General features: G+C 39.2%; 6 protein-coding genes, 1 long non-coding RNA gene, 1 other non-coding gene and 1 pseudogene across 14 annotated transcripts; 6 read left to right on the top strand and 3 right to left on the bottom strand.

Moving 5' to 3' along the window:
- Positions 1-22,558: 22,558 nt before the first annotated feature.
- LOC135702563 (pancreatic lipase-related protein 2-like) lies at positions 22,559-32,696 on the top strand (annotated as a pseudogene).
- A 24,173-nt stretch (positions 32,697-56,869) lies between these two features.
- Positions 56,870-95,115, top strand: dsh (Segment polarity protein dishevelled). 4 transcript variants are annotated; one of them, XM_065223604.1, is made up of 4 exons: positions 56,870-57,219; positions 78,471-79,523; positions 93,314-94,148; positions 94,812-95,115. In XM_065223604.1, the coding sequence occupies exons 2-4, from the start codon at positions 78,699-78,701 to the stop codon at positions 95,063-95,065; spliced, it is 1,914 nt and encodes a 637-aa protein (XP_065079676.1). In that variant the 5' UTR covers positions 56,870-57,219; positions 78,471-78,698; the 3' UTR covers positions 95,066-95,115. The 4 variants fall into 4 exon arrangements, with proteins under 4 accessions (XP_065079676.1, XP_065079675.1, XP_065079678.1 ...); XM_065223603.1 differs by having other exon boundaries at positions 93,314-94,169; XM_065223606.1 differs by having other exon boundaries at positions 94,507-94,885.
- Positions 95,116-121,708: 26,593 nt separating this feature from the next.
- LOC135702518 (uncharacterized) lies at positions 121,709-697,689 on the top strand. Its single transcript, XM_065223589.1, has 12 exons — positions 121,709-122,731; positions 189,720-192,994; positions 196,551-196,665; positions 196,727-197,425; positions 197,501-197,729; positions 201,461-201,616; positions 686,607-686,804; positions 686,865-687,332; positions 687,573-690,172; positions 691,041-691,203; positions 691,264-691,432; positions 695,482-697,689. Exons 2-12 carry the CDS (start codon positions 189,729-189,731, stop codon positions 695,657-695,659), a joined length of 8,241 nt encoding a protein of 2,746 aa, XP_065079661.1. The 5' UTR covers positions 121,709-122,731; positions 189,720-189,728; the 3' UTR covers positions 695,660-697,689.
- Positions 137,194-137,275, top strand: TRNAS-GCU (transfer RNA serine (anticodon GCU)). The gene has a single exon. It is a non-coding gene; the product is annotated as a tRNA-Ser (tRNA).
- LOC135702562 (uncharacterized) lies at positions 516,660-524,845 on the bottom strand. Its single transcript, XM_065223625.1, has 3 exons — positions 524,792-524,845; positions 523,766-524,750; positions 516,660-516,781 (listed from the first exon to the last, which is right to left on the bottom strand). The coding sequence occupies exons 2-3, from the start codon at positions 524,727-524,729 to the stop codon at positions 516,660-516,662; spliced, it is 1,086 nt and encodes a 361-aa protein (XP_065079697.1). The 5' UTR covers positions 524,730-524,750; positions 524,792-524,845.
- A 153,622-nt stretch (positions 697,690-851,311) lies between the features above and the next one.
- sgg (shaggy) lies at positions 851,312-989,657 on the top strand. 3 transcript variants are annotated; one of them, XM_065223597.1, is made up of 10 exons: positions 851,312-852,285; positions 875,349-876,284; positions 894,741-894,931; positions 916,698-916,781; positions 938,586-938,639; positions 939,305-939,415; positions 939,496-939,733; positions 952,266-952,459; positions 968,271-968,457; positions 987,043-989,657. In XM_065223597.1, the coding sequence occupies exons 2-10, from the start codon at positions 875,384-875,386 to the stop codon at positions 987,426-987,428; spliced, it is 2,346 nt and encodes a 781-aa protein (XP_065079669.1). In that variant the 5' UTR covers positions 851,312-852,285; positions 875,349-875,383; the 3' UTR covers positions 987,429-989,657. The 3 variants fall into 3 exon arrangements, with proteins under 3 accessions (XP_065079669.1, XP_065079671.1, XP_065079670.1); XM_065223599.1 differs by lacking the exon at positions 938,586-938,639 and having other exon boundaries at positions 851,318-852,285; XM_065223598.1 differs by lacking the exon at positions 851,312-852,285 and having other exon boundaries at positions 875,162-876,284.
- LOC135702458 (uncharacterized) lies at positions 900,295-903,874 on the bottom strand. 2 transcript variants are annotated; one of them, XM_065223490.1, is made up of 2 exons: positions 902,225-903,874; positions 900,295-902,158 (listed from the first exon to the last, which is right to left on the bottom strand). In XM_065223490.1, exons 1-2 carry the CDS (start codon positions 903,863-903,865, stop codon positions 900,509-900,511), a joined length of 3,291 nt encoding a protein of 1,096 aa, XP_065079562.1. In that variant the 5' UTR covers positions 903,866-903,874; the 3' UTR covers positions 900,295-900,508. The 2 variants fall into 2 exon arrangements, with proteins under 2 accessions (XP_065079562.1, XP_065079563.1); XM_065223491.1 differs by having other exon boundaries at positions 900,295-900,757.
- A 28,430-nt stretch (positions 989,658-1,018,087) lies between the features above and the next one.
- On the top strand, positions 1,018,088-1,020,239 carry LOC135702457 (uncharacterized). Its single transcript, XR_010517702.1, has 2 exons — positions 1,018,088-1,018,464; positions 1,018,718-1,020,239. It is a non-coding gene; the product is annotated as an uncharacterized LOC135702457 (long non-coding RNA).
- Positions 1,020,240-1,020,367: 128 nt separating this feature from the next.
- On the bottom strand, positions 1,020,368-1,056,359 carry LOC135702530 (leucine-rich repeat-containing protein 58). The gene is made up of 5 exons (XM_065223609.1): positions 1,055,531-1,056,359; positions 1,055,240-1,055,456; positions 1,021,314-1,021,503; positions 1,021,047-1,021,140; positions 1,020,368-1,020,958 (listed from the first exon to the last, which is right to left on the bottom strand). Exons 1-5 carry the CDS (start codon positions 1,056,022-1,056,024, stop codon positions 1,020,880-1,020,882), a joined length of 1,074 nt encoding a protein of 357 aa, XP_065079681.1. The 5' UTR covers positions 1,056,025-1,056,359; the 3' UTR covers positions 1,020,368-1,020,879.
- Positions 1,056,360-1,056,844: the final 485 nt, after the last annotated feature.

Below are 1,056,844 nucleotides of genomic sequence, written 5' to 3'. Positions count from 1 at the left end.
AAATTTGCGCTATAAGATAATCCATTGAAAATGATATGATTGAAAATGTGTCAGGTAAATTCTATATGAATATCTGATACATTTTCAATGCTGATAATTTGGTAAGTTTTATATGATCGTCATATGATAAATGAAAATCGGTCAAATTATAATAATGAACTGAAATGGATTTGAAACCCATAAGCATAAGCTTTACTTTTTACCACAATATAATAAATGTGTAACAAATCAATCTAAGTAAAGTTTATGTGATAATCACATGAAATTTACTTCTTTTTTTGACACATATATTTAATCGATTTCTAAAAATAAATCGAAAAATAAACATCAGGCAATGGGAGCTTTCACAGTTGTCTTTTTTTTATTGTAGCTGATTTGGGATTCGATCCAGAACTGTTGAGGTGTGAATGCATTCGGTGTCTGCGCTCGATTCCACTAGGCCACGGCTGATTTCAATATTGAGCTCGTTCAATTAGCACGAAGTAAGAACAGCTCTCCCGACATGGAATGTAGTGCAACATTATGCTCGTTTTGCTAGAGTGAAGAAAAATAACAAATTTATGCTCCGTTTCGGTGGTTTCGTATATTCAAATCTTTCTTAATGCTCCTGTGTGCAATAAAACAACGACTACATTATATGAGTTCATGGAACTGGTTCATGAAGTTTGGGTACTAGTGCTGGAATCTGAATTAGCCGTGTAGAAGGCTTACAATTAGAATCTTAGCAAAGTAAATATTGCAGTAGAATCATTTTTTTTTTGATCTCAATACATTCTTTTCCGCAACCCCTTATCTAATGGAACAATAACAAACAAAGATTATTCTATACAGTATCATTGTCGTTAGCAATATTTAGTTCGACTAATCATTTTAATGAGTGTACGATAACATCGTTGAAAATTGTTTCAATAATTTATGAAGAACAATTATGTAAGATGTATTTAATTGGGAGCGATATTCATCCCAGAAAACCATGACAAAACAAATGTTTGCTGTTGGATTTCTTAAAAGGCAAATCAATGTGACTATACAATGATTGGGATAGATCTGTTTACAATCATTAAACCTCAAAAAATCAAAGGAAGCTATTCCAATGAGATATACATGTTTTACTATACTGCAAACTTAAATGACTGTCCAATAGTTTCTACATGGATGTTAACACGCGACATATCAAAAAACGTCAAAAGTCGTTAAAAGCAATTCCAATAAAATATACATGATTATCTTATAAGATATATCTTTTAGTGAGCAATATTAATCATGAAGACAGGTATATGTTACTGAATTTTCTCATAGTGCAAACTTATATGATTTTCCATTAGTTTCTAGATTTCTGTTCTCTCCCATGACATATCAACAGTTTTTCACCATAAAATATATCAGACAATATTCAAATACATCTTACCTATCGCTAACCACATTCGAAGCAAAGTTTTATCAAGTACTAAGTATGTGAAATTACGATAGAAATCATTCCATATCGCAGTCATAGTTTATAAGTGATAATCCAATGGAATCTATCAATCATCACATAGAATGAATAAATCTGCTGACATTGCTATGTTATAAGATGTATCCAATAAACGGTACATGTCGATTTGTTTCAGTGCAGGAGCCATGGGCAAACAAAAGTAGGATTCTAAGAATTCCTACAAAATCATGTAAGTTAATTTATGATGAAGGGCAGCTATCTCCAAGAGGTGCCATTATGGTAAATGAAAAAGTTAAAAATTTCCCGATTACAGAATTTATTAAAAGAGACATCGTAGCAATCATGATGCAGGTGCCAACAACCCACGGCAAAACGGAAATTTACGTTGCTTCAGCATACTTTCCTGGAGACGTGGGAGATGTACCGCCACCAGAGGTTGCACATTTTGTGTCTTACTGCAAGAAACAAAATAAAGCATTCATAGTTGGATGTGACGCAAATGCCCATCATACAGTGTGGTCCAGTTCAGACATCAACAGCAGAGGTGAGTGCCTTTTAGACTTTATCTCAAAACATGAAATAGATATATGTAATAAGGGGGATGATCCAACTTTTATAAACACAATTAGGCAAGAAGTTCTTGACTTAACACTATGTAGTCCAACGTTTTCTGACAAAATCAAGAATTGGCACGTATCGGATGAAGTATCTTTGTCCGATCATAAGCAAATTATATTTGATTATGAAGTTAATCAACAAATCATTGAAACTATAAGAGATCCCAGGAAAACTAACTGGGAGCAATACAACTCAAAGCTTATAGTTGGAGTTAATAACTTGAGAGGATGTTCAAAAACATGCAATGAACTTGAGAAAAATTCTCATGAGCTTTCAAGCTTAATCCAACAAGTTTATTACGACAGCTGTTCTGCAAAGGAACGCTCTACGAATAGGGATGTACCTTGGTGGAATAAAACCTTAGAGAAACTTCGGAAGAAAACCCGGAAGCTATTTAACCGGGCGAAAATAACAAGACAATGGGATCAATACAGGGAAGCCCTCACATGTTATAATAAGAAAATCCGAAGATCTAAAAGGAAGGACTGGAGGCATACATGTGAAAACATTGAAAATACTCCAGTTGCTGCCAGATTGCAAAAAGTCCTTTCAAAGGATCATTCAAATGGCTTAGGAACTCTTAAAAATGAAGACGGCACTTTTACTAAGTCTGTGGAAGAAACATTAGAAACAATGATGATAACACACTTTCCATGTTCAATTACCAACATAAATGAAGACCAAAATACACGTGCAGCGCAAACTGGCTCTGGAAAAATCAGGACGGAAGTTCAGACACCAATGAATGAATCGACTGGGTTAGAGATTGCCAGGAAAGACGCTCGTAATCTGGCCAATAGAATTTTTACAGAAAACGAGTCGAATGGGCGATTGATTCTTTTGCTCCTTTCAAATCACCAGGTAGGGACGGATTTTTTCCAGTACTACTTCAGAAAGGAAAAGAAACTTTGACACCCATTCTAACAGGCTTGATAAGAGCAAGCTTAAGATTAAGTTATATTCCGATAACTTGGCGTCAAGTAAAGGTTATATTTATTCCGAAGGCTAATAAAAAGGATAAAACTTCTTCTTAATCCTTCAGGCCGATCAGTTTATCATCCATTATGCTAAAAATAATGGAGAAAATAATAGATCAGCATATAACATCAACGTACTTGATTACAATTCCTTTGAGTAAATATCAGTTTGCATATCAAGCTGGTAAATCAACAGTAACAGCTCTTCACACGCTTGTTACAAAACTAGAAAAATCTTTTGAATCAAAAGAAATGTCACTAGCAGCATTCATTGATATTGAAGGAGCATTTGATAATGCATCTTATAACTCCCTGAAACATAATATGTTGAAGCGTGGATTCGACAAAAGCATCGTTAAGTGGATTAATGAGATGCTTTCTAAAAGAGAAATCTTGGAAGCTCATCCATAACAGTTAGAGCTGTAAAAGGGTGTCCTCAAGGAGGTGTGCTTTCACCTCTTTTATGGTCTTTAATTGTTGACGAACTTCTCAAAAACTTAGAAGCAAAGGGCTTCGAGATAATTGGCTTTGCTGATGACATAGTCATAATAGTACGAGGAAAATTTGATAATATCATTTCAAATAGAATGCAAACTGCTTTAAATTATGTTTCGTCGTGGTGCGCTAAAGAAGGGTTGAATATAAACCCTTCTAAGACCACTATTGTACCGTTCACACGTAAAAGGAAATTTTCTATAAATAACTTAAAATTGAAAGAAACCTCTTTAGAACTTTCACGAACAGTCAAGTATCTGGGAGTCATTCTTGACAGTAAACTTAACTGGAATTCACATATAGAGCAGGTTGTTAATAAGGCAATAAATGCTCTTTGGATAAGTAAAAAAACATTTGGTAGGGAATGGGGCCTAAAACCGAAAATGATCCACTGGATTTATTTGACGATTGTAAGACCCAGAATATCCTACGCATCATTAGTTTGGTGGCCGAAAACTAATGAAAAATCGGCTCAGAAGAAGCTGGGGAGACTGCAAAGACTAGCTACTCTCTCAATAACTGGTGCAATTAACAGCACACCGAGTATTTCACTAGATGCTCTACTTTATCTGATTCCGTTGAATCAATTTATCCAATTAGAAGCTGAAAGGAGCGCTTTAAGGATTCAACGAAGGTGATCTTACAGGACACCTTAGCATTTTAAAAATGTTTGATATTGATTCTCTTGTATTAAAAAATGAAGACTGGATGGAGAAAAAATATAATTTCGATCGTTTATACAATGCAGCAGAATTTGATCGTAATGTTTGGGGAAGTGGGGGACCAAACACCCGTCCAGGTTCAACTGTTTTTTATACAGACGGTTCAAGATTGAACAACTGTGTGGGAGCAGGGGTAACTGGTCCAGGGATTGATATCTCAATATCCATGGGTTACTGGCCAACCGTGTTCCAAGCAGAAATTCAAGCAATTCTTGAATGCTCTGTAATATGCTTGCGCAGGAATGATAAACATTCGAATATCTGCATTATGTCTGATAGTCAAGCAGCATTAAATGCTTTAAAATCAGCAACATGCCTGTCAAAACCAGGTAAACTTATTTTGGGTTCCTGGCCACTGTGGAATTGAAGGGAATGAAAAAGCCGATACGTTAGCCAGGCTAGGATCATCTCAGCAATTCATAGGACCAGAACCATTCTGTGGAGTTTCTACTTGTTCTCTTAAAATGGAGATCAAGAAATGGAAAAAAAATGAAAGTGGAGGCCAATTGGAACAACACTTCCATTGCTAGGCAGTCGAAACGGTTCATAATTCTGAACATTTCAATGACTAGCAAAATTCTTGAATTATCAAAGAAAGATCTCAGTGTCTATACTGGTTTGATAACAGGACATTGTCCATGTAAATATCATTTGAAGCTAATAGGAAAACTTCAAGAGGATATGTGTCGATTCTGTGGTATAGAAAAGGAAGACTCTGAACACCTGCTATGCTCTTGTGCAGCAATCTTCAATAAAAGGCGTATTTTTCTGGATAAGGGGCTGGCAGAACCCTTTGATATTTGTAATGCAGGTCCCAGTAAAGTAGTACATTTCATTCGAAATGTAATACCTGGCTGGGAAAATGCTTTTGGTCAGTCTTTGTCGGTCGCTTCACAAAATAGTGATACGACATAACTGATAAAGCAATATAAAAACGGGGAATATCACAATAGATCAAAGTAATGGTCGCAGTGATGAATACACCCAAAACGGAAAAAAAACACACTTTAGCTTGAAAACGTCAAAATGGATATCGAACACAAACATTGTGTATGGCGGTGGCCGGTACTTGTTTTTTAGTGTTTGGGAAATGTATCTGTTTACATAGAGCTATTATAGTAACCAGTAAGCATTCATAGGTTGCACTTCTTCAGCATTTCAAATTCATATCTCAAGCAGCCATTCAGCATTGATAATAAACTGTTTATCAGCTGTTACCCAGCATTGATCATTCCCGGTAATTGCAAATCAGCAATTTTCTGGTTTACAGGTCATTCGGCAGCATGACAAATTCCTCCATTCTAGTGCTATCAAGCACTTTTCACTCCTTATAATAGCACATAACGCCAGTATTGAGGCTTAGAAGCCAGATAACTGTTATTATTTGATAGCTTTTAAAAATGCCAATTTGATGCCGTGATCTGTCAAATCGAGCCAAATGTTTTTTTTGTTTGTGTGTGTTTGATATGAAATAAAAACATAGGAAATCATCATCTATTGGTTGCTAAAAATCGTCGGATAGCACTAAAAAGGCGAACAGCATGAATAGAATAGACTGCTATTCGTAGAAGGGCCATCACCGGAGCAAAAATAACCGTGGTGACAGGAAGGTCTTCAGAATGGGCGGATGAAAGTAATTGTAACAGATTTTAACTAATCAGGTTTCAGCGGCGCCGGTGGTGTAGTGGTAATTGTGATTACCTCTCACCCCAGCAGGCCTGAGTTCAATCGCAGTCGGCGCCGCCGGGATGTTCTGAGGCATAACATCTCTAATCACGCCTTCCTTCGCCATGGTCCCCGGTTCATGAGCTGATGGGTCGATAGATAGGTAGGGTCCAGGTGTGGGAGCTGCTTCCCTGGCGTCGGTAGCATTGGTGCTCAGCACGGAAAACAAGATCAACGAAAAACAAATCAAAGAAAAAAAAACTAATCAGGTTAGTATTATTTCATGCGTGAAGTTAACGATTTGCATAGTTGGAGATGCTTAACGTCAAATATCAGACTTAAAGTGGTCATTTTATACGATAGATGAGGAGATAAAAGTACAGAGTTGATAGTTCCGTTAGAGCAGTGGTTCCCAACCTTTTTAGCTCCACGACCCCCTTTGTGAGCAATTGGGTGTTGCGTGGCCGTCTGAAAAGTACCTTGTATAAATTACGCTGAGATGAATAAAAACCATTCATTTGATCTGTTAGTTATTCGTTTTATTTCAAAATACTATGTTAACAACAGCCAAAAACTCGTTCAGTCCGATTGCTGTAGATCTCAAGTCTAGCTACGATGCTGCTTTTGTGATCATGCCAATCTCATATCTTCGTCAACGTTCAATCTGTTTCTTGTCGTGGCTTTAATGTGGAGAAGAGTTGAAAATCCGCTCTCGTACGTACGTACGAATATGCAAATGGGACAAGGATCTTCAATGCCTGCTAGGAGACCTTGGGATACGACATGGCACGCCAGAACCACTGGTTCAAATCTTTTTCACGGAACAAATCACGAGATGAGGAATCATTTCTCAGGTCCGAATATTCATCGTGTGTTTCATCAATACTTCCACATCCATTGAGGACGAAAACGGATTGTGGACTACATCAGTATCTTTTTGTATCAGCTCAGGGAAACACAGCTCACATTGATAATCCAGTGAGTGAAAATGAGCAATAATTTCTGATTAAAGATCCGAATTTAGCTCGTTCATTCTTTTGTCAGTCATACTTCAGAGTCTATGGAACATGGCAACATTTCCAATACTAACCTTTCGAGGCCACTTTTGGCATATTTTTTTAGACCAAACAAACCAAGACCCTCGCGGCCCCCCTGTCGGCCACGGAGCACCGGTTGGGAAACCCTGTATTGGAGTACGGCAGTGTGAAAATTGTATATAGAGAGTAGAAAGCGAGCAAAGGTCGATTTTGAGGAAGGTACGAGTCGAATTGATCATCCCCTTTACCAAACTTCCCCGTTGGGGAGAGATAGTGAGGGGTATAACCATAGAGGTAACTCTAAGACCAGAAGGTCCCGAAGAAACGTGCTCAACTTTTTGACTCAGCTCTTGTACTTTCTTCGATCCCAACCTAATCGATGCACCCCTCGAAACATAGGAAAATCCAAGAACCCCTCATTTTATCTGTCAAACTTTCATTGCGAATCAAAACAAACATAGTGTATTACTAGAATTTCTACTAGAATGGGGTACGTTCATCGCTGTACTTGGGACCGGTAGGCTAGTCCAGTGTGAGCCAATTTGAAATCGTTAGTTGCCACCGGTTGGTATAGCCTAGTAGCTTCTGTAGCCTGTTAACGATTGTCGTGGTAATTATTCGGAAAAATGTATAACTACAAAAAAAAAATCAAAATTGGTTCTTATAAAAACAATACACAACAAAACACAACAAAACAATAAAAATATTTCCAATTTAAATTAAAAGTTTCCCGAATTTCGTAGTTTTGACTACGAACACATTCTTAATAAAAGATATTTACTTTCTTAAAAGTGTTTCTTTCACTTTCGACTTGTAATTAAAAGCGCATATGTTTTAAACAAAAGTTATTTAACTTTCAAAATTATAAATTCATAACAATGTTTTTGGCAGCACTGTGCTTTCTTTTCCCGTTTAATTTGAGTTGACATCACTCAGACTCAGACAAAGAGGCAGAAAAGGCCTGAATCACAAGATCTCCCCAGGAAAGACATTGACGAGCTGTTCCGATCGATGTGAGTTTTTTAAAGCACTATTTTAAGAATATCATTCATCGATTTCCTCAACGAAAAGCAATGCCCAAAAACAATTCAGAGTCACAAATAAGCATATATATTGAATAAATGCTGTATTGCAGTGCTGCATAAAAAGGGTTGTCGAACTATGTGCTGAAAAATGCTCATTGAGATCCGAGGGGGACGAAAGTCCCAGATTTATTCAAATGTTGCCAAAACTAACTCTTAAGTTCGATGAATCGATTCATAGTCGGACAAACCCATTTTATCGATTATATCCGAATCTCTAAAAAAGCGGATAGTATCTGTTTTTATTGTTAACATCTCTGTTATCGGATCACATCTCTATCATTATCATGACAAGTAACGGTGACACCCGTTTGTTTGTAAGAAAGGAACATAGCGAAATCTCGACCAACAATACAAAAAGGCGAAGCTTTTGTAATCAAACTTTTAATGCTCTTTCCTCGTGAACCGGAGCTTGCCTTGTCAAACCAACAACACCAGGTAGGGGACATTCTCTGCTATTCGATAGTAGTGTTCGATTGGATAGGAGAGCTTCGGTATGCGAGATAAGGTTATTACAATTTGTTTGATCCGCCCTTCTGTATTGTTGGTTGAGCTTGATAATCTTTGTTCTAAAACAAATCTATAGATAGAGCTGGAAGTAGTGCGTCACAGCTTTTGTAAACAATTACTTCTCTCGATGATTACTAGGAATTCAAGGCACGCCCACAAAAACCAGCATAAACATCATATAAAGGAAGTCTTCTAGAAATATTATAAAAAGAGGAACTGCATTTGCCTTGTTTATTAGAATGATGCAAAATTTGAAATTTTCGCTCCACACTGCTCAAACGGTTTCAAATCAGGTCCTGATTGCCTCCCAAAATTTAAACTCATTTGGTAAGAAACTGACGTGCCAAAAACTATTCGATGTTTATATGGAAATGACTATTAAAAAACCAAACTTTTTGTTCATTGTCTTCTACCCATTTTCCATATTACTTTTTCGAAAAATTTTATAACCAAATTGGACCAAATTTAAGGACGCTCCAGCTTAATGTTATTTCTCAAAACAGTCAGAGTTGGAGTTGGCAGTTTTCTTTGACTCCTACTCCGACTCCGACTTCACAGCCTTGGGTTTCCGTGTACAGTGTGATTCAGAATAACTGTCACCGATTTCACAAATATGCAATTCTCAATAGGTAAAATTGATACATGTTCAAGTATTTTTGTTTTAAAGTCTGTACAAATATCAGCTTGTATTGATAGTACGATTTGAAATGTCATTCATTTGAGATTTTAAGCAGCCATGGACGTGAAAATGGAGCATGTCATAAATCTGTATAAATTCGAAACTGAAATCTCTTTGAAAGAATGAAACATTTATTTTTCGCATATTTATAGAGGTAAAAAGGGACTTACGAGGGGCTCGGTGGCCTTAGAGCGACCGGTTTTTCCTACTGAGCAGAACATCATGAGTTTAATATCAGGCCCATCCACATTCAAGATTCGTGAATCGTTTTATTTGATAATATGACTACATTGTAATAACAGCAACTCGATGATTGAAAAGGAGCTCGTTTGCCTAGTGGCAAACGTATTTGCTTACTGAGCAGAAGACCATGGGTTCAATCCCAAGCTCGTTCACGTTATATGATCGATCAGACATCAATTCAGCTTATCGTTTACCAAAACGAACCCTTGCAAGTTGCAGCAAGCCAACCTTCTTTAGTTTGTTTATTTTGTTCTACATCAACAGACTGGGTTTAATCCTAATGATGGATTAAGCAATACTAGGAAATACAATATAGTCAAGAAGTAACAAGCTGCAAAGGCCGTGAAGTCCAACGAAGGGCAAACCAGATGAATCGTCGTTGAATAGACTCTACTCTTTGTACACTGTTTTGGTAATTGGGATTCCATACAGGGCAGCAGTATTCTAACACCAACCGGACGAGGGAGTAGTAAAGCGACTTCAAACAGTAGATGTCCGTGAATCTTTTAGCTATCCTGAAAATGAAGCCGAGCGTTCTGGATGCCTTGTCGATCACGTACGAGATATGCTGGCTGTATGTGAGTTGACAATCTAAAATGACTCCCAGATCCTTAATGTGATTCACACGATGTACGTCAACGCCTTCTAGGATATAACTGAATGTAGTTGGATGTTTCTTCCGTGAGAACGTGATTACTGAATATTTGGTTGGATTTACAACCATGCGGTTTAGTTGGCACCAATTAGCAAAAGCGTTGAGTTGGAGTTGGAGAAGGTGGCAGTCAGCAATGGCTCGGATTCGGAGATAGATTTTCATGTCGTCTGCGAACGACAGCCGTGGATGAAATTGACGTCGTTGAAATGCACAAAAAATATCAACGGGCCGAGGTGGTTACCTTGCGGAATACCTGAAGTGGCAGGGAACGAAGGAGATCGGCAGTCGTCGATTGCAACTTCCAACTGACGATCAGATAGATAGGATGCGAACCATCGTAGGAGACTGCCGTTTATACCGAGCCTATTCAGTTTGGCGCGCCTTCGACAAGTTGAACCATCATGATAGGTCAGTGTAGAGGATATCTGTTTGCATATGATCTGTCATACTTTCCGTAATGTACGAGGTGAGCCAAGGAAAGTTGGAAGTAGTCGACCGCCCTGCCATGAAACCATGCTGGTCTTCGCTCAAGTGCTGCTTGAAGTGAGAGACTAATGGTTCCATAACGACCTACTCGGACTGTTTAGATATGGCACACAACAATGTGATGCCGCGATAGTTGGAGATGTTTCTTTTGCATCCCTTCTTATGAACTGGGAACATCTCAGATGATTTTCAGCAGCAAGGAAACACCCCATTGGCGAGGGACATTTCGAACAGAAGGTAGAGATAACTATTCTTACGGGAAATTTTCTAAGCTTCAACTTTGTGGAATATTGTTTTCCAGCCAAATGTCAAATTGAATTATTATTAATTATTTAAGAGATTGATAATCTTATGGCATTCTGTGTGCAACACTGTATTCTGCAGTGTGACATCTTCTTTACTTTATTTAACGTCGGTCTCTGTTCCGCAATCTAGTGCCAATCACCGACGGACATCGATTGCCATCCATTGACGGCAATCGAATGTGCAGGAAGGCAGCTTCCACACCTGCGTAGGATATCGCACCCATTCACAACACACATGGGCCGGGACCAACGGCTTTACTTCCCTTCCGAAGGAAGACGTGACCAGAGATTTTTATGCCTCAGAAAAATCCCACCGACCTCGGCTGGGATTGAACCCAGACCCATCGGGGTGTTAGAAAGCAGTCACGCTTACCACTACACCACCGGCGCCGGCTGCAGTGTGACATAGTAGCCATGATAATTGTGCTATATTCTTCGCACCAGAAACACCAATGTTGCCTGCTGAACATTTGAATGAGCATAAGACATCAGTGACTTGAATCATTATTACCTTTTTTTTTCCTTACATTTCATTGAAAAGTGGTTTTCAGCTAAGTTGTAGCTGAGGAAATTTGCTACAATCACTACTATCATTTCTAATAGATCGATAAATATGAACAAAAACATAAGTTTTCCCATAGCAATTATCATATAAACATGAAATGGTTTGTGCCAAGTCAGTTTCTTACTGCATCACTGCATTGAACAGTTATTCAGTGATTTTTTATGCATTATGTATTGAAGAAGTTATCTCTAACGGATTATTTTGTGGTGACAGCTGTCATAACGATTTTTAATAATTATTGTAGCACAGCAAAACTATTTTTTAAATTACATAATGGCCTACTTTTCTTAAACAAAATAACAGTGTCGAAGAGTGCTACTTTTCAGCACCCAGTGCCGAAAAGTTCTAGTTTGAGTGCAAGAAATGTAGTATGGAACTCATTCGATTTTTTCAGCACTCGTCGTAATTAACCAACTCGACAAGTCTCGATGGATAAACTACGACTCGTGCAGAAAAAAGCTTCTTATTGTTGCATAAATAGCTATTGTTCGCCACAATGGTTATGATCGATTTTTGGTATAAAAAAAATTTGAATAGTCTACAAAAGTATGAGCAACGCGTGCGTATTGCGGATAAAGAGGACTGAATTTAACCTTTTGATTAAAAATGGAACTTTTAAGCTTTTATGGAAGTTGCTTTGAATTAGTAGTAAGTTTTCTGGCTGAATGTCGGGGGTACGTGAGCATTCCTGACATTGCTGAAAATTATGATAGCATCGGATAGCAGGCTTGTTAATGTAATAGGATGCTTTGTAGATTATTCATGAACTCTTGATCGTTGGAAACACTTGTGAATATTTGAGGTGGATATAAAGTTGAACAAAAAGGTGAACGCCTAAGCTTCTACACACTTATGTCACAGTGAAGCAACTGAACATTGTTGAGGGAATTTATATCTGTAACTGTAACCAGTTCGTTTTATTTGCTAATCTGGTTAAGATTGCAGACTTAATTATCTTAAATATAAATCATCCAGTTTAAACCTTTGTAGGGGTAAGAGGTAGGGCCATCATCATCATCATCATCATCATCATCATCATCATCATCATCATCATCATCATCATCATCATCATCATCATCATCATCATCATCATCATCATCATCATCATCATCATCATCATCATCATCATCATCATCATCATCATCATCATCATCATCATCATCATCATCATCATCATCATCATCATCATCATCATCATCATCATCATCATCATCATCATCATCATCATCATCATCATCATCATCATCATCATCATCATCATCATCATCATCATCATCATCATCATCATCATCATCATCATCATCATCATCATCATCATCATCATCATCATCATCATCATCATCATCATCATCATCATCATCATCATCATCATCATCATCATCATCATCATCATCATCATCATCATCATCATCATCATCATCATCATCATCATCATCATCATCATCATCATCATCATCATCATCATCATCATCATCATCATCATCATCATCATCATCATCATCATCATCATCATCATCATCATCATCATCATCATCATCATCATCATCATCATCATCATCATCATCATCATCATCATCATCATCATCATCATCATCATCATCATCATCATCATCATCATCATCATCATCATCATCATCATCATCATCATCATCATCATCATCATCATCATCATCATCATCATCATCATCATCATCATCATCATCATCATCATCATCATCATCATCATCATCATCATCATCATCATCATCATCATCATCATCATCATCATCATCATCATCATCATCATCATCATCATCATCATCATCATCATCATCATCATCATCATCATCATCATCATCATCATCATCATCATCATCATCATCATCATCATCATCATCATCATCATCATCATCATCATCATCATCATCATCATCATCATCATAAATTTTAACAAAATTTTCACTTGTTACTCGGCTTCGTAAAATAAACAAAATGCTGTCAAAAGTCATTCTACCTCAAAGGGCTCATTAAAGCATTCAAATCTGCGTCCAGGTCAACTTTTAACCAGGATTCATACGATTTAAATAAGATTTATTTCAGATCACGAATCTAGTTTTTTTTCTGAACCTCGGGTTAGGAAAAAATATGAAAATTGAGCTTGGTACAACGTTTAAGATCCCCGAATTAATGATGATCCTACCTAAGCCTTACCTTACAACTGGATCTCGGAAGCTGAGCTCCAGCGTCGATGGCGTCAGAAGTTGATATGCGCAAAAATTCGAGAACTTAAGTGAGGGTGGATCGGTCACACACTTCGAAAAGGCGCAAACCAAATCTGCAACTAATAGTTGGATTGGAATGCAGCAGGAAGGACAGTGATGGTGCTACAATGGACAAATGAAAACAGTCAGCTAAAATCTTAGGGGTACCTGGGGTAACATGCACCATTGGGGCAAGATGCACTTTCTTCGTTTTAAGTCTAAAATACATGTTTACAAGTTACTTTATAGTTACCCTACAATTTAAATCTATGTTTGTTTAGGAGACCTTGGCAGTTCTATGTTATCAGATAATGTAAATAAAAACAAAAATCAGTTTGCATTGGATATAGTGTGATTTTGTCCTCCGCATTGTTAATAGCGATTCAAACAATATTAAAGGGTGATACGGTCAAAATTTGGTCAAGGGAAAACGCGTGTAAATCGGTGAAATCGTTTATTTAAAAAATCAAATTAAATTTCTTTTTCAAGTTTAATTAGTATAAAATTCAGGAAAAATATTCAGTTAGGCTTCCGCTTTTCCAAATCTGAATTGCCGGGCCTTACGCTTGACCCCTGCCATCAGATTTTGTACAGCCACCTTGTCCACCTTCTTCGCCGCAGAAAGCCAGTTTGCCTTGAACTGCTGCTCGCCCTTAGCAGTTTTTTTGGTCTTCTTTAGGTTCCGCTTGACAATAGCCCAGTATTTCTCAATTGGGCGGAGCTCTGGCGTGTTGGGAGGGTTCTTGTCCTTGGGAACCACCTGCACGTTGTTGGCGGCGTACCACTCCATGGCCTTTTTACCGTAATGGCAAGATGCCAAATCCGGCCAAAACAGTACGGAACAACCGTGTTTCTTCAGGAAAGGCAGCAGACGTTTATTCAAACACTCTTTCACGTAAATTTCTTGGTTGACAGTCCCGGAAGCTATGAAAATGCTGCTTTTCAAGCCACAGGTACAGATGGCTTGCCAAACCAGATATTTCTTTGCGAACTTTGACAGTTTCATGTGCTTGAAAACATCTGCTACCTTTCCCCTTCCTTTTGCCGTATAAAACTCCTGTCCCGGAAGCTGCTTGTAGTCGGCTTTGACGTAGGTTTCGTCGTCCATTACCACGCAGTCAAACTTCGTCAGCATCGTCGTGTACAGCCTCCGGGATCGCGCTTTTGCCGTCGTATTTTGTTTATCATCGCGATTTGGAGTCACTACCTTCTTGTAAGTCGATAGTCCGGCTCGTTTTTTGGCTCGATGCACGGTTGTAGACGATACACCCAGCTTATTTGCGGCATCTCGGAGAGAGAGGTTAGGGTTTCGCTTGAAACTACCGGCAACTCTCTTTGTCGTCTCAGCGGCTTCCGGTTTTCGATTTCCCCCCGATCCAGACTTCCTGGCTGTCGACAAACGTTCCCCAAACACTTTAATTACATTTGTAACGGTTGATTTGGCAACTTTTAGCGATTTTGCCAACTTTGCGTGCGAGTAGCTCGGATTTTCGCGATGCGCGAGCAAAATTTTGATACGCTGCTCTTCTTGTTTGGACGGCATTTTGACAACTGAAGAGTGAATTCCAAAATCAAAATAGGAGCAACATTCTACACACACACACCTTCAAAATGAGGGGTGTTCAGGTTTTTTAAATGCAAAATTGAAAGAAATACGTCAAGTTGATATTGACCAAATTTTGACCGTATCACCCTTTAAGCATCGGGGAAAGATTTTATATTTGATTCAGGTTAGAGCTACATCTTCCTGATAAAATACCGGTAAGTTTTCATATGTTTTTCTATTTTATTATCAAAAACATTTTCTTTATACATTCGGGGCACATTGATCCTTTAGTAAACATGCTTTGTTTACATACTATTCTTTCTTCAGGAATGGTTCGCAATGTTCCGAAGTATATTAAGCGGTCATATACTTAAGCGGACCTTTGAACAACTACGATCGGAACTGGAGGCAGTCAAAAACGAAGGCGTTCTTCTGCCTCAACTGGTCATGATCATTTATAGGGCGACCGGGAGAGTCATATTGCCCCATTATTGTAGTGCATTTTGCCCCGTTGTTGTCTCGGTGCATTTTGCCTTATCATTATGTTGCGTCTTGCCTCTTTGTTGTAGTCCATTTTACCAGCATGGGTGCATTTTGCCTCGAGCATTTCCAGATTATTTTATCGATTTCTAAAATCAATTTTCAAGGTATTTGTTTTTTAAGTTTTCATGTAGGGGCAATGGCTCTAATGTTGGCCTATGGATCTAACATTGGGCTCATCACTACAAATCTGCTATTTATCAATTTTATCAAGATGAACGCGTAATTTTTAGTCGATTGCTGAATTTATGTATGGGCCCAAATTAAGGGCATTTAGGCTAACATTACATCCATTTCCCCTAGGCTACGAATACTAACACCTAAATAATTCTTAAGAGACACACCAAAAAAAATCTGAATTTTACTGGCGATGTAAACATCCATGCATTCACGTAAATTAGCAACTTGCAAGAAATGTTGCAAACAAAAGTGGACAGTTGCATACAATATATGGGATATTGCATGACATGTCTCATAAATTTACACGATCTATAATCTAAATTTGTATGATATATGACGCTCCATTTATGTGCATCATAGTAACGGAAATTTACACTACTTTTTTTTAGCTGTGGAATTTAGGCAATACATGATATTCACTGCTGCTTTTAATTTTAACGAGAAAATAGCTTAAAATCAACTAGTGCATTTTACCACAGGAACCTACTTGGTCCTCAGACCAAAGCTGCACGCAGTGGAAATAATGCACAACAACCCCAGCAGCATTTGCACACCTCCGAGATATCACCAATCCATGCTTTATTCCGTAGGCGTGAGGTAATTGCGTATCAAACGTCCGACAAAGTCCACGAACCGACACAAGACCGAGCCAAGCATAGTCGATCGTCTGCATTTAGCATATCACCAGTGATGCCACATAGGTGTAACGATTTTTCTTGAACTGTAAGGATTTTTCTGCAAATTTCGGTTCAGAAATTTGTATTACAGATTATGGATTTTTGTAAAAATAAATCTACAGATTTATACAGATTTTGGGAGAAATTCTTCACGTAACGAAAATTAATTCTGAATTGGTTGGAAATGCTATCTAACATGAAGCTTTAGTGTGATAATTTATTAGCTAGAGAATGAGGGTAGGTAGATTCTAAGACCATTCTCTAGCTAAAAAATTGTCACACTAAAGTTTCATGTTAGATGTGTGTTTCACTAATACATTTTTGCCAAAACATCTTCCTTATACATTACATAAGACAAACCACATAGGTTCTACAAGAATGCATAAACGGTATGTGTGACCAGTTATAAATTTCATTTGATACATGATCTACATGAACTTTTTTCAGGGCGTCTGCTTACACTAGTTTACAAAACAACATAAAAAGTGTGAACTTTAGTGGTTGACCAACGTTTCTAATGCAAAATCCTACGCTGAATTCAATGCCGTGGTCAGAAAAAATTAAAGTAGAGCCATTTTTGAGATACACAAAAATTTTGATTTTTTGAATTTTGGACAAAAGTACGATTACTAAATGTCAATATCTTTGGAACTAGTGCACCAATTTTAATTTTTTTTTTATGAAAATGAAGCTAAATAAATTTTTCTATCGTTTACTAGAATATTATGTCTTAATTAAAAATTTAATTTTGAAGTCATTTAAAAATTTACAGCATTTTTTTTAATTTTTCCTGCGAATTTTCAATAAAAATCTTGTTTTAATCAACATTTTTAATGGGATAAAAAGATTCAAAAAAAAATTCCATAATTTATTCTTAAAATCCATTAAAAACTGGAGAAAATGAGCCTTTAATTGATGAAATCGGTTAGAAATTGTCGAAGTTATGAGCATTTTTGTAAAATCATGGAAATTGAATGTTCCAAGATTGGCCGTTGTTCCGCTCCTAGGTTCATGCACCACTTCCAGTAAGCCTTTCTGCGGACGTGTACGCATACGGTGCATTTCACTAACACTACCAGCTGTCACGCAAAATTAAATGGGATATTTTCAACAATATAATTTACGCTAGTGTTTGTGAGACCGCTCGGCGAGAACCTAACGCAACCAACTCAATTTGACAGCTTTCTTTCTTTAACATTGCTTAACGATGTATACGACAAAACGTGAATTCAAGTGTAAAAATGATCCTCAAAAGTTTTGTTACGCGTGTGGCAACTATATATTTACAAAATCGGTCAATTTCATTGCTTTGTTGCAAACTGCATACAGGCTTTATTTTAAAATTAATCCTGGAGACTTTGACGAACCGTGGATTCCAAAAGTATTATGTAGTTCGTGCAAAACGTGCTTGGCTAGGTGGATGTCAGGCGCAAGGTAAATTGATTTTTTGAATAACTTTCATATAAACAATTTATGTACAGCATGGTAGTGCTTTGTTCTTTCCTGATCGACATTATCTTACTTCATCTATTTTTGATAAGTGTTAATGTCTTACTTACTAACTCACTTATTTGTTATCTGTCAGTCGCTATTTGTCCTTTGACATGCCCACCATATGGCGTCGACCGTTTTGCCATGCAACGGATTGTTATTTCTGCTTGACAAAAGTTAAGCAACAAGGACGTCACAAAACAGTTGAGTATCCACAAGTGGCTTCTATGACAAAACCTGTTCCACATTCAAGTTCGGACCCGTATCCTGTTTATCCAAAGCGGAAACGAGCGCCCTCTGTTGAATCGACCGTTACAAAAAGTGAGGAGGAATTCAAGGAGGAATGCGAGGAAGACTTCGAGGTGGAATTGGAAAGAAAGCCAAAACTGTTTACACAATCCGAATTTAATGATTTGGTGCGAGATCTCGACTTATCGAAGGAGAAATCCGAATTGCTGGCATCACGCTTGAAAGAACACAACATGCTGAGCAAGGAGGTCAAAATTTCTTGTCACAGGAATCGTCACAAGAAATTTGACAAATATTATTCTACAAAGGACAAGGCATGTTTTTGCCATGACGTAAACGGCTTGTTTGAAGAGTTTAGTGAGCCATATGATCCAGCTGAATGGCGTTTATTCATCGATAGCAGCAAGTTGAGCTTGAAAGCCGTTTTACTGCATCAAGGGAATGAGAAACCTTCTATTCCATTAGCTCATGCCGTTAATATGAAGGAAACGTATGAATCAATGGCTCTATTGCTCAATTTGATAAATTACAATCAACACAATTGGAAAATTTGTTCCGATCTTAAGGTGGTTGCCATGTTGACTGGATTGCAACAGGGATACACAAAATATATGTGTTTTTTGTGTAAATGGGACAGTCGAGCTCGTAAGGAGCACTACGTCCGAAAAGATTGGCCAAAACGGGATAATTTCAGAATTGGTAAAGACAACGTTAAAAATGATCCTCTTGTGGTAAAAGAACGCATAATACTTCCACCACTACATATAAAACTTGGGCTATTCAAAAATTTCGTCAAAGCGTTGCAAAAAGAAGGGCCGGCATTCCAGTACTTGAAATCAGTATTTCCAAATTTATCTGACGCAAAGATAAAGGAAGGTGTATTTGTTGGCCCACAGATCAAAAACTGCTCAATGATTCCGCATTCAATACAGTTTTGACACCAGATGAGGAAGAAGCGTGGAAATCGTTCCAGCGTGTTGTCACAACCTTTTTAGAAAATTTCAGAAGCCCAGATTATGAGGAAGCCGTCGATGAATTGCTCAAAAATTATGAGAAAATAGGTATAAATCAAAAATATTGTGTTTGTTACATATAGTTAATTTCAAATCCTTTTATTTCACTGAACACAGGTGTGAATATGTCTTTGAAGATACATTTCCTACATTCTCACATGGATTTTTTCCCGGAAAATCTTGGTGACGAGAGTGATGAGCACGGCGAACGTTTTCACCAACAAATGAAGATGATGGAACGTCGTTACCAAGGGTTTTGGGATGAAGCAATGATGGGTGACTATTGTTGGTTTCTGATTCGAGAAACAAGTTCAAAACATCGAAGACAAAGTCATTCGATTCTCAATCATTTTTAATAAAACCTAAATAAATTTCTTTTGTATCAACTCGGTTTTAAATCCTGATATGCCTTAATCAAATTGATATATAAAGAAAAGAATCTCCCATGAAAACTTTACATGCGATTTGGATGCTTACAACGACACCTAGAAAAGGAACTCTAAAGCTGTTGTATTTCAGCAACATTTTTAAGTGTTTTACAAAAATGCTCATAACTTCGACAATTTCCAACCGATTTCATCCATTAAAGGCTCATTTTCTCCGGTTTTGAATGGACTTTAAGAATAAGTTATGGAATGATTTTTTGAATCTTTTTATCCCATTAAAAGTGTTGATTAAAACAAGATTTTTATGGAAAATTCGCAGGAATATTAAAAAAAATGCTGTAAATTTTTAAATGACTTCAAAATTAAAATTTAAAATTGGTGCACTAGTTTCAAAGATATTGACATTTTAGTAATCGTACTTTTGTCCAAAATTCAAAAAATCAAAATTTTTGTGTATCTCAAAAATGGCTCTATTTTAATTTTTTCTGACCACGGCATTGAATTCAGCGTAGGATTTTGCATTGGAAATGACCATCACCTTACTGAGTTCAAAAATGCTGTAAACTAGTGTTATTAGTTGACTTATACATTTTATGAATAATCACTGGCATCACTGAGTAACCTCCTCAGCCGGTCCACTTCGGCTTTGGTTCACTTCGGTTCGATATGGTAATAACGACGGAACCAGCTTCGGCATTTGTGTTTATGTCCGCTTATTCGATTTAATGCATCACTTCTCTCTCGCTTCATTTTGTTATGCTTCGACTGGAGAGCTTTCGTTCGGCTAGCATATCTTGCGGATGCGATTCTGAAAACAGCGACTTTCCGGGTGGTCCCGTGGAACTAGCTTGACCAATAAAAGGTCCGCTATGCCAGGCCTATTCAAATTTACTCTGAAAATAAAGCCAACCACGGATCCATACAAAACTAGACCGGCTAACTGTTTGCGTTTTATGGAGAATAGGTGGATAATGCAACATTGAAAAAGAAAAAAAAAATAGAACCATACCGCAAATTGGTCCCTCCATCGCGTTTGTGCTTGAATGATTAATTGTGATCTGTGGCGTTAATTGAAGTCCAATGACCAGCCCAAGAACCGACTATTAGGAATTAACATCACGGGGAAGCGAAAGTGACTGGATTATAGTTCAATCACCTACATATCAAGAGCCACATGTGAAAAGGGCATACAAGCTTTTTGTAAACAAACTTTTGTAGGCCCTCTTCTTGCCAACCGAGGGTCGCCCACGCAAACTAATAACATCATCGGGAAGGGAAAAGCTTCTCCTATCCGATGATGTTGATGGTTTGCGTTGGTGTCATATGCATGGTGAGAAAAGAGTATAAGAAGGTTTGTTTACAAAAAGCTTGTATGCCCTTTTCACATGTTGTTCTTGATATCTGAATTCTAGATAGAGCTGAAATTAGGGCGTAACAGCCTTTGTAAACAATGACTTCTCTCGAGGATTTCTTGAAAGTCATGGCTCTCCCTGGCAAATCAACATCACCATCGAGTAAGGGAAGACTTCTCCTACTCGATGGATATGTTGGTTTGTGCAGGCATGCCTTGAATTCCTAGAAATCAACGAGAGAAGTCATTGTTTACAAAGGCTGTTACGCCCTAATTCCAGCTATTTCTAGAATTAATGAATGACAATTCAAGAACAACATTTGAAAAGGGCATACAAGCTTTTTGTAAACAAACCTTCTTATGCCCTTTTCTCGCCACCCATATGACACCAACGCAAACCAGTAACATTAGCGGGTAGGGAAACCTGTCCCCTTCCCAATGATGTTGTTGGTTTGCGTGGGCAACCCTCGGTTGGCGAGAAAAGGGCCTACAAAGGTTTGTTTACAAAAAGCTTGTATGCCCTTTTCACATGTGGCTCTTGAATTGTAATGATCCATGCAACCACTTCCAGTTCGATATGGGCAAAGTTTACTACGATTGAAAGCAGAACAACCGCACCATGCCAAGTCGACACATACCGGTCTGTCTCAATTAGGAATGGAATGACAACAAATTGTGCGCCAATCCAAAGGTGTGGGACGATGCCAGCGCAGTGTTGTGCGATGCCCACCACTGTCGGTTGGCGACTGGTTTCTCGGTAGGATGTAAGTGAACTAAGAAAATGGGTCAACGCACGCCGACAGATCGGAAGGTAGGTCACAGAACTTGAAAGTAACGAACTGGGATGTGACTGGTTTGGTAGAATATGGACTTTCCATTATTTGTTTTACTGATTTATTGATGATGAAAGTGAGATCGGTGATATTATTGGCTGGTTAATTGGATTTAATTTGTAGTCTAGATAAGACCAGTTTGGAGTTTGTGAGTTTGATAATGTAACTTTAATTGTGTTTGCCAATTCTCTTCGCTAGAGTTCAATGAAGTTTTTCAAGGGGGGTTGCTTAATTTAGGTAACAATTTTAAATAGAGTATGGACAATTACTACCACATAATTGTCGGCAGTAAATTTCAATTTCAAATGTTCAAATTACTAATCACACCGAAACTTTGTGCAAGCATAATTCTCCAGCTGCGCAGCATTGAGAACCTCACGCAATTCCATCGTGAGTTTGCACATATGCTCGGGCACTCACTATCGTCATTCAATTTCCTCAACGGGGACTCCCCTAAAGCTTGTTCTTCTTTTCGCGATGCTGCTCGCCTGAGCGAAAGAGTTACGATATTCGCAACTTGTGCAAGATCCCTTTGATTCGCCCCGGTCACAAGTCGCAGCTCAGTCATTGGGAGCAGATCGAATATTTCTGGTCTCGATGTGGTCCTCTGTATGTGGTTTTGTGGTTTTCCTAGCTTGGATGGTGTTGGTTTCCTGTGAAGGTAATGCTTCTTTTCTGTGTGTTCGAATTCATCTGATTGAAGCCCATTGCAGCCGACAGTGATCTGGAAAATGAGGTAGATGGTAATATCATCGGTTGTGATCATCAGTACTATCGACTCATGGAGGATCATATTCGGCAGGGGACCAAATCGAAGTCTCTTCCAGAGGACCAACTATCAACCACAAACGTAACATTTCACTTACGCACCAGCTCGAGCCAGAATAGTAGTGATGTGCTGACCCCCGGAGATATTCGATCGCTCCAACAATCCCAGTTCAACAGTTCATACCCAACTCGAATCATAGTTCATGGGTTCTGCAACTGTCACCTTTCTCAATTCTGCACAAAGACTCGAACTAAGCTTCTCGTTCATCGCCAGTGTAACGTGATAACCGTCAACTGGCCAAGTGGGAAATGGCTTACCGATTACTTGGCTGCTCGACGTAGAATAGTTCCAGTTTCGCAGATTTCATTCGCACCGAAGGTGGAATGAAGTTGCAAGATCTGTATCTGATTGGTCACAGTTTGGGCGCTCACCTGGCGGGATTGGCTGGTAAGCAGATAACCACCGGGAAAGTGAACACCATCATTGGGTTAGATCCTGCAAAACCGGGCTTCGACATAGCTAACGAACACGAAAGACTAGCGATCAGTCCGCATCGTGCTCTCTTGCCGTGCGGATCTATTTGCTTTTTGCTTAAGGAAGTGTTACTACTACCTAAAGCTACAACAAATTTAAACAGCACTTTTTAGTGCTCAACCTGTAAAATTTTTCTACCTTGTTCAACTCTTATTCCTCTTCGATCCTTGTTTGGACCCTACCCGAGGTAATCCTTCTTGGATATCGATTTGGAAAATTCCTCTTCGATCCTTCAGATTCTTATAGTAATCTGCTTGGAAGTCGATTTGGATAAAAATTTACTGCCGCCATGGCGCCTAAACGCAAAAGAAAGGGGCAAACTCTTGACCCCCCTTCTGATGAAATTAATTTGAGTAATCAATTTGATTTGCTCACGGATGATGAGAATGATCCATTATCCAAGAAAAATTCTAGTAAACTTTCCCGGCTTAATGCCAAGAAGGAAAAGATTCCCCCTATTGTGATAACCACTACCGATTTCCATGCTCTTCGCATGGAACTTTTGAATTTCGTGAAAGTTAAGTTTTCACTACAAATTGGACGTCGGGGTGAATGCCGTGTATTGGCTGAAACCTTGGACGGATTTAAATGTCTTCTCAAGTATCTTACTGAGAAGAAGCACAAATTTTTTACTTACGACACCAAAAGTGAACGTGTGTTCAAGGTTGTCATGAAAGGACTGCCCAGTGGTGAATCCCTGGATCAGATCAAAGATGAACTGGCAAAATTACTTGGAGTTGTGCCACTCCAAGTAATCAAAATGAAAATGAAATCCCGTCCTGGCGATTCGCGCAACGGGATTTCTAATGATTTTTATTTAGTTCACTTCAAGTCTAGTGAACTAAACAACCTTAAGGCCTTAGAAAAAGCTAGCCTTATGCTCCATGTCCTAGTGAAGTGGGAACACTTCAGGAAGACTGGAGGAAATTTCCAAAACCTCACCCAGTGCCGTAAGTGCCAGGGATGGGGTCACGGAACTAAAAATTGCTACATGCCAGCTAAATGCATGAATTGTGGTGATTCCTCTCACGCAAAGGACGACTGTCCTGTGAAAGAAGATCCTAAGAAATTTAAATGTTCAAATTGTGGTGAAAACCACAAATCCAATTTTTGGGAATGTAAGACTCGCAAAGCGATCCTACAATCTCGTTCTAACCGTCAGGTAGGAAACGCTCCACGTTTCCGACCAGGTACAAATTCCTCTGCTGTTAACAACGGTCAGCGAGGAACAAATTCTACATTCGTACCCGTAGGTACAAATATCTTCCCTGCTTCAAATGTTTCATCTGTACCTACTCCCCTCGCTGCTAACAATGTTCAGCGAGTTAATGGAGCTACCTATGCTGCTATTGCAGCGGGTAGAAATCAAAATACTAACCAACGTTCTAACGGAAATTTTGACAATTTTGACTTAGGAAGCATTACTGCCCCCAAAATGGAATTTTTACAGAATTCATTAATTGACATGATTTCTGATATGCTTAAATCTAACTCCATGTTTGATGCTATTCAAACTGGAGTAAAATTTGCAAATAATATTGTCATGACTTTAAAATTCAGTAATGGATTTTAAAGCATTAAATATTGTAAATTGGAATGCTCGATCTCTTAAAGATAATGAAGACGAGCTATTTAACTTTTTAAGAGTTCATAACGTGCATATTGCCGTTATAACTGAAACGTTCCTTAAACCTGACCATAAGGTTAAGAAGGACGCAAATTACTTGATTTATAGAAATGATCGTCTTGATGGACCCTGTGGTGGCGTTGCCATCATTATTCATAGACGAATCAAACATAAAATTCTTTCTTCATTTGAAACCAAAGTTTTTGAAACTTTGGGAGTTTCTGTTGAAACAAAATTTGGACAACTTACGTTTATAGCTGCCTATTTGCCATTCCAATGCGTAGGCCAGAAAAAGAATTTTCTCAAGGGTGACCTCCAGAAACTTACCCGTCATAGGTCTAAATTCTTCATTATTGGTGATTTTAATTCAAAACACCGCTCATGGAATAATGCTCAAAGCAATTCCAATGGTAATATTCTGTTTGATGATTGTTCTGCAGGTTATTACACTATTCAATATCCAAACAGCCCAACATGCTTTTCTTCTGCAAGAAATCCCTCCACTATTGATTTGGTCTTAACTGATTCATGTCAACTTTGTAGCCAATTGGTTACCCATGCTGACTTCGGTTCTGATCACCTTCCAGTAACTTTTGAAATATCCCAAGAAATAATTTGTAATCCCAACAGCTCTACTTTCAATTACCATAGAGCTGATTGGGAGCAGTATCGAACATTTATGGAATATAACTTCGATCCAAACATTCCTTTGCAAACCAAAGATGAAATTAATTATGCTCTTGAATCTCTGACTACTTCTATAGTTGAAGCAAGAGCTGTCTCAGTACCAAAATGCGAGGTTAAATTCGATTCAATTATAATAGACGATGATCTTCAGCTCTTGATCCGTCTTAAAAATGTCCGTAGGAGACAATATCAAAGAACACGCGATCCTGCCATGAAAGTTATCTGGCGGGATATGCAAAAACAAATTAAAAAGCGATTCTCTGTCCTGAGGAACAAAACTTTTGAAAATAATATTTCTAAATTAGACCCGAGTTCCAAACCCTTTTGGAAACTCACAAAAATTTTGAAAAAACCTCAAAAGCCTATTCCAGCGCTTAAAGAAGGTGGTAAAATTTTGATCACAAATTTGGAAAAAGCTCAGAAACTTGCTAAGCAATTCGAGAGTTCCCATAATTTCAGTTTGGGTCTTACTAGTCCTATTGAGAATCAGGTTGCTCGGGATTTTCTGAATATTTTCTCTCGGGAAAATATTTTTGATGATTCCTGGGGGACTTTTTTTTTTTTTTTTTTTTTTTTTTTTTTTAACTCTTTATTTGTTCCAAATTCAAAATAAATTACATTTCATTTTAACCTAGGTGCTCCAGTTACTGCAGTAACGTACCAGCCTTAATTGTTATGATATATATCTAAGTGTTTTTACATTGTTCATGTCTTGGCAATTCAGTATTTTAAACAGGTTTTTTAACCTGCATGTCAGTATAACAATTGATATCTTAAAACTAAAAACTAAAACTAAATCTTATCTAAGTATAAAGGGAATTAATCGTTGCAATTGAGGATTGCAACGATTTTTGCCTGAAATTATTAATTATTTTGTTGGACATTTGTGCTAAAGTCTCAACATTCGAAATTCTATGTACTTCGGTTGTACTGTACCAGGGAGGCAACTTCAAAATCATTTTCAGAATTTTGTTCTGAATCCTTTGAAGTGCTTTTTTCCTGGTAGTGCAGCAACTAGACCATATTGGCACAGCGTAAAGCATGGCCGGTCTAAAAACTTGTTTAAATATTAGAAGTTTATTCGTCAGGCAAAGTTTGGATTTCCTGTTTATAAGAGGATACAAACATTTTATATATTTGTTACATTTGGCTTGAATGCCCTCAATGTGATCTTTAAAAGTTAATTTTTGGTCAAGTATTAATCCAAGATATTTCACTTGGTTTGACCAGGAAATTGGAACTCCGTTCATAGTGACTATGTGACTACTACTAGGTTTCAAAAACGAAGCTCTAGGCTTATGTGGAAATATTATAAGTTGAGTTTTGGAAGCGTTGGGAGAAATCTTCCATTTTTGTAAATAAGAAGAGAAAATATCTAAACTTTTCTGCAGTCTGCTGCAAATAACACGAAGACTTCTTCCTTTAGCGGAAATGCCTGTGTCATCAGCGAACAAAGATTTGTGGCAACCCTGAGGCAAATCAGGGAGGTCCGAAGTGAAAATGTTATACAATATAGGCCCAAGAATGCTACCCTGAGGAACTCCTGCCCTAACAGGTAGTCGATTAGATTTGGAATTTTGATAATTTACTTGAAGAGTTCTGTCAGTTAAATAATTTTGAACTAATTTCATAATATAAAGTGGAAAATTAAAGTTTTTCAATTTAGCAATCAAACCTTCATGCCAAACACTGTCGAATGCTTTTTCTATGTCTAGAAGAGCAACTCCAGTTGAGTGGCCTTCAGATTTGTTTGAACGAATTAAATTGGTAACTCTCAAGAGTTGATGAGTAGTTGAATGCCCATGGCGAAATCCAAACTGCTCATCTGCAAAAATTGAGTTCGTATTGATGTGAAGCATCATTCTATTCAAAATTATTTTTTCAAAAAGTTTACTTATTGAAGAAAGCAAACTTATTGGACGGTAGCTAGAAGCTTCAGCTGGATTTTTATCCGGCTTCAAAATTGGAACAACTTTTGCATTTTTCCATTTATCAGGAAAGTATGCCAAATGGAAACATCTGTTAAATAATTTTACCAAGAAAGACAAGGTACTCTCTGGGAGTTTTTTGATGAGGATATAGAAAATTCCATCATCACCTGGAGCTTTCATATTTTGAAAATGTTTAGTTATAGACCTTACTTCGTCCAAATCAGTCCCCCAGGAATCATCAAAAATATTTTCCCGAGAGAAAATATTCAGAAAATCCCGAGCAACCTGATTCTCAATAGGACTAGTAAGACCCAAACTGAAATTATGGGAACTCTCGAATTGCTTAGCAAGTTTCTGAGCTTTTTCCAAATTTGTGATCAAAATTTTACCACCTTCTTTAAGCGCTGGAATAGGCTTTTGAGGTTTTTTCAAAATTTTTGTGAGTTTCCAAAAGGGTTTGGAACTCGGGTCTAATTTAGAAATATTATTTTGAAAAGTTTTGTTCCTCAGGGCAGAGAATCGCTTTTTAATTTGTTTTTGCAAATCCCGCCAGATAACTTTCATGGCAGGATCGCGTGTTCTTTGATATTGTCTTCTACGGACATTTTTAAGACGGATCAAGAGCTGAAGATCATCGTCTATTATAATTGAATCGAATTTAACCTCGCATTTTGGTACTGAGGCAGCTCTTGCTTCAACTATAGAAGTAGTCAGAGATTCAAGAGCATAATTAATTTCATCTTTGGTTTGCAAAGGAATGTTTGGATCGAAGTTATATTCCATAAATGTTCGATACTGCTCCCAATCAGCTCTATGGTAATTGAAAGTAGAGCTGTTGGGATTACAAATTATTTCTTGGGATATTTCAAAAGTTACTGGAAGGTGATCAGAACCGAAGTCAGCATGGGTAACCAATTGGCTACAAAGTTGACATGAATCAGTTAAGACCAAATCAATAGTGGAGGGATTTCTTGCAGAAGAAAAGCATGTTGGGCTGTTTGGATATTGAATAGTGTAATAACCTGCAGAACAATCATCAAACAGAATATTACCATTGGAATTGCTTTGAGCATTATTCCATGAGCGGTGTTTTGCATTAAAATCACCAATAATGAAGAATTTAGACCTATGACGGGTAAGTTTCTGGAGGTCACCCTTGAGAAAATTCTTTTGCTGGCCTACGCATTGGAATGGCAAATAGGCAGCTATAAACGTAAGTTGTCCAAATTTTGTTTCAACAGAAACCCCCAAAGTTTCAAAAACTTTGGTTTCAAATGAAGAAAGAATTTTATGTTTGATTCGTCTATGAATAATGATGGCAACGCCACCACAGGGTCCATCAAGACGATCATTTCTATAAATCAAGTAGTTTGCGTCCTTCTTAACCTTATGGGCAGGTTTAAGGAACGTTTCAGTTATAACGGCAATATGCACGTTATGAACTCTTAAAAAGTTAAATAGCTCGTCTTCATTATCTTTAAGAGATCGAGCATTCCAATTTACAATATTTAATGCTTTAAAATCCATTACTGAATTTTAAAGTCATGACAATATTATTTGCAAATTTTACTCCAGTTTGAATAGCATCAAACATGGAGTTAGATTTAAGCATATCAGAAATCATGTCAATTAATGAATTCTGTAAAAATTCCATTTTGGGGGCAGTAATGCTTCCTAAGTCAAAATTGTCAAAATTTCCATTAGAACGTTGGTTAGTATTTTGATTTCTACCCGCTGCAATAGCAGCATAGGTAGCTCCATTAACTCGCTGAACATTGTTAGCAGCGAGGGGAGTAGGTACAGATGAAACATTTGAAGCAGGGGAGATATTTGTACCTACGGGTACGAATGTAGAATTTGTTCCTCGCTGACCGTTGTTAACAGCAGAGGAATTTGTACCTGGTCGGAAACGTGGAGCGTTTCCTACCTGACGGTTAGAACGAGATTGTAGGATCGCTTTGCGAGTCTTACATTCCCAAAAATTGGATTTGTGGTTTTCACCACAATTTGAACATTTAAATTTCTTAGGATCTTCCTTCACAGGACAGTCGTCCTTTGCGTGAGAGGAATCACCACAATTCATGCATTTAGCTGGCATGTAGCAATTTTTAGTTCCGTGACCCCATCCCTGGCACTTACGGCACTGGGTGAGGTTTTGGAAATTTCCTCCAGTCTTCCTGAAGTGTTCCCACTTCACTCGGACATGGAGCATAAGGCTAGCTTTTTCTAAGGCCTTAAGGTTGTTTAGTTCGCTAGACTTGAAGTGAACTAAATAAAAATCATTAGAAATCCCGTTGCGCGAATCGCCAGGACGGGATTTCATTTTCATTTTGATTACTTGGAGTGGCACAACTCCAAGTAATTTTGCCAGTTCATCTTTGATCTGATCCAGGGATTCACCACTGGGCAGTCCTTTCATGACAACCTTGAACACACGTTCAGTTTTGGTGTCGTAAGTAAAAAATTTGTGCTTCTTCTCAGTAAGATACTTGAGAAGACATTTAAATCCGTCCAAGGTTTCAGCCAATACACGGCATTCACCCCGACGTCCAATTTGTAGTGAAAACTTAACTTTCACGAAATTCAAAAGTTCCATGCGAAGAGCATGGAAATCGGTAGTGGTTATCACAATAGGGGGAATCTTTTCCTTCTTGGCATTAAGCCGGGAAAGTTTACTAGAATTTTTCTTGGATGATGGATCATTCTCATCATCCGTGAGCAAATCAAATTGATTACTCAAATTAATTTCATCAGAAGGGGGGTCAAGAGTTTGCCCCTTTCTTTTGCGTTTAGGCGCCATGGCGGCAGTAAATTTTTATCCAAATCGACTTCCAAGCAGATTACTATAAGAATCTGAAGGATCGAAGAGGAATTTTCCAAATCGATATCCAAGAAGGATTACCTCGGGTAGGGTCCAAACAAGGATCGAAGAGGAATAAGAGTTGAACAAGGTAGAAATTTTTTTTACAGGTTGAGCACTGAAAAGTGCTGTTAAAATTTGTTGTAGCTTTAGGTAGTAGTAACACTTCCTTCAGCAAAAAGCAAATAGATCCGCACGGCAAGAGAGCACGATGCGGACTGATTCCTGGGGGACTGATTTGGACGAAGTAAGGTCTATAACTAAAAATTTTCAAAATATGAAAGCTCCAGGTGATGATGGAATTTTCTATATCCTCATCAAAAAACTCCCAGAGAGTACCTTGTCTTTCTTGGTAAAATTATTTAACAGATGTTTCCATTTGGCATACTTTCCTGATAAATGGAAAAATGCAAAAGTTGTTCCAATTTTGAAGCCGGATAAAAATCCAGCTGAAGCTTCTAGCTACCGTCCAATAAGTTTGCTTTCTTCAATAAGTAAACTTTTTGAAAAGATAATTTTGAATAGAATGATGCTTCACATCAATACAAACTCAATTTTTGCAAATGAGCAGTTTGGATTTCGCCATGGGCATTCAACTACTCATCAACTCTTGAGAGTTACCAATTTAATTCGTTCAAACAAATCTGAAGGCCACTCAACTGGAGTTGCTCTTCTAGACATAGAAAAAGCATTCGACAGTGTTTGGCATGAAGGTTTGATTGCTAAATTGAAAAAGTTTAATTTTCCACTTTATATTATGAAATTAGTTCAAAATTATTTAACTGACAGAACTCTTCAAGTAAATTATCAAAATTCCAAATCTAATCGACTACCTGTTAGGGCAGGAGTTCCTCAGGGTAGCATTCTTGGGCCTATATTGTATAACATTTTCACTTCGGACCTCCCTGATTTGCCTCAGGGTTGCCACAAATCTTTGTTCGCTGATGACACAGGCATTTCCGCTAAAGGAAGAAGTCTTCGTGTTATTTGCAGCAGACTGCAGAAAAGTTTAGATATTTTCTCTTCTTATTTACAAAAATGGAAGATTTCTCCCAACGCTTCCAAAACTCAACTTATAATATTTCCACATAAGCCTAGAGCTTCGTTTTTGAAACCTAGTAGTAGTCACATAGTCATTATGAACGGAGTTCCAATTTCCTGGTCAAACCAAGTGAAATATCTTGGATTAATACTTGACCAAAAATTAACTTTTAAAGATCACATTGAGGGCATTCAAGCCAAATGTAACAAATATATTAAATGTTTGTATCCTCTTATAAACAGGAAATCCAAACTTTGCCTGACGAATAAACTTCTAATATTTAAACAAGTTTTTAGACCGGCCATGCTTTACGCTGTGCCAATATGGTCTAGTTGCTGCACTACCAGGAAAAAAGCACTTCAAAGGATTCAGAACAAAATTCTGAAAATGATTTTGAAGTTGCCTCCCTGGTACAGTACAACCGAAGTACATAGAATTTCGAATGTTGAGACTTTAGCACAAATGTCCAACAAAATAATTAATAATTTCAGGCAAAAATCGTTGCAATCCTCAATTGCAACGATTAATTCCCTTTATACTTAGATAAGATTTAGTTTTAGTTTTTAGTTTAAAGATATCAATTGTTATACTGACATGCAGGTTAAAAAACCTGTTTAAAATACTGAATTGCCAAGACATGAACAATGTAAAAACACTTAGATATATATCATAACAATTAAGGCTGGTACGTTACTGCAGTAACTGGAGCACCTAGGTTAAAATGAAATGTAATTTATTTTGAATTTGGAACAAATAAAGAGTTAAAAAAAAAAAAAAAGACTAGCGATTACGGATGCCACCTACGTGGAAGTCATCCACACAAACGGTAAAAGATTGGGTATCTATGAACCTATTGGACATACGGATTTCTATCCAAATGGTGGAATTCACCAACCAGGATGCTGGTGGTTGCTTGGAGGTAAGTGATTCAATCAATCCTCAAATGCTTCTCAATTACCGCATCAAAACTTTACACCGATAGCATCATGTGCCCACGGCCGAGCATGGGAGCTGTACGCCGAGTCAATCGTGACAGAGTTGGGTTTCTGGTCCTCGCTATGCTCGAGTTTGGACAAGGTTAGCGAAGCTGGCTGCCGCAGTCCTAAAGCGAAACTCAAAATGGGAGGAGATCCCATCATCCAATCGAACCGAGGCATTCTGACGGTGCAAACGAAAGGCAAGACTCCCTACGCTGAAGGAAAGCTGGAGAGACATGATGTTAGAACAAGTTTGGGATCATCTATAACCGTCATCCTGCAATTATGATCTCGAATAATTATGAACGTCCCAAAATACAGTCAGGAATCTTACTTCGAGGGTTGTTTTGTTTAACTGGTTCGAATAAAACATATTATCAATATAGGGGTTTTGATCTAATTTCCATCCTACTAAGCACAACCCGCGCTTTACCTCACTTTTTTTCGAGTTTAAACAAAAAATGGAATATTTTTATCAAAGATGACTCGTTAATTTATTCACCTTTCCATACGTACCGTTGGATTTGATAAAGAGTCACAAATTGTTGAGATATTGCTTAAAATCTACTACTGCTTCTTGATACAAAATTCGTTCTACGAGTTTCAATTCCATCCTAACGCATTGAAACGCCATTAGATTTTCTTCGTCCTACGGATAAACGTAGAAAAAGGGGATTCGCTAGGAGCGCTTTTTTTGTTTTGATAATAATGAGCGTAAATATTCATACAATGCGCTCTAATAGGATTTATGTATGTTGTAGCTAATGAACTAACGCATCGGAACAAACCTATTATTGATTTCTGCACGGTGAAATAATCGGATAATTGAAATTATTGGTTCACAAAAATTGATCTTTTCTGATTGATAGAACGGAAATGGGCAATTACGACGAAGTAGCGCTCCCTACCCAACCATAAAACTTACCGTTACAATCAAACGGGAAACAATTGAATGTTCATAAAATTTTAGTGTTTAATTATGCAATACAAATCCAAGTTATAGATCATAAAATTTATGGTTGAATTGATTTTTACAATGAATTCACTAAGTTGTTTAGTATCTCCATTATAAAAAAAAAAAAATCCTCGAACAAATCCTAGGCTTTTACCAAATATATAATATTAACAATTGGCAAATCAAAGTTGGCACTCGTGCAGAATAGAAAAACTATGAGATGGATGATAATTTCAAAATTTTTCACGGTGAGGTAGGGGAATTTACGTATTCTCGTCAATCTAAGCAGCGTCCGAACTTCTATTAGCGATTTCTCAGCGTCACACACATACATGACAGGTTTGTTTGTTGACATTTATCTGCTGCTTGCTGTTCTATTAATTCCAATCGACAGAATTGATCAAAACGGGTTGAACATGTTTTTACAACGCTCCAAACTTCTCAGGTGAGAGTGACTATTGTCGGCAGTCTCTTTTTCTTCGGCACCCTTTCCATTTGAACTGCGTGTTAACCAGCTGTTCTATTATCGGCAACTCGAAATCAGCCGTATTTTGTAGTATGTATATTTCATTTAAAGAAAAATATGGTATAACAGGAATTCACAGTCGTAAAAATGTAATCAGATTTAAGCTGAAAAGGTAAGGAATCGGCTTAATACATTCAGCGAAGAGTTTTGATGGGAAAATACAGTGAAATAAACGTTTCAATTTCGGTTGCCGAAAACAGTCAATGGGTGCCGAAGCCATAATTTACCCTATACGAGTGCAATCTCAAAATGATTTTATTTTGCAAATGGAGCATTTTATTTCATAGTTCTTCTGATCGAAGTAGGCCGCGCGATTGAAATGACGTGTTTTGATTTTGCTAAACAAAAAGTCTCTGTGTTTTTATGGTTTTTATCAATTTGAACGATTAAAAAAAACTCTAAAATTGATTGTGTAAAAAAAAAAAAGATCTTATTCCGGATTTGTATCTGAAGGACGAAAAGTGGAAGAGGCTGATAGGCAAACAGAAGGTCATCAAGATGGAGTGAATCAAGCGCCATCCGGGAAGTTGAAGCATTTGAGTAAGGGTTGGTCGCCGGTAAGGGCCAGTAAGTGCTGCCAGCAAATGAATCAAGAGGTATTCGAAACCAAATTGGTAAGAAATGTCCATTCAAATCGATTTAATACATTTGAATAAATTTCAAAACTATATACGAAATAATATAATATTAAATAATATTTTTGAATCTGGAAGTGTGTTTATGATACCATTATCCATTTGATAAAGGTAGAGTGAACATTAGGGTGTTTCATTTTGAAAAAAGTGATGAATTTTTGATAGGCCACCCTCCAGTTCGATTCATAGCCCCAAAATATGAACCTGTGCAAAAAATGGTAAAGATTGATGAAGGTTTAGAGGTCGCGCCAATGATTTGGATTTTGTATGGAGATTTTGGTGAATTAGTATGGGAAATTATTGATTTTCGTTTACATTGCTCTAACTTTGGTTGTAGTTGTCCAAACGTTGAAAAAAAAAAATATGTGGTTGTCATGACAATGATCAACAAGCCTGTTGTTGTTGCGATGAAATTGGCGTTGTTGCCTTGTACATATTCATCTGTCAATTTACCCTATTTTGCCATTTTTTCACATTTTTATAATTCTTGATACGCTGCAAAACTGAGCTTAGCAACTGTAGGCTTTTTGTTTATTGCCATAGCAATAACATACTAAATTTTTTCGACATTTGGACAAGTAGAAGCAAAGTTATAGCGATATAAGCGATTTTTTAAATTCTTCCATAGTAATTCCCATACAAATTTCAAATCATTGGCGCGACCTCTAAACCTTCATCAATCTTTACCAATTTTTGCACAGGTTCATATTTTGGGGCTATGAATCGAACTGGAGGGTGGCCCATCAGAAATTCATCACTTTTTTCAGAATGAAGCACCCTAGTGAACATGCGGGGCTTATTGTTAGTAAAAGTGACCTCGGAGTGGTCGTGAATTACCAGGCATTCTGAAATGGGTCACTGGAGCTGCAATAGAGCTAACACCTTCTAACTCCCGGACTAAACCTGCTTTAATTTAAGGGTAATAAAAAGCAGTTTTCTTCCATAATAACACTGCCGGACAGTGGGGGTTAGATTGTACACACACACACACACACACACACACACACACACACACACACACACACACACACACACACACACACACACACACACACACACACACACACACACACACACACACACACACACACACACACACACACACACACACACACACACACACACACACACACACACACACACACACACACACACACACACACACACACACACACACACACACACACACACACACACACACACACACATCATCACTTTCATAGTTCTTCTATTCTCCACGAGTGCCAACTTTGATTTGCCAATATGATCCACTCTTTCGCTCAGCTGGCGAACCAAATTTTTAGCGATGAAAGCGCCTCTGTGGGCAAAAAGGCTACCAACCCTGGCTAGATAACCTAACCTGACCATGGAATGGAGTAAAGCGAAATGGAACGATGAAAAATGGAACGCAGACAGCAAATTAGGCTCGCAGAAATACGCTTTTCTGATGCTTATAGGATTACTAGAAGTTCAAATCAAAAATGAACCCTGTTGCTGGGTTTAACCCTAATTCGAATAAACATTGTTGAGCATATATATCGTTCCCCCAAACGTCATTACCTCCCTTTCAACTCGGGGCAACATGACAGCTTCAGTATATTGCCAGTGTACCCCGACAATTTGGTGCTCGTGGTTCTGTCAAACTCACAAATTCCAGAAGTTTCATCTGAATAGGGCGAATTTGGAAATGATGTACAGTAAATAAAATTAATGTTTAAAATCCATCTTATTGTCGCGTGCCAACCAAAACGGACACGCGACGTCCAACGTAAAAATTAACATTAACGCCATAGGAACTCCAGTGATGCCAGCAAGAAATGTCGTTTTGATTCTCAGTAGTATGCGTATTTGAGCAGTACAGAACCAAAAGCTGAAACATATGATTTGTAAAACAAAATTATATGATTGTCATCGAATTTATTGGAACAAATGAGTATTGATCAAGGCTATTGTTATTATAGTCGATGATGACCAAAGATGATTGGTTTTGCAACGAGTAAGAGCGTACTAATTATACTCAGCTAGTAATGCAAAATGTATAATTTGATGGGTCGATAGGTAGGGTCCAGGTGTGGGAGCTGCCTTCCTGGCACGTCGGTAGCATTGGTGCTCAGCACGGAAAACAAGATCGACGGAAAAAACAAACCAAAGGAAAAAAAAAGAAAAAATTTGAGGTACACGCTTAAATTAGTACAACGTCGTACTTTGTACATCTGTCGAAGGCCTTAATATATTTAAGCTAAATATGTGATATATTGTCCAATTTGACTAAATTTTCATTTTTTTGCGACAACGGATCTACGACCATTCTTCAAAACTCAATTTTAGCTGATATTTTAGAAAATTCTGATTAACAACCACTTCACTTATATGATTACTAAATTTTCCAGAGTTCAGTTCTTCATGGTATTTGAGTTGTCATAGTGACTATTTCCATAACTGTGTAACTAAATAATAGAACATACAAACTTATGACCCATCTGTTTTTTGAAGCTTTAACGTGTGTAACAAAAGACAAGCACTTAATTTTTATTAAGGGGAACCTTTATTTAGATTTAGATAATATAATTTTATTTATTTTGTCAATTTTATATGGATTTACAAAATGTTCGTCTTCACCCAGCTACTCACCGCAAAATATTTTTTTTTGCGGAAGGAATTCTTAATGCCTCCTATGTTTTCGACATATTCCTCAAGGCGAAGTTTGAAATAAAAATCGATACACAATTTTATCAATATATTGCGATGATTTTTTACTGCATCCTGCTCCAAAATATGTCCTGTTACAAAAAAACATGTTGATGAAAGCTGCAGATGCTTATAGGATGCTATTTTCAAGCCGTTCAAAAAATTTCCCAACGTTGGAATTTTTGTGGTGATTAATTAGTATTTTCAGTTTAGTTCCGGAAATCTTGCTTGATATGCATATATAAGAACACACAAGAACATAGAAACACGGGAAAGTAAACTCTTTTTATTCATACGGCTCATGGCAAGCCTTCATCGCAAAACTATGGTCAAAACAAATTATCTGAAGCCTGATTAAATTCAAGAGCAAAATAAAATAGAAGACAGCAAAGTTTTTCTAAATTGTCATTTGATTATATAAGAAAATGAACCTTCTTCAATCGGTTTCAATTCGTTTAGATTTATTTCATTTCACCACGAAAATCATAAATTCGCACTATTCATATAGCATGCTTGCCTGTTGTTTGTCATCCACACATGGAGAAACAAAAAGGTGGATTCCCATAGAGAAATGCCATTACAGTGGTGAAGGACAATCCCTTTGTTTACGTTGTGTGGCGACATCTACTATTTGCAAGTGGGTTCGTGAAACTAAGATTATCTGTCATCTTGCCGGGGACTTGCTTATGTTCTACTCATTGAACGAGATACACGCGTTTCTATTCGTCTTCACAAACAATCCGGAAGTTTTGCAATTACGCTGTGGATACAGCAGTTTTGGCGACGAGAACGGAGAGAATCCTGCCCAAATTGAGAAGAATTATCATCACGGAAAGGAAGACCGCATCGAAAAGGCGGATTTCGGAGAAGCTTCCAGCGTCGGACGAGCGGATACCAGATTGAAGGAACGTGTGGTAAGCGGCCATCTAACCTCACTAGCGTTACAAAACGGGGCCCTTCCGAACTGCACTAGTGGTGTATTTTATGTCGAAGTGTGCGTGAAACTACGAAACTGCTGCTGATGTTGTTGTGTTGGTGCACAAAAGACTGCTGTCAGGATGAGTGTTCCCGCGAGTGTTGCTGTTACAGTTGCACCCAACTTTGTCATGGAACCTTTCGAAAAAGACAAATGCAAATGGGCGAGATGGGTGAAGCGACTCGAAGGAGGATTTCGTATGTTCAATGTTGCGGATGACCGGAAGAAGGACTACTTGCTGCATTACATGGGAGCAACAACGTACGAACTGCTTTGTGATCATATTACACCTGTAGAACCGGAAACGAAAACATATCAAGAATTGGTGACGATTTTGGAAGCATTTTTCAACCCCGAACCCCTCGAGATGGTCGAAGTATGGAAGTTTCGCACACGGACGCAGAAGGAGGGAGAAAGCGTGATGGAGTTCGTTACGGAGTTGCAACGTAACGCAAAATCTTGCAAGTTTGGTGAATATCTACAAAATGAGTTGCGGAACCAACTGGTGTTCGGGCTGCGGTCGAAACGGATTCGTTCACGGTTGATCGAGGAGAAGAAATTGACGTTTAATAAAGCGAAAGAACTTGCTGTATCCATGGAGGCATCGGGAGAAGGAGCGGAAGTTTTCGAAAGAAAAGTACACGATGTCAACTACACCGAGAAGCGGGCGGCTCCCCCAGGATTGTCTAAGGTAACTAACAATACTAAAGCTAAATGTTTTCGATGTGGTAATGAAAATCATCTTGCAAGTGCCTGTCGTCATAAAGAAACTGTCTGTAATTATTGCAAAAAGACAGGGCACCTACAGCGGGTTTGTCTGAAGTTACAGTCCGTGTCTCATACGAAGGGACAAATGTTTTCGAAGAAGAAAATGCAGACAAATTTGATTAATGAGGGTAGCGATAAGGAAGAAGTTGAAAATGAGTCCGAAGTAGAAGAAGTTCTTACCCTTGAAATTTGTAAAGTCGATAATTCTAAATCTCTGTCAAAAGTACTTCTACCATTGCTTATTAATGAAAAAGCCATTCAGTTTGAAGTTGATTGTGGATCACCTGTTTCACTGATGAGTCTGGTCGATAAGAAGGCTTACTTGAGTGATGTGCGTTTGTTGAAAACCGATGTGGAGCTGATGAGCTATTGCGGAAGCAAAATCAAAGTTTGTGGATATGTGATTGTTACAGTGCAATACAGAAACAGTTCAAATACCTTACGCCTATTTATCGTCGACAGTAATCGTCATCCATTGCTTGGCCGCGAGTAGATGCGCGTGTTGGATGTTGATTGGAACATTGTAATTCGAAATTCGGAGTCTGTGGTAAACACCATTACAGTTCGTAATTCCGTACCGAAAGCTGTAGGACAAATAATTGAGAAGTTTCCAAAAGTGTTTGATTCATCTGTGGGTACGATCCGTAATGTTCAAGCTTCATTGCATTTGAAACCGAACAGCAATCCGGTTTTTATTAAAGTGCGTACGATTCCGTTTTCAATTCGCGATACGGTGGAGAGTGAAATAAAGAATATGGTAGACAGTGGAATCCTGAAGAAGGTTACTCATAGTGCTTGGGCAACACCGGTAGTTCCGGTTATGAAATCTATGAACCGTGTACGTTTGTGTGGAGACTACAAGGTGACAGTGAACAAGTGCCTTTGTGTTGATGAACATCCACTACCGACTATCGACGAGTTGTTTGCGAACATGGCGGGAGGACAAAAGTTTACGAAGCTGGACTTGGCTCAGGCGTATTTGCAGATGGAAGTGCGCGAGGAAGACCGTGAGATTTTAACCTTGAACACTCATCTAGGTCTGTTTCAACCGCCGCGACTAATGTATGGTGTTTCGTCGGCTCCCGCAATTTTCCAACGTGAAATTTCGCAAATATTGAGCAACATTCCAGGAGTATCAGTCTTTCTGGATGACATCAAGATTACCGGTCCTGACGATGAGACACACCTGCGACGACTGGAGATGGTCTTGGAGCGATTGAGTAAATACGATTTACGTTTTAATGTGTCCAAGTGTGAATTCTTTTCTGATTGTATTGAATATTGTGGTTTTGTAATCAACCGGGACGGAATCCATAAGATGAAAGCGAAGATGGACGCTATTGAAGAAATGCCACGGCCTTGTAATCGTGAACAAGTGAGAGCTTTTGTTGGTTTTATCAACTATTACGGACGCTTTATGAAGAATCTGAGTACGCGGATTTATCCTATCAATAACCTGCTCAAGGAAAGTGTTCCGTTCAAGTGGAATGAAGAATGTGAGAAGGCGTTTTTATGGATCAAGAAAGAGATGCAGTCAGATCGGGTATTGGTACATTACGCCCCTAAGTTACCGCTAGTACTAGCGACGGATGCCTCGCCATACGGAGTCGGTGCGGTGCTTAGCCATCTTTATCCGGATGGGACTGAAAAACCAATCCAGTATGCATCTCAGACCCTCAACAAGTCACAACAAAATTATATAATGGTGGACAAAGAAGCTTATGCTATTGTTTTTGGGGTAAAGAAGTTTTACCAATATCTATACGGTCGTAAGTTTATCCTGGTCACGGACAATAAAGCAGTTGCTCAGATCCTGGCACCCCACAAAGGACTATGCAGTGTTTCTCGAATCTTTTATCTATGATATTCGATATCGCCCGTCGAAGGAGAACGCAAATGCTGACCGAATGTCAAGATTGCCTATCAAGGATGCTGGGAACCGAGACAGATTCGAAGAAGTGAATCTAGTGGAGATAAACCAAATCGAAACACTACCAGTCACCGCTAGTGAATTAGCTGAGTTTACCAAGGACGATCAAAATGTGAGGAATCTGCTGCAAGGCCTTAAGGTTGGACGGAAAGTAGATGGAAGTGATAGATTTGGGGTGGATCAAAGTGAGTTCTCCATACAGAGTGGATGCTTACTGAAAGGAATACGGGTCTACATTCCTTCAAAGCTCCGTAAACGAGTTCTGAACGAGCTTCATACGGGACATTTCGGTGTAACAAGGATGAAATCTTTGGCGCGTTCGTATTGCTGGTGGGAGTCTATCGATAGAGATATCGAGGATCTGTCGAGGAACTGTAGTGAATGTGCAGGAGTTCGCAAGAATCCATCCAAGGTGGCTTTACATTGCTGGGAGAGACCATCTGAGCCTTTTCAGCGCATCCATGTCGATTTTGCCGGACCGTTTCTAGGGCTCATCTTTATCGTTATAGTGGACGCATTCACAAAATGGCCAGAAGTCAAAATCCTTTAAGACATGACTACAGATACAACTATTGATCGGCTGCGTGAGTACTTCGTGACGTATGGAATTCCATCGATCATCGTCACTGATCGTGGAGTCCAATTTACTTCGGAACAGTTTCAAGCGTTCATGAAACGAAACGGTATCGCGCATAAAATGGGAGCACCATACCATCCAGCTACAAATGGATTGGCTGAACGTTTTGTTCAGACTTTCAAAGACAAGTTGAAGGCTTTGAAATGCGACAGGAAGGATGTACAGTTTGAACTTCACAAAATCCTAATGGCATATCGGCGTACCGTTCACCCGGTGACTGGGAAATCACCTTCAATGCTTGTGTTTGGCAGGCAAATTAAATCGAGAATTGACCTTATCATTCCTGCAGGCGAAACTGAAAATTTTTTTCGATGAGAGGAAAAAGCCGTCCGAAGCTTTGCGATTGGTGAAAGGATTTCAGCACGAGACTTTCTTGGATCGTCAAAATGGCAATTCGGAATAGTAAGTGAACGATTGGGAAAGCTACATTACAAGATCGAGCTGGATGATGGCCGTCTATGGAAGCGCATGTGGACCAACTTCGGGCAGGCCCTGCCAAGCGTAGCGATGATCAGGATTCGTGTTCAGATAATGAACAGCTGGATCAAAACCGAAGCCGGTTGGAAGCGATGGCTCGTTTTTCAAAACCGTTAGATCCAGAGTCGCAAGAAGAACCCCTTGTTGAAACGGAAACCCTATCGTCATCCAACGCAAACTCACCAGGTCCAAGTCGTTTTATCGAGACACCTCTCAGTGAAACAAATGTTAGTGCCAACTCAGAAGTTGTTACTAAGCCAAATCTAAACAGAACCGTAACTCCTCGTCGATCCACAAGAGTTAGAAGAGCCCCTGTTAGACTAGACCTCTGAACGGCCAGTGTAACTAACATTACTAACCTCTGTTTATATGTTGAAGGACAGTAAGCTAGGCAACAAGTCTATTAAGGGAGGGAGAGTTGCTGGGTTTAACCCTAATTCGAATAAACATTGTTGAGCATATATATCGTTCCCCCAAACGTCATTACCTGTCACGATACAAAACGATCAAATAATAAACCTTCACTTATGTTATACTCATTGAACGAGATACACGCGTTTCTATTCGTCTTCACAAACAATCCGGAAGTTTTGCAATTACGCTGTGGATACAGCACCTGTTAATATGCACAAAGTGGTATAAATATTGCTAAATATCACGTTTTCAAAGTTGGTATACAGGTAAAAAGTGAGGTTTCGTGACGCCACTGATCAGCAAATGTAAAGAACTATCAATAAATTAGAAGAAATATCCAGTGTAAACTGATATGAACTTCCGCAGAAGTCAGAAAAAATTTCCGGATAAAATCCGAAGAAACTTTCAGAATAAGCTAAACAACTCTGTTGGGAGATAAACATCCGGAGATGGAAGAAATTTCCGGGGCAAATCGGAAGAAATTGTCATGGCGGTAGGCTCCTACTCGTATTCAATGACGTTTATATAAGGTCTGGGCCAACAGGCAGCTTGCAGGTGTTAGAAGCAAAAATATTGTAAACATTGCTGAACATACTGCGAACAGATAGCCATACGTCACTGCCAACCAGCGTTGCCAGATTGTTTTAAAGCTTATCGGTATCAAAGGTATTCACAATAGGTATTTACCGGTATTTACTATTTAATTAATTTTATATTTTTCGCCGTTTTTGAAAGCGAAATTTTTTACCATGGTGGCGACTGGGACTTGAGGGGAATTTCTTTGTTTAACGGCTTTCTCAGTCTTAAAACAGTCTTTAATATTTTTTTTCAATTTAATGTTTAAAATTATCATTGTCCTCAAGTGGTGATCAAATCAATTAAATATCATTAAATGCAACCAAAATATGGAAAATCAGCCACAACAACGACTAAACTATTGATAATAACGACAAACAATATTTTAACTTGAAAAACGTCACAACCCATGGCCGAAATGTCGAGCAGATTGCATCGTACACACTTAAACAAAAATCATGTAAATTTAGGTGCTCTGAGACTGACATATACGAGCGTCAATTTTGACTGTTTTATGGTTCAATCAAACGTTCTTTTCGTCGAGCAACGAACTTTTCAGTCTCGGAGCACTTAATATTACATGACCTGTTTGTTTACGTCTCGAACTTTTCCATCACTGATGCCAAAGATGGATTCCGTCACGTGTAAGATTAGGTATTTCTAAGCGTGTAGTCGTTGCAGTGTTTTAATACTGAGAAAGCCGTTAATCAAAGCAAAATTTTAGCTTTCGTACAATGATCGGAAAATTCCGGAAGAAAACTCCGGGGAATGTTTGAATAAGCTTCTGAACGAAGCCGAAAAAACATCCAGAGAAAGGCGGAAGAAACTTCCAAGACACGAATTGAGAACCTTGTGGTGAAAATTTAAATACACTATCGGAAAAAAATCGGATGTCACATCTAAAGGAAGCCAGAAAAGTTTCGGAAACCAGAAGTAAATTTTCAGAAGTAGCCATTTCCAGGGAAAGCTAGAAGAAGCTCGGAAACACCTTCCAATAGAATTCGAACAAAAAACCTTTGGCTTATGGTCAAACTTCCAGAAGAAGACAAAAGAAATTTCTGGGAGAATTAATTGGACTTCCTAGGGAAGACGAAAGAATCTTCCTGGAGACGCTGACAGAAACTTCCTAAGGTAGATTGGAAGAAACATCTGAAGAAAGTCGGAAGCCAGAGCGCTTACGGAACAGTCGAAAGAAACAACTACATAATTCCGGAAGAAAGAGATTCCTAGGGGATGTTCTAATGATCCAGAAAAATTTTCCTGATCTTCATAAAACATTACAAACTCCGATATTACCCTGAAGTTTTCGGAACATTCCTGAAATGCACTTAGGAATATTCCATAATTCCTCGAAATTCCTTGAAAATTCTTGTAATTTTCCTGAAATTAGGGGCTGTTTAGGAGTTCTTTGGTCATCCTCGAAGTGCTCGAAACTTCCCTGATTATAATAAGACTATCGGAATATCTCTTATCATCTTTGAAGGTTTCTGGACAAAATTTCTAAAGTGCTCTCACAATTTTTTTGAATTTTTGTAACATCAGCATTGAAGTTCTCTGATCTTCCCGATTTTTTTTTAAGTTATCGACACTGCCATTAAAAAGCATAGAACTTCCCATAATATTTTCTCACAATGTTCTAATGTTCATGTAACTTCCCTTACGGTTCCTAAATTTGCATGAGCCCCTCAGGACATTGTTGAAGTTTTCGGATATTGCCTGAGTTTTTCGGAACTCCTTTAGAATTTCAGCAATTTCATTAATTAATTGATCTGTCCTGATGTTCTCTGAGCTTCAGTAAAGTTCCTGAAAGCCATTAAATTTCCCTGAAGTTCTTTGGACGTGTGAAGTTTCCAAAATATTTATGATGTTTCCTTAAGTCCACTGGAGTTCGCTGGACTTTTCTGAAATTCCAGGGTTTTCGAATTTAACCAGAAGTTAATGAAACTGTCTTTAATTAATTGAAACTTTTACAAAAGTCTGGACTATTCAGAAGTTTCAGAACTTCTTAAATGTGCCTGCAGCTAGTCCGCAATACAAATCTGATAGCATCCTTGAAGTTCCGGGAAATTTGAAAAAAAAAACTGGCGGGAGAAGATGAAAGAATCATTCGAGCGAAGGCTGAAGAAGCTTCCAAGGTAAGGTGGAAGAAAATTCCAGGAAAAGTTGGATGAAACTTCAGGAAGTTAAAAAATTAATAAAAACTTTCGGAAGTTAAATAAAGTTTAAAACATATTTCTCGATTCCCTAGGAATTACCCTCGGAATTACTAGAATTACGACTATTTCTCGATTGATGGGTATCCAAAAACGGTGAGGAAATGCAAACATGAGTCGAAAGAGGAACAAGCATAAGGAATCTTTAGAGATGATTGTTTAGATTTTTGAAAGCTCAAAAATATGAGGTATTCAAAAAGATACAAGTCTCTCACAAAAAAATTCTCCGAAATTCGAGCGCGGGCAGGCAATAATAATTTTGATTATTTAAAAAAAAAACGGTATAAATCGGTATAAAATCTTAAAAAACGGTATTCTGAGGAACCTTATCTGTATATCGGTATCTAGTTCGGAAATCGGTATAAATACCGATAAATGGGTATATCTGACAACGCTGCTGCCAACAGCTATTTCGTGTAAAAAGATAAACATTGCAATGAAATACGAACACCACTAAACATTTGCTCATTTCCAGCCTCGTTTCCAGCTGGGTGGCATCCCTATCTTGTTTGCCTTGCCTTGAAAAGAGCTAACATCGCTGCGGGCCCGCGAATTGTGGGCCCCACTGACAGCTCATAATTTGTAAACAAATAGAAGATTCAAGCCAGAATTTCAAAAAAGGCGTGACTGATATTATGGATATTCTTAATATTTTTGCTTACATTTTGTGAAAAATAAACTTAGGACTCATAAAATATTATTTTCTGATTTTCTACCACGAAGTCAACCATTTATATGGCATAAAAGGGAAAATAATTTCATTTGATAAAAATAAGACAATTCAATCACGCCATTTTTGCAGTTCACACTGGAATTGTGACGTTTCAGATGTTGGTTTCAATAACATGGCGGCATGTCACAAAGCTGCCTTTACCACAATCAATCCTCTGCCGAGAAGGAGGGTTGCTGAAGCTACCACCATTGTAGGGTTACCATATGGTATCCTAAAGGAGGACATGTCCTCCTTTTTCAAAATTTTTTTCTACATCCTCCTTTTGCCCGAAAATGTCCTCCTTTTTAATAATTGCATTTTTTCCAGTAACATATTTATAAATTGTTTTCAAAGAGCGTTGTTTGCAGAGCATATTTGTTTAATTAAATCAAAACCTCATCTTTTATTGCCAATGCCATTCGATACTGGGATCAGGAATATACTACAGCTGTCAACCTAGACTACATTTAAGCCGGGGGGGTGACACATCTAAATCTCACTTCTAGATACTCGAAAAATCTCGTTCTAGCGAATGAATCTTCGAACAATCTTCTATCATTTTTCGCATCTACTTGCATCGCGCATCAATTTTTTGCAGGAAATCTTCAGAATCGTCATCAATCTGCTTTCTATCTACTCAGCGTGCGCGCAGCTAACGCCAGCAAAACAAAATTTTCCTACATCGTAGGTAGAGTCGCCCCCCTCGATTTAAGCTGTGGTTCATTTGGTGAATTTTCACTTAAAATTGACAGGTAAAATAAACCTGCAGACTTATTTCTGACCGACCAAGAATTAATTTTGACAAAAATTCCTCGAAATTCGGATGATCAACAACATAGAGATTTTCTAACAATACAATATATTTTCGAAGTGTCAAATTTAGGTGAAAATTCACCGAATCTCGATTACGTTTTCGAAGGGACGTATCAGCTGCATTTGATCGTCGATTTGGCGGTATTGGTAGCTCGCCCACACATCGGTAATCAACTTAGCACTACCATTAAATAGGGGAAAATTTCCTCTACCTGATAGTGGTGTTAAAGCCTTAGGGAACATGCATAAATGACGTAGCATTTGAGGGGGGAGGTGGGGGTTTCAGAATTTGTGACCGGCCATGTATTGGATATAGCCAAATACGCTACGAGGGGGGGAGGAGGGGTCTACAATTGATCAAAAATATGCTACGTCATTTATGGATGCTCCCTTAGGGTACGGCAAGGGTAGACGGGATTCGCGACGCGACGCGACCAATTCAAAAGAATCTTATTATTTATTATTATTCCTTGCGTTAGTCGCATCGCGTCGCGTCGCGTGTCGCGTCTACCCTGGCCGCGGCCTTAGACTGTGTTCCAATGTTATAATGTTTGAAAATCCCTCTCGTGTTGATTGGCCGATTTTCGAGAAGGTTGTTGTCAAAATGGATTGTTTGTCGGTCAAAAATATGTCCTATGAAATACTAGGGCTATTTGAAAATTTCCCATCTTTAAAATGTAAGTGAAAATTTACCAAATGGAACACAGCAATCCAACGTGTGTTCGATTTTGACGATCCGGTTCTATGGGATTTTAGGTATTGCTTTAAAGTCCTATGCTGAATCAATGGTAAAATTAACAGATTGCTTAGATGTTCCTTTTCATGTTGGCTTCAATCACCGATGGTATGTATCCTGATTTTTGTACATGATAAAAGAAGGGGTGGTTTCAAGGCTGTAAAGCTGTAGTTTTCATGCAAAACCACTAGACTAGATCATTTTCTAGTATTAAAAATTTGGAGGCGAACCAGCCCAAGGCTGAAAGCCTCCCTACACACTTAGATTTTTTTGCCGAGATGGGCACCACCGAGCAGCTCGGCATTTTATTTTGCTGGAAATTCAGCAAAAAATATGTTTGTTAGCTGAGATCTCGGCAAAATTCCCGTTTGTTAGCTGAATCTCGGCAAGTTTTTCACTGAGAACCAGCAAAATAAAATACTGAGCTGCTCGGTGGTGCCCATCTCGGCGAAAAAATCTAAGTGTGTAATAAAGATAAATAATAAAAATAATAGTATTAAAAATAAATTATTATCTGATGCATTTTTCAGATGAATAACGAGAAGATGAATTGAATTGATAACGACTACAAGTTATGAACAATCTTAATTGATAAAAACTCATTGTCTTCCTATAATGTTAAGAAAAGGAAACCTTGTCCTCCTTTATCTCCAAACCTAAAACGAAATGTCCTCCTTTTCAAGTTTTTGATATGGTAACCCTACCATTGGTGGTGTCAGCACTGTAGCCTACAGTTTTTATGCTATGTTTATAAGTGCTTTGACGACACGTATGCGTTAAAAAATCTTATGTGAATACCCTAATAAAAATAGCCATAAAAGAGAGCTTAACGACGTGTTCGGGGTATCATCCAAACCATTTGTGGGATAGTTTACCTATCCGGGATACAGTTTATTTATGGTGTTTGTTTATTAGGGTAATCATTAATGAAACATCAATTTTTCATGATGTGCTTGCCTAAATTAAAAATTAAAAAAAAAGAAATGTTCAATTCCTGCATTTACGCGCGTTTTGACCATTTATCACGATTACTTTGCCGCGCAACAAATCAAACTTCTATGTGGACGGAGCATAATTTCTTAATGTTTGCATCAGCTGTTTGAGTTTGGCAGATAATCGAGCCAAAGAAGTTGTTGGTTGGCTTCAAGCAGACCCCCTTCACTCTTTGGATTTTTTAGAGACAGATAACAGCGCCAAACGGTTTGTGACGAGACAACGTTGAACCAACAATCAATACGAAACTAACGATTTTAAATTGGCTCACCACTTTAGTAGCCTATTGGTCCCAAGCAAACGATTAACGTACCCTATTCTAGTTGAAATTCTATTACTACACTATGTTTGTTTTGATTCGCTATGAAAGTTTGACAGATAACATCAGGGGTGTGTGGATTCATGCAGAACATGCAGGGGTGAGTGAAATAGCTTGGGACTGCTTGGGACCGTTGTTCTGGTACTGAGTGAGCCAAAAATAATAATGATTTTCTTCGGGACCCAGTGGTCTTAGAGTTACCTCTATGGTTGAACTGCAGCGTTGGAAGAAAACACGCACACCAACATCTATACATGTACGAACCAGCTAGGTGGCATCCCTATCTTGTTTGCCTTGCCTTGAAAAGAGCTAACATCGCTGCGGACCCGCGAATTGCGGGCCCCACTGACAGCTCATAATTTATAAACAAATAGAAGATTCAAGCCAGAATTTCAAAAAAGGCGTGACTGATATTATGGATATTCTTAATATTTTTGCTTACATTTTGTGAAAAATAAACTTATAGCGAATTCGTTTATTATTCAGTTCCAACCTGGATCGGGTATCAAGATTGGGTCTGCTTGTTTTCTGACAAACGTCAGTTTGCTCGTTTGTTTTTAAAACCTAGCTCAGGTTGAGGTTCGCACTGACAAAAAGTTCGGTTTCGCACTGGGTTGGAACTGGTTCCAACCCCGATAATAAACGAATTCGCTATTAGGACTCATAAAATATTATTTTCTGGTTTTCTACCACGAAGTCAACCATTTATATGGCATAAAAGGGAAAATAATTTCATTTGATAAAAATAAGACAATTCAGTCACGCCATTTTTGCAGTTCACACTGGAATTGTGACGTTTCAGATGTTGGTTTCAATAACATGGCGGCATGCCACCCAGCTGGTACGAACCCACACAACCGAGCACACTACTGAGCGGACGGTAAGCGCAAATCAAAACACGAAGCGGTGTCTTCATTCAGCTTCGGCTACTTCCGTTTGCGTTTGCTTTTAAAGCGTTGACAAATACTTCCTACGTTATAAAATAGGAAAGTAATGATTATTCCAATGTAATTTTTGAATATAATGCGTGCTGCGTTGGCCAAAGAAGACGGCATATTTTATTACGTTTAGCAATGATTTCGATACGTTGCATTTCCAGTGACTGGGGTGTTGGAATAATTGTTTAGAGAGAGTGAATGCTTTTCCCTTGTTTACTTCTATCCCGCATAAACAATAACCATCAGAAGTGCTTAGCCACCAACACGCAGAAAAAACTATCGTAGAAACAAAAATATTTGAGGTAAATTTAAACGTAAACTCAGTTTGTTCTGGCCACAAAAATAAATTAGGTTGATTTCAAACGTGTTCCATGTTTGAAGTCATGTGAAATCAATGTTTAAAATAAAAATAATGTTATGTTTATTTTAAAAATATTCGTGTTGAAAACAAATGTTTTTGTTTTTGTTTGGTTTGACAGCTATGCGAACAAAAATAAATATTTTTATTTTAAACATGCTTCTTATGTTTAAAATAAACATACATATTTTGAAATTATTTTAATTGTTGAGTGCAGGGTAAAGCAAGATAAAACGGATTGCAAAGAGAAAAAAACAAGATCTTCGGGCAGGGCATCTAAATTCCTGCTCTTTCACCCTTCGATTAAGGGTGACCTGTGGGTATTGGGTTCCTGGGCCGGGATGCGGGGTGTGGGTATCCGGGGGTTTCCAGATCAGTGGAACCGGTGAAAATTTGTTATATTAGCGTCGTTTTGTTGTTCTGCCACTAGTCCTAATATCGGTTTCTTTATACATTCGGTGTCGGAGGAGGATCCGGGTTTTCGTTGTCCTTTCGAAGTCACGTGTGGAGGATTCTGTGGGGTTTCGCCGGTTTTGTCGAGCTGGTTTCCGGATCCATCTTCGGTTTTGCTACTTTCGGGCCGTTTTTTGTTGTGTTGAGCATAGGTGGGGCAACTTTTTCCGAATGTTACAAGAAGTAAATAAAACTGCATGACACGCTAAAAACCGTTTACCCAAATCCTATATTGTTGAAATAAACATGCTTTTAAATTTAATTCAAACATAAATATTTTAGTTTTAAACATGCTTTCAATTTACTTTGAATAATTCATATGTTTAGAGTATAAACATTTATATTTTTGTTTTAAATGAACAAAATTTGTATCCGTGAAATATCACAATATCAGTGCCAACATTTCAAAGGGGCGTAATTGCTTTTGTAAACAATGACTTTAGCCGTCGATTTCTCGCGAATGAAATCATATCTCTCCAAAATTACAATGCTAGCTGGTAGAGGAAACATTCATCTACCTGCTGGTGTCATTATTTTTCATGAGTGAGCTTTTATTCGCAAGAAATCGGCGGCTAAAGCCATTGTTTACAAATGCAATTACGCCCCTTTGAAATGTTGGCACTGATATAATGATGATGACTTCGAGGATGATATCGTCCTCTTTCCTCGGTTGATCATCAACGTCCGCATTGACATCTATCATGCTGACACCTGTCAGTTATTGAGCCCAGGTGGTGAAGTTGGCGGGGAACTCCCAACAGTTTCAATGTGCACTCAACAGATGGCACTGCGATCACATGCGGGTGGTAATTATATGCCTTGTATGAGGAATTGATTAGTGGGATATCTTGTTAATTAGATATCTTTGGTAAAGCCCTACAGTAAAAGTATGGACGACTGTCACCACAAAACTGAACAAAGCTGTTCCAATCGAGCAAAGCGGTGCATTTTGACGGTTCGATTGGAACAACTTTTGACAGACGTCCATACTTTTACTGTAGGGCTTTAACGTAGAGGAGACCACGTGGAAACGTCAACCAAACCGTTTATTTACACTAGAAGAAGGATTTTTCACAACGCAAATTAAAGCATTTTTTCACTGATCATCTAGCCAGTTTCCATCGGTAATCAACTTATTTTACGATTGTCCACACATCTGAACTGATTTGCACCTAAACTATTCACACACAAGAAATCCGGCAGATCATAACCGCTAAGGCACTATTGGAATTTTCCATTTTTCTCGCCAAAAATATTCTTGAACACTAGCAGAATCCTCGCAAAAATAATACAGAAATAAATTTTTCAACTATAGATCAAGTTTTCGGGCATCTCAGATGAATCAATTTATCAGGAAAAGTGAAAAAGTGTTCCGCTTCCAATGGGTCGTATGAATAAAAGCGTTTACTTTACTTTCCCCGTAAGAAAAGCATGGGAAAGTAAAGTAAACTCTTTTTATTCATACGGCCTAATGTCTCACGGCAAACAATTCAAGCTGAACATTGCATTAGGTCCTAAGTACCATTGACAGATTCTCTTCGTCGACTTTCTCTTTGCAGCCGGCGCCGGTGGTGTAGTGGTAAGCGTAACTGCTTTCTAATACCCCGATGGGTCTGGGTCAAGGGCGTAGCCAGGTTTCGAGCTAGGGAGGGGCGAAAAAAAAATTACCATGGAAAATTTGGCCGAATGCCATTTCACCGAACGCCATTTCCTCGAAAGCCTGTGTTGCCGAGTTTAGGGGGGGCAGTCGACCCCCCCTGCCCCTATCTGGCTACGCCTATGGTCTGGGTTCAATCCCAGCCGAGGTCGGTGGGATTTTTCTGAGGCATAAAAATCTCTGGTCACGTCTTCCTTCGGAAGGGAAGTAAAGCCGTTGGTCCCGGCCCATGTCCATGTGTGTTGTGAATGGGTGCGATATCCTGTGCAGGTGTGGAAGCTGCCTTTCTGCACATTTGATTGCCGTCAATGGATGGCAATCGATGTCCGTCGGTGATTGGCACTAGATTGCGGAATAGAGACCGACGTTAAATAAAGGAAAGAAAACAAAGACTTTCTCTTTGCATCCCCACGGCCATGTAAAGACATTCCGAGGTATTTTCAGCACACAGCTCGATAAAAGAAGCTTTTATCTAGCATCTAATACGACAAACATAGCAAGAAACAGTTCTGGGATCAAGTTATTAACGAAAGAGAAAGTCGACGAAGAGAATCGATCAATGTTACTTAGAACCTAATGCAATGTTCAGCATGAATTCTGCTCACAACACTATTTTTGACGTTCTCATATTCACCACCAGAGGTTGAATCGATCGATTAGTTTCTATTAAAAAGGCGTATTGTGGTCAGAAACGTAATCCACGAACATTTTGCTTGAAGCAAAGATATCTAATTAACAAGATATCCCTCTAATCAATTCCTTTTACAAGGCATATAATTACCACCCGTATGTGATCGCAGTGCCATCTGTTGAGTGCACATTGAAACTGTTGGGAGTTCCCCGCCAACGTCACCACCTGGGCTCAATAACTGACAGGTGTCAGCATGATAGATGTCAATGCGGACGTTGATGATCAGCCGAGGAAAGAGGACGATATCATCCTCGAAGTCATCATCATTATATTGCGATATTTGGTGGGTAAGCGCTTCTTATGGTTATTGTTTATGCGGGATAGAAGTAAACAAGGGAAAAGCATTCACTCTCTCTAAAGAATTATTCCAACACCCAAGTCACTGGAAATGCAACGTATCGAAATCATTGCTAAACGTAATAAAATATGCCGTCTTCTTTGGCCAACGCAGCACGCATTCTATTCAAAAATTACATTGGAATAATCATTACTTTCCTATTTTATAACGTAGGAAGTATTTGTCAACGCTTTAAAAGCAAACGCAAACGGAAGTAGCCGAAGCTGAATGAAGACACCGCTTCGTGTTTTGATTTGCGCTTACCGTCCGCTCAGTTGTGTGGGTTCGTACATGTATAGATGTTGGTGTGCGTGTTTTCTTCCAACGCTGCAGTTCAACGTTGTCTCGTCACAAACCGTTTGGCGCTGTTATCTGTCTCTAAAAAAATCCAAAGAGTGAAGGGGGTCTGGTTGAACCAAAGATATCTAATTAACAAGATATCCCACTAATCAATTCCTCATACAAGGCATATAATTACCACCCGTATGTGATCGCAGTGCCATCTGTTGAGTGCACATTGAAACTGTTGGGAGTTCCCCGCCAACTTCACCACCTGGGCTCAATAACAGACAGGTGTCAGCATGATAGATGTCAATGCGGACGTTGATGATCAGCCGAGGAAAGAGGACGATATCATCCTCGAAGTCAACATCATTATATTGCGATATTTCACGGATACAAATTTTGTTCATTTAAAACAAAAATATAAATGTTTATACTCTAAACATATGAATTATTCAAAGTTAATTGAAAGCATGTTTAAAACTAAAATATTTATGTTTGAATTAAATTTAAAAGCATGTTTATTTCAACAATATAGGATTTGGGTAAACGTTTTTTAGCGTGTCATGCACTTTTATTTACTTCTTGTAACATTCGGAAAAAGTTGCCCCACCTTTGCTCAACACAACAAAAAACGGCCCGAAAGTAGCAAAACCGAAGATGGATCCGGATACCAGCTCGACAAAACCGGCGAAACCCCACAGAATCCTCCACACGTGACTTCGAAAGGACAACGAAAATCCGGATCCTCCTCCGACACCGAATGTATAAAGAAACCGATATTAGGACTAGTGGCAGAACAACAAAACGACGCTAATATAACAAATTTTCACCGGTTCCACTGAACTGGAAACCCCCGGATACCCACACCCCGCATCCCGGCCCAGGACCCCAATACCCACAGGTCACCCTTAATCGAAGGGTGAAAGAGCAGGAATTTAGATGCCCTGCCCGAAGATCTTGTTTTTTTCTCTTTGCAATCCGTTTTATCTTGCTTTACCCTGCACTCAACTATTAAAATAATTTCAAAATATGTATGTTTATTTTAAACATAAGAAGCATGTTTAAAATAAAAATATTTATTTTTGTTCGCATAGCTGTCAAACCAAACAAAAACAAAAACATTTGTTTTCAACACGAATATTTTTAAAATAAACATAACATTATTTTTATTTTAAACATTGATTTCACATGACTTCAAACATGGAACACGTTTGAAATCAACCTAATTTATTTTTGTGGCCAGAACAAACTGAGTTTCCGTTTAAATTTAACTCAAATATTTTTGTTTCTACGATAGTTTTTTCTGCGTGTTGGTGGCTAAGCACTTCTGATGGTTATTGTTTATGCGGGATAGAAGTAAACAAGGGAAAAGCATTCACTCTCTCTAAAGAATTATTCCAACACCCCAGTCACTGGAAATGAAACGTATCGAAATCATTGCTAAACGTAATAAAATATGCCGTCTTCTTTGGCCAACGCAGCACGCATTATATTCAAAAATTACATTGGAATAATCATTACTTTCCTATTTTATAACGTAGGAAGTATTTGTCAACGCTTTAAAAGCAAACGCAAACGGAAGTAGCCGAAGCTGAATGAAGACGATAAGTGATGACACCGCTTCGTGTTTTGATTTGCGCTTACCGTCCGCTCAGTTGTGTGGGTTCGTACATGTATCCAGCTTTCCAAGCTCGGTAATGGCGACCTGTTTGTATGAATAAATGTATCCTTCACTGTGCTTTTTGACACTAACTGGAGGGCGTATGTTGTTTCATTTTCTTCTGTTCCTGGGAGAGAGAAAAAGAGGGGTCAAAATGCGATCCTCCAGATAGCACAGGGAAGGATACATTTATTCATACAAACAGGCCACCATTACTGAGAATGGAAAGCTGGATAGATGTTGGTGTGCGTGTTTTCTTCTAACGCTGCAGTTCAACGTTGTCTCGTCACAAACCGTTTGGCGCTGCTATCTGTCTCTAAAAAAAATCCAAAGAGTGAAGGGGGTCTGGTTCAACCAAATAATTTGACAGATGAAAGCAGAAGTATCATCACAAGGACGAAAGCGCCACCTACATGTCGGTGCCAGCTTTTGAACGCGAATACGGGAAGGACTAGCGGTTTTAGAGACCCAGCATATTGTTTGCCTGGGCTACACCAGTAGAATGGGTTTGTGCTGCAAAGTTCCCATCCCGGGGAGCTGCCACATGAAATTATTCTCAAATTACCCCACGATAACAAACTTTGGAACTTATATTCAACATACACAGCAAAAAAAATGTAATATCGATCAATGTAATTCAAGCTGATGTATGAAATAATGATGTAATAGCAAAAAGCAGATACAATATGACATCAATGGATGTAATTTTGTTCGCAAAATCGATGTACATCGTACAACGTTATATTACACAATCGATGGATTGACCTGGTTGCAGCAGTTTGGATGTAATATTCAACAATTTTTTTTCTGTGTAGTCTGATTCAATACAATGATCATATCCGCTTTGTTTCTGTTCCGCAAACAAATGGCAACCTTTCTCCACTGCGCGAATTTGTTGCTTCCCGAGTTCGGAACCCGAAAAAGTTGAAATTTGTTCTCGTTGCATCCCGGGGTAATGCAACGATCCTGCAACAACAATGAAAATGTTAAGTGATGGAGCTTGTGTTTACGTATAAAAAAAATCAATTTTCCTGAAAAAATCCAAAATCCTGATTGCAAGCAGCGATATCATTGAAGAGATTTGTCATTTTGAAGAAGACCACTTTTCCTACAATTTTACAAGCTTTATGATCACCAAAAACGCTCGCAAAAACGTACACTAATAAAATTTAATTATTTTTTTTATGTGTCCCACACATGAATTTTTGGAATGTGATAAACAAATGATATCTATGTGGCGGACACATAGTTCTCATGTGTACACATACTATTCATTTGACTCATAAATTTCATGTGTACTTCTGAGTGGATTCTGTTTATGTTATGGACACATGAAAATCATGTGGTATTTTACATGAAAATTCGCCAGTAAAAATGTGTCGAATTTTCAATTTTAAAAGTGAAAATTCTGATGTGAGTCACGTTTGACAGATGTGTATATTTTTATCACAACAACGACAACAGTGGTTAGTTGGAATAACACCTCGAACACGGTTACCCTCTGGTGGTGAGTGCTTTCAAAACCCAATCGATCTACTTTACTAACGCCATCGAGCGGTCAGGTCACGCACATTCTCCACACCCCTGCAGCGGGTGCCAAAATTTCGATTCCACTCAAACGTCATGCCGGCAGCCCTGCCAACCAGGCGAAAGCAGTAAATAAAACGTCAAAAAGCAACCAAAAAAAAAACTCCAGTGTTCAGAGTCGCCCGAACCCGACCCGAACGAGTGAGCGAGCAGCAGTAAACCCGTGAAGAAGCTAAAGTGAAAATCGGTCTCCACTTTTCGTTGAAAAACCAACAAATTAATCAGTGAATTTTGTCCGGAAACTAGTTCTAAACGGTGCGCCAACCCTTTGTGGAACGGATGCGATAGTTTTCCACCCGCCATGGATGGGTCCCGGCGTCGGGAAAAGTATTTTCCTGCCAGCAGTGCCTGGGCAGCAGTAGATGCAGCCAAAGTGCGAGAAAAGTGAAGAAGCAGTGTTGTACAGTGAGAAAAATGTTCCAGCCTGACGTCACGCAGCAGCAGCAGCACCAGTCCTCGTCTTCGTTGTTCTCGAAAGGTGTGTATACATGGCCGACTGGCTGTGACTGGAGTTGTTGTTGTTGGAGTTGCTGCTGCTTATTTTCTGGCCACACAGAGATTTACGAGTGAACTCTGTGTTGCTGCGGGAAGTGAGTTTGTGTGCGTGTTTGATTGTACAAAGTGTATTATTCCGGAGGAGGCTTGAACTCCACTTAGTCTCCGTGATGGAAAAACGGGAAGGAGATTGAAGGTGTTTTCTCGATCGGATTTCGGACTATTTACGGCAATATGGAGAGAGGTAACATTTGTGCTGATTGTTGGCGATGAGCTGCTAATGATCCGGTGATGGATTCATAATTATCATCCCACGACAATTTTGATGGATGTGCTGCCATCGATGGAGCTGACGGTGTTGGTTACAAGTGTACCTATGATATGCATCCACAGCACAGTGCTGTTTACGTGTGTTTGGATCGCACTGGTTTCGTGTCGACGCAGTGAGAAACGAGAAAACTGACTGAATTAGAGAGGTCAAAGTGTTTGGTGACCGAGGTTCGTGACATATTTGGCAACGAGGATATTTCAAGCCACTTCAAGATGTCCCAGTTCAAGTCAAATTGGTGACTGGAATCCATCATGTACCTGAATTAGCTAGCAGAACATATAAGCTAAATGGAGTAAAAATATTTGTATTCGTTTTAATCGATAACTGGAGGAAGGTTCACACAAAAAAACAAATCATGATCAACATGTGAAAAGGGAGTATGTAAATTGTAAACAAAACACAGCTCGAATGGACCGTGGTATCAAAAAACAACAACAAATTGAAGCCTTAGAAAACGATAATATTAGATTCTGCTCGGACGGAATCTTCTCACCCAATAATAGGAATGTGCCATAAAGCTAACACGACACTTAGTAAACTATAGAATAAAATAGAGTATTCATAACTTAAATGGCACTTACGCTTGCATATTCCACACTGAACTACAAAAGCAGCAAACAAAGAAAAAAACGATCTCACACAAACGTAAACCTCGAGATCAAAGCTCTATTAGCACACAGCAAACACAATATCTTCTAACACACCAAATTACGAAGTAAATATCCGTTTGTTGTGGTCCATATGCAAAAATGAAGAGTAAAATATTATCGATATAATCGATCCCATCTTATTTCATTATAACATTATTGCATTCACTGCCCCAATGTAACGTTTTTCCTTTAGTGGCAATTAAAATTAAACCACGAATTATATAATATAGTACTTTCCCGATTTTGTCAGCCTCTTCTCAAATTTTAGGCAGGCAAAATAGGGCAATAAAATACTCCCTTATTTTTTCGATCAAAATTATAACAGAATAATGAAATTGTTGGTATCTACCAACATTGATTACCGGTTGGTGCCTATGAAATTACCAAGAATTACTGCGATTGTTTTACAATTTTTACATACTTCGTGCTGCATCGAGTAAGAACTGTTTGCGCAGCAAAAGATTCAAATACGTTTCGACACGTGCACATTAGCATCTTGAAGATGGTTTGTTGCTTTGGTTCCTTTTTAAATGATGCCGTCAGAATCGCTTGTTGGTTCGATCGATAAACATGCTCCAGGGCGTAAAATGATCAAGCAAAGGATCACATTCATGCCGTGTTCTAATGTCATGGCAAACAACAAACTGCGATTGGCGGTTATTGGAAAATCACGTAACGCCAGAGCATTCAAACATTGTTTATGTCTGGATGACGTGAGCAGGGCTGGCAAATGTCATTGTCAATGGAAGATCTAACGCGATATTTACAGAGATACTTTTGTCACTATCATCGGATGAGAAAACGATGATAGGATTTTTTGTGAAAATCTCATCGAATTTTTTGTCAGAATGTGACAGTGTTGTGATCATCGTAGTTATCTATTGCAATTAAAGTTACTTGTACCGAGGAAATATCAATACGGTTGGTTGCTTAAATTCATCTGAATCAGATAGAAATGTTGACGTCAAAACCGCATAAAAATTATTCTCATGAGTGCTTGATCATTGGAAAATGACAAGAAAGTAAATGATTGGTAGTTTCGTCTCGTGATAGTGAGGGGACCTGTTTTCTCATTGTCAAATGACGACCATGATATTTACCAGCTCTGGACGTGAGTTGCCCCAATCCTGGTTTCATTTTGACTTTGTTGCAGGAGTTCGACGATTTCCTGCTGAACAACTGATACCACCGAAGCCCATTTTGCTTTCTTAGATAACTGTTCAGTCCATCATCTGAACGATGAACTCAAAAGTGATGATGAGTTGATCACAGTGCCCCTAATAAAAAAAAATACCATACCCGAACGATAATTCAAATGATGGAACTATTCCACAAATGGGTTAAGCAAATTAATCACACCAATTTTATTAGGGGCACTTTCTGTCTGCCAACGTAACCGCTGGATCAAATTGTGATTATTAAACATCGGTACCGAGAAAAGCTATTGCTTCGTGTGATGGCCCGCGACAAGGATAACAACACCGATGAATGCTTGAAGCAGATCTGATTAGAAGAAGTCTGTTTTTGGGTACAAGAAGCCTGGGCCAAGGGGTGGTCACTCTACACACTTATTTTGCACCAACATTTTTCTCAATGTGCCGCGCTGTGCCGAGAGTGCCATGACATCGGTCTGATTTTTTGTGTGAATAATTGTATGTTTTGCAACCCGGTATTTTGAAAATTCAAATGTTTTTTTTTTGTATATGAACCGTACGAGCTGTCGAAGACAATGGTCATGTAACGCTAGCACTCAGATCGGCTAAGTTCCGTCTCCCGTATGTCGCAGTGTGATGAAGATTTGGTCCACGGAGAGTACATCAAACATTACACGCTGGTGAGGATCATTGGGAATGCACTCATTGAACATTTTGCACCGGGACATCAAAGATGGAACGTTATCAGCGATCACCATTTCTATATCAAGCAGATTGACTTCAGATCGGCGACGTTCGTACAGGAAGGGCAACTTTTTTCTACCTTCTACGTCACGACCGAGTTCTTCCGTCCGTAAGTGTTGGTAGGCAACCGCTACTCCTGCCCTGAACTGGAAAGGTGGGAGCAAAATAAAAAAAACTCTACTTCGTTTGATGTTTCAGACTGGAATGATCTTCCTCTTTATTTTTCATACGATCAGACCTTGTCGACCTGACCCAACTGTCATACGTAACATCGTATGGTGTTTTCGTTTAACGACATTTATCGTTTGCACTCTAAATTAGAACACATCAGCTCTTCCCTCTTCAGAAAGCATTTACAATTCAATTCACTACTACAACAATTTCTTATAATCTTCTTTTTCAAAGCTTCATACAATGCAAATCAGAACGTAAAAAATTATTACAAATTAATATACAAATTCTTCATCAATGTTAGCTTTTCTTATTCTTTTAGAACGCCTAGGGGCGAAATCTGCTGACTTTTCAACCTCACTTTCCAAATTCTCGAACACGTATTTACGTTTCCTGCCTCTTCTAACTTCTTCTTCAGTAAAACCATGGAATGCCTCGTTGCTGTCACTTGACTCGGGCTGCAATTGTCGTCGACTTAACAAAACATTTGGCTTCCCAGAGAAGTCCCGATCCTTACATATGCGAAGCTGTCCTCGATGCGCCATTGTTGGCACGTTTCCAATTCGAATCCTCAACATCATTATCACTTTCCGAGTCCGCTCGCATTCTGTTAACCAAATCGCTCAAATATTCATCTGGATTTGTTGCCGAAGCATTTGGATTTACCATATTTACGGCATCCCTGTGCATATTTTTCAATTTAAAACATTTTTTTTTAATATGACCCTTTACACCACAAAAATCACAGACCATCTGCGAATAATCAGGGCGTTGCTCTCTATTATTATTTCTTTTAGTCTGCCATTGTCCACTCCATCTTGGCCTGTCCTGCGATTGTTCGTTCCGCCATTGCCTGTCCTGCGATTCTCCATTCCGCCATTGTCTGTCCCGCCATGTATTTTTCTGATACGGTGTATAACCTAGTCTGTTCTTCACTGATCCCTTATTACGACTAACGCCACCATTATTCATCCTTTGCGCCAAATCCATGGTAGCAGCTAACTTGTCCAATCTAGACCCAGTACTACCTGACGCTTTCAATGCAGCCACCAGATCCATGCCGCTGCTGCAATCCATATTTCTGGCATTATTTCTGGCAATTTCCCAGGTCGCAATAAGTTTCTCCGCAATTTCCAACGTAAGCTTCTCCTCATTTAGCAACCTTTGCTGAAGAGCTTTATCCCGAACCCCAGCAACAATGCGATCTCTAATTGCCGAAGATTTAAAATTGTCAAAATTACAGAATTCAGCTTGCAATTTCACAGACAACACGAAATCCTCCAACGATTCATCCGGTTGCTGCACTCTTACATTAAATTTGAGCCTTTGAACCAAATCTGATTCTATTTTATCAAGTCGGGCCTTTAGCTTAGAAACCATATCGGCATAGGCAATTTCAGCTAAATCACTGTTAGGGTATAGTAGCTTGAGTTCCCTGAAAATTACAGGCCCACTAAGCGTGATGAAATGATCACGCTTGTCCTCTTCAGGAATTTTATTCATATTGAAAAAAAATCCTAGCCTTTCCACCCAATCACTAAAGCAATTACCCTTCCGGTAAGGCTCTAACGTAGTTGTTATATTGGCTTGAGCCATGGTAGCTTTTACTCGCCGAAATTAATACCAGTAATCAATTGAATTAGCACTTTTTCCAAAAAAATTAACTTCCCCAAAAATAAAATGCAGACTCACCAGTGAAGATTGTTCAGCCTTTGCCGTCTAAGTTGAGGTATTTCAACTCGTTGTTCACAGCCCTTCGGCAGCCACACGAGCCGTCAGTTGACGTTGCTTGTTTTTTTTTTTTTTTTACTTAGCTCCTATCTGTATCAATCTGGATCCAACGTCGAAAGGATGAACCCAATCAATTAATCTTCGCAATCACCAACTGAACCACCGAAAAATCCTTTCACCTTGATGGCAACCTTCCACAAAATGGCCAAATGTCCTTGTAAAGGACAAACACTTTTGTAACAGCGAGATTTACGGCAAAACTGAGCCGGCAAGGAAACAACTGCAGCGAGCAGTAAATTGGTTGCGAACTTCCCGTCGGCTTTGTATCAGGCGTCCTTTGATGCCACCGCTATATGCTACGGGTAGCTTTATCACCGACGAAGCTTTATCCCATCCTCGTCGCCAACTTTAGTATCTTATACTTATATTGGAGAAAACCGGGACTTTGCGGAGCAAAATAAAAAAAACTCTACTTCGTTTGATGTTTCAGACTGGAATGATCTTCCTCTTTATTTTTCATACGATCAGACCTTGTCGACCTGACCCAACTGTCATACGTAACATCGTATGGTGTTTTCGTTTAACGACATTTATCGTTTGCACTCTAAATTAGAACACATCATCTATGTGACACTGTACGTGTTGTTGTTCTTCGAGAACCCATGCTTGGACGTTGAGAAAATCTGTTGACAAGAATCCCAAAACTCGGATCACCATCTAGGAGCTACTTACGCAGGAAATCAATTCGGCACAGTTCAATTTTCCCAAAATCGTCCCCTGCTAACCGTACGAAATCAATCCGTAGAAGTGCTACGAAGATGCAAATATCTGCTCCAGCCATACGGGACTGTCCACGTCGTTGCACAGCCTTTCGATATTGGATGATGTCGATGGTTGAGGATGAGTATGCCCAATGTCGAATAAGTCAGTAAATCTATATATATACACACTTAGAAATACCTAATTTTACACGTGACGGAATCCATCTTTGACATAAAGGAAGAGACGTAAACAAACATGTCATGTAAAATTAAGTGCTCCGAGACTCAAAAGTTCGTTACTCGACGAAAAGTACGTTTGATTGAGCTGAATTTCGCGTCTATTATGACACAATTTTATGTCAAATTTGACGCTCGAATATGTCAGTCTCAGAGCACCTAAATTTACATGAATTTTTCTAAGTGTGTATAAATGAATTTCTGTCTGTCTGTCTGTCTGTCTGACCCTTATAAACTCGGAAACTACTGAACCGATTGGCGTGAAAATTTGTATACAGGGGTTTTTGGGGCCGTGGAAGGTTCTTATGATGGTTCGAGACCCCTCCTCCTTCTGTAACCCCCATACAAATGAAACAGAAATTTCTGCATAACTCGAGAACTAATCAAGCAAATGGAACCAAATCAGGCATGTGGGGGCGAGTGTGGGGGTATAAGGAGATAATCGTAGGGGGTAGCCCCTTAGATAATAGGGGGGGGGGGGGGCTACGTACAATATAGCATGCTTTTTTTTTAAATCGGCGCATAATCTCAAGCTAATATTGAATCCCGAGCAAGACCGGGCACACTCAGCTAGTTTATAATAAAAAATAAATTTACAGCTATTTAATTAATATATTTTTGGATTCATTTTGAATGATTTTTATTCGGGGATTGAGTTTAAAATGTCTAGTGGTGGAGTAGCAGTGATTCTATTTTAATCAATCCTGAACTAGTCCAGGTTGAGCGTTAAATCGAAGACTACAAATCAAGAAAACTGGCAACTCTGCCAAAAATCAGGAGACAGTAACGGCAACGCCTCTTCTGAGCAAAAGTGGAACCTGTGTTTGATGGTGTGTGTTAATTCACGAGTGCATTTACACACATAGGTAGAAATAAATAGCTGTCCATTATTGGTTTTGTTATGATGTCGTAAAAAGTGAAAAGTTTCTTTCTATGCTTTATGCTGACAAAAAGTAAAATTCCAGCTGAAATTGAACAGATGCGTAAGTAAATTTGTGTTGAAAATTAAAACTATGGCAATGATGCCATTCACAATAATGGTGGGACCTTCCTTGATCATTCATTTGCTATCTCAGAATTATTTTCCACTTTACCTAAGTCATTTAGTGATGCATTTATGGACTTTCGTATGGTGCATTAGTAAATTGCATGCTCGTTCCGCACGGCTTTGGCACCTGGCCACAGCGGGGGGAGTTAAGTTGTGACGTTCGGCAACTTGGCACAGTATTCGCTGACCATTTGAATGTCACTGGAAAATCCGACACTGTTGTTATCATTCTCTGGAAGGAGTCTGTCGATTACAAGAACTTTTAAATCCTATAGATGATCACTATCCGGTGGTTTCATGTTCTGTAAACATCTAAAATGGAAATATATTTTTAATCAATACGTACCGTTTGAGATTGTAGTCCTTCGACCTTTCATTTTCATTTTCTCCAACATTATATCCTGCTACGCCTTCCGTTGGATCGTTTTGTAGGTACCGGATCTTTCTTCTTTTTGAATCCTTGAATTTTCAGCAGCTTCCGAATGACGGTAGTTCACTCAATGGTGGTGGAAGCTGCCTATTCCTTATAATTGATTGCTTCCTACAGGTAAAATAAAGAATATTTCGGTTCCTCGTTCACAAGTAAAAGCTACTTTCACTAGATATCGATCCGAGTTTCAATCCTCTACTTGATCCACCATGACAAGTTTTTCCGTTTGGAGTTGGAAAACCACCGGCTTGCTGGGATTAGGATTCAAATTGCCGTGAAATTTTGTAGAGCAAAACGAAACAACAACGAGTACCGATTTATGATTATTCGTTTCGGTGACATTAGGTCACACACACAGTCGCTGTTTATGAACAGTCTCACTAACACTTGTGCTTTAAAGTTCCACCTTTGATTGACAGAGGCGCTGTTGTCAGTGACGTTTGACATTTTTATGGGAGAAGGGAACAGTTGCCAGTCTTCTTGATTTGTAGTCTTCGGTTAAATGCTTCCTGGTGATTCGGCCGGTTGGTGGTTCTGTTGGTGTGCCGGATAGCGTATCTCTACAACAGGCAATGTTAGTGAATGGTTTTGTTTCAAAATCCGTGAAACATCTGGAAGTCAATACAGAAGTGCATAAACTTCCCAATTCTGTGGTAGTTTCTGCACTCCTGCGTTGGCTTTCAAAGATTCATATTAAAATTACCCGGTCGTCATCGTGATGTCGACATCTTCCGTTGCTCCGGTTGCGGATCATAGCAGTAAGGGTGAGTTGGAGGCTCCGACGAAATTAATTGTTGCGGATACCGAAAATTGTTTGTGCCAACAATCAAATGTTGATATATCCAGTTATTTTAGAGATCTCAAAAAATATGTACCATGGGTGCCAAACGGTGCCAATGAATGATCCATGGTGTGCCCTACTGTGTTTTTGGCACACTGAGCTGGGTGTCCTACCTCATGGCTTTGGCAGAATTATACGACGATGTAATTCAGGAATATTGGTTGGAGGAAAATTTTAAGGAAGTATCTAATGGGCTGGACCATTAGTCATGACGAAATCGTGATCGCCCACAATGTGCAAGAACGATATGCTATCAAGATAAACCAGAAAATCCGGAGCAAAACGAATCTCATCTTTCCGAATTCAACGAACCAGCAAATCCAGAATTAATAAGAATGTTCGATAAAATAATTGAATGAGCTGAAGCATCGTGTCTTATCCATTGACGATGTTATTTATCACCGTCGAATTCGACAATACATTTTTAATACAATACAGGGTGACCGAACCAGGAAAACCGGGAATATGAAAAGACGCCGGGAATTTGACGGGAGATCCGGGAAAAATCAATAAACCTTAACATATTCCAACAAAAATTAAAAGCTGAATAACAGCTCGAGCTTAATCAAGCAAACGTATGTTTCTTCAGCTCAAATTATTTTTCGCAAAACTTTCCTTTAGAGATCCTTTTGCAATTCTACTCAGAATACCTTGGAATTCTGTGCTGAATTTTCATGAAACTTTCGTAAGAATTTAAGTTAAATTCTTCAGCATTTGTCTTAATTTACCTCAGAACACGATTCCTTCGGCATTTTTCTCGGATCTTGCTTAAAGTTCTCTTGTGAATCTTGCTAAGTATTTCTTTGAAATTATTATCAAAAAACTCTTAAATTCACCTAATATTCTCCTCACAAAACGCATAACATTTTATTCCAAATCACCTAGAAATTCTCCTTGAAGTTCTCCACACAACTCCCTTGCAATTCTTCTAAAAGTTCGTCAGGACCTAATCCTAGAATTGATTTAGTATTCTTCTGAATTTTGAATTTTCTAAAATCTATACAAAAACATTTTTACTAGAACCCTGAAATTTTTTCGAAGATCACATAATTTTCCAGGACTATATTTTTCCAAATCTGGAATCTTGAAAAATTTTCTGAATGAAAGATCTAGAAAAATTGTCAAAACCCCACGTTTTGACTAATTTTCTCAGTTTCATATTGTTGGGAAAAAATCCAATACTGTTTTTTTCTTCTAAATCTAGGATAAATTTTCATAAGTAACAAATCTCTAAAAAAAAATGCATATTCTAAGAATCTTAACACATGTTAAAGGCTCAGAATCATAGAAAATAAAATTGTTGTTAAGATTTAATTTGTTTATCCATACGAAGTTCAAGATTTTTACAACAATTTCTTAGTATAATCTCTCCCTCTAAAATTCGGTATAATGACCCATTCAGCCTTGAAAACCTTAAAAAAATCTATGACTCTGGTACTTTGTAAATTCTCTTTTTTAAACGGATATGATATAAAAAAATTAAAGATTCTGCTACATATGATATCCAAATTTAATTAACTTTCCATACGTCGGATTTGATAAAGAGTCGCAAGTAGTCGAGATATTGTTAAAAATCTTAAATCTTATTATAACAGTAGTACCACCTAGCGAAAAGTTTTCCGAACTAAACTGTACAAAATTCTTGGTCTTGGCCTCCTTAACAACTTTGCAGAAAACAGCATCTTTGTATCCAACAAAAATTCAAAAGCTCTTGGCCTCCTTAACAACTTTGCAGAAAACAGCATCATTGTATCTAACAAAGATCTCAAGATATCGACCCAGCATTTACACGGAAATTATTAGAACACAGGGGTCACGTAGCGAGAGAATTCTGAATTAAATTGTTCTCAATTCAATAAGCCTTAGTCTCCTGAACAACATCGCAGAAAACAGCAACTTTGTATCTAGCAAAGATCTTGAATTCTCGACACAGCATTTATACGAAAATTATAAGAACCCTAGTGCCATCTAGCGAAATGATTCCGAACTAAACCCTCAACGAGTGAAAAGGCCTTTACCTCCTGAACAATGTTTCAGAAAACAGCAACTTTGTATCTAGCAGGGATCTCGAGATTCCAACCCTGCGTTTACACGAAATTCATAACAAAATACACTAGTGCCGCCTAGTGAGAGGATTCCGAATTAAACTTTCCTCAATTCAAAAGGTCTTAGTCTCATTAACAGCATTGCAGAAAACAGCAGCTTTACAATGTAATGTAACGTAATGTGTAAAATTGATGCAATCGAAATCGAAGCTACCGAAGACTGTATTAGTTGCTAGCAAGTCTTCAGAAACGCTATTGATTTCAAGTAACAAGTCGTTAAAAAAAAATCATTCCAATTGCAACATTCCACAAGATCAGTCCAATATAACAATTGTTCCCGTTTCCAAACCTCTGCTGTTTTTATTTACTCTTAAGAGCTAATGGGCAACTCACGGAAGGAAACTATCCACGGATTAATTCCGTTTTCCGGGATTGGATTTGAAAATTGGATGTTCTGCGTGGAGAAGTACTTGCAGTCTGTCGGAGCTATTGGATGCGATGACCAAGAACGCTGCAGCTGAACTGCAAAAGTTCCAGAAAATAGACAGCAAGGCATCGAATGTAATAATTTCGTTCATTCACGATGACCTTTTGGACCTGATCCGTGACAAGATTTCTGCCAAGGAAATCTGGACCGTTTTGGAGAACGTCTACGCGAAGGAGTCAGCACAGACAAACAGACGTAACTCTTTGAAAAAGTTTTTCTTGAAAACGTAGTATCTCAAAACATATGACCTCAGTAACGACATCTCTCGGGCTTCTCGCGGAAAACAAGCTTGCACGCTAACTCGCAAACAATATTGCATACAAGTTCTACGTCTGTTTGTCTGTGGAGTCAGTATCCTCGCAAACTCTTATTCGGAAGTAGCTGGCAAGACTCAAGATGATGGAAGGATTGTCGACCAAGTAACTCAAAGAAACTCAAATCTGCTGGTGCGAAGCTTTTTGAGGGATGAGACATGGTTTTAACCCGAGGGGGGCGACACATCTAAATCTCAATTCTAGATTCTCAACAAATCTCACACTAGCGAATCTATTTACGAAAAATCTTCTTTCATTTCTCGCATCTACTTGCATCGCGCATCATCTTTTTGCAGGAAATCTTCAGAATCGCCATCAATCTTCTTTCTATCTACTCAGCATGCGTGTAGCTAACCACAGCAAAACACAATTTTTCCTGCATTGTAGATAGAGTCGCCCCCCTCGGTTTCACCGACAAACCGACATGTATGACCATAGCAAAAACAATAATATTTCTGAAGAAAGCACACTACTGACATCTGACTCCGTGTTTGCGGGAAATATTTAGCTAAGCCATGAACCAGCATGCAAAAGTTATGAATTGGTTCGTGTCTGATCTATTCTGGACAAATTATTTTTATCTAAATCAAAAAATCCTATGGTTTTGGCAGTTCGGATCACTGCACATTTAAATCGGCCGTTTACGATTTTCGGGCATAAGTCAGAATTAAGTGTCATGTCGGTTTGTCGGTAATGGTCTCGCAGCTTTTTGTGACCCTGTCTGAATCCTATGATCACCTGTTAACTGCGTTGGAGAATCTGAGTGAAGATCAGCTGACTCTAGATGTGGTTTGTGAACATTTGATGGCCGAAAAATTAAAGACAATCAACCGGATGGTGAATACTGGTAAAGAGAAACCTGCTGCCTTCGCTGTATTCAAGCAGAAGTCTAAGAAATTCATAGTGTCATAAATGCCACAAGAAGGGCCATATGGCCAAGGATTGTCGGGTCACGCTGTAAGCAGAAGCCAACGTCGTAGCTGAGAACAAAGCTGTTTCATTCATGTATCGATGCCTGCCACAGCAAAGTAACGTTCCAGCTAGATTCACTTGGTGAATGACAAGAGAGATTTCGACTCACTGGATAAGCTCACACAAACTGTGGTGATCGGTGTTGCCAAGGACGACCAATCAATGACTGCTCAGCATTAAATAACGATTTGTGGAGTCAATGTTCAAGGCGTGAGGATGACCAAAAAAATTTGTTATCGGTCAAAAGGATGGCCAAAGCTGGACTACCGAAATGAAGCATTGAAAGGTGACTTCTACGAGCTGGACGTTTTAGATTTCAATGATCAGCAAGTAATAACTGAGGAGCCAGAAGATTCGGATCAAAATGAGTCTCATCTCTCCGAATTCATCAAACCAGCATATCCAGGAGCAATAAGAAACATAGGATCAATAATAATGTTCGATAGAATAATTTATTGAGCTGAATCATCGTCCCCTTTCAATGGACGATGTTATTTAACTCCGTCGAATTCGAGAAATTGCGTTGACGAAATCTCTTTCAAATTGAAATTCGTAGTGGTATCGTCGGCTGCACCAGTTTGGTAAGAGCAATCTGGACGTATTATTGAAGCAAAACATGATTACAGGTATTTCAAATATAAATGGTGAACTGAAGCAGTGCCGTGAACCATTCACCGGAATCCGACCACGTGCTAGCCGTCCATCGGAAAGGATCCATTCTGACGTTTGCGGTCCAACCACGCCTGTTGCCTGGGATGGATCACGGTATATCCACAGAGAACAGACATCGAAGTCAAATTCCGAAAGTGTGTAAGAAATTTAACTTCTATTTTGAATAGACATTTGAAACTAGCAATATCGTGGTGGCGCTAGTGCTGCTGCCCATCGACGTCGATGACCGGCAGATGTCACCTTAACATAAATGTCAACATTGTTGTGAGCAAAAGATTGTTTGTTTAAAACCGATCAAAACATGGGCCGCAAGCGCGAGTTTTATTGGTACGCAATTAAACAAAGTGTTACCAAACGAAAATCTTTTCACAATTTTCCTAAGGATGCTGAATTGCCTGAACTGCAGGAGATTTTATTCTCACGTAGAGTCCAAGCGCTTGCAACGACAAATTTATGTTCCGACCACTTCCCCCCGGAGGATTTTCGAATTCCTGGAAAAACGGATGCAAAGTTCAAATCTTATTTTTCTGAATTTAAATTACTAATAGGAGTTCACACTGAGTAGATAGAAAGAAGATTGATGACGATTCTGAAGATTTCCTGCAAAAAGATGATGTGCGATGCAAGTAGATGGGAGAAATGATTGAAGATTTTTCGAAGATTGATTCGCTAGTGTGAGATTTCTTGAGCATCTAGAATTGAGATTTAGATGTGTCGCCCCCCTCATTTTTTTGTCATGTTTGTTTTGAACAGATTTGACAGTTCATTTGGATACACGGTCAATAAGATCAACCCAAATTTTAGTTAAGTTTACTCATTAATCCCTGATAACTCGTGTCGCAACATTCCGTATGGCGGCACTAGTGTTTCTAACATATTTTAATTTGAATTCTTACACATAATTTTTCGAAAAATTTGTTTAAGCTTGGATGTCTGTTCTCTGTGGTATATCGTCTCGTTTGTAGATGATTTCACACACTTTGCAGTCGTTTACCAAATGAAGAAGAAGTCCGAAGTCTTCGAGAAGTTCCGCTGTAACGAGGCGATGGCTGTGTGAATATTGTTCCAACAAACAGAATCGATTGTTGATACTACGACGAAAAAGGTATCCCAATTGAGCCGACGGCAGTATATAAAACTCAGCAAAATGGAGTAGCAGAAAGGTTTAACCGGACGTTAATAGAGAAGGTTCGTACGATGCTGGTGGAGTCAGAGGGCCCCAAAATTAATTGGGATGAAGCGGTGTTTGCAGTAGTTTACTTAGTCAATAGGAGTCCAACCCTCGCAACCGCTGATAAGAAGACTCCTGCGGAGCTTTGGCTGAAGGACAGACCCGATTAGGCAAAACAGAGTTTTCGGATGCGAGGCGAGAACTGTTTTGCCAGATCGGATGCGAGAGAAAGAAACAGTGATGGTAGGGTATGATCTTAACGGCTACCGCTTATGGGATGCGGAAACTAGGTACCTATTTATTTCAAGAGACGTAAATGCAACGAACTTTCCTTTCCGTTTGCTAAGAAGAAGCAACCGGCAGTGCCGCTGACAGTTATACCAACCGGTGGAAACTAACGATTTTAAATTGGCTAGCCTTTTGGTCCCAAGTACATCTATAAGCGTACCCTATTCTAGTCGAAATTCTAGTACTACACTATGTTTGTTTTGATTCGCTATGAAAGTTTGACAGATAAAATGAGGGGTTCGTGGATTTTCCTATGTTGAGCTCGTTTCTTCGGGACCTTCTAATCTACACGGTAACCGCAAAATACCCAATAATGACTATAAAGTAAGCATTTTCGAGGGAGACTGGGACTACCCATTAAATGAGTAAACATATTACCCATTTATAAGTATTTGTTACTCAAAAATGAATACTTACTACTTATTTTTGTAGTTGTGATTACTCATAAATGGGTAAAATTTTACTCATATAATGGGTAGTCCCAGTTTCCCTCGAAAATGCTTACTTTGTAGTCTTATTGGGTATTTTGTGGTTACCGTGTAAAGGCACAAACGCAATGTGGGCGGAAGCGGAACGGAAACGGAAAGTTTGACAGTTGTCACTAATGACATCAAGATGCCTAACCGAAGCCGATTTGGATCTAACTAGTTTTCAATCCGACAAGTAGGCTTCCTCAGATCGGGCTTTTCGCCGCTGTGAAAGGCGAGCTGAACTCCATGAACGAAAACGACCCCCCTAATTCTGCGAGTCACGTGACTCTCTGTCACCGGTGAGGTGACAATTGTCACCTCGTGTGAGGTGACTCTTCATGTAAATCAAATGGAGACTCACCTCACACGAGGTGACTATTGTCACCTCACCGGTGAGAGAGAGTCATGTGACTCGCAGAATAGGGGGGGACGTCTGGTGTCTGGTGGAACGCCCAAGCAATGCTGTTCTTATCAAGACAAAGTGGGTGCTTCGCATCACGGAGGATGAAGATGGTAAACCTGCCCGTTATAAAGCGCATCTAGTAGCCAAGGGCTTTCAACAGAGGCATGGATTGAATTACACTGAAACTAAGGCGGCAGCCATAGTGAGAGCGAAGAGGCGCGCTAAGCGTGAAATCGAATGAAAGGAATAATATCAATAATAGGAATTCTTTTGTATAGAACGCTAAGCGCGCCTCTTTGCTCTCACTGTGGCAGCGGCCCAACGCTCCAGTGGCTACGATTCGGACTGTCCTGGCTGTGGCGGCTCAAAATAAAATGTCAACTTGACGTGAAGATCGCTTTTCTCATTGGGGATCTTCAAAAGAACGTGTACCTGGCTGATAAAACCTGGGATTAATGCGCCGCAAATGCAAATTAAAGAAATCTATAAATGGATTGAAGCAAAGCCCACGCTGTTGGAACAACAAGTTGAACAAAGTACTCTTGAAGGATGAATTTTCACGTTCCAAACACGATTACTGCTTAAAGGGTGATACGGTCAAAATTTGATCAATATCAACTTGACGTATTTCTTTCAATTTTGCATTTAAAAAACCTGAACACCCCTCATTTTGAAGGTGTGTGTGTGTAGAATGTTGCTCCTATTTTGATTTTGGAATTCACTCTTCAGTTGTCAAAATGCCGTCCAAGCAAGAAGAGCAGCGTATCAAAATTTTGCTCGCGCATCGCGAAAATCCGAGCTACTCGCACGCAAAGTTGGCAAAATCGCTAAAAGTTGCCAAATCAACCGTTACAAATGTAATTAAAGTGTTTGGGGAACGTTTGTCGACAGCCAGGAAGTCTGGATCGGGGGGAAATCGAAAACCGGAAGCCGCTGAGACGACAAAGAGAGTTGCCGGTAGTTTCAAGCGAAACCCTAACCTCTCTCTCCGAGATGCCGCAAATAAGCTGGGTGTATCGTCTACAACCGTGCATCGAGCCAAAAAACGAGCCGGACTATCGACTTACAAGAAGGTAGTGACTCCAAATCGCGATGATAAACAAAATACGACGGCCAAAGCGCGATCCCGGAGGCTGTACACGACGATGCTGACGAAGTTTGACTGCGTGGTAATGGACGACGAAACCTACGTCAAAGCCGACTACAAGCAGCTTCCGGGACAGGAGTTTTATACGGCAAAAGGAAGGGGAAAGGTAGCAGATGTTTTCAAGCACATGAAACTGTCAAAGTTCGCAAAGAAATATCTGGTTTGGCAAGCCATCTGTACCTGTGGCTTGAAAAGCAGCATTTTCATAGCTTCCGGGACTGTCAACCAAGAAATTTACGTGAAAGAGTGTTTGAATAAACGTCTGCTGCCTTTCCTGAAGAAAAACGGTTGTTCCGTACTGTTTTGGCCGGATTTGGCATCTTGCCATTACGGTAAAAAGGCCATGGAGTGGTACGCCGCCAACAACGTGCAGGTGGTTCCCAAGGACAAGAACCCTCCCAACACGCCAGAGCTCCGCCCAATTGAGAAATACTGGGCTATTGTCAAGCGGAACCTAAAGAAGACCAAAAAAAACTGCTAAGGGCGAGCAGCAGTTCAAGGCAAACTGGCTTTCTGCGGCGAAGAAGGTGGACAAGGTGGCTGTACAAAATCTGATGGCAGGGGTCAAGCGTAAGGCCCGGCAATTCGGATTTGGAAAAGCGGAAGCCTAACTGAATATTTTTCCTGAATTTTATACTAATTGAACTTGAAAAAGAAATTTAATTTGATTTTTTAAATAAACGATTTCACCGATTTACACGCGTTTTCCCTTGACCAAATTTTGACCGTATCACCCTTTATGTGTCAAGACCACTAGAAAAGGTAATGTGTACGTTATTATATATGTTGATGATCTCCTAGTTGCGGCGACCATTTGGACAGCAAGAAGACACTTTCCGAGATGTTCCAAATATCAAATTGAGTGAAATTGACTACTTCCTGGGAATCAACATTCGATACGACACGATGACAGGAGCTCTATCATTGTCCCATGATACTGGAATCAATCCAGGAGATTCCGATTGGCAAAATTTGAAGAGAATCGCACAAAGGACATGAAGCTCTTTCACACCAAGAAGGATAATTCAACTGCTCTTGTGGGATTTGCCGTCGTGGATTGGCCTTCAGATACTGTATACAGGAAATCTGTGTCCAGATTCGTATTTCAAGTTTTTGGCAGTACAGTTTCGTGGGACAGCATACATACAACAGACGGTGGCCTTATCAACTAGTGAAGCTGAATACGGTGCGCTAAGCATGGCTGTGTCTGAAGGTATATGGCTGAAAGGAATTGGCATCGGATCAGTCCTTCACGATCTTCGAGAACAACCACGGGTGTATTTTTATCGCGAAGAACGCAGAATGTAGAAGAGCGATGTCAAGCATCACGTCAACGAGGGAACACTGAAGATTGAGTCAATCCCAAGCAACAAGTAATTAGCGGATATAGTCACCAAAGCGCTGAGTACTACAAGATTTCAAGAACTTCGGAATGTCCTAGGATTAGCCGATTAAAAAGGTGTATTGATGTAATCGAAATCGGAGCTACCGAGCTACTTTATTAGCTGTTAGCAAATCCTTAGCAACGCTATTGATTTTAAGTAACAAGTAAATAAACATTTTCATTCGAATTGTAACACTCAACAAAATCAGTCCTATATAACAATTGTTCCCGTTTCCAAACCACTGCTGTTTATTTACTCTCAAGAGTATCCAGCAAGGATGTACAATAGATCCACCAAGCGAGAGGATTCTAAACAACACTGCAGAAAACAGCAACTTTATTTATTGCCTGGATCATGAGATATTGCATGTACACGAAATTCACCTGAACACTGGAGCCACCTAGTGAGAAAATTTTAAACTAAAAAATACACTGTAGTGTTAGCTTTTGTCATCTAAATCACATTGCAGAAGACCGCGTCCTCCTGTCTAACACATATCATGAGTAATTTTTTTCTATAGAGTTGATGAAAAGACACTAACACCACCTAGTGAGTCAATTGTGCACCATTTTAAAGAGATTGGTCCATAGAAAATTTAGCTTCTCGACAGTAATCAAAAATGTAACTGATCTATGAGTAGATCACTGGGCGTTAATCGCTTATTTCTAGATAGAGCTGGAATTAGGCCGTAACAGCTTTTGTAAACAATGACTTCTCTCGTTGATTTCTAGATACTCCAGGCACGCCTACACAAACCAACATATCCATCGGGTAGGGGAGGTCTTCCCCCACTCGATGGTTATGTCGATTTACCAGAGAGAATCATGACTTTCGAGAAATCATCGACAGAAGTCAATGTTTACAAAAGCTGTTGAGCCCTAATTCCAGCTCTATGTTGAATTGGTCACCATATACCAATCCTTCCAGCATAGTCACTTGATAATTTTCAATAACCAACCCTGATCATTGCAATCCTATGGGAATTTTTAAAAAAAGTTTCCGCCCCTTCTTTTTCTTATTATTTGGCTTTATTACGTCCATACTGGGACTTTACGCCAGCCCTCAACTTAGGCTGTGAACCATTTGCTGAGTTAAATTTAACTCGTGGTTAAAAGTGACATTTCAAAAGTTATTTTCTATGTTCGAAAATCCCCGTGCTGTCGATCGACCGGTTTTCGAGCCACGGTTGTCAAAATTTAACTTCTTGTCTGTCAGAAATAACCATACTCGGATAGCAGGGTTAATCGATAACTTTCCATCTGTCAAATTTTTACCAAAAGTTGAAAAATCCACCAAATGGTTCAGAGCCTTAGTGTTCTTCGAGCACTTCTACCGTTGTTAATTAAGAGCTTTCTAAGCCTATACCATTTTTGCATAAATATGATTGTGTGGTAAGGCAAGTACAATCATAGTCTTATGCCCAGGGAAGTCGACCGAACCGGGAATCGAACCCAACCACCTCTCCAGCATGGTCTTGCTTTGTAGTTACGCCTTTACCGAGGGGCATTAAAAAATTTAAAACCCACTGACATAGCGAATGATAACGATGTTATACATAGCGATGCACCAGTAAAACAACACACTAAGATTATTAAGTTCGGTGATTTTTCACAGATTTCCTGTAATTTTTCACCGAATATCTGTGAAAAGTTACAGGAAATCTGTGAAAAATCACCGAACTGTTTACCGAACGTTCAGCTGTTGAGATTTCGGTAAAACTTCACAGATTTCCGTAAAATAATCTAAGTGTGTAACATAATAATATGTTGTGAATAAATCGACTAGCTCATACCTTTTTTGGGATTACTAGCGGGACCATTAGGGTTGATGCATATATTATGTCACGCTCTAAGGGGGAGGGAGGGTCTAAGATTTTGTGACAAGCAATGCATTTGCTCGATTTAGCGTGACATAATTAATGCATGGGCCCTTATCATCTACAAAAAAATAACCTGTAATCATCCCAACGCTCGTGAAACTCGAGGGGCCTTATTACGGGTGTCACTACACGGTGGTAAGGAAGTGATACTCATAATAAGAGCCGTGATTGCCGTACAAATCAAATGGGAATCACTTCACCGTGACGACAAGTGACAAGTTTTCACCGTGAAGTGACATCCGTAATAAGCCCCCTCGAGCCCCCCTTCATCACATAAATCAACGTTCTTACTCCCAACTTATCATCATGCATTAGTTATCATCATGAGCATCATTGATGCGTAAAATTTAATATTCTTCATTCACAGCGGAACTCCTCAACAGGAAATCATCTCAAATATTCCAACCGGCACTGCCAGCAGCCATGTGTTGGTACCATCCACACTCTATACTCGTTTCCCATATTTGCTTGCTATTGTGTTCACCTCACACAATGTGCATGTCATAAATTCGTGGGTTAATTTGCAAAACCATCAGCCAGCAGCACCACAGAAAGGCACATGCCCTGCCTACCTCACGCACTGAAGGGAGATTCGCTGCATTGCCATCCCAGCTCTACTTTCTTTACTCTGACTCTCATGGCACTATTATAGTACAAACCACATGCAAGCAAGCGAGAAGACGATCTATGCTGCCTATCGACAGGCAATCGAACTTTACAACTTCTCGGAAAGTTCCTCTCAATAAAACGAGACACGATCGTCAGGGCCCAGGTCACTTACACAACGAAACGCGAGAAGACAGCACGAGGGGAAAAGTTATGTACATACAAAGTAGTTTGCTGTCGAGCTGTAGGTAGTAATAATAACAATGATGAATGCAACAACACCAACAAACAACAGCGAACAGAATACGTTCAAGATGCAGAAAAATTGTATCAAACAGAGGCTATGAACACTCCGGGCAAGCATCCATGATGGGAGCCAGTGCGACCGACAACGGCGACGACCGTGCGAAGCTGGTGTGTGAGGAGATGATAATTGATCTTTTCGAAGTCAACACACACGGGAGGTGACGCGCTGATAGCGAGAGCGAGGCCCGGGCCGTGGCCAGATGAAGTCTATCGAAACCGTTTGCCTGAACCAGTTTCGACGATCTGGTCTGGATTTGATTTGAGGGGTCCAGTAGGTAGTAGCATGAAGATGTTCCAATAACTGACCTTTCTGCTCCTGAGCGACACCTCCTTGATGTCGATTTCCGAATATTGCCGTATCAGGTATCACTCCCCACTTCGAAAATGGGTGGCTCAAATTTCAATTAGGTCTCATTTAGGTTCGCATTTTGTCTGTATGGTGGTAAAATTTTCAAACCCAACTTAGACCCCATGTAGTGTGGTACGTCCTGTTTTCGCCGTATCCCATTCAGAGCTCTCTCTATCTCTCTCTCTCTCTGAGGGGTTGGCGAGATGTAACTCTGCAACAGCAAGGTGCACCTTTCCTTATCACGCACCGCTTTTTGATTACGAACTAGTATGACTTGGTTGCTGGTTCACTAGCTCGTATGCAAAGTATGCTTCGTGCCATTATGCTAGCCGAAGGCATTAAGGTCGTCGCCTGGGGATGGCGAGTTTCAAGCGACCGAGATCCGCCGTAGCTCGCAAAACATGTTGTTGATTATGGTTGAAGAGAGTAGTTGGCTGGCTGGGAGGAGCCTCCACCATCCCGCTATTATCTGTGTCACGCAAAATCCAACCACAAACAACCAAGCAAGTGAGTGCGCGAGTTAGTGAGCGAACGTGTGCGTGTCCGTTAGGTGAAGGCCGAATCGCGATGTAAACATAACACAAAATGTATATTTTGCCTAAGCCTGGTACTAACATCATGTTTTTCTCTGTCTCGTTTTAGGTTCTTCCACATCACCGACCCGTCTAGAGGCGGACGCAGAAACAGGAAGAAATTAGTGTGGCAGCTTTTATGAAGAAAAGTGTGTTGGTAGCTTATCGAGCGTAAGCGAAAATTTGAAAAAAAACTGTGACCCAGTGACTGTGTGTTTTTTGGTGTGAGAAGCAAAGTAAGATACGTAAGCTAAAGTTGGTTCAAGCATAGTTTGGATCCCACCGCGGCGCCGTCACGATGTATGCAATGGATGATAAGAACTCCTCCGGCAGTGGTGGCGGGGGTAGTGGCACCGGAAGCCTCGGCGAAACCAAAGTCATCTACCACATAGACGACGAAACGACACCCTATCTGGTCAAGATCCCACTTCCCTCCAGTCAGGTTACCCTGAAGGATTTCAAACTGGTCCTCAACAAGCAGAACATCAACTACAAATACTTCTTCAAATCCATGGACGCTGACTTTGGCGTGGTGAAAGAGGAAATAGCCGACGATTCCACAATATTGCCATGTTTCAACGGGAAGGTCGTATCCTGGCTGGTGACGGCCGACGGGTCCAATCAGTCCGAGTGTTCCGAACTGCAGCCGTCGGAAATGATCGACGGACGGCCCACCCTAGCACAGCTGCGAACCATGAACAAACCAATGAACAACATGATGAGTATCCCGATGAACCCACTGACGTACCAATCGGCCTCAGTCGTGTCCAGCGATCTGGACTCGACCTCGCTCTTCGAAACGGAGAGCGAAATTACGCTAGATAGAGATATGACTGAATGCAGCAGCGTGCAGCGGTTGCAGGTGCGGAAAAAGCCACAGCGGCGCAAAAAACGGGCCCCGTCGATGTCCCGAACCTCCTCCTACAGTTCCATCACCGATTCGACCATGTCGCTGAACATCATCACGGTGCAGATCAACATGGACACGGTGAACTTCCTCGGAATATCGATCGTCGGGCAGTCGAACCGGGGTGGCGACGGCGGCATCTACGTCGGCAGTATAATGAAGGGAGGAGCGGTGGCACTGGACGGTCGGATCGAACCCGGTGATATGATATTACAGGTAAGTAGAGGATGCACAGTTATCGATAGAAAGTGAAGTGACACATCCGTGCTGCATGGTGTGGTTACGATTTGAAGGAGATTCTGGAGCATTTTCTAGTGTTTCAGAAAAACAATTACCTTGTCAGTGCAAATTTCTTAAGGACACCACATTTCCCAATTCTTAGAGACTTGGAATCAATTTGTAACAAACCATACAGTGTGTCAAGAAATTTACCGTACAGCTGTCCTTATATTTTAGAAAAACATATGAGCAAGTACGAGTCAAAAAGAGATTGGTCTGAATTCTTGGTTGCTTAGGTACTCATCAAATATTTTTCGTTTATCGGTATTTGGTTGAGTGCTCAAGAAATTCAAGCTATTTTGGGAAAACGCCTTTTCTAAAAAAAAATAATTTTCTAGAAATTTTATCGAGCCAAGATTTATGAAATTTGGCTTAAGGACCATGCACTTAGTACGTAAGATTTTTCTTTGGGATTTTCATATCCCAGCTCACCCTTGGTAAGATCTTACGTTGAACATTAACATTTTCTGTATTCTTCATGCAGGGTGTCGACTACCTGGAAAATCAGGGAATGTCTTTAAAATCAGGGAATCATTTCTTAATTCTCTCTGAAAAGTATAACTGACCTCGCTAGTCTCATACAATTAAATTACGCGGTGTAGTTTTAGGATGTTTATTAATTATTAAAATCTTCAATAGAATTGTGAAATTGTGAGTTCTCTGCTTAAACAAAGAACATAGTCTTCTTCAGCTGCATAAGTATTGTATAAAACGACAAGGTACAGCCCCATAGGGTTGTGCGCATTGGTGACGTAGGACTACGTGGGTTTATATAATAAATCTTATTTGTTAACTGCAGCAGGAGCTTGTGTTTTGTGTAGGAATAGGAATTTGAGCGGGGTTCTCTCTGCTTATACTCTTTAGTATGACGCGTTTGACATAGATGGCCCCCAGCGACTCACGAAGAGCTACTGATTCCGATCAATAGCGGTGAGGCTTCTTCCTCCTTCTATGGATGCTCATGTGGGCTGCAGCTCGCTGCTTGCACGCAGCCTTTCGTTGTGTACTGGAGAACATCACCACTCACCACGCGGAGATTGAATAAACACCGTATGGTGAGACCGGATGGAATACAACTTTGAAATCCGTGTTAGGGAAATCGTTTTTCGCAGGCAATCGGTGATAATTTTAACTATCATTGCAACAGTTGCACATTCGTGCAATTTTCAATAGTGACAGTTTTAAATATAATAAAGTCTTAACTTCAACAGATTCGTAGAAAAAATTCCTATCGATTGGCGTGTTAAGAATTAAAATCCATCATCTCTGATTCAAAATCAGACCACTTTCATGCCGCGACCGACTTTGGCATTTGAAATTGCACCCCCAATGTTGCCTTCAAGAACATGGTATGTTTGATTTATACATATCTAGATAGAGCTGGAATTAGGCGTAACAGCTTTTGTAAACAATGACTTCTCTCGATGATTTTTAGGAATTCAAGGCACGCCCACGCAAACCAACATTACCGTCGGGTAGGGGAAGTCTTACCCTACCTGATGGTGATGTTGATTTGCGTGGACGAGCCTTGAATTCCTAAAAATCATCGAAAGAAGTCATTGTTTACAAAAGCTGTAACGCCCTAATTCCAGCCCTATCTTGAAATGGGAACTGACATCCGATTGATAACCTTGACAGATGTCCAGAAAATACTCTTTATTTATGGTGGACCGTTTTTTCGTGATGGTTGAGTAATGCTGAGCTATTAGGGTGTTAAACACAGATTAGGCTGGTGAGTTGTATGTTGTTTGGAATGAGGGTGACGCGCTTGACATAGATGGCCCACAGCGACTCACGAAGAGCTACTGATTCCGATCAATAGCGGTGCGGTTTCTTCCTCCTTCTATGGATGCTAATGTGGGCTGTAGCTCGCTGCTTGCAGGCAGCCTTTCGTTGTGCACTGGAGAACAATGTTCAACACCACGCGCCAAAAGCACTGCTGCTGCTGGAGCTGATGCTGACGACCGGACACCACCACACACAATGATTGGAACTGAATCCGATCAGCGGTTGAGGCCAGCCTTGATAGCTAGCTGCTTACGGGGAGCTTTTCGTTGTGTACTGGTGAACACAACCACTCACCACGCGGAGATTAAATAAACACCGTTTGGTGAAACCGGATGGAATGCAACTTTGAAATCTGTGTTAGGGAAATCGCTTTTCGCAGGCAATCGGAGATAATTTTAATTATCATAGCAACAGTTTGAATAATTTTAATTACTGACATTTTGAAAAAGGATAAAGTCTTAAATTTAGCAGATGCGTCAAAATATTTCTGATCGATTGGTAACAAAACTATTGAAATTGATCCAGGGGCACCTGAGTTATTAACGATCAAAATCTTTCATAATTTTGTTAAACGTTCCATTTTCGGTTTTCACAAAGTGTACCCCCATATATAAATCACAGACGTAGTCCTAGGTCAAAAAATTACAGATGCATCACTATAATAACTGTCAAAATCCTATGAATTTACACGTTATTGTTGGTGAATTCTGCTTGGCGAACTGAAATTTGATAATTTTGGGCCGTCTCCGAGTTGAAGTAGAGCTATACATTGTTGGTTGTGACAATATTCATGCTTCAAATGGATTAGCGCGTTTATGGGTGGCGCTGTGCTTAGTTCGGTCCAACAGCAATTGAACCTCTGAAATTGGATTGGAGCGTCTTTGTGTAAATGCAAGAATGGCAAAAAGTTAAGAGAAATATTTCTGAATACTTGTTGTTCTAGTTCCTCAGGAGCGGATAAATTCAGAGATTAAACTATCCAATGAAAATTTAGAATTATGATCCTGCATGGATCGACAAATTTTTGATTGCTTGAAGTAGCAAATTATGATTAAATATTGAACTCAGGGTCACATGGACCAACATTTCTAATTATGTGAGTATGAGCATGAGCATTATTGACCGCTCACGCTTGTGTAGTAGATAGAGTTAGTGTTGAATAGAAATGAGTAGAATCAAGTGAACGTGAAGCGTGATAGACCGTATGTAAACGGAATCTGATTGGTTCGGGAATTTTTATGCAGCTAAAGGTACAAATATAAGGTACCTAAGCTCGTTGATGGCATTCTTATGACGGACTGTGGAGAGAGCGGACGATAGCGGCACTAGCGGACCAACAGAGGTAGCAGCAGATTCGTGGAACCGTGACTGAAGCTGGAAACCTCGGTCCGGTTACTACATCGGACCACCAGCTGAGCGGTAGATTCGTGGAACCGTGACCGAGGCTGGAAACCTCGGTCCAGTCATCGTAATGGCGCAACTCGGTAAGTGAGAACCATCCTCTTTCTTGCGAGGATGCTACTGGCGCTCTCTGAGAGGGCAGTTGAAATTATCGTGAAAGGGTAGATGAAATTTCCCCGAGAGGGTAGAAGAAATTCCCCCGAGAGGATCGAAGAAATAGCAGACATTCCTCCGAGAAGGTAGAAAAAATTCCTCCGATAAGGCAGAAGAAATTCCTCCGAGAAGGTAGAAGAAATTCCTCCGAGAAGGTAGATGACATTCCTCCGAAAGGGTTGAAGAAATTCCCTCGAGACGGTTAATAAAATGCCGCGAGAGTTATTGCCAGACCAGCTGTAATTACACAGAGAACCAATAGACGATGCTTGGGACTAGCAATCATCCTCAATGTGTAAAAACTGGTGATCTCAAACTAGGCAATACCAGCGCCGGCCGCGCCCGAACACAGGTCAAGAAAGGAATGGGTAGGAATATGGTGACATGACACTCGCTTTGATGGAAGCCAAGAACACCTCTGCACTTCCACGAGGAATCACTGGGATGTTGGAGAATCGCTCTCACTGAGACTTGGCTCGATACTCGCACATTGCAAATCAAGTGTTTGGTTCCGAATACGAGGTTTTTCGATACGATCGGAATCCGCACAACAGCCGCAAATCTACTGGTGGAAGCGTTCTCATACAGGTCGGCTCTGGATTGAAGGCAAAAGTTATCGAAAACGATTCATGGAATTGGGTGGAGCAAGTTTGGATTGCCATTAAGCTCGCTGACCGCACTTTGTTTTTGTGTGTAGTTTACTTTCCTCCGGATCGAACTTGCGACTCTACGCTAATTGAATCCCACAGTCAGTCTATTCGAGCTATAATGGAGATCGCTACAGCTGCTGACGAGATGATAATCATTCGCGACTTCAATCTACCGGCAATTTCTAGGCGACCATCTTACGATGGATTCCTGTATCCGGACCACGACCGTTCTACATTTCACTCTGGAGCTGTAAGCCTTTTGGATCATTACAGTATCGCCACTCTGAAGCAATCAAACCACGTGGTTAATGAGAACAATCGTAGCCTAGACCTTTGCTTCGTCACCGCTCAGGATACTGCTCCGCATTTGTCTATGGCTGTTTCTCCGTTGATAAAGGCTGTTCCACACCATCCTCGTTTAGTTATTGCACTTGAAGGCAACCAAATTCCTGAGGTCATTCCCCCCCTAGAGGTCTCCTATGATTTCCGAAATTCTGACCACGACAGTATCGGGGAACTTCTTTCGAATTTGGACTGGCACAGGATACTCGTCCCTGCCGATGTCAATGCAGCTGCCCAAACGCTCTCACATATTTTGGCTTACGTCATTGAGCGACACGTTCCGAAAAAAGTTCCTAAACCAGGTAATCATCATCCTTGGCAAGCAAGTGAACTCCGTATGTTAAAGTCTTCCAAAAGAGCCGCGCTAAGAAAATACACAAAGTACCAGGCATGGAAAATCATTTGCATTCATTTCGTGCATTCATTTTACATTCATTTGTCCCTAACTTTTTTCATCAACAGAATTCCACTAAGTGATGTATGGAGTTTTTGTAGTTATTAGCTACAACTTTTGTTAACAACTCAAATCCGTATCTCTTATGCATGACGAACCATAGCGAACAGAAGCCACTACTGTTTTTCAGTGAATGTATTTTACATTCACTGAAAAACAGTAACAAGTTCTGCCCGCTCTAGTCCGTGATGCATAATAGATACAGATTTGAGTGATGGGCAAAAGTTGTAGTTAATAATAAAACCTACAAAAGCTTTTTGCATCATTTCGCGGAATGCTGTTGATGAAAAAAGTTAGAGGCAAATGAATGTAAATGATGTTCCATGCCTGAGTACCACACCCTACAACTCAAGGACCGTTACGCGAGGATCAATAATGCGTATCAACGAACCAGTCACCAATGTTATCGGCGTTATCAACGAGATGTTCAACGGAAGCTTCGATCTCACCCGAAAACTTTTTGGAATTATGTGAATGAGCAAAGAAAGGAGTCTGGCCTTCCTTCGACTATGGTACTGAACGGCGAAGAAGCTTCATCCCCTCAGGACATTTGCCGTCTGTTCTCAACCAAGTTTGCGAGGGTATTCTCGGATGAGAACCTACCTGACGAGCACGTTTCTCTAGCAGCCAGTAATGTTCCAATGTCTGGTCAATCTTTGGCAGCTATCAACATCGACCTCGCTATGATAACTAGGGCGGCTTCGCAACTGAAGTCTTCATTTAAGCCTGGACCTGACGGAGTTCCTTCCGTCTTTCTCAAGCAACACGTCGATAGCCTGGTGGCTTCTCTCTACCTTCTGTTCGAAAGGTCCCTCGTCAATGGGGTGTTTCCTTGCTGCTGGAAATCATCTGAAATGTTCCCAGTACATAAGAAGGGATGCAAAAGAAACATCTCCAACTATCGCGGCATCACATCGTTGTGTGCCGTATTCAAACTGTCCGAGTAGGTCGTTATGGAACCATTAGTCTCTCACTTCAAGCAGCACTTGAGCGAAGACCAGCATGGTTTCATGGCAGGGCGGTCGACTACTTCCAACTTTCCTTGTCTCACCTCGTATATTACGGAAAGTATGACAGACCATATGCAAACAGATGTCATCTACACTGACCTATCATGATGGTTCAACTTGCCGAAGGCGCACCAAACTGAATAGGCTCGGTATAAACGGCAGTCTCCTACGATGGTTCGCATCCTATCTATCTGATCGTCAGTTGGAAGTTGCAATCGACGATTGCCGATCTCCTTCATTTCCTGCCACTTCGGGTATTCCGCAAGGTAGCCACCTCGGCCCGTTGATATTTCTTGTGTATTTCAACGACGTCAATTTCGTCCTCGACGGTCCACGACTGTCGTTCGCAGACGACATGAAAATCTATCTCCGAATCCGAGCCATTGCTGACTGCCACCTTGTCCAACTCCAACTCAACGCTTTTTTGCTTATTGGTGCCAACTGAACCGCATGGTTGTAAATCCAACAAAATATTCAGTAATCACGTTCTCACGGAAGAAACATCCAATTACATTCAGTTATATCCTAGAAGGCGTTGACGTACATCGTGTGAATCACATTAAGGATCTGGGAGTCATTTTAGATTGTCAACTCATATACAGCCAGCATATCTCGTACGTGATCGACAAGGCATCCAGAACGCTCGGCTTCATTTTCAGGATAGCTAAAAGATTCACGGACATCTACTGTTTGAAGTCGCTTTACTACTCCCTCGTCCGGTCGGTGTTAGAATACTGCTGCCCTGTATGGAATCCAAATTACCAAAACAGTATACAAAGAGTAAAGTCTATTCAACGGCGATTCATTTTGTTTGCCCTTCGTTGGACTTCACGGCCTTTGCAACTTGTTACTTCTTGACTATCATTAGGATTAAACCCAGTCTGTTGATGTAGAACCAAATAAACAAACTAAAGAAGGTTGGCTTGCTGCAACTTGCAAGGGTTCGTTTTGGTAAACGATAAGCTGAATTGATGTCTGATCGATCATATAACGTGAACGAGCTTGGGATTGAACCCATGGTCTTCTGCTCAGTAAGCAAAAACGTTTGCCACTAGGCAAACGAGCTCCTTTTTAATCATCGAGTTGCTGTTATTACAATGTAGTCATATTATCAAATAAAACGATTCACGAATCTTAGATGTGGATGGGCCTGAGAATAGACTCATGATGTTCTGCTCTGTAGGAAAAACCGGTCGCTCTAAGGCCACCGAGCCCCTCGTAAGTCCCTTTTTACCTCTATATTGATGCGAAAAATAAATGTTTCATTCTTTCGAAGAGATTTCAGTTTCGAATTTATACAGATTTATGACCTGTTCCATTTTCACGTCCATGGCTGCTTAAAATCTAAAATGTTTTTCAGAATTATAAAATCATTTGATGTTATTATGATGATTTGTGCTTGTAAATTAAAAGACGAGATTGTAAAATATGTGTTTGACACATGAAACCTGTCAATTTCGTCAGTGTCACAATCAGCGATTTTATGATTCGTGAGCGTTCACTCAGACCTTTTGCCCATTTCGAACACTCAAAAAATTTGTCACATACATTTCACTGGAAAAAACACGTAACCTTCAACCTGATGCCCCGTAACGTGGGTAGATCACCTTTTCGTGGTACGTTACGGGATGTAAGATCTACCACCGATTCCTAGACCTAGCTACTTCAAACTAGGGGAACAGGATTTTTTCAGTAATCCAAGGAACACATCTTAGTCCTTGTTACTTTGTATGCCTTGTTGATAGTGACAAGACTCGCCTTTGTCCAACGAGGATGATCTTGAAACAAGGAAAAAAAATGAGTTAGTTAGTCTTCATCTATGTGATTCCTAATCTTCTATTCGTTGTTCTCTAGTTTGAAGTGGTCAAGACTAGGGTTCTGATGCATGGTCATTATCGGTGTAATTTCTTAATTTTGTTGCTAAGGAATCCAATTTTGACTGACAAAGGGGTGCGCCTTTGGAGGGTGTTTCAACACTCCGAAGGGTATAAATAGCGGAACCTTTCAATTAGAGTCGGATCCTTGCGATAAATGCAAGAGTGACAACTGTAAACAAAATCGAATACTTCATCATTTCTCAATAGTGATGGAGTAATACGACATGCACTAAACTAAGGACACGGGATATACTACAATAGATCAAATTACTGGTCGCAATGGTGTTATATCCCGAACAGAGAAAAAAAAACCTTCTGATATTAAGAATTGTCTGTACAGTACATGACGTTAATAAAATTTATTACAAATCGTATTACAAGGAATGGAATACGCTTTGAAACTTAGATGAATATATATAAGTTTCAAATGAATTTCATGTAAGATAATTTCACTTAGATTCTACATGAAAAGTGTAAAAATTTCTGAGTGGTGATGGTACAAACAAAACCTAACATGGCGTCAAAACGGTGCAATACTGACGAGTTGTTGCTGCATTCACAAATACCATTGGATTTGTTAAATTTTCTGATAAGTATGATGTTTAATTTTTGTCATGATACACCATTTATTTATGGTATGTTTTTAGGACGAGGAATGATCTCACCCGAAAGATTGGCAGAGGATGTGCAACTAGCCGGAAGATGCTGGAACGCATAAGACATCCCAAATAAAATTGTTATGGTTATTTTGCTTAACGACGTGTTTGGGTATCATCCAAACCATTTGTGGAATAGTTATATTATTTGGGTTATCGTTCGTTTATGCTATTTTTTTATTAGGAATATATTATCAGCTTTCTAAATTTAAATTTACTAAAATTTAAGTGAAAACATAATAAAATTTACTTAGAAAGTACAATAAAATTTATGTTGTTTTATAGTGGATTGGGCAAAGATCTTTTCACTTTGAGTAATTTTCACTTAGATGCTACATGAAAATATAGTGAAATTTACTTCCAACGCGTATACTACCTATAAGAGTAGTATGTGGATTGAAATTAGAACTTTCAAACTAATCCACATATGAAAACCGTAAAATTTACGTGAAAAACTAGATGGAAAAAATCTATGTATGTTTTCATGTAACACTAAGTGAAAAAATTTCTGAGTGATCTTTTGCCCATTCGTCCTTATGGACATTAGACCTTTTTTTTTCATTCCACCTTTAAATTTAATTCGAACTGTTGTCTATTTCGACTACTTGTCCCTACAAATTGTATACGGTCATTTGACCATTCGACCTTTTATTCATTTCGACATTATGCCCATTTCAACTTGTTGTAATTTTATCTTTTGTCCCTATACATTTCATTCGTCCTTGTGTTACTTCGAACTTTTGTCCATTCGACCATTTGTCATAGGTTCGCTTTGCTCAATACAAAAATTACTCAGCGTATTTTTTCAAATGATTTTCTGGAGGTGACATAAAACATAATTAAAATTTGCATCAGCCTAACGACGCTAATTAAAAGTTGTACCAGGCCTGGAGGTATAAGAACTAACGTCATTAAGCCGAAAGCTATTAGGCCGAACGATACTAGGCTAATATTTAAAAGTCGAAGATTGATCGTGTTTCATTCTTCGTAACAAGTACCAAACACTGGCACTTTGATTTATGTTTTCAAGATCGTTGTCCAGGAAGTGGCATTGAAGATAATAGCACATTTTTATTTAAGTGATAATATCTAGATTGTCAATGTTTGAAAACATAACGAAAACACACATTTATGAAAAAAAAATTATAATAGGGTCCTACTTGTCACCACCAAATCCCATAGTTGTCGCCCCACACAGAAAAAAGATCTGAGTTTTAACTATCGCGTAAAATCTCCCTTTGTTTAATTTTGAGCTATACTTGGCATAAACAGTGAAATCGTTTACAAGCTTGTATACAATATTGCTAATTTATGCGATACTGCGCTTAAATTTACCCGAAATATCGCGTAAATTTATGCCAAATCAAGCGTTTATTTTATGTGCGCTATATCTCGCAGAAATTTACATGAATTTTTCAAACGGTGCAACGGTGGATAAACCAGTTTTACAGTATGGTGATTTTCGGAAAATTCGGTGACTTTTCTTCAAATATGGCTTCTATCTATGAACAAATTTCTACATTTTGTTCTTAGTATTTAGTAATAACGATATTATTTGGAAAAATATTGCGTAAAAAGTGCATAATTATTGATAGTTTTAATTAAAACTGAATTTCGCCATACATTCTTAGGTTGGTTTTCCACCAGCCCATACGAATCAAGGCTGCTTGCCATCTGGTGGTTAGTGCTATCAGAAGTAGTACGAACACGTCAAATGGATATGAATCATATTTGAGGACCGTTCTCTGAAATTCGCAAAAACGTAGGAAACTAATACCATAGAGGTAACTCTTAGACCAGAAGGTCCCGAAGAAACGAGCTCAACTTTTTGGCTCACCTCTGATCAGCGTTGCCAGTATTCCAGATTTATCTGGATTTTCCAGATTTTCAGTCGTCTTGCCAGATACACAGACAGATCACGTTTATTTCTAGATTTTTTAAATATGTTCCAGATTATCCCAGATTTTTAAAATGTGTTGCTTTATAAATATAACTGCAATTAATGGACCCTCTAATCAAAAAACAAAAAGCCAAACTTACTACTTTAGATACTAAAGGCCATCAACGCTGGATATTATTGCAACATCATACATATAATTTTTACAGTATGTTTGCAATGAGTTGCCGAATCATGAAAATTGAGACATTTTCTAAACATTATTGGCTGTAAAAATCTTCCAATTTTTAAAATAGCGAGCAGGGATTTTTTTATTTGGAGTTTTTGTTTAGATGTTGGTATATCTTTTTTAATCTTGGAGGAATTTTCCTGATTTTTGAATTTAGAGAAATCGAAAACTGTTCAGGATTGAAAACAATAAATTGAACTTTTGAAAATTAGAAAGGCTTTTGAATCTAGACAACCACCAGGACTTTGAAGTATGTTCGTGATATTTTTGAGGATAATTAATAAGATTTAAAAAAAGAGTTTTAAAGAACCTGTGAATCTTGAGTTACCTTAGCAGTCTGCAATTCTTTATAATTCTGAATTGCCCTAGATTTCAGAATTTTAAGGTAATCCTGAAAATAGTTTACAGTGAAGTGTAAGTATGCAGTATGTGCAACCTTTGATTGAAGTGAAGATGGTATAAATTGTCTTTTGCATACTCTGACGACAATTGCATGGAGATTTTGTGAAGAAAAAAAATTGTTAGATTTCGGAAGAGAAATCATAGAAAATTCTTAAGATGAAACTTAAGCAGAATGCTTATATGAATCGTGCGAATAATTTCTTTGGAATTATGCCCAATGTTTCTATGGAAATTAGGTTTTATCAAGTTTTAAGAAATCTGGCAATTTCTGAGAGACTTTCAAGGCTATTTTGGCAAAGTACTTGAGTACTTAGAGTATACTGAAGAGGATTAGGCTGAGAAGAATGTGGTGGTCATTCTGAAGAGCGTACCAAGGAAATTATTTATAATATCCTAAGGGAATTTTATTAAGAAAAAATGAGGCAAAATTATGCCAATTCTTGGAAATTATTACCACTTTGAGAGAATTGTGGAATCAGAGAGCGATTTATAAGAGATTATAAGAGATAATGCTAATCACTCCTAAAATGTTACTGAAAAAGTTCGGATATTATCAAGATTAGTTTAGAACAGAAGTATGATGAAATTCAAGGATGATTACAATTGAATTCTGTAAATGAAGTAAATTCAGATTAACAAATTATGATCTGGGACCCAGAAAAAACATAAATTCCAGAATTTAGAACCATTTCAAGATCCTGAGACTTCAAAAATAACGCATTCAGACTTTCATTTTAGTTATATAATAATATTATTCTTTGGCATAAAATTATTTGTAATAGTCATGTGGAGTAACCCTTAATTTAGGTAAACTGTGTGTGAGTACCACGATGTTAGGCTTTGATTCTCACTTCTGTCAGGAGAATTTAAGTTTAAAATAAAATTGCCTACTGGTCAACCGAGTGTTGTAAATTGTATGATGTCAAGAATGAAATTGGAATTCTGATCAATTGCAGAGTAATATTACAAATTATTTAAAACTAATAAAACATTTAAGTTATATTCTGGTACTGCATCAAATATTAAGGACTAAATCGACTATTAGTTTTTTTTTAAATCGTCCCATCAAAGTAGCTTGACTCTTTACAGCTTCTGAATCCTAAAAATATTTTCTGCAGTATTTTACCAACAATTTGAATCAATTTTGAAATGCTGCATAATGAATATTTAAACTTTTTGGGAACACTGTGTCAATACTTTTCTTAACTATTGGATGATTTTAGCAATGCTAACAAGTTAGCTTTATATATTTTTTTAAACATGGATTTCAGAAACATTCTGGTAGACTTTGAATAAATTCCAGATGATCATCCTGACCGATTTTACGGGAGATTGGCACATCACTTTGATTTCAGTAGCATTATGTTAACAACAGGATTTTTTGGAGCGTTCCAGGATTTATCCAGATTTTATAATTAGACTGGTCCAGATTTTTCAGAAAATGACCTGGCAACGCTGGCTCTGGTACTCTCTTCGGTCCCAAGCTAATCGATGCACATAGGATCATAGGAAAATCCAGGAACCCATCATTTTATCTGTCAAGCTTTCATAGCGAATCAAAACAAACATAGTGTGGTACTAGAGTTTTGACTAGAATGAGATACGTTAATCGATTTGCTTGAGACCAATAGGCTAGTGAAGTAGTGAGCGTAGGCATTGTTTTCATTTTCTTCTGTCGTTTCGCTTTTTCTCATGATCGTACTGCAGAAGTCTTGACTGTTTTCGTTGTGCTTTTCATCATCAGCAGCGAGTGTAACGTTTCGCTTGTGAGCGGCAACCATTACTGGTGATTGTTGTTTGCCATGGCTCTACCTCTCACTGCGTGACAAAACGTTCTGTCAGCGATAGTTGGTTGATGCGTAGACGAGTGTCACGTGTGAGTTATGATATTTTGCATCACTTTTAGTTTCCACCGGTTGCTAATACGCCTTTTTAATAGAAACTATGTGATCGATTCAACCTCTGGTGGTGAATAAGAGAACTTAAAAAAGAGTGTTGTGAGCAGAAATTTTGCCGTAAGACATAGGAAGCGGAACACTTTTTCACTATTCCTGATAAATTGATTCATCTGAGATGCTCCAAAACTTGATTGCCAGTTGAAAAATTTAATACTGTATCGTTTTTGCAAGGAATAAGTACTGATGGAAATTGGCAAGAAGTTTAAAGAAAAATGCTTTAATTTGCGTTGTGAAAAATCCTTATTTTGATGTAAACAAACGGTTTGGTTGACATTTTCTCTCGAACTCACGTGGTGCACTCTATGTTGGTGGTGCATCAAAAAGGCCTATAGAATGAGTAATTTTTTACTCAAATATGGGTAAATGTCGCTCATATTTGATTAAACATTTGCTCATTCTTAAGAGACGAACCAGCTAAGGGCTGAAATTCTCTATAATAAAGAAATAGAAGAAGAAGAAGAAGAAGCATATTTGAGTGAACGGTACTCAAATATGCATCAGATTAATTTGCCGTGAAGCACCCCATTATGAGACTTGGAATTATTTTCATCATTCTGTGTCCTTAAAAAAAATTGCGATCTTACGTGCAAAGACATTTTCAGCTGAGAAATGTTTAGCCTATAATATCTTATAGCAGATTTCTCCTTCATTAACGTGAGCAATTCTTACGAGTTTCAAAATTTTAACCTGTGGACATTCCAATGTTGTAGTTTGATTTTTCTTTTGACATCCTGGAGGAACTATTCAACAACATGATTTCGCCTTGCTGTTTTTTGAAACCGGAACAATACGGCTTCCGTATGACTCTATTAAAACTATTAAAATGTCGTCCTAATGACCCATCGCCCATTCATAATATGGATCTTGTCAATAATTCTGATACCGTTGGTTGTTCCCTCTCTTTCCGTAGGTAAACGATGTAAACTTCGAAAACATGACCAACGACGAGGCGGTCCGTGTTCTCCGGGAGGTCGTCCAGAAGCCCGGTCCAATCAAACTAGTTGTTGCCAAATGTTGGGATCCGAACCCGAAGGGGTACTTTACGATCCCCCGCACCGAACCGGTACGGCCGATCGATCCGGGAGCGTGGGTAGCCCATACGGCCGCCCTTCGCTCCCAGGACACCATCAACACCGAACTGCCCGAGTCCGTACTGGAGCGGCTCCACGTGGACATGGACATGAAGGAAATCGTACGTGCAATGACCAAACCCGACAGCGGACTGGAAATCCGCGATCGGATGTGGCTGAAAATCACCATCCCCAATGCGTTCATCGGTGCCGATGTGGTCAATTGGATTCTGGAGAACGTGGACGGTATCGGCGATCGGCGGGACGCCCGCAAGTACGTATCGCTCATGCTGAGGCGAGGCTACATCAAACACACCGTCAACAAGCTAACCTTCTCCGAGCAATGCTACTACGTCGTTGGTAATGGCATACGGCAGGACATCTCCCACATGTCGCTGGACGATACGGAGAGTATGCTCAGCGATATTGCCCCGCTACCGAATCCACCGATCTACATGACCTACTCGGGCAACTACAACCCGTCGCATGGCTACCAACCGATCCAGTATGGATGCACCGGCGAACGGCATCCGTCGTCCGGGTCGAGCAGTTCCGACATCCTGACGAGTAAGGACACGTCCGCGTCGCAGAGCGACATAGCAGCCGTTATCCAGCAGACGAATCAGATGACGATCGCCAACGCGTCCAACAAGTCATCGGGATCATCGAACCGCGGTAATGAGCAAGATATGTCAGGTACATTGTTTTGAATTCATTCGCTTCCTTCCTTCCTTCCGGGGGCTGGTGGTGGAGATTTTTAGTTTTGGTAGCAGACCCTACCAGACAGGTGAGTCGGTCGCGGTCCTCGACCACCACTACCGATCTTACCGTGTTGCCTACCTTCTTTCCTGCAATCATTATTCATTCACCTTAGATTTCTAAGCTCTAGCTTTTAAGTTGAACGAACACTCGAACGCTGACCTTTCTCAGCACAGTGATGATTATGAACTTCTGTTTCCTAACTCTACTCACTGACCACACTCACATCCCTCACATTTACACGGAATTTTTATATTTCTTTGTTTACTTTCAGTTTTGAGCTATTTATGAGTTGCTTTAATTTTAATTCTCTTTTAATTAATTCTAAAACACACAAAAACAAAATCAAACGAAACTACATACTTACTACCTATCGTCACCATCACCATCTTCATCATCACCATTACCAACAACAACAACAACAACTATCGATCATCACCACCAACCACGCATGGTCACCAACCCAACCTGTGGAACCACCTACTAAACCCGAAACGCAAAAAAATACAATCAATGAATCAATCAACACCATTCCCCCTAATATACTCTGGTTATTGCTGGCGGTTCCCACCAAGGCAGAGTTTAAAACCGGCAGTGGTGGCAGCGGCTGCGGCGGCATTGGCATCGTCGGCATCAGCGTCGGTGGTGTTGGTGGTGGTGGCATCCGATGTGGCAGTAGCGGCGGCGGTGGCATTAAGCTTCCCCATCAGCTGACCAGTGGCAACAGTGCCAACGACGACGAAGGCTACGAGGAGAGTCTGTACTTTCAACCGACGAGGACCCTCCGGAAGGATCAGCAACAGGCGATCTACCACAACAGTGGCAGTAAGTAGACGAGATTGGGGTTTTGTTGTAGGATGTTGTAACCGGGAAGGGGGGGGGGGATCTCATCGCTAGGAATTTGTGTAGGTTTAGATTTGTTTGTGACGTGGTTGGAGTTTGATCGGCGGGATAGTTGAAGAGCAAGGAACAAGTAGGGTTTGGCGTTCGGTTAGTGTGGAGGGAGAGCAAGGGCTTCGGAGGTTGGCTGATGGCAGTTGTTAAACTCGGGCAAAGCAAGCCGTACAATGGATTAGATCCTAAGTCACCAGTCATCATCATTGGTCGACTTTCTCTTTGGTTATTAACTTGGCTGCAAAACCGTTTCTGGACGTGATTATATGATAACTAATATTATCGGTACAGTTGAAAGCCTTAATTGGCAAATGTCAGAGAAGTCTATCAGAAGTCTATTTGAAAGGTGACGCGAGATATGTTCCCTACCAGAAACTCAGCCAGATTGTGGCGGCCATAAGCGCTCGTAAAATGCCAGGGGACTGACTGGCGGCCATGTTTTTGGTGCTATCATCTGCCCCAGAGACGATGTTTTATAAGAGACGCACGGAGAGTAAACTAAAAGTAAATATTATTACACGACTCACTAAGTTATTTTGTCGGCAAGGTTCGACAACCCGCAATTCTGTGTTTACTTCGAGTGAGTTTTAGTTTAAGCGACTGTCGTCTGCTTCAGCGTCACGGCAAAACGAATACGGTAAATCTTTTAATTTTGTCGACCTCTTAACGGAATCTTTTTATGGAGTCTCCAACAGGTAGAGGCACGCTACGATATGTGGTTTTAGGTAGCATGCTAAAGAGTCTCGAGTACCCGTTTCCTTGATCCTGTGCTCGGGATTAGGATTGGAGTTGCTTTAACTGATAATATTAGTTTTAAGCACTCACTGGCAATTCAAATTCCGGTAGTCTACGAAATTGTTCTTCACTGATGTCGGCTACTGAAGACCCAGGAAGTGATGATTATAATGGTTCCAAAGAATCCGGTTCGAAGAATTTTCTCTAATTTTTCATTTACTTCTTCCCTCGAGCAGTTCCACGCCAAATGACGTATCGAAAAAAAAACTCGACCCTCTCCGAATTGCATAAAACTTTGCATAATTATGTGTTCTGAGAAATAATTCATCGGCTATTTTGGACACGGTAATTTTTTTTTTTTTTTCAAAATGGCGCCTTAGTCATTTTTTCAATAAATTGTAGCAAGAAAACGTCACTTCTGATCGAAATGAAGTATGAAAAATAAAGCCTTTCTGAGAAAAATATTTACAGTAATTTTTTGAGGTATTTTGAGTAAAATTAATAGAATAGAAAAATTAAACAAACTTTTGAAATATTTCAAACTAGAGACCCTTGAAAATTTACAAAAACTGTTGGTCAAATTTTTGAAACCACAACAAGCAACTATCAATTAAACAAAGTTTCATGCAAATCGGAGACGGTCGAGTCAAATATTATTTATTTTTTGCTATTTGGCTTGGAACTGTCCTTAAGTCCTTAAATTTAATCCATCCATAGGTGATTTTACGGCTAGTTCGATTCACGGTTCGGTATCTAAGGAACGACTTGATGAGCGCTGATCCTTGAGAAAGCAGATCAACAATAATGAAGCAAAAGTTATTTCTAGATTGAATAGGACAGGGAGACTGCAAATGCCAACTCCTTGCCGTAAATATTTCGCGGATGAAAGGTTGTTCTTTTCATTTTGCATTATAGGGTTTTCCAGAAAGTATAGGCACGCTTTGAAACACGCTTCGCGACCAAGGAACGTTATTCTTTTCATTTGCATGTTGTCTTTAGTATCCTCTGGCAATTTAGGCGCCAGACCAAAGTTATGATCTCGGAGGCGAAGCAGCCCCAGGCTGAAAGCCTCCCTAATAAAGAAAACTTAACTTAACTTATGATCAGAATCTGCCTTAAAACCTTCAATTTCCTTTTCGATTGTTACCATCCAGGACTAAACAATGTTTCGGTTGTGCAAGTTTTCGGGCAGAAACCTGCAAATACGTGGAAAACCGGGTTTTTGAAAATCTCGTATCATGCATCAATTAAATAAGGGCCTTGCAAAAGTTTCTCAACTGATGATCTTTAATGAATGAAGTTGACGATAATTTCCTATGAACTCTGTCAAGGAAATTCAGAGGAGAATCCCAAGAGAAGAATTGTTAGGAAAACATGAAGTGAAATCTGAGGATTCCTTTCAAGTAAGTTCTGTTGAATTCCAGATGAAACGTGAGGAAGATTTCAAGGTAGGTCTGACTATAATCGTAAGGGAATCCTGAGTAAGATTCAAAGAAAATTTCCAACAGAATTTTGAGGAGAAGTCCAAGAGAGTTCCAAAATAGTTCTGACTAAGGGATATGTACGGAGATGTCCAAGGTACTTGTGAATAGAATTCCAAGAAAAGAAGGCGAATCCAATGAGAATTCTGAATAGGATGATTCCAATGAAATTCTTTAAGGTATTCCAAAGGGATTCTAACGAAAGTTTCATGGAATTTTCCAACAAAGTTTTAGTGTAAATTTCAAAGGAATGCTTAGGACAGTTTCAAGGCGATTTCTGTAATCATTTTAAGAGAAATCAAAGAATAGTTCCTAGGTAATTCGGGGGGGCATTTCATAGAATTTACAGGACTGCTCTTAGAGAATTCTGAGTGGAATTTAAAGGGAATTCCAAAGATAATTCCATGGGAATTTTAGGAGATACTTATGGTGGCAAGCTCCAACCAGTATTATCCTCGGATTAAATCCCGATCAAGAATGTTTGGCTACTTTGATGTCGAAATCAGAAGTTATCAACACGACTCCAAGCAAAGCTTTTTCAGATCATTCAAATAGGGTCGGTATTAAAAGTTTATCCGAGTTGGAGCTTACCGCCATTAGTGAATACCGAGGTTAGTTCTTTGGGAATCCCTAGCTCATAAGTTTTGAGATGATTCTAAGGAAATTCCTAAAACCTAAAGATATCCTGTGAGGAGCTCCGAGAGTATCAAGATGATTCAAACATGGAAGTTTTATCGAGATCACAGAAGAAAAATCAAGATAAAACAAATTCAATATTCTGAGACTTCGAATCTCATGCTTAGAAAGGTTCTCTTGATTCTGGATTAAGAAAAATCAAATCTTCAAGATTAGGCGAGTAATTTTTTGACATTCAGAGCTAATGGAATGTAATTCCTCAGACCAATATTCAGGTCTAGGAAAAGTTTCTAAGATTCTGGACCTGGAGAAGATTTCAAGATTCAAAACTAACAGAAATATTCGAATAGCATATATTTAAACATATTTTCAATAATGGTTTCAATTTTAACCTGAAAATTTTCCGTTGAAGTCCTGGAGAAACCTGGAAAACTCAGGGAATTTTATTTACCATATTGAGTATACATCCTGCCTTGGCATGCTCTCAAATTTTTAGCAAAATCTCGAACAAAGGCACTCTTCTTATTGGCGAAAGCTGGGATGATCTTCCGGACTAGCTTTTAGTACACAGATCCTCCTCACCAGACTTTAACAAACGTGGATGGTGGTTCGTGATGCTCCAATTCTTACATCCTGATCTAACCGGTTAGACATAAAACACCATTTGTGCCCGATCTGTTGGTGTCTTTCTGGGAAAATGCCTGACCTGAATTAAGTAGAAAAAAATGAACTTTGAACGGAACGCAAATGACACGTGAAAACCATTGGTTTTTATATAAAATTGCGCTATTGTAAAACCCTATAAAACGTATGTTCGCCGAAATATGTCTCTTAAATTATGGTCATATGAAAATCAATGACACATAACTTTGCAAGTGATTATTTCATTGGACTTTCATTGAAATTTAAAGGATTTCATCAATGGCGATTACGTGAAGTTTTGGTTCAGGTTGATTGTTCAGTAAAACGTAAACAACGACACACATCGATCGGGATACAAATGGCGACGTGGTTAAAGTTTTCTTATACTATCTGGAACACCCTATGGACGAGTGCACCGATGGATTTGAGTTCACTCACTCGATAAAAGTAGATCCCACACGATTGCTTTTACTGACAATAATCGTATATTCAATATTCTATATTGACGTCAACACATCGATCTTGACAATATTTCTATACTCAGATCATCAATATTATTGTCAATACTTCCCCTTCGCGTCAATATAATTGATACGTGGCTAAAAGTGACACAAGCTGCGGGAAATGTTTACTAATCATGAACACAAAATGTTCATGAATAATGAATAATGAACATTTAGTGTCCATGGTTGGTAAACATTGCCCAGCCCTAATAAACGAATACCATAAACGAACTGTATCCCGGATGGGTAAACTATCCCACAAATGGTTTGGATGATACCCCGAACACGTCGTTAAGCTCGCTTTTATGGTTATTTTTATTAGGGACAGCTTGTGTTACTTTTTATCAACTGCGTTAACTCAAATTCATCAATGCACTCGTCTATAGGATGCTGCACGCTGACGTCACGAATGAACCCGATGAACCCGCATTCATCAGTTTGACATCCAGTGGTGGTTTGTTTACCTTTGCTTGTTAGTCGCTTCAAGTGGAATTGAGGTTTTAAATAAAAATAATTAAAATATATTATATCCGACTATGTTCGTTTGAAAAATATACGTCTCCACAAAACATTCACTAAATTTTTTAATTTTTTTTTTCTTAGTTCATGTAAACAAACCACTGCCAGATGTCCAAAAAGTGAGGTTCCTATTAGGTTCTACAGCATGACGTCACGAATGAACTCAGTGTTCGTCGGATGAACTTTTTGACAGTTCAATGGAGGTACTGTTTACAAGATCTTTGAATTTGGTGCCGAAAAAAATAATCAAAAAACACTGCCGTACTCTATTTAACGGAACTATCAACTCTATGCTTTCATCTACTCCATCTATCGTATAAAAATTACCACTACAGTCTGTTATTTGAAATTAGCATCTTCAACTATGTAAATCGTTGACTTCACGTAGAAGTAATACTAAAAACATATAGTCAAAGTATCCTAATTTTAATTTGCAAAATGCCGAGGAAATGCGCCGTGAAACAATGTTGCTCGCGGACATTTCAGAACTGTGGTTCACGTCTTACTGCAGTCTGAAAAATTATCAAGAAAATCTACCCATGAAAAATTCGACTAAGCCCACATAAGCAGAACCACTGAACCACCGACAAACCGACATGACTGACCATAGCCAAAACAATAAAATTCCTTACCAAAGCACACTACTGGCATCTGGCTCCGTGTTCGCGGGAAATATTTAGCTAAGCCATGAACCCGCATGCAAAAGTTATGAATTGGTTCGTGTCTGATCCATTCTGGACAATTTTTTTTATTATCTAGATCAAAAAATCCTCTGGTTTTGACAGTTCGGATCACTACACATTTTAATCGGCTATTTAGGATTTTCGGACATAAGTCAGAATTAAGTGTCATGTCAGTTTGTCGGTGAATGAACTGTCATTTCATAGGCGCACACTATAGTCGCTATATTCATAGTCTGGCGAAAAGAATTTCGATCTATCAAAATGCGGAACCAATTCAATATATTTTAGACCAACAATTGAAAATGTCCTATCAACTTTCACAAACAAAACGTTGATTATTCTTTCCTCGACAATCGAAGCTAATTACCGGCACCATCGGATAAGGGAATCTTTCCCCATCCCAAAGATAGTGTTAGTTTGCGTAAGCAAGCCTTGAATCACGAGAAAACGGTTTCCGAGGTTTTGTTCGCAATAGCTGATGTGCTCTTTTCTGTTGTTGGTCGTGATTTGCTGGATTGGTTCCGCTATTTGACAGCTCAATTGGTTCCCGAGATTCTATCCGCCAGACTATGAATATAGCGACTATAGCGCACACTAATGCATCGTCGAAATCAAAGAAGTGCGAGCAAGATGAGTGAGAATACAATTCGACAGTGAGCATGCATAAGGGCCTATACGCGATGATCGATTCTCTTCATGGATTTTCTCTTTGCATTGCTACAGCTAAGCGAAAAAATTTTGTAGAATTTATTCAATGTAGAGTTGTAACAGGTTGCATTGGCTATCAAAAGCAACAGCAAACGCACCGACAAACGTTAAATCTAGCGAGTTATTAACAAAAGAGAAAATCGATTAAGAGAATCGATCATCGCGTATACGCCCTTATGAATGCTCACTGTCGAATTAATCCATTCATCCCCGTGTGCCATTTGGCCACAGACAAACAGACGTAACTCTTCATTCTGGATCATCGTTCACGCATCTAACGATTGATTTGAATATTATCATTTTCGCGAACTACTCACTGCAGCGCTGGCATCGGATCACTTTGACGTTTCTATATATTCTGTTTACCTTGCATGCAACATTGTTAGAGACTTAGCGAGCAAGCTTGTTTACCGCGAGAAGCTCGAAGGATGTCGTTACTAAGGTCCTATTTTTTAGGCAATATCGTTGACCAGATTTATTTTCTACCAAGTCATTCATAAGAATAGGCACTTCGTCCGACTTTGCACGAAAGTTTCTTCCAACATCTGCTGAAAGTTTCATCCAACTTGCCCTGCAAGTTTCTTGCATCTTTCGCCAGAAGCATCTTCCAATTTCGCCTAGAAGTCCTACTGGCTTCCACTGGAAGTGAAAATTGTATCCTTTTTGACACGGAAGTTCTTAATGAACAGGGTTGCTTCCACTCACTTGCTATAAAAAAATAATTTTCTGAATTTTGAAGTCATTACATGTTATAATCATATTTTGTCCTCGTTAGATACAGGAAGATGTTGAAAGGCAAGTGTTTGACACATACTACCTGTCAATTTCGATTCCAGAGTGATACAATCGGCGATTTTATGATTCGTGAGCGTTCACTCAGAGTGAGCGCTCGCGAGTCGTAAAATCGCTGATTGTGACTATCTGAAAGCGAATTTGACAGGTTTTATGTGATAAATACTTGCCTCTTCTTGTGTCTGACAATGACAAAATATCATTATAACATCTAATGATTTCGAAATTCAGAAAATATTTTTTTTATAGCAAGTGAGTGGAAGCAAGCCTGCTAATGAATACCCCGGAAGAATCTTCAGCCCTCTGCTGGAACTTTTTTCAAACTTACCAGAAGTCTTTGTGACTTTCTTTGGAAGTAACTTCCGACTTCCACGGGAAGTTTTTCCAGAGTTCTCTCGTAAATTCCTTCCGACTTTTCCTGGAAGTCTGTTCCAATTGCTTCTGGAAATTTCTGTCGCCTTGCCCCAAAAGTTTCCATTGGCTTCCCCTGAAAGTTTCTTCCTGCTTCTCTGGGGAGGTTAATTTGATTTCCCCGGAAGTTTCTTCTGACTTTGCCCGAAAATTTCTTCCAACGTTCCCATAGAAGAAACTTCCGACTGCTGGAAATGTTTTTTTTTTCACTTCTCCGGATCCTCAGAAGTTTCATCTGACTTCCACCGAAAAACTCAACCGACTTCGAAGCATCTTCCGACATCCTCAAATGCCCATCAAAAATGTAAACATGTTTAGAGTTCCCCCGGAAATTACTTTCGACTTTTCCCGGAAGATTCTGCTAATTTCCCCAAGTAAATAAAAGAATTCGACAGTGAGCATGCATAAGGGGGTATACGCGATGATCGATTCTCTTCATCGTTTTTCTCTTTGCATTGCTCCAGCTAAGCGAAACAATTTTTTAGAATTTGTTCAATGCAGAGTTTTAACAGGTTGTACTGGCTATCAAAAGCAACAGCAAACGTACCGATAAACGTTAAATCTAGCGAGTTAATAACAAAAGAGAAAATCGATGAAGAGAATCGATCATCGCGTATACGCCCTTATGAATGCTCACTGTCGAATTAAATTTCCCGGATGCTATGCACACTATTTCAAAACTACCCAAATTTACAAGTTTACTAATGAACAACATCGACATGAATCCGATCAACGTTGTTCATTTGTCAACTTTTCACTCCCAACACAGTTTACCCATTTTTGGGTAGGCTCAGTTTTGACCGATCTGGATGGAATCTACCCAAATTTGGGTTGTTTTTAAATAGCGTGTTGTCTGTTTTTAGCAATTTTTTTTAGTATAAATAAAACATTTTTCCCGACAAGTCGAACCGGGAAATGTAAATTTTAATAAATTTCCCGGGATGTCCCGGGTAGGAAACACTTATCACAATCACCATAAATGAACAATTCACTTAGCCTCTTCTAATTTACCTTGGATCAAATTCGAATCTGAATATCTTTATTGGCAATAATTTACATCAAAATCAAACCCAGAAAAGTTATTTCCAGACAGCTTCCCCGAGCCATCAGCTGACAGAAGAATGCAACAAATTTTCAAAGCCTCCATCAAACTGGAACGCCAAACAAGACCGAACAACAATGCTCACTAAATTAAAAGAAGAAACTTTATTCCCAAAAAAAAACAAAAAAAAACATTAAGTGCAACACGCGAAACAAAACTGGCACTCGTCACACTCGGAAAGGAAAACAGTTTGCCGAGAAGAAGAATGAGTTTCAAAAATAGAGCAAAAAGTCTTCTCAAATTCAGAACAAAGGATCCTGTTCTAGCACGGAACCATCTCATCTCTGCCAAGGTAAAAGTTTTCATCACTTGAAAATCATTTCCTTTTGTGTCGATTGTCATTAACATTTATTGAGTAAATCTGCCAGGAGTAGTAGCCTACTTTGCCGAAACTGCGAGTGCCATCACTCTGTCAACACACACAACACACACACACACTCAATCATAGTAGCCCTGATAAAAAGTCGCGCCACCTGGTAAAATTTGGGGGCAACTAAACTAAACTAATCAAACGAAAGCAGAACCAATCGGGTTCGACCAACTACATAGAAAGAGATAGAGAGATTTTTTAATGGAAAGAGTATTTTAGTTGTCCGGAAATATTTTTATGTTAAACGCAAGCATATTTTATTTTATGTTTTTTTTATGTTTTCTCCACCTACTTTGCTAAGAAAAAAAAAACTAAAAGAAACATATGTTTAGTCGAGAAAAAAAAATCTTCGGAGAAACCTATACGAGAATTCTATAATCTGTTTTAACGGAACCATTGTAAATGTGTTTTTAACTACCTATTTATGCAGGCAATCCAATCTGGACTGAACACGTCAACGGGACGTGTGGAAAAGAAGTAAACAAACAAATGGCAAGCAAATGCTTCCCTTCGTAAAACAATAATGAAAAGTATTAGAAATTCTGGCGGCTGAACGATTTTGTCCCAGCTTTGTTTTGGAATCTTTTTTATTCCAAGCGCTTGAAGGCAGCTACCGGCACTGCAAGCTTAAATAATAATACGGAATAACGTAATCAAAATACAGGAAAAAACTTACATTTTTATTCGTTTTCAATTCGTTTCGTTGATGTTTCGTTTTTATCGCGTAGCTTTAGAATGAAATACGAAAAACTCAAAAAAAAAAAGAAGAAACATAACAAAACTACAAGTAAAAGGACAAGCTAGAGACGGACCTAGCTACTAAACGAATTTATACGAAATGTGGACAGGAAGTACCGGCAGAAGATGGGAACGAATCAAGCATACAACTGAACGACGACAAGTGAAAAAGTGGAAATGGAACAAACGAAAATTGGAAACTAAATAATGTGTATTTGCTATACAAAGAAACAAACAAAAAAAAGGGATTATTAGTAGATGATGTGGAATCAGAAGCTGGAGGTAATTTAAATAAAGAGAATCGTGAAAAGAACTGACCGCGTGGGGTGTCTCACTTTATCCGAAATGGGTCCCTTTGATCTTAGTGGGTTGCCTTACTCTCTATAAAATGTGCTGGAAAATCTTATGAGAACTCATCATGCTCCTAATCATTTCATAAAATGGACCAATGTACCATATCCACCATATTGAGAAAAAATTAGTGGAAGTTCAAGAGATTTGTTTTAAAATGTTTTGAAACAATGCGTTTAACAAAACTATGTTTGCCGTAGACAGTGAATAATAGCGGTAAACATTCAGTAGGAACGGTAAAATCCAACGGGTATTCAACTCTGCACACCTTAATCCGTGCCGAGTGATTGAGCAGTGCCGAAAGCTGTGCCAAGCGCTATGCCGAACGTGGTTTCAATCAAAGTGTGTCTATCAATGTGTCAATATTCCATCAGTTTGACTTTTTTATTCTGTTTACATTCTCAATTTATCAGATGGATCAAGGCAAGCATTCAGCTTCCCTTCATTCTCATTAGTGCGTTTGCGGATCGGAAGGTGGAAGAGGAAGTGGAAGCCATCAAACCTGTACGGTGTTCAACCCGTCCACCAGATTCCGGCTAGATGTCCCTGCTGCTGATTCCTTGCAGATGTACACACTAAGATTTTGTTTCCGTATTCGGTAAATTTTACCGAAATCAGAACAGCTGAACGTTCGGTAAAACTTTGACCTTCATTTTAAAAGCTATTGAATTTGAAAATAATATCAAAACATGTTCAACCTTGTTTAAATGATCAAATCTTGTCATTTTAGTGGAGATTTAGTTTCAAAGTAGCTGAAAAGCAATTGAATTGAATTGCATAAATTTTACCGAAAAGTTCAGCTGTTCAGGTTTCGGTAAAAATTACCGAAGTCGGCGATAATTTCTAAGTGTGTACATAAACGAAGGCGTAACCCGATCGATGATGAATGAAGTTGCCACATGCTCCCTGTCAAATTATTCCCGACTAAAGCAACTCAGAATTTGAACGGGTGAGAATTCATTCCCACCCTAGAAGCAACATCCTCGTTCTGGGGTCCATTGATACGAGCTAGTTCAACAGCAAGATGATGACAGAGATGCATAGCAAAATTACCGCATCTGGTGAAGGAAATATGCTTGCTGTCTGACTCGTGGAATAGAATGTAATTGCATTTTTAACTGCAATGATCTGTACTCCGATATAAACTGACGTTCATTATCTCCAGGTTTGGTTTTGATTTTCATGATCACGGGATCCAACTAGTTTGCACCATAGGTAGCTTTTGACCAACCGTCGGTCGCTGGAGGTAACCAGTTTCAGACGACTACACGAAACGAAAATCAATTATTTTATTCATGTGTTTCACTTATACATATTTGCCAAAACATCAGCATTTCATAAGACAAACCGCATAGGTCCTATAAGAATGCATAAAAGGTATGTGTGACCGCTTATACATTTCATTTGACACATGATCTTCACTTTCTCACCCCAATGGGTCTGGGTTCAATCCCAGCCGAGGTCGGTGGGATTTTTCTGAGGTATAAAAATCTCTGGTCACGTCTTCCTTCGGAAGGGAAGTAAAGCCGTTGGTCCCGGCCCATGTGTGTGTTGAATGGGTGCGATATTCTACGCAGGAGTGGAAGCTGCCTTCCTGCACATTCGATTCCCGTCAATGGATGGCAATCGATGTCCGTCGGTGATTACGGAACAGAGACCGACGTCAAATAAAGGGAAGAAAACATGATCTTCATAAACTTTTTGCAAGGCGTCTGCTTATTAGTTGACTTCTACGTTTTATGAATAATCAGCAATTTAAATTTGCCAAAAGATATAAGGAGATTTCTATCCGTCTGCCGTATCGACAAGACCCTCTCGACCGGCCGTGGTGTGGATGAACTAGATTGAAGTCAATCCCGAATAGAAGCTGTTCTGGATGAAATCACGAGCCGCTGGGATTATTGCTGTGACTCGGATGAGACGGACTGAGTTTTGCTTGATTTAAAGAGATTCACGGTTCAGAGAATACTTACAGATTTTTTCGGAGCGATCCTCGAAACCAGTTTGTCGTTCTTAAATTCTTGATTGAATCGTTGTTTTACCAGTTTTATATATTAAATAACTATTCAACCGAGTAGTCAACCTTAGCAACTATTGGCAATTGGTCGTCAACACTCAACAGTGATGCCATTTTATATTATATCGTGTGTGTCCTACTAGTCAAAGTGTGCCCTATCGTGCCGAACTGTGTGCCGTGCTGTGTTTTGGCACAGTGTGCAGAGTTGATTACCCCTTAGCTAGTACTGCAAATGAAAACAATGCTGTAATTCATAGTAAATAAACATGGTTGCTATGACCACAGACAAACAGACATAACACATTGAATATGTCTGACTGTAAAACATCGTCGCTAAAAAACTGTGATAGGTAGTACGCTGAACAGATGGTGGTAGCCTCTAAATGTCAAATGCAAGGGAAATGACTATACGCGCCACAGGTGGTGGTACTACCAACTGCGATATTTTTAAATTGACCGTTAAATGCTTGTGCGGCTAACAACTTGCCAGAGTTATGTCTGTTTGTCTGTGCTATGACTCTAAACTAGCTCGGCCTTTCTCATAAAATGGGAAAGGCCGCGTGGAATTTTAGGCTAATGCGACAGTATATCACATTTAAGGTCTAGTAATTCAATTAACTAAAACCGCAAACAGACATTCAAGCTTGAATCTTAGTATGTGTTAAATTCCATAACCGTAATTTTGAACGAGATATTGAAGTAGCTATCAGCAAGCAGATTGCACTACGGGCGCTACTCTCCTTCACCTGTCCTTGTTGTCGTTTCGATGCTGAGATTGCCTGTACGGGTCGGAAGCTATATGCGATTATTAAGAATTAAAGAGTTTATGGATTAACATCGTTCAAAGTAATTAACAAATTTTAATTAAATTTAACTTAGCACTCACTCACTTTCGACGAATGGTAGTATCGAGTGGTACATCATCTTACAGCTCTGCACATGTTGAGAAAACGTTTACCGTTTTGATTTTAGTCGTATGAAAATTACTATGGTATTCTCTATAGTCAATCCTTATGGGCTGTTTACACTTATGCTAGTTCACTAGCTCAAGCAGCTCAACCAAATAGTACGAATCTCAGTTGTTCCTGAAATCTCATGCTGGTAGATGCCGACGCCCCATTTACATTATGCTGGCTACCTTTTAGTACAGTTCTAGTACACTTGCACAATCACGCTAACTTAACGTTGTCAAAAATTGAGTAAACGAGAAATGTCAAACTGAGTAAAAGCCACTCAGTCAGCAAAATCTTGGACTTGGAAAAAATGCCAGTCATGTCGGAGGAAACCTCATAGAAAATGTTACTAAAAACCGGCTGAAATTTTTTTTTTTATTAATATATTTCAATAGATTGAGTACTTTACAGTCGAAATTATTTAACAAATCTTGTCCGTCTTGTTCCGAAAATTCCTTAACCTAACCTAGTACTAACGTTAACTTGGGAAGCCCATTGCCCGCGGCGGACTCGGTGTTAGGAACACATTCATCTGCACTCATTCCTCATTATTCATTCTGATCCATTACACTCATACCAAAGCATACTTTTATACAGGGAAAAGGGAACTTAACCTATCTTAGCCTAACTTAACCTAAGATTAGTGAACTGATTATCAATTGAAGCCATTCATAAAACTTTAACACACATTCAAAAAACCCTTGAAGTTTTTAGCGAAACTTTCTTTGTTGTTCCACCGTGCTTCCCGTATTCCTTCCTTGAACGCTGCCAAACAGTCAGATTTAGCTTTAGAAAAGTGATTCAAATTAAATTTTATTGCTTCCAGAGTTATCCATAGCGCTGCTTTGAGTCCACAGCATTTCTCGCCCATTTGCCAGGTTAGCAGCTCGTCAGGATCATCAATTTGTATTTTCATCCGTGATCGGATCACAGATTTTGTCCAAGACCATATTATTGAGGCAAAATTACATGTTTTAATTCGATGCTTAAGTGTATCTAACCTACCACAAATGCTACATAGCGGTGAATTTATCCCAGAAATTCGATGGTTGAACATTTTGCTTCGTGTGGGGATCAGGTCATTTAACATTATGTAAAAGGTTGCTTTATGCTCAGACGAGAGAAAACTTTTACTGTAATTTTCATAAAGAATTTCCCAACAGACGTTAGGTAATTCCATTTGCATTCGTGGTGTGACATTTGTTTCAGATAGTAAATAGTTATATATTAACTTACTTGTTTCTAACTCCGGGCGTGTTTCTATATTTCTTGAAATTTCCAGCCATCTACGGGCGTTTCTTGTTTAATTTCTATTACTAGCTAAATTCATCATAGATCCATCGATTTGCGATCAGAATCGTTTTGCGCATAAAGTATGTTTTTTATAAAAAGACTTTTGGCTTTGATCTCTACATCTTCGAGTGCCAAACCACCTTTGAATGTAGGAAGAACAGTTTCATTTTTTGCTGAAGAATAGAAGCAGTGATGCAAAATATCATGACACTCACGTGACACTCGTCTTCGCATCAACCGACTATCGCTGGCAGATCGTTTTGTCACGCAGTGAGAGTTAGAGCCATGGCAAACAACAATCACCAGTAATGGTCGCTGCTCACAAGCAAAACGTTACACTCGCTGCTGATGATGAAAAGCACAACGAAAACAGTGAAGACTTCTGCAGTACGATCATGAGAAAAAGCGAAACGACAGAAGAAAATATAAGCAATAATAAGCAACCAAAGCAGCAACTGCTTTAAAACGAGCACAGATGAGTGTCGTGATTGTCGGGAATGACCAGATCGGTGATAAATCACAACCGAAGACGACATTCGCCAGTTGCTTTTTACTACTTTCGTGAACTTGATGAATGGTCATGGAGAGAGCTTCGAAGAGCATATGGATAGGAATGTACAAAGCGTTACTACCATCAGCTGTTTGGCGATCGTGATTGTGATAGGTCGCAACTCTAAATAGAAGTAACCTTTCCACAGAAATCTGTTGCTTAATTGTTTTATTTCCGCGATATGTTTATTTGCTGGTGGAAAAATTTGTACAACGTACCACAGCTTTGAAAAAATGTAAACGTTCAGAATAAACACTTTTTGTAGGAGATTGAGTCTTCTACGCGAGTGAAGAGATATCGTATACTTTAACTTACTGATCAATTGCTTGTAGTTCTGTTCTACAGTTTGATCGAAATTCTTAAATAAATCGACTCCCAAAATTGTCAGATAATTGACTTCTTGGATCAGATGAGCTCCAGAATGACAGTTGTTAAGCCGCAAAAATTGAGATTTAATGAAATTCCTTCTAATCTTAGCATAAATGCTAAAATAGTTGACTAGTTCCAGCACTCTATCAAACTCGTGATTGTTACGGATGAGAATGTTGATATCATCTGCATAGGCAATTATCCTTACGAAATAATTACCAATCAAACAACCATCGACATTCGAGTAAATCATTCGAATGAACGGTTCAATATATAAACAAAATAATGCCATACTCAGAGGACAACCTTGACGAACTGAATTATTGATCGCAAACCCGTTCGTGAGAAATCCGTTAAACAGAACCTTTGAAGTTGCATTTTTATATAATCTTTTCAAGCAGTCAATAAATACTGGTGGAAATCGGAATTTTTCCAACGTTGCCCATAAAAAACCGTGATCGACGCGATCGAAAGCTTTCTCAAGATCTATGATTAAAAGAATTCCTTTGAAATTACGCGATTGTTTTGATTTCAACAAAGGTGTTACGGAGAATTCTAAGATTGTTGATACAGGATTGATTTTCAAGGCAGGCAGACTGACCCGGACCGATAAGCCCTTTCAACAAAGTCTGCAATCTCACCCACAAAATCTTTGTGAACAGTTTGGAGTCCGTGTTGAGCATGCTGATTGGACGCCGGTTATTCAAGTCATGCTTGTCACTTTTCTTAGGTAACAAAGTTATAATTCCAGATGAAAACAAACCAGGAGGATATTCACCTTCGCACAGGTATGCATTGAATACTGCTAACATATCATTTTTGATAGTATCGAGATAGGTCTCATAGAACTCATATCCTAATCCATCCGGTCCTGGTGAGGACTTCTTGGAAACATTTCTTAAGACGTATTCTAATTCAGAAGAATCAATCGGCCTAATAAGTCTTTCTCTTTCTTCATCTGTGAGCGTTTTGGTTATAAACCTTAGTACATTGTGGTAGTTAGTATCGGTGTTAGGTTGTTTACAGAAGATCTGCGAGAAATGATCGAAGATAGTTTTCTTTAGTGTAGGTGCATGAGAAGTTACCCTACCATAAACTCGAAGACTTAATATTTTTCATGGAGTTGACTTTAAAAGACTAGATGTTGTTCGGTATAAGCCCATTTTTTTCATTTTCAAGAATGTTACACTCTTTGATCGTATGAGAATAAAAAGATAATTTATTTTTTTTCTATCGTCATCAGTTTAGACTTAACGATATTCATTTCATCGAAAACGGTTTCTCCTTCTTTTTGCTTTTGAAACAACTCATTCATACATTGATAGTTGAAACTTTTTTGTCTACAAATTTGCTGGTTGATAGTGAAACCGTTTGGTGCTCGATTTGAAATCATTATTCCACCAAAAACTCAAGTTCAGAAAAGAATTCCTTCTTTTGAGAGAATCGTACATTGATGTAAAACGAGTTTTCATGTCGTCATTTTTTAAATAGTAAGAGTTCAATTTCCAGTATCCTCTGCCAATATAACTGACATGGCTCACATCTGGGACATTCAGCTTAATCATCACTCCATGATGGTCCGAGAAGGACAATTGTAGTGTTCTGATATTTTTAACTAGTTTTATAAAGTTTTCGGAACCATAAAACCGATCTAAACGTGATTTCGAAGAGCCTCTATAAAAAGTGAAATTAATTCGATTGTTTAAAAGACATATTTCAACATCTTTTATATCAAGACTACTTGTGAGTTGTCTAAGACCATGACAAATGTTGCTTGAACCTTTCGTATCAGATGTTTCGAGCACACTGTTGAAGTCACCAACTAGAACATTTTCTTTCCCATGAGCCAAATGAACCAAAATTTCTTGCTTGAACAGCTTATCCCTCTCTTTTCTGAAATTGCTCCCTGAGTGTGCGTAGATGTTGATGTAGTTAATTGAATCAATACATATTGACGACAAACGACCATTACAATTAAGTATGATATCCGAGTATTCGACGATTTTCTCACTAGAATTCCCGTACCCTTACCATCTTCGCTGATATTGACGATAGCCATATGGCTTTTCAAAAAAACAAAAGTTCTCAAAAGATAGCTCCTGAACAAAAACAATGTCTAAATCATTATTCCATATGAAATCCCTTAACAATGCTTTTTTAACGTCTGAGTTAATAGCGTTCAAATTAACCGTGGCAATGTTTCGAATAAATGACATCGATGACTAGTCGTTTAAGGAGGGAGCGAATAGGAAAATCTCATCCGAACTCTCAAGCACACTAACAAATCATCGCTCAAACTATTCTCATCCAGTCACCAGACTACTTCCGTTCTCCACCTTTCTTACCTCCGCCCTTCATTTCACTTCGTGATCTCGATCGAGTATCCAATGCGTCAAGCACCGGCAATTGCTTCTCCTCCACGCTCCACCCGTCCCTTCTTGGTTCTCGATCGGCCTCTCTTCCCTGTTTCATCACATCCCGAGCTCTCGTTGTCTGTGGATATCTACGTTGACCGTTTCGGCGAGCTTTGGATACCATCCATCTTACTCGCACCCGCTTCACCGTGTTGTTGGTTTGCATCGATTGGCTCATTCGGTCGTGCTACGAATCGTACCTCTTTCCCATCCGGTTTCGAAGAAATTTCCTTGGTTTTCAAGGGCAACGAGGTCATTTTTAGTGTTGTAGTTAGCTCGGCATCCGTTCGAGCATTGTTCGCTTTTGCACCGGACACAATCCCGCTGTACGATCCATTGTTATCCGCTGGTTTCATGTCCGCCAGCTTGGGGCAGTCAGCCTTGATATGTCCTTCCGCTTTGCAGAAAAAACACTTATTTTTCAGGCCATCGAAATAGATCCGACTCTTGAAATGCGCAATGTACAGGTTGGCTGGTATATCCTTCGCTATCTCCATATGGACACCACGAATACCACTGTAAACGTTATATCCATAGTCAGCAGGGTAACGCTCGCGAACATGTTGTGGGATTGTGCCGAACTGTCCCAGTACTGCAGCTATGTCCTTGTCCTCTGTTTCCGGTGGCAGATTAAAGATTCTCGCGTACCTGAATAGTCTGCTTGCCACTTCCAGCTTGACGTAGATGCATTGTCCATCGCTATATTCGAACCGGTGCTGCTCCTCCATATTGCGCACAAATTGGCTAAATCCCTCGTCGTCCAGAAACTTGATGTAGTAGCAACGATCATTTTCATCTTTGTAAATGGAGTGTACATTTGCCGCTGGTATCTTCAAAATTCTTGCTGTGAACCGTAGTACATCCAAATGAACTGGTGTTTTGGCCGCATTTCCCTTTTCCATTTTTAAACTATTCAGTGAATAGATTCCGATTGAAGGTTATGATCACACGAAGTGTGAAGAATAACCCAGACGTTCAGTTTGAAGAGCACTGATCACAACGCGTGTAGTCTCAACAAAGTCCGAGTGCTAACTGACCTTCAGGTAAGTACGAATTGCTTAGGGAAACGGTGTTGAACCATTTTCTGCTCCGGTAGAATGAATCCGGAGCAGGCAATTTCCATTTCCTTGAATAAAAATCAAAAACCCTGCCCGCAGCTGAAAATACCGGCGAGTGGTTTTGACTCAGTCTACGTGAGAACGTCGTTTACTCAAAAGTGAGTCAACATAAGGCTACTCAATTTTGAGTAGCCCTACTTGCCGCTGAGATGAGTACATTCGACTCAATTTTGAGTTGACCAAAATAAGCGTCTAGCAAATCAGCACAGGTGTAAACACAACATTAGCAACTCAGGGGAAACATGTCAGAAGGGTCTAACTCGAAACGTAAACAATTGGGCTTATTACGGATGTCACTTCACGGTGAAACCTTGTCACTTGTCGTCACGGTGAAGTGATTCCCATTTGATTTGTACGGTAATCACGGCTCTTATTCTGAGTATCACTTGCTTATCACCGTGTAGTGACACCCGTAATAAGGCCCAATGACTTGGATCGTCGGTTTCTTACGAATGACAGCACACCCACTCAAACTAACTAAATCATCTGAAAGAATAATGTTTGTTCTATGAACTGGTGTAGTCCGTGGGTGTGTGGTCATTCAAGAGAAGTCGACTTTTAAAGTCATTGTTTACGTTTCGAGTTATACCCTTCTGACATGTTTCCCCTGAACTGAACTTTTTAAGGTGTCCGACAGCATTATAGTTTGTATTCTGGTCACTAAGTAGTATTCCATAAGAATTACAGTATTCCAATTATCAAAGAAGCAACTAGCTCGGAACAGCAGCAACAATATTCCGGGCTGACTCTCAATGACTGAGCCATGGTTCTGATACGATCCTGACGAAGGGTAATCACGGATGAATCAGATTGCAATCATCGAAATCGAATCCGAAAGCTCCGTTATGTGCTGACTGGAAGAAACAGCGGTAGAAAGTTTGGCCACGATTCAAATTGCCATTTTTTTTATTATTCTGACAGTTCAGTGAGAGCGAGAGCGGTAGTCATGTCACCAATTTAGTGTAGAACAAGGAACTTGGGTAGTGAGCAAGTGATTTCTAAAGTATTCTGGTTTGAAAATTTACTCAAAATTTTGATGAAATTTCTTCTGGATTGAACGTTTGTCCACTGACAAACCGACATGACACTTAATTCTGACTTATGTCCGAAAATCGTAAACGGCCGATTTAAATGTGCAGTGATCCGAACTGTCAAAACCATAGGATTTATTTATCTAAATAAAAAAAAAATTCCAGAATGGATCAGCCACGAACCAATTCATAACTTTTGCATGCGGGTTCATGGCTTAGCTAAATATTTCCCGCGAACATGGAGCCAGATGTCAGTAGTGTGCTTTGGTCAGGAATTTTATTGTTTTGGCTATGGTCAGTCATGTCGGTTTGTCGGTGGTTTGTCTGCACACTTAGAAAAAAATCATGTAAATTTAAGTGCTCTGAGAGTGACATATACGAGCGTTAATTTTGACTTAAATTTGAGTCATAACTGACGCGAAATATAGCTTAATCAAACGTACTATTCGTCGAGCAACGAACATGACCTGTTTGTTTTCGTCTAATTTTTTATGTCAAAGATGGATTCCGTCACGTTATGTATTTCAAAGTGTGTGTGCTAAAATTGAAATTTACACCTTCATGTAAATTTGTATCGTTATTCGTTGAAATTTCAATTTATTCCAATTGAGCTTTTGACTATGATGTAAAATCTCAAATGCTTGTTAAATTCAATGCAAATGGATCATTGAATACTTTTAAGTAAAATTAAAGTTATATTGCTGTATGTTTCAACTAACGTTAGAAATTGCCAAATGTGGATTGCACATTTTTTTTTGCATGTGCTACGCTCTCGGTTGTGTTATAATTAAAACAATTATGATTTGGGCCGTCCTGCCATGGCGGAGGAAGATAAATCTCTAACTTTATTCATATTACAGGGACAGTACATGGCAGAGAAACAATAACAAATAGTTACTTAGTGGTGACATCTATCGGTAAATGCTATGCTAAGAGGAGAGGTAGTAGTTATCGCCTGATCGTACAGGATATATAAGATATTTACATTATAAAATATATCACGTTTGTTTATTTAGATTCTTCACTCCGTTTTACAACCATTGTTTATAGGTTTTATTGAAGGAAGTGTTACTGCTACCTAAAGCTACAACAGACTTAAATAGCGCATCTCAGTGCTAATTATAACCTACAAATGTTCTACCTTTTTTTTTTACTCTTATTCCTCTTCGCTCCTTGTTTGGACGCTTCCCGACGCAATCCTGCTTGGACATTAACTTGGAAAATTTCTCTTCGATCCTTTGGAGTTTTATTGCAATCTGGTTGGAAATCGATTTGGAGAAACTTTGTTCCTACACGCAAAAGAAAAGAACAATACTTTGATCCCTCCCAACAAACAATTGCCCATTGAAGAAATGACTTCTTGACGATTTTATTCAACTGCATGCTTAATAATACTTGCACAATTTTTAATAATAACTTCTGTTCAGGCTTTGTTCACATAAATCTGGAGAATTTATTCAACCACAATATGTGTTGGTTAAGGTATGTAAAGAAGCTTTTATTCGACTTCCATGAGTTGTAACAGAGCTTTAATCGATCTTTTTTTTATTATTATTCAGCGTTTATTGGACATTTTTTGCTTCCCTAAACAGCGATTATGTATACGCTCGATTATCGCTATATGTGAAGTAACGTTTAAATTAGATACTTATACATTTATCAAACGGTTATTCAACTGCAAGAATATTAATCCGAAAATAAAGAACGGTAGAGACAGACAGAGATGTCTTTTTCTTCAGAGATTGTTTTCTTTATTTCAGACGAAGCATGGCACCACACACAACAACAGATATTAAATAATTTATTACATTCATATACATATGTCCGATTGCATTGGTTTCGAACCAAGTACCTACCTTCCGATCACCAGCCGCTTGCCTTCACAGATAAAAATTCTGAATTTTAATTGTGATGTAAACATTCATTCACGTAAACTTGTATTTCATCTCACGCAACCGAGCAACTTGTAATGTTTACAAAAATGGGATTTTGCATACAATATTTGCTACATTGCATGAAATGTGTCAGAACTTTACATGATATATAATGTAAACGTATATGATATGTGACGCTCCATTTATGTGCATCATATTGAATAGAAATTTACACTACTTTTTCGAACTGTGTTGCCATGTGAGCTATTCTAGAATACATCATATGGGCTGCTCAAAGTTCAATAAAAGCTTGTTTGAAACTGAATACATATCAGCACTCCCGATCGCCTCAAGGTCCAGTGGGAATCATTAATTCATTCATCTCTCCCATTTCCAAGGAAAGGATGCGTGGTTATTTTTAAACAAGATCAATCCATTCGTGAGTAATGTGATTGATGATTACTATTTAGAACACAAATAAAAAGGGTTAAGCTTGGGATTGAACTCACGACCAGGCAAGGAAAATCATTTGCATTCATTTCATACATTCATTTACATTCATTTACCTCTAACTTTTTTCATCAACAGCATTCCGCAAAATAATGCATAGAGCTTTTGTAGGTTTTGTTATTAGCTACAATTTTTGCTCATAACTAAAATCTGTATCTCTTATGCATCACGAACTAGAGCGGGCAGAACTTGTAAAATACATTCACTGAAAAACAGTAACAAGTTCTGCCCGCTCTAGTTCGTGATGCATAAGAGAAACGGATTTGACTAGTTTGCAAAAGTTGTAGCTAATAACAAAACCTACAAAAGCTCTACACATCATTTTGCGGAATACTGTTGAAGAAAAAAGATAGAAGCAAATGAATGTAAATGAATGCAAATGATTTTCCATGTATGCTCACGACCTTCTACTTGGAAAGCGGAAACGGTAACCACTACTCTACTGATTTCGTCTTTTTGCTAGACTGAACCAGTGTTGTCGAATAAAAAATCTAATACGTCGTTAATAAACCATTTACAAAGCATGCAATTAAAACATGGACGTATAGTGGTATAAGAGCTATTTTGCTGACCTTATTCACCTTTATACATCAATATTGTAAAGCAATGCACTAAAATCTAATAATGGAGCTAGAAAACATTTCTAAGACGTATAATGAAGCATTTTATTAAATTAATTGAAGACAGTCGAATTAAAGCGTCAGTGTATGTGCAAATTACACTTATTCAGTTTGTTATTAGATCCAATTTCTGGGTTTGAATCAGGAAAACAGTCAACGTTTATAAACCTTTTAATAAGTAAATTATTCATATCAGAGCAAACCTCGGAGCAAACAGCGGAATAAAGGCGCATCTATCGATCTCAATGAGCTTTTTTCAGCACCTAATTCGACATCCTGTTTTATTCAGCATTGTACACTGTTAAACAGCATTTATTCAATATGTATGCTTATTTGTGACTTTGAATTGTTTGTTGGGCTCTTCTGATGAAATTAATTTGGGCAATCACTGGGAATGATCCATCATCAGGGCAAAAATCTAATAATTTTTCCCATCTTAATTCCAAGAAGGAAAAAGTCCCCCTTATTGTGGTAACTACTTCCGATTTCCACGCTCTTCGTACGGAACTTTTAAACTTTGCTAAATTCAAGTTTTCACTTCAAATTGGCCGTCGGGTGAATGCCGTGTATTGGCTGAAACATTGGACGGATTCAAACGTCTTCCTAAATATCTTACTGAGAAGCAACACACAATTTTCACTTACGCCACTAATACTGAACATCTGTTCAAGGTTGTCTTAAACGGTCTGCCCAGTGGTGAATCTCTAGATCAGATCAAAGATGAATTGACAAAATTACTTGGAGTTGAGCCAGCCCAAGTAATCAAAATGAAAATTAAATCCCGTCCGAGCGATTCGTACAACGGGATTGCAAATGATATTTATTTAGTTTTACTTCAAGTCTAGTGAAATAAGCAAACCTTAAAGCCTTAGAGAAGGCTAGCCTTATGTTCCATGACCGATTGAAGTGGGAACACTTCAGGAAGACTGGAATAAATTTCTAAAACCTCACCCAGTGAGGAAAGTGCCAGGGATGGAACGGAACAAAAATTTGCTACATGCCAGCTTAATACATAAATTGTGGTGATTTCTCTCCTATCCTGTTGCTGTGGCCAGTGCAGTAGAACCCGAAAACTTTATTCGAAACATTGTTACAACAAGGCAATCAGTGAAAATCCTGGTGAAAATGATGTGCGATATGATAAATATCAAGATCAACTCTAAATCAACCGGGGGATCCAAAATTCCCTACTTAATCTATCTACTTAACCACCAGCTCCATAACGAAAACTACCGAGCTAACGGACAGCCCCACAGCCAACGCAATCCACGTCGAAGTGAGATCCTCAAATGCGAGCATCCCCAAGTCTTCAATATCGTTCTTTCTGAATTCATCCCGGTCCTCCATGGAGTACACATTGAAAATCTCCTCCTTCCATACACCAAATAAACCGCTTTCGGAAAATGACAACAGCTCGGCCAGTGGGGTCTTCATCAATCCAATTCAGTGCATACCGATGGTAGTTTTTCGCTTTTGATCGATCAGGACGTACTTGGGTCTTCTTCTTCTTCTTCTTTTCCTTTATTTAACGTCGGTCTCTGTTCCGCAATCTAGTGGCCAATCACCGACGGACATCGATAGCCATCCATTGACGGCAACAGAATGTGCAGCAGGAAGGCAGCTTTTCCACACCTGCCATCGCACCCATTCACAACACACATGGGCCGAGACCAACGGCTTTACTTCCCTTCCGAAGGAAGACGTGACCAGAGATTTTTAAGCCTCAGAAAAATCCCACCGACCTCGGCTGGGATTGAACCCAGACCCATTGGGGTGTTAGAAAGCAGTCACGCTTACCACTACACCACCGGCGCCGGCCGTACTTAGGTCGATGCAGCTTAAAGTCATAGTTGGACAGCAGAGAAATTATGTGCGATGCAACAAAGCTCAGACTGATGTAACCATTGACTCCATCCATTCGAATCTTTGGGAAATACAAGTGGTCCCAGGATACTGTCGTTCAGAATTTCCAGATCGAGGCTCAAATGAGTTTTGAACTTCAGCCCGGAATGTTGCAGCTCCCGAAGCGTTCCAGTTTTTCCAACCGATGGCTTGTTGGTCATAAATGAAATCAGTGCCAACATTTCAAAGGGGCGTAATTGCATTTGTAAACAATGACTTTCGTCTTCGATTTCTTGCGAATGAAAGCTCACTCATGAAAATGAATGACACCAGCAGGTAGAAGAATGTTTCCTGTCCCAGCTAGCATTGGTAATTTGGAGGGGTGGGCTTTTATTTGCGAGAAATCGACGGCAAAAGCCATTGTTTATAAAAGCAATTACGCCCCTTTGAAATGTTGGCACTGAAATGATCTTTGTTTCGTAAGCGTTCACTCAAAAAATTTGTCACATAAATTTCACTGGGAAAAACACGTAACCTTCAGATATTATAAATTATCTGAAAAGTACATGACGTTTTTAAAATTCATTACAAATCATATTAAAAGCAATGTGATAAGTTTTTAAACTTAGATGAAATTTATATAAATTTCAAGTGAATTTCATATAAGATTATTTCACTTAGATTCTACATGAATTTATAGTGTGAAAATTTCTGAGTAGCGATGGCATAAACAAAACCTAATATGGCGTCCAAACGGTGCATTCCTGACGACCGGTTGATAGATTTGCAAATTCCATTGGATTTGTTGAATTTTCTGAAAAGTAAGTTGTTTTATTTTCGTCATCATACACCATTTACTAATCATATATTTTTTGTAAAAAGAGGAATCGACGAGTTTGATTTCCTTACCATCTCACCCGAAAGATTGGCAGAGGAAGTGCAGCTGGCCGGGGTGGCTGTCAGTTGCATTGCATTGGATTGACAATAAGTTTTTGTGTGTAAAAATAGCTTAAACGTGTAAGTAGATATAAGAAACCATCTGCATTAAGCTGAGCAATAAAATAAATCAACAAATATCTATCCAGTTATTTTTATTATTTCGAAAAATCATTTTAGAACGCCTAACAACAGTTTGGATGCTACGAAGCAATTTACGAAAATTTAAGTGAAAGTGTAATAAAATTCATATAGAAAGTACTATAAAATTTATGTTGCTTTCTAGTGGATTGGGGTAAGATCTTTTCACTCTGAGTAATTTTCATTTAGATGTTACATGAAAATATAGTGAAATTTATTTCAAAAGCCTATACTACCTATTACAGTTTTATGTGGATTGAAATTAAAACTTTAGAACCGATCTACATATGAAAAACGTTTACGTGAAAAACTAGATGGAAAATATCTATACATGTTTTCATGTAATATCGAAGTGAAAAATTTTCTGAGTGTTTACATCAGGAGAAATCAGTGCCAACATTTCAAAGGGGCGTAATTGCATTTGTAAACAATGGCTTTAGCCGTCGATTTCTCGCGAATAAAAGCTCAGTCATGAAAAATAATGATACCAGTAGGTAGAGGAATGTTTCCTCTAGCAGCTAGCATTGTTAATTTGGAGGGGTAAGCTTCTATTTGCGGGAAATCGACGACTAAAGCCATTGTTTACAAAAGCAATTACGCCCCTTTGAAATGTTGGCACTGAGCTAAGCACATGCAAAATTCCGTTATGTCTGGTTGGCGTTTTTCCTGATACTTGCAAGCTTGTATTTGTGTCACACCAAATTGGACTAATAAGCGCGTTTTCACTTATTAAAAAGTGTGATAAAACTGCAAGTTTACGTCTAATCGTCTTGGTTTCTTGGGTGCACTTATTCCTTATGATGCAAGCAATAAGTGCTCCGAAGACATCAAAACGATTTGACGGAAACGTGCACTTTTATCACACTTTTTGCATTTTTGGGACAGTCCAGTTTCAGATGCAATCAGCAATAATATGATTGGCTATAACTGTAAAGACATATTCAAGCTTCCGGCATGAACATGCCATTCCCACATCGCTCAAAGTTTACGGAATAAAGCTAAAAAAGCATCAGCATAGTCCAGAGATCGGCCCGCATCGCACACCTTTCAAACTCATTCCCCGGACGCAAACCCACAACTGAAACCCCGGTTGCAAAAATCCACCCTCTTCACTGACGCTGTCTAACCAAACTCGCCTAAATCTCGCAGTGCATCAGTCAGTTTTAGACGAATCCGACGTTGTCACAAACACCACCGTCTCGTCCGAACGGCCCTTCGGTGGCTCAGATTGAAGTGTATTGTTCTTGCGAAGGCAAGTCCATCGAATTTTTCTCCGCGATTTTTCGGCAATAGTGCAATTTTGAGCCCCTAGGCACCCTCGTGAGTGGGTTCAACCGGCTCCGTAAGTGATCCGTGATCGGTACGCGTTCGAGTGCTATGTCAGTGATCGGTTCGGGGGTAAATTTCTGTGAAAAACAGTGAAAAGTTTACCCATCGAGGGGTTTTCCACCTCTTTTTTTCTCGCTTCAAGAAAGGCATCTGAGTGTGCGTGTGACGTTGGACGCCCATATCCCACGGTACGGTGTGTGCGTGATTGGCGTCAAACTCGTCTAATAGTGAAATTTGTTTACAATCCGTGCGGGTGTGTTGGTGACGGTGCGGTGTTTGTGGCTTGACAGCCGATCGTGGGTTTGCTGACGAACGGCTTACCCGAACCCGAAGCAGCTGAAAACAACCGCCCGAAGAGGGCTTCGTTTGCCGTTCGGGTCGAGCTTCGTGCGAGTTCGTGCCCTCGTGTGCCGTTCGGTTGGAGTTCGTGTGGGTTTATCGTCGTGTGAGAATCAAATCGTCCGTGCAAAAGTCTATAAACAGAAGACTAGTGATTTAAACCATTTTGTGTTTACGCGTGTGTGTTTACGTCGCGTCTTTCGCGTGATTGTATTGTTGTGTTTTTTTTCCCCGTCGGTGGTGACGGTTCTGCTGTGGTTGATTTTTTTTTGCTTTCTCTTGTGTACGATATTTTCATCACGCGCGCGTTCCTCTGTCGGAGGAAAGAAGTTAGGGAAAAAAGTGCTCACAGAAGCTGAAAATACATCTCAATTCTCCGTCAAGAAGTGCGAAAGCCACCGAAGTGTGAGCGCGGGCAGCAATAAATAAAAACTAGCTCGGAAAAACGACGTTTTTCCGATCAGTGGCTGCAGTTTCCTTCGATTGTATCTATCGCAGCTGGAAACAACAAGTCAAGGACGGTCAAAGCATCGCTGATCCAGTTGATTTCTCGCTGGCTGGAATTATGGATTACGACAAGTCAGCACTCTTAGCCTAGGTACGACCACACAATCAACAGCATTGTCAACTACTACTTGCATGTCCGCTCTTAGCACTTTATCTCATTGTTAAAGAAAAGAAGAAAAAGAAACTCAATCTCGCCCTGCTGCATGAGAAGTAAGGTGCGAGAGGAAAACTGAAAATCAATAAAACTCGAGGGCATTCCACCGGAATCACACTACAACAGAGTCCAGATATGCGCCCCAGCGATGTCACGTAGTTCGGAACTGGTGGTGCTCCCTGCTGGGACGCGCGGAGTGATTAAGAGCGAACATTCCTTTCATTACATATAGGTATATCTGCTTCGCACAGGTCTGCCGGATGAAAATGCTGTTCGTCTTTTAGAGGTCTATGGGTCTGGGCTGCCCTGTCAGTACATATTCGATAGAGCAGAAAGAAACATCATTGAACGAACCGAATGAGTCAGCAGTAACTTTATGGGATCTCGTTGGAAGCTGTGGCTTTTGTTGTTGTCCTCCTCCGTTAGTTGGTTTGAAGAATCATCAGATTAAGCGACCAGCCGGGAGCCAGAAGGCAACTGATTAACGATAAGGTCACCCGGTGATGGATTCAATGGAGGGGAAGGGTGTTTCTTCAATGTTGCGATGTGGAGATAATCAAATTAAAAGCCTTCGGATATGCTGGAGCTCTGCGCAGCTGATTTATGCGAGGAATGTGATTCAATGAGAATACAATGTTGCAGTTGCCCGATTATAGGGGTTGCTTTGTTGAATTTGATTATTTTGTATTCGTGCGTTTGACAGTAATGTTGAATTGAGCTCCTGCACTGAAACAAAGATAATAGTTATACCCCGTTCACATCACAGCGTATATCACGTGATATACGCTGTCTTGCAATGAGCACTCATACATCTAGTTTTCATTGGAAATCCTATGTATGAGTGCTCATTGCAAGACAGCCTATATTACGTGATATAGGCTGTAATGTGAACGGGGTATTAGGAATACTATTTTGCAGAAAACACTTATTTTCAGTATAACTACGCTTAATACCGTTAAATCTACCATGATTTCAGTATAGTTGACTATAAATATAATGTTATTTACTACCATTCTGTCAAAACTACTATGCTTACTCAATCGGCATAGTAGTTTTGATAGAAAGAATAGTAAAATTAAATGAATTTCGTTTCTGCAAAAATCTATTGGTGGGAGTATTTAATTTAAACCATCAATATAGTATTTTTGCCAACGGATTTTGTTTATGTGTGTGTAAGAAAGAAATTGATTTTCTACACTGAATAACTTTATAACTTAACACTGAGTAAGTTTCGTACCGTTGGTACTATAATTTCTTAATGGCAACTAATGAGCAACGGACGTACCGTAGACCCCCGCTAATCTGAACGACGCTTCATGCATATGAACGGGGTTCATTTTTAATTTGCACTTCTAGTAGCCCTATCAGCATCAGAAATCCATGTTTCTGTTAGCCTTATTTGCGGTTTTGTTTTGATTCTGCGTTCTGTTTTGCAAATGTTCCATATGCTGAATGACGTTTGAGTAATTTTTAGTTTACACGGCGCACAGAAGAGTACCTAGAACAAAAAGCTGTCCAAAATAAAACACATTTTTTAAGGTTTCAATTTTGTTTTATTTTTTTGTATAAAGTATAAGTTGGTCGCTTCTTTTTAATTACTGTAGCATCTCTCTTTGTCGTAGGAAGAAACTGTTGACAGCGTTTTGATCTGGAAGGATTGTTTATTCAGTGGTGAACATTCAATCAGGATTGATAGACACGTTTAAAAGTTATCTAAGAACGTTGAAAACTCAACGTGGTCGGAAGGAATGATTGCAAAGGTTCCAAAATCGACTGTAAATACCGTGCTTATACGTTACCGGAATGCACTAACGTTGGATCGTACAAAACAAAACAAACGTAGAAGTGGAACATATGACCGAAAATTACGAGCGTAGATCATTAGGGCAGTCCAAAGGAATCCTGGGATCTCCGGACGCGAAAAGGTTCAGTTCGGCGAATCTGTATGCGAGAAGGTTTTCGGTCGTACCATGGTAGCAAACATCCCAACAGGACGCTGAAACAAAATCTGGTTGCCAAAAACCGTGCAAGGAAGCTGTACGAGCAAGATCTGACCAACTATAACGGATGTATTTTGATGGACGATGACACTTACGTAAAAATGAACTTTGGACAAACTCCGGATCAAGAAGGCATCGAAGATTTGACAAGGCATCTGCAGTTGTGGAAAGAAATCGAAGGTTCTCATCACTGGATCAGCTATAAATGGACAATTTTACAAGGAGGAATGTCTCCAGAAGAGAATTTTGCCATTTATTCAGTCACAAGAAGGTCCCGTAAAGTGTTGGCCCAACTTAGATAGCTGCCATTACAGCAGGGATGTCATTGAATGGCATAAGCAGAATAATGTCGATTCTATTGAAAAACGTATCAATATCAATCCACTAAATTGTCCAGATTTTCGTCCCATCGAAAATGTTTGGGCAATTATCAAGTGTAAATCGAAGAAATGTGGCAAAACAATCAAAACACTATCTGATTTGGAGAAGGGGTGGGAAAATATGGCAGTTAAGGTTGACAGTACTACCAACAATCAATACGAAACTAACGATTTTAAATTGGCTCGAGCAAACGATTAACGTACCCCATTCTAGTCATAATTCTAGTACTACACAATGTTTATTTTGATTCGCTATGAAAGTTTGACAGATAAAATGAGGGGTTAGAGGATTTTCCTATGTTTCGAGGAGTGAATCGATTAGCTTGGGACCGAAGATAGTACCAGAGCTGAGCCAAAAAGTTGAGCACGTTTCTTCGGGACCTACTAGTCTTAGAGTTACCTCTATGGTACTACTGTGGAGGTATTAAGCGAAAATTCATGCAAACAGGTTTACAGGGTTCCGATTTACATAAGGATCTAGGTTCAAGGTTCAAGGTCGGTCGATTACTGATTTAAAATAAGCTCAATCTTTTAACATTATGTTGAGCATCAATCGGAAACACAATAAACGCCAACGACAGCTATCGATCTTGCAGTTCAAATGAATATTGTGAGTTATACAATCGAAAGTTACGTTTCCAATGTTCTTCCCAACAGTGGGTGACTGCTGAGCTGCAACGATTCAACAAAATCCGGACGTTGGATTCCTTTTTAAGGAATAGACACGAAACGATTGATTCGACGACGAGTGTCAGACGGTTTTGGATGAGCAGAATGCAGCGAGGGCGATTATGAAGCGATAGAAACAGAAGTCTCGGCTCATCTTTTCTCTTTGGATCGCCATGGTCATGTAAAGGCATTTGCGGATGTTTTCGACACAAACTTCGATGAAAGAAGTTACGATTCAGCATCCAATACGAAAAATATTATTAACGATTGAGAAAGTCAATTAGAAGTGAAGACAGCCAACTAATTTTTTCCGGGATAAGAAATGGAGCAGCTGTATTCTGCTCTAGAAACACAGCAATTCAAGAATCTCAACGCATCCTGTTAAGGCATTGTGTCTTGAGCAGAATTGTTTCGGGTTAAGGAGGGAGGTATTTTGACGGACAAACGTGAGGTTATCGAAAGGTGCAGCAGCACTACGATGAACACCTGGTTGGCGCAAAGCAGATAACCAAATAAGCAGAAGGACTTGACTTCATCATTGTCATTTCCCTGATGAAGACTGCACATTGTAGTCGAAATATGTATCTGTCATTGATGCACAAAACTGAGTGGAATTAAACGGAAAATAATTACCTTTTCTTGCTCTTGTGAGTATTCCACTTACAACCCAATTGATAACTTTCATGATTTCCAAGTTAGCTTTAAAAAAACATTTAAAGAAATTGGGATTGAATCTTAAAACGAATTCTAATGAACCTTGGATGGTTCTAATTGAAACCTAAGAATATTCTAAGGATATTTCATAGAATGTTTTGCCATCACTTATCTCGATATGCTCCTCTTCATTTTGTACCGACGGAATTTGAGGTGAACGCGCGTTTGGCGGGTTTGTTATCCGGCATTCTCACAACATGTCCCACCCACTACGCTTTTGCAGCCTTGGTGACTTTAGAAATACAGAGGAATGTCAAGGCAACGCTGGGAGCATTCCTACTGAATTTTGAGGAGAAATTCAACGAGAGTTTGAAGCATGCCCCAAGCAACCAAAAGTTCCGCATTCCACGATAAAATCCACTTTCAAGTTCCATAAAGTTCTTTTAAAGTTCTAACAGAACTTTCTGGCTGCTTTAAAGTCTGGTCCACTTAGAATCCGGACACTATATTTATTCTATAGTTGCAAATAAGAAGAGAAAATATCTCAACTTTTCTGCAGTCTGCTGCAAACAATACGAAGACTTCTTCCTTTAGCGGAAATGACTGTGTCATCAGCGAACAAAGATTTTTGGCAACCCTGAAGCAAATCAGGGAGGTTCGAAGTGAAAATGTTTTACAATATAGGCCCAATAATGCTACCCGGAGGAATTCCAGCTCCAACAGGTAGTCGTTCAGATTTGGAATTTTGATAATTTACCTGTGGAGTTCTGTCAGTTAAATAGTTTTGAACAAATTTTACAGTTTGTCTTATAACGCATTCAGCCATATAGCGTTTGAGTTAGTGATATCTGCAATTAGCAATGCCCTTGCTGTATCTCTTCGGACCGACAGGTGATCCAGATGGATCAGTAGCAAACGACTTTCTTTGCTAGGCAATCAGAAGGGATCCGTCCACGGCAGTTTATCATAACATATCTCAGGAACCGTCGCTGAACAGACTCAACTCTTTCGACAGCGTTGTTGTAGTTAGGAGTCCAGACTACCGAGCAGTATTCTTATATGGAGCGAGACAAGGAGCAGTACAACGATTTAAGGCAGTAGACATCTGTGAAGTCTTTCGCAATCCATCCTGAAGATAAACCTTAGAATTCTGGAAGATTTGTCGACGGCATACGAGATGTGCTGCTTGAAAGAGAGTTGTGTATTCAAAATCACACCTAGGTTCTTAATTTGGCTGACGCGTTCAATTTCAGTGCATAAATACTTGAACATAATAGCCTCTTTATTGCGCGAAAAAGAGATAACCAAGCATTTGAACGGGTTAACCTCAATATGATTCAGAATACACCAATCACAAAAAGCATTCAACTGACGTTGAAGGAAGCAACAGTCTTCAATTGAGTGAATTCGAAGGAAGAGATTAAGGTCATCTACGTAAGTAAATCGTGATCCCTCAATTACTAGATTCACGTCATTGAAGTAAATAAGGAAAATCAGCGGTCCTTGGTGACTACCCTGGGGTATGCCGGACGTGGCAGCAAACATACGGGACTGGTGATCACCAATGACAACAGTAAGATAGCGATCGGTAAGGTACGACTGAAACCATAGCAAAAGGCAGCTGTGGATACCGAGCCTGTCCAGATTTGCGATTGATATGCGGTGATTCAATTTATCGAAGGCAGCAGATAAGTCAGCATAAATGACATCCGTCTGACCACGATCCGACATACTGTTAGAGATGTAGGAAGTGAGACACAGCAAGTTAGTGGCAGTGGAGCGACCAGCCATGAAACCATGCTGGTCGATACTAATATACGGCTTACAGTGAGCGAGTAACGAGTGATGCCACAGTAGTTGCCGACGTCCTGTTTGTTGCCCTTCTTGTGTACTGGAAACATGTGCGCTTGCTTCCAACAGGATGGTAAAACGCCGACGTCCACGGACCGTTGAAAAACGTGCATCAGTGGAGACAATAACACCGATGAAATTCCGTCAGGACTCGGATTGTACGACGATTATCCCTTTGACTTACAGTATGTCTTCAGAACCGTAGGTGAACCAGCCCCAGGCTGAAAACCTTCCTAATCAAGAAAACCTAACCTAACCTATGTCTGCAGAATGTGAGTTGATGTGATTGCAGCTCATAAATATCATTCATATGTTTGAAAAATATGTTTATTATCAACCATAACTGTGGGAACAGAAAATAAGGTCAGATTAATTATCAATGATTTTAAAACAAACTTATTGAGAAATATTGGTAAAACAAACTTATTTTCAGCATTTTCACCCCAGTGATCAATTTACCCCGGTTTACGGTAACATCTTAACTGGTTCTTAGTCAGAATGTCTACTCATTTTGCTAAATAAAATTTCCAGTTTTTCTCTGATTTTTCCAGAACTTCTCGGATAATTTCCATGTTTAATTTCAAAGTTCAGCATTTCAAATATTTTTGCTAGTTTTGGAACTTGTAAACTTTGCACTGATCACTCTCTCTAATTTTCTCCCTTAGATTAAATATCCATGTCCGGAATATTTAATTTTTAATAAAGCACCCTTAACCTTGAAGATTTTTCTATATACAGGATCATATAATTTTCAATGCATGGATCTTTAAAACAATCATTTTTCCCAAACCATGAATCTTGATCCTCTTTCTGTGTACAGGATCTCTAAATTTTCATAGAAAAATTTTATAGACTTATAATTTGCTCCTTGCTCAATCTGTTGGCTTAAGTTGAAAGTTAATGCTTTTCCGTTGATACTGAATCCACACCCGTTCAAACCACACCCAAATTCGAAATGCACAAGTACCAACAAGCATTTCAAATTAGAAAAATGGGAAGTATTGAAATTTTGAACATATTCGTAAACACAATATTATTGTATAATTATAATTATTCTACTACTGAAATGACAACTTCAATTCCAAGATTCCAAGTTCAGGGTAGTCCTACTAATGCTCAGGGAAGTCTTGCTGTAGTTTAGGGAAAGCCTGCCGAACTTAAGGGAACTCCTGCTGAAGTTCAGCGAAGTTATGCCGAAGTTCAGGATTATCTAATTATTTTTAAAAATACCAAGATATATTAGAATACCTTCATCAAAAAGGCGGAATTTTTTACAAAACTTACTCAAATACTTGTGATAGAACTTGATAACTGCCTGGTTCAACTTTTTTCAATTCAAGTGAGTTGATCAAGTCAGTTGAATGGCATGGTTTACACGTTCAATTCGCGTTCAAGTCAGTTGAATTCAACTGACTTGCTCAATTGACTTGCCCTGTCTAAACCCAGCTTAATGCTTGGAATTGCGTTACAAAAAAATGGTTTGCATTGAAATAATGCATTTTACATGTATGTTGTCTTCATAGGAAATGTTCCTAACAATATTTTGAAACGATCTACGGGAATGAAATATGACCTTTCATACGAAATAATTGTGTAATTGATGAGCAACGTTAGCGACCACTATGATTGTGGTCCTTTTAGAAAATGGTTTACAGAAAATTTAAACACTGAATCCATCTTGTAAAATTGCTAGAGATAGCAATTTTAGGTCTTTAATATTGCACGGAAGAGCTTTTTTTTTCGATTGAGCGCTGCGTTATTTTGTAAAAAATCGATGAAGTGAGTCATTCTAAACCGATCCACTTTCACATTAAGAAGTATCAGATCTTCGGGCCCAAGCTAATTGAAGTACCCCTCGAAACATAAGAAAATCCATGAATGCCTCATTAAACTCTGTCAAATATATAAGGCGAAACAAAACAATTAAAACATTGACAGATTCTAGTCAAGTAATGAGCTAATTTAAAATCGTTAGTTTCGTCTTGATTGTTGAGAATACTCTTGAAAATCTTCTGCAGAACAGTCTCTGAATTCACTTTGCAATGCCCCGACAATCACCATTGAAAAAAATAAATTGGAGTTCTCCTCAGCATGCACTTAGTATTCACCTGAAATTCCCATGAAATTACCATAGGAATTCCTTTTTAATTCTGCTCAGCATTCGCATTAATTCTTTGAAATGCTGCTCATAATTTCCTAGGAACTCCCTCCCTCCCTCCCCTTGGCTAGTTTTTAAACCCTGGACGTTGGTGGGCGGGCCTAATCTTATGCTTCATAGTGGAGCGTTGGAGACGGTTGGTTTAGATCCGGCATCGTTGGCTCATGCCGTGACAGAATAGCGTCATGAGCATGCGATGAGGACTACTGAGCTTCCCCTTTCTGATGTACCATTGCATAAGAGAACCAAAGTTCTAGTCTGAAGTGATAGTATCACACTTGTTACTCCTTTATTTGAAAGCCGCGTTGTAGAACGCTTACGTATAGGCACTGACGTTGGGTGCAGTACTGGCGGGTTTTGCCGCAAATCACTCTTATTTTATTTATTTTTACGCAGATTTATTTGGGTTTGCAAGGGAATTATACTATTGAAATGTTTCAGAAAGTGCCCAACGGTGCTCCTTCTACCTGCGTGACAAGCTTTCGTTGTTGTTTTCATTGAGGTATTACTCAGGGAACAATGTTAAACACCATTTTTGTACATGGTATTGCAACTAATCTTGTATGTGCTTCATTTTGATTTGGGATAAGTGTTTGAGCTGTGGTCCGGGTTTTTCACTGTGGCGTGCTTCTATTGTGACATAACCATACGTATTTTTGTTGTGCGACATAGTGGAAACGCGTGAGCGTAGTTGGGGCATATATCCTATGTAATTTAAAAATCAGCTAGGAAACTAACTTCAAAGTGAAGCATTTTAGTCACTTGAGGGTGTCACCTGGGACGGGCTAATATATATTAAGGATAGGTCAAAGTCAAAAACAACTTGAAACACGTTGGATTTTGGATTACATTCACAAGTGCAGGTACTTAATAAAGCATGGTAGGTAGATTAGAGATTTCAATTATTTATTGAATTGGACTGGAGATATCATAATCATCAAACGAACTTAAATAGGGAAATTTAGACAGCCTAGTAGCATTGGGTGGATTAACAGAAGAGTTAGGATGCGGAGGGTCCGCTTAGGGAGGCAACTAGCCTTTAAAGCAACTGCCAACTAGCCTTTTCATGTATTGTCTGTTTATTTTGATTCTTGCTTTAAAATATCAATTTGGTATATATGTGAAAGGATGAATCAGTGGGAGATGGATTTTCGGTTTCTTTACATTTAGCATCACTATGTGTCATTTCCTCAAAACCCCCCAATAATCGGCCTCTTCAATCCCTTCCTTTTCCCATGGCGTTCAAGTGGTCCGCATAGACTATTCAGCCAACACCCGTCCTTTATCCTCGGCTTTGGATTGACTTGCGCTCCCATTGCCCCACCAAACGCTGCAAAATGAAAATGAAAATGAAATTTTTTTTTTTTTCTTTTGATTTGTTTTTTCCGTCGATCTTGTTTTCCGTGCTGAGCACCAATGCTACCGACGTGCCAGGAAGGCAGCTCCCACACCTGGACCCTACCTATCGACCCATCAACTCATGAACCGGGGACCAACGGCTTTACTTCCCATCCGAAGGAAGGCGTGATCAGAGATGTTATGCCTCAGAACATCCCGGCGGCGCCGACTGGTATTGAACCCAGGCCTGCTGGGGTGAGAGGTAATCACGCTTACCACTACACCACCGGCGCCGTTAATGAAAAATTCTGCTCAGCATTCGCATTAATTCTTTGAAATGCTGCTCATAATTTCCTAGGAACTCTCTTTTGAATTTTCTTAAAATTATCACCGGAATATCCTTGGAATACTCATCAGATTTCCTAAGAAATTTTCCCCTAAATTTTGTTGGAACTATCCTCGGAAGTCAGAATTTAATTCTCCTGTAATTTTACTTATAATATATTATATTTTACTTTAGTATTATTGTTCTTAAAAATGAAGACCTCAAATTAAATTTATTGTATGGTAATTCGTTGGCATGCACCCTATTTTTATTGGGCTTTGGGTGTTAGTCATTTTCAAGGTAATTTGCATTCTATTGAAAATGCAAACATGTTTTTAAATAATGTTTCAGAAAAGCTAGGTCGTTTTTATTTAATAGAATCTCATATTGTAAATTTATTCACTTTCAATTTATACTACCAAGAATTTAAATAACTGAAAATGATACATTGTTCAGTCGTTAAACGTGCAGCAACGAAGCAAGTCCATGCTGGAGGCCCTCTATAAAAATGTGGATGTGCTTTAAAGAACACTAAGTTAAGAACATGCAACAAGCTAATAAGCTATAACCTCACCGTAACCTCACTTTTTACCTGTGCATCAACTTTCGAAACCAGATTTAATGCCATATTCATACTCGAATCGGTTGAAAAATACACTTAATCTTCTAGTTTACTCAATATCTATCCATTGCCAGCAATATTTTGATAATTGTTTATGTTTTGAGAGTCGGTGCATAGGTAGATTGAGGTTAAAGAAACGCCACTAGCAATATACTTGAAATGCCATGTAGTAGTGATACAAATCGTATTTGTAAGCAATAAAAATATTTTTTTTATTTGTCGTGGATTAGTATTTGAAGTCGCGGATTTCTTTTGATAAATCGCGGATTTCGCGGATCAAATTTTGAAAATCTTGTAAGGGCCCATGCATTAATTATGTCACGCTAAATCGAGCAAAAATTTACCCCCTCCCCCCTATCGTGACGTGTTTCCTATACCTAATGCATTGCTTGTCACAAAATCTTAGACCTCCCCTCCCTCCTCCCTTAGAGCGTGACATAATATATGCATCAACCCTAACAGCCTTGCAGTAGAAGCCAGTCAAACTGTGAAGTTTTGTACAGAGAAAATGTCTAGTTTTATCGAATATTAAGCATAACTTTAGAATACCACTTCGGAGTTGTCCAAGGTCAGCTCAAGGCAAGTTTGGAGAACTTCTGAAGTACTTCAGAAAAGTTGAGAGAAATGCGCAAAAGATACCTTTTGGAGAAATTCTGTGAAATTCAGAAAACCACAAGAAGCTTCATTGTAGTCTAGGGATCCTGAGTAAGACTCTGGAAGACTTAGAAGAACTACAGAAATAAAATAAATCTTTGATGACATTCAATCTAACCTCATGCAAGTGCAGGGGAGCTTTAGAGATGTTTTTTGTTTATCTAGTTCTTTTATTTTTAAGGCTCAATCGCGTTAGCTTTACGGAGCCGATAAATCATTGTTCTTTGTTTGTAACAAAATTCACTTAATTCTATGTCTAGTAGGAGTTGGGCCGAAAACTCGCGGCTTACTCGAGGTTAGAGAGGTACATTGTCGAAGGATAGGAAAAGGGGAGGAGCTTGGGGGTAGGGTTTCGTTGTCTCATCAGAGTGATGTCGCCAGTATGAACGGTAGTGTGGTTCTAGATTCGTCTGGAGTTCGACCGGCTATGGTGACCAGTGGTCGACGATGAGACTCATCGAGACGGGGGACAAGACAAACAAAAACTAATAAAGAGATACAAAAGACAAACGAATTAAATTCTTATACTAGAAATTTGCAGAACCACATAAATCGACTGCATATAGCAGAGATCGCGGGTACCCAACACGTCTCTGATAGGGATATAGGGTTGTCTTCCTTGGGCCTCGAGGGTATTCAAAAGTCGCTCTCTGGCGGCGTCATTATCCGTACATTGCCAAAATGCGTGATCGATGTCATCGTAACCGTTTCCACACCAACAGATGTTGCTGTCCACGAGGTTTATTCTATTGAGATGAGCATCTAGCGAGTAGTGGTTGGACATAAGTCTACTCATCACGCGAATGAAGTCACGACTTAAGCTAAAGCCTTTAAACCACGCTCTCAAAAAAACATTAGGAATAATTGAATGTAACCACCGTCCAAGATTTCCAGTGTCCCAATCGGTTTTCCTACTCGAAAGGGTACTCTGACGCACTAAATGGTAAAATTCATCGTGTGAAATTTGCCTGTCATAAAATTCGCCTTCCTGCAAGCCCACCTTTGCGAGAGAGTCCGCCTTCTCATTGCCTGGGATTGAGCAATGTGAGGGGACCTATAGAAAGGTAATCATATATGATCTTTCGACCAGTACACTCATCTGCTCCCTTACCTTTGAAAGGAAATAAGATGAGTGCCTACTTGGTTTCATCGACCGAATAGCCTCAATCGAACTGAGACTATCCGAGAAGATGAAGTAATGGTCTGCGGGCTTGTTGAAAAGCATCCCCGAATTGATTGCTGCCAGCTCAGCAACATAAACTGAACAAGGTTCCTGAAGTTTGCGGAAGGCGCTAGAGTTTTCATTGAAGACACCGAAGCCAGTGGATCCATTGAGACGTGACCCGTCTGTAAAATATCTTTTCACGCAATTGACGTGTTGGTACTTTTCAGTAAAAATACGCGGGATAATAGTAGTTCGAAGTTGATCTGGAATCCCATGAATCACTTGTTTCATGTACAGATCATATTCATATTCATATTGAGGAACTGCGATTGGTGAAGTGAGCACGGTCTGGAGTATAACAAGGAAGACACATATCCGACGATATGTAGTGGTGGTAGATTCTCATAAATCGAGATTGTGTGTTCAGCCCAAGAATTTCTTCAAAATTTTCAATTATAAGTGTGTTCGTCACTCCGCATTTGATTAGTATTCTCAGAGAGAGAGCTCCCAGAAACGGTTCTGGAGGGGTTTTACTCCTGTCAGAACCTCGAGACTCATGTTATGCGTTGAGTGCATACAGCCAAGAGCAATACGCAGACAACGATATTGAATTCGTTCCAATTTTATTAGGTGACATTTTCTTGACAAAAGAAGCAGAAAGAGTCGTACTCTAGAACAGAGAGGATAGTTGTTTTATAAAGCGTTATGAGGTCTCCCGGATGAGCACCCCACCATGTGCCACAAATTGAACGGAGATAGTTGATCCTCTGTTGACATTTTTGCTTCAAATACGTAACATGGGTATTCCAATTGCACTTTGAATCAAACCAGACCCCAAGGTACTTAAAAGACAAGGATTGAGCAATGTTTCTGGTCAAAAGATTAAGCTGCATTTGGGCTGGGTACCGCTTTCGAGTAAACACTACCAGTTCAGTTTTCTGCGGCGAGAATTCGATCCCTAGATTCCTAGCCCAGGAAGACAAGCTATCTAAGGAACTTTGCAATGGTTCTTGCAAGTCCACGGCATGTGGGCCTCTTACGGAAACCACACCGTCATCTGCAAGTTGTCTTAGCGTGCATTGTTCTGCCAAACAGTTGTCGATATCTTTGACATAAAAGTTATAAAGAAGAGGGCTGAGATATGAACCTTGGGGCAGGCCCATGTAGCTAATTCTGGAAGTTGTCAGTTGTCCAAGGGAAAAGTTCATTTGCTTTTCTGACAACAAATTGTACAAGAAATTATTTAAAATTCCAGAAAATTTACATCTGTGCAGATTGTCTGACAGAATTTCAATGGAAACTGAATCAAAAGCCTCCTTAATGTCCAAGAATACTGAAGCCAATTGCTCCTTGTACGCAAAGGCCAGTTGAATATCAGGGGAAAGCAGCGCTAGACAATCGTTTGTTCCTTTGCTCTTGCGGAACCCAAACTGTGTATTTGATAGCAAGTTATTTATTTCGACCCACTGATCGAGTCTCGGAAGGATCATTTTCTCCAACAATTTCCTAATGCACGAAAGCTACGCAATCGGACGGTATGAGTTATGGTCAGACGCTGGTTTGCCAGGTTTTCGAATGGCTATTACTTTGACCTGTCTCCATTCAGGCGGTATAATGTTGTTTTCTAGTAAGGAATTGAATAAGTCTAGCAAGCGTCTTTTAGCGATATCTGGGAGATTTTTCAGAAGATTGAATTTAATCATATCGCTTCCCGGTGAGGAGTTGTTCGATGAAAGAAGAGCCATAGAGAATTCCAGCATTGTGAATGGTCTATCCAGAGAGCTGCCGCCCGGGAACGCTTCTCGAAGAATGTGTTGTGCTGGAACTGAGTCCGGACAGACCCTTTAGAGATGTTCAGAATAACTTAAATGCATCTTAGAAAACTTACAGAAGTCCCAAGTTTAGAAAATGCTTAGAAAGATCAACAAGAACTCTGGTAGGCTTCATATTCGTCAAACAATGAAAAAAATCTCGAAGGGACTTGCAAGTCGACTCACACTCAATCTAGCTCAGTAAAATCGCCAACAGCCGATTAGGTCGGCAAGCCGACTCTCGGCAATATAATTTGCAGAACTGGTCGGCTGTTGAAATCTTGGCAGTAAAAATGTGTAAGCCTCACTGAGATAATATTTTTCGTTTATAATCACTTCAATACTTCTTGGGTTCTTCGTAACATGAGAAACTTCTTCGTGAAGTATCTAAACTTACCTAGCAAGCATTCACATACAACCAAGAAACGGCTCCCATTTTCCTTCTTTTCCCGAAAGTAAAACTTCTACTTGTACAAAACTAACTACAGCAACCGTGTTAACCATTTGTCTGATTAAAGACTCAACAAAGCCTTCCGCGACTAGCTGGCAATAAATTATTCATTGATTACACGCAGACACACCCGGTAGATTACAATCGCTCTCGATTCATCGCGTCCAAATGTCTACCTACTTAATAACAGCGCCTATACATCAACTCGATTAATATTCCCATTTTTCCACTATCCCACCTACCGCCGACTGGCGACTGCAAACGAAAACGGAAGCACACCACAGCAAAAGCACTTATCATCGATCCTCCTTTCACCACCGCGACGAGGTGGCCGAGTGGTTAAGGCGTTGGACTGCTAATCCAATGTGCTCTGCACGCGTGGGTTCGAATCCCATCCTCGTCGGCCTTGATTTTTTAGCCGAATTTCATTCCTCACCTCCTAAATGCATCCTTATTTTGGTGGTGGTTGGTGGAAGTCACGAAAGTGTCGTGTTACACTGCGTTGTTAAGCATCAAAGTAAGCAGGCAGTTTTGTTGGTCTTCTATCGAAGGGGGGGAAATGCTACATGCTATTATCGGCAATGATGAGGGTGCTGTGCTGATGGTGGCGGTTCCGGGATGTGTCCTTTTATTATATCGCATTATTATTGGCATCTTCTCGTTCTTGTGGTATGAATATGGTGGTGGCAGATAGTCAACAGCGTCATAGCCGTCTAGATCTCTCCGGTCCGTATAATAATGGAAAAGAGTGTATGGTGTACATTTATGATCGGCATGTCCACGCAGCTAGCGCAGTTGCGTTTTTTTTATATAGAGTTCGGGGTGGACGTGTTAGAAGCAGGAATTTAGGTTTTCAATAAAATTGGTGCGCGTACGCGCGTATGTGTGTTTATGTGTGTTACTTGCTTATTTTATCCACACATTATGTAACGCAAAAATTTCAGTTTAATACTCGTGCCTCCATGCCTTCCCTATAACCAAACATATCACATTTACCAACACCCCCTCCCCCTGGTGTTACACAATGATTTGTTTTAGGATAGAGACGGCATAAATCGCATTGCTAACATAAAATGTATGTCTTTTATTTAAGATACAATTAGTAAAATAGGGTTATGGAACACCGTATTTACTTACACTAACAGTCAGTAATTTGCAGTGCTGTTACAACAGGCCTGAATTTCGCGATTTTCGCGGATTTGAACTTTCAGTCGCGAAAACCGTGGAAACATTAAATGATGTCGCGAAAATCGCGAAGGGACTGATGTGCTGTCACAAAAAATTTAAAATTCATTGTAACCTTTCCGTCCCGGATTATTTTGCTGTCATCAATTTTGTTGTTCATGTGGCTCTCGATTTTTTACCGGCTCAAACCAAACACCCTGTAAATAATCGAAAAATGATATCAATTCCATAAGTCACACCGGATTTACACGAAAATTCCCTGAGGTCTGTCCAATGTGAGACATATTCCTTTTTTTTTTCAATATGAACATAGCATTTTTCGTTGTCAAATCATAAACGAATCGTATATAAGCGAGTAATTGCCATATTTACCTGATATTCTAGGTTCTCCAAATCGTCCTGGAGTTCAGTTGATTTGTTCTACTATATCAACCAAGACTGCAATAAGGTCTGTAGTATCGAAATATGTCCAAACAGATTCAAAGTGTCTATGTGGATTGCACCCGACCTTTTGCTACGTATACAAGATATTATACACAGTTCGAAAAAGCAAATTTCTGTTCAATATGATGCACATAAATGGAGCGTCACATATCATATAAGTTTACATTATATATCATGTAAAGTTCTGAGACACTTCATGCAATGTAGCAAATATTGTATACAAAAGCCCATCTTTGTAAACAACATTGTTTACAAGTTGCTTGGTTGCATAAAATGAAATACAAGTGTACGTGAATGAACGTTTACTTCACAATTAAAATTCAGAATTTCTATCTGTGTTGGTTCTTGTGGAATCTCCAAATTGCCGCCGGAAGAAATCGCCCAGCCCAGGAGACAGACTGACGCACGACTTACTCTCACGGTGGTTTGGGGAACAAAGAGGAAGAGACACGATGCTACAGTCTCTTGTGCCGTTGGCTCGGTGGAGGGTATGTGGTTGTGTGAGTGTGTTTCCTCAACTATTCGTTAAGCAAGGGGTAGAATCTAGGGGGAACAATGTAGTACACATCAAGGTGTATCCCACAGTTCTGAAATCATTCTGGAGATCAGATTATTTTTCTATTAGACCACCCAAGACTAATTACATATCTGTAGTATCGAAATATGCCCAAACAAATTTGCAGTGTCTATGTGGATCATGCCAAATGTTTTAGGATTTCAAAATCGATATTCGATACTACAGATATTATCCTAGTCTTTGTTGATCTAGTAAAACTAATCATCTGAACTACAGGACGATTTGGAGAACCTAGATCATCTGGTATACGTGGAAATAATTAAACATTATCCATATATACACTATGAATCTGTTTGGACATATTTTGATACTACAGACTTCATCCCAGTCATGGTTGATATAGTTGAATAAATCATCTGAACTCCAGAACGATTTCTTCTTCTTTTTATTCGCATTTCAAGCTTATTGATTAGTGCATTTTAGCTTATTGCATGCTCTCAACTTAGTTTTCTAAATGCACTCTCAAAGTTATTAATTGAGAACTTTCGATGCCAATACCAATGCATGAATTTGTATATTGTGTGGCAAAAACACAATTATACTCTATTCCCAGGGAAGTCGAGAAAATTTCCAGCCCGAAAGATTCCCTCGACCGGACCGGGAATTGAACCCGCCGCCTCCGGCTTGGTAATACCGTGCCTTTACTGACTAGGCTATGAGGTCCAGAACGATTTGGAGTACTTAAAACATCTGGTATACATGACAATAGTTCATGCATGATCCACATAGACACTGTGCATCTGTCTGGAAATATTTCGACACTAAAGACATTTTACCTATCTCGGTTGATCTAGTAGATCAAATTATCTGAACTCCAGGACGATTTGAAGAACCTTGAACATCTGGTTTACTCGGAAATAGATCATGCATGATCCACATAGACACTTTGAATCTGATTGGACATATTTCGATACTACAGACATTATTGCAGTCTTGGTTGATCTAGTACAACAAATCAACTGATGTCCTGGACGATTTGGAAAACCTATAATTGCCGGTATACACAGTAATGAGTCGTGCATGATCCACAAAGTCACATATATACGATTAGGTTATGATTTGATAACGAAAAGTGCTAGGTTCATATTAGAAATAAAAAAAAATATCATGAAAATGTCTCACCATTGGGCAAAACCCAAGGAATATCCGTGTAAATACACAACCGCGATGTGACCAACAAGCGTGACTTATGAAACTTTGGTAATTTCTCGATTATGTGCAGGGTGTTTGGTTTGAATCGGTAAAAAAATGAGAAAACATTTAGGACAGCAAAATTCGTCTCTGGTTAATTTTCAAGAAAATTTGCATTTCAAATGAAAATGCATTAATTTTTTTAATAATGTTTCATCAAATCTAGGCCAGTATTATTCAATAGAATCTCATAATGTAAGGGTGTTTTATTATGTTTACTATTAGGGTTTTTGATCTAATTTCCGTCGTACTAAGCACAACCCGCGCTTTACCTCTCTTTTCTGAACGAGTTTAAACATAAAATGGAATATTTATGTCAAAGATGGCTTCTAAATTTATTCACCTTTTCATACGTACCGTTAGATTTGAGTCACAAATTGTTGAGATATTATTTAAAATCTAATACCGCTTCTTGATTCTAAATTCGTTCTACGAGTTTCAATTCCGTCCTAACGCATTGAAACGCCATTAGATTTTCTTCGTCCTACGGATAAATGTAGAAAAAGGGGATTCGCTAGGAGTGCTTCTTTTGTTTTGAGAACAATGAGCGTCAGCGTTGCCAGTATTCCTGATTTATCTGGATTTTACAGATTTTCAGTCGTCTTGCCAGATACACAGATAGATCACGTTTATTTCCAGATTGTTTAAATATGTTCCAGATTTTCCCAGATGTTTTAAATGTGTTGCTTAAATATCACTGCAAATAATGGACCCTCTAATCAAAAATTAAAAAGCCAAACTTAATACCTTACTAAAGGCCATCAACGTTGGACATTATTGCAACATCATACATGGAATTGTTACAGCATGTTTGCTATGGGTTGCAGAATCATAAAAATTGAGACATTTTCTAAACATTATCGGCTGTAAAAAATCTTCAATTTTTTTTTTAATATCGAGCCAGGATTTTTTTATTTGGTGGTTTTGTTTAGATTTCGGCTATAACCAATTTTTTTTTGAATATTGGATTTATAAAAATCAATATTTTTATATGGAGGAATTTTCCTAATTTTGAATGTTAAAGAAATCGAAAACTGTTCAGGATTTAAAACAATACATTGAGCTTTGTAAAATTAGCAAGGCTATTGAATCTAGACAACCACCAGGACTTTGAAGTATGTTCGTGATATTTTTTAAGGATAATTGATTTGATTTTTAAATAGTGTTTTAAAGAACCTGTGAATATTGAGTTACCTTACCTTAGCAGTCTGCAATACTTTAGAATTCTGAGTTGCCCTAGATTTCAGAATTTTAAGGCAATTTTGAAAATAGTTTACAGTGAAGTGTAAGTATGCAGTCTGTGCAACCTTTGATTGAAGTGAAGACGGTATAAATTGTCTTTTGCAAACTCTGATGACAATTGCATGAAGATTTTGTCAAGAAAGGAAATAGTTAGAATTCGGAAGAGAAATCATAGAAAATTCTTAAGATGAAACTTAAGGAGAATGCTGATACGAATCGTGAGAATAATTGCAATACATTTTCTATGGAGATAAGGTTTTATGAAGTTTTAAGAAATCTGGAAATTTCTGGGAGACTTTCAAGGCTTTTTTGGCAAAGTACTTGAGTACTTAGGAAATGCTGAAGAGGATTAGTCCGAGAAGAATGTGACGGTCATTCTGAAGAGAGTACCAAGGAAATAGAAATAGAAGAATATTCTAAGAGAATTTCATAGAGAAAATTGAGACAAATTATGCCAATTCTTGGAAATTATTACCAGTTTGAGCGAATTGTGAAATCTAAGAGCGATTTATAAGAGATTAAAAGAGATAATGCTAAGCACTCTTAGAATGTTTTAAGTTTGGATATTATCAAGGTTAGTTTAGGGGAATCCGGAATAGAAGTATGATGAAATTCTAGGATGATTCAATTTGAAGTGTAAATGAAGTAATTTCAGACTAACAAAAAATTTCAGGATCTGGGAACCAGGAAAAATATAAATTCCAGAATTCAGAATCATTTCATGATCCTGAGCAAGGAATCAAAAATATCTCCAAATGACAAAATGACAAGCGATCAACGAACCGAATAATAACGCTATGTCAGAAGTGCAAAGCAATAATGATATAATCTTCTTCGTTCTTTTTCATGACAAGCAGCCCGTGCGACACAACTCACTCGGGGCGTTAGAAGGAAACGAACTAATTGTTGGCAAACTGCTTCACGAAGTAGAGCCGAAGATGATACACGTGTGTTAATGGGAATTTTTTTGTTATGTCTTTTCTCGATTCATATCAAGCTATGTCCTCATCCGTGTATATTGCAACAAAGCAGGCAAGCAATATATCATTATCCTTTTACCACTCGGATCGAGCTATGTTATAGAGCGAGTTTGTCATGGTAGTCGTAGCAACCGTTTTGTCTGTATCGTTGGTTGCTTTATGTGTTTGGATTCGCTGATCTTGAGACTTAAATAATCACAGACTAATAATATTTTTAAAACATATTCTGGTACTGCATCAAATATTAAGGACTAAATTGACTATTAGTTTAAAAAAAATCATCATTTTTACCAAAAATTTAAATCAATTGATTTAAATCAATCAATTTAAATGCTGCGAAATGGATATTTAAACTTTTTGGGAACACTGTGTCAATACTTTTCTAAACTTTTGGATGATTTTAGCAATGCTAACAAGTTTGCTTTATATATATTTTTTAAATATGGATTTCATAAACATTCTGGTAGACTTTGAATAAATTCCAGATGATCATACTGACCGATTTTTATGGTACAGGCATAGAAAGCGCTCAATAAAAATGTGAAAGTACTTCAAAGAACACTAAGGCAAAAATCTAATATGCTATATGCAATTAGCTTGAAATGCCATGTAGTAGTATACAAATGCTATTTTTAGGCAATGAAAACAGTTTGTTTTTTTTTGTCGCGGATCAAATTTAGAAAATCTTGTAACAGCCCTGAATTTGAAATAATTACAATTTATTAACTATATAGTAGCGTAGAAGGGTTTTGAAATTGATAAAAGCAAGTCTCGAAACATTTCAGTCTCTCTTGAAACAAAAATCAAATCCTTTTTCTTGGATTTCAGAGCTGGTCGCTGGTCACTTTTTAGTGGCTAGGTAAATATTTTCAAGTCAGTCACTAAAAAGTCACTGTTTTCATCAAAAAGTCACTCACACTTAATCACGGCTTCCCTGTTCGGTAATTTTTTTTACAGAACTGTAAATCACAAAAATTACCGAACATACAGCTATTCTCAATAAAACAACTGACGATCAGTAGCTCTTGCGACAAACTACTGAATTCGGTAAGAGTAAGTACTGAACTTGTCGTAAAATAACAGTTTTGCGGATAATGACTAAAACTCAGTAAAGTAGAGCACCGAGTTTTTTGTATTCGTTATGTTTTACTGGAGCAGTCATCAAACGAAATTCCAACATCCAACATTGCATAAACTACCCCGAAATTTATCAGTTTCTGCACTCCTACATTGACTTTCAGATGTTCAAGTTAGTTTGAAGCAGTGTTGAAAAAGTTCGTTATGTTTCACGAAGTTCACCAAGGGAAAAGTTCGCGAGTCATAGTGAATTTTCACGAACTTTTCCATCACTGGTTTGAAGAAAGAAATTTCACTAAAAATTTCTGTTATAGAGCTTCAGACTTAGGCACCCAAAACAGCATTACTGCTAATCCGCCACTAAACTCCGTCCCCAAATACAAATCGCTATAAATTCGAAATGTTTTAATCGAATGAACCCAAACAAATAATGAAATAAAAACATTGTTGATGAATTAACTGACTTATTAATTAAAAAAATAAAATAAAAATACTGAAAAACTCAGCAAAAAACTATGTAAAGAAATAAATTACTGAATAAGACAGCAATACTAGTACTGACGGTAATTTTTGACAGTTCAGAGATTCTGCGATTTACGGACTGGGTTGATTACTGAAAATTCAGCTGTTTAGAAACCCAGTAAAATTTTACCGACTTCGGTTATCTAAACTCTGTGTGTAGTTATTAAAAAGTCACTAACCAATGCTGCGAGTAAAGAATTTGCCTTTAAGGACATCAAATTACAGCTTGATTAGGTAACAAATTGCTGTTATAAAGATTAATTAAAAATAAGCGTGTAACGAAAGAAGAGTGGTGACGGTAACGTTTATAACTAATTATAGCGGTAACAGGGTGGCCAGTAGACTGATGCAAAATTTGACTTTTTCGCTCCACAGTGCTTAAATGGTTTCAAATTGGGTCCTGATTAGCCTCCCAAATTTACAACTCATTTGGTTAGAAACAGACTTCGCACAAGCCATTTGAAGTTTGCATGTAAATTACTATGGGAAATCTCAACTTTTTGTTCATTGCCTTCTAGTCTTTTTCCATATTGAGCTGCGAAACAGTTCGATAGCCATCATTATAGAAAATTTTCTCAGCTACAATTTTGCTGAAGATCATTTCTATGTAAAACGAGACAGGAAATAGTTATTAATTTTCCAAGAGATTGGTAAACTTATGACATGATCAAGCAGCTGCTATGTAGGCAACACTGTATTTTGCAGTGTGACATAGTAGCCATGATTTTTGTGTCCTATTCAACGCCCCAGAAACACCAATGTTGCCTGCTGAGCAGTTGATTGAGCATGATCATAAGACATCAGCGCATTGAACCATTGATAACTTTCGATCCTTGCATTTAATCAAAAAGTTGTAGCTGGGAAAATTTCCTACAAGTACAGTTGAAAGTTTTGGAAGCAGACCGATATGGTGAATTATTAGATAGACATGAACAAAAATCTTGGTTTTACCATAGCAATTCCCATACAAACTTCAAATGGTTTGTGCGATCTCAGTTTCTCACCAAATGGGTTCAAATTTTGAGAGGTTAGTCAGGATCTGATTTGGAATCGTTTAAGTATTGTGGAGCGAAAATTTCAAATTTTGCATCACTCTAGTGGCCAGCGAACCGGGAAATATCCGGGAATTTGAAAAGTAACCGGGAAAAACCCGGGAATTCGATGAGAGAACCAGGAAAAATACACACCATAGGAATATGTTTTCACACCAGAGTGATTTTTTACCAAATAAATGTCTTTCTCTATTTGCTGCATTTTTTTCAGATTCCCGCCTTATTGTTTTTAGAATTTAATCACTCAGCAATATTTCAAATTGATTTCTGCGATTCAATTTCAGATGTAAAGTGCATGAGCCTTAAAACAAAATATTGAAGATGCTGGACTTAAGAAACCAATATTTGTAAAAACTGAAACTGAACTATTATTTCCCCGGGTTTTAATTTTACTATGAATTCTCATGATATGAATTTCAGAATGAGCTTGGAATTCTGCTCTGAATTATTATAGAATTCTTTTAAAATTAACCAGAAAACACTCTGCGTAATTACCATTGAATTCTTTTTGGAATTTCCTTGAAACCCCTTCTAAGAAATTATTTGGAATCCGTCTTAGAATTCACTTAAACCTATTCGGAGACTTTGATTCCATTGAAATCCTTTTCAAAATTTTCTTTTAAGTCTAGCATAAATCTTTCGAAATTTGAAATTATTTAGAAACCTCTTGGAGTATTTTAAAGAATTTCTTTCTAGTTATTAGCAATTTTTGTGCAATAAATTTTGTTGGAGCTCTTTGATGAAGCTGAAATTATCGCCAGAACACTCTTAGAACTCTGTTTCTTGTTGAATTCTCATCTTAATTCTCTTGGGATTCTTCAAATGTTACCTAATTTTTTAGGTTCTAAATTTAATTTAGAACTTGCAATCTTCTCCTCAGAAATCCCTCCAAATTCTTCTAACAATTTCTAAGGACTTGATGTCAGAATAATTCTGAACTTCTCCTTCGAACACTTTGTGGGATCCTCCTCAATAGTTTTTTGAAATTAACACTTTGAATACTTTTTAATTTTACTGAAAATTCCAGGGTTTGTCCGCAAGATTCTATCGATTGTTCTGTAATTTGTTTTAACTCTTAAAATACTTCCATGTCTCAGAACCTTGACAATTATGACTGCACGACTATTTAATTTTTTTTTTCCTTTGGTTTGTTTTTTCCGTCGATCTTGTTTTCCGTGCTGAGCACCAATGCTACCGACGTGCCAGGAAGGCAGCTCCCACACCTGGACCCTACCTATCGACCCATCAACTCATGAACCGGGGACCAACGGCTTTACTTCCCATCCGAAGGAAGGCGTGATCAGAGATGTTATGCCTCAGAACATCCCGGCGGCGCCGACTGGGATTGAACCCAGGCCTGCTGGGGTGAGAGGTAATCACGCTTACCACTACACCACCGGCGCCGTTCGACTATTTAATGAATATGATATTTTTTTTTTCAAATTTTTACCAAAATGCCAAGGCTAATAGGATCATTAAAAGGGTTTAAAAAATATGTAACGATTGGAACAAAAGCGCAAAAAACTATTTTGACAAGCGAGTACAGGATTGTTAACGGAATTACGACTTGTGTGAGGGATTGAGCATGTCAACCCTGTCCCAAAGTACCGCCAGTCGGGGTGACAGGAAATGATGCCGAACATTGGACATGTTTTAAAGATGATATAAAGAACAATCCCGAATTTATTGCAACGCACATAAACAGCTGTAACTTTTTATCCACGGTAACAAATGACTTGAAATTTTCAGAGAAGATTCTTAGACGAATTCTTAGTAAGACAACAATCCCACTTTGCAATTAGGGAATCCAAAAGCTGTCTTTAAATTTTATACATTTGCAAAAAAGTTCATCCTCAGAATTCCTTGAGGGTCTTTTTGAAATTTTCAGAACTCTATGAGCTCTATTGAAATTCTTCTCAGAAGTCCTCTGGTATTATTTTTAAAACTCTTCTTGACTTTTACACAGAACTCCTTGGAACTGAAATTCCCTTAGAGTTTCAGAAGAAATTCCTCAGTATTATCCAGAATTTTTTCCCGGAATGAGCTGGGAATTATCGGTACTCCCTAGAAATTTTCCTCAAAATCCCTTTGGAATTTCATTCAAAATTTAATTTTCTCGGTATTCTTTTTGGAATTATTTTAATTAGAAATTATTCGCGAAATTTTCTTTCAATACTCCCCCACAAATCCTTTGGAACTGTCCTCAGAATTCAATATCCTTGAGGTTCTTCTCGGATTTTTTTAGAACTTTCCTAAGAGCTCTTTTGAAATTCATTTCAGAAGTCCACTGGAATTATACTTAGAACTGTTCATGATTTTTTTCTCAGAACACCTTGGAACTGAAATTCCTTTAGAGTTTCAGAAATTTTTCCCGGAATGAGCCAGAAATTATCCTCGGAATTCGCTTGAAATTTTGCTTAAAATCCATTTGGAATTTCACTCAAAATTTAATTTCATCGAAATTCTGTTCGAAATTATCTTGAAACTATCTGCAGGATGCAATATAAATTATACGCAAAATTTTTCTTTTTTGAATACTCCCCAGAAATATTTTGAAACTGTTCTAAGAATTCAATATCCTTGAGGTTCTTCTCGGAATATTTTTAATTTTTTTTTTCACATTGGAACTTAAATTTCCCTAAAATTTCAGAAAAATTTCCTCTGTATTCTCCAGAAATTCTTCCCAGAATGAGCATGAAATTTTTCTCAACATCCCTTTGGAATTTCATTCAAAATTTGATTCTCCGGTATTCTTTTCGAAATTATCTTGGAACTATCTGCAGGATTCACTAAAAACTATTCCCAGAATAATCATGGAATCATGCCCAGGATTTTTTTCTTTTGGAACAGTCCTCAGAATTCAATACCCTTGAGGTTCTTCTCGGAAGTAAAGTTTAAGTTGTCCGTCCATTCACCAAAACGTTGTTTTTTTTTTTAACCCGAAATGTTCAATAAAACTTGCCCCTACATTCACCAGAACTGTGCAATTTTTCAATTCAGTTTGCCCCTCCATGCAGCAGATTGTTGCAAATCTTACACCAGTAATTTTCAATACAAACTTGCCCCCAGATAGTTTTAGACCAGAAAATTTCAATTGACCAGAGAGCACATTGCGCCTCTCGAAACGAAAGGCATTTTGTACGAACGCTTGTATAAAAAAAGTTTTTCGTTTCGAGATACGCAATGCGGCCACAGAAGGGTGTAAAATTTCCACCTTTAATGTTTAATAAAAATTGCTTCCCCAATATTCTGATTCGTGCAGGTTTCCTCTTTCCATTTTCTACCAAACATTTTCGATATAGCTGACTTCTCCTATCATCAGAATGTTGCAGGTTTTCCACCAAATTAAGTTTGCCCCTATTTTCGGATTTTTCATCATACATTTTCAGTAAAACAGCTTCCCTCCAATCATCAGAATGGTGCAAATTTTACAACAGAAATTATTATTAAAATTTGTTTCTGTATTCAGCAGAAGGATGCAAATTTAAGACCAACATTTTTCCGAAAAACTTGCCCATTCGTTCACCAGAACGGTGCAGATTTTCCACCATAAATTTTAAATGAAGCTTGCATTCATCAGAATGATGCAAATTATGCACCAGAAAAATGAATAAACCTTCTACTTGCTTGCTTCTACATTCACCACAGTGTTGCGAACTTTCCACCAGAAAATTTCAGTTAAATGTGCACCTTCAAATTTTTAGCGTGATTCAATTTTTCCACCAGAGTTATTCATTTTGATTAGTCCTTCCATGCACCACCTTGATGATATTTTTACACCAGAAATATTCAATAAAAAAGCTTTATCTTCGATTTACCACCATGAAGGTGATTTTTTTCAATCTTAAATTTACCCTCCATGAACCACCTTGAAAAAAAAAATTACACAGTGGTGCAATTTTTGACCAACAAATTTCATTGAAGTTTGTCCCTTCATGCACCTTTGTGGTGCAATTTTCAGGCACCATCTCAAAGGAATTGACGCAATAAAAGGTGTTCAGTGGCCCTTATAATATGAAATGAAGTTATTTAACCTTCAAATCAAGTTATCAAGAAATCAACTTATTTTATATTCTAATTTTGTAAATAGGAAAATAAAAATCTTATTTATAAAAGGGTGCACGCCAGTAACAAAATCAGTGCCAACATTTCAGAAAGGCGAAATTGCTATTCAGAATTTCAAAGGTCTTGATATGGATCCGAGACTTCCGGATGATCAGGCATTATTCTATAGATCTAGTACTGTTCAACAATTCAAATCACGTCTCTTAAATATTATTTCGTGATACCAAGTTGTATGTATGTATGTATGTATATACAATCCAACTTCCACTGTCCGGCAGTGTTTTTATGGAAGAAAAATGTTTGCAATATAATCTATTATTATCTTATACTGATCCCATTGCAAACAATTTTAGCCCGGAAGTTGAAAGGTGATAGCTCTGTTGAGATTCAGTAACCCATTTCAGAATGCCTGGTCACTCACGTCCATTCCGAGGTTACTTTCACTTACAACAAGCCCCGCATACACGTAGTACCGATATAAAATGTATATTGGTACTGTGTGTACACTTCCATCATCAAAGCAATTCCTGCTTTGAAGATGGCACGTATTTAGTAGGATGTATTTCATATTTTTATATCTAGCTGTAATCAGTTAGATCTCACCGCTTATGTATTGTGTCCTTGCTGCTGAACCGTTGTCATCTCGATTCTCGTAGAGTCCTGTTGAATAATAGGCATCTGTAGTGGAATAGTCTTCTCTCGCTTTCTCTATCACTTTTCGATGTTTTTCGTATCTCTTCTAAGGGAACATGCATAAATGACGTAGCATTTGAGGGGGGAGGTGGGGGTTTCAGAATTTGTGACCGGCCATGTATTGAATATAGCCAAATACGCTACGAGGGGGGGAGGAGGGGTCTAAAATTGATCAAAAATATGCTACGTCATTTATGGATGCTCCCTAACCGAAGATAGTACCAGAGCCGAGCCAAAAAGTTGAGCATGTTTCTTCGGGACCTTCTGGTCTTAGAGTTACCTCTATGGCTCTACTGCAGATCCAGCAGCCCATTTCAGAATGCCTGGTTATTCACGTCTACTCTGAGGTCGCTTTCACATGCAATAATACCGTTACAATTACCATTATCAATTGAATAATGGTAATGCCAGCACACTTCCAGATTCAAAAACATGATGTTTTCCAATCCAGTGCGTATTTAGTAATAGTGGAACAGCGTTTTTGATTAACTTATAATAAGATTTATCGCACCAAACATTCCGCCTCCTGTAAATCAGGCAATTTCACAAGCACACTAACACAATACTACACAACCCGCCAAACTTTCTTTCGAACCGTTCACTAAAGTCAGTTTTAAAATATCTTTGTATCCTTACTTTTTTGAAAAGGCACAAAACTAAAATTAAAATAACACCAAGTTTTATCACCGAGAGAGAAAAGCTACTGGAAACACAACATATCGACCCGCAAGCAAAGCATATTTGGAAGTTTTTTTTCTGGCTCTAGTTTAACCTTCAAAACTATCTTTCCCGTGATCGGGGGCAGAACGCCAACACCAAAAACGTAAACGAAAACTTTTCTTTCGGAAGCGGCGGCGTAGCACCGAACACGCGAAAAGAAAAATCCACCGAAGCACAAACCAGCTAGCATGACGCTACAGCAACAATTCTATTTATACCAAGTTCTTGTTCGGGAGTTTTCACAATAATGTTCAGAATTATTCACATTAATGAAAACGAATTTCTTTTTGCATTGGTATCAGATAAAAAGCACGAGGAAAACACAAAATTTGTGACAGCGAATTTCTATTATTTCGTGATACCAAGTTGCTCAGAAATTATTCCAAAGATCTTAAGAAAGTCCTCTGAATATTTTTCTAAGACCTCTAACTGATCAGGTATTATTCTATTGATTTCAAAAATCACGTCTTTTAGATATTCTTTCATGATAGCAGGTTGCTCACCCAAGTAACAATCCAGTAACCATTTAGCATCCACTCTGATTTATGATGGTTTTATAACGGCAATGAACAATCCAATTAGTTTAAATATAGCATTTCAAAGTGTAAAACATTCCTGCTTAGTAATTCAGCTTTTTGCTGTTTTAAAAACCTTTTATAGTCTGGCAAGAAAGTCAAAAACTGTCTTGTTTTAAAAATAAATTTAAAACAGTTATCAATCCCTCAATAAAACTGTTTTGTAATTCAAGCATAAATGTCATTAGCAATTGTTTATTAATGTCTTAATAAAATACTTTATAAACGTGTCCTATCATTATAAAAGCAACCATAAAACCATTAGGTTTTGCATTAGAGCAAAAAACATTTATTGTTGCTTTTTAGGCTTTTTAAAGTGTATCTTTAACTCCTCAATTACTCTGTTTACAAATTGAGCTTTAAAGATGGTTCCTCATAGTTAATAAATGCCAAATTTATGACAAGGAAATCTCAAAGGATAGACACACCATCAACGACTGACCATCTGGCGGAGAAGAGTAAAGTGAGCGTGGCCGTCGAATTCATAAAACATTGTCGAAAGTTTTAAAACATACAAGCCTTCTCCAGATCTTGCGAATAGATGACAATCGAAATAACAACTGACAGCAAACCACTGAACTGTTAATTAGCGGAGATTAGCTGGTTTCCGATCCATAGCAGCGATTTTATTCGGCGAAAGAATCAACTCTTAGAAAATTTCATTCAAGCGTTCATTCCTGCATCGTTGGATGGTGCACTTCGGTAACCATCCGGAAGAAGAGGATCTTTTTCGGGAACGATTGCGCTTCCAGCGGTTCGAAATGCGAAATGTTGTAAAACAGTATCGCAAACTAGTAACTGCTCCCAATCCATCGGGAGAAAACCGCCTGGAAGAATCCTGGATCTCACAGTGCAACTATCGAAAGATAAACAAACTTTGACGTTTAACTTTTTGCAGGCAACTTTGCCTCCATAAATGCTTCCATAAATCTGAACGGGTTTGGATCAAGCAGAATGGCTTTAGATAAATACAATTCAGTTCATAAAAGCCATTTTAAACCCTTATTAATTTGTCAAGGAATTCTTGAAAGCAAAACAACTTTATCACAAATGACCCATGAAAATCAAATTTTATGCCACCACCATGTTACAATTAGTTTGCTTGTTTTTTACAATCCTCGATTTTCAATCAATATACCTCACTTTTTACCTGTGCACCAACTTTCAAAACCAGATTTAATGCCATATTCATACTCGAATCGGTTGAAAAATACGCTTAATATTCTAGTTTACTCGATATCTATCCATTGCAAGTAATATTTTGATAGTTGTTTTGATGTTTTGAGAGTTGGTGCACAGGTAGATTGAGGTTAAGGAAACGCCACTGCCTTAGATATAACTATATTTTGGGTAAATTTAGCAATGAGCAAACATTTAAATGCGAAAATAATAAAAAAAAAGTCTCGGCCAAGCTCGATCTGGAGAATATATTTTTTTTTTCAATTTTTAAAAAATTAGTCAAATCGACGTTTTACGAGGGTGGAATTAATTTTTTCGATGTTTTCACGTACATTTAACATAAAATTTAATATGGCACTTAAAACTAGGCCACTTAATGTGAACTATTGTAATAAATTTGGATATTCAACAAGATTTTTATACCATATTTTAATTATTTTTATAAGATCGGATTCATAAATCCTTTTCTATCTTGATTGATGCTTCAGTATGCGGCTAGAGGAAATGGCTCGGAAAAGGTTTTATTGTTGCCAAATAGCTTTTATTGTAGCTTTCAAATGGTTCTCAATGCGTTCGTCATACAACCTTTTGCAGTAAATCAATCTTGAAGAGCTTCGAGAATGCACCCTTCAGAACCTTCTCCAGGGTGGGCCAACTAGTCATATTCTAGTCTTAATGAGGTTTTGGTGGATGCATTAATGACAAAATAGCCTTGACCAGGGGTTTATGAATGTTGTTTTATAGTTGCTCTGTAGTATTTCATAAAACTTAAAATGTTACTTGGGCAGAAATTAATCAAAAGACCTTCAGGATCCCAAAGATCTTAAGAAAGCTCTCTGAATATTTTTCTAAGACTTCAAACTGACCAGGCATTATTCTACAGATTTAGTACCGTTCAACAATTCAAATCACGTATCTTAAATATTATTTCATGATACCAAGTTGCTCAGAAATTATTTCAAAGATCTTAAGAAAGTCCTCTGAAATTTTTTCTAAGACCTCAAACTGATCAGGTATTATTCTATTGATTTCAAAAATCACGTCTCTTAGATATTGTTTCATGATAGCAGGTTGCTCAGAAATTATACCAAAGACCTCCAGGATCCCAAAGATCTTAAGAAAGCCCTCTGAACCCCTCAGAAATTAATCCAAAGACCTTCAGGATCCCAAAGATCTTAAGAAAACCCTCTGAATATTTGTCAAAGACTTCAAACTGATCAGGCATTATTCTATAGATCTAGAACTGTTCAACAATTCAAATCACGTACCTTTAATATTATTTCATGATACCAAGTTTCTCAGAAATTTTTCCAAAGGTCTTAAGAAAGTCCTCTGAAATGTTTTCTAAGACCTCAATCAAACTAATCAGGTATTATTCTATTGATTTAAATTGTTCAACAATTCTAATCACGTCTCTCAGATATTCTTTCACGATAGCAGGTTGCTCAGAAATTAATCCAAAGACCTACAGGATCCCAAAGATCTTAAGAAAACCCTCTGAATATTTGTCCAAGATTTCAAACTGATCTGGCATTATTCTATAGATCTAGAACTGTTCAACAATTCAAATCACGTCTCTCAGATATTCTTTCATGATAGCAGGTTGCTCAGGAATTAATCCCAATACCTTCAGGATCCCAAAGATCTTAAGAAAACCCTCTGAATATTTGTCCAAGACTTCAAACTGACCAGGCATTATTCTATAGATCTAGTACTATTCAACAATTCAAATGACGTATCTTAAATATTATTTCATGATACCAAGTTGCTCAGAAATTATTCCAAAGATCTTAAGAAAGTCCTCTGAAATTTTTTCTAAGACCACAACCTCAAACTAATCAGGTATTATTCTATTGATTTAAATTGTTCAACAATTCAAATCACGTCTCTCAGATATTCTTTCACGATAGCAGGTTGCTCAGAAATTATTCCAAAGATCTTAAGAAAGGCCTCTGAATATTTTTAAGACTTCAAACTGACCAGGCATTATTCTATAGATCTAGTACTGTTCAACAATTCAAATCACGTATCTTAAATATTATTTCATGATACCAAGTTGCTCAGAAATTATTCCAAAGATCTTAAAAAAGTGCTCTGAAATTTTTCTAAGACCACAACCTCAAATTAATGAGGTATTATTCTATTGATTTAAATTGTTCAACAATTCAAATCACGTCTCTCAGATATTCTTTCATGATAGCAGGTTGCTCTGGAATTAATCCCAATACCTTCAGGATCCCAAAGATCTTAAGAAAACCCTCTGAATATTTGTCCAAGACTTCAAACTAATCAGGCATTATTCTATAGATCTAGAACTGTTCAACAATTCTAATCACGTCTCTTAAATATTCTTTCACGATAGCAGGTTGCTCAGAAATTATTCCAAAGATCTTAAGAAAGCCCTCTGAATATTTTTAAGACTTCAAACTGACCAGGCATTATTCTATAGATCTAGTACTGATCAACATTTCAAATCACGTATCTTAAATATTATTTCATGATACCAAGTTCTCAGAAATTATTCCAAAGATCTTAAGAAAGTCCTATGAAATTTTTTCTAAGACCACAACCTCAAACTAATCAGGTATTATTCTATTGATTTAAATTGTTCAACAATTCAAATCACGTCTCTCAGATATTCTTTCATGATAGCAGGTTGCTCTGGAATTAATCCCAATACCTTCAGGATCCCAAAGATCTTAAGAAAACCCTCTGAATATTTGTCCAAGACTTCAAACTGATCAGGCATTATTCTATAGATCTAGAGCTGTTCAACAATTCTAATCACGTCTCTTAGGTATTCTTTAGCAGGTTGCTCAGAAATTATCCCCAAGACCTCCAGGATCTTAAGAATGCCCTCCGAATATTTTTCTAAGGTCTTAACAAGGTCCTCTGAATATTTTTTCATGACTTCATGATGATCGGGCATAATTCTGAAGATCTTTTAAAATGTATAAGAAGCTGTATTTGATCATCATCTACTGGTACTGAGAAGCAAGAGCGGTACAGGCACACATGATCAAAAAGATACAATAGAATGTTTGCCAATAAATTGCGGTAAAGGGCAACGGATTTGATGCTACGTGACATGCACTGCACTCGTATACTTTAATGGGATTTGTGGGTTCAAATCCCACCGCTTACTCTAAATGTCCTTCCGGTCATGCGAGCTTTGCTTTTCAGTATCGAAACCATCAGAAAAATTCAAATCAAGTATCTCTTATAAAGGGTGTCCACGATGAAATTGCCACACTATGAAATTGCTCTAACTTTTTAACCGTTGGGTAGAATTTAATGAAAATTTGGGTGGATTTAGTTCATAGTGCATTATTTACATCCTGCAAGTTTTAAAGTCCTGTGATCAAAACTCGCGGAAATGGAGTCGAAAGAACAGCTCGTGCGTGATAAAATCTTGCGCATTCATCACGAGAACAAGGATCTCTCGCATCGTTCCATCGCTAAAACGTTGGGAATCGCGAATTCCACGGTGTCGCGAGTGATTAAGCGGTTCGAGGAACGGTTGACCACCGATCGAAAGCCCAGAAGTGAAGGAAAAAGTATTCCGTACAACACCAAAAATCACAACCGCGTAGTTGGGGCCTTCAACCGAAATCCGAACGCCTCCGTTAGGGATGTGGCTAAGAAGCTGCACCTAAGCCGAAGTTTTGTCCAGAAGACCAAAACTAAGGCTGGGCTTCGAACGTTCAAGGTACAAAAGGCCCCTAATCGCGACGAGAAGCAGAACAAGTCCGCCAAAACCCGTGCCAGGAAGTTGTACCTCAACATGCTGACGAAAGTTGAATGCTGCATCATGGACGACGAAACATATGTGAAGGCCGACTTCAAACAGATCCCCGGCAACCTGTTTTTCACGGCCAAGGATAAGTTCAGCGTTCCGGAGCATGTCCGCACTCAGAAGATGTCCAAATTTGCGAAGAAATTCCTGGTTTGGCAAGCCATCTGCACGTGCGGGAAGCGGAGTGCACCTTTCGTGACCCAGGACACGATGAACGGACAGGTGTACATAAAAGAGTGCCTCCAGAAGCGGCTGCTTCCTCTCCTGAAGGCCCACAACGTCCCAACAATCTTCTGGCCGGATTTGGCCTCATGCCACTACTCCAAGGACGTGCTGAAGTGGTATGCGGACAATAAGGTCAATTTCGTGCCGAAAATGTTCAACCCTCCCAACACTCCGGAGCTCCGCCCCATCGAGAAGTACTGGGCGATTATGAAGCAGCACCTTCTTAAACGACCTAAGGTAGTGAAGACAGTCGAGGAACTGAAGAAAGTATGGGTTTACATGCAAAAAAACGGTTGATTCACAGGTTGTGCAGAATCTTATGGCCGGGGTTAAGGCCAAGGTGCGGGCATTTGCGTATGGACTGTAAATAAAATACGAGTAAAATGGTAAAATGAAGTTTAATAGTTATTTCTCAATCCCTGAAAATTTGATGGCAATCGGATGAAAACTCGAATTTTGCGAATCAATTTTGTGTGTGGCAATTTCATCGTGGACACCCTTTATCCATTCATGATACCAGGTTGCTCAGAAATTATTCTAAAAACCTTCAGGATTCCAAAGATCTTAATAAGGACTTCTGGATATTTTCACAAGATATCAGTATAATGAGGCACTTAACTTCTCGGAAGTTCTGTTCTATTCAGATAAGTTCAGGGAACATTCGAGAAGTTCAAGGAAAAAAAAAACTCACAGAATTTCAGAGAAGTTTCTGAAAGTTCAAAGATGATCGTTTCAAATTTGACAGATCTTCATCAAATTCTAGACTATAAGGCTAACTATGCTTCAACAGAATAGAATTTCTTGGTGCTCCGAAGACACTCCCGAAACTTCTATAAAGTTTTCAAATGTACACAGATTTCTAGGAAAACTTATTAAATTTTTGCCAAATTTTTAGAAGTTACCGGAGCTTTATAGAAGTTCACTGCACTTCCGAAAAGCTTAGAGAATTTCAAAGAAGTTCGTGGTTTTTTCAGTGATGCATGGGACATCAGTGAAGCGCCAAAATGTACTTCCAAGAAGTGCACGGAACACGGAATTTCACGATTCTTCATAGAAATCTAGACAACCTTATAGAATCCGTGCTCTATTAATTTCCAAAAATTCTTCACAGAAGATCACAGGATCTCCACAAAAAAGATTTGAGGATAATCCGCAGTACCAATTCGTACCACAAGACATTTAATTGACCCCTCAAGGTGGTGCCGTTATCCGAGAAAGATGAAGTGCACACAAGCGAAAAGCTGCAAACAGCATGTTTATACTTTGGGTGGATCGGAAAACCCGGTCTGCACGGAACATCCGAAAAGTCACGGATCTTTATGAATTCAGAGAGAACCGTCTGGAATTTTTAGAACTTCCGAGAGGTTAACCGCTGCGAATAACCTGCTAATACATGATATCGGCGTTAAAAAATCAATTATGCGTTTGGTACGATCCTTTAGTTCAAAAACTACAGAACGAAGTCAATAAGAACGAGTGATATGCATGTTTGTACCCATTATTCTCAAAAACAAAAGAAGCGCTCCGACTGAATTCAATAGCGTTTCAATGCGTTAGGCCGAGCTTAGAATCCGTAGGCCCAAACTCGGTCAAGAAGCAGTGTTAGATTTTTACAATATCTCAACAATGTGTTACTGATTATCAAATCTTACGGTACGTACGGAAAGGTAATCAAATCTAAAAAGCATCTGCAGTGAAAAAATCCATTTGGTGAAAACATCCGCTCGGAAAATAGAGGAAAAGGGCGGGGTGTGCGTAGTATTAATGATTTATGTGCTTGATAGGCCGAAGTGACGGGCTAGGCTGACATTATATACATCCCGTAACTCTATCATTCTTCCTTAAATGCAGACTCGAGTAATGTCGTTAATGTTTTGTTTTTTTTTTATATGTTCAACAAAGTTATTAGTTGTCCATGAAAACTCAAAATTTATATGAAAATTTAAAAAAAAATTATCCATCTGCTTCAGAAATAATAAGCGGAATCGTATTGGAACATCTCAATACACAATGCCCACTTCAAGGCCATATTGTGTGGGGTCCTCTGTTCAGCAAAACGAAGCAACCCTTAGCACGACCCCGCCTTTGACTCGTGCGTGATCTCTCTTCTGCCTTTTCTTTTGACCGCACAGCTCTAAATACCTGTTGCTTGTTGCTGCCGCCGGTCGGCCGTCCCTTCAAAGACGATCAATTTGCCTTTGTTCATCGTTTATTCCTTCGTTCCTTCGGATCACAAAAGAGATCTTTTCTCAATATTTTGAGCCAACCTTCCTCGTTCCCGAAAGCCACTCGGAGCATATGGTGTTCGGCGGCATACCTGATGTAATTATATGTAAATTGATAGCCATATTTTTGAAAATATTTCTCTTTCATTTCCACTTAATAACAGCATGCCACGATGAAAACATAAACTCAATGTATGATTTACGATAGCAAAACAGACATTCATCATCATCATCATCATCATCATCGAATAAAAAGAAGGAACTCCACGCTGCTTCGCTGCTTCTTATTCTACGAAATGACGGTTGTCGATGTTCATATCACTTTAAAAAAAAGTTCTCACTTGACAAACCACGGTGGCAATTTACGCTGCATTGCAACGCCGGAGACGGAATGTTTTCCAACGTTCAGAACACTCTTAACAGTTGCAGAAAAAAGCCAACTTCACACCTGGATATCATTGTTTCACGCTGCTCGAGTGCATCAACTCGAGTTGGCCGAGTAGCGGAAAAAATGAATTTCATTTGTAATATACCTAGACTAGGGTGAGTCAACTTTACAACCCCCTGTTCACTTTTGACCAAGTGTAGGTATGCGCGGAGCATTAGGTATATATAAATATAATAATAACTTTTTTTCTCAGAATTATAAACGATTTGCAGTCCTCGACAAAGTTGTTCTGAATAGTGTTCCCAATCGACAAGAATTTTTGACAAGAAAATGAGGCAGGTTTGTTTCGTTTCCCATACAAAATTTAAAATTCTCCCGCAAATCGAGATCATATCCAAATTTGTCCAAATTTGACACCGTTGTTGGGGACCTAAATTCACAACGGAAGAGCAGTGGGGAACGGGTGGGTTGTGATCCACCATACAAACTTGACCCACTCTAACCTACACGTTACACGCTTGGCGGTATATTCGGTTAAAATGGGCTGCTACCCGTCGGACTTCATATACGACAGAGCATCCAGAAGTACCATTCCGAATAGCTACATAGGTTAGTGCGGTGGAAAAGTTGTGGAAATGAGATTTTCTACAAGTTTCCAGTAGATAGAGAGACGCACACACACACACACACACATACTCTCGGGGAGTCCATTCACGTGCTCGCATAGAAGGATTATTGCGTTCCGGAGAGCGAGAGACAGCCGTTGTTGTCGGTGTGAATCAGGACCACTTCCGCTTAACTAGAGGTAAGACTCACATACCAACACACACACACACACACAAACACATTCGGAATGCCGCAGCAGCTTGATAGGGCTAAGGTAAAGAAGCTTGACAAAACCGCAAAACTGCTTGCTCCAGGTTTACCCTAGAATTTACACTGGTACGAACAGGTGCCTTTCGGTGTTGTTTGGGTATTAGGCTAGGCAAATTTTGCTCCGGTGGGCTTGTTTTATTTGACTGCAAGCAAGCTATTGTTGATGCAAATTAAAATTAGTTAAACGAAAAAAAAATGAAATGGATTTTGAAGTACAGGGAACCCATCGCTGTTTATCAGCTGTCCTTCAATCAATTGCGCTGATTTTTTTTGTATGTCATTTGTGTTAACCATAAACTAATTATCTACAGAAAATCAGCTCAATTGGTTGAAGGACAGTCGAGAAATAGCGCTGGGTGGACGGTACCCTTATTTTTCCCTAAAAGTTGCCGTTTTGAAACAACTTAACTATGACCCTGGCACCGCTTAATGTCTGAAGGGTACTAGGCTAAGCCCCGAGCTGCTGATCTTAAGCCAACAGCAGCTTCCGGGGTGGGCACTTAAGGCCTCTTTTGGTTCCGGGTTCCAGGGCGTTTTTGCGTGGGGAAGCTTACAGATTGCGGGGAATTCCTAACCAAGTAGAATAGTAGAATTTACCTAAATTTATTTATTATGCGAACCAATCTGATGGTCTTGGCAATGTCTTGATAGCGACCGGATGGCAATGGTCAGTTAGTTACGGCCGGATAGCGTAGGCCTGATAGTGGTGGCCTGATGTCGTCGTTCCGTCGTGGTACGAATGATGGTCTTCTTAGTGCACCTTGTTCTTCGCATACCACTACCTCTTCATATACTGCCCACTTCTCCACCGAAGATCTTCCCACAGGCACTACTACGCACCGAACTGTCTTGATCTATCGATTCTCTTCACCATCCACCCATAGTTACACTCACACCATTCAGCTCTCTCGTTCGCTATCACATTTCCGTCCCAATTATTGCAGCCGACTTCACTCGCCACCCACAATTGTTGGAATTTAAATTGGAAATTTATCCTTCGAATATTGCTAAGAATTTCCTTGGATTTGTTGCTGTCGAGTTCATCTCCAATCTTGACAATCTAAACATGAATATCTAGGATTTCCCAGGATTCTCAAACCATCCTCCTGGAACACACTTTAAATCCCATAAAGATTCTTTTAAGAATGTGTCTCATTGGAATTATAATATAATTAGATAATTCTGGAGGGGGCCTGGCCCCCCTGGCACTCCCATTAGCTACGCCAATGAGAATAACGTATTTTAACACCTTACTGCTTCATACTGCATTCTTTATGGTGAGTTAAGCGAAATAATAATCGATGCTTCAAGTATGATTTTTGTTTTAATAATGCCATAAAAATTGTGATGTTACTTGGGGTATCTTACCAAATTTAGCTGTTTCAATTAAACCGCGAAAACTAGGTATTTAAATTCTTAAATAGAGTGCCAAGAGTGCATTCGTTTCAAGTCCGTTATCTTAAAAAATAAGGTAATACTATTTAAATGTTTTACCATTACTCATAATCTCGATATATCACACATTTTCTGAAACTGGTTCCAACAATCTGACTTTCTTACTTCATCATCTTGAAAGTTTTCCAAGCCTAAGATGTTGCAAAACGGTCAATTTTTTTTTCAAAGATCTCAATTTTGAAAAGTCCGATAGCTTTAGTATTTGTCCACACAATGAAAACCCATGTAGCAGAATCTTGTGTTCTTCACTAAGTCCAATAAATTGTATTGTTTACAAGTCCGGAATCATTATGATTTCCGACATGCCCATAGACCATTACTTCATCTTCTCGGATAGTCTCAGTTCGATCGAGGCTATTCGGTCGATGAAACAAGGTAGGCACTCATCTTATTTCCTTTCAAAGGTAAGGGAGCAGATGAGTTTGCTGGTCGAAAGATCATAAATGATTACCTTTGTATGAGTCCCCTCACATTGCTCAATCGCAGGCAATGAGAAGGCAGACTCTCGCAAAGGTGGGCGCACAACAAGGCGAGATTTATGGTAGAAGAATTTCACATGATGAATTTTTCCCATTAGTGCGTCAGAGTTCTCTTTTAAGTTGGCAACACCATTGGACAAGTAACTCTCTAGGGCGGTGGTTACATTCCATTATTCCTAATGTTTCTTCGAGAGCGTGGTTCAAAGGTTTGGATGTAAGTCGGGACTTCATTCGCGTGATGTCAAGACTTATATCCAACCACTACTCGCTACCCGAGCAAAGCTGAAGATCAAATTGAAATCAAAATTTGCTGTTATGATGTAACTTATTTTGAATACTCCAGTTGATCTCATTTTGGTTGACTTAACGGTTAACACAGCAAAAATAAGAGCAACATTTTACACTGTTGAAGCAAACGGAAAACTAATCCTGCTTTCAATGAAATCAATTTGATTACTGATTTTGCATTCATAATGTTTAACTGAATACGGGCCTAGAGTAAATGGTTACCATTCATGTTTCTCAAGCTGAAAGACTTAGGCTCCAATCTCACCGCGGGCAAGTCACGAATGACCTAAAATGTGTTAAACAAATCAGATAAACGATAATCATTAGTTCAACGACAGATGAATTTCAATTAAATTTTAAACAAGACGTAAACAGCAGAACTTCAAGTTAAGTTGCTTTCATTTAAAACGTCTTGACTGCATAATGAAAGCACAATATGATATCAGACTTATGTCGCAACATTTGAAATCAAAATGAGTTTTCATTATGATAGGAACTGCACACTTTAATATCGATTTGCTTTCATTTTGTTAACCGACTTTGCTCGGGTAGACGCACATCTCTACAGAATAAACCTCGTTGACAGCTAAATATGTAGGTGCAGAACCGGTTATGATGACATCGATCACGCAGTTTGGTATTGCCCGGGTAACGACGCCTCCAGAGCACGACTGTTGGATACCCTAGTGGCCCGAAGTAGACAACCCTTCCGTGAAGTAAGAGATATATTGGGAACCCGTGATCTTCCCTACATGCAGGCGATCTACGAATTCCTTTGTTTGTCTGATGTTAGAGTTTGATGTGACTATCCCCTCCCTTCCAAACAATTTCCAGCCATTGTGTCCCAGTTCTATTTTCCTCCTGTTTCTGTGCTACTTGCCCCGTCCGAGAGTAGTATCTGAAGGAGGCTTCAGAAACCAGTTAGCTACCTAGCTCATTCCAGTCGAAATTGCTACCCATTAACCTCGAGCCCGCCACGAGTAATTGGTACCCAATACTAACCTAGAACTACTGTTGTAATGTAAATTCAAACATTACTGATTTTTGGCTCCGCAAAGTGCCACACACGATTGAGCCTAGTAAATAAACAAACTAGTTAAAAAAATAAGTCCGGAATCAAATTTTCGTGCCCATATTCTTGAAAATTGCTATATCCAAGATCATTCAAATCTTTGTTTCAGAAGCATGTACTTTATTTCTAGGACTGTGAACATTCTTACATGTCGAAAATTCCAGGCTTTTTTAATTTGTTTGCATTGGAGATCGTGAATTGCTAATTCCCAGCATTTAAAAAAATGCCCAATATCTCTAAAATGTATCCCAGAATCTTACAACTTTTTCAAAGATCGACATTTTTCCAAGTGGGAAAATTTTCGTCGCTCCCTTCCTTAGAGAAATTTATTAAGACTACGAGCTAGCACACTTGTATAGGTTCAAGAGTTATGAAATAATTTCTACGTTTGAGGTGTAACAGAAGTTGCTATATTCTAGATCTTTAAAAGTTCCTATCTTAAAATTGTGTTAAAATATGTCTCTCTGCGCCTCAATTTTTGTCAAGAGTATAGTTCAAGATTTCCCAATAAATGCCAAAATGAAAACTTTATCAAATTTCCAAATGTTGCAATGGTGATCAAAATTATCACCGATTGCCTGCGAAAAACGCTTTCCCTAACACAGGTTTCAAAATCGAATTCCATCTGGTCTCGCCGAATGGTATTTATTCAATCACCGTGTGTGGTGGTGTCCGGTGGGTTGTTATCAGCAGCAGCAGTGCTTTCGGTGCGTGACGTTGAACATTGTTCTCCAGTACGCAACGAAAGGATGCCCGCCAGCAGCGAGCTGCAGTCCACATGAGCATCCATTCACCAAAGATGGAGGAATAAGCCGCACCGCTACTGATCGGATTCAGCAGCTCGTCGTGAGTCGCTGTGGGCCATCTATGTCTAGCGCGTCACCCTCGTTCCAAAAAACATACAACTCGCCAGCCTCATCTGTGTTGAACACCCTCAGCATTACTCAACCATCACGACAAAACGGGTCTTTTCAGGTCCACCCTATTTTTTTTTAAATAGTATTTTCTAGACATTTGTCAAGGTCAGCAATCGGATATCAGTTCCCATAAGTTTAGATGTAACATTCCATGTATTTTTTAAGGAACATTGAGGGTGCATTTTCAAAAACCAAAGTCGGTCGCGGCATGAAAGTGGTCTGAGTTTGATCGCCAATCGTAGGACTTTTTTCTACGAATCTGTTAAAATGAACACTATCAACTTTCATAGTGTGTTGAGTGGTGGTGTCCGGTCGACATCAGCAGGAGCAGCAATAGTACTTTTTGGTGCGTGGCGTTGTACATTTTTCTCCAGTACACAACCAAAGGCTCCCCGCAAGCAGCTAGCTATCAAGGCTGCCCTGAAGAGCCCTCGATTCACCGAAGATGGAGGAAGAAGCCGCACCGCTACTGATCGGATTCAGTAGCTCTTCGTGAGTCGCTGTGGGCCATCTATGCCAAGCGCGTCACCCTCGTTCCAAACAACATACAGCTCGCCAGCCTCATCTGTGCTGAACACCCTAATATCTCAGCATTATTCAGCATCACGACAAAACGATTCGTTTCAGGACCACCTTAAATTATTGTTGTTTAAGAGTTAATTTTCATTGAACGTTCGCTCGCCTTGCTGCCAGCCACTTTTAAAGCTCTTTGATAATGTACCCAGCAAACAAACGTTTGTGGTCAAATGCGTGAAGTGGAACATAATTCTCGCAATGACCGAATACCACACGACCTTGTCAATTGACCAAAAACACTTCGAATTAAGGCAAAGTTTTCTCCAGGACGCTAGAAAAAAGCAAAAAATCTCAAATTTATATGACTGACCGCGAATGTCTCGTGAATGGAACACTTTAGCAAGAAATTCCTGCAATCAATTTTCGCAATTGTATTATCTAACCAAAAATTCCGTGCGTTTTGTGCACGAAAATGTGTAATTTTGTCATCAGAAAACGAGACGTTAACGTGATGGGAAAAAAAAAAGTGGTTTCCTTAACACATTCGCCGAATATTGATACCGAACACGTAATCCTACGTCTCACGGGCGCAATTTCTCAACATAAAGGGTGATACGGTCAAAATTTGGTCAAGGGAAAACGCGTGTAAATCGGTGACATCGTTTATTTAAAAAATCAAATTAAATTTCTTTTTCAAGTTCAATTAGTATAAAATTCAGGAAAAATATTCAGCTAGGCTTCCGCTTTTCCAAATCCGAATTGCCGGGCCTTACGCTTGACCCCTGCCATCAGATTTTGTACAGCCACCTTGTCCACCTTCTTCGCCGCAGAAAGCCAGTTTGCCTTGAACTGCTGCTCGCCCTTAGCAGTTTTTTTGGTCTTCTTTAGGTTCCGCTTGACAATAGCCCAGTATTTCTCAATTGGGCGGAGCTCTGGCGTGTTGGGAGGGTTCTTGTCCTTGGGAACCACCTGCACGTTGTTGGCGGCGTACCACTCCATGGCCTTTTTACCGTAATGGCAAGATGCCAAATCCGGCTAAAACAGTACGGAACAACCGTGTTTCTTCAGGAAAGGCAGCAGACGTTTATTCAAACACTCTTTCACGTAAATTTCTTGGTTGACAGTCCCGGAAGCTATGAAAATGCTGCTTTTCAAGCCACAGGTACAGATGGCTTGCCAAACCAGATATTTCTTTGCGAACTTTGACAGTTTCATGTGCTTGAAAACATCTGCTACCTTTCCCCTTCCTTTTGCCGTATAAAACTCCTGTCCCGGAAGCTGCTTGTAGTCGGATTTGACGTAGGTTTCGTCGTCCATTACCACGCAGTCAAACTTCGTCAGCATCGTCGTGTACAGCCTCCGGGATCGCGCTTTGGCCGTCGTATTTTGTTTATCATCGCGATTTGGAGTCACTACCTTCTTGTAAGTCGATAGTCCGGCTCGTTTTTTGGCTCGATGCACGGTTGTAGACGATACACCCAGCTTATTTGCGGCATCTCGGAGAGAGAGGTTAGGGTTTCGCTTGAAACTACCGGCAACTCTCTTTGTCGTCTCAGCGGCTTCCGGTTTTCGATTTCCCCCCGATCCAGACTTCCTGGCTGTCGACAAACGTTCCCCAAACACTTTAATTACATTTGTAACGGTTGATTTGGCAACTTTTAGCGATTTTGCCAACTTTGCGTGCGAGTAGCTCGGATTTTCGCGATGCGCGAGCAAAATTTTGATACGCTGCTCTTCTTGCTTGGACGGCATTTTGACAACTGAAGAGTGAATTCCAAAATCAAAATAGGAGCAACATTCTACACACACACACCTTTAAAATGAGGGGTGTTCAGGTTTTTTAAATGCAAAATTGAAAGAAATACGTCAAGTTGATATTGACCAAATTTTGACCGTATCACCCTTTACTATGTATATTGATGCCACACGACATGTGATTTTCCATTCACAGACTGCAAAATATAGTACCTAGGTCGGAATAAATGTTGGAACCCTTACTTATGCAATTAGATTTCCCATCCACGGGGTGGAACTTGGCAAGTATTTTTGTCGTCGAATATATACGATACCATTACATGTTATGACCGCGTAAATTCCGATAGATCCGGAGAACTTCAAGTTTAGGGCGTAAGTGGTTTTGTAAACAAACACGTCATTTGACGATTTCTCGCGAATTAAAGCTCAATCTCAAAAACTAATAACACAAAGAGGTAGAGGATTGGTTCCTCTATCATTTGGTATAATTTGTTCGGGAGATTGTTCTTTTATTCGCGCGAAATCGGTGATAGCCGTGTTCGTTTACAAATGCGATTACGCCCAAATCTCAAAGTTTTCCGCAGATGTCACCATTAAGAACAGATGTGACATCTGAAGAAAAATTAACGTAGAAGCATGGTAACATGATTAATTCTTTGGAAACTCTCCTTACAATACCTTGCATCGCTTCTCGAAATTCGCTTGGAATTTTCTTCTGGACCTACCTGGAATTTAACTCTGAATTCTTTAGAAATGTGATCTTAATTCCATTTGAATGCTGCTCTTTGGGTTTCTCCTGATTTTTTTTGAAGTTCCCACAAAATTCTTAAGAAGTTTACTAAGAATTTCATTGAAACTATCTTAAAAGTTATATCTTCTTCTTCTTCTTCTTCTTCTTCTTCTTCTTCTTCTTCGCATTTCAAGCTTATTGCTTATCGCATATTAGATTATTGCGTGCTCCCAACTTAGTGTTCTAGATGCACTTCCACAGTTATTAATTGAGAGCTTTCGATGCCTGTACCATTTTTGCATTGGTATAATTGTGTAGCAAGTCCAATCATACTTCTATGCCCAGGGAAGTCGAGAAATTTTCCAACCCGAAAAATTCCTAGACCGGACCGGGAATTGAACCCAGCCACCTCCAGCATGATCTTGCTCTGTAGCTGCGCCTTTACCGACTGAGCTAAGGGAGGAGTGCTTTTAACTGAATTTCATGCTAGTTTGAAATTCAAACAAAGTTTCCTCAAAATCCTTTTAATGTTCTTTTCAGAACTATCACCTTAAGTTCTTCTTGCATTTTCTATTAAATAAGTACTTCTCAAAGTTATCTGAAAAATCTAGACGAACACCTTTGGAATTCACCTCAGAATTCCTTCAATTATTATACCTTGAATTCTTCTCAAAGCTCAGTTTGCATTATTTTAAAAATTCCGTAGAGCGGTTCCATACTAATTCGCTATGTATGTATGTAGGGGAAATGTTGGCTTCGGCAATAACTTAACCAATTATCGTCATAGGGTAAACAAAGTCCTAGAGTACTCAGATTAAGCCAATAGTTGCTCTGAAATACAATGTATCCACATGCCAAAATTTAGCTCTAAAGGACGTTGTTTACCCCCCCTGGTAAAGGAAACCACTCATTGTACACACCTCGTACAACGTGACAAGTACAACACCTTATTGTATTAAATTTACCATTGTACCATCAAAGAGAATCTCCTTGCAACAAAAAAAATCCTACAACCCGGTAATGCCCAAACCATCGCACGAGGGGATGTCCCAATGAGTGGGGAAGAAGAGCCCGCCTTCAATTTACGGCCTGTTAACGACAGGAAGTTGGCAAATCCACTCTCCCCATCCAAATCGCTTCAATCGGGTGCCCTGGTTGGACCGTCCCATACCCAGTATATAATATGTCATATAATAATGGAATTAATGTTAAGAGAACAATACCAGAACAACATGTGAAAAGGACATACAAGCTTTTTGTAAACAAACTTTCTTATGCCCTTTTCTCGCCACCCATATGACACCAACGCAAACCTTTAACATCACCGGGTAGGGGACACTTTCCCCTTCCCGATGATATTGCTGGTTTGCGTGGGTGACCCTCGGTTGGTGAGAAAAGGGCCTACAAAGGTTTGTTTATAAAAAGCTTGTATGCCCTTTCACATGTTGTTCTGGAATAAAGGAAAGATCTCACCCGATATGTTGCAAAGGAATCCATGACTTCATGGCGATTTCGAAGAGCTCCCATGGATTAGAGCGGTTCCATACTAATTCGCTAATCCATTAATTTTTGGTTTTTTCTTATCTGGATGAAATTTTGCAGAAACGTCCCTTTTGTCCAAAAGTGACATTTTCCATCTTCAAATAGCAATTTTGAATCAGGCTTTATTTTTGAAAGGGCTATAGAAAATATTAAGCTCATTTTCAGAAAATTGTTACTCGAAAATGGTTTGTCCGATCGGTTTGGTTCTTTCGACAACGTTGTAGGTAATGGCTGGGATTGCTTAAAAAAATATGTAAACTCTAAAAAAAAATTGCACAAAAGCTTAAAAATAATTTTCCTCAGAAACGGATTTTTTGTAATTTTTTTTTTTTTTTAATGTTAAAGGGTTAAACTATGCCTTGTATTGCACAACAAGTCATGATGGAAGAATGATGGACCAAAAAGTTCAGTTTTTCTTTCAACTTAATATACTGAAAGAACATCAAATTTACAATAAAAAAGCAATGGCATACAATATTTCTAAGTGGCACCGTTTTCGAGATGTACAGTTTTGAATGTTGACTTTTTGAAAATATTGGTCAATGAGTCGACGATCTTTAGGAAAAAATATTCTTGGAACTGGAGAATTGCGAAATAGATTCAAAAAGTGCCAAATATTATCAAAATTAAAACAAAATAACATTCGAACCTATCTCGAAAACGGTGCTATTTAAAAATATTGTATGCAAGTACTTTTTGTTGTTAATTTGATTTTATCAAGTCGAAAGAAAAATTGGAACATGTTTTGGATATTTTTCCAAAAACTTTGGTTTTTTTTTGTTTTAATTATAACTTTTCTGTCCATTATTTTTGCCATTATGACCTGTAGTGCCATAGATGGCATTTTTCCCCTAATACATATAAAAACTAATAATACACAAATCCGGTGGTGTGATTTTTTTTAGAGTGTGCATTTTTTGTTTTCAAATAGTCCCAGCCATTACCTACACTCATAAAATAAATCACCTAACCAGTGGAAAATATCCATGTGAATTTCACATAACTTTCATGTGATGCTAAATTGGAAATTGCACCACTAATACACTTGAATCTTATGTGTCCAATGAAATATATATGATTTTTTTATATAGAATGTCATATGCTTTGTGATATTCAGATAACAATCATTATTTTTGTTATTGGAAAAATATTATGTGCATTCCTAATAGAAACTAAGTGAAAACTTTTTTCAGTGTACAACCTTGCTAGAGGCATCAAACCAACAGCTGTGTTTGACAGTAGGCAGCATGTCTCGGGCTCAAATCGTTTATTTTGCTGTGCTGAGCCCGCTGTCACCGTATAACATGTTGCCTACGCGCCTGCCACTGGGCTACATCAAACCGATCGGATAAATCATTTTCAAGTAAAAGTTTTCTGAAGATGAACTTAATGTTTTCTATCGGCCCTTTTCAAAAATAAGCTTGATTCACAATTGCGATTTGTAGGTGGAAACAGGGTTGCTCGAGATGGGAAATGACAGGAACTCACGATCTCCCAGTGTTGGTGAGTTCTTTGCCGTTAATGTTCACGAAAAGTTCACTATTTTGCCATACAGAAATTCAAAACAAAAATTTTTATCTGTGGATTTGGACAGTTTTTGACCTGTTTCATACGACCGGAAGATGTATGCTGGTCACAAATGCCGTGTCAAACTGATTTCCTACGCAATTAATCAATCTTTGATGTGAATTTTGCTAATAAACACGAGGAGCATTTCTTATAGCAAAACTTGCCATAACAAAATGAGCGGTTCATTTTAGTTAACAAACTAACACTTCTTCCGACTGTGTTACCTCTCTTACTCGCCTAGAGAGTTGCTGATCTTCGCAACGAATCGTGTTTCGCCTTTTCTACTGCTCACCAACGGTATTATTCTGCTGCAGTAAAAGCTTTTCTCTTCGTGCACTAATCCTTGTGAGCAACGAATGGCCCGTTTCTTTTCTGTTTTCCGCTTCTTCTACTGTTACCTGTCATTCGGTGAGTTACCACCTTTTGCGATCAAGCAAGTGTCACTCACCAACTGTTCATTACTGCACGAAAATTGATTCGGCGAAATTGACAGCAACTTGATTCACAGCCGAATAATATTCGCAGCGAATGCTTCTGCACCCGTTAAGGAACTCAAGGTGTTTTCACATTAAAATTAAAAGCAACAGTGAATATCATGCATTGCATAAATTCTATTAAGCATTAGTTAGTTGTTTATTTTCGCGAAATACATAAAAACTTTGAAAAAATACCTTTAAAAGTGATTTTAGGAAATGATAAAATAATCTGAAAGTACCACTAATCGGGGAAAAATGCACCCATGCTGGGGTAAAAGCACTACAACAAAGAGGCAAGACGCACCACAATAATGAGGCAAAATGCACCTCAACAATGGGGCAAAATGCACTAAAATAATGGGGCATTATGACTCTCCTTGTCATGACCAACCAATTGATGCAGAAGAACGTCTTCGTTTTTGACTGCCTCCAGTTCCGATCGTAGTTGTTCTAAGGTCCATGACCGCTTAGTATACTTCAGAACGTTGCGCACAATTTCTGAAGAAAGAATTGAATGTAAACAAGCTTGTTTACTAAAGGATCATTTTCTCCGAACTTAAGAGTGCATTTTGTCCCGAATGTATAAAGAAAATGTTTTTTGATCTTTAAATAGAAATACATATTAAAATTTATCGGTATTTCATCTAAAAGATGTAGCTCTAACCTCAGTCAAATGGGTAATATCTTTCACCGACGCTTAATAATGTTTGAAACGCTCAAAAATCTTAACAATGCGAAGTACACAATTACACTATATGGAGGCGAACCAGCCTAAGGCTGAAAGCCTCCTAAATAAAGCTAAATAATAATAATAATAATTACACTATATCCAATGCAAACTGGTGTTTTGTTTTTATTCACATTATCTGATAACATAGAGCTGCCAAATTGATACGGTGTCCAAAGCAAACATACCGTGTTCCAAGGAGCACATTTTGTCTGGTCGTTTCCACAAGCACTTTTGACCCAGATCTTGGTCGCCTTGCGGTGGTTTCTTCCCGGCTACTGTTCTCAATCACAAGCTCCATCCGGTGGGCCACATCCAGGTGGCAGCCGATGAAATGTCGCTTGAAGTTAGTGGCATTGAATTTCGTTTGCTCGTAGCAACACCTTCCTGCATCGATGTTCGCCAAACACCGATATTTGGTGCCAGACGAATCGCGAATCACTTCCACCGCGTCAGATTTTTTTCTTTTCAAAGTTCCAGGCCGACGCTTAATACTTTCACTCATGGCTTACACTATTCAATAATATTCACGGCGAATATTAAAACTATTCACGGTGAAGAATATTCACTGTCGTAAATTATCGCGTCCGAATACAACGGATTGAAGAAAGGCAATAATAGAACAAGACGGAATGAAAGACAGTACGAACAGCACGAAAAGTCATCACTCACCGGTCACTCACAGAGGCTCGCATCACTGACAGTATTCGGTTCGTTCGTGAACGCATGCCTTAAGCCCGTTACATTGGAAGCGTTCGGAGATGACAAACGCCTTCGAATAGTACGAGGCGAATATCAGTAACCTTGGATGGAAATGGTATTTTTCGGCAAAAGGAACGTGCATGCAAATTTTAATCCAAATTAAAAATTCAAGAATAAATGGATAGCGAATTAGTATGCAACCACTCCAATACACAATTGTTCAAAGTGTCAGAATGCATTGATTAAATCGGAGATCTTGAGATTTTTCCGGATAATGTGTCTTATAAATAAATTTCCAAGTTCAATATATCACTATTATATTCGGTCGAAAAACCTACTCGGCCCAGTAGCTTTGGGCCTAGTGCCCTTTGAATAGGTAATTTACATGTAACTAAAAGAAATGTCTAAACTCCAAGACTCTTAAAAACATTCAAATAATCTGAATTTAATATGAACACTTTTTATTTTGAACCCCGCTAATCTGCACGCCGTGCAATCTAAAAATTTCTCAAACGCCATTTACCGCATGGAATGGAGAAAAGCGATAGAGATCAGTGACGTTTAACGCACGCACACTAGAGGGAGAAACGCCGTGTAAAGTTGTTTATTATTTTCCTCTGGCTATCCTATAAAATGTATCAAAGTAGATCTGTCAAAATGAGTTTGACATCGATTTGTTATGTATTTTCCTCGGATATTCACTAACACGCTCTCACATATCGCACCAATACATCCGGACGTGAAAATCTCTATGGAACGATGCGAAAATAAATGCAAAATCAAAATAAAACAGCACATAAGGCTACCAGAAACTCGCTTTTCTGATGGTCGTAGGGTTGCTAGAAGTTCAAATTAAAAATGAACCCTGTAAATATGCACGAAGTATGGTTTGATGACATTTCAAGTGACATTTTGAAGCGATCCTAATAATGAAATCTGGAAATCCTGGAGTATCCAGGAAAAACCTGGAAAAAACGAGAATTTAATTTAACGAAAACATGAAAATAGAATCACTTAGCGAACGGTATTCACTAATTGAATTGCATTTCATGTGTCATCCCAGCTGTCAAATGCATTGAAAATGCATCAATGTTCATCCTCGTGTTCATCTGTTTCATCTTGACAGTTTAAAATGCACAAATTTAACAGGTAAATGTCCGTTAAACTAAAACTTCTTCCAGTTAGCTAAAACTCCGAAAGTCTTTAGCGAACGTATACTGCATATAATCGTATATCAGTCTCATATGGAAAAAGTAGGCATTGAGAAAATGGCCGTCAAAGTTGCGAAGTGCAATTCCCATGTAAATGTTTGTAAATGTAAATTCAAAAATCAGAACTTTAACTTGAACTATGGACGATTGAATTTCCGGATGGGGCTGATATGCGATTACTTTCCTTGATGGGACAAACTGACTTGATGTTGATTTCACATTTTTCATGATCCAAGTTTGTAGTTTTTTCACATAATATGAAAATAGAAGCCAATTGATAGTGGATAGCATTGATATCATGTTAAATTGACGAGAATCCATATGGGACTGATATGGAATTATAGACAGTAAAGTGAATACACAAAAATATAAAGGCAGAGCATACTTTTGCTAAGTTTATAGAGCTTTATACCCTTTAAGACACATGAAATGAGAATTTTCATGCCTGAAACATCAACTGTTTTCATGGAAAAACCTCAATAGCACGAGTAGTTACTTTTGACACATTTTCATATGCAATTAAAGTCGGTAATGGAGTGGCACTCAACAGTTAATTAAAAACAAAATACCGCGAATGATTTTAAATATTGGCATGAGAAAAAAATAGCAAGAGTCCACATAACCACTTAACACAGATTTCTGATTTTCGTTTTGTTTTTATTTACCCCGGATCCGACCGAAAAACTGTCCCTGCAGATTACCCGCAAACAAACCATCGTCATCATCATCATCATCATCACCATCATCATCATCGTTCAGGAAAAGCCACTCGACTTGGACCGTGTTTGCCGCGTGCATGCATTTCTGACTCGTGTGATGTTATCGATAATAATCACACTCAAACCGTTTGTGATGAGTCCCCGGAAAAAAATGAAATTGCAATAATCCTCCTACTGTATGCGGATAATGGGGCTGGCTAAAGGGGGAACTGTGCCGGAGGCTGTTGTTGATGATGGAGGAAAATTGAACCAAAACGTACGGTATTAAATTCGCTTGCAGCATTTCTACACTGAGGACATTTGTGCGAGAGTTTGGTTTAATTCGTGAAAAATTTAGCTGCATCCTTGGGGAATCATTTTTGATTTAAAGAAATCGCATTTGCAGTTTTGAAAAAACCAGGAATTTCATAAGTCCACCAGGAAAATAATCTTGTTTGTATAATTTGGTTTGGTTTGTATAGGTTTTAAATTTTATGTATGTCAAAGTTTCTTTTTATAATCAGGTCAAAACTAATCATTTTGTTCAAGCTAAATCTTTCGCAGTCCTACGGTAGTCCTACGAAATTCATGGGACCTCTCCAAACTTCAGGGAATTTCCAAGAAATTAAGGAAAGACCCACAAACTTTTGGAAAACCCTTCGATATTTAAAGCCTTATGAACTTCAGGGAAGCTCTTCTAAATTTAGGGTCCTCATATATTCAGTTAAGTCCTTCAAACTTCAGGGAAGTCCTCAGACCTTCGAGAAAGTTCTTCGAACTTGAAGGAAGTCTTACGATCTTCTGAGAATTTCTACGACAGATACGCGTATTTCGTCTACTACTTGCAGAACAAGTGGTGTTGAGTACTTGGCACTGATGAAGTCTGCAAGTAATAGACTAAATACGCGTATCTGTCGAAAGATAAGCAATTATAACGCAATTTGAAGGAAATAAACCAACCCACTCAAAGCTCTTCATAAAGGGATTCCGTTAAGAGGTTCGACAAATTTAAAGGATTGGTTTGTTCATTTGTTATCAAAATCTCGTCCTGTACAGACTCCAAATATAGTTCTTCCTTAATTCAAACCAATGTTATAAATTCAAGAATTTTAGAAACCACCTGACTTTGCAATTTCAGATTGAAATATACATAAGTCACAATCCTCCAGCTGCCTGCTAAATGTTCCGTAACAAAATCAAATCCAGAACACGAACGGGCGAAAGACCCTAGAAACAACATCCTCGAACCAGTTCATCTGATCGATTCAGAAGTACGTGACCTCGAAGACATCACCCAAGCCTATCGTGTCGCTGATAATGGTATCTCTTTCCCAATTACACACGTTCAAGCTTACCAAGTTCACGATCTTATGTAGTTTTGCTACCTTATGCAATGTACTACCAATGAAAATTAGCGTCAACATTTCAAAGGGGCCTAATTGCTGTTATAAACAATGTCTTTAACCGTCGATTTCTCGCGAATAAAAGCTTACACATAAAAATTAATGGCTCCAACAGATAGAGGAATGTTTCCTCTATCTGTTATCATTGTTAATTTGGAGGGGTGAACTTATTAACGAGATATCAACGGCTAATGCCACTTTTCACACAAAAAATACTCCAATTTAAAATGTTAGCCCTGATATATCCTCCCACTCCAGATCAATCATACTTTGGAAATGGTTTGTGATCCAGATAAGCTTCCCATCTCCAGTTCTACTACTGGCAGGGCCCTGTGGTCGTTGTTGCTCATCTGTACGCCCATGCGCTCCTGGTAAACAGCAAGTTGTTTAGTGTCGTAATGTAGGAACCGTTTACCCCCCCCCCCCCTCCCCATCGCATTGGGGCCTCTTGATACAAACTAGTTCAACAGAAGGATGATGACAGAGATACATCTGCAAAACGGCCGGATCGGTTATGATGGGTATGTGCTTGATGTCGGACTCACGGAATGGAATGTTATTGCACTGATCTGTTCCTACTAATCCTATACTATTGCGTTAAGGCAACCGTACATAGGCCCAGATCTGATGGAGTATTTGAGATTAATACGTAGCAGTACAGGCACTTTTATGGACTTCCCTATAAAGTCCCGTGGATGTCCCATCGATCTCCATACCCAATTAACACCAATGACCGGCAAGAATATCTGAGGAAAAACGCAGGGGAAAACGAGAAAAATTTCATCACGGAAGACCCTTGACAATACCGGGATTTAAACCTGCAATCGGATGAGATTTGTTGGTTTTGGCGAGATTCATGATGCAGAAAATACTTTCAGATCTTTCCTTGGAATTTTTCGAGCCAATTGTGAAGCCTAGTGGAGCCTCTACAGTGATGCCATTTTATATTATATTGTTTGTGTCCTGCTTGTCAGCGTGTACCCTAGTGTGTCGAACAGTGTGCCATGCTGTGTTTCTGCACAGTGTGCAGAGCTGATTACCCCTTGGAAGCTTCACTAAGTGTCATCTTCTTGTGGTCTACAGGGGATGTATACTAACTTACTTAAGGGTCCTGTAAACCACCGGAGGTGCAAAGGGCCAACGTGAAAGACTTCCATCCTGGGCGGCTGCTCGCTTTTGCCTTGACCTGGGCCCAGGTCAGATTCCTATCGACTTGCTTTATTTTCTTGTTGAGGCTCTGCTGCCATGAGCCGTTGGGTCTGCCTCTGCTGCGATGTCCTACCGGATTCCAATCCAGCGCTTGCTAGCAGATTTCGTTTCCGCCCCGTAGAAGTGTGTGGCCGACCCACCTCCACTTTCGCTCTCGAATTTCTGTTGCAATCGGCTGCTGATGACATCGATGAAGACCTGCAGCTTCTGAGTGTTCTCCGCTGATACACACCACGTCTCGCTGGCGTATAACAACACAGATTTCACGTTCGAGTTGAAAATTCGGATTTTGTTGCGTTGACTTACCTGGTTTGGTTTGATCTCCATACGTTTCGTAAACTCGCAAAGGCAGCCCTAGCCTTCTTGATTCGTGCACCTATGTTGCTCTTGGATATACTACTGTAGAGTTGGAAGGGTTGCCCGTGTTGACATCCAACGATTTGGTCTTGTTGACGTTGATTGTGAAACCCGCCGCAGAGGAGCGTTCGGCTGGATCATTGAGCTTACTCTGCATATCAGAGCGCCGTTGTGCCAAAGCAGTCCACCTTTCGGTACACGGTCAACCATGATCTCATCGATTACGATGAGGAACAGTAGCGGTGATCAGTGATGGCATAATCATTAGCTAATTTATATTGTTCCGCGTTCATACGTTCTCAATATCACGCGTTATATTGAAGCAAAATATCATGCTTGATATTGATTTTAAAAGCTCCTTTGATATTGCGAGACTATTCACAACGTGTAAAGTTGAAACTGAGAGTTGAATCGACGCTAAAATGAATCCGTTGCTCCTCGTTTTCTTAGAAAAGGAAGGTATAATAATGCTATCACATTTCGGCTCCTCACCGATGGCAGGCCGAAGCGACTGCTGCCAGCCGTTATGAATGTTTCGATTGCGTTCGGGTGTACAGCAAAAATCACGAAACTCAATCTCACAACAGTTTGGTGAGATTTGCAGCTGGTGAGTTTGCTTGTTGATTTTTGTCTACGAAAATCAAGCGTGATCTTGGGCATTAATGAGATTTGATTTTTTGATATTTTCCCAACACTGGCGGTGATAGTATACATCCTTGTCTCACACCAGCTAATACCCGGATAGGGTTTGACAAGGCTCCGTTAAGCAGAACTCTGCACGTGAAAGCCTGATACTGCGCTTCGATGAGGTTTTCGATTTTATCCGAGACTCCCTTACGTCTCAGGGCGCCCTACAGATTCTCGTGATTGAGTCGGTCGAAAACTTTTTCGTAGTAAATGAATACCAAATAAAGGGACTCTTGGAATGCATTGACCTCTGCTCCAGGATGATGCGGAGCGTGACAATATGGTCCACACAAGATCTGCCGGCACTGCATCCTGCCTGCTGCCGCCGGAGAGTCGCGTCGATCTTCTTCTGTATCCGATTCAGGATAACTTTGCACAGAACTTTGAAAACAATACACAGTAGCATAATGCCTCGCCAATTGTCGCACACAGTCAGATCCCCCTTCTTTGCGATCTTCGCTACGGGGATTTATACGCAGAAAAAAAAAATCCTCCAACTAAAAAAATCTCGTAAGATACCGGGGAGCTCGTGCTCGCGTTCGCCGTGTCTCGTGTTCGCCGTGCCAAGGTTATGACCATGATCTAGATGCGAATGGAGCACGGCCGGTGTGTTGGAAGCTGTATCTGGTTCGACATCCTTTTGGTCACCTGATTCGACATCTTCATTTGATTCTTTTCTTGAATCTTCTAGGGTCTGGTATGTTTGCTGCAACTCCAGCTTCGCTTCTTCTGCGAAATCGTAAGGAGCCACAAACAAGGTGGGCTCGGGCTCTGAGTTCATCTTGGACATAAACGGAAAATTGTCTTCGTCAAATTTTACGTCTCGTGCTACAAACAAGCTCTGGGTCTTCATATTCTACAGCCTGTACCCATTAGGTGCGTAGCCGACCGCTACTGATAACTGATTCTTCGAATCTAGCTTTTTCCGCTGCTAAGTGGGAACCTATGCGTATGCCTTGCAGCCAAACACTCTGAGCTTCGCCATATCAGGCTTCTGATTCGTCCACATCTCGATAGGAGTTTTGCTTTCTGAAACAGCATTGGTCGGACTTCGGTTTATGAGATAGACACCAGCTAGTGCAGCTTCATTCCACATACGTTTCGGTGCCTTGGACTCTATCAGCATCATACGAACTTTCTCGATTAACGTCCGATTGAATCTCTCGGAGACTTCATTCTGCTGTGAAGTAACAGTGGGTTCTATCTAGGTAACCTTTTCGGAATAGAATCGTGCCTGGTCCTTTGAGCAGTATTCTCCTTCATCCACGAGAATTTACTGGATTTTATTCGTGAAAAAGAAACGGTCAAGGAAGTTTGGAGCACTCTGGAAGGAATCTAGTAATTGAGGATCAATTGGATTATAAATATTTATAATTTTTACAGTAGACTAATTATTTTTAGAAATAATCCGATACATGCTTTAATGATGCTAAATTAGTATAATTATTTTCAAAAATACCCCGGTACATACAAGTACGGCGCCGGTAAAACTTCACAATCAAAAATTTCAGGTTCCAAAAATCATACAACAATAAAATTGCTACTCTGTTTGATGTAGCGCAGCAAGCAAGGAGTAGCAATTTCATATTTTAATTTTTTTTTGTGTGAGCTGACATTTGTGCTCTAGAAGCTTCATGCTAAGGCTTTCTTAGAGCATCACTTTTAAAACAAAAAAATCTAGATTAAACTAAACCCTTAATTACGGGACTATTTACGGATGCTTTGGTATTCCGAAGAAGCTTTCACGCTCATGAAACTATCTTTACTTGGTTGGCACCTCCAAAAGACCACCAGCTCACGAGCCCTAACCAATGTGAAAACCAGGTACAGAGGACTCATCGCAGCCAAACTTGCTTCCCGTACGCCATATGAACCAAATTCAGCCATTTATCATCGTACTCGCCGTTGATGACCGTCCATTTCCTCATCGAAGCCGCCAGCAGCAGCCAGCGAGGTTCGTGCCTATGATAGCAAAAGCGGACCGCACCGAGCTTATGTTTGTTTCGGGTGTACTACTTTTACTCATTCATCCCTGACCAACCACGCCCCCTCTACACCGCACATGGTGCATGGCACGAAAAATAACTGCCGAAATCGAAACAAATTGAATACAAAATTGAATAATTATCGAGTATAATGATCTCTTGCTTTTAATTGCCGATATCTGGCTGCTGCTGGTGCCGCTAGGCCAAACAAGATGATGATGGTGTGATGGCGATGATGATGATGATGATGATGATGATGCGGTGGAATACTTTATTGAGTGGTTATTTATCGGATTGAAAGCAAACCGGCAGAGGTGATTATGTGCTTGGTGGTTAATCGAATTATGGCAAACGAGGTTTGACGGGATAAGCTTCATGAAAATCAAAGGATAGAACACTGCTGCGAAAACTTCAATGCACTGCGCTCACAAACCGTAACAGGAAACAAACGTTACAGAAATTGTTTCCACAAATGCAAATGCAATACCAACACCCACACTTCCGCAAATATATTTCATCTGGAGTTGTCACTTGCGCAACAACAATAATCATTTCATAAATTTGGCGTCACCCTATCCGTCCTGGTATGACGGCACGATGCCGTTGCAATGATGATGGCCCCCACTCGCAGCCATCGTCGGTCTTATTTATTTGTAATTCAAATGCATATCATATTTCAGAGCTTCCTCCTTTTTATGCTCCCCGAACCGAGCAGCAGGAAGCAGGAGCACACACCAGGGCGGGAATTTCAAATATGCACTCCCTCACTTACTGGTGCCGTTTGAGGGTTTGGATCGGGATCGGAGTTGTATCTACCTACCTACAAGGATGAAAAGAGATGGATGAACGTAAACGGCTACCTATCGGAGGTAGAGGTAGGGCGAGTGCGAATGGTGTGTATGTTTGCATAGCAGAAATAAATGTTTTAGGTTCGCAAATCCCAACGCATTTGCATAGATGGTTTTCATAAGTAAGGGTTCCCTTTATGGTTTGGAAAGGGAAGGGATGGGATGGATTGGTTTTACCGAATAGAATTTAGATAATTGGTTCGTTTTGCGGTGAGGCGTGATTTTTTGGCAATGTGTGAAAATGCCACTTCCATCGGTTGTTCATAATAGAGGCATTAGCCTAGCCAGTGACGGAGCAGTACATCATGCCGGAAGCTTCGGGATCCAGTCCAGTCATGCATGGAATGAAATATACAGGGCAGTAACCACACACTTAGAAATTATCGCCGACTTCGGTAATTTTTACCGAAATCTGAACAGCTGAACTGTTCGGTAAAATTTATGCAATTCAATTCAATTGCTTTTCAGCTACTTTGAAACTACATATCCACTAAAATGACAATATTTGATCCTTTAAACAAGGTTGACCATGTTTTGAAAGTATTTTCAAGTTCAATAGCCTTTAAAATGAAGGTCAAAGTTTTACCGAACGTTCAGCTGTTCTGATTTCGGTAAAATTTACCGAACACGAAAACAAAATCTTAGTGTGCATAGTAAATAAGACAGGCAAAATGTTTTCCAAATTCAAAGTGCCAGAAGTCCGTGAATAATTAACTGATTTTGATGTACTTGGAAGCATCCAAAGAGAAGCATATTTGTCCGACTATACCGACAATTGGCAATGGTTGAAGGTGATCGATTTTCGGTGGCAGAAGTTGCATCACCGAAATCACGTATATGGACGATATGATCACGGATTGTGATTCTCTGGAGAAGACTAAGGAACGGCAGATTCAGCAGGATAAGATGATAATTAGCGGTGGTGCCCTGTTCAGAGACCTTGTACGGAACACCCAAAAATAATTTTCCAATCCGTACATCCGAAGGGGGATCAATCTTGACCCTGATCCTTCAGTTGGCGTTTGGTTGTCTTGGCTTTGTAAGTCCAACGAAGTGCTCGTAGGGCTGGTAGCAAGTCACTTTTTAGTGACATGGTCACTTTTTTCAAGCCAGTCACTAAAAAATCACCTTTTCAAGGTCAAGTCACTAAAGTCACTTTTTCTCGTAATAAGTCACTATTTCAAAAAAAAAATTAAACGTGAATTTATTTCAAGGTTGATCATTCTTCTGGATAGCCCTGCATTTTATTCTATTTTTGAACAATTCGAAGTTCACGACCTGGTATAGAGTTTTTTTTTTTACGTTTAATCGTTCTTCTCTATCTACGGTGTCCACTCATTTCGCTCAGTGGCGTCGCGTAACCTCACTTTTTATCTGTGCACCAACTTTCAAAAACTGATTTAATGCCATATTCATACTCGAATCGGTTGAAAAATACGCTTAATCTTCTAGTTTACTCGATATCTATCCATTGCAAGTAATATTTTGATAATTGTTTATGTTTTGAGAGTTGGTGCACAGGTAGATTGAGGTTAAGGTGACACCACTGATTTGGCTTAGTAAAGTTCCGGCTTAATAAATTCCTTGGGTTTTCCAGGTTTTTCCATAACTTTGGTGGATAATTTCCAGGTTTATAATGCTATTTATGAAATCGTTAAAAATATCAAACGTTTTTAAGACACGACAATCAGTTTTAAAGAAACAGCTTTACAATCAAATCCATTAAATGTTGAAGTTGAACACTTACTATGTTTTAGTAAGTCTAAGATCACAACATGTTTAATGTCTTGATGGGGGCAACCCCGGCGTAGTGGTTAGCATCCATACCACTCACGCCAAAGTCACGAGTTCAAATCTCAACCCCGGACAAGTCACGAATGACCCAAGAGCGTTTAAGTGACTATAATTTAAAAAAATGTCTTGACGTTTCATACTAACAAAAATGTGGAAACTTTAGTGAAGTTCTATTGATCTCAGAAAGCTAGATCTAGAGATCTTTGGGGAATTCCAGCGATCTTAAGGGGAAGTCCCCGAAACTTTATCCCAGACTATTGAATTGGTTTAAAAACCTATAAGCGTGAGCTTAGACAAATTCAGGATAGTTCCATGAGGTGCTGAAATAATATCGAGAACCCATAAGATGTTCCGAAAGATTCAGTACAGAGACCTTCAGAAAATTTATGAAAACTTCAGAAATATTTCAGGAACTTCATGGAAATCCAGGGAAGTTTAAAGGGGTTTACGAAAATTCCATTTATTTTAAAGCAGAACCGAGATCTTCATTAGGGTTGAGAGTTTTAGGGAAGCTCCGTAAACATCAAGACAGATCAGAGAATTAAAGGGCAGTTCAAAAAAATTTCTAGGAAATTGTAGAAACTCAGAGTAAATTTCTGGAACGCAATAAAAATTATATTTATAACATCCGGAAAATGTGAGAGTATTTCAAGGGTGTTATATCATGGAAATTTCAAGATCTATAGAAAATTTGAAAATTTAGCTAAGTTGGTATGAGAACATCAAGTTGCGATATTTTCAAGAAATTCCAGAGAACTTCTAAGAAATTTAGAATTTTTAGATTGTTTCACTATATTCAGTGAAGTTCCGCATACCTCGAGGACGATCAGATAACATCAGAAAACTCACATTAACTTAAGAAAATTTGCAGCGACTTACAAGGAGTTCCTTAGAATTATGGGATATTCCGAGAATTCTATGATTGATCCGAAAACTTTAGGAGCTTCAGGAAATTATAAATATATATATATATCAGAAAATTTCCCGGAACATTTGATCAATTTAAAGAAATTAAGCAAGCATAGAAAACTTCTATTAGGGAAAATTAGTGAGTTGAGGCAAAGCTCCGTGAGCGTTTTAAACTTTATTAAACTTAAGGAAAATTGTAGAACTTAAAGACAATTAAGTCAATTCCAGTGAAATGGTGGGTTCTTTTAAAAAAAATACTGAGGCAGGGTAGTCTAGAGAATTTTAAGGAAATTTAGAAATATTCTGGGCAGTTCTAAAAACATCAAGAAACTCTAGACTATTGAATTAGTTTCGATAATTTGAACTTCAGACAAATCATGAGAACTTCAGTGAAAATCATAGAACTATATTAATTATTTCACTGCAGAAGCCTAAACAGGTTCCTGAAATTTCGAAATAACTTCGAAAACTTCACAAAAGTACAGAGATCTCCAGAAACATTTCGAGAACTTCATAAAAGTCTATGGTAAGATCCGAGAATTTTAGGAAATGTTATAGTCATTTCGGGAGCATCTCAAATTGGTTTAGTAAAGCTCCAAAAGCAAAGGGAATTTCAGAGGGGGGTTCAGTTCCATTAGCTTCTCTAAATTAGCGGGAAATTTCAAGCAGCTCCCAGATTTTCAGAGAACTTCAGAGATGTTAAGAAAATTATTGAGGTTTTCACATAGATCCAGAAGTTCACGCAAGCATAAACATTTTTAAAACTGTTCAATTATATTCATGGTAGTACAACAAGCTTCATGAGAATTGCAGTTCCTAAAATTCTCGGATCTTACCATAGACTTTTATGTTTCTGGAGATTTCTGTACTTCTGTGAAGTTTTCGAAGTTATTCTAAAATTTCAGGAACCTGTTTATGCTTCTACAGCGAAATAATTAATATAGTTCTATGATTTTCACTGAAGTTCTCATGATTTGTCTGAAGTTCAAATTATCGAAACTAATTCATAACATCTTCAATAGTCTAGAGTTTCCTGGTGTTTTTAGAACTGCCCAGAATATTTCTACACTATAGAGAACTTTCGAGAACTTCGAGAAAGATATTGATCTCGCTAATAATGCTCTAAAGGGTGATACGGTCAAAATTTGGTCAATATCAACTTGACGTATTTCTTTCAATTTTGCATTTAAAAAACCTGAACACCCCTCATTTTGAAGGTGTGTGTGTGTAGAATGTTGCTCCTATTTTGATTTTGGAATTCACTCTTCAGTTGTCAAAATGCCGTCCAAGCAAGAAGAGCAGCGTATCAAAATTTTGTTCGCGCATCGCGAAAATCCGAGCTACTCGCACGCAAAGTTGGCAAAATCGCTAAAAGTTGCCAAATCAACCGTTACAAATGTAATTAAAGTGTTTGGGGAACGTTTGTCGACAGCCAGGAAGTCTGGATCGGGGGGAAATCGAAAACCGGAAGCCGCTGAGACGACAAAGAGAGTTGCCGGTAGTTTCAAGCGAAACCCTAACCTCTCTCTCCGAGATGCCGCAAATAAGCTGGGTGTATCGTCTACAACCGTGCATCGAGCCAAAAAACAAGCCGGACTATCGACTTACAAGAAGGTAGTGACTCCAAATCGCGATGATAAACAAAATACGACGGCCAAAGCGCGATCCCGGAGGCTGTACACGACGATGCTGACAAAGTTTGACTGCGTGGTAATGGACGACGAAACCTACGTCAAAGCCGACTACAAGCAGCTTCCGGGACAGGAGTTTTATACGGCAAAAGGAAGGGGAAAGGTAGCAGATGTTTTCAAGCACATGAAACTGTCAAAGTTCGCAAAGAAATATCTGGTTTGGCAAGCCATCTGTACCTGTGGCTTGAAAAGCAGCATTTTCATAGCTTCCGGGACTGTCAACCAAGAAATTTACGTGAAAGAGTGTTTGAATAAACGTCTGCTGCCTTTCCTGAAGAAACACGGTTGTTCCGTACTGTTTTGGCCGGATTTGGCATCTTGCCATTACGGTAAAAAGGCCATGGAGTGGTACGCCGCCAACAACGTGCAGGTGGTTCCCAAGGACAAGAACCCTCCCAACACGCCAGAGCTCCGCCCAATTGAGAAATACTGGGCTATTGTCAAGCGGAACCTAAAGAAGACCAAAAAAACTGCTAAGGGCGAGCAGCAGTTCAAGGCAAACTGGCTTTCTGCGGAGAAGAAGGTGGACAAGGTGGCTGTACAAAATCTGATGGCAGGGGTCAAGCGTTAGGCCCGGCAATTCGGATTTGGAAAAGCGGAAGCCTAACTGAATATTTTTCCTGAATTTTATACTAATTGAACTTGAAAAAGAAATTTAATATGATTTTTTAAATAAACGATTTCACCGATTTACACGCGTTTTCCCTTGACCAAATTTTGACCATATCACCCTTTAAACATACAAAAAAAAACTTCAAGAAAGAAAAGACATCCTCAGAGCAGAGATGTTCCAGAGCAGGAAAATTACATAAATTAAAAAAAAATCAAGAAATTCAGTGAATTGTTAACACTTTAGAGAAAATTCATGATCCTTAAGAAAATTGTGGAAACTTTAGGAAGTCCGTAAAAGTTTAGAGAAGTTAAAAAAAATGATGAGAAGTATTGCGAGCATCAGGTTAGTTTCTCCAACTACAAAAGAACTTCAAGGCAGTTTAGTTAAATTCAGGAATATTTTGGGAACATTCCAGAAGTTATGAAGGCCTCAGAATCAGAGATGCCAGATTCTGTTTTCAGAAGTCTGCGAAAAATGTCTGTAATTGGGCTGCATAAAATAAGTAGAAGTTTTGCGTGTGAGGGGGGGGGGGGGGGGTGGTCATGAAATAGATGCGAAATTTGAAGTGTCAGTAAAAGTCATGTTCTAGCAAAAAATACCTGCATTTAACCTGCACCTTATTGGAGTTGGGAATGCATCCATTTACGCCGTATACGTTAAAAGCAATTAATAAAAAGATAAGTTTCGATTACACGGCAAATGAGGTCGACCCAAAGTTGATGAGATTAGTTCACTCATATTCTTGAAAACGTATTTAACTCATAGACTGAGTAAAACTTTCCGAATTTTAACAAGAATTTGTTTTCTAATATGAGCACACGGTAAGCAAGCATTGCAATTCGATGTGCAAATGCCTTGCAAGAGATCATATCGAAGCACGATGAAATCAACAGCAAATCACTTCATTTTAGATTGTATTGCACATCGTTGTTGACGTGCTGTGCTTTGCACTCGAAATGTCAACCATACTTATATTAACAATCTATCAATTTAATTTTGTTTTTTTTTGTTCATTGATTAATTTGATAAGGCTCAACTGAATTAACTTTTCAGAGCCGAGGATTCTTATTTACTATACAAAACATCTTAAAGCTATAGTCAAAAGGTACAACTCAAGAAACACTTTATCTTCCGCTATCCAGTAAGCCTCCTCCTACAGAACGGGAGCCGCTTCCAGTGGTTTCATTGTATGGCAGATTCGCCAACGGGGGGCAGAGCGCTTCCATTGCAGCAATGAACGCAAAACGTGGTCAGCACTCACACATTCATCACGAAACGGTTGCTTTCCAAAGTCGACGACGCATCGACCGAAAGAACTGCTGATGAATAACAATGAGGAGGACTACACAATAGTTGCTGCCGAGTAAGCAGACGATCGCGTGATCGAGTGAACACTGAATCTATCCCTTTAAGTTTAACTAATGTATCCTTGGATTTCATGTTTGCTGAAAATGAGTTCAAATTAATATATTGCCTTGTTCATACTGCAACCTTGTTATATGTTATTCAGAATATAACCATAGAACATGTATCATATTACTTACTACCCAGATCACATGTTTCCAAGTGATATTGAACAACATTGCAAGGCTTGTAGTAGAAGCAAGACAAGACATTCAGCAATAAATTTGATAAGTTTGACAATGTTTTGTAAGAGAACTTAGTTGAATAATACACTATTATTGAATACAGCAAGAATTTCGTAATACTCACGCTCTAGAATTTATATTATCTCGGGTTGAAAATGGAGAAATATCGCTTTCTTGCTCTGACTTCATTTGTTGTTGACTTGCCATCTTCGCGAGTAATGTTTGGCATGTGCGTTTTTGACATTTGCTTCCAACAGCAAAACTAATTAAATTCAATGGATGAAAACAGTAGTGCCAATTCAAATTATAATTATTTCGATTTACAGGTGTTTCAGTGATAAATCACTTTGTTTCAAAACGCTAATCACTTGAAAATCAATGATTAATCCCTTCGATTCGTAGTGACGCATGACAGACTGAGTCAAGTGCAAGAGCATTTGAATTGGATGTGCCAACTTTTTACCGTGTATTCGTCGTAAACACAGTGGCGAAAGTCCAGGTGACTGTGAAAGGTTGCGAATCAAGGCACATTGTTGACTTCGAAAGACTTGGTTTCGAGGGGAATCGGGCCCAAGAAGCCCGATTGTGCTGGCATAGGCTCAGAATCTGATCACTCGGCCAATCTCAGCGGATCCTCTGTGTGGAAGAAGAAAGAAGGCCATACGCCTCGGCTCAACTTGACGAATGGTTCATTTACAAGTTAGGTTTCTACCCAGTGCACTATGGGCGTAAATTGGTCCATAAATACCCTAAATTCAATATCTCAAAAGGTTGCTGAAATCCTGAATTCCGCGAGGAAAAGGTCTGAGTAATCGATTGCACGTAGTTTCATACGTCTCAGAGCCTTAGAAACATCCTATTTTCCCATGTATTATATTTTTTCACACCTTTATTTTTCGTAAAATATTAGTGTTTTCTATATATTTTTTGAATAATTTGCCTTTATACAACAGTTATAACAGTTAAAGGATATCGAATTGCAGATCACAACAAATAAGGAGTTATTGGGTACAGTGGATCCAAAGATCTATTTTTTAAAATTACGGTGAGAATTTTTTGGTGAACTAATACATAGTTCACTGAAAAGACAAAAGAACTGTACGAACTCTAAGGTATTTTGGGGAGAAAGTCAGCTACAATTTGAGTTTTATCTTACTGACACATATATTATGAATATTTTGTCTATATTTATATTAAATGACCTTCAGCACACAATACGATTTTAGGTAGCACTGCTCATTGTGCCTATTAATTTATATATTGAGGAATTTGTAGGGCATAGGGCTACTCACATTTTACGAAACATAAAGCTGAAATGTTCCTTCCAAAAATTGATGAACATTGTGGGAAATGACCCACAACACATATTTCTAAAGCTCTGTGGTGTTTGAAAACGTGCTCAATTTTTTCCCTTTGAAGAAGTCAATATTCATGACCGGAATTACTTATTGAAATATATAATTTTGGTTAATTTTGGGCCCTATTTTGCCCAGTGCTTGGTGTAAATAAAGACGTGTTGTATGGTTAAAGGTAAGACGTTATTCCTGGATCAAGGAAACACCAGCCAGTCAACAAACATTGAAAAGTTCTAGCGCATGCTCGCCATAGTAAATTGATTGGAAGACCCTTTTCCACATCCAACCACAGGCCTGTTATAACTATGGTAAAGACAGCTAACAGCATTAGATTTATTAGATCTTTAAAGTTAACTGTTCTAAAATTGTCTAAATCCGGAAATGATCATGTTTCTCTATGCATTAGTTTTGCTATCAAATCATCTATTCGCGATCTGCTGCTAATATAAAAAAATTAAAAAAATCGAGGTTGACAAAAGAGTGCAGAATGAGGAAATTGAGGTTAGAATTGGACCGTTTCTCTTGTTTATTCAGTTCATGATTATTTTTCAAGATCAAATTTATGAGATCCTAAAACCATTTGTATTACATGTTTTCCCTAGTGGCCCGAGGTAGACAACCCTTCCGTGAAGTAAGAGATGTATTGGGAACCCGTGATCTTCCCTACATGCAGGCGATCTACGAATTCCTTTGTTTGTCTGATGTTAGAGTTTGATGTGATCATCCCCTCCTTTCCAAACAATTTCCAGCCATTGTGTCCCAGTCTTATTATCCTCCTGTTTCTGTGCTGCTTGCCCCTGCCCAGCCAGGATTTGGTCAATCGTCCGAGAGTAGTATCTGAAGGAGGCTTCAGAAACCAGTTTCCAACCTAGCTCCTTCCAATCGAAATTGTTACCTATTAACCTTGAGCCCGCCACGAGTAATTGAACCCAATACTAACCTAGAAATACTGCTGTTTAAAATGTAAATTCAAACATTTTTTTGGCTCCTCAAACTATCACACACGACTGAGCCTAGTAAATAAACGAACGAATTAAATACATAAAAAGTTTTTCCAGAATGCATATTTTTGTATAACCCTTCACGATACTTATTTATAAAACCTTCCGACAACCACATTACAGAATCGCTTCATGTGGTAAAATATTACAACGCCTGCATGCTTTTTATGAAAATCTGTAATAGAATCTATCATTTCCCGGATGGGTGTCGTAAAACTATCTTCTAACATTCTGCCTTTCCCTTCTTCTACTTTCAGAACCAGCGCATGAAGACGAAGAAACAGTTAGCAGCGGCCGCTGCAGCGGCAGCAGCAGCCGCTGATAAAATAGCCGCCCCTTCCGGAAGTTTACCCACTGCAACGAGTCCCATCGCCATCAAGAAACCGGTGAAACGTCTCCAATGGAAAGCCAAAGAAAGTCCTCCTAAATCGATTGAACCGGAGCAACCTGCAGCCCTCACTTCCACAAGTGAAGCGCTTCAAGCCACTAGCCCCAAACCGAAACCGGTAGTAAATCCCAAATCTCCCATTCCCTCGAAGCAAGAGTCGGCGCCTTCGCCAGTCGGTAAGCATGTCAAAACAGTTCCGAGCAATTCTGCTGCTGGTCCCTCGGGGACTGGCGGCGCCAAAAAGTCGGATACCGCCAAATTGAAGAAATCTGCGCCGGCTGCAGGTGGAAAGAAATCCGGTGGAGGTGGATCGGCAGGGGATAAAAAGAAGATTCAAAAAGAGTTGAAAAATTTGGGTATTACCGATAAGGCCATCAATCAAATCGACACGGCCACCGTCGAGTGCAATCCTTCGATCAGCGAGATGGTGAAAACCAAGTCGCGTGCCACCGTCAGTCAGCAGAAATGTACCGACTTTGGTGCCCTGGGTGGTCCCTCGGTTGTACAGAAAACGGTAGCCTTTGCGATTCATTCTTCGAAACAAGAAGGACCAGCAGAGAATCCCAAGCCATTGGAATCACTGGTGACCACTCCTACCAAGAAGAAACCGGTCCCAAAGACAAAGGATACCAAACAAGATCCGGCGACGGCGCGTGAGGAAGGCGCTAAAAACAAAACCCCAGTCACAGCTCAGCTGCCAACGCCTAGCGCGCCACCACCGACATCATCCCAATCTAGTGCCGCTGCTAAAGAAGATGTCAAAGCGCCGGCCGGAGCTAAAAATACGGATAGCAAAACTAAAGCGAAAAAACCCGAAAGCAAAGATGATAATGATGCCGCCGCCGTCGTCGGCGCTGGTGAACAACAACAACAACAACTACAGCAACATCAACAACAAAAGGCTGGTAAGAAGAGTTCCACAACCGTTCCCAAGCCGAAGCCCAGATCCAAAAAAGCGATCCTGGAGGAGAAGAGGGCAGCGGAGGTGAAGGCCGCTGCGGAGGCTGCTGTTGCGGCTGCGGCTGCCGCTATTGCCAAACAAGAAGCCGAAGATAAACAAAGAATGGAAGAGGAACGAACATGTTCCCTTGAGCTCGTCGAGTCGGACGATAAGAACGACGAAGAAGAGGTACAAAGTCGCATTGAAGATATCGTCAAGTCGCTGGAAGACGATGATGATGATGAAGAGATAGGAATGGGGCTCAAGTTGGAGAAGTTCAAGATTGAGCCCAAAGTGGATAAAGAAGAATCCGATGCCAAGAAGAAACAACTACCGAAGGTGGTCAAAGGTAAACATGAAACCGAGAAAAAGACAAAAAAGTCTCCAGTGCAGAAGTTGGATGAAATTGATAATAAAAATCAATCTGCTAGTACAAGCGTTTCTCAACAAGACTCAACTAATAACTCAACTAATCAAGACAATTCGAAAGCTTCGGCGAAGCGAAAATACACTAAACCCAAGAATCCAACCGATAAACCGAGAAAGTCTCCAGCGAAGAAGAAGAAACCCGAGCACAAACGTGGGACTGAATCACCCAAATCCAATCAAGAATCTCCTAGTGTAATCTTAGAACCATTCACACCAGCCTCAAACCCCGTGGCTCCTACTGACAAACCAATCGACACGGCAACAGGCGAAGCAACTCAGCGCGCAAGTGATCAGAAATCCTCGGAACCCACTGAATCTCCTGAACCCCCCAAGTCCATACGTTCTTCCACGGAAAACGATGACGATCTTCCCTTGAACCGCCTCAAGGATCAATCTAAATCTCAAACCGAAAAACCTGAAGCTTTTATTGAACCTCAGATGCCCCCAGCGTCGGTCAAACCGGGTCCCAACGCACCTGCAGCAACTCCTGTCTTGATTAAACCTCCTTCCAAAACCAAACGGAAATACGTCCGGAAAACTCCAACCTCTTCAGGATCGAAAAAGAAACCTTCAAAAGCGGCTGCCATCACGACGCTGGCAAAAGACCCGAAAGAGAAGAAACCGACGGAGAAGAAGGACGTATACGATTTCGACGAATCGGAAAGCGAAACCGACTCACCGGTCAAGCCACCAGGAAAGCCAATCTTCAAGCGGAAGCAACTGGAAGCGAGTGCCACCAAAGAGGAAGAGGAGCTGGAGGATGAACCATTGAAAGTTCAGGAAGTACTGCCAGAACAAGCGGAAAGTATACAAGCAGAAGTTGAAAACATGAGGCAGAGCGAAAGCGAATCGGACAAAGATGAAAAAGAGATGAAGAAAGTTGTGAAGAAGCCCGCAGTGAAGTCAGTGGCGCATAAGAAGGAAAGTGACAGTGAGTCGGATGAGGCTGACGAGGAAGAAGTGAAGATTTCTGCGAAGAAACCGACAAAGTCAGTGTCGAGAGCTAAAGTTGTCAAGGAAGCTAGTACCGATTCGGATGCGGAAGAATCAGAAGAAGATAAGGAACGGGATCCGGACGAACGACCGGCAACGCCGGTCAACAAGAGGATCAAACAGGAAGTTCAGGAGTCGTCCGATGAAGAATCGGATGGGTACACGTCTGAGGAATCGGTTCGAACTCGGATCGTCAAGAAGCAGCTGACAGCAAAAACAAGACATTTGAAGCTGTACGGGTTCTGGTCCGGTCCGAAACGCCATCGGGTGGCATCGCTGAATGCGATCGCAAAAGTGCACTGTTTGTACGAGAACGAAACTCGCGCCGCTTTGGAGGCGAGCTTGATGAAGCAAGCGTCATCAAGGGCACCGAGAGCCAAGGAAGTGAAGAAGGAGAAGGCCGAGGAAGAGGCGAAAAAGGGCGAGTTGGCGAAGGAAGAGGAAAAGAAAAAGGGAGATGAAGAATTTAAAAAAGTGGAAGAAGAGAAGATAAGAGAACAGGAAGAGAAGAAGTTGAAGGAGGAAGAGAAGAAACAGAAAGATGAGGAGAAGAAAATTAAGGAGGAAGAGAAGAAGAAGGCCCAGAAAACAGCGTCTGTCAAGGAAGAGAAGAAGAAGGTCGGTAAGAAGGCGGAACCGAAGGAAGATAAGAAGAAGGAGAGTAAGAAAATGGAAGTGAAAGAAGAGAAGAAGGATGATAAGAAGAAGGAGAAAGAGAAGAAAAAGGAAGAAACGGAAAGTGACACCGAAAGTGACGGGTCCGAGGAGGAAGTAGTGACAAGGTGAGTTGAAGAGTACAAAAGAGTATTTCCACTGCATACTGCATATTTTTGATTTAAATTTGTGCTGACATTTGGCTATTTTAATTTCCACCACATGTTACGGAACGACGTTCAAGAAATTTTTCAATTAATCATAGGAAAAAAGGCTCTTCTAATCAAAATGACGTCTGGGATGAAGTTGTAGGAAAATAATGTCATTCCAGAAAATAAATCATTTTATGAAAAGCTCAAATTATGGCGATAAAATAAAAATGTTATTACAAGATTAACTAAATAAGCACCTACGATGTCATTTGACCGTTCTTGCTCGTCTTTCAGCCTCAAATTTAGGAACCGGTACCTCTTTATTCATTGAACAGCCCTGAAAATCCCGGATTTTTCCTGATGATCTTGTAACTACTCTGTTCACGTAACTTCCCAAAGCATCTTTAAACTTTCGTGAATATGTCTGGACTTCCTCGAAGTAACCTGGACTTTTCTAAAATTATCTGGACTTCACTGAAGTTTTTTGTACTTTTCTGAAGTCTACCCACAATTATTCTTAAGTTAATGGAACCAAGGCAGTTATTTCGAAGTTTTCGAAGTATTTAATAATTCCAATTTTTTTCCTGTGATACTAGGAAGTTCCTGTAGTTATAAAAAATTTCTCAGAAGTTCTCTAAACATCTTTAAAATTTCTACAAATTCAATGTAACGGCAATGATCTTCCCTGAAGCTACGTTTTCTGTACTTCTATGATGCTCCCGAAGTTTTCCTGAAATTCTCTGGACTCCTGTGAAATTCTCGAAGGTTTCCTGGAATTTCTTAACTTCCTTGGAGGTCTTTGGACTTCGCTGTAATTTCCGGAACTTTTTTTAGATCCCCGCAATTTGCCTGGCAAAACAATTAATGTAGTAAATCTTTGCCAAAAGTATTCATAAGCAGTTCAGCTTCGAACCTGTTCGGATACGGTTGTGTATAAGTTTAGTTCTGTTTTGTGCGTGCGTTCGCTGATTTTGCCAGATTAGCGCTGGCACTCTGCCTCCCGGACGGTTATACGTGTGTGATTGGTGGTTTTCTCGCTCTGAGAAGTTTTGGAATCGAAAAAGAAAACGTGATGCATCATGTTTGCAGGCATCAGAAGAAATGTCGCTATCTACGTTGTTTGTTTTTTTCTTCGCTTGTGCTCCCGGTACAGAAATTTGTGGCGTCGCGTGTGATAGTTTTTGATTTCAGTTTGTTTACGCGTTGTATGATTTTGTGAGCGGTCGCTTCGTGTTCGCGTCATGGAGCAATCGACTACATTCGACCAGAGGATTGATCCCCGTAGGGCGGGTCTATGATCGGAGCTACTACACCAAGCGTGACATAGCTGCTTGCAAGGGATTCAGTTGGACTGATTTGGTGAGATTGTTCAATTTTTCTACTTTTGTCTATTTAAACTTAATTTCTATGAATGCGTATCGTTTGGAATCATTTGATTCGGATGAGACTCTTAACTTTTATTTGTTTACATTGTGTTTCAATTGGTATTCTTAAGAACTTCACAAAATAAGGTTTCAATATTTAAATTGAGCAGCTCGACTAGCCTGGTGGCTGCCACTTTTGCTTACTGAGTAGAAGACCGTCGGGGATCCACATTGTAAAGATTCCCTATTTTCAGCTTTTTTACAGGCTGGAGTTGTTGTTTGAACCATTTAGTTTATCAATTTAATTTATCTGTATAACAATTATTCACAAGCATCTTCCAGGTCAATTCAAGAATAGTTTGATGATGATAAATCTTCCTAATATTCACATTACAGTTATGACCCGATCCTGTCAATCTCTCCGCGCATCAGACTGTTATTTTTCAATAATTCCACATAATTGTAATTTCATACCTTCCTCCTTCAAGATGAATGTTACACATACTTTGCTAGCTGACAAAATGGGGTCATTGCTGTATAATTATTCTCTTTTTGCAGCCTTCATTCAGACTGGATCTATTGATTTAAATTATTTGAGTTTTCTTCCAGCTCTTTGATGACGGAACATCATTAGATTTATACTGTAATGATTCACTCTTACAGCTTTCACCCTGGTTTTGTCTGTTGATTTGATTTGTTTGAATTGGTTTTCAGCTAGCTTTGGTGTTGGCAGTCGCGGGCGATCAATTTTGCTCATGCTCATGCTCTAAGTTCATTTTCAGCATTTCGATGATGGAACATCTTCAGATTTATATTATAATGGGGCTTATTACGGATGTCACATCACGGTGAAAAGTTGTCACTTGTCGTCACGGTGAAGTGATTCCCATTTGATTTGTAAGGTAATCACGGCTCTTATTCTGAGTATCACTTTCTTATCACCGTGTAGTGACACCCGTAATAAGGACCAATGATACACCATTTGGTTTTGGCTTCGGGCAAATCCAAGTATAATGCATGATAACACTGATTCATTTAAAACCATGGTCGCATCACTTATCAAGGTGAATCCTGATCCAACGAACCCAACTTACTAACAAAATCTCCTTTTCTGTGTCTTTTGTTGGAAATTTCAGGGTTACATGTTCCTTATTGGGAGCTGAGGAGACATAGAGCTGCATCATATTGTATGTAAAATAATTATTATTTTCATTGCGGAATAACAGTTTTTTTTATCCATATAAATGTATTTTCATTATTACGTATTTTAATGTTCTAATATATTTCATTTCTCCATTACATATGTTTACTATATATATAAATAAATACTGGGTTGGGAGGGAGCATCAGGGTATCATTTGACCTGAAACTGGACGATTGGAGTGGTATGACAACCGGAGTCTAGGAGGGAATAAACACTATCATTTTCTTTATCCTACCGATTCGATTGTGATGGTGTGAATTCTACTCCAACAGTTTCAGTGAGATTGACGCGCCCTTCTTAACAAACCATCCTGTAGGAAGCTTAATAAGTATTGCGAATTGCGTTATTCGATTTGTTGGATCGTATCGTTGGAAGGAGATTCTTAAATTCCCGTGGATTTCGCGTAAGTGTCTCTGCTTACGGGTCCACCCCACCGTTTTTGGCCCTTCATACAGCGATATTGTGAATTCAGATCGGTAGCTCAAATTGATCTTGCTATTAAGTGGAGCTGCATACAAGACAAGATCTTCGAAGGGATGGTGGCTACCTTACATACATACATACATACATACAAATCTTTGCCAAAAGTATAGTATAGTAAATCTTTGCCAAAAGTAAAATCTAGTTGCCGTTTACACTGACAAAAAATAAATCACAAGCAGCTTGTTCGCAACATTTTCTCTTGGCGGGATTCTTAAGGTGTATTCAGATATAAGCGTACATTAGCGGAGCGGAGCAAAATTTGCGTTGGAATGAGAGAGACAACTAGTACTTTTCTCCCTCTCGTACCTTCGCAAAATCTCTCTCCGCGCGTGAAATATCGCTCAGATCTGAATACACCTTTATTATAACATCGACTCTGTTTAAACCTATTAGAGATCAAACCTAATCAGAGCAGATCACTGTAGAAAAGCCATTTTCGTATTAAGCTAAACGATTTTCTTCCCTGGATATCTTCCCACAGGACGCTCCGATGTGTTCCCGGTCTCCGGGGAATGGGCAAACACTGGGACCCGGATGCTTCCAGCATGGAATCTGGAGGAGATGACCTTGCCGATTCGGATGAAACGTACACACAGGTAACCTACTTCCTTTTACAACAAAAAAAAATACAATCATAACCCAATTCCACCCATGCAGGGCAAAGACACCGATCCGGTCAAGAAGCGCAAAGTCAAACGCAAGGTGATCAAGAAAGCGAAACCCAAACCGAAGGCTGATAAATCCGACAAACCGAAACCGGCTGCCAAGAAGATCAAGAAAGAGGTCAAAGCTCTGCTCTCTGATGCGGAAAAACTGCAGCTTCAGCAGCAGGATGATGAGTCCAGTTCCTCGTCCGCGGGCTCGGAAAAGGCACCAGCCAAGTCGAAGTACGAAGAACCCAAGAAGCGAAAACGTGAACCCAAGAAAGAGGTGGTGGAAGTTCTGGGCAAGAAACGTATGGCAAGCCTGAATGCCACGGCCATGTTGGCTGCCACCTACGAGGTTCAGAGGATTCTCTATCGCAACACAGACTCCGATTCGGACAGTCCCGCTGAGAAGCCCAAGTCGAAGAAGGCTAAGGAACAGAAGGAAGCGAAAGAGAAAGCGGAAGCGGCGAAAGCAGAAGAGAAGAAGGCCTTAGCAAAGGCGGCAGCGAAAGATGCAAAGAACGAGGAAGAAGCGGGAAGTTCGGCAAAGTCAGCAGACAAAGACAAACCGAAGGAAAAGGAAAAAGACAAGGATAAAGGTAAAAACAAAGAAAAGGAGAAAGAAGTGGAACAGCTCGTAACGGTTAAAACCGAACCGATGCGTGACAGGACAGGCGAAACCACCGAGGTTAAGCGCGAGCTTGAAGAGGTAAGTGTCAAAATGCTTTGTAAGCAGGTCAAATATCCAATTATGTTATTTCGTTTCCCCTTTTTCGCACAAAAGCCCCGACCGGTTTCGAACAACGTTGTCATCGCCCAAGACACCGAGGTAACAATTACCGGTGTGTACGTAAACTCCGGCCTGGGGGCGAGCCAGGAAGCGTACTGCAAAATGCAGTACCGAGTGCAGCAGAGCGTCACCGAGGAACGGTTGGTGCGTCCCGGGGAGGCACCACCCAAGTCCTACACGCCGCTGACGGCCCTCTCCAGCATGCGGCCACCCAACGATCAAGGTGAGTTTTCTGCTTTCGAGAGCAAACGTACCCACTTACGATGATGTATCGTCATCGGTTGTTGTCAATCTGTCCTTCTCAACCGCTTCAATTTTAATTGATGACACAGCCTGGCTTAGATAGGGTGGCGCATATCTAATCTAGAAACAGACGACGATGACGCGTTGAAATCGAAACAAAGTCAGTTTTGTTGACGAGAGCTGATGCTATCCGGTTGCATCACTGCTAGATGGCATCTGTGGCCATGGAACAATCGAGTTCGATTTTATTGCTATTGTTCGGAATGTGAAGTTCACTTTTATTCCTAACTGGTTAATTAATCGTGTGGATTTTTAGGGAAATTTACATTGGCAATTTAAATGACGGCGTAAATAGAAGATAGTTCGTTCGTCTCGAAATTTATTGCATGGACATATGCAAACATCCGTTTTTCATTCCTGGCACGTTCCCGAAAATTTAAATTTTCATTCTATATAACAAGAAACGAGATCTGTCGCTCTGTCACATAGAACCATTCCGATACAGCTGCACATAGAACGACCCAATTCGGTTTTGCATTTCTCTTGTGTACCTACACTCCCGGTCATAAGTTTGAGGTCAACCTTTAAAAAATCTTTAAATGTAAATGTTTTTTGCTCATACCTATCTCTCTGTCATTTTACGACCGAATTTCGATCTTTATAGGTCGTTGGATACTGGTTTTATATATTTTACAATTGTTGTATGCTACAGAATTAGATCGGCCAAATTTGGAAATGAAAGTGGAACCCTTACAACCATCGAGATACGTTTGTGAAAGTTTTGTTTGCAATTTTTTTATATTTAAATTCATTTTATTTGTCAAGGCTTGATTGCGTTAGCTTTGCGAAGCCGTAATTCAATATATATTAATTATATTTCTTATGACTAAAGTTAGTAGAACGGGTCCGATTATTAGCGACTTACTCTAGGTTAAGGTGAATTGCTGTGACACCCTTATTCTCGGAATCACTTCGAAATTTTAAGTGCACAACTATCAGCTTCTACGACACGTGCAACATTCAAATAGCTACTCCACGTTTGCTGCACTGCTGAAATGGGGCACCGATTTCCGAGATTTGTGTAATTGAATATTAGAAGTGGAAAGGCATATATAGCCTATGTGGTGGCCATTTATGGTATCTATAAAGAATCACCTTAAGGACTTCACTTTTTAAACATGTTGGAGTTGAGGGAATTTGTTAGCAATTTTAAAATATGCTTTAAATCAATAAAATAATCTCGATCAAAATGTTGGGGTCACCTGTGTGGTTTTTCGCTGTTGTAAGTTTACTTGGAATTTAAGTTTAAATTAACGCAAAAACATTTTGAGCCACATAACAATGAACTAAAGGGTGATACGGTCAAAATTTGGTCAAGGGAAAACGCGTGTAAATCGGTGAAATCGTTTATTTAAAAAATCAAATTAAATTTCTTTTTCAAGTTCAATTAGTATAAAATTCAGAAAAAATATTCAGTTAGGCTTCCGCTTTTCCAAATCCGAATTGCCGGGCCTTACGCTTGACCCCTGCCATCAGATTTTGTACAGCCACCTTGTCCACCTTCTTCGCCGCAGAAAGCCAGTTTGCCTTGAACTGCTGCTCGCCCTTAGCAGTTTTTTTGGTCTTCTTTAGGTTCCGCTTGACAATAGCCCAGTATTTCTCAATTGGGCGGAGCTCTGGCGTGTTGGGAGGGTTCTTGTTCTTGGGAACCACCTGCACGTTGTTGGCGGCGTACCACTCCATGGCCTTTTTACCGTAATGGCAAGATGCCAAATCCGGCCAAAACAGTACGGAACAACCGTGTTTCTTCAGGAAAGGCAGCAGACGTTTATTCAAACACTCTTTCACGTAAATTTCTTGGTTGACAGTCCCGGAAGCTATGAAAATGCTGCTTTTCAAGCCACAGGTACAGATGGCTTGCCAAACCAGATATTTCTTTGCGAACTTTGACAGTTTCATGTGCTTGAAAACATCTGCTACCTTTCCCCTTCCTTTTGCCGTATAAAACTCCTGTCCCGGAAGCTGCTTGTAGTCGGCTTTGACGTAGGTTTCGTCGTCCATTACCACGCAGTCAAACTTCGTCAGCATCGTCGTGTACAGCCTCCGGGATCGCGCTTTGGCCGTCGTATTTTGTTTATCATCATTATCATCAGTTTTTCATATCTCTGCCATTTTTGTTTTTGTGTTAAGGGGGTAGTACACTTTGAACGTCCAAAAAGTAAGGCATTTTTGTTAATTTTTTTAAGCAATAAAACACTCAGGGAGGGCAAATATGTTATAACCCATTTATTAGTCATCCTTCGAACTACAATTTGTATTTTTTTTTAACTCTATTGGCGGCTCCCCGTGGCCGATGCACCAGGTCGCGCGGGCGTCCTCGCGCGGAAGTAGGAAAACGGCGTGGGAAAATACTTCTTTCCATGTGATCCTGGAACATAAATCGAACAGAAATCCTGATTAGTAATGAAATTTGGGTTAGAAATACGTATTCCGATTTTTTTTAATTAATTTTTTCAAAAGGCCTTAGGAAAAAAAAGTCAATTTTTTCACCCTAAAAATGCTTACAAAATCGTGGATTAAAAATCCATTTTTGACAAAATCGAAAATGTGGATACGTATTTCTAAGCAGAAATTAATTCTGAACAAGAAAACCTAGGCGATATCCAAATTTGATGATAACTGGTTACAGTTATTTCCCACGCCAGTTTGAAAAACCACGTTTCGAGATAAACGCGTTTAAAGATAAAATTGCTCTCTCAGCGCGCCGGTACATGTTTTAGGAAATCGCTTCGTAAAGCTGTTAGGAATTTTCTAAATTAAAGCATACATCCAAAGAAACATTTTAAGCCAAAAAAAAATGTATTTTTTCGAAAAATCAAAGTGTACTCCCCCCTTAAGTTCTCTTTGCAGTATTTGAAAGGCCATGAATGGACGACTTACTTACTAAACATATTTTTCAAAATATTTATACTAAAATTCTAAGTAAACTTACAACTGTGGGGTGAGCCCAAACTTGTGATCGAACACTTGAATAACTATTTAATTGATTTAAAGCATATTCGAAAATTGCCAATCAAACTTTCACAAACGTATCTCGATGGAAAATCAGTCATGAATATGCAGTGTGAATTTAAAAAAAAAATTGTAACTTTAAGAGAAGTTTTATGATGCAAAAAATTGTAAAATATAGTAAATCAGTTATTAACGAACTAAATTTAAGTCAAACTCTTTCCAATGACCTATAAAGATCGAAAATCGGTCGTAAAATGACAGAGCTAAAGAGCAAAAAAAAACTTTTACATTTTTTTAAAAGGGTGACCGCAAACTCATGATCGGTAGTGTACCTATCGCTTTATGAAATTAATTAAAGCAAAACAATGTACACACGCTCGTTCGGATGAAAATTTCATTAAACTTTTGCTGCATACATGGGGCAACCATTTCTGTGTCGCGGCAATGTAGTTAACATCAATTATTGATTTGCTCCTGACACAGCAATCACGCTACCCCCGCACACGATGACGTGTCAGCGCGACCGCAGGGAATGTGACCTCAACAAGCAGAACATTCTTTTCATTTTCGGCTTTTAATCACCTCGAATGACATCATCAGACCATCGCATTATGAGAAGAAAAAAAAAGTTGAAGCGGTTGTTGAAATTGATACGATTTTGGTTTTTCATCATTCCCCTACTTCGGTTTTTGATTACAGCTGCCCAACTATCGACGCCGCCTCTGTTCGGCCAACCGGCCCAGTGCGATTCCCCGCTGGGACTGGTGGGACCGCCCAGGGGCTTCTACCCACCGCCCACTTCGTCGTCGGGCAGTTCCAGCGCATTCTGTGCACCGATTCCGCACGACAGTCCAGGTAAGTGGCCACTAAATCGCTCTACTAACTAGATTCCGCGTCCCGTGGGTGGATGGGTCGTTCCGGACTATTGGATTCCGAGATTGGAACGCATGTTTTCATCACGTTTTAATAGAGCATGCTGCACAAATAAACGGAAATAGCTGTCGCCTGTTGGTTTGCTTGCTTTCCAGCATGGAAAAGCGGCAAATTTCCGCGTGATTCATATACAAAGCGTAGTGGTACGAGGAAAATGTTGCACCCAAATGTTTCGCACGGGATCGAAACATGAATTGAATTCAGACGAGTTTCGGCAAAAATAAATTATGGCAATCGTGGATACATTGACATAAAAGATATTGAAACCAGTGTTGGGAAAATATAAAAAAAGAAGAAGGGTCTGTGCCTTGGGGCACGAACGAAAGCTTGACGTAGGACCGCTAGTGGACGGAATAAATGTGAAGCGCATTTAGTTCTTTTAATTGATCAATTATCTATTATCTCAACTCTTTCCGTTTTTGAATTGTAGGCGTACCAAATTTGTAGTAATCTTTTTCAAAGAGAAAGTTGATTAAGAGAATCAATCAAAATCACTTGCACCCCTGCTTCCAAGTTTGGTTACAAGATTACAACTCTGGAGAGCATTTTGTGTGGTCGTTGGGGGCTTGTGGTTCTGAATATGGACAAACAAGCACAGATAAATTCTATTCCAACTCTTTACTGATGTAAACTTGATGGCCCTGAAAAGGGCTGTTTTATTGAAGAGGACATACATGGCCAGCACATCACGCATCACAGCATCATGGACCTCATTTTCGAGGAACACCTTCAGCACACCTCGTAGATCAGACCGGAGATACGTTTGACACCACCACGGCGAGCCAGACGATCGATGGCGGTTATCTCGAAGAACTTTGCGATGACGCTTGGCACCTCCTTTACCAGACCTTTTCCTCCTTTGCCACGACCAGTCAATTGTTGCTTGTTGGTTGTGAAGGAGTGGACTAGCCACCACCTTCCTACTCCGTCTCGAATGAACTAAATTCTCCTCGGTAAAAAGGTAAATGAATCATTAAACAATGACGATGTTCCTTAATAAGTAAAAAAAATCTCCTTAAAATAGATCGGGTTGCTCCTTAAATGATTGATCAAAATGCGTTAAAAATCTTAAAATGTTCAGTAAATATTTAAAGTACGCTCTCTAAAATAGAGAAAACTGTACATTAAGCATTTGAAAATGCTCCTTAGTATGCACCGCTTTGCACCATTTTGAAGTGTAATTGTACCATATATCATCGGAAAAGCTGCTGTAGAAAGGTTAATAAGTACCATGAAATCAGCTGAAATGTTCAGTAAATCATTGTGTGCATTTGTGCATTTTTACTGAACATTTCAGCTGACTTCATGGTACTTATTAACCTTTCTACAGCAGCTTTTCCGATGATATATGGTACAATTACACTTCAAAATGGTGCAAAGCGGTGCATACTAAGGAGCATTTTCAAATGCTTATTGTACAGTTTTCTCTATTTTAGGGAGCGTACTTTAAATATTTACTGAGCATTTTAAGATTTTTAACGTATTTTGATCAATCATTTAAGGAGCAACACGATCTATTTTAAGGAGATTTTTTTTATTTATTAAGGATAATTTCATCTGTTTTATTGAGCAAAAGTAGGGCTGCCATTCTCCTCTTGTAGGGGAACAGTTTAAAGAGACGTCAATAGACGTATCCACCTTCCTACTGCTGCTATTGCTGCTCACCACGCTGTCCGAAGCGAAAATGAGCTAATGCCATTTTTTTTTTTTGCCATTTAAATGATCTTTATTTCTTGTGATTGTGTGGTTTACATGTATGAATTTTTTAAGTGACACAGATGCGTCTTTTCAACTTTAGTACATTTGAGATTTTAATTATTATTTACAGTTCCTAGTCCTATCAGGCCTATTTTAAAGTATGACCACCTTGGTGGGATTGGTTTGATTTGAATTGGAAAAAGGAGACTACTTATAACTACTATTTACAACTACAACTAACCTACAACTACTATGTACACCTAACCTACTATATACAAATTGCTTATCAAATCATGTTCTGATAAATTACATTTTTGTGCAAATTTAGTCTTAATTTCGTTAATTTTGGAATCTATTTTGGCAATGCCTGCCTCTTCATGTAAATTTGTTATTCTAGTGTCGAAAGGACGATCAAGAACCATCCTCAGCACTCTATTCTGAGCTACCTGAATTTTGTTCCTGTGAGTCTGTGCACATGATTCCCACACCGGAGCTGCGTAGAGGATCGCAGGTGCTATGATTTGTTTGTAGACGGCCAGTTTGTTCACCCTTGAGAGGCGGGATCTGCGGCAAATCAGCGGATACAGACACCTAACCAAGGCGGAACACTTGACTACGGTTTTCTCCACATGCGAGCGGAATAGAAGCTTTTCGTCAAACAACATCCCGAGATAGGTTACTTCGGCGGACCACTCAACCCTTGTGCCATCCATGATTACAGTACAAGAGGGAGCCGGTTTTAGTTTGGGTGATTGCCGATGGAGGAACATGATTGTTTGTGTTTTGGAAGCATTGATTTTGATTTTCCACGTGGTGGCATAATCAGCAAAGGCGTTAAGGCATCGTTGAAGTTTGTTCGTTATTTCGCGAGGCATCCTTCCTTTGACGGCTATTGCGGTATCATCTGCGAACAGGAAAAACACGCAACCGTCTCCAAGGGGAGGAATGTCGGAAGTGTAAATTCTGTAAAGCAAGGGGCCCAGCAGACTGCCTTGCGGGACTCCTGCAGGGATGGAAAACGTGTCTGAAAGACAACCATTCAACGATACCTTAAACGACCTTTGCTGGAGGTAGCTACGGGTGATTTTAACCAGATGTAATGGAAAGTTGAAGTTACAGAGCTTGTATACAAGCCCATTGTGCCAGACATTATCAAACGCTTTCTCAACGTCTAACAATGCCATGGCTGTGGACTTGGATACAGCTTTGTTACTTCGGATGTTATTCATCACCCGCACTAGCTGGTGATTGGTGGAGTGCCCCTTTCTGAACCCAAACTGTTCCGGAAGGAGAATGTTATTTTCCTCGACAAACTTGAGCAAACGATTGAGAATGAGTTTCTCGAACAATTTGCTCAGCGCTGAAAGGAGGCTGATTGGTCTGTAGCTTGAAGCTAGCGTTGGGTCCTTCCCGGGTTTGCGGATAGGTATGATTTTCGCTGTCTTCCAGATGCTTGGAAAGTAGTGCAGTTCCAAGCATCTGTTGAAGACAGCAGCCAGCAGAGAGTGAACCTTCATGCTGAGATTTTTCAACACTAGGTTGAATATTCCGTCAAACCCGGGGGCCTTCATGTTTTTGGTGCATTTCAGCGCTGAGCAAATCTGTTCAACTGTGATTCTATCCTCCGGAGGGATGGCACAAGGGGAGGAATCAAAGTTGAGTACGCATTGCTCAACCTGAACTTCGAGCGGACTTTGGATGTTGGAGCCAAGCAAGTGCGATTTGGCAATATGCTCACCAATCGCATTTGCTTTCTCCTGAGGGGTGATTATGAGCCGATCGTCATCATTTTCATCTTTTAGTGGCGGAATGGGTTTAGGGTGCGTCTTTAAGACCTTGGCAACTTTCCAGAATGGTCTGGAGCGGTCGTCCAGATTCTGGACAAGCCGCCCGAAACTTTCGTTCCGGAGTGAGACCATTCTGGAAGCAATCTCCTTGTTCAGATCGGCCATTTCACGTTTCATCGCTTGATCTCCAGTCCTCTGAAACTGGCGTCTACGAACATTTCTCAGGCGAATTAAGAGTTGGGTGTGGGAATCAATAGCAATAAACTTACCCCTCACAGGAACTCGTCGGATGCACGCCTCGTCAGCCACGGTTATGGCTTGGTGGAGTCCCTCCAACGCTCGGTCGATGTCCTCCACGGTGTCAAGCGGCGGGTTGTCGATGATGTGCCTGTCTACCACGCGTCCAAACTGGGCCCAGTTTACGCGATGATAGTCCTTGCGCAGGCTTGAAGCAGGAGCCACGTTGCAGCCCAGCTCAGACACCACCGGTTGGTGGTCGGAACTGAGTTCGTTCAAGGCTACCGGCTTGGACAAGCCGATATTTGTCAGGAACAGGTCTAGCGTCGATGGGTTGCCCGCCGGTGAGATAAATGTTGGCTCATCCGAAAACCAAACGGAGTACAGCCCATGCTGTGAGTGGTCGAACAGGAGACGACCGTTCTGGTTCTGCTGGTAGTTCCGCCAGGCCTCATGGCGAGCATTCAGATCTCCTCCAACTACGAAGCGGGAACCGGTACGGGTGATGGTGGACAGGTCCTTCTTGAATTTAGCCGCTAGTCCACTGCTGGCGGCACACTGTCGAGGGCAGTAGACGGCGATGAACTGGACGTATCCAGTCGACAACTCCACCTCCACACCAAGGGCCTCGATGATAGTGGTGCGGATATGGGACAGAGTGTGGTATTTTATTCCTTTTTTGACGACGACCGCAACACCACCCCCCCTGGAGCTGGTGCGATCAAGCCGGATAATGTTGTGGTCAGGCAACCAGAAGCTGTCACCGGACTTTAGATGGGTCTCGGTTAGAAGGCCCACGTCGATGCTGTGCTTGCGGAGGAAGTCGACAAGCTCAATCTCTTTTGCTCTTACAGAGCAAGCATTCCAGGTGACGATACTTAGCGGTTTAGACGCCATACTGGATGATGAACTTACCGAGCACTTGGATCTGTTCGGGCTTATTGCGGCACTTACGAAGAGCACCGGACATGTTGACGAAGATTTCCATCAGTTCATCCGCTGAGAACAGATCGGGGTTGTTGTTTTGCGCTGTTGGTTGTCTCCAGAATCCAGGGGGGGATGGAGAGCTTTGGCCAGCAGAATCACCGGAAGTTGCTTGAGCGGAATGCACCCGCGAATTCACTTGCCTTTGCTGAGGAGCACGAAGGGGCGGGAAATCCTCCGTCCGAAATGCCGGGACTTTGTCCTTCTTGCGTCCTGGTTGGTTGTTAGTTGCCGCCTGTTTTCGGATGCGTTTGAAGTCCTCGCGTTTGGAGCACTGTCTGTCGGAACCTTGATGAGCACCACCACAGTTGGCGCATTTTAACGCCACGGCTCCATCCGCAAGGCAGTTGGAAGTGGCGTGTTCTTGAGCGCAGTTGCTACAACGTGGCTTGATGTTGCAGTTGCGAGTGCCGTGTCCAAAGTTCAGACATCGTTGGCACTGGGTCACATCGCGATGGCCTCCACGGTATGGCTCCCATCGTACGATTATGGAGTAGATTGAGCGGATAGCCTGCAGCGCATTCAGCGTCACCGTTCCCTTCTGGAAGTGCACCAGGAAAAGACAATCCGGGTACGTCTTCACGTTTTCGTCTCGCCTCGTCATCCGAAAGACAGCGATTGGGGCCAGCTTGTACCGGTCCTTGAGTTCTTCTTCGATCGCCTTGGGATCAACATCCGGTAGACCCCTGATGACTACCTTGAAGGGCTTTTCACCGGGGATGTCGTGCGTGAAGTATTCCGCATTGGAATCCTTCAGGAATTTGACTGCGATTTCGTATTCCGCTTTCGTCCGGAGCATCACCTTAGTGCCGATCCTGCTGATCTTGTACTCAGCTGCGATGCCCAGCGATGCGAAATCGCCAATGAGCGTCTTGAGTGGCACTACCTTCACCACCAGTGGAGGAAGCTTGATTTTCGCCGCACTCGGGCCGGCAGAATTCTCGGTTTCGACGGCGTCGCCGAAATCACCGATGTCGCTGGCGTTCGTCGCGGTAACATCGTCGCGTCCGCTCGTACCATCGGACTGACCTTGGTTCTTCTTCCTCTTTTTCGTCCGCTTCACCGGGACTGGGTTGGTATTTCCAACATCGGTGGGCAGAGTAGCGTACCTATTTGAGGTAGGTACCGAGCTACCCTCACCACTGTTCTTCTTCTCCGCTTGTTCACGAAGTCGGCTCCGAGAGCGCTGTCTTCCCATCACGCGATGCGACCGACACTACTGACGACGCGACGTGCAGTATATCTGCAAACGTTTGTAACAAACTATAGATTAATCGAACAACTCGACAAAGCGAGCAAAGACCGAACTCAACTGCTTGACGAACTCAAATTTGGGTCGTTCTCATTCGCCGTGATATCACCTTGAAAGATATCGGCGCCGGTGGTTAGCGTGATTACCTCTCACCCCAGCAGCCTGGGTCCAATCTCAGTCGGTGCCACCGGCATGTTCTAAGGCATAACATCTCTGATCACGCCTTCCTTCGGGAAGTAAAGCCGTTGGTCCCCGGTTGAGTTGATGGGTCGATTGGTAGGGTCCAAGTGTGGGAGCTGCCTCCCATTTGGTAGCATTCGGTAGCATTGGAGCTCAGTACGGAAAACAAATCTCACGTCACTTTTCAATAGGTCCTATCTACATTGATCGATTCTCTTCATCGATACTCTCTTTCGTAAATAACTCGGCTTCACAAATGTTTCCTGCTGTCTTCGTCGAATTAGATGATAGATTGTTGCTTCTTCCATTGAAAATATCCGGCCGTGGCGATTCAAAGATGATGAAGGTTGATCAAAATAATTTGTACCCCTGCTTCCAGTTTGATTACATGAGCATTTTGTGTGGTCGTTGGTTCTGAATATGGACAAACAGGCAGATGAATTTTATTCCTACTCTTTACTGTAATAAGCTTGGTGGCCCTGAAAAGAGCAGTTTTGTTACCAAAGTTGGTGATGATTTAACATCCGAAACCAAACAGAGTGCGTCTCTGTCACTTCAAAACGTAGATGACATCCATGGCCGCTTACGCTTGGCGTGTTTAGTGTAGGTGACAGCATCACGGATCTAATTTTTCAGGAACACCTTCAGCATACCTCGTAAATCAGACCGGAGATACGTCAGACACCGCCACGGCGAGCCAGACGACGGATGGTGGTTATCTCGAAGAATTTGCGTTTGGTTCTGTATATGGCGATGAGTGTGCAAAATATTACGCAATTCCATCCTCCCTATTCGGATCGGAGGCGAATGCCACTTTGACTTGTTTCGTCTACTTACTACTCTCTGACGACTGTGCTGGGGAAGCAGTATATGCATGTAGGTAATTGGTGGATTTTTTAGTTAATTCGACGCTTTTGGACAATGATGGACATTTACCAGGTTTTCAAAAGTTTCTTGTGGAAATACAACATTCCAAAGCATTGTTATCGATGCGTAGCCATATTTCTGATCGATTGGTGATAAAATTATCGAAATTGGACCAGGGGCAACTGAGTTATTAACGTTCAAAATCTTTTTCAATTTGTTACATGTTTCATTTTCGGTTTTCACAAAGTGTACCCCCATATAGAAATCAAAGACGTAGTCCTACGTCAAAAAATCAACTCTCACCAATGCCCAAGATCACCCTTGATTTTCGTAGACAAAAATCAACAAGCAACTGTGGTGAGTTGAGCTTCATGATTTTTGCTATACATCCACAAGCGGCCCGATAGTCATTGGTGAGCTAATGGGGGTGCCAAGTGGGCCAGGGTCCCTTCAGAACTACGTAGCTTTTTTTTTGACGCACCTGTATTTTATCATCATTCAGCTTGTCAAGTTCGATGTTACTAAAGTCTGGAACGCACAAAAATTGGTCAACGTATTTCTGTTAAAAATGCATAAAAAAAACCTGAAATGCTGCATACAATGGTTGCTATGATGAGTTTTCACCGTTTGCTCTCCAGTTTTCAAAATGACGTCCAAGCAAGAGGAGCAGCGTGTCAAAATTTTGCTCGCGCAGCAAGAGAATCCGACGTTCTCACACGCCAAGTTGGAAAAATAGCTGGATGTGGCCAAATCGACCGTGACAAACGTTTCAAAAGTGTTCGGGGAGCGTCTGTCGACCGCCAGGAAGCCTGGAAGCGGCGGCAATCGTAATCCGGACGTGGCAGCGACAACGAAGAAGATGCCGATGAAATACATATAAGCGTAATCCTAACCTCTCCATCTGGGACGTCGCCTTCAAGCTCAATGTCTCCCATACTACTGTGCAGCGGGCCAAGAAACGAACCGGGTTGTCGACGTTGAAGAAGGTGAAGGTGGCGAACCGAGATTACAAACAAAACACGTAGGCAAAGCAGCGGTCCCGAAAGCTATATACGAATATGCTCACAAAGTTCGACTGTGTCGTCATGGTTCCCGAAAAAATATCTCATCTGGCCATATGCACGTGTGGTCTAAAAAGCGGCATTTTCATTACTACGGGAACCATCAATCAAGAGATCTACGTCCAGGAGTGCCTGGAAAAGCGGCTGCTACCATTCCTAAAGCAACATAATAGACCTGTGCTGTTCTGGCCGTTTTTTTCCTTTAAATATATATTTATATATTTAAATATAAATACGAAAAGAAAAATAAGAAGATTTTTGTGATATGAATTTTGCCTGAAAGAAACAATTTTTTTTGTCGATAATTTTTTGCGCGTTCAAGTCTTTTTTTAACAGCGATTTTGAGAAATCATAGTTTATCGATATTTAATCGACGTCTTCAGGATCTACAAATTGGCCATGAGCCCAGGGATTTTTCTTCAACTTCTGAGAACTTCGTCAAACTTGAAGGACTTTTAAGAAGTTGAGGGAATATCGTAGAAATTTAAGAAACTTAGTAGAAATTCTGGGAACTTCATAGATCATCAGAAAAAAAAACGTAGAAACAATGAACTTGGAAAAATTTATTTTAGGAGCTTCGTAGAAGTTAACGGAGCATTATTTTATTTCAGGAAAGCTCAAAAATTATCGGGAACCTCTATATAATATAAGGGCACTTTTTTGAAGCATCATGGACTTGGGAAAGTTGTGGAAATTACGTACAAATTCAAGAAATTCCGTTCGTGGAACTTCGTGGAAAATCTACGAGAAACGTAGAAGTGCAGCAAACTTTGTAGATGTTTTGCGAATTTCGTAGAGTTTTGAGGAGCTGAGTAAAACTTCATATAATAAGTGTAAGGCATTTTGAATGAATTCAGGGAATTTCGTAGAAGATCTAGTTCAATAAACTTCTAAGATCTTCAGGGATCCTCGCTTCAGTTTAAGAAACTTCGTTGCAGTTTGTGACAGATCTTACTTTAAAAAAGCTTTGAAGGTAAGCGTGATTACCTCTCACCTCAGCAGGCCTGGGTTCAATCCCAGTCGGCACCGCCGGGATTTTCTGAGGCATAACATCTCTGATCACGCCTTCCTTAGGGAAGTAAAGCCGTTGGTCCCCGGTTTATGAGTTCGCTAAAACTATTCCACAGCCGCAGGCAGTATATGAGCAAAGGCGGGAGCACACTATTTTGCCAGTATATTTGAAGACATACTTCAAATCTCCGCGTACATCGTACGGGTTAGGCAGAAGGTGTGCGTTTGACTGTTTGTACTGTCGCATTAATGGCCCTCCGCTCATTTTCAACTTCTATTCAATTTTCATACTGCCGTACTCTAACGGAACTATCTACCTACCCTCTTCTAAGACCATTCTCTAGCTAATAAATTGTCACACTAAAGCTTCATGTTAGATAGAATTTCCAACAATTTTTTAAGACTGCATTTTTTTTTTCAAATAGGTCCAGTTTTCTGAAGATAAGCTTAACATCTATAGGCCCTTCTCAAAATAAAGGCTCCATTTAAAATGGTGACCTGAAGATGCAAAATGGCATTTTTGGTCATAAGGAACGTTTCGGAAAACTTTCAGCCAAATCAAAAGTACGAAAATTAATGGATTTGTGAATTTGTCTGGAATTGCTCATAAATAGAACGTACAATTGTTAAAGTGGCACTTTTGCCCCACCAGACCCTGTTTATAATAGTCTAGAAATTCTCTGCTGACCAATTAAAAAAAATGAAATTCATCCTCAGATTTTCTTTGAAGCTTCATTCCATAATTCTATTTAAAATTCGCTTGAATTCTCTTTAGAATTTCCAAGCTACTCACCTCATTATCCTTGGTATTCCCTTAAAATTATTCTTAGAATTCCTTTGGAATTGATCACTCAAAATTCGATTGCTTTTGTATTGTTCACGGATCCAGGGATCAGTGGTGGACAATAAAACCAACCGGTACACACATGTACTGGTACGGTCCTCAAAATCGCAACACGTGTGAACGAATGGTGCACACCGTGTAAATTTTCCATTTCGTTTACACGGTAAACGAAACTGAAACCAAAACCGAACTTCGGTTTCGAAAACACAAACGAATCCAACAGCACCGTTTACACGTGTAAACGAGTTTGGGGTCGGCTGTATGGAATATCTACCACGGATTCGGTTCAGTTTTTGCAAACCGAACCTGGTTTTTGCTGAACATGGTTAAACGGTTGAGCGAAGAAGCTGTAAATGGAGGTACAGTGATGCCGAATGTGCAAGTGAATTAAAGCTTAGATGATCAAAATTCAAAGTGCCAAACTGTCAAATACCCCACAATATGGGTATTTTTGGAATCGTGGTGACATGTAGAAACCGGAAATAGATGTCTGACGCCATTTTGAAATCCAATATGATTAGAGAAAATCTGGGAAATACTGTCAAATACCTCACAATATGGGTATTTTTGGAATCGTGGTGACATGTAGGAACCGGAAATCGATGTCTGACGCCATTTAGAAATTCAAGATGGTGCCGACACGTCATGCCGATTCCAAAAATATCCATATTGTGGGGTATTTATAGTATTTCTCAGTTTTTCTCTAACCGGAAGTCACCTTCATGGATTTTAAAATGACTTCAGACTTCTATTTCCGGTCTCTGCACGTCATTGCGATTCAAAAAATACCCATATTGTTGGGTATTTACAGTATTTCCCTGTTTTTCTCTAACCTTAAGTCGCCATCTTTGATTTCTAAATGGTGTCAGACATTGATTTCACGTCATCTCAATTCTAAAAAATACCCATATTATTGGGTATTTACAGAATTTCCTGTTTTTCTCTAACCGGAAGTTGCCATCTTGGTTTTCAAAATGGTGTCAAACTTCTATTTCCGGTCCGTACATGTCCGGATGACGATTCTTAAAATACCCATATTGTGGGGGTATTTACAGTATTTCCCTGTTTTTCTCTAACCGGAAGTCGCCATCTTGGATTTCTAAACGGCGTCATACATTGATTTCCGGTTTCTACACATCATCCCGACTCTAAAAATACACATATTGTGGAGTATTGACAGTTTTTCCCTGTTTTTCAACAACCGGAAGTCGCCATCTTGGATTTTAAAATGGCGTCAGACATTGATTTCCGGTCCCAACACGTTATCCCGACTCTACAAATACCCATATTGTGGTGCATTTTACAGTATTTTCCAGTTTTTCTCTAATCGAAAATCGCCATCTTGGATTTTGAAATGGCAAAAAATCTGGCATCACTTGCACGTCCAAAAAATATCAACCCGAAAACACAACCGCTACACAACCTTGGTTCGGTTTTGTGTTTTTTATTTTTTACATACCAAACTCGTTTAACGGTAAACGAAAACCAAACATAAACCGGGGTGTCGTGTAAACGAAACACGCGTTGGTTTACAAGCTTCGATGGTAACACAACCAGCATCTAAACCAAACACGGTGTGTAGCAGTCGAGAACACGTGTTGTGCTACGCAACCGGTTTTTCCCAATTTTGCCAGAGATCCTCTTCACAATCGAAATTTCTTTTGAAAAAAAATCTTGGACCTTAAAAAATGTTAATGGTCCAAAACCTTATTATTTTTTCAAGAAAATGATTGAACTATTTTTTTTACGATTTTTCATCAAAATTTAGGGTATTTTTCTGGGTTTTCTTCCCGGTGACTTAGAATTCTCGACTTTTTCCCGTTTTTCCAGATTTTCTGGTTCACTGGTCACCTTGAGTAATGCTGCCCAAGCCATCAAAGACCAATGATTTACAAAAAGCAGGCCTACATATATAAAAAAATACCGCAAGAAAAATACCTCCGGATAAATGTGTAACGGCACATTGGCAATGTTTGAAAAATCATTTCTCAGCAATTTATCGATAGATTTTGAATCTATTGATACCGAATACATTGTTAACGTATGTAGTTTCAAATGGCGCCTATCCGTTTATAAATGTCTGAGATATGATTATTCAAACATTGAAAGTTTGCTGTTACACATTTTACCGGAGGCATCGTGTTCGGAGTGGAACGAAAATAGGTGAAATGGAGCAACTAGGTGGAAGGAAACCTACAAATATATTGGTAATCCGTTTCTTGCAGCTCTTGAATCACGAACCACCCACGCTGGTGATGATTGTGATCTTCATTGAACTATTTTCTGTAATGTTTACGTTCGGTGAATTTTCGAACTAAGTGTGTGTGCGTGTGTTTTTCCAATGCACTATGACTAGAAAATCTAGACTAACATTTCAAATGGGCGGAATTCCAAAATCACCATATCAAGAGCCACATGTGAAAAGGGCATACAAGCTTTTTGTAAACAAACCTTTGTGGGCCCTTTTCTCGCCAACCGAGGGTTGCCCACGCAAACCAGCAATATCATCGGGAAGGGGAAAGTTTCCCTTACCCGGTGATGTTAAAGGTTTGCGTTGGTGTCATATGGGTGGCGAGAAAAAGGCATAAGAAGGTTTGTTTACAAAAAGCTTGTATGCCCTTTTCACATGTTGTTCTTGATATCGAGAAATTCGCTTCCTAATTTTGATGACCTAAAAATTAATCCCATTTCACGACTTTCCATTTTATGGATGATTTTATAAGCTTGACATATAATTTAATTTATCTTTATTAGGGAGGCTTTCAGCCTGGGGCTGGTTCGCCTCCAATGCTTGGCATATAGTAAATAGTGTAATCTACCATCATGCATCACTAAAAACTCAAAAAAAAGTAGAAGGGTCTGTGTCTAGGGGCACGAACGGGAGCTTGACGTAGGACCGCTAGGGCACGGAACAAATGTGAAGAAAATGTAGTTCTTTTAATTGATCGATCATCTATTATCCTAACTCTTTCCGTTTTTGATTTGTAGGCGTACCAAATTTATAGTATTTTTTTTTTCTTCAAAGAGAAAGTTGATGAAGAGAATCGATCAAAATCCCTTGCACCCGTGCTTCCAAGTTTGGTTACAAGATTACAACTCTGGAGAGCATTTTGTGTGGTCGTAGTTCTGAATATGGACCAACAGGCAGATACATTCTATTCTAACCTTTTACTGTAATAAGCATGTTGGCCCAGAAAAGGACCGTTTTGTTGCCAAAGTTGGTGATGATTTAATCTCCAAAACTGTACAGAGTTCGTCTGTCGCTTCAAAGCTTAGATGACATCGATGGCCGCTTACGCTTGGCGTGTTCAGTATAGGTGACAGCATCACGGATCACATTTTCCAAGAACACTTTCAGCACACCTCGTGTTTTCTCGTAGATCAGACCGGAGACACGTTTGACACCGCCACGGCGAGCCAGACGACTGCTTTTGCTGCTTCTGCTGCCTGCTCACCACGGCGTCCGAAGCGAAAATGAATTGAGGTTTTTTGCCATTTAAATGATATTTATTTCTTGTGATTGTGTGGTTTACATGTATGAATTTGTTAAGTGACACAGATGCGTCTTTTCAACTTTAGTACATTTGAGATTTTAAGTATTATTTACAGTTCCTAGTCCTATCAGGCCTATTTTAAAGTATGACCACCTTGGTGGGATTGGTTTGATTTGAATTGGAAAAAGGAGACTACTTATAACTACTATTTACAACTACAACTAACCTACAACTACTATGTACACCTAACCTACTATATACAAATTGCTTATCAAAGCATGTTCTGATAAATTACATTTTTGTGCAAATTTAGTCTTAATTTCGTTAATTTTGGAATCTATTTTGGCAATGCCTGCCTCTTCATGTAAATTTGTTATTCTAGTGTCGAAAGGACGATCAAGAACCATCCTCAGCACTCTATTCTGAGCGACTTGAATTTTGTTCCTGTGAGTCTGTGCACATGATTCCCACACCGGAGCTGCGTAGAGGATCGCAGGTGCTACGATTTGTTTGTAGACGGCCAGTTTGTTCACCCTTGAGAGGCGGGATCTGCGGCAAATCAGCGGATATAGACACCTAACCAAGGCGGAACACTTGACTACGGTTTTCTCCACATGCGAGCGGAATAGGAGCTTTTCGTCAAACAACATCCCGAGATAGGTTACTTCGGCGGACCACTCAACCCTTGTGCCATCCATGATTACAGTACAAGATGGAGCCGGTTTCAGTTTGGGCGATTGCCGATGGAGGAACATGATCCCTTGTGTTTTGGAGGCATTGATTTTGATTTTCCACGTGGTGGCATAATCAGCAAAGGCGTTAAGGCATCGTTGAAGTTTGTTCGTTATTTCGCGAGGCATCCTTCCTTTGACGGCTATTGCGGTATCATCTGCGAACAGGAAAAACACGCAACCGTCTCCGAGGGGAGGAATGTCGGAAGTGTAAATGCTCTAAAGCAAGGGGCCCAGCAGACTGCCTTGCGGGACTCCTGCTGGGATGGAAAACGTGTCTGAAAGACAACCATTCAACGATACCTTAAACGACCTTTGCTGGAGGTAGTTACGGGTGATTTTAACCAGATGTAATGGGAAGTTGAAGTTACAAAGCTTGTACACAAGTCCGTCATGCCAAACTTTGTCAAACGCCTTTTCAACGTCTAACAAGGCCATGGCTGTGGACTTGGATACAGCTTTGTTACTTCGGATGTTATTCATCACCCGTACTAGCTGGTGATTGGTGGAGTGCCCCTTTCTGAATCCAAACTGTTCCGGAAGGAGAATGTTATTTTCCTCGACAAACTTGAGCAAACGATTGAGAATGAGTTTCTCGAACAATTTGCTCAGCGCTGAAAGGAGGCTGATTGGTCTGTAGCTTGAAGACAATGTTGGATCCTTACCGGGTTTGCGGATTGGTATGGTTTTTGCTACTTTCCAGATGCTTGGAAAGTAGTGCAGTTCCAAACATCTGTTGAAGATAGCGGTTAGAAGAGACTGCACTTTCATGCTGAGTCTCTTCAAGATCAAGATGAATATACCGTCAAACCCGAGAGCCTTCATGTTCTTGGTGCATTTCAGCGCTGTGCAAATCTGTTGTACTGTAATCATATCCGCCGGAGGCACGACACAAGGGGAGGCATCTAGGTTTTGAACGCATTGCGCAAACTGATCTTCGAGCAGACTTTGGATATTCGAGCCAAGCAAATGCGATGAAGCGACATGCTCGCCGATCGCATTAGCTTTCTCCTGTGGGGTGATTAAAAGCCGATCGTCATCATTCTGAGAGGTGGAATGGGTTTGGGATGAGTTTTCAGGACCTTGGCTACCTTCCAGAATGGTCTGGAGCGGTCGTCCAGATTCTGGACAACACGCCCGAAACTTTCTTTTCGGAGTGAGTCCATTCTGGAAGCAATCTGTCTGTTCAGATCGACCATTTCACGTTTTTTGCCCAGATCTCTAGTCCTCTGAAACTGGCGTCTACGAACATTTCTCAGGCGAATCAAAAGTTGGTTGTGGGAATCAATGGCTATAAACTTACCCCTCACAGGAACTCGTCGGACGCACGCCTCGTCAGCCACGGTTATGGCTTGGTGGAGTCCCTCCAACGCTCGGTCGATGTCCTCCACGGTGTCAAGCGGCGGGTTGTCGATGATGTGCCTGTCTACCACGCGTCCAAACTGGGCCCAGTTTACGCGATGGTAGTCCTTGCGCAGGCTTGAAGCAGGAGCCACGTTAGGATAGAGGTGCGGATATGGGACAGAGTGTGGTATTTTATTCCTTTCTTGACGACGACCGCAACACCACCCCCCCTGGAGCTGGTGCGATCAAGCCGGATAATGTTGTGGTCAGGCAACCAGAAGCTGTCGCCGGACTTTAGATGGGTCTCGGTTAGAAGGCCCACGTCGATGCTGTGCTTGCGGAGGAAGTCGGCAAGCTCAATCTCAGCATTACAGGTGACGATAGTTAGCGGTTTAGACACCATACTGGATGATGAACTTACCGAGCACTTGGATCTGTTCGGGCTTATTGCGGCACTTACGAAGAGCACCGGACATGTTGACGAAAATTTCCATCAGTTCATCCGCTGAGAACAGATCGGGGTTGTTGTTTTGCGCTGTTGGTTGTCTCCAGAATCCAGGGGGGGATGGAGAGCAGCAGAATCACCGGAAGTTGCTTGAGCGGGATGCACCCGCGAATTCGCTTGCCTTTGCTGAGGAGCACGAAAAAGCGGGAAATCCTCCGTCCGAAATGCCGGACTTTGTCCTTCTTGCGTCCTGGTTGGTTGTTAGTTGCCACCTGTTTTCGGATGCGTTTGAAGTCCTCGCGTTTGGAGCACTGTCTGTCGGAACCTTGATGTGCACAACCACAGTTGGCGCATTTTAACGCCACGGCTCCATCCGCAGGGCAGTTGGAAGTGGCGTGTTCTTGAGCGCAGTTGCTGCAGCGTGGCTTGATGTTGCAGTTGCGGGTACCGTGTCCAAAATTGAGGCACCGCTGGCACTGCGTTACGTCACGATGGCCGCCACGGTATGGCTCCCATCGTACGATGATGGAGTAGATCGATCGGATGGCTTGCAGCGCATTGAGAGTCACCGTCCCTTTCTGGAAGTGCACCAGGAAGAGGCAATCCGGGTGCGTCTTCACGTTTTCGTCTCTCCTTGTCATTTGGAATACAGCGATTGGGGCTAGCTTGTACCGGTTGATTTCAGCTTCGACCATCTTGGAGTCAAAGTTTGGTAGACCCCTGATGACTACCTTGAAGGGCTTCTCACCGGGGATGTCGTGCGTGAAGAATTCCGCCTTGGAATCCTTCAGATATTTCACGGCCACTTCGTACTCCGCTTTTGTTCGCAGCATCACCTTGGTGCCGATCCTGCCGAGCTTAAACTCAGCTGCAATGCCCAGCGATGAGAGATCGCCAATCAGCGTGTTGAGTGGGACTTGCTTCACCACCAGTGGAGGAAGATTCATTTTTGCTGCACTCGGGCTGGCAGCAGTTTCGTTATCGACGGCGTCGCCGAAATCACCAATGACGCTGACGTTCGTCGCGGTGGCATCGTCCCGTCCACTCGCACCATCGGATTAGCCTTGATTTTTCTTCCTCTTCTTTGACCGCTTCACCGTGGCTGAGGCGGTATTCCCTACATCGGTGGGAAGAGTAGCGTACCTATTCGAAATAGGTACACTCAAGCTACCCTCACTGCTGTTCTTCTTCTCCGTTTTCTCTCGGAGCCTGCTCCCACGCCCTGATAATTTCTTACATCTTCCACCCTTTGAACTGCCAACACTGGTGATACGCCGTGGAAATACACCCTCGGGAGTTTGTTTGTTTGTTGTTCCGCCTTGGTTCTTCGTTCGCATATTTTGTGAGAGTGGAATTTCGCCCGGAGATTTTTTATGGTCTTCTTTTTGTTCGTTGTTTACACGTGAAATATCAATCGGATGCATTTCAAATGAATCGGGCGTGACTAGATACTACATAATCAGTACGTTTGCCATATTAAAACAATATAATTCGTAGTTCTGGTGCACGGCGTAGCAACCAGATGCATCATAGAGTTGAAAGTTGGAAATACGCCATGTAAGAAGAAAACGTTTTTGATGATTTGAAGTGATATTTTCTTCTACTTTTTCGTGTTTATCGAGTAGTTTGTGTCCCTGTCTGGTTGTCTCTATTTGTGGCAAAATATGGTTTGTTTACATTTTGGCTCTTCCACCCCTTTCGAATGTTAGTCTAGAAATCATCTCGTTTGTTTCTAGTAAGCCAGAACTAGAAAGCAGAAGAAGATGAGTTGTACAACATAACTATTGACATGTGGCCTGAATCCAAGTAGTATTGCAAGTTTATCAAGGTTTTAAAGCATTATGTAAGTTCAAATCATGGACAACAAGGCTGACAACACTAAAAAAGCAAGAGGTTGTATCCAAGGCACGACCGTAGATTTAACGTAGGATTACGAAAGGTAGCTTTGATGTCACAGCAAAAGCATAGTGAATTCGGAAGCAATTTTAGAGTTCTGTTTTTGAGGTGGTCTGTCGATGTCCATGTAGTACAAGCCAATCCTGGACCGATTGGTTGGATACTTAGAACAATGCTGTGGAAATTTTTCCTCGATGTTCTTGGAGATGAGCGGTGTGGAAATGAAATATGTATTAGGGAAAACGCATTAATCACAGAATCTGAGCCTACCGGACGGTACCTACGTTTATGCTTTTTTATGCAAATTTTAAGCCCCTTCTGTTAAGAGAATTGGGCAAGATTTTTGTTTGGCATAATTCTATTAATAGGAGGGGCTTACAATTTCCATCTAAAGGCATACAGATAGGTACCATCTGGCATGCTCAGTGCTTAGTATCAATATTCGTCGACTGTGTTAGGGAAACCACTTTTTCCATCACGGAAACGCCTTGTTTTCTGATGACAAAATTACGCATTTTCGTGCACAAACGCACGGAATTTTTGGTTTATTCTGTAGATAAAAAATCGAATATTGATTGAAGGAATTTCTAAAAAATTTCCAATCGCGATCAATCATAAAAATTTCCAATTGCGGTATATGTGGTATTCGGTCATTGCGAGATTTTGTATGTACCTCTTCAATACTTGACGCATTTGGCCACAAACGTTCTATTGCTGGGTACATTATCAAACAGCTTTGGGCGTGATTTGGCTGGCAGCAATTCTTAAACAACAATAATTTACAATTATAAAACAATAAGGACCGTTTTGTCGTAATGGTTGAGTAATGCTGAGCTATTATCAACAATCAATACGAAACTAACGATTTCAAATTGGCTCACTACTTGACTAGCCTATTGGTCCCAAGCAAACGATTAACGTATCCCATTCTAGTCGAAATTCTAGTACTACACAATGTTTGTTTTGATTCGCTTTGAAAGTTTGACAGATAAAATGAGGGGTTATTGGATTTTCCTATGTTTCGAGGCGTGAATCGATTAGCTTGGGACCGAAGAGGGTACCAGAGCTGAGCCAAACAGTTGAGCACGTTTCTTCGGGACCTTCTAGTCTTAGAGTTACCTCTATGCTATTATGGTGTTGAACACGGATGAGGCTGGCGAGCTATTTGTTGTTTGGAACGAGAGTGACGCGCTTGGCATAGATGGCCCACAGCGATTCACGAAGATGGATTTCGATAAGTAGTGGTGAGGCTTCTTCCTCCTCCTTCGGTGAATGGCGCTCATGTGGGCTGCAGATCGCTACTTGCGGGCAGCCTTTCGTTGTGTACTATGTTCAACGCCATCCGCCGAAAGCACTGCTGCTGCTGATGTTGCTACTGCTGACGTTGACGACCGGACACTACCACACACGGTGATTGAATGGGCACCGTTCAGTGAGACCGGATGGAATTCGATTTTGAAATCTGTGTTAGGGAAAGCGCTGTTTGAAGGCAATTGGTGTTAATTTTGGACATTTGTGGTATTTTCAGTAGTGGCCTATTGAAAATTAATAAAGTGTTCAATTAAGCAGATTCGTAGCAAAATTTCTAATTTATTTGGCTTCTTTAGAATTAAAATCCATCCACTATTGACAGAGTTATATGTGGTCAAAACCTGACCACTTTTCGTAATGCGATCAATTTTGGTCTTATGAAATTGCACCTCCAATATGTTGACGAAAGACGTAATCTTACGTCAAAATAGACCAAAGGCTGTCCACATGGGACTAAATTGTCCCAGAAGAGGGGGTTTGGGTTCCCTTAGCTCAGTCAGTAAAGGCGCAGCTATAAAGCAAGACCATGCTCAAGGTGGCTGGGTTCGATTCCCTGTCCAGTCTAGGAAGTGTTAGTGTTAAACAGTTTTCTAAAATAATTCTTATGCTCAAGCTTTCAATTCGGCCTACTGCCCTTAGAAAAATTTACATTTAACTTATATAAGTTTCAAAAAGGTGAAACATTTAAGTACATTTCACTGCACAAATTGGATTATGGATAGAATCCGTTGGATTAAATGCAATAATATCAGATTACTTGCGTTTGACAAAATTGCTGATCTATCTTGTAAACACAAGTCTATGAATGATTCAGATAAATTCATTTTGAAAGATTCTGATGTTAAGATAAAACTCAGATTTTTTTTCCAATCCAATCAGAATCCGGTGCACATTTTGGGTGTACTCGATTCCTTGTGGGCGGCAAAATAAAAATAGAGCAAGAAAAAAAAAATAGAAAACACACCAACTCGGTAAACTTTATGACGCAAGTCCCGTCGCCCTTTTGTGAGGCGGTTGAATTATTTTCTGTTCTGGTGTACCATTTTCCCTTGTTTGGAGGGCTGGGATTCCTCTTGAATATAACGATGACGATGACGACAGCAACGGACGGGCGAACATTCTGCCGGAGTGGGGGCGAACCCAGCATTGAAATTGAAAGCGAAGGATAAGGAAAGTAAAATTTTCTGAGCTGTCAAGGATTTCCAGCGCCCCCCACAGCAGCTAGCAGCGTCCGGACTGACGAAAGTACCTAGTCACAGGGTAACGATGATGGGGTATTGAATTTATGGAGCGTACGCTTTCTACACCAACATTGGAACACATGTTCATTTTATGGTAGTGGAGATGTCTGTACATTTCGGTAGTGTGACAACAGAGAATCATGGGGATGAAACTTGCTTGCCAGAGGCGGGATTTCTGCGAAAGATAGTTTTCAAATTACATGAGAAAGTTTGTGCGAGAAAATGCATAGTCAAGAGGATCAAAGTGTGACACGGAAATTGACATCAATTATTCAATTGGCACCTTTCAGATAGGGACATTGTTTTGAAAGTATATATTGTGCTTCCGACTGAAAATCAGAGCTACATTTCTCGCTGGCATCACTGGTCTTCCTATATCGCCAATGTCGCTAATGACGTCAAAAGTCGCTGGCGCGCTTCGGGTGCACAAAAAGCGTTGATTTTCAAACTCCACTTTGAATAATTTTAAGAAAATTTATTAAATTAACATACTATGGACCAACTAAGATCTTCCAGTCCCTATCATCGCACCCACTTATCGCTCCAAATTGCACAATTCGAAACCCATTCCTAAGTGACAACTTCAAACTGCCTTTGACGTGATCTGGGTTCTCACCACCTAATTCTAATTTAACGACATTTGACTCAGCCGCCGATTCCGACAAACCCAAACCCAACCGCAAACCCCTCAGAAAAGCTGCTAATCAACTTGGACCGCACGATCTGTGCAGGACCGTTGAATCGCTTCCATTTCACTCCTATCGCATTTCATCGCCGAAGTCCGAAAACCCGAAAGCGATTCTTAGGATCAGTGGAATTTTCCTTTCATCCAATTCTCCTGCCCGGATTCAACTTGGGAAAATCGAATTTCCACCGGAGGCGAACCTTTCGTTTTTCGTATTGTTGAACTAGAAAAAGGCGGACAAACAGAAGCGACCGGAGGATGCCAACCTCCCTCGAATTCGACTATTTCCTTTCCCTCTGACATTCGAAAACAAAACCAAGGCAAAGTTGAAAAAATCCTATACCTCAATACCAGTAGGTATTGAACGTCCACCAAATTTTTTGCACGTCTTGTTCCTTTTGGTGACAGTGACAGGCCTGTCACCACAACGTTCCGCACATTCATAGCCGCGGCGACCCGTTTGAAGCTGTGTTGTACAAGGGACGTTTATCTATTTTCCCTCAGCTATCCATTTATCGTTTGACCAACGCGACGTGACACGATGGATTCGTGTGGTCAACGGGACTCGGGGAGGTGGCGGAGGATCTCACCGGAAGTTTGTGTCTGTTTCAAGGAACGCTAACATTTCACATTTCCAACTGGGAGTTGGGCGGGATCGGCGTCTTTAAAGCAGCTTGGATGTTATGAGTATGTCAAATGATTGCTTCCGCTGGAAATGGACATTACTAGCTCACTCACTCACTCACTAATCCTAGTCAAATGGTGCACCGATGGTTTCGAAAAATTGACGTTTGGAAAAGATATCGCTCCAGCACTGAATTTCATAGAGAGAGAGAGAGAGCAGGATTAGTCATTTCCACTTAAGATTCCACTACCTAATTTGCTTATCCTTGACAGATACGCGTATTTCGTCTACAATGTGCAGACTTCTTCAGTTTCTTGTACAAATATTCGACTATTAGTACAAGACACTGAAGAAGTGTGCCATTGTAGGCGATATCTCTTTTTACACGGGTATTCAGCTGAGCCGCCCACATTCATCAGAATTCACTAAATTTCATTTCCGACACTGATAATGGGCGGTAAGATTTTGACAAAGAAATCATTATAACAATCAATAGGGGAAAATCTTACTCAAATATCAGTAAATGAACGAATTTGTATAAGCATTGCATTGCACTTGCTGAAAAGTGTCCTAAACCAGATTATCAAAACATCTCGACACCACAGCAGCTGCCACTAATGACAAAGCTTGTTGCATAACTGCCAATATAATCACACATATAACTACGCGTTCTTGCGGGAAGGACACTGTCATTTGATGCAAAAGATATGGGTACAATTCCATTTGATCTCCAACTTTCTCTCAACCAGCAACAAACACATCCTTGCATCATGAAAGGACACACCATGGCGTCAAAGCAACAGATCCCTGCCGGGTGGAAAAGCAGCAGAAATGAAAATCCTTCCTAATATAACCTAATCATTACGTAATACCCCAACTCAACTGCCATCGCCATTCGCCATTCGCCATTCGCCATTCGCCGTTTGTATCGTGGAGCAGAGCTCCTTTTCACGACATGGCAATACTTGGCCTTTGGTACCCAAGGCAAACCGACAGTCATCACACAAAAGTTTATCCTCGTCCTATTTGCCCACATTTCCGTTTGCTCGCGTTGATGACAAAGAGCAACTGATGAACGACGACATCCTGCTGCTGCTGCTGAAGCAGCTCGTGTCAGAAGGACACCACCGATAGATTAGCATCATAAGTACAACACTACACTCTCGCAGTGGTGGTGCTGTTGGGATCAAATCCATCTCTGACATGGCAGCAACAGACGGGTCACCATGGTCAATGGGAATACCGATGACGGACGATGCGATGGGCAACGTTCGGTCGTGAATGTCGTGATATTGAGAATAACGATGAATTTGGGGCTCATTTCTGGTCACTAGAGGAATTTGGAAATTCACAAGACAGCCGATATTCAAATCTGAAGGTTTCACCGCAACAGCTCATTTTGCACGTAGTAAACTCACATGCTGTCGATGCCACTCAACGTGGGGTCATCCCACCGACCGTGGCCAGATCGGTGACACATTTTTTTTTGTTCCGCTGCCCATATCCTATGACCATTTGGCTGCCTCTCTGCTTCGCACGGACGTAACTTTTTCGTCGTTGTTGATGACGTGCTGCTACCTTAAAACGGTCATAAATTGCGCCACACTCAACTTCCAGACCGACGCCGCGCCGCCTCAAGCACTTGCGAAGCTGTTTTCCCATTCATTCGTTTTCTGTTTGTCACACTTTTTTTTATTTTTCATCCAGGCTGTGTTATTCCGCGAATTGTGATAGGTTTAACTTTTGTGGAGATTGAGTTACGAGCGCAGAAAAACACAAACATGACCTGCCATCACCGCCAGCATTTAAGAGGATTTATTCTGCGTTGGCAGTTTTTGTTTTTTTTGTTTGGGCAACTGCGCTAGGCAATTGACAAAAAACAAGCATTTGATCAAATTGAATCGACACAACTGTTGGGTAAATCATCATATAGCTACCCATTCACGGCTAGTGACAATCGCGTGACGGAATAAAGCGCTTTCGAATGACATAATCGACATGTCCGTCGTTCCAGCACTAGGGTAAGATGGTATAAAATAGCTTTCCGACAACATTGCTATAGTTCAGTACTTCAACTAGCAGGAGGGGGGGGGGGTGTATTTTACCGCATGGGTGCATGGTGGCCTGTTCTCACCTATGTCTATTATGCATCAGAAATTCCTTGGCACAAATGAAAAGGAAATTTTCCCTTTTCCGTTGTGGCATTTATGAGCGGACGTCCGTCTTGAACGCCCACAGACACTCACACAAACACACACACAAACACACACACAAACACACGCACACACTCACTTCAGCAGTTCTTATTGTGATGACTGGTCAATGGCGATTGTGGATTATCTTGTCAATCGGTACCTATAATTTTTTTTCCTGTATGCGGTATAAAAAAGTGATTGCAAGTTGCAATCAAGGTTGCTTTCACTCACTTCGCTATAAAACATGTTTACTGGAATTATGAATTCATTAGATATTTTGAAGATAAATGATGATGATATTTTTTAGTTATGATTAAAACCTGTCAATTTCGCTTACAGAAAGTTACAAAAAGCGATTTTATGATTCGAGATATCAGCCCACACGAATTATATTGTATTTTTATATTTGAAACTAGACTCCTCAAAAGTGCGTAATCGCCAATAAAAGTGCACTTTTACGTTGTATTAGGAATATGCGATATGAATACCCCTGCAACAGCGAAACAAAATGAAATTTTGGGCAAAATTCTATAGAAACATTCATAATTTGGATTTTTTATCACAATATTGTAAACGTGTGATTGTATAAGACCGCATGAATTAAAAACTTTGCATAATTTACTTAAATATTTTCCCTAATTAAAAATTTGGTACTGACCAACTTTTGTCTAAACGATACGAAACGAAGCAAAACTAAACGAAATTTTTGCAATTTCCGGCAATAACAATCAGAATTAGCAAATATTGTACCCCACTGGGAGATCTGGCCCGCAAAACCATTTTCCACATGTTAAACTTCCATAATTCTGCCAAAACCTAAAAGTTTCGTGAAAATCCGTGCAAAGCCGTCTTATATCGCATACCCTTACTTCGTATGAACAAATGAGTAAGCACGCCGGAGACACCGAAATGTTGTTAATTACAGTTATTAATTGAGATGGCTTTTCTATGCCAACCAATGCATAAATGTGACAAGCACAATGATACCCTATGCCCCGGGAAGTCATGAAAATTTTCAAACCGAAAGATTTCGTCGACTGGACCGGGAATTCAACCCGCCGCCTCCGGCTTGGTATTACCCGTACCTCTACTATTTAGGCTACCTGTACCCCCCCTCCCCTCGAGTGGTACTCTTTGAATAAGTATTGATTAATGACTAATAGGCTCTGCCAGTTCATATGCCTCTTTTCGACAGCGTGTTTTTCTTTGGAACATTGCTTGAATTTCCTATCAAAACTTCTAAAGAAGGTTCTACAAGAAGATTCAAAAAGAAGATTTTATTATAAGATTCTAAAAAAAGGTTTTCAAACAAGATTCTACACGAAGTTTAAAACCTTCTTTTCTAAGATTCTAAACGACGTTTCTAAAGGAGAATTCTAAAAGAAGATTCTTTAAGAAGCATCTAGAAGAAGCAACTAGAAGCTTATTTAGACGATTTAAAAAAAGAATTCTACAAGAAGATTCTAAACGAAATCTTAAAAAAATTCAGAATGAAGGTGCTTACTGTAAATTCTAAAAGAAGTATTCAGAAGAAGCATAAAAACAAGATTCTAAAAGAGGATTCTAAGAGAATATTCTATAAGAAGATTTCAAAAAAATATTCTAAGATTATAAAAGAACAACATCAAAAAAGGTTCTAAAAGAAGATAAGAAGCATCCAGAAACAGCATCTTATGAAGATTCTAAAAAAGCATTCAAGAAGATTCTAAAAGAGTATTCAAGAAGATTCTGAAAGAAAATTCTATAAGAGAATTCTAAAAGAAGATTCTTAAATATGATTCTAAAGAGGAGAAGATTTTAAAAGAAAGTTTCTTAAGAAGCATCCAGAAGAAGCTTCTTAAGAAGATTCTAACAGAGATATCTAAAAAAGAAGATTCTAAACGAAGATTCTCAAAGAAGTTTCTAAAAGAGGATTATAAAAAAAAAATTAAAATCAGATTCTTATAAAGGATTCTAAAAGAAGCATCCAGAAGAAGATTCTAAACGAAGTTCCTAAAAGAGGATTCCAGAAGAAGATTCTACACGAAGTTCCTAAAAGAGGATTCTAAAATAAGATTCTAAAAGAAGTATCTTGAAGAAGCATTCAGAAGAATTTCTTAAGAAGATTCTACAAGAAGATTCTAAATGAAGATTCTAAAAGATGATTTCAACTGAAGATTTAAAAAAAGGTTCTTAAAGAAGATAAGAAGCATCCAGAATAAGCTTCTTAAGAAGATTCTAAAAGAGTATTCTACAAAAGACCCTAAAAGAAGATTCCATAAATAGGTTTTAAAAGAAGATTCTAAAAAATGATTCTAAAAGAAGATTTTAAAAGAAGATTCTAAAAGAAGCATCCAGAAGATTCTTAAAGAAGAATCCAGAAGATTCTTAGAGTAGATTCTAAAAGAAGATTCTTAAAGAAGCATCAAGAAGAAGCTTCTTATGAAGATTCTAAAAGAGGATTCTACAGAAAACCCTAAAAGAAGATTCCATAAAAAAGGTTCTAAAAGAAGATTCTATAAAAAGTCACTTTAAGTTTTTAAGTCATCTAAAAAAGAAGATTCTAAACGGACTTTCTGAAAGAAGTTTCTAAAAGAGGATTATAAAAAAATTAAAATCAAATTCTTATGACGGATTCTAAAGAAGCATCCAGAAGAAGCATCTTAAGAAGATTCTAAATGAAGTTCCTAAAAGAGGATTCTAAAATAAGATTCTAAAAGAAGCATCTAGAAGAAGCATTCAGAAGAATTTCTTAAAGAAGATTCTACAAGAAGATTCTAAAAGATGATTCCAAATGAAGATTCTCAAAGATGATTCCAAATGAAGATTAAAAAAAAAAGGTTCATAAAAAAGATACGAAGCAGCCAGAATAAGCTTCTTAAGAAGATTCTTAAAGAGGATTCTACAGAAGATCCTAAAAAAAGATTCCATAAAAAGGTTCTAAACGAAGATACTATAAAAAAATCTAAAAGATAATTTTCAAAGAAGATTCTAAAAGAAGCATCCAGAAGATTCTAAAAGAAGATTCTTAAAGAAGCATCCAGAAGATTCTTAGAGTAGATTCTTAAAGAAGCATCCAGAAGAAGCTTCTTAAGAAGATTTTAAAAGAGGATTCTACAGAAGATCCTAAAAGAAGATTCCATGAAAAGGTTCTAAAAGAAGATTCTATAAAAAGATTCTAAAAGAAGCATCCAGAAGATTTTAAAAGTAGATTCTTAAAGAAGCATCCAGAAGATTCTAAGAGTAGATTCAAGAGGAAGATTCTTAAAGAAGATTATTAAAGAAGCATCCAGAAGAAGCTTCCTAAGAAGATTCTAAAAGAGGATTCTACAGAAGATCCTAAAAGAAGATTCCATAATAAGGTTCTAAAAGAAGATTCTATAAAAAGATTCTAAAGGAAGCATCCAGAAGATTTTAAAAGAAGATTCTTAAAGAAGCATCCAGAAGATTCTTAAAGAAGCATCCAGAAGATTGTAATAGTAGATTCAAGAAGAAGATTCTAAAAGAAGATTCTTAAAGAAGCATCCAGAAGATTCTAAAAAAGATTCTTAAAGAAGCATCCAGAAGATTCTAAAAAAGATTCTTAAAGAAGCATCCAGAAGATTCTAAGAGTAGATTCAAGAAAAAGATTCTAAAAGAAGATTCTTAAAGAAGCATCCAGAAGAAGGTTCTTAAGAAGATTCTAAAAGTGGATTCTACAGAAGATTCTAAAAGTGGATTCTACAGAAGATCCTAAAAGAAGATTTCATAAAAAGGTTCTAAAGGAATATTCTAAAAAAAAGATTCTAAAAGAAGATTTTAAAAGTAGATTCTAAAAGAAGATTCTGATAGAAAGTTCTAAGAGAAGATTATTAAAGAATGTTCTAAAAGAGGATTCCACAAGAAGATTCTAAAAGAGGATTACATAGAAAAAATCTAAAAGAAGATTCCAAAAGATCCTCCAAAAGAAGATTCTAAAAGAATATTAAAAAAGATTTTTGAAGAACATATGATGCATCCAGAAGAAGCTTCTTAAGAAGATTCTAAAAACGTATTCAAGAAGATTCTAAACAAAGCTTCTAATAAGAGATTCTTAAAGAAGATTCCAAAAAAAGATTCTAAAAGAAGATTCTAGAAGAAGCATCTAGAGGAAACTTTTTAACAAGATTCTTGGAATCTTAGAACCTTTCTTTAGATCCTTCCTTAAGGGGAAGCTCACCGGCCCAAAAATAAAAAAATATTTTCGGTACGTTTTTATTTTTCTAAAAATATTGGGAAAAATTATCAAAAATCCAAGAAAATCAGTTTCTTCCTTAGATTTCTGTCAAAAATTACATGCAAAATTTTTTTTTCTATCCCATCATGAAAAAAAATTGGACTCTCAGAAAAACCGAAAATTTGATGTTTTGTGGTTTTTTGAGTCCAACTTTATGCCAACAACTTATAAAACATTCAAAGTGTTTTTTATGTTACTTCATACGCGAAGTTAACGATTTTCAGAGTTGGTTGGAAATGCTAACATGAAGCTTTAGTGTGATGATTTATTAGCTAGAGAATGATCTTTAGAAGAGGGTAGGTGGATAGTTCCGTTAGAGTACGCCGTACTTTAACGGAACTATCCACCTACCCTCTTCTAAAGATCATTCTCTAGCTAATAAATCATCACACTAAAGCTTCATGTTAGCATTTCCAACCAACTCCCTCTTATAAAACATGTTTTTGCACGTGAATTTTCTTTAAAAAATTAGAAAAAATGTGATTTTTTTAGATTTTTGATACTTTTTTTCAATATTTTTAGAAAAATCAAAACGTAATTTTTTTTTCGGAGCGGTCTGCTTGCCCTTAAGAACCTTCTTTTAGAATTCTCTTTTAGAATATTATTTTAAAATCTTCTTTTAGAATTTTTTTTTAGATTCTTCTTGTAGAACCTTTTTATGGAATCTTCTTTTAGGATCTTCTGTAGAATCCACATTTAGAATCTTCTTAAGAAGCTTCTTCTGGGTGCTTCTTACCTTCTTTAAGAACCTTTTTTTTAAATCTTCATTTGGAATCTTCTTGTAAAATCTTCTTTAAGAAATTCTTCTGAATGCTTCTTCTAGATGCTTCTTTTAGAATCTTATTTTAGAATCCTCTTTTAGGAACTTCGTTTAGAATCTTCCACATTTGAAGGTCACTTGCAGTTGACTTACACGGTGGGCTGACATTAGCTGGTCAATAAATGTGGGATGACTGTAAAATGGATGTGTAATGGATCAATACATTGTAAAGAATGAAGATCAATTGTTTATTTTATAACATTCGAGCCATTTTGTTGAATATACCTTTAGCTTTACCATATTTTCCTTTGAAGTATTGCTATTGAAGATAACAAATATCATGGAAAATTTGCATTTGGCAATTATGCAATACTTTCGTTTTCTACTGAATATTATAAATCGGGATTTTTTTTTAAGATTTTAACCGGGAAATCCGGGAAAAACCTGGAATGAAAAATCACTGGCCACCCTGACCAGTGAAAAACGCCACGCTGCGAAATTGATTTATATATTATTTATTTATTTATTTATTTAATTATTTAATAATTCATCTGTCAAAGTTGTCTTAATGAATAAAGTTAGAGTTACGTACCAAAATCAAACGCGTACTCGACGGATATAATATAAACAAAATTGTACAAATAGGCTGGTTGTAGCTATAGAGAGTACGATGAAAGCTCGGTTGCATCAGGGATTGCTGACGTAATATCCTACCTGAAGCACGGAAATCAAGCAGTGACAGAAGATGAGAGCAATCGACGTCACCGTTGAGTAATCTAGCTATAAACGTAGCCTGCTGTAACTTACGTCTTCGATCAAGCATAACGAGGTCAAGCAAACGGCATCTCAAAAGGGATCGTGATAAACGCATAAATTTATGACTTTTTACTGAATGTGGACCAATGAAATGCCCACAAACTGGCAAGAAGATCCGGAAAATGCTTAAAAGATGCCACATCAAGACGCAGGACTTTAAGTGGAGGGATTTACTTTAAACCATTTATGTAATAGGACACGAAGTTAGTATATCAGGGTGTCCACTCAACCGGGAAATCTGGGAAAAACTGGAAATTCGAATTTGGCCGGGGAAAAATCGGGAAAAACCACCGCACCGGGAAATATCATATATACCCATCCCAAGTACCAATTTTGGTTTTATCATTGTCTTGTAGGCTATAGTTTGGTCTTGAAGAATCCTTTAAATCTTTATAAAACTTGTAATATTACTTGGAATCAATCAAGTTTATATCATATAGGGGAAATGTCTCTAATGTTGGCCTATGGATCTAAGATTGAGCCCATCGCTAAAAATCTGCTATTTATCAATTTTATCTAGATGAACGCGTCATTGGGACGGTACTAATGGATATTTTTGGTCGCTATTGAGAATTTAGTCTATTGCTGATTTTATGTATGGGCCCAAATTAGGGACATAGAGGCCAACATTACATCCATTTCCCCTGTAATAACTAAATTATCTATTAGTTCGTTACTCATAGAACTTTTTTGAGGTAATATTTTTTGTATTTTACTTCTCATGTCAGGCTCGTAAATACCATATGTAGGTTGCCAGTTATGCTGTTATCATACCTGAATTTGGTATTCGAAAGTCATTTCCTCCTTCTCGAGTGGAGCTGTTTTTCTAAAGTTTAAGGGCAAGTATACGCTAAATTTTGATATCACTGTAGTTCTGTAAAATGACAGTTCAAGGATCGAAATTCGCGAGTTTTTCCCCGGTTTATACCAGCTTTCTCGATTTCCCGGTTCACCTTGAGATTATGCATATGATTCCAATAAAACTGTGATCGAATTCCACATTTGGAAGATGCTCTATAAACATGATAACTTCCTACCGATTGCTGCATTGTATTTCATACCAGGAACAGTCCCCTCGACAAGCCAGAGTGGCAAGAGTGAACCTTCTCCGCCTCACACCTATCGGCATCAGCAACATGACATGTACTCACACACTCACCGGACATGCGCTCTTCCGAACTCAACGCACAGGAGCGCAGCAGTGTCCGTCGTCCGCCAGTCATTCCAGTGGCAACGACTTTTGAGTGTCAACCCGCCGGTTCACTGACGCTTTGGCTGATGTGGTTTATTGAAAGTGACCTTGCTCCCGGTCGAGAACTGCACGTCAGCTGGGATTGAACTGAGCTGCACCATTTGCACATTATCCTATGTGCTTGAAATTTTTAGATACATGGGGAAACCACTCTGGCTGGGTTTCGATACTAGTGCGCATTTTGTTGTGAATGTCAAACACGCGCGTAAATACTGTGTGCGGCAACTCACTCTCCTACTTGTCACAGAGAGACTCCGCTTCCGCTTCACTCGACCGATGACGACGACGACGACGACGTAGTATCGCTCTGTTGATTGCCAGATTCGGTACGGGAATCAGTTTTTGGTCGTTGATTGATGCTTTGTGGCCCAGGGGAAAATTAATTGCGGTAACTCACAGTTCCACGGAGTGATTCGATGGTCGATGGAATATTTACTTGCAGATGTGGGAAGATTTAATGACAAGCAATCGTGTTCGAGTATCGTCGTTCTCGTGCTGCATAAGCGGAGATTTGCGAGAGTGGTGTACCAGAAGTTTCTGAGAAAATTGGTGTACTTCCAATTATTGGCGTGACGTGGAAAGTACACGTGAAGCCCACACAAGCATTTCCTGAATGACTGTTTACTAGCAGTGGCTGCCATGGAAGGGAGTATTTTAAAGAGCTGAAATTTGATGTATTCGAAACAACGCAGACAAAAAACAGCTATCGTGTTCGTGAAATCAGATTTCGAAAACACCGGAACACTGGCTCTAATTTTTGAAACAGGTAAACTTAAGGTCGAATAAACTGAATTCAGATTTACTTAGGCAGCTTATCGAAAGAATCAAACACTTAATGGACAAGTGGAAATTGATGGAAATCGTATACAACTGCATTTGGTTACATAAAAATCCCCAAATTATGCTTGTTAGCACGCACTAGTAAAACATTATGGAAGATGTTCTGCGCAGTGGATGTGTCATCCCAAAGATAAAATCTTATAAAGTTTGCAGAGTCGTCATTCGATTTAAGAAAGTGATCGTTGTTGCATCCTCAATTACCAACTGTGCATTTTCTTCAGCTCGTTAATACAGCTTGAAATCAGTTGCATTAAGGAGAAGCAGCAATTTCCGAAGATGTAACATCTTGCAAAACGCCCGACAGTCTAAATTAGGTTCGTCCTCTTGATTCGTTTATGTAACGTCGGTCTCTGTTCCGCAATCTAGTGCCAATCACCGCTGGACATCGATAGCCATCCATTGACGGCAATCGAATGGCCAGGGATGCGGTTTCCACACCTGGGTAGATATCAACATATGGGTTGGGACCAACGGCTGTGCCTTTCTTCCGAAGGAAGACGTGACCAGAGATTTTTTAACCTCAGAAAAATCCCAACGACCTCGACTGGGATTGAACCCAGACACACTGCGGGTGAAAAACGCCAGGCCAGCTCGGCAAACAAATTTGTTTTATTGTTATCAAAAGCAACTGGGCGCAGAAATATTGATGTATATTCTAAAACTGATATTGATAATAATCTAGTAGGGTAGGGCGCTACTTCGTCGTAATCGCCCATTTCCGTTCTATCGATCAGAAAAGATCAATTATATCAATGATTGCACTGTGCACAAATCAATAATAGGTTTGTTCCGATGCGTTAGTTCATTAGCTACATTCAACCTATTAGAGCCCATTGTATGAATATTTACGCTCATTGTTCTCAAAACAAAAGAAGCGCTCCCTGCGAATCCCTTTTTTCTACGTTTATCGATAGGACGAAGAAATTCTAATGGCGTTCCAATGTGTTAGGACCACGAGGAAAAAAGGAAAAGAAAGCTACATACAAACAAACTGAGGTCACTATAATACTGTTTGAATTACACAACACAACAGAGAGACCAGAAATCACACACAGTTCAGTTAACACAGCTGTGGTTCAATCCGTCGAAGGTTTTGTGGTAAATCGCTCGACGCAGCAGTTTTCAGAAGAACAATTGACACTTCTCAACAAGGGATTAGGATATGCGATCTCCTCAAAATCTGACGTGGAAGAGGCCATCGTTGCCATGGAGACTGTAATCACTCACACACTTCCAATTCAATTACACGAGATTGCCAGGAATATTATTTCAGAGACAATACAAAACGGAAAGGGACATTAACTTAGTAAAACCGAAAAAGAGGAAATTCGAATTCTCCAAGAACTAAAAACAAAGCCGGTATTCTATACAAAAGCGGACAAAGGTAATGCAGTAGTGATTTTGGACAAAGAGGACTATGACAACCGGATGACGGAAAAAATTACTAATGGCCCATACAGACAGTTGAGAATTGACCCCCTCCCATCTATGGTTAAACATGTGGATAAAACTTTGAAAGAGTGCAAGGCGTTTGTTGGCAACACTACGAATCAATTGAAAGTTTCAAACCCTATTCTACCTAGGATCAAAGGTTTACCAAAGATTCACAAACCAGGAAACGAAATGAGGGAGATTATCTCGGCTGAAGGATCCCACCCTCATAAGCTTGCCAAATGGCTAGTAAAGGAATTTCAAAATATGCCTAAACTCTTTTCCACTCGCTCAGTTAACAGCACACAGGAATTCGCTAATCAACTTCAGGCATCAGGAGAGATTCGAGAAGATGAAGTCATGGTTTCATTTGATGTCACAGCACTTTTTTCCGAGAGTACCAGTAAAGGAAGCCATCAGCCTTTTAGAGGACTGGCTTCTGAAGCAACGTGAGGATTCTACTTGGAAAAGCAAAGTTCGGTCATATCTCAAGCTTACTCGTCTTTGTATGGAGGAAAATTATTTCATTTTCAGAGGAAATTTTTATAAACAAACTAAAGGCAATCCGCTTTCTCCATTTTTATGTTATTTGTTCATGGCTAACCTACTCTGGAGGATAGGAATTTGTTGCCCAAATGTTGGTATAGGTACGTGGATGACATTTTTAGCATTGTCAAAAGGGAAGATTTATCAAAAACTTTGGAGGCCATAAGCAACGTTCACAAGGACATCAAATTTACTCACGAAGAAGAGAAAGACGACAAACTCCCCTTCGTAGATCTTCTCATCATCAGGGAAACGTCTTCGTTCAATTTCGAAATCTATAGGAAACCAACAAACACAAAGAGAGTAATACCAAGCACTTCAAACCATTCCCATGTATGTATGTATGTATGTAAGGTAGCCACCATCCCTTCAAAGATCTTGTCTTGTATGCAGCTCCACTTAATAGCAAGATCAATTTGAGCTACCGATCTGAATTCACAATATCGCTGTATGAAAGGCCAAGAACGGAGGTGCGGACCCGTAAGCAGAGACACTTACGCGAAATCCACGGGAATTTAAGAATCTCCTTCCAACGAAACGATCCAACAAATCGGATAACGCGATTCGCAATACTTATTAAGCTTTCTACAGGATGGTTTGTAAAGAAGGGCGCGTCAATCTCACTGAAACTGTTGAAGTAGAATTCACACCACCACAATCGAATCGGTAGGATACAGAAAATGAGAGTGTTTATTCCCTCCTAGACTCCGGTTGTCATACCACTCCAATCGTCCAGTTCCAGGTCAAATGATACCCTGATGCTCCCTCCCAACCCAGTATTTATTTATATAATGAAAATGTGTGAAATGAAATATATCAGAACATTAAATATGAAATAATGAATATAAATTTATCTATATAGATGAGTTTGTTGATATTCTGCAATGAAAATAATAATTATTTTACATATAATAAGATGCAGCTCTATGTTTCTTCAGCTCACAATATCAAGTGGATATAACACTGAAATTTCAAGGTTATATTAAGCAAATATATATTTTATCTCTAATTACTAATAATGTAAGGAGGTAAATGTAAAGTGTAAAGTGTGATGTATAACTAACATAACTAACAATAAAATGGGATTACGAGAAAAATAAAGGAAAGATCTCACCCGATATGTTGCAAAGGAATCCATGACATCACGATGATTTCGAAGAGCTCCAATAGTTATGCTGCCGCTACTTCTTCAACCGGTGTTAAAAACAGCACTCTCGCCTTTCGGTTCTCACACAGCAGCGCAAACCCCATCAACCACGAAATACACTCTAGCTGCTCCAACTAGAGGGATCTCAGCCGAGAAATAAAGAACTGCATCCACTTTCCATCACCAATCACTCGCGACGCCAGCTCCTCATCGGCCGAACCAAAGCCGAAATCAGAACCAAAATCTCCAGCGACCGAAAACCCACGCGTCTAACAGCGGCCACGACACACTTCGATTGCATTTCTGAAACACAACCTCAACGCACAAACACGACGATGACAACATTCGTCCGGAATTAGCAATTATAACGGAATTTAAAGGAAATAAACCAATCCACTCAAAGCTCTTCATAAAGTAATTTCATCTAAGTTTAATTATTATTTTGTCGACAGTGTTTCACTGATTCATCAATCCATTGAATTGGTCGATGAACCTGACGAAATAAAACAGCCAGTTAATAGTAGTTGTAGATTTGAAGGTTTTCACCCAATTACATTAGATGAACTGGAGTAAACTGGAGTAGATAATGTTAATTCTAGAGTTATTCAAGATTGCTTTCATGTCATTGGCCACATCTTTCTGGACCTTATTAATAAATCATTGCAGAATGGACATGTGCCACAAATTTGGAAGGAATCCTTAGTGGTTCCTATTCAAAAAGTTGCTGGAACGATTAAAGCGAAGAGTTTCGTCCTATTATTATGTTGCACACATTAGAGAACATCTTAGAACTTGTTGTTAAAGGCCAGCGGTTGGATTATTTGAATAGCAACTCTTTGTTGATACCAGAACAATCAGGATATCGGGAAGGTCATTCTTGTGAAACTGCGTTGAATTTGGTGTTAGCAAAGTAAAAAGACAACTTGGAGCGTAAAGATACGACTGTTACTGTTTTTTTTTTATCTGAAACGCGCTTTTGAAACAATTTCTAGGCCCGTACTGTTAAGTACAATCAAGCGCTTTGGAATTACGAGTCCTGCATATAAATGGTTTGAAAGCTATTTGTCTGACAGAACTCAACGGACTGTTTTTTAATGATTCTGTTTCCAGTCCCGTGGAGTATAACCTTGGAGTGCCCCAGGGAAGTGTATTAGGGCCCCTGTTATTTATTATGTATATTAATGACCTGCGACGTGTTTTTGCAAGCGCTGTAATCTCGATATTTGTGTTTCATTGTCGAGAAATAAAGGCAAAAGTCTATCGAGAAGGCTTCTAAGCAAGAAGTGCTTCGACAAAAAAATATGGGAGCGGCCGTCGAAAATCCAGGCCAGTCCCACAGGTGGATCGCGAAACAGTTTGGAATCGACAACTCGACCGTGTCCCGTGTGGTAAAATCGTTCAACGAGACCCAGAGGACCCAGTGGCGAGCTGGCAGCGGAAGAAAAGCGAAGACGACCGACTCCGTGAACGCAAGGAAGGTGAGGGCTTACTTCAAGCGCAATCCGAACCTTTCGATTCGGGTCAATTCTTCCGTCTGGTTCGTCCAGCAGACAATTTATTTATTTAGTTAGTTATTTATTTATTTCTGACTGTAGTTGTCTTAATGAATAAAATTGAGATAATACACACAAAAGCAACAGATAAACAGATTACAAAAATAATCACAATGTTCTCAATCGGTTTCGAAATTGGTTCGATGTTTCTCCAAATTCAAATGCTTCTTCCACAGCGGAGAATGCTTGAATCATCGCAGACATTGGCTCATGGTATCCATATGCAGTCCGATGGAATCTTGGTTGTAGAAAGGATGATTGGCGGAACATCCTTTGAGGAACACGGAAGTTTACTTGTAAAAGCAGTTGAGGGCATCGCCATTTAAAATTTTCGCTACAAATAAGGCTTGTTGCATTTTTTTTCTGTGTTCCAATGTTGTTTATGAATTTATTTGATAAGGCTCAACCGAATTAACTTTACAGAGTCGAGGATTCTTGGTCACTATACAATACATCTTGAAATTATAGTCAAAAGGTACAACACAATAATCACTTTATGTTCCGCTATCCAAAAAGCCTCCTCCACCAGAACTGGAACCGCTTCCAGTGGTTTCATTGCATGGCAGTTACGCCAATAGGGAACAGAGCGCTTCCATTGCAGCAATGGACGCAAGACGTGGTCAGCACTCACACACTCATCACTAAACGGTTGCTTTCCAAAGTCGACGACGCATCGACCGAACGAACTGCTGATGAAGAACAATAAGGAGGACCACACAATGGTTGCTGACGAGAAAACAGACGATCGCGTGGCACACATCGAGAGAGGCCTGCTTTTATCGACAGCCGAGTGAACACTGTGTGTTCCAATGTGTCCAGGTCAAATAGCATGCATCGGTCTGCATAAGGTGGTAAATTCATTGGAACGCGCCACGGCAGGGTGCGCAAAGCCATCCTCAAAAATCTTTTCTGAACATGTTCTATTCGGAGATTCCACACTAGCTCATATGGAGACCAGACCACAGATGCATTCTCAAGTATGGGCCGATCTAAAGAGCAATATAGTGCCTTCAGGCAGTGAGGGTCTTTGAAATCTCGTGCAATCTTCGAAATAAATCCCAGTTGACGATTCGCCTTAGAGATGATCGAGGAATATTGAAGATTGAAGGTCAACGGCGCCGGTGGTGTAGTGGTAAGCGTGATTACCTCTCACCCCAGCAGGCCTGGGTTCAATCCCAGTCGGCGCCGCCGGGATGTTCTGAGGCATAACATCTCTGATCACGCCTTCCTTCGGATGGGAAGTAAAGCCGTTGGTCCCCGATTCATGAGTTGATGGGTCGATAGGTAGGGTCCAGGTGTGGGAGCTGCCTTCCTGGCACGTCGGTAGCATTGGTGCTCAGCACGGAAAACAATATCGACGGAAAAAACAAACCAAAGGAAAAAAAAAAAAAAAGATTGAAGGTCAACTTTGGGTCCAAAAGAACACCAAGATCAGTCATACGTTCTACTCTGCGAAGCGTTACATTGTCAATGCAGTAGTCGTAAAGGATTGAACTCTTAGAGCGGTGAAACGTCATCACTGCACACATTGGAACGCTGATGATGAACTTATTGCGACGGCACCAATCGACAAACAAATCTAGCAGAGCTTGAAGACGATGACAATCCTCAATCGAGTGAACTATGACGTATAGCTTAACATCATCTGCATAAACGAGCATAACTCCCAACAAAGCTGCTACATCGTTGAAGAATAACGTAAACAAAAGTGGACCCAGGTTACTTCCCTGAGGTACTCCAGAGGTGCTGATAAAGGTAGAAGAGACACAAGATTCTAGTCGTACTCGAAGAGTTCGTCCAGTCAAGTAGGAATGTAACCACGACCTAAGCTGCTCAGACGCTCCTAGTCGGGAAAGCTTGCATAACAAAACCTTCTGATTGATTTTGTCGAATGCGGCTTTCAGATCTGTATATATAACGTCGACTTCATGCATGTACTGGTGAAATACAAAAGGTTAGTAGCTACCGATCTACCGGGAATAAATCCATGCTGGTCAGTTGAAATGTAGTTCTTCGAGCGATTCAGGACAAATTCGCTCAAGATGATCTCAAACAGTTTGGACGCTGCCGAAAGACTGGTGATACCTCGATAGTTCTTAATATCCCGTGTATTGCCAGCTTTGAAAACAGGAAACATACGACTGCTTCCACAATGTTGGGAATTTTCCTTGCTCAAAGGATGCATTAAATATGGCTGCTAAAGGTTCTGCTAAGGCAGCTGAGCAACGGTAGAACACCTCTGCCGGAATTCCATCTGGACCAGGAGAGAGTGAGGTTTTTAGTCTTCTTGCTGCCTGTTTGGTACTCCCTAGTTACTTCGAATGTGCTCAGTTCCACTAAGTCACTAGGCAGCAGATTCAGCTTCAACGTCACTTGTCATATTTTTATCGAAGACAGATGCAAAGTGTTTAGCAAACATCTCACACGTTTCGCTAAGAGATGTGGACTCTTTCCCATAGAGTAACATGTTGGACGGTATACTCGAATCTTTCCTTTTGCTGTTGACAAAGCTCCAAAAACGTTCGGGGGTTACGCCGCAAATTCCACTGGACTCTGAGGACGTGTGATTTGTAAAAGGCACTGTTAAGTTTAATGTAAGCGATACTGGCACGCTTGAAGTCACACTTCGTGTCAGCTGTTCTGTGACGACGTAGTTTTCTCTAGACTGCGTTACGCTCACGCTTCAGCGCTCTAAGCTGAGGAGTACTCCAAGCTGGGGAAATTGGTTGTCTTTTGATTCTAACCAATGTTGAATGATGCTACAGAAGCGCACAGTCACCTCATCAACATCAATGCATTCAAACACATCGGCCCAGTCTTGATCAAAAAGATACTGCAGTAATGAGACATAATCAATTTTCTTGAAGTCTATAAGCGCTGCTATATCATCCACGTTGCAAGCTAGGTGAGATGACCAGTCAAGTGGAGCAGGTAGCGACAGAATTAAGGAAGGATGGTGAGTGTCAATAGGTAAAAGCGGCACAGCGGATTCGTCGATATCGAAATCATTTTCACCGTTGCAAAATACCAATTCCAGCGTGCGGCCAAGTTCATTTCGGACTGTATTTTGTTGACCGAGATTAACGAAATCCATTCCATCAACGAGAGCAATACTTGCAACGGTCAGTGAAGATGTTTCGGTGAGGTAGAACCTGTTGTCATCAATTCCCCACTGAAGACGAGGCTGATTATAATCGCCACAAACAAGAATCTTATCATCACAAGATGTCTTGTCGCAGAACTCTTTGACTGAGGCAATATGCGTTTCCATAAATTCAACGTCGCAAATTCGGTCGGGTGGGATGTACACAGCGCATAAATATAGTCTATAGCCATGTAAGTCCAGTGATACACAGATATGTTCCAGTCTAGTACCGTTGCTGACATTCGCAAATGAACTGATATAACGTTGCGTCACAGCTATCAGCACGCCACCAAAGCATGTTTTATCGCTGTTGCGATCACAGCGAAATACGTTGTAGCCAGGTCCAAAAATCTGAGTCGAATTGATGCTATCGTCAAGTCCGGTTTTAATCAAGATGATAACGTCATACTCGCAATCAGCAGCAGCCAGGAATTGATCATCAATTTTTGTCCGAATATCTCGTACATTTTGCTGGTACATCCTGATCCGCTCTTGAGGCCCCTTCTCCAAGCCCACACACAGGTCCGGGACGAAGGCGGGACGATGATTGGAATGACTCGACTGTGGCGGGAGAAGAAGGGGCTTCCGTAGTGCCAACTTCAATGCGTCCCAGAGTTCTTAGGCAGACTTAGGCTAACAGCGGTGCGTCCCAGAATGTTTTTTTTAACTTCACTATGTCTGGTCCATTGTTGGGGTGTCCGCGTTGGGTGTTTGCACATTTGGATCCAGTTTTGCCAAGTTCGTTGGGTGTTGAGATTTTTGCGCACCAAAATTTTCGAACTCGCTGAACATGATGCCCTCCGGCCAGGTTGCAGAATCCAGTGCCTTAGTCTTCAATCCTTTGTCAATGCCAACTTGAAAACATACGAATGACAGCGTGCTGATGTCCTTTCCCTTGGGTACAAGTTTTACGACAACAGGGTTGTCATATGTTTCCAAATTGGCTTTCACCATGGCCGAAACCGCTTCATTGGCAATGACAATGACATTTACATTGACAATGAAGCGGGCCGAACTTTATGTCTTCAAGGTATGGAAGGCGCCTAACTGAACCGATAAACAGAATACGGTGGCCAAATACCGCGAGTGGTTGGTGCAGCTGAAATGCATCGTAATGGACGACGAGACGTACTTTAAAGCGGACACCACGCAGATACCCGGCGTGGAGTTTTTCGTCGGTAATTCCCGCCTGGATGTTCCTGGGAAGCTCCGGAGGAAGAAGGTCGACAAATTCAGCAAGCCGTACATAACGACCGGCACCATCAACGGTCAAATATATAAAGAAGAATGCCTCCAGTAGCGGTTGCTGTCCTTCCTCCGGTCCCACGAAGGTGACACTCGGATTTGGCATCGTGACATTACGCGAAATCGGTTATGGAGTGGTACGAAGCCAACGATGTTGTTTTTGTGCCGAAGGAGGCAAATCCGCCAAACTCGCCAGAACTTCGCTCAATAGAAAAATTCTGGGCGATTATGAAGGGCAGACTCCGGAAAACAGGGAAGGTCTTCAAAAACGACAAGGATTTGAAGAAAGAGTGGATGAAAGTGTGTAAGAAAGATGGCGCAAGTTTTGCACAAGATTTGATGGGTAGCGTTAAGATCAAGGTGCGGGCGTTTAGCCTAGGAGAGGAGGTTGAATAAATCATCTTTGCAAAAACATAGCTAATGTGTGTTTATTTATTCCCTGCGAGTTTCAAAATTATCCGACTTAAAATAAATTTTTGGTGATCATTTTTGGCTGTTGCTTTTTTTTTCGTGTACAGTCCTTACTGCAACCATCTGCTTAGAGAATGCAAATCTTCATTCAAGTGTAAAACGGCATCATCGAAATCCTTGGCTGCAATGAATAACATAGTATCATCTGCAAAAAGATTAATGTCGCAAAATCGTAAAACACGTCGCAAGTCATTAATATACATAATAAATAAAAGGGGCCCTAATACACTTCCCTGGGGCACTCCAGGGTTATTCCCCACGGGATTGGAAACAGAATCAGTAAAACAGCTTTCAAACCATTTATATGCAGTCCTCGAAATTCAAAAGCGCTTGATTGATCATAACAATAAGGGCCTAGACATTGTTTCTAAAGCGCGTTTTAGATCTAAAAAATAGCAACAATCGTATCTTTGGCTACTACCAAATTGAACGCGGTTTCACAAGAATGAAGCGCTTATATGAGCAAAATTAAGCTGGCAGCATACAACGTGAGATGTATTGTGTGTTCATTCAGATTCAACACTTACATGTCGAATTCGACGTCGACACTCACAAAAAATATTCGAAAAGGGCGTAAATTTCCCAAATTACACTATTGGTAAATAACAACATCGGAAAATTTAAGAATGATGGTGCTTTTGTTGTAAATTAAATGTATTTTAATATTTACACTGCTACAAGGATAATTGATAACTTTAGGCAGTATTTTCAAAAACGCTACATAAAAAAAACATTTTTTTTATGAATTGTCTTACTCAAACACATTGTCACTTTTTCACACGTAACCTGAGTTTCATTTTAATAAAAACAAATCTTAAGAAATATGCAATTTGAGATTTTTTAAGTTTTTATTTGGTTTTTAATTTTTTACAAAAATACACAATTATTATTTTCAGCGTATCTTTTTCTAGAAAGGCACCATACTCCTACACAACTTTGCCGAAGACACCATCTCAATCAAACAAATCGTTCTGGAGATATGTATTTTTGTATTTATGCGTGTCATTTCACATAAGCCCTTTTCAGAAGTTAGTCGCGTTTAAAACTAAGAAAACAAATATGTAAATGGCATGTTGGGCACAAACAACTGTGTAAAATTATAAGTAATTCTAAAAAACATCAATCCGAAACGATTTGCGAGTCTGCGTGGAATTGCTCATCCAACATATCACGTATTACACATTACACATTACATTTTAACAATCCTTCCTTGCGAGTCAGAGCCGACTGACGTATCCAAGATGATCGATACTCTGAAAGCCAGATGATCACTGCAGTGATGTCATTAATCCCGATCTTGTTATTCGTCCGTAGTAGTTGTTGCTCAATGAGCGCTGGGTAGAGCTTCTTCACTACTTCCAATGCCTGACAATCTAAGTTCGGTTGGTATGCTCAGTGGATTCCTTGATCGAGCGTTTCTACGATTCACGAATAGCTCGGCCACAAAAACGCAAACACATATCGACAGCCCAACACACAACGCTATCCAGGCCGGCGCAAGATCGTCAAAACTAATCAGATCATTACGTACAGTTCGTCCAACGATTTGGGCTATCCTCCAATATTTGATCGGATTTAAATGTTTCATGAAGATCTCCTCCTGCCAGTGGTTCAGCAATCCGCTCTCAAAGCACACTCTCTGCGTCCAATACAATACCTCATAGAACTGACTTCGCCTTTGAAGTATAAAGTGATTCACAACCATTTTCAATATTTCCGGTAGCATAATGTATCGATTGCGCTTGTTTTTGAAATCGAAATTGACAGGCATAGATAGGAATATTTTGGCCATTTCTCGTTCCATGTAATACGCACTGACACCGTCCTGATCGAAACTGGAGTTGACCACCAGTGGCCCTATAATACTGTCGTTGACTACAGTCGAACTGGCATCCAACTTGGCCTTCACCTTCAGTCCCGAATGTGACAGTTCCTGGAGACTTCGAACAACGTCGGTAGATGGTGGGTCCGTCATCAACGCTATGATCTTGGCTTCATACGCACTGGTCATCACGAAGAAAGCTATGATCAAGCTGATAAAGCAAATTTTCTCCCATTTACCTGCGTGGTGTAGGTCGTACCGTTCGATGCCACAAATAGCCAGAAGAATTGGATCATTTCTAAACACATCTGGCTCCTTAATTCGAATAGCTTCCATGACGGCAAGAACCACCATTATCCACGTCCAAACTTCCCAGGTAAAAGGTTTCAAAAATAATTCCATTACATTCAATGGCCTACCGGCAGGAACTATGACAACATTGGACGAAGGACTGACGCAGAACAGTGTCCGATAGTGGAGTGGGTGCAACATAACAAAAAATGCTCTATCCAAAGTTATAACGATGTTCTCCTTGATAGTGAACAGCAAGTAACACCTGTCTTTGAGTTGCTTGACATAATTACGGCATGGATCTGGTACATATCTAGCTGTACCATTGAGATATCGAGCAGTTTCCTGAATCCATTTAACATCAGGTCCATATAGACCCTGCCGGATCCTCAGGGTTATGTGACTCCCAACCCTTAAGCTGTAAGCTAGACTGGAGCCTTGCAAATTACGGATCTCATCCTGAAAAAGTTTGCTTGGATGCAAGTAGCCCTTCCATGGATGCAACTTATTAAAATTCAAATCGAAGCGCATAACTACCCAGTGTTTTGTTCCAATGGTGACCACTTTGTGGAACTTGCACGTCTTTAGTATCACATTGACCGCCTTGACGGTGCTCCATTGGCTAACATCGGCCAGCACCATTACTTGGCAACTTGGATCCCACACCAGTAAGGAGCTCAACAATTCCCGGTTTTGGGATACGTTCCGGTTTCCAACGTGAATCACCATCAGGGAAGGTTTATTCGGATAGAAGTCATAGCTGGTTTTGAACGACTCGTCGACAACGACCTTGGCGACGTGATCGAGGCTGGGTGACATCAACAATTTCCCCAGGAAATTGTCGAACGGTTCTGATTGCTGCAGTTCGTAGAACACGCAGTTGAAGGTGCCGGTTTGACGAGCTGACAGGTAGGTTATGACGTGGATGATGTATGCAAGGCTTTCCGGATGGACTAGTGGTTGTGGTGCAGCAAATAGTTGATTCAAGCGTTGAGACCACATGGTGGCTGGAATGTGACTGGTAGACAAATACTGTTTGAAACGTGGTGCCTTTCTGACAGCGATTATCAGTTACTGATATAGATGTGCGTGCAACGAAGTTGTGTCCGATGCCGAACTAATCATCGCTAGTCAATCTGAGTGCTGCTGCTATCGTATGACCGAAATAATCACGAGGGACGAGTTTCGATCAAATCTACAGTACAATCTAGGGGAAACGGGACACACTTGATTCCCTCTGCTTTCTCGAAATCCAGAAACGATTAAATTCGGGTAAGTTTCCACAAACTTCCGTGTAGACGGAGAGTAATGTTATGGTGACATTTGCGTTAGTTTATGGAACGAATAAGCATATGTTTTAGAGTACCAAGTTCGTATGTTTTCACTCCCTAAGACTTTTTTTAATCACCATGTAAATTTTGAATAACTTTTTGCCGGTGGTGTAGTGGTAAGCGTGATTGCCTCTGACCCCAAAATGCCTGGGTTCGATCCCAGTCGGCGCCGCTGGGATTATCCGAGGCATAAAATCTCTGATCACGATCGGAAGGGAAGTTAAGCCGTTGGTCCCCGGTCCATGAGGGTGGGAGGTGCCTCCCTGGCGTCGGTAGCATTGGTACCAACCGGTGGAAACTAACGATTTTAAATTGGCTCACTACTTGACTAGCCTATTGGTCCCAATTACATCTATAAGCGTACCCCATTCTAGTCGGCACTCTAGTAATACACTATGTTTGTTTTCATTAGCTAGGAAAGTTTGACAGATAAAATGAGGGATTCGTGAATTATCCTATGTTTTGAGGGGTGCACTCGGGGGTGCATCGATTAGCTTGGGGGCGAAGAGAGTACCAGAGCTGAGCCAAAAAGTTGAGCACGTTTCTACGGGAATTTATAGTCGTAGAGTTACCTCTATGTTAGTACTCAGTACGGAAAACAAGGTCGACGGAAAACAAATCAAGGATGAACAAACTATTGAAAAATGTCAAAGACGCCATTCTGGAACAAAAATACAATACAATGGCCGAATTTAGCACAAATGTGGATGGTTGACTATAACAAACAATTATGCAAAGTTTCATGCAAATCGAAGAAGGTCTAGTCTGACCGATTCGTCATTTGACGTGGAACTGCTCAGTAGAACTCAATACTAGAGTACACTGAAAAAAGTTTTCACTTAGTTTCTATTAGGAACGCACATAGTATTTTTCCAAAAACAAAACCAATGATTTTTACCTGAATATCACATAGCATTAGACATTCTATATGAGAAATCATATAGATTTCATTGGACACATAACGTTAATGTGATTTAGTGGTGCAATTTCCAATTATGGGATCGCATGAAAGTTATGTGAAATTCACATGGATATTTTCCACTGGTTATGTGATTTATTTTATGAGTGTAGTATATGAAATGTAAACAATGACATTCAATATCGATTTCTTTACGATTTTTTTTTCAAGACGCATTAAAAAAAAACAACAGCACGTTTGCAGGGGTTTGTTGTGATTATCGAGAGATTGACGTTTAAAATCATTGTTTACATCTGGCACAAAAGCTCTTCTCACATGTCGTTCTAGAATGCTCCAAAAATTGTGAGTCAAAATGAATATTTCCTTCGCACCCGCCCCACTAATCCTTAGTTGCGGGTGAATTGCGATGTGAAGTGACTGTTGCGAGGTCCGCATCGATTTTCATCCGAACCGGCAATACACGTGAAATGGAAAAGCTTTTCGTGCCTACCCGCTTTATTTTTCCCTCGCATGCAAATGCCGAGACACGTGTCCATGCAATAATGAATATTAAATTACTTCGATCGAAATGCAAGCACACACTTTATCGAATGTGACAAAACATCATATCATCGTAATGAATTGCACTGTCTCAGCAAACCAATGGCGGGTTTGACGTTTCCGTGTGACTTGGAGGAGGAAAATGTACGTGGGAAGAGATTTCCATTATTAATGAACTGCAAAACTGTTCCACTTGCGTGAAAGAAAAGCTCTTCAGTCCTTCGTCGACTGCTGTTTGGATTGAACCACATTTTTTACTATCGTATTCAGATTTATGTTACTTCATGCGTGAAGTTGATGATTACAAAGTTAAGAGGAAAATGCTTTACTAATATCAACATGAGACTTAGTGCGAAATTATTTAGCTAGAGAAAGTTATGAAATGGATCACTGGTGGCTCCAACGGGGGTTAGTTAAGACACTGTCTACTACAAGAGTGACAAACACCTTTTGTTTGTTTTGCTATTATGCTAAACTGATTATATATTACGGACAATCCAATATCGATAAACTACCACACAATGATAAAGGAAACATTCAATATGTATAAACCATGGCCATGGCCATATCAAAAAATCAAATCTCACCCCCAAGATCACGCTTGATTTTCGTAGACAAAAATCAACAAGCAAACATCTGCGGTTGATTTTGCAAGCTGTGATATCGCTGCTCAGAATATCAAGCTAACAAAACTCACCAAACTGTGGTAAGATTGAGTTTAATGATTTTTGCTTTACACCCGAATAAAACCGAAGCTTCCATAACGGCTGGCAGCAGTCCATCGGTGAAGAGTAAAAATAGATAGCAAACTATACTTTCTCTTTCTAAGAAAACGATGTGGAACTGAATCATTTTTGTGTCGAGTCAGCTCTCAGCTTGATTTCTGCTCGTTGTGAATAGTCCCGCAATATCAAAGGAGCTTGTAAAATCAATAACAAGCATGATATTTTGTTCGAACATCACACGTGATATTGAGTGCGTATGAGATAGCATTGGGTGATCTTGAGGCAAGAATCGATCTTAGTGAATCGATTCATTTTTTTGAAAGTAATCGATTCACCGATTTTTTTTTTATTATGCGTTTATTTTCCAGGCTCATTTGCTATAGCTTTGCGGAGCCAATATTCATTGATTAGATTACAAAATTACTTAAAACTAACGTTAGTAAAGCGGGGATGATTACTCGCGGCTATCTCGAGGTTAGGGGTGACAAATTGTAACAAATGGATGGAAGGGTAGGGATTGTGAACACAAGGTTTGGAGAGCAATGTGCTCTTGATCTCGAACTAAGCGACACTCTGATGAAAAAGACAAACATGGGGGTACACCGATGGGCAGCTAACAACTTGGGAGAACACAAGATGACACTAACTACTAAATCCTCAAATCTATCCGTTTTAAAAACACAGGCTCGCCAAGACATCTCTAACGGGTATCGCGGGTTGTTTTCCTCGGGCCCTGAGGGATGTGGATAACTCAGATCTGGCAACACGGTGTAAGGTACACGACCAAACAACATGCTCGAACCTACCTAAATACTTGAAAGATATACTTTGAGTGATTGTTCTACCCTTTAGTTGAAGCTGTAACTGTGCAGGATGATGTTTCCTAGAAAAAACAACCAACTCAGTTTTCTCCGGAGAGAATTCGATACCCAGCTTCATAGCCCAAGTAGACAAATTGTCTAAGGTATCTTGCAATGGTCCTTGCAGGTCCGGTGCACTTGGCCCTATAACGGATACAACGCCGTCATCTGCAAGCTGCCTTAGCGAGCAATTTTCATCAAGACATACATCAATGTCTTTTACATAGAAATTATAAAGAAGGGGGCTTAAACATGAGCCCTGGGGGAGACCCATGTAACTAATTCGTGAAGTTGTCGAGTTTCCATGAGGAAAGCTCATATATTTCTCAGACAACAAGTTGCTCAAATAGTTGTTCATAATTGGTGAAAGCCCACTATCGTGGAGTTTATCCGAAAGGACATCGATACAAACAGAATCAAAAGCCCCCTTAATGTCCAAGAAAACTGAACCCATTTGCTGTTTTTGCGCATAGGCCAGTTGAATTTCAGTTGAAAGCAACGCAAGACAGTCGCTCGTTCCTTTCCTCTCCGAAATCCAAATTGCGTACCTGAAAGTAAACCATTCGACTTGACCCATTTGTCTAGACGTAAAAGAATCATTTTCTCCAACAATTTCCGTATACAGGACAGCATCGCGATGGGACGGTACGAGTTATAATCCGACGCGGGTTTACCGGGTTTTCGAATGGCGATAACTCTTACTTGCCTCCAGTCATCCGGAACAATGTTGTGCTCCAGAAATTGATTGAATAAGTTCAACAAGCGTCTCTTCGCGACGTCTGGGAGATTTTTAAGCAAGTTGAACTTGATTCTATCCATTCCTGGAGCTGAGTTGTTACATGAGAGGAGAGCAAGTGAGAATTCCACCATCGTTGATTCACCGATTTAATCAATCATTTTGAATCGATCTTTTTGAATCGATTCATTTTTCAAAATGGCACAGAAATGTTTCAAATATATCGGATCATAGGAAAGTTGATGCAAATTATCGCCAAGTTCAGTTTAAAGTTGATATTACGTTACATAAGCTATCTTGTTATGACATTTCACTTACAATAGTCTTTTATTGTGATGATTGATATAATTTAGAAATAAATTGTGTAGTGCGTACGCAGTAAAAGTTGTGAGTGTAACATACATACATCATGAGAATATAGTAAATGACTATTTTGATTTCATTTGACATGTGGAAGTTTTTGCTCAGGATACTTGATTAGGTGAGTGATATAACAGGTTATAATATTCGTTTATTGGAATTTAATGAACGATTACATGGTAGGAGTGTAAAAGCAGGTAAGTACGGAAAGTACTTAATTCAGATATCTCAAAACTTATCCGAAAAGGACCCTAAGAAAGCTAATTGAGCCATGCGTTTTGCATTGAGCCGATATCAATTCTGTGTGGTTTCAACAGTTTTAAAGAATGCCTCTCTGAAGGAACACACCATTCTTGATCAGGAAAAGATGCCATTAGGCAATTAACCAAGCCGTCCGTCAACAGTGGGAGGCACGATGGGCGCAACTTACAGAAGTCAAGCTGAAGGAGATAAAACGTATGTATGTATGTATGTATATGTATGTATATACAATCCAACTTCCACTGTCCGGCAGTGTTTTTATGGAAGAAAAATGTTTGCAATATAATCTATCATTATTATACTGATCTCATTGCAAACAATTTTAGCCCGGAAGTTGAAAGGTGATAGCTCTGTTGAGATTCAGTAACCCATTTCAGAATGTCTGGTCACTCACGTCCATTCCGAGGTTACTTTCACTTACAACAAGCCCCGCATACACGTAGTACCGATATAAAATGTATATTGGTACTGCGTGTACACTTCCATCATCAAAGCAATTCCTGCTTTGTAGATGGCACGTATTTAGTAGGATGCATTTCATATTTTTATATCTAGTTGTAATCAGTTAGATCTCACCGCTTATGTATTGTGTCCACGACGTGGAAGCATCGTAGTCTAATCTGCAAATTCATCTTTCCCGGTTTTTGTCCAGGGGCAGAACGCCAATGCTTCCGGAAGTGGAGGCGTAGCACCGGAACACACTAGCACGACGCTACAGCAACACAACTATTCAAACAAAATTCTAGCCCGGGAATTTTCACAATAATTCACAATATTAAAACACTGATAAATTAATCATAATGAATCTATATACACATGATAATAATTAAAACGAATTACTTTTTGCCTTAGTACAAGCCAAAAAGCACGCGGAAAATACGGAATTTGTGACAGCGAAATTAAAACCGACCGTTTGCGGGCAGAGCCTCCAAGCTGAAGGAGATAAAACGTGACACGGAAAAGGGGATCGATGAGAACAGTTCTGGCGACCAGCGAGTACTCACTCGTTTACGCATCGGCCATACCAGGCTGACACACGAATGCTATGGAATGGTTATGGATGTCCGGAACGTAATCCTACACTGCAGGAAATTTGAAGCAGTCAGGACGAAACATGAGATCGATCCAACTAGTCTTTATACGGCACTATGCAACGATGATGGCAGTGAAAAGCGGTTACTGAAATTTCTGCATGAAGCTAATATCTATCACACATTGTGAAAACGAGGAAAAGAGAGAAGCGGATTCAGAGGACATTAAGGACAATAGAAGAAAACAGAGGATGATGGAGAAGAAACATACAGAGCGGGAGCTTTCGAAGGAAAATCAAGAAGACGAAGAAGAAGAGTTTTTGCTGCCTATGGGCAAATATGGAAACTGATTAAGATGACAGAAGAAGATGCGAAGAAAGCAGAAGAAAATGGTTATGCAGAGGATGAAGTAGAGCGTGAAGCAAATCGAAAAGGGGTGAAAGAAGACAGAAAGGTGAATACAGGCGCAAACACGGATGAAGAAGATAGCGATAAAGAAGGTGAAACCGGGTATAAAAAGAAGATTGAAGCCGATGGAAATCCAAGAAGCAGGAAATGAAAAGATGATGGAGGGGAAGCAGAAGCTGTCGGAGAGGAAAAGAATATGGCAGTGGATGGGAGTACAAGATGCAGGAAATATGAGATGACGAAGGGATTTAGCAGCAGGTGGAGAGGAAGAAAATTGAATATAATATGGTGGTGAAGAAATGAATGAAATAGATAAGAAAACAAAAAGTGCAAAGAATTAAATCGGAAGTAAAGAATATGTAGTGGAACGAAGCAAGGAAAAGAAGATACAGCAGTAGCAGAAGCGATGAAATCTGGACCGGAGCAGTAAGGAAGCTAAGTGTGAACTTAATAATTAACACAAAGGTGAAGACAAAAAAAAATCAATATTAAATTGAAAATGCTGAAATACTGAAATTTTCTTTTTGGATCGAAACAAAAATTGAATGAAAAGGAACGATCCAGTCGATTTTTGTCGTGTTTGGGATCGATTCAAAAAATGGATTAATCGAACCAAAAGCATCGAGCTTTTGTGTTTCGATTCAAGATCGCCCATTGCTAATTAGAGCGGAAATTTTTTATTTGATTGATGATTTTGCCAACACTGCTTCTGTCATTGAAATTCAAAGTTGAACAGTGGTTATTTTTGCTCGTCATTTCCTCCTTTTAAAACCGCTTCAGTTAACGCTTAAGTGCGGATTGTCTCGAGAAAAAATATTAAATGAAGCGGCAAAGCACTCTGTTCGAGGCGTTCCAACAGCGCCAAAAAGATAGTCCGGCCGGATTCGGATGAACTTGCGAAAAGGTATACTGAAAAACTTTTAAATTTCCTTCAGGTTTTCACCAGGGCTGCGCTGTTGGGTCGGAGTCGGACATTCTTGAAGTATCCTGAATCAAAATTAGTTGTATTTAAAATATGCCATTTCGAAAAACACACTTGACTCAGATTCTGAGCCCATACGATAACAGAAATGGCACCAACTGCGACCCGTCAACGCTATAGTAGCTATGTTCATAGTCTGGCGGATAGAATTTCGATCTATCAAAAAGCGGAACCATTTCAATATATTGTAGACCAACAATTGAAAAGGTACAATCAACTTTTAAAAACAAAATGTTGATTATTCTTTCCTCGCCAATTGAAGGTAAATTACCAGCATCATTGGATGGGGGAAACTTGCCACAACCTAAATATGGCGTTAGTTTATGTAGGTGAGCCTTTAGTCACGAGAAAACGGTTTCCGAAATGTTGTTCGCAACAGCTGATGTGCTCTTTTCTGTTGTTGGTCGTGATTTGCTCGATTGGTTCATTTGACAGCTCAATTGGTTTCCGAGATTCTATCCGCCAGACTATGAATATAGCGACTATAGTCAACGCAACCCTGGTATCCACTGGTGCAAAGAAAATTCAACACGTAATATTATGTGTATAACTTCGTGATAATATGACAAAAAACTTAAATGATTGCCGTCAGCGTGTCGCAGAAGTGTTGCAGATTGAGGCTGAACGGACTTCTGATGGGAATCAATACGAAACGTAAGTTACTAGTTTATAAACAAACTAATTCTTAATGGAATTAAACATGTACAATAGACTGAAATTTGAAAGTCTTCCTCCAGCTGTTTGATTCCCGCTCCAGCCGGTTTTCGAAATTGGAAAAAAAAGCCACTACAACATTCTTAAATCATCAAAACAGCGACTGTCACGTTGGATGCACCGAGGCACACAAACTGTACAAATCGCAGCGAAAAGGTATCGATGAGAAGCTAGATCAGCAGCGATCAGCATTTCTTGCTTCCAAAGAAGTTCAGCGTCTCCAAAACAGGAAAATCCTGGAACGACTTGTGGAAATCGTCAAGCTGCTGTGCAAAGGTGGCAGACCTTTCCGAGGAAATAATGAAAAAAAATATAGTGCTGAAAAAGGGCTGTTTTTGAAAATAGTAGACCTAATTTCCAAGTATGATCCGGTTTTAAAGAATCATTTGCTTCAGGGTCCAAAAAATGCACTATGCACCAGCAAAACCGTGCAAAACGATCTTCTGTTGGCGCTCCATAATGTCCTCCTTCAAGACATTATCAAAAAGATAAACGGTAAGTCTGTTGCTCTGATTGCTGACGAGACTAGCGATTGCGGCCACAATGAGCAACTTGCTATAGCTTTGCGGTATTTTGACGCATGTCGTCCAGTAGAACTGTTTGTTGGAATCAGAAGAGTCACCAAAACTGATGCCAATACGATTTTCACGACTCGGTGCGACGTAATAAACGCTCTTAAGCTATCGTGGGAGCAGATAATCGCAGTTTGTTTTGACGGAGCCGCTACTATGTCGGAAAAAGTGAACGGTGTTCAAGCAAAATGTAATATTCTATATGTGCACTACTACGCGCATTACTTGGACTTGGCATTGGTTGACTCGGTTTTATCAAGAAAGGGAAACGCTCATGTTTTTTACTTTTTTGGTGCCATACAATATTTGTATAATTTTATCGAGGGAGGCCCAACCCGTCACGCCGTGTTTGAGAAACTGATGGGAAGTTCGGGCGAACGAACTATCTCACTGAAAACCCTTTCGACGATACGTTGGGCTTGAAGGGCTGACGCAGTTTCAGCAGTTAAGAAACCACTGTTCATGCAGCTATGAAAGCTAGACTGCCAGCGAAAATGGTAATTTTTAATTTCGCTAACAAACCATATACAAAATGTTTATTGCTTCGAAAAATGACCCTATGTAAAATTTGAGCTCAATCGGACATGATTTAGGGGTGGCGCAAACGCGTCAAAGTTTGATTTTTTTCACTCTCGAAAATCTCCCAAGGGGGGGGGGGGTGTACATGAAATTTCGGAAATCAAAAAAAAATTTTGATGCCAAATGTCTTAAAAATGCATGAAACGTCGAGATTTGGTGTTATCTCGAAAAAATTTTTTTTTCATAAATCGACTTTCTGGGACTTTGAATTTTTTTTATGAGTTCTATATGGAATATAGAAGATTGATGAGTCGGCTTCTAAAACTGTTCACAATTGTCTCCAACCTGCTTATATATCGAATTAAACCACCATTTAGGATCTAATACGAAATAATTCACTAGGGTGGTCCAATTATTCTTCATTAGGGTGGTCCAAAAATTCAAAATTATATGAAAAACCACAACTTTTATCAGAAATTCCTAAAATCAATTGTAAAAATATCTTGAATTGCGTTAATCTGTTTTTTTTTTGGGAATCACGAGTTTTACACAAGTGGAACATTTGCCTGAAAAGATGAAAAAATACTTGTTTTATACTTTGCCATATATTTCCTTATTAGCTACACCAAATCAGATTTCCTGGTACTCTTATAATTTTTTCGATGATCTTCAACTAATTGTAAAATGAACTGCTTTTGGTCTCGATGCTCGAAATTTTTTTCGAGATAACACTAATAAAAATACGACATGTTGATTCAATATTGTATGATTTTTTATTCTTTATAACACGGTCTCATAAAACATTATGATCAGACAGATCACTTACACTAATACTATGCCCCCTCCCTTTGGATAATGCCTGGAGCTGCCTACGAAGCGGATAGAATTTGATAGTTCCGTTACCCAAGCAAGAACCGATATCTTAATGTGGTATGATACCTTATTTTGGTATGCTTGTGGTATAAAATCTTGTTTTGATATTATTCAGTGACGAAATATTTAAAAAAATGTCAAACCAAAATAATAATAACGGCGCCGGTGGTGTAGTGTTAAGCGTGATTACCTCTCACCCCAGCAGGCCTGGGTTCAATCCCAGTCGGCGCCGCCGGGATGTTCTGAGGCATAACATCTCTGATCACGCCTTCCTTCGGATGGGAAGTAAAGCCGTTGGTCCCCGGTTCATGAGTTGATGGGTCGATAGGTAGGGTCCAGGTGTGGGAGCTGCCTTCCTGGCACGTCGGTAGCATTGGTGCTCAGCACGGAAAACAAGATCGACGGAAAAAACAAACCAAAGGAAAAAAAAAAAATAATAAAACGTGAAAAAAACGCCTTTCTGGTTTTTGATATGTTTAGTAAAAAAGTATGAGCTTTCAAAAAAAAAAACAAAAGGGTTTCTTTAGTCTCGGCACTGTAAAATCCATAAAAAAAACATATGTTTTTTTAGTGTATTAAAACTCATTTAACCTTGAACTTCATATAATTTCCAGACAATCATTTTAAATACCCCTTCCACTTGCTGAATAAAGATCGAAAATCATTCAAGTAGTTAAAAAGTTATGAATTTTCAAAGTTGGGTATATAGCCATGGGTCCGGTCTAGGAATTTTTCGAGTAGGAAAATTTCTCGACTTCCCTGGGCATAGAAGTATGATTGGACTTGCCACACAATTATACCAATGCAAAAATGGTACAAGCATCGAAAGCTCTCAATTAATAACTGTGGAAGTGCTAATAAACTAATATGCGATATGCAATAAGCTTGAAATGCGAAGAATAAGAAGAAAAAGAAGATATAGCCAAAATGTCAATTTTTCAGACCACCCTAACTCAGGAAAGTGCACCCCAAGGGTGAATTAAAAAAAACGGGTCTAAAATGTATCGATATAGAGCAAATATGTAAGGTTTGAGCAAAATCGGAGCAATTTTTTTCGGTAGTATTGTTGCTCATGGAATTGCCGGATATAAATAAAAAGAGAGTTAGGGGTAGTGAAGTTGCTTCAGCATAAAGGTAATTCACCTTCTTATTTTTTTTATTTTTATAATCGACATTATATTACTATATGAATTACCTAATGCTGGGTTAAGGTTCAATTTACTTTGATGCATTTTTTAAAAATTAAAAAGCAGTTTTTTTCGACGCATTATTTTAGATTGCAAAAAGCTCGCGTCATTTTGTTTAAAATATCAAAAGGAATCGAATAGTGCGAGCTTTTGGCAATCTGAAATAATGCGTCGGAAAAAACTGCTTTTGAAATTTTCCAAAAAGCATCAAAGTAAATTGAACCTTAAGAAGGGTCCAACAAGGCACCCGATTAAAGCGAAATGGATGGGGAGAGTGTAAATTCCAACTCCCTGTCTTTAACATTTCGTGAATAGAGGGTGGGCTCTTCTCCCCACTCTTTGGGGTAAACTCCTGTTGTATGATCCCGTTGTTGGAAGGAGATTCTCATTTATCCCGTGGATGCACGTGGGCGATGTTGCGAGAAAGAAAACGTGATTCATCATGTTTGCAAGCATCCGAAGATTTGGCGCTTTCTGCGTTGTTTGATTTTTTTTCCCTCGGACCAGATATTTGTGGCATCGCGAGTGATAATGTTTCATTTCAGTTTATGTACGCGCTGCAAGGTGCGTGAAAGAGCTTGGCACGATCGGTGTTGATGTTGTTTCACTTGCAACTATTTTTGCAAAAAATAAAAAAAATATTAAGTTTTTTTCGAAAGAAATTGATATTGAAAGTGTACCAAAAGTGCTTCTGAACGTGTTTCGCAGTTGGATGGTGAAATTCGCGGTTGTTTTCAGTGAAAATACCGTATCACAAATTTTCTCACCGAGTTCCCTTTTTTTGCCGTTCGACGACATCGGGAATGCGCTCCCGGATATATTGATTTGGTGAGTACGTTCCAGTTGAGGATTGTTCTTGTACATTTCTCGACTGCATTTTCGAGGGGACGTGTCTGCTTTTGTGGGCAGTGCGTTTGATGGTCGGTTTGGTAGTATCCTTTTAAATATAATATCTCATGTCCAAATAACCTCGATTTTCGGTCTATTGATTCAATACTTCAGTATTATGTTTTCAAAACATACAATTATGCATTATGTCATTTCATAGCACATAAAACAAAAAGTGTGTGTATAGGACCCAATAATCTAGGTTATTTGTATTTTGTAAAACATCTTTATTTTTTATTATATTTTTCATTCTACTACATATTTTATATACATTATATATTACATGATTATATATAAATTCATAATGTAAATTACAATAAATACTGGGAGGGGAGGGAGCATCAGGGCATCATTGAAGTTGTAACTGGACAATGGAGTGGAGTGCCAACCGGAGTCTAGGAGGGAATGTGTGCTGTCATTTTAGATAGTTACATTTCACTCCAACAGTTGCAATGAATTTGACGCGCTCTTCTTTAACAAACCATCCCGTGGAAAGCTTAACATGTATTGCGAATTTCGTTATTCATTTTGTTGGATCATATTGTTGGAAGGAGATTCTCTTATTCCCGCGGGTTTCGCGTAAGTGCCTCTGCTTACGGGCCCGTCCAACCCTTTTTGGCCCTTCATACAGCAGTATGTTGAATTCAGAATGATGACGGAATTTGATCTTGCTGTTGAGTGGAGCCGCATGCAGGGCAAGACCCAAGCTAGGATGGTGGCTACTTACATACATACATACATACATACTAAATAATCAACACTCAATGGGTAAAATATCAAATTTGCGGTAAATTTGAAAAAAAAGGTAACTTGGCGTTTAGAGCGCACTGCCCACTGGACGATTCTGAAGCCTGACCAAGTGAGTGGGTTACGGGTTTATTTGATTGTACGTCATTTCCAAGTTATATATATAGATACATTCATACCATTGGCATTTTGTATTTGAGATAAGACAGAGACAGGATGCGGAGGGCCTGCTTAGGGGGAGCGTAACCCATGTTATGGCTTCCATTTATTAAATAGTTCAGATAGGCTGGAAATGATAGGTTCATGGTGAGAAAATGTACCATATGGTGCCCGTTCACTGATCAAAATTAGATTCAAATCGTCAGGCCCTGCCCTGGAATAAGGGGATTGACGATGATTTGTCAAGTTTCATCTTGCATTTGCATATAATTGTAAGTTTAGGTTTGCTTTTGTAATTGTAAGATAGATAGTTTGCCTCAATTCAAACATTGAGTTGTATAAACTTGACGAATCATACCTCTAAAATAGTAGTAGTTACAGTGCCGCATTATCTAACAACCACTGCCTGCAACTAATGTTGGAGAGGTCGGCAGGGCTGATTACGGATCAAAACTAACATAACTCTAACACTGAAATGATCCCGAAACTAACGCTCATTCATTGCACTTTGAGTCATAAAGTAGTTTTATTTATTTTCCTACTAATCTATCTACACACTTAGTTTTTTCTACCGAGCTCGGTTGTGCGGGTCTCGGCGGGAAGGGGGTTTCGCTGAGATCTCGGCGGGAGTGACATTTGATTGCTGAGTCTCGGATAATGCCTTTTCTAATAATCTGCCTACGTTTCTTTTCTTTATCCCCTTTTTATTTTTCTGCTCTTCTTTCCTCTTCTCTTCTTTTGTTTTTTTTTGTTTACATATAACTAATACTAATACCTCCTTGTTTTCTCTCTAATTTGTCTACTATGTCCCACCATCACGATGAGAGATGAGCTACCGTACATGGTACACGCTCATATACACTCCCAAAATAGTATGCCGCAAGTAAGTATATCACAGAGGCAACTAAAGATCCAGAAACGCTGATAACGCTGAAGATAATGACCTGTGGTGATTTATATGACTATATAGTATTATTTATTTATACTAACCTAAACACAACGTGGGGTGACCCAAATCCAAACGATCACTAACCAAAATAATAGACTTATCTTTTTTCAGCAGGTGTAATTTCGTTTAGTTCTGTTTCTCTCTTTTCAGCAAAACAACTACAAAAAACCTCTATAACTCTTCTTTATTCTTTTAATCTCCTACTATCCCCTATAAATGTATCGGAAACTAGTGGGACTGTCTGTGCAAACAGAAACAGACCTGCTAGTGGAAGAAGGTCGTTATAACTCGCTTAACTCGTACTCGCACTCGCTTAACGGCAGATTGGTTTACAGTGGTCGACCAGGGTGTGTGCTGATAAATTACAAAATTACAATTACATCATTATTTCATACATCAGCTTGAATTGCGTTGATCGATGTTACTTTTTTTTTTTTTTTTGCTGTGCACTACATCAGCCAGCAAAGTTCAACAATCCATCGTTGCTTATGCCTTTGTTGTCGTTTGGAACCAGTTTTGCGAGGTAGGCGACGATTGTGCGTATTTCTCGCGTAACTTTTGAAAAGGGCCTATTTATAGCCTGAACAATACGTAAAGAGCAAATTGAAACATTGAACGTCGCGTGAAAGTGGAACTTAATGAAGGCCTAAGTACTTTTTCGTAGTTTTTAGTTTTCGGATTTGAGAGATCGTCGGTTACAGTGGCCTGCTTACTGAGCAGGAAAACGCGGTCCCAGGTCCTTACATATCAAAGAGATTTATGATAAAATCCCTTGTGTATCGTGTATTTTGCGAAACTCGTTGTTGTCGTTAGTTCCGGGTTTGAATGGATTCAAAAATTTGAGCAACGGTATTATGTGATATGAGGGGCTCGGTGGCCTTAGAGCAACCGTTTTTGCTTACTGAGCAGAACATCATGAGTCTAATCTCAGGCCCATCCACATTCAAGATTCGTCAATCGTTTTATTTGTTAATATGACTACATGGTAATAACAGCAACTCGGTGATTAAAAAGGTGCTCGTCTGCCTAGTGGCAAACGTTTTTGCTTACTGAGCAGAAGACCGTGGGTTTAGTCCCAACCTCCTTCGCGTTATATGATCGTTAGGACATCAATTCAGCTTATCGTTTACCAAAACGAACCCTGCTGCATACCCAACCCTCTTATCCAACATCCCAGTGATTCCTCGTGGAAGTGCAGAGGTGTTCTCGGCTTCCATCAAAGCGAGTGTCATGTCAACACAATCCTTCCCGTTCCTTTCTTGACCTGTGTTCGGGCGCGGCCGGCGCTGGTATTGCCTAATTTAAGATCACCAGTTTTTACACATTGAGGATGATTGCTAGTCCCAAGCATTATCTATTGGTTCTCTGTGTAATTACAGCTGATCTGGCAATAACAGAGTAGCAACCGTGGGCGGTCAATCAAGCTCAAGCTCAAGCTGGATGCACGTGGGCGATGTTGCCCGCGGATGCACCCAAACCATTTTTGGCCCTTCATACAATGGCAGGTTGACTACAATTAGATGCTTTTAAACTTCCCTGGGCATAGAGTATCATTGTGCTTGCCACACAATATACAAATTCATGCATTGGTATTGGCATCGAAAGCTGTCAATTAATAACTGTGGAAGTGCATTTAGAACACTAAGTTGCGAGCACGCAATAAGCTAATATGCACTAAGCAATAAGCTTGAAATGTGAATAAGAAGAAGAAGAAGAAGAAGAAGAAGTAAACTTGATCAAGACGAACAGTGGTCCAGAATGCAGATTTAAGTGGAAGGATAAGTTTTGAGCCTGAAATTTAAACTTTAGACTATAAGTGAATTCTACAAAGTTGTTCCTGATAGTTAAGTCCTCATTTTAATGACAAAAAATTCTAGGGTGGTTCTTATTATTATTGAAATCCAAAATCTTACTTTTTTGTTTGAAGAACATTCTTCGGCAAAGTTATAGCTCAGCTAATTTCAAGCAAATTTGTACACTCAAAGATAAATTAAATCAAAAAAGCTTTAAAAGTATTTATGCAGGTTCCCGCTTCACCTTATTGATTCCGAGCCATGCATGATTAAATTCGAAATAATCTTTCCAGTAGTTGAAGATGCTAATTTCAAATAACAGACTGTAGTGCTAATTTTTATACGATAGATGAAGTAGATGAAAGCATAGAGTTGATAGTTCCGTTAGAGTACGGCAGTGTGAAGATTGCATATAGATATTAGAATAGCGAGCTAGGACAACTTTTAAGGAAGGTACAAATCGGTTTTTTTCATCTCTCTTTACCAAACTCCCCCTTTGGAGAGGGATGGTGAGGGGTTTTACGGCATTTGAAAGGGCGTAGGGTGGGTGAGCCAGTAGTGGATGTACCAAGCCATTTTATTAATTAAACAATAAATATACGATGAACACACAATTGTTATACGTCAATCTATAGCTTTCAACCTCTATTTTGATAGAAAAATATTACACTGTAATAAAATTGCATGCAATTTTAGAAAACTCATCTGCCATTAATAGAAACACTGTTGTTGTGGTAGTTGCTAACTTTGGTTCCTATAATAGTGGAATGCGTTGGTTTCTTATGGGTTCCACTATTATAGGAACACTACCGCAACAATAGGTGCAAAGGAGTGAAAATCTTAAGAAAAATTAACGATTTTCCGTTTTTTTTGGGCTAATTTTAAGTTTGAAATATGCAAATATGCTTTATTTTAGGACAGCTACCGATAAAAAAATGATCTTATTCTGGTCTTCCTCACTATTCCGGTACAACCTTCATACCGCAACTATAGGTACACCACTATTACTGTAACACCTACCCTATATTATTCTCAATAATTTGAAGAAAAAAATTAGAGGTATGTCATTTTTTAATGCATATAAAATCAATTTGAATTTATTAATTTTTTTAGAGATACAGACAACAACTTCTGGTATAAAACGTGCGTCTTAAAAAGTTTTAAAACTCTTTCGAATATGACTTTCATGAGAATCTTGAACAAAAGATGGTTTTCATAGGACCACTCTAATGACAAATTTAAATAAAATGTGCTATTACATTTGTTTCAATATTTGAACTTTTAGTGTCTCCGAAGAAGTTTTTGTGCTTTTAAATTCCCTTCTTTTGGTGTTTGCAAACATTAGGGTTGTCTTCAAATTAGAGAACTACTTTTTTTGTTTTACAAAATAAAGACATTTGTTGTTTGAAAAAGTTGTAGCTGAGGAATTTCAAGCAACTTTGTGCAAGATATTTGTTTTTCTATCTCTTAGCGTTCTCGTTTTAGAATTATGTTTCGGAGTTGACTTAGGGTGATCCTAGAAAAAAAAATAGCTTTTTTAGCACTAACTTTACATTTATCATGGAAGTCATCTTTGAGAGACTTTTAAAGCTCTTTAAGGCAAATGTTTTATACCAGTTTTTTAAAATTGTTTGTATCTCTTCTAATAAAAAATATATACCCAAAAATAATAAATTCAAATTGATTTTATACAAGATTAAAAAATAACAAACAAGCTCTGTGCAGCCTTTAAAAGATCTAAAAGTTATTTGAAGACATCTTTGCTAAGAAATTTGATTTCCTCGAAGAAAACAGCTATCTCAGTCATCGCCAGCACGCATTTCGACCGGGCATGGAACTAGTACCTATTTGCCTGCACACGGACAAATCTTAGGTGAAGCCATGGACAACGATCAACATGTGGAGATCGCCTCTCTCGACTTGGCCAAAGCCTACAACCGGACGTGGACTCCTGGAATACTGAAACAACTGGCTCAGTGGGAATACTGAAAGAAACCTACCAAGTGACAATTGGGAATCACCGCTCGAGGATACCCAGCGAGGAAACTGGGGTACCACAAGGTTCAGTCCATGCCGTGACCTTCTTCTTAGTGGCCATGAACAGCATCTTCGACCAGCTACCAAAAGGTATTTACATCCTGGTGTACGCGAATGACATCGTCTTAGTAGTTCCAGGTAAAAGTTCCCTTCTTCTAAGAAGGAAATTACAGGCATCAGTAAACGCCGTAGTCCGTTGAACCGATTCAGTCGGATTCAACCTTTCTGCAGTAAAAAGCGTGCGCACTCACAACTGCAAATCATGGCCCCCCACTTCAACCGATCACAATCAACAGCCAACCGATTTCTTACAATAAGACGATCCTGATCCTCGGAGTACGACTTGACAACCGACTCAGCTTCTTGGAGCACCTAAAGAAAATTGTAAAGCTCGTCTTAACCTTCTGCGCACTCTCGCCAAACCTCATCGCAGCAATAACAAATACATCAGGTTACGAGTCTCTATGGCCATCGTGGAATCAAAGCTCCTCTACGGTATTGAAATTCTATGTTCAGCAGCTGACACTGTGATAGATAAGCTGAGTTCTACATACAACAATGCGATCCGAACCGTATCCAGTTTGTTGCCTTCGACACCTGCAGATGCCGCCTGCGTGGAGCTGAGTGCAGTGAGTTACATGGAGATGACATCCGGGAATGACGAGACAACCCTCATCACAGAGGCCAACAGACTATTGAACCGATTCTTCAACTGTAACCTCCCACCCATGTCCGAACTTCATCGCTGTGGTCCAAGAAGTTAGAGCCTACCTGAGATTCAAACCGGCAATCATATTAGGAGCAAGTTCAGAGCTGGAGACAATTCACTTGTTCTAAAAAAGTCGGTCACTGAATGGCTGAACAAGAAATATATCGGACACTGCATTTGCTACACTAACTGGTTCAAAAAGTTCCCTCAGCATAGGTATTGGGATAACGGGTCCAAATCTCTGCAGCCACTACACCGTCAGCAAAACCGCTCCTGATTTTATCGGACTCAGCCAGTGTTATTTCTGTTCTCTCTTCTGTACGCTCTCGTCACCCATGGAGTCAGGCCATACAGGACTATGCCTTGCCTAACACGGTACCGTCTTCGCATGGATTCCTAGCCACTGTGGGATAAAGGGGAATGACGAAGCGGACCATCTAGCAGCCTCCGGGTTAACAGCGATCCCCAGCCACGATACCAAATTGTGGCTCAATTCTGTCTTTCACATCTCTTGATTAACTATCTGGAATAATCACACGACACTGGTCTTACGCAAGGTCAAAGGATGCATCCACAGATGGAAGGACTTTCCTGATCCCAGAGAAAAAAGGTAATATACCGACTTCGCACCGGCCACACCAGAATCTCACACGACATGAGCGGCAAAACTTTTCATATAGAGTGCGATCTATGCCGGGTCCCTTCGTCCGTTGAGCACTTTCTCTGCGCCTGCCCAAAATATGCCGTTCTTCGGGAAAAACATCAAATCTCAAACAGCATCCGCGACGTCCTTCAAGACGACCAAACTTCAAAAAAAGGTTATCTTCCATTTAATTCCACTTAATTAATTTTGGTATCCATGACAGATACGTATTTCGACTACAATGTGCAGTCTTCATCAGTGTCATTCCCACTGAATGACACTGATGAAGACTGCACATTGTAGTCGAAATACGTATCTGTCATGGATACCAAAATTAATTAAGTGGAATTAAATGGAAGATAACCTTTTTTTGCTGTTTTATTAAAGCATTCCGCTAACAACCCAATTTCATTACTTCACGACCAAACTTCATCAGTAGCCTTGATCTGTTTCCTCGAAGATGCAGATCTCTTCCACCTCATCTGAAATTTCAACAGAAGAAAACAAAATAACCACTAGCAGAGCCACTTGACAAATCACAAAAAGTTAATGCCAGAAAAATGACGCCTCACCTCAACGGATATACTCACCACATCATAACCACAGACTCAACCAATTCAACGGCCATGTAAACTAACGGCAACCAAATACACACGACAAAAGGCAGAATAGACAATGATAAAATTAAACGGCAAATGAAAATGAACAAGATTACGGATAACCAGTAGAACTTAACTAGTGATAACAAGCCCAGGGGGGCTATTATTAAGCCCTCTACTATGTATGAACCAGCCAAAGGCTGAAAATCTCTATAATAAAGGGAAAAAACTGTGTTTGTCTAGAGACACCCTAACTCAACTCAAGAGCTCTATGTCGATCAATTTGAGAGATACTAAAAAGTTTTTCTGGACAAATTAGCTTGAAATTAGCTCAGCTATAACTTTGCCCAAGAAGGTATACCTTAATTTCTTCAAACAAAAAAGTTAGATTTTTTTATTTCAATGATAATAAGAACCACCCTAGAATTCATTGTCATTAAAATGAGAGACTAACTTTAAGGAACAACTTATCCTTCCAGGCTCAAAACTTATCCTTCCACCTACATCTGCATTCTGGACCACTGTGCAATGAGTGGTAGTTCCATATCATCATTGCCAGAAGACACCAGACAAGTAATTCTTCTTCTTCTTTTTCGCATTTCAAGCTTATTGCTGAACGCATATTAGCTTATTGCTTGCCCTCAACTTAATGTTCTAGATGCACTTCCACAGTTTTTATTTGAGAGCACCATTTCGCATTGTGTGGCAAGTACAATCATACTCTACGCCCAGGGAAGTCGAGAAATTTTCCAACCCGAAAAATTTCTAGACCGGTCCGGAAATCTAACCCAGCCATCTCCAGCATGGTCTTGCTTTGTAGCTGCGCCTTTACCGACTGAGCTTAGGGAGGTCCCCAGGCAAGCAATCGGTCCATCCTAATTCGTGTGGCCAAAGGTGGTAGTCGATTCAAGACTATCCTATGGCATCGAGTTAACCTGCCTGACAAAGGACACGTGCTCAAATGAGCTTAAATTTTGGAAGAATGATCAGAACCCTATTGTCAATCGTTTGCACAATTTGAACCACCCTAATAAACGCAACTGTCACAAACCAGAACCACCAAATAAGCGAACGATTTGTGTATGTAATTACCAAGCTACAAGCATATTACAATCTCATTACAAAGCAGCAACAGCAAACACACGTCAAAATCGTTTAATCAATCATGATGTCGATCATCATTCCGGCGAATCAAAGTGATGCTTAAATTTATGTACGGGCAGCACCACCCCAACCCATCGAAATCATCAACTGAGCACAACAACTAGGACGAATCGCGTCGTGATATCCCGATGATGAAATGCATATAATTTCCTCCTGGCTGCACGACGATGACGACGGTCTGCTCTGACAGACACACAGACAAATAGACAGGCGGTGATGTGATGCTGTTTGTGGCTGTGGCATATCGAAAGTGTCATGAGCATCGTCGCCGTTTACTGGGTACCTACTGACTGATCCTGCGTGCATGGACGAGAGAACTTTAATTGAATACGAACGTAAACACGTTCGTCGTGGGAGCGTTAATACTCAATACGTACTAGGGCACATTGGTCTATTATGGACTCTCTAGTAGCTGTTTTAGCCTTTTATGCAGGATTAATGACCTTTTGAAATAATATTTCAGCATTGTTTTTCAATAAGGTACAAGTTTATCCTTTGCTTTGTATGATTGATTCGTAAAATAGGTACACTGAAAACGAAACTAACTCACAGAGTGAGTCACTTTTACTCAGTTGTGAGTCACTTCAGGCATAACATTTGATAACGGCACAAAAGCATTTGTAAACAAACTTTCTAAGGCCCTTTACACGCGAACCAAAGTACGCCCACGCAAACCAATACCACTTTCGGAAAGGTGATAGTTGCCCCATCCGATGATATTGTTGGTTTGCGTGGGCGTACTTTGGTTCACGTGTAAGGGGCCTTAGAATGTTTGTTTACAAATGCTTTTGTGCCGTTATCAAATGTTATGCCTGACTTGTACTGATTCGCAAAGAGCCTGTACTTTTTAAAAGCAAAGGTCACTCAGCGCATGAGTAATGTCTCCACAAAATGAGTAAAAATGACTCACTCTCCGAGTATGATTCGTTTTCAGTGTAATTACTTGATGTTATCCAGGAAAATCTGCATTACAACCTGAAGTCATTGTATTAACCTGTTAAGGACTTCCCGGGGTCCATCCTACGGAGGATTGTCTAGGAAAACATCATCTGTAACATAAGAATTCAGTCTATTTACAAGGTAGACACAATAGATGGAGTTGAAATACATTCAATTTAACCCAAAAAATGTAAACAATGTCTCATATTTTGTTTAACTGTCATCTATAACAAATAGGGGAAATGACGGCTTCGGCATGACAGACTATTTTGGGCAACCCAAATTGAAACGCTAATTTCACAGGATTTTCTTACGAAAACACTTCGCTGAATGCATTAAAATGATTCTTTAGGCTATCAGCTTCAATTTGATTATATTTTTACCACCGAGAAAAAGCAAACTAACAGGGTTTTCTTGAAATGATACACACGCACTATTAAATGCTGATTTCGAGTTGCCGATGAAAACGCAGCTCAAATAGAAAGGTTGCCGAATAAAAAGATGTTGCCCACAATAGTCGCTCTCACTAGAGAAGATTGGAGCTTTGTAAAAGCGTTTCAAAACAGTTTTGGACAATTCTTTCGACTGAAATTGTAAGAGCAGCTGGCAGCAAAAGATTGTAAACACACCAATACTGCATATGTGTTCGTTCCTTAGAGCAAAAGGCTATAGAAAGATGGTCGCTGCTTAGATTGCCGAGAATACGTATATTCCCTAATCCAGTAAAGGATAAATTTAAATGTGGACGCTTTATTCATTTGACAGCTCATGGCGTGCTTCACATTCCCATGCAAATGAGTTGCAACAAGGTGTTTTTCGCGATGGAGTTTACATATAAATTGCTTAAATTTTTCAATAAAACTACTGCTTCACTAAAGGAAGGGGTCCATTGAAGGCAAATTTACCCTACGTTTAGAAACTGAAGGTAATTCGTTATGTAACGTGAAGGGAACAGTGGTGATTAGATTTTCAGACCTAGTAGTCTAGTACCATATTCGTATATTCCAGTGCTGCAACATTGTTGCCAGTTTAACTGACCATATATCCTCATTGCTAAGATATCCTTCAAATTGTTCAAACATCTATTTTCCTTTATCTTTTCAGGTGAGTTATCGCTAATCGTCAAACATATTCCCCGCCTGTCTCAAAATTGGTATGTAGATTTCCTTAATGCCCTTCAAAACGTATCACTCAACTCAGCCTGCAGCCACACGTGTCCCATCGTCCGTGATAAATGGAAACTGATAACGGCTGGAATTTCACCGATGCAACTTATTACCGTGTGGGCTACATTCCTCCATGATCCTCAGCGTGGGCTGCAGAAGTAACGAAGAGCGAAACTTTTATCGTACATGAGGATGGCAAACGTGATAATCCTTCACTCAACCAGCTGTCCACGTCCCATTCCGCGTAGTGTGGCATGGTGAGCAGTTACAGAACCAGAAAATGTGCACCACTGGACGTGGATGGACGCTTCAGGCGAAGGGGGGGGGGGGGGGGGGTTCCGTTCCACCGTTTCCAGATTAACAGATTGTTAGCTTGCACATGTTTGCACCGTGAGCTCCATTGTCGGCCAACTCATCCGACTACCAACCGGACTAGAAGGATTACGCAGACGGATTAATTATACACCAACCAGAAACCAGTTGTAGCTGGTAGTGGGCTACATTGGAACTGTTTAAGACAACGAACGAGGAGTCACTTGTCAAATGTGCTCCATTTTATTGCAGTTTTTATCTAAACGACTCAATCTGGGTGGCGATCTTGGTCGCACAGAAGACACGTTTGACATCCTTGTGTGAACAGAAAAACTTCATGCGTTTGATTAGTATTGTCGCATTAATGGCCCTTCGCTCAATTTCAACTTTTGTTCAATTTTCACACTAGCAGAACTATCAATCTATCATCTTCAGAACTTTCTCTAGCTAATAAAGTATAGCACTAAAGCTTCATGTTGATATTAGTATAGCATTTCCCCCCAAATCTGAAAATCGTAAACTTCCCGCAAGTAACAAGATACTTTGATTGAATTTATTCAAGAAGTTGTGACGAGCCCTCTAGGTCCTTGTTGCTCCTATGAAGCTTGGGAAATTTCTGTAAAATTACGCTATTTTTAGTAGTTTTAGAATGTTTCCTAAAATTATTGGATCTTTCCTAAAGTTCTGGGAATAACTTCCCTGGATTTATGGGAAAAACTTTTCGGAATTTCATGGAATAAGTTTTCTAGAGTTTGTGGATGCACTTGCCAGAACTTCAAAAACGTATCAGGGATGAACTTTTTTGAAGTTCTGGCAAGTTCATCCACAAACTCTAGAAAACTTATTCCATGAAATTCCGAAAAGTTCTTCCCATAACTCCAGGGAAGTTATTCCCAGAAATTTAGGAAAGATCCAATAATTTTAGGAAACATTCTAAAACTATTAAAAAATAGCGTAATTTTACAGAAATTTCCTAAGCTTCATGGAAGCAACAAGGACCTAACGGGCTTGTCACAACTTCTTGAATAAATTCAACCAAAGTGTCATGTTGTGTTTTGGGAAAAGTTCATCCCTGATGTTTTGGGAGTTTTGAGATGAACTTCCCGCAAGTTCTGTGAAGAACTCTCCTCAATTTCTGGGAAGAAATTCCCTCAAGTTCTGAAAAAAAAAACTTTCCTCATGTTATGGGATGAACTGACCACATGTTCTAGGAAGAATATACTTAAAGTTTTGGGATTCATTTTTCTGAAGTTCTGCGAAAAAGTTTCCCTAGCAGAACACTTGGTAAAAACAGATGAGGCAAATTGTATGTGCCACAGCTTTGTAACGCTTGGGTTTCTGAAGTTTTAAGAATAACATCCCTAAAGTTTTGAGAAGAACTTCCCTCAAGTTCTGGGATGAACTTTTCTCAATTTCTGGGATGAGATTCTCTTAAGTTCTGGGAAGGACTTCCCTTAAGCTATGGGAAGGACTTTCCTTAAGTTCTGGGAAGAACATCCCGGAACTCGTGCGAAAATTTTCCTAAAATTCTAGGAAAAACTTCCTTGAAGTTTTCTGAAGAATTTCTTTCATGTTTTGAGAAGAACTTCTTCTAATGTTCTAGAAAGAACTTCCCTGGAGTTGTGGAAAGTACTTCCCTGAACTTCTGGGAAAGACTTTTCTGAGGTTCTGGGAACCTCAAAAACTTCTCTAAAGTACTGAGGAGAACATCCTCAAGGAAGTTAAGTGAAGAAGTTCCATGAAGTTTCAAGAAAAACGTCCCTCAAGTTCTGGGAAGATTTTACTAGAGTTCTGGGAAGAACTTTTCTGAAGTCTGGGTAGAATTTCCCTGAAGATATGGGAAGTATTTTTCTTACATTCTGGAAAAAGCTTCCCTAAAGTTCTGAGATGAACTTTCCTCAAATACTGGGATGAGTTTCCCTTAAGTTATGGGAAAGACTTCCCTTAAGTTCTGGGAAGAACATCCTCGAAGTGGTGGGAAAATGTTTCTAAAATTCTAGGAAAAACTTCCATAAAGTTCTCTGAAGAATTTCATTAAAGTTCTGGGAAGAACTTCTTCTCATGATGTAGGAAGAACTTCCCTGGAGTTGGGTGAAGTAGTTCCCTGAACTTCTAGAAAGGATTTTTCAGAATTTCCCTAATGTACTGGGCAGAACATCACTTACGTTCAGGTAAGAACATCCCTAAAGTTCTGGGAAGAAGTTCCATGATGTTTTAAGAAAAACTTCCCTCAAGTTCTGGGAAGATTTTACTAGAGATCTGGTAAGCACTTTTTTGAAGTTCTGAAAAAAAAACTTCTCTAAAGTTCTGGGTAGAACTTCCTTGAAGATATGTTTATGATTAAGCTCTGGAAAATGGTTCCCTAACGTTCTGGGATGCATTTTCCTCAAATACTGAGATGAGTTTTCTTTAAGTTATTGGAAAGACTTCCCTTATGTTATGGGAAGAACATCCCCTACGTTGTGGGAAAATGTTTCTATAATTCTAGGAAAAACTTCCTTAAAATTCTCTGAAGAATTTCTTTAAAGTTCTGGGAATAAATTCTTCTCATGATCTAGGAGGAACTTCCCTGGAGTTGTAGAAAGTAGTTCCCTGAACTTCTAGGAAGGACTTTTCTGAGGTTCTGGGAACCTCCAAAACTTCTCTAAAGTACTGAGGAGAACATCTCTAAGTTCAGGGAAGAACTTTCCTAAATTTCTGGGAAGAAGTTCCATGAAGTTTTAAGAAAAACGTCCCTCAAGTTTTGGGAAGATTTTACTAGAGTTCTGGGAAGAACTTTTTTGAAGTTTTAAAAAAAACTTCTCTAAAGTTCTGGGTAGAACTTCCCTGAAGATATGGGAAGAATTTTTCTTAAGTTCTGTAAAAGCTTCCCTAAGGATCTGGGATGAACTTTCCTCAAATACTAGGATGAGTTTCCCTTAAGTTATGGGAAAGACTTCCCTTGAGTTCTGGGATGAACATCCCCGAAGTTGTGGGAAATTGTTTCTAATATTCTAGGAAAATTTTCCTTAAAGTTCTCTGAAAAATTTCTTTAAAGTTCTGGGAAGAACTTCTTCTGAAGATCTAGGAAGAACTTCCCTGGAGTTGGGTGAAGTAGTTCCCTGAACTTCTGTGAAGGACTTTTCTGAGGTTCTGGGAACCTCCAGAATTTCCCTAAAGTAATGGGAAGAACATCCCTTAAGTTCAGGTAAGAACTTCCCTCAAGTTCTGGAAAGATTTTACTAGAGTTCTGAAAAGAACTTTTTTGAAATTCTGAGAAAATCTTTTCTGAACATCCCTTAAATTCAGGGCAGAACTTCCCTAAAGTTCTGGGAAGAAGTTCCATGAAGTTTCAAGAAAAATATGTATGAACTGAATTGATTGATGAGCGTTTTAGTAGAATAATTGTATACCTTATTACGTTGTTTTTCTTTTTAATTATACTACTATTTTATCATTTTCATTTTCACTAATTCACTTTCACTATATCTATGACTAGACTCTGAAGAAGTTTGCAAGTAGCAAACGAAATACGATATAATGTTTTTTCTATGTGATAGTTAAAGTGAATTGGTGAAAGTGAAAGTGATACAATAAAAGTAGAATTAAATAGAAAAAAGAACGTAATTTTTTATGAAGTTCTGAGAAAAACTTTTCGAAGCTCTAGAAAGAACTCCCCTTCTCTAAAGTTCTGGGATGCCCTTTCCTAAAGATGTGGGATTTTTTTCCCAAAACTCTGGAAAAAAAAACGTCCCTAAAGTTCATGGAAAAACTTCTCTGAAGCTGAAAACCGTTTTGAATTTCTGGGAAGAACTTCTCACAAGTTTTGGATAGAACTTCCCTCAAGTTTTGGGAAGAAAAACTCTGAGTTCTAGATAAAACTTCCCTGGAGTTTTGCAAAGAACTTTTCTGTAGTTCTGAGAAGGACTTTTCTGAAGTTTTTGGAAGAACATCCCTAAAGTTCTGGGAAGAACTTCTTTGAAGTTTTTTGAAGAACTTTCCTGAAAGAATTTCCTATATATTTTGGGAAGAACACCCCTAAAGTTCTGAGAAGAATTTCCATGGAGTTCTTTGAAAAAAACTTTTCTAAAATTCTAGGAAGAATTTTCCTTCAGTTTTGAAAAAAAATTGCCTCAAGTTGTGGATAGCATTTGGTACCAGTATGAATATAAATTATTCCAATAACCAACAGATGATCAGAGATTTCTGTAAAATATTCATAAATTATTTAAAATACCAACAGATGATCATAGGTTTCCCTGAAGTCCTCAGCATTTTTTTGATTAAAGAATTGTTAAAGTTCGCAGACTTTTCCTGGTGGAAGCAGACTTTACTGAAGTTCTCAGAATTTTCATGAAGTTTGTCGCTTTTAACACTCCGAATACGATGCCTCCGAAAAACGTGTAACGGCAAGTTTGCAATGGCATAACTTAGCAATTTCTTAACGAATTTCAAAAACTGTGGTACCTTTAGAATTCCTAGGGTTTGTAGATGATTTTGATTGCAAAAAGATTGAAAATAGAGTCGTCTACTTTTTTAAAAAGCGAAAAGAGTTGTTACACGTTTTTTTTTAAAGGTGTGTTTGTAGGGTTTTGCAAGTGGTGCAAGATCTGTAATTTAGATTAATGGGCACAAATGTTCACAATTAGCCAGAAAACAGTCATGGTTCCTATATATGGATCCTGGAGACAACGGAACGGTCCTCAAAAAATCCGGAACATCCGTAAAAGTGGTCAATCCATGAATCTGATCCTAGAGCTCCGCGTTTTTTTAACATTAGGATCTGTGATATAAGAATGAATTTGGGATCGTGACATAAACATGGACCTTGATGGCCATGAGACCGTCCTCCAGAAGATCCGAAACATCCGTGAAAGTGGAAAATTCACGAAACTGATCCTAGAGCTCCGTGGTTTTCTTGAAAACGTTAGGAACTGTGATATTAGAATGAATTTGGGATCGTGACATAAACATGAACCCAGATGGCCATCGGACCGTCCTCCGGAAGATCCAAAAAAAAAACCGGAAAAGTGGTCAATGTATGGAACTGATCCTAGAGCTCCACGGTTTTTTCGAAAACACTTGGAACTGTCATATATAAATTAATTTGCGGGCGTGACGTAAACATGTACCTAGAAGGTCATGGGACCGTCCTCCGCAAGATCTAGAGCATCTTAAAAAATGGTCAATCAATGAAACTGATCCTAGAGTTCTACGGTTTTTTCGAAAGCATGTGGAACTGTGATATAAGAAAGAATTTGGAGTCATGACATAAACATGGACCCAAATGGCCATGGGGCCATCCTCTGGTAAGTCAAAAACATCCTTAAAAAGAGGTCTATCAATGAAAGTGATCTTAGAGCTCCTCAGTGCCAGATTTTTTCAAAAGCACTACACCACCGGAGCCGCTAAATTTGCAGAACGAATTAAGTAAAATTCTCTTGAAGTTTGTAGGCCTATTTTAGGTTCACTGACTTCTCTGAAATTTGCAGATTTTTCCTGAAATTTGCAGTAATGTGCCTGAACTCTTTCCAGAAGTTCTTTGAAATTTTCTAAAGTTCGTAGAATTTTTCTGAAGCTCACCGACTTCACTGAAATTGGCAGAATACTTTTGAAGTTCGCGGAATTTTCCAGAAATTCGTGGACTTCCCATAGGTTCTCAAATGTCCATGTCCAAATTCACTGACTTTCTTTAATTTAGCACAATTTTCTGAAGTTTCATGAAGTTTACAAACTTCCCTGAAGTTCCCAGATTTTCACTGAACTTTTCATAATTTTCCTGAAATTTTTCAGAACTTTCCAAAAATTTGCTGTTTTCTGAATGTTTCAAAACATTTCAGATTTTTTTTTTTAATTTTCCGAAGTTTTCAGAAAATTCATAAAACTCCCTAAACATTCCTGAATGTTCTGGAATTTTTCCGAAATCCGTAGAATTTCCTTGAAGTTCACTGAACTTTCATGAACTATCTAGTTCGTATAACGGCGCCGGTGGTGTAGTGGTAAGCGTGATTACCTCTCACCCCAGCAGGCCTGGGTTCAATCCCAGTCGGCGCCGCCGGGATGTTCTAAGGCATAACATCTCTGATCACGCCTTCCTTCGGATGGGAAGTAAAGTCGTTGGTCCCCGGTTCATGAGTTGATGGGTCGATAGGTAGGGTCCAGGTGTGGGAGCTGCCTTCCTGGCACGTCGGTAGCATTGGTGCTCAGCACGGAAAACAAGATCAACGGAAAAAACAAACCAAAGGAAAAAAAAAAAATCTAGTTCGTTTATTTGGAAGGCTCAATCGTGTTAGCTGTACGGAGCCGGTAATTCATTTTTCATCGTTTTTAACAACATTCACTTTATTATATGTCTAGTAGGAGTTAGGCCGAATACTCGTGGCTTACCCGATGTTAGAGGGGTACATTGTAGAAGGATAGGATAAGGGAAGGAGCTTAGGGGTGGGGTTTCGTTGTCTCATCAGAGTGTTGTCGCCAGTATGAGCGGAAGGCCGGTTCTAGATTCGTCTGGAGCTCGACCGGTTATGGCGACGATCAGACTCATCGAGATGGGAGGACAAGACAAACAAAAACTAATAAAGAGAGACAAAAGAAAAAGGAATTAATTTCTTATGCTAGACATTTGCAGAAATACATAAATCGATTGCATATAGCAGAGCGCGATATTACTTACTTAATTGGACCAAGTTTTGGATATTTTTCCAAAAACGAGTTTTTTTTTTAAATCAGAGTTTTTTTGTTCATCATTTCTCCATCTTGACCTATAGTGCAATAGATGACATTTTTGTCCCCTAAAATATATAAACAAATAAAAAAAATACAAAAAAATCCTTTTTCGAGACAAAATGTTTTTAAGACTTTATTTGGAATTAAAAAAAAAGTTGGGGAATTTTTTTTATAGTGCAATTTTTTTTAAATAGTCTTATTTATTACATACAATATTGCGCAAGACACCAAACCGATCGGACAAACAGTTTTCGAGTAAAAAAATTCTGAAGATAAGCTTGATATTTTGCTATATGTCCTTTTCAAAACTAAGGCTGGATTCAAAATGGCGATATGAAGATGCAAAATGGCATTGTCGGTCATCAAGAACGTTTCCGCAAATATTCAACCAAATCAAAAAAATACAAAATTTTTTACGATTTACGAATTCGTAAGGAATTGGTCATAGGGTTGTCTTCCTTTCCTCTGAATGTTTCTTAATGTCATAAAAATTTCCTGAAGAGCTTGGATTACGCAGAATTTTTCCAAAAGTGAGCTGTACTTTTTTGAAATTTGCAGAATTTTCTTGTAGTTGTGTATTTGTAGGAAACTCACAGATTTGTTTAAAGGAATTGTTGGCAGAATAATGTTGGAGTTTGAAGTCTTCCTTGAATTTTGAAGATTTTTCCAGAAATCTACAAACTTCCCTGCATCTCGTAAAATATTTTTGAAGTTCATAGACTTTCATAGACATAAAATTTTCTTAAGTTCATTGAATTTTTCCGAAGTTTCCCAGACTTGTTCTTAAGTTTACAAAAGTTCCTTGAAATTTATTAAACTTTCATGTTGTTCTTAGAACTTTCCTGAAGTTTGTAGAATTTTTCTAGAGACCGCAGCATTTTTTGCATGTTTCGTTCCGGAGATTCACAGTGTTCTATGAAATTTACAGTTGTTTTAGGTTCACAGACTTCCCTGCTATTTTGAGAGATTTCCTGAGATGGTAGAATGCTCCTGGAATAAGCAGCATTTACTGAATTTGCCAGTATTTTGCCTGAAGTACGCAAACTTCATTGAAGTTGACAGAAGTTCCCAGACTTCCCTGAATACAGTTAAATTTTCAGAAGTTCATAGACTTCCCTGAGTGTTCACTCGGCTGTCGACAGAAGCAGGTCACTCTCGATGTGCGTCACGTGATGGTCTGTTTACTCGGCAGCAACCATTGTGGGGTCCTCCTCATTGTTCTTCATCAGCAGTTCTTTCGGTCGATGCGTCGTCGATTTTGGAAAGCAACCGTTTCGTTATGATTGTGTGAGTGATGGCCACGCTTTGCATCGATTGCTGAAATGGAAGCGCTCTGCCCTCCGTTTGGTGATACTGGCACACAATAAAACCACTGGGAGCAGATCCCGTTCTGATGGAGGAGGCTTATTAGATAGCGGCAGATAAAGTGTTTATTGTGTTGTGTCTTTTGACTATAGTTTTACCATTTTTTGTATAGTGAACAAGCATCCTCGGCTCTGTAGAGTTAATTCGAATAAGCCTTACCAATTAATAAACAATAAAAAACAAACTTCCCTAAAGTTGGCAGACTTGCTTGAACTCCCAGATTTTTAATGAAATTAGGCGGAATTTGCCTGAAGTTTCTTCGGTTTGTTTACAAATGTTGATGGGCCCCTTTTCTATTTTTGCTCCAGAACTTTGGGAAAAATGCTGCTGACGGTTGCAGTCCCTTTCCATATCCCTTTGATATGGATGTGTATGTATTGGTAAAACTGCTTTCACGCATACATACGCAAAGTTTGAATGTGTGCGTGTAAGATTAATCTCGGGTATTTTTATGGCATGTTGCTCCCGAGGTTGACGTCTTCGCTACGCACAAATTTTGACATAGCGGCAACGATCAACTTTTCCGTGTGTTTCAGTCAAAAGTGCAGGAAAAACTGTCAACCAGTATTCTGTGGGAATTTTGGTTGTAGAATTACTCTTCCGGTCAAATCCTCATTTTGGACTACTGTGCGTTGGAGCACTCTGAGCTCCAGAGGTTTTTGAAATGTTAAAGTTCAAATCATCGGGAATTTCTTTTGCTCCGAAATCTGTGACAAATCCCGGAATTGCGAAAACTTCTAAAACTCGACAATGAATCTAAGCTAACCGAGAGGCGAGGTAGATTTTCTCTGTATAGTAGTGTTGGTTTGTTCAACCACAGGTGGTTTTTTGCCATAAAGAAGCTGAAATCAGCTAATAGAAGTTGCTATACTAGTGTATCCACGCCATAACCGTTGACCACCGGCACTTAATTACGGTCCAAACACCGCGACTACTCACAAAAGTAGGTGCATAAAATTAAATCTCTAATAATTAGCATACGAATGAGGCAAACGCCACCATCAAAGACATTAATTTGATGCTACCCATTTGACCTTTTTTTTTTTCTTTGGCATACCGCGAACTTTAATCGTTTTACGACGCACTATCATTGAATTTTGGAGAAGTGTCCCAAGCCACCCACCTACCTAAGTAGACCAACGACGACTCTCGCTGCTGCATTTTTAATTTGTAACTCAAAGGACCGCAGCTACATTTGAAGGAATTTAAAACTGAACAAAAAAGACCTTGCTACAACCTGAAAATTGCAGGTAGACGAAGGAGCGAAATTACAAGTCAATTGAGGTCGTCCAGACAAGCGCGACGAATCTTATCCTACCCAGCGTATACTTCTTGACTGTTGACTTGTGCCGTAATGCACCGAATGCCAGAGGGTTCGTAATTCTGGACATTTCTCGATGAACATTTCAAATGGCCCTATCTGCTTTGATCGATTCTCTTAATCGACTTTCTCTTTTCATAACCACTGCTATGCAAACATATTTCGCGTTAATTCTACCACATAGTTTGATAAAGGAGGTTCTTATCTAGCGTCCAAAACGTCAAATACAACAGGGAAAGGTTTTGCAGCTGAGTTATTGTCGAAAGAGAAAGTCGATGAAGAGAATCGATCAAAGCAGATAGGACCATTTGAAATGTTCATCGAGATTTCATTTTTAATAAATATTAGACCTCCTTTGCTCTTTAACTTAATTTTCAAAATTGTCGGAAATCGTAGACTAACTGCCTGGATTTCGATGCTTTACGGTATATGCAAATTGTCGAGCAAGACATTTGCGCCGTCATCATCCCACTGATGGTTTGGTGTCGTTTGTGATCCCTTGCTACAACAGTGCCCTCTCTTCGTCTTTAGTTAAGAAATTGTTCGTTTTAAATTCGGCTTTCTTTTCTGGCGCGCGCTGCAACCGAAAGACCCCGGGAAACTTTGCATAATTACATGCCAGTGGAACATGATGGTTCTTGGCATTCTTTTTCCCGGTTTTCCCGCGTATAATCTACTGTCTTTCTGCGGTGGTGGACAACCCGAGGAGCACAAGACCGGAAAAAAGCGGGAGCAACTCTCTACCAGCCGGCCGGCCACTCGCTGGAATGAATTATTCGTTCGTACTTAATTACGATTAATGAGACATAAGTAGAAACTTCTCCACTTTGTGGGCTGTGGGCTGTGTGTGTTTGTGTGGTGGAAGGTTGTTGTCTAAAGAGCCGTTTTATTTTTTGTTCACTGCTGGGGAATTTTTAATTTGACTGAGTCGAAGGACGAACCATGACGGAAGATTAATTGCGCAGAATTTGAATAATTTCGGTGGGGAAAAAGTGTACCTGGCGATGTAGCCTGTCAGGTGGGCTCTTTTAGTCCGATGATTTGCAACTTTTGCTAGTTTGGTTGGACGATGATGATAGTGTACTTTGATAATCCAATTCATTGTGCGTCGTTTCGTAGGATTGCAGTAGGTGTTCAACTATCAGCACTATTACACATTTGTACGATGTGTACAAAATTGCACGATCATTTTAGTGGAACAGGCAAGTTCAGGTTAATATTTAAAATATAACTAACCCATCTCCTACCATCGTTAAACTACATGAAGCATTTCTCAGAGAAATTCTGGACAAAAATAAAGCAGACCACTACTTGATCTTCTATCCGGACTTTCCAACAATCTCCTCTCAATCCGGTGTCGAAAACAACGTCCAACACCGTCCTTACTAGTTTTTAGTGACTTGGTCACATTGTCAAGCCAGTCACTAAAAAATCTCCTTGTTTAAGGCAAAGTCACTAAATTCCCTTTTTTTTGTAATCGGTCACTATTTTCAACCTTTTTAACGTGATTTTATTTCAATATTGATCATTCTTGTTGCAGTGTGTAGGACCTGATACTCTAATCGATGGCTACATTTTGTTCTAATTATCAAACAATTCACTGTGGTGATTTTATAGAGCTTTTATTCATTAGGCTAAATGAAATTCCCTTAGTTTTCCAGGTAATATCCGGATAATTCGCAGGTTTATAAAAAAAGTAAGAGGTTGTATCCAAGACTCGACCGTAGATTTGACGTAGGATTACGTGCTCGGTATCAATATTTGGCGACTATGTTAGGGAAACCACTTTTTGCAGGCAATCGGTGATAATTTTGATAACCATTTCAAAAGTTGGACATTTGTGTAATCCTATGTCAAAATATAAACGATGTCATAACACTCGAAAGCAATTTTGTGAAATATGAAGTGAAACAAATCCTAGTTCTGCATGATGATTTTGTTTGATTGTATTTATTTGTAAAGTCGCCGGGAAATACCAGCTGGCGAATTGTTTTTTTTTTTTATGATAACTCCTTACTTGAAAACAGGCAAAAACTCACAAAAAGGCTTTTTTTTCATGGTATACTCTATTCAATAATCAATTAATTACCTCAACATTATGCCCCTAATTTTGGCTCATACATAAATTCAGCAATCAACTAGGAGAGTGCAGTTTCGAACGCCTTTGGATACGGTTGTGTTTTCTGTTTTGTGCGTGCGTTCGCGTTCATAGTTTTCGGCTGCATTTGCCGGATTAGCGCTGGCGCTCTGCCTCCCGGACGTTTATACGTGTGTGATTGGTAGTTTTCTCGCTTTCCGGGAAGTTTTAGAATAGAGAAAGAAAACGTGATTCAACATGTTTGCAAGCATCAGAAGAGATGTCGCAATCTGCGTTATTTGATTTTCTCCCGGACCAGAAATTAGTGGCATCGCGAGTGAAATTTTTTAATTTCAGTTTATTTACGCGCTGCAAGGTGCGTGAAAGAGTTCGGCACAATCGGTGTTGACTCGGGTGTTGATGTTGGCTCGCTTGCAACTTTTTTTTTGTGTTTTCGAAAGAAATTGATCGAAAGTGTACCAAAAGTGCTTCTGAACGTGTTTCGCGATTGGAAGTGGTGAAATTCGTAAATTCGCGGTTTATGTTCAGTGAAAATTCCGTACCACAAAATTGCTCACCGAGTTCCCTTTTTTTGCCGTTCTTTGCGGTGCTCCCGGATGTATTGATTTGGTCAGTACGTTCCAGTTGAAGATTGTTCTTATACATATCTCGATTGCATTTTCGAGGGGACGTCCGGAGAGCTTTGAGATTTAGGCGTTGTTGCTTTTGCGGGCAGACGAGTTGGTCGCCGGTAAGGGCCAGTAAGTGCTGCCAGCAGATGAATCAAGAGGTATTCGAAACAAAATTGGTAAGAAATGTCCTTTCAAATCGATTTAATACAGTTGAACAAATTTCAAAACTATATACGTGCCAGATTTGGAAATAATATTTTTTGAATCTGGAAGTGTGTTTATGATACCATTATCCATTTGATAAAGGTAGAGTGAACATGCGGGGCTTATTGTAAGTAAAAGTGACCTCGGAGTGGCCATGAATTACCAGGCATTCTGAAATGGGTCACTGGAGCTGCAATAGAGCTAACACCTTCTAGCTCCCGGACTAAACCTGCTTTAATTTAAGGGTAATAAAAAGCAGTTTTCTTCCATAATAACACTGCCAGACAGTGGGGGTTAGATTGTATATACACACACACACACACACATACATAAATTCAGCAATCAACTAAATTTTCAAAAGCAACCAAAAATATCCATTAGTACCGTCCCAATGACGCGTTCATCTGGATAAAATTGATAAATAGCAGATTTTTAGCGATGGGCCCAATCTTAGATCCATAGGCCAACATTAGAGCCAATTCCCCTACAAAAATTCTATAACCCATTTTGTATTTCCTATGTAAGCGCCGATCGAAACAAACTTTTTGACGTCACTACAAGGGTGATTGAGTAAAAAAAGAATCGTGCGAAGCGGAATGAACGCCGAGGGAAAACGGATTAATCATTTTGTCAAGCTTCTGCTTTCATGTTCCATCAGATGTAACTGCTGTTGTTGGCGGTGGCATCGGTCGGAAACTACACATAAGGCCGGAACAAATATCAAGTTTTTCTTTTGTCACCCCCCCCCCCCCTTCAAAATTTTGGAATATCTCCATATCTCTTCATCAAGAAATAAAATAAAACTTTCAGTGTATATTTATTTTTCGCAAATTCATTTGGGTATGGATACTCGCTTTGCTAGATTTTATTATGTTGTTGTTGTTGTTGTTGTATCACCTTGTTCTTTTAAAGAATTTTCACATAAATTGGTACTTGACCAGTACGGCATGACAGTTCCTTGAAATCGGATCAGCCGATTTCAGTTGTTGAAAACGGATTTTATCGAATATCATTCCTAATCTTGTTTGGCAACTCACTAGGTAAGCCACCTTCAATCTGATCGATCCCTCTTGTTCGTTGCGCACATCTTCGTCTTTTCCCAATCGGATCACTACAAAGAACCATTTTCAGTGGTTCGTTATCCGACATTATTACGATGTGCCCAGCCCACCGTAGTCGCCAGATTTTTGCATTCGATCTACATTTCTTAACTTACAAACCTTCTGCAATGATACTTAATGATTCACTTCTTTTCTACAGTGATTCAACAATTTCCGAGCTAAATCCAATCTTTTCAAAATTGGTTTATAATTTTTAGAAGTGAGACTAAATCAGAAGCGATTCAAGAAATTCCTAACTGAGGAGACACTTTTCAAAGCAGATTCAAAACTGAGTCTGAACTTTTTTGAAGTGAGTTCAAACTTTCGAATAAGTCATCAAAATTTTTGTTAACTGAGTCTAAACATTTATTTTATGTTATTCAATCCTTTTTAAAGTTGTCAAAACTTTCCTGAAGTGATTCAACATATTCCAAATCCAATCTTTAAAGAATTGGTTTCGCATTTTCTGAAGTGAGGTAACATTAGCTGATTAATCCTTTTCCTAAATGAATCCAAGGTTTCCTGCATTGATTCAACTTTTTCCGAACTGAAACCAAACTAGTCAGAACGGGTTTGATATTTTCCTAAGTGAGCTCCAGATTTTTGTTAACTGCTTTGGCGTTTGGCAAGGACACAATCTTGCAATCTTTTCCGAAGTGAACCGACAATTTTTTGAGCTTAAATTTTCCAAATGGTCTCCAAACTTTTCTGAAGTGGTTCAAAACCTTCCTTAGGGAGTCCAAAATGTTCTGTTGAGTGATTGAATTATATTGAATGTTAGCCTGAGCTTTCCTGAAGTGATTTAACTAGCTTTTAACGTAGATTCCGCTCCCTTAGATTCCTTCCTCGTTTTTGTGAGATTCACATCCTTTGAAAATTAGGCTGAGATTTTAAAGAATGGATCTTCGTGTGTTCATACCTGATGGTAGATTTTTTTTAAAGCAAGCACAATTGTTGAGAAAACTGGGTTTACATCCACAAAAGTACGCATTTTTATAGAAATTTGGGTTTCTTGATCAGCCACGTTGGATTTTGGCTCCGTCCTTTGAAAAATAACCTTGAATGTTATGGAATAGATCTTTGCGAGTTCATACGTGATGGAAGATTTTTTTAAAGCTAGGTTGTATTTCAGTTCAATCTTTTGAAATGGAACTTGCTGAATACCGGAAGGACGAACCGGTTAACATTCACAAAAGAAGGTATTTTTATAGTAAATTAATTTTTCTGTTTTCCGAACTGAATTTTGGCTTCTATCTTTGAAAAATATGCTTGTATTTTAATAGAAGTTGCTGAATCCATACGTCAGGGTTGAATTTCTTCAATTTTTGAGAATACCGAGTTTAAATTCACAAAAGTACGTATTTTCATAAAAACTTTGATTTTCTGTTCTGCCAAGTTGAATCTCGGCTCCCATATTTAAAAATAGACTTGAATTTTATAGAATGAACTTTGCTGAATCCATACGTGATGGTAAATTTTTTGAAGCATGCACAATTTTTTAGATAACTGGGTTTGAATTCTCAAAAGTACGTATTTTTATAGAAATTTGGGTTTCTTGTTCAGCCAAGTTGAATTTCGGCTCCTTCCTTTGAAAAATTAGGAATGGATTTTACCGAATTGCTGAATCCATCCGTATTTTCATAGAAATTTGGTTTTTCGGTTCTGCCAAATTGCATTTTGGCTCATACCTTTTAAAAATAGGGACCTTGCTGAATCCATACGTAAAGGTTGAACCGGGTTTGTAATTCGAAAAGGTTTTTTTTGTTTTCCTTTTCTGCTAAGTTGGATTTTGATACAGTCCTTTAAAAGTTATGCTTAGATTTTATAGAACTGACCATGCTGAATTCATATGTGATGATTATTTATTTAAGCACACCCAAATCCAGGTTTAAATTGACAAAACTATGTATTTTTGTTAAAATTTGGTTTTTATGTTCAGCCAAGATGGATTTTGGCTCCTTTCTTTGAATATTACGCTTGGATTTTGTTGAATAAACCTTCCTGAGTCCATACGTCTAGTTAGATTTTTTGAAGCACGAACAATTGTTGAGAAATCTGAGTTATATTTGGATAATGAAGAAGTATCGAAAACAGAACGTTTTTTTTTCATAAGAACTGTTACGTTTGTGGTATTCCGCTTGATGGTTTATCCGGAATTTATCAATACCCAAAAATCAATTGCTTTGATCCTATTCATCTACATTCTTACCAATGTTCTTCCTTGAAAGGATACAAAAACTCGAGTGTTACACATAATAAAGTCAACATTTGTGCCATTAGTGTCAAAAATCACGGCTTCAAAGTAGTATAAGGCTAAAGCGGAGGCTAAGAAAAAATGTTAGCCTTTTAAATATACGGTTTAGATATAATGTAAAACGAATTTTAAATGTTTTATTTTTATTTTGGTTTACTTTTCATCCCCCCCCCCCCCATCGACTGGTACGAGCATCGAGTGACAAAAGAAAAACTTGTGATTTGTTCCGGCCTTATAGGACATCAATGAAGTTCCATTAATAAAAAAAACGCGACAACTTTAAGCAACTACCGGCACCTTCGAGAAATCCCACAGAACTTCTAAGAAATTTACTTACAGTACTGGACAAAATAAATCATACGCTCAACCCAAAAAAAAGTACATTACATCATATTTTTGCTATTTTGCACGCAATTTCAGCAGTAAAGGGTGATACGGTCAAAATTTGGTCAATATCAACTTGACGTATTTCTTTCAATTTTGCATTACAAAAACCTGAACACCCCTCATTTTGAAGGTGTGTGTGTGTAGAATGTTGCTCCTATTTTGATTTTGGAATTCACTCTTCAGTTGTCAAAATGCCGTCCAAGCAAGAAGAGCAGCGTATCAAAATTTTGCTCGCGCATCGCGAAAATCCGAGCTACTCGCACGCAAAATTGGCAAAATCGCTAAAAGTTGCCAAATCAACCGTTACAAATGTAATTAAAGTGTTTGGGGAACGTTTGTCGACAGCCAGGAAGTCTGGATCGGGGGGAAATCGAAAACCGGAAGCCGCTGAGACGACAAAGAGAGTTGTCGGTAGTTTCAAGCGAAACCCTAACCTCTCTCTCCGAGATGCCGCAAATAAGCTGGGTGTATCGTCTACAACCGTGCATCGAGCCAAAAAACTAGCCGGACTATCGACTTACAAGAAGGTTGTGACTCCAAATCGCGATGATAAACAAAATACGACGGCCAAAGCGCGATCCCGGAGGCTGTACACGACGATGCTGACGAAGTTTGACTGCGTGGTAATGGACGACGAAACCTACGTCAAAGCCGATTACAAGCAGCTTCCGGGACAGGAGTTTTATACGGCAAAAGGAAGGGGAAAGGTAGCAGATGTTTTCAAGCACATGAAACTGTCAAAGTTCGCAAAGAAATATCTGGTTTGGCAAGCCATCTGTACCTGTGGCTTGAAAAGCAGCATTTTCATAGCTTCCGGGACTGTCAACCAAGAAATTTACGTGAAAGAGTGTTTGAATAAACGTCTGCTGCCTTTCCTGAAGAAACACGGTTGTTCCGTACTGTTTTGGCCGGATTTGGCATCTTGCCATTACGGTAAAAAGGCCATGGAGTGGTACGCCGCCAACAACGTGCAGGTGGTTCCCAAGGACAAGAACCCTCCCAACACGCCAGAGCTCCGCCCAATTGAGAAATACTGGGCTATTGTCAAGCGGAACCTAAAGAAGACCAAAAAAACTGCTAAGGGCGAGCAGCAGTTCAAGGCAAACTGGCTTTCTGCGGCGAAGAAGGTGGACAAGGTGGCTGTACAAAATCTGATGGCAGGGGTCAAGCGTAAGGCCCGGCAATTCGGATTTGGAAAAACGGAAGCCTACACGGAGAACAAATTCGTTAAGTTAAGATAACAATCCTAATAGTTACTTTCACATGGAAAAATATTGTTGTTTGAAAGAAACCTATAGTTATTCCAACATTAATTTGTCCGTCAACTCAATCATATCTACCTAGTAGATTCAACTGTTCATCTTATACTCAATTCAACTATAGCTTTGATCAATTATAACAACCGTCAAATGTAATTTATTTATATAATTTCGTTTCAAGTGATCATCATAAATCCACATACTTTTAACTTGTGATGCGTAGAGCAGGCGATAAGATAGCTGGCTCTCACGCAGATGAACACGGTTCAAATCTTAGTTGAATGTTCTTGTTCACTTTTTTATGATTTTGCAGTTGTGTTTTTGAGATAGATAAAGAAGAAAAACAAACTTCCTTAATATGTCGATAATGAAGAGCAGTTCATTGAAAATTTTGCTTTTCTAACAATAGTTTTCTTGAATCAACTAAAGCATAGTTGTATTTTGAAGTTTGACGTTTGTTCATCTACTGAAAAATATAGTTGAGCCAACTATGGACTAAAGTTGTTGCCCTATATATATAGTCAAATCAACTATAGTTTCGGGTTATCTCTAAAACAATTGAACAATATAGTTATTTTGACCGGAAAAATAATTGCGTATGCTATAATTTGTTCTCCGTGTAACTGAATATTTTTCCTGAATTTTATACTAATTGAACTTGAAAAAGAAATTTAATTTGATTTTTTAAATAAACGATTTCACAGATTTACACGCGTTTTCCCTTGACCAAATTTTGACCGTATCACCCTTTATATTCAGAAAAGTTCAAGTATTTCTCATGGTGCATTCAATTAGCTGAATGAAAATTGTTATAATATTCAGCTATTTTTGTTACAAATTTAAATAAATATATGCCCACTTTTGTGCTTGGACAAAATAAATCATACACTCCTAAGATTTTATTTTTTAGCCATCGAATAAAAACAAAATCTGAAGATTTGGCATCACGGCGTAACATTTGACAGTTCTTGTTCCGGGAAGCGTGCGCATCGCACCATTGTGTTTTGTTTGCGTCATTTGAAATGTGAAAAATGTCGGAAAAGCAGATTTCGCTCGATGTTAGAAATTTGGTGATTCGCGATCGTGGAAAAGGAATTTCTTTTCGGAAAATTGCAGAAAAGTACTCGATCTCAGTTGGAGCTGTTCAGCACATATGGAGAAAGTACGAAACACGAGGAATTGTGAGGAATTTATCCGGACAATGACGTCATCGTGCGACAAGTAATCGTGATGATATCAGAATTGTTCGAATGGCTAAGCAGAATCCGAAGTATTCGTCGAGGCATATTGTGGTATCGATGGATCTTAATGTAAGTCGACGTACTGTTCGCCGGCGACTTCATGAGAGCGGTTTGAAAAGCTGTTTGGCATCGAAGCGTCCTTTTATCAACAAGCGGAACCAACGGAAGCGACTAGAAATTTGCTAAAAAGTATGCCGGAATGACTGTGGACTTCTGAAAACGAGTTCTGTGGACGGATGAGAGCAAATTTGAGTTATTTGGACAGAAAAGGCGATCAAGGGTTTGGCGAGGTTCCAGTGACGCTCTTAAGGAACCATACATTCAAAAGAACAAACCATTATTGTATGTTTGAATCTACCTGATATATCGAGCTCCAAAGAAAAATTATATGGTCAGAAACTAGCCTTTTCCTCGGTGTATCATGAACATGTCCGAATGGGGCTAATGTGATCCTGGGCGCATGATTTGACTACAATTGAAATAAGTTTTGAATTTTCGTATAATTTGAGGTGCTGCATGATGGGTTTTGGTCCAAGTCAGAAACTAACTACTTCCCTGGGATTACCCTGAACATGTCCGGGTGTGGCCAATGTGGTCCTGGGCATTTGATTTGACTTTTATTGAGTTAGGTTTTTAATTCTCTTGTGATTTGAGGTGCTGCATGATGGGTTTTGGTCCAAGTCAGAAACTGGTCACTTTCTCGGGAGTATCCGGAACCAAGGTTGCAAATACTCATTTCAGCTAAAATAATGTTTTTCGGAATAATAAAACCAAAAGATGGTATGATGGCATGTTTTACTTGTAACTTACAAGAAGAGGTTACAAAGTATGCGTTGGAAACATAAAACCTGTAAATTTTGCTTTCTATGAGTCACAATCAGCGATTTTCTGATCGCTGAGTGAGTGAGTGAGTGAGTGAGTGAGTTTGTGAAAAATCGCTGATTGTGACTCTCATGAAGTGAAATAAACAGGTTTAATATGTCAAACACATTCTTTGCAACCTCTTCTTGTATCCTACCAATTCAAAATTTGATCATGGCATCTAATTATTTCATAATTTAGAAAAACATTGTTTTAGCTGAAATGAGTATTTACAACCTTGCCCGGAACATGTCTGGATGAGGCCAACGTGGTCGTTGGTACTTGATTTGTCTATTATTGAAATAGGTTTTGAAATCTCGTTTGATTTAAGGTGTCGAGTGATGGGTTTTGGTAGAAGTCAGAAACTAATTACTTCTCCGGGGTTATCCGGAACATGTCCGGTGTGGGCTATGTGGTCCTGGGCACTTGATTCGACTACCATTGAAATAGGTTTTGAATTCTCGTATGATTTGATGGGTCGCATGATGGGTTTTGGTTCAAATCAGAAACTGGCCACTTCCCGGGGGTTATCCGGAACATGCCCGGGGGTTATCCGGAACATGCCCGGGTGTGGCATATGTGGTCCTGAGCATTTGAACTAGGTTTTTAATTCTCTTGTGATTTGAGTTGTCACAGGTGGGCCAAGTCAGAAATTGGACACTTCCCCGGGGTACCCGGACGTTGTTCGAAGGCGGCCAATGTGGTCCTGGGCACTTTGTATTACTACCATTGATTTAACTTTTTAATTGGCGTGTGATATGAGATGTCGCGTGATGAGTTTTGGTCCATGTTAGATACTGGCCTTTTCTCCGGTATATCCGGAACATGTCCGGATGAGGCAAATGTAGTCCTGGGCACTTGATTTGACTTCGATTGAAAAAGGTTTTGAATTCTCGTATGATTTGAGGTGTCGCATGATGGGTTTTGGTTCAAGTCAGAAACTGGTCACTTTCTCGGTAGTACCTGGAACAGGTCCGGATGAGGTCAACGTGGTCGTTCGTACTTGATTTGTCTATTATTGAAATAGGTTTTGAAATCTTGTTTGATTTAAGGTGTCGAATGATGGGTTTTGGTAGAAGTCAGAAACTAATTACTTCTCCGGGGTTATCCGAAATATGTCCAAATGTGTGCAAATGTGGTCCTGGGCACTTTATTTGACTACCATTGAAATAGTTTTTGAATTCTCGTATGATTTGAGGTGTCACATGATAGGTTTTGGGCCAAGTCAGAAATTGAACACTTCCCCGGGGGTACTCGAAAAATGTTCGAATGCGGCCAATGTGGTCATGGGCTCTTTATATAACTACCATCGAGCTAGCTTTTTAATTGGCGTGTGATTTGAGATGTCGCATTATGGGTTTTGGTCCATGTTAGAAACTGGCCTTTTCCTGGTCCTGGGCACTTGATTTGACAACCATTGAAATAGGTGTCGGTCCTGGTGTGGCTAATGTAATCCTGGCGCATGATATGGCTACAATTGAAATATTTTCCGAATTCTTATGTGATTTGAGGTGTCACATGATGGGTTTTGGTCCAAGTCAGAAACTTGCCACTTCCCCGGCCGAGCAGGAAAAAATAACTAATGAATACCTAATTCTGATCTGATACCACAATTTGTATTGATCAGCATGACATAAGAGGTAAAATACCAAAGAATAATACCAAAAAATTACATGGAAAATACTTTGTAAATACCAAAAATTGATATTTCCATACCAAAAGAATTGGTACTTTCATTAGAATTCGCTTGAAATTATCTTTCTAATTCCCTCAGAATTCAATACTCTCGGAATTTCTTTAAATTTCTCATAAGAACTCTCTTTACATTGTTCTCGGAATTTATTTAGAATATTCATTAAAAATTTCCTGTAATCCTCTTTTCAATCGTCATGTAATTTCACACAGAACCACATAATAATTCTACTTTGAACTTAAACAATTGACTTGGCGTTGTAGTCAAAATAGTTCCAAAAACTCAATTAGAATTTGTATCTTACATACCTTATTATCTCTAGAATTCATTCTAAAATTTCCTCTAAATTCCTTTGGAATTTTCATCAAAATTATCGAATAAGTTCTTCAAAGTGATTGTATCCGGAGAGGTAGTAGTTGAGAAGATTATTATCTTCCAAAGAGAGGACGAAGCATATTTTTTCCCGGTTCATGCTATTTCCAATCCGGTCTTCTGAATAACATTACTAGAGATAGCAATGTCCTGTCTAGTCGAAATACAGAAAACGAAACTAACTCAGAGAATGAGTAACTGTTGCTCATTCGTAAGGATACATTTCTAAAAGCGTTGGTCACTCAGCGCATGAGTAGCCTACGTAAAAGTGACTCTCTCTCTGAATAAGATTCGTTTTCAGTGAATGAAGCCTGCTTAAGCAACCGTTTTGAATCAAATGTTACTAGCGCTGCATGGTGAGTGAATTCTGAACTAAGGTGCCAATCATGCGACAGGTATTGTCCACCCGAATAACTTCACTGAAGCCAGAAACCTGCTTTGTGGTCGTGCTGTCAAGTTAAAACATGGAATTTGATGCAAATTGCTCACTGAGCTTGACTATCCAATATCCAATTTCTAGCCGAGATGGCAAGCTAAATAAATTGAAAACGAATATTACTCAGATAATGAGTCTCTTTCACTGATGGAGTTTAATTTTAATCGTAAGTTACTCATGCGTTGAATAAACTACGCTTTAAGAAAAACTTTCATACGGATGAGTAAAACTGACTCACAACTGAGTAAAAGTTATTCACTATCTGAGTTAGTTTCGTTTTCAGTGTGCAACGCAATGAACACCCCTGTTTTTCACTTGGAATCCAAACGATGACTGCAGTCATCAGACTTTCTACGTTTCGCTTACTCATTTTGTATTATCATTCAATGCCCCTCCTTTTTCCTGTATTTAGCTGATGTAGGTGAATGAGTAGATAAAAATGCTACGATGTCCACGCTGCAGCGAACAAGTTCGAAGTTGACCCGTCCAACGTGCAACGCTGAATGATTAGGCGGCTTCGGCTTGTGTTGTTAGGGGCCAACTTTCTGATGGCTGTGTTAGGGGTGAGCACCTTGCGGTCAAAAATAATGTATGAGAAATTTGAATGTTTCCATATTTATTATTGTTTAGCTATTTTTATATATAACATTTATATTGCGTGACATACTACATAAATCTTATAGAACTGCCGAATCGATCGACATACAAATCATCAAAATCTTTTCATTATTGGCCAAGTTATTAGCATTTAAAGTCTGACCAATTTTCGTTGCATTTCCCTGGATTGGTACCCTTCCCGAAAGACGTAGTTATACGTTGATATTGATCAAAAATTGTGATCAGTTTTGTTAAAAATTGATAGGAATTTCTCTTAAAATCGTACCAAATTCACTTTTATAATGTGACCATTGCAAATTTCGTTGAAATGTCTTACCATTTTCGTTGAAATATAAGCTGTGATAAATTGTGTTTTATGATTTTAAAGCTATGATCGATTTCGTAAAAAGTTGTAGCCAGTACAAATGTCAGGTGTGTTAGGGAAATCGCTTTTTGCAGACAATCAGTGATAATTTTAATTATCATAGCAACAGTTGCAATTTTCAATAGTGACATTTTAAAAACTGATAATTTCTTAATTTTAACAGATGCGTACAAAAATTCCTATGGGTGTATGGCCCACAGCGACTCACGAAGAGCTACGGATTCCGATCAATAGCGGTGCGGCTTCTTCCTCCTTCTATGGATGCTCATGTGGGCTGCAGCTCACTGCTTGCGCAGACAGCCTTTCGTTGTGTACTGGAGAACAATGTTCTACGCCACGCGCCGAAAGTACTGCTGGCGCTGCAGCTAATGCCGATGACCGGACACCACCACACATGGTGATTAGAACTGAATCCGATCAGCGGTTGAGGCCAGCCTTTGTAGCTAGCTGCTTGCAGGGAGCCTTTCGTTGTGTACTGGAGAACACCATCACTTACCACGCGGTGATTGAATAAACACCGTTTGGTGAGACCGGAAGAAATTCAACTATGAAATCTGTGTTAGGGAAATCGCTTTTCGGCAGAAATCGGTGATAATTTTAATTATCAAAGCAATAGTTGCACATTCGTGCAATTTTCAGTAGTGACATTTAAAAAAAAATGATATAGTTCTAAATTTAAAAGATGGGTAGAAATATATCTGATCGATTGGTGATAAAATTATTGAAATTGGTCCAGGGGCAGTTGAGTTATTAACGTTCAAAATCTTTCATAATTTTGTTACATGCTCCATTTTTGGCTTTCACAAAGTGTACCCCCATATAGAAATCTCAGACGTGGTCCTACGTCAAAAAACATCCGCTGCCTTTCAGGTTCCACTCACATTGCGGTCTGGCCCTTAGACGTTTGTATACTTTTAAGATAAATAGGCCTAAACGCTGCTCTACAATGTCGCCTTCCTAGCCCACACGGTGGATCTATTTTTATTCCTTTTGGTTTGTTGGAAAGAACAATCGATCGTTTGTGATAGTTAGATTTTAACGTTTATTTCTGCTCTGGTAAGATAACATTTAGCTGACAAATTAGAAACTAGCAGCCATATTTGCCTAAACCCTAAGCCTCATCGGATGGGCTAGTGTTGTTAATGAATTACTCAAAATCGTTATAAGTTAATGGGGTTCATTCACATAGAATGACTAACATTCGATCATGGATCTTCGTCGAACCAAAACTTCACATTTCAGCAGATACATACTTATAAACGAAATCATATTCGATCGTTATATTTCTAATGGAATACACACAACCAGCGAGCGTATGTTTCTTAACACCGACAAACGCTTCGCCATTACCACCCACCGACCTATCGATGCTCCCTAGAATGAATACAGTAATCCCTCCGTCGTCCATAAACTAGGTACGTAAAATCAGCTCAATTGGTTGAAGGACAGTCGAGAAATAGCGTCGCATAAATGGAGGGGCTACTGTGACCGGAAAAAATTTCCTCCTCGCGAGCATTCAACCCAGCGCTGTGCGGAGGAAAACAGAGAGTAAAATCCCACTCCAATATGACTCATCTTTCCCGAAAATCTGAAGCCGGCCTTAACCGGATGAAAACCCATCGAAAAGACGAACGGAAACAACTTTAATGAAATGCGAAATTGCCGCCATCGGCTGTTGGAAGAATCTCTCGCGCCAGGCTCTCCGCTGCGAATGTGCATCAGCTTTTATGTCGGTATGTAGGTCGATGCATTCCTGTTCCTGAAAAGATGTGACACAACGACGACGACGATGACGAGGAAGCTTGCTTCTCCGTGGAAAAAAAAGAGGAACGGCAATCGAGCGGCGGAAAGTTTTCCCGTTGGAATTTCCTCAATAACCAAAGGAGCATACGCCTGCCTGCCTGCCTGTTCTCTTCTCGGTCGGTCGGTTGGCAAGTACAAGTACCTTACCTAGGTAGACTGGGAAAAGTTGATCTCTGACATTCTTTGCTCGGTTTCGCTTGAAGCAAAACTAGCAGTAGTAGCAAGGATATAAGAGGATCCGGAAGCGGAACGTTCACACACTATGTGCTGCACTGTACCAAGCGTAGCAGAGTGTATGGCACTTGCATGGTTTGATACAACTCAATGGTGATTAAGTTTTATGTTGCTCACCGTAACCTTTTGGAGCACGAACAACCGGCTGCGGTGAAAGGTGTACACGTGTGCTAATTTCGTATGGAAATGACCTAGCATCGTCCTACTAGGGTGGGAGAGTGGAAACGGTTGAATTTTATGGCCACAATTTGCAAGTGCTAATAATACCGAAAGAGGATGGGGTACGGGACTACTCTCACCATGCTCCGTACGGAGGGGATTGGAATAAACTATCATCACTCATGAGGGAGGGAATATTAAATTTCATTTACTTATGCCCACCGAGTACGACTCCGTTCCGAGTCTTCGGTGGTGCTTTCTCCCTAGTGAAAAAGGTAACACTTGTTGCCATGTCAGTCGAGGGTTGCCTGGAATGGGTGGGAAATTAGTGCTGAAAGTGTGAATTATCGTTGGACCGATAGCACGGACAGGAGCAATTGCGTATGTTTTATTCAATTTGAAATGGTATTGCTAGGGAATTTTCGAAGGATATGTGGGTTACGATGCGCAATTGGGTTAGTTCCCATTCTTTGTTTAATCATGCGGACAACATTGAATACATTTCATGAACGATCAAAAACTGCACCAATTTCTTCATTTACCTTGCAGCTATAATGTTTCATTCGAATCACATCAATACGCCATTCCGTTGCTTCCTCTCCAGGGCAGTAATTTCATTTTAATTATCACCCATTTTCCCTTAGCAGAAGGGCACCGTCAGTCTTCCCAATGCAATCCATATGTACACCACGCCAAACCGTTTTCAACACCTCATCAAACCGTTCCACCTTCGGAAAGGAAAGCTATCAACGTGAACACTGATTACCATTGCCAACCAACAACACATCGCGCTCGTCGTACCGAGTCGTTCATGCAAATGCTAATAACCCATCAATTAGCAGAAATAATTTACAGTTTACCCAATGTGGTGGGGAGTCCCAGTCTCACCATTCCCTATGCCCCCCCCCCCCCTCCTCTCCCGCAGGGCATCCAGAAGACACAAACTAAAACAGACGATAGAGATGTGGTCAATTTACAACCCGTGCGCTACATGGATGGTTACATGTGTTTAGAAGCGGCATGGGAGTAAAATTCTTGGTGGAAAATGCCCACGTTACCATCCATCATCGTCGTCTTCCAGCAGAGTCGTTGTTCCGTTTCTAATTTACATATATCAAAATTTAATGCAAATCAGGGACCAACGAACGAGAGCCCTTGACATCCAGTTGCTTCAGAGAACGAGTACCGTTTTCCTGGAAGAAGGCGAACGGAAGCCGGTGAGAACATCGTGCATTGATTCTACCAACCTAAACAACACTTCAATGTAAATTTTGACCACAACATTGGCAACCACCTCCCATTATCCACCCGAAAACATGACGGTAATAAAATGCAACGCGACCGTCAGTCACAGTTAAAATGTGGCAAATTTACAACCTTATGCTCTGCCATCACTTGACACCTCCTCCACCGCTCTCGATGGAATAATTTCACCCACATCAAGAAGCCTCAACCAGCCATGCCATCCTCGTCATCGTCATCTGCTCTGCCGCGAATAACTAACCACCATCTGGAAAAGGAGGTGATGATGAATGGGTTTTTTGACAACAACATTACCACCACCACCGTTGCGTTGCTGGCATTCGTGGAGCACATAATCTGGAAATATAGCATAATGTTTGCCTCTATATGAGTTGCTTATTCCCGAGGAACGCGGAGCATTGCTCAAAAACTGACGAACCATAATCGTTTACTTGACATGGTGCACACTTTGCACGATTGCACAGCTAAGTGCAGACGTTCTTCCGAAGCTTATGTACACCTACCTACCTACCAACATGATTACACGCACGCTTGTTTCGTGATTATCGTTAATGTGCCGAAGCGGGCGAGTGTGAAATTTCTTAATACGTAATTATGTGCCTGTGTAATTGGATTGGATTGCTCATACACGGAGTTGACACCTGTGGCCAGGGTAACATTTTATTCGGTTCATTAGAAGGTGTTGCTCTGTGAACCCCGTTAAGGATACCTACAAATTATGAGTAAACTTCCGGGATCTATGAATGATGCACATCTCACTGCGTCCTAGCAAGAAGTACGGTCGACTTGTTTCGCGCTCCGTTGTTTTGGAAGTTTTCTCGGTTTTATCACAAAGTGACTCCTGGCATAGTTCCCGGTAAATTGATCGAAAAGTGAGTTTTTTTTAGTAGAATGTGTCATTTTCAGAAAGATTAATCCGTGCTGATGATGTCATCCCTGGTTCATCGTCTCAGTCTGTCAATGGGCAGGCTGAGAAAAGCACCAGATTGCGGGCCTACCCGAATGACTCGACTGGCCCATGGGTTGTCTATTTTCAGCCCAAAAGCAAACCCTTGAATGTTGTTCAGATATCTGATGATCTGACAAAGCGATTCTCTGCCGTGACCGAAATAACGAAGGTTAGGCAAAACAAACTCCGTGTGGTTGTCGCTAACCTGAAACAGGCCAATGAAATTGCTGTTTCCCAGTTTTTCACACTGGAATATAGGGTGTACATTCCAGCCTCTGATGTGGAGATCGAAGGCGTGGTCACTGAGGCAAGCCTGAAACCCGAGATACTGGAGAAGCAAGCGGTTGGCCGATTCAAGAACCCCTTTGCTTCCTCCGGTAAAGATACTTGCCGTTCATAGATTGAAATCAGTATCGCTCAGCGAGGGTAAAAAGAGTTTTACCCCCACAGACTCGTTTCGGGTGACCTTTTCTGGATCTGCCCTTCCTCAATACATCGAGCTGGGAAAACTTCGTCTTCCTGTGTGGTTGTTTGTACCTCGGGTCATGAACTGCCAGAATTGTAAGCGGTTGGGACATACGGCCTCCCACTGCGGCAACAAGGCACGCTGCTCCACATGCGGGGAGAAGCATGAGGATGGCGCCGGCGGAGCTACTGCACCAAAATGCGTGTACTGCAACGGAACTCCTCCTCATGCTCTCTCGTCGTGCCCGGCGTACAAACAGCTCGGGGACAGAATGAAACGCTCCCTTAAGGAACGTTCCAGGCGGTTTTTTGCAGAAATGCTTAAGACAGCCACTCCATCGACCAATGACAATCTCTTTTGTCAGATGACGAGACTGACTCTGACTTGGCTGAGGAGAGAACTTCTTTCCGTTTCTGCATGGAAACGAAAACGCATCCGTTCGCGGAAAGTTGACAATCAAGAACCCCAAATCAGCTTGCCCAAATCAAGGAGTGGTGGAAAAAAGGAGACTGCTACTCCTTCTGGATTCCGCAGAACTGACTATACCCAGGATTTTCCACCTCTTCCGGGGACATCCAAAACCCCTGATGCCCCAATTTTAAGAACAGAAAGCCCCTCTTCATCTGGGTAAAGGGTGATACGGTCAAAATTTGGTCAATATCAACTTGACGTATTTCTTTCAATTTTGCATTTAAAAAACCTGAACACCCCTCATTTTGAAGGTGTGTGTGTGTAGAATGTTGCTCCTATTTTGATTTTGGAATTCACGCTTCAGTTGTCAAAATGCCGTCCAAGCAAGAAGAGCAGCATATCAAAATTTTGCTCGCGCATCGCGAAAATCCGAGCTATTCGCACGCAAAGTTGGCAAAATCGCTAAAAGTTGCCAAATCAACCGTTACAAATGTAATTAAAGTGTTTGGGGAACGTTTGTCGACAGCCAGGAAGTCTGGATCGGGGGGAAATCGAAAACCGGAAGCCGCTGAGACGACAAAGAGAGTTGCCGGTAGTTTCAAGCGAAACCCTAACCTCTCTCGCCGAGATGCCGCAAATAAGCTGGGTGTATCGTCTACAACCGTGCATCGAGCCAAAAAACGAGCCGGACTATCGACTTACAAGAAGGTAGTGACTCCAAATCGCGATGATAAACAAAATACGACGGCCAAAGCGCGATCCCGGAGGCTGTACACGACGATGCTGACGAAGTTTGACTGCGTGGTAATGGACGACGAAACCTACGTCAAAGCCGACTACAAGCAGCTTCCGGGACAGGAGTTTTATACGGCAAAAGGAAGGGGAAAGGTAGCAGATGTTTTCAAGCACATGAAACTGTCAAAGTTCGCAAAGAAATATCTGGTTTGGCAAGCCATCTGTACCTGTGGCTTGAAAAGCAGCATTTTCATAGCTTCCGGGACTGTCAACCAAGAAATTTACGTGAAAGAGTGTTTGAATAAACGTCTGCTGCCTTTCCTGAAGAAACACGGTTGTTCCGTACTGTTTTGGCCGGATTTGGCATCTTGCCATTACGGTAAAAAGGCCATGGAGTGGTACGCCGCCAACAACGTGCAAGTGGTTCCCAAGGACAAGAACCCTCCCAACACGCCAGAGCTCCGCCCAATTGAGAAATACTGGGCTATTGTCAAGCGGAACCTAAAGAAGACTAAAAAACTGCTAAGGGCGAGCAGCAGTTCAAGGCAAACTGGCTTTCTGCGGCGAAGAAGGTGGACAAGGTGGCTGTACAAAATCTGATGGCAGGGGTCAAGCGTAAGGCCCGGCAATTCGGATTTGGAAAAGCGGAAGCCTAACTGAATATTTTTCCTGAATTTAATACTAATTGAACTTGAAAAAGAAATTTAATTTGATTTTTTAAATAAACGATTTCACCGATTTACACGCGTTTTCCCTTGACCAAATTTTGACCGTATCACCCTTTAGATCTCATTTGATGACATTGTGGACGGTATTCTCAAATACCTCAACATTTCTGATCCTCTGAAAAGCAATGTCCTCACATTGCTTCCCACTGTGAAATCCTTCTTGAAGCAATTGACTTCAAAATGGCCCCTTTTTGCAGCTATCATCTCCTTCGATGGATAATTTTCCAAACGAGGTCGGGGATTTGATCACTGTTCTACAGTGGAATTGTCGAAGCCTTATTCCGAAATTAGATTCGTGCGATGCATTTGCCCTCTGTGAAACATGGCTCTCTTCAGAAATTGATCTCCCTTGATTTTAACATTATTCGATTGGATCGTGAGGATTCACGTGGAGGAGGGGTACTTTTGGGGATCAAAAAGTGCCATTCCTTCTATAGAGTGAATCTTCCCGAATTCCCCGGTATTGAAGTTGTCGCATGTCAGGCTACCATTAAAGGTAAGAGCCTTTGTATTGCTTCTGTATATATTGCTCCTAGAGTCTCTGTTAATCGCAAACAACTTTTCGCCATATGTGCGGTACTTCCCGCTCCATGGTTGATCATGGGAGATTTTAACTCCCACGGTACAGGCTGGGGGGAGCTGTACGATGATAACCGTTCTACTTTGACTTATGATCTCTGCGACAACTTCAACATGACAATACTTAACAATGGAGAAGTAACACGTTTGGCTGGTCCATCCTCGAATGGTAGTAGATTAGACCTCACCTTTTGCTCCAATTCACTATCGTTGGATTTCACTTGGCATGTAATCCAGGATCCGCACGGTAGTGATCATCTGCTGATCAAAATTTCGATCGCCAGTGGGTTCAACTCGTCAGAATCCGTTAACGTCGTGTATGATCTAACCCGTAACATCGATTGGACTAAGTTCCAATCCGCGATAGGCGATACAGTATCGTCAGTGGAAGAGCTTCCGCCGTTGGAGGAATATAATTTCCTCTCTAATCTAATCGTCGACAGCGCACTTCAAGCTCAAACACGACCGGTGCCGCGATCGTCAATTCGTAAGAAAACACAATCGCTCTGGTGGGATCAACAATGCACGGAGGTTTGGTTTACCGTAAAAAAGTCCGACGCGTTTAAACTTTTTCGGAAACGCGGAACACGCGAGCATTTCGACGCATACACATCTCTTGAACGCGAACTCAAGAGCCTCATCAAGGCCAAAAAACAGGGTTACTGGCGGCAGTTTGTAGACGGATTGTCGCGCGAAACGTCTATGAATACGCTTTGGAGTACGGCACGAAGAATGCGTAACCGGTCTACTAACAACGAAAGCGAGGAATACTCGGATCGATGGATTCTTAAATTCGCGCGAAAAGTGTGTCCAGATTCCGTGCCGTCGCAGTTGATTCCTCGCGAAACCGCGAATTCGGTAGACGAAATCAGTCAGCCTTTTTCAATGGTCGAACTTCAACTCGCTCTCCTTTCGTGTGGCAATTCTGCCCCGGGATCTGATAGAATCAAGTTCAACTTGCTGAAAAACCTCCCAGACGTCACTAAGAGGCGCACGTTGAACTTGTACAATCAGTTCTTGGAGCTCAATATTGTTCCCGACGATTGGAGACGAGTGAGGGTGATAGCCATTAAAAAGCCTGAATCAGTGTTGGGAAAATATCAAAAAATCAAATCTCACCAACGCCCAAGATCACACTTAATTTTCGTAGACCAAAATCAACAAACAAACAACTGCGGTTGATTTTGCAAGCTGTGATATCGTAGCTCAGAATATCAAGCTAACAAAACTCACCAGCTGCAAATCTCAACAAACTGTGGTGAGATTGAGTTTCATGATTTTTGCTTTACACCCGAATGCAACCGAAACATCTATAACGGCTTGCAGCAGTTCGTTCGCGTCTGCCATCGGTGAAGATTAAAAAGAGATAGCAAACTATGCTTTCTCTTTCTAAGAAAACGATGTGCAATGGAATATTTTTTGTGTTGACTCAACTCTTAGCTTGATTTTTACACGTTGTGAATAGTCTCGCAATATCAAAGGAGCTTGTAAAATCAATATCAAGCATGATATTTTGTTCCAATATTGCGATTGATATTGATATTGATATTGCGAGCGCATGAGAGGGGAAAAATATCAATTGATTTCTGATTTTGCCAACACTGAGCCTGATAAACCCGCGTCGGATCACAATTCGTATCGGCCCATCGCGATGCTGTCGTGCATTCGGAAATTGATGGAGAAAATGATCCTTTTTCGCCTCGACAAATGGGTTGAGACGAACCACCTTCTTTCAGATACTCAATTTGGTTTCCGTAGGGGTGAGGGAACGAACGACTGTCTCGCGTTGCTTTCCTCGGAAATTCAGTTAGCTTTTGCTAAGAAAGAGCAAATGGCTTCTGTGTTCTTGGATATCAAGGGGGCTTTTGATTCAGTATCCGTTGAAGTTCTTTCAGAGAAACTCCACGCTTGTGGATTGTCTCCATTAATGAATATTTGTTTGTACAATTTGCTGTCAGAAAAACATATGAGCTTTTCTCGTGGAAACTCTACAGCTTTTCGATTTAGCTACATGGGTCTCCCCCAAGGCTCATGTTTAAGCACCCTTTTGTACAATTTCTACGTTAGAAAAGTTGAAGACTGTCTTAGCAACAATTGCACGTTGAGACAACTTGCAGATGACGGTGTAGTGTCTATGACAGGGCCCAAAGGGGTCGACCTGCAAGGACCCTTACTAGAGGTGGGCAAAATGGTCCACTGAAGTGAGCACCTCTGAACCGTTCCGCTCATTACAGTGAGCTAGTTCTCCTGAACCGTTCATTTGCTCACTTTGTAAAACTTTTATGTGTCACCAACTGTAGTGTCAATGCCGCAGTAGATGTTATTGGAAATAGATGAGGGTTTTTTACTTTTAATACAAGATTTATTTAATAAAGAAAAGAAAAACAAGTAACATTTCAGCCAGCTTTTAGGTATGATTAACATTCACAAACATAATTTGCGAAATATTTTTCGCCGTCAGTCTACTGCGCCTATCACAAATTAGCTGTTCTGCTTTGGAAAAGATCCGTTCACACGGCACCGATGTCACAGGAATACATAGTCTTTTTACCATTATCTGGTAAAGTTTCGGATAGACCTGTTTCCTAGATTCCCACCAAAATAGAGGATGATACATACATATAAGTATTGAACTGAATGAAATGCAGAAAAACGAAAAACTGGCTCCAAGAGGTTGCAGTCATGGGTGTTCTTTCATTGCAGAATATTAGAAATCACATATCAAAGAAAAATCAAGACGTGAGCGTGAGAGACAAACATTTGTTAGTTTCAGTGATGCCACATCATTGCAAATTTTTACACATATGCGGACTTCTTGCCCCATACCGGACCCTTTTTTATTTTCAATAATAGAATCAATTTGTAAACAATGTCCAGTTCAAAAATAGTTCCAGAATTTGGCTACTCTTTGCATGAAGCAGCATCAAGCCACGCAATATTAAATATGATGCTGGTTTGGTGAAGTTAAAACCAGCAGCTCACTTTTTGTGTATACATTTCAGTACACCTGGCAGTTTACGCTCTTGCTCTCCTGCCAGTCACATTCATTTTTTTACATATCTGGTTCATTCATCAAATAGCACTCAGATATTTTCTGTCAGCACCAGTCGCTCTGTTCAACTATCACGGAGAAAAAAAAATCTAGTTTTAAATAAATAAAATATGAAGTAAGTTCAAACTGGAAATAAAGTTGGTCTGTATTTGAAACGACGTTCATAGTAGAAGTCAATTCATAAATTCATATAGCTTCGATATGAAGGGGAGTAGAATGCAATCATCGACAAAGTTATTCTTATACAAAAACAGATTGTTATAACCAAAGCTTAGGTTGTTATAAAAGAACAATGCTTAAAAAACAAAGCTATAATACAATCTTAGGATGACTCAACTAAAAATAATATAAATTTTTTTCAATTATCAAAATTTGTTTTCTCTCCGTGTAGTTCTAGCAGCAGCAATCAGACGCTTTCGTTCAGCTCCGGTTCGTGCTCTCATTCAGTTCAATCGTTTACATAGGTCTAGCTCAGCTGTCACAATCAAATGCTCTCGTTCAGTTCTGGTTCGCGCTCTCGCTCAGTTCAATCAGTCCTTGCTCAACATAGCTCTAGCTCAGCTGTCACACAGCAATCAAACGCTCTCGCTCAGTTCCGATTTGCGCTCTCGCTTAGTTGAACTAGTTCAGCTATCAATTCTGTTTTGCTGTGGTGAGCGGGTGAGCTACCGTTCATTTTTAAAGAGCGTTCATTTACTCGTTCAGCCTGTTGAAGTAGCTCCTTAGCTCAGTTCATGAGCGGGTTGCCCACCTCTAACCCTTACAGGATACCTTGGACAATTTGTCTACTTGGTCTATTAGCTGAGTATCGAAATCTCCCCAACCCGATGTTGACCCGACATTGACCCAACAAAAGCACGACATTGGGTCGACATCGTCCTTAAATTAGCCTTACATTGATCCAACATGGGGTCGACTTGTCTGTTCGGGACCATTTTGCTGGGTTACTTCCATACTTCACTGTCGTATATCAAATGATAGTGAGTGACTCAATTGACAGTGACAATGAGCTTCGAATGAGAAAAGGGCTCTTCAAATTGTGGTCATGTGAGAATTCGTTTACACAGAATTGATTGAATGTTTGTATTGGTTCATCTTCAACCGAATGATATGAAAATTTTCAGCACTGGTTCAGAGATGTTCATGGGGATTAATGACTTTAACCTTCGTACGGTGTTCGGATCAATATGATCCAAATCGCACTTTCAAAGCGTCATTATGTTTGACGGTTACTATACATCGCTCTTAAATTTTGTAACTTTTATTCTTTGATGGAAAATTCAACTTCTCTGTTTTGACCGAAATTTTTGGACGTTCCTGAAGGGCTTAAAAAAAAGTTTCATTTATTAAGGTGTTCGGGTCATATTGACCCGGATTTGCCCCAACGATTTCAGAGGCATTTTCTTACCAAATTTAAAATTCTTAAATTTTGTGAATCCGGCCACAAATTGAGGATTGGTTGGAATTGACCACTCAAAATTGGTGTCGGAATGATCAAGATTTGATAATTTTTGTACGGGTGTGTTTTTCACAATAGATAATTTGCATCTGTATTGCATTTCAAACGGCTGAATATGTAGCAACTTGCAATAAGAATGAACATCACTATCCATGTGTACTGACCAGGGAAACATAGGCTATCCGGTGGCCCCGGAACAGGTTCTGGAGGCACCGTAAATACGACCAATTTATAATTTTCATAGCACCCATTCGTGTGACACCTCAAAATTCGCAGAATTTTATGGCGAATTCACCAGGGACTAAGTGTACTATCTTATTTGACATTGACCACCTGGTGGTCCCGGAACAGGTTCCGGAGGTACTATAGATGTGGCCAGTTTATCATTTTCATAGCACCAAGTCGAGCGACACCTCAAAATTTGCTGAATTTCATGAAGAATGTCATTAATGTCAGCATGTCCGGGGCAACATTAGCCATCCGGTGGTTCTGGAACAGGTTCCGGGAACCCTAAAAAGGTGAAAAATTTATAATTGTCATAGCAACAAATCGTATTCGCAGAATTTTATGAAGAACTCATCAGAGGATATGTCAACTGCTTAAAGCAACATTGGCCACCTGGTGGTCTCGGAACAGGTTCCGGAGGCACCGTAAATGGGACCAGTTTATCACTTCCATAGAACCACGCCAACAGGTTCCGGGAATCCTGGAAAGGTGGCCAGTTTATAATTTTTATAGGACCATGTTGTGCAACACCTAAACATTCGCAGAATTTAATGAAGAATTCATCAGAGGCTATGTCAACTGTCTAAAGCAACATTGGCCTCCTGGTGGTCCCAGAACAAGTTCCGAGTCGCCGTAAATGTGGCCTATTTATCACTTGCATAGAACCACGCCGTGTGGCACTTCAAAATTTGCAGAATTTCATGAAGATTCCATCAGAAGCGATGTCAGCATGTTCGGGGCAATATTAGCCATCCGGTGATTCCGGAACAGGTTCCGGGTACCCTGGAAAGGTGGCCAGTTTATAATTTTCATAGGACCAAGTCGTGCGACACCTCAACATTCGCAGAATTTCATGAAGAATTCATCAGAGGCTATGTCAACTGTCTAAAGCAACATTGGCCACCTGGTGGTCACGGAACAGGTTCCGGGGGCACCGTAAATGTGGCCTATTTATCACTTGCATAGAACCACGCCGTGTGACACCTCAAAATTTACAGAATTTCATGAAGATTTCATCAGAGGCGATGTCAGCGCGTCCGGGGCAATATTAACCATCCGGTGGTTCCGGAACAGGTTCCGGCAACCCTGGAAAGGTGGCCAGTTTATAATTTTTATAGGACCATGTTGTGCAACACCTCAACATTCGCAGAATTTCATGAAGAATTCATCAGAGGCTATGTCAACTGTCTAAAGCAACATTGGCCACCTGGTGGTCACGGAACAGGTTCCGGGGGCACCGTAAATGTGGCCTATTTATCACTTGCATAGAACCACGCCGTGTGACACCTCAAAATTTACAGAATTTCATGAAGATTTCATCAGAGGCGATGTCAGCGCGTCCGGGGCAATATTAACCATCCGGTGGTTCCGGAACAGGTTCCGGGAACCCTGGAAAGGTTGCCAATTTATAATTTTCATAGAATTAAGTCGTGCGACACATCAAAATTTGCATAATTTCATCAAGAATTCATCAGACATTAAGGATTATGTTTGCTCATGTAATTTATTTAAAGATTATATTTTTTAATTGGCGAAATTTTCACCATAGGTGGAGCAACATTTTATCAAAAAGCATTTGAAAATATAGGTACTTGGCTATTAGACTGATGAAAAATTTGAAATTTTTGCACACGGTGCTCAAACGGTTCCAAATTGGATCCTGATTAGCCTCCTTAAAATTTAACTTATTTTTAAAAAATTGATTTGGCACAATCCTTATGAAGTTTATATGGATAACCAAATTTTGTGTTCATATCAATATTCACCATTTCACTCTGCTTTTGGAAATGATAGCTGTGCTTGTATGAAATTTTCTCAGCAACGACATTGTTTAAGAAAGGAACAAAAGTTATTAATTATCAAGTCAATAGTATCTTATGATTATGCTCAATCAACTGTTCTGCATATAACGTTGGTGTTTCTAGCGCGTATAACAGAGCACAAAAATCATGGCTACTATGTCACACTGCACAATACAGTGTTGCCCACAAAACAGCTGCTTGATCATGCCATAAGGTTATCAATCTATTAAACTATTAAATTTAACGTTTGGCTGAAAAACATTATTCTGCAAAGCTGTAGTTGAGAAAATTTTCCATAAGAATAGCTATAGAACTTTTTAACATTGCACTGTTGGAAAAAGGCAAGAAGACAATAACAACATGAACAACAAGTTTGGTTTTCCCATAGTAATTTCCATATAAACTTCAAATGGTTTGTGCCAAGTCAGTTTCTTATCAAATGAGTTTAAATTTTGGGAGGTTACTCAGGACCCGATTTGGAACCAATGTAGCACTCTATTGGCTAAACAGGGGCGCAATGAACATTCATGATCCGGCCCTAATAAAATTAGACTCTTTGTATCTCATGTGTACATCAAATTTTATATTTGATGAGCGCAAAACATTTTCCATTTCATGTTTGTAGGCCGATCTTTTTCAAGCGTTTGTTTTTTGAATTTGTAATATCTTCATGCCTCATTGAAGGAGGTTAAATCTCGATGATGACAGAATATGTCTTACGGATTTCCGGGCGGTGCTTTTATCAGTAGATGTATATTGGAATTTTCACGCACGCTTAGTATTTTTTAGAAAACAGAACTGTTTTTGGAGTAACCATGAGAAACCAACATGACAGGCGTTATATTAAAAATGTCTTTCTTATAATCCTAGAAACTATTGTGAAAAGCACACTCAACAATCACAACATCAATCTAGATCATTTAATCTTCTGTCTAAAATTCAACACCATTCCATGCTGAGACCTGAAAGCCACAGAACCCCCAACCCCTCTCCATACTTTTCTTTGTCCATCCCAGTCCCAATGAATACCGATTGGAAATTTCCCAGATTTAATCATCACACTCTTCTCTTTTCCCATTTCAGGTAAGCGTTCACTTTTGGAAATCTGACCCACCCAAGCAGTTGGGACCGATATACCACTTCATATTCAATCTTGAAATTCCAACCATCGGACAAGTAGGAAAACCCATCGTTGGTAAGGTGTTGAATGTTCGATCTCAAAACACATGAAAGCAGCTTCTTGACCCTTTATCTTTGCCCACCGCTCTGCAGCTATAAAAACGAATCCGAAAGCTACTGGATGCTTGAAACTCAATTTCCCATCAACCTTCAGCCATCAACTCTCGCCCCCTTTCGTGTGAATGGGAAAGCACTCGAGTAAGTGAGGGGTGAACTCGTTAGAAGGTTATTTTGGGAAAAACTTTGAAGAATCTTGCAGAATGTATGTGTGTGTGTGTGTGTTGCTTTTTACGATCGAGTAAGAGATTCTACCCACAAGGCTAAGCTGAACGTTTGGAATCATTGAAGAAGGGGAAAATTACAGCAAAGCAAGTGTAACATTCTAATTCTTTCGGGACTGGAAGAGATCCAAGGATGAAATAGCTCCTCGTACAGATGCATCCGGAGGAATATTAAAGCTCCATTCATTTTCCTGCTCAGTCTAGCAATGCGGAGGATGGAGCAAAAATTCCTACACGTGTGTCGGAGGAGGAAATCTTTATAACCTAGTGAACGCGCAAGTTGTACGACGACTACCGTCCTGGTGAGCCCGAGTAAAAATTTGTTGTGGTTGCATTTTGTAATTGACGTTTATCTCGCCAGCCCGATACAAGTGGTACATTGTAAGATGCAATGCCATTTTGCATCCACATTTTTCACTCGGCGCTGCAGCAATGTAAATGAAAATTCACTTAACTTTGTGAATTACGACTTGTCTTCCATCTTCTGCTGCTGTTAGCCCCCCCGGAGGAAAGGAAAACCAGATTTAAAATCCACTTCAACTTGACGCATTCCGGATGATGGTGAAAGAGGAGAGTGTAGCAGCAAGTCATTTCGTCAAGCCGGAAAAGTTTTGCCTAGGTGTAATTCAAAAATGTTGCATTCATTATGGAAGACAGAAGGATGGCTGATGTGGTTTCTTCCTCGCCGCCGCTTTTAGGGTGTAGCAGTTGTAAACTGTCATTAATTACAATTGCGTTTTCGACTGAAACTTGTGTCATCAACGAAGACAAAATGGGCAAAAACCAATGGGAGTGGGTATTTTAGGAAGGAAAAGGGAAACGTTTTCTCAGCTAGGGAATTTCGATGTGGGAGGGATTTGACTAATTGGAAGCAGTTTGTGCTTGAAGGCTGCAAATGATGGTAATTGAAAATTGAGATTTTATTTCATTCGGCTGAACGGACGGTGGTCAAAGTTAGTCCCGAGAGTTTCAAATCGATTATGAAGCTCGTACTGAAGAAATTACTTCATTGTTCCTTCGATTCGTAATCGATCAGAATCTATTCGGATTGAAAATTTGCTAGTTGTAAATTTTTAAATAACTTTCGCTCATCATCCGGAAAAGGCTTCTGATTGGAGCAAACAGCACGTCAATTGATCGTCGTTAAATTTATGAATTAGATTTAAACGAATTTGATTTAAGGCAGGTAATGATACTCGCTGTTGCATAAATTCTCAGTCGAGTCGAGGTTACCCCTTAAAATGTATCTATTATAAAAATGATTACTACTTTTAAGATGAGAAAATTGTTTAGGCCATTTCAACTCTTAATTCACAATTTAAAACGATCCCACTCCTTCTGCTGAAGGATTGAATCATTGATTCAATCCCAGCTGTATGAATGCTAAAGAATCTTCTTTTCCGCATTTGTTCTTAACCGTATCGTTTGTAAGTGAAGCTTGAGGAATTTGAGTTTCAAGTGATTAATTCCACCGAAATACCAAAGTCGATAACGTCTGCAATGCAAATTCATGACTGCAGACGTTAACGCCCACATTATCGATGATTATCCATTAACAATCCTGGAAATTAGCAAGTCAGTAGATGTCCATTTGAATGGGATGCCTCGAAACCCTAGCTCAGCTTTAGACCGAATTCAATAGAGGAAGACAGTCCTGAATGCACACTGGGCTAAAACGCCCGATGTGATACACAAGTTTTCCATTCTAAATTCGTAAATTTAACTACCAGCAAGGAAACGCAGTACTTGAACTAGCATTTATATCTTAAAATCATTGAATTGCGTATAGAAATGCTATGTGCGTTTTCGTGTGTGTATTTCGAAGTAGGATGTAATCTACATGCTGATAATTATTAATTATTAAACAAATGTAAGAGGTTGTATCCAAGACACGACCGTCGATTTGACGTAGCATGTATGAACGTACTCGTTATCAATATTCGGCGACTGTGTTAGGGAAACCACTTTTTTGCAGGCAATTGGCGATAATTTTTATCACCATTGTAGCAGTTGGACATTTGTGTAATTTTCAATTGTGACAAAACCATAACCAAGGTGAACCAGTCTATTTTATTACCCACTCCAGGCACCGAGCAATCGCTCGTCCTCTATCCACCCTTCCTGTGGGCCGAGGTTGTTCGCGCAGCAAGAAAGGTTTCGAATGTCAGCGCCGGGCGCTCAACCCAAATATATCCATTAGTCCTAATATTGCTAGGATGAGCATTATTGTGTCACTCCAGCCGTCTCACTCTTCTAACTAAATGACCAAATGAACCATTGTAAACCAAATTGTATAAAAGGAAAATGCATTTGAATAAACGAAGGATTCTTATTCCAAAGCTCGACCCTGCTGCGATTATCCCATGCAGCCTATCGACTCTTTGAAATCAAGTTCAAGTCTTTCTCTGCGAGCCTGCTGGATTTCTCCAATCAGGCTTTGCATCGAGTAAAGAATGTCCTGAGTCCGTACGCGCGCGAACTCTTTAAAACCCACGTAAACATGAAAATTATGCAAAAAGTGTTCATTTCAGCAAATTCTTAGAAAAATTTCCAACCGATTGGCTTGTTTAGAAATAAAATCCATTCACTATTGAAAAAGTTATAATTGGTCAAAACCTAACCATTTTTCGTAACGCGGTGGATGTTGGATTTTTGATATTGCACCCCGAATATGTTGCCGAAAGACGTTGTGATCTTGAATTATCATACCAAATCAGTATAGTTTTCCCAGAAGAAATCATTGCTAAAAAGTTGAGGGTTATGTCTAGAGTACGACCGCATTGTTGACGTACAACTACGAGATTATGTTGCTGTCCCATTCAATAATATATAAATGAAAAAATAAATGGTTTAGAAATTTTATTGAAAATTCGAAACCCTTGATATTTTTCACGGATGTCCGTTGGAACTTTTATAAGAATTCACTTGAACTTAAATAAAATAAATTAAATAAATAAATAAACAAGTAATTTCACACAGAACCACCTAATTTTACTTTGAACTTAAACAATTCACTTGGAGGTCTAGTTAAAACTATATACAAATATTTCCAAAAACTCCATTGGAATTTGTATCTTACATACCTTATTATCTCTAGAATTCATTCTAAAATTTCCTCTAAATTCCTTTGGAATTTTCATCAAAATTATCGAATAAGTTCTTCAAAGTGATTGTATCCGGAAAATCTAATAGTTGAGAAGATTATTATTTTCCAACGAGAGAACGAAGTATATTTTCTCCCGGTTCATCATCGAAATTCTCGAAAACTTCTCCCGGTGATTTAGAATTTCCGGCTTTTCCCGATTTCCCAGTTCACTGGTCACCCTGTGTTCAGTATACAATAGGTCTTATCCATCAGAATAACATTACTAAAGATAGCAATGTCCTGTCTAGTCGAAACACAGAAAACGAAACTATCTCAGAGAATGAGTAACTTTTGATCATTCGTAAGGATACATTTCTAAAAGCGTTGGTCAATCAGCGCATGAGTAACCTACGTAAAAGTGACTCACTCTCTGAATAAGATTCGTTTTCAGTGAATGAAGCCTGCTTAAGCAACCGTTTTAAATCAAATGTTACTAGCGCTGCATGGTGAGTGAATTATGAACTAAGGAGCCAATCATGCGATTGGTATTGTTCATCCGAATAACTTCACTGAAGCCAGAAACCTGCTTTCTGGCCTAGCTGTCAAGTTAAAACATGGATTTCGATGCTAATTGCACACTGAGCTTGACTATACAATATCCAATTTCTAGCCTAGATGGCAAGCTAAATAAATTGAAAACGAATATTACTCAGATAATGAGTCTCTTTTACTGATTCGTATGGATTTTTTTTTTCAATCGTAGGCTACTCATGCGTGGAATAACCTACGCTTTAAGAAAAAAAAATTCATGCGAATGAGTAGAAGTGACTCACAACTGAGTAAAAGTTATTCACTCTGTGAGTTAGTTTCGTTTTCAGTGTACAACGCAATGAACACCCCTGTTTATAACTCGGTAGCCAAACGATGACTGCAGTCAAACTTTCTACATTTCGCTTACTTAAGCATTTGGATTATCATTCTATGCCCTTCGTTTTTTTTTTTCTGTATTTAGCTACTGTAGGTGAATGAATAGAAAAAATGCTACGATGTCCACGCTGCAGCGAACAAGTTCGAGGTCGACCCGTCCAACGCTGAATGATTAGGGGGCTTCACCTTATGTTGTTAGGGACCAACTTTCTGATGGCTGTGTTAGGGGCGAGCACTTTTCTGTCGAAGAAAATGTGTGAGAAATTTGAATGTTTCCATATTTATTTATTTGAACTTTTTAAATTTGTAAAATTTATAATGTGTGACATACCACACAAATCTTATAGAACTGCCGAATCGAATCGACATAAAAATCATCAAAATCTTTTGATTATTGGCCAAATTATTAGCATTTAAAGTCTGACCAATTTTCGTTGCATTTCCCCTGATTGCACCCTTCCCGAAAGACGTAGTCCTACGTCAAAAACGTACTTGTACTAGTATAGGAGATATAACTAATAGTTATTGAGTAATATTATTCTAGCTTGAGTAATTTTCAAATTGTCATATGTCAGCGAAGCGTTACCGGATTTTTGAAATTTAAAATATGTTGTAAGAGATGCTTATATTACGAGATCGCAACCAAATAGGATGTTGCTTTCTTCTATTCAGGTATACAAGGTCTTTAAAACTATGGATAGTGTATGACAGAATCTACTCACTAGATGGCACCAAAACCAAAATGATCAAACTGCGCCATCTTAAATACTCATCATCCTGCTCATATGGATGGTTCCCGTCTTCAGCAAAGTTGTTCATATGGGTAAGACCTATTTTGTGGTAAAGAGTTTAGTTCAGAATTCACTCACCACTTAGCATAGGGACTAGCAGGGCCATTTTAAACACCCTAGGGGTCCCTGGTCAATTTTTATTATTGTGGGGCCCCCATATGATTTGATATCAATTTCCAAATTCTAGCACACATGCAATAACAATCATAAGTATGGAATCGCTTAGAAAAGTATTGCAACACTCATTTGAATATTGCATCACCTCATAAAAAGTATAGCATCGCCTATATCTGGAAATCTTGATTATCTGCAAACTTTGCAAAGGTGCTGCCTTCAGCAAAGTTGTTCAGAATGCCAATGGTGTCCAGTTTGGTTCGAAATTATAACACTACGTGGCGCTAGGCACTAATGTGCTTGTACAATTGAGCATTTAAGGATTTATTTTATCTCGTGATCGCGACGACCTAGACAGTTCGAGTCTTGAGCTAAGTTGTTCAGAAGCCAAAGGCGTCCGGAAGAAGGTGGTGGTTCGGAATACTCTCACTATGAGCCATTTGTTTTATCTCGTGATCCCGACCACCTAGAAAGTTTGAGTCAATAGGCCAAGGGCGTTCAGAGGGTGGACAGCGTGGTCCGGAATTATATGACAACGTGGCGCTAGTGTGCATGACAAAACGAGCATTTTAGAAATTATGTTATCTTGTCTTCAGCAAAGTTGTTTTGAAGACCAAGAGCGTCCGAAAGATGGCTAGTATTATTATACTAGTGTGTATTCAAAATTGAGTATTTTTGTAATTATTTTGTCGTGATCCCGACCACCTAGAAAGTTCGAGTCTTCAGCAAAGTTATTCAGAAGGTCATGGCTGAGCGATTCGTGCTTAGTTCATTTTGAAATTATGTGACTAGGTGGTGCTAGTGTACGTACAAAAATGTGAAATTTCTCGGATCTGAGAAGTTTTAAATCAGTCCTGAAAGTTTTGGAATCACTTGAAAATAAAGGGACTCAGGGCTGGAAAGTTTGGAATCACTTGAATATGAAGTAAATCAGACCTGAAAAGCTTGGAATCACTTGAATATGAAGTGAATTCGAAATGGAAAGTTTGGAATCACTAGAATATGATGTGAACCAGACTTGAAAACACCACCAGTCATAAGTATGGAATGACCACATGACCGAATTCAATAAAGATCAAACCCACTTTGGAAAGTATTGAACCACTTCAGGAAAGTTTTGAATCACTTCGGAAAGTACTGCATCACTTCAGAAGTGTTCATTTAAAAACATACTGAATAGTTCCAAAAAGTATTGCATTACTTAAGAAAGGTCGGAATCACTTCAGAACATAAAAGCACTGAACTTCTGGATAGTTTGAAATAACTTCAAGTACTGAATCACTTTAGAAAATATTTGAACCATTTTGGAAAGCACTGATTTACTTCAGGAGAGTTTTGAATCACTTCAGAAAATGCTGAAGCGAATCAGCAAAGTTTAGAACACTTCTGAAAGTACTGAGTCTTTTTAGAAATGTGCGGAGTAACTTCGGAAAGTACTGAACCACTTCGGAAAAGATTGGAACTATTTCAGTATTTTCTGAAGAGTTTGAAATCACTTTGAATAGAAATAAATCACTAAAGAAAAGTTTGGAATCACTTCAGAAATGTTCGGATATACTTCAGAAATGTTCAGAATTACTTTGGAAAGTATTGAATTACTTATGAAATTTCGGAGTCACTTTAGAAAGTGTTGAATTATTCCAAAACAGTTTGTTATCACATCCGCAAGATCTTTGGAAAACTCTGAATCATTTAAAAAGAATTTGGAATCACTTCAGAAAGAACTGAATAACATCTGAAAAGTTCATAAATTATATACACCGGAAAGTACTTAATCAAATCATAAAAGTTTGAAATCACTTTTGCAAGTACTTAAACACTTCTGCAAATACTGAATCACTTCAGAAAGTACTGCATCATTCCAGAAAAGTTTGAAATCATTTAAGAAAGTCCCGAATCTCTTCCGAAAAAATCGGAAACATTTCGAAAAGTACTGAATCGCTTCATACAAGTTTGGAATCACTTAAAAAAGTACTGAGTCACTTCAGAAAAATTCGGAATCCCTTCGGAAAGCACTGAATTGCTTTAGAAATTTTGGAATCACTTTGGAATGTATTGAATCATCCCGAAAAAGGGTGTTATAACTTCTGCAAGTACTAAATAATTTCGGAAAGTTTGGAATCACTTCAAAAATGTTCAGAATCACTTCAGAAAGTACTGAATTACTTTAGTAAAGTTCGGAACTGCTCCGGAAAGTACTGATTCAATTAATAAAAGGTTGAAATCATTTCCGCAAGCACTGAATCACTTCGGAAACTACTGAATTACTTCAGAAAAGTTGTAATCATTTTTGCCCTTACTTAACACATGGACTAGATACAAGGTTTTCGTCTTCGGTAAAGTTGTTCAGATGGACAAGACCTATGTTTTGGTAATGAGTTTAGTTCAGAATTCATTCACCAGACAGCGCTAGTGTGACATTCATTTTGGATTGTTTGCCCTAACTTACGGACTAGATAGAAGGTTTCCGTTTTCGGTAAAGTTTTTCAGATCTACGAGACCTATCATATACTGGTGATGAACAAAAGTGACCGATATATATGTATTTTATATTATCCGTCGATCTTGTTTACCGTACTGAGCACCAATACTACCGACGCCAGGGAGGCAGCCCACATACCTAGACCCTATCTATCGACCCATCAACTCATGAACCGGGGACCAACGGGTTTACTTCCCTTCCGTAGGAAGACGTCTTCATAGATGTTATGCCTCAGAACATCCCGGCGGCGCCGACTGGGATTGAACCCAGGCCTGCTGGGGTGAGAGATAATCACGCTTAACACTACACCACCGGCGCCGCTCAACGAAAATGTTGTTGATAATTTCTTCTGAGGTTTACCGAACCGCGAAAGTTTTCGCAAAACTTGAATTTGTATGACCTCCCCTCCCCTTTTCATCTTCGTCCTCGCCATCATCATCATCATCATCATCATCACCATCATATTGACCCCATTTCGTGTGCGTGTTGACTCCGAGCTGATCACCAAGATAAACAACCGCACGCTTTTTCTTCGCCGCATTTCCATTTCACTCCCTTCGCTTTGTCTATATAGGTAAATGCATAACCTCGGCAATGACGATGGCGTGTGACGCGACGTCGGCTCTGGTGGGCAAAGTGAAATCGTCCGCCAATGTGACTGCGAGTTGCCAAAATTAACACCATTTTTATGCGTTTCATGAGCTCCCTGGCTGGTCGGTATGTCTCTGACTTGTCTGTCAGCCATCGTCACCGGAGCGCAACATTTAATTTTGCAAGACAAAAAAAAATGAATATCCATCGTCCGAGCTGTTTGTTTTGGCTTTCATTTACAGTTGTATACTACCCCTACAGTTTTCGGTTTCAACTCCTTCGGCCTTTGGTTGGACAACAGATTTTTCGGTTCAGGTCAGTTTGTTTTGCTTGCGGGGGTCGTTCGGCACGGTTTCACGGTACCTACAAGAAGCTCAGAGAAAAGAGTACAATAACCCGAAAGAAGAAACCCATTTCGGGCCCTCGCTCTTTTGCTCACGGCTGGGTCTTGACTTTTGGGCGGTGGAATGCGGTTGCGAATGATGAGATGAGATGGCATCACGCGAGCCGCATTTTTATGGGTGCGTAATTTTTAACGGTTTCTGGTCAGGCGTTTTCTGGGCTTACAGTTCACGATTGGTCTCGCCTGAAGAACCGTGATAATGGTCAGATGAAAGATGAATTATGTTTTGAAATTAAAACAACGCAATGCAACTTGATGAAAAGGATATTGCTCTTCACGGTGTGGTTGCTTTCAAGGGTTGCATAATTCTTCAAAATCTGGCTTGAGCCTGGAAATGAAAAAAGTGCGATTTTTCGAACAACTGAACGAATAACGTTCGGCCAAAGGACACAGAATCGTGTAAATGATGATGGAAAAAGTGGATTCCAACTAGTGGAACATATCTGAACAGATTTCCAAATGAATTTTTTGGCCATTTCCCCCTGTTGAAGAAGCCTTATTTAATGTAAAGGATATGGCTATAACAAATCCGGTTGACCCTGAGAGGATGCGAAGTTAACTTTCTAGAATGAAGACATCCACCTATGGACTCCGGTAGTGACGTGGACAACTTACGTTCATAGCTGCCTATTTGCCTATTTTCTCAAGAGTGGCCTTAAGAAACGTACCCGTCATAGGTCTAATGCTCAAAGCAATTCCAATGGTAATATTCTGTATGATAATTGTTCTGCAGGTTTTCACATTATTCAATATCCAACATACTTATCTTCAGCAAGAAATCCCTCGACTATAGATTTGATCTTAACTGATTCGTCTCAATTCTGTAGCCAATTGGTTACCCATGCTGACTTCGGTTATGATCACCTTCCCGTTACTTTGAAATATCCCAAGAAATAATTTCTAATCCTTACAGCTCTAATTTCAACTGCCGCAGAGCTGATTGGGAGCAATATCGAACATTTATGGAATATAACTGCACACCAAAAATAATATTAATAATGCTTTTTAATATCTGACTACTTCTATAGTTGAAGCAAGAGCTGCCTCAGTGCCAAAGTGCGAGGTTAAATTCGATTGATTCAATTATAATAGACGATAATCTTCAGCTCTTGATCCGCCTGAAAAATGTCCGTAGGCGGCAATATCAAAGAACACGTGATCCTGCCATGAAAGTTATCTGGCGGGATTTGCAAAAACAAATTTAAAAGCTATTCGCTGCCCTGAGCAACAAATTAGACCCAAGTTCCAAACCCTTTTCACAAATATTTTGAAAAATCTTTAAACACCTATTCCAGCACTTACAGAAGGTGGTTAAATATTTATCACAAATTCGAAAAAAAAAAGCTCAGAAACTTGCTAAGCAATTCGAGAATTCCCAGAATTTCAGTTTGGGTCTTACTAGTCCTATTGAGAGTCAGGTGGCTCAGGATGATCCGAATATATTCCTCTCGGGGTTTGGACGCTAAAAAGTTTCAAAATTTAAAGCTCCAGGTGATGATGGAATTGTCTGTATCCTCATAAAAAAAAAACTCCTAGGGAATACCTTTTTTGTCCTGATAAATGGAAAAATGCAATAGTTGATCAAATTCTGAAGCCGAATAAAAATCCAGCTAAAGCTTCCAGCTACCGTCCAATAAGTTTGCTTTCATCAATACGTAAACTTTTTGAAAAGATAATTTTGAATAGAATGATGCTTCACATCAATACGAACTCAATATTTGTAGATGAACAGTTTGGATTTCACCATGGGGATGCAACTACTCATCAACTCTTAAGAATTACCAATTTATTTCGTTCAAACAAATCTGAAGGCTGCTCAACTGGAGTTGCTCTTCTAGACATAGAAAAAAGCATTCGACAGTGTTTGGCACGAAGGTTTGATTGTCAAATTGAAAAAGGTTTAATTTTCCACTCTATATTATGAAATTAGTCCAAATTTATTTAACCGACAGATCACTGCAGGTAAATTATCAAAATTTTAAATCGGAACGACTACCTATTACAGCAGGAGTTTCTCAGGGTAGCATTCTTGGTCCTGTATTGTACAACATTTTCACATCGGACCTCCCTGATTTGCCTCGGGGTTGCCACAAATCTTTGTTCACCGATGACACAGGCATTTCAGCTAAAGGAAAAAGTCTTCGTGTTATTTGCAGCAGACTTCAGAAGATTTTAGATATATTCTCTTCTTATTTACAAAAATGGAACAGATTTTTTGTTTATGACACTGGGTATTAAGACCCCATCATCATTATTTTTCCTCATTTCCATCTCTTCTGGTTCTTTATTATAACCTCACGTAGAAGCTATTTACACTGACTTCAGTAAAGCATTTGACAGAAACGACATACCATTATTACTCTTCAGCAAATTGTACGTTTTCAAAATAAACTATCAGAATAAATTCTAGTCACTTCTAGGGTCCCCAGGGATCGCATTTTGGCCCACTTCTTGTTATTTTGTACGTAAACGACATGTCCTTCATACTTAAAAACATTAAAGTACTTGTGTATGCAGATGACATGAAGCTCTTCATAGAGCCTCCGACGCGGAAATATTCCAGAATGAAATAAATCTATTCTACACCTGGTGTAGCAAAAGTCTACTCCAACTTAACGTAAAAAAATGTAACGCAATAACATTTTGTAGAAAAATTGGAACCCCTTGCATAAACATACAAACGAAACGAAATAGTAGACAAATGCAAAATTTTAAGGGACTTGGGCGTAATACTGGACAAATCAAATAGCATGCTGGCCTTCATTCAGAGGTTCAAATACAATTTTCAGGACCCATACGCTATAAAATTACTATACAGACCTATTCTGGAATACTGCCACATAGTATGGAGTTCGACGACTAAATTGGAGTGCATTTCCTCTGCCATCCTATAAAGCACGCTGTATGCTCATCGATCTACAAACACTAAACGGCGTGAATGCTTTTCTTTATCAATGAAATTATTTCTCATCGCATAGATTCTGCAGCAATACTCTCTCAACTAAATTTTTATACGCCCTTTAGACCTCTAAGAACTCGAAAATTATTCTATGAAAACACATGTAGAACAAATTCCGCACAAATGGCTCCATCTATCGAATGATGTACCTGTATAACATAAACTGCGAAGAAATTGACATCACTATGTTCCTTTACTTACTTATCCTGGTCCGACATCCAACATCACAATGTTACGCCAATTCACTCGGTCCGTGGCTGCTTGGCTCCAATTTTTTGACCGTCTAACACATCCAAGATCCTGCTCCACTCGGTCTAACCACTTTGCTCGCTGTGCTCCTCTTCGTCTTGTACCGGCCGGATTCGAGGCAAACACCATTTTTGCGAGATTTTTGTCCGGCATTCTTAAAACGTGTCCCGCCCTTCGTACCCGTCCAGCTTTCGCAACTTTCTGGAACAGTGTTCGCCATAGAGTTGCGCCAGCTCGTGGTTCATCCTTCGCCTCCATACACCGTTCTCACATACCCCGCCAAAGAGGGTCCTAAGCACTCGTCGTTCGAAAACACCCAGTGCTTGCAGGTCCTCCTCGAGCATCGTCCACGTCTCGTGCCCGTAGAGAACTACCGGTCTTATCAGCGTCTTGTACATGGTACATTTAGTACGGAGGTGAAGTTTACCCGACCTCAGGGTCTTGTGGAGTCCGTAGTAAGCACGACTTCCGGCAATAATACGCCGACGAATTTCTCTGCTGCAGTTGCTATCCGACGTCACCAATGATCCGAGGTACACAAATTCATCCACCACCTCGAACTCATCTCCGTCGATTGTCACGCTTCTGCTTATGCGAGCCCTATCCCGCTCGGTTCCTCCAGCTAACAGATACTTTGTCTTCGACGTATTCACCTTTAATCCAACCTTCTCTGCATCACATTTCAGCCTGGTGTACTGCTCCGCAACGGCCTGAAACGTTCTTCCGATAATGTCCACGTCGTCAGCGAAGCAGATGAACTGGCTGGACTTATTGAAGATCGTGCCCCGCATGTTAAAGCCCGCACGTTTCATAACACCTTCTAGCGCAATGTTGAACAGAAGGCAGGAAAGACCATCGCCTTGTCGAAGTACCTTTGCGAGTTTCAAACGAGTCCGATTACGCACCCGATATCTTCACGCAGCACTGCACACCATCCATCGTAGCCCTGATCAGTCTGGTCAGCTTCACGGGAAAACCGTTCTCGTCCATAATCTTCCATAGCTCTTCACGGTCAATAGTATCATAGGTGGCCTTGAAATCGATGAATAGATGGTGCGTAGGGACTTGATATTCTCGAAACTTTTGGAGGTTCTGCCGCAACGTAATGATTTGGTCCGTTGTCGATCGCCCGTCCACAAAACCGGCTTGATAACTTCCCACAAATCTGCTTGCTAGCGGCGATAAACGGCGAAAGATGATCTGGGAAAGCACTTTGTAGGCCGCGTTAAGAATAGTGATCGCTCGAAAGTTCTCACATTCCAGTTTGTCGTCTTTTTTATATACTGGGTATATTACTCCCTCTTTCCACTCCTCCGGTAGCTGTTCTGTATCCCAGATCCTGACTATCAGTAGGTGCAGACAAGTGGCCAACTTATCCGGGCCCATTTTGATAAGTTCCGCTCCCATACCATCTTTCCCAGCTGCTTTGTTGTTCTTAAGCTGTCGGATAGCATCCTTAACTTCACCTATCGTGGGAGCTGGCATGTCCCTCTCATTCGCTGTACCGACCATCCTGCCGCCTTGGTCCTCCGCCTCTGCGCCGTTCAGATGTTCATCGTAGTGCTGCTTCCGCCTTTCAATCATCTCACGTTCGTCCGTTAAGATACCCCCCTGCCTTATCCCGACACATTTCGGCTCGCGGCACCAAGCCTTGGCGGGATGCTTTTAGTTTCTTGTAGAACTTGCGTGTTTCTTAAGAACGATATAGCTGCTCCATTTTTTCGCACTTCAGCTCTTCCAGGCGGCGCTTCTTATCCCGGAAAATATGGGTTTGCTGTCTTCGCTTCTGTTTATATCGCTCCACATTATGACGGGTTCCTTGCTGCAGCATCGCCGCCTGCGCTGCGTTCTACTCGTCCAAAACCGTCTGACACTCTCCGTCGAACCAATCGTTCCGTCGATTCCGCTCCACGAACCCAACGGCGCCTTCAGCAGCGCTGTTAATGGCTGCTTTCACGTTGCTCCAGCAATCCTCAAGAGGGGCTTCGGTGAGCTCTCCCTCATCCGGCAACGCTGTGTCGAGGCATTGCACGTACTCAGTTGTGACTTCGGGCAGCTTCAGTCGCAGTTGTTGGCAACGGAAAGTTTTTGGCGCACCTTGACCATTGGAAGGTAGTGGTCCGAATCGATATTTGCGCCGCGATAGGTCCTGACGTCGATAATGTCCGAGAAGTGCCTTCCGTCGATCAAAACGTGGTCGATTTGCGATTCTGTCTGCTGCGGTGATCTCCAGGTGTACCGATATGGGAGGCTATGCTGGAAGTAGGTACTACGTATGTATGGCCATGTTCTTAGAGGCGGCGAAATCGATGAGTCTAAGGCCGTTGGCGTTCGTTAGCTGGTGGGCGCTGAACTTTCCTATAATCGGTCTGAATAATTCCTCCAGGCCGACCTGAGCGTTAAGATCTCCGATGACGATTTTGACGTCATGGCTTGGGCAGCTGTCGTATTCCCGTTCCAGCTGCGCGTAAAAAGCGTCTTTATTGTCATCGTCACTTGCTAAGTGAGGGCTGTGCACGTTGATTATGCTGACATTGAAGAAACGGCTTTTGATCCTCAACTTGCACATTCTGCTATCGATTGGCCACCACCCAATCACGCGCTTCTGCATTTTGCCCATCACGATGAAAGCTGTACCCAGCTCATGTGTATTGTCGCAGCTCTGGTAGATGGTATAACCATCCCTATACGTATGTACCGACGATCCCTTCCAGCAAACCTCCTGCAGCGATGTCGAAATTGCGGACCCTCAATAAATCGGAAAAAATGCGGGTACTTCCCAAAAAATTGAGAGACTTGCAGTTTCATGTTCCGAGTTTCCAATCGTTAGTATGTTTCCGTTGCTTGAGTCTATGCCGATTGTTCCGGTCCGTATTTACATTGCTTGCTTCCTGTACATTTGTTTTTTTACGGCTGGCTTGTAGGGCCTGCACTAACCCCCATTGTCTCGCCGGGGGACCATCGTGCACAGCACTGTTTAGAGTCCCACGCTGGCACCAGGACGTTGGACATGGAGAACAGACAGAATCATTTTGTCTTCCGACCTTTTGACATACAATCATCAGGTACACCCTAGGTCAATTGCCGAAAAACTACTCTAGAACAAGAAGTTCAAGAGATAGAAAAAATATTTCTTCAGCAAATTTGCTTCAAATTAACTCAGCTACACTTTTGCCGAAGAGCATTTGTCTTTATTTCTTTTATTTTTAAAAATTAGAATTTTAGTGTTTTAATCTCACTTAATTTTAGGGCCACCCTAATGCTTACAAACACCAAAAGAAGGGAATTTTCAAGCATATAAACTTCTTCGAAGACACCAAACGTCTAAATATTAAAACAAAATTAAAAGCATATTTTGCCAGTAACTTTTTTATTTCAAATTTATCATGCAATTTTTGATCAAAAAAATCTGTATCTTTATTTATAAAGAAGTTATACCCAATTCTATTTAAAAAAAATAGTTGAACTCAAATTGATTTCATATGCGTTTAAAATTTAACTTACCTTCAATTTATTCGTATTATGTACTTCCGGTTGTGCACTATTAAATGCTGACTTGATTTTTTTTTTGTCAATTTGACCCATACTGAGCCATTAACATTTGAAAATAGCGTATTTGGTAAAGAAAATCGAAAATATCGCGTGATATTTAAAAGATATCAATTTACTTTATTCGGGAAAAATGTCCATTTTAACAAGTTTTAAAAGTTACTACAAGATGACTTTCACGAGAAATATGAAACAAAATATTTAGAGCTAAAAAACAAAATTTTCCAAGTGCACCCTAATTCAATTAATAAAAATTTCTCTAAAATATAGACCAAAAGTTGTCTTCAACAAAGTTTCTTAAAGTTAACTCCTCAGCTACAAGTTTACTTTTCATAATAAAGTTAGTTTTTGCATATCAAGTAATTCGAGGACCACCCTAATGTTAACAACCACCAAAATAAGGAAATGTTTAAACACCGAAGACACCAAACGTCTAAATATAAAAGCAAAAGTCCTAGGACTACTTCCCTTGTACCGTGCAAGGCTAGGCTATCTGAGGCCCTGCGGACCTTCAACGATTCAATTCATTACTGATCAATTCATTTACAGTTAGTTTTGCAATCCTTACACAATCGTCCAAAAGCACGCATGTAAATATTTAAGCCATAAATACCCGCATCGTCCATCGTGCAAACATCCTTAACTGTTGGAAAGTATGCCCATTCAGAGGAGCTAATTCCTGAAAATTAATTGAAACGTCCAAGCAGCTTTGCACGTAGTCCGAATCCACTCCCTTCCTCTCGTCCGAACAAGCCACATAAAGTCATGCTCACGTTGTTCTCAACTCACCATCTATTTACATTTCTCACACAACAACTATACCGACTGCATTACTCACACTTGAGGCAAATAATCAACTACAAACTAAACACTTCCTTTCTGCGTTCCTGCTTCAGCAAATCGGGCAAGGGAAATATGTGTGCTCAACTGACTGGCTGCTGGCAGCAATAACAGCAACTAACTTCCGGTCGCTTCCCACCACTAGCCACTGTTGGGCATGCCATTCAAGACAGACCGTATTAGCCGCACCGTAACCGATCCAGTATCGCACCCCAACCACTAAAATATCCTCCTGGAATCGAAAGCTGAAAAGTGAGCCACCGGGGAAGGTCGGGCTCGGTAAAACCGATATCGCAAGTTTTCCATCTTGTTCCGTTTGCTCCTATCGGTTGCCGTTTAGGAAGTTCCGTGCCTGTCCAGAGTGAACGTAGAACAAGCTTAATCCATAACACATGCGAGTGGGGTTTCTAGTTTTCTGAAAGTGGAAAATTGAAACACTGGCAGAATATGGTCCAAGCGAGGGAGAGGAAAGAGGGAAAATGAACTCCTGTCCTGGTTTACATTCGGAAGTAGAAGACTTAGATTGGACAACAAATTCAGCATCTTAAACAGTAGTTAAAATTCTTTCCATTTTAAACGATCCAACTCATCCCAGAAAAAGTTTGAAAACTTGCCCAAGTAATAGCTTTTAAATCCAATTATCTTTACTTCTATTCAAGTTTAACTTTTCCGCACAGTGTATACATCTTGTTCCACGAAAAACCGGTCCTCCAAAACCAGCTCCGTTCCGCGATATTGAATTAATTTTTCGGATCTTGGTGAAGCCTCCTTCCTCCCACTACGTCTTGAGAAAGACTTCGAGAAAAGGAAAATCACCACTCGGCTGCTGCTGCTGTTGCTGCTGCTACCAGCTTTTTCCATTCTACACGAATACACGGCTTTTCGCGGGAAATTTTCATTACTGCAATCTGCCGAACCACAATGAAATTTTAATGAGAAACCTTCACCGCTCGGAAGGCTCGATAAGCCACAAGCTGGACGGGAAATGTTTTTATATTGGCTGAAGGATTCCTTTGTGAGCTCAAGTTGTGATATTATTTTTTGACGGTGGCGGCGGCTTTGGTAATCGGTTCAGATTGTTCAACGTCAGGCATCGTCAAGGATGCAATTTGGATCAACGTTGAAATTTGCAGCGATTTTGACGCAGTTTCAGCAAATTTTGATTTAAGCTTCATATGTTTTGATGCACTAGATTGAAAATTCGTTTGAACTGAGCTGAAAAAATAGTTGGAGACGTACGTTGGCACAATACTATGTTTCTAAGCTGACAGCAATTTAAGTTGATGCTTTTCGAAAAACAGCTGGATTTGCATTTTTGGACATCGCACCTAGGCACTATGGGGAATCTCCATACAAGGAGGTGGCCAAAAATATTGTCTTGCTCATTCTGCATTGTTTGGCATGCTATTAATCATTGAAAATCTTTTTCAGATCCTGAAGCACACAGGGTTCTCCAAAATATGCTTGAGTTAAGATCTTGATGTCTTATTGACTCAATGTGGTTTGATACGCAAGTTTCCGACTTATTCAGCTCATCACCAGAGCCCTAAAAAGCTATGTGACAACATGTGAGTCGTAGAATGGTTACAATAAGATATTCAATGCTCTCCAAAGTATTCTGGACTTACGATCTTGTGGTTATATTGGCTCAATAAAGCTTCAACAATGTCCTGAAGATCCATATGAGTCCAAGAAGTTCATGATTTGGCAACATAACCGTCATGGAATGATATCAATAAGATACTTGTTGCTCTCCAAAATATTCTGGAGTTCAGCTCTTGAAGGTTTACAGGCTCAATTAAGTCTTGAATAATGTTCTGAAAGTCTTCATGAGCTCGTGAAGTTCAAGTGAATCTTCTGTCAACATGCACATCATCGGATGGTTTCAATAAGATATTTAATGCTCTCCAAAGTATTCGGGAGTTAAGATTTTGATGTCATATTGATCTCAATGTGGTTTGATACATAAGTTTCCGACGTATTCAATACATCACCGGAATTCTTAAAAGCTATGTGATGACATATGCGTCTTAGACTGGTTGCAATAAGATGTTCAATGCAATCCAAACCGTTCTGGAGCTAAGATTTTGTTGTTGTATAGGCTCAAATAAACTTCAACAATGTCCTGTAAATCTATGCGAGTCCCAAAAGTTCAAGATAGCCTTTAGACAACTTACCTGTCATGGAATGGTATAGATAAGATACTTGGTGCTCTCTAAAGTGTTCTGAAGATCAGATCTTGAAGGTCTACAGGCTCAATAAAGGCTTGAACCATGTCCTGATAGTCTTTATGAGTCCGGGAAGTTCAAGTGAGCCTTCTATCAACATGTACGTCATCGGATGGTTTCAGTAAGATATTCAATGCTATGCAAACCATTCTGGAGCTATTTTAGCTCAATAAAGCTTCAACAATAGCTCAAGATTTTGGAGCTATTTAAGCTCCATAAACCTTCAACAATGTCCTGAAAATCCATGTGAGTCCAAGAAGTTCAAGATAGCCTTCAGACAACTTACCTGTCATGGAATGATAAAAATAAGATACTTGGTGCTCTCCAAGCTTGAACAATGTCCTGATAGTCTTTATGAGTCCGGGAAGTTCAATATGAGCCTTCTGTCAACATGCACATCATATTCTATACATCACCAGAGCCCTAAAAAGCTATATGATGACATGTGCGTCTTAGACTGATTTCAATAAGATATTCAATGCTTTCCAAACCATTCTGGAGCTATGATTTTGAAGTTATATAGGCTCAAATAAGCTTCAACAATGTCCTGAAAATCTATGCGAGTCCAACTAACCTGTCATGGAATGACATCAATAAGATACTTTTTGCTCTCTAAAGTGTTCTCGAATTCAGATCTTGAAGATCTACAGGCTCAATGAAGTTCTCTAATAATGTCCTGAGAGTCTTCATGAGAACTTTCTATCAACAGGCACATTATCGAATAGCTTCAGTAAGATATTTAATTTTCTCCAACATATTCTGGACTTAAGATTTTGAAGATTGACAGGCTAAACGAAGTCTTGAACAATGTCATAAAAAATCTTTATGAGTTCAGGAAGTTCACAAGAGCCTTTTGACAACATGCACATCATCAAACGAGATATGCTCTCCAAACTATTGCGGAGTCTATATCTTGTAATTGTATAAGCTCAATACAGTTTTGAACAATGTTCTAAAATCCATTGTGAGTACGTGAAGTTCAAGGAAGTCTTCTGACAATATGCCCATCATTTGAGATCCGATGGAATGTTGTGAAATGTCGAGCTAGAATTGAGAGATGCAATAGTCTTTCAAGTTTTTGCAGCACGGGCAAACCATTGTTCATTTGATGAGTTCATTCCTGTTTATTTATTCACCTGTTTCGGTACCTTTTATCTTAGACATCATTTCGAAGAGCCCCTTCTGTGCTGTAATTTGTTGAGAATTGTCGAGCGCGCTATTTTCGAAGGTTAGGAACGAGATCCAGCACAGATTTGCTCATTGGTTCATTCGGCAAGAGAGGTTAGTGCTTTTTTTTTCTGGTTTTAGACGTTTTATGTATTCAATGATGTTTCCCTTTTGTGTGAACGATAAGTCTGAAAAGTTTTTTCTCTTTTCAAAAAGCGTGTAATGGCGCTATCTCCATAAGCCATATAGGGCTAGGACAACTTACCCTTTTTTTTTACTAGATGCTCTCAACGACCAATCATTTATAAATAACAATACAACGGAACGTGCGGTGCGAGATGTCTACGTTTCATCCATTTATTGAAATCTGAAGCAGTGTTGGGAAAATATCAAAAAATCAAATCTTACCAACGCCCAAGATCACGGTTTATTTTAGCAGACAAAAATCAACAAGCAAACAACTGCTATTGATTTTGCAAGCTGTGATATCGCAGCTCGGAATATCAAGTTAACAAAACTCACCAGCTGCAAATCTCATCAAACTATGGTGAGATTGAGTTTCATGATGTTAGCTTTACACCCGAATGCAACCGAAACTTCCATAACGGTTGGCAGCAGTCACTTCGTATCTGCCATCGGTGAAGAGTAAAAAGAGATAGCAAACTATACTTTCTCTTTCTAAGAAAACGATGTGCAACGGAATCATTTTTGTGTCGAGCCAACTCTCAGCTTTATTTTTGCACGTTGTGAATAGTCTCGCAATATCAAAGCAGCTTGTAAAATCAATATCAAGCATGATATTTTGTTCCAATATCACGCGTAATATTGCGAGCGCATGAGAACGGAAAAATATCAATTGATTGCTGATTTTGCCAACACTGTTCTGAAGTATCGTATTTAAATCTTAGATATAAACAGGTCCGATGTTGCTGAATCATCTTGCCCCTTAAATGCTGCACAGTAAGCCTGGTCGCTTTGATATAGTTTGCGCATCTCTGATGTGCAACATAGACCAAATAGAGAAGACAAATTATGGAGGATGCTTTCAGGAACTGGTTGTGTTAGTTTTAGATTAGACTATTAACTCTGTCAACATACTTTTCATAGCGGCACCAGTGGTGTAGTGGTAAGCGTGACTGCCTCTCACTCTAAAGTACCTGGGTTCAATACCAGTCGGCACCGTCAGGATTTTCTGAAGCATACAATCTCTGATCACGCCTTCCCTTAGTAAAGCCTTATGATAACGCAGCTACGTAATCACATATTTTCACTCATTGTAGCACGGAAACTAGTCCGATAGCTGGGGGCTCTCCTCACTGTTGAACTTGATCAAGCTTAATAACCTCTGATTGTCATCAGCAAATCGTTGTATGAAGGGCCTAAAACAAATTATGGATTCATTTCCTTGGGACAGTTAAGAATCTTCTTCCAACAACTTGATCAGCCAATTGGTCAGAAAACGAGCCATCCAACTGAAAGATGCCCCAATGAATGGGGAGAAGAACCCGCCCTTTATCCACGAAATTTTAGCTACAGGGAGTTGACATCTTTACTCTCGCCATCCAAATCGCTTCAATTGGCCTTTAGAAGCACAACATCAATTTGATTAGGAATCTGTTGGGCCTTTAAAAAGTTCAAAATCTTTGAAAATATCTGATTACCACCATTACAGGGCTGCTTTTTAGGTGAGAAACCTCGCTGGATTTGTAATGTGTGTGTAAACATATTTTCTCGAGTCACAATCGAGGAAGTACTCAAATGCCTCTTCAGCAGCCATCATACCTCGAGAATCGTTTCATCAGTTTCACAACGGTTGTACGCCGTTCTTCTTGCTGCCAAAATAGGGGAGGGGGGCAATTCAACCAGGAAAACCTAAAAAAAACCGGGAATAGTGGAGATTTTATTTCCACCAGGAAAACCCTGGAAAAAGGACGGTGAATTGCGCCTAACTTTATCACGTCAGTAGTGGTTCCTCAAACCCGCAAAGACAAGGCTATGTTATGCAGGACTTTGCACGTAAAAGACCCGTGCATGGTGGACCATACCGAGATGTTGATGGTTGGTTGGTCGTCGGGACATGAACAAGTTGTTCGAAGTGCGCTATGTCTAGAAGAGCAGCCTTCAGATTTGTTTGAACGAATTATATTGGTAACTCTTAAGAGTTGATGAGTCCATGGCGGAATCCAAACTGCTAATTTGGAAAAATTGAGTTCGTATTGATGTAAAGCATCATTCTATTCAAAATTATATTTTCAATAAGTTTACTTATTGATGAAAGCAAACTTATTGGACGGTAGCTAGAAGCTTTAACTGGATTTATATCCGGCTTCAAAATTGGAACAACTTTTGCATTTTTCCATTTATTATGAAAGTATGCCAAATGGAAACATTTGCTAAATAATTTTACCAAGAAAAACAAGGTACTCTCTGGGAATTTGTTGATGAGGATATAGAAAATTCCATCATCACCTGGAGCTTTCAATTTTAAAACTTTTTAGTTATAGATCTTATAGAAAAATATTTTCTCGAGGGAAAAATATTCGGATAATGCCGAGCAACTTGATTCTCAATAGGACAACAAAACCCAAACTAATATTATGGGAACTCTCGAATTACCTAGCAAGTTTCTGAGCTTTTTCCAAATTTGAGATCAAAATTTTACCACCTTCTTTAAGCGCGAGTTTCCAAAAGGGTTTCGAACTAGGGTCTATTTTCGAAACATTATTTTCAAAAGAGTTGTACCTCAGGGTAGAGAATCGCAAATCCCGCCAGATAACGTTCATGGCAGGATCGCGTGTTCTTTGATATTGCCGCCTACGGACATTTTTAAGACGGATCAAGAGCTGAAGATCGTCGTCTATTATAATTGAATCGAATTTAAACTTGCATTTTGGTACTGAGGCAGCTCTTACTTCAACTATAGAAGTCATCAGAGATTCAAGAGCATGATTAATTTCATCTTTAGTTTGCAAAGGAATATTTGGATCGAAGTGTTTCGTAAGTGTTAGATATTCCTCCCAATCTATGGTAATTGAAAGTAGAGCTGTCGGGATTGGAAATTATTTCTTGCGATATTTCAAAAGTAACGGGAAGGTGATCAGAACCGAAGTCAGCATGGGTAACCAATTGGCTTCAAAGTTGACATTAATCAGTTAAGACCAAATCAATAGTTGAGAGATTACTGCGGGTTGTTGGGCTGATCAATCATCAAGCAGAATATTACCATTGGAATTGCTTTGAGCATTATTCCATGAGCGGTGTTTTGCATTAAAATCACCAATAATGAAGAACTTAGACCTATGACGGGTAAGTTTCTGAAGGTCACCCTTGAGAAAATTCTTTTGCTGGCCTACGAATTGGAATGTAAAATAGGCAGCTATAAACGTAAGTTGTCCAAATTTTGTTTCAACAGAAACTCCCAAAGTTTCAAAAACTTTGGTTTCAAATGAAGAAAGAATTTTATGTTTGATTCGTCTATGAACAATGATGGCAACGCCACCACAGGCTCCATCAAGACGATCATTTCTATAAATGAAATAATTTGTGTCCCTTTTAACCTTATGGTGAGGTTTAAGGAAAGTTTCAGTTATAACGGCAATATGCAAGTTATGAGCTCTCAAAAAGTTCAATAGCTCGTCTTCATTATCTTTAAGAGATTGAGCGTTCCAATTTAAAATATTTAATGATTTAAAATCCATTACTGAATTTCAAAGTCATGACAATATTGTTTGCAAATTTTACTCCAGTTTGAATAGCATCAAACATGGAGTTAGATTTAAGCATATCAGAAATCATGTCAATTAATGATTTCTGTAAAAATTCCATTTTAGGGGCAGTAATGCTTCATAAGTCAAAATTTCTCTTAGAATTACGTTGGTTAGTATTTTGATTTCTACCCGCTGCAATAGCAGCATAGGATGCTCCATTTACTCGCTGAACATTGTTAGCAGCGAGGAGAGTAGGTATAGATGAAACATTTGAAGCAGGGGTGATATTTGTACCTACTTGTACGAATGTAGAATTTGTTCCTCGCTGATCGTTGTTAACAGCAGAGTAATTTGTACCTGTTCGGAAACGTTGAGAGTTTCCTACCTGTCACTTAAAACAAGATTGTAGGATCACTTTGCGAGTCTTACATTCCCAAAATTGGATTTGTGGTTTTCACCACAATTTGAACATTTGAATTTCCTAGGATCTTCCTTCACAGGACAATCGTCCTTTGCGTGAGCGGAATCACGACAATTCACGCATTTAGCTGGCATGAAGCAATTTTTAGTTACGTGACCCATCCCTGGCACTTACGGCACTGGGAGAGTTCCCACTTCACTCGGACATGGAGTATGTGGGTAGTTTTTGCTAAGACCTTAAGATTGTTTAGTACACTAGACTTGAAGTTAACTAAATAAAAATTATTAGAAATCACGTTCCGTGAATCGCCAGGACGGGATTTCATGTTGATTTTGATTAATTGGAGTGGCACATCTCCAAGTAATTTTACCAGTTCATTTTTGATCTTGACAGACAATCTTTTACAGACGTTCAGTTTTGGAGTCATAAGTGAAAAATGTGTGTTGCTTCTCAGTAAGATACTTGAAAAGACGTTTGACTCCGTTCAAGGTTCCAGCCAATACACGGCATTCACCCAGACGGCCAATTCGAAATGAAAACTTGAATTTAACGAAGTTCAAAAGTTCCGTACGAAGAGCATGGAAATCGGAAGTGATTACCACAATAAGGGGGACCTTTTTATTCTTGACATTAAGCCGAGAAAGTTTGTTAGAATTTTTCGTGGATGATGGATCATTCTCATCATCCGTGAGCATATCAAATTGATTGCCCAAATTAATTTCATCAGAGGGGGGATCAAGAGATTGTCCTTTTTTTGCGTGTAGGCGCTATAGTGGCAGAAGAATTTTCTCCAAGTCGACTTCCAAGCAGATTACTATAAGAATCCGAAGGATCGAAGGGGAATTTTCCAAATCGATGTCCAAGCTAGATTACCCCGGGTAGGGTCCAAACAAGGATCGAAGAGGAATAAAAGTCAAATTAGGTAGAAAATGTACAGGTAATATTGAGCACTTGGAAGTGCTGTTTACATTTGTTATAGCTTTAGGTAGTAGAAACACTTCCTTCAGCAACAAACAAATAGGTCCACACGGCAAGAGAGCACGGTTTAACCGTTTAGGTTGATTTTGGAGATGGGATTACAAGGGATGGATTGTATATCTGGTACTAATGGGCAATCATTCACATTTTTTGCAAAAAAAATCGTCAATTTTTTTTTCAAAATAGCGTCTTCGTAATTTTTTAATAAATTGTAGTTCGAAAAAGTCACTTATGATATGTGCCCATGCGTGAATAACAATTCACGAACTGCAACGCTAGTGCAAAGTTACTGAGTAGCTAATTTTCACCTTCTACTGGGAAGGTGGAACAGCAGCAGTACTTTCGGGTGCTGAAATTCTTCGCCGGCTCCTGTGCGCCGTTCTGGTAAGAACGGGAAGAAATACCTCCAAATCCCGGCAAATACAGAGCCCATGAAATTAAAAATTAAAGATAAAGTTTTTGCCATATTAGAGTATTTACCACTTTTTTAGAATTTTGGCTCAAAATTACTCAACAAAAATTACTGTGTATATTATTCCCAGAAATACTTTATTTTTCTGAACAAATTTGTCTCGGACGTCATTTGAATTAGAAGTGACGGTTTCGCGGTACAATTTATTGAAAAATGGCAATGACGCACACAATTATGTAAATTTTCATGCAAATCGGAGAAGGTCGAATCATCCATTTGCTGTTCGACGTATGTGACCCCTGGATTCAAAATTGAAAAAAAGACCTGGCTTGCTACACGAAGGCAGCCCAGTAATGGTGGTTACTTATGATAACGCATTTACGTAATCAGATATTTTCAGAGACAACCATTACAGGGCAGATTATAATTACTAATTCGATTATAATTAGTTTATAATCAGAACAATATTTCTGTTGCGCCTTTAGAAGCTCAAAAGCAGGGCATCTTCCAGATCATCCGTTGCTCGGGGCTCAAGTTCTTCAACGAAAGACCTTTTCATTGCTGGATCATCTAGTCGGATGAGACCCCATGGTGGTACAGGATATCGAAGTCCTTTACGTGTTTCAAACGAGTGCACCCGATATCTTCGCACAGCACAGGTCCATCGTAGCCTCAATCATTCTAGCCAATTTAGATGTAAACATCAACATTAATGATTTCACATGAAATGCTGTATTTATATACGGTGGGTGGTACAGTCCACTCACCGCTATTACTCAGCTCTCCTCCAACTAATTGAGCTGATTTTCTGTAGATAATTGGTCTATGGTCGACAGTAATCACATGAAGAACAACCGAGAAATAGCGATGGGTGGACGGTACCACCCACCGCATATATGGAGGGAATGCTGTACTTCATTCTGTACTCAAGCCGCCCAAAAAGAATCCCCTCATGTTTTGAGTATCGTTCCCAGTAAAAGTCATCCAACTAATCTCCCCATTCAACGGAGCCGGTTAGTAAGAAGTTCCACCGCACGAACCCTTCCACTCCTCCCTAACCTCACGTTTCTATCGGAGCTTTCTATACCCTTCGACATGCAAAGGACACTGATCCGGTTCGCTCAGTCAAAGTGCTATCAGCTTTCTTCCGTGCTTGCCACCGTAAGTTGTCGGGATCAAATGTGGGTGGGTGGCAGCAAACGGTTCGATTCTGTGGAAATCATTTGCGCGTCCGTTGGCATTCTCCAGAAAGATGACGGAATTCCGCTCCAATATTGAACGGAAAACTATGAAAGCTTATTTCAATTACCCGACAAATAACACATTGCTTTCGGCGGTTTCACATACCATTCGTATAAATATGAGAACAACGATGCTTCCGGCTTTGAGGCGCACACACTGTAGCGGAAATATGTATGCATAAATATTTGAGTCACAAGCAACAATATGCTGTGCTGGTTTGGGGGTGAGTCTGTGGTTTCGAATTCTACGGCGGGATCCAGGATGCAGCAATGCTACTGTGAGCCATGGCTTTTTGGATGCTGCTCTGTTTGTTTGCTCGTATGATACGGTCTCACAGTTCCGCAGTCACATCGATGCGAGAGCAGCACAGATCCTCTGGACTGGATGCTGGAGCAGAGCTGGAGGGACATTGTTATGGGGATTAAATTGTTCACTGGAAATGGCAAGCGGGGTATGAGGGGGGGGGGAGGGGTGGGTTCATGTTGCGTTGGGCAATGATTGTTCGATCAAAACAGTTGGATCATAATAGCTACGATACGGTGATAATAGGTCTTTAATAATGATATTATTTAGAATATGGAAAGCCTTGCCATTGTTCGATTATGGTGATTACAGAGCAACAGAGAGTTGGAAGGGTGCGTGTAGGAAGGAAGCATTTGTGTGCGTAGGTGTCAATCCTGATGCCATTGAAAGCGAATGCAATTGTTGGAATGCGGTACAGGGATGTGATTTGTAGGACTTGATGGCAATGTGGGATGTCATGTTTTGCTGTTTACCACAATACAATAGTGTTCCAGTTACAGACTGAAGGGGCTTTGCCATGTTTGAAGAGAGAAAGGGACGTCAAACATTCAACCACTTGACGAGGTTAACAAAGTGACTAATTGGTTTCATAACATCAACAACAGCGTGTACCGTTTGGGGTATTATCAATCAAAGCCGATTCAGCACAGAAACTTCACAACGAAGTAGCAGTGCTTGGTCACTGAAAACATCAACAGAAGAAGCGTTGAAGAAGACAGACAGACAAACGGGACGGACAAAACAATTACCGGTTTCCATGCTCATCTTTCTTCAATCCCAACTATCACTACGTTTGCGATGAGAGAAGATTTCCTTTGTCATCACACAACAGCCGAGAGCTTCGGACGGTTGAAACTTCAGCAAGACATGCGTGCTGGATAAGACTACCGATAGCGACGACGGCGATGGCGACAAGGCGACAGCGTGAATAATAAAATGTTATGATTATAACACATTCATTAATCCGAGATGAAAGTGGGGGTTTACGCCTATTGTGACGCATGCCAAACACGGTACAAATGGAGATGGTTGTTTCCGTTTTCTTCGTTCATGCCTGTTTGGAGTCCTAGTTAAATGTTGTTCGGCTGAATGGGACCAGGTTCCATTTCGGTGGTTAACAAAATTACAGATGGAATCTTATAAACGAGGTCACCACCCAGGTGCGGTCTAGGAATTTTGCCGGGTTGGAGAATTTTTCGATTTCCCTGAACAATGTATGATTGTTCTTTGCACACAATTATATTAATGCAAAATGGTACAGGCAGCGAAAGCTCTCAATTAACAACTGTGGAAGTGCATCTAGCATGAGTATGAGCATGATTGACCGCCCACGGTTGCTACTCTGTTATTGCCAGACCAGCTGTTATTACACAGAGCACCAATAGACGATGCTTAGGACTAGCAATCATCCTCAATGTGTAAAAACTGGTGATCTAAAACTAGGCAATACCAGCGCCGGCCGCGCACGAACACAGGTCAAGAAAGGAAGGGGTAGGAATGTGTTGACGTGACACTCGCTTTGATGGAAGCCGAGAGCACCTCTGCACTTCCACGAGGAATCACTGGGATATTGGGTAAGAGGGTTGAGTTTGCAGCAGGGTTCGTTTTGGTAAACGATAAGCTGAATTGATGTCATAACAATCATATAACGCGAAGGAGCTTGGGATTGAACCCACGGTCTTCTGCTCAGTAAGCAAAAACGTTTGCCACTAGGCAGACGAGCTCCTTTGTAATCATCGAGTTGCTGTTATTACCATGTAGTCATGTTAACAAATAAAACGATTGACGAATCTTGAATGTGGATGGGCTTGAGATTAGACTCATGATGTTCTGCTCAGTAAGCAAAACCGGTTGTTCTAATGCCACCGATCCCCTCATATCACATTATAGCGTTACTCAAGTTTTTATAACTATTCAAACCCGGCACCGACGACAACGAAAAGTTTTACAAAATACACGATAAACAAGCGATCTTACCATACATTTTTAATATGAAAGGACCTGCGACCGCGTTTTCTGCTCAGTAAGCAAGCCACTGCAACCGACGATCTTTGAAATCCTAAAACTAAAAGCTACGAAAGAGGCCTTTATGATCTACTTTCAAGCGACGTTAAATGTTTCGATTTTTTCTTTACGCATGGTTCAGGCAATCATAACAAGCTATGACCGACGTGACGATTGTTTAAGACCTGGTTAAACAAGCTATTCAAATGAAATTACGTTCTCGAATTTCACTTGGCATGTAATGAACAACAGAAATACGCGATAATTCATATTTTCAGCGGTTGGTGGTTAATTTTAAATATACTACGACTACGACGGCGCCTACGACAACGACAACAGCGAATTTGTAACTTACCATTTGTCTAGGGTAAACACCTTTGCCCGGCACCTCCACTGGTTCTTTATGTCCGCTATCTGTCACTGTTTCCAAAATATCTAATAACAATTACCTTGTTGTAATACTTCCTGTATTGACATGGCCATCTAGGAGGAGGGTCACATCTAGTGCTTTCCCCAGGAACCGTTCACGGCCACCAGCTACCGCCCGTCCAGACTAGGGCGTATTCAGCGAGACATCCTTAAGCTTACTCACAATCTCCGACACTCAAGGCAAATCGGAGGCACACTTACGCTAGTTACAAAAAAAACACACCCGTGCAAAGAAACGGATCAAATAAACGTCACTCTCGCGAAAGCACATCCGTCGTCGTCGAACGCGGCAAAAAACAGGAATCGGTGGGCAATTTTGTGATACGGATTTCCAAAATCAACCGGGAATGCACGAATTTCACCACACCCAATTACTAAACACGTTCAGAAGCACTTTTGGTACACTTTCGTTCGAGAACACTTGATTTTTTTTTTCAAAAATAGTTGCGAGTGAACCAACATCATCACCGCGTAAATAAACTAAAATTAAATTATCGCTCGCGATGCCACAAATTTCTGGACCGGGAGAAAAAATCAAATAACGCAGATAGCGTGAAATCTTCTGTTGCTTGCAAACATGATGAATCATGTTTTCTTTCTCGATTCTAAAACTTCTTGGAAAGCGAGAAAACCACCACTCACACACGTATAACCGTCCGGGAGGCAGAGTACCAGCGCTAATCCGGCAAATGCAGCCGAAAACTATGAAAGCGAATGCATGCACAAACAGAGAACAAACTTAAAACACAACCGTATCCAAAGGCGTTCGAAACTCGACTCTTAACAACTGTGGAAGTGCATCTACAACACTAAGTATAGAGCACGCAATAAGCTAATATACGATAAGCAATGATCTTGAAATGCAAAGAAGAATAAGAAAAAAAGGAACTTACAGAAATATTCAAGGTATCAAACTTTTAATAAAATCATGTCCAGGAAACCGCATTTGCAAATATTTTGAAATTTCCTCTCCTAAGAGCATAGTAATTCGCATAGTTTTCGTGAGAATTTCGAGAAGAATTTCCTGGGATGAATTTAAGCGAGATCGCAGTAGGCCGCGCTTGAAAGCTGACTTTTTCTTTTGCTGCGTATTTTACGGCAGCGAATTAAACATTTTTTTACTTTAAATTTGTTAATTTGTGTGCTGAAATTTAGTTTCAAGTGTACATAAAGCTATCATTTAGTGATATATCGTGTTTAGCCTGTGTTTGCCTTGAGTGACTCGGTTGACCTTGAATCTAACATCCAAAATGTACGACGCATCTTCAGTTCCATTGTTCGGTGTCGGTTTTCATTGCCTCCCGGGAGCCCGGTTCTCCGAGTTCGGATGCCACATTTTCGACGTGTAGTTCTGTTCTATTGAGAGATTCCTCACCGTGGACGGGGTTCAGGTTGGTGAATTAGCCCGGGAACGTGCTGGTAATGTGTCCGTCGCGAGTTTTGGTGGTGATTCGGTGGCCAACGCTTGCAAAAGTGCTCGGCTGCTGATCTCTCGCCGGTGTCGGAGATTGCGAACAATATGAAAGATGCCTCGCTGGATACGCCCAAGACTGGACGGGTGGTAGCTGGTGGCCGCGAAAGGTTCCTGGGGAAAGCACTAAACGTGAACCACATAGATGACCGTGCCAATGCAAGACAATTTGTGTTCGTTGAAGGAAGTATTACGACAAAGGTGAATCACGAAATGAGATGTAAACCGGAGAGAAAAACAAAACTACGGAACCCTTGGATTGGAGGATCAAATTATCATGGTGAGACCAGTCCAAATACTTGTTACAATTAAAAAAGAAACATAAACTAAATACGTGCCAGGATTCAAAAGAACGTGTTGAAACTGGAAGTGTGTGTGTGTGTGTGTGTGTGTGTGTGTGTAATAGTAATATCCAATTGATAGAGGTAATACATACATGTGGGGCTTATTGTAAGTGAAAGTAACCTCGGAATGGGCGTGACTCTCTATATATTCTGAAATGTGGATCTGCAATAGAGCTATCACCTCTAACTCCCGGACTAAAGCTGTATACAATGACCATAAATGCGACATTGTAGAGAGTGTTCTTCCATAATAACACTGCCGGCCAGTTTGGGGTTTGAGGGAATACACACATACACATGAATTTAAGCGATAATAAAGAACTAACCACTGGAATTTCATGCAGAAGTTGTGGTGTATTATCAGTATAATTTCAAGAAAAGAACTTTATGAGAATTGTGAGGATAAATTCAAGTGAATTCTAACGATAATTTCAACGGCATTCTGGCATAATTTACACGTTCAAGCCAGTTGAATTAAACTGAATTGATCAATTGGCTTGTCTTGTCTTGTCTAAAGCCAGCTTTAAGAGAAGATAATGATTTTTTTCTGAATACTTCTAATTCTTGTTCCTTATTGTGTTCTTAACAGCTTGATTAGCTCAGAGAACTAACTAAATGAGAATTTAGGATAATGGTCTTGCTTGGGAGGTTTTTTTTTCGTTACTTGGAGTAGCTTTTTATGATTGAATATTATTGCAAAGATACGTAGACAAGCATTGATTTGACAGCATACAGTGGCTGTATTAAGTATTCTAGGTCTTCATTTTAAACCTGGTTAGCTCGGAAAGTTAGCTTCACAGTAACGTTTTAGTATGGTAATGTTGCTGCTATTGCAATTTAGATGGAATTAACTTACAGAATTTTGGAGATGAAAGCGTTGTTTTTACTATTTCCCACCGGAGGAATCCGGAATTGCTTTAGGTTAAGCATATTGTTCGGAATAATTTTTTTACGGAGCTGGGTCTCAAAATGTGCTCAAGACAAAACAAATATAATGGGATTAAAAACTAGTGTTTCATATGTGAAATGCAGAGTGACCAGTGAACCGGGAAAACCGGAAAAAGCTGAAATTTGAAGTCATCGGGAAAATCCTTTGAATTTAGTTGACAAATCTTGAAAAATATACCTCGTCCTCTCTTCGAAAACAATAAGATTTCAAGACCCTTGGACCGGTCTGGATTTTCAGGATAACTAAAGTCACTTTGAAGAACTATTAAGAGAATTAAAAAAAAAACATTTTCCATAGCGAATTTGAGCAGATTCTACAGATAACACCAAGGTATTTGAGAGAATATTTTATAGGGAGCTTCAAGAAAACCTCTAGCAGAGTTTTAGCTAGGTCTCCCAAGAGTGAAGAAGATTCCAGGATTCTTGAAAAATACCAAGGAACGCGAATTTTGGAGGTACAATTCTAAAATAATTATGCGTAGATCTATAAGGATAGTCCAAGTATAATTCCAAGCGCATTTCCAAATGGAATTTTTAGAGAATGTTAATGAGAATTCCTTGCAATTTTCAGAAGAATTCAGAGGAGACCTCCAAGATAATTCTGAACAAAATTTGAAGAGTAGGAGAATTTCCCCTGCCAGATGGAGTTGGCATGGAAGAGGGATTACAAGTTTTACTCACAAAAGCTAATTGCCCTTTTCAATTGTTGGTCTGAGGTGAATTCTACGGAGAATTTCATCCAAATTAAAAAAAAATTGAAGCTCCAATGAAATCTTAGAAAGAGTTTAAAATTCGAATTAAGAATTTTTTGGAGTGTTCTACAGAAAATTTCTGTTTTAGTATAAAAACAATTTCAAGGGATTTCCAGAGAGAATTTCAAATTTATTTTAGAAGAATTCTGGAGAGATCACTGTGAAAGGAAATTAATCTAAAGGAAAGGCTTGAGAATAATCAAATAAAAGCCTGTAAAGTTTTGAGCGAAATTTTCATACACAAATTGTGAAAATTTCTAACCTGTCGCAGATCCAAACTCAAGATCCAGAAAAGGTGCTGCTGTCTTATAAATTACCCATTTAACCTTGGGCTTCATCGCTTTCAGTTTTGTGCTTAATTAAAATACCGTTCCGATTCAAATTTCGGACGATTCAAATTTCGGACACTTTCATTTTTAATTAAATATTACATCCAGTTAGAAACAAAGTAATAATGTTAGATGATCGTGGAGGGCACTAGTCAAAAAAATTTAAAATTTACAAGACATGTGGATCATATTCGACCGAGATAATCAACTTTTAAAAGTGTCCGAAATTCGAGTTTAAGTGTCCGAAATTTGAATCGGCACAGTACCTAAACCGCGATAAATTCGAAAACTCTGGGAGCAAAACGGGAAAATTGCTGATCGAGATTTACTGGTCACCATGAAGATGATTTGGAGATTTGGATGAATTTATGCCCCGAGGGTAGAATGCGGATCCTTCCCGTTTTTGGCAACACGGGATTTCTGTCTTTTTTGCATTCTGTAAAATGTATGGAATGCTTTATTTAATTTGAAATTGTATTGGACCGCTCTTCATGGGTTAGAGGTCCGTCTGGTATTTCATGAATTTTTTTCCATAAACCACTAATATATCCATTAGGAAAGTTATAGCTGATGGGGTTGTGTTGCCAAAACCGGGTAGGTACTGTACCTGGAATTTTTTTGAAAATTACTGGATAATCAGGGAATAACAGGGAATTTAGTTTTCTTTATTGAGTCGACACCCTGCAACCAATAGCATATTCCATTTTTCATGGTGTTGGTATAATTCCTCTACGCTCAAGGTTGTATTAAATTTAGATAAAAAGATATCTCCGCTTTGCTCAGAATTCTATGCGTTTTCCAAAAGATTTGCAGAGCTCGAGAACCCCTTTCCGAAAATGACTGCTTTTCTGGTGATTCCGGATCTCCAGAGGCCCGTTTTCTGACGATCCAGTAGCAGAATCGATATTGAGATTGTATATTTCCTCCATGTTCAAGATTGCTTGCAATTTAGAAAACAAATCGTGGATCTCCTGGTCTATTTTCCGAAATTGATCCTTTTCCCGGTGAATCCGGCTATCCGCAAGGGCATTTTATGGCCACCGGACGATCAAATCAATATGGTGCTGATATATCTCCACTCCAGGATTCTAAGCATTTTCTAAAAAATCGCAGAGCTCTAGAACCACTTTCCGAAAGTGACCACTTTTACGGTGATTCCGGTTATCCAGAGGACCATTTTCTGACCACCCGGTTGAATAATTGATATGGTGATGGTATATATCCACAATGTTTAGAATTCTATGCGTTTTCTAAGAAATCTCAGAGCTCCACAACCATTTTCCGAAAATGACCACTTTTCCGATGATTCCGGATATCCAGAGGACCGTTTTCTGGCCATCCGATAGCAGAATATATATGGAGATTACATATTTCCTCCATGTTCAGCATTAATTGCAATTTAGAATTTCATGAATTGACCATTTTCCCGAGGAATCCGGAAATCTGGAAAGGCGTTTTATGAAAACCGGGTAATCAAAAGTCGCGGGTGCTAAGATATCTACGCTTTGCTCAGAATTCTGTGCGTTTTCTAAAAAAATCGCAGAGCTCTAGAACCACTTTCCGAAAACGACCCTTTTTTCCGGTGAATCCGGATATCAAGAGGACCGTTCCCTGGTAGCAGAATCTATATGGTGATGGCATATTTTCTCAATGCTCAATATAGTATGCTATTTAGAAAAAAAAATCGCGGATCGCTAGGTCTAATTTCGGGAATTGACCATTTTCCAGGTGATTCCGGATTTCCACAGATGCACGCTGTGGTTATTTTGGAGGATGATTATCAATCCTCTTGAAACTATTTCCAAGAGTAGAACTAACTCGATGAGAAATTTTTTTAGGAATGTGTCCGCACAAATCCACACGCATATAACTCGGATCTCTCGCGAGTTTTTCCGTTCCGACTGGCTCACCACGAGTCCAATCGGTTCCCTGGCTGTTCCTGGAAGTAGTGGTTTAATTCTGAAATGTGGTTTGCCAAGAACCAGTCAAATCGCCAAAGGAATCCACACGCATTTTGCTCGGAATTCCTCCGGACTAGCGTTTCCGTTTCCCGGGAAACGGGAAACAGCTTATGGCTCTTCCCGGGAATTCCCGGGAATCGGGAAACATTTTAGTTCAGAGACCAGAAAATATATGAAGTTGAATTCATAACAGTTACTTACCAGAATTTTCAACTGGTTTCATCGGAAGCTTCTTCCAGAAAGTACTTTTGACTTCCACGATAGCTCTATTCTATCGTTTTAAACTACCGCAGAATTCAACATCCCGGGAATTTTTTCCCAACTCCCTTGATTAGTCTTTTTGGCTTCGCATCGTCTTCCGATTTCCCTAACGTTTTTCCTGGCCTCCCCAGGAAATTTCTTCTGTCTTCCCTCAGAAAATTCTTCCGACTCTTCTGGAAAAATTTTCCGGACGTTAATCCAAACTTTCGCTTTAGAAGTTACTTTGGGCTCCTTGGGGATTTTTTTTTAAAACTTTCACTCAAAAATCCGTCTAAATTAGTTTCCCGTGAAATTGGAACAGATTCTCGGGAATCGGGAAACGAGATTTTCGGTAAATTTCCCGGGATGTCTCGGGTAGGAAACACTACTCCGGGTTTTTTTCCGTTCCGGCATATCCAATTTACCTGTTCCATTTGAAAGTAGATGGTGGATGAACCATATCGATTGACCAAGGCATTGTCGAGAACCAGCCATGTCAACGTGAATCGACACGCTGTTTGCAGCCTCGGTAGAATAACTGTTAGTCTACTAGCTTCTCGCTGCTTCCACGTCCAGCTTCCCTAAAATCTCTTCTCAGGAAACTAACTCAGCCTCCCTGGCATTCCGTCATTCAACTTCGCTAGAAACTTGTAATTCAGCTTCCCTGGAAGATCGTTGTATAGCTCAGCATACAGCTGTCAATACAACTCATGCAGCTTTTCTGTAAACTCCTACACCTTCCTACCTTACCAAGTTCCACCCCCGGAAAATCTCCAACGCGTATGAACTTGTCGGAACTCGCTAACTTTTAGCTCGGAGCACGCCGATCAGCTCCTCAGTTGGAGCACACCCGAATTCGTTTTATGCATTATTATATCCGAGAACTATTCCAGTATGAAAATTACCCCATCAAACCTGGCTAATCAAAATTCCAAGCAAAATCCTCGTTTCCCACGGCCAAATTACTCCAACAATCAATCCCGTTCCGCCTTGATTGAGACATGACAGGCCCCACACAAACACACACAAGGAGGGGCACGACTCTTGAATCGAAACCCATTCATCGAACTCAACGATTGAACTCCAATAGAATGGGCTCGTCGAAGGAAAGCGAAGAAAATAATTTCATCGTCGAACGTAAAAAAAAAAAATAAAAAAATCACGACTATCTAGTCAAGCGCCACCACTGACTGACTATCATCCCCATCCGAGTTGACTGGAGGTTGAGGGGCAACGAAGTGAAGATTCTTTTCGCATCCGCGCACAGCCAGTGGGTTGGGGGTGGTAGGCGGACGACGGTGGTCGTCCGTCGGTGTGGTCCACGACCGTGTCGGAACTTTCCAACCATCTCAGCATAACGACGGCGGACCGGTGGACGGACGTGACTGCACGTCTCAATATTGCTCTGCAGCATACACGAACGAGCCACGAAGCACGAACGACTCCGAGGAGTGATGCTGGTGCGAAGAGGAGCGGAAAAGAGCAAAACTAGATCAATGTCTGGATCGGCTGATTATGATGATTGAATAGAGCAATAAAATGCATATTGGCAGCAGCCGACGCTGCTGCTGTATAGCTATAATTATGCTCTGCCGGGAACCGCAGCGAACGAGTAATCTTCGGCTGCCGATTGGAAACACGGAATAGTGCCGAAGACACAGCCGAACGTTTTTTGGATGGCTTCGGGTGCACGCGTGCCGACACGAATCGCACTCGGTTCGCGTTCGTTTTCGCACGTATTCGTGCCGGTTCGGTCGGCTCGGCAGCCAATGGGATGCCGGACTGGAGCTCGCTCGGCTCGCATTCGTCAGTCGAGTTTTGTCCGCGAGACGTGTCGGTACTTACGTCCCTACGTTAGGCGGTATCGTTTTGCGTGTTAATTTTTCTGTATAAACCGTATGTGCGCGATTTGCCACATTCAGAAAATCCATTTTTTTTTTGGCATATGAAGGAAAAGTGCGTTCAAATGATTGTTTGATCTTGTTGTTTTCGTTGAGCAAGATAAGAGGCTTGATTGATATCGCTTTCCTGTTACAGGAGGGAAAAAAACCGGAAAGGAGAGGCTGCTTGTTATAACCTGTTTATTGATGATTGTTAATTTATTGTTGTGATCAATTTGTGAAGTTTGTCAGATGTTTGAGAGGTGTATCCCAGCCGTGGTCGTTTTGTTGACACAACAGTCCGGTTCTACGCGGTCTCTCGTTTGTTTCGGTTGAAGTGCGTGTTGTTACGCTTCTTGAAGGGAAAATATTTACACAAAACACACATCGAATTCGTCGCCAGAGTGTTATCGGAAGGAGCGGAAAGTAGAAAAAGAAATTCAAATCGTGCAAAAGTGGCATGCTTTTATTACCGATACTGCAAGAGGCGCCTCGTTTGATTTGACAGCTGCCAGAGCGGCGCAGCTAGCTGGAATTGTGGTTGGCGAGAGTATAACCGATGTTTGCCTTAATTCCTTCGGTTGGTTGAAGATTCGTCCTATTGTGTTTGCAAATGTGCCAAGTGGGAGCAGCGAGAAGAGGCTCCAAGTGAGATCAAAAAGCTGGAAAATCTCCATAAATTTTCCCGTCGCATGCTCGCTTGTCCGTGAACGAAGCAGAAGTGGAACGGGAAAAGCCGGTCTTGCCAGACCTAAGCAGAAAAAAAAAATCGATTTGTGAAATTTTGCAACCCGTTTAATTTTGTCTGGGCGGATTGGAGCTTCGGTAAAATTAGGGTGGAGTTCAGTCAGCGTCTGTCAAAAACAAAAGTCGAAGGAGTACCGGAACTTTTGCCGTTGCTCGTCTCGGAAGGACGGATATGAAAAATTCATCATCATCGTCCTCACAGCTTGGTCCGGGTTGAAGTGACGGAAGTCCGGCAGCGTTTATCTTGGAAGGATGCAAAAAGGCTGCTGAAGAGCCGAAAGGAAGCCACAGCGCGAGATCGAGGGATTATTAAATTATTTAAGTGTGGATTAAAATTTATGTAATCCGAGCTACCGAAGTGGATGCTCGAGCAGAAGGGAAAAAGAAGCAGAAGTGATGGTGGTGAAATTGAATTAAGAATTAATTTCTTGATTTTAATCGAGCAAGAAGTGTTTCCGCGGGTTTTCGAGTGGAGCAAAAAAGTGTGAATCCAAGTGAAATTCGAGTACCAGAAGAAGAATACGAAGCAAACACGCAAACGTGTCGCCACGGGTGGAAACAGCTCGGCTAAACCTGGATTATAGCTGCTGTCTCCCCGGCGTGACCCCTCCGGCGGCCAAACTCGCGGGTGTTTCTGTATTTCCGGCGCTCCCCGTTGGCTACTTGGTGGATAACGACAGCAACGTGACCGGTCGAACCGTCGCAGGAAAGGAAGGAAGCAGCTTACACGTGGATTACGGTAGATATTATGCTTGTTTTACTTTACACAACTCCTGCGCTTCTGCTCCGGTGTGTAGCACCGGGGGTTGGACCGTTATGTAAACCTCTGACATCGATGGAGAGTGGTTAAATTGACTGCGTTACACATATATATACGATGATCCGGACGAGTGAGGGTTTATTCGGGGAATGGGATTGTCTTCAGCGTGGGACTTACGAGAGGTTGATAACCTACATAAAATCGTGGACGAGAATCTGACGAAATGTGTTTTGAATTTTCATTATCTGTATACGTCCTCTAGATAAACGGTAAAAATGTGAATTGAATACCTGAACAATCGTCATAAATGAATAATGACGATCTTGATTAAATCGAAAAATTGAACACCGCGAGTCAATGATGGCTCAACCACCATGATGCCAGTTTGTATAGAGTCCCTCTTTTCGATAGAATTGTTGATTTACATGGACAGACTTTGAATTACGAGAAATTTACAATAAAGGCTGTACTAAAAAAAGCAGAAAAAAATTATCACCAAAAATTAATTTTAAAGACTGGAACGCGCAAAAATTGGTCGACAAAAAAATCGTTTCTTTCAGTCAAAATTCATATCACAAAAATCTTCTTATTTTTCTTTTGGTAGTTCAATTCTTATGTATCGTTTCTTGGCCCGCTGCACAGTATCATGGGAGACATTGAGCTTGCCAGTGACATCTCAGATGGAGAGGTTAGGATTCCGCATATATTTCACCGCCACCTTCTTTGTCGTCGCTGCCACGTCCAGATTACGATTGCCGCCGCTTCCTGGCGCTCGACAGACGCTCCCCGGACACTTTTAAAACGTTTGTCACGGTCGATTTGGCCACATCCAGCAATTTTGCCAACTTGGCGTGTGAGAACGTCAGATTCTCTTGCTGCGCGAGCAAAATTTTGACACGCTGCTCCTCTTGCTTGGACGTTATTTTGAAAACTGGAGAGCAAACGGTGAAAACTCATCATAGCAACCATTGTATATACACTCAGCTTCCAAATGCAGCATTTCAGTTTTTTTTATGCATTTTTAACAGAAATACACCAATTTGAAGTTGACCAATTTCTGCCCGTTCCAGACTTTAAGCCAGATATTTTTAAAACTCTCCGGGAATAAATAAACACATATTAGCTATGTTTTTGCAAAGTTGGTCATAGGCTAAATTCCCGCACCTTGGACTTAACGCTACCCATCAAATCCTATGCAACACTTGTGCCATCTTTCTTACACACTTTCGTCCACTCTTCAAATCCTTGTCGTTTTGAAAACATTACCTGTTTTCCGGAGCTTGCCCTTCATAATCTCTCAGAATTTTTCTATTGGGCAAAGTTCTGGCGAGTTTGGCTGATTTGCCTCGTTCGGCACAAAAACAACATCGTTGGCTTCGTACTACTCCATCATCGGTTTCGCGTAATGGTACGATGCCAGATCAAGCCAAAACAGAATGTCCCTTCGTGGTACCGGAGGAAGGACAGCAAGCGCTTCTGGAGGCTTTCTTCTTTATATATTTGGCCGTTGACTGTTCCACAGATCACCACTAAGTACTTCTTGGCAAATTTGTTGACCTTCTTCTTCCGGAACTTCTCCGGAACATCCAGGAGACTTGCCGACAAAAAACTCCAGGCCGGGGATCTGCTTGGCGTCCGCGTTAATGTACGTCTCGTCGTCCATTACGATGCATTTCTGCTGCACCAACCACTCGCGGTACAGCTTTGGTTAGGCGCCTTCCTTACCTTGAAGACATGAAGTCCGGCCCGCTTCATCGTCTGCTGGACGAACCAGACGGAGAATTGACCTTCTTGGCCACGCACAGTGGGACGAAATCAAAAATAGTGGGACATGGCTGTTTGCGATGAAACTATTGAGTGTAGCATTTTGATGTCTTCTAGGATGTTTCTTCATTTTTTAAGTGCTTTAATTGAGAAGTGAATTCTTTTTATTAAGGAGGGTATTCACTAAGATAAAAAAAATACTTTTTTATGTCTTGTTAAAATTGATGAACATCTATGGAAACATTGTAGATGAAGTCATTTTAAGAAACTTTGTACAAGACGTCAAATTTCTATCTCTCAAGTGGACGAAGTTATAGGGTGAAAATGGATTACTAACGCTAGTACCCCCTTACAAACCTTTTTTACCATAACTTTTTAGTTTGAATTTTTCGATTTTTTCAATGTTCTACAAAGTTGTAAGTGCTCTAAAAATGCACATTTTTGCTCAATCAAGCAAATCGCTATCTCTTCATGTAAAGGATTTACATACGTATTTACAATTGTTCAACACTAACTTTAAAGGGGTGTGCATGTATGCAGGTATTGGCAGCTAAACTTGACGTAATTTCGTTCAGCAACTTATACCCCACTGTAACATATACAATTCATAGGAGGATCCAAGTGGATGCCTAATGATTTTTTTTAATAAAGTTCCTCAATGTTTTGTTACGTTTTGCTGTTTTCATGACCATTTTTTCAACTATGTACATCAGAGTGGGTTGTAGCTTCGTCAAAGATGTTTGGTATACTATTCTCAATCTAAGTCAGAAGTTTTGGTGAAATTTGAGCAATATTTGGTAAGCAAATGAATAGGATCGTTCCGTTTCCCATACAAAATTTAAATTTCTCCCGCAAATCGAGATTATAAACCTAATTCGTTCAAATTTTGCCCAGTTGTTGGGGACCAGAATACGCATTGAAAGAGCAGTGGGAAACCCACTCTAATGTAAACACTTCGAAAAATGATCATGAAAACAGCAAAACGTAACAAAACGTTGGGACTTAAAACCTTAAAGCAATAGGATAGCGATTTGTTTTTTTGCAGCAAAGTGTGCAGTTTTAGAGCACTTACAACTTTATAGAACATTGAAAAAATTGTAAAATTCAAACTAAAAAGTTATGGTAAACGGTTTTTAAGGAGGTACTACCGTTTGTACTCCATTTTCACCCTATAACTTCGTCCACTTGAGAGATGGAAAATTGACGTCTTGGACTTCATCTACAATGTTTCGATAGATGATCATCAATTTCAACAAGACATAAAAAAGTTTTTTTTTTATCTTAGTGTATACCCCCCTTAAGCAAAAACTTTACCGCTGCAATAAAGTATTTAAAAATTGAAGAAACATTCTAGAATACATCAAAATGCTACACTCAATAGTTTCGTCACAAATGCCCATGTCCCTCTTTATTTGATTTCTTCCCACTGTGCCACGTCTCGAATCGAAAGGTTCGGATTGCGCTTGAAGTAATCCCTCACCTTCCTTGCGTTCACGGGGTCGGTCGTCTTTGCTTTTCTTCCGCTGCCAGCTCGCCGCTGGGCTGCACAATATCAATATCCTGCCTATAAAATGCTGAATTTCAGTAGCCACCTGATGTCAGTATCAGTTCACACAGTTAGAATATCAATATCATTCGCCTCAATGTCAGTGCGGAAATGACATTGACATCGTAAAGGGACCACTGATATTAAAAGTTCTACCGCAAATGTTTCTTATATACGCCAGCTAATCGAGTTCCAATCTTTAGAAAACTCATCAGTAACATTAAAACAATGCAACTGTTATACAAAAAAGTTGATTTATTGAGTTGAAAGTAAGATTTTCAACGTTTCCGTAGTGATATTCATATGCATAGTAATATCAAAGCCTGATATCATGCTTACTACGAATATCAGTGTTGGAAGTGGAATTCAGCGCTAGACCAGTATATTACGTCATTGACTTTGTTGACAGCACGCAGCACTGATTTTACCACACGGTCGAATTGTTGACTTAAAACTGTTACGCGAACCACCTGTGGGACTGGCCTGGATTTTTCACGAACGCTCCCATAATTTTTTGTCGAAGCACTTCTTGCGTAGAAGCCATATCGATAACACACTTGACAGATTGTGACCAGATTTTGCACATGTAAACATTACACTCTAAACTAGTTTGACTCAAAATTTGATCAATTTTTACCCATGCAATAAAAATTTACAGACAAATGAAAGTGTTGCATTTTTTTCGTGGGGGAAAATGGACGGAAAATACATTTAACTGTGTACCATTGAAACCAAAAGTCACTTTTTTACGACCAATGTTGAGAGTAAAGAGTTTGCTTTAAATAATCACATAAAATTACAGCTTGTTTTAGTAACAAATTGGTGTTATGAGATTAATTAAAAACTAGCCTGACAAGAAGAGTTGCGACAGGAACGTTAATTGTCCAATTAGTGTCCAATCACTAATATTATGATTTTTTGTCAACTCCGTGATCTAGTCGTTCAAGTATGTTATCTTCAAAATGTGTCCACATTTTCCTTGCCTGTGATCTCGAATTTGTCATATCTTTTCACAAATTTACTGGGATCGTTAACATTTCGTGGATAGAGGGCGGGCTCTTCTCCCCATTTAAAGGGGCATCCTTCAGAAAGATGGCTCGTTCCACTTCAGATTATATGATCTTGTTTGCTGGAAGGAGATTTTTCTATCTCCTGTCAGTTTTGCGTAAGTGTCTCTGCCTACGGGCCCACTCATCCGTTTTTGGCCCTTCATACAGCGACAAGTTGAGTAAAATTATGACAGTGGGACTTGATGGAGTCGTCCTGCAAGGACAGCTCATTGCTAGGTGCAGGAGCCTTGCTACGTGAGTCATCATCATCATCATCATCATATTTTCACAAATTTACTGAGGTTTCAAAAAAAGTGTAGTCCCAATATACCTAAATATTTTTAAATATTTTTATTTTAATGATAGGTTTGAGCGCTACTTTGTCGTAATCGCCCATTTTCGTTCTATCGATCAGAAAAGATCAATAATAGCAATGATTTCACCATACACAAATCAATAATAGGTTTGTTTCGATGCGTTGGTTCATTAGCTACAACATAAATCCTGTTAGAGTGCATTGTATGAATATTTACGCTCATTGTTCTCAAAACAAAAGAAGTGCTCCTAGCGAATCCCCTTTTTCTACGTTTATCCGTGCAACGAAGAAAATCTAATGGCATTGCAATGCGTTAGGGCGGAATTGAAACTCGTAGGACGAATTTAGAATCAAGAAGCAGTATTAGATTTTAAACAGTATCTCAACAATTTGTGACTCTTCATCAAATCCAACACGTATGGAAAGGTTAATAAATTTAGAAGTCATCCTTGACAGAAATATTCCATTTTTTGTTTAAACTTGCTTAAACTTGTTTAAGAGGTAAAGCGCGGGTAGGACGGAAATTAGATCAAAACCCCTATTTGAATATATTTGATTTGTTTATCATAGAGATTTTAAACTTAAGAGTTATAGAGCCTCTTAGAAATATTTAATGATATTTTCAAATATAGGGTTACGGTATGTAATGTGGGTCTAGTCCTTTCATTCGGCCTATCACGCAAATAAATAATTAATTAAGGAATATTACACAAAAAATAAGGAAAATATTGATCACTGATGGTTGATAAATGTGTACCACACACAAATCAATTTATATCACAACATTTCAATACATTTTCAGCTCTCGTAAGTAATAAAACTGGTTGAGAATATCACAATGTTCGGAGTTTTTAGCCGCCATGACTTATAAGGTTAAGATGGGAAGGTTGACTGACGATCATCAAATGGCCTGATTATGGCATTTATTGATTGGAATTACCTGATAATACACACTAGACGTAAAACTTACAGTTGCTGTTTGAATATTTTATGTTTATTTTAATTGTTTAACAACGTTTTCACAAGTAAAACATGGACCCAACTTTAGGGACACATTTCTTTTCTATGTTCCTAACTATGGCCCATGAAATTCATTTGACAGCATATAGCAATAAGAGTAACGTCAACAATGTTGTTTTGCATTTGGATGATAAGGAACGAACAGGAAGGGAGATTTTTTCTGCCAAACCTGTATAATGAACATCACAATGTTCTGATTTAGATATTCTGCGGTCAAAAGACGATAAGCGAAATTTTTAATTTTTAATTTTTAAATTGAGTGATTTAATGTAGTTTTCGTAAAATTTTCTCTAAGAAATGTTTTGAGGAATGAAGAGCATTAAGTTAACAGTGATAGTGATAAAAAAATACATCAGAAAACGTTACCAAGAGCGTTTTTTTGAGGATCAAACAAGATAGGACGAAGTTGCATCCATAAATAGACCCAATTTGGGGACAATAGACCCATATTACATACATTTCCCTCGTGAGTTATTGTCTTAAAAAAAGTAAGTTTTTCAACTTTTCGTGGTTTCTGATAGCAAACGACATGATAAGCATATCTAAGCATACCATTTAGCAGTAGAATATCGTTTGCAGGTAAATTCATTGATGAGTTATGATTAAAAACGTAATCGATGGCTGCATATTAGACCGAGGTTAGGGACGTATACCCTATATAAGTTTTCTTGTCCCTTGATTCCAATATCCTAGCTCTTTTACTTCGTGATCTGGAACATTTTCTCTTGAATCTTGAAAAGTTGTCTTGGCCCCAGAAGTACAGAAGTCTCTTTGTCCTAGGTATTTAACATTCATTTTCTTAAAATTGTCAACATTTGTCTTAGTTTGACAACTTGAACATCCGATGGTCACTGTTTCCCTATATATAGCTATATGCATACAACTTTATCTTGTAGCTCGTAAGATTTCACGTTCTACGAAATATTCTTCCACAATATGGGAAACATCAATTTGATGGCCTTTTGCAAATCCAAACGCTGAAACGTTAATTAATTCCTAAAATCTAGAAACAACATCTCCTAACATCCTTGAAAACATCTCCATTCACGGTGGCAGCAGCAGCGGCATTGACAACAACTACCACCATCACTGCTGCCGCCGCCGCCATCACTTTTCCCAAACAGATCGTCGTGTTCTAATCAGCATACAACTGCCGCGCTGACAAACGACAAATTTTACGCTTTTTGACCGAGAGATACCTCCCACCGCACCTACCGCCCCCCCCCCCCCCCCACATGGTTTACCACCTGATGGGTAATAAATTGTCCAGCTATTATCTCGAATAAAAACAGTGCCTTTTTTATTCCCGTCAATGCCCGTTTCGGGCCCAAGCCCACACGGAAGTCGGAGCAAAAATCGCGCAAAAGTCGTAAATTATCGATTCGAAAACTGGCAAGAGACACGTCACACCTTCTTCTTCTTCTTCTTCTTCTTACTTTTTCCCGCGGAGCAACTTCCGTCGAAGCGATTGCATAATTTAACAATTAATTGCATAATCCAACACAACCATCCCAACCGCATATTCATACATACTTTCGGGCACGAATTTCCTTGCTGGCTCGAGGGGGGAGGGGGAGGGAAGCGAACGAGCGCGCGGCTAAAAGTCATTCGAAAAGAAGAAGCTATGGTCCAAAATGCTGAACCGAACGGGGGCTTCCCATGCGGTGTAGCCCCTGTAGGTAGCGAGCAAGCAAATTTGGGTGCCCCTAATCGATTTAAATGTCACCAGCACGCGCGCGCTCGGTCGACTCACTCGTAGCCGTCGTGATGTGTATCGGCGAGGCTTGCAAATGCGACGGGCAGACAGAATGGACGACGACGACGCGAGCGAATATCCGGAAAGTTGGTTGTTGTGGGGTGTTTTCTGTGCCTGGGCCAGCAGATTGTAGTCGTCCTCGTGCTGGTCGTTCGTGGTCACATTGATATGGGCTGACGTGAAAGTGTAGGCTCCTATAGTCGGATGAGATAAATGGAAAGAGCGCGCGAAAGGAGGAGATTGGCGATAACCGGAAGAGGTATAGAATGAAGAAGACGATAACTTGTGAGGCGTGTGAGGTTTCAACGACAACGACACCGACCCTGAAGGTCAACCGGTCGGACTGCCCCCGTTCTGATTCAGTGATGATGGTCGTTCTGCTTGGGTGGAGCATTTTTGAATAGTGCCGTGAAGATGCGAATGATGGCGAGCGGCTTTGAGTTCAGCGATGAGTGGTTTCGAAATTGCAACATTTTTATGCCAAAACTGGTTCGCCTCCCTTAAATGAGCGTTCTAATATCATGGACATTTGTTGAACTTTTCTAGTATTTAGACCAACAAATTCAAATGCTTATGCAGTTAAACAAATGACGATTGAAAAACTGTCATTATGTGGACAATTTCATCTAGCATCTTACTTTTTCGTCTGATCATACTTTTTTTGACGTAAGATTACATCTTTCGGCAACATATAAGGGGTACAATTTCAAAACCCAAAATCGACCGCGTTACGAAAAGTGGTCAGGTTTTGACCACTTATAACTCTGCCAATAGTGAATGGGTTTTAATTTTAAACAATCCAATCGATTGGAAATTTTTCTACGAATCTGATAAAATGAACACCTAATCAAAATTCAATAGGTAAAATTACACAAATGCACATAATCCTACGTGAGATCGCCATTTTAAATTTTTTTTTTTAATTCTTTATTAAAGAGATTTTTAGCCTTAGGCTAGTTCATCTCTAAGCCATTTTAAATGCAGCCTATAGAAAATTTCTAAGGTTATCTTTAGATAACTTAAGGAAAGACGGCAAACGTCAGTCAGTTCAAAAAAGGTCAATGACGGCCAATTTACTACTTTACTACTTAATCTACAACCAATTCAAATAAATAAATACTGACTTCCGATCAGTTTTCATACTGTTTTTTTTTTGCATGACTCGTGTTCATTTCGCCTTTCCTTGTGAAATGAACCTACTTTCGCATTGCATCGAAGCTGTTCGTTCCAAATTCGCTCAGTTTTTCTGACTTTAGTTCATTGTTCACTCGGTTCATGTAAGTGTATGCGCATAGATCTGTGCACGTAGATGTCAAATTTATCGTTGTCTGGTGGTTTGTTTACGCATCAATAAGGGTATTGTTGGAATCGGTGTGACGTCTAGACGCCGGAAATCAATGATCGGTGGGGCATTTTAAAATCGACGATGGTGGCTTCCGATTTCAGAAAAAATGGGAAATTACTGACGCCGACCCATCAATATGAGTATTTCTGGAATTGGATCAATACATGGTTCCGGAGTTATCCCGGTTCCCGTTGGGGTCACTTCCGGTCGGTATTCGGATTTACTGTTCTGTAATAAGTATACACACACGATGAACATCGTGTTTTTTCTTTCAAATGATGTAATTGAACCAATGGCAGCTAGACCGACGGTCCACGATCACATTGGGCATGCCGGAAATGTTCCGGTGCCCGCGGGGAAGTGGCCAATTCTCAACAAGAACAAAACATATCGTGCGACATATCAAACTTCATGATTTTACAAATCTTGGCCGGTTATGGCCTTATTAAGAGTTCATGGTCATATTAGCCCTCCTGGGCATGTTCCGGTACCCCCGTGGAAGTGGTCAATTCTCGATAAGAACCAAAAAACATCGTGTTACATATCAAACTTCATTATTTTACAAATCTTGGCCGGTAATGGCCTTCTTGAGAGTCCACGGTCACGCTAGCCCTCCCGGGCATGTCTTGGTGCCCTCGGCAAAGTGGCTTATTCTAGACAAGAACCAAAATCTGTCGTGCGACATATCAAACTTTATGATTTTACAAATATTGGCCAGTAATGGCCTTATTGAGAGTCCACGGTCACACTAGCTCTCCTGGAAATGTTCCGATGCCCCCGGGGAAGTGGCCAATTCTCGACGAGAACCAAAACCCATCGTTCGACATATCAAACTTCATGATTTAACAAGTTTTGGCAGACAATTACCTTATTGAGAGTGCACGAAAACACTAGCCCTCCCAGGCATGTTCTGGTGCCCCGGGGAAATCGCCATCGTGTGACACATCAAATTTCATGATTAAACAAAAATCGGCCCATAAGGGCCTTATTGATAGTCCACGGACATACAAGCCCTCCCGGGCATGTTCTGGCGCCCTCAGAAATATTACGGTTTCCCCGGAAAGTGACCAATTCTCGACAAGAACTAAAACCCGTCGTGCGACATATCAAATTTCATGATTTTGCCGAACTTGGCCAGTATTGGCCTTATGTAGAGTCCACATATCTCGATAACCACTGAACTTCATTTGAGTTGATGCTAGTTGGGTCAGACCTTGAGTAATTTACATCACACTCTTGCAACATGAAAGCGGCCAGATGACACACAATAAATGTCCTCAAAAGCACTCTTATTAGTCCGCAAAGGTAATTAAAATGTAATTCAATTGATTAAGAGTTGATGCGTAAAATTTACGTGAATCACACATTACATGGTCAGGACCTAGAATACTATATCTAAATAACGTTTTGATGGGCGACATAAACCAAGCATAATCGTAAGCGACCAGGAGGACATTTCTGGGGGCAGTGGAACATGCCTGGGAGGGTCAATTTAATGGGACTGTGGACTGTCTAAGACCATTACTAACCGTGCAAAATCACGAAGTTTGATATGTCGCACGACGGATTTTGGTTCTTGCCGAGAATTGAAAATATACCCGGGGACACCGGAACATGCCCGGGAGGGCCAATGGGACCGTGGGCTCTCAAAAAGACCATTGCTGGCCGAATTCAGCAAAATCATAAAGTTTAATATGTTGCATGACGTGTTTTGGTTCTTGTGGATAATTGGCCACTTACCCGGGAACACCGGAACATTCCCGGGAAGGCTAATGTGATCGTGAATTCTCTATAATACCATTACCATAATAAAATGTTATATGTCACACGACGGGTTGTGGTTCTAATCGGGAATTGTCCTCTTCCTCGGGGCACCTGAAAATGCGCGAGAGCCCCAATGTGATCGTGGACTCTCAATAAAGCCAAAACTGGTTCAGGTCGAGAATTAACTATTTCCTTGGGACACTGGAGCTTTGTCAGGGGCACTGGGACATGCCTGGGATGGTGAATATGACCGTGAACTCTCAATTAGGCCAAAAAGATTGATAAATTATGTTTTTAGAGCTAATTGAATTTTGAAATAAATGCAAATTTAGACGTTAGGCACGCAAAGGTTATAATCTAAGATGGCGGTTTCCGATTTCAGAAAAAATAGAAATACTGTCAAATACCCATCAATATGGGTATTTTTGGAATCAGGATGACGTATGGAAAATTAACATCGATATTTGACGCCATTTTGAAAACCAAGATGGCGGTTTCCGGTTTAAGAAATAGTGGGAGTTTCTACCAAATACCCATACATACCGTTTTTTTTAATCATGGTAATCGAGCCGGAAATCGATATCCGGCGCCATTTTTAAATGCAAGATGGCGGATTGCGATTTGAGGAAAAGTGTCAAATACCCTACATTATGGATATTTTCGGAACGGTGATGACACGTAAATGCCGAAAATCGATGTCAGATGCCATCTTCAAATCCAAGATCGTGACTTCTTGTTTCAGAAAAAGTAGGAAATACTGTCAAATACTCATCAATATGGGTATTTTCGAAATCCCAGTAACGTCTAGAGGTCAGAAACCGATTTTTGACGCCATTTTAAAATCTAAGATAGTGGGTTTGGATCAGAAAAGTTGTCAAATTCTGTCAAATACCGGATATTTTTGGAATCGGGGTGACATCTAGAGGCCGAAAATAGATTTTTTTTTCTTTTGATTTGTTTTTCGTCGATCTTGTTTTCCGTGCTGAGCACCAATGCTACCGACGCCAGGAAGGCAGCTCCCACACCTGGACCCTACCTATCGACCCATCAACTTATGAACCGGGGACCAACGGCTTTACTTCCCTTCCGAAGGAAGGCGTGATCAGAGATGTTATGCCTCAGAACATCCCGGCGGCGCCGACTGGGATTGAACCCAGGCCTGGTGGGGTGAGAGGTAATCACGCTTGCCACTACACCACCGGCGCCGCTACCGAAAATAGATGTCCGACGCCATTTTGAACATTGAGATAGTGGCTTCCGATTTCAGAAGAAGTGTCAAATACCCTACAAATGGCGTTGAATATCGATTTTCAGCATCCACGCGTCGTCCCTGTTCTGAAAATACCCGATGGCCCGCATATCGGATTCCAAAACGGCGTCTGATATCGATCTTCGGCATCTACACGTTGTTCCCGTTCCGAAAATACCCATTACTTAAGGTATTTGAAACTTTTTCTGAAAACCAATGGCCGCCATCTTTGATACCAATATGGCGTCGGACATCGGCAAGGGGGTGACTCTATCTACGATGCAGGGAAGATTTTGTTTTGCTGTGGGCACGCTGAGTGAATAGAAAGAAGATTGATGACGATTCTGAAGGTTTCCTGCAAAAAGATGATGCACTATGCAAGTAGATGCGATTCTCAGGCATGGAAAATCATTTGCATTCATTTCATGCAATCATTTACATTCATTTGCCCCTAATTTTTTCCATCAACAGAATTCCGCAAAATGATGTATAAAGCATTAGTAGGTTTTGTTATTAGCTACAACTTTTGCCCATAACTCAAATCTGTATCTCTTATGCATCACGAATTAGAGCGGGCAGAACTTGTTACTGTTTTAGAGTGAATGTAAAATACATTCACTGAAAAACAGTAGTGGCTTCTGTTCGCTCTTGTTCGTCATACATAAGAGATACGGATTTGAGTTGTCAACAAAAGTTGTAGCTTATAAAAAAAAAAACCTATACAAAAGCTTCACACATCATTTTGCGGAATTCTGTTGATGAAAAAAGTTAGGGGCAAATGAATGTAAATAAATGCACAAAATGAATGCAAATGATTTTCCATGCCTGGTAATGAAAGATGATTTTTCGTAGATTAATTCGCTAGTGTGAGATGTTTTGAACATCTAAAATTGCAATTTAGATGTGATGTGATGAGATGTGGTGTGTGGATACTATATCTTGATCCCTGACGACGCGACGCGTAACAAGTCGAATGAGCCCCGAATTGAATGAAAGTGGAACAAACGAAGCCGTTTCGTCTTTCCTTCAAATAAAATGAACTGATGATTTTGACGAACAAAGCCAGCGATAGCTAAGTCATGTTTGACAGGAGAAATGTTCATCTTGACTCGACTTACACGAAAATGATATTGCTCGAAATGAAGCGATTCTGCGGAGAGTTCAATTTATTGAAAAATGTCAAAGACGTTATTTTGAAACCATTATAATATCCTAAATGGCCGAATTTTAGCAAAAATGTGAATGATTGCCCATAACACATAATTATGCGCAAAGTTTCATGCAAATCGGAGAAGGTGGAGTCTTAAATTTTCATTTTCATCCTATTTGGCCTGGATCTGGTCAATATGTAAATATAAAAAATCGCAACTTTCCCCGCATATTCCACATAGGGGTATTGATCAAAAACCCAACAGTTGATAACTTCAAAAAAATATAACTCAAAGACGAAAAAACACATCTCAAATTTTTTATGTTATGTAAAAAACCCTAAATTTTCTGAGAAAAATTTAAAAACATATTACGACCTCTATCTACAAACCATGAAAATCATAAAAAAAAGCAAATACAATCTATGTTTTTCATTACAAAATCTTAATTTTAAATATCATTATATTTTTCCGAAAATTTTTAATTACCTTTCATTTGATATTTTGATCAGTGGTAAAATATTTTTGGGCCACCCTAATGACAAAAAAAAATACGGGCCTAATATTTTGCGATAAGGAACAAAACTACCGATTTTTAGGAAATTCCGAGAACCACTATATCGTATATATATTTTAAGCCGTGAACTTGCAAGAGCGATTGATTTCAAGCTTATGAAACATCTTTCAAACACTTTCACTTACTGAATAGAAGATCGTCTGTTTAAGACGTGTTGATCGGAAATCCATATCAAACCCTTCTCAAGAGCAGTTGTCGTCGTCGTCGTCGAGGTCGCCACCGGGATCTAAACCTAGTAACAGCAAGTTGAACGGAAACTTGATCGTAATTGTTTTGTGATATAAGGAGCTTGTTGGCCTAGTGGTGACCGATTTTGCTTACTGAGCAGAGGACCGTGGGTTCAGTCGTTAGGTGTTCTCCGCTTTCAGTAAAGCGAGTATTACGTCAACATATTCCTACCCATTCCTTTCTTGACCAGCATTTGGACGTGGCCAGCGCCTGCATTGCCTAGTTTTGAATCTCCAGTATTTACACATTGAGGATGGTTGCTAGTCTCAAGCAACGTCTACTGGTTCTCTGTGTAATTACAGCTGATCTGGCAATAACACATTGCAAAAAAAATGGGCGACTACGGTGGGCTGGGCACGTCGTAAGAATGCCGCACGACGACCCAATGAAAATGGTTCTAGAAAGCGACCCAACAGGAACAAGAAGAAGAGGCGCGCACTAGGCAAGGTGGATCGACCAAGTAGAAGACGACCTGCGGATCCTTCGCAGACTACGAGGCTCTCGAAGTGTGGCCATGGATCGTGTAGAGTGGAGACGACTTATTCGGACAGCAGAGGACAACAAGGCCTTAAGCCATTCACTGTCGCTCGGACTCCTGATGTAGGTCCGTTTCCTGACGTTAACGTACACACTAAGATTATTTCACCGAAATCTGTGAAATTTTCCCGATATCTCAACAGCTGAACGTTCGGTAAACAGTTCGGTGATTTTTGACAGATTTCCTGTAATTTTCACCGAATATCACCGAACTGTTTACCGAACGTTCAGCTGTTGAGATTTCGGTAAAATTTCACAGATTTCGGTAAAATAATCTAAGTGTGTATGAAACTCACAAATCAATCATCAGTCAACCGTTTAATCGCTCAATAAAATTTTACAACTTCTGTTGAATCGGCTCCACCGCAATCAGCGCTTCGTAAATGGCTGACCTCTACACCGAAAACGAAATATATAGCACGCAAAACATTATATGTGCCACCGAAGCGATATCACGTAGATCCCGTAGCTAAAGCTTCGCCTTGAAGACGTCTAACGGCGCGCGGTCTATCACCTTTCCCGAAATATAAATAAAAAACAATAATGCTCACATCACACGATAAGATAAGCCCTGGGAGTCGTTTAAAGCGCTGCGCTGAAGATGGTTTCGCGAGTTCGTGTAGTTAATTGAATCGCTTCGATGACAATTTCCTATCGGGATGATAATGATTATCAGCTACCGCATTCCCAAAACTCAAAAGTTGTTTACACATTTTTTTTTCTATTAAGGTCAAACAAAGAATAAATTATGCACAGAAGGATTATCGTTTTCTCGTAAATACTTCGGGAAAAATTGACCTTTTCCGGGTAAAGCTTTCCAGTCCTTTTGGGAGCAGGAAGCAGGCGATTCAAACGATTAAGGATTGAATAACAATCAATCTTTTGGCGTAGCAACATCGGAAGGTTACGGTTTCATCCCCTGGAGAGTCGTAGCTGTGTTCTGGGGAAAAACCGAAGCAGCATACGGATATTGATTTTGTATTATATTTACTCGTCGCCCACCCGCAGGTGGAGATAAGATTTGCAAATCCGGTTCGTTGGTTGAAGGAATTTCCAACGTTGGTTGATTGTTTTGATATTCATGGTAGGGCGAGGGAGGGAGGGAGTGGTGGTTATGTGAAACCGCAACAATCGGTTCCGGGAAAATGCCTTTGATGGTTGTAGCTCTTTTGCTGTCACAGTTGATGTATTGATGGCGCGCAAAAAGTTGTCGATTCGTGCGTGGTTTACGGCCAAGATCATAAGATAATGATGATGTTGTTGTTGGCAAAATCGAAATTATTACTCCAAGTTTAAGCGCTTCCCGTTTCAAGTGAATGTTCCGTTCCACTTGCCCTCAGCCGTTCTTTGAATTGTATTATTTTTATGAAACCATGCGACGGATAATTGATGCCACTTCAAGCAACACGGAGCAGAACACGCCAATAATTGTACTCGTACTTTCCTCAGGAAGGGCCAACCTTTTCACGCTAATAGTTTGGGACAGCACCTGCTCCCCGCACGGCGGCATCCGTTTTAGGGCAAAATTATACACTCCGAAGCAAGATTATTAGAGAAAATTGAATTAAACGATAATGAGGGGAGGTCCTTTTGGAGTTTGATGTCTTGCCGGAAAGCTCTGACAGCAGTTTGATTGATGACGCTCGGTGTCGGAACCTGCAGGAGGTGAGTAAAATTTCAAGTATTCCAATGTCTGCATCATCATCATCATTATCGATGCGACCCAAACGAGTAACTATCTTCTTTCGAAGCGAGAAAAACATCGACAGTTTCGTTCCATATTGTCCTTTTTATTCACTCACAGGACGCTCACATACTCCCATTTCATGTCCCCGATGCACCATGCTGGCTGGATTTTCCCAGACTGCAGCGTCATCATATAGCCGTTTCACCCACCTCCCCCCAACTCTCACACCCGGGTTCCCAACATCTTCTTTAGAAGTCCCGAAATACTGCCTCAAGAGCAGCTCGGACTCTTGGCTCTTGCCTGACTCTCGTCGTCATCATCGTCGTCGTCCTCACCGTACTGCTGAAACAAATTTATCCAATTTCCATAAAACTTTAACCTGGCATCAATTTTTCAAAGCGCGCATGTACTTGCTTGTTCCAATTTCTCTACTTTTTCGCTGTCTTCTGCTCTACACGTGCTTTTGCAGTTCACGAAGCTGCTGAAATGCTACTGTTGCTGCAACGGACGATCGAACGAACGAACGGCGATGGCACTCCCTGGAGAGTGCATTGGCGTACCGAGGGTGAGGGCTACTAGGTCAGTCAAGAACATTCACTACTTGAATCGGTGCGTTTGGATCTACTGCTAGATCAAAACGTTCTGAAATTTGAAATCAATTGTGGAAAAGACTTTGCTCTTGACCGGTGAGGTGTTCGTCAGGTGGTACACACTAAATTATCTACTATTCAATAATTTGAGCTTCTTTGCCGAAGACAGAAACCAGGATCTCCAAATCTAGGATTATGCAACTTAGTTAGTGGGTGAGTTCTAAACTGTTGCTTATGAAATGGGGCAATCCGTTTTGCTGTTTTTCCAAATTTTTCAGATCAAAGTTGTTGATTTCATCCGGTTATATAAAAATATGGGTGATAAGCTACCATTTCGATTTAAAAAAAAAATCAGTTTTGACAAAAACACAAATGGGATCGACTTGCAATGAGCGGCAGTGTAGTTGATTATTGGATTGTAGAATAAATTATTATGAAGTTCTTGTACACGTAAACTATTTTGCTAAAGTAGGTCCCTATCATGGCCAAGGCTAGGATTTTCACATATTAAATAGAACAAAATTCCAAATGTTAAACTGGCATCACTTTGCTGAGTGATTTACGGGTAGCATCTAATAGATCTGAACTTCCTGAACAACGTTGCCGAAATAAGGATTCGTCCATATTAGTCTTGTTTTGAAAAGCTTGTAGCAATAGAGATTTTTTTTATTATTGGACAAAATGGGCCGCAGGGTCTCAGAATTAAATGAAACTTTGCCCACAGGTAGAGTTCATTGTTATATCTAGATAGAGCTGGAATTAGGGCGTAATAACGCTTTTGAAACAATGACTTCCCTCCATGATTTCTAGGAATTCAAGACAAACCCATGCAAACTAACATAACTGTTGGGTAGAGGAAGTCTTTCCCTTCCCGATGGTGATGTTGATATAATCTTTACGACTCAGCTAGCTGTCCCCGCCTTCAGTTCCATTAATAATCGTTGGATCCTAGCAACAAAAACATATTCACTTGCAACAGTTGCAATTCCCTATAAACACCGTTAGATATACGAAAAAACACCTTGAATATAAACAAAATGATCTTAGTTCCAACAATGCCTAAATGTATGTATGTATTTGTATTTGTATTTGTATTTATTTAGTGATACGTTAGCCTATAGTTGACATTTTTTACCAGGTCAAGGAAGAATACATTTTTTGAAAGAAACTCACTTTACGGAAAACTAAAAAAAAAAGCTACAAATCGTGACAAATGTAATTGAAATTGAAGTTAATGTAGTGCTATAACCTATGTTTGAACGCCAATGCTATACCTATGTTAACCTCTACCAGGTGTGTTAAAACATCGCTTAAATAGGACTAAAGTTGATTGTTGTTTGGCTGCAAGTGGCAAATCGTTCCAGGTGAGCGTCCCTGACACTAGCAAACTCCTTCGAGCCGATGTGGTGTGTCTAGGAACGATGAAGCATCGAGATCGGTCGTGCAATCCGCGTTGCAGATAATCCGGAAGTGCCTCAAGAAACACCCCTGTCTTATGAAGCAACATATTCGATTGTGGTAGTTCTTTGAGAGGTCGTGCCCTAAAATGGTATTACGTACAGCAGCAGTGGTTTCTCGATGTCTAATATTGTACACGAAGCGTACCGAGCCCTTGAAGCATCGGTTTAATTGTTCTTTGAAGGCTACAGAGAGTCCATTATAGTAGACCACATCGCAGTACGTAAAGAACGGTATGATAACTGGCTGCACCAGCTTCTTGCGTGTTTGTGTAGATAGTACCGGGGCGAATCGCCTGAATGTTCTTAACGTTCCAAACACTTTTGATGTTACATCGTTGATCTGCGCATACCAGTTCAATTTTTTGTCCATTCGGAGTCCAAGGTTGACGACAGTATCTGAGAGAACAATCGGTTCTCCGCAGAACACAATTTGGCAAGACGCAATAATCGTGCCATCTTTCGAGAAAACTATGGCTTGAGACTTTTTCGGATTAGGGTAGAGAACGTTAGCCTTAGCCCAATGCTCGATTGCGGCCAGATCCTGATTGATAGTTGCAATCAGTCTTCTGATATCATCTGTATGCCCGGAAATGTAGATTTGAAGATCATCGGCGTACAGTTGGTATTCACACTTCAACTGTGACGGGAGGCTGTTTATATATAAGCTGAATAATAGTGCACTGAGGCAGGATCCTTGCGGGGTGCCATCGGGTACCAGGCGCTCAGCAGATGTCTGGTTTCCAATTTGTACAGTTTGACTACGATTGCTAAGAAAAGCTGTAATCAATTCCCCTGCTTCATCTGAGAAATTAAATTCCGCCAGCAATTTATGTCTCAGCCGTTGATGGTCTACGCTGTTGAAAGCTAACGAAAAATCAACTAGGACCATAACGGTGCAGTGGTTTTGGTCTAGGTGCTATATATGTCATGTGTCACTTTAGTAAGGGCGGTTGTGGTGCTATAACCTTTTCTATATCCAGATTGATGTTTTGCCAGCAGTGACATATATGGGTTGTCTAGGTGCTCCGTGATCTGACCAAGTATAATCTTCTCTAACGCTTTAGACACTGCCGGAAGGACACTTATTGGTCTGAAGTCTTTCGGTTGACCCGGGTTAGCAATTTTCGGAATCGGTGTTACTAGTGCTTTTTTTTCAGATTGAAGGGTAGATCCTAGCGTCAATGATAGAGTTGTACAGATACACAAGCAGCGGCAGAATATGTGGACACAGCATTTCATCCGATCCCGTTGCGTTGGTCTGGATTTCAGCAATTTTCCTCGATACTTCTTCCACGTTGGTGTGATTAAACCTTAATCGTTGTAGCGGGTGGTCAGACGATGTGCGTTGAACTTGTTCGCTACTTACAGGAAGAGACGGATCACCTAGACCCGGACCAGGAACAGAACGAAGGAGCTTGTGGCCTTCGGCAAAGTTCCGGTTAAGCATATCTGGATCTGCCTGTTCAACAGCGACATTCTTCTTTGCGTTTGTGTATTCCTTCTCGGCGAAGATTATTCCACAATTTCTTCACTGGGAGATCACTGGAAAAGTTCCTCTCGGCGTACCGCTTCTTGGCTGCAAAGATGAGTGATGCAACACGATCCCTTTTTGCAGTATAATCAAGCCACTCGTTATTACCCCTTCTTCTGTTAGGATTACGCGAATAAAGTGCGTGAGCGAGATCTCGGACGGAGATTGCGTCCTCTATTTCCCGAGTGATTCATGGTGTTCGTTTGTCGTGAATAGTGATGACGCTCTCTGGAACATGGGTTTGCATGAGGTTATGCAGGATGCCAGAAACTTGCTGCGCTTTCATCTCAACGTCGTTGGTGTTGTAGACGTTTTGAAGATCCAGCTCTAGGAAATCAGCTTGCAGACGTACAGGATCTACCTTTCTGAAGTTCTTAATGTTGATCCGTTGCGGGGGTGTTTTTCTCACTCGCACATTCGAAATCAGAAAAACGATTTCATGGTCGGATATGCTGTTAGTGGTTGCCTTGGATGCAATAATAGATTGTGGCGAGTCGGTCACTAGCAGATCAATTGTTGTGGCGCTCGTTTCTGCAATCCGTGTTGGCGTGGTTGGAAGCAATTTTAGGTTGAAGAAACTGTGTATACGCGTAAGTGCTGTTAGGTTGCCGAGCGGTTGTGTCCCAGCGACATTGATGTTGTAATCCCCGACCAGGAAGATCCTGTCAAACCCAAAGTCTTGGAGATCGAAGATGAGTTTCTCGTACGATTGTGCAAAAAGTGGGTTGGAGCTAGACGGATTGTATATTACTACGACGCCAATGTTCAGATCATTTATATTTACTTGCAAGGCAAGGTATTCTAGTCTCGAGATAATCGGAACATCAGGATCGGATGTTGATTTCAGCACAGTTGTGTATTTCATGCCTTTTTGAACATACACACCAACTCCACCGCAAGACCGTGCTCCACGTCCTCTACCGGTTTGTAGGGAGTGTTTGACGAAATTAAAACCTGGGATGCGTATGGGGCCGACTGGAGCCGTTTGTTTGAGTTTCGTTTCACTAACAGCGAAAAAGTGGTGTCTGGTTTAGGATGGTTTTGACACCATCAACATGAATTTCGAGACCTCGAACATTCAGGTGCCCGATTCGTAGATTTATGTGGTTGGTTCTTGACATATTGGATAAACGTGAGGATAATCGTCAGCTTATAAGAAATTTACTGTTGTGAGAGATAAGTGTTATCTGTTGATTCTGCGTCGAAAAACGTTGTGGAATCGCTAAAATCTGCTTATGTGTTGGTCAGATCCAGTAGTTGTGTGATGTAAGAGATGGGCGTGTAGCGTTTTTGACCAGGTAGGCGGACAGACCTGCTTTCTCTGCTTAAAACGCAATGACAGGTTACGAATCCGGAACGCTTCGAAGGATAACATTTCATTGACGGTGAACCGGTACTCAAGTGGAAGGTTAGCTGTAAGATTACACAATTTGGCTTCATTATGTTCACTGTAGTATTGCTTCAACACCAGGTTTCTGACATCACGGTGGTTGAATTCAACAAGGATTGTTGGAGTCAGCGTTCGGTCAGTCCATTTAGAGGCTTTCACGGGAATACGGAAACAGGTTGTCACTTACGGAAATTTGTCTTGAACACAGAGGAAGTGTAGAAAATCCTTCACAATGGAACGTACATTTTCTCCCGTTCTGTACGGAACTTTGTTGATGGCAATTCTGCAGCAGTTCACTCGTTGGGAGCAAGTGTTAGCTAATTTGGCTCCAGATTCTATCACTTCCAGCTTTTTTTCTATTCCCTCCACCAGTTTGATGTTAGATTGCCTTTTTTCTTCACTACGGTCCACTTCCCTCAGTTTAGTGTGGAGGTAATCTACCTGTTTTTTTTATGTGTGTCCGGAGCTCCGTGATGTCAGACTGAAGCTTTGCCATATTTTTGGTTATTTCTTCAATTTGCTTCGATATTTCTTCATAGCGCTTCTGGTCAGGTGTCGCTGCCGATGCTCAAGGGGTAAGGCTTCTGATGACACAACATTTTCCGCACTGGTAGATGTAGTTCTGGATGTCTGGAAACAGGGTTTCGTTCGTCCACAGGAAGTGTGGAACCAGTTCAGACAAGCATCGCAGCAGATCCATCCGATGTGGATGCTACTGTTTTTAGGTTTCCTCCCAGCTTTGCGCTTCTTCGTTTCAGGCGGTTCTTCGAAGCCACAGGCAACACACACATCTTTTACCATGGTAATATTTACACAACGCTGACGATTATCACAGTCTATTATTACATTCTCATCACTGCGTCTACATCCTGTTAGGAGCCCCGACGGTGGCCGTAATTCCTAACACCGCAACAGCAATCACCCCGACGGTGGTAAGTTGCTTCGGTAAACGTCACAGAGGTTATGTCTAGAGCATCCTATTCATGGGAATACTCTTCGTGAAAAAAAACTCTTGTTGAACGAGCAGCTGGGTGTCCCGGCAGTGGCACAACCAGCTCGAACAGTTGGGAGGCCCGACGGTGGCCGCAGTTTCCCAACTCGTACAGCAAGATGCCCCGACGGTGACAATCTTTCTTCGTGTATTGAAATTAAAGATGGCGATTGGAAGGTGAAAATTTCCTTCAGGCTGATTCACCGGAACGTGTACTAACTTTAGTGATAGAATTTGACCGCGACCGGACGGAATTACCGGCGTAACTTGCAAAATTTTTAGCAGCAACACCGAGACACATCGCTCCCTGATGGTCCCATCCTTTCACAATAAATTTATAGGTTTATTTTGATACATAGAATATAATAATATAATACTACCCATGATTTTCTGGCTTATGGTTATAGCGCCATTAGACTTATGGCTATAGCACCATATCTCCAACAATGCCGAAATGTGCCAAAACGGACAAATTCACCGTGTTTTTAAAATCGCCAAATTTATCTTAAAATAGTCTATAAACTATCAATAAATCTCCAAAATGGCCGGTGAATCGCCAAATAACTCTAAGAATTGGCTTAGAAAAACGAAACGCATAAGAAACGCCAAAATCAACTCAACAATTGTCACAACAATCATTTGAATGTGCCAAAATGTTCTTGAGATTGCCTTCAAAACGGCATAATCAATTTAAAAACGCCAATTTCGCTTGGAAGAAAAAAATAAAAAAAAAATGTCAAATCACCTTAGAAAAGCCAAAATTGGTTTAAATCGCCATGATCGCCTAAACACTTGAAAATGGTCAAAATTGCCAAAAAGACTTCAAATTCGCCATAAAACTATAAAACCAATAAACTACAAAACTGCTAAAAAAGATCTGTTAAAAATTGATCATCACCATTGCCTCGATCTCATTTGGGATTTGCAGGGCTGGTAGTGAGTAACTTTTTAGTGACTTGGTCACTTTTTTCAAGCCAGTCACTAAAAAGTCTCTTTTTTTAAAAACCAAGTCACACTAAAGTCACTTTTTCTTGTAATCAGTCACTATTTTCAACTTTTTTTACGTGAATTTATTTCAAGATAGATTATTCTTTTTTCAGTGTGTTAGGACCTGATAGTCCAATGTTGTTCTAATTCTCGAACAATTCGAAGGTGTTGAGCTTCTATAGAGTTTTTTGACGTTTAATCGTCTTTCTCTATCTACTCATTTGGCTAAATAGAATTCCCTGAGTTTTCCAGGTTCTCCAAAACTTTAACGGATAATTTCCATGTTTATAATAAGAAAGCTATTTTTTATACATGCCAGTCAGTTGTAAAGAAACAGCTTTGCTATAAAATTCATTAAATGTTGAAGTTTAACACTTACTTAATTTTAGTAAGTCTAAGATAGTATTCCATGTACAAGTTCAACATAAGAGAAGTTTACATTCTGAAAATATGGGCAACTTTCTGGGAGCTTGATGAACTTCAAGCGGTTCTATTAGCTTCTGGAAAAATGCAGGAACTTTAAAGAAGTTCCTAGAATTTTAGAGAACTTCACCGGTAAGAGAACTTCAGAAATATACAGAATTTGAGGAAAAGTGTGAAAACTTTAAAGAAGCTCTAGGTACCTCAGAAAAGCTAGAACTAGAGATCTTTGAGGAAATTCAGCGATCCTAAGGGCAGTTCCCGTTACTTTATTTCAGAGTTTTGAAGCGGTTTTTTAGCGTGACTAGAGAAATTCAGAAAGTTCCATGATACACAGACAATCTTCAGATAATTGATGAAGTTATCAATTAATATCGATAAATTAAAAGCAGTTTCATGGTCTTCAGAAAAATCTTGAGAACTACAGTGAAAGCCATAGAACTATAATCGATACCAAGAAAATTGCAGGAGCTTAAAGAAGTACCAGAAGTGCAGAGATCTTCAGAAACATTCCAAGAACTTTATATAAGTCTATGGAACTTAAGGGAAGATCCGAGAACCTATGGAACTTTAGAAAAAAAGAAGTTTAGTAAGCTCCAAAAATAGGGGGCAGTACTGTTAATTTTCATATCATTCGATTGAAGATGAATCAATACAACCATTCAATCTATTCTGTAAAAACGAATTCTCACATGACCATAATTTGAAGAGCCCTTTTCTCATTCGAAGCTCATCGTCACTGTCAATTGAGTCACTCACTATCATTTGATATGCGACAGTGAAGTATGGAAGAAACCCAGCAAAATGGTCCCCAACAGACAAGTCTACCCGATGTCGGTTCAATGTAAGGCAAATTTAAGGTCGATGTCGACCCAATGTCGTGTTGTTGTCGGGTCAATTTTGGAATTATGTCGTGTCAATGTCGGGCCAACATCCGGTTGGGGTTTGGTAGAAGTCAGGTTGGTGTCGGGTTGGCTTAGCTTTTTCGCGGGAATGTCGACCAGAGCTCCGTTTATGTGTAGGTTACACTCAATTGAATAATATCGTATTTTCATCAAAAATGTTCAATTGATTTTGAGAATTTACAGCACTGATAGGGGGAATTTCGAAAGGAGTTCAGTTCCATCAGTTCCAGAAAAATTAGCGGACTTCAGAAATGGGAGGAAAATTATTGAGGTCTTCACATAAGTTCAGAACCTCGCGGAAGCTTAAACATTTTTACGATACTCCAATTAAATTCAGGGCAGTACAACAAGCTTCGTGAGAACTGCAAAAATTGTACAGAAGTTTTGAGAACTTCTGGATAGAGCAGAGAACCTCAGAGCAGTTCCGTTAACATTAAAAAAAATGCATAAATTTTAAAGAAGTTGCGAGGACCTCGGCGAATTGTTAAAACTTAAGAGAAGATCCATGATCGTTAGGAAATTAAGCAAACTTTGGGATGTACGAAAAAGAGCAGGGAAGTTTATAAATATGATGAGAAGTATTGTGAGTATCAGGCTAGTTTTAAAACTACAAAAGATGTGTGTCACGCGATCGTCTGTTTACTCGGCAGCAACCATTGTGTGGTCCTCCTCATTGTTCTTCATCAGCAGTTCTTTCGGTCGATGCGTCTTCGACTTTGGAAAGCAACCGTTTCGTGATGAATGTGTGAGTGCTGACCACGTTTTGCGTCCATTGCTACAATGGAAGCGCTCTGACCCTCGTTGGTGAATCTGCCATAGAAGTAAACCACTGGAAGCGGCTCCCGTTTTGGAAGAAGAGGCTTATTGGATAGCGGAAGATAAAATGTTTATTGTGTTGTACCTTTTGACTATAGTTTTAAGATGTATTGTATAGTGAACAAGAATCCTCGGCTCTGTAAAGTTAATTCGGTTGAGCCTTATCAAATAAATTAATAATAATAAAATTTGTCTTGTACTAATACTCGACTGAGGTATTTGTCAAGGATAAGCGAATAAGGTAGTGGAATGAAATGGAAATTACTAATCCTTTTCTCTCTCTTTGTACTGTTTAAGTGAATATTTGATAAATGTCAGACAAGCGCAATGACTTAGGCAAACAAATATGCCAAATAGCATTATTTGGCAAAAGTTAACGAGTCAAATATCTGACGTGTTGATAAGCAGTGTGATATCAGCTTTACGCGAGCGTTTTGTCGGCTCTCAATGTAGTGATCTTTGGCGCACTTCCACGGAGTTATCAATTGATAGATTACTATGCCAACTAAAGCATGAATTGGTGCCAAGCACAAAGTCGAGAAAATTTCCTATGCCGGCACGAGAATCGAATCCATTTTCTCCAGCTTGGTAATGCCTTTCCATAAATGAATAGGCTATTTGAGTTTGATTTACGTTCAGAGTTGCAACCCATCACAATCACGATCAATGAAATGATGGAAATAACGCTTTATTCATTCTATCAATGTGCTTGTCGAAGTTCCCACCATGAGCATCTGCCTAGTTGGTGAAAGCAGTGAAGTAAGGGCAATGTCACCTTCGGCGGTGATTCTCACTAATCTGGTAATTTCCGAGTATCACCACATTCAATTGCGTTTTGCAGCAATTAGCAATTAGTGATATGTTGCATCACTGTTGAAATGTTGTGCTTAATTAGCATTAAATAATTTCGGGCTGCGCTTTAGTGCTTACTGGTTACTTAGGTTAATCAATGCTTATAAGCAATGAAAAAACTCACTCCGACTGAAGATAATACATAGCATGTCCCCAGCACCGAACCACGCACGCCACCCACTCGAGCGGTCACTGAACACATTCTGGAGAACTTGGACACCACCTCTCGCGGAATCGAGTGCAACGGAATGCACCTCGTCTTGCCTTTCTCCAACCATCCCTAGCTTAGTTGGTGGGTCCCATGCAAACAGAAAAAAAATAAACTCCACTTTCTCTCTCCGTTTTCTCAACCATGATACATGGGACGTGAACCTAAAGTTGGATGGCATTTATGTCATAGTCTTTTGTCCGTTCATACATCTCCCTGCTCCCTGAGTCGTCGCTGCTATAGCCATCGTCGTCGTCGTCGTCGTCGTCGTCGTCGTCAGAAGTGATAGCCACGACAGTAGCCCCCGCGTTATTTTCGTCCCACTCGCCCTCGTCCTGCTCGTATGCCAATGAATGATGCAAGAGGGTAGTGTGGCGACGTCAGGAGAAAAAGCTCGTCGGGTGGCGATGTTATAGTTAAAAGTACATAAGTACGGTGATGACGACAGAAGCGCACATCACCTACCCTTCTTCACACCATCATCGGCAACGGCTGGGGGGTTTCCTCCACTCTAAAAAGAGCACATTCCGCATATCACTTTGGGACGGGAAAATATGAAAGCGTTTTTCTTCAGCTTCTCCTTCGTCTTCGTTTTTCGCTTTTCTCCGTCCTGCATCCTTTCCCGCAGCAGCAGTAGCAATCGTTCTATAGCACATTTTCCATTCAAGAGCCAGTGTGTATGTGTGTGTGTGTGTTTGTATGTTTCAAGTACGGATTTTCCACAAATTGAAAATATTTCCCGGCGCAATATGACAGCCTGTTTAGGGAATGTTTTTTTTATGTGGCTTGTTTGTTGTTGCTGTTTGAACGGTACTGCTACCCGGTTTTCTCAACCGTGGGATCATAGGGAGATGAGAATATTTCTTTTTCTCCGGACGGAATGGCTGTATGTATTGCTAGTGATTTTAATTTGAGGACTCAAAGGGATGGGGAGCAATCGAGATCGTGAACATAGTCGTTTCTTCGAAATAAGCTATGTTATTTCAATTGAATTAGGAATATCATTCGAATTTGGAAAATCTAACGAAGGAAGTTTCAAGTTCTCCAAAGTCCTTTGCATCTTTTCTACTCCAATCGCATTCCGTTTAGCTTTTTCCCACGGATAATCCTCCGAGAAGCACAGCACCAAACACACCACAATCAATTATTAAAAGGCTGCAGCAATGGCCTCAATTTCCCGGTAAACACCTACCTGCTGCCGTGTGCCCATCCCTCTCGTATACCCGGACCACAACTGCAGGCAGAGGCACACTTGCTACAATTGAATGCTTTTGTTGGAACGAGAAAAGCGCCACTTCCCCGAATCAATCAATAGCCGCATTGTTGTACACAGCAGCTGCTGCTACCCTCTCGTCGTTTTGGATCGGATTTCATTCGCCGTTTATGCAGCATTCCTATGAAATCAGGGCCACGTGCGGGCACTGAAACAGCTTCCATCAGGGCAAATGATCCAAACGATGCTAATGTGACACGACGCGCTGGGAACTTGCCTCCAACTGGATGTAAAATTACAGCTGACGGTGCCGTAAATTAGATCGCTCTCAGACCTCGAATTATGCCGATCGACAGGCGGCGGCGTCTGACACAACCAACGCAACAAGATAATGATAGTGTTCGATCCTTAGAATAAAAGAAAGGGGCAGCTGCTGTGTGTGTGCGTGCGACAGTGGAACCGCACAGCACCTGCTCTGGAAATTTTAACGATCCATTACAATTCAGAATTCCTCTACTAGGATCCTTCCCTTGTTTCGGTCCGAAACACGGCGAACAGAGAAAGGAAGTCCCACTGAATCTTATCGAGTGCGAGCCATCGCTTCTCCGCCGACAATATTGTGACCTGGAGGCGTTTTCCATAATCGCATTGCCCAAGAGCTGCTGCGACCGGTTGTTGGACTGTTTTCGAATCAATTATACAGCAAGGATCGGAGCGCAGTGATGGTGATGATGAAGGCAACACCTTCGTTCCCGAAAGCCGAACCGAATCGCGAAAGAAGCCCAGGATAATGCTTGCTAATTTATTCTATCAGCAATTATTTATTAATTAGATTTTATACCCGTTTAATCGGCTTTTTCTGGTTCCTACTGCCGCGGTGTTGCTTGCCGAAGATGAAACTGCGAGTTTGGATTTTGAAGGCGTGAGGGAATGGCGCGCCCGGCTAAGGCTTCCGGAAATTGAGATTGCTTCAAATAGTTTTACTTCAAGGTCAATTCGCAAGGCGGTGAAGGTATTCCGAGAAATGAGCAAAGCCATTGAAGTGAAGAAGTCGAAAATGCGTATCGAAAAGTGCTGAAAAATCTTTTCCGAGAAATCGGTCAAAGTCGAAGCAATGCTTTTCAAAGGAACCCATATACTCAAATCAACTATGTACGATGTGACAACAAGTTTAATTTCATTTCACTTCCGGCTTCTCCTTTTACCTGGTTTTGACGCTCTTACTCGAGTTTTCACCTGCACTCAACTTAGTGATCCTGAAGCGTTTCCACAGTTATTAATCGAGAGCTTTCTGTGTCAACCATGAATGCATGAATTTGTAGTTTGTGTGGCAAGCACAATGCCCAGGGAAGTCGAGAAAATTTCCAGCCCGAAAGATTTCCTCTACCGGATCGAAAACCATGATACTTCCGTGCCATAGTTCGGTTCTCAAATTGACAGGTAGATGCTAGTCAATCGATCAGTCATTGGAAAATCACTTACTTTTCCATTTTCTTTAGCCCCATAATCTGGATTTTTTTAAGACCAGGATCTTGAAATATGTACTCAAGTGAAGTCTCAGAATCTTGGAAATTTTTGGTAATCCTGGAGCTTCAATTCCTTTGTATGGAATCTAAAACTTAACTACATTATTTCTTTGAAACTTTTATCCGGATATGTTTGCACATTTCTCAAGAATTTCCTTAGGATCATTTCAAAATGTCTTCATAATTACCTTTACTTTCAAGATTACGCTCAATAATCTTATCTGTTGTCCGGTGATCCAGCAGACTTTAAGAATTCCCTCCAGAAAACTCTTGAAATTAACTGCAAATTTATCTTTGTATTCTAACAAATTAGCACGGATGTGTAATCCCAAAATTTGCTTGGATTTCATCACAGAATTCTATAGATATTTTACTTAGACTTTCCTTGAAATGATTCTCAAAATACTCTTGAGGAGGATATCTTGGAATTCTCTTGAAACTCTCCTTAGGATGCCCTTATAAATTTCTGCAGAATCTCCAGGAACATGGCTCTAAATTTCCAGCCTCACAAATTTTAAGAAATTTCTTAAAAAATGTTATAAAACCCCTTAGGGATTCTCTTGAAACTATCTTCAAACTAGCTTAAACTTGTGCAAAGTTTTTTTTTTAAACTATATTAACACTCCGAACACGATGCCTCCGGTAAAATGTGTAACGGCAAATTGGCAATGTTTGAAAAATCATTGCTCAGCAATTTATCAATAGATTTTGAATCTTTTGATTTTGAATCAATTTTTAGATATTTTAAATTCGTCAATAAATGGTGGGTAAAAATTGATGAAAATCTGGGTATAACTAGTTTGGAGTGAATTGTTTACATGTGCAAAATGTCATAACAATCGGTTCAGTGGTTATTGAGATGTCATTGAAACAAGAAGAAAATCGCCGGAGAATTTTGCGCGCCGTCATGGAAAATCCGACTGCGACCATGAGATGGATCGGAGGACAACTGGGAATCACCCATACAACTGTGTCTCGGGTGGTAAAATCGTTTAAGGAGTTCCAGACGACCGAGCGGCGGGCTGGAAGTGGAAGAAAATCGAAGACAGCTGACCCTGTGAAGGCCCGGAAGGTGTTGGATTATTTCAAGCATAATCCGATCCTTTCGATTCGCGACGCGGCTCTGAAGGCAAAGTGTTTCGCCTGGTTCGTTCAGCAAACTATGAAACGAGCTGGGCTTCGTGTATTCAAGGTCCGGAAGGCACCGAACCGGCGTGATCAACAAAACATGGCGGCCAAATCTCGCGCAAGGAAGCTGTATCGAGAGTGGTTAACGAAACCGATGTGTGTGGTTATGGATGACGAAACCTACATCAAGGCAGACGCAAAGCAGATACCGGGGCTGGAGTTCTACGTTGCCAAATCACGGTTTGATGTTCCGGAAGACATACGGAAGAAGAAAGTGGACAAATTCGCCAAAAAATACTTGCTCTGGCAGGCCATATGCCAATGCAGTAAATTGAGTAAACCGTACATCACAATGGGTACCATCAACAGCGAAATTTACCGCACCGAGTGCCTCCAGAAGCGTCTGTTGCCCTTCCTGCGGTCCCACGGAGGCGAGACATTTGGCCTAACGACCCATTCGGCCTAATGACCGGACACCGTTCACACTCATACCATTCTCGATGTACCATTGAGAAAGATCGTTGATGTCCATTTGTAGAGCAATGCAATCCAGCTCTGACTTGATAACCTTGAATATCGTTAGATCATCTGCGAAAAGTATCTTCCCGACATTCGCAAACACAGATCGTCTATTAAGAAGACGGAGGTCAGAGGACCTAACACACTCCTCTGTTGAATTCTAGATGATATATTGAAAATCCTGGATTATACAGAGTTGGCCTGGCCGGTCAGCTATGACTACAACCAATCTGTTATACAATCTGGAAAGCACATGTTGTAACCCTTACGAGTTTCCCGTTTTTTAGTAAAAATGTCCGACCGCATGAGACCTTTCAGGGAAGGGCGGGAAGCAAGTTGGCTTTCGATCGATTACGGTAAGGACGGGAATGCCCACGACCTATTGTCGTGAAAATCAATAAAACGAATGAAGCATTCACGAAAACGATTTCTGCCAATGATCAGAAACTCTGCAAAAACCTCAAAAGAAAACGACCGGAAACGTGAAAAAGCCTTACATTCACCTTTGTAGATCCCTTCGGAAAAGAATGTACAAAAACTTTTTATCTGTAGTGTGTTGGTTTATTGAAAATGCATCCTATTCAGATTCAACTACTCCATGTTCATTATGGTTTATTTCCGTACCACTACTTTATCAACAATTTATTATTCTAGAATTCATTCCCTCTATCTAGCTATCTTTTTGATCTCTCTTCTTCTGGCGGTATTCATTTAGTGTGCTGTGCGACTAATGGTGTTCATTGTGTGTGTGTGTGTGTGTGTGTGTGTGTGCTACGCAGTGTTGGCAAAATCATCAATCAAATTATATTTTTCAGCTCTCATACGCTCTCAATATCACGCGTGATATTGGAACAAAATATCATGCTTTATATTGATTTAACAAGCTCCTTTGATATTGCGAGACTATTCACAACGTGCAAAGTTGACTAGACACAAAAATGATTCCGTTGCGCATCGTTTTCTTAGAAAGAGAAAGTATAGTTTGCTATCTCTTTTTACTGTTCACCGATGGCAGACACGAAGTGACTGTTGCCAGCCGTTATGGAAGTTTCGGTTGCGTTCGGGTGTAAAGCAAAAATCATTAAACTCAATCTCACCACAGTTTGTTGAGATTTGCAGCTGGTGAGTTTTGTTAGCTTGATATTCTGAGCTGCTATATCACAGCTTGCAAAATCAATCGCAGCTGTATGCTTGTTAATTTTTGTCTACGAAAATCAATCGTGATCTTGGGCATTGGTCTTATTTTCCCAACACTGGTGCTACGAAAAGCTGTTTAACGGCGCCGGTGGTGTAGTGGTAAGCGTGATTACCTCTCACCCCAGCAGGCCTGGGTTCAATCCCAGTCGGCGCCGCCGGGATGTTCTGAGGCATAGCATCTCTGATCACGCCTTCCTTCGGATGGGAAGTAAAGCCGTTGGTCCCCGGTTCATGAGTTGATGGGTCGATAGGTAGGGTCCAGGTGTGGGAGCTGCCTTCCTGGCACGTCGGTAGTATTGGTGCTCAGCACGGAAAACAAGATCGACGGAAAAAACAAACCAAAGGAAAAAAAGAATAGCTGTTTGGCGTTACCAGCGCTTGCGCGGATTGAAAAAGGTAACGGCTGAACGAACAGCGGCCACGCTAGCGGTTATACCATGCCAGGGGCTTTAACTCACCATGTGCATGGGAATTTAGTGGCGGTTGTTCGATGATTTCAAAACACCTTCGCACACTCCTAACCGCCAAACTAACGCACTAACCACTTTCTGCTTTAATTTCGAAAACTAACGAGCTAATCGAGGGAATTAATAAAGAAAATCTAAATTAGCAGTTAAAGAAATTTTCACGTTTACTTTTAAAACCTTTAATTTCACACCACGGCGCGATAACTAAACTTGGACCGATCTCGCCTCTTTCACAGTACCAGAACGAAGTGAAACAGTCAAGTCTGAAGATTCTCAGATTAGGCGCAAGAACTGCAATCATCGTCGCCGGAAATTACGTGAAATCGACGAAGTTGATTTTCACGAAGTTCGAAAAATCGCCTTCACGCATACTAGTTTTAACAGAAGTACGAAGGAAAGCATTCTCCTTCTATCAAGTTAACGCATATGCCAATTCGCTTCCCACCCAAAGTGCATGAAAGGATGGGACGGGTCAACAAATCCTGAAAGCAGAATTGTGCAGATCGATGTCCTTGCGTTTACGCGTGCTTTGCTTAGACTCTTCGTATGGCTATCGAATTACGCTTTGGCGCCCGAAATGGTACAGAGATCTCATTTACCATCTAATGAACATTTCGGTGAGTGAACTGTTTGAGAACGCTTCATGCGTCAAAACTAAACAAGGGTGTACAACTTTTTATATTTGATTTTTATAATACATGGCACCTGCCTAAATGTGCTTTAATTTTTCCGGCATTTTTCATGAAAAGCCGACGGAAATAGAGACGACCAGACTCCGACATTCAATCTCCCGGAACGAAGTTTTGGCAAAACACATCAGGTTGGTTGTTGTTGTTGTTGAACCATGAGTAACGAAACACTACTGGTATTTGGAGATGAACGGTTTCGTTGCAGACAGAAAGACTTTGTTTACTAAGGATTCTAGGAACTAGGATAGGAACAGTTGTGTCAATGGAATAACTAAGGATGCAGTGCAATTGTTCAGTCGCAATGGTTTTTACAGTGTTTGGACGTTAGAGCGAAATTTGAGAAATTTAAATTTTTTCCATTGTAGTAATCCCCATACAAGATTAAAACCGTGACCTTAGATGTTTAGAACCTTCAGCAGTCTTCACCATTTTTGGGGCAGGCTAATGTTTTGGTGTTATGATTATAACTGGAGGGTGGCGTATTAGATTTAAAAAACTTTTTTTCAAAATCAAGCATCCATCCAATTTTTGAAAATATCCCATTAATGGATCCTCCAAAAAATTTCAACATACTTCCGAATCTTTGATACTTTAATCAAACTTTCGCAGAGATTGTGCTGTAACAAGTTTTGTGCAGAAGCAATTGAAAGCTGATAATTTTGTTGTTGTTTGAACTATCTATTACCTTCCTAGAACTACAAAGGACTTCTACTGAAATTCGTATAATTCCGGGTGGCAATATTGTTCACGCAATTCTAGGAAACATTCAAAAGTTTAGATAAGATTGGCTCTGAACAGAAAACGATAAAAAATTTCATTCAGAAACGTTCATCTTCATAAACTCTTCTTTCAAACTAAAATCTTCCTCTCAAACAGTTACTTTGACCAGCTCTCACGAATCAGTTCCGGTTCAAGTAGCTTCCGAAAATCCTCCTGCACTCAAAACCGAAAAACCTCCCCCGTGAGGGAATAACTTCTCAAGTGCCAAGAGAAAAAGTTCAACCGCTTCGCACTAATCTTCCTATTCTTCTTCCGAACCATCCAACTCCTCTGGGGGCAGTAGTCCCCCCATTCCAGTGAGTGGTTGTGATCTTGTTTGAAGTGGTCTTTTCAACTTCAAAGCCACTTGTGATAGCTTTTGCGGGTCTTGGATCTCGTCGAGTTCCGTCGTCCGTGGGCCACCCCACCTGGCTGTTGTTCAAATATTATCTTCATCATCTCAACTTTCCAGCTACACCTAGTGCTACTGCTGGTGGAGGCTATCCCTGTCTTGTTCTGCTTTCTTCATCTCTGGAGCCAATCTCTGCAGTAGCAGAAATTATCGACTGAAACCCGTGAAGCAGCGGCAGCGTGCAGGAACGCAGCATAACAAAAAACAAGAATAATGGTCCGGAAAGAATATGCTTCTGCTTCGCTGGCCCGGTCGCCACCACTGCCATCGCACAGCCGGCCCGCGCTTCTTTGCATTTGATTTATTGCTGTCGACAGCTTCGAAGAGTGAAAATTGTAACAATAAGCTGGGGGACGTGTTTCAGTCTTTCTATCTCTCGCCCAGCTCGATGTGATGGCAGTCGTCTTTCTTCTGGTGCTTTTCCCCGGCAAGTAGGAGAACTTTGCTTTGACGCTCTTGTCGGAAGCGGATCATTTGAGTGAAAATTTCCGTACGATGTGATTGGAATGTAGGTAAATTAGTGGTAGAAGTAGCGACCTGTATTTCTCAATTTGAAATGTTCAGAAGCGATGCAGCCATTGATGCATTTTGTCTTAAAAAATAGTGCTGCCATCTAGGTCTGACTGATGTAAACAGGGTTTGATTGTTCGTATTCTAGGAACACAGAGATGGAATATGTCGTTGAAAGGATTTGAACAAAACTTCAAATCGGCCCCCCTTCAAACGCAGCGCGCCCATCCAAGCCTAGAGAGTTGTGGCATCTAGAGTGCCATAGGCTGGAGCAGACTGACGACGACGAGCGAGGAGGTGTCAATTCCGAGAAGCAACAAAAACCAACCAAAGTCAGAAAGTAAAACAAATAAATTTACGATGCTATCGAATCGAGTTGGAACGGCAAGTCAAGCCGAGCCAAGCCAAGTTTATTGTAGCACACGCCTGAGTACACATAAATTCGTATGCCACCTCCGCCACTACACCGTCGAGACCGCGACGACGACGACGACGATCGCTGAAGTAAATCGCCCTCATCATAAAATATGCTTTGTGTGGAGTCTGCCACTTCTGGATGATGGATATTTATATGCGCGCCGTGCCACCAGCACGCGGTTGAGGTTTTCACCGTTGCTGTGAGCCGTGTAATAAATTGCACAGCGAGATTTCGGTTTTCTGCCGTATTTTTTGTTGACAAAACACTCAATTAGAACCAATGACAGACGAAATCACGCAAAACAAAACGCAGTCCGGGTCAAACCAGAGTTGAAAACAGTCACATTCAATTATGAGGAGACTATTTTTCGCATTATCCTTTGTTCTGTCGTTCGGGTTCGATCAGTTCACGCGTACTGCGCGTACTGCGATTGACGCCCCGAAGAGAAAGAGACGACGAACGGTTTACACGAACGGGCACGAGAGTCGTCGGAGGCGACGGAAAACGAACATAAAACATTATTTGAAAGACATTTTCACTAAATACGCTTTTCAACACACACGGCAATCCGATCGATAGCGAATGTGACTTGCCTCGACATTGTTCACAAACACAGAAACATATGATAAATGTATGACTCCGATTGCGAGTATGATTGATTTCGCTCTGAATGGCGCTCGTGGTATAGAATTCAAATAAAGAATGATGAACAGGAGCGAGATTGATTTGCTGCAATAGTTCAAACATATTGGAATCGCTTTCTTCGTTGCAGCAGACTGAACTGAGCTGGATGGTGATGTATGAGGAACGACATCTTCGGAATGACATTTCATTAAATTTGGGTCCCCTTGTTCGATTGGATCAAGCGACTAATCGTTCGAAAGAATCGCAGAGGCCGCAGGTGTTTGTCGATGCCTCAGAGTTTAGACAAAATGAAGTCGTTTTGATACTCGCGTCTTGATGGGAAAGGCGATGTCATCGAATGAAAATAGATTTTCCGAAGGGAATCGAATCAAACCGAATGACCAGACAGTATGTCTTGCTCTAATGCAGTAGTTGGCAACCTTTGGACTGAACTCGATTTTCAGGGTACAGTCAATACAGAAGAACTATTATGAGAATTTAAGAATGTTTTAAAAAGGAACTTTGAACAGAATTCAGAATGGTTTCTAGTGATAATACTAAGGTATTTCACAGAAAATGTCCGACTGTAAGAGAGTTTTGACTAAAACTTCAAGTAATTTTTGAAGGTGATTCGGAAGAGGATTCCAGGATCCGTGAAAATACCAAGGGAATCGAATTTTGAGGGTTCGATTTCGAAGCAATTGTGCGAAGATTTTTAAGAAAATTCCAAGGATAATTTCAAGGGCATCTCGATAACAATTTCGTGATAATTTAAAGAGAATTTCATGTGAATTTTTCGAAGAATTTATAGAAGAATTCAAAGGTAATTGAGCAATATTATAAGACAGTTCTGAGGTTAGTTGCATGGGAATTAAGGAACTGAGCAGAATGGAAAGAAGCTGCAGTGTATTCTTAGATGAAGTTAAAAATTCATATTTAGGAACGAGCATTATGATTTTTTTGGAGTGTTCTACAGATAATTGATGAACTGTTATAAAGAAATTTTCAAGGAACTCCCAGAGGGTTGAGATTTAGGTTAGAAGAATTCTGAAAAGAACTCTGTGAAAGGAAAAAACCTATCCCACTGAGATTTTCCGAACTTGCCCTCAAAAATGACGCTTGGTTACCGAAATTCATCGGAACAGCCGAGATCTTTGATGAGATCTCAGCCAAAATTTCAAGCAAATCTGTGTTTAGTCCTTGAGATTCAAAGGGCAAGTTGGGAGAATTTTAATTGAATTAGTGTTCAAGACCTTCAAGGATTGCTCATCGAACTTATTCAGTGAATTCACAATGCGCTATGCGTACACAGTTAAAATAATTTTTTAATTTTACACGAATTTCCATGCACATAAAACGAGCATGCATATTCATGTAAAATCAAATTGGTTTTTTAATTTACACGACTTGAAATGTACATGCATGTAAAATTAAACGTATCTTGAATTTTACATGGATAGCTTTAGATGGGCTCATTTTGTAATTCTACAGGACATTTAGAATTACACGCATTTGGCTTTTTGAACGAATTTGCATAGAATCGAACTGATTGTCAAGTACGTGGAATTATCACCCACGTGAAATAACCCGCCTTTACGGCACAGTACATACCCTACACTTCCACCGCTGCATCAAAACGATCAGTCAGGAGAAAAAAGGAACCACGAGCGCATTTTTGAATGTTTTTCTATTTTTCCATATCCATATTTTTTATATTCTGCACGAACTAAAAGTGCTCTCCGTATAAACCGCTGTAATCACTATTTTATCTGTCATCCATTTTCTATTTGTGGACGCGCGTATGCACGATAAATCGTTCCACATAACCAAAACTGAGCGAACAAAACAAAACAAACCGAGTGGAGAAAAAACTGATCGAATAATTGGTCCGTCCGCCATATTAGCTTTCTCAATGTTTGTTGATTTAAATTTACACAAGCATGTAAATTTATAGGTTTCATCGTTGAAAATCCGATGTTCTTCGATAAGTTTTTACATCACGTGGTGATATTAAACTGCAAGAGAAAATTAATCGAATAAACGTGTAATTTTATGGGTTTTAACATGCTTTTATTATGTGCATGATTTTTAATGTAAAACTAAATTAAAACATAGTTTAAAGCGATGTAATTTTAAAATGGTTTTGGTTTACACGTCATGTAATATTCATTATTTTTTGCTGTGTATGCCCACGAGGTTCAATTGACATATGACACTCGGTAAGCAAAACTGAATATTAAGGTGGGTCAACATAACAATTGCTCTGTCGACCGTTTTGAGATCTCCGACAACTGTGTCAAATTTTGCTGGAATTTGGCAACTGTCTGGATATGGGGGAGCTCACGGCAGGCGGCGAAGGTGAGTACAAAGTTCCATTGTTTCCACGTTCTCTCAATTCGACCAAGATCTCAGAACATCCATCAAACTTCAGGAAAGACGTTGAATCTTTTCTACGAATTTCCTCAAACATCTGGGTGAACCAAAGTTTCAACAACATCCAGTTAGCTTCCTAATCCAATCCTAAAGTTCTAAGAAATATGCTAAACTTCTACGATACTCCCTGAGCCTCTACGGAATTCCCAGTGTGGCTGAGCTTCTACGAAGTTTCATGAACATTAAAAAACAGGTCTTTTATAAAGTTTCACTACTAAAATAGAGTGAAATATAAAAATATCAACAAAATGTTTTGATTGACAAATGATTTGACAAATCGAGTACTTGGCACTTAACAAGTCTACAGTGGTTAAATTTTAGTGTGTTAAAAAATTCAAAATTTTAACTAGGGTGACCAGTGAACCGCAAAACTTTAGAACACTATTGGGAAATGCCTGGGATTTCGATTAAAAATCGGGGAAAATATACCTCCTTTCCCAGAAAATAAATTGTAAACCTTGGAAACGTTCCAAAGGTATTTGCCTAGATTTTCAAAAGTCTTTCAAGGATAATAAGAACTTTAAAAATCCAAAGTAAATTTAAAAGAATTTTAAATGATTCTAGGGATGACACCAAGATATATCAGAGAAGAATAACAAAGTAAAGACTGCGAAAGTCTCATGTAAAATCAAGTGCTCTGAGGACCGATTCCTTAATCGCCGCTTAAATCTTAAGCCACGCTACATAGCCTACATAGCCATAAGCTGCATAGTTAAACTTGGCTTAACACATACGAGCGTTGCTTTTGAATATTGTTTAAATTATTACAGACGCAAAATTCAGCTCCGAAACAATTTTGGAAATAATTCCAATATAATTGAGAGTGAATTGATAGATGCGGATTCTATGTCCAATTCTAATAAGAATTCAAAATTAGTCAACTCTGAGGAAATACTATGGGAATTCTAAAGAGAATACGAATTGCAGGGCTGTTACAACAGGCGATTTTCGTGGATTTGTCGTGGATTTGAACTTTCAGTCGCGAAAATCGCGGAAACATTAAATGATGTCGCGAAAATCGCGAAGGAACTGATGTGCTGTCACAAAAATTGTCGATTTCATTGTAACCTTTCCGTTCCGGATTATTTTGCTGTCATCAATTTTGTTGTTCATGTGGCTCTCAATTCCATAAGTCACACCGGATTTACACGGAAAAATCCCTGGTCTGTCCAACGTGAGACATTTTCATGATTTTTTATTTTATTTCCAATATGAACATAGCATTTTTCCTTGTCAAATCATGAACGAATCGAATACATGCGAGTAATTGCCATGTATACCGGAATTCTAGGTTCTCCAAATCGTCCTGGAGTTCAGTTGATTTGTTCTACTATATCAACCAAGACTGCAATAATGTCTGTAGTATCGAAATATATCCTAACAGATTCAAAGTGTCTCACATCGGCGATAATCCCTTTTGCCAGTGGTGGCAGGGGGAAACACCTCTCACCATTTCTCATTACGGATGAGCTTGGTAAAGGAAATGCTCTTCCCGATTCGTACCTTCCTCAAAATTGTCCTTTGTTCGCTTTCTACTTTCTATATACAAATTTCACACTGCCGGAACTGTCAACTCGTTACTTTCATCTCCTCATCTATCGTATAAAATGTTCACTTTAATTCTGATATTTGATGTTTAGCATTTCAAACTCGTGGTAGTTAATTGAGTAGATAATCTATTTCCAAGAATTTTGTTATCTGTAAAGAATTTCAAGAATGCAATATTATTTTTGTAAAAGCTTATTTGCCTCTAAGTTTAAAAGAAAGGGAATTCTAAAAAGTTCTTGAGATCATTCTCAAGAAATTCTGTGAAAAGTTCTCAGCGAATTATTGAAGTTATCTACCTAGATAGGGGAATTTACGTATTCTTGTCAATCTAAGCAGCGTCCGAACTTCTATTAGCGATTTCTCAGCGTCACACACATACATGACAGGTTTGATTGTTGACATTTATCTGCTGCTTGCTGTTCTACCAATTCCAATCGACAGAATTGATCAAAACGGGTTGAACATGTTTTTACAACGCTCCAAACTTCTCAGGTGAGTGTGACTATTGTCGGCAGTCTCTTTTTCTTCGGCACCCTTTCCATTTGAACTGCATGTTAACCAGCTGTTCTATTATCGGCAACTCGAAATCAGCCGTATTTTGTAGTGTGTATATTTCATTTAAAGAAATATATGGCATAACAGGATTGCACAGTCGTAAAAATGTAATCAGATTGAAGCTGAAAAGGTAAGGAATCGGCTTAATACATTCAGCGAAGAGTTTTGATGGGAAAATACAGTGAAATTAACGTTTCAATTTCGGTTGCCGAAAACAGTCAATGGGTGCCGAAGCCATAATTTACCCTATATCCAAATTTTAAAGCTTACGAACGCAGAATAAAATTCAAGATTTAAAAAAATTGAAATTACTATTTGCTAGTCATCATGTATAACGTAAGCAAAAGTAAAGTATTCAAATCACTTCAAATGCTCTTCACAGGAGATTCCGTTGTGAGATTCGATTAAATTAGAGGAATTCATGAAATTTGATTATAAGTTCCATGACATAAAAAGTTTATTTCAATGTCAAACCGTATTTGAATTTCTAAGTTACTATATAAATGGTTACTTATTTAGTATTTACGAGTCACTATTAGGTAACTATTTCCGTAATTGTAGTCACTAAAGTCACTACTATTATATCGCATCAGCACTACCAACCCTGAATACACCATATCTGTAACTTTTTACAATAACATCATTAAACATTTTAAGCTGTTTATATGAAATCGGGAAACGCAATTTTCTTGAATTTAGTGGCCACCCAAGTTGCAGATTTTCAAAAATTTCACATTTTGAGTATATTTCCCATTAAAAAAAAAATCGAATCTTTTTTTTCCAAATCTACGATCTTGAAGATTTTTTTAAATCACAAATCTTAGCGTTAGCGTTAGCGTTAGCGTTAGCGTTGTTATGGTATACTTCGTAGATTGGATACTAGCGACACTCACGTCTCTTCTGAAATTCTCAGTTAGACTACTTTCAGGAATAATGCTGAGGAGTAAACATTGGTTCCAATCTAAACAAGATTAACAGAAGCATGACTGTCGCTATTCCCGGCCACGCCCATCCTTACCATAACTAGGGATAGGGAAGGAAATGTTGATGTAGTACTTACTTAACGAGAGGCCACCGACTTAGCGACACCCTCATAAGTGCTACGGAGTTGGAGGGTTGGGTAGGGTATTCATAAGAACATATTCATTTTGTTTAGTGATCATGGATTTTAAGAGTCATGACGGAGAGCTTGGGATTAAACCCATGATTTTCTGCTCAGTAAGCAAAAACGATCCCTCCAGGGTCATCGAGCATCTCAGAACTATAACGCTTCGCGACAATACAGGACTGCGTTTTTGCTTAATATGCAAATAGTTTCCGAGGTTAATGTTCAATATCAAATATACAAATGATGGTGGCGACTTATTGTGCTGTGGAAGAGCTTGGGGTTAAATCCATGATTTTCCGCTCAGTAAGCAAAATCGATCCCTCCAGGGTCATCGGGCATTTCATAATCCACAGCGCTTCGCGTCAAAGTACGAATATATGGATGAACTATCTATTATTGAATAACTATTATTTACCATAATTACATGAAAGAAATAAAATATAAACTAAAAAAAACGTGACTACTAAATCTCAAAAAGATATTCTCACAAATGTATTTCACGCAACCAGGAATCTCAAAACCATTAGACGCTATAATGATACTCTGCACATGTTAGACACAAGAAGAGGCCAAAAAGCAAGCGTCCGACACACAAAACCCGCCAAATCTACTTGCAGTCACAATCAACGATTCTACGAATCGCGAGCGCTCACGAATCATAAAACCGTTGACTGCGACACTCTGAAAGCGAAATTGATAAGCTCTATGCGTCAAACACCCGCCCTTCAATCCCCTTCTGCATCCATTAACACAAATCTCCATTACAACATCTAACGAATTCAAAACTCCTAAAATCACTCATCTATAGCAAGTGAGTGGAAGCAACCCTGCATGCAACCATTCTTCACTTTTTCTGCCTATCTTTCTATTAGGCCTGTGGACATGCGTTAGCTTCGAAACTTCTAACCAAACTGAGAAAATTTTCAGATTACAAAAAAAAACTTGAAAAAAACTTTTAAAGGTAATTACAAGTAAAATAAATATTGATTATTTTACGCAAAAACGAGCAAGTAATATTAAACCTCTTGTATCGTATGCTAATGCTAATTGACTGTAACAAAAATAATATGCTTAAAAAATAAAATATTATTAAAATTATGTGCAAAATTTACTAGAAGATCATTATTTTATTGGTGAGAAGTTTCTAATAAGCCCTCCCAGTTCCTCTGTATACAGAACAAATCTGATATTATAATCAGAATTGCTCAGTCTGCATGAAGCAGCCGATTTCATCAAGGAAGTTCTATTAACAACCAAGAATTAATCGTTTGAGGCATACTGAAGCATTAAGAAGGTGATATGTGTCACTATAGGAAATCATCATCGTTGCAAATGTAAAGAAATTAAACATAACCCTTTGCTTCAGTACCGTCAACCTCCATGTCCATGGGGAGGGGATTTTTTTAAATCACAAATCTTGAACAAAAATTCACAGTCTAAAATACTCCTTACAATTCGAAGCATTAGAATATTGGAAAATTCCTTAATCCCATTTGTTACGATTTCTGTTCGTACAGACTGCAGAGTGTTTTAACATTTCCTTACTCAGAGATCGTCAACAATTTTCCCTATATCTCATTTGTATCAAGTTTAAGATTTCTTAAACAATTAATTAAATCTCTCACCCTACAATTTAGTCTAATGACCCATTGAGCTCAATGGCTTTAGACCTAGTGACAAAACATAACATAAGGGGTGATGCACATATTATGTCACGCTCTACTTTATGACTTTGTGACAAGCAATGCATAAGTAATTTTTCCTCAATTTAGCGTGACATAATAAATGGATCGCCCCTGAGCGGTCTCGAGCTTAGACGTCTGAGAAGACTTAGTTTTATAAATATCAAATACAGAAAACCTTCCCCCACCCGCATATTTTAAAAGTAGCGGTGAATACATCTCGTCAATCTCGTTCAAGATTTGTTTTAATACACCTGGCATCCCTGGGCTGAATAACTTCATGTCAGAGAAAACAGGTATAACAGTGAGAATTGATTGCTATATCTTGTTTTCTTTAATGCTACCCTTATGGAATGTGAATCCCAAGAGGCAGGGGGTGCAAAACTGATAGTTCGCCATGTATAAAAAATCCTGAGTACGGCTCTGGTTGATGGTTACCTTTGAAGTTCCCATAGAACAGCAAACTTGAACGATAAATATCACCATTTAAGCAGTCGACAACTGTTTCAGCTTACGAACAAGCACAAAGTCAGTTATATTTATAAAATTTGAAAATATCCTCCACATGGACGATTGAACTTCGGACAAACTTTGACTTCCTTCGGGAATGCGCAAATTTCCCGAAATTACTGAACTTGAAATCGGAGATCTGCCCACCGCAGCAGCCACGTGATCTGCTCACCCCAGGAATCAAAGGTCAACGCGTGAACGTCCTTGGGTTCATTTACTCTGCCTTTCCATCATCATCGTACCGATTCCGTATGATATTCCACCGCTCCACATTGGCACAGAAACCGTGCGCCGCTCACCATCGCCGTTCGTCACACAGTGGTCGGTTCCAACCGTAGAACGCAACTTGCACGTCTGTCTCCCGCACTGAGCAGCAGATAGATGTAGACTCCTACAGACTGGTTCGCTCCATGCTCCAACCGCACCACTCAAGGCAATCAACCATAGCCAACCGTGCTACGTTCGTCGGCCGCCGTCGTCATCGATCTATCTACACACACATTAGCTCGTATCTAGTTAGTTACCTAGCACCTCACCGAAATGCCCAGCAGTCTCCTACGAACGCAGGGTGGTCAGCCAGTCAGTCACTGGTCCGTGTTTATCCCAATGTTGTTTGCGTTATTAATCGGTAATTACAAAGGACGTTCCGTAGCAGCCCATTACCCCCCCCACCCCTCCCCCATCGCGCGCTAACCACATAAAGGTAATACGACATGAAAGCGCTCGACTTCTCCGTCGTCGTCGTCGTTGACTTTGCCGTATATTTTGCATGATGTGGCGTGTGAAAAATCAACAATCATCCTGAATTGAGAACCGGACCTGCACTCGATAGGGGCGTGTAAAACCGGGGCGTGGCTTCAATTACAGTAATTTTCGGTCCAGTTCGTCCAAGCGGTTCAGACCGGTCAAATGAAGGAGCAACAAGAGCCTGAAGTCGCTGTCGTCCTCAAGGACACAACTAAATCAGCGTCGGTTCATCCTGCACCCTGGTTGGGCAGAGCATAAAAGCAATCTTCAACCAAGACGGCGAGCCGGTGGCAGCTGTGAGATCCTCGTTTTCTCAGGAGCAGATGATATAGTTTTGTTTGGTGTGCTTCGTTCTCGATTTTTTTTGTGTCCTTCATCTACCTCTCGATTCTTTGTTATTAATCCAGGTTGGTTCTCTTTTTTTTCTGCTACAATTTTCCTTTCACCGTCGTTGTCGTTTTAGTTGGTTGGTTGGTTGGGGTTGAGATTCTAATCTCTCTGTGAGAAGAAAACGGCAAGCTGCAAGCCTTCTTACGCATTTTTATTCCCGGCTGAGTTGAACTGGAAAAAGGATAATTACAAAATATCCGTAAGCGTTCGGTCGGCTGTGCTGCCGCTGCCGTTGCTACCTTTTGTTGGTCTTTGAAGCGTGCACGTTTCGGTGTTCCGCTCGGGTTGGATTGATTGGGAACTAGGATGGGACGGGATTCGCAGAAGCAGCAGGCGGAGGAGGAGGTGGATGAGAAGCGGTACGAGAGCAGCTGGAAGCAAAGGGATTTGTGCAGGTTTATTTGAATGGATTATGGATTAGGGATGGGAAAGGTTGAATTCGGCTAGCATCGGTGAAGTTTCAATTTTGATACCTCATAAACGGTGCCTCCTGATGGAAGGGGTGCTAATCGTGCTGAAAATGGGGATTATCCGCATCGAATTGTTATTGCGATGGAACAAGAGGGGGTTTGAGGGCTTTAAAGTGCTAATTGCTTGGGTTGAGTTTGTGAAATTATCCATAAAAGGCATCACCATTCTGAATAAATCCTCATTAGGGACAACATACTTTGGTGCATTCTCTTAAAATTCAAGCCCAGTTTTGTCTACGTATCATTTCAGCTTGAAGAAGCAGTCGTCATTTTACGGAAAAAAAAACAAAACAAATGGGTTCAATTTTTTAGAAAACGCCCCAAAATAAATTCAGGGTGTCGACTACCTGAAAAAAATCTGGAAAATCAGCGTTATCAGGGAATGCATTGCAAATGCCTAAAAAACTTCAATGGGGTTGTACGTAGGACTACGCGGTCTTATATAATAAATATTATTTGTTAACTGCAGCAGGAGCTTGTGTTTTGTGTAGGAATAGGAATTTGAGCGGGGTTCTCTCTGTTTATACTCTTTAGTACGACGCGCTTGACATAGATGGCCCACAGCGACTCACGAAGAGCTACTGATTCCGATCAATAGCGGTGCGGCTTCTTCCTCTTTCTATGGATGGTCATGTGGGCTGCAGTTCGTTGCTTTAAGGCAGCCTTTCGTTGTGTACTGAAGAACACCACCACTCACCACGCGGTGATTGAATAAGGTGAGACCGGATGGAATTCAACTTTGAAATCTGTGTTAGGGAAATCGCTTTTCGCAGACAATCGGCGATTATTTTAATTATCATAGCAACAGTTGCACATGCCCCGTAACGTGGGTAGATCACCTTTTCGTGGTACGTTACGGGATGTAAGATCTACCACCGGTGCCTAGTCATGGGTACTTCAAACTAGGGGAACAGGTTTTTTAAGTAATAAAAGGAACACTTCTTAGTCCTTGTTACTTTTTATGCCTTGTTGATAGTGATAAGACTCGGCTTTGTCCACCGAGGGTGATCTTGAAACACGGAAAAAAATAGTTAGTTAGTCTTCATCTATGTGATTCCTAATCTTCTATTCTTTGTTCCCTAGTTTTAAGTGGTTGTGACTAGGGTTCTGATGCGTGGTCATTATCGGTGTCATTTCTTAATTTTGTTGCTAAGGAATCCAATTTTGACTGACAAAGGGGGGGGTGTTTCAACACTCCGCAGGGTATAAATAGCAGGACCTTTCAATTAGAGTCAGATCCTTGCGATAAATGCAAGAATGCCAACTGTAAAAAAATCGAATAGTTCATCATTTCTCAATAGTGATGGAGTAATACGACATGCACTAAACTAACGACACGGGATATACTACAATATATCAAATTATTGGTCGCAGTGATGTTCGGACCCAAACAGAGGAAAAAAACTGTTGCACATTCGTGCAATTTTCACTAGTGAAATTCTGAAAAACGATAAAATCTTAAAATTAACAGATGCGTAGGCATATTTCTGATAGATTGGTGATACAGTTATTGAAATTGGTCCAGGGGCAGTTGAGTTATTAACGTTCAAAATCTATCATAATTTTGTTACATGCTCCATTTTCGGTTTTTACAAAAAAAAAACACAGACGTAGTCCTACGTAGAAAAGTTATTCAAATTGATTCTAAGTACCTCAAAAATAACGTGACATTGCAATCATTATTTTTACTAAATATTAAAAACCGGGAATATTTTAAGATTTGAACCGGGAAAAACCTGGAATTTTAAAATGAAGGTGATGATTGCACTTCGTAAATAACTTTTTTAATCACAGCATATAAATTTCTGAAAAAATCTCGGAACTAGAAAATGATGTTTCAAAAGGTAATTTTTAAGGAAATTTGGTTTCATGTAATGGTAATTTTTACGAGTTCCCGGATCTTCCGAGGGTCCATCATGTAGCGATAGGTGGTTCAAATTTAAAAGTACATTAGGAATCGTTTTTCAAAAATAATCGTAGAAGTGTAAAATGATTTTACCAAAACCGGCATAGTAGTAAATTATTGAAAAAAAATCACGGAGCTTTAGAATGTGTTTCATAATTTGACCACCTCTACGGATGTTCCGGATCTTCCGCCAGTCTATGGTCCTCAAATGGTCAAATAATGTACCATATTGGTGTAGTCATAGTTCAACTTTAGTGTTCATTTTTAGAGTGAATTCATCTCAGATTAGCCATTTTCCATTCACCCGGATTTACTCCAGATTGTAGCCGGTTCCGTGTGGCCATAATAACCAAATGACATCCAGACCCCTTGGAATGGTAAAATGGAGCATATATATTACAACTCGTGCATTCTAGCTATCAGCCATTCCATAGCAATACGATATAGTGGTTCTCATAATTCCGTAAAAATTGGTATTTGGTTCCTCATCGCAAAATATTAGACACGTATTTTTTATTATGTCATTACGGTGACCATTGCCATGCTAGCGTGATCCAAAAAAAATCATTTTTTTCTTAAAAAATGACTTCAAAAATTCATAATTTCTGACCCACTAGGCCGATTTCAAAGATCAAAATATCAAATGAAAGGAAATCAAAATCAATTTTAGGAAAAATATAATGATATTAAAAAATTGATTGTATTTTTTTAAGGTGATCGTGGTTTTTTTACGCAACAAGTAAACAAATCAGCAATATATTTTTTTGGGAGTTAAATTTTTTTGAAGTTGTTAAGTTTTAATACCTTTCATTTGATATTTTGAATTTCGAAATCATCGGCTCAGGGGTTTTTTTTCCTTTGGTTTGTTTTTTCCGTCGATCTTGTTTTCCGTGCTGAGCACCAATGCTACCGACGTGCCAGGAAGGCAGCTCCCACACCTGGACCCTACCTATCGACCCATCAACTCATGAACCGGGGACCAACGGCTTTACTTCCCATCCGAAGGAAGGCGTGATCAGAGATGTTATGCCTCAGAACATCCCGGCGGCGCCGACTGGGATTGAACCCAGGCCTGCTGGGGTGAGAGGTAATCACGCTTACCACTACACCACCGGCGCCGTTCGGCTCGGGGGTTCAAATGTAATCATTTTTGGAAAAAGTCTTTTTTGGAAAAAATCAAATTTTTGAACCACTCTAACATGGAAATGGTCACCCTAATGACAAAGTTAAAACATATGGGTCTAATATTTTGCGATAAGGGAAAAAATTACAATTTTTACGAAATTCTGAGAACCACTATATCGTTTTGCCAAATGGCTGTATAACAATCTTAGGTCTAAAAGGATCCAGAGGGCGAGAATGTGACTCTTTTTGTTGAAGACACTTAACATGCACCTAAAACCCGGAAACTTTACCAGAAGTTTCAACTCCCAACGTTAGGAAAAGCTACCAAATTTTTAAGATGATTGAGCTTAGGAGAAATTCCTTACGAATTCGCAAATCGGTTTATTTTTGTATTTTTTGATTAGGTTGAAAATTTGCAGAAACGTCCCTTATGACCGACAATGCCATTTTGCATTTTTGCAAAATATCAAGCTTATCTTCAGAAAAATTTTACTCGAAAACTGTTTGCCCGATCGGTTTGGTATCTTGGAAAATATTGCAGATAATGAATGAGACTATTTGAAAAAAATATGCACTCTAAAAAAAATTACCCAACTTTTTTGTTTTCAATTTCAAACAAAATCTTAAAACAATTTTTCTCAAAAAAGGATTTTTTGTCTTTTTTTTTATTTGTTGATATGTTTTAGGGGACAAAAAATGCCATCTATTGCACTATAGGTCAAGATGGAGAAATGATGGACAAAAAGTTTTAATGTTTTAAAAAACTCAAGTTTTTGGGAAAATATCCAAAATATGGTCCAATTACTGTTTCGACTTTATATAATGAAAGTACACCAAATTTACAATAAAAAATGTACCTGGGTAAAATTTTGCTAAGTCGAGGCAAATTTTTACCTAGGTGCTTTTTTATTGTAAATTGGGTATACTTTCATTATATAAAATCGAAAAAGTAATTGGACCAAGTTTTGGATATTTTCCAAAAACTTGAGTTTTTTTAAATTATAACTTTTTTGTTCATCATTGCTCCATCTTGACCTATAGTGCAATAGATGGCATTTTTGTCCCCTAAAACATATCATGAAATAAAAAAAAATACAAAAAATCTTTTTTTAATAAAAAGTGGTTTTTTAGATTTTATTTGAAATAAAAAAAAGTCGGGTAATTTTTTTAGAGTGCATATTTTTTTAAAATAGTCTCATCCATTGTCTAAGACACCAAACCGATCGGGCAAACAGTTTTCGAGTAAAGTTTTTCTGAAGATAAGCTTGTTTTTTTCTATATGTCCTTTTCAAAAATAACGCTGGATTAAAAATGGTGATATGAAGATGGAAAATGGCATTGTCGGTCATAAGGAACGTTTCTGCAAAATTTCAACCTAATAAAAAAAATACAAAAATAAACCGATTTGCGAATTCGTAGGGAATTGCTCCTAAGCTCAATCATCTTAAAAATTTGGTACCTTTTCCTAACGTTTGGAGTTGAAACTTCTCGTAAAGTTTCAGCTCTTAGGGTTACTGAGATGCAGTCAATTGAATAGTGCGTTTGGGTCGAAGAAGACCCGAATACATTCGCAAGGTTAAATATGATTTTTTTCTCCGAAAAAGGCGTATTAATTTATTTTATTTTATTTTTATTTATTTATTTATTTGATTTTATTTTTTTCAAAAAATCAGCATCATAATGATTGATTTGATTAAAATTTCAGTTTGTAAGAAGTCGTAGGTAATTAAATGTTCGGAAAAAATACACTGAAAGAAAAAAAACTCAGTAAATAGAAAAAAAATAACATAAAACGTAAGTTTTCTCAAAACATCCTCCCATTGATTTTTATGTTTTTTATTGTAACAGAAATCTGATGTAATGCCCTAAAATTTGGTAGAGAGTGTATGCTGGCAACTTGCTTAAAACAATCGTTATTTTTTTTTATTTTTTTTTGATTTTCAAATTATAATGAAATTGCATATTTCTTAATGAAGAAATGATATTTAGATGAAAATGCAACCGCAGCGAGCATGTGAGCAATGTCATTCAAATCGAAAGGGGTCGAGACACAACTGAAATCTTTTTAGCGTTTTGGGCTGGAAATGCTCTATAACAGATTGTTTATTAAATTGGCCCACAAAAATAAAAGTTCTAATTTTACATGAGCCAACCCCTAGTTTTGTGCCTTTAGGTGAGAAAACCATTATCCGAAAGTTTCAGCTCATTTGGTCCTAAGATAAGCTGGCGCTTTTAGTTTGAACTTTGTATGGGGAATTCGGATAAAATGCATGAGAAAATGACACTCCTAGACTCTTTCGATCATAAAACAGTTTCCTTATTCCCGATTTGATTCAGATTTTCAAAACATGTAGTTAAGTTTATGAGTAACTTTGCTGAAGATTGCGTCATGAATCCACTTAGTTTTATTGAGATATACGCATTTGAATGTACATGAGCATTTTGTATATGAAAATTTCAACCAAATCTCCTATATGAACATTAAACCAAAAGCGCAAGCCCGTGTAGCGTCAAAAAGACCTGAAACATTGAGAGAGTTCTTATCTCGCCTACTGACAGGAGTCTGGATGTTGGCCTGTAGAAAATATGAACTTTTATTTTCAGTGGTAATCTAGTTGATGCGTAGCATAAGCTGCCTTTATTTTGTTGCAATATACGAGCAGAATGCACATAATTAATTAATATCTCCGTAATACTGACTTAAATCGTGATTTCGTGTCTTCGGCAAAGTTGTTCCTTATGGTTTAAGCTACATATGCTGAAATTCTGAGCTTAATCGAGTTTGCTGGACCAATTCTATGCACGAAAGAGTGAAGAAATATTATTTCTCCATACATTTCAACTAATGTCTCCATATAAGTTTTAAATCAATAGCGCCAGCTCGTGTTACATCCGAATGAGCTACAATTTCCAGAGAGTGGTTTTCTCATCTAATAGCACAAATCTAGGGGTTGATCCATTGAAAAAATGATAAAAATGTCTGCCATATAAATGTGGGCCAGTCTATTGTTTATTCATTCTAGACTTTAATTCAGGACTCCATAAAACCGATGCCATAGTGAGAGCGAAGAGAAGCGAAGATGCGACCAAAGCGGTGAAACGAACGTAAGGTATAATATCAATAATGGAAATTCCGCTCTGCTCGTCTCTTCGCTTCGCTTCGCTCTCACTATGGAATCGGCCTAAGAATTTAAAATATGATAAAATATCTCTGTTCTTGAAAGTCGTACTACACAGTGTTGTTGATTGTTAAAACATGTTGAAATCTGCGTCGAGGCTTCCCTTTCTTGGATGACCGACGAATCAATTTTCATGATTGTATTTCCGAAAGTTATATGATAATTTTTAAGTAACAATTTGGACACATCAAATGATTAGTGCTTTCAGATCATATTCGCACATTTTAGATTGATTTGGGATTTTGAAACCGCTGAATTCTGATTTTGCAAACTGCGAACGCATGCCCACTCCACAATCCCACGAAAATCACTTGTAACGCGTCGAACACGGATCTTGCCCGACCTGGTGTCTTGAAGAGCTCATTCAACCGTGAGTTGAGGAAGCGTCGTTTAATTACCAATCTTGAATGGACAGTCATGACCGTTGAAGAGGGGCAAACGGTGTCCAAAAAAAAAAACCAGTGAAGTCACGCTACCATCAAGAAGTCAATGACATCCACACAAACTAAGAACCCCCGTTTCGGGCCGGTGTGCCGCTGATGTACTGCGGATGACTTTGGCTTTCGGTTGGGAAAATAGCTTGTCCAAAGATTACCACACTCATGCATAGGAAGGTACCTTCACCTTGCTGTGCTGTGCTGTTGTTCAGAATCGTGGTGGTGGCAAATTGGAATCGTATCACGCCAACACGATTCTGGATTCTTCTAACCGGCAGCAACTCGGGAGGGAGACAACACACCGCAGAGATAATTTGTCACGTTTCACTATTGTGTGTCGCAAATGTCTCTCTCTCTCTCTCGCCGGGTGTGTGTGTGTTGGTTGGTGAGATCGTGAGAAGTTTTTAACTTTCCGATTGCGGGGTGGTAGAGGATCCCAAAAGGGGCCAAAGGCTAGAAGCATTATTTGACTTTCCAACTGGCAGCAAATTATCTGAGCTGCTACACTGCTTTCTCTACCGCGGTTCGTGAGCTCCATTTACCGATGGGTGGTCGGACTTGGTGGAACGCCGAACTGAAACTTTTTCCGCGAGAAACAATTAGCATAAATTTTCCCCGGTTCTGCTTCCGAGTTGCGCCGATATCCCATGCCGCGGCACCATACCTGCATTTTTATTGAAATTTATTCGCTCGTTCTTGCTTCCTTGAAATAAACGTGAATCCGATTTTCTCTTGGAAACCACCCTCGCCATGGCAGAAGAAGAAGGTGGCAAACAATCGACACCTACGCCTTGAAGCTTAACTCTCTTGCCTAAATAGAGCCGGGCGAGGAGGATCGGAAAATCGATTTCCATCAAAAAGTGATTACGCACATTGCCGAAAATGCCAGAAGGTGAAAATTGGTCACATTTCCACCAGCCAGCCGTGCATGCCGTGGGTGGCGGTGTCATCGTGATAAATACCTGGCAGCAGCAAAGCAGGGATGAAGGAATTAATTCGTCACTCGCAGCCCGGGTTCGGTCCACGGTGACGACAACCGTTGCACGTATGTAGATATAACTAGGAACTACCTGCCTGGAGCGAAGCTGGCGGAGGCGAGTTCAACGATGATGATGATGATGACGATGGGCAGCAGTTTCCAATTTCAGAGCAAAACATGCTTGCCTCTAGTTGATTGTATGCCACTGATGGACGACTGACCACAGCCGAACCGTGCTCGACGTAATGTTGTTGCAAGGCGAGTAGATGTGTAAAAAGAACCAAGACAGGGGAGTTTTGATGGGCCCAGCTCGTTTGTGTTGGTTGTTGATGTTCGGGATGGGAAATGAATAGTAATGATGAAGGCAATTTCGATCAATTAAGGGGCACCGCGTCGGTGACTTAAACAGCCAAATGGATTGGGGGAAATTGAGTGGAATGAAAGCGATATTTTATGGAAATTGATCTTTTCAGTTAATAGTTAGTGAGCTTACATGCAAACCGAAGATTAGAACCTAAACCTTCGGCGTGTGGAAGGTGAATATTCTTGTGACTCAAAAAGTTGTAACCAGTTTTCTAGTAATGTTCGGATTGTGTATTCTGATGTGAAAATGGTAGACGAAATGGACAACGATCGTCAACTGCAGGCCAAATTGGTGATTTGATTTTCAGAATAATCACCGACTAGGATAGTCTTCTGAAATAACCTGGAATATCTGAGGAGTATATTTTTTGAGAAGCTGAGTTAAAAATCAGGCAATTGGTGCATGGTAAGCGTGCGAAGAAAGATGCCTGAGGATGAAATGCTTCCTGTGCAAGACTGAGGCAGAGAAGTTTTTTTTTATCTAGTTCGTTTGTTTGTAAGGCTCAATCGCGTTAGCTTTACGGAGCCGATAATTAATTGTGCTTTGTTTGTAACAAAATTAACTTAATTCTATGTCTAGTAGGAGCTGGGCTGAATACTCGCGGCTTACCCGAGGTTAGAGGGGTACATAGTCGAAGAATAGAAAAGGTGGAGGAGCTTGGGGGTAGGGTTTCGTTGTCTCATCTGAGCGATGTCGCCAGTATGAACGGTAGTGTGGTTCTAGATTCGTCTGGAGTTCGACCGGCTATGGTGACCAGTGGGCGATGATGAGACTTATCGAGACGGGGGACAAGACGAACAAAAACTAATAAAGAGATACAAACGACAAACGAATTAAATTCTTATACTAGACGTTTGCAGAAACAGATAAATCGACTGCATATAGCAGAGATCGCGGGTACCCAACATGTCTCTGATAGGGATATAGGGTTGTACTCCTTGGGCCTCGAGGGTATTCAAAAGTCGCTCTCTGGCGGTGTCACTATCCGTATATTGCCAAACTGCGTGATCGATGTCATCGTAATCGTTTCCACACCGACAGATGTTGCTGTCCACGAAGTTTATTCTATTGAGATGCACATATAGCGAGTAGTAGTTGGCATAAGTCTACTCATCATGCGAATGAAGTCACAGCTTAAATCCAAGCCTTTAAACCACGCTCTCGAAGAAACATTAGGAATAATTGCATGTAACCACCGTCCAAGATTTGCCAACTCGAAAGGGTACTCTGACGCACTAAATGGTAAAATTCATCGTGTGAAATTTGCCTGTCATAAAATTCGCCTTCTTGAGCGCCCACCTTTGCGAGAGAGTCCGCCTTCTCATTGTCTGGAATTGAGCAATGTGAGGGGACCCATACAAAGGTAATCATATATGATCTTTCGACCAGCACACTCATCTGCTCCCTTACATTTGAAAGGAAATAAGATGAGTACCTACCTTGTTTCATCGACCGAATAGCCTCAATCGAACTGAGACTATCCGAGAAGATGAAGTATTGGTCTGCGGGCTTGTTGGAAAGCATCCCCAAATTGATTGCTGCCAGCTCAGCAACATAAACTGAACAAGGTTCCTGAAGCTTGCGGAAGGCGCTAGAGTTTTCATTGAAAACACCGAAGCCAGTGGATCCATTGAGACGTGACCCGTCTCTAAAATACATTTTCATTCAATTGACGTGTTGGTTTTTTTTTCAGTAAAAATACGTGGGATAATAATAGTTCGAAGTTGATCTGGAATCCCATGAATCACTTGTTTCATGGACAGATCATATTCAATTGAGGAACTGCTAATGGTGAAGTGAGCACGGTCTGGAGTATACCAAGGAAGGCACATATCCGAAGATATGTAGTGAAGATAGATTCTCATAAATCGAGATTGTGTGTTCAGCCCAAGAATTTCTGTGTGTTTGTTCCAAATAAATGAACTAGTTAAAAAAAAGTGTGTTTGTCACTCCGCATTTGATTAGTATCCTGAGAGAGAGAGCTCCCAGAAACGGTTCTGGAGAGGTGTTACTCCTGCCAGAACCTCGGGGCTCATGTTATCCGTTTAGTGCATACAGCCGAGAGCAATACGTAGACAACGATATTGAATTCGTTCCAATTTTATTAGGTGACATTTTCTTGCCGAGAGAAAGTAAAAAGAGCCGTACTCTAGAGCAGAGAGAATGGTTGTTTTATAAAGCGTTATGAGGTCTCCCGGATGAGCACCCCACCATGTGCCGCAAATTGAACGGAGAAAGTTGAACCTCTGTTGACATTTTTGCTTCAAATACGTAATATGGGTGTTCCAAGTGCACTTTGAATCAAACCAGACCCCAAGGTACTTGAAAGACAATGATTGAGTAATGTTTCCGCCCAAAAGATTAAGCTGCATTTGGGCTGGGTACCGCTTTCGAGTAAACACTACCAGTTCAGTTTTCTGCGGCGAGAATTCGATCCCTAGATACCTATCCCAAGAAGACAAGTTATGACAAGCAATGATCCTTGCAAGTCCACGGCATGTGGACCTCTTACGTAAACCACACCGTCATCTGCAAATTGTCTTAGCGTGCATTGTTCTGCCAAACAGTTGTCGATATCTTTGACATAAAATTTATAAATAATTGAAGCTGAGGGGTTAATTTTACTTGAAATCGTTTACTGCCGAAAGAAACGAAAAAAGATTCATGGAACATGATTCCGATCCAAACTAAGGTGCTCGCAGTTTTTAAACAACCAAAACGCAGGTTCAACACTAATGAACTGGATTCAGCTAGAGTTTAGATCAAATGTTGGGCCTACTAACCATCTAATGTTAGGCCGCATTTTACTGAGATATTGTTAAAAATCTATCACTTGATTAAAAATTGGTCCTACGAGTTTAATTTCCATTCTAACGCAATTGGATTTTCTTCGTCCAACGGATGAGGGCAAAAGTGGAATGGAAAATTGGATTCGCTTTTGAGAGAAAAAAAGGGTGTAACTATTCAAACTTTGCGCTCTTAAGGGGTTTTTGGAAATTCAAAAGTAGTTTTTTTTTACAACCGAAATTCCGTCATTGAAAAGGTGTTCAATGTGTTCCAGTAGGCAATTACAATTCAATGAAGACATTTTCATGAACGTAATTTTGGAGCTTTGATTTTTTGAAAATTAATAACCTTCCCACAAGAGAAGACAAGTTGTAGCTTTGGACCAAACAAATCGTATAAAACATAGATATATGTGATGTTTTCTGCTCGATGATGATGATTTGATGATATGGAACTACCACTCACTGTAACAAGACAACTGTCAGTAGACTGTGGACTATCCTCGCGGTGTGACTTGATCAAGTTTGATAACCTCTAATTGTTCTCAACCTGCCGTTGTAATGAAGGGCAAAAAAACATCGCCCACGTGCATCCACGGGAATCTCCTTCCAACAACAGGATCATACAACCGGTAAAAAACACAGGAGGATGACTGCCTATGAGTGGGGAGAATAGCCTTCCCTCTATTCTCAAAATGCATTTCCACTCTCCCCATCCATTTCGCATCAATCGGTTGGACGCTCCCGTTTTCAGCATTCAGTGTTTCATATAATAATATAATATCAATATATAAAAAAAAAAAAAAAAATAGGTGGCTTACCTTTGGGAAGAAGCAACTCAAATCAAAATAGGTCTTCTTAGCGACAAAAAAAGTAGAAGGGTCTGTGCCCAGAAGCACGAACGAAAGCTTGACATCGGACCGCTAGTGGACGGAACAAATATGTTGAGCCTTTAGTTCTTTTAGTTGATCAATACTCTATTATCTTAACTCTTTCCGTTTTTTGAACTGGTGATTGGCCGGTTGTTTTTCGAATGGTGACCCTGAGAACGGCCGTTATTTGTTTTTTTTTATTCTGGTGTCCTTTTGATAGTTTGGGACGGCTACCGTGTAGCTGATGAAAAAATAGTGATTATTAACTCCTGTAACTTTAAAACTTTGTTTGTGATATTAAATTCTGAATTATGATATTACTACTTACCTATATCAGTAAGTATAGGCCGATGGTAAGAGAAATAGGTGATGAATACTTTACATCTAAGATTTGAAATATGTAGAGCAAAGGCCGTCAGTGGTCGGAATAAACGTGTTTGCTCTTAGTTCTTTTAATTATTCGAAAATCTATTATCTTAACTGCTTTTGTATTTGAATTGGTGGCCCTGAAAAGGGTCGTTTGATTTTCAAATGCTGGCCCTGAAAAGGACCGTTTTATTGTTTCTTCCTGGTGTCCATCGAAAGGGTTGTTAAAGTTGGAGGGTACGAAACGAATAGGTCCTAATCGCTGTTGCCTTTTGGCGCTCTTTTTATTTTGGCGCTATTTGTTGATATTGCTGTTGTATTTGCTTCAGTGGATGGAGAACTAACACGAAATGCATAAATGCATTGACATCTGCGGGAAGGTTTAGAGCTGGATGATTTACGTAAGTTTATTCTCTCACGGAGACTCAATGACCGAAAGTTGATAGTGTTTTTTGAACACTGCACTGATTGATGATTCTTTGCTGTTATTTCTCTCCATGGTTCAAAAATATTTCAATTTTGTGAACCTGTTTTACCATCCATCTAGAGATCTTAAAAGAAATTCTATAGCGTAGAAATATAGTGGCCCTGAAAAAGGCCATTTGGGATCCAAGAGATTAACATGCTGGTACTTTCGGGATGGCGTGCTAACACCATTGCACAGCGGTTGAAATTTTGCAGGTGATCAATGTTGTAGTCAGCCTAACGGAACGACTGCAGTGGCACGTCCGAAAGATGGTGAAGCTACCCAGAGAGCCTCTGATGTACGCATCCTTTAGGATCCTACCAAATTTATAGTGACCATCTCCGTCGCAAATGAAACTGCCCTTTTGGATCGAAGCGAACACACTGGTGTACTTGGGTATCTCTAGAGACAGCGTAATCAGTTGGTTTTCCTGGCAGCAGCATTACGCAGCTGATCATTGTAGTCAAACTCAGCTGTGTAACGTTCGAAGGATGTCGTTACCGTTGGTAATGCTTCTCATTCCGATGTCCGCGTCCACTTTCTGGGTCTTTCTTATTAGTTGTGACAACTGTGCCCACAGCTAATGGAATTGCAACTGATCACATTTACTGAATTACAGTCTGTTTTATACTTACAGAATAGCTAATTAGGCCCCTCTCTTTTGGAGTTTTTTTCATCAGAGCGTTCCTAGTTGCAAGACGTGCTCCCACCAGCATTGAATTGGATTTTTGTGAAAGAACACATAGCACTACTTGACTCTTTCACACCAGTGCAAGTCCATGCCGACCGGATGATGGCGATGTGGGTGCATTCGTCGTCGTCTTTGTATTGGTGTATTGCTCCTGTTCCACTCATACTTCGTGTCCGACGCTTATCCGTCAGTTGCTCGAAAGTAATTGATGAAGAAAACGATTTTGCAAGCGTTTTTATTACCGCTGCTTTTCTCCTCCCTTCCATTCATTGGTGAAATGGTGAGCGGTCAACCGAGCGGTAAGCTTGGTCATGTGAGCATGCGCAATGTGTCGTATGTTCGATTTGCGCTCTATCGCTACGTCCGTGTTTGGGATTTTTCGTTACATGTCTGACTTTTGATTTTTTTTTTATAGTAACCCCTAGTATAGAAATTAAAGACGTAGTTCTACGTCAAAACGATGATACTGATTTGACCATGAAGCAGAATCCTGGCCCGGACCTTTTCTTGTTTCCAATCTCCAAACCGAGGCTCATAACCGTCAACAAGACGAGCCAAGGGCCAAACTTTGATGTGGTAGATCTTATACGAGTAACGCACCACGTAAAGGTGATGTACCAGCGTTACTGGGTATGTGACGTTTTCTGCTCGATAGGTCCAAAATGAACGATTACGCCGAGGTAAATTTGTATTATACAAACGAATCTATATCCCGAATAGAAAAGCTTCAGGAACTTTTTCAATCCAAAATGTGTATGTTGTAGACTAAATGTCTTTGATAGTTCTACGAAGCCGAGGAAGTAGCATTTTGAAAATTATGATCTTGATTTGTTTATCCTTTCCTTTTGTCTAGCCAGTGGCGCTTCGAATCTTGCCGGATTCGCAAATCGTTCATGCCGTTGCTGGTAGTAGTTTAATGGCACCTCTATCGCTTCCTCTGCTGCCATACTATTGCTGTCCAACGATACACCTCCAGCCACTACACCAGCGTACGTACTGCTATCCAAGATACTACCCAAGCAATATTACAAGTTTTATCAATGTTTAAAGCATTCTACAAGTCTAAATCATAGAATCAAAATGGTCACTTGGGTATCGGTCTGTTCTTCGTCCTGTTGTTGTTGTACTGGCTGCTTCCGGGTCTTCCGCTTGAAGGTGGAATTCATCTGGTGTTGCAAAATATTGCGGAAGGGATCTCCTTTTTGACCTCACACACCTGTAAGGCCGATCCCGGCAGAGAACTTCTCCCGGATGCCACGCTTAACTTTCCCCTATTTACCCAGATACAATGCGGAATCATATCCTAAAAACTCCGATGGTAAATCGTACCTCTGCACGCGTTATCTACGGAGGTTCTTGACCGTGATCTGTAGTGTAATCACCCGCATGATTTCATCTCAACGAGATTTGCATCCAGTGCTTTCACTTCCATTGTGTGGCTGTATTTGATCGTAGTTTAAAAAGCTTAAGATCCTTCCAGGAAGTTCAGAAGAGTAAGAAAAACTGATACGAAGTTCCTCGAAGTCCTAAGAAGTTATCTGATCAATTCCAAGAATTCCTGAGCTTCTATGAAGTTTACTGAGCTTCTGATCAGTATGACAAACTTTTCCCTCCACGTTGAAGATGTTTTATGAAGTTTCTCATACTGCAACTATGTAGTACTACAAAGTTCACTGTACTTTCCTGAAGTGTGAATTTAAAATAAATTGCTCTATTTTTTGAGTCGATTTTAGGGAGGCAAAAACTTAAAATAAATTTGCAATGGCTTATTTCAAACTATATATACAAAAGGTTTCATTAACAACCTGGACATTTTTCAATAAAGCCCTGGAAAACCCAGGGAATTTTATTTAGCAAAATGAGTAGACTCGCAGTAAATGTAATTATTGCCATAAAGGTACAAAATTGGTTGCGATTTTATTAATCAGCGAGCAGTTTTGCCGCGAATCAAACTGGTGCTGCAAAACAATGAAAACAAAAATATCGACCGCCCACCTTGCGAACATCGCAGTTTGCGTCGTTGTGCAAATTTATGAATAATTAAAATCGAAAAAAAAAGTTGCTGCTTGCCGTGGCTTTCCTCTGCGCCGACTGTTTGTAACTTATGCATATCCCACCTACCACCACGTACTGCGGGTCGATAGATGTCGGGAACGTTTTGTTTTCAGTTGTGTGTATTTGTTTACACCGCATTCTAACCGCAACAAACAATGTTAGGTATTCTTTCGGTCGTCTGATCTCTCTTTCGAGCGAAAAATAGTCTTCTTGACGTCAGACGATTCGGACAGGCACGAGTGTGAGCAACACTAGGTAGGGTGGTGAACTGCTTCGGTATAAGGGCCCATTTTCGTCATATCGAGCAGTTTAGTTTAGTTCAAAAGCTTCACGCATAATATGAATATTTACATCCATTCTATTCGAAACCAAACGAGGCGCTGCTAGTGAATCGATTGTTTTCTGCCTTCATTCGTATGACAAAGTGAATCCAATGACGTTCCAATGTGTTTGGACGCAATTGGGATCAAGAAGCAGTGTTGGATTTTTAGAAAGGTAAAACAAAATAGAAGTCATCTTTGAGCGAAACATGCCAGTTTTTGTCCAAATCCGTTCGAAAAAGCGAGGTAAAGTGCGGGTTGTGCTTAGTATGATGGAAGTTAGATCTTAACCCTACTGTGCCGAATGTTTCATCCGGTCCGCCATTTGTTTAGTTGCATTCCCATAACATCGTTTATCTGTCAAAATCAGTCAATATTGTGGCATGCGGGAATGTATGTGTTTGAGCCGTTGCAACAACTACGCAATTGCAAAGTATCACCGCTCGTTCCATTGGTTCAGTTGAAGCACCGTCACTCTATTTCAGATTTTGCTACTTCTCCGCAATAATTTCAGCTCGTTTTTTACAACAACGTTCATTTTTTGTAAAATAGTTTGATAAAGGAGATTTTTATCTTGCATCCAGAAAATCAAATACACCAAGGAATTTTTGTGTAGCTGAGTTACTAACGAAAGAGAAAGTCGATTAAGAGAATCGATCAAACCAGATAGAACCTTTTGAATTGTTCGTCTATAATTATGGTTAATCAGCATTACGAACCAGCACTAATGTAAACCGGGAATAACATTCGTGTTTTTACACGAATGTTGCGTGATCTCGTTGTTGCATGACAAGCGACAAGTTCACATTGTTCAAAGTGACACGTGTGTGTGTGTATGTGTTCGGTTCGCTACCGGAATCGATTCGGAGACGCGTGGGAGGTGACTGGTATGAGCAATTATCAAAATGTTAATCGATTCACCCTGCTGCCGCAACAGTTGTTGTGTTGGAGAGGTACCTAGAGACGCAGACAACACTGATGTGCGCTGCCAGCCTGGGTACACGTGACTTGAAGTGTATTTTTTATTATTTTGTTCTGTTGTGACCAGCCGGTCGCCATGTAATAAACGAAGAAGTTTGTTACGCCAATATGCGAAACGCGAAATTTGAACGAAAACAAAACAAACAAGCGTTGCAATTTCCCCCCTTCTGCTTTATGTTCGTTTTTTTTTTGCACCCTAAATTACAAGCAACTGAACTGAAGCTCGATCGATGATGGTGTGAGTGCGCTGCTTCAAGGTCATGATCAAAACAAATTTACCATCCAACGGGAAAGGTAGGAGGGTAAGTAAGGTAGTACTTTGCTTCGCAAGCACTCGCTCCGTCGCACATAGCGGTATTTGTTGTTCTACACTCTCATTTCTTTTTGCCTTAAGAGCAGGGGCGAATAACACGACGACGACGAGGGGAAAATCTAATTTTAATTACTCTCGTCGGTATGGTTGTTTATAAATAAACAAACCGACCAAACGACGCGACTGACTGACACTCGTTCGTCCGGATGCTTTCTCCGTGTATGGGTATGTGTTAAGCGTTTAGACGTTTCGTCATCTTGGGTGGCTGTGCCTGCCAGCAGACTGTCAGAGAGTGAAAAAAATCGAGCCCATGTGTGTTTATAGATGAGTTTTAATGAGAATTTGATGAGACGTGCGGTGCCGCAGGGCTTACTCCTATGCCATACTGCGCCACATGTGAATGAAAGGCAATGTGAAAGGTACGCACCTTGTGGATACGACAGCGGCTTTATGCGTGGGAATGTGAATATATCAACGTCGAATCTGGGATAGCCATATGAGTACCATACTTTCAGTAACAAGACGTTACCAAGCAAATAATTGAACTTCACAGCTAAATGTTTATTTTAAAAATCCTCAAATCACACCATCTAGTGTGGAGAAAGATCACTAACTAACGTCAACCGAGGCTTGTCTGCATTAGTTTTGGCAAGTTCCCGTAGTCTAAATTCGCTGATATTGGCAAGTTAATATTTTTTTAAGTCAATTAAATTTTGATTAGTCATTACAATGGTGACAACATATCACAATCTATTCGACACTTCCCAACGCATCACTTACACTTCACAGTGGCGGTGTCAGTGCCGTATTACCATCGCTCGTATCGAAACCAATCGATCCGTCGCCTAAGCTCGTTACTTGCTCAGTGCCCACTACCCCAGCGATCATTCCGGCACACAATTAATCTTATAAATATTTACTTCGAAACCATAATTTACATAAATACTCGATACATCTCTATATCTTCACCGAGAAGACCGCCGAGAGCCGGTTGTTCTTCTGGCAGTCAGGCAGCTCAGTTTCAGTAAGTCCAAGAATACCTGTCGGCTTGACACCTTGCTTCTACGACTGAAAGAGAAACGAGCGTGCTCACACACAAATACAAGTACAAATGATCCACGACCACCGTCGCTACTGACATCAGGAGGTGATCAACGACGGGTATAATTTATTCGATTCTTTTTCGCTGCTGCGTGTTCGAATTCATGTTGCTGGCTGGCAGTCTGTGGAGTGGAAAACTGGAAGACCTTAACCGCTAGTAACAACTCTATATTGGCGGTATGAATTGGAAAATTGCGGGGCTGCTTGTACTCTTCTGAACACTTGCCCATTATTTCCATTATTGAGGATGATGAGTTTAACTCGATACCGGTTAATTTGTACCTTCTTCATTACTATCCATTAAGATTCAGTGGTGCTCATCCAACGGCCTGCGAAATGCTTACAGTCTATCAAACATTTAAAAGATGCTTAATGTGCATTTAGTCATAGTCCTTATGCCCTGAATTAACAATAAATTTTTCACAGAATTTTCGTATTGATTGCCTAGGAACACACCTTACTATTCCTTAAGAATTATGTTTGCTATTCGGTTCAAATCGATTTTAAAATTTTCTTGGAAATGTTTAATCATTTCAATGAGCTGGAATCTTCCTCGTGATTCTTAAGAAACTATCCTCCGAATTACTTAGTGTTCACATTAGAATTTCTTTGAAACTATTATCAGATAGAGATTCCTTTGAATTTTTTTAATCTAGTTCGTTTATTTGGAAGGCTCAATCGTGAAAACTTTACGGAGCCGATAATTCATTGTTCTTTGTTTGTAACAAAGTTCACTTAATTCTATGCCTAGTAGGAGTTGGGCCGAATACTCGTGGCTTACCCGAGGTTGGAGGGGTACATTTTCGAATGATAGGATCAGGGGAGGAGCTTGGGGGTGGGGTTTCGTTGTCTCATCAGAGCTATGTCGCCAGTATGAACGGTAGTGTGGTTCTAGATTCGTCTGGAGTTCTACCGGCTATGGTGACCAGTGGGCGACGATGAGACTCATCGAGACGGGGTCGAATAAAGCGACACGAAAGACAAAGGAATTAAATTCTTGTACTAGACATTTGCAGAAACACATAAATCGACTGCATATAGCAGAGATCGCGGATTGCCAACACGTCTCTGAAAGGAACATAGTGTTGTCATCCTTGGGCCTCAAGGGTATTCAAAAGTCGCTCTCTGGCAGCGTCATTATGCGTACATTGTCAAACTACGTAATCGATGTCATCGTAACCGTTTCCGCACAAACAGATGTTGCTGTCCACGAAGTTTATTCCATGAAGATGCAGCTTGGATTTCTAATCAGGTAATCTTTTCAGAATGCCCTCGGACTTTTCGTCAGAATTTTCTTGGAATTCTCTTCCGAACTTTTTTCCTTTCCATTCTAAAAATTATTTTCCGAATTCCCTCTACATTTTTCAAAATTCCTCTCGAATGTTCTATTAAATGTCGTTACAATTCATCGCAAAATTCCGATCGTATTTTCGTATTTCTAAATTTGTTTTTTAATTTAAAATTCTCCCATGCCACTATGTGCGTTTGAACTTACAAGAAATTCAGCTTGGAGCTATCGAAAATATTAAATTAATAGAATTCCTTTGGTATCGAATCAACATTCGCATTAAGTTGTTGAGTGCATTCCTAATTAGATGCAGGTATTTGAGTTGTAAATATAATATTTTTTTCTATGGCGCGGATTTGGAATCCTGGAACGTCGTAGCGGGGATTTTGCGTATTCAAAATCGGAATTTCTGTAACAACCCATAAGTTGTTCTGAAAATTCACTCAGAATTCTCCTTAGAGTAGTCTAGAAATTATTCTCGAGATGCCCTTGGAATGGATGGCATCATTCGAGCAGTTTGAAATGACGTATCTTACCACTCGAACTTCCTAGCAATATTAATTTGAGATTTTGTAGAGCCTATAGGAAATAGTGACTTGCTTATGCTCTCCCTAAAGTATTAGCTATGAGGTGCCAAATTTTATTATAATCTGGTTGAAGGTCGTCCCATAACTCGACTACATTAAGCTCTTCTGAGACTGGAGATGAACGCTTAAAATTCAGTTCACTTGATAATTTTCCCAGATCCTGAAATCCTCTTCAAAATCGTCATTTTCCACAGAACATACAATTCTACTTCTTCTAATTCGAGCAGTGTTGTCACGGTTAAGGTCCGTTTAGACTATCTGACTGTAGATATACTATAATGAAAAATCTGCTCGATTTTACTTTCGACACACTTTGTCGAACCCCTCTGTGTGCTGGTGTTCACACTGCTTGCACGTGTCGAAAGAATTGTCAATTTAGATTTCAAAACAAAATTGTATCCGGAATCAAAATTAAATGCTTCCATAATGAATTACCGGAACATTGCTCTAGTTTTGGCAGGCGTATTTGTTTTTATTATTTGAAATAAAATGAGGGCGAGAAGGTGAACTTTGTGACAAGCTAGTGGGAAAAGTTCTCTATAGATCTACATGATACCATGATACCTATATATTTCTGTTAAGATCTCAATTCTGCATTGAAGATCTACAAATTTATCTAAAAATTTACAAAGTTCCTAAATCCATGCAGATTTAATATCCTTAAATATCAACAATTATCTCTGATGTTTACTAAATGTCTGATAATCTACGAACTTCTCGAAAGTTTTATAATTTTCTCTGTAGATTATCATGATTCAATTAATATCTGCAAATATCTCTGAACATCTTCGCAGTTTCCTAAAGTATAAAAAATATCTAGAAATGTTTGAGCTTCCCGGAAATTTAAGGAAGTTCTCTGAAGATCTACTATTTTTTCTGAAGCTGTGAAAATATCTATGAAGATTAGCGAACTTCCCAGAAGTTCTGTAAATTTCACTTAAAATCCAAGAACCTCAATAGAATTCTACAGATTCTACAGATTCAAATTCTAAAATTCTGTACATTTCTTTGTGGATTCTTGGACTTCCATAAAGTTCTGCAGATTTATCTGAAATTCTTTTAAATACCTTAAAGCTCTACAAATTATCTGAAAATATTTGAATTTCTTTGTGTAAATACTTCTAGAGATCGGCGAACTGTCCAGAAGTTTTGTGAGTTTTGCTGAAGTTTTGGATTTTTTCAGACTTCTCTTAAGACCTACGGACTTTTCTGATGGTCTTCAGATCTATCTATTTCCAACTACCATGGAGTTCTGCAAAATCTTGGACTTTCGTACTTCGATGAGATTTGTTTTTGGAATTGAAGTACTTTTCTGAAACACTGAATCACTGAATGTCTCTGAAGATCTGTAAAATTCCTTGCAGTTCTACAGATTTCTCTCAATATCTACTCTTCTGAAGTTCTGCAAATATCTTTAAAGTTCTGTAAAGTTGTCTGAAGCTCTGTAGTTTTATTCTCAAGATCTACGAATTACCTTGAGGCTCAATACATTTCTCAGTAGATCTACAAACTTGTCTGAAGTTTTGTAAATTCCTCTGTAGGCTCTCGGGCTACCCTGAACATCTGAAAATGTCCCTGCAGATCTTCTAAATTACCTAACGCTCTCAAAATTTATCTGAAAATAGTTTCCTTGAAGTTTTAAATGTTTCCCTCAAGAACTACAAATTTCCCTGAAATCGTAAAATATTCTTTTTTAAACGCTGAATTTCCCTGAAGTTCTGCAAACTTCACTGAAGATACATTCAGACATTCTAAAAATAACATCAGAAAAGCTGCGCTTTTCTTGAAGATCTAAAAATTTATCTGATGATCTATGACCATTCTTGTGATTTTCCCAAAGTTCTGTAGCTTTGATCTAAAAATCTACCCAAGTAACAAATCTAGAGCTGCTTGGCTATATTCCAAATTTATAAAGGTTTTATTGCAGCTGCAACCATTACCTACAGCTTTATGACGGTCATATACAATGCAAGTCATGAAACATTCTTATAGCTATCTACAAAACCCCTATAAAGCTAATTAAAAAACCAACTGATGCTTATGCTATTTTCACTTATGAAAGGTTTTATGATTGCTTTGAAGTATACAAAAAAGTAATATAAATTGCCCTTATAAAACCAAAAAATTAATCCTTTCGTTGCTTTATAAATAAGCGCAATAAAACTAGTTGGCCATGAAACAGTTATTTTAAAACAATTATAATCATTCAGTTGCGACTTGTCAGAAATGTAAATAGGTGGTTTATTTTTACAACATATAAAAGAATCAAAACTTTCCGGTACTTCCAAGCGGAGCGCAAAGAAAATCAACAAAATTGTTAGCATGAGCATGAAAACATTTCGTGTATACGTCTCGCTCGCATATACATGGGGTGACACGGTCGAATCTTGGTCGAAATGGTGACAGTCCTAGGGCAAAAAGGTTGAAATCACGCATAACTTTTCATAAAGGTTAATGTACCATTCAAAACTTTTCTAAATGTTTGTAAAATTCATCGGTTGCACCCGTAGAACAGGAATATACATTTGCCCTCAAATAAAAAAAATGAATTCAAGCTGAACATTGCATTAGGTTCTAAGTAATATTGACAGATTCGCTTCGTCAACTTTCTCTTTGCATCCCCACGGTCATGTAAAGACATTCCCAGGTATTTTCAGCACATAAATCGATAAACGAAGCTTTTATCTAGCATTCAATACGACAAACACATCAAGAAACGGTTCTGTGAATAAGTTATCAACGAAAGAGAAAGTTGCGATTTTTTGCGCTTTGGGATATTAATGTTCAAAAATTGTGTTTTTTTTTTCTCGTTTTTTCAACAATATCTTTGAAATTTGAAGCTTAATCCAGTATGTTTCTTCACAAAAGCTATTTATTTAATGTATTTGCATAAGAGAATAATAAAACATTATAAAGCTGTGAGCAAAAAAAACCGAAACAGAAAAAAACCATATTTTCGACATTTTTTTCTTTAACTCCATATAACTTGGAACCAGTAGACAGTGGAAATTTAACGTCTTTGAAATAGCTGTTTATTTTGTCAAGATAAACAACTTTGCCCAACACATCAAGTCTCCAAAACGTCAGAGAAAGAAGTTAGATTGTGGCACCATTTTTGCGGAAGAGTTTTGAACTATTTGTTTATGTCAATAGATGGTCTTTATTATGACGAGAAATTTTGCCGAAGACACCAAGTCGCGGAAATGCTTCGTTTCGGAGTTATTAATTTTGATCCGCTAGGTTGCATTCCTGACCCAGTGTGCAATGTAAGCATTAGACATTTTAAGAAATTGCGCTTGGTGTTTTTCTTGCCTGCTGTCCTCTGTCGCCATATTGTCATTATGAAAATGCCATGAGCCTTGGAATAAAATCCAAGAAATTTCAATAAAATAATGGCTAAATAAGAGATCCGAAATGATTTCCAGTGTGCATTGGTATGAATTTATGTATTGAGATCAATTTTCTGTAAAATTAAGGTAATTCCATCAAATTCATTTGATTTCTGAAACAATCTTTTTTGTTAACTTGAATTATTTTGGAGGCGCATTTATTTAACGCTCATATTATCTCAATATACACGATAACATTTCAAGCGCATATGTTTTGGAACTTCTAAAAAGTCATATATTTTCTTTAAAATTTTCACTAATGTCGCCATGAAACAAAATTGATGGCATAGTGATCTTGACACCAACACTCAAACATATTTTTACCGCTAAAGGTTTCCATTTGGAAAAAAAAGTTTCAGCAGAACAGAACAACAACAAGCTAATTTATGGCGGTTGCTTTGAAGCCAATAAAAATTAAATTGGCTTTATAACTGATTTTCACCAAAGCGTAATAAAACTGCTTGGATACAATATTACTCTTATAGAGGCTATGAGAACCTTTTGTAGAGTATGAGGCTTCCTGACAAAAGGTTTTAAGACAGCTTTATTGTGATTCTCAAACATGCTTTATAAACCTTATCAAGAGTGGTCCACTAAGCTGTATGACGATCTTATAGCGGTTATCAAAAGGTTGTGCTGGAGCTATTAATTTTATTGGCGGTTTTATGAAATTGATCTCAATAACCACTAATAGAGTGCAATAAAACAAGAAATGCTACTTGGGTAGGAACTTTTCAGATGTGCAATAATTTTTCAGTAGAAAATTCTGTAGAATTCTGTGAAATTCTTTACATTGGATTCTTGTACTTTTCTGATGGTCTGCGATGTTCCCTGAATATATACCAAAATTTCCCTTATAGTTTTACAACTTTGATCTGAAAATATTTAAGCTTGCTTGAAGTTTTGAAAATTTCTTTGAACATTTTTCTTAAGATCTACAACCTCTCTTGTGATTTTATCTGAAATTCTGCAAATTTCTATAAATTTCTGTAAAATTTCTGAAGTTTTGTAGTTCTGTTCTCAAGATCTACGAACTACCCTGAAGCTCAACAAATTTCTAAGTAGATCTCCAAATCTCTCTGAAGCTCTAACAAATTCTTAGAAGGCTCTCAGACCTACTGTCTGGCTAATTATAAACTTTGAATAGTGAAATCGGTTTACCTTGCTGCTGGATGTCATCAAAACACAAATCAAATCCTTGAAATTTTAGAAGAAAAAAAAATCAATATTTGCATTTCACTTGCGGCTATTTTGCTGAATGAGTCGAATGAAAATTAACCACAAACCTATTACGTTCGACAAATCAAACGTCAAATCTAATCATGTCGAAAAAGTGTGAACGCATTCGAACATTGCATTAGACAAAATTTTCGAGCAGTTCACTCGAATCAGACCAACAAATCAGATACTCTAAACGTACCTTTATTCGCTGAACATTCATATTCATATTCATATTCCAGGTCCTTGCCTTGATAAGTCAAACGCCCAACCACTGTTGACATGGTTGTTTTGCTATGCTCGTACACTTTAGATAAATCAGCAAGCGATAGTAACGAAACTTATCGCTGAACTGCAGAAGAACATGCAATAAAAGTCACTTATTTAAGTTATAATACGAATCCCTAGCAGATATCAGCGGGCAGAGTAACTTGAACCCAGAGCGTAATTTACTAGTCAGATATTGAAAGTTAAGTAAAGACCATAGATAATGATGAGGAAAATCGCGGTGAATTCTCTTAAGTCATTGTGATATTCCTAATATTCATGAATCTTCTCTGACATTAACGAAATTTTCTAGAATTTGGAACTTCTCGGTAATTTTCGAAACTTATATGAAGCTCTCTGGAATTCTGTGAAGTTCCCAATCTTTTCTAAAATTTTATTAACTGCTTCGGTGTTCTTTGGACTTCCCTGAAACTGTCGGTACTTCTGTATGATGAATTTTTCTGGAATTTAATACCACAAAATTTTCGCAGTCCCAAGACTTTCTGTGAAGTTTTCAAATTTTCATTGAATATCATGGACCTCATGGACCTGAAACACCCTGAACGCCACGTGACACGGAGCTTTCTTTAAAATATCTGGACATCCCTGAAGCTTTTGGAACTTGCCAGAAATCATCCTGGAATTTATGGAATTTTCTTGAAGAACAAGCAATTTTGCTGAAGTCTTCGGAATATCTCATAATTCCTCGGACTTCATGTAAGTTTCTACAAACTTTCTTGAACTTAATGTAACTACTCTTAAGCTATTTGATGTACCTCAAAGAAGTTTCAACTACTTCTCTAAAGTTAATCAAACTGCGCTTAAATCCACTAAACATTTCTAGAGTTCACTGCAGTACTCTGAAGGTCTCGGAACTTCTTAAAGGCTTTTGAAGATGTCTTAAACTAATGGAACCTTGAGGTTCTCTGATAATTTTTTTCCTAATTTCTCAAAACTGCTCTGAAATTTATTCCGATGTTCCGAAAATGTCCTGATGTTCTCAGAACTTTGCTGAAGTTTTCGAAAACTTGCTGCGTCTCTTGGAACAACTTTAAATTTCAAGCAATTTTCTTGATGTTAGTGGAACTTCCCTGAGGTTCTTTGACGTTCCTGATGCTCTTCGAGTTTCCCTGAAGTTCTCGCTACTCTCTTGATGTTCTAGGTACTGCCCTGTAATTAATGGAACTGTATTATAAATCTTTAAACTTCTCCTAACTTATCTGGGCTTCCGTTGAATTCCCTATATATTTCGAAAGTTTTCTAAAATTTCCTGGAGTAGTCTGAACTTTTTATAAAACTGCCCTGAACTAGTTAATCGGAACTCACCCTTACAGATGTTTAAACTCATACAAAAGACTGGACTTTCCTTGAGTTCTCGGAACTTTCTTGAAGTTATTGGAACTGCCCAAATGATCTCCAAGCTTCCTGAAACTCTTATATATATATTTTTTTTAAATTTTTCTATATTTTTTCTTACGTTCTCTTGATTTCTGTGAAGCTTTCTTTAAATTTTCTAGATATTCCTGAGATTCTCAAAACTTCTGGAAAATTTCTGCATTTTCACTTATATTAAAGAAGCAGCCTTGAATTTCCCGAAGTTTTCCAACAGTTCTCGAAACTTCAAGTAGTTGTATGTTGATGAAACTTTTCTGAAATTCTCGGAACTTAGTTTCTATTAAGTTCATACAATTTTCATCAAGTTAATGGGACTGCACTTAAGTTTTCCAAGCTTCCCTGAAGTTTTTGGAACCTCACTTCTGGAAACATCCTCAGACGTCGTTGAAATTTTCGAAACTTTTTATAGGTTTCCAAAGATTTTCTCCAATTTTTACATAAATTCCCAGAATGTTTGGAAACTTCTGTAAAGTTCCTGCAAATTTCCTGCAAGTTAACTTTCCTGAAAGTTCTCGAACATTGTCTGAAATCTATGAAACTGCCATCGTAATATACCTTTAGAAATCTTTGAATTCCCCTGAAGTTCTGGACGCTCTTGAAATTCTCGGAACTACCCTGCTTTCGGAACTTCCTTAACACTTTGAACACGGTGCTTCCGATAAAATGTGTATCGGAAAATTGGCAAAGTTTGGTGAATCATTGCTCAGCTATTTATCTATAGATTTTAAATCTACTCATACCGAATAAATCTTTAAAGTATGTAGTTTCAAATAGTGTCAATAAATGGCTGAGCTATGATTTTTCAAACATCTCGAGTTTACCGTTACACATTTTTCCGGAGGCAACGTGTTCGGAGTGGTAAAGTTCTTGTAACTTCGATAAAACAATCAGAACTTCTTGTGCATTCCTGTCATTTTCCAAAATTTTCTGATGATTATGGAGCAGTCCTACAGTTCTCAAAATTGTTCCGAAGTTCACTTTACTTCCTTAAAAATCTTTAAACTTCTTGGATGATTTTGGACTCACTTATTCTTTGTTATTGGAACATTTATAATGTCCATGTAATGTTTCTGAAGTGAATGAAACGGGTCTCAAGTTCTCATATTTTCGTAACTTCCAGAAAGTTTCACAATTTTTCTGATGTACCCAGAAGTTCTAAGTACTCTAATCTTTCCAAAGCATCTTCAAACTACCTGATGTTTTCTGGACTTCCTGAGCTTCTTGGAACTTCTGGAAAGTTCTTTTAATTTTCTTAAATTTAATACAGCTGCCTTGAAGTTTTCTGATCTTCGTGTGCAGTACCGAACGGCGCCGGTGGTGTAGTGGTAAGCGTGATTACCTCTCACCCCAGCAGGCCTGGGTTCAATCCCAGTCGGCGCCGCCGGGATGTTCTGAGGCATAACATCTCTGATCACGCCTTCCTTCGGATGGGAAGTAAAGCCGTTGGTCCCCGGTTCATGAGTTGATGGGTCGATAGGTAGAGTCCAGGTGTGGGAGCTGCCTTCCTGGCACGTCGGTAGCATTGGTGCTCAGCACGGAAAACAAGATCGACGGAAAAAACAAACCAAAGGAAAAAAAAAATGTGCAGTACCGGACAAAAGTAATATAATATCGTGATTTTTGATTTTCCCTCCGATAAAATTTAATTCACTGTTACTTTTCTGGATGCAAATCAAACCATTTGGAATTTGGGATGCTTGATGATCAACTATTCCAGGTTTATAGGTGATGATGTACTAAAAACCAAATAAGCTGAATTTTCGCCCATTTGCAATCAAAACACTTTATTCGAATGCTTTACACATTATTAAAATCTGCTCAAAAGTTATGTTGATATTATATCTGGACTTTCCTCAATTTTAAGGAGCTTCTGTAAAGTTTCTGTAATTTTCAGAAATTCAAATTCAGAATATCAAAAATTAAATCTGAGAATAAAAAAGTAAGAGATTGTATTCACGACACTACCGTACACTACACGTACCGTAGAATTACGTGCTCGGTATCAATATTCGGCGACTGTGTTAGGGAAACCACTTTTTCCCATCACGGACACGCCTCGTTTTCTGATGACAAAATTACGCATTTTCGCGCACTAAACGCACGGATTTTTTGTTTTATTCAATAAAATTACAATAAAATAGAGTTTCATTGCGCATTCGACCACAAACGTTAGATTGCTGGGTATATTATCAAAGACCTTTGGAGGTGATGTGGCTGGCAGCAAGCGAGCGAACGTTCAATGAAAATTAACTCTTAATCAACCATAATTGATGGTGGTCCTGAAAAGAACCGTTTTGTCGTGATGGTTGAGTAATGCTGAGCTATTAGGGTGTTCAACACAGATGAGGCGAGCTGTATGTTGTTTAGAACGAGGGTGACGCACTTGGCATAGAGGGCCCACAGCGACTCACGAAGAGCCAACGCCACGCGCCGAAAGCACTGCTGCCGCTGCTGCTCTTGACTAAGCCGACTGGACACCACCACACACGGTGATTGAACAAGCACCGTTTGGCAAGACCGGATGGAATTCGATTTTGAAATCTGTGTTAGGGAAATTTTCGCAAGCAATCGATGATATTTGTGTAATTTCGTTTAGATTCGTAGAAAAATTTCCAATCGATTGGCTTGCTTAGAATTAAAATCCATCCGCTATTGACAGAGTTATGAGTGATCAAAACCTAACCATTTTTCGTAACGCAGTCGTTTTTGTTTTTTTTTTAATTGTACCCCCAATATGTTGTCGAAAGACGTAATACTACGTCTAAATAACCTTGTCTAAATTGTTATTTCTGCATATGAGATTCAGTTAAGAGGCCACCAAGCACGCTTAATCAAGACCTGAAGCTTTTAAGTATTCACTGAAAGGCACATCGTGGAGGAGAGTTTATATGTAGTAGATTAAAAAAGGAGGCTGGAAGGATACACTGCTCATATCGTGAGGTTATAATGGATCTTGATAAAATGGCAAGAATGGATTAGATTTTTCAGGTTAAAGTCACTTTGATGAACTATTAAGAGAATTTTAGAATATTTGTTTCCCAAAGCAGTTTTGAGGAGATTTTAAAATGTAACCTTAGAGAAAACACCAAAGTATTTCTGAGAAAGAAGTTTTGGGAAGAACTCTAAGGCAGGTTTAACTGGAACTTCAAGTCAGTTGTGAGAGTTCACAGTATGTTTTTAAAGTAGCTTTGTGGACAATTATATTGCGATTGTGCAGAGGACTCCAACCGTAAGAAATACCAATAGAATCGAATTTTGTAGATACGATCCCAAAAGAACTTTGGCGAAGAGTTTTAAATAAATGTCGAGGATAATTCCAAGGGCATATCGAAAAGAGTTAAGAAGAAAATTCCAAGTGAATTTCTGAGATAAATTTTAAGACAGTCCTGAGGTTAAGTCCATGGGAATTCTAAGGTGGATTCAAGCGAGTCTGAAATACAAATTGGAAAGTAGCTTCAGTGAATTCTTACAAAAAAACGTGTTCTGCTGCGAATTTCTGAAAAGAAATTTTCATGGTATTTACTGAGAGAATCTCAAAGAAGAGTTCTGAAAAGAACGCTGTAGAAGGTAATGATTCTAAAGGAAACATTTTAGTACCACCCAATAAAATCCTGTTTGGAGTTGTGAGCAAATTTTCAACCTAGTTAAAACATAGACACATTTCGAAGACTGCTAACGCAACACCAAATTCAAGATCCATATCTTTGGCTCATTCGCATTTGTTGTATGCTTTGAAATGTATTTCGCAAAACCAGTAAAACGCCCATCTGGAATGAAAGATCGTTACTTTCGGTTTTGGAATAGAGCACTGTGTAATACTACATTTTATGATAACGTAATCAAATTTGTATGAGAGATAAAAGATAGAAATACAATTTTACTCATTCACTGATTCACTCATATTCAACGACCGTGTACCACAAATAGAGGTCGAAATTCGATGCTCTTCGATAAGGACTTTTAAACGTCTAGTTTTATTAGTTGTCGTTGAAATTTTTCTGCTGAAACTTATTGCCCTACACATTATTTCGAAATCAAAGAACAGATCACAAATCTGCAAGTTGTTCTTTTGGAATTTACCGAAAGCTTGTGATAGGGTCATCTGACTCGTCATTAAACTGGCATCCCAAATCCAAAACTGGACTTAATAAACTTAGAAAGTTTCAAAGTTGGTTGAAAATGCTATCTAACATGAAGCTTTAGTGTGATCATTTATTAGCTAGTAAAAGGTCTGAAGAGGGTAAGTTGATAGTTCCGCTAGAGTGCGCGGCAGTGTGAAAATTAAATAGAAGAGGAAAATAAGCGAAGGGGGGGCCCTTAATGCGACAGTACTAGTTTTAACCTGTAGATTAAACGAAATACTTCAATTTTCATACTGCCATACTCTAGCGGAACTATCAACCTACCCTCTTCAGACCTTTCTCTAGCTGTTAGAAAGCATTTCCAACCAACTCTAAAAATCGTAAACTTCAAGTATGAAGTAACATAAAACCGCTTAGAATGTTAGAGAGTTGAATGAAGAAGTGCTGGTTTCGGGGATATAGCAACGACCGTAAACCCCTTTCCAGCTTAAAGGTTGATCGTATTGAAAGATCCTGTCAAGCGGCCATTTTACCAGTTTTTATATTGTTGACAAGAAATTCTAAGAATTCCACTTGCGTTGTTCCGTTGCGTTGTAAATGGTCTCGTTTCCAATTTTATTTCAATATAACACCAATTTTTGCTCATCTGAATTGCCTTCCTCCGCTGCGCGCTGCTTTTGTCCACAACCTGTTTATCCTGCTAACTGGAAAAATCTCGCGCAAAACCACATCATTTGAACATGACCATCGTGAATGAATCTGATAATGTAATATTCACAACAATTATGCTGATTGGTTCCGTCCCCTTTCAATCTTAATTACAACTGAAAGGCGATTACAGTCCTACCTTGTCCATAAATTAAGAAAAAAAATATAGCGATACGATTGATAAACTTTGCGATTAGCAATTGAAGGTAGTCCAAACACACATACAAACAAAAATGAAGCAACATCCAGTTGGAAAGCAGCAAGAGGCGGCGGCTTGGTTTAAACAAGAGGGAACCATCCGGGAGAATCCCGAACCAAGAGGCGGACCGCGGTGATGTCTAATTATAATTTTATTTACGATGATCATCACAACGACGACAACGTCGTCGTGTAGCCTCTCAACTTCTTAGCATGAAGAAAATAGGTATATGCAAAGCGGGGCGAAAATTAATGGAGAACGAAATAATGGTTATGGATGTAAATACATCTTTTCTGCGTGCTATGGGTCGGAAAACTCGAGGACCTCCATTGCTTGCGGGAATGAACCCCAAGGTACTTGTTGCCGGGAAGTTTATGTTTGCCACAGCAGAAGACGTCCGTTGAGGTTGCTGCTGCTGCTGCTGGTGCAGTTCACTCGGTTTTATGGACCATCATTTCGCTTCGCCAGCAAGCGAGACTTGCAGATTGATGGACTGCTCCTTTTTTTATTCGCAAAGGGGCATCAATTTCAATGTGCTGTCAAGCTGGCGGAACAACGAGTTTTAAAGAACCCAATTATTGCCAACAAGAAGCTTTCAGTCTCAGGAACTTGTCGCCTCAGAGGAACCCGACACCGATTATGTTTCATCCTATTAAGTTGCACTACTGACTACTGTACTCCCGACAACGGCGACGGCAACAGCAGCTTAATTATGAATTAACACTTTATTTATTACGCGCCCACGATTCTTAACTCATTCTGCGAGCTCTCCTCTAACGAGCTATCGTGCTGATGAGCTCCGGCAGGAGAGTCAAAAGTCGCTCGCTTCTTCCTTTGAGCCGCGACGTGTCGGATAAGTGATACTTAGCTCCGGTCTTTCTGTTAAGCCAATTTCAACGGTGAGCAAGTGGTCCCCTTATGGCCGCCGCCGCCGTTGTCGCTTCGTATGTGCTTGGCTGCAAGACGAGCGCGAATAGTTTGCAATTAAATTAAAATAGCAACATGTAAAAGTGAGTGGAGTGCATATTTTCATTTAGCCCGGGAATCGTCGCACACCTGAGCTCCAGCTGGACGACGGGATCACACGACTTGGAAAAGGCTTCAGATAGCAATTAGGGGCAAGCCTTTGAGCGCTACTCCGCTGCCTGTATGGAGTGGAGAGTACTCTCGACCGAGCCATACAAAGTTCATTCATGCTTTGAAAGGCGAGAAAAAATAAAGAACGAACGCTGGCTTCAAGCGGAGTAATCCAAAGAAAAGTAATTAAGCGATTCCACTTACTTCCACCCGTTTTGCTGCCACTACTCTGTGTACCTACTTGTGAACTTGCGACGACGGTGCAACGTAGTTACCTACTCTTTCCCGCAGTTTGCAAAACGACGAACGGCGGCGGGTGCAATTTAGGAACGTTAATCATTTTGCCTCCACCACCTATCATCCTCCCATCCCCATTCTGATGTTGCTCGTGCTGTCGATCGTCGTCGTCGTCGGTTTCTGGTTCCGTACCGGGTACGGACGAGACGACACATACGTCTCAATATTGCTGCTTCTCTGCGAGCATCTGTTCGTTCGCTTGGTTCCGTTGATATCAATATTCCTACGTAGGACGTGAAGTACATTGTCATTTTTGAATGGGGAAAACGTTCAACTTTGGGCAGAAGCTCTGCTGATGTGATGAATTTTGCGTAGTGGACCTTGGCCGAATCTGTACTTTTCAGACTTTCCCATCCGCCTAGGTTGAATTTCTAAATTGTACTCCACCGCCATGAGCCCTTGGGTCTGCCTCTGCTGTGATGTCCTGCCGGATTCCAATCCACCTATTTCCGTTGAAATCGGTTTATGATGATATCGACGATGGTTCAGTTGATTCATTTAAATTCTTTCACATGTGAAACAGTGGCGTCGCCCTAACCTCAATCTACCTGTTCAACAACACTCAAAACGTCAAACCTAAATAACGTTTTCAATGTTGTTGAACAGGTAAAAAGTGAGGTAACGCGACGCCACTGATGTGAATTTCTAATAATTAAAACGTATAAAATGCTTCTATGGGGATCTAAAATATGGCAATTTATGAAACGGGAGGTCGGAGATTCATGTCCAAGATGGCGGTTCTACTTTGACAAAATGCCTCGAACTCCTACAATACGGATATTTTCCGAATGAGCTCGTTGAACGGAGGTCGACAATTGTTGTAAGTGTTGAAACAAGTGAAACAAATGATGGCTCTTCTCAGGAAATCCCGGGAATAGGAAAATACTTTTTTATCTAGTGACCAGATGGCAATATTTAGCATGTATTTTAGAATGGTATTAATCGGAATGTACTCCTTAGGTCGCTGAATTACCCCCGGACATCTTTATGACGTTTTCTACTGACATTCCCTGAAGGTTACTCAGCCTTCTTTCGGGAGTTACGACCTTCTCCGATTTGAATAAACCTTTACATAATTGTGTTACATTTTTGCAAAAAGTCGGCCATTTTGGATCTTGTAAATTTTTTTCAAAATGCCGTCTGTTATTTTTCAATAAATTGTAGCACGAAAACTTCTCTTCTGATCGAAATGATTTGTTAAACAAATTAGTAGAAAAAAAAAGTCTTCCGTAGAATGGATTCTTGAAAATTGACAAGAACTTTTGGTCATACTTTTTAACAAGTACAATTTTAAATTTGCCTCAACGCTCTGGGGTTTGACAACAAACTATTAATTAACAACAATACCACTTATAAAACTGACAAATGGTGTTCAGCTTATCGAAAGCAAATTTGCTCACCTTTAAGTTGGCGTGAACATATTTCATTTAAGCCGGAACAAATCATAAGTATTTTTTTTGTCACTCGATGCTCGCACCAATCGAGGGGGGAGGGGGGGGGGGTAAAGAATAAACAAGAAAACAAAATAAAAAAATTAAAATTCGTTTTACATTACATCTAAACCGTATATTTCAAACGATAACATTTTTTCTTAGTCTTCGCTTTAGCCTTATACTTCTTTGAAACCGTGATTTTTGACACTAATGCCACAAATGTTGACTTTATTATGTGTAACACTTGGGTTATCAACAAGACATTTCGCGCATAAGTGTTTGTATCCTTCTTTCAAGGAAGAACATTGGTAATAATGTAAATGAATAAGATCAAAGCAATTGATTTTTGGGTATTGATAAATTCCGGATAAACTATCAAGCGGAATACCACAAACGTAACCGTTCTTTAAAAAAACCGTCGTGTTTTCGATAGTTCATCCCTATCCAAATAAAACTCAGTTTTTTCAACAATTGTGCGTGCTTCAAAAAATCTAACTAGACGTATGGATTCAGGAAGGTCTATTCAACAAAATCCAAGACCAATATTCAAAGGAAGGAGCCAGAAGCCATCTTTGCTGAACATAAAAACCAAATTTTTACAAAAGTACGTAGTTTTGTCAATTTAAACCTGGCTTTGTACCTGCTTAAAAAAAATAATCATCACATATGAATTCATCACGGTCAATTCTATAAATTTTAAGCATAACTTTCAAAGGACAGTATCAAAATCCAACTTAGCAGAAAAGGAAAAATCAAATTTCGAAAAAAAAAATACTTTTCGAATTACAAACCTGACTCAAACTTCACACATGGATTCAGAAAGGTCCATTCAATAAAATACAAGCCTATTTTTCAAAGATAGAGCCGAAATGTAACTTGGCAGAACGGAAAAATCAAATTTCTATAAAAATACGTATGGATTCAGAAATTGTGTAAAATCCCGCCTATTTTTCAAAGGAAGGAGCCAAAATTCAACTTGGCTGAACAAGAAACCTAAATTTCTATAAAAATACGTACATTTGGGAATTCAAACCCAGTTTCCTAAACAAACTGTGCATACTTCACAAAATGTACCATCACGTATGGATTCAGCAAGGTCCATTTTATAAAATCCAAGTCTATTTTCAAAGATCGGAGCCGAAATTCAACTTGGCAGAACATAAAATCTAACTTTTATTAAAATACGTACTTTTGTGAACTTAAACTCGGTATTCTAAAAAATTGAAGAAATTTAACCCTCACGTATGGATTCAGCAACTTCTATTCTATAAAATACAAGCTTATTCTTCAAAGATAGAAGCCAAAATTCAGTTCGGCAAAACAAAACAAAAATCAAATTTCGATCCTCCCGATATACAGCAAGTTTCATTCTATAAAATCCAAGCACAAATTTTTAACGATTAAACCGAAATCCAACCTAACTTAAAAAAAAAATTACGAATCTTCTTAATAAAGACAACCATCCAACCAACAAAAAAATCTACTATGACGAATGAACTCACAAAGGTCTATTCTATAACATCCAACCCAAATTTCTATAAAAATACGTACTTTTGTGGATGTAAACTCAGTTTTCTCAACAACTGTGCTTGTTTAAAAAAAATCTACCATTAGGTATGAACACACGAAGGTCCATTCTTTAAAATCTTAACCAAAATTTCAAAGGCTGTGAATCTCACAAGAACGAGAAAAGGGTCTAGGGGAGCGGAATCTACGTTAAAAGTTAGTTAAATCACTTCCGGAAAGCTCAGACTAACATATAATTCAATAACTCAACAGAAAAGTTTGGACTCCCTAAGGAAGGTATAGAACCACTTCAGAAAAGGTTGAATTCCATTTGGAAAATTTAATTTAAAAAAGGTGTCGGTTCATTTCGGAAATTTTTCTACACTTTTAGGAAAGCTAAATGACCTAAGCAAGATTGAGTGCCGCTCTGACAAGTTTGGTTTCAGTTCGGAAAAAGTTGAATCAATGTAGGAAACCTTGGATTCATTTATGAAAGGGATTTAATCAGCTAATGTTGCCTCACTTCAGAAAATGTGAAACCAATTCTTTAAAGCTTGGATTCGATATATGTTGAATCACTTCAGGAAAGCTTTGACAACTTTAAAAAGGATTGAATAACATAACAGAAAAGTTTAGACTCAGTTAGGAAAATGTTGATGACTTATTCGAAAGTTTGAACTCACTTCAAAAAAGTTCAGACTCAGTTTTCAATCTGCTTTTAAAAGTGTCACCTCAGTTAGGAATTTCCTGTATCGTTTCTGATGTGGTCTCCCTTCTAAAAAAATTAAACCAATTTTGAAAAGATTGGATTTTGCTCAGAAATAGTTGAATCACTGTAGAAAAGAATTGAATCATTAAGTATCATTGCAGCAGGTTTGTAAGTTAAGAAATTTAGATCGAATGCAAAAATCTGGCGACTACGGTGAGCTGGGCACATCGTAACAATGTCGGATAACGAACCAATGGAAATGGTTTTGGTAGTTATCCGAGTGGAACAAGACGAAGATGTGCGCAACGAACAAGAGGGATCGATCAGATAGAAGGCAGCTTACCTAGTGAGTTACCAAACAAGATTAGGAATGATTTTCTATGAAATCCGTTTTCAACAACTGAATCCGGCTGGTCCGGTTTTAAGGACCTGGCATGTCGTACTGGTCTAGTACCAATTTATATAAAAATCTGTAAAAGAACAAGGTGATATTCTACAACATAATAAAATCTTGCAATGCGAGTATCCATACCCAAATGAATTTACGATACTCGAAAAATAAATATACACTGAAAGTTTTTTTTTATTTCCCCCTTTGTGATATTCCAAAATTTTGAAAGGGGGGGGGGGGGTGACAAAAGAAAAACTTGAGATTTGTTCCGGCCTTATTTAAAAAAAAATCAAGTGAAATATCATAACACTCTGACTGAGATTTTTTTCTGATTACATTTTTGGATTCAGCGCACGATTTTACATGGGAAATGACTATTAGCGCACAATTTTTTTTTACATGTATATTAATCGAATGCAAGTACTTCTCTCAAAATCTTGAATAACGGGTGTTCAATAAAAAATGAGAATGATTTCAGTGCCGTTCAGCGCTTTTGTGAGAGCATCGCGACTAAGTTGTGTCGTACGGCTGAACAGGACCCCTTCTCCAATATTCATTGACATTATGTTTTTAATAAAAAAAAATACTGAAAACGATGAAAACAATTTTTTTACTGCTATATGACTGAAAAATTCTCATTTTTTATTGAACACCCGTTATATCATTCTAGATCATAATTCTTAACATTTTTTTCTTAGTACGGAATACCAAAAATATGGTCAGAATTCCAATTAATCAATTAGTCTCGGAATATCCCAGAGTAAATTTGTCAAGTCCCAAATCGCGGTAATTTTCCGTTTACCGTTCTATCTTAATGTTACACTTTACAGACATTTCTAGCCACATAATCCTCAACAGTTTTCTAAGACCAGGATCGCGGCATTTCTTAATCGAAGTATCAGAAGCTTTATTTTTTTTTTCTGAATCCTGGATCTTCAATTCTTGTGTACGAGATCTTGAAAAATGCATAATGTCTGATTCAACTAAATCAGTGGCGCCGGTGGTTTAGTGGTAAGCGTGATTACCTCTCACCCCAGCAGGCCTGGGTTCAATCCCAGTCGGCGCCGCCGGGATGTTTTGACGCATAACATCTCTGATCACGCCTTCCTTCGGAAGGGAAGTAAAGCCGTTGGTCCCCGGTTCATGAGTTGATGGGTCGATAGGTAGGGTTCGGGTGTAGGAGTAGCCTCCCTGGCGTCGGTAGCATTGGTGCTCAGCACGGAAAACAAGGAAAAGACAAAAAAAAATCAACTAAATTATTCCTATGGAACTTATTGAACGATATTTTTACAATTTCTCAAAGATTTTCTTAGACCGCTGTCATACTAAGAGCAAAGAGACGCGCGAAGCGAATGTAAGGAATAATATCAATAATAGGAATCCTTTTGTATAGAACGCTTAGCGCGCCTCTTCGCTTCCACTATGGCAGCAGCCTTAAGATCATTAAAAAATGTCTTCACAGTTACTTACAGTATTCCTCTCAATATTCTTATGAGTCTCATCGCGATTCTCCATAACAGTCATGGAGTTCTGTGCAGAAATTTCCTTAGTATTATTGAAATTCACTCTACAATTATCTTCGTATTAATCAGTTTTGGGAAAATATCTCACCAATGCCCAAGATCAGGATTACTTCCACTTCGGAATTATGAAAACATTAGATGTTATAATGATAATTAGTACTTGTAAGTTACAAGAAGAGGTTGTGAAGTATGTGTTTGACACATAAAACCTGTCAATATTGCTTTCAGTATTCGTGAGCGAATCATATGATCGCTGATTGTGACGCTCTGAAAGCGAAATTGACAGGTTTTAGGAGTCAAACACATACTTTATACCCTCTTCATGTTACTTACAAGTACAACATATAATAATATCGTCTAATGTTTTCATGATTCCAAAAAACATTTTTTTATGGCAAGTGAGTGGAAGCAACCCTACCCAAGATCACGCTTGATTTTCGTAGACAAAAATCAACAAGCAAGCAACGGCGGATGACATTACAAGCTGTGATATCGTTGCTACGAATATCAAGCAAACAAAACTCACCAGCTACAATTCTAACTAAACCGTGGTGAGTTTGAGTTTCATGATTTTTGTTTTACATCCGAACGCGACCCGAAACTACCGTCGCTGCTGGCAGCAGTAGCTTCGTGTCTGCCATCGGTGAAAGAATCATTACATCGTTTGCAAGGTATATCATTCGCTGCGGAGGATGTTAGGAAATGCAACTAGCCTTGAATGTAATAGATTTTTGCTTTGAGTATCGAAGGACAGTAGAACCGCGGCAGGAATGGCCAGAACGGCCTGACAACTGGTGACAACGGGTAGTCGACAAATCTCGTGCGGCCAATGTTAAGATCGGGTTGGACAGCAGTCACTTCCAGTACCAGGACGAACGAATGTTTTCAACAAACTCGTTCTCAGCAATGCCTCATCCGATTTTCATAAACTTAGATTTGTATTCAAGAGGAATAGTTGAACTAATTTTTGTTGTAGGTACCACCCCCTTTGAACCCTCCTCGTTCTTGGGAGATGTAAATATGTGTATGTTTTTTGGACTTTTTTTAACCAGTTTGACCAAATGTTTTAAACTTTCACGCGAATCGGTTGTCTGGTGTAGCAAATGATATCAGATAGATGAAATATGATTAGTAAGACTGAATTTAGATATTTCCATAACGTATGGCGTATATTATCGGTAATATCTCAGGCAAAAGTATCTTGTGGCATGTCAAATCATGTCAAATACAGGGCTGTTACAACAGGCGCGGATTTCGCGAATTTCGCGGATCTCGCGATTTTCGCGGATTGGTTGCGGATTTGAAATTTCAGTCGCGAAAATCGCGGAAACATTAAATGATGTCGCAAAGATCGCGAAGGGACTGATGTGCTGTCACTAAAATTGTGGAATTCATTGTAACCTTATCGTCCCGGATTATTTTGCTGTCATCAATTTTGTTGTTCATTTGGCTCTCAATTTTTTACCAGTTCAAACCAAACATCCTGCAAATAATCGAGAAATGATCTCAATTCCATAAGTCACACCGGATTTACACGGAAATTCTCTGAGGTCTGTCCAAAGTGAAACTTTTTCTTTTTTTCCAATACGAACATAGCATTTTTCGTTGTCAAATCATAAACAAATCGTATATATGCGAGCAATTGCCAGGTGTACCGGATATTCTAGGTTCTTCAAATCGTCCTTGAGTTCAGTTGATTTGTTCTACTATATCAACTAAGACTGCAATAATCTGTAGTATCGAAATATGTCCAAACAGATTTGCAGTATCTATGTGGATCATGTCAACCTATTTCTGTGTATGCCAAATGTTCTAGGATTTCCAAATCGATATTTCAATACTACATATATTATCCTAGTCTTTGTTGATCTAGTAAAACAAATCAGCTGAACTGCAGGACTATTTGGAGAACCTAGATCATCTGGTATACGTGGAAATAATTAAACATTATCCATATAGACACTATGAATCTGTTTGGACATATTTCGATACTACAGACTTTATTCCAGTCATGGTTAATCTAGCAGAATAAATCATCTGAACTCCAGAACGATTTCTTCTTCTTCTAATTCACATTTAAAGCTTATTGCTTAGTGCATATTAGATTATTGCGTGCTCTCAACTTAGTGTTCTAAATGCACTTCCACAGTTATTAACTGAGAGCTTTCGATGCCAATACCAATGCATGAATTTGTATATTGTGTGGCAAGCACAATGATACGGTTGATCACATTATCTGATCCAAATTATCCAAGACGATTTGAAGAACCTTGAACATCTGGATTACTCGGAAATAGATCATGCATGATCCACATAGACACTTTGAATCTGATTGGAAATTTTTCGATACTACAGACATTATTGCAGTCTTAGTTGATCTATTAGAACAAATCAACTGATGTCCTGGACGATTTGGAAAACATATAATTTCCGGTTAACCTACATAGTAATCACATATGTACGATTCGGTTATGATTTGACAACAAAAAGTGCTAGGTTCATATTAGAAAAAAAAAAAAAAATCATGAAAATGTCTCACCATTGGACAGACCCCAAAGAATATCCGTGTAAAAACACAACCGCAACGTGACTTATGAAACTCTGGTAATTTCTCGATTATGTGCAGGGTGTTTGGTTTGAATCGGTAAAAAATTGAGAAAACTAGAGTCAAATTAACTACAACTTTAGGACAGCAAAATACGTCAGAGACGCAAAGGTTAATTTTCAAGAAAATTTGCATTTCAAATGAAAATGCATTTTCTTTTTTAATTATGTTTCATCAAATCTAGGCTAGTATTATTCAATAGAATCTAATGTAAGGGTATTTTATTATGTTCATTAATTACTCAGAATACTATATATTTATGTGAAGAGGATACAATGTTATTTAAAAAAATTCAAAGTTTACAAATGATACTCCTTTAGCTCAGTCGGTAAAGGCGCAGCTACAAATCAAATCCATGCTGGAGGTGACTGAGTTCAATTCCCGTCCGGTCTTGGAAAATTGCTCTACTTCCTTGGGCCTAGGTACAGGCATAGAAAGCTCTCAATTAAAATGTGAAAGTACTTCAAATAACACTATGTTCAGAGCAGGCAAAAATCTAATATGCTACTATATAAGCAATAAGCTTGAAATGCCCCTAATTTGGGCCTAAACATAAATTCAGCAATAGACTAAATTTTCAATAGCACCCAAAATATCCATTAGTACCGTCCCAATATTCATCTATATAAAATTGATAAATAGCAGATTTTTTGCGATGGGCCCAATCTTAGATTCATAGGCCAGCATTAGAGCCGTTTCCCCCTAGTATACAAATTCTATTTTAAGGAAAAGAAAACAGTTTTTTGTTGTCGCGGATTAGTATTTGAAGTCGCGGATTTCTTTTGAGAAATCGCGGATTTCGCGGATCAAATTTAGAAAATATTGTAACAGCCCTGAAATAGGTAGAATCAAGTTAATGAAGATGATTTGAGATGATTTTGGCCAGTTTGGCATTGGTTCCAAAGATGCCTATGAAAGACGCGACTGGACAGTTGCTTACAGACGCCAGTAACCAGCTGAAACATTGCACAGATAAAAATTCTGAATTTTAATTGTGATGTAAACATTCATTCACGTAGACTTGTATTTCATTTCACGCAACCGAGCAACTTGCAAACAATGATGTTTACAAAGATGGGCTTTTGTGTACAATATTTGCTAAGTTGCATGAAATGTGTCAGAACTTTACATGATATATAATGTAAACGTATATGATATGTGACGCTCGATTTATGTGCATCATATTGAACCGAAATTTACACTACTTTTTCGAAGTGTGCATGATCCACTCTTTTCGCTCACCTAATGTAATATTCACAATAGGCAATATACTTTCTATAGTGATTTGATGTGTCGCACTCTATGGCGCACTTATTGATCTGGAATGATTTAGAGGGAGCAATTTTTTCATACAAGCGATCGTATGGAAAACGATTAATTTCGACTGCCGCAAAGAGGCTCTTGAATCAGATCCCGGAAGGTGGCAGTAATCACCAGGGTCATATTATATTGGCATCGTTATAATATTCAATTCGATTTGCTGTGGTAATTTAACGTATCACACTCAATCCAAGTAGCACATTTCCATCTCGAAAAGTTGAAGCAACCTGTTTATGACTGATACAAGTCGTATAGAAGTTGCCACGACCGATTAGTACACTCCCGGAAGATGCAAGTGTCCTCAGCATCATGTTTGATTGGAATTGTAATATTTACTTGACTTTGCTGTAGTGAGTTAGAGTGCAACACTCCAGATTTCCGGAATATTTTAGTTAGGACCGTTTTTTCCCCTCTGTTCGGGACCTAACACCACTGCGACCAGTATTTTGATCTATTATAGTATATCCCGTGTCCTTAGTTTAGTGCATGTCCTATTATCCCATCACTATTGTGACTAATTTTATGTAGTCAGGACTAGGAATCGGTGGTAGATCTTACATCCCGTAACGTACCACGAAAAGGTGATCTACCCACGATACAGGACAGCTAGGACGACATTTCAAATTAATTTTCTTTAAATATCGCGTAAGTCAACTGTAAATATTGCATGCAAGTTTGTTAACAATTGCGTTGCATAAAAGAAGTTCAACTCAACATTACAAGAGTAGTAGTTTACGTGAACCTAGAATTTAATTCACGAACGTCTGCTGAATGAGCAAACTCAATCTTTACAAACCAAACCATTGTTCGGGTAGTTTTCCTGGCAGTAACGACACCTCTTATTAGCAACTTTAACAGCAGCTTCAAGCTAAAATTTATTGACAACTGTTATAAGAGAACGAAATCATTTTTAAAGTGATCTTTCTTACATTTCAGTGCGATGCCTTGTTTACAATTCCCGCAACAATCACATACGTTGTACTCTTTGTAGTGGGTCTGTACTATAAATTAACGAATAATGTTATAATCACTTTGAAATCGAATCCAACGTTCAATCCAATTTCGAATACAATGTAACTTACAGGTTCCTTAACGGTATCTCGACTAACTCTGACTGACTACGTTTAAATCCTGTAGTAAATGCAGTGGCGTCGCGTAACCTCACTTTTTACCTGTTCAACAACTTTGAAAACGTTATTTAGGGTCATGTTTACATTCAAATCAATTTTAAACGATACAGAGTCCTCTAGTTTGACTTATTTGTATCCATTTGAACCAATATTGTTTTATTTGTTTACGTTTTGAGAGTAGTTGAACAGGTAGATTGAGGTTAGGGCGACGCCACTGAGTAAATGGTTTTAGCTACTGAAAATAAACGAAACCTGTTGCACTCGGTGTACATTTCAATAATTAATATTCTTACATTGACCTACAAATCACTTTAGCTAAACTACAGCAAACTATTTAGAAACTCGAAAAACTCGTTCTACTGAGCATAAACACGTTCATTTCAATTATGCTCCATATGACGTTTCTTCACACATCGTTCCAGTTCCGTTTTTCGCTGGATGTCAGACTGACGGTTCGAGGAGCGTACTGAACTCACGTTCTCGATGACTGACGAATGCTCAGCGGTTTTCGTAACAATTACGAACAAAGATCGTTCGAGTCTGGTGGCATGAAGCTATTCCATTTTAATCGATTTGTTAAATCAAGTGGTCGTGCTTAGAAAACAGAAGAAAAAGCACCTCTTTAATGTGAGAAACCTGTGATTGAACGCATGATCTCTGCTCAATGAACAAAAACACCGCCAGACCGAGTTCCTCATATCACATCAAACTACAAAACAACTTCATCCACGTTGGTAACACAGTTTAAATCCAATGACAACGACGACGACCAAGGAATCAAAAATATCTCCAAACGACAAGCGATCAACGAACCGAATGATAACGCTATGTCAGAAGTAGAAAGCAATAATGATATAATCTTCTTCCTTTTTTTTCATCGCAAAAATCCCGTGCGACACAGCTCACTCGGTGCGGTAGAAGGAAACGAGCAAATTGTTTTTTTTTTTATTTCCTTGATTTGTTTTCCGTCGATCTTGTTTTCCGTGCTGAGCACCAATACTACCGACACCAGGGAGGCAGCTCCCACACCTGGACCCTACCTATCAACCCATCAACTCATGAACCGGGGACCAACGGCTTTACTTCCCTTCCGAAGAAAGACGTGATCAGAGATGTTATGCCTCAGAACATCCCGGCGGCGCCGACTGGGATTGATCCCAGGCCTGCTGGCCCGTTGTTATGTCTTTTCTCGATTCAGATCAAGCTATGTCCTCATCCATGTATATTGCAACAATTGCATTCGTAGCAACCGTTTTGTCTGTATCGTTGGTTGCTATGGTTGGATTCGCTGACGACGACTGATACTCAAAATGAAAAATCACTAAGAATGAAGACACAGAATGACCTCCTCGGAAGGCTCATCTTTTAGCCGGTCTCAGCCCATGCACCACTCTTCCATTCCATCACCGTCAACAGAATCCTGGGTTGCTAAGGAGCCTGTACAGGTCGAGCTAATCAGGTGTCCGAAATATCAATTAGAAGGGTATATCAGTAGTTTGAAATTTCACCCGGGGCTCTTCTTTGGATTCTTCCGTGAAAAATCACCGTAACAAACGATCAATTAGTACATCATCCACCACATCCGACCTTTACCACGGAACTGCCATAACTTTTCCACTTCTTTTTGCAACCCGCTGCCAATTGAAGACTATCATATCGGTGTAAGTTTTCAGAAAAGATCTTCCTTCCGCAGAACCATTTCGCATACCAAAAAGAAATTGCTCAACACCCCAACCACACCAAGCAAAGGAAACATTGAACCAGCAAGATGGCTATTGCCAGCTTCTTGATCATTTCTTTACATGCCAACGAAAGGAATAAATTTCAACTTGAAGCCCAAGGTTCTGGTTGTACTGTTTTATTCACTCAATCCGAAGCAGTTAGTCTTCTCCGCCCACAGACAAGGAAGCAAAAGGACCGACGACAACGACGACGACGACCATAAAATTAAACCTGTAGCCATATTTTCTAATTTATTGTCCCGCGCACTTCTTGGGAAAACGGACACCAACAACAACAACAAGAACAACGTTGAATGGTCGGTTTCCCAAAAAAAAAAACCCCCCTCTCCACCTTTCATGTCGAGCATAAATTTCCCTATATTCCGGGAGTTGCCGGTCGCAGCACACACTTGGCACTGACACGCTCTCCGGGTGGTTCGGTCGAGTCTGTGGCCGAGTTCAGTCAGGGCATCCATCCTTCCTCCCACAGCCAGTGTGCCGGAGCGCCGGAGAAAGAAGATATTTAATGTAATAAAACTGTCACACTTAATAATATTAATGCAAATAGACATAAATCTGGGACTCGGAACAGTAGGAGCAGCAGTAGCAGCAGCAGTTCCGAGTCGGGCACTCAGTCATCTCAGCCCGGTGTGATGGTCGATGGAAAACCCAAGCTGTCCAACCCTGGCCGGGCGGTGAGTTTGCGAGTTGCCAACAAGAGCAAATAAATGTTGCCCGGAGTGATGATGCTGGGGCGAGCAAGTGGACCCCTCGGTTGATGATGATGTAAATGTTTGAGCAGGAAGTACTTAATATGGAAATGGACTCCGGGTGCTTTTCCTAACCGTTCAAACTTTATCCAAGTAAATCCGGCCGACGTGATTTTCCGGGCGTTTCCCAATCTCACAGAACCATCAAATGTATGCTGGGTGTGTAGGAGCAGATAGGTGTACAAGCTTTCAGTCCGTCGTCGGTAAGGTTCAAAACACAATTATTATCGAAATCCGAAATCACGACAACGTGGGCTAATCTCGTGGCGGTGTGGTGGTGATAATCCTCAAATTCCAATTAACACTATCTTAAGCCATTGAACGGCATGCCGATTTGGGTTGTCATGCGGCGAAAAGTGGAATGTTTGCTTCGCTGTCACGAGGTGATGAAACGAGCGAGTTGGCAAAGCGGCGCTAATCCGAAAATCTCCCATGAAGGTCGCATTCAGTTGCATTTGCTCGTGGCAGCTGCGTAAGCGATTGAGTTGATCTAGGGGTTGATCGTGTATTTAAATGCTTGGCTCCAACCAGCGATGCCATTGTTAAAGGATAATTTCAATTCAATGGGATTATCCCGGTGAAATGGCATCACTGGTCGACCACGACTTTGACTTCGACTTCTCTGATTTTAAATCAACCGACTCTGACTATAGCCGGCGCCGGTGGTGTAGTGGTAAGCGTGACTGCTTTCTAACACCCCGATGGGTCTGGGTTCAATCCCAGCCGAGGTCGGTGGGATTTTTCTGAGGCATAAAAATCTCTGGTCACGTCTTCCTTCGAGGAGTAAAGCCGTTGGTCCCGGCCCATGTGTGTTGAATGGGTGCGATATCCTACGCAGGTGTGGAAGCTGCCTTCCTGCACATGTCCGTCGGTGATTGGCACTAGATTGCGGAACAGAGACTGACGTTAAATAAAGGAAAGAAGAAAAAGAAGACTCTGCATATATCTCGACAAAATACACAATCTTTTGTCACTTCTTACAAAATCGGTTACAAACTTTTGCAATCAAAATAGACAGTTCTACGCCAAATGACGAATGGGAAAAACACGATCTTGTCCGATTTGCATAAAACATTGCATAATTGTGTGTTGTTATGGACAATCATTTACATTTGTACAAAATTTGGGCCATTTTGGATCTTGTATTATTTATCAAAATGATCGAAATGACGTCTGAAACAAAGTTTTTGAGAAAAGTAAAGACTTTCTGGGAAAAATATAGGGGAACTGGATGTAATGTCGGCCTAAATGCCCCTAATTTGGGCCCATACATAAACTCAGAAAACGACTAAATTTTCAATAGCGATAAAAAAATATCGGTTAGTACCGTCCCAATAACGCGTTCATCTAGATAAAATTGATAAATAGCAGATTTTTAGCGATGGGCCCAATCTTAGATCCATAGGCCAACATTAGAGCCATTTTTCCTATACGGTATTTTTTTTTGTTTTTAAGTAAAGATTCCAATAAAGTGTTTATACTCAAATATCTCAAAAAGCATATCTTCAATTTTTAAATATATTTTAAAAAGCTCATAAAAAATGTAAACTATTGGAATGTTTAAAACTTTTGACTCTTGAAAAATTACAAAAATTGTTGTTCATCGGTAACTAATGGTAATTTTTTTGAACATTTTACTAGTATGCTGTTTTATAAAATTTCTTCTACTGAAAACAAAGTTTGAGACAAGAAGTTTAAAAATATGACCAAATGTTGATATTCTACGATTTTTGTATATTAGCAAGTGTCCACGGTTTTAAATACTCGAAAAGTTTGCATTTTTTATGAGCTTTATTAAAACATAAATTATAAACATTGAGATATACGTTTTGAGATGTTTCAATTTTTAACACTTTACTGGAATTTTTACTCAAAATTAATATAAAAAAAATACCGAGTATATTTTTTCCAGAAAGACTTTTATTTTCAAAAAACTTTGTCTCATAAGTCATTTCGACCTTAAATTACGTTTTCGTGCTACAATTTATTGAAAAATGTCGATGACGCCATTTTAAAGAAAATAATAAAACATCCGAAATGGCCGAACTTTTTTAAATTTTGTCTCTAATTTCAGCACAGACACAGACTTTAGTAAGCACCGATCATAATTTTAAAATAAATCAACCATGTCTTTTTACCAAGAAATTGGCCATAACTGGTAATGAGATTGATACAAAAAAATCAAAATTGTTCACAGTTTGCATTGGAATGCCGAACTTTTCCAAAATTGGTCACAATTGCAAAAGAAATTGGTGACAGCTTTGAATGAAATTGATCACAAGGCTTAACAAATAAAAACATACTGTAAACATAATTGGTCTCAACTAAGCATTTTGACGTAGGATTACGTCTTTCGGCAACATGTTCGGGGTGCAATCAAAAAAAAAATCGACTGCGTTACGAAAAGTGGTCAGGTTTTAACCACTTCTAACTCTGTCAATAGCGGATGGATTTTATTTCTAAACAAGCCAATCGATTGGACATATTTCTACGAATTAGTATTAACATTGAACAAGTTGCACAATATTTAAGTGGTACGAATTCAAAACTATTAAGAGCAAGACGGATATCTATTACTGGACAGATAGTAAGTAGGAAAAAATTACTATCTCCCAGATAAAGACATATCCCGCTCAAACTGTTGCCACGTCCTTACAACTGGTAAGGATAGGAAAGGTATGTTAGTCCAACATTTACTTAAGAGGGATGCAGAGAACTTGTAATTTAGGAATTATGTTAGTAGGGAAGGTAAGCCATAGGATACACCCAGTCGGCGTTGCTGGCAAATGTAGATTTTATTATAAATGTTGAAATTGCTGCCCAGAGCGTCTGTTGGAAGGTAAAGTTGCTGAAATAAAATGAAGATATAACATAGTGAACTCACCATCGTTGTCACACCCGTAGCTAATTAAAAGGAAGGAATTATGTTGTGTTTTATATTTTTCTTTTATTGATTGATGGGAAAACCCGTGGGAGTGAAATTAATTTTACTATCTCTTCTGCCGTTGGCTCAAAACCTCTATGTTTTTTTTCAACTTGAATCATAATCAATTAAAGAAAACTTAAGTTCTTGTGATGTATACATATTTCTACGAATCTGCTGAAATGAACACAACAGGACACTATTGAAAATTACACAAATTTCCAACTGTTGGTGATCAAAATTATCACCGATTGCCTGCAAAAAAATGCTTTCCCTAACACAGATTTCAAAATCGAATTCCATCCGGTATTGAAGAAACTTCGAATTAAGGTTAGGTTTTCTCCAGGATGCTAGAAACAAACCATAAAAATCTCGAATTTATATGACTGATCGCGAAAATCTTGATTGGAGATTTTTAGAATTTCTATTCCTCCAATATTTTTTTATTTTTTTTTATTATCTATTGAATAAACCAAAAATTCCGTCATCCATTTTGTCATCAGAAAACGAGACGTTTCCGTGATGGGAAAAAGTGGTTTCCCTAACACAGTCGCCGAATATTGATACCGAGCACGTAATCCTACATCAAATCTACGATCGTATCTTGGATACAACCTTTTACGTTTTTTTTTTCCGAAACCGAACCGAACTTTTAATAAAATCAACAGTTTGACAAAACTAAAACAGTTTTCGCAATGTTTGCACATGGCATGGATTACCAAAGTGCTTTTGAGTAATTTTGGGAGATTTTCAGTCAACTCCCCCTAACTCAATGACAATCCAGGCTACTTCGACCATTCGACCCATAACATTTTCCAAAAATTACCACCGTAACTCGATATCCTCCCTAAATCGATGTTCCCTTAAATATCGAGTTTTGAAGAGTTGAGTGTACTAACTTTTGCATTGTTTTGCAGTAAAGCAGCCCTGTCATGGCGATTACTCGTGGTTACTCCATGGGGGTAACCAGCTCTAAAAACCGTTTTGTTTTTTTACCAAAACTAGCTGGGCGCCTTATGCATTATCGATCTACATGCGCCCATAATTAAATGTTTCAAGGCGCTCTCGAAGTGATGAAATATTGCTCCACCCATAGAGATAAATCATGCTTGATACAAATATGCCGAATTAACTTAATCCAAATATTTACATATATTTTAGGCATTTCGGCCCGCAAATTTATCAAACCTCGTCGATAGATTTGTATACCTATTGTTTACGTAGTGTATATCAGAGAACTTCAAGGCACTATCATTAATTTAAGGAATATTACAGGAAATTTTTAAGAAGTTCTGAAAAGTTCAGGCGGTTTCAGAAAAACCAGTTCAGAGTTCAGAGCTCTTTAGATCACTATTGACTACTTCAGTGATGTTGCCAGACCTATAGAAAATTCCAAAACATTCAGAGAATTTTTAAAAACTTCAGAAATGTTCCGAAAACTACAGTAACGTGATGGGATGAAATGCTACACCAATATCAAAATGAAGTTAGAGCGATAATTTATTAGCTCGAAAAAGTTCTGAAGAGCATAGATTGATAGAGTACAGCAGTGTGAAAATTGAACAGAAGTTGAAATTGAGCCAAGGCCCATTAATGTGACAATACTAATCAAATGCACACTCCTTTGTCTAGCTCACATGATGGGTGAGGGGATTTGAGGTATTTCCTGAAATTCACAGGGAATAGAGTGCGTTTTTGACTTGCTGTGGCTGTGACATAGTTCTAGCGACGTTTATCACTACCTATGTTGCCGAAAGCATTTCCAGGCAATGGTGTGTTATAATGGAACTTGTCGCTTCTCTTGTCATGACCAACGTAGTCATCTCAAAGAGAAGCAGTTTCCTCTCAACTCTGTAATCGTAAACTTCACGTATGAAGTAGCAAAACACTTTGAATGAATACAGTTAAGTCCAGAAATTTTGGGAAGTTTATGGATCATTCAGGATCAATTCTGAGAACATCAATGCAGATTCATAAATGTCAAGAAAATTGCGTGATCTTAGAAATAAACACTGGCGTAGCCTCCAGAATTATCCAGACATTTAAGGTGTTTTTTATACACCGGTATTTAATATTCTAGGCTAGAAGAAACAGTGTCGAGAATTTATGTTATATCGGCATTTAACCGATAACATACTAAGATGTTTTCAGGCTCTACAAATTGACCACGAGTTCAGGGTTTTTCTTTAACCTCAGGGAACTTCGTAAAATGTCAAGGACTTCTGAAAATTTCAGGGAACATCCTAGAAATTAACAAAAGTTAGTATAAATTCTGGGAATTTCATAGAGCTTCAAGAGAATTCGTAGAAACTCAGGGAGCTTTGGAAATGTACAGAAAACTGCGTAGTGGGAACTCTATTTTAGTTTTGGAATCTTCGTAGAAGTTAAACATAATTGAACCTCATTATTTTTCGGGGATCTTCATATAATTTCAGGACACTTTTTTGAAGCCTCATGAGCCTGGAATAGTTCAGGGAATAACGTACAAGTTCAAGAAATTTTATACGTGGAACTTTCGCTGAAAATCAACGGGAAACGTAGAAGTGCAGAATTTCTCAGCATTTTGAGGAGTTGCATAAAAATTCATATGTGCAGATAATTTTGTAAAAGATCTAAAAATAGTTCAGCAAACTTCTAAGAACTTCAGCGATCCTTGCTACAGTTTCATAGCAGATTATCAGAGATCTTTCTTCACAAGCCCAATGAACTACTTAGAAGTTTTGGGAACTTTGTTAAATTTCAAGGAACTTTGCAGATGTTCAAGAATATTTGTATATGGGGGTATTTTCAGAAATTCCCTTCATACAGCGATATTGTGAATTCAGATCGGTAACTCAAATTGATCTTGCTATTGAGTGGAGCTGCATACAAGACAAGATCTTTGAAGGGATGGTGGCTACCTTACATACATACATACATGGGGGTATTTTCAGAAATTCAAAGATGTTCAGAGATCTACATAGAATAAGATAAGTGAGATGCTAAAAAATATGGAATTTGGAATAAATTCAGAGAACTTCGTAGAAGCTGAGGAGATTTTGTAAAACTTAAGGGAGTTTTGTACCTGAGCATGAGCATGATTAACCGCCCACGGTTGCTACACTGCTATTGTCAGACCAGCTGTAATTACACAGAGTACCAATAGACGATGCCTGGGTCTAGCAATCATCCTCAATGTCTAAAAACTGGTGATCTCAAATTAGGCAATACCAGCGCCAGCCGCGCCTGAACGCAGCTCAAGAAAGGAATGGGTAGGAATGTGTTGACACTCGCTTTGATGGAAGCCTAGGAGTCCTCTGCACTTCCACGAAGAATCACAAGGATGTTTGGTAAGAGGGGTGAGTTTGCTGCAATGATTGAACGTGATTGAACCCACGGTCTTCTCCTCAGTAAGCAAAAACGTTTGCCACTAGGCAGACGAGCTCCTTTTTAATCATCGAGTTGCTCTTATTACCATGTAGTCATGTTAACAAATAAAACGATTGACAAATCTCGAATGTAGATGGGCTTGAGGCTTGACTCATGATGTTCTGCTCAGTAAGCAAAAAAGGTTTACTCTAAGGCCACCGAGCCCCTCATATCACATTATACCGTTACTCAAGTTGTTATAACTATTCATACCCGGCACCGACGACAGCGAAAAGTTTTACAAAATACACTAAAAAGTTTTGTACAGGGATGGGCTATAAACTCAGAGTGGCGCGAAACATACTTGTGCTGCTCTCAAATACGGGAGTTGGAGGCGAACCAGTTTCAGGCTGAAAGCCTCCTAAATAAAGATAAATCAATCAATCAATCAAATACGGGAGACTCCCCCAACCGTTGTTATTATTTATATAACACAGTCCGTAAAACAAAACGAAGTTTTGAGTTCCATGAGCGTCAGAACTTGTAGAAATATTAAAAAATGCTATGTCCATTTACGTTCTAGTAGCATCTTAAAAACTCCGAGATATTTCAAGAAGTTCTTAGAATATAAATTAAAGAAAGTTCCGAAAATTTCATGGTAGTTCCGATACCTTCAAGTACGTCCAGAAATCAAAATTGCGAACCCTTTACTGAAGATGCCAGAACTTAAGCAGTTCTGAGAACTCAGTGCAAGTCCATGATCAAGAAAATTGTGGGAACTTCAAGGAAGTTCCAATAGCTTCAGGTAAATTTAGAGTACTTTAGAACAGTTCCATTAAATTCAGAAAAATAGCGAGAGCCTTAAAAAAGAGAAATTCAAGAAACTGCAGAAAACGTTGGGAAGTATAGAGATCTTACAGGAAGTTTAATTTGAATTTGAGGGTAACTGTTATTGGAACTTCAGGGAAATCCAGGAAGTATAGAAAACTTTATAGAAGTGTCGAGAACACTTGGTAAAACTTTAAACTTTAGCTGCTTTAAGAAGTTGCATAAATTGCCGAGTTTTTCGGGGAATTTTAATATTTTAAGGTAGTTTAATTCATGGCGGAGAATTGTGAAAACTTCAGGGTAGCCTCAAGAACATCAGGAAAGATCGAGAACCTCAGGGCACTTCATTTAACTTCGACCCCGGCGTAGTGCTTAGAATCCATACCTTTCACGCCAAAGTCACGAGTTCAAATCTCACCCCTAGACAAGTCACGAATAACCCAATAACTAAAATATAAAAAAAAGGCTGCAGAAACTTTACTGAAGAATATCATGAATGTACCGTAATTTCAGAAAAAATCTGAGATTTTCAGGAATGTGCACAGAACTTCTGGGAGGATTCTAACCAGTTTCATTATTCACAGGCAAGAGCATGCAAGAAGTTCCAAGAATTATAAAACATTCCACGTATTTCAGGAATGATCCAAACATTTCTGAAACTTTGCAAGGTCTTCAGGGATGCTCCATGACTATCAGGAAAATTATTGGAATGGAAGAGAAGTTCCGAGAACTTCTTGAATATTTAAGGAACTTCAGCTCATTGCATTTTTGAAATTATGAAACTATGAGATATTATAATAAAAAAATGTTTATGTAAGATGCAAGAAAAATAGATTAAATTTGGGTATGACACATAAAACCTGTCAATTTTGCTTTCAAGGGGTCACAATTAGCTGTAATGAGTAATCGCTAATTGTGACAAACACAAACTTTTCCTTCTCTTCCTGCATCTTACAAATAAAAAATAGTGATCGCGCACGGACGGAACTTTTCCTACGTTGTGTTTACGGACGTATGAATAAAAGACACAGTTTGCTTGACCGTCCTGCCATGGCGGAGGTATTCGAGATACTACTCTATTTATTGATAGTGTATAGGGATACAATACAACTCACAGCTGGTAGGGTAGGAACACAGGTAGTGGACGTTTGCACAAACAAATAGCGTTGTAATATCTAATAGTTTCATACTAACATGTTAGCTGTAATGAGCAATTGCAATCCTGTTCATCCACCCCTTAAATCCGTCTTCCGACAGCGTCGTAGAATTTGTTTTTCAACAGTCGTAATTTAACTCGTGAGCAAAGAATTTGACGCTCAAATATTTAATGAACCTGTTTGTCTTCATTATTTTTGACGCGTATGACAGAAATGGGTCCCAATTAGGGTTTTATGAGGGTTCTGTAGACCATGATTTAGACTAGTCGAATGATTTTAAACCAAAATAAAACTTGCAATGTTACTTGGGATGTGACACCTTATTCCAATGGATCACTCTACAGCCGGACAATGCCAACGCCGCCCTTCGTGCCCCACCCACTAACGGCAAAAGGGTTAGTAGAGCGACATTTGCTGTCTGGTCTGGGTCAGCATCCTCCCTACCCATAGAAAAGACGTCTGGAAAATTGTTCTTCTCCTTTCACTTGGGAAGAAAGCTACTCCAAGAACAAAACCAAACTCTTGCCGACTATTGCAATTTTTGCCCAACAATGCCCTTGTTGGGTACACATGCAACGATACATGCAACTGCTAGAGTGCCATAGAAATTTATAGGAACACAATAGAAGGCACCCCTAGGCTAGACTGGAAACGGAGAAGAGGTCAAAGTATAATCATACCGCCATGGCTTGCAAAAGCGACGCGAAACTTTTCTTCAGCACGTTTTCTTCGAGAAAGAAAGTCTAGCAGTTTAGCGCGGGGGTTTTTGACTTTTGTCTTTTGGTTTGGTCTTGAAAGCAAATTTCCTCCTTTGTCGGTTGGGAGTTGGGAAAAGTTTTTTATTTTCTTTATTTTTTTTCTATAGAACCGCGTTTGAAGTCAAAGTGTAGGTAACAGATTTTTAGTTTTTTTTTTAACTGTCAAGTTTGTTTATTGAAAAAGAAATAGGGAAGTTTCTAACGTTACGTGTTTCCTGGCTGAAATCAATCATCGTTTGGCAAGCAAGCTATTTCATTCCTACAAAAATGCAAGATTTCCCTGCAAATCTGCAAGAACCCACCCAATTTGCTGCAATTTGCCAGCTTGACAAATTGCAAGTGTTAAGTAAACATTCCTTCAATTAAATCTTAATTAAACGGACCAGGCAGCGCTTAGCTTAACACGCTTGATAATTGCTGTCATTATTCTGGGCTGCCTATAGCGGATCCCAGTGCGAACGAACATGGTCCAGCTTGGCATGTCGTTGTTCACAGCCCACAGAAGGCAAAACCATTAATTTAGTCACCAATTACCTTGATCGCTCAAGAAAACGCTAATTTTCAACAAGCAAGCTGCTGATCCCGAAAAAAAAATGCACAACAACTACAACCACACCGTCCAAACGAATATGGTAATAATAACAATCTAAACGACCGACTCCGGCACATTTCAATTAAAAACGATCATCGCCGTCGTCAGTCGAGATAGGCGCGCATATACCGATCAACAACAACAGCACAGTCAAAGTTGGGATAACTGCGCAAAAAGTCTACAGGTTCGGGCCGTACCTACAGAACACACATTTTTTCATTTATTCAAACTTGGAACGTGGAACGTAAACACACCGTCTAGCTGAAGCTCAATTCAACACAGCCAACGACGGCTAATTGCAAACCATCAAATTAGCTAATAACATGCACCGACGACGACGACGACGACGGTTCTTTCTGGCTTGATCGGGTGTGTTTGTGTGTAGTTGGATGCATTCTCTCCCTCGTTCTTACTTCGGAGCGGTTTGGCTGGGTACAGATTGCACATGCAAATGCGATTCGGAGTAAGCTCTAGTGTATGAGAGATGGCGAGGAACAAATTGCATCGTGCGATGTGTGATCGTAATAGTTATCTAAATACGTTTGTTTTTTTATTCTAGAATAAAAGAAGCCTGTTGAATAATATCCGAGTCGGAATTTTTGTTCCGGAGATGTTGACGGAATAGAGAATGTCCTGCGTCTCACACGATGTATGTTTTTCTCGGTTCGGTTATGAGTGCATTTGTTGCGTGTTTTTCGTAGCAGGTTCTTCGGGTGTCCAAGCTCCGAATTCAACCACGGGTGACGTTTTGTCCATAGAGTAGAGCGACAAACGAGTGAAAAGAGATGCTCATCTGTCCACATGCCATGAAACATATTGTTCCAATAAAATCGGATGAGGTCACCAGTAGCGTTTCGATTTCCCCAGTAGCGTTTCGATGTTTTCAAGTAAGGAGTTATCATAAAAAAACAAATCGCCAGCGGGTATTTCCCGGCGACTTTACAAATAAATAAAATCAAACAAAATCATCATGCAGAACTAGCTAGGATTTGTTTTACTTCAATTCGAGTGTTAAGACATCGTCTCCCGCAAAGTTTACATTTTTCCCTCTACCAACACATACATCAGCGCTAGATAGATCCCCACAGGATCTATAGAATCCACGCAATTTCAAAAAAAATGCACAGCATTACGAAAAGAGGTCAGGTTTCGACCAATAGCAGATAGATTTTAATTCTAAACAAGCCAAACGATTGGAAATTTATCTACCAATCTGCTAAAATGAACACTTTAACACTGAACAAATTAACTTGCAATAGGTCACTAATGAAAAATACCAAATGTCCAACTGTTGCAATGGTGATCAAAATTATCACCGAATGTCTGAAAACAGCGCATTCCCTAACACAGACTTAAAAATCCAATTGGATGCGGTCCCACTGAACGGTGCTCATTCAATCACCGTAAGTGGTGGTGTCCAGTTCAGCAGCAGCAGTAGTAGCAGCAACAGCAGGAGTGCTTTCAACAACAACAATAACGAAAGACTGCCTGCAAGCAGCGAGCTGCAGAGCTCATATGAGCAACCATAGAGAAGGAGGAAGAAGTCCCACCGCTAGGCTAGGATCGGAATCAGTAGCTCGTCGTACTCAGCTCAGCATTACTCAACCATCACTACAAAACGGTCCTTTTCAGGACCACCATAAATTTGTTAAGAGTATTATTTGGACATTTGTCAAGGTCATCAGTTCCCGCAAGCAGCTAGCTATCAAGGCTCAACCTGGTCTCTATAGAAGGTGTGGAATTGTAGGCCCGAATGTATTGGTGAGATTAATCATCGTCCGACCATTTTCCAGAACACGCTGGTAGGAAGTGTTAAAAATCCATCCTGTGAGGGGTGAATTGAATACACTTTAATACCAAAATGCACAAAACTTAAAAATTCATAAATAATTAAAAATTCAAAATACACCTTTTAAAGTCGGGTAGATGAATCGAAAATACTCAAGTTGACAGTCCCTTGGATTCTCTTCATCAACTTTCTCTTTGAAATAAATACTACAAATTTGATACGCTTACAAATAAAAAACGGAAAGAGTTAAGATAATTGATGATTGATCAATTAAAAGAACTAAATGTTCACATTTGTTCGTCCACTAGCGGTCCTACGTCAAGCTTCCGTTCGTGCTCCTAGGCACAGACCCTTCTACTTTTTTTTTTAGAATTGGAAACTTCATCCGACTTTGCACGAAAGTCTCCCGTAAGTTCTTCCAACGTGCCCTGGAATATTTTTCATCTTTCCTCAAAAGTTTCTTCCATGATTCTCCGGAGATTTATTCCAATGTTTCACGGAAGTATCTTCAAACCTTTTCCGGCAGTAACTTCCAATATCCACCAGAAGTTCTACTGGCTTCTTGCTTCGGCTTCGCAAATCTCCTGTTACCGTATAACGGGGTAAAATTGATAGTTTTTTCAAAGTATATTCAAAATCATTTTTATGGAAATGAATGTTTTTCAAATTTTATATTTTTAAAACAAGTACTGAGGATCCAAGAGTCAATTCGTTAGTAATATGTTTAACGGAAATTAAAGCATTTTCACTATTTCTTTTTTTAGTTTTGTGACCAAACTTCAGTTTTTTTTTTGGGGCTACTTTGATAATGCTCGATGAATGTAGAAAAAAAATGGGTAAAACTCAATATTTAGTTTTTTAAATATGAAACTTTGAATGAGCAGGTATAATCAGCAAGCATCATAAGCAATAAGAATACAACATTGAATTTGTGATAGCTATATCGGAAATACATTTCATGAGTGAAGGTTTGGGTGCTTTTTCAAACAGTCGAGAAACACGAAAATTGTTTTTGAATATGTTTGTAAAATTTGTAACACATACTATATAAAAACTATATACGATATCAACGGAAATACCCTAAGCTTCAATATGGAACCAATGTTTCTAATTTGGGAAAAAGCGCAGCGAGTAAATTTAATCTTTACATTATACTATCAAAGCTACCCGCATTATCAAAGATACTCCGTTTTGCGGTACTTAATATTAAATTCTGACTCCAGGGGAAGTTTATTGCAGTGTTCCTCCGTCGTTTCCTGAACGTGTCTTCCAACATCCTCCGGAAATTTCTGTCACCTTACTTTGAAAGTTTCTACCAGCTTATCTGAACGTTTCTTCCGACTTCCGCAAAAACCCTTCTGGCTTTCTCTGGTAGTATCTTCATTTTCCACGAGCAGTTTTTTTGCTCGGAAATTGCTCTCGATTTTTTTCTCAGAATTTTCCTCCAGAAGTTTCTACCGGTTCCTCTTGAGAGGTTTTTTTTTCTGATTTCCCCAAGTAATTCATATGAGTAAATTTCCCGGGTGGTGGTGTGGTCTATTTTTAGTGAAAATTTATGCTTAGTATAGCTTCTTTACACAACAGCTATTTCCCGGGAAGTTGAACCAGTGTCCCGGGAATCGTATTGGTAAATTTCCTAGGAAACTCTTCCCGGGATGTCCCGGGTAGGAAACACTATTCACCAGTAATTTTGAAATTGCCGCATTTTCTGGATCAAAACTCGAAAATTTTCCAGTTTCTGGCGCGTGATCGACCGTTAGTTTTTCATTCATAGCTCAACAAGGAGGAGGTTGACATTTTCTTAGTTAGAATAGAGGAAAATAATTTAATCTATGAGTATATGAAAAAGAGAAAAGCTTTTATAACAATGTTCCCAATTGAATATCCATCGATTTTTGTTTTAATTCTGAAATCTTACTAAGATTTTAGGGGGAGGTAGTGTAATAAACCCTCAAAAATGTTTGTATAATTCATGTTTGACTCCTTTCCACCATAAGTGCCTATCTAAAATTTCATTTTTTCCTTTTTTTCGTGGTCAATGATTAAAAAAAACTCTCGGTTTTACAAATAGTGTTTTTAGAAAATAAACGACACTTTTTTATAATAAGCTTTTTGGTGCTTTTTGTTGCTTCATTTTTTGCATAAAACATTGCAATATTCCAAACAACAATATTAAGTTTTTGTGAATGCACGTAGCTGAAACTAATGCTTATTGTTTGCTGCGGAGACGCAGGTAATGTCTGTATTTGCAGATCTGTAAACCACGTAAATCTTGAGTTTGATATTTTTAAAATTGCAAAGTGTGAAGGACTCTACAAAGAATCATAAGAAACATAAGAATTTGGATCACGTGTTTCCTTCAGCTTCAGGATAAGTGTGACCCTACGTTGTGGTTTAATTTGATCTTCTCTTCTTTCGGCTTGGATTGACACAACGATACACTGTAAACGTACAAACAAAAAAAAACGGCCATAACAAAAACAATAAAATAGCGAGGGCTGAAATTCGAACTGAACAGATCGCTACACTGGGAGAGAGCATTTATTACTACCACATCCTAGATTCAAATATACAGAGTGTCTCAGAATAGGGAGCTAGTAAAAGTACAGATTAGATACGCTAGTAGATATAGAACTTAACACACACTTGACTAATTCGTTTGGTGCTATTTGCTACAATATATAGCAAGCACGAATGGGTCTTACTATGAATTTATTCAAGCAACGTTTCTTCTAATATGGACAACCCAAGCAACAATTTTTGTTTTATTTAAGTTTTATAGCAGTTGATATAACCAAATTATAAAACCTTCACTGACGACCACATTGCTTTAACAATCTCCTGAGAACCGCAATACAGCCATGTCATGGCCAATTGGCCCAGTTTTAATGCAGTCATTAAAACTTGATATGCGAACTACTTTAGGAGCATAGGATTTATGTCAGTTTTATCACACTCTAGACGTGATTGTTAAAAATGAAAACATAAAACCTCCTCCAGGTCAGAAAGTTTTAACAGCCTTCTAATGACTACCATAAAACTATATTACAACCGCATAAATCGCTCCTGAAGAAGTTGATAAAACATGATACGCAAAACATTTTGACAATTTGAAGGTTTTAAGTTGGGGTTTTTGGATGATAGTTAATATTGAGAAATATTTTATTGTGGTTTTATTCTTTCGATATTTGATGTGAAATCATGATCCTTGTCAGTTGGTAATAATGTCTGATATTATTGTACATTGAAAATAAGACGACTTTATTATAATTTTAAACCAATCTGTATATGCTTCACAGCATGCCGTGCAATATTTATGGTGATTATTATACCAAATAGGAGCATAAATTTAGTGCGCCATATGAATACTAAAATATAGGGATATTTTTAATTTGTCTGCATTAGCACCATGCATTAAAGAGTCATTCAAAGATTAACTATTAAGTACAAAATTGTTACTACTGTTGAGCAATAACCAGTCACATATTATTTAATTATACATAGATGTATGAAAGTGTTTTATTGCCTATCAATTAAAGCGTAATTATTCATACTGTGTGAAATTTGTTCATACGGCGACATTTTTTTTCGTTATAACTTGCTACTCCTTAAAAATACCTCAATATAACATATTCTCCTAGATTGGAATTCTATAGCATAACATAAACCTAATGGTTGTATCTTAGCATTTCGTAGTCCAAATTGAGAGCGTTAAGTTATATTTAAGCTATATAACTAGCTTGCTGGTTTTATTCGGTACAGCGAATCAAAACAAAACAAAAACCTGACCACCTGTCAAAAAGTCAACATTCCAAGCGATCCTCCTATTTTCGCTTGTAATCAAGATGTAAGAAATGCTTATTGGATCCACTAAAAGCTTTTTCAATACAAGGTTTGAAGCCGTGATGTCAATACTGGCCATCTCCAAACGGATTTAGTGAAACTGTCGGAGTTGCTTTAAGAAGGGTTCGTGGATCTTTCGGAAGTGTATCGGAAAGCCGCTTGTTCAATATTTTTAAGAGCTCCTTCACCGCACTGTGCCTTATGTAGGGATCGTATAACTGTAGTTCCTCCAGGAGTTTCATTTTGTCGATCGTCTCATCTTCATCGTGTTCAGAAGCACTGAAGGGGTTTTCATTTCATATATCTGAATAGATTTGTTTTTTATAATGACAAAAAATTTCAGAGTATTTTTTGTTGTAGCAGTATATTTCTTATCTGTGAATCTTAGGCCTCTGATAAAGACGATAGTTGTAATGAAGCTTTAATGAAGGTCTAAGACTGCTTCAAGTTTTATATCGGTCATAAAAAGTGTACCATAAAACATAATTGTATGTTTTGTTTTGGTTTTATTCTTCAGTTATAAGTAGTGATGCAGAACCACCTTACAGCTACCGTTAAAACTATGAAGTGTGAGTTTTAATTTAGTAGTCATAAAACAGTTTTATAGACGACTTGACGGCCTGATTTTATGACAAGCACACAAAACCGTAATACAACCACAGGCTGGAAGGGATGCTATGATAAAACAATGATAAAATAAGAATAAATCTTCCAAGCATTTAGATTGTTACTTGGGAATGTTCCCAAAAATACCGTACGTTCAAACAACGATGGATTTGCAAACCGATGATGTTAAGTTCTAATCGAAAACCACTAGGAATTTGACTTGAATCAGTATGACTTGTTGGGTTGAATGTGTAGCTTTCAAATGGAATATAAATGTTTTAATTTGGTGGTTAATTTTGCTATACATTAAATTTATTTTCGTGGCACCTATTCTGAGACACCCTGTAGTAGAGTCCGGTGCCGATGATACGATGATTTTAAAATGAGATACATTTTGAACATTTTATAAGGGACGCTGGCTTCAGAGATGCAAAATATCATGACACTCACTCGACACTCGTCAACGCATCAACCGACTATCGCTGACAGAACGTTTTGTCAAGCAGTGAGAGGTAGATGGTAGATGGCAAACAACAATCACCAGTAATGGTCGCTGCTCACAGACAAAACGTAACGCTCGCTGCTGATGATGTAAAGGCATAACGAAAACAGTGAAGACTTCTGCAGTGCGATGCTGAGAAAAAGGGAAACGACAGAAGAAAAGGAAAACAGTGCCTACGCATTCCAAGTTCGACTCAGCACAAGTGACTGTGTGAGTTACAAACAAAGCTGGCAAAATTAAACGGAAGCTGTTGGGCTCACTCACCAACACACTCACATAAGCAAGCAAAGCAGCAACTGCTTCAAAAAGAGATCAACACCGAAGACGATATTCACCAGTTGCTTTTTACTTCTTTCGTCAACTTGATGGATGGTCATGGAGAGTGCTTCGACAAGCACATTGATAGGAATGTACTAAGCGTTACTCCCATCAGCTGTTTGACGATCGCGATTGTGATTGGTCGCAACTCTAGCTGACCTCTTACCTCTCAGAGTACCAAGGCTGCAAACTGCGTGTCGATGTTGTGAGAAAGCTCGATTTTCGGAAATACAGGACAGTCGTGTTGTGTCACAGCATCGACACGCAGTTTTCACCCTTCCAAACATATCATTTACTCGTTTACGCCGAAATCATGGATATATTTGATATTTTCTGCTCGATAGGACCCCAATGGGCGATTAAGCCGAAGTAGTTTCCTACCCTAGTTCCATGGAAATCTTAATAACTCAAAAAATTCATTGCAAAATTTCATGTTATTTGATATTTTCAAGAGAATTCCTAAATGAATTTATAACAATTTTGAAGGGATTTCCAGAGAAATTTTGAGCGAATTTCCAAAGGAACTATGAGTATGAGCTCCAAGAGATTTCGAAGAAATTTTCCAGAGAAAACTCAGCAGAGTTTCAAGAGAATTCTAAGAAAAATCCCAAATAACCTCTTAAGGACATTTAGAGAAGAATTCTGAGGTTAAATCCAGGGAAAGTTTAGGAGAATACATTTCTTAATCCTAAATGGCATACCAAAAGATTTAGGAAGAATATTCCATAAGCATTCCAGAGAAAATTTTGTGAGAAATTAAACAAACTCTTCCGATAATGATTAAGAATGCGAAGATAAGTGAATTCCAACAGTTTTTTTTAAGGGATTAGGGTTAACTACCCCATTTCCGGCCTATTTAGCACAAACCGCAATTAGTCTTTCTTAATCTAGCTCAGTTTAGCACCAAATGGAATGTTATTATTACTGATGGCTTCCAAATTTATTTACCTTTCCGTATGTACCGTAAGATTTGATAAAGAGAAACCAATCGTTGAGATATTGTCAAAAGTCTAACACTGCTTTTTGACACCAAACTCGGCCTACGGATTCTAAACTCGGCCTAACGCATTGAAACGCCAATGAATTCACTTTGGCCTATCGGATGAAGATAAAAATTGATTCGGTCGGAGCGGTTGTTTTGTTTTTGGGAATAATGGGTGCAAACCTTCATATCACGCGTTCTCATTGACTTCGTTCCGTAGCTTATAAGCTAAAGTATCGTACCAAACGCACAATTGACTTGTTAACTCTGAAATCAAAGATTTATTTGAAGTCCGCATCGTGCTCTCTTGCCGTGCGGATCTATTTGCTTTTTGCTGAAGGAAGTGTTACTACTACCTAAAGCTACAACAAATTTAAACAGCACTTTTCAGTGCTCAACCTGTAAAATTTCTACCTTGTTCAACTTTATTCCTCTTCGATCCTTGTTTGGACCCTGCCCGAGGTAATCCTTCTTGGATATCGATTTGGAAAATTCCTCTTCGATCCTTCAGATTCTTATAGTAATCTGCTTGGAAGTCGATTTGGATAAAAATTTACTGCCGCCATGGCGCCTAAACGCAAAAGAAAGGGGCAAACTCTTGACCCCCCTTCTGAAGAAATTAATTTGAGTAATCAATTTGATTTGCTCACGGATGATGAGAATGATCCATCATCCAAGAAAAATTCTAGTAAACTTTCCCGGCTTAATGCCAAGAAGGAAAAGATTCCCCCTATTGTGATAACCACTACCGATTTCCATGCTCTTCGCATGGAACTTTTGAACTTCGTGAAAGTTAAGTTTTCTCTACAAATTGGACGTCGGGGTGAATGCCGTGTATTGGCTGAAACCTTGGACGGATTTAAATGTCTTCTCAAGTATCTTACTGAGAAGAAGCACAATTTTTTTACTTACGACACCAAAACTGAACGTGTGTTCAAGGTTGTCATGAAAGGACTGCCCAGTGGTGAATCCCTGGATCAGATCAAAGATGAACTGGCAAAATTACTTGGAGTTGTGCCACTCCAAGTAATCAAAATGAAAATGAAATCCCGTCCTGGCTATTCGCGCAACGGGATTTCTAATGATTTTTATTTAGTTCACTTGAAGTCTAGTGAACTAAACAACCTTAAGGCCTTAGAAAAAGCTAGCCTAATGCTCCATGTCCGAGTGAAGTGGGAACACTTCAGGAAGACTGGAGGAAATTTCCAAAACCTCACTCAGTGCCGTAAGTGCCAGGGATGGGGTCACGGAACTAAAAATTGCTACATGCAAGCTAAATGCATGAATTGTGGTGATTCCTCTCACGCAAAGGACGAGAAATTTAAATGTTCAAATTGTGGTGAAAACCACAAATCCAATTTTTGGGAATGTAAGACTCGCAAAGCGATCCTACAATCTCGTTCTAACCGACAGGTAAGAAACGCTCCACGTTTCCGACCAGGTACAAATTCCTCTGCTGTTAACAACGGTCAGCGAGGAACAAATTCTACATTCGTACCCGTAGGTACAAATATCACCCCTGCTTCAAATTTTTCATCTGTACCTACTCCCCTCGCTGCTAACAATGTTCAGCGAGTTAATGGAGCTACCTATGCTGCTATTGCAGCGGGTAGAAATCAAAATACTAACCAAAGTAATTCTAACGGAAATTTTGACAATTTTGACTTAGGAAGCATTACTGCTCCTAAAATGGAATTTTTACAGAAATCATTAATTGACATGATTTCTGATATGCTTAAATCTAACTCCATGTTTGATGCTATTCAAACTGGATTAAAATTTGCAAATAATATTGTCATGACTTTAAAATTCAGTAATGGATTTTAAAGCATTAAATATTGTAAATTGGAATGCTCGATCTCTTAAAGATAATGATGATGATCTATTAAACTTTTTGAGAGTTCATAACGTGCATATTGCCGTTATAACTGAAACGTTCCTTAAACCTGACCATAAGGTTAAGAAGGACTCAAATTATTTAATTTATAGAAATGATCGTCTTGATTGACCCTGTGGTGGCGTTGCCATCATTATTCATAGACGAATCAAACATAAAATTCTTTCTTCATTTGAAACCAAAGTTTTTGAAACTTTGGGAGTTTCTGTTGAAACAAAATTTGGACAACTTACGTTTATAGCTGCCTATTTGCCATTCCAATGCGTAGGCCAGAAAAAGAATTTTCTCAAGGGTGACCTCCAGAAACTTACCCGTCATAGGTCTAAATTCTTCATTATTGGTGATTTTAATGCAAAACACCGCTCATGGAATAATGCTCAAAGCAATTCCAATGGTAATATTCTGTTTGATGATTGTTCAGCAGGTTATTACACTATTCAATATCCAAACAGCCCAACATGCTTTTCTTCTGCGAGAAATCCCTCAACTATTGATTTGATCTTAACTGATTCATGTCAACTTTGTAGCCAACTGGTTACCCATGCTGACTTCGGTTCTGATCACCTTCCAGTAACTTTTGAAATATCCCAAGAAATAATTTGTAATCCCAACAGCTCTACTTTCAATTACCATAGAGCTGATTGGGAGCAGTATCGAACATTTATGGGATATAACTTCGTTCCAAACATTCCTTTGCCAACCAAAGATGAAATTAATTATGCTCTTGAATCTCTAACTACTTCTATAGTTGCAGCAAGAGCTGCCTCAGTACCAAAATGCGAGGTTAAATTCGATTCAATTATAATAGACGACGATCTTCAGCTCTTGATCCGTCTTAAAAATGTCCGTAGGAGACAATATCAAAGAACACGCGATCCTGCCATGAAGGTTATCTGGCGGGATTTGCAAAAACAAATTAAAAAGCGATTCTCTTCCCTGAGGAACAAAACTTTTGAAAATAATATTTCTAAATTAGACCCGAGTTCCAAACCCTTTTGGAAACTCACAAAAATTTTGAAAAAACCTCAAAAGCCTATTCCAGCGCTTAAAGAAGGTGGTAAAATTTTGATCACAAATTTGGAAAAAGCTCAGAAACTTGCTAAGCAATTCGAGAGTTCCCATAATTTCAGTTTGGGTCTTACTAGTCCTATTGAGAATCAGGTTGCTCGGGATTTTCTGAATATTTTCTCTCGGGAAAATATTTTTGATGATTCCTGGGGGACTGATTTGGACGAAGTAAGGTCTATAACTAAAAAGTTTCAAAATATGAAAGCTCCAGGTGATGATGGAATTTTCTATATCCTCATCAAAAAACTCCCAGAGAGTACCTTGTCTTTCTTGGTAAAATTATTTAACAGATGTTTCCATTTGGCATACTTTCCTGATAAATGGAAAAATGCAAAAGTTGTTCCAATTTTGAAGCCGGATAAAAATCCAGCTGAAGCTTCTAGCTACCGCCCAATAAGTTTGCTTTCTTCAATAAGTAAACTTTTTGAAAAGATAATTTTGAATAGAATGATGCTTTACATCAATACGAACTCAATTTTTGCAGATGAGCAGTTTGGATTTCGCCATGGGCATTCAACTACTCATCAACTCTTAAGAGTTACCAATTTAATTCGTTCAAACAAATCTGAAGGCCACTCAACTGGAGTTGCTCTTCTAGACATAGAAAAAGCATTCGACAGTGTTTGGCATGAAGGTTTGATTGCTAAATTGAAAAAGTTTAATTTTCCACTTTACATTATGAAATTAGTTCAGAATTATTTAACTGACAGAACTCTGCAGGTAAATTACCAAAATTCCAAATCCAATCGACTACCTGTTAGTGCAGGAGTTCCTCAGGGTAGCATTCTTGGGCCTATATTGTATAACATTTTCACTTCGGACCTCCCTGATTTGCCTCAGGGTTGCCACAAATCTTTGTTCGCTGATGACACAGGCATTTCCGCTAAAGGAAGAAGTCTTCGTGTTATTTGCAGCAGACTGCAGAAAAGTTTAGATATTTTCTCTTCTTACTTACAAAAATGGAAGATTTCTCCCAACGCTTCCAAAACTCAACTTATAATATTTCCACATAAGCCTAGAGCTTCGTTTTTGAAACCTAGTAGTCACTATGAACGGAATTCCAATTTCCTGGTCAAACCAAGTGAAATATCTTGGATTAATACTTGACCAAAAATTAACTTTTAAATATCACATTGAGGGCATTCAAGCTAAATGTAACAAATATATTAAATGTTTGTATCCTCTTATAAACAGGAAATCCAAGCTTTGCCTGACGAATAAACTTCTAATATTTAAACAAGTTTTTAGACCGGCCATGCTTTACGCTGTGCCAATATGGTCTTGTTGTTGCACTACCAGGAAAAAAGCACTTCAAAGGATTCAGAACAAAGTTCTGAAAATGATTTTGAAGTTGCCTCCCTGGTACAGTACTACCGAGGTACATAGAATTTCGAATGTTGAGACTTTAGAACAAATGTCCAACAAAATAATGAATAATTTCAGGCAAAAATCGTTGCAATCCTCAATTGCAACGATTAATTCCCTTTATACATAGATAAGACTTAGTTTTAGTTTTTAGTTTTAAGATATCAATTGTTATACTGACATGCAGGTTAAAAAACCTGTTTAAAATACTTAATTGCCAAGACATGAACAATGTAAAAACACTTAGATATATATCATAACAATTAAGGCTGGTACGTTACTGCAGTAACTGGAGCACCTAGGTTAAAAAATGAAATGTAATTTATTTTGAATTTGGAATAAATAAAGAGTTAAAAAAAAGGATTTATTTGAAGTTTTCTGCTCGATAGGCCCAAAATGGGCGATTAGGCCGAAGTAGTTCTCTACCCTACGAAAGTGATTAGAACATAATTCCGATATTGATATGGAGAAAGCTTCTACGGAATACTGGTCCAGATCCTGGTAGAAATCTATTTATGATTAAGGAGCTAGACATTTCAGAAAATTGTTTAAGGAAGGAATGTTAGAAAAATCATCTGTGGACGTGAACGTGGACCATATCAAAAATGAAGAAATTCTCTAAAAGTTGTGACATAATAAGTTTTAAAAGATCTGAAATAACCAAATATTGCAAATTTTATTCAAGATCTCAGACTTAATTTTTGGTATCCTGTCTGGGAAAGTCGAAGTTCAGGGTTGACAAAATATTCAAGATTTTAAGATAAATAGTCAATTATCTTTGTAGAAGTTTAGTGAACATCGTAGTAATTCAAGGGATTTCTTAAAATAGCAGAGAAGTGCAGGGAAGCTTGGCAGTCTTTGTAGAAGTAGTGGCTCAGGAAATATATCATTAATAAATAAATACATTTATCTGCCGCTTGCTTCTCTGTCCATTCCAATCGACAGAATTGTCCAAAACTGTTTGAAAACGTTTTTACAACCATTGTCGGCAGCCTATTTTTTAACCAACTGTTCTATTATCGGCAATTCGAAGTCAGCCGCATTTTGTAATGTACATATTTCATTTAAAGAAAAATATGACATATGACACGGGATGATAAATTTTTAAAAGTTTAAAAGTTCTCTGAAGCCGAGTTTGGAGTTTTAAAACACGTATAAATTGGAGCCGCAATGAGGGCATTTAAGGACCACTAAGGGCAGTTAAGTGTAATCATTCACTCGTACTTTAAAGTATTATTTCACTCAAGTGAGCAGAAAAATAGCCATGATAGGAAGCTAAAAAGTTGAACACGTGTTGATTCTACCAAGAAGATGACTGCACTTATACTCAGAATTGACAGCAGCAGAGCAAATCAGGTGAGAAACTGGAAGAATGTGAAAAACGTTCCCACCGAGTGCAAACTCGACAATGATAGATTAGATGCAAAATCAGCGGGAAATTGTTTTTGGCTTAAATTTCCCCCATTTGGATTAATTTTATCTGCTAAAATAGAGCTAAAATAGTTTAAATCTAGGAAGAAAATGATGGATTTTTTTAACTGTGAAAGTTATCGTTTCTTTCTGTATTTTTAAAAGATTATTTACAAATGCTTTACAATTTCCATCTTAAATAGAATGCAAGTGTACTAACATCGATTCTACCGTTAACTTCATTTACATAGGTGATGTGGTATACAAATATTTTCAACACTTCATTTCGTTTTGTTGGTCATATGTTTAGTAGTGCTGATTGCAGCAAATCTTCGAAAGACAGTCTTTGCCATCCGCCGAGTATCATAGTCAGTTTAAAGCTTAGAAGAAAATGATAGATTCGTTCTACTAAGCAACCCCATAACTCAAATAAATGTACATGAAAACGACTCAGCAACTAACCACGATACGTTCAGCTGTTAATTTTATTGATCAATTTACTTCACCGAATTAAAATGATATAAATGTGTAATACGTCTACTAAACACTTTAGGTGAATTTTGTTCATCTTGCAACAATTTTTTAGCTGCACGGCAGTTTTATCTTGAACGGAACGATTATTGACTTCATTGTATCGTTTGATGACATAAATTTTGGTTAAACTTTTACCATTTTCACCGATGTGAAGTTCAAAGGCTATTTCAATCATATAAACTAGATCATTTTCCTGAAAGATAGGCATAAAATCCCAACTTTTCCCCATTTTTCCAGATTTTCCAGGTTCACTTGTCGCCCTGAGTAGTCCTCTTTAAATCAGGACTGCGGGATCCTCCACTTTTTGAACATTATTCCAAGTACAGCTCTCTGGTGTATTAACAGAATTTAGGTCACATGATTAGCAACGGCAGTATTCAACGTTACTGGAATCGTCTTTAGTCATAATTAAAGTAGAATTCTTCAGTAGAATCTGGATTTTCTCAGAATTTAGCAACTCTTCCTTCCGCTGTTCAGCTAGCAAAACTCCACATAGCTACTCAAACCTGGGAACAGTGATTTCAACACCCTGACCTTACATTTTAAAGTCAGTAACAACGCACGCACACGCTCCATATGCTAACTTGGAAGCATTGAAGAAGAAATGTAGCTGCACATACGCAGTCTTTGGTAGTACAATGATCCTTATGCAATTTCCAAGAAAGAGTTCAATCAAGATTTTACTGCTCCACCAGGTAAATGTTAAGTCCACCGACCATTTTCAATCATCTACCTAAATGCTCCTTTGAGCATTCATCATCATCATCATTCCATCATAATCCAAATGGAAACCAATTAACCACCTCTCGCAATCAAAACAAACCCGGCAGCCTGATTAGGGGTTTAACATTCCAGCAAAATAATGCCCCCTTCTCACCCTACTAAGCACGAGAAGTCCCAATTTTTTAACTGTTTGAAGCTTCTCTACTCTCCGCCAACCGGACGCGTGCTGTTCACAAATTAATCAAATTATCGAATCAACATCTTTCTCCCGCATTGCATCCTCATCGTCGTCGTCGTCGTCATCTTCGGCGACGTCATCGACTTGGAAATCAATACACACAGGGCAGCTCCGGCGCGTTCTCCTCCGAAAAACGGACGAGAAAGAAGAGAAAGCCCCGAAAATTACACCCCATTGAAAAGTTCAACCGTGTAAACACCTTCGAAACGCGATACGGGTTCCGCTTGGAGCCGCGCGCGTTAAAGTGAATGGTGAGAAAAAAGGCAGCTTGAAATAACGAGCGAGAAAAAATTGAACACGTCTCAACCGCATCAACTTGGCGTTTTCTTTTTCCTTCGCATCTTGGAGCCATCCAAGCAAAGACTTCAAGTTTCCTTAATCTTTTCTGGCTGCTGTTTGCCTGATGCGGAGAGGGGGGGGGGGAAGCATACCTACAAGGTTTTCAGCGGGAGAGCAAAAACGACGACGACCGGTCTTGGTTTGGGCCCTCAGCTCACCCAGCAGCTTCAGGCAGTCAGTCAGTGGTGTGCGAAGAATCGATACCTTCGGCTTCAGACCGTGCCGTGCCGGGCTATGTGGAGGCTGAATAGGCTTTTGCCATCGTCGTCGGTCCCCTCTCCCCCTTGTTCCCCACCGTGTATGGGGAGTGTGTTGGGTACACATTTATTTCGTAAGGCGCGCCGTCGTCGTCGTTGATGTCTTCTACACTATACCTACATGTTATGACCGGCTTTTTCCACTCATCCCTTCTCTTTTATTCAGAAGGGACACGGGGAGGTCGACTCGGATGTTCGGAACAAACCTGTCGCTATCGCTGGTGCTGCAGAATGCCACCAGTTCCTCCGGACCAAGAAGAGGAAGTATGCCTATCGTGGGATCAGCGGTGAAGTCCGGGGTTGGAAGACAGACGCTGCCGAAGCCTCCAATCGACGCGAACCGGCCGGTAATACCTTCTACGTATAAGGGAAAGTGGGGCAATGTGGCCACCTGCTCAAAAACAAGTTATTGAACACGTTTTACAAAAACATCTGTTGCAGGCTTAATGCTTGAAGCCTTTTTGAAATATCCATTTTATTTTAACCTAAAAATTACTTTTCTCTAGTGTTAAAATCTGAAAATGTTAGACTTGCTCAAAATGTCAGAAATGCTATAATATTTCAGCAGCTATATAAATGGTCCTTGGTTTCTTATATTACACGATGTTATTCTAGTTTTCTATAAACAATAAAGTTTCTCTTAACAAAATATTACTTAAGTCCACTGATATTTATAGTATTTGCTTTTTAAATTCTTCAATTTTTGATTATTCCTTGTATAAGTCATATATGTATCATATGATATCACGTTTTGAAGCAGCTGCTTTGGTCAAAAATCACTCATTCTGAACAAAAGCCTTAAATAGGCAGTAGGGTAGAGCACTATTTCGGTCTAATCACCCATTTCACTATGATTTCATAGTTAACAAGTCAATTATGCATTTGGTACGATACTTTAGTTCAAAAGCTACCGAACGAAGTCAATGAGAACGCGTGATATGAATGTTTGCACCCATTATTCTCAAAAACAAGAGAAGAGCTCCGACCGAATCAATTTTTATCTTCATTCGATAGGCCGAAATCTCTGGTCACGTCTTCCTTCGGAAGGGAAGTAAAGTCGATATCCTACGTGTGGATATCGTGTGGAAGCTGCCTTCCTGCACATTCGATTGCCGACAAGATTCCGGAACAGAGACCGACATTAAATAAAAAAAAGATAAGCCGACGTGAATTCAATGGCGTTCCAATGCGTTAGGCCGAATTTAGATTCCGTAGGCGAGTTTGGGGTCAAGAAGCAGTGTTTGTTTCTCTTTATCAAATCTTACGGTACGTACGGAAAGGTCAATAAATTTAGAAGTCATCTGCAGTAAAAAAAATTCCATTTTGTGAGAAAATCCACTCAAAAATAGAGGCAAAGGGCGGGTTGTGCTTAGTAGGCCCAAAATTAGGTCTTCTTAAATTCAATTTATTCTACAGAAAATAATTGTTTCATTTAAATGTTAAAACTGTTCATTTCTAACCCTTCATAAAGCCTCAAGAGAACAGACTATTCTTACCGGTTGTTTACAAAGAAGCCCAACGGTTTTATATCGTTTACAAAACGAACATTTTCTAAATCTTCTTTCATAATATTGAAAGGTTGGCTTTTAATATTCAGTTTGTATTTATGCTGTAAATGGGGCTTGAAACTATCCGAATTTTCCGCTGAATTTGGTATCATTAGAGGTGAGTTTCTTAAGGCAGCCAAGCTGCCCCACTTTCCCCTACGTTATGTGAAAATTAGGAAGAGCAAAGGCGCTTTTTGTCGGCCTGTTCCTACGTCAGCCGAGGAAGAAAAGGAAGTGGAGTTTTTGAAAAATCAATATCTCTCACACTGTGTTGGCTTGGCTGGCTGGCTGAAATCCTGGCTGTGGCACTCTGTCTCGGTCGGTTCGCGTCGTGGTCGTCTTCCTTTCCGGGCCCGTCCGGATCCTCGGAAGAAGAGCGCTGAAAGAGACACACAGATGAAGGCTGGAAAAGCTGCTGGGCTGCTGCTATTTTCGGAAGACCTACAGCGGCGGCAGCAGAACCACACCGACGACCGTGGTATGGTATTTCAGTGGCAAAGTGCTGCGGTTGAAATTTTTGCACGGATTAATGTCGAGCCCGTGGCAGCGGGCGTATGTACCGACTTGCCTTGAACATGTGAAAAGACTACGCCGGTTGGTTGGTTAATGTTGAGCAGCCGGGAGCGCTTTAATTTGTTCTGTATATACATATAAGAACACACAAACACACACGCACACACGCAAAGACACGTGACCTGCAGAACCAGTGGCATAATTGTGTCTGATTTTGACTTCAAAAGAGGACGGACGATTTTCGCAGAAGCTTGCTGTTTAATCTGGGTGATTACTGGAAGACAGGCTTCATCGTCCGTAAGACTAAATTAATACCATCACTGGAACTTTACATCTGCTCACATCCAATTACAGGTTAAATTACCTCCATAGTTGTTGATTGAGAACTTTCCAGTCCAGATTAATTCTTTAGCTTTTCGATTTTCCGCAACTTATCAAATCCTAATGCATAGTGCGTAGACCGTAAGGAATGTCACTATGCCGAATGCCGCTTGGCCAAAATAAATCAAGCCGAATAAATCGTCAATCGAAATTCCAATTTACTCATACGGCATCTGCGCCAAGCATTGAAAAAATCATTCACCCGCATCCGGTGCCGCAGAAGTAAAATAGCCATCCTCGATTGCTATCAGATTTCACTTTATCGAGTGTGAATTCTTCCGAACAAAATCACAATGCAGCATAGGAAATGACAATAGTAGAACGAAACAGGAGCGATAAAAAGAAAATGAATACAAACACTGCCAAGGGCAAATCCGGGCCCCGTAATGTGGGTAGATCACCTTTTCGTGGTACGTTACGGGATGTAAGATCTACCACCGATTCCTAGTCCTGACTACTTCAAACTAGAGGAACAGGATTTTTCAGTAATCCAAGGAACACATCTTAGTCCTTGTTACTTTTTATGCCTTGTTGATAGTGACAAGACTCGGCTTTGTCTACCGAGGGTGATCTTGAAAGAAGAAAAAAAATGAGTTAGTTGTCTTCATCTATGTGATTCCTAATCTTCTATTCGTTGTTTCCTAGTTTGAAGTGAAGACTAGGGTTTTGATGCATGGTCATTATCGGTGTCATACCTTAATTTTGTTGCTAAGGAATCCAATTTTGATTGACAAAGGGGCGCGCCTTTGGAGGGTGTTTCAACACTCCGAAGGGTATAAATAGCGGGAGCTTTCAATTAGAGTCGGATCCTTGCGATAAATGCAAGAGTGACAACTGTAAAAAAATCGAATACTTCATCATTTCTCAATAGTGATGGAGTAATACGACATGCACTAAACTAAGGACACGGGATATACTACAATAGATCAATTTACTGGTCGCAGTAGTGTTAGGTCCCGAACAGAGGAAAAAAAGGGCAAATCCAATTGAACCGTTGAGAGCCAAAGTGGCTCTGGCATTCGCTTTTGTTACCCGGTGTGACCTCGATTGGGCGTGAACTATTGTTCGGTTCTTGTGATGAGCCAGGCTTTTGTTCACTCATGTGTGCTGTGTTGTCAACCATAATAGATACCATGGATCATGCAGTGTTTGGGTTTGGCATTTGGCTTATTGGTGTGAACGGCCGGGAGTTGTAAAGCTAGCCAGGCAGGATTCGACCTACTACTAATCCCTATATGAACGGATGAATTCTAAACGAGCTTGTGAGATCGGCCGATGTATAAGACGAAGACGGTGGTCTTGGGCGTCAAGTTTTTGCCAATCAAGATTCGCCTACGCAGGCTTGCTGGACTATCTTCTAGAGTAAACCAGGGTTACTTCCACTCGCTTCGCTATAAAAAATGTTTATCGAAATTATGGAATCATTGGATGCTATAACGATATTTTGTACTTGTCAGATAGAAGAAGAGGTTGGAAAGTATGCATTTGACACATAAAACCGGTCAATTTAGCTTTCAGTGCGGCATAATCAGCGAATTTATGACTCGTGAGCGTTCACTCGGAGTGAGCGCTCACGAATCGTAAAATCACTGATTGTGACGCAATGAAAGCAATAATGACAGATTTTATGTGTCAAACACATAGTTTACAACCTTTTCTTGTAACTTACTAATCTTACTGATCTAATGATTTAATTATTCTGAAAAACATTTTTTATAGCAAGGTAGTGGAGAGGAGTAAACTTTTACTTTACCAGATTCTGCTGTTGGTTGGCCAGGGATTTTGCAAATCCAAATAGCGAAAAAATAAACGAATATCAGATTTAACCTCTCAGAATTCCATGAAACTTTTCAACATATCAAAGTTGTTCTGGAATTTGGGCATTTTGACTCACACCTAGATTTTCCAAATGGCTTATTAGATATTATGCAATACCACGAAAACGGCTCATCTAATCGAAGCGACAGCTTTCGGCTGAAACGTCAGGCAATACATAACTGACCGTTTGGATTACCCTAGACTGAGAAAGCCATAAAATAGCAATACTGTTAAAAACTACGATAGCAAAACAAGTGCATTTTAACATGGTTTTTTGAAAGCTTATCAAAAAGGACATCTTTTTTGATGACCGTTTCAAAATTGACAAAAATCGTTAAGCATCAAACTTTAGTAAAATGTTTGCTGGCAAGCGGCACGTCATTCGGTAGCTTTAAACGGATTTTATTTAAAAGAACAGTTCAACTTCCTGAGCAGAAAACGAACCTTGTCAGGATCATCCAAACCCCTGGCTACTCGCATCGCTTTCATGCAGATCAGGATAACAAGCGGACCACTTTCCGGTCTTGGTGCCGTTCTATGGATCGAAGCTGAGCTCGCTGATGTTGGTTGACAATTACTGGGTTTACTAGCGCTGGAACAGCCTAATTTGACCTGAGACCGCCGTTTTCAACAAGAGCTTGAAGCTGGTGAAGTCCGAGTCGAAACTGAAAATCATTTTAAATGTTTGATTTTCATCAGCCAGCGGTCTCAATGCCTCACTTTCCTGCAGCAAGGATGATACATCAGAAACACTGGCAATGCTCCAGATGATAATTGATATGTTTCAGCAACTCGTTAGCCTCGAGTCGTTCACGATGGTTCAGCAACCCCTAGGTTCGAAAAATTCGGTCCACATCATTTCGCAGAAGCCGGCGCCGGTGGTGTAGTGGTAAGCGTGACTGCTTTCTAACACCCCGATGGGTCTGGGTTCAATCCCAGCCGAGGTCGGTGGGATTTTTCTGAGGCATAAAAATCTCTGGTCACGTCTTCCTTCGGAAGGGAAGTAAAGCCGTTGGTCCCGGCCCATGTGTGTTGAATGGGTGCGATATCCTACGCAGGTGTGGAAGCTGCCTTCCTGCACATTCGATTGCCGTCAATGGATGGCAATCGATGTCCGTCGGTGATTGGCACTAGATTGCGGAACAGAGACCGACGTTAAATAAAAGAAAGAAGATCATTTCGCAGAAGAAACCCTGAAATCAGCCAAATCTAATGGATTGTTTACACTAGCACAGCCAGCTCAACCAACTAGCACGAATTTCAGTAGTTCCGGAGATCTCATGCTAGTAGATGCTGACTAATTTTTAGTACACTTCTAGTACACTAGCGCTAGCACACCAATACAGATAAAAACACCCCATCAAGAAAGGGAATAAGTCTAAGGTACATAGAGGTCAAATTGACAAAACTTGGAAATTGGAAAAAAGGTCAAATGAAAAAAAATAAAAGATTAAATGCACGAAAGGTCGAATGGATAAAAGGTCGAATTCAATTTTAATGGACAAAAGTTTGATTGAATTTGTGACAAAAGATCGAATGGACAAAGAACAGAGCATGTTATAAAGAAGGAGTCAACTCCAAGAGTAAGAACTAACTTTCGAACCTATTCATTAGGAGTGTTTAAAAGTTTTTGTCTGCCATTGAACATCTCATATTGCCCCATTAACGCCCAGTGATATATCTATAGATCAGCATTTTTATGTTATTTTATCATGTCTTAATAGAAATTGGGAACGTAAATTATGTTTTTAATATCACCAGAATGATTCTTGGAATATCCTTAACATCTTGTTTTCAAATGATGTGAGAATAATCCTTGGGTCAACCCTGGATAAACGGCGCCGGTGGTGTAGTGGTAAGCGTGATTACCTCTCACCCCAGCAGGCCTGGGTTCAATCCCAGTCGGCGCCGCCGGGATGTTCTGAGGCATAACATCTCTGATCACGCCTTCCTTCGGATGGGAAGTAAAGCCGTTGGTCCCCGGTTCATGAGTTGATGGGTCGATAGGTAGGGTCCAGGTGTGGGAGCTGCCTTCCTGGCACGTCGGTAGCATTGGTGCTCAGCACGGAAAACAAGATCGACGGAAAAAACAAACCAAAGGAAAAAAAAAAAAAAAAAAAAACCCTGGATAAAACGCGCATGGTCCGGAGCTCAAAAGCGGCTGGGGCGTTAATGGGTTAAAAGAAGGAGCGTGACTCAATGTGTGAGAAATAAATTTCGAGCATCCTAGTTACATTATTCAAAGTAAGTTTTATATATTTGCTTCACTTACTAACTTCATATTGGCTTTCCGATTTTCTATCCCTTTGATTTTTTGATCCACTAAGAGTCAGGTTGGTATGCTCAATTTCATACACAAATTGCTCTTTTCTCAATAACTTTTCATTCAGTTCATGAAACATGAATTTAATCGAATAAGTTTTTTTAATTGATAGTCTGAAAAGAGCAGCGATTGTTTTCGTTTTTGTGTGGCAAAAATGAGAATAAATTTTTGCTTAAATCTACTGTGATTTCCGTACCGCTATGAACTAAGAAACCATATTTTGTCAAGTGAGTGCAAAGTTATTAACAAATGAGCAAATTGTGCATGTCAACCCTGCTAAGAGTGATTCGACCTTTTGTCCCTTTCAATTTGATTCGACCTCTTGTCCGTTCGACACGTTTTCCCTTTAAAATTAATTCAACCTGTCCATGCGACCTGATGTCCATTTAAACATTTATTACATTATTCATTTCAACCTTATATCCATTCAAAATTTTGTCCTTTTAAATTTTATTCGACCTATTGTACCTTTAAATTTCATTCGACGTTTTGTCCATTCCAAATTTTGACCTTTTAAATTCCATCCGTCGATTTGTCCATTTCGACCATTCGTTCATTCTACCTCTTGTCTTTCGATATTTTGTCCCTTTTTTTCCCTTGTCGGGTATTTTTATCACTGCGACCATTTCTCTGATCTATTGTGATATATTCCCCATTTTTTTCTTTAGCTATATCAAGATGCCGTATCACTATTATTAGGAGTGATCGCCATCGTTTGACTAATAGCATTATCCCAGCACGGCATTATACTTCGAATAAAGTGCACTGCAGTACTGGGAGTTGTTCTCCAAATGTCAAAGAGTTCTATCCGGCCCTTGTCGAAGAACTTACGCCTTTTATTGAAAATTGCCGGACAGTGGCATATTTTGTCCTTCGACCTGTTGTTCTATAAACCTTGTGCATACCCCGGAGGAGCTTTTTGCCCAGATAAATAGATGCTGAGTTTTCTTTCTAGGTTAAGATAAACAACGAATCCAAGAAGCTTCTCACCATCAACACTCAGCGTGGCCACTAGGATGGGCTGGTTGGTTGGTTGTCTTTATTAAGGATATTTTCAGCCAGACGCTGGTTCATCTCCGGGAGACTAGGGTGCTTAACAACCCCCTTCCCATAGCTCTTTGTATTGAGGCCACCAACAACTGTGCCCAATGTGAACGAATTTGGTTACGATCTGGATCTGCGGGAGAGCTTTAAAATTTGTATGGGAAAATGTATGGTAAACAGACCAAAACTCTTCAATTCAAGAGCCACATGTGAAAAGGGCATACAAGCTTTTTGTAAACAAACCTTTGTGGGCCCTTTTCTCGGCAACCGAGGGTAACCCAGGCAAACAAACAACATCATCGGGAAGGGGGAAGTTTGCCCTACCCGGTGATGTTGATAGTTTACGTTGGTGTCATATGGGTGGCGAAAAAAGGCTTTGTTTATAAAAAGCTTATATGCCCTTTTCACATGTTGTTCTTGAATTGCTTGTCAAAATTAAAAATTAAATTGCTCAATTTTTACCTAATTTGGGGTTTAGATATAGAACAACTTCGTAGAAGACCACAAATCTATTCAACTTCTATGCCCGGTAGATATGCGCGAAACACTAGATCAGTGGTTCCCAACCTTTTCAGCTCCGCGACCCCATTTGTGAACAATTGGATGTTCCGCGGCCCACTGAAAAGTACCTTGTATAAATTACGCTGAGATGAATAAAAATCATTCATTTGATCTGTAAGTTATTCGTTTCATTTCAAAATACTATGTTAACAACAGCCAACAACTCGATGTTGCAGATCTCAAATCTAGTTACAATGCTGCGTTTGTGATCATGTTAATCTCATATCTTCGTCAACGTTCAATCTGTTTGAAAATCCGCTCTCGTACGTACTTACGAAGATGCAAATGGGACAAGGATCTTCAATGTCTGCTTGGAGACTTTGGGATACGACATGGCACGCCAGAACCACTGGTTCAAATCTTTTTCACGGAAAAAACCACGAGATAAGGAATCATTTCTCAGGCCCAAATTTTCATCCTGTGCTTCATCAAGACTTCCACATTCATTGAGGAAGAAAACGGATTGCGGACTACATCAGCATCTTCTTGTATCAGTTCAGCTCACAGCTCACGTTGATAATCCAGTGAGTGAAGATCCGAGATTAGCTCGTTCGCTCTTTTGTCGGTCATACTTCAGAGTCTATGAAACATGGCAACATTTCCAATACTAACCTTTCGGGACCAGTTTTGCTTGACTGCTTGAAGATCGCCTTGGAAGTGAATTAGATGGGTTTGCTAGCCCTCTGAGATGAACTACCCATCGGCTAAAAATCTCATTAATAAAGTATTAAAAAAAAAGTTTACTGTCCCCGTATTTTCAAGTTCAGCGAATTTTGATGCCTAAAAATTTATTGAACAAGCGAGACGCTTATGCCAACTTTCCACACTAAAATTAGCAATGAAATCATTTTTGCCTTGAACTTCCAAGAACATTTTGATTTCTTCCTTAAATTCAAAAGCACGGTTGAGAACATTGCCTTTGGACAACCAGCGAGCAACAGTGTAGAAAAGAAGAACCACGTGATCTGAATTAATTTGCTTGTAGAGTTCTTTGAATAAACGAGTGTTCAGAGCTCCAGATTTGACGTAATTAACAATTTTGACAGAATCAAGTACTTTTAACATTAGTTCCGGCAGAGTCTTGCTCTTGCTGACGAGGGCATATCGGAAACCTGTGGTGTATGGAGCAAGCTCTATAATCTCCTTCTGAAATCTTGATTTGTTACCAAGCATTGCTAGAGCGCCATCGATATTAACTCCACTTACTTTTTCCCACTGTAAGCCACCCGATTCAAAAAATGTTTTGATTTTAGCCAAGATATTGTCACTCTTGGCATATTTTTTTAGACCAAACAAACCAAGACCCTCGCGGTCCCTTGAAAAAAACCTCACGGCCCTCCTGTCGGCCGCGAACCACCGGTTGGGAAACCCTGCACTAGATCTTCAGTAAAAATATAATAACTTTTTGCACTAAAGTTGAATCGATTGGCGATCTTGGACTAAGTTGTTTTGTTTTTTTTTTAATCTGTATAGTTTTTTTTTAATCTTAGTCACAGGTTCGGTAATAATTTAGCGATTTTTCAATAGTTTTGTTCCGTTTCCCATACATTTCCTATATAAACTTTAAATCTATCCCGCAAATCCAGGTCGTAACCGAATCCGTTCAAATTTGGCACAGTTGTTGGGGACCTCAATTTAAATCTAAAGAGATGTGGGGAGCCGTGGGTTGTGATCCGCCCTATATACTTGACCCACCCTAGTGGCTACTTTCGATTCGACCGCCTCACTCCGGGAGAGTAATTCAACGACAGCATGACCAACCTGGGAGGCACGCAAGGCATCGCTACAGAAGCTACTGCAACGTCTACAAGAATATGGGTGCCACGCCAGGATGGAGAAACGTACCAAAACTAAATCCACTACTTGAGACATATCGTTGATTATCATGGTATCCGTCCATATGCTAAGTAGTTACAGTCCATCGCTACGTTTCCGAGCGGAGCTCATTCTTAGGGGCTGGTAGCTACTACGGAAAGTTATTGCGGAACATCTATAGCTTCGGTGTCCTTTTGATAAGCTACTGAATAAGGACGTACTAGGATAGAAAAATTCCAATAATCGTAGCGCCATACGATTTCTTTTCAAGATCGCTTGCTGGTGATCTAATATTAAAAGTTCTGAAATACCTGGAGGCGTCTTGCTGAAAACTTCGGTGCCGTGGCCCACTTAGCTCTCTTTAATGAGCAGAATATCATGGGTTTAATCCCAAGCTCACCCACAACATAATAAACCGTCATGGGTTCTGAGAGGATAAAGCGTTGAATTGTTTAAACCATGAGTTTCGGAAAGGGTGTATGCGTGATCTAGTTTCAGAGACGTCAAAAAGCTTTTTGTTAAGTCGGTCGTAGATTATGGTAATGTAAGGGGCACGGTGGCACCGTTTTTGCTTAATGAGTAGAAGATCATGGGTTAAAACCCAAGCCTCTTTACATTACTGAGTTTATCTATCATCCAGGCCACTATTAAAGAAATTGGTTAATAACAGAAATTGGAGGAACGATTCAGAAATGTAATAAGTATATTTAGACCAATGTAACGTACGCCTGTTCCGGTTCGGTAGACCTTGTTAACTACTTTGGAGGAGTTAATTTCATTGTAATAGCTTCTTGTAACCGATCGTCGGTCGCAGCTTGTTGTGATGTAAGAGGCACAGTGGCCTTAGAGCGACCGTTTTTGCTTTCTGAGCAGAAGATCGTGGGTTAGAAGCCAAGCTCCTTTACATTACTGAGTTGATAGGGTCTCGTCATTTGCTTAACAGTCTTTAAAAGATCGCATCACTTCACAATAAAATTTTGCCCGGAAAACGGTTTTGAAAGTCCAAAAAATCGTTTTCTGTTAAAAATTTTAAAATAAAAAGTGTTTAAACAAAAGTTCAAACATGTGTTCAAAAGTTGTTGTTTAATGATTGTTGTAAATTTTTAAGTGTACAACATGAATATTTCACAGAAGATAGCCTTTTTGAAAAACATTCATAAAATATTGAAAATGATAATTTTTTTACTAGGTATCTAAGTTTCAATCACTTTTTTGGATCTTACAAAGGGATTATATGTTCCTACAACTTTGTCTCAGGCGTCTTTTTAAGTTTTATTTATTTATTATTTTTTTTTCGAGATTAAAAATAACCGAGCTTTATGCAATTCGGAGAAGGTCGCATAAGATCGATTCGTCGTTTAGCGTGGAACTGCTCAACAGTAATGGTAATTGATGAATAATAGGAAAATGTTGCTTTATGACATCAATAATTAATCTGTTAGTATAAACTAAGTTCTCAATAAGTAAACAATTGTAAATCTTACTATTTTTAAAACTGTTCCATGTGATGGCATGGTGCCAAAGTCGAACTGGCATGGATGGTTTATCGAGAACAAATTTATGGGGTACATAAGGTCAAAATTGATACTAGCTTAACATAGGTATTAAAATCAATTTTCACACGTCACGCCTGATAGGCATCTACACAAGCTATCTCACTTGTATAAAACATTCTCAATCGATAGAACTCGGCTCGATCTGGCTCGACAATTTGATTATGACATCGTAGAATCAAATTGAATATGAAAAATCGACCCGGTAAGATGAAATTTGCTGATGTCTGTATGTGCGTCTGTGGACGCGTTTCATCTAGGCAAGCTTTTTTCGAGATGGCTCATCCGATCATTATGGTTGATATCTCGTTTGATGAAAGGCCCCATTGCGCCATTGATCGCTATTGAATTTTTTCTCGATCTGACTTCCGGTTTCGAAGATATATAGGGCAGAATGATTTTAGTTTTTTTTTACAAATCAACGGTACATCCAATCAACGTGAAATTTGCAGCAGTGGAAAAACCTCATCCATATCTACCTGAAGAAAAAAATTCATACCGATCTGACGTTTGGTTGCATTTGGTGGTGACATTTTGTTGACGTTGATACGGGCATGTCGGTTAATCCTTGTTTTTTTTTTCAGTCAGGGGAACCCGACCAGAAGGGTATAACAATAAAATAACAAGATTATAACAAGCCTTGTTATGGATAACTGATTATGATGTAATTAAGTTAAGGAAACCTATCACCAAGAAAATAATATAACAAATCTTTAACAAATTTAAATGCATTGATTTTTTTATGATTTTGTAACTGATTCTTAACAAGATTTTATCACAACCAGATATTATTGACCAAACCACAATAAAAAATCAAATATATTTTTTCTTGTGTCTTTCAAGCATTATATTTTATAAGAGTTTGATAATGTTTTGTATTACATTTACACAGTTAGTCAATCTGAGTTTTTGATTTACAAAGTGAAATATATGATTATAACACGATTTGATATAATTTTGTAATAGCACAACAGAATTGTGTTGCAAAATTTGTTATGTTTTTGTTATGAAAGTAACATAGCGAAATATATTTTTGTTGTATCTAAAGGAAATTTTTGTTTCATTTTTTTGTTATTTTAACTACATCCGGGATCTTAAGTGTAACAAGCTGTGTTACAAATTATAGTGAAACAAAATAACACAAGCTGTAATAAATTTGTTATTCCCTTATGGTCGGGTATCTACACACAGAGATTATTTTACTGGGGTCAGTAATTTTTTACTGGGTTTTCAAACAGCTGAAAAAGTCAGTAAACTGAAAATAACGGTCACACGTAATGCAACGAACAATTTTAACATATTTTATTTTTATCATCAAATAAATGTAATAAGAACACAGTCTGTATAAATTTCAAGAAAAAATCACTTTTATATAATTTTTAACAATTTTTTTAAGTTTACTGACTTTTTCAGCTGTTCAAAAACCCAGTAAAAAATTACCGAACAGGGAGGCCGTGATTTTGTGTGTATCACACATGTATGAATCGACGGTGTATTTTCCCACTAATGTGTTTCCCTCTTGCTCGCACTCGTTGGATTTAAATTGTACAGTATGGTGCGCCGATTAGACGTCGAAAAGCTCTATAAGACCAGTCAGATGTTGTCTCTTCAAATGTGTGCACGGCCGATGAGATCAACCCAAATAAAAACCTCAATAATCTGCTGGAAAATGAGGTAAATTTACCAAAATTTTACACAGTCTAGTAGTAGTACCAATAGACCAAGAAAATCCAATCGTTAGAACTCTGGCATTTTTTCCTTGAAAAAGTGCGAAAAAACTGGAAAAACATGAAGTAAATTTTTCTGTGCAGCGAGTTTTTCCACCTGTCTGCACACGTTATTTCTAAACAATCCAAATATAAGTAAGATCTTGTCATTTCCATTAGAATTAGGGCTATACAATATAGAGCAAACAAGATTGTAACTGGTAAGATAACAAATTAACATTCGGATTCAGGTGTTCATTCGCCATCTTGGCAGTCCCAACTTTGTTTACTCAACTTTGGGGGATATTAGTAGATTCTACTCTAATTTGGGTTATTTAGAAATAGCGTGTATCCTGCACTGATTTGTTCAGGATAGTGTATCTGACGCTTTAAACCTTGGTCTCTATATATTATATAATATATATATATATTATATTCACAAGGAGGATAGTGTATCTGACGCTTTAAACCTTGGTCTATATATCACCCTCATTTTTAAAAATCGCTATTAGAACTGGTACATCGTGAAACAAATCTGGAAACTGACCCATCAGCTCCAATAGTGCTCTTGATGACGAGTTCATGGGTAAACTTAAACAGCGGGGCCCTGTTTACTGAAAATGAATACCGGAATAATGCTCGCGTAACATTTGAAAAGGACCTATCAACTTTTGTAAACAATTTGCTACACTGTTAAATATTGACACATTTTTATTGGCAATTTTTCCATGTAAAATATCACATGATTCATAAACAGAATCCACCCAGAAGTACACATAATATTTATGAGTCAAATGAATAGTATGTGTGGTTACACATGAATTTGATGTGTACACATAAGAACTATGCGTCCGATATATATAGATATATATCATTTGTTTATCACATTGCAAAAATTCATGTGTGGGACACATAAAAATTCGCATTGAATTTTTATTAGTGTAGGCCCTTTTCACGAAAACCGATGTACGCCCTACCCGATGGTGTTGTTAGTTTGCGTGGACGTATTCGGTTCACGCGAAAAGGGCGTCTCAAATGTTACGCGAGTATTATTCATGTGTTCATTTTAAGAAAACAGGGCCCCGCTGTTGTGTCACTTTTTGTCGAGTGAGTGAACTCAAATCCATCCGTGCAATCGTCTATTGGGGGTGCCGTAGGCAGTGATGCCACAACTGTTCGAAATTAACTCGCGTAAAATTTGAAAAGGGCCTATCCTCGTTGATCGATTCTTTTCATCGACTTTCTCTTTGATTAACCACGGCAACATAAACGAATTTCTCGCTAAGCTCACAAGACAGTTCGACAGAAGATGATGTTAGCTTTATAGTCACTATATTCATAGCCTGCCGGACAGATCTCGCGAACCAATTGAGCTGTCAAATAGCTGTTTGACCAATTGAGCTCTCAAATCACGACCAACAACAGAAAAGAGCACATCAGCTATTGCGAACAAAACTTTCGGAACCCGTTTTCTCGTGACTTAAGATTTCCCCCATCCGATGATGCCGGTGATTGGCGAGGAAAGCATAATCAACGTTTTGTTTATAAAACTTGATAGTACGTTTTCAATTATTGGTCTACAATATATTGAATTGGTTCCGCTTTTTGATAGATCGAAATTATATCCGCCAGACTATAAATATAGCGACTATAGTTAGCTTGCGCCTGGATCAACACACCGAATGGGAAATTCAATTGCAGTCGGGGTATTCGCGAAAGAGAAAACCGATGAAGAGAATCGGGCTGATTGATTATTTAACTGTATTGGTTCGTCAAATATTATTGTAATATAATAAGATTGTATATAATAAGATTGTGCTTAAAGTATGTAGAGCACAATAAAGCAGATTAAGTATAAAGTCATAAAGCTCTGATTTATGATTTGAACTCCAATTCAAACTAGCAATTGCTGTTTTGTTTGCAGCAATTGAGAAGTGCGGAAACTGAGACCAATAAAAATAGAAATATCCATTAAGGCCTCGTATATCTATGGATAATATCAAAAACGAGATAAGACTGGGTAACAACCCAAGTAACAATTCAGTAACCATTTAGCATCCACTCTGATTTATGATGGTTTTATAACGGCAATGAACAATCCAATTAGTTTAAATATAGCATTTCAAAGTGTAAAACATTCCTGCTTAGTAATTCAGCTTTTTGCTGTTTTAAAAACCTTTTATAGTCTGGCAAGAAAGTCATAAACTGTCTTGTTTTAAAAATAAATTTAAAACAGCTATCAATCCCTCCTTAAAACTGTTCTGTAATTCAAGCATAAACGTCATTTCCAATTGTTTATTAATGTCTTGATAAAATACTTTAAAAACGTGTTCTATCATTATAAAAGCAACCATAAAACCGTTAGGTTTTGCATTAGAGCAAAAAGCATTTATTGTTGCTGTTTAGGCTTTTTAAAGTGCATCATTAACTTCCCAATTACTCTGTTTAAAAATTGAGCTTAAAAGATGGGTCCTCATAGTTAATAAATGCCATGCTCCCAATCTATCGGGAGAAAACCACCTGGAAGAACCCTGAACTCCACAGCGCAACTATCGAAAGATAAACAAACTTTGACGTTTAACTTTTTGCAGACAACTTTGCCTCCATAAATGCTGCCATAAATCTGAACGGGTTAGGATCAAGCAAAATGGCTTCAGATAAATACAATTCAGCCTGCAAGTTTTCTTCATAAAAGCCATTTTAAAACCTTATTAATTTGTTAAGGAATTCTTGAAATCAAAACAACTTTTTCAAAAATGATCCATGAAAATCAACTTTTATGCCACCGCCATGTTACAATTGGTTTGCTTATTTTTTACAACCTTCGATTTTCAATCTATTTTTTCTTAGATATAACTATGTTTTGGTCAATTTAGCAATGAGCAAACATTTAAATGCATAAATAATAAAAAAAAAATTGCGGCCGAGCTCGATCTGAAGAATATATTATATTTTTCAATGTTAAATAATTAGTCAAATCGACATTTTACGAGGGTGGACTTAATTTTTTCGATGTTTTCACGAAAATTTCACATAAAATTTAATATGGCACTTAAAACTAGGCCACTTAACTATTGTAATAAATCTGGATATTCAACAAGATTTGTATACCATCAGTTTCTATTTTAATTATTTTGATAAGATCGGATGCATAAATCCTTTTCTATCTTTATTGATGCTTTCCTAGTGGATTCAGCATGCGGCTAGGGGAAATGGCTCGGAAAGGATTTTTATTGTTGCTAAATAGCTTTTATTGTTGCTTTCAAATGGTTCTCAATGCGTTCGTCATACAACCTTTTGCAGTAAATCAATCTTGAAAAGCTTCGAGAATACACCCTTCAGAACCTTCTCCAGGGTGGGCCAACTAGACATATTCTAGTCTTGATGAAGTTTTGGTGGATTCATTAATGACAAAATAGCTTTGACCAGGGTTTTATGAATGTTGTTTTATAGTTGATTTGTAGTATTTCAAAAAACTTAACATGTTACTTGGGAAAGGTTCTATTCACCTGCCCGGTGGATCAATATGGGTTTTAAAGTCACTACTTGGTCATTATTTTCGTTATTTTATTCACTAAAGACACTTTTATTGTATCACATACCCACTGAGAGCCCATTAACATAATTATTATGTTGCCAAGCGGGTGTAATATTTAATTAAAAATGAAATGTCTAGATTAAAAGACTGTCTGGTATTCGGTTCATTACGGTACATCATTCACCGTTTCGGAAATTCACTACATCTTTTCCAAGTAAAGGTTCTGAGAAAAAGTCGGAATAAGTCAATCAAATGAGGCAAGGAAATTTAGTAACTTTGTGAAATTAACTTTAAAAGGCACCAAACTCGATGAAGAAACCAAATGAAACTCCCTGTCAATCTCGAACCGAAATCAAACACCCAATAAACCGAGCGTCTTTCGTCGAAGGAGTTCATAAATCATTGCATTAGCGTCACACCTCAAAAATGACGCTCAGAAAATATGGCATCCTCGGGGCATTCTCCATCTGTCGATACTTCTGGCAACTGGCCATAAAAAAAAACCTTACTGCAGCCGTTCCGCTACTTGCTCCTTCGAAACATGTTATCAAATAAAATCATAAAACAAAACCATCACCATCATCGTCATATCACGCACTGCTAATTTGATGGAACACATTGCTTCTCGAGTCCAGCGCCGTTGGTGGTGGTGTTTTGTGGAATTCTATACAAACATTGAAGATGTGAGAATGATAAGAACGGGGCCAGTTTTGGTCTTGGACAAATGAGGAACATGGTGGAGATGGACAAAACGAGAAAGAACTTGATGCAGCAAACCTTAAACGAGTGATAAAGAACATACGTATGTAAACCGGGCAGTAGGGGCGTGTGCGGGCCAGGAATTCGTGAGGTCTTCTCCGGGACCAGATGTGAGTGGAAAGTGTGAAAGTACTTCTGGTTGGGCTTAATCTCCTGCCGTGGTTCCATGATGGGGTGCCAAAGGGCGGACGGAATTCGTGCTCATTAGGCGGAACGTGCGGTCGTGCGATTGAGGGGAGTTGTTTCTGCGGTTGTAGAACATGGTGTGGAACGTGTCATGAGATTTGAATATAGGGAGGTACCGTTGCTTACGGAAGGAGTTTAAGCTGGTATTTCCTTTTTCCCAACTACTAGCTGTGTGATCGTATCAATTGCTATCTTTATTACCAAAAACCAATACCGGCTAAAACTCCATCCGAAAACAGCGGTACCCCTCTGTACAAACCTGTCCAGGAAACGATAGTAATTTTTGAATACCACGCATAATGAGCGTTTGATGTAAATTGCCGAAGCTCAAGCAGCGCAAAATCGGAAAATAGAGATGACTCTATCGGACGAAAACAGAAAATTGTTTTGTCACGAACGCACGCTCAAGGATTACCCAAGTTCAACGGCCGTCAATCGAGCGGCACGAATGATAAATGACACTTCATTTTGCTACGCGGCAGTTGTGGACCTGGGCCGTCATCTGGAGTTGCGAAATTACAAATCAACTAACGTTTCTCACAGATGGTCGAACCGGGAACTGCGGGGCAGACGTAGAAACAAATCACAATCACTTCTTCCAGTCTTCCTCCCATCGCAGTCTTCCGCGTAGATCAAAGTCCAGCTGACCTTGGCTTGTTCTTCAACTCCCAACCCTACATGAAGCGAAACAGAGAAGACGGATTCTCTAAACCCAAGTGCTTTACCCGTGCAAATCCATCAATTTTCCCAACCATCTCTGGTGATTGAATTTCCAGCACCACTTGGATTTAATAAGCCTCTAAACACTTATTCGGTAGCGCGCCCGCAGCAGCGTTGAACATCCCGAACGCGCGAAAACATAATCATCCAACATCATCATCATCATCGCCATCATCGCGATTCGCTTTGCATTGCTTTCAATCATCGCCAGAACCACCATCGCAAAAAAAAGAAGCGAAAAACGAGCACCGCCAAGTGCGAACAACCAATCATCTAGATTCTCACCGCCACCAACCGGCTCGAAACCTCGGAAGATTTTTCGCCCGCGGAGATTAAGAGGCCAATAACTCCTAGAGGAGGAACTAGCACGGCGACGATGATGTCGGACCAAGACAACGGCCGAGTGCCGTAGGCAGCAGTCCAAAGCGATTGGCTCTTGATGGTTGTTTGGCGAGAAGAAGTCTCGCTGGCGGGCTGGGATCAGAAATTGGACGTAAATGGGAAAATGTGATTTCGGGATGTTTTTTTTTTTTTTCTTGCCATTGTAAGTTAGGTAGTTTCGAGAGAGAGAGAGAGCCAGTAGGCGTTTTGGAGGGTGAGGTTGCCAAGAGGAATTAATTTCGCTGGTTTTTTGTTGATTGTTTTCAATTGGAATGGATGTGGGAATTTTGCGCACGAAGGATGAGATGATTGGCTGGGTTAATTTTAGATTCTGGAAGCTAACTGATATGTTGTAGCTGGATGTGCATGGAAGAGCAAAGCCATCATCCGGATCATTGGCCATAGGAATTTCTAACAATTGGAAGGCAAATTTGAGAATTTGGTGTCTGACATTGGTTCCGGGTTATTTGGCCGAATGCCGTTGGACCGAACGCTGCACAGTGGCAAAACAACGGGCTCGCTATCGTACTTAACACCAACACAGCCAGTTCTAGAAGGCATCCTGGAAAATGATGAATACTATATACCTCCATCATTTTACTTGTCTATTTGATATATGTTTCACATCGAACGTGCGCCACATATACCAAAACGGCAAGGCCTACTGTGTAGCATTTAAGGGGCAAGATGATTCAGAAAACATCGGGCATGTTTAAATCTAATATTTAAACACGATACTTCAGAATCCAATGAATGTAACGTGGACATCTCGTACCGTACGTTCCGTTTTTGGTAATTACACCAATATGTACCATGTAAATATAAACCTACAAAGATTATGATTTTTCAAAATTATATGCATGCTATGGTCCGTATACAGCCATTCAATATAGTGGTTTTCAAATTTTCGTAAACATAGGTAGTTTTATTCCGTATTGCAAAATTTTAGACCCATATATTTTTTTTTTAATTTTGTCATTAAGGTGACCATTTCCATGTTAGGGTGGTCCAAAAAATCGATTTTTTTTTTGCAAAATATCATTTGAATCACTGAGCTGATTGCAAATGAAAGATAATTAAAAACACTTTTTAAGAAAAATATACTGATATTAAAAACATTAGGATTCTGTTCATTGATTGCATTTATTTTTTATGGTTTTTTATGAATTGCTGACAGAGGGCGCAATATATTTTTATATTTTTCCTCGAAAATCCAGGCTTTTTTACACAAAATTTAAAAAAATAAGCGATTTGTTTTTTTTTTCGTTTTTGAGTTATATTTTTTTGAAGTTATTTTGTTTTGGGTTTTTGCTCAATACTCCTATGCGACTAGACTTCAAAATACGCCGAAGGGTCGCAGGCCCATAGGTAGCTGATATTTGTGCACTTAGAGTTTCGAAGTGGTAGCGAGAATAAGGATTTCACAGCAAACCACCTTAACTATCATTCCATTTGTATATGAAACGTTAAATGCAGGGCACCCGATTGAAGCGAAATGGATGGGGAGAGTGGAAATACCCACACCCTGTCTTTAACATTTCGTGAAAAGATGGCGGGCTCTTCTCCCCACTCATTGGGACATCCTCCTGTTTTATGGCCTGTTTTTTGACCGGTTGTATGATCCTGTTGTTGGAAGGAGATTTTTATTTATTCCGTAGATGCACGTGGGTGATGTTGCCCACGGATTGACAAAAAACAGTTTTTGGTCCTTCATACAATGACAGGTTGAGTGCAATTAGAGGTTATTAAACCTGATCAAGTCGAACAGCAAAGATAGTCCACAGTCTACTGGCAGTTGTCTTGCTACAGTGAGTTCCACATTATCATCATATCATATGAACGAAAAATAATTCCAAAAATTACAGGGTGGTTAATTTTAATGAATTTTTGAAAATTCATAACTCATGAACCCAGCATTGTATAAAAAACGTATCGTAATAAAATGATCTCGAAATTATTGCAGCAATCCATAAAAAATATAAACTGAAAAATATTTTCTACAAAAATTTGTACGATTGGGGAAAATCGCAACGAAAATAAGGAAAAACCATGGTCAGTGTATGGAAATTTTTATTCTTTTTTTTTCATGCTTCAATACTTCTTACCTTTAATTGGTGAAAATGTCAGATTGATGTCCCTTACCGGTTTGGAGTTATGACCGAAAAACTATCGATCCGGAAAATTTTGGTTCAATTTCTCTGATTTTTTTGGAATAGTTGTTGATAATTTTTCACATAAACTACAACTGCAGAAGCACCCGGATATTATTTTCATCTGTCGATAACTTTACCACAAAAGTTGAGATTTATTGAAACCAATAGTCGGCTCTGAGAAATTTCCCCAACTACACCGATATCCGATAAGTCATCCAATAAAATCCTCAAAATTTCATCTTTTTTTTCCACTAATGACCACCAGCAGGTTCCAACCTGTGCCTAGCCAGCAAGTCGACAGACAGTTTGTAGAGAGCCCCCCAGCAGCGACGAAGCATGGAGACAATCGCAGCCACTCCGTTCCAAACGCATCATCAATCATTCCATCATCCGGCTCGATCGATCGTCCGTGGTTCGTGTCCAACTGACTCAACACGCGCGGCGGTTACGATTACGACGGGTCTCTCATTTGCATCCGGCCCTTCGGTGGTGGATCGATGCATGACTGATGGGAGGCTATTATTTAACACCAATCGTCATCGTTCACAAGTGGCTGGCTGGCCTGAGGGCGGGTAAGGCGAGGTGGTGGACCACTTCGAACAAACAAATTCCCATGATTTCGAACCCAGTCAAGAAGCAGGTAGCACACTGGTGTTGTTTGTTGTTGAGATAAGGAGACCTGAGTGGACTTCACAAAAGGTGGAAAGTTGGAAATTAAAATGTTGTTTTCGGAGAACGGCTCTCGCCTGCTGCCCCCCCCCCCCCCGCAACCCACTTTTTTGTCACGGCGCTCTGCAGCGTTTTTAATAGGGTCGTTTGTTTATGAAAGCAGTGGAAGGGGAGGGCGGTATTCGATCAATCGATTGAGAGGTAATTGAATCGAAATAACAAGCAATCGTAGCAGGCTTTCAGCGGGTTCAGCGAGAGTTAGAGAGTTTATATGAATTCTAGATGAACATTCCAATAGGTCCTATCTGCATTGATCGATTTCCTTCGTCGAGTTTCGGTTGCTGTGTTTGATGTTTTTGGAACTTGTTTATCACAATATGTGGCGAAAAAAGCATGAAATGTGTTTTCGTGCCTTGCTTATTCAAACAGAATGTCGATGAAAAGATTCGATCACTGCAGACAGGACCTATTGAAATTCTAAGTAACATTGCTAGTTTTATCATTCTACAAGTCGAAATCATGGTCTAAAGAAAACTCATAAAACCAACATTGTTACTTGTAACGTTCGTCTATAGCTTCTGCATTAATTTTCTTTTCCATCAGATGTCAGTGCTGTTGTTTGCAGTGACATTTATCGTATATTACGCATAATTTGTTTTTGATTAGTTGTTCACAGAGGACAGTGCAGTCAAAAAATCTAGAGATCCCTTTCACAGACTACAGAATAGAGTACCTGGTACTGCCAAACATCTCTGGTTCGGTTCATACTCGGCACAAAAAATACTTTCTTTGGTCCTAATGATGTTTTACTTAAGACTAACATTCATAAGTTAAGTGGTAACAGAAAAACATAAAACAAACTAAACACTCACTGGACACCAATAATAATAATAATAATAATAATAATAATAATAATAATAGAAGAAGATCTTAGAGTTTTCTTCAATTGTTCGTCGCTTCAGAAAAGACCTCTGTAAATCGGCGGCGTAGCGTAAGGCGAGGGATATCGTAGTCGAATACCGAGGCGACTCTATTGAAGGTCCTTGAATGCCATCGATAGCGGCATGCATCCCATAATTTGTCCGGCGTAGAGGTAAGCGCAGCATATGATTGTTCCGTAGGGATCTGGGCTGGATATTTATGGCGATATCCTGCAGAACGGCGGGGCAATCGATTCTGTTCTGCTACGAACAAGGCTCTGGATACGTTTCGTCTAGACCGCAGGGTCTCCAGATAGATAAGCTGGCAGCGGCTCTCGTAACTGGACTGATGATAAGGATCACGCCAAGGTAGGCTACGCAAGGCAAATCTTAAGAACCTTCATTGTACAGATTCGATCTTTTCCGAGCCATTGAGGTATACTGGATTCCACACTGCAGAACTGAACTCTAGAATTGGGCGCACTAAAGAGCAGTACAGCGATTTTAAACAGTATACGTCGGTGAAGTTCTTAGCTATGCGTATGATGAAGCCCATTGTTCTTGATGCTTTATCAACGATGTACGATCAGTATTGCGTGAAGGTAAGTTGGATATCCAGTATAACTCCAAGATCCTTAACATGACTGACGCGTTCGATTTCCGCTTCCGAGAGGGTATATTTGTAATTAATTTGTTGCTTTTTCCGTGAGAATGAAATCACTGAGCATTTACTTGGGTTGACTACCATGCGATTCAGTTTGCACCATCCGGTAAAGCAGTTTAGCTGATTTTGCAAGAAAAGAGCATTGGCAATTGAGCGGATCCGATAAAAAATCTTTAGATCATCGGCAAATGATAGGCGAGGCCTTTTCAGCACTATGTTCACGTCGTTGAAGCACAACAAAAAAACAAACAGCGGGCCGAGGTGACTACCTTGTGGAATTCCTGACGTAGCCTTTAAAACGTCCGATTGGCAGTCGCCGATAGTGACATTCATCCAGCGGTCGTTTAGTCGACTGTCATCAAAATACATGGCATATTGAGAGATTGAGCTCGTGAGAGAGAATTTTCTCTCTCAAACAGTGGCGTTTTCTTAAACTCAATCTACCTGTGCACCAACTCTCAAAACATAAACAATTATCAAAATATTGCTTGCAATGGATAGATATCGAGTAAACTAGAAGATTAAGTGTATTTTCAACCGATTCGAGTATGAATATGGCATTAAATCTGGTTTTGAAAGTTGGTGCACTGGTAAAAAGTGAGGTTACGGGACGCCTTTTTTATTTCTTTAATTGTAGCTTGTTTAAAACAATAGCTTCCGGGAGAAAACCTGAACGCCGCCGATTATCAATTGAGAAAATTTAGTTTTTAAAGCTAGCAGACAAGACGATTGTAACGAAGAGAAGGTAAAATCATAAGTCAAATTTACCTCAAAAGTTGTACAACTTTCTGGGTTACAAATTCAGAGCCTTCCTCAGTTCATATTTTGCAGCAATTCCCCAAAAGCCATAAGGAAACATTACGTATGATGATGATACTCGCTTTGAGATAACAGATTTCCTAAATCGTTCCACCAAATTGCCATTCATCAATCCACCCGTTTATGGCTGTACGTTATATTCAGCAAAAGGTAGAAAGCAGGTAATCTTCTTGCAAATCCCACGGCTAACATCGTCGGCACATATTTCATCATTTCCAGGTTCTCCTGTCAGCGTTTGCCTGCCGGTGGTTCGTCCCATCCCACATCGCAACCTCGCTAAAAGTGTTGAAGTTTATTGTCAACTTCGGTTGGCACTTTTTTTGACGGTAATCTTCTTAGCGTGGAATATATTATGACACTTTTTGTGTCTACCATTTACGAATTCATTTTTTTTTCAGCGTTCCGCAATTGCGTGTAACCTTCAACCCACCGCCGGTGAATACGCAAATCCCAGCCTAACGAAAATAATAATAAAAAAAATCAACAACCGGCAATCTCCTATAATGTATGCCTGTATACGTGCGTAGCAAATTATACTAATTTCCATGAACTCACACTCGCGAATCATACGCACATGTGCGTCGTCCGCCGTCTGGCTCGTCGCGCCGCACAGTGGGAAAAACATGACATTAAACGAGCGACATAATTTATCTCTAAACAGCGCGCTGAGGAGACGTCAGCAAATATAATTAGTCTTATTGGAAAACATCCTCACGAATATCCAATGGAAATAGGGCAATTTGGGGCTTGTGTAGCATTTTGTTCGAAGTTCTTAAAATTTTTCATTAACGACTCAAAAATACCTCATTCTATTTAGTGAAGATAGATTGTGATATCCCGATCAGAAAGGAATAACTAAATTATAACATCATGATATCAACTCCTGTTGTTAATAACAAATCTTGATATAATTTTTTTTCAGCGATAAAAATCATCAACACGACTGAAACGCAATTATAACACATTTTGGCACACACACACACACACACACACACACACACACACACACACACACACAAGAATGCCAGGGCCTGCGTGGTGACGACGATCCAAAAATAGAAAATCACTCATAAAATATGTTACCCAAAATTATCTTAAAAAGCCCCTTACCCTATTTAGTGTTCACCCTAATGTGTAATTTTGCAACAAGCTGTGGTTGAATCATGATATTTCCCTAACAATAGTTATAATTTTGCTACCGAGCAGCAGATTTTTTGTTACGTTTTCTATTATTTTATCTACATCCGGGGATCTAGAATGTAACAACTATTCCACAAACACATCGGGGACAATTAATTTAAAAACCAGCGGTGCCGGTGGTGTAGTGGTAAGCGTGCTTTCCTCTCACCCCAGCAGGCCTGGCTTCAATCCCAGTCGGCGTCGCCGGAATATTCTGAGGCATAACATCTCTGATCCCGTAAAGCCGTTGGTCCCCGGTTCATGAGTTGATGGGTCGATAGGTAGGGTCCAGGTGTGGGAGCTGCCTCCCTGGCGTCGGTAGCATTGGTGCTCAGCACGGAAAACAAGATCGACGGAAAACAAATCAAGGAAAAAAATTAATTTATAAATTCAACCTTTGAACGGAATTTGACGCAACAACCACAAAATGAATGGTTTCATAGTCCCATAGAACGCTTTTGAATATTTTTCTTTTTAAATCGGTCAACTGGTTCCGGAGATATGGACGGAACAAGATACGAAAAAACATGCATTAAGGGATCTAAGTAGTGTTTCTCATCAACCATTGAACCAAATTGGACGCAACAATCACCAAATGAAAATTTTAATGGTTTCATCGAACATCTTTAAATATTTATAGAATCGGTTAGCTGGTTCCCGAGATATGCACCCAATGTTTGGAAGCTGGTCCTTACTTTCCTCCGGGTGGATTGTATTTGGATTAGTTGTGGTGAATTCCGGGTGGAGTTTCGTTTAGTTCTCCTTGGAATCATACACATCACGTTTACAAAATAACAATTTATTCTCACTCAAAAATAACACATTTATTACACTTTATTTATTACGGTTTATTCAAATATATATTTTGGTGATTTTATTAACATTATTGACTGCTATTCTAATCAGTCCCAACCGTTTACCGAAGTGTTTTATTATATATTTGTGTTATTGTATATTTGCACAGTACTGGGTGGCTGAACATTATAATTCTAAATATTTAATTTATTTCAAAATTAAGTTTTACCAAAATTGATCATAATATTCGAGAGTCAGTCTAGATTTCTTCAGCATCAGCTTATCAAAAATGGGAGCCTTTTGCTCGAATAATCTTCGTCAAACGATCAGTGCAACTGGCTCGCACGATTTCTTCAGAAACATCGTCCCAGGCTCTTTGTATAGCTACCATAAGAGCGTCCTTAGTGCTTCTTTCCTTAGCATTAGTTGCCCTTTCTACGATGTCCCACATCGTGAAATCTAGCAGGTTAATATCCGGAGAAGAAGGAGGCCACATTTTCTTCGACCAAAATTGATCAAAGATCTGTTGACACCACGCTTGAACGCGTTTGACTGCGTGGGCAGGTGCAGAATTTTGGGTGAAGCAAATCTCTGTACCTGTTAACTCCGACTGGACCCACGGCAACACCTTCTGGTGTAAAAAGTCCAGATATTTCTACCCCATCCGGAATGCAATAAACAGGAGATTTCTTCTCATTCAATGCAACTGCTGCCCAAATCATCACCGAATTAGGTTTTGCGCTCTGTAGACGAATTTGTTGTTGAGATCAACCGAACTCCGATGCTCTGTCATTTTGACGGTTAAATTTGCGACCGACGTCAAATAGCTTCTCATCCGAAGAAATCACCACGACGTCAGGGTTATCCGCGAGCCACTTCTTCAGAATTTTGCTTCTTTCCAGCCGCTTCTTGTCTCTGAGAGAGGTTGATGTTGTTGCAGTTTAGCGGGATAGAGGCCAAGATCCTTTTAAATCACGGTTTGCATCGTCATACGTGACACCTGATAGTCCTTGGCCATTTGATTCATAGGCCTTACCGGATTCCGAAGAATTTTGTTGGCCACCGCGGTTATCAACGCCCGTGTCAGACCAGAACGGGGTCTCCCTGACCAAGGTCTTCTTGAAGCTCCACTTCCATCCTCTAATCGTTTTTTGCATCGCCAGACAAACGTTCGATTCAGCAGTTAAGTTATCTCACCGACCGACTTCTGTGTCTCCAGCGTCTTTACACTTACGTTGAGAATCATATACGGGCTCGGGATTGTTTACAAATTTTTGACACTTCAAACCAAGGGGACCGTTTTATTCAGCTACCCTGTATTTGTAAGAAAACTATCATCAGCACCTCCCCTCATATGCATGCGAAAATAAACTTGTGATCTATTAGTATTTAAGCTAAACGTTACACAATACAACATACCTGAGGCAATCATCGAGGCCACTACAGATGTTAGAACTTAACTCATGGGATGGGAATCTCAAGCGTGAGTTTTAGTTTGTAGATTTGCACGCGAGTTTTGACGGAGGACTACGACTGTGATTTCTATATGGGGGTACACTTTGTGAAAACCGAAAATGGAACATGTAACAAAATTATGCAAGATTTTGAACGTTAATACCTCAGCTGCCCCTGGACCAATTTCAATAATGTTATCACCAATCAATCAGATATAGTTCTACGCATCTGTCAAATTTAAGACCTTATCATTTTTCAAAATTTCACTATTGAAAATTGCACGAATGTGCAACTGATGCTATGATAATTAAAATTATCACCGATTGCCTGCGAAAAGCAATTTCTCCAACACAGATTTCAAAGTTTAATTCCATCCTGTCTCACCAAACGATGTTTATTGAATCACCGCGTGATGAGTGGTGGTGTTCACCAGTACACAACGGAAGGCTGCCTGCAAGCAGCGAGCTGCAGCCCACATGAGCATCCATAGAAAGAGGAAGAAGCTGCACCGCAATTGATCGGAATCAGTAGCTCTTCGTGAGTCGCTGTGGCCCATCTCTGGCCTGCGCGTCATACTAAAGAGTATAAACAGAGAGAACCACACACAAATTCCTATTCCTACACAAAGCACAAGCTCCTGCTGCAGTTAACAAATAATATTTATTATATAAGACCACGTAGTCGTACGTCACCATTGCGTACAACCCCAAAGGGCTGTCCCTTGTAGTTTTTTTTTTTCTCTCAAAAGGGCTCAAAGGATGAAATTTGAGAATGATTTTCCGAAAGCTGCTAAATAGTTTGGGTAAAAGTAAAAACATCAAATCTCTATGAATAGGACTGATAATCAATAAAATAATGAAACATGAATTAACTTTAATACAGGTAATCATATGTCAAACAGGTAATTCAATGATTTACCCGATTGTTCCAGCAAATTCCCGAGTTCTTCACGGGTTTCTTGGGTTTTACTCTTGCAATTCCCGGTTTTCCCGGATCTATGGCCACCCTGATTATTGTTCCCACTGATCTGATTAGAATGCACTTGATTTTATCTTTTAAATAGAGCGTCTTAGGGGGACGGGTTTCTTGGCTAAAGTTGTGCATTTCATCATATTGAGAAATGATGCCCAAGAACTAAAAAAAACAGGCTTACATAAAAATTAATTACGTATATAGGTGATAGTCTAAGATTGCGATACTTTAGGGTTGGGATAAGATGGAGCAACCAGGTGGAAGGAAACTTACGAAGCATTTCGCATCAGTATATTAGTGATCCGTTTCATGCATCTCTTGAATCACGAAGATTGTGATCTTCATTAAGCTGTTCTCTGTAATGTTTACGTTCGGTGAATTTTTGAACTAAGTGTGTGTTTTTTCCAATGCACTATGACATGAAAGTCATGTGGTTTGTTTTTAGTAAGCCATAATTTGAAACTCGACGGAAAACAAATCAAGGAAAAAACAGATGAGTTGTACAAACTAATGATTGACAAATGGACTGAACGTAAGTAGTATTGCAAGATTTATCAAGGTTTTAAAACATTATATAAGTCCAAATCATGAGCAACAAGGCTGTGATAAAACCAAAATTTCTATTTGAAAAATGGGTTTTCCCTTAGCTAGGGCCTCTTTTCGCTCTGTCGTTAAAGGCGCAGCTACAATGCAAGACCATACTGGAGGTGGCTGGGTTCGATTCCCGGTCCGGTCTAGGAATTTTTTGGGTTGGAAAATTTCTCGACTTCCCTGGGCATAGAGTATGATTGTACTTGCCACAAAATTATAAATGCAAAAATGGTACAGGCATCGAATGCTCTCAATTAATAACTGTGGAAGTGCATCTAGAATACCAAGTTGAGAGCACGCAATAAACGAATATGCGATAAGCAATAAGCTTGAAATGCGAAGAAGAAGAAAAAGAAGTTTTTCCAAATGTGGAAATAATCCTCAGGACACTTATTTCGAGATAAATTAATATGAGTGAAAAATAAATTGAGATCTTACTGATCATGAATATTGAGTACGAAATATTGATGGAAATTCATATCAACACTTTTATTAGCAAATTCCCAAGAAATAGGAGTCGAAAACAGATTTAGTTTATTCAATAAGTTGACATGGTAGCAGGTTAGAAGAAGAAATTTAAACGAAAAAGGTTTGTCGCAAGTCGGGGAAATGGTTCAAATTCTGGCCTATGGATCTAAGATTGGGCTCATCGCTAAAAATCTGCTTTTTTTTCAATTTGATCTAGATGAACGCCTCATTGAGATGGTACTCATGGCTATTTTTGGTCGCTATTGAAAATTTATCCGATTGCTGAATTTATGTATGGGCCCAAATTAGGGTCATTTAGGCCGCCATTACATCAATTTCTCCTATCTATTTTTATTTCTTGTGTGCTAGAATTAGAAAATTAATATCAAATCATATCTGGTCATGTTTTAGGAACCTTAAGTCAAATCCACGATTCATCTATTAAATCACATCCTATGAGCACTTTTGATGGAATTTTTGTGATGACAAAACGTATTCTATGACTTTCTGGCGTGAGGAAAAACATTTCAGAGTTCCGGATTGCAACATAAGCTAAGCTGAGCTTTGAAGAATGTATGTTTTACTCAAAATCTCCCCTATTTCTGCACAAAACAAGTACACTGAAAAAAGTTTTCACTTAGTTTTTATTAGGAACGCACATAATATTTTTTTTTTTCCAATATCAAAAATAATGCCGTGGTTATCCAAACAGAGAGTCAATCAAAAGAATCGAGTATTGAAATTCCAATTAACATTGCTAGTTTTATCGAGGGTCTAACACATTCAACAAGTCGAAATCATGGTCTACGGAACACTCATAAAACCAACATTATTACTTGGAATGTTCGCCTATGTTTTCCATCATACATAGACATAGACCGAAGGAATCCTGAAAAGGATTCAATTAATTTTTCAGAAAATGTTAATGCAAATTCATCAGAACTTCTCTGACGTTAATTTCTAAGAAATTCTGAAGAAATGTTCAAGAGAATTCTGAAGCTAATTTTGAGGAGATTTTTGAGGCAATTCAAAGAAGAACTCCAGGGGAATTTTGAGAAGAGTTTTAAGAAGTTTCTGGAACTATCGAAAACGAATCCGAAATATTAAATTCCATGGGAATATTTACGAATGCTATGGAGAATTATAATTAAATGTGAGAAACATTCCAGGAGAATCTCAAACGAATTCCAAGAGAGTTCAGACTTGAATGCCAAATTAATTTTAGATATATTCAACAGGAAGGAAGAGAATTCAGAGCAGCAATTCAAAGCTGTAACTTGTCTTGAACGTTGGGGGAAGACGACTTTTAACTACTTTCATTATTTTTTTAAATGGGAATCCGAAAATTATAGGGAGGGGGCAATGCTGATGCCTATGATTCATATGGAATTCCAGAGAAAATTCCACATAAGTTGAATTCTCAAGATAGTTCCGACGAAATTTACTATAGCATACTAGAACAGTTTCAAGGGAACTCCTGTATTCCATTGTTGTTTCGGTGCTATTATTTGGAGAATGCTAAGGATATTTTGAGAGACATTTCAAGACATTGATTGGGTCACTACAAAATTATTCGAGGCAAAATTCAGAGAGGATTTCCGTCCAAGAGGATTCTTCGTTGCGTTCTATTCTAGGCTAGAACTATGTGTAACAGAAACTAGAATTTATATGAAGCACAAATACATATAAAATTGTACATTCATGGTTTGAATATCCAGAAATATGTATTAATAGCAGTAAATATAGTATTTACATTAAACATTTAAATGCGTTAATTTTTAACAAATGCTGCCAATTAAAGGGATTCATATTTTTCATGAAAAGCAGAATCATCTATTCACGTATCAAGTTTTTTAATGTGCTACTTATTCGTTATAGCAACATTGTATGTTAACTAGAAAGATGTGCCAGCAAGGGCGTGGTTCGGATTCAAAATAGAGGAGGGCAAAATCTTCAATTTACTGATAATTTTTCAAAGAAAGATAAATTTTGGGCAAGGATATAAAATTGTACTAAGTTCGGTATATTATAAATATACTCTGTCTACAAAATGTTCAAAGTATAAAAATAAACATACAATTACAATAACATAACAATAAATTGCAGTATATTCTGTTGTTGTCACCACATAGGTTTACAATACATTTTGTGTTCTTAAAATTCTCAAAAAAATAGATAAACAATACAATGTATTGTCATGAGATCAAATTTCTTCGAGAGAAAAAATTATTTTATTTTGCTCCTTTTATGTCATGTTTTTTCCCACTGTGTGCCTGTTTGATTTACAGCCTATCTACCTACTACGAACTACGACAATGGCCTGGCGGACCCCTTTGGAGCGCATAGAATTAGTTCCGTCTTAGAAGGAACGAGAGTTCTTCTGTCTACGACCTTCTTGTTCCATCAAATTTATTGTGCGCGAAGTGCTTCAATTTCACGAGCTCCACGTTTTTCTATCAAACCACACACACACACACACTATTCACTTCCTACAATAGCCCACCTGCAGCCGCCGCCTCGCCGTCATCGAGGAAACTACACCACACATAATAGCCGTTCCCTTCTCTCTTGCATACTTCTCTGCCTCCATTCTAATTTCGCTTGTTACGATTATTTACGTTTGGTGGCGCGATGCGGCGCGCTAGGTAAACGTACCTTCTAAAACATCATCATCATGATCGCGCTCGCGATCGTGGCCGATCAGCGTCTTCATTGTCATGGCCACGTCTAGTTTCTAGTTCAGCGTTGGACGGGAACGGCCGCTGAACCGTAGACCTTGAGAACTTCCATCATCGCCGAGCGGATAATCATAGTGGATGCCACCGCCGTCCGTCGTCCGTCGAAGTCAACCTTGAAAGAGTTTGCGAAAATTTTCCGGCTTTTTGCCAGTGGCAGAAAATGTGTCGAATCATGGCCGTGGAGCGAGAAGTTCCCGCAGGCTTGAGCATAATTTGATTTCTATTTGTAATTAGTGATGCAGGAAATGCGAAGGTGGAACAAGTCTTAAAACATTGTATGAGAATAGTGCCATCTTCTTCCGTTACCGTATACGCTGAGATCTGTGACTACTGTAGAGTAGATGAGAATATCAAATCAATAGCAACTTTTACTATTAAAATTGAGGAACAGAGTATCAAAACTAGCTTTTCGTTTGATTGATATAAGAGGTAAAATATCAAAAAATCTATGGGATCATAACTGAGTAATAGCATAGTCAGTTGTTGCCATATCTAAAGAATATCAAAAATCATAGCAAATTAATGTCACATTTAACTATTATATCTCATCAAGCTAGTGATATTGAACCAAAATATCATACTTGATATTGATTGTACAAGCTTCTTTGATATTGCGAGATTATTCACAACATGTAAAAATGATGCTGAGAGTTGACTCGACACAAAAATGATTCCGTTGCACATCGCTTTCATAGAAAGAGAAAGTATAGTTTGATGTCTCTCTTTTCTCTTCACCGATGGCAAACACGAAGTTACTTTCGGGTCGCGTTCGGATGTAAAGCATAAAAAATGAAACTCAAACTCACCACGGTTTGTTTAGAATTGTAGCTGGTGAGTTTCGTTAGCTTGATAATTATTCAGAGCGACGAAATCATAGCTTGTAATGTCATCGGTTTCTCTACGAAAATCAAGCGTGATCTTGGGAATTGGTGAGATTTGATTTTTTGATATTTTCCCAACACTGGTTAGAACATAGATTTTGTCACATGTCTACGCAAATTAAGCATGAAAATTAATTTCAAATTTGAGTTAGATCCTAGGGCCAAAAACTGGAGCACTAGTGCCATAACTAGCTCACTTACCCAGGCAAGGGAGAGTTTAAGAAAATTTTCACGAGAATTCTTTGATAATTCCGAACAGGTTTTTCTGAATAGTGTATCAAAAGAATTCTGATGAATATTCCAGTAGAATTATGCAGAAAAAAATAAGAAAATTGCTGCGAGAAAGTTTAAGCATTGTAAGAGAATGGTAGAGTGAATTTCTAATGTTTTCTGGAGAATTTTCCTAAAGCGAGTTGCAGTTAATGTTAAGGGGATGCCAGAGAAAATCTTAAAATCTTACTTGATACATTTTGACAAAAACTGAACTTACAATTGTGGTATTATTTAAAAGAAATTTTCTGAAAAAGCTCCAAAGAAACTCATCAAGGTAGTTCAGACATGGGAAAAATGTGTTTGGATCATTCCAGCTCAAGTGTATACAAAGTTGTGGCCAATGTCATCAATTTTCACCAAACTTTGCCAAAATGCTTATTTTGATATTCTAATAAAATACTTTTTTGATTTTGCTCTAAAGAACTTTGTTTAGTTTTTTAGAAAGTATATCTGCAAATAGAGATTACTCCGCATGTATTTTTTATGTAGAATCGAATGGATTAATCGAAATTGAATTTGTTTTATTCAAAACAACAGTAAAGATACAGAATATCGGAAGGTATCAAAATTATCATACCGCGCGTTGTTTTTCAAGATATTGCCCTGAAATTTCCATCACATATTGGAAAACCTATTTACTAGATGGTATCAAAATTGCTTGTACTCACTCATCTCGTAATATCTCATAAACTAATTGTTGAAGCATTTTATCTAGGAGATAGGTTTTCCAATATATGGAGGGAGTTTCCGGTCAAAATCTTAAAAAATAACAAAATCCGAGCAATTTGAAAAAAGAGCCTTTTTTATCATTTGGATACCTTCCATTAATCGTACTGTAGTTTGAATTACAAAAACATACGTCAAAATAATTTTGATAAATCTCTCAAATACTACATTAAAATACTTTCAAAATGGTAGATCAAGAACAAAGCGCAGGGGTTGAAACAGTTGACGTTTTTTACTACACTCGCTTCGTTGTCGTGCGCGACAGTCTGTTTGTATTCGAACACTCATGCTCTACCGTCGTCTCTCTCACGCAACACGAGCGGTAGAATAACATTCGAGCTAAAAGAAAATTATCAAAATAGCTATCATATGACATGTGTGATTTCGTTGTAATTCCTCAATTTGGTGTAAATCAAACTATTTCTGATCAGAAATATTATTACTAGGACATCATTACTTGCTATTTTCAGAATTCACACAAGTACAACATCAGCAGCTCTTAATATGAGAAAAACTAAAATACATACATACGTGACGGTCTTCGGCGACAGTGTCGTATGACAGAGGCTTTCAAATGACATTTTAGTTTGGTACTGTACTATGATAGCTTGTTTTGCAAGTGTCGGAATCAAAGGCAGTCAATTATCACAGAAAATGTGTTGACTACCGTGACCGCTTACAAGACTGACAGAGCGTAACATTATTGACTGCTCAAGCTGAGCGTGAAAGCACTGCACTATTCAATTCAATGCTCTGTCCACACTGTTTGTACCTAACGGTAAAGGACGAGGAAATGAAAGAGCCAACAAAAGCATACAGTCACTCACGAACAGGCGACTCACACCGCTTGCCTTCGCTCACACAGCATGTAATTGAGACATTTTTCCATAGAAAATGCACGTCATTCAAAATAAGGGTTGAGTACCATCACGGAAGAATAAACGTGCTAACTGAGCTACTGACTGAGTGCTCGGCTGTCAGTGACTCGTTTACTTCCCGATCATTCAGACTCTCACGAGGCGGATGGCAGTTCCTATTCATATGAAAATGACTCATTGAACCTGACTGTTCGCGCACTCTATTCAAAGATTGTAACTCACGACTAGCAACTTGCGAGATTTCAACCACTGAATACGCTCTTTGTCTCCAGAACGAGTGGCTTAAGCGCCACCTCCGAAGAGAGGATCACTCGTCAAGATTCCCGTTCAGATTTCCTCCACCGGCCTTGATACGTGAGTGCGGAGACTGTTTTCCCAGGCAGTCCAAATCTGGAGTAAATTCAACTACAACAAATAAGACTACAAAAAACGCAAAAATAGAACGACGCCAACATGCGAAGAATGTAGCAAATCAACAACATTTATTTCAGGCCAAATAATGGAAATCATTATATATTTTAGTAGCTGAGTGCCCAAATAACATTGCAATGAAGTAATGCAATTGGGTTGTTAGCGGAATGCTTAAATAAAACAGCAAAAAAAGGTTATCTTCCATTTAATTCCACTTAATTAATTTTGGTATCCAGGACAGATACGTATTTCCACTACAATGTGCAGTTTTCATCAGTGTCATTCCCACTAATTTAGTGGGAATGACACTGATGAAGACTGCACATTGTAGTCAAAATCGTATCTGTCACGGATACCAAAATTAATTAAGTGGAATTAAATGGAATAGTGGTTTTAAAGCATGCTACAAGTCTAAATCCTGGTCTACAGAACCCTCATAAAACCAAAATTCTTACTTGGGTGTGCCCGGCCTTGCTCGGGATTCAATATTAGCTTAGGTTTATGCGCCGATTAAAAAAAAACATGCTATATTTTTCTGTTTCATTTGTATGGGAGCTCCCTTACAGAGGGGGAGGCCTCTCAAGCCATCATAAGAACCTTTCCCGGCCCCAAAAACTCTGCATACAAATTTTCACGTCGATCGGTTCTGTAGTTTCCGAGTCTATGAGGGTCAGACAGACAGACAGAAATTAATTTTTATATATAGATTGCTGCTCCTAACCCCGGTTTATTCAAAGTATTGTTTGTTTGCTAGCTCTCCCTTATCGTGTGTGCAGTTCTCTGAACTAGTGCTAGCGATTGCTAGCCTACCCTGTTATTTGTTTTCAAGCTCATGTGTTTGTGTGTGTGGAGATTCTCATGCATTTCGTTTACTCACGGTACCATCAAATGTAGACACTGCTTAAACAGTCTCGGCAAAGTAGCATCCCTTTGTCGGAGGGATGTCGGCCAAGCAGTACCCTATTCAACGGTGGTGGTGTTGCGCATTGTACTCCGGACTAGTGTGGTGCAGAGCAAAACTAGCGTCGATTGCCGGAGGCGCAGATGTCGACGAGGGGATCGTCGGAGATGAACAAAGCACGTGGGTTCACGTGGTGGATTTTGGCGGATTTGGCCAACGCTCTGTCAGAGAACAGTGTAACGGTGTCTCCCTTCCGAATTCTTCCACGAGCCGGCATCTTATTCCTTGGGTGCACTGTGCCGAGCAAAGTCATCTATCGCTAGAAGCGATGCGATGCAAACTTTGATCTGCATGCAAACATTTAAGGTGATTCCTAGTTTAGTCCACAAATGGCCGCCACGTAGGCTATACATGCACTTCCACTTCGAATTCTCAATTACACAAATCTCGGTTGCTACTTAATATATGCTGCAGTGCAGCAAACGCAGGGTAACAATTTAAATGTTGCACTTGTCGTAGAAGCTGATATTTGTGCACTTAAAGTTTCGAAGTGGTTACGAGAATAAGGATGTAACAGCGAATCACCTTAAGTAAAATGTCCACACAAAAGACATTATTCATCCTACCTTTCTACACACTTTGTACACACAAAAAGTTGACCGCACGTAACTTCTGACCTAATGTTTGAGCTCTGTAAGCTAACAGAAAGGAACGAGAAATGTAACATTAAATTCAGTCTTTTAAACTTGTCAGATTTTTTACTTCACATACCACGAAAAACACAATTAAGTACTAACTACTAAGTACTAACTCTCGCCTCTTCCACGGTTGCAGGTAAAGTGGACGAGTAGAAGTTTCAGAAACCATCAGATAGGTGTGACTTCAACGGTCGTCAAATTACCGGCCGGAAGTACGTTAAATTACCGAAGTAATTCAACGACAATTCTCATCATTTTTCTCTGAAAAAACATTCAATGCTACATCTCTTTCCTTATCATAGAATTTCAATGTACTATCTTGCTCAAATCTATTTTCGGTTACTCTTTTATAAGAGAGAACGGTTCGGATTCGAACCCCGGACTTCAATGAACAGATCGTGTATTCAGGTCAAATTGAACGTATTGAGAACTCGATGAATTTTGTATGACAAGTGTAACTCTACATGGGTGGACATTGATGGGCCGTGAACACACTTATTCCAATTTAATTGTGCTAAATGCAACTTCAGGCAATTTGATTAAATGAGGTGATTATGAATTCTGTACGAGTAAATAACTAAATAAATGAAAATGGCGTACGATATATTGTAGTGATTTTCCGGCTGTAAACCTTAAAAGTTCCTAGTCACTCATCTAGCCATATCTCATAAACCATATGTTCAAAGCATTTTATTTTCGAAACACATCTATTAGATAGGTTTTGCAATATGTACAGGAAATTTCAAGTCAATATCTTGGAAAACAACGTCTTTTTGATAATGTGGATACCTTCCAATAATGTGTCTCACTACTGTAGTTTGAGTAACACATAACTAATTTTGACTAATCTATTTGATTCTCCATAAAAAACCTTCCAAGTGGAGGGCCAATAACACATAAAATCTGTTTGCTTGCGGAGTAATCACTATTCAAAGATATAATTAAAAAAAAAAAAACCAGGGTTGTAGCTCAGAGAGAACCAAGCACTTTAGAGACATTTACAAAAAGGTGTTTTCTTAGAATATCAAAATAAGCATTGTGGAAAAGTTTGTTTGGAATCGGTGACATTGTACTTGAGCTGGAATGACCCCTTTATGATCTGATCAAATTTTATAAATATTTTACAGTGATGAGCAGAAAAGCAAGGATGTTCAAGATTGCTCGTGATTCCGATTTCCTGACTTCAACCGAACTTATCTCCACGGGAGAAAAGTAAGCCATTAAATCGTAATACCAAGCAAACCCGACCCAGCAGCAATTTAATGGCAGTTGTTTTTCCGCATTCAATTCGAACACGATCGGCTGCGTGCATTCATGAAATAACACACATCGAATCGATGTCCACTTTATATCTGCCACTTCCTTCTGTCGATATAGGGTAAGTGTGTCAGTTGTTGGCACTAGTTGTCCGCTAATTGATGCTTGATCGATGCTCTTTCTCTTTTTATAACCACCAGATTTCGCGCTCTTTTTGCAACATAGTTTGATAAAAGAGGTTCTTATCTAGCGTCCGAAACGTCAAACACAACCGCGTCACTTTTCAAATAGACCAATCTACATTGATCGAATCTCTCCATCGAGTCTGTCTTTCGTTAATAACTTGTCTTTGTCGTATTAGATGCTAGATTGCTGCTTCTTCCATCGAACTGTGTGTCGAAAATATGCTGAAATATCGGCCTTAGCGATCCAAAGAGCAAACCGATGAAGAGAATCGATCATTGTAGATAGGACCTATTGAAAAAAGATGCGTGATTTATTTCAATACAACGCCAAAAAAACCATGGAAAACTATTTCAAATTTGGTTTTCGCCCTCTGGTCAATAACGGGAGTACTAGAGTGCCAAAAATGGCACACTTACCCTAGAGCAAAAAGAGGAAGCTAATGAAGATTTATGCTGCACTGAACTCGCTCTGGACCGGATTGGAGAGCAGCATCACAGTGAAGTGATTCACACACACAAACGCAAACACAACCTAAAACCCGCAGAATGAGGAAAAGTGAGATTTTTATCGGGACTACATCGCTTCACCGCGGAAAAAGTGCGTTGATTTATTCCAAAAGTCAGCCACCGAGCGGGTCGGACGACCGACCGGGATGAATAATTCAAAGCACAACCGTGTGAGTGAGCGAGCGTCCCAAGAGCAGCCCCCGGGGGCACCGATTGGTGTCAATCAGTCAGTGCTGGATTGCGCTGACAGGGAGACTGCGATAGAAATCGATTCGATTTTGAATCGGGTACTATTTGCATACGCGCGCGGTATGTGATTCCTCCCAGCAGATTTCAAATCAACAAAATAGATAAGTTATAACCGTTTAGAGTGGCCACTAGACTGATGCAAAATTTGACATTTTCGCCCCACAGTGCTCGAACGGTTTCAAAGTGGGTTCTGATTGGGCTCGTAAAATTTATCACTCGTTAGGTTGAAGTTTGTATGGGAATTGGGTTGATTAATTTCGAAACATATACCGGTTTTCATACATCATCTGACAGAGGGTCAATTTCTGAGCATAACGATATTTTTATCGATTCCATGGACATTCATCTCGATTTTTAAATCAAGGTTTATAAGTTTTAATTTTTGACGGTTGAATGTCGACATTAAAGTTAATCAACACGACTCTAAGTAAACTTTTGGCAGATTATCCAAACAGTGTCGATATTAAAAGTTAATCGGAGAGTAAGCTTACCGCCATAATTATAATAGTTGACAGCTCTTGACAGTGCGATTACATTAGTTACAGTTTATGACCTAAATGAGTTCAAATTTTGCGGGATGGTCAGGATCCGATTCGGAACCGCTTGAGCGAACTGTGGAGCGTGTGCAAATTTCAAATGTTGTATCAGTCTAGTGACCACGTGTGGTCCTGCGGATGGAACACCCCCCCCCCCCATACCCCCACCAAACCCAAAATTCAATCTTGAATGATTCGGAGCGCCGGTGATACATTTTCGACATCGGTCATTAAATAGAATAATTTGGTCGTTGGAAATCACTGACCATGCTGCTGGCTGCCTTTGATGGTGCCACAGTTGACAAACCATTCGGAACGAATCCACGTCAGTCGGTGGTTCGGTAGGGTATATCTAGGTAGTAGAAATTTTTGCACAAAGCAACTCTCTGTCGTCACACTGCTCGCGTGCTGGTGCCGCGACATAAGCGCTAAAAAAGAATACATTTCGCGATAATTTATCGCTGTTTAGCCGGGTCGACAACAGCTCTGCGGCTGTTTCGCACCACATACTGCCAGCCGGCCACGGCCGAGAGGCCGAGTCAAAAGGCGAGATATCCGAGAATGGGTGAGTCGATGCTTTCGTTTCTCGGGCAGTGGATTGTTGATTCGATCGCGCTAAATATTACTAAGAATGCAATCACACAGTATAACTAAATAAAGTACCATTAGGTGGATTGATCGTTGTTTTTTTGTTTCAACGATCCTCAAAACGACAAATCGTTAGCGTTCAGTTGTTGGTGGGGAACGTGCGCCAGAATTAAATTTAAGTGACCTTGGTCGGTGTGCGGTATGCGTCTGTGGCCATGATGGTAAATAGCAGCTCAGTTAGCAGCGACCAGTTGCCAATGTCCTAAAATGTAAACTATCCGTTTCGGTTGTGTGACGGTGGCTGCAAAATTGACAGAAACATGGGCGAATGCGCTGCCGAAACAATGCGGCGATGGTACGGAGCGGTCTGTGTGATGCGTTGACATTTAGCATGTGGTTGATTGATTGATATCGATGACTCTTTTAGTATGCTGTGAATCGTAGATTTATAACCAAGCAATCCACTTGGATTAAACCTCTTGAAATGTTCGTCTTGGTTTGAACACAAATATACTAAAATTTTAAGTTCCTCCGTTGATGTTTAGAGGTCGCTCAACGGACTTGAACGGTTGTTAGTAGGGACGACCTCCCACGCAATGGCAAGCACGCAACCGTAGTGTACCCTCCATATGTATCACAGGCCTGGTAGCAGGTTATTGTTTAGTAGCTTTTTTCAAGCCGGTCTCTTAAATTTCACTATTATAACTAAATGTCGCTTAAGTCACGTTTTCCCAAGTTTCCAAATCTTTTTATTTGTAGTGTCGGCGGTCACCTGTAATGTCTGGATATTTTTGTCTTTTGGAGCCACTTGGCCTAGTAACAAATTTCTCACTGAAAAAAGGTGGTTAGTGTCATGTTTATCGTAATCGTGGCTACTTCCATTCTTTGTGTTGCCTCTTGCTCTAAGTCCAATTTTTAGTCGATGAGTTTAGATGAACACAGGCCGCTTCCACTACCTTATTTTGAGTTGCTCTGTTAGCGGTTAGTGTTTTTAGGTCAAGGGATATCCCGTGTTCAGATGATCCACACTCGTCAAATCTAATAAATTGACCAAGATTACCTGTATCATCGTATATAACCCCGTAAATATTCCGAGGAGTTATTGGAAAGATGACATTTTATTTTCTAGATCATATTCAAAGGAAGTCAAAGATAATTTGAAAAAAACGTGCAAAGCTCTTCTATTGGGTCAAACGTCATGACGTCAAACTTCAAAGGAATTAGGCTGGATTTCGGAAAATTATTTGTTATAACTATTCCTCATGTCCAATGAAGAACGCAAATTTATCAATGGGCATATCTTTACTTTGATATCTTGACATTAAGCCTCAACTGTTTGTCACCATTGGAAATAGGGGGAGGATTGAAAATACTATTATTTAGCAATTTGGACCTTCAAAAAAGATCTTCACTGAAGTATCTGGCAACATGTACAACAAGCAAATTGCAGTACCCTATTAAAAGTGCAGCACCCTATTAAAATTGCAGTACCCTATTAAAATTTTAGGGAGTTTAGTACTGTTAGAAGGTAATCTCCACATTAGCGTTACCTTTAGATAGGGTTACCATATCAAACACTTGAAAAGGAGGACATTTCATTTGATGTTGGGAGATTAAGGAGGACAATGATTCCTTTTCTTAACATTAAAGGAGGACAATTAGTTATCAAACGTTTTAATAATATGTGCGCTATCACAAAATTCATGATGTGCAAAGGTTCAATGGAGATTGTTCACAAGTTATAGTCGTTACCAATTCAATTCATGTTCTCGTTATACTTCTGAAAAATGCATCAAACTAGCCTTCATAATTCATTTTTGATACTGGGAAATGATTTAGTCTAGCTGATTTGCATGAAAACTACAACTTTACAGCCTTTAAACCATCCCAATTTTTATCATGTACAAAAATCAGGATACATATCATCGCTGATTGAAACCATTGATTCCGCATAGGACTCTAAGGCCGTTGCCATAGTTGGAGCGAAGAGGCGCGCTTAGCGTTCTATACAAAAGAATTCCTATTATTGATATTATTCCTTACATTCGATTTTACGCTCTCAGTATGGCAGCCGCCTAAACATATCAAGCGTAACTATTCAAATCGATGTATCTGCTTTTGTAAACAAACGCCATCATCAGGTAGGGGAATTTTTCCCCTAGTAGCTGGTGCTGTTAGTTTCTGTGAGTGAGCTTGCAGTTGTCACAACTCGTCGATTGAAGTGATTGTTTACAAAATCAGATTACGTCGATTTGAATAGTTATGCTTGAAATACCTAAAATCACATAGAACCAGAACGTCAAAATCGAACACAATTGGATTAAATCTGTGTAGCTGTATTCCATTTGGTGAATTTTTACTTAAACTTGACAGATAGAAAATTTTCAAATTATCCTGCTATTGTACCAGACTTATTTCTGGCGTACCAATTTTGACAAACACTTTCTGGAAAATCACACGATCAGGAACAGAGAGATTTTTGAACATTATAATTTATTTTCGATATGTCAAATCTAAAAAATTGAATTTTTTTTTTGTTAAAATTCCTGGTTAAGTTTGGTAGAATAACAGACTTATTTGAAAATTTTCCATCTGTCAACTTCAACTTAAACTTCACCAAATTTGCCTAAATGTAGGGGCGTTGACAGCTGTAGTATACTCCTAATCCTACCATCGAATGGCAAACTTCAATCTGCAAACAACGCTCTTTGAAAACAATTTGATGAATATGTTTCTGGAAAAAAATGCATGGATTTAAAAGGAGGACATTTTCGGGCAAAAGGAGGATGTAGAACAATTATTGAAAAAGGAAGACATGTCCTCCTTTAGGATACCATATGGTAACCTTACTTTAGAAGGAATTTGAATTGGTGGTGCGCAATAGTACAGATCTCTCCCCTATAATAACATTCGACTATATACAAATTCAGTCTCCTGTTTGGCCGGATCAAAGTCTACATTCCATTTAAATGATCGAAATTTCAAATATATAAAAGACTCTGGAATGGCCCTAAATGAGTTTACCAAGGTGACCAGGAAATCGAGAAAATTGGGAAAAATCCGAGAATTATTCATTGTTGTCAAGCTTCTGTATTCATGGTCCATCAGATGTCACTGCTGTTGTTTGCGGTGACATCTATCGAAAACTACTCATAATCTGTTTTACGTTAATTGTTCACAGAGGACAGTGCAGTGCAAAACATGTCTGGTACCTCTATATATGCATTTAGATTAATATTCGAAGTCACTCCTTTTTTTACACATTATGCACATAAAATAGCTCACCCCTCACAGAATTTACCGACGATTTTTATGAATGGGGCGGGGCAAAAAGTATCTTTTGTGCAGAATATGTAAAAAAGGAGGGACTTCAGATGTTAAACTAAATGCATATATAGAGGTACCAGACATGTTTTGTAGTGTCAGGTACTCTATTTTGTAATCTGTGAAAGGTAAATCACAAATCGAGTGTCATCAAAATACATGGCATGTTGAGAGATTGAGGTCGTGAGAGCAAATTTTCTCTCTCAAATTTGAGCAAAGCAGGTAAAACTATATGGGGCAAAGTAATTTTTATTTAATTGTAGCTTGTTTAACACTCAACACGTTCACTTTTTTTTAACCTGAATATGCACCAAAAGTGAATTATTCCTACTTCTCTCAAATTCTATAAAAGATTTGTTATCACTTCCTAACAGCGGAACAGCGCCATCTCTAATGGAAAATGGATATGATTTATTTGAAGTCACCGGTCACACGTGAATTTCGATGACAAATCGACAAAAATTATGCTTCGTCATCCCTTCGAAAGAGTAAATTTCCAAAGGAGTTTCGTCAAGAACCCTATGAGAGATTTGACTAATACTCCAACTCAATTGTGAGGGTAAAATCTGTGAAATATTCCATGAAGATTGGGAAGAGGATTCCAGGATTTGTGAAAAATACAAAGGGAATATTCTGAGTTCAATTTCAGCTGTACACGGACATCGACACGGTGCTATTGACAGTTTGTTTACTCGATCAGTGCGGTTACTGTTGGAAGCAAGTTGATGAGGGTGGCGTCGTTGAAACTAAGAATATCATTAAACTCAGCTTTGGGAATGGAGCTGGAAAACCCACGTTGGGCGAAATCGTTAATTTCGCTATGGCTTTGGACCCGTTTCCTGTCCGGATGGAAGCTAAATATATACAGAATAGCTAAGGAAAAATCCCTCTTCATCAAATTTAAGTCAAACCAAACTAGTGTGTGGAAAAATATGAAGAAAGTTATCGGTCACCATGTTGAAAACAAAGAATCTTTAAAACTAAATATTGGACAACATCTAACTGCACATGGAACAACGGTCGCAAACACTGTTATTGAGTATTTTTGTACGGTTGGACCCCAGTTAGCCTCGACAATAAATAGTTGCCGATCGTTCGATTTTTCAGCATCCTTTATTAAGCTGCATCACAATGTCTTCTCTGTTTTATTGCGAAATGTCTTCATCCAACCGGGACATTTTCCTGATTTCTTGAAGACTGTAAAAGTTATTCCCTTGCACAAGGGAGGTGACAGTACACTTGCTAGTAATTATAGGCCAATAGCAATCTGTCGGTACTAAGCAAAGTTTTGGAAAAACTTTTGGTGAGCAGAATGAATGATTTCTTTAAAAGACATGGCGTTCAATGCAGTCATCAGAGTGGATTTCGCTCCGGGTCAAGCACTCTAACTGCGGTCAATGAACTAGTTGATGACATTTACAACACGTTGGACTCCCGGCAATCCAAGGGTGTGCTTTTTCTGGATTTGAAAAAAGCGTTCGATACGATTGACCATGACATTTTGTTACGAAAACTTGATTTCTCTGGTATTCGAAAACAGCAAACACTTTGATAAGAAGCTATCTATCATCAAGAATGCAGTACGTAGTTGCAAATGATGCCTGTAGCAGTCCTCTAAACACACCCGTTGGAGTGCCTCAAGGAAACAACCTGGGATCCCTCTTATTCTTGATTTATTTCATCGATCTTCCTAAAATTGGGTTGCATGGGAAGCCATGTCTTTTTGCAGATGATACGTCTCTGTCATATGCATCTACTGATTCGAATCAGCTTATCCAACAAATGACGGATGACATGGAGAAGTTGCAGATGTACTTTGCCGAAAACTTGCTGTCTCTCAACATTTCAAAAACGAAGTACAAGATTTTCAAATCCGCCCGGTCTAGACCACCGGTACACATTGCTTTAGTTGTCAACTCTGAAACGATTGAGAAAGTTGAATCCAGTCAAAACTCCAGTACATGGTTTCAATCTGGGTGGCTGCCAGTAAATTCAAAATCATGTCACTGCAAACCATCCAAAACCGTTGTTTGAAAGCAGTTTACCAGAAACCACGTTTGCATTCTACACTCAGCTTCTATCAAGAGGCAGCTATATCAATTTTACCTGTAGCGGCACTAAGTGAAAAGCAAACACTAGTTCAAATGCATAATATGCTGTGGAATACTTCAACGCATCATAATCAACTGTTTCAGCAAGCTCCGCATAGTCACTTTACCAGAACTCAGTCCAACCTAACGATAGCAAGAGAATAACTCTTCCAGCTACGATAACAGCAGAAAGATTTTTTTAAAAGCTCAAAGATACTGTGACGCGTTTAATAAGTACTATATACGTTAAATGAATCCAGTAACTAAAAGTTAGCCAGCATCGTACCCCCGTATCGTATCGTAAGTCTGAAGAATCAATCCGATCCATACATTGCTGCATAACCCTGAGCAATTAATTTTATGATGATGGAAAGGCAGTCGAGGTACGCATGTTGCATGCGGGGGAAATACGGTAAAGTGTCATTCGGGATAAATTCTACTGGGCTTCGACATGTACAGTGGTGTACGCGGTGTATATAAGGATGTGAAAAACAGGAAATTTCCAGCTCGCTGCATTTCCTCAATCGGAAGGGGAATATATTCTAACAATGAAACATGAATGCGTGTTTTCTGTTCAAGATAGAAGAACTTCGGATGAATTCCCGCCGCAAGCGGAAGCAACAACTGGACGAAGAGAAGTGCAACCAGAATGAAGATCGGAGTGTTACCAGTTTGGATACTTGTTCGTGCGCAGGTGTGCTAGCCGGAGGTGCCACAGCGGAAGCAATTGAGGTGCTCGATGAAGAAGTGATGGCAATCGACGTGATGGCACCGGAAATTGAAGAGAGAACGAAAAATAAGAACAAGCAAGCAGAAGTCAAGCACAACAGCAAATTTTCTTCGATTACTAGAAAGACCACGACGTACTCTTCAGTCAACAACAACAACAACGGATTGAAGAGAAGAAAACAGAAGAAAGTAGGAAATAGCGGGTGCAGAAGAAATCAAGCAGCAAGTAGTCGCTTCCGACGAAGAAATGAGCTTGTTTAGAACCCTCCTTTTTTATTATTACAGTCAATTCTCCACATCTCGATGTTTAATGAACCGAGATCGACCGATAGAAAAAAATTGTCACATATCGTGATATAGAACATCGAGATATGGAGAGTTGTCTGTAATTTGAAGAGAAAATATCGGTTCTGTTAAACCAACACGATTGAGCCTTATAAATAAATGAATGGAGAAAAATTATGCGAACACTTTTAAGGGAATTACGACCATAATTTCCAAGGGCAAAAAGAAGAATTTAAAAAAGATTTGTTTTTGTTTTTGATAATTTAAAGAGGAATTCCAACTGAATTTTCAAAGTAATTTAGCGGAAAACTTCCATATTACTCTAAACATAATATTAAGAGTATTCGGAGGTGCAATGCATGAGAATCCTAAGGAGAATTCAAGCGAAATAAAAATGTAAAGTTGTTTCAGTGAAGAGAGAGAAAAATTAACATTCAAAAAGATTCTAAGACCGAATTTCATGAATTTTTGAGTGTTCTGTAGAGCATTTCTGGATAAGCATGAAGAAATTTTCAGGGAGTTCCCAGAGAGAATCTCAAATTTATTTTCCAAAAATTCTAAAAGGAACTTTGTGAAGGGAACTGATTCGCAAGGAAATGTTTGTGAACAATACAATAAAATCCTGTGCAGAGCTTTAAGTGAATTTTTAGTGACCCATTTAACCCATTGATCTTTTCGGCTCAATCGCAGTCGATTTTATGCTTAATTTAAATGCATATTAGGATATCACATGCTCCCCACCGCTTTTTCGATGTGAATTGAGGTCTCAAACGCAAAATTTGAGCGAATTTGATTATGATCTAGATTTGCGGGAGAATTTTTAAATTTTGTATGGAAAATGACACGAAACTATTCATTTGCTTTTCAAAAGTTCAAAATTGCTCAATTTTAACCTTGGACTTCGATGGAGAATACAATGCAGAAAATTTTTGTAAAAGACTGCAAATTGGTTTGACTTCTGTTTAAAAATCAACATTAATAGTTTCGTGTCATTTTCCATACATTTTCCCATACAAAATTTAAAATTATCCCGCAAAGCCAGATCATAACCAAATTAGCGGCGCCGGTGGTGTAGTGGAAGGCGTGATTACCTCTCACCCCAGCAGGCCTGGGTTCAATCCCAGTCGGCGCCGCCGGGATGTTCTGAGGCATAACATCTCTGAGCATGCCTTCCTTCGGAAGGGAAGTAAAGCCGTTGGTCTCCGGATGGGTCGGTAGGTAGGGTCCAGGTGTGGGAGCTGCCTCCCTGGCGTCGGTAGCATTGGTGCTCAGCACGGAAAACAAGATCGACGGAAAACAAATCAAGGAAAAAAAAAATAACCAAATTAATCAAATTTTGCACAGTTGTTGGGAACCTCAATACGCATTGAAATGAGCAGTGGGGAGCATAGGGTTGAGATCCACTATTGTAGTACATGTTGCCGAAACAGATATTTTTTCTGTAGTCGCTTCATTCTTTGGGTCATTAAGCGGGAGATTTTAAAAAATCGATAGTCATTTACATCGTGCATAACTTTTCGGAATTAAATTTAGCCATCGGCCTTAATATATGATTTTTTTCAAAAAAATATTTGTTCCTACCTAAATAACAGTAAGATAACAAAAATCCGTTAAATTGTGCACGCGAAAAAGAATTATGTTAATACTTAAATTTGAGATATAAACAGATATACCTAGTTTCACGTTAACTTTCATTCGAATAAACTCAAATAAACCTGAATATCTCACATTTTGAAAATTCATTGCTCATAAACGAATCATCAAGATTAAACTTTCTCAGGATTCCGGAACATTAATGTATAGAAATCTTTTTCCGTGATAAAGTAATACCCCTTCCTATACTACCGATGGTTTAAAATGTATTTTCAGCTAGGGCCATACCCCTTCCCAGCCCAACATCCTTGCTATGTCTATAGTGATAAATAGGTCTACTTATGGTGGTAAGTTCCAACCGGTATTATCCTCGGATTAAATCCCGATCAAGAATGTCCGGCTGGTTTGATGTCGACATCAGAGTTAATCAACATAACTCTGAGCAAACATTTTTCAGATCATACAAACAGGGACGGTATTAAAAGCTAATCCGAGTTGGAGCTTACCGCCATTAAAGTTCTAAGGTAGTCTCATGCTCCATATTTGAGTCAATCGCTGAAGCTTAGATTTAAAGTAAGTTCATCTATTTCATCAGGCCTACTCAACGTCACTTAACTTGTTTTTTACTTCTTAATGGCTGTATTTCGAGTACTTTTTTCAAAAGGTTCTAAGTAACAAATGTAAACAAGCAGAGTTAATCGATGCTCTTCTATCATTGTATGTGCTACAAAAACACCCATTTAAATTTACTTTCATTTATTTTTGATAATCATTGGTATAAAATGGTATGATGTACACTGTTTGATAGTTACTTCGGGCATTTTGTCTGCCTAGCATGATTGGTGCTCAAGTTCTAAAGGCGAAGCATGGAAAACCAATGTAACGTTATAAGTAAAGGTACCGGTCTTTTTTTTCGGTGTTAGGTACTTTATTCTGAAGTCTGTGAAAGGGAATCTAGATTTACAAAACATGCAATGTAACACTGATTAATTATGTTATTCTGAAAAATCATCCAGTGTAACATGTACGCAGTACAACTTGACTTGTCAAAACGTCATATGAGATTGTTGTTATTCACTGACTACTGACTACGGCAAACATAGTTTTGTCACACGTATTGTTTCAGAACAGTTTAAAAAATATTATGTCCAACTTGAACTTAGTTAATAGGGTGAAAATGTTGCTGTTGAGATTTATTTTAGAATAATTTGTTTCACACTGCATTGCAACGTTTTAGTTCAGCCATTCGCATTTCTTCGCAGAACCTAGCCAATCAATCAACCTACCGGCTGCTGAAATTCCATGTGTCCCCCTTCCTCCAGCCCCACGCGACATAGAGAACCAACCGTTCGTGCTAAATTTAATTCAATTTAGCTAATTACAAATGGAACAAAATGGCCAATTTGTAAAATGTTAAACGATCTTCCATGTTCCTTCACGTACAACACGCGTCGTCGGCGTCGCCATCGTTGCTCCCTGCTTGTACGTTTATTGACATTTACAATACAATTCGGCGCCTGAAAAAGAACCTGCTCCTAGACACGTAATCGCTCTCGTTCACTGTTTGGTTCGTTCGTTCGTTCGTTCGGCTTAGTTGTTTATTCATTGCCCTCTTATAGCCATGTGTACGTCGTCGTTACAACGACACAAGATGTATCGGAAAAGGGCACACTCAACCAACCACAGAGTCGGCTGTAAGCGATTTACGCGATACCGCTTTCGGGGTCCGAAAAAAGGCACAATATAAATCACATCACCACCGCCGTCGCCGCCGCCGCTGCCTGGGCTTATCTTGATGGCTTACACTCGACATTTTCCTTTCACTAGGAACGATTGGAAATATGGCACAGTTTCAATTTAGAGTGTAACTTTTCCCGGAACATCGGTTGTTTGCTCGGAACCAATATAGAACATAACTTTCCTCCCCTGCCCCTCAAACCAGCGACAGTTTATGGAGACCTACAATCCGGGTTTCACGGTTGCTGCTAGATGAAGTTCCGAAATCCGGTCCCGGGCTTGAAAAATGTACCGCAGGCCAAAGAAGTTAAACAATAGCAATAAAATTTCACACGACAAAAAATGCCCTCTTTCCAACTCCAAAGTTGGTGCCGGCACAGAGAGGTACAAATTGAAAATTTAATTTTCTCTACCCGAATGAGACAGGAATAAAAAAAAAACAACAACTATTTACATAAATTTCCCCCTAGATCGGTTGTTGTTCTTTTGCCTCTGTAAAACTATCAACCGAAAATCCTCTGCTTAGTTAGTGAGTCGTCCGCTTTCCAGTTACTAACTGTTCAACTTTTTTTTTTTTGGCTTGCCATCATCTACTGGGTATTGAACCAAAGGTACAAAGTAGCGTAAACTTTTTCTACACTGAACAGTTTCGGGGTTGCGGGTGGGCAGCAGAAAACAACACGATACCAAATTAATAAAACTTAGTTTTGAAACAACTGGCACTTGGCGCGCTGCGCTGGTTCGAAACCGTTTGATGGGGTGACTTTTTTAAGGTCTTGGAAATGGAGGATTCGTTTCTTCTTTTTCTCTTTTTTTTTTGCTTTTTTATTTTATTGTAAAAATGTTGGATGGTTTCGTTTTTCCATTCTTCCTTATTTAAGTTGGTTTGTTTAATTTAAAGGTTGGGGTTTAAAAATGCGTATTGTTTTTCATAGTTCACTGTAACAGCTGTACATTGGTAGGTATTATACTAATTTAAGACCTTCCTTCTTATCATAGGCCGCTGGTCGAACTTTTCTTCGTACACGGTCCATCGTCTTTGCACGAACCCTGTTCCGACTTGTTTGGCTGCCAAAATCCATTTCCACTTGAAATCCTTCAGGTTAATTGCAGTTCCACTCTTTTTCTTCAGTATGTGCTTCACAATTGACCAGTATTCCTCAATTGGCCTTAGTTCCGGAGTAATGACCGGATCCATCTCCTTGGGAACCAATGTGATGACATTTTCGCTGTATGTACCACTGTTTGGTGGAATTTGAGTAGTGACAGCTTGCCAGAAAAGACAGTAGTCTCTTCCTTAGGCACTCCTTCTGGTAAATTGTAACAACTTCCTATTAGGATTGGAAAGTTGCCGGATACTTGAGAAATTAGAGCGAAGTAAGTCAACTATTTCGTGCTAAAGAAGTGAGACGTGGTCCTTTGGTGTGTAAACACCGCTCAAACTCTCATTCGGGCCAGCTAGCCACTCAGAAGGAATGAGGTGCACTAGTTACTAATGGCCGGGAATTAAACGAGGACGATAAGTAGGATTAGAAGTAAAATAGAATTCGTGTCAGGGACCTCGACCTATCCTTGATTGTTGGTGGGCTGTATGTGAAATCCCATCATCGCAGGAGGTTATCCATGAGATTGTTTGGTGACGTTGAATTAGCGCCATTCCTGCCATGATTTGGGCTCGGGGTTTCCGTACGTGATTAACTTCCATGTATTCACAATTCACAATAGTACTTTAATTACAAATTACACTAATTTATTACAACTACAATTACATGTATACAATGACAATTAATAAATAAACATGAAACAGATAAAATGCACCAGTCCTCCTGGACTCTGTCGTGGCTTTCAGCGCACTTAAGCGAGCTCGTCAGCTCGACTGCCTCGTACGCCCAGCCGTTCGTTGGGATGCTGCGTTGATGGTCCCGAAGAGAAGAGATGTACTCTCGTGATGTGGTGATGAAAAGTGAGGTGGATTCGGACGGTTTGCCATTACCGTCAGGATCTTCCTCTACCTTAGTCCAGAACAACTCTGTTGAGCAGTTCTACCTAAAACTGCAGAGGAAACTTTTATAAGAGATTTGCAGCGAGAACTGAAAGTGACCTCTAAGGGGAATTCCAAGGTAATTGCAAGTAGAATTTCAAGTGAAGAATGAAAATCCAAAGGGAATTCTGTAGATAATTTCAAAAGCACTGTTAGGAGCAGGGCTGGAAAACACCTCAGAGCGTTAGCAAAGCAACTTTGTGCATGCATCTCACAACACTCGACAAAGTGTGTGTGTGGTTCTCCCATTTACTTCGCACACTCTTTTCCAACTAATCTGTGAGAAAGTGATCCGCACAATGAGCGGTACACTCCGTGCGGCACTGGGAGCGAATGTAATACAATAAGCGCTAATGTATTCTTTGAATTATTTGCAGACTTTGCTTACCACGACTGCATGCATAGGAGATGAAGAAGAGCATAACGAAGAATAATTTTGTCTTTTTGTTGGGTTTCCCATTTGCAACCCTACAAAGAGTTGCACTCTTTGCGTCGGAACCGTAGAAGCGATGGCTACACATTGAGCTTTCGTTATTTCTGGGTGTGTGTCTGTCTTCTCTTCTCCGCTGCTTTACACTTGCGCAGGGTGAAAGACAAGCAAGCTTTGTGTTTGCTTGATTCTCACGTTGTTTATTACAGAAAATCAGTACATTGCGCACATTGAGTGATCAGGTGACAGCTCTGGTTAGGAGTATTTCGAAGAAGTTTTGAGTAAAGTTTCAAGGGACATTTCCAACGAAGTTTTGAGAGTTTCAGGTTATTTCTGTAAGTTTGCTGGAGGCGAACCAGTCCCAGGCTGAAAGCCTCCCTAATAAAGAAACCTAACCTAACCTTGATTCTGTAATCATCAGGGAACTCAAAAAAGAGTTTCTAAGGAATTCTGATGACCATTTCAGGGAATTCACGGGATCACTCCAAGAGGATTCTGATCATAATATAGAGGATGTTCCGAAGATTATGGGAAATCTTGAAGAATACAGTAGTCAATATTGAGGAGATATTTTTTCAGGAGAATTCTTTGGGGGATTCCTAGCTAATACAGCGAGAATTGTTAGGAATTTTATTAGAATTGCAGGGTAAATCAGAAAGCGAATTTCTAGAGTATAATGGAGCAAATTGTGATGAACTCAGAAGTAATTTTTAGTTGTTTCTAAAGAAATTTTTGAGATAATTCTGATAAAAAAATCAGGATGGAGGTTCCAGTAGAGAGCCCCCCCCTAGCTTCGGAGTTGGGAGTTTCAAAATGGTAACCCTTCTAATTACAGAGATTTTGTTTTACAGCGTTAAGTACGGAGTTGGATTTGGGACGTAGTCTTGGTTCAGAGGTGTCAGAGTAAGATGTTTTTGGGTACACGGTTTGGGTAACTAGACCAAGATTGTCCGTAGCGTCGTAGTTGGTCAAGGTTAGTTTTTGTGATAGATAGCGTCAGATGTACAGTCCAGTATCATTTATGAAGCATATTAATGTCACTTTCGTTGACGGATCATTGGCCAGCAGGCTTGCTGAAACTCCCCAAACTCACTGGAGGTTTTAAAACACTCTTGTCCTGCTAGTTTAGCCAGCCCTCACCTCGAGTGAGTGGCGGTAGGAATATGGAAGAAGTAAACAAAAACCCCTCTAGAGAGAGGGAGAGTGAACTTCAGCGACAGGATGATTTGACGTGAGGTGCACTTTTCGAGACTCCGGATGACTTTTGTGTTCGAAGCAAGAAGCTCAGAGTTCACCCAGAGTGAGAGTAAGAGCGTGTGATAGAAAACATGAACATGAATGGCAGCAAACCTCACTCTCAGTTTATCCCCTTTCGCTCACAAGCTCTGAAGCTCAGTGAAATGATTTGGCAGTAGGCATTCTACTCCTCAGAAAAATGCTACGCTCGGCTCATTTCAAACTCTCGAGTGAGGCTCCATCAAGCCTGTTGGCCAGAGCGTCTCGGATACTGGTCGGGATTCCGTATAAGTCCCCGATGCCGTGAAAGTAGGGGCAGTTAACAATGAAGTGTTCGATTGTCATCGTCGTACTGCAGGGTTCGCATATCTTCCTAAAAGACGATACTCCTCCCATAGTGTGGGTGGAGCGTGTATGTCCGCATCGGAGGCAGGAAAAGATGCGTTGGTCGCGCCAGTTTGGGACGTCTACCCATTTATCAATCACGCCTTTCACTTTTCGGATGAATGGCTCTCTTCTATTGGTTCTCCTGAAACCAGGCGATACGGAGGACAGATTTGGCGAAACGGCATCTGGACTGGGAACATTCTTTGTGGCCAACTAACCAAATCAGCCAGTGGCTGCATGGTGGTCAGCTTCGGTATTTCCTTGGATGTCTCAGTGACCCGAGATCGAGACAAAGACAGAATCCTGGAGAGTCCACCTTTGAATGCTTTGTATCCACGGATCTTTGGATATCGGAGATATCAAAGCGGCGGCACTGGGTGTGGTGGCAGTGTAAAATATTGTGATGATTTCCGTCGAGAAAAATCGAGCATTGTTGACGACGCCGGGAAAAGTAACAGCGAACCTACTAGCACCTTTGGAGCTGTCAGTGTAGCGGTGGTGATAATCTCGTGAGCGTGCATAGCACGAGAGTTGTTACCTGTCTGGAATCTTCTACTATTCGAGCAGTCGATGTTGAGGGTTGACGTGTCTTATCCCCAGCTCCGGAAGACCTCAGAATTTCCGGAAGCCTCCTCCAGATAGCTGATAGTCCTACAGCAGAGCGTTTCCGCAACTTGATATTGGAAGGGTAGGGTGCCGAGTTCGATGCAGGCTGATTCGGCGGGGGTAGATGATAGAAGTCCAGCAAGGATCCGAGTTGTTGTATGTGGATGCTAGTCTGGTGTTGATCGAGTCACTAGCTATGCAGAATAGCTCGATACCGTAGAATATTAGACTGTTGACAGTGGCTCTAGCCACCCGGAGGAGAATGTCTCTGTTGCTGCACCTGACCTGTGTGGCTTGGAGACTGATGATGTTCAAGCGTGTGCTGAATTTGGTCTTTTTTTCCTTGATTTGTTTTCCGTCGATCTTGTTTTCCGTGCTGAGCACCACTGCTACCGACGTCAGGGAGGCAGTTCCCACACCTGGACCCTACCTATCGACCCATCAACTCATGAACCGGGGACCAACGGCTTTACTTCCCTTCCGAAGGAAGGCGTGATCAGAGATGTTATGCATCAGAACATCCCGGCGGCGCCGACTGGGATTGAACCCAGGCCTGCTGGGGTGAGAGGTAATCACGCTTACCACTACACCACCAGCACCGCTGAATTTGGTCTTGATATCATTAAAATGATCACCAAACCTTAAGCACCGATCAAAACGTACTCCGAGGATCTTGACGGTTTTTTTGACGTAGGACTACGTCTGTGATTTCTATATATGGGGACACTTTGTGAAAACCGAAAATCGAACATGTAACGAAATTATGAATGATTTTGAACGTTGATAACTCAGCTGCCCTTGAACCAATTTCAATAATTTTATTATCACTCGATCAGAAATATTTCTATGTATCGATCCGACTGTTTCAACAAGAAACTATTAAAAAAGTGGTAAATGTCAAACATTGTCCAAAAGCGTCCACCAATTACGTACATGAATATGCTGCTTCCCCAACACAGTCATCAGAGAGTCGTTAGTAGACGAAACAAGTCGAATTAGCATTCGCCTCCGATCTTCGAGCATGTGTAAATAGGGAGGATGCAATTGCGTAACATTTTGCATACTCTTCGCCATATTTAGAACCACACGCCCCCAACGACCACACAAAATGCTCTCCAGAGTTGTAATCTTGTAACCAAACTTGAAAGCATGGGTGCAAGTGCTTTTGATCGATTCTCTTCATCGACTTTCTGTTTCGTTAATAACTCGACGGCAAACACATTCATTGATATGTTTGTTGTTCTGGATGATAGAAGAGCATATCAGAAAGAGTGTCAAATAGGTTAGTGAAGCCATGGTCATCAAAAGAGGAAAGCGGTGAAGAGAATTGATTTGCACCCCTCTGCTTCTAAGCCCCTTAATTCAGTCGTCGTCATAGCAATGAAAACTAGCATCACACCACTTTTGGTTCGTGGGTTACACTTGCTGGTTGCAATTCTGCTGTTCGACATTTTCGAAGGACCACAAAAAAACATGAAATTACACTATTTTCTAGGGATGCCTAAAAGTCCAATTTATCGATTAACGATTAATCGTAAAGATTTTTCCAGCTATTCGATTAAATATTTATTGAATTATTCGAGAGCGTAACCGACATCCCTTCTTATGCCTACTCGTTTGATTTAGCGCAGCAGAGAAAATAAATAAAAGTACTATTTTATCTGAATAGGCATACAGAAGAACCATGACGTTAAACAGGATCATGAATTCGCCGAAAAAAGTGTTGAGCATCTTTCTGCTAAAGGCTAAGATTTACCAACTTGTTGAGAGAAGGAGTTTAACGAGAAAAAACTAAAAAGGGGAGGAGCATTATCTGGGTGGACACTGATATTCTGCGGCCTTCCAACCTGTTGCAGACACCAGTTCAACCCCTGTTCAGTAGCAGAATGGCCGAGGCTCTTGCGAGTGCCCAATCATTGAACCGAAGAATATGGAATTGTCCGGTCCGATTTGCTGATCCAGCTGCCTACACGTCATCATCATCTTCCAAAGGCTTTAAGCCTGTACTACCATCGGCCCTTTTCAGGGCCACAAAGATTTTACAAAAGAGTTAAATTTCTGACATGTCCCAACTAAAAGTCATATCAAAAGGTTCTTTTCAGGGCAATCATATTCATACTAAGGAGTGTAAACAGAGAGAACTCTGCTCAAATTCCTATTCGTACACAAAACACAAGCTCCTGATGCAATTAACAAATAACATTTATTATATAAGACCACGTAGTCCTACGTCACCATTGCGTACAACCCCATAGGGCTGTCCCTTGTAGTTTTTTTTTAATTGGATCAGGACTCCGTTCGATGTAATGGCCTTTGGTAGAGGACGATTGCGAAATCTAAACAAGCGGGACATACTCTTTTCAGCCGAATCCGGCCGGTGTGGCCGGCTTTGGTTTTCCTATGCAATTGCTTCAGGGTGCGGCCGATTGAAAGCAGCTAGGGCCTCGAAGATACACCATTCATGGCAATCAGAAAGATAGTGACTAAGACGGATCCTTGAAGAGCATCTGTCTCTTCCATCCGGTGATGAGCGGTGATTACCGATGATTACTTGAAAGATTCTTTTGCGAATTGTTAACGAAATGCAGTAGATGGCCACTTAGACCCCAGTCAGTCAGTTGTTGGATGATCCGTGGGGTCCATGCGCGGTCGTAGGCTTTTTCCAGGTCTAGGGACACGATGTTCACATCTCTGCATCCTGCAACACCACCCCAAGGCCGGCAAAGGTGTGTTGCCGGTGGACAAGGAAATCGTTGTCCTCAAGATGGCGAATCAGACGGTGGTTGACCATTCGCTCCAATATTTTGCTAGCTCAAAAGATGGGGCGAAAGTTATTTGGAGTCGAGGCTTTTCTTGGGGATAGGGACTACCAGGCTATGTATCCATTCCGTGGGCATGGTATTTTCCATCCATCGTTCAGAATGACCAGAAAAGCTAACTTGGTGCTATGCGGAAGATGTTGAACCATAGGATAACCTATATTGTCCGGGTCGGCCGACTTCCCCTTGCATCGACTCAACGCCAGGTGGAGTTCGTCGATGCGGAAAGAGACATTGATAGGTAAAGGAGGAGCGTGCTCCGGGATGGTGAAATTATCAAGGGAAGGAGTAGTGGAATTTGTTGGGTGCATGAAGGCAAATAGGGAAACGAAGTGATCAGCAAGAACATCGGCAATGGTTGAAGGATCACGCGTAGGGCCGTCAGGCAGACGGATAGCCAAACGTTGAGCCTTCTTTTTCCCGTTTAAGGCGTTGATTCGGATCCATATCTCTTATGCCGTTTGGTTGGCGTTGATACTGGTTAAAAACTCTTCCCAGCTGGTTTCGCTTGGCTTTAACAGCTGTTTTGGTTAAGAGACCGCTTACCAGATTTTTTCAGAAGTCTGCGAAAAATATCTGTAAATTTCAAAAATTTCTATAATTGGACTGCATAAAATTAGCAGAAGTTTTGCGTGTGATGGGGGGGGGAGGGAGATGTTCTTCCAACTTCCATCCAAAGTTACCACATTCTACGGTATCGAGCTAGCACTTGCCTTCCGAAGGGAGCAAACGAAACGAACGACCTGCAGCGGGTTACATTTGAATGCATGCTCCTCTCCCTCGCTACCATCACCTCTCACGACATTACCTAGTGACGACCACCGATAGTCCAACACAGCACATAACAAGCCCGATCTCAGTGCCGCCGTTGAAAAAAAAAACATTCGGTTTCAATTTTCGAAAGGCAACAGACTCCATAAAAATGAGCATTGCTTGCTTTTGCTTGCCACTGGCAGCCTCCGAACCGAACCGAACCAGCTGTGAAAAGAGATACCCACCTCTCCCGTGCAACACACATAGCGAAAGTTAACATTTGAAGTTTATCTTGCAGCATAAATCATAATCGCGCAAACTTGATCGGGTGGGTCGCGAAGAAGGGGGAACGCGGACCGTGTGGAGATTTGTGGTTGCAAGTCGTTCGGCTCGGAGTGGGAGTGGGAGTGGGACGACGGGAGGGACGAAAAATTGGAATTGAATTATCTCTCTTCTGGCACACAAGGTCGGGGATTCCGATGTATATTTTCTGCTCCGCTGAAAAAAAAGGTGACTCGAGGTGGGTGGGTTTCGTTTATGGATTTTTCGGCTCCTCAAAAAGGAACTCCGATTTTCCGGGTCAGCAGCTATCATCGTGTGCCCCGTGATGAGCTGCGACAGTGAACCGTCAAGGTCTTCTGGACTTTGACACGAGGAGATAGAGTTGGCTAAATTGAGATTTTTCCGAAATCGAAATCGCCGACAGACACATTTTCCCACCCTCACTTACTAATGTGGCGCCATGCCGTAGATGATAATGTTGATGATACGAAGATATGCCGACCGGGGGGGGGGGGGGGGGGCGGATTTGGACAAAAATTCAATGGTAGGCCATGTTTTGAATGCCATGCCAATCAAAGAGTAGGCGCTCGTTCCTTTCTCATACTCTCTGAGTCTATTCCAAGCCTCATTGCTATCTTCCTTCACACTTGCTCAAACTTCAACTGGATCCACCAGCTTGACTTCTGGTGGGGGCTTATCATCGCCGCCGCCGCCGTCGCCGCTCGTGCTGGGTTTGAATACAAATTGAGCGATAATGTGATGGAGGTGCGGTGTCTGTCCGTGTTCGTCCATCCTTCCGCCCGAACACTATGCTCGGGGCGTGAAAATAATGATTGGTTTGCGAGAAGGAATCACGCAAAAATCTGGATCGGATCGCCAAGACGTGCAGCAGTCGGTGGGAAATCCGTCAGGAAATAAAAACCCGACATAATCCTTTCATTATAACTCAATTCTTCCCTTCGCTTTGCGGCGGTTCGGATACACAACGGGGGACGGGGCCAGGGGCGTAGAAGTTTTCAATCTCGTTTCTTACCTCCGGATTTTCCATTCTTCTACCGTGCTTTCGAACGAAGGGAAAACTTCATCTTTTGCGCTGGCTGGGTGGTATAATAACACGGTGAGCAAATAAAAAGAGTTGGTTTTTTGATTCAAATTGAATTTGCTACGATAGTGTGCCGTCGTCGTCGTCGTCGGAGTTGGTTTTGTCACCGGTCCAAGAATGATCGGTAAGTAACTTTCGAGGTGGATTGTTGAGGAAATTTATATGTTCCAGCCAGCCAGACGGAGACACTGCGTCAGTAGTGGTTCTGCTGGCAGATGGTAATTTATTCTTGGCAGGACTCGGCACTCGTTTTTGAGGACATTAAAAAAACTGCAGTTTTTGCGCATTTTTGCTCGAATCATAGCCCGTGGAAGGAAGCCAAATTCGACGACAAATGTGCGGATCGATTCATCTGCTAAGGGGAAATGAGACGGTTGTTATTAGTTGCTCGTTGGGCAGTTTCAATACTCTTATTTTGGGTATATAAGAGTTTTTAAATAAAACAACTTTAGGTAATACCTAGTTGTTAAATGGTTTAAAATTTAGAAGGAAATGTAAAAGGCATCCGACTAGACTTTCCAATTCAAATTAGCGCTAGTTGTGCAATAATGTACTTACTCACTTGTTGGGCTGCAATTCATTTCTTTGAATATACGCCGTACGAAGAATTATTTTCCTCTGAGCTCGGCCCTGAGCCAAGCGCTTTCAGTCGCCATGAACGTTAAGCGACCTAACGTCCTCCTCAACTGCAAAAAGGTCGCAGTCGTTAATCGTTGACCTTCTCGAGTTATCTGCTGAATATTATCTCCGTTTGTTGCTCTTTCAGCATCCATGCTACATGAGCAGCCCACCGTGGTCTGCCGACTATTCTTCACAGCACCTTAGGCTCGAATACACAATGCTTGCAGGTCCTCCTCGAGCATCGTCCACGTCTCGTGCCCGTAGAAAACTACCGGAACTAGCGTCTTGTACATGGTACATTTAGTACGGAGGTGAAGTTTACCCGACCTCAGGGTCTTGTGGAGTCTGTAGTAAGCACGACTTCCGGCAATAATACGCCGTCGAATTTCTCTGCTGCAGTTGTTATCCGACGTCACCATTGATCCGAGGTACACAAATTCATCCACCACCTCGAACTCATCTCCGTCGATTGTCACGCTTCAGCCTATGCGAGCCCTATCCCGCTCGGTACCTCCAGCTAACAGATACTTTGTCTTCGACGTATTCACCTTTAATCCAACCTTCTCTGCTTCACGTTTCAGCCTGGTGTACTGCTTCGCCACGACCTGAAACGTTCTTCCGACAGTGTCCACGTCGTCAGCGAAGCAGATGAACTGGCTGAACTTATTGAACATCGTGCCCCGCATGTTAAAGCCCGCACGTTTCATAACACCTTCTAGCGCAATGTTGAACAGGGGGCAGGAAAGACCATCGCCTTGCCGAAGTCCTTTGTGAGTTTCAAACGAGTCCGATAACGCACCCGATATCTTCCCGGGAAAACCGTTCTCGTCCATAATCTTCCATAGCTCTTCACGGTCAATAGTATCATAAGCGGCCTTGAAATCGATGAATAGGTGGTGCGTAGGGACTTGATATTCACGACACTTTTGGAGGTTCTGCCGCAACGTAAAGATTTGGTCCGTTGTCGATCGCCCATCCACAAAACCGGCTTGATAACTTCACACAAATCTGCTTGCTAGCGGAGATAAACAACAAAAGATGATCTGGGAAAGCACTTTGTAGGCCGCGTTGAGAATAGTGATCGCTCGATAGTTCTCACATTCTAGTTTGTCGCCTTTTTATATACTGGGCATATTACTCCCTCTTTCCACTCCTTCGGTAGCTGTTCTGTATCCCAGATCGTGACTATCAGTCGGTGCAGACATTTGATAAGTTCCGCTCCGATACCATCTTTCCCAGCTGCTTTGTTGTTCTTAAGCTGTCGGATAGCATCCTTAACTTCACCTATCGTGGGAGCTGGCATGTCCCCTTCATCCGCTGTACCAGCGAAGCCATTCCTCCTGCCGCCTTGGTCCTCCGCCTCTGCGCCGTTCAGATGTTCATCGTAGTCCTGCTTCCACCTTTCAATCACCTCACGTTCGTCCGTTAAGATACCCCCCTGCCTTATCCCGACACATTTCGGCTCACGGCACAAAGCCTTGGCGGGATGCTTTGAGTTTCTTGTAGAACTTGCGTGTTTCATGAGAACGATACAGCTGCTCCATTTCTTCGCACTTCAGCTCTTCCAGGCGGCACTTGTTATCCCTGAAAATATGGGTTTGCTGTCTTCGCTTCTGTTTATATCGCTCAACATTATGACGGGTTCCTTGCTGCAGCATCGCCGCCCGCGCTGCGTTCTTCTCGTCCAAAACCGTCTGACACTCTTCGTCGAACCAATCGTTCCGTCGATTCCGCTCCACGAACCCAACGGCGCCTTCAGCAGCGCTGTTAATGGCTGCTTTCACGCTGCTCCAGCAGTCCTCAAGAGGGGCTTCGGTGAGCTCTCCCTCATCCGGCAACGCTGCGTCGAGGCATTGCACGTACTCAGTTGTGACTTCGGGCAGCTTCAGTCGCTCCAGATTGTACCGTGGCGGGCGTCGGTACCGAATGTTGTTGGCAACGGAAAGTTTTTGGCGCACCTTGACCATTAGAAAGTAGTGGTCCGAATCGATATTTGCGCCGCGATAGGTCCTGACGTCGATAATGTCCGAGAAGTGCCTTCCGTCGATCAAAACGTGGTCGATTTGCGATTCTGTCTGCTGCGGTGATCTCCAGGTGTACCGATATGGGAGGCTATGCTGGAAGTAGGTACTACGTATGGCCATGTTCTTAGAGGCGGCGAAATCGATGAGTCTGAGGCCGTTGGCGTTCGTTAGCTGGTGGGCGCTGAACTCCCCTATAATCGGTCTGAATTCCTCCTCCTGGCCGACCTGAGCGTTAAGATCTCCGATGACGATTTTGACATCATGACTTGGGCAGCTGTCGTATTCCCGTTCCAGCTGCGCGTAAAAAGCGTCTTTATCGTCATCGTCACTTGCTAAGTGAGGGCTGTGCACGTTGATTATGCTGACATTGAAGAAACGGCCTTTGATCCTCAACTTGCACATTCTGCTATGGATTGGCCACCACCCAATCACGCGCTTCTGCATTTCGCCCATCACGATGAAAGCTGTACCTAGCTCATGTGTATTGCCGCAGCTCTGGTAGATGATCCCTATACGTATGTACCGACGATCCCTTCCAGCAAACCTCCTGCAGCGCTACGATGTCGAACTTGCGGCCCTCAATAAATCGGAAAGAATGCGGGTACTTCCCAAGAAATTGAGAGACTTGCAGTGTTCCATGTTCCGAGTTTCCAATCGTTAGTCCGTTTCCGTTGCTTTGGTCTATGCCGATTTTTCCGGTCCGTATTTACATTGCTTGCTTCCTGTACTTTTGTTTTTTTTTACGGATGACTTGTAGGGCCTGCACCAACCCCCATTGTCTCGCCGGGGGACCATCGTGCACAGCACTGTTTAGAGTCCCACGCTGGCAGCAGGATGTTGATCAGCCGCTCCTAACATGGAGAACAGACGCCGTTTTGAGCCGCACCTCCATGGTGAACAGACGCTCGAAGACTGCACTCTCCGGAGAGAGGAGTCCTCCCCCTTCCCTGTCAGCATACGATCAAGGTCCCACCGGGGTTGGGTACCCGATTTTCCTTATGGTTACTCGTACCCCAGCCTGCACCGCGGGGAGGTAAGGATAGGAGTTACTGGACAAGAGGCTAAGGACCGCTAGTGGGGTCTATTTTATACCTGCAGATACATTAAGTGTACATAATACTCATTTGTGAGTCCCGCTATTTATACCATTCCCAGAGTGATAGCTCCTTCCAGTTAGTCAAAATTGGATTCCTAAGTAACAAAATTAAGCAATTGCATCGATAATGACCATGCATCAGAACCCTCGTCTTAACCACTTCAAACTAGGAAACAACGAATAGAAGATTAGGTATCATATAGATGAAGGCTAACTAACTATTTTTTCCTTGTTTTAAGATCATCGTCGGTGGACAAAGCCGAGTATTGTCACTATCAACAAGGCATAAATAGTAACAAGAACTAAGATGTGTTCCTTTGATTATTGAAAATTATTGTTCCTCTAGTTTGAAGTACTCAGGACTAGGAATCGGTGGTAGATCGTATATCCCGTAACGTATCACGAAAATGTGATCTACCCACGTTACGGGGCATTTAAAGTCGCCATCGTCCTCCTCCTCTTGTTCATAGATGCTTCTTTTTCAGCAGCTTCTGTTCACAATATTCCACGCTCACATCACTAATTGATCCTGAATTATCATTAAAAGGCACATTGGAAACACAGGCACTAATTTTCTTTAGTATAGTTGTAGCTAAAATTCTACAAAAAAAAATTTACAGGAACATTAAAAAGTAGAAGAGTCTGTACCTAGGGGCACGAACGGAAGCTTGACGTAGGACCGCTGGTGGACGGCACAAATGTGAAGAGCATGTAGTTTTTTTTTTAATTGATCGATCATCTATAATCTTAACTCTTTCTGCTTTTGAATTGTTGGCGTACCAAATGTGTGGTAATTTTTTTCAAAGAGAAAGTTGATGAAGAGAATTGATCAAAATCACTTGCACCCCTGCTTCCAAGTTTGGTTACAAGATTACAACTCTGGAGAGCATTTTGTGTGGCCGCTTTGTACAGAGTGCGTCTGTTGCTTCAAAGCGTAGACGACATCCATGGCCGCTTACGCATGTTCAAAGTAGGTGACAGCATCACGGATCACATGTTCCAGGAACACCTTCAGCACACCTCGTGTTTTCTCGTAGATCAGACCGGAGACGTTTGACACCGTCACGGCGAGCCAGACGACGGATGGCGGTTATCACGAAGAACCTTGCGATGACGCTTGACACCTGCTCGACCTTTTCATCCTTTGCTACGACCAGTAATTTTTGCTTGTTGGGTAGAAGAGTGGGCTACCTAACATGCCACCACCTTCCAACTGCTGCTATTGCTGCTTCTGCTGCCTGCTCACCCCACCGTCCGAAGTGAAAATGAGTTGAGGCTACTACTACTAAATTTTTTGTTTATTTTTTACTTATAGTCTTGTGGTTTACAATTATTGTACATTTCAATTGATTTAGTCCGATAGCTCTTCATCTTTAGTGATTATGTCTGTAACAAGTTACTGTTTTATTTTAGTTTTACATTGTAATAGTTTAAAATTTGTTTTTAAGGAAAGCATATTTGTTGTTTTTAATTAGAAAATTTGATATTCTACCTACTTATCCTAGTAGCCTAACCTAACGTGCCAGAACCCTAATGATCTGTTGATCGGATCGCATGCAGCAATCTCTGAACCTTTTGATGGTAGCAGTTCTCCGTAATTCCAAGGTCTGAAGACCAGTCAGGTGGTATACCTCAGAATTTCTAGTACGCGGTGGACTGTTGAGGATCATCCTCAGGATCTTGTTCTGGATCCTTTGTAGTTTGAGGTGATGAGAATGTGTGCAACTCTCCCAGATTGGCAACCCATACTCTATGACGGGAAGGATTATTTGCTTGTAGACAGCAAGCTTGTTTGTCAGGGATAGGGTGGATCTCCTATTGATTAGCGGGTACAACGACCTTATCAAGATTTTGCATTTTGTTGAGTTGAGGCTAGACAGCAGCGCTGTTTTATATCTTTTCAGGTTAAAGCAGACTGATGTGCAACCAAGTGGTACTCGATTATGAAGACTGGGTTTGGGAAGAACGTTTATTTCCTGTAAACAGTGATAACATTATCACTTTTTATTTGTACACTGGACAATGCTTGACATTACCACTTTTTCAATAGTTTCTTGTTGAAAATCATCAGTCAGAAGCATTGCTATTGGTGGGTGGAAATATTTCTGATCGATTCGTGATAATATTATTGAAATTGGTCCAGGGACAGCTGATTTATTAATGTTCAGAATCTTTCATAATGTTGTTACATGTTCCATTTTCGGTTTTCACAAAGTGTACACCCATATAGAAATCACAGACGTAGTCCTACGTAAAAAAAAAAACAAAATAACCGCGACCGAAGAATACAAACACATCCAGCCACGAGCATAGCACACTTCGATCTGTTGAATAGTACGTTCGAAAGTGCGTCAAATTTCACCTGCACATTCGCTTTGCTGAAAGATCTTTTTCAGCAATTAAGCTATTGATATGCTGTGCAAATCTCGGCAAAAAAGTGTTTACTGAGATCTCAGCAAACATTTCATTTGTTTGCTGAGATTCAGCTAAGCATTATCCGAGACTCAGCAATCAAATGTCCCTTTTACTGAGATCTCAGTGAAACTTATTTTTGCTCAGCCGAGCTCAGTAGAAAAAAAAACTAAGTCTGTGGAATGCAAAACTACAATGACCGAAAGTCGACTGAATTACTGCAGGATTATCAAGTTGTTTCCGGAAATGACAACATGAATTTCAGGTAGATTTAATATTTTAAAAATTCATTAGTAATGAGGAACTGTTTGGGATAGTGTGACTTGATTCAAGTTTTCAAGTTTAAGTACATAAAACGTTTAAAATACATTTGAAAAGTGTTTCATTTACGCTAAAGCTTGAGTTCATGTAGAAACTATGTAGTAAACTGCAAGAATTGTCATCTGCCCATAATTAGTCCTGAATATGTTCTTCGAAAGAATCTTTGATACAAACGGTGATTCATATTAAACGTGGTCCGGAACTTTGAGAATAGAAAAAGTTGGAAACACGGCTTATATTTGAGTGATTTTATGCACCAATAATTCCCCTCCAGCCACACTGAATTCAATCTAGAAAGACATAAAAATCATGCTGCTCACTAATTCCCACTAATTCCACAACCCGGCCATATGTGCACTGCACTGAAGTCGGAATCCCCCTCAACCTGGCACTTTAACTGGGCCCGCATTTACCACCATACACTCACACACACACCCATCATAAAATGTGCCCTGAAAAGATGCATTATTTAAACAACACAGAAGCAAAGCAAAGCCGGTGACACATTGCTTGTTCTGTCGTGGTGGTGCGACTCAAGCAGTCAACATTACATATTTAGATACGGAAGTTAAATGACGCGTTAATTTGTTGAAGGAAAAGAACAGTTAAGAACTCCCTCAACGAGTGCTTCTTCTCCTCCGGCGCATTTTCATTCGGTGGGTAGTGGGAAGTGAGGAATGGAGCTCAGCCGTCTAATTGGTCGCGGCGGCTCTTTCGTGAACGGCAAAAACTACGCCGAAGACGATCCCAACGTTATCCATTCATTCATCAACCGAAGAACCGGCGGCGTAGAGTTTGCCTCAGTATAACGCGGTGAAGCGAGGGAATTCCAAGGGATTAGAAGAGATTTACGTGCTGCTGCCTCTTCTATCGGATTCTTCTTTTCGAATGTGTCTGTTTTGAATACCTTCATTGCCTTTTTGTGTTGTTGATGCGCTCATTCCCTCTCTAAATCCTAGGTGAGCATGTGCGATGAGATTGTTTACTCACGTGTGTCAGTCACATATCACACACCGACACCGATCAACGTCGTCGTTGTTCGGCGGCGGCTGTGGTGGTTCGGAATCACACGCACATGTTGGTGATGGCAACTATTAGAATGGATTCGTAATTGGGGTGTTTGCAATGATTGATTTATAGGGGGTGTTTCTCGGTGTGGAAATTATTTGATTTTGGAATCTCTTAGGTTCTGTAAGTTCAGGATGATTTTGAGAAGCTGAAGATATTTGACTACTTAGATCTTATCCAGTCGCATGTTTGGATAAGATATAGATCTAAGATCAATATAAGAAAAACTTGGGTGTAGAGTATCATTGCGTGAATACTGAAGGAATAGTTCCAAGGTCAAAATAGAAGGGCACGGGTCATACGAATGATTTATTTCATTTATGTTGTTGCTCTACAAACTAATATGTTGAATCTTAATTTAAAATGGTTCCTCTCATTCAACTTTTCTGATATTTGTAGCAGATGTGTATTTATCTAAGCAGATCCGACAACTGCAAAAAGGTCGTTTTGATAAACAATGTGTCTTCAGCGGTTTCTCAAATAAATGGTTCATATAGAATCACTGTATGATATCCTGATATCCACCTGAACAAACGAATCAACTGACAACCTCACGTACTACCACTGTCATTTATATCTTTCACACCCACCTTTTCCGATAAATTCCCATTTCCCAAAGGCCTCTAATCCCACCACAAAGTCCGAGAGAGTCCGCCCATCCCACACATTCCCTCTTTCCAAGAACCCGAACCAGAAAACATAATCAAAATCACTTTTCTCCGGACCCGGAACGACCGCAATATCGACAATACAACAGCAGCAGCACCCATCTGGGAGTTACCGTGTGGACCGTAGTCAAAAAAGGTCAAAATGTCCCTCCGTCGGTGGCGCCCACTGCCCGGTTTGTTAATCCAACCGGCAGTGGCCCTTATCACGCGCGCGGCGAACCGTTTTGTGCTCTAAGTGAAAAAGGCCTTTCAACTGCCGGGTCCATCAACAAAAAGATAAAAAGCTATACCCATACGGAAAAGGCCGAGACAAATGTCAAAACAAGTGACAGCCGTGTTGATTTGATATCCAACTTTCTTCTGAATACGGGGGCGACGACCACGACAACAACGCCAGTCAATTTAACCACTTCCAGAAGATGATTCAGAGGCGGCCTGAAGCAGACAGGTGCCGACTCTCTTCTACTTTGGAGTGCTTTTTAGATTATAAGCTTCTTTCTTTCTCTTCCCGTGCCACATACAGAGCGTTCCGGATGATTCATCCTCGTTAAACAGAGCCCGCCGTGCTCGCAAGTGACAAATAAACCCAGGAAATCGATTGTGATACAGAGTTTTCAACCAGCAAACAACTACATCTCAGCTAGGATGGTTAACCCTTTTATTGGTCTTTGAATGTTAGTTTTATACGGATCGTTAACGTTTTTAGAGTAAACGAGTGCTCAAGCTCACAGAACTCCGATGACGGACCACGGGGAGTTCCAGCGGGTCGTCACGGAACAGTCCTTTGAGCTGGTAATCAAATTACCGGCCGGTGCCGCTTTCTAAAAGTGGCCCCAAATCAAACCCTTTCACCGCGCCAAACACAATCTCCCAAGGAAATCTAGTGCTTTAGAAAATCAAAACAAAAATACCTTAAACACATTTTATGATGAAACAATGCAACTGGTGTGATGATGCCGACCGTCAAAAGCTACAGTCTACGACGACGACAACGGCCACTGCAACAACAACAACAGCAACAACTACAACAACATCAGAGCTACCGAACGGCAAGAAAGCCCCGATCGAAAGTAATTCCGCCATCAAAGGTGAAAGTAAGACCAGCGGCAGTAGCAAATGTGTGCACCACCAACACCACCGTCATCATGAACAGCAGCAGCAGCAGCAGCAACAGCAGCCGATAGTTGTTGATACGACAGGCCTTCTACCTCCACGAACTGCCGCCGCTGGTGCGGACGAAAAGACCAAACTTGGTGCAATACCTGCTGCCACCGCTGCAGCAGCCAATCCCGCCGGTGCAGGTGTTGACTCGTTGACGGCGTTCAATTTGCTTCCGGCACACTTCAGAGACATGTTCCTCGCAGCCCATCTGTTAAGAGGTAAGTTGTATAATGGGAGGGTTCTCTTTTATTTTTAGTGGCGGAAAGCGCTGACCGAGTGATATGAGAACCAACAACCAGCTTATCCGTTTCGACTAATACATGATATTATTACTACTAGGGTAAATGACGGCTTCGACAATACCTTATCCTATTATCGTCAAGGGGGGTAAACTAATTCCTTGAGAGCTCAATTTTGGCATGTGGATACATTGTGTTTCAGAGCATCTATTGGCCAAATTTGAGTGCTCTATGACTTTGTTTACCCTCTGACGATAATAGGTTAAGGTATTACCGAAGCCGACATTTCCCCTATATACAATAGTTATTGGGTGCTGACAGTTTTATGTGTCGCATAACCGGTTTACATTCTATTCATGTTCGGGCCGCTTCCCACACGGTAACCCCAATATACCCAATAATGGCTATAAAAAACTCAATATTGACTACAAAGTAAGCATTTTACAGGAAACTGGGACTACCCCTTCAATGAGTAAAATTTTACCCATTTAAGAGTTATTACAACTACATAAATGAGTAGTAAGTATTGATTTATGAATAACAAATACTCATAAATAGGTAAAAAATTTACTCATTTAATGGGTAATCCCAGTTTCCCTAAAAATGCTTACTTGATAGTCAATATTGAGTCTTTTATAGCCATTATTGGATATTTTTCGGTTACCGTGTAGATGACAAAGCTACTGGCCAAATCAAGAAGACGGTTCTGACCCATTGGCGTAGCTAGAATATTTTACTAGTAGGGGCCGGGTGCGGGGGAGGTGGCATTTATTAGTTTTGTTAAACTACGGTTAAACAGAAACTCTGGAACTGCTACTCAATCAAAAGGCTTTAGGGCTATTTGTTATTTTATTTTCCTGTTGGATACATTTCCAATTCGTCCAATAGTACGACCTATTATGGTGAAGTTTACGACGATGATTAAATTTTATTGTATTTATTTCATAACAACGCTACGCATATGTACTGATTTTGGACAGGTAGTGATTGTTTGTTCAAGCTTCACATATCGCATATCGTCCGGATCTCATAAACATTTTAAGGACCTCAAACTAGAAAATTATCTTGTTAGATGATTCCATGAATTTTGTAACTAGATTTTTTTAGATCATCTATATTTAAACATCAATTAAATCTCAGACATAGGTAACAATACTAAATTCTGATACTATAAATTTTGAGGGCTTTGAAATATGGTAATGTGCATATATAATGAATGCATTTAGGACATTCAAAAAAGTTCAAAATATATGTCAATGAACAATTCTTAAAATTCTGAAAGTTAAAATAAAAGTAGTTTTGAGATCCCAGATCCATATGTTTTCAAGATTTTGTAACTAAAAAAATAGAAATTTCTTATACATACAGATTTTAAGTATAAATTCCTCGAATTCAAACGCAAATAAAAGATCGCGAAATTTGATCAATTATTATCGTAGTTTTAAGTCTAAGATAAAATTTGCAGATCCTTCCTAGACTGTAATTTTATTAAAAAAAAAGTAGTAGGGTAAACGCTTCTAACGTACCGCAACTATAGGAGCGTCTCCCCTACATGATTAAAAAATAGGAATCTCAATAATTATACTATAAATATGCCTGAAAAATATTCGATCAATACAGAAAAATATCCAATAATTAAAAGTTTCGAGCTCATGGTTCAGCTTTGAATCTCCCGGACTTCAAAATAAAATCCTAATTAAAGATCTTGGAAAACTTATCTAGATTTTTAAACTCACATTATTTTTCGATAGGAAAATTCTTCGAGATAAGAATTACAATAAAATTAAGACTTTCAAACTTCAAAAAATCTTGAATCTCAATGAAAGAAGCATCAGGAAAGATCAGATTATAATTTAATTTTCCTAAGATTTTTAAGATAGGGGAAGTGGATGTAATGTCGGCCTTAATGCCCCTAATTTGGGCAATCGACTAAAATTTTCAATAGCAACCAAAAATATCCAATAGTACCGTCCGAATGACGCGTTCATCTAGATAAAATTGATAAATAGCAGATTTTTAACGATGGGCCCAATCTTAGAGCCATAGGCCAACATTAGAACCATTTCCCCTACCTAACCGATTTCAAATGCCAAGATTCTAATGTTTGATGAAAAACGAACATTTTACAGCATTTATCTAGATTATTTTTTTCGATACCTAGTACTAACCAAATTTCAAGATCACGGAGTTAGTTATAAAATAAAGATTTAAGTCCAAAATTTAACTTAAATTCCAATCGACAGCATTGAACTTCAAACTTGTATGATTGTGCCTCTATTTGAAACTAGATAGGTACTATTTGAATTTATTTCTACAAAAGGTTATTGGTTTTTTTTAGAAATGTAGTTAGTTTTGGTTGAACCCATTCGGTGCAAAATTATTATTTACTTGAACTTTATACGGATAAGAGCTTTTACGGCGTTCAATGTTAGAATAACCATCCACAATATCCTGGAGTGTTATTTTTTGACAAAATAGCTAAATCCAGTCTTTCCTATAGAAAATGTACAAACATGTCCATAAAATCTAGATGCATCATTCAAAGATTCCATCAATTTGTATTGGTTGGAGAACTTTTGAACACTTTCTGATCAACTTGCAGCCTTGATAGAATATATGAGAGACTTCGTTTGTATTTCTAACAGTTGGAGATTTCCAGAACTTGATCAATCAAGAAGTCTTGAAAAAATATCCAAAGAACTTTACTAATATCTTCGTCTATCTGGAGCTCTTTTGAATATTACCTGCTGTTTAGGAAGGATGTCTCAAAGAATAACCTGTAACCCCTATTCCCTCAACATCTACAAATCTCCCTTCAGTTTTTCGAAAATTTCGTCAACTTCTACGAAGTTTTCTGAATTTATTTAAATCTCATATATTTTTTTCCATCTCTGGAAAGGTCCTTGAAATTTAACGAAGCTCCCAAAACTTCCAAGCTAAGCTTTTTTCAAGTAAGATCTCTGACAAACTGCAATGAATATCCCTAAACTGAAGCGATGGTCTCTTAAGATCTTTTCTGAAATATTGTTAGATCTTCTACAAAATTCCCTGCACTTACATTTTATACCATATCTTATTTAATAACTGAGTTGCAAACGATATTTCTCTTTCAACATTCAAGTTTAGATATTCTCATTATTTGGATATTTATTAGGCCCGACGGAAACTTGCAAAACTCACCATTATAACATGAAAGCTATCCAGGTTCATGGATTCAATGCCGGTCTACTGTACTCATATTGGGTCTATAAATGGATGCAACTTCGTTCTATCGAAGGTGACCCTCGATCTACAAAGGTTCGACAAGTGAAATCGCGCACATTGTCAGCGTAAGACCTGATGAGGAAGAATGAGATAGAGTGTTCTTTCCGATTTATCCAGATAAAATAAACAACGATGCTTTTAGAATCAAAATAAAAGCCAATTGGATCATCTCACTACCACACATATAACGTACTATCAAGTCAAGCGATAGTTCTGGAGCAACAATAGAACAGGGCCCATTTTCATTTGTAAACAAACCGTTTTAAAGCCCTTTCCTCAGAAATCGAAGTCCACCCACATTATCCAATCCAACATCATCGTGTAGAGGACACTTTTCCCTATCCGATGGTGATGTATGTTTACGTGAGCGGCCTGCACTTTGCGAAGAAAGGGCTTTAGAACGTTTTGTTTACAAATGCTGAGAGGCTCTTTTCAATTGCTCTTGAGTTTTTCGAAGGGCCTAATCAGAATTGTAATGCACGGCCCATGAGATAGGTACGTATTTTCCTCGATTTTCCTCAAAAATCTGCTTGAATATGAGGAGAATCGACGAAATAGCAGTATACTAATAGACTGATAGAAACCTCTATCATATTCGAAAAGTTTTTCCTGGAAAATCGAAGAACATTTTACTCAGCCAGTGAGTAGATCCTAATCAAATTTGCGTTGTTTAGAAATAGCGTGTAGTGCAGGGCTGGTAGCAGGTCACTTTTTAGTGACTTGGTCACTATTTTCAAGTCAGTCACTAAAAAGTTACTTTTTTCACCAAAAAGTAACTAAAGTCACTATTCCTTAAAATTTAGTCACTAAAGTCACTTTTTTACGACTAATGTTGAGAGACCATTGACTTTACAATGTCTCGGCATAAACTAAAGCAATATTTTTATTCCATAAGAAATAACAACTCATAAAAGAAAAGACAAGAAAGCTGACACTACTTTTTTATATAAATATATATTTAAGAAAACAAAACTGTATTAATTGTACTAGTCTACGTTGGTTGACGAAATAAATAAATAAATAAAAGTAAAGAATTTGACTTTAACAACTCAGAGTAAAGTCTGACAAGAAGAGTTGCGAACATATGGAAACGTTAACTGTTGACGGAATCTGATATTTTATTTATTTTCATCTTGAAATTGTCATAGACCTATCATACATTTTCAGAGATTTCGAAAAAGTTCTAGACCCAATATTCTGGCTATTTTACATTATGATCTTGAAAATTGTCTAAGCCCACACTGCAACACAAAAAGTTAGATAAAATTCACCTGAAAAGGTACGTAGATATTTTCCATCGCATTTTTCAGGTGAATAATACGTGTTTTGGGGGGAGAGTTTACATTTGAGTGATTCACATAGAAATCAATTGATTTTCACGCAAATTTTATCGGACTTTACGATAATCTTCAAATTGGCATCACTTAAAAGCTACGCGAATCAGCAAGTAAATGTTACTGGATTTTGTAGTAATGATAAAGTGAATTGGTGATAGACATAGATATATATTTCGCTTTAATTGAGTAATCAAATGATTGCATTCTAGGAAAAAAAAAAACACTAATTTACATTATTTTATAATTGTCACTGATGATCTCGTTCGTCAATTGTTGATTGTTAGCACCTCGAACCATCCGTTCACGTATTCTGCAGTTTCATTTTTAATTTATAAATGAGTGTTAATTTATAAAAATTATAAAACTTACGCTTGAAAACATGAAGAAGCCTGGGAATTCCAACTCGTCCAACAACGACGAAAGGGCACTTTCTTCTATCGCCCTTTTTGAATTTCGAATACGACAAGAAATTGTTCATACCATGCAATGTAATCCCGAAAAACTTACTTGAATTTCACTTAACCTTTACCAGCATGACATGTTGACTTGTCCAGTGAATCCAGTGGAATTCTTTACCATGTCATTGCATTTTATGTGCGGTACGTGAACCTTATTGAATTCCTATTTTGAAAAGGTTACCTGAATTTTCAGGTAAAAATTACCTTTACCGTTGTCAATGTATAATGGACTAGGAAAATTTTCAAGCTCTCGACATTTGTTCAAAAGCCAGACATTTGAAAAACATTTAACCCCCGGTAGCTTTAGTATTTGTCCAAACATCGAGGAAAAAAAAATCATGTCACAGGTTCTTGAGTTCCTTTTTAAGTCCATTAAATCGTATTGAATTTTTTCCATACTAATATTCCGGTAATACAAAAACTAAACTCTGAAATGTATTCCTAGATCTCTAATTTTTCGCGATCGAGATTTTAAATCCTAGACGCATTCAATTTTGTTCCATCTGGGAAAATTTTCCTCGTGCCATAATAATGAGCTTTTTTTCTTAAACTGCGATCTAGAAAAGTTGTCTTGATCCCAGAGTTATGATTATTTTTCTATGTTTGAGGTGTTACAAAAGATTATATTCTTAGGAGGAATGGAGCAAAGTAAAAAGACGACCAGTTCTTTACAGCGACTACAAAGAAGAGAAGGATCTTTTATTGATATACTCATGGCTAACTTAGATCTATACACATTTAATTCTAGACTGCAGTACTTCATGTTTCTAAATGCATCTGAAGGAGATGTATGATTCTAGATCTTCAAAAATTGTTGTCCTAAAATCGTAAAAAAATGACTAAAATCGGTAGAACATTTTTCTCTGTGCCTCAATTTCGTGATCTGATAACAAATTCGTGATCTAAAGAGTGAGGAAATGGGGGTTAGAATTGGACGGTGCTCTTGCTTATTTAATTCATACTTATTTTTTTATAACAAATGTGTGTGATCCTTAAATCAAACTCAAATTTGTTTTATTTTTAAAAGGTATGAAAAATATCGGAATAACTTAACCATATATTTCCGATCAATAAGTGTCACTATTGGTCACTTTTTAATGGATGAAAGGTCACTATTTGGTCACTATTTTCGTGATTTTAGTCAATAAAGTCACTACTATTACATCACATACCCACTACCAGCCCTGGTAGTGTGTTTTGACGGCAGGATTGACTGTACGATATTTTTAAACAACCCTACTCATATTCGTGAAATGTAGGGCTACACAAAATTGAGTAAACAAACCTGAAACTGACAACTAACGGGTGTTCAATAAAAAAATTATTTTTTTTTTCAGTCATATGGCTAGAATTTTTTTTTTTTAAACAAATTCAGTATTTTTCATTAAAAACATAATGTTTATTCTTCAAAAAAACGTCAATGAATATTGGAGAAGGGGCCCTGGTCAGCCGTACGAGGCAACTAAGTCGCGCCCAAGTAACAATCTAAATGCTTGGAAGATTTATTCTTATTTTATCATTGTTTTATCATAGCATCCCTTCCAGCCTGTGGTTGTATTACGGTTTTGTGTGCTTGTCATAAAATCAGGCCGTCAAGTCGTCTATAAAACTGTTTTATGACTACTAAATTAAAACTCAGACTTCATAGTTTTAACGGTAGCTGTAAGGTGGTTCTGCATCACTACTTATAACTGAAGAATAAAACCAAAACAAAACATACAATTATGTTTTATGGTACACTTTTTATGACCAATATAAAAATTGAAGCAGTCTTAGACCTTCATTAAAGCTTCATTACAACTATCATCTTTATCAGAGGCCTAAGATTCACAGATAAGAAATATACAGCTACAACAAAAAATACTCTGAAATTTTTTGTCATTATAAAAAACAAATCTATTCAGATATATGAAATGAAAACCCCTTCAGTGCTTCTGAACACGATGAAGATGAGACGATCGACAAAATGAAACTCCTGGAGGAACTACAGTTATACGATCCCTACATAAGGCACAGTGCGGTGAAGGAGCTCTTAAAAATATTGAACAAGCGGCTTTCCGATACACTTCCGAAAGATCCACGAACCCTTCTTAAAGCAACGCCGACAGTTTCACTAAATCCGTTTGGAGATGGCCAGTATTGACATCACGGCTTCAAACCTTGTATTGAAAAAGCTTTTAGTGGATCCAATAAGCATTTCTTACATCTTGATTACAAGCGAAAATAGGAGGATCGCTTGGAATGTTGACTTTTTGACAGGTGGTCATGGTTTTTGTTTTGTTTTGATTCGCTGTACCGAATAAAACCAGCAAGCTAGTTATATAGCTTAAATATAACTTAACGCTCTCAATTTGGACTACGAAATGCTAAGATACAACCATTAGGTTTATGTTATGCTATAGAATTCCAATCTAGGAGAATATGTTATATTGAGGTATTTTTAAGGAGTAGCAAGTTATAACGAAAAAAAATGTCGCCGTATGAACAAATTTCACACAGTATGAATAATTACGCTTTAATTGATAGGCAATAAAACACTTTCAAACATCTATGTATAATTAAATAATATGTGACTGGTTATTGCTCAACAGTAGTAACAGTTTTTTACTAAATAGATAATCTTTGAATGACTCTTTAATGCATGGTGCTAATGCAGACAAATTAAAAATATCCCTATATTTTAGTATTCATATGGCGCACTAAATTTATGCTCCTATTTGGTATAATAATCACCATAAATATTGCACGGCATGCTGTGAAGCATATACAGATTGGTTTAAAATTATAATAAAGTCGTCTTATTTTCAATATACAATAATATCAGCCATTATTACCAACTGACAAGGATCATGATTTCACATCAAACATCGAAAGAATAAAACCACAATAAAATATTTCTCAATATTAACTATCATCCAAAAACCCCAACTTAAAACTTTCAAAGTTGTCAAAATGTTTTGCGTATCATGTTTTATCAACTTCTTCAGGAGCGGTTTATGCGGTTGTAATATAGTTTTATGGTAGTCATTAGAAGGCTGTTAAAACTTTCTGACCTGGAGGAGGTTTTATGTTTTCATTTTTAACAATCACGTCTAGAGTGTGATAAAACTGACATAAATCCTATGCTCCTAAAGTAGTTCGCATATCAAGTTTTAATGACTGCATTAAAACTGGGCCAATTGGCCATGACATGGCTGTATTGCGGTTCTCAGGAGATTGTTAAAGCAATGTGGTCGTCAGTGAAGGTTTTATAATTTGGTTATATCAACTGCTATAAAACTTAAATAAAACAAAAATTGTTGCTTGGGCGATGCTCTCACAAGAGCGCTGGACGGCACTGAAATCATTCTCATTTTTTATTGAACACCCGTTAATAAACACTATCGTTCGGATTCAGGTCGATGCTGTCCATTTGCCATCTTGTCAGCCCCAACTTTGTTTAATCAATTTTGGATAGCGCTTCTATTGACGGATACTCAAATTTGGGTTGTTTAGAAATAGCGTGTGTACCGTTTCGACCCGTTCCCTTACGCAAAGATTTACATTTTACCTTCACAATTATTCAGCGGAGAGAAAGGATAAGAAACAATCAGCTATGTTTAACTGACATTTGCTTATGGGATTTCCTAATTTGATTTTTACTCCAATTTGCAATGTCCCAGAGTCTGGTATTTCAATCATTTTGGATAATTTCAGAATCTTTAAAACTTATTATAACACAAATTTTAATTTTAGAGAGTTTCTCCATTTCTGGGATATTGAATGCACGTCCATAGAGGATTTTTCTCACTTACCTTGCTGTTTCACTTTTCTGAAATGTCTAGCTTCATAATCATAATCAGTTTTCTAAAATCAGAATCTTGACCAGTATTCCCTAGAAGTTTTCTCCATATCAATATCGGAATTATGTGCTGAACACATTAGGAATTCCTTCTAGAAAACTGCATAAATTCACTTTTAATTTATCTTCGCATTCTTAATAGTTATCGGGAGAATTCCTTTAATTTATATTCATAGTTTTCTTCAGAATTCGTATGGAATATTCCTCATTAATCTTTTGGTATGCCATTTAGAATTGAGAAATGTATTCTCCCAAAATTTTCCTGGATTTCAACTCAGAATTCTTCTCAAAATGCCCTTAGGAGGACCTCTTGTATTTTTCTTGGAATTCGTTATCAACATAGTATGATATTTTGCTATAAATTGTTTGAACTATTTTAAGAATTAGATTTCTATGTAATTAGATAACTAGAAACTACTTCGGCCTTATCGTCCATTTTGGGTCTATCGAGCAGAAAATATCAAATATATCCATGATTTCGGCGTAAAATTATATGTTTGAAACGATGCATTAAATCAAAAGCTACCAAACATAACATATAACAACGAACGGAATGAATGTCTACCACCAATTTTCTCAAAAACAAAAGAAGCACTCCGACTGAATCTATATTTTCAATCCATTTTTAACTTCATTCGTACGCCAAAGTGAATTCAATGGCGTTTGAATGCGTTAGCAAGGAATCAGCATTCGTAGGCCGAGATTGGAGTCAAGAAAAAGGGTGTTAGATTTTTCACAGTATCTTAACAGTTTGTGACCCTTTATCTAACGGTTTGTATGAAAAGGCAAATAAATTTGGATGACAACTATAATATAAACACTCCATTTTGAGTGAAAAATAGAAGCAAAATGCGTTTTGTGCTTAGTAGACCCAAAATTTGATCTAAGCCATACTATCAATATTTCAGGATTATGGTCATGTACTAAAGTTTTCCAAGTTTGAAAGAGACTTCGCATTTCTGAAATTCCTTTCGATTTGTTTAAGAAACTCAAATTTCATGAGAAACTTCTCAAATTTCTAGATAAAATCTACATTCCTACACCTACATTCCTTCTCTATCCTCAACATTTATTTGGCATTCTCATCATAATTATCTAGTTAATGCTTCTTAGTGTCAGAATCTTAAAATGTTATCTAAGGTCAAGAGCTATGATTTTTATCAAATCTGAGATCTTTAAAATACGCAATATTCAAAGTAAACAATTTCGCTATGCTCAAGAATGTGAAAAAGTGGCCTAGCCTCATAATCTAAATAATTTTGAAATGCAATCTTCGAACTAAATTTCAATCTGGGTATTCAAATGTTCCTAGATCAAATTGATTTCTAAAAGCTCCAAGCTCAATCTATCAATTTTTTAAGAGATGAACTAGCCTATGGCTAAAAATCTCTTTAATAAAGGAAAAAAAATCTATCAATTCGGCCTTGTGTGCTGCCAATAATTTACATTTCACAAATTCTGTGGCTTTTTAGAATTTTCTTCATGTTTGGACGTCATAAAATTATCTTGTTGCGATCTTCAACCACAATAAATTTTCAAATTCTGGGTTTTGCTTCGGGGTTGTGCATGTCGGTATTTCGTTCTTACCATATTTGTCTATTTGAAACCGGAAAAATACGGTGGGCACCCAGGAAAACGTGGAAAAATCGGGAATCCAGTTAATTTCAGTGGCCACCCTGCATTTATGAATCTATATAAATACTACTATGAAGTATTCTCGAACTTTAACAAAGCTCCCTGAAAGCACTACGAAGTTCCCTGTATTACTATTAAATTGCCTAAATCTTCACGATGTCCTCTGAACAAAGTCGATAAAGTCACTCAAGTCTTCGAAGTTCAATAGATAAGCCCAGAATATCTAAGTTCCCCGAGTTTCTACAAAATTGACGAAATTTGTTTAAGGTTCGTTAAATTTCTACAAAGTTTCATGACGATATACGAATTTCTCTGAAATTCAACTTCAAATTTGATGAATTTCTTCAAAATTATCTGCACTCCTACGAAGTTCAAGATTTATCAAGTTCCATGTGGCTCTACAATGTTTCCCGAACTTCTATGAAGGTCTCTGAAATGAAATGATGTCAACTCATTTTTACGAAATACCCCGGATTTCTATGAAACTTCTGTGTGGACTCAGTTTTATAAATCTGAAATATTGAACAATTTGAACAATTTTTCCCGTCCGCAAAATTAAAAAGTACACACTTAGTTTTTTCTACCGAGCTCACTGTTTCACTGAGATCTCAGAAAAAGTGACATTTGATTGCTGAGTCTCGGATAATGCTTAGCTGAATCTCAGCAAACAAATGAAATGTTTGCTGAGATCTCAGTGAAACTTTTTTTTGCCGAGATTTGCACAGCCGAGCTCGGTAGAAAAAACTAAGTGTGTAGCATTGTAACATTTTGAATACACAAATTAGACAGATAAATTAGAATTAGATTTCTATGGATTTAGGGAAGAAAACTACGTCGGCCTAACCGCCCATTTAGGGTCTATCGAGCAGAACAGATCAAATATATCCATGAATTTGTCGTAAATGCGTAAACTATATGTTTGGAGCTATCAAACAAAATCTATAAGAACGAACGGAATGAATGTTTACGACAATTTTTCTCGAAAACAAAACAAGCGCTCGGACCGAATCCATTTTTTTCCATTCCATTTTTAACTTCATTCGTACCACAAATTGAATTCCCGCGCAACACGAGAGAAGGGCCTTTCATTGTTGATCGATTCTCTTCATCGATTTTGTCTTTCGTTAATAACCCGACTGCAAATGAATTCCCGATTCAGTGTGTTGCTTCAGGCGCAAGCTAACATCATCTTCTGTAGAACTGTACTGCGAGCTTATCGAAAAAAAATCGTTTATGTTGCCGTGGTAAACCAAAGAGAAAGTCGATGAAGAGAATCGATCAACGAGGATAGGCCCTTTTCAAATGTTACCCGAGAATAAAATGGTGTTTCAATGCGTTAGGACGAATTCAGCATTCGTAGGCCGTATTTGGAGTCAATTAAAGAGTGATAGATTGTTGACAATATCTTAACAGTTTATAACCCTTTTTCAAATCTAACTGAAACATGTTTACTTTACACTCAGCGAACGGCATTCGCTAACTAAAATGCATGTCATGTGTCAATATCAATGCTCCTGCTCGTGTTCATTTGGTTCATCTCGACATTTTGAATATAAAACATTTGATAGATAAATATCCTTTATCTGAAACTTATTTCAGATAGCGGACTTTCAATTAGCAAATGTTCACCTGGCATCTCTGCATGACATTATTGGCGAGTGCACCGATGAACTCGAGTTCATGCACCGACGAAAATTTGACTGGATAGCAGTTCCTTGTTTACTAAACATGAACAGTTCATGTTAATGAATTACCTATATGTGTTCATTCTTAGAAAACAAATACATACCCCCCCCCCCCCTTGAGTTATTTATTCAGTTAGCATGAACTTGAATTCGGGGCCTTCCTTAGCTCAATCGATAAAGGCGCAGCTACAAAGCAATACCATGCTCGAGGTGGCTGGGTTCGATTCCCGGTCCGGTCTAGGAATTTTTCGGGTTGGAAAATTGTTCGACTTCCCTGGGCATAGAGTATGATTGTACTTGCCTCATAATTATACCAATGCAAAAATGGTACCGGCATCGAAAGCTCTCAATTACTAACTGTGGAAGTGCATCTAAAACACTAAGTTGAGAGCACGCTATAAGCTAAAATGCGATAAGCATTAAGCTTGAAATGCAAAGAAGATAAACTTGAATTCATGAACAGCTTAAGTCAGAAAAGATAGAACCGCCTCATTTAATTCTTTGTATCAATCAAGCACTCTGTGATGTCGAAAGCAATTCAATTATGAACCTCTGAACAACTGTAGACCATAAAATATTGAATAAATTTAACAAGAGAGAGAAGGATTAGTATTTTCCATTTAATTCCACTACTTTATTTGCTTATCCTTGACAAAAATGGAAAATACTAATCCTTCTCTCTCTCATTATACAGGTATTCCACTAAGACGCCCACATTCATCAGGAAATTTAACAAGTTAATTTTACTATTTTGATTTATACTGGAAGATGTTTTTGTATTCCTCCCAAAAAAATTCTGTAAGTTTTTCTCTTCAAACTTCGTCCGGAAGATTCATTCAAGTATTCCAGGAAGTTTTTTTTATTATTATAGTGACTTTCAGCTAGCGGCTGGTTCGTCGATTCCTCCAGAAAGTGTCATCCGCTTTCTCCAGATTTTTTTTTATCAAACTCTCCCCGATTTTTTGTGACTTCCTTCATTATTTTATTCTGGCTACCTCCGGGAGTTTCTTCTAATTTCCTTTGAAAAATTCTCCAGACATCCTTCAGAAGTTTTTGTTTGACATTTCTCCGGAAAATTGTTCTAACTTTTAGGGAAGATGCAACAAATGCGAAGCTTTTTAGGGACTCGTAGAAAAAGGCGCTACCAAGGAAAGGGGAAACAAAGTTGGTGCTTCATGAAACGTAAACAAATGTAAAACGTTAAACTTCCCTTATCCTGAAAGTTTTTTTTCTCTGTATTCTCTTGAAAGTGTTATAATACTACTCCCAGCATATTCTAGGAATTCAACCCTCAACTTCAATTTTTCCGCTTGTTCCAGAAATGTCGGCTGACTTCGCCTGGAAGTTTTTTCTGACATCCACCGGAAAATTTCTGCAACTTCTCCTGGAAATTTATCCCGGTTTTTTTTCCAGACTTGGTCTGAAAGTTTATTCTAACTGACACCAGGCAATCATAAAGATTTTTCCTGGATGCTCTTTCCGAGTTCCCCCAGAGGTCCTGCTGATTTCATGTGAAAGTGTCTGCCGACATCTTCAGGAAGTTTCTCGAAACATTCTTATAACGTTTCTTCCGGCCCTAGAAATTTATTTCGTTTTGGATGTTTATCTCTCTACAGAGTCGGCTTACTTCCTGTGGAAGTTTTATCAAATATTCTCGGGAAGATTTTTCTGACTTCTGGAAGTTCTTTCCAATCTCTCCTAAAAATGTCCATTATCCTTTCACTGGGAATTTTTTTTTCAATTTGATATTTCTTCACAGAGTAAATTTTCCGGGAATGTAATATTTAGCATTTTCCCGGAAAAATATATATTTAGCATGTCTTTTATTAGATGTTTCGCAAAAAAGTTGAACTAGCTCCCCTAGAATAAGGATGTATGATTTTTGGTAAAATTAGCGGGAATTGATTTTGGTATTTCAATAAAAAATAAAAAAAAATTAAATCAATTAATTTTTATCAACAGAAATCCTGGATGCGCCACTGATGCCCACATTCAATCGAAAAGTCACGATTTGTGTATATGGAAAATGCAATGTTTCTGTTCTTGCTATCAAACTGTGGTAATGAATCGATTATTTCAGCGCTGCAAATGATGAAAAATATATCCTCGCTTCACTTAGATTTTTACTGAAAAATGTAGAATCCTTGCTCTTTTGGATGGGGCCTACACAGTTCTGTCCTGTTTTTATCCTTTTGCATGATCTTCAAAACATCATAACTATATGTATGTATATGTTTACATGCTACTTTCAATTTTTTTACATGTAGATTACCTCTTACACTTTTTGTATTAATTCAGTAATGCTTGCTGTAAATAGTTGTTTTTTTTAGTTATAGTAACTTTAACGCACTTGGGTCATTCGTGACTTGTGCGTGGTGAAATGTGAACTCGTGACTAAAAAGTTGATGATTACAAAGAATTTATTTAAAATCACAATATCTCAGAAACGAAACAGCCAATTCAAAAATCAATCACTAGCGTTTTGTGAATGAAATATCCGCACCACCGGTGGATGAACTCCTCGCAAACGCAAAAGTTCGGTAATTATAGCATATTCTACAGCTTCCATCCATATCTAGAGTACCCTCAAACCTCAGCCCTCTTGCTACCGTTGCCATTCATTCAGCTGCAGTTCGGTTCAGTTCTATTTTTAACCTCAATTCAATTCTCGGCAATTCTCTCTCGCATGATGCAACTTTCTACAACCGCCCGGTCTTCGGTTATACAATACCGCTTGGCCTAACCCGTATTCGCCAGCCAGCCACAACACATATTCATCGAACCAAAGAAGAAACCCAAACTACAATAAGAAAACTCCTGCGCCGCTTCTGCTTCCGTTGTTTCCGATTCAGAAGAACAATGGCCAAGCGAAATTAAAATCGATTCGGGCGACAATGCCAGCCAGTCAGGACACTAAAAGGTGAAAGGTGGAAGTGTTGCCAGATGATTCCGCCGCACCGTAATATCCGAATCCGAATCGAAGCGATTCGCAAAGTTTCCCGTTCCGAATTTCGCTTCCCGTTAGGCTGAGGCCTTTTGTTCTCGGACACAAAAGTTGTTCCTTGGAACCGATCGATCTTCTACTTTCTCTCTCTCTCTCTCTCTCGCTTGATACCTAAAACTAGACGCTTAGCAATAAACTTCCCTTCAGTTCTCCATCGACCGACCAGCCAAACGAACTTTATCATTATTTTCGATTAGTAGCTATCCTCCGCCTCCACCTAAAATATACTGATGATGGGGAAAAGTTGTTGCCACGTTTACTAGCAATTTATGTTTGGAACAAAAAAAAGTGGCTCAACTTTATCATGAGTAGAAAAGTTTTCCCAACCACCAACGACGACGACGACGACGACGACGATCCGGTTAGAGGCAATAAATTCACACTTCGACTTTATCTCTATTGTGCCTCGGATCAGGATTTCCTATGGTCTGGAGATGAACTTTCTCTCATCGTCCTCCTGATCGTCTCGATCCTGCCTGATGATTTGAAAGGGGCGAAATTAATCAAATTACCGACTCACAGATTTACGCTCGGAAGCTGGCGAAAGGTCAGCTGCCTTGGGCTAGAAAATTTCCCCAGTAATTACGATGTTTGCTCTTTTTCAAACTCATCCGCAGAGATGGCGCTGTGCTTTGATACGGTTTGATGCTTAGGTGGTAGGTGGGCAGGATGCTGTTCAAATATTTGACTTTCCTGTCCAGGGCTGTTTCAAGTCAATGCGGGGGCGGAGGAAAGGATGACTTTCCGAAACAAAAAGGTGGGTGGCCGTTTTGTAGTATAGAGAAGGTAGGTGTGTTAAAATGTTAAAATACATTTTATTTACAACGAGTACTTCCGAAACGTCATACGCACGTAAACTGATGTTTTATCTCAGTAAAATTATTCACTTGTGAAGAAGATTGATTAATTGCAAGCAAGATTGGTGATATCATACAATATTTGAACGACAATGTCTGCACTGAATATCTGTCATGTTGGTTACTCATGGTTACTCCATGAGTAACTAGCTCCGATAAATACTATCGTTTGAAAATAAAGTTCACCAAATTAAAAAAAAAAACTGGAAATTACATTAAAAAACATAATCCTAGTTCCGATAGCAGTCCCATAGATTTCACAAAAATTCACTTCATAAAATATCAACGAGCTTCCGGGCAGTTCCATTAAATTCAGGAAGATTGCAAGTCTGAACTTTAAAGTTGTTGCCAAAATTTCAGTTAGGGAAAAAGCGCCTATTTTGGCCATGTTTTGATGATATTTCACGTTTTTTACATGGTTAATATCTTAATTTGTGTTTTGCTTGTTGATTCAAATCTTATTCATACGGGTACATATACATATCGACCACAAAACGCACGAAGATTGTAATTTTACCGTTTTTCCGAGGTATGGCTAAAATAGGAAACTATGACCAAAACTGAAGTGCTTACCCTATGAGTTTAAAGGTCTTTAGGGAAGTAACCTGAGCTTCGGGGCAGTTCCATGAAAATCAGGAAAATAGCGAGAACTTCAGGAAAGTTTCGATAACTTTAGGTAGATTTCTAAAACTTTATTAATTTATTAATAAAAATAAAGATTTATTTATTTCAGAACATGCCGGGAACGTCCAAGAATTTAAAGTATAGTCCACAAAACTTCAGGAAAGTTCAGTGAACTTAAGCAACTTTCAGAAACTTCCCGGAGGTCCAGCAAACTTCAGGGAGGTTTAGAAATCCAATTACAGATCATCGTCAGTAAATTAGCGAGATCTTCAGGAAAGCTTTATGAACTTCAAAAAAGATAAGACATCTGCAGGACAGTCCCATTAACTTTTCAAAAATTGATGGAACTTTCAAGAAGTTCTGAGAAATTACAGGAAATGCTGATAATTTTAAGGAAGTTCCATAAACAAACTGCGAGAACATAAGGGAAGTTCCGAAAGATTCTGGAATATTTTGCAAACTTCAGGGCAGCTTAACGAACTTCAAAGCTGTTCCATTCGCATCAGATAAACTGTAGAAACTTTTAAGAAGCGGTGAGAACTTAAGGGAAGTCAAGAGAACTTCAGAGATGTAGAGAGAACTGTGGATTCCAAGTACATCGGAGAAGCTAGGTCTAGAGATCTTCAGGGAATTACAGAGTTCTTATGGCTTGCTTGCTTGCTTGCTTGCTTGCTTGCTTGCTTGCTTGCTTGCTTGCTTGCTTGCTTCTCCGCATTTGCTTATCGCATATTAGCTTATTGCCTGCTCTCAACTTAGTGTTCTAAATGCAATTCCACAGTTATTAATTGAGAGTTTTCTATGTCTGTACCATTTTTTCATTCGTATAATTGTGTGGCAAGTACAAAGATACTATATGCCCAGGGAAGTCGAGAAATTTTCTAACCCATAAAAATCCTAGATCGGATCGAAAATCGAACTCAGCCACTTCCAGCATAGGCTTGCTTTGTAGCTAAGGTAGGCTCCAGATCTTATGGAAAGTTCCAATAACTTCAGAGAAGTTCCGAAAACTGTAGGCAAGTTCAGACTTTTGGGGAAGTTTTAAACGTATACGATAGTTCCGATAAATTCAGAACAGTTCCATGAACTTCAGGAAAATTTCGAGATCCCGATAATTTCAAAAATCTCCAGAGAACTTAAGAAACTTCATTGAATATTTGGGATCTTCAATGAAGCCCAGAAATCATTAGGAAAGTTAAAGGAATGTTTTGGACAGTTCCATTTATTTCAGGGTAGTAGCAAGAACTTTTCCGGATAAACTGACGCGATTGGTCAAGGCGGCGATGGATCGAGTGATGTGCGTTGTTCGAGTATCGGGGACACTCTCGAGTCCCTTTGAATCTCGAAGGGGGTTACGGCAAGGTGATGGACTTTCGTGTCTGTTATTCAGCATCGCGTTAGAAGGTGTGATCAGAAGAGCTGGGATAGATACGAGTGGCACGACTTTCAGGAAGTCCATCCAGCTTCTTGGCTTCACCGATGACATCGACATCATGGCACGAAATTTTGAGACGATGGCTGAAGGCCGATAGAAATTGCCGTCAACGCAATTACATGAGAGGAAGAGGTTCTAGGGAAGACAATATTAGCCTCCCACCCCGAGTTCAGACTGACGGTGACGAAATCGAGGTGGACGATGAGCTCGTGTATTTGGGCTCACTGGTGACCGCCGAAAATGATACCAGCAGAGAAATTCAAAGATGCATTATGGCAGGGAATCATGCCTACTTTGGACTCCGGAGGACGCTCCGGTCGAATAAAATTCGCCGTTGACTATCTACAAGACGCTGATTAGACAGGTGGTCCTCTACAGCCACGAGACCTAGACTATGCTCGTATGTATGCTGGTGTTTTCGAACGGAAGGTTTTTTTTTTATATCTTTATTAAGGAGACTTTCAGCCCTGGGCTGGTTCGTCTCCTCGAACGGAAGGTGTTACGTACCATCTACGGTGGAGTGCAGATGGATGACGAAACGTGGAGGAGGCGAATGAACCACGAATTGCACCAGCTGCTGGGAGAACCATCCATCGTCCATCCATTGCAAAAATTGGATGACTACGCGAAAACGGTTCTCGAAGAAGAAGAGGTGTGCAGCGGGCAAGAATGATCGACCAAGTAGTAGGCGCCCTGCGGACCCTTCGCAGACTACGAGGCTGGTGACGTGTGGCCATGGATCGAGTAGAGTAGAGACGACTTCTTCGGACATCAGAAGACAACAAGGCCTTAGCCTGATTGGTAACCAAGATCTTCAGAGCAGAGAACATTAGAGATTCTCCGAGATCATTAAGGCAAATCAAAGAACCGATGGGCAGTTCAATAAATTTCAATGAACTGTAAAGAAGCTCCCGGAAACTCAGGGAATTTATGAAGTTCCAAGAGTTCCGTTGACATTTTGAAAAGAAACATGAACGTCAGGAAAGTGTGAGCAGATTTTAAGGGAATTCCGCGATTTTCATGGTAGTTTCAAGAACTTCGAAAAGTAGCAGGAACCTCAGCAAAGATCATCGAAGTTCTGAAAAGTTTGGAGATTTTTGGAAAGTTTAATTTTGTTCAGAAAAGTTCCGAGTACTTCAAGGACGATCAGAGATCTTCAGAGCAGTTCCATGGAGTTCCAAGAAATTATTAGATATTCCGAGAGGTTAGAAAACTTCATAGATGTCCAGAGGAGCATTTTCATGAGCTTCAGGAAAATTTTGAAAACTTAAGTGAAAATCTTAGAACGACATTTATTATTTCGTTTTAATTTCAGGTAAATTGCAGGGACGTCAACAAGTTACAAACATTTCAGAAAAGGGAAGTTAAGAAATCTCAAAAAAACTGCAGGAACTTCATATAATTCTTTGAATAACTTTAGAGAAATTCTGAGAGCATCAGGAAAATGCAAAAATATTTTAAATGATTTTCCGTAAGTTTCAGGGCTGTTTCGAGAATTGAGGGAACGTCACGGAATTTCATTGCAATTCTATTAATTTCAAAAATAGCGGGAAATTTTCTATTAATAATGTATAACACAAATAATAATTTGGCTCTGTAAAGTTTATTTTATTAAGCCTGTACACATAAATTAATTTACAAAAAAAATAGCAGGAAAATTTAAGAAGTTCCTAGATTTCTTGAAGTTCAGAGAACTTCGGAGATATTTAAAAAATCAGATTTATTTTTGAACTTCATAGAAGTTCAGAGAACTCAGAAAATCGAGTATTTAAAAAAAACTTTGAAGCAGTTCCGAGAACTTCAGGGAAGATCAGAGAACCTTAAAGAAGTTTAGAGTACTTCATGAAAATTGTTAAGACTTCAGGACGGCGCAGAAGTCCAGAAAAACAATCGGCATCTTCAAAGGTTCATGATCGATTGAGAAATTGAGGGAACTTTAGGTTAGCCCAGAGAAATTCAGGGAAATTTAAATATTTCAAGGGAAGTAATGAGCCCACCGACAAACCGACATGACACTTAATTCTGACTTATGCCCGAAAATCGTAAACGGCCGATTTAAATGTGCAGTGATCCGAACTGTCAAAGCCATAGGATTTTTTGATCTAGATAAAAATAATGTGTCCAGAATAGATCAGACACGAACCAATTCATAACGTTTGCATGCGGGTTCATGGCATAGCTAAATATTTTCCGCGAACATGGAGCCAGATGTCAGTAGTGTGCTTTAGTAAGAAATTTTATTGTTTTTGCTATGATCATTCATGTCGGTTTGTCGGTGATGATTTACTTCTGAAAAAGTGTGTAGCTTTCCAGAAGTTCTAAGAACATCCAGTAAACTTCAAGGAAGCCTTTGTGTCCCTAAAAACGAGACGTGCAAGACGTTAAGGTCGCAGTATCTTTCTACAGAAAGAATACAAAATTACCTCAAAATTATTTAGTTCCCAGAACTGCTTTGAAATGAATTGTTCACGAAGTTCCCTAAAATGTTCAGAGCATCCCAAAGATCCCTAAAGTTCCCAGGATGTTTGTGAAAAACCACAAATGCTCAGAACTCTCCAAAATTCCTACAAACTATCAAGCCCATGATGAAAATTGAAGAAGTTCCCTGAACACCCATAAAGCTCCATGCAGTCGTCCGGAGGATATTGCATATCTCCAAGCACCCTTTGAACCGCTCCGAAGTCCCCTGAACAGGTCGAAAATTTTACACTTCGCAGGACCACTTTAATGCAAAGTAGGCAAAACCTGTAGTTCGCCGAGCCTCGCAGATGGGCTCCAAAGCGCACCGGTTCTACATTTTAGCAGATCCCGCCAAAAGTTGGCTGAGATGTTTTTTTGGAGAATGTCTAAACAGTTAAGGGAGCATCAGAAAAGTTTAGTAAATGGTCTGAAGATGAATTTCAGCGAAATTTAGAAAAGCTCCGGTAATTTCATTTTACTGTAAGGAACCTCGGAGAGGAGTTCTCACAAATACTCTTCTGTCGAATCTTAAGTGAAGTTTAGGAAAGTTTTGAGAACCTCTGACATGCTTTTCAAACCTTAAATCTAGTAACATCAACGAACTTCAGGAAACCTCAGAGAAGTGGGCAGCTCAGAGTAGTTGAACCACCATGAACCATAAGATTAAAAAAACCCGATAAATGCTTTGCATCCCTGAAAATGCGAACTGGTGGAGCTGATGATAATGTATAGATTATTCCATAATCTATTAGAAAGATTCAAAAAAGACTGAAGCCCTACGAGACCTTCTAAACAGCTCGGAAGTCGCATAACCTCTTTGATGAAGCCTGTTTACGATCTCCGATGACCAGTTGCACAAGCTCACAGCTACCTGATCCTCTTAAAACATCAGAGAAGTTAAGAGGACTTCCACCTTACAATTTGAATGATTGATCGACATTTACAGGTATCTCTAGAAAAGTGCCCTGAATTAGTAAAAAAATCAGGGAAATGACTCAGAGAGACACAGAGAAATTTAGGGGAACCTCACCTCAGAAGGCTTCAGAAAAGTTCAGGGAACCTTGAATAAACTTTTAAAAAAAGTCCTAAGAGACTTCAAGGAAGCTCAGAAATTGTCAGTGTGCCTCGGAGATGTTCAGGGAACCTCACATCTCAAGTAACATCTCAGGTTTTATTGTAGTAGCCTTCTATTCCTAATAAATCTCTTTGAAACCATTATAAAACCGGGATTGCTACTTGGGATATACTTTGGAAGCATAAGACAAGTTCAAGCACAAATCATAATATTTCGACTCCCACGGGTTTCCAGGTAACTTCATACACATGAGAGAAATAGGGGCTCATCAGTGTAGTACAGGGAGCTCTTTGGGAATCACACCTTGGAACTTTGGTTAAGCTCTTTGTACTTTAAATAGAATCAATCAACGTCAGATGACTTCACTTAGAGAAGCTCGAGAAACTTCAAAGAACTTCAAGGAAGCGCAGAGTATTCCAGATAGGTTCATGGAATCTCACAATCTTTGGAGCGTATGAGAAGTTCTAAAAAAACTTTAGACCAGTTCAGAGACTTTCAGAAAAATTCCGGGAATGGCATACTGATCTCAAGGAATCGCTATGAAGATTCTAGAAAGGGCTCATGCAAGGTAAGTGAGAGAAGTTCAGCCTCAGGAATTCTCTTCACTTAAGTTTAAGGTGAATGCGGCCTATTAAGTAAATAAAAATTTCCAAAATGGTTTTCTCTGAGACATCACTTCAGGTTGCAAAAAGCTCTCGCCGATCTTTTCCTTTTATTGTTTCTCACAAAACGACGAGAGCTTTTCACAATCTGAAGTGATGTCTCACAGGGAATTCATTTTTGGACCTGGAAAATCAGAGAATCTCAAGGAATTTCATTTAAATTCAGGGAAATATTTCTTAATCTCAGAAGTATGACAAACTTTGCTAGTTTCAAACAACTTGATTACTCGGGGTAGTTTGAAGATGGTTGTTCATTTCAAATTTTAAATAGAGTTTTGAATTACTCAAATAAAAGGGTATTTTGAGGATTTTGCATTTAATATAAATTCAGCTGGGTGTTGACACATTCCTGAATTGAACTGAGATCCTGAGGGTTGATAAAAATCCATTTCCGTAGACACTAGACATTGTTAAATGTTGCAAAATTTAACCTTCAAATTTGTATGTCTTGGTCTCTTAGTAGATGTTACACCTAATTGCGTCTGACTTAGATCCTTTGGGTGCATTGGAGCGCTTTTGAGTAAATTCATGAATTGTGAAGACTCCTAACTCTTAACTCTTGAAGACTCTCTAAGAGGATTTTTTTCTGAACACTTGTAGTTCCTGTTCCTTATTGTGTTCTAAACAGCCTGATTAGCTCAGAGAATAAATTAGATGAACATTTAGGATAATGGTCTTGCTTGGGTGGATTTTTGTCTTTGATGCTTGGAGTAGCACTTTTATTATTGAAATATGATTCAAAGAAACGCAGACAAGCATTGCCTCGACACCATAGAGTGGATTTATTGAGTATTCTAGGTCTTCATTGTAAATCTGATTAACTCGCGCTGTTTTTACGTTTTCCACCATAGGAATCTGGCCGCAAAATAGCGTTTGGTTAAGCGTATTAACTGGAATAATTTTCTTGCGGATCTGGGTCTCAAATTGTGCTCAAGGGATTAAAGACAAGTGTTTTATATGTAGGAGAACTGATTGAATGTCTGCCCCTAGTGTTGAGTTCAGAAACAGTCAGAAAAGAACTTTTAAACCGGGTTGAAAAAAGTTCACGATATTTCACGAAGTTCAACAAGGTAAATATTTTCAACACTGCTTCTAAGGGTGAGAAAATCGCCATGCCAAGGATCTCTTTTCATATCATGGAGTAAATCGAGTAAACTTGTTGAAAATTTTAAGCGATTAAGCAAGACTTGTTTGTAGATTGATATCGAGATGGTTGTAGTTTCCTTCGTTATTAATCATGGCGCTTACCGCGATTACAATTTGTGAATTTAGAAAAATGTGGTGCCTTCCCGTTTTTGACAACCGCGATTTCTTCCTTTTTTTGCATTCTATAAATTGTATCGAACGCTTTATTCAATTTTAAATTGTACTGGATCACTCTTCATGGGTTACAGGTCCATGTGGTATTTCACGAAAAAATGTCAAGAAAGCACTACCCATCTAACAATTTTGGCTGCAGACTAGCTGATACAAACGAAAAATTATGCATCTAATTTGTGCCTGTATAGGTTTGCAGCTAGAACTGTTTGTTTGGTAGTACATATCTGAGGAAAGTATTAGCTGATGAAATCGTGTTGACAAAACCATGTAGACGCTGCAACTAGAATTTGTTTGAAAATTACTAAAAAATCAGAGAATATCAGAGAATTTTAGAGTCGAGTGATTGAGGGACATTGAGTCGACACCCTGTCTCAGAGAAAATCATTTTTGAAATTTTTATTTACTCCCAAGGCCATTTTCATATTCAGTTCAGGACAAAATTTTCGAATCTTAAAGAAAATCAGAAATTCAGAGAAGGTTGAGGAAATTCGGAAAAATAGGGAACTTCACCTAAACTTCTTAAACTTCTGGGATCCTCAAATCAGTTTACGGGGTAAAAGGTCCGTGTGTGAGACCCAAAGGAACGTCAGAACTTCAGAAAAACTCTAGAAAACCTTGAAGAGTTCAAAACAATTCAAGACTGCTCAGGAAACCTTAGGCAAGCAATTTAAATCTTGAATTAAATCCTGAGGACACCTGGAAACCAAACTGAGGTTCGTATGTGACTTCAGGGGATCTCATATAAACTTTGGAAGAGAAGTTCAAACAAACCTCATAAGAGTTCAGGGAACTTCATAGAAATTTAAAGAATGTCATACAATTTTACATTTGCAAAGCTATGAAATGAGAAAAGTTTAGCGGAATTGGTTCAAGGTTCAAGGAGCCTTAGAGAATCTTAAGGAAACTTTTCGAAAAGTTCATAGGAACCTCAGAGCAGGAAATTTTCGACAAGCTTTCGGAACCTTAAAGAAAATCTGAAATGTTAAGAGGATTTCACGGCACCTCAGAGCAGTTCCGGAAACAAACAGTGGTCCCTTGGACAAACTTTTCGAACCTTAAAGAAAAACAGAATACCTCAGGGGGGTTTCATGATACATCAGAAAAGTTCGAGGAACTTCATATAAAATCTACAGGGTGGCCAGCGAACCGGGAAAACCGGGAATACCGGGAAAACCGGGAATACCGGGAAAACCGGGAATACCGGGAAATATTCGGGAATTTGAAAAGTAACCGGGAAAAACCGGGAATTTAACGTGAGAACCGGAAAAAATAGATCAACCATACCATAGGAACATTTTTTACACCAGAATTTCAGAATAAACCATAAAAACAGAGTGATTCTTTACCAAATAAATATCTTGCTGCATAATTTTTGTCAGTGTCCCGTCTTATTTTTTTTCAGAATTCTATCACTCAGCAATATTCTTGTCATTTCAATTTCAGATGTAATGTGCGTGGGTTTTAAAAGAATATATTGAAGATACTGGACTTTGCAAACAAATATTTGCTAAAACCGAAAGTGTACTATTCTTTTCTGGGGTTTTAATTTTTCAGTATTTAAAATTCTCATGATATGAATTCCACAATTAACTTGGTATTCTGCTCAGTATTAGCATGGAATTCTTCTGAAATTCACCAGAAAACGCTCCGCGTAATAAGCACCATTGATTGTTTTTTGAATTTCCTAGAAACCCCTTCTAAGAATTTGTTTGGATATTCTTTTCAAAATTTTCTTTTAACTCTATTCAAAACAGCATAAATCTTTTGAAATTTTAGATAGAAACCCCTTGGAGTATTTTTCCATCAGAATTTTTTTTTTGGCAATCAATTTTGTTAAACTCTGTGATGAATCTTTATTTTTTTTTTAAATAATGCATTTATTTTTCCAGGCTTATTTGCTTAAGCTTTGCGGAGCCGATATTCATTGTTTAGATAGCAAAATTACTTAAAACTAACGTTAGTAAAGCGAGGGCCGATTACTCGCGGCTTTCTCGAGAATAGGGGTAACAAATTGTAACAAACGGATGGCAGGGTAGGGATTGAGAACACAAGTGATGAATCTTTCGCACTAGGTTAAAATTATCACCAGAACACTCTTAGAACTCTGTTTCTTGTTGAATTTTCATCATAATTCTCTTGAAATTCTTCATAAAATTCATTTGTCATTTTCCTCGCGATTCCGATACAAATCTTCTCAGAATCATGTAGGAATTTTCCTTAAAGTTTTTTTTCACAACTCGTTTTGAAATCTACTAAAATTACAAAAAAAATTAAATTTAGAACTTGCATTCTTCTCCAAATTCATCTAGCAATTTCTAAGGACTGCTTGTCAAAATAATTCTGGAAGTCTGCTCAGAACTTCTCCTTCGAAAATTTTGTGGAAATCCTCCTCAATATTCGTTTGAAATCAACACTATGAAATACTTTTAAATTTTACTAAAAATTCCAGGGTTTGTCCGCAAGATTCTATACGTTGTTCTGTAATTTATTATAACCCTTAAAATGCGTACAAATCTCAGAGCCTTGAAAGTTATGATTCAACAACTCATAAGTATAATTTTTTCTTCAAATCTGTGCTTTTAAATTTTTTGAAAATCTCACATTTTAATTATTTTTCTACAAATCCATCACATATTTTGATGAAAAGTTCTAGTTTCAGATTCTACACAAATTTCAAAGCCCTGGAGTCTTGGGAATCTTTTAAATCAATTTTTTTATCCTTTAAGTAGATTCCTTTCAGTAAATAACCTTCCAGTAATAGTTGGTCTATTGAATGGAGGTATTAAATTTGTTTAGTTTCACGTTGAGCGAGCTACAACGTCAGTAGTTTTACATATTTTTTCGTGTTTAACTGTGTACATCAGCGCAAGTACTGAAAGGTTAATATTTGAGTTAGTATAGGCAACGGAGTGAAGACACATGTTTTTTATCCGATATCCCTAACAATTTCCTCTAATTCTAATTTGTATCAAGTAATTTTTTTCCGAAACATTTTTTAAAAATTAATCTCTTGTTTTTCACAATTTTGTCTTATAACCTATTCATCCAGATAGCATTTGGCCTACTGACCTTAATCTCTGTTACTCAATAAAATTTTGAGCTTTGCAAGCGTAAGATGTATCGAGCATAAAAATTGATAAAAATAATTTTTTTTTTTTGAAGTATCTCGAAAGATCAATGATTTGTTTACATTACAATACATTAAGTGACTCATAGATTTGATTTTATACTTTCAGCTTTACCGAATACTTTCTGTAATTTTGCTTTTATTTTTCCCACAAATAACCTCCAAAAATTTACAGTTGGCCACGATTTTGAAAATGCGTACAATTTGGTTTTTTGTTGAATATTAACAACCGGCAAATTTTTCAGATTTGAACCGGGAAAAAAACGGGAATTTCAAAATGAAACCCAGAATCTAGGAATCTCAGATTAGTTCAGTGTAGTTCAGAAATTTTCAGAAAATTTCGAGAATCTGATTTGGTTTCCCGGGAAACAGCTAATTTTGTTGATTACACCACACGGGGAAACATATCCTCGGAATTTGCTTTATGTGTCCGTGGAAAGCCAAGAGAAACTTCCGGGAAATGTTCGAAGCAGGTTCAGCGGGAACAGCAAAGATACATTCGAAGGGAAAAGGAAAAAAAACTTCTGGAGCAAATTTGATGATACTTTCGGAAGTAATCGATAAAAATATCGATAAAGGGGAAGGAACTTTTGGAGGAAGTATAAAGAAAGTTCCAACAAAAGGCGATATAACATCAGGAGGAAACCTGAAAAACTTCTGGTTGAAGGCAAGAGATAATTTTAGCGGAAGGCATATGCTTTTTTGGAGAAAGTCGGTATTTGTTGAAAGAAGCTTCCGAAAGTTACTTAATTTAATAAGCTTCTCAAGGAAGTGTGGAGAAACTACGGAAAGACACTCTCAGGGGAGGCCAGAGATACTTATGGAGAAATTCGGAAGACAATGGCAGGAGAAGTCGGAAGAATATTCCGATCGAACTGAAAATAAACTTCGCAGACAAGGTGGTTACGACTTTTTGATAAGCCGAAATCAGGGAGAAACTTCCAGTTAGTTAAAAAACGATTCTGATGAAATATAATGATATTCCCAAAGGAAGTTGAAAGAATTCTTTTTTGAGAAACTTCAAATGGAAGTTGAAAAAGCTCGTAGATAAGACGGAAGCTGAAAGAAACCTCAGTTCAGTGGAAACTTCTAGGAGAAGCCGGAAGAATCTTACGAAAGAAAGTCAAAAGACAGGCATTCCTGGGTCATGTTTGAACGAATGCTGGGGAATGCAAGGTGAAGCGAAGATGGAGATTCATATGAGCACTAGTACCACCTAGCCAGAGAATTTCAAACTAGGGGAAATGGCTCTAATGTTGGCCTATGGATCTAAGATTGGGCCCATCGCTAAAAATCTGCTATTTATCAATTTGGACGGATATTGAAAATTTAGTCGATTGCTGAATTTATGTATGGGCCCAAATTAGGGACACTTAGGCTGACATTACATACCTTTCCCCTACAGTGACCCGCAACGAAAAAAATCCACCTGAGTTAGTATGAAAATGTTTACTCAAACCTAAACATACTTCTCAAAAAAAGTACTTTTATGTGTTCTAATAATAAATCAGGTATTTAAGAGAAGAAAAGAAGATGTTTTAATTTATTTATTCAAAAATTTACTTTTTTGTAACGTTTTGAAAAAAAAAATCAACAAAAAATGATAGGACAAGAAAAAAAAAATCCATTTCGTAAATTCGACACAAGAAATCGATTCCATATCGGGGAATTATTCCCAATTGTAATTAAACATTGAAAAACCCCTCGGAATTAGTTTTGAAATATGTCAACATCAACACTCCGTGATTTGCCGCCATTTTAAGTCGTCCGTCACTTGCTTATCGCGGAAAATAGTGTAATCTCGCCGAAAAATCATGGTTGGCAAACAAATTTCAATTTCCATCCGAAATTTGGTGGTAAAAGACTGCCAGAACAAGGTATCACAACGGAAAATTGCTGCAAAATACAACATTAGCCGGGGAGCAGTTCAGGAGATTTGGGTGAAATATCAGAAGATCGGATCCGTGACTGACAGAACAGGTAGAGGAGGCGTGCGCAAAACGGATCATCGGACTGATACAATGATTATCCGGGAAATAAAGAAAAACCCTTCAATAACGATCAGGTCGATCAAGGAGAACCTTCAGCTTTCGATATCCGATCGAACAATCGAACAGGTATTTCATATCACAAATTTCACATGAACACTAAAGTTACCTTTGAGAGAATTCTGAACTAAAAAATACACTGTATTGTTGGCCACCGTTATCTAAACAACATTGCAGAAGACCGCATCCTTCTATCGCACAGATATCACGAGAACTTTATTCTATGAAAGTTGATAAAACGAAATCTTCTGCAAACAGTAACGCCTAGTGAGTTAGTTCTGAATTAAATTGTTTACCATTTTCAAGAGATTGGTCCATTGAACAATATTGGTAAAGATATGAGCTCAAGTTTCTCGACAGTAATCAAAAATGTAACTGATCTATAAATAGATCACTGGGCGTTAATGAGTTAATGAGTAACTGTTTCCCATTATTGATAATTAATGGGTATCAGATACTCATAAAATGGGAAATTGTTTCACCCATTAATGAGTTAAGCCAGTTTTCTTCAAAATTGATGGACAAATTTTACTCATTGATGGAAACGTTCCAGTTAGCGTGTAAACCATAATTTGGGAAGTAAAGGGATAACTGAGGTGCACGAAACCTGCGCATACCATTCTGCACCGCGTATTGAGACCGGTTTGAATGCTGAGCAACGCAACAAAAGCATAGAGTATCATTACGGCTATAATCAGTTCAAAATTCTAGCTTTTCAATCAAACAAAAACCAGCACCACAGCTTCACGCGATGAATTCGTGATCTGCAATCAAAATGACGGCAATTGAAATCATTGCGAAATGTAAAACACGTGCCATGATTCAATCAGCCCTGCTACAGATGGTTTGCTCACAATCGCAGCTTACTGTCTGTACTAATGACTACTGTGAATCATCAAATCCAACCAAATCACATCGTAGTAACGTGATCCTTCGTGACTTTTCAAGTCACGACGCCAATCTGCATTCCGTAAGAATCCGCAAGTTTCGGAAGAAAAGTGCTACCCGAAACGTTTCCAGGAAAGTATTACCGAATTCAATTGCGATTGCGATTTGCGAGCGACGCCGATTCTGCTTGTGATGAATCATCATCACTTGGTCGGAGCCGACAGCTGCTATACATATTCGCGCACATTCGATTCAACCCCACACGTAACTGATAGACGTCGATAACACACACTGTTTGTAGAGGTTGAGCGTTCAGGGAGCTGAGTGAGTACCACATCATCATCATCATCAGCAGCAGCAGCACCCAGCACCAGTCGGCGGTGTCACAGAACGTCGTCGTCGGTCGTCGCGAAGCGCACTGAGAATAATTTCAGTTGAATACGAACCGTGAACTTGAACGAACACTGCGTGTCGATATCATTTTTTTTTTGCGATTGTTGGTTGGATCTGAGGATAAACAAAATACCGCCGCAGTGGATAGAAGAAAACTGAGTGCTAATTTGATTTCACCAAGTGTCACAACAAGTTCTTCGAGTACTCTACACACTCTCTCAGAACATGATGGCGACGAAGAAGAAGGTGAGTCAGTCGAAAAGTTTCACCCCAAGTTGGCAACTTTTGGGAATACCTACCTATTATTTCGGCAAAAAAGAGCTGGTACGAAATAACTTTTTCCGGGCAAAAAAAACGTAACCCGAAAGAAGTCGGACATTTGCGGAACTTGGGGCGGCTGCGGTGAGTGTGTATGTCACTCCTTCTCCACCAGCTTTGGTGAAAAAGTTTTTGGCTGATTTGCTCTTCTCTCTAGTTGCTCAGTAGTAGGTAGGTACTACTGCTTGCTTGTGCAAATTTTCTGCCGTGTCAGTATGCTTTTCAATAAAGCGAGCAAATTTGTTTGACATTGTATTTTACAACGTCTGGCCGGTAGAATGTTTGCGGAATTTTTTTTTTCGGCTGCCTCCTCGCGAAACTCGAAACGTAAATACAGTTGACTTTATTCTGAAACTTGTTCTTCTTGCTTTAAATTGTTGCTGTGGATTACACGCGACTTAAAAATTCACTGACAGTGTTAATTCCACGTTCCCAGATTGGAACTTCTAGCCCGAAATCCAAAGTCAACAGCAGCCAGCAACTTCTGATGATTAAATTCGAGTTTAACGAAATGAAAAAAAGGAGTACACATGAAAATCACACCGCCAGCCGCGCCGGTCAGTAATCAACTGCATCACATGTTGTTTACTAATTCGAATTCGATCAAAACCGAAAAGACTGGCAATGGGACGGGACGGGAGCAATATAATAGCTACCTACCGACAATACCCGTACCACATACCTACAGGTCGGCTGTGAAGTTCCCGCGTCAAGTTTGATGTCGAGACGGTGTGTTTACACCAGTTGGTAAACAGCGCTCTCATACCATCGGAAGATTACGTTACATGGTAGCGTCTAAAAAACATCATGTTTTTATTTGTGGGAAACACAGAAGAACGTGTTCATTTGCGAATCCCCGAGTCAACGTTTTCGCTCATAGCTTTGTGGAGTTACCCGCGGGGTGTATGTGTGTGTGTGTGTGTGTGTGCAAGATGGTCATTTCGAGATTTCATTCTGTCTGCTGTCTATCTGAATCAGACTGGAGGGAAGGGTTTGCGTTCTGTTTGTTTTCTTTGGTCTCACAGACAGTGAACCTTCTAACTGGACGTCGTCGTGTCGTGGAAAAGGACATTGCAATTGTAGCAATGATCATCACGCATTCTGTTATGAACGGCATAACTCGAGTAGAATAGAAATGCACAAAATCGATAACTTGTTCCTGAGTCATTCTTTATGTGTCTACAGAGGCAACTGGTTAATCATCGTAAGATAAAATGAGGGTGCATGAGATTGCCGATGTAAATTCTATTAGAAATGATAACTTTTCACAGCATTTCATAACTAGTTGTAATCTGCATTGTTGTAATATGGTCCTCAAATGACATCATCAATGTGGTAATCATTGCCGTAGCTAGACAATTTATCTGGAGGGGGCCTAGATAATTCTGGAGGGGGGGCTAGATAATTCTGGAGGGGGACTAGATAATGCTGGAGGGGGATTAGCTACGCCAATGGTGGTGATTCACGTTTCATGGACAAAAAAATGATCTTCAAAGAAGCAATGCAAAAGTTGACCATAGCTGCACTTATGAATTAGCTCGGATTTGAGACTTATATTTATATATTTGATATATTTGGTTATTTAAAAAATTTTCATGATCCTGACTAGAGGTGGGCAAAACAGCTCATCTGGCTGAGCGGATCAGAACCGTCCAGCGCACTAAAGGGGAGCTGATTATTTTGAACAGCTCTTCAAAATATTGACACAAATTCAAAATTGGCAAATAAATAAGTGGTTTTCGTGATGATGATGATGATGGTGATGATGATGATGATGATGATGATGATGATGATGATGATAATAGCAGGGCTGGTAGCGAGTCACTTTTCAGTGACTTGGTCCCTTTTTTCAAGCCAGTTTCTAAAAAGTCTCTTTTTTTAAAGGCCAAGTCACTAAAGTCACTTTCTACTTTAAACTTTTTTAAACGTGAATTTATTTCATGATTGATCATTCTTCTGAATAGGCCTACATTTTGTTCTGTTTTTTGAACCATTCGAAGTTGACGACCTTGTATAGAGTTTTTTTTTACGTTTAATCGTTCTTTTCTATCTACAGGGTGTCCATTCATTTGGTTAAATAAAGTTCCCTAAGTTTTCCAGGTTTTTCCATAACTTTGGCGGATAATTTCCAGCATTATAATATTTGCTATTTATGAAATGCGTTAAAAATATGTTTTTAACGCAAACGTTTTAAAAACATGACAATCAGTTTTAAAGAAACAGCTTTACTATCAAATCCATTAAATGTTGAAGTTGAACACTTACTTCATTTTAGTAAGGCTAAGATCACACAATTTTTAATGTCTTGACGATTGGTACTAACAAAAATGTGGAAACTTTAGTGAAGTTCTATTGATCTCAGAAAAGCTAGATGTAGAAATCTTTGTGGAATTCCAGAGAACTTAAGGGGAAGTCCCCGAAACTTTAGCCCAGACTATTGAATTGATTTAAAAATCTATAAGTGTGAGTTTAGACAAATTCAGGATAGTTCCATGATGTGCTGAAATAAAATCGAGAACCCATAAGATGTTCCGAAAGATTCAGTACAGAGACCTTCAGAAAATTTATGAAAACTTCAGAAATATTTCAGGAATTTCACAGAAATCCAGAGAATTCCAGGGAAGTTTAAAGGTGTTTACGAGAATTCCATTTATTTTAAAGCAGAACTGAGATCTTCATTAGAGTTAAGAGTTTTAGGGAAGCTCCAAGAACATGAAGACAGATCAGAGAATTAAATGGCAGTTCAAAAAATTTCAAAGCCGGCGCCGGTGGTGTAGTGGTGAGCGTGACTGCTTTCTAACACCCCGATGGGTCTGGGTTCAATCCCAGCCGAGGTCGGTGGGATTTTTCTGAGGCATAAAAGTCTCTTCGGAAGGGAAGTAAAGCCGTTGGTCCCGGGCCATGTGTGTTGAATGGGTGCGATATCCTACGCAGGTGTGGAAGCTGCCTTCCTGCACATTCGATTGCCGTCAATGGATGGCAATCGATGTCCGTCGGTGATTGGCACTAGATTGCGGAACAGAGACCGACGTTAAATAAAGGAAAGAAGACAAAAAATTTCAAGGAAATTGCAGAAACCGGAATTTTTGGAACATTCGGTATGCTTAGAGAAAATTTCTGGAACGCAATAAAAATTATATGAACATCCGGAAAATGTGAGATTATTTCAAGTGTGTTGTATTATGGAAATTTCAAGATCTATAGAAAATTCGAAAATTTAGCTAAGTTGATTAGAGAATATCAACGAAGTTCCATTAATTAAAAAAAGGCGAGAACTTTTAGCCAGCAAGAAATTCTAGAGAACTTCTAAGAAATTTAGATATTTTTAGATTGTTTCATTAAATTCAGTGAAGTTCCGAGTACTTCGAGGACGATTAGATATCATCAGAAAAATCCCATTAACTTAAGGAAATTTGCAGCGACTCACAAGGAGTTCCTTGGAATTATGGGATATTCCAAGAATTCTATGATTGATCCAAAAAGTTTAGAAGCTTCAGGGAATTATAAATATATATCAGAAAATTTACTGGAACATTTGATCAATTTAGAGGAATTAAGGTAAGCATAGAAAACTTCTGGGATTTCCAGACTTTCCAGGGAAAATTTGTAATTTAAGGAAAATTTCCGTGAGCGTTTATAAGTTTTATAAAACTTAAGGAAAATTGTTGAACTTAAATGCAATTAAATCAATTCTAGTAAAATGTTGGCTTTAAAAAAAATACTAAGATATTCAGGAAAGTCTAGTGAACTTTAAGGAAATAGAGAAATATTTTGGGTAGTTTTAAAAACATCGGTAAACTCTAGACTATTGAAGAAGCTATGAATTAGTTTCGATAATTTAAACTTCAGAAGATCCTTGAGAACTTCAGTGAAAATTATAAAACTATATCAATTATTTCGCTGCGGAGCGGAAGCCTAAAGAAGTTCCTGAAATTTCAGAATAAATTCGAAAACTTGACAGAAGTACAGATATCTTCAGAAACTTTTCGAGACCTTTATAAAAGTCTATGGAACTTAAGGGAAGATCCGAGAGCTTCAGGAACTTTTATGGACATTTCGGGAGCATCTCAAATAAGTTTAGTAAAGCTCCAAAAACAAAGGGAATTTCAGGGAAGTTCAGTTCCATTAGTTTCACTAAATTAGCGGGATATTTCAAGAAGTTCCCACATTTTCAGAGAACTTTAGAGATGTTACGAAAATTATTGAGGTTTTCACATATGTCCAGAAGTTCCCGCAAGTTTAAACATTTTTAGAACAGTTCAATTAAATTCTTGGTTGTACAACAAGCTTCATGAGAGCTGCAAACACTTAAGAGAAGTTTCGAGAACTTCGAGAAAGATATTGATCTCGCTAATAAAGCTCTAAAAAAACTTCAAGAAAGAACGGATATCCTCAGAGCAGAGATATTCCAGAGCATGTAAATTACATAAATTTTAAAAAAGTTTCGAAAAATTCAGTGAATTTTTAACATTTTAGAGAAGATTCATGATCGTTAGGAAAATTGTGGAAACTTTAGGAAGTCCGAAAAATTTCAGAGAAGTTCAAACTACAAAAGAAATTCAACGCACTTTAATTAACTTCAGGAATATTTTGGGAACTTTCAAGTAGTTCTGAAGACCTCCGAATAGTCCATTCCATATTCAACGGAGATTTCTCATGAAAATTCGCTTGGAGTTTACTATCTTAGGCTTAGGCTTCACATGAAGTCTAAAATTCCTCAGAAGTGAAACCATGAAAGCAGATTGCAGTTGATGTTTTTCTCATAGATTTTTTCCTAGAACTCCCATGGAATAAGGTCCCTAAAAATTATAATAATATTCCATGAGCCTTAAAACTGTGCAAGGAATTTGACTCTTAAAGGTTCCTATCGTACATACTTAAGTGGTTATGAGAATCTAATTGAATAAGTCTAAAGTATCAAACATTCATTTTGTATGCCATCAGAACGACTAATTTTCTACCCTTAGGTCACATTTTTACTTTTTTGTCACTATTTGGTCATTTATTTCTTCAACATGGTCACTATTTTTGACAGCATTGATCGCAACCAGCCCTGTGATAGTGGTTTACCATTCATTGTAGCACGGAAACTAGTCCGATAGCTGTGGGCTCGCGTCACTGTTGAACTTTATCAAGCTTAATAACCTCTCATTATCATCAGCAAATTGCTGTATGAAGAGCCAAACACAAATGGATGGATTGACAGGCAATCAGCCTATTCATTTCCTTGGGACAGATAAGAATCTCTTTCCAACAACTTGATCAGCCAATTGGTCAGAAACCGAGCCATCCAACAGGAAGATGCCCCAATGAATGGCCCTTTATCCACGAAATGTTAGCAACAGGGAGTTGACACCTTCACTCTTCCCATCCAAATCGCTTCAATTGGTCCCTCCTCATCCCGAATTTTGATATATAGAGGAAATGGCTCTAATGTTGGCCTATGGATCTAAGATTGGGCCCATCGCTAAAAATCTGCTATTTATCAATTGTATCTAGATGAACGCGTCATTGGGACGGTACTAATGGATATTTTTGGTTGCTATTGAAAATTTAGTCGATTGCTGAATTTATTTATGGGCCCAAATTAGGCCGACATTACATACATTTCCCCTCGTAATACATTATATAATATTCAGATAATCGGAACCATAACGCCTACAAAAATATGCAAGTCGATTGAAATCTGGCGAAAATAAATTAGGGTTAAGGTAGATGCATAGGTGCAGGGTAAGAGAAAGGAGAGTCAAAGGTGTTGACATGCAGAATTAGAGCCGTCGAGATTGACCGAACGAATATTCCTGGACATCTGGGAAGTTCCCTGGAGAAGACTACTTCTTGGGAGTTGAGCTTTCTTGTAGTAACATCTCTGACAAACTGCTACGAAGTTCGCTAAGCCCTATGAACACTGAAAACCCTTGAAATTCTTAGAAGTTTACTGAACTTTTGCGAATTTGTTCTGCTGTTCTACGAAATTTCCTAAACTTTTTCCCTATACTTCTGAAAAGTTTTATCCAGTTTCACAAAATTCGCTTCAATTGCTACGAAATTCGCTAACCTCCTACAAAATTTTCTGCAATTCTATGTTTATCGTTGATTTTCCACGAAGTTTCCTAAAATTGTATGAACAGTAATGACTCGATTTTGTCGGTCTTTTTTTTAATCCTTTCGAATGCTCTACGAAACACAGGCGCTTTTTCAGTGATTTTATTGCACGAAAATATGCCTCAAACATCCATCTTGAAGATGAGTGTGAAAGATTTGGAATTACGGTTATGCGAAATTATTGAAAGATCAAAATCTGATGCGTGGAGGGGCTGATAAAATCGGGTCATTACTGTACATACAATTTTAGGAAACTTCGTGGAAAATCAACGATAAACATAGAATTGCAGAAAATTTTGTAGGAGAACTATTCAAAGACCATTGAACATCAACGAAGTGCCCTGAAATTAAAAGAAGGTCCTCGAAAATTTATGAGGTCCCATGAAATTAAACAATGTTTTCATAACTTCCGCAAACTTGTACACGTGTTCCCAGAATGTTTAAGAAGTTAATTGAATTTCTACTATGGAATCAGATGTCAAGTCTTACGAAGCTCTCTAAGAATTACTGAACTTCTAAGAATTTCTCTTGCTTTTTAAAAGATCGCTAAATTTCTACAAAGTTCAATGAAGTTCTAAAAAGTTCACAATACTTCTACAGATTTCGCGGATCTTCTATAAAACACATTCCACTATTACGAAGTTCACTGAACTGCTACGAAGTTCGCTGAGCCTCTATGTAAAGTAAGCTGAACAACTTCAAAATTTGCTACATTTCAAATCTACGTGGTTTCGTGAAGTTCTACGAAGTTTCCAGAAATTCTACAACGTTCCCTGAACTTACGAAGTTTCTTTAAATTAAATTATGTTCCCTTAACTTCTTTGAACTTCTTCTTCATACCCCATCCCGTACCAAACGAGCTCTTATCTGTGTGTGGAGAAAACTTTATCTGGCAACCCTATCGCCTAGTGCCTCCCTACCGAACATACTCTCATGCCATAATAAATTAGATTCACCGCGCACACCAACGTGGTTCGACATGATGCCGGAGGGATTTGCTTGAAATATCGACGGTAATAATTGTCATCTCGGTCTTCAACAAAACACATCAATCGATCTTTCGACCAAAATGTCAGGTATGATTTGTTCCGTTCAAGATTTCGCAACACCTTCACGCCCATCGCCATCATCATCATCATCATCATCGCCACCGTCGCCACAGCCGTTCGTCGTTGCCATGGGGCAACATTTCTCACTCACCCACCTAATCACCGTCTGTCAATCAACTTCCTTCCGGGACCTGTTTGTTCGAACACTGCGCGAAGCTTTTGTTGCCACGACCGACGTTGGGTGAAAACGTTCCCAAAAGGTCTTCAATTTTCCATCGATTTCCTCTCGTTGTCCATTCCGCCATTCGTCACAGTAAATCAAGCCGAAATTGCCAAATAAATCAATCACTGGCTCCACGATCTCTGAAGGCCCCTCATCTCCGCAGAGTCAGAGTCTGAGTCTGGCTGGATAGATTCCTTGCCGCCATCGCTGCTGCCAGGTGCTAAGAAAAGTCGAAGCCATTCTTGAGAACACGGTCCCAGTCCAGTTTCCCACATCACTTTGCTGTTTATTGCATGGAGCAGGAACTTCAAAGTACCAACCTATGTGGAGCGAAATTGCGATTAAATCAGATCATTCGCCGAGTCCGTGTAATGAGGCCGCCTCTTGTTGCCGCCCTTCTCTTCGGGTTCAAACTTGAGCTAGGGTGGTATTTAGTTGAATGATTTCTTCGTAAAATGATGAAAAAGTAGGGTGGAGACTCTGGAGAAGGACTGCAATAGGCTGCGAAATGTCGGGACGATTGTGGCGACATCTGGATTGTCACACCGGAAATTATCGCCTAATTACTTTGAGAATGTACCAATCCTATTCCCGTCTAGATTTATTTTTCCCACGACTACGATTAGATTTCAGCAGATGAATGCAAGAAAAACGTAAACGAATCAAGTCAAGAAGAAGAAGAAACTAACACTGCACACACATTGACTTTTATGAAGACGTGCGGAATCAGCGAAATAAATCTTGGAACGGAAAAATAAATCTCTGTGTTCGAATTCCTGGCATCCGGTCGTCGTCATCGTCGTCGTCGTCGGGCGGCAACAACGCAGCGACGCAAACATTGTACCGTCTGTTCTTTGGATACGTTTGTACTTACATACGTGCAGGTTGATTTGTGTTTTTTTCGGGGTAGACATATAAATAAACTGACAGGTGGAATCAGTTTTCAAGTTGACATTGAGGACCAAACCGCTACCAGGATCAACACCGGGTCCAATAGGAAGGCTCTCTAACAGCATTATCGGCAGAGTTTATCGTTAATGATCCGCACAAGAGTAATACGATGTTGACTGTCCCGGAAGATTATTGTTACGTCAATGTTAACATGAAGATAGAGATAGTAGTGAACTTCTAATCTAATCTAATCTAACACCAACCCAGTCAGTTCATGATAGCATCCTTGAAAATGATAAACATAACTCCATCATCACATCAGAGATGCGCAAAGTATATCAAAACCTACTGTGTAGCATTTAAGGGGCAAGATGATTCAGAAACACGATGCTTCAGAATTCAATAAATGGATGGAACGTGGACATATCGTACCATAAGTTCCGTTGTATTGTTATTTTTAAATGATTTGTCGTTGGGAGCATCTAGTCTAAACATGAAGAAGGTTAATAGTAAACTTGGTTAAAAATCAGACAAGATTAGCTTAAGACTAGAGAGATGATCTGGCTCAAGAATACGTTAATTGAAATCATGATTCACAAGCATTTATAAATGTCTCTTTTAAACCCTTCTACCTGGTAACCCTATTCCCTACCCAATGCCGTCTTTGGCCCGAAGTGTAATTATCCGGCTTAATGATGCGATTGAATTATTTGATTAATTTTTAACTCCTTCCATCGTCCGACTTACAGCGTCTGTCGTCCCCGGAGGCGTGTCATGTTGCTGTGATTGATTTCCCTCGTTGCCTCAACACCCCCTCCCTCACTTACCCATTGTCTTCAATGCCCAGAAGAAGAAGAAGAGCAAGATCTTCTTTCTTTCTCAATTTACACCTCATCCGGAGCGACCACCATCAATCCAGAGAAGGAACGGTAATAGGTAGGTTCAGATATAGGTGGGAAAATCTTTCCCTTCCAAACGATCCATGAAGGCATGAATGAATGAAGAAGATTCATCTCAACTCCGCAGCGTCGGATCGTGTTGTGTCGTCGTCCCTGCGAACGACTGACAGGGGGGAATACTTTGTTTCTGTTTTGATTGCTTTTTTCCGCACTCGTCGTCGTCGTCGTCGTCGTCGTCGGCCGGTTGATCTCTTGGTGCGAATGAAACCTCACTGCGCTTCGAGTCCGACCGCCGTCGATTCCAATAACTAATAAAAATGGATCTAAAGCATCATCTATATGGGAAGTGTCGATCGTAACCAATGCCAATGCGCGGACCGAAACAGCGAAGATTGAAAGATTTGCGATCAACAGATACTACGGAATCAATTGTCATGAAACTTCCCATCGACCATGTTCTCCTCTAGGCTAGGCACGTTCAGACTTCGACCACCAACGCAGCAATTGGAATTACCAGCAATCCTCGAACGAATGTTGGTTTTCCACATGTGTTGCTCGTCATTCGCACGGATTCGTTTAGAATGGGCACAATCTAGGGAGCGATAGAAAACAGCTCGAATTGATCCAATGAAATCTTACGACCGGAATCTTCGACTGTCGACGGTCGGCAAAGCTGGGTGCTCATTATGAAGATGATCAAATTTCGATAAGTTACAAGTTTAAGACGTTCACGTTGGAAGCTTATCTTGATTCCATTTCCAATTCTAGATCGTAAAACGTTGCCCATTATGCCTCGAATAATGGACCATTAAGCATCCTGAACTAATGTATGTTTCTTTCTCTCTCTCTGTTTTGTTTTGCAGGTATGCATCTTAATTTGTCAAGTCCCTAACAACATTTGTGATTCGTAAGTACCTACTCCCCTCGTGCCACAACAAATCAAAGTGAATAGATGATTCCGACTGTCATAACGTTCTTCCAAGTGCGGTGCAAAAACGCGGTCGTAAAAGCAGAAATGGTGGGAGTTTGCGTGAAAGCAGTTGAACGGCAGACCGGGAGATCGGAGGCGTAATTGGTGGTTTTATGACGAGAATAAAACTAGAAACTGGTTGCATTTTTAGATGGCAGATAGATGCCGGTTTTTGATGGAGGCAACGGGGAAATTTTCGACCGTAACCAGCGGACTTGGTTCGTTGGTTCTGTACACTTGTCCCACAATTCTGGGGTCACCAGAACTAATCTCAAGCAGTCATCTGTTGGTTCGCTGTGCAAGTACACTGCTAATGTGGCAATAACCGAGTAGCAACTACGGGCGGTCAATCTAATTCATGCTCTACTATCGGCTTAGGTTTCGTATTTGCCACACAATTTAGCGATGTGGAATACGGTTTCATACTTTTCGAAGTACCCTGTTCAATTATGCAGGTATTCTCCAAAAATCTTGCAGAGTAGTTTCACAAGTTCCATCAAGCCTCGTGAAGTGAAGTAGCTCCTTAACATAATTATTCAATAGAAGCATATAATATCTTATTTCGTGGGATGTTCTGCTATTTGTACAGGAACGAAAATATTGTTTGCCTTCTATCATCATGTTTTCATGTCATCATTCACTAATCTAATCTAATCTAATCGAACAACAATACAGCCAGTTCTTGAAGGCAGCATGGAAAATTGTGGATATTCTACCTCCATAATTTTCCTTATTTATTTGTAATATATGTTACACATCAAAGATCGCAACAGGCATCATAACGGCCAGGCCCACTGTGCGGCATTTAAGGGGCATGATGATTCAGAAACATTGGGCCTGTTTAATTCGAAGATTAAATCACGATGCTTCAGAATCTAATAAATGGATGAAACGTGGACATTTCGTACCGCACGTTTTGTTGTTATGTAATTTATGAATGGTTGGTCGTTTGGAGTCTAGAAAGGCTAAGTGATGCTCCATTTTCCTGGCGGTTGGGACATGAGCACTAACTCTACGGCTATAACGCCATTACTCGCATTCTGAAACGAGAAGAAGGAAAGGAAATGGAAAAGGCGCTTTGTGGGAAACTCGACCCGGATAGCTGTGTGAGTTAGTTTGCGTATTCGCTTCAACTACTAATGGTCAGCAGTGGAAATATGGAGAAAATCTTGTCTGCATTGAATAAGTTTACTGAAGAACCTGTATGAAGTTAGATTTATTTTAGTAAAACGCTCGATTTTCAACTTTTTACCTAGTGGACGTATTTCAGAAAAAATAGTGGAATATTAATGATCTTTATTATGACTAAAAATGAGCAAAATTTCAAGAAGTTTAGTTCATTGTATTTCAAGATATTAATGTATTTCAAGAAAAAAAAAACGTTTTTCTCAAACAGCTCTTGCTTTTAATAAACGCAACCAAATAAGCCCAATACTGTACCAATAAGTGATAAATGTTTGATAATTGAGCAGCCGAAAATTCAGAAACATATCTCTTTATATTGGGCTTATACAGCTGTTTTTCTAAAATTTAAGGATATCTTCAGGCTCAATTTTTAGATACACTGTATATCATATTCAGTAAAAAAAATTGCCCCAGAATATTTCTCACAACACAATCATCAGACCTGCCTAAACATTCAACTAAAAATACTCTCCTTAGAAGCTCTTCTCAGTTCCCAAAATCACTTTTGAATTATTTTCACAATTGCCTTGTCAAAACTCCCTTTTCATTAAACCTGAAATACGTTGGTGTTAACCTCAGAACTCCTTCTAAATGCTCCTAAATGTTCAAAGTGACAAAATCCTTCAAATGCAGTACATTCCAATGGTTTTGAAAACATATTCAAAACATTTCATTGATATTCACGGACTCCGTCCGATTTTTTTTTGTTTTGGTTTTTCGCAGTTCAGTGATCACCATGGTATCATGAAGATTTTCAGGACATTGTTCAAGACTTCATTGAGTCAGTAGAACTTCAAGATCTTAACTGCAGAATGGTTTAGAAAGCATTAAATATCATATTGAAACCATTCCATAATGTGCACGTTGTTAAGAGCCTCTCATACAGATTTTCAGTACATTGTTCAAAACTCTCATTGAGCTTGTAGAACTTCAAGATCTTAGCTTCGGAATAGTTTATATAGCATTAAAATCGTTACCTTTAAGAGTATTAAAAAATTACCAATCAATGATGTGTATGTTGTCAAGAGACTCCCTTGAGCTTCACAGACTCATAGTGATTTACAGGACATTGTTCGAAGCTTCATTGAGTCTGCAGAACTTCAATATCTTAATCCCAGAATGGTTTGGAAAGCATTAAAAATCTTATTAATATCATTAGATAATTACGGGACCAGAAGGTGGTTTCTCGTCTTAGGACAGGCCATACAATGATCTCACATAGTTTTGGTGGGACGCAGTTCCACAGAATGTGCTACGTTTGCGGAACCACTGCATCGGTGGAACACATCCTATGCCTGTGTCCACAATACCAACAACTAAGGGAGCAGTACGCACTTTCAAACAGCATTAGGGACATACTGGGCGACGAACCTTCCACTTTAGCGACAGTTATTTATTTCCTCAAGGACGCTGGGTTATACAACAACATTTAGGTCCTTTTAACTTTCTTTTGGCTGACGGTACATCTCTACCGGACGGGGGATTACCCCTCCTACGGTGGAGCTCCGATCTCTTTCAAAACCCTACCTAACTTTGATGTACCAGATTGTTTTTTTTTTTTTTTCTCGTTGCCTGTATTTGTTATTGGAATCTGTTTTAATTGCTTCTATTTGAGTACATGTGAATTGTAAGCCAACTCCGTAACAAAATTTGCTGGCAGAACCCCCCTCTGGGGCCTCCCATTTTATAGAGATGAACTAGCCAACGGCTAAAAATCTCTCTAATAAAGTTTAAAAAAAATCGATTATTGATTGATTGGTTTCCGTTATTTTGGAGATTTGGATGATGTAACAACCCAAGGCTCTCTTTAATTCCATGGACTCATAACAAGTTTCAGGACATTGTTCAAGAATTCATTAAGTCTGTAGAACTTCAAGATCTTAACTCCAGAATGCTTTGGAAAACATTCAAAATCTTATTGCTACCATTTCATGATGTGAATGTTGTCAAGATGCTCTCTTGCGCTTCATGGACTCATACAGATTTTCAGGACATTGCTCAAGACTTTTATTGAGCCTGTAGAACTTCAAGATCTTAGCTCCAGAATAGTTTGGAGAGCAATAAATACCTTAACGATACCATTCCATGATGTGCATGTTGTCAGGAGGCTCTCTTGAGCTTCATGAACTCATAAAGAGTTTCAGGACATTGTTATTGAGTCTGTGAAACTTCAAGATCTTAGCTCCCGAATAGTTTGGAGATCATTGAATATCTTATTGTTACCATTCTATGATGGGCATGTTATCACGAAGCTTTACAAAGCTCGGAGGATGTGTTGAAATGTCGGGAACGTACGTACCAAACCACATTGAGGCTATAGAACATCATGATACTCCTGGATATTTTGGAGAACCTAGAAGACCTCAGGATCTCAAAATGGTGTCATTTTTTTTTCAAATTCGGCTCAATGACCGAGCACCATATTTTGTGGCTTTGGCATAAAGAAACTCGAGCTAAGGATGTCGTGTTTTACCATGAAGGACACCAGCTTGGAATCCTCTGGGGTTACCTTGAAAGCATTTTTGGTCAGAGACTATATACAAGGCAAGGACTTCAAGGCAAATGGACTTAACAACTTAATTTGTATAAAGTACGGTACCCGAGTACAACTGGAGATCAAATTGAAATCAAAATGTGCTGTTATTATGTAACTTATTTGGAAGACTACAGTTGATCTAATTTTGGTTGACTTAACGGTTAACACAGCAAAAATAAAAGCAACATTGTACACTGTTGGATTACTAATGTTCCATTCATAATTTTTAACTGAATATGAGCCTGACGTAAATAGTTAGCATCCATGCTTCTCACGCTAAAAGACTTGAGTTTAAATCTCACCCCCGACAAGTCACGAAGTCGTACACTGAGGCAAATAGGCTAAATAATTCCATAAGGCATGACTTATGAACCTAGACAATTTTGACTTCATAAGACATTTATGAATTCCATAAACACGACTTATTAATGATTATGGTAGTACATTAGGTGGTTCTTATACGCCTTTAGCCTATTCAATTTTCTAAGCGTTGATAGACGTGAGACGAATGTTCGAATTCAGTCTGCTCCATTCTATAATGCTTTTTTTTTTAAGTTTGATAAGCTGACTTATGCATTATGTTTCATTGGTCAAACTTATGATTTCCATAATAAATGCTTGTGGCGAAAAATCATAAGTGTTTCTCATGGAATTCTTAAGTGTATTTGCCTCAGTGTATGTTTCCAAAATCTTGGCAACCTGATAGCGTCAAACGGTGGAACCAAGCGTGATATGGCGAATCAAGAAGGCTAGCGCTGGCTGGTGTCCCTTAGCTCAGTCGGTAAAGGCGCAGCTACAAAGCAAAACCATGCAGGAGGCAGCTGAGTTCGATTCCCGGTTCGGTCTAGGAATTTTTTCGGGCTGGAAAATTTCTCGACTTCCCTCGACTTGCCGCACAATTACCGTATGCGTGATAATATTTGCACCATCGTACAAATAAGGTTCCCGTTTCACCTGTGCATACAATGCCTTGGTTTTCTTTGCATGCACGTAACCTATAGCTCATACCGTAGTAGGCTGGAACGGAAGATCGTAAAGGAAGATTGCGGGTCAAAGTCGAGGGAACGGAAAAAAACTCACATGATTACCAACCGCATCCGGGAGCTACGAGTCGAACGATGCAAGAAAATCTTGAACTTCCTTAAGCGAAAAAATCCGGTAAAAGACGTGGCCGACGAGCACAAGAACGTGTATCTGACCAACCATCCTGCTACCGTTATGGTGTTTGGATTGGTGGCTTCCGATCAGGGCTCTACAATTTCGAAGCTCTAAAATGAACTCGTGTTTTGTTTCTCTCATACATACGTGTTCGACGCTTCATTTCTATAACGCCTAGCTAGACTATCAGCAAGAAACGAAAATAAAAAAGAAGGACGCTTAGAAGGAAAGGCTGGCTGTGGAACTTCTCGTCGTTGCTTTGCTCATCGCTTTCAATGTAACTAACGTCGATTTTCTAGTTAAACGAACTTCATTATGGCTTTCAATCCCCTTTCACGAACACTCTATCACCGCTCTTTCAATTTGTTTAAAATGCGTTATGTCCCGTTTTCGATCATTTTTTTTAGATAAATATATGGATGGAAGATAAATTAGAAATATGACGTGTAATCTTCAAGTGTTTTGACGTGAGAAATGCTTTAAATGTGTTATTTCATTTTCCGTCATATACGTCATGAAACCTCTGTTGATGTGTTTCATGAAAGAGAAAACTATCAAACTCGAGCGCTCTTTCGCTCATCCATTTCGACGAAGCTTGAAAGGAAGACCAATGGAGCGACGGGAGAAAGAGAGACAAGCGATTGAACATTTGTTTGTGCACGCCGACTGAGGTTCTAGAATGCTGCGAAGCTGTTCGACTTTAACAGAAAAAGAAAGCCAGCAGTCTCTTCGTCGCATCTATTTGGTCGATTGAAGCTGATATTGTGACGCCCTGCTTCCGATGACAAAAAAAATGGACCCGGTGTTCATTCCAGAAGGCGACAAGGTCAACACGGAGGTCTACAACGGGATTTTAAGTAAGTATGTTCTTCCGTGGATCAAAGAACAGTACGGTCCGAAGCCAAATGTTGTATTTCAACAAGATGGGGCTCCTGCCACACCTCGAACCGCACTCAGAAGTGGTTGCAGGAACATCTTCCGTTCTAGGCGAAGGATATGTGGCCGCCATCCAGCCCCGATCTTAATCCGCTGGATTACTCAATATGGCGCGTCATGAAGGCCAAGGCCTGTTCTAAAGGCCACCCGAGTACAGCAAGCCTCAGACAGACATTGACCCGTACCTGGAGAGAAATGGATCCAGACTACATTATTAGAACCTGCCGTGCATTCCGGAAGCGTGTGGAGGCCGTAATTGCAGCAAGTGGAAACTCGATCGATGATTAACATGTTTCAAGACTGAGAGAAGCATCCCCTCTTTGAATAAATAAAAAAATTCTAAAACGAAATTTTTGAGATTTTTTTAATTTTGACATTGCTCAATGGTGCAAACATTATCACGCATACGGTATACTAATGCAAAAATGGTACAGGGATCGAAAGCTCTCAATTAATTACTGTGGAAGTGCATCTAGAACACTAAGTTGAGAGCACGCAATAAGCTAATATGTGATAAGCATTAAGCTTGACATTCGAAGAAGAAGAAGAAGAAGTCTACGAAATATTTGGAGATCAAACCGTCATCGATGTCATCAGAAACCGATATCAACAGAAATTCTAGGGCGTAATTCGAGAACGAAACCTGTTAGCAAGCGCTGGACTGGACAAGGCATAGCAACAGAGGTAGGTCCAGGTAGCATCAACAAAAAAGTTAAGTAAATCGACAGGCAAACATGAAAGCAAGCACTCAAATTTATCCTTACGTTTGCTAGCCTTTCTTGTGAAGTTTTCCAGACTTGTCCTCAGATTGCTGACTCGGTAGATACACTGGGCTTGCCTTGGAAATCTTCTGCTATCTTCTTTTACTTTATCATAGAGACTTTCAGCCCTGAGCTGGTTCGTCTCTTAGCTTGAAAATTGAATTGAACTAAAGGGTGATACGGTCAAAATTTGGTCAATATCAACTTGACGTATTTCTTTCAATTTTGCATTTAAAAAACCTGAACACCCCTCATTTTGAAGGTGTGTGTGTGTAGAATGTTGCTCCTATTTTGATTTTGGAATTCACTCTTCAGTTGTCAAAATGCCGTTCAAGCAAGAAGAGCAGCGTATCAAAATTTTGCTCGCGCATCGCGAAAATCCGAGCTACTCGCACGCAAAGTTGGCAAAATCGCTAAAAGTTGCCAAATCAACCGTTACAAATGTAATTAAAGTGTTTGGGGAACGTTTGTCGACAACCAGGAAGTCTGGATCGGGGGGAAATCGAAAACCGGAAGCCGCTGAGACGACAAAGAGAGTTGCCGGTAGTTTCAAGCGAAACCCTAACCTCTCTCTCCGAGATGCCGCAAATAAGCTGGGTGTATCGTCTACAACCGTGCATCGAGCCAAAAAACGAGCCGGTCTATCGACTTACAAGAAGGTAGTGACTCCAAATCGCGATGATAAACAAAATACGACGGCCAAAGCGCGATCCCGGAGGCTGTACACGACGATGCTGACGAAGTTTGACTGCGTGGTAATGGACGACGAAACCTACGTCAAAGCCGACTACAAGCAGCTTCCGGGACAGGAGTTTTATACGGCAAAAGGAAGGGGAAAGGTAGCAGATGTTTTCAAGCACATGAAACTGTCAAAGTTCGCAAAGAAATATCTGGTTTGGCAAGCCATCTGTACCTGTGGTTTGAAAAGTAGCATTTTCATAGCTTCCGGGACTGTCAACCAAGAAATTTACGTGAAAGAGTGTTTGAATAAACGTCTGCTGCCTTTCCTGAAGAAACACGGTTGTTCCGTACGGTTTTGGCCGGATTTGGCATCTTGCCATTACGGTAAAAAGGCCATGGAGTGGTACGCCGCCAACAACGTGCAGGTGGTTCCCAAGGACAAGAACCCTCCCAACACGCCAGAGCTCCGCCCAATTGAGAAATACTGGGCTATTGTCAAGCGGAACCTAAAGAAGACCAAAAAAACTGCTAAGGGCGAGCAGCAGTTCAAGGCAAACTGGCTTTCTGCGGCGAAGAAGGTGGACAAGGTGGCTGTACAAAATCTGATGGCAGGGGTCAAGCGTAAGGCCCGGCAATTCGGATTTGGAAAAGCGGAAGCCTAACTGAATATTTTTCCTGAATTTTATACTAATTGAACTTGAAAAAGAAATTTAATTTGATTTTTTAAATAAACGATTTCACCGATTTACACGCGTTTTCCCTTGACCAAATTTTGACCGTATCACCCTTTAACAATTACACTCTATTGCAGTTGCAGTTGAGGTTCCGCGGAGTAATATTTTTGTGTTAGCACTTGCCTTAAGATTTATTATCTTACCTAAGGATGATTGTCTTGTCCTGGAAGTTATCTGGGTGAATCTTTCTGAGCGTTCTTATTAGATACGATTTCTAATATTTGGATGATTCTCGGATCTGTCCTTGAGATCGTCAGCTTAGGGTTACTTACTCTATAGATCATTTTTGGGAACGATTGCCTTCATCGTAGATTTTTTTACATTTACAATCATATGACTCTACAACTCCCAGCTGCATCTCCATTCGACGATTCTCGGTACACACAAAAAAAATCAATTATTTTCAATGCCAATCACAATCTCACTGGAATCCTACACCCATTCCCGCTAGCAGCTCTCTCGATAACGCTCAGCGGCCAGCAACGATAGCCCGTTCGGCACCTTCCAGCCTGCCAGCCCGCCAGCCCGGTTGTAATTGACCTCTTTGCATAACCTGATTTCTCCTGGAGTGGAGTTTCTTCGCGCTCCATGCCTACATGAATACTGCTGCCAGTGCTGCTGACTGCAGCAAAATCAGCTTTCCAGCCTTATTTTCGCTCGGTGTTCGCAACAAGACAGACGCTATAAAATGTACAATCAAAAGCGAGCCAGGCCACAGCGAGGGGGGCCGAGGAAAACTGCATTCACTTTTGTGATTTTGTCTCGTTTTGTTGTGTCGTACTTAAATACTAAACTTCGGGTTCGAAGCGCATATAGCTACGAGCAGGTTTGCCCTTTTGAGTTCTCTGTGGCCTCACCTGGTCTGGTGAACCGTCGCTTCGGCGTTGTTGTTGTGCAGATCTGTACAATAACCTGAATAAAAGAGGACACTCCGTTGTGTAAAAGGGTACCCTCTGAGCATTATGCTGCTCTCGTTTCGGTGTCGTCGTCGTCGACTGATCCCTGAGACGGTGTGGGAATGCTGAAAGGGAAGTGAAGGGGGGTCTTTAAATGTAACCTTATATGTAGGTATGTTGACGAATATCTTGGTGGTTGCCCAGACAGGGATGAAGACCTACTACGAACGCGAACACGCCGCACCGTGTACATGATATGCATATTTGGAGGATGCTGCACTGGGCTCCGTTAACGGCTAAACTGGAGCAGGGCGAAAAACGAGGTGCATTATGTTTTGACACCGAAAACTTATCGCCCATCAGGTTTTTTTTCCACTCGACTTTTGCATTGCATTGTAACATGGTGGGAAAGTGATTTGTTTCCTCTACACGGCGAAGGGGAAGGAGGGACGGGGATTTGGGAAGGGATTATGTGCCACCACAAAGCGAGCGTCTCTGTCGGAGGCAGCATGCTAATAGCGCGATTTTGCACAAGTTAACGTTGCTATCTTTTCGGTCTCCGGCTGTCGTTGAAGTGCCGCTTTGGGAGTACACCGGTGATGCTGCGACGACGATACGATGGGAAATTTATGCTAATGGTGCACGAATTGGGAATTAGTGTGAAAGGATCGTGAAAATATCTGCAGTTGACGTGACGTAAATGGGAGAAAAAGTACAAGGTTGGGTAATACATTTCCGCACCGCGGTAGGGGAGTCACAATTGGGTCTTGTTAGGGGATGTGGATTTGATTGGGGATGATAGAGTGGAGATGCATTGCATTTAATTAGTTACGATTCTCGCATCGCAACGTCATCTTTCAAAGTTCAAGATTTTTCTTTGCACATCAACATTTTCTAATTGAATGCTTCCTGAGCCTATTCCAACTTTGCATTTGTATAGTGTGTGGAAGAAATGCCCTCCCCTTCGCTAGTTTTTTGCACCTTGCTGTTGGTGGGCGGGCTTAATTTCATGCTTTATAGTGGAGTGTTGGAGACGGTAGGTTTATAGCCAGCATTACTGGATCATGCCGCGATAGAATGGCGTCATGGGCAGGCAATGGGGATTACTAAGCTTCCCCTCTCCGATGAACCACTGCATGAGAAAACCAAAGATCTAGTCCAGCAGTGATAGTATCACACTTGTTACTCCTTTGTTTGAGAGCCGCGTCGAAGTACGCTTACGTATAGGCACTGACGTTGGGTGCGATACTGGCGGGTTTTGCCGTAAATCACTCTTATTTTATTTATTTTTACGCAGATAGATTTATTTGGGTTTGCAAGGGAATTATACCAACCGGTGGAAACTAGCGATTTTAAATTGGCTCACTACTTGACTAGCCTATTGGTCCCAAGTATATCTTTAAGCGTACCCCATTTTAGTCCATATTCTAGTACTACACTATATTTGTTTTGATTCGCTATGAAAGTTTGACGGATAAAATGAGGGGTTCGTGGATTTTCCTATGTTTCGAGTTGTACGTCGGTTAGCTTGGAACCGAAGAGAGTACCAGAGCTGAGCCAAAAAGTTAAGCACGTTTCTTCGGGACTTTCTAGTCTTAGAGTTACCTCTATAATATTTCAGAAAGTGCCCAACAGTGCTCCTTCTATTTGCGTGACAAGCTTTCATTGTTGTTTTCATTGAGGAATTACTCAGGGAACAATGTTGAACACCATTTTTGTACATGGTATTGTAACTATTCTTATATGTGCTTCATTTTGATTTAGGATAAGTGTTTGAATTATGGCTCGGGATTTCCACTGTTGCGTGCTTCTATTGTGACATACCCATACGTAATGTTGTGGTGCGACATAGTGGAAGCGTGTGAGCGTAGTTGGAGCATATACCCAATATAATTTACAAATCAGCTAGGAAACTAACTTCAAAGTGAAGCATTTGAGTCACTTGAAGGTGTCACCTGGGAAAACTAATATATAATTAATATAGGTCAAACTCAAAAACAACTTGAAACACGTTAAATTTTAGATTACATGCACAAGTTCAGGTATTGAATAAAGCATGGGTTATAATTGATTAGCTAGATTAGAGATTTCAATTATTTATTAAATAAGGCTAATGAGATATCACAATCATCAAACGAACTTAAATAAGAAAATTTAGACAGCCTAATAGCATTAAGTAGATTAACAAAAGAGTTTTTTTTTCCTTGTCGGGTATTTTTATCACTGCGACCATTTGTCTGATCTATTGTGATATATTCCCCATTTTTTTTTCTTTAGCTATATCAAGATGCCGTATCACTATTATTAGGAGTGATCGCCATCGTTTGACTAATAGCATTATCCCAGCACGGCATTATACTTCGAATAAAGTGCACTGCCGTACTGGGAGTTGTTCTCCAAATGTCAAAGGGTTCTATCAGCCCCTTGTCGAAGAACTTACGCCTTTTATTGAAAATTGCCGGACAGTGGCATAGCAAATGTTCCGAGTCTTCCTTTTCTATGCCACAGAAGTGACATACATCATCTTGAAGTTTTCCAATCAGCTTCAAGTGATAACGGCTCGGACAATGACCTGTTATAAGACCTGCATATATACTAAGATCTTTCTTAAAAAGTTCCAGGATTTTGTGGGTCACAGAAATGTTTGGATTAATAAATCGCTTCGACTGCCTAGCAATAGAAGTGTTCTTGCAGTTTTCCTCCACTTTTGAAGATTCCCACGCTTTTAGCTCCATTCTAAGAGATGCAGCCGATAAGCCACAAAAGGGCTCTGGCCCGATGAACTTATGAGAAGATCCGAGTCTTGCTAGTGCATCAGCTCTTTCATTTCCCTCAATCCCGCAATGACCAGGAACCCAATATAAGTTGACTTGATTTATTTATTTATTTATTTATTTGTCGTCAATCAGTGTAGACCGTTTTACAATTGTTGTCTTAAGTGCTATTTTTACAATTTTGTCTTTGTTTATATTTTTTATAATATGTCTTAAGAAAAAGTTAAAACATTACTTCTAGTTGACGTTATGCGACGAATTAAAATATTGCTTTAATTTAGTTTTTGTCATTGTAAAGTCAATGTTATCGCAGTGCTTATTATATGTATCCATCATTTGGTTCAAGGGTCCAAATTTGGCATAATTCGTACGATGACGATTTGTAGCAAATATATTTCTGTTTCGTAAATGCCTAGATGGTGTATATAAATTTAAGGATGACAATAGTTCTATTGAATCAATTCGATGTGATACGATATCGTTTACGAAAGAAATCATAGCAAATTCACGACGTTCTTTTAATGTTTGGATATTTATGAGCATACACCGAGCTGTGTAAGATGGCAGAGGAAATACAGTCCAACCTAACTTGCGGAGTGCATACAATAGAAACTGCTTTTGAACGGACTCTATTCTTTCTTCGTGTGTGATTGAAAAAGGTGACCAAACTATGCTGCAATATTCTAATATCGATCTTACATAAGCAATGTACAATGTTTTTATCGTATACGGATCGTGAAAGTTATAGCAGAAACGTTTTATGAAACCAAGCATGTTGTTGGCTCTGTTAATAATTGTGTTATAATGATCGGTGAAAGTAAGTTTTGAGTCCAAAATAACACCTAGATCCCTGACTCTATCACATTTTTCAACGATCTGGTTTCCTAAAGGGACTGTTATATCGGGTAGCTTTTGTTTTCTACTAATGGTAATGGAGTTACATTTTTTTATATTTAATTGTAGCAGGCTTTTTTGACACCAAGTATGGAATATTTGAATTTCCTCTTTGAATGTGATGATGTCTTTGGCATCTTTTATTTCCAAAAAAAGTTTAATGTCGTCAGCATATATTAAAACTTTCAATTTCTTAATAATGAAAGATATGTCATTGACGAAGAGAATAAATAAAAGTGGTCCTAAATGGGAGCCTTGAGGAACTCCTGAAGTGACATCAACGGGATTTGATATCTTTCCTTTGTATTTTACTATTTGATGACGGTCAGTTAAATATGATTCAAGCCACTTGAGGAGTGCGTAATGAATTCCCATTTTTTTAAGTTTAAAAAGAAGCATGGGTATGTCAATTCGATCAAACGCTTTGCTGAAATCTGTATACAACACTTCTACATGGTTTCCGTTATCCATTGCATTCAAGGAATAATTAATTAATTCGAGCAAATTCGTAGTTGTTGAACGGCCTTTAAAGAATTAATTAATTTAGCTTTATTTAGGAGGCTTTCAGCCTTAGGCTGGTTCGCCTCCGAAACGCCTTTAAAGAAGCCATGTTGCATAGTAGTTATTCTGTTTTTAATTTGAAGAAAGAGTTTTTCATTTACAATCGCCTCGAAAAGTTTCGGAATGCAAGAGATAATAGCTATACCACGATAATTACGTATGTCGGATTTTTTACCCGATTTAAAGATAGGCACTAAAAACGAGGGAAGTTTCCGGATTCCAGTGACATATTGAAAATCCAAAATAATGGAGCAGTAAGTTCAATTGCTAAAGTTTTCATAAAAACTGGCGGAACACCGTCAGGGCCAGGACCTTTAGATGCATCTAAATTGTTTAAACCCTTTAAGATATCATGAACCTTGATTTGACTTACGCTGATGTCACTTGAAAATTCTGGATATGATTCAAAATATTCACGGTCACGGTCCTCTTCTGAAAACGTAGTATATATTTCTTGGAAGAAATTTGCAAACAAATTGCATATATCATCCGAGTTCTCACCTATCCTATCGTCCAAATGCATCTTTGAGGGAAAATTATCAGATTTTAATTTGGTTTTCACATAATTGAAGAAGTTTCTAGGACAAGATTTTATTTCAAGTTCAGTTTTTAAATTATACTCCTCAAATGCCATATTCACGGCCAAATTTAACTGATCGCAAATGTCTAAATAGTATGCCAAAGTTTCTTCACTATTATATTTTTTATAAAATTTGTGCGCTTTTTGCTTTCGATTTTTTAAATTTTTCAGTTCCCTGTTGTACCAAACTGGATGTTTTGAATGACTCTGACGTCTTCTTCTTTTAGTTGGCACTTCTTCAAGAATTATTTCAAGCAACACATTGTAGAATACGTCAACTGCACATTCAACATTTCCTGCAGTTCTTAATATTGCTTGCCAATTGACAATGTTCAATCTATTTCTAATGTTATCATAATTTGCTGAATTGTAATCAAAGATTTCATCAAATTCGCAGTCGTTGGTTCTTTCATTTATGTGAACGAATAGAGAATATTCTATTGCTGTGTGAAACATTTCATTTCTCCATATGGGACTTAACGATTCAGTCACACAGAAATCTTCATAAGTATTTGTTAATAAAAGGTCTAAATAACAATTTTGTTGATTTTTCACATGGTTAATTTGATAGAGTCCTAAATTTGCAATTTTGTCAAAAATGAAATGGAGTGTTTCATTTTCCCCAACGACTGGAAGTAAGATGCTTTCATTGTCCATATCAGAAATAAAGTCAACATTGCGTTGGTTAAAGTCCCCATATATATGAACTTTTACTTCAGGGGGTAAACTAGACAAAATTTCTTCCGCTTTTCCAAAAAACTTATCATACGTGTCCTTATGACCATTGTTTGGAGGAAAGTATACCGAAGCAAAGACATGTGTTTCGTCTGCTACTTGCGCTTTTACCCATACATGTTCGAATTCTTTAAATTTAGTAGCCATAATAATTTCTGAATTCAATTGGGTCGAAATCGCTATTAATACTCCTCCTCCCGATTTTTTTCCAGACCATTGAAAATTGCGGTCGTCTCTATAAACGTTATAATTGTTACCAAAAACTTCTTCACTTCTCACACTATCATCCCAACTTGTTTCATTAGCGATTATGACAGAGTAAGTAGAACTTAATATATTTTTGTTAATTTCATTCATTTTACCGGCGCTTCTCATGCGGTTAACATTTTGGCAATATACCAAAATTTCTGTACTGGTCTGAAGATTAGGTGAAGAAGTTGATGGTAACCTGTCATTCATAAAACTATTATCAAAATTAACAAGACAATTTTTGAAGTGATTGAACACACTCTTAGACAAGTTTTGATGTACATGTCGCCAACTTTAAAGCATTTAGAGCAGCTTGACTGTCGGACATGACGCATATGTTTGAACTCTTATAGTTTCTACGCAAACATATAACGGAACACTCTAAAATTGCTTGGATTTCAGCTTGGAACACAGTTGGCCATCTGCCCATAGGAACCGATATTTCTATCCCTGGGCCAGTTACTCCTGCTCCCACTTGATTGTTCAATCTTGAACCATCTGTATAAAAAACAATCGATCCTGGACGAAGAACCGGGCCACCAAATTGCCATGAATTACGCCCAGGGTCAACTACTTGAAAAAGTCGATTGAAATTGTATCTTTTCTCCATCCAGTCTTCGTTGTTCCTTTGATACTAACAGTTTTTAGAATCCTAAGATGTCCTCTAAGGTCTCCTTCAAAGAGTTTCACTGACCTTGTAATCCTTAGAGCACACTTTTCGGCTTCTAATTGTACAAATTGATGCAATGGTAGCATATAAAGCAAAGCATCCAATGCCTTCGATGGCGTACTTCTCATTGCACCTGTTATTGAGAGAGTTGCTAACCTTTGGAGTTTTTCTAACTTTCTCTGAGCAACACTCTCTTTTGTTTTTGGCCACCAGACCAATGCACCATAAGTAATCCTGGGTTTCACAATTGCCGAGTAAATCCAATGGATCATTTTCGGTTTCAGTCCCCACTGTTTACCGAATGTTCTTTTGCATTTCCATAGAGCATTAGTAGCTTTGTTTATTGCCTGCTCTAGGTGCATATTCCAATTAAGTTTACTATCGAGGATTACTCCAAGATATTTGACAGCATTAGAAAGTTCCAAAAGTGTGCCTTTCAATCTTATGTTGTCTAACGAAAATGTCTTCCTTCGGGTAAATGGCACGGTAGTAGTTTTAGAAGGATTTATGTTTAATCCTTCCCTATCACACCACGATGAGACAAAATTTAAAGCAATTTGCATTCTGTTAGCGATAATACAATCATATTTGCCACGTACAATTATGACTATATCATCTGCGAAGCCAATTATTTCGAAGCCTTGGGCTATTAAATGTTTGAGAAGATCATCAACTATTAAAGACCACAATAGAGGTGATAACACGCCTCCTTGCGGGCTTCCTTTGGTTGCTCTTACACTGATGAGTGAGCTTCCAAGGTTTGCTGATATTTCTCTTTTTGATAACATTTCATTGATCCAATTTACAATGCTTTGATCGAAACCACGTTTCATCATAGCTGTAGTCATTGAATCGTGAGATGAATTATCGAATGCACCTTCAATGTCAAGGAATGCAGCAAATGAAATTTCTTTTGCTTCAAAAGATCTTTCTAGTTTTGTAACAACCGTATGGAGTGCTGTTACTGATGACTTACCTTCCTGGTATGCAAATTGATATTTGCTCAGAGGACCCACACTTGTCGCCACACTGCCGGTATATAGCTTAATATTTAGCTTGCTCGAAATATCTTTGTTAGAATAGGCATTAAAACCGCTTTTCCCTTCTGTTCTGTTCCAAAATTCCATCCCTACCTGGTGACTTGAAAGGTTCAAAGGAGTCAATCGCCCATTCAACTTTTCTTTCAGTAAAGATTTTGTTGGCCAAAGTGCAAGCATCAGCTCTTGTTCTGTCTAACTCAGTCGTTTCATTCAATATTTCATGAATATCCGTCCTGGTTTCATCGATACCAATTGCTATTGTCGTCACGTTTTGGTCTTCGTTTGAATTAATAATAGAACATGGAAAATGCGTTCTCTTCATCAACTCTAACGTTTGATTTGTAGAAGTGCCCAGACAATTGGAATGATCTTTAGCGAGTATTTTCTGCAACCTAGCAGTTGCTGGAGTATTTTCAATGTTCTCACATGTATGCCTCCAGTGTATCCTCTTTGATCTCCGTATTTCCTTATTATAGGCGGTGAGGGATTCCTTATATTGTTCCCACTGTTGTGTTCGTTTAGCCCTATTGAAAAGCTTCCGGGCTTTTTTACGAAGTTTCTGTAGCCTGTTGTTCCACCAAGGTACATCCCTGTTTGTAGAGCGTTCCTTTTCGATGCAACTCTCATAAAAGGCATGTTGGATCAAATTTGAAAGTTTCTTTAGAACTATTCTCAAGTTCTTCACAAGTGTTTAAGTTAATTGCTATCGTGTCTCTTCCTATCACTAGCTCTGAAATATATAGCTCCCAGTCTGTTTTCCTAGGATCTCTAAAAGTTTGTGTGAGCTGTTGACCAGCCTCATATTCAAATAATATTTGCTTGTAATCAGACGAAGATATTTCGTCTGACACATGCCAATTTTTGATTTTGTCTGAGATTATTGGACTACACAAAGTCAAATCAAGAACTTCTTGTCTAATTGCATTTATAAATGTTGGAGCATCTCCTCTGTTACATATATCTATATCATTGTTAGAAATATCATCTAAAAGGTACTCACCTCTGGTATTGATGTCCGTGCTAGCCCATATTGTGTGATGAGCATTTGCATCACAGCCAATTATAAATGCCTTATTTTGTTTCTTGCAGTATGAAACAAACGCCGCTACTTCTGGTGGAGGTACATCTCCCAAGTCTCCTGGAAAGTATGCTGAAGCAATATATATTTCCGTTTTCCCATGAGTTGTTGGAACCTCCATCAGGACCGCAACAATGTAAAAAAAAAAGTCAAGATCATAGGTATAAAAATGAAACTACAATGTGTTGAATCGAAATACGTATCTGTCATGGATACCAAAATTAATTAAGTGGAATTAAATGGAAGATAACCTTTTTTGCTGTTTTTTTTTTGTTGTTGAAGTTGTTGTTCGCCGCACGCATGGGGATTTAGTTCTTCCCAAACATTGGTTTTGCGGTTCCCCTTATTTGGATTCTTTTCTGCTTGGATCCTAGTAATTTTGTATCCTGGCTTCGATCCTTGTTTTTGTGGTGTATTCTTTTCTTTTCTTTTGTCACCGACTGTGTTTGTAGTGTAGCCAGGAGCATTACGGTTTGTTTTCTTGCTCTCGACACCACTTGGTTCTGGGATTTCGTCAATTTGATCTACGATCATCTTGTCATCGCCAGTGCCTACGTGGGTCTTTTGAGATTCACCATCATCCCTTTGCCCTGGTCTTTCACTACCATCATGTAGATTTCTCTTCTGGAACTTTTTTCTTATGTTGGCATTTCCAAACTTGAAATCAAGGATGAATTTACTGTTTTTGATGGAGTTCAAGGATCCTCCGTCGACAGTGAAAACTAGTTCTACATGTTGGTTTTTTACGTTGCGCTGCAAGAGTTAGGATGCGGGGGTCCGCGGGGGTCCGCTTAGGAAGGAAACTAGCCTTTAAAGCAACTGGCAACTAACCTTTTCATGTATTGTCTGTTTATTTTGATACTTGCTTTAAAATATCAATTTGGTATATATGTGAAAGGATGAATCAGTTGGAGATGGATTTTCGGTTTATTTACATTTTGCAGCACAAATCTAGTACTATGTGTCATTTCCTCTAAACCCCCCAAAATAACCGACCTCTTCAATCCCTTCCTTTTCCCATGGTGTTCAAGTGGTCCGCATAGACTATTTAGCCATTACCCTTCCTTTATTCTCGGCTTTGGATTGACTTGCGCTCCCATTGCCCCACCAAACGCTGCAAAATGAAAATGACAAAATAAAAAAGTACTATGGACCAGCTAGTAACTATTATTAGTCAGTCAGTGCTGCTTGTTGATGAACTGGAAGTGGCCCATTATCAACTGGGGAGCCTGTACACGTTCTGTTCTATTATTCCTCGTTGTGAACTACTTTCGACAGCTTGCTGGAACACTACTCGGGGTTCCGTATCGTGAAACTGGACCACTGCTTCGCCCATGTTGCAGACTAAAACATGTTGCGACTGCTGATTTGTTTAGGATTCTTCTGGCGATACAGGATCTTGTTCTAGTGGTTCAATTTCAAGTCCCTCATCCGCACTAAACCTTTCAGAACTCCGCTTCAACACATCGCTTCCACCGATTGATGAGGCAATAATGGCTTCTTCCTAGCCAGATCAGACAACTGAACAATTTTTTGCAAAAAAAAAACTCACCAACTCGTTGCTCAACCGTTAGGTGGAATTGGTCAGTCATCAGTCTCCGCATTGCCATCATCATTAACATCGTCGTCGTAGTCGTCGAAGCCGTTGCATAGATAAGCTTTCACAGTCCCGGCAGTCAAACAGAAATACAAACACGTTCCACCACTTGCACGCCAGCGAGATGATTGCTAATCCTGCCCGACTGACTATGAGATTCGTGCTGCCTGCAAGCTGCCTCAAATCTCCCTCGGCATCAGCAACAGCAGGCCTTACCAGTAATAACATAATTACGATGCTAATTCATGGCACGTTCAAATTTATGCTACACCAACAACATTCACTATCCCCATCATATCAAAGTAGTATCTAGGCTCTTTCGCACTGCAAACGGCAAAACGCAAAACTTTCTTCTATCCTATCCCCCCACCGCCACCGACTTCGCAGCTCATCATGAACCAATTCCGCTGCCTGCTGGATCTCGAAGCCGCTCGGCAACTCGAATAGGCGCGCGGCGTGCTCATTTCACTTAATTTAACGACCATAACACCCAGGCCAAGAACCGTTAAACTTTGCGATAAAGTTTTGCTTGTTTTTTCGCTTTTCTCCTTGGATTCGCGGTTGGCGTTTCTGGCTCTAGTGCTCAGAGTACTTGAAGTGAGTAGGAGAATGGATAAAGCACTTTCCTACCCCCACCGTGGAAAGCTAGGTGTGATAGAGCAAATGCCCTATTCCATTCCCGGTGTGACCGCCATTTATTGTAAATGTTTATTCTGAATTGTGATTCCCGGGTCGGATAAGGAACGCGAGCACTTTAAAAAAAAAGAAGGTGAACTAATCTAGGTTGTTATGAACTAGTTAGCTGGAATTGGCAGTTTGTGACCAATGTATGCAAACATTGGACAGATTTTCATTAAGCACTTGAAAGGGGTTGGACTTTGGGGCGCGTTCAGCAATTAATTAACGTTAAGTTATGATCCGCAGATATTCACTTTACATTGATTGCATTTCTTCGTGCAATTAATCTTCTCGGTCGGTCGGCGCTCTTTGGGCATTGGTATGAGCAATGGTAATGTCAAAGCAGCGCCAGCAAAGTGAAAGTGTGCCCCCCATGCATGGAAGGCGCTCAACACGCAGAACCGTTACCACTCTGGATATATGTTATATAGCATGACCATTCCTGAAATGTCCGAGTTCACCCAGAAATACGAAACGAAACGAAGCGACAATCTCCGCGTGCGCGCATTCGTGCGACGTGCACAGTGCAAAAGTTTAATATTTATTGACGCTTTATCGCTGTTGAATATTATTATTATTACTATTATTATTATTATTGCCTCCGCTAACCGACCCAGAAGTTGCTGCAGCCAAGATAGGGGGAGTGAGAGCTGAGGAAAGGTCCAAGAAGCTGTAGCGCTGTTCGGTGTCACCACCACGCCGCGTCGTCGTCCGAGTTTCTCACAGAGCAATGCTAACTTGTTGAAATCTCGTCTTGCGTCTGGGCTGCTGCTGCTGCCTTGGATGCTGAAACTGAAAGAGCAGTTTTTTTTCGCATCTCGATAGTGATGAAATTTGCATCTGATCTCAGGTTTCTTTTGAGTTGAATTAATTTGTAGTTTTTCGACTCTTTTATGATAAATTTGTTGCTTCATTTGAGAAAAACGTTAAATGCGTATGAAGGATAACATATTTAACATACACTACCCGTCATAAGTATGGACTCGCATAGAAAAGTATTGTAACAGTCATTTGAATATTGCATCACCTTGCAAAGTTTACCATCACAAAATGTTTAGAATTACTTCGGCAAGCACCGACTCACTTCAGAAGTGTTTTGAATCACTTCGGAAAGTACTGAATCACTTGAGAATGATTCGGAATCACTTCGAAAAGTACTGAATCGCCTCATTAAAGTTCGGAAAGTACTGCATCACTTAAGAAAAGAATTGAATCACTTCGAAAATTGTTAATCACTTTAGAAATGTTCGGAATCACATTGGAAAATACTGAATCACTTCAGGAATCTTCGGAACCACGTCGAAAAGGTCTGAATCGCTTCGTAAAAGTTCGGAAAGACTTCATAAAAGGTTCGACTCACTTCGGAAAGTACAGAATTACTTCAGACATAGTTTCAATCACTACCGAAAGTACTGAATCACTTCGGAATGTTTTTTATCACTTTAGAAATTATCGGAGTTACTTCTGATTAGTGTTTTCATTTCTCGGCCATTTTTGGCTTCCCGGGAAACAGATAACAACTGATGGTTCTTCCCGGGAATCTTCTGAAATTTTTGTTAACAACTACCCTCAGGAGATTCTTCTTTGACCTAGAAGATATTTTCGAATTCTCTCAGAATTTTCCAACCTTCCTATTATTTTTCACTTGCTTTCATCGGAAGCTTCGTCCAGAAGTCTTTCTGACTTGGATGATAACATATTTTGACTTCCGTTGGAAGGTTCATCAAACTACTCCAACATTAAAAAAAAAATTAAAAGATTTTTCCCCATCCCCGGAAGTTTTTTCCGACTGATAAGTCCTTTTGGCATTGCATGACAAATCTGCAACATTTTTCCGATTTCCCTTAGAAGATCTTCAGATTCAAATTTTCTCCTTAAACATTTAATTTGACTTCTCTGGGAAATTTCTAATAATTTTCACCCAAAAACTCTTCTAAAATTGTTTCCCGCAAATTGGTACTACTGATGGTACTGAATTGATTCAGAAAATTTTGGAAACACTTCAGAAAGTACTGAATCATTATAGAAATGATCAGAGTCAATTAGGAAGAATTTGTAATCCCTTCAGAAGTTACTGAATTAGTGGCGTGGTAAGCGTGATTACCTCCCACCCCAGCAGGCCTGGGTTCAATCCCAGTCGGCGCCGCCGGGATGTTCTGAAGCATAACACCTCTTATCACGAGGAAAGTAAAGCCGTTGGTCCCCGGTTCATGAGTTTTTTTTTTTATAATTACTTTATTTGTACAGGCTCAATCGAATAAACTTTACAGAGCCGAGTTATTCTTTGCGTTATACATTATTACTGTCTTAAATTTAAAGTTAAAGGAACTGGACCGAGTACTCGCGGTTGTCTCGAGGTTAGTGGAGATTTACAATTTTTTGGATGGGAAAAGGGAAGAAGGAGGTTTGAAATGTGGTTTACGATACAACTATTTAATTAATCCTAAAGCATGAAATTATTTATATTCATCTTGAAAACAAACATTGAAAAAAAAACCCACACGTACAAAATACAAACTAAACACAAGGTTAATCAAACTTACAATCTAAGGTTAATATCCTTAAAGTAAACATATATGAGTTTCATAAACTCCAGATCGCGTCTAGCCAAAATATCCCGAACTGGAACATTAGGTTGTCTACCTCGAGCCCGAAGGGAATCATAAAAATGTGATCTGACTCCACGATACTCCGCACAAGACCAAAGGATGTGATCAGCGTCCTGGTAACCTTGTCCACATTCACAGAGATTGCTGTCTCCCAACCCTACACGGAACAAGTGAGCGTTTAGACAATAGTGATTGGACATGAGACGAGACATCACGCGTATGAAGTCTCGACTCAAGTCCAACCCTTTGAACCATGCAAACTTCGACACCTTAGGGATAATTGAATGTAGCCATCGTCCCAAGCTCCCTTCACTCCATTGATGTTGCCAGCTAACGAGCGACTGCTGACGATAAATAGAGAAAAATTCACTATAGGCGATCTGTCGATCATAAATGTCGCCTTCCATAGCGCCCACCTTCGCAAGTGAATCCGCCTTCTCATTGCCCAAAATTGAGCAATGCGAAGGGACCCACGCGAAGGTGATGATGAAAGAGCGCACGGATAAAGTACTAAGCAGTTCTCGTATTTTCAAGAGAAAATACGAGAAGTGCTTTACCGGCCTAATGCAACGGATAGCCTCGACAGAACTGAGACTATCCGTAAAAATAAAGTAGTGGGCTGGAAGAAGTGAAGCAATAGTTTCCAAAGTGTAGTGAATTGCTGCCAGTTCAGCCACATACACAGAACAAGGAGCTTCAAGTTTTCGAGAGGCGCTATGAAATTCATTAAATACACCAAAACCAGCGGACTCCTCTATTAGAGATCCATCTGTGAAAAACGTTCTTGCAGAATCAACATGGCCAAACTTTGCAGCGTATAATGACGGAGCAATCATAGGACGATGATGCTCTGGAATTCCGCGGATTTCCTGTGTCATAGATAAATCAAAATTCACTGAATTGCCGAAATCGGAGAAGATTACACGATTGGGAATATTTCTTGAAGGGCTGACATCCTGTGTTAAATATAGGTAGTACAAAGTCATAAAACATGTTTGAGGATTTAGCTCCAGAAGCTTCTCAAAATTTTCGATCACCAGTGGGTTCATTACTTCGCAACGGGTGAGGAGCCTCAGAGATAACTCTGAAAAACGGACGGATAGTGGCAACATGCCCGCCAGCACTTCGAGACTCATAGTATGAGTCGAGTGCATGCATCCTAACGCGATACGAAGACAACGATACTGGATCCGTTCCAGCTTGATGATGTGCGTTTTAGCTGCCGACTGGAAGCAAAAACTACCGTACTCTAAAACCGATAAAATCGTTGTCCGGTACAACGTCAAAAGATCTTGTGGATGGGCTCCCCACCACGTTCCGGTAATTGATCGAAGGAAATTGATCCTTTGTTGGCATTTTCGTCTCAGATACTCAATGTGGGATCTCCAGGTGCATTTGGAATCGAACCAGACCCCAAGATATTTAAAGGACATGGAATGAGTGATCGGTTTACCCAAAAGTTGAAGCTTCGGTTGTGCTGGGCTATGCTTCCTAGAAAAAACGACCAACTCAGTTTTCTCCGTGGAGAATTCGATACCTAGCTGAATAGCCCAAGTAGACAAATTGTCCAAGGTATCCTGTAAGGGTCCTTGCAGGTCAACCTCTTTTGGCCCTGTGATAGACACTACGCCGTCATCTGCAAGTTGTCTCAACGTGCAATTGTCACTAAGACAATTGTCAATTTCTCTAACGTAGAAATTGTACAACAGGGGGCTTAAACATGAGCCTTGGGGGAGACCCATGTAGCTAAATCGAAAAGCTGTAGAGTTTCCATGAGAAAAGCTCATATGTTTTTCTGACAGCAAATTGTACAAAAAATTATTCATAAATGGAGACAATCCACAAACGTGGAGTTTCTCTGAAAGAACTTCAACGGATACTGAATCAAAAGCCCCCTTGATATCCAAGAACACAGAAGCCATTTGCTCTTTCTTAGCAAAAGCCAACTGAATTTCCGAGGAAAGCAACGCGAGACAGTCGTTCGTTCCCTTACCCCTACGGAAACCAAATTGAGTATCTGAAAGAAGGTGGTTCGTCTCAACCCATTTGTCGAGGCGAAAAAGGATCATTTTCTCCATCAATTTCCGAATACACGACAGCATCGCGATGGGCCGATAAGAATTGTGATCCGACGCGGGTTTATCAGGCTTTTTAATGGCTATCACCCTCACTCGTCTCCAATCGTCGGGAACAATATTGAGCTCCAAGAACTGATTGTACAAGTTCAACATGCGCCTCTTAGCGACGTCTGGGAGGTTTTTCAGCAAGTTGAACTTGATTCTATCAGATCCCGGGGCAGAATTGCCACACGAAAGGAGAGCGAGTGAAAGTTCCACCATTGAAAAAGGCTGACTGATTTCGTCTACCGAATTCGCGGTTTCGCGAGGAATCAACTGCGACGGCACGGAATCCGGACACACTTTTCGCGCGAATTTAAGAATCCATTGATCCGAGCATTCCTCGCTTTCGTTGTTAGTAGACCGGTTACGCATTCTTCGCGCCGTACTCCAAAGCGTATTCATAGACGTTTCGCACGACAATCCGTCTACAAACTGCCGCCAGTAACCCCGTTTTTTGGCCTTGATGAGGCTCTTGAGTTCGCGTTCAAGAGATGTGTATGCGTCGAAATGCTCGCGTGTTCCGCGTTTCCGAAAAAGTTTAAACGCGTCGGACTTTTTACGGTAAACCTCCGTGCATTGTTGATCCCACCAGAGCGATGGTGTTTTCTTACGGATTGACGATCGCGGCACCGGTCGTGTTTGAGCTTGAAGGGCGCTGTCGACGATGAGATTAGAGAGGAAATTATATTCCTCCAACGGCGGAAGCTCTTCCACTGACGATACTGTATCGTCTATCGCGGATTGGAACTTAGTCCAATCGATGTTACGGGTTAGATCATACGCGACGTTAACGGATTCTGACGAGTTGAACCCACTGGCAATCGAAATTTTGATCGGCAGATGATCACTACCGTGCGGATCCTGGATTACATGCCAAGTGCAATCCAACGATAGTGAATTGGAGCAAAAGGTGAGGTCTAATCTGCTACCATTCGAGGATGGACCAGCCAAACGTGTTACTTCTCCATTGTTAAGTATTGTCATGTTGAAGTTGTCGCAGAGATCATAAATCAAAGTAGAACGGTTATCATCGTACAGCTCCCCCCAGCCTGTACCGTGGGAGTTAAAATCTCCCATGATCAACCATGGAGCGGGAAGTACCGCACATATGTCAAAAAGTTGTTTGCGATTAACAGAGACTCTAGGAGCAATATATACAGAAGCAATACAAAGGCTCTTACCTTTAATGGTAGCCTGACATGCGACAACTTCAATACCGGGGAATTCGGGAAGATTCACTCTATAGAAGGAATGGCACTTTTTGATCCCCAAAAGTACCCCTCCTCCACGTGAATCCTCACGATCCAATCGAATAATGTTAAAATCAAAAAAAGGGAGATCAATTTCTGAAGAAAGCCATGTTTCACAGAGGGCAAATGCATCGCAATTATTGTTATGGACTAAATACTTGAACGAATCTAATTTCGGAATAAGACTTCGACAATTCCACTGTAGAACAGTGATCAAATCCCCGACCTCGTTTGGAAAATTATCCATCGAAGGAGATGATAGCTGCAAGAAGGGGCCATTTTGAAGTCAATTGCTTCAAGAAGGATTTCACAGTCGGAAGCAATGTGAGGACAATGCTTTTCAGAGGATCAGAAATGTTGAGGTATTTGAGAATACCGTCCACAATGTCATCAAATGAGAACAGCCCAGATGAAGAAGGGGTTTCTGTTCTTAAAATTGGGGCATCAGGGGTTTTGGATGTCCCCGGAAGAGGTGGAAAATCCTGGGTATAATCAGTTCTGCGGAATCCAGGAGGAGTAGAAGTCTCCTTTTTTCCACCACTCCTTGATTTGGGCAAGCTGATTTGGGGTTCTTGATCTGCAACTTTCCGCGAACGGATGCGTTTTCGTTTCCGGGCAGAACCTTCCGGAAAACTGAAAGAAACTCCCTCCTCAGCCAAGTCAGAGCCAGACTCGTCATCTGACAAAAGAGCGAAGGGATTTGTTTCGTTGGTCGATGGCTTGGCTGTCTTAAGCATTTCTGCAAAAGACCGCCTGGAACGTTCCTTAAGGGAGCGTTTCATTTTGTCCCCGAGCTGTTTGTACGCCGGGCACGACGAGAGAGCATGAGGAGGAGTTCCATTGCAGTACACGCATTTTGGTGCAGTAGCTGCGCAAGCGCCATCCTCATGCTTCTCCCCGCATGTGGAGCAGCGTGCCTTGTTGCCGCAGTGGGAGGCCGTATGTCCCAACCGCTTACAATTCTGGCAGTTCATGACCCGAGGTACAAACAACCGCACAGGAAGACGAAGTTTTCCCAGCTCGATGTATTGAGGAAGGGCAGATCCAGAAAAGGTCACCCGAAACGAGTCTGTGGGGGTAAAACTCTTTTTACCCTCGCTGAGCGATACTGACTTCATTCTATGAACGGCCAGTATCTTTACCGGAGGAAGCAAGGGGTTCTTGAATCGGCCAACCGCTTGCTTCTCCAGTATCTCGGGGTTCAGACTCGCCTCAGTGACCACGCCTTCGATCTCCACATCAGAGGCTGGAATGTACACCCTATATTCCAGTGTGAAAAATTGGGAAACAGCAATTTCATTGGCCTGTTTCAGATTAGCGACGGTCACACGAAGTTTGTTGTGCCTAACCTTCGTTATTTCGGTCACGGCAGAGAATCGCTTTGTCAGATCATCAGATATCTGAACAACATTCAAGGGTTTGTTTTTGGGCTGAAAATAGACAACCCATGGGCCAGTCGAGTCATTCGGGTAGGCCCGCAATCTGGTGCTTTTCTCAGCCTGCCCATCGACAGACTGAGTTGACGAACCAGGGATGACATCATCATTCTTCTGAGATGAATGGTCATCCATGTCGTCTTCTGACAAAACATCCATTTTGTTCAACTAGTGGGAGCGCAAAACGCTCTCGCACTGAACGCACAGACACAATACACAGAAAACACTACAAACACAGAAATACAAAATGAAAATTTAACTAATGGAGGAGGAAAAGAAACAAAAAAAAACAAAAACTTATCTGATAATTCTATACTACTACCACCGAGCGTTATATGTGTAGGCGTTTACGCAGATGGCTGGAAGAGACGCGCTGCGTGGATGACCTTCGTTGTGGTGCACTTGATCGAGGCTCGGTACTCAGCGCACACAGGCGCACGATGATTGATGAACGATGTAGATGTAGAAACGGGTGCTCACACTCGATGATGATGATACGTGAGCGGGTATGCGTAAGCGCGTATGCGTGACCACGCAACGATGATGCCCAAATTGGTTCGCGAATTTCCAATAGCACGGATTACTCTTTCCGAAAATGACACTTTCTACTAAAAAAAACTCACTTTTCGATCAATTTACTGGGAACTATGCCAGGAGTCACTTAGTGAGAAAAAAACTGATAATTTATATCAAGCGAATACCGAGAAAACTTCCAAAACAACGGAGCGCGAAACAAGTCGACCGTACTTCTTGCTAGGACGCAGTGAGATGCGGTTCATGAGTTGATGGGTCGATATGTAAGGTGTTGGAGCTGCCTCCCTGGCAGCGTTCAGCACGGAAAATAAGATCGACGGAAAACAAATAAAGGAAAAAAAAAAAAAGCTTACTTGATCACTTCAGAAGAGTTTTGAATTCGCTTTGGAAAGTTCTGAAAAGTTTGTAATAATTTCCGCAGTTCCTAAAGGAACTGAATCATTTAAGGAAAGTTTGGAATCACTTCACAAAGTACTGAATAGCTCCAGAAAAATCCGGAATCACCTCGGAAAGTACTGAATCATTGCGGAAAGTTCCACACGTACTGAATAACATTGGAAAGTACTCAATCACTTTAACAAAGTTTTAAATCCATTCAGAAAGTACTGAACTACTTCAGAAAACGTTGAAATCACTTCAAAAAGTACTGAATTACTTCGGAAAGTACATAATTAATTGAGCATAATCATAAGCATGTTATTACACAGAGAACTAACAAACCGATGCTTAGGAGCATGCATCTTCACCGTTTAAAACTGATGATAGGAATGTGTTGACGTGAAACTCGTTTTTTTTTTTGGAAACCGACTCCGCACTTCCACGAGCTTTTCAATAATTTTTCAATAGGATTCACTTTGGAAGTATTGAATTCTATCATTAAATCACTCATTTGTGACCCATCGAAAATGGTCTCGATTTTTGATGAATTAGTTATTTGTCCAAAAACGAGATCTCACTGTACTGAATCACTGTAAAAAAGTTTGGAATCACTTCGAAAAACTTCAGAATCACTTAAGAAAGAACTGAATTACATTGAGAAAAGTGTAGGATCACTTTGGTAAGAACTGATTCATTTCAGAAAAGCTTAGCATGTATTGAATCACTTCGGACGGGAAAAGTTTGGAAACACTGTATTGGTGGATTCAGCACATCAAATATTCAATCAATTCAGAAAAGCTGGAATTCAGTAGGAACAATGTTGAATCACTCCAGGATAGACTCACTTCCGAAAGTGTTAAATTTGCTGGACTGATTAAACACTTTCGGAAGTGAATGTGTGGTTGTTTCATTTCGAAAATTTTACATCACTCCTTGGAGGCTTGAACACACTTCGAAAAGTATTAAATCACTTTTGCAAAGTCTGGAATCACATTGGAAGGTAATGATTCACAAAAGTAGCTGTTCACAAACTACGTGGATGTTTTTTAAGTTTTTCTAAAGCCAACTCCTATCCTGCTTTACCATATGTTTAAATATTGAGTCGATTTAATAGTTCTCGAATTATATCCACATTTTATTAAGCTGATTAATGCCCTATAACGTGGGTAGATCGCATTTTCGTGGCACCAGATCTACCACCGATTCCTAGTCCTGACTACTTCAAAATAGGGGAACATGATTTTTCAGTAGTTTTCACATTTTAGTAGGGGAAATGGATGTAATGTTGGCCTAAATGCCCCTAATTTGGGCCCATACATAAATTCAGCAATCGACTAAATTTTCAATAGCTTCCAAAAATATCCTTTAGTACCGTCCCAATGACGCGCTCATCTAGATAAAATTGATAGCAGATTTTTAGCGATGGGCCCAATCTTAGATCCATAGGCCAACTTAAGAGCCATTTCCCCTACTTGTTACTTTGTATGCCTTGTTAATAGTTATAAGTCCTCGGGTTGGCTTGGACCGAGGATGATCTTGAACCAAGGGAAAAATGAGTTCGTTAGTCTTCACCTATGTGATTCCCAATCTTCTATTCGTTGCTCCCTAGTTTGAAGTGGTTAAGACTAGGGTTCTGATCAGGGCGTCACAATATCAGCTTCAATCGACCAAATCGATGCGACGAAGAGACTGCTGGCTTTGTTTTTCTGTTAAAGTCGAACAGCTTCGCAGCATTCTAGAACCTCAGTCGGCGTGCACAAACAAATGTTCAATCGCTTGTCTCTCTTTCTCCCGTCGCTCCATTGGTCTTCCTTTCAAGCTTCGTCGCAACGGATGAGCGAAAGAGCGCTCGACTTTGATAGTTTTCTCTTTCATGAAACACATCAACAGAGGTTTCATGACGTATATGACGGAAAATGAAATAACACATTTAAAGCATTTCTCACGTGAAAACCTTTGAAGATCACACGTAATATTTTTAATTTACCTTCCATCCATATATTTATCTAAAAAAAAAATGATCGAAAACGGGACATAACGCATTTTAAACCAATTGAAAGAGCGGTGATAGAGTGTTCGTGAAAGGGGATTGAAAGCCATAATGAGGTTCGTTTAACTAGAAAATCGACGTTAGTTACATTGAAAGCGATGAGCAAAGCAACGACGAGAAGTTCCACAGCCAGCCTTTCCTTCTAAGCGTCCTGCTTTTTTATTTTCGTTTCTTGCTGATAGTCTAGCTAGGCGTTAAAGAAATGAAGTGTCGAACACGTATGTATGAGAGAAACAAAACACGAGTTCATTTTAGAGCTTCGAAATTGTAGAGCCCTGGTTCTGATGCATGGTCATTATTGGTGTCATTACATAACTTTGTTGCTAAGGAATGCAATTTTGACTGACGAATGGGCCCGCCTTTGCTTTCATAAGAATGACAAATGTATCAAAACCGAATACTTCAACATTTCTCAATAGGGGGAAATGGCTCTAATGTTGGCCTATGGATCTAAGATTGGCCCATCGCTAAAAATCTGCTATTTATCAATTTTATCTAGATGACGGCACTAATGGATATTTTTGGTCCCTATTGAAAATTTAGTCGATTGCTGAATATATGTATGGGCCCAAATTAGGGGCATTTAGGCCGACATAACATCCATCTCCCCTACTACAATAGATCAAATTATTGGTCACAGTGTCGCAGTCGCATGTCCCGAACAGAGGAAAACACAAGTTGATTAATCATTTTCCGAAGTAAGTCAATACTTTCCGAAAAGAGTCGATGCATTTCTAAAATGATTCAATAATTTTCGAGCTTGGGTCAGAGTTTTCTGAAGTGATTCAAATTTCTTTCGATCAAAATTTTTTGAGCTGATTCTATTGTTAGCGAAGTAAGTAATTATTTGCTTAAATGATTCATCTTTGTTTAAACTGAATTCTCTGAAGTGATCCTATAATTTTCTAATGAGTTGAAACTTTTCCGAAACAAGTCCATGCTTTCCTGAGCAGATTCAACGCTTTCCAAAACGAGTTCAATCTTATCTAAAGTGATTCAACATTTTCTGAACTGACTCCATACTTTTCTTAAATGATTCAATTATTTCCTGTGTTCGGCAAGCTTTTAGAATCAATCCAATACTCTACGAAGTAAATCTTAATGTTTTTTAATTGATTTCAAACTACTCTGAGACGCTATTAATCATTTTCTAAAATGAGTTCGCACTTCTCTCAAGCAATAAAACATTTTCCGAATCAAGAAGTTATTCATTACTTTCCGAAGTAAGTCCAACGTTCTTTGAAGTGAATTATAACGTTACCGAAAAAATACGCTCTAAATTGATTTCAGGCAGTGTTCGGAAAAACTCAAAAACTCAAATCTCTTGCATGAGTTTATGCGCCTATGAGTTTTGCCTGTCAAAATTCAACGTCGCAAAAATCACCGCAGAGTTTTCAGGTTCAAAAATGTATTTATATGTCGGCGCTATTAATTGTTATTACTCTTGTTTGTGCAGCAGGGATTGGAAAATTAATACAACATGCATAAGCATGCTATCAATTGACATTCGAGTGGTTTATATGAGTTTAAAACTGAAATTATTTTTCGGCGTTGTGATTGTGAGTGCGTCAATATGCATGAGAATCTCAAGCATGAGTTTTACTTGCCACATTCGCACGTCAGTTTATTCTCGCAGGGAGACTCAATGAATGAGATTTGAGAGTGATTTTCCGAACACTGCAGGTTTTGAAAATCTTAATGTTTATTTAGCTCCGAGGAAGCAAAATCAATCGCAGTTCCTGATGGCATTGGAAACAATAATTCTATGCTTTGACACAATTATTTGACTACGCTGGGACAAATTTGTATACACAAATTATTCAACGGGTTTCCTAGTGTGACAGATAACTTTTTTGACGTGAGCTCAAACATTTCAGAAGTAATTCAATACTTTCTAAAGAGTTCAGTTCCTTTAACTTTAAATATAAGATAGTAATAATGTATAAAGGAAAGGATAACTCGGCTCTGTAAAGTTTATTCGATTGAGCCTGTACAAATAAAGTAATTATTAAAACAAATACTTTGTAAAGTGATTGAAACTATCAGAAATGATACAACACTCGAAGAATTAATTCCGAACATTTCTGAGATGATTCAGTGCTTTACGAAGTGATAACAAAGTTATCTGAAGTGATTCAGTACTTTTCGTAGCAATTCCGATTTTTTTTAAATGATTCAGCACTTTCCAAAGTGGTTTAGAACTTTTCTTAAGTGAATCAGTACTTTTCGAAGTGATTCCGAACATTTATGGGATGATTCAGGACTTTCCGAAGTGATTTAGAACTCTCTGTAGCGGATTCAAATAGTTCTGATCTAGTACATTCCGAAAAGATTTAGAACCTCTCTGAAGTGATTAAGTACTTTCCTGAATAATTCTGAACATTTATGAAGTGATTAAGTTCTTTCAGAAGTGATTCCGAATTTTGATGAAGTGATTCGATATTTTTCGAAGTATTTCAGTACTTTTCGAAGTGATTATGCTCATTTCTGAATTGATTCAACCCCTTCCGAAGTGATTCCTCACATTGCTGAAGTGAATCAGTACTTTTCAAAATGATCCCGAACATTTCTGAAGTGATTCAGTACTTTCCGGAGAGATTCCGATAATTTTTGAAGTGATTCAGTAGTGTCCGTAGCGATTTCGAATTTTTCAAAAGTAATTCAGCACTTTCCGCAGTGATTTAGAACTTTTATCAACTGATTGAATACTTTCCGAAGTGATTCCGAACATTTCTGAAGTGATTCAGTTCTGTTAGAAGTAATGCCGAATTGGTTTTAAGTGATTCAGTACTTTCCGAAGCATTTCCTAACATTTCAGAAGTGATTCAGTACTTTCTGAAGTGATTACGATCATATTTCTAAAGTAATCCTTGCTTTCCGAAGTGATTTTCAACTGTCCTGAATTGATTCAGTGCTTTCGAACATTTCTGAAGTGATTCAGTTATTTTAGAAGTGTTTCCGATCATTTCTGAAATGATTCAGTACTTTCCGTAGTGATTCCGAATTTTTGAAAAGTAAGTCAGTACTTTCCGAAGTGATTTAGAACTTTTCTGAAGTGAATCAGTACTTCTTGAAATGATTCCGAACATTTCTGGGATGATTCAGTAGTGATTCCGATTTTTTGTTAAGTGATTCAGTACTTTCTGAAGCGATTTAGAACTGTTCAGTACTTTCCAAAGTGATTTCGAAGTAATAATGTCATCAAGACCATTAAGTCTAACCCAAACGTTTCGGACCACGATTTGGCCAAAAAGTTCGGTGCCGCACGCAGTACCGTGCAACGGATTTGTCTCCGGGAAGGCTTCAAGTCATACCGTGCCTGCAGACAACCAAATAGGAATCAAAAGCAGAACAATGTGGCCAGATTCCGCGACAGAAAGCTGTAAGATCAGGTGTTGATCAAATTCAAGGGCATCGATGATGAGACCTACGTGAAGGCCGATTTCGCAGGCGGCCAAATTCAAGTTTGTGTTTGTAGATAAATTTGTACGCAAATCGATGATCTGGCAGGGCATCTGTAGCTGCGGTAGAAAGACAAAGGTTTTCATCACGGATAAGACATTCAATTCAGGGGCTTTACAGGACGGAATGTCTCCAAAAGCGAATATTGCCATTCATCTGATCCCACAAGCAACCTGTCATGTTTTGGCCAGATCTTGCAAGCTGTCATTACAGTGAAACTGTGCTACAGTGGTATGAAACCAACGGGATTCGCTTTATTTCGAAAGAACTCAACCCACCTAATTGTCTCCAGCTCAGACCAATAGATAGATTTTGGGCTATTATGAAGAGGAAGCTGAAAGTGAATGGCAGTGTCGTCAAAAACATAAATGAATTGAAAACAATGTGGAATAAGCTTGCCAAAACGATGGATGAGAATAATCTGCGCCGGTTGATGAGCCATATTCCGGGAAGAGTCCGAAAATTTCTACGAAATCAGGATGAATTTTTATTTAAAGAACACAAAAAATCTAACATTTTAGTTGAAACAGGTTTCTACTATGTTAATCTATATTCGAAATATGTGCGATTGTTTATGTTCCAATTCTAAAATAATTTCTAAGTTCGATCATTGAACATTAAACTTCTTTATATTCGGTCTAATGACCCATTCGACTCAGTAGCGTTTACCCTAGTGACTTTTTAACCGTTGATTAAAATGAATTAAATTTTGACGAAGGTTTATGTGAGAGTCACTTCTTCCAGTGACAATGTCAAAATTAATTCTGTCATATCGCGTGAAAACTTTCAATGACAATGACAATTCTAGCACTGATCAGGAGGCCCTTCATACCACCATTGCGGTCAGGTTTAGGAGCACAGCCTCAACTGAGGGGTAAAAACAGACGACGTAACTTGAGACATTCTGTAACAGTTGACGTAAGCAAACTGACGATGAAATAATTGATGCTACGTTATTGAACCTGAAAGCAAGTGCATTTCAAGAAAACCACATTCGAACAGACGATCCAAAGAAGTGAAAATAATGAGCAATAAAAGTATAGGTGCACATACTGACGGACACACTGCATCTAACCACAATTCCCTCTACACAGAATCAATTAGTGGTTTCCGGTTCCAGCACCAAAGCCGTTTGTCCCCCCGGAATCAATCACTTTACGTAACCTGCACGCGACGTGGGATTTTTTTCACGCCACAAATTCTTCAACAAACTTTAAAAACCTAACACACATCGAACACTATTGATTGGCGATGACCTTTGTCTTTTTTTCTGACGGATGACTGGTCCACCTCGAAGAGATGAAAACGATCTCACCGTCTCACCTATAGTGCAACACATGTCTGACATTTGATACGGTTTTACACAGCACCGTCCTCCGGGGCAACGCAGCAGCGGATCACACCAGAACATGACCGCGGGGACACGTCCGTGTCATGGATGCTGTTGCTTGTCACCCCCGTACTACAAAAGACCTTATAGTTTTCTCCTCTTACTCCACTCTCAAACTATAGTAACGACAACGACAACCACGACGACCACGACGTAAAAAAATAGCTTTTTAGCCAACATCAACAATAAAGTGCCTCTCCGTTGTCCCCCCAGGGAGATGAGGGCACAGCGTGCGGCTGGCATAAATTTTGCACTGGTGGTGGTCGGCGGTGGGTGTGGCACGGGCACGGGTACGTGCCGGGAACGTGAACAACAACAATAACACATTTAGCGCTTATAAACATGCTAATTTACATACGTCCGACAAGAAGCCACAGAAGCAGAATTACGAGCCGAGTCGAGTCGAGTCAAGCCGAGCCCGGGCCGAGAAAGCGAGATTTGCTCTCCCTCCCATGAATATGCAAAATATGTTGCCTGTTTGGTGATGTTGATGTGGGAGATTGTGATTTTTTTTCTCGTGCTCGAAGCTTTTGTGTTGTTTTCTCACATCTTTGTTTGCAAAATTTTTGTTGATGAAGATTAAGGTTAAGTCAGATTGAATGGCGAATTTCGATTGGAAGTCGGATGAAAAATGATGATGAACTGTTTGAATAAGGATTCGTGCCGTTGACATGATGAAGTAAGGCCATTTATCTTAGTTGCCCGACTTTGTAACGAATAAGTGGATTGAAATATGGAAAAACAAAGGGAATAATATACTAAGAGGGATATAAAAACAAGTGCTTTTTGTGCAAAACGTTTCACTGTAAAAGGCAATTCAAACGGTCATTCCGTTCCAAAGCAATGTATGATGATTGCAACCATTACTAATTCGCATCTATCAATTGAACGTCGATTCCAAATATAGCTTTGATCGCTTCGATGCTTTGCTCCGACGGAAAATTCCAGTGTAAAATCGCTTAACCCATCTCCCCCGGAGTTCGCAACTCCCGCCGTCAGTACGTTTGCATATTAAATTAAAATCACTTCTTCTCAAGTGAGCACACACTTTGAAATCAAATCAATTCAATTTGCAGCAGAGTAGTTCTAAATTCTCGCACCGATTATCGCCTGCCAACAATCTTTGATCCTTGAACAGATTCCAATCCAATTCGAGGAATAGAGTCATAAAGTTCCCCCCGCTTCTAGCACCGCCACCATCACAACCAACGTCACCCATCCAGACTAGACGAGTCTGTCAACTCAGAGTCTCCGGCACACCACTGGCTGAACTGAAAGGTAGTTTCCAAGAGCAAGCGAGTGAGATATGCGGGGACTGAATTTCAATTAGACGCAATTAAATTCCAAACCCTGGCTATGAAACGTTCGATTAATTTGCTTAATCTGATAATTAATCATCTCGACACTATCTCTCTCACTCTCACTCTCTCTCTCTCTTGCCGTGTCTGCAAGCTTCAGGTCTCAAGTGAGCGAATGAAACTGCCTGTCTTACTGGTGTGTAGTGAGAAGGTGTACTCTGCCGAGTATCATTCTGCTGTCGTCAGTATAGACGACTGCGATAGGTCGTCGATGGAAGTATGAGTACAGTGTCTTCCCGGTTTTTGTAAAGATGTGATTTTAGATTTCTTTGTTTTCTATAAAATCCATCAAACGCTAAGTTCAATTTGATTAATCCGTAGGAATCAGAGATGACAGCGGCAGTTTATGAATATTAAATTGTGGAAAGTGATGGCTTATGGAACCGTGTTGCCAAAAATAAGAAGGCACTGTAACTGGGAATGCCTTGTTTACTGCAGCATTTGCATAGCGAAGGTGGTTTGATGGTTGCTGATCCCAACTTCGTGTGTCTATAATAAATAGAGGTGCTGCGGTTGTACTTGGGCGAGTTTCTGTACGCCACTATAAAGCCATAAGCTGAGATTGCAACAAATCTGTGGTTACCATAACAACTGGCTTTGGTGCAGAATCAGATCGTTGCCAAAAAAAATCCTTCATCGCTACTTGAAGATGGCGATCCACTAATTGCCCGCTAATCGCCAATTTTTTTTTAATATATATTAGGCTTCCAACTTTACACCAGCCGTATATCAACCTTATATTGCGAAACGGTCAATCAGGCCCCTCTAATTCAATGACAATATGAATTTTGATTAATTTATATATTTTTGGGGTTGTTCATAAACCACGTAGAAACTTTAGGGGGGAGGGGAGTTGATGAGCAACTACGGGCAATACAAATTAAAAAATGTGTAAACGAACGCGGGAGCAGGGGATCTAAAAACTGTAAAAACCGGTATTCGTAGTTTATGAATAGCCCCTTTAGACTAGTTAGTTAGTTAGTTAGTTATCTTTATTAAGGAGACTTTCAGCCGAACGCTGGCTCGTCTCCGGGAACCTGAAGTCACAGGTTGAACAATTGAAGAGTGTCCATAGGGGCCTTCGACGCATGCTGCTAAACCCGGAGTTGACGGGAGAAGGCCAGAAGTGATTCGGATTGCTCTTTGATATACAGGAGTGAGTTTCTTGATGAGGGTTGTTCTGGACATACAGGTTAGTTCAATCCCGTAGGTGAGTCGTGTGTCGATGACGGCTTTGGAAATCCGGATCCGGATCCGGAGGTGTCGATTGCTGTCTCGACCTCGACCGACATTTAAATCTCACTTCATCGAAATGGGGTGCGAATGAGAGGCTGCGGTCAATACGAACTCCCAGAATCTTAACAGATTTGTGTTGCGGTACGGCCTGAGATCCAATGGTGATCGGTGACGTCAGAGATCGGTGGTTGTGAGAGCAGATGTGCGCGGGAGCGCTCTTCTTCGCCGACAACTCAAAACCGGCATCGATGCTCCATCGGTGAATATATTTGACGGCTTGGTTTAACTTGATACGGAGGGCTTTAATTGTACTTTTGACGGCCATTAGTACAATGTCATCGGCGTAAACAAAGATGAAGATCTCCGCTGGCAGGTTGCTGAAGACTCGATTCATTTTAATCAGAAATAAGGTGACTGCAAGGACGGAGCCTTGGGGCACACCCGTCTCTTCGCGGAACGTGTTCGATCGGTAGTTGCCGATTATAACCTGGATGGCCTGGAGCTCAAATTCTTCTAAGGGCCTCAGAACTATGGAAATTTTTCGAAGCTTGCTAGGCCGAACGCTACCGTATGCGTGATAATGTTTGCACAATTCAGCAATGTCGAAATTAAAAAAATTCTCAAAAATTTCGTTTTCGAGTTTTTTTTATTTATTCAAAGAGGGGATGTTTCTCAGAGTCTTAAACTATGTCAATCATCGATCGAGTTTCCACTTGCTGCAATTACTGCCTCCACACGCTTCCGGAATCCACAGCAGGTTCTAATAATGTAGTCTGGATCCATTTATCTCCAGGTACGGGTCAATGTTTGTCTGAGGCTTGCTGTACTCGAGTGGCGTTTAGAACAAACGTTGGCCTTCATGACGCGCCATATTGAGTAATCTAGCGGATTAAGATCGGGGCTGGATGGCGGCCACATATCCTTCGCCTAGAACGGAAGATGTTCCTGCAACCACTTCTGAGTACGGTTCGAGGTGTGGCATGGAGCCCCATCTTGTTGAAATACAACATTTGGCTTCGGACCGTACTGTTCTTTGATCCACGGAAGAACATACTTACTTAAAATCCCGATGTAGACCTCCGTGTTGACCTTGTCGCCTTCTTGAATTAACACCGGGTCCATTTTTTTTGCCATCAATCCAAACACCATAACGCTAGCAGGATGCTTGGTCAGATACACGTTCTTGTGCTCGTCGGCCACGTTTTTTACCGGAAAAGAACTAATATACCGGTCGGTTCTGGAATTTGATACGGGATCGACGGTAAACATGCTCTCGTCGGTGAACAGGATTACCGGATTTTTTCGCTTAAGTAAGTTCAAGATTTTCTTGCATCGTTCGACTCGTAGCTCCCGGATGCGGTTGGTAATCATGTGAGTTTTTTTTTCGTGCCCTCGACTTCGCCCCGCAATCTTCCTTTACAATCTTCCGTGCGGTAAAGTCACTGATCCCGTGTTCCTTTGCCATTTTCCTTATTGAACGCACTGGATTCACCCGAATCTTCCTTTTGATAGCAGTGATAACCCTTGGAACCCGAGCTGACCTCGGACGACCTGTGGCCACCTTCGCGGATAGTTGTCCTTTCTTTTCTCGGTCTAAAACCCTTTTGACGGTCCACCGGGACACTCCCACGGCGATTGAAATGTCTTTTTGCGACATTTGCGCGTGGGACAAATCACGAATACGCTGCCACTTCGTCATGTGATATCGCAGCTCGGAATATCAAGCTAACAAAACTCACCAGCTGCAAATCTCAACAAACTGTGGTGAGATTGAGTTTCATGATTTTTGCTTTACACCCGAATGCAACCGAAACTTCCATAACGGCTTGCAGCAGTCCCTTCGCGTCTGCCATCGGTGAAGATTAAAAAGAGATAGCAAACTATGCTTTCTCTTTCTAAGAAAACGATGTGCAATGGAATATTTTTTGTGTTGACTCAACTCTTAGCTTGATTTTTACACGTTGTGAATAGTCTCGCAATATCAAAGGAACTTGTAAAATCAATATCAAGCATGATATTTTGTTCCAATATTGCGATTGATATTGATATTGATATTGCGAGCGCATGAGAGCGGAAAAATATCAATTGATTTCTGATTTTGCCAACACTGGTCAGTAGGCACCAAACTTTGAATCCGGTCGTCTAAATATACCTTTTCTTGCATTGAAAGAGCTGCAGTTTTCATGACGAACTGCTTACGGATTGGACGACATAATCTTGTAGAAGATGGTCTTTGATTCATCCAAACGATTTTACCAGGATTACTAAGAACTCGCAATTGATAGATGTTATGAAAATATAACTATCATCGGAATTATCACTTGATAATGGTTGCTTATAGTTGGAATGATCGGATGATCCGTCGAAGCCCCATTTGGACAGAAGTTCCAGGTCTTCACTGATTTGCGGCATATTGAGCGAAAAGATGCGTTTGGCGGTATGGTTCATCAAAGATTGAAGCTGAGTTCCACAGATATCTCTGACACCGTTATATTATCTGGAAGACATCTTTCGCGAGCCTTTATCATTCTTTTATACGAAGGGTAAATCTGAGTAACATTGCATTGTCTTCGTTTGCTACGCAGTAGTGTCCATTGGTCCTTGAAAAAGTCCCCATCGATAAATAACGACAGACCTTCATCTTCAGTCATAGATCGCTCGCTTCTGGAAGCATTGTGTGACTTCCAAACCTGTCGAATTTTCTTTGCTCGAGTGAGAGTTGTCTGCAATGCTTCATGTACCTATTTAGCCACATCCTCCGATCCATCAGCACGTGTCTTTATTTCCGTAGCGTATGCCAGTTCCTCGCTTGTTCCAGAACTTTTACCCTACGTCTCATGGTTCGGTCTATTCAGTTCAGTGAACAATTTTTTGGTCGTCTTTTGGAACTTTCGTGTGAAATATTTGAAAAAACGTTTCCCTTGCAACTACAAAACGGCTGAGCGTGCGGTGGGCCCTGAACCATCGCTTATCTAGATCTGCGCAAAACCTTGCTACAGCGTTTTTCAAATTTTTGCAGATATCTTTCGAAATTCCAACTAATTTGGAAAGCACGTGACCGCGGACATGACACATTTTTATTTCACGATAATCATGATAATCATGTAGAATATCGCGCAAATGGTGCTGTCTAAAATAGTTTAAAAAATGATGTACCCGACTGTTCCCGATGCTATTTTTTTTTAAATAGGGGAAATGGATGTAATGTCGGTCTAAATGCCCATAGTTTGGGCCCATACATAAATTTAGCAATCGACTAAATTTTCAATAGCGTCCAAAAATATCCATTAATACCGTCCCAATGACGCGATGGGCCCAATCTCAGATCCTTAGGCCAACATTAGAGCCATTTCCCCTACTTACACTTGAAATCATGACAAATTTTATGACGTTGAGTGTTATTGCACAAACATGCACATTTTTGTAAAATTTATTTTAGAAAATTTGTGTATTTTGCCTTTGAAATGACTGTACATTAAAATGAAGTCGATAAAAGTTGTTGTCTTCAAAAAAGTTATGGATAATATCTAAAACTTTCTTGAACTTGAAAAAACATGAATAAAATAAGAATAAAATATGAATAAAATATTAAATAACTCGAAAAACCTGTCTTGAGGTAGTCCTGAAAGAAAATCCGCTACATCTCATTTGTTTCCAGACATAAAAACTTTGTGTCTTCAACAAAGTTTCTTAAAATATCTAGTTCTACAACTTTGCTCAAGACGTAATACTTCTATCTCATTAACGTTAAAAGTTAGATTTTCCAAATGTAATACCCCCTGAATAAAAAAAATCGGTGTATATTTAAAAAGAAGCGGATTCCAAACAACTTCACCGAAGAAGCCTACCCTCAAAATCGTCAATGAAGATGAGAAGAGAACAGCCCCACTGTGCACTGGGTCGATTTCAGAGATCAAAGTATCAAATGAAAGATAATTAAAAATACTGTTTAAGAAAAATACATATTCGCTATTGAAAATTTAGTCGATTGCTGAATTTATGTATGGGCCCAAATTAGGGACACTTAGGCCGACATTACATACATTTCCCCTATATACATTTTGGGAAGCTCAGAGAAGCGGATCTTCAAGCTTCAGGAAAACTGAAAGAACTTTAAAGCAGTTTTAAAAATTTCAGGTATATTCAGACAATTTTAGGCAATTAGTCAATTTTAGGTAATTAGTCACGAGAACTTCAGAGAAGTAGAGAGAACTTGAGTAAAATTGTAGAATATTCAAATATGTTCCAAGTAGTTCAGAAAACCTAGGTGTAGAGATTTTCAGAGATCTTAAGGATGGTTCCACTGATTTTAAGGAAGATTCAAAGACTCTATGAAACTGAAATAAATTCAAGACAGATCCACTCAAGTAACATTGCAAGTTTTATCGAGGTTTTAAAGCATTCTACACGTCTAAATCATTGTCTCCAGAACCGTCATAAAAGCAAAATTGATGCTTGGACATTAACTTATGAAAAATTTCGAGAACCCTTAAGAAGTTCTGGGATTTTCAGAAATGTCCAGAAAACTCATGAAAAGATCAGTAATATTTCGGAAACTTCTCAGAAGTCCAGAGAACACGAGGGAAGTTCGAAGGTTTTCAGGGCAGGCCAATTTATTTCAGGATCGTACGAAGAACTTCAGGAGAATCGAGAGATCTTCGCGGAAGCTCTGAGAACATCAGGACAGATCAGAAAACCTTAAGTTCAATTAATTTCAAGAATATTCCCGATTCGACTGTGATTGGTTATGTTTTCGGGTTTTGGTAGTCTTTGACAGTGAAAACAGTTATATGCTTTCTTACTCCGACGCTTCGGTCTTCATTTGACCTTTCTCAAGGATTCAATTATCTACTCTGTAGTTTCAAAATGAAGGTTGTTTTTTATCGGTGTTCTAATTGTAGTAGGATTAAAACACTGATAAAAAACAACGATTATTTTGAAATTTTAGTAGTTTCCTAATTCAGATTTTATTTTAGCTGATTTTCGCGCCAAATCGAAATAGAAAATAGTTTCAATTATTGTTGGTTGCAACTAAAACTGGACTGCCCCAAAAATGCAAAAAGCTTCATGAGAAATAAATACACCGAAGACAACAAAGCGATTTGACGTAAACGTGCACTTTAATCACACTTTTAATTGGTGAAAATGCGCACAATTGTCCAGTTTTTTTTTAAAGAAATAAGCAACACAAGAACATCAACAATACAACGCTTGACAAGAAAACAGCAGAATTTCGAAGTTTTTAAATAGGTACAATAAGGACCGAAAGATCGGAGTACGAAAGCATATAAATTTTATCACTTCTTAAGACTGCAGGGCTAAAACCCGGAAACATTTCAAGTGAATTTCTGAAACTATTAAGGAGTTCTGGAATGTTTAAAAAATTCCGCAAAGGGGCTTCAGAAAATCTCAGGAACGTTTACGATGTTACACGAACATCAGGAGAATGTTAGGGTAGTTCCGTGATTTTCTTTGCAGTTTCGAGAACTTCAAAAAATTGCGGGAACTTCAGCGAAAATCTAGGAACTTCCCCGCACTAGTGAAATCTTTAGCAGAGCTTCAACGAACCGAATACAACGGTCATGCAATCCGATATTCCGACGGCTCCGCAGCCCGCGGATGTGTCGGTATAGAAATTACAGACTCTCAAATATATGTATGTCACCGGCTACCGTACCAGTACTCCGTCTTTTCGGCAAAGGCTGCCGCTGCTTTCATCGCTGCCACTACACCATCTAGCAGACCAATCGCGGTTTTCACGGATTCCGCCAGTGTAGTCGAGGCCCTCGGATCGGAAATTTCCAAGCATGCCTGGATTCAGGGTATTCAGAAATACGCACCCAACAACACCGCTTTTATTTGGATCCCTGAACACTGTGGTATCCGAGGGAATATAGAGACTGACCACCTGGCGGGAGGTCCCAGCCAAGGATTTGAAACACTGGGTTTCAAAGGTGATACTTTCATCCGAAAGATCAAGCACGACCCACATGACCACCGTATCCAGATCGTGATGTCTCGCCTAAGAACGGGGCACACCAACATTTCCCATAACTTTACTGGGAACGGCGCTTTCCGTAGGATGTGCGACATCTGCCATGTCCCGCACACGGTACAGCACATCATATGCCACTGACTGCCCACAATATGAGGGGCCCCACAAATGGTATGACATACTGGGAACTATCAGAGATGCCCGTAGTGAGGACCCGACAAGAACCGCTGCATTACTCGGTTTTCTCCGAGAAGCCGGACTACTGGAAAACATCTAACATTTGTGTATTCAACCCGATCAGATTCTGCACAACCCCACAAAGACCAACCTTAGCTTCTCCCTTGAAAACGAACAAGGACGACCGACAATACCTGACCCACATTCTATTTCTCTTATGGATAACGCCAACGGATGATTTGTACGACAACAACCGGACGACAGTCATGACAGCAACTACGACAGAAACAACTATGATAAAACTATAACTATGAATTTAGGGAGGGCTTCCTTCTGGAGCTCCACCTTCCAAACTCTGTTATTAGAGGGCTCCCTCATGGGGCCTCTACACTAAACTCTGTAACTAGGGGAACTCTCTTCTGGAGTCCCATTCCATTACAAACTGTGTAATTAGGGGGGCTCCCTTTCGAAGCCTCCAACTACGTACGAGACGAACCAGCCCAAGGCTGAAAACTAAACTAAACTTTCAAAGTGTTTTTTATGTTACTTCATACGCGAAGTTAACGATTTTCAGAGTTGGTTGGAAATGCTAACATGAAGCTTTAGTGTGATGATTTATTAGCTAGAGAATGATCTTTAGAAGAATGTAGGTGGATAGTTCCGTTAGAGTACGGCAGTATGAAAATTGAATAGAAGTTGAAAATGAGCGAAGGGCCATTAAAGCGACAGTTTTCAAGATGACGCACATTTTTGCCTAGCCCGTACGATGTACGCGGGGACTTGAAGTATGTCTCCAAGTCCACTAGGCAAAAATGTGCGTCATCTTGAAAACTGTCGCTTTAATGGCCCTTCGCTCATTTTCAACTTCTATTCAATTTTCATACTGCCGTACTCTAACGGAACTATCCACCTACATTCTTCTAAAGATCATTCTCTAGCTAATAAATCATCACACTAAAGCTTCATGTTAGCATTTCCAACCAACTCTAAACTAAACTTTTAGAGTAGCTAAAAGAATATTAAAGATTTTAGAGTAGTTTCATTATATTCAGGGAGGTTTCGAGTACTTCGAGGATGCACAGTAAACTTCAGAGCAGCCCCTATTTACTTCAGAAAAAATTGTAGGATCTTTCAAGGTTTTCCGAGGAAATATGTGCTATTCCGAAAGTTTCAGGAATGTTCCGAAAACTTCAGGAACATTTTATGAAAAAAATGGACTTGAGGTATAATAAGAGATTTTAGGGGAAGTTCCATGAGTTTCAAAACTTCAGATATCTTTTGGGCAGTTTTAATAACATCATGAGAGCACGTTACACATTTGCAAAGTCTACAATTTTAAAGAAGTTTTTAGATGTTGAAGAATTAGTTTTGATAACTTAAGGCTAGTTCCATGAACTTCAGAAAATCTAAGAACTAGGGGAAATGGCTCTAATGTTCGCCAATGGATCTAAGATTGGGCCCATCGCTAAAAAGCTGCTATTTATCAATTTTATCTAGATGAACGCGTTTCAAAAATTTCGAGAATTTCACAGAAGTCCAGTGAACTTCAAGAAACCTCCGGGAACTTTCTAGAAGTTTAGAAAACCTTAGGGAATATCTGAGAACTTCAGAGAAACTCCGAGAACTTCAGGAAATTTTCATGTTCATTGGGAAAATGCGAAAGAATTTCCAATAATTAATCCAAGATCATTACAGTCCCAATTTCAAGAAAATTCTCAAATTGTCAGGAAATCTACAGAACTGCAGAGATGTTTAGAAAAGTACAGAAATAAGTTGAGAACCTCGCAGACGTTCAAGGATCTTTAAGAAAGTTAAGGAATGGGTAGGATAGATCTATTAAATTTAGGGCAGTACTAAGAGCTTCAGAAGAATTCTCGACGAACATTTCAAATGGTCCTATCTTCATTGATCGATTCTCTTCATCGACTTTCTCTTTCGTCAATAACTCAGCTGCAAAACCTTTCCCTGTTGTATTTGACGTTTTGGACGCTAGATAAGAACCCCCTTTATCAAACTATGTGATAGAATTAGCGCAAAATCTGTTTGCATAGCAGTGGTTATGAAAAGAGAAAGTCGATAAAGAGAATCGATCAAAACAGATAGGACCATTTGAAATGTTCATCGAGAATTGAAGAATTTTAGGTAAGTAGTCCGAGAACTTCAGGGAAGATCAGAAATCCCAAGGGCAGCTCTATTAACTTCAGGGAAATTACAAATTTGTTGAAGAAGTTTCGAGAACTTCAGGGAAATTCAGGGAATCAGCTTCAGGAATTTCCAAAAATTCCAGAAAAATGTTGGGACTTCAGGGAAGTACAATGATGTTAAGGACGTTCTCTGAGCATCAGGGTAGTTTTTAAAACTTCAAAAGAACTTCAAGGCAGTTCTTTCAACTCTAGGAAAAATTTGGAAAATGTTCAGGGAAATCCAGAGAATTTCGAGGAAGTCCAGAGAAATTCATGAAAGTTTAGTGAATTTTATAGAAATTTTGTGAACTTATAGTAATTCCGAAAACTTAAGGTAAATTCCGGGATCTTCAGGGCTGTTCTATAATTGCAGAAACCTCATGGCATTTGCCTTACTTTAAATATCTGACTGTAGCAAATAACAGTCACGTTTCAAGTTACTTTGTTCACTGGAATCTGTAATTGAAGAAGTGTATTGCCTAATCCTCTGTAATGCTGCAAAGATTTTCGTTATTATCGCTTCCTAATTTGTATTTGTGATCAAAGACAGTGAAACAAGCATGATGGCATGGGATAGATTAGTGATAAGGAATTTGGCTTTATCAAGGCGAGGGGCCGGATCAACTTTAATTGTTTTGTGTCTGGATTTGAGGTGGGTGGAGCGCGCACATCTAAAAAATCAGTGTGTAACCAGCTATTAATTTACCATGACAGCACTGGATATATTCAATGGGAATTTTGAAGAGAATTTCGAGAACAATTTCATGGTAATTCTAAGGTATGAGAGTCTCCAAAGATTATTCTATGGACAGCTTGTAATAAATGTTGAGGATTGTACGGTGAAGAGCTCCTGAGAAAATTGTGCTATGAAAAAATCACGAGTCATCCTATTTTCTTCAAGATTTAAAGACTTCATAAGATTATAGTTCTATCATCATAACATTGCCCAAGTAACAATTTTGGTTTTATGAGGGTTCTGTAGACCATGAATTGGACTATCTGTCTGTATGACCCGGAAACTACTGAACCGATCGGCGTAAAAATTTGTATGTAGAACTAATCAAGCAAATGGATCCAAATTTGGCATGTGGTGGTATAAGGAGATGCTCATAGGGGGTAGCCCCTTAGATAAGAGGGGGGCTACATTCAATACAGCAGGTTTTTTGTTAATCGACGCATAAACTCAAGCTTATATTGGATCCCGAGCAAGACCGGGCACACTCAGCTAGTAACTAGAATTATTCTATATTTTTGGATACGCTTTTAAGCTGTTATTCAAATAATGTTCATACTCATAGTTTTTTTTTATAGAAACGTATACGATAATTATGCCTTAAAATCATATTTTATAATTCTAACCAACCAATTTTCTTTTTGATTATTTTCAGGTAACAAATCAACTATTGCATGGTCTCGGTATTCTCAGTAAGTACGAAACGATTTCCACCAGCCAGTCAGAATTCAAATTTACACAATACAAATAATTTGCTATGAAATACAGTGCCCTGGCAGTGATCCATTTAACGATCAAGAACGATAACGAAATCATCGATCGGTACCACCAACAAGATTTCACTTTACATCACCCTGAACGCCTCCCACCGCTCATCCCAAGAGCGACGATGACTTCGCTCTTACTTTCACGAAAATCATTAAACCTCATGCAACGTTCGTGTGCAACTGTTGGAAGCAGGCACCATTTTGACTGCATGCATAATGGATCAGTACTTCGACTTAACCCTCCCTCGCTCATCTACCGTCTTAACGTTACACTGCAAACCTTCAAAGTAACAAGCAGGCTTAACCCGCAGGTGATACACGGCGATAATTTAATAACGATTTCACAACAGTCTCGTTTTACCAGGGTTGATAGTAACAATTTTTTACGACTTACCCCCAGGCGTCAAATGCAAATTCACTCGTTAATTGCAAGGCTTTCCCATGCAATTATCTCTTCACTGTCAACAAACGCGGGACGCAGAAAGATGTAGATCGGTTTTCCAAATGAATGAACCCAACATAAAACGTGTCTCAAAAATTAGTCATTGCATAATCGCTGCTCGGTAGGAAAGACTGCTGTCCGCATCAGGGTTCACCACAGCCACTTGGCTTTCATCAAGGAGCGTAGAAGGAAAAGCTGTCGTGCACAGTCAGTCAGTAATCAGGCTCAGATTGAAGAAAAAAAAAAGTGAAAACCTTTTCTTCCTTAGCCTCTACTGCACAAGATGTAGGTAGTAATTCAGCATGGAACAAACGCAAATTGCTGCACATAATCGTCGTCGTGGCATGGTCTGAAGGGGGGGATGGGAAGGTAAGATAAAACGGCAGATTTAAAACGTCTTCAAAAGGGACTCCCTCCAACACACATTCACATAGATAAGATGTTGAATCTACTGTCGCTTTCACCGAGACAACAGTTTACCGCAAAACGGTGGAAAAGGCACAGCAAAATGGCACCGGTTTAAAAACAGACTCTCAGCCGTCGTGTATAAGCCTAATGGCCTCGACGACCCTTATGTAAGCTTATAGCACACTACCCAGCAACAGCAACAACAACAACAACAACAAGATTGCCACGCTTTTCCCGGTTTTGGATCCGAATGAATGGAATGAATACGGAGGAGGCGAGGAAAAACAAATCGTTGTCGTCGTCGTCGTCCGGAATCAAGAAGGAGCAGATTGTCTGATTCGCAACCCCATTTGCTTCTCTGGAGTACACCCAATTTAGGGCGGGAAATTAAATAAATCGAACAAGAGGATTTCCCACAGCCTCCACCCCCGATTTCGGTGCACTTTGTTTTCGATATCGGGGGCTAAAAAAAAGAACGAATCGAGCCGGGGAAAATGGAAACCAACGCCACCACCCACCCCGTGGCCGCCTATTGGATGCTGTTGGAGTCTTTCCCTGATCTGATTTTGGATTTCGATTTAATTCTTTTTTATTTGCTTTTCATTGTTGGTTCTGCCGTACAGGCGAGACAAGAACCTATGAAAATTTAATTCGAATGAACTGGAAATCTGTTTTGTCTGTTTCTCGTATTCCAACCAGTTTCGGATTGGAGGATTTCACGAGTGGGCAATTCTATAACAGTTCTATAACTTAGGTAATATTTTAAAATATTTTAAAGGAATAAATGTTTCCAATTCGATGCCTGAATTCCCCCTAATTATTTGAGAGACATTACATTTCACACGTTAAAGCTGTCGTTTGAACAGTTATCTAGAGAATTTATTTTATGCATTGATAAATTATGCATCTTGACGAAGTATGTAACTGATTCTTTTGTATGGATAGCTGTCATAACGACTTGTTAATAATTAATGTAACACTTCAAAAACTATTTTGTTCGTCTCGAAGGTGATGAACATTTCGCCGAATTTTAATCATGAATCAATCTACAATTAAAATGAATTTGGAACGCATTTAAATAATATATATTCCCATGTAAAGCAACCCTGATGACAGTCCTAAGGGGTTGTACGCAATGGTGACGTAGGACAATGTGGTCTTATATAATAAATCTTATTTGTTAACTGCAGCAGGAGCTTGTATTTTGTGGAGGAATAGGAATTTGAGTATTTTATTTATTTAGTATGACGCGCTTGACATAGATGGCCCACAGTGACTCACAAAGAGCTACTGATTCCGATCAATAGCGGTGCGGCTGCTTCCTCCTTCTATGAATGCTCATGTGGGCTGAAGCTCGCTGCTTAAAGGCAGCCTATCGTTGTGTACTGGAGAACACCACCACTCACCACGCGGTGATTGAATAAACACCGTTCGGTGAGACCGGATGGAATTCAACTTTGAAATCTGTGTTAGGGAAATCGCTTTTCGTAGGCCATCGGTGATAATTTTAATTATCATGGCAACAGTTGCACATTCGTGCAATTTTCAATAGTGACATTTTTAAAAATGATAAAGCCTTAATTTTAACAGATTCGTAGGAAAAATTCCTATCGATTGGCGTATTAAGAACTAAAATCCATCATCTCTGGATCAAAATGAGACATGAAAGTGGCCGCGACCGACTTTGGTTTTTGAAATTGCACAACCAATTTTGCCTATATATCTAAACGGTCCTTTTCAGGACCACCCTAAACTTTTTGAAAAGATAACTGAAAAGGACCGTTTTGTCGTGATGGTTAAGTAACGCTGAGCTCTTAAGGTGTTAAACACATATGAGGCTGGTGAGCTGTATGTTGTTTGGAATGAGGGTGACGCGCTTGGCATAGATGGCCCACAGCGGCTCACGAAGAACTATTGATTCCGATAAATAGCGGTGCAGATGCGTAGAAATATTTCTGAGCGATTGGTGATAATGGTTTTTGAAATTGGTCCAGGGGCAGCTGAGTTATTAACGTTCAAAATCTTTCAAAATTTTGTTACATGTTCCATTCTCGGTTTTCACAAAGTGTACCACCATATAGAAATCACAGACGTAGTCCTACGTCAATATGAATAAGAAATGTGAATAGATAGAAATGCTGGTTGAAATGAGGTCAATAAAATTTTAATTCAAGATGTGTCTGACTGCCGATAACACTAATTTCAAGTTTTTTTTAAATAATAGACACGAATATTTTGTCTCAGTTGCTTAAAAATTTCCGAAATCAGTACAACTCGAAAGAACTGCTCATGTTCAAAAGAAGGAAGCTGTTCCCAAATTTGTCGGTCGAATATGTCCCCACGGTTCGATTTCTTTAAGCAAATCACAAGGTCCGTTTCTTTGTTGTAATGTAGCTTTTGCTGGAAGTTTATTATTAGGTTTGATTTAGAGTAATTCATTAGGTTTAGTTTTACTTACAAAAATCGGTTTGCATGTATAGTTTTAAGGACAATCCAAAACCCAGACAACTATTTTCACACTATTCCTGCATGATTTAGCATAAGTTAGGTTAAGTTTAAACAATTTAGATTTAGAACCTACAAATGGTATGAAATAGCAAGACTCATTAAGATAGAACAACTAGGTTTAGGCGGTAAGATAGTCTAACTAGCTGTAAGCAGACACACAGTAGATCTTCACGGTCTATCTTCCTTCTCTCCTTCAGCTCTGTCAACGTGAAAGTTTAGGTGACAGCTGTCGTTGGCCGCTACTGTTGCGTCACAAACAGTGTTCCCAGTACCAACATTCTCTCCCCCGTAGCACTGGCCACCAGTGGAATTTTCAGGTCACAACTCCCATTTTGACATCTATGAGGGGTTTCGAAAAAATCGAAAAAGCTCTAGGATCAGTTTCATGGATTTACCACTTTTAAAGATGTTCCGAATCTGCCGGAGCACGTTAACGTGGTTCCCAGGGTCTATATTCCAGTCACAACTCCGAATTCATTCTGAATAGTCGTTTCGAAAAAAACTATTTTTACGGATGTTTCGGAACTTCCGGTGAACTATCGCGTGATCCCCAGGGGCCATATTCTGATCACAACTCCGAATTCATTCTTATAAGTCGTCTATGAGTGGTTTCGAAAAATCCGCGGATATGTAGGATCAGTTTAATAAATTAACCATTTTTAAGGATGTTCCGGATCTTCCGATGGCTCATCCCGTCGTCCTCAGGGTCCATATTCCGATCACAACTCTGAATTCATTCTGTTAAGACGTTAATGAGGGGTTTTGAAAAAGCCACAGAGCTCTAGGAAGAGTTTCATTAATTGGCCACTTTTACGAATGTTCCAGATCTTCTAATTGACCATTCCATGGTCCCGAGGGATCAAATTCCGGTAAGAACTCTGAATTTATGCTGATAAAATGTTTATGAGTGGTTTCGAAAAAACCAAGATGCTCTAGGCACAGTTTAGTGAATTGACCACATCTACGGATGTTTTGGATTTTCCGGAGGACCATTACGTGATCCCCAGGGTCATATTCTGGTCAAAATTCCGAATTCATTTCGACCACTTTTACGGATGTTCCGGATCATTCGTTCACAATTCTGAATTCATTCTGATAAGACATTTATGAGTGGTTTATAAAAAACCACGGATGTGCCGAATCTTTCACAGGACCAGTCTTGTGACTTACCGGAAACTGACTATTCCCAAAAGGTGACCAACTATCTGCTTAACATCTTCTCCAAAGACATCAGGAAGTTATCTTTTCAAATTGCCGTACAATCAGTGTTTGGTCCAAATTAGCTCAAATCCCATATGCTTACGTGTATTCGTTAATGCCGGAATCCAGTGGCATCCGGCAAGAACGAATCTGTACTATAGGAATCTTGGCTGTATTCTGGAAATTATCCTGATATTCATATAACTTCCCTGAATATCCCGCAATTTCCCTAAAGTTTTCGGAACATTTGTAAAATTCTAGGAATGTCTCCTAATTCTTCGGAACTCCTTGGAATTTTCATCAATTTTCCTAAAGTCAATGGCACTGCTCTGAAGGTCTCTTATCATCCTCAAATTACTCGGAACTTCCCTGAATATAATTAAACATCCTAAAAATCTCTGATCTTCTTTGATATCCTATGGATTTTTTTTTTCGGAGATTTCTGAGCTTCTTAAAAGTTTTTGCAATTTTCTTGAAATTAACGAAACAGTCTTCGCTGAAGCCTCGCATTTTTTTTTTAGTTTTCGAATATGAAGTCGAACCAACGTCCTTCAAAGTGAAACCATTCCTGATGTTCATGTTACTTTCCTAACGTTTCCAAAATGTTCATGAACCTCTCGGAACTTAGCTGAAGTTTTCCTTTAAAGTTCCAACAATCATTTTTTTTTTATATTAATTGAGCTGCCCATACGTTATCTGTCGTAATTTTGTCTGAGCTTCCCTAAAGGTCTCCCAAATCTCCTGAAGTTTTGGTTATGTCGTGAAATAAATGGAACCTTCCAGAAAACCTTTAAGCCTCCCGAAAGTTGCAAAGACTCATGTCAGATAAAAAAAAATGATTTCGAAATTATATAATTAGGTATTGGATGTTTTGAACATAGTATAGATACAAGAATTGGGTACAAAGCATGTGTTTTTTTTTGTTTATTAATTTATTTGATAAGGCTCAACCGAATTAACTTTACAGAGCCGAGGATTCTTGTTCACTATACAATACATCATAAAACTATAGTCAAACGGTACAACACAATAAATATTTTATCTTCTGCTATCCAATAAGCCTCCTCTACCTGAACGGGAGCTGCTTCCAGTGGTTTCATTGTATGGCAGTATCGCCAACGGGGGGCAGAGCGCTTCCATTTCAGCAATGGACGCAAAACCGTGGTCAGCACTCATACATTCATCACGAAACGGTTGCTTTTCAAATTGGCCGACGCATCGACCGAAAGAACTGCTGATGAAGAACAATGAGGAGGACAACACAATGGTTGCTACCGAGTAAACAGACGATCGCGTGACTCACATTGAGAGTTGTCTGCTTCTGTCGACAACCGAGTGAACACTGAAAAGCAAAGCATGTGTTTGATACATAAAACCTGTCACGTGGCAATCAGCGATTTTATAAATTTTCACTCACTCACTCAACGATCATAAAATCGCAGATTGTGTCTCTTAGAAAGAAAATTTTACAGGTTTTATGTGTCAAATGCATACTTTGCAACCACTTATTGTAACATACAAGTAAATCATGTGATTGTATCATCCTTGGACTTCATTATTCCGGAAAGCATGTGTATATGCTAAATGAGTATTTGCAATCTTGCTGTCAAGCACCCTTAATATTTCTGATAATTTTTTAAGTTCTCTGGACTCTCCTAAAAAATGTTCATGCCAGTACGAGAAATTCAGAGAAACACATCAGTAAAGTGTATGGATATGAACTGTTTTATCGATTTTGCCCAGTGAAGTCGAGAAAATCTCCCACCAGAAAGTTTATCGGGATCGGGGATTTTAACCCGAATAAATCTTAAACATGTCTGAGTATGACCAATTCAATTTGCTACAAAACTAACCTTACTACGGAACATTCTCTTACTTGACAAGGCCCGCTGCGTTATGCAGAACAAACCAGTGTACGATATGCGATGCATCCGAGCGAGAGAGAGAGAGAGAGAGAGAGGACGACAAGCTTCCCTGGAGAGCCTACCAGGCGGATAGTTTAAAAACCCTAGCATCGTTTGTACGTTGCCACCTGCAGTCCGAACAGGTTGTCGAGGGAAGCGATTGTGTTACCCGATAACACTGCAGCGCACCTAGACAGCAGCCAGCCAGAGCGTGGCTATATGCAATAGAGAGGACGAGCGGCTTCTCCGAAAGATGCTACCCGTTGATAGTGAACGATGATTTGCTGAAGGCGCACCTACGCCCTCGACACTGCCCCGGCCTACCACTAGCAGCTGCCACTGACCAGCCAGTGCCCGGTTAGCGTAAATTGTTTCAAATCGAGTGCATTAAATTAGTTGTCCGTTCGCCCGGAGCAGGTGCAGGAGCTGGGTAGGAGTTTCCTTCTCATTGACTTGCACCTTCTCCCCGCTTTCAGAGATCAAATGGACTGTTTTATTAGATCTGGGTTAGAGGATGCTTTTTTTTTCGTCTGCATGGGTGAATGACAAACGTGAATTCGGTATTTGCACTTGAAAGGAAAATCGATTTTCCATTTCCTCTTCTTTTCTTCGCATGAACGAAAAGAATACAAACGGAAGCGGAAAACCAAACGAAGAAACTATTACGTGCGGGTGTGTGGGGTGTGCCTATTTGCTGAATCTGTTTTCGTTTCGTCCGAAAAGAGGAGTTTTTCGAGAGGAAGAATTTTCCCCGAAGCCACTCTCGCCCATTCCACCGCCCATCCGGAATCGATTATTAACGAAACTCCACGAAGATCGTACAAACGGCGCCCGTATCCGGTGCTTCGTTTTCGCATTCCTCACTGGGGTGGTTTTTCAAAAGCTCCGAATATGTATCCTATGTATGCGCGCTGCAGATGTGTATTTTGCTCACACCGCCGAAAAGCCTTCGGGGGGTTTGACATCATTTCTCATTCCGCAAATTTCAACTCCTGCTCCTCCCACTACCATTCCTAGGCAGTTGAATCTTTGGATGCTGCGATAATTGAAATTCGTAGTAGGATTCAGAAAAGGACGGGCACTTGCAGCGGCTTCGCTGCTTTTCTAGGCTAGACACATAATAACGGAACGCGGCTTGACGAAAACGAAGAAGAAGAATAAGAGGAATGGCCTTAAAATAACAATCGGATGCACACGCTCACAAAAGAGCGGAAACAAAAGATTCTGGCCAAAGGCGAGTGCCATTTGTTTCGAAGGATAATGACATTTTAAAAAGGTCGGGAGAAGCTTGCGGTGGAGCAGCGTTTGAAATTTTGAGCTTTTTTTTTTCTCAGGACGCAGATCATGATTGGAACATTTTATAGAAATGAGTTCAGTGTCGTTTTCATTAATAATGAATAAGGTTTGGCGAAACAATGTGGTTTTTAATCTTTTTGGTCCTTCTCCGGGAATATATAGGCATCGAAAATAGGTGATGTGCTGTTTTGGAAAATTCCGCTCTGTCATGACGCAACCTAAAGCTTCTCTTTTGGAACTTCCTTAAGCAGCTTATCACCTGCATGATGCATTATAGTGGTTTACCACCCATTGTAGCACGCACACTAAGTCCGATAGCAGTGGGCTCTCTTCTCTGTTTGTCTTGATCAAGGTTAATAACCAATGATAACATGTTAATGTTGATAACATGTTAATGTCATCAACATGTCGCTGTATGAAAGGCCCAAAAACGGATTGGGTGGATCGATAGGCAAAATCGCCTATGCGCATCTACGGGACAATAAAAAGTCTCCTTCCAGCAAAATGATCGCACAATTGGTCAAAATGACGAGCCCCCAAACAGGAAGATAAGTGGGGAGAAGAGCCCGCCCTTTATCAACGAAATGTTATCAACAGGGAGTTGGCATTCCCACTCTCCCCGTCCAAATCGTTTCAATCGGTTTGACCCTCCCTTCCCTTTTGTATATGTATTTAATTGTTTATGTTATGTAAATGTTATATATAATGAATCATCGCTTATGCGAGTCGATTGTTATGATTATTGTCAATAATACTTACATTCCGATGAAGATGATGCTACCTATTTTACCTTTTATGTCATACTTATCATCACAGAATCCAACTTTGAATCGTAGACCAGGTCCATTAACAATACACTCGTTCCGAGAAAGCCGGTACTCATCCTGTATATAGGTGGGCAAAACAGCTCATCTGGCTGAGTGGATAAAGCTCATCCAGCTCACTAAAGGTAGTCGATTCTTTTGAACAGCTCACATTGAAATTATAGAAATTATGACACAAATTCAAAATCGTCGTCAAAAAAAGTCGATTGACTTTTAGCCAGTGGCTGGTTCGTCACTTTCTGCATAAAATCGTAAAAGTAGTCTAAACCAATAAATCCGTACCTTACAACATGGCTTTACTTTTCAATGGAAAACGCTACTAACGCAACAACTGATCAACCATCGCGTAAACCAAAATGCGCGCAAAATGTGCCAACAACATAGCAGTAAAACAATCAAAACACGCCTTTTCTCAAGCTATGCAATCCAGTCTACATTCAAATTTTATTTCGGATGTGATGATTCTCCAGCAGAATTTCTCTCACTATTCTCGGCATCAGCTCCAGATCATCAGCTCAGATCTGCAGCCGGAGCTGAATCGTGAAGAATCGAGAGAGAAAAAAAAAGATCCGAAGAGCTGGACGAGTCCGAGAGTTGTCATCCTAAACAGCTCCCAGTCAGAGACGATGTTAAATAAGAGACGCGCGAAGACTCAAGCCAAAAGTTCCATTCGGACCGTCAAACACGGTTCCAATTGAGCAATGTAAATAAACACGAACGCTTCACGAGGAACAGCATGGGAAGTATTGAGATTGGGGCTGAACTTAATTTTTTAGGTTGGTTGTCTTTATTAAGGAGATTTAAATAATTATAATTAAGTTTGCGTATGAAAAGTGAAATTGGTCAGGGAATATTATTATTATTCACCAGCTGTATTCTCGTTATGTTCTCACGAAATATTTGCTGCAGCACAACGAAATACATCTACACAGGCTCTGTAACAAAGATCAAAGCGTTTCCGGTGTAATTTTTCGAGATAGTAAAATTTGTTTTTTTTTTCCTTTGGTTTGTTTTTTCCGTCGATCTTGTTTTCCGTGCTGAGCACCAATGCTACCGACGTACCAGGAAGGCAGCTCCCACACCTGGACCCTACCTATCGACCCATCAACTCATGAACCGGGGACCAACGGCTTTACTTCCCTTCCGTCTAGTTAAAGAACTAATCCTATTTTTAAACATGGTTTTTGAAATATTAAAATCATAATCTTCACGTGATTCGTTGAAACGACGGCAGCAAACATCCAGTGGATTGTTTTGACCGTAGACTGTACGATGCTGAGGAATACGGAGAAGGTCAATTTGTCGCGTCTGCCTAGCCGGTGCATTGAACTGGATTTTCCCTAGAAGTTCAGCACAATCTACATTGTTGTCCAGAATGTCGAATATGAACAGCCGTTGCAGAAGAATCCTTCTTTCAGCCAATATTGAAAGACGAATTAAAGCACAGCGATCCTCGTACGGCGGAAGAACAACCGGATCGTTCCATGGTAACAGTCGTAGAGCGTAGCGGACAAAGTTACGTTGAATCTTTTCAATGCGAAAGCAAAGCGTGACGTGATACGGTGCCCATACTAGAACGCCATATTCCAGTATGCTACGCACTAGCGAACAATACAATGTTTTTAGACAGTATACATCCTCAAATTGCTGCGTGTTGCGCTTGATGAACCCTAGTATCGCATATGCTTTGGCGGTGGTTGTTGCAATGTGCTCGGTGAATTTCAGCTTACTGTCCAGTATTAATCCAAGATCCTTGATTGATGACACACGGTTGACACTCGAAGCGTTCATCTTATAATCGAAAATGGCAGTTGTCCTAGATCGGTTGAACGAGATGATGTTACATTTACGAATATTCACTTCCATTCCGTTTAATGAGCACCATTCAAGAAGCGAGTCGATATCCATCTGAAGAGCGCAACAATCGACCATGGGGGTTATCAGGCGGAAGAATTTCAGGTCATCAGCGAACATGTACTTCGGTGATCTGATGAGTCCGCACAGATCGTTAACAAACAGCTCGAAAAGTAATGGTCCCAAATGACTTCCTTGGGGAACCCCGGAAGTAATTGAGAACGTTTCAGATGAGGTTCCACCGAGGCGTACAAAAGCCCAACGCTCAGACAAGTACGATTCAATCCATTGAGTAAGCCACTGAGGGAATCCCATGCGTTTGAGTTTTTCCACTGCCAGTGCATGCGGCACTTTGTCGAATGCTTTAGAAAAGTCGATATAAACTGCATCGACCTGTTGTCGCTTTTCAAGGCTGTCCACAAGAGAAGAAACGTAGCACATCAGGTTGGTTGTTGTTGACCGCTTCCTGACAAATCCATGCTGACTCTTTGATATCACATGTTGAACGTTACGATACAAAGAATCATGGACAAGATTCTCCAAGACTTTAGGGAAGCAACTCAAAATCGAAATTGCACGATAATTTTCGACGTCATTAACATTACCACTTTTATGAATGGGAGTGATGGCTGCAGTTTTCCATTTGTTGGGAAATATGCCCTCCGAAAGAGATCTGTTGAAGAGTATACTCACAGACAAAGCGATTGACTCCGCACACCGATTGATGAAGAAAGGTGACAGACGATCTGGACCTGCTCCTTTTGAAGTGTCGATAGAAACCAGCTTAGCAAAAACATCTTGCCGAGAGAAGTTGTAGACGGTCACGTTCAAGTCGTAGTGCGGCAAATTGCTCAAGTACGATTCAGTCAAAGGTGGTCGGTTATTACTTTGCACACTTCTAAAGAACGCCGAGAACAGATTTGCAGATTCTGATGGAGATTCAGCTGCCTCACCTTGGTAACGAAGATGTCGAGGCATTCCATTGGATCGCTTACGGGTCTTCACATATTGCCAGAATTGTTGGGGGTCCTGTTTCAAACTTGCTTCAGTACGATGAATGTAGCAGCGAAAGCATTGTGCATACAAAGAGTTATATTCGCTCTCTAAGTCACGCTGTTCATTCCTAGACCGAAAGTAACGCTTCCTTGCCCTGCGTAGACGATTTCGCAGCCGTTGCAGTTCATTGTTCCACCATGGTTGTTTCTTCCTGTGGGTGTCGATCCGTTGTTTTAGAGGCACAACTTCGCTGATGATTCTATAAAGCTTGTCGTAGAATATCGATACCGCTTCGTCGACACTGCAACCAATTAGAAGATTCACCCATCCGACGTCCGAAATCATTGAGCTCAAAACTGCAAAATCACATCGCTTGAAGTCAAAATCTAACGGATCAGTTGCTCGGGAAATTTCACATTCGCTTGCAGTTTCAATCACAAGCACCAATGGTTTATGATGTTTATCAACACGCAGTAGCGGTGACGGGGGCTCCACATTGATATCAGCAGAGAAAACCAAATCTAGTATCCTTCCATTCGCATTACCATAATGATTCAACTGATGCAGACCATTATCGATGAACGATTCAACCACAGTGAACTCCTGCTCAGAAGACGTATTTGTAGGTAGCAAACATCGCAATTCATCATCATGGTCCCAATTCAAGAAGGGTAGATTGTAGTCACCAACAACAACAACCAAACCACGATCACCCGCTTGATCCATCGGTCTTTGAACACATGAACAGTGCTGTTCATACAATGCATTGTCGCTGTTGGGAGGGAGATAAATACAACAGACGAAGAGTTGAAATGTAGGCAGCTTGATCCGAACGATTATTTGCTCCAGACACTCGGTACCAGCAATCGAAACAGCGGCATTGTTCAATGCATTACGGACGCCGACCAAAACACCACCACCTCGTCGAAATTGGCTTGTTGTGGCGTTGCGATCACAGCGAGAGATTGTATAGTTGTGTGATAGTTCAGAATTTGAAATATCAGCACCGAGCCAGGTTTCGGTGAAAGCTATCACATCGTAGTCAGATTGGGATAGTGCTAGCAGTACTTGGTTTGTTTTGGTGCGTAACCCACGTACATTCTGGTAGTACAGCGTGGACGTACAATGTATATCTCTTTACATAGATTAGTTTTATAAAGTAATAGTTTCATCTGAATACCCAACCAATCATATCACCCATATTCCTGTACACACCCGAAACCCATCCCCACACAAAATCAAATAAAAAGGTTTATGTATGGTAAACACGTCCGGACTTTAACGAGAATATGGGTATACATCTTCACTATTGCAACTACGGGTAATCATCGAAAGTACTTGCATTTTACTCAGGCACTTTTGAACAAACTGCAATCACCCTCTCATACTCGAAATGTGCCACGACCAACCTGTCACAACGATCAAAGCGCAGGGCTTAAGCAGCTTATCATCTGAACTTACTAAACTCAACAATGTTCATTCTACTTCAAACAGTCTCTGAATCTGTAAAATCTATAAATCTAAATTCTCAGAGAGCAGCTATTTATTAGAGCAAACCTAGTTCACCATTGAGTTCTAAAACTACATATTCCGAAAGGTGCTACTTTTCTTAGCTCTATATTCAGGTCACTCTTAAGGTGAATTGCTGTGACATCCTTATTCTCGAAACTTAAAGTGCACAAATATCAGCTTCTACGACACGTGCAACCAGTGATCGCATAATCATGCTTGGCATACACAGTTTTGCTCACGAACTGCTCATTTGATAATAGCTTTGCACAGAGTTGACGAAACATAGTTCTGTTTGAAGCAGTCGATAGAATAGAGTTTAAGCTTTTTATAGATATGTAAAAAAAGGAGATTTTAATTCTAGTATTAAACTGTATTTGATTTTGCAAAAATGAAGTGAGAAATGCTCGCTGCACATGTCGGACTTTAAGTGGAACAATTAATTGGTGTTTATTCAAATGATAAGATTTACCTACTCTTTAAATGTGTAGGTACAGTAAACTATAATCCTAATCTACCAATTACTTTAAAGAAAATCAAATTTCAACAACTGAGTGAAAAGTTATTAACAAATGAGCAGTTGGTATGTACAAATGTCCATGCCAAGCATGCACATAATCGTCACTCAAATGATTTTTCTTTCGCTCTCAAGGGCTCCCAATATCACGCGTGATATTGGAATAAAATATCAAGCATGATATTGATATTACAGGCTCCTTTAATATTGCGAGACTATTCACAACATGTAAACTTGTAGCTACGAGTTGACTCAACACAAAAATCGACAGTGAGCATGCATAAGGGCGTATACACGATGATCGATTCTCTTCATCGATTTTCTCTTTGCATAGCTACAGCTAAGCGAAACAATTTTCTAGAAATTTTTCAATGCAGAGTTGTAAACAGGTTGTATTGACTATCAAAAGCAACAGCAAACGCACCGAGAAACGTTAAATCTAGCGAGTTATTAACAAAAGAGAAAATTGACGAACAGTATCGATCATCGCGCTTACGCCCTTATGAATGCTCACAGTTGAAATTATCCCGTTGCATATCGTTTTCTTAGAAAGAGAAAGCATAGTTCGCTATCTCTTTTTACTCTTCACAGTTGGCAGACACGAAGCTACTGCTAGCAGCAGCGATGGAGGTTTCGGTTCGTGTTCGGGTGTTCAGGAAAAATCGTAAAGCACAAACTCACCACAGTTTGGTGAGAATTGTAGCTGGTGAGTTGTGTTTGCATAATATCAGAGCTACCGTATCATAGCTTGAAATATCATCCGCTGTTGTTTGCTGGTAGATTTTTGTTTACGATAATCAAATAATCAAATTTATATTTTCCCAACGCTGCGTGCAACATTCAAATTGTTACTCCAAGTTTGCTGCACTACAGTATACATGAAGTAGCAATTTCCGGTGAAATGGGGCACCGCTTTCCGAGATTTATGCAATCACCTTAAAGATCTACAGTTGTTCATTGAAGGAATTACGTAATAAGAGGAATTTCGTAGACACCATTGCGATTAAACAAATCGTTCTCGAGATAGGTATTTTTGATTCATGGATATCTTTTTTGTAGGGGAAATGGATGTAATGTCGGCCTTAATGCCCTTAATTTGGGCCCATACGTAAATTCAGCAATCGACTAAATTTTCAATAGCGACCAAAAATATCCATTATCACCGCTCCAATGACGTGTTCATCTAGATAATATTGATAAATAACATATTTTTGCGATGGGCCCAATCTTAGATCCAAGGCCAACGTTAGAGCCATTTCCCCTATAAGCCCCTTTAAAAAGTTAGTCGCATGTTAATGCAGCATGTTGGGCTATAACAAACAACTGTGCAAAATTGCAACTTAATCGGTAACGGTCGATTAAAAAAAAAGGAATAAAATTCGGCCTTTGAAATGGAACCGCTCACAATAAAGGGTGTTACGATCAAAATTTGGTCAAACTAGAATGCGTGTGAATCAAATTATTTACCTTTTTTAAGTTCAATTCGTATAAAATACAGAAAAATATTCAGCTTAGCTTCCGGTTGACCGAATCCTAAATGCCGGGCCTTTCGTTTAACTCCTGCCATCAGATTCTGTATAGTTGCCTCGTCCGCATTGTTCGCCGCAGAACGCCCGTTTGCCTTAAACAGCTTCTCTCTTCCAACAGTTTTTGGGTGTTCTTCAGGTTCCGCTTGACGATGGCCCAATATTTTTCCATTGGGCAGGATGCCAATTCGGCCAAAACAGCACGGAGAAATCGTGTTGCTTCAGGACAGGCAGCAGACGTTTTTTCTAGACACTCGTTCACGTAAATTTCCTGGTTGACGGTCCCGGTTGCAATGAAAATGTCGCTTTTCAAGCCACAGGTACAGAGAGCCTGCCAAACAAGATATTTCTTAGCGAACTTCGACAGTTTCATATGCTTGAAAATGTCAGACACCTTTTCCCTTTCGTTTGCCGTATAAAACTCCTTCCCAGGAAGTTGTTTGATGCCTGCCTTGACGTAGGTTTCGTCGAGTAGTTCTGATTTTCGCGATGCGCGTGCAAAATTTTGATACGATGCTCCTCTTACTTGGACGCCATTTTGATAAATGAAGAGCAAATTTCAAAATCAAAATAGAGGCATCATTTTGCACGCACACACCTACAGAATGAGAGGTATTCAGGTTTTCTAAATGTCGATTAAATGAATTGCGTAAAATTTAAGTCGACCAAATTTTGATCGTAATACCCTTTAGTAACTGCCATATAAACTTCAAAGGGACAGTGTAGAACAAGTTCGCAACCAAATGAGCTCAAATGTTAGGAGAATGATCAGAACCTGATTTGGAATCGTTGAGTGAGGTGGAGCAAAATCTTTTTTTGATCCATCCTAATAACTAAACTCAATTCTGTTTTTACAGAATTTGTTTCGATTGTGTGTTCTCAAATTGCAACCGAATTTAGTGTAACTTGATTCAAAAAATCTTTACATAATCCAGTGATGGAAAAGTTCATCAAAATTCCCTATGACTCGCGAACTTTTCCCTTGGTGAACTTCGTGAAATATAGCGAACTTTTCCAACACTGACATAATCAAAGAAAAAAATTGTATTGTATTGTTTGTATTGAAGTTTCTGCACTCATTCCAAATGAGGACCAACCCGAATAAACATAAAATTGCGTAAGAACAAAATTGAGTGTACTCATGCTTTAATGAACGATTCATGTATCAAAAATAACAAAATAATATATTCAAAATAGGGGAAATGGCTCTAATGTTGGCCTTGAGATCTAAGGTTGGGCCCATCGCTAAAAATCTACTAGCGGAAATGTCTCTAATGTTGGCCTTGGGATCTAAGATTGGGCCCATCGCTAAAAATCAGGTATTTATTAATTTTATCAAGATGAACGCGTTATTGGGACGTTACTAATGGATATTTTTGGTTGCTATTGAAAATTTAGTCGATTGCTGAATTGATGTATGGGGCCAAATTATGGACACATAGGCCGACATTACCTGCATATCCCCTATTTATCAATTTTATCTAGATGAACGCGTCATTGGGACTGTACTAATGAATATTTTTATATGCTATTGAAAATTTAGTCGATTGCTGAATTTATGTATGGGTCCAAATTAGGGGCGTTTAGGCCGACATTACATGCATTTCCTCTAGTATAGTTTTTGATCAGAATCTCGTAAAACTTTAGAATTGTGAAAAATCAAGGCTCTTGAAAATTTTATCGTAAAATTGTACCAACCTTGAGATATAGAATTTCAAAATATCTCCAAAAGGAATCTGGTATTTTTTTTCTAAAATATTGGACCAAATGTCCCATTCGGCTAAACGGCCTTCCGTCTTTGGACCGAACACCAAATAAACCCTGTGTTACGTGTTGCCAAAATCGATATCGGTGTACATGAGATTTACCGTTAATCAAAATTTATTCTATGTGCCATCCAAATATCTCCCGACGATCGCCCAGTTGCACCTCGCAAAGTAAGACTCACAAAAGATCTCACCACACCAACGCAAACTTCCGTTCTGCAGCGAACCTGAGGGCAAACCGAATCGAACGAGACTGGCATCATATTGCACTTGACCACTTGTACGATTGTGCACGCAATCACGTGAACCAGCAACTGCATATAAGTGCATTCAGTGGCCCCTCCAGCAGCAGTCAGGATGGGTGAAAATGAAATTTATGATTCTCGAAAGAGTGCGCCTCGCCGCGCCGCATATCAGATTCATTCACTCCACGCCATTCACAACAGGGGCGAAGCACTCGACGGCGCGGGGCGAGAATGAAAACAAGTCCAACAATAAATCAAGCCGAACAATGGATTAGGTCCTAAGTAACGTTGAACGACTCTCGTCATTGACTTTTTCTTTCGTATTAGATGCTAGATAATTTAGTTTCTTTGTGTTGAAAATAGCCGGAAATGTCTTTCAATGGCCGAACGAAGAGAATCGGTCAGTGTTACTTAGGACCTAATCCATTTTTCGGCTTGAAATGGGTAGAAAGTGGCGAGAATAAAATGAAACGAACACCAGGAGCTTGTGGGGTCAGAGATGATTCCGTGAGCGTGGCGGAGGGGGGAAGTAATGGTCATATAAACACATCCAGTAACACACTGACCATCGGAAACCACCGGGCAACGGCTGCCGCTGGTCGGACTAAATGGTGAATATTTATGGTTGAGCGCCAAAAACGAGCAAATTCAAATGAGAGAAGTAGGTACCCCTGTACTGTAGGGAACGAGCAATCCCGGTCGTGTCGGCGTAGGTACAGCATACTAAAATTGAGCGACACGCGGCTGGTCAGCGAGCAGCGTGACGATCTGAGGCACGTACCGACGCTTGATAAAAAAAATAAATGGGAACATAAAAATGCATGTTGAATAAAACTTCCAAACAATGCATGCAAGTGGCGATCTGGTAATAAATTGAATAGATTTTAATGCGTTTCAACAGCAAATAATTATCGGCAGAATGGAGAGAATTTTGAATAACAACGAAACAAGTTGAAATTTATAAAAATGAGACCAGTTGAAGAAGATACAAGGCAAGCAGTTAATCGCCCCTTAGAATGGTAGAAAGTGCAACTATAGTTATAAACACATTACCGTCGTATTAAGTGAATATAAATGAGGGAGCCGCCAACCGCGCTGCATTTGCCTTTCTTACCAAACTCGGTAGTGCACAGAATGAACGGAATCTCGGAACGGAAGAGAAACTAAAAAATACACTCGCATGTGGTGGGGGGCATGGACACCGGCAGACACCGACCCGCCGACCGGGTCCAGAAGGCGAGAGAGCGACGGATGACCACTTGACCGTTTGTGTTGTTAATTAATATTTCGGTCATGGGTGGCAGGCGAAATTTTTCGGCATATTCATTAGCAGGGGCACGGTGTGAATTTTGATTACGCGCGCGCCCGGTTGATATTTCGAATCACTGGTCTGGGGGATGCTGCCATGGCCTTTCGAAACATTCCGTTACTGGGTTGTACGATTAATTATGAATGAAACAGGATAGTTAGGAAACATGCACGGCAACCGTTTTATTGCGGTTTCATCTTGGTGAAATCAGATGTTTGATTGCTATTCTATTCAAATATTGGCACGGTTAGCATGTGGCATCGATTGGTTTCTTTCGCGTCCTGAGCGGTTTTTACGACGTTTTTTTTTTTGCATTGTGTTGGGGACACCACCGCGACCATTACTTTGATCTATTGTGGTGCATCTTATAGCCTCTTTTAAGTTGCCGTAATGGTAGATCACTACTGATTTTTAACAATTATCCCAATTCCTTATAAAATGTATTACCTAACTGGGGGAAGCGCCCCAGATTTCCCAGGGTTCTTTAAGACCCTTGTCAAGACATCCAAACCGTTTTTGGAATAGTGTAACGCAGCCACACGGCATTTGTCCTCATGATGTTTTCCGATTATTTTTAGGTGATACTTACTAGGAAAATGTCCTGTTATCAAACGTGGTCTGTACGCAAATTCTGTAGTGAAAGGTTTAGTAACTTTTGTGTATGGAAGGCGGTTGGCTTCATAAAACATTTTGATTACTGGGCATTTAAGATGATGTTGTTGACAGGGACACAATGGCTGGAAAATGTGTGGAAAGGAGGGGATGGTCACATCAAACTTTAACATCATACAAACAAAGGAATCCGTAGATCGCCTTCATGTAGGGAAGATCACGGGTTGTCTTCTTCGGGCCACTACGGTATCCAATTGTCGTGCTCTGGAGGCGTCATTACCCGGACAATGCCAAACTGCGTGATCGATGTCATCATAACCGGTTCTGCACCTACATAAATTGCTGTCAACGAGGTTTATTCTGTAGAGATGTGCGTTTAGCAAGTAGTGGTTGGACATAAGTCTTGACATCACGCGAATGAATCTCCGACTTACATACAGATCTTTGAACCACGCTCTCGAAGAAACATTTGGAGTAATGGAATGTAATCACCGCCCAAGAGCATTACTTGTCCAATCGTTTTGCCAACTTAGAAGAGAACTCTGCAGGGTGGCCAGCAAACCGGAAAACCGGGAATACCGGGAAATATCAGGGATTTTGAAAAGTAACCGGGAAAACCCCGTGAATTCGACGAGAGAACCGGGAAAAATAAATTAACCATACCATAGGAACAATTTTTTACACCAGAATTTCAGAATAAACCATTAAAACAGAGTGATACTTTACCAAATGAATATCTTGCTCTATTTGCTGCATATTTTTTTTTCAATTTCCCGTCTTATTGTTTTGAAAATTTAATCACTCAGCAATATTGCAAATGGGGTCATTCCAGCTCAAGTGGGTACAGAATTTAAAAAAGATGTGGTCGATGTCACCGATTTGAGCCAAACTTGGCTAAAACGCTTATTTTGGAATTATGAACAAACGCCTTTTTTGATTTTGCTCTAAAGTGCCTAGATCCTTCTAAATTTACCTAAAAATTTAATTTAGAACTTGCATTCTTCTCCACAGAAATCCCTTCAAATTTATCTAACAATTTCTAAGGACTCAAATTCTGGACTTCTGCTCAAAACTTTTCCTTCGAAAACTGTGTGAGAATCCTTCTCAATATTTGTTCGAAATCAACATTTTGAATTCTTTTAAATTTTACTAAAAATTCCAAGCTTTGTCCGCAAGATTCTATAGATTGTTCTGTAATTTGTTATAACCCTTAAAATGCTTCCAAGTCTCAGAGCGTGACAATTATGACTGCACGACTCATAAGTATTTTTTTTTTCAAATCTTTATCTTGAAACTGTTTCAAAATCTCACATTTTAATTATTTTTTTTATACAAATTTTGCATCACGAAGATTCTTATTAATCACAAATTTTGAATAAAAGTTCTAGTTTCAGACTCTACACAAGTTTCAAAGCCCCAGAATCTTAGAAATCTCCATAAATCACGTTTTTTATCCTTTCAGTAAATTCCTTCCAGCTTTTTGTTGAGTATTAACAACCGGGAAATTTTTATGATTTAAACCGGAAAAACCGAGAATTTCAAGATGAAAATTCGCTGGCCACCCTGACTCTGACGTACTAATGGGAAAAAATCATCATGTGAAATTCTTCTATCATAAATCTCGCCTTGTTGTGCGCCCATCTTTGCGAAAGAGTCTGCCTTCTCATTGCCTGGGATTGAGAAATGTGAGGGGACCCATACAGAGGTTATCCTATATGATATTTCGACCAGCAAACTCATATGCTCCCTTACTTTTGGGAGGAAATAAGATGAGTGCCTACCTTGTTTCATCGACCGAATAGCCTCAATCGAACTGAGACTATCCGAGAAGATGAAGTAATGGTCTGTGGGCATGTCGGAAATCATCCCCAATGTGAAGTTAATTGCTGCTAACTCAGCAACATAAACGGAACAAGGTAACTGAAGTTTCCACAAGGCAACGAAGACACCGAATCCAGTGGATCCATCAATGCGTGATGCATCGGTGAAAAATCTTCTATTGCAATTTACATGTTGATACTATTCAGCAAAAATACGGGGAATAGGTGGAAGTTGTTCTGGAACTCCTTGAATAGCTTGTTTAATGGAGAGATCGTAGACAATGGGGGAACTGTATTTAGTAAAGCGTATACGAGGGGAGTTATAGCACAGAAGGCTAATATCCGATGACATATAATTAAGGTAGAATTGCACGAATCTAGACTGGGTGCTCAATTCGAGCATTGCTTCGAAGTTTTCAATCACAAGGTTGTTACTGACACTACATTTGCGCAATACTCTTAATGAGAGCTCTCAGAAACGGTTTTGCAGGGGTTTTACACCCGCTAGAACCTCTAGGCCCATATTTTGTGTTGAATTCCAAGGGCAATACGTAATAGCTATTACATTACGTAACGATATTGAATACGCTACAATTTAATTAGGTGGCTTTTTCTTGCCAAGAGGATGCAAAAAGAGCCATACTCAAGAACGGAAAGAATAGTCGTTTTATATAGTTTAATGAGGTCTTCCGGGTGAGCACCCCACCATGTCCCGGAAATTGATCGTAGAAAGTTGATCCTTTGTTGACACTATTGTTTAAAATACGTAATGTGGTGCATTTTGAATCAAACCAGACTCCAAGGTATTTGAAAGAGAAAGATTGGGTAATGTCTCTGTCAAAAATATTTAGACCCAGTTGGGCTGGAAACCGCTTCCGTTTAAAACTACGCTTATTTGTTTCTCGTGACACGTTGAAATCGTACACATAATAACACCGGTTGAATATACGGGACATGCTTCGCAAAGGTTCGTGTAAGCCATAATTAGTTCTTGCCGGAGGGATGATGGTGATAAACGAGTGCGACCGAAGATTGCGACGACGTGTGTTGATGTCCAAGAAACTAAGAAGCGTTGTTGCCTTGCAGAAGATCCCCAACAAAGCACGCTTTTGCCACGTTGCGTCTTGCTTCTAGTAATTCCAGATTTATAAGTAGACAACGGCTTTCATAATTGGGCAGGTTGAATGGATCTCTCTACCTAAGATGACGTAGAGCGAACCGGATGAATTTTCGCTGAGCAGCTTCGATGCGTTGAATTTCATTCTGGTATTAAGGAGACCAGACGATAGACGAATACTCCAAGATAGGGCGCACAATTGAGCAGTATAAAGCTTTTAGGCAGTAAACGTCCTTGAACTTTTTTGCAAAGCGAAATAAAAATCCTAGTTACGATGAGGCTTTTGACACAACGTACGCGACGTGATCCTTGAAGGATAATTTTGTATCAACCAGAATCCCCAGGTCCTTGACTGTCGAATCACGTTGTAGATTCACGCCTCCCAAAGCATAGCTAAAATGGAAGAGTGATTGCTTGCGGCCAAATGAAATAACCAAACATTTGGACACGTTCAGCGACATTTGAAGGCTTCCAGATGTTGTTGCAGAAAAAACGCGTCTTGTGGTTGCTTAATCATGTAGTAAAGCTTCAAGTCATCGGCATACGAGAGTTTTAGGCATTTCAAGATGAAATTGACATCGTTCATATACAGCAAGAATAGAAACGGGGCCTCCCTTAGCTCAGTCGGTAAAGGCGCAGCTACAAAGCAAGACCATGCTGGAGGTGGCTGGGTTCAATTCCCGGTCTGGTCTAGGAATTTTTCGGGTTGGAAAATTTCTCGACTTCCCTGGGCATAGAAGTATGATTGGACTTGCCACACAATTATACCAATGCAAAAATGGTACAGGCATCGAAAGCTCTCAATTAATAACTGTGGAAGTGCATCTAGAACACTAAGTTGAGAGCACGCAATAAGCTAAATATGCGATATGCAATAAGCTTGAAATGCGAAGAAGAAGAAGAAACGGCCCCAAGTGACTTCCTTGGGGAACACCGGACCAAACCGGAAAGGAGGGCGAAACGTGGTCTCCAATTTTGACGGACATACTTCGACCGGTTAGGTAGGATCGAAGCCAGGAAAGCAAGTTACTGTTCATTCCCAGCTTGTCGAATTTAGCAACTGCGATTTGATGATTCATTTTATCAAACGCCGCGGATAAGTCTGTGTAAATAGCGTCTACTTGTTGACCATTTTCTATTTGGCGGATCACGAACGAAGTGAAACAAGTCAAATTAGTTGTCGTCGAACGGTTAGGCATAAATCCGTGCTGATCAACCGAAATGTAGTGTGCGTAGTTCTGAACCAGCTTATGCAGAACGATCACCTCAAACAGCTTAGAAGTGGCGCTCAACGCAGCTATGCTCCGATAGTTCAAAACAATCCGCTTGCAGCCTTTCTTGAAAACTGGGAAAACATACGACTGCTTCCAGCAGTTTGGGAATACACCAGTAGCCAAAGATAGGTTGAATACTCTTGCTAGTGGTGTTGCAAGTGTATCCGCGCAGCATTTGAGGACAAGCGATGGAATCCCATCCGGACCACATCCCGTGGAGGATTTTAAATCCTTTCCGGCTGATATAACCATATCGTTCGTGATCACGAACTGTAGCCCAGAGGCCGAAAGTCGAGGAACATTTCTGGTGGCGACGGCTACTTCCTGCGGGTCGATGTGTTCATTAGTGAAAACATTGCTGAATTGAGAACGGAACAGGTCGGCGATGTCAGTGGTGGAATCAGCTTCGAACAATCCGTAGGTCATCGTAGAGGGCAGTCCGGATTCCATCCGTTGGTCATTGACATAACGCCAAAAACTTCTGGGATTTGTCTTGGAGCGCCTTTGCAGATGGTCCTGATATGCGTTGTACAAACGATTATTAAGTTGGTTGTATTCAGTGCTCGCCGCCATATATCTCGTTCTCGTGGAGTCCGTGCGATACTTGCTATGTCGTCTGAGAGTTCTTCACAGTCTTAAGATGCTTGAGGTCAGCATTTGACCAGGCTGGTTTAGCCGGCTCGTGTCTAGACTTCATGGGAACGAACTGATCGATGGCATACCACAGGATACCAGATATGGTCGACGCAGCGAGGTTCGCATCACAATTTTGAAGCACCTCGTCCCAATCGACATGTGCGAGGAACACGTTCATGCTGTTGAAGTCAGCCTTTCTAAAATAATAGGCGATGCTTTCAGAGGTATCTTGGAAGCGTTGCTGTGGACTTATCTTGAATTCCATCAGTACAGGAGGATGATGCCTGCAGATTTTAACGAGCGGTGATGGAGCTTGCATAACTGTGCAGTGCTCGCAAAGTTCCTCACTGACGAAGCATAGATCAAGCGTACGATTGTTTTCTTTTGCAATTCCACTCATTTGTCTGAGTCCAGCGGTGCTATACGCATCAAGCAGCTTCCGTGATGCCAGGCTAATCGAGGATCGTGATGTAATCGGGTACAGGGAACCATGTGGACTACGCTGCCAAGAGATCGAGCTCAAGTTGAAATCGCCTAGGATGATAACGTTGTCTCTTGGTCCTAACTGCGAAACCACCCAGTTAAGCGAATCGATATGCTTTTCGATCAAAGATTCATCGTTTACTCGATCAGGGGGAATATACACAACGCATAGGTAGAGTGTTGCATCGACAGTGGCAATTGCGATCCATATTTGCTCAACCGCCGAGCCATCAGGAGGGTCGAGCGTACGGGATTTAAAACTCGAGCGAACAGCCAGCAATTCTATAGCGACCGTTCTTGTCGATAAACGGAATATGATTCGCCAAACAGCTGATTCGTTGAGGTATGTCCATTGAGCCAGGTTTCGGAAAGTGCGTAAACATCATAGGAACCGTCGCTGAAGGCCAATTGGTACTCGGCGAGAGAGCTGTTGATCCCACCAACATTTTGGTAGTACATCAGAACATTCGAAGAAGCAGGTGCAGCATTACTTGCTAGAGGCGCAGTCCTAGGGATTGAAGATTCGTCAGAGCGGGGATTGCCGTTACTAATACGATACTTGCCATGATAGGCAGCTTGGAAGACCCCATCGCCAGCGCTAGACTCAGGGCCAGGACGACTTGGATGGCAGGAACGAGAGAACTGCGACAGGTTTTCTATGATGGCTGGAGGCGTGACTGAGCTAGGTGGGTCAGGGGCTTCCGTACTGCTTTGTGTCAGGCGTCCCGGGTTCGATGGCGGTGATCTTGGTTGCGTTGGAGAATGGTGTGAAGACGAAGCGTAGAAAAATGGTGGAGAACTAAGTGTCGGTGTATTGTAGCCAATAGTGTCCTCGACGAGACACACGCTGGAAACGGAATGTCGATCAGGTAGTGAAAGCATATGATATTTAACGTACTTGCCTGGAAGAGCAGGCTGGAGGACCTCAACTGCAGACTCGACAACAGGACCGCGACGACTAAGATGATCGCTGGCAGCACGAGACGGGACTGTGTCGGGCTGAGAAGAGGCCTCCAAAGTGCTATCCAACATGCGTCGCGGGGTCCTTAGTCCATCATGGCTTGCTCCGTTAGTCAATCGTCGTGTTTTGTTGTTAGTTGATTTTTCCGGAAATTTGCGGTGGTCGATCGTTGATCCAGTAGAACCAACAGAAAGCATCAGTTTTTTGAAAAATTGACAAATTACCGCAAACGGATACCAACGGGCCAGGACGAGGGTTCCAACGCCAGTTCCTTGAGGTTAGGGTCAAATCCGATTTTGTATCAATATCTTTAACATAGAAATTATAAAGTAAGGGATCTAAACAGGAACCTTGGGGTAAGGCCATGTAGCTAATTCTAGAAGTTGTCAGTTGACGTAGATTGAAGGTCGTTTGTTTTTCTGACTGCAAATTTTACAAGAAATTATTTAAAATACCGGGTAATCCACTACTATGCAGATTTTCTGACAGTATTTCTATGGAAACTGCATCAAATGCGGCCTTAATATCCAAATAGACTGAAGCCAATTGCTCATTGTGCACAAAGGCCAATTGAATATCAGATGAAAGCGCTAGACAATCGTGTGTTCCTTTACTCTTTCGGAAACCTAATTGCGTATTTGAAAGCAGGTTGTCTTGATACGATCATTTTTTCTAATAATTTCCTCAGGCACGATAACATAGAGATCGGACGGTAAGAATTGTGATCAGACGCTGGTTTCCCAGGCTTTTGAATAGCTATTACTTTAACCTGTCTCCATGCTGGTGGAACTATATTGAGCTTCTCGGAGCAGTTAGTCGATGAAAGAAGCGCCATTGAAAATTCCAGCATTGTGAATGGTTCATCCAGAGAACCGTTACTTCGGACTGTATCCCGTAAAGTAGGTTGCGCTGATACAGAGTCTGGACAAACCTTTTTAGCGAAGTCGAATATCTATTGAGAGGATTATTCTTCACTCTCATTGGAGGATGAGAGGTTTCGCATATAGCGAACCTTTTCCCATAGCGTTGTCATCGAGGTTTCTCTAGAAAATCCCTCGATAAAAGTACGCCAGTAATTTATTTTCTTTGCTTTCAGAAAGTTTTTAAGCTTTTTTTTAAAAAACTTTAGATACTTTTCAAAAAGCTCAGATCTTTCATGTCTACGATAATCTTTAAAGACATCGGATTTCTCAAAATACAACTTTGTACATTCGTCATCCCATCCAGTGTTCAAGATAGTCAAGTTGAAATCGTCGCACAAATCATAGAAAATACCCGCTCTATTGTCATCGTATGATTCGCCTCAGCCAGTACCGTGTGAGTTCATATCGCCCAGTATTAGAACTGGAGATGGGAGAATAGTAACTAAACTCCAAAGCTGACGGCGGTATATGGAAGTCCTTGGAGGGACATATACAGAAGCTATGCAAAGATCTTTATTCTTCACATTTATTTGGCAAGCGACAATTTCAATGCCCGAATCTGTTGGGATTGAGATTTTAAAGAAGGGGTAGCACTTTTTGATCCCCAAAAGTACGCCACCATATGAATCATCTCGGTCCAGGTGGATAGTGTGTGGAAGTTTAGTTCATCTTCAGAAGAAAGCCATATTTCACAGAGTGCAAATAAATCACAATCAGAATTGTGAATCAAATATTTGAACGAATCTAATTTACGTATTAAACTACGACAGTTCCATTGTAATACGGAAATCATATCTTGATCCTTACTCGACGAATTATCCATCGAAAGATATGAATTCACCAATGAGGGTCCATGATACAGTCAATTGCTTGAAGTAGTTTGCAACCGCGGGAACAAGCCGAGGGCATTCAAAATATTATCCAGAATGTGGGTAGATCACCTGTTAGTGGTACGTTACGGGATTTAAGATCTACCACCGATTCCTAGTCCTGACTAGTTCAAATTAGTCAAAGTTGGCAGAACGCGCCCTAACCCTAACTTAACCAAAGGGTGAGATCAAAACTGACAAATTACGGTAATCCATTGGTGTCGACGGAATCAAAAATATATTGTTTTGTTTTCAGCTTCGTTATCTAGACATTCAAGTCCGTTATCTTCAAAATTTGTCCAGATCTTTCCCTTGCTTGTGATCTCGAAAAAACACCATAATTTCATCACAAATTTTCTGAGGTTTCGAAATCTGCTCCCAATATCCTGGCATTTTTTTCGTAATCTAGAAAGTTATCTAAGCCTACAAGTGACACCCCGTTAGCCATAAATACTTTAGCCATACGGATGTTTGCCATACGGGGACAAGTGCCAGAATGGACGTTAGCCATACTGCTATTTTCGTATGTGGACGTTAGCCATAATGTACGACAGCCATAATGGACATTTGCCGTAATTCCTATAATCAAATAAACTAAAAAATTTCAAATTCACGATTGCTGTTGGATTTACGCTTGCCATAATGTCACATTTTACAACTGGTGATTGTGAAAAACTTGGGAGCTGAAAAACTGAAATAATTAAAAAACTATATTAAAGAATATAGAAATTTTCGAGGGTGAAACAAACTTGATAAATCGCTGTTTTTCGCAACTTTTGTAAATCTCATCGTTTATAAATGATTTAAAGTTTATTTTTACTTACTTTATTACATACTGTTTTCGTTTAAAGTTTCAAATACCAAATTAATTGTAATACATCGGACGATTTGAAAAGTTGTGAAGAAAGCTGAGCACAGCCAGCCACTCACATAGCTTCACACTGTATTTATTATTTCATAATAGCTTTTTGGATCACGTTGGGCGAAATTGGATTTCTAAATCATACGTTTTTTTCAACATATTATTGCAAAAATCGCATGGTTGTCGTGTTGCATTTTTCGCAACATTAGAACATAAGTTGTAGAAAGAAATCGGTTTGTCAGCTGGGATGGAGATTGCGTAAAAAATGGCGGCTGCTTCTGCCGAGAAAATCGAGCATTCGTCTGGAAGGCGGTAGAAGGTACTGCAGTAGGCATCGGCATCCCCGAAGCCTACTCCGTTGGGGGCCCTGGAACCATCAGTGTAGCGGTGGTGGTGGTTTCCGTACTTCCGAACCAGTATTTCAGCGATGTGTGTGTAGGACTGCGGAGTTCGTTCCTGCTCTAAATTTCTGACCGATTGAGGTGTACACGTTTAGGGTTGGTGCGTCCCATTCCCTTGCACTCTGGATACTGGAGGGAGGTCTTGATGGGCGAAGGAACTGAGGGTTCTCCTCCCCTCCTAGAGGAGGGAGACCTCGGCATTACCGGATGTCTTCTCCTGGTGGCAGATTGCTCTGCAGAAAATTGTTTCTGCGATTTTGTGATGGAATGGGAACCCAACAAACAATTGCCTATTGAAGAAACGATTTTATTCCACTTCATGAGATTTTTCAATTGGAGTTTTCAAACTATTTTATATGTTAAAGAATAGCTCATGATGTTAAGAAGAAGTCAACTCCAATAGAAAAAGATTTGTTATTCAAACTATTTTATCTATCAAAGAACAGCTCTTAATATAAAGAAGAAGTCTACTTATAGAGAAAAATAATTTTTGAATTTCCAATAAAAAAAAAATTCAAATAATAAGTCATGCTGTCCAGGAAGGAATCAACTCCAAGAGATATGTTATTTTTGAGAAATTTCAGATGGGATTATATCTGTCAAAAAACAGCTTATGCTGTAAAGAAGGAGTCAACTCTAAGAGCAACATAATTTATGAGTATTTATGATAGAATTTTTAAAAGCTTAAGAAGTTAAAGTTAAAGTTAAAGAACAACTTATATTATAAAGAAGGAGTCAAGTCAAAGCAATAAATGATTTGTGCATTTCCATTGCATTTTTCTAAAGAGAAAAATTATATGTGAGCACAGTGCCCGTTCGATTTTGGCAACATAACCACAAATCTGTTCGATTTTGGAACGATTAAACGGATTTTGAAGACCATGTTGCGATCACAATTTTTAATAAAATTAAAATTATTAAAATCTTAGTCATGAAGATGATTCCTTCTCGGTGGTCCGAAATCATTGCAATCATAAAATAAATTTCAAAATAAAACCGTTCGGTTTTGGCAACACTACATTTTCGGGCTTGTTGACAAAATACATATAACGGGTAATGGGATTTAAAAAAATCAAATACAAAAAAAATATGGCTAACATCTGTTATGGCTACCGTACATTATGGCTATCGTCTATTATGCCTATCTAGAGCTTCCATTTCCCGGGTGGTTTCCACCATCCCGGGATTCGGGAAATATTTATTTGATATCCCGGGAAATCCCGGGATCCCGGGAAGTCAATAAAGATAGTAAATTGTTTTAATATTCGTATGTTTCTAACTTCTTTTAACGATGTTCTGAAATGTATGTTCATCTCTTTAGAAGAATGATTAAAAAAGGAGTTTTTTTCAATACTAGGGACACCAGATTTAACAACATATCTTCATTTTAAAGACATTATAAATCCTGTGAAGGTATTTTTTTCATGCAGACATTTTGAAGACATTTCATGGTACGTGAAGTTGTTACAAGACATGCGGAAGCTGAAGCAGACTTCCGATGGATTTTTTTTTAAATTGTAAGCTGGCATATGATTTTTTTTTTTTTTTTCCTTTGGTTTGTTTTTTTCCGTCGATCTTGTTTTCCGTGCTGAGCACCAATGCTACCGGCGCCGTTAGCTGGCATATGATGATTTTTGTTAAATAAATTAAGTTTTGATTTCATATTTTAAGCTTCTTCCTGAATATGTTGAATATGAATTATGTAGCCAAAATCGGATATTTCAGAATAAAACTTGATCCAATTAAATATTCACAGGACTTAACGGAAATATTCAATTAGCTGGAGATCTTTTGAATACTTCCTGATCAACGTTCAGTTTTGGGAGAATATCTTCACAATAATACTTGATCAACCTGAAGCCTTGAAAAATATCCATAGGGCTTTATTGAAATCTTCGATCAGCTGGAGATCTTTTAAGTACTGCCTAACCGATTTGCCATCTTGAAAGAGCCAATTGAATGTTTGACCAGTTTAAGATCTTCAGATTTTCTGATCAATCTAAATTTACTAATATCTGACCAACCAGTAATCGTGAGAGACTATCTAGAAACGTTATTTGAATTTTACGAGCAGTTGAAAATCTTAAGAATAATAATTGATCGACCTGAAGTCTTGAAAAATATCCAGAGGCCTTTAAATCTCCGACCAGCTGTATATCCTTTAAATACTCTCTAATCAAACTTCCGTCTGGGAAGGATGTCTAAAAGACGTCTTTTGAATTGTTGAACACTTGCATATCTTCAGAACATTACTTGATTAAGTTGGAAAGTCTTGAATACTATCCTGAGATATCATCACAAATCCGTGAATATCAGTTATACGAAGATTCGTGTACTTTCAAGAAGTTTCTTGAACCTAATCTCAGTTCCATGTAGTCAAAGCCTTTATAAAGTTCCCTGAATATGTAGAATATTCTACGAAATCCTGGGATTTTTCGTCAACTTCTTCGAAGATCCCAGTACTTTAAAGATTTTTCCATAGCTTACATTATTTTAATTTTTCGATAGGTACAACTAACTGTTTGCCCAGCTTGCTGAACTTGAACGAATTTCAAATAATTCATGCGATGTTCCGTAATCATCGTCCACGAAGTTGTTTAACATTCTACGAAGTATCCTGAAAATCGATGATGGTCCCTGAACTTTTACGAAGTTCCACGAACTTCTATGAAGTTCTCTGAAATCAAATAAATGTCTCTTGACATCTAAGAAGTTCCCTAATTATGTTTGTTATGTTATGTTATGATTATGGTGGATAATTTCTCTCATGAATGTATTTGTAAAAAAAATTTGCCGTGCTTTAGGATTACAAAGATTACATACTAAAGGGTAAAGGTAATGCATTAGACTGGCCCACAAAAATAAAAGTTCTAATTTTCCACGGGCCAACCTCTCGATTTGTGCCTTTGGGTGAGAAAACCATTATCGGAAAGTTTCAGCACATTTGGTTTTAAGATTAGCTGGCACTTTTAGTTTGAATTTTGTATGGGGAATTTGGTAAAAATACATGGAAAAATGACTCTCCTACACTCTATCGATCATAAAAAAAGTTTGCTTATTCAAAAAAATGTAGTTTTCTTATTGCAAAGTTCAAACAATGAGTAACAACCTTGCTGAAGATTGCATCACTAATCCAGTTAGTTTTATTGAGATATTCGCTTTTGAATGTATATGAGCATTTTGTATATGAAAATTTCAACCAAATCTCCTATATGAACACTAAACCAAAAGAGCTGAAACATTCAAAGTGTGGTTATCTCACCTACTGACACGAGTCAGGATGTTGGCCTGAGGAAAATATAAACTTTTATTTTTTTTAGTTGTAATCTAGTTGATACGTTTTATAAGCTGCCTGTATTTTGTCGCAATATACGAACAAAATGCACATATAAATTCAAGAATGAATATATCGATAATACTGACTTGAATCATGATACTGTCTTCAGGAAAGTTGTTTCTTATAGTTTAAGCTACGTGTGCTGAAATTCTGAGCTTAATCGAATTTGCTGAACCAAATGCTGCTATGCACGAAAGAGTAAAGAAATGTTATTTCTCCATACATTTCAACCAATATCCCCATATAAATTTTAAATCAAAAGCGCCAGTTCGTTTTGCATCCGAATGAGCTGAAATTTTCAGATAGTGGTTTTCTCACCTAATGGCACAAATCTAGGGGTTGGTCCCTTTGAAAAAATGTTAAAAAATTTCCCCCATATAAATGTGGGCCAGTCTAGTAAAGCATACCTTTTAACGTAACGAATGACAGCCAGGGAGAGCTATGGAAGCCAAGATAGAAGTCATATATATATATAGAAGTTCATCCAGAAGGAGTAAGCATTTTACAAGCTTCCGCTCGCTAACCTAAGGAAGGACTCTAAAAACTGCAAATACTGAGTCTTTTCATCAGTTGAGACTAGTACTACGTACTTTCAACCATCTTAACAATGCATTTCAATGGTTTTCGATCAACTATGAATGATGGACATCTCACGACACTCAACCTGATTGAATCAAAATGTTCACGGTTTGTTTCACTGCTAGATCCTATTTTTCACGAGTGCTTCTTGTACAACGATCATATTCAAAACGTGATATCTGTGTGCAATTCTTTCGAAAAATCAGAATGAATGGCAAACAAAGGGAAGAGATATATTTCATAAGATGAGAAAGTTCTGGATTCAAATTCTGCTACAGATATTCCAAGAAAGATTTAAAGTGGTAAAAGAGTCTCAAATTAAAAAATCCCGGGGTACACGCGAACCCGGGATTTTTAAATTAATTTCCCGGGATTCGGGAATCCCGGGAAATGTAACAATCCCGGGATTTTCATCCCGGGACATCCCGGGATGGAAGCTCTATGCCTATCGTCTTTATGGCAATCGTACGTATGGCAAATATCCGTATGGCTAATGTCCTGTCATCAAGCCTACCCGAGTAGAGTAAAAAGCAACATCGTAACAAAATAATATCAAATTTTGCCGTTATATCTTATTCAGTTATTGGTATGTTCTTCAATAAATCAACTCAATAACATAGCAATAGCTTATTTGCCTATTAGATCAAATTTTTCTATTATTATTATATTTTGATAGATCGAAACTGTTGTCAAAAACCGCAAGACGATCCGAGTTGATCCTGAAAAGTTATTAGCATTTTACTGAAGCAATGACTGATCTTTTTTAATTTAAATTTTAAAGAAAAAAGAAAAGAAAGAATTAAAGTAAAGATCAGGCAGACACCGCTTCAATAAAATGCTAATAACTTTCCAGGATCAACTCGACTCGTCTTCCGGTCTAGGACAAAGTTCTTGAGCATATGATTTACTATTAGGCTATTGGGTTTGGTGATGTTTGGAACGTTTGCGAAGCCACGTAGCAACAAAACTTTGAAAATTGTGTTTTTATACAATTTAAACATCAACTTCTGGATTGCTTTCCAAACCCGTTCAAAACTCAAAAAATCGTTTGAAAAATGATTGACTTACTCATTATAGTATGCGGTCACTTACCCAAAACCGGTTTTTTAACAATAACTTTAACTACACAAATCAGTAATGCGCTACACATATTTGGATAGCCTGATAGAAGACTAGCTCGTTGCATTTCCGGCATTTTAAGTCTTCTAAATTCACCGCCTACCTTTTTAATCTCAAGCAACGCCAGCAGTATGAACAAGGAAGAGGAGCTATTTAGGAATAGCTTCAGGTAGAAGTGGACCACGACGACGTCGGAACTATTAACATTTGTATTCCTGTGTTCTGACTGTTCACCACTTTATATTGCACTGAATTTTCAGACCGCATTCCAAAATATAACTCAATTATGGCGCTAACATAGCATCCAAATGACCATCGAAATAAATCGCGCACTTGCGTCCACATTGTGTTAACTGCACTTGAAAATGAGGGGAATGTTTTACTGTCGCCATTTGTCGTTTATAATTCTGCATTGCTGTATAATACTCTTCCGGTTGCCATTATTCAACTTAAATTTGACGTGATCATAACTTTTGCCACATATGCTCAAGTGATCCAGTAGGTGCCCGTGAATCAGCGACTGCCGGTTCGAATCCCAAAATGCAAAGGTAATTTTTAGGCTTATAATAATAATATAAATATGTAAATCCAATTAGTCAGCAAAACAAGGTAAAAAGCAGTCCTATAAATAAATATAACATATGAAGTGGTCTTCCATTAAATATTTTGAAATACAACTAGAAAGCTAAACAAGGGTTGGAAAAGATAACAGTCTTGCCTTAAAAAGCTTCTAATAAATATTACTTTTAAGCTTTCGGCTGATTGAAATCACCAGATTTAGATGTTTAAAAGCTGAACAAAGGTTAACGTGATCTATGTGCAACAATTATTCAAACTAAAGCTGAAACAACACTTGCTGAGCATCAAATTGTTACCTGGGAAGTTCGAAGGAATTCGATGGAAGCAGGAATTTGCACAAGTACTCGAAAGTTTATGCTTCGAAAAAGCTGTATGGGAAACGAATGAAAAAAAATAGTTAAATGACGTCCTTATCTCTGCCTCAATTGATCTATTGCAATTCTGTTTACTATTAAACATTAGCAAAAAATCTTGATTATAATCACACCATTAAATTTGTCACCTTTAATTGCTATTCTCCAGAGTCAAAAACTCATCCAAAATACTTCACTTCAGATCCGCTTCCCCCCAGCCATCACTTACAAGTATGTACCCACAGAGACAGATGCTTCAGGCTGTCGTCATCTTAGCGTCCCACTCAAAGAAAACAGTCTGAAGCTCGCGAGAAACATTAGTACCTATCGCTGACTAACGGCCCATCATCGCCATCGCCACCATCCGCGAGGAGACGACTGCCAAAAGATTACGAAAACGATTACGACCGGATAATGATTAAATCAAGCTCGAAACGATTCGATGAGAGCGCTCTTCGATATACATACAGCTTTTGCCCGCGCTTTTCTGGCGGGACGGGGAACAATTTCCATCCATCTCTTCTGCGTTTTGGCTCCCGTTATGAAGAAACTCTGCGAACCGGCCACGATCTCTTATCGTGCCCAGATTCATTTACATCATCATTACCCCCACACCCTCGCACCAACTAGACGACGATGACGACGACGACGACGACAGCAACGAGCGAGCTATCGAAGACGGGCAGAAAGCGGAGGCATCTGACTTGGTATTTTCCTTTGATTCCCCGCGTCCGACGTTGTCGCGGTTCGACTTTGGTCGATGGTGAGAGTTTATTATGCTGCACTTTTCGCTCAAGGCTTTTAACGGATCAAAATTTATTACGCAACGACGGCGACGGCGACGACGTTGTCGTTGGTCATATGGACGTTTTCGTGATCGGAGATGCTCGGTTTCCGTCAAGTCACGCTGATCGAAGCTTCCCTACGATAAACATACTTACGGGACGAATGATGGAAAAGGAAATAAGCTTCAGGCGATGATGTAACACACAGGCCAGCGATTGATTGGTTGGGTGGGTGGATGGCGGCAATTTAGTTCTATCACTGGCCAATCTGAAATTGCTCACCAAATTTTCAACAGGTTAGCACATCATAATCTCATTAGGAGAAACTGAAAATTTGACACTATACAACTAAAAGCAATTGTGCGGAGCAAACTCGGAACGACCTTGCAAGATTGGCGTCATAAACTTTTGTATATGAGCGCCATAACGTTATTACATACTCCGATCGTTAAGTTTTATTCGCAGACAGCCTTCCGGGACCCACCGTGGCAGTGTGGCAGATGACGGTAATCAACAGAGTGCCATTTTCATCTTTTCCCTTCGTTCGTTCGTTCGTTCGTCCTTGTGCCCTCTTGTTTCGTCTAACAACATAGTAGGATCTACCCACTCACCAAGCAAAGCTAACCCTATCGCAGGAATAGCTGCTGCCCACGGAAGTGTACTGCTGGCTGGTACGGGAATCGGTTATGCGGAGATCCATAAACTCGTCGTTTCCGCTACGTCTTCTGCCACGTCATCGAGCATTGTGCTACGCATCGTGTCGTAAAAAAAGCAAAATGTCTCATTCTCATGTCTGCGTTGTGTGTACGACCTACACGGTCGATCGGATAGACTCAAAATCGAGTCGAGTCGACTCAATTACGTCGAAAGTTGATTTACTCAAAAGTGAGTTGAATTTTCCGGGAAAAAGCTGTGGAAAACCGGGAAAAAACTTCCCGAATATGAGGAGAATCTATGAACATTTTACGCAGTCCAGGAGAATACTAATACACTGAGTGAAACCTCTATCGGTTTTCTTCATAAATCCTGGAAAATACAACTCACTTTTGACGAATTTGAGTCGACTCGGCTCAACTTTGAGTCGGTCTGATCGACCTTGTATGCAGCGACGACGGCCCAAGACTTCCATAAACTTTGTGCCGAGCTTTTTGTTCCGAGATTATGAATACATAAATTCAACAAGTTTCAATTGCCTGTCGGAGCAGCCTGGGTACAATGTCGTTACATATTGTCTCCGATTTGCCGTCTACGGAGGGGTACGGATGGAATAAAGGATATAATAATGATTTCTTTGTCATTGGATTTCACACAAGTGAGCATATACGTATGTTCGTTTGAATTGAATATTTTGATACACAGTACAGTGTTAGCCCATTCATGTCTGAGGACTTCTTTCACTGCAAATTGAGTCGTCCACAAGTGACAAGCATGTTGAACACTTCGAAGGATGATAATGAAGTGATGTCAAGAAGGGTATTAACAGGTTTTTAAATAGAAGGGGACCATTTTTTTGGAGTGATTAGGGTGGATGCCATTAGGTTTTTGGGTCACAAAATCAAACGGGTCATTCAGCAGAAATTCGATTAATCATCCATGTTTCGTCATATGACATCAGTTCTTTTTTTTTAATTTAAAAAAAATCAATTAAAAAAGTTGTGCGGTTGTGTACAAGACACGACAGCATGGTTGATGTAGACTACGTTAAGCTGTTTAGTGAACTTCTCGTGCATTTTTCTTGATATTGATTTGAAATACAGTTTAAGTAACCTATTATGTCGGTCCTATGTACATATTTTGGATTTCATACTTATGATTACTTGGCCAAATTCAGGACCTCATAAAAATACGAATACATAGTCACATAGTTAATACACATTTGGTTCCTAAATTAAAATTAGATATGAATATTAAAATACGAACATATGACGAAATACAAACAAGTTCCTCACCTTATTTTTTGATTTCTGGAGGGTTTTTATGGAAATTATTAAATAAAAAATGTTTCTCTAAAACAATTGAACCTCTCCACCATGAATATTGTGAGGGTATAACAATCTTACGCGGTTATCTAAGCACCCCTTTGTTCTCCAATTTGGAGGACAACACTAATAAAAAAAAATACCATGCATCATCATTATGTACTTTACAGCGTGTTCGTAGCATCTTGTAAAATATATTTATTTATTTAATTAAAATCTTCAACATAATGTTGTTCAGATATTTTCTAGGCTAGGTGTCGAACTCTATGTATGTAAGTAGACTTACTAATGTTAAAATCATATACATCAAGCGTTTCATTAAACACACGACAGCACAAAGTCCACGGTTCGTTGAATCCATAGTTGGTCCGATGGGTAGGTTGCCACAGAAGCGTGTAACTACGTAGAACTTTTTGAGGAGCATTGATGTAGATTTGGCTCACAAGAGAGTTGCAGTCCACGTCACCGTTTAGCAATCCAAACACGAAGAGTCGCTGAAATAGTTTCCTCCTTGCTGCCAACGTGTCCAGGTCAATCAGTCTGCACCGTTCTTCGTAAGGCGGCAAATTTACCGAATCGTTCCAGGGCAGAACACGTAAAGCGTATCTTACGAAGTTTCGCTGAATGGCTTCGATTCTGTTAGCTTGAATAGCGTGAAAGGGTGCCCACACAACAACAGCATACTCTAGAAGACTGCGGATGAGAGCACAGTATAGTGATTTCAGCGCGTAGATGTTCTGGAATGCGTTTGTGTTTCGTTTCAAAAAACCTAATGTGGCGAATGCTTTAGCAGTTATCAAGGAGATGTGCTCATTAAATCTGACTTTAGAGTCGATCATAACACCCAAATCCTTAACTGAATAAACGAAGAGCAAACTACTGACTCCTATCCTATAGTCATGTCGTAAGGGCTCGCGTGAACGGCTGAAAGATATTGCGCAGCATTTTGTGACATTAACCTGCATACCGTTCAATGTACACCAGCCCAAAAGGGAATCAATATCCTTCTGGAGTGCGCAACAGTCAAGTCTTGACTTAATTGTACGAAAGATCTTTAAGTCATCGGCGAACATAAGTTTCGAAGAACACAGTCGACTACACAGATCGTTCACGAACAGGATGAAAATTAAAGGCCCCAAATGGCTACCTTGGGGAACACCAGAGGGTATCTCGAAACTAGGCGAATTAACACCGTTAATGCTCACATAGGCTGAGCGGTACGTTCCATTGCATATTTCTCCAAGTAGGAGGGACTTACAATCTAAATCCAAGTAGGAGGGACTTACAATCTTAACCTAAAAGCATAAATAAAGGTACCGTCTGATAATTTCAGTGGTTGGTACAGAAATCTGTAATCTGTGATAGGGAAATCCCTTTTTTCCCACCACAGGAACACCTCGTTTTCTGAAAAATGTTTATTCAATCGGTAGCTAAAATATGTACCGAGAATTGATTAGAGGAATTTCATGCCAAAATTTGGCCCTTGGAATTTCCTGAAAATTATTCCCAAAATTCCTTTGGAAATGTACCCTCAAACTTTGATCCCCTTGGTATTTTTCACGAACCCTGGGATCCTCTTCACAATCGACTTGTATTTTTCATCAGAGCTGCTTAAATCTTCTGAATCTGAAACTGAAGTTTAAAATCCCTAAGAGTTCTAAAACGCCCTTTAATTTTCTCTGAAATACATTGGTATTATCCCTGTCATTCATTCTAAAATGTAAAATCTTCTCAAAATTGCTTCATCACAAAATTCCTTCGTAACTGATTTGCCATCGAAATTCATTGGTTTTTCTCGGTGACTTCGAATTCCCGGCTTATTCCGGATTTCCCGGTTCAGTTGTTACCCTGCTCACACGTCATCCGATACGGAAATGAGCGAAGACGGGGTAGCAGTGCTGTTTTATAGGTTTACAGGTTCAAGCAGAACGATAGGCAACCAAGTGGTACTCGATTATGAAAAATGGGTTAGAGAAAACATTTTTTTTTCATGGAAATAGTGATAAAATTATCACTTTCTATTTGTACACTTTAAAAAATATTTCATGGAAATTTGGAAAAGTATTGAATTCAGCAGAATTGTAGAGTTGTTTTCTATCGGTTGGTACATTTGAATTATATTTTCATCCATCAATGACAAAGTTATAAGCGTTCAAAACCTAACACCTTTTCGTGACGGTCGCAATTTACCCCCTGTACCTTCCCGTAAGACGTAGTCTACGTCAAAAAATCTCTCTCTTTTCTATTTCTTCACCTCTGGGTTGTAATATTGTAATATTGTAATTTTCCAGAGATTTGAAATCTATAAATCTAAGTCCAAGAATATGAAACTTTTTCAAAACACCAGAACCCAATAAATTATCTAAGTCTCTGAAAGAAACTAGCATTATTTTTAGTGGCGCCGGTGGTGTAGTGCTAAACGTGATTGCCTCTCACCCTAAAGGCCTGGGTTCAATCCCACTTACACTTACTTTACACCCTCTTCTTGTTTCTAACAGGTACAACATGTTGTTATAACATCTAATAATATCATAATTCCGAAAAACAATTTTTTTATACAGCAAGTGAGTGGAAGCAACCCTGCCTGTTGCTGTTACTGTCAAATTGTAACCTGTCAACTTTTGCAATCTCCAAATGTTGTTCTTTGTCAGAATCTTCTGGAGTTCATCTCAGATGTTTAGAAAATAATAATCTAAATTCACTGTAAAATTTCCTCTATGAAACTCTTTCGGAAATCTCTCTAAATTCTTTCAAAATCCTTATGATTTCTCGTAGAAATTTACTTAAAACTATCTGCAGTTTGAAATTTGGAAACGTTTTTTTTTCTGTTATATTCAGCATTAAATTCTCTTGGAATTATTTTCGATATCCCCTGGGAATTCACCTTAGAATTCCTTTTTTTAATTGAATAATTGATTAACATTTAAAATATTTCTTTTGCTTATTGATTTATTTGATAAGGCTTATTCGAATTAACTTTACAGAGCTGGGGATTCTTGTTCACTATGCAAAACATCGTAAAACTATAGTCAAAAGGTACAACACAATAAACACTTTATCTTCCGCCATCCAATAAGCCTCCTCCATCAGAAAGGGATCCGCTTCCAGTGGTTTCCTTGTATGGCAGTATCATCACTCACAACACTCATAACGAAATGATTGCTTTCCAAAGTCCACGACGAATCGACCGAAAAAAATGCTAATTAAGAACAATGAGCAGGACCACACAATGATGGCTGCCGAGTAAACAGACGATCGCGTGACCACACATCTGATTTAAGAGATTTTCTAGGTCCTAAATGATCATTAGGAATATTGTCAGAAATGTTTCCATAACATAATTAAGTTTGTAGTAAGGTTAATTCACTTTGAATTCTACTCTCGAAAATCTACCTGAAAATCATTCAGAATTGCTTAAGAATTATCCGGACTTAAAAAAAGTATCTTCTACACTACCTTGGGATTAACCAATAGCTTTCCCTACTGTTTTTCTGGAATGCTTCTCAAAATTATCTGGGATTTTTGGAATTGTCCTCTGAATTCCTTCAGAATTATTCCTAGAGTATTCCTCTAGTAGAGAGAGATAATTGTAGAGGACTAAAATTCTTCCCAAGACTCATTTGGCATTCTGATTAAAATTCTCTACACATTTCTTCGAAAGTTAAGTTTTATGCGTCCAAAATTATTAAGTTTAATTTTAGTCCAAAAAAAGAATTCAAAAAGTTTAGTAATGTGAAAAACTGGCCTAGCTTCAACATCTTGAAAATTATCTCTTGTGATTTTCAAATAAATTCTTTGTTCGGGATCTCAAAAGTTTCATACGGAATAGGATTTGAGAAGAGTTCTATATGTTTTTTTTTATTATAAGAATTTCTGAGTTTATTCTATCACTGTATAACATTTGATCCAATTACCCTGTATTGTTAAAAATTCGAAATTCTGCAACAATAAAAACATTTAAAATTTCGGACTTCAAAAATTTATCTAAATTATGGAATATGATTTGACAATCTAAGGCGATCTTGGAGAATAAACCATTTTTCACATTCTGATTATTTTTTTCAATTGAGGTGTTTGCTGGTTTTCTGCTTTAAAAAAAATGCCGTAATTTTTTCCCTGCAACATCAACCTGCTTTATCAAATTGCTGTTCATATAAAACCGGAAAAACATATGATGGGCACCCGGAAAAAAATAGATTCCATTTGAATAGCTTCATGTTGCCAAGCTTTAGCGATCGTTAGTCGTAATGGTTTGTTGTGATGAAAGAAGCTCAGTGGCTTAGCAGCGCCCGATTTTGCTTACTGAGCATAATATATTGTGGATTTAATCGCATTTTATGGATCATCCCTATATTTTTTAGTCCGCATTCGTTATCTATGAATCAATTTCATTAGTTTTTGGTTCATTGTTGAATATTCTATGGATAATTTGCAATATGTTAATGAGTCGTACAATTTCAATCCTTATTTGTTAGAAATTTAGTGGTACATTTGTGCAATTGTAGGACATATTTTATGGATCATTTACACTTTTTTAGAAATTTTCACCGGAGTTTTATGGATTATTTGGATGTTTTTTTAAGCAGTGTTTATAAATGTTTTTTAGATTATTAATAAATTTATATATGGAAATTAATGTTTGCTCATTAAATCAGCCGCCATAGTGGGACCAGGAACCATGAATTTTCAGCTACACTTCACATGTATGGGAGCTGTCAAAGGGCTGATACAATCAATGTTGGCTTATAGAGAGGTACACCGTCGGGTTAACCTCACTTTTTTGACATCCGGTGGTGGTTTGTTTGCATTTGGTGTTCATAATTAGTAAACATAGCCGCACCTTATGTTACTTTATCTCGCGAGAGTAAACTCAAACCCATCCATGGCAGAAATCATATGTATACAAACTACTGTTTAAGATTTAATTGCAATTTGAAAATTTTCTGTTTCTTGTATCTGAAGAAAATTGTTTGGAGACTTAGAATCTGTCTGCCTTTAGAAAATATCTGGGAATGACTATGTAATGCGGATGCAATTAATGCTATTTAAGGTTTAATTTACATTGGTGCGATGTCCAAAAATTCAAAACCTGTTTTTGTCGAAGCATCAATTCAGATAGCAAAAATCTCTCGTATTTAAATCGTCTTTTGTTATTTTACACAAAATGATGCTAGTTTTGAATTTTTCGAGAATGCATCAAAGTGTTGGTAAGAAGACTTTTCCAAAACTTTTTTTTTATAAAATTTACATCTTTCAATCAACGCCACATTGACATTTCATCGTCGACACCAAAACCACTTCATTCAAGAGCCGTATCGAAAAAATAAAACATGTTCAGTATCTAATTCCCTCTCGCAAAAAAAAAATCCTTCCCCCCTAATATAATACCAACTACAAATTTACCCTTTTCAACAGTTGGGTAATTCGTAATGGCACCCGATAGTGCTTTTTATCCTTTCTCTGCCATAGTGGCTCGTTCACTCGCTTTATGTATGCTCGATAACATTGCACTTGCGAGAATCCTTGCTGGTTTCTGGTTCTACTGTAACAACGTGAAGCCGCCCTCCTCTTGAGAAGAAGGCAAAACGACCAAAGACTCGACGACGACGACGATAAGGTTTCACAAGATTTTTCCTGAATGTTTCCTCCCTTCGCTCCGTCGTCGTCGTCGTCATCGTCGTTGTGTCGTGGCTTCATTCATTCTCCGGTGTTATACTGAGTCGTAATCACTGTCATTTGAACGCGCCCGTCAGAGCTTCAATGGATCTCTAGTTTTTTCCCCTTTCATTTTCATCGGCCGGAGGAGGCGAACTGTAAACGAATGGAATAGTTATATTTTTCCACTCGGATGTCTGTCGCTGTTTGTTCGCAAAATGGTTGTTTGAAGACCCGACGTGTCCTAGATTTTTTTTTTCGAACAGGCTTCAAGAGGGTGCCACAGACAAACATCCGTTTTTTGCATTCAGACAGTTTAGCGCCCGAAGGGTAACATCAAAAGTATCCGATGATAGCGCTCAGGCGGATGAATCGCTTACTAAAATATTCCAATCGATTCCAACACAAATGTTATGACTTCTGCTTGTCTGTGATGGTGGAGCAGGAATGACCGTTCTTCGAACCAGGACATGTTCATGAGTAGCATCCAGCAAAAAGGGACACCTTAACTACACAGAGGACATCCCACCCACAGCAGCCACAAGAGTAAAAGTCTCAACATCCTTTCTTCCACTACAACACGCCATATCACCTCCCATCGGAAAGCGATATTTACGCCACATTGTGTAATAAAAATCTTCTTTTCCGTCTGTTTCTTCGTTCTACTAGGGTGATTGTCACCCAGCATTTCTTCTTGCTTTTCCAACCGACGCAGACTGTCTCCAGCAACCACCCCAGGAGCAATCTCAACGGCGCTCTACTGAGGATGTAGGTTATGTGTCTATCGTGCAAAAGCTCTAAAAATAAACACAAGCTCGCGAATCAATGAGCCTTGCGCCCGCCTGTCTCATTGGACGCCATGGGAAAAGTGTGCGTGTGTATCCAATAAATGTCAAAGCTGCACTGTACATACTAGCTACCGGCAGTCCCATAGGTTGGTACGTAGATGTAATTCAGGATAAAGAAAAATACTTATGGGAAAAATACTTCTACTGAAGACTGATAGCTATCTCTGGAGTGGTTCGTCGATGTAGTGTAAATATAGGTACTGAGTGTTTACTTATCGACAGGAAATCGATATGGTAATTTTAGGCTGCGGTGCTTTGGAGCCCCTGTGCTTGTCCACTTTTCGAAGATCTTTTATAATTGAAAATTTTATTGATTTACATTCGCACAGAAAAGCTACAAAATAATGCCTCGTTTTAGGCTTGGGAAGGTTCCAATCAACAACACCAGCGTGTGCAGAAGGGGTGGGTTCACAACTCCCAAACTTGCACTGGCCATTTTGTTCGTATGAGAGCTGTTTTGGAGCCTTTGGGACACCATAAATGGACACACGCGACTTTTATTAGTAATCTACAGCGTGTTTGGCCATCCCGTTAATCTTGTTTCAGTCGGGTTGGTCTAATCAGCGTTTTGTAGATAGTCAACTTCGTGTTGCGACGAACTTTATTCGAACGGAGAGTCCAAATTAAGCACGATTCCCTGCCAAAATGTATCTTTGAATTTCTCTGCTGGTGTCATTAACGGCGGTCACGTCAACCACCTCGATTTGTTTGCCGTCAATTCGAACTCGTGGTGGGAGGCTTAAACTATCTTGCCTTGAACCTATTTCTCTCATCATGTATTTCATCTTCGATGCATTAGTGACGAGTCCAATCCTTTCCGTAACCCTCTTCAAGATTCGAAGCGACTCGAGAGTATCCCGAAATTCGGAAATCCGAATTCGTGCATAATTTACCATAACTAGTCTCATGATCCAAAACTTAGCATTTCAATAAAGATTTCTACCGCTCTCTGACCTGCGTTCGGTAGCCCTCTAAATTATGAACCCATAAATAGTCATAAGCTTGCCTCTCCATCAAAAAGAACCAACTTTTCCAACTCATTCTCCAGCTCTCCTTCCCTAATCGGTCCCATCAGGCAGAGTCAGTGTGCGCGGTTAAGGTTTATTGTGGGCATTCACTTCCGAGCAACTTTTCGGATAGAGATTAGCCCACAGACTATGGAAACTTTTCATCACCGTCATCGTCATCATCATCTTTGTTCCATTTGCCACCGAAAAGAAGTCCTTGAACGCTTTCAAGGACGAAGAATCTAGGCCGGGTGCCACCGACTTACCCCTCCCAACTCGATGATGGGTTGTTTGTAGGTGTAGATGGCAGATGACTTTTCCTCTTCATCTTCCCACACCGAATATGAACCGGGTGGCGCTGCTGCTGCTTGCTAGATGGCGGAACGATGAAGATCATAATCAGTGAATTAATTAATTTATCTTCTCTCCCGAGCAGCAGCAGCAGCAGCAGCTCGGAAGTTAAGATCCTGACATCAGGGCAAAAGTTTCACTCGGCTATGCAGGGGCGGGGGGGGGGGGGTCGAGAGATTTGGCGATGAGGTGATTAAGGTGGCAAAATAAATTACATGCAATCTTGACAACTTCTCGCACAGCTTTTCACCGCACGATGATCAACATCGTCGTGCTTCGGGAGGTTTGCTGGATTGATGAAGAATCCGGACCGGTCAAAGTTTGACACTCAGCAGGGTGACTTGTTGAGGGAAGTCAGCAGCAGCCCTCAGTGGGTAAGTTTTGGTGAGAGTTTCTTTTGGACGAAGTTTTAAATTACCTAGCTGATGTTGTTTCGGAAAACAAATGATCATATTGCGATCAGTGTGCATTAGACTGATGCAAAATTTGAAATTTTCGCTCCACAGTGTTCAAATGGTTTGAAATCGGATCTTGATTAGACTCCGAAAGTTTAAACTCATTTGATAAGAAACTGACTTGGCACAAACCATTTGAAGTTTATATGGAAATTACTATGGGAAACCAAAACTTTTTGTTCATTGTCTTTTGGCCTTTTTACATATTCCTCTGTTAACAAATTCTATTGTTATTCTTATGAGAAATTTTATCAACTACAACTTTGCAGAACATTGTTTTTCAGCCAAACGTCAAATCAAATATTTATTAATTGTTTAAGAGATTGATAATCTTATGGCAAGATTAAGCAACTGTATTGTGGGCAACACTGTATTCTGCAGTGTGACATAGTAGCCATGATTTTTGTCCTCTATTCTATAAACAGGAAAGGTTGCCTGCTGAACAGTTGATTGAGCAAAATAATAAGACATCAGTGACTTGAATCATTAATAACTTTTGTTCCTTACATTTGATCGAAAACTAGTCCTGAACAAAGTTGTAGCTGAGAAAATTTTCAATAAGCTCAGCTAACATTTTCTAAAGTAGAGTGAACTGGTGAATTTTGAGATAGATATGAACCGAAATTATGGTTTCTCCATAGTAATTCCCATATAAACTTCAAATGGTTTGTGCCAAGTCAGTTTCTCACTAAATGAGTTCAAATTTTGGGAGGCTAATCAGGGCCCAATTTGAAACCGTTTGAGCACTGTGTTGCGAAAATTTTAAATTTTGCATCAGTCTAGTGTGCATTGTCAATATTACATCAAAAGATCAACTTAATTCTCGTTCATGTTTTGTTTGTCTACTTGGCATGATACTTTCTTTGACAATTATAGTCTATTGCTAAGCAACAAAACAACATGCGCTCCTCTAATCAGCTGCACCAAAATGCATAAGAGAATTTTTGGACGCCCGTCTAGATTACTATGCGCTCATATGAGCAAAATATCACTGTAAAAAAAAGAGAAGTAGTCTATCATTCAGAATAAATCGTCGCCGATACATGCAAAATCAAACGTTTAGAATAATCCTTCTGAAATGATCTATGAAAAATATTCAGCTCATCAAATATAAAATATCAAAAACAAAACAAAAAGATACTCCTGGGCAGGGCGTCACAATATCAGCTTCAATCGACCAAATCGATGCGACGAAGAGACTGCTGGCTTTCTTTTTCTGTTAAAGTCGAACAGCTTCGCAGCATTCTAGAACCTCAGTCAAATAATGTTCAATCGCTTGTCTCTCTTTCTCCCGTAGCTCCATTGGTCTTCCTTTCAAGCTTCGGTGAAACGGATGAGCGAAAGAGCGCTCGACTTTGATAGTTTTCTCTTTTATGAAACACATCAACATAATATTTGGTTTCATGACGTATATGACAGAAAATGAAATAACACATTTAAAGCATTTCTCACGTGAAAACCTTTGAAGATTACACGTAATATTTTTAATTTACCTTCCATCCATATATTTATCTAAAAAAAAATGATCGAAAACGGGACATAACGCATTTTAAACAAATTGAAAGAGCGGTGATAGAGTGTTCGTGAAAGGGGATTGAAAGCCATAATGAGGTTTCGTTTAACAAGAAAATCGATGAGCAAAGCAAAGACGAGAAGTTCCACAGCCAGCCTTTCCTTCTAAGCGTCCTGCTTTTTTATTTTCGTTTCTTGCTGATAGTCTAGTTAGGCGTTATAGAAATGAAGTGTCGAACACGTATGTATGAGAGAAACAAAACACGAGTTCATTTTGGAGGTTCGAAATTGTAGAGCCCTGCTCCTGGGCAGCAAATCAAACTTTTAATCGCTGCTTTTGTAGGTAAAGAAATATTTCTCCACCATCTTTTCCAGATAAATATTAATTTTCTCAACAACTTTGTCTCAGACGTCGTTTCGATCAGAAGTACCGTTTTCGTACTATGTACAATTTTTTGAAAAATTTCAGAGACGCTATTTTGAAAATTCTACAAGATCCAAAATGGCGGAATTTTAGCATAAATATGAATCATTGCCCATAACACACAATTATGCAAAGGTTCATGCAAATCGGAGAGGGTCGAGTTTTCCCGATTCGTTATTTGGCATGGAACTGCTCTATACTAATACAAAGTAAAATGAAAAATCGACGGAATTTTTTCGGTGTCCGCTTTTTAAACTGAACAGTCCGTACCAGTGATGCCAACATTTCAACTTAAACTAGATCATTCCAGTTTTTTGGATGCGTCCAACAGTCAAATAGTTAAAGTTTGAAATCTTCCATTCATCCAGTTTGTCAGTATGATAGCAACATATTTTGAAATATTATTGACAGTAGAAGATTATTAAGATGCTTACACTTTAACCCCGGACTACTTGAAAACAAGATGTTAAGGATATTGCAAGAATCATTCTAGTGATATTAAAAGCACTATTTACGTTCCCAATTTCTGATAAGACATGATAAAAGAAAAAAAAGTGCCAATCTATAAATAGATCACTGGGCGTTAATGGGTTAAATTTTGATATTTGAATTGACATCTAAAATTGCAATATTGATTAACAGTCATCTGCAAAAAGCATGGCGATGCTGCGAACAAGCTCGCTTCGCGGCAACGGGACAGGCGCGAGAGACTTTTATCTTTTTGAATAGGGGAAATGGCTCTAATGTTGGCCTATGGATCTAAGATGGGGCCCATCGCTAAAAATCTGCTGTTTATCAATTTTATCTAGATGAACGCGTCATTAGGACGGTCCTAATGGATATTTTTGGTCGCTATTGAAAATTTAGTCGATTGCTGAATTTATGTGTGGGCCCAAATTAGGGGCATTTAGGCCGACATTACATCCATGTCAATTTTTGGAGCCCCCAAATACATATAAAAAAAATCATCTTTAAACATTTCTTATGCTTGGTACTCATTCGTTTCCATTTCCTCACTGTTTTTGGCTACCCATGAATCGAGAAATGGGTAACTCTTGGGATTCGGGAAATATTTTATCTTTTATGTGCACGGCGAATGAGAACAACCCAAATTTAAGTTTAGTTCACTCATAATCGCCAAAAGTGCAACTCAGCGATGAGTAAAATTTGTTTCATGGTTTCCTGTGGAAAACCTAAAAAATCTGCCGGAAAATAAAGAAATTGACGAAAATTTTATTCAGTCTCGCAGTAGTACCAATAGACTGAGTGAATCCAATCTTTACTTTTCTCAAATTCGGGATTTTTCCCCTGGAAAATCCTAGAAAAACCTGGGAAAACATGAGGCAAAGGTACTCATCAATGAGTTCCTGCACTTTTGGCGATTATGAGTGAACTAAACTCAAATTTGGGTCGTTCTCATTCGCCGTGTGACAAAAACTGTCCTTCAGAATGTTTAATTTTTAACTGTCTGAAGCCGCTTTAATCTTCCCTTGGAAGTTTTACCACTAATTCCACCTTATCCCGTAAATTATTTTCCGATTCCTCCCGAAAAGTTGTTTCGACTTCCATTCTTTTTCTGACTTCGCTCGAAAAGTTCCTTCGTCTTCTTCCGTCAGTTTTTCCAACTTCCCCAGGAATATTGTGTTAACTTTCCTTAGAAGACTCTTTCGATTTTCTCCGGAAATTTCCTCCGACATTCCCCAGAAATCTCTTATTTTCCGGAATTTGTTTTTCCAACTTCTCCTAGAAGTTTATTTCGACTTTTGCAAAAACCTTCTGGTTTCCGCCAGCAGAAGCTACCGACTTTCTTCAGAAATTTCTTCCAAACTACCTCAGGAAGTTTCTTGCAGCATGTCTTCCGTCTTCTTCAGAAGATTTCTTTAAATTTCAACCGGAAGTATCTGTCGAATTCTCCCAGAAATTTCTTTCGTCTTTTTCTGGAAGTTTCTCCATGAGTTTCTTCCGGAGGTTTTTTTTCGACTTCTATCGGAAGTTTTTGCCGGGCTTCTTCTAGCTACTCCTGGAATTTTCTTTCGATTTTCGAAACCATGTCATCCAACATTTTCTGAAAATTTTCCCCAGAAATGTCTCAATATTTTTCTTGGAAGTTCCCCGGATGTTTTTTGACTTTTCTTAGAAATTCCTCCAGAAGAGCATTCATTGGCTTCCTTCAGAAATGAATTCAACCATTCCCCGGAAATTTCTTCTGACTTTCCTGGAAAGGCCCTTCTTAGTCCAAAAATTTAAACTTTCATAGCAAAAATATAAAATTAAATAAAACAGTAAATACCGATGAATTCCGATTTGTTAAACCTTTGATACCGATAAGCTTGAAAACAATCTGGCAACGCTGTTTAGACATGGCAACATTCTCTTGATCAAGGCAACAGCTGAGTTTCGAGTCAACATTTGAGTTTGTTCATTCGTGGATGGATGTTCATTATTGTTTGTGTTGTTGTCTATACGTTGGGTGGGGATAATTTTGAGTATCAAATACAAAAAGATTATTTTCATTTTACATAAATATAGCGCTGTAGAACGTGAGGTGTCGTTTGTAGCGCTCAGATCGATGGAAAATCGAGCTCATCCTGAATTGATGAAAATATCGATGTTTTTGGCTCTGAGATCATTATATATTATTCAATATTCAAATTAATCATTTTGTCCAAAATCGAAATTGATTTTTTTTTGCTATTGAGGATCGCTTCCGATTTTGACAATATTGCATGGATATCAACAAACGCACATTCGTCGATGTATTTGCTCATTTCGTTCGTACGCGACAGCGAAGATTTGCAAAGAAACGCAATTCATCTACACTGGGTTGAAGCGCTAGTCATTACTTGTGATGGTAATTGATAAATACAAACACTGCTCATAACCTTCTTTGAACTCTCTTTTGAATTCATTATAAAAATTTCACCTGAGTATCCTTTGAATATTCACATGAATTTATATGAAATTTTTCTCAAAAGTTTGTTGGAACTATCCTCGCAATTCGGCATTAAATTTCCTTGAAATTTTCCTGCAATTATGCTCTGGATTATTTATCTCTTAGAAACTTCTTGGAATTATCCTCAGAATTCCAATGAATTTTTCCTTTGAATTTTCTTGAAGTTCTCCTCAGAATTATCGTGAAATAATCCTCAGAATTCTGTTGCAAATTGTCTCAAAATTCATCAGGAATTAACCTATGACTTTTCGTTTGCTTTGAATCCTATTCATAATTTCCATGGAGTTCTACTCATAACTACCTTCTTTCAGTATTGTCATGGGAAATTTAGAGCTGGTTAATCTCTGATTTCTTAGATACCTCAAAGCCATGCGGCCCCAGTCAGGAGCGCCCTAAATTCTAATATAGGAATTTATGTAAATCTGCATGCACACACAATTTCGTTCCCATATATGGGAGCTCTTTGAAATCATCGTGATGTCATGGATTTCTTTGCAACGTATCGGGTGAGATCTTTCCTTAATTTTTTTCTTAATGTGATTCCTTGTAGAGTCCACAAATGGCCATGTAGGCTATAAATGCACTTCTACCTCGAATTCTCAATTACACAAATCTGGGAAATTAGAGTTCCATCTCACCTGAAATTGCTACTGCATGTATGCTGCAGCGCAGCAAACATGGAGTAACAATTTCATTGTAGTACGTGTCGTGGAAGCTGATGTTTGTGCACTTAGAGTTTCGAAGTGGTAGCGAGAATAAGGATTTCACAGCAAACCACCTTAACTATCATTCCATTTGTATATGAAACGTTAAATGCAGGGCACCCGATTGAAGCGAAATGGATGGGGAGAGTGGAAATACCCACTCCCTGTCTTTAACATTTCGTGAAAAGATGGCGGGCTCTTCTCCCCACTCATTGGGACAACCTCCTGTTTTATGGCCTGTTTTTTGACCGGTTGTATGATCCTGTTGTTGGAAGGAGATTCTCATTTATCGCGTGCATGCACGTGGGCGATGTTTCCCACGGATTCACCCAAACCGTTTTTTTCCCTTCATACAATGGCAGGTTGAGTACAATTAGAGGTTATTAAACTTGATCAAGTCGAACAGCGAGGGTAGTCCACAGTCAACCGACAGTTGTCTTGCTACAGTGAGTGGTAGTTCCATATCATCATCATCTTCATGTACACACAATTTAGTGTCCTCAAACTGACACTGCATTCAGCTCGCCATCAAACTATCTGAGACGTAGTTCTCGGAACTGTTCTGAAGTTCACGTAAGTGCTCTAAAAATCTGTAAACATTTGTGAAATTCTCTAGACTTCTTCGAAGTGCTAAGGATTCGCTTACATTCTCTGGACTTCCTTGAAGTTTACTGGAAGTCATTATAACTGCTTAAAAGCTACACTTCTTCTTCTTCTTCTTCTTTGCATTTTCAAGCTTATTGCTTATTGGGAAATACCAATCACAAATCTACATTAACAAGTCAAAAATAACAAATTTTCCAGAAAAACCGAGATCTCCCAATTAATAATTAATATTAGTATTTGACCCAAGCAATTAGACAACTAAGCGGCCCTTCCCGCTTTAAACGGGCCCCATTACTTACAATCACTGGTAAAGCAACAACATGAAATAAATTGCCAATGGTTACATTGGATGTTCTTAAGTGATCAAAGTTCGCAAATGACATCATGGATTCTATTATAAATTTGTCAATTTTTATAGATCAGATAGATTCGTAGTGGAAAATTTAGTGATCTTTTCCCACACAATTAGTAATGCTACAACTGCTTAGGTCAGTATTGATTAAAAGACTTTCGGCTTCGCAAAGTGTTTTTTTTTACGTAGGAATACGTTTGTGATTTCTATATGGGGGTACACTTTGTGAAAACCGAAAATGGTACATGTAACAAAATTATGAAAGATTTTAATCGTTAATAACCCAGCTGCCCCTGGACCCATTTCAATAATTTTATCACCAATCGATCAGAAATATTGCTGCGCATCGGTTAAATTTAAGACTTTATCATTTTTCACTATGTTGCTGTTGCTTTGAAAATTAAAATTATCACCGATTGCCGGCGAAAAGCGATTTCCCTAACACAGATTTCAAAGTTGAATTTCTTCCGGTCTCACCAAGCGGTGTTTATTCAATCACTGCGTGGTGAGTGGTAGTGTTCTCCAGTACACAACGAAAGGCTGCCAGCAAGCAGTGAGCTGAAGCCCACGTGAGCATTTATAGAAGGAGGAAGAAGCCGCACCGCTATTGATCGGAATCAGTAGCTCTTCGTGAGTCGCTTGTGTGCCATCTATGTCAAGCGCCTCATACTAAAGAGTATAAACAGAAAGAACCCCGCTAAAATTCCTTTTCCTACACAAAACACAAGCTCCTGCTTTAGTTAACAAATAAGATTTATTATATAAAACCTCGTAGTACAACCTCATAGGGCTGTTCCTTATAGTTTTTCAAAGTAGTAGAGTCTTACCAAATAAGCAAATTGAAAAAAAGAAACAAGGTAAACAAAATGTTGAAACGTTCAGAAATTTGCATGTTTACGAGAAAATCATATTATGATCTTCCAGTTTTTTCGGGTGCATTTTGCCAGTTATGTTTGAAAAACTGTTGGCTATTCTGGTCCTTACGCATTAAATAGGCTTCTCGAGCAAATAGTCAAAACTTCGTAACTGCTTTATTAAACAATGACTGTGTGTGTATCTTCGCTGATTTTTGGCAAACGTAAGATCACATTTCCTCTCCAATCCATCGTTGTCCGGTTCCGTCCCAGTGGGCAACAACCTAAAACAACCGGAAGCATTCATCACACCAGCTGCTGCCTGCATTGTATAGATAATTATCCACCACACCGTCGCCGCCGCCACTCGGCGGATCCAATCTGATCTCGTTCAAACAAGTCAAATTAGCACCCCCGGGACAGATAGATAATCCCCGGGAAACGAACGAGCGAGACAAGATATCCAATCATTATTATCTCCTCTGAGATGGGATGATCCCAATCTGCCGGCCGGAAGCGATTCCAGACCAGGCACAAAACCGAATTGCACCCGTCTGCCGCGGCGCGTAGAGGCGCACGCAGTCGTTATAATTTTTCAATTAAGAAGCCATCATCGTCGTATGAAGATACTCGCGGCCGAAAGAGAGGAACAGAGGATTCCAGAAAGAACCAGCCCAGCCAAGCAGCAGTAGAAGAAAGCGTGTTATTTACCCTCAATTTCAACGCTCCCTCATTTGAGAAGACGCATCATCCGGACCAGAATCAGAAGAGGGGGGAGGAGAAGTTGCTTCGAGATGCCGACCGGGAGGCGCGCACGCGGGACTGTGTGTTGTATAATTTGATGAGATTGTATCGAAATTTAATCGAGGGAATCATTTTCATGCCCGATTGAAAGGTAACCGGCAAACAGAGGGAGATCAAAAGAGTGTGGAAAGAAGATGCGCTTCCACCGGGCCCGGGACTGACTGTTGACTTGAAAGTTGCTGTTGTTGCTGTTGAAGGGAAATGAACCCTTGATTGATCATAAATCATTTAACGCTCCGTCGGTTGAATTCCCCTCTGGGGCGGGGTGTTGAACACGATTGGGAGGCTATCTAAATTATTGGGTAACGTCGTCGTGATTCTCTCCGGGTCTATTAAGAGGCCATCGATTGAGGTATCATTTCAAGCGGCCCGTTTTGTGGTCTGGGATAATCATCACCTTGTTGGTTTCCCGAATGGAAATTGTGACGGGAGATGACGTTTGAAAAAACAAATTGATGTTTGTTTCAAATGTGGCAATTGTAATCGAAGGGGGAATTTTGGGTTTTCCGTTAACTTCCCATCGATTAGCGTATGCAATTTAGAAAAGTACTTCTAGGTGTGCTTTCAGGAATTAACCATTTCCCCGGTGATTGCAAAAAAATAACGGATCTCCATTTTGACCATTTTTCTGGTGAATCCGGTTATCCGGAATAGTATTTTATGGCAATCGGGGGATTAAATCAATATAGTAAGAGATATTTCCACTATGCCGTTTGCTAAAAAATGTCACTTTCCGTAAATGACCCACTTTTCCGGTGAATCCGGATATCCAGAAGACCGTTTTCTGGTCATCCGGTAGCAGAATCGATATGGTGAAGGCATGTTTCCTCTATGCTAAATATTGTATGCAGTTTAGAAAATAATCGCTGATCATTAGGTCTACTTTCGGGAATTGACCATCTTCCCGGTGAATCTGGATTTCCGCAGAGCCACCATATGGTCATATTGAAGGAAAATTATATTTTCCGTCCTCTTGGAACTTTTTCCAACCGGCAAAAAAATTGTATTGCTGACAAGTTCCGCACCAATCCGCACGCATATAACTCAGAACTCTCACTGGTTTTCCCGTCCCGACTGTCCACAAAGTAGATAGTCATATCCCAGGTCATACCTTGCTAATAGTGGCTCAATCTTAAAAATATGTTTTTTTTTTTCGTTCCGGCTGGCCAATCCCAGGTCCAATCGGGGTTCCAACTGTTCCAATTGAAAGTTTATAGCCATATCTTTCGAATGGTGGCTGAATAATATCGATTGATCAACGGATTGTCGAGAATCAGTCATGGCAACCATTAGTTGACACGCTGTTTGCATCCTTGGTAGTTTGAGAAAGTTTCGATGGCTTGGTAGTATCAACAATCAATACGAAACTAACGATTGACTAACCCATTGGTCCCAAGTACGTCCATAAGCGTATCCCATTCTGTTACTAGATTGTCAAAGTTTGTGATTGTTTTGATTCGCCTTATATAGAGATATTCACGTCCGGTTGTATTAGTGCGCTATGTGAGAGCGTGTTTGTGGTGTGCGTGCGTTAAACGTCACTAATCTCTACAAATTTGACAGAGTTTAATGAGGGGTTTGTGAATTTTCCTACCGTTCGAGGGGTGCTTCAATTGGTTTGGGACCGAAGGTCTAGTACTTCCTGAGCCAAAATATTGCGCATGTTTCGTCGGGACCCCCTGCCATTAGTGTTAGTCTGTTAATGGAGCACATCATTCGAGTAGTTCAAAATTACATTTCTTACCACACAAACTTTTCCATGGGCCAAGATTTTGATAAAAAATCTTCTAGAACCTCGAGAAAATAGGGACTTATTTATGCTAAGCTAGAAAAATTAGGAACTTACCACTTAATTTTCTTAAAACCGCTAGTAGAATGTCGTTTCAAAACTGCACGACAATATGATTAATGGATCACATCATTCGAGCAGTTGACGTTTCCTACCACACAAACTTTTCCGTGGGCTAAAATTATGAAAAAAATTCTTTTGAAACCTCGAGAAAATAGGATCTTATTCGTGCTCAGCTTGATAAGTCTGGAGGTTGTCGAAAAACTGCTCGACAATATGAATAATTAAAAGTGAGTCAGTCCATGCCATGTACCTCCATGTAATCAAAAGTGACTGTACTGTAGTCCTAGCTATGAATTAAATCCAAAGATCTTTGTGAAGCCTATGTCCATCAGAAACGATCCCTTTTCATGTGTATCAAATGATGTAGGTCCTCCAAATCGTCCTGAAGTGTAGATCAAATAAAGGGTGTCCACGATGAAATTGCCACACTATGAAATTGCTCTAACTTTTTAACCGTTGGGTAGAATTTAATGAAAATTTGGGTGGATTTAGTTCATAGTGCATTATTTACATTTTAAAGTCCTGTGATCAAAACTCGCGGAAATGGAGTCGAAAGAACAGCTCGTGCGTGATAAAATCTTGCGCATTCATCACGAGAACAAGGATCTCTCGCATCGTTCCATCGCTAAAACGTTGGGAATCGCGAATTCCACGGTGTCGCGAGTGATTAAGCGGTTCGAGGAACGGTTGACCACCGATCGGAAGCCCAGAAGTGAAGGAAAAAGTATTCCGTACAACACCAAAAATCACAACCGCGTAGTTGGGGCCTTCAACCGAAATCCGAACGCCTCCGTTAGGGATGTGGCTAAGAAGCTGCACCTAAGCCGAAGTTTTGTCCAGAAGGCCAAAACTAAGGCTGGGCTTCGAACGTTCAAGGTACAAAAGGCCCCTAATCGCGACGAGAAGCAAAACAAGTCCGCCAAAACCCGTGCCAGGAAGTTGTACCTCAACATGCTGACGAAAGTTGAATGCTGCATCATAGACGACGAAACATATGTGAAGGCCGACTTCAAACAGATCCCCGGCAACCTGTTTTTCACGGCCAAGGATAAGTTCAGCGTTCCGGAGCATGTCCGCACTCAGAAGATGTCCAAATTTGCGAAGAAATTCCTGGTTTTGGCGAGAAGTACTGGGCGATTATGAAGCAGCACCTTCTTAAACGACCTAAGGTAGTGAAGACAGTCGAGGAACTGAAGAAAGTATGGGTTTACATGCAAAAAACGGTTGATTCACAGGTTGTGCAGAATCTTATGGCCGGGGTTAAGGCCAAGGTGCGGGCATTTGCGTATGGACTGTAAATAAAATACGAGTAAAATGGTAAAATGAAGTTTAATAGTTATTTCTCAATCCCTGAAAATTTGATGGCAATCGGATGAAAACTCGAATTTTGCGAATCAATTTTGTGTGTGGCAATTTCATCGTGGACACCCTTTAATCCACTAGATAAACCACAATCCATTTCCATGCATATCGGATGTTCTATAAGTTCACCAAGTCGTTCTGGAGTTTTGATAAAATGATCTACTATACTAAACAGTGTCCCAAGTAACGACCGACTCATGTTCAAACATATTCAAGAAGGCTGTTGAAATCATAAACACAAATTTTCATGTATATCAGATGTTCTTGGTTCTCCGAGTTGACCTGGAATTCAGATGAAATGATCTACTACGACTTTAAAAATGTCCTTACCAACAAAACATGTCCAAACGTATTCATATAGTCTATGCGCATCATTAAGGATCTGTTTCCATACATACACCAGGTTCTCCAGATCGTTCTGGAATTTGGATCAGATGATCTACTAAATCAACCACGACTTGAACAGTAATGGCAATATCAGATGTTCTAGATTCTCCAAACCGTTCTGGAGATCAGATCTGTTGTTCTGCGATATCAACCACGACCTTAACACTGCTTTTGCAACGAAACATGCCCAAACATATTCATAGAGTGTATGTACATCCCAAGTAACATTGCAAATTGCCCTGAAGCTACTGAAACAGTCCTGGGTTTTCTGATCTTCCCTGAAGTACTCGAAACTTCTCTAAAATAATTCCAATTATCCTGAAGCTCTTGGTTCTGCCCTGAATTTAATAAAACTATCCTGAGAATCCCTTAACTTTCCTAAAAATCCATAATCTTCTGTGAGGTTCGCAAAATATTTCCGAATTTTCCTAAACATATCTGTAGTTCTGCAGATTTCTTGAAATTTTGGGAACCTCTAAAAAATTTTCGAAATTTTCTTGAAATTAATAAAAAAGCAACGAGGTTGTCCGAAATTGTGAAACTGCCCTTAATCTAACGGCATTTCATTTAAAATACTCCCGCATTTTCCTAATGTTCATGATACTTCCCTGAAGTTCTCAGACATTCCCTAACGTTTTCCGAACTTCTTTGAAGTATCCAGAATTTTCTTGAAGTTCTCTGGACTTCTGCGCAGTTCCACGCCAAATGTCGAATCGGCGAATCTCGACCTTCCCAGGCATAAAACTTTGCATAATTAATCCTGTTACCATGCTTCTGTGTTAATTTTCCTTCAGATGTCACTGCTGTTCTTAATGGTGACATCTAACAGAAATTACGCATACACTTAGTTCTGTTAATTGCTAACAGAGGTCAGTTCGGTCAAAAACATGTATGGTACCTCTATAATGCTGTTTGATTAATATCTAAAGTCCCTCATTTTTGCATATTCTCCACAAAAAAGGCTTTCTAATCCTCGCCCCTGACAGGATTTCACGCCTTTTTTTTAATTTCAATTATATTTTTTGCAGAATATGTAAAAAAGGGGGACTTCGGATGTTAATCGAAATGCATGTATAGAGGTACCAGACATGTTTTGCAGTGTTTGGTACTCTATTTTGTTGTCTATGAGAGGAAAATTACAAATAGAGTGTCATCAAAATACACGGCTCTTATTCTGAGTATCACTTGCTTATCACCGTGTAGTGACACCCGTAATAAACCCCGGTATGTTGGAAAATTGAGCTCGTGAGAGTAGCTTGTTTAACAATAATTTCCGTGAAATAAGTGATTGTCCACGATTGATTTCTTTCGGCTACTGTTCACTTTTTCTGAATATGCATCGAAAGTGAATTATGCCCACTTCCCTTAATTTCCATGTCGAGATTTTTATTACTTCCTACCAGCGAAACAGTGGAATCTCTGGGAAAATAGCCTGACGATATGATTCATTGCAAATTCACTTTTTTGCTAAAAATCGGCCTTTTTGGAACCGGATTTTTTTTTAAACAAACAACAGCTCTGTCTCAGACTTCATTTGGATCAGAAGTGACGTTTTCGTACTACACTTTATTGAAAAATGTCAAAGACGCCATTTTGAATAAAATTACAAGATCCAAAGTGCAAGAATTTTTGTAAAAATATGAATGGTTTCGCCAACAAATTATTATGCAAAGCTTAATGCAAATCAGAGAAGGTAGAGTCAAAGATTAGTGAAGTTCTCAAGATTTTCTAAATTTCATAACTTTCCTGGAGTAATTTAGACTTCCCTGAAATTTCCGGAACTTTCCGAAGGTTCGCACTATTTTCCTGAAATAAAAACGAAATAATAAATGCAGTTCTTAGATGTTAATCTAGTTCGTTTATTTGGAAGGCTCAATCGCGTTAGCTTTACGGAGCCGACAATGAATTGTTCATTGTTGTAACAAAATTCACTTATTTATATGTCTAGTAGGATTTCGGCCGAATACTCGCGGATTACCCGAGGTTAGAGGAGTACATTGTTGAAGGATAGGATTAGGGAACGAGCTTGGGGGTGAGGTGTCGTTGTCTCATCAGAGCGTTGTCGCCAGTATGAACGGTAGTGATTTTCAATGAAGTTCTCCATGTTCTGTTTGATGCTCATGGAACTACCCTTAAATTATCGGAACTAATTAATTCTTCAACATCTCAAATTTTCCCCAAATGTCTAGACTTCCATGATGTTTAACGTGCCTTTTTCGCGGTATGTTCCTGAATTTCGCGGTATTTTTTAAAAATTCCCCCAATTTTCCGAAATTTTTCTGAAGTTTTGAAAACTTCTTTGAAACTTTCGGAACTTTCGCTAAATCTCTTATTTTACCTGAACTTTTTTTGAAGTTTGTAGCACTTCTTCAAGCCTGTATTTTCTAATGTTCCTGATATTTATAAAATTCCCCTGAAGACTCTAAAATGTTCATGAAATTTTAGGACTCTTTTTTAAATTTTTGGAATATCTCATATATCCTCGGAATTCTTTGAAAGCTACTGCTTATTTTTTCTGAATTTCTCTGTGCATCCTCGAAGCACTTGAAACTTCCCTGAATATAATGAAACTATCATAAAATCTCTACTATTCATAGAAGTTTGCTAAACTTTCTGGAAGATTTAAAACATCTTAAAAGTTCACACAATTTTCTTGAAATGATCCTTGAAATGCCACAGTTTTCAAAAAACTACCGCCAATTTGTCTATTAAAGAGTCAAATTTTCTGAAAACAGTCACAAAATTGACTATTTCCTGGTTTTAGAAGCTTCGGAAAACATAAATGTGCCCAAAGTGCGCCAAATTTCCATCATCATACTATTATGATGATGATGGCAATTGTCTACCACTCATTGTAGCGCGGAAACTAAGTCCGATAGCAGTGGTCTCTCCTCACTATTTGATTTGATCAATCTTAATAACCTCTGATTGTCCTAAACATGTCACTGTATGAAGGGCCAAAAACAAGTTGGGTGGATCGATAGGCAAGGTCACCTATATGCCTCCACGGGAAAGTAAAGAATGTCCTTCCAGCAGCATGATCATACAAGTTGATACAACTGGTCAAAAAACAAGCCTTCAAGCAGAAGGATGCCCCAATGAGTTTGGAGAAGAGCCCGCCCTTTATCCACAAAATGTTAACAACAGGGCGTTAACTATATCACTCTCCCCATCCAAATCGCTTCAATTGGGTGTCCTGATGGTCCCTCCCAATCCCGACCGCTCTGCTTTTCGAATCACATACAACACGAGCTGCTTGGATGCTGTGGTAAATTCGTTGGCAATAACTTGCTCGCACGGTTCCGCAACTCCAACAACCATCACAACCAAACCTTTCGATGCCAGCTTATCAGATGGGGGAAGGTTTTCTTCCCCACGAACTAGTTGACACTGGCACACCACTCCTCTGCTTCATCCAGACTCATCTCGTCGATAACCAGTCACAATCCCGTTTGGCTTCAGTAATTTCAGCTATTTTATATTGGAGGAGCTCAAAAATATCCTCAAGGATACCTTAAATAATGAGCTGCTATAATAATTTAAACTAAGCACATGAAAAATTTAATACTACCAGAAGGAAAGTGGACATGCGAAATTCGACGCAGCAGTGTCCTAGTCGATGGGAGTGGATAGCCTCTTTTTATAAGTTTTTCGTAACCTCCCTGACATGCGAATCGAATTTGCTTAGAATCCATCGTCGTTGGTTCACTTGGCGAACTTTTCCATTACCCCCAACGTTCTCAATCACATCCATTACCTGAAGCTCATCGTCAAAAGGAGCGAAGCCTATTGGAATCGAAGTCTGACCATCACCTCCAACGTTCTCAATCTTCCCATTCGAGAAATGAATCTGCAATAACCAATCAAACCAAATGTTGGTAACAGGAAACTCAGTTAATTTAATTGACACTTGCGCTGCACGTTATACTATTGGGACAAAGTTTAAAAAAGGGAAATGCATTTCTCGATTACGTTTCCCATGCAGACTTTAATCCACTTCCGGCGACCAATGGGAAGCGATAAAAATAAAGTCCCGGATTTGAAATAACACTGCGACCATATTGAATTACTTTACACATCATATTTCCAGGCAAAACACTAATAGCGAATTCGTTTATTATCGGGGTTGAAACCAGTTCCAACCCAGTGCGAACCTCAACCTGAGCTAGGTTTTAAAAACAAACGTGCAAACTGACGTTTGTCAGAAAACAAGCAGACCCAATCTTGATACCCGATCCAGGTTGGAACTGAATAATAAACGAATTCGCTATAAAACAAAGCAAAACTTTGTTTGCCCTTAGCTTCCACTTTTTCTTCAAGAACACACGGCGAATGAGAACGACCCAAATTTGAGTTTAGTTCACGCATAATCACCAAAAGTGCAGGAACTCAGCGATGAGTAAAATTTGTCTCATGGTTTCCTGTGGAAAACCTAAAAAATCTGCCGGAAAATGAGGAAATTGTCGAAAATTTTATTCAGTCTCGAAGTAGTACCAATAGACTGAGTGAATCCAATCTTTACTTTTCTAAAATTCGGGAATTTTTCCCTGGAAAATCCTGGAAAAACCTGGGAAAACATGAAGCAAATTAACTCATCGCTGAATGAGAAAACTCACTCTACTGCTAGCAGCACGGCCAAACCAGCAACAAATGCCTACTCGTAATCTAAATCAACGTTGTGAACGTAGGCGATTGTCAATTCGACCAATCAAAAGTGGCCTTTTTTGACAGGCAAATGGTCTTATTTTTTCACAACACACTTAGAGCACCCGCACCAATGCGTTGCTATAGCTATTTTAGCAACCTCCACCATAACCGACTGGTTGAAACTTCGCCGAGAAAAAGCGGTGAGTGCAACTCAGTGCGTAACGCGTTCTTCGGGCGATAGCTGTACATGTATGAATTAGGATCTAGGACTAGCATATGCAATCAGGTAGCGGTGTGGTTCTCTGGAAGATTTTGAACATCCAAAAAAGTAGTCAATTCGCGTAAAAATCCTAGTTTTTTTTGGGCTTCCCTGAGGTTTTGAATCTTTCCTGAAGTTGATTAATTTTTCTATTGTTCCGAAAATTTTAATCATATTTATAAAATTTTCTGAAGACCTCGCATTGTTTCTGAAGCATCGCAAAATTCATTAAATTATTGAAATATCCCATAATTACTTGAAATATCCTGCAATTTTCCTTAAATAAATGAAACTGATATCAAGAACAACATGTGAAAAGGGCATACAAGCTTTTTGTAAACAAACATTCTTATGCCTTTTTCTCGCCACCCATATGACACCAACGCAAACTATCAACATCGCCGGAAAGGGGAAGGTTCCCCTTCCCGATGATGTTGTTAGTTTGCATGGGCGACCCTCGGTTGGCGAGAAGAGGGTCTACAAAGGTTTGTTTACAAAAAGCTTGTTGCCCCTTTTCCTCTTGATATGAAGATCTCTAATCATCTACGAAGTTCTGGTAACTTCCCAAAATATAATGAAACTACCAAAAAAATCTATATATTTCTCTGACAGTCTCTAGATGTTCTTGAAGATTTCTGAACATTTTAAAAGATCTCACGATTTTCTTGAACGTTATCTGATCGTCGCTGCAGTTCCTGCCTTTTTTTGCAGTTCCTTAAACTGCATTGAATACCATGGAACTTCCTTAAAATAATCTCAGATTTTCCTGATGCTCATGTAGGATCTCTAATGTTTCTGAAATTTGATGAAGTTTCGAAAATTCCCTGAGTTTTTCTGAACTTTATTGAATTGACCGGAATTTATCGGAGCTTACGCATACAAATCTTCGAACTTCCCTGAAAGTCTGGAATTTCTTGAATTTCTCGAAGTTATGAAGTAATTGGAAGTGCCATTAATATCTCTAAAATTCCCTAAAGCTCTCTAGTTTTACTTCTTGGAGGTACTTGGAAGTTCTTTAAAATGTCAATTTCCTCAAGTTATCTCCACATCTCTGAAATTATTTTGACTTCCCTAAAATTCTCTGGATATCCCTGAATTTCTCAAATTTCCCTCCCCTTGGCTAGTTTTTTAACCTGGACGTTGGTGGGCGGGCCTAATCTTATGCTTCATAGTGGAGCGTTGGAGACGGTTGGTTTAGGTCCGGCATCGTTGGCTCATGCCGTGACTAGCGTCATGAGCATGCGATGAGGATTACTGAGCTTCCCCTCTCTGATGAACCATTGCATAAGAGAACCAAAGTTCTAGCCTGAAGTGATAGTATCACACTTGTTACTCCTTTATTTGAAAGCCGCGTTGTAGTACGCTTACGTATAGGCACTGACGTTGGGTGCGATACTGGCGGATTTTACCGCAAATCACTCTTATTTTATTTATTTTTACGCAGATAGATTTATTTGGGTTTGCAAGGGAATTATACTATTGAAATATTTCAGAAAGTGCCCAACAGTACTCCTTCTACTTGCGTGACAAGCTTTCGTTGTTGTTTTCATTGAGGTATTACTCAGGGAACAATGTTAAACACCATTTTTGTACATGGTATTGCAACTAATCTTATATGTGCTTCATTTTGATTTGGGATAAGTGTTTGAACTATGACTCGGGCTTTCCACTGTGGCGTGCTTCTATTGTGACATAACCATACAGATTTTTGTGGTGCGACATAGTGGAAGCGTGTGAGCATAGTTGGAGCACATACCCTATATAATTAAAAAATCAGCTAGGAAACTAACTTCAAAATGAAGCATTTTAGTCACTTGAAGGTGTCACCTGGGACAAACTAATATATATTAAATAAAAATAAAAGTCAAAAACAACTTGAAACACGTTAAATTTTAGATTACCTTCACAAGTGCAGGTACTTAATAAATCATGGTAGGTGGATTAGAGATTTTAATTATTTATTAAATTAGACTAGAGATATCATAATCATCAAACGAACTTAAATAAGAAAATTTAGACAGCCTAGTAGCATTAAGTGGATTAACAGAAGAGTTAGGATGCGGAGGGTCCGCTTAGGGAGGCAACTAGCCTTTAAAGCAACTGGCAACTAGCCTTTTCAAGTATTGTCTGTTTATTTTGATTATTGCTTTAAAATATCAATTTGGTATATATGTGAAAGGATGAATCAGTGGGAGATGGATTTTCGGTTTCTTTACATTTAGCATCACTATGTGTCATCTCCTCAAAACCCCCAATAACCGGCCTCTTCAATCCCTTCCTTTTCCCATGGCGTTCAAGTGGTCCGCATAGACTATTCAGCCATTACCCGTCCTTTATCCTCGGCTTTGGATTGACTTGCGCTCCCATTGCCCCACCAAACGCTGCAAAATGAAAATGAAATATCCCTGAATTTCTCAAATTTTTTTAAATGTTCCTGCAGTTTCTTGAAGCTTTTGGAACCGCTTTAAAAATCCTGAAGTTTGCCTTAAGTTCACAATAATTTTCAAAAAATTTGCGGAACTTTCCTTGTGTTCCCGCAGTTTGCCTATGAAACTTCCTGAAATTCTCAGTACTTCTTGTCATTCCTCAGACTCTCCTGAAGATCTCTATTGTTTCCTGAAGTTCACGGAACTTCCCTTATGTTTTCCTGATGATGTCCCTGGAATTGTTCTGAAATTAATGGAACTGCCCAGAAGATCTTTAAATTTCCTTTTAAGGGGTAGTACACTTTGAACGTCCAAAAAGTAAGGCATTTTCGTTAATTTTTTTAAGCAATAAAACATTCAGGGAGGCAAATATGTTATAACCCATTTATTAGTCATCCTTCGAACTACAATTTGTATTTTTTTTGAACTCGATTGGCGTCTCCCCGTGGCCGGTGCACCAGGTCGCGCGGGCGTCCTCGCGCGGAAGTCGGAAAACGGCGTGGGAAAATACTCCTTTCCATGTGCTCCTGGAACATAAATCGAACAAAAATCCTGATTAGTAATGAAATTTGGGTTAGAATTACGTATTCCGATTTTTTTTTAATTATTTTTTTCAAAAGTTGTGGCCTTAGGAAAAAAAGTCAATTTTTTCACCCTAAAAATGCTTACAAAATCGTGGATTAAAAATCCATTTTTGACAAAATCGAAAATGTGGATACGTATTTCTAAGCAGAATTTAATTCTGAACAAGGCGATATCCAAATTTGATGATAACTGGTTAGAGCTATTTCCCACGCCAGTTTGAAAAACCCCGTTTCGAGATAAACGCGTTTAAAGATAAAATGCTCTCTCTCAAACGCGCTGGTACATGTTTTAGGAAATCGCTTTGTAAAGCGGTAAGGAATATTCTGGCGGACTTGGAGTCTTTTCTAAATTAAAATATACATCCCAAGAAACATTTTAAGCCAAAAAAAAATGCATTTTTTTTTTGAAAAATCAAAGTGTACTCCCCCCTTAAACATGGATCTTCTGTGTAGCTTTATTAATGTTTTTAAGTTCATTCCCTGAAGTTTTTTTACTATCCTTCAATATTTGGAACTTCTTCATGGTTTCCTCTATTTTACTGAAATAAATGGATCGGCCATAAAGTTCTCGAAACTAACCTAAAGTTTTAGGAACGTCCCTCAAGTTCTCACTGTTTTCCTGATATTCATAGAACTTACCCGAAGTTCACGTAACTTACTCATAGGTATTGAAGCTTAAATTTTCCTGTATTTAATGGAACTGCCCTGAAGCTCTTGATCTTCGCTGAAGTAAATTTTCCTGAAATCTATGAGATTGTTCTGGAGCTGTCGAAACATACTCTTAAAGATCTTTTAACTTCCCCACATTTCTATCAATCAGAACTTCTTGAAGGTTTCAAATTGTTTTTTCTGATGTCAATAAATCTACCGTATTAAATTCGACCAACCGAGCTTGATACATTCACAAGCTAAAATATGTAATCTATTAATCCAGATGGGCATCCGAAAAAGCCTTTATGCATTTTGGTGCGCAACTTTTATAAGATGAGGATACGAAGACATACGAAGAGCAAGATATTTCGATCATTATTACGAATTGACCACTTTTATTGATGTTCCGGATCTCCCAGAGGACAGTTTTGTGACCACCAGTGCGCGCATGCGGGTCCCAGATTCAAATTCATTCGTGTAGCAACGCTGGGCTATTCGAATCTTTTGGAGGACCGTTTCTGAGTACCTGGGTCTGTAGTTGGATCTTAATCTTCAATCTTCAGTCTTCGTGGTTAGGTATTACAGACTAAAGTGGTAATTTTATACGATAGATGAGGAGATGAAAGTATAGAATTGACGGAAACGCGTACTTCGTCTACAATGTGCAGACTTCTTCAGTGTCTTGTACTAATACTTGACTATTAATATAATACACTGAATAAGTCTGCACATTATTGACGAAATGCGTGTATCTGTCAAGGATAAGCAAATAAGGTAGTGGAATTAATTCCAAATTACTAATCCTTCTCTCTTTCTCTATGCAGGTATTCCACTAAGACATTCACCAGGAAAATACTAATTATTATATGAAAATTATTACAAAGATAGGATCTAACTTTCTCGGAAATTAGGCAAATTTTCTAACCAAACTAAGCCTAAGCTCTGACAAATTTACTTAAATCGCATTGTCGAGTGGAAATCTTAAAATGAATGGTATCTGATGCCGATGTTTAATTAATATTAAAAAAAAAAACTAACAGCAAGCAAGCGTAAACTTCTATTCGGTCTTTGACTTCTCCGTTTAAGGCCAAAGCAAGATAATCAACTTTTCACGAGCACCAGTACCAGCAGCAGTAGTAATTTTGAAGCATATAGTTCAAAACTAATAAATAAACCCTCTGCCAGACAGCAGAGCAAACTGCACCCCAGAAGCAGCCTGGCAAAGGAATTCTACGAAAGAAACAAGGGCAAATTTACTCCCGAAATGAAAAGCTACGAGCGAGTCATACTCGGTATAATACGCTTTCAACCCCACGGAGCAAAGTTGAATTATTAAATGCCCTGAAAATGGCTTACCCTTTCGCTTTTACCACCTTCGCTTTCATGAGACTATCGCACAACGTACGACGACGACGACGACGACTGCATCCCCGCAAAGTGCAACTCAGCAACAGACAGACAGAACAGCAGGAGAATATTGAGAATAGCACAACTTGTACAAATACTCTTAGTTCAAAAACCATTTAAACTTAACTGTTTAATGCTGTTAGTGGCTACACTCTGGCTGGTGGTAAATTGTTTCGCACGTACTCGGCGTCAAATTATGAGCTTACGAAACGTCCACTGGTACCTACTCCTCACCGCAAGCTTTCACTCACATGTTTTTTTTCATTCTCCTTTGCGTCTCTTCCAGGCTACTATCAACCGGCTGGTCCGTTGATATCCCCTCACCTGCTGGCACAAGCGCCACCCAGCTCCTCGTCACAGCATAGCGCCAGCAGCAGCACCATCACCAAACAGCCACCCGAGTCGGACTCCCCGGTGCAATCGCTAGCCCAACCGCCGTCTTCGTCAACTGCGGACAGCACGGACAGCGATGTCCTGCTAACAGGTGCGTCCAAGATAATCGATATTAATTTGAATCACACTGACCACTTCTCTCGTCTTTCAGGTGGCGATCTGTCGTCCCGATCGCAGCCCTACGGTCGTTACGGTCCGTCCGGTCCACCAAACCTGTACTCCCGTCCGGTCCAGATGCACTGTCCACCGCCGCACCTGGCGCCAAACTACTACGCGGCACCACCCTACAGCCAGTATCCTCCGGAGATGTACTACGCCCATGCGTATCCGCCGGCACACTTCTATCCCAAGTTTGCCCAGTACTATCCCACAAGCCGCCGGTACTACCCGGGTCATCCCGGTCCAGGTGAACACCTGTACGAACAACCGCCACCTCCCACGAGTGGACCCTTGCCACCGCCGTCCGGTGCACAGCTGGTTCCAGCCGGACCGCAAGGCCCCCAGCACTTGGAGCACTATCCCGGTCCACCGCCATATCCGTATCCTGGCTACGGTAGTCCTGGCCCGGGCCCCGGTGGGCAGTGTTACTCCCGTAACCTGCAACCGCCGCCGTATATGGGTAAGCAAATGTATGGAATCACCTTTCACTTCACCTTAAACGTGTGTGCCGCGAGTCCAGTCAAAAGAGTGTCCGTATTCTTTGCATTCTTTGGTTTTGTATTGAAACCTTATGTTACCTTGAATTCGTATACAGTTGAAGTGTTTGTGTGGTCATATTTCGTTCATCACCATTTTGTATGCCTTCAAGTGCCTTCGGGTTCGAATCCTTGCTAATCTATTTCCCTGCTCTCGCTTCCAGATGCTCACTACACGACCAATTGCCCTTGTCCGATGCAATCGTGTCCAAAAAACGTCAATGCTGGGTCCCTTATTGGTATCAAGGTCAGTAAGGGCCCAGTAGCCAGCACAACAACCCAAAACAGCCATCATATCGCGAGCACGGCCGGTATCTACCCAGTCGTATCGCTAACAACAGCAAACAACAACCACCATGAACCGATCTTGATCTCCTCCGGTTCATCCACGTCTTCTTCGCCGGCACCGCTGGACCTCCATTCACCTCCGATCATGCATCCGGTCGAAGTAGCGCCGCCGTCATCCTATTCAACCCCGACGACAACGACCACCACCACAACAATGGCCAGTAACTCGAGTACCAACTCCTCCGCCATGACCACCACAACCACCTCAACCACGACAGTCACCCCCTCCGAACCAACTAGCGCCCATCAGGTTAAACCGGAAAGTGACCTGCACCCGTACAGCTATCACCACTACCACCACCATCACCGGCCTTCGGCACCACCACCAACGCATCCTCTCCATCACTTTAACGCCTCCACCGGGCCTCTGCTCACCGACGTCAAGGAGGAACCATCCACCCCGACTCTCGAATCCGAATCCAAATCCATCAACAACATTCCGAAGCTACTCCCGCTGACAACGGCCGCGGCCGCCGCCATGATCAAACAGGAGCTTCCCGAAGTCAAACTGGAACCTCCGGCGATGGTGACCTGCAAGAAAGAGGACTTTGAAGAGAACGGTCCAGCCATGACGCCGGATCTCCTGCTGGACGAGGCACTCATCAAAAAGGAGGGAATGGTCTCGGAGCTATGCTTCAAAGAATCGCAAAAATTCGACGACAAGAGTATCCTATCCAATATTCTAACCGCGGAAGCTAATCTGAAAACAAGTAAGACTACCGGTAGTGATAGTTGTAGCATCAACAACAGTAACAACAATAGTGTTAGTACCAACAACAGTAGTATTAGTAACGAGAAAGTACAATTAGTCGATAGTGTCCTACCTGAAATTCCGGCCTCGACGGTCAAGCGGAGACCGTTGCTGGTCGCCTGCAAAAAGTCCACGCCGAAGAAGTCACCACCCAATAGCTATAAGAATCTGATCAAACGTACAAATGTGGACGACGAGAGCACCATCATGGTCCTCAGCGATGACGATGAGGAGGAAGAAGACGAGGAAGAGGAAGAACGAGTGGCGAAAAAGAAACCCAAACCCAGGAAGCTACTGCTATCCAAACCTCGGAAGGTACTGAAACGAACGCGACGGGTGTTTGGGGCTGAACACCTACATCACTTGAAGAAGATCAACAAGACGCTCTTCAAAACCAAGGGCATTAGAAGTGACGCCAAGAGGCCCTCGTGTGTACCGAGAGACCCAAAGTTGGCGGAACCAATAGAAACGATCATCATTCCGGAAGACCCTGTACTGGAGACAAAGCCGGTTTGTGAACAGCCGAAACCTACAACCGTCGAGGACCCTCAAGAAGAACGACCTCGGCCGATGTCGAACGTCGATCTTACGATCGACCTAGTAGCCAAGGGTTACTTCTCCGAGCCGGAAATATTCTCCACCGAAGCCAAGGCCAACTCGCGCCTACTGAAGAAGTTAAAACAACAGGAAGGACGATCGCAATCGGAACAGAACCGCGGCAAACGGGATCGTAGCTCCGAATGCAGCAAACACTCGTCATCCAAGAAGCCCAAGAAACTAAACTCGTTGGACGTAGACTTTGACAAGCGGAAGAGCAAGTGCAAGTCCAAGAAGGTGGACGCCAACGCTGATCCTTCGGAGCGGGCTATCAACGAACCGAAGAAAGCTTCGAAAACGAAACAGCAGCCGGTTTCCGAACCGAAGGAAAAGAAACCGAAGAAAGAAGCAAAACAAAGCAGCAAAAAGAAATCTAACGCCAAAGCTCCGAAGATCAGTGGCAAGAAACGTGTTACCTCTACACCTTTACCTCCGCCGGCGGTGGCAGTGGTGGCATCACCGGAGGTGGAAGAACCGAAACAACCGGATGAAGAGATTCAACCGAACCCACTGGATGTTAATGCCGTCGGTGCCGAGTCCACGGTGGACGATCGAGAGACGGACTTTGACGATGCTACAACGATGCTAGTGGACGACGACATGATGAGCGTCGATACCAATACGATGATTCACAGGCTCAACAACAATAACAATAGCGCCATCGAGAACAAGAATGCCCTAGGGATGGCCACTGAAGAGGACGATCCTCTGGCGACTTCGGCAACTTCGGCTGCTGAGGTGGCGCTGGGGGTCCCTGCTCCGGCGGAGAATAAACTGCTCGACACCATGGACGACACCATGGAAGACGAGGAAGAAGAAGACGACGAGGAGGAGATCATGCTTGCCAAGAGATTTGCCAAAAAGGGGACCGGATCGCTGAAGCAGCGGGTGTCCCGATCCCGATCCAAGTCCAAATCGCGAAAGTTCAGCATCAAGAAACGGCACCGGATTCGAATGGCCACCGAGGTGGAGGAAGTGCTCGTGCCAAGGAAGAGCACCAGTGCACCGCGCTGGAGCAACGGTTGGACCTGGGAGGGGCAGCCGTTCCAGGGGAAGGTGTTTCTGAATGTGAGTTTCGGGTATTTCCCGGCAAAATAGCAAATAAATTGAATTTCAGTCTCGACTTTCTTCGATTTTCATGAAACTTTGCATAATTGTTTGTTATGGTCAATCTTTCACATTTGAGCTAAAAGTCGGCCATTTTGAATATCACAAAATACTTCAAAATGGTATATTCGATATGTTTCAAGAAATTATAACTCGAAAATGTCACTTCCAATCGAAAGGGTAATTTTGGGTAAAAAAATCAAAAAGTGAAAACTTATAAAACATTATAGAGATTATACAAAATGCTAACTTCTATGAAAATTTCAAGTTGAACACTTACCTAAAAGGGAAAAATTTAATAGACTTAAAAATTGATAAAAAATTTCACAAAAGATATCAGTTTTTATAAGCTTTAAAATGAAAAATTTAAAAAAATATTGAAGGGAGTCATTTTTTGTTATTTATGTTTTAAGCACTTTTTTTGGATTTATTACCCAAAATTACTTAAATTGTTTTACCATGTACATTTTCACAAAAAAGTAATTATAAATTATGCAAAGGTCCATGCCATTCGGAGAAGGTCACATCAAATCGATTCGTCATTTGACGATGAATTGCTTTTCTAGGAAGTAGGGGAAATGGGTGTAATGTCGGCCTAAATGCCCCTAATTTGAGCCCATACATAAATTCATCAATCGGCTATATTTTCAATAGAGACCAAAAATATCCATTAGTACCGTCTCAATGACGCGTTCATGTAGATACAATTGAAAAATAGCAGATTTTGAGCGATGGGCCCAATCTTAGATCCATAGGCCAACATTAGAGCCATTTCCCCTATTTATTATGGAATTATTTGACTGATGCGGCGTTTTTTTTCTCTCTGCAGAGTGACGACCCGCCTGTGCTGAGAACCTGCTACCCTGCGATGCGACATTCCGAGGGGGACACCATTCGGCCGAGAGACTGTGTCCTGCTGCGGGCAGGTAGTAAACGAGCGGAACTTCCCTACGTGGCGAAGGTGGCACATCTGTGGGAGAATCCGGAAGATGGTAAGAACATGGTTGGCAAGGGTTGCATGATCTGGGTTTTGAATCGGGTTCTTATTTTAGGCGAAATGATGATGTCCCTTCTCTGGTACTACCGGCCGGAGCACACGGAACAGGGAAGGCAAGCGGTTGACGGGCCGGATGAAGTGTTTGCCTCGCGTCACAAGGATCACAATAGCGTAGCGTGCATCGAAGACAAATGCTACGTGCTGACGTTTAGCGAGTATTGCAGGTGAGTTTTTTGACGACGTTGTTTTGTTTGTCTTATGTTTTTTGCAGTGGGAGGACAATTTGACCGCGGTTTATTGCAGCGAAATGAAAAAAAAACTTAACGCCCACTATTATTCCCTCCCCTTGACTAGTTTTTGCACCTTGATGTTGGTGGGCGGGCTTAATTTCATGCTTTATAGTGGAGTGTTGGAGACGGTAGTTTTATGGCCGGCGTTGTTGGCCCATGCCGCGATAGAATGAAATTCCCCTCTCTGATAAACCACTGCATGAAAAAACCAAAGATCTAGTCCAGCAGTGATAGTATCACACTTGTTACTCCTTTGTTTGAGAGCCGCGTTGTAGTACGCTTACGTATAGGCACTGACGTTGGGTGCGGTACTGGCGGGTTTTGCCGCAAATCACTCTTATTTTATTTATTTTTGCGGAGATATATTTATTTGGGTTTGCAAGGGAATTATACTATTGAAATATTTCAGATGGAGTCTTCGACTGTTGGAATCCAATCTCCTTCAGAACTGCATCGATCTTTCGGTTCAACACGCGGGCCTGTTTTAGCCCATACAAGCTGCGTTTGAGACAGCATACCCTGGTTGGATCCTCGGGCTCGAACCCAGGAGGCTGTTTCATGAATATCTCTTCGTTTAATTCGCCATAGAGATATGCTGTTTCAATGTTGACGTGCCTTGCCAACATTTTTCGGCTGCTAGCCACTGTGAGAACCGCACGGAAGGTGGTTTGTTTTACCACTGGCCCTATGTTACCCAAAGCTCCTATGTTCGTTCTGGCAGAACGTCGCAAGTCGTCAGGAACTTCACCTAACTCTTCCTGACCTGATTCGTTCTCAACGCTTAGAAAACGACCATCGCCGTCTTCGTCCCAGCCGTCATCACATCCGAAAAATTCTTCTTCCGCGTTATTGGCCGTACTTCCTACCTGCACAAATACCTCTTTGTCCACACCTCGTTTGATTGCCTCCGACGGGTCGTAGGCAGCATCCGGTGGCTTCGCTTCGTTGAACTCCAAAAACTGAACATTTCGGCTCGCTACAATCCGGCCGGTACGCACATCCAGTAGCCGGTATGCCTTATGCTCGGAAGAGTATCCGACGAACTAAAGCTCGGACGGAGTTTTGTCAACAGCAGCGGACGGCAACCTATTTTGAATGTAGGCGTCGAGTAGCATACTCAAATCCTACCTTCGACCCCCGATTTTTCCTTGAGAAAATACACCATAGTGTCGATCAACGTCATATAGTACCTACAGCCGCCCGGAGTCTCCGTCATCGGACCGCAGACTTCGCTGTGTCGACTGTATCGAGCACCTCCTTTGACGTTTTCTGAGCTACCTGTGGAAAAAACGGCCTAGCCATCGTCGCCTTGACGCAGCACTCGCACGTCGCTCGGATTCCGCATTCACTGACGCACATTCCAGACACCAGACCCTTACGCACCGCTTCCTTGCTGGCTTCCGGATTCTTGTGGCCGAGCCGGCGATGCCACGTATGTTGACATTTACCGGTGTGTCCTTTGTCACTCACTAACAACGAACGCTCACTGGCCAGATTCAACCGATACAGACCACGACTTTCTGTCCGTACAGCAATTTGCACTTTGCCCAAGGGCACGCGCGCCCTTGTTCGAAAGTTTTGCGCCTGCTTCTTCGTTTCACCTTTCTGCTTCTTCTGCTTTTCCGCCTGGCCGACGAGCTTCACTTTAACCAACTCAAGTGTGAGCTCATCTTCTTCCCGTGCCTCCAACGCTGTTGTCAACGGATTGAACGCGTCCGGGAGGCCACGAAGGATCAACGCCACTTTCAAGCATTCGGTCATCTCGAAGCCCGAATTCTAGAGACGAGCGTAATGCTTCTCGATGCCGGCAAGATAACCCACTCGGTAATTTTGGTTGGTGATTTGCTTGAGCAGCGTCACTTTCTGCCCCAGAGACGTTTTGTTGTGGTGCCGCTTGAATGCATCCCGATCCCACGTCTCTTTCGCTGGTTGCTTTATCGCAATGTTTGTTTTGATTCGCTATGAAAGTTTGACAGATAAAATGAGGGGTTATTGGTTTTTCCTATGTTTCGAGGGGTGACTCGATTAGCTTGGGACCGAAGAGGGTACCAGAGCTGAGCCAAAAAGTTGAGCACGTTATTTCGGGACCTTCTAGTCTTATGTCGTTTTCGTTTTTGCGGTGTAGCTACACCGGTGCTACACTGCCGTACACCGAAATAATTTAAGGTGTAGATATAGGATGCACCTTTGTTTACAAACAAATGATGTTGAGCTGTCAAAGACTCACGCTTATTCCTGCTTACACTACACCGGTGCTACACCGCAAAAACGAAAACGACATTAGAGTTACCTCTATGACTGGATTCGGTGCGACTCCCGGGTTGACGTATTTCCACAGCTGCTCTCACCGGAGCAGCACCGTGACGGAGGAGGACCACGCCGGGTTATTAGAGTTATTCAGCTGGACAACTCTCACTCGCGACTTTCGCGGAAAATAATAATCCGACTCGAACTAAAGCAACCAAAAAGCGATCCCGAACACTTCCCGCTAACGATCCGTAACGAAACCATCTGGGCCCATAACCTGTTGGAGTGGCCGCAATCGCAATGGAAAAAGAACTCGGATCGGGAAGTAATGAAACACGTGTGTACTGAACGTGAACAGCAAAAGGAATGACAGTTTTATTCAGCGGAAGTAAAACAGACGATAACAAACATAAGTATCATGGTTTCTCTCTAGTTGATGAAGTTGTCGCCGCTTGAGGGGCTCAACATATTATACTCGATTACTATATTATTCTCTCAATACGCGATTTCAATCGATTTCTGATATATGCGGTCAAAGCATTTGAGTTAACTAATTTCTTAGTGTTCAAGTACTTACATTTGTAAACAGCAGTCAATGTTAATCTATGAACTAAACCCTACGTGACTGTAAAATCGATCTTTCCTTATGTGGTATTGATGCATGCTTAACTTTTCGCGGCTGTCGGAATCAACGGGCCTACGTCCACGGAGCTTACGCAGAAGTGATTCGCAATTCGGAAGAGCTTACCAAAAGTTTTTTTGAGCTTATGTAGTTTAGAATTTGTTCGGTACGGTCGCGAAATTTTAAAATGATTGATACGTTCTGTATATTAACTAATTTCATACAAAGCTCAGTAGTAAATAAGTAGAATATCTAGGAAGGAAATCAAAATTAATCAACTTGCCAACATAGGCTATCACATTTATTTTGGTGGCACTTCTTAAATGTAGCCTTTTTTATCGCTTCGGTTGTCTCGCACGGCTTTCGGAATTCACGTTTTCGTAACTTCCATAATTTAGATATTTCGTTGGAAACGGATTTACTTATTCAATCGGTTTACTACGCGGATGTATCTACGCGCACTTGTCACAGTATTTGTTTCTATAACTATCTTGAAACAATACACACGGAATCCAGTGTTCAAGCTGCCAACATAGGCTAGTCCTTCTGCTGTATTGTCAAAGATAGAAACAAAATTTATTCAAATGGGTCAAGTCTTGAAAACCAAGCTGTAACGCAGTTCCAGCTTGATACCCAATAAAAAAAAAATTCCAAAACTAGGTTGTCTCATCCATAAGAGCATGCGGACACATAAATTTTCAACTGTGTTTTTTTTTCGGCTTGCTATCTTTCTAGATGAGATTGTTATGCTTTTATAGATCAGTGCACGGTCCCTAACCTCACTTTTTGCTCCCTATCATTTTGCTTCTGAGTAAAAGAGATAGCAACGAATGGGAGCCAAAACAAACCACCCAAAACTGTCAAAACTTACGGGTGAGAGAAGAGTGCGGCAAATCTTCGTGAACTGATCAATGGGCGGTGTACACGCCCGTTGAAAGTAATTCAGAGACTGAGTTACACCAGACATCGAATTGTAGGTTTTTAACTATCGTAGACAAACTCTCTGCATTGTAAAAGTTAAATAAATAAATAATGTCAAACTCTTGCCGCCAGTGTTGCCAGTTCTGCTGACAGCTTCCTGTGAACCATTATCTCAATCTTCTCCTATTTCTAGGTTTCGTCGCCTGCTGAAGGGCTTCGAGGAAGGCATCGAGGAGCAGCCGTCGATTGTTCCGCCCCTGCGACGGGAAAATATCCGGCTTCCTCCACCTGTGGTGGCACCCGATCTGGTCATGTACTGTCAGCGTGTATACGAATTCCGGCTGAAGCGTCTGCTCAAAACACCCTCCTAGTGTCGGAAGCTGGTGGTAGAGCGACGGATACCTCCGAAGCTGCCTACCGCAGAGCATCCTTTACCAACTCCATCACAGCAAGAGACAACAACAACAGCAACAACAACATCAACATCAACCACTCACAGCAACAGTGGAACAATAACAACTTCAGCAACAATCAAATCACATATCGGCAGATGAATCACTTCAGACTCGTGCAAAATCCCGAATGCATGCAACACAAGAGGAGGGAAACCGTTTGTTATGCGATTGCCTACAACAACACAAACACACACACACACTATTTAAGAGTATATATTAATTGTATGATGGTGTAATATTGTACTTTTCGAGTTCTAGTCCAGGGGTGTGCGAAACAATCCAAAACTAAACAGCTGAGAAAGAGTTTACCAGGAAGAGGATATATGTCTGTAGGCTGACAAATATTAGGGAAATCAATGCAGCAACCTATTCTCAGAGTCTAGAAACAATTCCAAAAAAAAAAAAACAAACATACAGCGTAATCTACACGTACTTTTTGTTTACCTATTTTTTGCTACTATTTATCTTTAACGAAATCTATTGTTTTTATTTTGCTATTGTATAGTATTTAATTTCTCGTTTATATTGCAACTATCACCTACATTCTCAGTTTACACTTATATGCAAGCTAATATATTTGTACCACTTTTTTTTTGTTATCATTTCGTGGTTAATAATATTATTTGTAAATAAAGCTTAATTGTTCATATGAGTTAAGATTTACTCAAAGAAAATATTAACTGGAATGAAGCAAAATCAAAATCTATTCTAAAGGAAACAGTCACTACTAAGCAAAACAAACACTAACACTTTTGAACAATATTTATTGTTAGCGAAAAGGCAATTTAGGAACAAAAAAATAAACAAACAATTGAAACTTATCTCAAAAGTCATACGAGAAACCATAATCGGATGAACGTGTAGGTAAAGAAAAACGGCGCGTGGCATCAAGATTTCAATTAACGGTTAATGTGGTAAAATAAATTCTGTTCGTGAAATGTTTTCGGAATCTGCGCACAAAACAGACAGAAAGTTAGGAAGGTATAAAAACTTGTTTTATGTAAGTTACATATATGCAGCAAACAAAAACTGGTGGCGTGTATTTTGATGCTTGCAACTGAATTCAAGGAGGACTCATTTCAAATAGCAGCCCAATATAGAAGAACTGCCAATTGGTGGGCTTCATCGGACCGGTTTATCCCTATCAAATTTTGAACAGGTTCTGTGTGCGGAGTTGGTGATAAATGTCAATGCTACCGTAAAAGCTCGAAAACTAAAAAAAATATTAGAGTGTATGGGTACTATTATGCAAGTCGAGTCGAGCGTCGCTTCTGTTCACTGGACGATTTCGATATTACAGAAGTAATACTAGACTAGTGACCAGCCGTGACGCTCGACACGACTTACATAATAGGGCCCTATATCATTTCTCTTCACGCAACTGGCAACTCTGATGTCAGCTGTACACGCTAAAGCCAAATTTAGGAAACATTAAATTTTAATAAAAAATCAAACGGAATCGGAAAATCTTAAAATGCACGCCACGATGTTTCAAATTTCAAAACACAAACAGTGAAAATATAGATAAACAAACACCTGCTTTTACTGAACAAAACAAATAGTTATCGTGCTGCTCTTCGTGTGTAGAACTTTACACTTAAACAAACAAACAAATAATAACGGTAATTCGATTCTAAACTACCAAATCCCGCATGGTTTGATCATCTTCATCAGCCCCCTGATAACAATAGCAGTTGAAGAACATTAGTTAATGCGAATTAAATCAATTGTCACACAGTTATATACAATTTTAGCGAAAACAAAAATGCAACGGATAAAGAGCAAAACCAACTACACACATACACACTAATAAATTGTTATCGCTACTGCTGGGTAATAAGTATCTGTACCTTATTATTTGAAATTAACAAGGCAAGAGGACAGTGCGTGACGTGGAGGAAAACTAAGTATATTGAAAAACAAATATTATGACTATTATTATATATAGAAATCAAACAAGAATATATACAATTATACAGTATGAAAATGGATAAAAGCAAGAAACCAACCATGAGGTGTAAGTAGAATAGGTCAAAATAACAAAACAATTAAAACGAAACGATACAATCCTCTCTGATCAGCGTCAGTCAATAACTGTTACTAAAACAAACCAAACACAAAATGAAGCAGTTCAGTCCATCAACCCAATTTTTCAAACTCCTCCTTGTCCTATCCCAATTTAATGATATCGACAAATTTGTAGGTGTTTCTTTTTCCAAACGTTCCTCCCCACCTTCCTCGGTCAGAAAATTCAAATCATTAACTAATCACTCGGAAAAAAATAAAAAAATAAAGACAGGAAAATAGACACGTAGACGCCCATGACTAGCAACAAGTTTGGAAAACCGAATAGAGCATACAAACTAACCAAAAGTAATCGAAAGAAACATAACCTACTTCTCACACAGACAAAAAAAATACAAAATCACACACTCGCATACGATCAACTATAAAATGAAAGGAAAAAAGCTATTACCCTATAGTAAAAGTATGGACGACTGGCACCAGAAAACTGAAAAAAGCTGTTCCAATCGAACAAAACCAGTGCATTTTGACAGTTCGATTGAAACAGCTTTTGGCAGCCATCCAAACTTTTACTAGCGGGCTTGAATTAAAATGGTGGTTTGGCAAAAAGTAAATGAAAACATTACCTAATCCCTGTAATATAATGAATTTATATTATGATAGATTTATTTATCGTTAAGGTATTCTCCTCTCAGTGACGTAGGTTTTAATGAGTATTGTACCATATAATTTTACAGCAGACTAGGTTTCAGCATGATTTAATCTAAGTTTTTCCTTTTCTTTGTACAGTGACGCTCTGACCCATTCGGCGTTATATGTTTGTGTATGTTACTCTTCTTTTATCGGATAAGTTTCCTGTAATATAGCAGAACATAACTGTGGACTTGAGTGAACCTGCTAAAGGGAATGCATAGTATGCAAAAAATGCAGAACACAAACACACACACACAGAAACATACTGACATACTGCAGAAAATGCGTAATAATGGTTTTAGAAAAGAGAGAGAGCGAGAAGGAGCGATGATACGATTGAACTATGAAATTGGAACTGGTTGACTAGCAAAGTGCGCCAGTTGATCAGAAACAACCAACCAGCAGTGAAGCTATGTTCATCCAAAACTATGTGGCATGTATAATTGGAAAAAAAATATACCATGAGCAAAATTAGGAACTGTGCGTTTGATTTGGAGAAAAGATAGAGAAAACTTCCGGGATTCTTTTGACGTAGGATTACGTCTTTCGGTAACATATTGGGGGTGCAATTAAAAAAACAAAATCAACTGCGTTACGAAAAGTGGTCAGGTTTTGACCACTTATAACTCTGTCAGTAGCGGATGAATTTTAATTCTAAACAAGCCAATCGATTGGAAATTTTTCTAAGACTTGGCTAAAATAAACACTTTATCAATTTACAATAGGTCACTATTGAAAATTACACAAATGTGCAACTGTGGCAATGGTGATCAAAATTATCACCGACTGCCTGCAGAAAGCTCTTTCCCGATAAACATTTCAACCAGGTTTGCAAACAAAATCAAGCTGGTTACAATTACAGATATAAATGTCCGGTTAAATATGCTATAGGCATCAACCAAAAACATTCAAAGGTGTAACTAGTTATCAAGAGTCCAAGTATAGTCCTCGACAATACTTCCATTTACACGTGACCTGGGATTTACACGTTTAAGCTTCCGCAGTGCCAGGACTATATGCAAGGAAATGAATTTCACCAAACCCTTTACTAATTGAAGGCTTTTGCCACAATTTCTACGTATTAGTCATTTATACCTGTATTCCGCGCGCGAGGCTCAAACCATTGTAGACTACTCAAAGCTATTTTTACTGTTACTACTACAAAATCAAAAAACTAAAAATCCATCATCACCATCGAGGCAAACAATGTAGTTTTTTGTATATGCTACATAAATTACTAAAATGTCTTTATGACAGTCTCCATACAAAATAATCCGTTAGAGATAACTTTGTCAAGATACATGATTTATCCATCCATGAAAATTTAACTGCTCAATAAACAGCTTTTACATGTGAAATGCAGCGTCTCCTAAATTCTGTAAGTGTAGTTGCACGCTTGATGTGTCTAGGCATCGAATTGAAAACATTTATACCTTTCAAAAATAATGAATTTTGTGATTCGTTATTCAAAAGATGTGGTGTTCTTACTTCATCCGCGTTTCTAGTGTTATATCTGTGAAAATCACTTCCTCTTTCAATCCGATCACACAAATATCGAGGCAGCAAACCGTTAACTACTTTAAAAATGAACACCATAGTCAAAAACTCAATTCTTTGCTTCACTGACAGCCATTGCAAAGCGTCCAGCATACAAGTTGAGAAAGTGAATCTATTACATCTTAAAATCAAACGCATTACTTTATTCTGCAAACGCTGTAATCTCGATATCTGTGTTTCATTGGCCAAAAATAAAATGGAAGGGCAAAAGCTAGAGTGAGAGACAAATCTGCTTCCAACGGAAAATTTCCAGGGTTTCCTCAAATGACTTGTGGACACTACCGATTTTAAATTGGCTCACTACTTGGTCCCAAGCAAATCGATTTTCGTACCCCATTCTAGTCAAATTTCTAGTACTACACTATGTTTGTTTTGATTCGCTATAGGCATCAACCAAAAACATTCAAAGGTGTAACTAGTTATCAAGAGTCCAAGTATAGTCCTCGACAATACTTCCATTTACACGTGACCTGGGATTTACACGTTTAAGCTTCCGCAGTGCCAGGACTATATGCAAGGAAATGAATTTCACCAAACCCTTTACTAATTGAAGCCTTTTGTCACAATTTCTACGTATTAGTCATTTATACCTGTATTCCGCGCGCGAGGCTCAAACCATTGTTGACTACTCAAAGCTATTTTTACTGTTACACACAAAGAAAAATCATTGCTAAAATTAAAAAAATCATTGATAGAATTAAAAGTTCGCATTGGTTCTTTTTGGTAGAAAGCGGTTGACTTTCAAAACAAAAGTCAGCCAACTGTTAAATCAAAAATTGTTCGCTCTATACTTTTAAAAGTTAAAACTTTCAAAATAAATTGTGATACTGTCAAATTAAAAGCACGGCAGTGATGGAATTAAAATCAGGTTCTTTTCAATTCAAGACGAAGTTTTGGTTTGAAAATGTGATATAGTTAAAACGACAAGTAACATTTTGAAATGAAAAACACACATTTTTACCGTAATAACATCTTTATTCATTTTAAATTCTAAATAATATTTAATTTAAGGTTTTTAGATATTAGAAAAAAAGATTAAAATACATTTATTATCCATTTCCTTTACAAATAATTAAGCGTTATGCAATAAGATTCACGGAGAGACACATATTCACATCCCGTCAAGTGAAGGTCGATACGAGGAACACAAAATCTGGACACTGGCAAGGCAAGCTTGATATTGTTTTCCATTTCGCAATCTGTAAATCCTATGCCGCAGCTTCATAAAGTACCAACAGGTGACGGGTTTTACGGGCAGCTGGTTCTCGTCCTTCTCCCGATCAAAGTTTAATTTACCTTTTTCGTTATTATTCAGTAGGGTTTGATCCTTCTCCAACAGGAATTTGATAAGGTCTATACCGAAAACTGTCGCGACTTCGTCCTGGTAGATTCCATAGCCTGATTAAAAAAGAATCTAAAAATCCAATAACAATAACAATGAAAATAGTGTACTTACCATTTGGAATGCCAATTTCACGTGGGTCTTTACATAGCAGCAAATAATGTCGGAATATCCAACTAAGAAAACTTCAGTGTCTGGTATCCCACAGAAGAATCCTGACTCTTGTTGTAACTTCAGAGCTGGATTTCATGTTCACAGCGGCCAGGCTAGCAGAAAAGGCGGCATATGAGATGTCAGTGCAGCCAGTAAAAACATCGCTGAGGGGTACTTTTGACAGTTTTACAACTTTTGTTTTAAAATATGTACTTTTAAAACCACGAATCAAAAGTAAAAGAAAAACTTTCAATTAAAAAAACTAACTTTTATTTTGAATATTTTTGCTGTTGAATCTACAAATTTTGGGAAACTTTTAATTTGAAAATGCACTATTTTTATAAATACAATTTTCGTTGTTTGTGTGTACTACTACAAAATCCAAAAACTAAAAATCCATCATCACCATCGAGGCAAACAATGTAGTTTTTTGTATATGCTACACAAATTAATCTCGATATCTGTGTTTCATTGGCCAAAAATAAAATGGAAGGGCAAAAGCTAGAGTGAGAGACAAATCTGCTTCCAACGGAAAATTTTCAGGGTTTCCTAAAATGACTTGTGGACACTACCGATTTTAAATTGGCTCACTACTTGGTCCCAAGCAAATCGATTTTCGTACCCCATTCTAGTCAAATTTCTAGTACTACACTATGTTTGTTTTGATTCGCTATGGAAGTTTGACAGATACATTTCTTGTGTACTTCTGAGTGGATTCTGTTTATATGTGGTCAAATGGAAATCATGCGGAATTTCACATGGAAATTCGTCAACAAAAATGTGTGGAATTTTTTGAGTGAAATGGTTCTTAACAACCCATTATTTGTAAGGTTCACTTCCAAAAAACCATAATACATAAGGTTATAACTTTATCACACAAACGTTCATGTAAAGTTCCATAATCATTTCAGTTAAAGTTTAGCAGCACTAATAAAATTCCACACATTTTTATTGACGAATTTCTATGTGAAATTCCACATGATTTTCATGTGACCACACATAAACAGAATCCACCCAGAAGCACACATGAAATGTATGAGTCAAATGAATAGTATGTGTGGTTACACATGGCTTTTATGTGTACACATATTAAGTATGTGTCCGACACATAAATATCATTTGTTGATCACATTGCAAAATTCATGTGTGGGACACATAAAAACAATCTTTGAAATTTTATCAGTGAGGAATTATAAACAATTTTTAACCATTTTCTGTAAGGTCAAGTTATCGTTCGCGTTTATGCGGGAATGTATAACTTTTGATTGGCCATAAAAAGCATAAAATTTATTCATACATATCAAACATATCACACTAAGATTTTGTTTTCGTGTTCGGTAAATTTTACCGACATCAGAATAGCTCAACGTTCGGTAAAACATTGACCATCATTTTAGAGGCTATTGAATTTGAAAATAATTTCAAAACATGTTCAACCTTCTTTAAATGATCAAATCTTGTCATTTTAGTGGAGATTTAGTTTCAAAGTAGCTGAAAAGCAATTGAATTGAATTGCATAAATTTTACCGAACAGTTCAGCTGTTCAGATTCGGTAAAAATTACCGTAGTCGGTGATAATTTCTAAGTGTGTAACATTACCCCTGGAGTATTTTTCCCAATCAAAATAATAAAATATAAAGCGTAAACATTCAAGCCTAGCTGTCGTGTCCCGCACTCCGCAGATCGAATTCGTCAAAACGTCACAACAAACCTCGCGACATCACCACTCGGCGACTTTCAAATATTGCAAAGTGAGACAAACTTTGTGAGCCTTTCTCACCTCATTGAACATTTTCTCACCTTCACAAACCCACACAAACAAAAATGGTACAATGCGCATGTGTAGCTCTCTCTAGTTTTTGCTGTTTTTTTTTGTTCGCTCCCACGAAGGATGCACTTTGCAATGCATCCACGGAATTCTCTCACTTCTCTCATTGCTCTCGTACGCGAATCACGTCGGTGTGTGAGCCTTTTGGCGGAAACCGTCATGACAACGAAGAAAAACTTACCGCACTGTCTCGTTTTCGCACCCGCAGAGTGAACCACCCGTGGAAAGGGGAAAGCAATAATCGTTCGAACTCGCACACCAACCCTTCGAGCGCTGCATGGGGAGGTCTGGTATGGGTCACGAAACTGATCGGGCGACTGTCTCTGGGTAGTCTCTTCTGCTGCTTCAGCGAGCAACTTCTTGACGGCGAGGAAAATTCGACGAGATCGGCGCGGTTTGGTGTGTGATTTATTGGTAATTTTTCCATAGTTTTCTGATGTTTTTAGTGAAATATTCCGGTGGATTTCGGTGCGCTTGGGAAAGAACAGAATTATTGGAAAATCGTACGGGTGGATTGTTGTTCTCAGCGTGCAGTGTGTGTGTGTGTATGTGCGCGAGAAAAAGGGCACGATTTTCTGGATTCGGAAAACGTATTAGCTGGTCTGGTTGGTGAAGCTAGAGGTGTGGATATACCACTCTGGAATGACAGTTTTGATTTAATTGTTGCGTTTGATGTTCATAGAATTTGATAAGTGCGTAGTGAATGCTAAAAATTTTGCGATTTTTATCGAACACGAAGAAAATTATTAACAACGAGAAGACAGTGAAGAAGAGTGACGTTCTCGGTTTTTTTTTTCTTCTGATCTCTTCCACCGCCATTGACAGCTAGTTGCGATTTGACAGCCAGCTGTCAGTTGTGTCAGGAAAGAGGAAAATCTCTGATTAGAGGAATACCGTGCCAAAAGGATTCGTACCTTGTGCCAGTTTTCCGGAAAAAAAAGTCGTAAGTGAGTGCTTGGATCCCTACTGGATTAGAAAGGAGTTCGAGTGCGTGAGGAACTACAAGGAACCGAAATTGGACCGTGCTCTGCAGAGTGGTGGGAGAGAATTTAACCAGCAAGAAGACAAGGAAGCTGATTGCCAGAAAAGTGCTGTGAAATGAAACCGAGGCTTGATTGATTGGAAACGGTATCGATTTGGGGATTCGATGAAATCCCGTTACCAGCTAGTGGAAAGAAGAGTCCGTGCGTGACGAGGGTACTTTTCGTGACTTGTTTTCTTGGCTTTTTCCTCCTGGAGGGCTGTCGTATATTACGCATTCCTGTTCTCGTGAAAAAGGGCGAGAGAGAGAGAGAGAGAGAGCAGAGAGCGCAGGGTGTTAACGGGGCAGTGTTGGCAGTTTTGGTGTTAGGCTGGGTGTATTGATGAATTTAAGTGACGGTCGACCAGCAGATGAAAATTATGTGAAAATTGCTTATTTTTTAGTACATCATCAGTTTTGTAATTGCAAATCTGAAAACTAGGTGTCGCATGACCAGTTTTGGCTTTGCTTTGATATGCCAATTTGTTGTGCTATATTTTAAAGGTGTAGGACATCTAAATGGAAATGTATTAATAGCGCAATAAAGACCTTCCGGTTGTGGATCAATAGATATTTGACAAATATTTTCACTTTAAAGTCACTAGTACCCGTTCATTCGAGTCGGAAAAATATCCGGGGAATAACCCTGAAAAATTATGAGAAATTTGTAGGAAAAAATTAAAGAAACTGTCGGAAAAAAGCGGATGACATATCCAGAGGAACCAGAAAGGTTTCGGAAATCGGAAGAAAATTCCAGGAGTGCAATTTCCAGGGAAAGCTATAAGAAGCTTGGAAAAACCTTCAAATAGAAGTCGGAAAAACCGCCGGAAGACGAAATAAACTTTCGGCAGAAGGTTAAAGGGATTTACAGGAAAAGATTGAAAAAACTTCCTGGAGACGCTGGAAAACACTTCTTGAGGTAGTTTTAAAGAGATTTCTGAAGAAAGTCGGAAGCTTCTCCCGGCGAAAGCCAGAATGTTTTCGGAACAGTGAAAAAACAACTAAGAGAAGTTGGGATAATAATTCCGGAAGATAGAGATTTTTGGAAGATGTCGAAAGAAATTTCCGGTGAAAATCGGTAGCATCTTCAAGGGAAAGTTAGCACAATATTCCGGAGGAAGTTGAAAAAAAACTGGCGGGAGAAGACGGAAGAATTTTTCAAGTGACGTCAGAAGAACGTCCCGAGGAAAATCGAAATTACTTCGCTAAAAAAATAACATTCTGATTGACTTTTTTGGTGACATAAAAGATAAAATTATTTCCCGATTCCCAGGAATTACCGCCATTAGCTGTTTCTAGATTTCTGGGTAGACAAACACGGCGATGAAATGAAAACACTAGTCAAAAGAGTATCATTAAGTACGTCACGTCATTTTAGGGAAACTCAACCCCTCCCCCTGCCTTAGAGCTCTATCAGACATTTTTTTAGATGAATTATTGTTTGAGCAAATTCAAAACGATAGAAGTATCTCGCAATGATTTTCTCTGACATTTGGGCACATGCAGGTATTAATAATTGTGATTATTAAAAAATCGGTATCCTGAGGAGCCTTTTATCGGTATCAAGTTGGAAAATCGATACAAATACCGATAAATAGGTATATCTGGCAACGCTGCTCTGGTGGCGAGTACTGTCAGAAGTAGAAATACTCAGAGGGAGAGATGGGCGGAGAAAACAAAATACAATTCGGCAGCAGGGATTTGTACCTAAATTATCTTGCAACCCTTGCTAGAAGCTAGCATTTCACATGACTTTTACTTTTGATTCGATTTACATGCAAAATAATAATTGAGTGCATCGCAATATTTTGCACATTTCTTGGTGCTACTAGTTAACCAACTAAGATCAATTAATCAATAGAGCTAGAATCTTGTTTTTGATCCCAAAAAACTAGTTGAATTGATGAAGCACACGAAACATAAAGGTGATTGAATTTCTGTTCGATTGCAATACTCTCAAATTTAATCTAGTAAGATTAAGAAATCCTCAAAAAAAATCTAATAAGAATGTTCGACTGGCTCAGATTTTGACAGTTCATTTGGCTCAAAGCATTCTCTCCGCTTATCTCTCCCTCTGAGTATTTCTAGTCAGAAGCAGCATAAAACCAACCGGTGGAAACTAACGTTTTTAAATTGGCTCACTACTTGACTAGCCTATTGGTCCCAGGCAAATCGATTAGCTTAGCCCAATCTAGTCAAAATTCTAGTACTACACTATGTTTGTATTGATTCGCTATGAATGTTTGACAGATAACATGAGGGGTTCGTGGATTTTCCTGTTTCGAGGGGTGCATCGATTAGCTTGGGACCGAAGAGAGTACCTGAGCTGAGCCAAAAAGTTGAGCACGTTTCTTCGGGACCTTCTGTTACCTCTACGATAAAACATCTTATTGTATAATTTTTCGAAAGGGTCAAGTAATTTTTTTTTCGTTTAATAAAAAACTTAAAAAACTGCAACAAATTCTATAAGATTCATGGAAATTCAAGTTTTTAATTCTGAACATTCCTCGGCGTCTTAGTAATGTTTTAACTATGCCTAATGATTCATGATATTCCGAAACCCTTAAACGAAAGTCTTCCAAAAAATCAGTGTATTTCTCCAGGCAAGAGGAATTCCTGGTTTTCTATTTCGATGATTTGTAAGCACTTTCCCAGAGCAATCCACTGAATTATCCTCGACGACTGCACGCGACCAATTTCGTCACGGTTCTCTGAATTGGATATTGCCTTCATGAATCCGATGTTTATTCGACTGATAAATGTTCAAAAACTAACATGGGAAGAAATAAGAACTATTTACACGGACCATGCCTCGAATAAACATAGGGTTAATGAACCGCTATAAGACCGTCCTCGGTTCACTACCCAAGAACCACCCAAGTATTGTATGTACGTGAATTCCAATGTGTTATCATGTACCCATTGGGTCGTCCAAGTTTCATTATACATTTAGAAGTGTGCATCAGTGAATTTCTAAGGTCCTAGGTAACAACTATTAGAAACTTAATTTTGCACAGAATTATAACTTTTCTATTGCTTGCTTATATTTCTCGCCCAAACTTTGATCGATTGTCTTCAAACGATTCCTGTCGTGTTTGTAGTATTAGACACTAAAAGACACAATTGCAGGGTGTCTACTACCTGGAAACCGAGAATCTTCTAGGTTTTATTTGACCTGAAAAACCTGAAATTCTCCGGCGACTCTTTATGCGATGCAGGAAAGATTTTGTTTTGCATTCGTTAGCTGCGCGCACACTGTGTAGATAAACAGAAGATTGATGATGATTCTGAAGATTTCCTGCAAAAAGATGATGCGCGATGCAAGTAGATACGAAAACTGATAGAAGATTTTTCTAAGATTCATTCGAGCATCTAGAATTGAGATTTAGATGTGTCGCCATTCTCAGGGAATTTTCAATTTTCTTTATCAAACAATTTTTTTAAGAAAAGAATATATTGAAGTACGCTAGAGAACCTTTCGTACTATTTTTAAAATATTTCATAATACAACCAACTTTATCTTCCTCTGTTACTCTTTGAACTAAACAATCCGGGAGTGGATTTATCTTCAGTAACAACATAAGTTCCTGCACTGCAATAAAAGTTCACTTAACATTCGTAGCTGAAAAGATACGTAGATATTTTCCATCGAACATTGTCCACCTTCTTCTTCCTTACTTGCTCAGGAATGGTAAACCGTGATGTGGCAACGTTAAAACTCCTGCCCCGGCAACTGCTTTGTGTCCGCCTTGATGTAAGTCTCGTCGTCCACCCCGGTCAGCCACTCCCGGTACAGTTTCCTGGCCCGGGTTTTGCCCACCATGTTTTGTTTGTTGTTCCGGTTCGGTACCATTCGGACATTTGTAAACGTGGATGCCGGAACGTTTCATCGTTTTTGGGATAAAACAGATGGAAACATCCGCCTTCTTCGCCGCATCGCGGCTCGAATGACTCAACACCTTCCTGACCTTCACCGAGTCAGCTGTCTTCAGTTGTCTACCGCAGCCTGCCCGCTGCTGGGTCGTCTGGGTCTCCTTGAATGATTTTTCCACCCGGAAAATCGTCGAATGATGGACTCCTAGGTGTTTCCCGGTGCATCTGTCGGACGCAGTTGGATTTTCCACGACGATGCACATATTTTATTGTGGATCTGCTGTTGATTCGATGACATCTCGATATCCACTTGACAAATTGTACTGAAATTATTTCAGCGTAAAAATTACAGTCTTAGCTAGTTTCAGTCAAAATTTCATCAATTTTTACAAACTCGATAACAAGTTTTTATGTTACAATTCAACACTATCTCGTAAATTTTCATTTCCATTAATCAGGTTGTTATTGTTGTGCTTTCCTTGCTGTTCAATGAGTTTTTGAATCGCTATTTTCTGTATAAAATGATCGGAACAGGAAATTAACTATTGGTGTACTGACATCATCACATATCGATACACACATTAATTTGTCTAACTTCCATTTGATATCCGTTTGTCAATCCAATTCCACATTCTGTTGGATTTAATAAATACGGATTAAATTATTAAAATTAAACTCACACTTAGAAAACTTAACTTTCACGAGTATGACACTTCAACTCCATCAGTCAATCCAGTGGAATTCATGACCATCCCTTGAATATTATGTGCAGCAAGGAATTCTTACTGCAATACTATTTATTTATTTGGTAATACTATCACCAGACCGTACAGGGCCCTAATGATAAAAATAATTTAGCCTTAATTACACAAATCGTTTGAAAGCAGCCACAAACAGGCTACTATATTAAAAATTCGTAGAAGGCCATGATTTCCATAGTTTGCACTACAGTTGGTACGACGAAAAGGCAATCTTATTAATGAGTTATTTCTCAAACTACGCGCTCATGCCTGACGAGGTAGATGTGCCAGTAGAGTGGGACAGTCAATACGCGCACAGAGCACATCAGAGCACTGAATGTATTTCTTCTGACGCTGAGAGTGTCCAGACATATCAGCTGACATCGATTTTCATAAGGTGGCAGCTCAAAGCAATTGGCCATGGAAGGTGACGCAGGGCTCAGCGAAGAAACCTGCGTTGAACGCATTCTATCCTATCGGATCCATTTTGGTAGAAAGGATTCCAGTACCGATCGAACACAGTATAGTGATTTCAAACAGTACACGGCTTTGACATCTTTGGCTATGCGAAAAATCAGTCCTAAGTTTTTCGAAGCTTTATCCGTTACATAAGAGACGTGTCTACTGAATGTCATTATGGAATCCAAGATCACCCCACGATCTTTCACCAGGCTCTCTCTACTAATACGAACACCCGACAAAGAACAGCCGTAGATATGCGGACTCTGGCTTCTTGTGCATGAAATTACAGCGCACTTATTCGGGTTTAGCACCAGTCGACCAATATATGCAGCTGCCTTTGTAAGAAATTCGCATCGTTTAGCTATTTTTCAAAGTATTTTTAAATCGTCTGCATATGATAAACGAGATCCTTCTAGTAAAATGTTCATGTCATTCAGGTACAATAGGAAAATTAACGGGCCCAGATAGCTGCCTTGAGAAACTCCAGAAGAGGCAGAGATGGCGTCAGAGAGGCAGTCTCCAATCTTGACGTTAAGACACCGACCGGTCAAGTAAGGTTGGATGATCTTTTCGGCATAGAACCGTGACCTGCTTGCATTGGAAAAAATAGAGTCCAGCACCACTAGTTCGAATAATTTCGATTCTGCACAAATACCCCGGTAATTGTCAACGTTAGTTCTGTCACCCTTTTTGTGGACAGGGAACATATAAGCTGTCTGTGACGTAGAGGTGTGAGTAAATTATCGATGCACTTCTTCACCAAAATAGCAGGAATTACATCGGGTCCAAGTGAAGTCGACGATTTCAATTTAGAAGCAGCTTCGAGAATCATGGAGCCATCAACATCTAAGGAGCATATGGCTACATCTCAGCTTGGGTAATCTGTTGCGGCTGCAGTGACTCGTTTGATAAAACATCTGCGAATTTCGTAGAGAACAGTTCGCAGATTTCCGGTTCACTCGATGCTTCAGCGTCATTCAACTTCATCGTCGATGGCAACCCATTGTCTTTCCTCTGGCTTCAAACATAGTTCCAAAAGGACTTCGGATTAGATTTCATGGATGCTTGAATGTTGCGCTGGTAAGCAGAAAAGCAAGCTTTGCTCAATTTTTGGAAACGATGGTTGATACGCAAATAGTGCTGTTTCAGCAGAAGTATCTTTGAGAAGTTACCTGGTGAACTATAGGTGAAATTTAAGTTTCTCGTTGGTTCAGTGTAGACTTATAGTTACGTCTATGCTTGTATTGTGTATTTTTAAGGCTCTATAGATTTAAAACTTGACTTTTTTTAAATCTTTAACTCAAAGCAATCAAACTTAGAGACGTTTTCAAGAATCTGAAAAAAAAATAAACATTTAAGACAATTCTACGGACATGGAATAAATTCCAAGAACCCAGTTTTCGAATAAATTAAGGGCCTTGCAAAAGTGTCAAAGCTGATGAACTTCAACGAACGAATTTGATAGGAATTTCCAAACATCTCTAGGAACAATTTCAAGGGAATGTCGAGGGGGGGCGACAGATCTTAATCTCAATTTTAGATGCTGAAAAAATCTCACACTAGGGAAACTTCGAAAAATCTTCTTGCATTTCTCGCATTTACTTGCATCGCGCATTTGCAAGAAATCTTCAGAATCGTCATCAATCTTCCTTCTATCTACTCAGCGTGCGAGCAGCTAGCCACAACACAACACAATCTTTCCTGCAGCGTAGATAGAGTCGTCCCCCTCGGGGAAATTTTTAGGAAACGAGGATTCTTTTCAAATTAGTTCGGAGGAGCTTCAGACTCCAGGGTTGGCAATTATCCACGGCCCATACAAATTTTTAAAATTGTGTATGGACAATTCTCGCGTCACTTTTCAAATATACCAATGTAACATATCCACCATTTCGAGAAAATCGAAGTTGAAGTTCGACAGATTATTATTTTAACTGTTTAAAAACAATACATTTTGCAATACTATTTTTAATATAATCAGTGTATAATAACGTTGAAAATTCAGAAGAAACGGTAAAATCACAATTTTACTTTGAATTTCATACTACAACATTGAAAAATCACATAGGACGTTTTGACAAGTCGAGTTGTACATCGGACATGTTACATTGGACGATTTTTCTCAATGACATAATCAATCAGTGTTACATTGGACGTTTTGCCATCATGATATTAGATTCCCTTTCACAGATTTCAGAGTATAGTACCTCACTTTAGATTGGCCCCGCCTTTGGAAAATGAGCACCAATCATGTTAGGCAGTCCGAATGACCGAAGCACAGACAAACAGACGTAACTCTTTGAAAAACTTGTTCTTGAAAACATAGTATCTCAAAACATATAACCTCAGTAACGACATCTCTCTGGCTTCTCGCGGAAAACAAGCTTGCTCGCTAACTCGTAAACAATATTGCATAAAAGTTCTATAAAATATATAGAAACGTCAAAGTGATCCGATGCTAGCGCTGCGGCGAGTAGTTCGCGGAACTGATAATATTCAAATCAACCGTTAAATGCATGAACGAAGATACACAATGAAGAGTTACGTCTGTTTGTCTGTGACCGAAGTAACAATCATGTACCCATCATTTCAAACTGTACATTGGACAATTTTTTATCAATGATTATTTTAAATAAATGAAAGTGAATTTGGATGGATGTTTTTGTATCACATACAATGATAGAAGAGCAATAGTTTGTATCGCTTAACTCGATTTGTTTACATTTGTTACATTGGTCTATTTGAAAAGTGACGCAAGAATTCAAGCTGAACTTTGCATTAGGCCCTAAGTAACATTGACAGATTCTCTTCGTCGACTTTCTCTTTGTATCCCCACGGCCATGTAATGACATTCCTAGGTAATATTTTAACTTGTAAATCACCTTTTACCGTGGTAAATCTAAATTTTTCACAATTGATCGAAATTTCAATCTTCTATCAACTATTTTCCAAGCTTTAATCAACTTTCCATAGCAAATAATGCTTCTTGCCTTTCCGCACTTTTTCCAACACTGCCATCCTGTAAATGTCACACTGCCTGGTTGCACGGCCCCACACACACACTGTATTACCATCAGTGCACTAGCACTAGCACCATACCACTATCGGCACACACAGTTGCTTCGATCGCGAGAGCGGAGCGATACCGTTTCAATTCCAAACCGTACACGGCAGTAGTCGTCGTCTTCATCGCCGTCGTAGTCCAATAGCTCTTTTCTGAGCTGCTGCTGATTTTGATATTACACACCTTCGGAGGAAGATAAAAAAAATAAACCCTACGCCAGGACCACCGTCCAGTGCCCGTGCAATAGTGCCAATGTGATTAAATACTTGCTTTTCCATTCCGGATAGTTCTGAACTTCTTTGTGGGATTCGGTTTCGATTGCGAGACTTCTCGTGTGACGTCTCACGGTTTGCCCGATCCTAATTTCCCAAATGCTGGCCTCGTCCGGATTATTCCGTACGGCTGCTACTGACCCGTTTCCATCGTCCCAAGTGCCCCGGTGACCGCGACCAAAGCTAGCGATTTTCGGGGACGACTTTCCCCGGTGCATTTTGGGGCCGAAAGAAAATTCGATTTTCCAATAATTCAAGCAGCGTAAACGACGAAGAAAGAAAAGTTTTTTTTTTCATTTATATGTTGTCTCATTTTTCAAACCCTCTATTTCTTTCTTCTCCCATATTCGTACGTGCGCGCGTGTGATGCTGGTGTGCGTCCTACCAGGCAGAAATCGCAGCGATCCCCTATATCGGAGCGCGAATCGGTGTGCGTGTGTTTCTCCATCGTATCGTACTGTTTAGTGGTGAAATTTGTTTCAGTGTTGCTGCTCTCTCACAATTTGCTCTCGTGATGGTGTGTGCAATCAAAGTGAGCTGTGAATGAAAATTTTGAGGCCAAAATAGAGATCTACGAAGTAGGAAATTGGTTTGGCAAAATAAAAAAAAAATACAGCAGTACAAGCAAAATAAGGTGAAAAGTGCTTCTTCTGCTTCGGTGTCGATACCACGAAGAAGGAAAAAGAAAAACGAGATTTAATAAAATATCGTGCATCGGAAGATTGATGAAAGAAATTGTGAGTGATTCAATGAGCTACGAGAGTACTGTGTAACATTTCCATCATCCACAAGTACAAGTCGATTCTCTGGATTTGGTTAGACGGGAAAGGAAAGAGAGGCAGATTGAAAAAAAAATATATAATATAGTGTGAAAGGTGTATCGCGGTGAGCATATCGGGAAAACGAAAATAATTCGTGTTCGAGTCAACTTTTTGTTTCCTCGGGAAAGTGTGCTACGGTTTTACGAAGCAGAGGACACCGTTGCTAGTGGATCAAAACGGAGCCCACGGCAGGATCGGCAGTAGCAGCGAACGACTACGGCGACGAGATGAGTGGTCGACCCAGGACTACCTCGTTTGCGGAGGGCAACAAGACGCAAAACTATCCCGTTATGGGCGGCATGAAAATTATCAGTAAGTACCCTCTTTGCGACCTTTACCGATGTTCTAATTTGTGAAGCGGATTTTCTATGGAAATGTCATCGTTTTGATCGATTAGCAACTAAAATCAACGGTTCTGTAGTTGTGCGTTTTATAATCGCTACGGATTCATCCGCTGTTTGTGATGGAAAAGTATGGGACGATCAGGAGCGCATTTCATGAGTTGAGCAATGTTTGATTGTTTTTCTACCTTATTTTCGTTAGCAGCATTTCAGTGTTTTTAAAACCCGTCAAATAATCGTTCTTGACTCTAATCGATTAGACTTGATTTCGAGTGATTGTGTGTATGACTTTGTCAGTCATGCAATGTAATTACCTTTGATGTTATTAAGCATTTTTTTCTATTCTTAAAGCTTGTTTTCTCTATTTTTTGGCAAATTAAGAATGTATCTCAATGTGGTTCTTTCTTTTTGGTATTTGGTATTCATAAAGCTGATCATTATTTAAAATGTTGGCGCTAATCTGGAAGACTTCCGATTAAATTCTATTAGACACCATATTAAACCAACAAGGGATCTATTTTTTTTTGAAATTTCTCGCGATATAACGTAATGAAATTCAAAAAGATTTTTATTAATATTTTATCACATTTTGTATGAAGAGAATCTGGGTCAATATAGATGAGGCACTTCTAAGACAATCCATCATTTTTTCAAATAAGTTAAGCTAAAACCATCTGAGTAGTAACGGGTTAGTTATTAACTATTCCAGTTCATTTCAATGAGTAACATGAAGAAACAAATTTAACCGCTGTGAAGTCTTTAGGAAGATGTAATGTCATAACAGCAATCGTGATTTCAATGGCTTTAAACAGAAAATCTTGTAGAAAGGCTTGATTTGACAAACAACATATTTCAATTGCTGTTGAATTTTCGTACTGCCATACTCTAACAGAACTATCAATCTATTCTCTTCAGCACTCAAGATAATAATTTATCGCACTAAAGCTTCCTGTTGGTTGATATTAGTATAGCATTCAGCAGCGATCATCACCCTCGCTTCGAGGTTATGACGTGCTGCCCCCCGCTTTACAGTTACTGAACAATAGCACTTCCGTTTTGTGGTGGGCTATCTGCAGCTTCGTTCCTTGCATCCAGTTTCCAATCATGTCGATCGCCTCGGTCGCCAACATTTCCAGCTCTTCCAGCGTCTTGCCTGTTGCCGTCAAGACGACGTCGTCAGCAAAGTCAACGATTTCAACTCCTTTGGGCAGCTGGTAGATCGCGTTCCAGAGCGGTATACCAAGGATGGAGCCTTTTGGAACTCCCACCGTGATCCTAATTGATCTCTGTACGATGTCTATCTCGTAGACCTGAACCCGGTTCTAACTCCTTCAAACCCTACACAGGTAGTCAGATTCTATGCAGCGCTTCGGTGATGGCCTCCCAACTGGTGCTATTGAACGCATTCTTGACGTCGATCGTTATCATCTCGGCACTCTCGAGCACTTTCCGAATTGCATACATCGTTGCTCTCCCTTTTCGGAATCCGAACTGCCTCTCCGACAATCCTTACCCACTCTCCGTGCATTTCGTGAGCCTGTTTAGTTTGATCATCTCCAAGAGTTTTCCGAGTGTATCCCGCAGGTATATACCTAGGCCTATACAATGCTGGATCCCTCGGCGGTTCTCCTGGCTTCGGCAGCAACACTAGCATATATATCTTCCATCTTCCAGGGAAGCGACCTTCATCCAGGCATTTCTGCAGCACCATTCTGAACATCAAATCCTTTCATCACTGCTACAAGTTCCTCGTTGGTAACTTCGATGATATCTCCCTCTCCCTCTCTGTACGGTGTAGGCGGCCAGGTCGTTGGGTCGTGCTTCGGGAAAAATCCTTCCACGATTACTTTCAGCTTCAGCGGGCATTGTTTGACCTCTGATCTTCGCCATCACGACTCGGCAGAGGTTGGTACAGCGTCTCGAAACAGCTATTAGAAACAGTTGCTTGCTTTGCTTTATCTCTCGTTTATGTACGGTCCTGGCCGCTCGGAACATTCATCTTCGTTTCTCTTTATATGTTCCTGTTCTTGGCCACGTCTTCTGGCTTTGAGATAACTAGCGCGGAGGATGCTAAGTGCCATGTTCCACCAGTAAGCTGGACGCCGTCTGTTATTTGGCTCCAGTTTCCTCAGCATGGTCGTGTCACATGCTCTCACTAGCGTTTTTGGCTTCATCGAAATGATCCATGCCTTCGTCTTCCACTCTGCGAAAAGTGCTGGTGGTGCCTTCAATGGACAACCTCTAGCTTTGCCAGAGCTTCCAGCCGAACGTGCCCTATTGCGCTGGTAAATCTGATTCCCCACTCCACTGCCCAAGCATTGAAGTCTCCTCCGATGACTACCGGTCTTCGTCCGATCAGTTCTTCGGAAACTCCATCCAGCAGCTCGTGGGAATGCTCCATCGTCCATCTAGGTGGTGCGTAGCAACTACATATGAAGATTCCGTTGATTTTGGCGATCACGGAACCTTTTTCTTAAATGGGGCCATAACTTGTATTGCCGCCATCCAAGCTCAATCTGCCTCCTAGTCAGTGCGCAAAACAGTCAGGTTCAATGAGTCATTTTGATATGAATATGAACTGCCATCTGCCTCATCATTCGCTGCCTTGTGAGAGTCTGAATGATTGAGAGGTAAACGAGTCACTGACAACCGAGCACTCAGTCAGTAGCTCAGTCAGCACGTTTATTCTTCCGTGATGGTACCCAATCGTTGTTTTGAATGACTGAGCGTACAATTTCTATGGAAAAAAAAATGCGTGAGTCACCTGTTCGTGAGTGACCGAATGTTTTTGTTGGCTCTTTCATTGCCTCGTCCTTAACCGTTTAGTACAAACGGTCTGGACAGAGCAATGGATTAAATAGTGCAGTGCTTTCACACTCAGCCTAAGCAGTCAATAATTTTACGCTCTGCTCCTAGATACTGTTATCGGGAGGTACTCCCACAGGTAATTCAATTTTAGTCCTGGAAAATCAGGAAATTTCTTTAAAAATATTGGAAATGTTTCTTAATCCTCTCTGAAAAGTATTTCTGATCTCGCTAGTATCATACAATTTAATTACTCGATGTAGTTTTAAGTTGTTTGTAAATTAATTAAATTATCAATATAATTGTGAGCTTGCGGGTGCTTAAATGAATTATTTTAATTCCTTATTAATTATATTATAAAAAAAAATACAGATGCATTACTGTAATAACTGTCAAAATGCTATACATTTCCACGCTAGTGTTCGTGAGATTCTGCTTGGCGAACTGAATTTTGATAATTTTGGGCCGTCCCTGAGTTGAAGTGGCTTCCAGAGGGACGGTGAAAATCCATTTACATCTTTGAGTAAATAGAGCAGTACATTGTTGGTTGTGACAAAATTCATGCTCCAAGTGAATTAGCGCGTCTCTGGGTGGCGCTGTGTTTAGTTCGTCCTAGTGTAAATGCAAGAATGGCAACAAGTTCAGATATATATTTCTGAGTACTCAGGGTCACATGAAATTTCGTGAAAGCACTACTAAATTTTTCGATTATAAGAAAGTTGGGGTTTATGAGGGTTTTGTAGGCCATGATTTAGACTTGTAGAGTGCTTTAAAACCTCAATAAAAAATTGCAATGTTACTTGGGCGATTTCCCACCGGAGGTATCCCGTTGCGATCAAGCGTCTGGTTAAACGTGTTATCCATAACAAATGTTCAACGGAGATGGGATGGGCATTGAAGTGTTCACGAGGAATATATTTTATAACGAGGGAATAAAGACAAGTGTTTGCGGAAATATCCCTAACGGAAAGTCAGAAAAATTACTAATAAGGGTGAGGAAATTGACATGTCAAGGAGAGGAAATTGAGTAAATTGAGGAAATAAGGGGATCATGAACTTGTTGAACATTTTCTGGCGATCAAACTAGTGATGAAAATGCATGTTGTTGGGATGAAACAAATCGTTTTATGATAACTTTATTTTTAAGTTCTTGTAGATTTAAAGAAAACATTGATATAAAATATAAAAAAATATTGCAGTTTCATCCACATGTCATTATTAATCAAACTGAGCCAAGTATCATAACATATCTTAAACCTGTAAATTTAGAAAAATCTGAATGACTTTCTATACCACCTGGATTTTTTTTTTGACAAACGACTAGAAAATCAGGGACTATCAGGGAACTTAGTTTTCTTCGTTGAGTCGACACCTGAGAAAGCTCTCAATTAATAACTGGAAATGTATCTAGAACACTAAGTAGAGAGTTGACAAAACGCTTGTTACAGAATCATAAACAAGTCTAAAAAGAAGAAGAAGATGTTTCGTCTTCGGATCTTGAATTGCCTATGTCTGAATGGTATTCCTTGGAACTTTTCTGTAGAATTTTATATCACTAGAAATTGTCTGCAAATTACTCCTAAATTTATCTTGAAATTCAGCATTATCTTTTTAGGGACAAAAACCTTGAATAATTATCGAATTTCTTCTTGCCAAAACAATCTTTTTAAATTCACTAGCAACTAGAAAACTGCATCAATATTAAAATACTTCTAAAAACATCAGAGATTCTTGGAGCACTTCCAGGAAGTCAAGTAAATTTCTGAGATGTCCAGAGAAATTGAGGAAAATTGTAATTTTTTTTAAGAAGTTCCAAGAAACTTGTTGAAAACCGGTTGCAGAAACTATAATACCACTAATTTCAGTCACCAGCAAGTTGTTGCAACTTTTCGTGACGAAAGTATGCTACTTGGGAAGATCTTAACAGTGGTTCCAATAACTTCAGGGATATTACCACAGACAAACAGACGTAACTCTTTGAAAAACTTGTTCTTGAAAACATAGTATCTCAAAACATATAACCTCAGTAACGACATCTATCTGGCTTCTCGCGGAAAACAAGCTTGCTCGCTAACTCGTAAACAATATTGCATAAAATTTCTATAGAATATATAGAAACGTCAAAATGATCCGATGCCAGCGCTGGGGCGAGTAGTTCGCGGAACTGATAATGTTCAAATCAACCGTTAAATGCATGAACGAAGATACACAATGAAGAGTTACGTCTGTTTGTCTGTGATATTACGATAATTTTTTTAAAGTCCTAACTTTTGAAACGTTCAATGATCTGTAAGAGCAAGTTCAGATTAATTCAGTACAGTTTAAAACATTTCTGGAAAATTTCAATAAGCTTTCCCAACAAACAATTTTAGCTGCAGACTACCTAATACAGGCAAAAATTTGCTGTATAAGCCAATTTTAATGATCGGTGAGCTGGCCACTGACAGTACAAGACAGCGCCGGATTACCGTGGTTTTTCGCGGTTCACGTTTAAGTATCGAATCAGTGAGAAAGGACTGTATAAATCCCTGTACGCTACTCCGCTGAAGAGATGAGAACGAATAGGATGAGGTAGGATTAGTACACGCAAACCAAAAATCTATTGCAATGAATGTTAGTTCCGTTTCCTATCATCCTTTGTTCATGAACATCGCAGCGAATGTTAGAAATTGACCTTACAGGCGATGTAATGGTTTTTTGTCTTTTTCATTTCGTGTTCTATCTACGCTTTCGACTATACCAGTAAGCTTGTAGGGCGACGCACATTGTAGAACCACGCACACACTTGTCTCGAATCTCTCCAGCAGAAAAAGCATACGAAGTCGAATATGCGAGAAAATGAGCGCTTCATGTTTGCTTTTAGGCTATCCATATTCAGGATCATGGAGAGAGCAGTGGAGAAAGCACAGGCCTGATAATCGAAGCGTTCTTGGTTCGAGTCCAGTCGGCAATCGGATTCCTATTTTTTTTCGACATAACTAATTTACCTCACTAATACACTCTACATTTTTCGGTCTCCAATTTTCTTGCATTGGACCGCAGCTAGGTATATGGCATCCTCGGTTCATGCGGTTTCCACTAACATCCTCTGATGATGAATCCCACATAATTGTAAGCGAATCTTACATCCCTCGGTTGGGTGTAGTCAGAATAGGAAATCAGCAATAACAAAGGAAAAGTTAGGGATATCCAGCCTACTCCACAGAAGGTTAGAAAATTTTAGAAATATTTCAGAAATTTTATAGAAGTTCGGGGAACTTCAGGGTTTTTGAAAGATTTTCCGGACGTTACCAATCATTCATGAGCTACAGAAGAGCAATTCAGGAAAATGACAAGAACTTCAAAAAAGCTTCAAGAACATCAGGAAGCTCAGAGAACCTTAGGGCAGTTCAATTAACTTATCTGAAATTTCAGGGCTTTCAAACATAGTTCCACAAAAACATGGAAATTCGGGAACATTTTAAGGGACAGTTCCGATAACTGCATTGCAGTTTCAAGAACTTCAGAAAAATTTCAGTAACTCCAGTGAAGATCAGAGCAAGGCAGCACCCGCTAAGGTGATTCCTTGTAGAGTAAACAAATGGCCGCCACGTAGACTTTAAATGCACTTCCACCTCGAATTTTCAATTACACAAATCTCGGAAATTAGAGCTCCATTTCACCTGAAATTGCTACTGCATGAGCAGCAAAAGTGGAGTAATAGTATCATTGTTTTAAGTGTCGTGGAAGCTGATATTTGTGCACGTAAAGTTTCGTAGTGGTATCGAGAATAAGGATCGCACAGCGAACCACCTTAACTCCAGGAAACAAATTCGAGAACTTTTATGAAGTTCCGAGACCGGGAAATATCCGAGAATTTGAAAAGTAACCGGGAAAGCCGGGAAAAAATCGGGAATTCGACGAGAGAACCGGGACAAATAAATTTACAATACCACAGGAACAAATTTCAGAATAAACCATTGAAACAGAGTGATTATTTACCAACTGAATATCTAGCTTTATTTCCTGCATAATTTTCTTCCGTTTCCCAGTCAGTCTTATTGTTTTTAGAATTTAATCACTCAGCAATATTTCAAATTAATTTTTATGGTTTTAATTTCAGATGTAAAGTGCTTACTTACTTACTTATCCTGGTCCGACATCCCTCAGGATTGCACCTGCATCACAATGTTACACCAATTCACTCGGTCCGTGGCTGCTTGTCTCCAATTTCTTGACCATCCCACACTTCCAAGATCCTGCTCCACTTGGTCTAACCACCTGCGAGGAGCACCCTTTTCATCTTGTATCGGCCGGATTCGAGGCAAACACCATTTTTGCGGGATTGTTGTCCGGCATTCTTAAAACGAGTCCCGCCCATCGTACCCGGCCAGCTTTCGCAACTTTCTGGATACAGGGTTCGCCATAGAGTTGCGCCAGCTCGTGGTTCATCCTTCGCCTCCATACACCGTTCTCACATACCCTGCCAAAGATGGTCCTAAGCACTCGTCGTTCGAAAACACCCAGTGCTTGCAGGTCCTGCTCGAGCATTGTTCACGTCTCGTGCCCGCATAGAACTACCGGTTATATCAGCGTCTTGTACATGGTACATTTAGTACGGATGTGAAGTTTACCCGACCTCAGGGTCTTGTGGAGTCCGTAGTAAGCACGACTTCCGGCAATAATACGCCGACGAATTTCTTTGCTGCAGTTGTTATCCGACGTCACCAATGATCCGAGGTACACAAATTCATCCACCACCTCGAACTCATCTCCGTCGATTGTCACGCTTCTGCTTATGCGAGCCCTATCCCGCTCGGTTCCTCCAGCTAACAGATACTTTGTCTTCGACGTATTCCAAGCTTCTCTGCATCACATTTCAGCCTGGTGTACTGCTCCACCACGGCCTGAAACGTTCTTCCGACAATGTCCACGTCGTCAGCGAAGCAGATGAACTGACTGGACTTAATGAAGATCGTGCCCGCACGTTTCATAACACCTTCTAGCGCAATGTTGAACAGGAGGCAGGAAAGACCATCGCCTTGTCGAAGTCCTTTGCGAGTTTCAAACGAGTCCGATAACGCACCCGATATCTTCACGCAGCACTGTACACCATCCATCGTAGCCCTGATCAGTCTAGTCAGCTTCCCGGGAAAACCGTTCTCGTCCATAATCTTCCGCAGCTCTTCACGGTCAATAGTATCATAAGCGGCCTTGAAATCGATGAATAGGTGGTGCGTAGGGACTTGATATTCACGACACTTTTGGAGGATCTGCCGCAACGCAAAGATTTGGTCCGTTGTCGATCGCCCGTCCACAAAACCGGCTTGATAACTTCCCACAAATCTACTTGCTAGCGGCGATAAACGGCGAAAGATGATCTGGGAAAGCACTTCGTAGGCCGCGTTAAGAATAGTGATCGCTCGATAGTTCTCACATTCTAGTTTGTCGCCTTCTTTATGTATTGGGCATATTACTCCCTCTTTCCACTCCTCCGGTAGCTGTTCTGTATCCCAGATCCAGACTATCAGTCAGTGCAGACAAGTGGCCAACTTATCCGGGCCCATGAGATGTAAAGATGTAAAGTGCATGGGCCTTGAAAGAAAATGTTGAAGATGCTGGACTTTCGAAACAAATATTTGTAAAAACCGAATCTGAACTATTCTTTTCCGAGGTTTTAATTTTTCGTTTTCAATTCGAAATCAAAATAATCATGTAATTTTCTTCAAAATTCTCATGATATGAATTCCAGAATTAACTTGGATCCTGTTCTAAATGATCATGGTATTCTTCTAAAATTAACCAGGAAACACTCCTCGTAAAAATTATCGTTGATTTTTTTTTTAAATTTCCTTAAAACCCCTTCTAACAATCTTTAAAATTTGTCGAACCTCTCATCGGAATCCCTTTATGAAGGGCTTTGAGTGTGTTGGTTTATTTCCTTTAAATTCCGTTATAATTGCTTATCTGTTGACAGATACGCGTATTTCGTCTACTACTTGCAGACTTCATCAGTGCAAAGTACTCAACACCACTGAAGAATCCATCTTTTATCTACGAGTTAAATACTAATCAATAGGTACTAAAAATCAGCAGGTATCCACTGCCAAGCCCATGACCCATGTTTTCGATGTTCTCGTTGCTGCACGTACCGTTCATCGTCTTGGACGAGGAGAAGCATTTCTTCATAATGAACGGGAATTGTGTGCATTTGTGATCGATCGCGCTGTGGTTGCACTTCATGATGGCGTACACCGCTCGGGAACTCGACCAATCCGGAGAAGGAACGTTCCGATTTCAGCGGGAACATTCGCACCTGAGACGGGTGGCAGTCCTTGGTGGTGAATGCAGTCAGAACCAGATCCTCGGCCATACCGGGTGAAGAATCTTGCTCGGGAAAGAAAGCGATTGTTCTTGAAGGCGCTGTAGTTCTTGAAGCTGATCGAATTGTCCGGCAGGGTGTAGGGATTGGTGGACTCTGACAAGTAGTTCTGTTTGGGAAATTCAATCTGAATTTTGCTACCATCATTTCCGATTGGAATGTTGTTCAAGTGCTTTGGTCTTCAGGAACTTTATCCTGACAACATTTCCGTACAGGCAGAACAGATTGAACAGCTTATCGGTGATGGCTGTGTTGTTATCGAGTCCGTAGACCATCATCACTGCGCCCTGTTGCTGTGCCGGTTGAATGAAGTTGGCTGGCCCGTTTCGGGTCAGCGGTGCGTTCTTCATCAGTCCGACGTCTGTTGGTTTCCAGTTTTCCGACGGACGAAACTCGGGCGGTGAAAAATTCGGTGCAAATCCGTTTCTTCCGCCGGCTCCCAATAGGGCTGGTTCAAGATCATGGTAGACTAATGATTGACGGTCGTCGTACGGGGTCGGCCTTCTGCCGAAGATGGTAGGATCGTGTAGCAACGGTGTCGTGTGTCGGTGTGTCGTTTTTGTAAACATTGAGTTTGTCTGGCTTGAAATAGTCGATCTTCAGTGTGCAGCAACCGGTGTAGATGTCACAGCCGTTCAATGCATCGCGGGCTCTGGTGGCGGATTCAATGCTGTCAAACTCAACCATAGCTTGGACTCCATTCTTCTTAAATATCTTGAAACGATGCAGTGAGCAGATGGTGTGTAGAACGTCCACTGTAATAGGATAGACTGAACAGCAGGATAAGAGGCGCTTGTTGTGCGGCCCGCCCTGGTCCCCTCCGGCACCGTTGCCGTTGAACGCCATGATGATTGAAATTGAGCTTTGTTTACTAGCACATACGGGCAAGCAAAGAGGAGGGAAGGGTTGAGAAAATGTCGCGACATCTCACTATGCTTTACTTATCACTCAGAACAGCCTACGATAATAATCTCTGTTTAAAAACCTGGAAATTTTCCTCACTCAACCTAGACTCGTACTAGGTGAAACTCCACCCGCAAGGTCCGTATTTCGGAACGAAAACGTTCTTCCTAAGTTCCTACTCCCGGGTCATCTCAGGTTTCGAAAAATAAAACAAAGACAAGCGCTGTTAAAATACTGGGTTGCCAAACAAGGTATTATTCACAAGCAAACAAAAGTCAGTTCAATGACTACCGGCACACTGAGAAAAAAGTTGGCGCAAAATAAGTGTGTAGAGTGACTACCCCTTGATTAGTTCTGTTAGTAGTTATACAGGTATAGCTCGATATAACATGACTGTCACTTTTGACTTCCATCGTCAATATCTTCCTAATAACAATTGAATCATCCATTTTTTTTTTACTAGTTCGTTTATTTACTAGGCTCAGTCGTGTGTGACACTTTGCAGAGCCAAAATCAGTAATGTTTGATTTTACATTTTAAATAGCAGTAGTTCTAGGTTAGTATTGGGTACCAATTACTCGTGGCGGGCTCGAGGTTAATGGGTAACAATTTCGATTGGAAGGAGCTAGGTAGGAAACTGGTTTCTGAAGCCTCCTTCAGATACTACTCTCGGACGGTTGACCAAATCCTGGCTGGGCAGGGGCAAGTAGCACAGGAACAGGAGGATAATAAGACTGGGGCACAATGGCGGGACATTGTTTGGAAAGGATGGGATGGTCACATCAAACTCTAACATCAGACAGACAAAGGAATTCGTAGATCGCTTGCATGTAGGGAAGATCACGTGTTCCCAATACATCTCTTACTTCACGGAAGGGTTGTCTACCTCGGGCCACTAGGGTATCCAATAGTCGTGCTCTGGAGGTGTCATTACCCGGGCAATACCAAACTGCGTGATCGATGTCATCATAACCGGTTCTGCACCTACATATATTGCTGTCAACGAGGTTTATTCTATAGAGATGTGCGTCTAGCGAGTAGTGGTTGGACATAAGTCTTGACATCACTCGAATGAATCCCCGACTTACATCCAGGCCTTTGAACCACGCTCTCGAAGAAACATTTGGAATAATGGAATGTAACCACTGCCCAAGAGAATTACTTGTCCAATCGTTTTGCCAACTTAAAAGAGAACTCTGACGTACTAATGGGAAACATTCATCATGTGAAATTCTTCTATCATAAATCTCGCCTTTTTGTGCGCCCACCTTTGCGAGAGAGTCTGCCTTCTCATTGCCTGGGATTGAGCAATGTGAGGGGACCCATACAAAGGTAATCATATATGATCTTTCGACCAGCAAACTCATCTGCTCCCTTACCTTTGAAAGGAAATAAGATGAGTGCCTACCTTGTTTCATCGACCGAATAGCCTCAATCGAACTGAGACTATCCGAGAAGATAAAGTAATGGTCTATGGGCATATCGGAAATCATCCCCAATGCGAAGTTGATTGCTGCTAGCTCAGCAACATAAACGGAACAAGGTTCCTGAAGTTTCCGAAAGGCGGTTGAGTATTCATTGAAGACGCCGAAGCCAGTGGATCCATCAATGCGTGATCCATCAGTGAAAAATCTTCTATTGCAATTGACTTGTTGGTACTTGTCAGCAAAAATGCGGGGAATTGAGATAGGTCGAAGTTGATCTGGAACTCCTTGAATAGCCTGTTTCATGGAGAGATCATAGTCAATGGGGGAACTGTAGTTAGTACAAATTTATACCAATCTCTATCCGATGGTGTTATTACTTTGCTTGTTTCAATGATCGTTTGCGAGAAATCGGCGCTGGAAGTCAAAAGTGACAGTTACGTTATATTGAAGTATACCTGTAACCCTTAAAATGCTTCCAAGTCTCAGAACCTTGACAATTTTGACTACACGACACATAAGTATGGTATTTTTTTTAAATCTGTTATCTTGAAAAAAATACAAAATCTCACATATTAATTATTTTTTCTCCAAATCATGCGTCACGAAGATTGTTATTAATCACAAATTTTGAAGAAAAGTTCTAGTTTCAGACAATTTCAAAGCCCAAGGATCTTGGTAATCTTACTAAATCACATTTTTTTTATCCTTTCAGTAATATTTTTCAAGTATTTAACTTTGTACATCAGCGCGAGTACTCAGACGCTAATATTTTTGTTTTTTGTTTCTCCTCTGTTCGGGACATAAAACTACTGCGACAAGTAATTTGATCTATTGTAGTATATCCCGTGTCCTTAGTTTAGTGCATGTCGTATTACTTCATCACTATTGAGAAATGATGAAGTATTCGGTTTTGATACAGTTGTCATTCTTGCCTTTATCGCAAGGAATCGATTCTAATTGAAAGGTCCCGCTATTTATACCCTTCGAAGTGTTGGAACACCCCTTTGTCAGTCAAAATTGGATTCCTTAGCCACACAATTAAAGAATGACACCGATAGTGACCATGCATCAGAACCCTAGTCTTAACCACTTCAAACTAGGGAACAACGAATAGAAGATTAGGAATCACATTGATGAAGACTAACTAACTCATTTTTCCCTTGTTTCAAGATCATCTTCGGTGGACAAAGCCGAGTCTTGTCACTATCAACAAGGCATAAAAAGTAACAAGGACTAAGATGTGTTCCTTTGATTACTGAAAAATCCTGTTCTTCTAGTTTGAAGTAGTCAAGGCTAGGAATCGGTGGTAGATCTTACATCCCGTAACGTACCACGAAAAGGTGATCTACCCACGTTACGGGGCAATTTGGGCAATTTATGTTAACAACGGATATCCCTAACAATTGCCTCTAATTCTCATTTGTGTCAAGTTCATATTTTCTGAAACATTTTTTTAATTAAATTTCTTATTCTTCACAATTCTGTCTGATAACCTATTCATCCAGATAGCGTTTGGCCTAGTGACCTTAAGGGGGTAGTACACTCTGGCGGCCCGAAAAAAAGCCTTTCTTTAGGATCTTTTTTCGGGGCTAAATAAACATCTGTCAAAAAAGGAAATGCGTAGGTTTATTTATTCATGAATGTAGTTTGACGGTGATTTTTTTTTTCGTTCCTATTGGATCACTCCCGTGAGCGCTGCACCAGGTGCCGCCCAATTATCCTTAGCGGCGTGGGTTCCACTGCTCGCCCATGTGATCACAGAACAACAAAAAAATCTCTTTTTTATACATGTTGATTTTCAAAAAATTGGGGACGATTTGAAAATAAAGTCAATTTTTTTCACACGAAAGATGAAGAAAAAAGGGTGTGTGTGTGTGTGTGTGTGAATGTGTGTATTCAATCTAACCCCCACTGGCCGGCAGTGGTATTATGGAAGAAATTTGCTTACAACAATCCTTGATGTTATAATTTGAAGCAAGTTTAATCCGGGAGCTAGAAAGCGATAGCTCTACTGCAGATTCAGCAACCCATTTCAGAATGCCTGGTAATTCACGTCCATTCTGAGGTTACTTTCACATACAATAAGCCTCGCATGTAAACACTACCGTTATCATATGAATAATGGTACTGCAAACACACTTCCAGATTTCGAAATGTGATGTTTCGAAATCTGGCGCGTATTTAGTAATATATGGAAATATTTATTTATGATTGATTATAAATCAGATGGATCTCACCAAATTCTACCTCCAAAAAAGGACCGGTTTGTTCACTCGCGGTAATCGAAAAAATCTTCCGCGTTGTTTTTACAACCCAACACGACATTTTGAATCACAAATCACATAATTTTTGAGATATCAAAAATCAGCCACGTACGCAGGTGGAGAATATAGTGAAGGATAAATTTGCCTCATGGTTAATTCATTATGATTCCTCCTGCGGGTCCGTTTGGAATGCTTCTTGAAATTCATTCCAATTTGCTTTTGAGCTCCCTTGAATACTATTATCAATCCCCATAATAGTCTCTTTAGAACTACCTTAGAATTCACCTGTTGCTCTCCTTATAATTTTCTTGAAATTCTTCTCAAAATATCCGGAAATTTCAGTTCAAATCCCATTGAAATTCGCCCGAGAATTTGTTATTAATCATCCCTAGAACCTTCTCAAAACTCATATGGAATTGCAGGGCTGGTAGCTAGTCACTTTTTTCAAGCCAGTCACTAAAAAGTCTCTTTTTTAGGCGACTTTAACGGATAAATTCCAGGCTTATCATAAGTGAGCAATACTCAAATAATTAAGACATGGCAATCAGTTTTAAAGAAACTGCTTTGATTCCATTAAATGAAGAAGTTTAACACTTACTTAATTTGAGTAAGTACAAGATCTAAAAATATTCAGTGTATTGAAGGGGGCGACCCCGGCGTAGTGGTTAGCATCCATACCTCTCACGTCGAAGTCACGAGTTCAAATCTCACCCCCGGACAAGTCACGAATGACCCAAGAGCGTTAAAGCGACTATAATAATAAAAAAAAAAAAGTGTATTGAAGTTTCGTATTCCATATACAAGTTCAAGATATTGAAACTTTCCAAACTGCCAGAATTAAGGAAAAAAAAAATGATTCATTTCAAGTTCGCTATTAACTTTATGAAAGATAAGAGATCTTCATTGCAGTCCCATTAACTTCATAGAAATTGTAGGAACTTTAGAGAAGTTCTGAGGAATGAAAGGAAATGCTGAGAATTTCAGTGAAACTCCATAAACCAACTGCGGGAACATCAGGGAAGTCAACACTCTGAAAATAAAGGGAACTTACTGGAAGCTTTAAGAAATTCAAAGAGGTTCCTTTAGCATCCGAAAAATTTCAGGAACTTTTATGAAGTTCCTAGAATTTCAGAGAACTTCACAGGTGTCAAGCGAACTTGAGAAATATAGAAAACTTGAAGGGTATTGTGCAAATTTTTAAGAAGTTCTAGGCACCTCAGAAAAGCTAGATCTAGAGATGTTTGGGTAATTTCAAATCTTAGGGCAGTTTCCGTAACTTTAGTCCCGGCTTTTGGATCAGTTTAAAGATCTATAATCGTATATTAAGAAAAAATCAGGATAGTTCCATGATGTCAGGGAAGTACAGAGAATTTCTGAAAACTTCAGAAATATTTCAGGTACTTCACAGAAATCCAGAGAATTTCAGGGAAATATAAAGGTGTTTACGGGAAATCCATTTATTTCCGAGCAGAACCGCGATCTTCAATAGAATTGAGAGCTTTAGGGAAGCTTCGAGAACATCAAGACATATCAGAGAATCAAAGGGCAGTTCAAATAATTTCAAGGGAAATGTATAAACCTTAAAGAAGTTTTGAAAAGACCGGTACCGGTTGTGTAGTGGTAAGCGTGATTGCCACTCACCCCAAAAGGCCTGGGTTCAATCCCAGTCGGCGCCGCCGGGATTTTCTGAGTCATAACATCTCTGATCACGCCTTCCTTCGGAAGAGAAGTAAAGCCTTTGGACCCCGGTCTATGAGTTGTTATGTCGATATGTAGGGTCCAGGGCTGCCTCCCTGGTGTCGGTAGCATTTGTACTCAGTACGGAAAACGAGATCGATGGAAATCAAGTCAAGGAAAAAAAATCGAGAAGCTCAGCGAATTTCCAGAAACTTCAGCAAAGCTCCGAGAAAATTTCTGGAACGATATAAAAATGATATAAACATCGGGAAAACGTGAAACTAATTTAAGGATGTTATATTATTGAGATTTCAAAAACTTAAAAAATGTGAAAATTTAGCTAAGTTGATTATAGAACATCAACGAAGTTCCATTAATTAAAAAAATGCGAGAACTTTTAGCAAGCAGCGATATCTATTAGATAGCTTCAGAAAAATCCTATTAACTTGAGCAAATTTGCAGCGACTTACAAGGAGTTTCGTGAAATTATGGGTTATTCCAAGAATTCTATGATTGCTCGTTAGCAGAGAATTATGAATATTTTTCAGAAAACTTGCCGGTTTATTAAACATATTTTAGAGAACTTCAGGTAAGCATAGATAAGTTTAGGGAAAATTAGTGAGCGTTTATAATGGCTATAATACTTATGAAAAAATGTCGCACCTTCAAGGCAAATCAGTTAATTTCAGTAAAGTTGCGGGCTCTTAAAAATACTGATAAATTCAGGACAGTCTAGAGAACTTAAATCCTTTAGGCAGTTTTAATAACACCAGGAATGTCTAGACTATTGAAGAACTTTTAAATTGGTGTCGATGATTTAAAGGAAGTTTCATGACATTTTGAAAACTTCAGGGAAAATTTTAGAACTATGTTAACTATTTCGTTCTAATTCCATGAAAATGCTGGAGCACAAAAGTTCCAGAAATTAAGAAAAACTTCTAAAACTTCACAGCAAGGCAGTGGTCTTCAGAAACATTTCGAGAACTTATAATAAATTTTAATAAAATTTCACGAGCCTTTAAATAGTGCATGCAATTTGACTCCAGATTCTTGAAGTATAATAGTTTTTAAGTCCAGAACTAGTTCAAATTAAAAATTTCTAGGAAAAATGCATGTTCCAAACCAAAAAAAAAACAGTTTAAGCCTCTGTTTATTTATCTATTTGTTACTGAAGATTAATCCACTGTGGATCTATCTATAAAGTTCATTCATATAAATTCATTCTTTTCTTTAAAATATCCTTATGTAGATAATTATTAAATTCTCGGAAACTTCCTTCTAAAACATCAAAAATTTCTTCTCTTAGGTAACTTTTTAGTCACTATTGCTTCAACTATAAGTCACTATTCGGTCATTTTTTTCTTCAACATGGTCACTAAAATCACTATTTTTGACAGCAGTGATCGCTACCAGCCCTGGAATTGTCATCATAATTCTCTAGCCAAATCTTCCTAGTGTCAGAATCCTAAAATGTTGTCCAAGAGTCATGTTTTTTTTTTTTTTTTAATTCTGAGATCAATCGCCATATTTGAAGTCAGAAATCCCGCCTAGCCTCAAATTATTTAAAAATTTACATATAATATGTTATTCCGTGTAAAATAGGTATACTCAATCCATCAATACGAATGCCATTCGAATAATTTACATGTAACTTAGGAAAATTTAAAAATTCTGAGAATCTGGATATGGGGAAGTCGAGAAAATTTCCAACCCGAAAGATTCCTTCGACCGGACCGGGAATCGAACCCGCCGCCTCCGACGTGGTAATGCCGTGCCTTTACTGACTTGGCTATGAGGCCCTTATCTAAATTATGCTAATTATGGAATCTTGGACATTTTCAAAATTCTCTAAATTTACTTTGTTTCTCTACCTTACTCCGAAGGAGGGCGTGGATCTGAGATTGTATGCCTCAGAAAATCCCGACGGCGCCGACTGGGATTGAACCCAGGCCTTTGCAGTGAGAGGCAATCACATTTACCACTACACCACCGGCTCCGCTTATTATATGACTTGTTTGATACGATATTCTTCATTATGTACAAAATACAAGTTGATGCCAGTGTTATTCTTTAGTATACATAACTCCACACCTGTATATAGACAAAGAATCATCTCCACGAGTTAACCACCTCGAAATGATCCTAATTCAATGTCGTTCAGTTCAGATTCAAATTAAAAAAATAAATTTGATCGTCTTGAGCCGATCTCTGGAGTTCTTTTCGAATAGGTCATATGTAATAACGTAAAAAAATGACATTTTAATGCTACCAGACACTACTCTCCTTACTCTTCCTAAAGGCAAAATTTGGGTGACTACCTCATTTCTGTTTCATTTTCTCATCAAAAAACTATTTGTCTTATATACCAACTAATCAAAACATAGCTCAATGTTAAATACGACACCTATCTTCTACGAGGGAGTCAATTGCCGTATATAACAAATCTGACAGAACCGAAAAACGGTTCATACGAGTGCAAATTTTGCAAATCTTCAATGTAAAACGGTTGTAGGTGGTCTATAAAATGATAACTACGCTTTCCGTGACATATAAATCATTATATTACATTTTTAAACCATTAAAATGCGCAAGGTCGAATTTAACACCACGGCATGCAAAAGGTCGTGTAAAATGGATTGATTAAAAAAACATTTGTTTTTAACAGGAAAGCTATCAATACCTTGCTCATTCGATAGCAGCTCTCCTGAGATATTAATCAATGGGAATTTAAAAAGAATAATCTAGGTATCACATTGAAAATAGAAACAATTTTTTGTTCACCAAAACAAAACACCTCGTTTCTCTAATTGACAAAAATGTTACATACGACCCAATCAAAAAGGACCCCAGATCCAGAATCGCGTCACTTTTCAAATAGACCAATGTAACATATCCACCATTTTGAGAAAATCGAAGTTGAAGTTCGACAGATTATTATTTTAACTGTTTAGAAATTTCGAATACTATTTGTAGTCAATGAATAATAACGTTGAAAATTCATTAGAAATGGTAACATCACAATTTTACTTTGAATTTCATGCTCCAATATAGAAGAAAAAAAAAACACAGCACGTTTTGACCAGTCAAGTTTTACATCGGACATGTTACATTGGACGATTTTTCTCAATGACATAATCAATTAGTGTTACATTGGACGTTTTGTTCTGCATGATACTAGATTCCCTTTCACAGATATCAGGGTAGAGTACCTAACTTTAGATTGGCCCACCTTTAGAAAATGAACACCAATCATGTTAGGCAAGTTCGAATGATCGAAGTAACAATCATGTACCCATCATTTCAAACTGTACATTGGACAATTTTTGACCTACGATTATCTTTAATAAATGAAAGTAAATTTGGATGGGTGTTTTTGAGCAATAGTTTGTATCGCTTGACTCGATTTGTTTACATTTGTTTCTTAGGACCTTTTGAAAAGTGACGCGAGAATAATTCTGCTAAAGACGGTGAAATAAAAAAAAAAAGTTATTCATCCGCTGATTTCTGTCATTTTTTCATCCATCCTGGCAGCACTGCCTCTCAAGCAGTCTCATATTTCTTTCGTGATGCATTTTGTCCATCGTTAAAACTGCAACCAACCCTTGTGCCTGTGTGCGACAATCGATTCCCTCATTTTCAAAATGGCGATCCTATGCTGTTTCGAGCGAGTGAAAGAGAGCATGCGAATGTCGATTGTCAGCCGAAGAGCCAAAGTGAGGGAGTGAATGAGAATCCGCAGGGAAACGTCAAAAAAATAAAATAATAATAATATTCGTTTTCACCGTTCGCTCAGCTTGATAGGCACATTGATTAACCGATAAGACAATCCTCATCCGATCGTAGTCGATTCCGTTTTCTTCTCTGTATCTTCCAGCAAGCCATGGCCCCAATGTTCAGTGTTCGCTAAATTTATTAGATTAAAATTTTAATTTGACAACTGACAGCTCGCGATTCCTCCACAATTAATTTTCTTGCTTGCAACACACATACACATCTTTGCCCGACCAGCAGGAGGGTCCGTTCCGTTCGCTCTCCGTCTCTCATTTTTCTCACCACTACCATCACAGCTGATCAGCCAGCAGCAGACGGAGCTTGCTCACCTTCGCGTGTGGTGATTGCAATATTTTCTCACCCTCTCTCTCTCTCTCTCTCTCTCACACTTGTTTTGACATTCGCTCGGCTGCTGCTGTCCCCTCTCCGGTCGCACGCACACTTCCCGACACGGTGGGTTGAGTTTGAGATTGTGAAAAAAAATGTAACACTACCATCATTCAGGTGCGAGGGTGGATGCTTTCGCTGTTTCTTTCTTTTTTTTTCTATCAACTGCGTTTCTGCTTATGATGAGTAGCGTTCCATCATTCATATGCACTTGTTTTTCCTCCGTGAGTGGAGAAAAAAAATGAGACGTCGTCATTTGAAATGCTGATTTTGGTGGTGTCGGCGGTGGGCACGCTTGAAATTCAACGAATAGGCTTGCCAGGTTTTAACGAAAACAATACCCAATGCCATTTTTTGAACATCGTCATTGTTGGTCGGCGTAGGACTGTTGAATAATTTCTATTTTTTCTCTTAAATTACAAAGCATCAGATTCCCCTGACGGATGGTAACCGAGAAGATGTTTATTTTTCTTTAGGGAAAACTTGGCATCGATTCCGAGCTGATTAACGAGCAGGCCGATTTCAGGGCTAGTAGTTGCCGCAATGTCTGTTTTAGAATTATGACGCCCGTTTTGGGCGGATGATTCAGTTGGATGTCTACCTCAAGCTATAGCTATCGGTCTGAATGTTCTCGGTTGTCACGGTGAATTTTTGCCCTAGCACGGTGCTAGGGCTACCAGCGTGGGAATACATTTTTAAGTCTATTGATTTTACGTGTCCATAAATTAATTAGTCAACAACCGTCGGTGATTGTATGGTAAGCTTGATTGGTTCTCATCTCAGTGGTTCTGGTGTCAATCCCTGCCGAGTTTTATAGGTCAAATAAATTCCGGATGACGCTTGCATCAACTCTGAAGATCTTTTGGGTTCACTTCATAGAACTTATTACGTCAACATTGGTGGATTTATGGGATTAGTTATAAAGCTAAAGAATCAAATCAACTTCAGAAACAATACAGGCTAAGTTTATCGACCTTATGGGTCTTCTTCAACTATATCTCAGATATAATCCTGAGATCTTGATGAAGCATTTGAAGCACTAGAAGAAATATGAATCAACTCCAAAGGTCTAGCGCGTTAAGCAGACCTTATTATTCAACTTTGCTTATCTTTGCTTTACTTCAGTTGCTTGATTTTGGAATACAAATGCCTTAAAGAATGATTACATAACACTTAAATGAGTTAATACTCCATAAGAGTCAACTTCAGAGATTTTATGGGTTACATTCAGAGGTCTTGAAAAATTAGCCAACAAGCATTATTGTTCAATTTTAGAGGATTATGAGTAAACTCTAGTGATCTTATAGGTCAACTCAGGATGATTTATGCGTTATCTTTTTGAAGGTTTTACGAGTTATGTCTGTAGGCCGTATACATCCAGAACAACATGTGAAAAGGGCATACAAGCTTTTTGTAGACAAACCTTATTATGCCCTTTTCTCGTCACCCATATGACACGAACGCAAACCTTTAACATCACCGGGCAGGGGACACTTTCCTCTTCCCGATGATATTGCTGGTTTGCGTGGGCGACCGTCGGTTGGCGAGAAAAGGGCCTACAAAGGTTTGTTTACAAAAAGCTTGTATGCCCTTTTCACATGTGGCTCTTGACATTAACTTCAGAGTCCTTATGGTTAAACTTTAGACACGTTTCGAACGCATAATTATGAGTCCACTTCGGAGGACTTTATTATGGGTCAATTCCCGATATTTATTTAAGATTAACTTCAGAGAATTTTCGGAGGCTTTATTATTATTATTATTTCTTATCATCAACAGGCTCAATGTGGCCGCAATGATGGTTTAAAAGAGTAATTTAAAAGTAAGGGCAACATAATAAAATACATAGGGTTAACTAACCCATTTCCGGCCTATTAAGCACTACCCGCACTTAGTCTTTCTTAATCTAGCGCAGTTTAGCACCAAACGGAATGTTATTATTACTGATAGCTTTCAAATTTATTTACCTTTCCGTACGTACCGTAAGATTTGATAAAGAGAAACCAATCGTTGAGATATTGTCAAAAGTCTAACACTGCTTCTTGACGCCAAACTCGGCCTATGGATTCTAAACTCGGCCTAATGCATTGAAACGCCAATGAATTTACTTCGGCCTATCGGATGAAGATAAAACATGATTCGATCGGAGCGCTTCTTTAGTTTTTGAGAATAATGGGTGCAAACCTTCATATCACGCGTTCTCATTGACTTCGTTCGGTAGCTTATTAACTAAAGTATCGTACCAAACGTATAATTGATTTGTTAACGCTGAAATCATGGATTTATTTGAAGTTTGCTGCTCAATAGGCCCAAAACGGGCGATTAGGCCGAAGTAGTTCTCTACCCTAGTCATTCGTGGTTTGGAGTCTCAGAGAAAAACGAAGCAAAACGCCGGCGTAGCATCGGTCGTGGCAGGTCGATGTCAAATATCGCTGAAACTCGGTTGAACACTCGCTGTAACCCACCGATGTAGTTGACTTGACGAAGTGGGAATCTCAGCATAACGTTGTTCCATAGCGCTCGTGGTTGAACGTTTACATTAATCTGCTCCAAAAGTGTGGGGCAGTCTATTCTGCCCTGTAAGCTGTCCGCGATGAGCAGGGCCCTCGAAGTATCTCTAGTAATTCGAAGAGGTTCTAGATCGATCAACTGGCATCGACTTTCATAACTGGACATATGAAACGGGTCTCTCCAAGGCAGCTTCCGCAGAGCAAATCGAAGGAAACGACGTTGTACGGACTAAACTCTCTCAACACCATTGTTGTAGTTTGGGTTCCAAACCTCAGAGCAATGTTCCAGAATGGAACGTACCAGGGAACAGTACAATGATTTGAGACAATACGACAGTGAGCATGCATAAGGGCGTATACGCGATGATCGATTCTCTTCATCGATTTTCTCTTTGCATTGCTACAGCTAAGCGAAACAATTTTCTAGAATTTGTTCAATGCAGAGTTGTAACAGGTTGTATTGGCTATCAAAAGCAACAGCAAACGCACCGAGAAACGTTAATTCTAGCGAGTTATCAACAAAAGAGAAAATCGACGATGAGAATTGATCATCGGCTTTACGTCCTTATCCATGCTCACTGTCGAATAGATGTCGGAGAAACTCTTAACTATCCTTGTCGACAACATATGCGATATGCTGCTTGTACGTTAGTTGAGAATCCAGCATTACTCCCAGATCTTTTACAAGCTTCACACATACCCTGAAGTTCATGATTGTGATTACTGAACATTTCACCGGGTTAACCGTCATCGCTATTTGACACAAATTGCCAAAGGCTTCAAACTGACTTTGAAGAATGTGACAGTCATCAACCGAATGGATCCGTCGTGGCCCTTCGATGACCAGATTCACGTCATTGAAGTAAAGTAGGAAAATCAACTGTCCTGGGTGACTTCCTTGAAGTATTCCTGAAGTGGCTTGGTAAATATCGGACCGGCATCCAACATCTGACGATCAGAGAGATATGCGTGAAACCATCGCAGGTGGTTTCCACTAACTTCAAGTCTTTGTAATTTGGTAATCGCAATGGCGTGGTTTAGCGTATCGAAGGCTGCTGACAAATCGGTATATATGACGTCTGTGTGTGCCCGTTCAGCCATGCTTTCCGTGATATACGATGTAAGACACAACAGATTAGTGGTGGTGAAACGACCGGAAGTGAAGCCGTGTTGATCGGCACTTAGATACTGCTTACAATGCGAAATCAGAGGCTCCATAATGGCTAACTCAAATAGCTTCAAGGTAGCGCATAACAATGTGATTCCTCGATAATTGTTCACGTCTGGTTTGCTTCCCTTTTTGTAGACAGGAAACATATGTGCAAATTTCCAACGTGATGGGAATATGCCATTGAGATGGACATTAGGAATAGATGATGTAACGGTGCAAGCAAGCTGGTGATATGCTTCTTCAGAACAATCGGGTCCTGCGTTCAAGGATGATTTGAGTTGTGATGCGGCCGTGAAAATCATCTAGACGTTAACATCAATTGCACCCACTGCTGCTAGGGTAACGTGTTCGTCGGTTAATCTCTCGTCAGAGCGACATATCCCCTGAGAGGTAGAAGCGACGTAATTCCAGAAAGACTTCGGATGCGACTTGAGTTTTCTCTGAATCCCTCGTTGATAACGCGAATAGCATCGACGGCTAATTCGCTTGAACTCATAATTGAGCCTAACGTAGTGGTGTTTCAGCGAAACCTTGCGATACTTGATGAATTTCCTTAATGCGGCTCTCTTGGTCGACTTCAACCCACGCAGCCCACTCGCAGGCAGGATGAGAAACTTTATGGTGATTTCTTTTCGGTACGTGTCTGTCAATGACAAATGCCAAGACATGTGAAAAGGTTTGCGCGGCAGTCGACGATACTACGATGATCTGCTTTCCGGAAGACGTATGACACGGTTGTGGAAATGTTGATAAAATCCCAAGCGTGATTGTATGTGACAACCAAAGGAGGATGATATGAACTTAGTTTACTAGTGGAGAAGATGCCGTGGAGATGAATGGGATACCTTGCGCTTGCGAAACAGAGATTGTTCTCGTTGACTATGTGGTTGATTTGAGATAGCGTTGCTGAACGATAGCAGTCGAGAAGGCTAACTGCTCCTCTGTGAAATACAGAGTGTACAGGGTTTGGGTAACGGAAGCCGCTATGAGAAGGTTTCCATGAAACGCCAGCTAGATTGAAGTCACCCAGAACGATTATCTCATCAATCTCCATTATTGTAAAAACGGATCAGCAATGAGTTTCGATAAGTTCGTTGTCACGAACCTGATCAGGTGCAATGTACACCGCGCATATGCTTGTGCATATAGGTACAGTGTGCGATCACATGGCCACCCAAGCTTGTTCCACACAGTTCCACAAGACATTTTCAATAACTCCCGCCTTCAACCCGCAACGAACTGCCATGAGAATCCAGTAGATTTTCGACTGTTGTTCGGATTTCGGTCGCAGCGGAAAACTTAATACTGCACTGGGATCCGAATGCCGGACTGGAAAGCGTTCGAGAATCGAGCCAATTCTCGGCAAGAACGATGACATCGTAGCACCGATCCGATACAGCTAGGTGATAATCGCGAACGTCAGAATTCATTCCGTCTGCGTTTTGTTAGTACAAAATGACGACGCTGTAGAAATTTACCCATTGGGTATTTTCTCTTGAAAATTTGGGTAGAAGTAGTTTAGAGTGTATTGTTTACACTGTATTTTTATCACTGTCAGTTTTTCGAAAGTTGAAAAAAAATGGTGTCACCCGAAAACAGCACCTGAAAAATCCTCAACTCTCCCATCGGGACATCGGAAAATAACCCGGAATCGTGCAGTCAACGGTGAGTCGTGTGATTAAACGTTACTACGAAACTCTGAGCATCGAACGGAAGGAGAAATGCGGTCAGAATGGATGTTCTTTTAGAGATCAGAACCACAAGCGTGTCGTGAAAGCGTTCAAGCGGAATTCAGTCAGGGATGTAGCCAAAAAGTTGAATCTGTCCAAGTCTTTCGTTCAGAGAGCCAAGGACCGGGAGGGACTGCATACGTACAAAGTGCAGAAGTGTGCCAAATCGAGACGAACGGCAAAATACGGTGGGAAAGTCATGGGCCTGGAAACTGTACACCCAGATGCTGACGAAGCCTCATTGTATCATCATGGATGATGAGACTTACGTCAAGGCGGACTTCTGGCAGCTTCCGGGGCTACTGTTTGCCAAGAAATACACGATTTGGCAAGCGATCTGCTCATGTGGCAAACGGAGTGCGCCGTTCGTGACTACCGGGACTGTAAACGGGGAGATCTATATCAAGGAGTGTCTACAGAAGCGCCTGCAGAACCTAATGAGTGGAGTTAAGCGTAAGGTGCGATTGTACGGTTATGGTATTGAAGTTGAGTGAAATAAATATGCCAAAAGCTTACTAATGGGTTATATTTTACTGTCTGAAAGTTTGAAAAGGAACGCTGAACTAGGTAATTTTCTACAGCGTTTTTTCCGTGATTTGATTGGGACACCCCTTAATTCACGGCATCTTCCAAATAAGCTTGAAAGTTCAATTTTTTATCATATGTTATATTCCGTTCTCTATATTCGTGATACGTGAGCGAGGCTAAAACCTTTGTAGAACATACAAAAATAATTTTTTTTTAGTAACTACTACTATTAACTCAAATATGAAAAAACCATCATCACCATCGTGGCGAACAAACAAGTTTCTGCAGTGATACAATAATTATTAAAAAGTCGTTGTGACAGCTGTGTTGTTGCACGTTTAATGTGTTGTTGCACGTTTAATGTGTCTAGGCATCGAATTGAAAACATTCATTCCTTTAAAATATAATGAATTTTATAAAGCACAGGTCATGAAATGTGGTGTTCTTATTTCCTCCGCGTTTCTATTATATCTATGAAAGCCACCCATTTAAAAATGAACACCATATTCAAATATACAATTCTTTGCTTCACCGACAATCAGTTTAAAGTGAGAAAGTGTATCTATTACATCTTAAAATCAAACGCATTATTGTGTTCTGCATAATCTATATTTGCCATATTTGTCCAGTTGATAAGAGATGATTGATTTGTATAGCTGTATTTTACTGGTAATAGTTAAATCGTTTTTCAATCGACATAGAATTCCATACTCAATAGCCTCATTATAAATTACAACGGAGACAACAATCTTCCGTGAAACTACCATGAGTTTAGTTTTACTTATATTCAATCTCAATTGCTTCTAATTTAACCGTCTACTTAGAGGATGCAACTCTTCATTCAAGTAAAACGGCATCATCTAAATCCTTGGCAGCAAGGATTAACATAGTTTCGTCTGCATAAATACAAAAAGGCACTAATACACTTCCCTGGGGCACTCCAAGGTTATTCTCCATGGGACTGGAAATTTAACATTGAGGATGAATTCTAATCCCAAGCATCGTCTATTGGTTCTCTGTGTAATTACATCTGAGCTGGCAATAACAGAGTAGCAACCGGGGGCGGTCAGTCATGTTCATGCTCATTTTGCATGGATATATAACTTCTAGAATCATGTTGTAAGATGAAGAAACTCATTTTGTCAAAATATTTGCAAATCTATTAAATGAAATAAACTTATCGTGCACTAAGTATCTCACCAACGAACTGGTAACCCTAACCAAGCACCGTACCGACCAAAGTATGCACCAACCGCACACCATCATATGCAGCTCGGCCGCTTCCGCTTTGGCACGGTGCATTTATTTCATTATATCCCATATTTATATTTCCATTTCCAGTGGTTTTGACAACCGCACTCTCCAGCCGTCCTGCTGCTCCTCAACCCTTAGAAACATTTGGCACTGGTTTTCGTATCTCCCCGGTGACCTTGTCGTGCTATGCCTGTGAAATCTCTATACCCCATACGTATGCATGTCCATAAGTCACGCAGATCCGGAATAACAAAATCTAATTTACAAGCACTGTTATTTTACTGCGCGCAGAAGACCGCTCTCGGAAATGGATTGCATCATCGGACTTGGTTGGATATGTCGGGAATCGCTCTTGTACAGACGCAAACATTCCGTAAACATGGCACAAGAAATGCACTCCGATGCAGTCAGTGTTTCCAAGGGCGGCCGTCACACCCAGCCCTCCTAAATATTGCAACAAAGTGAACATTTTGCTACTCCCTTTCCTTTTATAACAGTTTTGGTCTATTTTTAACGGGTTCTCGTGTAATCCGTGTACACAGAGACGTAAAGCAGTCAAAGTCAAGCGAGAGTGGAAGAACTTCAAACGGAAGCACCGTCAGTCAATATATAGGGGTATGACTGGACTGACGCGATTAGCACTGTTGTTGAGCACCTCGTAGACACCTTGTGCCTCTCTTTTTTTTCTCTCTCTCGCTCGTTCGTTCATTGTGGAGGTGGATGTGGTTGTGAAGCAAGCACACGTCACCTATGATTGAAGTGCATTCGACGGCCGAGCAAAATTATGCCACTCTTGAATGGGTTCTGATCTTGAACTAATAGGAAATTCCAGCGCTGTTCCTAGTTCTAATTAGACCGGACTGGAGTTTTCCTCAATTGCTTTTGTACACATTGCTAATTGCTGGTCATTTTCAACCTTGTTCAATACCTGCAACTGGATGGCAAAGGTGGCAAATTCGCTCTTGTAGAAAACTGCAAAATCATCCCAGGTAATTGCGTTTGCTAAATGCGTAGATGTCACTTCCTCCATTCCGGCTTGAAACAATGAATGATCTATAAAACCGTCGATGATCACCCAAAAACAATCAAAAAACAACATCGACAACAATAACGCAGCTGTTGAGGCGGAAGCCGTCAGATTTCTTTCGTCAACAAGCAAAACAACAGTCAGTCAGTAATCGGCCTGTCTCCGTATTTGTCGTAAAAATAACAGGCACCTCTCCACCATTATATGATGGTATACGGACGAGTGCCGCCGCCAAGTACCCGTTACCATTCTCTGCTTGTAATTACAGGAATCCCCCGAATAGCGCGGTTGCAGATGCAGTCCATGAACCGCTATTTATAGGCAGTCCTCCGACAACTAATTGAGCTGATTTTTTGCAGGTGGTTAGTGTCAATCAACCACACACTAGTCACCTACAGAAAATACTCTTAATTGGTTGGAGGACAGCCGAGAAATAGCGGTGGGTGGACTGCACCATCCACCGCGCTTTTCCGGGGATTCCTGTATTTTCGTCTGCTTTCGTTCGGGACGTACCGTGCCGCCGTGCTCGAATCAAATACGTGCGAAGAAAGGCGCACCGTTTCAAAGATGTGACGTGATACCATTCAGGTATTGTAACTATTTGACTTGCGGCAATGGTTGATTATTATTCAATTAATTACCTGCGCGCGGTGAATTCCCTTCGGCGCTTGGCCGTACCGGTATTGTTATCATCAATCTTCAATGTTGCGGAAAGCAGGTTCAAGGTTACCCTAAGGTTGGGGGGTCTCGCCTTTGATAGGGATGAAAGTTTTATGTGGATACCTCAGGTCCGCTGGTGCCTAGAATGAACTCATCCCATCTACCGAAGGCCGTTCGACGGGTAACCCCCCTAAAGGGGGTTAGGTTTTTTTCAGTGGCGTTTTCTTAACCTACATCTACCTGTGCACCTGGTATATTGCAATATTATTCGCAATGGATAGATATTGAGTAACCCAGAAGATTAAGTGTATTTTTCAACCGATTCGAGTATGAATATGGCATTAAATCTGGTTTTCAAAGTTAGTGCACAGGTAAAAAGTGAGGTTACGGGACGCCACTGGTTTTTTTTTATAAGTCTTTAGTGGGAATGACACTGTTGAAGACTGCACATTGTAGTCGAAATACGTATCTGTCATGGATACCAAAATTATTTAAGTGGAATTAAATGGAAGATAACCTTTTTTGCTATTTTATTTAAGCATTCCGCTAACAACCCAATTTCATTACTTCATGATCAAATTAAAGTTTTTCATTGAAAACCAAGTGAACGATATTTTTCTTGTATTAATAATAAAATATTGTCGAGAATAGTTTGACACAATATTATAACAGATAATTGCTTTTAGGTAGGGACGTAACTCAAATTAGCAAGCATGCAGCTAAAAAGTAATTATCTTCTAAGTATTCTTCACAGAGTTTATTTCCCGGAGATGTTATATATAGAATTTTTTCCGAAAAAAATGTATATTTAGCATGCTTTTTTAACTGTTTCCTCTCTAAATCAAAAATGCTTCCTTAGAATTTAGTGAACTGAGTGTAAATTGATTACTGATGGTACTTCAATAAAAAATTTCTTTTTATAAAATTTCCTCATTGCTACGAGCCCTGGAAAATCAGGGAATTTAATTCAAATTCGGGGAAATATTTCTTCCCTCCCCTTGGCTAGTGTTTGCACCTTGCTGTTGGTGGGCGGGCTTAATTTCATGCTTTATAGTGGAGTGTTGGAGACGGTAGGTTTATGGCCGGCGTTCATGGCTCATGCCGCAATAGAATGGCGCCATGGGCAGGCAATGGGGATTACTAAGCTTCCCCTCTGTGATAAACCACTGCATGAGAGAACCAAAGATCTAGTCTAGCAGTGATAGTATCACACTTGTTACTCCTTTAATTGAGAGCCGCGTAGTAGTACGCTTACGTATAGGCACTGACGTTGAGTGTGATACTGGCGGTTTTGCCGCAAATCACTCTTATTTTATTTATTTTTCCGCAGATAGATTTATTTGGGTTTGCAAGGGAATTATACTATTGAAATATTTCAGAAAGTGCCCAACGGTGCTCCTTCTATTTGCATGACAAGCTTTCATTGTTGTTTTCATTGAGGTATTACTGAGGAAAAAATGTTAAACATCATTTTTGTACATGGTATTGTAACTAATCTTATAGGTGCTTCATTTTGATTTGGGATAAGTGTTTGAACTATGGCTCGGGATTTCCACTGTGGTGTGCTTCTATTGTGACATACCCATATTTATTTTTGTGGTGCGACATAGTGGAAGCGTGTGAGCATAGTTGGAGCATATACCCTATATAATTTAAAAATCAGCTAGGAAACTAACTTCAAAATGAAGTGGGGGAGAGGTAGCTCATCGATTCTTCCGGTAGTTGGTCGATAGCTCGATGACGTCATTTCGTTGGCGTCTGCAATGGGAAATTCTCATAGCAGGCGTTAACGATGGGACGTTGTCGAGTTGTTGAATAGCAACTATCGTGGTAACTCACAGGTTACCTGTCGATCTGCCAAATTTGGAATGACGTCTGTATTGAATTGTCTCATATAATAATATTCCGCCCACTATATCACAAGAAATTGCGAGTAGCTGAGCGGAATGGAGATAAGTTAAGCATTGGGTACAGGACCAAGTCTCCCCTGGGTGGTGCCAAAAGATGAGCGCAATAGAATCATCAAGTTGCCATAAGGCACGGAATGAGACTATTGCATGGCTGGGTAGTCAAAGTCTTCCATTCGTTAGTCATTTCAGGTGGATTAGAACAGGTTTAGGTTTAGGGTGGGCGTTGGCCAGATTTGGATTTTTCAGATGTAATCCTGGATAGGACCCTGTCATTGAACGTCGCGTGAAAGTGGATCTTAATGAAGGCCTAAGTACTTTTTCGTAGTTTTTAGTTTTCGGATTTGAAAGATCGTCGGTTACAGTGGCCTGCTTACTGAGCAGAAAAACGCGGTCCCAGGTCCATACATAGCAAAGAGATTTATGGTAAAATCGCTTCTGTATCGTGTATTTTGCGAAACTCGTTGTTGTCGTTGGTTCCGGGTTTGAATGGATACACAAATTTGAGCAACGGTATTATGTGATATGAGGGGCTCGGTGGCCTTAGAGCAACCGTTTTTGCTTACTGAGCAGAACATCATGAGTCTAATCTCAGGCCCATCCACATTCAAGATTCGTCAATCGTTTTATTTGTTAATATGACTACATGGTAATAACAGCAACTCGGTGATTAAAAAGGTGCTCGTCTGCCTAGTGGCAAACGTTTTTGCTTACTGAGCAGAAGACCGTGGGTTTAGTCCCAAGCTCCTTCGCGTTATATGATCGTTAGGACATCAATTCAGCTTATCGTTTACCAAAACGAACCCTGCTGCAAATCCAACCCTCTTATCCAACATCCCAGTGATTCCTCGTGGAAGTGCAGAGGTGTTCTCGGCTTCCATCAAAGCGAGTGTCATGTCAACACAATTCTTCCCATTCCTTTCTTGACCTGTGTTCGGGCGCGGCCGGCGCTGGTATTGCCTAATTTAAGATCACCAGTTTTTACACATTGAGGATGATTGCTAGTCCCAAGCATCGTCTATTGGTTCTCTGTGTAATTACAGCTGATCTGGCAGTAACAGAGTAGCAACCGTGAGCGGTCAATCAAGCTCAAGCTAACTTCAAAATGAAGCATTTTAGTCACATGAAGGTGTTACCTGGGTCGAACTAAGATATAATTAATAGGTATAGGCCAAAATCAAAAGTACTTGAAACACGTTTAATTTTAGATTACAAGCACAAGTGCAAGGGTGCCTTCCATTCATTTTGACTAACAAAATGTTTTAAGAAAGCATGGAATAATAAGATATTATGAAAATACTTTGATTGTGTAAACAACAAGAAAAGATTGTAAAGTTTGTGTTTGACACATAATACCTGCCAATTTTGCTACATGAGAGTCGCAATAAAGGGTGTCCACGATGAAATTGCCACACTATGAAATTGCTCTAACTTTTTAACCGTTGGGTAGAATTTAATGAAAATTTGGGTGGATTTAGTTCATAGTGCATTATTTACATCCTGCAAGTTTTAAAGTCCTGTGATCAAAACTCGCGGAAATGGAGTCGAAAGAACAGCTCGTGCGTGATAAAATCTTGCGCATTCATCACGAGAACAAGGATCTCTCGCTTCGTTCCATCGCTAAAACGTTGGGAATCGCGAATTCCACGATGTCGCGAGTGATTAAGCGGTTCGAGGAACGGTTAACCACCGATCGGAAGCCCAGAAGTGAAGGAAAAAGTATTCCGTACAACACCAAAAATCACAACCGCGTAGTTGGGGCCTTCAACCGAAATCCGAACGCCTCCGTTAGGGATGTGGCTAAGAAGTTGCACCTATGCCGAAGTTTTGTCCAGAAGGCCAAAACTAAGGCTGGGCTTCGAACGTTCAAGGTACAAAAGGCCCCTAATCGCGACGAGAAGCAGAACAAGTCCGCCAAAACCCGTGCCAGGAAGTTGTACCTCAACATGCTGACGAAAATTGAATGCTGCATTATGGACGACGAAACATATGTGAAGGCCGACTTCAAACAGATCCCCGGCAACCTGTTTTTCACGGCCAAGGATAAGTTCAGCGTTCCGGAGCATGTCCGCACTCAGAAGATGTCCAAATTTGCGAAGAAATTCCTGGTTTGGCAAGCCATCTGCACGTGCAGGAAGCGGAGTGAACCTTTCGTGACCCAGGACACGATGAACGGACAGGTGTACATAAAAGAGTGCCTCCAGAAGCGGCTGCTTCCTCTCCTGAAGGCCCACAACGTCCCAACAATCTTCTGGCCGGATTTGGCCTCATGCCACTACTCCAAGGACGTGCTGAAGTGGTATGCGGACAATAAGGTCAATTTCGTGCCGAAAATGTTCAACCCTCCCAACACTCCGGAGCTCCGCCCCATCGAGAAGTACTGGGCGATTATGAAGCAGCACCTTCTTAAACGACCTAAGGTAGTGAAGACAGTCGAGGAACTGAAGAAAGTATGGGTACATGCAAAAAACGGTTGATTCACAGGTTGTGCAGAATCTTATGGCCGGGGTTAAGGCCAAGGTGCGGGCATTTGCGTATGGACTGTAAATAAAATACGAGTAAAATGGTAAAATGAAGTTTAATAGTTATTTCTCAATCCCTGAAAATTTGATGGCAATCGGATGAAAACTCGAATTTTGCGAATCAATTTTGTGTGTGGCAATTTCATCGTGGACACCCTTTAAGCGATTTTGTAATTTATCTCACCCACTCTTCGCTCTTCACTCTTCGCGAAGAGGCGATCAGAAAAACGCTCATTGTGACTCTATCAAAGCTAAATTTGCAGGTTTGATGTGTCAAACACAAACTTTACAATCTTTTCTTATTACTTACACATACAAAATATCATCAGAATATCTTATTTTTCCATAATTTCATAAATCATTTTTTTAGTCAAAATGAATGGAAGGCACCCTGATGTGCAGGTTCTTAATAAAGCATGGGTTATGATTGATAAGGTGAATTAGAGCTTTTAATAATTTATTAAATTAGACTAATGTGATATCATAATCATCAAATGAACTCAAATAAGAAACTTCAGAAAGTCTAATGACATTAGGTAGATTAACAAAAGAATATGGATGCGGGGGGTCCGCTTAGGGGGGCAACTAACCTTTAAAGTTGAAGAATAAATCTTCTTATTTAGTCTTGAACTTTAATAAGAAAACGCAAGCAGACCAATATCAGTAAGCAAATAAACAAGGAGAGGAATAGTTTGGGAAATAAGTAAAAGTAGAGGTATGTGATAATTAATAACTTTTAAACTTTTGGAGGTATTGTATTCCCCTGAGTTTGTTGTACTCGATTACTATATTATTCTCTCAATACGCGAAATCTCTTATATATGCGGTTAAAGCATTTGAGTAACTTATTTCTTAGTGTTCAAGTAGGTAAATTATGCGTTCCATTGACTGTTTTCGGCAACCGGAATTGAAACGTTAATTTCACTGTATTCTCCCATCAAAACTCTTCGCTGAATGTATTCAACTGATTCTTCAATCTTATTACATTTTTACGACTGAGCAATCCTGTTATGCCAGATTTTTCTTTAAATGAAATATACACACTACAAAATACGGCTGATTTCGATTTGCAGATAATAGAACAGCTGGTTAACACGCAGTTCAAATGGAAATGGTGCCGAAGAAAAAGAGACTGCCGACAATAGTCACACTCACCTGAGAAGTTTGGAGCGTTGTAAAAACGTGTTCAACGTGTATGAGTGTGACGCTGAGAAATTACTAATAGAAGTACGGACGCTGCTTAGATTGACGAGAATACGTAAATTCCCCTTTCACAGTTTCACGTGTTTTCGAAAAAATCACGTAGCTCTAGGATCAGTTTTATGGATTGACCACTTTTAAAGATGTTTCGAATCTTCCTGAGCATGCTCCCATGGACATCCGGTATCTTGTTTATGTCATGAACCCAAATTCTTTCTTATATCACAGTTCCTAATGTTTTAGAAAAAAAAAACCGTGGAACTCTAGGATCAGTTTCGTGGATTGACTAATTTTAAGGATGTTCCGAATCTTCCGAAGGACCGTTCCGTTGTCTCCAGGATCCATATATAGGAATCATGACTGTATTCTGGCTAATTATGAACATTTGAGCCCATTAATCTAATTTATGGATCTTAGGCCACATGCAAAACCCATAAGACTCATTTCGTTTTTGAATAAAGTAGACGACCCTATTTTTAATCTTTTTACAATTCATGAAGAAATGGCTAAGTTATGCCATTGCAAACTTGCCGTTTCACATTATTTGGAGGCATCGTATTCGGAGTGTTAAAGAATTCACTTTTAACAGAAAAAGTGGCGTGCACTTGGAGGGTGCTTAAATACTTCGAAGGACCTGTCAATTAGGATTTGTTCCTTGCCATTCTGGAATCCAAGATGGCGACTTCCAGTTTTCTAAAATTCAAGATGACTATGCTCGTGGAGGACCAACGCGCTCTTGGTTTTTCGAACGGAAGGTGTTGCGTACCATCTACGGTGGAGTGCAGATGGATGAAGGAACGTGGCGAATGAAACACGAATTGCACCAGCTGCTGGAGAACTAAAAATTGGGCGACTACGCTGGGCTGGGCACATCGTAAGAAAGCCGGACGACGACCCAGTGAAAATAGTTTTCGAAAGCGACCCAACAGGAATAAGAAGAAGAGGCGTGCAACGGGCAAGGTGGATCGACCAAGTAGAAGGCGACCTGTTGACCCTTCGCAGACTACGAGGCTGGCTATGGATCGAGTAGAGTGGAGACGACTTCTTCGGACAGCAGAGGACATCAAGGCCTTAGCCTGATCAGTAAGATAAGTAAGATGCCGCCTTCCAGTTTTTATATGGATATTTTTGGAACGGGGACGACGTGTGGAGGTCGTAAATTTATGTTTGACTCCATTTTGGAATCCAAAATGGCAACTTTCGACTCTGAAAAACTGTTAAGTAACCTACAAAATAAGTATTTTTGGATGACGTGTAGAGGTCGGAAATCTTTTTTTTTTTCCTTGATTTGTTTTCCGTCGATCTTGTTTTCCGTGCAGAGCACCAATGCTACCGACGCCAGGGAGGCAGCTCCCACACCTGGACCCTATATATCGACCCATCAACTCATGAACCGGGGACCAACGGCTTTACTTCCTGCTTGCTGCAGGACCTAGTGCCACGCCGTTCGAAGCGATAATGAGCAGAGGCAGGAAAGCAGGGCTATTTTATATCTTCTCAGGTTCAAGCAGAATGATGTGCAACCAAGTGGTATTCGTTTATGATGACTGGGTTTGGGGAAAACGTTTAGTTCATGAAAGCAGTGATAAAATTATCATTTGCGCATTTTTCAAAAGATTGATTCAGATTCGTTAAGTGTAATAACGTATCGATTGGCGTAATTGGATTTTAATTTAATCTATAAATGAGAAAATACAAGTGTTCAAAACCTAACACTATTTGTACCCCAGTATAGTCGACAAAGACGTAGTTCTACGTCAAAAGTGAGGTTAGGCGACGCCACTGCTTCAAGGATCTTCTAACCTCCATCGAAAAATTTATGAATTTCAGCCCTGATCTATTCCGAGTTTCTCCAAAAGTGTTTCTGGCTTTCTTTCTGAAGTTTCTTCCAACATCATATGTTAGGTTTTTTTTCCCAGATTGCCTTCAGAATACACTATTTTTTTATCGGGCAAGGACATTTTGAGATATTTGGGTTTAAATTTTTTATGTTTACTTGAAAAAAAATTGTTTTCCAAAAAGAAATTATTTTTCTCTACAAGTTTATCTCAGACGTCCATTTCGATCAGAAATTCCGTTTTCGTGCTACAATTTGTTGAAAAATTTCAAGGGCGCTATTTTGAAAATTTTACAACATACAACTCTCGGACTTGGATAATGTTTTAAAGATTATGGGCAATTTTTCAAGATTCTAAAACGAACATTGCGGAGAAATTGCTGCAAAATCTATTATGGCACAATTGATCGACTCTGCTGGTTCTTTCCAGCTCCCTGAATTATCTGAAATCACTCGAATGCTTCAACGTTCTCCACGCACCTGAATCAAACTTCGAACCGTCATTATTTTTCCTCGGTCCTGGTCCAATGCCCATCGCTCGACGCTCGTTGTGGTGTTTATGCTCAGCAAAATACAAACATGCAGTTTCGAACGGCGGAGGTCATTAAATTGCGAGTCTGCTCCCTACGGTCTGTGTACGGTCTTGGCAAACCAATTTTGCCATTTGCGCTACGCGGACCAGAAAACGAGATCAAAACAAAACCCAGCCTCTCTATGTAGGTATAGTTTGCTCTCGCCGGCAGGTTGATTCCGTTCATCCATCCATCCATCCATCTCGTTCGTTTTCGGTTTTACCTGTGCTGAATCAGTCGGATCCCCAACTTGACCTACTAAACCATATATCGTGGCGCAGTTGTTTGCTGGTGAGTGTGTGTGTGTGTTTTCGGATTGTTGCTGCTGCTGCGTGCGCACGAGATCTCCTCGATATCCCAGCTCTGATGGTCCGTCCGTAGTTGTAGCCGCGATCCAGATTCGACCTTTTTCTCTACATTAAAATTTTATGTTGCTCCGCTTTTCGTGTCTTTCGCTTGCGGAAAATTCAAGGAAAGTGTGACGTCCGAAGCGCTTCTGGTTGCCAAAAAAAAAATGAAACCGATGAGAGACCGGGTCAGCAATTTAATTACGACCCACTTCCGATGGGCTACAGCGTGGCGAAACTGTGTTCTGTTTTGTGGTGGCTTTACATTAAAGGCCGTCCTCGATGATACCGATCAACAACCACCCTCGATCCGGGGCAAAAAGTATTGATTACCAAATAGAACATGAAGCCCTACAACTATCGTCTGCACAGATTCCAATCGAAGCCATTTTCTAGATGTTTATCCACAAAATTACACCGTTCATCTGACCGAGTATCGTCCACTACTAATGAGCCGAAATCGAAACGTGAAGTTCTAAAATTAAACCCACTTTGCAATATCAAAAAAATAGCATCGACGACGACAACAACGATGGTTACATGCTAGGAAACCAGACCAATGTCAAATGGATTTGGTTTGTTCGACGACGACGACAACGACACACACACTTTTTTTCAATACGTGCAAACCAGCATGTACTGTTCTTCGATGCTTTGTTTGGCTTCCGTTTTGGCTGACCGTTATCTACGATGACGCGCAGATGATACTCAGACGGACGGAAAATGCAGTTTGTGTCCCGAATATTATGGGTAAACAACCCGTGCATTCTGCTGTGTGAAATGAGGAAGAACCCAGAAAGGGACGCCATGGCCACCACCGCAATACAAAGAATGACCATCGATCGTCGTCGAGTGGTGATGCATTGTGCTTTACATTCGGTCATGTGTGTAGGACTGCGACGATGCAACTAGAGCAAGCCTCTGGAGACCGACCGCTGCTGTGACAACGCGACGGACGGTGGAGATTGTAAGATTTCCTTTGTTGGCGGTATTTGTGCCCCGTGATAGAATCGGGATTTGACCTTCATAGAGAAGTGTACCGTTGGTTGTTTGTGTAAGCAATTCGAACAGGAAGACTTGGACAGTAGCGAACGGATTAGTATGCAACTTTGCACTTACGTGGCTTGTGCAGACTGTTAATTCCCATCGGTTTTAGGTCAAATTTACCTATTATCTATGTGATTCGCTATTATAAAACTGATGCTAGCTAAGACAGTAATAAATGTGAGTTCCAATGGGTGAGATTCCAATTGCGACATAATGCTCAAGGATGCACGACAGTTAAAACCTTGGCAGGGCTCCGGATACGTTCAACAGTAGTCACCAAAGGTGATGGGTAGTAGACTCAGATGTAACATTCCTGATTTACGTCAATCCGGCTCAGAACACGGTTCCCATAAAGGACTGCTCGCCATGCTTGGCATACACATTTTTGGTGAACTGCTCATTTGCTAATAACTTTGCACACAGTTGACGAAACATAGTTCTTTTTGAAGCAGTAGATAGAATAGAGTTTAAGCTTGCTATAGATACGTTAAAAAAAAGTTGATTTCTAGTTATAAACTATATTTGCTTTTGCGTTGTAAAAATTAAGTGAGAAATGCTCGCTGCACATCTCGGCCTGTAAGTGTAAAAATTCATTGGTGTTTATTCAGATGTTAAGATTTACCTACTCTGTGCAGATATTTAGTAAACTATGGTCCTAATCTATCATATTTTTTCCTTTGATTTGTTTTCCGTCGATCTTGTTTTCCGTGCTGAGCACCAATGCTACCGACGCCAGGGAGGCAGCTCCCACACCTGGACCCTACCTATCGACCCATCAACTCATGAACCGAGGACCAACGGCTTTGCTTCCCATCCGAAGGAAGGCGTGATCAGAGATGTTATGCCTCAGAACATCCCGGCGGCGCCGACTGGGATTGAACCCAGGCCTGCTGGGGTGAGAGGTAATCACGCTTACCACTGAACCACCGGCGCCGCTCTAATCTTTCAATTACTTTAAAGAAAAATAAATTTCAACAACTGAGTGAAAAGTTATTAATAAATGAGCAGTTGCTGTGTAAAACTGTGCATGCCAAGCATGCTGCTAGCACAGATAACCATGGGATCACCAGTCCGCATTGTGCTTTTTTACTGTGCTGATCTATTTGCTTTTTTTTCTAAAGAAAGTATTACTGCTACCTAAATTTACAACAACTTTAAACAGCACTTCTCAGTGCTAAATATTACCTGCAAGTTTTCTACCTTGTTCGATTCTTATTCCTCTTCGATCCTTGTTTGGACCCTACCGGAGGTAATCTTGCTCGGTTTGGAAAATTCCTCTTCGATCCTTGGGATTCTTCTGCAGGGTGGCAAGTGAACCAGGAAAACCGGGAAAGAGTCGGGAATTTATTTTCACCAGGAAAAACCGGGAAAAAACCAGGAATTTCATAAGTCCACCAGGAAAATAATCTTGTTTGTATAATTCAAATAGGTTTTAAATTTTATGTATGTCAAAGTTTCTTTTTATAATCAGGTCAAAACTAACCATTTTGTTCAAGCTAAATCTTTCACACAACTAAACATTGATGAACAAAATCTACCCTGAGGATTTAGTAAATATATTTTGTATTTATTTTTAATTTAATTTTTTAATTCGAGAAATCAATTGCATGTATGATTTGTGCTTAATTGATAGCAGACTTAAGGAGTGCCGATGCGTAACTACTTTGAAGTACCTGTTCAACATGTTCTAAAAACTTCAGATAAGGATTTAGAACTTCATGCAACTTCTACAAAATTCGGGAAAGTCTTACAAGTTTCAGGAAAATCCTGTGAACTACTGTGATGACTTACGACGGTCAGGAAATCTATCTGAACCTTCAGAGAAGTTCTACAAATTTCAGAGAAGTCTTACGAACTTCAGGGAAGTCCTTTAATCTTTGGGGAATAACTACGAATTTTACAGAATTTTCTACAGATTTAATGTAACTTCTACGACATTTAGGCATTGCTTAAAACTTAAGGATAATCCTATTGATTTTTTTCCGAGCTTCAGAGAAGTCTTCAATATTCTTGGGAAGTCCTCTGAACTTAACATAGTTTGCTCAAAAAAGTTCCTAGAACTTCCGAGAAGTCGTTTGAACTACAGGTAGTCCTACGAAATTCATGGGAGCTCTCCAAACTTCAAAGAATTTCCAAGAAATTAAGCAAAGACCCACAAACTGTTGGAAAACCCTTCGATATTTAAAGCCTTATGAACTTCAGGGAAGCTCTTCTAAATTTAGGGTCCTCATATATTCAGTTAAGACCTTTAAACTTCAGGGAAGTCCTCAGATCTTCGAGAAAGTTCTTCGAACTTGAAGGAAGTCTTACGAACTTCGTGGTACTTCTACGATATTTAAGAAATTCCTATGAATTTCAAAAAACTCCGAACTTCAGGGAAGTCCTAAGATTAAAAAAAAAGTCCTTCGAACTTCGGGGAAGTCCCATGACATTCAGGCAATACAAACTTCAATGAACCCTTCAGGAAAGACCTTAACGCTTCAGGGAAGTTCTACGAACTTAAGGGAGCTTCTATGAACTTCAGAGTTATTAAACCAGCGTTGTTTATGAAATCTTTTAATCATATGATTTTGAAATCATGTTGAAATCAAAATTCCGCTAAATAAGATCCTTAATCGTTGACAATTTGCGGAAAATTTAAATAAACTGGAAATCCGTAAATCTCAAGATTTAGGAGCTTATCTCTAAATTTCAGACATTAGATAGGGCTCCGTGCTAGTCCGTCGTATATCAGCTTTTCTTCGTCATACACCCCCAAAATCGCTAATTTTACGGGTTATCGCAAATGTTTCAGTGTCAATCGTAATTAATCTTGTAAGCAAAGATGTTTTTTGCAAAAACAGGAGTGAAAACGCTTTGCTATTATAGTTTTAGCACATAGAACGGAAATAGGCGCCGGGGCTCCCTACTAGCTTCTTTACAGCAAACAATCAGATAAAGATTTCACGGGCATTCACAAGAACCTTAATACCTATTTTGGTTTGTGAAATTCCGCATTGCGCGAAGAACGATGGTACAAGGATTCACTTTATTTTTTTGTTATTAAAAATTGTTTTTTAAATACATGGTTTTTAAAACCAGGAAATTTTTAAATCATTGACCAGGAAAACCAGGAAAAAACCAGGAATTTCAAAATGCTTATAGCTTAGAAGCCGAGAAACCGTTTCCTGCCGCCATGGCACCTAAACGCAAAAGAAAATGACAATCGCTTGATCCCTTCTGATGAAATTTATTTGAGCAATCAATTTGATATGTATAAGGTCCCCCTATTGTGATAACCACTTCCGATTTCCATGCTCTTCGCACGGTTCTTTTGAACTTCGTTGAATTCAAGTTTTCACTTCAAATTGGCCATCGGGTGTTGAATGCCGTGTACTGGCTGGAGCCTTGGACGGATTCAAACGTCTTCTCAAGTAAGTCAACGACCAATGTAATGGATGTAACCGAAAGTAGAGTGTACCCCATTCGGCATAAATACGTTAGGCATAATGGACGTTAGGCATAAAGTCATTAGGCATAATGGACGTTAGGCCTAATCGACGTTAGGCATAAAATACCTTGCTGCTGTACATGTCTAGAAACCTGTAAACAATGCTTAAATTAGGCTAAGCGTTGAATAAAAAATGGTACAAGTTAAACAAACATAGTTTATTTAATAAGCACAGTTTGGAATCAATTATTTATTATATCATAAGTGACGTAGCTACATATTTACTTAGATCCAAGATTAGTAGCGATAACGGATAAGTATTCTAGCAATGAAAATTCAGCATAGTTTTGAACTATATCTTGAAATCAATCGCATCTAGAAATAAAAAAATCACACAATTGTTGTAATATATTCTTACACACATATTGCCATTGTCAAAAAAGAAAAGGTTTTCCTCAAAGATCAGCTCATGAAATAATAAATGGTGAATTCTGTGATTTTTCATTCAATACCAAAAAAAAACAGCTAAGGTTGAATAAAATATGATGCCAAAGAACAGCTCATGAAATGAAGAATGGTGAATTCTGTGGTTTTTCATTCAATAACAAAAAAAAACATACCTGCTACTTACAGGATTTCCTGCCATACTTTTCGATACATCGATTCTGTTTTTGTTGTCATCAGAATGAAAACTAGCGGAACCGTCTGCTGATGTGAGGGAGCGATACTTCCATGAACAGTGACGAGTTGCCGAAACAAACCAGAAACTGTGGCAAACGTACCATCTGTAACCCAATACGTTGCCTGTCCAAGACGTCGCAAGTTTTAATGAGTTCCAAAAATTAAGGCTCTTTCATTATTGTCACCGAAGTGAGCAATCAATAGACGGTCCCCATTATCATCCTTCTGGAATTCATCGGGTAGATTATGCCTAACGTCCATTATGCCTAACGTAGTGTACCCCCGAAATTATTGTGACACAGCACAACGACTGCTGTGGAAATGCAGAACTGAAACAAAGGGCGACGTCGTAATCATTGCATCCCGATAACGGTAACTGGGTGGTGGAAAAAGCGGGATGGTAGCAATTTATGCCCATCCCAGAAGTGGTTACGAGGGATCAAGAAGTTCAAGTGAAAAAATAATAAATAATCAGTTTTGTTTCGAACGGCGCCGGTGGTGTAGTGGTAAGCGTGATTACCTCTCACCCCAGCAGGCCTGGGTTCAATACCAGTCGACGCCGCCGGGATGTTCTGAGGCATAACATATCTGATCACGCCTTCCTTCGGATGGGAAGTAAAGCCGTTGGTCCCCGGTTCATGAGTTGATGGGTCGATAGGTAGGGTTCAGGTGTGGGAGCTGCCTTCCTGGCACGTCGGTAGCATTGGTGCTCAGCACGGAAAACAAGATCGACGGAAAAAACAAACAAAAGGAAAAAAAAACCCGAATTTATCCACCTATGGTGTGATCAGACCCTTCTTACTTATTCAAGTTTATTTATTTTATTGTCATTATCAGTGACCAAGCCCCCCACCCCCGTGTCATCCAGTGACGCTACGCCACTGCCTAGGGGTACCCTGAATATATCCGGGTGTAGTCTATTTGGTGAGGCTACCAATCACCTTATCATCGTATTTTAATGTGATTTAATGGGTTTTAATTCAATTCATATTCAAGCAACTTCCCCGGGGTACCCGGAACATGTCCAAGTGTGTCCAATGTGGTCTGGAACACTTAACACGACTTGCATTGATCTTATTTTTGAATTCTGTAGTAATTTGATGTGTCGCATGATGGTTTTGATACGTTTTCCGTTAAATCCAGCGTGAAGGCCCATATTCACCGGATCTTATTCCGGCCATATCTCCGGAACCGGTTCACCGATTCCAAAACCGTTTAATAGCGTTCAATGGGACCCCTATCATTTGGCGCCGAATTTGTCCAAATCGGTTGAGCGGTTGCTGAGAAACGTGAGCGCATTCATTTCGTTACATACACACACACATACACATGTACACACACACACACACACACACACAGACATGTTCCGATCTCGTCGAGCTGAGTCGAATGGTATATGACACTCGGCCCTCCGGGACTCGGATCGATAGTCGGTTTTTCAAGTGATATCTATACCCTTCTTTGTAAGAAGGGTAAAAACAGTTTTGTTTCGATACTTATTTTATTTAACTTAAACGGATTAAGTTATTTTTATCGTTAGTGGCCGTCCATATACCACGAGGGAAATTTAGGAAGGGGCATGTTCGAGTGTATATGGTCCTTTATTGGTTTAAAGATTTGTATTGATGATTATCCATGCAGCGGTAAAAAGGGTAAAAATTCTTGCATCTTTCAAAAAAATTCAATGTAGTTTGTGAATAGTCCCTAATAGAAAAGTTCAGAATTGTTTAGTATATAGTGAAGATGATAATTATGTTTTAACGATAATTATTCTGTGTTACACAATTTAAAAAAAAACTGTTGGAGGTACTTGAAATAAAATTAGTTCCATCGAAATCACCTTAGTAAATCTAAAAAGGTACCGTCCAACTCTTTCTAATTATATTTAGCTATTAAATTAATGCAACCCGTTCAAACCCCTTGAACATAATAACTATTTATGCTTGATATACTAAACATCATACTCTTCCATATTGGTCATTTTTTTACACATACAGCTGTGTTCGATAAAATAGCAGCGCATGCCGATTTTCATCCAAAATGGTCAACTTTGACATGATGTAACTTTGTTAACTTATGATCAATTCAGCTGAAACGTTCGCCAAAGAACTACAAATATGCTCAATTTTACGATTACAAAATATTAAATTTTTGGAAGCACCTGCTGGAAAGTGAGACACCAGGTAAAATTGTTTGTTGTTTGGGGCAACCAGGAGCAAACTGGTACCCATAAATTTGAAAAGTAGAGATGATTTGCCATAGAATCTATAGCATGTGACCTTTCCGAACTGTTTCAGTATGTTGTGCAGTATGCATTTACAAAAAGAATATTGATTTGTCATACCACTAAACACATAAATAGCATACACAGTTTCTCATAGTTTAGAGCAACCTAGACAAGTTTATGTACATGGGAACATTAGTTTTTTTACTCCCCTACGAAACCAATTGTGATCAAATTGGTTTAAGATTGCAAGTGAGCATTTCCAGCTCAAATCGTTAAAAAAAATGTCAATTTTGTCTCGACCCCTTCTGATTTGAATGAAACATTGCCCACGTGTTCGCTGCTACTAATGGTTGCATTTTTCATTTAAATATGATTTTTTCCTTCAGAGTAACTTTTGAAAAGGGCGTATAAAAAAATTGATTATTTTTTTTTCAAAAAATCATAACTTGAAAACTATTGATCTGATCAAAATGGCATATGAGAAGAAGTTTTAGGTAGTTAAATTATCTTTGCGGAAAAAATACACTGAAAGAAAAAACTTCGTAAATTAGTATTTAAAAAACGTAAAACGATGATTATCTCAAAACACCCCCCTTCGATCTTTATAATTTTTTTTTCAAGAAAATTTATGGAATACCCTTAAATTTCGTGAAAAGTGTATGCTGGTAACTTTCTTAAAAAGAAATCTATAATTTTTTTTAAATTTTTGTTGATTTTTACAAGTTGATGAAAATGCATATTTTTTAGTAAAATAATAATTTATTTGGATTTTACGCATAATTTTCGATAACTTTGCTAATAGAAACTTTTTTCCTAAGTCCAGCCGTTCTCAAGTTAATGCGAATTAAAAAAATATAATTATAACAATTTTCAACATTTTAGGCCATTTTCAAATGTTCGTCGAGATGTCCAGCAACGAGATTTTTTTTCATGATTGTATATTAAAAAACAAACAATTCATTCTCAGATATGGTAGCTGTCAGACTTACCCGTTTCTATCTAGAGGCAGCGGAAGAGAGAAGCACGTTGATGTGGTCAAATGAAAGATTTGTTGAGATAGGAAACAGTATACATATATTTATTATTTTATTTTACAACTCATATTATTTGAATACATTGAATAATGTGGGTGTATCGTTTGAATTAGAGAATATTTTTACTGCAATTTGGTTGTTTGAAACTGGAATATAGCAATGATATTTTCGAGTTCCAGGAATTGGTTTCACTTTCTTAAAAATTGGATCAAATTCCGTGTCAGCCTTTTTGTATTCTTCCGTAGAAACATAACAAAATGACATTTTTGTTTGAAGATCTTCTTTACGATTATTTGCCTAGTCGTACAGTTGTTTAGGGTTCGTTATAGGGTGCTCGTGTTGCTTAGCTAAACATGCTCTGGTTGCCATTCTCTTAAGGGTACCGCCAATCGCATCACAAGGACCTTTGCCGTGTGAAGTTGCCAAAAAATGCCATTCAATTTCTACATTATGCTTATCTTTAAATCCACAAAGGATAGCAAATTTTTTTATGTTTTTGTATTGTGATGCTGCTCCATCTGACATAAAAATACACTTTTGGACTGTTATTTGCGACTTTAAAAATTCTAATAATTTTGAGATAAACAACTGAACTGCTACTGTGTCATGCTTTGAAATGTCCGAAATAACCACAAAACTTAAATGGTTTAGTGTACCATTATCATTAAAATAAACGACAAATGGATGAATTGTATATTGAGAATTATTCCAATGATAGCTTTAAACCTCATCTTGCAGAACAAATGTGTAGTTTTCAGAAAAGTCGCAAATAACAACGACTTCGCCATCTTCTAGTGTTTGCTTTTTTGTTTTTAAGAATTCTGCCTGCTTATTTTTTATAAAATCGTGATATATTAATTTGTCTAACTTTTCCGTAAAGAAAAATGAAAAATCTTCGGAAGGCAAAGTTTTAAACTCAATATTACACCTATCTGTCGTAGTCCACTGTTCAAATGACACTTCTAATATTTGTTTCTCTTCCAATATTTCTAATAATTTTGTTTCGGATAATGACGTATCGTAACAATTCATGCACGTTCGAAGATGACAAAAGTCTGTTCTAGATTGTAAATCGCAAAGAAGTTGTTCCATATAGATAGTGCGATCACACAATATGCGATCTTTTTTCAGGCTGTTCAACATTAGATTAACATTTTCGTGAACACAAATATTATGAGATCCTGATTTACTAAGAAGTTTACAATTTTTTGGCTGTAAGGCTGCAAATGAGCTAAAGCTAATATTGATATCTTTATGGGTTTCCGTAAAATGCAAGTATGTTTCTTTGAGCGACATTGTTAGTAGACGTTTTTGTATTACCTGGCGTACACCATCCGTCACTACAGAGACATAATCTCTTTGGCCCGGCATAACTCTGCTTATATCGTCATCTTCGTAGAATTTCACAACTGTATCTACTAACTCTGCTCTCAGTCCATGTCCTGCTTTGGAACGAGGGGAACATAATATTCCATCTTCGGCGACCAAATCTTTTACCTGGGAAGAAAGAAAATGAAAATTATTTTTAATTTTTCCTTTATGGTGTTTAAAAAAATATTAATCTTACCTGTGCTGCAGTATATCTGTTGACACCGAATTCATCCATGATTCTTTGTACAGGCCAAGATTTCGGTAATACGGATAATACTTGTTTTTTTTTCTTCTCGAGTGCATTCCGGATCTGCGTATTTTTCCTTTAGTTGGCTCATCATTTCATCGTAATCCTTAGCCTTGGCGTTGAGGATTCCTTGGTCATCATCTTCCGAAAGATCGAATATGTGTCGCTTAACCCCATCCATGATTTCTTTGGTTTTCTGTTGAGGATAACACGCGCTTCTCAGCCTCTTTGTCGTAATCGGTGATACATGGATACCCATGATGCCTTGGTTGAATGTCTCAATATTATGGGACAAACTGATTCTATTAACAACAGAATCTGCTGAAGTCGATGAAGCCAGAGACGTAACCGATGGGATGAAATTCACAATGGATTTACTCTCGATATCTATGGGTGCTGTTGAGCGTACACCACTGGTAGAAGGTTGTTCCAGATCTTGCTGCATTCCGTCATTCGAAGGCGTTTTGTTTGATGGCAAACGGTAAACTTGAAGACGACATCTACTACAAATTTTCAAAGAGCTATCCAGAGGTATTTTACAGCCAAAACATATTAATTTTTCTATTACTCCATCTGACAAGTTTCTTGTATCTGAACAACACTTTTTTGATTTAGGTAGAGGTTTACAACACTTGAAATTGTTATCCATCGTAAAAAACTACTTGCTCTTTAACTTGAAACGCTAAGAGAGATGAACTGAATGGAACAGGTGAAGAACGTCCCAATATATATATATATGTAGCAGAATAATTACAATGTTGACATTATACCTATCTTCATTAGGTACAATTGATTTTGGCAAACTTTTTTAAGTGTGAGTGTAAGAAGCCTCTACGGGGTGCCTTTTTATGTAGTTGTGATATCGCGGGATGAGCTCTTAAGGCACAATATGGTATACGTCAGAGAAGTACCTAGAGAATTTATCTCAATTACAGGTTTAATAACATATTTGTTTACCTGTTTATGTTTTGAGCCTCTGTTATGACATACACAATTCTATCCAGGTACAACTAATAGAGGAAAGAAAAAAGGCACATGAGTGGGTTTGTTGATTATTTGGGTATATTTGAGAGTATTTACTTATAAACTTGTTTCTTTTCCGCTGCGTCTAAATAGAAACGGGTAAGTCTGACAGCTACCATATTTGAGAATGAATTGTTTGTTTTTTAATATATATTCATGGAAAAACATCTAGTTGCTGGACATCACGACTAACATTTGAAAATGGCCCAAAATGTAGAAAATTATTATAATTATTTTTTTTTAAATTGCATTAACTTGAGAACGGCTGGACTTAGGAAAAAAGTTTATATATGCAAAGTTTTTGAAAATTATGCGTAGAATACAAATAAATTATTATTTTACTAAAAAATATGCAATTTCACCAACTTGTAAAAACCAACAAAAATTTCAAAAATTATATATTTTTTTTAAGAAAGTTACCAGCATACACTCTTCACCAAATATTAGGGCATTTTTTCAGTTTAAAAATTTTTTTATAAAGATCGAAGGGGGGGTGTTTTGAGATAATCATCGTTTTACGTTTTTTAAATACTAATTTACTAAGTTTTTCTTTCAGTGTATTTTTTCCGCAAAGATAATTTAACTACCTAAAACTTCTTCTCACATGCCATTTTGATCAGATCAATAGTTTTCAAGTTATGATTTTTTGAAAAAAAAAATCCATTTTTTAATACGCCCTTTTCAAAAGTTACTCTGGAGGAAAAAATCATATTTAAATGAAAAATGCAACCATTAGTAGCAGCGAACACGTGAGAAATGTTTCATTCAAATCGGAAACACTGATGTCCAACCGGTTTGCGTTTTGGGCTGGAAATGCTCATGTGTAACAGGTATTTTGGTTTTTGGTTTTTTAACATACAAATCATGTCCATCCAACCGAAAAATCCGGGAAAAAACCGGAAACTCGGATTTGCTGGAAAAAAACCGGAAAAATGCGGGAAAACCCAAATTGCACCGGGAAAAATCAAATATACTCATCCCGAGTAACAATTTAGGTTTTTGGTCTTGAAGGCTATAATTCTGGCTCGAAGGATCCTTTAAACCTTTATAAAACATGCAATGTTACTTGAAATCAATCAATTTCATATCATATACATAATTATAATCTCTTGTTTACATATCTGTTTACAACTTTGTGTATTATGTCTTAGCAAAGTATGTAAAAATCCTTAAAATTACAAAAAACTGCTTTCTTTTCTCTCACGCGCAATCTGTTCTCTACTCTGAAATCTGTGAAAGGGAATCTAGTATCATGTAGAACAAAACGTCTAATGTAACACTAATTGATTATGTCATTGAGAAAAATCGTAAAATGTAACATGTCCGATGTACAACTTGACTAGTCCAAACATCCTATGTGTTTTTTTATCTGTATTGTAAGGCCTGTACTCGAAAAAAAATGCACCACACAAAAGTGTTCGCCAAAAATTTATTTTAAGTCGGATTTTCTTGAAACTTTCAGGGAATGAACTAATACATATGGATTATGTTTCGGCATAATTACTTTATTCAATTTCCTTTCCATCGCTGAAAGCCCGCACCTTTCTATTAAGACCCCTCATTACATTTTGTGTAATGGTGGAGCCGACCTTTTTGGTCACTTTCATCCATTCTTTCTTCAACTCCAGCTCGTTCTTAAACACCTTGGACGATTTTCGAATTTTGGGCTTCATTATGGCCCAAAATCTTTCCACCGGACGAATCTCTGGTGAATTTGGGGGGTTGGCGGTTTTTGGTACAAAAACAACGTTATTTTCTCTGTACCAATCCAACGTCGATCGCGCGTAATGGCATGTCCGGCCAAAATAATGTCTCGCCTCCGTGGGACCGCAGGAAGGGCAACAGACGCTTCTGGAGGCACTCGGTGCGGTAAATTTCGCTGTTGATGGTACCCATTGTGATGTACGGTTTACTCAGTTTACCGCATTGGCATATGGCCTGCCAGAGCAAGTATTTTTTGGCGAATTTGTCCACTTTCTTCAATCTTATGTCTTCCGGAACATCAAACCGTGATTTGGCAACGTAGAACTCCAGCCTCGGTATCTGCTTTGCGTCTGCCTTGATGTACGTTTCGTCATCCATAACCACACACATCGGTTTCGTTAACCACTCCTGATACAGCTTCCTTGCGCGGGATTTGGTCGCCGTGTTTTGTTGATCACGCCGGTTCGGTGCCTTCCGGATCTTGAATACACGAAGCCCAGCTCGTTTCATGGTTTGCTGAACGAACCAGGCGGAACACTTTGCCTTCAAAGCCGCGTCGCGAATCGAAAGGTTTGTATTACACTTGAAATAATCCAACACCTTCCGGGCCATCACAGGGTCAGCTGTCTTCGATTTTCTTCCACTTCCAGCCCGCCGCTCGGTCGTCTGGGACTCCTTTAACGATTTTACCACTCGAGACACAGTTGTATGGGTGATTCCCAGTTGTCTTCCGATCCATCTCATGGTCGCAGTCGGATTTTCCATGACGGCGCGCAAAATTCTCCGTCGATTTTCTTCTTGTTTCGATGACATCTCAATAACCACTGAACCGATTGCACATGTAAACAAATCACTCCAAGTTATACCCAGATTTTCATCAATTTTTACCCACGGACAAAAAAAGTTACACACGGCTTAAAATGGTGCTTTTTTTTCGAGTACAAGCTTTAGCATGAAATTCAAAGTTAAATTGTGATTTTACTGTTTTTACTGAATTTTCAACGTTATTATTCACTGACTACATTAAAAATAATATTGCAAAATGTATTGTTTCTAAACAATTAAAATAATGATCTGTCGAACTTCAACTTCGATTTTCTCAAAATAGCGGATATGTTGCATTGGTCTAATTGAAAAGCGCGAGATTTCATCGTTTTAATATTACGTTTCCATAGATTTTTTTTTTGAAAAATGTTCCATGTCCTTTTGCACCTTAATAGTCTGCCATGTTTCCGATATTTTCTCAAAAGCTGTACTGCCAGATGGTCTAAATAAATTCAAGAACTATTGGAACATAAATCACTCATAACTTACAGCTATGTAAGGAAATTATTACTATATTTAGTTCAATCTATGCCTCATTGCCTGTTATACTAATTGTTGTTTGTGTTTTTTTTTTCTTCTTTCAGGTAAGCACTCTTTCCTTGACTTCTTGTTCATTGGATTCGGCGACAAACAGGTTTGGGTAAACTGAATTTGTATGTAATTTGGGCATAACGGGTGACCCTTGCGGACAGCAATAGATGTTTCCAGTATGGTATCGTTGACTCACTTGGTCTACTTGCTGATCTGAATCCACGGTTGTTCAAATTGGAAGCTTGCTGATGATTGGACAAATACATAGCAGATGAATTAATCTCTCACACGAAATTCAGAGCACATGCAGCGCAATTATGACTTACTTTTGATGCGTTATTAACCTTCAGTGTCAAATATTCTTATCATAACTCCCTACCCGTCACCGCCCTTGGCAACACAGCCGGCAGCCAATCTAATCAGCTTTCCCTTGCGCGTGCATCACTGACTGGAAATTGACGTCACTTGCTCGATTGGAAAGTGCAAACATTTCACCGTCTATAATCTATTCCTACTGTTCTTCGTCGTCATCGTCGGGTCAAGTTCAATCTGACATCGCGTGATCTGCGCTTCGACCACCAATTCTGATTACATGTATATATTTTAATCAACTCTGGCACACAGGCATCTCTAATTGGTACGTACGTGGTCATCTCTGCCACAGGGTAGCAATTCGTACGACGTCAAGCCACTCCCTCGCTATTTTCATCTTGCCTAGCACCTTACACGAAAATCAAGTTCATGAGACAACGAGCGATTTTGATTGTGCTATTCAAATACCCCGATTCCGAATGTGGGTGCTGCGAGGGTGTGTCTTTCGTGGGGGAAAGGGAACAGAAGACCTAAATCTGTCGACTGTCGATGAAAGCAGCCGAAGCTCCTGTACTTCGGAACCAGGAAATCGCCGCACAACTACTTCCTCCCAAATGCGTCGTTGCGAGCTTTGCGGAGGACTCCTCAGTTCAGATCGTGATATCGTAATTATCGGGCGTAGCAGTATTTCCGGCAGGCAGGCGGTGAAATTCCTTCGAATTACAGCTGAGTGCGGCTCCGTGGATCGGTTACGACATAACGACGAAAACGCAGTCCATTTTAGTCCAGTGTTGGAGAAAAAAAGGGTAATTTTGTACGATACCTTTCAATGCGATGATGGGTAGGAACATGTTCAATCGATTATTTCACACGCATACCCGTTCCAACGGCTGTAGCTGGTAATGACGAAAATGCGCGTCCGGCTGAAATATGGAAGACTCTACCATCGGCGGTTCGGTGGAGTAAAGTGATTGGGTTGGAGAAGGGAAAACGCCCTTCGCTGTCGGTGTTGGCCCAAGGTGGCTTCGGTGGTTGTTTGCTAATAATAAATTTCGCTTTCGTGTGGAGAGAAGCGCGAGGAATTTGCACGGAAGAGTGAAGCGGGGTTAGGGACAGTGTAGAAGGGAAAGTGTGCTTGGTCAATGATCGAATTACGACATCGAACGAGGTTGTTGAACAAACATCGAATGCCTTGAATAGCTTACGATGGATCAACTGTGACGGATGGTGGTGGTGTAGTTTGTAGGAAGACGATTCTCGTTTCGACTCCAACGATTGTTATCTTCTTCAGGGATCTCATTTATCCCTGCAGAAGACACACGTTTGAGTCGAAACGTCATATGGGATGTATTTTGTCAGCAAGCTGTTTCCGAACGAGGAAAACATCACACTGACCAAGTTTCCCGGTGAAACCGTGAAAGTGGCCACCAAACCGCAGCGAACCCTTTGGGAAGCTCGCCGTAGCAACCGAAGCAGTAGAAGCAGAAGCGCTAGTTCCAGTAGCAGCCGCAGCAGCAGTAGTAGTAGCAGTAGCTTTTGCACCGCACAACCACCCCGTCGGAAAGGGAAGAGTCTCGACAGTAAGGGAACTATCAGCGGGCCTAAATTCATGCCAGAGGAACTAAGTTAGTATCTCTATCACCCCCATCGATTCAGGGCAATATTTGCCTCTGTTTGTTTGTTTGCTCGCTCATCACAGAGTTTCGCTTCGTGTGTTTGTACGTATGTGCACCTGTTTGGCGTTGTTTGTTTTTGATTTATCGTGCTCATGTGTTTCCAGGGGGAAATGGTTAGCTGAATGTGTTCTGTTTCTTGGAAATTGTTTGTCGAAATGTATGCTCAATCATCGTTTATGATGGCATTACAGATTGTAACAGCGGATTGTGAAAACTTGCCGTTTGTAACTATTTACAAACAGAGAGATTCGACCATACTTTGACAGAATTTTGACGAAACCTCTTACAAATTTACCTACTGAACAGCTTGACGGTTCATTCGAAGGATGTCTGTTTCGAAAGTAACCCATACGAACGGTTTGTATGACAAGAAATTCGTACAAAGTATGTAAAACAATACTTTATACGCCTGAATTCAGCTCTCTGCAAATTCTTCAATTCTCTGAAGATATCCAGAAATTAAGTTTTCTTGAAGGCAAGCTTTGATCACCTCAGCCAAACGGTCAAGTACCTACAAATAGTCGCTTAATTAAGTTAATGATAATAAGAGAAGAGTTAAATTGAATTCTTACATTTCTGAAAATACTGAGCGGTCCATCAGATTTCACCAAAGTCCTCTCCTCCAGTAATTTGTGGCAGTTACTACATGTAAAGCCATACTTGCTATGACGTTGACATGAACATAGCTTCACCCACTGTTCAGCAGTTGTTGGATCAACAGCTTCAACACTTATGTAAATGGCGTTTACGATCCCAAGTACGATTTGGAGCACGAGTGGTGGACAGAGCAGAAGAGGTCTTTGATTAAGAGCTCCACACAACATTGGTTTTTGAACGCAATTATAAAAAATGCGTTGCTCGTCTATCATCAGCACCATCGTTCTTGGATCCTTGCTCTCTTGAGAAAGTATGGACTTACTTGTTTAGCAATATGGACAAGGATAAGTTGAACTGTGATCCATGATACCTAGCAAAAGATTGATGATTTTTAGATCACCTGCGACAACCGCTTCCAATTTGTCCAACGCGAGAAGTGTCGTTCAAACTTGTACAATATTGGTGTACTTTTCCGGAATGCTGTGTATTACTGCAAGAAAAATCAACTTCTTCGCTCCTGTATCTTTAGGTTCATCCCCCCTTTTTCGCTCCTTTTCTACGATAGATAACGTAATCTTAAATGAGCATTCTCCCCCATCTGCTCCTATCTTATAGAATACATCGGTATTCGATAGAAATCTTTCATGTTCAACATCCTCGATTAAAGCCTTCACGTCGTTGCAATATACATATCCCAAGTAACAATTCAGTAACCATTTGGCATCCACTCTGATTTATGATTGTTTTGTTACGGCAATAAACAAACCATTTAGTATAAATACAGCATTTCCAAGTGTAAAACATTCCTGCTTAGTAATTCAGCATTTTGCTGTTTTAAAAACCTTTTATAGTCTGGCAAGAAAGTCAAAAACTGTCTTGTTTTAAAAATAAATTTAAAACAGTACTCAATCCCTCCTTAAAACCGCTCTGTAATTCAAGCATAAACGTCATTAGCAATTGTTTATTAATGTCTTGATAAAATACTTTATAAACGTGTTCCATCATTATAAAAGCAACCATAAAACCATAAGGTTTTGCATTAGTGCAAAAAGCATTTATTGTTGCTTTTCAGACTTTTTAAAGTGCATCATAAACTCCCCAATTCCTCTGATTACAAATTGAGCTTAAAAGATGGTTCCTCATAGTTAATAAAAGCCAAATTTATGACAAGGAAATCTCGAAGGATAGACGAAGTAGGATGAAAAATTCAAGTCGATTTCAGCAAAATTTACTTCTTTAGAAGAACCAGCACATCATCAACGACTGACCATCTGGCAGACAAGAGTAAAGTGAGCGGGCCCTCGAATTCATAAAACATTGTCGAAAGTTGGAAAACATACCAGCCTTCTTCAGATCTTGCGAATAGATGACAATCGAAATAACAACCGACAGCAAACCACTGAAACTGTTAGTTAGCGGAGATTAGCTGGTTTTCGATCCATAGCAGCGATTTTATTCGGCAATGCATCGTTGGATGGTGCACTTCTGTAACCATCCGGAAGAAGGGGATCTTTTTCGGTTCGAAATGCGAAATGTTGCAGAACAGTATCGCAAACTATCTGAGTAACTGCTCCCAATCCATCGGGAGAAAACTGCCTGGAAGAACCCTGGATCGAATGATAAACAAACTTTGATGTTTAACTTTTTGCAGGCAACTTTGCCTCCATAAATGTTGCCATAAATCTGAACGGGTTAGGATCAAGCAAAATGGCTTAGATAAATACAATTCAGGCTGCAAGTTTTCTTCATAAAAGCTATTTTAAAACCTTATGAATTTCTTGAAAGCAAAACAACTTTTTCACAAATGACCCATGAAAATCAACTTTTATGCCACCACCATGTTACAATTAGTTTGCTTGTTTTTTTAAAAATCTATAGTTCCTTGGATATAACTATGTTTTTTTGGTAAATATGAGCAAACATTTAAATGCGAAAACCATAAAAAAAAAATCTCGGCCTACCTCGATCTGAAGAATAATTTTTTTTTTTCAATGTCAAATCGACGTTTTACAAGGGCGGACGTATTTTTTTCGATGTTTTCACGTACATTTCACATAAAGTTTAATAAGGCACTTATAACTAGGCCACTTAATGAGAACTATTGTATTAAATTTGAATATTCATCAACATTTTTATACCATCAGTTTCTATTTTAATTATTTTGATAAGATCGGATTCATAAATCCTTTTCTATCTTGATTAATCCTTTCCTAGTGGATTTAGCAAGTGGCTAGGGGAACTGGCTCGGAAAGGCTTTTTATTGTTGCTAAATAGCTTTTGTTGTAGCTTTCAAATGGCTCTCAATGCGTTCGTCATACATCCTTTTGCAGCAAATCAATCTTGAAGTGCTTCGAGAATACACCCTTGAGAACCTTCTCCAGGGAGGGCCAACTAGACATATTCTAGTCTTAATGAGGTTTTGGTGGATGCATTAATGACAAAATAGCCTTGACCAGAGTTTTCTTAATGTTGTTCTATAGTTGCTTGGACCTCCCTTAGCTCAGTCGGTATATATATATACCTACATCATTTTTCTTGTCTATTTGATATATGTTTCACATCGAAGATGCGTCACACATATCAAACGGCCAGGCCTACTGTTCAGCATTTAAGGGGCAAGATGATTCATAAAACATCGAAGATTTAAACACGATGCTTCAGAATCCAATAAATGGATGAAACGTGGACATCTCGTACCGTACTTTTCGATTTTGGTAATTATATGAGTGGTTGGTCGTTGGAAGCATCAAAGCTAGAAAGGTTAAGTGATGCTCCATTAGCTTCTTACGGTTGGGGCATGAGCACTAACTCTTGTCCTAGCCTTTTGTAACTTGTGGCTAAAGGGTGATACGGTCAAAATTTGGTCAAGGGAAAACGCGTGTGAATCGGTGAAATCGTTTATTTAAAAAATCAAATTAAATTTCTTTTTCAAGTTCAATTAGTATAAAATTCAGGAAAAATATTCAGTTAGGCTTCCGCTTTTTCAAATCCGAATTGCCGGGCCTTACGCTTGACCCCTGCCATCAGATTTTGTACAGCCACCTTGTGCACCTTCTTCGCCGCAGAAAGCCAGTTTGCCTTGAACTGCTGCTCGCCCTTAGCAGTTTTTTGGTCTTCTTTAAGTTCCGCTTGAGAATAGCCCAGTATTTCTCAATTGGGCGGAGCTCTGGCGTGTTGGGAGGGTTCTTGTCCTTGGGAACCACCTGCACGTTGTTGGCGGCGTACCACTCCATGGCCTTTTTACCGTAATGGCAAGATGCCAAATCCGGCCAAAACAGTACGGAACAACCGTGTTTCTTCAGGAAAGGCAGCAGACGTTTATTCAAACACTCTTTCACGTAAATTTCTTGGTTGACAGTCCCGGAAGCTATGAAAATGCTGCTTTTCAAGCCACAGGTACAGATGGCTTGCCAAACCAGATATTTCTTTGCGAACTTTGACAGTTTCATGTGCTTGAAAACATCTGCTACCTTTCCCATTCCTTTTGCCGTATAAAACTCCTGTCCCGGAAGCTGCTTGTAGTCGGCTTTGACGTAGGTTTCGTCGTCCATTACCACGCAGTCAAACTTCGTCAGCATCGTCGTGTACAGCCTCCGGGATCGCGCTTTGGCCGTCGTATTTTGTTTATCATCGCGATTTGGAGTCACTACCTTCTTGTAAGTCGATAGTCCGGCTCGTTTTTTGGCTCGATGCACGGTTGTAGACGATACACCCAGCTTATTTGCGGCATCTCGGAGAGAGAGGTTAGGGTTTCGCTTGAAACTACCGGCAACTCTCTTTGTCGTCTCAGCGGCTTCCGGTTTTCGATTTCCCCCCGATCCAGACTTCCTGGCTGTCGACAAACGTTCCCCAAACACTTTAATTACATTTGTAACGGTTGATTTGGCAACTTTTAGCGATTTTGCCAACTTTGTGTGCGAGTAGCTCGGATTTTCACGATGCGCGAGCAAAATTTTGATACGCTGCTCTTCTTGCTTGGACGGCATTTTGACAACTGAAGAGTGAATTCCAAAATCAAAATAGGAGCAACATTCTACACACACACACCTTCAAAATGAGAGGTGTTCAGGTTGTTTAAATGCAAAATTGAAAGAAATACGTCAAGTTGATATTGACCAAATTTTGACCGTATCACCCTTTATAGTGCCATTACTCGCTTTCTGAAAAGAGAAGAGGGAAAGGAAAAGAAGAAGGACAAATGGAAAAGGATTATGTGAAATCTATGAACATAAACAATATTTTAGATTTGAAATATACAATATAGAAATGCAGAACGGCGCGGTGGTCACTACCCGAGTCTTGTTACTATTATCAAGTCATAAAAAGTAGCAAGGACTAAAGCAAGACTTGCACGATACATCACTGGGATGTTGGGTAAGAGGGTTGGGTTTGCAGCAGGGCTCGTTTAGGTAAACCATAAGCTGAAGTGCAACATAAATAGATAATTAAAGATAAAAAGAACGATCTCACCTAGTGACCAAGTGAATCTGTATCAAGCTGCCAAGCAATGTTCCAGCGCAGTAGTCCAAATCGTTTGCTTGATGAGGATCAACATCTGGTCTGGCTGCCTGGTAAAACTTGAATGAAATGTCCTCAATCGAGTGCTCTCTTGATAAGTTCATCACTCCAACTTGCTCCTCAGTGTGATCAAGACATCGTGGGTCCAATGGAGGATTTACTTCGTTTTGTAAACTGCTTAAGCAGTGAATAGCAGGGATGTAGCTCTAATATTTCTTGGAGAATCTTGCAGTATGGCTGCTATATAGGCGAACTCGGCAACACTCCCTTCACCCTTTCTCCTTTATCCAACGCTAACCGATCGTCCAACACTCCTCTCCACCAACACAAAAAACTTCACTTCCACTTCCAAACAAGCAACAAAAGACTAAATCTAAAAATAATTTATTGTCCTATAAGCAGGGCTGGTAGCGAGTCACTTTTTAGTGACTTGGTCACTTTTTTCAAGCCATTCACTAAAAAGTCTCTTTTTTAAAGGCCAAGTCACTAAAGTCACTTTTTCTTGTAATCAGTCACTATTTTCAACTTTTTTAGCGTGAATTTATTTCAAGATTGAGCATTGTCTTTGTGGCGTTTAATCGTCTTTTTCAACTTAGTCTTAGAGCTATTTTTTTAAATGCGTAAAAAATATGTTTTTTTTGTAGATAAAAAAACAACAGCAATTAACAAAAAAAAAAAAAAAAGACATGGCAATCATTTTTAAAGAAACAGTTTTACAATCAAATCCATTGAATGTTGAAGTTTAACACTTACTTTAATATAGTTTAAAAAAAAACTAACTTAATTTAGTAAGTCCAAGATCTAAAAACATTCAGGTGTCTTGAAGTTTCGTATTCCATGTACAAGTTCAACATATTGAAAATTTTCAAACTGCCAGAATTAAGGAACAAATAAATGATTTATTTCAAGTTTGTAATTAACATTATGAAAGATTAGTGATCTTCATTGCAGTCCCAACTTCACAACAATTGTAGGAACTTTGGAGAAGTTCTGATGAATGAAAGGAAATGCTGAACATTTCAGTGAAGCTCCATAAACAAACTGCGGAAACATAAGTGAAGTTAACACGCCGAAAATATGCGGAACTTACTGGAAGCTTTAGCATCCGAAAATTTTCAGAAACTTTTATGAAGTTCCTAGAATTTCAGAGAACTTCACAGGTGTCAAGCGAACTTGAGAAATATAGAAAACTTGAGGGGTATTTGCAAGAAAAAGTTCTAGCACCTCAGAAAAGCCAGATCCTGAGATGTTTGGGTAATTTCAGATCTTAAGGGCAGTTCCCGTAACTTTAGTGCAAAATTTTGGAGCAGTTTAAAGATCTTTAATCGAAAATTAAGAAAAATTTAGGATAGTTCCTTGATGCGATAAGATGTTCCGAGAAGTATAGGTAAGTACAGAGACCTTCAGAGAACTTATGAAAACTTCAGAAATATTTTAGGTACTTCACAGAAGCCCACAGAATTTCAGGGAAATATAAAGGTGTTAACGGGAAATCCATTTATTTTCGTACAGAACCGAGATCTTCAATAGAATTGAGAGCTTTAGGGAAGCTTCGAGAACATCATGACAGATCAGAGAATCAAAGGGCAGTTCAAAAAATTTCTAGGAAATTGTAAAAACCTTAAAGAAGATTTAGGAAGAGCGGTGCCGGGGGTGTAGTGGTAAGCGTGATTGCCTCTCACCTCAAAAGGCCTGGAATTCAATCCCAGTCGGCGCCGCCGGTATTTTCTGAGGCATAAAATCTCTGTCGGTGGACCCCGTTCTATGAGTTGATAGGTCGATAGGTGTAGGAGCTGGCTTCAGTAGCATTGGTACTCAGTACGGAAACAAGATCGACGGAAATCAAATCAAGGAAAAAAAAACCGAGAAACTCAGCGAATTTTCGGAAACTTGTGGGTTCTTAAAAAATAAAAAAGTATAGGGGTAAGAGGGGCATAGTGAGCATCCCATGCCCCAGCTTGGTCTTCCGGCCGTTCGGAACAAATTGGTTGGTGGTAGGATCAATATCATAATGATATTGAACCTACTACCAGTTGATTTGTTTCATGGAGATCCAGAGCCAAAGTGCGGAATGCTCACTATGCCCCTCCTGCCCCTAATAGTTTTTAAGTTCAGAACTAGCTCAAATTTAAAATTTCTAGAAAATATGCATGTTCCAAAACCAAAAGAAAAAAAAAACATTCAAAGCCTCTGTTTTTATTTATTTATTTGTTACTGAAGATTAATCTACTGTGGATCTATCTATAAAGTTCATTAATATAAATTCATTCTTTTCCTTAAAATATCCTTATTTAGGCAGGTATTTTAACGAAAAAAATCCCGGTTTTCCAGGTTTTTGCAGTTAGTAGACACCCTGACTAATACCGTGGGTTTGGTCATAAACTTTCTATTGAATCTTTTGCTTTAAAGGTACATATAGTACATAAGTGTTTATGAAATACTAATTGAATAAGTCTAAAACATCAAACATTTATTTGACTACATTTCTTCTCTTAGGTCACTATTGTTACAACTATAAGTCACTTTTTGCCCATTTTTCCTTCAACATGGTCACTAAAACACTATTTTTGACAGCAGTTATCGCTACCAGCCCTGTATAAGTCCATTTCGGATTCACTATCATTAATGCCTTGTATATCGAATAATCACACTCTCGGAAAAATAGAAACAAAAAATCGTCCATAAACAAAGCCAAAATCCATATGAGAATAAACTGCCAGTTCTACTGTGATCGGTCAAAAGTACTTGGCAAACAAATTAAGTACCAAATTAATTTTACAAAATAAACTTAAAAAAAAAAGTTGCTCTAGACCTCCCGACTAATTATTTTCAATGAGGTCACAAATGATAGGGAAAGGCCTCTATTCAGAGAAGAGTTCAAGAAAGTTTTAGATAATTCCGGCAGTATTCCAAAAGAGTGTGTTTTCAAGGCAGTTTTTAGGAGAATTTAAATATGGAATATGGAGAAGAAACGAATAAAGTAATTCTAATAACTAATAAATTTGATCAAAAAACAATTTGTCAACTAACTTTTGAGCGCTGCTACAGTAGAAGCCGGATTGTTCTACCCACTCATTGGAGCATTATCCTGTTTGAAGGCTTGTTTTTCAGCCAGTTTATTACGATCGTGTTGCTGGAAGCATATTCCTGAATATCTCATTAATGTACGATTCAACTAACCCGTTTTTTATGATATCTTTCCACGTAAGTCATTGAACCTGAAAACTTTACATTATTTTTATTACTGCTTGCGATAGTCGTACTAATCCGGTTGATATATAAATTAGTGTTACTAATTTAACTAATTGTTTCCTTGATTTGTTTTCCGTCGATCTTGTTTTCCGTGCTGAGCACCAATGCTACCGACGCCAGGGAGGCAGCTCCCACACCTGAACCCTACCTATCGACCCATCAACTCATGAACCGGGGACCAACGGCTTTACTTCCCATCCGAAGGAAGGCGTGATCAGAGATGTTATGTCTCAGAACATTCCGGCGGCGCCGACTGGGATTGAACCCAGATCTGCTCGGATTAGAGGTAATCACGCTTACCACTACACCACCGGCGCCGCTTAATTTTACTAATTGTTTCGTACAAGGTGGATCGTTCCATGCAACATTCGGAATATTTCATGATTTATTTCTAGGTTTCACTAGGTCCATTACTGTGAAACTGTGAGAATCGTGCATCCACATTACGGAACATAATACACAAAACCTACAGCAGTTTGTCGTGCTGTGCCAACACCACAGTTAACAGTTGTGTGGACTAGGCCGAAGCAAGGTCATTCTTTACTTCATCAAGAGCTGAATCCTTACTTTTGCAAACCAGTCTTCCTAGCAGCTCATCCAGTTTCCAACGTAATCAGCCTCTGCCTCCCACCTTTAAAGCTTCAGCTCTTCGCAGCAAACTACTCCTATCGAACCAATGTCACATGTCACTCCCGTCGTTCCTTCCGCTTCCATAGTAGACCGCAGAAAATCCGCACAAAAAAACACTCACTCGGAGCGAGAACGGCAATCAACGGACAACATAGGTATGTCATTGATTATGCAGATCGACTACCGAGAACAGGTTCCGAGCGAACTTTTAACTCCCTTTCGCTCGCTGGGGATGAGAACGGAACGGAATCCTGTTCTGGTTGACTGACTGAGCCACGACCATGTTCTGTGCGTGTGTGTGTGTGTGTGTCTGTGGTTGTCGCAAAATTCTCGAGATTGTGTGGGTTTCGGATATGAGGCTGATTTATTGGATCACGTGGTGGTTCTGGTGAGAAAGTTATCTCAGCGGACCGTTTGCTGTAGGTTGATGGTACTGGATTTCCGTTTTTCTACTCGCGAAACCGGCAAAACAATCCATCGGGAAACGGACCGGTCCAAGAGAGGCTAGAGGTTGAATCATTTAAATAATGTATTCAGCGCTACCACCGCACCACAACAAGCCGGAAAGTGGGGAATTGCGAAATGTTTGCCGCTGAATGCACAAACGGGGATTGCACTGCGGGAAAAGTTTTCTCGTCTCAAATACAGAGATGCCAGAGATGAAGAGTGCGAAAGTTGTCCATGGACTTCCCGAGCAACGTCGGTTAACAAAATGAAAGCAAATCGACATTGAAGTTTGTTGTTCCTGTCATAATGAAATCGCATTTTGATTTCAACTGTCGCGAAATAACCCAAGTAACCAACAAGCTCGCTAATCGTCCTTTTTGCAATATAAGGCTGATATATGACTGATATAAAGTTCCGAAACCCTTATATCGCTAAAAAGGGCGATTATCGGGTAGTTAGCAGGCTTGATGGTTACTTGGGAAGTCTGATATCATATTGATCTTTAGTTGTTAACGTCTTGTTCAAAATTTAATTTAATTTCATCAGTCGTTGAACTAACGATAATTGTTTTTTTTTTGCGTAGGATCTGATAGTCTAATCGATGCCTACATTTTGTTCTAATTTTCGAACAATTAAAAGCACGCCGTGTCCGAAGTGGCGGATTAATCAACTTTCATGTACAACCGATTTTTCTTCACGAGAATCCTAAATAGGTAGGTTGTAACACATTATGGCTCTTCAGAATAATTAAAATGTTCCCTGACAGAATATTTAAAAAATAACCGATTTAGGAATGTGAGGACCCAAACTAAATTTTGGCGAAGAAAAAATCCGAATGGCTCTAATGTTGGCCTATGGATCTAAGATTGGGCCCATCACTAAAAATCTGATATTTATCAATTTTATCTAGATGAACGCGTCATTGGGACGGTAGTAATGGATATTTTTGGTCGCTATTGAAAATTTAGTCGATTGCTGAATGTATGTATGGGCCAAAATTAGGCGCATTTAGGCTGACATTACATCCATTTCCCCTACATGAAAGTTGATTAATCCGGACATTTCGGGCACAGCGTGCGAAGGTAATTTGCTTTTATAGACGTTTAATCGTCTTTCTCTATCTACAGGGCGTCTACTCATTTGGCTAAATAAAATTTCCCGAGTTTTCCAGGTTTTTTAAGAACTTTAACAGATGATTTCCAGGTTTTTAAAAATAATGTTATTTTTTTAAATGCATTAAAAATATGCTTTTTTGTAAAACAACAATCAGCTTTTCAGCGGTGGTGTAGTGGTAAGCGTGACTGCCTCTCACTCCATAGGGCCTAGGTTCAATCCCAGTCGGTGCCGTTGGGATTTTCTGAGGCATAAAATTTCTGAACACGTTTTCCTTTCGTGAAGTAAAGCCGTTGGTCCCCGGTCCATTAGTTTATGGGTCGACAGGTAGGGTTCAGATGCGGGAGCTGCCTCCCTGGCGTCGGTAACATTGGTACTCAGTACGGAAAACAATACCTACGGAAATCAAAGCAATTAAAAAAAAAAAACAGCTTTATATCCAAATGTTGAAGTTTAACACTTACTTAATTTTAGTAAGTCTAGGATTTCAAAATAATCAATGTCTTAAAATGTCGTATTCCATACAGGTATTCAAGATATTAAAAATTTAAAAAATGCCAAAATTAAGGGAAAAAAATGAAATTAGTTATTTCTAGTTTGTAATTTACTTTAATAAAGATTAAAAATCTTAAGTGAAGGACCTTTAACTTCACAACAATTGTAGGAACTTTTTCAGAAGTTCTGAGAAAATGCTGAAAATTTTAGTGAAGCTTCATAAACGCACTGCGGGCACATAAAGGAAATTAACATCCTGAAAATATGGGGAACTTACTGGAAGCTTTGAGAGCTTTAATGCGGTTCTATTAGGCTTCCGAAAAACTGCAGGAAATGTTAAGAAGGTCCTAGAATTACAAAGAACTTCACCGGTGTCTTGAGAACTTCAGACACATAGAGAACTTGAGGAAAATTGTGCAAACTTTTATGAAATTCTAAGTACTTCAGAAATGCTAGATCTAGAGATCTTTGTGGAATTTTAGAGATCTTAAGTGCATTTTCCGTAACTTTTGTCTATACTTTTGGAGCTAAAGCTGAAGATCTAAAGTATGAGTTTAGAAAAATAAATCAGGGTAGTCCCATGATGTGCTGAAATAAAGATGTTCTTAGAATTTCAGGGGCCTCTCTTCGCTCAGTCGTTAAAGGCGCAGCTACAATGCAAGACCATACTGGAGGTGGCTGGGTTCGATTCCCGGTCCGGTCTAGGAATTTTTCGGGTTGGAAAATTTCTCGACTTCCCTGGGTATAGAGTATCATTGTACTTGCCACACAATTATAATAATGCAAAAATGGTACAGGCATCGAAAGTTCTCAATTTAAACTGTGGAAGTGCATCTGGAACACTAAGTTGAGAGCACATAATAAGCTGATATGCGATAAGCAAAAGCTTGAAATGCGAATAAGAAGAAGACGAAGAAAGAAGAAGAAGACGAAGAAAGAAAAAGAAGACGAAGAAAGAAGAACACGAATAAATAAAAAAGAAGACGAAGAAAGAAGAACACGAATAAATAAAAAAGAAGACGAAGAAAGAAAATTAAGAAGAATTTCAGGGAAGTACAGAGACCTTCAGAGGATCTATGAAAGTTTTAGAAATATTTCAGGAACTTCACAGAAGTCCAGAGAATTTCAGGGAAGTTTAAAATTGTTTGCATTTATTTCATAGCAGAACCGAGATCTTTGATAGAATTGAGAGCTTCAGGGAAGCTCCGAGAACATCGAGACAGATCATAAAATCAAAGGGCAGTTCAAATAATTTCAAGAAAATGGTAGAAACTTAAAGAAGCTTCTAGAAATTTCCGGAAACTTCAGCAAAGCTCCAAGAGAGTTTCTGGAAAAGAGAGGAAAATCTGAGAGTATGTTCAGGGTGTTACATCATGGAAATTTCAAGAACTTAAAAATATTGCGAAAATTGAGCTAAGTTGATTAGAGAACATCAACGAAGTTCCATTAATTAACAAAAACGTGAGTGAACCTTTAGTAAGCACCGATATCTTAAATAATGTCCAGAGAACTTCTAAGAAATTTAGATATTTTTAGATAGGTTCATGATATTTAGCGATGTTCCGAGTTCTTCGAAGACGATCATATAACTTCAGAACAATCCCACTAACTTAAGGAAACTTGCAGTGACTCACAAGAAGTTCCGTTGAAGTATGGGATATTCCGAGAACTCCATGACTGATCCGGAAGCCTCAGAAGCGTTAGGAAATTATGAATATAGGGGAAATGTATGTAATGTCGGCTTAAGTATCCCTAATTTGGGCCCATACATAAATTCAGCAATCGACTAAATTTTCAATAGCGAACAATAATATCCATTAGTATCGTCTCACTGACCCGTTCATCTAGATAAAATTGATAAATAGCAAATTTTTGGCGATGGGCCTAATCTTAGATCCATAGGCCAACATTAGAGCCATTTCCCCCACATCAGATTTTTTTTTTCGGAACATTAAACAAATTTAGAGAACTTCAAGTAAGCTTAGAACACTTCAGGAATGTCCAGATAAGTCCAGGGAACATTTGTTATTTAAGACAAAGCTCCACGAGCGTTTATAAAGTTAATAAAACTTATAGAAAATTGCGGAAACTTCAAGGCAATTCAATTCATTTCAGTTAAATTGCTCTGAGACATTCAGAGTTCTAGAGAACTTTCAGGACAATTAGAAATATTTTGGGATGTTTTAATAGCATCAGGAAAGTTTAGAAGTCATAGTGTTGATAATTTACGTGCAGTTCCATTAACTTCAGAAAAATCTTGAGATCTTCAGTGAAATTCATAGAATTATGTTAATTATTTCGTTTTGATTCCAAGACAATTGCGGGATCTTAAATAAGTTCCAGAAATTTAAAAAAAAAAACTTCGAAAACTTCACAGAAGTGCAGAGATCTCAAGAAACATTTCGCGAGCTTCATAGAAGTCTATAGTACTTAAGGTAAGATCCGAGAACTTCAGGAACTTTCATGGACATTAGTAAAATACGCAACAATATGAGAGTTTCCCGTAGCATTTAAAAAAAAGGTTATTAAGCTCAAAACTAGGGGGAGTTCAGATACTTTAATTTCAGAAAAATTAGCGGGAAATTTTAGACGTTAAGACAATTAATGAGGTTTTAAGTTAAGAATGTCACGTAAGCTTAATTTTTTTTTGGACAGTTCATTTCAATTCCGGGAGAACTGAAAATATTTTAGAGAAGTTTGGTTCACGAAAGAATATAAAACCTCAGTTCTGTTTAATTACATAAATTTTAATGAAGTTTCTAGAACTTCAGCGAATTGTTAAAACTTTAGAGAAGATCCATGATCGTTAGGAAAATTGCGGAATCTTTAGGAAGTTCGAAAAGTTCAGGGATGTTTAAAAATTTAATGAGAAGTTGTATGAGTATCAGGCTAGTTTCTCAACAAACTTCCAAAGAACTTCAAGGCAGTTTCATTAACTTCAGGAAAATTTTGAGAATTTTGAAGTACAGTGTTGCTTGATATAATAGCAGCGCATGCCGATTTTTATACGAAATGGTCAAATTTGACATGATGTAACTTTGTTGTCTCATGTTCAATTGAGCTGAAACCTTAGTCACAGAACTAAAAATATGTTCAATTTTACGATTGCAAAATACCAAACTTTTGGAAGCACCTGCCGGAAAGTGAGATACTAGATAAAATTGTTCGAAATAATGGCAGTTTTAATAATTGGAATTTCAGCTCAATTTTGAGATTATAAATTTTACGTTTCTCAAATTTCAAACAATCCTCTGCCAATTAACAACTGTACATAATAGTTAAAAATGTTTAAAATATGTGCAGTACAATCGAATTATCAAATCAAAAACTGCTATTATTTCAAACAATTTTACCTACTATCTCACTTTCCGGCAGGTGCTTACAAAAATATTTGTAATCGTAAAATTGAACATTTGTAGTTCTGTGGCGAACGTTTCAGCTCAATTGATCTTAACAAAGTTACAACATGTCGAAGTTGTCAATTTTGTATGAAAATCGACATGAACTGCTATTGTATCGAACAGGACTGTATTTCTGAAGATCTCAGAATAGTCCATTCCCTCTCTTCAACGGAGATTTATCTGGAAAATTCACTTGGAGCTCTCCTCAGCTTTCACTTTCTATTCTCCAGAAACTCTCATGAAATTGTTCTGGAAACTCACTTGAAACGCATATCTGAATTCTCGAACAAATATCACCAGAATATATTAAGAATACTTCTCGTTATTCCATTCAAATATTCCTCAAAATTTCTTTGAAACTAACCTACGAATTCAGTTTTCTATTTATTTTACTCGGAATTACCTAGGAATTCACCTCACTAAGAAACACTTCATCGGCTCCGCAAAGTTACAGCAAATAAGCGTGGAAAAATAAATGCATTATAAAAAAAGCACCCTTTAGAAAGATGCTCAGAATTTTCATTGAATTCATTCCAAATTTCCTTTTGAATCTCACTCCTTCCCTTGGAATTCTACTCACATTAAAAGTCTCGTATGAATTCATTTGTATTTATCCAATCAAATTCCTTAGATTTCTGCTCATAATTTGTTTTGCAAGCTCTCCTGGAATTATTTTGCGAATTCCTTTGCAGATCTCCTGGATTTATTCTCAGATTTATTTTTAATCGTCTTTGTAGCATCCCCCAAAAATGTGCAAAGACTTATGATCCGAATTCGTTTTCTCCCACGAACTTCATGAAACTGGCCTTGGAATTTTCTGCTGAAGTTCACAGGAGCTCTGCTCCTCAGAAATTCCTATGAGTTTTCATAAAATTTGCTTTGAATTCAATTCAGGGTTTTCTTGAAATTTTACTCAAAACTATCTCAGGCTTCACATAAAATCTAAAAATCCTTAGAACTACCTTGAAAGCAGATTGCACTGGATGTTTTCTTTCTCAAAGATTTTTTTCTAGTACTCCATTGGAATGAGGACCTTGGAAATTATAATAAAATTCCATGAGTCATCAAAACTGGGCAAGGAATTTGACTCCAGATTCTTGAATATTTCTTGAAGTATTATAACTTTTAAGTTCATAATTTCAAAGACTTGTTCAAATTTAAATGTGTGTGAACCAAGCAAAATCATTGTAAGCCTCTAAACCTTTAAAATTTATTTGTTAATGAAGATTAATTAACTCTGTACACTAATTAATTAGTCTAGGTGCCATTCGGTAAATATTAACCTACATACATTGGCAAGTGAACCAGGAAAACCAGGAAAACTGGGAAAAAGTCGGGAATTTATTTTCACCAGGAAAAACCGGGAAAAAACCAGGAATTTCATAAGCCCACCAGGAAAATAGTCTTGTTTGTATAATTTAAATAGGTTTTAAATTTTATGTATGTCAAAGTTTCTTTTTATAATCAGATCAAAACTAACCATTTTGTTCAAGCTAATTCTTTCACACAACTAAACATTGATGAACAAAATTTACCCTGAGAATTTGGTAAATATATTTTGTAGGGTAAATTATGGCTTCGGCACCCATTGACTGTTTTCGGCAACCGAAATTGAAACGTTTATTTCACTGTATTTTCCCATCAAAACTCTTCGCTGAATGTATTAAGCCGATTCCTTACCTTTTCAGCTTCAATCTGATTACATTTTTACGACTGTGAATTCCTGTTATACCATATTTTTCTTTAAATGAAATATACATACTACAAAATACGGCTGATTTCGAGTTGCCGATAATAGAACAGCTGGTTAACACGCAGTTCAAATGGAAAGAGTGCCGAAGAAAAAGAGACTGCCGACAATAGTCACTCTCACCTGAGAAGTTTGGAGCGTTGTAAAAACATGTTCAACCCGTTTTGATCAATTCTGTCGGTTGGAATTGGTAGAACAGCAAGCAGCAGATAAATGTCAACAAACAAACCTGTCATGTATGTGTGTGACGCTGAAAAATCGCTAAAAGAAGTTCGGACGCTGCTTAGATTGACGAGAATACGTAAATTCCCCTATTTATTTTTAATTTAATTTTTTTTTCTCGAATTAATTGCATGTATGATTTGTGCTTAATTGATAGCAGTGCCGACGCGTACCTACTTTAAAGTACCATGCAAGTTCTACAAAATTCGGGAAAATCTTACAAGTTTCAGGAAAATCCTGTGAACTACTGTGATGACCTACGACGGTCAGGAAATCTCTCCGAACCTTCTGAGAAGTTCTACAAATTTCAGAGAAGTCTTACGAACTTCAGGGAAGTCCTTTAATCTTTGGGGAATAACTACAAATTTTACAGAATTTTCTACAGATTTAATGTAACTTTCACGACATTTAGGCATTGCTTCAAAGAAGTCTTCAATACTCTTGGGAAGTCCTCTGAACTTAACATAGTTCTCCAAGCTCAATAAAGTTCCTAGAACTTCCGAGAAGTCGATTGAACTATAGGTTGTCCTACGAAATTCATGGGAGCTCTCCAAGCTTCAGGGAATTTCCAAGAAATTAAAGAAAGACCCACAAACTTTTGGAAAACCCTTCGATGTTCAAAGCCTAATGAACCTCAGGGAAGCTCTTCTAAATTTAGGGTCTTCATATATTCAGTTAAGTCCTTCAAACTTCAGGGAAATCCTCAGATCTTCGAGAAAGTTCTTCGAACTTGAAGGAAGTCTTACGAACTTCTGAGAATTTCTACGAACTTCGTGGTACTTCTACGATATTTAAGAAATTCCTATGAATTTCAAAAAACTCCGAACTTCAGGGAAGTCCTAAGATCTTAAAAAAAGTCCTTCGAACTTCGGGGAAGTCCCATGAAATTCAGGGAATAAAAACTTCAATGAACCCTTCAGGAAAGACCTTAACGCTTCAGGGAAGTTCTACGAACTTTAGGGAGTTTCTATGAACTTCAGCAGTCAGTCTTTTTAATAATAACAGTTATTAAACCAGCGTTGTTTATGAAATCTTTTAAATACGCTAAATAAGATACTTAATCGTTGACAATTTTTGGAAAATTTAAACAAACTGGAAATCCGTAAAATTGTTAGAAGCAAAGGTTTGTTTAAAGAGTCCTTATTCATATCACACTTCGCAATTTCACCTTGAGATAAACTAGCCCGTTGGCTGAAAATCTCAATAATAAAGTAAAACAGAAATCTCAAGATTTAGGGGCTTATAGATCTCTAAATATCAGACATTAGATACCTACTAGGTTCTTTACAGCAAACAATCAGATAAAGATTTCACGGGCATTCACAAGAACCTTAATACCTTTTTTGGTTTGTGAAATTCGGCATTGCGCGAAGAAGGATTCACTTTATTTTTTTTTATTAAAAATTGTTTTTAAATACATGGTTTTTAAAACCAGGAAATTTTTAAATCATTGACCAGGAAAATCAGGGAAAAACCAGGAATTTTAAAAATGGATATTCAATTGCCACCCTAGCCACTAGCTGTTCGTTAAAAGTTTAAAAATCAGGAAAATTTACTATGAACTTGTACAATAGACTGAATTTCCTCAAAAATGAGTCAATTATATTGATTTGAAAACTTTACCACCGGTAAAATTCTACCGACTTCAGTGATCTGAATTATATGTGTTCAATGTGTAATGAATGTAAATATTTACCAGGTAGTAAACACCCTGACTAATACCGCGGATTTGGTCATAAACTTTATATAATCTTTTCGCTCTACGATATAGATAAGTGTTTATGAGATACTAATTGAATAAGTCTAAAATATCATACATTTTTTTGAAAGGTGAATGAGGAAGATTTGAAATTATGGCTTATTATGGTCACTTATATCTCTACCGACAGCACTGCAATATCACATCATTATCCGTTTTATTGTACCTACAGGTTGATTTATTTCGATGATTAGAACGTGTAAGAAGTGGCTTATAATAGTAAATTTTGATTTCACTGTGATCTCCACCTTTGCTCGGGTTTCCAATGTGGGGAAGCTGCTGCGGGATGACTAGTGGAATCTTGTGCGGTGTGAAGTAGAGCTACTGCTGATAAACATAAACAAATCATAAAATTTGAATTTGTAATGGGTTTTTGATTCGTTTGGGTTTTCGGTCGAAAGACGGAGCAAATGGATCGACGTGATCGGTGAGGTAGATTCGGAGCGGGATATTTAGTATGCTTGCAAAAAGACAATAACAGCTTCTAGCGGAGGTGGGTATTATGTTACATCATCAAAAGATAGATGTTTGAGGTGGTTATTTATAGTTTTCTGTTTGTTGTGCAATATTTATCAGCTGTTCATGGAAAATCTTAGGACGACTGTTTTGTAATTAAAACGAACAAGATGCGACGAAAAACAATTTCGCATTTAATTTATTTTGGTTCTTTGCAGCGATAAGTGTAATATGATGATTAAAATCTATTTATTAAAATAAAAGCTATATTCGAGCACGAAACATGCGTGGAATATTATAAATGTTAAGTTATACATCGGCGACTTCGCTGAGTGCTTTTTGGGTAAAAGTAAAGCTGAAACTTTCGGAGAGTTATTTTCTCACCTAAAATCACAAATCTGGGGATTGGCCGGTTAAAGAAGTCCTCTCATACAAGAGTTGGGAGGAAATGTTATACTAATATCAACATGAAGCTTTAATGCGAGAATTTATTAGCTAGAGAAAGTTTTGAAGAGGATAGATTGATAGTTCCGTTAGAGTACGGTACTGTGAAAATTGAACAGAAGTTGAAATTGAGCGAAGGGTCACTAATGCGACAATAACAATAAACTCCTTTGCCCAGCTCACTTGATGGGTTAGGGGATTTTTTAGGTATTATCTCAATTTCACAGACAAATGAGTGCGCGTTTGACTTGCTCATATACAGTCTGCGGCTGTGGAATAGTTCTAGCGATGTTTATCGCAACCTAAAGCAGTACAGCCTCTGATATGAATTTGGACCAGTTTACTGTTCAGGCCGAATGTGACAGTGCCGCACCATTCAATTTTCACACACCAGCGTTATGATCAGGATGGTTATTATTCGATAACCGTCAACAACGTCTGCAATAGGAATTTGCACTGCTAACGTTATCGACAGTTATCGGTTAACAACGTTAACGTTTTTCGAAAAAGTCGTTTCGTCTTGGTTGTATAATGTGGCCCCTGGTTTTGATCATAATCTTGCTTTAGTCTATCACCTCAAATGCAAGACTGCAAAGTACCATCCACCTGAGCTCAAATGTCAAAACCGTAACGTTCCTCATTACACTCGAACATTCATTCCTCGACACTTTCTACAAAACTCGAAAAAAAAACACAAACTCGCCACTAACCGGAGAACCAGTGCTCAACTCTGACCTCTGCCTGTGTCTTCGTAATGCTTCGTTTCCATTAACCGAGGCGAAAAAGCATAATAATATTGCGCATTACTTTATTTGCTTCTTCCTCCGATCGACCGACCGACCGACCGAGCGACCAACCGCGGCCGGTCAATAGTCAGCCTAGACACACATAAACCGTTCGTTGGCTTGCTTCTTGTTGATGTGAGCTATTCTCCGACACTGACACATTCGGTCGAACAAGAGGAAGAAGCATACCAACCGAAATAATAAAAATAACAAATCACGCACTTTGGATTTGGATTAGCTTCTGACGATAGATGAGGCAGAGGAAGAAGTACATTGTGAGTAAAATAGAGAAAGGCAGAAGCTACCGAAGCAGGCGGGGTTGCCTGCCTTCGTTCAAGAGTCGCGTTTTTTGGTGCGAGGTTAGGTTTCTTGAATAATTAATCAAATCCGAAAGAGTTCTGTGCACCTAATACACCACTGAACCGACTTGAAGATTTTCTTTTCACACGGTTCAAGAACCCTTGGAATAATGCGTATTTATGCTGCGACACGTGCGAGGAAAATGCTCGCGGGAGCTTTGGTTCAATTTCGAATGAAAGCATCGAAAACATTCACCCCAAACCATGTTTCCAACTCAATCAAATGAGACTGAGACGCTTGTCGTCGTCATCCAGTAATTCCACATGTTCTACACCCCGGGGAGATAACGACTTCCCACACTTGGATTCAATTATGCAATCGGTCCCCCATCCGATCGAACCGACGACGACGAAGATGACGACGTAGAAGAATGACAGTGCTTTGTTCTATATCAACTTCACAGCTGCACAAATTATCCGCCGCATTCTACACATAGGGTAATTTCCGTCACATCAGGCACAACCCTACCTCTCTTTTTGAACGGGTTTAAACAAAAAATTGAATGTTTCAATTAAAGATGACGTCTTTCCATGCATACCGTTAGATTTGATAAAGAAGCACACATTGTCGAGATATTGTTCTAAATCGAACTCTGCTTTTTGATTCCAATTCCGTCCAAACACATTGAAACTTCGATACGGATACAGACAGGAAAAATAGATTCGTTACGAGTTGTGGAGAAGAATGGGTGTAGATATTCATATTATGTATTCTCATAGGCTTGGTTTGGTAGCTTTTGAACTAATCCATCGTTCACATCGAAAACATTGATATATTTGATTTTCTGCTCGATATGACGGAAATGGGCGCTTATGCCGAAGGTAGTGCTCTACCCTATCCGATCGGTACACAGACTGGTGTCACTCAACATGCGGCGGATGTTTTTCCCTTGGACAGGAATTACTCAATGAAAGCGGTAATCGATCGACCAGCACACCACACCACCCTAGCTGTCGTCGGTCGGTTGAACAATACTCCGGGAGACGAAGAGCATTCAAGAGTAATTTGATAAGACTTCAATTGAATTCACATACAACCCTTTAATAATGACGAGACGGGAGCCATACTCACACACACATCAATCGATTGAGTTGAGTAGGTAGGGTTGGTAAGTTTGGAAAGAGCTGTGAAAACTTGTCCGTGTCGAACTCGTTAGCTCAACCAGTCTCGCTCAATCCTCCAGGGCAAATAACTTTGCGTGTAGGTGAAATAGTTGAGCGGTAGAATTTGTGTTTTTGTAGAATCTATTGATCGGGTTAACTGTTGTTGAATTTGGCTTCTATTGCGTCAGATTAGTTGTGAAAAGTTTGCGTCCATGCAGTTGCTATAGCTGGAAACAGGCTTATAACTTTGTAGGTGATTGTATCAAATTTCATTTGAGTAACTGATTGGAAATGCTTATGCTTGTGGTTATCGAATCATGTGTGCAGAACTACCTTAATTTGGAAGCTTAGTTTTTCATTGAGTATGTGCTTATTATTCGAGGAATGTCCGGAGAAAAACTAAGCAAGATTCAATGCAGTGAGTCACGGTATCAGTTATCGGAAATTTGACTTTTGCGCAGATCGTACATACGAGACATTCATGTGTTGTTTTGATTTCTGTTATCCTTTGGAATTAAATTTAAAACTGAGGAGATGAAGGAAGGTTCTTAATAGCAGGGTGGCCAGTGAACCGGGAATTTGAAAAGTAACCGGGAGAATCAGAAAAATCCAATAATGCTTCACACTTAGAAAAACGTTTACAATGACATAGCTTAGCCATTTATTGATTAATTTTAAAACTTGTGGTACCACTAGAATTCCTAGGGTCTGCACATTATTTTGATTGTTCTTAAGTTGAAAATAGAGTCGTCTACTTTTTTTTAAAGCGAAAAGAGTCGTAACACGTTTTTTGTAAAGGTGTGTTTATGGGTTTGCAACTGGCTTTTTTTCCTCTGTTCGGGACCTAACACTACTGCGACCAGTAAATTGATCTATTGTAGTATATCCCGTGTCCTTCGTTTAGTGCATGTCGTATTACTCCATCACTATTGAGAAATGATGAAGTATTCGATTTTTTTTACAGTTGCCACTCTTGCATTTATCGCAAGGATCCGACTCTAATTGAAAGGTCCCGCTATTTATACCCTTCGGAGTGTTGAAACACCCTCCAAAGGCGCGCCCCTTTTTCAGTCAAAATTGGATTCCTTAGCAACAAAATTAAGGTATGACACCGATAATGACCATGCATCAGAACCCTAGTCTTAACTACTTCAAACTAGGGAACAATGATTAGAAGATTAGGAATCACATAGATGAAGACAACTAACTTACTTTTTCCTTGTTTCAAGATCATCCTCGGTAGACAAAGCCGAGTCTTGTCACTATCAACAAGACATAAAAAGTAACAAGGACTAAGATGTGTTCCTTGGATTATTGAAAAATACTGTTCCCTTAGTTTGAAGTAGTCAGGACTAGGAATCGGTGGTAGATCTTACATCCCGTAACGTACCACGAAAAGGTGATCTACCCACGTTACGGGGATGCAACTGGCTTAAGGTCTATAGTTTTGATTAATGAGCACAAATGTTCATAATAATCCAGAATACAGTCATGGTTCCTATATATGGACCCTGGAGACGGAACGGTCATCCGGAAGATCTGGAAGCTCCGTAAAAAGTTCAATCCATGAAACTGATCCTAGAACTCCGTAGAAGTTGTGACGAACCCGTTGAGGATCTGGGAACTACATCGAAGTTTTTTAAATTTGTGCGAACTCTGTCGAAATTCTGGAAACACCTTTTAAGTCCTTGTTGCTTCAATGAAGCTTGGGAAATTTTCCTAAAATTACGAGGATTTTAGAAGTTTAAGAGTTTTTCCTAAAATTTTTGGAACTTTCTTAAAATTCTGGGAAGAACTTCCCTGGAGCTATGGGATGAACTTTTCGGAAGCTCATGGAAGAACTTTTCTAGAGTTTGTGGATGAACTTGCTAGAACTTCAGAAAAGTTCATTCCTGAAGTATGGGGAAAAGTTCTCTGGTGTTCTGATGAACTTACTTCAAGTTTTTTTCCCTTTATTTGTTTCCGTAGATCTTGTTTTCCGTCGATCTTGTTCTCCGTACTGAGTACCTATGCTATCGACGCCAGGGAGGCAGCTCCCACACCTGGATCCTACCTATCTACCCATCTGCTCTTGAACCGGGGACGAACGGCTTTACTTCCCTTCCGAAGGATGCGTGATCAGAGATTTATGCCTTAGAAAATCCCGGCGGTACCGACTGGGATTGGCTTTGGGTTGAGAGGTAATCACGCTTGCAACTACACCACCGGCGCTCAGCAAGAATTGTAATAGCTTAACAAACTTGGTTGAACTTCAGTGGACAGCGAATTTTTAAGAAGTTCAACAAATTTTGTAGAAGTTCAGCAAATTTGGCAGAAGTTCTGCAAATTTTGTATAAGTTCAGTGAACTTTGTAGAACTTCATCATGCTTTGTAGAAGTTTAGTAAACTTTAGATAAATTTAGTGAATTTTGTCGAAACTCGGGAAGCTTCGTTGAAGTTCAGGAACTGTTCTCTAACTGCAGAGAACTTTGTAAATGTTGAGGGACCTCGTAGAAATCCAGAAAACTGTAAAGACATTCTTAAAACATCGTAGACCTTTAGAGAGCTTGGTAGAAATTTAAGGAACTTTGAAAAAAATTCTTGATACTTCGTAGATGCAGGGAACTTTGTACAAGATCTTATTTAGAGAACCTCATACCAGAAAGTGCGTGCCCCTGGGAGAAACGTCGAAGCGCAGCGAACTTAGTAGCGAATTACATAGCAGTTCGAGGAACTTCGAAAAATTTCAATGTAGGGATTTTTGTAAAACTTCAGGGACCCTAATGAAAGTTCGGGCAGCTTTTTTAGATGCTCTGCAAACTGCGTTTAAGTTCAAACAATTTTCTAGAAGTTATTGGAACTACTTAGAATTTCAGGGATCTTCGTTTTAGTCTGAGGAACCTCCCAGCAGTTTACCAGAGATCTAGCTTCAACGAAACTTCCAGGAAGTTTTGAGAGCTTCGTTCAATTTCAGATGATCAGAGCTGAACGACACTTTGTGCATAATAAAGAGGTTCATTTTTAATTTGAACATCTAGTAACGCTAAAGTGAGTTTCTGGTAGCCTTATTTTCTGTTTTGTTTTGATTCTGCGTTCCATTTAGCATCGTTCCATTTCAGTGTTCAAATTAAACGGGGGTCCACGGAATTCGTAGAAATATTTGTGAATCATCCCTGAATTTCTGGTAGAATCAATGGATCATGAATAATAATAATTATGGAACTTTGAATAAGTTGAGGAAACTTCGTAGAAGTTTCTAGAAGTTATCGGAATTTTGTGTTAAAGTTATAGTAAATTCGTTCATATTTAGCAAACATGGTAGAAATTCAGTGAACTTGCTTCAAGTTAAGGAAACTTTATTTCAGCCTTGGATAAATCGTAGAAGTTCATTGGGGTTCATAGAAGTTGACGGAGCTTTCCAAAAAATTGTGGGTATCCATAAGTTCAGCGAACTTCATAGAAGCTAAAGAAACTTTGGGATAGGAAAAAATGTTCAGGGAGCTTTTTTGTGTTCATGGAACTGACTATATAAGGTCACGAAACATTGTGGTAGCATAGGACCCTTCTTATAATATCAGGAAACTTCGTTGATATTTTGAGGATTACGTTGATATTCGTGGGCTTACGATAAGATATCAGTTAAGTTAAGTTTTTTTACTAGGGAGGCTTTCAGCCTACGATAAGATATCAATAAAGTCCTCTAGATATTATTAAAGACTTCAGAAGATCTGCATCTGTATAAAAATTCGGATGTCGTATCTCAAATATTCCTTCAAGACGGTAAGTTTATCAGGAAGTATTCAGAATATCTCGAGCTGGTCGAAGTTTTCAGTTAAGCCCTCTTTTTTTTAAACACTTAAGGTTGACTAAGTATTGTGCTGAAGATCTTAAACTCTTCAGAAATTCTATTCCAAAGGTCTCCAGCTGTTCATAGATTTCAATAAAGTCCTCGGATATATCACGACTTCAAGTTGATTAAGTTATAGTCTGAATTCTGAATTAACCTGGCGCCTAAATGTCACTGAAACTGATGGGAGTAGAATGCAATCTATCACAATCAAATTTTTACCATGAAGAAAATTACATAATTTATATACCTAAAACCTTCACTTATTTGATTCAAATGCAAAACGGTTGAGGCAACTTGTATGTGATTTATTTTACAATCAAGTTGCTGCAAGATCCTGGGTTTCTAACCTTCTGAGAAGAAGTTCCCTAAAGTTTTGAGAAGAATTCCCTCAAGTTCTGGGATGAGCTTAAGTTCGAGGAAGAACATCCTTAAAGTTCTGGGAAGAACATTCCTGATGTCGTGGGAAACTTTTCCTAAATTTCTAGGACGTACTTCCTTAAAGTTCTCTGAAAAATTTCTTTAAAGTTCTGGGAAGAATTTCCCTGGCATTGTGTGACTTTTCTGAGGTTCTTGGAAGAACTTCCCTAAAGTATTGGGAACCCGAGCAAAGCTGGATATGAAATTGAAATCCAAATTTGCTGTTATGATGTAACTTAATTTGAATACCCAAGTTGACCTCTTTTTGGTTAACTTAACGGTTAACACAGCAAAAAATAGAGCACATCTGTACATTGTTGAATCATACGGAAAACTAATCCTGCTTTCAATTAAATCGATTCATAATATTTAACTGAATACGGGCCTGACGTAAATGGTTAGCATCCATGCTTCTCACGCTGAAAGAGGTCAGCTCAAATCTCACCCCGGAAGTCATGAATGACCTAACATGTGTTAAACAAAACAAATAAACAATGATCGTTAGTTCAACGATAGATGAACATCAATTAAATTTTCAACAAGACGTTAACAGCAAATCTTTAAGTTATATTGCATTCATTAAAAAAAATCTCTTGACTGCATAATGAAAGTATAAAATGATATCAGACATACGTCGCGACAACTGACATCAAAATGAGTTTTCATTATGATAGGAACTGCAAACTTTAATATCGATTTGCAATTATTTTGCTAACCGACTGTGGAAGAACATCTCTTGGAAGAAGTTCCATGAAGTTGTGAGAAAAACTTCCCTCAAGTTCTGGGAAGATTTTACTGAAGAAAAACTTTTCTGAAGTTTTAGAAAGAACTTCTCAATTCCCTAGAATCCCTGGAGTAGAACTTACCAGAAGTTCTGGGATAATATTCCCTGAAGATATGGGAAGAATTTTTCTTATGTTCTGGAAAAAAAATCCCTAAAGCTCTTGGAAGAACTTTCCTATAGATTTGGAAAGAACGTACCTAAAGTTCATGGGAAACATTCCCTTTACTGAAGTTCTGGAAAGAACTTCCCTGGAGCTCTGGGAAGATCATTTCTGAAGTTCGGAGAAGAATTTTTTTTGAATTTCTGGGAAGAACTTCTCTCAAGTTCTATATAGAACTTCCCTCAAGTTTTGGGAACAACATCCTTGAAATTCTGAAAAAAAAACGTTCCTTAAGCTATTGGAAGAACTTTCTTATAGTTTTGGAAAGAACGTCCCTAAAGTTCATGGTAAAAATTCCCTGAAGTTTTATTTGACAAACTTTACTGAAGTTCCGGAAAGAATTTCCCTGGATCTCTGGAAAGAGCATTTCTGAAGTTCGATGAAGGACTTTTTTGAAGTTCTGGGAAAAACTTCTCTCAAGTTCTGGATAGAACTTCCCTCAAGTTTTGGGAAGAACATCTTTGAAGTTCTGCATAAAACTTCCCTTAAGCTCTTGGAAGCACTTTTCTATAGTTTTGGAATGAACGTCCCTTCCCGTAAGTTCATGGGAAAATTTCCCTGAAGTTTGTTGACGAACTTTACTGAAGTTCTGGAAGGAACTTCCCTGGAACTCTGAAAAGAGCATTTCTGAAGTTCTGAGAGGACTTTTTTGAAGTTCTGGGAAGAACCTCTCTCAAGTTCTGGGTAGAACTTCCCTCAAGTTTTGGAAAGAAGTTCTGGATAAAACTTCCCTGGAGTTCTGGTAAGAACTTTTCTGTAGTTCTGAAAAGGGTTTTTCTGGAGTTTTGAGAAGAACATCCCTAAAGTTCTGGGAAGAACTTCCTTGATATTCATTATCATTAATATCAAAGTTACTATTTCCTTGGGCACTAACCGCTTTCAGGCCTGAGAATGTTCAATATCCTGAGATTATTATTTTTATGATCTTGCAGCTGAATTCCGGGCATACATTTAATTGAAACGAAAGAAATTTATACACATTAGGAGCTAATCATTTAACACGTAGATAGTTTTTTGGGATTCTTGATCCCTCCCCCCTGCATAGACAATTGTCCATACAAATTTTTTTTAATTTGTGTGGGCCGTGGATAATTGCCAACCACCTCCCCATTAACTATCTACGTAGTTTATGAACAGCCCCTTATGTATATGACGAAATTTCTTCCTCCAGGATGAGATTTATGCCTGGAAGTCAGCTGCTAGACTTATTTATACGGTATTTTTTGTAGTAGATTTGAGTAAAATATTCAAAAACGTGCTAAAAACTCAAATATCTCAAAAAGTATGTTTTCAATATTTACATGTGTATATTTTTTAAAAAAGCTCCTAAAAATGCAAACTTTTGCTTGCTAACTAGAAGTTTAAAAATATTATTAAAATTGTATGTTCTAAGATTTTTGTAAAAATTTTCCATAATATTAAATGTTTTCAAAATTTGCTTTTTTTAGTTATAAAATTGAAGATACACTTTTTGGGATATTTCAGTTTTAACAAATTTGGAATTTTTACTCAAAACTATAAAAAAAAATACTGTGTATATTCTTCCAGAAATATTAAACCTTTTTCAACAATTTGTCACAGATCTAAATTTATGCTAAATTCATTGAAAAATATTAAAGACTGATTTTGAAAACAATAATAACAAGATCAAAAATGACCGATTTATTGCAAAGCGAAGAAGGCATAGAGCAATTCCCTACGAATTCGCAAATCGGTTTATTTTTGTATTTTTTTATTATATATTTTGTATTTTGTATCGGTTTATTTTGTATTTTTATATAATAATATATATTATATTATTTTGTATTATTTATATATTTATTATATTATTTATTTATATATTATTTTATTATTTTGAATCCAGCCTTATTTTTGAAAACGGCGTATGAAAAATATCAAGCTGATCTTCAGAAAATTGTTACTCGAAAATTGTTTGCCCGATCGGTTTGGGGTCTTGGGCAATATTGCAGATAATGGATGAGACTATTTGAAAAAATGCACTCCAACAAAAATTACCCAACTTTTTTTTTTTTATTTGTTGATATGTTTTAGGGGACAAAAAATGCTATCTATTGCACTATAGGTCAAGATGGAGAAATGATGGGCAAAAAAGTTATGTTTTTTTTTAAACTCAAGTTTTTGGAAAAATATCCAAAATTTGGTCCAATAACTGTTTCGACTTTGTATAATGAAAGTTTAATTTTCAATTAAAAAGCACCCAAGTATATTTTTTTTCAAAGTCCAGGGTGTCCATCCAACCGGGAATTCTGATTTACCGGGAAAAAGGCGGGAAAACCCAAATTGCACCGGGAAAGATCATACATACTCATCCATAGTAAAATTTTTGGTTTTATATTAGTTTTGTAGGCCATTATTTGCTCTTCAAGAATCCTTTAAACTTTAAAACTTTTAATGTTACTTGGAATCAATCAACTTTATAACACATACATCATTATATTCTCTTGCTTACAACTTTCATATTATTCTTTTCTCTCACTCGCAATTTGTTCGCGCCCGGATCAAGCGGTGATTTTGTCGTTGTTCTTACTACAATAGCTAAATTTATAGAATTTCATATGGTGTCAGGAAATGGAGGTTACAAATTAACGTATTGATTATCCAATTAATACTGATGTTACGAAAACGAATTTATAAGATCCTTTAAACATTTGTTTTATTTAAAAAAAAAAGCCTGTTAAAATGCTCATGGTGGTTTGGAAATTTATAATATTTCTCAAAGTGGATCGCATTCAACGACAAATTAGATTAATATCTCTAATATCTTTCCGATCAATAAGTACTATCAATACTATTGTATAACCCATCACCAGCCCTGCATATAGTAGAGGAGTTCTGCGGACAAAATTTTATCGTTGTCTCAAAAGGGTTATTTTTGAACGCCTTTTTATTTTTTTTTTATTTTTTTAAGAAACAGGGAACAAACCGGTAATTGAAAAATGGAATATGAATGGACACCCTGAAAGTCGCACCGCTTTCGAGATGTAGCGGTTGAAAGAAGATATTTTTTTAAATGTTGGTAGTTTTTGGCCATTTCTAAATGTATTTCGCGGTTCTCCAGTTCCGACAATATTTTTTTTTCGGAAAGATCAGATAATTTTACAATAAAAATGCAAATTTTACATTTTAAAAATATCTACTTTCAAACCGCTACATCTCGAAAACGGTGCGACTTAGCAAAACTTTACGGAGGTGCTTTTTTATTGTAAATTTGGTGTGGTTTTATTATATAAAGTCGAAACAGTAATTGGACCAAATTTTGGATATTTTTCCAAAAACTTAAGTTTTTTTTTTAAATTTATAACTTTTTTGTCCATTATTTGTCCATCTTGACCTATAGTGCAATATATGCCATTGTTTGTCCCCTAAAATATAACAACAAATTAAAAAAAAATCCTTTTCGAAGAAAAATTGTTCTTAGGATTTTATTTGAAATAAAAAAAAAGTTGGGTAATATTTTTTAGAGTGCAAGTTTTTTTCAAATAGTCTCATTCATTATCTGCAATATTTCCCAAGACACCAAACCGATCGGGCAAACAGTTTTCGAGTAAACATTTTCTGAAGATAAGCTTGATATTTTTCTATATGCCCTTTTCGAAAATAAGGCTGGATTCAAAATGTCGATATGAAGATGCAAAATGGCATTGTCATACGGAACGTTTATGCAAATTTTCAACCAAATCAAAAAATATGAAAATAAATCGATTTGCGAATTCGTAGGGAATCGCTCTATAGTTAAAAATTATTATTGTTTAAATAATTTGGCCCGGAACCGCTCATATACTACCTGATTTTTCTGAACGCTTGAGGGCCTTTACGATAATATTATGACCAACATGGTATGGAATGGCCCATTAAATCTGTCAGAACTTGACAATGACGTAAGAAGGCTTATGAGCAAATCCACGCCAAATAATCCAATTTTAGATTTTACCACCCAGAATTTCGTGAAACTTTGCATCAGTGGGGTCAGTGAACCAAGTTTGTGCTGCAATTCGGCCTATTTAATTCTCGTGTAATTTTTCAAAATGGCGTATGCGATATGTTTCAATAAATTATTGCACAAAATCGGCTCATCTAATTGAAATGACGTGTGAGACAAAGTTGTAGGCAACTAGATTGCTTTTTCAGAAAAAGATCTCAAATTTTATTTAAAAATTAAAAACAGTAAACAATTACGCGAAGTTTCATGGAATTCGGAGAGAATAAAATAAAATCGATCCGTCGATTAGACTAAATTTGGTCTTATGTCAGAACTTCTCAGTCTTTCCTTGAAGTAATTGGTGGCGATTAACGCATTTAAATCGGCAGAATGACATCTACGATCATATTAACACATATTTGTCATAATAAAGCCATAAATGTTGATGTTCAAATGGTTTCGGTGGTGCTTTATGGGAAGTATCCAAATTGTTATCTTCTTAAAAAGCGACCACGAATTTTATGCCTCATGATGCTTTTAAAAACTGTCGTCCACTTGCTTGCTAAAATAGCTGGCAAAACGTTTTCTCAATGTCAGGCGAGATAAATCGATATCATTAACATTTAAGTGCCGATCTCATCGCACGCACACACACACACACACACACACACACACACAAGCTTGTATTTTCCCACATTTTCCGCATAGTTTCCCAACATTCAACACCACAGGACCGACCAAGGGAAATACCCAAGAGACGTTAGGATATAGCTACGTAACACCATTAATCTATTGTGCCTGTTAATGGAACTGTCAACATACTCTATACACACAGATATGCACAACTAGGAAACGAAAGGCTACCGGTTTCAGCATCGTCATCAGCCTCATCTTCATCCATCGCCAGGAATCAGAATTGGAAAAACGACACAAGGACGTCATCGTCGTCGTCGTTGTCGTCCCGAGCATGTAGATTTATCTTTGACCGATTTACTGGAAAGCGCCAATCTCACATATCCTATCTGATTGACAGCGTGAGAACAATTGCCATCTCGACTGTCGGACGCCGGGCGGAATGCTCCATCTAGGACACGTCCGCCTATTCATTTTTGTTTCTTTCTTTTCGACGATCCCCAATTGTGAAATAGGAATGCGGCTTTCAATGTTCCCTGCAGTACAACGCGCATGTGCCACCAATCTACAGCAGTGGGAAACCCCCCACCAAAAAAACTATAATAACTCTCCATTTTCGTTATTCCAATATCTTATATTATCACTGTCACTGGCACACACCTGCCAGACTGACAATTGTAAGAACCGCACTACGTCGTATAGTCGTCGCATTGAAGTGACAACTTGGTTCTTCCTTGTCTCTTCCTTTTGAAATAGTAACCTTTTTGTTCAAGTTTTCAACAGAATTACGGCTGCCGCTACCTGATGGTCGTGTCAGTGCCAAGATTTCCTCTCGAACAAAAGCATCATCAACCAACTGTAACTCGCATAATGTGAATTTAATTAGATGAGGCGAGAGATTCACGCCCGGTGTGCAGGCAGTCAGTCACACTTCCACTTGTGTGTTTGTGTGGTAGCTGCTGAAATCAGCTGTTCAGTTGCGAAGCGACCGATGGGCGTGTGCTTGTATTCACATTTATCGCCATTGCACTGTTGTTGTGATGTTTGTATTATCGTGGGAGGTTGCGGTTTAGATTTAAGTACATACAAATTTAATTAGGTCTACTACAATAGACTGGTTCAAGGTTTTTAGTAATCAGCATACATTTTGGATTAACCCAAAAGGACGGCAGCCTCCGTACTGCATAGTGCAAATGAAGAAGTTTATGGTATTTGCTACGGTGGCTTAAAAGACAAATGCTTGTTGTGTCAATCGGAGGGGCTGTCAGAAAAGAAAAAAAAATCAAGCAACAGTCAGAGAAGGATAAACCGGTACGAGCTAGCAGCAATCACTCAAAAATTAACCTTTACGTGTGGTCCATCGAACGGTCAATTGGATTTACATAATTTGGAATGAGTGGACCCATTTCACACCCAGTTTCGCAAATTCAGTCAAACCACACAATCCGATTGGCTGCTGCGACGAGCTACATTGCAGCAATATGCCCACTAGAGACTGCCAGCTGCCCGAGAGGGTGTGCACAATTAAACTTGAATAATTAATCGCTCAATCGCCATGAAAACCCGACGGAGAAGGTAAGCACGTTGGAATTACAGAGAAACGAGTTCAATATCAATTCCATAATTAATTGATGCGATTTATGGGTGCGGGGCAAAAAAAAATCGTTCTCGCTGTTCATTCCGCGAGAAAATGATGGCCAATCGAAATTATTTCGAAACGGGAAACGGGAGATGCGTTGAGGGAAATTAAGGGGGCTAATGTTATGATTACACTTGGCCGGATCGGCGCAAAATGCCAATAATTTCAGGGTTAATAGATATAATAGGGGCGCAGTTCTAACCTTTTTATTCGTACTCATTTTAGCCATAATACATTTTCATTTCCAAAGTGCCATCTAGGCTCAACAAATTGTAATGCGGTATCCGATCCGATCCGGCTCGAGAAAACATTATTAATGTTCCAAAAATAGCTCAACCCTCAAAGAGTGTAGCACCGAACAACGCAACTAACGAATCAGCATGATGATGATTTGCGTTCGCAACCATCGTAAATATATCTCACACGCTCCGTTCACTTGCACTCCGGACGCTTGAAAATGCTTTCCACGCACGCGACCTTGGCAGTAGTAAACAAGCAAGTTCAGGATGACTCAGATCCCTCGCTGATATTGCCTGCTTCACGTAATGCGACGGAATTGGAAATCAATCATTTTCCAAATCACCATGCTAATGCTTTCACATACTCCGCCCTCCACCGATACTCGATCGACGGGTAAATCAAGTCACTTGGCTACAAAGCTCAGCCAAGCAAACACCATAAATAGAGCCGCCTTGCGCGCGTCATTCCATCGCATATACCTGTGAGCATTGTTGGGAGCTTGGAGGCAGACAAAAAATCAGTGCACATTTGTGCAATGGAAGTGAGTGCGCAATATGTCATCGTATCTATTACCAAGTCGAAGCTACCAGCAATCATTCGGATTTCGCTCGCAGGAGTCTATCAATCGTCGTCCATCGACGCCGCCAGGTGGTACGATTGATTGACAAGCTGGAATGTTAATAGAATATTTGATGCGCTCCCGTCTCGTTGATGTGTCGCGTCTGTCTTCTTTGAAGGCGCTACCGGAACCAGCGCTGCCATTTATACAGATTTATCTGTATTATACAGATTTTTTAATCATAATACAGACCCGATACAGAATACAGATTGATCACAGATTTTTAAATTACAATACAGAATTATACAGATTTTTATAAAATGCTTGAGAAAAAAAAATTCAAAATTTATAAAAACAAAATAACTTGCTCGATTTTATCAGCGTACCCCCTTCTCTCCAAAATTAATTGTTGTGCTAAAAACCATATTTGGTTGAGTGGTAGTTTTATCAAATATCCGAGAGTTTTTGCCCCTCCAGTGGTTGGAAAACTGTTTTTGCAGTATGGAGAATATCACAATATTCGCGACTCTCTACTAAATATAACATCAAAGAAGGAAAAAGGCGAACATGAAAGAAAATGAAATCCAATTTGGCTCAAAAGACTAGAAGAAGCTTACTCGTCGCTATGCTCCTCTAACATAAAAAAAAATTAAAAAGTTTATGGAACATTTAATCGATTCCACTGTGCGTTTATATAGCTGCCTTTTAATAACTCATGATGACATCAAAATTTGATGTATTTTTATTTTGTTTTTTCGGCATGCATGCAATAACATGTTGATAACTAAATTTGTAATCTAAATAAAATATCTATATCAAAATAAGTTATCAAGGAGTTCTCACTAATATCAATATATGTTATAATTTTGATATTCTTCGCATATCTTTTAGCTCTCATTTTTGTTCTGTTAGCCATCAACTCCTTCAAAATGAAATCAATTTGAGTTATCAGGAATAATGAAAACAACATAATTCTTGTTTTCATTTTGTTCTCACCCTCTGCTCGGGAACCTATCAAATTTCCATCGACAATTAATCATGTTATGGTGTTTTTGACAGCATTCACAACCAGAGGACCAACCGCTTTCGGATGCATATGGAGCTGGTAGTAAACGATTTGAGATTGTATGGGGATTTACAGTATTAATTGAATATTTCCAATATAAGCATGTATGTTAAATATAAGAAAAGTGCCCGAGCACATTAAAATGGTACAAATACAAGTACTCGTAAACATTTTACTTGCATTGAAAATGTATTTCGTAAGAAATTGCGGATTTTCTGATATTCTCCATACTGCAAAAATGATTTTACCAGCACAGACGGGGCGACATCTCTCGACTTTTCGGTGTAACTACCACACAAATGATGTAATTAATTGTATTCATCTATATTAAAAATATCAAATAGTAATGAACTCGTGCACTTTTTTGCATTTAAAACTGCTTATCAGGAAGATAATGAATAGAAACTAAAATCTCCGTACATTTTTAAACGGCTTCATATCACTTTGATAAGTTCTTTAGTGGGAATGACACTGATGAAGACTGCACATTGTAGTCGAAATACGTATCTGTCATGGATACCAAAATTAATTAAGTGGAATTAAATGGAAGATAAACCTTTTGCTGTTTTATTTAGCATTCCGCTAACAACCCAATTTCATTACTTCATTATGATGGCTACCAAGCCTTTGGGGATTTTCCTTATTAGAGATTTGTATAGATTTTTCTCCTTTAGCTTACTTAAATCTTTGGTTTTTATTAGTTAGGTAGGTTCCGATTCAACACATTGTAGTTTCATTTTTATACCTATGATCTTGACTTTTTTACCTAGGGGATGAGTACTTAAGGGGGTTAGATTTTGATAAGTTCTTTAGTGGGAATGACACTGATGAAGACTGCACATTGTAGTCGAAATACGTATCTGTCATGGATACCAAAATTAATTAAGTGGAATTAAATGGAAGATAAACCTTTTGCTGTTTTATTTAGCATTCCGCTAACAACCCAATTTCATTACTTCATTATGATGGCTACCAAGCCTTTGGGGATTTTCCTTATTAGAGATTTGTATAGATTTTTCTCCTTTAGCTTACTTAAATCTTTGGTTTTTATTAGTTAGGTAGGTTCCGATTCAACACATTGTAGTTTCATTTTTATACCTATGATCTTGACTTTTTTACCTAGGGGATGAGTACTTAAGGGGGTTAGATTTTGATAAGTTCTTTAGTGGGAATGACACTGATGAAGACTGCACATTGTAGTCGAAATACGTATCTGTCATGGATACCAAAATTAATTAAGTGGAATTAAATGGAAGATAAACCTTTTGCTGTTTTATTTAGCATTCCGCTAACAACCCAATTTCATTACTTCATTATGATGGCTACCAAGCCTTTGGGGATTTTCCTTATTAGAGATTTGTATAGATTTTTCTCCTTTAGCTTACTTAAATCTTTGGTTTTTATTAGTTAGGTAGGTTCCGATTCAACACATTGTAGTTTCATTTTTATACCTATGATCTTGACTTTTTTACCTAGGGGATGAGTACTTAAGGGGGTTAGATTTTGATAAGTTCTTTAGTGGGAATGACACTGATGAAGACTGCACATTGTAGTCGAAATACGTATCTGTCATGGATACCAAAATTAATTAAGTGGAATTAAATGGAAGATAAACCTTTTGCTGTTTTATTTAGCATTCCGCTAACAACCCAATTTCATTACTTCATTCATATCACTCTTATAAATAAGTACGGACGATATCACAAATGGCGCAATTATATGCCGTATGGTTAGTACGATAGCCCGAATAGGTGGTTAAGCACTTTTTATGGTTATTTTGTGTGCACTGTATTTGTAAAACAACAAAACATGATTAATTAAGAAAAAAATCGTCAATACAGAAAATACAGATTTTTTAATAGAGTGGATACAGATTTTTTATAAAACCACCTGGCAGCTCTGACCGGAACAGTTTAAAGAATAATAGAGATTGAGGAGAAGTGCTTCGTGACACGAGCGTGCAATCGTAAGTAGGTAAAATCGAGAATAACGCCATCTCATCGAAACCTTGTTTCTATAGAGGTGTTAATAGATCACAGCACTGCCACCTACAGCTTGCGGTGCTCATCATTAGATGGCAGTGCATTCTATCGTATTCGTTGCGTTAGTCAAGCTTATGCATTGATTTTCTATTAGATGTCACTGCTGTTGTTTGCAGTGACATCTATCGGAAATTACGCATAATCTGTTTTCCATAAGTTGTTCGCAGAGGACAGTACTGTCAACAAACCTGTAAATCCCTTGCACAGACTTCTGGTACCTCTATGTATGCATTTAGATTAACATCTGAAGTCCCTCTGTTTTGCATACTAGGAACAAAACATTAACAGGATTCTCCGCCGTTTTTATGCATAGAATGGGGCTTAGAAAGTATTTTTTCTACTGAGTATGTAAACACAGGAGGGACTTCGGATGTTAATCTAAGTTAAATAAATAACGGTACCGAAAACTTTTTCAGTTCCGGGTATTCTATTATGAAGTCTGTGAGGGGGAAATCACAAATCGCCTGACAGTAATTTTCGGGAAAAAACTGAACGGTAAAGTCGATGAATAATTTCTTTAGGTTGTTGTCAACTTTTTTTGGCCTGAATTATGCATCAAAAGCGTATTATTTCCACTTTTCCAAATTTATTTTATGGATATATTTATTACTTACGATCATCAGCGCCATCTGTGTCAAAAATTGTTCATTTATTCCATTTTAAACTTTCAGCGTAAAAATCGCGGAAACATCAAATGATGCCGCAAAAATCGCGAAAGGACTCCATTATTAATAGCAAGATATGTTGAAGTATGATTACCAGTTCATATGCTTACATATTAAACTTTTATATTGGAATTGAAATCTGCAAAATGCGTGGCGATTCAACGATCACAGTATTGACACGCATTTTATCATAACGTTATGTCAAAGTTAACCTATCTGATGTTGAGAGCTTGTAACAAATCAGTAAGTTTCAGATCAATAGGACCAACTTAAATCTTGCCGTCAATATTAATTATGTATGTCTGTTGTTTATCTACCAATATTATTTAAAATTATCAGGGTTCCATCCGAAGGCGTCTTGTAAATTTATTTATAAAATTATTAAATTAGATTGAAGTCATTTTTTACCTGGTTTTTAAGCAGGGTGTCTACTAATTTTGCTAAATAGAATTTCCTGAGGTTTCCAGTTTTTTTTTTTCAGAACTTTTCGGATAATTTACATGTTTATTAGAAAGCTGTTTTCTTATTGTTGTAGCGCATTTTTTGGTAAAACAACAACTTTATTTCCACAAAAGATTTCAAAGTACAACAATCACATCAGTTATTCAGTCAAAACCATCCAAAGTTAAAGTTTAACATTTTCTTAAGTTTAAGATCTCATAAAATATTAAAGCCTTCAACTACCCTCCCCTTGGCTAGTTTTTAACCTGGACGTTGGTGGGCTGGCCTAATCTTATGCTTTATAGTGGAGCGTTGGAGACGGTTGGTTTAGGTTCGGCATCGTTGGCTCATGCCGTGGCAGAATAGCGTCATGAGCATGCGAAGAGGATTACTGAGCATCCCCTCTCTGATGAACCACTGCATGACAGAACCAAATATCTAGTCTAGTAGTGATAGTATCACACTTGTTACTCCTTTGTTTGAGAGCCGCGTTGTAGTACGCACTGACGTTGGGTGTGATATAGGCACTGACGATGGGTGTGATACTGGTGGGTTTTGCCGCAAATCACTCTTATTTTATTTATTTTTACGCAGATAGATTTATTTGGGTTTTCACGGGAATTATACTATTGAAATATTTCAGAAAGTGCCCAACAGTGCTCCTTCTACTTGCGTGACAAGCTTTCATTGTTGTTTCATTGAAGCATTACTCAGGGAACAATGCTTATATTGTGACATATCCATTGTAATTTTATGGGGTGACATAGTGGAAACGTGTGAGCGTAGTTGGAGCATATACCCTATATAATTTAAAAATCAGCTAGGAAACTAACTTCAAAGTGAAGCATTTTAGTAACTTGAAGGTGTCACCTGGGACGAAATAATATATAATAAATATAGGTCAAAGTCAAAAACAACTTGAAACACGTTATGTTTTTTAGATTACACATTTGTTATAATGGATTAGGTAGATTAGAGATTTCAATTATTTATTAAATTAGGCTAATGAGATATCATAATCATCAAACGAACTTAAATAAGAAAATTTAGACAGCCTAATAACATTGAGTAGATTAACAAAAGAGTTAGGGGGGTCCACTTAGAGAGGCAACTAGCATTTAAAGCAACTGGCAACTAGCCTTTTCATATAATGTCTGTTTATTTTGATGGTAACTTTAAAATATCAATTTGGTATATATGTGAAAGGATGAATCAGTTGGAGATGGATTTTCGGTTTCTTTACATTTTGCTGCACAAATCTAGTACTATGTATCATTTCCTCAAAATCCCGCAATAACCGACCTCTTCAATCCCTTCGTTTTCCCATGGCATTTAAGTGGTCCGCATAGACTATTCAGCCTTCCTTTATCCTCGGTTTTGGATTGACTTGCGCTCTCATTGCCCCACCAAACGCTGCAAAATGAAAATGAAAAATAATAAATCCTTCAACTTTCGAACTCCAAGTCCAAAATCCTGGAATTGAATAATGCCATTTAATTAATTTCATGTTCGCAACATTCCAAATATGTTTGCTAGTTTAGGAACTTGAAAACTTCTCGTTGTCCAATCTTATCCCATGTCCTGATTTTTTTTTTAATTCAAAATAAAACATTCTGAACCTTGAAGATTTATCTAAATCCATCATATAATTTTTTAAGCATGACATGTTAAAAAATTTAAGCCTCAGAATTTCTATTTCTTTCCCAAACCTTGAATCATAATCCTTTCCTGAGTCTAGGATCTCGAAATTTGTCATGGAATAATTGAATTCTCTTATAATTTCCTCCATAATTCTCTTGAAAAGAATCTGTAGAACACTCTCTGAATTCATTCTGCAATGCTTTTCATATTATTAACAATTCTAGAAATTCCCCGAAAAATACTCCAGAATATAAGCACTTGGGGTTCTCCTCAGTATGCACTTAGCACAGACAAACAGACGTAACTATTTGAAAAAGTTTTTCTTGAAAACATAGTATCTCAAAACATAGGACCTCAGCAGTGCTGAGATTTGTCATTGTCATTGACAGACTTTTGCGCGATATTGACAAAATTGTTTGTCACATAGTCAATGATAGACTTGATCCTCAAAAAAATCTTTGTCAAAATCTCATTCATTTTTTCGTCAATGACAAAGATTCACCTGATAACAGAAAGGGTAATTTATTGCATTTTGAGTCACATTATTGTTATCCAAGCTGTTCAGGACGTAGATGCTTGTTCACTTTAATGGCTCCATGTGAATTTTTTTTTCTCAAGACATTTAATTTCATTTTGAATTTAGCTAATAAACAAATCAGCACATGTTCGTCACTGACAAAAATGCCACTGACAATTGACATGGTTTGCCTTGACGATGACTGTTAGCTCAAACGAGTGACCAAAGCAGAATTTTGAGTATCACCGTGTATTGTCGAAATTGTGCAGCACTGGACCTCAGTAACGACATCACTCGGGCTTCTCGCGGAAAACAAGCTTGCTCTCTAACTCGCAAACAATATTGCGTAAAAGTGTTCTATCGAATGTACAGAAACGTCAAAGTGATCCGATGCCAGCGCTGCGGCGAGTAGTTCGCGGAACTGATATTATTCAAATCAACCGTTAAATGCGTGAACAAAGATACACAATGAAGATTTACGGCTGTTTGTCTGTGCACTTAGTATTCTCCTGAAGCTCCCGTGGAATTACGATAAGAATGACTTTCTGCGTTCTGCTCAGAATTCAAATTAATTCTTTGAAATATTCCTCATAAACTTCCTTGGAACTATCTTTTGAGTTTTCTAAAAATTATCACCGGAATATCCTTGGAATACTCCTTCGAATTAGAAATTTTCCATAAAATTTTGTTAAAACTATCCTCGGAATTCATAAGTAAATTTCCTTCGAATTTTCCTTAGAATTACCTTGAAATTTTAATTAAAACTGTTTTGAAATACTCCAAAGTAGAATTAAAGGGTGTCCACAGTTAAATTGCATCACTTTCAAAAAGCTGAAGTAGAAAAAAATGTCAAATCAACCGTTGTTGGGTGGAGTTAAGAAGAAAGTTCGGGCATTTGGGTTTGGTGAAGAAGAATGAAATAAAGATACGTAAACCTAGCTTATATCTAGACTAACATTTGAAAAGGGCGTAACTTTAAAATGTAAACAAATCATATTTTGCCACGTATAGAGAGAACAGTTCCCAAACTACTCGATAAACACGAAAAAGTAAATGAAAATATCACTTCAAATCATCAAAAACGTTTCTTCTGACATGGCGTATTTCCAACTTTCAACCCTATGATGCATCTGGTTGTTACGCCTTGTACCAGAACTACGAATTATATTGTATTAATATGCCAAACGTACTGATTCTGTAGTATCTAGTCACATCCCTTTCATTTGAAATGCATCCGATTGATATTTCACGTGTAAACAACGAACAAAAAGAAGACAAAAAAAAAATCTCCGGGCGTAATTCCACTTTCGCAAAATTTGCGAACGAAGAACCAAGGCGGAACAACAAACAAACAAATCCGAGGGTGTATTTCCACGGCGTATCACCAGTGTTGGCAGATCAAAGGATGGAAGATTCGGGGGGTAACAACTTGTAAGAAATTATCAGAGCGTATGATGTTTTATTCTCAATTGCACGACAAAGAAAACTTTTTTTGAGTTTTTATTGATGCATGATGATAGATTACACTATTAATGTCAAGATTATAAAATCATCCAGAAAATGGAAAGTCGTGAAATAGGATAAATTTTCAGGTCATCAAAATTCGGAAGCGATTTTCTCGATGTGGTCATTTTGGAGTTACGCCCTTTTCAAATGTTAGTCTAGATATGTAGTATTACATTCCCTGTAAATTTCTCGACAACCGGTTGAGAGATTTATTTTTGGCGAGTACTTCTAAGCGATGCAATTTAACTGTGGACACCCTTTGTTATACCAGCAATCTGAAAAATTTCTTGGATTGGAAAAATATAATTGATTGGGTATTTTCTCTTCTTTTAATCATGAGAATTATTTTAGATAGGGTAGAGAACTACTTCGGCCTTGGCCGATTATCGTCCATTTCGGGCCTATCGAGCAGAAAACTTCAAATAAATCCATGATTTCAGAGTTAACAAGTCAATTATGCGTTTGTTACGATACTTTAGCTAATAAGCTACCGAACGAAGTCAATGAGAACGCGTGATATGAAGGTTTGCACCCATTATTCCCAAAAACAAAAGAAGTGCTCCGACCGAATCAATTTTTATCTTCATCCGATAGGCCGAAGTGAATTCATTGGCGTTTCAATTGCGTTTCAATGCATTAGGCCGAGTTTAGAATCCGTAGGCCGAGTTTGGCGTCAAGAAGCAGTGTTAGACTTTTAACAATATCTCAACGATTGGTTTCTCCTTTTCAAATCTTACGATGATGATGAAGTGCGGGTTGTGCTTAATAGGCCGGAAATGGGGTAGTTAACCCTACTGTGATTGAAATTTGCATTTAAGACTTAGAGATTTAAAAATGTGCACTTCAATCTTTGGAAAATTTGTGAATTCTAGGATTTGAAAAAAATGGTGAGAAATGATGAGGTTTGAGCTGGACGATTTATCTTTAAGATAAATAAGTACAGTCAACTCTCCACAACTCGATTGATTCTGCCCATTTTCCCATGTATCTTACTCTCCAGAAGTCAATATTTTTACAACTTGATGCCTCCTTTGATCGATGATCTATGTAGTGTTATTTTGATTATATAACTCGATTCTAGATAGAGCTGTAATTAGGGCGTAACAGCTTTTGTGAACAACGAATTCTCTCGATGATTTCTAGGAATTCGAAACAAGTCCACGCAAACCAACATAACCATATGGTAGGGGAAGTCTTCCTCTATCCGATGGTGATGTTGCTTTGCGCGGGTGAGCCTTGACTTTCTAGAAATCATCGAGAAAAGTCGTTATTTACAAAAGCTGTTACGCCCTAATTCCAGCTCTATCTAGATATGTCAGAGATAGAGCTTCTGAATTCTGTTGATGTTAAAATCAAAGGAACTTTAAAAACATGATAACTGGTTGTCATATTGAATACCCAGGACTCATAGACCACAGCAGAATATATTCTTGGTGTTGCAGGGAAATGGTCCGTACATTTAATTTATGCCAGGACCTATCATTAGATATATCAGACAGGTTATATTGAAAGCTCAGGGCGCATGCTGGGTTATTAGGCCGAGTGATCACTAGGCCGAATTCCGGAAAATTATTGGTTAACACATTCGAAGAAAATTCGCTGGTTTGAAAAGAGAATAACCAACAAACAATAGAAGGATACATAAGGCTATTCCATAGTGCACTGAAATCACCAACAATCATTTCGTCTAATGACAGGAAGAAGAAGAAACTACTACAAATATTCAGGGTCTCTACTAACTGCAAACATATGGAAAACCGGTTATCATAAGAGAATTTTATTTTTCCTAGAAAAACCTGGTACTCTCAGAGAATTTTCAAATTCTCTTACTAGGGATTTTTTAAATAAAATAACATATTGTTATTCAAACATTCCATTTTCACCGATATTTTCTTTCAATGGGTAGGGTTTTTGATCTAATTTCCGTCCTACTAAGCACAACCCGCGCTTTACCTCTCTTTTCTGAACGAGCTTAAACAAAAAATGGAATATTTCTGTCAAAAATGACTTCTAAATTTATTCACCTTTCCATACTTACTGTTGGATTTGAAAAAGATTTACAAATTGTTGAGATATTGTTTAAAATCTGATACTGCTTCTTGATTCTAAATTCGTTCTACGAGTTTCAATTCCGTCCAAACGCATTGAAACGCCATTAGATTTTCTTCGTCCTACGGATAAACGTAGAAAAAGGGGATTCGGTAGGAGCACTTCTTTTCTTTTGAGAACAATGAGCGCAAATATTCATACAATGCGCTCTAACAGGATTTATGTTGTAGCTAATGAGCTAACGCATCGGAACAAGCCTATTATTGATTTGTGCATGGTGAAATCATTGATATTATTGATCTTTTCTGATCGATAGAACGGAAATGGGCGATTACGACGAAGTAGTGCTCTACCCTACAATGGGTACATAATAGATCCTGAGTGGTAGCAAAACAAATTTAAAAAGTTCAGCGGATTGAATTGTTTTTTTTTTAGGTCTGGAATGTGGATATTTTTCAAAAATGTTAAATTTAAACAAATTTTATAATTTGAAACAAACATAAATTTGAACTATTTTTCTTTTTGCATTTCTGATCTTACAAACATGATGAAATTTTCAAGAACCTGGACCGAAGACACATATTCATTAGGTCGGACATTGAGTATTTTCCTAGGTATTTTCCAAGATCACAAATTTGAAAAAAAAACAACATTAAGGACATTGCATAATTTTCAAGGCTCATTAAATTGTATGATAATTTATAAGAACCTCATTCCAAGGAAGTTCTGGGAATAACTGTGAGGAAAACAGCAAGTGCAATCTGCTTCCAAGGTAGTTCTGAGGAACTCCAGACTCTATGTGAAACCTGAATACCAAGGTAGTTCTCTGAGTAGAATTCCAAGTAAACCCTGAATAGGATTCGAAGGAAATTTTAATGAAAATTCATAGGAATTTCTGAAGTTAATTCCTAAGGAATTCTGAAGAAGACTCCACGGAAATCCAAAGAGGAATTCCAAAGGAATTCTGATGATAGTTTCAAGAAGTTTCCTAATTCCATGGGAATTGTTGGAGAAGGCTTGGAGAGTATGCTAAAAGCAGGATTACAATTAGATCTGAAATTAATTACAGGTGAACTGCAAAGGAGCTTGAAAAAGAAGTCCAGGAGAGTTCTGACTTGTATGCCAAATTTTTTATAATGAGAAATCTATGGAATTTGTTACTTCACTGAACGCAAATTCTTAAGAAACTTTCAAAGTGAGTATAATTCCAAGGGAAGGAGTAAATTTCAAAGTGCATTCTGAAATGAATTCTTTAAACATTTCCAAAGGATTTCTTGCTGAGGAGCATTTCAAAGTAATATCGAGGGAAATTTTATGGTAGATGAATTACGAGGATGATTTCAACGAAATTTCAAGGGAATTGCAAGCATATTCCGGTAATATTTTTTAGAGAATTCAAAGGAGAGTTACAAGACATAAGTATATTAAAGAATTTATGGGAATCCGGAGCTAAAAAGGAATTCTTAGAAAAAAGTCCATTGGAGTTTCTGGAGAATATAAAGTGAATTTTCCGGAGAAATCTCCCGGTAATACTGCATGAATTGTTAATAATTTGAAGAAGCAAGTAAGTGAATTCAAAGAGTGTTCTGCAGATGGAGCAAATCAAATAAGGGAATACTAGAAAGAGGTCTAAGATGAACTCTGGGGGGTATTGTGAGATGATTCTAAGGAAATTCTTCATAAATTACTGAATAAATCCTGTAAAGAGTTCTCAGGACTCAGGAAGTTTTATTTTAAAATATTCCGGATATTGACAAATTTCCAAGATTCAGGTACATGATAAATTTTAAAATTTCAAAACTAACAGAAGTATTCGTAAAATTTTGAACATAAAATATAGGAGAAATGGCTCTAATGTTGGCCTATGGATCTGCTATTTATCAATTTTATCAGATTAACGCGTCATTGGGACGGTACTAATGGATATTTTTGGTCGCTTTTGAAAATTTAGTCGATTGCTGAATTTATGTATGGGCCCAAATTAGGGGCACTTAGGCCGACATTACATCCATTTCCCCTATGATTTTTTTTAATTCTGGCACTTTTAAAATTTCCAGAACTTGAATTTGGACTTGGAATTCTAAACTGTAAAATATTGACATTTTTTGAGATCTTACACCTACTACAATTAAGTAAATGTTAAGCTTAATATTTAAATGATTTTGATTATAAAGCTGCTCTCTAAAAACTGATTGTCATATTAAAAAAAACGTTTGTGGTAATCAACTTGTTGTTTTGCTAAAAATAACATTGACAAATTGGCCACTTCCCCCCGGGCTTGCGCAACCTGTTTCAAAGCCACCAGATGACCAATGTAATCCATTTAAGATGATATGGCCTCTTCTGGATTGCTCAAAAAATTCTGATAACTATAATATGTCGCCTGATAGTTTTCTGATGTAGGTAGTGAAAAACCTGTTCCGGGGTCGCCAGATGGCCAATGTGATACATTAAAGATAATATACCCTCTTTCGGATTGTCCACTGGTGAGATTTGTCACTTGTCCGGGGTGAGATTTGAACTCGTGACTTTGGCGTCTGAGAACAATTATATGTCGCTCGATAGGTTTCTGTTGCAGTGAAAAATTGGCTACTTCCTCCAGGTCTTCCGGAACCAGATGGCCAATATAATCCATTTAAGATGAAAACGACCTGTTCTGTATTGACCACAACATTATGAAAACAATTATATGTCACTCGATAGATTTCTGATGTAGTGAAACATTGGCCACATTCCCTACGGCTTTCGGAACTTGTTCCTGATGGCCAATGTGATAATTTTTTGGATTGTCCACAAAATTCAGAGAACAATGATATGTCGTTCGATAGGTTTCTGATTGTCATGTAATGCTAAATTTACCCACTTCCCCCGAGAATCGGCAAAAATCCACCTTCTTCGATTTGTATGAAACTTTGCATAATCGTTTGTTATAGGCAATGCTTCACATTTTTGCAAAAATTCGGTCATTGTGGATCTTGAAAATTTTTTAAAAATGGACGCCTTAGAAATTTTTCAAAAACAGTAACTCGGGAGCGGCATTTTTGATCGAAATTAAGTGACAGAGTAGTAGAGAAAAATAATGTCTTTCTGGGAATAATATACCAATACATATACATTTTTTAGTAAAGTAAAAAAAAAATTACACCTAAATATCTCATAATGTCTATGTCCGGTTTTTTATTTTTTTTATAAGAAAGCTCATGAAAACTGCAGTTTGGACACTCGAAAATTGACTAAAATTGTTAAACAAAAACTTGTGGTCAAAATTTTAATTTGTTTGTTAAAACGTGTTTTTGTAATTTACACACTTCGAAATTATTACCGACTTCGAAATTTGTCTACTGAACATTCAACAGTGGATCGTTCGGAAAAACTTTGACCCCCATTTCAGAAGCTGTTTCACTAAATTTTAATTTCAAAATACTGTCAACCTTGTTTAAATATTCGAGTGGTAAAGTTTTCTTTGTTTTAAATCCTTAAATCTAATGAGTTAAAATGCCTGATTTTTACCGAACAGTTCAGTTGTTGAATGTTTGGTTAACATTACCGAAATCTGCAAAAATTCTAAATGTGTATACTTATAAAACAATGTTTTAAACATTCTAAATCATTTTCTATAAAAAAAAATTTACAAAGAAAAAGCGTTTTATCAAAAAGTTCAGAAATTTGACCATAAGTTTTTTTTTTCAATTTTAATGTGTCCATGGTTTAAAACATTACCAAAGTTTGCATTTTTCATAAGCTTTAAAAAAAATATCAAGAATCGGATAAACATTTTAAAATTGTTTTTTTTTTCTTTAATTTTCTATTTTTTTTTTTTTTATTTTTACTTCAAAAGAATAAAAAACACATTTTTTTTGTTCATTTTCATGCTGTTTCCGTGTAACAATTTTTTTTAACAATTTCATCGACGCCGTTTTGAAAATTTTACAAGATCCAAAATTTTCGAATTTCATTACCCATAAAAAACCACTACGTAAAGATTCGTGCAAATCGGAGATGGTCGATTAATTGTTTTACCTATTTCGCCTGAGACTGCTCTTAAGGGTTAAGCACTGCCTTTAACTATTTATTTTCTCTATAACGAACCTTACCTCACGGTGGCAATCAGCGCAAAATTTAGAAGCGGTGGTTCTTCTGGTAAAAGAATGTTTTGAAGATTGTGAAACGTTTAATTCGCAATTCTGTTACTGAGTAACGCATATCGAGACTTAGATTGAACCTCAACTTGAGCTTGAAGCCATTTACTATTATTTTCCCGACGCATGTGTGTTATTTATCGATCCATGGATGTAACTCATTTGATGCGCGTGAATTAAGCTACGATCCGCTTGATAATTGTTTAACTAAAGACTACCAGATCTATGCACACGGCCTCGAAACTACCGAGTTCCAGCCGCCTGACGTACTCATAAATTTAAACAATTTATTCAATACAGCTATTCGCCTTCTCCGAGTCAACAAACACCCCAATCTACCTGTTGTGTTTATCCTAGCTCCCAGAATGCCTTTCGCCACTATTCTACACATTTTACTGGCGATGGTAACTGCGCTTAAAAGTTCTTTTATTACCCCGAAACATGCACTTTTCTGTCCCACGAGACATCGTCATATTTTCTCAAAGTAGCCCCATCTGTTTCCAATTTGTTTTCATTCACAAAGCAAGTTATATATACCGACGCCAGAAAACGCTGGCACAGGTTCGGCAGTGAAGACGCAGCAGCAGCAGCACCAGCAGCGGTAGCGGAAATCTATTTTCAAACGAAACATTCACCTTGCCTTAGATTGAGAGAACGAGACAGGGCGAGAGCTACGATCGAACGTGATTCAACGCATTTCACTTGATCTTCCTATTTTCTGTGGGCGACTGTCACACCTCCCACGTGTGCCAAACCGGTCCCCGTTATCAGCTGGTTCTTCTTCGCCCATCTAGATGAACTGCTCTGCCTCGCTCCCTTCATCGCTCTGCGTACCTGGCACGTGGAATTCCTCGTTTTGCTCCTCCGTTCTTTGTTGCTTGTTTGAACTTTATAATTAGTCGTCTTGGTTACTTACAGTAAAGTACACTGCTGCTGCCGTTGTTGTTGTTGTTGCTTCCAACAGCAACCCCCGACAGGTGCCTAATAGCCGACGGCTACGACCAACGGTTGTGTGTCAATGGCTGCAGTGTGGATGACAACAACAGACGGGTGGAGGTGCGAGAATAACACGCTGTTGTTGTAAATACTCGCCTTCATTGCTTTGGCTTCACTGTATCTTACTAATGATGTGACCTTCAATGAATTGTGAAGAGTTTTCTGCTGACAAAAGTCTTTCAACGATTTCGTTGTTGTTATATATTCGATCTCGAACAGAGCCAAGTGTCTAGAAGAACTTCCCAGACAACCAGAAGTCATATGATAGTTAGACTTGCACATAGGAATGGAATTTATTGCATGATGTTTAACTGTGTATGCGAATTTACGACTTCTATACGGTTAATCTCTTTTGTGTCGTATAATACTGCAAATGGAATCGGATGAAATCGTAACGCTTGTCAAACTGGGTATGTTATTTCAGACTAAATCGCATATGATGGTTACTCAAATCGATTTCTAAATAAATTTAAATTGAAATGTCTATGGCCTCTACTTGGGAACGTAAAAGCCATTTTCGTTCATTATATACGACTTGGTTGTCGGTATATACATTCGTATATCACGGAAACTTGCATAATTGTTCTATGAGTTGTAATTCAAGGCCAAAGAACTTCAACCTTTGCGTCCCGGATTATTTTGCTGTCATAAATTTTGTTGTTGATTTGGCTCTAGTTTTCTCAATTATTTACCAATTCAAACCAAACACCCTGCAAATAATTGAAAAGTTATCAGAGTTTCATATGTCACCCTTGTTGGAAATTCCTAGGGGTCTGTCCAATGGTCATGTGAAACATTTTCATATCAGATTATTTGTCCTACTAGATCATCCAAGACTAATTGAATATATATAGTATCGAAATGTGTCCAAAAAGATTTCCAGTGTCTATGTGGATCATGCCTACCTATTTCCGTGTATGCAAGATGTTCTAGGATTTCCAAATCGATATTTCGATACTACAAATATTATCCCAGTCTCTGTTGATCCAATATAACAAATTATCTGAACTGCAGGACGATTTGGAGAAAAGGCCCATGCATTAATTATGTCACGCTAAATCGAGCAAAAAATTACCCCCTCCCCCCTATCGTGACGTTTTTCCTATACCTAATGCATTGCTTGTCACAAAATCTTAGACCCCCCCCCCCCCTTAAAGTGTGACATAATATATGCATCAACCCAAACTAGAACATCTGGTGTACATGGAAATAAATCGTGAATTATCCACATAGTCACTGTGAATCTGTTTGGAAGTATTAAGATATTACAGACATTGCCCCGGTCTCGGTTGATCTTGTTGATCAAATTTTCGGAACTCCAGCAGGATTTGGAGAACATAGAGCATCTGGAATACTTAGAAATAGGTTGTGCATGATCCACATAGACGCTGTGCATCTTTTTTGATGTACCGTATGCGTGTTAATGTTGGCACCATTCAGCAATGTCAAAATTAAAAAAATCTAAAAAAAATCGATTTCTCAGAGTCTTAAACTATGTTAATCATCGATCGAGTTTCCACTTGTTGCAATTACGGCCTCCACACGCTTCCGGAATGCACGACAGGTTCTAATAATGTAGTCTGGATCCATTTCTCTCCAGGTACGGGTCAATGTTTGTCTGAGGCTTGCTGTACTCGGGTGGCGTTTAAAACAGGCCTTGGCCTTCATGATGCGCCATATTGAGTAATCCGGCGGATTAAGATCGGGGCTGGATGGCGGCCACATATCCTTCGCCCAGAACGGAAGATGTTCCTGCAACCACTTCTGAGTGCGGTTCGAGGTGTGGCACGGAGCCCCATCTTGTTGAAATACAACATTTGGCCTCGGACCGTACTGTTCTTTGATCCACGAAAGAACATACTTACTTAAAATCCCGATGTAGACCTCCGTGTTGACTTTGTCGCCTTCTGGAATGAACACCGGGTCCATATTTTTTTTTGCCATCGGAAGCTACCAAACCAAACACCATAAAGCCAGCAGGATGCTTGGTCAGATACACGTTCTTGTGCTCGTCGGCCACGTCTTTTACCGGAAGAGAACTAAAATACCGGTCGGTTCTGGAATTTGATACGGGATCTCGTCGGTGAACAAAATTACCGGATTTTTTCGCGTAAGGAAGTTCAAGATTTTCTTGCATCGTTCGACTCGTAGCTCCCGGATGCGGTTGGTAATTATGTGAGTTTTTTCCGTGCCCTCGACTTCGCCCCGCGATCTTCCTTTACGGTCTTCCGTTCCGTAAAGTCACTGATCCCGTGTTCATTGCCATTTTCCTTATTGAACGCACTGGATTCACCCGAATCTTCCTTTTGATAGCAGCGATAACCCTCGGAACCCGAGCTAACCTCGGACTAAAACACTTTTGACGGTTTTTCTCGGTCTAAAACACTTTTGACGGTTCACCGGGACACTCCTACGGTGATTGAAATGTCTTTTTGCGACATTTGCGCGTGGGACAAATCACGAATACGCTGCCACTTCGTCATGGTGCAACTGTCAAACTAAGTAAATCATTTTCTTTTATACACAGCCTACTACGGTATGAGCTATAGGTTACGTGCATGCAAAGAAAACCAAGGCATTGTATGCACAGGTGAAACGGGAACCTTATTTGTACGATGGTGCAAACATTATCACGCATACGGTACTTTGATAATACAAACATTGGTTCGGTCTTGGTTGATATAGTAGAACATGATCCATAGAGTCACTATGAATCTGTTTGGACTTATTTTCCAGCATTGGTTCATCTAGTAGAACAAATCAACATGACGATTTGGCGAAACTAGAACATCTGGTATGTATGGCAATAGGTTATGCATGATTAACATAGGCCCTATGAATCTGTTTGGAAGTATTTCGATACTAAAGACATTGTTCCAGTCTCGGTTGATCTTGTAGATCAAATTATCTAAACTCCATGACGATTTCGAGAACCTAGAACATCTAGAATACTTGAAAATAGGTTGTGCATGATCCACATAAACACTGTGAATCTGTGTTGATATACTTTGATACTATAAACATTGTCCTAGTCTGAAGTCCAGGACGATTTGGAAAACTTAGAACATCTGTTATACTAGAAAATAGGTCGTGCATGATCCATATAGGTACTAAGAATCTGTTTGGACATATTGTGATACTACATATACTGTCCCAATCTTGGTTGATCTAGTAGCACAAATCAACTGATCTCGATGACGATTTGGAGAATCTATAACATCTGGTATACATGGCAATAGGTTATGCATGATCCACTTAGTCCCTGTGAATCTGTTTAGGAGTATTTCGATACTACAGACATTATCCCAGTCTCGATTGATCTTGTAGATCAAATTATCTGAACCCCAGGACGGTTTGGAGAACGTATAACATCTAGAATACTTGGAAATATGTCGTGCATGATCCATATAGGAACTATGAATCTGTTTGGACATATTCCGATACTATACATATTGTCTCAGTCTTGGTTGATCTAGTAGAACAAATGAAATGAACTCCAGGACGATTTGAAGAACCTAGAACATCTGGTTTATATGGCAATAGGTTCTACATGATCTACATAGTATCTGTGAATCTGTTTAGAAGTATTTCGATACTACAGGCATTGTCCCAGTCTCGGTTGATCTTGTAGTACAAATTATCTAAACCATGACGATTTTGAGAATCTATAACATCTAGAATACTTGGAAATAGGTTGTGCATGATCCACATAGACACTGTGAATTTGTGTTGATATATTTTGATACTACAAACATTGTCCTAGTCTTGGTTGATCTAGTAGATCAAATAATCTAAAGTCCAGGACGATTTGGAAAACCTAGAACATCTGTAATACTTGAAACTAGGTCGTGCATGATCCATATAGGTACTATGAATCTGTTTGGACATATTTCGATACTACAGATATTGTCCCAGCATTGGTTGATCTAGTAGAACAAATCAACTGATCGCCATGACGATTTGGGGAAACTAGAACATCTGGTATGTATGGCAATAGGTTATGCATGATTAACATAGGGCCCTATGAATCTATTTGGAAGTATTTCGATACTACAGACATTGTTGCAGTCTCGGTTGATCTTGTAGATCAAATTATCTAAACTCCATGACGATTTCGAGAACCTAGAACATCTAGAATACTTGGAAATAGGTTGTGCATGATCCACATAGACACTGTGAATCTGTGTTGATATACTTTGATACTACAAACATTGTCCTAGTCTGAAGTCCAGGACGATTTGGAAAACCTAGAACATCTGTAATACTTGAAAATAGGTCGTACATGATCCATATAGGTACTATGAATCTGTTTGGACATATTTTGATACTACATATATTGTCCCAATCTTGGTTGATTTAGTAGCACAAATCAACTGATTTCGATGACGATTTGGAGAACATCTGGTATACATGGCAATAGGTTATGCATGATCCACATAGTCCCTGTGAATCTGTTTAGGAGTATTTCGATACTACTGACATTATCCCAGTCTCGATTGATCTTGTAGATCAAATCATCTGAACTCCAGGACGATTTGGAGAACCTATAACATCTAGAATACTTGGAAATATGTCGTGCATGATCCACATAGACACTGTGAATCTGTGTTGATATACTTTGATACTATAAACATTGTCCTAGTCTTGGTTGATCTAGTAGATCAAATAATCTGAAGTCTATGACGGTTTGGAAAACCTAGAACATCTGTAATACTTGAAACTAGGTCGTGCATGATCCATATAGGTACTATGAATCAGTTTGGAAGTATTTCGATACTACATATATTGTCCCAATCTTGGTTGATCTAGTAGCACAAATCAACTGATCTCGATGACGATTTGGAGAACCTAGAACATCTGGTATACATGGCAATAGGTCATGCATGATCTACATACTCATTGTGAATTTGTTCGGGAGTATTTCGATACTACAAACATTATTCCAGTTTTGGTTGATCTAGTAGTTTAAATCAAATGATCTCCTTAACGAATTGGAGAACATAGAATTTCCGGCACACATGGTAATAACTAATAATCATGAACGACGCATGATCCACAAAGTCACATATATACGATTCGCTTATGATTTGACAACGAAACATGCTATATTAATTTTAGAAGTAAAAAAATATGATGAAAATGTCTTACATTGACAGACCTCAAGGAATATCCGTGTAAATCTGGAACCGTTAATCCGAAGTGACCAATGATTATTACTCAGCAGAATCAGTCAGGGATACAAAGGTTAATTTTCATAATAATTTGCATTTCAAATGAAAATTCATTAATTTTTTTTTTAAAGAATGTATCAGAAAATCTGAGAACTCCGAAACTCGATCCTTAATGAATATTCCTGAACAGCAGCAATGTTCCATTAGCCCAAAGCCTCCAGAAAGTTCATTGTGGTTTATTGAAGTTAGATCTCTGACAAAGTGCTGCGAAGGTTCTCAAGCTGATACGAAGATCCTTGAAATTATAAGAAGGTAAATGAAGTTTTTCGATATTGTTTGAGCTTTCACGAAATTCCCTGAACCTTTACGACGTTTGCTGAGCTTCTACGGATTTTGCCGAACATAAATAATCACTTCACTGAAGTGTTACGAAATTCCTCGCATTACTACGCAGTTCGGTACAAAGTCCGCTGTGTTTCTCGTCGTTGCGAATTTCCACGTAGCTTCCTGAACTTTCACGAAATTCTCTTAACTATAGCAAGCCTATCATACTTCAACGAAGTGCCATGACATGGTCCTCAAACTTGTATGAAGCTCTTTCTAATGAAACTGTTTCTTGAATTTCTACGAAGTTCCTGATGTTTTACGAAGTTCCCTGAAGTTAGAAAAAATCTCTGAACGTTAACGAAGCTCCCAGAATTTTTACAAAATTTACCAAATTTATCTTGAATTCGCTAAAATTTTACAAAGTTCGATAAAGTTCTACAAAGTTTAGTGTATTTATGGAATATTTACTAAATTTCTACATAATTAGCTGCACTTCTATGAAATCCACTGAAGTTCAAAAAACTTCGCTGAGCTACTAAGTTAGCTGAACTTCTATAAAGTTAGCTGAACATCTGCAGCATTTGCTGAAAGTTTCTTGGACTTTTACGCAGTTACTTACGCAGTTACTCGATTTCTGAAGATCTACGACATTCCTTGAAGTTCTAACTTTTACGAAGTCCTCAAAAATCAAATAATGTTTCCTTAACGTCACTTCTGTAATGACGTTTAGTTTTATACATCAGATATATTGAACAGAATTCCCCGCTCCCCTCATCCTTGGTCACGAGTTTGAAAAATATCGGTGAAGACATTTCGTTCACTTCGTTGAAGATTTTTTTTTCTAAATACACCTGGCATCCTTGCTAATAGGGTCAGTTCAGGAAACTCCTGTTCAATCTACGGAGCACGATGTTCGATTTGGATCGAGTAAACTAGAGTACGACAAAAATAACAGAACTCGACATTTGACCAGACAACCTGACTGCCGTTTTATGCATGTTCGTTTCTCGTTCTACATTCCGTCGTCTCAAAATCGCCACAATTAATCACGAAACTTCATCGCTATCTCCTTTCCGCAATTGTTGGTTTATCGATCAAAGCAACTACTAAACCATGCACTCGCATTCTTTTCCTTTTCTTTCCACAACAATTCCGCTCCAATTCCAACAACACGTCCTCGATGCGTGTGCTGCCTGCCACCCCGTTTGCACTGTTTTGCATTTTGTTTCTTTTGTTATCGATTGTGCCTCCGGGCGGGGCGGGACCTGGCCGAATTTTGTAACAAACCGCGATTCCTACCGATCCAAAACGTCCACTCCCGCACCATATCCAACACCACCTTACGACCTTACCACCCAATGTGCACACATTCTTGGGACGGTTCAGTGCCCGAGCTGGCGATCGTGCCCATACAGACGTATGGAATTATCGTTCACCGTATACCACCAAGTAAGCAAAGCACGACTGCCTTTCGCAGAGTTTTCGTTTGTTTGTTTGTGACGTGAAAAACCTTCTTTGTTTACACAGAGTGCGCTCGCTCGCACGTACCCGATATGTGTTGTGTGGACTACGCAGTTTTGGAATAAATAAGTTTTTGTACGGATGGCAATGTTCTTAATTTTGTGTTCAGCATGATGTCCTAAAAATACAATCAATGTTTCTAATAATAATAATCTTTCCTTAACATGATTGATCAAGAAAAAAAAGTCCTCCAATAATCCCATTCACTCTGAATTCTTTATTTTGTTTCAGTCGATGCTAATCTCTTTACATCCCACCATTATCTTTATCTTCATCAAAATAATACACACACACATTCGACACGTTATCAACTTCAAAGCATCAACATAGAACGCGAAAAAAATGAAGCGATAACGGCATTCGCTTCGAGTGGTCGCGGGTCGCCGCAAGGATGATGAAGATGATGATTGTGCAAAACCAAAAAATAATAAGTTCCGGGACTTTTGAAAACATGAAAACACGCGGTTATCCGTCGTAGAATAGTAGAGCACACGATGATATGCGATGATGCGTAGAATGGTCGGTGTTGTCTTTGTGGCAGTCTGGCCAGCGTTGCCAAATTGTTTCCAAGCCTTTCCGTATGCAAAGGACTAGGTTTAAAACGGTTGTTACTATTTTTGCTGATGGCAATTTTTGACAGTACTTTTTAACACTAGATTGTATTTTATTTTTCGTAATCGTTCGTAACTTTATACAATACAATGTAGGCTACTACCATGGAAAACCACTTACATTCATTTCGTACTCTAATTTACATTAATTTGTCTATATATTTTTCATCAACAGAATATATGAAGTTTTTTGAAGATCTTGATAATAGCTTCAACTTTTGTGAATAACTCAAATCTGTATCACTTATACACGACGAACTAGTGCGAACAGAACTTATTATTGTATTTATTACTTACTTTACCAATCACGGTAAGGCCTTGATGTCCTCTGCTGTCCGAAGAGCTTTACTTGACCCATGGCCACACGTCGCCAGCCTCGTAGTCTGCTGGGTCTGCAGGTAGCCTTCTACTTGGTCGATCAACCTTGCTCGCCTTCTGTTGGGTCGCTTTCGAGAACCATTTTCCCTGGGTCGTCGTCCGGTATTCGCCTCCTACACGTTCCGTCTTCCATCTGTAGATGGTCCGCAACACCTTCCGTTCGAAAACACGCATAGTCCAAGTCTCGTGTCCGTAAAGGACCACCGGTCTAATCAGCGGCTTGTAGATGGTCAACTTCGTGCGACGGCGTCATCCGGAGTCCAAAGTAGGCACGATTTCCTGCCATAATGCGCCTTTGAATTTCTTTACTGGTATAATTTTCGGCGGGCTACAGTGAGCCCAAATACACGAACTAGTTGACCACCTCGATTTCGTCACCGTCAATCTGAACGCGGGGTGGGAGGCTAACATGGTCTTCCCTAGAACCTCTTCCTTTCATGTTTTTCGTCTTCGATGCGTTGATTGCAAGTCGATTCCGCCTGGCTTCAACCTTCAGTCTAATGTACGTTTCGGCCATCGTCTCAAAGTTCCGTGCCATGATGATGTCGATGTCATCGGCCAAGCCAAGCATCTGGATGGACTTCCTGAAGATCAAGTCACTCTATTCCAGCTCTTCTGATCACACCTTCTAACGCGATCTTAAATAGCAGACACGAAAATCCATCACCTTGCCGTAACCCTCTTCGAGATTCAAAGAGACTCGAGAGTGTCCCCGTTACTCGAACAACGCACATCACTCGATCCTTCGTCGCCTTGACCAATCGCGTTAATTTATCCGGAAATCCGTACTCGTGCATAATCTGCCATAGTTGATCTCGATCGATTGTGTCGTATGCGGATTTGAAATCGACGAACAAATGATGTGTGGACACGTTGTATTCGCGGCATTTCTGCAGAACCTGCCAAATCGCGAAAATTAGGTCCGTGGTAGCGCGGGCACCCATAAATCCCGCCTGGTATTGCCCCACGAACTCTCTTGCAAATGGTGACAGGCGGTGCATAGAATTTAGGAGAGTACCTTGTAGGCGGCGTTCATCAGTGTGATCGCACTGTAGTTGCAGCAATCCAACTTGTCACCCTTTTTGTAGATGGGCAATACGACACCTTCCATCCACTCCTCCGGTAACATCTCCTCCTCCCTAATCTTGGCAATTACCCAGTGCAGTGCTCTAGCCAAGCTTCACCACAGTATTTTAATAGGTCACTTGGTAGTTGATCTACACCAGTTGGTTTGCTGTTCATCAGCCAACCGATCTCCTCTTAAACTTCTTGAAGATCAGGGGCCGGTAGACTGTCGTCTTCTTTTTTTTCTTGATTTGTTTTCCGTCGATCTTGTTTTCCGTGCTGAGCACCAATGCTACCGACGCCAGAGAGGCAGCTCCCACTCCTGGACCCTACCTATCGACCTATCAACTCATGAACCGGGGACCAACGGCTTTACTTCCCTTCCGAAGGAAGGTGTGATCAGAGATGTTATGCCTCAGAACATCCCGGCGGCACCGACTGGGATTGAACCCAGGCCTGCTGGGTTGAGAGATAATCACGCTTACCACTACACCACCGGCGCCGCTGACTGTCGTCTTCTGCGCGTGCTCCAAGGTCTGTTGCCGTGCCACCTTCGTTTTCTGCTGCATCATCGTTGAGGTGCTCGTCATAGTACTGCTTCCACCAATCACTTCACACTCGTTCGTGATAAGGTTACCGTCCAAGTCCTTGCACATATCGGCTTGCGGCACATAGCCTTTGTGCGAATTATTTAGCTTCTCGTAGAACTGCCGTGTGTCGTTTACGCGTTACAAATTTTCCATCGCCTCGCGATCTCGGTCTTCCTGCTGACGCTTCTTCCTTCGGAAAACCGAGTTTTGTCTGTTCCGCGCTTGTCTGTATCACTCCACATTCAATCGCGCAGCATTCTCGCCCGTGCTGCATTTTTCTCCTCTACTAACAGTTTGCATCCACCGTCAAACCAGTCATTTCTTCGGTCCGGGATTGCAGTACCTAGTGCCGCTGCAGCAGTCCTACCTATGGTGGAACGGGTGTCCCTCCAGCCATCTTTAAGAGTAGCTGCGCCAAGCTGCTCTTCCGTGGGTAGTGCACCTTCCAGTTGCTGCGCGTAATCCTGGGCAACTCCGGCGTCCCGTAGTTGCTCAATGTTGGGTCGCGGCGTTCGACTTCGACGGGTGTTATGCACCGTCGAGAGTTTTGAGCGCATGTTGGGTCTGTCCCAACCCCCTGTCTCACCGGGGACCATCGTGCTCAGCTCTGGCACTAGGATGGTGATCAGCCGCTCCTAACATGGTGAAAAGACGCCGTATTGAGCCGCACCTCCATGGTGAACGCCGAGCTATCAACGTACTTTGGCTACCGTGCCAGTGTTCGCGTCGCACCTCTTCACTTTGCTAATGTAGGATTGGCAACATTGCCCAGGCTACACCACCCAGCTGTGTCCATGTTTCAGCTGGTAATTTTTTGTAATCATATGACTCGAGGAGGCGTCAGGTAGGAACTTGAGAGGACCAGAGCTAGGTATTCCGCTCCTTCCAGGTTGTCAGCGCACCATTTTGTAACGTAAAAATCATCTAATAACTTCTTAGGATACTATCACTTAGAATGTTGGTCAGAGCTCCCTTAGAATGTTTCCGATATTTTTTTTAGGATCCTCCTCAGCCTTTCTTTAATTCATTTTAAATCCTCCCCCAAAATGCCGTGAATATTCTCGGCAGAGTTCTATACAACAATCTTAAACGTTTCCAAGCCTTGATTTTTTTTCAGGGTAAAATCTGGAACCTTAAAAATTTAAGAAATCTCAAATTGTCTCAGATTGATGAAAAAAATTTCCATTTCAGTTTTTTTAAATCTTGGATCACGAAGTTGTTTACAAGTTGCAAATCTCGGAAAAAGTGCCACAGCCGAACACTCTAAACAAATTTCAAAACCCGAAAATCGCGCTTTGAAAACATGAGGTCTGACACATGAGGCTTAAATTTTCTAAGTAGGGTTAACTACCCCATTTCCGGCCTATTGAGCACAACCCGCATTTAGTCTTTCGGAATCTAGCGCAGCTTAGCACCAAACGGAATGTTATTATTACTGATGGATTTCATATTTATTTACCTTTCCGTACGAACCGTAAGATTTGATAAAGAGAAACCAATCGTTGAGATATTGTCAAAAGTCTAACACTGCTTCTTGACGCCAAACTCGGCCTACGGATTCTTAACTCGGCCTAACGCATTGAAACGCAATTGAATTCACTTCGGCCTATCGGATGAAGATAAAACATGATTCGGTCGGAGCGCTTCTTTTGTTTTTGGGAATAATGGGTGCAACCTTCATATCACGCGTTCTCATTGACTTCGTTCGGTAGCTTATTAACTAAAGTATCGTACCAAACGCATAATTGACTCTGAAATCATAGATTTATTTGAAGTTTTCTGCTCGATAGGCCCAAAATAGGCGATTAGGTCGAAGTAGTTCTCTACCCTACCTATTGAACACTTTCGCTTTTAACTGAATACTTTTTAGATGTGTAACGGGAAAAGCTGGATCAACCGGCGCCGGTGGTGTAGTGGTAAGCGTGACTGCTTTCTACCACCCCAATGGATCTGAGTTCAATCCCAGCCGAGGTCGGTGGGATTTTTTTGAGGCATAAAACTCTCTGGTCACGTCTTCCTTCGGAAGAGAAGTAAAGCCGTTAGTGCCGGCCAATGTGTGTTGAATGGGTGCGATATGCTACGCAGGTGTGAAAGCTGCCTTCCTGCACATTCGATTGCCGTCAATGGATGGCAATCGATGTCCGTCGGCGATTGGCACTAAATTGCGGAACAGAGACCGACGTTAAATAAAGGAATGAATGAAGGAAAAGCCGGAATTTTTAAAACGATAATTTACTGAAAAACGTTATTTTGAGTACATTTATCTACTCATCAGTAGTATCAAGCTTGGAAATCAGTACATCTGGCAACCCTGTCGTGAACAGCAATGCGTACGTATGTCATTATTATTTTCTTTCTAGTCGAGTTTCGACGACGCTGGCATAATCCACACCATGCGTTCGCGTTGTACAGTGAAGCAAAACAGCACACACAGGAATGCTCTTTGGTGTGCTATTGGTTATCTTGCTATGAATTTACTCCCGACGTTTTTTAATTTTTTTTTATTGGTCTATGTTGTTGTCTCGCCGAGCACTGTGTACATATTTTTGTTTCTCGTCGTTATTGACCGAATGACGTCAGAGTCGTTAATTTTGGTGCTGTGCGAAACTGGGTTGATCTTAATTGAGCGCTATATTTGCGTTTGGTCTTGCGGTTGCAAATGACGGTTCATTAAATACGCACAATAAGTTAACGTTTGCCCCCTTTTTTTTATAAAATACAGGTTGTGTAAAATGACGACATGAATCATCGTAATCAAACTATACTTTCCATGCGATTCTATCAGCCAACCATACATCAATTGATCGTAGATGCTTTAGCAGTTTGCTTGACAAAGTATTAATTTACAAGACATTGGCGATTGATGTCTTTTTTCACAGAAATAGATTGACCAAGACGTTTTGTTTGGAGCGGACATGGACACTTCTATCATATGCTTGAATCGGTTATAGCTAAAACGAGACTCTCCGCAAAATGTCTTTGATTCATTGTTCAATACATTACAAATCATTTCGATCAGTTGCATGCAATTTCCCACGGGAAAGGTTTAACCTTGCGTGCAAGACCGCTGCACGAAAATTTAGCACGAACCACAATCGCACAAAAATCCATCGGTGTATCGCCGCGTGCCAGACACCGTATCGAACACATGTCCGAAGGTCACCGACGAAATTGGATCAATAAATCGAAAATGCATTTTCTTTTCCTCCATTTTCAATCAGGTGAAAAGAAACGAAAAATTGCAAACGCTATTAAGCACTCAATCAAACACATCTCATATGCATCCACCAATCGTGGAAAGTGGTACAAAAACATCTGCCTAACAGGTCTAACTGTTCCGTCCACGCTGGCCAAACGGTGTGGTTTCACTTTCGCGCTCCATGATGATTTCCAGAGCGCGAGTCAACAGCGTTCATTTCCGTGTCAAAAAAGCACCGCTTGTCGGAGATTTTTTTTGTTTGTTTCTGTCTTTTCCTATTTTTGCCAATTTTATTTAACGTGCAGATATATATTATCTAATAACTTCGCTCTCCTACTTAAGCTGGGAGCGCTGCTGGCTGCTATGTATGTGGTGGTGCGGTAAACGAGAGAATAATACCACCCGTATCTATACCATCACTTCAAAATGATGTGTTTATTCGACGAAGATTCGAGAGATGAACAAATCATGAGAAAGAAGTTGATTGTGTGAGAGAGAGAGAGGGTGAGCTGATGGTGTGTTTTTCAATCAGCAGCAGTCAAATCTTTCAAGAGTCTCGAGTGTTCAAGTGGTTTCACTTTTAATCATTCGTGTGAACGCGTCATTGCGATGAATGCGCTTCGTCAGCACACTGGCGGCGATTGAATGAACTTCGAAGGCGGAGAAAGGTAGATGGTACTATTGAGTTGGGAAATTTGCACTTTGAATTGAGATTTCAGATATTGGAGTTGAATCTTTTTCGATTTCAACTTAGTAAGATTATGGATTTTGAAAAAAATCCATAGATGCGATTGAATCTATAATAAATCTAAATGTTTTCGCACAAGTTAAACATTTAATAACAGGCAAACAGCATGGTTTTGTTCAACGACTACTAATCTGTTGAGTTTTGTAACATTTTCTATTAACGCAATGGATAAGGGACATTATGTTAAGGCACTACATACTGACTTCAGTAAAGCGTTTGATAGAGTTGATATCCCTCTTTTGCTATTCAAATTATATGAGTTAGGTTTTAGTCAACATTTATTAAAGTCGATTCAGTCATACTTGACCGGTAGGACACAAAGAGTTAGATTTGAAGGAGATTTTTCGTCAGTAGTCAATGTAACATCTGGTGTGCCAAAATTTTCCCATCTTGGACCATTACTGTTTATTCTATTTGTTAATGATGTAGAGCACATATTGAATATCCTGAATGTCTCAATATATGCAGACGACATGAAACTTTTCCTGGAAATTCGTGAAACATCCGATCTTGTAGTATTTCAACAATAAATGGATAACTTTTACACTTGGTGCACAAAAAGTTTATTAAAGCTTAATGTGAATAAATGTTATTCCATTTCATTTACAAGAAGGAAAATTATTAGGCAAGAACATGTAACAATAGGACAAAACAGAGCTGAAAAGTGCAATCAAGTTAGATATTTAGGTGTTATACTAGATTCAAAATTAAGCTTTGTTGAACTTTATAATAACATTATCTACAAGGCAAGCAACATGCTAGGGTTTATTAAAAGGTTTAGCTTCATTTCAATGATCCATACATGAGCATGAGCATGATTGACCGCCCACGGTTGCTACTCTGTTATTGCTAGACCAACTGTAATTACACATAGAACCAATAGACGATGCTTGGGACTAGCAATCATCCTCAATGTGTAAAAACTGGTGATCTCAAACTAGGCAATACCAGCGCCGGCCGCGCCCGAACACAGGTCAAGAAAGGAGGGGGTAGGAATGTGTTGACGTGACACTCGCTTTGATGGAAGTCGAGAACATCTCTGCACTTCCATGAGGAATCACTGGGATATTGGGTAATAGGGTTGGGTTTGCAGCAGGGTTCGTTTTGGTAAACGATAAGCTGAATTGATGTCCTAACAATCATATAACGCGAAGGAGCTTGGAATCGGTGGGCAGTTTTGTGATACGGATTTCCACAATCAACCGGGAATGCACGAATTTCACCACACCCAACTGCGAAACAATTTCAGAAGCACTTTTGGTACACTTTCGTTCGAAAACACTTATTTTTTTTCAAAAATAGTTGCGAGTAAACCAACATCATCACCGCGTAAATAAACTAAAATAAAAATAAACACTCGCGATGCCACAAATGTCTGGTCCGGGAGAAAAAATCAAGCAACGCAGATAGCGTCAAATCTTCTGTTGCTTACAAACATAATGAATCATGTTTTCTTTCTCGATTCTAAAACTTCTCGGAAAGCGAGAAAACCACTATTCACACACGTCCGAGAGGCAGAGTGCCAGCGCTAATCCGGCAAATGCAGCCGAAAACTATGAAAGCGAATGCACGCAGAAAACAGAGAACAAACTTAAAACACAACCGTATCCAAAGGCGTTAGAAACTGCACTCCTTTCATTTCAATGATCCATACACAATCAAAACATTATACGTTGCATATGTTAGGCCCCTCCTTGAGTACTGTAGTATAGTCTGGGCTCCATATCAAGATACTCATATAAACCGCATTGAATCTGTTCAAAAACAGTTTCTATTATTTGCTCTAAGAAAGTTAGGCTGGACGAGTTTACCCTTACCATCTTATGAGTCTCGATGTATGTTGATCAATTTGGATGCACTTGAAAAGCGAAGGCAGTTTGCAATGATAGCTTTTATAAACGATCTTGTAGCACAAAGAGTGAATGCCACAGAGATTTTAGAAAATCTAAATTTTTATGCTCCCACTCGTTCCTTAAGAAACAGAAATATGTTTTATATTAACAACCAAAGAACAAACTATGCCAGGAACGCGCCTTTAAATATAATGATGTCTTGTTCTACTGAACATTATGAAACAATTGATTTGACAATGAACAAAAATGCTCTTAAAAAACGTTTTTTTTTCGAGGTTAGTTAGAGATTAAAAATTAAAATAGATGTTAAGTGTTTTTTGTAACTTTAACTGGTCTGCATTTGATTGACGAGGAATAAATAAATAAATAATTAGCATTGGGCGCTTTTGAATCGAAAATCGAAAAATCGGTTCTTTTGGTTCGATTAATCCATTTTTTTAATAGATGTCAAACCTATCTAAAATCTACTGGATCGATCTTTTGCATTCGATTTGTGTTCTGGTTTAAAATAAATTGCGGTGCATTTGCATTTGAATTATCTCATTATACAATCAATTTAATTTAAAAATAGCATAGAACATCGATTGTTGGGCCCTTGGAAATCTTGGATTCCTAACTGGCGTTAGGCATCGATATCTGGCCTCTGTGCGTCGTCCACGTTCCGAAAATACCCATATTTTGTATTCTTATTTTGCGTCAATAATCGAGTTCTGGCCTCTGCATGTCGTCTCTCTTTCCAATATATTGTAGGATATTTAACAATATTTCTAATACCGGAAGTTTCCTTCATGTATTTTAGAAATTCTCGAGTCATACATTTCCGGCTTATACTGTAAGACTGAAAATCACCCAATTGGACTTTAGACAGCCGGAAGAACTAAATTTGGCATGCGGAGGTCATAGGAGGTAGCCCCTTAGATAATAGGGGGGATGGATCTACGTACAACATAGTATGCTTTTTTTTTAATTGGCGTATAAACTCAAGCTAATGTTGAATCCCGAGCAAGGCCGGGCACACTCAGCAATATTAGATAAAAACGAATATTAAATAGCACACTTAATCAGGTATCCTGAGCACAAACTTCCACGTATTAAATACCATCTCTTCCAAGTAAACTTTTTTTTAAAGATTTTGATCTTTTGTTGTATTTGCATCATTTTTTCGCCATTTTGGAAAAAAATGAATCGTTTCAAAAGGGTCGATTAAATCGGTGAGTCGATCATTTTCAAAATAATAGATCGATCCAGTAAGTTCGATTTTTTTTGACAAGATCGTCCCGCTAGTCCAGAACCTCAGCGTTCAATTTTACTTAGACTTAAAACATCATCATGGCCTGCCCTTTGGTTGAGTGAGGGCTATGACGCGTTCTGCCTGTTTGGTGGTTGGTTGAGGCAGATTTCATGTGTGAGTTAGTGATGGCATTGGTCATTGTTATGTGCAATTCACTTTGAAAGGTGCGTTTCATATTTCACCACATGTAGTTACAAAGAGTATGAATGAAATGTGGAGCTTGCGAAGATCACTTGAAGATACTATATGACGGAACATTGATACTAATTGTATAAAACACAAGTAAATGCTTCCAGAAATAAGTTAAAACAACGTATTGAAAAATGTGTTAATTGTTAGTTGAAATACTTTAAATCGTGTTAAATTCAAATGTTCCCTCATTTCACATCCGTTGAAGCATTCTGAACGGCCATCCCGTTGTGGTTATATCACAGTATTGCTAATAATTTATACATCTATGTCTTTTCCGGTACCGTGAAGTCATCAAATAAAAGTGAAAGGAGAGCAGCAAAATGGAGCACATGCAATACGATAATGAAGTCATGCTTGTTAAGAAAATACCCGGAGATGGGCACTGCCTATTTTCCGCGCTGGTGTTACAGTTTTGTAAGAAACAACTAGGAAGCAAAGATCATCATAGATAATGCTTAAATGGACTTACGTCGAAACGTCGTGGAACACATCAGAAATAACATGGGAAACTTTCGGGAGACTAGTAGTCATTCTAACTGGAGAAATACGAAGCGTTAGATATAGTTCAAGGAATTCCAAAAGAATCAATCAACGACGGCGGAAGAGCAGAATATGGTGAGCAGGGCTCTACATTTTCGAAGCTCTAAAATGGACTCGAGTTTTGTATCTCTCATACAAACGTGTTCAACGCTTCATTTCTATAACGCCTAGCTAGACTATCAGCAAGAAATGATAATGAAAAAGAAGTACGCTTAGAAGGAAACGCTGGCTGTGGATCTTCTCGTCGTTGCTTTGTTCATCGCTTTCAATGTAAGTAACGTCGATTTTCCAGTTAAACGAAACCTCATTATGGCTTTCAATCCCCTTTCACGAACACTCTATCACCGCTCTTTCAATTTGTTTAAAATGCATTATGTCCCGTTTTCGTTAATTTTTTTTTAAATAAATAGGGTAGAGAACTACTTCGGCCTAATCGCCCATTTTGGGCCTATCGAGCAGAAAACTTCAAATAAATCCATGATTTCAGAGTTAACAAGTCGACTATGCGTTTGGTACGATACTTTAGTCAATAAGCTAAACAAAAGAAGCGCTCCGACCGAATCAATTTTCATCTTCATCCGATAGGCCGAAGTGAATTCATTGGCGTTTCAATGGCGTTTCAATGCGTTAGGCCGAGTTTGGCGTCAAGAAGTAGTGTTAAACTTTTGACAATATCTCAACGATTGGTTTCTCTTTATCAAATCTTAAGGTACATACGGAAAGGTAAATAAATTTGGAAGCCATCAGTAATCATAACATTCCGTTTGGTGCTAAACTGCGCTAGATTAAGGAAGAATAGGTGCGAGTTGTGCTTAATAGGCCGGAATTGGGGTAGTTAACCCTATGTGGATGGAAGATAAATTAAACATATTACGTGTAATCTTCAAGCGTTTTCACGTGAGAAATGCTTTAAATGTGTAATTTCATTTTCCGTCATACACGTCATGAAAGCTCTGTTGATGTGTTTCATGAAAGAGAAAACTATCAAAGTCGAGCGCTCTTTCGCTCATCCGTTTCACCGAAGCTTGAAAGGAAGACCAATGGAGCGACGGGAGAAAGAGAGACAAGCATATATATTAGACATTATTTGTTTGTGCACGCCGACTGAGGTTCTAGAATGCTGCGAAGCTGTTCGACTTTAACAGAAAAAGAAAGCCAGCAGTCTCTTCGTCGCATCGATTTGGTCGATTGAAGCTGATATTGTAACGCCCTGATGGTGAGAGTTATTCAATTATTCTTTATAAATTGAATTCAAAATTAAACTAAATACATGCCAGGTTTGAAAAGAATATTTTTGAACCCGGAAGTGTGAATGTAATAACAATATCCATTTGATAACAGGGACACATACATCTTCTTCTTCTTCCTCGAATTTCAAGCTTATTGCGTATGGCTTATTGGTATTTTATGTAGATGCACTTGGACAGTTATTAATTGAGAGCTTTCGATGCCTGTACCATGTTTGCATTAGTATAATTGTGTGGCAAGTACAACCATACTCTATGCTCAGGGAAGTCGAGAAATTTTCCAACCCGACCAGACCTGAAATCAAACCCACCCAAGTAACATTGAAAGTTTTATCAAGGTTTTAAAGCGTTCTACAAGTCCAATTCACGGTCTACAGAACCCTCATAAAACCAACATTGTTACTTGGGCAGCCACCTCCAGCATGGTTTTGCTTTGTAGCTGTGCCTTTATCGACTGAGCTAAGGGAGACCCCCCCGGGGGGGGGATGCATACATGCGGGGCGTATTGTGAGTGAAAGTGACCTCGGTGTGACTCTCCAGACATTCTGTAAGGGGTGCTGGATCTGCAATAGCGCTATCACCTTCTAACTCCCGGACTAAAACTCGCAAACGAGAAATTGTTGATGGCTTTCTTCCATAATATTAGATTGAATACACACACACACACACACACACACACACACACACACATTTAAAATATCATCTCACCCACGGATATGACCTAAATGCGTCATAGGAGGCAGCTCCCACACCCTGGACCCTACCCTACCCCATCAACTCATGAACCGGGGACCAACGGCTTTACTTCCCTTCCCGAAGGAAGGCGTGATCAGAGATGTTATGCCTCAGAACATCCCGGCGGCGCCGACTGGGATTGAACCCAGGCCTGCTGGGGTGAGAGGTAATCATGTTTACCACTACATCACCGGCGCTGATATTTCTCGATATTAGTGTTGGAAAGTTCTGCTCTTGATTATTAGGGTTCATAGAGATAAAAAATCTATTTATTAAAAAAAAAAAAAATTTTATTGTGGACACTGAGCAGCTATTTTTGGACAAATTTACTTAATTTAATATCTATTTAGCATATAGGTTTTCCAGTTCCTTTTAAGCTTATTTCTGTGTTGTTTTAATTTCATAAATATTTTTTACGTATTTTACAACTACATTAAATGCGTTTTAGCTCAAATTTCGCCAACTGAAAAACTTTGAAGTGCATTAAACGTTTGCTAACTGAATGGGACTTGTTGATGTTTGTTAAAATCGTAACTGTATATAGCCCTAGTTTGACAATTGTTAAACATAAATCGCGGGCAATTTTGGACAGTGGTCTCTCAGCATTTAACCAAGGATAAGTTGGGCCATCTTAGTCAGGAGTACTCCTGATACTCCCTTACAACAATGGCCTCAAGGTCTGCATGTCTGTCAGCTGGCGAGCGACTGTTGACGATAAATGAAGAAAAATTATCGATCGTGAATATCGCCTTCCATAGCGCCCACCTTTGCAAGCGAGTCCGCCTTCTCATTGCCGGCAATCGAGCAATGACATGGGACCCATCAAAATTTCAGCAAATCGTAATCAAATTTTGATATCAACATCAAACTGAAATCATAATTTGTTTTCAGTCTACGTGATTGACAAATTTTGTTTTCACTTTGCTTTGCATTTGGTCTTCAAAATATGTTGTTGCAGTTTTGTTTTCATTGCCTTAGCAGAACATCTAATTGAATACTCGTTTTGTTATCAACAGGAAAAATGAACATCAAATTGAGTTTTCAGTTTGCTCTCACTGATAGCAGAATTTGTTTTCGATGTGATGTTACATGAAGATTTTTTGCTCTCAATTTTGATATTTTAACCGTTAAAACGACCAACATGACAGCAACCTGAGTAATCATTATCAGCAACATCACAACATCAAATTTAGTTTTCAATTTGATCTCAGACTTTTCTCGGATACCGGCCTCATAGAGCGAATAACCTCGACAGAACTGAGACTATCCGTAAACGCTGAGTGGTGCGAAGACGGACCTCAAAATCGAACCACTTTCGAGCTGTCAAATCGAACCACTTTTTTATCATTGTGGTTCGTTGAAATAGATAGAAGTATTGTTATCGTCCAAAATAAAAAATATATATTTTTCAGTAATGTTTTTGATCTTTTTAAAAACGTGATTCGAAACGACTCAAACAATTAAAAATAACAGTATTATTGCGTATTTTGGACCAAAGTAGACACCTGCGCTGAAAAAAAACCCTCCGATTTTTTTTCGCTCAGGAACGACGGTGACTTCGGAGAACGTTCTAAGGAGATTTGTGATGATAGTACAAAAGTTCCAGGAAATTTCAACAGATTTTTCCCGCGACAGAAGAGGTTTCAGTGGATATTTTAGTTGCTGCCAGCGAGGTTCTACGGGGGTTCTATAGAGTTTTCATGTTCGAGTTTCACACGATTTGGAGGGAAGTCAAATCGTTGCCATTGGAGGTCCCAGGAAATTTCGACAGCACTTCCATAGATATCGTCGGCCACATTAAATTTGCATCTGATTTGCAACAATTTATACAAATAAAAATTACTATGTTTGATTGCAAGTCAGGTAGAGGATGTGTCAGGGTTTTATTCTTTCTTGACTTCCCTGAAATGAAAAGTATATTTTGCAGACAGAAGCAAAACAGGGATGAGATTAAATGAGGATGCATTATACAGACTTTTCTGTGGATATTTATTTAAACATCTTCAAACAATCACAAAGTCACGAATCGGCTCTGCACAAAAAGCCGTTTGACACTTCTCTCTACCAACCGACGGTGATGAAACGTTTATTTCAACACTACCAACATGAAGAAAATTTCACTTCGTACCACTCAGCGTAAAAGTAAAGAGCTGAGATTAAAATAATAATTAGTATTTCATGCTACACTGGCAGATAATACCCAAATGTTCTGAAATTGCAGGGACTCCAAGAATTTGTAACATTAAAAATTACAATGATTTCCGAAATCCAGTGTTCCAGAAGTAGCATGATCTCTGGGGTGACCCCGGCGTAGTGGTTAACATCAATACCTCTCACGCCAAAGTCACGAGTTCAACTCTCACCCCCGGACAAGTCACGAATGACCCTAGAGTGTTAAAGTGACCATAATAAAAAAAAAAAAACATGATCTCTGATATTAATGTTTTGTTAACTTCGAAGACTCATTAGGTTCCGGAACTTTCTGGAATTTTCGAAGGAAATTCTAACCACACAAAAAGTTTCGGTTTCATCTTCTATTCTCAGAGATTATCGTGGATTATCTTCACTTCTCATAATTACTGGGGGTTTTCTGCTGTACCCGAAGTTTGTAGCATTCACGTGATTCCACAAATCGGTATTGTTCGTAAAAATTGTCAAGTTATGAAGCTAACCCTAGAGCTCCGAGGTTAGTTTTAATACACTTGTAGTTGTGAAACTAGAATAAATTTGGGTTGTAGTTGTGATAGTAGAATCAAATTGTAATTGTGAAAGGTTTGGAGTTGTGACCTGAATATAGACTCTGGAAACCAGTATATTGTTAAATAAAACAGCCAAAAAGGTTATCTTTCATTTAATTCCACTTAATTAATTTTAGTATTCATGGCAGATACGTATTTCGACTACAATGTGCAGTCTTCATCAGTGTCATTCCCACTAAAGAACTTATCAAAATCTAACCCCCTTAAGTACTCATCCCTAGATAAAAAAAAGTCAAGTTCACAGGTATAAAAATGAAACTACAATGTGTTGAATCGGAACCTACCTAACTAATAAAATCCAAAGACTTCATTATGATGGCTACCAAGCCTTTGGGATTTTCCTTATTAGAGATTTGTGTAGATTTTTCTCCTTTAGTTTACTTAAATCTTTGGTTTTTATTAGTTAAGCTCCCCCCTCCCCATGTCGTATTGAACGGTTATTTTGAGCCCTTTAGTTTACAATCAGCTGTTCTACCATTTGTTCATGTTGATCTAGAACCAGAGTGCATTATTTATTTCCCTATTGAGGTTATATTTAGTTCTTATGACCTTAAATAGATCTTCTCTGATAATTAAACTCCAAAAGTACAGAGGATATTTGTTTCGTGTGTATTATAAATCCGAAATGCAGCAAGCACAATTTCTCATTTTTTAAACTTTCTATGCGCGAAGCGTTTTCGCATCACGAAAGCACGAATTTCATGCTTCGAGCCCACCCTGAAAATTAGCCAAGTGGCTTGCCTACCTCTCAGGGGCATTCACGGCCTTTACTCGCTATGCTATTTTCACTAATCCATGCGATACTTGAACCTGAAAGCTTTCTGCACATTGCTGGTCGTCGTGTGGTCTTCGCCGCGCTTAATCACCACCCAAGTCAAACTTTGGCGCCGCCGTCGTTGTTGAAGCTTATTCCCCTTCAAATGAAAAGTCAAAGCGCGCCGTGTTGGTTGGCTGGCGGCACACCATACATTATGCTGTGCTGTGGTGATGGCATGACATTTTTCCTTCGCTGCGTGATGATGGTGGTGCGTTGCCAAGGATGATGAAAACCAAAGTGACAACACAAAACCCACATTATATTCGTGCCGTAGCATCCAGCCGTTGGTCGTCGTAGTCCAGGCGGTCGGTCATGTAATTAGGTCAATTGTTTCATTTTCCGTGATGGCCATCGGAGATGTAGGATAGATGGTGGGGCCGCGTTTTGTGTGTGACATTTCGAAATGTCATATTACGCGTGCCCGGTTGATAGGTCGTAGGCACGTGTTTCTTAACAGGTGCGGCCGCACGCAAATTGAGACAGATTTTCTCATTAATTAATTGAAATGGTTGCATTGTGCTGTTACTCGAGGAAATGGGAATTGAACACAGTCTGTTTGTTGGTGGAAATCTGGCGCCACGAAATCTATTCTTGTTTCGTTCTGGTTCGATGAACGCATCATTCTTCAATCAAAACCAACAACGTGTTCCGGAAAGCTTATTTTCATGCATCCGAGAAAATCATCCCATTTTCAAGTTTGATACGTGTCGTGGTGCAGCGCACAAAGGATGATGATCGCTTCCTTTCACGGCCGTCGTCGGTGATACGTGCCATGGAAGCTATTCCACCTCCTTCCACCACCATTCTATCCGCTTTTGCAGGCTCTCTCCTACTACTGGAGGATAATTTCCCATCACTGTCAGCAATTCTCAACGAGCTTATTCAATCCGGCTTCGTTGTCGTGGTCTTCTTTTTTTCGCCCGAGAAACAAACAATGAGGAGAAAATGGAAATCCTTTCTGTCGGGTGTGCAATATTTTCCGAGCAGATGGCTACGAAAGTGCTGATATGGCGTAGATAAAGCATATCTCCCGGTTGTTGCTTTCAAGATCTTGTAAAGGTCAATGTTGGTTGCTTTGTTCTCTCAGAGTCGAACTGATGTGGTCTAGAGATGAAGTTTGTTCAATGAAAAAATTTCCAATGATTAACCTACATTGATAAAGGTTTCAAAACCAATCTGCTTCAAATCAGTGCGAAATCAGCTCGCCAATCATTGTGCATTTCTTACACTGCTAATGGCTTACACAAACTAACATCGCCTGTTTGAGCCCTACAAGTCCGTTCGTTATCACGATACTCAAAATCAACCTTGCAACATGACAGGGCACTGTCTCGAAGAATAGCGTGTAACGTGAGCTCCTATAATTTGCAACGTTATTGTCGATGATCAATATTTACCCTTGTCATCGTCGTCGGCTGCGTCGTCATAGTCTTTTGTGACGACCTATTCCTACTAGTGTTGTAAGTTTTTAGCAATCGATTGCTAATTGGTTTTATGCACGATTTGTACTATGTGGTTGCTAATAGCATGTGTCTTTTGGATTAACCGGTTTTTTTTAACGAACTTGTCAACACACTGTTGACCAACTGTCAGGGATGAAATGACTACGACTGTAACTTGACTTCTAACACTAATCGTTCCTTTTTTTTCTATTGACTTTCTTTACAGGTAAGCATCTTTTCCCAATAGTCCCTTTATGCCACTAATGATCCACAGAAAACACGAGAAAGCGCGGTTGCAAACAGGTTTGCACTTAAGTGAGTAAAAACAATTTGAAACGTTGTTTTCAACATGATATGATCGTTGACAGAATCAAAATTGGTTTATTATGGTTTTAAAAAAATGAAAAAAAAAAATCAGTTCTTAACCTTTGCGTGAAAGTGTGCATAACTGCCTCAAGGTTTCTGCTACCTGCGAAACATGTAATCTTTAGGGAATTTTATTTAACCTGAAAACATCTGGAATTCTCAGCAAATTTGCAAATTCCATGATCAATAAAAATTTTAAGAATAGAAAAAAAAATCAGTACGCCAGAGAACCTTATCAGGAATTTTAAATTTCTTCATAATTTATCCAACTTTATCCTCCTCGTTAGTTACTTTTACTCTTTGAACGTAATAATTCTGGAGTGGATTGATCTCCAGTAACAACATACATTATTTTGTTTGAATTGTGTTTTTTTTTGGATTTTGGATAACCTCTAAAGATTTTAAACATAGGGTATTTTTTTTTAAATCTTGGACCGAATGAAATTAAACTTGGAGAAATTTTCCAGAGTCTGGTCCGAAAACAAATATTCAAACTACGAATATTTAATTAAGTCCAAGAACCCAACCCATAAGGGCCTTGCAAAAGTTTCAAAGCTAATGAATAAATTTGATGGGGATTTCCAAGAAAATCTCTAGGAAGGGAATTCAGGGGAAAATATCCAGACTCCAAATTTCTAAGCAGCATACCGGTTTTGAGCAGAATTCCAAGTGAATCCTGAGGAGGATTCAAAGCAAATTTACCAGTGGAGCATTTTAAGGCCATTCCAAAGAGAGTTCTGATTAAAACTGCAAAGTAATTATGACAGGGTGTCGACTACCTGGAAAAACCTGGAAAGTCAGGGAATGTCAGGGAATTCTATTTATGATCTGGAAAGTCAGGGAATGTCAGGGAATTTAAGTGTAGGTCAGGGAAAAAAATTATGTTGATCACATTGCAAAAAATCATGTGTCGAACTCATAAAAACAATCTTTGAAATTTTATCAATGCATGACGTCAATGTTTTTGGGAAGATCCCGGGCATCAGATCTACTCGCTGCGTTTATGGACGCCCTTGCCAGTTGCTGCTAGAGGTAAAAAAGGGTGGCGAGAAGCTGATAGATCTGAGAAGCTGTGGGCTGTTTATTTTGCATAATGCATTCAAGTGTTCGCAGTATCAGTTGGGATGTTGTCCAATATTTGCGTGGTATCTACAATATCTTCAAAGATGTACCAGCAAGACGAGCGTTTATAACGATGTATTCTGGATCTACCATATTCCCGTTAAAGTTTTGCGGTCACCGATGGTTGGAAAATAGTGCTGTTGTTCAGAGGCAGGGCTGGTAGCGAGTCACTTTTTAGTGACTTGGTCACTTTTTTCAAGTCAGTAACTAAAAAGTCTCTTTTTTTAGGGCCAAGTTACTAAATTCACCTTTTCTTGTAATAAGTAACTATTTTCAACTTTTTTAGCGTAAATTTATTTCAAGATTGATTATTCTTTACGTTGTGACGTTTAATCGTCTTTCTCTATGTATGGATGTCTATTCATTTTTCTGGATAAAATTACCTCAGTTTTTCAAGTAAGTATGGCCAAAGTCCAAAAATATTCAATGTCTTGAAGTTTCGTATTCCATGTACAAATTCAAGCTTCGAGAACATCAAGACAGATCAGAGAATCAAAGAGCCGTTCAAATAATTTCAAGGAAATATTAGAAACCTTAAAAAGTTTCGAGAAGCTCAGTGAATTTCCGAAAACTTCAGCAAGGCTCCGAGAGAATTCCTGGAAATTTTATGAACATCCGGAAAACGTGAGCATATTTTAAGGGTGTTATATCATGGAGATTTCAAGAACTTAAAAAATGTGAAACTTTAGCTTAGTTGGTTAGAGAACATAAACGAAGTTCCACTAATAAAAAAGCGAGAACTTTTAGCATGCAGTGATATATTCTAGAAATTCCAGAGAACTAAATTTAGATATTTCTAGATAGTTAAATGATATTCAGCGAAGTTCCGAGTACTTCGAGGATGATCTGATAGCTTCAGAATAATCCCATTAACTTCAGCAAATTTGCAGCAACTTACAAGGAGTTCCGTGGAATTATAGGGTATTCCAAGAATTCTATGATTGATCCTAAAACGTCAGAAGTGTCAGGGAATTATGAATATGTATCAGAAAATTTGCTGGATTATTAAACAAATTTAGAGAACTTCAGGTAAGCATCGATAAGTTCAGGGAAAAGCGAGTGTTAATAATGGTTTTAATACTAAAGGACCATTGTCGAAACTACAAGGCACATTAATTTATTTCAGTAAAGTTGCGGGTTCTTAAAAAATACTGATAAATTCAGGGTAGTCTAGATAACTTTAAAGAAATTCAGTAATCGTTTAGACTTAGACACCAAGAAAGTCTAGACTATTGAAGACGTTTTAAATTAGTGCCGATAATTTAAGGGAAGTTTTAAGAACTTCAGAAAAAGCTTGAGAACTTCAGTGAAAATCATAGAAATATATTAATTATTTCGTTCTAATTCCATGAAAATTTCGGGAGCACAAAGATTCCATAAATTTAGAAAAATTTCGGAAACGTTACAGAAAGACAGTGGTGTTCAGAAACCTAAAAAAAATTTATTTGTTTAAATTTATTTCTTACTGAAGATTAATCCACTGTGAATCTTAAAAGTTCTAAGTGTGAATGAAAATATCAAGAAAAAATAAATGATTTTATTTTAAAATTAATTATTTTCTTTAAATTTTCTTAGTAAGAAATTTTTCAAATTCTTTGAGACTTCCAGGTATTTTAGGGAAACAAAAAATGTCTTGAAGATTCCCGGTTTTCCAGATTTTTGAAATTAATAAACACCGTGACTAATACTGTGGGTTTGGTTATAAGGTTTCTATTGAATATGTCGCTTTAAAGGTTCATATCGTACATAAGTGTTTATGAGATAATAATTTAATAAGTCTAAAACATCAAACATTTATTTGATTTACCTTCTCTTAGGTCAGTTTTTAGTCACTATTTTTACAACTTTAAGTCACTATTTGGTCACTTATTTATTCAACATGGTTACTAAAATCTTTATTTCTGACAGCAGTGATACGCAAATTACTCCGCAAATACGAAAATTTATTCAAGGCGTCCAGAAAGACAAAACGTCAGCTCTTACCAAGATGTTAAAAACGGTTTGAATGACTCGCTGCTGATGGCTAATAGTAAGTTCAGATTACAGATTTATAACATGTTATAGCACTATCTTGATGGTGGTTTCTGTGTTGCAATTATTTGACAGCCGTTATAACATGTTATAACTCTGTAGTTGTCTGAACGTGGTATTAAGCTAGGTTTCTTCAAATCAGTTGGTGTCGAAGTTGAGCCATTTCAATGCGAATTTCAGACGGACAACCCTATGGTGTCTTTTTTGTGCAACGCGATGTCTCAAATGGTTAGAGGCATTATGGAAAGGTTCATTAATATTGATCATCTGAACAATATTGCACAGGTAAATGCACATTTGATCAATAAGATCGCAAAAAGCAACGACTGGACGTTTTTTGGCCCAGGTTATTGGTCGGCGTATTCAGAACTATTATTGGTTGTGAAAATGATTTGCTGCTTATCGCATGGCAACGCCAATGCAGAGAGAGGTTTTTCGGTAAATACAGAATATCTTTTTGAAAACATGAGGGAAGAGTCAAGGCCCAAGCGCAATGACAGCGTAAGCCTATTTGTCGGATTGAAAACTAGTTAGAATCAAATCGAATGCGGTTAGGCAACTTGATGTTATATGTGACAATTGTCAAACTTTCCGTTTCTGTTCCGCTTCCACCCACATTGCTTTTGGGCCTTCAGTCGTAGCGTGACGTCAGATCTATGATGGTGTTACTCATGCAGGCGGGTTGGAAAACTTACAAATTTTGAATAAACTTATTCAGCGAGTTCGAAAAATCGCATTCGCTTTCCATGTAGACAAGGACCATCGTATGAAAGAAGCTCTCGATTCCGAAAACTCAAGATGCTCAAAAAGAAGCCGAGAGTTTGCAGGAGAAAATTGTTCTGCTCAAATGATAAACATTTTTAAAAGTAATCCGAAAATGAAAATCAACACATATTCAACTTGCAATTTCTCGTTGTAATGTGAACTCAATGAGAGAATAAAATGTTAATGATAATTAAACTTAAATTATTTTGCCATGTCTGTGGTTGTCATATGGAGTTCCAGAGAGTACGAAACTGACTAATGCATGAGCAGTGCATCCTCAGGTTCGGTTACCAAAGCAAGAATAATCACTGCTCTGCTATTTTACAATAATTTATATGTTAAGAGAAAGGATCGTCTACGGGTTGATTTTTATTTGGCTGTGAAATTATGAACACAAATTGAGAGCTTGGTGACATTGATTAAATATTTCTATTATTACTTAGTAATGAATAGTGAGCAGTAGTTATTCATTATTATATTATAATATGTATTTATAGCCCTAGGCCTATTCGGGAAATATCCGGGAATTTGAAAAGTAACCGGGAAAACCGGGAAAAACCCGGGAATTCGATGAGAGAACCGGGAAAAATTAATTAACCATACCATAGGAACAAATTTTTACACCAGAATTTCAGAATAAACCTTTAAAACAGAGTGATTCTTTACCAAATGAATGTCTTGCTCTAGTTGCTGCATAATTTTCTTCAGTTTCTCGTCTCACACAGCAATATTTTTTTTTTTGTCTTTATTATAGAGATTTTCAGCTTTAGGCTGGTTCGTCTCATATCAATATTTCAAATTGATTTTTGGAAGCAAATATTTGTAAAAACTGATACTGATTTATTCTTTTCCGGGATTTTAATTTTTCTTTACTCAAAATTCTCATGATATGACTTCTAGAATTAATTTGGAATTCTGGTCTGAATTATCATGGATTTTTTTAAATTAACCAGAAAACACTCCGCGTGATAATTACCGTTGAATTATTTTTGGAATTTCTTTGAAACCCCTTTTAAGAATTTGATTGGAATCCTTCTTAGAATTCCCTTGAATCCATTCGGCAACTTTGATTCTTTTGAAAATCTTTTCACACATTTCTTTTACCTCTATTCAAAACAGCAGAAATCTTTCGAAATTTTATGTTTAAACCCCTTGGAGTATTTTAAAGAATTTCTTTATAATTATCAGCAATTTGTTTGCAATCAATTTTGTTAGAGTTCTGTGATGAATTTTTCGCACTAGGGTTGAAATTATTGCCAGAACACTCTTAGAACTCTGTTTCTTGTTGAATTCTGATAATAATTCTCTTGGAATTCTTCTTTAAATTTATGTCATTTTCCTCACGATCCCCATGCAAACCTCCTCAGAATAACGTAGGAAGTTTACTTAAAGTTTTGTTTCTCACAACTCCTTTTGAAATCTTGAAATTTCGTAACAATTTAATTTAGAACTTGCATCCTTCTCCACAGAAATCCCTCTAAATTCTTCTTACAATTTTTAAGGACTTCATGTCAGAATAATTCTGGAATTCTGCTCAGAACTTCTGCTTCAAAAACTGTGTGGGAATCCTTCTCAATATTTGTTTGAAATCAACACTTTGAATTCTTTTAAATTTTACTAAAAATTCGAGGCTTTGTCCGCAAGATTCTATAGATTGTTCTGTAATTTGCTATAACCCTTAAAATGTTTCCAACTCTCAGAGCGTGACAATTATGAATCCACGACTCATAAGCAGTGTTGGGAAAATATCAAAAAATCAAATCTCACCAACGCCCAAGATCACAATTGATTTTCGTAGACAAAAATCAACAAACAAACTACTGCGGTTGATTTTGCAAGCTGTGATATCGCAGCTCGGAATATCAAGCTAACAAATCTCACCAACTGCGAATCTCACCAAACTGTGGTGAGATTGAGTTTAATGATTTTTGCTTTACACCCGAATGCAACCGAAACTTCCGTAACGGCTTGAAGCAGTCCCTTCGCGTCTGCCATCGGTAAAAACTAAAAAGAGATGGCAAACTATGCTTTCTCTTTCTAAAAAAACGATGTGCAATGGAATCATTTTTGTGTCGAATCAACTCTCAGCTTGATTTTTGCACGTTGTGAATAGTCTCGCAATATCAAAGGAGCTTGTAAAATCAATATCAAGCATGATATTTTGTTCCAATATCACGCGTGATATTGCGAGGAAAAATATCAATTGATTTCTGATTTTGCCAACACTGCTCATAAGTATGATTTTATTTCAAATCTGTGATCTTCAAAAATTTTCAAAATCTCTAAATTTAATTATTTTTTCTCCAAATCTAGCATCACGAAGATTGTTATTAATCACAAACTTTGAAGAAAAGTTCTTATTTCAGACTCTACACAAATTTCATAACCCCATAATCTTGGGAATCTTTTTTACATTTTTTATCCATTCAGTAAATTCATTTCAGCACGTTTTTAAAAATGCGTTCAATTTCGTTTTTTGTTTAATATTAACAATCGGGAAATTTTTAAGATTTGAACTGGGAAAACCGGGAAAAAACCGGGAATTTCAAAATGAAAATTCACTGGCCATCCTGCCTATAGAAAATTTCTAGGTTAATATGGAGCAAATTGTAAGGGAATACCTAAGAGTAACATCGAGGATTTTTTTTAGATGTTTCTAAGGAAGTTTTTGAGACAATAGAAAATAAATTTTCAATCCTGATGAATGTGGGCGTCTTAGTGGAATACCTGTATAAGGAGAGAGAGAAGGATTAGTATTTTCCATTTAATTCCACTACTTTGATTGCTTATCCTTGACAGATACGCGTATTTCGTCTCAATGTGTCGAGTCGAGTATTAGTACAAGACACTGAAGAAGTCTGCACATTGTAGACGAAAATTTTTCAAGTCGATTCAAACACAGAAAGTTTATCGAGATCTCAGAAGGATAGTGAAATTCTAAGACTTTGAAGTTTTTTTTATTAGGTAACTCGTGCTTAGAAAATTTCCCTTGATTCAGGATTAAAAAAAATCTTCAAAATTAAAAGGGTTTTTTTTTTCGATTTTCAGGCCTTGAATTCACAGGCAAATATTCCGGGCATAGACAAATTTCCATAATTCTGGAACATCAAAAGCTTTGATGATTCAAAACTAATACAAACATGCGAAACGCCGTGTTTTAGAATGTTTAATATTGCGTCATTAAAATAAATCAAATGTCTGGGGTTTAATTTATTTTTAAATTTCTGGTACATTAAACATTTCTAAGGTCTTATCTGCCTTTTCAGCATAATTGCCCTATTCGTTAAAAAAAAGCGGATTAAAATGCCGTTGAAGATTTTTTCTCTTTGGGCCATTCCATAGCAAAACGATGTAGTGGTTCTCAGAATTTTGTAAAATAAAATAGTTTTGTTTTTTATTGCAAAATATTAGACCCGTAATAGTTTTTTGTTTCGAAAATTACTTGTTTCAAAACTAAAGTCACTAAAGTCACTTTTTTTTTTCGACCAATGGTGGAGTATAGAATTTGTTTTTTGGATTAATCACATCAAATCATAGCGTGATTTTGTAACAAATATGTGTTAGCAAGATTAATTAAAAATCAGCGTGTAATGTCTGATAATAAGGGTTGCGAACAGACGAGAATTTTAAGTGTCCAAATGGTGTATACGGTATCACTAATATTTCGATTTTTTGACGTAGGATTACGTCTTTCGCGGCAACATATTGGGGGTGCAATTTCAAAAAAACCAAAATCAACCGCATTACGAGAAGTGGTCAGGTTTTGACCATATATAACTCTGTCAACAGCGGATGGATTCTAATTCTAAACAAGCCAATCGATTGGAAATATTTCTACGAATCTGTCTTGACTACTTCAAACTAAGGGAACAGGATTTTTCAGTAATCAAAGAAACACATCTTAGTCCTTGTTACTTTTATGCCTTGTTGACAAGACTCGGCATTGTCAACCGAGGATGTTCTTGAAACAAGGAAAAAACGAGTTAGTTAGTCTTCATCTATGTGATTCCTAATCTTCTATTTGTTGTTCCCTAGTTTGAAGTGATTATGACTAGAGTTCTGATGCATGGTCATTGCTTGACTTTGTTTCGCCTTTGGAGATGGTTTCAACACTCCGAAGGGTATAAATAGCGGGTCCTTTCAAATAGAGTCGGATCCTTCCGATAAATGCATGAATGAGAACTGTAAAAAAATCGAATAGGGTTAACCACCCCATTTCCGGCACAACCCGCACTTAGTCTTTCTTAATCTAGCGCAGTTTAGCACCAAACGGAATGTTATTATTACTGATGGCTTCCAAATTTATTTACCTTTCCGTACGTACCGTAAGATTTGATAAAGAGAAACCAATCGTTAAGATATTCTCAAAAGTATAACACTGCTTCTTGACGCCAAACTCGGCCTACGGATTGTAAATTCGGCCCAACGCATTAAAACGCAATTGAAACGCCAATGAATTCACTTCGGCCTATCGGATGAAGATAAAAATTGATTCGGTCGGGGCGCTTTTTTTGTTTTTGGGAAAATGTTTGCAAACCTTCATATCACGCCTTCTCATTGACTTCGTTTGGTAGCTTATTAACTTAAGTATCGTACCAAACGGATAATTGACTTGTTAACTCTGAAATCATGGATTTATTTGAAGTTTTCTGCTCGATAGGCCCAAAATGGGCGATTAGGCCGAAGTAGTTCTCTACCCTACTTCATCATTTCTCAATAGTGATGGATTAATACGTCTACGACTACTAAACTAAGGACACGGGATATACTACAATAGATCAAATTACTGATCGCAGTGGTGTTAGGTCCCGAACAGAGGAAAACAATGTTCTCAAATTGGAACAACGCAGATATTGTATGAAGAAAAGTTAACAACTATAAAAATTTCGGCCTAATGGTATTCGGCTTAGAGGCGTTTGGCCTGATGACCCATCACCTTCGGTTCTATCAAGGGTTTGAAGAACTTTATACGGCTAAGAATGGACTTGAAACCATAATAAATACGAAAATGTTACATGGGAAGGTTCGTGTCTGCGAACTAATGGGTCTGTTATTTCGGGATTCACTGGGGCCTCCTTTATCTGAGTCGGTAAAGGCGAGCTATAACCACGCAAGCCCACACTGGAGGCGTCTGGTTTCGATTCCCACTCTGGTTCAGGAACTTTTTGGGTTTCCCTCTCGATTTCCCTGAACATAGAGTATGATTGTACTTGCCACACAATAATGCTTGGTACAGGCTTAGAAAGTTCTCAATTAACAACTTTGTGGCAGTGCTCAAAGAACACTAAGTTGAGGACCCCGGCGTAAATTCCCAGTAGAGCAAAAAAAAAGAACATTGCTGAATCAAGCGAAATACTCTTCAACCTGAAACAACACTCCACCTTTGAACAACGCAATCCCAACCTTGAAAAGAGATAGTATGTGCTCAACCATTCCATCGACATAAAATTGATAAGTGGCCACGAAAACCAAACAAAACACAAAACTTGCCCCCCGTCTATAGAACCCAAAATGGGGAGTATATACTTACTAACCAACTCGAGATACGAAAAAAAAAACCACTGAACCGGTTACATCTACTTTATTACCTACCGAGCCCACTAGCAATTTTCCCATATCCTTGAGCCTAGAAACGAACCCAGCGGTATCGCCGTCGTTCAAGTATGGGCCATCCTTTCCCCGTTTCGGCTGAAAGAACCATTCACTCGGATATTTACTACCATCGATTACGACAGTATTTCATATCTAAAATGATTCCCCATGCCAATAGCGGGAAAGTAACGTGTACCCGTAAACTAGAACTAGAGCGTATATTGGTTATTATTTGTTTGTGTTGGTGAAATACCAACGGAGAGCTTGCTTGCGGACTCGTAGTCAGTTTTTTTTTACTATCGCGGAATGCGGTAGATGTCTTCTTTTATTGCCTGGATAATTGATAATCATGAAACGAAATCTGAGCGAAGAGTAAACTCGGATACCGGATAAGCCACTTGTAATTTGGGTGTTCCGGGCGGCATTTCTTCACACCCTTTGGGGAATGGGTTTGGTTGGTTTTGGCGGGTGGCTGAGGGGTGTTGAGCATAATACCACCATACCTACCAGTATCGTGGCTATGCTCCGGCTTCATTTCTCTTGCACTCCCCGTGAATGTGTGTGGTGCGCCTATTATACATGTATGTAGTGTAGAGGGAACATCTTAAGTGGATTCAAAGCACTAACACAGCGCTTTCGATGAGGCGGTATCGCGAGGAATGCTCGAACGCGAGGAACTGGAACTCCGCGCTTGAGAGGATAAGAGAAATGGGACAAGTGAAGTAAAAATTAAGGAAAAAGCATATCTTTGCAAATTCGTCGAGGATTTATGATCATTCCAAAAACTGCTCAGAATCACTTTTGCTTTCAGGATTTTTCCTCAATGATTAATTTATTTATAGTGATAATTTGATTCGTGGTATCCTTTTTTTACCATATTCAGTTATTTATATGAAACCGTGAAAACTATAGTGGACACCCGAGAAAAAAACCGGTAATTTTGCTGTCTAGACTATTTGAGGCCTCGAACTGTGGATGGCTGGTGCTCCATTGAATTTTATCATTGAATGCTGCTCATTATCCTCCCCTGACAACACTCACTTTAATTTGAACCTTTCCCAACCGACCACCAGGTGGCGGCAACAGTTTTGCCCCCAAATCCCCCCAACAACACCACCTCGCCAACACATATGTAGTATGTAATTTCGCGCGGTGAAAGAGCGAATCGCAAATTCTAAGAAATCCAGCATGTGACTTTTGATGTACGAGCGCCATGCTCTTAACTAAAAACTATGTAAGCTAGTGGTACACCAACCATGCTGCTCAAGTTCCACACTCTCACCCTCAATGCCCGAGCACAACCACTACAACGGGACGACACAATCCTTCCTCCGCTGAGTGTGTTGTCTGGTGCTAGTAGTGCTACTATATGGACCCATCATCGTCGGTCGCGGTCGCCCGGAGTCCATCATCGTGGCAAGCGAGCGAGCGAAAAAAAAACCACCACACATTGCTGCTCCTCGCGCTTTGTCCGTTTCAGTATCAACGCAGACACGCGAAGAAGTGGAAGTACGCGGTCCGTCGTCGTGCGCGCTTCATCGTGTGGTGTAAATTCCCCGCAAACCCGTCGTCTCCTAAAGTACCGAACGAAAATTCGCGAATTATTTTGTCTTGTTAACTTTGTTTTACCATCGAAGAGAGGTGTGTTTCATCTTCTTCTTCTTCTTCTTGTTGTTACTTATTGTTGATCGTTGTTGGTGCTACTTTTATTATTGTTGTTGCTTTAGAGGTGAAAAAAATTGCACTAGTACACAGAAGTGCGAGTCAATTTCGTGTTTCGAAGAGTTTACGGCGCCGGGGTGCTGCTCGTTGGTGTGTTCTACACGCGCCCCCTCCGAGAAAGAAGAAATCAGTCAAGTCGGCCGTCGAAATAAGCGAAAAATTAAGTGAGTTTCGCTTCGTGCCTTTTTCCTGCTTCTTCTGCTCGAGTGAGAGCCAAATTCCTGCTACTGCAGTGTGACGACGAAGTCGACTTGAGCGCTTAGTCGTCGTCATTATTCACATTTTACCCCACGAAGTTGTGGCGCTGCGCCACATAGTCGTTTCCCGCAGAATAATAAAAAAAAAAGGTGGAGAGGAAATCGTTATCCGATTTGATAAAAGAAAAAGAAGAAAAAGTGGCAAAAGTAGAAGAAACGTCAGATGCCAAAAATTGTTGTTTAGTGTTTATTGATTGCATATTTTGGGCTCGTTAAGGGTGTGTGTATGTGTGTGCAATATTTAGAGCAATAATTGTTGACAGAGCAGCGGCATTTGAGCAATCCACAAGGCGAAAGCGAAAGCGAAGTGCAAGTTGTGTCATCCGCACACGAGGCGTCGACATAGTTTCAGTTTTGAATTCTGTGTTCATCGAGGAATCCCATCGTCGCCGTCACCGTCACCTAAATTGGATCGTCGTCGTTGACTCGGCGCTCAGCAAACGGTCAAAGTACGGAAAAGTATATTTTTGGACACGAACCGTCGTCGTCTGTTGCTGCAGCAGCCACAGTAGTCACCGTGTAGGATGCATGTGGCTATCATCACCCCGAATGCGTTCGAGCACGTACGCAACACGTAGTCGTCGTTGGCCGTGTTCTTCAGTCCGTCCGGGAACCATGATGCGCGCCAATCTTCTTTGAAACCTTCAAGCCCTTCGACGATGCACACAGAGGAAGAGAGAGAGAGATAGAGTGAGAGCAGAGTGCGTCTTTAGTTTTTCGGAGTGCGTGGGGAACCGGTTTGGGGTGCGTGCAGCAGGATAGGTGCAGAGAGGAACGTTGGAAAATGCACAGCGTCGTGCACACAGTGGGTGTGTGCACTGCGGGATTAGGGAGGGATTTAATGGTCGAATTTGAAATTTTTATGACGTTTCTTGACATTGATAAGCGGTAACGATAAGATTTGGGTGAAACACGAAGCGGTCAGTCTGTTATCTTTCAATAATTTCACATAACCGTAATTCCAAATCATTCTCATTCATTTTTAAGATGGATGTTTAGAGGGGTAATAAGATCTCTGAAAATGCGCATGGTTTTCTTAGAACGTGTTTTTAACGCAAATTGGATCATTACTGTACAACCAACTTTATCTTCCTCGTTAATTACTTTTACTCTTTAAACATAATAATTCTGGAGTGGATTTATCTCCAGTAACAACACAAATTGTTTTTTAAGGTTCTGGAACATGAATAATTTCTACAGATTTCAAACTTACGACTATTTCTTTAAATCTTGAACGTAATGAAATTAAACATGGAGAAATTTTTAAGAATCTGGAACGAAAATAAATATCCAAGACTACGGACATACAATAAATTCCAAGATCCCAGATCACATATAAATTAAGTACTTTACAAAAGTTTCAATTTTATGAACTTTAATCAATAAATTTGATGAAAACTCCCAAGGATCTCTAAGAATAATTTCAAGAAAATTCATAGGAAAATATCAATGGATGAATTTTCAGGAAATTTAAATCTGAGTGTTCCTTTCAAATTAGTTCTGAGGAACTCCAGACTCCAGGTAAAACGTAAGGAGGATTCCAAGGCAGTTCTTAGTAGAATTCCACGGGAATCCTGAGTAGGATTCAAAGTAAATTGTCATGAAAATTCTGTGGAACATTTCAAGGAAATTAAAAAGTGAATTTATATAGAGTACTGACTAAAATTGTAAAGTAATTTTGAGGAGACTTTTCTAAAAAAATTGTAAGGAGGATTGGAAGTTGATTCTAAGGAGAATTCCAAGATATTTGTAAGTAGAATTCCATTGCCCCGTAACGTGGGTAGCTCACATTTTCGTGGTACGTTGCGGGATGTAAGATCCACCACCGATTCCTAGTTACTTTGTATGCCTTGTTAATAGTGATAAGTCCTCGGGTTGCCTGGACCGATGATGATCTTGTAACAAGGAACAAATGAATTGATTAGTCTTCATCTATGTGATTCCTAATCGTTTATCCGTTGTTCCCTAGTTTGAAGTGGTTAAGACTAGGGTTCTGATGCATCTCATGGTTGTTAAGGAATCCAATTTTGGCTGACAAAGGGGCGCGCCTTTGGAGGGTGTTCCAACACTCGGAAGGGTATAAATAGCGGGGGCTTTCAATTAGAATCGATTCCTTACGATGAAAGCAAAAATGACAACTGTATCAAAACTGAATGCTTCATCATTTCTCAATAATGATGAAATAATACGACATGCACTAAACTAAGGACATGGGATATACTACATGGATCGATGTACTGCGACGGTTTTATGTTTCCGAACAGAGGAAGAATTCCAAGTAAAGAAGGATAATACAAAGGGAATTCTGAAAAGAATTCAATGAAAATTATGGGGTTACTTCTAAAAGCACTCTTGGGAGTATTTCTAAGAAGTTTTGATGAGAGTTTCAATGAAATTTCCAATGAAGTTTTGAGCTAAATTTCAAAGGAATAATATGGAAAGTTTCAATTTTGTTCATGTAATCATCTTTAGAGAACTAAAAAAAAAGTCCCTAGGGAAATTCTGAGGACAATTTAAAGGAATTCATGGAACCACTCAGATAATTCAGAGTAGAATATAGAGGGAATTGCGAAGATTATTCCATGGGAATTTTAGAACAATACTTTGTGCAAACTGAGGAGAGATATTTTCAGGAGAATTCTTTGGAGAGAATTGTTCAGAATTTATTGGGAATTGCAGGGTGAATCAAAGAGCGTTCTATAGAGCATTTCTAGAGTATTATCGAATCAATTGTAAGGCGTTTTTTTCCTTTATTAACGAGACTTTCAGCCTTAGGCTGGTTCATCTCTACTTGTAGGCATTGCTTAAGAGGAACTCCGGAATGAAATTTTGATTTGTTTCTAAGAAGATTTTTTAGACAATAAAAAAAATCCAGTATTAAGTGACTCAAACACAGAAAGTTTATCGAGATCTCAGAAGGAAAACAAAATTGCGGGACTAAGAAGTTTAATATCTCATGCTTAGAAAAGTTCTCTTGATTCTGTATTAAGAAAAATCTTTAAGATTAGGAGTTTTTTTTTAGTTTCAGGACTTACTTATAAAATGTGAGTTCTCACACCAATATTCCGGGCATTGAACAATTTCCTAGATTGTGGAACGTAAGATGCTCTGAGAGCATAACTGGATCTTATATTTTGTTAAGAATTGTATAAGGGTATGCCAATGTGATGTTGAATAATGATTCAGCACCCTATTTCGGGGTATCAGAATTTATCATTTACCTAATTGATTCACTTTTAATACTAAATTTTAATCAGAATAAATCCAAACCATAAAATCAAACTTCAACATAATACAAAATGGCTGGTTGATTTGAAAACATGCTTTCTGAATTTTGCCCAGTTAAAACTTAGCCATCCCACAGTTCATCCAAAGTGCACACATGCGGGACGCCCGATCGCTTACGAACTATAAAACCATTCGAAGCCACGGGACAGAGAAGAAAACGAAATAAAATAATCCATTCCCGATGAACGACGCCCGGCCGTCCGACCGGCTTGTCGATTAAATGTCAATGGAAAATTTTGGTACACCGCCGCGATCTTCCTGGGGTACGTCGTACCACTACAACGAAAGAGGACCCGACCTTAGAGTACGGTGCAAGTCGCTGCTGCTGGTGATAAGCGAAAGTGATTATCGACGATATTCCTTTCGTTCACGCCCATCCGTCGTCACTTCGGATGCGTGTCGATCCAATTGTCTGTGCCCCCATAGTGCGGTTTTGTGCGGTTTATTTCATGACGACACGCTCTGTCGATCGGCTCTCTGTGACGGTAACTCACCACTTTCGGTCGTTTGTGCTTTAATTGCTTTGGTTTTGTTTTGCGCCAACCTTCCTGTGCACGTATACAAATGTACATGTGCAGTAGATGAAGACGAAGGAAAACAGCAGAACGATGTAAATAAATGAGTAGGGGAAATTTGCCTGAATGACGTAAACCGAAGAGCCGCGTCGCTGCCACCCACTGACCGCCCGATGAATCGAAATTTGATGAGTAACGGTAGCTTATCCGCTTTATATAGAATGATTCAATCGATGGGCATTTTCTGCCTACCTGTGTTGTTGTTTTTCAACTGGTTACCTATTATATATGCGGAGACAGGTGACACGACTAACCTTGTAAGCTGGTGCCAAATTGCGCAAACCTTGTCCTCCTGTCCCGTCTATGGAGAGATTAATCAGGACAAGTTCTACAAGCTTTTAACGATTTTTTTTTTGCCCCAAGTACAAAACAAGTCGAAACAAGTTCCAAATTGTCCACTGCTACTCGGTGAGTCGATAGCTCACTCAAACTAGCGCGCCCCGCAAGCGCTAGTGTGTTGGTGTTGAGATCGAGAAATTTTTGGGCTGATGAAATTCCATGGGGTTTGTAAGCAATAGCGATCTCGATCTCGTCATGCTTCATAATTCAGTACGGAGCAGAGCTGGTAAATGGCATAAAAATTGTATGGGGGGAAAAATGTCACGACATTTTCCCCCTATACGTTTTCATAGTGACAGCCACCTCTGACGGAGTCAGTAACTGTTGCCATCTATCAAAGCTAAGATTTTCTCACCTCACTAATTGGAATCCTTAGAACGTCAGCGGAATCAGCAGCGATGGTGGTGCAGGAAGTCGCCGTCGTCCGGCCGGTATTAGCCGGTCGGTTTACCATGTGCATCGCACGTGTTGGCTCAGTCTTGTCACGTCGTGCACTGCCACCGCCACCGCCGCCGGTGTTCGACCTCCGCCAATTTCAAGATCTCCACTCTTCTTGCGTTGGAATTTAGCTGTCCGTGTTTCGCGTGGCTACTCGCTAGTTGCGTTCGATTTGAAACGGAGTTCACCCACCAACCGCCAACGTTCGCGGAAGATCAATCACAACGATTTCCTGTTGTCTGAATGTGGGGGTCTATGCGAGCCACCTAGGTAGACCTGCTCGTTGGAGCTGCCTCGCGTTCCATTGAATTGGCTGCCTGGGTCTAAAAATAGATTCGCAAAGTGAAAGAAGTAAATTGTGGAGACACTCATTAGACACGATTCGACTCGGTTTCTTCAAATGGTCCGCAAATGTACACATATATACTACTTCAACTTCTTCTTCGATGGATTTGAACGGAGTCGATTGCAAAGTGAACACAGACACACACACACACACACATACAATGGGCAGAATTGGACGGGCGAATGAACCAAACGATCAAACGAAACAGGAGTCTCGAGTTGCACCAGCCAGGGCACAGCCAGCCAGAGTGCGATAAATGCTCTTTGTTTTTATTGCTTGTTGACATACGTGTGTCGGTCGGATGGCCAACCATCATAAAGCGGTCGATCTCAAATTGTGGTGATGGATTGTGCCCCGGTCGGTGAAAAGAAGCGTCAACGAGAGGTACCAACGACTCGGCAGAGCAAAAGTGGATGCAATGACCGATAAAACTGTTGGCAGGGATGAAATGGACTATGGTGGCATGTGATTGTTATGTTATGAAATCTCCCATTATCTGACGTAGAAATGGACATTGTGTCATGCAATTTGATGGCAATTATCGTAGGCAATTTTTTGCCACAAGATTTTGGAGTTTATCCATTTTGCACAAAAAAACGCTTGCTTTTAATTCCGTCATGGAAAAAAACGGATGTAATTGGTTCGAAGATGAACCAGACTCCGGCTGAAAATCTCGTTAGTGAATAAAGAAAATGAAAAATAAGAAGAAGAAGAATTTAATTGGTCGAAAGCTCTTTTTTTTACAAAGAAATAAGCCAATATCCATGCCCAGGAAAGTCGAAAAAAATTCTCACCCGATTAATACTTCAGGGCTGGTAGGGAATCACTATTTAGTGACTTCCCAAGTAACCATAGACACGTTATTTCACCTTTTTGCAAAACTTTCGCAAACGTTTTTAAGACATGTCAATAAGGTTTCAAGAAACAGCTTTTTTCTAATGTTGAAGTTTAACACTTACTTAATTTGAGTAAACCTAAAATCTCAAAATATTCAATGTCTTGAAGTTTCGTATTCCATGTACAAGTTCAAGATATTGAAAATTTTCAAAATGCCAGAATTAAGGTATAAAAATCATATGATTTATTTCAAGTTTGTAATTAACATTATGAAAGATTAGTGATCTTCAGTGAAGTCCCATTAGCTTCGCAACAATTGTAAGAACTGTGCAGAAGTTCTGAGGAATGAAAGGAAATGCTGCGAAGCTTCAACAAGCAAATTACGGGAACATAAGGGAAGTTAACATCCTGAAAATATGGGGATCATACTGGAAGTTGTAAGAACCTCAAGGCGGTTCTATAACTGCAGGAACTTTTAAGAAGTTCCTAGAATTTCAGATAACTTCACCGGAGTCAAGAGAACTTCAGAAATATAGAGAATAGGAAAATATTGGAAACTTTTAAGAAGTTCTAAGCAACTCAGAAAAGCTAGATCTAGTGATCTTTTGGGAATTTCAGAGATCTTAAGGGCAGTTCCCGTAACTTTAGTCCAAACTTTTGGAGCAGTTTAAAGATCTATAAGTGTGAGTTTGGAAAAATTCAGTATAGTTCTATCATGTTCTGAAAAAAAAACGATAACCCTTAAGGTGTTCCTAGAATTTCAGGGAAGTACAGAAACCTTCAGAGAATTTATGAAAACTTAAGAAATATTTCAGGAACTTAACCGAAGTCCAGAGAATTTCTGGAAAGTTTTGAAGGTGGTTACGAGAATTCCAGAGAACTTTTAAGAAATTGAGATATTTTTAGATAGTTTCACAATATTTAGCGAAGTTCCGAGGACGATCAGATAACTTCCGAATAATCCCATTAGCTTAAGGAAATTTGCAGCGATTAACAAGAAGTTCCGTGAAATTATGCGATATTCCGAAAATTAGACTTATTGATCTAAAAACTTCAGACGCGTCAGGGAATTATAATATATATCAGACGCGTCAGGGAATTATATATATATAACATTATATATAGATAATGTTCAGTTAAGTTCTGGAAAAATTAGTGATTTAAGGTAAAGCTCTGCGAGCCTTTAAAAGCTTATAAAACTTAAAGAAAATTTTGGAAACTTCAAGGTAATTCTTATAAAAAGCAACCGAGCAATTCAGGGCAGTCTAGAGAACTTGAAGGAAATTCTTTTGGGAAGTTTTAATAACATCAGGAAAGTCTAGACTATGGAAGAAGCTATCCAATTAGTGTCGATAATTTAAGAGCAGTTGCATGAACTTCAGAAACATCATAAGAACATCAGTGAAAATCATAGAACTATATTAATGATTTCGTTTTGATTCCAAGAACATTGCGGCAGCTTAAAAAGTTCCAAAAATTTCAGGCAAACTTTGAAAACATCACAAAAGTGCATAGAAGCATTTCGAGACATCATAGAAGTCTATGGAACTTAAGGGAATATCCGAGATCTCCAAAAATTTTCATGAAGATTAGCAAAATGTGGAAGCATTTCGAAGAAGTTTAGTTTGATCTAAAAATAGGGGAATCTATGGGGGAGTTTCAGAAAATCAGCGGGAAATTTTAAGAAGTTCCAAGGTTTTCAGAGAACTTCAGAGATGTTAAGAAAATTATTGAGGTCTTAAGTTCAGAAGTTCACGGAAGCTTGAACATTTTTAGGACAGTTCAATTAAATTCAGGGCAGTACAACAAGCTTCATGAGAACTTCAAAAACATTAGAGAAGTTTGAAAGAAATTTTAAAGAAGTTTAGAGAATTTCTGCCAATTGTTACAACTTGAGAAAAGATCCATGAATCGTTAGGAAAATTGAGGAAAAGTTCAGGGAAGTTTATAAATTTTATTATTGTGATTATCAGGCTAGTTTCTCAAACTGCAAAAGAACTTCAAGGCAGGTTCAAGTAGTTCTGAAGACCTCCGAATATTACGTTCCATATTCAACGGAGATTTCTCATGAAAATTCACTTGGAGTTCTCATTAGCATTCGCTTTGTGTTCTCCCGAAACTTTCATGGAATCATTCTAGAAATTCACTTGGAACTCCTCTCTGAATTCTATAAAACATATCACCAGAATATGCTTAGAATACTTTTCGCATGTCCATTTAAATATTCCTTAAAATTTCGTTGGACTACCCTCCGAATTAAATATTCTTTGAATTAACTTGACGGAGAATTCCTCAGTAAGCAACTCTTTGCAAAGATTTTCAGAATTTCTTTCGTTGGCATACTCTCAATGAAAGTCTCATAAGAATTCATATGCATTTCTCCTGTAAATAAAATTCCGTAGAATTCTCTTCATAATTGGTTTGGCAAACTCTTCTGGAATTCTTTTCTTTGCAGATCTCCTGGAGTTATTCCCAGATTTAATTGTGATCCTCCTTTTAGCATCCCTCTCCTCCTCTAAGAATTCTCCAAAAAATTCGAAGGACCTATGCTCCGGATTCGTTTTCTTCCACAAACTTCATGAGGTTATCCTCAAAATGCCCTTGAAATTTTCCTTTGTAGTTCACAGCCGTTCTGCTCCTCAGCAATTCCTGTGAGTTTTCATTACAATTTACTTCGCATTCAATTCAGGGTTTTCTTAAATTCTACTGAAAACTATCTCAGGCTTCACATGAAATCTAAAAGTCCTCAGAACTATCTTGAAAGCATAGTGCACTAGATTTTGACGTAGGACTACGTCTTTGTGGAATATACTAGAGCACAAATTAAAATAAAAAATGTGACGAAATAGTGTTAGGTTTTCAACGCATTTAAGTTGGCCATTAATTATTGGATTTTTAGTCTTATCACACCATTTGATTCAGATTTGATGTAAGATTCGTTTGGTATACATATTATAGTAGTTTATCATTTATACTAACTTTTTGGCAGTAACCAACCAATCACGTGCTTGCATGCTAGGACTATCGAGAGAACAGAGAGAGACAAGTCGAAGGCAAGGTTGTACAAAAAAGTGTACCTGTACGTTTTGTAGACCTATACTTTGTAGACTGAGTAAAACTTTTCTTGAGTTTCATCGTATCCAAGCACACGGCCGATGAGAGCAATTTAAAGTTGAGTCGAATTCGACTCAAAATTGCAAAAATTAAGGTTACTCAAGGGATGAGCAAAAATTCCTCGATTTTTCTCAAAAATCATGTAAATTTAGGTCCTCTGAGAGTGACATTTGGGTTGGAATAACCCTCACGATCCCTCTCCAACGGGGGAGTTTGGTGAAGAGAGATGATCAAACCGATTTGTAGTTACCTTCCTAAAGTTGTCCTTGCTCGCTTTCTACTTTCTATATACAATTATCACTCTACCGTACTCTAACGGAACTATCAATTCTATACTTTCATCTTCTCATCTATCGTATAAAAAATTACCACTTAAGTCAGTTATTTGAAATTAGCATCTTCAACTGTGATTTAGTTAGTTTGAGTGGATGTGTTGTCATTCGTAAAAAACCGACGGTCCAAGTCATTGTTTACGTTTCGAGTTAGACCCTTCCGACATGTTTCCCTTGATTTCTAAGTGTGTGATTGTAAGTTCCTACCGGTCGATTTCGAAGTAAATTAATACGATCCTAATACGATTTAATTTGTTGTAATGTCGTACGATTCAAAAATGACTCATCGTATGTAAGTCATAAATTTTCAATTTTACGGTGAAATGCGATTAATTCCATTATTACATGCGATGTTGACTTCATTAGTAGTACTTTACGATTAATCATGTGCATTATTATACGACTGCTTATTGCCTAGGATGGCCTTTTGGATGGTGATCAGCTCAGATCAGATTTCGCCTGCCAGTTGGCACTAATGTTCCATTTGTTATAAAATTACTTGCTTAACTTGACATCTTGACTAGATGAAAGGTTTATGTCTTTGGAAAATTTGTTCAAGTGAATAAAACTTATTGGATAGCGTACATCATGCTTAAAAATTAACTACTGTGTTTACTTACTTATAACGAATACATGTATTGTCGGGTAAAACACGAACTCGTCTAATTGTACGTTCATTATATTATGATAAATTAGACGAGGTATGCATTCCCGTTGATAAAATGTATATTCGTTATGATTCATGAAACACAGTAGTGGCGCTAAATGTTTGCTTTAACTTGCTACCTCGACTAGATAGAAGTTTGCGGTCTTCAGCAAAGTTGTTTAGATGACCTATTAGACCTATTAGATGGTGGACAGCTCAGTTCAGAATTCACTCACTAGGAGACGTTAGTGTGCAATTTGAAATATTATTGTTTGTTTTTTAATCGACAGCTAGAAGTTTTGCTGTTTTTAGTAAAGTTGATCTATAAGACTAGATATATCGTATGATGGGCGACACAGTGGAAATTTAAATGGCTTGCTTAAGTCAACATCTCGACTAGATTGAAGGTCGCCGTCTTGTAAAATTGTTCAGATAATCAGTTCGGAATTCTCACACCAGGCAGCGGGAGTGTACGGGAGAATTTTAATTACTTGCTTTAAATTGACAGCTCAACTAGATAGAAGGTTGCTGTTTTTGGCAAAGTTATTCAGATTTAAAATACCTATTGTATAGTGGACAGTTAAGTTGAGAATTGCCTTACCAGGCGGCGCTAGTGTCCCGACTTACTTGCTGCAACTGGTTATTTGGGAATAATTTTCTGCAGGCCAAAAATGCTTCACGAAATTTATTTACCAATACAATTTAGCGAACGAAACATCGAAAAAAAGATAACTTAGGTATACCTTGTTTTATGGTACTCGAAAAATTGCATCCAGTTTCACCGAGTTTATCAGCTATCGTTTTCGTTACACAATAAAAGGACTAGTCAAGCTAGATTCTGCCTCACATAAGATAAGATTCCTCCACGACCAAGTTTTTTTTATGGATTCCGTTTTAGTGGAAATTTTCCACAAACTGGATTCTTCCGGCTACTCGAAAGATAACGAAAATATATCACTGCCGTTCTTATCAAGGTTTAGTCATAAATCCAAAAGAAAAAAAGTACAATCCCCCCACAAGTTTCAACCCTTTACCGCGCGCGAATGCTCAAACGGCGACTCTTTCGATGCGTGTCATGTTCTTTGCTCGAATAAATGTGCCGTCGTGTGTATTTTCACTTCTTTTCACCATGTCTTACTCACTTGAGATACGATCTCATCGCGCATCGTACCTACGTAGACCATTCGCAGTGCTATAAATACAATTACCGCTCTCATTCGGTAGATAGGTACTACTCAATGTGCTACAGAACAGGTCCGGCAATGTTCTTATGCAACAACAAGTTTGGCGTCACACCCTTTGTTGCATAAGAACAACTTTGCCAGACCTGTTCTGCATGACATTGGGTACCACTGACAGATTTGACTGTCTCTTACGTCACTGCATCATCTTCTCGTGGGAAGCCCATGAGTTGTCAGCTTCGCATCGCGCTGCCAGCCGTATTATGGCTCAATACATTCCTCCCCTCGTCGTCGCATCCTTTTGACAAGATGTTTATCTGTAGAGAGATCATATTTCACACCGACCGCTTTATTTGGGGCGGCGGGCGGTCATCGTGCTCAATTGTTTAACCGGACAATTACCGGAGCTGCTGCGCGCAGCTGTCATGCTTTCGTGTTTAATATTTTCTTCTTCTTCGAACAACGCTCGAGAGCTGTTCAACTATCTCCGAAGGTTGCTCAAGACATCATCATCATCGAAAGCTCTATTGAAAGGTCGTAAAATGTTATGGCTCAATTCTGAAAGTAGATACTTTCGTGAAAAATCTCTTATAGCAGGGCATGCGACCCATAATAAAGCTATAAAGCAGCTGCCAAATAAAAACTGGATGGCAACGACGGCATTATGCCCCGTCGCCAAACTGTGTGATAACAGCCGAGTGGCCCAATTTTTCGTTGAAGCGTGCGTACTTTATGCGGAATTTAAACTCATCGATATGACTACCTGTCTTCCGGGATCTTCACACACTCTCAGAACTATTGTGAGTCAATATATTTAACATTTGGCAAGAATCCATCAACCATGGCATCCATGAAAGCGGGTTTTGACCTGCCGGCTTCTAAAAGTTTGTCCTGAATTCCCAATCCAATCGAGCTGAAACTTCTAGTGCAATCTTCCGGCTGGATTTCATCAGCCACCTCAGCAGTGCGCTTGTTAATCTACCCTGGGCTAGCTCTTAAGCACCCCTACCACACGAACAAAAATATGGTCAATACTCAAAAGTTGATTTCGTGTTTCAGTATTTCCGCTCCTTTTCCTCTTCTATTTGACTACAGTAGCAATTGGCCTCAGTCAGGAAAGTTGCCTGTCTTGGAATAGTCCATCAAGAATAACAAATTCAGCAAGAAGCGACCCTCTATTGATTTTCCACCAGAAACTACTGCCGGCAACATATTGATGAAAATATCGACGACACTTCTATCGTGTGGGGTACGCTTTAATTCCTCTGCACGTCGTCTCGCAATATGTACTATCTGTCCGCCATGCATCGATCTATCTATCCATCCATCTATCTATCCGGCTCTTTGCTTTGCAAGCTGTTTCGTTGCTGGTTCGTCGACTGTCCGTTTAAGCACCACCATTGATGATTCGCCGAGTTTTGGCTATACTCAGCATGATGCGACCCTGCTGGCTTGGCTGTAAGGGTGGTATGCAGTGTGCATCGACAACCATATCGGTTGGTTATGAACCAAACACTAATCAATCGATGCCAATATCAATATCAAATTGGTATGTCGATAAACATCACAAATAATCGATTATATCGTTGACTGTAATTGATTCGTGGTCGATAATTGGCCGGTATCGATTCAAAGCCTTCGACGTCATCCTTTGATATCGTGCGATTCGTGGATGTGCTATATGTAGGCAATCCATTAGTACGGTTCGGAATTGGGGTGATTTATTCAGACAATAGTGCGGTTTAGTGCAGCTTTGTGTATTTTTTGTCAAATGTTGGTTTTCGTTTTATCTACCTGATTTGCAAGCGTACATTATTTGGATTTGGTTACTCAATTATGATCTACTTAGTATTGGAAGAGTAAATATCAACTAAAACTTTCCACTTCGTGCACTTTTTTTTGCTTCGTTCATAGCAAGCTGGATTACACAATTTAGGGGGTTGTGTCTCTCACTGAGTTCAATTTTCTGTATGTAAAGAATTTTTTAAACTAGTCTGGAATGTTTGGGTGTAAGCAACAATGTACTTCGATTGTAACGGTCCCTTTTGGCTATCATCGTGACATGTACCAGTAGTAATGGATCAGTGAATTTCAACATTATGAACAAATCTAGTCCATGTGAATTACTAGGTAAGAATAGTTCTGAGACCATTTTAAAATTTCTATGGGGAGTTTGAAGGTGGTTTTTTCGGTACAATTTTGGAAGTATACACGGGAGCAAATCCAATCACCAAAACGAGAAAAAATACTCATGATTTCATGAACATAGCGTGTATTCATGTTATGAAAATACACCATGAATAATATTCATGATACCATGAGCTATTTTTGCGTAACGCTGTAACGATTCCCGTATAAGAGCTACCTATATAGTGCATTTTATGAACACGGTTTGCCAGGTACGTGTAACGCTTGTAGCGGACATGATTCCGCTGCTTTATGAAATCATGAATTTCCATCATAAAATTGTCGATCATTGTTATGATTTCATGGCATGGAACGTTTTTTCATTTCATGATTTTTAATTCATGAAAATGGAATCGGATTTCTTCCCGTGTATTCTGGAGAGGTTTAGAAAGAGATTTACGAGAATTGGGAAGATAATCAAGATAATGGTACAGGGTGTCCATCCAACCGGGAATTTGGAGTTGCCGGGAAAAAATCGGGAAACATCCGGGAAAACCCAAATCACACCGCGAAAGATCATAAAAGTAACAATTTTGTTTTTATCATAGTCTTGTAGGCCATAATTTGGTCTTGAAGAATCATTTAAACCTTTATAAAACTTGCAATGTCACTTGGAATTAATCAATTTTATATTATATACAAACAATATGTTAAAGTATCAAAAATTCCCAAAATTACAAAAACTCGCAATCTGTTCGCGCAACGGTGATTTTACCATTATTCCTACTAACATAGCTTGCAGAGTATTTTTTTAGAATTTCTGTTGGTGTCATTTGAAGAAAAATGTTTGAATTCTTTTGCTGCAATTTTTCGAGTGAAGAAATCTAGTATAAAGTCTGAGCAAGACATATCTTGTTACGAAGCTACTTGAATATAAAAAGCAGATTCATGCCAATAAATAAATGTCCGATCTCAAACTCCTTACATGCACCATCATGCTTGGCATGCAAATGTTTGACACCGGACACAATCAACGAGCTAAGATGATTGGTCCAGAGATAAATTAAAAATAATTTCTGCACTTTGTGCTAACCAGCTATTTAGGACATCGTAGAATACCTAGGTTAGTCTGTAAAACATAAAGATCTGACTCCATACCTCACCATACCCCATGTCGCGCCAAAGACAAAGTACTTAATTATCTTAGAGATAAAGGGTGATACGGTCAAAATTTGGTCAAGGGAAAACGCGTGTAAATCGGTGAAATCGTTTATTTAAAAAATCAAATTAAATTTCTTTTTCAAGTTCAATTAGTATAAAATTCAGGAAAAATATTCAGTTAGGCTTCCGCTTTTCCAAATCCGAATTGCCGGGCCTTACGCTTGACCCCTGCCATCAGATTTTGTACAGCCACCTTGTCCACCTTCTTCGCCGCAGAAAGCCAGTTTGCCTTGAACTGCTGCTCGCCCTTAGCAGTTTTTTTGGTCTTCTTTAGGTTCCGCTTGACAATAGCCCAGTATTTCTCAATTGGGCGGAGCTCTGGCGTGTTGGGAGGGTTCTTGTCCTTGGGAACCACCTGCACGTTGTTGGCGGCGTACCACTCCATGGCCTTTTTACCGTAATGGCAAGATGCCAAATCCGGCCAAAACAGTACGGAACAACCGTGTTTCTTCAGGAAAGGCAGCAGACGTTTATTCAAACACTCTTTCACGTAAATTTCTTGGTTGACAGTCCCGGAAGCTATGAAAATGCTGCTTTTCAAGCCACAGGTACAGATGGCTTGCCAAACCAGATATTTCTTTGCGAACTTTGACAGTTTCATGTGCTTGAAAACATCTGCTACCTTTCCCCTTCCTTTTGCCGTATAAAACTCCTGTCCCGGAAGCTGCTTGTAGTCGGCTTTGACGTAGGTTTCGTCGTCCATTACCACGCAGTCAAACTTCGTCAGCATCGTCGTGTACAGCCTCCGGGATCGCGCTTTGGCCGTCGTATTTTGTTTATCATCGCGATTTGGAGTCACTACCTTCTTGTAAGTCGATAGTCCGGCTCGTTTTTTGGCTCGATGCACGGTTGTAGACGATACACCCAGCTTATTTGCGGCATCTCGGAGAGAAAGGTTAGGGTTTCGCTTGAAACTACCGGCAACTCTCTTTGTCGTCTCAGCGGCTTCCGGTTTTCGATTTCCCCCCGATCCAGACTTCCTGGCTGTCGACAAACGTTCCCCAAACACTTTAATTACATTTGTAACTGTTGATTTGGCAACTTTTAGCGATTTTGCCAACTTTGCGTGCGAGTAGCTCGGATTTTCGCGATGCGCGAGCAAAATTTTGATACGCTGCTCTTCTTGCTTGGACGGCATTTTCACAACTGAAGAGTGAATTCCAAAATCAAAATAGGAGCAACATTCTACACACACACACCTTCAAAATGAGGGGTGTTAAGGTTTTTTAAATGCAAAATTGAAAGAAATACGTCAAGTTGATATTGACCAAATTTTGACCGTATCACCCTTTAATTCATCCAGCTCAAACCTTTCTAGGGGTAATCATCATTATCATGAGTTCAAATTTAAGTGACAAATGATCCAAGAGTTTTAAAGTGACTATATTAAAAAAATAACGATCTGAACTTCAGGCATTTTGGAAAACCAAATAATCAAAATCAATGATATTATGGGGCCTTCTGATGGTTTACCATAGAATGGTAAATTAAGAATTAAGTCGAATCATCGTATGCCTTGTTGAGTCTGCAGAACTTCAAGAACAGATATCCAGGATGATTTTGATAATCGAACAATGTTATTTTTAAACATAATTGATAATTTTAAATTATGTAATGAACGGAGACTCAAAATGCTCAAAAGTGAAAATCGGACAAGATTTCGATTAACCTGTAAAATATCTCCAAGACAATAATGAAAATGAAAAGGTTAAATATGTTGGTAACACATTTTTGTATCCCACAAAATGTTGTTTGACTTATAGATCTTTAAGATCTAAACTCCTGGAAGATTAAAAGAAAATAATACTGCCTTTCTCCTGTTCAGGTACCATTAATACATGATTTTTCCGACTTAACAAACCAACATTTAGGCTTATTTTTGCGAGATTCTTTTATTTTATACGAATTTATGATTCCATGAAATTTTGGAGATCTAGGGGAAATTACGGCTTCGGCATGACAGACTATTTTCGGCAACTCAAATTGAAACACTATTTTCACTGGATTTTCTTACGAAAACACTTCGCTGAATGCATGCAAACGATTCTTTATGCTTTCAGCTTCAATTTGACTATATTTTTATCACTGAGAAAAAGCAATCTAGCAAGGTTTTCTTGAAATGAAACACACGCACTACAAATTGTAGATGATTTCGAGTTGCCAATAATAGAACAGCAGATTTACATGCAGTTCAAATGGAACGGTTGCCGAAGAAAAACTGATTGCCGACAATACTCGCTCTCACGAGAGAAGATTGGAGCTTTGTAAAAGCGTTTCAAAACAGTTTTTGACAATTCTTTTGACTGAAATTGTTAGAGCAGCTGGCAGCGAAAGATTGTAAACAAATAAATACTGCATATGTGTGCGTTCCATAGAGAAAAAGGCTATAGACAGAAGGTCGCTGCTTAGGTTGCCGAGAATACGTAAATTCCCCTAGATCATCATCCCATTAATGCAAATCTTTTGAATGGACACCCTGATGGTACCTTTAAATGTGGTTCAGGACAGGTAGGAATGGATATTGAGGAGACTAGAGGACTTATTTGGAAATACCAATCCTTGAAGATGATTCTGATAAAGTATACTGTAGAGCACGTAAGGGTTCAAGCAGTGCCGTATTTAAAGTAGGGCAATGGTGGGCTTAAGTCAGTGCCCCTCAAATTTGGAGAGGGGAGCCACAGTGATGGCATAATCATTAGCAAATTGATATTTTTCTCGTGCGCTCTCAATATCACGCGTGACATTGGAGCAACATATCATGTTCGAATTGATTTAACAAGCTCCTTTGAAACTGAGAGTTGAATCGACGCAAAAATGATTCTGTTGCACCTCGTTTTCTTAAAAAGAGATGGTATAATAATGCTATCTCTTTTTCTCTTCACTGATGGCAGTTTCGGTTGCGTTCGGGTGTAAAGCAAAAATCATGAAATTCAATCTCACCACAGTTTGGTGAGATTTGCAGCTGATGAGTTTTGTTAGCTTGATATGCTGAGCTGCGATATGTGAGATTTGTTTTTTTTTTATATTTTTCCAACACTGATTATGTAGGGGAAATGGATGTAATGTCGGCCTAAATGCCCCTAATTTGGGCCCATACATAAATTCAGCATTCGATTAAATTTTCAATAGTGACCAAAAATATCCATAAGTACCTTCCCAATGACGAGCTCATCTAGATAAAATTGATAAATAGCAGATTTTTAGCGATGGGCCCCGTCTTATATCCATAGGCCAGTATTAGAGATATTGGATTGCGACTCTTTAGGGTTGGAAAAGCAGTTGGAAGAAGACCTACCGAGTGAATTAAAATAATATATTGGTAATCGATTTCTTACAGTTCTTGAAACCCACGTTGGTGATGTTAGAGATCTGCATTTAAAAGCTGTTAGTTAGCCTGAATTGTAAACCAGAAGTAGATGAGTTGTAATGCCGATTTATTCCGTTTTGTCTTAATTTGGGTTCAACTTGAAAAAACGGAGTTTAACTTTTTCATCGATCGTTGAAAAAATGGCTTTCAACATTTTCAAAATAGTCTCAAAAGCTACATTTATGATGAGCTATCACAACATTGCTCAAATTAATAATGAAGGTCGTGAAACATGTTTTGGGAATGTCAACAGCATACACATGTTGTTGAAAAGGATGACAACATTTGCAGTACAAAATAATTAATGAAATAAATATGCACTGAAATCGATTTTCCCAAATGTGAGAATTATCCTCAGGATATTTCATGCAATGATGATCACCAACTGCTCAGAATAGCAGTCAGTTTCAAAATTAAAATTATTGACAAGGATGAGGGATGTTGAATCAGACTTAATTTATTATTTATTTCGAAATATTGATGAAAATTATAATTTATTATTATAATTTTATACATTTCTTATTTTTAACTCAAAAAGCTCCTAAGAAATCCCTTGAAATTTCCTTCTGAATTTTCAGTAATTTTCTTAAGAATTTAATTTAAATTCTGCTCCACTTTTTTTCGAACCATCTTAAGATCTTCCTGCTATTTTTTCTGAATTTCCTTGATGTTTATTTCTGAATCTTCTTCAGAATTCTGTCGAAATTAGCCTCAGAACAATTTATATTTATAAATCTCTTTGAACACTCCTTGAAATTCTTAGGTATGCTCCTCACGATTCAAATACAAGTCTCTTTAGAATCACCTAGGAATTCAATTCAGAACTTCCTTTCTTTTCCAGATGCATCTTGGAATTCACCTCAGAATTTCATAGGACTATTTTGATTGCAAATTATCTTGGAATTGTACACAGAGCTTCTTTATATATTTTCCCAGGATTTTTCAGGAATCCTCAGCGTTTCATTTTAATTAAGTTCCTTTATAATCCACGGCATTCTCAACAGAATTCTATAGACAATCTTTAAATTGTTCGATTCCTGACACTTCTTCAAGTTCCAAAGTCTTGAAATAATTTCTGGGTGAAACCTGGGATCTAAGAATATTTCCTCAGTCTCATATTGATTTTTGTCTAAATCACGAAGATTTTTATAATGCACAATCCTTGTATCAATTTTGGTATTATGAGGCTTCTGTATGCTATTATTTAGACATGCATTTGTTTTTTTTTACAAATTCCAGGATCTTGAAAGTGTTTCGAAGTCCTTGGTCCGAAATAATTTCCCATCCTCTAGATCTCTACAATATTTTGTTGTCGTGAAATCTTAATTGTATGTGCCCAGGATTTAAAAGAAAAATAATAGTTCGAATTAGAGGAAATGGCTCTAATGTTGGCCTATCGATCTAAGATTGGGCCCATCGCTAAAAATCTGCTAATTATCAATTATATCTAGATGAACGCGTCATTTGGACGGTACTTATATTTTGGTCGCTATTGACAATTTAGTCGATGCTGAATTTATGTATGGGCCCAAACTAGGGGCATTTAGGCCGACATTACATCCATTTCCTCTATATTAGTTTTCGAAAATACTTAAATATTTTCGTTGATATTTAGAAACATTTGATTTTTTTACTATAGAGATTTTAAACTTAAGAGTTCATTTGATAATATTTTCTAATGTATCTTAAGTTTTCTTGCGCCTTGATTCCAATATCATAGCTTTTTACTTCGACAACTTGTCCAAGCCAAAGATTTCGAAAAATGGCGTAAGAAAATGTTCAAGCTCAAAATATTTGAAGCCCGGTTGCTTTAAAATTTGTTATAACATAAAAAAAAATGATGTCACAGAATCATGAGTTCTTAGAAAAGAATTATAGTATATATTTTTCCAAACTTGCAATCCGGAATCAAAAAATTTCCATGACCAGATTAAAAAAAATCTTTGTTCAAGATCATAAAATGTTTTGCTTTCAGAAGCATTTGAACGTTTCAAGGACTGTGAGCTAAATATTCAAAATATTGAGAGAAAAAACCCTCATGACCGCACCAACTTTCTTAATTTGTTTATCTTTGATATCTCCCAGTCTCAGTATTAAAACATGAATGGTCCAAAATCTCTAAAATTTATCCCGAAATCATAAAATGTCTTTTCAAGATCGAGATTTTTAGTCCTAGACGCATGCAACATTTTCAATGCCCGTGATCTTTTCACCATGGAAAATTTTCCTCGTTCCAGAATAATTTGATTTTTTACAGACTACGATCATGAAAAACGTGTTGTTCCCAGAAGTACAGAAGTTTCTTTATCATATGTCTTTAACATTTATTGGTCTTAAAATTGCCAATACTTGTCTAAGTCCGGCAACTTGAAAATGAACTTAAAATCATCTTAGTAAATTGTTTGTTTTCAAAACAGCGTGGTAGAAAAATGAGTGCATCATAGTGAGGAAATGGAAGTTTGAATTGGACCGTATTCTTGCTTATTCAATTACTGATTTTTCGAAAACAAATTATCCTTAAACCACTTGCTTTATTTTAAAGAAGCATCAAAATTGCTCATGATTGGTTTCAGGGTTGGAAATCGCCTCGGAGTGTTTGCAGAGGAACTTTTCACATGCATCGCACAGTACTCGGCAAAGAGAGTGTGGTTCTCCAATTTGCTTCGCACTCTTTTCAAACTTATCTTTGTGGAAGAAAACCACACAAAGAGTAGAGCAGGGAACAAATGGAATACGGGGGCTAAACTTTGCGTTTTCGTTATTCCTGTGTGTGTGTTCATGTGTTTCTTTTCTTCTCCGCTGCTTTACAATTACAAAAACTAGCAAATTTTGAGATTGACTGTAGAATAGAGCGCTGCTTCGTCGTAATCGTCCATTTCCGTTCTATCGAGCAGAAAACATCAATTTAATCAATGATTTCACCGTGCACAAATCAGTAATACGTTTGTACCGATACGTTAGTTCACAAGCTACAACACAAAGCCTATTACAGCGTATTGTGTGAATATTTACACTAAATGTTCTCAGAACAAAAGAAGCGCTCCTAGCGAACTCGCTTTTTCTACCTTCATCCGTAGAACGAAGAAAATCCAATGGCGTTTTAATGCGTTTGGACGGAATTGAAACTCGTAGGACGAATTTGGAATCAAGAAGCAGTGTTAGATTTTTAACAATATCTGAACAATGTGTGGCTCTTTATCAAATTTAACGATACTTATGGAAAGGGGAATACATTTAGAAGTCATCTTTGATAGAAACATTTAATTTATTGTTAAAACCCGTTCAAGAAAGAGAGGTAAAGTGCGGGCTGTGCTTAGTAGGACGGAAATTACATCAAAGCCCTTATTTAACTTTGTGGATTTCAGAGAATCAGTGCACCGCGCGCATTTAGTGAATTTTGGTTTTATAAGGGTTCTGTAGGCGATGATATTTTTCCGCTCTCATTCGCTCTCACTATCACGTGTGATATTGGAACAAAATATCATGCTTGATATTGATTTTACAAGGTTCTTTTATATTGGGAGAATATTCACAACGTGCACGTTAACTCGGCACAAAAATGATTCCGTTGCATATCGTTTGCTTGGAAAGAGAAAGTATAGTTTGCAATCTCTTTTTACTCTTCACCGATGGGGCAGACACGAAGCTACTGTTGCCAGCAGTGACGGTAGTTTCGGGTCGCGGTCGGATGTAAAACAAAAATCATGAAACTCATCATTTGTTCTTGAGCTTGATATTCGTAGCTACGATATTCGAGCTAGTAATATCATCCGCTGCGACTTGTTTGTTGATTTTTGTCTACGAAAATCAAGCGTGATCCTGGACATTGGATTTTTTTTCTCATCACTGATACCATGATACAGACTTGAAGATTGCTTTACAACTTCTATAAAACTTGCAATGTTCCTTGGGAAGAGAACCATGGTGTGAATTTTGGTCACTATTTTTGTTATTTTAGTCACTAAAGTCACTACTATTATGTCACATACCCACTACCAGCCCTTTGCAATCGTTGTCATATGAAGCTCCTAATTAATAACTGTAGAAGTGCAGCTTCTAGAACACTAAGTTGAGAGCTGGAACAACTCGCTACTGAAGCGTAAAAAGCCTAGAAGATGAAGAAGGAGAAGGGCAAATTTTCAATTATTTGACGTTGAAATCTTTCAAATCCTTCATTCTGCATACGCCCGCATTTATGCCGAATTTGAAACTATGAAAAAATCAATTTCAGAACCAATCACGATCCCAGAACCTTCGGATCCAGAGCCCAACTTAAATCTACTAAATTATTTAAGCCATATCAATGCTTGAGTGTGGAACAGCTTTATACAAAAAAACGTAATCTATTTCCGGTTAGCATTGTGGATCACGTTTGGTAGTCTATCGATTTCAAATATAGTAATGACCCGATTTCGTGAGCCTTTCCCCTTATCAGACATTTAACTTTCAATCATTTCACATAACCGTAATTCCAAACCTTTCTCATTCATCTTCAAGATGGAGTTTAAGGTATACTTTGGTGCAGTAAGGACGCTGAAAAAGCTTATGGGTTTCGTAGAACTTTAGAAAAAAATATCAAAAAAGAGAGCTGGCAAAATCCGCTAATTACTGCATTGCATTTTTCTTATAAACTTACGAAATTTTGCCGAACAGACTGGTTAAATTTTTGCATCGTGAATTTTTCTTTTGCGTGTGCAGAACTAAAAGAAATCTACCCTTACCATAATTTTCCTCAAATTAGTAGGACGGTTCGAAACTTTAAAATTCTTTAATCGTCAGTTCAAAGCCAGCTTGCAAATTTTAACAACCACTGAATACCTCCCTCACATTCCACCGGAATGGAAGATCGCAAAAGAATCGCCTCAATATATAATGAAAACAGAGAGAAAGGAATGTACATAAGACATAACTCAGTGGCCAGCCAAACAAACGGTTCGGCGCTGCACGTTATTGACCAGAAAGGTTCCATGCCAGGTCAGTAATAGTAAGTAGCCACGGCGAACTACCGAAAAAAAAAGAGAAGATAACCATCAATCAACCGTCCCAAAAAAGAGATTTGTTATTGCGTTTGATCGTTGCTAAAAATAGCATCCATTAAAATCTAGCCCAGGTTCCCGACCCCTCTATGACGGCCACCTCCGTAAGTAAGAGATCTTGCTCTTAGGTTCCTCTGCACCTATATCTCTCTCTCTATCTCCCTCTCACTTTGTGTCTCTCTCCCTTTGTTGTGGTAAGTCCGTTCGTAAACATCTCGTAGTGTCGTGGACGTTGCATCAAAGCATACCAGGATTAGTCGTAAGTGAGAAGTTGCACGGCGCAATACACCACTTTGGAAGTTGCTGCTTTCGCGCGCGCGTGCGGACAACGCCCATTATCGGATCAATTCACATGCGAAAAATAAACATAACGAACTCTCACACGCTAATTGTCTGTGCGCGGCTCGGCAGTGATAAGGCTTGAATGTTTCAAAGTGACACATAGACGGCGAGCATCTTTCTCAGGAGGAAGACGACGGTGGCGTGTGCGTCTGCTCGTACTAAGGAGAGGGATTGCGGTGATAATCGATTGCTCTTCGTGTGACCGCTGTAGTATGCGGCAGAGACGCCGTCGAGAGTGTTGTCATATTCGTCTGTAACTGTGCTAATTAGAGCTTGTTGTTTTCTTCTCCTCTGTGGAATTCCTACACAAATCCACACAACAGAATACGGAGATAGCGTCCGTCAAGATTCGGGCACAATGAAGCAGATCAATCTGGAGGACACTCCATTGACGATGGCAGCGATCGTGCGTCGTCGGGCAGAGGCCATCAAGCACAACAGCGAGTGCGAAACGGACGACCAGCGACACAATCAAACGTTTCCGCCACTCGGTACGGGTACCATCGCGGCATCGGACTCGGGCGTGTTCATGTCTACCTCGGATATCGATCGGACGCACAGTGCTAGCACTAGCACGCAGCACCTGAGTGCCGTGGAGGAATACACGGAAGGTCAGGCTGCACCGACCAAGTCCAGTTACGTAATCGGTGAACAGGATGAAGGCGAAGACGACGGCGAGGAGGAGTTGGAGGAAGAGGAGGAGGAAGAGGATGTCATCGAACTGGATCAATCACACGAGAGCAAGACTGATAGCAAAATGAGCAAACGAACTTGCCAGAGTCTACCGGATGTGAACAATCCTCGGCCAAATGCTTTGAAAGCTATAGAAACCACCTGTGATAGTAGTAGTGATATACTAGTAGCACCTAAGAAGGATGAGATTGAGCTACGGTGTACGACGGAAGCTGCTGCACCGTGCGATACGGGAGGCCTGGCAGGTAACCAGGCTACGGCACCGGTCGGTCCGGTTTCCGGGTCTCAGCGGAAAACCGTCGATCCAAGCCTGCTCCAAGCGTTCTCCATCGATCCGAAGATGATCAACAAGTTTGACGGACTGGAGCATACGTTGTACTACATCGACGAGAACGGTAGCCCGAAGCTGCGGGATAAGTTCTCCGTTCAACAGCAGCTAGCGGACGAGAAGAAACGCCGCAAGAAGGCGAAAAAGCTGGAAAAGTACAGTTCGGACGGCGAAGACGACACGGCCCAGTGTACCTGCTTTAGCTTTAGTAGGCTGTCAAAAAAGTTCCGGGATATATGTAAGTACTCTCTGCACTCATAATTATCAGATTGTTTTCACTTGCTTTCCATTTACGAGAACATGAACACGGGAGACATCACTCTCACTTTCCACGCCTTAGTCGAGCGTGACCGACGACAGAAGATGCTAAACTGCCTTACTTAATTACCTATGTACAAAAGAAAGAAAACCTAACGAAGTGCAACTGTTTTCGCGCCTTGTTGATTGCCATGTGAGATGCCTGGGGTGGTCATGAAAGCACACAGTCAATAACGAGCAAAGTTTGTACGCGTTCGTATGTGCTGCCAAACTCAATTTCCCGGGAATCCCGGGATTCCAGCATAATAAAGTTGGCTCGTTCGGTATTTTGCTACGCTTTTCGTCGCAGTAGCGACGTTTTTCGCCAGTGAATTAACTTTGATGTTGGATGTGTCAGGCGTGGAAAAAACTGATAACCACAGTGCAAAATAAAATTAGAAATTTCCATAACATTACAATGAAATTACTGTTTCAGAGTGGTTCACTGAAGCTGTGGTAAATTACCGCATTTTAGAAAAGCTCCAATCGAAACATATAATTTCATCGCAGGAAAACACATACGTTATCAGCTTACACTTGACCCACAAATGATGATTCGACTGTCAAAGGCTTTCCAGGCTGAGATTCATGTCAAGAGATTAGTGGAAGTGCGATTGTGTGGTGACTTAATGTTGTTCAAACTACACGCAAAGGAAAAATGCCAGGTTTTAAAATAAATTTGCAATAGCTTCTTTCTCCTTCTTTCAAATATGAGTGCACAGCATATAAATTTTAATATTATATCCATGAGGATGAACTTCAATCATGTCGAAATATAGCCATCACAAATACAATGTTGTCTTCTTATTACTTATGATGTTTTCTGATTATATACTCATTCAATGTTTCATATTTCAAGAACTAAATTATTTGAGTTTCACGCATTTTTTTCCTACATTCATCGAGCAGTAGCCCCAAATCAAAACACTGATGTTCGGTCACAGGACTAAAAATAGTTCAAATATTGTAATTTCCGTTAAACATATTACTAACAAATTGACTCTAGGATCCTCAGTACTTAATTTGTTTAAAAAAAAAAAAATTTTAAAAACATTTAGGTATTACAGAATGTTATGCTGGAATGCCGTTTGGCAGGACCACTCTGAATTCGGTTCATCAATTTAAGAACGCTATCCGTTAGACTTCGTTCCAGCTCACTTTTCCCAGCGGATTACTTTACTACTTTGAAATATGACCGACATTTTCTCGATGAAATTTACGCTTTCTCGTTTTATGTCGGTGCTTGGCATGCGGTATAACTTGCAGGCGCAAAGCCACCATCCTGTGTTCTATTATTCAAACCCTGCCTGGCACCTACGCTGCGCTCACTATAACGCCCACTACCGCTTTAAGGGGGAAAACGAGCCAAGTGTCCCAGTCTATGGCTTTGGCCGACTTACAACACCGGAGAGCCAAGTGATTAATTTATTATTTATACGCGTCCTTACACTCTAGTACTGCCTCGTTACCGTGCGCTACAAGAGTAAGTTATTACACATTCCGCTCGTAAGAACGTACCGCCAGTACAGCGCTTCTCCAGCTATGGGTCGTGACCTACCGGTGGTCGCTGGAGCTTTGACATCCGTTTATCAAAATATTTTGGAAACTTCGTCCGGATTAACAATTATGATTAGATAATTGACCTTTTCCGATTTGCATGAAAGTTTGCATAATTGTTTGTTATGGGTAATGATTCACATTTTTGCTAAAATTCGGCTATTTTGGATCAGGTAAAATTTTCTAAACAGCGTCTTTGAAATTTTCCGAAAAGTTGTAGCACGGAAACCGCACTTCTGATCGAAATTACGTCTGAAACAAAGTTGTAAAGAATAATAATGTATTTCTAGAAACAATTTTGTGCATTTTCAGCCCAAAACACATGGACATGACTGTTTCCGATTTGAATGAAACTTTGCTCATATGTTGGATATTAACCAAGGTTGTATTTTTCATTTAAATATGAGTTTTTTGCCCGGAGTAACTTTTTAAAAAGCCTTGATAGCGGATAGATAATGTATTTTTTTTTCAAAAAATCATAACTAAAAAACAATTTAGGCCTGATAAAAATAACATTTGAGAAGAAGTTGTATGTATTCCAATGGCCTTTAATAAAAAAATATACTGAAAAAAAAGACAATAAATAAATTAATGAACAAATAATAATGAGTTGATGGGTTGATATGTAGGATCCAGGTGTGGGAGCTACCTCCCTTGCGTCGGTAGATTTGGTACTCAGTACAGAAAACAAAAAAAAAATGCTCGAGATTAACTCAGCGATAACTTTACCAAAAGTTATATGTCTTAATTTAAAAAAAAAATACAAAAGTTAGTGTTTGAATATCAATTAATTTGTGAGTCACCTTTTATGTTCAACAGTACCAAAAGAAGAGATTTACTAAGCACAAAAATATCACCGAAGGCACCAACCTACTAAATATTAAAACAATAGTATTAGAACCCTTTTTTCTATTTGTTCTAAAGCATATTTTGTGTGCAACTATTTTAATTCAAATGTCAATCGTTAAACGATACAACCTCTGGCTTCCCTTGGAATACTCTTCCGGCTTCCTGGACGTTTTTCTTTATATTTCCCCTTAGAAGTTTCTTTTGACATCGCTTGGATGTTTCTCCTACTTTTCCAGAAAACTTCTTTCAAAAACTATTGAAAGATTTTTTTTCAATTACTTAAAAAAATTGGAAAGTGCCCTCATTTTTTTCTGGTTTCTCCTGAAATTTTGTTCGTTTAAATTCGAAGAAAGAACTTCATCCTAAGTTTTCTACAATTTTTTATTCCTGGAAGATTTCTCCACAAAGCTTCTTCCAGCAATTCCCAGCACTCTTCCAGGTCCAGGTTGACACCTTTCCAGAAGATTAGTCAGGTTTCTACTAGACCTTTCTTCTAACTGCCCCAAAACCTTTCTGGCTTATGCTGGAAGATTCTTCCGGATTTATACTGAAGTATCCTTCCAACTATATCAGGAGGGTTCTTCTAGCTTCCGTTTTCGCCAGGAAATTTGTTCAGCTTCCCCTGGAATTTTCATTCGAGTGTTCCCCTGTAATTGTCTTCCGACTTCCCGAGAAATTGCAGCCGACCTTTCTCGAAAGTCTATCCACACTTCGCTCGGAATGTTCTTACAACTTCTTCTGGGACAGTCCTCCAAATCTCTCAAAAAGTGTGTGAGAACAAATTGTTTTTTTTTTTGGAAGTGTCTTCCGACTGTTCCCCGAAGTTCGTCCAGACTTTCCGTAGAAGTTTCTTTAAATTTTCCCCGAAAGTTTCTTCAGACTTACTCCAAAAGAACATTTGCTTTCTGCCTGCCTTCAAAGTTTTTTTCAGGTCAGCCAGCCCCGATGATTTTTTTTTCGATTTTTAGCGGGATTTTATATCATTAGTCACTATACTCACTTTTTCCCATCCCATATAGGGTGAGAAAAACATGTTTACATTGGGTACTTTGCACTAAGGAAGTCTACAGTAGTTATGACGAAATATGCATATCTGTCAAAAAATAATCAATTATAACCGGACAACTTCAAGGAATGTTAAAACAGCGGGAAACAAACATGGAATCGTTTTGAATTTCGAGGACAAATCGGGGAAAATAAACTTCCTTTTCTCGAAAATAAATTCTGCATCTTGGCAACTTTTCAAGGATATTGGTCTATGCTAGATTTTTAGAAGTCTTGAATGAATTATCTAGAAATATCAATGAAAATTCCAAAGGAAATTTGAAGTGAATATCAAAGGAATTCTACGGATGATATCAAAATGTTTCAGAGAAGAATGCCAAACTACACACTACGAAATTGTAAATTTAAGCGGAGGTGGAAAAATCGGCCTTGAGACTGACACATACGAGCTTCAGTCAATTTTTGGAAGAATTCCGAAATAATTGAGACATTGAGAGAAAAACGAGGGTTCTGAAAAGAATTCTATGACGATTGGATGAGGATTCTTGGTCTAACTTCTAATAAGTTTTGACGTAGGACTACGTATGTGAAACCAAAACTGGAACATGTAACAAAATTATGAAAGATTTTGAACGTTAATAACTCAGCTGCTCCTGGACCAATTTCAATAATGTTATCACCAATCGAATCACTATTGAAAAATGCACGAATGTGAAAATGTTGCTATGATAATTAAAAATATCACCAATTGCCTGCGAAAAGCGATTTCCCTAACACAGATTTCAAAGTTGAATTCCATCCGGTCTTATCAAACGGTGTGGTGAGTGGTGGTGTTCTCCGTTACACAACTAAAAGCTCCCCGCAAGTCGCTAGCTATCAAGGCTGACCTCAACTGCTGATCGGATTCAGTTCCAATCACCGTGTGTGGTGGTGTCCGGACGTCGGCATCAGCAGCAGCAGCAGCAGCAGTGCTCTCGGCACGTGGCGTTGAACATTGTTCTCCAGTACACAACGAAAGGCTGCCTGCAAGCTGCGAGCTGCAGCCCATGTGAGCATTCATAGAAGGAGGAAGAAGCCGCACCACTATTGATCGTAATCAGTGAGTCGCTGTGGGCCATCTATGTCAAGCGCGTCATACTGAAGAGTATTAACAGAAAGAATCCCGATTCCTACACAAAACGCAATCTCCTGCTGCAGTTAACAAATAAGATTTATTATATAAGACCACGTAGTCCTACGTCTTGTTGTTTTTAAAATAAGTTCTGATAAATTATTTAAGCAATTCCCGTGAACTCCAAAGGTCTCCAAACCAGGGCTGAAAAAATCACTAAAATTCATCAAAGTTCACTATGGGTGAAAAATTCATTTCATAGTGAATGCTGATGATTTTTTCATGATTTTTTCAACCCTGCTCCAAACTTAGCGAATAGTAAAGGAATTCTGGGCGATTTGTGAGGCCGATTCCAAGAGAATCCAAAAGAATTCGAATGAAATTTCAAGAAGAATTCCAATAGAATCAAAATTGAGCTGTGAGAAGAGTTTGAAGGATATTCTGAGATGGATTTTTTGTTGAGAATTCTGAAGAAATACCATTGAAACTCTAAAGAGAATACGAATTCAGGGTCTAAGATCATTCAGAACAGAAATTTAAGACACTTCTGATGTTAATTGCATGCGAATTCTAAGGAGACCTCAAGTAAATTAATGATTCTAAAAACGTTCTTGAGAAAATGCGATGCATTTCTGGCGAATAATCGAGGTTAACTTACCTAGATACATAGACATTTTTAAGATTTCGAACGCATAAACAAATTGTAGTTAACCCTATTTAACCTAGTGGCTTCATTGGTTTATACATTAGTTTAAATGTATGTCGCACCACCAGTAAAATTTACAAAACTCCAGAAAATCCCGAAATTGTTTAAAATTTATATTTTCTGGTCATCATCTAAAATGTAATCAAAAGAAAACTATTCAAATCGTTAGAAATTAGAGGAATTTATGAAATGTAATGTCAAGTTTCATGACAAAAAATGGAATTTATTTCAATATAAAACCAGATTTGAATTTCTAAGTTATCGTATTGATTATTTATAAGTCACTATTTGGTCACTATTTTCGCAATTTTAGTCACTAAAGACACTACACACTTGGAAATTATTACGAAACGATTACCGAACAATTCGGTAAATATATACCGAACAATAAACAGTTTCGGCTTGGCAGTCTGGCAATCACTCAATCAGAACAAATTAATTTTGTAATTTGTCCCTACGTTTCGGCTCTGATTAGGGCCTTCTTCAGGGGAAACTGAGGGGAATTTTATTTTTAGAATTAATTGTTTCACATTTAATAAATATTTTACACTCACAATTGTTTGATTTGTTCTTTGTCTAAATACTTTTTGAAGTCTAACGTCTGTTTTTGAGTGATTGCCAGACTGCCAAGCCGAAACTGTTTATTGTAAAACCTCACAGTCGAACACTCCAACACAATATATACCGAACTATTCAGTAATTTTTTACTTAACTGTTCCGTAAATGGAAATTTGTTGATCTTTTGTATTTTTTAGTTTTGTTTTTCGGTGAATTAAAATTTAAAGCTTTTTTTGGATTATTATTTGCGAGCTTTTATTTAATAGTAAAAATATATTATGAAATAACATATATTGCTCGCTGGAGTGTTCTTTTCGCAGGTGGCTGCTTTCATGGGAATGCCAGTACAGAAACATTGACTGGAACCTGATCCCGAAAGCACAAAATTCCTGGTTGTGTCTGAAGAGCAATCATAAAAATGGTAGAAATAAATGTAACAATGACCGTCTTTCGATTTGACAGTCTGGAATTATTTACAGAAGTTCGGTAAACGTTTCTGTAATGTGCGTTCGGTATTGTTAACCGAATTCGGCGTTTGCTTTTTTACAGTTCTACTGTACTATTTTTTTTACTGAATTCGTTAATAGAATAGCCAGATTACCGTCACTTCGGTAAAACATTACCGAAGGTTGGTAAAATTATTTTTGTTTACCGAAAAATCTGTAACATTCTTCATTTACCGATTATTTTCAGTAAAAAATTACCGAACAAGGAAAACGTCGCTGTGTGTGTACTATTATATCGCATCAGCACTACCAGCCCTAACATTGCCAAACTTCATCGTAACTGTTTCCACACCGACAGCTGTTCATGTCCACGAGGTTTATTCTATGGAGATTTTTGATAATTTATCAGGAATAGTTTCTCGGGATGACCCGTGTAGGAATCACTACACAGCAAAAAAATAATTTTGATATCACGTCAAAGTGGATGCACTACAATCATGTCGAAAATATGTTGTAATATTACTTGCTAAAAAGGACAAAATTATCATTAATACAATGCATGAACTGACATTACGCTACTTTTACTGCATTTGTTTATTTATGTGGTCATAAAAATTACATGAAATTTTCGACATGATTGTAGTGCATCCACTTTGATGTGATATCAAAATTATTTTTTTGCTGTGTAATTGAAAGCTAAACTGATGGTTCACTGTCACTTACACTTCCATCCATTTTGGATATGTTTAGAATATTCCAAGTGTAATGGTAATTGATGATACAAGCAAGATGATGGTCCATAACATCAATAAGAGTGCCATTAGTAATATTTTGTTGAGTAGATCTGATTTGATGTGGCAATGATAGATAACGAATTAGACAATGCGTAATTCGGGGTATCCGGAACCGGTTCTACGGTGGTTATAAGCAGGGTGTCCTTCCAACCGGGAAATCCGGGAAAAAATCGGAAATTCAGTTTTGCCGGACAACAACTGGGAAAAATGTGGGAAAACCCAAATTGCACCGGGAAAGATCAAATAAACTTATGCCAAGTAACAATTTCGGTTTTATGATAGTCTTTTAGGCCATAATGAAGATCAAATGAAGAATCCTTTAAACCTTTAAATTTGTAATGTTACTTGGAATCAATCAACTTTATATCACATACACTATCCTTTTGTTTACACATTTGTTTACAACTTTGAAAACTCTTGTAAACTCTATTATTTTCTCTCACTCGCAATCCGTTCGCACCCGGGACAAACGGTGATCATGTCGTAGTAAACTTTTAAAATTTCATTCGGTGTCATTGGAAGAAAAGTGTTTGAATTCTTTTGCTACAGTTTTCCGAGTGAAGTAGTTCTAGGCTGACCGAGACATATCCTGTTACGAAGCTAATTGAAGAAAGAGAAGCAGATTCATGCCATCTCAAACTCATTGCTTGCTCGATCATGCTTGTCATGCAAATGTTCGAAACCGGACACAATCAACGTACTAAAAAAATCACGCCAAAGTCATGAGTTCAAATCTCACCCGGATAAGTCACGAATGATCTAAGAGTGTTAAAGTGACTATAATTAAAAAAATCAAATGAACTATAGAAATTTTGCAAAACCCAATAAACCAAACTAATGATATTTTGGGACTTCACAAAGGTTTCTATCATTAAGTCGGTATACCTTGTACCTACAGAACTACATGATCAGATATTCGGGATGATTTGAATAATCCAACAATATTGATTTTAAACACAATAAAAATGTTTAAATGATGAGTCTCCGTGAGTGAATTGTAAAATGCTCAAAAATTTTAAACGTCGAACAAGATTTTGATTAACCTGTAAAATATCTCCAGGGCAATTTGGAGAATGATAAATATGTTGGTAACACATGTTTATATTCCCCAAAGTGTTATAGAACTTCAAGATCTTAACCCCAGAAAGATTTGACTGCGTTTCTCTTCCTCAGGTATTGGCTTATTTTTTTTTCAGACATACCAAAACAACATTTAGGCTAATTTTTTGCAGTAAGACTCTTTGATGTTATACGAACTGATGATTTCATGAAATTTTAGAGATTTAGATCAGCAGCATGTTAATTTTAATCTCATCTCATATTGTTTTTGCTACAATGTAGACGTATTTTACAGCAATTCTGCTGACAAAATTATATCATTATCTCTTAAGGGTTATTTTTGAACGCCTTTTTTTTTGTTTAAAGTAGGTTTTTTTAATAACCGGAAAAAATCGATTAAAATGAAATGTCACTTGATATGGTTAAAGCTACGGTTGCCATATGGCTCTATGGTTGTGTTTGAGTGCCATTGGTAATATTTTGTCGAGTAGATGTGTTATTTGATATGTCACTTGATATGATTCCGAAATTGCAATCTGGAATATCTGGAACTGGTTCTACGGTGGCCATATGGCTTTATGGATCTTGTTTTCAAAGCCGTTGGTCATATTTTGTCGAATATATGTGATTTGATGTGTCGCTTGATATGGTTATCAGAAATATAAAATTTGATCATATGAAGCCATAACCCGGAACATCCAGAATCAGTTCTACTGTGACCATGATGTGGTGTCGTTTTGCATGCTATTTATCATATTTCGTCGATTTTTTTTCCTCTGTTCGGGACCTAACACTACTGCGACCAGTAAATTGATCTATTGTAGTATATCCCGTGTCCTTAGTTTAGTGCATGTCGTATTACTCCATCACTATTGAGAAATGATGAAGTATTCGATTTTTTTACAGTTGCCACTCTTGCATTTATTGCAAGGATCCGACTCTAATTGAAAGGTCCCGCTATTTATACCCTTCGGAGTGTTGAAACACCCTCCAAAGGCGCGCCCCTTTGTCAGTCAAAATTGGATTCCTTAGCAACAAAATTAAGGTATGACACCGATAATGACCATGCATCACTTCAAACTAGGGAACAACGAATAGAAGATTAGGAATCACATAGATGAAGACAACTAACTCATTTTTTTTCTTGTATCAAGATCATCCTCGGTAGACAAAGCCGAGTCTTGTCACTATCAACAAGGCATAAAAAGTAACAAGGACTAAGATGTGTTCCTTGGATTACTGAAAAATCCTGGTCCCTTAGTTTGAAGTAGTCAGGACTAGGAATCGGTAGTAGATCTTACATCCCGTAACGTACCACGAAAAGGTGATCTACCCACGTTACGGGGCAGTTCGTCGTAACTTCGTCGAGTTGATGTGATTTAATATGTCGCTTGATATGGTTATGAAAGGTATCAAATTCGACCATGTGGAACCATGATAGAACTATATCTAGAACTGGATCTACGGTGACCATATGGCTCCGTGATTGTTTTTTTTTTTGAGTATCATTGGTCATATTTCGGTGAGTAGATGTGATTTAATATGTCGCTTGATATGGTTATGAGACATATCAAATAATCCGGAATATCCAGAATCAGTTCTACGGTGGCCATAAACAATCATCCATACAAATATATTACAGGGGGACATAAACATGCATGTTGTTTTGAGTGCCATTGGTCATATTTCGTTGATTTGATACGTTGCTTGATATGGTTATGAGAGTTATCAAATTTGACCATATGTTACCATAATCCGGAATATTCGAACCCGGTTCTACGGTCATCATATGGCTCTATGGTTATCATTTTGACCGTCATTGGTCATATTTCATCTAGTAGATGTGATTTGATATGTCGCATGATATGGTTATGGTAAATCATTAATTTGGCCATATCGAACCATAATCCGATACATCCCGAACCGATTCCATGGTACGCAGTTGGTCTTATGCATGTTCACTGTCAGTTTTCTGAATTGAAATCTTCGAGAAATTATAATGTTAAGAGATACAAAAAGAATTTCTTCAGCAAAGTAGCTTGAGATCAGCTACAACTTTGCTCAAGAACATGCGTCTTTACTATAAAAAATAAAAATAAATGTTGATAATTTGAGAACCACCCTAATTTTACAAACTTCCAAAAGAAGGAGCTTTTTAAGTTGATAAAGTTCACAGACGACATTAAACCTCTAAAACTTAAGACTGCACGGGACTTTTATCTTGCTAAATTCCCATCCTGAACCTTCGTGCATTCTGCTTGTCACAGGATCAAGCATTGGTTGGCATAAAAAGCTCTCAATTAATGACAGTGGAAGTGCATCTAGAACACTAAGTTGAGAGCCGGCAACGCTCGCTGCAGTACAGTACAGTACGCTACAAACCTAGAATAAAGTTTGGAAACCGCTGCTTTGAAGGTCATGGTATCCTGAAGTAGGTTGTGACGAGCTGAAATGTTTGACATGGCAACATAATCGCAGTCAGATTCACTGAAACAATGGTCACCGCGATGGTGCCATGAATCGTTGCAAAACTCGAAAGTGACAATAGCCCTAAACCAAGTAGTAATTATACGCCAATCACCGGAACCGTTATCAGCGGGGTCGTGATTTTCGCGTATATTGTCGGCTGATTGTGATCAGTTCAATATGCTGGTACGACTTCCAATGTACAATTCGTGTATACACACACACAAGTTGACCGCAACTGTTGAGCATGGGGGCGGACAAGACCACGGAGCTTACGCGAGTTCCAGCTGCAATTGTCAAGGTTGTTGCACTTTGATAGAGGCGATCTACCACATGTGTGCGAAGGCTTTGATACGGTTCACTTGAGTTGACTAGAGTGCTAGAGTACAGATAGAGACAGCACGGATTCTAATAGCTTACAGGCTCTATTTGTGTAGCTGCGCTAGAAGTGATTTGTTGAGCGGAATGATTTATTTTAAAAGTTTCAAGTAGCCGACGACGACGTGGTGTCCCGTCCAGTCGTAAGGAAACCGTGTTTTGCCACAGATAATTCCGGGTAAATGTTTTATCTACTTTCCACTGCAAACAGATGTATATTCGAGAAATGTTTGCTTTATCTCGATATTATTTGAATGTCAGTTAATGACATTATAATTACCGCTCGCAGCGTGAGTTGCATTGGACAGTCTCACCACTACCACTATCAAAGCGGTTCATCAATTTGCATGTGAATACCTCGCCTGCGGTAATAATTCTGTGTGCTATCATCGCCATTCACGTGGCGGCGAACGTCGACGAAAATTTCCATAATCTGTAGAACATGCTGTAGCGAACCGAACTGAATCGAGGATCGTTTTTCCTTCCGTTCTACCCTCCTCGGCAGGCACAAGCTCATTAGCTTCTATGAATCATTAATCTTTGGCGATGGCCACATTTCCGACACTCCTACACGATGGAATCTACCTCGCTTACATTGTACGAGTCTCTCTTTAGTGTGCTTCCGTCTGCTACCATAACATGACCCATATTATGACGTGGAATCCTTGCTTACGAATGGAAATAACATCCACACCGGTCAACTTTGGCGTAGGGGTGTGCCTGCCAACTGCAAAAGAATCTTTCCGGGAGGTTTACTCATAACTATGTGCGTCAGGGCAAGATGTATTGTTTTTGACTATGTCCAAAACAGACAAATTTTGAAAATCTCTTTAAACTTAAAGACAAACTCTGATTCTGTCTCAATCAGTTTGGCATCAGAAACAGTACTTGTTATTGCAACATTGAACCCCTTTTTCTTGTGATATCTGAGCTTAAACTAGGGAAATGGGAACGGGGAACGCGGAATGAGGCCATGTTGTTTGAAACACACACAAAACAAGACGAAGGATGGGTAAATGTTTCCGTTCCGCAGCTTTCGAATGCACAAACAAATTACTATCGGGGACAAGTGCAGCAGCTGCTGTTGTTTGAAATCTGATAAGACCCATCAACAAGCGTATGGTAATATCGGTGTGAGTGTAATCAATCCGGATAGTGAATGGCGTCAACTTGTTTGTATGTCTTCGACTGTAATCAATCGGGTTCGATTAGTGCACTTCGCGTGTAATTTTCTATGACGTATGACTTTACGAAATGTATTGAACTGAAGTTCAAGTGACCTCTCTCCCTCGTAACCTTAGAACAATCAACAGATACCCCACACCACATCCACCGGCCAACGAGTAAATATTTGCAAAAAGCGCTTCCGAGCCGGTAGACCTACTTGTTGATTAAAATAATTCGTTGTTGTTTACAAGGTATATTTAGAGCAGCAGCTGGAAACAACAAACATCTCATCTCGAGCTCGTAAAATTTCGGTCCGCTGTAACTAACGCCACGACCACGAAGATAACGCCACCAGCTGAAAACGACTTTCATTTGCACATATTAAAGTTCGGAACGTTTTCCTGGTTGTCGCGTTGTGACGCCGCGGATTATAATTGGCCCTGTTTTGTTCGAGTTTACGTGTCCTCACGGTAGACAACATGCGCAAAATACAGATCGTGCGTCATTCGCCGCTGATCGCCGTTGAAGCGCTACCGAGGCCGAATTGTTGTGATAAATAAAGTTTGTTTTTTTTTGCGCAGAATCTACCGTAAACTTCCATAAATCGGCACAGCGCTTGATTTCGCGTATTTCGCCAGAATTTTGCAGTATATTTCGATTTTATCTAAATTTATATTTATCCCATACACAAGTTGATAACACCTACCTACATGTTTAACTGAATACACAAATTATAATTATTTTGGAAACTTTAAAATGCGCAAATTATGGCTCTTTACGGTACTATACCAACAACAAAATACGTAAAGAGTGAGACGTAATGATGATTGGCTACGAATGATCACAAGTAGTAGGTATTGCAGTGCCACTGACATAATGGTGATGAAGCTCAGGAAATATCAACCCAAGCAACAATACATACAAAAGCAGAAGTTTCTGTTTATTGACGTATGCAGAACATTAATTAATTAAGTGAAAAATACATACTTGGTTTTAATTAATTTATGCACGGACATCGACGGGAGGAGTCTAATAAAGCAACTTAATGGTCATGTGAGATGCTTTTAAAATCAGTCATTTCGTCGAAGGTCGTTTCGCCGAACGTTATTTAGCCGAACAGGTAATTTCACGTACAAGGTGTCCAATGAACCGGGAATTAACCGGGAATCGAAAACATAATCAGGAACAGTTTTCTAACACCAAGATTTTGAAATTAGTTCACAATCATAGACTCACTCAGAATCTTAAGAATTTTTGTTAATCCTGGATCTTGAATTTCTGTGCATGACTTCTTGAACATTTGTTTACCATTGGCGAAGATTTGTTGAAAATCTCTTGATATGTTATTTAAAATTTAGAAAAGTATTCCGTCAAAATTTCTGTGGATTTCACCTCAGAATTCTATGGGAATTTTCTTCATTAGTTGCTTGAAATTCTTCTCAAAATGCCCTAGAGATTATCTCATGTGATTTTCTTGGAATTTTCTTGAACATCTCCTTTGAATTCCCTTAGATATTTCTTCTGAATCCACTGGAACACTACTCAGGGATTATTTCAAAATGTCTAGTCCCATAATCATGAACAGTTTTTTAACACCAAGATTAAGAAATTTGTTCACAATCGTAGACTCACTCAAAATATTGAGAATTTTTGTTAATCATCGTTCTTGAATTTCTGTGCATGACATCTCGAACATTTGTTTACAATTTTCTTGGAAGATTAAAATTAAAAATTTTTTGAAATTCACCCAAATTCTATAGGAATTTTCTTAAGAATTTGCTTGAAATGCTTGTGCCCTAGAGATTATCTCTTGTGGTTTTCTTGGAATTCTCTTGAACATCTCCTTTGAATTCCCTTAGATATTTCTTCAGAATCCACTGGAACGCTACTCAGAGATTATTTCAAAATGTCTTGTCCCATAATCATGAACAGTTTTTTTAACACCAAGATTTAGAAATTTAATCACAATCGTAGACTCACTCAGAATCTTTAAAAGTTTTGTTAATCCTGGATCTTGATTTTCTGTGCATGACTTCTTGAAAATTTGTGTACAATTCGCTTGGAAGATTCGTCGAAAATCTCTTGGTAGGTATGTTATTTAAAATTTAGAAAAGTATTCTGTCAACATTTCTGTGGATTTCACCTTAGAATTCTATGGGAATTTTCTTCATTAGTTGCTTGAAATTCTTCTCAAAATGCCCTAGAGATTATCTTTTGTGATTTTCTTGGAATTCTGTTGAACATCTCCTTGGAATTCCCTTAGATATTTCTTCAGAATCTAGTGGAACACTACTCAGAGATTATTTCGAAATGTCTAGTCCCATAAACATGAACAGTTTTCTATCACCAAGATTTTGAAATTTGTTCACAATCGTAGACTCACTCAAAATATTGAGATTTTTTGATAATCCTCGATCTTGAATTTCTGTGCAAGACATCTTGACAATTTGCTTGGAAGATTAAAATTTAGAAAAGTATTCTCGCAAAATTTCTTTAGATTTCACCTCAAATTCTACTGGAATTTTTTCTCAGAATTTGCTTGAAATGCTTGTGCCCTAGAGATTAGAGATTGTGATTTTCTTGGAATTCTCTTCAACATCTCCTTCGAATTCCCTTCGATATTTCTTCAGAATCCACTGGAACACTACTCACTACTCGCAAATTTTCTTTGGATTTCACATCAAATTCTATTGTAATTTTCTTCGGAATTTACTTGAAATTTTTCTGTCTTAAAGATTATCTCTTGTGATTTTCTTGGAATTCTCTTGAACATCTCCTTTGAATTCCCTTAGATATTTCTTCAGAGTCCACTGGAACACTACTCAGAGATTATTTAAAAATATCTAGTCCCATAAACATGAACAGTTTTCTATCACCAAGATTTAGAAATTTAATCACAATCGTAGACTCACTCAGAATCTTTAGAAGTTTTGTTAATCCTGGATCTTGATTTTTTGTGCATAACTTCTTGAAAATTTGTGTACAATTCGCTTGGAAGATTCGTCGAAATTCTTTTGGTGGGTATGTCATTTAAAATTTAGAAAAGTATTCTGACAAAATTTCTGTGGATTTCACCTCAGAATTCTATGGTAACTTTCTTCATTATTTGCTTGAAACTCTTCTCAAAATGTCCTAGAGATTATCTCTTGTGATTTCTCTTGGAATTCTCTTGAACATTTCCTTTGAATTCCCTCAAATATTTCTTCAGAATCCACTGTAATACTATTCATAGATGCCGGCGCCGGTGGTGTAGTGGTAAGCGTGACTGCTTTCTAACACCCCGATGGGTCTGGGTTCAATCCCAGCCGAGGTCGGTGGGATTTTTCTGAGGCATAAAAATCTCTGGTCACGTCTTCCTTCGGAAGGGAAGTAAAGCCGTTGGTCCCGGCCCATGTGTGTTGTGAACGAGTACGATATCCTACGCAGGTGTGGAAGCTGCCTTCCTGCACATTCGATTGCCGTCAATGGATGGCAATCGATGTCCGTCGGTGATTGGCACTAGATTGCGGAACAGAGACCGACGTTAAATAAAGGAAAGAACTATTCATAGATTATTTCGAAATGTCTAGCCCAATAATCATGAACAGTTTTCTAACACCAAGATATTTAAATTTGTTCACAATCATAGACTCACTAAGAATTTTGAGTATTGTTGATAATCCTGGATCTTGAATTTCTGTGCATGACATCTTGAAATTTTTTATCAGAATTCACTTAGAAGATTCGTCGAAAATCTGTTGGTATGTCATTTAAAATTTAGAAAAGTTTTCTAGCAAATTTTATTTGGATTTCACCTAAGAATTCTATTTGTATTTTCTTTACAATTTGCTTGAAATGCTTGTGCCCTAGAGATTATCTCTTGTGATTTTCTTGGAATTCTCTTGAAAATCCCCTTGGAATTCCCTTAGATATTTCTCTGGGACCCTAGCTTGAATTTCGGCAACCTCTCCATATATTTTCTCTTTAAATGATTAATTGATCAACATTTAAATGATTGTGAGCCGTAGGTCTGGCATAATTTCAGGATTGTAGTCATTTCATCATTAAGTTCAATGTTCATCAATGTTCTGTAAAATCCCTTCCAATTTGCTTTAGAGTTCCCTGAAATTCTTCTCATAATCCCCATAATAGTCTCTTGAAAACTACCTTGGAATTCACCTTTAGCGTGTCTTATCATTTTCTTGAAATACCTCTTAAAATTACCCGAAATTTTTATTCAAATTTCATGATAATTCTCCCTCAATTCCTTTAGAATTTGGCAAGTTACGAAATAGAAAGAAATTCCCAAATACCATTGAAACTTGCAACAAGCGTCCTGCAATAGTACGCCCGGCGAGTAAAGTGCTACTGGCAAACGTTTTCGATTTTCCTTTTATGCTTAGTCATAGCGGAACAAGAACAGCTAAACTACCATTCAGTAGTAAGCAGCAGAGTCTGGTCAGTTCCATGAAATAGTTATGATGTGTAATTCCTTTTTCGACCTCAGGAATGGCAAATAATCACAAAGCTTTGATTCACCTTCACCTCAGACAAAGTCGTGAGTGCGACGACCATGACTTTGAACTACCTACGAAAGGAAAAACAATCCTTAATTAAGACGCATCCTGTATTTATGATTTTCGACTTTCAATGCAGTTCGAGTTATTTGTGCAAAGAAAGGGAAGGTCGGTGCTTATTTTTTTGTGGGCGCATATAGCCATATTCAGTTTGAATCGGTTCGCACAAGAAACGGGAAGTGATTTTTACTTGTTTACTGGCTGAATCCGGGTTGGACCGCACACGCGCTCGCGGATATCGTTCTCCCAATAACAACAACACTGTCAGATACGTTAACCAATCGAGTTGTCATGGCAGTAATAGAATAATTTGCTTCAATCCTTCGAATGCAGTTTGATATATACTAAGCGATCGACATTCACATGACAGGCGTCGTCGACGACGGGAATGGGGTCCAGAGTTAAGTGCGGTTAATTGATGGAATTAATTATAATGGTGAATGTGTGATTGAACGGGCACGCTAATAGTTGGAGCCGTTTATGGCATCTGGTGATAGTGGGAGGTGGACCGAGTCAAGTGGCTGCGTTTTGGATAGGTCATTAGTTATGGAAATTTCGTTGAATTATCGATTAGTCAATTGCTCAATTCTCTATGCAAAAGTTCACAGCGTACTATTTCATTCCTAATCATTGTAATGCCTAAAATACTTCCTAGTACATTCAACAGTTAGCTCAATCAATTGGGATTTAAAAAACTCACTCTGCACAACATTCACGGATATAGTGAACAAGTCTTAAACACCAAATTATAAGGCTATACCGAAAATTACCTTCTCATTCTCTGTCGTCAATCTCCGTCGTTACGACGGACACACGTCCGAAGATTGTTGGCATAATGACACTGCCAGATCATCGTAACTTTTTTTTCCTTTAGAACCATGTCAACCACCGATGTCTCGTGCGGTGACACCCGCTGACAGCCCCCACAGAGGCAGAGGGATTCACCCAATTTTATGAATATTGAATTTGGGCTAACCTGACTCCCTCCTCCATCAAGTCGACGCCGAAATGGCAGCAAAAAAACATCTACCCTGACTTTAACTTTGCTGCAATGATGGTGCAATGTTTCGTCGTCGCCAGCTTCTTGTCTGCCTTTAGAGATTTGCGAAGAATTTAAGATCCCAGCTGGAGCAGCGAGCCACGGCAACGTGAGTTGTGATATTTTATCGTCAATTCGCTCTCGTGGCGTCGTCATACACGCGTGCACACATACACACAGAAACACACGGTTCCATGAAGCTCACCAAAAATAATCTACTGCCGACCCGCTTTCCATTGATCCTGCACGCCGGATCGGAAATTCCTTATAATCCTACTAATGAGAGCGTTGGAAGGATTTTTTTTCGTTCCCTCTTGTGAAAGATTCTCCACCTTGGCGTGGCTCCTAAAAGTCGTAATTCCACGGAAATCTCGAATCCCTTGGGTAGCTAGCAACACAAACGAAAGCCTAACAGAAGCCGACCCAATAAATCCTATAAAGCACGACGCAGTAGGAACCTCGACCCAAGAATTATCGACGTCGTTGATAAGCATAAGAACGCAATTCATGTATTTTTAGATCGAATTTGACTCTACAGCTTTCTCGTGTTTTCGATCAATATAGCCTAGCTAGCTGGCAACAACCAGCGACGGCATCGACCTTAATTTAATAACTCAGCAAAATTTGCACGCGCCCTAATTTAATCACCCGATTTTTTCTCTCTTCCTCTCTTCCAACCTTTTCGAAACTCGAAACATAAACGCAGGTAAAGATGGTTCCAAAGTGACAACGGTTGTGGCAACAGCCGGCCAAGGACCAGACAGACCACAGGAAGTATCATACACAGATACGAAGGTGATCGGCAATGGAAGCTTCGGCGTTGTCTTCCAGGCGACGCTCTGTGATACGGGCGAGCTAGTCGCAATCAAGAAGGTGTTACAGGACAAAAGATTTAAGGTGAGTGGAATTGATTTGGCCCTATAAATGGTTTTCTTAATTAATAGAATACAATAAAGTCGAAATCAAGCTCCAATTACATTGGTCAAGTAGTAAGGTTTCAAAGTCGATGGTTAAACAATTTGGGGGTTATGCCATTCAGACCAGACGATTGTCACAAAATGATCAGAGAACAGCGATGCCAGATGGTTTTCTAAAATGTCTTCAACGCGATTGGAAAAAATATCTTCAAATGTCTTCATCGCTACTTTTTCACTTTGTGAGGTGGGGGTGGAATCCAGATGTGGCAAGAGTGAACTGCTGATTTTTGCTATGGGACTTGTCATTATTATTATCCTTGAGCGGCAGTTCAAAATACAGAAATTACATGACTTTTGAAAGATTAGTTTTGAGTCGAAATGGTCTCTGGATATGTGAGGCCACACGGCCAATGAGAACGACCAAGATTTGAGTTTAGTTTACTCATAATCGCCAAAAGTGTTGAAACCCAGCGTTGAGTAAATTTATCTCATGTTTTACGGTGAAAAGCATCAAATATCTTCCGGAAAAAGAGGATAATTGACGAGAATTTTACTCAGTCTAGGAGTAGTACTAATACACTGATTGAATCCATTTTTTATTTTTCTCATATTCGGGAATTTTTTTCCTGGAAAACATAAGGCAAATTTACTCTTCCCTGAGCTCCTGCAATTTAAGTGATTTATGAGTAAACTAAACTCAAATTTGGGTTGTTCTCATTGGCCGTGCAAATAACAAAAGAAAAAGAATTTCAGACCCGTCCTTCTCTCATTTTTTATGAAACTTGATGCATGATTGTTTGTTATGGGCAATCATTCATATTTGAGCTAAATCTCGGCCATTTTGATTCTTTCAATGACGTATTCGATATATTTAAATAATTCATAACAAGAATCCGTCAATTCCAACCAAAATAACGTGTGAGACAATTTCATAGGAAAAGATATAGTCTGTCCTCGAAAAATTTACACAGTAATTTTAGACGCAGGGCTACGGGATGTAATGTCAGCCTAGCCCTCACTTTGGACCTATCAAGCAAATAACTCATTAATTCAGCACTAATACATAATAGTAATGGAAAACTAATATCACATTTGCTGTAAAATGGTAGGATTTACTCATATTTGTCAAATGAAGGGTACATCAAATTGAGTAAACAAAGTTTAGACTAGAAAACATCGACGTGAATCCGAACGATGTTGTTCATTTGTCATCTTGTCGGTTGCAACTTTGTTTGCTCAATTTTCGGTAGCCCTACTTTTGATGGATATGAGTAGATCCTACTCAAATTTGGGTTGTTTTGATATAACGTGCAGTCAATCCTCCTTTCAAAACAAACTTCACGGCAAATGAGACTGACTCATATTTGAGTACCGTTCACTCAAACTCTTGCAAAAACGTAGATCACTCGTAGAATGAGTAATTTTTTTTTTCAATTATGATTAAATGTCACTCATATTTGATTGAAATTTACTCATTTGAGTAAGAATTTACTCATTCTATGAGTGACTTCCGTTTTTAGAAATTTGAGTGATCGGGATTCAAATATAAGTCATCATTTACTTCGAAAAACTATTAAACCGAACAATGCATTAGGTCGTAAGTAGCATTGAACGATTCTCCTCGTCGACTTTCTATTTCGTTAATAACTTGGCTACAAATCCGTTTCTTGTCGTGTTTGCTGTATTAGATGCTATATAATAGCTTCTTTTATCGAACTATGTGTTGGAAATAGCTTAAAGAGTATATACATGGCCGTGGGGATGCAAAGATAAAATCTACTAAGATAATCTGTCAATGTTACTTAGGAGCTAATGCGTGGTTACGTATGAATGATAAAGAGTGAAAAAGAAGCGCGATTTCACATGCCGATCCTTTTGTGGATCGAGGTTCATCTTCGATAGGACGAAGTTGCATCCATTTATACACCCAATTTGAGTACATCAGATCGACATTACATCCACATCCCTGGAATGTTTTCATGTTAAAATGCTGAAATTAAACAATTTTCAGTCGTGCCTAATCAATATGCCAATAATAAGAATATCTAAGCTTACATTTTAAGAGTGAAATATTTACTGCAGATCAATTATTACATAAGATACGGCATAACATCTAATGGAAGCCTTCATATTAGACCGAGGTTAGGGACATATACCCTATAAAGCTAAAATAAAGTGTTAAATACTTAAATAATAAAAAATACAATCCTTTAAATTTGTCGAACCTCTTAACGGAATCCCTTTATGAAGAGCTTTGAGTGTGTTGGTTTATTTCCTTTAAATTCCGTTATAATTGCTTATCTTTTGGCAGATACGCGTATTTCGTCTACTACTTACAGACTTCATCAGTTCCAAGTATTCAATACCACTGAAGAATCCATCTTTTATCTACGAGTTATATACTAATCAATAGGTACCGTAAAACGAGGTATCTTTGATAATGCGGGTAACTTTGATAGTATAATGTAAAGATTAAATTTACCCGCTGCGCTTTTTCCAAATTAGAAACATTGGTTCCATATTGTAGCTTATGGTATTTCCGTTGATATCGTATATAGTTTTTATTGAGTATGTCTTACATTTTTTACAAAAATATTAAAAACAATTTTCGTGTTTTTCGCCTGTTTGAAAAACCACTCAAACCATCACTTATGAAATGTGTTTCCGATATAGCCATCACAAATTCGATGTTGTATTCTTATTGTTTATGATGTTTTCCGATTAAATACTCATTCGAAGTTTCAAATTTAAAGAACTAAATTGTTTGAGTTTCACCCATTTTTTCTACATTCTTCGAGCCTTATCAAAGTAACCCCAAATCAAAAACTGAAGTAAGGTCAGAAAACTAAAAAAAAAAGTGCAAATGCTTTAATTTCCGTTAAACATATTACTAACGAATCATAAACTAACGAATGGATCCTCAGTACTTGTTTTAAAAATATAAAATTTGAAAAACATTTATTTGCTGAATATACTTTGAAAAACTATCAATGTTACCCCGTTTCACGGTACTAAAAACCAGCAGGTATCCACCCAAGTAACATTTTAAGTTTTATGAAATACTACAAAGCTACTATAAAACAACATTCATAAAACCCTGGTCAAGACTGCTTTGCCATTGATGCATCCACCAAAACCTCATTAATGCTAGAATCTGTCTAGTTGGCCCACCCTGGAGAAGGTTCTGAAGGGTATATTTCCGAAGCTCTTCAAGATTGATTCACTGCAAAATGGTTGTACGATAAACGCTAAGTACGCCAAGTAATTCCGATCTTCATCGATTCGCAAGGTCTGGAGAAGGCTGGTCTGTTTTCAGACTGTTTTGACAATGTTTTATGAATTTGAGGACCACGCTCACTTCACTCTTCTCCACCAGATGCTCGGTCGTTGATGGTACCTGTTCCGCCGGACGTGCTGGTTCTTCTAAAGAACTAAATTTTACTGAAATCGACTTCCCTTCGGTCGTTAGCATCGTTTGAATTTTTCCTCCAACTTCGTTTATCCATGACAAGGATATAAAGTTGGTTTTTATTCACTTCGAGGATCCATCCTTAAAATTCAATTTGTAAACAGAGGAGATTTTATGATACACTTTTAAAAGCCTAAAAGGCAACAATATATGCCTTTTGCTTTCATTTAAAACCTTATGCTTTTATGATTACTTTTATAATGATAGAACAGGTTTATAGAGTATTTTATCATGACATTAATAAAAAATTGCTAATGAAGTTTATGATTGATTTATAGAACAGTTTTTAGTTGAGAACTACTTTAAATTTAATTTTAAAACAAGACAGTTTTTGACTTCTCGCCAACTGTAAAAGGTTTTTAAAACAGCGAAAAGGTGAACTACTGAGCTGGAACGTTTTACTCTGTGAAATGCTGTATTTAAACTAAACGGATTATTCATTGCCATTATAACACCATCATAAATCAGAGTGGATGCCAAATGATTGCAGAATTGTTACTTGGGCACTGCCATGTCACAATTTACCTAGCCAGGTACCTACATTCAGTCTCCAACAGGTAGATGCATGTTACGATGCGTGGTTTTAGGTAGCATGCTAAAGAGTGTCGAGTATCCATTTCCTTAATTTTCAAAACAAATTTACTTACGCATCTGTTCAATTTCAGCTGGAATTTTACTCGTTGTCAGCATAAAGAGAAGAAAGAATCGTTTCACTTTTTACGAAAATCATAACAAAAACAATAATTGACAGCTATTAATTTCTACCTATGTGTGTGAATGCACTCGTGAATTAACACACACCATCATACACAGGTGCCACTTTTGCTCAGAAAAGGCGTTGCCGGTTCTGTCTACTGATTTTTGGCAGAGTTGCCAGTCTTCTTGATTTGTAGTCTTTGGTTTAGGGTTATATTAACGATTTTTTTTAATCCGTGTGGTTAATTTTCCCGGAAAATTTTAGTTGAAGTTTTCGGATTCTTAACTCATGAACCAAGCATTGTTGAAAGAACGTTGTGTATTGAAATATTAAGGAAATTATCCAACAATCCATAAAATATAATATTTATATTATGTTTACATATATGTTTTCCACGAAAATTTTCACAGTGGAGGAAAATCGCATGGAAAATCACGCAAAACCATTGCCAGAGTAAAAGTAATCATTTTTTCTAATGATTACTTTTTATCTTCAATAAATTTAAATTTAATATAAAAAATCCCCTTAGGACCCATCAAAATTTAAAATTTAAAAAAAAAACGTATCATCAGCTTATGATATTATTTTTTTAACTACAATGTGTGTCATTTTTTTAATAAGAAAAAAAATCTTTAGACCTGCATGCGAATAAAAAAAATAATCCAAATGTTGATATTTTACTTCTACTACATTTACTACATTTAAAGTGTCACATTTTAACATTTCGCTGACGCTTTTTAAAAGAAGATATCACTAGCAGCGTTCATTGATATTGAAGGAGCATTTGATAATGCATCTTATAACTGAAACGGGAAAAACAATATGTTGAAGCGTGGATTCGACAAAAGCATCTGTTCGGCCATGAACACAATGCAATCAGGTGTGGACTGGATCGGAACGCCAACAGTGTAGTAATGGCCCGAGGGTAATGTGCATCACGAAAGAAGAAAGATCTGGGGCCATGAAAAGGGCCGTTTGTGACACAATTACCACGGAACCGATGAAGGACACGGATGACCAGGATGGACTAGTGAAAGAAGTTCGTTGCTGCTCTACTTTGATTTATTGTTCTCTACAGGAAAGTGCTGCTCCTGAATGCAGCACCGCTGGGTACAGTTATTGCTGCTGCTAGTCTGCTTCCGGCTTCTTCTGTTACTGCTTCTGTATGTCACTTGTAGACTGCTGGTTTACTAATAAACGATACGCGTGAACAGGCCCGGTATATATACACACTCGCGACCCGACCAAACACCAATCACACGCGCCGTCGTAAGGAAAAAATATTCTTCTTCTTCTTTGCATGGAATGTTCTAGAAACAAATTGCGTCGTAGGAAATTTCACTTCTCGCTGGGAGCGTTTGATCGCGGACATACTCCCGCCCGTTGGAATATTATTCCAAATCATCTGAATGTTGTTGGTTATCGTCTTGCAGAGGAAGTGGTGCCAGCTTACTCACTGCTCGCCGATACACACCGGTCGTTGTCTTTACATCAGCAACCCGCACTACTCCATCCTTCCCTGTATAGACAGCTTTGATCCGTCCAAGTTTCCAAGCTTGTGATGGTTGATTATCTTCGACTAACAGAACTACAGTTCCAATTTCGATGTTAGGCTGCTTTTTGGTCCACTTTGCTCTTGACTGTAATGTTGAAAGATATTCGCGAGACCACTTGTTCCAAAAATGATCCCGGAGTTGGTTGAGGTACTGCCATCTCGATAAACGATTTGCAGGAACATTCAAATACGATGGTTTAGCAACCGGATCAAGTCCTCGACCGAGCATCAAATGAGACGGAGATATTGGTTGTGGGTCGTTTGGATCACTGGATGTAGCATAAAGTGGACGAGAGTTCACAATAGCTTCGATGTGTGTTAGCACGGTGCTGAACTCCTCGAATGTTAGGGTAGCGTTTCCCAGAGTCCGCGTGAGATGTGACTTGACAATCTTCACTCCGGCTTCCCATAGACCACCGAAGTTAGGCGATCTCGGCGGAATAAACTCCCATTCCACTTCACGGCTGATCAGGAAATCGTTGATTTTACTCCTTTCCATTTGGTCGTTGAACATTTTAAGTAATTGTCGAAGTTCCTTGGAGACGCCAACAAAATTTGTTGCGTTATCTGACAAGATCTTGCGAACCATACCTCGACGGTTAATGAAGCGATCGAGTGCGGCAAGGAACGCCTCCGACGTTAAGTCTGACACAAGCTCAAGATGGATTGCTTTTGATGTTAGGCAAACAAACAAAGCAATGTACGCCTTCACTACCTTCGGCTTGTGCCTACCTTCCTTTACGAATATGGGTCCGGCATAATCGATACCAGTTAACTCAAATGGTGCACTAATGGTAACTCGTGATTCCGGTAAAACGCCCATTGATGGCTGGATGATCAGTGGTTTTGCCCGGAAACACTTAATGCAATTGTGGATAACCTTACGAATGATAGATCTCGCATTTGTTATCCAGAATTTTTGTCGTACGGTTGCCAACAAACCGGATTGACCTTCATGGAGTCGGTCCTCGTGGAGCTTTTTGATAAGCATTTCTGTAACTGGATGTTTCTGGGGAAGCAACAGTTGATGTTTGGCATTGTAAGGCAACTTCGAGTTATGCAGGCGCCCCCCGACGCGCAACAGTCCGTCTTCGTCTATGAATGGATGCAACGTAGCAAGCTGCTTTGGTAGTTCACCACGCTGGATATACTGGATCTCTTTCTGTAGTTGACTCTGTTGCAGCATACGGATTATGAAATTCTCGGCCTTACGCATATCCTGAACAGTTAATGTATTGAATGGTTTCCTATTCTCCCGAGGAGTTCGGACTAAACGCAGGAATCGTACCACTTGTGCCAAAACACGTTGGAGCTTGTTAAATGAACTGAACCGTTCGAGCACAGGATCACAGGATTTCTGAACAACTGGGTTCGCGACAGCTGCCTCTTTCAGCTCAGGAATCTCATGTTCTGAAAGTTCTTCAATCTGCTCCGTCACATAGTCAGCTACAGTAAGGAAGGGTGATCCATTCCACCACAGGTCGCACTTCTTCAATTGGACTGGTTTCATTCCTCGAGATACAATATCTGCTGGGTTCTGATTGGTACTCACATAATTCCATTGATAATCTTCAGTCAAGCGGTTGATTTCGGCTACACGATTGCGAATGTACACTTGCAACCGATCCAAGGGTTTGTTGATCCAAGCCAGTACTATTTGGCTGTCACTCCACAGCTTCACTTGTCGACTCGAAACCTTCATCATCGGAACTACCTTTTCTACCAACCTAGCAAGCAATAAGGCGGCACTCAACTCCAATCTTGGAATGGTCATCGCACGGAGTGGGGCTACTTTGGATTTGCTGCACAGGAGGTGAGATACAGCTGATCCATTTTGTCGAATGCAACGGAGGTACAGACAGGCTCCGTATGCTGCCTGGGAAGCATCGGCCAATCCATGAACCTCTATGGCTTCTGGTTCTGGAATCACGATACACCTCGGAATCTCTATGTTGCTCAGTTCATCTAAGGATGTCTGGAACTCTTCCCATCGGTGAAGAATCTCACCATCAAGTGGATCATCCCATCCTACACTGCAGGCCCACAAACACTGCATTATCATTTTCGCTTCGACGATCACGGGAGCTAACAGTCCCAAGGGGTCGAAAATTTTTGCTATTTGGGATAGGACCGATCGCTTCGTCACTTGTTTACTATCTTCTACAGGATCAACTGCTACACGGAACAGGAACTGGTCTTTCTTCGGATCCCACAGGAGACCTAGAGCCTTGATGACTTGGTTGGCACTGGAATCCTGGATCGATACTAGGGTTTCACGATCTTCCTCAGGAATTCCATCTAGTACTTCCTCCGAATTGGAGCACCACTTTTTCACCGGAAATCCACCCTTCAGCATTAATTTTTCAAGGTCCTGACGTAGCTTCTTGGCTAGTTGAACTGTTTCTGCGCCAGACAAAATGTCATCCATATACGAGTCGTACAAGATTACCTCGGCCGCTTCTGGATGATTAGCTATCTCATCACGAGCTAACTGGATGAGTGACCTCACCGCAAGGAAGGAAGCTGCCGAAGTCCCATAAGTAACGGTCAGCAACTCCAGAACTTGTAGCGCTTCTGATGGACTACCACGCCAAAAGATTCGTTGGTACTGCGTTTGGGACGGATCTATAAGAATTTGCCTGTACATTTTCGAACCATCCACAGAGAAAACTATAATGTGGGTTCGAAAACGTAACACGATGGAAAACAAGTCACTTTGACTGTTCGAACCAGTCATCAGCACATCGTTCAGGGATAGACCACTTGCTTTCGCTGTCGCATCAAATACCACGCGCAATTTGGTGCTGCTACTCGATGGCTTCAGGACGCAATGGTGAGGCAAATAATATGTCTGGATACCTGCTGGATCTTCGTCCTCTTTTATCTCGCAACAATGACCAAGGGTTTTATATTCTTCGATGAAGGCTGCGTATTGAGTTTTCAGATCAGGATTTCTCGCCAATTTCTTTTCCAATAGCAGGAACCGTTTCAAGGCTAACGACCTGGAATCTCCTAGTTGGTTCACAGATTCACGAAAGGGTAGCTGGACCACAAATCTTCCATTTTCATCGCGACGGTAAGTTCGCTGATAATGTTCTTCGAAACGCTGCTCCTCGCTGGTCATAATAGCGGCTTCGGTAATTTCCTCCTGGTCGAAAAATCGTTGCATACACGCCTCCAAACCGTCAGTCATAGCAATGTTGGCACACACTGGATTATCTTCCTTTGGCTCCTCGTATGAACCGGCTACAACCCATCCGAACTGAGTCTCGTACAACGTCGGCAATCGATTGGACATCTTTATCTGACCTTGCATTAGGATGTGGAAAAATAATTCAGCTCCAATCAGCATGTCTATTTCACCTGGACTGCAGAATGAAGCATCAGCCAGTAGAATACCGGGAGGGATGTTCCAAGAATCAATGTTCACACGTGCAGACGGAATGGTGCCTGTCACCTTCGGAGTAACGAGACATTCGACGTTGGTGGCAAAATCACTACAGCTGGATGTCATTCGTACCACCACCTTGTGAGGGATATGGGATCTGCTACCTCCAACACCGATAACAGGTACATTGGTCGAATATTTTGGAAGTTTCAGCCGTTGCACAACATGTTCAGCAAGTAGATTTATCTGCGATCCGGAATCCATTAATGCTCGTACTTGTTGAGTTTGTCCGTTATTCGATGTCAAACACACCATCGCTGTCATCAGGAACACTTGCTTGTGTGGATAACCGCTGCTAGAACAGGTTGCATGCACAGGTTGCTCAACCGTTGGCGCTTTGTTCTCCTCGGGTACCTTTGGTGTTTCATTGGAAATCACTTCCGGCTTCTCACGCTGCTCAAAATGAACCAATGTGTGATGTTTCCTGGAGCACTTCGTACATGATTTGTTACTGGAACACACTGCACTGCGATGGCCTTTTCGTAGGCAGTTAAAACACAGGTTTACTTCCTTCACCTTAGCCACTCTCTGTTCTGTGGTCATCTTCTGGAATGTTGGACACTTATAGTTTTGATGTTGCTCTGAACAGAAGTCGCACGAATATAGTGATGTCACTGACGCTGGATGTGAAGTCTTGGATGGTATAAGCTTAGGGAACGATGTCTTCTGGGCCATCATCTTAATACTTGACGACTCTGGAGTACTCTTCTCACACCGTTCCAGGATAACGCAACGCTGCTTCAGAAAAACGATCGTTGGCTCGTATTCAGGGAGCTGTGTTTGATCGATGGAAGCTTCCCACAATTCACGGGTCTGGTCATCCAACGCTCGAGTCAACACAGTCACTACGAATAGCTCGGACATCCCAGTAAGCTGTTGGTTGAGCTTAACTAGATTCTCAACATGGCGGGAACACTCATCAACGAGGTTCCGGAGGTCCTTCGAAGACTTTTTCGTCATCTTTTTCAGATTCAGAAGGCCTAGAATATGCGATTCTAAGATCAGGCGTTGGTTGCCAAATCTTTCCTCCAGGATATCCCAGGCACGTTGGTAGTTATTGTTCTGCAAAGTTTCCAAGTCGATGGCACCAACTGCAATACCCTTCAAAGAATTCTCGAGATGATAGAGTTTCACTGCATCAGAATCCGTGGAATGACGCATTAGATCCTGAAACATAGCCTTGAATCTAGGCCATGCTTCGTACCGTCCATCAAACGTTGGTAAGGGTGTTCGAAAAGATTGCGGCTGAAGGATAACAGGTTGATTCGCCATTTGGTTCACTACAGATGACGATGACGGCATGGGCATGGCTGCATTCGCTCGGTTCTCCTTCTCAATGACATCGATCAACGTCTCGATCATGATAGAGGTTCCGTTGTACAGGTTCTCGAACTCTTCATACTTGTCTTCCTGGGTCTTGACACTATCTTCGGATACGGATGCGATGACCATATCGTGGTTATCGTTGTATTCCTTGTAGATTACTGCTAGGTTCTTGGCATGAACTCGGAGTTGCGGTAAAGATGGCCTTTCCCTGCTTTCCTTTGCTGCCGTTAACGCGTTGTGAATCCGTGTCAGCTTAGCCTTCACTTGGCCTCGCTTGTGGATCAGCAACTTCAATTCTTCCTGGATGCCCATCTTCTTGGTTGGTGGGTGGGGTAGCACAATGTTTCGAACTAAAAATCACTGTTAACCGACGGAATGATATTTCAGGTTTGTCGTGACGGTGGATAACGTTCTCAGAGAATCCGCTACGATTAAACCCGAACACACTGTCTCAAGGTGTCACGACGAAGGAATACGTACACTAAATTTCGCGACTAGACACCAACTCACACGGATATGGAAGCACACGAACCGACGCGTTTGTCGCCACGGAAGGATACTACGAACCGAGGTAACGGATACATACACTATGCGACGGTGGATACTGTACAATCGGATGCCTCCTACAATGGCACACTTGTCTTCGCACACACGCTGCCAGTGAGCGCTTCTACGCAGCACAATTTTCACTTCTACTCACCAAGTGATGATTACGTTGTCAATCACTGCTGTCCTACGCGCTGTCGGCGAATACTTTTTCGCAACAGTTTCGTATCTGGATTGAAGGACCAATTTATGTTCGGCCATGAACACAATGCAATCAGGTGTGGACTGGATCGGAACGCCAACAGTGTAGTAATGGCCCGAGGGTAATGTGCATCACGAAAGAAGAAAGATCTGGGGCCATGAAAAGGGCCGTTTGTGACACAATTACCACGGAACCGATGAAGGACACGGATGACCAGGATGGACTAGTGAAAGAAGTTCGTTGCTGCTCTACTTTGATTTATTGTTCTCTACAGGAAAGTGCTGCTCCTGAATGCAGCACCGCTGGGTACAGTTATTGCTGCTGCTAGTCTGCTTCCGGTTTCTTCTGTTACTGCTTCTGTATGTCACTTGTAGACTGCTGGTTTACTAATAAACGATACGCGTGAACAGGCCCGGTATATATACACACTCGCGACCCGACCAAACACCAATCACACGCGCCGTCGTAAGGAAAAAATATTCTTCTTCTTCTTTGCATGGAATGTTCTAGAAACAAATTGCGTCGTAGGAAATTTCACTTCTCGCTGGGAGCGTTTGATCGCGGACAGCATCGTTAGGTGGATTAATGAGATGCTTTCTAAAAGAGGAATCTCAGCATATCTTGGAAGCTCATCCATAACAGTTAGAGCTGTAAAAGGGTGTCCTCAAGGAGGTGTTCTTTTACCTCTTTTATGGTCTTTAATAGTTGACGAACTTCGCAAAAACTTAGAAGCAAAGGGCTTCGGGATAATTGGCTTTGCTGATGACATAGTCATAATAGTACGAGGAAAATTTGATAATGTCATTTCAAATAGAATGCAAACTGCTTTAAGTTGTGTCTCGTCGTGGTGCACTAAAGAAGGGTTAAATATAAGCCCTTCTAAAAGACCACTATTGTACCGTTCACACGGAAAAGCAAATTTTCTATAAATAACTTAAAATTGAAAGAAACTTTTTTAGATTTTGCACGAACAGTCAAGTATCTAGGAGTCATTCTTGACAGTAAACTTAACTGGAATTCACAAATAGAGCAGGTTGTTAATAAGGCAATAAATGCGCTTTGGATAAGTAAGAAAACTTTTGGTAGCAAAAATGATGCACTGGATTTATTTGACGACTGTAAGACCCAGAATATCCTACGCATCCTTGGTTTGGTGGCCGAAAACTAATGAAAAATCGGCTCAGAAGAAGCTGGGGAGACTGCAAAGACTTGCTACTCTCTCAATAACTGGTGCGATGAACAGCACACCGAGTATGGCACTAGATGCACTACTTTATCTGCTTCCGTTGCATCAATTCATCCAATTAGAAGCTGAAAGGAACGCTTTAAGGGTTCAACGAACAAAGTACTTCCTTGAAGGTGATCTTACACCTTAGTATTTAAAAAAATGTTTGATATTGATTCTCTTGTTTTAAAAAATTAAGACTGGATGGAGAAAAAAATATAATTTCGATCGTTTATACAATGCAGCATGTTTTGATCGTTATATTTGGGAAAGTGGGGGACCAAACATCAGTCCAGGTTCCACAATTTTTTATACAGACGGTTCAAGATTGAACAATCGTGTGGGAGCATGGCTAACTGGTCCAGGGATAGATATATTAATATCTATGGGTTACTGGTCAACCGTGTTCCAAGTAGAAATTCAAGCAATTCTTGAATGCTCTGTAATATGCTTGCGCAGAAATTATAAACATTCGAATATCTGCATTATATCTGATAGTCAAGCAGCATTAAATTCTTTAAAATCAGCAACATGCAATTCAAATCTCGTATGGGAATGTGCAATGTCACTTCAGAAATTGGCATGTCTAAACCAAGTAAACGTATATTGGGTTCCTGGCCACTGTGGAATTGAAGGGAATGAAAAAGCCGACACGTTAGCCAGGCTAGGATCATCTCAGCAATTCATAGGACCAGAACCATTCTGTGGAGTTTCTGCTTGTTCTCTTAAAATGGAGATCAAGAAATGGAAAAAAAATGAAAGTGGAGACCAATTGGAACAACACTTCCATTGCTAGGCAGTCGAAACGGTTCATATTTCCGAACATTTCAATGACTAGCAAAATTCTTGAATTATCAAAGAAAGATCTCAGTGTCTATACTGGTCTGATAACAGTGTCCATGTAAATATCATTTGAAGTTAATAGGAACACTTCAAGAGGATATGTGTCGATTCTGTGGCATAGAAAAGGAAGACTCTGAACACCTGCTATGCTCTTATGCAGCAATCTTCAATAAAAGGCGTATTTTTCTGGATAAGGGACTGGCAAAACCCTTTGATATTTGGAATGCAGGTCCCAGTCAAGTAGTACATTTCATTCGAAATGTAATACCTGGCTGGGAAAATACTTTTGGTCAGTCTTTGTCGGTCGCTTCACAAAATAGTGATACGACATGACTGATAAAGCAATAAAAAAAAACGGGGAATATCACAATAGATCAAAGTAATGGTCGCAGTGATGAATATACCCAACACGAAAAAAAAACAGATAATATTAAAAAAGTAGTAGGGGAAATGACGGCTTCGGCATGACAGACTATTTTCGGCAACCCAAATTAAAACACTATTTTCACTGGATTTTCTTATGAAAACACTTCGCTGAATGCATGCAAACGATTCTTTATGCTTTCAGCTTCAATTTGACTATATTTTTACTACTGAGTAAAAGCAATCTAGCAAGGTTTTCTTGAAATGAAACACACGCACTACAAATTGTAGCTGATTTCGAGTTGCCGATAATAGAACAGCAGATTTACATGCAGTTCAAATGGAACGGTTGCCGAAGAAAAACTGGTTGCCGACAATACTCGCTCTCAGTAGAGAAGATTGGAGCTTTGTAAAAGCGTTTCAAAACAGTTTTTGACAATTCTTTCGACTGAAATTGTTAGAGCAGTTGGCAGCAAAAGATTGTAAACAAACCAATACTGCATATGCGTGCGTTCCTTAGAGAAAAAGGCTATAGAAAGAAGGTCGCTGCTTAGGTTGCCGAGAATACGTAAATTCCCCTATGTCCCTATAGAGCAGGATCTAATATTTTTTTCAAAATAGTGTCTGCGATTTTTCAAAAAAAAATGTACCACGAAAAAGGCACTTCTGATCGAAGCAATCTGAAACAAATTTGCGGGAAAAAATAAAATCCTTCTAGGAAAAATATAGTAAATCTTTTTTTTAGTAATTTATTGAAAAAAAAATCCAAAAATGTGTTTATAATCCTAATTTTGCAAAATGTCCTTGCTGATTTTTGGAATTTTTATTTAAAAAAATAGGTCATTGTAAATGCAATCTTTTGAAATGTTCAAAATTATGGACACTTCAAAATTGACCAAAATCGTACCACACGTGTACTTTTGGACACATTTTTGAACTTCCTGTTTATTTGTTGTCTTTTATAGCTCATAAATTTATTTTCATAAAGACACTAATTCCTTCAACTTTTTCATAAATTCGGTTGAAATCTTCCGATATTCGCGTAGAACTTCTAGAAATTTGATCAGAACTTCTACAGCTTCTTCTACAAATTTTCGAAATGCCTGCACGATATTCCTGCCTTTTTCTGAACCTCTCTTGTAAATTAAAAAAAAACACTGCTTCTTGATTTCAATTCCGCCGAAACACATTGAAACGTCATTGGATTCACTTCAGCATTCGGATGAATGCAGAAAAAATGGATTCGATAGAAGCGCTTCTGTTGTTTTCGAGAAGAATGGATGTAAATATTCATATTCAGCGTTCTTCTTATAGACTTAGTTTTGTAGCTGTTTAACTAAATTAGTTTAACAAACGTATGAATGACTCGTTCACATCGAAATCAATGCTTATTATGATTTTGTTCGGTATGACCAAAATAGGCACTTATGTAGAAGTAGTACTCTGCCCTACTATGTCATAGTGAAAGATGCAGTGCTGCCCTGAATGCAGTTTATTAATCATATCAGTAATTTTTACTATTTGTTTTATATTAATTCTGCGTGAAGTCAATCATTTACATAGTTGAAGATGCTAATTTCGAATAACAGACTAGAGTGGTATTTTTATACGATAGATGAGGAGATAAAAGTATAGAATTGATAGTTCCGTTAGAGTACGGCAGTGTGAAATTGTATATACAGGGTGTTTGGTTCCGGGTTTTACATATTTTCAGGGTAGATAGGGCTCCTAAAGTTATGAAAAAATCCCCATGAAACATAGGGTCGGAAATGACTGCTAAGTGAGTTATTCAACATTTTATGTTTTTTTGTATTGCCAACTTTGGTTAGCTATATTTTTTTAATCTTAATGTGGTTTTATGATTTCAACAAACCAAATGAAAGACTAAAGCCTTAGCTATCAATGCTCTTTGAAAAAGAACTCGATTAAAGTTAATAATCATACATTAAAATTGAAAAGTATGTTGAAAGTACCAAAAAAACTAGTGAAATTTCATGCATTTTAGTGTTTTTAAGTTGAAAATTTTCATTTCTGTTTATTTAGTTGTTCTACAAAACATTTTCCATGCAGTTCCCTAGATTTGTGCCTTTGGTAGTAACCTTGTAGGCTTTATGGTTTCTTCGTAATTATTGATTTAAAACAGCCATAAAAACTTGTGACGTTTTCATAAAATGCGCTATAGTCACCCTATTCGTTCGTACGTTCGGCTGTTGCAGTGGACTACGCACATGAAAATTTGGTAGAATGTTATTGTAATGTTTAGATACATTCTTAACTTGTGATTACCGCACATCTCCTGCGCCCAAAGAAAATATAACTGCGGAGATGTTTCGCGGTATCGAATATTGCTCAGTCTCAGCAGAAAACACAACGAGAGACACCGAATCGGCGAATTCTGAGAGCGGAAGGGAGAGAAGTAGGTAGGTGGTAATAAGTCGATGTCCTTTTAATTGCATAGCACTCGCAGCTCAGCTGCGGTGCTGTTTCGATGGAGGAGTGTGGAGCTCCGCTGCTTCTGTATACACACTTAGATTTTTTTACAGGAGTTAGTATTTTTACTGGATTTTTGGATTACTGACTCGGTTAAAATTCAAATGACTGTTATTCGTAAAGATTGGATAAAATCAATTTTTTTTTATTTTTCATCATTACACGGGGTTAACAGAAGTAAGTCTGTAAATTTTCGTAACACATTTTCTCAACTTTGAATTTTTCACTGATTTTTTAAATTTTACCGAAGAGTTCCGAAATTCAAAAACTCGGTAAATATTACTGACTCGATAAGTGTGTAGTGATGTTTGGTTGGTGAAGAGGTTGACAACTGGAGGGTATTCTCGGGCTAGTGAATGCCACCCATCCCCACTTATAATTCAGTAATACACTATTCATTCATTTCTGTTTGATATGTTTACAAAGATTGCAAACAGAAATGAGCATTGCAGTGTAGTTACCAATTTTCCAAGTCATAGACTTCAGATAACTGTTCAAAGTCCCAGATTTTTTACAACGGAATCATGAACAAAAAACCAAAGACCACTATGACAAATGCGATCGGTCTGAAGGGATCTTTACATAGAAATTGTTTTAAGGTGATACGATCCAGAACTTCGGGCTCTGGTTCCACTTCGCTTTTTCCAGGAGTCCATGATCTGCTACTGGAAAACATACAATAACAAAACTATGATGACAATTTAGTGCCTCAAATCGCAATAGTGCCCGAGATTAACTCCCTAGAAAACTCGAAGTGGCAGTGAAAGTGCCTTTGATTTGTGGACGCTGAACCATACCACCTTAAGAGCTCAGTATGCCTTAAGAACTCAGTCACAGTAATTAATTGAAAGCTTTCTATGTCAACCAATGTATGCATTTGTATTTTTACAAGCACAGTGATACTCTATGCCCAGGGAAGTTGAGAAAATTTCCAACCTGGGAATGGAACATACTGAGTTCTTAAGGTGATACGATCAATGATTCATCATGCGTAGGTCCAACCATGATCATATTTATCTATTCGAATTTCGTCAATTATTCAAACATTTTAGTGAAACCAATGGATAAATGGCGAACTAACGTGTTTTTTACACCTTAAAGCAGTATTTTACTGCATGAAAATAAAAATAAATGTAAAAAATATTCCTTTTTTGTATGTTTGAAAATAAGGCATGATGACGAGCTAATGCGTGGAAAGTGAACTGTTTTGAAAACACATTGAAACTCAACTGTTTTGAAGTTTTTTCAATAAAACACCCATGCAAATTGAAGAAAAAGAGTTTTTTTATGATAGTGAATTGAACTTTGAAAATAAAAAATTAGCGGAGATTGACTAAACTAGCGATTGAAAAAATAGGTCCAACCATCATCAGTTTTTGGATAGGTCCAACTAGAATCAATTACCCTACCCTATCGAGTCAGTAATTTTTACCGAGTTTTTGAATTGCGGAACTCTTTGGTAAAATTTAAAAAAAATCTGTGAAAAATTCAAAGTTGAGAAAATGTGTTACGAAAATTTACAGACTAACTTCTGTTAACCCCGTGTAATGATGAAAAATAAAATTTTTCGGTTTTATCCAATCCTTACGAATAACAGTTATTTGAATTTTAACCGAGTCAGTAATCCAAAAATCCAGTAAAAATATTAACTCCAGTAAAAAAATCTAAGTGTGTATACAGAAGCAGCGGAGCTCCACACTCCTCCATCGAAACAGCACCGCAGCTGAGCTGCGAGTGCTATGAAATAAAAAGGACATCGACTTATTACCACCTACCTACTTCTCTCCCTTCCGCTCTCAGAATTCGCCGATTCGGTGTCTCTCGTTGTGTTTTCTGCTGAGACTGAGCAATATTCGATACCGCGAAACATCTCCGCAGTTATGTTTTCTTTCGGCGCAGGAGATGTGCGGTAATCAAAAGTTAAAAATGTAGCTAAACATTTACAATAACATTCTACCAAATTTTCATGTGCGTAGTCCACTGCAACAGCCGAACGTACGAACGAATAGGGTGACTATAGCGCATTTTAAGAAAACGTCACAAGTTTTTCTGGCTATTTTAAATCAATAATTACGAAGAAACCATAAAGCCTACAAGGTTACTACCAAAGGCACAAATCTAGGGAACTGCATGGAAAATGTTTTGTAGAACAACTAAATAAACAGAAATGAAAATTTTCAACTTAAAAACACTAAAATGTATGAAATTTCACCAGTTTTTTCGGTACTTTCAACATACTTTTCAATTTTAATGTATGATAATTAACTTTAATCGAGTTCTTTTCTTAAAAGCATTGATAGCTAAGACTTTAATCTTTCATTTGGCATGTTGAAATCAGAAAACCACATTAAGATTAAAAAAATATAGCTAACCAAAGTTGGCAATACAAAAAAACATAAAATGTTGAATAACTCACTTAGCAGTCATTTCCGACCCTATGTTTCATGGGGATTTTTTCATAACTTTAGGAGCCCTATCTACCCTGAAAATATGTAAAACCCGGAACCAAACACCCTGTATATATATATAGGGAGTAGAAAGCGAGCAAGGACAATTTTTATGAATGAAGGTACAAATCGGTTTGATCATCTCTCTTTACCACAAACTCCCTCGTTGGAGAGGGATGGTGAGGGGTAACTGCCCCCGCCACTCTAGTCTGTTATTCGAATTAGCATCTTCAACTATGCATATCAGTAATATCAGCGACTTGGACATTAATTAATAACTAATTATCCTGACTTCCAATTGAAATGTGGTCTACAGCTGGAAAAATTTCACATAAGTACAGATAGCAAACTTTTCCGTACATCATTATGGCGAAGGGCTGCGACGATGAATACAAAAAGTAATTCCCATATAAAATTCAAAGAGCCAGTGCAGTACGATTTCGCATCCAAATGACCTCCAATGTTGGGTGAATGATCAGGACCTGATCTGAAATCGATTGAGTGGGATGGCGCAAAATCCATATATTGAACCACCCTAAAGAGTATGTCTACAAGTTTGAACCATGTGCACAATTTATTTCACTGATTATAAAAAAAATAATAAAACTGCATTTAAATAAAGAAAATGCTGTTCACGCACCCCTCGACTGTCATTGAATGTTTGTCGGTAACGCTAGATGGTGTGTCGAACAGCTTGTGTAATGTTTTGAAAAGCAAGGGGCTACATATATTGTTGATTTAGTATACTAGCTGACATTTAGCAAGTGAAATATTCTACAACATTATGACCACACTTGATCTTTGTGGGAAGTGCTACATCCTAACTGCACATATATCAACAGCACTGCCTATAAAAGCATACCTGTCCCATATGGAAAAAAAACAGCAAGCCGAGAAAAAGACTGTTGAAAATGTATTTCTCAGTTGGCTTTTATGGGTAGGACAACCTAGATTTGGTATTTTTCACGATAGTATCTTAACAGCACATGTAACTTGCCGGTAGTTAACAATCTATTCTAATGGATAACTCATTTCACTTTAATGGGCAGAACAGTTAAATGTCAAACCGCAAATATTTAACACAGTATTAATTTTGGCAGTGGGATTTTCAATTAACTGACAATAAACTCCAAACAACCGTAAATAATTTTCCCAACATGTTTCATCAGCTGAGCGGTTGAGAAAATGTTTGTAACAGACGACGTCGTAATCGCAATAAAAAAGTTGACCGCTCCCAAGCAGTTTTCAGTTTTTATGACTCAAGTTTGTCGCTTGCAGCAGCTGACGGAATAAGTTTCCACACTCAAGGACAAAAGGAAAACAACTTTGCGAAAGTATCCTCTCGATGTTGTCTTGAAAGTTTTACTTCTTCCGGCTTCAATTTTTGCATCGATCCATCGGAAAATCAATTCCAATTAAAAGGACTCAATCATGTGTCTCCGCCGGTTGCCAATTCATCGAAGATCAAACAGCACTTAATTAAATTTGTCCATTAGTAATTGTCTGGCGTGACGGTTGTTTGGTCATTGATCCGCAAAAGCCATACAAAGCTTCAAAGCTTTTTGTCGGACTTCATTCATCGTCCGACAAAGCCGAAAGCAATTATTTACACTACTGTTCTGTCCTTTGTAAAGTGACAAAAAAAAACCTCGCCCAATTGGACAAAAGGAATCGCACTGAAAAAAAAATGGAAACCGAATTGTGGGTTATTTTCATATTTCATAACGTCCCACGCTTGAAATCTGAATAAATCAGGAGGCGACACATATTTACTCTTCCAATCAAGTTGAGTAGCGGAATGCTGCCGAATGAAGTCAGCATAAACTTTCAACCAAAAGAATACGCGTGGGATCCCATGGCGTATTTCGGTTTTCCGAAAGTTAAAAATATCCCTTTGAATTGCCTATAACCGAAGACAACACATCAAGAAGAGAGGCAACCATTCAGTTTTCTCGTATGACCCCGCTATGAACTAGACACAATAGCGTCATCTATCGCTCAATGGTAAATGCTTCGAACGAATTGGGATAGCAAAGATTTCAACCGCAGAAGAGAGGTTTACCTATGTGCTCATTTTTTCTATGGGTCAATCGCAGCGCGCAAAGTTGCCAGTCTTGTTGATATGATGTCTTTGCTATAACCAACCAGTGTAGGCGCGTGAGCATGCTGCAGGCGAATCCCGGGCCACTTGAGGATTTTTCGGGGATGGAAAGTGGTTGATCTGATTCTGATCGTTGGAAAAATCGAAGTTTCACTATAGATCTAAGTGTCTTTGAATTGGGAATTCAGAAGAAGTGGTCCAAATAGAATAGAATGGTAAAATTCTGGCATAATCGCTGTTAAATGCTTTCCTTTCGAGGACATTTTGCACACGCACGTGAGCTTGTAGCTAAGTATATTACTTCAGACAACGAAATCTTTCGGAAGTACACCAAAGCTTCAGGATGGAAAACCATCCCCAGAATAGAATAAAGCCGGAACCGTCAACGGTGATTTGTAGGATTTGTAATGTTATTGGGAATTTAACTTTCCCGAAGATATACATACAGCCTCGTGTAGGCCACCTTGTACATTTGGGAAAATCGATAAAGCTTTTCCGCTGTGGACATCTTGGCTTCCACCCCGAATCTCTTGCCGATGGGAATGGAAAAGGGTGGAAGCTTGCTACTTCCTTTCTTCCGCTTGGTAGATTATAAAGATATCATATTTACTATCCTTAAACATTATTGGTGCCTTGCGGCGCTGCATACTGCGCCTTATTTTCATGATGAAGACGATGATGGTGGGCCGTGGGTTCATCGACCGTGTTCCAGGGGGGCCAAAATTATTTACCGAAAGTATCGTGGTTGAAGCGATGGTACACAACATTTAATTAATTATTCAATATCCTTAACGGAGAGGCAAAATGAGGCCAATTTTCTTTTCCTATTGCATCGAAGGAAAATGGAATAAGACGGAAATAGCCCTCCCGGCACGTGGCACGTTCCCAATCGGTTTAAGTTAGTTAGTATTGTGTAATTTATGTGACCTCTGGGCTGATTGATGGGATGATTGATTGACTGATGGCTTGATTTCTGATTTCTAACCAAAGGAAACTTAATTTAATTTTCTTTCCTCTTCTTTTTCTTCTTTCAGAACCGAGAGCTACAGATAATGCGACGGCTAGAACACTGTAATATTGTTAAACTAAAATATTTCTTCTACTCCAGTGGTGATAAGGTAAGCTTGTGGTTTCATTAGAAGAATTAATTTTCACACCATTTTTTCACGATGGCGAAGCATTTTAGAAGATTCTGTCCACTTAACCATCCTATCTCTCTAATCTACTTTCGCTGGCTATATGACCGTGAGTGGGGGCCACTTTGAAACCATAATAGAGTCATTAAATAATTGTATTAAATTTTTACAAGTAACTATATTTCGATTTTGTCGAAGATTTTCGAAGAAGATCCCGAAATTGATTTCGAATTATTTAGTTTTCCATCGATTTCTGCCTAAGTCCCCGGGACATCTTCAAAATTTATATGTTAAAAAGACAATTAAATGTAAGATCTTGGTAATTTTTACAATACATTGACGTTGAAATAATTCACATCTATTTTTTCAATATTCGCCCACATGTATGCATGCATTCATTCAAACATGAAATTAAGAACAAACATAAGCAATCTTGCCAGCAGTATTGAATCCGGAACGTCAGAATCTAGAGACCGATTCTGATCCACTACACCAAATCAGCTCTCAACGAGAGGAGCTGAGCATTTCCAGGCCAAATAGCAAAAAAAAATGAATCTCATACTCGACCTTCTCAGATTTTCATGAAACTTTGCATAAATATTTGTTATGAACCACGTTTTTGCTAAAATTCGGCCATTTTGGATCTTACGAAAAAAAAATTGCAAAACGTCACTTCTAATCGAAAGGGGGAAGTGAATAAAGATAGTCAATTGTTTTAATGGTCGAAGAATTATTTCAATAAAAGGAGATTTCTTCAATACTAGGGAAACCAGATTTGAAGACATATCTTCATTTTGAAGGCATTTAAAATTCGGTGAAGGTATTTTTTTATGCAGACATTTTGAAGACATGCGGAAGCTTGCTTCCGATGGATTTTTTTTAAATTTAAAGCTGTCATATAAAGTTTTCTGATCAATTAATTATGTTTTAGACTTCATATTTTAAGCTCCTTCCTGAATATACCGAATATGAATAATGTAACCGAAATCGAATATTTCAGAATAAAACTTGCTCCTATTCAAGTGGCTTTCACATGACATGACTTCAATGAATGCTTCGATTAGCTGGAGATCTTTGAATACGTCCGGGAGAATACCTTCACAATAATACTTCAATAATTGCATTATAACACACCATCGACTGGAAATGCTCTCGCAACGTGGGGCTTTAGGTAGTGATGAAAACGTCGCTAGAACTATTCCACAGCCGCAGTCAGTTTATGAGCAAAAAGGGGGACGCACATTTTTGCCTGTGGACTTGGAGACATACTTCAAGTCCCCGCGTACATCGTACGGGTTAGGCAAAGATGTACGTCTATCTTTAAAAACTGTCGCATTAATGGCCCTTCGCTCATTTTCAACTTCTATTCAAATTCATACTGCCGTACTCTAACGGAACTATCCACCTACTCTCTTCTAAAGATCATTCTCTATCTAATAAATTATCACACTAAAGCTTCATGTTAGCATTTCCAACCAACTCCGAATAATACTTGATTAACCTGAAGCCTTGAAAAATATCCAGAGAACTTTATTGAAATCTTCGATCAGCTGGAAATCTTTTAAGTATTTCCTGACCGATCTGCCATCTTGAGAGAGCCAATTGAATGTTTGACCAGATCTTCAGATTTCCTGATCAACCTGAATTCACTAATATCTGATCAACCAGCAATCTTGAGAGACTATCTGAAGATGTTATTTGAATGTTATGGACGGATGAATATCTTAAAAATAATAATTGATCAACCTAGAGTCTTGAAAAATATTCAGAGGCCTTTACTCTCCGACCAGCTGTATATCCTTTAAATACTCTCTAATAAAACTTCCGTCTTCGTAGAATGTCTGAAAGACGTGATTTGAATTTGAACAGTTGCAGATTTTCAGAAGATTACTTGATTAACTTGAAAAGCCTTAAATAATATCCAAAGAACTTTATTGATATCTCATCGAAAATCCGTGAATATCAACAAAGCTATCTAACTTTTCACGACGCATCCTGAACTTATACGAAGATTGCTGTACTTTCAAGAAGTTTTCTTTAACTTAAACTCAGTTTCATGAACTCAAAACTTCTATGAAGTTCCCAGTACTTCAAAGATTTTTCCATAGTTAAAACTTTTATTTTTTTCATAGCTACAACTGAATTTGTGCAAAGCTTGCTGAACTTGTACGAATTTAAAATAATTCATACAATGTTCCGTAATCATCTGCAAAGTTCCCCTATTTATTTATGTTTTTTTTAATTATAGTCACTTTAACACTCTTGGGTCATTCGTGGCTTGTGGTGAGATTTGAACTCGTGACTTTGGCGTGAGAGGTATGGATGTTAACCACTACGCCGGGGTCGCCCCCACAAAGTCCTCTTACCTTAAAAAAATCTGAGCTTCTACAAAGTTCTCTGAACTTATTAAGATTCATAATTGTTTTTTCGATATCATAACATCCATCAATTTCTCTCGACTTCCGGAAAGAACCTGAACCTTGTCTAGGAATTTTCCGGAACATATTGGCGAAACAAAGCCTCCAAAGCTACACAGTTTCCTGATCTTCTACGAAACTTCCTGAACATCTACAAATTTTACCGAACTTCTAGAGAGTTTGCCAAAAATTTTCGAATTTTGCTGATCGTTTACCAAATTCCCTGTAGTAAACTTCTACAAAGTTCACTGAACTATTATAAAGTTTCTTAAACTTTTAAGATTATCGATAGTTTAAATTCAACAAAGTTCCCCAAACAGAAGTTCCCACTTCTATGAAGTTTTCCCGAATTTCAACAAAACTATCTGAATTCATACGAAATTCTCTGAAGATCTGTGAATTTCTCTTAAATTTCCTGAATTGCTACGCTGTCCCCTGAACATCAACGAAGTTCTCCGAGTTTCTACAAGATTCTCGAAATTTCAGTTAAGTTTGCAAACTTTCTATAAATGTTGCCGAAGTTCAACAAACTTCTCTGCACTTCTACGAAGTTCACTGAAGTTGTACAAAGTTCGCTGAGCATTCTCAGACTGAACTCCTATTTGCTGCAATTCTAAAAAAAAATCCATAATTTAAACGTAGTTCCCTAAACTTTCACGAAGTTGTCAAAAATTCTACGAAGTATCCTGGAGCTCTATGAAGTTCCTTGAAGTTCTATAACAGTCCCTGATTTTCTTGATTCTATGATGTTCTCTGAAATCAAATGAATGGCTCTTGACTTCTAAGAAGTTCCCTGATGTGGCGTGATTTTATGTTTATCAGCCAAATTTCACAATAGTCCATGCAGATCATGATGATTGTGGTGGATGATTTCTGATGTATTTGTAAAAACTATTTTGTCGTGCTTTAGGATTACATAGATTACATACTAACGGATAAAGGTAATGCATACCTGTTAACGTAAGAAATGGTTAGAAAATAACAGCTAGCGAGAGCTATGGAAGCCAAGACAGAAGTCGGCGACATATTGAAGTTCCTCCGGAAGGAGTAATTATTTTACAAGATTTCGCTGGCTAGTTTAAGGAAGGACTCTAAAACTGCAATTACTGAGTCTTTTCATCAGTCGAGACTAGCTTCATAACGTATTTCCAACCGCCTTAACAATGAATGTCAATGGTTTTTCGATCAACTCAACAACGAGGCTCAACCTGATTTTCATCTATTTACCATCTAGATACGCGATTATAAAATTTGATCAAAATGTGCATGGTTTGTTTCACTGCTAGATCATATTTTTCACGATTACTACTTGTACAACGATCATCCGTGATGCATGATGCATGATAGTGTTTTATCACCCATTGTAGCTCGGAGACTAAGTCCGTTAGCAGTGGGCTCTCTTCTCTGTTTGTCATGATCAAGCTCAATAACCTCTGGTTGTCCTCAACATGTCGCTGTATGACAGGTTAAAAACGGATTGGGTGGATCGATAGGCAAAGTAGCTTATACGCATCTACGGGACAGGATAGAATCTCCTTCCAGCAACATGATCGCACGACGAGCACAATGAGTGGGAAGATTAGCCCGCCCTTTATCCACGAAATGTTATCAACAGGGAGTTGACATTACCAGTCTCCCCGTTCAAATCGCTTCAATCGGGTGCCTTAATGGTCCCTCACAATCCCAGCATTGTTTGTTATTTGGTACATAATGAAATATGAATGTTGTATGAGTAATGAACAATACAATAAAGGAGTTTAGTCTTATTTAAAAATTGAGCCTACACACTTAGAAAATTTGATGTAAATTTGAGTGCTCTGAGACTGACATATACGAGCGTCAATTTTGACATAAACTTGAGTCATAATAGACGCGAAATTCAGCTCAATCAAACGTACTTTCGACCTTTTCAGTCTTGGAGCACTTAATTTTACATGAAATGTTTGTTTACGTCTCATCCTTTGTGTCAAAGATGGATTCCGTCACGTGTAAGATTAGGTATTTCTAAGTGTGTATGATATTGGGTCATCATATCATGCTACTAAAAAATAAAAATAAATATCTTTTCCCATAGGGGACATGATATCGGTCTAAATGTCCCTAACTCACTGCTCCATTGTTTTGGCTTTTTAATATGTCCCTGGAATCCGGAACCTTCCCTAAAATTTGGAAAACCTCATTTCTAGTACCTATCTTTAAATCTGGTCGAAAATCTGACGTACGTAATTATCGTGGAATAGCCATTATCTCTTGCATTCCTAAGCTTTTCGAGTCAATTATCAACGAAAAATTATTTCTCCAAATCAAAAATAGAATTACTGACATGCAACACGGCTTTTTCAAGGGTCGTTCGACCTCGACCAACTTACTTGAATTTATAGACTATTCATTGAATGCAATGGATAATGGAAACCACGTAGAAGCTCTCTATACAGACTTTAGCAAGGCATTTGACCGCATTGACATACCAATGCTACTCTTTAAACTGCAAAAAATTGGAATTAAGTCAGGGCTCCTGAAATGGCTTGAATCATATTTAACTAACCGCCAACAAATAATTAAATTCAACGGAAAGAAATCGAGCCCAATTCAAATCACTTCAGGCGTCCCCCAAGGCTCTCATTTGGGACCTCTCCTTTTTATTCTATACGTAAACGACATATCTTACATTCTCAAAAAACTTAAATTGCTTATTTATGCCGACGACATGAAGCTCTTTTTGGAAATAAGAAATGAAGAAGACATCAATATATTCCGGAATGAAATACACATATTCTACATATGGTGCAAAAAAAGTCTACTAGAATTGAATGTAAAAAAATGTAACTTAATATCATTTAGTAGAAAAAGAACAACTTCAAATATTTCAATTGCATTAGGAAATCAAACTGTAGACAAATGTGAAAGAGTTAGGGACTTAGGAATTATCTTAGACTCTAAGCTAACTTTCATAGACCATTACAATACAATTATTCACAGGGCAAATAACATGCTAGGCTTTATCAAGCGCTTTTGCTATAACTTTCAGGACCCTTACACAATTAAAACACTATATATTGCCTATGTGAGGTCAATACTGGAATATTGCAGCATTGTATGGTCTCCATTTTCAATCACGCACGAAGAAAGATTAGAATCAGTACAAAAACAATTTCTATTATACGCTCTTCGTAAATTAGGTTGGACTTCATTTCCTCTTCCATCATATGAAGCACGCTGCATGCTTATAAACATACAAACATTAAAAGAGCGTCGTGAATATGCAATGGTTTCATTTGTAAATGATATCGTTTCGCAGCGAATTGACTCAACAGAACTTTTATCAAAATTAAATTTCCATGCACCCACTCGGCAACTCCGAAATCGAAATTTATTTGCCATAAAACATCATCGCACAAATTATGCAAAATATGGGCCATTAAACCGCATGATGGCCTCTTACAATAAACACTGCGAAACCATTGACTTTACAATGTCTCGGCATAAACTAAAGCAATATTTTTATTCCATAAGAAATAACAACTCATAAAAGAAAAGACAAGAAAGCTGACACTACTTTTTTATATAAATATATATTTAAGAAAACAAAACTGTATTAATTAATTGTACTAGTCTACGTTGGTTGACGAAATAAATAAATAAATTTGGGCCCATACATAAATACAGCAATCGACTAAATTTTCAATAGCGACTAAAAGTATCCATTAGTACCGTCCCAATGACGCGTTCATAAAATTGATAATTAGCAGATTTTTAGCAATGGGCCCAATCTTAGATCCATAGGCCAACATTAGAGCCATTTCCCTCTATATGATCAATTTAATCTGTGAATACTGCGGCCAAAGGCAAAAATACGACAATTACTTAAGGGAGATGCAGAAGGCACAACGATCCGACCGCCTATTAGTGTTATAACAATTTGTGGTAGTAAGAGGTTGAGGTTAATGGATACACACACACGGTGTTGCCAATAACTGTATGTTGGCCGTTTTGTTTGCTGAAATTAAACAATGTGTGATGGCCGTGACCTCTGAGAAATCTTTTAATCCTAAGTTGTCAGCATGTCGCTGTATGACGGGCCAAAAATGGGTTGATTGGATGCAAAAATGGGACGCCCCAAGAAATGGAAAGAGGATCCCACCCTTTATGATTAGACATGTACATATATAGGGGAAATGCCTCTAATGTTGGCCTATGGATCTAAGATTGGGCACATCGCTATAAATCAGCTATTTATCATTTTTATCTAGATGAACACGTCATTGGGACGGTACTAATGGATATTTTTGGTCGCTATTGAAAATTTAGTCGATGACTGAGTTTATGTATGGGTCCAAATTAGGGGCATTTAGGCCGAAATGACATCCATTTCCCCTTTATAGGAAAATAAAAAAATAATCATTTAAGACGTTCATGGATGTAATGCTTCTGAAACATAAAATTATTTATATCTAGATCAAATTATCCATTGATTATTCCAATGGGGTAGGCTGGAAATGTGAATTAGTTATTGCATTATGCATCAGTCTTTATACCATGCAACTCTTATTCTTTGTGACATATTACTGTCAAAAAACGATACTTTAAAATAACCTATAAATACATATAATTTAGAACGTAAGGAAACTCCTTGTTAAGTTGGATTCTGAAATAAATGTTTGGTTCAATCCATATTATCTCGAGTAGCAGTAATAATTAGAATTACAATGAGATGTGTTTTTCAATTATCAACTCGTAATATTTGGGATTAGTCTGGTCTGCTTCAGAATTATCAAGGTCAAACTACTTGACCATAAAGCAGGGCTGGAAAGCACCTCAGAGCGTAGGCAAAGCAACTTTGTGCATGCATACCAACTGATAACTCGACAAAGAGTGTGTGGTTCTCCCATTTACTTCGCACACTCTTTTCCAACTAATCTGTGAGAAAGCGATCCGCACAATGAGCGGTACACTCCTTGCGGCGCAGGGAGCAAATATACTACAACAAGCGCTAATGTCTTCTTTGAGTTCTTTGCAGACTTTGCTTAAGGTCCGTTTAGACTATCTGATTTCTTGGTCTGATTTTGACCGCCTCAATAATGAAAAATCTGCTCGAATTTACATTCGATCCACTTTGTCGAACACCCCTGTTTGCTGGTGTTCACACTGCTTGCACATGTTGAAAGAACTGTAAATTTTGATTTCAAAACAAAACTGTATCAGGAATCAAAAGTAAATAATTCCATCATGAATTACCGGAAAATTGCTCTAGCTTCGACGTACGTATTTGCTTTTATTATTTGAAATAAAATTAGAAGGAAAATGTAAACTTTGTGGAGCAGGATATGGTTGCTCAGGAGAAACACCAGCAGGGATCTGGTCCTTCAAGAACTGCGATATGAAGATGAAAAAGGATTTCAAAACTTCGCCAGGATGTCAATACAAACCTTCGACAAGGTAGTGGGTAAAGTACTATATAGATCTAAATGATTCCTTGAGTTATGAATTTTTTTGTTAAGTACTCAATTCTGCATGTTTCTCTTAAGACTTTCGGACGTCCCTGATGTTTTGTTTCTGTTCTCTGGTAATATATCTTCAGAGATCAACAAACTTTCCTGAAGATCTGCAAATTTCTCGGTAGTTCTGTGGATTTCTTTGAAGTTCTGTGTGTTCTTCAGAAGTTCAGCAAATTGCTCTAAAAATCTACAAAGTTCCTCAATCCCTGCAGAAAGATCAATAAGTATCTCTGATGTTCACTAAATTTCTTATAATCTGTGCACTTCTCGAAAGCTTTGTAATTTTCGGTGTAGATTTTCATGATTGCAAATATCTCCGAACATCTACACAATTCCCTAAAGTATAAAAAAGTTTACCCAGAAATTTTTAATCTTCCCAGAAGATTTAGGAAGTTCTCTGAAGATCTACTATTTTTTTCTGAAGTTGTGCAAATAACTCTAAAGATCAACGAACTTCCATGAAGCTCTGTAAATTACTCTTAACATCCAAGAACCACAGTAAAATTTTGAAAATTTATTTAAACATCTGCAGATTTACGATCTACTCTCTGAACTTTTCCGAAGTTCCTAAAATTTCTTTAAAATTCTGTAAAGTTTTCTGAAGTACTGTATTTCTGATCTGTAGATTTCCAAACCTCTCTAACGTTCTGTAAATTTCTTTGTGGATTCTTGGATTTCCATAAAGTTCTGCAAATTTATCTGAAATACCCCAAAGCTCTACAAATTATCTGAAAATATATGAACATCGCTGAAGTTTTTAAAATTTCTCAGAAGATTTACGAATTTCTCTAAAGTTGTGTTAATACTTCTAAAGATCGGCGAACTTTCCTGAACTTCTATGAGTTTTGCTGAAGCTTTGCATTTTTTTTTTCTAAAACTGTACGAACTTCCTGAAGTTCTACAGACTTCTCTTAAGATCTACGGACTTCTCTGAAGTTCTTCAGATCTATCCATTTCCACCTTCCATGGAGTTTTGCAAAATCTTGGACTTTCGTACTTCGCTGCTATTTGTTTTTGGAATTGAAGTACTTTTGTGAAATTTTACGATTTTTTCTGAGGATCTCAGATTTTTCTGAAACTGTGAAGCTTTCTGAACCACTGAATGTCTCTGAAGTTCTGCAAAATTCCTAGCAGTTCTGCAGATTTCTCTTAATACCTACTCTTCTGAAGTTCTGCAAATATCTTCGAAGTTCTGTAATGTTGTCTGAAGCTCCGTAGTTCTATTCTCAAGATCTACGATAAAAACCTTGAGGCTCAATAAATTTCTCGGTAGATCTGCAAACTTCGCTGAAGTTTTGTAAATTCCTCTGTATTCTCTCGGGCTGCCCTGAAGAACTGAAAATTTCCTTGAAGGTCTTCTAAATTACCTAAAGTTCTCAAAAATTTATCTGAACACATTTGAGCTTCCTTGAAGTTTTAAATGCCTCTCTCAAAACCTACAAATTTCTAAGATTTTAAAAATGTATCAGAAAGTCTGCACACTTTCTTGAAGGTTTTTAAATTTATCTGAATATCTATGACCATTCTTGTGATTTTTTTAGAAATTTTGTATTTTTTTTTTCAAAATTCTGTAGCTTTTTTTCTGAAGATCTACGAACTTTTCTGATGTTCAATAATTTTTCAGTAGGTCTCCAAACTTTTGTGAAATTCTTTACATTTCACTGTAGATTCTTGGACTTGTCTGAAGTTCTGCGGATTTCCCTGAAGATTTAAAATTATTTCGCTTATAGTTTTACAAATTGATCTGAAAATATTTTAGCTTGCTTGAAGTTTTGAAAATTTCTATGATCATTTATATGAAGATCTACGGTCTCTTCTTGAGAATTTTTCTGAATTTCTGCAAATTTATTTTAATTCCTGTAAAATTTTCTGAAGTTTTGAAGTTCTGTTCTCAAGATCTACGCTGAAGCTCAACAAATTTCTCAGTAGATCTCCGAACCTCTCTGAAGCTATAAAAAATGCTTAGTAGGCTCTCAGAGCGGCAATGACACCGGAAAAAAAATCATTCAAATCATACACAGGACAATATTGAATAGTGAAATAAGCTAGCTTTTCCGATAGGGCCTGTATAGAAAAGCGCTTATAAAATAAACATTTTAATACATTGCAAAAACGGCTTGCTTGATTGCTATGGTGTCTTCGGAAAAGTTGTGCAAAATTAAAATGCAATTCTTGAAAAAATATACACGGTTAAAAAAAATGTGTTTTTAATGAAAATGTAAAAATCGTGAAATATTCAAAAAACCATAACTTTTTTGTTTTTGAGTTTACCATCACCAAACTTTGCCAGTTAGTAGCAAACATTATGAGCTTCAATGAGGCTTAAAACGAATGTACTTATTGAGAAATTAACTTTTTTAATAATAAATATATTTTTTTTCATTGATACAAACGAAATTTTTTACAGTGTATATTTTTTACACAATTGCCAAAATAATATCTACAACTTTGCTCTAGACCCCAAATCAATCGAACAAAGCGTTTCGGCAATATATATTTTTAAACTCATTAGTACTATTTTTACACAGGCCCTTTTCAAAAAGTAGTCGTAATTCAATATGAAAAACTGAGAGCACAAAATGGCGCCTTTACTAAAAAGGAACAACTGTGCAAAGTTTCAGCGTAATTGGAAATGATCGGTCAGGATCGATTTGCGAACCTTCGTGGAATGCCTCTGTCTGTCTTTTTTTTCTCCGCTGCTTTACACTTGCGCAGGGTGAAAGACAAGCAAACTTTGAGTTTGCTTGATTCTCACTTTGTTTATTTCAGAAAATCAGTACATTGCGCGCATTGAGTGATCAGATGACAGCCCTGCCATAAAGCATATCCACTGATTCAAGCCATTCCTAGAATAATCCAAATCATAAAAGCAAACGTATGCTGATGTTGCATCACCTTTGCGTTATAATATTTTAGAAAACATACATAATTGATTTCGGCTGATACAATATTGATTTTGCGGTGCGTGTGTTGTTTGCGCCTGTACAATATACGTTCCAGAATGTGTATGTTCTTTTTTCAAATTTTGATTATAAATTCTATAAATTACTTCTTGTACAACGATCATATACAAAAAATGATATCTGTGTGCAATATTTTCGATAAATCAACATAAATGTAAAACGAAGGGAAGAGATATATTTCATAAGATGTGAAAGTTTTGGATTCAAATTCTGCTATAGTTATTCCAAGAAAGATTTAAAGGGGTAAAAGAGTTTCAAATTAAAAATCCCGTGGCACACGCGATTCCGGAAATCCCGGGAAATGCCAAAATCCCGGGATGGGAGTTCTAAGCGCTATATTACTTTCAAAATGATCAATTTTTAATACTTTTAAATTGGTTTGCACGAGCTAGATTTTAGGGAACTTTTAATAATTTATGCAGAAATGATGATGATGATAATGATGCTCCCAAATCTTGCCCCTACAAATATTTGAGCTGAACGATTTATCTTTAAGATAATTAAACAAATTAAAATCTATTTAAATACATTCAAACAGCGGCTGAAAGTTGATTTAAAATCTAATGACAAATTTAACTGTTTTTTAACATTATATTAGTATTAAAATTTTGCTCAAATATCCTTTTCAAAGTGATTTTTTGTTACTTCTTACGGGAAGTTTAGGATTGTTAGAGTTGGTTGGAAATGCTATCTAATATCAACATGAAGCTTTAGTGCGATAATCTATTAACTAGAGAAAGTTCTTAAGAGGATAGGTTGATAGGTCCGCGGTTGATAGTACAGCAGTGTAAAAATTGAATAGAAGTTAAAAATGAGCGAAGGACCATTAATGCGATAGTACTAGTTAAACGCACACTCCTTTACCTAACTCAAGATAGAGGCAAATGAATGAATGCACGAAATGATTGTAAATGATTTTCCATGCCTACTACATTGACTCCGGTAATCGAAGAACTTAAGAAACTCCAGGAAGTGCTAGCCGCTACTCAATCTGTTGGAACTCCAGAAGCCCTTAGAACGTCATTAATTCTCAGAACTCCGGAAACTGACGGATCTTCTCGGAAACTCGAAAAACTTTCGCAACTTCGCTAATAATTATTGGAGCTCTTGGAACTTCTGAAAGTCTCAACTGATTTTAGGAGCTTCAGAAACTTTAGAAACTTCCAGAACTGTCGAAAATGAGAGAGCTCGAGGAATTGAAGGAACTCTATGAAAACTCGATTCCGTAAAACGGTGTAACTTTGGTAGTTATTCTTTCAAGTATATTCTGAATATTTTGTACAAAAATTAATGTTCATTTCAAATATTTCAAAAATAAGTACTGAAGATCCTAGAGTCAATTCCTTATTAATATGTTTAATGGAAATTATTGCATCTGCGCTATATTTTTTTTTTTGACTTGTGACCGAACATCCGTTTTAATACTCGATGATTTAAGAAAAACATGCTCAAACAATCTAGTTAAAACAAACTTATGAAAACTGCAAACTTTTGCAATGTTTAAAACCAGTGTTGGCAAAATCAGAATTCAATTGATATTTTTCCGCTCTCATGCGCTCACAATATCACGCGTGATATTGGAACAAAATATCATGCTTGATATTGATTTTACAAGCTCCTTTTATATTGCGAATTCGATTCCATTGCACATAATTTTCTTAGAAAGAGAAAGCATAGTTTGCTATCTCTTTTCGATCTTCACCGATGGCAGACGCGAAGGGACTGCTGCAAGCCGTTATGGAAGTTTCGATTGCATTCGGGTGTAAAGCAAAAATCATTAAACTCAATCTCACCACAGTTTGGTGAGATTTGCAGTTGGTGAGTTTTGTTTGCTTGATATTCCGAGCTGCGATATCACAGCTTGCAAAATCAACCGCAGTTGTTCGCTTGTTGATTTTTGTCTACGAAAATCAAGCGTGATCTTGGGCGTTGGTGAGATTTGATTTTTTGATATTTTCCCAACACTGTTTAAAACCATGGACACTTGAAAACCGAAAAAAAAAATCTTTGAACAAGAACTTTGGTCAACTTTTTGAACTTTTCGTTGGTACGATCCACGTGTATTTTTCAGAGAAAATAGTTTAAAAATGTATCAAACAATATTTTCTGAGTTCTTGATACACGATTTTTTTAAATTTCGACTGTCCATAATTTTAAGCATTCTAAAAGTTTTAATTTTTCATGAGCTTTTTAAAAAAAAAAAGAATCTAAAAAAATCGAACAAAAACATTTTGAGATAGGGAAATTGACTCTAATGTTGGCCTATGGATCTAAGATTGGGCCCATCGCTATAAATCTGCTATTTATCAATTTTATCTAGATGAACACGTCATTGGGACGGAACTAATGGATATTTTTGGCCGCTATTGAAAATTTAGTCGATTGCTGAATTTATGTAAGGGCCCAAATTAGGAGCATTTAAGACGACACTACATCCATTTCCCCTATTTAGGTTTTTTTTTTTTTTTTTTACTTGAAATTACCAAACACATTTTTTTGTTTATTTTTCCCAGAAAGAAACTTTTCTCTACAACTTTGTCTCAGACGTCATTTAGAATAGAAGTGCCATTTGCTAGCTTAGCTTATTGGACAACGATGTCTTGAATTTCCTCGATATAGCTTTCATATCCGGAGTGATTTGAGATTTGGGCGTAATTGCATTTGTAAAGAAACACGTCAATCGTCGATTTCTCGCGAGTAAAAGCTCAATCTCAAACACTGTTAGGTAGAGGAACGATTCTTTTATCATGTGGTATAGATTGTTTAAACACAAGATTGAGCTTTTTATTTGCGAGAAATCGGCGATTTACGTGTTTGTTTACAAAATCAATAACGCTTAAATCTCAAATCACCCTTGATATATCGTTTTTATTTTTCGTTCATATAACCATAAACTGGTGGGCAAAATTTCTTAAAATTCTGAGACCCTTCGGCCCATTTTGTCCGATAGTAAAAAAAATCCCCTCAACTTAAAGTAATGGTTTGCGTGTTTGCTCACCTTTGCGCTATTGTATCTGTCCCTTGAGTTCTGACAGAGCTACCGGTCTTTTTGATATGTTGTCTTCGCTTTACTCCATTCAAAGTTGTACCATACGTCTCGTTCGTGGCAAACGATTCCAGTAATTGATGCAAATTACAAACTACCGAAAACGCGATCCATCCTTCTTACCCTCAGTAGCATTGTGCGAAGTTATTGTCGTATTCCTACTTGTTGATATTCTTGAACAAACACAGTTATTAGAATTACCAAACACCCACCTCCAAAGACGAAAATATACTTTCCCGGCAGCGATGCCACAAATACAGAGTTTTGTACACGACAACATTTGGGACTCCTGTTTATGTTGATACCGTAAGATGCTGTTGTTAGCTCAAAAAATAGTTAATTTTTGGAACTATTTTTTGGGCTATCAAACAAACCTAAACAAGGGGGTCCCAATTTATTTCGTGTACAAAAATCTGTATTTGTGGCATCGCTGCTTCCCGGCGGTGTGCGGTTGTTTGTATGCAAATTAGGCAGGCGAACACACTCAACAAGTTAACCAATTTGCGTGCTGTGCAAGTAGGTAGGTAGGTGGCGTCACCATAGATGTGAAATTGTGATTGCGATCTCACGCTAACAAGCGGAAAGTTCAGTCTGGTGTATCATAACTTTTGGCATATCAAACACTCCGTACAGTATAGGCAATTATCATCAAATTGCGCTTTGTATCCTGGAGCGGAAATAGCACGCCAGCCGCAGGAATCTCCAATCTCGTTAATCAGAGACACAGACCGTGCTCTTTAGATATTGAAATAGAAGTTGTTTTTCCCGTTTGGTCGCAAATATCGCACTTCTACGAGTCTCCCTTTGGCGCAAAAATCGATGACTCACAAAGGCATACACAACTAAGCTCCACACAATTGTGGATTATTGTGATGAGCCGGGAGCGAAATCTGATAACGAGTCGATAAAGTGTGCGCTTCAAAAAATGACACGGGATAACAGCTGCGTAGTAACCTTCACATATCTTACCAAGGGGGAGGGGGTGTTTGGGTTTCTGTTTGGGAAAAAGCTTTTTGTTTTATTTCTGTTTGCTCAATGACCTGCTGGACAGGTTCGTTTGCTCCCTGTTTGCAGTTCTGAGGTGGAACATCAAATAGAACAAAAGAACACACAACGATGTTGTTTATGTATGTCACCCATCGCATCATATCATCGATAATACGATATGAGAGAGTGAGAGGAACCTACCGAGTTACGGGCGAGAACAGGTGGATGTCGGCTTTAGCTTTTGTCGTTTCAAGTTCAGAGTTTGAATAACAGGAGGTTAATGACGACTTCGCGTGCTGGGTTATTGTATAGCACTGTGCTCTGCAATGTTCTAGTCTGACGAGAAAAACGTTCACATATGTAAATGGAACATCCAACGAGGTTTCTTGGTATCGTATAAATAATTCCAAATGGAAAAGGGATGCTATTTTGGCTATTTTGAATTATTCGACCAAAGGAGTTGTTCTACGATTTTTGTAAATTTTCTACTGTCCATAGTTTTCAATATTTCAAAAATTTGCATTTTTCATAATTTTTTTAAATATATAAATTGAACATGAACATTTTGAGATATTCAACCATTCCATAGCAAAACAATATAGTGGTTCTCAGAATTTCGTAAAAATTGGTAGTTTTGTTCCTTATCGCAAAATATTAGATCCGTATTTTTTTTTATGTTGTCATTAGGGTGTCCATTTTTTGGTCCAAAAAATCGTCGTGACCATGTTACAGTCGCCATAAATCAATGGAGACCAAGGAATCAAAAATATCTCCAAATGACAAAATGACAAGCGATCAACAAACCGAATGATAGCGCTATGTCAGAAGTGGAAAACAATAATGATATAATCTTCTTCCTTTGTTTTCATGACAAGCAGCCCGTGCGACACAGCTCACTCGGGGCGGTAGAAGGAAACGAGCAAATTGTTGGCAAGCTGCTTCACGAAGTAAAGCCGAAGATGATACACGTGTGTTAATGGGAATTTTTTTGTTATGTCTTTTCTCGATTCAGATCAAGCTATGTCCATGTATATTGCAACAAAGCAAGGGTAGAAATATAGCGTTATCCTTCTACCACTCCGATCGAGCTATGTTACAGAGCGAATTTGTCATGGTAGTCGTAGCAACCGTTTTGTCTGTATCGTTGATTGCTTTATGTGTTTGGAATCGCTGATGGAGACGCATGGTTTTCTAGTCGCATAGGAGTATTGAGCGAAAACCCAAAACTTGATAACATAAAAAATAAATAAATGTAACTCAAAACGATATTTTCAAAACACAAAACGTATTTGTGTTATAATTTATTGATAAATGTCCAAGACGCCATTTTGAATAAATTCACGAGATCCAAAATGACCAAGTTTCAGCACAAATGTGAATGGTTGCAAATAACAAATAATTATGCAGAGTTCCATGCAAAGCGGTGAAGGTAGAGTTGAAATTTATGTTTTTGTGATTTGGCCTGGAACTGGTCAATAGCTTACACATGAGACTAAATACAAGGCCTTTAACCGACGAGTTCAGATCGACGACAATACAGTGAACACTAGGGTGGCCCAAAACCTGGAGGCTCATCCTCCTAAAGGAGTTACAAAAAACTTTCGTATGGCGGTAGCTCCTGAACAAATATTTGTAAAGCTTCGAAATCTAGTACATCCAAATCCTTTAATATTGTTTACATATTTTGAACTCCCTATTATAAAAGAAAATATTGTTATGGCCTACTATAGATGGTTAATTTTTTTGATTTGCTACAATCGCACTTTTTTAGGTGAATAATGACATTTAATCATCAAAAGTGGGTAGCAAAATGTGATGGTGATGATGATAGACTACAACCTATTGTAGCTAGGTGCCTGCACATATCAATGGACTGTTCCTATTACACGACTTGATCAAGATTTGATTTCTTATCATACTCATCATTCTTCTGGACCCGTATGCAGATTAGACTGATGAATAATTTGAAATTTTCGCTCCACTGTGCTCAAACGGCTCCAAATTGGGTCCTGCTTAGCCTCCCAAAATTTGAACTACTTTAGTAAGAAACTGACTTGGCACAAACCATTTCAAGTTTATATGGGATTTACTGTGGAAAAACTTATGTTTTTGTTCTTATCTATCTAACAATTCACTACATCACTATGCTTCTTAAAAATGATAGCAGTGATTGTAGCAAATTTTCTCAGCTACAACTTTGTTCGAAACCACTTTTCAATCGAATGCATGAAACAAAAGTTATGAATGATTAAATTCACTGATGTCTTATGATTATGCTCATTCAACTGTTCAGCAGGCAACATTGGTATTACTGGTCAGGAGAATAGAGCACAAATATCATGGATACTATGTCACAATGCAGAATACAGTGTTGCCAATAGAACAGCTGCTTGATCATGCCATAATATTATCAATCTGTTAAACAATTAATAACTATTTAATTTGACATTTGGCTGAAAAACGATATTGCGCAAAGTTGTAGCTTAGAAAATTTCCCGTAAGAATAAATATAGAACTTTTCGAAAAAGTAATATGGAAAATGGGTAGAAGACAATGTACAAATGTTTGGTTTTCCCATAGTAATCTCCATATAAACTGCGAATGATTTGCGCCAAGTCAGTTTTTTACCAAATGAGTTTCAATTTTGGGAGGCTAATCAGGACCTGTTTTGAAGCCGTTTGAGCACCGTGAAGCGAAAATTTCTAATTTTGCATCAGTCTAATGCAGATACACTTACGCGTCTAATGCAGATACACTACGCTCGTGGGAGTGATAGAGAATCTCATTCCAGAAGTAGAGTAATTTTTATAATGTGGCCACTTTATCGGTCAATTCAAATTATCCGGTGAACCAGGATAAGGCCACTTTACCCCAACATGTAAAATCCTTATTAAATTCGGTTTGATCTCACGATTCTGAACAAAATAGAAAAAATCAAAAGGTTCTGAGACAACTTTTATAATTGTAGAATCATAATGTGGCTTCCAAACGTACATGATTTAGAATTTCATTAAATACGCTTTGATCTCATGATTCTGAACGACACAGAAGAAAAAACCGCAAGCATCTAGGACAATTTTTATAATGTGGCCACTCTACCCGTCAATCCGGATTATCCGGAAAACCAAGAATAAGAATATGTATAGCATGTAGACTGAAACCGTTTGGCAGCCGAGATATTCAATTTAGTAGCGGTTTTTTTTTTCAATTTTTGCCCACTGTGCATCGTGTGACAGAACGTCCCAATAGATGGGGAGAAAAGCCCGCCCTCTATCCACGAAATGTTAGCAACAGGGAGTTGGTATTTCCACTTTCCCCATCGAAATCGCTTCAATCAGGAGTGAGGTGCTCAAAAATGACGAGCCAAATAATACTTAAAAGCATTTTTTTACAGCTCATTAATAGGAAATTTTATGACTAACAACTTTGCTGAGGAAATTATACGCCTATTTTTGATTGTTTTAAAGTTAGTCATGATTTTCTGGAGTAAGAATATTTCTGGAAATTTAGATCGAAATCTTTAAATAGTTACAACGTTGTACAAAAACGGTCAATAAATATGAATTATTTGGAAAAGTAAATCTAGTAAAGTAGAACTATTCTGAGAGTTTTTTTCTTCAGATCTTTCAGACTTAAATATCAGTATGAAGATTAAACTCGTTCATGGGTACAGCTTAACAAAAGTAAAACAAAAAATTGCCAGCCATTGGTTGTATTCAGAAGTATAGAAATTTGCAAAAAACCGTGTATAATTTAATTTTTAAAGATGTCTAAGATATTTCGCTGAATAACAACTGTCCAAAATTAATTTATAAAATACCACCAAATCTTCGATTTTTGATCAACTATTTAAACATTGGCACACTTTTAAGTTATGAATTAAACTAGTAGCAGGCGAACATGATAAGAATTTGTGTTTTTTTTTCGAAATTAGACATTCCAATTTACTTTGAATTACTTGGACGAGTTTGAGCTAAACACTGATGTTTATTAGCACCTAAAATTTGAATAACTATCAGAAAAGTTTTATTTTGATGTATTCACTTGGTTATTTCTTCTAATAATTCATAGTTATTGACTGTTGTTGTATGACATTGCAAATATATAAAGATTTTAATGGAATTATAATTATTCTTTTCAGCAAAGTTGTTGTCATAAAGTTTTCTATCCATGAGCTGTATTAAACGGCGCCTAGGGTTGTTAACCCTAAAATTACCCGGTAGACAATACCTTTCACGTGGTAATTGTCTTAATTTATTAGTTTGCTATGATTATTAATATAACCTAATTAGGAACATTGAGGTCAATTTCGAATCCAAATTGAATAATTGTTATGTATTAGTATAAGCGCACTAACTGCTCATAACCCCGCTTAAGATAATCAATCTAAAGTTAATAAACTTTGCAGCTTGAAGCTGTTTCACACCGCCATCAGGAATCCGAGCGACTTCAATACCGTTCGAGAGAACAAAACTTTTTTTATGTAATTTTGGCACAGATCACAATTTGGAATATCTCAAATATTGTTTCCTGTACAGAAATTAAATAAAACAACGTACTAGCTAAAAGTTGAAAAATTTGTCCAAAAGTTATGGTTGTACGATTTTTGTAAATTTTCAACTGTCCATTGTTTTAAATACACTAGTGGAAATTAATATTACGACACTTTAAAAAGCATGGCTCCTCCCAATTTTAATAATCAGAGAAATTCTAAATCATGTACGTTTGGAAGCCACATTATGATTCTACAATATGAGCCTGAGAAAGAACCAATTACATAATGTACAACGTAGGAGAAATAAATGGAATTGTATTTTTCTCCTTCGGAAATAAATATATGGACGCCATATAAAAATGTATGGGAATTGGTCATTGTCGAATCATTATTTAGCATGTCCAAATCCAAAGTTTAAATTTTTCGCGTTTAAAAAAATTATAAAAATATAAGATATAACTTTTGAGATAGAGGAAATGGATGTAATGTCGGCCTAAATGCCCCTAATTTGGGCCCATACATAAATTCACCTTCTTCTTCTTGTTCGCATTTCAAGCTTATTGCTTAGCGCATATTAGCTTACTGCGTGCTCTCAGCTTAGTGTTCTAAATGCACTTCCACAGTTATTAATTGAGAGCTTTCGATGCCAATACCAATGCGAATTTGTATATTGTGTGGCAAGCACAATGATACTCTATGCCCAGGGAAGTCGAGAAAATTTCCAACCCGAAAGATTCCCTCGACCGGACCGGGAATTGAACCCGCCGCCTCCGGTTTGTTAATACCGTGCCATTACTGACTAGGCTATGAGGCCCCATAGCCCCAGACCATAAATTCAGCAATCGACTAAATTTACAATAGCTACCAAAAATATCCATTAGTAGCGTTCATCTAGATAAAATTGATAATTAGCAGATTTTTAGCGATGGGCCCAATCTTAGATCCATAGGCCAACATTAGAGCCATTTCCCCTGTTTGATATGTTTTTAATTTTTTTTGCGACCCCGGCGTAGTGGTTAGCATCCATATCTCTCACGCCAAAGTCACGAGTTCAAATCTCACCCCCGGACAAGTTACGAATGACCCAATTAACGCTCTGGCGATAATAAAAAAAATTAATTGGCACTCAAAATTACTTAAAACAAATCTAATAAATTATAATATTATTCTCTACAACTTTGTCTCAGCCTTCATTTTGATCAGAAGTGGCGTTTCCGTGCTACAATTTATTGAAAAATGACAAAGACACCATTTTGAAATAAAATCCAACATCCAAAATGGCCGAAATGAGAATGATTGTCCATAACACAGTAGTAAAGTTTCATGCAATTCGGATAAAGTCGAGTTTTTCCGATTCGTCGAAATGCTCCATATACAGTTAGACATTATTACCGATTGTTCAACATCTGAACTGTTACGTTATAATGCAGGAATTTTAATTGGTTAGTTTTAGGATTTCATGATTCTATAATTATTTAAGCAAGGCTGAAAATGTTTTGAAACTGAAATTTAGGTAAATAGCTTTTGAAATGAGGGTCAAATTACCGAAGTCGGTAATAATTTCCAAGTGTGTATATAATGTAAGTTTCCGATTTATTATCTATTAATCTTTTTTACATCGTACAATAGTGAAAAATAAATCGGTTTGTCAAACTGAATTATTGAAAAAAAAAAATAATATAAATTCAAACCGTTTATAATGTAACTTTAATATGCACGTATTTGTACTTTTTAGCCATAGTTGTACTTTATATACCATTTGGTTATCATCTAAATAGCTCCCATTGTTATAATAAATAGATATACATTATACCTTGTTAGTAGATTTTTCTCAAATTTGTGGCCTACCACACATCCAATATTGTCTCAACAATACAGTTATGCGTCAGCCATCTAACACCAAAGCTAGTTCCGCCTTTCACAATTATACTTCTATCTTCGCTTCCTTAGCCAAACCCAGCTTCATGTGCTTTCCCATAACCACATCCGTTGATTTCGATTAAGGAAGCATTCATAAACTACGTCTTTCTCTGTCTCTCTCTCTCTGTGTATGTGAGGAAAACTCAGAACCGCTGACAGCCGCGTGCAACACGTAGGTACAGGAAAAATGCGCGGCTTCCTCTATGAATGCTCCCCTAATCCATCTAGGTTGACCATTGTTTAATTCTGATTTTATCTCTCTTTTCTCTTTTCTAACTATTTCTTTTGTTCGAATTCCGCACCATCTTCTGTTTAACCAACTCTACACCAAAAAAACCAATCAACAACTACCACTTCTATCTTCCTAACTGTGTCGCGTTTTTTGGTATCGAAAACGAAACAAAATAACGATTTTCTCCGACAACAACCATCCACGAACCGTCCTGTTCTCCGTCGCCAGCAGCGCGAAGATTTCCCCATCGAGATGGGCATTTTCAGCAGTGCATTGCAATCACAGGTAGCAACAGTCGTCCACCGGACAAGCGCGCTATTACAGAAATCTACCGCCAGCCAGTCGTTTGTTGTTGAAGCGTTTCATTTTTTCCTTTTCCCTGATGGATTTGTCCAAACGGAAAATGCTTGATTTACTTTCACGATTTTGGGAAACCGACCGAAAGCGAAAAGCAGCGATCCGTTCAGCGGACCCGGTTTTCCTTTTCTGGTCGGGTTCCTCCCTGCTTCCCATTGAAATCGACCTGACAGTACATAGTGCGCCTAAATCCATTCCGAAAGGAAGCCTGCTGCCGTTGCTAATGTTGTGTAGTTTTTAGTTCCAACCTCCCCTCGGTACTAACTAACTGCAGAGATGCGAACACTACTAATAATCCACGTGTTACTTTTTTCCCCCTTTTGTTCCTGGATTGAATTTCACATTTGACTTTAATACGGGTGGAATTGCTCATTGAAATGCTTCGTGACCACGATGATGATGCACCAAATGCACACACACACACACAAAATGCATTCGAATTGATTCCATCTCCATTTCTCAGCAGCAGTCACATTTGTCCATATTTATTGCTAGCGTGTATTGTTCGGTTGATTCAGAGGAGTTGATTTGTGATTCAAATGTGCTAATAAATTGTTTCATTCTGTTCTGTTTGCCTTTTTTTTCCTTTACAGAAAGACGAAGTTTATCTCAACCTAGTGCTCGAATATATTCCAGAAACCGTTTACAAAGTGGCTCGTTATTATGCTAAAAACAAACAAACGATACCAATCAATTTTATCAGGGTAAGTTGAAGGGGGGGTCACTGTTAGCTTCTTAAGGGCTAGGCATACTATAACGTCATCATCTCTTTTCGCATTTGCAGCTCTATATGTACCAGCTGTTCAGAAGTCTCGCTTACATCCACTCGCTCGGTATTTGTCATCGTGACATCAAACCCCAGAACCTGCTGCTGGATCCGGAAACGGCCGTGCTGAAGCTCTGCGACTTTGGCAGCGCCAAGCAGCTGCTGCATGGAGAACCGAATGTGTCGTACATCTGCTCACGATACTACCGGGCACCGGAGTTGATATTTGGCGCCATAAACTATACCACGAAAATCGGTAATTGGGATTTTGTTCTGACCTTTAGATTTACGACATATTTAAGTACGATATCAGTTAGTCTTACGAACAAATGTAATATAACGGAATGTGGAGGATATCCTCTGTTAACTCGCACTCGAAACGGTCCAGTACTGGAACGTACGCCAACTTTATATAGAGATTGGAATTGGAATGAAGAAGTCAAGGAGTCATTAGGGCAGTTTCCGAGAACTTTTAAAGTTCATCTCCTTGGGGAATGTCAATGAAAATCTACTCAAGAAGTATCTTCAGACAGGTTGAAGATGTCGCCTACGACTGATTCTTCTTGTTCGGCCAGGAATGCTTTTGATGCTTTGTTGAATTTGCTAGACCCACCTTACGGTAGCGAAAATCTTCCTTGCCGAAGACCGATCGCAGGATGCAAACGGACACTACCGTCAATGGAAACGCAGGAATTTTTCATACACGTACCCGCGGACGTCGGACCCTGAAGAAAAGATCTTGTCGGTGGGCTGCCGGTGTTCTGGAGAAAAACGGGACTTTCCACTAGCGGCTTCTCCTACTAGAACTACCAATATCAGCTAGATGTCGGGACGTTTTCAGTGAATCGGGAAAAACTGGGAATAACCCGTGAATTTCGATGACAAATCAGAAACAAAAATAAACTTTGTCTTCTCTTTAAAAAAAATAAATTTTGGACCTTGAAAAATGTTTAACACTGTTGGTGATCCAGTGTAGTCACTTTGAAGAATTGCTAAGATAATTTTTGATTTTTGACGTAGTACTATGTCTGTGACTTCTATATGGGGGTACACTTTGTGAAAACCGAAAATGGAAAAATTTACAAAATTATGAAAGATATTTAACGTTAATAACTCAGCTGCTCCTGGACCAAATTCAATAATTTTATTACCAATTGATCAAAAATATTCCTACGCGTCTATTAAATTTAAGACTTTATCATTTTTCAAAATGTCACTATTGAAAATTTCATGAATGCGCAACTATTGATATGATAATTGAAATTATCACCCCTGCGAAAAGCCCTAATTTCCCTAACACAGATTTCATAGTTGAATTGCATCCGGCGTCACCAAACGGTGTTTATTCAATCACCGTGTGGTGAGTGGTGGTGTTCTCCAGTACACAACGAAAGGCAGCTTGCAAGCAGCGAGCTACAGCTCACTTGAGCATCCATGGAAGGAGGAAGATGCCGCACCGCTATTGATCGGAATCAGTAGCTCATCGTGAGTCGCTGTGGGCCATCTATGCCAAGCGCGTCACCCTCATTTCAAATAACATACAGCTCACCAGCCTCATCGGTGTTTAGCATCATAATAGATCAGCATTACTCAACCATCACGACAAAACGGTCCTTTTCAGGACCACCATAAATTTGTAAATGAGTATTTTTTGGACATTTGTCAAGTTCATCAATCGAATGTCAGTTCCCATATCAAGATAGAGCTGGAATTAGGGCGTAATAGCCTTTGTAAGCAATGACTTCTTTCGATGATGTCTTGAAAGTCAAGGCTCGCCCACGCAAATCAACATCACCATCAGGTATTGTAAGACTTGGTAATGTTAGTTTACGTGGGCGTGCCTTTAATTCCTAAAAATCATCGAGAGAAGTTACAAAAGCTGTTACGCCTAATTCCAGCTATATCTAGGTATGTTTAAATCTGACATACCATGTTCTTGAAGGCAACATTGGGGGTGCTATTTCAAAAACCAAAGTCGGTCGTGGCATGAAACTGGTCTGATTTTGATCCAGTGATCATGGATTTTAATTCTTAATACGCCAATCGATAGGAATTTCTACGAATCTATTAAAATTAGGACTATCATTTTTCAAAATGTCACTATTGAAAATTGCACAAATGTGCAACTGTTGTTATCATAGTTAAAATTATCACCGATTGCCTACGAGAAGCGATTTCCCTAACACAGATTTCAAAGTTGAATTCCATCCGGTCTCACTGAACGGTGTTTATTCAATCCCTAATAAAATTTGTATGGGTAATTTGCTTAACGACGTGTTCAGGGTACATCCAAACCATTTGTGGAATAGTTCAATGATTTGGGTTATCGTTCGTGGTGAGTGGTGGTGTTCTCCAGTACACAACGAAAGGCTGCCTGCAAGCTGCAGCCCACGTGAGCATCCACAGAAGGAGGAAGAAGCCGCAACGCTATTGATCGGAATCAGTAGCTCTTCGTGAGTTGCTGTGGGCCGTCTATGTCAAGCGCAACTACTGGGAACTACAAACACTACAAACAGCTACTGGGAACGTTCAAAGTGTTCCACAGAGAAGCGTATCAAGTATACATAAAACTGGGATTCAGAATGGGATTAAAGAAAATCCGAAATCTTTTTGGAAGTTCGTGAATAGTAGAAGTAAAAACATCGGAATTCCGGAGGTGGCAAAGTATGAAAACAGGACTTCTTCCAATTGACAGTGTGAAGTTCAGCTGGTTGACCAAACGCATGAATTGTCCAGCGACAACGGAAGACCGCTAACCACGTCTTACCTGTCTGATGGCCAGTTGGAAAAAGAGGACGAATAACGGTGAGGCCAACCAACGACGAAGCTAGCAGTGTTGCCAGATGTTGTATTTCTCTTAACCCTGCCAGCGTCAATTGACAGCTACGGTAAGGTGTGTTGCTGTGAGCATTTCTCTATGCTTAGGGTGTATCCCACATCTCACTTCTTCTCTCAAAAAATTAGGTAGTCTAGAGTCCTTGATGTTGTTTATTTTCGGTGATGCTTGGCAAAAGTAAACAATAGTAAATACATTTATATATGTAATCAACCTCTTTATCAACAGTTACAGTCGTGATTTCAAAAAATCTCAGCCAACTCGAGGTGATTGTAAGCGCAGGTTAAGTCTAGCTTGGTGAAAAATGTTGCCTTATTTAGCTTCCATTTCGTGGAGAAGCGGCAACCTGAAATATTCTCGTTTTATGGCCTTGTTTGGACCTCGCATATTCACAACTAATCTGAAGTTGTCTTTGCCTTTCGCAACTGCTGACATCCCGCTTATCCATCCCGGTGCTGAGGTTTCCTTCTCTATGATACCCGAGGGGGGCGTTACATCTAAATCTCATTTCTAGATGCTCGTAAAATCTCACACTAGCGAATCAATCTACGAAAAATCTTATTTCATTTCTCACATCTACTTGCATCGTACATAATCTTTTTACAGGAAATCTTCAGAATCTTCATCAATCTTCGTTCTATCTACTCAGGGTGCGAGCAGCTAACCACAGCAAAACAAAATCTTTCCTTCCGTTATAGTAGGTGTTCCTTTGTGAAGGGACGAAACGGTCTATAATGAACCTTACTTTCACTCCTAGCATCATGGGGAAAATACCCATTTCCTCTATATTATCGCAATTGTTAACAAATGGACCCACTTTGAGAAGATGCATGTCACTTGACGTTACCCTTCCGAGGAGAGACCGCTTCTAACGATGGATCGTTTGTTCCAACAACACGCTCCACGTATAAGGGTTGTTTCGCGGCACAAGCTTTGAGGTTTGTGGTTTTTGGAAGGTCTACTTTACTAATAGTTACCAGGCCGATTTTTAAATCATTCTGCAACTGCTTCCAATCTTTCCCTCCAATAATGTTAACGTCCGCTTCTGAATCAATGAGAAATTTAATCGAACAAGATGATTCCAATTTGCAACTGACGAGTACATCCTCTAAGGAAAGCGCGTTGATGTACTGCTGGCTGATATTCATGCTCTGCTTTGGGGGGCTTTGATGCGAACCATAATCCTCTTCTGACGGCACGTTGCCTCAAAATGTCCAAGCCGACCACAACGGCGACATTCTCTGTTCAACGCCGGACACTGTTTTCCATTGTGAGCGGGGCAATCGCAACGCGAGCATCGCTGCCGCTTGCCCGGTCGGTTGGAACCGGAACCACTTCTCGTATCCTGACGTGTATGTGTGTAGCTGGTGTACCATTGTAGGGACAATCGGAGAGCTCATTCTTACGCGAATTGGATCTTTGTCCATTACGATTATCATTTCGATAGAGCCACTCCACTGTCGCTGGCTTGCTTGGTATGGACGCTTTTCAATTTGCCTGAACTTTGGAGCTTCCACTGCTTGTACATCACCGCTGATCTCCGAGTACGCGAAAGCCTCACATTGGGTAGCGGACTAAACCACGAACTCTGTATCGAAATTAAACATGCGTGCTTTCCTGGCTAGCTCCTTGTTTGTCATCTCTTTTAAAAGTTGGGACCTGACCAAACGAATATGGTCCTTTTGCACAGCCGAACTTGCGACACCAATCGGGCACGGAACGTTACCGTTGATTCTTCACGTTCCTGTTTCATTTCAGTAAATTTGTCGTGCTCAGGACTGACGTCCGTCATCGCGCGGAAGTAACTTGAAATGTTACCTACCATTCGTCTGTAGAAGCCTGAATCTGCTAGACTCGGGCGGAGGCCTGCGGCGCGGATGATCCCTTGAAGTTCATCTCCAAGGGCCAAGTAGAGTAATTGGGCCTGCTGGGCAGAGTTTGCCACACCATTGAGGGACATTGCAGTTTCGAACTTCTCCAGATATGTGGCGAATGCCACTCTCGTGAAGAAGTGAGACAAGGTTTGTCGGATCTAGAATCAGCGAAGTCAGCAGGACCAGACAGATTAACAAATAAGTTTTAGAAGGAATTCAAGCTCGTCGAACCCCTGTCTATTCTTTTCAATTCATCGCTTTCGTTTGGTTATTTTGCTCCTCTATGGAAAATCTCAGATAACTCCAATCCAGAAGAAGGGCTCTCGTGCTTATGCTGAGAACTACCGGGATGTATCGATTCAGTCCGTGAAGCCAAAACTCTTCGAGCGACTTGTCTACTTCCATCTCTATGAGAGAATTAACGAGCGTGTTTCAACAACACAGCATGGGTTCTTGAAATAAAAGTCAGTCGTCACGAACCTGTGTGAATTCATTTTCATGGTCACGGATTACATATCCAAAGGCTATCAAGTCAACTGTTTATATACGGACATTACCAGACAGGATACGGTATGTGAGGGTGTCCTCGACAATACATCCAGCTACTTTGGTGTCCATTCTATGAAGTTCCGCAAGGAAGCCATCTGGGTCCACTCCTTTTTTTTTTTCCTCTGTTCGGGACCTAACAGTACTGCGACCAGTAAATTGATCTATTGTAGTATATCCCGTAGTTTAGTGCATGTCGTATTACTCCATCACTATTGAGAAATGATGAAGTATTCGATTTTTTTTACAGTTGCCACTCTTGCATTTATCGCAAGGATCCGACTCTAATTGAAAGGTCCTGCTATTTATACCCTGCGGAGTGTTGAAACACCCTCCAAAGGCGCGCCCCCTTTGTCAGTCAAAATTGGATTCCTTAGCAACAAAATTAAGGTATGATACCGATAATGACCATGCATCAAAACCCTAGTCTCAACCACTTCAATCTAGGGAACAACGAATAGAAGATTAGGAAGACAACTAACTCATTTTTTTCCTTGTTTCAAGATCATCCTCGGTAGACAAAGCCGAGTCTTGCCACTATCAACAAGGCATAAAAAGTAACAAGGACTAAGATGTTTTCCTTGGATTACTGAAAAATCCTGTTCCCCTAGTTTGAAGTAGTCAGGACTAGGAATCGGTGGTAGATCTTACATCCCGTAACGTACCACGAAAAGGTGATCTACCCACGTTACGGGTAGATTCTTTTTGTCATGGTTATGAATAAACTGCCCGCATTCATTACTAAGGCAATAGTACTCATCTACGCAGATGATGTGAACATTTTCCTGCCGGTGAAAGTCACCGATGACTGCCACCTGCTTCAACAGGATTTGCACAACTTCGAAAGATTTGTCGTTGAAAACGGACTTAGTGTAAATCTAAACATGACGTACACCAGAAGAGTTCAACCGATAATGTTTGACTACATGTTGGGACATTCGTCCTTACAGCAGATAGAGAATGTTCGGGACTTGGGTGTGACGATGGATCAGTCCTTCACATTTTATGATCACGTCAACAGAGTTAAGGAAGCGCTGCAACTCTGCTCCCACTCGACGTTTCGGTCGAGAATTCACTGATCCTCATGCAATCCTAACTATCTACATTAGCTTCATTGGGTCCAAACTCGACCTTGCGATCGTGGTATGACGACCACAGTATGCGGTGTATATTTACGTATACATAACAAGCTTAAACTCTATTCTATCTACTGCTTTAAAAAGAACTATGTTTCATCAACTGTGTGCAAAATTATTAGCAAATGAGCTGTTCGTGACCAAAACTGTGTATGCCAAGCATGCTATCCTCTACACGTGAAAGCCTCATACTGCGCTTCGATGAAATCGTCTGGTGCAACCGATTCACGATAACTTTGCCCAGAGAGCAAAATGATGCCTCGTAGCCAATTTTCGTACAGAGATAGATCCCCAAACGTCAACACAAATATTACTTCAGCTAATGGAGCACCTCTGAAAGGCACCTCAATGGGATTGTTTGCAAATGGATGACGCTGTGGTAAAATCACTTGTCCCATGCTGCCAGCTGGTAAACGATCTTTTGAACATTGACACTCGAGAGTGCTTAGGACCTCATAGACCTCTACGAGTCACCAAGCGCACTTCTTTAAATTGACTTTCGACTTGTAAATCACCTCGTTGGATTGGCATCATTTACTGGAAGCTACTGCCTTTTCTATGACTACATTCGTGGAAATCATCGAAGCATTTTAAACAACCCATGCGAACTCCGCAGTTTTGCAACCTTTCGAAATCACCCGCGGATGGTCAAACAAATTACAAACAAAAGATCCATCTTCAATTTTAACTTTCAACAGGACCCAGGAGGTTACCTATTCCTCATGAAGATAGCTCACTCCGGTCGTCGCACCAATACATCGGAAGTCCTTCTTCGTTCAACCTTTGGTTACCTCCGATTGTATTCGATGAAGCAAGATTCTTTTTACCAGCCGAGACTCAGGGCGAGGCCTCCAAATTTAGAAAAAAAAATGACATTATCGAATTCCGACCCATCAACCTACGATTGTGACGATACTCGACCTAAATGGGGAACACCCAACGGGAACTTTATACTCGAACGAACCGACCAATATACAATCAATCACCCTTTCTGCAGCAAAAAAACAACAACTAGCAATCATCCATTTTCAGTGGGAGTATATTAATTCCAGGTTCGAAAGGGCTGATATCACCTAACTCCTAAATTCCTATTGGAATTTCAGTTTACGCGGCCGTGTCTTACTCGTCTTACTCTGTCCCTCAGGCCGACAACATAGTAGAAGCGATTCGAAGTGATTCGATTCGATAGCAATTCAAGACCAACAGTTGAAAAGGCCTCAACTCCATTTTGTAAACAAACCTTGTAAGGCCATTTTCTCGCGAACCAAAACCTACATTAGCAAACCTAAATCTCAATCGGGTAGTGGAGAATTTCCCCTACCTGTTCATTTTGTTAGTTTGCGTTGGCGTACTTCGGTTCGCAACAAAAAGGCCTTACAAGGTTTATTACAAAATGGAGTTGAGGCCCTTTCAATTGTTGGTCTTGAATTGGCAAAGCGAAATGAAGCGGCAAGCAAAGCAACCTATGACATAGTGAAAGCATAACAGTCGCGCGCGTAGTGCAAAATATTTTTTCTAATTTGTGTCAATTCAGCATGGATTCATCCGATGAGGAATATTTCGCTTCCTCAAGCACGATTAATTTCGTAATAAACAACAAAAGAGAGTTTGTAGTTCACCCGATCAATCGAAATAGAAGGCGAGATGAGGAGTTCTTCAAGTGCACCCCACACGACAAAAGTTTTGTCAATGTTTCCAACAATAATTTCATGTCAATATTTTCTACAATATTTTCTGGGGTTCATCAATACAGGGTCGCTCCTCACTAACATTTATGTATCCGATGGAATATTGCGAGTCAAATCACAACCACCTTGACAAAAGTTGCCAAGAAACAGGCACCATCTGCTGCTGTAGTCAAACAGAAGGAGAAAATGAGGGGAAATATTGAAACATGAAATCAAACTTTTCTAATTTTACGTCAATATGTTCATCAATATTTTCGTCGTCAATATTTGTATCAATATGATTGTCAATACTTTTGAGTATTGACAATATTTTTGCACGTGTGGTGCTTGCTTAAGATTGTACGAAGATCTTCGTAAATATCCAGAGAAGTTTCGGTCTTACACAAGAATGGATATGGACACATTCGATCTGATTTTGAATCTAGTGACAAACAAGATTATCAGTCCACTTGCGTTCGCAGGCGTCAAAACACAACACGAACAGCTTTGTCGCTTTGCTGAACGCTGCACACCTCTTCGCAACGCTTTCACTATAATAGGTTTGGGCGATTCCCATAGAACGCTCATAGAGGGAGCTTTCACGCAAGCGCTTAGCTTATTGCCTAAGAGGAAGGGGTGACAATTGGCTTCTTCCTCTTTTATTTCTATCTCTATGTTTATCTATCTCTATCTCTATCTTACGCACATGAAATCGGCCAATCAGGAGCTGGTTCACGTTTGACAGAGAAGTGAGAATTTTCGCCCCCGTATTGCCACCTCTTCTCTTAGCTTATTGCCAACGCATCGAATTGCTTCGAATCGCTTCTACTATGTTGTCGGCCTCAGTCTGGGTCCAGACCAACAATTGAAATAGGCGGAACAACGAAACGTAAACAATGGCTTTAAACGCAAATTCCTCGAGAATCAAACCACTCCCACGCAAGCTAACCATGCCATTCAATAGAGGAAGTTTGCTCTATCAGATGGTGGTGTTAGATTGCTTCGATGTGTTTTGATTATCGAGGAATTTGCGTTTAAATCCATTGTTTACGATTGGTTGTTCCGTCTATTTCAATTGTTAGTCTAGATAATATAATCTAGGCATCACTAAAGAGCCTAAATTTATAAAGAGGCGACATGTCAAAATTGGAACAATCGATTGTCTGTCAAAGTCATAGGAAAAGGCATTCCAATCGAGCAGAAGACCTGTCAAATGGATAAGATGTCGTCTCTTTATAAATTCAGGCTCTTTAGGCATCACCAGACTGACTGTGTACCATAGTGGAAGAGACAAAAACGATCTGATCTTGAATTCTGCTCTTGCCTGGCTCGAGCTCGGAGCGACGTTCAACGATGGATGCGATTCGGCTAGTAGTAGTAGTAATTACGATCGTGATGCTGATGGTAGTGGTGATGCTTCGTGAAGGTACTGATGGTGGTGCTATTACTGATGTTGTCAGTGGTTGTTGTTGGTACACGTGTTCGAGTGGTATTTACTGTCTTGAGGCCGTCGAAAAAACGGAACGCACCGGTAATTGGCTTCCGGAGACGATTCCTGGGAGTTTTTAATGGGAAATCTAACTTGACAAAGAGAATTACATTGAATTAAACAATCACCATCTTAGCGTATCATGATCGAACTCACTTCGGAAATTCTTGTTTCCGTACACTGGGCCTAATCTTATTATTCACAATTTTTAATAGAATTTTCCAAGTTCTGTAACGGTAGATTGGTTAAATCAAACAGCTAACAACTCTTCCTCGATATAATGTTTTTTTTTTCAACTTGGGACTACGTCCGCTTGGTTTGCTGTCTGACTCGGAAAAAGGCTCTATTGATTGGGGTTTTACTTCTGCTGAGTCATCTTACAATAGAATCGACGCGAGTTCCCTTATCATTTCAACAGTCTAAATTCTGGGTCTCTTCACTTAACATGAGTGTCCTTCAAGAAATGCATTTTGATGGGCCTGTATAGTGGTACTTGCATTGACCACCAGAGGCGCTACCGATTCAAAAAGGTGCTCGAATATTGCTGCTTCGTTTCCAAGTCGATTTGAATCGATCTTTTCGATGTGAAAAGAGAGTCATTCAAAAATTAAAATCAGAAAAATCGTTTCAATGAAGTGGCTCATAACCTTGCAATTGAAAAGCTAAATCGCCTAGAACTCCCCACCTGGATCATCCAATGTTGCTGAAATCGTATATATCATTTTGTGAAGCTTCCGTCGAGGTTCATTATTGAAGATCCAATATCTTTTACATTCCTTCTGGAGTTCCCCAACGCAGCACCCAGCCATGTCGTACAGTTATTACGTTTCCTCACATCTATTTACGAAAAGAACTGCAAATTCAATTTGGCATTCATATTTCGTTCTATTTTAACGCCCACCCACATCGTATGATAATGACTGCGCTTCTCTCTAACTACCCTGTCCTAATGCTTGCTAGCCTTTCTTCATATGCTTTGAATTTTGTAACCGGTCTTAATTGCTAATTGAACGCTGTGTTTTGCCCGCTCGGTTTCGTCATCTAGGGTATTTTGGGGAGATTCCATCACCTGCTCGACAGTTTGCTCACACCGTCACCTAGTTTTCTTGCTCAAGCACAGTCAATTAGAGCCACAAATTATCGCTATTACTCGCTCCTCTCTCCGACAATTAGTTCGTTCTTCGATCTGCAGGGGTCGTTTACCGAATTTGTTAGCTCGTTTTCCATCATCTGAATTGCCCTTCGCTTCCTCAAACAAGCAGATCTGAGATAATCGTGTCCTTTGAATAGCAGCAATTTTTGCCGGATGGAGATTTGGGAGTTATCGTAGATAGCAAGCCACCGACAAACCTACATGAATGACCATAGAAATTACCATGAAATTTCTGCTCAAAGCGCAGTATTGACATCTGTTTTCGTGTTCGCGGAGAACGTTTATCTAAGCCACGAACACGCGTGGAAAAATAATGAGTTGGTTCGTGTCTGATCTATTCTGGATAATTTATTTTTATCTAACGGGTGTCCACTAAAAAATGAGAATGATTCAAATACTTTTCTAACAACAAAAACGTTCGCAGATTAATGTCGCCTTAGGTGGAGAATCCCTACAACCTCCAGAAAATTGTCATACACTTTATTTCACTCTAATGAAGATCGTGGAAAAAAGTACACGGTGGACCATTTTAAGAGGGAAAATGTTCCGGTATTCACCGTATACTGTATCCTGGCATCCATGGCAGTAACTCGGAAGAGAGGTAGCGGCCGTCGAACGAATATAATGAATAAGAAGACTCTCCGCTCGCTGGACAACATTTTCAACAACAAGGATTCGGTAAGTCAACTCCCGTTGACGCGGCCAGAAAGTTCCGTTGTTCGAAGTCACACATCTGCAAGACGCTAAGGAAGGAGGGAATAGTGTGTAGAAAGAAAACCAGATCCCCATAGAGTATACTGAAGAGCAAATCCAAATCGAGAGATCCTAATGCCGCTGGATGACCCACCAATATACCACATGTGCCAAAAGACCGGAATCCGACAAATCTGCCGCAGTGCCGTCCTATCGAGGATTTTTTCGGTCTATTGAGCTTCAGGACACCAAGCAACTCACCAACAGGATCAAAAGCTGCATCCGGAAAATCGATGTTGCAGCCGTCCAACGGTCATGTTCCAATATCATGAATAAGCTGCGACCACGGCCCGTATGCCAATATTCACGAAGCTCAGTTTCAAGACTTATGTTAACCAGTTTGAACTAAACTTCACTGGTTGTTTTTTTCTGACCCATTCTTACCATTCTCATTTTTTGTGGACACCCGTTAGATAAAAAAAAATATGGATTTGAACCTGCATGTTTTGGGTTTTTGGGGAAAAAATTAAGTTTAAGATTCAGGTCGGTTTGTCGATGAGATAACTACGTTTCAATGAGTGCTTGGTTTCCATGGCCCATTTTGACTGAAGTCACTGTATTGCTCGGTAGTTTGTTGTTGCTATGAAATAAACAGTGCAGATTTGGTATCCGTAAGGAGCCTTCCTTAGCTCAGTCGATAAGGCTGGGTTCAATTCCCAGTTCGCTCTAGGAATTTTTCGGGTTGAAAAACTTCTCGACTTCCCTTGACAGGTATCGAAAGCACTCAATTAATAACTTGAGAGCACGCAATAAGCTAATATGTGATAAGCAAGAAGAAGAAGAAGATCAAGCCGTCCACACGTAAGGATTCAAAAACGCTTTGCCAGATAATTACCTACGTCGCCTTAAGTAGAATAACCTCGTCAATCTTCCTCCTTACAAGCAATTAAATGACAGTAGCGTTCATAGCCAAATATGCGCATGAGTATTAACCATTTAATTCGAGCAGTTAAAAATGACGTTTCCTACCACTCGAACTTTGAAATAACACAATATTTTGAGAGTTTTTCTTCTAGAACCACGAGAAAAGTAGCCAAAAGTAGTGCGTTTCATAGTCAAATAGTCATTTGTTGGCCCTATTTTGTGAAATCGCTGGTAGAAAGTCACGGTAAAACTGCTTGACAAAGTGGTCAATTCTTAGTCATTGTACCAGAATATTCCTGCTGTATGGTCTGGAATTAATATTAGCAAACAATTGTATAATAATGTTATGTTTTTAAGCAGTCTGTTAGGACCTACAAGTCGTATCGAGTCCCGAAACTAAGTTCTTAGTCCTAAGTGTTCTAAGCCAAAAAAAAACTGATCCTAACCTATCTTCTCTTCCCTCCCACCAGACGTCTGGAGCGCGGGATGCGTACTGGCCGAACTGCTACTGGGACAACCCATCTTCCCCGGCGACTCCGGCGTCGACCAGTTGGTAGAAATCATCAAAGTCCTCGGAACACCAACCCGGGAACAGATCAAGGAAATGAACCCCAACTATACGGAATTCAAATTCCCCCAGATCAAGAGTCATCCATGGCAGAAGGTAAGTACTTCCCGGGTCCGCGCTCGCTCAAGGAAAGCTACTATCAGAACAAAACTATCTACAGCACCGTTCACACACGTACTATTTTCCATCCTAGTTTCTCTTGCCCCTCCCCTGTAGTATTTTTTTTGCCTTAGTTCTTCCGTCCCATCACCCACCAGAAAACCCGTCCACCAAGCACAAAAAGAAACATTCACTCTCACCTACCGAAACACACCCATTAGTAAAGCCACAATTAAAAAAAAAAATCAGTCTCAACATTCTCTCAGTGTGGATTCGCTTCGACTCATTTCAGTTAATGCTAGAGCGAATGTCTTTCCCTAATGCCACGACCGAGCATCAACGTATTAGAGTAAGAGAGCCAACCATCGGCACCTACCAGTAGTGTAGTAGTGCAAAATCGCATCTCCCTATGATTATGAATCCCATAAAGCAAAACCCAAAATGAACCAAGAAATCCAAGTCTAAGAATTTTGGTGACGACTACTGACACACATCTACTAGCAGCGAACGGATTTGTCCTTTTTTATTCTACTGTTCTTGACTCAGAATTGCTAACTCTTGTAGGGTATTTTTTACCTCTGGTACTAAAAAAAAAAACGACCACAGACACACCTGCACACAACACGGCATAGCAAACTCGGAGTAAAACGTCTCTCGAGACAAGGCAAGAACGAATGGGTACAATTTTGCAATGATATTCCAAAAGTTTTCAAACTGTCCCGAGTTGACCTACTTTCAAACGGCCTTCAACCTACTACCCCGTTTATCTTCTCTTCATCATCGCCAATGATTATAAAATTATTCGTCTTGCTCAGGAACTTTTACGAGGGATCTCGTTTCATATTCGGACGTGCAATGTTCTCAGTTCTCAAAAAATCAGTGCAAGTGCTGAAGTTATATCCATCCTCATGTGGAAGTTTTGGGCTGCTGCAGTGTGTACTAATCGAAAAAGTTAGACAGCAGGAAATTGTGTCCATTAAGTTGCTGCCATGGTTCACCTAGCTAGCCACCCAGATAGGTTGTCTTCTCGTCTCTAAAACCGAATTACCACTTTCGAAACGAAGAAGGTGTGATCGATGATATGAGTGTGTGTGAATTTCATAGCTTCAATAGCATATCATCGAAGACAACATTTCAAGGAGACTGGCAACTCTGTCAAAATTTAAGAGACAAATACAGTAGCGCTTCTCTTGAGCAAAGGTAGGGTAAACAGGTATAATACGCTCCTCTTAAGGAAAATCAGTTATATTTTTTACTGTTTTCACTTTAATTAACGGAATAATCACGTATAGCCGTTGCTTTGGAAATTAGAAATAATTCGTAATCTTTTACATAGTTGGAGATGCTTAACGTCAAATATCAGATTTAAAGTGGTCATTTTATACGATAGATGAGGAGAAAAGTATAGAGTTGATAGTTCCGTTAGAGTGCGGCAGTGTAAAAATTGTATACAGAGAGTAGGATGCGAGCAAAGGTCAATTTTGAGGAAGCCACGAATCGGATTAATCATATCCTTTACCAAACTCCCCTGTTGGGGAAGGATGATGTGGGGTATCTCCTTTCGCCACCACTGGCAAAAGAGATGATCGCCGATTTGCTCACGTACCTTCGATGTGCGGCAGCAATTCTATCGACTCAAGTCCTCATCTGACGTAAGCACCTAGTCGATAGGTTTGGAAATTGCAGCTATTGTGGCCTCTACTGCTGTATGTGCTCCTGTCATCGTTAACTTAACGATCTCGAGGAGACACGGGTAGGGAAGGTGCTGGGAGCTTACCATCAATCATACTGTCATTGGTCGAAAGGTACAGTAGCAGCACCTCCCCTACCCTTGTCTCCTCGAGATGTTGTTATCCCAGCGGCGACCTCACCGACGACGACAACAACTGCTCTTGTGATGGATTTGATTTGGATTTCCAATCTACACGTCTTTCCTAAAACTCAAATATTACGTCTTTTACGTACGCTTTACATCATAGGAGAAATGGCTCTAATGCTCGCTAATAATCTGCTATTTATCAATTTTATCTAGATGAACGCGTCATTGGGACGGCACTAATGGATATGTTTGGTTGCTATTGAAAATTTAGACGATTGCTGAATTTATGTATGGGCCCAAATTAGGGGCATTTAGGCCGACATTACATCCATTTGCCCTATTATGAAAGAAAGCCGATTTAAAGTATAACTCTGTAATGTAAAGGAGCTTGGGAATGAACCCATGATTTTCTGCTCAGTAAGCAAAATTGGTCACCACAAGGCCACCGAGCTGCTTATTTCACAAACAATTACGATCAAGTTCCTGCCTGGGGGTGCGACACATCTAAATCTCAAATTTAGATGGTCGGAAAATCTCACGTTAGCGAATCAATCTACGAAAAATCTTGTTTCAACTCTTGTATCTTAATCGATCTACTCACATCGCTCTCCAACTATTTGAAGGAAATCTTAAAAATCTTCATCAATCTTCGTTCTATCACTAAGCTTGGGCGCAGCAAAGCAAAAATTTTCCTGCATCTTAGTTAGAGTCGCACCCTTCGGTTCCTGCTCTTGAGAAGGATTTGTTATAGATTTCCAATCGACACATCTTTCCTTAAACCCGAAAATTATTTATTTTACGTACTCGTTCCTCCAACCGAATTTCAATACGCTTTAAGTCATATTAAGAATAAATCCGATTATGTGAAGCAGCTTCAGATTGAACCCATAATGTTCTGCTCAGTAAGCAAAATCGGTCGCCACTAGCCCAGCGAGCTATTTATATCGGCGACGACTTCACCTATCACTGGGAATTCCGGGGAAAACTTTGAAATTCCGGGAAAACCCCGGCAATTCAATGGCACCATCAGGAAAATTTTGCTCGAAGAACCGATATCTTTACTTTTACCGCTTCTGTAATATGGAATGATAGCAACACTTTCGTCTAGTTGTTTCTATAATTCGTTCACTTTTCAATGAAACACAGACTGACAAACTTTGTCATTTTTCAAACTGCTGTTAATCTCCCGACAGATTCTGTCAGGTTGCTCTGGAATTTTCTTCTAATCTTCCAAAAAAAAAAGTTCGACTTCACTGGTGCTTACCTACCCTCCGAAAAGCTTCCACTGTACTTTATTGATAGTTCTTAATTCAGAGTAATTTTCCCGGGAATGGTTCGATGTGGTCTATTTTTTGTGAATATGTTTATTGAGCACGTATTTTTTAAATGTTTCCCAGGCCCCATCTAAATAGTTTCAATTGAATTGGGAAACGTGTTTTTCGGTGAAATTAGCGAAAAGTGTTTCCCACATCAACTCATTTTCTCAAACACGTGTAAATAAGCATACTTGGAAATGATTTTTGAATCGTTGTCTTTTCGTAAATTGATGAGTGCCAAGTTATTTACAGATGCAGATTTTAAGTTTTTTGCATACCGGGAAAATAATCTCGTATATGTATACCGGGCAAACCGGGAAAACCCGAGAATTAAAAAAAGGCTAACGGGTGGCGGCTCTAATTTCCGCTAAATTGCGAGTTCTTATGAAAAAACAAAAACTGAGAAATTTATGGTAGTCTAGAGTACTTTAAGGAAATTCAGAAATCTTTTGGGCAGTTTTAATAACATCAGTAAAGTCTAGACTATTGACGAAGTTATCCAATAAGTGTCGATAATTTGGGCATTCCATGAACTTGAGAAAAATCTTGAGAAATTCTGTGAAAATCATAGAACTGCATTAATTATTTCGTTTTGATTCCAAGAAAATTGTGGGAGAATAAAGAAATTCTAAAAATTTCAGAAATCTTCGAAAACTTCACAGAAGTGTAGAGATCTTCTGAAACATTTCGAGAACTTCATAGAAGTGTATGGAACTTAAGGGTGGATCCGAGTACTCCAGGAACTTTCATGAACATTAGCTAACTGCGGGAGAAAAACTTCTAGTAAGTAAGCTCCACAAATAGGGAGAATTTCAGAGGTAGTTCAGTTCCATTAGTTTTTGCAAATTATCGGGAAACCTTAAGTAATTCCCATATTTTCAGATAATTTAAGAGATACTAAGACAATTATTGAGGTATTCACATAAGTTGAGAAGTCCACGAAAGCTTAAATATTTTTAGGACAGTTCAATTAAATTCAGGGCAGTACAACCAGCTTCATGAGAACTGCAAACACTTAAGAGAAGTTTCGTGAGAATTTAGGAAATAATAGAGAACCTCAGAGCAGTTCTGTTAACATTAGATAAATGACATACATTTCAAAGAAGTTTCGAGAACTTCAGCGAATTTTTAATGCTTTAAAGAAGATTCATGATGGAGGAGGAGAAAATTTGAGGAAGGAAGTTTACAAATTTGATTATTGTCAGCATCAGGCTAGTTTATCAAACTATAAAAGAACTTCAAGGCAGTTTCATTAACTTCAAGTAGTTATGGACGCCTCAGATTAGCGGTGGGTACGCACTTTCAGGTATGAGTGCGCGATATTTAAAATAAATCGTTGTGATTTAAATACTTTGTCGACAGTAATAAATACTTTTAGCGGTATTGAAAGAAGTCAATAAGCGGCGCCGGTGGTGTAGTGGTAAGCGTGATTACCTCTCACCCCAGAAGGCCTGGGTTCAATCCCAGTCGGCGCCGCCGGGATGTTCTGATGCATAACATCTCTGATAACGCCTTCCTTCGGAAGGGAAGTAAAGCCGTTGGTCCCCGATTCATGAGTTGATGGGTCGATAGGTAGGGTCCAGGTGTGGGAGCTGCCTCTCTGGCTTCGGTAGCATTGGTGCTCAGCACGGAAAACAAATCAAGGAAAAAAATTAATAAATAATTAATGATAACTAATGTAATGCGTATTATTGAAAGACTAATGCGTGCTCCTCGCATAATAGTCCATTCCATATTCAATGGATATTTCTCATGGAAATTCGCTTGGAGATCGTACTCAGTTTTCGTTTTGTATCCTCCCGCAACTCTCATGGAATTATTCTAGAAATTCACTTGCAACAGAGTTGGGAGGAGATGCTATACTAATAAAGGGTGTCCACGATGAAATTGCCACACACAAAATTGATTCGCAAAATTCGAGTTTTCTCCGATTGCCATCAAATTTTCAGGGATTGAGAAATTTTTTTTTTTTTTTTTTTTTTTTTTTTTATTATAGTCACTTTAACACTCTTGGGTCCGGGGTGAGATTTGAACTCGTGACTTTGGCGTGAGAGGTATGGATGCTAACCACTACGCCGGGGTCGCCCCCCATTGAGAAATAACTATTAAACTTCATTTTACCATTTTACTCGTATTTTATTTACAGTCCATACGCAAATGCCCGCACCTTGGCCTTAACCCCGGCCATAAGATTCTGCACAACCTGTGAAACCATGTAAACCCATACTTTCTTCAGTTCCTCGACTGTCTTCACTACCTTAGGTCGTTTAAGAAGGTGCTGCTTCATAATCGCCCAGTACTTCTCGATGGGGCGGAGCTCCGGAGTGTTGGGAGGGTTGAACATTTTCGGCACGAAATTGACCTTATTGTCCGCATACCACTTCAGCACGTCCTTGGAGTAGTGGCATGAGGCCAAATCCGGCCAGAAGATTGTTGGGACGTTGTGGGCCTTCAGGAGAGGAAGCAGCCGCTTCTGGAGGCACTCTTTTATGTACACCTGTCCGTTCATCGTGTCCTGGGTCACGAAAGGTGCACTCCGCTTCCCGCACGTGCAGATGGCTTGCCAAACCAGGAATTTCTTCGCAAATTTGGACATCTTCTGAGTGCGGACATGCTCCGGAACGCTGAACTTATCCTTGGCCGTGAAAAACAGGTTGCCGGGGATCTGTTTGAAGTCGGCCTTCACATATGTTTCGTCGTCCATGATGCAGCATTCAACTTTCGTCAGCATGTTGAGGTACAACTTCCTGGCACGGGTTTTGGCGGACTTGTTCAGCTTCTCGTCGCGATTAGGGGCCTTTTGTACCTTGAACGTTCGAAGCCCAGCCTTAGTTTTGGCCTTCTGGACAAAACTTCGGCTTAGGTGCAGCTTCTTAGCCACATCCCTAACGGAGGCGTTCGGATTTCGGTTGAAGGCCCCAACTACGCGGTTGTGATTTTTGGTGTTGTACGGAATACTTTTTCCTTCACTTCTGGGCTTCCGATCGGTGGTCAACCGTTCCTCGAACCGCTTAATCACTCGCGACACCGTGGAATTCGCGATTCCCAACGTTTTAGCGATGGAACGATGCGAGAGATCCTTGTTCTCGTGATGAATGCGCAAGATTTTATCACGCACGAGCTGTTCTTTCGACTCCATTTCCGCGAGTTTTGATCACAGGACTTTAAAACTTGCAGGATGTAAATAATGCACTATGAACTAAATCCACCCAAATTTTCATTAAATTCTACCCAACGGTTAAAAAGTTAGAGCAATTTCATAGTGTGGCAATTTCATCGTGGACACCACATGTGTGAGGGGATCGACAGGGCATATCTCAAATCCCCTCACCCATCAAAGTGTGAGTTAGGTAAAGGAGTGCGCATTTGACCTAACTCTGATAGGTGAGCAGATTTGAGGTATGTCCTGGGATCCACAACCAAAAAAAAAAGGTATTACAAATCTTAGAATTTTTTAAATGTATTTGTTACTGAAGATTAATCTACTTTACAAGTTCAATGAGTTAATGGAAATAACGAGCAAAATGCATTCTTTTCTTTAAAATATCCTTCGTAAGACAATTATTAAATTCCCTGAGTAATGATGAGATTCCCTGAGACTTCCAGGGGTGTTCAGGGAAAATAAAATTCCCTGGGATTCCAGGTTTTTTTTTCCAGGTAGTAGAGAAACCCTGCTCAGTGGTGCTCAGTTGAAGGTATATGGCGGGCAATATTGAGTATATGGCGGGGTAAGTGAGTAAGGGGATGATGAAAACAGCCAAGGGAGACAAGCTAAAGGGGCAATTCAAAGATTGTTTGTTTAGCGACTTTCCTCGTAATTCATTGCATCGACAGCAAATTTATTTTTTAGATCTTGAAAAAATTTAGATCACGAATCATTAACAATATTGTTTCTACAAAACTGTAACAGATTTTACGAGCTCTAAAATTAAGTTAATATTTTTAATGGGATATCTCGAAAGATTTCCAAGGCCTTATTTAGACTTGAGTTTTCCGAGCTACAGAATCATGACTCATGAACGCCATGAATTTTGGAAAGTGAAAGCAATTTTTAAGAAAACTTGAGCTTGAAAAAAGAAACATGGGATCTGTCTTGAACTTGGATAAATTTACAGGGAAAACATAAAAGGAATTTCGATGAGAATTGGCATAATTTAAAGGTTATTCCGAAGAGAACTCCTAGGGAATTCTGGAAAGTATTCTTAAAGAATTCCGAGAAGACTAGAAAGTGATTCTGAAAAGAAATTGAAAGGCTTTGTGAGGAAAGCTTCAGGTGGAATTACATGGTAATTCTGAGGAAACGTTCAGGAGAATTTCAGAGAATCTCTGAGAAGAACTCAAAGAGAATCCAGAATATCCAAAACTCTACAACGCCAAATAAATTCTGACAGGAGTACCAAAGCAATACTGACAAGAACTTCATACGAGTTCTAACATTAATTTCAAAAGAAATGTGGTAATAATTCGAAAGGAATCTGTATCTGAAGTTGATTTAATTCCAAAGGAATCTTAAGGAGGATGAAATATTTTTGACTGCGTCAAGGAGAAGCTATATTTTTTCAGTAGTTTTTAGTTAAATTTCGTTCGAACTCACAGCATCTGCGGATAGTATCATGGGAGAATTGAGATGATTACAACAGAATTAAAAAATATGTATAACGGAATTTTGGGAAAATTCGAACGGAGGCAAATTAAAACGACAATTTATGGAAAATTCGAAAAGAATTTTGAAAAATTTAGAAGGATTTTAGAAAATAATTTAGAGAATAAAATAAAGTAGTTCCACAAGAACTCTGATATGAAATCCAAGGAAATCTTAATTTGATAAAAGTTTCATACATTCCACATCCTGAAAGCATTCTGCGGGCCGCACAAACTCACCAGGCCTGTGGGCCATTTGGATGAGCACCACTAGGGTCTAGCTAATACCGGGGGTTTGATCATACACTTGCTATTGAATATTTCGCTTTAAAGGTCCATACCGTACATAAGTATTTATGTAAGTCTAATACATCAAACATTCCTTTGGTGTGCCATCAAAACAACTACTTTTATCCTCTTCTTAGGTTGGTTAGATGCTTTATTTTATTCACCGGTATTTTGTTAAGCTTGCCAAGTTCGATGTTACTAATCTTTTTTTTTTAAGTCCTTTATGTTGACTACTTTTCTTACGTTCAGAACTAGAGGCAGCAATTTTGATTAATTATATAATATCGACATTTAAAAAACTTCGTTAAACTTCAAGGACTTCTAAGAAGTTCAAGGAACATCGTAGAAATTAAGGAAACTTATTAGAAATTTTGGCAACTTCATAGATCTACAGAAAATTTCGTAGAAACAAGGAACTCGAAAAAGTTCTGGAAACTGCGTAGAAGTGGGAAATTTATTTGAGTTTGAGAGATTCGTAGAAGTTAAGGGAACATTATTTAATTTCAGGGAAGCTAATTATCGATCGGGAACCTCTATATAACTTCAGGGCACTTGTTTGAGGCCTCATGGTCTTGGAATAGTTGTGAAAATTACGTACAAATGCAAGAAATTTCGTTCGTGGAACTTCGCGGAAAATCATCGAGAAACGTAGAAGTACAGCAAACTTTGTAGAAGTTTTGCGAATTTCGTAGGATTTTGAGGAGCTGCGTAAAACTTCATATAAGTGTAAGGAATTTTGAAAAAGTTCAGGGAATGTTGTAGAAAATCTACAGATAGTTCAATCAACTTCTTGGAACTTCAGGGATCCTCACTTCAGTGTAGGGAACTACGTTGCAGTTTGTCAGAGATCTTAATTCTAAAAAGCTCCATGAACTTCCTTCCTTCCTTCCTTCCTTTCGTTAAATTTCAAGGAACTTCCAGATTATCAAGAATATTTGTAGATGATAGGTGCTTTTCCAGAAGTGCAAAGATGTTCAGAGATCTTCGTAGACTTAAGAGAGATTGACTAAATATGGAATTTGGAATAAATTTTGGGAACCTCGTAGAAGTTGAGGAAATTTAGTAAAACTTAAGGGAGTTTTGTAGATGTTCAGGAAACATTGCATAAGCTACAGAATATTCCTTCAGACATCTTTCCTAGACAGCAGTAAATATTCAAAAGATCTCCATATAGGCAAAGATATTAGTCAAGTTCTCTGGATATTTTTCCAAGACTTCAGGTTGATCAAGTTCTGAGGATCTCCAACTGTTTAAAAATGTAATATTCTTTCAAGACTGTAGGTTGTTGAGGAAGTACCGTAATCCGGGGGAAAATTGATCACCGGGGTGAAATTGATCACAATGCGTTGCACTTCTAATTGTCACGTATAACATGGTCGGTGATAGATATAAAAAAAAAAATCTTAAAAGTATTTCATCATGAGACTCCAATGATTGTTTTTCCTAGCGAAAAAAATTGCATAAATTTCAATTTTATAGAGCTGACATTAAGTAGCATACAATATCAACATCCAAACAAATGATCATAGGACTGCAACGATTGATGTCATTACCATTCAAGTATCTTGTTTTACTAAACGAAGTGTCAATGAATCCGAATTATTTAATAAATTGCGGTAGAATGTTTCAAATATCCTGAAATCCAGGGTTTTTCGAAAAATTACCAGTGAATTTGAATGAAATTGCCTACATTTAGGCGCAACTGTGCATTTAAGACATCTTTTTTGGTGTCTCTGCTGAAAACACTTTTCACACAAGGGTTTTAGCATCTGAATCGGATTCAGGGAAGCCACATTTAATAAGAATAATTACTAAAAATGCACTGGGAAGCCATTTGAGGGGTTGATCAATTTCACCCCATATTAATATTTTCAAATTTAAGATATCAAAGATGTCCTAAAAATTAACAGAACATCCAATATTATAAGAAATTATGCAGAACGATGGAGCCCTCATAGCTACTGACTTAATTGCGATTAGTTTCTTGTAGACATTTATTTATTTACGTTAAATAGTGATCAATTTATCCCGGATTACGGAATTCAAAAGTTTTCCAGCTAATTGAATCTGTGATGGAATCTTGAATGATGAATCTAGATTTATGGACATGTTTGTACATTCTGATTTCGGGCATAAATTTTAACGAAGAGATGGAAATTTCTACATATACATATATAATATGTATAAATTTCTTTCTTTCCGATGAAATTTATGCCCGGAATTCAGCTGCATGATAGTTTGAATGCCTTAGCACCGGGTATAACCAAACCTAATATCATTTAAAAAAATTTAAAACTCCAATGCTTTTGTAAAAATAAATTCAATTTTTATCTAATTACAAACAGGGATACAATAATTCAAGTTTCGAATTCATTCCTTTCGATTAGAATTAAAGTTAAATCTTGCTTGACTCCGAATGTTAGTTAGTCCGATGCATCGAATAAACAATGCTCTGAATAAATGCTTTATTACTTTCTTTTCTCTTGAAATATGAGAGTCGTAACAAATTACAACCAGACTTTTCATTATTTTTCGAAATTTTTAAATCCTAATCTTGAACATGTTTAAGTGCATGAAATTTATTCTGTGTGCACTTTACCATGTTTCAAATTCAAACTCCTGGAATTTATTTGGCTTCCTATGTCTGATGATGAAATATTCAGAATCTAAAAAAGCTAGTAACAAAATTCATGGAATTACCTAACTCTGAGCATTTTCTTCAGTTTGAGATGCTTAAATTTATGACATCCGGACGCTATGTGATTTCATTACAAAAAGCATGAACAAAGGATCATTGCTTGTTGAAATTCAGTAAACTTTTAAGGCTCCCCCAACATGATCGCAATCATTGCTATGAAATAGAAATAATCAAATTTATTGTTTCACCATTATAATAAAAGTAAGCCTCAATGTCGTATTATCAGTCACAGAAAAAAATTTTTCCCAAAAATAAGCATCATTGCGAACTTTTATTTAACCGTAGTTTAGCAAAATAAAAAAAAATCAACAGGCCATCCCTAGGCCAGATAAATTTTCTAGCTACGCCAATGTATCAGTCCCATCCTGAAACTGAATCGTCCAGAGGTCTAGTTACAGGTCTGCTTTTTGAATTGCCATATTTTTCACTGATATAACAAAACATGCAAGCCTCAGTTATTGCAACTGATTTTAATTTGAAAAAAAATATCAATATAATTTTTCTCTGATTCTTCAAATATTTGCCTGGAAATTGCCCTTCGTAACATCGTGTTTTCTCTGAGACATGATTTTCGGCCAAAAAGCGCGCCTTTGCGTCAGAAAAGGCAACTAATGTATTCTATAAACATTACGAGGGATGCTTCAGAGCTACAACAGAGATTATGATCAAAACTTGTTTAAACAATTCTAAATAGAGCAGGAATTAAGGCGTAACATCTTTTGTAAACAATGACTTCTATCGATATTTTTTTTAAACGCTTTATTTGTTCCAAATTCAAAATAAATACATTACATTTTAACCAAGGTGCTCCAGTTACTACAGTAGCTTACCAGCCTTAATTGTTATGATATATATCTAAGTGTTTTTACATTGTTCCTGCCTAGGCAATTCAGCATTTTAAACAGGTTTTATAAACCTGCATGTCAGTATAACAATTGAAATCTTAAAACTAAAACTAAATCTTATCTAAGTACAAAGGGAACTAATCGTTGCAATTGAAGATTGCAACGATTTTTGCCTGAAATTATTAATTATTTTGTTGGACATTTGTTCTAAAGTCTCAACATTCAACAATTCTATGTACTTCGGTAGTACTGTACCAGGGAGGCAACTTTAAAATCATCTTCAAAACTTTGCTCTGAATCCTTTGAAGTGCTTTTTTCCTGGTAGTGCATCAACTAGACCATATTGGCACAGCGTAAAGCATGGCCGGTCTAAAAACTTGTTTAAATATTAGAAGTTTATTCGTCAGGCAAAGTTTGGATTTCCTGTTTATAAGAGGATACAAACATTTGATATATTTGTTACATTTGGCTTGAGTGCCCTCAATGTGATCTTTAAAAGTTAATTTTTGGTCAAGTATTAATCCAAGATATTTCACTTGGTTTGACCAGGAAATTGGAACTCCGTTCATAGTGACTATGTGACTACTACTAGGTTTCAAAAACGAAGCTCTAGGCTTATGTGGAAATATTATAAGTTGAGTTTTGGAAGCGTTGGGAGAAATCTTCCATTTTTGTAAATAAGAAGAGAAAATATCTAAAATTTTCTGCAGTCTGCGGCAAATAACACGAAGACTTCTTCCTCTAGCGGGAATGCCTGTGTCATCAGCGAACAAAGATTTGTGGCAACCGTGAGGCAAATCAGACCTATCTTTTCAACAAGTTTACTTATTAAAGAAAGCAAAATTATTAGACGGAAGCTAGAAGCTTCAGCTGGATTTTTATCCGGCTTCAAAATTGGAACAACTTTAGCATTTTTCCATTTATCAGGAAAGTATGCCAAATGGAAACATCTGTTAAATAATTTTACCAAGAAAGACAAGGTACTCTCTGGGAGTTTTTTTTTTATGAGGATATAGAAAATTTCATCATCACCTGGAGCTTTCATATTATGAAACTTTTTAGTTATATATCTTACTTCCTTCAAATCAGTCCCTCAGGAATCATCAAAAATATTTTCGCGAGAGAAAATATTCAGATAATCCCGAGCAACCGGATTCTCAATAGGACTAGTAAGACCCAAACTAAAATTATGTGAACTCTCGAATTGCTTAGCAAGTTTCTGGGTTTTTTTTTTTCAAATTTGTGATTAATAATTTTACCACCTTCTTTAAGCGCTGGAATAGGCTTTTGAGGTTTTTTTTTCAAATTTTTTTGAGTTTCCACAAGGGTTTGGAACTCGGGTCTAATTCAGAAACATTATTTTCAAAAGTTTTGTTCCTCAGGGCAGAAAATCGTTTTTTTAATTTGTTTTTGTAAATCCCGCCAGATAACTTTCATGGCAGGATCGCGTGTTCTTTGATATTGTCTCCTACGGACATTTTTAAGACGGATCAAGAGCTGAAGATCGTCGTCTATTATAATTGAATCGAATTTAACCTAGCATTTTGGTACTGAGGCAGCTCTTGCTTCAACTATAGAAGTAGTCAGAGATTCAAGAGCAAAATTAATTTCATCTTTGGTTTGCAAAGGAATGTTTGGATCGAAGTTATATTCCATAAATGTTCGATATTGCTCCCAATCAGCTCTATGGTAATTGAAAGTAGAGCTGTTGGGATTACAAATTAATTCTTGGGATATTTCAAAAGTTACTGGAAGGTGATCAGAACCGAAGTCAGCATGGGTAACCAATTGGCTACAAAGTTGACATGAATCAGTTAAGACCAAATTAATAGTTGAGGGATTTCTTGCTGAAGAAAAGCATGTTGGACTGCTTGGATATTTAATAGTGTTATAACCTGCAGAACAATCATCAAATAGAATATTACCATTGGAATTGCTTTGAGCATTATTCCATGAGCGATGTTGTGCATTAAAATCACCAATAATGAAGAATTTAGACCTATGACGGGTAAGTTTCTGGAGGTCACCCTTGAGCAAATTCTTTTGATGGCCTACGCATTGGAATGGCAAATAGGCAGCTATACACGTAAGTTGTCCAAATTTTGTTTCAACAGAAACTCCTAAAGTTTCAAAAACTTTGGTTTCAAATGAAGAAAGAATCTTATGTTTGATTCGTCTATGAGCATTGATGGCAACGCCACCACAGGGTCCATCAAGACGATCATTTCTATAATTGAAATACTTTGCGTCCTTCTTAACCTTATGGTCAGGTTTAAGGAACGTTTCAGTTATAACGGGAATATGCACGTTACGAAATCTCAAAAAGTTAAATAGCTCGTCTTCATTATCTTTAAGAGATCGAGCATTCCAATTTAGACTTATATCGATGATTTCTAGGAATTCAAGGCAAGTCCACGCAGACCAACCTAACCATCGGATAGGGGAAGTCTTTCCCTACCCGTTGAGGATGTTGGTTTGCGTGGGTGAATCGTCAAGAGAAGTCATTGTATACAAAAGCTGTAAGGCCCTAATTCCAGCTCTATCTAGAATTACTTTCGTGTTCCCACAGGTATCTCCGGGCCTAAGCAATGAGCACAACTTTTTTCTCTGATTGTAATTAATGTAATTAAATTATATTTTTAGTGTGTAATAATTGCAACTCACTCACCCCTCGGCTGTAACCAAATGCAGGTTGGCAGGTGTGTCGAATGGGAAGTTTCTGTCCCCCTGCGTGATGTATGGAAACTCGAAGAGTGAACTATATTGTAAATATAGTACATTTGTATTTTCTCAGTATAGGTCGAACGTATCTATCTACCATTTACTCACAACCCAAATCAGTATGTGTAGGTATCAGAAGTGAAGAAGGTCACCCATGTAGTGAATCACCGTCACCAGGAAATTTCGAATCAAACATTTCCGGCAAAATTGTGTTGTTTGTTCTTGCATTTTGCTGCACACCGAAGGGTTTCGCGCCAATAAGGTTTGTTGTTAGACCGTGAAGCAGACAAATTTCATCCGATGGAAATTCGCGCAGAACCCTCCTTATATTCATTCTTGTACACCAGCAAAACTCCCAGTTTGTCGTTGTTCTGTTGGTCAATCTAATCAGAAATGGAAACCGTGTTTTTTTTCCCCAGTAGGTATACTAAGCTGTGATAATAATAAACCATTATCGATTGACTAACTAAAAAAAAATCACCAGGGATACGAAATATGGTAATCACCCAATCGAGTGTTCGCCCTAACGAGTTCACTGTTGAAGAATATTTCGGCACTAGTTTAGTTCTCTAGCATTCCCCCTTGGGCCGAGAGTGACCACCCACCGCACAGCACGGCTTGCATTAAAGCTTCTTCTTTCTCTTCGTATTGCGCCATCATCTCCGCAGAAATCATTCCTCTCATCACTGCTATGATAACGTAACCGTAGTGCGTCGTGACACTGTTTGTAGCTCAACTGCCTGCAACTAAACAACTCACACTGTTCTTGTTCTTGATCCGAGTTTGTGCTTCACTTCATCCCGTAACGTTGGATTGATTGGCTGTTGTTCTCTCTCTCCTCTCCATGTATATCCGTGTTTTGTCATGTAGTAGCTGATGAGAGGAAGCAAGCTGCCTTCTCTTCGAATCTGTTGCTGCTGTCTAAGCCGGTATCTCATCTCGTCACCACCCACCACTGCATCGCTCGCCGCACACCTTTTGTTTAATTTACTTTCGTTTTTTTTCGTTAACTGACGTGAGTCGAAACCAATCGCCTGATGATCTGACAGCAAAGAGTGAATTATTGAAGTTCGTTTCCTACTTTTCTTCTTTTCTCAAACCCAACACAACCATTGGAAGCAGAATAAGAGCTGATTCAGGCAAAAATATGCTTTCTCAGCTAAAAAAAAATTGCTTATTCAGCCTTCAATCGGCTCAAATGGTTTGTTGGGACCTGCCTACCTTTTTCTGTTTTCTTTTTGTTCGTTTCGTTTGCTCGTACGAAACCTTTTCTATTCTTATTTTCTCCATTTTTATCCCGATTATTGTTTTCTGTTTATTTATTATTTGTTATGTTTTTTTTCTCTCTCTTTTAACATCGACTATTTCCTGTTCTTTACTTTTCCGTTCTGTTCCTTTTTTTTTATTTTGCGATAAAAAACAACTTTACTGATAACATTTGTTTTCATTTCTCTTTCCCATCCGTCGTCATCCTCGCCAGGTATTCCGAGCACGTACTCCACCAGATGCGATCGCCCTGGTGTCCCGGTTGCTAGAGTACACCCCGGGTACAAGGATCACCCCGATCCAGGCATGTGCGCACCCATTCTTCAACGAGCTGCGAGAGGGCAACAAGACACTACCGAACGGTCGCGAATTTCCTCCGTTGTTCAACTTCACCGAACAAGGTAATTTTTAAAGTTTCCTAATCAATGAGTTATTTACAGCTAATTTTCCCATGTGCAGTGACTTACGTCATCTCTGCTCTCCGACGAGTATAATCTCTTGATTAGTAATCTTAGAGCCTGTAACTAATTCGGGATTGGAGACGCAAGTAAATGCTGCTCAATGACGCGAAAGGGGGGATTAAGATTCATAATCTGCATACCTGATGACATTAGTAGGATTCCCAAAAAATAGCAAACCGTAAGACTTTTCACGGGAGAATGCAGAAGAGCAAACAAGAAGTCGCCTTCCAGGAAAAATAAGAAGAACTCGTGAATACCTTTCTGGAATTGAAACCATACGAAACGACTTTAGTGCACTTAAATCACACCTGATCAACTTCATCAGTTGTCTGAAAGACTGGAAGAGCGGGTAGATTAAGCTCTTAGTATACATTCAGGGCATTCCAGGGAAGAGCGTCGGATCACCATGGAGGAGCGGCTTATACAGCCAACGTCTGTCGGATGCACAAGCAAAGCTTATCCCGGAAGCGACACCTAAGCCCGGAAGCTAAACCATCAGGACGGATAGGAGACCTCAAGCTGTCATGGGATGCCATGATCCCGAGAAAAAAAATGCCCGAGACGGTTTGCGGAGTTTATGGCGATAACACCATGGTGATCGGGGGTTCGCTCTTCCCCCATCGACCCGAGATGGACATACCGAGAATCAAACCAACCACATTTGCATCAGCCAGATCAGAAGGGACAAGCGAGTGTGTGGGAACTTCTTGGCCGAAGGCAAGAGATAGAAGCAGCTATCCGAATTCAACTATCCTGATAATTCAATTTAGTATGTTATCTCTGGAAAACCACGACTTTTCCGCCCGACTGGATGCAGGACGCCTTATTGAAGGTCCCTATGTTTGCAACTTGAAGCTGCACTGCCTGATCTTTTTTTCTTCTCGTCCTAGCTTTTCTCCCAATTCCGCTAATGTTAACCTATGGATCTAAGAGGATATGCAAATATGACATCCATAAGTTTTATATATCTTTAACCCTAGGGTGTGTACTACCTGGGAAACTGAAAATCTTCAGGGAATTTTGAAATTCTCGTATCAAGCATCCAAGCAATTCTGCAAATCTAAATTGATTGATGGACATAATAATTGTATGACATATTACAAACCCTTGGAAACGTAACGTAGCTGACAGTTTAGAAATTTACAAACAGAAACAAGCAAATTTACTGAATAAGGACCAAGGAAATGGATATTCCTGGCTTTTTAGACTATTACCTGCAACACGGAGACAACCAGCCCAAACGACAAATTACGTAACTCAATAAACAAAACACGCCTACCTGTACCTGTAGTTACCTCTATGCATGTACTATGTACTTACTGATTAAAGAGCCCGAGTACGGAGCTTACGTTGGAATCAAATCCAAGTTGCTTCCTGAAGCCGAAAAACGACGTGACCCGTTCACCCGTTCTGAAGGTGGAATAACGTCACCAGTCTCGTCAGCAACGAAGCGATGGCAGTGCTAGTGGAAGTCAGGAGACACGGGTCTGCTCATCGAGGATGACTTCTGCTTAATAGGACAATTTGTGTTCAGCAAAATGAGATTGAGCGATAACAGGTCCGTGATGACCTTAGATGTTCTGGGCTGCACGCGCGCTACAATGTGAGCAGCAGCGTGTATCCTAGCCCGAGAGGGCCGGGAAATCACTTGAAATGCTCATTTAGTCGGGATTATGGATTGAAATGGTAAGTGCAGTAAGTGCTGGTCATTAGCTAGCGTTGATTACGTTCCTGCCCTTTGTACACACCGCCCGTCGCTACTACCGATGGATTATTTAGTGAGGTCTTTGAAGGTGAACTAGTCCCTCGGGATTACATTTGACTCGCTGAAGTTGACCAAACTTGATGATTTAGAGGAAGTAAAAGTCGTAACAAGGTTTCCGTAGGTAAGAAACCTGGTCACCTGAAACGGAACTGCAGAAAGCATCTGGGAAGAAGCAGGATGAAGCACACTGCGAGCCAGCCGAAAAAAGAAGATACTGCGAAGGCAAAGCAAGTCAAAAACGTTTTCGATGGACCACTTGCTTGGATTGCCGGGAATACAGAAAATGTGAGCTGGTTTGTGGACAGTGGGGCTTCGAAGCACATGACGGGAACAAGAAGTTTCTTTGAATCCCTAAACGAGCTGAAGGGAATGAGCGTAATGCTGGCGGACGTTAAAAAGGCAGCTGTCGAAGGAATAGGCAGCGGGAAGATTACCGGAGTCAATATGGACGGATGTCCGCTGGATATTGCGCTATCGGACTTGCTGTATGTTCCGAAATTTACAAGTGGATTTATTTCGGTGACTACCCTCGCAAATAAATACTTCAGTGTACTATTTGGGGAAAATGGCAGTGAGATCCGGTGGCACAGCAGGGTACTTTTCGCGTACTATTGGCTGTCGCAGGCAATCGCGGCTGGATCGTCAAACATCCGGACGTCAAAACGGCCTATCTATATGGCACACTGCAAGAAGAGATTTTCATGCGCCAGCAACCAGGATTCATCGTCAAAGGAAGACAACATCAATTCTGCCGGCTACGTAAAAGCATTTACGGCCTAAAGCAAGCTGCCAAGGTTTGGCATATGACTGTTGCGCAGATTTTGATTGGTATGGGGTTCGACCAATGTACGGCGGACACGTGCTTGTACCGGAAGCGTCTCGATAATGGTGATTAGGTGTATCTTATGATCTACGTAGACGACATTTTGGTTGTGTGTGCGCATGAGGAGGAGATCACAAAGGTCGAACATTCACTGCAAGAGAAGTTAACCATCTCCAAGTTGGGGAATATCAACTGTTTTCTGGGAATACGAGTCACGAGGAGCGTTGATGGTTTCTTCGTCTTGGATCAAAGTGTTTTCATAAGAAAGCTGGTTAAACGTTTTGGGATGGAAGGCGCAAAAGATTCGAAGTATCCACTCGACACTTGGTATTTCAAAGTAATGAAGTACAGTCGAAACCTCAAGGACAACGTCGAGTATCACAAGCTGATTGGATCTCTATTGTATCTAGAAACGAATACCCGTCCGGATATTGCGGCTAGCGTGGGAATACTTAGCCGTTGACTGGAACGAGGCCAAAAGGATCGTCCGGTACTTGATTCATACGATGGACTACGGTCTGAAGCTTGGCGGAAGCACTAGAGAAGTGGAGGAGAATTTGGAGGGCTACTGTGACACCGATTGGCCGGGTGATAACAACGACCGCAAGTCATGCAGTGGTTACCTGTTCCGCTTAGGACAAGCTATGATCAGCTGGACGAGCCGTAAGCAGAGCAGCGTGGCTACGTCCACCATGAAGGCAGAATACGTAGCATTGTCGGAGGCTACACAGCAACAGTTTTACTGAGAAGGTTGATGGATGAGCTGAACGTGAAGCAAACCTGTGCAACCGTAATTCCCGAAGACAACAAAGGATGAATGAACTTCGTCGCACTCGATCAACAGAAGCGAAGATCGAAACATATCGATACTCGTTTCCATTATACCAAGGAGCGGTGTGCTACAGGAGAAATGGAGCTGCGGTTCTGTCCGTCCAAGGATATGATCGCGGACATTCTGACTAAGCCTTTTGGGCCGGTTATGATCGGAAGGTTCGATGGAGATGGAGGAGGTCAAGGCTAGTTCACGAGGAATTTTTTTCTTTCTTACCGTGATTTTTAGCCGTAGGCTAGTTCATCACGTTATACACCAGATGGTCAGGCTAGATCTTGCCTAAAAAATAGGTTTCAATTTAAAATGAACGTGACGTATAACCGGCTCTGATTACCCAACGAATGAGACAGACAACATTTTAAAAACTTAATGTAAGGTGAGGATTACATCGGGGCTGTGGTGAGGACTGGGTGCGCGAACAAGGTAGAGCTCCACCGTAGGAGAGAGTGCCCGGTCCGTCGGAGAAACCCCGACGGCAGAAATAAAAAATAGAAACGTGAGGAACACACGATCAGTGCAGTCACCGACGGGGGGCTAGATTTGGTCATACAAGTGGGCTTCTTTCAGAAAGGCGATCAGCGCAGCCAACGTCGAGGGGTCGTTACCAAGCAGATTACTGACGTTCTCCAGGAGTCCATGTTGTTCGCGTAGCTTCTAGAACTCCGGGCAGATACACAGCACGTGTTCCACCGAGGCGGGGATGCTGCAGATTGAACAGAGAAAGGTGTCCCACCGAAATTACAGGAAATCCTCGCATGGCCGGTCCGGAGTCTTGAGATGATCCGGTGGTCCTTGTACTTTTGGCTGTCCGGCCAGGAGCGTACGGTTCCCTTGATCTTCCTCAAGAAAGTGGTCCGCGACTGGAACCATTCCTGCTGCCAGGCTTCCATAATGGTATTCCCAATCCAACGCTTGACGTCGAGGAGGGGTACGTTTCTGGTGTAGCGGGGGGGATGCGCCAGATCGCGCCAGTCTGTCCGCAGCCTCGTTTCCGGGAACAGCGCAGTGTCCCCGGATCCAAGTAAAGACGGTTGAAGGTGGGGCGTACCGTGTAATGGCTTGTGTCCAGGGGTGGCTCGGGGCTTCGGCTTCCAGCGCTTGGATGACGCTGTGTGAGTCAGTTAATACGAGGATCGGTTGATCTGCCGGAGTGATGGCTGCGTCTAGAATAGCTGCGGCTTCAGCGGAAAAGACGGAACACTCCTCCGGTAGACTTTGACTCGTTCGGTGTTCGGTCCTGTCACTCCGAGTCCAACTCCAGCCCGGGACCGCGATCCGTCCGTAAAACAATGAACGAGCCCCGGATAAACCGACCCGAGAAGCTCTGCAACAGAACGTCTCAAAGCTACAGAGTTATCTCCGGCTTGGAATCCACTCTTAATCCGCTTATCTATTTTGACGAGGTTTGATCGCCAACTCTTCTCTCCATGCCAGTGGACCCTGGCCACTGGGGGAAGGTCACGGTTGGCTGCAGTGCGGAGGGCTCTGTTTCCCTCGTTGAGGAGAAAGACCCTTTCATTCCCGGATGTCTTAGCAGCGAGGGCAGCGGCTTTCGTAGCAATGGCTGCAGCAGATCGATAGTGGAAAGGGAGGATTCCGATTTCCACACATGCGGCGTCTGCAGGCGTGGAAGGGAGAAGGCCGGATACGATACGTACGTAGGTATTGTATATCGGAGCGAGGGTGTGGTTGAGCTTCTCGGTGGCTAAGCAGGTTATTTCGGGGCCGTAGAAAAGTTGACTGTCGATAACAGCCCGAGCGACACGAAGGCGGATCTCACGGTTGCTGGAGCGATGCGGGCGGGATATTGTCCTGACTATGTTGATGCGGCTACGACATTTTTTCACCATCCTGAAGTGCTGGTTGAAGCTTATGGTGCGATCCAGTACTACCCCCAGAACACGCACTGTTTTCTTGAGCGGAATCGGGTGATCTTGGATGGTGATCGGTGGTCCTCGAATCAGATGGTCCGAGTGACATATATGGCACCGTACACTCTTCGGAGCGGAGAGCTGGAAACCAACCGAAAGCGCCCACCTGCTGACGGCGGAGACTGCTGCTTGAGCTATGTTCCTGGTCCGCTTAGTCGTTCGTCCCGTTGCGACGATGAGTATGTCGTCGGCATAAACGATTACGTGTACGTTCTTGGGCAATCGGCTGAATACCCCGTTCATTGCCACCAGGAATAGCGTTACCGCTATGACGGACCCCTGGAACACTCCAGTTTCTTCGGGGAACGGATCCGAGCGAGTGTTCCCGACGGTCACCTGGAAGGTACGATCAAGGAGGAAATTCCGTACAAAATGTGTGATGTGACCTTCCAGGCCCCAGCCGATGAGCTGCCTGATGACATCAGGTGTCCATGCCCTGTTGAACGCCTTTGAAATATCAAGGGAGACTAAGTCCGCATGGTGACCGTTGTCCTGGGCTTCCTTAAGTACATTCCCGAGGGCTGCAAAGTAAGTGGAGGAGCCGTGTCCTTGCCGGAACGCATGCTGCCGTTCGTCGAGGAGGCCGTTTGACTCCAGAAACTGCTTAAGACGACGATTTACCATTCTCTCCATCACTTTTGCCGTGTTGTTCTTCGGAATGGGTACAACCAAGCTTTGTTTCCAGAGGTCCGAATACGAGTCAGTGAGCCATAGATCGTTGAAGAGGGCGAGTAGCCTCGTTTTTCGTTTGAAGATTTCCAAGGTATCCAATCTCGTCCGGCCCGGCAGATTTACCACAACTGCTGCCGAGGGCAAATTGGAGCTCCCGGAATGTAAGAGCTTCGTTGATCTGGAGAGGAGGGAAATTGGGTGGAATTTGCAAGTCGCCAATGCTGCTTGTGGAAGGTTTGACGCGCTGGACGAAATCGCTGTCGTAGCTGACTGACAGCAGACAGGCCGGCAAAATATTTTCCTAATTCGTCGGCGATGTCCTTCGGTTCCGAGATTGAGGTGCCATGAGCTTGCCACTCAGAGCGTTGACGCGATTCCACAATTCACTCGACGATTGGGATTCGTCGATTGAATCTAAGAAATCCATCCAGCTAGATCGCTTTGCGTCACGGATCACCTGTCTGCACGAGAGATGGCGTTCTCGGTAAAACTTCAGCGCTTCCTCCCTCCCAGGGTCGTCTAAGGCGAGACGCACGAGGAGGAGTGTTAGCGTGTAACGCCGCCAGCACAACAAAGCCGGTTCCCAGCTCGTTGGTGGTGTCACAGCTCTGGTAAAAAGTAGCCGCTCGATGCCCGCTTTTCCATACTTTTTGTCCCGTCCAGCAAAGTTCCTGCAGTGCTACGACTTCGAAGTTGCGTGGTTGAAGTTCGTCATAGATTAACCTATCGCAGCCCGGGAAGCCAAACCATTTTCTAGAGATACTGGCGAGGGGGAACTAGCATCGAATCAACAGTCTCCACACTGGTTGGGTTTTGCATCGATATGTGTTTGGGCAACGCGCCACTTCCCTATACGTTCTATTGTTAACATTGTAATGCCTGCTATACCGTATTGTGTTTGTACGTTTATTGTATCGTGTGTGAAATATATTCAATCGTCTCGAAACCACCACCGCAGCTGGTTGGTAGAATATTCGGTCGTATTTTAATTTAATCTTATACTGATCACAACGCAGTAGGGTCCTATCGTGCGCGATCAATATGATTTAAACGATTAAGGCAAGGCTCCGATTTTGGCAACACGTTTCCAATAACTTTAATTTTCTTTAATATTGAATATGGAAACTGCTGTAGAAAAATTGATAGAAATGTAACTTTAAGTTTACCAAAAATCTAGATGAAACATTATGGTTACGATACAATATCATTCTTGTTTTTTAAAGATCAATAATAATATTATCTTAAAGAATATGATGGCACTTACAAGCTTTGAAATTACAGGTTCTAACAATCATTAATTCAAGAGCCACATGTGAAAAGGGCATACAAGCTTTTTGTAAACAAACCTTTGTAAGCCTTGTTCTCGCCAACCGAGGGTCACCCACGCAAAGCAACAACATCATCGGAAAGGGGAAAGTTTACCCTACCCGGTGATGTGGATGGTTTGCGTGGGTGTTATGTGGGTGGCGAGAAAAGGGCATAAGAAGGTTTGTTTACAAAAAGATTGTATGCCCTTTTCACATGTTGTTCTTGAATTGCCGACAGGTACGCGGTAGCTTTCCTTCATGAGTTTGCTCTTACGGTTTGTATCCATTCAATTTCGGATATTGATTCGGCCCTTTTCAAACACCCGGGCACCATTTGCAATATTTAAAGAGTTTTATGTTTATAGATTTTAATCAACTAAAAGAACTAAGCGCAAGCGCACCGATCAATCGCGGTCCTAAGTCAACCTTCCGTTCGTGCCCATAGGCACATACTCTTTTACTTTTTTTACTTCTTGATCTTGAAAGTTTTCTAGATATCTAGAAAAGTTGTCAAGGTCCCAGAGTTATGAACATTTGTCTATGTTTGAGATGTTACGAAGTTTCTGTATCCGGTTTCTATGTTAACTGATCTAAAATTGTCTAAATTTGTCTAAATTCGTGACTTTGTACATTTTTCGTTCTAATCGCCAATTCGCGATCTGCACCTAATATCAACTTAGTAAATTGTTCGATTAAAAAAAAATAGATAGGCAAAACTCAAACAGCACAAATGGCAGGGCTGGTAGAGAGTCACTTTTTAGTGACTTGGTCACTTTTTTCAAGCCAGTCACTTTTTTTTTAAGGCCAGGTAACTAAAGTCACTTTTTCTTGTAATAAGTCACTATTTCAAACTTTTTTAAACGTGAATTTATTTCCAGATTTATCATTCTTCTGGATAGGCCTACGTTTTGTTCTATTTTTGAACAATTTGAAGTTGACGACCTGGTATAGAGTTTTTCTTTAACGTTTAATCGTTCTTCTATATCTACAGGGTGTCCTCTCATTTGGCTAAATAAAGTTCCCTGAGTTTTCCAGGTTTTTCCTTAACTTTGGCGGATAATTTCCAGGTTTATAATAAGAATGTTATTTATGAAATGCGTTAAAATATGTTTTAACGCAAACTTTTTTAAGACATGACAATCAGTTTTAAAGAAACAGCTTTACTATCAAATCCATTAAATGTTGTAGTTGAACACTTACTTCATTTTAGTAAATCTAGGATCACAACATTCCGTACTAACTAGAAACTTTATTGAAGTTCTATTGATCTCAGAAAAGCTAGATCTAGAGATCTTTGGGGAATTCCAGAGATTTTAAGGGGCAGTCTCCGAAATTTTAGCCCAGACTATTGAATTGGTTTAAAAATCTATAAGCGTGAGTTTGGGCAAGTTCAGGATAGTTCCATGAGGTGCTGAAATAAAATCGTGAACCCATATGATGTTCCGAAAGATTCAGTACAGAGACATTCATAAATATTTCAGGAACTTCACAGAAATCCAGAGAATTTTAGGGATTTTTAAAAGTGTTAACGAGAATTCTTTAAAGCCAAACCAAGATCTACATTAGAGTTGAGAGTTTTAGGGAAGCTCCGAGAACATGAAGACAGATCAGAAAATTAAAGGGCAGTTCAAACAATTTCAAGGAAATGGCAGAAACCGGAATTTCCGGAAACTTCGGTTTTCTCACAGAAAATTTCTGGAACGCAATACAAATTATATGAACATCCGGAAAATGTGAGAGTATTTCAAGGGTGCTATATCATGGAAATTTCAAGAACTATAGAAAATTCGAAAATTTAGCTATGTTGATTAGAGAACATCAACGAAGTTCCATTAATCTATGAATTTCTGTCTGTCTGTCTGACCCTTATAGACTCGGAAACTACTGAACGGATCGGCGTAAAAATTTGTATGCAGGGGTTTTTGGGGAAGGGAAAGGTTCTTATGATGGTTCGGGTGGGTGCTCCCATACAAATGAAACAGAAATTTCTGCATAACTCGAGAGCTAATCAAGCAAATTGAACCAAATTTAGCATGTGGAGGTCATAGGGGGTAGCCCCTTAGATAAGAGGGGGGGGACTACGTACAATATAGCATACTTTTTTTTAATTGGCGCGTAAACTTAAGCTAATATTGAGACCCGAGCAAGGCCGGGCACACTCTACTAAAGCTAGTTGAAAATAAATGCGAGAAGTTTTAGCAAGCACCGATATTTTCAAGAAATTCCACAGAACGTCTTAGAAATTTAGATTTTTTTGATTGTTTATTTATATTCAATGAAGTTCCGTGTACTTCGAGGACGATTAGATAACATCGGAAAACCCCTTTTAACTTAAGGAAATTTGCAGCGATTTACAGGGAGTTCCTTGGAATTATGGGATATTCCGAGAATTCTATGCTTGATCCGAAAACTTTAGAACCTTCAGGGAATTATAAATATATATCAGAAAATTTACCGGAACATTTGATCAATTTTTTTTTTTTTTTTTATAATGCGTTTATTTTTCCAGGCTCATTTGCCGTAGCTTTGCGGAGCCGATATTCATCGTTTGGGTACAAAATTACTTAAAACTAACGTTAGTAAAGCGGGGGCCGATTACTCGCGGCTTTCTCGAGGTTAGGGGTAACAAATTGTAACAAACGGGTGGCAGGGTAGGGATTGAGAACACAAGGTTTTTTAGAGCAATGTGCTCTTGATCTAGAACTAAGCGACATACTGGAGAAAAAGACAAACATGGGGGTACACCGATGGAGACCTAGCAACTTGAGAGAACACAAGATGACACTAACTACTAAATCCTCAGATCGATCCGTTTTAAAAACACATAAATTAAATTAAAATAATCGAGATCTCGGCTCGCCAAGATGTCTCTAACGGGCCGCATAGGTTGTTTTCCTCGGGCCCTGAGGGATGCGGATAACTCGGATCTAGCAACACAATGTAGGGTGCATGACCAAAGCACGTGGTCGATATCGTGATAGCCACTACCACAAGCGCACAAATTGCTGCCTGCGAGCCCGATTCGGAAGAAATGCGAGTCTAACGAGTAGTGATTGGACATGAGCCTTGACATGACACGTATAAAGTCACGGCTCATGTCCAATCCTTTGAACCATGGCTTGTTCGACACCTGTGGGAGAATAGAATGTAACCATCTTCCCAGATCACTCTCATTCCATTTTTGTTGCCAGTTGGTGAGGACGTGCTGACGGGTAATTGAAAAAAATTCCGCAAAGGCGATTTGTCGATCAAAAATATCGCCTTCCATAGCGCCCACCTTAGCTAGCGAGTCCGCTTTCTCATTACCCGGAATTGAGCAATGAGATGGGACCCAAACTAAGGTGATAGTATAGGAGCAGTTAGATAAAGTACTCAATTTAGCTCGGATTTCGGTCAGGAAATACGAGGAGTGCTTCATCAGCCTCATTGATCGAATAGCCTCCAACGAGCTAAGGCTATCAGTAAAAATAAAATAGTGATCAGATGGTAGTGAGGCAATTTGCTCTACTGCGTAAAATATGGCTGCTAGTTCCGCAACGTATACGGAACAGGGTTTTTGCAGTTGATATGAGGCGCTATGAAATTCGTTGAATACTCCAAATCCAGTGGAAGCGTTTATAGTTGACCCATCTGTGAAAAAACTCTTATTGTTACTAATATGGTGGTACTTGTTTGCAAAAATTAAGGGAACAACCATCGACCGATGGTGATCTGGTATTCCACGGATTTCTTGCAACATGGTCAGATCAAAATTTACAGAGGAACTATAAAAGTCTTGGAGGCAAACACGAGAGGAATTGAATGAAGAAGGGCCAATCTCCAGCGTCATGTAATCGTAATAGAGACTCATGAATCTTGTTTGAGGATTTCTGTCGAGCAGCTTCTCAAAGTTTTCTATTACCAATGGGTTCATTACTTCACAACGGATAAGAAACCGAAAGGACAGCTCCGCGAAACGATCTGTCAGTGGGAGAACACCCGCGAGTACTTCGAGGCTCATCGTATGCGTCGAGTGCATACAGCCAAGCGCGATTCGGAGGCAACGGTATTGAACTCGTTGCAGCTTCAAGATATGTGTTTTCGCCGCGGATTGAAAGCAGAAGCTACCGTACTCTAGAACCGACAAGATGGTTGTTCGATACAACCTGATCAGATCTTCCGGGTGTGCTCCCCACCAAGTTCCGGTAATTGTACGAAGAAAATTGATTCTTTGTTGGCACTTGGCCCTATAACGGACACAACCCCGTCATCTGCAAGCTGCCTTAGCGAACAATTTTCATCAAGACAACCATCAATGTCTTTTACATAAAAATTATAAAGAAGGGGGCTTAAACATGAGCCCTGGGGGAGACCCATGTAACTAATTCGTGAAGTTGTCGAGTTTCCATGAGAAAAGCTCATATATTTCTCAGACAACAAGTTGCTCAAATAGTTGTTCATAATTGGTGAAAGCCCACTATCGTGGAGTTTATCCGAAAGGACATCGATACAAACAGAATCAAAAGCCCCCTTAATGTCCAAGAAAACTGAACCCATTTGCTGTTTTTGCGCATAGGCCAGTTGAATTTCAGTTGAAAGCAACGCAAGACAGTCGCTCGTTCCTTTGCCTCTCCGAAATCCAAATTGCGTATCTGAAAGTAAACCATTCGACTCGACCCATTTGTCTAGACGAAAAAGAATCATTTTCTCCAACAATTTCCGTATACAGGACAGCATCGCGATGGGACGGTACGAGTTATAATCCGACGCGGGTTTACCAGGTTTTCGAATGGCGATAACTCTCACTTGCCTCCAGTCATCCGGAACAATGTTGTGCTCCAGAAATCGATTGAATAAGTTCAACAAGCGTCTCTTCGCGACATCTGGGAGATTTTTAAGCAAGTTGAACTTGATTCTATCCATTCCTGGAGCTGAATTGTTACATGAAAGGAGAGCAAGTGAGAATTCCACCATCGAAAACGGGGAATCTATTTCGTTATTACCCGACGGACGATCACGAACGTTGGTTTGAACCGACACCGAATCCGGGCAAACTTTCCGCGCGAAGCTGAATATCCAACTGTCCGAGTACTCCTTGTCTTCGTTAATCGGTGATGACGCGTTTCGCATTCTCCTGCCGACATTCCAGAGTGTTCTCACGGAAGTCTCTCGCGACAAACCATCGACGAACCGACGCCAGTAACCGCGTTTTTTTGCTTTGATTAAGTCCTTAAAAGTTTTCTCGAGGTCGGTGTACCGCTCGAAATCCCCGACCTTGCCGTGTTTGCGGAACCGTTTAAACGCGGCGGACTTCTCGCTGTTCGCGTCGGTGCAATCCTTATCCCACCACGGGGTGGGAGGTCGCTTGCGGACGGAAAGACCCGGAACACGTTTCGTCTGTGCTCGGAGCGCAGAATCGATGATGACACGCGCGAGAAAGGAGTACTCGTCCAGCGGAGGAAGTACGTCAACCGATTGACTGGCATCAAGAACCGCGGACGCGAATTTTCGCCAGTCAATGTTTTTCGTAAGATCGTACGCGATGTCGACCGAGCGAGTAGAAGATGAACCATTGGTAATAGAAATTTTGATTGGCAAATGGTCACTACCGTAGGGATCTTGAATTACTTTCCACGAACAATCCAACGATAGTGAACTCGAACAAAGTGAGAGGTCTAATCTGCTTATTTTTGCTGGAGGTTTGGCTACTCGTGTTGCTTCCCCGGTGTTCAGAATTGTCATTTTGAAGAAGTCGCACATGTCGTATATCAAGGTTGAGCGGTTGTCGTCGTACAGTTCCCCCCAGCCTGTACCGTGAGAGTTAAAATCTCCCAAGATCAACCGTGGCTCCGGCATAGCCGTGCAGATATCCGCGAAACTTTGACGAGCGATCGCGGTTTTCGGTGGAAGATATACTGAGGCAATACTGAGGCATTTACCTCGAATATTAACCTGACATGCAACTACTTCAATGCCTGTCACTGAAGGCAGATCGATTCTATAGAAGGAATGGTGCTTGTTGATCCCCAGAAGCACCCCTCCATACGAATCTGCGCGGTCAAGGCGTATAATGTTGAAATCGTGGAAAGCAAGATCGTTGTCTGAAGAGAGCCATGTTTCACAAAGGGCAAATGCATCAGAAAGTGAGTTGTTAACTAAAAATTTAAATGTGTCAAGTTTTGGCATAAGACTTCTACAGTTCCACTGAAGAACAGAGATCATATCCCCGACCTCATTCGGAGAATTATCCATCAAAGGATATGATCGATGCAAGGAAGGACCACCTAGAAGCTAGTTGCTTCAAAAGAGTTTTCACCATTGGCAGCACTAAATTAATAATGCTCCTCGTTGAGTCAGAGACATTGAATATACTGAAGAAGCTATCCACAATACCAGAAAACGTGAACATGGGGACATGTTCTTGCTGATTATTCAGCTGCTTTTCTGGCCGAAAAACTGGGACATCTGGGGTTTTAGACGATCCTGGAAGTGACGGAAAGTTCTTGTCATAATTACAAGGTTGAAAACCCGGTGGAATGGGCTTCGGTGCATTTCCGTTACCTCTTGATTTTTCCAAGGTGGAAGGGTGGTCCGTACGAGTGGCCTTACGAGGCTTTTCGGTGGTGTGTTGTTTTGCTCGTTTTCTCGTATTGCCTTTAAAGACAAACGGACTACCCTCACCGACCTCTGAGTCAGAGTCTAGATCATCAACTGGCAAAATGGAGAACGTGTTACTGCTTTTTGGTGTGGTCTGAGAAGATGAAGCGGTATTCTTCAAGAGTTCTGCTAGAGTTCTCTTGGAGCGAGCTTGCAGAGACCGCTTAAGTTTTTCTCCCTGCTGTTTATACCTCGGGCAGTCAGTCAGGGTATGTAGGCTTTCCTTGCAGTACACGCATTTAGGAGGAGCACCGCAAGAGCCCTCTTGATGTTGCTCGCCACACTGATCGCAGCGTGGTTTGTTCGAGCAGTAGTCCGATGTATGACCAAGTTGTTTACATTTCGAGCAGTTCATTACCCGAGGTACAAACAGACGTACAGGCAGCCGAACCTTGCCAATAGCGACGTAGTGAGGTAACGCTGAACCCGAAAAGGTCACACGAAACGAGTTTGACAAGGAATACGTTTTTTTGGAGCCTACTACGGATACTGACTGCATTTGAAGGCAGTCCAATATCTTCACCTTCGGCAGGGCACGGTTTTTAAAGATTCCGAAGGAATCGGGACCCAAGAAATCATCACTAGTCAAACTCGCTTCGGTGACCACTCCTTCAATTTCTACCTCACTACTGGGTATGTAGACTCGGTATTCCAATGAAAAAAGCTCGCACGCAACAATTTGGTTAGCCTGCTTCCGGTCATCAACGGTAACGCGCAGTTTTATTGGTGTTACCTTTAAAATATCGGTAACGGCCGAAAAATGTGTTGTTAGATCCTTAGAGATCCTCGGAATGTTCAAAGGTTTTTGTTTGGGCCGGAAAAAAACAACCCATGGGCCTTTCGAGGCTTCTGGGTAAGCCTTTAGGCGGGGGAGCGCAGAGGTTTTCGGGGGCAATGGTGTGGGGGGTGCAGGTGGACGAGGAGGAGATGGTGGGGGAGAGGGTTGTGGGCGATATCTTTTCTTGGGATATGCTCCAGTATTTTTGCTGGAGAGTGAGTCAACTGGAACGTCAAGGGTTTCCATTTCCACAACTTCCTCGAGACTTTCGTGTGAGGTGGAATTAAGAGTTTCGTCGTCTGAGATGGAAAGCGACCATCCCCCGCCTTTATCATTTTCATCCATTGCGGTTAAATATCGCCGCAATGGTGTTTTTGGTAAATATTTTACAAATAATTACAGTAATTTCAAATAATATCAAAAATAGAAAAACAAAAATGCAAAAATAAACAAAAAAAAAATTGATATAGTTTTACTCTACTAAAGAGTAATATGAAAAAAAAACAAAAAAAAACCAAGAAAAAAAAATAGAAAAAAAAATATATATATATACTGAAAAAAAAAAATTTGGATCACCCTAACTATACTCTACTTAAAAATAGAACGAGAAAAAAAAAACAAGAAAAAAAAATTATAGATATATACTATTTACAAGATTTTGGATCACCCTAATTATGACCCAGCCTAATCTAATACTGGACCATGCGGGAAGATGCGATACTGGTGAAAACAAAGCGACACGTTATACCTATTGCACTGAGGCGGCAGATGACTGGTGCGATGCTATTGTATTCCCCAACGGCTGTTGGGTCGATAGCCTTGCAGCTGGTATGCCTCTTTCGCCTCGGTAGGCAATTTAACGTGCTTTCGTTGTTGCTATCAATGGGCCGATAGTGGTGATGATTTTACAGATGTTGATGTTAAAGCTGGACCGTAATCAAAGCGCTCGGCGTATGATTAACGGCTTCCTCACTCGCGCACTAGTTGTCTTAACACTATGCCAACTAACTTTGGCGAGAAAAAACCCTCGCGTGGGGAAAAACTCAAAAACTCAAAAACTAGTGTCGTACAACGAGACCGATGCGACTTGACCGGCTCAGCGTGCGAGACGGAATCATTTGATCAATTTAGAGAAATTAAGGTAAGCATAGAAAAGTTGTTGCAGGGAAAATTAGTGATTTAAGGCAAAGTTTAGTGAGCGTTTATAAACAATTCAATCAATTCTAGTAAAATGGTGGGTTCTTTTAGAAAACATACTAAGGCAGGGTAGTCTAGAAAATTTTAAAGAAATTGAGAAATATATTGGGCAGTTTTAAAAACATCAGGAAACTGTAGATTATTGAAGAAGCTATGAATTAGTTTCGATAATTTGAACTTCAGACAAATCTTGAGAACTTCAGTGAAAATCATAGAACTATATTAATTATTTCGCTGCGGAGCGGAAGCCCAGAGAAGTTCCTGAAATTTCAGAATAACTTCGAAAACTTCACAGAAGTACAGAGATCATCAGAAATATTTCGAGAACTTCATAAAAGTCTATGGAAATTAAGGGAAGATCCGAGAACTTCAGGAACTATTATGGACATTTCGGGAGCATCTGAAATAAGTTTAGTAAAGCTTCTAAAACAAAGGGAATTTCAGGGGAGTTCAGTTACCTTAGTTTCACTAAATTAGCGGGAAATTTAAAGAAGTTCCCTGATTTTGGGAGAACTTTAAAAATGTTAAGAAAATTATCGAGGTTTTCACATGAGTGTCATGCAAGCTTAAACATTTTTAGAACAGTCTAATTAAATTAGTACATGGTAGTACAGCGAGCTTCATGAGGACTGCAAACACTTTACAGAAGCTTTGAGAACTTCGATAATCTCGCAAATTGATCTCGCTAATAAAGCTCTAAGCAAAAAAAACCTCAAAAAAGAACAGATATCCTCAGAGCAGAGATATTCCAAAGCAGGGAAATTACAAAAATTTTAAAAAAGTTTCGAGAAATTCAGTGAATTGTTAACACTTGAGAGAAGATTCATGATCGTTAGGAAAATTGTGGAAACTTTATGAAGTCCGAAAAAGTTTGGAGAAGTTAAAAAAAAAATGATGAGAAGTATTGCGAGCATCAGGTTAGTTTCTCAAACTACAAAAGGACTTCAAGGATAATTTAATTAATATCAGGGATATTTTGGGAACTTTCACGTAGTTCTGAAGACCTCAGAATAGTCCTTTCCATATTCAACGGAGATTTTTCATGAAAATTCGCTTGGAGTTCACTATCTTAGGCTTAGGCTTCACATGAAGTCTAAAATTCCTCAGAAGTACCATGAAAGCAGATTGCAGTTGATGTTTTTCTCCATAGATTTTTTTCGCAGAACTCCCGTGGAATTGAGGTCCTTAGAAATGATAAAAAAAAATTCCATGAGCCTGAAAATTGTGGAATTTGACTCCAGATTCTTGAAAATTTCTTGGAAGTATTATAACTTTTCAGTTCAGAATTTATAAAATTTGTGGGAACCAAAGAACCAAAAAAAAAAACATTTGAAGCCTCTGAATTTTAAATATGTATTTGTTACTGAAGATTAATCCATTCTGGATCTATTAAGTTCAATGTGTGAATGAATATAACTAGGATTATGAAATGTTATTATTTTAAAATGCATTCTTAGTAAGAAAATTATAAAATTTCCTGAGAAATAGTAAGGTAGTAGAAGCTTGGAGGTTTGGTCATAAACTTTCTATTGATTCTTTCACTTTAAAGGTTCCTATCGTCCATATTTATGTGTGTCTAATTGAGTAAGTCTAAAACATCAAACATTTATTTGGTGCAATCAGAAAGACTAATTTTCTTCCCTTAGGTCAGTTTTTAGTCACTTACAGGGTGCGTGACGAATTTTTGCAGTAAATTTTAAATAGTAATTTCTCATGCTTGTGCATCATGATTTAGATATATTTGGCAGCACTGGATAGCTTATACTGTTAGGTGTAAGATTTAAACAAACAATGTTGAGTAAACGTATAGATGTTGAAACAAGAGAGCAATCTGTCAGCCGTTGTCGCTTTGTTGCGCGCCGGAGTATGCATGAAAGAAATAATTCGGTCGGTAAATGTGTCTGAAAGAACAGTGTATAATATTAAAAAAGGCTTGGGAAAGTGATAAGACGGAGCACCTGCTCATACTGCTAATAAAGCACAGAAATGGCTTACGGAAAATATTTCGTAAATTTGGGAGGAAGAAATTTGGCCTCCAAGCAGTCCCGATATCAATCCGTTGGATTATTTTGTATAGGGCGTCGTCCAACGGGATACCAACAGAACCCCTCACACCACACTTAAGTCGCTAAAAGCTAAAATCAAGGTAGTGATGACATCTATGGATCGAAACATTTCAAAACGTGCATACTGCAGTTTCCGGAAGCGTCTAACTACAGTCGTCGAAAGGGAAGGCAATTGAATAAGTTTACTTACAACTTCCATATGTTGCGAAAGAAAATAAATCGCACAAAATTCATTGCTAGAATAACTAACTGGTGTATTTTTCTCAAATATGCCATTTACTGCAAAAATTCGTCACGCACCCTGTATTTACAGCTATAAGTCACTATTTGGTCACTTATTTCTTCAATATGGTCACTAAATTTACTATTTTTGACAGCATTGATCGCTACCAGCTCTGAAATGGTCTCTATAACAGTTTACGCAACCTTTGCATTACTGAAATTCATTTATTTAAAAACGATCTCTCCATTTTATCTCTAAGCTAATCAATGTTCACCTTCTCTGTCCCGTTTTGCAGAGCTAGCGATTCAACCGAGCCTGAACCTGATACTGAGGCCACGAAACCCGAACGACGCGAAAGCGGGCCAATCGTCCAGCTCGACGGACGGCGGCAACAGTGGCAGCGGTGGCAACGGTGCCGGCGCCAACAGCAGCACAGGCTCCGTCGGCGGTAGCAACAGCAGCAACAACAACAGCGGCGGAGGCAGTAGCAATAGTGGCGCCGGGCCCGACGGCACTCAGGTGCAGGGCGGCGGTGCCAGTGGCAGCAGCCAGGGAGCGGGGGCTGGGGCGCAATCCGTCGGCGGTGTGGAGGATATTACGTCATCACAGTCCGTACCCGGCGTCGACAGTAGTTCCAGTCAAGGAGCTATAGCGTCAGCGGCAACTTCTACGATGGGTTAGCTTTAATTCTTACACATAAAATATTATATTATATATATTTTTTTTTAATTTTAAAAATATTAATTTAATGCGAGGATGGAAATAAAAAAAAAATAGAAGAAAACCAACAAGAGATGAAAATACGGCAAAATCGTAAAGCATAAGTTTAATAAAATTGCTAGCAAGGTTAAACACAAAATTCAAAAACAGAATTACACATAAATTACACATAGAAGAATTACTAATATAAAAGAAAAAAACAGAAAACAAATAACACTAATAGACGACTACCTTGCGCATAGCCGGAATACGCGCGAGGTCCTAACCAAGTAAATCACAAACTTACCTTAAAAGAGAGAAACATTCAGAGACCGATAAAAATTAACACACAAAAAAATATTTCAAACCAATATTATTCTAACTTAAAAATTAACAAACACAGACACACACCCACACTCTCACACACCAATCTATCTAGAGGATCAAAAGTCAGTCACAGCAAAAAAAAACACACACACACACACATAGACTTATACGTTCTGAATGAGAAGAAAGCAGAAGAAGAAAAAAAAAGTAGTTTCAATTTGCTAGTTATAGTTATTAAAACAAAAGCAAGTTCCGTTTTTCGTTCTCTTGTGACTGTTGTGCAAACTAAGGAAGAAAAAAAAAAGAAAAATATTAATTATAATCCTAAGCCGAGAGAAATCGTGAAAAGTAACAAACCGACCGTGCACGGATGCGGAAAGCGTTACAAATGTGTGAGCTAAGTAAACAAACAAAACAAAAACAAGTCGTCGCGCGGAAGTCTTCTATTTGGCGAAGGCGGTTCCCGCGTGTGTGTTTTTCTCGTTTTTAGTAGACCTCTTTTATTGGTTCTTCGTTCGTTCTTACCTTGTTTTTCTGTATTTTACGTTTTTCTTTTCTGTGTCGTTTTTTTGTCCGCAGCCGTATATACAGCCCCAGCATGTATCCTGCTGGGGTGTCCAGTTTCTTCTTTCATTTGAAAAGGTATATTTGAGGAAGTGGAAAGTGTATAATGTTTAATATAAATATATAAATCACGGGAGGAAAAATCAAAGTGTTACGCCTCCCGAAATTATACAAAAAGCATAACATATGCGTTAGAAGAAGTTGCTCGCGAAACGCGTGCGATTTTTTTTTAGAGAAGAAAAACATTGTGTACGTGCATCGATTTCTATTATTTCAATGAATAAAGTGAAACGAGAAACTGGTGAAAGCGAGGCGAGCGTTGTACGTATATTACTTGTGTAGTAGTGTGGAAAATTTGTTTATATTACTATTAACGAAGTGAAGGAAAATTTAGCTACTAAAGGACACACTCACACTCAAGAATAAAGAATGAAAGAAAAATACACAAGTACCACTATAATTACAAATAGCGAGAGCAGTCTTGAGAGAGAGAGAGAGAGAACGCGCATTGTAAAATTATAAGACAACAACCAACAACCAAGAGAAAACAGAAAAAAATACCATGAAAAATACAAAACAGCATTATTCAAACTTCTTCTAATCTTTGAAAATTTGAAAAATGAAACATAAAGAAACAACACACACACACACACATACACGCAGAAGAAAAGAAAACAAGGTCTCTCCAATCAGCCGTGTCTGCTAGAGAATGAACAGTAAACAGAAAATAACCTACGCAAGAGAGCATCATTATAATAATCAAACAATAAATTATTTTAAATAAAAGGAAATACAGAGAAATCAATGAAGAAAAAAAAAACAAATGGAAGAAACTTGTTTTTTGTAGCATAAAGAAAGTATATATATTAATGCATAAGTAATTTAAATTTGAATCTAAAAGAAATGCAGAGAAAAATCACAAAAAAAAACAATACGAGATGGAAAAGGTAGATCTTCATTGATTATTTAAAAAAAAAAAACGGTGAGAAAGAGAAACGAACGCGTATGCGTTTGCGAAACTTGTGGTAATAAAAAAAAGAAAACTAGCCGAAAGTTGTAATTAGAATAAACAGAAGAAAAAAAAACACCCAATTGGAAAATATCGTTGTCGCTATTAAGCAAGTAAAAAGTAAAGCAGAATAAAAAAACACACACACACGAAAAAAGTTAGGTGAGAAATTCGTGGCAAGTAATATTTAACTACAACAAAATGAAGAAAAAAACAACACACAGACACACATAGTAACTGCTACAATTTTTAGCTATTAGATATTTTAATCAGCTAGAAAAAAAGTAAATAAAGGAAAAAATGTTAAGAGATTTCGCTGTCATCTATGAATCAAACCATCTATGAAAGTTCGATTTTGTGATCACCACCACTACCACCAGTTGAGTCAAAAAAAAAATCCTCACTGTTTAGTTTTTTTTTTGGGTTGCTCTGAGTTCTCTCGGTTTTGTTGCTCCTCCGTTCTGTTGATTCGATCCATCCACCTTTCATGTTGCGTCTCTTGGTTTTCTTTTGAGGGATGATTTCGCCTTGGTTTATTTTATTTTCTTCTTAATTTAATGGCTCACGAAATGCTGCTGCTCGCAATGTCCAACGAAGGAAAACCTAAACGTGCTGCGTAGTGATATTAGCCACTAGGATTATTATTTAGGCTACGAAACGCCAGCTGCGGGATGGACTGGTCAAAGTGGGGCTTATAACGAGTGTCAGTTCACGGTGAAAATAAAGTGAAGTGACAAGAGATGCGGCGAGAACCTAGACCGTAATGCGAGTAAATCACCTCTAAATGGTCCGATACGGACGAACCGGATCTCAGATATCCTAGTTAGCACGGTAGTAGCAAGCGGTCCGGTCTAGAAAGTCTTTCGGGTTAGAAACATTCTCAATCTAGATGGAGCTGAAATTAGGGCGTTACAGCTTTTGTAAACAATGACTTCTCTCGATGATTTTTTAGAAAGTCAAGGCTCGCCCACGCAAATCAACATTTCCATCGGGTGTAGGAAGAGATCCCCTACCCGATGGTTATGTTGGTTTGCATGGCCGTGCTTTGAATTCGTAGAAATCATCGAGAGAAGTCACTGTTTACAAAAGCTGTTACGCCCTAAGTCTAGCTCTATCTAGCAATTTCCCTGGGGGCATAGAGAATCATTGTGCTTGTCATAAAAAATAAACACATTCATGGATTGGTTGGCATAGAATACACTCAAGTATTAACTGTTGAGGTGCTTTTCAAAGAGCATGAGAACCTGGCTGAACCACAAGCCACACAGTGTGTTGAAAGAGAAAATATATAAAGGGTAAATGATGGCTTCGGCACCCATTAACTGTCTGCGGAAACCAAAATTTCCTTAGTCTTTCAACCAAAATTTCCTTAGTCTTTGATACTCTAAGGAAGCCTTAGCTTGAAACTGCTAAAGCACAACTGTCAGCTTCCACAAAACATACAGCTCTGTAATTGCTACTCTCTGTTTGTTGTAGCGCAGCAACCAATGAGTAGCAATTTCAAGTTTGTATATTTTGTGGAAGCTGACATTTGTGCCTTTAAAGTTTCACGCTAAGGCTTCCTTAGCTGGTTAACTCGCAGCTCAAATGGATACACCGAAAATAGTTTTCATGTAGCTTTCATTGGAAACGCACATGATTTTCATCCATAATCAAAATTAATGGAGCTCATCTGAATTTCACATAGCATTTATGCGATCACATTAATTTAATATGATTTTTCATATGAATGTCATCGACCACATATTATTCATGTGATTTTGGAATGGGATTTGCAGCTATGTGATCACAAGAAAGCTATGTGAAATTCGCATAAATTACATCCATTAGATATGTGATAAATTTTTTGAGTGTAGGTTGCCGAAGAAAAAGAGGCTGCCGACAATAGTTGCACTCACCTGAGAAGTTTGGAGCGTTGTAAAAACGTGCTTTTACAAAACCCGTTTTAAGCTATTCTGTCGATTGAATGGATAGAATAGCAAGCAGCAGATAAAGTAGGGGGCTACGTATTCTCGGCAACATAAGCAGCGACATCTTTCTATAGCCTTTTTCTCTAACGAACGCACACATATGCAGTATTGGTTTGTTTACAATCTTTTGCTGCCAGCTGCTCTAACAATTTCAGTCGAAAGCAGTGCCCAAAACTGTTTTGAAACGCTTTTGCAAAGCTCCAATTGAGAAATCCAACTTAAACTCATGCGCGCCTGGTGGCAGGAATAAGCACTAACCGACGGTGATAAGTCTGTGACAGCCCTTGAAAATTTCATTGATTGTTTGCAAAATTATTTAATTTCAATGTAATTTCATGAAAATTTCTTGTCAGCATGGATGAATCTTGTACAAAATCCATAACACTATTTTGTAATGCATTGTTCTTAAATAAAAAGCTACTTCAAGACTTATAAATTACTGAAAACATGTTAAGGTTTGAAATCATCTGCCGATTAAACAACAGACAAAGTTGGCCGACTAAATCAATCGACGAAAAACTATTAAATAGGCCGATTGCTCGGTGTAGCACCAGACGAAAAACGATTTAATCTGCTGATTAATACACCGACTGAAATTAATTTTTAAATGACAATAGATTTAGTCGGTGGACGATTCGGGTGATTTGGATGATGTTTGTTTATTTGGAAGATATTTTCGAAACAAAGCACGATAAAATTCAGCATTATGTACCATTATTACGAGTACTACTTTTTTGCTCCGATCATGTTTTGACTTCCACAGAAACTCGCTAGAATAAATAAAAAATAATAGTTTTTTGGTTGAAATTTCAAAAATGTATTCAGTTTGACACATTATTTCGAACTTATCACCGCTGCGATTGCAGCGTCACGGTGGTCGATTGAAACATGGATTTGTCAATCTTCTCTAGTGAGAGCGACGATTGCACAGTGGTTCCCCTTAGAACAAAAGTTGGCCAAAACCTCAAAATTGTTGCAAACAGGCAAAAAACAGTTGAAATAAATGTTTATTAGCTGTACGAAGAAAACTTGACAATCAAGACGTCACAAAAAGGAGTATAGTAGAACCAAAACCAATGCACAATGGTCCCAAAGCCGTATATAGGAAAACAAAAATGTTTGCGCCCAAACCGTCAGTTTTAGGTGTATGGTTTCTTAGGGAAAGTTGCTTCATATTTTTTGTTCAATCTTTTTATGTTCGTAAAATTAGGGTGGTCCATAAAATTGGTAAATTTAAAATTCAAACTTTTTTATTATTTGAGATAGACCAAAGCAGTGTTGTAAACAGTTGTAGAACATTCAATTCAAAACAACTTTGTTCAAGACACAACATTTTTATCTCTTATGGTTAATAAGTTATGATTTTTTAAACAAACAGGTTAGCGTGGCCACTAAAATCGGTTTTCTTTGAATATCTTTTAATGCGTTAATTTCTCGTGAAACATTGTTCTTATCAATTTAGAACTTTTGATGACGCATAGTTTTGCTCAAGCAACTAGGTTACTATCTTTTTTGATTAGAAAGTTGAAGGCTATTTTCTTCGAAGAAATGGCTCTTTTCAATTGTCAATAACTCAATATTGGGCAAACCGATTTTCAAACATTAAAGTTTATTGAAAACATCATTTTTTCTTCATTTTTGTGTTTAAAGCATTTAATTTAATTTAAAAAAAAGTAATATTTTTCAACAAAAACTAGCCATATCTTTTCAAATAAAAGAGATAACACCTCAGCAAAAAATGCGTCATAAAAGGTTCTTATGTCTAGTATAAAATTTCACGAGAAATGAACGTATAAAAAGATTTTTAAAGAATGCCGATTGTCTAGGGGTCACCCTAACCTGCTTGTTTAAAAAAATCATAACTCATGAAACATAAGAGTTATATATATGGTGCGGGTGTGTATGTGTGTGCGTGTTGATGTGCCTTGAAAAAGGCATTGTGAAGCTTGCTACCGTATACACCGCAGGTTATAAAACTAAGAAACGGATATTTTCTAAAGAACACTTTACTTGTTATTCCTAATTTCATCATCTTTCGCAAAAAATCGCAAAACACGTTAGAGCCTATCTGAAAGCTAACTTTTCTAGCTATCTTTTGGTTACTATAGGATAGTGGGCGGATGTGTCCGTCATATGTTTCGCTTAGTCTAAATGTGAAAAAAGTACATTTTTGCTAAATTTTTATTTGAAACTGTCACTAAAAACAGTGCAGACACTCTTTTTTACCATCCATTTGACGTTAAATAAGCCGAGGAACATTTCTTCTGAGGCAACCAAGTTGATAAACACATAATTTTTTGCTATATTTGAGCAAAACAGTATCAAGAAACATTACGATTTTTTTCAAAAATTTGTGATATCGCTACACTATAACAACCATAAAAAAATATGTAATCAACAGAACTGCACCAATCATTCAATTTAAGATACTCTAAACATGTAAAAATGATAAAAAAATATTGAAATAAAAAAATACCAACTTTGATTTTTGAGGTTTTGGCCGGCCAGGAACCACTGTGGATTGTGGGCAACATCTTTTTATTCGGCAACCATTCTATTTGAGCTGCTTGTTAAACAGCTGTGCGTTCAGCGGCAACTTGCAATCAGCAGTATTTTGTAGTGCGTGTGTTTCATTTCAAGAAAACCCTGCTAGATTGCTTTTTCTCAGTGTCAAAAATATAATCAAATTGAAGCTGAAAGCCTAAAGAATCGTTTGAATGCATTCAGCGAAGTGTTTTCGTAATCAAATCCACTGAATTTAGTGTTGCAATTTGGGTTGCCGTAAATAGTCTGTCATGCCGAAGCCGTAATTTCCCCTACCTAGCTTAAAAACTAGTATGGGAATGCATTCAGTCCGCATAATAACGAGACAGTAAATCTTTACTGGGTGTCAGGTTATTGTGGAGCAGAAGGTAATGAAAAGGCATGTGATCTAAATAGCCAGGTCAAGATCGAGGTTAAGATCACCTCAACAATTAAAGAAATTTCTAGGACCCTGTGGAGTCTCTCCATATGGTCCATTATTTATAGTGGTAAGCTCCATCGCTTGCCGAATGTAAACATAAACAAAGCAGAAATTCATATGAGAATAGATTGCCAGTTCTACCATAGAGGTAACTCTAAGACTAGTAGCAACAATCAATACGAAACTAACGATTTTAAATTGGCTCACCACTTTAGTAGCCTATTGGTCCCAAGCAAACGATTAACGTACCCTATTCTAGTTGAAATTCTATTACTACACTATGTTTGTTTTGATTCGCTATGAAAGTTTGACAGATAACATCAGGGGTGTGTGGATTCATGCAGAACATGCAGGGGTGAGTGAAATAGCTTGGGACCGTTGTTCTGGTACTGAGTGAGCCAAAAATAATAATGATTTTCTGCGGGACCCAGTGGTCTTAGAGTTACCTCTATGCTAGTAGGTCCCGAAGAAACGTGCTCAACTTTTTAGCTCAGCTCTGGTACTATCTTCGGTCCCAAGCAAATCGATTCACCCCTCGAAACATAGGAAAATCCAATAACCCCTCATTTTATCTGTCAAACTTTCATAGCGAATCAAAACAAACATTGTGTAGTACTAGAATGTTGACTAGAATGGGGTACGTTAATCGATTTGCTTGGGACCAATAGGCTAGTCAAGTAGTGAGCCAATTTAAAATCGTTAGTTTCGTATTGATTGTTGGTAAAGCCGTTGGTCCCGGCCCATGTATGTTTGAATGGGTGCGATATCCTACCCAGGTGTGGAAGCTGCCGTCAATGGATGGCAATCGATGTCCGTCGGTGATTGGCACTAGATTCCGGAACAGAGACCGACGTTAAATAAAGGAAAGAAGAAGAAGAAGAAGACCGCAGCTATCAGATTGTTTGTTACGGTTTGGTCCTATTCGGAACGTTTTTCCGCGGGTGCATTATTTTGCATCATCTTCAATCTGGTTGGCTGTGAGCTACGCAAATACATTCAGAAAATGTATACGAAACTTATTCGGGAGGAACCAGCAAGACTTTTCCGCATCATCCTAATGCCCCTATTTAATGTTCCATGTTTGCCCAGAAACTTGTTGCCTATTCAGGATGGATTATGCTGCTCTTCTAAATGAACGTCTTGTCGGAAGTACTGTGAATTTCTAGTAGGAAGTTCTCGGAATTTATCTTCAGTAGTTTTCTGCATTTCTTGTTGGAAGTTCTCTGTACTTCTGTGAGATTATGTGAATTTCTCCTCGGAAGTTCTCTGAACTCCTCGTCGGAAGGTTTTCGAAGTTCTCATCGCAAGTTCTCTGAATTTTTCGTCGGAACTTCTATGAACCTCTCCATGACAGTTCTCTGGACTTCTCCTCGGAAGTCCTCTGAACTACTCGTAGGAACCCGGGTAGATGAAAATATCTCAGTCATACAAAATTATGATCTTGATATCAAAAAATATTATGCATTAGCACGACATAAGAGGTAAAATATCAAGAGAAAATATCTGAAATTTGTGCCCGACATAGCATTAAGAAATTACGGTATCAAATTAATAACAAAGAACTAAAGTTTAGATATTGTATTGAAATGTAAATATCAGCATTTGTTTCTAAAATGCTATTCGGCATGCAATGTTTTGATATTATTTCTAGATATTTTACCTCTTATGTAATGCTAATCCATATCAACTTTGCCTATCAATAGTAATGATTCTACCCGGCAAGAACTCTGAACGTCTCGGCGGAAATTCGCTAAACTTCTCTGTTGCCGGAACTACTCTTTAGAAGATCTCTGAACTTATCGTCGGAAGTTCTGTAAAACTATTTCTGATGAACTTCAAGGAAGTTCTGTGAATTTCTCGTCGGAAAATATTTGTCGGAAGTTCCGTCAATCTCTTGTTGGAAGTTCTCTTAACTTCTCGACGGAAGATCGCGGAACTTCTGGTTGAAACTTCAGGAAACTTTAATTTAAGTTCAATGAACATCTCGTCGGGAATTCCCTGAACTTATCGTCGGAAGATCTCTAAACTTCTCGAAGGAAAAACCAACCGGTGTAAAACAACGATTTTAAATAGGCTCACTACTTTACTAGCCTATTGGTCCCAAGCAAATCGATTAACGGACTGCATTCTAGTCGAAATTCTAGTACTACACTATGTTGGTTTTGATTCGCTATGAAAGTTTGACGGATAAAATGAGGAGTTCGTGGATTTTCCTATGTTTCGACGGGTGCATCGATTAACTTGGGACCGAAGATAGTACCAGAGCTGAGCCAAAAAGTTGAGCACGTTTCTTCGGGACCTACATACTAATCCAGGCCTCCATCGTTCGGTAAATTTTGAACTACAGAACTGTTCGGTAAAAGTTTAAAAATCAGTGAAAAATCCAATTATTAGAAAATTTATTCTGAACTTGTACAGAATTTTTTCGGTTTACCCCATTTATTGATGAAAAATAAAATTTATAAATTTTCTTGATTTCTCACGTGTAACGGTCATTTGAAAATTTTACCGACTTGTTCTGCTGTTCAAAAACCCGGTAAATTCCTACCGACTTCGGTGATCTGAATTAAGTGTGTACTAGCACAAACGAAGTGACAGACGGAGCGGCTCGAAAACTTTGGTGACTAACCTGCTATTTCAATTTTTCAGTGTACCACATGGCAACACCACTACTACTGGATTATACCACATGGCAACACTACTACCAACAATCAATACGAAACTAACGATTTTAAATTGGCTCACCACTTTAGTAGCCTATTGGTCCCAAGCAAACGATTAACGTAGCCTATTCTAGTTGAAATTCTATTACTACACTATGTTTGTTTTGATTCGCTATGAAAGTTTGACAGATAACATCAGGGGTGTGTGGATTCATGCAGAACATGCAGGGGTGAGTGAAATAGCTTGGGACTGCTTGGGACCGTTGTTCTGGTACTGAGTGAGCCAAAAATAATAATGATTTTCTTCGGGACCCAGTGGTCTTAGAGTTACCTCTATGCTACTACCAATAATCAATACGAAACTAACGATTTAAAATTGGCTCACTACTTGACTAGCCTATTGGTCCCAAGCAAACGATTAAAGTATCCCATTCTAGTCGAAATTCTAGTACTACACAATGTTTGTTTTGATTCGCTATGAAAGTTTGACAGATAAAATGAGGGGTTCGTGGATTTTCCTATGTTTCGAGGGGTGCATCGATTAGCTTGGGACCGAAGATAGTACCAGAGCTGAGCCAAAAAGTTGAGCACGTTTCTTTTGGACCTTCTAGTCTTAGAGTTACCTCTATGGAAATACTCTGAATTTCTGGTCGGAGCTTCATGGATCTTTAATGAAGTTCTGGAAAGCTATGTGAAATTTTCTTCAAAAGTTCTGTGAACTTCTTATGGGAAGTTCTATGAACCTCTCGTCGAAAGATCTCTGAACTGCTCGTCGGAAGTTCAGTGAACTTCTTGTTGGAAGGCTTGTGAATATTAAATTTTGAGGTGGTCAATAGGGTGAACATAGAGGTGAACGCCTAAGCCTTTTTACATTTATATCGCTGTGAAGCAACTGTTGTTGTTTGATAATCTGTTTAAGATGTTATACTTAATATCTTAACACTCCGAACACGATGCCTCCGGTAAAATCTCGATAACTTTTTGAAAGGGACGTATCTTCTTTCTTCTTCTTTCCTTTATTTAACGTCGGTCTCTGTTCCGCAATCTAGTACCAATCACCGACGGACATCGATTGCCATCCATTGACGACAATCGAATGTGCAGGAAGGCAGCTTCCACACCTGCGTAGGATATCGCACCCATTCACAACACACATGGGCCGGGACCAACGGCTTTACTTCCCTTCCGAAGGAAGACGTGACCAGAGATTTTTATGCCTCAGAAAAATCCCACCGACCTCGGCTGGGATTGAACCCAGACCCATTGGGGTGTTAAAAAGCAGTCACGCTTACCACTACACCACCGGCACCGGCAAGGGACGTATCAGCTTTTGTAAACAATGCATTTGATCGTCGATTTGATGTAACTGGTAACTCACCCACGCATGCTAACACTACCATCAGACAGGGGAAATTTTCTCCTACCTGCTAGTGGTGTTAGTAAGCGTGTGCGAGCTACCAGTTACGCCAAATCGATGATCAAATGCATTGTTTACAAAAGCTGATACGTGCCTTTGGAAAAGTAATCGAGAAATGTGTAACGACAAATTGACTCAGCAATTTATCGATAGATTTTGAACCTATTGATACCGAATAAATCTTTAAAATATGTAGTTCCAAATGGCGCAAATATATTTTAAATTGGCGAATAAATGGCTGAGCTATGATTTTTCAAACATTGCAAGATAGCCGTAACACATTTTTACCGGAAGCATCATGTTCGGAGTGTTAAAATTAAATCGTCCAGCTCAAATCTTTGTCGAGAATCTAGACCAACAATTGAAATAGGCGGAACAACCAAACGCCAATGATCAACACTGATCGTTATGGACAGTTTCGATAATTTACAGTGTGGTTTCCGCTGCAGTTCGTACACTTGATGAAAACGTGTCTCACCTACGTCGGCAGTCTTTGGCATTAGTTTACCCTATAGTCTCTATATTCATAGTCTGGCGGATGGAATTTCGATCTATCAAAAAGCGGAACCAACTCAATATATTGAAAAGGAACTAGATCTAATTTTCGTCTTACTAAGCACAACCCACGCTTTAACTCTCTTTCTTGAAGAACAATAAATGAAATTTTTTCTATCAAAGATGACATCTAAATTTATTTCCCTTTCCATAAGCACCGTTGAATTTGATAATTAGCCACACATTGTTGAGCTATTGTTAAAAATCTAACACTGCTTTCTTGACTCCAAATTCGTCCTACGAGTTTCAATTCCGTCCAAACGCATTGAGACGCCATTGGATTTTCTTCGTCCTACGGATGAAGGTAGAAAAAGCAAGTTCGCTAGGAGCGCTTCTTTTGTTTTGAGAACAATGAGTGTAAATATTCACCCAATATGCTCTAATAGGCTTTGTGTTGTAGCTTGTGAACTAACGCATCAGTACAAACATATTACCATAAAGGTAACTATATGTTGGTATTACTGATTTGTGCACGGTGAATTCATTGATTATACTGATGTTTTCTGCTCGATAGAACGGAAATGGACCATTACGACGAAGTAGCGCTCTACCCTATCACCTTTTATGAACAAAACATTGACTATTCTTTCCTCGCCAATCTAATGCTAATTACCAGCATCATCGGATAGAGGAAACTTTCCCCAACCCAAAGATGGTATTAGCAACAATCAATACGAAACTAACGATTTTAAATTGGCTCACTACTTCACTAGCCTATTGGTCCCAAGCAAACGATTAACGTACCCCATTCTAGTCGAAATTCTAGTACTACATAATGTTTGTTTTGATTCGCTATGAAAGTTTGACAGATAAAATGAGGGGTTAGTTTTCCAGAAGAAATCTGCTCAGCGTTTTGGCTCAGCTCTGGTACTCTCTTCGGTCCCAAGCTAATCGATTCACCCCTCGAAACATAGGAAAATCCACGAACCCCTCATTTTATCTGTCAAACTTTCATAGCGAATCAAAACAAACATAGTGTAGTACTAGAACTTCAACTAGAATGGAGTACGTTAATCGATTTGCTTGGGACCAATAGGCTAGTCAAGTAGTGATCCAATTTAAAATCGTTAGTTTCCACCGGTTGGTGTTATTTAGTTTGCGTAGGCAAGCCTTGAGCCATCGAAACGGATCTGATGGCATTCGAAATCTACTGCCGCTGGAGAAAGCTGCTGCTGATGTTGCAATCGCTGGAACGGACTCACGTTATCGATGCCGTTTTTGCGTTTCGGTTCTTCAGAATGTTGGAAATTGTCTCATTACACTAGTTTACAGCATTTTTGAACTCGGTAAGGTGATGATCATTTCCAATGCAAAATCCTACGCTGAATTCAATGCCGTGGTCAGAAAAAATTAAAGTAGAGCCATTTTTGAGATATACAAAAATTTTGATTTTTTGAATTTTGGACAAAAGTACGATTACTAAAATGTCAATATCTTTGTAACTAGTGCACCAATTTTAAATCTTTTTTTATGAAAAGGAAGCTAAATAAATTTGCTATCGTTCACTAGAATATTATGTCTTAATTAAAAATTTAATTTAGAAGTCATTTAAAAATTTACAGCATTTATTTTTTTATTTTTTCTGCGAATTTTCCATAAAAATCTTGTTTTATTCAACATTTTTAATGGGATAAAAAGATTCAAAAATCATTCCATAATTTATTCTTAAAGTCCATTCAAAACCGGAGAAAATGAGCCTTTAATGGATGAAATCGGTTAGAAATTGTCGAAGTTATGAGCATTTTTGTAAAACACTTAAAAATGTTGCTGAAATACAACAGCTTTAGAGTTCCTTTTCTAGGTGTCGTTGTAAGCATCCAAATCGCATGTAAAGTTTTCATGGGAGATTCTTTTCTCTACATATCAATTTGATTAAGGCATATCAGGATTTAAAACCGAGTTGATACAAAAGAAATTTATTTAGGTTTTATTAAAAATGATTGAGAATCGAATGACTTTGTCTTCGATGTTTTGAACTTGTTTCTCGAATCAGAAACCAACAATAGTCACCCATCATTGCTTCATCCCAAAACCCTTGGTAACGACGTTCCATCATCTTCATTTGTTGGTGAAAACTTTTGCCGTGCTCATCACTCTCGTCACCAAGATTTTCCGGGAAAAAATCCATGTGAGAATGTAGGAAATGTATCTTCAAAGACATATTCACACCTGTGTTCAGTGAAATAAAAGGATTTGAAATTAATTATATGTAACAAACACAATATTTTTGATTTATACCTATTTTCTCATAATTTTTGAGCAATTCATCGACGGCTTCCTCATAATCTGGGCTTCTGAAATTTCCTAAAAAGGTTGTGACAACACGCTGGAATGATTTCCACGCTTCTTCCTCATCTGGTGTCAAAACTGTATTGAATGCGGAATCATTGAGCAGTTTTTTGATCTGTGGGCCAACAAATACACCTTCCTTTATCTTTGCGTCAGATAAATTTGGAAATACTGATTTCAAGTACTGGAATGCCGGCCCTTCTTTTTGCAACGCTTTGACGACATTTTTGAATAGCCCAAGTTTTATATGTAGTGGTGGAAGTATTATGCGTTCTTTTACCACAAGAGGATCATTTTTAACGTTGTCTTTACCAATTGTGAAATTATCCCGTTTTGGCCAATCTTTTCGGACGTAGTGTTCCTTACGAGCTCGACTGTCCCATTTACACAAAAAACACATATATTTTGTGTATCCCTGTTGCAATCCAGTCAACATGGCAACCACTTTAAGATCGGAACAAATTTTCCAATTGTGTTGATTGTAATTTATCAAATTGAGCAATAGAGCCATTGATTCATACGTTTCCTTCATATTAACGGCATGAGCTAATGGAATAGAAGGTTTCTCATTCCCTTGATGCAGTAAAACGGCTTTCAAGCTCAACTTGCTGCTATCGATGAATAAACGCCATTCAGCTGGATCATATGGCTCACCAAACTCTTCAAACAAGCCGTTTACGTCATGGCAAAAACATGCCTTGTCCTTTGTAGAATAATATTTGTCAAATTTCTTGTGACGATTCCTGTGACAAGAAATTTAGACCTCCTTGCTTAGCATGTTGTGTTCTTTCAAGCGTGATGCCAGCAATTCGGATTTCTCCTTCGATAAGTCGAGATCTCGCACCAAATCATTAAATTCGGATTGTGTAAACAGTTTTGGGTTTCTTTCCAATTCCACCTCGAAGTCTTCCTCGCATTCTTCCTTGAATTCCTCCTCACTTTTTGTAACGGTCGATTCAACAGAGGGCGCTCGTTTCCGCTTTGGATAAACAGGATACGGGACCGAACTTGAATGTGGAACAGGTTTTGTCATAGAAGCCACTTGTGGATACTCAACTGTTTTGTGACGTCCTTGTTGCTTAACTTTTGTCAAGCAGAAATAACAATCCGTTGCATGACAAAACGGTCGACGCCATATGGTGGGCATGTCAAAGGACAAATAGCGACTGACAGATAACAAATAAGTGAGTTAGTAAGTAAGACATTAACACTTATCAAAAATAGATGAAGTAAGATAATGTCGATCAGGAAAGAACAAAGCACTACCATGCTGTACATAAATTGTTTATATGAAAGTTATTCAAAAAATCAATTTACCTTGCGCCAAGCACGTTTTGCACGAAGTACATAATACTTTTGGAATCCACGGTTCGTCAAAGTCTCCAGGATCAATTTTAAAATAAAGCCTGTATGCAGTTTGCAACGAAGCAGTGAAATTGACCGATTTTGTAAATATATAGTTGCCACACGCGTAACAAAACTTTTGAGGATCATTTTTACACTTGAATTCACGTTTTGTTGTATACATCGTTAAGCAATGTTAAAGAAAGAAAGCTGTCAAATTGAGTTGGTTGCGTTAGGTTCTCGCCGAGCGGTCTCACAAACACTAGCGTAAATTATATTGTTGAAAATATCCCATTTAATTTTGCGTGACAGCTGGTAGTGTTAGTGAAATGCACCGTATGCGTACACGTCCGCAGAAAGGCTTACTGGAAGTGGTGCATGAACCTAGGAGCGGGACAACGGCCAATCTTGGAACATTCAATTTCCGATTTCATCCATTAAAAGCTCATTTTCTCCAGTTTTTAATGGAATTTAAGAATAAATTATGGAATGATTTTTTGAATCTTTTTATCCCATTAAAAATGTTGATTAAAACAAGATTTTTATGGAAAATTCGCAGGAAAAATAAAAAAAAATGCTGTAAATTTTTAAATGACTTGAAAGTTAAATTTTTAATTAAGACATAATATTCTAGTGAACGATAGCAAATTTATTTAGCTTCACTTTCATAAAAAAAAAGATTTAAAATTGGTGCACTAGTTCCAAAGATATTGACATTTTAGTAATCGTACTTTTGTCCAAAATTCAAAAAATCAAAATTTTTGTATATCTCAAAAATGGCTCTACTTTAATTTTTTCTGACCACGGCATTGAATTCAGCGTAGGATTTTGCATTAGAAACGTTGGTCAACCACTAAAGTTCACACTTTTTATGTTGTTTTGTAAACTAGTGTTATTTATGAATGACCGTTATATTTCACATAAACGGTGAATCACCGACAAACCGACATTAAACTTAAACTTAACTCTTGATCGAGAATCGATAACGGCCGATTCAAATGTGCAGCGATCCCATCTGTCAAAACCACAGAAATGTTTTATCTAGATAAAAATAATTTGTCCGAATTAGATTAGACACGAACCAACTCAAAAATTTTGTACGCGTGTTCGTGGCTAGGATAAATGTTTTCCGCGAACACGGCGGCAGATGTCAGTTTTATGCATTGATCAGAAATTTCTTTGTAATTTGTATGATCATTCATGTCGGTTTGTCGGTGGGTGAATATCAAAATAACGTTTCACATTCAGTGCTCCCAGATTCAGTGGTGTTCGATTTTTACTCAATTAATCGATTAACGAACCGAAAAATCAATTGTGTTTAATCACTTATATCATGCCAAGTAAGCATTAACTTCTCCATAGAGGATCATCACCCATCGTTTCAAACATTTTCTATTCTCTCATCGGTGGAAAAATGACAGCACAGCGAACAAAAAATAAATTAATTAGTTATTAATCGAGTAATTACAAAATGGGACATCTCTGATTTTTGGTGAGATTGTGTTGATAAAAAAGCGCAACATTTCAACCGAGGGGAGGGGGGACAGTGAAACATTTAGAGCAATCTAGAATTACTCTGAGAAACTCTCTTGCTCTCTGAACGAATCTTTCTCTCATTTCTAGTGGATTTTTGCAAAAGGTTTTATTTATTTCTTGACAATAATTCGAATTTGAGATTCGTGTAAGACTTTTTGAAATCTTCAACTAGATATTTAACATCGTTTGTTTTGAAACTGATGAATAGCAGCAGCAGACTTATATTTCACTGTTGTTGATTTTAACTGCCTTGAATACTAAAATCCGGATCAAACATCGAGATGCAGAATAATGTCCTCATCATCGGAGTCACACTCAGGTTGCAGCTCCAAGCAAGCCGGAATGCAAACAGTAGGTTTTTACTATAATCTAGGTTTTTTGAAATTTTGTTGATACTTATAAACGTTTCCATCAAGAATATAGTTGGGCATCGAATGCAGCAAGAAGTTGGAGAGTTAGCTCTGCATCTTCAAAACATCATTAACTTCCAAGAGCTGATTACAATTCAATGCAAGAGTATTGAAGAGCAAATGCGATGTGCTTCCAGGCATGGAAAATCATTTGCATTCATTTCGTGCATTCATTTACATTCATTTGCCCCTAACTTTTTTCACCAACAGAACTCCGCAAAATGATGTATGGAGCTTTTGTAGGTTTTGTATCAAATCCGTATCTCTAATATATGACGAACCAGAGCGAACAGAAGCCACTACTGTTTTTCAGTGAATGTATTTTACATTCGCTGAAAAACAGTAACAAGTTCTGCCCGCTCTAATTCGTGATGCATAAGAGATACAGATTTGAGTTTTGGGCAAAAGTTGTAGCTAATAACAAAACCTACTAAAGCTCTATACATCATTTTGCGGATTGCTGTTGATGAAAAAAGTTAGAGGCAAATGAATGTAAATGGTTGCATGAAATGAATGTAAATGATTTTCCATGCCTGTGTGCTTCCACAAGAATTTCCAGACTGGTCCGAAACTCAGACGGATCCCTGAAAATGTCAGATTCTTACGGTAGTTTCGATTAAGACCCTGAGCAGTTCGCATTTGAAAAGGGCATACAACTAAAATGTAAACAAACCAGAAAGTGGATTGTAAATAATCTCTGCCTTTTTTTCGGCCTTTTTAATCATCTCGCGTAACATTTCAAAAGGGCCCACAACCAAAATATAAACAAACCAGAAAATGGATTGTAAATAATCTACCTATTTCTATTCCTATATAAGATAATCTAAGTTATTTGGTTAACTTTTCTATAGTTCAGTATGACCATAATATCTGTATCTCAGCACACAACACCCAAATAATACATGGTTGGCTGTTTTAGCGTTCGGGCCAATAAATGATTTGAAAAATTTCTTTGATCGGCCGTTTTGAAAATCGAGTTATTTATAATGATTTTTACTAGTTATGCGGAACATTCCTACACAATTGGATGCTATCAAGTGGTGCTATAGAATGGTATCAAAAACCGATTTGTTTACATTTTGATTATAGACCCCTTTCACATGTTACGCGAGATATGCCTTGTTCTTTATTTTTCCGATGCAGATCAGAGCAAATCAGAGTTACTCTGAGTAACTCTCAGCTAAAGAGACACTCGCATTAAAGCCGTCCTCCCCCTTGATTTCAACAGAGACGTTGATACAGACACGCAAAGAAAATGTCTGTCAAAACAGCAGCACGGTGTTTGAGAGATCTTTTGGTAATGTACTGGCAACCATGTTTCTTCGAGTGGCTTCAAATGATTTTCATACCTTGCCCCAATGTTGTTGAGAAAATTTGAACGTTCAACCGGAACTGAATAAAAATGAAGTGCGCGGCTATCAGTTTCCCACTTCATGTCAGAAATTCCAAACACATCGCATGAATACGATGATATACTATGGCTGACGGACTTTACAGCATACATACGCCAGGAGACGGCTTCAGTAAGTAACTGATCACCGTGGAATACCCGGAGGATGTTTTCGACTATGCATTTTATGACATCTGCTATCTTAAAGTCATACTCAAAGTTTACTACACTGAAGGATTATACTAGGATTCCACATTGCTGTATATCACCGAGCATGTCTACGTTCTCTTCGTTGCTTTGGAAAGAATATTCCCCGACAATATATCACTTTCCATCACATCCAATGATAACGTTGCTGCCAAATTGGGTGATCTTATGAAAACACTCAGCGCAAATATTTTTGAATACTGTTATGATATCAGGAGAAACATTATTGAGCTTTAGATAGCAGATATCAAATATTTCGTGAAAATAATTAAACACTTTTTTCATCATTGAGAACAATAATCCTTTCTGATGAATTGAGCGAACAGAAATATTTACTTACTTTGCTCGTATGGTTCAGCGTTTGACGGTTCGTTTGGTTCTTCTTGCTTCAGTCTATGCGTGTCTCTATTCAACGTCTCTGATTGGTCGATGGGTAATGAACTGATTTCATGGCAGACATGTATGAAGGGTCTAACTCGAAACGTAAACAATGACTTGGATCGTCGGGTTCTCACGAATGACTACATACCCACTCAAACTAACTAAATCGTCTGACAGAGAAATGTTTGTTCTATGAGCTAGTGTAATCAGATTCCGTGGGTGTGTGGTCATTTTTTTTCCTTAAATTGTTTTCCGTCGATCTTGTTTTCCGTGCTGAGCATCAATGCTACCGACGCCAGGAAGGCAGCTCCCACCCTACCTATCGATCCATCAACTCATGAACCGGGGACCAACGGCTTTACTTCCCTTCCGAAGGAAGGCGTGATCAGAGATGTTATGCCTCAGAACATCCCGACGGATTGAACCCAGGCCTGCTGGGGTGAGAGGAAATCACGCATACCACTACACTACCGGCGCCGCTATGTGTGGTCATTCAAGAGCAGTGTTGATAAAAATCCTTTCTTCTACACTCAATTTAGCTGAAAATGAAGAAAACCTTAACAGATAGATCAACTACCTGCATGAATTTGAATTTTGATATAAACAAATTCCCTTGATCTAGGCAACCTCTGAGTATCAAAAATAACATTTGTTTTTCTTCATTCGTGGCTGGATTCTCATTATCGCCTCTGTTGTCGTAAATATTGATATTCGTCTTCATCTTGGTCGGGATGATATTGAGGATCAAATGCAAAATGATTATTTTCATTTTAAACAAATATAGCGCTGAAGAACGTGGTTTTTAGACAGAAGTCGACGGCAAATTATTGCCTCAGCTGAACTGATGATAATATCGATGATTTAGGCAGTGTGGTCGACAATATTCAAAATAATCATTTTGCCCAAAATGTCGTTGATTATTTTGCTTTTGAGGATCACTTCTGATTTTGACAATTTTAGGTTTGATAATCGAGCACTGGTGAAAATCAACAAACGCGTATTCGTTGATGTATAATAAACTCATTTGTTCATTTCGCTCGTTTCGTAACTACGAAGATGTTCAAAACAAACGCAATTCATCGACACTGGGTTGAAGCGATACTCCTTGCATGTGATGGTAAATGATACCCCGTAACGTGGGTAGATCACCTTTTCGTGGTACGTTACGGGATGTAAGATCTACCACCGATTCCTAGTCCTGACTTCTTCAAACTAGGGGAACAGGATTTTTCAGTAATCAAAGGAAAACATCTTAGTCCTTGTTACTTTTTATGCCTTGTTGATAGTGATAAGTTCTCGGGTTGCCTGGACCGAGGATGATCTTGAAACAAGGAAAAAATTAGTTAGTTAGTCTTCACCTATGTGATTCCTAATCTTCTAATCGTTGTTCCCTAGTTTGAAGTGGTTAAGACTAGGGTTCTGATGCATGGTCATTATCGGTGTCATAGCTTGTTTTTGTTGTTAAGGAATCCAATTTTGACTGACAAAGGGGCGCGCCTTTGGAGGGTGTTCCAACTCCGAAGGGTATAAATAGCGGAACCTTTCAGTTAGAATCGATTCCTTGCGATGAAGGCAAGAATGACAACTGTATCAAAACGGAATACTTCATCATTTCTCAATAGTGATGGAGTAATACGACATGCACTAAACTAAGGACACGGGATATACTACAATAGATCAAATTACTGGTCGCAGTGGTGTTATGTCCCGAACAGAGGAAAAAAAAAATGATAAAAACAGACACTGTTCAAGAGACATCGACGTTCAAAAGTCATTGTTTACGTTTCGAGTTATACCCTTCTGACATGTATCCCCTGATTTATTCATTTCAATAGTATGTGACAGTAAAGATTTTCAAAACAAACGTAATTCATCTATAGTCGTAATCCTACAGAGATTCGCGGAAATATTATCCGATTATTTAGCAACGTGATTTGTTTTGCTCACAAAAGCTGCCAACACTTGCCACGGGAGTACTACCAACCGGTGGAAACTAACGATTTTAAATTGGCTCACTACTTGGCTAGCCTATTGGTCGCAAGCAAATCGATTAACGTATCCCATTCTAGTCAAAATTCAATGTTTGTTTTGATTTGCTATGAAAGTTTGACAGATAAAATGAGGGGTTAGTGGATTTTCCCGAGGGGGACGACTCTATCTACGATGCAGAAAAGATTGTGTTTTGCTGTGGCTAGCTGCACGCACGCTGAGTAGAGAGATGGAAGATTTATGTCGATTTTGAAGATTTCCTGCAAAAAGATGAAGCGCGATGCAAGTAGATGCGAGAAATGAAAGATGATTTTTCGAAGATTGATTCGCTAGTGTGAGATTTTTTGAGCATCTAGAATTGAGATTTAGATGTGTCGCCCCCCTCGGATTTTCCTATGTTTCGAGGGGTGAATCGATTAGCTTGGGACCGAAGATAGTACCAGAGCTGAGCCAAAAAGTTGAGCACTTTTCTTCGGAACCTTCTAGTCTTAGAGTTACCTTTATCGTACTACGAGAGGCCGAATCACAAAAGGCCGAATCACAAAAGTTCGAAAACATAAAAGGCCGAAAACATAAAAGGTCGAAAAAGCTCAGAAAAGCGACAAAGTGGACCGGTCCACTTTGTCGCTTTTCTGATTCGGGCTTTTGTTAAATTGTTATTAATAAATTAAATTACATTATTAAAGTAAAGTTACAATAATTCTGCATCTTCGAAATAAAATATAATGGAAGCTACTTAATAAGGCCTGTACTCGAAAAAAATGCACCAGACAAAAGTGTTCGCCAAAAATTTATTTTAAGTCAGATTTTCTTGAAACTTTCAGGGAATGAACTAATACATATGGATTATGTTTCGGCATAATTACTTTATTCAATTTCCTGTCCATCGCTGAAAGCCCGCACCTTTCCCTTAAGACCCCTCATTACATTTTGTGCAATGCTGGAGCCGACCTTTTTGGTCACTTTCATCCATTCTTTCTTCAACTTCAGCTCGTTCTTAAACACCTTAGACGATTTTCGAACTTTGACCTTCATTATGGCCCAAAATCTTTCCACCGGACGAATCTCTGGTGAATTTGGGGGGTTGGCGGTTTTTGGTACAAAAACAACGTTATTGTCTCTGTACCAATCCAACGTCGATCGCGCGTAATGGCATGATGCCAGGTCCGGCCAAAATAATGTCTCGCCTCCGTGGGACCGCAGGAAGGGCAACAGACGCTTCTGGAGGCACTCGGTGCAGTAAATTTCGCTGGTGATGGTACCCATTGTGATGTACGGTTTACTCAGTTTACCGCATTGGCATATGGCCTGCCAGAGCAAGTATTTTTTTGCGAATTTGTCCACTTTCTTCTTCCTTATGTCTTCCGGAACATCAAACCGTGATTTGGCAACGTAGAACTCCAGCCCCATCTGTTTTGGGTCTGCCTTGATGTAGGTTTCGTCATCCATAACCACACACATCGGTTTCGTTAACCACTCTCGATACAGCTTCCTTGCGCGGGATTTGGCCGCCGTGTTTTGTTGATCACGCCGGTTCGGTGCCTTCCGGACCTTGAATACACGAAGCCCAGCTCGTTTCATGGTTTGCTGAACGAACCAGGCGGAACACTTTGCCTTCAGAGCCGCGTCGCGAATCGAAAGGTTCGGATTACGCTTGAAATAATCCAACACCTTCCGGGCCTTCACAGGGTCAGCTGTCTTCGATTTTCTTCCACTTCCAGCCCGCCGCTCGCTCGGTCGTCTGGGACTTATTAAACGATTTTACCACCCGAGACACAGTTGTATGGGTGATTCCCAGTTGTCTTCCGATCCATCTCATGGTCGAAGTCGGATTTTCCATGACGGCGCGCAAAATTCTCCGGCGATTTTCTTCTTGTTTCGATGACATCTCAATAGCCACTGAACCGATTGTTATGAAATTTTGCACATGTAAACAATTCACTCCAAACTAGTTATACCCAGATTTTAATCAATTTTTACCCACGGATAAAAAAGTTACACACGGATACAAATGGTGCATTTTTTTCGAGTACAAGCCTTAGCCATTCGATTTCCGTAATGAAATTAAAAAAAAAACTAAAATTTGGTTAGCTTTAGTTTTATGTTTGTTTGAGTGTTTAACGACGATTTAATGACAAGATGACTTCGTTTTTTGTGAATGCGGACAATTGACCACTTTGTCAAGCAGTTTTGGCGTGACTTTCGACAAGCAATTCCACAAAACTGGAAACAGTGATGCAAAATATCGTGAAACTCACGTGACACTCGTCTTCGCACCAACCGACTATCACTGACAGATCGTTTTGTCACGCAGTGAGAGTTAGAGCCATGGCAAACAACAATCACCAGTAATGGTCGCTGCTCACAAGCAAAACGCTACACTCGCTGTTGATGATGAAAAGCACAACGAAGCACAGTGAAGACTTCTGCAGTACGATCATGAGAAAAAGCGAAACGACAGAAGAAAATGAAAACAATGCCTACGCATTCCAAGTTCGTCTAGGCAGGCGTGACTGTGTGAGTTACAAACAAAGCAGGCAACATGAAACGGAAGCTGTTGGGCTCACTACCAACACACTCAAATAAGCAAGTAAAGCAGCAACTGCTTCAAAACGAGCACAGATGAGTGTCGTGATTGTCGGGAATGACCAGATCGGTGACGGATCACAACAGAAGACGACATTCACCAGTTGCTTTTTACTTCTTTCGTCAACTTGATGGATGGTCATGGAGAGAGCTTCGACGAGCACATTGATAGGAATGTACAAAGCGTTACTACCATCAGCTGTTTGGCGATCGTGATTGTGATAGGTCGCAACTCTGACTGGAAAAACTAATTTTCATTTTTTTATGAAACGCGCCAATGATGGCTACTTTTCTCGCGGTTCTAGAAGAAAATATCTCAAAATAATGTTTTATTTCAAAGTACGAGTGGTTCGAATTCGTCATTTTAACTGCTCGAATGAAGTGGTTAATTAACCACTTCATTCGAGCGGTTAAAATGACGTTTACTACCCCTCGAACTTTGAAATAAAACATTATTTTGAGATTTTTTCTTCTAGAACCACGAGAAAAGTAGCCATTATTTGTGCGTTTCATAAAAAAATAGAAATTAGTTGGTCCAGTTTTGTGAAATCGCTGGTAGAAAGTCACGCCAAAACTGCTTGACAAAGTGGTCAATTCAACGAGGTGACTCAGTTGTAAGAGCAGAAAGGCTTCAAATGCAGAATGAGAGAGAAAGTGATAGCTAGCTTTATTTTTCCAGATGTTTGAGTATTCAATGACGATGATGGCTGCGTTCAAGATGAAATTCAATATGGGAGGTATTCTCAAATTGAAAATCGTCATTAGCAGCGATATTGCGGTCCGTAAACAATGACTTACCACTTGCTGGTTTTTCCCAAAAAGTCAGCAAGTGAGAAACCAGCAAACCATTTAACGACCCGAGTCAGTTGTGCGAGCAGAAAGGCTAACAGATTGTTTGGATGAGATTTTCAACAAATTTTTGATTTTTGATAAATTTTCGGCCTTTCTGGCTTTTGGCCTTTTCGATTTGCGGCCTTTTTATGGTACCGTAAAACGGGGTATCTTTGATAATGCGGGTAACTTTGATAGTATAATATAAAGAATAAATTTACTCGCTGTGCTTTTTCCCAAATATGAAACATTGGTTCCATATTGTAGCTTAGGGTATTTCCGTTGATATCGTATATAGTTTTTATATAGGGGAAATGGCTCTAATGTTAACCTATGGATCTAAGATTGGGCCCATCGCTAAAAATCTGCTATTTATCAATTTTATCTAGATGAACGCGTCATTGGGACGGTACCAATGGATATTTTTGGCCGCAATTGAAAATTTAGTCGATTGCTGAATTTATGTATGGGCCCAAATTAGGGGCATTTAGGCCGAAATTACATTCATTTCCCCTAGTATGTGTTACCCCGTAACATGGGTAGATCACCTTTTCGTAGTACGTTACGGGATGTAAGATCTACCACCGATTCCTAGTCCTGACTACTTAACACTAGGCGAACAGGATTTTTCAGTAATCCAAGGAACACATCTTAGTCCTTGTTACTTTTTATGCCTTGTTGATAGTGACAAGACTCGGCTTTGTCTACCGAGGATGATTTGACACAAGGAAAAAATGAGTTAGTTGTCTTCATCTATGTGATTCCTAATCTTCTATTCGTTGTTCCCTAGTTTGAAGTGGTTAAGACTAGGGTTCATGGTCATTATCGGTGTCATACCTTAATTTTGTTGCTAAGGAATCCAAGCACTCACACCAACCGGAGAACACTCGTCTTTATTTCAGTTACCGTGTGGACGTAATTTGTGATGAACCCCGGTCCCTTTCAAATTTAATCATTATTTATGTACGGTCCATATATTTGAAATCTCGATGAACATTTCAAATGGTCCTATCTGCTTTGATCGATTATCTTAATCGACTTTCTCTTTTCATAACCACTGCTATGCAAACAGATTTCGCGTTAATTCTACCACATAGTTTGATAAAGGAGGTTCTTATCTAACGTCCAAAACGTCAAATACAACAGGGAAAGGTTTTGCAGCTGAGTTATTGACGAAAGAGAAAGTCGATGAAGAGAATCGATCAAAGCAGATAGGACCATTTGAAATGTTCATCGAGAAATGATGTTTCACATACATCTAGTGATGGCCAATTTTCATTCGAATAATCGATTAATCGATTAACGAACCGAAGAGTAAAATATTTGTAATCGGTTATATCATGCCGATATAAGCATTAACTTCTCCAGATGATCATCACCGATCGTTTCAAACATGTGCTGCACTCTCATTGGTGGAAAAATGGCAGCACAGCGAACAAAAAGAAATTGATTAGTTGTTAATCGAGTAATTAAAAAATGGGACACCTCTGATTTTGGTGTGATTGTTTTGATCAAAATGAGCGCAAAATTTCATCTTTACCGAGGGGGCAGCAAAACCACAAAATTACCTTGACTACGGGAGGTATTCATGGGATGAAAGGGACCGTGAAAGAGGACACTAAAATAGAAAGTTTTTCTTCCGATAGTTTCATCTTAGTATTCATCTTTGCTCACACCATCACTTATGAAATGTATTTCCGATACAGCCATCACAAATACAATGTTGTATTATTATTGCTTATGAAGTTTTCTGATTATATACTCATTTAAAGTTTCATATTTAAAGAACTAAATTGTTTGAGTTTCACTCATTTTTTTCTACATTCATCGAGCATTATCAAAGTAACCCCAAATCAAAATACTGAAGTTCGGTCACAAAACTAAAAAGATAGTGCAAATGCTATAATTTTCGTTCAACATATTACAAACGAATTAACTCTTGGATCCTCAGTACTTTGTTTTAAAAATATAAAATTTGAAAAACATCCATTGCTGTAAAAAATATTTAGAATATACTTATCAATGTTACCCCGTTTTACGGTACCTTAGAATATTTTCGGCCTTTTGTGCTTCGGACTTTCGTGATTCGGCCTTCTGTACGGGTTCCCTTGCCACGGAGCAACATGTTCCAGCTTTGTGCGTGACTTTATCGTTGCCTACACTATGAGTTAGTTTGTTTACGTTGTTTGAATTCCAGACTGTCCTCAGAATGACCTGTTGAACTATTTTTGCCAAGTTTTGCCCTAACCGCGAGCTTGAAAGTGCAACGAAGTGTAACAATGTGAGCATTTTTTCGGATTCCGAAAAACGCTGAACATCGCAAAAAAATGGCTGGAGTTTTACGGACTACCGTCAGATTTGTCCGTACACACCGAGGGGGACGACTCTATCTACGATGCAGGAAATATTTTGTTTTGCTGTGGCTAGCTGCGCATACGCTGCGTAGATATAAAGAAGATTTATCACGATTTTGAAGATTTCCTGCAAAAAGATGATGCGCGATGCAAGTAGATGCGAGAAATTAAAGAAGATTTTTCGAAGATTTATTCGCTAGTGTGAGATTTTTTGACCATCTAGAATTGAGATTTAGATGTGTCGCCCCCCTCGGTACACACAGAGTTTAGATTACCGAAGTCGGTAATATTTTACTGGGTTTTTAAACAGCTGAGTTTTCAGTAATCAACTCAGTAGATTTTTCTTTAACTGAAAACTCGGTAAATGGAAAAATCCCTGAAATGTCAAAAAATACCGTTTTAGTCAGTAAAATAATTGCTGACTTTTTCAGTACATTATTTGTTTACTTTTTTTGCTGAGTTTTTCAGTTCTTTTATTTCAGTATTTTATTGAATAAATATTAATGAGTAATAAATAAAATATTTCGGATTTTTTACAATTTAGGGTAGTTTGTTTAGAGGTGGAATAGCAATAATACTGTTTAAACTAATTCTGAGCTATAGTCCAGCTTGAGTGCTCAACGTTTCCTCGTGGTTCGGCCAGCTGGTTGCTTTTTTTAGTGCCAGATTGTCTGCCTTATAGTCTGAGGCTCACAATTGAAAATGTTTGCTTCAAAGTCAATGGAACATCCGGAAGTCGATGCAGGAGTGCAGAAACTGTCCAATTCCATGAATGTTTCTGAACTCTTGCGTTGCCTTCCAATCGTCCACTAATTTTCACAAACATGTTCTGTTTGCACACAAAAACTTCTGATGTCAAGTGCGCGAGGTGGAACGGAGGAGGATGACGTAAAGGAATCCAATTTACTGGTGTGATCAGTAATTTTGGAATTTCGTTTGATGACTGTTTCAGTAAAACATAATGAGTACTGAAAACTCGGTTTTCTATTTTACTGAGTTTTAGTAATTTCCCGTAAATCTGTTATTTTACGGTCAATTCAGTACTTACTATTACCATAGAGGTAACTCTAAGACTAGTAGGTCCCGAAGAAACGTGCTCAACTTTTTGGCTCAGCTTTGGTACTATATTCGGTCCCAAGCTAATCGATTCACCCCTCGAAACATAGGAAAATCCACTAACCCCTCATTTTATCTATCAAACTTTCATAGCGGATCAAAACAAACATTGTGTAGTACTAGAATTTCGACTAGAATGGGGTACGTTAATCGTTTGCTTGGGACCAATAGGCTAGTCAAGTAGTGAGCCAATTTGAAATCGTTAGTTTCGTATTGATTGTTGCTATTACCATAGAGGTAACTCTAAGACCACTGGGTCCCGAAGAAAATCATTATTATTTTTGGCTCACTCAGTACCAGAACAACGGTCCCAAGCAGTCCCAAGCTATTTCACTCACCCCTGCATGTTCTGCATGAATCCACACACCCCTGATGTTATCTGTCAAACTTTCATAGCGAATCAAAACAAACATAGTGTAGTAATAGAATTTCAACTAGAATAGGGTACGTTAATCGTTTGCTTGGGACCAATAGGCTACTAAAGTGGTGAGCCAATTTAAAATCGTTAGTTTCGTATTGATTGTTGCTATTACCGCATTCAGTAGTTTCTCGCAAAAACTACTGAACATCAGTAGTTTGGTTGAGAATAGCTGAATGTTCAGTAGTTTTTGTGATTTACAGTTATAAACCTGTAAAAAAAATTACCGAACAAGGAATCCGTGATTAAGTGTGTAGTGAATTCTATGTGTTTATTCAGTTTATGTTACAATGGTAATTATTTTGTAATATCTAATTAAAATTTAATGCTGCTTCCAGTACCACTTGGAGCACCTGCAATTTTATTTTGCTAAAGAATTAAGATATATTGCTGGGATAAAACAGAAATATTGCGTACAGTTTTATTTCGCACTTCACACCAAACTGACGCGTTTTCACTTATTAAAAAGTGTTATAAAAGTGCGAGTTTTCTTCTAATCGTCTTGGTGTCGTGGATGCACTCATTCCTTATGATACAAGCAATAAGTGCTCCCAAGACACCAAAACGATTTGACGGAATCGTGCACGTTTACCACACTTTTTTGTATTGTTGGGGCTGCCCAGTTGCAGATGCAAACTAGAAATACTCAAAGGAAGAGATGAGCGGAGAAAACAAAATACAATTCGGCAGCAGGGATTTGTACCTAAATTATCTTGTAACCCTTGCTAGAAGCTAGCATTTCACATGACTTTTACTTTTGATTCGATTTACGTGCAAAATAATAATTGAGTGCATCGCAATATTTTGCACATTTCTTGGTGCCATTAACTAACCAACTAAGATCAATTAATCAACAGAGTTAGAATATTGTTTTTGATTAAAAAAAAGCTAGTTGAATTTGAGAAGCACCCGCAACATAAAGGTGATTGAATTTCTGTTCGATTGCAATACTCTCAAATTTAATGTAGTAAGAATAAGAAATCCTCGGAAAAATTCTAATGGGAATGTTCGATTGGCTCAGATTTTGACAGTTCATTTGGCTCCAAAACAATCTCTCCGCCCATCTCTCCCTCTGAGTATTTCTAATGCAAATAGCAATATTCTTAAAATGGCTTCATCTACAATGTTTCCATAGACGTTCATCGATTTTAACAAGACATAGAAAAGCTATTTTTTAATCTGAGTGTATACCCCCCTTAATCAAAAAAAGCACCCTGAAAATGAAAAAAAAAAACATTCTACACGGATAGAAATCTCCTTATACCTTAATGCAAATTTCTATTGCTAATTATTCATAAAATGTATAAGTCAACTAATAAGCAGACGCCTTGCAAAAAGTTAATGAAGCTCATGTGTCAAATGAAATGTATAAGCGGTCACACATACATTTTATGCATTCTTATAGGACCTATGTGGTGTGTCTTATGGAATGTATAAGACTGATGTTTTGGCAAAAATGTATAAGTGAAACACATGAATAAAATAATTGATTTTCGTTTCGTGTAGAAGACATCAAAATGCCACACTGAATAGATATCGTTCCACTGTGCAACGGTGAGAAGAAGGGTTTCTAAGCAACTGACAGGGACTGTGAGCTAGACACTCGTTTAAAGAATATAAATGAGAACAGCGGTGGAGATGGTCTTACTAGTTTAAACCTGAGGCGGGTATCATAACGAAACTACAAGGAACGGTACGCTGTAATTCCCATTTGAAATGTCTTATAGAATTCATTATGCTACTGGCTAGAGCTGGTAAATATCACGACTAGACTTCCCCTACCCGACGGTAATGTTGGTTTGCGTGGTCGTGCCTTGTATTCCTAGAAATCATCGAGAGAAGTCATTGTTTACAAAAGGTGTTACGCCCTTAATCCAGCTCTATCTAGAATTGGACAGTGAGCATGCATAAGGGCGTATACGCGATGATCGATTCTCTTCATCGATTTTCTCTTTGCATTGCTGCAGCTAAGCTTAACAATTTTCTAGAATTTGTTCAATGCAAAGTTGTAATAGATTGTACTGGCTAAAAAAAAAGCAACAGCAAAAGCACCGAGAAAAAAAATCGAAGAGATTTTGAAGTAAATCTCTATAATCGTTTTCTCATCCGATGACTTTCATTGAAAATGACATCTGCCAGCTCTGCTACTGGCAAGGGGGGGAGGTGGCTGTCAAATACGAACAATCGTCGCCTACCTCGCATAACTGGTTCCAAACGTAAACAAGCCATAAGAAACCTACAGCGTTTGTTTACGTTTGGAACCAGTTTCATACAAGATGATCAGTAGGCTGATTTGACAGCACATCCCCCCCAGGCTACTGGCCCCTGATGGCACGACGTCTACCTTTTAAGCCGAAGTTGATGCGTTTTGCAGGGGCGAAAGATCTCCTTGTTCATGTTTTCCTTTGGAAGGGAAAACTAAAAGCGAAATATACAGCAGTTCGTTGAGCCATTAAATTCCGTTGGTGATCAAATGCTTTGCTAGTTTTATCCGCAGTGCAGCACAAACGTTCTGTATCAACTCTTTCGATTGCCTTAGAGTGTAGGAGTAGAAAACAGAGAAAAATGTCGTAAAAATATAATTCGTAAAAACTACTAGATTTACCACTACATACTATTCGGCACAGTGATGAAACGAAACTCTTAGCACACACGTTCGAAGAAAAAAAAACACGAACGAATATTGAAATCTTTAAGGCTCTGAACCATTTGGTGGATTATTTTAACTTTTGGTTAAAATTTGACAGATGAAAAGTTATCGATTAACCCTGCTATCCAAGCGTGGTTGTTTCTGACAGACAAGAAGTTAAATTTTGACAACCGTGGCTGAGTTCTGCTCGAAATCCGAACGATCGGTAACACAGGGATTTTCGAACATAAGAAATAACTTTCGAAATGTCACTTTTAACTACGAGTTGAATTTAACTCGGCAAATGGTTCACAGCCTAAGACTCCAGAGTTGTCGGCACGCGTACGTCTCATCAGGTATAAGACAAAAGTGTGTAGTAAATGCATCTCAATCATAACCAAGTAGCCAACAGCGATGAACTTACATAAGAATCGCAACAACAACAACAACAACAAAATATCACGTTAACACATAACTATCCCCACCATTAAGCAAAAAAAAAATGTAAAAGTATTTGCAAGCAACAAGACACCATTGAAATAAAATGTCATAAGGAACACTCTAACGGTATTCAGAACTGGTATCATCGTCGATGTTCAATCATTCGTAGATGTTAACATTTTTGTAGGGAAAAGGAAACAGAATTTACTCGAACATAACCTGTGTTCCCCAAAACTAGCTTTTTAGTTTGACCCAGTGGATATTACCCGTTGGTAAAACAAAACAATTTCAACGATTTTGAATGTTCAACTTACTTTCGACCGTGGATGAACCACATTTTTGCTCTTTGATCTCTTTAATATCTTTGTAGAAAATTCTCAATAATATTCCTAACCGAAAGGGGTAATATCCACGCACAATTGAGTGGCCATTAATATGATAAAGTTCATATAGAGATCCATCTTTTGTGCGCACCGTTTTTCGAGAATCACTTATTTTCTAGAAGAAGAAAAAAAAACAGAACATATATAGCGGCAGTGTCATCTCATTTTTAGATGTCTACTTGGAGAGCGAAATTAAAAGTGCAAGCAAAAGCTTGCATTTCAAACTAAAACGAAGAAACAATTACAACTACAGTTCCACTTATGTTCTCAACTAACTAAAAACTTACACAAAACAGCTGAAGTCATAAAACAAAGGATTCAAATGCAAACATCCAAATCGCAGAAAATGATTAATTGACAAAAGTTTTATTCTCCTTCTCACAAAATAAAAAAAAAGTAGTTGAAAGGTAAACTAACTGGAATAAGACAGAAAAGGTAATACTTTTAATGGCGATGGATTCGTATTCAAACGTGAATTAACTAATTACGAGTTGTACTTAACAAAAAAAAAACTAATTCAAAAACCAATTTCAAAACTAAAAATGCAAGCTGTATAATTTTGTATCCATCGGAAGCATATCTCTGCGTAGGGCATTGAAGGAAAAGTTAGAGCAATCTAACAGCAATGAAATGAGATATAAACAACTTAAATCAAAATCCTGTACGATGGAAGAAGCAGCAGTAGATGTAGTGTATAATTTTTAATTCTAGAAATAAATTTCAGTTTCTATGATAGAGGTCCAATACAGGAACGAATTCCATGGATGAAGAAGACCATAAATAAAACAAAGGTTCTCTTATGGAACTTGTGGAATGAATTAAAAAAAAAACGGAAAATGGATAATATGAAAGAGTTTTGTAAAAACTTGTATGTTTGTTATAGCTTATGTAAAGGTATAGTGAAACAAATAAAATTTAATTGATAACAGGAGAAACAGCAGTAAACATGGATACAAAAACACACAGTAATTGCAATAAATGTTATAACGAACTGTAAAGGAAATAAAAATGAAATCATATGAAGCGTGTGTTTTGAACATGAAAATGTGAAATCCTGGGTCGCTATTGTGCAAGAACAGTTGGCATTTTTCACCCTATTGGACTATTTCGGATCACTGAGAACACACAGGACTTATTCAACTCATCTGCACAATGTATTTCACTCTATTTCGCTAGTAGATAGTGTTTAAAATCGAACTGGAGTTCGAATGCTCTAAGAGCAGATCACAATGTAGAAAATTAAAAAAAAAACGTTCTTGAAGCATAGAGCGTCAACTTCTATAGATTGCCGATGTGGATTTGTAAATAGTTTGCTTTGTAATATTGTTTTACAATATTTGTATCCGGCTTCGTTAAGGTAAACCTTCTACATATATACCTAATGATAGAGGATAGGACCAAGGTGACTACATATAGGTGTTCTAGTGTGTCAAATTCATGATTCAGCCATGTTGGTTTTTTGTATGGGACAGCGACCGAGTTTGTTTACAATTTGCTCTAAAACCGCACTTTCCCCCCGCGATCTTCCCGTCCATATAGTGACAAAGCTGCTATACCCACCATGGATAGGACCACATAAACAAGCAAGAGACAACGAGAGACAGAATACAAACCCTCGTCGTCGCTGCGATATTAACAAAGAAGACGTGTTGACCAAAATCACCCGAGCAATACCTTCCGCATCATGCTGCTGCTGGGCTCACCGTAAACATCCGTCGATTTGGTGTCATTGATGCATCTACAATAACAAAAAAAAAACAACGAGTATTAATAAATTTCGCTTAGCTCAGCCGAGCAGCTCACACCACACCGTCGGGGAAACTTACTTGGAGGAGCACAAATACTGCAGCAGAGGAATACGATATTTGCCGCAAAAGTCGACAAATTTGATGTGCTCCACACGGTTGTCGAAGAATACTCCTATCATGCAAGAGAAAGAGAGATAAGACAAATCACACAATGAGAATCAGAGCGGTGATTAATTCGAGCAGGGGACAATTTAAAACAATGTAGCCCAAGCCAATCGGACAAAGAAAAATCACTCTCTGCGGACAGACAGTCAAGTGCGGGAGGCTTAAGTTCTGATAACTTACCTTGGCAGTTGGGATTAACACAGCAGTTGGCCGTCTGCAGGTAGTCAATCAGTGACCGAGGCAGATCCTCCGGACCGTAGGGTATTGAAGCGATTTTCGCTGAACGGGCGGCCAGTTCCAGCAGGGTGGGTGGATTAAGGGTCATATCCTTTACGAAACGCACGACCAGCGGGTTGTCACGTAGACTGAGCTGGAAATTATGAAGCAAGAACGACGTACTTTAAGTAGGTTGCTGCAGTGATGGTGACGTGATAGAAATTTGCTTATGCAAGGATTAAACTGGCTTGAACTGAATTGCTGATATCGGGTACTTGGGCAGTTGTATGCGACTGAGTGTAGGTCAATGGCCATAATTACGATGATAAATACCGGTTTGAGGACTTTTTTTATAGCTAACAGAGTTTTGATTCGAGATTAAAGATGTTATGTGTTACTGTATAGATACGTCTTGTATTCGAATTGTATAGTTCAACGATACTGATATGATCGTTCTTATTTCGATCAAGGTACTGCTAACTGCCATAATTCTGCGCACTTCACCAAAATTTTACAGCATATTAAAATTTTATCTAAATTTATATTTATTATAGATACTATACTATATCCTTCTTCCGTTGTTCGCGAAATAAATCGGAATGTGGAGTGTGGAAAGCGTTTTGTGCTCATAATATTACAATACTTCTCCCTCAAACAACACCATGATGACGTCATGCTCGTTTGGCTACACTAAGTGACAGTTCGTTTGGCTACATTATACTTTTCCTCCGCTTATCTATGGAATCTATAGTATCTATAGTTTTTATTGGTGATGCAAAAAGGGACCCCAAAATCGAACCAATTGGCGTTGACGGCACCACCGAAACATCGTCTCTTCTAGCAAAGATTGACAGTTTCTTATGGGAATTTTCAATGGACTATAAGGTTAGTACGAAGTCCGCCAAGTTTCACGCACAGTCTGACGTTTGCGTATGGATTTTGCCATAGACCTTTTTGACGTTTAAGGTGATACTCTAAGGAAGCCTTAGCGTGAAACTTCAAAGGCACAAATGTCAGCTTCCACAAAACCTACAAATTTGAAATTGCTACTCTCTGTTTGTAGTAGCACAGCAAACAAGGAGTAGCAATTTCAAATTTGTATGAATTGTGGAAGCTGACGTTTGTGCCTTTAAAGTTTCACGCAAAGGCTTCCTCAGAGTATCACCTTAATCGTCTTTCTCTTGGAAGAAACTGCAGTTACTCATAGCTTATGAGTAACTGCAGTTTCTTCCAAATCTGAGTAAATTTCGTACGGAAAGAAAATTTTCTGAGTCAATTATTCTCGGTTGCTGAGTTGGTATGATTAGCCGTGTAGTCCAAATCCAAGGGGCAAGACCGCTTTTGATCATGAGTAAAATCAGAGTTAATTTTGAGTAACTCTGAGTAACTCGCGTTGATCAACATCCAATACACATAGCAATCTGATTGTTGAGTAGAAATCTGTCATATTTTTCAACAGTAATTTCATAAGCAACTGAAAACTGTTGCTTAAGTTCTTCTGGATGTGATACTTGTGGTGCTGCTGAGGAATTTGCTGGATTATATAATTCTGTCCAGGATATCGGTGTTACAGAATGTGTGGATGGTTACGATGATTCAAGACAACCACCAGGTCTGAGTCAACGGATACCGTTACCGAGCTGTACTGTTTTAGGATTGTGGCTGGTGGTACCGTTTGTTTCTGCTTCTATGAGTATTTAGCAGTGGTGGGAGGAACAGTTTCACTTTGCTCAATTCCCATGAGTAGCATGAGGAATTGAGTCCACCAAGAAGGACGATGCATGATGCAGCTGACGAAAATACATTGCCCTGAACTAATCTGACGGGAAAAGTTTAGCACAGAGCTCTTCTGGGATTCTCCGGAATTCCTATTGGAATACACTGCGTTTTAGCTCAAGAACGAATAGTGTCCATACGCCAAAATCATTCGCTCATAAACTGCAATTAATCGCAACAATTGAAATTTGACTTCCTTCTAATTCTCCACAAATTATGTGAATGAAATGGGTGATGAAAACAAAAGTAGTAACCAAAAGCACAAGGAACATCGCCACGAAGCTCATATCCCAGGAGGAACAGAAATGTCATGATGTCAATAAGAAGGGCAACGATTGTCCCTACCTGCCAGCAAACGAAGATCTTCGGGTACAAGCTGAGCATGTCCACGGTGCAATAGATAGGTGCAGTAGATGGCATCTGTTTCGATTTTTCATTGAAGGTTTGTATTTGTTGAAAAAAGCTAAACTACTTTGATCAATTTTGAGTAATTATGAGTTGCTCAAATTCACTTTCAGCGAAACTATTTGCTCTGAGTACGGCTGACTTGCCCCTTGTCCAAATCACAGTGATGAAACTCATCAGATTTGACAGATACTATACTGCCTAAAATTGCATATCAGTCCCATATGGAAAAAGTAGGCATTGAGAAAATGGCAGTCGAAGTTACGAAGTGAAATTCCCATGTAAATATTTGAAAATCATAGTAGATTAATTGATAATATTTTCAAGTTAAAATCAGTTGCATGTTTTGATATCAGCGAAAAATATGGCAATTCAAAAAGCAGACTACGAGGCTGGCGAACTGTGGCCATGGATCGAGTAGAGTGGAGACGACTTCTTCGGACAGCAGAGGACAACAAGGCCTTAGCCTGATTGGTAAGGTAAGTCAAACAGCAGAACTGTAAAGGCCCACGCACGTTAGATCCGGATCGGACGCGTTGCGGCAAAGTGACATCTAAATCTATTGTCTAACTGTCAAATTAACGTCAACGCAACGCAAACGGATCTAATGTGGGTGGCCCTTAACTCTGAACGATTGAATTTCAGGATGGGACTGATATCCCTAATAAAAATAACCATACAAGAGAGCTTAACGACGTATTCGGGGTATCATCCAAATCATTCGTGGGGTAGTTTACCCATCCGGGATACAGTTCGTTTATGGTATTTGTTTATTAGGGATACGATTACTTTGCTTGGTGGGACAAACTGACTTTATGTTATTGTCACATTTTTCATAACAAAAGTTTTATCACAAAAATGACGAAAATCCATATGGGACTGATCTGCGATTAGGCAGTGTAGTAGCACAAATGAAGTGACAGACGACTTTCTCCGAATAAATTAATAAAATAATGTGGTTCTCTGCAATAGAATTTTAATCCACCTTCCGCCGTTCACCGCCACCCTAATAAAAATGTTATGGTTAATTTGCGTAACGACGTGTTCGGGGTATCATCCAAACCATTTGTGGAATATTTCAATCATTTGGGTTATCGTCCGCTTATGGTATTTTTTTTATTAGGGCAGGTTCGCTAGTATTTTTGTTTTGAATTAATTCAAGTTTTGTTGGCAACTCGCGTTCTCGCTCGCGTTTCGGTTTTCTCACTCATCGAAGGAAATTTTGATTAGAGTGAGAAAATAAGGAACAGTCAGCACGGGAACCGTGTGCGAATGTAGTCGACTCTATCGTTCTCACGGTGTTCTTATGCATGATTCAACGTTACGTCACACTAGATTATGCATAATGAAAGAGCAAAGTTTGTATGTTTGGGAGCCTCTCGCATTCAAAGCCCATTCCCCCAATATCCGATTGGCAAATCAAAGTTTGCCCGGTGGAGAATAGAAGAACTATGAAAGTGATGATGGTTTCAAAATTTTGAACGGATACAGGAACAGGATACAATCAATGTTTCGAGAATCGATCCAAAAAATCGGAAATCGGCATGAAAGAGATCGATCTTTGGAAGATCACCCAATCCTAGCGCACTGCAGCCCACAAGAGCGTCCATTCACCGAAGAAAGAGGAAGAAGCCTCACCACTACTGATCGGCATCCATCTTCGTGAGTCGCTGTGGGTCATCTATAGAGCTTTTTGACGTTTAATCGGCGCACACTACTGCACCATTTAAATCGAACGAGTGCGAGCAAGAGGGAAACAGATTAGTGGGAAAACAAACCGTCCATTCATCCATGTGTGCTAGATAGAGAAAGACGATTAAACGTCAAAAAGGTCTGCCAAGCGCATAACCCTCGTTCCAAACAGCGTTGGCAGGTCATTTTCAGAAAAATCTGGACCAGGTAAAATATAAAATCTAGAAAAATCTTGAATGCTCCAAAAATCCTCTTTTTAACATAATACTATTGAAATCAAAGTGATGTGCCAATCTCCCGTTAAAATAGGTCAGTATGATCATCTGGAATTTATTTAAAGTACTATAATGGTTATAAATTACATGTTTAATAAATTATATAAAGCAAATAACTTGTTAGCATTGCAAAAATCATGGAAAAGTTGAAAAGTATTGACACGGTGTGCCCAAAAAGTTCAAATATCCATTACGCAGCATTTCAAACATTGAGTTAAATATGGGTAAAAAACAGCAGAAAATATGGTTGTTTTTTAAAAAGAATTAAAAGCAAAAAATCAAGGAGATTTGATGGGATGGATTTTTTGGGATGGAAATTTTATGGGATGGATCATACAACACACAACACCCAGCAGCGAGGGGCACGCACTAGTCTTTCAATACTACGCAGCCTACTGAACAAATATTTAAAATCTTGTCATTACTGCTTTCATTACTTTAAATACACTCTAAATTTTATTAAATACTTTAAATTATTGATTATTGATACTTAAATTATTTTCAAAACATTTAAATTATTTGCCATTACATTAATTATCGTCAATTATATGTTGATTACTTTCAATACAACTAAAAGTATTTAAAATCGAATGATTACTGTCCTCAAAGTATTTAAATTACTACAATGTATTTTAAATATCACGCACTCATACACAAAAAAAAAAGTTGTTGAATATTACATCCAAACTGCTGCAACCAGGTCAATCCATCGGTTGTGTAATATAACGTTGTACGATGTACATCGATTTTGTGAACAAAATTACATCCATTGATGTAATATTGTATCTGCTTTTTGCTATTACATCATTATTTCATACTTCAGCTTGAATTACATTGATCGATATTACATTTTTTTTGCTCTGTACCTGGTAGTGGGCGCCCCTCGCCCAGCAGACCAGTAGGCAATTTTATTTTGAAGCAAAATTCACCGGGCTGAAGTATGAATCAAAGCCTAACGTCGTGGAACTCACACACAGTTTACCTAAACTACGGGTAACTCCACACAGCAAAAAAAATATTTTAATTTCACATCAAAGTGGATGCACTTCAATCGTGTCGAATATATGGTGTAATGTTACTTGCCAAAAAGGACAACATTATCATTAAAACAGTGCATGAACTGACATTACGCTGCTTTTACTGCATTTGTTTATTTTTGTGGCCATAAAAATTACATGAGTTTTTCGACATGACTGAAGTGCATCCTCTTGGATGTAATATTAAAATTTATTTTTTGCTGTGCACTATTTGCATGACCATTACGAATAATTTTATACCAAAGAATACTTTTATTATATTACTAAAATGAAAGTCTGATAGCTTCATTTTTGAAGTCTCAGGAAGTTACAATGATTCTAAATTCCGGAATTTATATTTTTCCTGCGTCCCAGATCATGAATTTTTTTGTTAGTCTGAATTTACTTGGAACGCTTCACAGGATATCTTCGCCTTTTTTTTAGTTCAATTCGAATCATCCTAGAATTCCTTCATATTTCTTTTCTATATTCCCTTAAAATAATCTTGAAAATATCTAAACTTTTCCAGTAACATTCTAAGAGTTCTGAGCATTACATCTTGTAATCTCTTATAATTTACTCTCTCATTCCACAACTCCCTCAAATTGGTAATAATTCCCAAGAATTGGCTCAATTTTGTGTCCATTTTTTTTCTATGAAATTCTTAAAATATTCTTAACAATTTCCTTGGTACACTCTTCAGAATGACCGTCACACTCTTCTCAGACCTATCCGATAATTCCCTTTAAACTGCTTTGTAGGTAAGGTCAGAATTGTTTTGAAATCCTTTTCAGTATTACCTAAGTACACAAGTACTTTGCCAAAATGGTTTTGAAAGTCTCCCAGAAATTGCGCTTAAAATTTTATTAAAATTAATCTCCATAGAAACATTGGACAGAATTCCATTGAAATTATTCTCACGATTCGTATCAACATACTCCTTAAGTTTCATCATAAGAATTTTCTATGATGTCTCTTCCGGATTGTATTTCCTTTATTGACAAAATCTCCATGCGATTGTCATCAGAGTTGACAAGACAATTGACACCGTCGTCAACCAGAGGTTGCACAGACTAAATATTTAACACTAGACAACGAACAACACACCACACCCATTAGACCAGTAGGGAAATTTTCAGGTTGCCAAAATTTGCACCTGAATCAAACCCTCACTTCGTGGCACTCACAATACGCCTAAATGATGGGTGACGCCACACGACCCCGAAACCCACAAAGATGGATGTAATTCTACTCAGAAGTAGCTTGAAATTCTCCTTTGGTTTCACAAAGAATTCGCCTCACACTTAACTGTGAACTATTTTCAGAATTACCTTAAAATTCCAATAATGTCCAACGTTGATGGCCTTTAATAATTAAAGTAGCAAGTTAGGCTTTTTATTTTTTTTTATTAGAGGATAAATCAATTGCAGTGATATTTTTAAAGCAACATGTTTAAAAAATCTGGGAAAATATACGTGGTCTGTCTGTGTATCTGGCAAGACGACTAAAAATCTGGAAAATCCAGATAAATCTGGAATACTGGCAACGCTGGCTCCAAACAACATACAGCTCGCCAGCCTCATCCGTGTTCAACACCCTAATAGCTCAGCATTACTCAACCATTACGACAAAACGGTCCTTTTCAGGACCACCATAAATTACCACATGACCATGTCAGTTAACCAGAAACACTTCGTAAGTTTTTTTTTCCAGGATGCTAGAAAAAGTAAAAAATTAAAGGGTTGTGTCCTAGACACGACCGCAGTATGACGTAGAACTACGCAAAATTGATGTAGATCATGCATTTTTGATTATTATACTTTAACTTAAATTTTTAAAGTATTTCAATGTTTCGGTTATGGTTCAAAACTCGCGACAATTCATGTAAGCATAATCAGACCACGGTTCATCTAACGCATGAGATAATATTAAGAATTGACAGAATTTCCCCTACATAACTACGTTTGGTTGATCAATGTTGAGTTATTTTGCTGTGATCAATGTACACTAAATTTGACATCGACTTCGACTACAATAGGAACTGACACTATTTAGTCCACCTGTTCAATGTTTCGATAGTAAACATCATAGTTTAGGTACACCGGTGCAAGTTGAAACAGTACGGATATCTGTTTGGAAGTGAATATTCACTGTAATTATTTTTGAGAGGCATTCCCAAGTAACAAATCTAGAGCTGCTTGGCTATATTCCAAATTTATAAAGGTTTTACTGCAGCTGCAACCATTACCTACAGCTTTATGACGGTCATATACAATGCAAGTCACGAAACATTCTTATAGCTATCTACAAAACCCCTATAAAGCTAATTAAAAAACCAACTGATGCTTATGCTATTTTCACTTATGAAAGGTTTTATGATTGCTTTGAAGTATACAAAAAAGTAATATAAATTGCCCTTATAAAACCAAAAAAATAATCCTTTCGTTGCTTTATAAATAAGCGCAATAAAACTAGTTGGCCATGAAACAGTTATTTTAAAACAATTATAAGCATTCAGTTGCGACTTGTCAGAAATGTAAATAGGTGGTTTATTTTTACAACATAGAAAAGAATCAAAACTTTCCTGTACTTCCAAGCGGAGCGCAAAGAAAATCAACAAAATTGTTAGTATGAGCATGAAAACATTTCGACGTAGTGTGCGTAAGAAAAACGTCAGCAATCTCCATGATTCTTCCGTTCTCGCTCGCATATACATGGGGTGACACGGTCGAATCTTGGTCGAAATACATGGAATGGTGACAGTCCTAGGGCAAAAAGGTTGAAATCACGCATAACTTTTCATAAAGGTTAATGTACCATTCAAAACTTTTCTAAATGTTTGTAAAATTCATCGGTTGCACCCGTAGAATAGGAATATACATTGCCCTCAAATAAAAAAAATGAATTCAAACTGAACATTGCATTAGGTTCTAAGTAATATTGACAGATTCGCTTCGTCAACTTTCTCTTTGCATCCCCACGGTCATGTAAAGACATTCCCAGGTATTTTCAGCACATAAATCGATAAAAGAAGCTTTTATCTAGCATCCAATACGACAAACACATCAAGAAACGGTTCTGTGAATAAGTTATCAACGAAAGAGAAAGTCGACAGGTTGCGATTTTTTGCGCTTTGGGAGATATTAATGTTCAAAAATTGTGTTTTTTTTTCTCGTTTTTTCAACAATATCTTTGAAATTTGAAGTTTCATCCAGTATATTTCTTCACAAAATCTATTTTTTTAATGTATTTGCATAAGAGAATAATAAAACATTATAAAGCTGTAAGCAAAAAAAAACCGAAACAGAAAAAAAACCATATTTTCAACATTTTTTTCTTTAACTCCATATAACTTGGAACCAGTAGACAGTGGAAATTTAACGTCTTTGAAATAGCTGTTTATTTTGTCAAGATAAACAACTTTGCTCAAAACATCAAGTCTCCAAAACGTCAGAGAAAGAAGTTAGATTGTGGCACCATCTTTGCGGAAGAGTTTTGAACTATTTGTTTATGTCAATAGATGGTCCTTATTATGACGAGAAATTTTGCCGAAGACACCAAGTCGCGGAAATGCTTCGTTTCGGAGTTATTAATTTTGATCCGCTAGGTTGCATTCCTGACCCAGTGTGCAATGTAAGCAAGAAATTGCGCTTGGTGTTTTTCTTGCCTGCTGTCCTCTGTCGCCATATTGTCATTATGAAAATGCCATTATCCTTGGAATAAAATCCAAGAAATTTCAATAAAATAATGGCTAAATAAGAGATCCGGAATGATTTCCAGTGTGCATTGGTATGAATTTATGTATTGAGATCAATTTTCTGTAAAATTAAGGTAATTCCATCAAATTCATTTGATTTCTGAAACAATCTTTTTTGTTAACTTGAATTATTTTGGAGGCGCATTTATTTAACGCTCATATTATCTCAATATACACGATAAAATTTCAACCGCATATGTTTTGAAACTTCTAAAAAGTAATATATTTTCTTTAAAATTTTCACTAATGTCGCCATGAAACAAAATTGATGGCATGGTGATCTTGACACCAACACTCAAACATATTTTTACCGCTAAAGATTTCCATTTGGAAAAAAAGTTTCAGCAGAACAGAACAACAACAAGCTAATTTATGGCGGTTGCTTTGATGCCAATAAAAATTAAATTGGCTTTATAACTGATTTTCACCAAAGCGTAATAAAACTGCTTGGATACAATATTACTCTTATAGAGGCTATGAGAACCTTTTGTAGAGTATGAGGCTTCCTGACAAAAGGTTTTAAGACAGCTTTATTGTGATTCTCAAACATGCTTTATAAACCTTATCAAGAGTGGTCCACTAAGCTGTATGACGATCTTATAGCGGTTATCAAAAGGTTGTGCTGGAGCTATTAATTTTATTGGCGGTTTTATGAAATTGATCTCAATAACCACTAATAGAGTGCAATAAAACAAGAAATGCTACTTGGGTTGTGTACTACCGCAAACTATATTAGAAATAATCTCAGTGATTATTCACTTCCGCTAAGAGCTACATCTACCGTTTCAACATCCCCACGCGTTTCTACTTGCCCCGGTGTAGGGTAATGGATTTTGGTTGGACCTATTCATGTCATTTTCGCACTGCGTCTAAATGTATGCCGTGTTTTTTCTATGAATATTACATATGGACATGAAAAATGTGTTTGGTAAAAAAATCTAACTTTCTAGTTTCTAATAATAATAATAAATGAACAATGTTCTCAAAATAGGATTTTATTGAAACGCTCGGACTCGTAATCACACAAGCATTCCTGAGTAATTGCGCTAATTGGGTTCTTTAATTTTAAAAAAGTGTGTCGATTTTTATACATCATCTGAAAGAGCTTCGTTTTTTGAGCACAACGATATATTTTTTCGAAACCGTAGACTTTCATCTCGATTTTTAAATCAAAGTTTAAAGCAAAATATTAACTCCACTGTTTGACACTAAACTAACAAATTGACAGCTCGCTCCCATATAAAGTCCCACTGAGGGGCGCTAAGATGGTGATATTTGCTTATTTAAAATATTTCCAGTGATCCAATTTTGATCGAATTTCGGATTTCGGTTCCATGTTTAATGTAGATTACGAATATGCCTTTATCTCAATACCCTTAAAGAACTCAATTGAAAACAGTAGATAGAGCTTCTTTCTCTATGATGCACGGTATATGCATTTGGGTTAACATCCGACGCCCCTCCTTCTTTACATATTCTGCACAAAAAATACTTTCTACTAAGCCCCGCCCCTGACAGGATTTCCCACCGTTTTTTATGAATGGGCGGGGCAGAAAGTATCTTGTGTGCAGAATATGTAAAAAAGGATGAACTTCGGATGTTTATCTAATTGCATATATAGAGGTACCAGATATGTTTTACAGTCAGTTGGTGGTAAATCACCCACAAAATAACATCAAAATATTGTGAGCGATTTTTTTTCTCAAATTCGAAGCTCCCTGGGCAGTAGTTGGGTAAAAAAATTAACGGAATTAAACTTTTTTTTTACTACATTGTAGTTTGCTTAACAATTATTTCCCGGAAAAAAGTGATCGTCCATGTATTTTCAGGTTGTCGTTATAGGGGAGATGGTGTTTTGCATAAATAACTTTTCCACGTTTCGTATTAGGGGCTGTTCATTAACTACGTAGACATTTTTTTGGAATTCTTGCCTCCTCCTTCCCCCCTCGTAGTTAATGAACAGGCCCTTAGTTGAACGGGACCCAAGTCACCTTTAACCACTGACTTGCTCCTGCTTACTGCAGGACCAAGCGCCACGCCGTCCGAAGCGGTAATAAGCAGAAGCGCGACAGCTGTGCTGTTTTATATATTTTCAGAACAATGTACAACCAAGTGGTACTCGATTATGATAACTGGGTTTGGGAAAAACGCTTATTTCATGAAAACAGTGATAAAATTATCATTTGTACATTTTTCAAAAGTTTTATTACAGAAAAATTGAAAAAAAAATATTTATTTCAGCAGGTTTGTAATGTAATATCCTATCGATAGGCGTATTTGAATTTTAATTTCATCTATAAATGACAAAGTTGCAAGCGTTCAAAACCTAACACTACTTCACCACACATATTTTTTGATTTGCACCCCAGTATAGGCCTTTTTATTAGAAACTAAACGACTACATTTTTGCCTTGAGACATAGGAAGCGGAACACTTTTTTACTTTTCCTGATAAATTGATTCATCTGAGATGTTGCAAAACTTAATCTACAGTTGAAAAATTTAATTCTGTTACGTTTTTGAAAAGATCCTGCTAGTGTTCAGGAATATTTTTGTTGAGAAAAATGGAAAATTAGAAAAGTGCCTTAATGGTTATGATCTTCCGGATTTCTTGTGTGTGAATAGTTAAGGTGCAAATCAGTTCAGATTTGTGGAAAATCGTACAATAAGACAATTACCGATGGAAATTGGCAAGATTTTGGTGGTGCATTAAAAAGGCGTATAGTCGACAAAGTCGAATATCTCGCGATTGGAAAAAAATAGCAAGAAATTCCTCCAATCAATTTTTGCTTTTTTAATTATCTATTGAATAGCATAGCATACACACTAATCCAGCATTTAGTTGTTCGGTATTTTTTTAACTGGGCTTGAACCGTAAAACAAATATTTTACTGAATATTCAGTTCAAATTAGCGGAATTACTGACATTCAGCAAATACAAACTGAACTTCGGTAACGTTTATTGTAAAATACTGAGCACAGAATTTGTAATTACTGAGTAAGCCAGAAAGTTCTAAATTTTCTGTATTGTACGAAAAGTCAGTAATTATAATTACTGTACACAAAGTAATCATAGATTTTTTTCTGGACATCCGTCAAAATACTCAACATATTTTACTGACAATGAATTGTAAAATTCTAAGCTGTCACTTTAGCTTTAGTGAAAATCCAGAAGCAAGTATTTTTTCCACGGCAGCGGAGTCAAGTCGGAGTCGGAGTCGGAGGCATTTTCGGAGTATCTGATGTCCAAATCAAAAGTATTCTTCCTATTACACCGATAAAACACCATTGGAAGTGACACCGAGCCCGGAACCTACCAAAAATGCCGCCGGCTCCGACCCGACTCCACAGCCTTGGTTTTTTTTTTCTTAAAAATGTTTCAGTAAATAATTGAGAAAGGTGTGTTTTATCATCCCAGACTGAAGTAAGCTCGACATTGATATTGAAAAACTTGCTATAATTACTAATAATTCTTTTTCAAGGTAACGATTTAATCCCAACAGTAAGCATTGACACCCCAGCCCCTTTACGCGCGTGGAAAATAATGCGAAGACAACATTGATGGTGTTCATTTCCTGGGAGAATATTAGTGGAAATCCTTAACTGCTGAAAAATATAATTCAACAAACGTGTTTTCTTCTGTGCAATTATTGAATTGAAATTATTATTTCTCTCCCAAGACTAACAAAAACTTTTTTAACTGGCTTACACGGTATTTACTAAGAAAAAATAACTGCCTTGTCAGTTAAATGCAAAGCAAATAACGTTCGCATTTACTGTGCTTACCAGTTAATATAGCCGAATGCAAAGCGAATGGATTACCAAACCTTCAGTAGTTTTTGACAGTTTGACTTAACTGATAGTTCGGTAACGAAAATTAATGCTGTGGTGATTACTGGATGATCCGCAATTCAAAAACCCAGTAAAATTTTACTGATTTCGGTAATCTAGACTAAGTGTGTAGAATACGCGATTGCACAAATCGTGGGGAGCTATATAATGGCCAACCAATACATTTTGCAGAAAGTATCGGGTGTTGCCGTGAAAAAACACTTCCGTGCGTTTTGTGCACGTAAATGCGTAATTTTGTCATTAGAAAACGAGGCGTTTCCATGATGGGAAAAGTGGTCTCCCTAACACAGTCGCCGAATATTGATACTAAGCACTGAGCATGCCTGATGGTACCTATCTTTATGCCTTTTGATGTAAACTTTAAGCCCCTTCTATTAAGACAGTTATGCCAAAAAAAAACCCCTTCTATGACTTAAAACTCAGCTAAAAATTTGCATCAAAAGGCACAAACGTAGGTACCATCCGGTAAGCTCAGATTCTGTGATTGATGTGTTTTCCCTAATACATATTTCATTTCCGCACCGCTATCATCTCCAAGAACATCGAGGAAAAATTTCCACAGCATTGTTTTAAACTTGCTTCCAAGTTTCCAACCCATCGGTCCTTTTCAGGACCACAAATGACTGATAAAAGAGTTAACTAAAGAGTTCAAGTAAGAGCTTGTATTCAAGACATATCGTGCAGGACACCGACAGAGCACCTCTAAACAGAACTCTCAAATTGCTTCCGAATTTCAACCTATCGAAATTTTTCACGGATAACGAGTTAAGAAATCAATTTATTGTTTAGTATACTTTTGCTGTGACATCAAAACTACCTTTCGTAATACTACGTCAAATCTTCGGTCGAGTTTGGATACAACCTCTTACAGGTCCAAGTTGTGCGGCATTCCACGTATATCCGAAATACATCATCTTCAAATACATAAACAACAAGTTATATGACTACAATGCGTGTACATTCAAATATGTATCAGAGTAATACAAGCATATCATTTTTCGCTATCAACATATGTATTAATAACGTGTAATCACAGAACAGAAGGGGAAGTGCAAACAAGTCGGTGAATCAAAAAGTGGTACGTTTTTCTGCTCAACCAGCGATGCGTTGTGGTAGCGCTCCACACGAGCTTTCTATGCGCACTCACGCTATTATATTATGCTGCCTATCTTAACTGCAGGCAGCAGATGCCTTCTACCGCTAGGCTCGCGCTAGTGTTCTCCAATGAAAAGTGAAGCCACTTTCTGATTCGAAGTTCCCCTTCTGTTCTGTGGTGTAATGCTCAATAAATGAAAGAATTCCTAGGGCCCATTAAAATTTTACGTAGGGGTACCTGGCGTAACATGCACCGTTGGGGCAAGATGCACTTCCTTCGTTTCAAGCCTAATATACATTTTTACAACAAAGTAGTTACCCTATAAGTTAAATCTATGTTTGCTTTGGACACCGTATCTATTTGGCAGCTCTATGTTATCAGATAATGTAAATATAAACAAAAACGAGTTTGGATTGGATATAGTGTAATTTTGTCCTTCGAATTGTTAAGAATTTTTTGCGATTCAAACATTATTAAGCTTCGGTGAAAGATATTACCCATTTGACTGAGGTTAGAGCTACATCTTTCTGATAATATACCAGTAGGTTTTAATATGTGTTTCTATTTTATGATCAAAAACATTTTCTTTATACTGTAACTCTATCTACGATGCAGGAAATATTGTGTTTTGCTGTGGCTAGCTGCGCGTACGCTGAGTAGATAGAAAAAAGATTTATCACGATTTTGAAGATTTCTTGCAAAAAGATGATGCGCGATGCAAGTAGATGCGAGAAATGAAAGAAGATTTTTCGAACATTTATTCGCTAGTGTGAGATTTTTTGAGCTTCTAAAATTGAGATTTAGATGTGTCGCCCCCCTCGAACGCTATGCGGTTTTTCTGTAAATACTTTATCGATTAAGTTCAACTAAATTTAAAATATTAATTTTTTTCATTTAAAATTCATTCAGTAGTGAAATATTTCGAGCGTTTAATAAAGTTCTATGTCGAAGTTACGCGTTATTAATGGTTGGGTGTCCAGGATAAAACTTTTGCTATATTTTGTTATAAAAAGCTCATCTTTATATAAAGTAGCTTTTATTGCACATGCTTTCGGAAGGCGACATGGAATACTTCGCCATTCGATTAGTTTGGCGCAATTTTTGAATAAAAGAATCGCTTTTTAAAAGACAACCTAAGTTTCTAAAGAAGAATGTCGTTAGGAACTTTCTTCCTCGCGAAAGGTACTCTGACTCGTCCATTCCGTTTCCGAATCGGCTGATGAACAGAAGTACGCGAATTAAGCTATTGAGTATAGTTAAACATCGTTTGTGCTTTAGTCTTGCCTTAAAAGGTAGTTAAATATAGTGAGTGAGTTTTTATTTTCAGAAGTTTTATTAAGACGTTTTCTTTCTTTGTACAGTGTAGCTAAGGTAGTTTTTGAATTCCGCGTAGTCTGTTCGAATAAGTTTACTAGTGAATTTTGTACAAAAAGGTAATAATTGAATTTAGTTTTATATTGTAATTATTTAATTAATGTGAGTTTGCGTTGTATTTCCAGCGCTTTGCGCTTTTTTGTTCGGGCTGGATTTATATCTTCGGTTCGGCTATCGCAAGGCTGGACAAGGGGTTCCGTTAAGTGGCATCTTTCCCGTAGTCCGCGTGAAACGGACCATCAGACTCGTGCGCCCAAGCGAAGGCCCGCCTATTAAAAGGTAGCTAAACGGAGAAGAGTGAAGTTCGCTATTCTTCGGACCGAAACTTTCCCGACGGTCGCCAATCAACCGTCGACGGGGTACTTTTTCCGCTACAACCCCTGTGGACAATTCTTTCCGAGAGCGCGGAACGTTTGAGTGCGTAGCCAAGAGCGTACCACGGTCCGGATTAAATCCAAGGAGAGGGGTGGCTTTCATTTCATCCCGGGCGGTCATAGCGGAAGCTTAGTACGCGAAGCCGTGCGGCGGTAAGTTGGCCCTCTTTTCTCTAAGGGGCAAATCTCCCGGGAAAGCACGACCACGGTCAATGCTCAACTCTCGACGTAATAACACCGACGAACCGACATGCCACAGGAGCATTTCGTTTGTCCACAATTCGAATTATCAAACGAGCGATTCGAACTTTCAAACGGGCGATCAGATCTGTCAAACGAGATGAGACGCAAACCAAGGCAATATATTTTTGATTGGCAAATCAAAGTTGGCACTCGTGGAGAATAGACGAACTATGAAAGTGATGATCGTTTCAAAATTTTCCACGGAGAGCTATACGAGTGCAATCTTAAAATGCTTTTATTTTGAAAATGGAGCATTGTATTTAAATCTGGTTGTTGCTACAGTTGTAGAAAAGCTGAAATCTATGCATACACCTAAAATTCTGAAAAGAATTTTTTTTCTATATTATATATCTATTGAGGGGCTGTCCATAAACTACGTAGAGTTTTTTTTTGGGATTCTTGACCCCCCCCCTCCCCCTGCGTAGACAATTGTCCATACAATATTTTTTAAATTTGTATGGGCCGTGGATAATTGTCAACCCCCCCCCCCCCATAAACTGTCTACGTAGTTTATGAACAGCCCCTGAGTAGTCCTTAAGTTTTCTACTAACGTAGCATTAACCAGATTTAAATAAAATGCTCCATTTGCAAAATAAAGGCATTTTAAGATTGAACTCGTATACCTCACCGTGTAAAATTTTGAAACCATCATCACTTTCACAGTTCATCTATTCTCCACGGGTGCCAATTTTGATTTGCCAATTTACGGTTTAGCGACTTTGCAGTCAATTTAATTGTTTATAGGAAAGTTTGAACATACTGAGAGGTAAGCACATATCATCGGTAAGAGACGTGGGTGTGAGAAAATTTGCGAAAAAATCTAAGGGCACCGGTGGGATTCGAACCCACAATTCCCATTCAGTACACGGGTGCATTGCCAATTATACAACGGTGGACCTATGGTCTACGGATGTATTTGGCTAATGACATTTGAGTTTCGAATCCGTTCCCCACCCTAGTATTTTTGCACAAGCGTTCTTTGATACACAACAATCGACGATATGTGCTTGTACCGTAATAATCGACGATATGTGCTTGTACCGCAACCACTCAGTAATCCAACCGGTGCCCTTAGATTTTTTCGCAAATTTTCTCACACACACGTCTCTTACCGATGATATGTGCTTACCTCTCAATATGTTCAAACTTTCCTATAAACAAGGCAATATAAATTATACGCGGGTTCGTGTCCTTTCTCATGGTATGACGCGATCGGATGAGTAGATGTCGGAAGTGTTTAACGTATTTTAAATATTGCGTCTTGGGCACGAATTTGAAAGTAGCTTGTATGAGCTGTCATGTCGGTTCGTCGGTGGTAATAAATCGGAAGCCTTCCGTTCAGATGCCACTTTCTCCATAACTCTAGTTCGGCCATACTGCGCACAAATCAGCTTCATCGCTGCTCGCCATACTGCAGCTCATGTGCGGCGCCATCACAGGAAGGTCGTCTTCCGTAGCCATCATCGAGCCGTCGTTCTTCGCATCGAAAAACCTGCGCAGGTATGTTAGCGCATGTTTTTATTCATGGCCATGATTTGCTCTTTTTCCGTACACTCATCCAGAAGTCCAACCCGAATAAACGAACTCAATAGATTTTAATGAAGATTGAAGATTAGCTTTTTATGTTTTAGAATGTTTTTCCCTGGAATAAAAGACACTCACTATCTTACGTTCAGTTTTTCCTTCGGTTACTGCTCAGTTGAGTAAGCATTCCTTCTTTCTCTTTCCGTTTCGTTCATGTTTGGGTAAATCAGAGTAATTCATTAGTTCCGATAATATCTGCGGTTTAACAGGACTTGGCGATTTACCTTTTTTTTCTGTTGGGTACATTACCACTGCGACCATTTATTTGATCTATTGTAGTATATTCCCCGGTTTTTTTGTTAACCTTATTAGGGTGAAAAACTACTATTAGAAGTAATCATCAACGCCTAACTTTAGGTATATTCCCAGCAAGGAGTTATGTGTCGTATGAAACGCACTACCTTACTAGGAGATGAACACCATATTTCAAAGGGCTGTAGTAGTCCCTTATCAAAGAACTTTTCCCTTCTGTTAAGAAGTGCTGCACAGTTGCACAATAAATGTTCGGAGGTTTCTGTTTCCTCGTTACAAAACCGACAAATATCATCATCAACTTTTTTAATTAGTCTTAGATGATATTTGGCTGGACAGTGCCCTGTAATTAGTCCTATGTAAGTACATAGGTCTTTCTTTGAGAGGCTAAGGAGTTTTTGTGTGTTTGATGCATTTGGCATCACAAACTTTCTTGATTGTCGGGCTGTGATAGTATTATTCCAATTACAATCTATCATCATCTTTGTCCAGGTCCTTAATTCCATCTTGATGGAGCTTGGAGAGACCCCACAGAATGGTTCAGGTCCTAGAAATTGTTTAGATGATCCTTGCCTGGCTAGTTCATCAGCCTTTTCATTACCTTCTACTCCACAGTGTCCTGGCACCCAGTAGAGATTTACTGTATTGTTATTAGACAACTGTTGAAGTAACTGAATGCATTCCCATACTAACTTGGAAGTACATGTAAATGATTTTAAAGCATTCAAAGCTGCTTGGCTATCAGAAAAGATGGATAGATTTGCATGTTTATATTTTCGCTTTAAACACACAATAGTGCATTCTAATATGGCTTGAATTTCAGCCTGAAAAACGGTTGGCCATCCACCCATGGAAACTGAAATATTAACACCAGGACCTGTCACACCAGCTCCCACTTTATCATTTTGTTTTGATCCATCAGTAAAGAATACAACTGATCCTGGGCGGATTTGTGGTCCTCCCGCACTCCAGAGAGAGCGGTCTGGTTGTACCACATTGAACAGTCGACTAAAATTGAATTTTGTCTCCATCCAATCATTACTGACTGTAACTAATGGATTGATTCGAATTAGTTTTAATATATGTAAGTGTCCCTTAATGTTCCCTTCAAACAAGGTTTTAGTTCGCTTAAGTCTTAGTGCGCTCTTTTCAGCATCTAATTGCACAAATTGGTGTAGTGGAAGAAGATTTAGTATCACATCTAAGGCTTTCGTAGGTGTGCTACGCATCGCACCTGTTGTAGATACCGTAGCCAGTCGTTGCAACTTTTCTAGTTTGTTTATTGCACACTTTTCCTTAGTTTTTGGCCACCATACTAATGAGGCATATGTAATTCTGGGTCGTATTATAGCCGTGTATATCCAATGGATCATTGCTGGCCTCAGTCCCCATTTATTTCCAAAGGTTCTTTTACTTATCCATAATGCATTTGTTGCTTTACCTATGATTTGGTTTAAGTGTTGGTTCCAGTTAAGTTTATAATCAATTGTAACTCCTAGATATTTGACTTCAAGTGAAAGTTTCATTGATGTCCTTTCCATGTGAAGACCAGTTATTTTTATGTTTCTTCTTTTTGTGAAAGGGATAATATGTGTTTTTGAGGATTTATGCTCAATCCTTCTGACTTGCACCAAGCAATGGTGTAATTTATGGCTTGTTGCATCCTGTTTGTAATAACATCGTCATATTTTCCCCGAACAATTATTACAATATCATCTGCAAACCCAATTATTTCAAAACCCTGTGATTCTAGATTTGTTAGTAAATCGTCTACTACTAATGACCACAGAAGTGGAGACAAAACACCCCCTTGTGGGCAACCTTTAACAGCTCTTACTGAAATATTTGAGCTACCGAGCTCAGCCGAAATTTCACGTTTTGAAAGCATTTCACTAATCCAGCTTATGATACGTATGTCAAAGCCACGCTTTGACATTGTCTTTGCCATAGAAGTGTGTGATGCGTTGTCAAACGCTTCCTCAATATCGAGAAATGTTGCAAGCAAAATTTCTTTTGCTTCAAACGATTTTTCTATTTTTGAAACAAGTGTGTGTAACGCTGTTATAGTTGATTTTCCTGATTGATAAGCAAATTGATGGCTGCTCAAAGGATTACTTTTCAAAATTTTTGATTTTATGTGTTGATCTATAAGCTTTTCCATGATTTTTAGCATTACGGATGATAAGCTTATTGGTCTAAACGATTTAGGTGAAGTTTTATCTTTCTTGTTAGCTTTCGGAATAAATACAACACGTACTTTTCGCCATGATGACGGTATATACCCAAGCATAAGACTTGCTTTAAACATATTAGTAAGAGATGAAGTAAGTATCCCATTACTTTTTTGAAGAAAGGCAGGAAATATTCCATCCCTGCCAGGAGATTTGAACGGTTCAAATGCATTTATGGCCCATTCTACCTTAGAACTAGTAAACATTTCATCAGCTATGTTTTTTCCATCATATGTAGATGTTAATAAACTAGCATTGGACCTATGTTAGATTCATCCTGAACATTTATCTTGTGTTTGACTTGATCAGTATTGTCCTGTAAGGTTGGTAAATTGTTTTTGCTTATAAGTACTGAACATGGGAAATGTGTTTGCATCATTACTTCCAGTGTTTCAGTTCCATCGGAAGTAAAGCAATTGTTTTCCTTTTTGAGAGTTCCTAAACCATTTGAATGATCTTTGGAAAGGACTTTTTGCAGTCTTGCAACTACAGGAGTGTTTTCAATGTTTTCACATGTACGCCTCCAGTCCATTCTTTTTGATCTTCTTATTTCTTTATTATATTCGGTTAGGGCACTTCTATATTGATCCCATTGCATTATATTTTTTGCTTTATTGAACAGTTTTCGTGCTTTCTTTCTTAGTTTTTGTAAGCGTTTGTTCCACCAAGATACGTCTCTGTCATTTGAACGCTCAGTAACTGGACAACTAGCATAAAAAGCCTGTTGAATTAAGTTTGATACTTGCACCGAAGCATCTTCTAGTTCCTGAATTGTAGTAAAGCTACCTACAGGAATTCGACCTTCTTGTGTTAAATTTGTGCAATATAAATCCCAGTTAGTTTTCCTGGGATTCCGAAAAATCTCTTTTTTCAATTCGTTTGCCTGATATTCGAACAATATTTGTCTGTGGTCAGACAAGGATATTTCATCCGATACATGCCAATTTTTAATGTTTTCTGATAAGCTGGCACCACATAGCGATTTACCTTTAATAAAGCTAGTTGTGCCATTAGTAATCGGAAACCGTTCAAGAGGTTCTCTGAGATAAGGTTTCATAAATCGGGCAAATTCCAAACACGACCAGTGGTCTCTCCTAACCGATAGTGGCGCTTAAGGCACTGAGTTTTACGAAAACCTCAACGAAATTTCGTGAACGGTTACAATACTTTCGGGGCAAAATACACTCCTATGTTTGGGGCAAACGTTCTATTCTTTCTTCAGAAAGGTCCGCAACGTTCCGAAGTCCATTAAGCGGTCATGGAGCATTGATTAACCATTATCGGAACTGGAGGCTGTCGAAAACGAAGACTTTTTTATGCCTCAATTGGTCATGATCATTTTAAGAGTCATATTGCCCCATTATTGTAGTGCATTTTACCCCAGCATGGGTGCATTTTGCCTCGATTGGTGCAATTTCCAGACTATTTTGTCAATTTATAAAATCACTTTTTAAGGTATTTTTTCAAACTTTTCATGTATGTTGCGAATATAAACAACTAAATAATTCTTAAGAGAATTTATGCAATGCATGCTTTTAATTTAAAAGGAAAAATACTTCCTTAACTGGTGCATTTTACCCCAGGAACCCCTAATGCAACAGATTTCTTTTTAATACTATCTACCCCTACATAACGTACTTTTCTTATACTTAATAAAAGGGTTGTATCACTTTGCTATACGACTCCACCAACAAGCACTTGACATACTTTTCTAAACAAATTCCGCTTGCTCGGCCAATGAGAACGACTCAAAATTGAGTAAGAGTTACTCATATATGAGTTCAGATTACTCAAATTCGCAAAAACGTAGGTTACTCATAGAATGAGTAAATTTTCCGATGCTTTTCCGAGGAAAACTGATTATGCTTTTAGTCGGTCTACTAGTACACTGTGTACAATTTTTCTTAATTTTTCCCCATATTCAAGACGTTTTCCCCGGGAAAATGTCTGAAAATTTACTCAAACTGTGAGTGACCTACACGCAGGCAAAAGAACGTAAGAATTCCATAAGAAACACTTATGAATTTTAGCCATAATAAATGAGTGTGAATTTCACTGATTTGCCTTATGAAAAATAATGTTAACAAAAAAATAACAAATCGGAGCAGACTGGAACCGAAAAATGGACGTTTAGGTTAGGGAGCCCGTGTGTTGACCACTCGTCTTTCAACGCTTGGGAGGATGAAGCCTTCTCTGCTATTTGCCTCAGTGTACGTTTTACCGATTTTTAGTAATCTGAACTCAAATGTGGGTAGCTTTTTTGTCCATGTGCGGTTAGTTTGGAAAGTATTTTAAATCATTAAAAATAAACTCACGCCGCAAACGCCGCCCCGCCGGCAGAAAATAACATTACACGCCGCCGTAGCAGCCATGGTAAAAACACTGAACCACCAAGAGCATTGAGTTTTCGCTCCGTACCAGTGCTCGATAGAAAACACGAAACGCAGCGAACAAGGCACCGGTACCGGTGCCCGTGCATAACTGTTTGCACCGGTGTATGGATCTTCGGCAAGCACCAAAGCCGAGTGTTTCTGACTTCGGAAAACACCGCAGCCGAGTGTTTTCGATTTCGGAAAACACGCTTGCTGCTCGTAGGAATTTTCTTTGGACGACTTCTGAAAGATTATTGTAGCTCTTTTACGCCTTTAGTATCTTCCATTTCGACTAGAGCTGATAAAAGAGTGGTCAAAGCATTTCTTACATAATGCCAATTAGGTACTGCAGCGTGACGTCATAAATGAACTCAGTGTTAATCGGCTGAACCTTTTTGACAGTTCAGTGGTACTGTTTACAAGCACTTAGTCGTTTTTTCGAAAAAAAAATTCTAAAATTTCTGAATTTTAACTTGGAATTGTCGAGGAACAGCGCGTTGCAAGGATGTTGCTCGTGAACATTGCAGAAATGCTGTTTACATCTCACTGCAGTCTGAAAAATTATCGAGAAAATCCACCCAAGAAAAAATCGACCTAAGTCCACTTAAACAGTACCACTGAACTGTCATCAGATTGAGGTTAACCCTGACGGTGCAAAACCTAATGTCCATGGTTCGATTCCAGTCTGTCCCCTTCAATTTTTTTCTGTCAACATTATTTTCATAGCGGCGCCGGTGGTGTAGTGGTAAGCGTGATTGCCTCTCACCTCAGCAGGCCTGGGTTCAATCCCAGTCGGCGCCGCCGGGATGTTCTGAGGCATAACATCTCTGGTCACGCCTTCCTTCGGAAGGGAAGTAAACCCGTTGGTCCCCGGTTCATGAGTTGATGGGTCGATAGGTAGGGTTCAGGTGTGGGAGCTGCCTCCCTGGCGTCGGTAGCATTGGTGCTCAGCACGGAAAACAAGATCGACGGAAAACAAATCAATGAAAAATAAAAACATTATTTTCATAAGGTAAATCTATGAAATTCATTTCGATTTCTTTTGGCTAAAAAGCATTACGCAATCTTATAAAGCATATGAGCTCAAGCGATCATCTACCAGGATTATTCAAAATACACAAATCACCCACTTCGGAAGAGCGTGTTGCTGTTGCCGTCCACCCACTGGTATTTCTTGGCTTTATATTAAATAATTTAGCTGTTTGATTTAATGTGATTAGAGTCAATCTAATAATCATAACTTATCTCCAATGTTGTGATGACTGGCAACCTTGTAACCTATGGGACGATTAATAAAGTGACGCTTGCAAAGTTAACACGTTTGTATTTTCTCTTCGTTGATATTCCAACATTTTGGCGACTGAAGATGGGATTAAATTCGGAAAAATTTGCTTAAATGCGTAGATCTTGGTGTTTTGATACGGACAAACCAAACGAAAGACGGAAATCAGTGGAAAAACAAAAAAAAAATAGCTGACAGCGGATCGTTTCTGGAGGCCGGAGATGCCTAACCTAAATCAGTGAAAAGTATACACGTCATAGTTGCAAAAAAATAGAAGGAGAAACAAAAAGTGTAAAAAAAAAAATGGATGTAAACAAATCGACGGTACCACCCTTCGACGTGGCGGACAGTGCCTCCATCGGGAGCCGATGGACAAAATGGAAACGCTCGTTTGAACTGTTCCTTGATGTTAATTGCGTAGCTCTGCCTTCTAGGAAGCGGTCTTATCTGCTTCACTACGCAGGTCCGGAAGTACAAGACATATTTTTCAACATCGAAGGACACAACGCTGCTCCCCCTGCGGGTTCTGATGTATATAAACAAGCTATCGGTTTGCTTGATGCTCATTTTGCTCCGTTGAATAACGTACCATATGAAAGATGTGTTTTCCGGAAAATGGAACAGTTGAATAGTGAAACAGTCGAGAAGTTCATCCATCGTCTTCGGGATCAGGGCAGACTTTGCGATTATGGAGTGGCCCTGGAAATGCGGATTACCGAACAGGTCTTCGATAAGTGTTGTTTGGATTCTCTGCGGGAATCGATATTGAAGAAAAAGCTGATGATGGTGCAGGAAATAGCAGATGAAGGTCGGATTTTGGAAACGGTAATGAGGAATAGAGAGCAAATGAAGAAGTCTGTCGAAGAGGATTCTGTCAATTTGGTGAAGAAAGTTGCTCGCCACCTGGATCGCCACGAAACATGTTTCCGATGCGGAAACCCAGGACATTTCGCAAACGACAAAAGCTGTCCGGCCAAAAGTAAAGTATGCGACAAATGCGGAATCGTGGGTCATTTTAAAAAAATGTGCAAGACCAAAACTGTGAAGGCAACAACAAGCAAATCTCGAGTACGTCAAGTCCGTGAAGACTATGATTCTGTATCGGATTCATCGGAGAGCGAGAGCTGTGAAGCAGCGCAGAACGATGTGCAGCACGTATATGCAACCAGCACTGATGCAGACAAAGTAACATGTTACGTTGGTGGCGTGGAACTACGTTGGATTGTGGACTCCGGAGCTCACGTAAATGTAATTACTCGTGGAACCTGGAAATGGCTAAAAGGACAAGAATGTGTAGTGAGCAAGGAAGAAAAGTCGGACAAGGTATTGAGGGCGTATGGTGATGGGAAGCTGAAAGTGGAGAAAATAATTAAAGCTGATATTGCAACGAAGAATGCTACAGTGCATCATGAAATCTATGTCGTCGAGGGAAACAAAGGAGGAAACCTTTTGAGCAAGAAAACGTCAATGGACTTGGGCATCCTCGAAATCCACAGCGAATTGTGCAATGTTAGTGATGCGGGGAAACTCTCGATCGGAAAGCTGAAGCATGTACAGGTTGACATCAAGATTGACCATTCCGTACCACCTGTTCAACAACCCTGTCGACGGTTGCCGATTCCGTTAAAGAAACTAGTCGACGAACGGATCGAAGATTTATTGAAACAGGATATCATCGAACTCGCGCCCCTGAATATCACTTGGGCATCGCCGTTAGTAGTAACTATCAAAGACCACGGCAAGAATGTGCGACTTTGTGTGGATATGAGAAAAGCGAACAGGGCTATTATTCCGGAGAAACATCCTTTACCAACCTTCGAGGAAATAATGCCGCACCTGGAAGGCTGTAAAGTATTTAGCAAAGTGGATCTCGTGAAGGCATTCCATCAAATCGAACTATCGCCAAATTCGCGAGACATTACGACGTTTGTGACGCAAGATGCTTATTACCGCTACAAAAGACTAATGTTCGGCATGAGCGTTGCCCCCGAGATTTTTCAACGCTGTATCGAGAGAGTGCTGAAAGGTTTGAAAGGTGTTAAAGTCTTCATAGATGATATGCTGGTCTATGGGTCTTCTCAAGAAGAACACGATAAAAGGCTCAAAGCTGTCCTTGATCGTCTACGTGAACATGGCCTCACTATCAACGAATCGAAATGCGAGTTCGGTAAATTTACGGTTTGCTTCATGGGGCATCAACTTTCTGCTGATGGGATTCTGCCTACAAATGACAAGGTGAGCGCGATCCAGAACTTTCGTCGTCCTCAGAGCGTGACCGAAATGCGTAGCTTCTTGGGTCTAGTAAACTACGTAGGGAAGTTTATTCCTAAGCTATCTAATGCGACTGCCCCCCTGAGGGAAATGATCGTAAAAGGGAATAAATTTTATTGGTCCAAAGATGCAAAGAGATCATTCAACGAAATTAAGAACGTTATGTCGAATCCACGAAATCTGGCTTTCTATAATCCTAGTTATCCAACCATGCTGGGAACAGATGCTAGTGAGAAAGGCCTTGGGGCTGTCTTGTTGCAAACCACTAAATCGAAATCAAGACCCGTATGCTACGCTAGTAAAAGTCTAACCAAAACGGAGCAGAAGTATTCAACGCTGGATAAAGAGGCTCTTGCCATAGTCTGGGCTACTGAACGCTTTGAAATGTACCTGAGAGGTTTGGAGTTCACTGTCGTCACGGATCACAAGCCGCTGGTACACATCTTTAACGAATCATCACACCCAAATCAGCGTCAAGAAAGATGGATACTGCGTATGCAATCTTTTCGTTTTTCTGTGGTTCATGTTCCGGGTGAAATCAATATTGCAGATCCGTTATCGAGGTTGTGTGATACAATCAGCTCTACAACGTTTGACAAGACGACGGAGGATTCATTGGGATTGATTGTTGAGATGAACAAACCTGCTGCTATCACGATGAACGAGATAATACTCAATTCGCAAGAGGACGAAGAGATCCAGAAAGTGAAACAAGCTCTTCTAGATGATCGCTGGGATGAAAGCTTGAAGAAATTTGTGCCGTTCAAGACCGAATTCTGTTTCATCAAGGAAATTCTGCTGAGGAAGAATAAAATAGTGATTCCTGAGGGCCTGCGGGCTGCACTGCTAGAGCTTTCGCACATTGGACACCCGGGGAAGGAGAAAATGAAACGTCGTTTGCGCTCGGCTGTTTGGTGGCCAGGACTAGATGCCGATGTTGAAAGGTCCTGCAGAAACTGTGTGGAGTGCCAAATGGTTGGACCATTGAACAAACCGGAACCGCTGCGTTTACGTGAAATGCCGTCAGCCCCATGGGTGCATTTGAGTGCTGATTTTCTTGGTCCTCTCCCGAATGGTAAATACATTTTTGTGCTAGTTGATTTGTATAGCCGTTTCGTGATTGCCGAGTTCATGTCCCACACTACATCTTCTGATGTAATACGAGTCTTGAAGCAAATTTTCACGAGAATGGGACTGCCGTTTGTGTTGACAACAGACAACGCGAAAAACTTTTCAAGTCAAGAGCTCAAGGACTACTGTGTTGACTACGGCATAAAACTCGCTCACACGACACCTTACTGGCCTGCTGCGAACGGAGAAGTGGAACGGCAGAATCGTTCACTCATGAAGGTGCTCAAGATCAGTCAACACCAAAGGACCAATATGGAACACGCGCTTCAAGAATATTTGTATATGTATTCGGTGACACCTCATAGTGTTACTGGAGTTGCCCCAGCGACTTTGATGTTTGGACGTCGATTTCGAGACCTATTTCCACACATGCAGGATGAAGTAATCTTCGATGAAGAACTGCGAGATCGTGATGCCATAGTAAAACACGGAGCCAAGGAGACCCGAGACAAGAGGGTTGGAGCTAAGGAAACTACGATCAAGGTTGGTGACGAAGTTTTGATGAGGAATATGCAACCGCATAATAAGCTAACTCCTACATTTTTGTCCACGTCTGCAACGGTCGTAGAGAAAAACGGTAGTATGGCGACCGTTGAAACTCCTAGTGGACAAAGGTACAAGCGTAACACTTCCCACCTGAAAACCTTGAACTCATCCGACAACGGAATCCCGGAAAATCCAAAGGTAACTGAATTCGGAAGTGCCGTGTTACCAACAGTGAGTGCATCGTCGGATGCAAGGCCCCGCCGGAAGATTGTACGTCCTAAGCGTTACGAAGATTATTCAATGGAATAATGTCCTTCCGATATTTTATCATTTTCAAAATGAAATAAAGAGAGATAATGTTGTGATGACTGGCAACCTTGTAACCTATGGGACGATTAATAAAGTGACGCTTGCAAAGTTAACACGTTTGTATTTTCTCTTCGTTGATATTCCAACATCCAACAAAAACAAACAGCTCAACTGATATATCGACTGAATAATAGTAGAGATATATTGGGTGTTCACATAATATGTGATATATTATATGCTGGTTCACTATTAAATAATAAATAATATATTATATGCTGGTACACTAGCTCAACCAACTCAACAAACTAGCACGACTTTCAAAGGCTTCTGAAATCTCATGCTGGTAAATGCTGACGCCCTGTTTACATTATGCTGACTATTTATAAGTGCAGCTTTAGTTCACTAGCATCAGCACAACAGCTCAGATGTAAAAACCCAAATAGCGGTGGGTGAACAGAACTACTCACCATTCATGTAGGGTAGAACAGCCCGAAATGCACCCCGGGCCAAACGCCCGATTTGATTTTCCATAGCTATTCAACTCTTGAATTTGCCGAAATGCTAGTTCAAGTACTAAACTAGCACTGACTTATCAAATTTATGAATTAAAAACGGGAATGCTGCGAAAAATCGCATCGAGCGATTTACGCGAGGTGCATTTTGGGCTGTTTTCCCCTAAATAAAAACAACGCGCTCAAGAAGGATCGTATCAGCCATGGTAGCTGTTTTGTTGTTGTTGGATATAAAGTGGACCCTACACGATTGTTTGTGTTGACAATAATCGCATAGGGTCCGTATATTGACGTCAATACATCGGTATTGACAATAATTCTGTATTCACATCATCAATATAATTGTCAATAATTCCCCTCCGCGTCAATATATTGAAATCATGTGAAAACAATCAGCTCAATTACTTAACATAAAGCCAAGAGGTACCAGTGGGTGGAGGGCAACAGAAAGACGCTCTTGCGAAGTGGGCGATTCGCGTATTTTTAATAATCCTGGTAGATGATAGTTTGAGCTCATAAGATTCATGAGATTGCGTAATGCTTTTTAGCCAAAAGAAATCGAAATGAATTTAATAGATTTACCTTATGAAAATAATGTTGACAGAAAAATTTGGAGGGTGACAAACCATAACCTAGCCATGGACATTGACATTATGATACCATTGCTTCGACCACTCGTCTATCAGCTCTAGCGCGTTTAAGGGCTTCCTTGTGTAAAATCATAATGTTCATAAGTCGTCCAAAGAAAACTCCTGCGAGCAGCAAGCGTGTTTTCCGAAATCGAAAACACTCGGCTGCGGTGTTTGCCGAAGTCAGAAACACTCGGCTTTAGGGTGATTCCTTGTTGAGTCCACAAATGGCCGCAACGTACACTATACATGTACTTCCACTTGGAATTTTCAATTACACAAATCCCGAAAATCGGTGCCCCATTTCAACTGAAAATGCTACTTCATGTATGCTGTAGTGCAGCAAACGTGGAGTAGCAATTTGAATGTTGCACGGATCGTAGAAGCTGATATTTGTGCACTTAAAGTTTCGAAGTGGTTCCGAGAATAAGGATATCACAATGATTCACCTTAGTGCTTGCCGAAGATCCATACACCGGTGCCTTGTTTGCTGCTTTTGGTGTTTTCTATCGAGCACTGGTACGGAGTGTACAACTCAATGCTCTTGGTGGTGTGTAAAAAAGGCAGTACGCAGAGTAGTGTTGCGTTTAGACCGTTTAGACATGCCTGCGTCGTAGTAAATATTTTGATCGGCGCACAGGTCTACTTTTGGTAAGAAAAGAGTTAAAGAAGAAGTAGACTCCAAGAGAGAGAAATGGCGTATACGAGTATTTCAGTTTGATTGTCCAAAAGCATTTATCTGTCAAAGAACTACTCATGAAAGAAGAGGAGGAGAGAGGTAGCTCATAGATTCTTCCGGTTCGCCTCCTAGCATCGTGCTATAAGGTACCAGGCGATAACCAGGGTAGTTGATCGATAGCTCGATGACGTCATTTCGTTGGCGTCTGCAATGGGAAATTCTCATAGCAGGCGTTGACGATGGGACGTTGTCGAGTTGTTGAATAGCAACTATCGTGGTAACTCACCGATTACCTGTCGATCTGCCAAATTTGGAAAGACGTCTGCATTGAATTGTCTCATATAATAATATTCCGAATATTTGCGAGTAGCTGAGTGGAATGGAGATAAGTTAAGCATTGGGTACAGGACCAAGTCTCCCCTGGGTGGTGCCAAAAGATGAGCGCAATAGAATCATCAAGTTGCCATAAGGCACGGAATGAGACTATTGCATGGCTGGGTAGTCAAAGTCTTCCATTCGTTAGTCATTTCAGGTGGATTAGAACAGGTTTAGGTGGGCGTTGGCCAGATTTGGATTTTTCAGATGTAATCCTGGATAGGACCCTGTCATTGAACGTCGCGTGAAAGTGGAACTTACTGAAGGTCTAAGTACTTTTTAGTAGTTTTTAGTTTTCGGATTTGAAAGATTGTCGGTTACAGTGGCCTGCTTACTGAGCAGAAAAACGCGGTCCCAGGTCCTTACATATCAAAGAGATTTATGGTAAAATCGCTTGTGTATCGTGTATTTTGCGAAACTCGTTGTTGTCGTTGGTTCGGGGTTTGAATGGATACACAAATTTGAGCAACGGTATTATGTGATATGAGGGGCTCGGTGGCCTTAGAGCAACCGTTTTTGCTTACTGAGCAGAACATCATGAGTCTAATCTCAGGCCCATCCACATTCAAGATTCGTCAATCGTTTTATTTGTTAATGTGACTACATGGTAATAACAGCAACTCGGTGATTAAAAAGGTGCTCGTCTGCCTAGTGGCAAACGTTTTTGCCACAGAAGACCGTGGGTTTATTCCCAAGCTCCTTCGCGTGATATGATCGTTAGGACATCAATTCAGCTTATCGTATACCAAAACGAACCCTGCTGCAAATCCAACCCTCTTATCCAACATCCCTGTGATTCCTCGTGGAAGTGCAGAGGTGTTCTCGGCTTCCATCAAAGCGAGTGTCATGTCAACACAATCCTTCCCATTCCTTTCTTGACCTGTGTTCGGGCGCGGCCGGCGCTGGTATTGCCTAATTTAAGATCACCAGTTTTTACACATTGAGGATGATTGCTAGTCCCAAGCATCGTCTATTGGTTCTCTGTGTAATTACAGCTGATCTGGCAGTAACAGAGTAGCAACCGTGGGCGGTCAATCAAGCTCAAGCTCAAGAACTACTCATGAAAGAAGAAATCACCGGCGTCGGTGGTGTAGTGGTAAGCGTGACACCCCAATGGGTCTGGGTTCAATCCCAGCCGAGGTTAGTGGGATTTTTCTGGGGCATACAAATCTCTGGTCACGTCTTCCTTCGGAAGGGAAGTAAAGCCGTTGGTCCCGGCCCATGTGTGTTGTGAATGGGTGCAATATCCTACACAGGTGTAGAAGCTGCCTTCCCGCACATTCGGTTGCCGTCAATGGATGGCAATCGATATCCGTCGCAGCGTTGCCAGATTGTTTTCATATTTATCGGTATCAAATGATAGAAAATCAGTATTGATCGGTATTCACTATTTTAATTAATTTTAAATTTTTCAATCTTTTGGACTAAAATCAAAGGATGTACTTTCCATGTAAGTCGGAAGAAATTTTTGGGAAATATTTGAATTAGTCTCTTAATGGTACCGACAAAACTTCCAGAGGAAGAATAAATGAGATCTTGAAGTTTGAAAAAAGTTCTAAAAGATGTCGAAAAAACATTCGATGGGGATCAAATATTGAGAAACTGCTGGCAAAAATGTTTAGAAACTTTCTGATAAAATCCAGAAGCCAGAAAAGTTTGGAAATCGGAAGCCAATCCCGGAGGAGCTATTTCCAGGGAAAGTAAGGAGAAGCTCGGAAAAACCTTACAATAAATTCGGAAAAAAAACCTACGGAGGGTGACTTATGGAGAAACTCCCAGAAGAAGACGAAAGAAACTTCTGGGAGAACTCGATAGATACATCCGGTAAAACTTTAATTGAACTTCCTGGAGAAGACGGAAGAAACTTCCAGGAGACACTGGGAGAAATTTCCTACGGTAGATTAGAAGAAACTTCTGGAAAAAGTCGGACGCAAGAGGGCTTACGTAACAGTCGAAAGATAGTTCAAGGAGAAGATGGGCAATTATCTGGAAGAAATAGGTTTCTGGGTTCTCTGAACTTCCCAATTTTTTAATTTTTTAAGTTCTCGAATCTGCCGATAAAAACACAGAGCTTCCCTTAAAATGTTCTCACAATTTTCTAATGCTCATGTAACTTCCCTTACATTTCCAAAATTTTCATGAACCTCTCGGAATTTAACTGAAGTTTTCGGAAATTGCCTGAGTTTGTCGGAACTCATTTAAAGGTTCAGAAATCTTTTTTAATTTATAAGTCCTGATGTTCTTAAAGCTTCCCTGAAAACAATTAAATTTCTTTAAAGTTCTTTGGGCTTGTGAAGTTTCCAAAATATTTCAGTTTCCTTAAGTTCATTTGAGTTCTCTGGGCTTTCCTGCGATTCCCGGGTTCTCTAATTTGAACAGAAGTTAATGAAACTGTCTATAATTTATCGGAACCTACCCAAAAGTCCGGACTATTCTGAAGTTTCAGAACTTCTGAAAAGTTCCTGAAGTTTTCCTGAAACTAATGGAACCGCAATAAAACTCTGGAAGCACTTCTGAAGTCCCGGGGAAGTTGAAAAAACTGACGGGAGGAGACGGAAGAACCTTTCGAGCGAAACCAGAAGAAGCTTCCAAGAGAAGTCGAAATAGATTTCCGGAAGGAATCGGAAAATAACTTACAGGGCAGGGTAAGGTGAACGGAAATTCCTAGGGAAAGTTGGAAGATTAAAGAAATTTCAGGAAGTTCAAAAATTAACGTTTTTATGGGCCTTTTGTATGAAAGTATTTTCCGATTTCCAGAAATTATTGGGATAAACCATCAGCTGTTTCTCGACTCCTTGGTAACCAAAAACGCGAGGGAATGTAAGCATTAGTCGAAAGAGTATCAATCATAAGACATTTTTAAAGATGATTTTTTTTAGAGCAGGCTCAAACCTTTTAATTTTCAAGAAGATAATTGTCTCTCACAATAGTTTCCTTTGACAATTCAGTGCGGGCAGATAGTAATCATTTTGATTATTAATAAAACATCGGCACAAATCGGTATTAAAACTCAAAAATCGGTATTCTGAGAAACCTTATCTGTATATCGGTATCAAGTTTGAAAATCGGTATAAATACCAATAAATCGGTATATCTGGCAACGCTGGTCCGTCGGTGATTGGCACTAGATTGCGGAACAGAGACCGACGTTAAATAAAGGAAAAGAAGAAAGAAGAAATCATCGCCAAAAACGAGAAAAATTGGTTTCGAGTTTTTCAGTTAGATTGTTTAAGTGGGGACGGCGCCGGCGTAGTGATAGTGAAGACATTCGGGATAATGGGTCCTGCGGGGTAATATCCTAAACTAACTGTTATCTTTATCTTTACGTAGATACAAGCCTTGAATTATAATTAAACCTGTAGAATTCTTAACAGCCCACACAAAGTGCAAAATTGCATGTCATCTGTTATAAAACTTTTGAAAGAGTACAGCATCTTTCGACCGAAACATGCTGAATCACAATTGCTTTTAGATCAGCAGATTGATTCGCCGTCGTTTTCAATACTTTGAGTACGTATACAGTTGTAGTAGGGTAAGGTGGGGCAAGATGGGTCAGCTAGTACATCTATTAATTTATGTGGTTGTCTAATTCAACAGGTTCAATGCAGCCTTGGCAAACAAAAACATTATTCAATCAAATAGATGATCAATCTTGCCCCACCTTCCCCTACATTTTAACGTTCTGCGCCATTGAACTTGACTAACTCTTGCTCTTATTATCGCAAATTGTCGTCAATTTGCCGGTCAACTTTTGACCGATTCTAATCTTAATGCCTCTTTGTAGAAAAGATCTGCCACCTAACACGATCAACCAAACAAGCAAATCATAGCATCTCGTTACGGATGATAAGAATTGGTAGGTACGTCAATCTAGTTCCAGGGCTATTCAATTGACTCGCATCAAATAAAGAGACCTACCTCGGTTAGATTTTTCAGCGTAATGATTTCACGTGGCAGATGTTTGAGACAATTTTTGTGCAAAAGCAGCGACTTGAGATGCACCAGACGAGCGATCGAGCTCGGCAGCGCCTCGATCAGGTTATCACAGAGTACGAGAGCGTGGAGATTATTGAGCAGTCCGACGGTGTCCGGGATCTCCGTGATCAGGTTCCCGCCCAGCGAAAGAAGCTGCAAGCTGCAAATGAAAAGGGAAGAGGAACATTTTCTCAATGATCTCTGCATGAGATGTTGAGTGCAGATAGTACTCACTTGTGCAGCTTCCAGATGTCCTTCGAAACATTGGTGATCTGATTGCCTCCTAGGTAGAGATACTTCAGCGACTTGAGTTCGATCACCTGTTCGGGGAAGTGCGTGAAGCGATTTCCACTCAAGTTGAGTTCCTTCAAGCCACCTCCATGCGACGATCGCAGCGTCTTGGGTAGCGATTTATTGGTAAGCAGATTATTTTTGGCAATTAACGTCGTCAGCTGACACTGTTGCGTTATCGCTTCCGGTATCTGCTCCAGGCTATTGTTGCTAAGGTCCAGCACACGTAGGTTCTCGAATTCACCGATGGATGCCGGTACGATCGAGAGGCTGTTGTGATTTAGGAGCAACGTTTCGATGTCTTTGGCCAGCTTCTTGGTTTTGCACATGCGCAGCAAATCCTCGTCCAGATGGCGCTTATTGGCATGCCCAAAGTCGGCAGTTTTCTGTTCGCGCGAATCACTGTCGCAGCTATCCGAGGTATACACTACATCCATTGCTAGACTTTCCCTATCACTACAGAACCCGCGAAACCGCACTACACTACAGCAGAATACTACTTCGTCCAACGGTGAACTGATTTCACAAATTTATTCGCAAGCTCTCAATCACATTTCCACATCACAGCCCCGACAGAATCACAGTCGATCTGTCCAATTGAGTCTAGGTGCTTCACATTCACTCACAATTTGCCGTCTTCTTCGCAGCTGGATGAAGTACACTCTCTTCGTACTGCCTTGCTGATAACAATTGAAGAGAACATTTGATTAGTCCCACCTCCTTTTATATATGAACTGCAAGCTTCGTCTGTGCTGTACTACAGTGTATTATCAGTGCGCTTCAATAACAGAAAGAAGTGACGAAGTGGTATCAAAAAATGAGAGTACTGAATGGTCCACACTCCATACTACACACACGCGGAGCACGTTCCAACCTAGTGATCGATCCTACATCCAACGAAGGCCCTATCATCGACGACAATGACGATGCTAGCATATACTGCCGCTCATCGCAAGTCGGTCCCATTTGCATTTTTGTCAAAACTGAGTTTTCCAGTGAAATAGGTAGCTATTCACCCCTAGTTTCATAATACTGGATAAACTGACCATTTGGTAAGTTTGGTAAAACAGCCAAATGGGTTGCCCTATTGCATAAGAAGCAATAGTACGAAGAGGTACGAAGCAATTTTAAAACGCGTTTTTTCTCGGCTTGCTGGTTTGTGCTATGGGACGGACTTGCCATGAGCGGCAGTATAGAAGTGAATATAAACACCTAATGAGATGTCGCAAATCCCCCTCGACGAATATGGAGACGTGT

The sequence above is a fragment of the Ochlerotatus camptorhynchus genome, unplaced genomic scaffold, assembly GCF_037179485.1.
Source record: "Ochlerotatus camptorhynchus isolate MF236.1 unplaced genomic scaffold, CSIRO-AGI_Acam_v1.1 ptg000193l, whole genome shotgun sequence".
NCBI lineage: Eukaryota > Metazoa > Arthropoda > Insecta > Diptera > Culicidae > Ochlerotatus > Ochlerotatus camptorhynchus.
Note: the sequence above shows the minus strand (reverse complement) of the source record. Positions and strands in the feature narration are given on the sequence as shown.

Excerpts from the sequence above, each read along its gene's own strand:
- dsh (XM_065223603.1), top strand. The coding sequence starts at position 78,699 with ATGTATGCAATGGATGATAAGAACTCCTCCGGCAGTGGTGGCGGGGGT. Across the intron at positions 79,524-93,313 it reads CCGGTGATATGATATTACAG|GTAAACGATGTAAACTTCGA; the intron begins GTAAGTAGAGGA and ends CTCTTTCCGTAG. Across the intron at positions 94,170-94,811 it reads TAATGAGCAAGATATGTCAG|AGTTTAAAACCGGCAGTGGT; the intron begins GTACATTGTTTT and ends CCACCAAGGCAG.
- LOC135702518 (XM_065223589.1), top strand. The coding sequence starts at position 189,729 with ATGAAGACGAAGAAACAGTTAGCAGCGGCCGCTGCAGCGGCAGCAGCA. Across the intron at positions 687,333-687,572 it reads GCAACCGCCGCCGTATATGG|ATGCTCACTACACGACCAAT; the intron begins GTAAGCAAATGT and ends TCTCGCTTCCAG. Across the intron at positions 691,204-691,263 it reads GTGGGAGAATCCGGAAGATG|GCGAAATGATGATGTCCCTT; the intron begins GTAAGAACATGG and ends TTCTTATTTTAG.
- LOC135702562 (XM_065223625.1), bottom strand. The coding sequence starts at position 524,729 with ATGGGCGAAATGCAGAAGCGCGTGATTGGGTGGTGGCCAATCCATAGC. Across the intron at positions 516,782-523,765 it reads GTATCGTTCTCATGAAACAC|CCTGCATCGAACTCGGCACC; the intron begins GCAAGTTCTACA and ends CCGCCGAATCAG.
- sgg (XM_065223597.1), top strand. The coding sequence starts at position 875,384 with ATGAAGCAGATCAATCTGGAGGACACTCCATTGACGATGGCAGCGATC. Across the intron at positions 916,782-938,585 it reads TCTACTCCAGTGGTGATAAG|CGCGAAGATTTCCCCATCGA; the intron begins GTAAGCTTGTGG and ends CGTCGCCAGCAG. Across the intron at positions 938,640-939,304 it reads GCAGTGCATTGCAATCACAG|AAAGACGAAGTTTATCTCAA; the intron begins GTAGCAACAGTC and ends TTTCCTTTACAG.
- LOC135702458 (XM_065223490.1), bottom strand. The coding sequence starts at position 903,865 with ATGACTGACGGTTTGGAGGCGTGTATGCAACGATTTTTCGACCAGGAG. Across the intron at positions 902,159-902,224 it reads AAGATTATCAATGGAATTAT|TGCGACCTGTGGTGGAATGG; the intron begins GTGAGTACCAAT and ends CAATTGAAGAAG.
- LOC135702530 (XM_065223609.1), bottom strand. The coding sequence starts at position 1,056,024 with ATGGATGTAGTGTATACCTCGGATAGCTGCGACAGTGATTCGCGCGAA. Across the intron at positions 1,055,457-1,055,530 it reads GACATCTGGAAGCTGCACAA|CTTGCAGCTTCTTTCGCTGG; the intron begins GTGAGTACTATC and ends TTTCATTTGCAG. Across the intron at positions 1,021,504-1,055,239 it reads CGCTGAAAAATCTAACCGAG|CTCAGTCTACGTGACAACCC; the intron begins GTAGGTCTCTTT and ends CATAATTTCCAG.